The sequence below is a fragment of the Mesocricetus auratus genome, unplaced genomic scaffold, assembly GCF_017639785.1.
Source record: "Mesocricetus auratus isolate SY011 unplaced genomic scaffold, BCM_Maur_2.0 Super-Scaffold_100030, whole genome shotgun sequence".
Classification (NCBI taxonomy): Eukaryota; Metazoa; Chordata; class Mammalia; order Rodentia; family Cricetidae; genus Mesocricetus; species Mesocricetus auratus.
The window spans coordinates 8,343,117-9,496,549 of NW_024429211.1; the positions used below are offsets into that span (position 1 = coordinate 8,343,117).

General features: G+C 39.0%; 1 protein-coding gene, 3 long non-coding RNA genes and 1 other non-coding gene across 8 annotated transcripts; 4 read left to right on the forward strand and 1 right to left on the reverse strand.

Moving 5' to 3' along the window:
- Positions 1–209,393: 209,393 nt before the first annotated feature.
- Luzp2 (leucine zipper protein 2) lies at positions 209,394–577,597 on the reverse strand. Of its 2 annotated transcripts, none has more exons than XM_040733304.1 (12): positions 576,773–577,597; positions 401,236–401,353; positions 395,228–395,298; positions 389,916–389,997; positions 379,426–379,488; positions 303,305–303,367; positions 299,746–299,808; positions 268,676–268,750; positions 262,076–262,240; positions 222,342–222,434; positions 212,893–212,970; positions 209,394–211,630 (listed from the first exon to the last, which is right to left on the reverse strand). In XM_040733304.1, the coding sequence occupies exons 1-12, from the start codon at positions 576,832–576,834 to the stop codon at positions 211,526–211,528; spliced, it is 1,038 nt and encodes a 345-aa protein (XP_040589238.1). In that variant the 5' UTR covers positions 576,835–577,597; the 3' UTR covers positions 209,394–211,525. The 2 variants fall into 2 exon arrangements, with proteins under 2 accessions (XP_040589238.1, XP_040589239.1); XM_040733305.1 differs by having other exon boundaries at positions 401,236–401,349; positions 576,773–576,955.
- Positions 223,703–223,805, forward strand: LOC121135078. The gene has a single exon (XR_005872269.1). It is a non-coding gene; the product is annotated as a U6 spliceosomal RNA (small nuclear RNA).
- On the forward strand, positions 535,315–542,901 carry LOC121134734. The gene is made up of 3 exons (XR_005871925.1): positions 535,315–536,512; positions 538,188–538,259; positions 542,234–542,901. It is a non-coding gene; the product is annotated as an uncharacterized LOC121134734 (long non-coding RNA).
- Positions 577,598–590,312: 12,715 nt separating the features above from the next.
- Positions 590,313–729,879, forward strand: LOC106022177. Of its 3 annotated transcripts, XR_005871955.1 has the most exons (8): positions 590,313–590,582; positions 609,417–609,694; positions 675,570–675,881; positions 684,449–684,549; positions 701,412–701,481; positions 724,843–724,891; positions 728,790–728,868; positions 729,284–729,879. It is a non-coding gene; the product is annotated as an uncharacterized LOC106022177 (long non-coding RNA). The 3 variants fall into 3 exon arrangements; XR_005871956.1 differs by lacking the exons at positions 724,843–724,891; positions 728,790–728,868; positions 729,284–729,879 and adding an exon at positions 710,705–713,800 and having other exon boundaries at positions 701,412–701,682; XR_001197208.2 differs by lacking the exons at positions 724,843–724,891; positions 728,790–728,868; positions 729,284–729,879 and adding an exon at positions 710,705–713,800.
- A 42,969-nt stretch (positions 729,880–772,848) lies between these two features.
- On the forward strand, positions 772,849–780,556 carry LOC121134765. Its single transcript, XR_005871982.1, has 3 exons — positions 772,849–774,228; positions 776,133–776,382; positions 780,499–780,556. It is a non-coding gene; the product is annotated as an uncharacterized LOC121134765 (long non-coding RNA).
- The last annotated feature ends 372,877 nt before the right edge of the window (positions 780,557–1,153,433 follow it).

Below are 1,153,433 nucleotides of genomic sequence, written 5' to 3' on the forward strand. Positions count from 1 at the left end.
TGAAATGACAGACTATGGACACCCCCATGGAGGGCCTCACTCTCCCTGGGGGAATGAGGGGATAACGGGGGGGGTGTTGGGGGGAGGGCACGGGAGGAGGGGAGGGAATGGGAGAGGGACCTGGAACTGACTTGTGAAGCAACCTCGTTTCTTATCTAAATTTAAACTGGAAAATAAAATATAAAAAAATTAATAAAAATAAATTAAAGAAAAAAATCATTATATATTAACAGGGTAGCATAATCCAAAACTACACATAAATATCTATTTCAAACATGAATGTGTTTAATACTTGCAGAATATTTAAAATATGCTTAGTGGTAAATTTCCTTCTCCCATGACTACCAAACCCTAACTTTGCATTAGATTTTGAAGCTATTGTTTGTAAGGACCCTCACCTGTTTGGATTTCAGGATTGAGCACAGTAAGTGACTAGAGGCCCAAATGCCCTTGACTTGGAAATAGCTCAAAGGACTGAATCATGAGAGAAACAAATTACCTTTGACTCATATCTACCCCCAAATGTCTGTCGGATGAATGCTGGGCTAGGGATCTGTACCTAACTAGATAGAAGAGTGAGGAAATCAGAGTTTGTCTTAATTTTCATTTCAGAAAAATCTTTAAAATGGCTAGACTTGGTGAGCACCTCCAAAGTGGTTGGATGAGAAAGGAAATTGCAGGAGAGAATACAGAGCAGTTCTTTTTATTAAAAAATATGTATCTTACACACCACTCTTGGTTTACTCTACCTCATTTCCTACTAGCCCTCCTCCCCCACTTCCAATCTGTCACCCCAATACACTCCTCCTCCATTTCTACTTAGGAAAGGGCAGTTCTCCCATGAGAATCAATAAAACATGGCACTAAGACTAAGCACCTTCCCATGTATTAAGGGTGTGCAAGGTGACCCAGTACGAGGAGTAGAGTTCCAAAGTCCAGCAAAAGAATGAGAGACAGTCCCCACTCCTACTGTGAGGTGTCCCATGAGAGGTCCATGTTACACAACTGTAACATGTATGCAGAGGGTCTAGGGGTCAGTTCCATGCAGGGCCAGTCTCTGTGAGCCCCTATGAGCCCAGGTTAGTAGATTTGGTGGGTTTTCTTGTGGTGAGGTTACCATATGTGAACAATCTATGTGAGCTTCTTAAGCAAGAAACTATTCTCTAGTGGTCGGGGCATGTTTGGTGTTTATGAAAGCTCCATGTGACATTGTTCCACTGTCAACCACACTTATAACGACTGTAGACAGGCTTCCAAGGCGGTTTCACCTTGAGCTTTCTCAACAAGATGTTCATGTCACAAGCATATAGATATCCTATCCTATTCTTCTAATAAAAAGAAGCAAATATCTATAGAGTATAGTAAAAGGAGTGATTAAAATACTATTTTTCAATGGATATGGAATTTCATTCCATTGCAAGTTGTCATAGTCCTTTGATGCACAGTCTGACATTTTTACATACTACTTCAGTACCTCTTTAGATTTCTTTGTATTTCTGGTACAAACCCTTCACTAACATGCTTGTGCCAGGGTCTTACTACTGTCTGTTTATAACAATTGTATGGTGTAGGTGGAATGAATATACTATTACCCACGATTTCAAGCATTTGTTACCATTTTATTTCTTTGCCATTCTATTACGAAATCAAACCATTGGTTTACAGTTAATGCACCTTGGATTAATTGCCTGAGTCTAGATAAGATTGCTGAGTATGGTTCCTTCTCTTCTTCTTTTTCATACGCCTCATCCTCTTTTTTTATCATTTTTTTATTTTAATTTTAAATAGCTTGTTTTACATGTCAATCCCAGTTCCCTCTCCCTCCCCTCCTCCCACACTCCCCTTCCCCCCCATCCCTCCCACCCTATTGCCAAATCCTTCCACATAGGGGGATATCTAGAGTCTGTCATTTTACTCTTGGTAGGGTCCAGGCACTCCCCTAAGAGTCCAGGCTGAGAGAGCATCTCTCTTTGTGCTATATATAGGCACACCAAGACAGTTTGTATACCAGGGATAGACACTGATCCACAGTTCAGGGCCCCATAGGTTGCCCAGGTCTTCTCACTGACACTCACATTTGGGGGGGTCCAGATCATTCCCATGCTGGCCTCCCCACTGTCAGTCTGGGGTCCAAGAGCTCTCCCCTGTTCAGATCAGCTGTCTCTGCTGGTTTTGCCAGCCCATTCTTTGCCAATTTGCTCATCACTCCTCTCTCTCTGTCACTGGGTTCCTTGGGTTCAGTTCAGTGATTAATTGTGTGTTTGCCTCTGCTTCCATCAGTCACAGGATGAAGGCTCCCGGATGGTTATAGACATCAAGTTCATTATCAGGAATGGGCATTCGAGGTGGTCCCTCCACTATTGCTTAGCTTGCCAATTGGTGTTATCCCTTTAGATCACTCGAGGTCACTCTGGTGCCTGATCTGTCTTCGATCCTATGATTCCCTCTTCCCCCTATTCTACCCCACCCCCTCAACTTCCTGTTCCCCCATGACCAACTCTCTTCCTCTTCACCCCCTCTCTTCTTCCCAGGTCCCACTCCCCCCCAACCCTCGCCGTGTTCCCCATCCATTCAGAGGATCTTGTCTCCATCCTCTTCTCATGGATACTATGCATATATGCATATCTTTTAGGTTCTTTCCTGTTTCCCAGACTCTCTATCTGTGGAAGTGCAGACTGGCACTATCCTGATCCATGTCTAAAATCCATATATGAGTGAGTACATACCATGTTTGTCTTTTTGCGACTGGGTTACCTCACTCAGGATGGTTTCTTCCAGTGCTATCCATTTCCCTGCGAATTTCAAGATTCCATTGTTTTTTTCTGCTGAGTAATACTCCATTGTGTAAATGTACCACATTTTCTCTATCCACTCTTCAGTTGAGGGGCATCTAGGTTGCTTCCAGGTTCTGGCTATTACAAATAATGCTGCTATAAACATAGTGGAGCAGATGCCCTTGTTGTATGAACCTGCCTCATTTGGATAAATGCCTAAGAGTGGAATTGCTGGGTCTAGTGGTAGATTAATTCCCATTTTCCTGAGGAATCTCCATACTGATTTCCAAAGAGGCTGTATGAGTCGGCACTCCCACCAGCAGTGGAGGAGTGTTCCTCTCTCTCCACATCCTCTCCAGCATAAATTGTCTTCAGTGTTTTTGATTCTAGCCATTCTGACAGGAGTAAGATGGTATCTCAGAGTTGTTTTGATTTGCATTTCCCTGATGGCTAAGGATGTTGAGCACTTTCTTAAGTGTCTCTTGGCCATTTTAGCCTCCTCTACTGAGAATTCTCTATTTAGCTCTGTACCCCACCTTTTAAGTGGATCCTTTGGTGTTTTGGAGACTTGTTTCTTGAGTTCTTTGTAAATTTTGGAGATTAGCCCTCTGTCAGATGTAGGGTTAGTAAATATCTTTTCCCATTCTGTGGCCTGCCTTTTTGTCTTTTTGACTGTGTCCTTTGCCTTACAGAAGCTTTTTAGTTTCAGAAGGTCCCATTTGTTAATTGTCGATCTCAGTGCCTGTGCCACTGGTGTTATATTTAGGAAGTGGTCTCCTGTACCAACTCGTTGAAGAGTATCTCCCACTTTCTCTTCTAAAAGTTTCAGTGTGGCTGGATTTATGTTGATATCTTTGATCCATTTGGACTTAAGTTTTGTACAAGGCGATAAACCTGGATCTATCTGCAGTCTTCTGCATACCAGTAACCAGTTATGCCAGCACCATTTGTTGAAGATGCTTTCTTTTTTCCATTGTACAGTTTTAGCTTCTTTGTCAAAAATCAGGTGTTCATAGGTGTGTGCGTTACAATTAGGGCTTTCGATTCGGTTCCATTGGTCTACCTGCCTATTTTTGTGCCAATACCAAGCTGTTTTCAGGACTATAGCTCTATAATAGAGCTTGAAGTCAGGTATGGTGATGCCTCCTGAAGTTCCTTTATTGTATAGGGTTGTTTTGTCTATCCTGGGCCTTTTGTTTTTCCATATAAAGTTGATTAATGTTCTTTCCAGGTCCTTGAAGAATTGTGATGGAATTTTGATAGGGATTGCATTGAATCTGTAGACTGCTTTTGGCAAGATTGCTATTTTTATTATGTTGACCCTACCAATCCAAGAGCATGGGAGATCTTTCCATTTTCTGGTATCTTCTTTGATTTCTTTTTTTAAAGACACAAAGTTCTTGATATACAGGTCTTTCACTTCCTTGGTTAACATTATCCCCAGATATTTGATGCTGTTTTTGGCTATTGTAAAAGGTGATGTTTCTCTGATTTCTTTCTCAGTCACTTCATCATGTGTATATAATAGGGCCACTGATTTTTTTGAGTTTACCTTGTATCCTGCCACATTGCTGAAGGTGTTTATCAGCTCTAGGAGTAACCTTGCGGAGTTTTTTGGGTCACTTATGTAAACTATCATATCATCTGCAAACAGTGAAAGTTTGACTTCTTCTTTTCTTATTTGTATCCCCTTTATCTCCTTTTGTTGTCTTATTGCTGTAGCTAGAACTTCATGTACAATATTGAAGAGATATGGAGAGAGTGGACAGCCTTGTCTTGTTCCTGATTTTAGAGGAATTGCTTTGAGTTTCTCTCCATTTAGTTTGATGTTAGCTGTTGGTTTACTGTATATTGCTTTTATTATATTGAGGTACGTTCCTGTTATCCCTGATCTCTCTAGGACCTTTATCATGAAGGGGTGCTGGATTTTGTCAAAGGCTTTTTCAGCATCTAGTGAGATGATCATGTGGTTTTTCTTTCGCAGATTGTTAATATGGTGGATTACATTGATAGATTTTCTAATGTTGAACCATCCCTGCATTCCTGGAATGAAGCCTACTTGATCATGGTGGATGATTTTTCTGATGTGTTCTTGAATCTGGTTTGTGAGTATTTTATTGAGTATTTTTGCATCAATGTTCATGAGGGAAATTGGTCTATAGTTCTCTTTCTTAGTTGTGTCTTTGTGTGGCTTGGGTATCAAGGTAATTGTAGCCTCGTAGAAAGAGTTTGGCAGTAAGCCTCCTGCTTCTATTGTGTGGAATACTTTGAGGAGTATTGGAATTAGCTCTTCTTTGAATTTCTGGTAGAATTCTGCACTGAAGCCATCTGGGCCTGGGCTTTTTTTGTTTGGGAGAGTTTTGATGACTGCTTCCATTTCATTAGGGGTTATAGGTCTGTTTAGATTGTTTATCTGTTCTTGATTTAGTTTTGACAAGTGATATCTATCCAGGAAATTGTCCATTTCCTTTACATTTTCAAATTTTGTGGAGTACAGGTTTTCAAAGTATGCCCTGATGATTCTCTGTATTTCCCCAGAGTCCGTTGTTATGTCCCCTTTTTCATCCCTGATTTTGTTAATTAGCTTGCTCTCTCTCTGTCTTTTGGTTAGTTTGGACAGAGGTTTGTCTATTTTGTTGATTTTCTCAAAGAACCAACTCTTTGTTTCATTGATTCTTCTCAGTGTTTTCCTGGTTTCTACTTGATTGATTTCAGCCCTCAATTTGATTATTTCCTGGCGTCTGCTCCTCCTGGGGGAGTTTGCTTCTTTTTGTTCTAGAATATTCAGCTGTGCTATTAATTCTCTAGTATGACTGTTCTCCAGTTTTTTCATGTGGGCACTTAGTGCTATAAACTTTCCTCTCAGCACTGCTTTCAAAGTGTCCCATAAGTTTGTGTATGTTGTGTCTTCATTCTCATTGAAATCGAGGAAGTCTTTAATTTCTTTTTTTATTTGTTCCTTTACCCAGGGATGGTGCAATTGTGCCTTGTTCAATCTCCATGAGTTTGTAGGGTTTCTGCGATTTGTGTTATTGTTGAATTCTAATGTTAATGCATGGTGGTCTGATAAGATGCAGGGGGTTATTCCAATTTTTTTTGTATCTGTGGAGATTTTCTATGTTTCCTATTATGTGGTCAATTTTAGAGAAGGTTCCATGTGGTGCCGAGAAGAAGGTATATCCCTTTGTATTTGGGTGGAATGTTCTATAGATGTCTGTTGAACCCAGTTGGGTCATAACTTCTATTAATTCTTTTGTTTCTTTGTTAAGTTTCTGTCTGGAGGTCCTGTCTAGCGGTGAGAGCGGAGTGTTGAAGTCTCCTACTATTAGTGCGTGAGATTTTATGTGCATTTTGAGCTTTAGTAATGTTTCTTTCACGAATGTAGGTGCCTTTGTATTTGGGGCGTAGATGTTTAAAATTGAGACTTCATCTTGATGTACTTTTCCTTTGATGAATATGAAGAGTCCTTCTTCATCTCTTTTGATTGATTTTAATTTGAAGTCTAGTTTGTTAGATATTAGGATTGCTACACCCGCTTCTTTCTTGGGACCATTTGATTGGAAGATCTTTTCCCAACCCTTTACTCTGAGGTAACGTCTGTCTTTGGTGTTGAGATGTGTTTCTTGTATGCAGCAGAAGGAAGGGTTCTGTCTTCGTATCCATTCTGCTAGTCTGTGTCTTTTTATAGGCAAGTTGAGGCAGTTGACATTGATAGATATTAATGACCATTGATTGGTCATCCTTGCTTGTGCTTGATTTATTGTTAGTGAAGTTTTTGTGTAGTTTCTCCTCCCTTTTTCTTTTGGTGTTTTGTAAAGTGTGATTATATATTGCCTCTGTCTTTGTGAATGTAGGTATCTTCCTTGGCTCTAGGTTTTCCTTCTAGCATTTTCTGTAGAGCTGGATTCATGGATACGTATTGTTTAAATCTGGCTTTGTCATGGAATATTTTGTTTTCTCCATCTATGGTAATTGAGAGCTTTGCTGGATATAGTAGTCTGGGCTGGCATCCTTGTTCCCTTAGCGTTTGTAGGACATCTGACCAGGATCTTCTGGCTTTCATCGTTTCCATTGAGAAGTCAGGTGTAATTGGGATAGGTCTGCCTTTGTGTGTTACTTGGCCTTTTTCTTTAGCTGCTCTTAATATTTTCTATTTACTCTGTAGGTTTGATGTTTTGATTATTATATGGCAAGGTGACTTCTTTTTCTGGTCAAGTGTATTTGGTGTTCTGTAAGATTCTTATACTTTCATAGGCATATCTTTCTTTAGGTTAGGGAAGTTTTCTTCTATGATTTTGTTGAATATGTTTTCTGTACCTTTAAGCTGAAGTTCTTCACCTTCTTCTATACCTATTATTCTCAGGTTTGGCTTCTTCACGGTGTCCCATATTTCCTGGATATTTTGTGTTAAGGATTTGTTGGTTTTGAGATTTTCCTTGGTTGACGACTCTATATCCTCTAATGAGTCTTCAACACCTGAGATTCTCTCTTCTATCTCTTGTATTCTATTGGTGATACTTGCATCTGTAGTTCCAGACCGTTTACCGAGCTTTTCTATTTCCAGCATCCTTTCATTCTGTGTTTTCTTTATCGTTTCTATTTCAGCTTTCAATCCTTCTACTGCTTGAGCTGTTTCCTTAATTTTTTTGGTTGTTTTTTCTTGGTGCTCTTTAGATTCTTTGAGAGATTTGTTTATTTCTTGAAAATTTTCCCCGATTTCATGGATTTTTTTGTTTGTTTTTTCTTCTATTTCTTTAATGTGTTTCCTCGTTTCTTCTTTGAGGGTCTCCATCATCTTCATGTAATAATTTTTAAGGTCTGTCTCCTCTTCTTTGTCTATGTAGTGCTTTTCGGGCCTTGCTGGTGTTGGATCCCTGGATTCTGGTGGGGTCATGTTGGTGTTTCTATTGCTGAGTGATCTCTTATTCTGTCTTCTTCCCATCTCTTCTTCCAGTGGGTGCTGGTGGAGTCTTTCCGTCTCCACTGGTCTTCTTCCTTCCTGCAGCTGAAGCTGGGGATGCTGAAGCTGGACTCGATGGGGTTGGGGTCTTGGAGGGGCTGATGTCTTTCCTGAAGCTGGACTTGCTGTGGTTGGGGTCTTGGAGAGGCTGATGTCTTTCCTGAAGCTGGACTCGCTGGGGTTGGGGTCTTGGAGGGGCTGATGTCTTCCCTGAAGCTGGACTCGCTGGGGTTGGGGTCTTGGAGGGGCTGATGCCTTTCCTGTGTGGGAGGGTCTTCTGGATGCTAGGAGCGGCCCCGAAGATCGAGGGGGGATGGGTGATGGGCGGGCGGTCCCCGCTGGAGACCCAATCTCACCTGAAGCTGGACTAGCTGGGGTTGGGGTCTTGGAGGGGCTGATGTCTTTCCTGTCCTCATCCTCTTTTTTAACAGCTGTATGACTTTAAATCCTACATACATTCAAATGTGTGCAATCCATTTGAGACTAAAAAAAAAACCAAAGTTTAACTCATCATTTAATATTTGTCCTTTGATGAGAACATAATTTCAGTTTCCATGTATATAATGAATATCAATGAACAACATAAAAGACAGAAAAAATTCCAAATCTCATATTGCAATGAACACAGGAATTAAAGCTTCTCTCGATTTATTCCAAACCTCAGTTTTTAATAAAACAATATTTTATCCATTGTCTTCTAATTCAGAACTTATCTTTATCACTGCCCATTGTACTTCAAAGACAGAATGTGTCTCAGTAAGCCAGAAAGAGAACAAGGGTAAGAGAACACTGATAGAATAGAATAATTCTAATTACTTAGAAAAGATATTCCAAATCTCTACTACTTAGGGAACAAAATGAAGATGTGTGTATACACAAATACACACCCCTTCCCCCAGAAACACACACACACACACACACACACATACACACACACACACACATTTTGTTATTACAGTTCTCATGATGAATAATACTGTTTGATTAGGATGAAATCTCTGCTTTCAAGCTTTGTGTCCTGATACAGAAAGCACTCTGTAGTTCATAAGGTAAATGTGATGTAGAAAAAATTATTTTGACAGATCTGATTCACCCTGTTACAGAGAAATGAAATCACATATCCTTCAAATTCAGATGTCAGTCAATAGAGAAAGCCCCCGCCCCACAATTTCTACAAGCAAATGGTTTCTTGCTATTTCATCTATCTTCCTGCCTGCTCCAGGATGAGACTGTCATAAAAATATTTTAGAAGCCTGGTAGTGGCAAAAGTCCGTACTTCAGAGCAGAAAATGATCTGGTAGTAGTTTTGTAAAAATGAAACAATTGCTGTCACCAAACTCAAATGAAAGAATAAAAATTTGCTTGCTTTAGGTCCTAGAAATACATAACCTTGTTAGACAAACATAAAAATGTACACAAATACACTAATAGTGTATGTATGTATGTATGTACGTATGTATGTATGTATGTATGTCTCTATGTATCTCTATGTATTTGTTTGTATTTCACTCCCTGGTCCCCAAAGGTTTGAGCCATAGCATAATGTAAAAATGCATTTAGTTCAACTTCAAAGGTTCCTATAGTCTATAACTGTCTCAAATTTATTTAAAAGTCTATAGTTCAAAGTCTTTTCTGAGATTCATGCAATTTCTTTAATTATAATTCCCTGTAAAATCAAAATCAAAAGGAAGATCACATACTCCCAATACATAATGACATAGGATATACATTACTGTTCCAAAACCTAGGGAGGAAATACTGGACCAGAGCAAGACTGAAAACCAGTTGGTCAAACTCCAAACTCTGCATCTCCATATCTGATGTCAAAAGACTCTTTAGAACTTCAGTTCCTTTCACCTTTGCTGACAGCAACATACTATTTTCTTGTGGGCTGGTTCCACTCCCTATAGTTTTCCTCAGAAAACTGCTCTGGCATCTACAACATCTTGGTGTCTCCAAGGCAATCCAGACTTCAACTTCACAGCTTCACATAATGGCTTCTCTAGGCCTCCATTCAGGGACACCCCTGACACATTTCTGGTCTCAGTGGCTTTTTTAAGTTATGGAGAGATTCCATAACCCCTTTCTCTAGCCTTAACTCTAAAGCCAGAGCCACCTGGCAGAAGCTGTCAAGAACTGATTCTTGCTAGGCCTGGAACATGGCCCCCTCATTCAATTAAATATCCATCAGTTTTCTGTGTTCTATGGTTTACTTCACTGTGTAAACCTGACTGTCCTTGAACTCGCTCTGTAGACCAGGCCGACCTCAAATTCAGAGATCTGCCAGCCTCTGCTTCCTGAGTGCTGGGATTAAAGGCATGCTCAACCACATCTGACTCTAACCTTTTCTTCAATTCCTTTTCACAAGTTGGAAATTTAGGTGGGTGGGATCTTGCCCTGAGGTCACCATTCCCTTTACTCCATTTTTTTTTGATTTTCCGAGACAGGGTTTCTCTGTATTGTTTTGGAGGTTGTCCTGGGACTAGCTCTTGTAGACCAGGCTGGTCTCGAACTCACAGAGATCCTCCTGCCTCTGCCTCCCGAGTGCTGGGATTAAAGGCGTGTGCCACCAATGACTGGCCTTTTACTCCATTTCTTAATCCATTTATCTCCTTGAACACAGGGTTTAGCTCCATTCCATTTCTTGGTGCCCTTTTTCTTAATCTGTACATTTTATGTTTTTATTTCTCCAGCTTGCTTCTTTTCATTATAAATCTTCATCAGCATTAACACTAATAATAACACGACAGAGTCTTTACTAGGTTGGTTTGAGATTTCCTCTGCCGGTGGAATTAATTAGAAACTCTTCACTTTAGCCTCAGGTAGGCTCTTAAGAAAAGGGCAAAAAACAGATACATTCTTCACCAAAATATCACAAGACCTGTCTGTAGTCACATGCTAGCTTTCACATCTGAGACCTCTTGATTCCCCACAGTTAGTTCATCAAATCACATTTGGTACCACTGAATACTTCCATACTCCTACTAGGATGGCCCATTAAGCAACACTTTTAAGTGTTCAACTAATTTTCTAATCCATCATCCCAAGATCCTTATTTCTCCAAACAAAACAGGACTATAACAGCCATAACCTAGTCCCCAGTACCAGCTTCTGTCTTTGTTAGAGTTTCTATGTCTGTGAGGAGACACCATGGCCACGGCAACTCTTATAAAGGAAACCATTTGATTGGGGTGGCTAACTTACAGTTCAGACGTTTAGTCCATGCCTGGAGTCAAGGCAGCATGCAGACAGAGATGATGCTGAAGTTGAGAGTCCTAGCAGCATTCCCTGTTATTATCGTATGTGTGTACGTGCGTGTTTTTCCAAACATTTTCTTCTTTTCCTTTTATCAAAACTAGGATTTTTCTCATATAACATATCGTGAGTATGGCTACCCTCTCTCTTCTCTTAGTTCCTCTCCATCTTCCATCCCATCTAGATCCATTCCCTTTTTCCTCTCATTAGGAAAAAACAGATTTCTTTTCTTTTCTTTCTTTCTTTCTTTTTTTTTTTACATGTATGTGCTTTTTATTTAGTAGTTCACAGAACATGGGTCTTGACGTACTAGGGACAGCGTGACAGAAATAGCATGCATAACACATTGCCAAGGTGTTAGAAATATCTCTTCTTCCATCCAGTTTTATCACATGCTTCATATTTAATAGTTTACTCCAAAGTTCTGTGATACTCCAGCAATGTCTTTGTGGTGCATCCTTTGAAAGCATTTTACCTGCTGAACAGCACACTCTAGTAACTGTCAGTCTGGCACTCCAACTTCTCTTTCTACATCAACTACCACAAGTGATGCCCCCAAACCGAATCCCCTTTGGGCTTGACCGCGAAGAACACTGAAAAGAAGTAGCTCATCTGCCACAGTATCTGATGAGATCCTATCTGAGGCTGGTCATCACGTGACTTGCCGTGTGTCGCGTGCCTCTTGGCGTCCGTGTCATGGTCGTATCTTTCTCTGTTGCTTGTGCGTCAGGATGGCTTTGTACAATCTCTATTCAGCATCTCACAAGACAAGGAGGTGGCACCCTGTGTACTTAGGGCGAGGCTTAGTTCCAGCAATGGCGTATGCCATGTAGTGCCACATTGCAAGTAGTCTTGATAAATTCAAAGGAAAAAAAAACAGATTTCTAAGGGATAATGGTAAAATAAAATAAAATAAATAAAAGGATGATAAAACACAAACTAACATTTTGGAAGTGGACAGGACAAACAGACATAAAGAAAAGAGTTCAAGGGATGACACAAGAAACAGAATCCCTTTCATTCTCATTTCTCATGGCGGAGGAAGAGAGGAAATGGACTCTGTTTCTTCTCCAATGTTACTCTCAAAATCCCCAAAACATTTAGGACTGATAATACACATTTAAATAAGTATGCATTAAAAATGACTTGACATGACATTTATAAATACATAGGTTAGAAGAAAACTGAAGATAACATGTTTTAAAAGAATCTGTGATGTTTGAATGCATTGCAAACTAATTTTAATCTGCATGAAATACAACATGGAAAACATTATTGACAAAGTTAAGGAGATAATAGTGTTGGCTCAGGCATCTATATTTAGGCCCTGAAACTTGTCAATACTTTACAAGACCCTGAAACGATAATTCACAAATATTCCTTAGGGTATAATTTGGTATGACTTCTTTTTTTTAATAATATACAAAATCATATACTTCAAAACTCCAGCAGTAAATATAGCATCAGTTTATCTATTACTGATTCTGATTATTACTTGGTTTGTTGCTTTGGTAGTTCTGTTGAAGTATTATGAATCATTGTGATCCCATGGAAAAACAAGGAAGAATTTGTACTTTGCTGAACCCATGACCCATCAGCTCCAGGAAGCTATTTTTTCCCTCCTCAATATATGTATTTATCATTTTAATCAACTAATAATCAGCAGTGTATTTCAGTCTCTGGAATGCTAGAAAAATATCATACAGTGCAAAGAATAAAAACTTAAGTTGTATTCATTGTACACCGTCTAGAAATAGACATCTGAATAATTCATAGGTTTGTTTGTAATGAAGCTTATTTGCCAACTATGCTTATATTCACATATAAACAGATGTTATTATGTGGCTGTATATTCCTGCCAGGATTTTACAGGTACATGCCAAATAACCATAAGGAACACATAATTATATTAAAATGATAATATCAATAATTAAATATTACATTAAATATGACTGAGGAACTCTGTGTGCAACATATTTTTTAATTACTTAATTTTGGCCAAATCCTAGGAGACACATTTTGTTATTGTGCTTAATTGAAAGGTAAGGAAACACATAGAAATTTATAGAATAAATTATTCAGGATCAGGCAATTCATACTAAGGGAACCAGAACCTGACAAGGCCAGTTGGCTCCACAGTTCCCTATACTTCATGATTCATCCTGTCATAACATTAGAGTATTAGATATGATATTATTGTGCTATGGTACATCTAGATTAAATTTGGAAAGTATACTATTGTATGGCCTGATTCAAGGAACAAGACTAAATCTTGCTTTACATCATATAAGATAAATACCTGTCAGGGGCATTAAATAAAAACCTTGTTCAGCTCACAAATAAGTATATTTTGTGGTTTAAATGAGAACAAGTGATTTTTACTAGCTACATATATTTTGAGACACATACAATTTGAAATATTCCATGGGACAGCTTGCAAAGCTTAAGCATTCTCTTTCACTATATTTGTAGAATCTTAGCATGCTCATTTTCATGGTTTTACTAATGACATTCTGGATATTGTCTGACACTTGCCTGACACATCAGTGCCGGATAATAATAACATTTGGTTGCAGGCGTGGTCTCCCAGGCCTGAACTTGCTGCCTTCGGGTTCCTGAAAGCTTTTCTGGCTTCCACAGTTGCACATTGAAGCTGCTGTTACCTAATTAGTATTTCCTACAGGCAACTCATTTTTTAAAAATAGCATTCAATGTTTTTTCTTCGTTATAAATTCTCAGGATGTCACCTATGGTACACATCGTCATGATTGACATTGTCCTTAATCCTCATTCAAATCCCTCTACATCCTGATGTTACCACTGAGTTTTTACCGTATTTGGAAACTTCACATACCACATTTTCATTTTGTTTGACCTCATTCTCTACTTATTTTTCTTTCTAAGATTGTGGAGTACAAGCATAAATGTTCTGTTCTGGGTCTGTAGACCCCAGAGGCTTTTCTAGTATTCCGTTTAAGTTTACAACTACGTTTATGTATACTCTGTTATTTGTAAATACTTATTGCTCCTCAGTTTTAAATTTTGCCTCAGGTTCTTTGATGTGTTTGTCCACTTTTGACTTGTTTAATGATTGTGTGATTGGTTAAAGTGTTCTTACAAGGACTGCAGTGCTGTATCAGTCAAGTCTGGTGCATGCTTGATTGACAGCTGATGGCTGCCCTTTGTGCTGAAAGTTCTTAATTTCTTGACTCATGAAGCCAATGTTTTAAAACTCCATTGGATAACTGGACATTTGGGCCATTTTACTGGAAATCATTGTCCATTAAAAATGTTTATTTAGAAGACAGCAAGCCTGTATAGGTTGGCAGAGAAGATTCATAGTACTTTTGTAGGCTGGTTCTAGTAGCTGTTAAGTCTTTGAAGTATTTATGATTCTTTGGTCTTATTGGTCTATTTATTTATTTATTTATTTATTTATTTATTTATTTATTTATTTAATGTGTCAGACCTGGGAGGTGGAGCCATGCGACGACTCGGGCCAAGTCACGGGTCCAGGAGATGTCAACGACCAGGATCTGAAACTTGCCCTTCAGCTCCCTGGGTGTGTGTCTGACTGCAGCCTTGAAGGCAGAGAGAGCAACCACATCAGTCCCCACAGCTGAGGGAGCAGCACAGGAGGTAGGCTCCACAGCTAGTTACGCATTTGAAACATCCACATACTGGGTTATCTTATGTTCTCAGTGTTTTTTTTTTTCTTCTTGCTCCTGTTGGTGATACCTAATGACAAGTTTGGTTTTCCTACTGACAAATCTGGTGCTAAAGTTGCCTACCAGAGAGGAGGACACAGGAGAGACGGGGGAAGAGAACTTCCGGATACACTTTCTTTACCTTGGCTGCCATGGGCACAAGGGACTGAGGAAGCAGAGTGGTTCTTAAAACCAATATGGTGTCCAGGGAACTCTGCGAAACCCAGCCTTACATGCATGACAGGCTATGCCAAGCATACCCAAAATGCAGCAGAGCCACTGACTGCTTACAAAGTCAACTGAGCAAATCTGTTTTGAAACCATCATGCAAATTATTTTCTAACTCATAATTTATTGACTCATCACTTGACTTTTCTTTTTTCTTTCATGCCTATATTTTTCTGATTATTTTAGAGACTGCATTTTAATTACAACATTTCTCCCTTACATTTTCTCTCTCCAAACACTCTCATATACAACCCACCCCTGCAGTCTCCTTAAAATTCAGTCTCTTTTTCTAAATCGGCTATTATTGCATGCGTAGATGTATTTGTATATACTTATATGTTCCCAGATATTCCCTCTACATAACCTGTTGAGTCTATATAATGCTATATAGTTATACTCTCAGGGCTGACTGTCACAAGACAATCAATTGGTGTGTTCTTCCTTGGGGGAGGGATACTTCTCCATATTTCTCAGTTGCTTGTAGTTCTTCATGTAGGGTTGAGGCCTTGTGAGCTCATCTACATGCAGTTTGGCATGCTCACTGGTGGCATTCTTGTTTAGCTCACATTTCAGAGTCATACTGGTGAGACTTCACGAATGTAACTTCTGATCTTACCAGGAGACACAGTCTCACAGCATCATAAACTCCCTGGCTCTTACGATGTTTCTACCTTCTCTTCCGCAATGTACTCTGAGTCTTCTGTGTGAGAGTGTTTGGTAGGTGTACTCATTGGAACTGAGTTCTATAACTCTGCATTTCGATTTATTGTGGTTTTCTTTCGTGGTCTCCGTCCATTGCAAAGAGAAGTTTCCTTGGTGAGGTGTGAAGAATACACTTATTTGTAGGTATAAGAACAAATGTTTACTGATTTTTTTGTTGAGAAGTACGCTGGATTAGTAAGCCAGAGGATGTGGATTTTCCTCCAATAACCAGGGTTTCACTAGTATTCCAGTATTCGTCATGGTCTCCCTCTTGGTGAGCCGGTCTTAAGCCCTGTTAGAGAGCTGTTGATTACTACCCAGGTATGTGAACCAATACTGTACCCTTAGGGTTATCATGTCACAGTGGTCATTGACGTGGTTCATAGACTTTGTGGCTGGGTGTGGCTGTTAGTTGCCTCTTTCCTTTGGAAGCTTGCATGGTGCTTTCTGGTACCATGAAAGCTAGTCCTCAGGTAGGGGGCATTCAGAACAGGCCCATCTCAGAGACCTCCCTGGGACCTGCTTTTTGAAGTGCATGGTGTCTTGACTAATAGGTACATACCTTCCATAATAGTAAACTTGTTTATGCTTTCAGGAATTTAGACTCCAAATCTGTGAATGCTTGAGGCTAGTATAAAAAACAAACACAAACTTCTGTGACCGAGAATGCTGTAAGAACATCAACTATCTATGATCCAGTCCTAAAGAGAAACAGCTCACACAAAGGTGATCCCAGCACCAGGGAGGTATAAATGAAAGAACTAAAGGGACTCATGAAAGATTTAGTCTCTAGCTATGCTGAGTTCAGGACAGCCCTTTTGATCTGAGGTAAAACTAAGAGCTAGTGGCTGGTTTCTTTGCTTTTGTGATCTTCAGCTTGAAGCTTGACCATGCCCACCCCCTAAAAAAGAATGAGAGGACCGTGAACAAATGTTTATGACAGGTACAACACTCTGTTAAGGCACATTGTATGTCAACTGTCAGTTATAATGCATTTGAAGAAACAGAAACCCAGCTAGCTCTTTACAAGCATCAGAAAACAACACTATTTAGTCGACCTAAATTCAATTTCTATGGTAATTCCTCCAACTGTAAAACTTTTGTGGATGTTCTTGACAAAAACCAGACTTAGAGACTCAATCATGGTAATTTTAAAATCCTCATTTTAATTAGTGCACATTAATGTAAACCAACATTGGGCATACTATGATATTTTCATGTATTGCTTTGTTAAAAAAATCCTCTTCAAGTGGAGGTCTTGAAGTCAATACACATTTAGATGATGTTTTGCCAACATCTTTGTTGTAGTCTGGCAGAGTTTGGATTAGAGTAAAGCCAGAAAAGAGGAAAATAATGTGAAAATAAATAATTAAAATAATATTACAAGCAGAGACTTGTGGATCTCTGTGAATTTTAGCCCAGCTTTATCTATACAATGATTTAACCAGTATAATATGTTGGGACCCTATCTTAAAAAACATGTGTTCAGTATTCTATTCTTCACATTCTTGATAGCCAGTAGATGCGCTAAAAACACAACCCTTCTAGTTTTCCCACATTCTTGCATTATTAGTTTTAATTAAAATTAAACAAAGGTAATACTGACATAAATACTAATTCCTATTTTCACAAAACCAAAAATAAACCAGACAGAAACAACACCTCTATTTCCTAACCCAGTGTAGATTTTGAATGTAATGGAATTTCAGCCAGATTGGTTATTTCCTCCAGGTGAGTGCTATAACAATGTAAAGCTGAAGATACGTCTGTTTAATTAGCATATTAGCTTTCCCACCATAAACCAGGACAATGAATGGAGTAATGAGCCAGCCTCAAATCTGGGCATTCGCCGTCTATTTAGGCAACTTAACAAATTCCCATGATGGTCTTTGTTAACCTACCACTTTTTTTGTTAACAACAAGGCATAACACAGTAAAATATAATAAGATGAAACAAAACCGTCACATCAAAATTGGAGAAGGCAAATGAACAGAAGGAAAAGAGCACCAAGAGGAGACACAGAAACGAAGACCCATAGTTAATAGCTATAATCTAAACACTGAGGACCAGGTGCAGACCCGCATAGGCTCTGCGCTTGCTGCTTCTGTCTTTTTGACTTCACCTGAGTCGTTCTCAGTTGATTCAGAGGGCTTTGTTTCCCTGGTGTCCTCAAACCTTTCTGGGCTCCACACCCTTCCCACCTCTGATTCTGTGGTGTTCTCTGAGCTCAAGAGCCTTTCACAATGGAAGGAGGTGCAGAGCTGGTGGTGGCTCTGCCTCCTCCTCCTCCTTCTTCACCATACACACACAAAATGGATTAAAATGACATTTAAAGTTATTAGGTTATATCAAGTTTAGTAAAGGAATCAAGGGATTGTGTTTAGATATGCGTTATTATTCTTTTAATAATATTTAGCTCTATAATTTAATGTTCAGTAGCATCTCTATTGAATGATTGTGATATCTATTCACAAACCTTTTGAAAAGTGAGCAATTTTTGACTCTAATTTTTTTCCGAGACAGGGTTTCCCTAGCTGTCCTGGATACTCGCTCTGTAGACCAGGCTGGCTTCAAACTCACAGAGATCTGCCTCCCTCGCCTACTGAGTGCTGGGATTAAAGGCGTGTGCTCCACCATTTCACTATTTGTTTGTTCATTTGAGACAAAACCTTGAGTGTAACTCAGACTGGCCTCGAACTCACATTCTTCTTGGTTTGTCTCTGGTCACAGAATCCTTCCACAATGTCTGGTTCTATGCTACCATTTTATTTGAGTCACTTTAAGCACTTGTCTGCTTGTGCTTTCAAACATCCCTTGTGATAACTTGTTTATAATTTCAAAGGAGATTATAGTTTTGGTCAAAAAGGAAAGGTCATTTGGTGCCATTTGCCTGGCAATGCCTTTTAATCACACTTGGTATCCGCCTCTTGTATATAAAACGGGACTGAAGAAAGAATCCTCTCCAGAGAGTTGAATTTGGAACTCAGTGAAACTTGTGATACTCTAAGTGTAGTTCTCAGACATGAGCATCAATCCTTCTTTTCATGAATGCAGCTATCAGTTTTGATCTGGTACTTATGGGCCTTATCTGCTGCAGTGGTTTCTGTCTTCAATTTATTCAGAGAATAGATGCGAAAATTAGTATTCACTCAATTCATTTGCAGGAAGGCTGAGACATGACATTTCTCTGAAGAATCTGAATTTGCATGTGAATCTCCATCTGGCTTCTGGTTTTCCATCTTTCTGGTAACAAGAAGTTGGTCTACCCAAGGTACTTCCTTTCTTGGATTATTCATGGCTCAGTTCTTTTCCTGTAATAATCTTCATGACAGGCTTTATCAGTGATTTAAAAAGCCTTTGTGGCATAAAACAGATTGATTCTGGGGGCAAAGAGATAAATGTACAAATAATCACTCGCTATTATAAATCATATTCTAGATCTGACTCTATGATGAGCTTGGTGCTTGTGAAGATTACACAAAGGGAGGCTGATTCAGAATGAGGATTTCCCGAAGAATGAACCTGCTTTTCAATATGTTGTTGGTCACATGCCTATGTTATTAAAAGGGAGCCTTCAGTGAAGGTCTTCATCTCCAAATTCCAATTAAAACTGGATAATGATACAGATATATCATTTCCTGAACTCTAATTTTAAATACAATTGGCTATAAAATATTATTCCTAAGAGTGGGACTATGAATCTCTAATGAGTTAGTTAAATATAGATTTTTAAATAGAGCTAAGCCTTAAATCACTGAATACCTTTCCATTAAATCACACCTAGATTGACACTTACAGTTCTAATTTGTGTATAAGAATGTCTCCTGCTTTTCCAAACCTCATACTCAGCAGAACTGAAGCTGCTCTGTACAGAATTACAATAACTAAATATGCTCATTGTGAAAAGTCCCAGATACAGAGCATTGGCTTGTTGGCCTTTTCTGAGTATTAAGTTCAGTTCTCCAGTGAAATTAAAGGATGTCTAAAATATTCTTCTTCCTAAACTGAGTTTTACTGCATTTCAACAACATCAAACAAAGAATCTATGAAGTAATAAAAGTTCATTTTATTACAAGAAATAATAAATTTTGCAGTTCATAGCTTCCTGTCTCAAGGTTCACCAATATAGGGTAATCATTTTCTATCCCTTTTAATTTCAGGAGGTTTATTAGTATTATACTATATACAGGTAAAATAATGAAAATATGCAATATAAATGCAAAGGAAATGAAAAATCAGCCCAGGACAAATTTAGATATGTTCTCAGATATTTCTGTTGAAAAATCAAATGTCAAGAAATATACTTGATATTATTAAGAGCAAGAGAGACAAAAGGCATAGAAGAAAATATTGCAGATGAATTTCTTTGAATGTATTTGCAAATATGCATCAGACAAAGAAATTGTGAGCCAAAAAGTGGCCAAAGCTGCTCAGCTGAATGAGAGAGCTAACACTAGTAGATCAGAAATCTCTAAGGTGTACTGGTGATCTTTGGTATGAATTCACTACAGAGAGGACTGAGGAAATTTATCTCAGTGTGCTACAGAAAGTAGTGAAATTGCAAACTGTTTGTGTGGACAAAAACGTCATATATTCTCACTGGAACATCTGGATGTATTGGATTATTTTCCTTGTTTATCATTCTTTCCCCTCCCTTCTTAAGACAACGTTTTATCAGTTATCTAGCTATGTACAGGCAGAGCATTGCTTGCTTAGGTGAGGTAAACAGTCTTCGTGTGTATAAGAATTAGCCTGTCTTTTTGCCAGCTAGCTACACCAATGAGTGTTTTACTGTTACCCAGGCATTCATTAGCTATATGCCTCAGACATAGAATAAATATATCCAGAGAAGATTTTCAAGAGGTGTAAACCTAAAAGTGATGAAACAATACAACCTGGACGTATCAGTGCACACTCTGGGGGTGGGAGGTGGTCAGAAATGTTTGATTTAGAGTATTTTAATTGATTAAGTTCATGGGTTCTTACTCATCATTACACCCAAAATGTATAAATGAATAACAAGAGGTAATGCAATTATAACAAAGTTACACGTACTGATGGCATACATGGCTGTATAATTTCAGAGCAGATGGCAGAGAGTGAGAAAGTTCTGAAGCTAATGTTCCTCCTCTAAATGACCATTTAATGAAGAAGGAGGCAGTGTAAAGTTACTTAAAAGCTTCGTTGAAAAAAATCTGCAAGTCTATTCAAGAGGGAAAATGTATCATATGTTTATCATTATATTTACATGCAAATATGGGATTTGCATATTTAAGGAGCTATAGACAAAAAGCTAGACCCAACTTGAGTGAGTAGAACAAACCGGGTGGGTTTGAGCATGAACAACTGGTAAAATGACCATGGTGTAAACCACTTCGATGCAATGAGCAGAATGCACACTAGATTCCCAAGCACTCCATTAAGCAGTCTATGTTGATAAAAACTAAAGGCCAGAGGAGACTCGTCTGCATAAAAACACAGCTGGATGTTTGGCAACCTTTATGTCAAGCAACAGGCCTGCTGCTTAGGGAAACGGAGCATTGATTTCACCAGCCCACAAATGTCATCCCTGACCACTAACTGTCCATGTAACAGCCATCTAGTTCAAGGATCCCAAATGTGCCTCAGCTTGCCGTGGGTTAGCAGTCCACATTATACACGGACTCTTGGACCACGCCCATCTGCCTTCGGGCCATGAGAGTCGGTCCACACAACACAGCCTTCAGACACTACAGGTGATTCGCATATGACTATGTTAACCTTGCCTACAACTCTGTCCAACTGACTAGACAGATTTCTTTTTTGTCAGCGTAATCTCATAAAGACAAAAAGAGAGCTGTTTTCTTATAAGAACTGCAGGGAAATTGATGGCCACAGCCATGGACCTAGAGTCACGGAACTTCCCAAATTGATAAGCATAGAAGTCTTTTGAAGTTCAGGGAAGAATAAGAGAATGCAAATAGTAAACAGACAGTTTGCATAAAATATCACATAAACTAGATGAGAGATTGTTTTTTTTAAGTTTCCGATTTGTTCTTTGAAACAAAAAAATAAAATTTCACACAATGTGCTTTAACTACGTTCACACTCATCTCTTTCCATGTTTAACTCCCTTCCCTATAACACCTACTTTGTGTCCCTTCCCATTTTTTAAACCTTAAAGACCAATTTTTATGGCCTAAATATTCTCGCATTTGTGCTCTTCCACTAGAGAGTGGTTGGCTTACCAGCTGGGTATAGTCCAAGATGGAACGGATTTTAGTCTTTCCGACAGCCAATAATTGCTGATAACTACAAGGCTTGGGATGTGATTGCATGCCTAACTCCTCTCCACCTGCTAGGATTTTACCTGGTTTGTTACCACACAGTCCTAAGGATATGTAGCAACTGCAGTGAGTTCATGGGTGCAGCTGTCATGCTGTGCCCAGAAGATAATATTTCCTTTCATCATCCACTGCCTCTGCTTCTTACAATGTTTAAGCCTCTTCTTCTATGATATTGCCTAGACTTGAAAGAAAGGGAAAATATATAGAAGTTCCATTTAGGGCGGAACACTCTGCAGTCTCTTATGCCCTTAAACTTGCAGTGATTTTTTTTTAACATCAAGGAATGTAAAAAAAATCCTTGTATTTTCCCTGTATTTGGGGGATAAATACGGACTCTGCTGTGAGATCTATGCTAGCCAGGTCTACTCAGGGAGATTCTGCATAAAAAGTATAAAATTAAAGCAGAAATAAAATACAGAGTCTGTAAAAATACCATAAAGATTGCTAAGACCGAGTCAACCTACTTGAAAACGAAAACGATGTGAAAATTGTTAAAATTGCCAGTGTGTGTAAGAAAACACTTGCAGGATCAGAGAAAGCCTGTCACAAAAGACACACAGCTATAAAATGGCACATGATGACCACTAGGAATTTTAATATATTTACAAAGAGAGAACTGCAGCAAGAATGAATGTCTGCGGAGAATAATTGGCAAATAGACTGAAGAAGAACGGAGAATTGAACTCTGGTCCTTGTGGTTGGATGATTAGTCAGCAAACACATTAAGAAAATATGTTTTTGAGAATTTAACAATACTATATAATTTATTTTGATTAACTCCACATGCAGTCCCTCCCTCCAAACCCCTTCCTGACCTCTCCCTTAACATCTGATAATTTCATGTATTTTATTATGTCTGTCACATGGAGCATGAGGGACCTACTTGTCCATCAGATAGAGAAAGGGAGACACATCTGAGGCAGCTTCCCTAAAGACAACTTACCACGCTGCCTATTAGCAGCCAAAGAAAAGTCTTTTAAAGAATGGATTCACAGATAATTCTTGAATCACTTTAAGAAATACCAACACCAATATTCATCCCTGGCATACAAATGGCAATGGGATTGTAGGCTGGCACTCCCCTGATACATGTCTAAAATCCATTTATTAATGAGTACATATCATGTTTGTCTTTTTGTGACGGGGTTACCTCACTCAGGATGGTGTCTTCTAGTGCCATTCATTTGCCTGTGAATTTCAAGATCCATTGTTTTTTTTCCACTGAATAGTACTCCATTGTATAAATGTACCACATTTTCTCTATCCACTCTTCAGTTGAGGGGCATCTAGGTTGCTTCCAAGTTCTGGCTATTACAAATAATGGTGCAATGAACATAGTGGAACAGATGTCCTTGTTTTTTTGAATGTAAATCTTTTGGGTATATACCGCAGCACTGAACCTCTTAGAAGAGAAAGTGGGAAGTACCTTTGAACAAATTGGTACAGGAGACTATTTCCTGAACATAACACCAGTCGCAGAGACACTGAGATGGACAATTAATAAATGGAACCTCCTGAAACTGAGAAGCTTCTGCAAGGCAAAGGACCCAGGCAACAAGACAAAATGGCAGCCCACATCTTTAAAAAGAACTCAAGAAGCAAGTCTCCAAAACACCAAATAATTCAATTAAAAAGTGGGGTACAGAACTAAATAGAGAATTCTCAATAAAGGAGTCTAAAATGGCCGATAGACACTTGAGAAAGTGCTCAACATCCTTAGCCATCAGGGAAATGCAAATCAAAACAACTCTGAGATACCATCTTACTCCTGTCAGAATGTCTAAAATCAAAAACATCAATGACAGTTTATGCTTGAGAGGATATAGAGAAAGGGGAACACTCTTCCAATGCTGGTGGGAGTGCCAACTCTTACAGCCACTATGGAAATCAGTATGGAGATTCCTCCGGAAAATGGGAATCAGTCTACCACAAGATTCAGCTTTCTTGATTTTTAAGTGAAGTTTGTAATATGTTACCAGAGTATCAGGATTATGAATAATATGCACTATATAGCTTTTTATGTTAGATGAGTATTTCAAGTGGTAGGATTAAAATTGCTGGTAAGGACTAACACAATGAAGTTGATTTTTTTTGTTTTGGAAATTAAAATGTAATTACATAATTTCCCCCCTATTTCCTTCAATCCTTCTTCCGTGCACATACTTCTCTCAAATTTGTGGTCTCTATTTCTTTAGTCGTTAACACACACACACACTCACACACACATACACACACACACGTGTGCATATAAACATATCTATCTATCTATCTATCATCTATTCATCTATTATTTATCTTTATATATCATCCATTTACATATATCTATGTATCATCTATCTATGTATCTATCATCTATCTGTATATGTATTCATTATATATAAAATGTTGCTTGTATGCTTATGTTATTAAGGCTGACCACTTAGTATTAGATAATCAATGTGAGAGCCTTTGTCTAGGTAAGACTTTTTTCTTCTACTCTCAGACTTCCTTAGTTGTCTGAAGTTCTTTGTCTAGATTTGAAACTCCATGAAATTTTCTCTTTTTATGTTAGCAGGTCTATTGGTATTCGTGTTTTCAGGTCTTGTCTAGGTAGCCATGTTGATGAGATTCATGAGTGTAGCTTCTTTGAAATTTCCAGGAGATGCAATATTTGTGCTACTCTGGCTCTTACAATCTTTCTTCTTCATTTTCTACTATTAACCCAGAGCCTTAGATGGAGGAGTTGTGTTACATATGTATCAGTTGTAGCTGGGAACCACATGGTTGTGTGCTATCTGCATGTTGACAGATTTTATTTTGTGTAATTGTCTGCATCTGTTGCAAGGAGATACTTCTTTGATGAGGACTGAGGCATATACCCATCTGTGGGTACACAGATAAATATGTAGAATGAAGTTGGAATTATGGTGGCATAGTAAAGTGGTGGTTGTAGGTTCTCCTCCAAGATTCACAAATTCACTATCCCTGGTAAGTCAGTTAAGTTTTCAGTACCAGGCATGATTTCCCTCATGTTGAGTGGGCTTTAATTTGAACTGGAGATTTGTTGGTCACTATTGTACCCTCAGAGGATATCATGATTATTGTTATTGCTTTAATTCATAGACATCATAACTGGGGTGATTATCAGTTTCTTCTTTTCTTGGGAAGATAAATGGTGCCTATTGGTACCATGAAAGTTAGTCTTCAGGAAGAAAGTCTGGTCAGATCCAGCTCAGTTCCTCTCAGTCCTATGGGAAAGGCACATGGTGCTTTCAGTAATAAGAATTTCAACCTCTTGGAGGCAATGGTTAAAACATAAAGTGAGTTTTGAGTAAGAGATGCCCAGTTACTCTCAGTGTGGGAGATTTTCAGTTGAATTTTCTTTTCCTTAAATTTTCTTGGGAGAAGAATTTTTTCCATTTTATTATTTCTTTGAGAATATATCATGGTGTATTTTGATTATATTAATCATCTCCTCTAACTCATTCTATAGCCATTCAGCCACCCAATTAACAGTTCTGTTATTTCCTTTTTAAATCTATCAAATCTAAGTTGTGCTGCCCACATCATTTTTGATATATGATTTCTCACTGGATCATCATAGGCCTAGAAGGCCTGTAATCCCTTTCTTTTTCAAATAAAATACATTTATTTTGTAAAGTAAAATGTTATCTTTGGATACAAAATATACAAACATACATTTCACATATTATTACAGAGTTACTAAGAATTACTGTCACGGAGAGTTTAACAAGAGAGGAAATGCTTGTAACATTAGGTTCATGAACAATAATGTAAGGCTAATCTATGTAAAGCATATGTGGATATAGAAAAACTTAGAAGGAGATATGTAAAAATAAAAGTAGGTAATAGGGTTACATTGAGATACACTTATGCTCCTGGCACTATCTTGGATAACTAACGTTCTAATTCAAAAATCTAAACCACCAACAGAATCCAAAGTGTAATTAACACCCCTCTCCTTTTTTTCAGACTTTTTGCCTACTTGTGAAGCCCTGTTGCTCTTATGTCTCTGTGATGTACATTGGAGCTTTCCCTTTACCAGGATGCTATTATTATCAAGAACACAATACTTTGCATAAAGAAGATGAAGAGTTGGAAAGACCCAGAAAGGGTGGTTCCAAAATGGTTTATGTGCTATCAGTTGATGGTTAGATGAGAGATACATAGAATACAGAACGTGTTACTTCACAGACAGTTAAAAAATCAGACTTTTAGAAAGTTATTTCCCCCTTTATTGAAAATAGTTTCTTGTCTCATACGATATATCCTGATTATAGTTTCCACTATGTCTACACCTCACAGGTTCTCCCCATCTTCTCTTCTATCTGGATCCACTCCCTTTCTGTCTCTCATTAGAAAAGAACAGGCTTCTAAGAGATAACATCCAAACACAACAGAGTAGGATATAATAAGTTAAAACAAAAGCCATCACATTGAAGTTGGACAAGGCTAACCAACAGAAGGAAAAGAGCCCCCAAGAGAAGGCACAAGAATTGGAGACTCACTTGTTCACACACTCAAAAATCCAATAAAAACACCAAACTAAAATATGCAAAGTATCTACTGCAGACCCATATAGAAAGGGTCACAGTCGTAAAGAAAACTGACTTTTCTCTTCCCAGGAGCTATCAGCTGTTCGTAGCTACTTAACGAGGGTAAGATTTCAAGCCTACCTTCACTGTTCGTGCTGGGATCTTGTTAGTACTGAGACTGCACAGGTCTTGTGCATGCTGAGACAACTGCTATGTATTTATTTGTGCAACTGCCCTGTCATGTAGAGAAAACACATTTCCTTGTAGTCATTCCCTGCTTCTGGCTCCCACAGTGATTCCAGAGCACTGGAAGAAGAGGTTTTAGTATAGATTCACTACACATGTCTTAGTGTGTTGCAGTCTGTAATTCTCTGTAATTCAGTCCTATGTGGTTCTGTTATAACTGTGATCTGGATTTATAGCTTTGTTCAAATTCTGTCTACTTTTTAAGACTGAGTATTACTGATTAGCATTTATTTTGATGTGTGTGTGTATGTGTGTGTGTGTGTGTGTGTGTGTGTGTGTGCTCTTCACTATACTTGAAGTTTCAAATTACATCTCTGGTTTTCTTACAGGTGATCATTATGCTTACAAGGGTCTACACACACTAGGAAACTGGTGTAAGCAGGTGTATGGTCACGTATTGTTGTATATTCTTTCTTTTTTCCAGATAATAAAAACTTAAGCCCTTAAACATTGAGTATGCTATTTATTTGTGTTGTAAAGTTACTTAGCTATGGAATGCATTCATGAAGTCAATACTAAACACTAGAATTCTTAGATTTTACAAGTAAGTGGAATCAATAAAAGTAATGAACCTTCTAGTATAATTACCCATTTGCATATTTGCAAAAGTTATTAAATGAGAGTAGTTATACTGTTCAGCACTGACTTGAGAAGCAATTTATTTTTTGAGAAATAGCCCATATTTAAGAAGTACAACAATAAGTCTTTATGCAATCTAAGTATTGAGTCTTGATGAGAAATTGGTGAGGTACTCTAAGAGAAAATCAGCATTTTCAGTAAGAGAACAAACATTACTAAGGCACAAAGATCTGCAATTTGTTTGTTTATTGACTTGTCTGACCACACATTTTTAAGAAATTGTTTATGATCTCCGATGCATAAGAAGGGATTGAAAATGTTGCAATGGAGATGAGATATACTTAAATGGTACAGTGATTATCTAGCAAGCATGATTAAAGATCTGGGCTTGATGTTCGGCACTGAAAAAAGGCAAATTACACAAAGGGGAATTATTCTTTCACTTTTGATAGTCTCATATATATAAAATGTATTGCTATTATCTTTATGTTTCCATTGCTCTGTTATTTTATTCCCTTCCCTTCAAGCTCCCCATCTTAATCCACCAGTGACTATACCATTAGAGAAAAATGTCATCTCCACCCTCAGAAACATTTTACAGTCTTTAGGTGCCCAAGATGGGATGTGGTCTCATGGATTCCTTTGTTCCTTGTAGTGAAAAGTGGGGGGGGCAGTCTTGTGTAAGTATCCATAGCTGCTGTGAGTCTACTCTGATAGAACTAATTTCCTAAAGATAGAGAACACACACACACACACACACCCTTCACTATGAAATCCCACAGAAAGGAATCAGGAACCACACTACAGCATGTACAGTGTGGTATTTAGGTTATTAGGTATTTAGGTTGTTAGGACGACATCCAAGCATGGCTAAGACAGGTTGGAAATTTGACTGAATACATTTCCCTTAAAAAAAAAAAAACTTTGTTCCATAGGTAACTGACCCATCTTTATGGTAACATGATTCATTTATGCAGGTCAAGATTCTCATGAACTAATCACCCCTTTAAGATTCTACCACAAAATGCTGCTGTGGTGAAATGCAGATTTCAGCACAAGTGCCGGAAGGGAAGCAACCAGTAGAAAGAGGTATCGAATGTCTTGAAAAGCATAGTTGTAGTTTGAACCAAAAAGAACATTGGGAAATCACAGGAAGATCAGATCATATGGGTTTGAAATTCTACTGAGACTAATTTTAGCGAGACTTTGGAAACTGCTGAAATGCATTGAACAGATTAGAGAAGTTGAAATATCTGCTTGTGTAGTTAGTGTGAAAAGTCTTAAAAGTACATTCTTATAGGTATGATGCAATTAAAAAAGAAAAGAGAATGTATCTTGTCTACTTGTGATTTGTTCAATTGGGACGATTATTTGAATAAAATTTCTACGGACACTTTTGTGTGGACGTTAGAGATTTTAGGTAACAAATACGTTTACAGGGGCTGGGGAGGATGGATCGATAGTTGAACACATTTGCAGCTCTTAGAGAGGACCTGAACTCGTATCGCAAGAACTTTGAATCTTTAAAGAAAGAAATTAAAGAAGCCCTCAGAAAATGGAAAGATCTCCCATGCTCTTGGATAGGTAGGATCAATGTAGTAAAAATGGCAATCCTGCCAAAAGCAATCTACAGATTGAATGCAATCCCCATTAAAATCCCAGCACAATTCTTCACAGACCTTGAAAGAACAATAATCATTTTTGTATGGAAAAACAAAAGACCCAGGATAGCCAAAACAACCCTGTTCAACAAGGCAACGTCTGGAGGCATTACCATCCCTGACCTCAAGCTCTATTATAGAACTATAGTCCTGAAAACAGCTTGGTATTGGCACAAAAATAGACAGGTAGACCAATGGAATCGAATTGAAAACCCGGATATTAACCCACACACGTACGAACATCTGATCTTTGACAAAGAAGCTAAACATATACAATGGAATAAAGAAAGCATCTTTAACAAATGGTGCTGGCATAACTGGAGGCTGGCATGTAGAAGACTGCGGATCGATCCATGTCTATCGCCATGCACAAAACTTAAGTCCAAATGGATCAAAGACCTCAACATAAATCCAGCCACACTGAACCTCATAGAAGAGAAAGTGGGTGGTACCATTGAACGAATTGGTACAGGAGACAGCTTCCTGAACATAACACCACTAGCACAGACAGTAATATCAACAATTAATAAATGGGACCTCCTGAAACTGAGAAGCTTCTGTAAGGCAAAGGACACAGTCAGCAAGACAAAAAGGCGGCCCACAGAATGGGAAAAAATATTCACTAATCCCACATCTGACAGAGGGTTGATCTCCAAAATTTACAAAGAACTCAAGAAGCAAGTCTCCAAAACATCAAAGGACCCAATTAAAAAGTGGGCTGCAGAACTAAATAGAGAGTTTTCAATAGAGGAGTCTAAAATGGCTGAGAGGCACTTGAGAAAGTGCTCAACATCCTTAGCCATCCGGGAAATGCAAATCAAAACAACTCTGAGATACAATCTCACTCCTGTCAGAATGGCTAAAATCAAAAACACCAATGACAATTTATGCTGGAGAGGATGTGGTGAAAGGGGGACACTCCTCCATTGCTGGTGGGAGTGCCAACTGGTTTAGCCACTTTGGAAATCAGTATGGAGATTCCTCAGAAAAATGGGAATAAACCTACCACAAGACCCAGCAACTCCACTCTTAGGCATATATCCAAAAGATGCCCATTCATACAACAAAGATGTCTGTTCCACTATGTTCATAGCAGCATTATTTGTAATAGCCAGAACTTGGAAGCAACCTAGATGTCCCTCAACCAAAGAGTGGATAGAGAAAATGTGGTACATTTACAGAATGGAGTACTATTCAGCAGGAAAAAACAATGGAATCCTGAGATTCGCAGCCAAATGGATGACACTAGAAGAAACCATCCTGAGTGAGGTAACCCAGTCACAAAAAGAGAAACATGGCATGTACTCTCTCATATATGGATTTTAGACATAGATCTGGGGAGTGCCAGCCTACAATCCCATGGCCAGAGAGTCTGGGAAACAGAAACTTCATTTAGTGGCTGATCAAAGAAGGGGCAGACTCCCTTGGTTAAGTACTGAGCTGAACTCAAGTAAGCCAGTAACAGAGAGGGAGGACTGATGACCAAAAGGATTAAGACTGGGCTGGTTTAACCCCCAGAAACAGCTGACCAGACAAAGGTTGACTCTTGAATCCCAGGCATCAGCCTGGGAATCCAGCATGGGACGGATCAAGACCCCCTGAATGTGGGTGTCAGTGAGGAGGCCTAGGTAATCTATTGAGACTTGAGCAGTAGATCAGTACCCATCCCAAGTATACACACGGACTTTGGACTCCCATAGAACAATGTGAGGGGCACTCTCACCCTGAACTCTTGAGGAAGGGTCTAGGCCCTGGCCTATATGAAATGACAGACTATGGACACCCCCATGGAGAGCCTCACCCTCCCTGGGGAAATGAGGGGATAATGGAGGGGTTGGGGGGAGGGCACAGGAGGAGGGGAGGGAATGGGAGAGGACCTGGAATTGACTTGTGAAGCAACCTTGTTTCTTATCTAAATTTAAACTGAAAAATAAATAAAAAAGAAGTATTATTAATAAAATAAGGAAAAATTAAAAAAAATAAAATCCACACCAAGTGACTCACAACTACTGTAACTCCAGTTCAAGGGAATCCAATCCAATGCCCTTTCAATGACACTGCGGTTGCCTGCACGTACATGCGCATTATCCCCCCAAAACATATACATTTGTATGAGTTTTACAGAGATGAGTTTATAAAAATTAAAAATTGATAACTAGGATGAATTCTAAAGCCTGATCCAATGAATATCCTTTTCATCAGAAACAACTATTTTAGTGTATTTTGACTCATAACTAACTGAAGTGTTTGTTGCCAATGTATATATATATATATATATATATAACAAATGGTGGAAGATTCAACTGTTATATTTACAGTTTCTTAAAAATGTTTCTTATAATTATATTTTACTCCCATATACAGACACACATATATACATTTGATATGAATATGTATACAGACAATATGTACTTTATTTTTCCTTTGTATGGAAAAGCAAGCCACTTTTTATTTCAATGTAAAATAGACAAAAACACAGAAATAACCACAAATTTATATTTTCTCATTAATTCTGTGTAACTTCAACACAATTCAGCAACGATCCAATAATTTAAACCTGAGCATGACTCATTTTTCTCATCATTGTGAGACAGCACCCGAAAGAAGCCAATTAGGCCAAGACACATTTATTGTGGTTTACACATTGGAAAGGGATATAGCCCATTCTGGAAGGAAGCCATGGCAACAGATTCACAAGACAGCTGTTCACATTGTATTTCCTGTCAGGAACCTGGTCTTCTACTTTCCTTCTGCTCTGTCCTTCTCTATTCTACTTGGGATCCTGGTAACGGAGGACCACAGCACACATTCCATCCTCCCTGAGATCCTCAGTTGGATCAAATTGATGGTGAAGTGTCACCACCACATCCTCCAGCAAACAGTACTCATGCAGCTTCAAAATTACCTTACCGTATGGGTCAGAGTCACTGAACAGCGTGGTGGTAAACCCAGTCAGTCCTGCGTTTACAGCAAATAATCTTTCAGCCCAATATTGCATCACAAATGCAAAGGAAGTATGTGTGCTATTCTTAAATGTCACCAAGGCTTTGAGGTTTATTCTAAAAATTAAGTCTAAAAGAAAAAAAAACAGTGTCTAAAATATTTCGGGAAGATACAACTTAGTCATTTTGAATTTTGCTTTTCTTTCCAAAGTATTAGACATCACACATCTGATAAGTTAATGATGACAGGGGCTGGAGAGGTGGCTCAGAGGTTAAGAGCCCTGGCTGCTCTTCCAGAGGTCCTGAGTTCAATTCCCAGCAACATGATGACTTTACATCCATCTATAATGAGATCTGGTATCCTCTTCTGGCCTGCAGGCAGGAAAACACTGTAAACATCATAAATAAAAGATAAATCTTAAGAAAGGCAATGATGACTTTAATGCTAAAACAAGCTTTTGCACATTTACTTATGAGGAAAGTAGAATTTTTTTCAGGGATTCATAAAACTAGTCAGCCAAAATTTCCTGCACAGTTTCAGTTTCACTTGAGAAATCTTACTACTAGTAATTCTTATACTCCCTGCAGTAGTTTAAGTGAAGTGAGAAGCAAAACAAACTCATTTCAGAATTTTTGATGTAGATAGTTGTGTAGGTCCAGGTCAACAGAGTCTTTGTAGGGCTGCAGGAATTGCAGCAGCATGGAGGACCAACATTGCTGTAGCAATAGCCAGGATGCATTTAGAGGACAGCACTGAGAACTCTGGATAAGTTAGTCTGATGAGACTTACCGACAAGAAAACCTGGGTCTAAGAAGAAAGATCAAAGTTGAGTAGAGAGGTCTTTGTCTCTCGTATGAGGTGAAAAGCGACCACATAATCACTGCTCCTGTCACACCACAAAATCAAGCAGGATAATTTCATTTATCTCTTTCCACAGCACTTGAGAAGTCAAAAGATTAATTTCAGAGATTGTTATTCTAATCTTTGTAGTACAGACAATGAGGGAACACTTAGACATGGTGATAATTAGATTCTCATGTAGAGGGTGGCATGGTTAAGTCATAAGAGTCTCCCTAATTCAGGAGAGTCAGTCAGATGGAGCGACAGCTCCAAGCAATTCATGCTTGTAGATAACCTTTAAAATATCCCACCCAGAAAACAAAGATCACAATAGGAACTCCCCTGTAATTAGATCCAGCAGACTATAAACTCTCAAACCACAGAGATACCTCCGAGACAGGTCAATTGACTAAATATTTAACCTCCTTCCTCACAGAGTGAAAGTACTTCCAAGAAATACTCTTTTTTTGTGATCCATTATAGTTGAGGAGAAATTTCATGTTAAGCCTATCTTGGAAATGAATCCTAGAGAAGCCAACTCCAGAATAGAATACTCCCTCCTCTGCCCAATCACAGTCAGTAGGTAAGTCAACTGATGTTAAACAGTAACCCCTTAAATGTTTTATTATTCCCTCTAACATCTGTGTTAGATACACTTTCACAAAGCATGATTTGTTTTCTTGCATTGCCTCAGCTGTTTATAGAAAAATAGGTAATTATTAAGACACTGTGTGAGTCCTATCATTTTTCCCTCAAAAAGCGCTCAATGAAAATGAGGTTATTATATCCTAAGGACAAATTGAAGGCTGTGCCATTAACTTTGGCTATTTACTGAGACTCGAAGGGAGCTCTTACTGTGAGTCCTTTGCTCTCTGAGTTTCTATGGTTACCAAAACCAGCTTATTATAAGAAACAGATTTTGATAATGGCAAACAATCCAAGGATGTTCCATCAATGTCTGTGTCAATGGTTGATCTTGTGCCAAGTGTGCAGATAGATAGAGGTAGACAAGGAGTCAGGAGTGGAGAGGCAGAACAGCAAATGTGGATGATATTTCTGAAAGGACACGTAGGTAAGACTAGAGACTGAGTTCCTTTCACATCATTTGCTAGCTATGTGATACTTTGTTGGCATGGATACTGTGCTATTACATGCTTTAGATCCCCTAAACACAACACAAATAAATACAAAATAAATTCTTGCGAGAACTCTCCAAGACAATATGTATATATATATATGTATATGTATATATATATCATGCATATCATGACACTCATAAGTTGTAGTCAACAAAGCATAACTGTTTTTGGTAATAGAATACTGGTTGTGGTTGTTTTCATGTTGGGAGTCCTTACATGTGCATTTGTGGTAGTCCTTTAACTTCCTTGAACTTTAAAGAAGAACAATAAATACTTTTTCATGAATGTCATTTATGTTTTACATTAATCTTGTTTTCAGAACATGTGTGTAGTAAAGAAACTCAAATACAAATGATTCTGATAATTTTTTAACAAAATTTTTGTTACCTCAAAATTCAGTTTACTATTTATTTCAAAATCCATTATTTTTCCAACACAGACTTTTAATCATCCATGCTTAACTGAAAGAAATAGGGAAGGAACATGTGGTGACTGAAATATCAGAGAGAAGGTTTTGAGAGGCACAGGTGAGAACGGTTTCTAATTTAAATCGAGAACCGAAGCGTCCTTTTGGGGGAGAAGACAGATTAAAGAATTGGATGAATTCAAGGAAACCTCTTGGAGAACCTCCAAGTGAAAAACATCAAGCAGTAGCAACTTGAAACAATCAAGGAACTTCGTGAAGATCAGATGTGACATATCCCATCAGGAAGGGAGTATGATGGGAGCTCAGGGGTAGGGTGGTCAAGACCGGATGAATGGGATGCTCTGATATGCTAGTTTGTTTGCTGATAATTTAAAAATGTTCTCTTTATGAAAAATTGCATGATTACTTCAAATCTGGAATTGCAAACACATGTCACTCTAAAAAGTATGTTCTGATAATGAGTTAAGAGTCACTTGTTGAATGCTTTCTTGCCATCTCTGTGGACCCAGAAGTGTCTAAGACCAATACCATAATCAAGAGTAGATCAAAAATAATGTATGTGAGTCTAGGCCAGATTCAGTTGTATTGTTCATTTATTACTGGAGCACTCACCACCTCATTCCTGTAAGTAGGGAAAATACTTTTATTGGCTTAATTGGCGGATCACCAGATATTATGTACATAAACATTAGGCTTACTTCTGTTACAGTTTATATCTGAATACACACTCAAAAGGCACAAATGGAGATGGTGGAGCATTAAAAGGTAAGGTCTTATCAAGTCTTTGAAGAATTTACTGGCTATGTAGAAATGTTGAAGAAGATCAGTAAATTAATCTTTCTGTCTAACTCCATCTTTGAAGAATTTACTGGCTATGTAGAAATGTTGAAGAAGATCAGTAAATTAATCTTTCTGTCTAACTCCATCTCTCCATTTTGCTCCGTCTGTCTGCCTGCCTGTCTGTCTCTCTCTGTCTGTCTCTGTCTCTCTCTTTCACACACACACACACACACACACACACACACACACACACACACACACACACTACACCCACAACTTCATTCTTTGTGAGTTGAACATCTTACACCATTATTCCCATCATGATACATTTCCTTACCATTAGACTCCAAAGCAGTGGGCTGTGGTATTGCTAAGTCTGTGGAGCACTGCTTAAAACAGCAACCCCCTTTTATTACTTCACACAATCAAGACCTCTTCTATTACTCACTGTTCTTATTCAGGGAAATGACTGGAAGCTCCGATATTTACCAACCAGCATAACATTACATCTACAACTTTTTGTGGTACAGGGAAGAAGTCTGTAATACCTAACATTAGAAGATAATGAAATCCAACTTTGAAAGAGCAGTTCTTATAAAACCTCAGTACAGGCGTTTGATGTGAAAAGAAATGAGATTAGAAGTAGAATGCACGGGGAGTCCGGGGAAGCAGCTGTTCCTCCAGCAGCATCAGGTAAACAGGCCAGCTTCCTGGCCTGAGTTCCAGTGCCTGCAGATCGCCTGGGAACTGCACAGAGCTCCCAATCCAGGCAGGAGCCAAGCACCCCAGACTCCAGATCTTCTCTCCCACCAACAAGACCAGGAAACCAGAGGGGGCAGGGAGAGCAGGGGAGTAGCTGTTCCGGATTTATCAACCAAAGAAAACCTTAAATCCAACAAATCCTTAACACAAAACATCCAGGAAATATGGGACACCATGAAAAGACCAAACCTAAGAATGATAGGTATAGAAGAAGGAGAAGAAATCCACCTCAAAGTGGCAGAAGGCATATTCAACAAAATCATAGAAGAAAACTTTCCCAACCTTAAGAAAGACATGCCAATGAAGGCACAAGAAGCCTACAGAACACCAAATAGAGTGGACCACAAAAAAAAATCCCCTCGCCACATAATAATCAAGACCCCAAACATACAGAATAAAGAAAGAATATTAAGAGCAGCTAAGGAAAAAGGTCAAGTAACATATAAAGGCAGACCTATCAGAATTACACCTGATTTCTCCATGGAAACTCTGAAAGCCAGAAGGTCCTGGATAGATATTCTACCTACACTAAGAGACCATGGATGCCAGCCCAGACTACTATACCCAGCAAAGCTCTCAATCACTATAGACGGAGAAAACAAGATATTCCATGACAAAATTAGATTCAAGCAATATGTGTCCACTAACCCAGCCCTACAGAAAATTTTGGAAGGAAAACTCCAACCCAAGGAAGCTAACTACAACTAGAAAAACATAAACATTAGAGAATCCCTACCAACAGCCAAAAGAACAAAGGGGTGAAATTCCACACATAATTCCACCAACAACAACCATCGCAAATCGAAGAAGGATGAGCAATCAATGGTCATTAATATCCCTCAATATTAATGGCCTTAACTCACCCATAAAAAGACACAGACTAGCAGAATGGATTCGAAGACAGAACCCTTCCTTCTGCTGCATACAAGAAACACACCTCACCCTCAAAGACAGACATTACCTGAGAGTTAAAGGTTGGGAAAAAATTTTTCAATCAAATGGACCCAAGAAACAAGAAGGGGTAGCAATCCTAATATCTAACAAACTAGACTTTAAAATAAAATCAATCAAAAGAGATGAAGGAGGTCATTACATACTCATCACAGGTGAAACCCACCAAGATGAAGTGTCTATCCTGAACATCTATGCCCCAAATACAAAGGCATCCACATTCGTTAAAGAAACATTATTAGAACTTAAATCTCATCTAAAGCCCCACACAGTTATAGTGGGAGATTTCAACACACCACTCTCACCACTAGACAGGAATACCAGACAGAAACTCAACAAAGAAGCAAAGGGTCTAATAGAAGTAATGACCCAACTGGGATTAACAGATATCTATAGAACATTTCATCCACATAAAAAAGAATATACCTTCTTCTCACCACCACATGGAACCTTCTCAAAAATCGACCACATACTTGGCAACATATCAAACCTCGGCAGCTACAAAAAAATTGGAATAACTCCATGCATCTTATCAGACCACCATGCTTTAAAATTAGAATTCAAAAACAACACAAATTGCAGAAAACCTACAAACTCATGGAAATTGAATAATGCTCAACTGCACCATCCCTGGGTCAAAGAGGAAATAAAAAAAGAAATTAAAGACTTCCTCGAATTCAAAGAGAATGAAGACACAACATACCCAAACCTATGGGACACTTTGAAAGCAGTGCTACGGGGGAAGTTCATAGCACTAAGTGCTCACACGAAGAAACAGGAGAAGAGTTATACCAGAGAATTAACATCACAGCTGAAAGCTCTAGAACACAAAGAAGCAAACTCCCCCCAGGAGGAGTAGACGCCAGGAAATAATCAAATTGAAGGCTGAAATCAATAAAGTAGAAACCAGGAAAACAATACAAAGAATCAATGCAACGAAGAGTTGGTTCTTTGAGAAAATCAACAAGATAGACAAACCTTTGTCCAAACTTACCAAACAGCAGAGAGTGAACACGCAAATTAACAAAATCAGAAATGAAAAGGGGGACATAACAACAGACTCTGAGGAAATCCAGAGAATCATTAGGTCATACTTTGAAAACCTGTACTCCACAAAATTCGAAAATTTAAAGGAAATGGATGACTTCCTGGACAGCTATCATTTGCCAAAACTAAATCAAGAACAGATAAGCAATTTAAATAGACCTATAACCCCTATGGAAATAGAAGCTGTCATCAAAAGTCTCCCAACCAAAAAATGTCCAGGTCCACATGGCCTCAGTGCAGAATTCTACCAGAAATTCAAAGAACAGCTTATACCAATTCTTCTCAAAGTGTTCCACACAATAGAAGCAGAAGGTTCTTTGCCAAACTCTTTCTATGAGGCTTCAATAACCTTGATCCCCAAGCCACACAAAGATACAACTAAGAAAGAGAACTTCAGACCAATATCCCTCATGAACATTGATGCAAAAATACTCAATAAAATACTAGCAAATCGGATCCAAGAACACATCAAAACAATCATTCACCACGATCAAGTAGGTTTCATCCCAGGGATGCAGGGATGGTTCAACATACGAAAATCCATCAACGTAATCCACCATATAAACAAGCTGAAAAACAAAAATCACGTGATCATCTCACTAGATGCTGAAAAAGCCTTTGACAAAATCCAACACCCTTATATGATAAAGGTCTTGGAGAGATCTGGGATAACAGGGACATACTTAAACATAACAAAAGCTATATACAGTAAACCAACAGCCAACATCAAACTAAATGGCAACGCAATTCCTCTAAAATCAGGAACAAAACAAGGCTGTCCACTCTCTCCATACCTTTTCAACATGGTACTTGAAGTCCTAGCTATTGCCATACGACAACAAAGGGGGATCAAGGGGATACAAATTGGGAAGGAAGAGGTCAAACTTTCACTGTTTGCAGACGATATGATAGTTTACATCAATGACCCAAAGAACTCTACCAGGGAACTCTTACAGCTGATTAACACCTTCAGCAAAGTGGCAGGCTACAAGATCAACTCAAGAAAATCAGTAGCCCTACTATATACAGATGATAAAAGGGCTGAAAGAGAAATCAGAGAAACATCACCCTTTACAATTGCCACAAACAACATAAAATACCTTGGGGTAATGCTAACCAAACAAGTGAAAGACCTGTATCGTAAGAACTTTGAATCTTTAAAGAAAGAAATTAAAGAAGCCCTCAGAAAATGGAAAGATCTCCCATGCTCTTGGATAGGTAGGATTAATGTAGTAAAAATGGCAATCCTGCCAAAAGCAATCTACAGATTGAATGCAATCCCCATTAAAATCCCAGCACAATTCTTCACAGACCTTGAAAGAACAATAATCATTTTTGTATGGAAAAACAAAAGACCCAGGATAGCCAAAACAACCCTGTTCAACAAGGCAACGTCTGGAGGCATTACCATCCCTGACCTCAAGCTCTATTATAGAACTATAGTCCTGAAAACAGCTTGGTATTGGCGCAAAAATAGACAGGTACACCAATGGAATTGAATTGAAAATCCAGATATTAACCCACACGTATGAACATCTGATCTTTGACATAGAAGCTAAAAATATACAATGGAATAAAGGAAGCATCTTCAACAAATGATGCTGGCATAACTGGAGGCTGGCATGTAGAAGAATGCGGATCAATCCATGTTTATCACCATGCACAAAACTTAAGTCCAAATGGATCAAAGCCCTCAACATAAATCCCGCCACAGTGAACCTCTTAGAAGAGAAAGTGGGTGGTACCCTTGAACAAATTGGTTCAGGAGACAGCTTCCTGAACATAACACCACTAGCACAGACAGTAATATCAACAATTAATAAATGGGACCTCCTGAAACTGAGAAGCTTCTGTAAGGCAAGGGACACAGTCAGCAAGACAAAAAGGCAGCCAACAGAATGGGAAAAAATATTCACTAACCCCACATCTGACAGAGGGTTGATCTCCAAAATTTACAAAGAACTCAAGAAGCAAGTCTCCAAATCACCAAACGATCCAATTAAAAAGTGGGCTGCAGAACTAAATACAGACTTTTCAATAGAGGAGTCTAAAATGGCTGAGAGTCATTTGAGAAAGTGCTCAACATCCTTAGCCATCCGGGAAATGCAAATCAAAACAACTCTGAGATACTATCTCACTCCTGTCAGAATGGCTAAAATCAAAAACACCAATGACAATTTATGCTGGAGAGGATGTGGTGAAAGGGGGACACTCCTCCATTGCTGGTGGGAGTGCCAACTGGTTCAGCCACTTTGGAAATCAGTATGGAGATTCCTCAGAAAAATGGGAATAAACCTACCACAAGACCCAGCAACTCCACTCTTAGGCATATATCCAAAAGATGCCCATTCATACAACAAAGATGTCTGTTCCACTATGTTCATAGCAGCTTTATTTGTAATAGCCAGGACTTGGAAGCAACCTAGATGTCCCTCACCCGAAGAGTGGATAGAGAAAATATGGTACATCTACACAATGGAGTACTATTCAGCAGAAAAAAATAATGGAATCATGAGATTCGCAGGCAAATGGATGACACTAGAAGAAACCATCCTGAGTGAGGTAACCCAGTCACAAAAAGAGAAACATGGCATGTACTCTCTCATATATGGATTTTAGACATAGATCTGGGGAGTGCCAGCCTACAATCCTATGGCCAGAGAGTCTGGGAAACAGAAACTTCATTTAGTGGCTGATCGAAGAAGAGGCAGACTCCCTCGGTTAAGTACTGAGCTGAACTCAAGAAAGCCAGTAACAGAGAGGGAGGACTGATGATCAAAGGGATTAAGACTGGGCTGGTTTAACCCCCAGAAACAGGTGACCAGACAAAGGTTAACTCTTGAATCCCAGGCATCAGCCTGGGAATCCAGCATGGCACTGATCAAGACCCCCTGAATCTGGGTGTCAGTGAAGAGGCCTAGGGAATCTATTGAGCCTTGGGCAGCAGATCAGTACCCATCCCAAGTATACACACGGACTTTGGACTCCCATAGAACAATGTGAGGTGCACTCTCACCCTGAACTCTTGGGGAAGGGTCTAGGCCCTGGCCTATATGAAATGACCGACTATGGACACCCCCATGGAGGGCTTCACCCTCACTGGGGGAATGAGGGGATAATGGGGGGGTTTGGGGGGAGGGCACGGGAGGAGGGGAGGGAATGGGAGAGGGACCTGGAACTGACTTGTGAAGCAACCTCATTTCTTATCTAAATTTAAACTGGAAAATAAAATATAAAAAAATAAAGTTAGAGGAAAAACTAAGAACCTCAGGAATATTGTCCACACTGAATGCTTCAAAAATAAAATTACAGTTATTTCTGAGAAAAAAAAAGAAGTAGAATGCACTTGCAGTCTCCATGTTCGGTTCCTGCCTCTCTTGGCTTTCATTATTAAAGAAAGAAGAACAAAACCATCACTTTGCTGTTCTGGGGATCACCAAGGTCCATTCCAGATTCACTACATGACTAGGGGGATGTACAAGACTCATTATATGACTTATGGTGGCAAAATATTGCAAAACTAAGTGCAAACACAGAAACGGTATTTGGTACAACATATTTATACAAAAACTTGGAAAGTTCCCGAAGACTTTTCTCAATTGAGGCACAGAGAAGGCACTTTCAGCTTCTAGTAATGAATTGTGTGCCCAAATAAAATGTTATCCACTTGTGAATGTCAACTGAGACTCACTGCTCAGGGGTCATAATAGAGTGAGTCACATAAAATTGATGTGGCGTTCATTCCCGTCACACCCTGACAAGAAACTAGATAGATTTTGCCTGTGGACCTAAAACTAAGCAAGTCTGACTTGAAAAGTAGTAGACAAATTTAATTGATGGGGGACACTACTAGACAGTAAAACATTCAAGCAAAAAAATGGTTATTCATGACTACTTTTAAGTCAAGTTTGCAATAAGAATACAGGCCAAAGACCAGAGAAGAAAGACATCAAAATGAATCCTTTGGCCAAAAAAAAAAAAAAAAAAAGAAGAATGTGTTTGATGTGGCAAGAATTGATAAGCAGTTTAGCATCACTAAAGAGAAGTTATGAACCCTGAAAATGGAAAAAAGGAGAGGTGATTGAGAGTCAGGTGCCTTACCACTGAAAGATAGACATTATAAAAATGCAAATAAGCATTCAAACAACTTTCATTTGAATAGAGAAATGAGGAATTTCCATTCTGGAAAAAGACAGCTTAAAGTAATGAGGTCTTAAGCATCTTTAGCAAGGCAACCAGACTGCAAACAATGCAGCTATGACCCCAGACGCCCTGTTACCTCTCTAGCTGGCATTATGAGTCGGCCAAATGTGTTTGGAGGGAGGGTGAATGCTACGGTATGAATCTGAAATGTTACTCATGTTTTGAACCCATGTTTCCAAGCACTGGTGCTGTTTTGAGGGCAATGGATTTGGGATGTGAGGTATGGGTGGCATAGGTGATATGGAAGATTATATCCGTTTCTGCTTATGGTTCACTTCTGCATTCTGAGCCATGACAGGAATAAAGAGTAGCCTCATGTGTTTGCCAACGTGAACGGGGTGCACTACCCTGTCAAGCCTGTCTTCACAGATGGAATATCTCTGGAATGAGGATAGAAATAAAAATTTCCTTCCATAAGGAGTTTCTTATCTGAATGACTAGAAATGTTAACTGATACGGTAATAATTTCTTTTTTTTAGATTTTTTAAAAAATTTAAATTAGAAACAAGGTTGCTTCACATGTCAATCCCAGCTAGCTCCCTCTCCCTCCCCTCCTCCCACACCCCCTACAAGCCCCCACGGCCCCCCCAACCAATCCCCAGGGAGGTTGAGGCCCTCCATGGGGATATCCAGAGTCTGTCATTTTGTTCAAGGCAGGGCCTAGGCCCTCCCCCAGGAGTCCAGGCTCAGAGAGCATCCCTCATTTGGGGATGGGCAGCAAAAGTCCATTTGTATGCCAGTGATAAATATTGATCTACTACACAAGGCCCCATAGATTGCCTAGTTTACAGTAGTATTTTTGTATTCCAAATATTCTAAGGAACATTCAATAAAACAGAAATCATTCTGTTCACAAGAAAGAATATCCTGTCCTAAAGTGTTTCTTTATAAAGGCACAGAGTGGCTGGGCAGAACTTAGGAGTTCAGGCTTGTTAACCCCAGCGCAGTTACACAGTCTTGAGATGTATGCATCATTCTCCCAAGTTAGCAAAAGAAAGCCAGGACTCACAATGCATGCCTAAGAACTGTGTGTTTCCTACAATATCTGTGATTGCTGTTGTTTTGATGACTGAATGCCACCGGCATTTAAATGCTCCAGGGATAATCACAATGGTGTTTCTGCAAAAGAGTCAAACTAGGAAAGCTGAAAGATGATGGGAAATTAGTCGTTTGAAACATTTCTATGAAAACATAAAGTTGACACCAGCACTTCAAAATGTTACTCAAGAAAAAAAAGCTATTTATATACTTTAGATATTTACTTAATATCCCTTTCTCATTTAAACAACACACTGATACATATTTTATTAAAATGTTCTTTACAATGTTTAAAAAATAAGTCTGTGACCTGACTTTTTATATTTAATATTACTTACTAGTATAATGGAGGGATGTATTAGTAGTTAAGAGCACTGGATATTTTTTTATTTTATTACTTTAATTTTAAATAGCTTGCTTCACATGTCAATCCCAGTGCCCTCTCCCTCCCCTCCTCTCACACCCCGACCATCCCCCCATCCTACCACCCTATCCCCACTTCCTTCCACATAGGGGATATCTAGAGTCTGTCATTTCACTCAGGGCACGGTCCAGGCACTCCCCTAAGAGTCCAGGCTGAGAGAGCATCCCTCTTTGTGTTATGGACACACAAAGTCCGTTTGTATGCCAGGGATAAACACTGCCTAGGGCCCCATAGGTTGCCCAGGCCTCCTCACTGACTCTCACACTCAGGGGGTCTGAATCAGTCCCATGCTGGCCTCCCAGCTGTCGGTCTGGAGTCCAAGAGCTCCCCCTTGTTCAGATCTGCTGTCTCTGCTGGTTTTGCCAGCCCATTCTTTGCCAATTTGCTCATCGCTCCTCCCTCTCTGTCACTGGGTTCCATGCGTTCAGTTCAGTGTTTAGCTGTGGGTGTTTTCTTCTGCTTCCATCAGACACTGGATGAAGGTTCTAGGATGGCGTATAAGTTAGTTGTCAAGTTCATTATCAGGAATGGGTATTTAAGGCACTGGACATTTTACAGAGGACCTAGGTTCTATTTCTACCACCTACATAGTGTCTCACAATGTCCATAACTCTAGTTCCTGGGGAACCACACTTGTCTCTGGCCTCCAAGGGCACCAGGCAAATGAGCAGCAAAACACCCATACATATAAAATAAAATAATTTAAAATATATATTACTTAGTATAATCTATAAATAGTTTATAGGATATAATTTAGCTCATAATAAAACATAATTACATTTTATAACTCTTATATGAGTAAGCAAAATATTAACTTTGAGACTGCATCAGGAATAGAAATTAATTTGTGCAGTGAAATACTATGTGGTTTAGGAGGTGAATAATTGCAGATTAATTTGCTGCCACAGGTCTAGAGGTTTGAAAAGGGAGGTCACATAAGACATCATAATGCAGAGCTATGAGGAGGAATTTATCTTCTTTTTAATTTTCAGAAAGTAGTGAGAGCATTCCTTAGGAAATAAGAAAATAACATGCCTGCCCTTCACACACACTGACGTATATTGATGGTGTTCAATGTATGAAACACCACATGCACATATTTTCATAACATCTTTACTTTCATGTGCATATTATCATCTTAAATGTGTGGCCGTATGAAAATACAGGTATTTATTCATATTCAGAATTGTAATCCTTGCAAGCACAATCCTGAAATAGATATTCCATACACCATGTGATAGCAGTAGTTAACTATTAACAATAGTTTTACCATGATCTCAAAAGTGAGTTCCTGCAACTAAAATGAGAAGACATAATAAAGGCCCGATAAAGAAAATCCACTAATATAAATATGCAAAGCTAGGGAAGAGTAATCCTAAATGCAACACCGTCTAGTCTCTGTTCAAATCTATCTACAGTCTGGGGAAGCGTTGGGGCGGCATACACGTTTGCTGAACCAGGAGCCACTGCTTGTCATAAGTAGCTCTTTCTTTGTACAGATACACTTGAACTTAAGAGGTGCCTCTTCTGTGGGTAACTAGATTCAGCTTCTCATGTCTTCTGTCTCGCCATCCTAGGAATGCGTGTGGAGGAACTTCTATTAATGGTATCCCTTCTTTCCCTCGTGATGAGCGGTTTTTCACGGCGTCGGTGGTTGGTATAGTTTGTTTTCTCTTATGCCGGTGGTTGGTACAGTTTGCTTTCTCTTATTGTAATAAAGGCCATAGCCAAAAGCAGCTTGGGGAGGCAAGGTTTTGCTTTGTTTTATTTTCTTACAGGTTAATCACGGAGGAAAGCTAAGGCAGGAGCTCATGGAGAAACGCTGCTTACTGGCTTGCTTCCTCTGACTTGCTCAGACACAACCTTTTCATTCAACCTGGACCCACCTTCCTACTGCTAAAACTGCCCACAGTGGGCTAGACCCTCCTGCTTTCTATTAGCAGTCAGGAAAATAGCTCACAGACATGACCACAAGCCAATCACACTACACTTATAAACAATAAGATCTGGACATAAATTTCATGTAATTCCTTCACATATGAAGTCACCTGAGCCATGGTTATCACAAAATTTCCACTAGCTACAGCTATACTGTTGGGCTGGGTACTTAATACTCTTTAGCTCCTTGTCTTCCATCCTTTCATAAAAATCATACTTAATCAGAGCTTTGATGTGAAAACTTAGCTTAGATATTGATCAGTATTACTTAAATCACTCCAGAGTATGGTATATTCTCAGCAAAGTATATGCTAGGTATTCCTTTTACACATACATTCAATAAATGTAACTACTGTAACTAAATTGATTTGAATGACTTTATTTTTGAGTACGGGTTTCCAGTTTTAGAAGATTACCCTTATCTCAAATATGCTTGTTAAATAAAATTCAAAAGCTACACTCATGGTTAAATCGAAACCCCTCTGCTTCTTGCAATGACATCACAGTAACCATTTGCCAAATATACTTAATAGCGTAAGCATGTGTTCACTTTTCATTTTTCAGATTCTTCTTTTAGGTAAAAACGTTAACATAATAAAAAGTATTCAATAATAATTAAAGATGGAATTGTTAAGCTGTAAAATATCGACGATAATGCAGAATACCAAAGTCAAGATAAAGGCATGATTTCAGGTAGACAAAGGAAGACGGCGAAAGAGAAGAATTAGAAGGAGAAAGGGGGCAGGCAGAGATAAACCGATTGGGAGAGGGAAGATAGAAGGGAAAATAAGTAAACTACAACTAATTTATATGTATGTCTCTGTTTTCACATTGTCTTCTCTTTGACTGTCTACGTCTGCCATGCTCTGTTATTTATTCTTGTTTTCTTCCATGCTTTTTTCAAAATTGTTTCAAAATGTTTTCAGAATTGTTGATTTGGGTAAATACATACTGTTTACCTTAGCTTTGTTACAATGGCACTTTGATGGAGAATAGAGATTTCCTATCACTTTAAAATGAAGCACACTTGTGTAAAATAGAGGTAGGCATGCCAAGGTTATTCATGCAATTACGCAAAATACTATACCTAAACCACTGTAATTCTTCGGAAAACATCTCCGCATTTTGCAGAACTTTAAACCTGTCTTTTCTGAACAGTGAAAATTTCATGTCAGATTTCCTTTCTTTCACACATAATATAAAGGATGTATTACAATTTGGAAATAATTGATATATCCATTATGTATAATGGTGATTGATTTTATTTTGGGGGAGATACACTCTGTGTCAATGGAAATAGAAGGAAGAAATGGTAAACTTGAAAATTCAATAAAGCCATGAGTCAAAAAGCTTAGCTAAATCTTCAGAATAATCTGTTCCTCATTAGTGAAAAATTCAACAGGATTGGAAACAAAGCCATGTCTGAAAACTCAGCAGTAAAGCATGAAGTTTTGTTGGTTAAAATGTGCAGATCCAGCAGCTCCTGTGTGCAGCTCACCCACTTAATTAAACAGGAGGCTGAGGAGGAGACAGTTATGGAATGGGGTGAGCCATGAATGCATATTAAAATGTTCATGTACCCTTTCTTACATGCAGATTTCCACCAGTTCTGCCAGAACAGTCAGCCCATTTCTATTCTTTTTTGACAAGAATTTTGCACATGCCAAAATATGATACTTCAGAGAAAAAAATCATCAAGATAGACTTAAAATTATCCGGATGATTAAATCCCCCAATTGCTTAAGCTTTTTATGAAAATCATCATTGGCCTGGATGAACATTGTTGTAGTGGCACATTTTCCAAAAACAAAGAGAAATCTACAGGATTTGTCTAGATGAGTTTTAATTCTACATGTTAATGACTGAAAAGTAGGAAAGGTTAAATCTGTGAAATCTTCATCTTTTTATCATATGGATAGGAAAATTAAGTGCCAATAACCAATTGTCAACACAGTTTGGACTTAAATAGATCAGCAAACAAATCCAGTGCTTCACATTAATATCTGAAACACAGGAATTCTAATGTGATGATAAATATCATACATTAAGGGATCAAAAGAAGTGGATACACTTTGTTCACTTTTGCTTTTGGTGGCGTGGGTAAACCATGCTGTGTGGGGCAAGTATTCTCCCACAGCCAAATCTTCTCAGTCAGGAGAACAAACAGAAGCTGATTAATGGAAATAATCCCATTGTGTCTACATTTTCTCTTACAAGCTCATAGTTCCACATTTGAACTGTGGAAGAAACTGCTGCTTATATGTCCACTAAACTCACTGTTGTTCTGAACATCGAAACAAACTGTTAATTCTTATATCTTGCAGTATGTGGTGTCATTACAATGACTGAATCATAGCTCTCAGCACAATTCCAGAAATACATAGAGGTTACATTCTTGAACTCACCAAAGGTGATTGCTTGATTGATCTGCACAAGATTGAACCTGTCATGGTGTGTAGAGAGGTCCCACTTCTTTTATAGTCATCTAATGGATCCTGGGGGAGGGAAAGACATTTCCTTCAATGAATCGCCATTGGTAAGGTGTGTATGCTCTAACAAACATCTCCCTGTCCATGCTTATGTATGCAATCCTAACGGAATTCATTGACTGTTTAAAGATGACAGGTTGAGAAGAAATGATTCAGAAAGGGGAGGAGGACAGCAGAGGCTGACCAAAGCTAGGTTGATCAAAATGCATTATGGGTATGTATCTGAATACAGTAGAACTCATTATATCTAATCAGCACATACTATAAATAAATAAACAAACAAATAAATAGAAAGGAAATATGTTTGGAACTCTGTTAGTGAAGTTCTTTACTTGGGTCAAAATTATCACAATATCTCTAGTACATTTGATTTTCTTAGAGTAATCTAATCATCTAATTGCCTGGAATTAAAGAGAACAAATACGGAACTTCAAGAGGAGAAGAACATGGAAGACTTGTGTTCTGAGATGCCTGACAGGTTTCCTGTGGTTGGGACTCGAGCTTATTCACTTTGATGCTTCACTGAGAAAGGCTCATTATTCTGTCTCCCTGAAGTTTGTCTGTAAGACACTAAAACAATTACCAAAACAAAACCAAAAATCAGTCTTAAAAGGATAAACCCTCATGTATTTCTCTAAAAATCATTCACAGTCCCCCTTTTCTGTTACTTGAGAGAATGGCAAAGAGGAACGCTGAAATTAAACATTTCCCCCAAACAACCCTGAAAACTGTCGGTTGGCTATACATCTTGCCTAGAAAAGGGTTTGCAAAAGTATTCTTTGAAACACTGTTATTTCAATTCTGAGACAAATTCATTCAATCACAATGATGCCTTTTTGCTTGTCTTATTCTGTACCTTGCATAAAATTTCACATTTTGATAAAAAATAGTGAAAAAAAGAAACTGCATACATGGAAAATATGAGGATGTATTAATCAATAAGCTTGAGGTCAAATGATGAATTCAGCAGGAAAATTGGTACCTTTTGAGATACACATTATTTGTAGCTTGCAGTATATATAACTATGATTAACAAATGTGAATAATATTCCCTAAGTGGTTTTGTAGGTACAAAAGGCAGTACTACAGTTTATGTAGTATTTCTTGTATGCAGAAATAAGAAGTAGATTTTTTTGGAAGTAGCTATAGTTTCTGAGTTAGCAAGACGGAATTGACTCATTTCAACAAAGTCTTTGGAGACAGAATAAGATGCAACCAGAAGAGGGTATGGGTACAAGAAAAGACATTTTTTGGACATAGCATAACTATAAAGCACTAAATTCATTAACCCTTTTCTATTCCTTAACACCCAGCATCAAAGGATACACACACACACACACACACACACACGCACACACACACACACACGCACACACACGCACACACACACACACGCACACACACATACACACACACGCACACACACACACGCACACACACACACGCACACACACACACACGCACACACACACACGCACACACACACGCACACACACACGCACACACACACACGCACACGCACACACGCACACACACACGCACACACACACACGCACACACACACGCACACACACACGCACACACACACGCACACACACACGCACACACACACACGCACACACACACACGCACACACACACGCACACACACACGCACACACACACACACGCACACACACACACGCACACACACGCACACACAGTGAAAGCAGACATACACACGATGTCCTAGTTACTTTTCTCTTTGCCGCCACAAATACATGACAAGGAGAATTGAGTAAGAGTCTATCTTGACTCACAGCCACAGGCAGGCACTGAAGGCAGCTCATCATGTTGCATCCACCACCAGGAAGCCTCTCCTTAAACGGATCCCTCTATGAGAATAATTTTAACAAAAGATCATGATTTCAAAACATGCATAGCCGTATTTAAAGGTGTAAACTTTTACAGGGACATTGCAGAACTCAATCAAGGGCCGTCAACTTCACTGAAAACTAGTGAAAAGAATAGCACTTTATTCAATTCATTCTTCTATTATTTCTATGTATTAAAGATCCTACTGTCCTCCCCCCATGCTTCCAATTTACTCAGGAGATCTTTTCCCTTTCCACTTCTTGGGGGTGGGGGCTCCATGTATGTCTCTATTAGGGTCCTTCTTGTTTCCTGGCTTCTCTGGGGTTATGGATTGCAGGATGTTTATCATTTGCTTTATGCCTAATATCCACTTACGAGTGGTAATACTCTGTTTGTCTTTCTGCATCTGGGAAGGGGGAGAGTGGTAGGAGAATGGGGAGAGGAAAAAGGGAGGGAGGAAGAAAATATGACGGTTGAGTTGGGGAAAGGACCGGGAGAGCAAGGAAAGAGATATCTTGATTGTGGGAGCCATTATGGGGTTACCAAGAAACCTGGCACTAGGGAAATTGCCAGGAATCCACAAAGATGATCCCAACTAAGAACCTAAGCAATAGTGGAGAGGCTACCTTAACTGTGCTTCCCCTATAATCAGATCGATGACTACCTTAAATCCCACCATAGGGTCTTCATGGAAGCAGAAACAGAGATTGACAGCTAAGCTCTCAGCTGAATTCCTGGAATCCAGTTGTAGAGAGGGAGGAGTGATGAGCAAAGGGGTCAAGACCATGCTGGAGAAACCCACAGAAACAGCTGACTTGAGAAAGTGGGGGCTCACTAACTCCAGATTGATGGCTGAAGAAGATCCCCTGAATGTGGGCGATAGTTGAGAGACATGGGCAGTTTATGGGGCCACTGGCAGTGGAACGGTCTTTATCTTTAGTGTATGAACTGGCTTTTTGAAGCCCATTCTAGGGATACCTTCTTCAGCCTAGATGCGGTGGGGAGGGTCTTGGTCCTGCCCCAAATGATGTGACAGACTGTTTATTCTCTATGGGAAGCCTCAGCCTCTCTGAGGAGTGGATGAGGGAGTAGGGTGGGGCAAAAGTGGGGGGAGGGGGAGCTGGAGGACTGGAAGGAGAGGGAGCTGGTTTTGCTATGTAAAATAAAATTGTTTTAAAATAAATCCTACGGTCTTGCTTCTATGGTACTAGAAAGTACTTTAAACTGCCAAGAGCGGGAAAGAGTTAAATAGGTAATTACATCACCTATGAACTGCAACAATGACCATAACAGAAATATACACATAAAGATGCAATAACCAGCACTCATATGTCACTGCTAACTAACAGGTCTAAACTGAACTCAAGGACTACCCAAAAGAAGGTAAATTATGCCTGGTCCTGAAAACCTAGACAGTTTCCTGGAGCTAGTGAGCATTACAAAGTATATGCTACCACTACTTTGATATACTCACACAATTCCTTACTAAATTCTAAATCTTACCCTATACTGACAGATAAGTGTGTCTACCACCCATCATCAAAGGAGAGTTTCTTTGCAGAAAATGGAGGCCACTGCAGGAAACCACAACCTAACACAATGCAGAGATAAGCGGATCATGGCGAACACAGTCCCAGTGGATACAACTGCATTATAGCTCCATCATCGATATAGCTCAGGGGATATGAGGATAAATTAGGCAAAAAGTTGATAAGATCCAGAATACCAGGAAGTCTGCTGTGAAATAGTTTCCTACAAAGGGTTGCATAAACAAAGTTAGAATAATGCTAGTGTCAAAAGACATATTAATGTGAAAGGAAGAAAATTTTGCAGTGTCTCACCCCCAGACAATGAGCGATAGGCAACTAATGACTGCTGGGAGAAGGAGAACTAGGCTTTTCCAGGAATTATCCATCCTTGTTTATTGGTTGTCCAATGTAGAGCGGTCATGTCTGAAACCATATATACACAGCAACAAAACCAGATTCAGCAGGTTATGCTTACATACATGTGTGTAGTGATAATGATAAGAGGACAATGAATGTAGCAATAATAATAATAATAATAATAAAAAAAGAGGATGTCAACTTGAGACTGTGAGGAGGACATGGGAGGGGCCAGGGGGAGGGTAGTAGGGAAGGACTGGAGTGCAGAAAAGATGGAGGGAAGTAATGAAGCTCTATTTCGATTAAAATCATTTAAAGAATAAATAAAAACTACGGAAAGAAACGTAAAACAAATTAGAATCTCACAGCATGAAGCCCCATCCACTTCTTTGAATCACAGTAGCCTCCGCTGGCAAATAGCAGTTGAGTCTCTTTATTGGTTTCCTGCGCTCATCACCAAAGTCCTCCAGGTTAGAAAGTTACTATCACATCCAGGAGGCTCTATGTACACATATACATTCTGGATGGTTCAAAGTCAGGCGAACAGAACACGGAGTTTTACAAATAGTTTATGAATCAAATTTCTTCATGTATACATGGCTCAGTGGACTTCACAAAACCATGTTTTTGATGACACAAATAATCAGAACATTGAGAAAAACTCATAATACTGGAAATTCTAGTCCAAACCCTAATAATTTAGTTCCCTAAGAACTGGATAGAGATAAGTTATCTACAATTGATATGAAATTGCCTTACCAATCCTATATGAGTACATGATTGAAAAATGGGAGATGTTTTATGAATATTAATGTAAATATCAGTGTTTAATGCCACTGTAGGTAACTTGTTCCCAGTTGCTATGGAGATCTTAAAAATATATTGCCATTATATTCCACATTTCTCTAACTCTTTCTGTGGGGTTTAAATCTTTCTCGGTTCCAAGAGGATGATTTCACAGAGCAAACTGACGGAAGACGCTATCATGTAATTTCAGTCTTTAAGGAAGGAGAAAGTTCAGTTTGCTTGTTTCCTTTGCATCTCAGAGCCAGTTTTCTTAGCCTGAATTTACAGCGGAGTTGGATTATCTCACAGGAGGCTACTGACAGTAAAACTGACGTAATGCAGAACAGTAGATTTTCCTTCAGAAATCTGTGTATAAAAGACAAAATAGCATTGCATTGTTTACACGAAAGCACTGTAGTTCATTCTAATCCCAACAGCACGATACGAAGTGTGCTTTAAGGAAAACAGTATCTTGTTATGCACAGCCTAGACTGCAATCATGAAACTGATGTTGTGCCACACTGAAGGATCATTCAAATGTAAAATACGGGAATAAGATGGCTGATTTCTCTTCACCCTTGGTTGCATGCCTGGTATCTTCTAGTACTATGTAAAGTAGCAAGTACAGATGAAGCGTCCATGTTGGTAGTTTTCTCCTTGTCCTTTGATTCAAGAATGTGGTAGCCTCAGCAATAGGGCCTTGCCATCCAGTTCTGAGGCTAATGGAAAGGCTGGCAAGATATATCCATTATTATAACAGTGCCATGAATGTTATCATTGTAAGCAGCTACTTTCTGATTGGATTTCCAATTGCTTTATAAGAGTGAATTCATGCCTAGCATCATTATCTGGACCAAAAATACATGGGCAGCTAGGTCGTAGACCTTAAGCAATGACTTAATGCTATTATTCTGCTGAATGGATATAATTTTTAAATATCTTTACGTTCCAGTATTTACACCCATAGAATAGTCCTTTCTTAAACATTAACAGATAACTACTTTTTTGCAGTCAATGGCAGTTAACACAGAGACCCATAACTGGTCAATGCTCAGAGAATAAGAGCCTATGGACTGCTCAGCTCTAAATTGTACATCTATATTACATCCCTTCCCAGTAAAGATCATAAATCATCGTTGCAAAGAGGAAATAAAAAGTTGTAAGAACCAGAGGTTGTGAACATGTGTCCAAAACAGTACTTGCCAGACCTGACAGCACCATTGCCCATTTGAACTCAGATACCGAAAGTCCATTCTGGAATGCTAAGATATGTTCCAAATATCTATTATTTAAAACCCTTTGTATACACATCACAAGGCAGTAGAACACTTCTGTAACCAGCTTGAAGCTATGCACACCTATCCATTTAATTAGAGTTGTTCTCATCGTGAAGTTGGCTCAGCACACCTCAGTTTTGTGACCTGTGTTTGTGGACCTCATATCTAACTTACACTTGGACATCCACAGACATAGCGCAATCAGAACCTTTTGAATCTTAGGAAAAGATATCTCCCTGAGCACATAGTACCTGTGATCTTGTTCAGTTAATGACACTACCTGCTAGAGCTTCTGTTGCTCCAAGCGCATTGTATTAATTAAATCATGCGCCTGCCTCATCGAAGCAAGGAACCATAGCTGGAAATGTGACTAAGTGGAGGGAATCTTGCTTTAAGCATGTGAGGAGGTCTGAGTTCAAACAACCCCATGGCAAAAGAACTCTTTTCAGGAAGGGGGATAGTGGACAGCTTGTGTGTTTTACATTGGGGTGTTTATAATAAAGGTATCACTTTTCTCATTGTCTGTTTATTCCAGGGTAGTCTTGGTCCTTGAAAGCTGATTAGATTCTCCTTCATCAATAAAATATTTTTAATAAGAAATCCCACAAGTAATTTTCTTCAGCTCTGCAATTCTCATTTCACTCATTTATTTATTTATTTATTTATTTATTTATTTATTTATTTATTTATTTATTCTCGGACTGATTTCCATGCCCACAAATTATGAGAAATTTGAAACCTAAAAGTGAGTGTTTAATACATACTTAAACCTTACAAAAATCATGATTCCCTGCCTTTTCCTCAATTTTAAATCCGCATAGATGTGGATTTAGTTAGCTTCAAATCATATGGAAGATATAATTCTGTGACTGAAACTTTATCTGAATTTAAGTAAATGATATCCTAATTTGTTTTACTTTAAACATTGCTACAATGACAAATATTCTCCTGTAGTTTTGTATGTGTACGTGAAAAAACAACAAATACTAAACAAGCATTCTCTGGAGTTATTGCACGAATAGACTGTGTCAATATTGGTTTTAGTACATGAAAAAACATGAAACTTCCATGTTATTTTAAAAATAATTTTAAAACAATTTCTTGTCCTCCTCTGAGTTATATATTTCAGGCTTCTGATGAGTTTAGAAATTTTTCTTTCCATTTTAAAAGTTTAAATGAGTAAGTCTGTCATTCAATAACATTCATAAATTAGCTCTAAAATATCACAACAACCTAAGCCAACAGAATAACATTAACAGCACCATAGAATCTACAGGTTCATGACAGAGGAGTAATTTACAAGTTCAGAGGCAACCTGAATTTTCCCCACTAGAGCCTTCTTCAATTCAAACCAGAGAGAGTTGGATGACCCTCATGGCAGACTTGACACCCCTGCGTACATCTTGTTGGGAAGGTTGATAGTGTAACTAACACACAAGGTTCACAGCTGAGGGAAGCTTTCACAGCACACTTCAATACTATGAAAGATAGCAACCAGGGAGGAAGCATTCAATTCAACTTCAGTTTGATTTCTCTACATCCTGCAACCAAAGCATGTGGTACCTTTAACAATAGAACATTACTATCTAGTGTTGGTGGGCACACACCAGTGTCAATGTCCTGTATTGTTTCAAGGGTCGGAGGTGTCTCTAAAGTCAACAACCTATAGGGAGGTTACTTACTATTATCACTGGAATTTTCCTTTAATAACCTCATGGCTCTTGGGTCAACTCTTTTAACCGTTGCTGTGTACCATTAACCCATGCTGTCTAATTACTTTTTAAAAACACTTTTTTACATCATTACTTAGTGTTTTATATTTCATAACTTAACATATGGCATACATGTTTACTCTTTCTATGTCACATTTTTGTCAATACTATATTTGACTATTACTATTTTTTCTGTAGTCATACTTTGTTGACGTTAATTGTAATATATTATACCTTCATTGGGTTTATTTATTTATTTCATTTTTATCAACAGTTAGGCCAATGGTAAACTCACTTATAAGAAGAAAATAATTGTGAATAAAGTTTTGTCTATACACGCATGAATATCCTTCAAAATGTAAACACAGATACTTTACCCATATTTTGATACATATACAAGAATAGAAGGAGATATAGTAGTGAGCCTTGGCTTATGTAATATGTCTTTCTTTAGTTGACACTACAAACAGTTTTTACAAGTTACTAATATAGTTCTCATTTATAAAATTATTGAATTATCGGAGAAAATGTACAGCTTCAATAAAGTGAGTGCATCAGCTTGTGAGTGAGATAGGAGAATAATGATCATTATGAAGAACTATAAACACGAAGCAATAAGCTGGGTTGAAAATGTGGAGAATGAGTCTGATATTTTCATGTAGAGAAATGTATTTCTGGTAGAAATGAATATTTGGGATTCATCCAGAAAGTTGTGTCAAGTTTGTGTTGCTGTGATATAATGCCTGAGATGAACAGATCACAGAGAAGTTTCTTGGTTTTATAAGTTTTCGTTCAATCTCTTAATGGGCCTTGGTGGTTCAGTAGTAGAATTCTCTTGACAAGGTCACATGAGTTTCTTTTTCTCAAATCTCGTGTGGTAGATTAAAAATTGTGACCCAAAGCATATGTAGATCAATGTATTTTAATTCAAGATTGTAGAGGTGGGAAGGAGTATACACACACACACACACACACACACACACACACAGAGAGAGAGTGAGTGAGAGAGAGAGAGAGGGAGAGAGAGAGGGAGAGGGAGAGAGAGAGAGAGGGAGAGAGAGAGGGAGAGAGAGGGAGAGGGAGAGAGAGAGGGAGAGAGATGGGGGATGAGGGGAAGGAGAGGAGGAGAGGAATGGATGTGAGTCCTAGAGACAATCAATAACCTAAAGATGAGTCTCCAGTTGCACACTTCTTCCAACAAGCGCCCATCTCCTCTACCCCCTCATTGGAACCTTTCTGTTCCCACTCACTTCTCCACAGTTTCACCAGCTCTAGGCAAACAGCCACAAGAAGAAGAATGAGAGAGCAAGTCAGCGAACAGGTAGGCAAGGACATGAATTCATCTTTAAGATAGTAAGATGACCCCATGGCCCTGGACAAAGGAATTCCAGCAAGCCAGTTATGTCCAGGGTGTGACATAGTGCAGATGTGTTCAGGTGTCCACAGGGTGTGATAATGCATATGAGTTCTGGATACAAAAGCAAGGACAGGACCGTTCATTTCTATTTAATTCATATTTCTTACATTTGTTATCTCTTTTACATCTGAATTGTTTTGTAGCCATCACATTCTCTGCCATCACTTATTAGCAGAGATATCTTCAATTAGACATGTATACCTTGCATCAACCTAAGAAATATTTTTATCAAACATTTGCCAGGAAGGATTCAGCAGTGTCTGTGTCTTACACATGTTCTCTTCATTTTAACATGTGACAGCAGCTACTTTTTATGGTTCAGAAGGAGAGTGATAAGGAAGTTTTTATTTTATGTGGAATGACTTAAAATTGCATGTGAATATTAGTAGATTATCCCATAATCAGAATACAGTAAGAGCTATGAAGAACATAAAGCTACAAAATGTACTAGAATGTAGAAAATTAATTTACTGCAGCCATTTTTGCTTCTCTTTTAAAGAACCTATTAATACATAATTATGTTTCCTTCTAAATGTGAGATATGATTTCTCTGTTCTCGAGTCAGCTCACTAAATTTGACAAGTGTGATGCCCTTGGTAATATAAGTCAACTCGGACAACCATTACGTTTGAAATTTTCTGTCATGTGTGCACCATCACATAAAGACATTCCTGAACAAAGCTAGTGGGTAAGTGATTTCCAATTTCAGTTCATGTTATAAAAATAAGTCAGGCTGTGGTGTCACACACCTTTAATCCCAGAACTCAGAAGGCAGTGGCAGGTGGATTTCTGTGAATTCGAGACCAGCCTGGTCTACAAGAGCTAGTTCCAGGACAGCCTCCAAAGCCACAGAGAAACCCTGTCTTGAAAAACAAGCAAGCAAACAAACAAAAACAAACAAACATCACAATAAATAGAGCTTGTTAAGCTGAAAGCCAAGGCACTGAGTCTCAGAACAAACAGACAGCCCAGAAATAATGCCATGTACAGCTAGCAGTAATATAGTTGCATGTTTTTTCAGGGTCTGTATGAAGTAACAACTTACTTCCAAAAAAGTACAAACACAAATTTGAGAAAAACAAACAGAGTAGAAGTCACAGATATTTGGTCCGTCTCAGTATGAAAAGTGATCAGTTGTGCTTACGGCAAACGCCACTCTACTCTATGGTAAGAATTACACACCACACCTTTGGTCTTTCTCCTCAAATAACAACTCTAGTCTCAAAATGAAAGGAGGATCAGATAATCTTAATCCGCACTCCAGAAGGCAGGTCTTGTCACCAAATAAGGAAATCAAAACCGTTGCCACAGAGAAGAGAAACCCAAGTAGATTGAAGGAGTAAACATAATGTGGCTTCTTTTAAGGGTCCTGGAGCTTAAGAAGAAATGAAGGCTGTAAATAACATTGAAGTGTGACTTGTGGCTAGATACAGTCCATCTGTCTCTGGCTTACCAAGTGTGCACACTGTTCTGCGTAAGATGCTGCCAGTGGTAACTGCATATGGGAACTTAGGCTCCTTTGGCACACCATCTTGCCTTCCTCCATCCACAATGGCCGCTGAACTGCTCATATAGAATTAGACTTCCCCTTCTTCTTCTGATCTGTGGAGCTGCAAATGATGTTATGACTATGAAGAGGTGGCCTAGTTGAATTGCAGGGAGATGAGATTTTGGAAGAGAGAGATTAATTTTAAATACTGATTTGCCATCTGCTAGCTATGTCTTCTTTTAAACTGAAGACAGCATGATTCCCATGAACGCTGTTTTTCCTAACCCCAACCCTCAGAATATTAGATGATACAGTGTTAAGTACAAATATATTTAATATATAGTTCTGACTAGCACTACCGTTTCATGTTTTACTTGTTGACATATGCTAGTAATAGACAAGGTTACTGGACTCCCCTGGAATAACTCCTCTGTAAAACCAGGGAGCCATGGGCTCCCAAGTCTGTCATCACTTAAATAGTACAGGCCCTCAAAGAACTTCCCACATATTGCCTGGGATTTTAATATGGCAAGTGGTTGTTTTAAGGTTATTGTTAGAGTTTACGTAATGTCTATTAGTATGGTATTACCAGATTAATTTAATGTGCCATTTTTGTCTCTTCCTGAAACCATCTTTTTGTATGGTTATGTCTTTCCATCAAGAAGGACGCATGTGAGGCATGATTTTCCCCCTGCTGTCCTTGAATAAGGCCACTAAATGTGACAGGTGTGATGTCCTTAGTAATGTAAACCAACTTGATACATCTAGGAAGGACGAGGGGACCTCAGTTGAAGAATTACCCAGCTTAAGTTGGCCTGCAGCCGATTATATGAGGCATTTTCTTAATTGATACTTGATATCAGAGGGCCTGGTCCACTGGGGGCAGCTAGGAAGAACGCAGTTACTCAGCTTAAGTTGGCCTGCAGCCAATTATATAAGGCATTTTCTTAATTGATACTTGATATCAGCTAGCCTGGTCCACTGGCGGCAGCACCATTCCTAGGTTGGTGGGCCTAGACTGTATAAGAAGGTAACCGAGAAAGAGACACTTAGCAAGCAAGTAAGCAACACTCCTTTGTGGTTTCTGACTGAGATTACCACCGTGTGTTACAGACTTGGTGTTCCCCTGTGCTGGACTGTCACTTGTAAGGTGAATAAACCACTTCCTCTCTAAGCTGCTTTTGTTTGTGTTGCTTATCACAGAAGCAGAAAGCAAAATAGGACGGGAACTTACAATACAGGTGTACATGCATGCACACACATACATGCACATGTATGCCTGTATATGATGACTTCTAAGGGACATGCTTGTTTTGTGACTGTATGGCACCAATACAGAGTGTACTAAAATTCTTTCTCTTATTAATTTTATGTGTGGTGAACATTCCTGCAGAATATGACATACATCCGATATTTTCACCTTCACAACAGCCATAAAGCAGATGTTGTTATTGCCAGTCTCTTAATAAGGTATCCATAGAATAAATTGCTAAAGATGAAAATGTTGAAATTCAAATCTAGATTGTGTGACTCCATAACTGTGGCCTTAGACAATTTTACTCTATAATAACAAGCCGAAGATGTGTATATTTAGGAGTGTATTCCTCAAGTTTAAAAGGAATGTGTGACTGAAAACACTGAAGGCCATGTAGGCTATTAGGGCAGATACTGATCCACACAGGCTTAAGAGTTAATGAACAGTAGTGGTAATGTGTCAGGATAGCAAAGCTGGTATTTTAGTTGCTATTGGAGTTTTCAGATTCTTTGAGGTTTTGATTAAGCACATGCATTTGGGTCAGCAGCCCTGACCTCCATTTTGGCAAGCACCTGACAAACACCATACAAATATTCCACACATACCAAATTAACATCATTTTAGAGGGGTCAAAAGACAGCCACTACTCCCATTGAAAAACATGCTCACAGTGTAACATCAAAGTTGAGATTAACTTTGGCTATGGAACCTGTTCCTACCGATGATAATCTTTTGTTGTTAACATTGTGCAAATTGGTGTTGAATATCTAACATATGTCTAAGGATCCAATTTAGCTGCTAAATTATGCAGTAATAGCTTAAGTTTAACATCTGGTTAATGTACTGCTCAAAATGAATTTCATTTTAATAGACTTAAACTATACACACCTCCTTTGGGGAAGAAGCAGATAAATTGAATTTTCTAAAAGTATAATAATTATGTGTAATAAATAATTAAATTTTGAAATATTTTTAGAGGAATACATTCATACCCTATACATATATGTAACATTGTATAGCTCAGGTCAACTTACACACAAATCTTGCGATTACACTTATATCAACTTCATACAATTGTGGTATTTATTAAAATGGAATAAAATATGTACTTAGTGTGTAATGGTAGGAAGCTCATATTAGTATTATAATTGCCATTTGGATAAGAGCATTAATTGAAGCTGAACAATTCTGAAATTCCAGATATCACACTGATCTCTCTCTGTGCCTCTGAAAGTAATTTAAGATTTCAGCAGTAGTCTGGGTTTCAGATTTATATAAACTTCTACAATTCATTTACTCACACAGCTTTCTTCAGTATGAACCAATTTGTCTGAGTGACTGAAATATCTTCTAATTATATGCGCTTCTTAGTGCTCAGATTCAGCTGGTGTAAGTATAGTGTGAAAGAGAACACAGAGAGCTCAAAGACAGCTTTTAATTTAATTACTAAATGCATTTTGGGGAAGGTAACTGATCAAAGGAAATACATTGCGAATAAGAGGTATGCATCGCAGGATACTGAGACAATTCCATATTCAGCTGAAGAAGGGCAAACGTGTAAATAAAAGTCAACTTGCTCCTCCATAACCTTGGAATGTATTCATAGAGTGTTATGAAAATAAGCAATCAACTTAAAAGTCTGATGATTCTTGAAAATGTACACATGCTCTTAATCTTGAGATAGCTAAAAGGTGCCTAATTGTGGCTCAGAAAATACAATCCAAGAATTTAGTGTGCTGGTCATTAGAACTGAATACAAACCGGGTTCTCAAATAGGACTGACACAAGAAAAAATAGTTAAGCCAAAGCTTAGAAGAAAATTATTGCAGATATATATACATAGGATTTTTTTTTACTAAAACAGCACAGCAAATGAAGTAATTATCTGAGGAAAAGACAGGCTAAAGAACAGGGAGATATGTGCTCTCTGTTCTTTAGTAAATGGATTAATATTTAGGAAATACAAAGAATCTTTAAAAAGTTAAATCCTGGAAAAGCTAATAATCTTGTCCACAAGTGGGCAAATTAATGGAACCAGTAATTCTTTAAATCTAAAGTTCAAATGACAACACACGCACACACACACACACACACACACACAAGCACATACACACACACAAATGTTCAGCATCATATGCACAAGAAACCAGGAAGAGGAGAGGGGGAGAGGTGGACAGGGCGGGGGGGGGGGAGCAGGAAGATTAAGTTGGGGCAAGAATAGAGAACAAGATGATAGGTACCATAATAGCGGGTGTCATTATAGGTTTGGGGAGAGACCTGGCACTAGGGAGATTTCCAGAGATCTACAAGGATGACACCAATTGGCAAAATAAGCAATAGTGGAGAAGCTACCTTAATTTCCCCTCCCTGATAATGAGATTGACAACTACCTTGTGCGCCATCCTAGAACCTTCTTCATCCAGTGACTGATGGAAGCAGAGACAGATACCCATCGCTAAACATTAAACTGAACTCTTGGAACCCAGTGACAGAGATGGAGGAGTGATGAGCAAAGGGGTCAAGACCGTGCTGGTGAAACCCACAGAGACAGCTCACCCGAACAAGGGGAAGCTCTTGGATCCCTGTCGGATGGCTTGGAGACCAGCATGGGACTGATCCAGACCCCCTGAATGTGGGTGTCAGTGAGGAGGCCTAGGTAATCTATGGGACCTTGGGTAGTAGATCAGTATTTATCCCTGGCGTACAAATGGATTTTGGGTGCCCCTCCCACAGTAAGGGATGCTCTCTTAGCCTGATCTCTTGGGGAAAGACCTGGGCCCTGCCCCGGACGAAATGGCAGACTCTGGGGATCCCCCACAGATGGTCTCACCTCCCTGGGGAATTGAGTGGGGATTGGATGGGGACCTGGGGGACTGGTGGGGAGATGGGGGAGGAGGGGAGGGAGAGGGAGCTGGGATTGGTATGTAAAGCAAGCTTGAAGTAAAATAAAAGAGAAAAAATTACACCAAGATAACAAATGACCCCAGGCATAATGGCATCATCCGGAAATTAAGTGACAGCCAATACTTATGAGAGTAATGAAGGAAACTCTGGGTATTATAAAACAGAGTAGGCAGTGTGAAAAACAATATGGACATCCCTCGGGAACCCAAGCTGGAACTTCCATATGATCTGCTTATATACTCCTGGATATAGTCACAAAAGAATCAAGGTCGGCATGAATGAGAAATATTGAACACCCATGTTTACTGGAGCTTTATTCACAACGTGTAATTTATAGACTCTATGTAGGTATCTATTCCAGGCTGAGAGAGCATCCCTCTATTTGGAATGGGCTCCCAAAGTTCATTCATACACCATGGTAAACACTGATCTACTAACCAAGGCCTCAGTGATTTCTGTGGCCTCCTCACTAACACTACATTCACAGAGACTGGATCAGGCCCCTGTTGGCCTCTCAGCCATCAGTCTGGGTTTCAAGAGCTCCCCTTATCTGGTCATCTGTCTTTGTGGGTTTCACCATCATGGTCTTGACCCCTTTGCTCATCACTCCTCCATCTCTGTCACTGGGTTCCAGGAGTTCAGTTCATTGTTTAGCTGCACCACACTTCTTTTGTATTTGGAATCTCAAAGAACACAGAAAAAGATCAATTATGAAGAGCAAGGGGACTTAGTGTGGAGCAATATGTGCCTGGATACATCATAAATTCTTGAGATTTCAACTTAAATTCCATTTCATTTGTGTGTGACTATCACAAATTTCTTACAACTTCTCATATTTTCTTACAAAATTTTAACAAGAATTAAATATTTAGCAAATTGCATCAAAACAGTCACTATTTGATGGGAACAGCTGAGGATAGTTATCCCTGTTGAGGATGTGATGAATCCTTTAGTTTGGAATATGTCAGTGGTTCTTTTCTTCAGAGGATTCAAGATTGAATTACTCATAATTGACTAACTGCCTAATACAACAGATGAATTTTTACTCTCTATGTATTCTTACTGTTACACTGTCATGTGTTCGTGCATGTCCTTACTTCTTGGAGTCTTTGTCTTAACCTATGATATACAGAGTTTATTGTCTACTCTCTATTAAGATATTTGCAAAATATAACCTGAATTTTCAAATAAAATATAATAGAGATCACTATGAATAAAGGTATGACTTTCACACTAACACTTACTACACCCCATGTTTTAAAAAAAACCAAAATGCAAAATCAAAGCAAAAAAGCAGCATTCTGTATCTTCTTCCAAATCACAAAGACATGTTATTTCCCAATTTGTTTTTGAAATCATGATTCTGTCTCATAAGGATGGTCTACCATGCAGTTCTTTGGTGAATTCCCATCAGTGTATAGTGCGTTATGAGTGTAGGGTGTTCTTCTAGGCGACCAGATAGTCCACTGTGTCACTCAACCTCACCACAATGGGCAGGCGTCCTCTCAAGCACTACAACTAATCATTTATGAAGCTATGATCAAACCATGATGAAGATCTCAGTGATAAAATGTATAATGGATTTTTACATATGTCAGGGTTACTCAGGCAATGGTGAACGTTTCTGACAGATCCTTTTCTATAGTTGAGTGTGATTGACTATGATGTTGCTCTCTCTGCACTCAAGGCTGGATGTGTCAGGTTTATGACAGTAAAACAGACACATTGGATCATTGTCTCAAAATTCCTCTGGGGGATTTTAAAATGAAATGTCTTAAATTAATAAAGCAATAAAACTGCTGCATCTGAAAAATTTACTTCTTTATTATTATAAAATTATATTTTATTTGAATCCATTCTTGGGATTTAAACAAATCTTGTGCCATGTTGGTTGGTAATAATTACTCATTAATTATTTGAAGTCCAAATGGAACACAGACACAGACACACACACACACACACACACACACACACACACACACACTGATTTTGCAATAGAAAGTGAATTATGTACCCTAAATTACCTGGAGTATCAGATATGCACTCTCTGGCTGTATTGGCCAAGAGTAAAGATGAGCCCTTGGTGATATTCGCTGTTTCCTTGATAAATAATTTGTTCACATACCTAAAATATTTTTCCAGAAAACACATGTACTATCTCTCTCTCTCTCTCTCTCTCTCTCTCTCTCTCTCTCTCTCTCTCTCTCTCTCTCTCTCTCTGTCTCTCTGTCTCTCCCTCTCTCTCTCTCACACACACATACACACACTCACATACATTATATTTCAAGCAATTTACAAATGTTACTTTTAAAACATCAGTCAGTAAAAATATGAATTCTCAGGTTCATGTTTTTTTCTTATATCTATAAAGACTAACAAAAGAAGCTATCTACCAATATGTTATAAAATATAGTTTCAGGGAAACCAAGAGAGCATGGCCCACAGAACCAACTGACAGGACTCATGGGGTTTTGCAGAGATCAGGGAGCCTGAAGGGTTCTGACCTAGGTCACCTGCATATATGTTATGGCTGAGTAGTTTGATGCTCTTGTGGGATTCCTAACAGTGGGAACAGGGTGGTCTCTGACTCTTTTACCTACTTAAGGGACCCTTTTTCTTTTGTTGGACTGTGTCACCACTCTTGACATACCTGGTCTTATTGTAGCATTTTGTGCCATGTTTGGTCGACGCTCCTTGGAGCCTGCTTTTTCCTGAGTAAAAATGGAGGGGGAGAAGGAAGATGAGGGCTGGGGGGGAGAAGAGGGAGAGGAAACTGCAGTCAGAATACAATATATGATATAATAATAAAATAATTAATAATAAATAAGGCAATACAAACAAAAAAGCAACAACAAAATGCAGTTATAATGAAAGTCAGTGGTTCCAAGCAGTTCTGGGGTGAAGAAGTCTCGCCTTTATCAGTTTTGGGCTGTAAATTGCACTACTGTGTCTCCGTTGGCATCTGTCTTGTAAATCAAGGTATTTCATGCAAATATAAACAATAGAAAATGTGGGCAAATAGAAATTATATAGACAAATTATTGTTGGTAAATTTAAAGTTTGCTAGTGGCATGATGGATGGATACAAAGATTGGCATTCTATCTTAAAATAATGGGGTTGAATTCTGTCAGGATTGGGGAGACATAAAGCATTTGAGAAGAAAGGGCATTCATACATTCGAGGCAGATAACTAAACTATACAAATACAAAATAAAGGAAGAAACTGGAGAGACATCGCAGGAGATAGAAATCTGACATACCTTAGAGTGACTCAGAAAAAAAATGGGTAGGTCTGGAAATGAGCAGTGATTTGGGGGAATGCAGAATGTTTGTGAAAAAATGCTTATTTTATTTTTCAACAGAAATAAACACACACTTACTAAATATATTCTCATTTGTTTGTTAGAGAATCTTAGAAATAGTTAATTATGTTCAGTTTACTTATTGTTTTTAGGTTTAACTATTACCAAACAGAAAATGTAGGGGTGTGGTGCATTTTTTCTGGTGTCTTTGCTCATTTATTAATGCCGTTTGCTTTTGTCCCAAACTTTGATTGCCAATTGCTACACCTGGTTAATTCTTTTTCCTTTTTAAAAGTTCAGTTTAACGTTAAAATTTTCTCAAATAATATTTTATTTTTGTACTTTTGGACCAATTCAACTTGTTTCTAAGAACCTTCTCATATCTTTGAAAACTTACAAAATTGTACATATATAATATGACAAGAAAACCGCCCCCCCCTTTGAGTCCCCTGACCCAAGGCTGCCAGACTCTGCCTGCCACTGAACCCCACAGAGGGACCTGGAGGCAGAACAAAGCAGCCAGTTTTATTGGCCATCATTCCTTTCTTGCCCCTCCACCCTCCAGTTGAGAGGTGAGTCCCTGGGGTTCTTCTAGCCCATCTCCCCCTCTTCAAGTCACCTGATCCATGGCCACCAGACCCTTCCTGCCACTGAATCCACCCAGAATGACCTGGAGGCAGAACAAAGTAGCCAGCTTCATTGACTGTCATTCTAGTCTTGACCCTCCACTATCTGGGAGGGAGAGAGAGAGAGACAGACAGAGACAGACAGACAGACAGACACACACACACACACACACACACACACACAGAGAGAGAGAGAGAGAGAGAGAGAGAGAGAGAGAGAGAGAGAGGAGGGAGAGGATAGAACCTTTAACCCATACCCACCAAGAGAGGGAGAGACCCCACCTTACCCACTGGAAGAAGAGATGAGAAGACAGCAGTATAAGAACACATCCAACAACAGAAAGACTTATATATACCACCAGAGTCTAGGAACTCTACACTACAAAGACCTGAACATCTGAAGGCAGATGAAACAGAAGAGAATGATCTAAAAAAACCTCATGAAAATGATAGAGGCACTCAAAGAGGATATGAGAAAATCCCTTGAATAAATGGAAGAAAAAAACAATCAAAAAATGGAAGAAATTAACAAATCTCTTAAAGAAAGGAAGGAAAGTCAAGAAAAACTATCAAACAGATGAAGGAAACAATTCAAACAGTTCAAGACCTGAAAATTGAAATAGAGACAACAAAGAAAACACAAACTGAGGGGATGCTGGAAATAGAAAAGCTGAGTAAACGATCAGGAACTGCAGATGCAAGTATAACCAACAGAATACAAGAGATGGAAGAGAGAATCTCAGGCGCTGAAGATAAAGTAGAGGAAATAGATTCATCAACCAAAGAAAATCTTAAGTTCAACAAATTCCTAAAACAAAATATCCAGGAAATGTGGGACACCATGAAAATACCAAACCTAAGAATAATAGGTATAGAAGAAGGCGAAGAAGCCCATCTCAAAGGTGCAGAAAACATATTCAACAAAATCATAGAAGAAAACATTCCCAACCTGAAGAAAGACATGCCAATGCAGGTGCAAGAAACTTACAGAACACCAAATAGAGTGGATCATAAAAAATCCCCTTGCCACACGATAATCAAAACACCAAACATACAGAATAAAGAAAGACTATTAAGAGCAGTTAAGGAAAAAGACTAGGTAACATATAAAGGAAGAACTATCAGAATTATACCTGACTTCTCCATGGAAACTGTGAAAACCAGAAGGCCCTGGATAGATATTCTACCAACATAAGTGACCATGGATGCCAGCTCAGACTACTATACTCAGTAAAACTCTCAGTCACTATAGATGGAGAAAACAAGATATTCCATGACAAAACCAGATTTACACAATACATACCCACTAATCCAGCCCTATAGAAAGTTCTTTAAGGAAAACTCCAACCTAAGGAAGTTAACTACACTCACAAAAACATAGGCAATAGATAATCTTACTATACCCCAAACCAGAAATTGGGGAAAATCTCACACATAATACCACTACCAAAACGAATCCAAAACAAATAAGAATCAATAATCAATTGTCATTAATATCCCTCAATATCAATGACCTTAACTCACATATTAAAAACACTCAGGCTAACAGAATGGATATGAAGACAGAATCTATCCTTCTGCTCCAAACCAGAAACATACCTTACCTTCAAAGACAGACATTACGTCAGAGTTAAGTGTTGGAAAAGATTTTCCAATCAAATGGACTGAAGAATAGGGTGGGTGCAGCTGTCATAATATCTAACAAATTAGACTTCAAACGAAAATCAATCAAAAGTGATGAAGCAGATCATTTCCTATTCATCACAGGAAAAATCCATCAGGAAGAAGTCTCAATTCTGATCATCTATGCCCCAAATAAAGTCAACCATATTCATAAAAGAAACATTACTAAATCTCAATTCACAAATTAAAACCCATACACTTATAGTGGGAGACTTCAATACCCCAGTCTCACCACTGGACAGGACTATCAGACAGAAATTTAACAAAGAAACAAAGGAACTAAAAGAAGTTATGGCCCAATTAGGTTTAACAGACATCTATAGAACATTCCTTCCAAACACAAAATAATATACCTTCTTCCCAGCACCACATGGAACCTTCTGTAAAATTGACCACGTACTTGGCAATAAAATAACCCTCAACAGATACAAAAAATTGGAATAACTCCCCTGTATCCTATCAGACCTCCATGGCTTAAAATTGGAATTCAACAACAACACAAATTGCAGAAATCCCTCAAACTCATTGAAATTGAACAATGCTCAACTGCATCACCCCTGGGTAAAGGAAGAAATAAAGAAAGAAATCAAAGACTCCCGAGAATTCAGTGAAAACTAAGGCACAACATACCCAAACTTATGGGACACTCTGAAAGCAGCTCTAAGAGGAAAGTTTATAGCACTATTTGCCCACATGAAGAAAGTGGAGAATAGCCACAGTAGAGAATTAACAGAACACCTGAAAGCTCTAAAACAAAAAGAAGCAAACTCACCCAGGAGGAGTAGATGCCAGGAAATAATCAAATTGGGAGCTGAAATCAATAAAGTATAAACAAAGAAAACAATACAAAGAATCAAAGAAACATAGATATGGTTCTTTGAGAAAATCAACAAGATAGACAAACCGTTATCCAAACTTACCAAAAGGCAGAGAGAATAAGCAAAATAACAAGTTCAGAAATGAAAAGACAGACATGACAACAGACATTGGGAAAATCCAAAGAACCATCAGGTCGTACTTTGAAAACCTGTACTCCCCAAAATTGGAAAATGTAAAGGAAATGGATGATTTTCTGGATAGATATCATTTCCAGAATTGAATCAAGAACAGATAAACAATTTAAATAGACCTATAACCCCTAACTAAATAGAAGTGTTTCAACCAAAAAAAGTCCAGGGGCAGATGATTTCAGTGCAGAATTCTACCAGAAATTCAAAGAGCTAATACCAGGACTCATCAAATTGTTCCTCACAATAGAAGCAGAAGGATCATTGCCATATTCTTTTCACGAGGCTACAATTAACATGATACCAAAACCACACAAAGACACAACTAAGAGAGGGAACTACAGAACAATCTCCCTCATGAACACCGATGCAAAAATACTCAATAAAATACTGGCAAATTGAATTCAAGAACACATCACAAATCATCTACCATGATCAAGTAGGCTTCATCCTAGGGATGCATGGATAGTTAAACATATGAAAATCCATCAATGTAATCCACCATATAAACAAACTGCAAAAGAAAAACCTCATGACCATCTAACTAGATGGTGTAAAAGCCTTTGGCAAAATCCAACACCCATTCATGATAAAGGTCCTAGAGAGAACAGAATAACAGAAATATACCTGACCATAATAAAAGCAATATAGAGTAAAACATCAAAGTAAATGGAGAGGAACACTACAGGATTCTTCTAAAATCAGGAATGAAACAAAGTTGTCCACTCTCTCCATACCTCTTCAATATTGTACTTGAAGTTCTTGCTAGAGCAACAAGACAACAAAAGGAGATCAAGGGGGTACAGAGTGGAAAGGAAGAGGTTGAACTTTCACTGTTTCCAAATGATATGATAGTTTACATAAGTGAACTCTACCAGGGAATTCCTGCAGCTGATAAACACCTTTAGCAGAGTGGCAGGATACAAAATAGGCTCAAAAATTCAGTAGCCCTACTATATATAGACAACAAATGTGCTGAGAAAGAAATCAGAGAAACATCACCCTTTATAATAGCTGCAAACAATGTAAAATATCTTGGTGTAACTCTAACCAAATAGGTGAAAACCTGTAAAAAAGAACTTTCAGTCATTAAAAAAATTAAAGAAGATATCAGAAAATGGAAAGATCTCCCATGCTCTTAGATAGGTAGTAAAAATGGCAATCTTACCAAAATCAGTCTACAGATTCAGTACAATCCCTATCTAAATCTCGGTACAATTCTCCACAGACCTTGAAAGGATATAAAGTTCTCAATTTTATACGGAAAAACAAAAGACCCAGGATAGCCAAAACAACTCTGTACAATAAAGGAACTTCAGGAGGCATAACCATCTCTGACTTTAAGCTCTGTTTTAGAGGTATAGTCCTGAAAACAGCTTGGTATTGTCACAAAAATAGACAGGTAGACCAATGGAATCGAATTTAAGACCCTGATTTTAACCCATACACCTATGAACACCTGATCTTTGACGAAGTAAAACTATACCTTGGAGAAAAGAAAGCATCTTCACCAAATGGTGCTGGCATAACTGGATGCTGGTGAGTAGAAGACTGCAGATAGATCCATATCTATGCCCATGCACAAAATTTAAGTCCAAATGGATCACAGACCTCAAAAGAAATCCAACCACACTGAACCTCTTAGAAAAGAAAGTGGGAGGTACCCTTGAATGAATTGGTACAGGAGACTGCTTCCTGAACATAACACCAGTAGCACAGACACTGAGATGGACAATTAATAAATGGGACCTCCTGAAACTGAGAAGCTTCTTCAAGGCAAAGGACACAGTCAGAAAGGCAAAAAGACAACTCACAGAATATGAAAATATATTCACTAACCCCACATCTGACAGAGGGCTGATCCCCAAAATTTAAATAGAACTAAAGAAGTTAGTCTCCAAAACACCAAAGGATCCAATCAAAAAGCAGGTACAGAACTAAATAGAGAATTCTCAATAGAGGAGTCTAAAATGACTGAGAGACACTTAAGAAAGTGCTCAACATCTTTAGCCATCTGGGAAATGCAAATCAAAACAACTCTGAGATACCATCTTATTCTTGTCAGAATGGCTAAAATAAAAAATACCGAAGACAATTTATGCTGGAGAGGATGTGGAGAGAGTGAAACACCCCACACTGCTGGTGCCAGTGCAAACTCGTACAGCCACTTTGAAAATCAGAATGGAGAGTCCTCAGGAATCAATCTATCACAAGATAAAGTAACTGTACTCTTAGACATATACCCAAATGATGAATATTCATACAATAAGCACATCTATTCAACTATGTTCAAAGCAGCATTATTTGTAATAACCAGAACCTGGAATCAACCTAGATGCCCCTCAATGGAATAATGGAGAAAGAAAATGTGTTACATTTCCACAATGGAGTATTACTCATTGGAAAAATCAATGATATCTTGAAATTCGCAGGCAAATAGATGGCACTAGAAGAAACAATCCTGAGTGAGTTAACCCAGTCATAAAAAGACAAATATGGTATGTACTCACTTATATATGGATTTTAGACATGGAGCAGGGAATTTCCATCCTATAATCCCACACCTTCGGAGAATGTGGGAAACAGGGTGTACCCCATGAGAGATATGAATGTTTTGCTGGAGAAGGATTATGGGACAGAATCTACTGAGCTGATTGGGAGCATGGGGGGAGTGGAGAGGGAGCTGGGAGAAATAGAGGGAGAGAAGAGGAGGGGAGAGGAGGACATGGGCAGCTGGCAGGTTGAAGGGTAAGAACAGAGGGGAGCAGGATCAGAGATACCATAATAGAAGGAGCCATTATAGGATTGAGAGATCTGGCACTAGTGATATTTCCAGAGATCTACAAGGATGACATCAGCTGACAATCTAAGCAATAGTGGAAAGGCTACCTCAAATGCCCTTCCCAGATAATGAGATTGAGAACTACCTTATATGCCATCTCAGAGCCTTCATCCAGTGGCTGATGGAAGCAGAGGCAGACACCCACAGCTAAACACTGAATTGAACTTCAGAACCCAGTTGTAGAGAGGGAGGAGTGATAAACAAAAGTGTTAGTACCTGGCTGGTGAAACAAACAGAAACAGCTGACCTGAACATGGGGGAACTATGGACCACAGACTGATTGTTGGGAGGCCAGCAGGGGACTGATACAGACCCCCTGAAATTAGGTGTCAGTGAGGAGTCCTCAGCAATCTATGGGGCTTCAGGTAGTAGATTAGTATTTATCCCTGGTGTACAAATGAACTTTGGAGCTCATTTCACATGCAGGGATGTCTCTCAGCCTGGATACATGGGGGAGGGCCTAGGCACTGCCCTAGATGATAAGAAAGACTTTGGACACCCCCCATTGAGGGCCTTACCCTCCATGGGAAGCAGGGGGAATGGTGGGGTTGGGGAGGTTGATGTAGGCAGAGGAGGAGGGGAGAAAGGGGGAGCTGGGATTGATATGTGAAGCAAGCTTGTTTGTAATTTAAATAAAAAAATGAAGACCGGTATGTTATGCTTCCTTAAGATGCACTCCAAAAGGGGTAAAATTTCTCCAATTTTTAAAAAAAAATTGTAGAACCTGTATGTAATTATTGTATATGGTAAAAGCATTGTTCAGAAAAATAAACATGTGCAAGTGTATTTCTCAGATAGCAATCAGCTATAATTCAGTCCATTAACTGATTTATCCCTCTCAATATCCATTTTATTTTGCTGAAGAAACTCACTGACAGAAAATTGTCAAGATGTAAAATAAATTCTAGAGGCAATATTCTTTCAGAAATCCTATTAATATGTTTGTGATACACAGATGCATTTACTGACTGCAGGCTGAGTGCCTCTTGATGGGTTAAGATGTTTTTACTGCTACATTATTTAAAGAAGCAAAATTTGACCTCAGTTGAATATTTAAATAATTTAAATAACTGTCTTCTACATTACAAGGTCAACTATACAGTTCAGCACACAGCAGGGAATAAAAAGTACAAGATCCCGAATAAGATGGCACCCAATACACTAAGAAACAATAAGTCTTCATGTGAATTGAGAAGGTATCTTTTGAACAATGCACCAGAAGAACCCATTGAAAGTGAAGGAAATCTCACTTCATGGGTAAATAAATTGTATTGCTTGTGGCTGGTAAAATATTATTTAAATGTATGTGAATATCAGTTCTCAGCCTGGGAAAGACATCGAAGAAACACACTGAGAAAATCTTTTATCAGTAGCGAAATGCATACTCATCAATGTCAAAGATCTAAGTAATCTTCCAAATAAGCAAAAGACATGAATTGGAACCTATGTTTTTATAAAAATATTGATTTCCTGCCTTGCCCTTTGAAGCCTTAGTAAATTGCAATACAATGCCTCAGTTTTTACTTGAGAGAAAAAAGTTGAGAGAGAGAGAGAGAGAGAGAGAGAGAGAGAGAGAGAGAGAGAGAGAGAGAGAGAGAGAGAGAGAGAGAGAGAGAGAGAGATGCAAACTGTATAGTGAGGCAGACAGGACACCCCAACTTCAGGAGAGAAAGGGCTTTGCAAACGCGATTTCCAGGAGTTTTGTCTTGTGATGGCTGTCCGTGCCACACAGTTCAGAAAATGATATACAATAGCTGCACTTTAAGTTTTGAGTGGGTGAGTTTACAAAGTGTGGGAACGGAAGGAAAAGAATTAGCTAAAAGCACATAGAAGGCAGTAGACAGCAAAACATCAGTCTCAGCCGGGCGTTGGTGGCACACACCTTTAATCCCAGCACTCGGGAGGCAGAGGCAGGCGGATCTCTGTGAGTTCAAGACCAAGCCTGGTCTACAGAGCAAGTTCCAGGACAGGCTCCAAAACAATACACAGAAACCCTGTCTTGGAAAAAAAAAAGGCAGCCTCAGTCAGAGGCTGACGGGGGAGTTTGAGTCACTCATCTGAAATTCCCTGTTGCCGTTTCTCTCCACACTTGAGCTCCTCTCCTCCTACCGGAGTGACAGAAAACACAGCAGCAACCGCTGGGAACTGTTTGTCTTCTACCTGTTGTCAAGAACACAATTAGAAAAAAAAAGACCTTTAGCTTCTTTTTCTTTTTTCTTTTTTCCCCCTCACCCAACTACAGAGCTCAGAGTCCAGCTTGAACCAGGACAGGGAGTTGGGAGGAGTCAAGGGAGGGGTTCCCTTGCCCCAGAAATGCATAGATGAGATGTTTCAGTGAAGTTCGTCAGTCTGCAAGTGTGCTCTCCCCGAGGACCTGAGTTCGTGTCCTAGAACCCACCACAGTAAGCCCACCTGATGTGGGTGCTAGGATTGGAACTCGGGTCCTCAAGAAGAGCAGTATGAGCCCTCAACCACTGTGCCATCTCTCCAGTCACCTGTGGCTAGCTAGTGGCAAGCTCCACTCTCCGACCTTCAGACGGGCTTTATTTGTATAAGCAAGACATCACCACGTCTAAGCACTCACATTTACTTATTTGCAAGTCAAGGGTATTACTGTTGAAGAAATCCCAAAAGTCTTTAAAGGTATTGAACTTCACGTGTTATGCAAAATAACATGCTTAATTATGACATTTTCATTTCATTACATTCTATTTTTTTCTCCTTTGCCCTCTCCCGTGCCCATGTAGTGTCTTATACGAAAATGGGGGTAAAATACCCTTTGTGATCCTTCCAGTTTGGATATTTTGAACTGTTTTAAACCGCTGGGGCAAAAGGTTTAAGTTGAAGTGTTAGGATCCTTTGGGTTCATTATTTTCCATCATATAAGATGTGCTGTTACAGGGTCAGCTAGACACCTCGGTGAACAAAGGTTCTTGGCTCCCATTCCTAACTGACCCACTTTTGATGTCTGGGACCCACATGATGGAGAAAACATACTCCTGCAGACTGTCTTCCAACCTCTACAAAGAAGCTGTATATTCAGAATCCTGTCAATTGTATTTCCTCTTTAGTTCGTATTTGAATAATGAACAATGCAAATATTGGTTAAAAATACAAAAACTGAATTACCTCAGCATTTTACCCTTTGAAAGAAACCTACGACAATGAAATCATGTTATCATTCTTTCATTTTATTTTTTTCCTTTTACTGAAAACAGATTTCTTCCCAAGTAATGTATCCTAAATATGTTTCCCTTTTCCTCTGCTTTTCCCAGTTCATTCAGACCTCCTTCTCGCATGGGCCCACTGCCTTTCTATCTCTCATTAGGAAACAAACAGGTTTCCTAAGGATAGTAAAAAAGTAAAATACAATACAAAACGTTCTAAGAAAAAAATAACACGGGCATTGTGAGTAATAAACAAACAGGATGAAAAGAGACCAAGAGAAGGCACAGGAAACAGAGACACGCTGGCTCACATGCTCAGGAATCCCATAAAAACATTAACCTGGAACCCATGATATGTGTACAAAGGACCTGGTACAGACCCATTGCAGGCCCTGCAGACACTGTCTTAGTATCTGTGAGTCCATGTGAGCTTTGATTGTGCTAACTTAGAGGGTGGCATTTTCTTGGTGTCCTTCACCCTCTCCGGCTCTTTTATTTATTCTGGTTCCTCTTCTGCAGCATTCCCTGTGTCCTGAGGAGAGATATTTGATGGACACATTTAGGGCTGAGTGCTACAAGGTCCCTCACTCTCTGCATAATGTATGGCTCTGGGTCTCTTGCATTTGTGCCCATCTGCAACAGGATGGAGCTTCTCCGATGACGGCTGGATAAGGTGTTGATCTGTGAGTATAGCAGAGTACCAGTAGGAGTTAGTTTATGGCTATGTTTTGTTTGCTTTGTCTTTCTAGAACAGGAGTATTTGGTTTTACCTTGGGTCCCTGGGCTATTTAGTCTCAGGTTCTTGGGTCGCCCTAGCAATGTCAGGTAGGGGTTCCATCTCATGGAGTTACCTTAAGTCAAATTAGATATTGGTCAATTGCTGCCACAATTTTGTGCTACCATTGGCTTGCCACATCTTATGGGCAGAACATCTTTTTTTGTTGTTGTTTGTTTCTTTTCTTTTCTCTTTTATGTGAATTTTTATTTAAATTAGAAACAATCTTATTTTACATATCAATCCCAGGTCTGTTTCCCTTCCATGCCTCCCACCAACCTCCCATCTACTCCCCAGGGAGGGTGTGGCCTTCCATGGGGGGATCATTAAAGTCTGTCACAGGACATCACTGTTAGTTCAAGATTTTGTGGCTAGGTGGCTGTTTATATTTCTCTTTTGGCATGTAGAGTATCTCCTTGTACAAAAGAATCTATAATGTAGGGGTAAAGGCTCTATAGAGCCATCATTTCAACCTTTCTGTTTTCAATGAATTGTGTAGGTGTTATCTTTAACAATGGAGTTTGGTGTGTATTCATTTTCATTCAACTCTGTAAAGTCTTTCATTTCTACCTTGACCCATTTTTCATCCAGTAGAGAGTTTTTCAGTTTCCATGAGTTTGTAAGCTTTACACTGTTTCTGTTGTTGACATCTAGCTTTAATCCGTGGTGGTCAGATAGAATGCAAGGTGTTAACTTCAATTTTCTTGTATCTGTTGAGACTTGCTTTGTACCTGAGTATGCAGTTGATTTTGGAAATAGTTACGTGAAGTTCAGAGAAGAAGGTATGTTCTTTTGTGTTTGGTTGAAATGATTTGTAAATATCTGTTACTTTGATTTGGTTTTATAACGTTAGTTAGCTCCAGGATTTTTCTGTTTAGTTTTTGTCTGGATAACTTGTATCTTAGTCAGAGTGGGGTAATGAAGTCTCTCACTGCTATCAGTGTCAATATGTGATTAAGCTGTTGTGTTTCTTTTACAAACTTGGATGCCCCTGTGTTTGTTGTGTAGATGCTAAGAATTACAATATCCTTTTGATGGATTTTTCCTTTCATGACTATGTAGTTTCCTTTCCTCTCTCTTCTGATTTGTTTTGTCTGTTTTGTCAGGTTTTAAAATGGCTACAGCGACTTGCTTCGTAAGTCCATTTGCTTGGAATATCCCTTTCCATTCTTTTACCCTGTGGTGATGTTTGTCTTTAATGTCAGGTATGTTTCTTGGATACAGTAGAAGGAAATATTCTCTTTCACATCCATTCTGTAAGTCAGTGTCTTTTTATTGGGGAAGTGAGACCACCAGTGATTAGAGATATCAGTGAGTAGTGTTTGTGGATTCCTGATATTTTTGTTCCTGTTTTTGTGTTTGTTCGTGTGTGTGTGTGTGTGTGTGTGTGTGTGTGTGTGTGTGTGTGTTTTCCCTATTTTGATCAGCTGTTCTGGGATTAGTTGTTCCTTGTATTTTCTTGGATGTTGTTAACCTCTCCAGGTTGGAGTTTTCTTTTTAGAACTTTCTGTTGGGCTGAATTTGATTAAATTTGGTTTTATCATGGAATTTCTTATTTTTTCCATCTATTGTGATTTAAACATTTGTTGGGTGCAGGGATCTGGCCTGACATCTTTGGTTTCTTTAAGTCTGCATTGCATTTATCAGACTTTCTGTCTTTTAGAATCTCCATTGAGAAGTCAGCTGTAATTCAAAGAGGTCTGCTATTATATAATACTTGATCTTTTTCCTTTGAAGATTTTAATATTCTTTCCTTGTTCTGTATGTATAGTGTTTTTAGTTTAATGTTCTGAGAGGAATTTCTTTTCTGGTCCAATCTATTTGGTGTTCTGTATGCTTCTTTGTACCATTATAGGCATGTCCTATTTAGGTTAGAAAAACAGTCTTCTATCATTTTATTTAGGATATTTTCTGTGCCTTTGACCTGGTTTTCTTCTCCTTACTCTATTTCTATTATTGGTAGATTTGTCACAGATTATCTGGACATTTTTTTATCTGGATATTTTTTCCTTATTTAAAAATTTAAATTAGAAATAAGCTTGTTTTACATGTCAATCCCGGCTCCCTCTCCCTCCCCTCCTCTCCTGCCCCCCAACTGATCCCCTATCACATCCCCTTTCTGCTCCCTAGGGAGGGTGAGGCCTTCCATGGGGGACCTTCAAAGTCTGTCATATAATTTGGTGTAGGGATGAGCCCCATAAAGCTATATGCCCTAGGCTAGGACTTCTTTTTATCCTAAATTTCCTTATCCCTGCCCCTAGGGCAGACAGCTTTATGGGGCTCATCCCTACAATTTGGAGCAGGACCTAGACCCTCCTCCATGTGTCTAGGCTGAGAGAGTATCCGTCTATGTGGAGTTGGCTCCCAAAGTCCATTCATGTATTAGGGATAAATACTGATCCTCTACCAGAAGCCCCACAGATTAACCAAACCTTCAAACTGACAACCATGTTCAGAGGGTCTACAACAGTCCTATGCTGGTTTCCCAGCTATCAGAATGGGTCCATGAGCTCCCCCTTGTTCAGGTCAGCTGTTTCTGTGGGTTTCTCCAGCCTGGTCTTGACCCCCTTGCCCATCACTCCTCCCTCTCTGCAAATGGGTTACAGGAGTTCAGCTCAGTGATTACCTGTAGGTTTCTGCCTCTACTTCCATCAGTCACTGGATGAAGGTTCTAGGATGGCATATAAGGTAGTCATCAGTCTCATTATTGGAGAAGAGCATTTAAGGTAGCCTCTCCACTACTGCTTAGATTGTTAGTTGTTGTCATTCTTGCAGATCTCTGGACATTTCCCTAGTGCCAGATGCCTCTTAAACCTATAGTGGCTCCCTCTATTATGGTATCTCTTTTCTTGCTCTCCTTTATTCTTCCTCTTCCTGCTTCCTCATGTAGGACCTCATTTTTAATTTGAATTTCCCTGGTGGTTTAGGATGTTGAACATTTTTGAGTATATTATAGACAGTCTCTATTTCTTTTTTGAGAAGTATTTGCTCCATTCCTTTTCCCAATTTTGAAATGATCAGTTTACATTACGTAAGTTCTGGAGTTCTTTACATATCCTGTATGTGAGAGATATGTTTGGCAAACATTTGGCTATTTCTGTAGGTTTCTCTTCACTGTGCTTGTTAGTTCTCTACTTCTGCAGAAGCTTTTCCATTCTGGTTTTATGGGTTCAGCTTGTATTTGATAAAGCTCTTGACTTTTAACACCTCTCCTTTAAGTTGTCTGCATGAACTATTGCCTGTTGCTATATCATCACATTTAAGCACCTTTAGGTGAGTGCTGTTTTGTTGTTGTTATTATTATTAGTCAATTAGGAAATTTTACTGTGCCTGAAAAATAGTTATGCGAATTATAATGAATAGAATCATTTTAAAGGTGTATTTTCCAAAGGAATCCTGGTAAGTTACTAACATTTTTTTTTCGGTGAATAATAGTATTCAAAGGAGAAAAATAGCCTGTGCATGTATTTTGAAATTGCAGCTGATGCTGTTAATAAGGCCTGACATACAGAAAAATAGGTTCTTAAAAAATTGGATGAAATTGTCTTTTACTTTCTCACTGAGATTTCTTTTCTTCTTGTTAGAGATAAAAATGAAGGTCTAATTTGAAGATACATATTGCAAGGTATTCATGCTTTGATGAGGGATAAAAATGCTTTTTCAATAACTGTGATACATGACAGAGATACAGTTCCGACGTTCCTGAATTCATTTTAATGCTTATGTTCTAAACTTATAATTTTAAAGGTAAAATTGTTTTAGCCGTATCAATCATTCTGTTTGCTTGAGCTATACAAACTGTTCTTGACAGTTTAGTAAAACGTGTGTTTACAACATTGGAATTCATCTCTAAGAGAAAAATGCCTTTGTATTTGACTTCCACTATTGCTGGGTGGAACTAAAGACAGGATTTCTCAAAACACTGCTTTCTGAAAAGTTCTAATAATAGGCCTTCTGGGTCTGTTCACGTTACAATGTGATCCAGAGTGGTAGGTTTGCTGAAGTGTTAGTGTCTGAGGGAAAGCACCATCAAGGGATACAAACCCTTCAGGTAGCTCTATCTCATGGACATAACAGGAAATATTCTAGAGCAACTAGATTTAACTTTGTTTGGCTTCATTTACCACATAATGAGATAACCCATTTGGGGGCATCTGTTGTTTCAGTAGTCTGGTAGATAGAGATACATATATGTTTCTTTACAGCATATCCATTCTTTCCACACCTGAAACAGCTTCTAACTTTCTGTTTTCACACTTCAATCTAGATTCCAATGGTATTTCTGAAACAAACACTGTAAACAGAATGCAAGTTATGGACCAAGGTTAGAATACATTTTGTTAGTACAAGCAGCTGTGTATAAGCATCATTTATTTCCCCCAACTTTTTGGCGTTTCATAACTTTTGGAATGGCTATCACAAGCAACTCCATCTTGTCATTTTGCAGCAAAGTCCCATCACAAAGCCTATGCAAATATTCTGCCTCAGCACCCAGAGTACTACAATTATAGGCGTCTGATATCATGCCCAGTATGGCTTCATTTCAGTTCCAACAACTTCTCTTGTTTCTCAATAATAAATAGTCCTGAAGGTATTGTTGATTGACCAGTTACTATTTGTTCTCCATTGTCCCATGATGCCAGGAAAATATTCCTCCTGGTTGGTCTGATGTGATACCACATTGGAAGGTTAATAACAGATGCCAATGAGTTAGTGCCAGTAAACCTTTTAGGATCAATTTAGAAGAAGAACTTCTCATGTTAGGCATATCTGAAGTCAACTGTGCTTGTCCAAGAGCAATGCTGCAGCATCTCAAAAATATTTTTAGGTTTCTATTTGTACTTTTGCAGAAAATTAAGAGAATTTGTAAGACTTTACCAAAGCACAATATCAGCTAATATACAATACTTAGCTATAAGCTTTTCCTAATGCCTAACTAACAAAAGTAAAGCTATTTTGGAAATTAATAATTGGATACACAGCTGGTAGAATTTGGATTAACCTACATTCTGAGAATGAATAATTAACACTGTTTCACCCTGTCTATACATCTGTTTAGTGATACAATAATATCACATGGAAATGACCAGGGACTCTTTTTTTGCCATTATCCTTAACTTTATCATGTTTTTTTCTCTCACACAGTTTTGCAACTGCTGACAATAGACTGTTAGAAAATTGCTACATCCTAAATGCACATGTTTATTCGTGTGTGTGTGTGTGTGTGTGTGTGTGTGTGTGTGTGTGTATGTGTGTGTCGAGTGGGGATGCAGGAGAGGGAAAGAGAAGAGTAGATTCCGGGAAGAGGGATAAAGAGAGAGAAGGAACAGAAGCAAGCACAAAAATAAGGAAGAGTGAGGTAGATATCTGTCTGGGCAGATTTCTTTACAGACGCTGTAACGATACGCGACACACAGTTACTGAAAGGGAAGCTAAGTATTTAATTTAGAAAATTACTCACACGATACCAAACCCCGAGAAGCCCAGCAGATCTCAGCTAGCGACTGGACCGGAAGCCGAACTCCAGGAAAAGAGAGCGAGACTTCCTGTGCGCTGTCTTTTATGCCTTCCCCCGTAACGCCCCTAGCCATGCCCAAAAGTGGGCTTGGCTAGTGACGTAGTTCCGCCTACGTATGTATACGTCTTTACGTCCAGCCGTATACGTCTTTAGTCCTGCCTAAAGTGGGTGTGGTTAGCGGTGTGGTAAACCGCCCTTTTATTACCTCATCTGTATGCGCCTCTAGTAAGTCACATGTTTAATGGCAGCATCAGACTTCCTCCTACAATTCCCCTTTTAGTCTAAAAAAGGACAACTAACTTGTGTCCATGAACAAAATGTATCAAACATCTATTCTATCTAAACCTAAACTTATCTTAAAGAAACACCCAAATATGAACACCTCTTTCCAATCCCAACTCTAAAATAATTGAAAACTAACACTAACAGGTGTAATCTTATAATATCGATAGTAGGGAGAGGGGGCGTGGAATTCTCAAAACTACTTCCTGCTGAGATGGGACGATGATAATCTCATGGGGACCTGTGAAAAGAAAATGTTAGTATAACAAAATCTGAGTAGATCAGACAGTCTCAGTATGGCAGGAGATGCTTGATTGAAGTTCCTGACTGGGGTTCTAGTGTTGATTGAAGCTCTTATCTTGAAGCTCTGGTCAGATTGTAGAAGATGTGCTATTTCCGTTCCTTGGTCTGGAGTTGTGTCGAGTGATGTAGTTTCAAGCCAGTTTCAGGATAGTGCTTGTCAGGTGGAGTCAATGATGTGGGGCAATTCAGATGCCTCCAGTCGAATCAGGTGAAGTCAAGGAATTGGATCCTCATTCTCTTTCGGAAGCAGTTGAAGATTGCTGTCAGGAAATCCCTTGTTCTCTGGAAAACTCAAACATTACTGTTAACAAAGAAATATTTTAACTTTCATATGTATGCATACAGAAGAGGTGACAATAGGGAAGATGGAAAACCTGGAGGAAATTAGACTTTTCAGAAAAAGAAATCCATAGATAACAGTCCCTCATTTTTTATTTCTTCTGTCTTATATCAATGGCTCTTTGATATAATACAGAAATTCTGAATTGTATTTAAATAATATGCTTGGGTTTAGAGTAGGAGAGCCAATCCAACTCCAAAGCCAGCTTCAGTTAAATGAATGGGAACTGAGGTATGTGAAGAAATAAAGATAAAAGGGTACTATGAAAAACAATATAGAGAGATTTAGACTTTGATACCACACAGTGAGATACTGTTTGTTGATGGTCCTCAGGGTAGCTATTCATTCTTCTACAGGAATCCATATGTCCAGTATTCCTTGCTGAGTTTACCTGTGAAGACAAAAACAAAGCACTTCTCTTTCCTTTTAGGAGGTCACTTTACCCATGGTGGACTATGAATTTGTAGATGGGATGTTATCTTCCTCCTCCTGAGATGTTTTCTGTTCTGATCGAATTTTAATTAATTTTGATGGAATCCAAACCTTTTCTTCTCCTGTGGAAACAAAAGCATAACCCCTTCCCCAACGTAACACATATCCTGGTTTCCAGACTGAGGTCATAACATCCTTAAAGTACACCGGTTGGTTCAGTTCAGAAGTCTTCTCTGTAGTCCAGTGTCTTTCTGCTGCAGTTTGTCCTTTTTCATCAGCATTAAGAAAATTCAACGTTAGTAAAGCATTGTGTAACCTGTGTCTAGGTGTCTTTGTTTTCCCTGGCTGTTTATGAAGCATCTCTTTTAAAGTCCGGTTAGATCTTTCAATTATCGCTTGTCCTGTGGGATTGTAAGGTATACCAGTTACATGTTTTATATTATAATATTTGAAGAATTGTTCCAATTTACTGGAGACATATGCTGGACCATTGTCAGTTTTTATTGTTTTAGGTATACCCATAACAGCCATCACCTCTAAGAGGTGTGTAATAACAGAGTCAGCTTTTTCAGAGCTGAGGGCAGTAGCCCATTGGAAGCCTGAGAACGTGTCTATAGTATGGTGTACATATTTCAAACTGCCAAATTCTGGGAAGTGAAATACATCCATTTGCAAAAGTTCATTTCTGTGAACACCTTTAGGATTACAACCTGCTGGTAATGGAGTTTGAGTGTACAATGAGCAACTGGGACAATTTCTTACTATTTCTTTGGCTTGTTGCCAGGTGATAGAAAAATCCTTCTTTAAACCTTTGCTGTTAACATGGTGTTTCTTATGAAAATCTGAAGCTTCCAACACATTACCTACTAATAAACGATCAATTTCATCATTGCCTTGTGCCAGAGGACCTGGCAGACCTGTATGGGATCTGATGTGTGTTATATATATAGGATGAGTCCTGTTTCTGATGATTTCCTGCAATTGTAAAAACAATGAGGTTAATTCTGTATTATCAGGAACAAATTCTGCAGTCTCAATGTGCAGGACAACTCTTTCTGCATACTGAGAATCCGTGACTATATTGAGAGGCTCTGTAAAGTCTTTAAGTACCATGAGAATGGCATATAACTCTGCCTTTTGTACGGAGTTGTAAGGGCTTTGAACTACTTTACTTATATTTCCTGATTTATACCCTGCTTTACCTGATTTGTTTGCATCCGTGTAGAAGGTAAGAACTCCAGAAATAGGTGTTTGTCTCACGATACGTGGAAGAATCCAAATTGTTTTCTTTATGAATTTGATTCTCTCTGTTTTGGGATAGTTATTACTAATACTTCCCAAAAAGTCACTGCAAGCTATTTGCCAATACTCATTATCCTTCCATAAGGAGGAAATTTCCTCATTCGTTAACGGTACAATAATTTCAGCTGGGTCTTTCCCAGTCAGTTGACGAAGCCTTAATTTACCTTTTAATATCAAATCAGATATCTTTTCTATATATGTTTTCAATTTTTTATTCTGTTTATGTGGCAGAAATACCCATTCTAGAATGATGTCGTCCCTCTGCATTAATATTCCTGAGGGGTATTCTCTAGATGGTAAAATAACCAGAATACAGTCCAGATTTGGATCCACACGGTCCACATGTGCTTCTAATATTCTCTTTTCTACCCATTCTAATTCTTTTTCAGCCTCAGCTGATAGTACTCGTGGGCTGTTTAGGTCTTTATCTCCTTTTAAAGCCATTTTCAGGTGTTTTAAATCATGCCCTTCTACACCAATAATCGTCTGTAATTGAGAGATTTCTCCTAATAGTTTTTGAAGATCATTAAGAGTCCGGTAACGATCTCTTCTGATCTGTACTTTCTGTGGTCTAATTTTCTGAGCATCTATTTTATAACCTAAATAGTTAATAGAATCTCCTCTTTGTATTTTTTCTGGGGCAATTTGTAATCCCCAACGAGGCAAAATTTCCTTTACTGCCTCAAACATCTTTTCCAAAGTATCCTTATTTGAATCAGACAATAATATGTCATCCATATAATGATATATTAACGAATGTGGAAATTTTTTACGAATTATTTCTAGAGGTTTATTCACAAAATATTGACACAAAGTTGGACTGTTTAACATACCTTGAGGTAGTACCTTCCATTGGAATCTCTGTACCGGACGGGAATTATTATAGGTAGGTACTGTGAAGGCGAACTTTTCTCTGTCGTTTTCTTGTAACGGTATGGTGAAGAAACAATCTTTTAAGTCTATAACTATAATTGGCCAATCCTTAGGAATTAGAGAAGGTAACGGCATCCCAGGTTGTAGAGACCCCATAGGCTGAATTACCTTGTTGATGGCTCTAAGATCAGTAACCATTCTCCACTTACCAGACTTCTTCTTGACAACAAAAACAGGCGAATTCCACGCACTAGTTGATTCCTCAATATGTCCAGCATCTAGCTGTTCCTGAACTAACTTCTCCAAAGCCTCTAACTTCTCAGATGTCATAGGCCATTGACCCACCCAGACGGGTTCATCTGTCAGCCATTTTAATGGTAGAGCTTTTGGTTGCTCTGTAGGTTTGGCACTAGCATCTTGCTTCTGCACAGCCTGTATATTTGGCATCTGTTTTCTGTACTGTCTCACTATATTCTTACTACCACTAAGAGCTTGTCTATAATTCCTAGCTGATACAGGAGGAATTTTAATCTGCGTATTCCATTGCTGGAGTAGATCACGACCCCAGAGGTTTATAGCAATATCTGCAACGTATGGCTTTAACCTTCCTCTCTGTCCTTCTGGCCCAATAAAGTCAATCCATCTAACGCTCTGTTTAACTTCAGATAGGGTTCCGATCCCTAAGAATTGAACATTAACCTCTTTTAAAGCCCAATTTTGTGGCCAGGACTGCTGATTAAGGATAGTGACGTCACTTCCGGTGTCCAGTAATCCGTAAATCACCCTATTATTTACCTTAACCGGAAGTTTGGGTCTATGATATTGTATAGAAGTTTGCCAAAATATATGTTTTGTATCTCCTCCTGATGTAATTGATTCATCCTCTGGAGCTAATGTATTATCCAGTGCCGTATTATTTACAATGGGCAGTGGATCTTCTAATTGTCCTGGGAGAGGCTGTCCTCCACTGTCACTGGGAATGACCGGATAATCTTCCTCTTCGGGGCTCCATGGAGCCCCGGAAGCCCGTTTCCCTGCTGTAAAGATCTACCTTGTCTGTCTATTGTGGAAAAACATTCATCAGTCCAATGGCGCCCCTTCCCACACCTCCTGCATAGACCAGGAGGCTTAGGCCTTCTGTTTGATACATTCCTGGTAAAAGCATTATTTCTAGGAATGCGTTGTCTACAGTTCCTACTAAGATGTCCTATTCTACCACAGTTAAAGCATTTTGCATCATTACGCCTATTTAAATTCTTTGAGATTGCCTTCCCTACCCATGCCTCTATATCATCACAGGTAGGGTATTTGGCATCCTGGTGCCTTCTCAAACCTGTAGAAATAGCTTCACCTACCCAAGCTCCTGTATCCTGACTTTTACATTCCAGGTTCGCTGTATGCAGAACCCATTCCTCCAATGGCGCTGATCTTATTTTTAATGGCCAAATTACCTGCCTGCATTGAGGATTCGCGTTCTCATACGCCAAAGATTCTATAAGAAGACGCCTGGATTCTGGGTTCGCTACCTGTACCTCTACTGCTCTGGATAATCTCTCTAAAAATTCAGTGAACCTTTCCCTTGGGCCCTGTAATACCTTGGTGTAGGGTTGCATTATCTCTCCTGTTTCACAAACCTTATCCAAGGCATTTAAAGCAGCTGTACGGCACAAAGACAACATGTGCTCATCATATGCAGATTGAACCTGCGTGTCAGCGTAAGGACCCTCCCCAAGAATCTTGTCTTGGGGTACTTCATGACCGTTCTGCAATTCCTGAATCTCAATTGCTTTTGCTTCTTGCCTCCACAAAGCTCTCCATTGAATTTGGCAAGAATTTTCGAGTACTGCAGAGGCTAATTGGGCCCAGTCTTTTGGGGTTACTTTATTTACAGTAGCCCATGAGGTTAGGAGCTCTCTGACAAAGGGAGAATGAAGACCATACATGACAATGGCCTCCTTAATATTTTTTAGATCCTTCATCTGTATAGGCTCCCAGTGATAAGCAATGGGACCATTTGATTGTTTTTTCGTTGCTGGTTTTTCTGATACAGATACTGGAAAAACCATAGGGGAACGCATAGCAACCTTAGGGAAATCATTCCGGCATTTGAGAAGCTTTGGGAAACTCCTGTCCTGACCTGTTGCCTGTATTTCTGATTCTGAAGTATCAGATTGAGCGTCTTCTAAATCCTGCAGTCTATTCATCATTGTTTCTCTGAGCTCTTGAAGTTCTTGGGACAAATGATTTTCTAAGGATGTCATGGAATCTTTCATTTTCTTACATTCATCATTTACATGTGATTCCAAATTTCTAATATTCTCATCCTTAGCAAGTACCTCAATAGCATGTAAACTGCCTTCAACAAATGATATTCTATCAGTTAGTTTACCATTGCTCTCAGACATGGAACAATTCTTTTCTGCTAGCATTTCAATTTTATGTTCCAGTCTTTGTAATTTGCTAGTGAAATCATCAAACATGGAACCGTGTTTGTCGTTAAATGTTTCCACATTATGTTCCAATTTTTCAATTCTATCTATGGAACACATTTTTCCTGAAAATAATTCAATTTTGTGTTCCGTCTCTTTAAACCTGTTCGTCAGACCTACATTATCATTTTTAATATCCTGAATATTTTCTACCAACCCTTTCTTACTCTCCTGCAATGAATTTTGCATTTCCTGAATCCTTTGTATTAAGATTTCAAAACTATCCTGCGATGACTGCATGACCTGTATAAGTTTATTCCTATTTTTGAACCATTTCATTAACAAAATTATATTGATTATGAAGCTAATAATCACCATCATGGGTAGGAAGCACCTTTCAGGTAGGTCCTCAACCCTTTCTAAAATCCCATCCATACAAAAAACAAGAAAATTCTTAACATCCTGCATCATAGTGTTAGCTGTTGACATTGTATAAAGCAGTTACGTTTGTTACCAATGGAGTAATTCAGGCCAAAATCAACAGGCTGCCAGCGAAAGAGCACGTGGCCGGAGTCAGCTGGCCGCCAGTAAAACAGCACGTGGCCGCGAGAGAAACCTTGGAATTCCGCCTAACCTTACCGGCAGGTAGAAGGTACTGGTTCCTGGCGGCAGGAATCGTGCCTTGCCGAGCGAAGTAGTGAGGAACTTAGCGAAAGGAGAGTCCACGTGTACCTGGTCGGGCCAAGAGAAGCCGCTTTTCCGGGGCGCCTGGATCCGGATTTCAATCCCGCTCCCGACACCAAATTGTTGGCTTTACAGACGCTGTAACGATACGCGACACACAGTTACTGAAAGGGAAGCTAAGTATTTAATTTAGAAAATTACTCACACGATACCAAACCCCGAGAAGCCCAGCAGATCTCAGCTAGCGACTGGACCGGAAGCCGAACTCCAGGAAAAGAGAGCGAGACTTCCTGTGCGCTGTCTTTTATGCCTTCCCCCGTAACGCCCCTAGCCATGCCCAAAAGTGGGCTTGGCTAGTGACGTAGTTCCGCCTACGTATGTATACGTCTTTACGTCCAGCCGTATACGTCTTTAGTCCTGCCTAAAGTGGGTGTGGTTAGCGGTGTGGTAAACCGCCCTTTTATTACCTCATCTGTATGCGCCTCTAGTAAGTCACATGTTTAATGGCAGCATCAGACTTCCTCCTACAATTTACCTCTGTATTCCAGGTAGGTTTTGTCACCTAATATTGCCTTTGTATTTTCCCATGGATTCTGCTTTCGGTTGGATAATATGAACAGTTTTGATATTATCAAGTAAGTATTTTTAGACGTTTCTTACTTAGCTGCGTTTTCAAAGGTGAAGGCTTATGTTTGTAACTTTACAGATGTAGAAATGCACACAAGGTAAGTTGATGCTAAAGACTAGCTTTGGAACCAAACCATCACTGAGGAACCCCATATCTTTAGAAATTATTACGCCATCTATGAATTTATTCTCCTTCCTGAGAGGAGACGAGGCTGCCTGCCCTCCATTCCTCATGGGATTACTGTAGGAGACGAGGCTGCCTACCCTCCATTCCTCATGGGATTACCGTAGAACAGACTGACAACAGGGGAAGAGAAGGAATTTTGACAACTGTAAAGCTTGCTTGAAATATAAAGAATTGCAGTACAAAAATTTGCCCCAAATTCCAATGTATTCTACAAAGAACCTTTTCCTTAGGCCTAAAACTCACTTAAAGGTAGACAAAATGAAATATCTTGCAAAACACTGGAATCCAAAAATGCTCACGCGTGTTCGTTAGATGTGGGTTAGAACATGAAGGCGATGGATGTGTAGATGAGTGAGAGACAGGTGCATGAAAATTACATTAAAGTTCACAAGGACCATTAGGGCATAGCTGCTTAGCATAATTCCGTTTTAGGTGGCAAAGAAAACTTGCAATGTAATCTGACATCTCATTGATTTGATTGCTAAGATATGTCAGTAATGATGACATGGACTCACACAGGGGTGCTAGGTCAAACAGACTCAGTATCGCTTCCAAATGTTTAGAGAAATAACTGTGTGGACACAGTCCCTGAAGCCTGTCATACATCTTGCAACAGGGAAGAGATAAAGCATAGACCATCCCGACTAACAATGGCATAACGAGAAGTGGAAGAGTAAAATAAACTGTAAACTGAAATATAAACAGAAGTCTCACAGAGGGTGAAGACTGTGAAGGTGCTGCATGTCCGTTCATAAAAGGAGAAATGAATACACATGAAACTGATATAGTGGCAGGTCAGTTTGACGGAACATAGCCTCAAAATTGCTGGCAACTCTACATCCAAACATCCTGATAATCAAAATCCAAGATTATCTTCACTTACAATATAAATATTGCAGACCTGGATTTTCCAGATTATGAAAAAGTGTATGAAATAAAAAATGTATGACTATAACCAAGTAAGAAAAGCAAGAGTGAATGGATTACACTTGCAGAAACTGACACAAGATGTTCATGTGAATTTTTCTTTTACTGGGAATAATATGTTCACCATCTGTATAAGGAAGTTTTACTTAAGCCCATTTTTTTTCTGTTATATGTCTTGATGTATTTGGGGCATTTTGACTATTACTCTTTCTCTAATGGAATCATAGTGATGAGAATTTTAGTCTTAACACATTTGTGCAGTTTTCAGGATGTGTTCATGTTTTTAAAAATTCCATAATTCCTACATAAATGTCAAATGCTAATACCTACCTTACCTAACTACAAAACATTTTCACTGCATTACATCTCATAGTTTTAATATTGGACAGCACATTTTCCAAGAAATATATGTTGTAATCCAACCCAGCTTCATATTTGATGGATCAGAACTTCAGAAGTGAGTCTGAAATCACACAATGATACACATAGTTGTTTCTTTCCTCAGTGAGAAAAAGCAAGCCTAAGTTGAAGAGGTCAGGATCGCTGGGTCTTACAATTGCTGCCTATTTTCATGCATGGAGCTTCTGTTTTATCAAAGGCAAGCAGATTCAGTGCCTAGGAAAACAAGATGGTAGTATTGTGTCTATGTGGTAGAATTCTGGCATTTGAAAGGGAACACTCAACTGGAAAATCATTTCATTATGGAGTCAACACTGCCAATTCCTTCAGAACTGTGAGTCAAGAGCTGCAACTGTGACGTGGCTCTGTAAAATGAGATTCTGGACCCAGAATTGCTGTCTGTTAACATTAATTTTGTCTGTGGAATTATTTCTGGCTCCTAGGACTATTATTAAATGCAAGTTACCAGTGTCAGCATTAAGTCTTCCTCCGACCATGATAATTTGATTTGCATTCCTACTGAATTGGCCCATCTGCCACCTAGGAATCACTGACAGCCAAAATGGTGTGCCAGAAAAAAATGAGTGCCAGTCTTTCCAAATGATTTCTGGAGAAATAATAGACAGCCATGCTCATTATCATGACTGATGGAGGATTGTTACCAACGAGGCATGGGCTTTTCAAACTGAATGTTGTGTATTTTAAACAGAAGAATCTCGTCATTCCACATGATAATATCTTTTATGAGAAATATCAAATATTTCAGTCAACATTCTCCATAGAAACTGTCCAATGGTAGTTCAATAGTTTGATCCTAATTAGAGAATGTTCTGCTAATATATGATTGTTCCAGCAAGGTATATTTCAAGCAAGGAGGCTTTGTGGTAGTTTCACAGGAAGTGCCTTCTAGGATGCAACGGCAATATTTAATGAGACTCTCAATAGAATAGCCAGGACATAAATAGTGAGACATTTTGGTGCAATAAGGGCTTTAGTACATTGAAAGAACAATAATCAATTTTGTATGGAAAAACAAAAGACCCAGGATAGCCAAAACCACCCTGTTCAACAAGGCAAGGTCTGGAGGCATCACCATCCCTGACCTCAAGCACTATTGTAGAGCTATAGTCCTGAAAACAGCTTGGTATTGGCACAAAAATAGACAGGTAGACCAATGGAATTGAATTGAAAACCCGGATATTAACCCACACACATATGAATATCTAATCTTTAACAAAGAAGCTAAAAATATACAATGGAATAAAGAAAGCATCTTCAACTAATGGTCCTGGCATAACTGGAGGCTGGCATGTAGAACAATGCAGATAGATCCATGTTTATCGCCATGCACAAAACTTAAGTCCAAATGGATCAAAGATCTCAACATAAATCCAGCCACACTGAACCTCTTAGAAGAGAAAGTGGGTGGTACCCTTGAACGGATTGGTACAGGAGACAGCTTCCTGAACATAACACCAGTAGCACAGACACTGAGATCAACAATTAATAAATGGGACCTCCTGAAACTGAGAAGCTTTGTGAAGGCAAAGGACACAGTCAGCAAGACAAAAAGGTGGCCCACAGAATGGGAAAAAATATTCACTAATCCCACATCTGACAGAGGGTTGATCTCCAAAATTTACAAAGAACTCAAAAAGCAAGTCTCCAAAACACCAAAGGACCCAATTAAAAAGTGGGCTGCAGAACTAAATAGAGAATTTTCAATAGAGGAGTCTAAAATGGCTGAAAGACACTTGAGAAAGTGCTCAACATTCTTAGCCATCCGGGAAATGCAAATCAAAACAACTCTGAGATACCATCTCATTCCTGTCAGAATGGCTAAAATCAAAAACACCAAGGACAATTTATGCTGGAGAGGATGTGGTGAAATGGGGACACTCCTCCATTGCTGGTGGGAGTGCCTACTGGTTCAGCCACTTTGGAAATCAGTATGGAGTTTCCTCAGAAAAATGGGAATAAACCTACCACAATACCCAGCAATTCCACTCTTAGGCATATATCCAAAAGATGCCCATTCATACAACAAAGATGTCTGTTCCACTATGTTCATAGCAGCATTATTTGTAATAGCCAGAACTTGGAAGCAACCTAGATGTCCCTCAACCGAAGAGTGGATAGAGAAAATGTGGTACATTTACACAATGGAGTACTATTCAGCAGAAAAAAAAATGGAATCTTGAGATTTGCAGGCAAATGGATGACACTAGAAAAAACCATCCTGAGTGAGGTAACCCAGTCACAAAAAGAGAAACATGGCATGTACTCTCTCATATATGGATTTTATACATAGACCTGGGGAGTGCCAGCCTACAATCCCATGGCCAGAGAGTCTGGGAAACAGAACCTTCATCCAGTGGCTGATGGAAGAAGAGGCAGACTCCCTCGGTTAAGTGCTGAGCTGAACTCAAGAAAGCCAGTAACAGAGAGGGAGGACTGATGACCAAAGGGATTAAGACTGGGCTGGTTTAACCCCCAGAAACAGCTGACCTGACAAGAGTTAACTCTTGAATCCCAGGCATCAGCCTGGGAATCCAGCATGGGACTGATCAAGACCCTCTGAATGTGGGTGTCGGTGAGGAGGCCTAGGTAATCTATTGAACCTTGGGCAGCAGATCAATACTCATCCTGAGTATACACACGGACTTTGGACTCCCATCCAACAATGTGAGATGCACTCTCACCCTGAACTCTTGGGGAGGGTCTAGGCCCTGCCCTGTATGAAATGACAGACTATGGACACCCCCATGGAGGGCCTCACCCTCCCTGGGGAAATGAGGGGATAATGGGGGGTTTGGAGGGAGGGCACAGGAGTAGGTGAGGGAAAGGGAGAGGGACCTGGAACTTTCTTGTGGAGCAACCTTGTTTGTTATCTAAATTTAAACTGAAAAATAAAATAAAAAATAAGGGATTTAGTAGTCAATAATGTGGCGGTATTGGCTAATTAACTCTAGAAAATACATCATAAAATCTAAAAAAATATAGCCATAAAATTGTGGCTAGATATGGAGGAACTTTCAATGTTATCATCTTAATTTTTTTTCTAAGAGGAAATTTCTTTTTAATTAGAAAACTCTGATAAGGCTGTTACAAGGAATTGTTAGTTTCATTATTTAAATCTTCCTTTAGCCAGAAACCTGCATACGGCCCTCTGAATGGGGGTGGCAGTTGGGAGGCTCGGGCAGTTTGTGGGGCCACTAGCAGGGGAACCAGTATTTATCCCTAGTGCATGAACTGGCTTTTTAGAGCCCATTCCCTGTGTAGAGATACTTTGTTCAGACTAGATACAGTGGGAAGGACCTTGATCCTGCCTCAAGTGATGTTACAGACTTTGCTGATTCCCCATTGGAGGTCTCACCCTCTTTGAGGAGTAGACAGGGGATGGAGTGGCGAGAAGGTGTGGGGAACTGGAGCACTGCTGGAGAGGGAACTGGGGATTGGTATATAAAATAATATTGTTTTAGAATTTTAAAAAAGCTGCCTTTAGCAATAAAATTTTATACACTAAATTTCTTTTTTTAATTTTTAAAAATTGAAAATAGATTCTTCTTTCATGGAATATATTCGGTCCACAGTTTCCCCCTCCCTACACTCCTCCCAGCTCCCCCAACTTCCCCTCTCCCCCGGTTCACCCCCCCCCCTGTTTCCTCTTCAGATGAGAGCAACAAAGTAAGATACAGTGTGACAAGGCAAAATCCTTCATATCGAGTCTGAACAAGGCTGGAAAGAGGCAACCCAATAGGAAGAAAAGAGTCCCAAGAGCAGGCAAAGGAGTCAGAGACTCACTGATTTCCACTGTTAGGAGTCCCACAGGAACACCAAGTTAACAGTCATAAATACACAGAGGACCTGATGCAGAATCCAGCAGGTCTGGTGCTTGCTGCTTCAGTCTCTGTGAGCCTATATGAGCCCTGCTTAGGTGACTCAGTGGGCCATGTTCTCCTGGTGTCCTCTATCCCCTCTGACTCCTGCAATCTCCTCTTCTTCAGCAGGATCTTGAATTTCCACGGGGAGGGACCTCCAATTCAGACTCTTTCTCTGCATAATCTCTTGCTGTGTGTCTCTGCACTGTTTCCCTTCTACTTTCCTAAGTATATTAAGAACAACTGAAAAGGATTAAACAATAGCATTGCAAACTTCAAATTCGACTTAGTATGGAAATGCAAAATGTTTGGCATCTAAACTTTTTGTATTGCTAGCTTCTAGCCTTATTTGGATGGCAATGATCGTGGAATTCTGTGACAAGTAAATAAACTTCGCCTTCATTAGTTCACTCAGATACTCAGCAGGCTCCTCCAGGTGTCCCCTGTTTTTGTCTACAACCTGTAATACACAACCATGTGGGGATTTTGTTTTGTTTTTTTTTTTTACTAGACAGGGTTTCTCTGTATTGTTTTGGAGGCTGTCAGTCCAGCCTGGCCTCGAACTCACAGAGATCCGCCTGCCTCTGCTTCCGGAGTGCTGGGATTAAAGGCGTGTGCCACCACCGCCCGACACAACCATGTGGTTTTAATGGCACATATGTTTGCATTTGCACCTCTATACTATTATTATAAATAACGCTCGCTAATTAAAATGAATTAGGGATGTAAATACATGTGTGGCAACAATTAAAGAAAAAGGCTACAGATTATGGAGAGAGTAAAGGGGCGGGTTCACGGAAAAGGTGGGAGGGGGAAAGGGAAGAAGGAAATGATGTAATTATATTTAATTTCTAAAAATAAAATACAAAAAGTGAATTAGATATACAATTCTCTCCTGGGTACCTGCTTTCATTATTCTGTCATGTGAGAATCAAGTTGTAGACAATTATGTGGGCTATGATTCATTTAGAAAAGCAAGCCATTGCATAAGTGTGTATGTGTGCGTTTATTTAATTAAAATATTTTATTTTCTTCTGACAAAGCAAGTTATTGGCTATGATATCTGTTTTTTCCCTTATTACTATGCTCCTGTCATTATCACAGGGGTCTGCTCTGCTGTGTAAAGATGAAAAGTTAATACAACAGACATATATTCACAATTTTGTGAAAAACACGTTTTTCCCATATTCAAATTATATAAAGCCCTTCTATGATCCTGGTTGCTCCACACAGAAATGAAGACAAGCATCATATTAATGGTGCTCCTGACCTCTGAGGGAGTTTTATCAAAGAAGTGAAATTGGAAGATCAGAATAAAGTAAATGGTGTGCTGAGCAGGCTACCAATAAATGCCAAGCTGAATGTTTGTGTTTATGGAGGGTCCCATCAGACAAGGAAAACACAGGGTATTAAGAATGTCACAGGTAAATGCTGAACTGAACTCCTGGAATCCAGTGTTAGAAAGGGAGAATTGATGAGCAAAGGAGTTAGGACTGGGCTGGTTTAACCCACAGAAACAGTTGACCTGAACAAGGGGGAGCTCTTAGATTCCAGATTGATGGCTGTGTGGAAAGCATGGGACTGACCCAGACCCCCTGAATGTGGGTGTCTGTGAGGAGGCCTAGGTAATCTATGGGGCCTTGGGTAGTATTTATCCCTGGCATACAAATAGTCTTTGAGTGCCTATGCCACAATATGGGATGCTCTCTCAGCCGGGACTCTTGGGGGAGGGCCTGGGCCCTGGCCTGGATGAAATGACAGACTCTGGAGACCCACCATGGAGGGCCTCACCCTCCCTGGGGATCAGAGTGGGGGACTGGGAGGCCTGGTGGGAGGGATGGGGAGAAGGGGAGAGAGAGGAAGCTGGGATTGACATGTGAGACAAACTTGTTTCTAACTTAAATAAAGGAAGGAAAAAAAAAGAATGTCTGGAAAGATCACATGGTAAGTTGGTTGCTTTTATGGCCTTTCAAGTCAAATGAAGGAAAACTTTAGAAAACAGCCGTGTGTATCATGACAAAATGTTTACACTGTAGCAACATCAGGACCTACATTCTGAATTCGGGATCTATTACTTATTCATGTGTATCATTATCAGAGTGGAATATCATAGTTAGATTTTTCTGACTGCTTCATTTGAACTACATTCAATTGTGGATTATAGTTTCTAACTATTCTGTGTGTGTGTGTGTGTGTGTGTGTGTGTGTGTGTGCATGCATGTGTGTTTCTGTGTATGTGTGCAAAGTAGGCAATTGTCCACAGATATCCTAAGAGGGCATTGGATTTACAACAGGCTTTTGTGTCTGCTCAGCCCAGTGTTGAAAACTGAATGCCATACATGGTCTTAACTACTGAGCCCCCTCTTCAGCAGGTACAAAGTGCATAAAAGATTCTCTCCAAAGGACAGTGCATATCTTCCTCATTATCAACAGGATCCTCTGTCAAACATCGCTTATTTGAAAGAATCACAAGATCTGAGAGCCCCCAACTCATGAGTGTACCCCTCTTTCCAGGAGCGTGGTACCACTCAGATGTCTTTTACAAATATGTGTGTCTGGGTATCTACTGATGATTTTAATGATTTACCCAGTAGCTTACTGGTTAAACCATTCCATGTCTTATTTCTAATTCCACTTTATTAACATATTAATGATTATTAATATTAGCAATGGAAATAACTAGGTTTTGGTCATCACTCTCATTCACTGCTTAACTAGGCAAACTAAGACCTCAAAAACAATGCAAATTCTGAGGTCTTTATCATCTTTCTATGGTTCACTAGTTTAAACTAGTGCAAATATGTACACTGACAGTCTCCTAAGAAGTAAGTCTAGTTCTCTGTATTTCAAAGCTGATCAGACTATAGTTTGGTTTGGCCAGTAGAAGGGAGCAGGGATGGGCCTTGTGATGGCCATCCCGGCCACACAGCTATCACTATGATAACATGTACCATATAGCTGGATAGTGATTAAAAAGGTAGGGCAGGTGATCACTCACAGCCCTGCCAACAAACCGCAGACTCATGAATAAGCTTGAATGCAGGTGGGTGCAGCTGGTGACAAAGTCATTTTCAGAAGATGCATGGACTCTGTGCAAGAACATGTCCACCGTCCCTGAAATATTGTGTACAGCCAGCATGCATTGCTTAGGGACCTGGCATAAAACAACACAGAGGCAGTCCTAAATGCTTCAGATGTCCTTTCGTGTAACACTATCCCATTTATCTATAAGGCACATATCACACTGTTTTGTCTTAAATCTTGGCATCAAGCTGCTGACAGTTTTCTGTGTTACTGCTCGTATGTATGTTTAAGAGCTGGAATTTAACACCTGCCTCACTACTACTGAAGACAAGTTCCTTTTAAATTAAATATATGATTTCCCCAAATTCCTCACTCTTGAGGGAAAAAAGAATAAAGTTAATTCCTTTAGGTCTTCACTGCATAGCTGAACAAAAAATGCTAGATCTCAGTGAACAGAAGTTATTTATCCAGCGAGTTTGATCCTCAATGAGTTTTTATTCCCAGTGCGCTGCGGTTTTAACAAATAATCTAGGTGTCTGAGGAGGCTATGTAAGTAATTATGCTTTCAAAAGCACCATTCTTCCCTGAAGAGAATCCACATAAAATAAACATGATGCGAAGTCATTAAGAAAGGTTAGCGATTTCCCAGAATCACCGCCATGAGTAATGCCAGTAACACTATCCCAACAAGGGAATGTTTCAGGGGTTCTGCTATTCAAAACAGATCTCTCTCCTCTTAACGTACGAGAAAAGAAAAAATATCTCCAAATGCAAAATTTATCATTTTGTTTTTCTCAATCCCAGAATATAAAATAATTATAATAAAACTGTATGCATCACAACACCACCTGCTCCAACAGTAATATTGAGCCAATGGCAGCACAAAGATTTACCAAAATCACTATTCTTAACTTCGTAAAGGAAGAATACTTCTTATCGTTAATCAAAGATTTTTCATTTACTCCCATAATGAGTTTTATCTCAAATTAACCTGTTAAACTATAAGGTTATAGTTCAGAATAACTAAAGAAAACAAAAGTGTTAAAAGCTTCATATTGGGACTGGAGCAATGGCTCATTCTAAGAGTATTTGCTGCTCTTGCAGAGAACCTGAGTTTGATTCAAGCACCCTTGCAGGGAATTCCCACAATTCTCTGTAATTTCACTGCAGCGCATGCGCACGCAAGCACGCGCTTGTGCGCGCGCGCACACACACACACACACACACACACACACGATTCAAACAAAATCTTTTAAAAAGTTTCACGTGTAAGAAGGATTCTACCATTCTGTGCTATCTATCTGTCTGTCTGTCTATCTATCTGTCTGTCTGTCTATCTATCTATCTATCCATTGAAATTTTCCAGTCTTTTTGTCCTATTGTGAATAATTGATAGTATATTTTGTAGCACTGTGAGGAATTCTCGTGCCATTCCTATTGCTCTAAGTCATTATGTTGTTCCTGATAGAAATTTCCCAATACCATATTTATAGAACTGATGATGAGTGAGTTGTTTGCAGTTATATGAAACGACACTACAGTAGTTTAGCATGCTCTTTCTTTTTTTTTATCTTTCTGTCATATGTCCCATCCCCACCACAGTTCCCTCCCCACCAGTTTCTCACTCAGCACCACCTCTCTCCCCCAGGTCTACCCACCTCCATTTCTCCTTAGAAAAGAGTAGGACTCCCAGGGACATCAATCAAACACAGCATAACAAGCCACAACTAGACCAAGCAATTCCATCGCATAAAGACTGGACAAGGCAACCCAGTATGGGGAAAAAGGCGAGTGACACAAAGGTAGCCCCCACTCCCACTGTTAGGAATCCCACAAGAACACAAAGCTCCTCAGCAAAAGCATATATGCAGAGGATCTAGGTCAATCTCCTACAGGCTCCCTCATTTTTGCAAGCCCCCCCCACCAGTCCCAGTCTGTTGATTCTGCAAGCCCTGTTCTCATGGTGTCCCTGATCCCTCTGCTTCCTCTGATCCTCCTTCGTCCTCCTCCACAGGACTCCCAGAGCTCTGCCTAACATTTATCTGTGGGTCTGTGCATCTGCTCCCATCAGTTGTGGGATGAAGTCTCTCTGGTCTCGTTGATGACGATTCTGCTAGGCTCCAGTCCCAGAACACTCAGCAGGCATGTCACATTGTAGGTTGAAGTTTATGTGGCTAGGTTGGAGTCCTAATCCCTCCACTTGAGGCCTTGCCTGGCCACAGAAGATGGATGGTTCAGGCTCTGTGTCCCCCATTCCTAGGAGTCTTTGCTAGGCTTTCTCTCATAAATTTCACGGAGTTTCCATTTCACTAGATTTCTATCTCATCTCCCAAATGCCCATCCCTCTTATTCCCATAAATTCTCCTGGTGTTTTCTCCACTCAATCTGACCCTCCTGTTTTTAACCCTACCCACCTCCAGTCCATCTGTGAAATCTGTTCTATTCCACCTTCCAAAGGAGATACTTGTGTCCCCTCTCAATCCCTCCTTGTTACTTAGTCTTCCAGGGTCTGTGGACCTTATTGTGATTATCTTTTACTATAGATCTATTATCCACAGGAGTGAGTATATACCATGTTTTTCTTTCTTGATCTGGGTTAGGTCACCCAGGATGATATTTTTTTCTAGTTCCATCCATTTGCCTGCAAATTTTATGATGCCATTGTCTTTAATAGCTGAGTAGTACTCCATTGTGTAAATGAGCTACATTTCCTTTATCCATTCTTCAGTTGAGGAGCATCTAGGTTAATTCTAGATTCTGGCCATTATATAAAGCTGCTATGAACATAGCTGAGCAAATATCCTCGGGATAAGACGAAGCATCCTTTGGGAAGCATTCTTTGGGTATATGCCCAGGAGAGGTATAGCTGGGTCTTGAGATAGATTGATTTCCAATTTTCTGGGAACCACCATATTGATTTCTAAGGTGGCTGTACAAATTTGGTCCCCCACCAGCAGCAGAGGAGTGTCCCTCTTGCTCCTCTTTACCAGCATGATATCTCACTTGTGCTTTTGATTTTATCTATTCTGACAGGTAAATAAATGAATCTCAGAGCTCTTTTGATTTGCATATCCATGATGACTAAGGACGTTGAATATTTCTTCAGGTGTTCCTCAGCCATTGCGATTTCCATACTTCATTTTTATTCATTTTTAATTTAAATTAAAAACTATGGAGGACTATTAAGCTAAGCAAGGTAGGGATGCCATATGATATTTTATTAGGTAGAAGTCACTTACATGAGAAGCCAAGAAACTAAGTTCGGCGCTCTGCTGCTCTCGAAACCGGACCAGAACCCCAAGATGGAACCAGAATCCCCCCCCACAGCCCTTAGTTTCCCACATCCCTATGCACCTGTCGCCACACCCAAAGCAGGTGTGGCCAGATGCACAGGTATCTAAGAGCTCTCCCTACAAAAAATCTTATTTTACATGTCACTCCCAGTTCCCTCTCCCTCCCATCCTCCCACACCCCCTACCAACCTCCCATCCCAGCCCTCCATCCACTCCCTAAGGAGGGTGAGGCATCCCATGAAGGATCATCAAAGTCTGTCACATCATTTGGGGTAGGACCTAAGCCTTCCCCCTTGTATCAAGACTGAGAGAGTATCCCTCCACAGGGAATGGGCTCCCAAAGCCCATTCATGCACTAGGCGTAAATACTGGTTCCATTGCCAGACGCCTTCTAGACTGCCCTGGTTTCCCAACTGACACCCACATTCAGGGGGTCTGATTCAATCCTATGCTGGTTTCCCAACTGTCAGACTGAGGTCCGTGAGTTCCCATTTGCTCAGGTCATATGTTTCTGTGGGATTTCCCAGCATGGTCTTGACCCCTTTTCTCATCACTCCTTCTTCTTTACAACTGGATTCCAGGAGTTCGGCTCAGTGTTCACCTGTAGATCTCTGCTTCTGCTTCCATCAGCTACTGGGTGAAGATTCTAGGATGGCACTTAAGGTAGTAATCAATCTCATTATACCAAAGGACATTTTCACTATTAGTGGTAGCCTTTCCACTATTGCTTAGATTCTTAATTTGAGCCATCTTTGTGGATTCCTGGTCGTTTCCCTAGTGCCAGATTTCTCTTTACACATATAATGGCTCCCTCTATTAAGGTTATCCCTTTACTTGCTCTCCTCAAATCAATCTACCTGATCCCTCATGTTCTCCTCCTCCCTCCTCTTTCTCTTACCTTCCTTTCCCTTCCACCCTGTGCTCCCAATTTTCTCGGGAGATCTTTTCCATTTCCCATTCTCTGGAGGACTACATATGTCTCTTTTAGGGTCTTCCTTGTTTCCTAGCTTCTCTGGGATTGTGGATTATAGGCTGGTAATCTTTTGCTCTATGTCTATTATCCATAAATGAGTGAGTACATACCATGTTTGTCTTTTTGTGTCTGGGTTACCTCACTCAGGATGTTTTCTTCTAATTCTACTCATTTGCCTGCAAATTTCAAAATTCCATTTTTTTCTACTGAGTAATACTCCATTGTGTAAATGTACCACATTTTCTTTATACATTCTTCAGTTGAGGGACATCTAGGTTGCTTCCAGGCTCTGGCTATTACAAATAATGCTGCTTTAAATATAGTTGAATAGATTTCCTTGTGGTTTGATATTTGAGAAAAGATAGATACACACACACAAAGAGAGAGAGAGAGAGAGAGAGAGAGACAGACAGAGACAAAGACAGAGACGGAGATGTGAGAGACGAATGGACATCACATCAGGCCTCCCACTGGAGTCTAGATATACATAACATGTCAATATACTTCAGAAGAGTACAGTATACTCCATTTTCAAGAAGTTGACTGTTGTGGAAAACTCAGCTTGGGAAATAAGTGGTCTAAGTGTCACTAGGAGCCAGAGTCCAGTCTCACTCTATACTCAGGTCTGTTGTGTCTGTACCAAGAAATGTTGGAATATCAACTGGGCTTTCTCCATGGAAAACTAGAAGGTAGAATGCCAGGAAGTTCTAGAGGACCTAGGTATGATTTCCAGGATCCACATTGCAACTCACAAACACCTAGAACAGTAGTTCCAAGGGGATCTGATGCTCTCATCTGCTATCAGTGAGCTTGGGATCACATGCTACTCAGACACGTGCAGACGAAACACCCCTACACATAAAAGCTAGGTTAACAATCAAATTCGTCTATTTTCATAAGACTCTTCGATATACAATTCCTTATGATGTACTGTTATAATTATATAAAAAGTCAGGTGTCCATAGGTGTGTGGATTAGTATCAGAGTCTTTGATTCAATTCCATTGGTTTACCTGTCTGTTTTTATGCCAATACTAAGCTGTTTCCATTACTATATCTCTATATTAGAGCTTGAAGTTAGGGATGGCAACGTCTCAGTATGTCACTTTATTGTACAGGGTTGTTTTGGCTATCCTGGGTTTTTCGTTTTTCCATACAAAGTTGAGTATTATCATTTCAAGGTCTGTGAAGGATTTTGCTGGGATTTAATGGATATTGCATTGAATGTGTCTATTTCTTTTGGCAAGATTGCCATTTTTACTATTTTGATCCTACCTATCCAAGAGCTTGGGAGTTCTTTCCATTTTCTGGTATCTTCTTTAATTTCTTTCTTTAAAGATTTGAAGTTCTTGTTATACAGGTCATTCACTTATTTTGTTAGAGGTAACCCAAGATATTTTATGTTGCATCTATTGTGAAGGGTGGTATTTCTCTGATTTCTTTCTCAGCCCATGTATCGTTTATATATAGGAGGGCTGCTGATTTTTGTATCCTGCCACTTTGCTGAAGGTGTTTCTCAGCTGTAGGATTTCCCTGGTAGAATTTTCAGGGTCACTTATGTAAATTATCTTATCATCTGCAAATAGTGAAACCTTGACTTCTTCCTTTCCAATTTGGATCAGCCACTGAATGAAGGTTCTGTTTCCCAGACTCTCTGGCCATGGGATTGTAGGGTGGCACTCCCCAGATCTAATTCTAAAATCCATATATGAGAGAGTACATGTCATGTTTCTCTTTTTGTGACTGCGTTACCTCACTCAGGATGGTTTCTTTTGAACCTTAGATTTGATTCCATTGATAAACATGCCTGTTTTTATGCCAGTACCAGGGGTTTTTATTACTACAGCTCTATGGTACAGAGTGAAATCAGGGATTGTTGTACTTCCAGAAATTCCTTTTTTTGTACCGAATTATTTTAGTTATTCTGGGATTTTTGTTTTTCTATATGAAGTTGAGTATTGTTCTTTCAAGTTCTACAAATGATTATGTTGTGATTGTGAGTATGTTAAATCTGTAGATTGCTTTTGTTAAGATTGCCATTTTTATTATGCTAATTCTACTGATCCATGATCATGGGAGATCTTTCCATCATATGGCATCTTCTCCAACTTCCTCCTTCAAAAACTTGAAGTTTTTATCATACAGGTCTTTCACTTGTTTTGTTAGCATTACCCCAACATATTTTACATTATTTGTGACTGTTGTGAAAGGTATTGTTTTTCTGATTTCTTTCTCAGCAAATTTGTCATTTGTATATAGGAGGGCTACTGATTTTTTTTTGTATACTGCCACTTTGCTGGAGGTTTTATCAGCAGTAGGAGTTCCATAGTAGAATTTTTGGTGTCACTTATGTATGCTATCATATGATCTGCAAATTGCAAAAGTTTTACTTCTTCCTTTATGATTTTTATTCCCTTGATCTCTTTCAATTATCTTATGTTCCAGCTAAAACTTCAAGTACTAGATTTAATAGCTAAGGAGGGAGTGGACTGCATTGTCTTATTCCTGATTTTAGTGGATTTGTTTTGAGTTTCTCTCCATTTAATCTGATGGTGGCTACAGGCTTGCTGTAAATTGCCTTTATTATGTTTAGGTATTTTCCTTGTATCCCTGATCTCTTTAAGACTTTTATCATGAAAGGGTGCTTTTTTGTCACAGACTGTTTCAGAATCTAATGAGAGGTTCATTTTTTCTTTCAGTTTGTTTATATGGTGGATTACATTGACTGATTTTCATATGTTGAAACATTCCTGTATCTCTGGGATGAAGCTATCTTCGACCATGGTGAGTGATCTTTTTGATGTGTTTTTGGATTTGGTTTGTGAGTATTTTATTGGAGAATTTTACATCAGTATTCCTGAAGGAAATTGTCTTGTAGTTCTTTTTGGTTGAATCTTTGTGTGGTTCTGCTATCAGGGTAAGTTTATGAAAAGGTGGCCTCATATCATTTGGGCAATGATCCTTCTCTTTCTATTTTCTGGAATAATTTGTGTATTGGTATAAGCTCTTCTTTGAAAGTCTGATAGAATTCTCTCACAGAACCATCTTGCCCTGGGTTAGGGGATTTTAATGACTGCTCTCTTTCATTAGGGGTTTATCAGATCTTGATTTAACTTTGATAAGTGGTATCTGCAGAGAAAATTGTTCATTTCTTTTAGATTTTACAATTTTGTGAATCACAGGTTTTAGAAGTATGACTTAATGATTCTTTGGGTTTCTTCAGTGTCTGTAGGTATGTACACCTTCTTGTTTCTGATTTTGTTAATCTGGATACTCTCTCTGTTTTTTAGTTAGTTTGGATGAAGGCTTGTCTATCTTGTTGATTTTCCCAAAGAACACTTTGTTTTACTGATGTGAAGTCTAAAATATGAGATCTCTCCAAACTTTATGCAGGCATGTAGGGCTATGAACTTTTCTCTTAGCACTGATTTCATTGTGTACCGTAAATTTCAGTATGTTGTACACTCATTTCCATTGAATTCTAAGAAGTTTTTATTTTTCTTTAGTTTTGCCTTGACACAGTAGTCATTGAGTAGACAGTTGTTCAGTTTCTATGAGTTTGTGCTTTCTGCTTTTGAAATCCACTTTTAATCAGTGGTGGTCTGATAGGGTACGGGGAGGAGGGCATGCTACTTCAATTTTCTTGTATCTGTTGAGACTTGCTTTGTGACCAGGTATCTGGTCAATTTTGGAGAATGTTCTGTAAGATGTTGAGAAGCTGGAATATTCTTTGGTGTTTGGATGACATGGTCTGTAGATGTCTATTAAGTCCATTTGATTCACAATGTCTGTTAGCTTCATTATTTCTCTGTTCAGTTTTTGTCTGGATTACGTGTCCATTGGTAAGAGTGGGGTATTGAAGTCTCCCCCTCTTAATGTGTGATTTAAGCTTTAAATTTTTTTCTTTTCAAATGTGGGTGCTCTTTCATTTGAGCCACAGATGTTAAGAACTGAAATCTACCTCAGTGAATTTTTTCTTTAATCAGTATGAAATGTCTTCCATCTCTTTTGATTACTTTTGGTTTGAAGTCTATTTTATTGGATATTACAATAGCTATACCAGCTTGCTTCTTGGAGCCATTTGCTTGGAAATTTTTTTCCCAACCCTTTACTCTGACATAATGCATACCTCTGATCTTGGGGTATGTTTCTATAGGCAGGAGAAGGATGGATCCTGTTTTTGTATCCATTCTGTTTTTTATTGGGGAATTGAGTCTATTGATATTGAGATACTAATGACTAATGACTGTTAATTCCCATTATTCTGTTGTTGGTGGTGATGGGAGAGGGACAGTGAGATAGAGATAGAGATAGAGATAGATAGATAGATAGATAGATAGAGAGAGAGAGAGAGAGAGAGAGAGAGAGAGAGATTCTCTTCTCTTCTTTGGGTTTTCCTAGTCTGAGATTATATAGTCTGTGTTTTTGTGGGTATAGTTAGCCTCCCTGGATTGGGGTTTTTCTTCTAGTATCTTCTAGAGGGCTGGACTTGTAGATAGAGATGGTCTAAATTTTACTTTGCCATAAAATATCTTGTTTTCTCCATCTATGGTGACTGAAAGTTTTGCTAATTATAGTAGTCTGGGCTGGTATCTGTGTTCTCTTACAGTCTGCAGGACATCTATCTAGGCCCTTCTGGCTTTCAGAATCTCCATTGAGAAGGTTAGTGTTGTTCTAATAGTTCTGCCTTCATATGTCACTTGCCCCCTTTACCTTGCAGCTTTTATTTTTGTTTGTTTTGTGTATTTGGTGCTTTGATTATTATGTGGCCCGGGAACTTTCCTTTCTGGTCCAATCTACTTCGTGTTCTGCAAGGTTCTTGTAACTGTATAGACACAGTCTTCTTTAAGTTAGGAAAATTTTCTTCCCTCATTTTTTTGTTAAATGTATTTTCTGAGTTGTTTTTTTTTTTGAGCTGAAATTCTTCCCTTTCTTCTATTCCTATTATTCTGGAGGCTTGGTCTTTTCGTAGTGTCTTAGTTTTCCTGAATGTTTTGTGTATAGATTTTTTAAATTTAGCATTTTATTTTACCTAAGTATCTACTTCTTCTGTCGTTGTCTTCAAAGCCTGAGATCTTCCCCTTCCATCTCTCGCATTCTGTCAGTGATGCTTGCATCTGTAGTTCTTCCTCACATACCTAGATTTTCCATTTCCAGATTCCCCTCAGTTTGTGTTTTTCTTCATTTCTTATATTTCCAGATTTACTGCCCAAGCCCACAGGGTCAGTCAATGGGGACCCTAGGGGAGGGAGTGAGAATGGGGAGGACAAGAGGCGGAGAGACGGAGACAAGACAGGATTCTGATCAAGTCTCGTTTATTAAAAGTATCAACAGGGCTTAGGTAGGGCAGGTGACAGAAGGGTGGGAGAGCAGAAGTTCTCCTTGGCAGGATGTGTTTCAAGGACACAAGTCAGCATCTGGGGGAGCCTGGACTGCAGGCTTTGAAAATGTGCTGTACAGGAACAGCAGACACAGAGAAATAGAAACTTAACTAAGTGTTAGTCCCTAAGATGGCTTTTATTATGCTATCCTTATTTAGGGCCCTCCACAACTTATAGTTATTTAACTGTTTCCTTAACCTGTTTGTTTGTGTTTTCTTTTCATTATTTAAAGAATTTATTGATTTCTTCCCATTTTTTGTCTTTTCCTCAGTTTTAAAAAAAGGTTTATCCATTTTTTCTTTAAGGACCTCTATCCTCTTCATAAACTTAATTTTAAGGTTGCTTTCTTGTGCTTCAGCTATGCTGGAGTATTCAGGTCTTTCTGTCATGGGATAACTGGATTCTTGTGCTGTCATATCACACTGGCTATTGCTGATTGTGTTCTTACACTGGCGTTTATAGGTATTTGGGTTTGGGATAATTTGAGGTCTAAGTGCTGATTTCTGAGTTGTCTTTGTTAAATGGATGTTTTGTTCTTGATTTCTGTTTCCTCTTTGGTCTCCTAGTCTTTGCGGCTTGGATTTCTGGTGTCCATCATGACTTCTGATCCTGTAAGGAGTCTCTGTCCATGTTGGGGGCTGGACTTCTGGAGGCCAGTTTGGCCTTTGGAGCAGCAAGGGGGAGGGTATCTGCTCAAGTTGAGCATGGGATATGATGATGAGGAATCGAGCAGGGAGTGGGAGCTCTGAAATTTAAGGGCTTTTGTAGCCCAACATTTCAAATGCTCTCTACAATCTTACCTAAACCATGGTCAGATTTGTCACAGTAATAGTCTACTCTCTGGAATCCATTACATTCTTAGTTAGGTTTTCTATTCCTGTGATAAAATATCAGAACCAAAATCACCTTGGACAGTGAAAGCTTTATTCTGTCTTACAATGTATGGTCCATCATCCAGGGAAGCCAGGGCAGGAACTAAAAGCAGGGACCTGTTGGCAGGTACTGAAGTAGATACCATTTTCTCCTCATGGCTCTCTGTCTGCTTTCTTATACAAATCAGTACTCCCTGACCAGGGCTGGTATCACACAACGTGGACTGGGACCTCCTACATCAATCGCAAACCAATAAAATGCCCCACAAGTTCTCTCAACGGAGGTTCCCTTTACCAAAATACCAAAATAACTATAGCCCATGTCAAGTTGGCAAAAGAATAGGCAGCACACAAAGGCACAAACTGCACATGCACACACCAAAATCCCAGGACTCCTAAGTATTGAATACTGTCAAAAATTTTTCACCAGAAATGGTTGCACATACTTGCATTCCTACCCTCAGGAGATTGAGGGAGGAAAATTGTCCTGAATTCAAAACCAGACTGGGCTACATATCAGACTCTCGTCTGAAAAAGTAGAAGAAAGAAAGGAAGAATAAATGAATGAAAGAAAGATCCCCCATGAAAGACCTCACCCTCCCAGGGTAGCAGAAAGGGGCTGGAATAGGTAGTTGGTGGGGGGCAGGTGAAGAGGGGAGGGAGAGGGAACTGGGATTGACATGTAAAACAATCTTGTTTCTAATTTAAATAAGAAAAAACAAAACAAAACCAAAATTGTGCTTGAATGTATGTGTTCAAGCCTAAAAGTATACAACATGTCAACTGGATTTGCCCACATATAAATACATTATTTAAAAATATTGTATTCATATTCTCATCAGGGGCATCGCATTCCTTGTGCTCTGAACAGGATTATATTTACTCATCACCCAAGTTTCGGGAAGACATCTTATTATAATAAAATTAATTTCTTCTTTATTTCTCTGATGCCTCTTATTCTAGATCAGTGAATATTTTTTCCCATTCTGTGGGCTGCCTTTTTGTCTTGCTGACTGTGTCCTTTGCCTTACAGAAGCTTCTCAGTTTCAGGAGGTCCCATTTATTAATTGTTGATCTCACTGTCTGTGCTAGTGGTGTTATGTTCAGGAAGCTGTCTCCTGTACCAATTCGTTCAAGGGTACCACCCACTTTCTCTTCTAAGAGGTTCAGTGTGGCTGGATTTATGTTGAGATCTTTGATCCATTTGGACTTAAGTTTTGTGCATGGCGATAAACATGGATTGATCCGCATTCTTCTACATGCCAGCCTCCAGTTATGCCAGCACCATTTGTTGAAGATGCTTTCTTTATTCCATTGTATATTTTTAGCTTCTTTGTCAAAGATCAGATGTTCATACGTGTGTGGGTTAATATCCGGGTTTTCAATTCGATTCCATTGGTCTACCTGTCTATACCACCCTGAACGCGCCCGATCTCGTCTTGTCTGGAGTTCTTAAGTGGACTATTTAGCATCTTCCCTTACACACATCTGTTCAGGGCTTTGGAGAGGACGTTGAGAGCATGTTGGCACTCAGGGGTAGAGCCTCAGAAGTATCGTACTCCCACGCTGCATCACATATCTTTTATCTCATCATTATTGCTGTTCTATGTATCTCCAACCTGAATGATGGGATTATAACAATTTCATCAAGTGATTCAGCAAAATGCAAGACACGAGTGGGTGCAGTGTCCAAAAGAGCAGCTTAGGCTACAAAAAATGTGTTTTCAAAGTCAATTGTCTCCTTCCGAACTTTCTTCATTATAGCGGCGGGAGTGTCTTTCCAGCCTGGTCCCACAGCCGATTAACCCCAAATAAGCATACAGATACATACTAATTGTAAACTGTTTGGCCAATGGCTCCAGCTTTATATTGACTAGCTCTCTCTAAATTATTAACCAATTTTCATTAATCTAAGTATTTCCATGTGGTCTTATATTACTGGAGAAGGGTCTGAACCTGTTATTCCTTCCTTGGCTACATGGTGTCTCCTCCGTGACCTCTCTCTGTGTCCTCTCCCCAGAATTCTCCCCATCTCGTAGCCTTGCCTATACTTCCTGCCTGGCTGCTGACCAATCAATGTTTTATTCATCAACCAATAACAGAAACATGTATAGAAAGATATCCTCTATCACTTCATGAGAATGAGAACACCCCTTTCTTAGGGAATTCCTTGTGTCTATCCACAGTCTTTTGCTGATGAAGGGTACTTATCTCCAGAGGAGTTTTCACTCAATTGTTCATCTCTATGAGGCTCAATAGACCCATGAGGCCTCAGCCTTATACAAACAGCTATAGGCAACTGAGGAAAGCTGAGCAGGGGAGAGGTGGCCTTCAGTAGAGGAGAGCACATCTATCGGGTGTCCACTGCCAAATGCTCAGCCCTGAAAACCATACATACATGTGGCATCCTACAGACTGAACAAGCTATATGTAGGAATATCAAAGCATATGCACAGACCTATATATCTGCAATAACAACCAGTTTAAAAGTGGCCACGAATTTAAAAGAGTGGGGAGGAGTAAATGGGAGTGTTTGGAATGCAGAAAGGAGCAATGTAACTGCATTATAATCTAAAGATTAAGTATAAAGAAGCATCAGAATTAATTTATGAAATGTGAGATGACACCTTTTTAGCTTAGAAAAACACTTTTTCTTCAAAGAGCAAAAGACTTTTCATGGGTTTTCACCTGTTTATTGAATCGAGTTAAAAATAGATGATAAAGCTGATACTGAGCAAAGAAAGGGAACTGACTTCTATCACATGACTCGTATAGTTCTTTATTTTTGTAGCTTCCACTCAAAAGACCTCAGGTAAACTAGTCCATGCCAATTCTATAACCTGGGTTTGGCAAATGACCCTCTTCTTTACTAGGTTATCAAATGTCTTATTCACAGCCAAAGATTTTTGACCCTTAATACCAGAATCATACTATGAAATTATATCTTCACAGAATTGTTCTGTACCCTATAAACTCCGGCATATACTTGTTTTCATTCTTCATAGTATTCCAACTCACAGAGATTCTACCGTATGAGGAAACTGACAACAGATTGATACATTTTTAAAGCGGAATTCTTGGTATTCATTATAGAAAAATAAAATATTTATGATTCATTTGAGAAAAAATACTTGCATGTAATTTTATAACTTTATATGCCTCTAAAACTTAAAAATAATCCAATACTGATGACTTTTCCTAAGTCACAGGAAACACTGATTTTTATCAGGAACTTTGGAATTCAGAGCAGATGGAAGAAGCCTAATGAATGCTCTAGGGAGTTGGGTGGATAGATTTCCTCAGCTGTACCCATGAAATGCTTCAAGAATTTTAATGACCCACGTTAACTTTCATGGCTGTTGGACAAAAATCAAACACACATGACATAAAATTCCACACCTATAGGTTATTTACACATTTTCCAAAGAGAAGTGGTTGAATGGGTATTTCGAATTTGCCTTCAGCAGAGTCAGTAAAATCTGAAGGCTAATGTTGAGTCATGGACCCTTTCTGATACAACTCCCACTTTTTTTTTCCTGCTTGGGTTCATGGTTGGAATCAGGGTATTAATCACGTCAATGCGTGGCTTCTGTTTGGACTACTAGAAAGAAACAATGAAGAAAAAAGAGCCCCAGAAAGTTATCAATTCAATTTGTTTATTTATTCCCACAGCATCCTCCTGAGTCTGCCCTGGAAGTTGTTTCAGTAGCCATATCATCTGCAGGTCACTATCCTTCTTCATGCAGGGGAATGGGAGATGTACTTGCTGATATCTGTCCTGACACGTATCTTCACTGGGATTTATGTTCACCCTGTGAAACCCTTGAGTAAACCATGATGCTTAAACAGCCCATCACTTTGATCTTGTACCTGACCCCAGGAAACTTACTGGATTGTTAAACTAGTGTTGCGGGGTGGGGGGATGATGATGCCATTGCTTTCTTATCTATGTCCGGTAAAGGTGGCTAGATGTTTACTCCTGTCTCCTCAGGAAGTAGCAAAGAAACTGATTGTCAAAAACAAGTAATGTGCTAGCAGTGACTTTAATCCCAGCAGCCCGGAGGTAGAGGACAATACCTCTGTGAGTTCAAGGCTACTATTAGCTATATACAGGGATATCCTGCCTTAAGAAAAAGAGAAAAGAAAACCAACAATAAAAGATCATTTAGAAGCCTCTTATTTGGTCTCATGTTCTACTACAAGGGAGGGGGCACAATGAAGCTATTTCCCAGGTAGATCTCAAAAGGAGTCAAATAGTCACATTATAGACACAGAAAAGGGGCAGCTTTCCAATCCCAGCCTTTCATGAAGAGGAAAGAGTGTGTCTGCATCAGTTATCTCCTAGTCCCTCTTGTATCACTTGAAACAGTCCTTTGCAAAGCTGGAAGGTTCCTCCTTTGGATCAGTTGGGCTACTGCAGGGTGATTTAGAGCTCACAGAGGCTGGTGGTGAGGCACAGACTCCATGAAATGCCAAATCCTGGGGCTACATATCCAAGACCAAGAGCTGTGCTGAAGCTTCAACTCTCAAGGAGCTTCCTCAAGACATATGTGAAATAGTTAAAGCAGCCATTCTGGAAACAGTGTCATATGGATGAGTGACCAAATGGCCTTCTCTCATGATAACTAGGGTACCAGGGCAGATTCCCATAGCGGTTCACTTGTGAGGCAAATCTGCTCATCCTTGAAGTGTTTTATTCTCAGGAAGTTAAACATCAGAAGGAATTTGTAGATCAATCTGAAATTATTATTCTCGCAAGCTGGCTTCAGCAGCATCTAACAAAACCATTAACAATGCTCAGTTCCTGATGCAGGAGTAGTTGCCTTCCCTCACCAGCATTACAGCTATCCCCTAACAGGTAAATATGTGAAGAAAACAATATCAGATTGTGAAAGAGCTAATTCTCCACCAGTGTTTATTGTAGCAAAATTTTATGATTCCTGACATATGGGATCAATCCAGGTGGCCCATCAGTAGATGAAAAGACAAATAAAATGTGGTATATATGCAGAATAAAATGTTTTTAAAGTGAATGATATTTTGCCATTTCAGAAAATCAAAAGCATCCATGGAGAGCATCATGTTAAATGTAGGACACAGAGAATATTTTCTTTCTAGTTTGTGGATGTTAAAAATGTTTATTCATTGGGTCATTAATAACAACACTAAGGAAGTAGAGGCAGGTGGATCTTTATGAGTTTGAGTCCAGTCCGATTTACATAGTAAGTTCCAGCCTAGACAAAGCTACATGGGAACACCCTGTCTCAAAAAATTAAAAGAAAAGTTTACCAGAATATATGACAGTGATTCCTAGGGGGAGAGAGACCGTAGAGCGAGAGAGGTGACAGAGAGTCTGGGAAACAAGAACCTAAGAGAGATATATATGGTACCCCAGAGAAGAGGAATGAGGCAAGATCTCCTGAACAGATTGGGAACACGGTGGGAGGTGCGGGGGGGAGAGGGAGCTGGGAAGAAGAGAGGGGAAGAAGAGGAGGAGGAGAGTAGGTCATGGGGGAACAGGAAGGTTGAGTGGAGGGTAGAATAGGAGGAGAAGAGGATGAGAAACACCATTATAAAGGGAGTCATAGGTTTGAAGAGAGATCTGGCACCAGTGAGACCTCTGACGATCTAAAAGGATGACACCAACTGTCAAGCTAAGCAATAGTGGAGAGACTACCTTAAATGCCCATTCCTGACAATGAACTTGACATCTACCTTATATGCCATCCCAGAACTTCATCCAGTGACTGATGGAAGCAGAGGCAAACACCCGCAGCTAAACACTGAACTGAACCCATGGAACCCAGTGACACAGAGAGAGGAGCGGCGAGCATATTGATAAAGACTGGGCTGGTGAAACCAGCAGAGACAGCTGATATGAACAAGTGGGAGCTCTTGGACCCCAGACCGACAGCTGGGAGGCCAGCATGAGACTGATTCAGACCCCCTGAGTGTGAGAGTCAGTGAGGAGGCCTGGGAAACCTATGGGGCCATGGGCAGTATAACAGTCTTTATCCCTGGCAAATAAATGGACTTTGTGTTTCCAAAACACAAAGAGGGGTGATCTATCAGCCTGGACTCTTTGGAGAGGGCCTGGATGAGCGAAATGACAGACTCTGGATATCCCCTATGTGGAAGGGAGTGGGGATAGGGTGGGAGGCTAGGGGGATGGAAGGGGGTGTGAGAGGAGGGGAGGGAGAGGGAACTGTGATTGACATGTGAAGCAAGCTAGTTAAAATTAAAGTAATGAAAAAATAATGATTGGACTGTAGGTTCTAAAACTCAGGTCCTTTGGGATAGTTCTGCTCTTCACTAGTCAAGTCAGACAACTGTTATTACATCTGCCTTGAAGGGAAAATACAATGTACAAACATGAACCACTGACAGGTGATAGAAATGTCTGTTATCCAGTTTGGTCAATATTCAGTGCCTACCTGGACTGAGATAGCACACTGCACCCCGCAGACATGCACAATAAAGGAGGTTAGGCAAACAAACATTAAAGACAGTGTTTAAGGAGATGGAGCTGTTAACTACTCATTTGAGTACTGCTCAGTGCACACATGATTGAATTACTAGGGTATATTCCATCAAGTCTAGACAATTAAAACTGAAAAGAATGAACTTTCAAGTATTAATAAATAAGTAGTACAGCATGCTAATGGAAATGCCCTCCCCATCTACTTCTTGAATGCAAGGTGGGTTTCTGTGTAAGTTTGAAAGTAATAGTCAACAACTTGAGATGTATTGCTCAGCGTTTCCCATCAACTCTTCCTAGTCTAGCTTCAAGGACTGTGGGATGGAACGTATATGGATACTGTACCATCAATGCCATGATTGAATATTACTATAACTGCTTATTTTACGGTATCTCAGCAAAATACTAACTTCATATTGATGTGTTTGGTCAAGCTAGGACACAGGAGGAATGAAATTATGTTATAAAAGGAAGAGCGGTAGGATGTCTACAGTATAAGGGTTTGAGGTCTGGTAGTGTTTCACTAGCAACTGCTACTTTTGAGCATTTGAACAGGTATTTCGCTTGCTAACTTTCTCTCTGTCTCTCTCTGTCACACACACAGACACGTGAAAACACATGCATACATCTCTCTATCTATGTACATAAACACAGATTTTTAGACCATGTTAAGTAATAATGATTCCATTTAGTAATTGTTACTGTATGCATATTTACATATGCACATACATGCTTATTCCCAATAATAACCTGTTGAGTCCATATCACGCTGCCTGTATATGTGTTCTGAGGGCTTACCATTTGACTGTTGACAATCAACGGATGTACTCTTCTCTACCTTTCCTGTTCCTCGGTTGTCTATATTCTTTGTTTAGGATTGAGGCCCCATGGGCTTTTCTCTGTCCTGTTTGGTATGTTCATTGGTGTCATCTTTTCTATTTTAACACTCCCTAAACTTGTCCGTGTGTTGTGGATAGGTAAGGAGATGAAGGGAGTTGGACTTAAGTTCTTTCGCTTAGTTCTGTTTTGTGTATCAGTTAATCATGATATTCTCCTATTACACCACGAGTGTCATGAACCTCCTTGTACTATGCTTGTTCATCAAAACTATGGCTACCAATCTCTAATGCTCATTAATCTTTACCAGAAAATATGAAGACTCAACTAAATAGGTCTTCCTTTATAATGTTTTTTCTTTGACCACTTGACCATTAAATTTTCTTTTTGTTTGGTATTTTTCCCTGTTTTCTGACACATATCATTTTCTTTAGCCAATCTGTCTTCATTTTTTTGAAGGCCGAACAAATGATAATTTCTATGAAAAGATTATGAAAATCCTTCCTTTTAAAAATCATATTAGTCCTGTTAATATCTTATATAATGCTATTGTTTTCAAGGGCAGTTATTTTAATACACGTCTATAGATGTATAGAGATTTTAATATATCCATTCATATTCAATGTTCTGAATATTTTAATCTATCTATTAACCACTATATCTATAGTTATACAGATAGATACAATATAGAATATATTTAGATACATTATATGTGCATATATAATATAATGTTATATATGTGTACATGCTGCATCCATCAGTAGATATAGACCCATACAGTCAAATGCTCATCCTGATCACAATCTCAGACTGTGACAGCCACTTATCTTAGTCTTAGGGTATGACACTGAAATCCTCAACTTCTCATTAAACAGGACTTATTCACTTCATTTCTGTAGCTGTTCCCATCTCTACTTATTCTTGATTGTTGTTAATTTTTGTTTTCCCGTAGCTTGCCTTTCTACAAATTTTCATTCACAACCCTACAATATAATCACATTCTGACTGCTGAACTCCTGTTGCCCTCCATTGCTAATGATCTTCCCATCTTCGGCCAAAAAATTCCACTGTTACCCTCACAGTACTCATAACACAACACACTGCTGTACTATAGCACGCATGAGTGGCCTAGTCAACCCTTACATTCTAAGCACTTGACAAAACTCTATATGCTTTTAACACAAAGAAACTCAAAAAGTTTAATGAAATAGGCATGCTCAATCTATCCTATGCATAATGTAATATCTGCATATGTTGAGACATTGCAAGGTACCCCATTGGTGTGTACAACTTTGATGGACCACTTAAAAATACATTTAAGTAAAAAAAAAAGGCTGTGTGTCAGCAAAATCTGTTGCAATTAACCCCACTTATTTCCCCTAATTCGCTTAGGTTTCTCTTACTTGTATAGTAGAAGACGCTTTTCTATCTCTGTTGGAGAAGAAAGACTGAATTGTAGTCTTCATTGTGTGTTCTCTTCTCCAAATATGTGTTTGCATTTTATTGCACATTTATCTTTAAATTCTTATCACTCTCAATCACTTAGGCCATTTATAAATCTTTTTCAAAGTTGGATGTCACACTTTCCTAATTCTTCTCTGAATTATAATTTGATTGGATTTCCACTTCAAATGTATATATTATATTAACATGCTCATTTTTATTTTAAACATTTTGTTTTATTTAAAAATTTCCATTATCAGGTGAGACTGTAAATGTACAAATAGCACCTTCAGACTCACAACTTGTATTTTAATAGGATTCCTAATTGTTTATACATGGTTAGAAATCGGACCTGCCAAAACCACATGGATTTTCACACATGTATTTGGTTCTGGAGTATCATATACAGCAGGTGATACATAAAAATTAACTAAATGAATGAACAAATACTATACAACCTTAACAATACCTTACAATTATTGAATCTCTCTCTCTCTTACACACACACACACACACACACACACACACACGCTCGCACAATGGTTCAAACTGGTTAAACATCCTCCCTAACTAGTCCAAAATGTAACTTGGTGCTGCAGTTTGTACTACACCTTTGTAACTTCAAAGGATTCCTCAATAGAAAGTACGGCAATGCTAAAAAATGTGTTATAATCTATCAAAAGGATTAGTGGATTCTGGGTTTTCTTGATTTTTATTAGGAACACACTCTCAGGTGGTATATTGAAACCAAAATTCAAGAATACAGTAATTCAAACAAGCTTCATAAACTTTTACAGTTAATATAGTGTTCCTTTGTAAAAGACTTAAAATTGCAGAACTTATAAGCACCTGAACTGCGAAAGTTATTAAAATGTATGTTTAAAGAAAAATAAAGAACTTCTTCAGAAACCTCGAAGCTCAAAGGCAGTCAACCTGCAGAAAACAGATTTTGATGTGAGCCTAGGGAGGCATTCATTGCTCTGCGTGTTCCAACCTGAACCTAATTATCTCATAAATAACTAAGCAAAAACACATGAGCAATGAGCATCTTATCCAAAAATTAGAGTAGTTGAAAATAACCCTCCATGGGGAATGATGTGGGGATTGGGTGGGGGCCTGGTGGGACTGGTAGAGGGACTAGGGAGGAGGAGTGGGAGAGGGAGCTGGGATTGACATGTGAAGCATTCATGTTTCTAATTTAAATAAAAATTAAAAAAACCCCAAAGCCTAGAGGCCAGCCACGAGGAGGGCTGGTTATAAAACTGAATTCACACAAAATTCTGAACTGGTAAATTCACCGTGGTGTCTAGAGCAGGTTGGTAGTCATTCTTTCATAGATGTATCAGTGACTGGGAATGGGCATGATGAGGACTTCTGAGCGCTGGTAAGGTTTTACTTCCTGGTCCTATTAGATTATTATATGGTCATGGAGCTATGTCCACTTTGTCAGTTCTTCAAGATGGACACGTACATACAATTACGATAGATAGACAGACAGACAGACAGACAGACACACAGACAGATAGACAGACAGACATAGACTGCCACTGAATAACTTTATATTTAGAATACCTGTTTTGGTTTGGTGCAAAGAACAGAATCAGGGCCTTGTACATGCTTAGCTATATCCATAATCTGTAATACTTTAAATTTTAACCCGTGTAACTATTTCAAGTGTTTCGTATCAGTAGAACTACCCAGTATTTGCCCTCCTGTGACCAGCATCTTTTACTTAGCATGATATCTTCCTGGTGTGTCCATGATGCTGAAATGGTAGGATTCCCTTCTTTGTAAAGGCTGAGTAATATCCCCTGCATTTCTTTACTACATGATCATCGTCTATTACTCTGCCAATGGATATGCATATGGTTTCTAGAACTTAATTCCACTTATATGGGGTTTCTAAAAAAGTCACTCATAAAAGCAAAGAATAGGATGGCTGTTTCTAGAGGGTGGAGCAGTAGAAAGGGTCTACTTTGTTCTCTGGATAAGAAGTTATAGCCATGCCAGCTTTTTAAAAAAAGAAAATAATTTAACTGTAATGAAAAAATATAACCATGGGCTCATCTGGCAAAAACATAAACTTCCAATTCTATTTCAATTGTAACATTCCATTCTGTCCAATAGTTTTTACACACACCAGTGCTTCACATTTAATGCTTTGAAGATGTTAGAAAGTGTGATATGGACAAGACTGGGCATCCTATCACACCTGCCTTCATACCTAGAAATTAACTGTGTCTTCAGCGTGAGGCTGCAATTTACACGGAAGAAGATGGCACAAATCTGTAGCCATGCCCTCTTGGAGCTGATACTTTCTTCTAAAAATTTTTGTCATCTCTAGAAACAACAAGAGCTATCTTCCTGGGGGGTTGGATTCCCTACATTTATGTAAATTTAATACAGTTACTGGTGAACTAATAAATGAAGATTGTCCTAGTACTTGGCAAAATGGTCCATGAATTACTCAAAATGTTACAGAATTGAGTTTGTTGTCTACATCATGTAGAAAATATTTCATCAAAAAAGTGAAACAGAAGAAAGAAGTCTAAAACTCCTTTGGTTTTCACAATAAAAAGTTCAAGCAAAAGTTAAAAATAAAATGAACAAGGAGAGGCAAATTATGCATATAAACAGCAGATGGAAGACTCCTAGGACTCTGAGAGAGCGAGAGAGAGAGACAGAGGAGAGGGAGAGAATGAGAGAGAGAGAGAGAGAGAGAGAGAGAGAGAGAGAGAGAGAGAGAGAGAGAGAGAGAGAGAGAGAGAGCAAGCCTAGTTTCCTGAAGGTTAACAGAAGTGGTAACCTGTGCTGTCTTGGTCAACAAGTCATAAATTACTCTCCCTTACATCTTTGATAACTCAGGGAGAGTTTTTACCCAACTGAAGCCTCATTTTTGTTTCTGTCAAAAATGAAGTATTCATTTTGTTCTATAACACTTTTGTTCAGTTTATTCTGCTGAATGGAAAATAGTAAATATGTAAACCTACTGTACATGGTTTGTGTAAGGTTTCAGATTACCCATAGATCCCATTCCTTGGGGTCCAGCATCACATAACAAAACATTTTTTTGGTGGACACTTGATTTTAATCCTGTTTTAGCTATCACGATTTGATTCCATCGTGTGTGGTCACAGGACTATGTGTCATGGAGAGGGATATGTGCATAGCTGGAGATGAGACTGGGGGCTTGGATCAGGGGAGCAGGGGCAAAGGAGGAAGTCTACAGTTAGCCTATCTGCTTCCTTAGCAGGAGTGACCTGTGGGTTCCCGGGGCGTGCAGGGTGGAGCTCGGGGCTGCCATAAAGCAACCAGTGGGCACGGCGGGGGGGGGGGGATGGTACAAGATACATGATACAAGTTACGGTATAGAACAGATTGTGCAATGCTTACCCAGAGATGTTTAACAAGTGGGAACTGAAACTTTGGGAAAAAACTCATTTTTTTTTACCTTGACTGAGGTTCAGACCAAAAGGGGCGATCCTGTCCTCAGAGTGACTATAGACTGAGACGTGGTTGTATTTTGTTTCTGATCTAACAAATAAAGCTTGCCTGAAGATCACAGTTGCAAAGCTAGCTACCATAGTCAGCCATAGAAGCTGGGTGGTGGTGGTGGTGCAGACCTTTAGCCCCCCTTCCCCCACTAGAAAGGAATATAAGGCAGGTGGAGACAGGAGTGCAGTGCATTCGGTCTGCAGTCTTGGGGACAGGATCACCCCTTTTTGTCTGAGCATTGGTAGAGGTGAAAACTCTCTGCTGGCTGGCTGCTTTGCCTTTCTGAACTTCAGCCTGAATCCCAGTATTTGTCTCTGGGTTTTTATTATTCTTGCTAACACAATTCCCTCTGATAAGCCTCTTCATATATAGTTTTTCTTAAGCGTCTATGCATGGTCAGCACTGGACAACCTTAAAGATACCAGAAGGCAGATACTTAAACCTCCTACAAAAATGGAATGATATCTTCATGTCCTCTCACAAAGGTATGGACCACCTGTGAGGCTAGTAATAGATGCAGCCCGGGAAAAAAATTGTAAAGTTACTTAAAACAGTATGAGATAATTTTGTGATTTCAATTACATGATTTTTGAGAGTGAAATTGGTAGATTTGGTAGCGAAATATTGCATAGTCAGAAGTTTGGATGTAACACTGGGATTAATCACAATTCAGAATACATTGTAAATTCTGTGAGTGATTGTTACACTATAGCATCTACAGACTGTTGAGAATAGCAATTCTGTATTAGTTACATTTGTAAAATAGTATTCACAGCTGGCTGAATAGAGGGATGGGGCCTGGAGAAATGGTATATAGTTATGTTTATCAACGGTCTTGAGCTCCACTTTGGCTATTGTGTGAGGGATCACCAGGAAAACAGCATTCATGCCGTATTGAATTTTAATCTTAGATTGATTCTTTGCTGAGTAACACATCAACACCCTATATGCTCCTTCAGTTCCTACGGAGAATCTCTTGTGAGTTCTCTGGTTTTCACCGTATGACATGTTTTGTGAACCAAAACCCAAAACTAAAATAAATGTAAAAATCTCCATTGAGTCTTAATTATCCAGGAATTGGAAGGTCACAGAAAACTGTGGCTCCCAAACTTGTGCAATCTTTACTACTTTTTTTCATTTTTTTATTTAACTTTTTACACATGTCACTCTCAGTTCCCTCTCCCTCCCCACCCCGCCCCTCTGCTCCCCAGGGAGGGCAAGAGCTTCCATGAGGGATTTTCAGAGTCTGGGTAGGGTCTAGATTCTTCCCCATGTGTCCAGGCTGAGAGAGCATCCCTCCATGTGGTATGGGTTCCCAGAGTACCTCTGTATGCCAGGAACAAATACTGCTCTACTCTCCAAGGTCCCACAGATTGCCAAGGTCTCCTCTCTGTCACCCAGGTTCGGTGGGAGGGTGTCTGGATCAGTCCCATGCTGGTCCCTTAGTCATCAGTCTGGGGTCCATGTGTCCCCCCTTGTTTAGGTCAGCTGCCTCTGTGGGTTTTGCCAGCCTGATCTTGATTCCTTTGGTCATCACTCCTCATTGCAACTGGGTTCCAGGAGTTCAATTTGATTCACAGCTGTGGGTGTCTGCCTCTGCCTCAATCTTTACTATTTTAAATTTACAAGATACAATCTTGCTGCCTTGAAACCAACAAGGACTATCAGCTTACCATCATCGTCCTTTCTTCTAAATATACTATCTTAGTAGAACATTTTACATTTAATCTACTTTGAACCTATATTTTTATCAACATTTTATCTTGTAGAACTTATAGATTTTTTCTTTTGCAGTGTGTGTGTGTGTGTGATGTTTGAAATAGGTTTTCTTCCCACTGAAATTTCATTTAGTTACTGTTATCATATTAATTGTCAACTTCATACAAACCAGAATTACCTGGGAAGAGAATCTTAGTGAGATACTTTATATATTGTGTTGCCTGTGGACATGTCTGTGAACTGGTTTTTATTTCAATGATATGTGAAGAACCAGTCCTCTGTGGGTAGCATCATTCCTTAGGCAGAGGGTCCTGAACTATGTAAGTGGAGAAGAGCTAAGCCCAAACAGGTGATTAGCCAGCATGGATACATACATTTACATTAGCTCTTGACCTTGGATATGATGTAAATAGTTGTTTGAAATTTTGTTTTGACTCCCTCATATTTGTAGAACTCTAACAGGAAACTGTGAGCTAAAATAAATTTCTGTCTTCCTTTAGTTGTTTGTAATCAGGACACTTTTTGATTGTCATTATTTAGCAACATACCTTTGCTCCACGCCTAGCGTGACTTTGGACCTGAGATATAGTCAAGACCATACATGAACAAATGAAAATGGGAAGAAGGAAGTTTTCAAGTTTGTAGGAAGATTGCAAAGTCTAAATTATCTGCTATCTAACTAGTATCCAAACTCAACCTATAGAGCACTTAACTATGTTATTTATTAAAAATCACAGGTCTGTAAATCCATGCATGCATGGGCACCTGATTTTTTATAAAGAAGATAGAAATACACATTGGAACAAAAAGACAGCATCTTCATCTTCAACAAATGGTGGTGGTCTAACTGGATAACTACATGTAGAAGAATGCATAGATGCATATGTATCACCTTGCATAAACCCAAGTTCAAGTGAATCAAAAACCTCAACATAAAACCAGATACATGGAACCAGATAGATGAGAAAGTTGGGAGCAGCTTTGAATACATTGGCACAGGAGATTTTTCTGAACAAATACCAATAATGGAGGTACTAAAGTCAACAATTAGTAAATGGGACCTCATGAAACTATAAATGTTCTGTAAAGCAAAGGATACTATCACTAGGACAAGGTGGCAGCCTACAGAATGGGAAAATATTTTTACCCACCCTACATTCAATAGAGGACTAATATCCAAAATATATAAAAAGACCCAAAAAGCTAGATACAATAACACCAAATAATCCAATTTGAAAATGGTCTATACATCTAAACAGCGAATTCTCAGTAGAGGAAGCTCAAGATGGCTGAGAAACAAATAAATGTTCTTCCTCTTTAGCCATCTGGGAAATACAAATCAAAACTACTTTTAGGTTCCATCTTACCCCTGTGAAAATGACTAAAGTCAACATTATAAGTGACAGTTCCTTCTGGCAAGGATGTGGAATAAGGGGAGCCCCCATTCATTGCTGGTGGGAGAGCAAACATGTACAATCACTATGGAAGTCAGCATGGCATTTCCTCAGAAGGTTGGAAATTGAGCTGTGCTTTCTGAGCTCCATCCTACCCCAGGGACACCTGCTCAACCATGCTCATTGTTGCTTTGGACACAACCTAGACGTCCCTCAACAGGAGAATGGATAAAGAAAACGTGATGTATTTACCCAATTATTCAGCATTTGTGTTACTCAGCTGTTTAAAAACAATGACATCGAGATATTTGCAGGTAAATGGATGGGACTAGAAAAAAATCATCCTGAGTGAGGAAAGCCAGACCAAGAAAGATAAATATGGGAAGTATCCACTTACATGTGGATATTATCCATTAAGTAAATTATAACCAAGTTACAATCCATAGACCCAGGCTGTTGGTAAGACAATAGCTCACTCTCTGCAAACTGACAGGGGGGCCGCATTTCTGAGAACAACACCCAGAAAACTCACTGGACACAGTGAATTCAAGCTGGTGCCTACTTGGAGCCTTTACCCCTATGTTGTAGTGTCTATGGTGTGGGAGGGTACTGCTCAGACTACACTAGTGTCTCTGTTGTGGGAGGGTACCATAAACACCAATCCAGTAAAAAAAACCCTTTGACCTACAATCTTTCTTGCCTGTAAGATACAATAGGGCAAAGGGGGCAGAGACCTTGGGGGAGTAGCCAAGCAATGTCTGATTGAACTTAAGGCCCACGGCATGAGATGGAACCCATACTTGCCACAGCTTGCGTGGCCAAGAACCAGAGACTAGATAGACTAGAGACCTAAGACTACTTGTCTGCAAAAAGGTATCATTAAAATGACAGCAAATGTTACTCTGCTGTAATTCATAGATTTGTTTCCTCTTAAGTCATCATCACAGAATCTTTCTGTGATGAGAACAGACACAGAGACTCACAGCCAGACATTACATACAGAGGGGGTTTAATGGGATGTCTCCAGCAGTCCTCCTTCCCCTCCCCCCCCAGAGCTCAAGGGACCCTGAGGAAGAGGAGGTGGAAAGAGTCAGAGCAGAAGGAGGACACCAGGAGAACAAGGCCCTGTGAGTCAGCTAAGCAAGGTGTGTAAGAATCCAGAGCCTGAGGCAGCAGTCCCAGGGCCTACATGGGTGGGTACCAGGTCCTCTGCATCTATATTAGAGTTCTAGCTTAGAGCTTGTATGGGACTCCCGACTATGAGAATACATGGGTCTCTGACTCTTGTGGCTATCTTGGGGACTCTTCTTCCTGTTGGGTTGCTGTGTCCAACTTCAAAATGAAAGTCTTTTGCTTCATTTTATTATTCTTTATTTTGTCCTGTTTGGTTGTTATCTCTTAGAAGCCTGTTCTTTCCTAAGGGGAGAAAGAAAGGGAGTGGAACAGGATGGGAGGAGAGGTGGGGGAGTACCTGGAAGGAATACAAGGTGGGTGGGGGGAGGGGGAACTATAGTAAGGATATATTGTATGAGAAAAGAATCTATTTTTTGATAAAAGGAAAAAAAAGAATCATATGCCTGTGTGGAGTTATCTCAGGAGTTTTGGAATGCTGAATCATTATACTTTTGACTGTGATGTAACAGTTTTCTGATTGCAATAAACTCATATATAATATTTTTCTATGAAAAAGAAGTGCATAATGATAAAGTCTTATCACTACTTAATAATTATATAAACCTAGTTTAATAAAGAACACTAAAGTCAATTTGTTTGTAAAGTCAAACATGTTTTTTCTCCAAAAAATAGTGCTAATGCAATACTAGTTTCTTTAAAAAGTTCAACAGATCCCAGAGATTTTTGAAGCAAAGCTTTAGAAGGCAAACTTGTGAACACTATACAATTTCCCCAAATTCTTCCCATTCTGAGCTTAGGACATACTCTAAATATTTTCACTCATTAAGGATTGGAAAGCTTATAAGAAAACTGACAAAATTTAAGCCTCAGATTTACACCAGCATCGAATATTTTCTGCTAGGCTACTTTTAATCACCTCTTAGCAAACACTTTAGCACTCTCCCTGAATGCATGCTTTGGGAATCTGTGACATGGCCATCTATTGCTGGGGAGCTAGTTATGAATGCATGGCTCATGTCCCTCTCCAGGTCTGCAGTGTCACGATCTGCATTTCAATCAGGCCTCCAGTGCATGGGCATGACTGATTTATTATACAGTTTCCTAAATAGTAATGATTTGTTATCACTGTTTATATTAACCTTGTTTTTCATTGCCAAGAACCATTTCCATTATGTTAGGTGATTTTGTATGCTTGCAGTATGTTCCCCTAAAGCAGGAATCTCTGATTTCTGTCACTTTAGAACTCACTTAAGCAAGGCAGACCCTTAGAACCCAAGGATTTTTTCCAATTCACAGTGTGTCTTGCCAGCTTCTCACACTTCTGAAGTTTCTAGGCATGAATAAAAAGTTCTCATTTAAAGCAACCTGACACTTTGTCATACAAACGGATTGTTTCAAAGTTATATTTCTGCATTTCTTATTCTCCTTGTATTCCTTGAGGAACAATAGTATAAAGAAGAAATTATTCCTTTCCAGAAAGGGAGGTGAAGGTCTGGAGTTTCTGGGCATGACTTCACCAAGTGTGTCTGACTTGACCACCTCGCTGACATTTCTGTTGCAAAAGAGGAAATGTTTATGAAGAGCCTATGCATCATTAATGCTGCTGTCGGCTGGTCTGTCATTATTTTCATTAGAGTATTTGCCATTGTGTATTTTCATTCTGCAAAGACTGTTTGTGCAAGGACATGTGCATACCGTACATTGAGTATACACCCCCATAACTCCCTGCTCTCCCTTTTGCCCTTCCCCCTCCTAACAATCCCCTTGTCCCCATAGACACCCTTGCTTCTACTGTCATGTGTTACACACGTGAGTGATTTTTATTTGTATATTCTAGGAACCTCAAATGAAAACAAACATTGCATTTCTTTTGGAGACTGGCTTAGTTATTTAGTATGATTATCTCCAGATGAATCCATTTTCTTGCAAATGACATAACTTTGCTCTTTATAGCTAAAACTAATGCATTGTGCCAGTGTATACATACATATATATACATATATATTTTCTATATCCATTTGACTGTTGTTGAATACCCATGTCATTGTGATTGTGAACAGTGGTGCAATAAACATTAATGTGCAATTAACTATCTCTATGACTTGTTGATATACCGTCCTACAGGTAAAAATATCCAATACATAATTATTTTTCCATCTTATATGGATGGAAACTAGTATTAGTTTGTTATTTTTAGTACATAGATGCTATTATATGTGTCATTAAAGAAAAAATATGACTTTCAAAACATTAAGGAAAATGTCTGTTGTTAACTTTATTTAGAGAATAAAGGCCCCACAATAACTTATATGTAAACATTTTCATAGTATGTTTTGACCACTTGTATTTCTGGGTGGGCAAGTTCTTTGAGGTCTACTGCAGAGTACAAAACAAACGTGCTGCAGCCCACAGGTCAGGAGTGTATCAACAAGACAACTTGTTTTGTGAAAAATAGAGGCTGTTGAAAAGAACATTCCATATATTTGGCTTGCAAGAGATCTGCCTCAAGTCAGCAGTAGTATTTGGGGTGCCACTAGCCCTTTGCCCTGACACAAAGTCATATGACTTGGGGGGAAATCTTCAACTTTCCAGTCTTTCCCAGAGAAGGTATCATCTAATGATGTATTTAGTACTGGTACTTCGATTTAATGGATCTCCAAGTACTGGCAGAACAGAAGGGAGAAGTAGACATCAGAAGAGTAAGCGTTGAAACAGTGATGCTGCATTTTCAATAATAGATATGTAGGGTCCTTAGTTCACTCCAAATGACCTGAAGACACCGATACGCAATTACAGAAAGCAGCGTTACTCTTGAGACTGAAAAACCAGCATGCTGGGGTCCACTCAAAATGACATCGACCCACAGGGAGGGTAAGACAGTCCCTTATGAGCCTTCTTAAGGGAATTTCAGCTGTATTTTGAAGTGATTGTGTGTAGACCTTTACTGATATAGGTATCATTTTATGACTGGCTCGTGACATCTGGTCAGCACTGTGGTTGCATTGTCAAGGGTCTGTTTGCTGTGTCAGCGGTCTGTTTGACTGAAAATATTAAGAACAGTTCCTGCATGTGGCCAGGCAGGACTCTGATTGTCTACTAGACTGGATGTCCTTCCTGAGGGTCTGATTGAAACCAGACATGAGTCAGCATAGGATGGGTGGGGTAAAATGGGTAAAGTTCTTAGCAACCTGGCCTCTGGAAAGAAACAACTGACCCTGGTCCCTTAAGATAGACCATATAAGCAGAAGACTAGGAAGAAAACAAAGGACTCATCAACACAAGAGATTACAGCTACAAATGCTCATAAGACACTGAATTCAACACAGTAGAACAAATATTCATCTCAATATGTATTTGCATAAAATATACTTCACAACATAATACATCTTAGGTTGCCAGCAAAGTGTTATAGGCTTAAGGAGCTTGCATGCATAAAGAGATTGTCCATATAAATATATACAAACTAGTTTTCTTCTTCGTATCACAGTGTAATGGTTCAGAGAATCAATATTAGAAGAAGTCTTGAAAACTTCACAAACTCCCAAAAGAAAACCATCCACTCTAGAACAGTGAACTGTTCACATATTTGATGAAGCCAACCACGTGGTTTCCCTCTTGATGGATCCAGTCACTGGAGGTCTGAGGTCTATGACAGTGCTGCAATCATCCATTCTTTCCAAGAGTGTAGAAGAGGGGTTGCGTGTATAAAAAGGGCAGGTTTCACAGGAAATGAATTGTGTGCTTGTTGCTATAACAATAGTCATTAGGAAAAAATTATGGTACAAGGCCAGAGATAAAAAATGTAAATGTATACAAAATAGAAGACAAAGAAAATGTTTAATGTCTGCCTCCAGGTATAAGTGGGAAAAAAATCTATAAACACTCCACGCCAGCCAGAGAACAACAGCAATAGCTTAGCACCAGGCCTTATGGCAGGACTCAACCAAGCATTGCTCCAGGGTGAGAGGAGAACATCAACAGCTCTGAGCCAACCAGGCAGGTGGGCACCATTTTGGAGAGTACAGGATGGGAAGGAGGAAGTTAGAGAGGCAGAGAGATTCACAGACTGGAGAGAGAGGTGAGGGTATTGAGGAACAGGCTGATATGAGTGATCTGCTTGCCACCCGACTCGAAGGAGATGTTTGGGCCTTGGCTATTGCCAAGGGCCAAGTCTTGGTCTGAGGGGCTGAGGGGGCCTGAGTTGATGTCTGTGGCTCCTGTCCTCATTAAGGGCCATGAAGAGGCCATCTGGGGTCATGTGGGTGTCTGTGGGCCATGCTGATCAGGTGGCCTGCACTGCCACCTGGGGCCATGGTGACATCTGAGCCCGGGCTTCTGCCTAAGACCGTGTCTGGGTTCATGGTCCTACCAGAGCTGTGGTCTGCCTTGATGTCTGTGGCCCATGTTGCCACGAAAGACCGCACTGGTCATGGGATACCTGTCTCTGACCCTTGCTGGACACTGCAGCTAGAGACACCCTCCCACGCCCCCACCAGGCCAGGAATTGGAGTGCACCTTGCCTCCTGAGCAGCACACTAGAGATAATGCTGTTGTCAGGGGTGCAAGAGAACTAGCCCTGAGGGCATAAAGGCAACAGAGCATGGGTGAAGGAACAACGGCCCCCACGGCACCCCCCGCCTATTGCCACGAGAATGGGAGAACTAGAACTCTCTCCTCACCAGCTGCAGCACAAAGATTTGCACACCTTGTGCTCTGCTGCCAGGGTAGCACACTAGAGCTACCCCTGTTGTCTTGGGCACAGGTAAACAGGTCCTGTGGTCAGTGTTGACCCTGCCCTCCATACCTCTCAAAAATCTGAGAGAGAGAGAGAGAGAGAGAGAGAGAGAGAGAGAGAGAGAGAGAGAGAGAGAGAGAGAGAGAGCACTCTGCACTGCACCTCTCTTGGGCAAGGCAGTGGTGGTGTAAGCCCAGAGCCTGAGAGCAGAACTGGCCCGCTCCTTGCTCCAGGGTGAGCTAGTTGAGGCAGTGCCGGAGACCTCACCCATGTGGTGAGGGTTGGGGAAAGCTGACAGGCTTATCAGTCCAACTACCGGCCAGGCCCAGAACCAGGGCTATGAGTTGACCCGTCCCAATACCCACCTCATCTATGAGCTGTTGCATCATGAGAAGATTCAAAACTTCAGGATAATCATGACACGGGACAAAAACAGGATATCCAAAAGGAGGCCCAGTGATAACCCATTATGGATGGTAGCCAGATCAATGAATGACTCATGGCAAGGAACGCTTGCAAATGAAGATGAAAGGACTAAAGTGTGATCTGTATGACTTACCAAGCCACCACCACACTACAGCTTCCACAACAAGATTCTTCTTCTTCTTCTTCTTCTTCTTCTTCTTCTTCTTCTTCTTCTTCTTCTTCTTCTTCTTCTTCTTCTTCTTCTTCCTCTTCCTCTTCCTCCTCTTCCTCCTCCTCCGCTTCTTCTTTTTCTTTTTAGTTATGCTTTGTCTTTTTCTTTTAGATTTTGTTTTGTTTTGCAATGGAGGTTGCAAGAGCCGAGAATGGATGCCGGGGTGGGGGTTGGGAGGGTGGGGGGATGAATGGACAGACAGACTGACAGGGAGGTGGGTGGGTCTCATTTAGTAAACTAACCCACTTTGTGTTGTATTTGGCATGAGGAAATAAGAGAGATGTGCTCCTAACACAATAAAGTTTCTCTTCATTAGTGCTTACTGGTCCATCATAGCCACGGGACTCAGGCAAACAGACATGACAAGTTTATATTTTAAGTAAGCACAGAAAAAATAAGCCTGCCAGCTTGAACACCTGACTGTAAAGATTTGGGGGAGAGAGCTGAGCACATGCAGTGTTGAGAACTAACCAGTCTCATGAAAAGTCCAACAGCTGTAAGTAGGGATCCAGTGTTGAGATATAAACCTGGGCATTCCATTAAGTACTGACAGGGCTAGGAACATGGATGCAAGTCCTCACTCTCCTTTGTGTGCCAGAAGACATCCCCCCATCCCCCCCCCACTATCAGCAAGTGCTCACTGAAGGATGGATTACAAACTAAGATTTTGTTGATAGCACACAAATGAAAGGATGAACCGGGAGGTGATGATGCACTCCTTTAATCCCAACACTCAGGAGGCAGAGGCAGGCAGGTCTCTGAGTTCAAGGCCAGCCTTGTCTACAGTGAAAGTTCCAGGACTGCCTCCAAAGCCGATTAAGTAACCCGAATTTATTAACATGGATGAGTTTGCCTGCCATCTAGTGATGTGATTTAAAAGTTCATGGGCTCCGCTCAAGCCTCTTCCCTCAGAACAGCTCACTTCATGACTTGGTAGAAACAGCTCTTGAAATGGTTTATAGAGCTCCCTGGGAGAAATCATCACACAGAGTTATCTACTATCTATAAAATCTAGTGTGCCCTTTAAATAGTCCATCTTATCTTTTTATAGCAGCCAAACAACAAGGAGAATTGCTGCTGGAAATTCACCCCATTTGGCCCTGTAGGGACTATGGTTGCTTTTAAAATCAGGAGTCTTTTGGATTCAGAAGACCTTGTATCCTGGAGATGACTGTTCTTGTCAAGAAAGAGTGCCATGGTATTGTAATATTCCACAGGCAGGTTGCTGGTTGCAGAAAGGGAAGCAACTGTACTGCCCTCAGGATTTTGTCCTGACTGCAAAACAGAATCATGCAGAAGCTTCACTTAGCATGCTATTGCTTCTTTCCTCTGTTATGATGGGTGCCGGCCTCTCTCTCTTACCTGAAAGTCCAGGGAATGTAGCATTTCCTATATTCCTTAAGAAATAAGCACACGAGGACTGATAGAAAAATGGTGCATAAGACATATACTTAGATGCAAGTTCTGAAAGAGAAATAGTTTGCCTCACTATAGAAATATGTTTGTACTTCCTTTCCTAGTTTTGCTGACTTCTCCTACCTCATGTCATTCCTACCGCTACTGATTCTGTTCTAACGAAACAGTGTTTAGGGCATCTCGAGTTTACTTTTCAGCAATGTTGTTGTGTTAAATGACTTATGTTGAGCTGAAGTCTTCTCGTTTCCACATGCCTACAAGACATGAGTCCCAGCTGTGACACTTGTGGGGAACTGTCGAGCCCTTTCCTCATCATACACCATCTTGGTTTGCTGTCTGTATGTCACGTATTGTCCTGATTTACCATAGTTGCCTTTGCGTCTTATTTCTCCCTCACCGAATCCTAAGTCCTGTGAAACAAACAAACAAACAAACAAACAAACAAACAAACAAATAAAGTGTCCTTTTCCCTTGTCGGTAGACAGGAACAGACCTGCCTGCTTCATAACGTTGGCACAACTGCCAGAGAACTTGTCTCTCTTTGTGTGGCAGGCTTGTCCATACTCTTAACGCTCTTTTTGAAAAAAAAATTCTGTGCAAAATTTTGATCAGTGTCTGTGTTGATATTTGGATAGTAGATGAGTAAGAGAAGTTTCATTCCATATCTCTCAGGGGTTTTGTACTGTTCACAATACATTGCCTTTCAATTTGTCTGTAACCTCCTGAATTTTGAACTACTTTAACAATTCACTTTTTCTCAGTAAGTAGGATAACGTCACTGTGAGCCTCAAATACCCAGGTGCTAATGCAATTTACGTCAAGTGCTAATGCTGCAAAACATCTAAATTATTGTAGTAATTGGAACCAGTATTATTGAAAGTACTTAATTTCTTCAAGCCATTCCAAACCTAAAAGATTCACTTTTGCCTCATCAGCATTAAATAAATAGATTAGGAAGCAAGATTTTGTCTCACAGTAGATTCTTAATAACTTATGCTTAGACTGCTGTATGCTGCAGACATTATTGTTGTATGGAGAAAAGCACAACTTGCCTATTTAATCTTCTGTTGAGGCTAAAGATAAACTCGTCATAGTAACTATCATAATGATTGCATGGATGCGTTTACGTAAATGGTATTTTCATAGCATGTTGACAAGGTAGTTCTGTCTTATATAATGCACAATATGCAATCAGTAAAGAATGAAATAATATCTGGTTAGAGCTAAGGAAGGCATCACATGCAGCATAAAGACCAAAGACCACTTTTGAAATCAACTATCTGAGACTGAACACTGGTGACCTTGCTTACTACCTGTGATCATGGTTAGTAGGATATTGAATAGTATCTGAGATCATATTACAAAATAAACTGCCACCAGTTTGGTTATTATTTTAAATTATTGAAATGGATTTGAAAGGCAAAGCTTTCAAAAACAAAGGGTGTTTCTTAGGTGACTCGGTATTTGTGATGAGCAGTGCTCCGGGTATCTTCATCAAGTAATACTGTTTAAAGGAGTTCACTGGGCATGACCCTCTCTTTAGTTTGCTTCCTGGATAAGCCTTTGAGTAATTTTAGTGTTAGAAAAGATAAATACAAGAAAGTAGAAACACAAATACTTAACCAGTTTCCTGTTTCCTTTTTACCTCTTTCTTCTAGTGCTGGGATTTGAGCTCAAGAGGGAGGCTCATGCTAAGCACAGTCAGCAGTGGGCGACATCTCATCTATAGGTTTACTTTCTTGTAGTGAAGACACTAGTCATTGGAGTAGCCACTTGTTGGTCCTGTGAACTATGTCTTACATATCATCTCTGATCTTAAGGGAAATAGTGGAATGATTGTGATGATTCATTGCATGCTTCAACCCAAGTGAATCAAATGGTTCAGCTATTCTTGAAACCTCTTGAGTGTATTTGTTTAGATATATCTGTATTAAATTAACATATATCTGCAGCAAAGCTCATGGGTCCTCCATAATAATGGTGGACATTCCAATTCATTTGAAAGCTTAAATGGGATACATGTGATCATTGAAACTCTTCTAGGTATGAGTTTTTTTCCTATCTCATGTGTTTGGATATAAGAGATAGTCTTTGTTTTCCTCCAGGTCTTTGGGTGGGATGAGACCTTGGGTTTTTTTTTATTCTCCAGATTTCACTAAGTCTAATACTAAACATCAGCTCTCCTGTGTCTCTTCCTTGTGGAGTAGCGCTACAGATCTTTGAATGCATCTACTTCATGATTATGTGAGCTTTGTTCTTATAGTAAATCTTCAAACCTATATATGTACATATAACCTTTTTGATTATGCATCTTCGAACAATTCTAATTCATATTTCTTATTTTGGAAATGAAATAATTGACATTTGGGTTTTGTAGGAATTGAAACCATTAAGCATTGTTGATATTAATAACAGCCAAGATTAACTCTCTTAAGGTGCTTGTCATGTTTGTCTAATGAACAACTTGATATACACAGTTAGCTTTAATCGTCTTTTGGATCCTACTAGACAATTACAAGTATATGCAAGGAGAGTTGAGGAAGATGGAAACGGACTAGTATTAAGGTTACTCAGATTTACAATTGCTAGTTTTTATGCAACAATTCACTTTGGGGTCTTTTTATAATTAGTAGTAATCTGAATATAGTTCCTAAAGATTGTTGATTTTTATTTATTTTTATTTTGGGGGGTATTAGGGCCTTGTCCATGTTCTACCCTTGTCCCTGAGGACTTCTGTGACTATTATATTTCCTTTCTGGACTCTTCAGACACAAGAATGATTAGCTGTTTGCCACCTGCTTTTGAATCACAAATATAATCAATTGGATATATTTCCATCCTATATTCACAACTCCTGCCATTTATGGAATGAAACGCATTGTCATAAAAATTTATCATCTTGCATAGTATGTGCTGTTTTATTGATCTCAAATTTTTGTCTACTGGAATACCCTACATTCCCATAAAAACCAATAAAATTAATATTTACAGAATTTCATTAGCCATTGTGAATCAACTATTTGACTTGTCTGTTGTTTGTAGATATAATATAGTGTTTAAATATTTATTTTTAATTCTGTGTGAGTGCATGCATATATGTATGTGAATATGAGGTTATGTTAATGAAGATCAGGCAGAAGGCGATTTTTTGATCCTTTGGAGTTAGATGTATACACAATTGTGAACTAGCTAAGAAGAGTGATGAAAACTGAACTTGGATCTTCTATAAGAGCAGCAATGCTTTTAGTTACTGAGCCTTTTCTGCAGCTCAAGTCTAATGTAGTATTATTTTATACATCTCTTTGAGGGAGAAAGGCTTACTCTTCTTCCCTGGATAGTCTGGAGCATGTGGCCTTCTATAGTTAGGGCTGCAAGCATGGGCCACTATTTTTGGACAGTCATCTATGTGATTGCCTACAATTTTTCTTTCTTTTTTTTCTTAAAACCACAATATTTAGGAGAATTTATTCTGAATTTTCAGTTGAATGTTGAACAATAGACATTTGTAGTAAACCAAAGATGTTCAATATAAGATCATTCTAAACAGCATTCAATATCCACTCTATATGGTAATTATACCTTTCTTTCTTTCTTTCTTTCTTTCTTTCTTATAATTTATTATTATTATTTTTTAAATTTTAATAGAAACAAGCTTGCTTCACTTGTCAATCCCAGCTCCCTCTCCCTCCCCTCCTCCTGCACCCCCCTAGTACCCCCCAGCCTCCCACCCTATCCCACTTCTTTCCCCATAGGGAATCTCCAGAGTTTGTCATTTCATTCATGGCAGGTCCTAGGCCCTCCCCCAAGAGTCCAGGCTGAGAGCGCATCCCTCTTTATGGTATGGACACACAAAGTCCATTTGTATGCCATCTACTGCCCAGGGCCCCATAGATTGCTGAGGCCTGTTCACTGACACCCACATTCAGGGGGTCTGGATCAGTCCCATGCTGGCCTCCCAGCTGTAAGTCTGGGGTCCAAGATCTTACCCTTGTTCAGGTCAGCTGTTTTTGTTGGTTTCACAAGCCCATTCTTCATAATTTTCCTTTTTTATTTCAGAAGATGAAAATGTGTATATTCAAAATACATATGGCATCATATTAATCCGTTAAAACAGCTGTACTGGAGAAAACCAGTCCTAATTAGGCTTGCCAATGTGAGTATCCAGGATGAGTGTCTTAGGGAACATCTCTAGCTCAGTTAAAACTGCATTTACATTATTATTTGTTTAATTTCTATAATGTTCATATTCCCTTCAATACTAAAATCCGCTATGTTAAAATGTATAATTACCAAATTGATGTACTTGCTTACCTCAGTGTTGAGTAGGTGTCTAAGACATACCGGAATGATAGCAAGAAATTCTGAGACTGATGAGCACGTAGACACGTGCGGGCTCCTGGTCTCAGTCCAGCAGGGTTCAGCTTTTGATTTTCAGAATGTGTTCATGGGCACATTTGCTTAGTTATCCTTCCTTCCATTCCATCAAAATACCGTGATGTACAATACGCCCTTGAACTCCAGTTATCCAGTTTCCCTTACCTTAATCCTGAGCAGCAGCAGCAGCAGCAGCAGCAGCAGTAATATTAGAAAGGATTCTGAAATTATGTGGAAGATAAAATGATTAGGAAATAATGCAATGCAGAAAGGATTGGACAGAACCCTGTTTCTGAAAAAGCTCCATGTGTTTTCACAAAGAAAGTATGTTACAATTCGGAAAGTTCCCTGTGATGGGGTGAAGGATTCTGAGTCAAAACAGCATCACCCACCACTAAAGATTTATTCAATTAAGGCCAGAATTCTCAAGTACTATTGCAAGTGCAAACTGTAGCTCACATCCCCTATCACTGAAAGGCAAGATAAATGAATCCTGGGGCTTTGTGTTGAACCCAAATGAGTTCTTCATTGTTGACTGAAAACAAAGGGTACAGATGTTTTAACTGCATGGAGAGAATGAGATTGTGGAACACAAAAGACAAGGGACAGAAACATCATTCAAAGTCACAATTGTCCCAGATATTATCACACTTAAGGACAGCTTTGAGAAGCAAGGTCTACTGAGCTGGGTAGGATATGGCTGCTGCTTCTCTCCTATAAGCCACCTGGCATTCTTCCCAGGGGAAAAAAGATGTAATTCATGCTGTTTGTGCCAAGCATCTGAACTAGTTTCTATCCTAACAGTTTCAGGGCTGAAAGAGATCACTATACTTGGCGAAACATGAGCCATAAACCGCGGCTGTTTCACAGTAGCCTTTAAACAAGTCCGTCTTTCTGGGATGTGTTACCTGCTTAGGTTAGAAAACAGTGTTTTGCTTTTGCTCTTTTTTGGTCCTCATGGTTTTCTTAGATGAAAAGTTCATGTGATTTTTAAAAACCACATACTTGATTTTGTATTCCATCAGACTACATTTGTTAATGTAAATTGACCACCCAGGCCTTTTATTTTGTTTTCTGAAGTGAAATAAAGCAGCCTGTGCTCTGCTAATGGTCATCTTTTGTGTGTGATCTGACTGACAGGCTGTGTGTGTGTGTGTGTGTGTGTGTGTGTGTTTAAGAGATGTGAGTGGTCACCCTCCCTCGCTTCATTTCTAGCGGTAGCTAGCTTCTTGGGACCCAGTGGTGTCTTAGAGTCACTTTCTCCCCGCCAGAATCTTTTCCTCAGATCATTTCCTGTCATCAGTCTCATTGCTGTGTGCACATTTGCACACTTCAGTATCAATTAACCACAGGTTGTGCTTTTTTCCTGAATGCCTCTAGGAACATCTCTTTCATTAGATCTGTTAGGCTGCATTTAAAAAAAATGATTGCATGTGTAATTACATTTAGTTTTCTGAGTCACAGGAAGAGGGAGAATAAGTCCACCTAACCACCTGTGCATAGACTGAAGCTACAAAAAGACAGCTGAAAGTTAAAGGCCCAGCGAACCTGGAGCCAATGGGGCCAAGCTCAGGCTAAGGTCAAGTGTTCGCTTGTTTTTAATTTCAAGTTCATCAGTGTCCCCAGCGAATTTGGCATTTACCTTTCTAGTTCTGATTGATGTTACATCTCCCCATTTCCCAAAAACTAGTGATCTCAGTTTCTTATCAAATATTGACTTTTTAAAAATTTTAATCTGCTACACTACGGAGGCACATTACGCACCGGCATTCAAAAGCTAAGGTGCACTCTATTTCTTGACACATGACATTCCCAATTAAATTTCACCCTTAATGGCATAGGTGCCTTTCACACCTCATCCTTCACATACACTGGCATTCCATTTTCTTAGAAATGTAAAATCTAAAGGAAAAATGCTTCTATAAAGATTGAAAAGCACCAGTAAGTCAAAGGACGCTGTCAGTAGGACAAAACAGCAGTCTACAAAATGGGAAAAGATTTTTTTTACCAACTCCACATCTGACAGAGGGCTAATATCATATATATATATATATATATATATATATATATATAAAACTCAAGAAACTAGACACCAACGAAGTAAATAATCCAATTGAAAACTGGGTCACAGATCTAAACAGAGAATTCTCAACAGAAGATACTCAAATGGCTGAGACACACTTAAATGTTCAACATCCTTAATCATCCAGGGAAATGCAAATCTAAACAACACCCAGATTCCATCTTACACCTGTCAGAATGGCTAACATAAAAAAACCCACAGGTGACAGCTCATGCTGGTGAGAATGTGGAAGAAGCAGGTAACTGCTCCATTGCTGGAGGGAGTGCTGACGTGTCCAGCCACTTTGGAAATCAATATGGCGGTTTCTCAGAGAATTGGAAATTAATCCACCTCAAGACCCAGCTCTACCACTCCTGGGCACATACCCAAAGCAAACTCTAACATACCACAAGGATGCTTGCTCAACCATGGTCATTGCAGCTTTATCCATAATAGCCAGCATCTGGAAAACAACCTAGATGTCCCTCAACTGAAGAATGGATAAAAGAAAAATGTACATTTACACAATGGAGTGTTACTCAGCCACTAAAAACAATGATGTCATGAAAATCGCAGGTAAATGGATGGAGCCTGAAAAAGTCATCCTGTGTGGGATGACCCTGACCCAGAAAGACAAATACCATATGTACTCACTCATAAGTGGATACAAGCTATAAAGTAAGGATAACCATGGTACAATCACAGACCCAGAGAGGCTAAGTAACAAGGAGGATTTAAGGGGGGCACAAGGATTTCCCTGGGAAGGGGAAACAGTTGATTTCGTGGGTGGTCTGCGGGTAGATGGAGTTGGGAACAGGAGGAATCAGCTGGGGAATGGAGGTAGGAAATACTGGGAGAAACTGACTGGAATTGGGGAGCATTTCAGGGACGAGGTAGAAACCTACGACAATGGAAACTCCATAAGAGTAACCCTAGCAAAGACTCCCAGTAATGGGGGACAAGGAGCCTGAACCAGATATCTTCTGTAAGCAGGCAAGTTCTCAAGTGCAGACAGTGGGACACACCAAACTTTCAACCTACAGAGTGTTCTGGTGCTGGAGCCTCAGAGAGTCCCGGGATTGGGGGAGGGGAGGATTAGAGAAACCAGAGGCATCAGGGACACCATGAGAACAGGGCCCACAGAATCAACTGACTGGGACTCTTGGGGGCCTAGCAGAGATGAGGGAGTCTGTGGGGACCTGACCTAGGTCCTCTGCATATGTTAGGGCTGAGACACTTGTGGGATTCCTAACAGCGGGAGCATGGGCTGTCTCTGTCTCCTTTGCCTACTAGTGTGACCCTTTGGCTCATGCTGGGTTGCCTTGCCCAGCCCTGATGGGAAGAGATGTGCTTGGTAGTATGCCATGTTTTCTTGACGTACTAGCGAGGACTGATCTTTTCTGAGGGGAGGTAGAAGTGGGTGGATCTGGAGGAGAGGGGGAGTGGGAGGAGGGACTGTAGACAAGATGTAATACATGAGAAAAGAATTTCAATAAGATCAGAGACAGAAAACACGCAATTCCATCGTTGGTGACAGCAGGGCTATTCTCGAAGGCAGAAAGATATGTAGCATGTAACCTCACTCCCTCATGTTATCTAATAATTTCGGACAAAATGGAAATGTTTGTTCAAGTGTAACTCTTATGACTACCTTGATCTGAGTGGAAGAAATAACTTTTTGTTGGGAAAGAGTTTTTTGAGAGACAGTCTGAGGAAAGAGGGAAAAATTGTCCAGTTTAATACTTTCTAAACATAAGCGTACGCCTGTGTACTTACACATCTGAGAACTTCTGACTGTCATTCTACAAACTGTTTTGTATAATTGAACTGTAATTACTCACTTAGCACAACTAGCTGCTTCCATTTCAGTCTGTGGCTACTGCCTGCCTCCAGTGTAGGATTCTCTGTCTCAGCGCTTCCCAGTTAGTGGGCCACAACCCTTTTGGGGTTGTTGTATATAAAATATTTATATTACAATTCATAGCAAAATTACAGTTACGAATTAACAGCAAAATAGTTCTGTGGTTGGGGTCAGCAAAACATGAGGAGCTGTATTAAAGGGTAGTAGCAATCAGGGAGGTTGAGAACCACTACTCTATATGTTTAGTGACAGAATTTCCACATGTGTGAAAATGTCCTTGATGATGAACAAGGAAAAGATGAATTAACAGGTCAGGGGTGTAGAAATATTTGTTAGGATAGAGCCGTAGGGATGTGTTTTTTTTTCTAGTCTCAGGCCTCCTTCCTCTTGAGTCACCTCATAATGGGGACTAGACTGCAGTGAAAGTTACCGAGGGAGGCAGAGTCCTCAAGGCCAAGAGCTGCTATGGCCATAGGCTGCAGTCACGCACTCCATGCAGCTTCTAGAGCCTAGAAAAGCACCCACTAGAAGTATAGTGTTGATCCTTCTGAATGATCACTGGCATCCAGGAATTCCTAGGCATAAAAATATAGTTTTCTGTTACATAGAGCTTTCTTTTTGATTTGCCCACTCAACGGATATGTGTTTATAGACTGTCTATCATATGTACGATGCTATGATAAATGCAAGGAATATTGTTGCATGTTTGTGAAAGAGAACATCATTAAGTGAGACTTACGGCCTTTGTTTGATCATGAGATTCTGAACAAAGTAGTTGAGTTTGGGAGGAGAAATGTGGTTATGTGAGTCAGCTTTCTCCTGTCCATTCCAGAATCCCACATTTCTCTGTGTGTCATGGGGTTGACTGCATGTTCTCCCCAGAGTTATATTCTCAAGGTAAGTTTACAGTTGTGCTACAGCAAATTTAATTTTGAGGTGGATAACAGGCAAACTTATTTAGCTAGCAAAAATGCACATGAAAGTTTTGATCCTTTAGGTGCATCATTTGCTTATGATTTGTTATGGTATTTTACCTGGCAGAAATGTTGCAAGGGAGCAAAAGCAAATTTTGTCTCTCGGTTCCTGAGGCTTCTTCATGGTTCCTTCCATGGCATAAGTATGTGTATTATCCAGGGTTCTCTAGAAGAACAGAACTGATAGGCTGGATCTATATATAGCTATAGAAGGGATTTATTAGGGTGGCTTACAGGGTTTGGTCTAACTAGTCCGACAATGGCTGTCTACTAATAGAGAGTCTAATAATCCAGTAGTTCTTCAGTGCACGTGGCTAGATGTCTCGGATGGTCTTTGGTATACGCTGCAATTCTGAAGATGTAACTGTAGTGGGGGAATGGACTTGCTAGTGAGGGTGAGGGCTAGAGGGCAATGAGAGAAAGCTTCTCCTCCCATGTTCTTTATACAGGCTGCCACCGGGAGCCATGTTTAAGGTGGGTCTTCCTGTTCCAGAAGATCTGAATTAACAGTGAGTCTTCCCTTGTGTTTTTTCGTCAATCCCAGAAGCAGTCAGGTTCACAATGAAGAATAGCCATCACGGCATGAGAGAGGCTCCACATCACAGAGGACTAAAGAGCAGAAAATGCCACTCCAGCCACCACGGGTAAGGTACACATAACCTTTAAAAGACTTTCCATCGAGCTGTTCCTTAACCTTGCAAACTACCAGAATTTCCCAAAATAGTGTCACCGGCTGAAAGCAAGAATTCAGAAGAAGGGTCTGGAGGACCGACATTTTGGATTCAAATCATAACAGGTATTGTTCTTTGTAATGTTTTATAAATTTTTTAAAAAATAAACCTTTGTCTTATTAGGTCATCTTACTCTTTTCTACTTGTCTGTATATCATGATTTCCTACACGGCGACCCTTGGTCCTTGTCTGCTGGCTGGATATGTTTCTTGCGGGATTTTAGAAAACGTACGGAAACTCCAAGGCTCACTTTTCTTCTATATAAAAATGGAACAAACACTTCTCCTCCTCTCTTCTTTGCCCCTCCTTCCTTCCATTCCCTAACTCCCCCTCTCTACCTCACCCCCTTCCTGTCCCTTCCCCTTTCCTTCTCTCCTCTCCTTCTCCCCTCTCCTTCTCCCTCCACCCTTCCTTCTTTATATAAAGGTACTTAGAAGCTGTAGGACACACTATAAATGTAAGGGGTTACTCTCATTAAAAAAGCATTGGGAAACGCTTGTACTTGATTTTTTTAAAAACATTCAGCCCTGGGGGAAAATAAAGACGGGCAGTGAGGGGTGGTTTAAAGTACTTCATTTGAGCTTTATTTGAATCACATTCTACAAACTCATAAAAGGCCTGCCTTTCCTCCTAGCAGCCTGTTTCTTTATATGGAGGAGGATGAAAGCAGTTAGCACAGGTGGCAAGTGATATGGAGAGGCTGGCTTTCAAAGCATAAGTGCCACGTGGAGGCTGAGCTCCACTGCAGAAGTAATCTATTAGGTATGAAGCCCAAGCCTTTTGTTGCCTGGCTTTTTAAGCTCTTTGAGTTTCTGCTTGTATGGAATCATAACTCAGGAAATTCAGTTTTGACAGCTTGAATGCTTTGTGATTTAAAGGTTATAAAATAAACTAGACAACACTCTTCTTGTACAGAGAAGTACAGTGGATTAGTCAGATCCAAACTATTCAACATATGGCACTATACAAGCATTCAGCAGCTTGAAAATTGATTGGAGATGCCCTCTAGTACTATAACTTCATATTAAATCTTATTTTAAACCTGGTTGTGGTATTTACCTTTATGATCTTTACATCAAAAGCCCCAACAAAAGACAAGTTCCGAGATCTTTGTCCTAAACTCGAATGTGTAAGAGCACAAGGGAACAGATTTGTTGGCATAACCCCTGCTGCTTTTAAATGACTTCCTAGCCTTTCTCTAGGAGCCAAGAGGTCAATAAATTATATTTCGTGAAATTCATATTAAGCAGCAATTCTGAAAAATATATCCTTTCTGCAAATGTATTTTTGAATCCGTCTATGGTATAGGTTCTTGTACTAGCATCCTAAAGCCTAAATTAATTTTCTTTCCCTTTGTTGTATTCACCAAATTATTTCTTATTTTCCCACAAAGTAAAAGGTTGTTCTAGGTATAATTTAGCATCAATTCATTCTTCAAGAAGCTATTTACATCCATGGTAATTGTAGTCATTTATGTCCAGTTGAAAGTACCAATTTTCCCAGTGTTTGTCTTTGTTTCTCCCCATTTGTGCATTTATAAACATTTATTTATGTTCATGTACTGTTTTATAGTTGAAATAATATGAACATGTGTAATCATATACAATGTAGAAACATACATTTTTTATGCAATATAACTATGAACAATGATTGCATTGAATGCTACAAAGAGAGGAAGCTTCTGAGAGAGATAACATGTAGGATTCAATTCGGAGTTTATAAATACAAGATCTACAGGAAGAACTGAGAGTTGAGCTACCTTCAGAGAAACAATAGTTGACTAGATGAAAACAGAGTTCATCATGTGTAAAAGCATTGTGGCTCGCTCCAGACAGGAGAACCTGCATGAAAGCTCATGTCTGCTGTCTACAGACTGAGGGTGTGACAGAATGAGGTCACGTTGGGTCTAGCTTCTATTTCTTACCTCATGAAGATACAGGATTTATTATCTTAATATTCAGTGTATGGAAATGGAGATGGAATTATGCTAAGCCCCAATTTAACCACTCTCCATGTCTTTAAGCTGTCTGTGAATTCAAGCTATCATTCTTTAGAAGAAAAGAATATTATTGACACCACTCAATCCAGAATGTAGTGTCTGTTTCCTCATGCATGCACACTATGATTAATCCAGTCTCAGTTCCATAAAAATCACTGTGGTCAGGTTTGCTTCAAAAAGCATATGCTTCCAACTATGACTGACGCCTGGGTCATTCAGAGAGAGGGATTTCTTGTTGTTGTTGTTGTTTAATTAAGTATAGTTGTTACTGGTGGGAAGAATGCCAAGACTATCTAAGTGTAGTGACTCACCTGTGCTCATTTTACCAATATAAAATGGGCAAATGACTTTAGTCTTACTTTATGCTTTACATGGTAACTTTTGAAATAAGTCTTTGAAAGCCATTGAAACAAGGTACATTATTTGAACACCAGCTTGCATTATGGCTAGAAGCAGCTTTTAAGGTGTCTGTATTCATGAGAAGAAGCCCATAACTGGCATTGCCTTGTATAGCCAGGAAACAGAAGCTGGATGGCCCAGAGACATATGGTAGAACCAAACACAATGGTAAAAAGCATCAATGAAATGATTCCTAATGGTATTCTGCTGTCCTCACAGATCAACATAATTATGCAATATAACTATGCGTATCTGAACAATTATTGCATTATAGCCCAGCTGTCGTCAGAGGCCTCATCCAGCAGTGTAGTTGGGGGGGGTTCTGTCTTTGAATTACGAGATCCTGAATAATGACATGGAGAGATTTCATATTAACTATGAAAGCTTGGCCTCAGCTTAGGCTTGTTCCCAATTATCTCTTAAAACTTAAATTAACATGTTCCTATTGATCTATGTTCTCCCACGTGGCTCATTACCTCACCTCAGTCCTGTATGTCTGGCTTCTCCCACGTGTCACTGGGCAAAACTCCTTCTTTCTGATTCTTCTCCCAAGCTTTTCTCTCTCCAGGAAGTCCCTACTATCCTCTCTTGCCTAGCTATTGTCCGTTTAGCTCTTTATTAAACCAATCAGAAGGTGCCTTAGTCAGATGAGACATCTTCATAGAGTGTGATCAAATATCCTCCAACAGAGAAGCTGATAGGAGAAGATGCAGAGATCCACAGGCAAACACTAGAAGTAGTCAGGGAAACCCTGCAGAGAGAGGGGAGGGATGATTGCAGAAGCCAGAAGGGTAAAGGACACAAAGAGACTGCAACCCACAGACTCAACTAAGCAAGGCTTACAGGAACTGAAATGCCAATCACAGAGCCTGTATGTGTCTTCACCAGACCCTCTGCATACATGTTGTTGATGCTTAGCGTAGGGTTTCTGTGGGACTCCTAACAGCATGCATGGAGGTGTCTCTGACACTTTTGCCTGCTCTTGGAATCCTTTTCCTCTTACTCAGTTGTCTGATCCAGCCTTATTATGCCAGTTTGTGGCTAGTCTTACTGTAGCTTGTTATGCTGTGCTTGGCTGATATCCCTGGAAGGCCTGTTCTTTTCTAAATGGGAACTGAGGAGGAATGGATCTGAGTGGGGGTGAGATTGAGGCAGGACTGGAAGGAGTGGATGGAGGGGAGCTGTGGTCCAGATGTCTTGTATGAGAGAAGAATAAAGTAAAACTAAAAAAAAATAAAAAAAGAGTTTTCTTATTTCTGGGAAGTGTTTCATCCATTGCAGGAGGTCAGCTGAATTTTGTAAATGCATCTTAAGCAATACTTCTGTAATATTTTCTGAACTCAAAATGAGTAATTGGAAACATAGTATCAAAAGTAATGCATCATTTTGGTGTTCATTGTTTGTCTTGAAAAAGAGATATAGAAGACATTAAAAAGGCAAGTTAATGTAACCACTCAAATTTCACATGCTTTATTAAAAAGAAACTAAATAAAGAATAGACACAGAAATGTATACAATATTGACAAAACATGTGTCTGCAATTGTATGAATATATGAATACCAGGAAGAAAAATAACTCTTGAAAATGGGGAGAAAGAATGTAGGAATAAAATTTAAGAAATGACAATGGACATTTTTTAACATTTACTGTTGATTATATTTTTATTTTGCAACTTCGAATCGTCTACCTTGCATACTCATTATTCTAACCTCCCATTTCTCTACCATCCTTACCCAGACTTTCCATAAATTCCTCATGCTCAGGTCATCTGTCTTGTGATCTACCAAGATTAAACAGGGCTGTCTCTACAACTGAGTATGGGTGAGCCAATCTGTTTGAGCCTGTGGTCTTAGCAGATGGCACACAGCAAACGAACGCGATTCTTTTTCTCACAATATCTATTGATAGCTAATAGTTCAGAGTAAAAGAAGGGTCTGTGAGCCATGTCACCCTTTCTTGAATGAGATTTTACAGGGCTGTCCCTGTGCTGACCCACTGCAGCTAACTACTGTTGATGTGAGTTATTGATCACAACAGCAAATCTAGGGAATGGTGTTTTATTACCTTTCACCCTGTCTTCTGGTTCTTATGCACAACCTAGATTCTTATTTGTAATGTTCCCTCAGCCTTACAGGGGGTGATGTAAGCAACTTGTCTTGGGCTGGGCCCAAATCAGTCGCTCATTTTGTGCATTGTAGGCAGTGGTGAGTTCTAGCATTTCACAGTTCCTTGTAAAGAAGAGTTCTCTGGTTAAGGACGGGAGTAGCTTCTGTCTATGGGTATAAGCATACATATTTAAAAAGCAGATTGATGCTATATGAGTTTAGTTAACTGTCAGAAACACACTACTATTAAATTGTTAGCCTCGCGTAACTCTTTTGAGAAGTTGGTTCAACCTATTAGTGCTGGTGCTATTGAATATCATGGGGATTTCTAAAGGTACTAAAAATAGAACAAACACATTATTCAGCTACATCATTCATGTATTCATTAGGAGGAAAGTAAATCAGCATATGACACAGATTGCTGCACACCAGTGTTTTCTGCAACTCCGTTACAGCAGCGTAGTCATCTTAATGAAACTTGTAGTGTTTCCAGAATATATACACATATATACAAACATATATACATGCATACAAAATCCATACATTAAGATAGATGACTGAATAAATAAGGAAAGTGTCATTAAAATATAAGGAGAGCTATTTGAGGAAGGAATAGATCAGTGGGTGTAGAAAGGGAACAAGAAAGCATAATTGAGATAAATATGATCAAAATGCTTTATATGAGCACATGAACATGTAATAATGAAACCCGTTACTATCTATAACTAATATTTGTTAATAAAAGCATTAAAAAGTGATACCAAGTCAGTTATGGTGGTACAGAATTTTTTAGTGATGACCTCTTTAGAACAAAAAACACAAAGATTTAGTTTGAGGCTAGCCTGGGTTAAACAGTGAGTAGTTTGTGCTATTGAACAAGACAACAAGACTCCCACCCATCTCTCTCTCTCTTTCTGTCTCTCTGTCTCTCTCACACACACGCACACATGATCACACGGTTAATTAATTTCAATAAAATGTTAGAAAGTATATACAATTCACAACCAAAAAGCAAAAGGTAAGACAGACTTAGATAACATTGTTGAACTGAAGACTATTGAATTATATTGAGTGAAATGAGAAATGACTAAAGTATTTATAAAAAATGGAATTTGACATTCACATTATTCTTCTGATTATCTTAAAACTTGAAATCGAAATGTGATTAAATATGTTGTTTACTTTGAAATATGTGGATGTAAAACAGTGTAGCTAATAAATTACCTAGTGGTCCACTTTACCTAGTAATGTTACTTCTTTATTGTGGATACTAGACATCTGTTTAATTAAAGGCATGCATGCACACAAAATGAATACTTTTTAAGGACAAAGTAATTTGTATCAAATTAAAATTGTATAAAATACCCCAGGATACATTCTAATTATATGCTTCTTTTTAACTATGAAAGATAAAACAATTAGCAAAATAACAGGGCAGAGAGTTGACGTTCAGTTATTGTGTAGCAAAGGTGTTTTTAGAGAAAAAGCAATTTCCATGGAATGAAATGGATAAATGTGACACTGCTTTTCATGGTAATTTTGTGTTTGTTTACCAATTATCCTTACATCTGATTGTGAACCAGCATAAAACAGCCAAGCTTCATAAATGTGGGATGATGAACAAATTGGTAACCTTCTAAAGCAAATGGTCAGAAGCCTCATGATTTAAAAAGTATAGCTATAATTATCTCTTAGCTCTGCAAAATAAAATGTGGCTGTAGATGCCTTAGAAATGAGCACTGATAATGTGTAAAATATTAAGAGTTCCTTGACCAACATTGCATGGTCCTTCAAGATCCACAACTCAGAATGTTAAAGTGTGTGAGCCTTGGGTGACAGAGAGTTAGCCAAAGGCTGTTCTGATAGGAAATTACATTTTGTCGATGTGACGGGCATATGCATGAATAGTAACTACCTCTATTGGTCTTGACTCTAATACCATCATTAAAAAAACAGGAATAAATGATAGAAAAATAATGGGAGGGTAGTTTCTTCATAGGGAACTTTTAAATGTTATTTTATTGTTTTATTGAAAATAGAGTCTTCTTTCATGCAATAAATCCCAACCACAGTTCCCTCTCCCTACACTCCTTCCAGCTCCCCCTACCTCCCCTCTACTCCAGATCCACCCCCCCTGCCCACCTCAGATTCCTCTTCAGAAAAGAGCAGGTCTCCAAGAGAGGACAATTAAACGGGACAAAGAAGTGAAGGCAAAAGCTCTCATATCAAGGCGGGACAAGGCAACCCAAATAAGAGGAAAAGTCCAAGAGCAGGGGAATGCGTCAGAGAGAAACACTTGCTCCCACTGTTAGGAGTCTCAGAAAAACAAGCTAACAGCCACAGCATGTCAGCCGAGGACCCGATGCAGACCTCTGTGTGCCCGGTGATTGCTGCATCAGTCTCTGTGAGCGCAAGTGAGCCCTGCCTGGTTAATTCTGTGGGCCATTATTGGGTTCCCCAATCTCTGATGGGGGGCACCAGGCAGAGACCTCCAGTTTAGACTTTCTCTGTATAACGCCTGGCAGTTGGTCTCTGCGCCTGCTCCCATCTGCTGGAGGAAGCCTCTCTGATGATGGCTGGGCAAGACGCCAGTCTATGAATATAGCAGATTATCATTACATTGAATATTAACTATTTCATTTATTCTTTTTTCCAGACGTATTTGGTTCCACCCTAGTTCTCTGGGCTATCCAGTCTCCCATTGCAGCCATCCAGGCAGAGTAGGACATGGACTCCCTCTGTGGCAGTAAAGCCAAACATTGGTTGGCCACTCCCACAGGTTCTGATCCACCATTGCCCCGACACATCTTGCGTGCAGGACAGATTGTACGTAGAGGGATTCCTGTCTGGATTAGTGTCCAGGGAACACAATTTCATTTTCCGAAGTAATTTTAAATTACAACTCTTTCTTATTTCTCAAATATTTCGAGTGTTGTGTACCGAGAGTCTGCCTCGACACTCACCAAGTTCACAGAGGTTTATCCAGCAGAACTGGAAGATAATGCTATTCATATCTTCAGAAGGATTCCTTAACATGTACCCTATATCTTTCTCTTTCACTAGAAGAGGTCTGTGAGATTATAGCCAAATACAAATTGCACTGCAGACTACGTAGCTCATGAGAGTTACAAATATTTCATGAACTAGCGTTAATCAGCTTAGTGATCACTAATCAGGAAATAGACTTGAACAGCTAAGGTCTCTGGCTTCTTCCCTTCCTCACGCTCACATTGTAATTCAATGTTCTGTTTCTTTTTATACGTTGCATCTTTTTTTTGGCTTAGCTCCTGATTTATCATTTCCTATAAAGAGTGCAATCAATTTAAGCCTACTTCCAGGTTATTTATACTACATAGTTGAGAAGAATTATCGTCTGTTTCTAAATAACAGGGTTTCACGGGGAATGCTACCTGTTTATACCTTTTACTTTGCCTTTTCAATGCTCATTTATCACGGTGCTTTGCTTTAATTTTATTTTGTCTCCTAGCCATTTCAACTTTCGTTATTCTGGAAGCTGTAGGAAATGAGCAGCTGGCATCGTGGAAACGCTATGCCTGATTTAAAGAGTTTTGTTCTCCAAGCTTCCTGATTATCGACCAGGCATCACTCATTGTGACATGCTATACCACTCAAGTTGATGGATCAACACTGATTGAGTATAAATGTCAAATGGCATTCGTTGCTCTTCTGTCTTAGCCTTACTGGGATTGCACGCTCCCAAGAGAAGACAAGGTTAAAGTATCCTCCTCATTTGGTGCTTTGGTTTCAAAGAAAAAGTCAAGAGTTCAGACAGAAAGCTAGAAAGGTACAGGCATGGGAAACAGTTCCCCTTGAGATTAGTACATGTTTATTAAAGTGTTCTTGAGTTACTCTTTTCATGAGGGCAAATTTGGGAAATGTAAGCACAATTAAAATGTGATGATGGAGTTTCTGTGCCACCTGATCTGTAGCTGTTTAGTCCTAAATACATACACAGAGACTTATATTAATTGTAAACTGTTTGGCCAATGACTTAGGCTTCTAATTTGCTAGCTCTCTCTTAATTATTAACCCATTTCTATTAAACCATGTATTGCCACGGGGCTGAGGCTTACCGGTAATGGTCTGGTATGTTAGTCCTTTGGTGGCTACATAGTGTCACTCTGGCAACTCTTCTCTGCCAACCCTCTCTGCCTTCCTCTTCCCAGCATTCTCCTAGTCTGGTAGCGTCGCCTATACTTTCTGCCTGGCTACTGAGCAATCAGCATTTGTTCATCAACCAATAAGGGAAACATATATTCACAGCATACAGGACATTCCCCGTCAAAAATGCATGTGGAAAAGAAAGGTTCAGTGCAATCAAATAAAAAACCCTCAAAATGTAAAAATAGAATCCTAAGTATTATTCATAAATCTTAAGAATCCTGGTAAACTTACAAATAGCAGTGTGAATATTCTTCACATTAGTTATCATCACCTATTTGTGGAGACTTTCTGATGGGATGTCAAGGTTTTCTTTATTCTGTGATTATAACATGGCAGTCATAAAAGCTGTATCTGTACTGGTGTTTATCACTAAATATGTTAATAAATATAAGGTCTTAGATTCACTAAAATGCAAAAAATTATTGAGGTCATGATAAACATTTGTATAATAGCAATACAGAGTATTTCACATAAGACATATACTCACATGTGATTTCCTGATTATTCTATAATAGTCACACATAAAATGTTCACATTTTCAAAATGTAAATGTATGTTAAGAACCCAAGGAAGCAAAAAAAAAAAAAAAAAAAAGAACCCAAGGAAGCTTAAGGAGTGATTTACAAAAAGACATGGTTAAGTGAATGTTGATTGTAAGTACCATGTGCATGTTTTGGGATGAGAATCAGGGATCCCCATGTCTGCCATTTAGCTTTTAATGGTACAACATCAGAATTAAAACTTAAGCTCCCAACACTGCAAGATCTCCTAAATAGCATTTTCACATTTTTACTCTCTCTTTGCCACTCTCCTCTATGGAGAAGAAGGGATTCACAATTTGTCCAAGAACATTCTCCTATTTGCATATCCCTGATTCTCCCAAGACTCAGGAAATGGTCTCAGAGAAACGATTTGGCCACAGTCTTGCTGGAATTTCATCCCCTACTTTGTAATGCATGGTTGCTCACCTGCCTCGGTGTATTTACTTTCATTTTCTATCTGCAACCATTTTGATCTTTTTCTGTGTGTTGTCACAAAGCAGAGGCAATGTTTGTCCCGTACAATATTTGTAGACACGTTGTGTAGAAGTGAGCTAGTAAGATCTGAGGGAATTTGGAAGATGAAAGGTCAACTTTTTCAAAAATCAAGAACACAAAATAAAATAGGAGGACACAGCACTTTTTTAGTCTAGCAGGCAAAGGCTTTACACTTATTGTCTAGAGGCAAATGACTGTTTCGTATTTCTCATTATTGTTTGCTGAACCCCTTTCTGATGTACATCAACTATGTAGTTAGAATTTATATTATCTGATTATAGAAGCTTACCTCCAGTTTGTAAACTCATGAGCTGGCATTCTAAAACAGCGTCTTACCTCTGTCTTGGCTGATTTTTTTCTTTTCAGTCTCTTATTTTCAATTAAATAAAACCCAGACCAGGTATCTTACGGTCAAGCCTGGCTGCGTATCCCTTTACAAAAATTAGTACATGAAATTAAACTAGTCTAGTTTTATAGAAAGTTGTGGCTACTTAAATAACCTAGGTATTTTAGAATGTGTGGTCACATTTCACCTGTCATTACTATCATCCTGTTGGTAATTTCATGCCTACCCTAACTCAAGATGTATTAAGCTTTCCTTCCTTCATTCCTTTCTTCCTCCCTCTCTCCCTCCCTCCATTCCTTCCCCTCTCCCTCATCTCCTTTTTCCATTTCTCTCCTTTCCTCTCTTCCCCTCTCTCTCTTCATTTCCTCTTATGTTCTTCCCCCAATAGAATGAAATTTTCCTCTTTTCTTTATCCCAAGGGGCCATCCTTCTGGTTCTCCTTTGTTTCCTTCCTTACACTGTACATTTCAGTTTGCCCTTGCTTGTAGATTAATTCAAGAGTCTAAAGGCAGGTGAAGCCATACAGACACATCCTTTTCACACACCAGACACTCACCATGGTTTTCTTAGCTGTGAATATTGCCTGTGATGAGGACGGTAGTCAGCATGGTGCCCTTATGTACAGAAATGCTACAGCACGCAGGAGAACACATTCCTGTACATTAGCACTATATACCCTTTTACCATGATATACTAGGATGCTGTTATCCATAATGTCTTCCCTTTCTCCTTAAAGCAGACAACTGAAACTTCTCCCTTGCTGATGAACTTTAGGGGCTTAAAAAAGCATCACCATCATTATAAAGGAATAATTTGAAAGAATTATCACACATCCTTATGACCCTCATCAAAAAATAATAGAAGGAATTCATGCCAATCCCCAATGCATTGGTAATTTGATTAGGAATTAATTTGATTCTCCTTGTACCCTGAAGGGACCTCATTGCCTCCAGTGCAGATGGCTTAGTACACGGCTAGTTAGTGTAGGCTTTTACTTCATGCAAGCAGCTGCCACCGCCCAGTGAACACTTAGTAACTGTACATTATTCCATCATGTCTTCTCCTACAAATAACCATTTCTTTATCAAAAATGAGATAAAAAAGATTTTTTCCACAGTTATTCTAGATGTTAAGAACGAACCACTTGGAGACATCGATGACAAAATGAGGACGGCAAAATCTCTAGTGTTTAATCATTTTTGTCTCTGCTGTGAGTTTCCCTTGGAAATGCTGTCCCCAAGGACACTTAGTAAAGTGATGGGGAAATAGGAAGGGAAAACCCTGTTCATTAGAACATTGCATGAGGAGCTGGCCTGAGACAGCCACACTCGATGTTACGTTTTCTTTTTGAAAACACAAGAAGCCAGTGGTCAGTGTTACAGATGCATGTCTGTGGCTCCAGTGACCTTCTGTTTCATGTTCAGACTCAGAACCCGAGGCACTATCACTTTTTAAAATTACTGGCCAACTAATGATTTAACTGTTTGAAATTTACATGAGTGTAAGTATTCCTGCTCCTATACAGCAGTGCAAATAAAATTGTTGTACTCAATCCATCATAGAATTAACTATGCAGAACCTTATTGTGAAAGCTTCTAACAACATAATCACAGAAAAAATTATTTCAAATCTGGAAGTCAGGCATATCTGAGTTTGCATCTGGCTTCATACACCAGAAGTGAAGTGTGGCTTTGGATGATTTTTTAAGCCTCTTTAAACGCTTTCCAATCATTACTTATTAAAAGGAGAAGGCAGGTACATAAAACTGGCAAGTCTGTTGAACAAATATTAAAATAAAATGGTCTGCTTCAAGTCCTAAATATTGGAAAAATGTTAAAATGATAGTCTACATTAAGTCTGAAAACAGTAAATAAATTACAACTTTCACAATTATAACAAAACAGTGTCTATTGTACATGCCAATGATGTAAGTGTGCAACATCTGAAATCTGTTCTACATAATATGTTTACTTATTTATGCTCGAGTTGAATAAGGCACAAGGGTAAAGCTGATGTCCAAATTCAGTAACTATAAACGTTTTCCGTGATAACAATGCCATTACACACTGTGACATTTCTTTCTGTTTTATTAGTTTTTCTGAAAGTGTCTTCTTATAAACTTCTTCGAACTTATTGGATATATATCATAAATCTCACATAAAAGATATTTCACAGGATATTATTTTTTCTTAGATAAATTGTAACATCATCTGTTTGAAATACTACCCTTGGCAGCACAATATTATCTACTGCCATTATATGTAAAACCCAGTAAATTGGTTTTACAGTCAAGAGCAGCATGCCATGAATCTCTCACTTAGCTACTTTGAATCGCACTTCACCTGGATTCTCCTGGATTCTTAGATGTTGTGCAACACAAGGACATCAGAATTTATATGAAGAGGTAAAGAGCTTCTACTTCAGCAAGTCCAGCTAACTTCTTGTTACCTAGTATTACCAGGGAGGGCTCTGTTCATTAAATTTATTAAACAACATCTGTGATAAGAACAATTCTGACTACACTTTTTGTTCAGTCACTTCTCTAAATTTGTCTACTACATGACACAGAGAACCTGTGTTGTTAATGATACAAGATGACAAAAAAACTAAGGAAATATTCATGGCTGAATTTCACAAAGCCATCATGCCTCACAGTATGCTCATTTAAGTGACTAGGAATGTGGAGATGCAGTGAAAAATATTCTCAGGATTTCTGAAAAATATGACTCTCGTTTCATTTAAGATTTTATTAAAGCACATAGATGACTCTCTCAAGGACCTCTCTCATTTCATGGTCTGCTGCTAGGGAATAGCTTTGCAGTCATACTCTTGGTGATGAGAGTCTCTTGCTACAGGAAGCTCCTCCTGGCTAAGCAGCAGAGGAAGTCAACCGAAATGAAACAACTCTCCAAGGAGTGACAGTCTTTCAGATTTCTCTTCATTTGTTTTGTTTTCTACATGATTTCTTAATGAAATTTTGCTGCTTATGGTTATAATCATTTCCAATTACATATACAATTAAAAGTTGTTCTGTTTGGCAATACGACTTTTCATAGCTAACCTATCCTCATTAATAAAATGAGTTAAGGAAGATTATGATGTTACCTCAAAGATCAACTAAGCAGGGCCAGGCAGTGGCCTATGCCTTTAATTCCATAAATCGGGAGGGAGAGGCAGGCAATGCTTGTGAGTTCCAGGCCAGCCTGGTCTACAGAGTGAGTGCCAGGACAAGCTCCAAAGCTACACAGAGAAATCCTGTCTTGAAAAACAGCAACAACAACAGCCACAACAAAAAAGAATTTATAGCATTTGATAGTGAGAAGGAAAACAATACTAATTTCACAGATCTAGAGTTTAAGAAATTCCGTAAATCATGGAGCAATGTGATACTTGACTCAGAACCAGAAACCACACCTTCTAATTCTTAAAGGCTACACGTTATGAATTTTCATGTGTCCTCATTAGCACTGACGCAAAGTTTGTTCTCAAGGACTTACACAATTGTTTAATTACTGTGTTAATTTCTTCAAACCTTTCCAACTCTCTAGTCATTGACACTGCACTTTCCTCGCACATAACAGTCTCAGGAATTATGTTCATACTACGTGAAGCCTCCAGCTTCATCAAGACAGTCAAAGCAGCATTCGATTTCCTAAGTTGTGTTTTGGGAATCACTCCAACTTCACATTAATACTTCACTATGTTTAAGGATTACATCAGATTCACAGTGTGTTTGTCCTAAAAAAAAGAAACCAAACATCATCATATTATTTTTGAAAGCTTTAGAAAGTACCATATTAGGGTAGATTTAAAATTTTTTATTAATTAATTAATTTTTCAGTTGTTCTTTTTAATTAATTTATTTTTTACATTCCAATCCCATGCCCTCCTTCCCTTCCATGCCCTCCACTCCTTCCTCCTCCTATCTGCTCCATGGAGAGGTTAAGGCCTCTCACAGGAAGTCTACTAAGTCTGTCACATCATCCAGTTGAGGCAGGACCAAGGCCTCTCTCCACCTCCACAACTCCGTGTCTGGGCTGGGTTGGGCAAGGTACCCTCCATTTAGAATGGGCTCCACTAAATCAGTTTGTACATTAGTGTTAGGTCTTAGACCTACTGCCAGTGGCTTCATATACTGTCCCAGTCACAGCATTGTCACCTATATTAAGGGAGTCTAGTTTGTTCTTATGCAGGTTCCCTGTTTGTCAGACCTGAGTCAGTGATGTCTCACTAGCTCGGGTCAGCTGATTCTGTGGGCTTCCTCATCATGATCTTGACTCCTTTCTTAATCGTTTTTCTCCTCCCTCACTTTGATTGTATTCCAGAAGCTTTGCCCAATGGCTAGTTGTGAATTTCTGCATCTGCTTTCATCTGTGTCTGGAAGAGGGTTCCAAACTTCTCTGGGGATATAGATTGTAGGCTGGGTATCTTTATTTCTTGTATCCACTTATGAGTGAGTGAATACTATATTTGTCTTTCTGATTTTGGATTACCTCACTTAGGATTTTTTTCCTAGTTCTGACCATTTGCCTGCAAATTTTAAGATAATATTGTTTCTTGCTGCTGAGTAGTACTCCATTGTGTAAATATATCACATTTTCTTTCTCCATTCTTCAGTTGAGGGTCATCTAGGCTATTTCCAAGATCTGTCTATTACAAATAATGTTGCTATGAACATAGTTGTGCAAATGTCCTTGTGGTGAGAATGTGCATCCTTTGGGTATATGCCCAAGAGTGTATTGCAGGATCTTGAAGTAGGTTGATCCCTAATTTTCTGAGAAATCGTCACACTGATTTCCACAGTGGCTGCACAAGTTTGCACTCCCACCAGCAGCGGAGGAGTGTTCTCCTTTCTCCACATCCTCTCCAGCATAAGCTGTCTTTGGTGTTTTGATTTAGTCATTCTGATGGATGTAAGATGGTATCTCAGGGTGGTTTTGACTTGCATTTCCCTGGTGAATAAGGATGTTGAGCATTTCCTTAAGTGTCTTTCTGCCGTTTGAGGTTGTTCTGTTGAGAATTCTCTATTTAGATCTGTACCCCATTTTTAATTGGATTATTTGGTAGTTTGATTTCTAGTTTCTTCTTTGTATATTTTGGAGCTCAGCCCTTTGTCGGATGTGGGGCTGGTGAAGATCTTTTCCCATTCTGAAGGTAGCTGTTTTGTATGTTGATCTTGTTCTTTGCTTTATAGAAGCTTCTCAGTTCCAGGAGGTCCCATTTATTAATTGTTCCTCTCAGAGTCTGTGACACTGGTGTTTTATTTAGGAAGTGGTCTCCTATGCCTATGTATTCAAATGTATTTCCCACTTTCTCTTCTATGAGGTTCAGTATGGATGGATTTATATTGAGTTCTTTGATCCATTTGCACTTGAGTTTTGTACATGGCATAGATATGGATCTATTTGCATTCTTCTATATGTTGAGAGCCAGTTATACAGGCACCATTTGTTGAATATATATTCTTTTTGTAATTTTATAATTTTAGCTTCTAGGTGTGTGTTTTGATATTTGGGTCTTAGATTCAATTCAATTGTTCCACCTGTCTGGTTTTATGTCAATACCAAGCTGTTTTCATTACTATAGCTCTGTAGTAGAGCTTGAAGTCCATGATGGTGATGCCCCCAGATGATCCTTTATTTTACAAGATAGTGTTAACTATACTGTTTTTTTCTCGTATGAAGTTGAATATTGCTCTTTCAAGGTCTGTAAAAAATTGTGCTGGTATTTTGATGGGTATTCCATCGCATCTGTAGATTACTTCTGGTAGGAATGTAGGGTAGATGTTAAAGTGTTTTAAGTTACACATCACAGAGAACACCACAGTAAAGCATCTTAAGTCAGCTGTTGTTTACCGCCTCCCCCAGTTCTTCAGACATTTGACACAGTAACACAGTTTTCCTTTTCACTCTGCATCATATATTTTTCTTGGGAGATCAGTAAGTTTTAGTATTTATGAAACGAATTCTTACCACAGAAACATATAGTTAGTCAAATTCTTCCCGTCTTGCATTGTCATTATCTGCCTGTGATATCTGTTCTCGGTTGGTTGTTAATTTGACCACATCTGGAGTTAAGGCCCAAAGAGCTGAGCACACCGGTGAAGGACTTTTCTTGGTTGGATTCTTTGCGGTTCATGAGACCCACCCTAAACCTGGGCCACACCTTCTGGAAAGCCTATATAAAGGATATAGATAAAGGGAGCTTTTGTATTCTGCCCGTTTCCCTTTACTCTTGCAGGGGATTTCATTCCTTCACTGGCATTAGAACCTACTTCTCTGAAATTCTAGAATATACAAAAGACCATCTGAGACATCCTGCCTCGTAGACTGAACAACTATTGACTTCTTGGCCTTTTAATCTGGAGACAGCTATTTTTGGAAACACGTATTTATATATAAATACATAATATAAACATATAAATACATAAAGCACGTAAATTCTCTCAGTTCTGTTTCCTTTGGGAATACAAATACATTACATAGTGCCTAAAACTAAAATCATAAAGCTAGGAATACAATAAAAATGTTAAGACATATAAATATTTAGGAAAATACAAACCAGAAAATGAGAAATCAGTAGAACTGGAAGCATAATAGAGAATAGATACAATAAAATAATATTAAAATTCCTAACTTAATTATAATGAGTATTTTCAGAGAGACAGGAATAAAGTGAACATGTTCCACATCTGCGACATTAATTATATTATATGGCTGTGCCCCAATTCATTTTTTAAAATTATTTTTATTTAAATTAGAAACAAGCCTGCTTCATATGTCAACCCCAGCTCCCTCTCCCTCCCCTCCTTCCCTGCCCCCCACTAGCCTCCATCCCATCTTCCCTCGGCTCCCCAGGGAGAGTGAGGCACTCCATGGGGGAATCCCCCAAAGTCTGTCATATCATCCTGGGCAGGGCCCAGGCCCTCCCCGACGTGTCCAGGCCGAGAGCACATCCCTCCAGGTGGAAGGCTCCCAAAGTCCATTCGTACACCAGGGATAAATATGTGCCCCAATTCATAATGACACCCTAAACTCAAAATCAGAGCATTAGTAAGCAGAACATTCAAGTACCAGGGACAGATCCATTCAGAACTGAATTAGCATCCTTATGAAGGAGTGCACTTACAGCATATATCATAAAAGTAAAAAAAAAAACCAGTCCAACACAATAAATTATAATTCTTCCTTAAGGAATATGCAAAAAATAGCATATGAAGTCCAACATATGTAGAACATGTGGGATGATGGCACATAAAACTGTTTACCAAGTGGATTGTGAGACAGATAATCTACCTCTGCCGGGGTACCTTTCAGCAGCAAACTGTTTACTAACTGGCTGATCTTCTGAAGGACTCAGGTTGAGTACCAGCACCCACGTGGTGGATCAGAGCTACCTGTAACTCTAGTTACAGGGGACACGATGCCCTCTTGTGGTCTCAGGATGTACCAGGCACCATTTGCTCTGCATCCACAGCAGGATCCCCATCCACAGGCACAGGCAAAGCACATATGTATGTGATATACACACACGTATACACATATCTATTTATGTACTCATATGCATGTGTACATATATGTGTGCCAACATTACTTTAAAATGTGTATGTATACATTATATATACATGTTTGCACACGCCCACACATTTTTAAAAAGAAGTGTGAATACAGAATAAAAAAGGTGGGACGTAAAACAATCTAGAGGAAGATATTTTAACTGGAAGTATCAATGGTCAAAATCAGCAAAGTTATATAATGCTCAATTAAAATAATGTACTCAATTAATTAAAAATACTAAACTGACTGGTGGGTGGTATATACCCTTAATGCCAGCATTCATGAGGCAGAGGCAGACAGACTGTTGTGAGTTCAAATTGATTTTTCAGGACAGTCAGAACTACATAAAAAACACTGTCTCAGAAAACAAAAACTTGAGATTAAAATAGCCATATCCACCTAGAACATAAATAAAAGACTAAAAGGCAATAATAAATATAACACACACACACATACACACACTCATGGTGTATTAACATAAAGCATACATTCATGTAGAAATCTGTCTGTGGTGGTTTGATGGAAAATGGTCCCCATAGGCTCATAGGGAGTGGCATTATTAAGAGGTGTGGCCTTGTTGGAGTAGGCGTGACATTGTTGGAGGAAGTGTGTCTCTGGGGGTGGGCTTTGAGGTTCCAGAAGCTCAAGCCAGGCCTAGTGACTCGCTTTCTCTTCCTGGTGCCTGTGGATCCAGATGCAGATCTCTCAGCTCCTTCTCCAGCGTCATGTCTGCCTTCATGCTGCCGTACTTCCTGCCATGATGATAATGAACTAAAGTTCTGCATTGTAAGCCAGCCCTAATTAAATATTTTGCTTTATAAGAGTTGACATGGTCATGGTGTCTCTTCACAGCAACAGAAACCCTGACTAAGAAACATTAACACAAGAAAAGAAAGTCTAAGTAATAATGCTTCAGAGGTTGAATTTTCCAGGAAATATAAAGCAGTTGTCAAAGAGCATCCACCAATTTGCACTTCAAAACCTCAGTACAGTGGCTGACATTTGTGTTCAAGAGCAGAGGACTCTGAGTCGAGTCTGTAGCTACTCTTCATATCTATCCAACATCCACACCCCCCAAGCTTGGGAAAGTTAGATTATCTCACTTCTGTTCGCTTCATATCTGGGATTTTTAGAATGACAATTCTTATCTCACTAGAATGTCCTGATAATGACAGCATAACGAAGACCCTAATTCTGCATGTAAAACATAAATGCACCTCTCAGAGTATGGATCAGACTTCAGACCCGGAAACAAAAGTAGCATCTTTGTTAGTACATAATGAAGGAGTTATAGAGAGTCAGAGGTCTGGGGTAGGCTTTGGTCTTGCCTTGACTTCCATGTACTTCCCTGGCTGTGCACAATTCCACGTTAAACTTTTCCCAGTCTGCAGTACACGCCAGATATGTAAAGAGATGGTGGAATGTGTGCCTCATTATGTTTCTTGGTACTTCCTCTAAGAGAAGCTTGAACAAAGATCAAACTGGTCAGGAGCACTACATAAATTCATGTCAACTTTCACCAGACTTAGCCAATGACATCATGTCCCCTCACAGAGTTTTTAAGGCAGATGGTGTGGGGCAGCCCACACTATCTTGTAGGAACTGGCAGCAATCAGATGCCATAATTGTGTTATGATAAGTTACTAGTTGATAAAATTTCTCATCACTATTGGCATTGATTTTGTTAACTGCTTATGCTTTGCTTTCGAATATAGAAGATAATCACATTAAAGAATCTCTCCCTTCACCATTTTCTTCCTTCCTTCTTTTCTTCCTTCCCTTCTTCCTTCCCTTCTTTCTTTCTTTCTTTCTTTCTTTCTTTCTTTCTTTCTTTCTTTCTTTCTTTCTTTCTTTCTTTCTTTCTTTCCTCCTTTCTTTCTTTCTTTCTTTCTTTCTTTCTTTCTTTCTTTCTTTCTTTCTTTCCTCCTTTCTTTCTTTTTCTGGAAGATTTGACTTCCCTCATTCATTTACAACTGTGTGCAGGGAGTAAAGTCTGAGTATTTTCTTGGGCGAATGCTCTTGACAAATTTTCTGGAAATGCTTTCAAGTTACACAGCATTCTACCTAAATTCCAGAAACACCCGTTTCTTATCTACTGGTATTATAGTTTAGATGGAAAAGGACATAAACTGCTTAAAATAATTAAAACTTATGCCTAAGCATGACTCTTCAGCCTTTAATAATTGTCTAAATATTTGTCTTAATATCTGTCATTGTCTATGTCATTGATTTGATTGTACTGTTAGTTTTTATGTTAATCAATAAGGCATCACATGTTTTAAATTTCTTTAGGAAATAATATGCTGAACGAGATATTATGTTTCTAAAAATTTAATTCATATGTAAAATAAAACATATTAATTTTAATTATTTCACATAAAAAGTCTGAGCTTGTTGAATCTTAAATGCAATAATCCAAAACAATGAATCTGTGTGCCTGTGATTGCCTTTTGGTTCCTGCTTCAAAGTCAGTCCCTGCTGGTGTAGTCAGAGCTGATTAATTACTGAATCCAGGAGGCCACAAGCCATTAACATGACTGTCAGACTGCCAGACTTTCTGGGATAGCCTCAATAATATAATGAATAAAATTTACATATCATTTCTCCAACTTGCTAAAAAATACCAAACAATTCTCTCCTTACAGTACCAAATACATACAAAAAAACATGTGGTATAAACCATTCCTATAATAACATATGTTCTATGCCATTTGCTTTGAACAACTCAATGTTTCCTGACCACCTACACTTCAACAACCTATGATAACATAAGACAACTAAAAGATTTGACTTAGTAGTATGCTGGCACATAGTTTGTCCTTGAGAAGTAACAGATGTCTGAAGAATGCTACCAAGAAGTGTCCTGCTCTGTATTACTCAGCCATAGCTGTTTAAGTTACTTTTCTATTGCAGTGACAAAATACCATGACCAAGAAAATAATAAAAGAAAACATTTAATTGGGCTTACAGTTTCAGAAGGCTAGAGTTGATGATGGTGGAGCAAAGACTCAGCACACAGAGAGTTGAGAGCTCTCATTTTGATCTATACGTTAAAGCAAAGAGAATTAACTGGGAATCGCAGGCTTTTGAAACCTCAAAGTCCACTCCCACTAACATATCTCCTCTCACAAGGCCACAACTCCCAATTCTTCCCAAACTGAGAATCAAGTGTGCAACCACATAAGTTTATGGGGGCCATTGTCATTCATACCACCATAATAGTATCAGATAAAAGCAAGTTTAATTAATATATTTCTGATTCTTATGTAGGAGGCAGAGCAATCCAGAGTTAAGGGTCCACATCTGATTATTCCCTTCTTGGCATATCATGAATATCACAAGGTGAGGAGGTTCAAGCTCTTTGATTTCGTCTTCCCTTAGAACAAGTAATTCTACCATATAGGTAGCACCATATTAAAGAAATCTGAAACAATGTTGCACAAGTACTGAACAATGACCATGCAAAATTTAAGTTATTGTATCAGAAATGTGTAAGATTAATTAAGATAGTAGGCCATTCTATAATAAGACACTTCAGAGGCCCTCTGACGTAAAACAGAAACAAATACTTGGTTCATCACTTATATGTAAACATATATATATATATGTATATATATATATATAGTGTGTGTATCATATTATATCAAGAAAAATGTTAATGGGATTTGTTAAATCAGCAAGAAAAACAGAAAAATAAAACCAGTCATAACTAGTCAAGAGGGAGTAAGAGAAGTGGTAGGCCAAAGAGTTTACAAATTTTCTGTAGTCCTGGAACTTGACACCGAAATTACAAATTTTCTGTAGTCCTGGAACTTGACACCGAATTTACACATTTTCTGTAGTCCTGGAACTTGACACCGAATTTACAAATTTTTGATTGTTGAGCTCATTCTCTTCTCCCATTTTACTAGAACCACATACACCCTCATTGGATGCCGTTACTCATCATACATTTTACTTTGTTACTGATTCAACAATGAGCAAACAAATATTGACCACAGTAGACACAAATGAGAAGATAGGAAAATACCTAGGACAACACAAAATTACAGAATCAGCGCAACAAACAAAATGACAATTCATCAATGGTTTATTGCCACATGCAAACAGTCTGGACAGTATGTGGATAGAGTTTTGGGTTTTGTTTGATTGGTTATTTTCTTTATTTTTTGGTATTTACAAACTAGAAAATATACAAATATATTCATACATATTGATTAATAGAGAAATTCATTTTAAAACATTCTTAACCAGGTATGCTACTCTAATTACTGGAGATAGAGGAAGAAGGACCAATATTTCAAAATTGTCCTTGACTTCATTGGAAATTGAGACCCTCATGGGTTATTTAGCACAGTGCCTCAAAACATAAATAAGTGAATAAATAAAATTAAACATTCTCAATCCAAGTAACAAAGTGGTTGTTTTTCATGGTTTTACTTTAATTTCTGCCTCCCTGCCTCCCTCCTGCCTTCTTTTTTTCCTTGTGTCTTGACTTTCATCCTTTCTGTCTATCACAACATGAATCATTATTTGTTGTTGGCACATCATCTATCTGGTCTGGTAGGTTGTTGTAAAAAGGAAAATTAATTATTCAGTCACTTCATTTTGGGATTAAGTGATGAAGCCAGAAGAGCTAACAAATAGTTCCTATCAACCATGGATGTTTCTAAGGGGTTACTCTATGGCTAAGCTAAAGGATGATGCCCATAGTCCACAGCGTTGGCACTGTTTTAAGTTGCTATTATCAGGGCTCAGATAGGGCTTCCAGTAACTCACAGATGATCCATTTTAAATGTAAGACACACAAGAAAAGCTTGTTTTTGCTTCTAGTTGTATTCTCTACATCCATTTTCTCAAACAACAGGAGACATAGCCTTAGCCATTCATTCCTTTGGCTTCTCTTTATACATGCCCGGCAGAGGGCAGTGTGTCCACAAGAGAATCTCTAACAAGGGCTTAGGGTTTTTTTTTTAAGGTCTCTTACTCCTGCAGGGCAGGGCTTGTTTCTCCCCACCTCCTAATCATTAACTTAGGAAGCACAAGTGAAAAAAGATGACCCCCAGTAAAGATAAGCTGAGAGAATGTAGAATAATTGCATTCCTAACTATCAGAAATGATAGTACTAAAATGAAATGAGAACAAAACCCCACAGTGATTTCAAGGGTTTCTCATGAGTCTTCAAGTTTTTTACTGACCAAAGTATTTATTCTCCTGTTAGAAAAAAAATGTAAATCCTGGGAGCAACAGTTACTTAGCAATGGGAATTTTAATGCTGCTTTGACTGTCCCCATCTTCTTTGTAAGGAAAATACTGTAAAGAGACGTTTTTTTCTTGTCTGCCGCTTGGTTTTTCCCCATCAGTCATCTGGGCTCTGCCACATTGTAGTCCCCAAATAACACACAAGATGCTGTATTAATTATGAAGCTATTGGCCTTGCTTGTTTCTTACTGGCTAGCTCTGACTTAAGTATTTACCCCATAATTGTTAATCTAAGTATTTCTCTTACCGGAGAAAAGTTTCCAGGCTTCTTACCCCTATGGCGGTTACATCTTGACTCTCTGTGTTTCTTCTACCCAGAATCCTGCTCAACTCCTAGTCCCACCTATCTTGCTTCCCTATTGGCCAACAGTGCTTTATTGACATATACACAGGTCTTCCCCATGAAAATACCATATACTTTAATTGATAGAGACAGAGTTGTGGCTCAGGTGAGTTAAGGTGAAAATGTTGAAATGTCTTCAAGAGTTTTTGAAATGTTATGCTGTGGTACAGATGCTGAGACAAACACGCAACGTGATTTTTGAGTGTGCATTTGTGGCCGTAAAGACTACGCAATACAGGGGGAAAACTCATTGTACAAACCTATGGTAACATTAGAAATGAAATCGCAGTGTCTTAGGCGTGAGGAAAAGAAATGCCAAAGTCATTAAATCAAGTAAATAATAAACATGAAGCACTGAAAAATGGTATTCAAATGACAGTGAGCTCAATGAAACAGAAAAAGTATCTAGGAAAATTGTTTCAGATGCAAAAATGCAGTGATCATGGTCAAGGTAGATTCTGATTTGAAGTTCAAAGATTGAGTTAGTATCTATTGTCTTAAATTTGCAATGTCATAACCACAGACTCAGCTGCTAGAGACTGCTATTGTTCATATCAGGGTTCCGTCTCCATTCCTGGAACCTCACAAGTGCAGTTCCCAGGCAGAATTAGTAAAGGGAGAAAGTGTCGGGTGCAGAGACGGGAGAGCGCTCTCACTCATATTCACACTGGTTGACGTGACATCATTATGTCAAGTCAGAAGATCTCACCTTGACTTTCAGTCATCAACATGGAGATCCGATAGGACACTTAACATGGTTAGTGGGATAGTCATTTTATAATGTGAAGACAGTCTAGGGGAACTGGAGGAGAGTAAGGGGAAGATCTGATGCTGTACTGTATCTGAAAGGCGTTTTCCTAACAGAGGGAACTATATATTGGCAGGAGAAGGAAAATGTGATCTAATTGGTTGACGAAAAAGACACATATTTTTTGCTTTGCTGTGAGGAAGATATTCATGGCCACCAGGGTTTCAAAGCATTCTACTTATGCAGGAACAGAGAATTGAGATGCCAGATAGGGCACTCTCCAACAGAGTTTCTCAGCCTAGGAGTGAACATGAATGACCAGTTGTCAGGATTAGACAGGGTCCTGAAAAAGTATAGGAGGTAATGAGGGTTTTACTATTTTAACTGGCTCCTGGATGTCAGGCACACTTCTCACAGTTAGGCAAGCCAGCCTATAGCCTAATCAGATGAAATTTTGTTATTGTCATTGTACGTTAGAGAAGGTGCTTTGAATATTCTTTCTAACTTGCCATTATCTGGCACTTTGGACAGCATTGCAGTAAGGGGCTGTATGGGGGAGATTACCTTGTTCACAGTCCAGTGATGAGTAAAATGACTGAATAGTCAGCCAAGGAAAGCAAATTGCTTAATCTAAAGAGGAGGAACTCTCTATTGCTTAATCTCTATCTTGGTCTCTGGTAGCACATACCCTACTAATTTCTACCTCCTATATTAAGGTTTATGAAGAGAGAATATAAACCTTTGCTTCAATGTAAAGGTTACTTCATTGCATATTACCCTCTCCCTCCCACACTATCTTCTTTAATGTTGGCACAGAAACATCTTACTTAGATGGCTATTACAGGGTGAGTTCACTGCTGTCTGGAGTTTAGAGGTGGCACCAGACAGCTGGAGTACTCAATTTTTACTCTCAAGTGTTTTATACATGATTTTGTTGGATGGATTGTCCAACTATAACAAAAACTAATTAGAAATCTGTACACTTACCAGTGGAGAGTAGCTGATTTTTGCAAGTATCCCAAGAAAGGTTGTCTGAGAAACATTTTGTTTTAAACCTGGATGATTTTGGATGTTAATTTGTTTTGTGAACATTAAATTTTGTGGTTCACATCAGGAAGTTATGCCCAGTTGTTTTTTTCTGTTTAATTGATTTTAGTTCCTTATTTTACTGTATAAAGTATCCTCAGTAAGTAAAAGTAAAACCGTAAAAAGCCTTTTTTAAATTTGACATAGAAGAGGAAGAATAATGGCTAACTCTTCTTTTGTATATTACAAGGCTTCAAGTGATAGGAAAGGAAAGGCTATTTCTAGATTGCACTTCAAATTCTTCATGCTGGAATACAAGAAATCTAGTAAGTTCAAGGAAAAGTTGATATGATTTGTTTCTCTAGACATCTAAAAGATGAAAAAGACATAATGTGAAAGATTTTAAGACTCAGAGAAGTTTCCCAAATGTCTAATATTTAATAGGAGAGACAAATGATATTATCTCAGTTGGGTTTCTTTTGATTACATTATATAATAATAATAAAACAAATAGCTAAGTTTCCAGCTTTATGTTCTGGGTAATCAAAATTGTATTCCAGCTTTTGATACAGAGATGTTTGAGTTTGGGTGATGTAGGTGGCATACTTGGTTCACCTTGTTGGAGAAAATTAAGCCTCATTTCTTCTGGTCTCAGATGTTAAATGAAAATGCAGTCATCTTAAGTTTATAGCATTGTGTTGGCTCATCTATACTTCTGTTTCAGATGATGATCACAGAACCACTATAGACATCACCGGAGGATCAATGAAGATCAGGCTTTGAATCAGAAGCAAATGATAATGTCAAAACTAGAAGGGAATCATACCTGGTGTGGCTGAGGAAGTGTCTCAGAAATAAGTGCAGGAAGTATAAGTAAACCTTCTGGGACCTACATATATCTGAAGACAGGAAAACAGACAGAAAAATGGAGAGGAAAACTATGTATCACATGGATCACATGATACATGTGATTCCAAATAAAACATGGCGATGCCATGGTCATCTTGGTTTACATATGTACATACTGTGATGTTTGTGTATCAGTGTAATCACCAAGTAACTCAGGACTCAGGACTCACCACTCTCTTCAAGCTAAACACTGCTGCATATGCAAAGAAGTATACAATCAACATGCCACCCTCACACATGTTACATCTGTATACAAATGTGAACATAGACTCATGTATCAATGTAAGGTACACACATCTATATAAAAGTAATGTGTATATGTACCTATAGACAGATCAAAATAGAATTCTTTTGATGTTCTTATTAAAAAGCTGAAAGGAGGATTATGAATATTGGATCAATATTGGTGCCAGATGTTACTGTCATTGTTCACAGCATCAGAGTCTGTGTTTATGATCTGCACCTCACACTATTTGGGTTGGAATCAAATATAATTAAAACTCATCTTCTATTTGGAACATATTTTATGTCAGCATGAACTTGTGACTAATTCATTTTATTTGTGTTGGCATCCACAGAGAATAGACCTAAACTTTACTTCAATTGATTCAGATCAATTATGTGGGGAATGTCACTATTGCAGAACTGACCCAGGGACAGAGTAGATTATATGGGGTCAGTTCCACTGCTCAGAGTGTACAGCAGTGCTTCCTCTGAACTAGCCCCAGCAAAATGTTGTTTTCTAGGACACAGCCCCAAATACAAGCTGAAAAACTATAGAGAAGTGCCCTGGAAACATGGATTTAAAAGTTTTTGCTGCACATGACATTGGGCGATAGTGATTTCATGAGATGATTTTCAAACAGTTGTTTGTTCTTCTCTCAAAAAGTACAAGGCTGGTTTCCTGTTTCCAGTTTCACAAGGAAGCAGCTTGAAATTGCCACTCTGTCCAGTAACAAGTAAAAAGCTGAACAAAATAAAATCCAATATGCCTTGTTAGATGTGGAAGAGAAGTGAAGTCAGAGGAGAAATTTCAGACCCCAGCATTCAGGTGGATACAAAGAATCACCCACAGAAGAGATATAACCAAGGAGTCAGTGTCATGAAATTCTTAACTGTGGCTGTCTGAATCCAAGAGGATAAGCAACAGTGAGTTCAAGTGTTGATCACAGCTGCCTCTGTGCTCCTTCTAGAAACTGAATGTTGTTCTCACAATAAATGTTGGAGGAAAATCACTATCTGCTTTAGGAATGGTTGCGAAAAGGAACCAGAGGAAACACTTAGGAGGACTCCATTCAGCCTAACAAGGGTTGCTCTCAAAAAAACCCAGAAACTACCCTGAGCCTTTTCCTAGGGCCTAATAGATACCGGCAAGAAAAGAATCAATGCCATCCAGTTACAGTAATTCCTTATCACAAAATATTAAATTAAAAACAAGCAAGCTACCAAAACAAAGCAACAGCGGCAAGAACAAAAACCCATTATAAGGCCAGGCGATGGTGGCACATGCCTTTAATCCCAGCACTCGGGAGGCAGAGGCAGGCGGATCTCTGTGAGTTCGAGGCCAGGCTGGACCGACAGCCTCCAAAACAATTCAGAGAAACCCTGTCTCATAAAACCAAAAAAAAAACATTATAATTGTGAGGTTGGCAACTCAGAACCATATGCTTTGTGACAGGACCAAGTCCATATCTCAGGGTTACAGATCTCTTCTCCTCCACATACATCCTACAACTGCATTTCCAAAAGTCTATCCATGTCAAGTCCATTTGCCCAGGACACGTGGTCTAGTTATGCAGGATAAAAACCAAAACAAAACAAATCACACACAGGTCACACTAAATGCAAAGCATGCAATTAGAAGAAGTAACAAAATCATGGTTATTAAAATTATCCAACGAAGTTTAAAACAAGGACAATTCTTTTTATTTTACTGAGACAGTGTTTCTCTGTGTAGCTTTGGAGCCTGTCCTGGAACTAGCTCTTGTAGAACAGGCTGGTGTCAAACTCACAGAGATCATCCTGCTTCTGCCTCCTGAGTGCTGGGATTAAAGGTGTGTTCCACCACCGCCTGGCTCAATAAGGACAATTCTTATGCTGGTGGAATGAATATATTTAAACCAATACAGAAACTTTCTTGAACAATGCTTGTATCTTGAACATCTCCCATCAATTCTGAACAGATTTGCTTCCTTTGCTCTTCTGGACAGTAGTGCTGGTCAGGATGTCCCAATGTCTTTGACTTTATTGACCACAATTGAAATGGCATATTTTTATCAGGTCCAAATTTTGAACATCTGAGTTATAGAGGCCAGAGGTCCATCATTACTTAAGTATGAAACTTGGTCCAATCACCAAAGACTGTGAGAGACTTTACAAGGTAAAACTATGCTTATTAGAAATGGTTTATAGGAACCAAAAGTTTATAAACTATTTTCAGACTTGTAGATACTAATGGATTATAAAGCACCATTGACGTGTGATGTGTTTCTAATGCAGAGATTAATTAGTAGAATGGAGTGGAGGGATATAAATTTTAAGAAAACAAACAAATAAAAATCCCAAACAAACAAACAAAAGACTCTGCTACAGCTTGTCTCGATTGTCCGGCAGTAACAGTGTGCATTGGTGCAGTGAAGTAAGGTTTAAATTCCAGGGAAATGACAGATCCTGGAGATATCAGGGAAAGTAGTCATCATTTAAACACCATAGGTAAGTTTTTTTTTCTTGGTTATCATCAATCAGAGACTGATGGAGATTTTAACTTTAAATAATTTATCAATATATCTGCAGGGCGGTTAATGGTCAAATTGAGTAGACCTCAGGCTCAATGAACAGAGGATAGACTTTTGATCCTATTATCATGGTCCAGGCTTAGAGTACTTATCTATCCTTAACTCTTAGAAAGAGACTATGAGCCTAGGAGAACAGCAGCCCTTTGAGAAATGTATTCTGCAAGTTTGTCTTCTAGCACTTACCAATTGGAAATTCAATATACATATCAGGGAACGTTATGCTTAGAAAGAAAACAAAATCTTCCCAATGTTGTTAGACATTGACTTTGATCTAGGGCCTAATTACGGGAAGGAAAGATGATTCTATGTCCGTTGCAGAGTGATGCGGGAGTCTCACGTAGGACTTGGGGTTGTTTCATGCCTGGCTCACAGTGAGGCTAGTGGAACCCACGCGAGAGTCAGTTTAACCATTCTATCACATGTAAGTGGCAAAGGCACTGGCATAAATGTCACCAACCTTAGAAAATAAAAGGCTGAATGTTAGTAAAGGATAATGTGGATGTCTCCAGAGTTTTTCCATGCTACTGAAGAGTAAACTGAAAGCAAAGCTAACTCTCTAGAAGTTTTACCCAACACACTTGAATTATTCAGGGTTGTTTGTTCCTGCCATGTTCCAGTTCTACTTGCTTATCTTCTTGGACCAAAGGGAGATGGATCTCAGAGAAGTCAACTGGTTGTGTCACAGTTGGCCAAGTAGCACTTTAACCGCACCTTGTGTTTCACTGGCTCAGTCACAGGGTGCCAGATGCCAAGAGGCTGAGATGTTACATCCTTTTTTGTCCTTGTTTATTACAGTGGGCATGAGGAAGCAATTTGACTCACAGCTATAGTGAGTAATATGGTATCAACCTTTTTTTTTCCTGAGTCATAGCATTACATCACAATAGAGCCTAACGTTGATCCCCAAATCCCTTGATTATATTAGGTTGTATCACCAGTGAAATTGATGATGCTAAAAAGACTTAGAGTCAATGAGCCAAAAAAGAATTAGTTTAGATACTTTCTTAATGTTTTGGTATATTGAAGAATGAGGCTTAAGTACGCAGAAAATTCAAAGGTGTTTGACACAAAACGTTTGTGAGGTATAGCAAAGTTGGAAATGTTTGTTTTGATTCACGTATGTGTATGAGTGTAGAACACTACCTGTGTTTTTATGCATGTATGTGTAGTGGTGATTTTGGTGAGATTGGCCGACATAGACTCATGTATTTAAATGCTGGGTCTCCATTTGGTGGAGGTATCTGGGATGAATTAGGAGGTGTGCTCTTGTTGGAGGAAGTGTGGCCTTGCTGCACGAGGTGTGTCACTGGGGGCGGGCTTTGAGGTTTCAGGAGCCCATGATATTCCATTTGGCTCTCCTTGTCTTGGGCCTGTGAATCAGATGTATGCTATCAGCTCCTGCTCTAGCACCATACTGGCCTGACTGCCTGCTGCCATGGTTCCCGCCATGATGGTCATGAACTAGAACCCTGTGGACCCATATTTCCCCCAAATTAAATGCCTTCCTTTATCAGCTGCCTTGGTCATGGTGTTTCGTCACAGAAACGTAAGTGGAACTAAGACATGTGTGTACAGGTACACGCCTACTTGTATGTGAAGCTCAGAAGCTGATATTAGGTCTGGTTCTGGCCACCTCTTTTTTCTTTTTGAGACAGGACCACTCAAAGAACCTGAACCTCATCAACGGTTAGGATGACCAGTCGCTAACGAATCCTAGGAATCCCCTTACATAAATCCCCTCCTCTCTCAGAGCCAAAGGTTGAAGGCATGTGGTCCCATGTTTGCTTTTATGTGGGTCAGAGCTCAGTTCCTCATTCTTGTACATTAGGCACTTGACTGAGTCATGCATCCAGCCAAAAATCGCATATTTAAGTATTTGTTTCAATTTCAATGACAGCATGCTTAGTTGTCATTTATTGGCTATGTAATTTTTCTTAAATGGGAATACCTACAAAGCTGAGATGCGAGAACTGCTTGAATCCAGGAGAATGATGTCAGTTCAAACTCACCAGTTTAATGAGTACACATGAGATATGAGGTCCCATTCGAGAATAGTTTCTGAAAAATTACATTCACAGAATTTCAAACACATGCAGAGATAAGAATGCATTTATTATATATGTACCTTATAATTATAGAGAATGAATGTACCTAAGCAAGTATATATATATGTATATATATGCTCTTTATGCAATGTATTTATGAAAGTATATGTGTTTACTATGCAATGTTTCTTTTTATAGTAAATAACCAAGCTATATAAGCTATCTGAGATAGGAATCAGATTCCTTATGTATGCCTTCTAAAGAGTTAACATCAATATAATGAAGCCCATACACTGAAATGCATGTTTTTTTTAAATCTGAGAATTCATTAAAAATTTTATGCAAAACTTATGTAGTTCAATTTTGTAAACAATTACAATGCATATAAGCCATCTGGTTACACATTTTCTCTGCCTGTCGACGTTTGGAGTAGAAGTAATGGCATCACTAACGGCAGGAAATTAAAACCATGGCACATAAAACAGAATATTAATGAGGACAGCAGGGAAAGGCACACAGAGAGGGGTGAGTAGGAAAAGGAAGGTGAGAAACAGAATGTGCAAGGAAGGAGACAAATGTTAAAGTTGTCTATAGGGTATAGTCTCACATGAAAAGCAGTCAGGGTGCTTTGATTAAGGAGAGATTAGCCATCCCTGATGGACCGTTTAGTGGTCACTGTGAGCATCATTCGGTGTTAGAGAAAATTCTTGAGCACTTACTGAGGTCTGGAAAATTTTCATGAATGCATACCATATTTGGGGAAATTCTTTGACAACTACAAAGTACTTTCAAAAGAAAATATGGTAAAAATAAATTAGTGGTGGAAACATGTAGGGAAACTTCTTGTCTAATATCAGGGCAGTACCTACGTTTTCATACACGCAGAGATGAGAGGCAGCATAGGTGTGTGCTTACTTCCCGTGGGAGGCAAGTGAGTCATGACTGGAGGCATTCAGTTTAGTTGCCAACTTATTTTTACTGTGTTTCCTGCAACCCTTGAGTGATGGGGAAGTCCTGTGTATATGTCAATAAAGCACTGTTGGCCAATAGGGAAGCAAGATTAGCGGGACTAGGAGTCCAGGAGGATTCTGGGTAGGAGAAACACAGGGAGTCATCATGTAGCCCACTAGAGAAGTAAGATGTCTGTCCAGTAAGAGAAATACTTAGATGGGTTAAATACTTAAGTCAGAGCTAGCCAGTAAGAATCAAGCAAGGCCAACAGCTTCATAATTAATACAGTGTCTTGTGTGTTATTTGGGGACTACAATGTGGTAGAGCCCAGGTGACTGGTGGGGAAAAACCAAAGCGGCTGGCAAGGAAAAGGCTTCTCTCTACACTTGAGATCTCTCAAAACAGCACATATTTATCACCATGGTGACCCACGACAGAGGAAAAGAACATGTGTATATTGAAAGAAAGTCTCAGCCCCTAGCACCAAAACGTTCATGGATGTCCCAATGAATCAGTGTATGTGTGGGCATTAATCTACTGAGACCCTCCTGCAAGTGGCCAGTCCCCCATTCACTATGCATTTGTCATTTTTGGCAGTAGATGGAAGGAAAGGCCAGATGGAATCGCTTTCCTCGGTTGCAGCTGTTTCCTGCCATGCTTTGGTGCCTGCTAACAGCCAGAAGCATCCTTGAGAACATGGCAGATGCTCAGTTCCACACCATGCGTACTGCATAGACTGATAATTTCTTGTGGTTTATATATATATATATATATATATATATATATATATCACTTATGGATAAATCATGGCCTGAAATTGGTGTAAGTTATGACATTCTGGAGTTGCGTTGGTATAGATTAGAATCTAATGTCGCTCTATAGTGACGTTGTTGAAACTCTAATAGGAGTATCTTTTAGAATATATCTGTATTATGTGGTATGTTGTTGTGCCTGCATATTCTAGGTGTTGCACTTCATGCTTGTCATGTAAGATATACATTGTCTTGTTATTTTTCAGAATCCTCAGGGTTTTTTTGGGGGGAGAATCTGGGAAATAGTCCATACTATCCAGTCTCAATCATCAATAGATTTAACTCTTTTTAAACCCAGAAATTCCCTCAGGGTTATTTTTCGGGGGGGAGGAATAGTCCATAATATCCAGTCTCAAACATCAATATATTTAACTCTCTTTAAACCCAGAAATTCACATTGAAATGAAAAAAATCAACACCACATTCACTACTTGGTTGGGAAGGCAGAATGGTTGTTGCAATAAACTTACCAAAGGAAGATCAACAGGGGAAAAGAAAGTAATTGTGTCTTAGTCTTCTTGGGGCACACGAGACTATTCAGTGTTCTCTGTATCTGGAGTGTCATGTTTGAGAGAGTTTGCTATACCAAGTCTGTAATCTCACTTGCAAAATTTCAGATTTCTTGCAAAATATTGCTTTTTATGTAAGTCATTCAAAGGTCCAACAAATATACTTATTTAAGAATAATAAATAGCCTATGTGGTAAGATTCCAAATATATAAATGCCAGTCCTAAACTCTTCTTTCTCCTGAGAGAGATAGAGATCAGAGTAATCCTAAGTCATTTCCCAGAAAAAAATTATAATCAGAGCAACTGACCATGTGAAGAATTCAGCACTGTTTTGATTTGTATAGAGTCTGATGGTTCCAAACACACTTGCAGTCAGCTGCCCTGGTTTTCAGAATGAGCTCAGTCCCTACATACATCACACAAAGTGTCTTAGAACTGATATCACATATATGCACAGCTGCTATTTCCACACAAGCCTCTCTGTGAACCCTGTACGCATGTGTAGGTTGGGAGAAGAGGGTACCTGATGCCCAGGGAATCAGAAGAGGCAGCAGATGCTCTAGAATTGGAGTTACAGACTGTCGTAAGATGCTCTGTGCATCCTGGGAATGGAACAAGGTATTTTGCAAAACAGGAAGTGCTCTTAGCCACAGAGCATCTCTAGTGTACCCAGAGATTTTTTTATTTTAAGTTTCGAAAATGTTTCACTGCCTCTTTCCAATTGTTGTCTGACGCCATGATTGAATGCATCTCCTCTTACTGTAAGAAGCTCGTGGGTGAAGTGAGCTGAAGTGAGTTTAGCTTCTCTATGCAAGCATCCGGTGCATTAGTGTTGTCACTGTTCTCTAGGCAAGCATCCGGTGCATTCGTGTTGTCACTGACCGATCTTAGCTGGGAGGAGATCTTCCGCAGAGCCTCCACTGGCCGGTTTTCTGTTTCCGAAGTGCACTACTGTCTTTTCTCAGATGTTCTCCTACGTGTGAAACACAGTCCCCTTGCCTGTTCCTCTGCTGCCCACTCAGGCAACACACCACATCTGAGGCATTATTGTCAAGGAGAAGCCGCCTCGTCTCATGCAGACGTCTATGATGATGGTGAACTCAGCTTGAAGAATAGCCAAGCTGTGTGTTAGGGAGAAATGGGTTCTACAAACGTATTGGTTTTCAGTTCTCAAACTAATGCGCTCTTGTCCTGCGATGGAGAAAAGTAAGAATACCCTGTATATGAAAGTCATTTCTAAGTTTGCAGGAAAAGGATCATCAATGAGAAAAAGCAAAACCTGGCCAAATATATCTGTGGTTGAATCAGAACCGGCTGTATTTTTCTCAAAGTACTTTTTTAAAAATATAACTGGATGTGGTCACAAAATATATAAATGTTGGTTGAAAATACTTAGATCGATAGATTTTATAATTTCTTCTAAGTGAAATTAGAAGTAGAAGCACGCCGGGCACTGGTGGCACATGCCTATAATCCTCGCACTCGGGAGGCAGAGGCAGGCGGATCTCTGTGAGTTCGAGGCCGGGCTGGACCGACAGCCTCCAAAACAATACAGAGAAACCCTGTCTCGTAAAACCAAAAAAACAAAAACAAAAACAAAAACCAAAAAAGAAGTAGAAGCACATATCTGTAATATGTAAATACTGTGATTTCACATTATAATCACCAAAAAATGGTGGTCAATCCCCTTAGAACATTATTTTATGGTTGTATAAAATGAAGGATTTAGGAAGTTGAGTGAATGAGATACATTGTCATGAGGTCCAGGATTTGGAAAATTGGGTGGATGGCATGCATGGTCATATAAAGTGTAGGAGATAAGTAGTTACATGAATGGCCTACAGATGTATTTGGCAATACTTTTGAAGCCTTTTTGAAATCTTCAATTGTTGTAAGTTTTAAAACATGTTATTTTGAGGACTTTTCTAGTTGTTCAAAGCTAATCATGGAAACAAATTTGTAAATCTATAACGATGCTACTAAACTAATACTTTAAAGTGTATCTTTTTTTTTTTTGGTTTTTCAAGACAGGGTTTCTCTGTGGCTTTGGAAGCTGTAGCTCTTGTAGACCAGGCTGGCCTCAAACTCACAGAGATCTGCCTGCCCCTGCCTCCTGAGTGCTGGGAATAAAGATGTGGAACACATCTTTATTAAAGTGTATGTTATAAGTATGCAAATGAATGTACTTAAAAAGAAAAAATAAGCATCTGTAAGGCAAAGGACACAGTCAACAAGACAAAATGGCAGCCCACAGAATGGGAAAAGATATTCACTAACCCCACATCTGATAGAGGGCCAATTTCTAAAATATACGAAGAACTCAAGAAGATAGTCATCAAAACACTAAATAATCTAATTAAAAGGTGGGGTACAGAACTAAATAGATAATTCTCAATAGAGGAATCTAAAAGTGCTCAACATCCTTAGCCATCAGGGAAATGCAAATAAAAACAACTGAGATACCATTTTGCTCCTGTAAAAACACCAACGACAATTTATGCTGGAGAGGATGTGGAGAAAGGGGGACAGTCCTCCACTGCTGATGTGAGTGCCAACTCATAAAGTCACTTTGGAAATCAGTATGGAGATTCCTCAGGAAAATGGGAATCAGTCTACCACAAGATCCAGCAATTCCACTCTTAGGCATATATACAAAAGATGCCCATTCATACAACAAGGACTTCTGTTCATCTGTATTCATAACAGCATTATTCATAATAGTCAGAACCTGGAAGCAACCTAGATGCCTCTCAGCTGAAAAGTGGATAGAGAAAATGTGGTACATTTACACAATGAAGTACTATTCAGCAGGAAAAAAACAATTGAATCTTGACATTTGCGGGCAAATGGATGGCACTAGAAGAAACCATCCCGAGTGAGGTAACGCAGTCACAAAAAGACAAACATGGTATCTACTCTCTCATATATGGATTTTAGACATAAAGGATTGTCAGGCTACAATCCACATAGAATCTCGGAAACCAGGAAAACCCTATGAGAGACATACATGGTGCACTGGAGAAGGGGAAAGAGACAAGATCACCTGAGCAAATTGGGAGCATAGGGGGAGGGGAGACAGAGCTTGGAAAATGAGAAATGGAAAAGACAAGAGAGGAGGACATGAAGGAGCAAGAAGATTGGGTCAGGGGAAGAATAGAGGAGAGCAAGAAAAGAGACACCATAATAGAGGGAGCCATTATAGGTTTAAAGAGAAATCCGGCACTAGGGAAATGTCCAGAGATCTACAAGGATGACTCCAACTAACAATTTAAGCAATAGTGGATAGGTTACCTTAAATGCCCTTCATTTATAATGAGATTTATAACTACCTTGTATGCCATCCTAGAGCCTTCATTCAGTGGCTGATGGAAGCAGAAGCAGACACCCCATAGCTAAGCACTGAGCTGAACTCTGGAATTCAGTTGCAGAGAGGGAGGAGTGATGAACAAAGGGGTCAAGACCAGGCTGGAGAAACCCACAGAAACAGCTGACCTGAACAAGGGGGAGCTCATGGACCCCAGACTGATAGCTGGGAAACCAGCATAGGACTGTTGTAGACCCCATGAATGTGGATGTCAATTTGGAGGCCTGGCCAATCTTTGGGGCCTCTGGCAATGGATCAGTATTTATCCCTAGTATACAAATGGACTTTGGTAGCCCAGTCCACATGGAGGGATGCTCTCTCAGCCCAGGAACACGGGTAAGGGTCTAGGCCCTGCTCCATATCATATGACAGACTTGGAAGATCCCCCATGGAATAGGGGAGCAAAAAGGGGATGGGTTAGGTCTTCTGTGGGGCAGGGGAGGAGGGGATGAAGAGGAAACTGGGATTGACAACCCTGTTTCTAATTTAAATAAAAAAATAAAAAAAGAGAAATAAAAGGCTATTTGTTGGTGGCAGTCACATCCAACTCACCATTACCCCATAAGATACTTTCTGAGAGACATGTAGTTACAACTTTCTGAGATGATGGTGGTTAATCCAGAAACTCATACCTGGTCAATGTGAAGAAAGTAAGACTGAAGAGTCATCACAGAAGAGGGGGTTGGAACAATCATAAAAACAAATTGGGGGCAGATCAAGAACACAACAGTCTTCAGGAGATAACAGAATTACTGTACAAATGAACTCATATCAGCTGTAGTAGTCTGCAATTGATGTGAACAAGAAAGGCCAACCCAGTTAGCACTGTACAGCTGGGTGGCTAGGGGTTTGTGGATGTTCACTCCTGACTGGGAATCTATGGACAATTAGTAGCTTCTGTTGGAGGAAAGTTATTTCTTTAGGATTGTGCCTTCTGATAGGCCTACCACATTCCAGTGGGTGACCTCACAACTGTAAGTACATGGTCAGCATAAATTGTAGCCCAATAGCACAAGCTGGAGTTGATGAGTGATTATAACAGAAGAAATGAGTTAAAGAGAGAAGATCCATGGGACAGACCCAAGAGAAATTCAGGGTAAAAGTTGAGGATGAATAGGGCAGAAACACATGACATGAAATTTTCAAATATAGAAGTTAGTTTTAAAGTAAAAGTTTTGTCCAGTGTACTAACTCACTCATACTACTAATAAATATGATTATTACCTTATTAGTCACAGCATTTCATGGTAAAAACCTTCTTTTGCTGTTACTATACTCAGCTGATGTTTATAAACAAATCTCCCTTTTAGGTAATATATTAAAAGAAATTCCAGGGGAGACTGCTTTGTTTGTCTCATCATTTGAGGAGTTACGGTTAGTCATAGCAGAGAAAGAATTATGGCTGGATACATTGTGTCCACATTCAGGAGACAGAAAATAATTCCAGTGCTCAACAGGACTTCTCAATCTGATATCCTAGCCCATTGGATAGATAAGACTTCTCTCCTCATTAAAACTTCTCAGGAAATTCTCAGATATATCCCAAAGGTGTGTTTCCATAGTGTCTATAAATCAAATCAACTTGACAGTGAAGATTAATTGACACAGAATGTTTAAATAATTCAATGGGGTGAATATTGAAGATGTTGCTTGTCATGTAATACAAATTAGTAATATTTCTATCTATATTGTCTTCTTAAAATTTCCTATTTTTCTTTGCTAAGTTAATGAGTATTTTATCAGACTGGACTAGTTAAAACTAATTTTATAATACAAATGCTGCTTTGTTTAATTCATTATAAATGAGGTAGGTTTGAAAGCTGAGAGTGGTGAAATCTCTATTTATAAAGAACGAGGAGGTTAACTCAGCACCAGCCTTCTTGGTGTCTTCTTGATTATAGCATCCTCGGCTAGGAGAATAGGGGCTTCCTTGGCTACATTACAATTGTTGTCCTTTACCCAAAGTGCCTAAACTGTTCTCATTGCTCAACTATCAAAAGACGGTTTTAAATATTTACACTATGGCAATAGATATGCTAATTATCAGAGCTGTAGCATCAATTTAAGTACACTTCTTTATTGCAGAATACAGACTTGATGGGCATAAAAAATTAAATATTGTAGTTTTATTTCTCTTTCGAACCTTCAAAATGCAGTGCGCTCTGCATTGCTGACTTGCTAAGAATGGTGCCAGCAATGCGAATGTTGGTTACAACCTAGAATAACAGCTCTCTACAGCATGGAACATTATACCTAGGAAATTAACCCTGTGACTAAACTGGAAATTAAGATTACTCAATCCAATTAATTCAACTCGAGGAAGAAAAACATAGGAGAAACATTACAAATGTAACTAAAAACACTAACAGCGAGACTAAAATGTAAACAAAAATCACATAAACGTATTAAAAAGATTCCTATAACACTGTGTCTTTTATAGTTATCTGTGATATGATTGGGCTTTAACATTATTATGGGTTTATTTTGGTAGTTCTTGTTCAGTGACATGAGTTCCTCTTGACCAGGAGTCTTCTTACTTTGTAAGTGTGCAAATAGGAATATTTGCTACTCTCTGTAGAATGAAACACACATGCATGCACATTCACACACACACACACACACACACAGTATGTATTACCATTTGGCATCTGGATTCTTGTAAGTGTTTAAATCTTGTAACAGTTCTGGTTTTATGAGAACTGTGCTATTTTTTTTGCTGTATTTTGAATGATGCAACCAAGTGTACATTTACACACCTTCTATGTCTCTACTTTCGTCAGCCTTGACAGTCCTAGAACACCGTAATGAGAGCTATGAGTCTAAGAGACATAAGCATACTTTGTAACTGCCTTAAAACACATCTCTTGAATGGAAATAGACTCTTGGGGATACATTGCTTACAGAGAAATTGTGGAATTGATGTTTACGTGAATACCTGATAGCCTGATTCTAACTGCTTTTAATTGTCCCTTCTTACAAACAGCCTTTTTTTCTGTGTGTGCATTTTGTACACAAATGTTGAAGCATATGTTTCCCAATAAGACTATTTTTGCACTGTCATAGATTTAGGAATTCTTTGTATTTTATTGTTCAATGAAATCGAGGAAAGCACGTTAATGTCCGCACATTTGGCTTGCGCTGACCGTGACAGCTGTCTACTGGGAGCTTTAACTTATCAGACAGGTTTTCAAATTGATGGGTGCCTACCCAGAGAATGCAAGCTGAAATTTCCACCTCATGCACTCAACCATGCCAAACTGAAATGATGAGAAATGGTGTATGCATTCTCACATAAGAGCAACGTCAAGGAAATGATGACAAAATAATGCTGCAGGACGTTCTAAGTGTGCTCAAGTTCACTGCTGGGATGAAAATGAAGGACTTCCCATTTGCGGATCATTGGTTCAGTGTAGCCAAAAGAACGAGAGGTCATCATCACATACATAAATGATAAAAATTCACCCAACTCATAGATTAAGAACTGTCCTCCAATTTCGCTCATTCCAGATTTTTGTAGGAAAATATCCTTTAAAACGTACCCTGCTGACTTCTCTTAAAAATGTGAATGAAGGCCCCATTTTTTTTTTACAATTTTGTGTGTGGGGGGGTTAGATGTATGTATGTGTTCATCTGAGGGCGTGTGCATACAATGTGTCTGTGGACACCAGAGGTCGATATCTAGTGTCTTCCTCAAACATGCCACATTATTTTTTGTACCAGGTATCTCAGTGAACATGGACCTTTCTTCAGCTAGACTACTGGCTAGTGAGCCCATGGATTACTCTGTCACTGTGACCCGAGTGTACAGGTGTGTGTGTCTGAGTTTGGCTTGTTTGTTTATTTATTTATGTAGTGTGTGTGTGTGTGTGTGTGTGTGTGTGTGTGTGTGTGTATGTGCGTATATGAACGCTCATAGACACACATGTGTCACAGCACACATATGGAAGTTAGAGGACAACCTGAGGTAGTGGTTCTCTCCTGTTACCTTGTGGGATCTGGGCATCAATTCAGGTTATTAGGCACATGCACAAGCACCCCAACAGCTCGTGCCTGGCTTCCTATGTATGCAGAAAGCCCCGTTTTTCACAAAATACACTAGAGTGTTGGGACAGAATTTAGATCTGGAAGTAAATGTAGCATGTAATTTTAATGGTCAAGTAATATGATTTAACATTTATCCAAATTATCTAAAATTGCTGTATTACAGTTATTTTGTTAGAGTGTGAGAGAGAGACAGAGTATGCAGAAGAGAAAATAATGTAGGGAGAGATGAGCACACAAAAGGAAGATACATTTTTAAACTTATTGGTATGGGCTATACACTTGTGTACATGTCATACATAGATATGTATATTTATAATTCTGCATTTGTTGATAATTCCTCTCATGATGTAATCATCTTCCAGAGGGCCCTTCACTAGACAGTATTTCAGTAAAATATTTGGAGGACTCAGCTTTTGGTCTGTAGTCAAAAATGAGAGAGATACAGTTTTTTATTAAAAAGGTAAATATTCTCTTTGTAAGACTCAGTTTTAACACAAATACTTGTTATTGTAAAGACGCATCTTATATTTAAAGTAAATGTACTGAAAATGATATCTGCCAATTTATTTATTTAATCTTTTGAAACAATTTCCAAGTTTTGTCTTGAAAGACAAGAGTACTATATGCCTCCTCATTCCCAATCCTCTATCAAATTTAGGGTGACTGTGTTTCTTCGCAGCGTTGTAGCCAAAAACCATAGGTTACTTACAAGTCTCACGGTGAGTACCATGTTCCAAAGAACTTACTGTTTTTCACGTGTGTCATGAGATTGGTCCTTGAGGTTTAGAGGGTCACGGATGCCCTAGATTCTGGTGGCAACATTGACCTAGCCAATGCAGATTCCTTCACTGTGGCCACCATGTGCTCATTCTAGCTTGCCTCATCCATTCATATGCATTGTTGTTTGTTTTCCCTACTTGTTTATATTGACCAAAGACTCTGTATTCTAGGAAGGCTCTGTATTTGATGCAGGTTTGTATTTTCATTGTTGTTTACCCAGTTCTTTAAGCTCTCTCTCCCTCCCTCCCTCCCTCCCTCCCTCCCTCCCTCCCTCCCTCCCTCCCTCCCTATCTCTCTCTCTCTCTCTCTCTCTCTCTCTCTCTCTCACACACTCTCTCTCTCTCTCTCTCTCTCTCTCTTTCTGTGTGTGTGTGTGTGTGTGTGTGTGTGTGTGTGTGTGTGTGTGTGCCCGTGCGTGGGATCTGGATAAGTGACCTATTCATGTGTCCTGAAGCTCACTGGTTAGTCAGTGTAGCCCGAAAACCAGTGGACTCCAGGCTCAGTGAGATAACCTATCTCCAGTAAAAGATGGAGAATGAAAGAGAAGGATCCTGATGTCCCCTGGCCTCCAGATACATCTGAGGGCACACACTAACAAGCACACGTACACACCCCCCCCACACACCCCTACACACACACACATACACACACACACACGTAAGTAAAGAAATGAAGGATTCTTATGATTTTTTTATCTTAAAGCATCAAATTGGCTTATTACTTCCTCTGAGTCTTGAGGAATAGTACTTTACGTTAGAGTTCACAAGATGTTCAACATACAGAAAATTAACTCATAAAATGTATTTACCCTTTTACCAGTATTCTTAAAAGCATTCCTTTGGGGGGGTCTGAATTGGAGGTGACTTATCGGTTAAAAGCATGTGACATGTACTGGTATTCCAGAGGACCTGAGTTCAAGTCCTAGCACCAATGCCTAGTGGCTAAGAACTGTGGTGTCTGAAATAATTCTCTGGTCTTCATGGGCGCCTTCCAGAGAGTGTGCATATTTACACACAGACTGACACACAAATAAGATAAAAAGTAAAACAATACTCAGTTTTCTTAATTCACAGCACCTGAAGTGGGGGTCATGACCCCCAGAAGTCATTGACCCACACCATCTCTGAATGGTGTCCAGGAAACACTGCATTCTGGTCCAGTGCCTAAGTTGAAACATCCTCTTTCCTGCCTTACAGGAAGATCACCACACAGAGCAAAGCCAGTACAACTAACGTTCACATTATTTATGTTGCTAAACATAGTGTCAGTTTCCTCAAGGCAAATGCTGAAATCATCAGCTATAATCACTCCTAGTGACCTATAAGTCATAATTATAGCTTTGATTAGTAATCAGATTACTTGGTAATTCCTCACAGTTCTCAAATGTCCTGTTTGTGTCAAAACTAAAGGATCACTCAAAAATAAAATTGAGAAGACATTGGTTTTTCTTCATGCTCTGGACTTAGTGGTAGATTTTTCTAGAAATAATCTACTCTAAAAGTAGTAGAGTGTTAAAGAGAAAGCCTCTCAAACACATTTTAGGACACATACTTTGCACAGTAACTGGGAAGAAGAAGTAATTTTCAATGGTCGCACAACTTCTTTACATTGACTTTGCCTAAAGACAACATGAATGGCTACAAGGTTAAATGATGGTCTCTGAAGAATTGCATGTAAATTGTTAACTCTACCCAAGGTGAGCAGCAAGCAGCTCAGACAATTAGATATGTTAGCACTGCTGTGATAGGAGAATCTGAAGCAGGTGGTGTCCGTCACACTTTTATTTCTTCAAGTTAAAAATTAAGGAGGGCCCATGTGTTATGTGTAATAACCTGATGGCAGGCAGGGGGAGGGCAAGGGGTCAGGGGCAGGGAGACTAAAACTGAGGAACTAGGGGTGTGGTGACTTTGAAAGGCACAAAAGATACAATTGTAGTGACTCAATTCCCCTGTAGTCTCAAATTTTAAGGTTTCACATAAGCCTCCCAAATTGGGCTCCCACTGAGGAAACAGCATTCAGCACAGAACCCTGCAGGGACATTCCTATTCCTGAGCACTCTCTCTACTCTAACTCTGGTACCTACAATACTTGGTTCCTTGTGGACCCAACATGTGTGGGTAGGTGACAACACCTATGAATAAAAAACAAGGTTCTCTTCTATTTATCTGTGGTCTGATCAATAATCCATGCTCATTTTTTTCCTCACTAATCTGTCAATCATTCAAGAGGTAAATGTGCTATGAGACAGCCTGACTACCTAAGGTCAAGAAAGAAGCAAGGAAATGAACAGCAACAAAAGTGAATAAATTGGATTCGGGCCTGCCTTCCAGTGCCTGGGGACTGCCTGGGGAATGCCACAGAGTCTCCCCTCCCAGCATGAGCCACACACCCCAGATTCCTGGTCTTCTCTTCCACCAGTGGAAGAAAGAACAAACTAAAAAATTCATAAAAGGGAACAAATGGACAAAAAGATAAACCGAAAATTGCAAGAAACAATTCAAACAGTGCAAGTGTTGGAAACTGAAATAGAGACAATGAAAAAAAAACACAATCTGAAAAAAGGCAAGAAATAGAAAAGCTGGGCAAATGGTCAGGTACTACTGATACCAACAGAATACAAGAGATGGAAGAGAGTATCTCAGGTGATGAAGATACACTAGGAGAAATGGATTCATCGACCAAAGAAAATCCTAAGTCCAACAAATCCCTAACACAAAACATCCAGGAAATATGGGACACCATAAAAAGACCAAACTTAAGAATAATAGGTATAGAAGAAGGTGAAGAAAACCACCTCAAAGGGGCAGAAAACATATTCAACAAACTCATACAAGAACTCTTTCCCAACCTAAAGAAAGACATGCCAATGAAGGCACAAGAAGCTTACCGAACACCAAATAGAGTGGATCACAAAAAAAGTCCCTCACCACATAATAATCAGGAACCCAAATATACAGAATAAAGAAAGAATATTAAGAGCAGCTAAGGAAAAAGGCCAAGTAACATACAAAGGCAAACCTATCAGAGTTACACCTGACTTCTCCATGGAAACTCTGAAAGCCAGAAGGTCATGGATAGATATTCTACCAACACTAAGAGACCATGGATGCCAGCCCAGACTACTATATCCAGCAAAGCTTTCAATCACTATAGATGGAGAAAACAAGATATTCCACGACAAAACTAGATTCAAGCAATACATATCCACTAACCCAGCCCTACAGAAAGTTCTGGAAGGATAAGCCCAACACAAGGAGGTTAACTAGAACCAGAAAAACATAGGCATTAGATAATCTCACCTTACCAACAGCCAAAAGAAAAAAGGGGTGGAAATCCACATACAATTCCAACAACAACAACCATTCCAAAACAAACAGGAAAGAGCAATCAATGGTCATTAATATCCCTCAGTATTAATGGTCTTAACACACCCATAAAAAGACACAGGGTAACAAAATGGATTTGAAGACAGAACCCATCCTTCTGCCGCATACAAGAAACACACCTTAGCCTCAAAGACAGACATTACCTGAGAGTTAAGGGTTGGGAAAAGATTTTCGAATCAAATGGACCCAAGAAACAAGCAGGGGTAGCAATCCTAATATCTAACAAATTAGACTTTAAAATAAAATCAATCAAAAGAGATGAAGGAAGTCATTACATACTCATCACAGGCGAAATCCACCAAGATGAAGTTTCAATTCTGAACATCTATGCCCCAAATACAAAGGCATCCACATTTGTAAAAGAAATATTACTAAAACTCAAATCACATATGAAGCCCTACACACTAATAGTGGGAGACTTCAACACCCCACTCTCACCAGCAGACAGGAATACCAGACAGAAACTTAACAAAGAAGCAAAGGGACTAATAGAAGTTATGACCTAATTGGTATTAACAGACAGCTATAGAACATTCCATTAAATTAAAAAAAGAATATACCTTTTTCTCAGCACCACATGGAACCTTCTCAAAAATTGACCACATAATTGGCAACATATCAAACCTGAACAGGTACAAAAAATAGCAATAACTCCATGCACCTTATCAGACCATAATGCTTTAAAATTAGAATTCAACAACAACCCAAATTGCAGAAACCCTACAAACATATGGAAATTGAACAATGCACAATTGCACCATTCCTAAGTCAAAGAAGAAATAAAAAAGAAATTGAAGACTTCCTAGAATTCAATGAAAATGAACACAACATATGCAAACCTATAGGACACATTGAAAGCAGTGCTACAAGGGAAGTTCATAGCACTAAGTGCCCACATGAAGAAACTGGAGAATAGCTCTAGAACACAAAGAAGCAAATTCACCCAGGAAAAGTATATGCATATGAAAATCTATCAGTGTAATCCACCATATAAACAAGCTGAGAAACAAAAATCACATGATCATCTAACTAGATGCTGAAAAAGCCTTTGGCAAAATCCAACAGCCCTTCATTATAAAGGTTTTGGAGAGATCTGGGATAACAGGAACATACCTAAACATAATAAAAGCTATATATAGCAAACCAGCAGCCAACATCAAACTAAATGGACAGTAATTCAACCCGATTCTACTAAAATCCGGAACAAGACAAGGCTGTCCTCTCTCTTGGTCCCTTTTCAATATTGTACTTGAAGTTCTAGTTAGAGCAATATGACAACAAAAGGAGATCAAGGGAATACAAATTGGAAAGGAAGATGTCAAACTTTCACTATTTACAATTGATATGATAGTTTACATAAGTGATCCAAAAAACTCTACCAAGGGACTCCTCCATCTGAAAAATACTTTCAGTAAATTGGCAGGATACAAGATCAACTCAAGAAAATCAATAGCCCTTCTATATACAGACGATAAAATGGCTGAGAAAGAAATGAGAGAAACATCACCCTTTATAATTGCCACACACAATGTAAAATACCTTGGGGTAATGCTAAACACACAAGTAAAAGACCTGTATTACAAGAACTTTGAGTGTTTAAAGAAAGAAATTAAAGAAGACGTCAGAAAATGGAAAGATCTCCCATGCTCTTGGATAGGTAGGATCAATGTAGTGAAAATGGCAATCCTGCCAAAAGCAATCTACAAATTCAATGCAATCCCCATTAAAATACCAGCACAATTCTTCACAGAACTTGAAAGAAAAATAATCAATTTTTCATGGAAAAACAAAAGACCCAGGATAGCCAATCAACCTTATTCAACAAAGCAACTTCTGAAGGCATCGCCAACCCTGATTTCAAGCTCTATTATAGAGCTGTAGCCCTGAAAACAGCTTGGTATTGGCAAAAAATAGATAGGTAGACCAATGGAATCGAATTGAACACCATGATATTAATCCATACATGTATGAACATCTTATCTTTGACAAAGAAGCTAAAAATATACAATGAAAAAGAAAGCATCTTTAACCAATGGTTCTGGGATAACTGGATGCTTGCTTGTAGAAGAATGCAGATAGATCCATGCACAAAACTTAAGTCCAAATGGATCAAAGATCTCAACATAAATCCAGCCATGCTGAAACTCTTAGAAGAGAAAGTGGGAAGTACCCTTGAATGAATTGGTTCAGGAAACTGCTTCCTGAACATAACACCAGTAGCACACACCGTGAGGTCAACAATTAATACATGGGACCTCCTGAAACTGAGAAGCTTCTGTAAGGCAAAGGACACAGTCAACAATACAAAAAGGCAGCCCACAGAATGGGAAAAATATTCACTAACCCCACATCTGACAGAGGGCTGACCTCCAAAATTTACAAAGAACTCAAGAATCAAGTCTCCAAAACACCAATGGAACCAATTAAAAAGTGGGCCACAGAACTACATAGAGAATTCTCAATAGAGGAGTCTAAAATGACTGAGAGACACTTGGGAAAGTGCTCACCATCCTTACCCATCTGGGAAATGCAAATCAAACCAACTCTGAGATACCATCTTACTCCTGTATAAAGGATAAAATCCAAATCCCCAATGACTATGCTGGAGAGGATGTGGAGAAAGAGGAACACTCCTCCACTGCTTGTGGGAGTGCTAACTTTTAAAGCCACTTTGGAAATCAATACGGAGATTCCTCAGAAAAATGGGAATAAGCCTACAACAAGACCTTGCAATTCCACTCGTAGGCATATACCCAAAATATGCCTATTCATACAACAGGGTCATCTGCTCCACTATGTTCATAGCAGCATTATTTGTAATAGACAGAACTTGGAAGCAACCTAGATGCCCCTCAACCGAAGAGTGGATAGAGAAAATGTGGTACGTTTACACAATGGAGTACAATTCAGCAGAAAAAAACCAATGGAATCCTGAAATTTGCAGGCAAATGGATAGCACTAGAAGAAACCATCCTGAGTGAGGTAACCCAGTCACAAAAGGACAAACATGGTATGTACTCTCTCATATATGGATTTTAGACATAGATCTGGGGAGTGCCAGCCTACTATCCCATGACCTGAGAGTCTGGGGAACACAACCTTCATTCAGTGGCTGATGGAAGAAGAGGCAGACTCCCACAGCTAAACACTGAGCTGAACTCAAGGAACCCAGTGACAGAGAGGGAGGAGTGATCATCAAAGGAGTTAAGACTGGGCTGGTTTAACCCCCAGAAACAGCTGACCTGAACAAAGGGTAGCTCTTTAATCCCAGACTGATGCCTGGGAATGCAGCATGGGACTGATCAAGACCCCCTGAATGCGGGTGTCAGTGAGGAGGCCTAGGTAATCTATGGGGCCTCAGATAGTAGATCAGTATTTATCCTTGGCATACAAATATACTTTGGGTGCCCATCCAACAATGAGAGATGCACTCTCACCCTGGACTCTTGGGGGAGGGTCTAGGCCCTGCCTTGGATGAAATGACAGACTATGGAAACCCCCATGGAGGGCCTCACCCTCCCTGGGGAAATTAGGGGATATTGGGGGGGGTTGGTGGGAGGGTGTGGGAGGAGGGGATGGAAAGGGAATGGGACCTGGCATTGACAAGGGAAATAACCTTGTTTCTAATTTAAATTTAAAAATAAAAAATGAATAAATTGAACTCAGTTTATCAACATTGAATTTCAGTGATTCTGTTGGTCGTTCCCATGTGGATTATGTTCCAAACACAGGGCTGCTTTTTTAACAGCTTGTAATATGAAGGATGAAATTACTCTCAAGATTTATTCTTTGCTCTTTTAAAACAATATCTTCTCATTTTAGGTACCCATCCAGTTCCCACTCCCTCCCCTCCTCCTGCTTCTCCTACCCATCCCCATCTACTCCTCAGAGAGGGTAAGGCTTTCCTTGGGGAGTCAAGGGGGTCTGGATCAGCCTAGATAGAGAGAGGAGGGCCTTGTTCCTGCCTCAAGATTTATTTTTTATGTCTTTCTTTCAAATACTATTCATTTTCAAAATCTGCACTTAAACAAAGCTAATAGTCTGTAGCATTAAATGCGTCTATCAGCTGCAAAGTCTAAATGAACAAGTTCCGTAAAATTGCTCTTTGGACGATACCTTATAATTTGCAACAGATGAAATTTAGATGTCATTATCTGACTGCTTGTGTGTTCACATGGAGAAGGAAGTTGCAGTCTCGGCTATGTCACTGTGATGGTATCCACTCTCCCCTTTGGAGCATCAGGGGTACCTCATTGAAAACAACAGCATTCACCAACACTGACACCCTCATCACCAAGCAGAACATACACATCTCACACATCTTTTAACATCTCCCCTAAAATGCATCACTTGACCATGCACGTAGAAAAATAACCAATGATGGGTCATAATTAAGAAATTGAGTTGTATTGAAATAAACATGAAAATTAAGCTTAAATTAAGGTTGAATTATAAAACTTTTTTTGAAACAATTCAAGTTACCAGAGTTCTAGTGTTTCCCATGGCAATTCTGTTTCTTTCATTTTCTTTTTGATTACCTATAATCAATATGTGTCTTTGGAACAGGATAGGGACACAAGAGAGTAACGGAAGAATGCAGCTGATGTATGCTTGCAGGAGCTTTGATCTGATAGGGACCACGTGCTAGTGTCAAAGTATTTCAAATTATGGGTAAGTGTGTGCGACACCCCTCCCATCCCTCAGACCTTGGAAGCACTCTTTTGTAATAAGTCTGCCATGTTTCAATTCATACTAATTCTAAAACGTTATTTTCTTATTTTGCTTATAAAATTCTTGTACATTTAAGTAAGGTAAATTGTTTAAATTAAAAAATTAGGTGGTTTGGGCTTTGTCACACAATAATAAATGAAACGATTTTGAGGAGAAAAAATGAAACCAAATTGTATTCAAACATTAAAAAAAAACCACATTTTTAAAAGAGTGCTGTATCATGAGTGATAAAATATTGGGGTTCAAGCTTATCAGCAAAGCAAAGCAGCCATGCCAGTAGCTCTTACCTCTACCTCAGACTGAAATGGCAATTTTGTCTCCATGAATCCTTAGAGTGCAATGCAGACTGCACTGCTCTGCACCAAGCCTCAGACTGCAATCCTCTGACTTCCTATTTCCTTCCGCCATTTACTCCTCTCTCTGCCCAGCCATATCACTCCCATCTCCACCTCCCTAGTGCTGGGATTAAAGGCATGTGATCCCAAGTTCAGAGATCACCTTTGTATGAGCTGCTGTAGCTCAGTGTGACCCTGAACTAACAGATCCATCTGTCTCTGTCTCCCAAGTCCTGGGATTAAAGGTGTTTAACACCAACACCTGGCCTCTATGGCTTGTGGCTAGCTTTGCATTCTGAACACTCAGGAGAGCTTTATTAATGCATAAATAATGTATCACCACAGGGTGCCAAAGGATAATAATACAAATACAGTCCACATGGAATCACTATAAAGTAACCAACACAAGTCATTGTCCTACACCAACCCAAGAATATACACAGTTCTCATATATTTAAACAAGGTCCTTCCCTTCAGCTCCTCTCTTCCACTCTGCCCAACATCATATTTCCTATCTCCTTACCAACCCCATGCCCTCTAGATTTTATATATATATATATATATATATATATATAATCTATTGAGTCTAGTCAGTGCTCAGTGTTGCACTGTGTGTGTGGCATTCTCTGTTGGATGTAAGTAAACTGCCAATGGCTGTCCCTCCAAAAGCAAGTGAGTGTCCCTCCATTAGTATACTTCAAGAGACAGTTATCTCTCCAGATAGAGCTGGAGTGTTGGGATCCCCTTCCTATTCCATGCTGGAATCTTTAACTGGTTTGATTTTATGAACGTTTTATGTGGGTAACCTCAAATGCTGGAGATCATGTGTGTAATAGCCCTGCCTTGTCTAGAGTACAACATTTACAGAATTCCTCTCCATCCCTAACACCTTACATTTTCCCACCTCCTTTTTCCAGATAATTTGTGAGTCCTGGAAGAGATTGGGAGATACAAATGTTCTATCCATGACTTGACATTCATAGTTGCTTATTCTCAACAATTTGTATCGCTATCTCTGAATTAACCATCAATATTTACAATGAGATGTTTATCTGGCATAGATTGGTAGCAGCACAGATTTATTACCATAAATATAGATATTTAGAAGAGAGTTTGAGAGCACGCACATTTACCCAAAACAGCATCAATAATGCCTTAATGTTCTGTTGCTATGAAAAGATACCATCACCATTGCAACTCTTATAAAGGAAAGCATTTAATTGGGACTTGCTTAAATTTTCAGAGGTGTAGTCCATCGTCATCATGGCAAGGAGAAGGGTGGCAAGCAGATAGACTTGGTGCTGGAGAAGTAACTGAGAGATTGACACCTGAATCCACAAGCAGCAGGAAGAGAGAGTAACTGTGCCTAGACTGAAATTTTGAAACCCCGAAGTTGACATCCAGTGATGCACTTCCTCTAACAAGGCTATATCTTCTCCAATAAAGTCACACATAGTAATCCCTCTCAAGTAGTGCCTCTCATTGATGACCAAGCATTCAAATAAATGAGCCAATGGGAGCCATTCCTATTCAAATAGGTTTTCCTCTAGGGACTATGGCTTCCTTAGACACAAATTTTAACTGTGTGTACAGTACTTCTGGGGGAGGCCTCAAATCTAATCATCAAGAAAGTTGTTTATCCAAATAATCAAGAAAGTGGTTTGCTACACTTAAACTATCTTGTCACTGTTGCAGTACTGGACAAATTATGTCTGGCAAGTTGATATGGTAGGAAATAGGATCCAACACAGGATAAGATCATTAATTTATTTTCTTCCCCAGCAGAATATGTAACACTTCCAAGCACTATAGAAACAAGGCAGCAGAAAGTTTTCAGGTCATTTGAATATCCAACCTACAACAGAGTGACTCCAGCACAGAGTTTTATCATCTAGTTATGGCGATGGGAAACCAAGAGAGAGTTCAATAAACTATGTTATTTTGCAGGCCCACAGGAACTCCTTGATCAATAATTCATAGGGAAGTAACTTGTATCTGGCTGAGTTTTTCATTTTAAAAACCTGGGTCCTCTAGGAGTAGTATTGTTTGTTTTTGTAGGAAACCTCTGTTGAGGCTCCTTAAAAATTATATTTTAATTATCTTGCAAAGTAGTTGGCTTTCATAAGGCTTCTTCATATATCTCAGTTTTGTTAACCGACTTCTGCGCCTCATTTCCAATGCCCTTTTCCCTCAGCTCCACTTAAACGTTTATCTCCTGCTATGAACCTCTTTTTCTTTCATATCACATGTGTTGTACTATCCCCTTTCATTACATAGTTACTTGGGTTGTGATAACATAGGTTTTAATTTAGTTTCTTCATGCACACTGTGAATTGCTTAAGCCTTCCCCTGTACAATGAATAGCTGTGAATGCAGAATTTGTTAGCGGCAAGGGACTAGGAATATTGAACATTTGAGTGTTCAGTCATAAACAAGGCATTTATACTCACATATGTAGGTTCAGGCAATACTGAATAAAAAACGGGCAGACATATTGTAAGATATGGTTGGTAGGGAGAAGGGTGATGGAATGATATCTTCAGGGCATTGCACAGTCAGAGCAAGCATCAAAGTCACAGAAGATGTGATTATATGCACTGTGTCTGCACTCACGTGACCTGTCAACAACCAGTTGTGGATGGAGAAGGAGCTCATGGGTACCTATCCCTACCCAGAAGTATTCTGGGTGAGAGGAGTCATTATCTTTAGATGATCACTGACGGAACTCCATTGAATTTCATTGATAGTGCAATGCCCATTATTGCGATAGGCCATAAAACAAAGCAAAGGGATATATGAGAAAGATATTATATAATAAGATATGAGAAAGAGAAGGGCAGGGTGGGGGTATTGACATGTGTGTGGGGGAAATAAAAGAGAATTGAGGTACGGGTAACCAGACTACATCATACACATGTATAGAAATGCCAAAGAATGAATTTAATAAATAATTCTATTTACAATGAAGCCTAGTTTACTAATAAAGATATTTGTATATAATATATAGCAATTTCTTTTCTTACAGTATAAATTTATCTGTTATGAAATAATTACTATTGTAAATATATTTTCAAATATATTTTAACATGGTTTGGGGTTTGTGAATATCTGTCTCAGAGTTCCTTGTTAATGATTTGATAACCACAGCTACTCATTAAGACACACATACGTGTTTGAATCTTTTGCCATTTTACTTTCGTGTAAATCAAACAGCAAGATTTATGGCTCAGAGTTCTTCTTAGTAGATTTCGCCTTTAACTCTGTGCTTTGGGACTGTTCCAGAAATAGGTTGTAACAACAGCTACCAAGTTTGGAACCATTTTTGTGTGTATTGTGCAGGACCATTTATAAAATAGGTGTTTGTCCAGAGAAAGTTTCCCCACGGACCACAGTTGTACAACAGAGAGTGGGAATGGTCTGGCAGGAGTGTGAGAATGAGCATTTGGGCCACTTTCTCCCAGAGTTTCTTGCTCTGTTGAGGCAATCTGTCTCATTTAATGCTTGCCTCACTCATTTGGCAATGGAGGGCTGTTGCACAGGCCCCAGTGTGTGGCATGCTATGAGTCTTCGATCACATGTTAACTTTGTGGCTCTGGATCTAATCAGAGAAAGAAAAAAGCCTAGCTAGTTTCTTTCCAAAAGACAAATAGTTATTGAAAAATAAGTGAGCATTTTCTCTACAAACCTCCAGTGATGTGTTGTGATTCACTTGTAGTGTTTCCAAAGATATCAAATAATAACTTTGCCTGTTGTGAACACTTCATCCTTCCACACATCACCCATGAACTGCTTCTGTGACCCAGAAGTGGCCCTCGAGTAATCTTCTCTTGTTTTAGTCATTATAAGTTGACACTTTGTGGCTCCCTCGGAAACTGACAAGAGTTAACACAAACAAATAGAACTTTGATGTCTTTAAAATCCTTTGGACTTCACAAGAAATTTGAATGCTGTGTGTGTGTGTGTGTGTGTGTGTGTGTGTGTGTGTGTGTGTAGAGAAAATTATTCAGACATTCATCCATAATCGTAGAAGGGATGTATTAACACACACTACATACTATGATCCTAGAAATTTTAGTGAAAGGTCACTGAGCATTTGTTTGATCTCATTTTCAGTTTTGAACATTTAAATGTCATACAGATATGTCAATTGTAGCTATAGTTTTTGATCCCTGGAAGCCATCCACCCAATGTCACTAACTTAGCATACCTGTATCATGTGTTGTAGACAAGAAGCTAATAAATTCTTATAGACTAATTAATGAAACATGTCAGGAATTGTGATATACTGACATCCTGGGGAAACCAATGTCTACGTCTTCTTTACAGAGAAAGAACTGGTGGCAATCCAACGTATGGTTTCAGTATAGTCTGCCTTGGGGAACCAAGGAGTTTATTGAGTTTGCCTTCAAGCATGGGTGAGGGGTGACTTTCAAGACTTTGATGGCCCCAAAGTAGTCATCCTACCAAAAAGTCTCACCCCAGTATGGGTGATGACTTCCCCATAGCTGCACAGACAAACTTCTGCATTCAATTACTCTTGCATTATCTATAAAATTTAGACCAGGAAGCTACATCCAATTAGGGAAGAATTATATACAACAATTCCAGAAACACCGGAGGAGTGTTGGAGATCATATATGGGCCAATGGACCCTTCCTATAGATTTCCTGTAAGAGAACCCTAACAATCAAGAGGACTGAGGATTTGGAACAGGTTAATAAATGAGGTGTGTATGCTGGTAATGTATTTATTTAGTCAACTTGATACAAGCTAGGGCTGTCTACAAAGAAAGAACAACAAATTGACAAAATGCCTCCATCGGGTTGGCCTTTAGGCAAGTCTGCAGGGCATTATCTTGATTAACTATTGATGTGGGAGGACATCTTCATCTGTGGGTGGTGCCGACCCTGTGAAAATAGTCCTGGCTTGTATGAGAAAGCAGACAGAGCAAGCTATGGTGAGCAAGCTTAGAATCAGTAGTGTTCCTCCATTTTCTGCCTCCACGTCTTTACCTTAGATATTTGCCCTGGCTTCCTTCAGGATGGACTGAAAACTGTAGAATAAATCTGTTCTACCCCAAGTTGTTTATCACAGCAAGAGAAGGCAAACTAAAACAGCGTGGCTGAACTAATCATCACAACATAATCACTGGGTAGAGCTGAACAGTGCTGGGTAAGAAAAAAATGTAGTTTTATTTTAAGCTATTTAGAAAGATTTGGTTTTCTGCGTGGTACCAACTGTTCCTCACTGCAAGTCAGCCATCACTGTTAGCTGTTACAACAAACACTTTTACCAGAATATTAGTAACAGGTATTGTAAAAATATTACTGGACACGGAGCTTTGGCTCAGCAAAACAAGTGAGAGAGTGTGGACTGAACTCAAATGGGCAATAGCAGAAGCCAGACCTTGGTGAGTTTTGACCTTCTCGGTCAGAAGATAAGGCTTTAAACACGGAAAAGTTGGCAAAGGGAGTGAAAGTCCTTGTTTGCCTTTTAAACGCCAGGAGAGACTTTCCCTTAAACTTTTAAGCTAGTGCTTTGTTTCTGTGTGCCCAGGGGAGAAAACAGTGCAGTTGAATTCCTGTTGCTCACTGAGGTTTTGGGTAACTTACTGACTCCATGACCAGCTTCACTCTCTAATCTCCTTTGAAGGCACAGGAGGACCCGAGGCTAAGAATGTTTTTGAGAACAGGTTCAAGTCCAGGTTTCTTAATGACCTGCCCTGCCTCCAGCTTGATGAAAGTTGCTCGCTCTATAAGCCCTTGTGTAGTCACTGACAATACCCACTTTGCTATTTCTCAGTAACTTCTCTGACCTTGTCGGAGGCAAACTTCTTACTCCCGTAGTCTGTTGCTATTCTTTATTCTCTTTTAAGACCATTGCTACGGAATTATTATTCTTTTTCTTTACCCCAGTTGCATCCTAAAGATTCTGGGATGTCTACAATTCATTGTCAGGCTCCTCAAATTCCTTATGCTGAAGAGAGAGATTCACGCTTGGGTCAAAGCAATTTACACAGATATGCAGAAATGACTAGTAGCTTCCAAAAGGGGCTGTTACCATGGAGACCCTATTAAACTCCTTTGTCATGGAAGTCAAAATTGCTGTTAGACTAATAAACGTCATCTGCCATTAATTGTCATGCTCAGTGTTTCAGTATATCCAGGCATGAAACAAAGGGTGAGTCACATCCTTACCCAGTTGAGAGGACTCAATGTGGTACACTGATTTTTTGCTTTAGAAACAAAACAGGGACTGGTTAATCACTTTCATTTCACCACTGTCCAAAATCCTGTACCACTCTGTATATTGTTGAAAACCATGTCACTAGGAATTTGAAAGGGTACTATGAAGAAAAAACACTTGGAACTGGATAATTTGGCTGACTATACACTGATATAGATGAGACAGTTAGGGTATACTGATTATACACAAAATATACTGATTATACACAATGCCTATGTAACATGTTCCTCACCCATCCTGTTGTGCCTTACCTGAGTTCACCTTAGTACAAACAAAAATGCAGCTTACAGTACTAAAAATGTTTAATTGATTTTTGGAACATAACCTAGGATTATGTTGTGTGATGTTACCCTTAATAAGTTCAGAAGTATAAGGTATGCTACATGCTAAGAAGGTAGCACTCTATTACTTTTTATGATGCTATAAATTCTGGTTACCTGTGCCTTGGATAAACCACCTAATGAATTTGATTGTCTTCACGACCTGAAAAAAAGAAAAAACAACCTATCATTAAGTAAAGAAAAATCTTTTAGCAAAAAGGCATATATCTTCCTTTCAAATTCCTCCTCTGTTTAGGAGAGGTGATCTCCTTTTTAGTCGTGTAAGATCCACACTCAGTCTGGTTCTGTTTTCATGTGTACTTGTGGTGGTTTGAGGAGGAAGGATGGGTACCAGTGCTCCGTTCTCCATCAGGCATTCACACCCGAGTGATCCCTTTCCTTTTACAAGTGACCTACTCTGATCTGCTGAGATTAGTCCCTTGATGCAGCAGAGCAGTAACCTGCCCCGAGGGCTCCTGATTTCCTATTCTAGAGTGAAGGAAGTGTTAGAGCCACCTGAGAAGGGCAGTATCTCTTTTACTTGTTGATTTAATTTTTTATCAAACTTTCACTTGGAGTGGAGCCTGGAGATAATAATGGGATTATCGTTTGCACTTACAAACATGTATGCTACAGGCTAAGAATGCTCTTTATCCCTAGAAGACAATCTAAGAGCGCTGAAAGCGGAGGGAGGAGTTGAGGTACCATTGCAGTAGGAACTACGATGGATGATCCTTCTTATCTGAGAAAGTCATTACATTTAGAGATAAAGAAGCTCCAGGAAAATGAAATAGGAGCTTTTCAACAAAGGCATACTAGCCTAGCAACCCAGGAAGGCCTCAGTTGAGAGAAGTTCTCAGGAACAATGGAGAAAGAAGCCAGAAGACTTGACCCAGTAGCATAGGACCTCTGGTTGTTACAAGAATTTTTATTAGTTTGGAAGTTGCTAGGTTGCTTTTAGAGGAAATACCATAGTAGTACAACGCACGTGTTTAAGGGGTTCTTTTTAAAGAATCAGTTTGGACACTGTGGCAAATGACAGCAGGGGACCAGGTCACAGAAAAGACAACCATGGGCTGCCAGAGAAGTTCAAAGTGTGGAAACTTTGTATTTAAAGAGAACATCCATTGTATGAATTCCAAATACTTCAAGGGCTTTCTAGTTTCGGAGAGAGAATCTCATTTACTGTCTTTGGTGAGATTTGATGGCCTTAGAAGTCTATTCACACATTTTCCACAGAAGGGGAAGAGGAAGGTTGATAGATGCCCATCATGATCTTAAGCTCAGATTCGGGGGACAAGAAAGGCTCTACAGGAAAGTGGACGCTGCTTTTCTCAAGTGTGAATATAAACCCAATTTCAAACATCAGTGAGTGTGCACAGGCTCATCCCTAGCATAGCGCCTCAGATGAAGAATGGGTTAGGTCAATGCTTGATTAAGCATTTAAAGACTTCCTCAAAACAAGATGGAGGAGGAGTGCATGAGGGGGAGTAGAGGCGAGGCAGAAGGGAACAGGAGGGCAGCAGGGAGAGAAAACTGTGATTGAGACGTAAAATAAAAGAAAAATTTAAATTAATTAATAACAATAATAATGATGATAATGATAATAATACAGATCTCCTCACAACTAATACTGAAGCTATTTCAACTTAAAACATAAAAAGAAACACATTTTGGGATACATGTATTTGCTTTATTTTCTATAATGAAGTCATCTGAGGAGGTACACTTTAATACAATATATTAAATATAATAATAGCTGTTTTCTGCTTTCTTGCCTTAGAACCAGTGATAATTATTATTTAAATTATCACAGATAAAAGTTTAGATAAATTAATTTCTTGTTCCATTCAGAGTTTTATTTATCTATTAAGAATAAATGAGAAAAGGGATCTAGAAAACCATTTACATCAAAGAATAGGGAAATATCTTGTATTATTATTAAATTATTGCCAAACAAATCCTATAATTTCAATTGACATTTTTGTTCCCCCCGCCTAAAAAATGGAGAGAAAACTGAAATCTGAGTTCAATTTGTGGTATTTACATAAACCCGGAGTTTCAGGAGGCAGTAAAATTAACTTAACTTTGGTTATTGAGAAGCAAGAGATACTATGACCTATACTGTGAGCGCAGTCACCAAACCACGGAGAGAGGAAAGAGGAGAGAGAAGAGAGACACACACACACACACACACACACAGAGAGAGAGAGAGAGAGAGAGAGAGAGAGAGAGAGAGAGAGAGAGAGAGAGGCAATACAGATAGAGAACATTTTAATATATGGAAATCTTTGAAACAGATATGGCTGGAGTATTCCTGCCTCTTTTTGAATGTATGTCTGTATGTATAAATATGTTTAAAACAGAACTAGTTCATATTTATTAAATGTCACCTATGCCTTATTTATGCAATCCCATTAGTACTGAAGTGGAATATCTATGTGTCCTGAGGTGTACCTACCTTCATTCCTATCTGTGGAAGTCATGATCTGGTGTGGTAAAGGGGTTTGCCCCTACAAAATATCCTGAAACTTAATGTGCAAAGTCATAGGTCAATGATACTTAAAAATTGGGCTTCTCCCAGGCATATTGACACACATATCTTTATTCCCCGTGTCAGGGGGACAAAGACAGGAATATCTCCATGATTGCAAGAAATGCCTGCTCTGAAAAGCAGGTTTCAGGTCACCTAGGATGACATGGTGAGACTCTGTGTAAAAGGTTCTTCAAAATTATGTTTCTGAGGGGCAGCAACGATTAGTGTGTGTCATATAGATGAGCATCTACAAAGGCATTAGTTGGTTAAATGAGAAGACAGATACCCAACTGAGTCTTCAAGTTGTCTTGACTTTCATGCTGGCATGAAATGAAAGTCCTCAGCAGATGCTGACTTCCCAGCCCTCTGAAACCTTAGTTGAGTAAGCATTTCTTCTTTATACACTACCCAGTCTTCTGCATTTAGTTATTATTTGTTTAGTATTCACTGACAGGCAAGAGTAGATGGAGATGGGAGATCACAGAGAGTCCAATGCTGAATGGTTTTACCACCTACGTCCTGCCTGATGATCTTCTGCTCTAACTCTCCTACAGCTCTACAGGTTGGTATGTGTATTCCCCAAAATGTCTTTTGGAAAGTCTGCCCTAGAAACATAGTAGTCCAAGGCAAGTTGAAACCTGGTTCAATAAGGCTGCTCAAGATTTCCTTTTTTTTAAAAGTATTTTTACATATCAATCACAGGTCCCTCTTCCTCCCATCCTCCCTTGCCCCCCCCATTGAACCCCCATCCCACCCCCATCCACGATCGTCATGGGGGATCATCAATGTCTGTCACATAATTTGGTGTAAGGTCTAGGACTTCCCCCATGTATTTAGGTTGAGAGAATATCCTTCCATGGAGGAATGAGCTCCCAAAATCCATTCATGGATTTCTTTTTAAAATCTTTTCCCAACATAATATGAAACCTCCTTGGAGCCCAAGCAAACTGGACCACTCTAAGAAAACAATCTGAGGATATACGAGTTGCACACATCTTAGGCAGCATAGGCAATACAAATAGCATATGCAACACTGCTTACTCACCTTATTATTCTTGGCTGGGGAGTTCATGGAACCCCCTGCATAGAGTGAGACAGCAAATACAGCTGTCCTTGGGTTGTCTGGAAATTCCAAGAAGCAACAGTCCTTAAGAAAGAGACAGCCTTGGCTTCTGCTCCTGGGGTTCTGACCTTGTTCTGCAAGCTATAGATGCAAATGGTTTGTGCTTATCGGACTTCCAAATAAAACAGGTGATGTAATAATGCATCCTTTGATTTAAAACAAAACAAATGAAGGCATGACCTTGACAAGAATATCTCCTATTTAGGCAGATGTTGATTTCTGTAAATGTGTATATTGATTTCAGTATAATGGATGCCTGGAATAGTCAGGGGAAAATTCCTGGCATAGGAATGTGCTATGGATCTTAGGATAACAGATAACATTCTTGGTCTCTCAGAACCCTTTGACTTCTTTTCAGTCCCAGAGGATATGGTGTGTGGCAGTCACTTCAGTTCCTTTATGCAATGATTTAGTTATAAACAGTGCAATGTGTGTACTCGCTCTGGGGCTTCACACACATGCAGCCATTTGGAAAGAAGAACTTGCTTCCCTCCACTCACTTAGCATCCCCAAATACCTCTCCTGAGTCGGGATCTGGCTGTAAACATACCTGCAGGGATTAAACAGCTCATGAACCAAGTCTGTGTCCCCAGAACCGAGTTACTGCAAATACCTCAATTGGATTCTGCTTTTTGCCATATGGATTTAGACAGCCTGTATTAGCACAGCAGGTTTAAGCCAACAATATTGGAAGCTCACTCCATAGGCACAGTGGTGTTCAGTGCTGCTGGAATCCCTCTGTTAAAATGCCAAGAACATATATACAGAAATACAAACAAAGAAGAAAGAACATGTCACATCTTTTAAGGATACTAGAGCTAATTTCTTCAAGTTGCTGTCGGGGAACAATTAGGACAATTACCACCTGCCACATACCTTTTGAGACTTTTAATGCTAAAAGAGTGATAGTTACTATCCACATAGCTTATTGTACCAAATAACTGGAGAGATATGCAGTAAATAATTATAATTTATTAAGGCTATAATACTCCAGCAGGATGTGTTTCGGGGATTGCAGCATTGAATTTGAAACACATTCTTCATTCCCTGGTCCTCATTCTATTGCTCAGCCTTCTTGGCATCAAAATCACATGGGCTAAATTACTTCTAGCAGTTTACGTGAAGAAACTGTCAGTAGAATATTTTATTCACGTGGGAAAGGCATCATCCCGATGTTTGTGTTCTGTGCCAATTGGGTACTGTAACTGAAAGACTCAAGATACCCCAAGAGATGTGTGATGGACCACTGGTAAAGTTTCTAATCCAAGTAATTTTGTTTTTGTCTGAGGGTGAGGAATGAAGAATTATAAAGAAGTCAAACAGGTTTGCAAGAGGTATTACTGCATCATTATCAAAAATACAGAAGTTCAATAGGAATCCTTTCCCCCTCGTAATTCACCCTTGAAACTCCTGCTGGCTCCAGCTGCTGAACATCTGTCTAGAACTGTTTGCAATGAACTTCTCCCGGGAACCACAGTGTTCAGAAGCACACCTACCTCTCCCTGAAGCCGTGCTACAAATGTGCCATAGTTGAAGGATGCCTGTCTACCTCTCCTGGAAGCCATGCCATACAAATAAGCTAGAGTTGATGGATAGTAACCTCTGCTACAAACCACGCTGCAGATAATCTGGAGTTGGAGGACGGCTTTCCTTCTCCATGGAGAAAGTATTTCAGGGCAGTGCTGACTAATTGAAGGGAGTTGCTTCTTCTAGAGATTTCAAATGCCATCTGATTTTCTGGAACTGAACAAGCTGAATTTTAAGTCATGCCTAAGAAGCTAGTGCCTGTACATGGCAAGGAGTAAAAAGCTATTTGGAAAGGAAACTAGTAGCTTGGGATCCAAAGGACAGGAGGAAAGGAATAAGAAATCAAGCCATGGGCATCTGCTTGATTGGGGTAGGTACAGTAAGTATAATCCAGAAAACTTGGGTCAAAATAATTTTAATTAAATTCCAGTCAGGATAGCAAGAAAGCAGGAGAGAGAGAGAGAGAGAGAGAGAGAGAGAGAGAGAGAGAGAGAGAGAGAGAGAGAGAGAGAGAACTAGAAAGCAAGGAAAGAATTTAACAGTGGAAAGAGGAAGAGACACAGGAGGAGAAGGAGGAAGAGGCCATGAAACCTGAGAAGTACATTTGTATGGAAGAAATGTGTGTCTGAGTGTCGTCTATGCCTTGCATATATCAACTGAGGAGCAAAACAAGTACCCTTTGACTTGTATTTTATTTTGTAACTTCTAGAAATGTGTGCAATATATTACTTTTAGCTTTCACATGACCCACTTTCATTATGATACCCTACCTTGGACTCTGTGATAGGCTCTAAAAAGAAATTAAGTTTTGTATTGGAGCAGCCATACATCTATCTGTATGATTTGTTCATTGATACATGTTTTTTTTTATCCACACTGGAAGTTTCACGAAGACAGAGCCTTGCTGCTGACATTTACACAATGGAAGACTATTCAGCTGAAGAAAACAATGGAATCTAGAAATCGCAGGCAAATGGATAGAACTAGAAGAAACCATTGTGAGTGAGGTAACCCAGTCACAAAAAGACAAACATGGTATATACTCACTCATACATGGATTTAGACATAGATCAAAGGATTACCAGCCTACAATCCACATAGCCAGAGAAGCTAGAAAGCAAGGAGGACCCTAAGAGAGACATACATGGTCCCCTGGAGAAACAGAAAGGGGCAAGATCTCCTGAGCAAACTGGGAGCATGGAGGGGGAGGGGAGAGGGAGTTAGGAGAAAGGGAGAAGAGGAGGGGAGAGGAGGACATGAGGGAACAGGAAGATTGAGTCAGAAGAATAGAGGAGAGAAAAAAAAGAAAGTATTTCAGGGCAATACCTGAAAGAGAGATACCATAATAGAGGGAGCCATTATAGGTTTAAAGAGAAATCTGGCACTAGGAAATGTCCAGAGATCTACAAGGATGACCCTGTTGGGGGAAGTCCTGTGCATTTGTCAATAAAGTACTTTTGAGCCAATAGGAAACCTAGATAGGAGGGACTAGGAGTCCATGAGGACTCTGGGAAGGAAAAACACAGGAGAGTCAACATGTAACGCCATGGGGGTAGGAAGCCCGGGAACCATTCTCCGGTAAGAGACATACTTAGATTAACAATTATGGAGTAATTACTTAAGTCAGAGGTAGCCAGTAAGAAACAAGCAAGGCCAACAGCTTCATTATTAATATAGCCTCCTGTGTGTTTATTTGGGACTGATTGATGCCCGTAACAGAATGGTGTCAGGAGTAAGCAATAGTGGAGAGGCTACCTTAAATGCCCTTTCCTGATATTGAGATTGATGACTGCCTTATATGCCATCTTAGAGCCTTCATTCCATAGCTTATGGAAGTAGAAGCAAACACCCACAGCTAAACACTGAGCTGGACTCCTGGAATCCAGTTGTAGAGAGGGAGGAGTGATGAGCAAAGGAATCAAGACCATGCTGGAGAAACCCACAGTAACAGCTGACCTGAACAAGGGGGAGCTCATGAACCCCAGACTGATAGCTGGGAATCCACCGTAGGACTGACCTAGACCCCCTGAACGTGGGTGTCAGTTAGGAGTGCTAGGCAATCTAGGGACCTCTGGCAATGGATCAATATTTATCCCTGTTATGCAAATGGACTTTGGGAGCCCATTCCGCATAGAGGGATACTATCTCAGCCTGGACATATGGGGGAGGGCATAGACCTCTTTGAAGATACCCCATAGAAGGCTTCACCCTCCCTGGGGAGCAGAAAGGTAATGGGATAGGGGGTTGATGGGGGGCACAGTAAGAAGGGAGGGAAAGGGAACTGGAATTGACTTCTAAAACAGGACCGTTTGTAATTTAAATTAAAACAGGGAAAAAAAGAATTACTTTCAAGTTTTTAAACATTAGAGTCAAAGGCACACTTCCAAATTTAAAAGATTTATCAGATGAAAGCATGGCTGGCTGAGTGAATGAACAGAGTGAGCTTCAGAGGTCACATGATTGTCTAATGCCAGAGCACTCTGCATTTTCACTTTCTTCATTAAATGTATATGTCACAAGGGGCCATGGAGCTGATTCCAACTGGTCAGAGTGCTTGCCATCAAGCTTGAGTGTGGTCCCAAAGTCCTCTTGGAAGGAGAGAACAGATTCCTACCTGTTGTCCTCTGATTGTCACATGTACCCTGCAGTGAATGCATGCATGCCAATGCCTATGTGCATGTTGTATGTTACCCTGCCCACTTGTTTGCACACACTGTGTTGTTCATGTAGAGATAAAAATGTCTCATGATGTGCGTCTTAATTAGGGTTACTGTTGCTGTGATGAAACACCATAACCAAAGCACCTCGGGGCAGAAAATGTTTATTTGTCTTACTCTTCCACATCACTGTTCATAATAAAAGGAAGTCAGGACAGGAACTCAAACAGGGCAGGAACCTGGAGGCAGGAGCTATGGAGAGGCCATGGAGGAGTGATGCTTACTGACTTGCTCCCCCATGGCTTGGTCAGTTTACTTTCTTATGGAACCCAGGACCACTTGCCCAGAAACCCAGGACCACCTGCCCAGAAGTGGACATTCACACAGTGGATTAGGCACTTCTTCATCAGTCACTAACTAAGAAAATGCCATACAGACTTGCCTATATACCTGTATTATGGAAGCATTTCCTCAACTGAGACTCTTACCTCTCCTCTGACTCTAGCTTGTGTCGAGTTGATATAAAACTAGCCAGTACAACCAAGCCCTTGTCAACTTGGCAGATTACTATTAAACCACAACCTTTTCTTTGTTATTCATCCCCAAGATCGAACATTAGTATAAACATCAACATTCCTTAAAAACTCTAATACATGAAAGTTCAAAGGCTCTTCAAAATATCCAAACTTCCTTTTAAAACCCCAAATTGTTCTAAAACTGCAAGAGCTCTTTGAAAGTTTAAAGACTCTCAACTGTGGGCTCTTGTAAAAAATAAAAAAGTAAGTATGTTCTTACTTCAGGAGGGACAGCCCAGGGCATAGTCACAAATCAAATCAAAACCAAACCCCAAATGTATAACTGTCCTAATGTCCTATTCCTGGGGTCCACACACAATCTTCAGGGCTCCTTCAAAGGGCTTGGGTCCTTCTCCAGCTCTGCCCTCTGGAGCACCCACAGTTTGTCTTCTAAACTTGGGAAGGCTCCATTCCACTGCTGATGCTGTTCTTGGTGGTCTTCCCGTAGTACTAGCATTGCCAAAACTCTGGTACTTTCTGTGACACCCAGCCTGCATTTTCACCAATAGCCTCTCCTGGGCTCTGCACATGGTTCAAAGTCTCAAGTTCTCTTCATCAATCATCCCAGTAAAGCAAAGGTTTTTCTTTAGTCGTTCTCATCTCTTGTTAATCACAGCTGCTTTTGTAGCTCAGGCTGTCCAGACACCACAGATTATTCACATAAATGACCTGGCAGAGTCTTTGCTTCCCCTCTGAAACTTCACAAGACAGGGATCCATTGTCCGCAATGCTCTGATGATTTTTTTAATTGAAAATTGATTTTTCTGTCACATACAGTATATCCTAACCATAGTTTCCCCTCCTTCCACTACTCCCAGATCTCCCCTACCTCCTCTCTCCCCCAGATCCATTTCCCATCCATTTTCTCTTCAGAAAAGAGCAGACTTCTAAGAGATGGCAGCCAAATATGGCAAAAATATAAAGAAGAGGAGGAAGAAGCCCTCCTATTGAGACTGGGCAAGGCAACGCAATAAGAGGAAAAGAGTCCCAAGAGTAGGCAAATGGGTCAGAGAGAAACCTGTTAGGAGTCCCACAAAAACAAGTTAACAGCTATAACATATGCAGAGGACCTGGTCCAGAGACATACAGGCCTTGTGCTTGCTGCTTCAGCCTCTGTGAGCTCGTATTAACGCTGCTTAGTTGATGTAGTGGGTCATGTTCTTGTGGTGTCATCCTCCACGCCTTCTAACTCCTACAATCTTTCCTTCCCCTTTTCTGTGGGGTTCCCTGATCTTTGACTGTAGGGACTCAAAGGAGAGCTGCAATTTAGATTCTTTATCTAAATAATGTACAGCTGTGGGTCTCTTTACCCTCTCCACCTGCTGTCAGGAGAAGCCTCTTTGATGACAATTGGATAAGTCACCAATCAATGAGTATAGCAGAATATCATTAGGAATAATTTTATTAATTTATTCATTCCTTTTGTCAATCATGTTTGGTCCTAATTTAGGACTCTGAGCTATCTAGTCTCTCATTCCTGGCCATCCAGGTAGTGCAGAGCATGGGCCTTCTCTTGTGGAATTGGACTCTAGCTAAATCAGATATTAGATGGTCACTCCCCAAATTTTCGCCACCATTGCCCCCAGAATATCTTGTAGGCTGGGCATATTGTAGACCAAAGGTTTTGGGACTGGGTTGGTATCTAGGTTTCTCTTTTGGTAGCCCGCAGAGTAACTTGCCACAACAAAGAGATTAGAACATGTGCTTGAAGGCTCCACGCAGGTACCAACTTGACCTCTCTATATAAAATGGATTTCGTTAATGCTGTCCTTGGCAATGTGGTCCTGATGTCAGATTTTGGAGAGCAACATTCTGTCCTAGCATCAGTCCAGGTGGTTTAGAGATCTCTATCCAACTCCTTGGCCAACAATTCAATTGAACGCAACCCAGTCCTACCACTGGAAGCCTTGCCTGGCTACAGAAGACAGCCACCTCAGACTTTGTATCCTCCATTAATAGGAATCCTCATTAGTGTCACCCTAATAGATTCCAGGAAGTTTCCACTGAACTAGATTTCCACACCTTCTCCCAAATGCCCCCCCATGTCATCTGTCCCTCCCTACTCCTTCTTCTTCTACCCTGACCTGATCCCTTTTGCTCTTGTCCCCCACCTGTCCTCAGTCCAAGTCCATACAGAACAGCCTACTGAGTTCTCAACAGTCAGTGGCTTTTCTAGCCCAAAGTCCCAAAGTCTTCCCACCAAAACAACATGGTCATGTCTGTCACAAAAATACCTTATGAGCCTAGTACCAATATCTGTCTTACTTAAGGTTACTGTTGCTGTGAAAAAACACCATGAACAAAGCAACTTGGGGAAGGAAAGAGTCTGTTGGAGTTATGCTTTCACAGCACTGTTCATTGCTAAATGAAGTCAGGACAGGAACTCAAACAGGACAGGAACATGGAGGCAGGAACCAATGCACACACCATGGAGTGGCGCTGCTTACTGGCTTGCTCCTTGTGGCTTGCTCAGCCTGCTTTCTTTATTTTTTATTTCTTTTTATTAATTAATTTTTTTACTTTCCAATTCCAGTTCCCCTTCCCTCCTTTCCTTCTCCTCCTCCTCCTGTGTCCCCCCAGTTCCCCCTCCTCCCATCTGCTCCTCAGAGAGAGTGAGGCCTTCCTTAGGAAGTCTACTAAGTCTGTCCCATCATCTTGTTGAGGCAGGACCAATGCGCCCCACACCCTTGTGTCTCCGTATAGAATGGGCTCCACTAAGTCAGTTTGTGCATTAGAGTTAGATCTTAGACCCACTGCCAGGGACCTCATATATTGTCCCGGTCATACCATTGTCACCTGTATTCAAGGAGTCTAGTTTGGTTTTATGCAGGTTCAACATTTGTCATACCTGAGTTAGTGATCTCTCGCTAGCTCGGGTCAGCTGATTCTGTGGGTTTCCCCATCATGGTCTTGACTCCTTTGTTCATATAGACTGCTTTCTTATAGACTCCAGGACCACTATCTCAGGGATGGCACCACCCATAATGTACTGGGCCCTACAATATCAATCACTAATTAAGAAAATGCCCTATAGCCAGGGCTTATAGAGATATTATCAGTTTATGCTCCGTCTTCTCCAGGGACTCCAGCTTGGGGGAAGCTGACATAAACTATCCAGGACAATGCATGCCTCCGAAGCTATCTCTATCACTAAATGATGTGCCGTCATATGTTTACCATACTACAATCACGCTGACTAAAGCCACAAATGCAGGCCACAAATTGTTGTTTCAGAGAGATAGTCGGAGAGTAGCAGGATAAAGAAAGGAGAAACCCAAACCCGAGATGTGTTTTCTTTTTTTTTTCTCAGTAAAAGCCCGAGTTTGATTGTGTTCCATTCCTGTATGTGCTCCTCATTCTTTCTGTTGATCATTCCCACTATTTTAGGTTTTCGAGTTAATTCTCAGAAAATGCATTAGCATTTTCTATGAAGTTTGCGGTCATCATTCCTCATTTGATGGCTGTGCCAAGCACCAAATTGTCCTCATTTACCATACGTAGTAACTGTCAATTAAATGTAAATAACAGTAACAGATATTAATAGTACTTTTGAAAGTCTAAGTCCCAACATCATGAATACAACTTTTTAAATGCTCTAAATAAGACAAAATACCTCTGGGGAATCATCAAAAAAAAATGAAAAAAACTTTCAGTATGATGTTTCAAAGTAGTCCTTGGGGTCTATTAGGCAGAGGCAGGCCGGCCGTTTGCTGCTGCACTCAGTTTGTATAAGGTAAAATACATTATGAGCTTTGTGATGGAATTTTTATTGAAGAAAATAGGCCACTTTTCAGCACTTTTTTTTATTTATCAATGCTTGACCATTAGTAGTATGTGACACAATCCAGCTGAATGCATAGCTCGGGGATGTAGACCTTCTGACAGTACAGCCCCCTACATAAACCAGCATCATGTTCGTTACTCTGCCAGCTTTCCCCACTCTATACCGTAAACCATTATTACCGCCTCTGCTGTAGTTAGTGCTAATTTACATTACCTGAGCTATAAAAATAAAAGATTCCCTGGTAGCAAATTCACAGACTCCATTTCAGCGAAGCTGTACACCTTGTCCATCTGAAACGGCAAATGTGCGCCTCAAAACAAAGCGAAACGAAAGAGAAAACTGCATTGAGCTTGTAGCTCAGTGTATTTTAGGAGACAGAATCGTGAGTGAAGCAGCAATGCTATACTAGTCACCTGCTCAAAGACAGGAAAAAAATGTCAGCCATTGGCATTGTCAGCATTCAGACAGCTGAAACTGTGAAGAAATCTTTACCCAGACCAATGACTGACACCGTCCTCTTCTGGGCACACTCTATTCAATAGACACAGCCAGCGCTCATTCAGGGTTCACAGGTCTTAGGCACTAGTTTAATTGACATATTTATGTACATACAAAGAAAGACAAAGTTCAAAAAGTTTTCTAATTTACAAATGAATACATTGTAGTTGATTCACATTTTAAATTGAATTATTATACTAATATAAAATAGAGAAAAACTGTTCTTAGTTGCGGAAGGACATATTAAATATGTTATTCCGTTAGAAAGTACAGGGGTGTCCGCAACAGTGATTAATCCACAGTTGTAAAATCTAAGTTGTATTTCTTCTCTTAACCTTGCAAGTATATGACAGAATCACACCATGTATTGTCAATATATTAGATAATATTTTTTCCATATGAGTATGGTCAGTGTTTAAATATTTTCAAAACAATGTCTAGTGTAAAGTTGATAATTAAGAAGAGTAGGAGATGGGCATCTCTTCGATAGAGTGAGTAGTCACATGGGTAAGGAAAACATGTAGACATCTCTGTTCAAATCTCAAAGCAAGGGAAGGGCTAAGAGAGATAAAACACATTAATTAAAGAATAACTGCAAATAACACTAAAAATAACCCAATGAAACTATTAAAAGAACTTTTAAAATGTTACTTGAAAATTCTTAGAAAAAAATCTGCTCTTAAGGTGTTTCTTTCAAATATAGGAGTGACTATTATGACAGACAACCTAGAGAAAACTTGTGGCTACACATGACTGTATACATTTCAGGAGGAAATTTTACCTTTTTATTATCCTTCCAAGAGTTAAGAAAAGCAAACTGATTATATTATCAGATTCTAGGACAGGAAGTCAAAGCAATGCCAATGCACAACTGGAAAACAAGGTTGCTCAAACCTGAAACTCTTTATCCAGTCATTCCTCCAAGGAGTTACAGATTTCACAATATCAGTGTGTATGCACAAAGAAGGCTTTAAAATTTTAAAAAATAGTATGAAATATATCTGTAATTCATTCTAAAACCAACAAAAAACAAAACCCTGTATGTATATCATATTAAATCTAACTAATGAATTCTAGTAACTAACTTACCATTGACAGAATTAGGTGGGCCTAATTTATATCAAATGGTTATTAAGTCAATGTAATGATCCAAGCAATAAATACCTAAGAATCGTGTATTCTCATCTGCAAATTACAACTTTGGGGGAAATGACACCAGATGGCCACTGTGGACCAAAACCTTCATCTGTATGCAATTTGGATTTTAAAAACACTGAGGACCCACATTTGAGCATCCTCCAGCTGATGTTAGCAGCTAGACCTTAGAAGTACTAGATATCCCCACAAAGGCCAAGAAAGGCTAAGGTTGCATTAAGCTCAAAAAAGATCAATTTATGCTGGGTAATTTTAGGGAAGACAATTAGATATGTATAAGTGAAGAAAATCTTTTCGGTAGATTATTGCTAAAACTCATAATTGGCCTGTAATCTTTTGGAAATTGGGTGGTGGTCAACTTTATAAAGTTACAGAAAAGGCTGAAAAAGTTGCATGCTTTAGAAACATAGTGTTCCCATCGAGCCTGCACTTTAGAAACATTAGCAGGAAATAGATGCCTTTGACTCCTCTGTGTCTCCTGTTTACAGTATTTTTTCTTCTCTAGCTGGAATCCCATCGAAGCTGGCTGATTGTTTCTCTGAGCCTTTTTTCTCTTCACATTCAGAACAAAGAGGCATCTGCAATTTCTGCCAAACAATACAGAAAAGACAATTAGAAGAGTTGAAAAATAGGCATATTTGAGGTAAAAATACAAAACTGTAGTAGTACAGCAGCAAAGTCCAACATTGTAAACAAATAGCATCTAGCCCACAAGGAGAGTCCCAAACTAAACACGTATTCAGATTTTACCACATGTAAATACTGTGTTTACAACTGCTACAGTTCCTCAAAAGCTACTGTGAGAAAGCTGGCCAAACCATCCAACAAAAACTCATGCAACTCTAAAAACTTCCTGAACATTGATACCATATAATATTTTCAGAATTAAACTTTGCAGATAAACGTACTATTAATTTTTTGTGGAAGGTGACTACTTTTTACACCTACTCCACTCCCCCAGTCACCTTTAATGTCTTTCATCTTGTAAGAATTACAGATTTTTTTTATTCTCTCTTTGTTTTCTTGGTTGGCAGCATAGAGGGAGAGGAGGAGATCTGTCCTTCATCTTTGCAGGGCCTCATGTAGGCGCACTAAAATATTTACTGGCAGGCACAATAGAAAACCAAAGTTCAAAGGTCCAGGCTGAAGGAACTATACACATCCTTTTTTTCTCCTCAATATATGTTTTTATTTAAATTAGAAATATGCATGCTTCACATGTCAATCCCAGCTCCCTCTCCCACCCCTCCTCCCTTGTCCCTCCACCAGCCGCCCCAGCCCCCAAGCCCAATCCCCACATCATTCCCCAGGGAAAGTGAGGCTGTCCTTGGGGGGTTCTCCAGAGTCTTTCATTTCATCCAGGGCAGGACCTAGGCCCTTCCCCATGTGTCCAGGCTGAGAGAGCATCCCTCCATGTGGAACAGGCTCCCAAAGATCATTCATAAACCATGGTAAACGCTGATCTACTATCCAAGGGCCCAGAGATGTCTGTGGCCTCCTCACTGACACTATATTCATGGAGTCTGGATCAGTCCTCTGTTGGCTTCTCAGACATCAGTCCTGTACACATTCTTTTAGACAATATATAAGGTCTCACATCTTTTAAAATGGCTTATCAAGTAAAAGTGCTCACTACCAAGCTTGACGCCTGGAACTCATATGGTGGAAAGAGAAAACAGAATCCCTTACATTGGCCTTTGTCCTCCACATAAGAGCCATGACATCCTTCCCCATACACACAAAATAAATTAATGTTTAACAAAATAAACAAGAATGGCCCCGCAACACAGTGGACACAAGAAGGACTTTCTGGATATAATGAAAACCAAATAGACTAACAAGGGAATACCTGTGTTTCAGGCTCTGATTCTGCAGTGAAGTTTCTTTGGGGACCCTCCTCATGCTTCACCAAACAGGAACTACCCTCCTATAAAACAATTAAAGTAGGTCAACTGAAATCAAACAAAGCAAGATGATAGAGGACCCATTGTGGATTACTCCCATTAAAAAGTTTCTTTAGATTCAATGCATACTAAAAGCTAAAGGCAAAATCCTGTCAGCGGGATGGGTTCCCAAGAGCTGGCAAGTGTTCAGAGTCATTTGCATCTCACAGGAGCTTCTCTCTACCCCTGGTTACTAATAAGCTGGATTCTAAAGAAAAATTCTTTCTCTGTAAAACAGTCAAAAGGAGAGAAAGATTAAAGAAATGTTATATCTATGATTCATTTGGATTCTAACATTTAAACTAGTCATCAATGGTGAATGTGCCTGCAGGGACATTAATATTAAGGCAGGGGACTGGAGAAATTCCTTGGCAGTCAAGGGTGCTTGCTGCTCTTTCAAGGGACCAGAGTTCAATTGAAAGTGTCTATGTTAGGGAACTGATACCCACTATGACTCCTGCTTCAAGAGATCCAATGACCTAAACTCTGCAAGCATGTGCACAGAAGTCACACACATACATGCAAATGTACACACACGCGTGCACGCCCATGCACGCACACACACACACTCGCATACATATATTGCACACGCACACTCACATATTTATACAACCTCATATGTACACTCACACACAAACACACACACATGCATGCATGCATTCACACACATACCCATGCACACACAATCAAACATACATACACAACCACACACAAACACGCAAATAAAAATAAAAATGGGTCTTGAAATATTGAAAGACAGGAAGGAATTTCAATTACATTATCATAAATATGTCTGACAAAATACCTCAGTATATTTTTAAAAAGGCAATATTTCTATGGTTAAAAGATCCCCGTATTTTACAAAGCAAGAAGCCACGTGTTCCCTTTTGGCCCCGTTGAGATGTGAGCAAAAGAAGTTGCCAATGGAAACAGTTCCACTCAGCTTTCACTCTGATTGCTTCCCTCCTTTCTCCTCTCCCTGTCTCTGTCTATTGCTCCTTTCTCCCCTTGCTTTTCTCAGATCATAAAAAGGTGCTAAGATGGAGTATGTCAGTGTCCCATATGCTGAATTCCTGTAGTCTTTCCCATGCATAAAACAGAGACTAAGAGCTTAATAAATGGACAGTGGATAGCTCTTGATATTCAACCACTCAGTTTCTTTGCTGGGGTGGGGGTATGTGGATCAGGGACGCCATTTAGCTTCATTCTGTCATTTAAAGTACTCTGAGAAGATGATGCCACAGAGATTGTGGAGGGGATAGAGATTCTTGCATCTCAGGATTTAGAACTAAGTTCTTCTTACATGCTTCATATTTGAACCTCCCACAAGCATCATGTCACTCTCCTATTTTTCATCTCTTTATGTCCTTTACCTCCATAAAAATCCTTTTTCACGTGGTTTTGAAGTCCTACCGTCACTCCCTTCATTCTAACAGCAGCAAGTATCAGTTATATCCCTGCTCTGTCAGCACCGTGCAGACTGACTACAGCACTTTGGATTGCTTATGTACATATAATTTTTATTGAATGTTTTTTATCAATATATGCCTAATGGAAAAGTAATGCGAAATAACAGTGGAAACCAGAGTCAAAACATTATTCTATAGAGAAGCATTCTCAATACCCAAGGAAAGAAATGTGGCATATTCTCCATAAAGGGAATATTGATTGCTTGGATAACTTGCCATTCTTTTCAAACAGTGAGGTAAAAACTGTCCTTGAGTGATGGTGAGAGTATTTGTAAGGAATACTTTCTAGGATAAAGGGGAGGAACATTAATGGATCTGCACCATGGGTAATGGACTGGTAAGGATGCAGTAAGATGGGAACTCTGAAAGGAGAGGAGAAGGAGTAAGTTATGGGGAAACTCAGGTCAAACGGTGATTTTTACCCATAGAAAACCCCACTGTAAGGTTACGTTTCCAATGGCTCCTCACAGACAGAAGCATGCTGTGTTGGAATCTAATAACATGTAAACTGTATTTCATAGAACTCATCCCATGAAATGGTTTCTCAAATATGTTGCCATCATGATCCCCTCTCTTCAGTGAAAGTCCGTAATCTATGTCAGTTCTGTAGGCATGCCCCACTTTGCATGACCCTGGAGATCATTTACAGGAAGCTGTTAATTTTTATTTTGTTTGCATTGTTTTATGATTCCTCCTGTCATCTACACAGATGCACAGATTTCTTTTTTTATCATGACCATTAAATACATATGGAAACACAACAAGTATCTGTCACATTGATGGGATCTTTATGTTATACTCCAACAGTACTTGAAATAATTACAGGTACTCTGTTTCCTAAAATTCTTCATGGGACAGTTGAAATGTATAACAGTTCTTCAAAATGTTAAAAGAAAAAAATGTTTTATGTTAATCGTGGTTTGAGTCCATCTTCAATCATTAGTCAGTTAGTATATGTGTGTGAGTAGGTACGAGTATATGCACATTTTATGTGTGAGTGCCATGTGGGCATTTGTGTGTTTCAATATGTATGTGCACATGTGCACATGTGTACCTGGGACATTTGCTCCTATGCTTATCATATTTATTGCTGCTGTAATACTGGGATTTCCTTGTAAAAGGTCTTTAAATAATTTCCTTGTATAATTCTTATAAATACTTATGTATCAAATTGATTCTCCTTTAAGAGATAAGTACTAACAAATTTGTCTAAAATGCAAAAATTGGTAGAAGTAGAGCTACTATGAAATGTTAAAAACCAGGGATACCACAAGGGTTGAAGGGCGAAATGCGAGGAAGCAGAGAGGGAAGTGAGATTTGGAACCAACTAACTTGAGCAGCATCCCAGAAATGGAAGGTGTAAGAGATCTTAGACACCTACACTGCTGACCACGCCCAAGAGGGCGTGGTCACAGGTACTTAGTAGAGGCAGGATATAAGAGTTTGAGGAAAGGAGGCACATGCTCTCTTGGGGCGCAATCGTGGTCAGAGATCAGAGTGTTCTGACCCCCGTTCTCGGCTTCTCATGCAAGTGACCTCTCCCTCTCTAATAAACACAGTATGACCCCCCATTTCCAGTTTCCTTGGCGTGGCTCGTTTCTCATCTAAAGGTCAAGATAAAGGTCATCTTTCCACATGCTTTTATTCCTAGCACCACCCTCCCCCATCCAAGGCCTGGAGTACAGTTAATGCAATATTATAGAATTGAGTATATCTGAGAATATAGTTTTCATACAGCATAAGTTACAATTGCTACCATACAATGGTTTACTTTTAAAAGGTATAACTGGGAATCGGTGTGTTTTTCAAAGTTAAAGACTTGCAATTGCCATTGAAGTGAAAAAGAAGATAAAATTAACCAGAGAGGAGATTGAGTTTTAACAACCAATTAAAAAGTAACGCCAATGTGATAGGCAAATTATTGCTTGTTACCGTTGTGTCAACAAAATTCTGTGGGATGCATGCTACCAATGACAAACTAAAGATTAATATTAGTATTAGCACTGTGAGAAAATAATTATTGCACAACATGTTCCTTTTTCCTAGAGGAAATTAACTGGGGTATAAGGAAGGGCAATATGTAATACTGAATTGTATTTTCTGGGAAAAAGAATGCAGATTTGGTCATACATGCAGGATTGGTTTCCACATGAAAAATGTACAAACAACAGGTTTAATGCTTATCACAGAAATATACTAAGTTAGTCACGCATGCACAGTGGCTGAAGCAGGAGGATTACTGTGAGTTTGATGTCATTCTGGGTAAATGGTGGATTCTAAGTCAGATGATGATATGTAGGGAAACTATGTTTAAAAAAATCAAAACCAAAGAGTGAGAATAAATGGGGATAAGCTTTTGATAGCTCGCGAGAAAGAAAAATAATGATTGTATGAAAGCATGGAAACTTAATAGAGTAATAGAAAACAATGAAAGAATGTGATAAGAACATGCTCAACTAGCAAAATCTTTGAACTAAAAAATATGAGAGAAAATGCTGTCAGTAATTACACGGCAGTGGAAGAAGGTGTGTGTGAGAGCCACTAAGCTAAGAGACAATGTGAAGTGCGGAAACACAGGGCTGAGTTGAGGAGGGTAGTGTGGAGTGTTGAGAAGCTTGGTTTCCCAAGAAACAGCACCAGTGATCTCTCAGGATGTTCCACCACACATGTGACCTTTTATTTCCCTCTTCGTTCCAAACGAAAACAAACTGCGAAATGTTCTTAACCCCTAGTACACTACTTAACAACAGCCATGGGAAAATGAGGTGAAGGAAAAGCTGGCTTGGCTGTCCCCGTTTTCTCCAGATTTATAACATGACCGTCTAATTAAAGCTATTTTAAAGGTGAATGACTGTGCCTGAAATCAGCTTCAGGCATTTCTCAGCATTTAGGCCAAAACATCAACAAGAGACATGGTAGTAGGGGCTACTCAAATAGCATACATTCTAGGAAAGTTCTCACAGTTGCGCTAATATGTATAACTGGATCCTGGTCATGTTACTGGCTGACCCAGGGATTTTTGGTCATATTCTGTATCCTATATTGAAAAGAAGTACATAAAAATAAATCCAGTTACAAAAGGCGATCTGAAAGACAGCACTGGTAATGCTCAGATGCATTCTCCCCTGTGCTATCGAGGGTAAGCTGTGACCAGTGGGAGTCAATCACACAGCCATCCCTAAAAGTGGCCTGGGAAATTTCATGTGTTTTCCTCACTTCTCTCTAGAGTGCCGAGGATCAGCCACAGATGACGTCAATATTTCCACCATCATTCCAAAATGTGGGTTTTCATCTTCTGATCACACATAGATTCCCACTTTAACTGCTAGCCCTGCTTCAGATACTTAGATTAAAAAATCTCATTTTTTTCATATTTGGCTGAAACTTTATTCATTCTTCAGTATTTTAACAAACCATACACATCTCTGTTATGGTGAAATAATACAGAATATAGACACTTACTGAAAAGTACAGATTGTGAGGTTTCCTGAGTCAGAATTTAGATTTTGTTACCTCAGAATTAATGTGCATCTAAAATTATAAATCATTTCAGATGGAAATTTAACTTAAATTATAAATTTAGCTTATATAAACAATTTGTGAGTTGTACTAACAGTTATGAAGATGACATTTGCCCTTAATAGGATCTGTAACTGTGATCCCTATCAAAATTATAACATGCAGGCTTATTGAAATTATCAGGTTGTTTGAATAAGTTATAAGACATTGCATGGGGCTCAGAACAGTCACTTTGGTATTAAAATGGAATGAAAAAGCTTTAGGACTTTAACTTCCTATTTTCAGAACTTTTTTGAAGGTACTGGTATTAAGATAATTCGGTAATTCCCTAGGGATGAAAACACCAACTGGTTATCTAATACCAAATGGTAAGCTCTGAAGGCTTGCATACAAATACATGCATACATTACAGGCTTAGCTGGTTGTGTTTATGCATGTAGGAGTATACATGCATATTTAAATGAGCAAGGAGGGCTATATGGGAGAATTTGGAGGAAAGAGGTCTAACTATATTATAAATATATCATAATCTCAAAATATAGTAAGTATTAGTCATAGTTACGGTTAAACGAAGTAATAAAATATTATGGAAGTGAATAAATGATAGACATATAGAATCTGTTTGAAGCCATCTGGAAAGCAGAAAAGTTAATTGATGACAAGTATGAGTTTATCTTTGTTGAAGGGGATAAAAATTTGGTGTATAAAGGGTAGCCATTGCATAAAAATTTGACAGCTAGTACAACTGGCTAAATAATTAAATAATTAATTTAAAAAGGGTTCATCGGGGGATTGCAAGTCTAAATGTTGGAGTGCAAGGAAAGTAAGCAGTTCTTGTGTGTTTAATCATTTAAATTAAGTTCTCTTTTCTGTCAGTTTACATATTAAACAAAAGAAACAAAAGTGGAGCTCTGCTCTCCATATGCATGCATAATGATGTTGAAAGTGTTTCCCTGTTGCTAGGCTGAAATGGCTGTCACACTTGCATAATGCTTAACACAGCTCATGATGCTGTCGCTCCGAGCATAGACAGTTACACTCAAATAGTTCTCACGGCTGCAAAAGTCCTCCAACACTCACGTGCTAATCAGGAAAAGGAGTGTTCTCATTGTAGTGTTCTCAATGTGAGCTTGTGGAAAGGGTCCTCAAATCCTCGGTGCTCACGATAAATGGTACCCAAGCTCTGTATGTCAGTGATCAGCTTACACTCAACGCACACAATCCTAAATACATGTGGCCCATAGAGCATAATTTAAAGAGCACTGGTTTAGGAAAGGCATAGCCACTATGGTGTATTGTCCAGTAACAAGTTATCTATTTCTTTTATTGTTGCAGTTATACATTAAAATGGTAATTTTATACAAGTTCTTATAGTATTGGTGACACAGTTTACATGAACTTTATAATGGGTGCAGAACATCTACTTCCAGAATTTATTAAATGATATTTATGAAATGACAATTTAATATATGCATCCATATACACATGAACATGCACGCATGCATGTATCTGTATGCATGTGATTAAAGATTTCGAGGCTCCAATAAGCTTATACTGATCTTAATAATCACTGCACTTCCTAGATGACAATCATCAGGCCCCAAAAGCTTTACAAAATCCCTTGGCTTTATTCATTCAGAACACTCCAAGTAATTGTTCAAAATGGGAATGATGCCCCCCAGTTAATTTTGTGATTATTTCTATTTGAAAACCACTGATAGTGAAATTTATGTGTAGCACAAAATCACCTGGAGTATTAAGATAAAAACATCAATTGTAGAGATCTCACCCATGGGAATGTTGACGTGATATTATTCTGAAGTCATAGATTAGAACTCCTAGTTTAAAACTTGAAAATTGGTATTCATACAGTGCCACTAATTCCTTCTTCTTAAACCCAAGTAACTTATCAGGCGTACATTTTCTCTGTCGCTCCGACTGATCACTATACACTAGAAATTATAGCTCTGGAAGGCTGAGACACCGGAACACCAGTGTCTACTGAAGTAAGGCTAGAGACAATGTTCCCATTGGTGCCATGGAAGAGTGTGCCAGGGAAGGACACGCCCATCGGAATTGTCAAAGAAGAGCAGTTTATGAAGGAGAACACTTGGAGTAGGAGAGGAGGATAACAGTAACACACACACACACACACACACACACACACACACACACACACACAGGATTTTGGCAGGCCCAACTTTTTAGTAAAATGGTAAACCAAAGTGATGCTTTAGAATATCAATGAACAAAGCAAAGCTTTCCAACTTGTCATATAAACAGGTAAATTCCCTCCTATAAATTGGCATTTGCCCCCTGTCAGTCCAGAGCCAGTGAGCTCCTACTTGAGCTCTTACTAGATCAGGTCACCTGTTTCTGTGGGTATCCCCCAACTGGTCTTGACATGTTAGCTCATGTTATCATTCCAACCTCTCTTCAGTTGGACTCTGTGAGCACTGGTCCAACCTTGGCCCTCTGAATATGGGTGACAGTAGTGTGACTTGGGAAGTCTGTGGGCAGTGGGATCAGGATTTATCCCTAGTACTTGGACTGACTTTTTGGAGCTCATTCTTTTTGGAGGGATACCTTGCGCAGCCTAGATATAGGAGGGAGGGCCTTGGTCCTGTCTCTAAGTGATATGCCAGATTTCATTGACACCCCATGGGAAGACTTACCCTCTCTCTGAGGAATGGATGGGGGGTGGGGTGGGGGAGAGGAGGGAGTAGCGGGAGTAGGGGAGGCAGTGGGAACTGGGATATTATATAAAATGAAAAAAGAGTGCATCTAAATTTTAAAATGATAAAAAAATCATTGACAATTTTCTTGTTCCTCTGCTGACAACCATTTGAAAACATTGCATAGATTCAGACTAAATTCTCTAATGTGGGAATCCAAGTCCTTACTTTGTGGTTCCTGATTAAGCTGTGGTTGAGTATCTCAGCACTTTCTATATTCTATTCTGTATCCATAGTGCTCTGGTATATCTTCTGTTTGGGAAAATTTGCTGTCACTGGTAAATCCATACTTTGGACCACTGCAAAGTCATACCTTCCTACACATATAATTCTGGACTCCACATGGAAGCCAATTGCAGAGTGTTGATTTTATTCCTAATTAACTTTATATCCTAAGTTATATTGTTTAGCTACAAGGTAATACATACAAAGATTCATGAGCAAACACATTGAAAAAATTATTTTTTCCAAAATACATGTTGGGATCTAAAAGAAGAAAAATGTAAGTACCAATTTATTTACTTTTCCCTCTTCCTTATTTCCTTTAGATACTAGTTAATTTCCTTTAGCCATGGGTAGTCTCATAATATAATTTCTCTTTGGACTAGAGCCTGTATCTGAATCTGGTTAACACAAATGTCATTTGTTATACCTGTCATAACAGATCTGAAACCTACATTCTAACAGAATTCAAGGGTTGATGTTTCATTTTTTATTATACTTATAAAGAAGGATGCCCCCCCACCAAATATATTTCAGGTTCCTATCTATTTATCATTAGACAGAGGAGGATTCCCCTTTGTTTATTGTGCTGTTCTGTAATGACACATTTGTTTTCCTTAGGTGGTGAATACTATAGAATCCCTTTAGTTTGTTCTGCTTTAACTCTGTGTGACTGCTGTCTATCTCTTTTTTTCATTTTAAGTTTTTAAAATATCACTTTGCATTTCAACCACACTTATCCCTCCCTGCTTCTCCCATCAACCGTCACCCCCATCCCAGCCCAACCCTATCCATTCTTCCCACAGGGAAAGGGTTTCCATGGGAGGTCACTAAGTTGATGGAGGACCAAAGCCTCCCTCTTGCATTAAGCCTGAGCGTGGCATCCCACCATGGGGGAATGGGCTCCCACAAGCTAGCTCATGCACCAGGGATAGATACTGGCCCTACTGCCAGGGCCCCCTCAGATAGTTCAAGCTTCACAACAGTCTCCCATATGCTGAGGGTTTAGTCCGTCCCATGGAGGCTCCACGGATGTCAGTTTAGGGTTCATGAGTTCCCATGAGTTTGTTTCAGCTGTCTCTGTAGGTGTTCCCTTCATTATCTTGACCTCCCTCGCTCATGTATTGCCTCTTCCATCTTTTCAACTGGATTCCTGGATTACCGTCTATCTTGTTGTAGGAATAATGTGGTGGTGGTCCTGTGCCATGGGTTGCACAGCAGAATCTGGCTATACAGTTGAGAAGAGCATCTACCTGATGCTGTCTAGGCAACATCTGCTTCATCACATGGAACTTTATAGTGCTTAGAAAGAAGACATCCCCCAACCCGATAGAGAACGTTTCATGATGGCATGAGCTACCATTGCCAATGTTGGCTCCTCCTTCCCAAACCACTTTAGGTTATTCTTACATCTTGGGGACCACACACAGAGGTTCTCCTCTTCTCTTCCTTTGTTGCCTGAACTCGGGAGCTCTCATGGATTCCTGGAGAACTTTTTTGTGGCTGGAGAGAGATACAGAGAAAAAAAGAAAAATACATATCATTAAAATTAGAGAAATAGGTTTTACACCAGACACAGATTTATGTGGTCATATGATGTAAAATACGATGTCAGCTTCACACTCTAAAAAAGGAAATAGGCATTATTATATAATACATCTCTACAAAGTGCCTTACATTTCTTTCTTTGAAATTAAGAACAATAACTTATGTTAGATTTTTGCATTAGTGAGCCCTAATTGAATTTCCCCCATTGGATATGCATATTTCTCAAATACTAAGCTTTGACTTAATGTTCTTCATTTCTCAAAAGTCAGGAATCACACCCTTCTTCTTTATATTAATCCCCAGGTTGTCTGAGAAGTAATAAATACATGCTCCATTTTCTCAACTAGACAGAAAATATCTTGCAACATTACAAAAGATACCTAGAGGGTGATGCACATTCTGTTCCTTCAAAGAACAAGCTGTTTACCTCTGGGAACCGAAATATCATTATAACATTCATCTCACTAGGAACACTAAGAAAGAATAAAACACCTCAATCAAGAGAAATGTACAAGTGACATGTGCAACTCGCTATGGGGAGGTTCGTGCTTGTCTACTGGGAAGTGTGAGAATGTGTTTCTCTGGCAATCTCATTTTAATATAATGCTGCCCTCATCAATCTGAAGCAGATGTCGGTAGGAGGGAGGAATACAAGTTCGTGAATGCTGTTTCCTGAGCTTGAAGCTTTGGTTGCAATGGACCACATAGGAGAAATAGTTGAAGATTCTAACTCCTGGATTCCAGGAAGCCTAAAAGTAGAACAGAGTCTAGGCAGAGTACAAGAAACACAGCCAGCATCTTCAGAGCTTCTATGTGGTACTCACATTGGTTTCCACAAGTGACTGCACTCCTTAATAAGAAAGCATTGTCACAAAAATCGTGTGCTCAAAAATTGTTGAAAAACCCTTAATAAACATGGCATCACATTTATTGCAAGTGAGACTAATACAGCTTATGGAATATTAGCAAACCCATAGAAAATAGAGTTCTCCAATTCATTTAACAGTTTCCATATTAATTCAACAGGTTGCTGAGCTCGGACTGCAAACAGCAGTTAAATAATTTCTCCTGGCACATAAGTCTAACTTCATTTCGAGTCTAGAAGGGGTTGGGAGTTGTATTTCTCTTCTGCCCTTACCTTGCTTAAAAGACATATATATATACACCCTCCCTTTTGCACTTTTTGGGGAACAGTAAAGGTAAAGGATATCGATGACACCCTTGTGCTTGTTTTGGCAACACATGTACCTAAAATTAGAATAACAGAGAGATTAGCAAGGCCCTTGCACAAGGATGACACAAATTCATGGAGCGTTTCATACTTTTAACAAATCTCTCTTTCTACGTCGTTGGGAATAAATTAAAGGACGTTCTAGAAGGTGCCGTAGAGATTAGATTTGTCTGCCAGGATGGGAAGAGTGAAGGGATTGCTTATATTGAATTTAAGACAGAAACTGGTGCAGAGAAAAATTACGAAGAAAAGTAGGGGGCAGAAGCTGATGAGCAGTGTGTTTCATTTACTACACTGGATAGAAAGGACAAAAGCAAGAGAGAGATGGAAAGAGTAGCACTTGGAGTGGTGAATCAAAAAGTTTGTTTTACATAACCTTTCCATGGTGGAACAGAAGAAACTCTTCAGAAAGTGTTTGAGTAAGCAATTTTTATCTGAGTGCTCAGAACCCAAATGGCAAACCTAAAGGGTATACATTTATAGAATTTGCTTCATTTAAAGATGCTAAAGAATCTATAAACTCCTGAAATAAAATGGAAAATCAAGGGCAGAACGATCAGGTTGAAGTTACAAATAACCACAGTACTGCCTATTGCCAGAAGTCAACTGTCTAAACCTCTATCAAATGTCTATCAGAGGGTACCACTGAATCATATGAGGGAAACTTGTTCCTCCAAAGAGTTTGGCTTTGTAGAGTTTGGTAGCAAGGAATATGCCAAAGTTGCTCTGGAGCTTATGGAAGATGGAGAAACTGACAGAAACAACCTTTAACTAAACCAAACTTGAGAGAAAAGATGGCTTTAGGTAGAGGCAGAGGAGGTTTTGGAGGTTAGGGTAGAGGTCAAGTAGGAGTAGGCAGATTTGCTAGCAGAAGTCATAAGACTTTGGAAGTCTTGGAGGATTCCTAGGTGGTAGGAAAAGGAAGAGACTTAAAGTCACAACAAGGAAAGAAGTTTGAATAGTTTCTTTAAGCCCAGTTTTTTCCTCTTCATTTGAAAGAAAGGACTCTGGGGCTTTTCTCTGTTACCTATTGAGTGACAAAGTCTTCTGAGGACATTCCAATACTGTATACAGCCATGTGGTCTATTTGGAATCCATACAGATAACACTTCCAGACAGATCCCAGTTGGTTTTGACCAGTTATTCATATAAACTTTTTAAAGATGAGTGATAGAGCTAACCCTCACCTGTATATTTTTGATGTTATATTGTTTTATCCCATGTACAAAACCATTTCTTCCTATAAATATTTTCCCTTTCCTTTTCTTTTTGCATTGAGTACTGTAAAGAAATGTTTTATCGTCTTTTTTGATTCACTGACTTTAGGACAAATTAAAAGTCTAAACTCTGTAAAGATAATGGCACTCACACTCTCATCAATCTCTTTGATACACTTTGAAGATAGCAGATAACAAATGAACCCAGTCTCTGCTGTGGGCAAAGTTCCTTTGGGGATGTGATGTGGAAAATCCTGCTGCATTTATCATTATGGTGGGTACACAATCAGTTATTTGGTAGCTTGACTTAACACAAAGCACATATGCCTGTGCACCACATGCACAACTTGTGCTTGGAGAGGCCAGAAAGAGCAGTGAATCCCCTGGAAATCAGTCACAGATGGTGAGGAGACATCATGTGAGTGCGGGGATCAATCTCAAATCCTCAAGCACAGCTTATGTTCTCAATCCTGAGCTATCAATCTATCCAGCCCAAGAAACACATTCTTAACAAGAGTCAAACATGTATCTGTTCCAGGTAAAATCAATTGAGTACCCACCACCTGCTTCATATTACCTCCAATTTACAGATGAAATGAAGACACAGCTTTAAAATAAAAGGGTGTAACAAACACTAGTATTGAGAGTGACTCTCCCTGACAGTCGCGATGAGGACAACAGCTGGAAAACATAAAGAATACATTAAATTATAGCATGTTTAATTTTTTCATGTGTTTCCTGTATTAAGTTCCAATTAGACAATCAGATAACTACACAGCTTTACAATTTTATTTCAGTGTATAACAGTGGTAACTGAAAAAGCAAGAACGCTTCTTGCTTGCCAATGCCAATGTCTGTAGGCACAGAGATCTTAGAGGTCTACATTTGTTATACCCAGGGCATGTTTTGCATTCACAGGTCTGATACAGACTGCTATTATCGATATATGTTTCATATGTACAATTTACAGGTTACAAATCTGTAAAGGGCTGGAGAGATGGCTACGAGGGTAAGGGCACTTGCTGCTCTTCCAGAGGACTCACAATTGCTAGCATGGTGGTTCACAACTAACTATAACCCTGATTTCAACAGTCATGCATGTGATACACATAGTTGCATGCCAGGAAAACATTCATACAAATTAAGTATGGAACAAAATCTGAAGATAAGAATACAAATCTGTAGAGTACGTTGATGGGGGATGTTCTTCTGTATTGTGTTTCTCTTATTGGCTGTGAATAAAAACACTGTTTGCTAATAAGACAAGAATATAGGTGGGGCTGGGTGACAAGGAGAATTCTGGGAAAGGTAGGCAGAGAGAGACTGGAAGGACACAATATGTAGCCAACTGGGAAGATAGGATGTGCTAGGCATTCTCCAGTAAGGTAAGGCCATGTAGAAATACATAGATTAGTAGATATGGGTAAATAATTAAGAGAGATCTAGCCAGTAAGAAGCCCTCCCATACACCAACAGTTTTATAATTGATATAGCGTCTCTGTGTGTTTATTTGGGGGCTGAAACAGTGGCATGACCTGGTGGGAAAGAAACCGCCAGAAACAGTACATTTGGGAAATGTCTCTTATTGTTGATGATTCACCAGACTGCATGGGAATCACAGAAATCTATTGTTGGTTTATACATCACAGTGCAGTCTCCAGAGGAAAGCATATTCATCATTGAGTCTTTGAAAGCAAGTAGGTATTTTGCAATCAGCTAATTATTGCTTGTTATTTTCTTTCAGTTTTTTATGATTTATGCTTAGATATAAACAAAATGAAACCAAAGAGAAGTGCAGAATCATAAAGCAACTAGACATACATATATGGCTGAACAAATCCTTGCAAAATGAATAAGAGTAATTCAAAGGCAATTTAAATTATGTCTAGCGGCTATAGGAATGAACAAATATTTACAAATACTCTATGTACTGAAATTTAACTACAAATTAAAATAGAGAGGAACTTAATTTTATTTTATTGCTAGAAGCACCATTTGGTTCTTAAGAAATAGTCTTTATTACTTCTCATTTCCTACTGTGGGGCATAATGGTATGAAGTGTCTCATTCCTTGAGTGATCCAAGATAGAGGCACATGTCCAGGTAATTTCATAGTAGCTTCATGACTGAAACACATCCACCTGAAAACAGTTAGCTATGTGTAGTCTGTGGCAGGCTTTGTCCTGTTCTCTCATAAGAAGTCCCCTTTTGTAGTCACTGTGCCCTGTAACAGTGACTTTTATATCCCCATGGTTTGTTCCTGCAGCCTTACCAACACATTTTCCTTAATATGGCTGATGTCAATATTTGTGATGTATAAAACTGGAACTTTAATTTTAGTATACTCATTTATATCCCTAAAAATATGACAGTATGAGTGCTGTCAAATGCTTGTGTTTGTTTCATTATATTTTTTCCATGTAGGTATTTTATATTTTAAGAAACATTTTGAGATTTGGAGCTGAGTTGTCAAATAAGGAAATGAACTAAATGAAAGGCTTTATTTATTATCTATCCTTCTGCCTTCTTTCTAGCCTCTCTATTCTATCATATGTCATCTGCCTATGAACTGTATGAACTGTATCTACCTATTATCTAGATTATATCTATCATAAATTTGTTTACCATAGATCTATCTTATACAATCTATCTCCTATTTATCTAAAACATAGCTAGAAGCCAGGCGTTGGTGGTGCACGCCTTTAATCTCAGCATTCAGGAGACAGAGGCAGGGAGATCTATGTGAGTTCGAGGCCAGCCTGGTCTACAGAGCGAGTTCCAGGACAGCCTCCTAAACACTACTGTCTCAAAAAACCAAAAAATAAAAATAAAATAAAATAAAAAATAAAACATAACTAGAACCTGTCTATATTTAATCTGTCATCTATCTTTAATGTTTATCTTGTTATCATCTATCTATCTATCTATCTATCTATCTATGTATCTATCCATCCATCCATCTATCCCTCTGTCCTCTATAGATGCAAGTGTTTGAATATTTAGTTTCTAGCTGATATTTTGGAAAGTAGTAGAACATTTCTGGGAAAAGGTCTGCCACTGAAAGACAGGCCAGTTTGACCAGACCTTGAGTGTATATTTATATCCTAGTCCTGATTTTGGTTTTCTGATTTGGTTTTCTGTACCCTCCTGTCTTGAACTTTGCATGCTTTACAGTGATAGGAGTCAACCTGAATTATTACGCCAATGAGTTCCTTCTATCATTGATGAGAAAGTAAGTTAACATAGAAATTAAAGTACAAAATACAAAAAAAAACAAAAACAAAATGCAAAAGTGATAACGCTGCTGGAATAAATCTGCCCATGCGGTTCATAGAGCTTTAGAACTGGTTTTTCAAAAGAATATGGAAGAATTCATAGTTTCAGCTTTGGGATGCCCCAGAATGAAGAAAGCAGTGCTTAAAGGGCTGGTGAAAGGGAGAAAGGCAAGAGGGCTGATAGAAATCTGGTTTATAAAGACTTTGCTAATGAGGCTTCAGAGGCTAAAAATAGTCATTGGTGATAAATTCTGACTATAAGAATCTGGATATAATCTGCTAAACAGTGTCTTAAAATTAGTGTTGCTGAATTTTAAAGTAACGAAGTACCTTACTTTTCAGAGAATATTTAAAACCACTGTAGCACTCAGGCTCTGGCATAGCTGTTGCTAAATTATGTTTAGCCAGACTTATAGCAAAAATCCAAAACAAAAACACAATAGAAAGAGGCTTTGAAATTGCATTGTAGTAAACAGAAGAGTACAAATGAATTTAAAGTCGTAGTACAGGTATTCATAAATCCACTGTAGACAGGAATGAAATAGGACCCAAAGTGAAACTGTGTACTAGGAGAACAAAATTGGCTTTTCTTTTTAAGATTAGTACTTTTTCCATTATTTTGTTCTTAAGAAAAAAATATATATTAACCCACATATATATGTGCATGATAATAACAACATTACCTCATTCATTTTCCTCTCTCCAAACATTCCCACATTCCCTTCCCTGTTCATCTTCATATTCATGGCTGCTTTTTTCATTAACTAGTCTGAACACACAGATCTACAGTGCAACTCATTCACTTAGGATTCACAGATCAATGAGGAAGAGGGGTTTGGAAATTTGGAAAGAACCAGACGACTGGGGAGTTTGCTGTGAGACCTTGTCTCCTAAGAATGCTAAGCTAAGTCCACAAAGTCTCACCAATGTGACTGCCTATATATGAGCTGAACAAAGACAACAACACCAGTAGACATGCTAAAGGGGGTGGGAGGAGTCTTCTATCCTATAGAAAGAACTAGAGAAGATTAAGAAATGATAAGAGAGGCCTGCTCAGGGCAGAGGGCAGAGGGCAGAGGGCAGAGGTGAGCTCCAGGTCTCCCTTCCTGGTCACCAATTCCTTTTGCTCACCATCTCCGGGATCTCCCAGACTAGGAACTGCAGCAAGCTCCACTTGCCCTCTGAGGACCAAGCTACCAGGAGCCTGCTGGGAGAGCCTGTCTATGCCCGCCCACACTCAGGGCAGAAGGCAGAGGACAGAGTGCAGAGTGCAGAGTTCCCACCCACTGGGCGAAGGAGTGTCTGAGACCCATCTGCACCCACCTTGAGACCATCAGAGAATTGGACCTGCTTGCACACACTGGAAGAGAACCTTGAACCCATACTCACCAGGAAAGGAAGAGACCCCACCTGTACCCATTGATAAAACAATGACAGAAAATACAATATGACACCATGAGAGGCTGGGGACTCTACACCAGCAAGATCTGAACATCACAACACAGATGAAACAGAAGAGAATGGCCTAAAAAAACAACTTCATGAAGATGACAGAGACCCTAAAAGAAGAAATGAGAAAATCTTTCAAAGAAATGGAAGAAAAGACAAACCAAAAATTACAAGAAATGATTCAAACAGTGCAAGGTTTGAAAGCTGAAATAGAGACAATAAAAAACCCACCATCTGATGGAAGGCTGGGACTAGAAAGGGAGAGTCATGATCTGGAACTACAGATGCAAGCATAACCAACAGAATACAAGAGATCGAAGACAGAATCTCAGATATTGAAGATACACTAGGAGAAATTGATTCATCAACCAAAGAAAATATTGTCCATCAAATCCCTAACACAATATATGCAGGAAATATGGGACATCATAAAAAGGCCAAATACAAGAATAATTGGTATAGAAGGAGGGGAGGAAATCCAGCTCAAAGGTGCAGAAAACATATTCAACAAAATCATAGAAGAAAAAGAAACGTTCCCAACCTAAAGAAAGGCATGCCAATGAAAGTACAACAAGCCTATAGAACACCAAAGAGAGTGAACCACTAAAGGAAGTCTCCTCGCCACATAATAGTAAAAACATACAGAAAAAAGAAAGAATATTAAGAGCAGTAAAGGAAAAAGGCCAAGTAACATACAAAGGCTATCAGGATCACAACTGACTTCTCCGTGGAAACTCTGAAAGCCAGAAGATCCTGGATAGATATTTTACCAATGCTAAGAGACCATGGATGCCAGCCCAGACTACTATACTCAGCAAAACTGTCAATCACTATAGATGGAGAAAACAAGATATTCCATGACAAAACCAGATTTAAACAATACATATCCACAAATTCAGCCCTACAGAAAGTACTTGGAGGAAAACTTCAATCTAAGGAAGGTAACTAGGCTCACAAAAATATATGCAATAGATAATCCACCTTTACCAAAAGATAAAAGAAAAAGGGGAGTAAATCCACAAACAACAAATCAAAAACAAACAAGAATTAATAATCCTCAATATTAATTGTCTCAATTTGCCTATAAAAAAGACACAGGCTAACAGAATGGATAGGAAGACAGAATCCATTCTTCTGCTGCATACAAGAAACACACCTCAACTTCAAAGACAGATATTACCTCAGAGTAAAGGGATGGGAAAAGATTTTCCAATCAAATGGACCCAAGAAACAAGCTGGTGTAGCTATCCTAGTATCGAAAAAAATTAGACTTCAAACTAAAATCAATCAAAAGAGTTGAAGAAGGTCATTTTGTCATTGCAGGAAAAATCCATCAGAATGAAGTGTCAATTCTGAACATATATGTCCCAAATACAGTGGCACCTACATTCGTAAAAGAAACATTACTAAAACTCAAATCACACATAAGACCTCACACAGTTATAGTGGGAGACTTCAACAAAAAAAATTGGAAAAGCCCCTGTATCTTATCAGACCACCATGGTTTAAAGTTAGAATTCAACAGCAACATAAATTGCAGAAGCCCTACAAACTCATGGAAACTGAACAATGGGCAATTGCACCATTCCTAGGTCAAGGAAAAAACAAAGAAAGAAATTAAAGACTTCCTAAAGTTCAATAAAAATTAAGACACAACATAACCAAACTTATGGGACACTTTGAAGGCAGTGCTAAGAGGAAAGTTCATAGCACTAAGTGCACATAAGAAAAAACCTGGAGAATAGTCACACTAGAGCATTAACAGCACAACTGAAAGATCTAGAACAAAAAGAAGCAAACTCACCTATGAGGAGTAGACGCCAGGAAATAAGCAAATTGAGGGCTGAAATGGATAATATCGAAACAATGAAAACAATACAAAGAATCAATGTAAGAGTTGGTTCTTCGAGAAAATCAACAAGATAGACAAACCTCTGTCCAAACTAAATAAAAGGCAGAGAGAGAACATGCAAATCAACAAAATCAGGAATGAAAAGGGGGACATAACAATGTACACTGAGAAAATCCAGAGAATCTTCAGGTCATACTTTAAAAATCTGTACTCCACAAAATTTGAAAACTTAAAGTAAATTTACAACTTACTGGATAGATACCATTTACCAAATTAAAATCAAGAGCAGGTAAGCAATCTAAACAGATCTATAACCCCTAATGAAATAGAAGCAGTCATCAAAAATCTCCCAACAAAAAAAAAAAAAAACAACCCCAGGCTCAGATGGCTTCAGTGCAGAATTCTACCAGAAACTTAAAGAAGAGCTAATTCCAATACTCCTCAAAGTGTTCCACACAATAGAAGCAAGAGGTTCGTTGCCAAACTCTTTTACAAAGCTACAATTACCTTGATTCCCAAGCCACACAAAGACACAACTAAGAAAGAGAGCTACAGACCAATCTCTCTCATGAATATTAATGCAAAAAATATTCAATAAAATATTAGCAAATCAAATCCAAGAACACGTCAGAATAATCATCCACTAAAATCAAGTAGACTTCATCACAGGAATGCAGGGATGGTTCAATATGTGAAAATCTATCAATGTAATCCACCATATAAACAAACTGCAAAAGAAAAAACACATGATCATCTCACTTGCCTCTGACAAAATCCAACACGCCTTCATGATAAAGGTCATGGAGAGATCAGGGATAACTGGAACATAATAAAAGCAATATATAGTAAACCAACAGCTAAAATCAAATTAAACCAAGAGAAACTCAGGAATAAGACAAGGCTGTTCTCTCCCTCCATATCTCTTCAATAATGTACATGGAGTTCTAGCTAGAGCAATAAAACAAGAAAGGGAGATCAAGGGGATACAAATTGGAAATGAAGAAGCCAAATTTTCACTGTTTGCAGATGATATGATAGTTTACATAAGTGACCCAAAAACCTCTACAAGGGAACTCCTACAGATGATAAACACCTTCTGCAAAGTGGCAGGATACAAGGATAACTTGAAAAAATAAGTAGTCTTATAATATACAGATGATAAATTGGTTGGGAAAGAAATCAGAGAAACATTACCCTTTACAAAAGCCTCAAACAACATAAAATATTTGGGAATAATGCTAACTAAATAAGTAAAAGACCTGTACAGCAAGAACTTTGAGTCTTTAAAGAAAGACATTAAAGAAGATACCAGAAAATGGAAAAATCTCCCATGTTCTTTGATTGGTAGGATTAACATAATAAAAATAGCAGTATTTCCAAAAGCAATCTACAGATTCAACACAATCCCAATCAAAATACCAGCACAATTTTCACAGCCCTTGAAAGAACAATACACAAGTTTATATGGAAAAACCTAAGATCCAGAATAGCCCTGACTTCAAGCTCTATTATATTGCTATAGTCTGAAAACAGCTTGGTAATGGAATCAATTTGAAAATCCTGATACTAACCCACACACCTACAAACACTTGACTTTTGACAAAGAAGCTAAAATTATATATTGGAAAAAAGACAGCATCTTCAACAAATGGTGCTTACATAACTGGATGCTGGCATGTAGAATAATGTGGATAGATCCATGTCTATCGCCATGTACAAAACTTAAGTCCAAATGGATCAAAGAACTCAACATAAATCCAGCTATACTGAAACTCTTAGAAGAGAAAGTGGGAGGTACCCTTGAATGAATTGGAATAGGAGGCAGCTTCCTGAACATAACACCAGTAGCACAGACACTGAGATTGACAATTAATAAACGGGACCTCCTAAAACTGAGAAGCTTCTGTAAGGCAAAGGACACAGTCAACAAGACAAAAGGCAGCCCACAGAATGGGAAAAGATATTCACTAACCCCACATCTGACAGAGGGCTAATCTCCAAAATTTACAAAGAAGTCAAGAAGTACGTCTCCAAAACACTAAAGAACCCAATTAAAATGTTGGGCATACAACTAAGTAAAGAATTCTTAATAGAGGAGTTTAAAATAGCTGAGAGACCTTTGAGAAAGTGCTCAACATCCTTAGCCATCAGGTAAATGCAAATCAAAACAACTCTGAGATACCATTTTACTCCTGTTAGAATGGCTAAAAACAAAAACACCAAGACAATTTATGCTGGAGAGGGTGTGGAAAGAGGGGAACACTCCTCTTCTGGTGGGAGTGCCCAACTCATATATTCACTTTGGAAATCAGTATGGAGACTCCTCAGAAAAATGGGAATCAGTCTACCACAAGATCCAACAATTACACTCTTAGGCATATACCCAAAAGATGCACATTAGTACAACAAGGACATCTGTTCCACTGTCTTTATAGCAGCATTATCTGTAATAGCCTGAACCTGGAAGCAACCTAGATGCCCCTCAACTGAAGAGTGGATAGAGAAAATGTGGTACATTTACACAATGGAGTACTACTCAGTGGAAGAAAACAATGGAATCTTGAAATTTGCAGGCAAATGGATGGCACTAGAAGAAACCATCCTGAGTGAGGTAACCCAGTCACAAAAAGACAAGCATGGTATGTACTCACTCATATATAGATTTTAGGCCTGAAACAGGGGAGTGCCAGTCTACAATCCCCAGCCAGCAAGTCTAGGAAACAGGGAGGCCCCTAAGAGAGATATGCATGGTAACCCAGTTAAGGGGAACAGGACGGAATCCTCTGAGGGAACTGGTAGCACAGGGGAGGGGGAGAGACTGGGGGGAAAAGAATGAGAGAGGAGGACATGGGGGAGCAGGGGCAAGAATAGAGGAGAGACGGATGAGAGATACCATAATAGACGGAGCCATTATAAGTTTGAAGAGAGATCTGGTACTAATGTGATGTCCAGAGATCTACAAGGATGATACCAACTGGCAATCTAACCAGTAGTGGAGAGGGTATCTTAACATGATTGACAACTTCCTTGTGTGCCATCCTAGAGCCTTCATCCAGCAGCTGATGGAAATAGAGGCAGACACCCACAGCTAAACACTGGACTGAACTCCGGGAACCCAGTTGCAGAGAGGGCCGAGTGATGAGCAAAGGGGTTATGACTTGGCAGGTGAAACTCACAGAATCAGCTGATCTGAACTAGGGGAAGCTCATAGACCCCAGAATTATAGCAAAGAGGCCACCATGGGACAGATTCAGACCCCTTGAACATGGGTGTCAGTGAGGAGGCTTCAGCATCCTTTGTGGCCTCAGGCAAAAATTCAGCATTTATTCCTGTCATCCAGATGGACTTAGGGAGCCCATTCCACATGGAGGGATGCTATCTCAGCCTGGACACATGGGGGAGGGCCTAGACCCTGTTCCAGATCATATGACAGACTTTCAAGATCCCCCAAGAAGGGCCTCACCCTCCTTGTAGAGTGGAATGGGGATTGGGGAAGCAGTTGGGGGAAAGTTGAAGGGGGGCGGGAGAGGAGGAGAGTGAAAGGGAGGTAGGATTGACATGTGAAGCAAACTTGTTTCTAATTTAAATTAAATTTAAAAATAAATTAAAAAGAAATGATAAGAGAGGCAGAAATGATATCATTTTGTCTCTATTTAATTTTTTCAATGTATCCTGAGTATAGATTTCCACTCCACTCAGTCCTTTTAGTCCCCTCCTTCCCCAGATCCACTCCTCCTCCTCCTCTGTTTCCTTTCAGAAAAGAGCAGGTGTCCCAGGGATGTCAACTGAACATGGTAAAACAAACTCTCCTATCAAGGCTGAGCAAAGCAACCCAGAAGGAGGAAAATGGTCCCAAGGGCAGACAAAAGAGTCATCCCCACTCCTATTGTCAGGAGTCCCACATAAACATAAAGCTGATAATCATAACATATATTCAAAGGATCAGTTAAGAGCACTGGCTGCTCTTCCTGAGGACCTGGGTTCAATTCCCAACATCTACATCAGACTGATCACAGGGCAGGTGACGCTTTCTTCTGGTGACTGCAGACACCTGCACTGACATGCACATATCCACACACATCTACATGTAATTAAAATAAGAGTATTTTTTAAAAGAACCCATTCAGAAATGATATTGTAAGGACAAATTCTTCCTATTAAGTTCTCTTGTGTGTGGCACAACAAATTCATTCTTTTTTCTCTGTTTTTTAATTTAATTTAAAAGCAATCCTATTTTATATACCAATCTCAGTTCCCTCTCCCTCCCATCCTCCCATGCCCCCCTCCAACTCTCACCCCACACCCATCCTTTCCCCAGGGAGGCTGAGGCATCCCATGGGGAGTCATCAAAGTCTATCACATCGTATGATGGTAGACCTAGGCCCTCCGCTGTGTATCTAGGCTGAGAAAGTATCCCTCCATAGGAAATGGACTTACAAAGTCCATGCATAAGCAATAAATACTGGTTCCACTGCCAGCTGCCCCATAGGCTGCCCTGGCCTCCCAACTGACATCCTCATTCAGGGGGTCCTGTTTTGGTCCTATGCTGGTTCCCTAACTGTAAGACTGGGGTCCACGAGCTTCCACTTGCTCAGGTTAGCTGTCTCTTTGGGCTTCCCCAGCATGGTCTTGACCCCTTGAATCATCACTCCTCCCTCTCTACAACTGGATTCCAGGAGTTTTCCTCAGTGCTTGGCTGTGGATCTCTGCTTCTGCTTCCATCAGCTCCTGGATGAAGGCTCTAGGATGGCACTTAAGGTAGTTATCAATCTCATTACAGAGGAAGGGCATTTGATGTAACCTCTCCACTACTGTTTAGATTCTTAGTCAGGGTCATCCTTGTGGATCCCTGGACATTTCCCTACTGCCAGATTTCTCTTTTTCATTTAAAAAGGAAAAAAAGACTGGATCTTCAGTGTGTCCTTCTCAAACAGGATCACCAAAGGAAACGTTCCATGTTAACCATGCAGGTACTCAGAGGCTGCTGCTGGAGTGTTTGACAAGAAGATCTAGGGTTTGTCTTGAGCTGATCTCAGGATTCTTGATCATGTACATGATCTTGTGTTTGCCAGAATATAGAATAAAAGTTATAGGGCTATCAAAATTATCATCAGAGTATCAGAAATACTAGATAAGGCCAGTTATTGAGAACAAGGGTTGGATTCCCAATGGAGAGCCCATAGGAGTTAATTCTGAAGCTGTGAATGTGAAACCTAAGTGCCAATGGAGATTCCAGGATGTTAGAGATGCCTAGAATGTGTGATGTTTACTAAGGATTGCTGTACGCACTGTGTGGAAACAGCTTAAGAGACACCATGTGCTTCCATATGACAATATCATGGAGGATTCTTAAGTTGACTTGCCTGCAGATAATGATGCTTTGGGTTCCACACTCCAGTCGTGAAGCTGTGGGATCTGATCCTTGCCTTATTAGGTTGCATTATTGCTTTGTTCTGGACCATTCTTTCTATTTTCTTGATTATCCTTTGTGGAATGGGAGTGTTTACACCATGCGGTTGTATACTGGGAATGTGTGAGTTGTATTGACTTTACCTAGATTCTCAAAGGAGACTTTAATATTTTAGTAGTGTAAGGCTATGGATACTCTTCAAGTTTGATTAAACACATTTCAATCATGAGATGAACACGAGCCTGTGGTGTCCGTGTGTGCCCAAACATGGAATGCTATGTTTCGAATGTGAAACATCCTCTATAGGTTTATGTGTTTAGACACATGATCCCTTGCTAGTTACGCTGATTTCAGAGACTTTGAGGACATTGGATACAAAGCTTGGCTAGCTCAGTCATTGTCCACCAGTGTCAGATCTTTGAAGGATGTATGTAGTTCAGAGGCATTTTGCATTCTACACTTGACTTCATTATATGACAGGATTAGAAGTGCTCTAATGCTCTAATCCGGTGTTTCTGTCACCACTAACTCTTCTATGTCTGAACTGCCATGACTGAATCAATCAAACTTGTTCTGTCATGATGGACTCAATCAAACATTCTCTGCCATTTGCAGACTCCAATTGTCTAACCTTCATGATGGACTGAAGCTTTAAAGCCATGGGACATAATCAATACTTCCTTGTTCAAGTTGCCTCTAGCAGATATGTTTTCACAATTATAAGAAATGTAACTAATGCGTGCATCTGTCTTACCCTCCATCTCTGACATATTATTTGCTTTTGTTACTTTGAATGGGAGATTTTCATCCTATTAAGTTTACAAAAAACAAAGGGTAAGAGAAAATGGCAGTGCCACAGTTCTTATCCATAAATTTGCAAAAGAAAACTTCTCTTACTCTGTTTTTATTTAAAATTAAAGCAATCATTAATAATAATAATTTAAAAAAGGAATATATTAAGTACTCCTTCACCATATGACTATCCATGCATAAAATGTTAAAATCCTTCATTATAAAAAGCATTATGTTTAAATAAGTGAATGATTACTTTGAAGCCTAAGGAATATAAGAAACTGGTTTTCGTCACTATAACATAGAACTAAGGAAAAACAAAAGCTGTACTCAATCTGTTGAATATCAGAATGAGAACTGACTTTTTGGAACAAAATCCAGAGACTAATTCTATATTAGCATGTAAATAAAGTGGGAGTCAGAAATTTACCTATCTTTTCAGGGTCTGTATTTCTGATGTTTTGCTATATGAAGTCAAACCATTTTGGTTGTATTGTGCTTTTGTGGCTGTTGTTGTAGTGGAAGAACCCAGAACCAGAGAAGTATTGTATTCTTTGGAGAACTGTTGCTTCAAGAGTTATTATTTACTGAATAGAGACATTTCTGGGTGATGTTGTCCTAGCCCAGGAATGCTCAACCCACTTTCAAAAGCCAAAATAAAATTTAATAGATTAATACAGAGGAAGTGTCATCTTTCCAGGTCTCACAATTCTAGCCTTTAGATATGTCAGAGTACATCTGTGGCATTAAGCCACTAAGTTTGTGAGAATTTCTTACATTAGCAAATGGAAGATACACACACACAAACACACAAACATACAAACACACACACACACACACACACAACACACATCCTTAACTCCATGCTAGAGACTCATTTTCTTTGCTTTAAATGTTTTGAGATTCTTTTCAAGACAAAATAATACAAGATTTCTTGAATGGATTATTCAAGACTGGTGCTTCTCTAATGAAAAGGCCAAATCCTAAATACATAAAAACAATCAAAATCCATGCTAATCATTTTGAAAGCCTCCATTAAAGGTATTATAAGTATGGCATAAAACCTTTATTAGGATACAATGACTTTTAAAATTCCTGAATAATTTATTTAGCTGATTCAGTTCTATGCATTATTAGCACATACATTATGTATGTGGTCGTTTTATACTATAAGTAGGTTGCTTTTTCTTAGTCTCTTTCAGTGATGTTTGAACACACCTTGTCCTGCATTTAGTCAAGGATTTTCTTCACTGAAATATAGCTTTAGGTAAAGCAGTTGTTTTCTATAGTTTATGTATATTTTAAATAAGTGTATGACAATTGAAAGAGGTGACAAAATAACTTAATCTTAAGTAATGAAAAGAATGTGAAAAAGTAGGAGAGGATAGTCTTTAGGAAGCTGAAGTTGAACAACAAGGAAGATTGCTTCCTGAGAGGTGAGCATGGATGCTGAACAAAGCCATTGTTGTTGGAGGAGAGCATTGAAGAGCTGAAGTCTTGAGAAGCCATGGATCAAGACTAGCTTTGGGAGTGATAATTTCTCCAGTGAGACGCACAGTGTGGGTTGTACATGATGAGAAAAGCCTTCCATTGTGCAGATCACTGACTTGACAGAATCTGTTGCTTTAGCTCTTGTGAATCCTGACCAGCAATGTCATTGGGAATACTCTGAAGTCAATGACAATGTGTCTTTTGTTTCTCTAAATTACTCAAGTAAAATGCTTGATATTACTTGGCAATAATTAGAGAATTCTTGGGTTATTGCAAATGGACACCATGGGAAGGAGTTTTTATCTCTGTTATTAAGTATGATATTTAGACTGAGACATTTATTGTCTCAGCAAAATCTCCTGCTGATGCATTCCATGCTCTAAGAGTGCCTAGCCCAATCATCATCAGAGAGGCTTCATCCATAGCTGATGGGAACAGAAGCACAGGCCCAAATTCAAAAATGAGGCAGAGCTCTGGGAAGAGGGATCGGAAGGATTGTAAGAGTCTGAAGAGCAGAGGACACCAGGACAACATGGCCCACAGAATCAACTAAGCAGGGCTCATAGGGACTCACAGATACGGAAGCAGCAATCATGGAACCTGCATCAGTCTGTACTAGACTCTCTGCACACATGCTGTGCTTGTTTAGCTTGGGGTTCTGTGGGACTCTGAACAGTGGGTGTGGATTATTCTGACTCTTTTCTTTTCCTCCTAAGGGGTTGTCTCATCTAGCCTTGATATGAGGGTTTATACCTAGTCTTACTGCATCTTGTTATGCTGTGTTTATTTGAGATCACTGGAAGGCCTACTCTTTTCTGAAGGGAAATGGAGGAGCAGTGGATCTGGGGCAGAGAGGAGGTGGTGGGAAACTGGGAAGAGAGGCTATGGTTGGGATGTATTATATGAGAGAATAGTAAAGAAACAAGTCAAATCAAAAGAAAACCCAAACCAAAACAACGACAACATCACCACCACCACCACCACCAACACCACAACCACCACCAACAACACACACACACACACATACACAGAGTCACAGAGTTCAGTTTCTTTGATCTCTCTTTGTACACCGAAATCAGATGCAAAACATGGCTGAGTGGCTTCAACACTTGTCGTACATTCTCTTTTCAACTCACAAAGTGTAATGTATTCCTCTAAGGTTTTATCTTCCCTGTGATATATGTTATCCATAAAGGAAAAGAAGGAAGAAGAGGAGGGAGATGATGAGCGGAGACAAACAAGAGTAGGAAAAGGGAAGAGGAACTGTCCATAGAGACCTCTCTGTGCAAACTGAAGTCCCCTAGAAAACATGTCACCATCATGAAGACTTGTTTCACCACAGCCATGTTATTTCCACTGAGGACATCCGGTTAAGAGAGACCCTTAACCTCATGAGTTCAAGCCTGACTTGAGCAACAAAGTGTGGCTCCATTTGTAAAAAGCAATCCAATAAAGAACTTTATTTCACAGCAGTGTGGTGACATGTTTGGGCAGCAGCAGGTGTGAAGCTCAGTACACAGAGGAGAGACTGTAGTATGAACCAAGGGATCAGTCAGCCGCTTGCCTTGTAGCTTTAAGAGTTCTACTTGCGTATTACTCGTTGCACTCATGTCCTTCTTTTACATTTCAGCAGAGAAAGTGCGTGCACTGTTGTTCTCTTCTGGTCTGGGTTACACCACTAGGAATATAGCTTTAACATATTTTTGTTCCTGGCCACCTCTCGAGTTCCTAACCCAGGATAGCTCTTGAGTTATATATTTAAGTTGAGGAATTACGAAACATCTCAGTACCATTTTGATACCTATCACTTCAGTTTTGGATTGCTTGCCAGTTAGATAGTTGCTAAGGAAAAAAATTTCAAATATTCTCACAGGGGATTTGTATAATGTAGTTATTAGTAAATAAGAACAAGCACACTATTCCCCGGAAACTAAATCCTCACCTGAGTATTTTAAAATAAGCATCAACTCTTGCTTTTATTCAAGTCTTATTTTCAGCTAATATGGACAGAAAATGCTAAACAGTGATTAAGTCCTACCCAATTATGAAAACTAAGAATGCTCAGCAGCTTGCAAGCTCTCAGAGCTCTGTGTTCTCTGGCCTTTCCCTGCATTCTTAGCCTTCACTGTCCCCCCAGTTCAGTTTGCCCTTTTAAGCCCGGTGTCCTTCCTCACTGATGATTCTGAATGTTCTGCTTGCCCTCACAAAGTCTGAAGGACAGCATTTTATTAGACTCCTTATCTAGGTAAGAGAACAGAAATTTAGGTGATGATTATGTTATTTCTTTTTCTTAAATTTTCTTTTGCATTTGTGTGTGTGTGTGTGTGTGTGTGAGAGAGAGAGAGAGAGAGAGAGAGAGAGAGAGAGAGAGAGAGAGAGAGAGAGAGAGAGAGAGAGAGAGAGAGAGAGAGAGCGAAAGTGTACCTAAAAGGACAATTTGTAGAGTTGGTTCTTTCCTTTTACCATATATGTTCTGGTGGTCAACCTCAGGTCATTAACCTAGTGGCAGTGATTTAACCTTGCTGAGTAATCACTGGAACCTGGTTGCTTTATTTCTCCAAAATCACTGTTCTTGAATCTACTGAGGGCACTAGCCTGGTTTATACTTCCTGGCCTTTGCCAGCAGCAAGGGAAAACTCTCACATTCTGAGGTATCCTGGAACACAGGTACTCTGTGAGCCCTGCATGCTAGTAACTAGGCCCCTCCTCCAGCTGGGCCTGTCTTTGCTGTTTTGAGTACCTTAAGGAAATTGATGCTTGTCTTCCTATTTCAATCAGTTTACTGTTGATTTTACTTCCCCTTTTCTATGAAGTATACAAAATTCAAACTATGGTTCCCACTTTAAAATATTTTTGTGAAGAACTTGTGCAGCTCTGGGAAAAGCACATTTCCTTTTTAAAAAGTTCCTGCTAGATTTCTAATAAAGCATATTTCACAAGTTTGGAATATCGAGATATACTTGGTAATAAAATGAATGTCTTAAAAATATTTATATTTAAAGCAGAATGGGCCAAGCAATTTCAAAACTTGGAAGAGTAATCCAAATTTAGAAGACCAATAAGACAGAGGAGAAAAATATGGTAAGTAAAACCACCAAAATATGGTAAGTAGGAACACCAAAATCCTTACTAAATACTCACAATTCTTACTATTGGGTGTGTGAGGAGGGGAATTATGGGGAGTGGGAGAAGGGGAGGGGTAACTGGGGTTAGTATGTAAAATGAAAATTTTTAAATTAAAAAGTACAATTACAAAAAGCAAAAAAAAAAAATTAAACATAGAAAGTCGCATGCCCAGGGTCTCTGAATCATGCACTTACCATTACTGACTGCAGAACCGGCTCTCCTATCAAGAACCTTACTTCCTTCAGTATATATTGTTCCAGAAAAATGGGCTTGTAATCTTGGAAAGGTCATTACAATGTAACCTGTTCTATTGAGTCGGGAACTTACTCGCTGGACCCTCTGACATTGTCTTTATTCTTCCTACTTCTGTCTTCCATTGTTATAGTTGTTGCTGCTATTAACTATTGTTTTAATCTATTTAAAATGTATCTTGCCCCATTTCCACTACCTATCTATTCTACTTCCCTCTCTATGTCTTCCTATTCCTCCCAAGTTCAAGGGATACTCTTCTTTAATGATTGCTGTTAGTATCCACATAAGCAAATAAACTTACAGATGCAACTTGCTGAACCCATACAATGTTGCCTATCCTGTGCATGATTTTGGATTTGGCCACTTGGTATTTCCTCCAAATCTATAGGTAACTGATTCCAGTGAAACCTTTCAGATGTCAAACCCCATGGAACTTTAGGTTCCACATATAGAACAACATCGTATTTGTATATAAACTGAGTTGCGTATGTCTGTCCTTTACAAATTTTAGATTTCTTTTAGTTGACTTGCAACTTCTAGCAAAAGTATATATTGACTGTATTGTTCAGGAAACCACAATATGAACCATCTACACATGTTCAGAACAGTCAGCATTCTAACAATACTTGAGATTGATCTGTGATTGATTGAATCCATAGCTTCTGAGGCCCTGGACATGAAGAGTTATCTGGAGATTCCACTTATTTTGTTGTTCATTTTTTTTTTGGTTTTTTGAGACAGGGTTTCTCTGTGGCTTTGGAGGCTGTCCTGGAACTCGCTCTGTAGACCAGGCTGGCCTCGAACTCACAGAGATCCGCCTGCCTCTGCCTCCCGAGTGCTGGGATTAAAGGCGTGTGCCACCAACGCCCGGTTTGTTGTTCATTTTTTAAATAACTACTTAACTAAATTTTCTTGTAGTAGGCTCAGTTATTTTGTTAGCAGTCTGTCATAAGTGTAGTTTGGTCTTCAAGAATTTAATGTGAAATATTAAAGTAGAAGATTTCTAGAATTTTTTGATTTTCCAATTCAGTGCTGTCACCAGGATTCTGGGAGCATCTCCTATCCCTGCCCCATGCACCCAGAATGCTCCCATTGATTGTACAGTATACATCAATGCCCTTCAAGATCTTGGGATTCCACCACATATATATGCCCTTAGCCTATCATGTACTTTCTGCATTGTAGGCTAATGAGCATGTTACTTTTCATGGACATCAAAAAGGAGTATCTATTACAGGGATATTTTATATTGAGGAGATGTACAGAATCCAAAAATATATACTTGTGCTCAAAGAATTCTTACAGGAGCATCTTTGCATTAGAGAACCAGAGAAGAAAATAAATTGTAGGTGAATAAAATCTACAATCAAAGCTCAAAAGTTTGGTAATGAAGAATTTCACTTATTTATATATAGCAACACGATGGGGAACTCACTCAGCTAGGGCAACATGATGCTCTAATAAAGAATAGAAATGTGAAGCAAAAATGGATATATTGACTTCATCGATTCAAGAAACTGAAGTTCAACTGATAAATGATGGAAATATGCATGAAAGAGAAAAGACAACTGCTAAATATATTTCTTATGGGAAAGCTGGTAAGGCTACTCTGGCTTCAGTTTGAATTTCCAGAACCAGATGCATTCAAAGAAAAAAAGTGCTTTACGTACTGACAAAGGGTGAGTTCATTAAGAAAACACACACACACACACACACACACACACACACACACACAGCACAAACACTAACATAAATACATATATGTATACAAACAGATACACACATACTTAATCATGCTTTGTCACGCTTATGTCTAACATCAGCTAGAAGATGCTGAAACAAAAGAAGGTACTCATATATGACAAAATAAAGATTAAAGCTCTTTTTCCTGATGGATTTTCCAAGAAGAAGGTTCTCACAGATCCTCAACAATGCAGTCATTAGGAAATGGAAAGGTGTTAATAGTGACTGGTTAAATCCTAACCATCTGCTTTTTTTCCTCAAAGGTAGCTCATTCTTAGCAATGGAAAGTCCAATGGAAAAATCTTCTGGAATTAATTTCTTTTCCATCCTATACTAGATGAGCCAATACAGCAGAGCCTGGAGAAAGAGTATAGTGTTTTAGATTGAGAACCCACAAACCAGGAAAACAGATTCTACATCTTAGTAAGAATTTGAGCTTCCAGACATTCAGATTCATTATCAGTTGATAGCATTAAGGATTCTTTGGACTGTAAAAATTAATTAGCTACTGTGTAATATGCTGTATTTCTACAGAAACAGTAGGAAATTATAGATTGAAATCATGTCATTTATCTTTCCAGAATGTTTGGTAAAAATATTTCTGAAAAATTGCTCAACATGTAAGAGTGTGTGGATCTGAAGAAAGTATTGAGTGATATATGATTTAGGTGCCATGGAAATAATAAGACAAGGGGAGGGGGCAAGAGAACTCAAGGATCAGGTGATTGAGTTAGGGGAAGAATAGAGAAGGAGAGCTAGAAAAGAGATACCTTAGTAGAGGGAGCCATTATAAGTTTAAAGAGAAATCTGGCACTAGGGAAATGTCCAGGGATCCACAAGGATGACCCCCAACTTACAATCTAAGCAATAGTGGAGAGGCTATCTTAAATGCCCTTCTCCGATAATGAGATTGATGACTATCTTATATAACATCATCGAGTCTTCACCTAGTAGCTGATGGAAGCAGAAGCAGAGATTCCCAGCTAAGCACTGGGTCAAACTCCTGGAATCCAGTTGTATAGAGGGAGGAGTGATGAGTCAAGTGGTCAGGAACATGCTGGGCAAACTTACCGAAACAGTTGACCTGACATCTGGGGACCCAGCATAAGACAGAACTAGGCCCGCTGAATGAGTGTGTGCCAGTTGGGAGACCTGGGCAGTCTATGGGGCCTCTGTCAGTGGAACCAGCATTTATGCATAGTGCACAAATAGACTTGGGAACTCATTTCCCATGGAGAGATACTCTCTGTTCTGCCTCAAGTGATGTGAAAGACATTGATGATCCCCTCACCCTCTCTGGGGAGTGGATGGAGGCTGGGATGGAGGGTTGGTGGGGGGCAAAGGACGGTGGGAGGAAGAAGGAACTGGGATTGGTATGTAAAATAAGATTGTTTTTAATTTAAATAAAATTTATAAAAAATATAAAGAAGATAATAATACACACACAATAATTTCTGTTAGAAGAACAATAAACACAGAAGCTACTGTATTGGCTGTAATGTTTTAGAAGCAGTATTATACCTCAAAAGAAGATTTTTAGAATATATAAGAGAATACATTCATATTATTTAATTTGGATTATTAATTTTTGGTGATATTGTATGGCAGTAACTGCCACTTTCCTTTTTATTTATTTAGAAACAATCATTTGCGCTCCCCACCTGCTCCCCAAGGATAGTGAGTCTTTCCATGGGGGATACTCAAAGTCTGTCACATCATTTGGGGGATGGCCTAGACCCTCCTCCATGTATCTGGGCTGAAATAGAATCCCTCCATCCCCTCCATCCATTTGTACACTAGGGATAAATACTGGTTCCACTGTTAGAGGCTGCATAGACTGCACAGGATTACTAACTGGCACCAACATTCAGAAGCCTTAGTTTGGTCCAATGCTGGTTCCCCAGGTCAAGTCAGCTATTTCTGTGTGTTTCTCCAGCAAGGTCTTGATGCCTTTGCTCATCCCTTCTCCCTCTCTGCAACTGGATTCCAGGAGTATGGCATACCCACAGCTTAAGCCAATTTCTTCTTTAATACATTCAGTCATTCATCAAACGTTTGATTGATCTCTGCATGGAACGTCCTGATCTGTGTTTCTTGAATACATTAGCAAGCATAAACAACTTAGATGTCTCTTCTCATGGGATTTAAAATCATTTAGCATATTCAGTTAACATTTCAGGAAAAATAGTTAATTCACATCACCTTATCACAGTTCATTGTGTATAATCCAAAGAAAAATAAAATGGACAGAATCCATTTCTACATACACACACATACACACATACACACAGAAAGAGAGAGACAGAGACAGAGAGAGACATAGATACACAGAGGCAGAGAGACAGAATGCCACAGAGAGACAGAGGCAGAGAGAGACACAGAGGCAGAGAGACAGAATGACACAGAAAGACAGATCAAGAAAGAGAAGAGAGAGACACATGAGGGTTGAATTGATGACAAATTTTAGCTTTATTATCTTTTTTATTTTTTATTTTTTGGTTTTATGAGACAGGGTTTCTCTGTACTGTTTTGGAGGCTGTCGGTCCAGTCCGGCCTCAAACTCACAGAGATCCGCCTGCCTCTGCCTCCTGAGTGATGGGATTAAAGGCATGCGCCACCACATTCCAATTTATCAACCTTACTAGTAAATGTCAAGTCACCCATCATTAACTGTGTATTTAAAGGAAGTCTATTTTCTGTGTATTTAGGATGAATTGTCAACTTGTCAAGTATTTTTTTTTATGAGCCAGTCACAGCCTAGCTGATAAATCCAAAGCAGCATTCTCTTGTGGAATATTATTTTAACTAGGCAAAGATGTGTTACATTTGTTTATGCTGTGGAATATTACTTTAAATGTGTGAAGGAATGCTACATTTGATTATGCTGCCCTTGTTAAAAAGATGTGTTACATTCTTTTAGGATGCATTTGTTTACTTATGTAATGATGTAGTGCATTCGGTTCATTGGGCCTACCTAAGGCTCCTGATTGACCTAATAAAAAGTTGATTAGCCAATAGCTAGGCAGAGGATAGGCAGTGCTGGCAAGCAGAGATAATAAGTAGGAGGAGAGAAGAAGGAGAGAGAGTGGGGAAGAAAGGGAAGGACATGCCTGGGGTCACTAGCCAGGCATCCACTGGCCAGACATGGAGACAGGAGGAAAATAAGATACAGAGAGGCAGAAAGTTCCAGGGCAAAATGTAGATGAAGCAAAACGTTAAAATAAGAAGTAAGATACAGCCGAGCATTCATAACTAGTAAGTCTCAGTGTCATGATTTGGCAGCTGGTTAGTGGCCTAAAAGAAAAAGCCTGATGCAGCATTTTAAAGTTGAACTCACTACAACGTAATAACTAAGCTCAATAGAAACTTTCTAATGCTGTAGAAACTTTTAAAAAATGTCAAAGAAGAGTTCACATTGAAATGAACCCATAGGAAAAAAAGGCAGAAGTTCACCAGTAATTGGAGCATAGGTTGAAAATATTACACATGAAATAAAATGTCTGGAAGAATTTGAGACACTGCTGGCTTATTCTATGTAGTTACTGTACTTTTTCCACCAGAGTGAACTATTAGGTTAGCCGAAGATAATGTGAATTAATGTTACTTTGGGTCCTGTGTCCCATATATTTCTATCAACCAGTACACTAATAATTCTTTTATATTTTGTCTTTATGGATAATCCAATCTAGAAATGGTTATACAGGGTCCATCTAAGCATTCATCTTCCAATTAATCATTCACTTTGTGATGACCCAAACAATAAACATTCACACAGCTTGTACATGTGATACATCACTGAGAAATTGAATGTTTTGACATTTGGAAGAAAGATTTGACTAGAATCAAGTTAGCACACATTAAAGAACAGAGTGAAATAACTGAATTTAAATTTTACAAATTAACGGCAGAATACATAAGTATGAAAATTTCATATTACGTAGAATTTAAATAGTTGAAAAGCTTCAAGTGCATGTTTTCAATTGTCCCTGAAGACATAGGGGACTTGAACGTCCTCAGAGGAGACAGGAAAAATCAAGTGCAGTCGGGTAGGTGTACAAGACAGCATAACTTTTATTTCTGGTCCCTTCAGAACATGAGCTGCCGACTCTCACAATGCTGTAAACACCAAAAGGATTTGGATCATTGAACCAATTGATAGTTTTCCACTGATAATATTCTGAATCATATTTCTGCCAGAAACCATCAAAGCAAGTAAATTTGGAAATACATAGTCCCACTCATTTTATAAATAGACTAAATGGATTCTGTTCTCTCATTCAATAATTATTGGGCATGCAAATTGAAATTGTCCTCAATCTCTATCTAGTCTTGTTTTGAGGCACCATGGCTTAAAATACAGCTTCGTAATCCTTATTCTCTTTCTAGCATAGACGTCTAGGACTCTTTTCTCAGAATCTGATAAACTTTATGAATACTTTCAACATTGTCAGTGGCTGAATAGGTGCTATGTGACTCCATAGACGATGTCATAATCGTGTTTATTATCTGAATATGAGCCATCTAGTTATGTTAGCTAATTTGATATCTTTATTCTGTGGGAAATCCTGAGACTGTGGAGAAGTTCAACCCTGTGATTAAATTTTTTCAGTAATGCCATATCTAGCCTCACAACAGAAAATCAGCGATTATTCAAATAGCAAAGTAACCCTATAAGTTATATTTTTTTGGTATCCTCTCTTGATAGATAAAACTGAATTCTGAGTTGAGATTGTGGACACATAGGATAACAGTGCACAGATGTCCCTAATCTGTGAATCGTTTGGGCCCTCAATTGTTTGTTGATACCATCTCACTTTAGTTCAAAATATAACATTTTGTTAATGTATCAGCAATAAGATGAAATTACTTTCAGTTCACTCTATACATAAAGAGGCTTACTTCTATAGTTCTGTTAACCAAAGATTTGTTTAGAAAATAATTTTGAAATTACGAAAATAACAGTAAATAAAAGAAACAGAAGCATGGTTTAATTCCATGGTCTATTGATTTCATTTGTTTCTGATAACATTATTCATGAAAATTTTAATTTGGAAAAAACATAATAATCACCAGGCTATTACTTTTATTGAAATCGTGGTGTTCAAAGTTGTGAGGAGCATCATTAAATACCTTGTGATGAGTGAAAAAACGACTTAACACACAATACTAAAACTTAATTTGCAATGATTTTTATAATGCATTACTTTTAGAGGTATCTTAATACTATCATCTTGCTCACACACTATTTAAGTAAAATTCATATTCTACGTAGCAACGAGCGCTTTCAATACCCTTATTCGTTTAAAGTTACTTTATTTATTTTCACTTTTTGTGTATTGTGAGTGGAGAGAATGCGTGTGGTATATAAGCTTGTGGTAGGAGGGAAGTAGGCCCACATGTTGAAGCCAGGGGAGAGCACCAAGTGTTCCATTCTATCATGTCTTTTTTCATTTAAATTAGAAACAAGCTTGCTTCACATATCAATCCCAGCTCCTTCTCCCTCGCCTCCTTCCCTGTTCCCCCTCCCTGCCACCAGGCTCCCTAGACTCCCTCCCAACCCCCACTCTGATCCTCAGGGAAGGTGAGGCCTTCCATGGGGGATCCCTGGACTGTCATTTCATCCAGGGCAGAGCAGGCACTTCCCCAAGATTCCAGACTGAGAGAGCATCCATCATTGTGGGATGGGCAACCAAAGTACATTTGTGTGCCAGGGTTAAATACTGATCTACTACCCAAGGCTCCATAGACTACCTAGGCCTCCTCACTGACACCCACATTGGATCAGTCCCATGCTGTTCTCCCAGGTATCAGTCTGGGGTACAAGAGCTTCCCCCCTTGTTCAGGTCCTTCCTCATTTGAGAACCAATCTCTCTATGAACCTGGAACTAGGCTGGCACCAAATAGCCCCATCAATCATCCTATGCCAACTCCAAAAAAACCGTGATATTATAAATATAGGTAGCCATTCAATTAATTTTGGGTGTTATCTAAGGATTCAAATTCAGTCCTCCTGCTTGCTTGCATAGTAATTGTTTATAGCATCTAGGATATGTCTTCAGCACCCTTTACTTTTATTAGATATTCTAATGTTTCCAGAATAAATGTGAGGTATCATCCTGCTGATGTATACACTCTTAATTCATGTTATTAATGTATATTAACTCTATAAAAGGAGTCCCTCTTTCCATTTTCACATGTGTATGTAATGCATTTTGAGGTTACTCACCCCTTTTTACCATCTCTTTTCTCCTTACCCTGATACCATAATATGCTTTTATTATTTTTCCTGCCCTTTCACTGAAATGATAATTTTTTCACAGTAGATTGCTTTTCATTATAGTCTTAAAAGAAAAACCTCAAAAAAGCATGTTAAAGAATTAGAGACAGAAACAATTCAATTTTAAGTGCTTTTCACCAAGAATGTCACACTTAATTATTTTGTCTGTGTAGTTCCTACACTACATTTTCTATTGTAAGACATCAAGACATTCCTGGATTTACTTAGGCTTGGGTGTGCATTGTGTGTGCATTTAGAAACAATGAATTCTATGCAGCCATTCAACTGTAGGCATAATGGGGAACTTGTGAAGTTAGCAGAATAGTGGTATGGTCACCCCCAAATTCATGCTTAATGGTGTATCATTGCATAGCACACTCAGGGGATATCTTTTTGGTTATTAACATTTAACTTTTTACTTTTTAACTTTTGATTTCATTTTACATTCTAACCACAGTTCTCCCTCCCTAGGCTGTCCGTATGTGGGAGATAGTTGTGAAGGGGAATTACTTGTATTTGCTAACATTATGGAAATAGTCTTTTCATGCCTGTGAATTTCATAAGGGGACAAAGGGCTAAATATTTGCCAGTCCCAGCAAGTTCTTAAAAATTTTGGTCCGTACTTTTGGGAAGTAAAATGGGAACATGGAGAGCAAATAGTGAAATGTATTATTATCAAGTCATTTATGGTATCAATAAGAAAATTCATGCCAGAATTTGAGAATGAAAGATGGCTTTCCTATTTCATGTTTCAGCAAATTTAGTCTTTCTTTTAATTGACCCATTCATTTACATGAGTCAAATGTGTCTCCAAAGTGAAAAGCGATTATTAGTGCAACTTTCCAAGCCACTGCTTAGCTTCCCTGGTGTTCCTGTATAAGTGTGTGGTTCAGGAGGTCTCTTCAAACAACATAGCCCAGGGAAGGCAGAGTGTGGATCTGCTGTCTTGGTGCAAGATAACTGGGCTGGCATATTCATCATCAGAATATTGGGATCGGGTTTTATTCCTCTGAGAGAAGACTGCTTACACTAAAATTCGTTATAATTATTGAAACGATAAAATAAAATGGCATGTGGTGGTATCCATAAAGATTGTGTAAACAAAATCTATCATTATTTTTTAACAATTGCAGGAAAATAATGATAAAATACGAATGTTCACAAGAAAGTATGGTTCTCACATGCCAGAAAAGGGGCACTCACTTTCAGAAGACAACAGTCTGGAACACATTTGACCTATCTGATTACATTCTTCAGTGATCCCTGATCTACTTTATATCTTGGAATTACACTGTTACATGAGAGGAAGCATTAAAGATAGTGTGATGAATGAGTTTTTAGTAATATATATTTTTTGTTCATGTCATCATTTGTATATTTCTAGAATATTCCTCTAGAGACCCACTATGTTTTTAGTTCTTGGGAAATTGGCATATGGACTGGAGTAAAGTCAGACATTAAGCAATATATTTTTATAAGCAATTTGATTAGCTTTCTAATAGAGTCATAAAGAAATTACTTATTAATGCCTGCAAGATAATGGGAACAGGAAATTTTCAATTTACATCTGAACAACTGCAAATAGACTGTAATTGCTTCTTCTGACTGATTTGCTGCCTACCTGTCATGAATAGGTTTAATGAGAAGGATAATATTTTGCATTGAGCTGTCTTTCTATTTAAATATTGTATTTATTGAAAGTTTTTCCACTACATGCATAAAATACAATAAATTTGAAATTGTATGCTGATATATTACTCTTCAAAGCAGGATGTTCTACACTTGGAATTTGGCTACTACAAATACTTTCTAAAGTTAGCTAGGTCTGAAATAATTCTTGCTTTCATAAAGGGAAGATGAAGCATGAGCATACAAGTCATAGGAAAGCCTGAGAGAACTCAATACTGTTACTCATGATTCCTCAAAACCACAGGTGGATAAGTGATCCATACACTGACTAAAAGCAAACGTTGTGCTCTTATCAGTCTTTTCAGAGTTTACATCCAAGGACAGTGCTAAGAAAGCAAATAGACATGAAAATGCCCTAGCCATATCTTGTAGAAGATCCGTTTACTTTTGAGCAAATATACATAGTTTTCAGCAAATTTCTTTTTTTTTTTCTTTTCCTTCTTTCTACTGTGGACTGTATTCAAGGCTTTGCCTTCCTAGGCAAGCACTTTACCATTGTGATAGATTCAGAGCCCCTTTGGTCATGATTGTTTTTATTTTAGTTCTCATTAAGTTGGCCGGGTGGCCTTTTGCTTGTTATGCAGTCCAAGCAGGCCTAGAAGTTGCAATAATCTTGCCTCAGTCTCCCATGTACCTGAGGCAGCAGCTGCTTGCACTCAGGAACTCTAAATTATTTTCTTATTGTAAAATTCTGTTTAGAGCACATTGTCAAACAGTTATTCAAATATTGCCATGTAACAATATTTTTTTACATAAAATAACTGTGAGGCAGGCTAAGTGCCTCAGAGGGCAAAAGTGCAAATCCACAACCCAAGTTCAGTCTCTGGTACCAATGGCAGAAGCAGAGAATGGACTCCTGAATGTTGTCTTTTGACTTCCCCATTTACTTCATAACTCACGCGCGCGCATGCACGCACACACTGACTTCTCCATTCATTTCATAACATACATAACACACACACACACACACACACACACACACACACACACACACACCAAGCAAGAACAACAGAAAACCAAACCAAACTTGCACCTGAAAACTGTAATATCCAGTTAATTCTCATAACAGCCATTTCTGGGCAAAGGAATTTAGTCTTATGTTATCAGTGAGAAATTAATTCAGAAACCCACTTCTCACAGGTAATTAGCGTTGCATAGCTCTGTCTTAGACTCGGAAGCTCAGCTGTAGGCTCAGTATTTCTTAACACCAGCATACTACATATCATCGTGATAAATTAATGCATGTGCACACTGGTTTATTAAGTGCATTGCTATGTGCTGAGAGCCCCTATTCATAAAAAAATGATCACAGTCTAGGGTCTAATTGCTTAAGGAGCCCCGCGCATTGAGAAACTGAAGCGAAGCAGCATTTAATTGGTCTGCTCAACTCCAGACTGGATCTTTCAAACATTGACACTTAGTTTCTAACATTCTTTTGTTTTGTTTAGTTTTTCGAGACAAGGTTTCTCTCTGTAGCCCTGGTTATCCTGGAACTCACTCTGTAGACCAGGCTGACCTTTGAACTCACAGAAATCCACATAATACTACCCCTAGCACTATGATTAAAGGTGTGGGCTACCACCGCCCTGGTAGTCTCTAACACTTAACTGCAGATTCTAACAGTTTTGTTGTGGTTCCAAGCTGATTATGGGTGTGGGCTCATAAGGCCCCACCCCTGAAGGGAGACGTTTTTCTTTGGGAGTCTCACTTCTGGCAAGTTGCCTATGTCCCAGTGAGTGACCCGCATTTGTTGTGCATATTGGAAGCATTAATCAGACATGAGATAATTTATTTAAATGAAGGCATGAAGTTAGGAGGGCATGCATTTTTGTACTGTCCAGGGAGAATTGGAAGGGGTAAAGGGTGGATATTATCATAATACATTTTATATTTGAATAAAATTATCAGTAAATTAAAAAGGAAGAAAGTGTCAGAAATATTAGCAGAAACAGAAGAAGTAAAGGAGACACTGTCTTCTTTGCACAAGGTAACCTTTTTTTTCCCCTGAATATTACATGACTTCTGAGAATTACTGAAGGCAATATTCGCATCAATAATGCTTTGTTGCAATTTAATTTTAGAGGGATTAATTGACTTCTATGCTTTGGTTGCTAACAAATTCTCTCTGAAACATTTCAAGTTTCCCAAGTGGTTATGATCCATACCTTCCTCATCTCTTCTACCAAGAAGAAAAATATTTATGAAGATTTAAACTCGCCCCAGTCTCAGCAGCAAACATCTGCATCCATACACATATAAGGTGCCTCAAAGGTCTTGCTGTTTCAAATAAATATTCTATAATTTTTCATGTATATATTTATTTATATATAACACATAGATTTACATAACCATCTTTTTGTGGTACTGTGGACTAAACACATGGCTTCCTACCACTAATCTATGCCCAGAGTCCCAATATACATGTTTTGATTGCAACATATAATGCCCACCAATATATATTTATTGGCAGAGAAGGGACAGATCAGGTGGCATTCATCAAACACGGTATTATGACCTCATATGCCAAAAATATATTCTAAATAAATTTTCTCATGTCTCACACTTCATCTTGACGTGTTTCATGAACATATGTAAATTTTTCTTCATTTTATCCTCATAATAAGTGTGGGTATGAAGTATATTACATGCTTGTAGTATGCAAAGGTGGTACTGGTGAGGGGTAATTAAGTGGCTAGCTCTTGAACGCATGTAGAAAAGAAAATGTCTAAACACACCACTCTGATATGGCCAAATGAGAAATCTCTTTGATAGGCAGTGGAGTAGGAGAAGGTACATGCTTGTATGGCACTGAATCTTTTCTTACTTATAAGGCTATCTCAGAATTATTTTCCCTCTTGACTGAACGTTAGGCATTTTGAGTGACTCCCAAACTCACTTGTGTCCTGGAATACATTTTAATCTAGAGTATTGCTAGTTAACCTGGGCATTTTTGAAACACCCACTACTTTGAAAATACAATCCAGCTTGAGAGCTTGGTCTGCGATGATTGCAGGTGCACTGTACTGATCGTTCTTAAGAGTTGCTTTGCCAAAGATTTTTTTGGCAGATAGGAAGATAATAAAAACTCACGTTTGCTAAGACTCTAGGCACCAAGCAGTATGCTATTTTTGCTCAGATGCCAGGAAACTCCTGATTAGATCCCTGGAGCATGCTGCCATAAATAACTTTGTATTTTAAAAAACTGATTTTAAAAATTAGCCTCTCCATGTTGAAATTCCAGGGCCATACTGAGCCAGCCCTGGTCCTCACTGGTTCCAGGATAGCTGGTCCTGCCCTCTGCCGTACACTGCCTTAGGGGAATTGACTGGGCCCTCCCCTTCTCCATGGGAGAGATGGCCCCACCCCACACCACAGGCATGGGATAGCTGTCCCAGTGGCATAGGCCTAGGAGAGCTGGTTCCCACTAGGCGGGTGGTACTAGTGGCCCAATTGTTCAGCTACCAACCAGACCTACATTCTGAATTTCCAAAGAATCAATAAAAATTATGTTTTAAAAATTATCATATCATCCTCTTGCATTTATAGAGCTCTTACAACTTTGGCCTTTACTCACGCAACTATAGCAGAAACCTAGATAGTGGGCTGTATTACAGAAAGACCAAGATCAACAAAAGTTTATATTTTGGGGTGGATTAAAACATGGGTCCCTTTAATGCAATTTCAGCATTTTCCTTGTCTAGTCTATCTTGTTTCTTTTCTTTGTTATTGTTTATAGCATTGCTATAGTGATCCCGATGGTAAATGCATTTTCATATTTTTGTTTCATTGTCATGGTAAAAGTAACTTTGCACTCTGTTAAGGAATGGTATAGCTATGTTGAAAAATTACTGAGATCTTACTAAGAACGCTTTTGTTTAAATATTTGCTGTATTTTTATTTATGTGCATGCTTTTCTTAGAGTGTATCATCAGAGACAATATCCCAGATGCTTGTGAACCACGTGACATGGCTTCTGGAGACTGAACTAGGGTCTTCTGCAAGAGCAGTGAATGCTCTTAATGACTGAGATCTCTTTCAGGGCTTTTTATTTCATGTGTTTTATTCCATATTTCTATAGTCCAAACTACTAAATGGTGATTTTTTTCACTGTATTTCCACAACAGCTTTACAAGGTTGATGGTGATTTTCCTTGTATTTTTGTGCATAGATCTAAAAGATATAGTATTACAAAACCATACATCTTTTCACTGTTTAGTAGCATATGGGAAACATTATGTAGATGAATGCAGCACCCAATGAGTCACATTTTCCAAAAATATGTTAAGTAAGAAAATGAACACACATCAAATTCCATTTCAAGTTAATTCTCTGGAAACACTATACCAGGATGATCAAGAAGATAAGCCCAGTCACCTTTCTGAGGACAAGACAGAGATGAAGGTGTAAGCTGCAAGACTTGTGCTGTCACAGCAGTGGTGGCGTAAAAATACCTTCCTGAGAAGGTAAGAAAAAATAATGCATCCATGTCAGAGAGACTGATGTATTAAAAACTGAAGAGGCTGCTCTATTTAGTTCAGTCCCACACTTTTTAATTGGATCCTTTGGTGTTTTGGAGACTAGCTTCTTGATTTCTTTGTAAATTTTGGAGATCAGCCCTCTGTCAGATGTGGGGTTAGTGAATATCTTTTTCCATTCTGTGGGCTGCCTTTTTGTCTCTCTGACTGTGTACTTTGCCTTACAGAAGCTTCTCAGTTTCGCGAGGTCCCATTTATTAATTGTCAATCTCAGGAGGTTGCAATGATAGAGTGTAAGAAAGCATAATTGCATCTGCTCAGGAGAAACACAGTTATAGAGCAAGAACTGTGAGAACAATGGTTCATAATAGCGGACATGCTACACAGTACAGGTAACAGGAACCTTATAGAGCACGCAAGAGCCATGGGACTGATGACTCATAGAGCAGGCATGCTAGCAGGCAAGGAAATAAGTACAAAATGAGGAGAAAATGTATAAATTGCATTATAAATTTTCTCCAGTAATCTTACAAGTCCGTAGTGGCATAATGAGCACTTGGCTTTAAAATATATAAAGACGTATATCACATGTACGTAATGTATGCACATACAACACACACAGACTAATGAACTTGGATAGAAACAGAAGACTTATATCATGAACCTTCTCGAAGAAGTAAAGTAATATCAAATGTTACCATTCAAGCTATTTTTGTCTTTTTCTATCTACAGGCTTAAAATTGTTATTTCAGATGTGTCTCACCAATTTCAGAGAGAGCCACTCAAGGCATAACTGGGGAATATTTTGAAGATTGAGAAGGAAAGCAGAAAGAAAATCACATCTATAATAGTTTCAGGAGAAAAATAACATATCAAGGAATAGAGATGACCAAGGGGGAAAGTACTCTAAAACGGAAACTGTGACTGAACAAAGAATGGAAGAGGACACTGGAGAATGCAGACTACTCCCCTGGTCAAGAACCAGCAGAACTAATATTGTTTAAAAGGCTTTGCTACCGAAAGTGAAAGTGATCTATGGGTTGAACACAACCTTGATGAAAACTGTAGTGCTACTCCCCTCAGAACTAGGGGAACATGATCAAATTAATATACAAGTATAGATTATTCCAAATAGGCCAAGCAATACTGAGCAAAAGAAGGAATACTGGAGATAAAACAAAACCTTATTGAAACTGTTCTGCAGAACCACAGCAACAAAGCCAGCACAGTCAGGGCACCAAAACAGATAAGAAAAACAGTGGAAGAGAACAGTACACTCAACAACACATCTATACAGTGGCAAACAGTTTGCCTTCAATAAAGATATCAAAAGCATGCAATGGAGTTTCAAACCCAGTGCTGAGGAAAATGGATATTAACACTCACAAGAATGAGGTTAGATGCCCATCTTTTATCCCATACAAAACTATCTAAATGGAACAAGGTGCTTAATGTAAGACCTAATGCTTCAAAACTGTCGTGGGAGATTTTTTCAAGACAGATTCTTAGACAAAGACTGCCCAAAAAGGATCCCAAACAGTCCAGGAAGTAAAGTCAGTAACTGACAAATGAGACTGCATGAAACATAAGTGTCTCTGTTCAGCCAAGAAAACAATTGACAGATGACAAAATGAGAGAGAAAGTCCTGGATAGGTATTTATTTAACAAGGGATTAAAATCTAGAATATTTAAAGTACTCAACAAATTAATCCTCAAAAATAGTTGAACACATGAACCAGACAGCTCTCAAGAAAGAAAGTTATGTGCTCAAAATATTTTTAAAGGTTCTTTCTAGAGAGTTTGTCTCAGTCACAATGCCAATAATCCAGGGATCAAAGAACCAACACTGGCAAGAATATGAAGAAAGAGCCGTTAGTCTTTGCTGGTGGGAATATAAAATATATAGCCAATACATGCAAACAGCAATGGAAATTCCTGGTGGAGTTGAAACCGGCTCAACTCTGCTGGTATACTCCTGAAGTACTCTGTGTCTGAATACCATAGAGATGCATGTACGATGCCCACATACTATATAGATACACAAGTGTCCATTACAGCACTAATCATAATAGTCAGAACATGGAACTAATTTAAATGCCAATCAACAGATGAGCATCAAAAGGATATGTGGTACCTATACACAATGAGGGTCACTAAGCCACAGAAAACAGGTTTTCATTACCATCAGGAATATGTGCTAAATGAATATGCCAGGCCTAGTAAGAGAAATAACACATTTCCACCCTCTCAGATATTATATATATAATGATGGAGTGTTGGATGATAGATTGGATAGATGGATAGATAGATGAGTTATAGATGATAAGCTGATGATGATAAATGGTAGACAGCTAGATATAGAAATGATATATATACACATATATATGTACAGCTATAAATATAGAGATAAATGGGAAAAAGCTATTTGGAAAAGGATGACTGACAGGAGGAGGGAAAAGGAAAGGAGGGTTATGATGTGTGATTATTTAGCAATGTACAAAAAATTACATATATAGATACATCAAAATGAAATATACCATTTTGTACATTAGTTTTCAAGCTTAAAAAGAAAAGTACTGAGTGAAAAAATATATAGTTGATGAAAATTGATACAGTATCATGGATTACAGAACACTATTTTTATTTAAATTAGAATCAAGCTTGTTTTACATGTCAGTCCCTGTTCCCTCTTCTTCCCCTCCTCCCCTTCCCCCCACCAACTCCCTATCCCATCCCCTTTCTCTTCCCCAGGGAGGATGAGGCCTTCCATGGGTGATCTTCAGTGTCTGTCCTATCATTTGGAGCAGAGCCTAGACCCTTCCCCATGTGTCTAGTCTGAAAGAGTATCTCTCTATGTGGAATGCACTAAATTCCACATAGAGTGATCAATAATGATCCACTGACAGAGGCCCCATAGATTGCCCAGGCCTCCTAACTGACTCTCATATTCAGGGGTTCTGAATCTGTCCTATTCTGGTTTCCCAACTATCAGTCTGGGGTCCATTAGCTCCTCCTTGTTCAGGTCAGCTGTTTCTATGGATTTCTCTAGCCTGGTCTTGACCCCCTTTGTTCATTTTAAGAGCTCGTATTACTGTAGCTGTCTCAGATCCTCCTACAGGACAGAATTCCAAAGTTACAGAGTAGAATGACTATTAGGCAGCTCTGTGTCAGGCACACCACTTCATGGACTACAACAAAAATTATGTGTGAGCCAAGCATTTAATTCCAGCCTTCAAGAGAAAAACATTGGCAGATTTCTGTGAATCCAAGGACATCCTGGTCTATGTAGAGAGTTTCAAGCCAGTTGGGGCCAGGTAGTGAGACCCTGTCTCAAATAAACAAACAACAAGCAAGCTATATGCGGGCTGAGACTGTAGATCTATCGGAGAACATTTGCCTAGGTTATGCAAGGCCCTGTGTTAATTCTCTGCCTTCATACACAAAGCACGTTATTTTTCTTTTATAGAGAAAAGTCTCTCATGACTGATGGATTTGATTTTCTTGCATACACTATACCATGTTATATGATTCAGAACTAAGAACAATATCATCTGCTAGGGGCCTGGGTAGAGATTATGCCCTGAGCACACATAAAACACAATTTCTGCCACTATTAAAAAGATGAAGAACACAGACAAAACATAAACATTAGACAAGCTTTTAATGCTAATCTCTAAAACACAATACTGTATATTACATTAGCCTAGATTTATTGAAATTCATCTTAAACAATTGGATTTTTTTATTATTGGTTTTTGAAAAATAAGCAATCTGAAAACTGCGTACTTAAATCTTACTTGCTCTATTCTGTGGAACACCAAGCTAGAAAATAAATATTTATTAATTTCAACAATAGGAAATACATTTAATACTAGAAGATCAATAAAAGCAACCCTTAGTAATTTCCTCAATATATCCAAGGTCATAAAGAGCCTAGTTCCAATAATTCATTTAGACCATATAGTTTGAGTTGGAGGCAAAAGTCACATGCTCACAGAATTGAGGGATATTTGGCTGTAAATCATTGGTTTTAGATGGTATTTGCTTCTGCCTTAGACATAACACTAGGGGAAACAGGCCTTGGCTTGCTCATCAGTGGGAGATTGTATGAGAAGTGTGCATTTGTTCATTTCAAGAAATTCCCTGAGTACATCCTCTGATGAACATAGAACAGGACAGTTCCCCTTGTTTCTATTGTTTGAGATACAAATAATCCAATATTTTGAACCTAGAATTTTCAGGAAAGGAACAGGAAAAAATGTATGGAAACACTTACTTTGAAATTATAAGTATTCTTCAACATACAATAAGAGCAAAGGTGATAAAAAGAAACACTTGAAATAGAATTTCATAAATTTTTTACAGGACAGTATGTTAAGATACCCTGAGATTACATAAAACTACAAAATCTTTTAGGCCCACAATCATAAGTAGCACTGCTGGAATAAGAAGAACAAGAAATAAACAGGAATTAAGCTCATCTGTAGCAAAGCGCTGTGTTCACACCATATTCCTGTTGCTCAAATGGCATTAGACTTTACCTGTGAGGCCTTGCATGCCTAGGTCAGGCTGCTGTGCATAACAAACAGCCTAATCCCAAGTGACTAGGGAGTCTGCTCCTCCAAGAGCAGTGCCTCAAACACAACTCTTTTCTCCAACTGTCTGAGTTTATTTACATATAGAACCCACCAAGGTGTTTCTGTAGAGACCAAAACAAATTGGAGGGGGGAAACCACTGAGTCTCTGATGATAGTTAGCTGTTAGGAAATTTTTGAGAGGAGCTTACAGATCAGTTACTCTGAAACAAGGAGGCACAGTAAAATTCCTTAAAATACAAATTTTTAAAAAGCGAATGGAAGTCATTACAAAATTATCTAACTGACATGCTATGTGGTAAGATCCTTTCATGTCAGAATATGTTACATACTGTAAAATGATTCCCATGGGCTGAATGATATAGACTTAAATGTGCAATTTTTTAAATGAGGATGTAGCTTGTGATTCCAAAGGTCCATATCTGTGTTGTTTATGTGAATGTAATGCAAGTATTTTTTTAAATTACTAAAAACTATTATTTTTCTATTTTTGTTGTTGTAATGTCAATTATAATTTCCTAATTTGAATCAAGCTATTTGATTAAAAACATTGCTTTCTGACAGCCTTCCCTGTGCAACTGTGGGGACAGCAGACCGAGTTGTTCTCTGCTGGGAGCTGCCTAATCATTCCATGAATATGTTGTCCTACATGGGTCCAGTGTCTTGAGCATACACAATGGAGCATACACAATGGATCACTGCTAACACATGAATAAAATGTACCTTGCTTTTTGCCCTCGAATCTGGAATCTTGGAAGCAATGGTCCTGGGTGGATGCAACATCTGTGCTGGATTTGATGGGCTGAGACTCAAAGGAGGAGGCTGATCACGGAAAACAGACGTCAAGCAGAGCTGCACAGTCTCTTTCATGGCTTTCATCTGCGATTCCTGAGAGCAAGGGAAGAATTAGTGTTTTTCACCATTCCCCACATTGGTCCCATCCTACACTCACTCCGTACAAATGCAGAAAGGTTTTCAAGTGGAATTTCTTGTTCTGTTTCAGCGTGGTGTCTACAGAAAGATTCTCTATTTGAACACCTTGTGCCCAGCTGGTTGCACAGTGAAGGCTGTGGAGCCTTGGATGAGGGAACGGGACACCGGAAGACAGGCCTTAAGAGGAAATATGATGGACACACTTCCGGCCTGATCTTTGACCTCTGACTTGCTCTCCCCTAGGTTGCATCTCCACCCTCGCTTTCTCTCTCCTTCTTCCTGCCTGTCTACCCTCTCACTTTCTTAGTCTCTTTCTGCTACCTGATCTGGTAAGTTTTGGATTGAGTGTCCCAAGCTACCACCACTGCCTGTGAGAGCTGTTCCTGCTACCACATAGCCCCTCCCTGGAGGACCCAGGGTTGTCTCAGACATTGTCATGAGCTATGCATATGGTCCAATACGTTTGTATACATGATCTCATTCTACATTGTCAATGGTTTGTATACCTATGGAAACCCCTCAAACCGTAAGTCAGACCAAATTCTTCTGTCTTTAAGTTGTTTTTTGTTGAATTGCATAGAAAAATAACTAACTCAGAAGACTGATGACACGATATGGGTCTCTTGCCACTATAGACCTGATTATATTGCCTGTAAGTCTTTGGAACTGGGTTGCAGGAAAATACAGAACAATTTGAAACATCCGGTTAGGATAATTCTAGGAAACGAGAAGCAATGTTTAGTAGGTGATTCTGATGGGGGTTATAGAGGAGAAGCATCCTATCAGAAATGAGTACAGTGAACCTTGGCTCAGACATTGGTGGAGAGGTCCCAGCTGGTCCTACAATGAAATGTGCACATGGACAAATTCAAAAGCAATGCACTGACTGGTTTGATGGAAAACATTTCAAGTGGGCATGACATCAGGCTGCGGGAGGGATGCTGTTCATTGTGTTAAGTGAGGTTTGTAATAGGTCTTCAAAGCAGAGAGTGCAGTAGAAGGCGGTGACGTATAAGCTGGTCAATGAGAAAACACATGTGAGTGAGGTTAAAAGCGGCAGGCATGGGGCAGATACCAACAAACTGCGTGTAGCTGTCAAAAGTACTGTTAAGGTGAAATTGCACACTCTACATGGGAACAATAGGAAGGGGCAATTAGGTTAAGCCCTCACTTCTAGAAGGTTCTAGGGGGAAACAGTGTGAAGTCATTTGAAAAGAGAATGCTTGTACACAGGGAACTTCCAGGGCATCTTTTTTGACAGTCTTAGGTCTGGAAAGATGGCTCAGCAGTTAAGAGTGTATATTGTTCCTGTTGAGGATTGGAGCTCGGTTCCCGGCATCAGAGCATCCAATAGTGTCTTCTGTCCCTTGGTAGCACTGTGTTAACATATGAAACACCCAGACCCACCACACCCTACACACAACTTAAAAATACAACTAAATCTTAAAATTGAAAGATGACCATTAGCCTTTAGACTTTTGAATATTGTTGGGCATATTAAAGATTATGTGGTTTTTGATGTTGGACTGAATAATTGATTAGCATGAGATGGCTATGAATATCAAGGTGTGAGTCTATGATGGAGGGTTTCAATACTGAGAACCCGCAGAGAGCAAACAACACCATTTCCTGTTTACATGCACTTTTCTTCCGTGTTGTTCACAACATACATCTCACAGATAAGTCTCTGAGACATTGCAGTGTCTTTCCAGTTGGTAAATAAATCTCTAAGTCAGAGCAATAACTCAACCCAGATGCTGGAAGTGATGAACAACCATGAAACCGTAGTTTTAAAGGATGATTTTTTAAGTAAACTTATTTTGATGTATTGTGAAAGACAGTGCACATGTGTTCAATTTTACTTTAAATTCTGTGTCAGATATATGCATTCAGAGGCCCCTGACCTCATCGGGAAATCTCCAGATTAATACTGTCAACATTCTGTCTCTAACCGTTCAAGGTGGGGACAGTGATTTGTATTTTGCCTGGAGCATTTCTTAACATGTTCCTTCCTGTGATTCCTTCTAGGGACTACAACCCGCACACGGACCTCCCTTGGTATTGTTGACAGACTAGACAGATATTACCAGAGACCCTGGTCTGGGATTTGTCACGAGAATTAGTGCCATTGTTCTTCAATCACCTCAATAGAGTACCTCACAACTGAACAAGCATGTGTCTGATGCTGCCGGTGTAGTGTTCACACAGGTCCAGGGACAGAATCAAGACAATGACCTGACTGCATGGCCCATTCCATCATCATTATACTTCCAGGGCTGTCTATCCTGAAGCTTCAGGCAACTGTTTACTTTGAAGTTCACTACGAGTGATGTCTCTTACTGAAGTATGAGGTAATTCATGCCATGTGCTTTCCTCTAAATCTAAAGAACTATTCTTTTCTAGGATAACTCTTAGCTTAAATGTTCCTTCCTTGCTCCAAACTACTTCTCCCATTCATTTTGCCCTCTACTCTTGAAGTTGTAGAATCTGTAGTTAAAATGCCGCATTTTTTCAGTTCAGTGCAGTTATAGCTGGAAAATTAATTACTTTTCTGGAAACTCAGAATTGATTTATAGATTTCAGATTCTTTTGGTTATTTTCATATAATAAACTGACACTTCATTCATTAGAAATAACATTGAGGACAAAGTTAGAATGTGAAGATGTTCTCACAGTATTTAAGTGATGGTTAAGTTTATTTGAACATGAGGCACAGGATATCTAAGGTAAACATGTGCAAGATATGAAAATAATCTCCCATAAAAGCAATATAGAGTGGTGCAAAGCAATATTTTTTGAAAATTTTTATTTATTTGCTTATTTTGGTTTTTTAAGATTTTTATTTATATTAGAAACAGTCTTGCTTTACATGTCAATCCCTTATCGCTCTCCCTCCCCTCCTTTCCTGCCCCCAAATGACCCCCTATCCCATCCCCTTTCTGCTCCTCAGGAAGGGTGAAACCTTCCATGGGGGATCTTCAAAGTCTGGCATATCCTTTGAAACAGGACCTCCATGTGTCTAGGCTAAAAGAGTAGCCCTCTATGTGGAATTGGCATCCAAAGTCCATTCGTATACTAGGTATAAATACTAATCTTCTACCAGAGGCCCCATAGATTGCCCAGGCCTCCTAACTGACACCCACGTTCAGAGGGTATGGATCAGTTCTATGATGGTTTTCCAGCTATCAGTCTGGGGTCCATGAGCTCCCCTTTGTTCAGGTCAGCTGTTTCTGTGGGTTTCTCCAGTCTGGTCTTGACCCCTTTGCTCATCACTCCTCTCTCTCTCTGTTTAGCTGTTGGTGTCTGCTTCTGCTTCCATCAGTTACTGGATGAAGGCTCTAGGATGGCATATAAGGTAGCCCTGTAATCTCATTATCAGAGAAGGGCATTTAAGGTAGCCTCTCCACTATTGCTTAGATTGTTAGTTGGAGTCATCCTTTTATCTTTAAATTGCAGGGTTATTTTTTTACATTATAGATTGAGATAATCTTTCTACCTGAATTTAGAGCTACAGTTTTTAAATCTCACAAACATCTTGCTTGTTATTTATAAAATCAGTCTCTAATAATGTACAATTTTTATAGTTCTATGTAAGAAAAAGAGGGGACAGAATTATAAAGGTTAAAGAAAAAATACTCATCTCAAAAAAGAAATCTTACCTCATTCACTAGTTAATACTAGCATATCAGCCTTCTGTGTATTTTCCACATGACCGGCAATATTCCCATCTGCCTAGTTGTGCATACAACAACTCAAATCACTCCTAAGGTGTAGGTGGTGTGGCTGCCTGCTATGAAGCATAGCACTGGGGAGATTTGAACATGGCCATTCAACAAAGATGATCATTCCAACAGAAGAGGACAGTCCCTGGAGGATACCTAACCACGACTCCCAGACGAGAATATGTGCTGTGGCAGGGTATAGGGTGCATACGAGTGACAAATCGTGGGACAATTGTGCAGACCTGAAGGTTAAGGAACAGCTCTGAAATGGCACCAGAGTTCTCTGCCACAGGACTACTTAGAGTGTACTGTGGCTCTGGGATTTGGGGTTATTTACAAGTACTTGTGATGCATAGATCACGTTTTCTATTATTCTATTGTCTTGTGGGTCAGAAAGTGTTATCTCCTGATTGGTCCATTTCATTTGATATTGGGACAATGATCATGTCTCATACATTTTCTGATTCCTGTAATGTCCAGCATAATAGCGTCTCACAATAGCTATCTTAAAACCTAATAACCATTCATCAATTAAATAATTATATCGTGTCAGATAAGGGAAAGTATTTTAGATAGGATAATTCAGTAGACAGAAATGATAGTCTTAGAAGTTTGGTAGATTTCCCTCAGGTTCTTGAAGACTCAACGTCTTCTTAGGATACAGTACATTTTTCAGAGACAGTGGCAGCAAAGACCGAATAATTTTTAAATGGGATCTGGGAAAATTTTAAGATTGAATGTTCCTCTTGGTTTTCTAATTCCACTAATTCTATGAAAGTCCGATGTCTTTTATACAAAGTGACAGAGCATGAGTTGTGTGAGCTGAGGTGACCCATCACTGGAGAAAACTTGAAACTAAATTTTTTATAAAACTAATTTTGGTCAAATGAATTATGCCTGATCTACTCCAAAGAATAGGATCCAGAGTGCCCCAAACTATTAAATGTTAATAATTTGGACAAATTAGTAAATGGTAATTCCAAACGACCGATGTTGATGAGATATCTACTTACTTTTCTGAATATTTAATTTATCTCAGAGCTCCAAATCTTACAAATGAACATCATTAACAGTCAGGATATGTCCTCCTAATTTCTCTCTTGTGACACAGTCTACACACTCTATGTGAGATGCACCGTGCATCAACTGTGAAGATGTCTGGATCATAACAAAATAAAGCTATATGATTATGAGAGACAGAGTCATATCCCTAAGCAGTAAAATTTTAGCTGGGTCTTCAAAGTGTATGACACAGTATCAAAATATCTGCACAGTATCAGGTTTCTTAAAATATGAGACCAGAAGCTCTCCAGAGGGAATCAACCCTACGTAGTCCCTCTCTTGTCTGTTGCACAGCAAAATACCCACCGTTCATGTTGGGTAATTAGGAGGCAACCATAAATTATTGAGGGAAATAACTTCACAAATACACTAGTGTCCCTTGTTCAAGTTTATCAATAAAATGATTACTAAACTGTGGTCACAAGTATAGAAAGTTCGTGACAGAAGGCAGAACACTCTAAGTTTAGCCAGCTGATTTTGAGAACTACAAGGCTATGCAGAAAATAATATTATATGTGAGGTTAGCAGCAGTCTGAACTTAATATGGAAAGATGGCTTCATAGCCACTTACTACAGCTCTATTCTGCATAAATTACAGACAGATAAGTATTTATGATTCAAATAAATATGCAGGCAGCATGTACCTAATGTCTATATATACATATATACTGCATGCATAGCATACATGCAATATATATACATATATATATACTAGTACAGACTATTATTTTGCATTTATTCAATGACTAAAGGGTGAAACGTGGTGCATGCAAGTGTTCTTTGTGGTCATCTGCACTACATTTCTTAGAAAACAGTTACAAAATTGTAATATTTGTTCTTTTACCTATTCTACCACCTTAAATATTTTAAAATATTTCTCTCATGTGTTTGAATAATTATTACTTATGGACGAAATACATTTTATTTGCAATTTTTATGTTTGGACTGGTATTTCCAAGTGTGGTTATGCGATATATATGAAATCCTATATTCTCTGTTATTGACAATATTACTTCTACATGAAACGTCCTTGTAGACGTTCCTGAGTTCTCAAACATGAGTAGCAGTTTTAAGACACAGGCATGTAAGAGACATTTTTTTTTTTGGTTTTTCGAGAGAGGGTTTCTCTGTGGCTTTGGAGGCTGTCCTGGAACTGGCTTGGTAGTCCAGGCTGGTCTCGAACTCACAGAGATCTGCCTGCCTCTGCCTCCCGAGTGCTGGGATTAAAGGTGTGCGCCACCAAAGCCCGGCTTGTAAGAGACATTTTTAACGACTCATGGTTACTTCCATTTTCTCTGTTCCTTCCAGAGTTAGCAGAAAACAGCACAGTTTCCGCATTAAGTGCGCTTTTCCATGCTGTTATGGAATAAATATGCCAGCAAGATAAAAGAAAAATGAAGTCACAAACCCAAAGAGTTCACACTGTTTTCTGCGACTGGCAGGAAGGATGAGGGGAGCATGGGGTGCAGGAAGACATCACACATTCAGGAGGTCTACGATAAGCTTCTGTGCAGTGTCTAGAATTGCACTGGACAACCACAGGCAGCATTTAACAACCCTGTGTATCCGTAGGGCAAGCAGGGCTGGCTCCTGGATGGGAACTTACCCTGTCAAGAGCTGCTTTCTCAAGTTCGTTTTTGGCTACAGCTAATTTTTGTTCCAGTTCGGTGAGCTGCTGGGCCTGTAACAGGGAAGAAAGGCAGATGATTTTAGGAAACCCTACAGTCGACATACTTGTCCTTTACTGAAAAAGAATAAAAAAGGGGGCAGAGCCTGTTAGTTTAAATTTGGAATTCAGATGAAAAATACAAAGTTACATAGTCATTTGGTATGTACGCAGAGAACACTGTGATCTGGATGAATGAGGGCTAAAGTCTTGTGGTTGAATCACCTTGTAAAGACTAATTCAGACTTTCTTATGTTTGTAAGTCCTCTTATCACAGATGTTTCTAGTCCTTGGGGACTGAACTGTATCTCCACACTTCCCGTGCTGATGCCTGACTACCCTTTGGAGTGTTGATTATTTATTTGGTGATGGAACAATTGAGAACATAATGAGGTTTAAAGTGCTTTCTCTCTGTCTCTGTCTCTCTCCCTCTCTTTCTATCAATTTCTTTTTCTCAGTTATAAATATCAAACACTCAGTGGGAAGGTATCATAGCCAAAACACCAGGACAGTAAGCATACTCTCCAAACAATGAATCAAGGAAAATGTGAAAAGGGCAGTCTAAGGTTTAGAAGCTTTTCTATCTGAGGGGTCCCTGGCAGTAGGAGCAGGCTCTATCCCTAGTGCCTGAGCTGGGTTGTTGGAGCCCATTCCTCATGGTGGAATGTCATGCTCAGCTTTAATGTGGGGTGGGGGGGGCTTGGTCCCACCCCAACTTAATGTGCCAGAATTTGTGGACTCCTCCATGGGAGTTTTTACATACTGGGTAGGAGGTGTACTGGGAGGAAGCAAGGGGGCAGAAGGAGGAGGTGTGGGAGGGAAAACTTTGGTTGACATGTAAACTGAAATTAATAATGATAATAGTAATAATAATTGAAAGAAGAAGAGGAAGAGGAAGAAGAAGAAGAATAGGAAGATTATGATGATAGTCTAGCCTTGAGGACTGTGCAGACATGATTCACATGAGCTGCCCAGTCTGCAAAATATTTTGTGGTATTCCAATAACATTAAAATTGCAATTTATGATCTTCTTCCTTATAAGATTTTACTCCTTGCCACTGTATCCTCACAAGTCTCTTCATTTCTTCAAATGTTGTAACTGGTTTCTTCAGTGACAGTAACAGTGACTTCATAATTGAAAGATGTATATTCTACAAAAAACACCAAGCTAACAGCGTAACATTTGGAGAGCTGCTGAGTGGGAGGGAGCGTGTGTGTCTCTGACTCTTTTGCCTGCTCTTAGAAATGTTTTCTTCGGTCATGATTGCCTTGTCCGGCCTTCATATGAGGACCTTCGTCTTTTCTCATTGTATCTTGTTTTGTCTCACTTGGTTGTTGTCTCTTGGAAGCCTGCTATTATCTGAAGGGAAAAGGAGGGGACTGTGCATCTGGGAGAGAGAGTGGGTGCTGTTGAGGAACTGGGAAGAGTGGAGGGAGGGGAAATTGTGGCCAGGATGTACTGTCTGAGAGAAAAATCCATTTTCAATAAAAAGAAAAAAAGAAAGATGTATATTCTAATCTTGCCTTAGCTATTTGATCTTGAACAAAACAGTTGATGCTTCTAAACAAAAGGTGAGAACAATTTTCTGTCGTAAACCATCACTGAATGAGGAGCATACAGCTTGGGGAAGTTCATTATCAACAAACACATAGTATTTGCACTACTTCAGTTTATAATTCTCTGAGCGTATTCCTTCCAGTTTATTTTGGTTTACATTAAGAGCAAGAAAAATTAGGTATCTTTATTTCAATTTGTGTCAGCAATGCTGCCATCTTATTCCCTATCAGCATTAATTCAATTGTTTCCTAATATCAACAATAGTGGCCTTATACAATATTAAACATGGATTGTGTGTACTGATTATACAATGAAGAAAAAATACTGTCAAAGACAAAATGGCTCCCTATCAGTATATGTAACACATGTGCTAATGACAGCTGTTACTAAGTAAATGAGGTTAAGAGAGGAAATGGGGACCCCAGAATCTACAGTAGTCACTTCTTCTCAAGGCTCCTGTAGCTTAACTGGAGAAATGGCTTGGTGGTGAAGACTCTCTATTCTTTTAGAACACCGAAGTTCAGTTCCCTTCACCCATGTAAGTTTGCTCACAATGTCCCATACCTCTAGCTCCAGGGGACTCAATACTTGCTTCTGGTCTCCATGCATACCCACGTTGTCTTGCACATACTCATGTATAGACACACACACACACACACACACACACACACACACACACAGAACTTTAAAAGTAATTAAAACATTTACAAGATAAAATTGATCTTGACTCCTTTGCTCATATAACCCCTCCTCCCTCTCGTACAATAGGACTAATGGGAGCTCATTGACTCCAGACTGACAGCTGGGGAACCTGCATAGGACTGAACTAGGCTGAACATGGGTGACAGTTCTGTGGCTTGGGCAGTCTGTGGGGCCACTGACAGTGGGACCAGGATTTTTCCTTATTGCATTAACTGACTTTTTGGAACCCATTCCCTATGGTAGGATGCTTTGCTCAACATTGATGTAGGTGGGGAAGGACTTGGTCCTGCCTCAACTTGATAAAGCCAGACTTTGTTGACTTACTCTCTCAAAGGGGTATATGGGAGTTTGGTGGGTGGGGCACGATGGGGAGAAGGGTAGTGTGGAGGGAGAGGCAAATGCAATTAGTATGTAAAATGAAAAAAAACTTTTGAGTAAATAAAAATTAAAAAACAATAAAATTGAGGAAAAGAATCATTCATGCGTTTGATCCTGTGTCTTGTAGTTCTTCCTATCAAGAGTGTTTATGGTTTTGATTCTGAATGAGCTCTTGTAGGTTCTAATGGCTTTCTTGGCCATTGAAATACAGGAAAGTGTTTGAGAAGCAAAATGAGATTGACAGGGCAAACTGCCTGTTGGAGTGCGGTGTCTCTCCTCATGCCCCGTATGGAGAGTCCAGACTGAGATTAAACCTGAGTGAACGTAGACCAGTGGAAACAGACAGCCACGCGTGCATCCAGCCAACATCACCGGCTTCCCCCCAACACACATGCACTTGTCCTATATCCACAAACGCCTGGTGCTTTCCACCTTTGAGTGTGGGTGGTGTCACTGCACAGCCTATGGTTATAAATGAGAGTCATCAAGGCAGCCCTTCTGCCTTGCTGTGGAAGAAAGCTTAGGAAGAAACCTAAGCTGTGGAAGAAACAAATAATGAACTGGATGATCGAGATGTCCAATGCAAACAACTATCGTGCTCTTGAATAAAGCCAACCCTGCTTACATAAAACACGCATCAACTAAGAGACTAGCAGGCAGCAGGAGGGACAGATGCGGCAATACTTTGTCAGGCAAATATATACTTCTAGTGCATTAAAATAAGGATGCATGAAGGCTCGCAGGACTGCATTGGAATGTGACACCCTCCAGTCATCTGAATAGGTGCCATTGTGTTCAGTGAATGGGTTATTTCTATGTAGACCTCCATTTTTCTCCATCTGAGAGAAAACGTCAGTTTCTGCATTTGAAAATTGTTGCCCAGCCTTGTCATTCTAACTACACAGGGAGAACAGATCCAAGATGGAGGGAGACTAGTTTTTGAACAGTGGATGTGGAGAAAAGGGTTTTATTACTAGTTTCAGTACACTGAGCAGAGTATTTAATTCCAACATGTCCATGTCCAAGTTTCTTTTTCTATATACAATAAAAGTATCTGTAAAGTAATTAAAGAAATAAAAGCAGCCCAAAGCAACATACCAACAAGGAAGGCACTTTGTTGTCCTCCACATATAGGCCATGAACTGGAACCAATGTAGCAACCTCGCATGCTCATTTCAGGACAAGGAAAATGCTTCCAATAAAAGAGAACATTTGGGTCTGAAACAATTATTAATAGCCAACCCAAGGTTTTCAGGTTTTCACCATTGCTGAAGTCTCTCTGAGTATGAGCAAGCTCATACATAAGCCAGGAGTTACAAAGAGAGTAAGAAAAAGTAGATTCCCATCTACTCACACGCTGTCTTGGTTTTTAAAAGAGCAGTCATTATGTCAATTCACACACTGTGTCTATATTGCATACAAGAAAGTTCCTGTGATAGATACAGCATCAGAAGACTTACAATAGTCACGGCACTTAGCCAGAGAGTAAACTGGTTAGTAAAATTAATTTTATAGAGTTTACTTGAGAAAACATAACGCACCATCAATTAAAATATGATGCCACCTAAGAAAACCCAGTGTGGATTCCAGGGGAACTTTCATCCTCACACAATCATTAACTAATATTTGTGACATGATTAATTTTTACAAGTCTGAAACAATAGTGAAAAATGGACTTTTGGTGCCAATCCCACACTGAGGGATGCTCTCCCAGCTTGGATACATGGGGGAGGGCCTAGGCCATGCCCTGTATGAAATGACAGACTCTGGAGATCCCCCATTGAGGGACTCACCCTCCCTGGGGATCAGAGAGGGGATTTTAGTGGGGAGCTGAGGGAACTGGTGGGGGTGCAAGAGAGGAGGTGAGGGAGAGGGAGCTGGGGTTGACTTGTGAAGCAATCTTGTTTCTAATTCAAATAAATAAAAAGTGAAAAGAAGAAAAAAACTAGAAGAAGAATAATCATGCACAGTTAAAGTTGCCTTATGAAATTTGAATAGCTAAACTAGGGTTGAGTGTTAATGATAACTGACAGAGGGAAAACGTCTCGGTGTGCCTGAGAGAGTCAGTTAGACAGCAGCATCACCTGACCTTCCATTTTTCTCGCAGGTACACTTCGATAGGAGCTGCATACCGATGGTGGGAGAAACGTCTTATTTCCTGGACACCGCCCCTAATCCCGTGTGGTCATCTTTAAATACTTGCAGATAAGGGCGAAGCTAAGTGGATGTGGTAGAGTCTACGTACAGCAAGAATAACTGTAGAAGGGGAGGCGGTGAAGAGGGGGAAGGATCATGGGAGAAGTCACAGAAACGAGGGAAAATGTCTATAAATGATGAAAACAGAGCGCGTTTGTGTGCGAGATGCCCCTACAAAGAAAAGGAAACAAGGTTTGTGTGTGCCGACATTGGTGTGATTTCTTGACTCACTTTTCTAAAGCTGTGACTTCAAGTTTCCCTCAGAACTCTGCAGCCCTGGCTGTCAGTGTGCCTGAGAACAAGACTTTCCTAGAATTCTCATTGCTGCTTTTCCTTTTCCCTTCCTTATTTTGTTGTAGGAATTCATCTTCACATATCAGCCGGACAATAAAGAATAAAGCAGTTTGTTGCTCAATGCACAAGCTTTGATTTTTCTCCCTTAGAGCTTAAAGATTGATTGGTACACGAACAGGAACATTTTATTTGAACTTTCGTGGAACTATCTTATAAAATACTTTCACATGACTAAATCTGTGAGGTCTTAATACATCATACATTAATACATAAATCCATGTTTCTGGAAATCTTGTTGATAGGTTTATTTCTATTCACTCCCTATACTTTCCTCCAGGTAAGCACAGTCTTGGCTCTGCCTTCTCTAAAAGGCTGCTATGAAGTGTATGGTATGTAAAATGATTTCTATATCTTATGATTTACTTATGGAAAGAAAAATAATTTTAACTTTGGATATTATAAGGTTTTAGACACAAACTGAGCATGTTGGGGAGCAAATCTGAAAGAGGTACTGGTAAAGTGGGCTTAACTTTCATCCTTCTGTCTGGTCTGAGCTGTAAAATTCGTTTTCACAATTCTGACAGCCAGTTGCTAGTACCAAAATCCTCATTAATGACAGAGGCACAAAGCATTCAGAGGTGTCAAAGTAGTAGTGTAATAAGTGTTAGAGTCCTACACAGGAAATCATTTTTGTCTGTTTGTTTTCTGGAGTCAAGTAAATGAAATCTAAGTCTGTATTTAATCCTAAACAAAAGATAAAATCTAGAATATATTGTGTGTGAGTTTGCATATCATGAGTGTGTGCATACGTGCACACATGTTTGTGCTTGGCACATGTTTGTATACATGTGTATGTTTGTGTTTTGTGTGTGCCCTCATGTGTGTGTGTGTGTGTGTGTGTCTGTTTAGAGGTGTGTGTGTGTGTGTGTGTGTGTGTGTGTGTGTGTGTGTGTGGTTTCATTGCAGAAATCCTAAGACTGAAATTCCTCTTAGGGCATGAACAACAGTAACTCTACCACCTCATTCTGTAGAAAATAAACTAAAATACAATTTAAAGGCATGAAACTTAAAATCTGAATAATAAGCTGACACCATTTTTCTCCGAACCTTGGATCTTCATATTTGGTTGTACCACATAAGTTAACTCAAGAAAAAACACAATATGATGTTAGTTGTCATTTAAAAATGTGGAAAACGGAGACAGATTAATGAAATATCTTGCTTAATATTGCACACTTGTAGAATCTGAATACGAGAAGATTTAGAATTTTAATATGTGCATCCTGGATCTACAGCTGTACTCATAATTACTGAAGATGTTCACGTATAGAATTCATAGCTAAATTATGGGCATGCATTCAGTATCACAGGCTCAAAATTTATTGACATGCTATATAATTTGAAATGTTTCAGGAAAAAAGTAAATGACTGGGGGAATGCTGTATGAATATACTTTTCTCAGAGGGAGGATGATGAATCTATGAAAGAGACGGTTTTTAAGATTTCTCAAAGAGATTTTTGGTTGTTTATTTGTGTGCAGGTATGTGTGCCAGCTTTGGTTTGTTTGGCATGAGTGAGAAGATATCCAAAGAAGCCAGAAGGGGGTATTAGATTCCCTGAAACTGAAGCTGCAGACACCTTTGAGCCAACAAATCTAGACTAGATTGGTCTCAGACACTGATTCTGTATCTTTAGGAAGAGGCGTAAGTAATTTACTTACTTCGTAAGTTTACTTTGTTGAACCATTCCTCCAGCCCCAAGAGATAGTCTTAATTGCCAAACAGAAACTGGATGGTTTGATGAAAAGACACTATGAATTTTCCATGCATGTATTAGAAGACAGCCCTTACTCATTAGTCTTAAACTAGTGCTTGTGGATCACTCTAGAGACACACGGAACAACCCACCTTATCTCTACATCACCTTCATCTCTTAAGTCACATTTACCATAGTTATACAGCAGACATGATCACAAATGTCATTCTGCTATTTAACCCTACTCTAATAGAAGTACAACATTTCACTGTCAGCATTAAGTGTGGCCATCAGGTTATTTGATGCACTCTCTGCACTTTTCAATATTAATAACTTGGAAACATGCCTGAAGAAGTTACCCAATACAAGTATGAAAACAAAATGAGTTCCCAAATCAAAGAGAGATAGCTTAGCATTATAGCAGGAAATAGAACTATTAAAGTTAATTTAGCAGATCAATTTATAAAATTCAAGATTTTCCTTTGAGAAGTATGTTTACACATCCAATTTTCAACTTCAAAATTTTGTAAATATAGTTTATTTTCCTCATGTAAAAGTGAATAGCATGTGGGTAGCCTAGCCTCTGAAAGAAATTACGTTTGAATAAATATCTATGGCTTTGAAATTTATTCCCTTAACTCCCAGACCTCAGGAAGAAAGTCTGTTTCGTAGTTACTTACTTTATGAGCTCTCAAAGCTCAAACATGAAGATGAGGATATAATAATTTCTTTTTACTCAGAGAGAGGCTCATTTAATACTCACGTTATCCCAAAACTCGTTATGTAGTTCGGCATTACCTCAAGTTTATGGCAACCTTCTTGTCTTAGTTTCCAAAATGTAGATGTTATAGTAATGAACATCACAACTGCTTTGGGATATGACCTGTTAAAGATATCAGTCAACCTCAGCTCTCTGGCCAACTGTTGTTGTTATATTAAACCATATAATGAAGAGGTGGGATATGCCCTGATGGGCAAGTAGTAGTCAATAGGATTAGGCATGTGTAGATAAGAAGGGTTGAATAGAGAGTGGTCAATAGGTAATGGCAGACAAGTAGATATCGAAAGATATGGGTAACCAGTGGATAGATATTGATAATAGGTGCTGATGGGTAGGTAGTTATGACTGGATACTGATGGATTGATGCTGGGGGACAGATGAGTGTAGATAATCACCTATGTGTTATTCCAGTTAGTCAGGTATAGATCAGTGGATAGGTGCTGATGCATAAGGAGTAGCACCCTCCCTCCCTCCCTCCCTCCCTCCCTCTCTCTCTCTCTCTCTCTCCTTCCCTCCCTCAACTAAATGAAGATAAAGAAATAAAGGCCTACTTTCTCTCCCTCCCTCTCTCTTTTCCCTCTCTCAACTATGAAAATGAAGTGTATTTTTCTTCTCTGTAGTGCAGTATGAATATGTTTATGTATAAATTTTAAAAACTTAAACATTCACCATTTCTTGAACAAAAGAAAATAGCATGAAACTATTACTCTTATGAAAGAAAGCAAAATAGAATCTAATACCTAATTTAGTGTGGGTTCACTGGAGATTTGGAGATCTTTGTATTCAAACAAAATGTTTAATCAGCTCTTACATTTTAAGTTGGCAAGAATAACGCAATTTCTTTACATTCAAAAACCTTATATTCAAAGTATACATTGTTCATTTATGTTACTGAAAAATTGTTCAAATCCTATTCTTCTAGACATGGCAGAGTAAGCAGGACTATAATAGTCCTCTCACAAACCGCTGCGAGTCAGCTGTGCCTGATGGGTTGTTGATACCAGAAACATGGAATGTCCTCTAAGTGCATCTGTCTTCTAACTGAGGACCATTTCCTGACCACAGTCTCAAGAGCTGTGACCCTAAGGGCTTATATTTATGTAACAGTGTTAAAGCACTTCCTCAATAGCTCTGTATTAATCGCCTGAACTATAAATTTATCATTCGTGTATTGAAACAATGTAATTACACTGGTGATCTATTTTGGAACTGTCTTTACTGGTATAATTTGCAGGAGTTTTCCATGATATAAGGAAAAGAATATTTGGACTTAGGAACATTCTTGTTCTTTTACTCTATCTTAGAGTTCATTGAATGGGACAAACTTTTATATACCTGAAGGTTTTCATGTGAATCTGTCTTTCTCTGTCAAATCATGGGAAACTCCTTGTCATCTTCCATGACTGGTTTATTCCTAAATTCCTTCATTCACAATGAAAAGCTAGTTCTGAAGGTAGAGAGAGGAAGCAGTAGTTAAGCGCAAACATTGCTCTTGCAGAGGTCCCAAGTTGGGTTCTCAGCATTCACATCAAGTGACAAACAACCAAATGAAACTCCACCAACAGGAGATCTGACAGCATCTTCTGGACTCTGGTGGTCCCTGCACATCCATGTGCTCAAACCTGCACACACACACACACACACACACACACACACACACACACACACACGCACACATGCACACACACACACTTAGAAACTTAAAAATAATTTTAGAAATGTAATCATCATAAATATTCTTACTACAAATTTATTACTAGCATTCTTATAATATTCTTCAAGGGAATGTTGAACATTTTTCTTCCTATTTCTCATAATATTACAATATGACAGACATGATTCAAAAAATACATAACTTCGTCCTAGGTGCAGGAAAATCCTAAGAGTTTCCTAATAGACAGCATTTTTTAACAGTCCAACAGTTTCTAATCAGCATTCTAGTGAATGCTCACTCTGAAGCTGGCTTGCCACCCTCCCGTAGATTTAGCCAGGAGAAAAACAATGAGCCCAATTCAATTTGGACAGTTTAGAGCTCACATTTTGAGCCCGAGGAAGATTAGCGTGATGTTGGCAACTCACATTTTCAGTCTCTCATGGCATTGGACCAAGGGTGCCCCATGACAGACAGCCCAGCAGTGGGTCTTACTGTCATTGTGAATCAAGCTCTAAACTATTGCCAAATAATGGCATGGTCTACAGCTGTACCCAAAGGCAGAGGGGAAATATAATGGGAAAAGTCCAGAACCTTAATGTGATATATAAGAAACATTTCCATGGCAGCCTTCTAAAAATACTGCCCACCCTTCTAAATTTCAGGGACTCCATCCAGGCTGGAGGTAAAGGCGGGTAAACTTCATCTAACTGATTGATCCATGTGTGTATTTCCAAGTTATCAGAGCAACCCAACCAAGTCTATCAGACAAAAGAGATTGCCATTTATTGACCTAAGTGCCAAGAAGATGTGGAAAGTATTCCAGGGGATAGATGTAAATAAAGAAACCGATTATTCAACAACAGATATGAAAGTGTCCCAATATTTGGACAGTTTCTATGGCTATGTTAATACAGACTTGTTTAATTCTATCCTGTTTGCTGCAATTATCAACCATCTGTTTATATATTTGACAGCTTTTTGCTTCAGTCCATCACTAAGGGAGTATTATTGACAACTTTGACTTGTGTTTGTTTTGTTGATCATTGAGTCAATGATTTTCAGAACAGTGCTGAGTGCCCAGGGCATGTTTAGTAAACATTTCATCAATTGGAGAGCAGGTGAATAAACATGATGCTAAGCCACGTGCTAAACTAGGAAACATGCCTCTCACCTTCTGACAACTCAGTTCAAAACCTTAATTGCTGCTGAACCACAAGACTGACAAACACTCAATATGAACTTGTACATAAACTTCCTGAAGAAGCAGATGCCTCCTTTCTCTGGCTGTTATTAGACAATAGCTGTGTCCAGGGTATTGGTTACAAGGATGGATGGCTTGTTCACATTAATGACTAGCATATTAGCATAACAGATAAAACCCACAATGTTTTATAGATTTTATAACTAAGTCAGCTGGGATATTTCTGAAAGGTGTTTTATTTCTTATATGAGAACAATTGGCTGAATGTCAAGATCATGTCTATTCGTGAAAATCTTTCTGCCATCAGAAGAATGGATTTAGTGAATTGTTTGTGTCCTACACAGATCGGGAGCTATACTGAATGCTTTTCCTAAACACTCTTTCAACATTTCTGTCTAACAATTTAATTTTCTGGACGTGACACATACTAAAGCCCCTATCCACACACCAGTGTGTCAAATTCTTACTCTTCTCAATATGCATTTTTCTTGAAAATTCATTTTTAGGATTGTTAGTAGAGAAAAAACCCACAACAACAACAACAAAAGAACCACAGAGTTCACTTTGGTTTTTCATTCCTTCATGACTTTCTCAAAGTGAAACCAATGGAAACAAAATATGGTTTAACTGCTTACAGCAGCTACACTAACCATAGGGAGGGAGGCCACAGACTATGAAGATGCAGAGTGTGGGTAGTGCAGGTTTTCCTATTGTGGCAATGCCACCTTTTATGTAGTTGTATATAACAAAATTTTGTTAAGAACTTCTAATTTTTATATACATTAAATACTAATTTGTGGATATAGTTGATATAGTAAGAAACTAAAAAATACAGAAATGTCAAATATAAGGACACCCAGAAGAGTGTAGGACAGCTACAGGTTTTCCTTCCCTTATGACTATATATGAAAATAAGACAAAATGGTGCTAATATAGCCAATTATTGACAGTAGGTAAGGGAACTAACTGGGTCTCAGTTTTAAAGATGAAAGTAATAAAACCCATATTGCAAATCTCTCATTTCTTAGTCCTTTGAGTTTTAAGCAATTCTCATAAATGCCAGTTGTTTGAAGAGACCCATCACTTCATTCCCATGAGGAATTATCAATCCTGTATTCATCACTTCTTGTCATTTACAGCATGAGCATAAATAATTTGGGGTATTGAATATTGTCTATCACACCTCACTGAAGGTAGGGTTTGAGGATATGGCTGCCACATTCTGGAGACAGTGAGGGAATGTTAATCGTGACTGACACCTTGGTGGGAATCAGAATCACTTAGGAAACATACCTCTGGAGGTGAGGAGCAGCCTGACTCTCCTTATGCTACAAATTCCCCACCATACTGGACTATAGCATCAAACTGGGAGTCAAATAAAGCTCTCCTTTCTTAAGCCTATTTCTTCATGTGTTTTGTCACAGTGGTGAGTAGATTAGCTAGCATTGTCTGTTCCTTATGAATATTAACTAGTCTCTTAGAATCTACTGAAAATTTGAGAGTTCTCAAATTAATGATGTAAACACACTCAAAAGCTTTTAAAGGCAAGAGTAAACCAAACCCTAAATAATAGATGGGAAGAACTAATCCAAGAGATGCACCTTTGCCTTGGTTGTGATGGTGTTTATAGAATCTTACAACAATGGGAAAGCCCACTGAGAATGTGGGAAGCATCATTCAAACCACTTCAGGTTGATTCTAAATGTAGGAAGCAATTACTTCCTATGGACCAGTGAATATGCAAATTGTGAGAGTTAAACATATTCAAAAGAAACAGATCCTGTCTCCTGGGCTTCGGTGATGCGATAGGAGGACGGTTCTTGGGTGGGTGGGACAACTGCTATGAAAAAAGCCTGCTGTCAAGTTTCACTAGGGATTTTATTTTATTAACCGTGGCACGAAAAGATGAAGAGTCTCTCTCCACCCTATAACAAGTAACTCCTAAATTGCAGTCCTGGACTGAAAAGGCTGGTTGAATATTTTCTGAGGCCTAATAATACAAATTTTATTTTTATAGTTTAAGTATGTTTTACTTGAGCTAATTGGGTCAGTGTCTAAAGCTACAACAAAAGACAGAATGCCATTGGAGCTAAGTAGAAATCTACAAAGAACAATCACAAACTTCGTTGAAACATTTACCCAATCTTAATGGCTTAGACTTAAATGCTTGTTATCAGAGCTATCAGAAGAACAAGGAAACAGAGTTTAAAAGTCTTGGTATACCCCTACTGCTGGCACACCCAATTACTTGCCTCAAGAGTCAAGGAAAGGTCCTTATTTTTCAAGGCTTTGGCTTTTCTTCTCTAACATGGAATAATATCTCCAAAGGGATTTGCAGAATACTGACTGCATATGTGCCAAAATGTGGGCTGTGTGGAGGACCTGACTATTCCATCAATCTCAAAATGTGGCATTTGTTGCCGACGGCACGTAGGGAAGGAAGAGAGACAACATAGATGAGTCTTTAGAGGTCACAGACTCAGGATCTTTCTAGTGTGTGGCACTTGGTGCCTATGCGCCTCCCCGGAAGCCTTTCCCTAACTAAGACACACCTGTGTATAAGCAGTCAAAGAGTGAGCATTTTACTGGTTTTATGCCAGTATGATGGCAATGCTGGTTCACCTGCATCCTAAGTTAGTGCCAGGGGACTTGAACTTTATTCTGTTCCTTCTGGACCAACAAAAGTTCCTTGGATACATCTGAGGTAGTTCGTGAAATTGCCATAGTAAACAAAGAAGATAAATTTCTCTTTCCCCAAAATCGGTATCAATCCAGGAACCTCTAGCAATGCCAGGTAAATACCACTGAGCTATGCTCACAGCCCCTCAGAAAGCTTATTGCTGAAATCTTCATTAATGGATTTTTCACAGTTGTAGGATCCTAGGAAGATAATTAACTTAATCCTTTATGAAATTTCCTTCTTAATAAGATAGTATTAAATATTTAGCTGCGAGAAAGATTAGTCCTTGGGCTTAAATATGTTAAAAAATATTCTGAAAGAAAAAAGAAAGGCAAAATTCTGATATGCAATCGTTTTCTCTATATATAATTTAAAGAAAATTATTCATTTTTGCCTTTGAGAAAATTATTTGGAAATTACTACTGTAATTTTGTTTTGGTTTTAGCAAAATTGGCTTTTTGTAACTCAATTCATTATCTCAATTGCTTCTACAAAGGCAGAAAGAACTGTTCGTTTGTCTCATATGCCAACAGTTCCCTGTCAGGGAGGCTGCAGGCCTCAAGCAGTGCCCAGGAGGGGACATGTGCTTACTTTCCTTGCCTATGGCTGGCATACCCTTTAATCTAGTTGGCTAGGGCTTCGTATGTGGTGATCTTGGTCTAATCCAAGGTTCTGATGATTAATTCAGTAATGATGCATCTGTTTTAAATGGTACTTTATTTCTGAATATGGGGAAATACTTTATAATGATTGCCTTTATATGTCATTCATTTATTGCTTCATTCATCTTTGTATTTATCAGTTCAGCTGCTGGTTAGTACATCATTTATCATGATTCTTTATGCTCATAAACCATATACCTTATTATCTCACATTCTTCCCCTTACCTGCCCACATATACATTCGGTTAGGTGACTCTTGTTGGCTGCTCGTACCAATGAAGCTAGTGAAAACATTGCATTGCACATTAAATGGTCAATTTTACATTATTAAAGCTATCTCAAGTTGGGCATAGTAGGAGCGCTACTATAATCCAAGTTCTTGGGAGTTTGGGATAGTGACCTGGCTGTATGAGACCATCTTTCTAAAAAGAAACACAACAAAAATTTCTATCTCAGCAGAGTCAATTTCAAAAGTTTGTTCTGATTAGTCAAGCGACTAATGCCTGTGAAGACATTTCATGACAAGGAAACAGACTTCAGGGAGAGCTGAGATAGGGAACAGAAAACTACAAGAAAGTGAGACCCCATTTCCAGTGTTTGGTGTTATATGAAGAGTTTGAAGGTAGTTCCTGGACCGTCTTGGAAGCTGCATAGAGACTGGCAGTATTTGTCTGAGAACTTCCCAGGGAATGGAAAAATGAGCCACACAAAGTGGTCTGATTCAGAATGTAAACAAAAGGTTGCTCTATTCACAGTGTGACAGACACTTGGGATCCCTGTAAGTGCTTGAAGAGAGAAAGAGAGAGGGGGTGGGGGATGGATCTGGACTAGGGGAAGAGGAGTTCTTAGGAAGCATTCTAAGGAATGCTGAGGTTATGAATGAATGGGCACTGCATTGGCGGCATCCCATGGATCTTACTGCAGATTCTGAGTTTCAGAATAAATATGCTCATATCCTTCCTTCCTTCCTTTCTTCCTTCCTTCCTTCCTTCCTTCCTTCCTTCCTTCCTTCCAGCTTCCCCATTATGGAAACAGTGTGAGAGGAGTGGGGAAAAACGCAGGGAGGATGCATTTTGATGGCCAGTTGTACTTCTAATCTCTAGAGCTGGCAAATAGGAGCCTATTCAGGAATATGTTGCTCTTGCCAGTGGCATTTGGCAATTAATGCTGAAATGTGGCTTCCAGCTTGCAAAGAACGGACTGAGGATCTCTCTGCATGCATTTAAAGAGGATTGGCACGAGCTCACAGTTTTCTCCTACTCTGTGATAGAATCTGCTGTGTATAAATGCAGTTAGAAATAATGTGCAGTAAGGCTAATTCTATCCATATTAACCTTCACACAAGTTCAGGAGAAGTTTAGTGAGTAAGAAAGGTAAAGCTGCTACCCTGATCCCAAAACAAAATAAAAATAAAAACAACAACAACCACCAAAAAAAAAACTAAAAAATCCCCCAAACCCAAACCAAACCAAGTAAGCACCAAAAAGAAGAACAAAGTGAACAAAACACAACACCTGACTAATGCAAGCTTTTGACTTCAGTACCAGGTCCCAGCCTTTGCCAAATATCACTCAGACATATACAGTTTTATTGCAAAGCAGACACTCCCTGTATCCTCTGATGGCCTGGAACCCTAGAACACACTACTCCATCTATTCCAAAGCACCTTCCCCAATTCCTTCACCTGCATAATGACTTCTTAATCTAAGCGAAGGGATAACTTGTTCTTATTAAACATATTATGGAAATGTTCTAATCATAACACCACCTCATGACAACCCCAGACTGATCACAACTCCACTCTGAACTCCATATATCATCACACACCACTGTAGCTAAGTACATTGGAATGCATGAGTATTAGCTTGACTTCATTAAAATAATCCAACAGAGAGTAGTGACTAGCATTCATATGGCCATGGTGGAATACAAAAAGAGACACTGTGCTGGGAGGGCAGGGGCATACAGAAGGCAACATGTTTTCTCCAGGAGAACAGACACAGTCAGAGAAGAGGAAGCCTGGGATATAACAGACAGCAAAGGGAGTGAAACATTGTTACCCATTTGAGTCTCTTCTGAGCATCCCACAGAAGCCCAAGTCTCCCTAATTTTGGAGCCAAACTTGAGAATTTGTGTAATTTTATCAAAATCTTTCAGTCAGGGTACAATCAGAAATTCTAAAAATCAGAAATCTGAATCAAAATCAGATTTCCGAATTTCCTTTTTTATATTTCACATTCAAGGTACTTACAGCTTCACAGAGCTTCCCCACCGAACTCTACTCAAAAGTGACCTGAGGTCTGATTCGGTGACCCAGGAGTTACACTGCATGGCGGGGGGAGGGAGTAAGAGTTAGTCAGAATGTGTGTCTGCTGTATTCTCAGCCAGCTCCCACGTTACTCTGAAACAACCAGTAACCAATAAAGAAAATTAATCTGAGCGATTCAGCGATTCACTCACACTTGATATGATGTTTAAATCTCTGCCCATTACTGTTCTAAGCGCCTCAAACATCTGAAGGAAGACATGGGGGTGAGCACCTGTGAGCATGTCTAAGCAAAGGCTTCCCCAGGAGAAAAAGGAGCAATAACATTAAGAAACATTAAATAGCCTGACTTCACAAAAAAAATAAAATTTTAATTTTAAAAATCACATGGGGAAAACATCTGGACAATGGTGTCTTGACAATAAACTTGTACCTGAAATATGAGTAGGAACAAATTAGTGTGATAATAAGAGGTGTTTAAAGGGACAAACCACTTCATATTTTCACAGACTTGATACTCAAACGAAATTAGAAAATTAAATTGCTTACCATCATGAGTCTTAATAAAATGAAATTATAATATATGCTCTTTACTATGAATATAACTGAAAGGCAACATTTAAAACAACTGACTAGCCAAGTTATCAGTACAGAACAAAGTATTAAATGTAAATTTTTGCTCAGTAAAGCTTATTTTGATGCATATGTATCTGAATGATTTATCTATCTATCTATCTATCTATCTATCTATCTATCTATATAGGTATGTGTGTGTGTGTGTGTGTGTTTGTGTGTGTGTGATGAGGACACAACCTGTATGGTAGGTTATTAGAACATGACGTAGAGAGAATGGTACTCTGAGAATGGAAAAGTATTCAGGCACCCACTCTGTAACAGATGATGCTCCAGTAAAGTGCTAGGTTCAGATGATTTCCTTAGACATGACCTGTATCCAATCCAATGCCTAAAACACCAAATGTTCTGGAAAAAACAATTATTGACTAGGTCAGTTTCACATTGATCCATTTGATGAGTTCACATTTGTTCACTAGTTTCATAATTTGCACTTTGAGTTTGCTATTGATACATTTCTCCTTAAACAGAAACAAAGTTCCAAAACGTGTAACAAAAATATATATAATGTACTTAAAATTGCACATGACAATACTATCAACTTTTGAAAATTCTTCCCATTTTTAAATAATTAAGTCCAACTATGGGTATTAGATAAAGCTTGCTACTTTCATGACACACACACACACACACACACACACACACATATTAGAGCTATAAATATATTACATTGACAGTCAGCAACAATGTGTCAAAGCTTCTCCACACATAGATGCTGAAAAGAAATTAGCTTTGTGTATTTGCCTCATACAGTGAGAGGGTTCATATGCCCTGTACTATAGTTTATAGATTAGATGTTTTTCTCTCCCATCAAAACACACAGTTTTATCTCCCCATGCCTAATGAGGAAAGGAAAAGGGGACTGTGTGTCTATTTTATCTGCAGATGTTAAATAAAACAAAAGAGAAAGTAAACCAGAAGTACAGAAGACAACTTGCATTTATGGGATAACTGTTAGTTTCATTTGGTATTTCTGTAGTATGGTGGCAATTTCAGAAAAATCAAAGTGAGATTACACAACACCTTCAACAGGAGAAAAATCCAGAGTTCAACCTAAATTCCAGAACAATAGATTGCTGACATTATGAAAACAATAAAGTAGAAATTCCAGTTATTTTTGCGCAATAAAAGCTCATGCTTACTCTGGTTTACATACTAGACAGGAGAATGAGTTGATAATTTAGCTAAGTTTATTCATTGTATTCTCAAAATAACTCTTTGATGGAAAGGCTATCATTACTCTCATTTTATAGATGAGAATACAAAAGTTCACCTGTTCTCAAATCCATACCGTAACTAGCAGGATACTGCACACACCAGGGTGATAAAGAGTCCCTGCTTCTAAATACTGAGCTGTCTGGGTTCCATTGCAGACCATTGATGAATATAGTGGCCCAGATCTAAGTGAAATACAAGCTTGGAAGCCACCTAAGGCAAGTAATAATGTCCCTGGATACCTTCCTATGTAATGGCTATTTTGGGCTCTCAAAGTGACTAGATCTGGAATTAGCTATAATCCAAGCTGGTGGATAAACTTTTGAAGGATTTTTATTAATTAAATCACTGGAAGTGGGAAGACTCACTTTTCATCTGGATCTTTTGAAGTGGGAACACCCAGATAATTAAAACTAAGGATCAATATCTTTATTTTTATTTAAAAATGAAATTAAGATGTGGGCCACACTTTCTGGTGCCAGCCTATGTAAAGTACATGGAAGAAGAAAATTAACTCTATCTTTGCCTGCTTGCCCTCACTGTTGCTGGCAAGTCCATTCCTCCACTAGTGTTAGAGCCTCTTGAAGGATTCCAATGTATACCGAAGACCAGCTGATAATTCAGCTTTGTGGACTGAACAACTACTGGATTCTTGAACTATCTATTGGTAGCAAGTCATTGTTGGACTAGTTGGACCACAGTCTGTAATACACTCTAATAAATCCCAGTGTGCATACTGGGGTGAGTTACTGTGAAATATTCCAGAGCTACTAGCATGTATAATGTTCTATTCCTCTAGAGAAGCTTCACTGATACACACTATTACTAAGGTTATTTTCACTTTCTTTAACAGTCAAGCACTTAGTTTAAACAAGAAAAGTTTCATACTCCATTGAGTAGCAATAAAATTTCCATCCTCATTAAATTTCTTATTATGAAGAAATAGGAAAATCTTCTATTACGAGGTGTTTTGTTCTATTTTATGGGTACAAGGCTTCTATGCTACCAGTTGCCTTTCTCTTTTCCTTTGGCTCATATACATCCTAATGTCAAAGACTTTTGAGTTTGCACGTTCCCTTGCTCAGTCACTGATCTTGCTTTTGTGTTGTGCATTGTGAAGATCGCAATGTGTACTTTTAACATCTAATGAGTTACTGTGTCGTACCCTGATTTTAGTGCACTGTGAGCACTGGCATTTAATTTTCTTTCCTTGGCACAGGGACTCCCAGTTCTGGTTAAAGTTTTATTTATTTGTTTTCATCTTGATTCTGTTTAGTTTCTTTTATCTTATCATGCAGAATCTCATAAGGGCATTTCCATGCTTGTATAGCATGAAATATAGTTCAAGCATATTTCCCTGTACTGTTGGCCCCCAGAGTCAACCCTAGACAGTCTTGCTTCCAATGTTTCAGATTTTTGAGGATGGCCAATGTTATTTGCCATACTGTCTATACTAATTTATTACCAAGCATTTGTGCATCAGAGTTATCCTCTCTCTCTCTGTTCTTCCCAGTAATTCAAATATTTTATCTCTTATAACTGTTCTTACAAGATGGTTGAGAGGAAATTTCTTCAATGAATCATCTTGCTTTATATTAGTGCAAGTCATTATTCATGCTTCTATAAATGTGTACAATTATTATGCCTCAATTGGCTGGGGAGAATACTTAGGGGATAAATTGTTGGGTGTGCAGGTGTGAGGACCAGATATCAGAACCCCAAAACACACATTAGATATGGGTGGGCTTGGCAATCAGCTGTAATCCCAGCATCGGAGAGGCAGAGATAGAGGATCTCCAGTCAAACTGGCTGGTTAAACTAGACAACACTGGCAAACTTCAGATTCAGCAAGAGACCCCCGCCTCTTATATAAAAGTGTAGAGCCTTGAAGAAGACACTTGGCAACCTTGGGCCTTTACACATACGCACACATAATAAAAATAAACGATATAAATGAAATCATATCAAAACTGTGATAGTAGGTACAAGTAGGGAGCCGCTAAGCAAAGAAATAAACCAAAACCAATGAAGCTGCTGCTGACTGGGAAGCACCCATGGGGGTCGAGGCAGTTGTTAGCATAGTCCTCCTGGTCTCAGACAAGGCAAGCACAGCAACCATGTCAAGGGAAAGACAAACAAGAGAAGCAGGTCCCTCCCCACACCTGCAAGCACCTGGATGCTTGATTCTTTTCCCATCAAAACTAGTAGAATTACATGCAATCAATGCCCTTTTCTCTATGGATAATTTTTTAAATATGTCTTTCTCGGTGTCTCTACCTAACCTCTGTTCTGACTCTCTTCATGATCACACTGCTTTTCTACCATTGTTCACTAATGATGCAAATTCGCACTACTATCTTCTGGGCTGGATTTCCTTCTCAATTTAGACGGTACTCTTTCTTCCCCTGTGGTTCCTTCATCATCATCACCATCATCATCATTATTGTTATTGTTTTTTCCCTATAAATACTGCATATTCCTATGCAGAGTTGGTATATCGTCTTCAAGATCCAATCCAAGCTGATCCTTGTGTGAAGCTAATTCTGAGGCATTCATACAATCCCTGATTACCAAATCCTTTCTTACGATCATTCCCACCACAAGTAGTAGACAAAGTGTTTCAAAAGCATTTAACTATGTTTTATTAAGACCAATAATTAGCTAAAAGCCCTGGAAAACTTGTACATCTTTATTTTCTCTAGTCTGACTAAAATGCATCAACTGTACTAGTGAAACAAAACAATGTATTAATACAAATAGAAGCACAACAACAAAAAAGAATTTCATTCAAGGGAGATGATGTACAAGATAATGTGGTCCTAAGGTTAGAATGACTTGGAAACTTCCTACTAACTAGTCGTATCATAGCTTACTCAATGTCACCATAACACATGACTGCATGCTTGCCATGATTGTGTGGGAAATCTTGCACTCTCTGCAGGATACCTTCAGATGTATCAATAGGAAGTGATACTCCACAATAATAATATACGTGGCCATGCTGCTAAATGTGTTCATGGCATGATGCGTGCTAAATTAATGTCCTACACTGCCCCTAAAATGTTTTTGTGTAAACTGCATAGTGTGTTCTATTGGCATCAGCATGTTGCATCTCTGGTTTGTGCCGGGATCTGCTTTCTCACGTTGACTGAATCACACAAAAGCAAATTTCTGTGAACTGTCCTCATGTAACCGTGTAACAGTGTCCTCTTCTGAAAGCAATACCAGTAAATTAAAGGAACTGATAAAATGAAATGCAAGTAACTCAATTTCAAATGATGGTTCTTAACTCTGTCAATGTTTAGGGAATTCTAAAAGTGAGGAAAATAAAACAGTCAAATACCATCAGAATCGATTAATTGAGTGGCTGGGACCCTTAAATTTGACGTGAGTGTCATAGGTTTTGAGAATCAGTTCTCAAAATTTGGTTTTTCAGAACTACAGAATGTTAAGTCACATCTGCACCTGCTAGATTATTTTTTAATATGTAAAATTTATAAACATTCAATAATACATCTTGGTTTAGTTTGCCCAAAGCCAGGCATTGTTATTAAAACATCAAGAATCAAACCAGCAATCTATGAGAATTCTTAATTGTTATTGATGTCTTGCAGTCCAAGACACTGCAATTCAAGCAGCGTACAATTATAAGGGTTCTAATCAGCCATGCCACTGATTTAATAAAATGTGATTACTACTCTCCACAACACATTTAATTTAAACAATTTTAATATAAGAAGAAATGGGAGGTTCTGTAAAATGGAGCTGACAGAGTTTCTACTCTACAAGAAAACAATTCATAGGGATATTTTCAATAATAGTATTTCAGCAGACTTTAAAGATTTTATGAAATAATTTACTAATCTAATCTTTATAAAAATTATCTAAAATAGAATAAAGAATGATATTGAATTATTATAGTAAGGTTTTCCCTAGCATATTAGATATTGGATTTAAAGGTTAATTATTCTCACAAAGAATTGAATTAAAGCTAATGGAAAAGGAGACAAAAATAATAGAAAATTTCAAATGTGTTTCCAGACAATTTCAGTTGCAATTGTGGTAAGAAACTGCAACTATTGGGAAGGGAAGATGGCTGTGTCAGTAAAGTGTCTGCTGTGATGTATGAGGACCTGAGTTCAGACCCGAGAATGTGTATAAAATATCATGGGTAGCAGTGGATTAGTCAAAGCCAGCACTGAACAGGCAGGGTCGGATTCCTGAAGCCCACTCACTGGTCAGCCTTGCTGTACAGAAGAGCTTTATGTTTAGTTAAAGCCCTTGTATTAAATATAAAGATGTTAATTCTAGGAGGGTGTGAGGTAAATTCAGGAAGACAAAGAGGAATAAAAGGCCACTAGCATTAAGATTATTTGATAGTGCCTCAAGGAATCATATTACTTCATATTTGAAGTTTGACAGACAACATGAGCTGACAATGTTTATTACAAGAACTATTACACAAACTCCAGTAATAGGTACAATAAACCTCCTTTAATTAGTCAGAGTAGCCCAAGTGACACTCAAAACAATATAGACTATTGATATAGTCCTTGGTTACTTCTTATAAGTTGAAGATAAGACCATGTTGCTGTAGACAATTTATTTTGAAAGGCCCCATCCTGTGATCTGGCTTCGCTGATACCAGAAATTACTAGGCAAGTGTTCAAGGATGGGAAGTAATTAATAGTCGTGCCCAGTGATAGCACCTATCAATCACAATAATGATCAGCATGGGAAGATGTCCAGAAAGGTTTAATAAATGACAGGTAGAGACTGGAGGTGACCAGCAGTTGTCTAATTAGACTTAAGTCAAATTCATGAGGAGTAAAATCATACTTGATCCTAGAAACCTAGCCAGCTTCCCTGGTCTAGTGAGGTCATGGATCTCAGAAAATAATTTACTACTGTCACATTGCTAGACAAGCATGATTTCTTACTACATTCTAAATATTATCCTTACACCCAAAGATAAGTGTAGCAACCACTCTTTATCACGGAACTTCTGTTTACAGAAAATGGAGATATGTAGTGGTATCTGGCTTTGCCAGTGAACTTAAAGGAGTGGCCACATCCTAGGGTATGGCTTCAGGTGTGCAGATGTGATTCCTTATAAGGAAGAAGAGGGGCTTGTTCACCCTCTTGGGATGTGGTGAGAGAGTGCCATCAGAAGAGCTGAGACTGCATTTCTGGAGCAGGAAGACCTCGGTGGTTATACTATTATTTGTGTAAGTGCTTCCTTCGTAAACAGCTGCTTATCATTTATCTTGGGACTTGTGGACTCATTTAAACCCCGCCTTCAGAGGCCATTACAGGAAACCACACTTAGACATAATGCAGAGATCAACAGATCACAGAGAGCCCAGCCCCACTGAATACATCTACATACAACACAGCTCCTGCATCTGTGACTTGGAGAACATTGTTCAAATGGAGCCGAATTACTGTGAGAGCCAGAATATCAGAAAGTATCCTGTGAAAGACCATATCCTAGAAATGACTACTTAAACAAGACCAATATAATGGTAATATCATTAGACATGCTAATGTTGTATGGGGAGGCATTTTATCAGGATTCCTGTTAAGACAAAGAATTACAGGGAACAAATAAGTGGTATGAGAAGGAGAATTGTTTTCTCCTAGAGATAAGCCCCCTTATTGACCTTGCAATTCAAAGTGGCGCATGCCTTTAATCCCAGCACTCGGGAGGCAGAGGCAGGCAGATCTCTGTGAGTTCAAGGCCAGCCTGGTCTTCAAAGTGAGTTCCAGGACAGCCTCCAAAGCTACAGAGAAACCCTGTCTCGAAAAATAAAAAAAAAAGTGGTCAACTATGAAATGATATGTACACAAATAACAAAGAAAGACTCAGAAGATTGTATTTTATGTATCTGTGGCATATATACATGTAACAATAAAAATTTATGAAAAAGAAAGCTATTAATTTAAGATCAAGGAAACATGGAGGAGGGAGTGTACCTACTAGCATCTGGAGAGAAGAGAAGGAAAAATTATGTTTTAATTAAAACAAAATTTTAATTAAAATGTGTACCTCTTCAAAATAAAGAAAAAAGTTTAAAATTTCAGAGTTGCCAAGTAAGATGCCAACCTTGGGCATCTACACACAAGCACACCCGTACGAACGTGTGCCCACATGCACATTCGTGCCACATGGGAAAAAACTGACTGGTATACATACTTGCACACATAAAAAGTAATTACATGTATTTCTCGTGTTTTTACAGTCACATTTTTAATCTGTTCACATAATTATCTTACTAGGAAGTGAAACAACATTACATTTGATAATTTATTTCTGTAAAACCCTGAGATCTTTGTACATTGACTTCTGTCTGAGTGCTACAACAAGAGCTGTCGTCTCTCCTGAAATTTGTGGTGTCTTGCATGTACCTATGTGCTCAGCTGTGTGTGTGTGAAAACTGAAACAGATGAACAGCTTCTCTTGTGTTTTCCCAATGTGCCTTCATAGATGAAATGGAAAGTATCACATAGAATACAATTTTATGTACCCCAGACACTGGGTAGAATGTTTTTCTTAAGTTAAATGAACAAAGTCAAGCCAGGTGATAATTTGTTGATAAGTAAAAATTCTTCAGGGAGACAATTTACTGATACTTGAAGAGATTACTAAATGCCTTGTAACCTGCATTTTAATCCTGAATGTCATTTCGGTTTCCTAAATAAGTCTGAGTGTGTATGTTTGGATATTACCTACTTTTTCCTGATGCAGAAACTGATACTCAATGCGTGGCTTCCCATAATCTCAGTTTCTAGAGACATGATAAACTAAAAGTGAAGGAATCCCCTCCTTCATCTATATATATGTCTAGCTACGGCAAACTAGATGTACTGAACAAACAAACATTTGTGTGTGTTCATTAGATGATGGTAAGGGTTGACAGAATAACTTTCCTATAGCCATTGGTGATCATAGTCTGATGTGAATGTCCTGTCTCTGTCAGGTGGCTTATGGTACACCATTCTAGACTCTATAGAAGATTACTTTTATCTTGTGTTCTCTTCTTGTGTTGAAAGAAAAAGGGATTGAGCAAAATCTCCTACCCAGAATATAGAAAGTTGCTGCTACTGCTTATATCATACATGCAATGTGGAGACTCCCTACTCAGAGGAAGACTTACACTCCATTTTCTGGAGGTTAAGTAGTAATTAATGCCCAGGGCATTGTAGGAAGATATGCCACATCTGAGTTTGTTTATATTTTTTTGTTTTTAAATTTGAATTAGAAACCAGGTAGCTTCACATGTCAATCCCAGCTCCCTGTCCCTCTCCTTCCCTCCTCCCATGCTCTCCCACCAGCACCCCCAGCCCACATCCCCCAACCCCCACTCTGTTCCCCAGGGAGGGTGAGGCCCTCCATGGGGAATCTCCAGAGTATGTCATTTCATTCATAGCAGGGCTTAGGCCCTCTGCCAAGTGTCCAGGCTGAGAGAGCGTCTCTCATTGTGGGATGGGCACCCAACGTCCGTTTGTATGCCAGGGATAACAACCAATGACTGATGGAAGCAGAGTCAGACACCCACAGCTAAACACTGAGCTGAACTCAAGGATCCCAGTAACAGAGAGGGAAGAGTGATGAGCAAATGGGTCAAGACCCAGCTTGTTTAACCCCCAGAATCAGCTGACCTAAACAAGGGGGAGCTCTTGAACCCCCAGACTGATGGCAGGGAATCCAGCATAGGACTGATTCAGAATGTGTGTGTAAGTGAGGAGGCCTAGGCAATCTATGGGGCCTTGGTTAATAGATCAGTATTTATACCTGTGAGTTTTAAAACCATAAACATTAGGTGATTCAAATTTAGAAATATGCATTGGTAGCTGCATTTCTACCTTCCAGCTGAGTGTCATAGTTCAGACACTGAAGTTATATCTGCTGTCTGCTTCCATGCTATGCTGTAAAGGTCTATGCCTTCAGGCTGTTTCAAAATTCCTAGGGAATTAGCTACTCTTGGTTAAAACCAGTTTTAACTAAAGTGTTAAAAGTATTCTTTTTCGTTCGTTCTGAAGGAACACCAGAGAAACAGGTCTCTAAAACAGAAATTCCAGACAGAGACAAAAGGTAAAGAAGGACCTAGAAGAGTGGACCTGAGGAAAATAGTTATTGATAAAGCCTGGTAGCTCTGTGGGAGCAGCAGGTAAAACATAAATAGAAGAGAATTTCCCAATAATTTTTCGGGAAAAAAGAAGACCGTTGCTTTAGAATGTTACAGATCTTCATTGCCAAGTATTTATAAGAGGAGGTGGTGCTGTCATGGGCATTAGACTGAGTTTTGTGGAACCTGAAACAGGTAACATTGGCAGGAGCCTTGTGGGGATTCCACTCTTTTACACTCTTGTATGTTTATCTTACAATAAATGGATGTAACCTGTATTTTCACGTGAGCATGCAGGGGACCAACTTACCCAAAATACTTCTTTAAGAAGATAAATCCAGGCTTAGGTTTGATTCTGCTGTTCATGTTACACAGGCAAAACACCCCCAGTGTGAATTTTCTATGGATTCTGCTCAGGTCATTCCTATGAGGGATGGGATTTATAGTAGTCTGTCTTTCCTTTTTATACACTGCTATAAATAGTGTCTGCTGCTCAGCTTTTTAGGCAGTTACCTTAAGCAGCAAGTTTCTTATTTTTTTTGTTATGTACAAGTTAACAAACACCCTCTAAGCGAATAAATAACATGAAGGATAATAGAACTACATCATAGATGTTCACAGATATAGATTTTGCTTTGTTTCTTTGTTTCCTGAGACAAGGTGCCACTACATACCCACCGGCTGTCCTGGAACTAGCTACATGGAAAAAGCCAGCCTAGAACTCACAGATATCTGCCTCTGCACCCAGAGCAGTAGTTTAAAGGGACGCACCACACCCAGCTCTGATGGAAATTTGAAATGTCTCCTGTCATAACAGAGCACAATAATCTAATGATGCTGCCAAAAGAGTCTTCATAGGACAGCAATTTGTTCCTGTCATTTGAATCTGCTTTCCTCACAGTTAATATAAAAGATAGGCAAACAAGCCTCCTTAAAAACTGTTTATGGTTCTTTCACTTTATGGTGATAATATATTGTAAGTTCAGAATAGAGACATTACTGTGTTTTTCTGTACTTTAATTGGAGATGAGAGCTATTTGAGGGTTGTTAACCACAAGAATTGAGAAGAATGGCCTTGTTCTGGAGAGTAAGTTCAGGGGGGCTCAACTGTGTACCTAAAATAGGCTGTGACCACTACAGTTTCAGAAACTAAACTGAACACGTCTGACTAGGAATATTGTTTAATCTTCTTTGTACTAAGAAAAACTAAGATGATAAACATTCATGAGCACCCTCTGCCACCACAGCATCTCATTTGACCCGGGGCAGCTGTGCACAGACCTGGTTCTGGAGTATTTCCAGGCAGTTCCTGAAGGGAAGTGGTTTCCCCCCAAGACGTTCATGATATCTGACTGCTCTACTTGTGTCAAGGAAGAAATAGGGAGTCACCTTCATTTAGTGTAAATTAAAGGCCCTTCTTGGGGAGGAGGCTGCTTGTGAAGCCAAGTCATGAACCTAATATGATGAATCCGACAAGAGTAGGTAAAGTTAAGAAACGATCTCATGCTCAACCCACCCCTCAGACCCAAATAGCTGCATGCTGCCAGTATTACTGTCTTTATTTTGACTGACTTCTATAACATTCAGAAGTGCTGCAAGCTTCACAGCTCTTTTATATCAAGCCTCTACAACAGCCTTCCGTTACCACTGCAATGATGAGGCAGCAATGATCCAATCCTATCAGGGCCTGGCTGGCTCTGCAGAGGCGTTGTGGTGTAAAGTTTAACATTCGAGTGTCATCTAGAAATGAGTTTTGAAAGATATATCAATTTTGGAGTGAGAGTGTGATGCCAGATGGAAAGTCAATGGGAAAGAATGATAGGGCTATCAGCAAGGTCCAGAATGGACAGTCTGGAATTGGGGAAAACACAAACATAATGAATTTTTTAGCATATTTAGAGGCTTAGCATTGTGCTATATACTTGTAGTCCAACCATGACTTAGACGCACTTACTACCAGAAAAAAATCCCTCTATGCAAGCAAGGGTGTTCAGAATGCAAGAAGCCAAGCTTCACAGACACACACTCAGACACACACATAGATGCACACACACTCATGCACACTCACACACACAGAAATACTCTCCGAATGTCTAAACTTACAAAATACTTAATAATAGGCTGATCTATTTGCTCAACAAGGAAAAAAATGTGTCACCTTAGAGTGCCGAGTACTTTCATCTGAACAACACTGGATGAGCTCAGATATTCTCTATGTGAACTTGTCCAGCCTTCTTCTCTTTCCCACAGTGGGTCATAGAAACTACGTCTTCCTCAATGCAGCCATGGCATTGACCAATAAAACCCCTTCCTCCTCTGTGGTCCTTCGGAAAGGCTAGTTGCAAGGACTTGAACTGACCTACAATGGCTAATTGTAGGTCACAGACACAGCATTCCAGAGGTGACAGGCTAAGCCTAAGTAGGGGGTAATGCCAGAAAGGCTGAGGGAGAATGAAAGGCAAGACAAGTCCTTCTGAGCATCTCCTTAGTCAGTTATGACATCTAGTGCTTCATTCAATCCCACATACAAATACTTGTTTATTTGCTATTGAAATTGCTCATGAAGAATGACAGCTTTCTCCGGGTATCTGGGGTTTCACTTCCAACAGGTCCAGATGTTTTCTTAGGGCTCTGGAGAATGTGGCTCAAAGGACACCAAAGCAAAGGCAGGAAGAGCATTTGTTAAGATGTGCCAGAATCACGGCTTAGATAAAAAAATACCTCCTGGCATAATCAGAACACTTCCTTTGATTCTAAAGCCAAGAGCAAGTACAGTGTAACACTGCAGCATTTCTCTATGTTTTCAACAGAAACCTCCTCACCCCCACATTCAGTAAAATATTTGCATCTTAAAAGTCATCCTCAATTTTCACTTATGGTGATCATCACAATAAAAATACGTTAAGATGTAAATATTACATATAATTTAATCTCATTTTACTGACATTCCATTATACCCACTTATAAAAGTCTAAGTGTTTATTCCAGCACTGCAGGAGAAAAGGCAGAAAGAAAAAGAACATGAGGCAAGGGCCTTTACTCTCTCTCTGTCCTTGGATGAGAATGAGTGGGCTGTAAGTAATTCTCATACACTTTATTGCAGAACGCAGAACGTTCTACTGTCTTCAAGAGAGCAAGTCTGAAATGAATGCCATGGGTTATGTTGCGGAACAATATTTTTGTGCACTGTGAAGATGTGTTGCTCTCACTGGTTTAATGAAGAGCTAAATGGTCAACAGCTAGGCAGGAGGAGGCTAGGTGGAACTTGTGGACAGGGAGAGAGCTCTCTGAGAGGAAGAATGGCAGTTTCCTGACAGACAGCAGGAGCACAACATGTAAATGTCATGAGTCATGAGGCAACATGTGATTGATGAAAAAGAGTTAATGCAAGTTGTAAGAGCTAGCTAGTAACAATTCTAAGATATCAGCTTAGGTATTATAATTAATAAGAAGTCTCTGTGGGGGAATCCAGCATGGGACTGATCAAGACCCCCTGAATGTGGGTGTCAGTGAGGAGGCCTAGGTAATCTATTGAGCCTTGGGCAGTAGATCAGTACCCATCCCGAGTATACACATGGACTTTGGACTCCCATCCAACAATGTGAGATGCACTCTCACCCTGAACTCTTGGGGAAGGGTCTAGGCCCTGCCCTGTATGAAATGACAGACTATGGCACCCCCATGGAGGGCCTCACCCTCCCTGGGGAAATGAGGGGATAATGGAGGGGTTGGGGGAGGGCAAGGTAGGAGGGGAGGGAAAGGGAGAGGGACCTGGAACTGACTTGTGAAGCAACCTTGTTTCTAATCTAAATTTAAACTGAAAAATATATAAAAAAATAAAAAATAAAAAACAGGGCCTCTTTTTCTTTAATTTTTTTATCCTTACATATGCATCTGTGTTACAAGTGTGTTATATATGTGACATATATATGACATATATGTAAGTGTTTGTATATAAATAAATATATAACTATAACTTGGAAAAAAAAGAAGTTTCTGTGGGTATTTGGGAGCTGACTGGCAGGACAAAAAAAGTCTGTCTACAGGGTTATATCAAGGAAGCTGGGAATCAATTGCCCTCATTCTTTATTCAGCAATTTGTATAATCACATACATGCCTCTCTTTACTTTCTTGCTTCATTTCTTGGTAAAAATGACCAAATATAGCCGGGCATTGGTGGTGCACGCCTTTAATCCCAGCACTTGGGAGGCAGAGGCAGGCGGATCTCTATGAGTTCGAGACCAGTCTGGACTACCAAGCGAGTTCCAGGACAGCCTCCAAAGCCACAGAGAAACCCTGTCTCGAAAAACCAAAAAAAAATGATCAAATATTTAAGTCAGTGATAACAAAGTTAATCTTTCCCTGTAGAGATCTGTAACTTAGTCACGTCTGCAAAGCCTCTTGTGACAGCAGACAATGCTCCTAAAGGCCATGAATTCAGAACCATGAATTGCCATAGACAGCTATTCCTCTCTTCATATTCTCAGTGGATGCAGGTTTCTGAAGTTCAGATTTCGACCAGATAGACCTGTGACTGAAAGTGTCCACGAACTTCCGTTAAGATTGCAAGGTCACCAGTCAAATGTATGTGTTGAAACTTTCTCTATGTATGCTGTATTCTATGGAAATCTACCAAAGGCAACTCTCCTAAACATTTAATGACTATAAGTAGAGTCATAGGAGCTTTAAATACATTAGAACTAAATATCCCTTGGACTACAAATGAACCTAGTGATTCACTCATACTCATTAATTAAAAGGTGGGAATATAGAGGAAACCCCAACAGTGCCAAGAGTGATTCGTCATTAGAAAGTCCAGAAATTTCAATTAGTCCAAGTAATATTTTTGGTAGATGGGTAGGTGTTGGGCAGGCATTTGGGAGGAAAAGTAGGCAAGACGCTTACCTTAAATAATAAATCCTTCTTCCCATAACGGAGCTCTTTCAGTTGGGCTTGGATTTTTTTTGACTGTAAAAGCAGAGGTATGCATTAGTGCCTGTGCTCACTTGTATTTTCAATCTTAAGATTTATTTTTTTTCACACTGCACAGAAATAAATGCTTCAGCCTACTCAAACAGAAGCCTATAATTTGGACAATCAACATAGAAGACTAAAGTTAGCTTTGACATCAGACATGTAGACATCTGGGTCAGGAAGCAAGGATTCAGCCTTTTTAAAAAATTATATGTTTATGAAGGTGTTATTTAAATAAATTTTCTGTGTTCTACTCAATACATAAACACGCAAAATATCTATAATTCTGGAATGAAAAATCTAATTTTAAGTAGCAAAGACGTGTGTAAATCTCTGTTTTTATTTAGTTACTTTTAAGATGGATGATGAGTAAAGTGTAAATGAATTGACATGTTTTTATTTACTGTATTTTCAATGGAAGCTAGCAACTAAAATGGACAGAATGCCAGAGAAATTCTATTATTGAAGGGTGAATTAGGTTACAGAAGATCACACTTTATAACTGGATCCTTATAAATATAAAAATGCTTAACAAACTCAATTTCTCCTAATGATATACTGCTACACACATTTACCTCATCCTTATAATTTGTCTGTATAGCAGCAGAAAGCGATGAATCCTTAGCCCTTTTTGAAAAGACACAGTTACCAATACTGCAATGGAAGTCGCTCAGTTCACTGAATTTCTACTCTTGTTATAGTAGGGTCCTCCTACTTCACTGGGGAGAAACATGTACATGGGCATATCCACACATGTACATATACACACGTGATCATGGGCGATTGTACAAAGTGTAATGAAGAATAGTGGGTGTTTTATTTTTGCTACATAGATCATTGTAAATGTAATTCCAAACATCAGCTCATGGAGGACATGGAGTGTCTGCATGCACATGAGCTAATTACTGCTGGGAATAATGGTAACAGCAGCTAGAAGAAAACCATGGTGAGGATGTAGGCATTCATGACAGAACATTTTAGCTTCATAGTCTCATTTAGGAGACAATTGTCTAATTTGAGCTTCCTTCCTAAAAAATTTATGTTCGAATAACTTTCCCTTTATAAAATAATAGTGGTGGTGATGGCAGATGGTGCTGGTAGTACTTGCAGTTTTTAATGTTGGTTGTATAACTATTTTCTCTGGATTGAAACATTAGCTCTTGGAGGAGGGAGGCTCCTAAGACTCGGGAAGCTGATTATTGTTCACTATGCTCAGGAAGTCCAGGAATTCAGAAGCATCCTGGCAGTCACATCAAGGTCACATAAACAGTGGTGATTTCTGGGTAGTAGGGAATCTCTAACCAACTAAATTTTCTTCCATCGTGCACCGAGGCCAGAGAGATGCAGCTTTTTTGAGCCTTTGCCCATGCTGTGTGAGGATTTCCATGATGCAGCTGCCTTTATTCATTCTGTTTCTAGTGCCTTATGTGTGGTGAATACGTATTTGTTCACATCTCCCTAGGAAAGGTCACAGCACGAGTTCTTCTATGCCAAACCACAGCGTAATTCATTCCTGTGTGGCCCAGATGATCAGGCACTTTCAGCTAGCTAGTCTCCAGGAGAAAAGACTGGTTTTTTTTTTGTTTTAAGAAATAATGATGAATCAAACAGTAAAATTTTGTACATGTTATTTTAAAATACTACTATGACAGTGTAAACATTTCCCTTGTTGCCCAGAATACTGAACTCTAATATTGTTCTATAAATATTTAACAAGGTATGGCAAAGCAAATAAGTTATATGAACTAATGGCATTTCAACCATTAAGGAAATAGCATGAAGAACAAAGCTATGAACAAATGAGATTTAATTTTCACTGAGCTGAGGGAAATTAAATCTTCAATGAAGAGGTAAACTATAAAGGTAGGCACTATTTAATTTCCCGAGCACCATCGATACTTCTAGTGCCCCTTCTCTCCTGTACTTGAGTTTTGTGGGGACTCTGGTAACACATTCAATGTAAATTTTATCCAGATGCTTTCCATCTTTTATTGTTTCTTGAGATAGAGTCTTAAGTGGCTCCTTCAAGAGTCACTGTTGCAGCTGAGAATGACCTTGAACTCTTAATCATCCAGTCCAACAGCCCAAGTGCTGGTTTCACAGGTGCCTGTATCACATCTGGCTTAGATACTCCTTACTCAAAAATGTCACTCCACTTGCCATATCACAGTATAAAGCATCACTAATCAAATTTGTGCTATGTCAACAAGCCAAAGAACACGAAAAAAGTCCTTCTTATTTCTGTCCAAACAGAGCAAAATGCAACAAAATGAAGCACTTTCCTGGGGTCAGATCTCTCTGTGTCTCTCTCTGTCTCTCTGTCTCTCTCTCTCTATCTGTCATCTATATATCTATATCTATATCTATATCTATATCCATCTGTCTATCTATCTATCTATCTATCTCTATATATATATAAACTTATTCTCCAAATGATCATATCACATGTAAACTTTGAGGTGTGGTGTTATTTTTGATAATGGTTTGTCTTAGAATATTTTGAGTTCTCCTATTGCTTAGGCATGTGACTTTGTATTTACAAACAGAAGAGTAAGAGACATTGTGTTTCTTCCTAACTGAAGAACTAAAGACAATGTTTCTATTCCACAAAGAAAACTTCCCTTTTCCATCTATACAAAGGTGATATGAAAGGGATTCTTGACAAAAAGGAAGTGAGATAATTTCATAGTTAGATAATGATGGATCTGTTTGAGTAGCTCTCAGTCTCCCTTCTGGATATCTACGGGAAGGAGGGTCAACGCTCTATTAATGCCTTTCCATTTTCTACATAGGTGTCAGGTCTTCCCAGAATGGAAATGCTTCCATGTCTATTCCTTATAATTCACAGGATTTTTCAGTATGTAATTTGTTTCCATGTGTGTTTTCTAAATATTCCTGGGTCACGGGGACTGTTTTCTTATGTCTTTAAATTGCCCTTGCTTGCAAACTTTACTATTACTTTACTACGATCCTTAATAGCTCCTACAAGGTAAAGTTTTATTTTGAATTTAACATTAGGTCAGAATTAGATAAAACGGACTACAGTGTTTTAATATCTATTACTCAGAATGTTTGTTCCTGCTTGAGTAATATATGAGAAAATATTGTTGTACAGAAGATAGAACAAATGGGTGTCTTTGCTTGGTAAAATTACATAATCCAAGGAATTTTACTGGTGGTATATGGATGTCACAAATCATAAGGAAAATTCAGTGGAAGTATGACAATTATCCTGCTGGGGAGAACTGGTCCATACAATTGAGATAGGAGTTAGTGAATTATCTTATGGGCATGGCATTGGGTACATTTCTATATTTTTATTTGTGTAATGTGGAAATAATTAGATATACACAAAACTAAAATGTGTTTTATTTTGTATCCAGCACTTTTCATTTGTGTTAGGGAAAAGCCATCAGTTCTTCAGATTACACAAGATTTAATTTAATTTAAGATTTAATTTAAACTTGTGAAAAAGGACATATTTTCTCACCTCTTCTGCATGAATCCCACACAGCTTGCTTCCTGACAACAGTTTGGTTTTCAAGCTTTTATTCTGAGGAAAGAAAGAGAATTTTACACAAAATGTAATAAATAAATAAGAACGCCCTCATTTAATTCAGTCACATTACTCCATGTTTGGCTCGCAGGTTAAAGTTACGTGTTATGCAAAGAATTTGTAAGAGTTTGTTATTCATTCTAAAACCATTTTTGCAGCTAAAATTTTCATCAATTATTATTAGGATATTTACTCAAAAGAATAAAACTTTTGCCAATGAGATGACTCAGTAGGTCAAGGTACTCATCACCAAGTGAGATAACTTGAGATTTAAACCAAGGACACACATGATGGAAGGAGAGATCATGTGGTCTTATGATCTCCACAGGCATGCCATGACACATCAGGAAGAACACACTCACACACACACACACACACACACACACACGCACACGCACACACGCCACACGCACACAGGGGGCACACATACAAATGTAAAGAAAAAATTAAAATACAAAAAAATTTACCTGGAGTTTTTCTTCACTTATGTCTCTTTGCTTTTACGTGTAGTTTGATAAAATAACCTCAGCCCGACGTGATCTCTCCATGCTATTGTCTGCATGCATCTCTCTGATGGCACCTGCACTAGGGGCACCTTATTGCATCTGCATTGCCCCTGGAGACTAGCTTCAGAATCTTATAACTCATGGATAACCTTCATATGGAAAGGTTCTTTCATATTTAGAAAGCCAGTTCTGATTCCAGGCCTCATAAGTGAGTGATATGTTAGCCTTATCAATCTTCCAACATCGGCAGAGGATGGGAGGTAAATACTGGTTTCTCTGAGTCTTGTTGACCCTATGATATAAACCATAGTCTGTGATGGGGACTGAGCACGGGTGCTGGGCAATGCTAGCTTACTGCTCCACTGCTGAAATACATACTTCACAGACATTCTTTTCCATCTGCAAAGTATAGAGAACTCCAAATGAAAATGAAGTGTCTTTAACTCCGTCCCTAAATTTTAATCTTTTTTGTCTTTCCTTTGAGGCTCCATTTGACAGTTCATCGAAGAGGCACTTTCAGTCGCTCTATAATGTTCTTGATTTCACTGTATCTATGGCATCCCAAGAAGAAACTCCAAAAAATAAAACAAGAGTCTCATTCTTTTCCATTGGGGGAAAAAAGAGAGATCGGGAAATATAAACACAGCAGCTTCAAAGCGCAGAGAATCTGACACTCCACACCAGGCATTCTTTATTCTTTCTTAATGAGACTTTCTGCTCTAGTCAAGTTAGGCTGTCACTGCTCCTAACCCAGACAGCCTGATAGACCAGTTGCCCAAGTGTGTAAATTGCTGCTATGCACCTCTTACCTACACTCATTTCAATTTCTGTTAGTGTCCATGAAATTTTCTGCCTGCACATGGTGAAAGCATGTTCAATTAGCAGTCTCTTCCCAGCTCTGTAGTACACTTTCTGCTGCTGGTATTTCTCCAAAATTGAACACATACCCAGGCACCAAGGAATTCTCAATAGATGCAGTAAAATTGAAAGAATACCCTGCATCCTATGTGGCCACTACAGATTAAAGGTGGATATCACACAATAGAAACAATAGAAAGCCTACAAACTCATAGAAACTGAACAACTCACTACTGAGTGAAAAATGACTTAAGAAAGAAATTTAAAAAACTTTCTAGAATTGAATGAAAATGAATATACAACATATCCCAAATATGTGACACAATGAAGAAGATTCTGAGAGTCAAGTTCATAGCCTACAAAAAATGTTAAAGAGTTTTAATGCTAGTAACTTAACAGCACACCTGAAAGCTCTAGATCAAAAAGAAGAATGCACACCCAGGAGTAGATGGGAAGAAAATAAAAACAAAGAGGTGAAATCAATAAAATAAGGACAGAGAAAAATGCAAAGAATCGATGAAAGAAAGAGCTGGTCCTTTAAAACAACCAATAAAATTGACAAACACTACCCAAATTAACTAAAAGTCAGAAACAGAGTATCCAAATTAAGAAAATTAGAAATGAATATAAAAGAAATGCCGAGGAAGTCCACAGAATCATACTTTTTAAACTTTTACTCCACCAAAAGAAATGGATAATTTTCTCAATATGCACCACTTACCATATGCAGTAAATCAAGATCAGATAAGCAATTTAAACAGACCTATGACCTCTAGCGAAATAGAAGCCATTATTAAAAGTCATCCAACTAAAAATGCCAATGGCTGGATGGTTTTAGTGCAGAATTCTACCAGACTTTCAAAAAAGAGTTAATGCTAATATTTCTCAAATTATTCCAGAAAAGAAACAGAAGGATCATTGTCCAATTTGTTTTCTGAGGCCACTGCCACTCTGGTAACTATAACACATAAGGAGTCAGTGATGAAAGACAATTTCATTTATAGATGCAGAAATTGTCAATACAATACTCTAAAACTGAACCTAAGAACACATTAAAAAGATCATCCACTATGATCAAATAGGCTACAAAAAATTGATAAACGTAATCCAGCGTATAAGTAGACTATAAGAAAAAACAATATGTTAACCTTAGTAGATGCAGAAAATGCCTTTGACAAAATTTAAGGCCCCTTAATTATAAAATTCCTGGAGAGATTAGGGTCACAAGGGATATACCTCAATAAAATAAAGGCAGTTTATAAGAAGCCCACAGCCAACATTAACTTCCATGGAAAGAAACTGAAAGCAATTTTACTTAAATCTGGAACAAGACAAAATTGTCCACTCCCTCCAAATCTATTCAACATAGTACATAATTCTTAACAAGCACAACAAGATAACTGAAATAGATCTTGGAGATGAGATTCAGTTGGGAAGGAAAAAGTCAAAGTTTCTTTATTTGCAGACGATATGACAATATACATGAGTGATCCTAAAAATTCTATCAAGGAACTCCTACTGCTGATAAATTCTTTCATTAAAATACCTGGATAAAAATTCATACACAAAAAGAGAAAGAAGTCAGGGAAACAATACCTTTTGCAATGATCACAAATAATAATAAAAAAGTCTTGTAATAACTTCACATAGGTAGGTGAAAGATTTGTTTGAGGTGAAACATCCAAGTTTTTGAAGAAATTGAAGAAGGTATCAGAAGATGAAAGATCTCCAGTGCTCATGGATCAGTAGGATTAACATTAAAAGTATCTTTTCAACCAGACATTGGTGGTGCACACCTTTAATCCCACCACTTGGGAGGCAGAAGCCGGCGGATCTCTGTGAGTTCGAGACCAGCCTAGTCTACCAAGTGAGTTCCAGGACAAGCTCTGAAACAATACAGAGAAACACTGCCTCCAAAACAAAACAAAACAAAACAAAACAAAACAAAAAACAAACAAAAAAGTATCTGTTCTACCAAAAGCAATCCACAAATTCAATGCAAGCCCCACGTAATTTCAACCCAATTCCTTATAGATCTTAAAAGTACAATTTTCAGCTTTACGTGGAAAATCAACAACAAAACCCCAGGATAGTTAAAACCACATTGAATAATAAAAGAGCATTCACCAATTTCAAGTCTTACTACAGAGCTACAATAATAAAAACATGTTTGCGCGCAGTATTGGCACAAATTTATGACCCACACACAAATCAACACACCTATGGACACCTGATTTTTTTTTATAAGGAAGCCAGAAATGCATAGTAGAAAAACATAGCATTTTCAAACACTAGTGCTGGTCAAACTGGATGGCTGCATGTAGAAGAATCTAGACATGCCCACACTTATCACCCTGCACACAGCTCAACTCTAAATCAGCCAAAGACCTCCACAGAAGAAAAAATGGGGAACAACCTTGAACTCATTGGCACCAGAGATAGATGACTTTGTAAACAGAACACTGTTAGTGCAGGTGCTATTATCAACAAATAAGTAAACGGACCTCATGAAACTGAAAGGCCTCTGTGGGGCAAAGAACACTGTCATTCAGACAAAGTGGCGGCCTACAGGAAGTGGAAGAGTTTTACTAAATACACCTCCACTAAATGGATAATATCCAAAATCTATAAAGAACTAAAAAAAACTGGATATCAAAAAAACCCAAATAACCCAATTTAAAAATGGGCTATGGATATAAACAGGGAATTCTCAAAAGAGGAAAGTCTAATGACTGAGAAACACTTAAAGAAATGTTCAATATCCTTAACCATTAGGGAAACGTGCATCAAGGTGACTTTGATATTTCTTCTTATACCTATCAGAATGGCTAAGATCAATAAAGTTAGTAAAATCTACTGCTGCAAGGACGTGGACTGGGGGAAACACTCTTCCAATGCTGGTGGTGTTGCACACTAATGTAACCAGTATGGACATCAGTGATATGATTCCTCAGAAAGGAATTGATCTATCCCAAAACCAAGATATGCAAGTCTTGGGGATATAGACAAAGGATGCCTCACCCCACCACAGAGACACTTGCTCAGCCATGTTCATGGCTGCTCTGTGGAAACAAACTAGATTTCTGTCAACAAATGAAAGGGTAACATGTGGTATATAATGGAGTATTACTCAGATTTTAAAAACCCTGAAATCATTCAATTCTCAGGCAAACGGATGGAACTAGTACAAAAAGTCATCCCGACTGAGGTTTTCCAGATCCAGAAGGACAAATATAGTATGCATTCCTTTATAGGCGGATATCAGCTGTTAAGTCAGTGATAATTCAGCCTTAGTTCTTCCAACTACAGAGGTTAGATAAAGAACAAGGGACTAGGGTTACAGATAGATAGACCTTGTTAGGGAAGGCAAATAGAATATAGAATTATGTAAGGATTAAGGAAGAATGGAATGGGGGTACCAAGCAAGGATAGGGAAGGAAGAGGAGGAGATGGGAGAGAATATGGAGACAGCTAAAATTAAAGTCCATTTGAGGAGTACTATGGAAATCTGATAGAGTAGAAGTTTCCTAAAATGTATACATATATGAAGACTGACGGTGATTTAAATGAAATTGCTAATTAAGGGGGAAAGCAGAGTCCTGACAGGCCATCCTTACTTATCACCAAATGAAGCTTTCAGTTCCAGAATTGGGTCACTAAAAATTGAGTTATTGGCCAAAGAGGTCAAACTGATGGCAAGACCCCATTGCTGAAAGAAACACCTGTATGACTCATAGAAGATGGAAATGTTGAGCTGGTGCCTACATAAGAGTTTTCGCCCTATATTTTTCAGCTATTGGTACAGGAAAATACTTTGCAATCTATCACAAGACATGCTCAGTCACAAAGGATCTCAAATAGTCTCCTGTCTTTAAGACATGCTAGAAGCATAGTAGCACAAGCACAAATCTATCTCGAGTCACAAATTAATAACTTACCTAACTTAAGGTTCATTCCAAGATATGGTACCCATAACTGCAACTTCTTGGGCTACCAAGAGCCATAGACTAAACACTGCAGGTACCTAGGGTGAAACCAAATACTACCATTCTTTTTTTTATTACTTTAATTTTAAATAGCTTGTTTTACATATCAATCCCAGTTCCCACTCCCTCCTCTCCTCCCACAAGCCCCCACCATCACCCCCCCAAGCCTCCGATCCTATTGCCAATTCCTTTCACATAGGGGATATCTAGAGTCTGTCATTTCACTCAGGGTAGGGTCCAGGCACTCCCCTAAGAGTCCAGGCTGAGAGAGCATCCCTCTTTGTGTTATGGACACACGATGCCTGTTTGTATTCGAGGGATAAACACTGGTCCACTGCTCAGGACCCCATAGGTTGCCCAGGCCTTCTCACTGACTCTCACAATTCAAGGGGTCTGGATCAGTCCCATGCTGGCCTCCCAGCTGTCAGTCTCCCAGCTCTCCCCTGTTCAGATCAGCTGTCTCTGCTGGTTTCGCCAGCCCATTCTTTGCCAATTTGCTCATTGCTCCTCTCTCTCTGTCACTGGGTTCCTTGGGTTCAGTTCAGTGTTTAACTGTGGGTGTTTGCCTCTGCTTCCATGATAATGAACTTGATGTCTATAACCATCCTAGAGCCTTCATCCAGTGACTCATGGAAGCAGAGGCAAACACCCAAATATTACCATTCTTAAAAAATGTAGCAATAAAATGACTCTTAGTGCCCCTATATTCATAGACCAATGCTTTGTTTGCTCAGCAAACCATCAGAGAAGCTTCCTCCTGTAGCAGATGGGAACAAATACAGAGATCTGCAGCCATATATTATGTAGAGAGTGGGAGATTTTGGAACACTCAACCCCAAATAGGATGTCTCCATCAACTCACCCCGCCCCCTCAGGGCTCAGGTAATACCTTGGAGGAGGAAAATGAAAGAGAATAAGAACTAGAGAGAATGGAAGACACCAAGAAAACAAGTCCGTATAAATCAATATGAGCAAAGCTCGTAAGAACACATGGTACAGAGTCTTCATGGATCTGCACCATATCCTTAGCATATATATATATATATATACATATATATCTATCAAAAAATATATACATATATATATATTATGGCATCCAGTTTAGTGTTTTTATGGGATTAATGAGTAAGTCTTTGTAGCTTGTGCCTTTGGGGAGGGGGTTCTTTTCCAGTGTTTGCTTTATCTATTTTATTTTTATTATCATCCCTTAGAAGCCTGTTTGTTTTCTAATGAGAGACAGAAAGGGAGTGTCTCTGGAGGGGAGGAAATTGGAGAGAAACTGGGAGGAGCAGAGAGAGTGGAAACTGTCATCAGGATATTACTTGAAGAAAAAAATCTGTTTTCAATAAAGGAAAAATAATGAAAATAAAAGAAGATGTGGTTGCACTGAAGTTAGAATAATTTATGTGTCTCCTAAACACCTTGCATATTGCTAGGATACCCCACACTTCAATTAGAAAAGTCCTTGGATTGGAGTGTAGATTGTGTAAAGCAGAGCTCTATTTGGTTCTTCTCTCCATGCAACTTCAGAGCTTAGTACAACACATATTATACAGAAAATTGCAAATGAATGTTTATTGAATTAAGGAACAAAAGAAAAGAAAATGAATGCATTAATATTCTGGAAAGTTACATGTTAATCTAGACTCTTAACCTTCATGACAAGCTGGACGTTCTTAGAGTTAAGTAGAAAAATGCATTAATTTTTTATTTTAATGTGTAATTTTTAAATTTATACATTTTCATACATTTCCATATGTATATAGGTATACACATGTTAATCAGTATAAACAGTGAAAATTTTTTAAAAACTCACTTTTGATTTGAACCCCAAGTCTGTGTCTCTGTCTACCAATATTCTCCTTTCCAGGTCTCTGTGTTGCTCATAGTTGTGTTGGCCTTGGCAAGGCATGGCCTGCCCTGTTTTTAGTTGTTGGTCAGCGGTGTTCAACGTTACTAAATCATAGAGAATACCAGCTATTACCCTTCCTTTCCCCACAGAGGTAGAATCTAAGTAGATCCTTATTGCTGAAAGAAAGAATACAATTCAGACACAGGGCTCAGGGGCCCCTGTGCTGAAACTGACCTGAATGCCTCCTCCCTGAGAGCTGGTTTTCATGATACCAGAATGTACAATGCAAGCTTCTGAAGGAGGGAAGCAACCATAGTCCTGCTCAGCTGTGACACTGTGCTTATGTGAATAAGAATGGCTCTTATAGACTCACACAGGCCCATGTATTTGAATGGTTGGTCATCAGGGGGTGACACTGTTCAGGATTAGCAGGTGTGGCCTTATTGGATGGAGGTGTGGCCTTGTAGGAGGAAGTGTGCTTTGAAGTTCCAGAAACCCAATCCAGGCATAGGGACTCACTGTCTCTTCCTGCTGCCTGAGGATCTGGATGTAGAATTTTCAGCTTCTTCTCCAGGACCATGTCTTCCTATGAGTCACCATGTTTCCTGGCTTGATAATAATGGACTAAACCTCTGAAATAGCCAGCCACACCAATTAAGTATTTTCTTTTATAAGAGTTGCTGTGATTGTGGTGTCTCTTCACAGCAATAGAACACTGACTACAACATACACCTATGAAGAACAGCTAGAATAATATGGAATAATATGATAGCACTACTGGTGTGGAGGTGGCCCACATATCTTGGCAGTAAACAAGACTTCTCTAATCGGATTTAAGACTCTGTGCCGGAAACCTAGGCAACTATTTCAGGACTTGTGAAGGTATGGATCTTGGAGGAGAACAGACAGCTATCACTTTACTAGATCAGTGTAATCCTGACTACATTCTAAATTTTTGTCGTTATGTCCACAAATAAATATAGCCCTCACTCCCTGTCATGGAAACTTCTCTTTGCAACAGACAAAGACTACTACATAAGACTACAACCAATCAAAAGGCAGGTTGTGGAGCCCAGTACCAGTCAGTGATTGCATCTAGAGCACAACTCCTGCACGTTAGGCTCCGGGAACATTATGAAAGAGAGGCTGGAAGTATTGTGAGAGTCAGAGGATCACAGAATTTGCTGATATCATGTCTCCTGGTACTGTCTACTCTGCCCATGAAGACTCATTAACATAACCGTCCATAACAGGAGCTGAACAAGGACAGCAACAATAGACATGTGTTGGGGAAGTCCTGTTATTTGCCTGTTATTTGTCAATAAAGTACTGTTGAGCCTATAGGAATCTAGGTAGGTGGGGCTAGGAGTCCAGGAGGATTCTGGGAAGGAGAAACACAAGAGAGTCAACATGTAACGCCATGGGGGTAGGAAGCCTGGAACTATTCTCCGGTAAGAAACATACTTAGATTAACAATTATGGGGTAATTACTTAAGTCAGAGCTAGCTAGTAAGAAACAAGCAAGGCCAACAGCTTCATAATTAATACAGCGTCTTGTGTGTTTATTTGGGGACTACAAAGCGGCAGAGCCCAGGCAGCTGGCGGGGGATAAACCAAAGCGGCTAGCAAGGAAACGCTGCCCTTTACAGACATGCCAAGTGGACAAGAGAAATACCATAATGCTTCAACCCTACATAAAGAACTATAGACAACTAAGGAGTGCTAAAGTAAACCCAGGGAAGAGGATACCAATTGATTATCCAATACCGAATGGTTAACCCTGAAAGCAAACAGACAAGTAGCATTACACAGACTGAGAATTATATATATATATATATATAGAGAGAGAGAGAGAGCAACAATTAGTGAACAAAGAGGCCATGCAGTTTGAAAAAGAGAAAGGAGGGATATATGAGAGGGTTTGGAGGGAGAAATGGGAAGGGGAAATGTAATTATGTTATAATCTCAAAAAAACAGGAAAAATTAAATCTTTATATTTTTCTTAGAATATATTTTGAACCGGGCATGGGTGGTATGTGCCTTTAATCCCAGCACTCGGGAGGCAGAGGCAGGAGGATCTCTGTGAGTTCGAGGCTAGCCTGGTCTATAGAGCGAGTTCCAGGACAGCCTCCAAAACAATACAGAGAAACCCTGTCTCGAAAAACCATATATATATAGATGTCCTCCCCCAACACTTCTGAGATTCTTCCTACTTCCTTACCCACATCAGGTTTATAACTTTTCACTCCCATTTCTCTTTCAAAACAAAACAAAATGAAAAAGAAATATGGATCCCAGTACTGAGAGGGAGAGAAGTGGACACAGATTCCTTTCCGCACGAAGAAGTCATTTGCAATTGCTACCTGTCATCAAAGGTAAAATCAGTTTTCCCCAATGGAGTGTCACTGAATATGTCATGCACATTTCAGAGCCGGCCCCACACCCGGAAGTAGGTGGCCAATACAAAGGTTTGCTTTTTTTAATATTAAAATTTTCACTTACTAATGAATGTTCAGTTCATTCTTAGCTATGCAGTGACATTTGTCTTTCAGAATCTGTTTTCAATCTTGGGAATACAAATTTTACACTAAATGTTTTTAAATTACCCACTTTCCTAATTAGGGAAGACAGGGGATATATCAGACAAAATATATATGTTCACTACATAGACATTGATGAAGAATAATTCAGAATCATAAGTCATCTCCTGGATGTGTATTCATGTTGTCTATGTGAAAAAGGTATTTGAAGGGAAATACATAAATTTCTACCCTGAATTTTAGAAAAATGACAATAATCCATATACTTGTATAAGTACACATATGTATATGTTCATTCATATGCTTGCAGGAGATTACATGGAAATGACACCACCTCTAAGACTTTTGACTGAGTTACTATAATATTAACTAAACATGCAGAAACAATGGCATCCATATTTTCAATTAAAATGGGTAAAATTTACACGTGTGAGCTTCACTCTAAAAGACAATGAACATTTCACATGATTATGGTGTGATTATGTGCTATTCCCACAATTGATTTGTTATTTTAATGAAATTTAGTATTTCACTGAGACCTTTCAAGAACCAAATACTATTCAAGTGAAAATTGTCACTATGTAAAACAGCATGAGTTGAGATGAGAATAGTCTGTGTGGACTTGCAAGTGTTTGGGCATAAAGGTTCCAAAGCCGGCTGGCTACACAATGTTTCTTTATTTTGCTGAGCTTTTTTTTTTTTTGGCATGGTGTTTATATTCAGGTTTGTATCCTTAGTCTTTACTAAAAGTGAAATGGTGCCTGATACTTTGATGCTTTCAGTGCCAGAAACAGTATCCTCCGGCATTTGTTTCCAATGGATGTGACTCAATAACATTAAGAGAATGAGTGGAGGAGGGAATGAGGACTATGCAGTTGCTAAGGGCAAACCTGAAGGTCTGTCACCAAAAGTAGCATGCCTGTACTGTTACTTTTTCTAACCAGAGTTGAGTATCCTGAATACAGACCTTAATAGCAGCATTGCTGTGACAATTCTTGGGACGGTAGAGGAAGCAGTAACCTAAATAGCTGATAAATTAGGAAACACACATTCTCCCAGTATCTTGAGATATGGAAGGCACGATTTGCGAGTGTGTCATTCAACGTTCACAAATCGTCATTTACTGCCAAGGAACATGGGCAGTTGCTATTTCCTTCATACTCACTAGCAGTTGCTGGCATCTGTTTTAAGTTCAAAAGCTGTGATTGCTGTGCTGTTATCCGCCACAGCCTTACTTACCAGTATAGGATAGGTCCTCAAGAATGTTAGCTACATTAATGAATTTAGCAAGGATCATGACCTTGATCCAAAGGTCTTCTAAATAAAGAGTGAAGTTCCTAGGATGTCAAGCTAAAGCCACTGCACTGTGCGACTCTGAAGTACAAAGTAGACCCTGTGGACCTCTTATTTAGCTAATTACTCTCAATTGAGGGTGCTCAGAAGTGGAGTGACTTAAGGACAAAGACATCCTTACTCTTTTTTGGCAACCCAGATTGCACTTATGTCTGAAATTCCCAGGGATGCTATTTAATAACACACACTGTTTGTATTTTAAACTCAAGTCCAGATGTGTTATAATCTAGGTAAATCATTATTTTTTGGCTATTTTCATGTCCATGGGTGCACTGTGTGCATATGTGACAACTCATCATATGCATTCAGTCTCTCACAGAGATCAGAAAATGGCATTTGATCCTGTAGAACTGGCATGAGAGGGACTCGTTGGTCACCACCTGAATGCTATAAACTGAACCTGGGTTTCTATAACAAACCACCATGTAGAAACCACTGCATATAAATTACTGAGCCATCGCTCAAGCCCCGCAAGCAAGTGTTTTTCACAAATAAATCCTTTCAGCCTGGGTTTCATCTTTGATGGTGAGAAATCAGCACAGCTCAGAGGAACAGAATCTCCGACTTGAGAAACAGATACAGAGACCACAAGCCTGGTGTCTCTTGTCTGCATGTAGGTAACCGCAGCAGCAACAACAGTTTGCTAGCCAGAGTCTCCATTTTTAAATATTCACAGATAAAATCAGATGTTAACCAGGTATCAATAATGATTAAATGGTTCCCAAGTGGACATTTAGGGAGGGGTTTGTATATCACAGACAGAAATCCTGTGAGACTTAAAAAATAGGCTTGATTTGGGGGAAAGGGATAACATACAGTCAAAGATGGTAGGAACCAGTGGAATGCAATGAATCTCTACCTTAATTATAAGGCAGAGTGATGGGGCCTGAGTGAATGCTGGTGATGAAAATGAGACGCTAAGCAAACTTAATATCATCAAATAAAACTGTATGTAAATGCATTTACCATGTTTCTTTTTCAATTAAAATGAAATATTCCACTGTGGCCAGGATGTCGAAGATATGCAGAACTGTACACTAATTTCTCCCGAGTGCGATTAAATCTAAACTAAGGAAAAACACCTGCAGTGCTTTATCCAAAATAAACCCAGACGTTGCTGTGTCTTGCTGGGGAAAGCATCTTCTATTTTAGGACCTCTTAACTCTGGTTGTGCAGAGACAACTTTAATGGACTCTTTTAGGCTCATATTTCTTTCTGAGTAAATGTTTTGCTTTTTTTTAAAAGGCCACAAAATAGGTTTGCCCTTTCAAATATGTCATGCTGCAAATGGAAATCTTTCACATTGTAGAAGTCACAAGGATTGGGCAGATGTATGAACACAGACACGTCACTCCTCATACCCTGGCAGATACAACATTTTAAAAACCCTGTGTCTGCATTAGCCCAGGCTAATGTAATAAAATACCATAAAGAAGGCAGCTTACCAACAATAGACACCCATTTGTTTTATGGTTCTAGAGTTTGAAACGTTCTAGAACAAAGTCCTAGCAGACTCCTCACCTGGTGAGAATCTCTCTGGTGATATGTCTGCTCTGACCATCCCGTCACATCCTTGGCATCTTAAAGGACCCATTATCTCCTGACACTGATGCACTAGTGATTGAGCTTCAACTTACGGACATACATGCCACTGTCGTACCTTGCTGAAGAAAGCTTACAAAATCCTTTGTATATTAGGCTTAGATCTAAGCTAGGTGTGGTTATTTCAGAAACCCATTAGTGTAGGTCAATTTACTAGTGGTTATGAAGCTGTCACTTACTTTATAGATTTTTAATCTCTCTGGTTTCCTATTCACAAGAAATTTGCAAACTAAGAATAAAAGGAACACAATTACCCCAGTTCCTTTTCATTAAAATATCATTGCAAAGTTCCTTCAGATTTAAAACAAATTGGTAAATAAATTGCTGTATTTTGGCTCATGTCTAGAAATTCACAGCTGCATGTATAGAAATGCTTAGATGCATGAAAAATAAATGCAGGATATCTTTTAAAAATATTTCTAGCTCATGAAAGAGAAAAATCGACTGCAGGGAATTGTAGAATTATTCCAAGTTGACAATGAAGAAAAATAATACCAAAAATATACTATGAAATGTAAAGCCAAAGCTCTATACACTTAAAACAGAATAAAAAATTGTTTCAAAGAAAAACGAAATATATAGTAGGAAGGATTCGTAATTGGAACCAAACTATCACAATTAAGATTGTATGAATAATCACTCCTTTGTTTGAATATAATGGTGTGGTTTTTGTCTTTGTGTCAACTAATCGCTAACTTAAAAAATTATAATTTGGCAGATTGATTTAGAATTGAGAAAATCTGGTAACAATTGCATTCAATAATATATAATTAAGGCTATCACCATGAGGCCATACCATCTCCAGAGCTAGACAGATATCTCAGTTCAACATGGACCTCAATAACTTGAATTCTAAATTACCTATAGACATAACAAAACCCCTGGGCTAAGCTCCAGGAGTCCCCCTGAAGAAAGGGAAGGCAGATTATCCCAGGCATGGGGAACACACAGAGATAGCTGATCTGAGCTTGTAGGAGCACATGGACTCTGGACCAAAAGTTAGAGAGCCTTCATGGGACCAACCTAGGCCTTCTACATGTGTGTGACAGTTGTGTAGCTTAGTCTATTTTTAAGGCTCCTAGCAGTGAGATCAAGACCTGTCCCTGGTGCTTAGCTGATTTTTGAGAACCTGTTCCCTATTCTGGATTGCCTTGCCAGTCTTGATACAGTGGGAGGAGCTATCTACTTGATGTGCCATGCTTTGTCCAAGCCCATGGAAGGTCTGGCCCTTTCTGAATGGAGAGTAAGAGGTGAGGATGGGGAGGAGGGTAATTGGGAATGTAGGGGTAGGAAGAGAAGAGGAAGGGGAAACTATGGTTGGTATGTAAAACAAAAGAAGAAATGTTAATAAAATGAAAAAGTGCATAAAGTTTTCTCATTGAAGTTACTTGAGTAAGAGGGTTTTCGCACTAAACTTGGTTTAATTCATTCCTAATTGTAAGAGACACCTCAATGTATACATGCATGAAGCAATGAAAATTTCAAGGTCATCTCAGGAAGTATCAGAACTCTAAGTGGGTGAAGTACAAGGCTCAAGTCTTAAAGGCTTGCTGCAAGAAAAATTATTAACAAGTTTCAATATACTGAGTATATGAATTATATATATTTCTTATGCCAATTAGTTCCGTCTCACATCAAGCTCACTTCCTAATATCGTGAATGCAATATTAAACAGTGGCTTGGTCCTTTGATAATAAAACTTGTATTAGAACCCTACTTATTATAACCAACTCTTAAACTTTTTTGCCTTTCACTCTGTTTCATAATTCACAAAAAGATGGAAATATCATGATCCACCTTGGAGAGATAATTTATTTAGTAAGTAAATCATGCTCAGTGACTAACACGGGGTCAATACATTGAACATTTTAATTTTGCATGACACTAATGTCTTCTGCATCTCCTGAAAATGTAGCATCATCTTGTTGGATCAGCAGGACAGTAACTTCAGTGGCTTCTGGGTGACAACTCTGAACCTGTACAGGCTATCATTATGGCAGATTTCAGCAGTAATTTGAACAAATGAGTCACTGAACTTCTGTTTAAACACATATTTAGTGTAAATGCCGCCAAAGTCAATCCTGTTTTCTATGCATTCCCTTTGTTCTTCCTCTGAAACAGGCACATCCTTTTGAAGACAGAACATTCTGCTTCTGTCAGTAATAGTTCATTTCCATTACAAAGGAGTTCTGGTTTCGATGTGTTGAATTGTGTCTGTATATGTGCAGTTGGTGAGGTTTATATTTACTGTGAATGTGAATTGATTTGGAGTCACTTAGGAGACACACTTCTGGGCTTGTCTTTGAAGACTTCTGTAGAAAGGTTAAGTAAAGAAGAAAGACCCAAATTTTTGGTGGACAGCACTATTTCATGGGCTGAAGCTCGGCAGTGAATAAAACTCGGAAATAAGGAGAAAACATGAACACTTAGTCTTCATTGCTTTCTGCTTCCTCACTATAAACGTAACATGTCCTTACCATCCTTCCATGATGACTTTATTATAGGACTATACCAGGAAATAAACCCTTCCTTCCTTAAGCTGCATTCTAAGATACTTTGTAACAGAAATGAAAACAAAGTAAACACTTCAATATTGTAGGAAGGGTTATGGCAAACTTTTTCTTTCAAGGATTTCACAACTCATAAAGGAACTCAGTGTCTCCTAAATTGATCTGTAGAGGCAGTGAGCCTGCTCTGTGTTTAGAGGAGTTCAAGAGTTAGAGAAACACAAGGGAATGACAGAGGGAGGCAAAAACAGTAAAATTGTCCAGGGACTAGTTAAAGACTTGAGAAGGGTTGCTGGAGAGTCTCTGAGATCTACTGCAGCTGTTCTATAGGAAATAACACTGAAACTGCTACACTGAGTACTGAACATGAAAGTGACATCAACATTTTAATCCTAAGAAAGGTAAAGTATAGAAAATCTCAGATCAATTAATCTTAATTAATTTGTTTTTACATTAGTACATCTATACATAGCTCCACATAAAATGTATTTAGCACTGTTTTTAGCAGTAGATTTACTTTTTCTAAATGTACTTCTGGAAATGAAGTATGCTAGAGAGTTACTCTATCAGTTTTTACTGCCACCAGCAATTAATAATGGGAAAATATGCTGGTTTCTGAGTGTGTGTCTCTGTATGAGCATGTTCAGTATGGGTTATTTATTTATGGCTGCTATTACACAAAATGTTTTACAGCATATATTATTTCATTGGATCATCATGCGACCTGTATTAGGCTAAAATTTTAAATGTCTTCATTTCACATATCACAAATAAAAGATTCATTGTATCTACTTTGTTGTTACAAAAACACTCAATAAAGATACATTAATGTATCTTGCAAGTTGAAATAAAATCATGAAGCAAAGATAAGTCTTGACCAATATCTGATCCCTTATCTTTGGCATCTGAGTTCTTTTTTTGAATGTAACTTTTTATTGGTTCTTTGGAAATTTCACATCATGTATCCTAATTCCACTAATTTCCCCATCCCTCCATATCCATCCTTCACCATTGTAGTGTCTCACCTAAAGGAAAACTAAAAAAGAAATAACAAAATAAGATTAAAAATAAAAAAATCAGGTAGGAATATTAATTTTAAAACAAGCAAAAACAAAAGAAAACAAGATAAAAAAGCAAAACGATTCATTTCTCTGTCTGTCCTTCCTCTTCATTCATTTTAGTGGCACTGGGAGCTCCTGTGTATCATGTTATACCCCTTTGTCCAAATAGCTTTACTTGCAAATGTTCATTGTATAATATCCTGTTGATCACATTCAAGGTCAATACTTGACCCTTACCAAAACCCCTCTAGGATATCCTGCAGTCCCTTCACAAGCTCCAGTGGGTCATACATGAGGTAGATATTGGGGAGTGACAAGTCAAAGCCTTGGAAAAGTATCCAAGTGATAGCTGAGTTGGTCTGACCTGGCTATTGAGACCACTCCACTCACCCACACAAACATTCAGGTGAGAGGCAAAACCAGCTCTCCCAGGATCAGTTCTCTGCATAGGGAGGTGGCTCTCAACAGGCCAATGCGGGGTGGAATCAACTCAGCACAGCCTCTGTACCTCAACATATGGTTCAATGCATGGTTTACACGGGCCCCTGTGGTAATAGAGTCAACAGACATCAACACAGACCTCAGCTGCAGGCAGGATCATGGCCAGAAATGGCCATCAACAGCAGCTTCGGCCCAGATGCTACCATGGTCCTAGGACTCCCATGTTCTTAAATGAATTCTTGAGGAGGGGAACTCTTCTCTGTCATAGTACTGCCATGTTGTGTGGTTGTGTTGCCCTTTCTACAGCACAGATGAAAACAAAAGGACCCATTCTCATCTGGGATAATATGCCAGAAATGAAATGAAGAAGAAAGAGGAGGAAGAGGAGAAGATGAAACTTATTTCCAAAGCCATAAAGAAAAGTTTGAAAGATCTATGTAGTTCTTGCTCTGAGTAAATCAACAGTTAGGTAAAAGAAGGCATAGACTACAATCTCCAATATCTATAGGACACCTTATATTCAAAGAGATGGAAAAAACAGACAAGTTTACTTAAAAACTTCCTGTGACCTCTATGGAATGAAAATGTTATCTCGTGATCAATGGTATAAATTTCAACTGGAGATTCACTACAAATGCAAAATCTTGGGTTCAAAGCTACTTGCTTGTACTAAGTCAAAAAGTAGGCACCGAGATTTCTTTTTCAGTCTACTCTTAACTTTAGTATATGGAATACTGCTCACATCAGACACTAAAATCTCACCCTGGCTGTACCTTCTCAATGCAATTGACATTCCATGCCTAGCTTTATGCTGCTAGCTAAAGGATAAACTTCAAGTGACTTTCAAATGTCTTAAGCTAACCACCCTCAGCTGTACCCTGCTCTCATACAAACTTGCTTGATTTTTAAATAATACAGATTGTCTGACTGGTCCATGAGAGTCACTTCTCATGCAACACCAGTATCAGTCCTCTGCAGGACTCTCAAGGACAAGAATGCACAAGCCATGAATCTTCCTATCTCCCGTACAGTGATGGGCTATTTCTCAGGATGATGAGCCTATGACTCAAAGAGCCTTTATCTGGAGCCTTGCTGTGCTCTTGTCATGAATAATAAATTCATCACCTGGCTTTCCTTCCTAATGCCTATAGCACAGACATTCCCTTGATATTTTTAAGGGCCTTAGAACCTAGCTTTGTTCCTGTATCCTCCTCTCATTGTTCTCAGCAAACAATCAAAGTTCCAAAGTCCCATACAGTCTTGGCTTGTGTTTCTCCCTCTCAGGATCTTTAGGGAAGAAACTCCCATGAAGCCTAGAGGTACTAGGTTCTCTTTTCCTCCCAAGTTATTCCACTTTGGTATTTTATTACAGTCCTATAGAAATAAATACGAATTTATAAAATTATTCCTTTGTAGCAAAAATACAAAGAAAATGGCTCACCTACAGAGTAGGAGGTATTTCATCAAGTACCTACCTATCTGAGGTTCCCTCCACAGCCCCATTTGCTGGTGCCATACAGCTCATGTAGCAAGTGAGGTAAGTGAGCTTCAACACGGCAGGGTATAGCATCATGTAGTCCAAACCCTGCATCTTCAATTGAGGCTCTTATTGTGTGATATGTCACAAAATGCCCAAATTCTAAAACCATTGCAAGATAATTTCTTTTTACAAAATTTAGAGATTCTTGAATGTTCTTTGAAGTGTTGCCAGGCAATGTCTTAATCCTTTATGCTGGCTCCTTCTGTGACATGGCTCTTGGCTGCTGGGCCTGTGAAATTTTCATCTTTAAGTGTTCAATTTTCTACCAAGAAAGAGGGAAAGTAAGAGAGTGAGCATTGTCTCTTTCAAAGCAAACTAAAGTTGTCAGCATCTCTTCCCTTCACAGACAGGTGACTATAAGTCAGGCAAATGATTTTATGAAGCCATCCTTAGTGATCATTTCCCCAGGCAAAATAGAATTTGTCTTCTAAGAGAAGAAAGGACAGCCTCTGAGAAGAACTTTTGCTCTTTGTCATGGTTTTGACACTAATTCATGGCCTGGATTTAGTTGGGAAACTGGAAAGCCTGAAGTTGGAAATAACTAAAGTTAACTAAACTAGTGAACACAAGAAACACCCACTCAGTAGAAAACATTGCCTAAGTACCTTACACTCAGCAGTTCTATAGGAATAAATTTATTGTGCACTCTTGTCTTTGTCCCCAAGACATTTATTAGTCATCTGCTGAGTAAGATGTTGTGATACTGCAAGACTGACTGCTCCATATAAATTAAGCATTCCGAACCTCTTCTTGGAAACCTTGGAAACCAGTAGATGCTCCTTTTAACACACCTCTCCTCAGTGACTCAGTGATCCTTACGTTTCCTGATCAGAAAGAATATTTAGCAACCGGGACTGTTGCAAGCAGTGTCAGAACTCAAATTGTTGTTTTGGGGGAAGGAGAGATGAAGTGACAACACGCGGCTTCTCCAAGAGTTCAGTTGAGCTTCTCACTCGGTGCCTACTGAACAGGAGCAGCACATGGGTGCGGTGATCCAGCTCTTCACTGCTTTTCTATCCTCACTGATGTTCTGTGAGAGTGAGGCTGATGATATATAAATGGCCCATGAAATTCATTTATATTTATGGCATTTCAGTTGTTTTCAAAACCTGCAAATTATCTTTTCTGTAAGATATCCAGTGTGGGTGGTAAATGTTGAAATCACTAAGTACCACTTTGTTTTTGAATTTTTGGGGAGGTCTTTCAGTCTTCACGAGTGTGTGGCTACATTTGGTTTTCCCTGAGGCTTGCCTGCTCCAATTTGCGCTCTCAGACTCACTGTAGGGCTTGAAAGCACAAGCCTGTAAACAGCCTGTCGTAACATCTGTCTTAATTGCGTTTCCATCTTCAATGCCTTGTGCACCTGTACCTGGCCAATTAAAAGAAGAGGGAAAAAAATTGTCCCATAGCGTTCTTCTTATAGTTAAAGTTGGGTTGGCGTAAGGGAGGAGAATTCGTGGGACAGAGCTCGCAGGTATGCTCTAGGTTTATCCTGGCCCTATGCAAGCTGTCACCAAGGACATTAGTTTCTCCTTTTGTTCTGCTGTCTCTGAAACAATGGACATGGAAATGTGTCATGAACAGGCAGTTTTGCAAATTTCGTATAACCATATGGCAACCACATGGACTACAAACTGAAACGCAGAGGATGGAGCCTCTCTCCACATATGGGCTTGCTTAGTAGTTTAAAGCTCTCAGTAAGCTTCTGTTTCCTCCAGATGCTTCGTCACTCTTTGTTCCGGTGAGAGTCAAACATCGGGGAAACACGAGGTGGAAGCAAAGGGCTGTTGAAAAATTGATGGGCAGTTAACATTTTAAGTGTGCTTTTCGGTTCTTCCAAACATTTTAATCCACTCGAAGGGTTTGATAGCTGTGCTCCTGGGTTACTGGAAGTGGAACCGAGAACAAAGTGCTTAGATCGGAGAGCAGGGCTGAGGCTGCAGCAGCAACAGAGCAAGGAGATGCAGGATGGACGTCCTTTCCAGTTGGGGCATCGCTGCCAAAGTAGGTGCGGACGGTGCTCAGCCAGAAAACTCCTCCTTCTGAGAATCTGCTGAAATGAATAAGTGCCAAAACAACGGCGAGCTCTCAGGAAGTGTGCAAGAACAGGAAAAAAAATGGCACCTCGAGTTACTCTGATACACAAAAAGTATAGCCATGGGCAAAAGGATGGGTCAGGGCAGTGTCTATAACACAGAAGAACATGTGTACAGCCTGGAAGTTATACACAACAAATGAACAGAACAGGAGATCTTTGCAAGAGGAGGGAGCAGCCTGACGGGAAAGGTGATATAAGAGACTAAAGAGTGTGTGTACATGCACACACACAAACACACACACACACCTACACACACACACACCTACATACACCACACACACCTACATACACACATACCTATATATACACAAACATATGTACACACATATACCTACGTATACACACCTACACACACACACAAATGCACGCATAACTACATACACACACATACCTATACACATACACCTACACACACATGCATACACTCATATCTACACACACATGCACACCTACACGTACACAAACACACCTACACACACATACATACTCAAACACACCTACACACACATACATATACATACACACCTACACATACATACATACACAATCAGAAGCCATAATATACAAACAAAAAACTAGAAAGAACAAAAATGTTGAAACAAAGCAATATGAGACAAAACATCTATAAAAATACATTGAGTTGATTTTGTGTTGGCCATCATTCTTTCTGCATTTGCCTTGTGACCTCCGATGCCATAGAGGATGCGACCTGTTCTATTCCTTACCCCACGAGTACTGAGGATATGGAACCCACTCAAATAAATGTTTGTTTCTAGTAGAGCGATAGCCAGGAAGAATATGCTAGATTTTTAATATAGGTAATTTGGCCCTGGAAAAAATTCCTGCTTTCCTAAAAAAATATTTGAGTCAGGTGCACTAAAAATAGAATATTAAAGGCATGTGTGGCATACCTTTAATGTACTGCTAGTTTTCTTGTCCTTTGTGTGTGTGTGTGTGTGTGAATGTGTGTGTAAGAAAGAGAGGGAGAGAAAGAGAGGGCACTGTTATGCTCTTGTGCTTTCTTCAGACTGAATGGTTGTTATAGGGCTAGGAATGTAAACAGACAGTACCCCATGGTCTAAGAAGACTCCACAGAGGGAAGACAGCGCTAATATGTTGCAACTATTGCACTGTCTCCTGAACAATCATCATCCGTATCCTATCTGAGGATGTATGTGAGGATATATCCCTCACAGAGGGCTTGGCCTCCCTCAGCTTCTGAAGCAGAAGGCAGAAGCAGAGGACCATCAGACTTCCATGAGTGGGGCAACCTTCCTTCCCCATGAAGGAGAAAGTTAATACGGTGGATGTCCCGAGAACAAGTCTTTTAAACTACAGGCTCTATGTAATCACCACAGAAAGCCCTCAATTAATGAATATACCTGTTTATTGGTTGATATTGTTGGTAATGAAAATACAAATCACCTTCCTTCTTGTAGGGGATCCCTGGATGCTCCAACCTCAGACGAGTGTGTTTTGTGTTGCTTTTGAACAGTTGCCTGATGGGTCTACTTAGGAGTTTATTATATGTTAGATGGAACATGTTTTTATTCACTTGTACTATTTTGTACTTGCATTATTGTTCTAGCCTTTGTCCTGTTGTCTCAATAGGAATAAGGGTTGCTGTGTTCAAGGCCTATTATCTGTAGGAGGCAATGTGTTTCTCTTTCTTTTCTAACCTGTGAGGACATCTGCAGTGATACCTTCAGCCTCTTTAAGATACCCACTTTCTTCCCACAGCACAGCTTTCTGCAATCCTTATGAAAAGTCACACAAAAAAGAAAAGTTCCCTACAGATATTAAATGTAGGGAAAGAGCAGGGCAGGCGCATGTACCTTAATTCACTTGTAATCATATCTATTTCTAGTAATACGCACTGAGACGGTTCTATCTGCCACTTACTATGATTGCAAGAGGTACAGACTGGCAGCACATTCTCTTTTCTCACAGTGTTTTGAAAATGTGATCTGGAAATGTCCTGCTACTCGTATTGTGATGTTGGGATATTGGGTTCTCTGCTGGGTAGAGTTTCCTCGACTCTGTCTTTTTCTGTTTCTCTCACTCAGAGAAGCGGTAGGGAGAAGCATACTCCAATTAAAGCCAAATGCTGCCTTTTAGAAATATCTTCACTGCAAGGGTGGTTTCTAGAGCCGGCTGCAAAAGCAAACTTTGGCTGGTGCATCAGAGAAAGGAGAAATCACTGTGAGGTAACCATGGAGGGCGGGTGACCTTTAATAGATTCCTGACTTGGGGAAGCAAGCACAAATTGCTGTGTGGAATCACTTGTGGGGTCCCAACCTTAGACAAGAGAGAAGGAACATGCTGGGCTGCTTTCCTTGGAAGTAAGCTAGGATGTTTGCAATTCCTATATATCCAAATCATCTTCTGCTTAGAAAAATTTGAGTGATTTGCCTCTGTCCAATATCCACACATCACCCTACTCAAGCTAAAAGGCCACCGCATTTGCTTTAGTAACATGTGTCAGTGGATGTCAAGTCTGGATATTTTTAATCCTATATCTGTTCAGATTTGGCAAGCAGCTCTGAAACTCCCATAAGAAAAGTGGAAAATCTCCACTCTTTCTAAGGCTAGCAAGTTCCAAACACTCCCAGGAAAGAAGTTAAGGAACGCGGCCAAAATGGTAAGGACACATACAACACCCAATGATGACGTTATCACAATGTGCCATGATAATACAGCAACAACACAACATCACAATGTAACTGAAAACTATATCCTAGCAGGGACCAAAAGAATTTCCTTGTCTTGCTAACTGTTCTCATGTAATTAATTGTCCCTATTTTGCAGTTCTTCGGAACACCTCGCTATGTCTAGGAAGAAGATTTACTGGACACTTTGGTTTTAACAGCTGAGACCTTGCCTTTGATAAGGGTTCTGTGAACAAACTGAAGTTAGTCCACACACACAGGAACTGGAAGCACTGATTTTTAGGCATGTAAGGGGTTCTGCAGCAAAGCACCTTAAAACTAAGCGTCCCTTGTGAACTGGTCTCTAATCTGTACCAAAGTTACCATTCTTAAGCCCAAACGAATGCTCCTGGTGGCTGTGTTCCACTGGCATGGCATTGCAGTCTACATTGTTTGTTTCTCTCGGTTGTGATGGTGGTATCAGAGGTCTAGGAGGGCAGTAAGACACCACTGTGGAAGAGAGGAATGAGCCAAGTCTGGTGGGAGCTGAGAATGCTACACATTTACAGAACAGGAGCATATGGTTTCAGCATTGTAGTCCTTGGGGCTGTATCAACTTTGAAGAAATCACTTGAGTTTCCTGCTTACACCAACATTTAATGAGTTGCCACGCGGAATTTAAAGGCAGCAAAATTGAGGGGAAAAAGGAGCAAATTCCGCTTTTAAAAGCATGCAGTTTATTCATCTGTACATTATGTACTTTGGAGTTTGGAATACTTTTATTTACTGGATGGATGTCTCTAATCCCCAAATCCCTAAATCTCAAACAGTCTGTCAAATTTCAGGTTACATGAAGATTGGGTTTTTAAATTAGAATGCTAAATATGTATATACTTGCATCTCTCTCTCTTTCTTTCTCTCTCTCTCTCTCTCTCTCTCTCTCTCTCTCTCTCTCTCTCTCTCTCTCTCTCTCTCCCTCTCCCTCCCCCCTCTCTCTCTCACACACACAGAGGCAAATGCATTGTAGACATTTTACTTGGACAGAAGGAGCCTGTCAAAAGCCATTGAAGATGAAGTAAACAGGCTTTGGACGATCATGGAGAAAGGCCCTTTCTTTCCCTTCAATGTCCACACAGTCTCTAGATACATATCAGGGACAGTTATTGGAGCTACAAAATAAGGTACAATGACCCAGTCTCCTCTATATTCTACCTTTAAACCATTGTTGACTGAGTACTTGTGATGAGCAAATTTACCAGGCCATGTGATTGTATGCACACAGTTACTTGGGCTTCTAAACAGATATTTGGGTAATGTTAAGTCACTCCACTTTGAAAGCTAGAACACTGAGTGTGCTGAGGTGATTTCTATTGTCAGACTGACTAGGTGTGTCTATGGGCATGTATCCAGAGAAACGTTTACCTGAGGTAGAAAGATTCATATTCAATGAGGGCAGCACCACCTCATGGGCTTGGGGCTTGGACTCAAACAAGAATCAAGCTGAGTACTCATCTCTCTGCTCTTTGACTGTAGAAGCAACATGAAAAAGTTACCTCATGTCCCTTCCACAAGGGCTCCCCCATTGTGCTGAACTGCACCCTCAAAGTGTGAGACAAAATCAACACTTCTTTCTTTATGATGAATTTGCCAGGTTTTTTGTCACAGAAATATGAAAAGGCACTAATACTTAGAGACAGCAGCATTAACAAAAACAAAATGTAGGTATTTAATAGTTACAAGACATGATTCTAATGAAACACATTAGGCTGGTCATCTTTTGGCAGTTTTCAAATGTAAACGGAGGGTGGATAGAAACCTTTTTGAAATTGCAAAGGAGTACAGGCAAAGCTGTTACTGTAGCTGAGCCTGCTTTTACTCAGAACTTTGAATGGCACTCCCTTATTGCAAACTGACTATTAAGTGGTATTAGCACAAGACCTGATCCTATTTCCAGTGTCTACACGTTGTTCCTTACACGATGACCATAAAGTGAGGGGACATGGAGAAGCCAGAGGGAAAGCTCTGATTTAAAAAATGTCAACTCCCCCACATGGGATTTTAAGTCAATCTACAATTACCTTAATAATCTCACATTTATTCTTAAATTTATTTTAATTGTCATATTGAGTACATATTGGGGTGGCAAAGTATATTTTAATGCAGTCACACAACTTAGAACGGTTTCTCCTGGAGTGAAATTTGGTCCTTTTAAAATGGAGGGCAAAAACATTGTGTTTGTGCATCCCATGCCTGTTTTCTTTGTGATGCAAGCATCACCAATTTTGGAACACAGATGCGCATTTCACGACTTTCAGTTATCTCTACCTTGAAGAGTAGAACTTATGAGCCAGTCTAAACCAGTCCATATATGATACTGTCTGATTACAATAACACTGCCTGGGGATCATCTGGGGACCTCTCAGGTCACTTTTACTCTTTCCTCCTAGCACTGAATGGAACACCACCACTGCGGCTGCCCAGAGTGTGAGGACACCGGCTGTCTGAGACAGGTTCATCACAAAGACAAGATCAGAAACAGAGAAGGGGGGACCTAGCTGCCATGAGAACACTGATAAGCATAGCTGGACCAAAGTACAACCAAATCTACCGTCTTAATCAATTACTGGATTCCAGGTCTACGTGATATGTTTTTCACAGCAACGAACACTGCAAATAAGAATGTAGGCAAAATAGAAGCCCCAGCTTCTTTAAGAGACCACGCATGCTGTGATTCATTTCTTTGCTATTGAACATTTTATTTAATGAGAATTCCACATTTGGTCCTCTTTTTTTGTGTGTGTTTATTGGCATTTTGGACAAAATGCTGGCATGCATATTGATTCACAATCCTGTGTGGAACATGTGTTTCAGCAACTGCTGCACATATATTTGGGAGCAGACTTTTGGGCCTCCTGGCTATCTGGTTTAACATTTTGAGGAAAGGCCAAGCTGACCTGATATATTGTGGTTGAATGAAAGTTCCAGTTTCTCAGTTTTGCTCACAGTGGTAATTCTATCTTTTAAAATTTGGTTGTTATTGTGTTTGTGAAATGCCTCCTCAGTATTTCCTCCCAAGTATTTCAAGTTTTGGCACTGATGTTGACATCTCTGTTATATTTTGCTTAACTTTTATAATTGGTATAGACTGTAGGTGGGTTGCATGTCTTCAGAGAGTTTGAATATGAATTTTAAGTTCTGTGAATAATGAACCATCATGTGTCAAAAGACTCACCCATGTAAGTAGCATGCAAACCCCTTGAACATATATTTTTCAAAAACAGTTATAGTTTGCACCTGTTCATATGTGACTATGCAAATTCTGAAATATTAGAGTATGCCAAAATCTATACTAAAAGTATTTTTCGCATAATTTGTTGTAGAATACAATTGGTATATTTTAATTGTGATATTTCAAAAGCAAGTGAACCCCTTGTCTCATTTTTCCCCAGTCAAAATCTACCTAATATCTAACTTCAAAAATAATAAATATCTACAGTATGCCAGAGCCCTTTGCTAGTTGAATAGGAAGAAATGAAAAACTGAACAGTGAGTGGGAAGATTGGGAGACAGGCTGTGGATTCAGGGAAGCTAGTTATGTGTGACCAAATAATCTAAGATCAATGGTAGTGGTACATGGTCAGGGTTCTAATGATAAATAAATAAGATGAGTAATTCATTGTGATTAACACAGCACCATTTCATGCTATATTAATCATGTTTTATTATGACTGAATGGCTAGATACTATCAATGCAATGTAATGTATCATTTATCCTACTAAAGGATCCTTTGTTGTAGGTGGTTCATCAGTGAAGTAGGTGTGCTGTGTGATCAAAACAGTAATTTTTCTTCCAACATTGATTAACAGGAGGAAGATACAGACATCCCAGTATATTAGAATAAACTACAAAAGAGAGATTGGGTCTAGTTTTGGGGATCGTTTGCATGCACTATGTGTCATCAAACGTTTGCATTGCAAATGGAGGTAGGTCAGTCAATGACCAGAATTAGAAAAGCAGATACCTGCCTAAGGCTGTCAGAGAGAATTTCTCAATATTGTTTTTGGAATTAAGTGTTTGTTTCCCCTCAGTGGTGCTCTCCAAGGTTTTTCAGACTCTTCCTGATTCTCCTTCACAGAGTGCTGCTTCCACATCGACCCTGCTTGCTCACAGACTGATTACCTTCTAGGAGGCAAACCTGCAGCTTGGCTTTTCTAGCTTTCTATGGACTTTTTTTCTAAACCTTTGGCAATGGCATTTTTATTTTTTCAAATGCTGCTGCTCAGTTAGACCTACAGGAAAAGCTGATACCATTTTATAGTTTGCTTTTTCCAGATTTTATGGTAGCAACTTCTCAGAAAGGTTTTCCACCAGTTGATGGGTAAAAGAAAATGAAGTGTATCTAAATTATTTGGTTACCTGGGAAACTGTTATGCTCTTTGAAAGCAACAGTTTCATCTTTCAAACTGGACAGCATCCCTCAGTATAGTGATTATGGTTAATCAAGATAAAGAAGATAGATACAAATGTACTTATGTTTCTGTTCTTTGGAGGGGATAAGACTTAGATGACAACATTCAATTCAGGAAGCCTAAAGAGGGTGTTTAGAAATCGGACCCCTAGGAGCAGTTTCAATAACAATCCCTGGAGAAGGCATCCACAGAGGAGTTGGCAAAGCCAATTTGAATACAGGAATAATGAGGAGTTTGTGAATCATTGTTTTTTCTTTTCAGGACAAATTTCTCATCATTGGTCATCCACCCTGGAAAGAGTGATGAGAGGTATTTTCTCTATAGATTACAACCTGGTCCACAGTGATGATTCAGATCATATATGAACAGCGGATTCAAATGACTTGAATTAGGGTGTGCCTTGATTGAGTTAAATATGAGATTACTGATCTAATCAATAATACATGCATGTTTTAAATGTACTATAAGTTTAAACTTAAGAAATATTAAGATAAGACACAATGAATGGTCAGGAAGCAGGGCTAGAGATGGCCATCAGTGAGTCAGATGACCATGAAATGAAAAAGCATGCTAATTGGAATTCAAATTGACTCCCTTTCTGATGGCAGCACAAATAGAAATATTCATTATTAACTTTTATCAATTGTTCAAATGCCGGCCAAGACCATCAGGAAAGCTTAGAATAATAATTACCAGTACTATTTAGCCTACACAATAGTTCTAAAAGTTTCTGTGCCATGAGTCATCAAAGGAAAGTATTGAAAAGAGACTGCTAGTACCAGGACAGGGTTACATTCAGTTGAATTGTTGTTCAAGAGGTCTCATGGAAATCTCCCCCCAAAAACTCAGATTGACGCTAAAACAATGAGCTCCTCTATGCAAACTGACAGCAGGGCTTCATTGCCTAGGACAATACTCCCACAATTCATTGAACCTGGACACGTTGAACCAGTGCCCACATGGAGCCTTCACCCCTATGTTCTACTACCTTTGGTGCAGAAAGGTATTCTGCAGGCTACCAAATGAGAAACTTAAACAACAACCCAGCCACAAAACCTTTCACATGCAACCTGTTCTCCCTGAAAGACACGCTAGGGCAATGGTGGCATGGAATTTGTGGGACTAAACAAGCAATGTTTGATTTGACTTAAGACCCATTCCGTGAGATGGAACCTATGCCTGACAACTGACACTGCCTGGTTAACCAAAAACCAGAGATAGATAGCCCAGAGATCTAGGGAAAACCAAATACTAGTGATCAGAAAAAAATTATCAATCAAATGACTCCTAATGACTCTTGCTATATTCTTGGGACAGTGCCTTGACAAGTCACAATCCTGCAGCTGATGGGAAGAGATAGAAAGACCCATAGCTGGACAATGTGCACAGACAGAGTGAGAGTGCATGGATCACAAATCTCTGCATGGGATGTCTCCATTGATCCCTGCCCTCTGAACTCAAGGAACCCTGTAGAAGAATAGGCAGAAAGAATGTAAGAATGAGAGAGAGTGGAGGACACCATGAGAGCAAGACCCTCCAAAGCAACTGAGCAAAGATCACTTGAACTCAGAGAATGAAGCACCAATCGCAGGGCCTACACAGTTTCTCTGGGTCCATATTAAAGTTTTTAGCTTAGTATTTTTATGATACTCCTGAATGTGTGAATGCATGAGTCTCTGATTGTTGTGTCTGCTCTTGAGGTTCTATTTTTTCTTTTGGGTTGCCTGGCCCAAACTTGATGAGACAGTTTAATTTTTATTATATTTTATTTTGTTTTGTCGTGTGTGGTTGTAATCTCTTAGAGGCCTGTTCTTTTCCAATGATAAACTGAAAAGGAATGGTTTCAGAGGAGAGGTTAAGTGGTGAAAGACAGAGGCATAGAAGGAGGTGAAACTGTAATCAGGATATATTGTATGAGAAAAGAACCTATTTGCAATAAAATAAACCCTAACTTAGACACCATTCCTGGGCCTGTGGCCCTGGATTCTATAACAAAGTAGGCTGTCCCACCATGAGTAGCAAGCTATTAAGCAGCATCCCTCCATGGTCTCTGCATCAGCTCCTGCCTCCAGGTTCTAGTCCTGTTTGAATTCCTGTCCTGACTTCCTTCAGTAATGAACTATGATGCAGAAGCATAAGCCAAGCAAACCCCTTCCTCCCCAAGTCACTTTGGTCATGGCGTTTTATCATAACAATAGTAAGCCAAACTCAGACAGATTTTGTCTGGCATCTCTACTCTCCTGACCTTGTTTGACTCAATTATTTCAGAAAGACTCTATTTCTTAAACTATCACAGTGCCCCTAGGGTCACGCATGGGAATTTCCAGGGCATAGAAGCTGCAGCATGAGGTATCACTTAAAAGTGATTGATGTATGTTGCAGTCTACCATTAAGAGCAAACAATGGCACATTGCGTCTGATGGCTGTTTTGGAATAAATAACTCATGACTGAATATAATCAGCATTGACTTGAGTCCTGTAACACCCCTGACTAGTCTGCACGAATACTGAGCTTTAGCTTGCTTTAAACTAACATTTTGGCTGGCAAATTTATTGTTCTTAGAAAACATAATTATGTTGAGAATTTATGTATTTAAAGGACATAGGATAAGCCTTGACCTAGATAGCAAGCTACTAGTGTTGCTGTAAAAATAACCGCACGCTTGATGAGGGCATAGGTAACTATTTATTATAGGTACTTATAAGAGAAACTGGTAACCCAGGTGAGTCAGCAGATTTCTGAGACGGACCGGAAGCCCGAAAGAGAACGTGCATCTCTCCTGTACAGCCTTTAATTACCACATCCATATGCGCCTCTAGCCACGCCCAAAGTGGGCGTGGTCAGCGGCACAGGTATCTAAAATCTCTCCCTTCATACTACAGTTTGGGTATTTCTGATGTTTTGGTTTGTTTTTTTCTTCCAATTCTTGCATTTTTTAGTTTGTTTTTTCTTCCATTTCTTGCATTTTTTGGTTTGTTTTTTCTTCCATTTCTTTGAGGGATTTTCCTATATCCTCTTTTAGGGCCTCTATCATTTTCATGAAAGTGCTTTTAAGGTCGTTCTCTTCTGCTTCATTCGCATTGGAATGTTGGGGTCTTGCTGGTGTGGAGTCTCTAGAATCTGGCGGTGTCATATTTGTTTTTCTGTTGCTGACTGTGTTTTTGTATTGTCTCTTTCCCATCTCTTCTTCTAGTGGGTGCAGAAAGAGCCCCTTACTGGTCTGGGGACCAGAGTTACCTTTTGGTGGGTGCTAGCAAGTCCAATAATCTGGTGGTTCTTCTATTCCTTGTCCAAATGCTGGTCCTGTGTTAGAGTAGATTTATAGTACCACGGCTGTTGAAGAAAATCTGGACTTGAAGGTTCTAATTGTTCTGAACTACTTGTGTCTACTTTTATTTCTCCTTATCATTATGGATTCTTTTTCTTGAGGTAAGATTTTTATATAATACATCTCAAGGTGGCAGCAATTGGCTATGTAGTCAACTGTGGCCTTATAATTCTAATATTCCTTTAAAAATTACTTTTTAAAACTTAGGCAGTTATAGACACAGAAAAATTGGAGAGAAAAGAATATTAACTGTGTTTCAAAAACATCATTAAATGCCCACAGTCTATGTAGCTGAGCTATTGCCTTTGATGGATTAAAAATAAATTGCTATTTAAACACGGGCAGAGGAAGCAGTTACCACTCCTACCATGATTCAAGGTGCCATCCCTTTTAGAAGTGTTTGCAGTCTTCATTTCCTTTATGGCCTTTTAAAAGTAGGGCAGTGAGCTACTTTTCTTCCCCTTCTGTGATAAAATATGACAGGATATATGACATGATATTTGAGCCAGCAATTTATATATAGAAATTTCAGAACATGGACTCCATCCAGAAATATTCTAATTTTATTAATTGACTGTGTCCTCAGAAGCAGAAGTGAGAAACAACCTTTCTTTTCATTTCTATTCTGACTCACTCTCATTTTTATTTTTTTCATTTGTATCATGAAGACCAGAAAAAACATGTAGAGAGCTACATTTTGACTGCCCCGCAAATGCACCCCAGAGTTTTCAATGTCTGAAGCTCTTTGCTGTTTTCACAAGAACTCACATTCTTTTAACAAAGTTGTGTTTTGATGATTAGATGCCAATGAGCAGGCAAGTCATGAAGCTTCCTTCAGGAACCGTGCAGTGATCATTTAGCAGTCGCAAAAGACCCCATGGAGGTAGAAGCCTAAGATGTTGTTCTCATCAATATTGGATTGCATCACATACAAAAACCAGCAGCGATTGTGATCTGGGACATTAATGATTCATAAACTGATTTTATTTATTTGAAGCCACTTTAATAGTATCCAAACCATTGTAGACTAAAAGATTTGATTGTTAAAATAGATGGTTGCTTAGCTACTGGTGGGAGCCTTCTATTAAGGAAGTATAGGGCAATACTATTGACTGTAAATCATGTGCACAAAAAAGGAAGAAATAAAATTGTGTTTATAACAAAGGAAATGCTCTCACTTCTGTGGAAACATACACAATGGGATTCTGAATGGCTTGGTTCAAACTATTTGTAGTCTAATTGAGCTTTGTCATTTGACTTAGCTGTTTTTATTTTTTTCTCAAGGCAGGTTTTCATATATCTCAGTGAGGCAACAAACTGGATAAGTAGCCAACTCAGGATTTGATTCTTGGTCATTCTGTCAACACATCACAAGAAATTGACTCCAAGTACCACCACATCAGGCTTGGTGGCAATCTGCTAGTTCATTAATTTGAAGATTATGTTAAAAAATGAAAAATAGATATGGGGACTCAGCTACTATAATTAAGAGAGAATGACTCTTGAAATGTAACCTATAACATAATTTCCTCATATGTGAAATCACAATTTCAATCATCTCACAGAGCTAAGATTAAGATAACTTCACATGCTAGAGACAAAAAAAAAAAGACTTGAACTACATAAACAAAAGGTATGTGAACAGAAAGTGGGTCTTAATTTGGGATAAAAGCACAAACTTTGTGGAAAATTAAAAATGCCTGAAACTGAAAAAAAGTCATTTATTTTTTAGCATATTAAAAAAATACAAGAACAGGATGAAACTGTTCAACATTTCTAAAATGTCATTGTTCCTAAAATATTACAATTTCCCTTATTTCCCGTCTGTAAGACAGATCCAGATCTTTTGTCATTACCAGAATATAACTGGTCCCAAGTCATACAAATTCCCTAAAATGTTAACATACATTAAGCACATACATGTGAATTGACAATCTTGTTGAGAAGATTGTAACAATGCAATAAGAGCAGAGGTATGGGTAATTTATACATTATCAAGTCCTATAAAATAAAGGTAATTGCCACCAATATTCATGGCAACATCATTTTCCCCCGACAGTTAAACAAGTACAGAACAATGTTACTGTAGTTTATGGGTAGCAGATGAATATGATCTAACCATCTTGGCCCCACTAAACACCAGCAACGTGACACTGGAGATAGCTATGCCTTATGTTGGCAAGGGTGACCATGAACTTCTGATCCTCCTACCACTACTATATGAGTGCTTGGATTCAGACATGCACTACTACAGCTGGTTTAATTAATTTGGAAATATTTTTTGCCACTCACAAGTTCACTATGAGGAGCCAACACAGATGATCTTATAGCCAATGAAAGAATAATTATTGGCTGGGCAGTGGTGGCACACACCTTTAATTCTAGCACCCAGGAGGCAGAGGCAGGCGGATCTCTGTGAGTTCGAGACCAGCCTGGTCTACAAAAGCTAGTTCCAGGACAGCGTCCAAAGTCACAGAGGAATCCTGTCTCAAAAAACAAAAACAAAAAACAAACAAACAAAAAGAATAATTATTGTGGGATAGTAAAGAAAATGATGAAAAATATTAGAAGAACATAATTAAAGCTGTTAAAATAACCCACAATGCAAATTATTCATCTCAAAGTAAGTAACAAGATCCATCCTGATGTAGATAGACAATTACATGATGGGAACTGGTAAGAACTGAAACTCAACATTCTTTCTGCTCTTAACATCCAAGTAATTCATTGGGAAAGAAACCACTGTGAATTTCCAGGAAGGAGGATTTCATCTAGGAGACATAAATGTTCCACAAGCCATTTTAAAAACATACATTTCATCTATGAATAAAGACATAAAGGGTACATGTGTGTGTGTGTGTGTGTGTGTGTGTGTTTGTGAATGCGTGTGTGTGTTCCTGATATGCTTTTCATTCAATGGATGTGTTGTCAATCTGCCTTCTAAATATTTAAGTTTACACCAATACAGCCATTCAGCTATCAGCCCCAGTCAGAACAGCTTCTTTTTGCAGTGAGCCAAGGTTGAGTCAGATTCACAGCTGAGTGATGTGCTGAGTATGATAGTTGAGTGTTCGTTCCTCAAACTGCAGAATATCCAATTCATCTCATCCAAGATCCAGGGAATATTACAGAAGAGGAAGCAGACGAATGTAAAAGATGAACTGGGTCTGTCCTGGAGAACCAGGGGGGGTTGACAGCTACAGGAATAGGAAGAGTAATTTTCTTCAGTGCGTTAGATTCTGGTGAGTCATCCATGCTTTAGTGATCCTAATTAACCTTGGTTGGCCATGAAACAGAACCAAAACCAAACAAAAGCAAAAAGATACAATAGAAGGAGGAACACTTGTTGGGAGGGAGGGACTTGGTAAGGTAAAGAGAGATAAGAAAACATGGCTGAGAGGTAAACATGACCAGAATGTACTGTATACATGCAGGCAATTGTTAAAGAATAATTTTAAAAGTAATGGTACTTACTGGGTTATATGCATTAAAAATATCTATATAACATCTTCTTCATCATGTGTTATTATCTCCTGTTCACATGAACTTAGCAGCTCAGCCATTCTTTCGCTACATGAGTCAATATCTTCTATTATATAAATTGACATATACAGCAAACCAACAGCCAATATCAAACTAAATGGAGAGAAACTCAATGAGATTCCTCTAGAACCAGAAACAAGGCAAGGTTGTCCACTCTCTCCTTACCTCTTCAGTATTGTACATAAAGTTCTTGCTAGAACAATAAGACAACAAAAAGAGATCAAGGAGATACAAAATGGAAAAGAAGTCAAACTTTCACTGTTTGCAGATGATATGGTAGTTTACATAAGTGATGAGAAAAACTCTACCAGGAAACTCCTATGGTTGATAAACACCTTCAGTAAAGTGGCAGGATACAAGATCAACCCAGAAAAATCAGTAGCCCTACTATATTCAATCGATAAAAGGGCTGAGAAAGAAATCAGATAAATATCACCCTTTACAGTTGCTACAAGCAACGTAAAATATATTAGGGATAATGCTAACCAAACAAGAGAAAGACCTGTATCTAAAAAACTTTGAGTCTTTAAAGAGAGAAATTAAAGAAGATACCAGAAAATGGAAAGATCTCCCATGCTCTTTGATAGGTAGGTAGGATCAACATAGTAAAAATGGCAATCTTTCCAAAAGCAGTCTACAAATTCAATGCAATCCTCATCAAAATCCAAGCATAACTCTTCACAGACCATGAAACAACAATTCTCAACTTTACATGGAAAACCAAAAGACCCAGAATAGCCAAACAACCCTGTTTAACAAAGCAACGTCCAGAGGTATCACCATCTCTGACTACAAGCTCTGTTATAGAGCTATTGAAACAGCTTGGTATTGGCACAAAAATAGACAGGTAGACCAATGGTGTGGAATTGAAAACACTGAGATTAATTCACAAACCTATGAATACCTGATTTTTGACAAAGAAGCTAAAATTATACAATGGACAAAAGGTAGCATCTTCAACAAACGGTGCTGGTATAACTGGATATTGGCATGTAGAAGACTGCAGATAGAACCATGACTATCGCCATGCACAAAACTTAAGTCCAAATGGATCAAAGACCTCAAGATAAATCCAGGCACATTGAAACTCTTAGAAGTGCAAGTGAGAGGTACCCTTGAAGGAATTGGTACAGGAGACTGCTTCCTGAACATAACACTAGTAGCATAGACACTGAGATTGACAATTAATAAATGGGACCTCCTGAAACTGAGGAGCTTCTGTAAGGCAAAGGACACAGTCAGCAAGACAAAAAGGCAGCCCACAGAATGGGAAAAAAAATATTCACTAGTCCCACATCTGACAGAGGGTAGATCTCCAAAATTTACAAAGAACTCAAGAAGCAAGTCTCCAAAACACCAAAGGATCCAATTATAAAGTGGGCTGCAGAGCTAAATAGAGAATTTTCAATAGAGGAGTCTAAAATGGCTGAGAGGCACTTAAGAAAGTCTCTACATCCTTAGCCATCAGGGAAATGCAAATCAAAACAACTCTGAGATACCATCTTACTCCTGCCAGAATGGCTAAAATCAAAAACACCAATGACAGTTTATGCTGGAGAAGATGTGGAGAAAGAGGAACATTCCTCCACTGCTGGTGGGAGTGCCAACTCATACAGCCACTTTGGAAATCAGTATGGAGATTTCTCACTAAAATGGGAATCAGTCTACCACAAGACCCAGCAATTTCACTCTTATTCATATGCTCAAAAGATGCACATTCATAATTCTGGTAAAATGAAATTTTGCATAATTAAACCTGAAAAGTATAACCCTGATTAAAAAAAACTGGCTCCTTTCAAAAAAAAGTCTACTATATGTCAGAAAAAAAAATCTCTGCAAAGGAGAATAGATAAAACACAGACAAGCTACAGTGTCGGATGCTGAAGGGACCTCATCTGCCAGTCATGAACACCTCAGATTGACAATAGGTGGTGTTTGTTGTGATTTTTTGTGTTTACTAATTTTCAACGCATGTTTTATTCTTTACCCAACAGATTATTATTCGGTGTTGTGTTTATTTGATGATTGATTCATGTTGGAGTTTGGTAGGTGACATCTCCATACAATTGTTTGTTTTTTCCTTTTCTATTTCTTAATCATAATTTCAGTATTAAAATTAAATTTTCTACTGCAATGCTTTTTTTCCTAGATTCATCTTATCACTGTCATATGCCAACCATGAAATGAGTTATTCTTTGCAATCATATTATGATATTTACTATGATATTTAACAACTAATGTCTTGGTCTATGCTCTTTTGTTGGCTGAGGTAGGAAATGAATTGTTCAAGATTATACAAATAAAAAGTCTATACTCACAAACATATATGTATATATTATACATGAACAAACTTTCATATGACTATAACATAGTAATTAGTAGCCATAGTTGTTCTGGAAGATTATTTTAACTGGGCAAAGATGTGTTATATTTGTGTATGCTAAAGAATATTACTTTAGCTGTGTAAAGGTGTGTTGCATTTGTTTATGCTGCATTTGTTTAGTGATGTAAAGGATATGTGTTTAATTATGTAAAAATATGTAGCATCTGTTTCATCTTGCCTGCCTAAGGTACCGGATTGGTCCAATAAAAAGCTGAATGGCCAATAGCTGGACAGAGAAAGGATAGGCACCCTAGCAGGCAGAGAGACTAAATAGGAGGAGAAATCTAGGTTCAAAAAGAAGGGAAAAATGAGAGAAGGAAGAGGAGGAGAGAATGAGGGGTGGTGCCTGATATTGAACCAGCCAGACACGAGAAGCAGTGAAAGATACACAAGAAGTAAGAAAAATGAAAGTCCCAGGACAAAACACAAATAAAAACAGAATAATTTAATTTAGAAAAGCTGGATAGGAACAGGCCTAAGCTGTGGCTGGGCATTTGTAACAAGAAATAAGTCTCCGTGTCTTTATTTGGGAGCTGGGTGGTGACCCCCAACAGAAAAAGCCTAGCACACACAGTTTTTTCTCCTACCATTATATACTACAACTGTGGCTGCTATGATGTTACATCTACCACACTGCTGTATTAGATGTCAGTAACAGTGAATGCTGTTTTTTTTTTATCTCAGTTGCTCTCTGCCGAGCCATACCACTTTTAAAGTTAAGACTTTTTAGGGTTTTATTATTTTTGCAATTATAATAAAATCAGATAATTTCCCTTCCCTTTCCTTTCTCCAAAATGATGCATACAACCTTCATTGCTATGATTCAAATTATGGCCTCTTTTTTCATTGTTTGTTGTTACATGCATATATGTTTTATATGCGTATATATGCTGTATCATAAAATGTAAATGCCATCTGTGCTTTTTCAGAAATAAATGTGGCCTTCATGTGGAGTGGTTTTCCTCTTAACTGCTCCACACATAGGATTCCAACAGAAGTACATCTCTTGTTTTATAAACATGTATTTTTTTCATAGAAGTTGTTGTCATGGGTAATACATTCACACACCTAACCAACAATGCCTTCTTTCAAGCGAGACCTACTTTGTAAGCACTGTTGTCAACATTTCTGAAATTTCTCTTTCAAAACTCATAAGTGGAACTTTGTAAAGCACAATCATATTTCTAATTCCAGGTCTTTGTAATTATACATGAAATATTGTTCATCTGAAGTGCTGTCTAATCTCCAGCTGATAAGATTCTTAATGATTTTGCATAATTTGTAAGTTTAGCACATTTTCTAGTTTATCTTTATTTAATGCTCAGTGAAAGATAGAATGGATCTTTAACAACACATTAAAGGAAACTATGTTTATGTGTGCTACTGTTGAGCATGTTTTTTTAACTTTAAAAAGAAAAATGCAGCTACTCGGAAAAAGCAGAGAATTTATAGTTATTATAAATTTTATTTTATTGTCATAGAGCAACATCAATCTCCACACAGAAGGGCAAGGTGATTTATATATTACCTTACTGTTATTTTGATTGAGTGAGGGTCAGGAATCTTACAAAGGATAGTATGGTCATTTAATAAATATATACTGTCAAGTGTGCCTATTAACATGCTAATGGTGAAATCACTTTCATTCTGATTGTGTTCAAGGTCATTTTCTCAATGACTTTTCTTACTCTATGGCTAAACCTGCATTACCTTTTCTTATCTTGCATACAACAAGATTTTTGCTATGTTACATATAATCACACTGAGTTAAAAGATATCTATATATGTACATATATATGAAATTGATGAAACAAGACACCATGGATTTGAAGAAGAGTGGAGAGGGACATCTGGCAGGGTTTTGAGTGAGTAAAGGAAGGGAGAAATGTTGTAAATACATTATAATCTCAAAAATTAAAATAATTAAATGAAGCTCTTAAGGTAGGGGGCATGACTCTGTGGTTAACAAATGCTCTTTCCCAGGATCGGGCCATGTTGTTTGTCTTACAACTGTCTTTAATCCCAAGTGTAGCTACATGCACTCCAGTGTACATTCCCATGTCCATATACAAACACAAATACATAATTAAAATAAGAAATATAAAAACAAGATCCTTGTGATTAAAGCTAAAGTTTCCTCAGACATTTGCATTATTCATTTAGTGTCTCTTTTATTCCTGCCCCCCAGGACGTATCAGAAAATATATAGGGACACAGTCCTTAGAGAAACTGGCTTCCCTGAATATTTCTTAAATAATTATTCATTTCTGATAACTAATTAGCAGACAGAAAAGGAGGGGAGAGCAATCCTTACCTTGGTGTTCTCACTATTTTCAAAGACTTTTGTTTAAAATTGCTTTATCCTTTAAAAGTTCATACTTACATATAGTAAAACATAACCTATTACCCCCTTCCAACGATCTCATGCTTATCTCAATTCGTTCTACTTCCAACTTCATGCATTCTTTTCCAACTAAAAATCATGTACTACCAGCCAAATCCAGTCAGTGCTGCCCATCTCTTGTCTACAGGGTCATAGGAATCCTACTAGCGACTACATTCTCAAAGAGGATGTCAGCCATCCCTGACAACAGCTGCTCAGTAAGGATGGATCCGGGAGATCATCTTCCTCCTCTGCTCTAGAATTGGACTGGCTCAGATACATTGCAGGCCACAGCTCCGCAATGCCATTGCCGGTCAGATTTGCTTCCTGTGTTCTTCACCTCTTACTTTGTGTCCCGAAGCCTCTCTGTTTCCTGATCCTGTTTCTACAAGATTACAACTGTTGGCAGTGGCTCTTTTTTTTTCTGCAGCAGTTGGCTAGATGCTCCTGCAGGAAGCTAACAGCCTGCCTTCCCACAACAGCACACATGTTCTCCGCCTGTGATTTGATGTCGCAGCCCAGGACTCGTCATCTTCCACCTGCAGAGACAGCTCTGCTGTCCTCCTGCTTTCTGCTGGCTATAAATCCTAATGGAAAGCTGTGCACAGCAACCCAACAACAAGTCTAAAGCAAACCGACGTTATTAATGGGCCTCCTTACTCGGACCCCATGCAATGTTCTTCCAGTCCAGCGTGATCAATAATGGGCAGTGGCCTCCCGTCCACCTCTCCATTATACAAAACCCAGAAAACATCCATTTTAAATGTTGTTACTTTCCCACAGTGGAGAACCACCTGCAGCTTATAGAAACACGCTGATGCAGACAGGAAGGTGAGTGATAGCTGTAGACATATTCCTACCAGAAGCAGGATACAAGTATAATGTGTGTAGGAGGCAGAAGATCAGTGACTGGAGTAACGAAGAATTAACCTCATTACTAATTCAGAAAACTATTGTTCTTATTCATAAATCTTCATGGGGATTTTTTATATTTGTATTTTTTTGGAGTGGTAATTTTGTTTTCAGTGGGGTAGCGTGGAGGGAAATTTTTTTAATAAGAGAAATATTACTAAAAATGTTGAAAGCTAGCAGGAGCAGGTTCTAAATGGCTTGTCACTTTGGCCACTGAATAAACAAAACTTTTGCTGTAATAACCTATTAATGAGAGAAATGCTCTGTCATTGTCTCAGGTTAAACCCGACTGTGATCATGCGGAAGCACAGAAATCGATAGACTATTGTTTGGATTCTAGTTTGGGGACTAAGTTTTATCTCTGCCCTCTGTCCCAACAGGTTACCAGGAAAAACTCTGTTACCGTTTTCTTATCTGTCTGTCTGCTTTCCTTGCCTTTTTGATGCTCTATTTATTTTTATTATTTTCTGCTGTCTGTCTGTGTACTTGAGTATCTGTCTCTGTGTATGTGAAACTGACACAGGCCTCCAGACCTCAGCTTTTCAGAAACGTTGGATGTGTCCCCCAATTCACAGGTCTACTGCAGGGTATCTGTTCCACCGCAGGTGAGTGTCCATCCATGGCTTTCTTCTCTCTTTTTTTTTAATCTCACAATAAACCTTGACATATTAATCACAATTATCAAGAGCAATACGCGGAGCAAAGCTTTCACACATAACTAATATAGGTAAGAATATATTTATAAATGCAGACAGATAATGTCTGATCCCATAAGACATTCAGACATAGCACAGCAAACTATGGGTACTTTAAAAATATTCTTAATTAAAATATAATCACATTACTCTTCACTCCTCGCTTTTCTACCTCTCTACTTTTCCTGAATACTGTCCCTTTTGTTCACTCTCAAATTCATGAAATCTATTTCTTTAACCACACACACACACACACACACACACACACACACTCTCTCCTAAATATATTTATATTCCCTGCTTAATCTAGTCTACATAAAGGTGTGTGTGTGGGGGGGGGGGTTTCAGTGTTGACTACTTGGCATCAAATAACTAATTAGGGAAGGGGAAGAACAGTCCTCTCTTGCTACCAGCATTTTTTAAATTGTCCCATAGTTCTTTGTCTTGGGTAAAAGTCCCATGAGTCTCCCCTCATTTAGTAACCTATATTTTATCATTGTGCTTGTTCAGTTCTTGCTTATGTAGGCATGCTGATGAGACTGTATTGGGGTGTGTAGCCTCTCTGACATTTCTAGGAGACAAATCTCACTCTGCCAAGGCATTTCCACCTGACTTTCAGCCTAGTTTGTTGACAAGGTCTTACTCTCCACCATAAACAAGTTTGCTATGATAATTCCTTTTTTGCAATGCTCACACCAGCTATGGAATCTTTGTGTGTAATGTGTCCCGAGTGTATTGTGCTGTAATAGTATTTCTTTCTGACACTCACATATGATTTCATTGCCAGATGATTAAACTGGTGACGGATGATTTTTTTCCATTCCTTTCTTGAAAAGCCACAGCTTCTAAACAGAATGTTTTATGTCATTTTAGGTGCCTGTATCTATTGATATCTCCATTTATTTTGTGTTGAGTGCTTTAGACCCCTCTTTTGTCAATAGGACATATCTGTGTGGTCACTGTCAGGCTTTTCCTGGTTTCTGCATTTCTGCCTTAAGTAGAGCAAAATCCTTTCACAACTGTTTACTATATCTACATTGCCACTCTTGTACCAATAGCTCAGGAAACATTGTGGGAGAAAGGGTAGAAAGATTGTAAGAGACAAATTATAAGGGATTCTCCTGTGAAATGGTCTCTCCTAGAAATAGCTGCATGAACAAGTTCACAATAATAATATGTCAGTAGACAAACTAACATAGAGGGGGAAATTTCATCAGTACCCTCTCCTATAAAAGAACTATACACAACTAATTAATTTCTCTCAGGGATGACCCTCCTTACAGATAGACACACAAACAACAAAAACAGACTCATCAGGAGTCTCGTGTGTGTGTGTGTGTGTGTGTGTGTGAGAGAGAGAGAGAGAGAGAGAGAGAGAAATGGTAATAATCATAATAATCATATATATCATGCATATGTAAATGGTAATAATCAAAGAAAAAGAGCCTATAAATTTGAGAGTGGAGTTACAGGACAAGCTAGATAGAGGAAAAAGGGAAGAGGAAATGATGTAATTCTATTTTAATTAAAATGTTTTATTTAAAAATAGGAAACTAGTCTTTAAACATATTCTACTACTATGGCTACTGCCAAAAATTTCTAGTGAGAGTGGCCTTACCGAATGTTAAAGGAGATTGTGATTTGAGGGAAAATTAAGCTATACACATGCCTAGTAGGAATGTGGCATGGTCCTCTGTGAATTATCACTTGGAGGGAGCCCAATACATCAAAGTGTGTGTCTTTTTTATGGCTTCTGATGATGTATGAATAACATAATCTTTCAGCTCGTTGCAGGCAGGATGGCTTCTCCTTCTTTCAGCTTTAATGTAAGCAGAACCCAGAGACCATCATACATTCAAAGGGTATGAAACTGTGATTGCACAGCATGAGACTCAGTGGTATGTTAAGACAAGCTGAGAAGAAATGGCATATTAAATGCAAAAGTGCAACTGTTCTCTACAACTGTTACTAGAATCTAAGACGCATTTTATTGAAGGCAGGACTACATTAGTTTTTCTAACCAAAGTTGAAATTGGAATACATTGAAAACTAGAGTTTTCAATGATACTAACACTGTTCAGAAGGCGGGGCAGTCAGGGCATCTGTGGAATATGTAGATCGCCTGTCTACATTTTCAAGTTTGTGAGCCTGGAAACAAGATTCACACATACAGCTCTATATAGCATGCGGCGATTGAAAATAACCATGACTATGCTACTAGATTACATATGGGCTGTGCTGTCTGTGGTGAATCTATAAGAGAAACTCCAGCTGTAGGGCTGGTGACAGGAATGTGATTAACAGTGCACTCCTACTTAAAAACAGTTTTCCCTGAACCACGATGCTATTCTTGTTGGAGAAGCCTCCATGTATTCACCTCTGCATTTCTTCGCTGCATTGCTCTGTCTTGTAGTTAATGAATGTTGCATGATTTTGCTCATGGGAACATAGCAGCTCTAGGCTGTTTGACACACAGATCAAACTTTGGTGCACGGCATATGGTTAAATAAACACGTTCTGTGGTGTTTGCACAGACTGCACTGATAGCATGGTGAATCTTGCAGAATGTATCCCTGTCATTTTGAAATGGGCAACTTCAGAGCAAGCCTTTAGGAAATGTCAAATGAGCAAAATTTATTTCACTCTTAGCTTCCACGACTCTATCAAGTTACTTTCCTCATTGATGTATAAAACTTATGACTAATTCTAATGTAATGCCTATTGTAAGAAGTGTCACTTTCTATTATTGCCCCTAATGTCTTTTGCCTGTATTTCAGAGATAATGATACACCTCCATGAAGGGAACTTCTTACTCCAGAAACATCTAAATGTTAAACAACCATAACACTTGAATTTATGATGTGTGCTGCTGCTTACCAAAAAAATAATAAAACCATTCTCTTTTGAGTCATTTTGATAAAATAATCTCTGTGATGGATTCATAAGGGAAATTTAAGCTGTCAGGCTGGTGATGGGAATGTGATTAAAAGTCAGTATCACATTGTATGCCACGAATGTTTGATAGTGTGTAAGGTGTACGGTCGGAACAGGAATTTAATGTGGCAAGTTGAAACATCACACTGAATGAAAAACACTGAAAAGGGAAGATTTCAAACTTCATTCACAATTATAGCTGTAAGTTTCTATTAGGATCTGTGGACAGATGTAGATGTCAAAAGGAATGTGTGAATAATTGCATGGTACTAATAACCCAGAAAGACTGTGCAGTTGTAAGACCAGAAGTACCCCTCCCTAACCAATGCATTATAAAATGCTTCCCTACTTTTTTTTGGTTTTGGTTTTGGTTTTTCGAGACAGGGTTTCTCTGTGGCTTTTGGAGGCTGGCCTGGAACTCACTTTGTAGACCAGGCTGGCCTCGAACTCACAGAGATCCGCCTGCCTCTGCCTCCCGAGTGCTGCGATTAAAGGCGTGCGCCACCAACGCCCAGCTAAATGCTTCCCTACTTAAGAAGCCTAAACCCCTTCATTCTCCACAGGTCCCCAATATTTCCCTATTTGTACAATGATGTGAATGAAAATCCCTTGAGTGTGAGCTGGGAAGATATCCCACTAGTTAAGAGAACTAGCAGCACTTTCAGTGGACCCAAGATTGATTCCAAACATCAACAGGCAGCAAACAGCCTCCTGTAACTCCAGGACCAAGGAAGGCATCTGCTACTCTCTTCTAGCATCCCTTGGTACTGCAGTCATGTATACATTATCATAGATGCACACGTGCAAGCACGCGTGCATGCACAAACACGCACACACACATATTTTTTAAAGCAGGTCATTAAAAACGAAACCCTTGAATTAATGGAGGACATCCAGAAGTCATGTTAGGCGTGTTTCACCCCTCCCTTTATCCCATTCGTTGAACTAATCTAGTGCAAGTCAACCTTTCCCTGTCCAGTCTCTCTCCCCTCCACTTTTTTTTTCCAGAAATGAATTTCATCTGTGTCCTGGGTGAGTTCTTCACATTTTTATATATGTTTTGAAAACTTAGAGATATGTGGGAAAAATGGGCATCATAAAAGCAATAGTCACATAGGGTATAGTTAAGAATCAGGAAATATACACAAAAACAGTTAGAACAGGCATGAGGGTGAGGGAGGTCATTTCTATGACAGTGAAATTCACGTAGAACTCATAAGAAAATATGGAATCTCCCCCCTGATATCATCCCATTAGGAAAAACAACATAATATTTACTGAATAGTCACAAGACAAAGTAAACACTTAACTTTCCACATAATTTATACAATGTTCAAATATTTTTAATAAATAGAATATAGTCTATTAAACATTTAATGTACACATCTACCACAGTTAATTTAGAGTAGAATTCTGTGGTGCACATGACTCTACACAAGCAAAACATTTCCCTTTATTAGGCTGCTTATTAAGGTCAGGAAGATACACGATGTGTATCTACTCTGCCAACTGCTAAAAATCCCATCTAATATATGGTATAGAAGCAACACATGTCTTGAATTTTTTAAATTAGCTAACATTTTCAATTCTTTATTTAAAGAAAGGTGTTATATTTGAACCCTCATAAAGAGGAAATCACATTTCATCTGACCTCACGACACCAAGAGCTCAATATCAAGACAATATTGTCATCTTTGACAAAAGTTGTCTTAAAAGTTTTCCCTCTCTCTAACTAATATCCTGTAAGCAATGAGTTTAAGTTACTGCTTCCAACCAAGATTAAAGAGTTTTCCTTCCCCATGTCTAAATATCTTTATTAGGTCATATTGTCACGCGTGCCTGCCTTTTTTCTAAAGAACAAATTCAATGAGTTTATGTAATCTGCCTGGAGGGACAAAATTCATACTAATGAATGTCATTGCCCACATAACTGCAAAATTGACTTGAGGAATTTATCTATAATACATGAAGATTTTCACCCAGGATATGACAGAAAAAAAACTCAGAAGAGGAAATGTGAATAGTAAAATGAATTGCTATGCCTTGCTACCCACCCCAAAATTGCACACATCTGCCCCCGCTTGTCTTTGCTGAGGACAGTGTCTCTGCCCCAGGATGAAGAGGTAAAGAGGACCTGATGGTCTTCTTCAACAGAGCACATACTCGATATCCATGGAGACTCTGGGGAATAGATTTTATTCTTTAAATGCTTTCATTCGCTCTCATTGTGCTTTAATTAGAAAAGACGTTTTGAAATTTTGATTTCGGTTTCTAGCTTTTCAATGATTGTATAGTTTCCATCAGACTGTTTCATGTATGTGAGCTGGTTCACCGTTTTGAAGTTACATGTAGCACATAACTTTAAAAAGTATGCGAGGGCTTTACAAGAACGTCAGTGCATCCTAGTACAACATGGCCTGTCATGCTGGGATGTATCTTTACACGGAGGTTTGCTATTTGAATAATGTTAATAACACGACTGGTCCCTTTTTTATAGAGAATGGTGTTGTTCTTTCCAGAGTATAATTAATCTCTGAAAGCACAGATAATGAAAAAGATTTGCTTGCACATGACTCATTTCAAGTCCAATAACCACTCATCATAGTTTTCTCAAGACATTTTGTACAAATATTATTCTTTTTCATATCATATTCGGGGGGTTATCCCATGGTCATAGATTTGTTTTAGTTGCAAGTTTTGCATATATGCATGTACATGAGTGTGTGTGAGTGCCTATGGAGGCCAGGACAAGGCATTGGATCCCCTAGAACTGGAGTTACAAGTGTTTGTGAGCTTTCGGGCATGGGTGCTGGGTTCTGAACTAGCGTCCTTTGCAAGAGCAGGAAGCAAGCAAACCATCTCTCCAGCCCCAAGTTTCTACTTTTAGGGCTAAGCTATTTACTTGTTCATTCATTTGCTCACTATCTTTTGTTTTGGAGTATACTTGCAACAGGATTTCAAGCAACCCAGTTGGGCCTTGAATGACGTTGAACTCACTGTTCTTCCCAAAACACTGTACCCAACAAAATATTCTTAAACATTAATTCTTACATGATGGCTCAATTTTGGACAAGAAGTAATCACAGAAGATGTTAAATATACAGAAAGATTCACAAATACAGATATGCAAATAAAACAGCAGGAGCTGAGGCAACGTCAGGCAGGTGTTACTTGTCAAAGACAAAGTGGAAATATTGATAATTAAACTGTGACAGTGATTCCTGTCCTGACAAGTTAGATAATTAAGATCTATATACCATTTAAAATATTGCCATATGGCAAGCCAAATTCTGAGGCTAGATATTTAATTTTAACACAGAGGATAAAAAATATGGATTTGACTATAATAGGGTCAAGCCTGTTTTGTGATTGTGTGTTATTTATACTTTTCTAATTTTTGTCGTTGTTTGGGTTTTTTTCCCCAGACAGGATTTCTTTGTATAGCTTTGGAGCCTGTACTGTGGAGAATGTGGAGAATGGGGAACATTCCTACACTGCTGGTGGGAGTGCCAACTCGTACAGCCACTTTGGAAATCAGTGTGACAGTTCCTCAGGAAAATGGGAATCAGACTACCACAAGACCTAGCAATTCCACTCTTAGGCATATATCCAAAAGATGCACATTCATACTACAAGGACATCTATTGATCCATGTTTATAGCATCATTGTTTGTAATAGTCAGAACTTGGAAACAACCTACATGCCCCTCAAGTGAAGAATGGATGGAGAAAATGTGGTATATTCACACAATGGAGTACTATTCAGTGGGAAAAAAACAAGGGAATCTTGATATTTGCAGGCAAATGGATGGAACTAGAAGAAACCATCTTAAGTGAGGAAACCCAGTCACAAAAAGACAAACATGGTGTTTAATCACTCATATATGGATTTTAGACATAGAGTAAAGGATTACCAGCCTACAGTCCACAACTTCAGAGAAGCTAGGAAGCAAGGAGGACCCTAAGAGAGACATACATGGATCCCTGGGGAAGGGGAAAGAGACAAGATTTCCTGACTAATTGGGAGCATGGGGAGAGGGAAGCGGGAGTTAGGAGAAAGAGAAGGGGTGAAGATGATGGGGAGGGAAAACATGAGGGAGCAAGAAGATCCAGTCAGAGGAAGAATAGAGGAGAGCAAGAAAAGAGATACCATAATAGAGGGAGCCATTATAGGTTTAAAGAGAAATCTGGCACTAGAGAAAGGCCCAGAGATCTACAAGGTTGACCTCCAACTAAGACTATAAGCAATAGTGGAGAGGCTACCTTAAATGTCCTTCCCCAATAATGAGATTGATGACTACTTTATATACTATCCTAGAGCCTTCATCTAGTAGCTAATGGAAGCAGAAGCAGACACCCACAGCTAAACACTGACCTGAAGTCCTGGAACACTGAGATGAACTCTGGAATCAAATTGCAGAGAGGGAGGAGTGATGAGAAAAGGGGTCAAGACCAGGCTGGAGATACCCACAGAAAAGCAGACCTGAAAAAGGGGGAGTTCATGGACCCCAGCCTGGTAGCTGGGAAGCCAGCATAGGACTGACCCAGACTCCCTAAACAAGGATGTCTGTTTGGAGGTCTGGTTAATCTATGGGTCCTCTAGTAGTGGGTCAGTATTTATCCCTGATACACGAATTGACTTTGGGAACCCATTCCACATAGAGGGCTACTGTCTCAGCCTAGACACGTAAGGGAGAGTCTTGGCCCTGCCCCAAATGATATGACTGACTTTGGAGATTTCCCCCATGGAAGGCCTTACCCTCCCTGGGGAGCAGAAAGGGGATGGGGAAGAGGGATGGTGGGGAACAGGGGAGGAGGTTAGGGAGAGGGAACTGGGATTGACATGTAAAACAAGCTTGTTTCTAATTTAAATAAAAAAGAAAAAGGAGATTAAAGAGCTGTACCACTACAAACCACCCATCCTGAATGGAGGTCTTCATCTCTGCCCTACTGCATGAGGAGTCCTAACATTCCTAGTTATGGAACCTGCAACAATAATGCAGTTAAAAGCTCTCCCCTTCTTTTTATAATGGACATTTTGACATTTCAAAATACACAGAGCTTTATGTTCTTAACAATCAATGACAAGTAAGTTAGTCATCCAGGAAGTGAGTGTATGTACTAAAGAAAGCTCAGGTCCAGACTTCTGGACCTACCAACAACGTCTCTATTTTTACCTCAGGAATAATATGGATTGCTTTAAACGTCTAGCCTGGTCAGGAAGAAACAAAAAAATCTAGAAGCAATCTAGTTTCAAGTCTAATGTAAAAGTCCCCATTTGTTTGGAGAGTAATATTAATAGGTCAAATAGAGCTCTTAATAAATCATTCTTAAATTTCTAACTAGAGGTGAGTTTTAATATATTAAACTGACAAATTCCATGAGTACTCTTTGAAATACATAGGGCTGGTTTCTTGATTAAAACTTCTGATTAATACCTGAAACATGTTAAGTGTGTTTTAGAGAGTATCAGAGTTACTATAAAACATTTTTTAATTTCCTTACTCAGTATTAAAAGAATTATGAATATGGAAATCATTTTATATCTATTGCATAGAGTATTATTTGTACTATTGTTCTTTGTAGTTAATTTATTAAAACTGATATAAAGACATTGATAATTTCTTTCTGTTAAAAATGTATTAGGAACTTAACTTTGAAGATTTGAACACATTTTCACTTGAGATTATGACTTGTAATTTTAATAACAAAGAGAGAGATTGCCATTATCAAGCTAAAAAGTCAATATTAGGTAAATGTAATTGAAAAATACTTATTATTTTACTGCCACATAGTTTCTTTAATAATACTTAGAAAGCCTAATAGTCTGGGATTTAAGTTTCTTCTTTGAAGAATGCCAAGCTGCACCTAACACAAACCATCAGAGATTTTTAAGCACAAAAAAGATAGTCCAGCTTTTTGTGTCAGTGACCAAATCAATATTAATTGGAAGAGGGCATTCTGCGGGAGCAGAACTGCAAGAAAATCACAAGTCTGCATAGAAAAATTCATTTCAGAATGCAAAGGAAGAGCATCCATCTCTTCCATGAAAGGTTAAAGGTCCATAAGTATACTTTCTAGGGATAGAGGAGACATGTTACTGCTAGTCATTTAAATAGAATATAGTGTTTCAGCACCTGACCATAGTCTGGCCCCAAACTCATAATTTATCTGCTTTAGATTTCCTGGAGAACTGGCCACATGCATTCATAGGTATGCATTAACATGCTTGGCAATGTTATATGCTTTACTCTTGTGTGTCATTCTGGTATTTTGTTTTAAATAATGAATATCACTTAATGGACATTCATTGCTTCTGTGCAAATTTTTGACAAATAGTCTGTGTTCAAGGACCATTACCAAAAACCAAGTGTCCAGATATAAGTCCCTATTAACCAGTGAACATGGCAGATAGTTAGAAAATATTTCTATTATATGCGAGAATGGTTACTTACAATGTGTAAGGTTGTAGCAAAGGGAGAAGTAATTCATTTTTCCTGAAGATAAAGAGAAAAATAGAATACGAAAATTTCCACAGCAATAAATTGGCAAATTTTTAATTTATATAATGATGGTTTCAAATAGTCCTAAATATGAGACTATCCAAGAATACTAGTTGATTTATTACATGTGACAGTGAGAGATTCACATTATTGACCATGTATTTTGCTTCCCATAATAAGCACTGACATAGATACTGCTGTGGTATCAACTTTGCAATTGGCAATCTGAAGTATGGTTGATGCTCATAAGATCACTCCACGTCATGAAGAGTTGACCTGGACACAATCCAAAGCCTTTGCTCTTTGACCTCTGCACCAAGAGGCCTCTGGTGCAGAAGCAAGGAGGAATGACTCAGACCATAACCTTTCAAAAGCCAGAGTCCCATCAGCACACAGTGAGTCAGCATGTCTGGGCAAAGGCTCTTTGGATGGAGAAGCCAGAATAGACCCACAGAGAAGAGAATAGAAAGAGATGGCAGAGACAGACTATAGTCTAGGACAGGAGATGGGAAAGGACCTGTGAGGGCAGCAAGGGAGAATGATGAATTCTAGAGCAAAACAAGATAGGGTGACTGCCAAATGCTTAGGAGGACAAAGGATAGAATTTAGAGAGGGAATGCGTGTGAAAGTAAAGCAGAATGCTAGTGTGGTCAATGTTCAGTACTCAAATGTGATAGCATGGAATTCTTTACCAAAACAATGGTAAAAGCGGGGAAGTGATTGTCAAGGCGCTATGCCATCAAGATTACTTTATCGTTATTGCATGCATCAGTCTATTTGTCTGTCTGTCTGTCTCTCTGTATGTATGTATGTATGTATGTCTATCCATCATTTATCTATCTATCTATCTATCTATCTATCTATCTATCTATCCATCATCTATCTTTCACTTTGACATGTAATAGCTTAGGTATTGAGCTCTGAGAATGTCTTTGTGGAGTTTGTTATTTCCTCCTGCTACGTGGGTCCCAGGAATTCAATTCCAGTTGCAAGCACCTTTACATTTTCAGCTGTATCACTAGCCATACCCTCAGAATTATAGCAAATAAGGACCTGATCTCTACATTGTATATTTATTTATATTTTTTTGAGTTCAGAGTAGTATTCACCTCATGGTTCTCCTGCTTCGGCATCTGGAGACTGAGGTTTCAGGTTGCACCATCAGGACTGGTTTTGTGACTGTTTTAAAGGTATGCATATACCTCATCAATCTTGACAAGAGCTCAATGTATTCAATCTAGATTTCTCTGAATGTGGGTGCTATTGGCAGGCTAAACAAGACACAGGAAGCAGTTCGCCCCACATTCATCCAAAGCCACAGGAAGAATCTAATTCTACCATTTTGGTGAATCACTCTAATCACTTTGAAGATGTTTTTCTTACCAATATTAACATTATTTCCATGGCATTTACCAAGAAACAAATTAAGCATATGCTTAAAGGGTAAAGAGAGGCTAAGTGGCTGATTTGTGGAACTAGAAATAGAAGATGAGTGACTTTGTGTGTGGAATCACATCTGGCAAACTGTCTGTGACATTTAAGAGCCCAGAGGGTTGATGCATTTGTCTACCAGCAAAACAATGAGCTCAAAGTAGAAAGGAAATTCAAGATGATAATATTTTTAAGGCTGGCAGCTTTTTTTTCAATTTACAGAAAAGATTTCCCACTATGATTTGAATAGTCACTGTACAAATTTAGATTTCCTTCTGATACCTTCCCATGATTCATACTAATGTAACATACATATATATATATATCATAAATTTATACCATCAAATCCAGTAAGCCAGGGTCAACTTCAGAACATTCTCTTAACCCTGAAGGAGTTGCAACTGCCATTTTGCTAATAAAATAAGTCTTCTGCTACTGGGTAGAGGGGGAATGTTGCTTTATCTACCTTCTACTGCTTTGTTGATGTCACATTGATTTTCAGATTCCTTGTCTGCTCAAAAATATGTTTACCCTACTTGTTCTTTCTTCTTAGTTTTAATCCTTCCTCTGCTTGACTTATGCTGAGCTTTAAGAGTTTCTAGAACACCCAAATGCAGTGTATATAAACAGAACTGTCTAAGATGAATACATGTTTGTGTATCAAAAACAGAATAGATGATGTTGTCTTTAACAGTTACATCGTGATGTGAACATAGCATGTCTGGGCTGGAAAACATCAAGGATGAGTTGTAGATAACTGCAACCCTTCTTTTTTTCAATCATTTTGCTTACTTTTTGAATTATAATATAGTTAAATAGTTTCCTTCTTCCCCTTTCTCCATCAAACCCCACACAAAGAACTATAACCAACTAAGGAATGCTGAGAGTGGGAGAGATAATTTTGCCCATGGAAAATCATACCAATTGGTTATTCAATTCCAGCTGCTCATCCCTAAAATATACACAGAAGTAGTATACAGACTGGACATGCTGTACTGATGAACTTCGGAATATACATGTAGTAATTAATGAAACCCTCTTAGCTGTGTGCAAACCGGTAATAAACCGAGAAGTGGGGCAGACGACACAGGAGATACAGTGAATTCTTGAGATTCCCATTTCAGAACTATGAGCTTGTAAAGGAGCCATGAAGACCAGTGTCACTGACTCTGGCATTAATTCTAAAACCCTGGTAGTGAGAAATCAAAGCTGGAAGGAGAAAAAGTCAGTGAGGACAAAGTAGAATCCCCAGGAACAAAACAAGGCCTATAAGCACAAATTGAAGCGTGTGGACCGACCAAGTCACCAACGTTTTCCTTACCCCTTCTAACTTTAATGGGACCATTCCTTTAAGGAGAGTGGCACTGATTGCCATGAAACTCTGCTCAGGACTGAATATGAGCTAGAAAACACAGGGGCTACAGAGCTGGCTGTGACCAACACTTAGAAGGTAAGAGGGGGTGGATACTGTGGCTTGCGCTCCAGAAGCATGGGCACCATACCCTGGAACTCAGTTTCCAGAGTCTGCTCATGGCTTCACCTTACTTTCATTAACACGTTTTCTTTTGGACATCCTGCCCATACCCGGGACAGAGCTGCCTGTGAACTCACTGCCCTCTGCATGTGCATGCAGTCAGAAGCCTGAGCTCCATGCTGATGTTGGGAAAGTAGACATCTTCATTGCACTGTTATGTTTAGGAATCATGAAAAGATGGTCACTTAAAAGCCATGTTTCCCCAGTGTAAAATCATGAGGAGAACATTCAAGATAATGCATTGAATATTTTAAAACGTGTCATCTTATTTGCAATTTGTGTCAAAGTGAACCACTCATAGTGTGGTTCCCTATGTAGCATCATTTTCACTTTGGGACAAGCAAGCACATGTACATACACACAGACTCACACACACATACATGCACAGAGAAAATCACATATACACAGACTCCATTCCCCCACAAACAACCCCACACATACACACACCTTCGCATGCCACACATATCATATTGACAAACAAATGAATATACAGTATAAACACACAACACACATTATATACTCACACATATAGAACAAAAACACACAAACATGCCACATACACACACACACACATATATATATATATACAAATATATTCACGACACACACACACTTCATACACAATACCACAAGCATAACATGTCACACACACATATACTAGACCACCTACACATGTACATATACATATATGCATATTATATATATGTATATATATAATGCACACAAACATGAGTATATACCTGTCAAAATTTTAGTTGGTTTCTTTTATAGTAAGAAAGGGTTTCTTCCTAATTTGTATCCCTTTTGATCTTTTGTTGTCTTATTGCTCTAGCTTGCACTTTGACTACTATATTTAATAAATTTGGAGAAATTTGACAGCCTTGTCTTCTTTCTGATTTAGTGGAATCACTTTGTGTTTCTCTCTATTTACTTTGGTGTTGGCTGTTGGATTGCTTTATATTGCCTTCATTTTGTTTAGGTATTTTCCTTGTATCCCTGATATTTCCAAGACACTTATCATGAAGGGAGTTAGATTTTATTGAAGGCTTTTTCAGCAACTGTTTATAAGATCATGTGGTATGTTTCTTTCAGTTTGTTTATGTGGTAGATTGTATTGACAGATTTTCATGTGTTGAACCATCCCTGCATCTCTGGAATGAGGCTTACTTGATCATGGTGGATGATTTTTCTTATATGTTCTTGGATTCAGTTTGCCAGTATTATTTTTTGAGTATTTTTACATCAAAGTTCATGGGGAAGATGGTTCTGTACTTTTCTTTCTTAGTTGCATCTTTCTGTGGCTTGGGTATCAGGGTACTTATAGCTTCCTGAAAAGTTTGACAATGTTCCTCCTATATAAAAATGATAAAAAGGCTGAGAAAGAAATCAGAAAAATATCATCCTTTATAGTAGCCACAAAAAAGTAAGACATATTGGGGTAACTCTAACCAAACAAGTGAAAAAATTCTGTATGACAAGTACTTTAAGTCTTTGAAGAAAGATATTAAGTTATCAGAAAGATCTCCCATGCTCTTGGATAGGTAGGATCATTATAGTAAAAATGGCAATCTTATCAAATGCAATGTACAGATTCAATGCAATCCCCATCAAAATCTCAACACAATTCTTCCCAGACCTTGAAAGAACAATACTCACCTTTATATGGAAAAAAATACAGGACAAAAACAATCCTGTACAATAAAGGAACTTCCAGAGGCATCACCATCCCTGACATCAAGCTCTACTATAGAGCCATAGTCCTGAAAACAGTTTGCTTGATATTGGCACAAAAACAGATTAATGGACCAACTGACTTGAATCAAAGATCCTGATATTAATTTGTACACCTACAGGCTAAAATTATACAATAGGAAAAAAATCATCCTCTACAGATGGTGCTGCTGTAACTGGACCCTGACATGCAGAAGAATACAAATAGACTAATATCTATCCCAATTCAGAAAACTTAATTCCAAATGGATTAAAGACCTCAACATAAATCCAGCTACACTGAGCATCATAGATGAGAAAGTGGGAAGTAGCCTTGAACGCATTGGCACAGGAGACTGCTTCTTAAATATAACACCAGTAGCACAGACATTGAGAGCAGCAACTAATAAATGGGATCTCCTGAAGCTGAGAAATTTCTATAAGGAAAAATACATGGTCAACAAAGCAAAATGGCAGTCTATAGAAAGGGAAAACATCTTCACCAACCCAACATCTGACAAAGGGCTGATCTCCAAAAAATACAAAGAACTCAAGAAACTAGACATCAAAATACCAAATAATCCAATTTTAAAAATGGGGTAGAGTTCTAAACAAAGAATTCTCAACAGAGGAATCCCAAATGGCTGAAAGACACTTAAGGAATTGCTCAGCATCCTTAGCCATCAGGGAAATGCAAATGAAAACAACTCTGAGATACCATCTCACACCTGTAAGAAAGACCCAGATCAAAAACTCTGATTACAGCTTGTGCAGGAAAGGATGTGGAGAAAGGGTAATACTCCTCTGATGCTGGTAGGAGTGCAAGCTTGCACAGCTCTTTAGATATCAGTATGGTGTGTCTCAGAAAATTGGGAATCAATCTACCTCAAGACTCAGCAATATCACTCTTGGGCAAACACCCAAAGGATGCACACTCATACCACAATGATATTTTCCTAACTATGTTCATAGCAGCATTATTCATAATAGCCAGAACCTGGAAACAACCTAGATGCCCCTCAACCAAAAAATGGATAAAGAAAATATGGTGCATTTACAAAATGGAGTACTACTCAATGTGAAAAACACAATGACATCTTGAAATTCGCGGGCAAATGGTTGGAACTAGACAGAACCATCCTGACTGAGGTAACTGAGACCCAGAAAGACAAATATGGTAGGTACTCACTTATAAGTGGATATTAGACATAAAGAAAAAAAAACCAGCCTACAGCCTACAACCCTAGAGAAGCTAGGTAACAAGGAGAACCCTAAGAGAAACATACCTAGATTCCCCTGGAAAGGGAAAATAGACACCTTTTCCTGAGCACACAGGAAGGGGAGGGATGGTGGGAGGAGAGGGAATGTTTGAAGGGAGAGAGGAGGGGAGAAGGGGATGGACGAGGAGAATGTGAGGGACCAGGGAGGTGGAGATGGGGAAGGACAGAGAGGGAGAGCCAAGGAAAGATCTAACTTGATAAACAGAGCCATTAAGGGGTTATCAAGAAACCTGGCACTAGGGAAATTCCCAGGAATCCACAAGGATGACTCCAGCTAAGACTCCTAGCAGCAGTGGAGAGGGTGTCTGAACTGGGCTTCCCCTGTAATTGGATTAAGGACTACCTTTCTTGTCATCATAGAACCTTCATCCAGTAGCTGATGGAAGTAGATGCAGAGATCCACAACTAAGGGCTGGGCTGGGATCCTGGGATCCAGTCAGAAACAGGAAGGAGCAATGATTTGAGCAAAGGGGACAAGTCATTTTGAAAAAAAACTCACATAAACAGCTGACCTGAGCTAGTGGAACTCACTGACTTTGGACTGACAGCTTGTGAACCTCCACAGGACCAAGCTAGGCCCTCTGTGTCTCCTGTGCACCCTAGAGGAAGGTTTTCAAAGAGCTTAGGATGAGCCAAGTTGGTCTTTCTGCCCCATTTTCAATGTGCATTTCTGTGACCTGGTACTAACTTTTTTCTGTCCATTAATAGTTTTATTCACTCATAAGACAGGCATATAGAATATAACTTTTAGAATAGCATAGGCCATGTAATAAAGGGTGTGCTTTGCTTGAAATATTATTACAATAAGGAAATACTCATCTTTGGTTTTGTATGTGTGCACTGCCATTGTCTGCATAAGAAATGGTGGTAAGGTACCTTAGGCTCACTGGGTGAGCGCACGCCTTTAATCCCAGCACTCTGTATCAGAGGCAGGCAGATCTCTGTGAGTTCGAGGCCAGCCTGGTCTACAGATTGAGTTCCAGGACAGCCTCCAAAACAATACAGAGAAACCATGAATTGAAAAAAAAAGATACCTGAGGCTCTGTCTTATACCTACTATTGCAGATTTAATGTGGTCACCTTCTTTTCTAGATAGCACCTCATTTCGTTATTAGTAGAGCTGGTTCTGATCAGTAAACTCCCCATGTGAGGGAGAAATGTTTATCCATCATTAATTTAGCTTTTCTCATTAATCCTACAAAAATTTGTTTTATAATACTTGTTTCACAAATAGACACAAATCTCTAGATGATATAAAATCACCCCTAAATACTGGCACAATGAATACACAACTCAAGTCTGCAAGGAATTCTGAAGTAATTGAATGGAAAATTGGTATTTCACTACTGCCTTGTTCAGCTCCACTTACTTTTAGAATTCCAGACCTCACAAAGCAGTGCACTGTATAACACTCATGGGGGCAGTAGGATTCGGATTCTATCAGAATGGCAGGCCCTTTTTCTGAGACTTGTCTCCACAGGTGCTGATTGCACAGCTCTCATTCTCTCAATACCTTTCTCTTCTGTTTCTAAGGTGGAATTTCCTACAATGCCTTTGGCAGGTTAACCTTCTTTGTCATGTGTTCTTTGCTCTGTAAAGAATCAAGCAGACCCCTGTACTCTGAGATGTTTTCAAATGTCTCAGTGGTAGGACTAGCATTCAAGACTGCTCAGCTGTTCATGGAAATGATCTTGGAGAATCTTACATTCTCCAGGCTCCAGTAGAGTTAACTAGGCACAAACCACAAAGTCACTAAAATTAGTTTGTTCAGGAAGGGGAGACTGAGGTCAGAGAAACCTGTTTTTGAAGTTAGATGTGCAACTGAGATTCAGGGCTTCCATTCTTTCCTTCTTTGCTTCATTTTTTGGTAGCTTTTGTACAAGATATGGCATTCAATTTCACTAGAAACCACATAGAATCACTTTGTTAACTCTTTGCTTTATTGTAGGAGAAAGGAGTATGGTGGCCAGTGTTTGAATGTTTGATCTTTTTTATTCTTCCCTGAAAAAAAACAGGATAACATGGAATTGTTTTTATTTCCTCTTAAAATTTAAGAGAAATATACATGGATCTTCGGGAAGGGGAAATAGACACGATCTCCTGAGTAAACTGAGAGCCTAGAAGGAGAAGTAGGGTGTTGAGGGGTGGGGAGGGGAGAAGAGAAGTGGGGAGAAGAACATGAGGGATCAGGAAGGTCAAATTGGGGAAAGGAAAGAGAGGGAGATCAAGGAAAGAGGTATCTTGATAGAGGAGCCATTATGGGGCTAGTAAGAAACCTGCCACTAGAGAAATTCCCAGGAAACTACAAGGACGACTTCAGGTAAGAATCTAGACAAGGAGTCTTAGTTAGGGGTCTAAGACTCCTAGTGATAGTAAAGAGGAGTCCTGAACTGGCCTACCCCTGTAGTCAGATTGATGAATACCCCAACTATAATCATAGAGCCCTCATCCAGTAGTTGATGGACCCAGGCACGGAGATCCACAATCAAGAAACAGGAATCTGGGAGAGGGAGGAGGGAACATATGAGCAAGTCAGTTCAAGACCATAATGGAGAAATCTACAGAGAAAGCCGAACCAAGCACATGGAAACTCATGAACTCCAGACCTATACCCTTGGAGACTCCAGGGGGCCGAACTAGGCCCTCCATATATGGGAAATAATTGTGGAGCTTGGACTATCAGAAGGGCTCTTAGTGGTAGGACCACCAAGATATAAGCCTGGTATAGGAGCTAGCTTGTTGGAGCCCATTCCCAAAGGTAAGATGCCATGCAGGGTCTTAATGCATGGGACAGGGGACTGTCCCTGTATTATACCAGACTATGTTGACTTCTCATGGGAGCCCTTACTAGTAAGAAGGAGAGGACTGGGGTGGGCTAGAGGAAAGTGAGGGAGTGTAGGAGGAGGTGAGTGGGGGGTTGGAGGAGGTGAGAAGTGTGGGGTGGGAGGACTGGGAGGAACTACTGTGATTGTAATGTAGCGTAAAAATTTAAAAAAAATTAAAAGGGGGAAAATAATCTAAGATGTAGTGGAGAGGGTGCCTTAACTGGCCTAACCCCATAATCAGATTGACGACTACTTTAATTGTCATCATGGAACCTTCATGCAGTAACTGATGGAAGCAGAAGCAGAGATATACAGCTAAGCATTGGGTGACGCTCCTGTAGAAGAGATTGAAGCATGATGAACAAAGGGGTCAAAACTATTTTGGGGAAACTCACAGAAACAGCTCATCTAAGTAAGTGGGAGCTCAGGGGATCCAGATTGACAGCTGGGGAACCTGCATAAAACCAAACTAGGCCTTCTGAATATGGGTGACAGTTACGGGAAGGGGGCTTGGCAGTTTATGAAGCCACTATCAGTGGTACAAGTATTTACCTGGTGCATGAATGGGCTTTTTGGTCCCTATTCCCTATGGAAGAATACCTTACTTACCCTAGATATGGGATGGGGCAGTGGGGGTTGGGGGGTGGCACTTTACCCTGTCTCAAGATGATGTGACAGGCTTTGTTGATTCTCACTCTCTGAGGAGTGAGGGGAAGATGGGAGGAGCAGGAGGAGGGGAGGGAGAGGTAACTGGGATTGGTATGTAAAATACAAAAGATTGTTTCAAAATCCCAGCACAATTCTTCACCTTGAAAGAAGAATTCTCAACCTTATATGGAAAAACAAAAAACCCAGGATAGCCAAGACAATCCTGCTCAACAAAGTAACATCTGGAGGCACACCATCCCTGACTTCAAGCTCTATTATAGAGCTATAGTCCTGTAAACAGCTTGGTATTAGCACAAAACTAGACAGGTAGACCAATATTATCGAATTGAACACCCTGAGATTAATCCACAAACCTATGAACACCCGATTTTCAACAAAGAAACTAAAATTATACAATGGAAAAAAAAATCAGCATCTTCAACAAATGGGGCTGGCATAACTGGATATTGGCAAGTAGAAGACTACAGATAGATCCATGTCTATCATCATGCACAGAACTTAAGTCCAAATAGATCAAAGACATCAACATAAATCCAGTCACACTGAAACGCTCAGAAGAGAAAGTGGAAGGTACCCTTGAAAGAATTGGTACAGGAGACCTCTTCCTGAACATAATATCAGTAGTGCAAACACTGAGATCGACAATTAATAAATGGGACCTCTTGAAACTAAGAAGCTTCTATAAGGCAAAGGACACAGTCATCAAGACAAAAAGACAGCCCACAGAATGGGAAAAAATATTCACTAAAGCCACATTTGACAGAGGGCTGATCTCTGAAATTTACAAAGAACTCAAGAAGCAAATCTCCAAAACACCAAAGGATCTGATTAAAAAGTGGGGGACTGAACTAAATAGAGAATTCTCAATAGAGGGGTATAAAATGGCTGAGAAACACTTAAGAAAGTACTCAACATCCTTAGCCATTAGGGAAATGCAAATCAAAACAACTCTGAGATATCATCTCACTCCTGTCAAAATCAGAATGGCTAAAATCAAAAACACCAATGACAGTTTATGCTGGAGAGGATGTGGAGAAAGGGGAACACTCCTCCACTGCTGGTGGGAGTGCCAACTCATACAGCCACTTTGGAAATCAGTATGGAGATTCCTCAGAAAAATGGGAATACACCTACCACAAGAACCAGCAATTCCACTCTTAGGCATATACCCAAAAGATGCCCATTCATACAACAAAGATGTCTGCTCCACTATGTTCATAGCAGCATTATATGTAATAGCCAGAACCCGGAAGCAACCTAGATGCTCCACAACTGAAGAGTGGATAGAGAAAATGTAGTACTTTTACACAATGGAGTACTGCTCAGTGGAAAAAAACAATGGAATCTTGAAATTTGCAGGCAAATGGATGGCACTAGAAGCCATCCTGAGGGAGGTAACCCAGTCACAAAAAGACAAACATGTATTGTACTCACTCATATATGGATTTTAGACCTGGATCAGGGGAGAGCCTGTCTACAATCCTAGTGCCAGTGAATCTGGGAAACAGAGAGGTTCCCCAGAGATATGCATGATACTCCAGAGAAGTAGAATGAGGCAAGATCTCCTGAGAAGATTGGGAACATCGGGTGAGGGAAAGGGAGCCAGGAAAAAGAGAGGGGGATAAGAGAAGGGGAGAAGAAGGCATGGGGAGCAGGAAGGTTGAGTCAAGATAAGAATAGAGGAGAGCAGGATGAGAGATACCATAAGAGATCGAGTCATTATAGGCTTGAGGAGAGAGCTGACACTCGTGAAATCTCCAGAGATTTCCAAGGATAACACCAAGTGACAAATTGAGCAATATTGGAGAGACTACATTAATAGCCCCTCCCTGATGATAAGGTTGATGACTACCTTATATGCCATCCTAGAACCTTCATCCGGTGACTGATGGAAGCAGAGACAGACACCACAATTAAACACTGAACTGATACCCTGGAACTCAGTGATAGAGATGGAGGAGTGATGAGCAAAGGGGACAAGACTGTACTGGTGAAACCCACAAAGACAGCTGACCAGACAAGGGGGAGCTGCTCATGGATCCCAGACTGATGGCTGAGAGACCAACAGGGGACTGATCCAGACACCATGAATGTAGTGTCAGTGAGGAGGCCTCAGCAATCTCTGGAGCCTTGGGTAGTAGATCAGTGTTTACCATGGCATATGAATGAACTTTGGGAGTCCATTCCACATGGAGGGATGCTCTCTCACCCTGGACACATGGGGAAGGGCCTAGGTCCTGCCCTGGATGAAATGGCAGACTCTGGAGATCCTGGGTGGCTTGGGGGAGCTGGTGGAGGGACAAGGGAGGAGGGTGGGAGAGGGAGCTGGGGTTGACATGTGAAGCATTCATGTTTCTAAGTTAAATAAAAACTGATATGGAGAAAAATGAAGAGGAAAAGGATAATAATTTGAAATATTTTGAGTTATAATTAAAATGGCCTCATTTTCAGGAAGCTAGATCTGAAGTCAGGGATGAAGACACAAATCTATAATCCTATCGACAAGGAAGCTGAGGCAGGGGGCTTTGAATTTACAGGCCAGCTTTTGATATACAGTGAGACCACACTGCTAACATCAAGAAACACTAGAAACTCAGTGTTAATTCTATAGATGCCTCTCTGGCCCTGTCCAGTTATATCCCACCTCACTTCAAAAACTGCTCTGCTATCTTCACACATTGTATTTCTCTCACATTCTGAAGAACTCACCAACTAAGGAGACATATGACATCTGCTTGCAGCTGATGTCCTTGGAATTGCTGGTGGCAGGATTAGCTGAGTTGTTAAAAAAAAAAAAAGAGAGGAGAGACGGAATGCTAACACATCTGGCAGTTCCAGAAGGAAATGAGCTTGGTGGCCATTTCTGACACACCATTAAACACCAGTTCATTGACGCAGAGGTTCTACAAGGCACAACAGTCATTTCTCACACTGCATTTCAAGCTGAGGAAAATAAAACTGCCCAAGCTAGAACGCATTCATTTCTGTTTGTTCGCGTAGTCATTTCTTCAAGTATGATTTTAATATCAGAAAAGCTATTTGAAACCAGTGTAAAGCCAGACAACCTATACCCCATAGCTCTCACATCTGAACAGGCCAGCATGTGGAAAGCCTGCCCTACAGCTCTTGCTCAGCTCTGGGGATGTGCTATTACTGCATTCCTTTGAGATTCATATTTTCTCTATCAGAGAGATCTGACTTAGCTATTTTTCTAGAGGGAATGCAAGGACTGCAAACCAATTATATTTTTTCTTATCTCAAATTAGGCCACAATGCCTCCGAATTGGTACACAATTTCTAAAAAATATTAAAAAAGAAAATCATTTCTTAGGCAAGGTCACCTCTCCTAAACTCTGGCCCATTTCCTTACACAAAGATCGACTGGTATATATAGGAATTTAAGGACTCTCTTGTTTCCTTTGATTTTATTTGGTGGAAATTTCTACCCATATCTGTCTGTGCCCATTCACACCTTCAAATGTATATGCATGCTTTGCAGATAGAGAGACTTTGCCTCATTTAATGGTGCTGTCAAATTTCACAGGATGGAAAATTCACATAAAAATGAAAGTTTATGGATCAGGGTTTCTAGAATGTCAGAATTTCGAGAACCTGTTGGTAGAATACAACATCTGTTTAGATTTTCCATGCTTTCAAATCCTCTTATGGAAGTAAGGAAAAAAGAAAGAAAGAAAGAAAGAAAGAGAGAAAGAGAGAGATAGGGAGAGAGAGAGAGAGAGAGAGAGAGAGAGAGAGAGAGAGAGAGAGAGAGAGAGAGAGAGAGAGAGAGAGAGAGAGAGAAGGGAAGATAGAAGGAAGGAAGGAAGGCAGGCATGAAGGTAGGGAGAGACAGAATGAAGAAAGACACAGCAGAGTGAGAGTCCTAACTGCCATGCAATGTTCATTATGCAGAGTCTCAGGACTTTTACCCCCAGGCCCTCAGATCCCCACACTGCTGCTCCTGGGACTAAGTCTCCAGCATTTTTATTTAGGGAGACGCATAAAACCATGAGAGGGTAAAAGTTATAGTGCATCATGTAGTTTCTTTTCTGGTCCCGTCATTTTTGTGTTCTAGAGGCTGCTTGTGCCTGTATAGGCATCCTTCTGCATGCAGCCCCCTCCCTTAGACTTACAGACTACACACACACACACACACACACACACACACACACACACACACACACACATAGACAGAGAGAGAGACAGAGACAGAGACAGAGACAGAGAGAGGGAGGAAGGGAGAGAGACCTACCTATTTAGTCTTTCAGCTGTGAGGTTTTCCACTGAAGTTTTAACTTTAACTTGGCTTATTGGGTTTTTCATTTTCGACACCATTTGAATTTGAGTTTTGCCAGCAATGCACTTTTTTCTGCTTTTGCATCTTAGATTAACTTCCTCGGCTCATTCATCCCTTTGCTTTTGTTGACCTATGCCCATATTCTTTTTGAGCTGTTATACGTTGTCTGCACGAGCAAACACCATCCAGAGGTTGGCACACACCTTGCTGATCTTCTCATCTGTTGCCTTTCCGTGGGACCATCCCCTTCTCTTTGTCTGGGGAAGAAGGTCTTGCAAAGGTGAGGTCAGGAGGCCTATAGGGTCAGGAGGGACTGGGTCTGCCCGGAAGCTCTGGGAATGGAGATCCTATAGTAGTGGGTTGTTTATATGGTAGGAAAGATTGGGCCTAGTGTGAAGTGTAGATTTGGAATATCCCAGAGTATCTGGGCAGCATGACAGCACACTTCAAGGAGAGAGTGAATTGAAGGGTGGATAACTGCAAGGAGGAAGTCAGTGTGAGACAGGAAAGATTGAAAAACAGAGGTGATTCTCCATCTTGACACAGCTCTCTGAGTTTAAACAGTTTCCCCAAGGGCTGATACCAAGTGAGTTCTATCTAACATCTGGAGATTGGACAGATATGTGCATGTACGTATATTCCTACAATACATGTGTAAGCATACACACATATATATTTCAAAAATACTGTATAAATAAGTAATAAATACAAAACCCTGGACCTTTCAGGAGTGCACACTTCTAGGGGTAGCAGCATTCGGTGCAGGAAGCCTTGTTCCATACAAAAGCCTTCACTGGTACTGTCTCCGAGAAGAGTCTCTCAATGAATATGAACTTTGGTTTTGTGGCTTGAGACAAAGAATCTACTGTTGGATAAACCTATCTGAGATTCTCGTTCATCTCGGCTGGATAATATGTTCAATTTGATTTTGAAATGAAAAAACACCAGCACTTTACCTGTGTAAGACAGAATCAATGGAAGCTTATAAAAGGTGGGAGAAAATTATGCTTAAAGAAATTTAACAGGGCTAAGAGCATTAAGCACCCCGGCATGGAGCACAGTGAAATTCATTGCTGCTGCCTTGAGTACAGAAAAGAAATCCTCTAAGACTGTCTGTGACAAAGCAAGAAATTTTACCAGATATTATAAGTATTTCTAGGAAGGAAATTGATAAGAATTCTAAAGTTATGAATTAAATAAAGAGAAAAACTAAAATGAACATGACAGATTTTATGGTCATTTGGAGAATTTGCCATTAAAAAATATCTTATATTATCTACATCTATTTTCCTGAAGTCCATGTCATGTTGAACTACTCCACAAGGCAGTAAGACAGTGTTCTAAATGTAACTCCCTGTGACATGAGAACAAACGTGAGGTCTTGCCCAAAATGCCCTTTGTATAAAATAGCTCATTCAAGATTGTTAATATCAGTTTTAGGTGCTTAATACAAAGCATGATGTAATAAAAGGTCTTTCTAAAACTAGAAATAAGAAAACAATAGTAGAAAGGATAGTGTTTATTTTCTTTACCATTGTTTTAGGTACACATACACATGCACACACATGCATACACATAAACACACATAAATGCATACACACACACAGAAGGGGGAATTTTAGGAGCATTTTGGCACTCAGGGGACAGGGACTGGTGAAGAAACTTGCTCTATAGAGTGTGTATGCGTGCATGTGTGTGTGTGTGCATGCATGCATGCGTATGTGCGTGGGGGGGTTGTAACTATCAAACGCAAGGGAAAAAATAATGATGCACTACTGTTTTGAAACACTACTTAAGATAGATTTATGTTTTGACAATGATAAAATAATCAGATATCACTACATGTTTAAATGTCTCTGAGGTTGAGACAAATCTAAAATTATTATTAATAAACTAATAAACAATATTATGACTAAAGGACGAAGAGGATGAGAAAGTGAGGCAACAGAAAAAGGAAGAGCATTTTAGTGTCTTATCGAGTTTAAAGAATGGTGGCATTTACAAAGCAGGTTAGGATGGTAGTTAAGAAGGCCCTCCTGACTGTACGTCACTGATCTGTGATGACCGAGCTCACTAGGGCCTGGTTGATTTTATGTCACACTGATCTGTGGAATGTGGTTCTGGACTCTGAATAACAAGGAGAAAGAAAGTTGAATGTAAGTGTTGATCACTTAGCAATTTTATTGCAAATCACGAGCAAATTTACTGTTCAGTATTGTTTTGTGTGTAGTCAAGGAATTAAGGATGAGACTCCTACAACACATTATTCTACTACTATGATATTTACTCGCTTCGTGAGTTTTTTCCCCCTATACTAGACAAAGATTTCAGTGAGGGCTCCGAGGAATACTTTTTTTTATATTTTATTTTCCAGTTTAAATTTAGATAAGAAACGAGGTTGTTTCACAAGCCAGTTCCAGGTCCCTCTCCCATTCCCTCCCCTCCTCCCGTGTCCTCCCCCCAAACCCCCCCCCGTTATCCCCTCATTCCCCCAGGGAGGGTGAGGCCCCGAGGAATACTTTTGTGTTTTTTACCCCCTATAAAGGATTGTGCTCAAGACTTTGAAAAAATTTGATAAATCTATGTATATTGTGCCAAAATATTTTAAGTTTTATCTGAAGAAATGGGGTGGTTGGTAGCATTTCAGCTCAGTTTCATAATTAATAACAATACACAGAATTGGCTACTGTATGTGGCTCTTCGTTCTACACAGAAGAAAGACCCTCCTGAGGGGAAAACTCAGGAGACTCAGGGAGCTCATAAAACTCACCAGCCAAGGAAAGTGCTACGCCATGGTCTTGTGAGCAGCATACGTGGAGTAAGCAATTCCCTCAGAATATGAGAGCTCAGCGTAGCTTCCCCAGTCTTAGGGAAAACTGGCTGTTGTGAGTCGTTACCCATGCTAAACTTTTGAATGATGAATCTTCCTGAGCCACAAATTCTACTGTGAACAATTCCTGCCCTATGGTCATGGAAGCAACCTAAATATAACCATTTCCCAAGCTGGATTTAAACACAATCATCTCTTTTCCCTGTCCTGTCCCGTCTAACGGGTGTGAATTGGAATAGACTTCCCAGGAAACATGATGCACCAGCACCATATAGCATACTTAGAGTATTCCCACTAACAACAGCCTTGTTATTATGTTGACCCTGTCCCTACAAATTGATTTTCCTGCTGCTACTTACGAAAGAGCCAAAATATGTGTCTTAATTAGGGTTTCTATTGCTGTGAAAAGATACCCTGACCATGGCAATTTTTATAAAGGAAAACATTTAATTGGGACTTGCTTACAGTTTCAGAGGATAAGACCATTGTCATCTTGGTGGGTAGCATGGTGTCACAAAGATAGACATGGTCCTGGAGGAGTAACTGAGAATTCTGTATTCAGAACCACAAGCAGCAGGAAGAGAGAGAGTGAGACTCTGGTCCTAGTTTGGGCTTTGAAACCCCAAAGACCACTCCCAGTGACACACTTCCTCAAACAAGGGCATACCTCCTAATTCCTCTCAAGTAGAACCAGTTCCTGATGACCAAACAATCCATTATATGAGCCTATAGGGGGACTTATTTTTTAATCATTTCTTATGTTAAAGCACTTTTTTTTCCATTTTATATACCAATCCAAGTTCCCACTCCCTCCCCTCCTTCTGCTTGGTCAACCTTCCCCTCACCTCACCCTCCATGCCACATCACTTTGAGGCAAGACCAAGGCCCTCCCTGCTGTATCTACACTGAGCAAGGTATCCCTCCAAAGAGAATGGGCTCCAAAAAGCAAGTTCAACCACTAGGGATAAATCCTGGTTCCACTGCCGGTAGCCCCACAGACTGCCCAAGCCCACACTGTCACCCACATTCAGAGGGACTAGTTTGGACCTATGCAGCTTCCAAGGGGAGCATTCTTTTTTATTTTTTTTTATTTTTTTCTTTATACATTCATCTGTTTTTTATTTTATTTTATTTTATTTTCCAGTTTAAATTCAGATAAGAAACAAGGTTGCTTCACAAGTCAGTTCCAGGTCCCTCTCCCTTTCTCCCTTTCCCTCCCCTCCTCCCGTGCCCTCCCCCCAACCCCCCCCCCCCCCGTTATCCCCTCATTCCCCCAGGGAGGGTGAGGCCCTCCATGGGGGTGTCCATAGTCTGTCATTTCATATAGGGCAGGGCCTAGACCCTTCCCCAAGATTTCAGGGTGAGACTGCACCTCACATTGTTCTATGAGTCCAAAGTCCGTGTGTATACTTGGGATGGGTACTGATCTGCTGCCCAAGACTCAATAGATTCCCTAGGCCTCCTCACTGACACCCACATTCAGGGGGTCTTGATTAGTCCCATGCTGGATTCCCAGGCTGATGCCTGGGATTCAAGAGTTAACCTTTGTCTGGTCAGCTGTTTCTGGGGGTTAAACCAACCTGCCCAGTCTTAATCCCTTTGATCATCAGTCCTCCGTCTCTGTTACTGGCTTTCTTGAGTTCAGCTCAGTACTTAACCAAGGGAGTCTGCCTCTTCTTCGATCAGCCACTAAATGAAGTTTCTGTTTCCCAGACTCTCTGGCCATAGGATTGTAGGCTGGTACACCCCAGATCTTATTCAAACCACCACATTCCACTCATTGAGCTCCACAGGCTTGTAGCTGTATCTTAATGCAAAACTACACTCAGTCCAACTTGACATGTCCCTACAGTCTATCTGTGATGGCAACACTGCTTAAAAGTTCAAAGTTTGTCCTGTTGGCGTTGGGATCTATGGTGAGTCACATGGCATACTCTTTTATCCAATCAGCTTTGCTTGCAAATGTTCTCTGTGATGAGTCATTGGTCTGGTTCAAGGCCTCTGGTTTCTGGCACACCAATGTCACTTGATTCTCAACGAAACTCCTCTGAGAAATCCTGCAGTCATGGGGTTCCAGAGTCATGGAGATCCTGTGGTTATCATTCCACTCGACCAGTCCCTTCATGAGCCCCAGCAGGTACTAGATGAGATAGATGTTAGGGTGGGCCACACCAAGGTCCAGCTGTGTATTGGGTAGTAGTTGAGCTGGTCAGTCCAGGCTACTGAGGCTGTGTCCTTCGGGCAAGGGGTAGAGCCAGCTCCCTAATACCCAGGCCATAAGGGTCAGTTCTCCCTCACGCAGGGCCAGAATAAATGAAGAGGTGTTGGAGAGGCAGGAAAAAATGAAGAAGCGAAGAGGTTTTGGTTTTACATGTTTTTCTTTGTTTTGATTTTTAAATTATTTGGGGGGGGTCACTACAGGAACAAGGGGAAGATATAGAGGCACTGGGAGATGAGCAGAATCGGGGTGCATGATGTGAAATACCCAAAGACTCAATAAAGAAATGAGGTTAAAAACAAAACAAAAACAACCAAACAAACAATAATAAAAGTCCCAAGTTCTAAGTCTCTTCTGAGATTAAAGGCAATCTTAACTCTAACCACTTATAAAATCAAAATAAAAAAGCAGGTCACATACTTCCAACACGAATTGGCAGAGAATGTGAATTACCAGGCCTAAAGGGAGGAAATGCTGGACCAAAGCAAGACTGAAAACCAGCTGTACAAACTCCAAGCTCTGCATCTCCGTGTCTGATATCAAACTGCTCTTCAGATCTCCAACTCCTTTCAGCTTTGTTGATCGCAACACACTTCTCTATCTTGGGCTGGTTCCATTCCCTATTGGCGGCTCTCCTTGGCAGTCATCTCCAGGCTCTGGCATCTCCAACATCTTGGAGTCTTCAACAAAATCCAGGCTTCACTTTCACAGCTTCACACAATGGCTTCTTTGAACCTTTATATAGAGACACCCCTGATTCATGACTGGCCTCAGTGGCTTTCCTTAGTCATGGAGGAAGTTTCCACAACCCATCTTGCATCCTTGACTCTAAAGCCAGACCCATGAGGCTGAAGATGTCAGGTTCTGCTGATTGCTGGGACTTGAACATAGCTGCCTTATTCGATTACATTTTACAAGTATTCTGGTTTCTTTGGTTTTCCCCACTGCCCAAGCCTTTCTTTAATCCCTTTTCACTTTTCTTTAATTCCTTATCACAAGTTGGAAGCTTAGCTGGGTGGGGTCTTGACCTGAGGTCACCACTCCCTTTATTCTATTTAGCATCAGGCTTTTCTCTAAACTTTTTATCTTCTTGAGCACTGGGTTTAGCTCATTGCATTTCCTTTTGCTCCTTTCTTCTCCGACTGTACATTTTGTATTTTTCCTTGCTCAGCTTACCCGTTTTCATTATAGATGTGCATAAGAGTGACTGCCAATAACCACACCACACAGTCGACACCGGGTTGTCTTGAAATCTCCTCTGCTGATGCTATTAATCCAAAACTTCAACTTTGCCTCAGACAGATGTTTTTAGGACAAAGACAAAAAGCCAATACATCACAAGGATGGTACCTAGGCCACTTACTTGCATTCTCCCGTGTGCGGAGCTGGGTCATCATTATCTACATTGGTCTTGTCATCACAGTCTTCCATGCACCAGCTCACATGGCTTGTTAAGGGCCCCTCAAAACATTCAAATGCGGGGCTGGAGAGATGGCTCAGAGGTTAAGAGCAGTCAGTGCTCTTCCAGAGGTCATGAGTTCAATTCCCAGCAACCACATGGTGGCTCACAACCATATGTAATGAGATTTGGTGCCCTCTTCTGATGTGTAGACATACACGGGGGCAGGGTGTTGTGTTCGTAATAAATAAATCTTAAAAAAAAAACATTCAAATGCTTTCTTAATCCAGAGTCACACAGCAACACCCAGCTTCTTGGTACCACCTGGGGTTTCAAAAGCCCCTGCCAGGATCTGAGTGGGAGTCAGCTACTTCTCCAGCACCATATCTGCCTGCATGTCACTATGCTCCCCACCATGATGAAAATGGACTAAACCTTTGCAAGGTAAGCAGTCGCCAATTCAGTGCTTCCTTTTATAAGAGCTGCTTTGGTCATGGTGTCTCTTCATAGCAATAGAACACTAACTAAGACAGCAGGGTAACAATAGAAATGCATTGCGTGGCCCCAGAAAGAAACAAGATGTTCTATGGGCAACACCATAGAACGTGTGGTTCCCTCCAGAGATCCCAGAATAAATCTGCCCTCGGCTCTAGATGAAGGTTTTCTATCTTCTAATCTCCCAATGTCTTTTGCTTCCCCTTCTCACTGCCTCTTCCCCTGTGCATGAGTCAGATCTCTCTTCCCCTCCTCTCTCTCCTTTCCTCTCTCACACTCTCTCCCCTGCCCTGCTCAGTTTGTATGTTCACATGTGCAGGGAATGGAGCATGCCATTGTGTAGGTCAGGGAGCAACTGTCTAGAGGGGGTTCTTCTCTTTCGACATTGTGGGTCCATGGATAGAACTCAAATCATCAGCATGAAGGTGCCTTCATCTGCAGAGTTATCTTTTTTAATCGCTGCTTGTTTACCATAAAGACATTTGTTAACGATTTGAATCACTCTCAATGTCATTCAGAATAATCTCATCATCTTAAAATTCTTAATTATTGCATGAATAAATATTTTTATAGCTAACTGTGGCATATTGTTTTGGGCCATGTTTCAGGCAAATGTGTGTATTATTATTAAACAAGTTTTAGTTGTGGAGTATGTAACTGGTAACATAATTGTTAATACCTAGAGATCCATGCAATCACACTTTACATTAATTAGGAAAAAAAAGGAAGGGAACAATGGCAATTGTCCTTGTTAACTGTACGATTTTACCCTCAAAAGAGGTGTGTGACTGGCATTAGTGCCTCTGTTTAAGTAACATTTAAATAGATATATCACAGAAACTTAAATGGATATATCACAGTATAAATAATTATGATGATGAAAAATGTTACATAGATAGATGATAGATATAGAAAGATAGATTGATAGACAGATAGACATACAGACAGACAGATACATGACAGATAGATAGAACTACTATGCTTTCCTATTCCTAAGTTCAGGCTTTTTTCCCCTTCCAAGTATTGATAGTTCACACTATCTTGAAGAAGGAACATAGAATTTACATTTTTAAATAATTGTTTGAAAACATTTCCAATACTGTGTACTAACTGGAGGTAAATCAGAGACCTGTACAGATTTGTAAAAATAATTAATACTTTAGTACCATAAATAAATGTTAAATTATGAAATTATAAAAATAGCTTGATAACTGCAATGGCTCACTTTTATAAGACATGAATTAAGAATAGGGTGGGTAAGTTTGGCATTTATTTTATGAAAGTATGAAGAAACAGATGCATTTCTTGAATATTCAGAGAAGATTTAGGTAAATCCAAATACCATTTAGGGTAATCTAGGCAAGTGCTTATTATGTACATTGTCATTCACTTCAGTGGAATTCACACTGTTTGTTTACCACTCAGAGATCACCAACTGAGCTATATAGTCTTGTTTCTATAAATGAAGTATCTGAAATGATTGGCTCTTACAGCTGAAATATAAGGAACCATCAGGATTTTAAAATCTAAATCCCTTACATTACTAGTAAATTCATAGGGTAATGTGATTAATTCACTAATGTTGGCAAAATTCACTCCTGACTTGGAACTGTTGCTTGGTGAATAGACAATGTGTCTGGATTGAAGAGGATATAAATTCTTTTCTTAGCACCCACAGTGAGTAGGCGATAACTACCTCCAGCTCCAAGTCATCTCAAACCTTCTTCAGGCCTCCATGGGTACCTGCGTTTATCACACACACACACACACACACACACACAGAGAGACAGACAGACAGACTGACACACACACACACACACACACTCACACATACACACACACCACACACTCACATATACATATCACACTCACACACACACAAATAAATAAATCTTTAGAGGAATCCTCTTTTTTATCAAGCTTTTTTATTTCCCATGTTATCTTCTTTGTTTCCTCCTTCTGTCTCTTCCATCCATTATTTTTATAACCTCTTTTCTATTTTGTTAGTTTTTTGTTTTCAGTGAAGTACATCATTAACTCAACATAAGATCAGTCTCTCTTTACTGTTAAAAATACAGGAGTAATTTTCAGTAGCACTGATCAATATGTACTTTTTGATTGCTGATTTTTCATGATTTTGAGCTACTCTATATATTTGAAATCTATTTTGATATGTATTTACTTGTATGTGCATGTGTATACCACATATAAGCATATGGGAAATAGGAAAGGAAATAATCCTCATAATTTCATAATGTTAAATTGTGAAAAATACAGTCTAGTTAGAAACATTATTATTCAGAAAGCATTTATCAAATCTCTAATATGGTTTAGAAAATGTATGGAGGATACAATGTTGAAAATTTTGTCTTCATTTTTGTAGTTTAGAAAATAATTCTTAATATAAAGGCACTATAATATATATGCATATATATGTAGATTTTATGCAATGTGCCATTACTATTGAAATATGTAGAACGAGAATGAACCAGTAGTTCAGTGGTTGCATAATCCAATCTAGATGAGGGAGCAGGGCTGACGAAGACACACTACCTCGATGTATTCTGCTTGACGTGGGTATCCCAAGTTATTAAACTATGATTTATCCTCTGTGGTCTGATGTTCACCAAAGGAAAGAATTTGGAAGATAGGAGGTAATAGAAGTGTCAGTGTTTTCCAAGATATATTTTCTTTTATTGCTCTGGTATCTTCTAGAGTGAACCCTCATTTCTCAAGGGAAATCTATTTGGTTTAAGTTGAATGAACCCTACACAACCTGAGGACAGAACTAAGAAGAAGACATGACTAAGTAAACTACCGTTTTCCCTGACTGTAAGGATTACTGTAGGCACGTCAGTAATTTAAAATTTTCTCTGGAGATTTCTGTTAGAACAAGCCAAGAGGATTCTCATTAGTCCAAGGTGCTTTGATGAGGGGGATGTGAATTGGATGGCCGGGACTTTCCTTTGATGTGTAGAGAGACTCATGAGGATATGGATGATATCTTGTAATTGCATTTTTATGGAATTTTGATAGCTTAACCATTACTAAGAAAATACTTGAGCAAAGCATAGGGATTGATGGGTTAATTACCTCAAAATTTAATAATGATACGATTGCAGTTGCTTACTTTTGTTGGGGTCTTAACAAGTTCCAAGTGCCTAACATGTGTTGTTTTCACATGTTCTAAAATGCCAACAGTTCAAAGTATATGAATGGTAAAGTAAGTAACAAATGACACAAAAACCAAGAATGCACATTTACTCTTTTATGAAGAATTATATGTACAATCCTCCATCAGATAAGAAAAATTTGTGCAGATATATAAGGCTGGGAACACAGATGAACTTCCAGTATGAGAGATTATAAAAATCCACAAATGTAAGTATCTCATCAATATTTTCAGTAATAACTTGCATAGTATAATTAGTTGCTCACAACATGAAATAAAAGGGTGTCTAAGGCAGACTGTAAACTCTACTGAGAGAGTGAGAGAGCCTTACAGTGAGAGAGCCTCACCTCTGAAATTCCACGTCAAAATACTATGCCCTTAATGAATGTGAAGTTCTTTTCTATGGCTGTATATGACAGAGGTAGTTTCATATTTATTTTTCTGTGTATTACACTTTGGTAATTTCAATCACATTGACTTTACAACAGATACTTCCAGCCTTGATTCAGACAGTAAAATTCATTATTTTCTAGTTAACTTGCTTGAAATTGCACCCAGAAGCAAAAAAAAAAAAAAAAAAACCACCAAAATAAACCACTTCCTTCACATGAATAAGCAACTAGAAACCATTTTACCCACAAAAAGGCATTATTTTCTGTGTTTGTTGATTATCCCTAAGCTCAAATTCCTTAGTCCTTTCCAAAGACACCAGGCTTACACACAGTAATAGTACTAATCTTATCTATTAAAAGTTGCCAAGATACTTTTGTCAATCCACCAAAATACCAAAACAAGTAGAACGGTTTGAAGACTTCCAATCCTGTATTCACATCTGCTTGGAAACTCGGAATGTGAACTGATTTAGAACTAGGATTTTTAGACATGTAATCACAATGAAATAGTGTTGTAACACAGTAGAGAAGAAACTAAAGATCCATAATGGATACTTACACGGGAAGGAGATGTTATATAATGACCTTAGACACAAGAAGCTTCCCCATGAACACACAAGCCCTGTCAGAAAGTGATACTGCCCCAAGGCAGCAAATGCTAGGAGGAAACAGGGTGGGATAATATTCCAAACCTTCAGGTAGACCTGAACTTCACTGATTTTGTTTTTCTGACACGTTGCCTCCAGTTCTTTGGAGCAGCTAAGTACTGCCATGCTGAGATGTTTTGTCATTGGTACATTCCCCAGTAGCCCTAGGGAAATGTGGATGATTTATAGTATGCTTTAAATGCTAGGTACAAAGTTATGCATAATAATGGGCTGGTCGAAAGTCATCCTGAGAAAGGAAAGTCACCAGGAATAAAGTTAGAGCACGGTGAGAAAATATTATTAAAATATCCCAGGAGCATCTTGGGCTTTGAGGGTATGTGAGACGAAACTTATCCCCTATTCATCTATGGGCAGTGTGGGAATCCATTAGGAACAGTGACCTGAAGCACTCCATTACATTATGAAATACCATATCCCCTCCACAGCGCCGTGTTCACTGAGGCAAGGAGATGGAATGATTACCTTAGAGAGATTTACAGCCACATATTTACACAGTTGAACTGAAATGGGTTTTGTTTTTAATTTATTAGAGCTTTCTCTACAGCAGTGTTCATTGGCATTTAGCTCTTTTGTGTTTGCTTCATTCATACACTCTTTTTAAGAAACATAAACCTGATTGCTTAAAAACTAAATATCTACATGTATCATTTCTTATCATTTTAGGACAGTTTGAAACATCGGATGATACCCTTTAACAGAGGGTTCTCTGCATGTAGAGAATTACGAATTGAAAATCATATTTAATATTCAAAATGGAGGTAGTTTCCAATTATCTTGAAAAATAAAAATCCATGTAGTGAAATTCCTTTTATTTCCTAAGCACCTTGCAGCTGTGAGATAGTAACTCTTAGCACCCTTTTCTTCTTCATTGTTATGTTGCTGAAGATCAACTCAGCATTAAAATTCCCCAAACTTCTGGTAAATTCCTGTGTGAATTTTTTTGTGTGTAATCTTTGATTAATATACAGTTTTCCTGTAACATGAAAATTACCTCATTCTGTAAGTCTCGGATCATTTTGCTCTTTCTTTCCACTTCAGTCTTCAAAAAATTAATCTGAAAACAAATAGAATATCATGGATATACATTCTCAATATATTACCCTGTTTTTTTTACTGCATATCATCTTGAGGTATGCTGAAGTTATTACAGTATTAATGTAAATATTGAAAAAGAAAGGATTACATTTTCATTAACTAAAACCTTAATTTCCTTGATCTTTGTTCAATTTGTTCATTATATGTATTATTATAGAGTGCTCATTACATTAAAGCTCGTGTAAGTTTTCAAAAACTTAATTTTATTTTGGTGAGATGTATACATGTTCGTTTTATTTAATACCAAATAATCTACATTTGTTTTTTAATTATGTAACTAATCAAATTTGGGGTACAGATAACAAAAATATTAATCAGGGTGGCAAAGATCAAGGTAAATGGTATAGCTCCAAACACAGTGAAATAAATAATTTGGGTTGTTTCGAAGACAAGTCCAAGGCCAGCATTCAGCTTTACCATAAACATCCATCCTTTCATGGTAGTTTCCATCACCATTATATCCCAGCTAGTATGCATGAAAAATCCACAACTCAGTAAAAGTTACCCCAGGTTTTGACTCCAACGTATAGCAGTATCTGTTGTCTTTTCTATGGTGTTTCAGCTAAGGAACCCAGAGAGAATCAGCTACTCTGTGGCTCAAGTGGGTAGAAGATGCTGTTGAACACCATTTAGGATGGGATAGGTCAAATGGTATGCTCAGATGATTATCCAGAAGAAGGCAGCAGGCTGCAGAGAGATGGGATGAAGCCAGAATATGTAGATATCTTAGTCATATAGGTAGAGAGGTATAAGAATGATTCCAGATGGAGTCTTCAAGAGCTGCAGCAGCTGTGTTGCTTCCTAGAAGATTCATAGCACTGACTACTTAATCTTCTTTGCTTTCCATAAAGGACTGCTGGAGCCTTACATTACCTGTAAGTGCCCTGTCCTTAAGCGAATCCATGAATATAACAGCTTCATCTGTTACTGAAAACTCAGGCTAAACCATTTGATAGTGATGACATATATAAAACAGGCAATGCTTAAGAACACCGGGTCTACTGATTCGGTCGTTAATTCTAAATATAAATTTGAACTATGGGGATGCTGATGTCAAGGAAATACCACTAATCATACTCACCGTCCCATAAGACAGAGAATTCAAGGCCATTGGTAAGCCAAAATAATTACCTGGAAGGGCATGATACATTTAAAATGTATATGTCTGCAGAACCAGACAATGCCTTCTGATGGACAGATTCCATAGTTAGTTCCATATGTAAGTATTTTGTTGGCAACAAAGAATTTAAGCCATGAAATAGTTGAAGCAATCTTAGTTTTATATATAAGCTTCACTGATGCCAGACCATCATTTATTGATACTATTCAGTATGCTTGCATTGCTAAATTTCACATTTATTAGGAATATACTGATATATATTTAATATCAGGCCTGTATTTCCTTAAATATTCCACACAGCCATAAAGTGTTGAGAATATGAAACTCAAATATATTCAGAATATTTAAAAATATTAGCATTTTTAGATCACTGGCTTAGAATCCCAGCAGGTTTTAAAGTCCCTGGAGAAATAAGCTTTCCTAGTATTTACTTAAATAATGTTTTTTTTCCAGAGTGAAAAATACCAAGTATTTGCTGTAAGGAAAGCATGGACAAACAATGCATCTCTATGCTTGATGAGAATAAAAGATTTGCAGAAAGTCTTGCTTTAGAATAATGTCCCATCCAGGATACGCTAAGTCATAAAAAATAACAGGAGCCATGAAATGCATCCAAACACCATTAATATCTTTAATTATCATAGTCACACCTGCTAGTTTGTTATCCCTGATGCCTGCCAGGCTTTGGCAGGGCAATCTCAAAGCTGAATGATATTCTACTGCAACATACATGCAGAGATAGAAATAAATCTTCCTTTCTTCATAAAAAGTGTGTTGGAACATGATTACGTCAAGGGGGATCTACTGCTCAAATAATACAAATTTTCAGAAATGTATTCTCTTTAACATTTCATAATTTAATAAACAACTTTGTTATTGTGTTTCATAGAATTTTATTTTGGACCAGGATAAGAATCTTCACCTACTGTAACAATTTTTGGAGGAAGAAATGTACAATCTTTCTTTTGAATAAAAAGAGGTCACAATTCAAAATTCAGTCAAGATCACCATAAAGGTGGTAGTGGATAAGTATTTATCCCTAGTACACGAATGGACTTTGGAAGCCCATTCCACATAGAGGGATACTCTCTTAGCTTAGACACATGTGGATGGGCTTAGGACCTACTCCAAATGATGTGACAGACTTTGAAGATCCTCCATGGAAGGCCTCGCCCTCCCTGGGGAGAAGAAAGGGGATGGGATGGGGGTCATTAGGGGCCAGGAGGAGGGAAGGGAGAAGGAACTGGGTTTGACGTGTAAAACAAGCTTGTTTCTAATTTAAATTAAAAAAGAAGTGTGCCTTCCCTTTAAATACCAAATGGTATAGCTATGTTTGCATATTCAAATCCAATTCACTATCAGAATGAAGGCAAGACAATTATGAAAACCTCCCTTCCTTGTTACAACTTTAATTAAGACAGAAATGTTAGGAGGCAAAATAATTAGTGAGTGATTTGCAACAGTAGAATGTCCAACATACAAATGCATTCAATGTTTAGCAAATAATATTTATATAGAAAGAAAAGTATCAAGCTGCTCTGTTTGAGCCTTATCAAACTGCTCGTTCAGTGTTTTCACAAATGATAGCACTTTACTCACTTAGAAGATTAAAATTTTGTGTTGTGTGTTTGTCTCACACTCTCTTTATTGATCTGCTGATGAACATCAGGATACTTGCATGGGATTCTTTGATAGAGCTTCAGGGAACACAGGAGTGAGGAAAGCTCTTTGACCTAAGGATTTCATTTCCTTAGCATGCTTTCTGGGATAGTTAATATTCATTTTCAACTTGACTAGATTTTGATAACACAGGGGAAATACCTATAAGCCTATCTGAAAGGGAGTTTCCAGGGAGATTTTATTTTCAAAGGGAAGACCTAACCTGAAGGTGGGTTGCATCACCCCCAGGAGTTGAATGGCTAAAGAAATAATACACAAAAGGCCCAAGAAGGGCTTAATAAAATGTTAAACTCCTTAGTCATCAGGAAAATGAAAATTAAAATCGCTTTGAGATTTTTATCTTACACCAGTCAGAATGTCCAAGATCAATAAAACAAATGGCAGCTAGTGATGGAAAACTGTGGTATAAGAGACATGCATTATTGATGGGAGTGCAAACTTGTACACCTATTATCGAAATCAGTGCGGAGGTTCTTCAGGAAGATGGAAATTGATGTACCTCAAAGCTGAGCTATACTACTCTTGGAAATAAACCTAAAGGGTTCTACATCCCTACTACAGAGACACTTGCTCAACCACGTTCATTTCTGCTCTATTCATAACAGCCAGAAGTTAGAACAGCCCAGATGTCCATCCATACAAGAATTGAAAAAGAAAATGTGGTACATTCAAGCGATAGATTATCACTAAACTGTTAAAAAAAATGAAATTATGAAATTCTCAGGTAAGCAGATGCAGTTGGAATAAAATCATCTTGAGTGAGGGGACCCAGACCCCAAATGACAATATGATATATATGCTCACTTATGTGTGGATGTTAGCTGTTAAGTCTATAAACAGGCTATAATCTATATAACTACAGAGGTTAGGTATTGTGTTAGGAGCTAGTGTGTCATGGATGAGGGAAGGGTTGGATTACCTTAGAAAGGGCATATAGAATAGATAGTTATGGATGGATGTGGGCTGGGTGGGTCACTGGAACTAGAGGACCAAACAGGGAGAAAGAGGAAGAAGGTCAGTGAGAGAAGGAATATGGTGAGGACCAGCAACATCTAAGGACCATTTGAGGGGTCATATGGAATCCTAATACAGAAGAAACTTCCTAAAACACATATGAAAGTGATCCAAATGGAATGGCCAAATAATGGGCAAGATGGGGTGATAGTACCAAAACTGAAAATTTCTTGTCACCAAATGAAGCCTCCAGTTCCAGAAATGGATTACATCTAATCTAATTCATGGTCATGGGAACTCCCCCATGGGAACTCCCAAACAACCCAGGCTATTGCCAAGACTATTGGTTGCTCTCCACAAACTGATGGTTAGGTCTATTGCTGAAGCCAGCACCTACACAAATCATTAAACACGGAGAAGTGATCTGATGCCTACATAAAGTCTTCATCCCTACTGACCAGTGTTCATGGTACTCAAAGGTACTCTTCTAACTTTATTTTTTTTATTTTTATGGATGCCTCTTTGTATCCCAATGAGAGAGAGGAAGAAAGGGTATAGATTTGGGTAGGTGGGGAAGTAGGAATGACCTGAGATTGGTTTGGGGAGGGGAAACCATAATCAGAATATATTGTATTGAAGTATCTATTTTCAAGGAAAATAAAAAGAAGCCAAGCTGACAAACTGAGGACTAGCAATGGTGTATCTGTGCTTCCTGAGTGCAGACAGACTGTGACCATATTCATCATGATCCAGTTACCATATCTCGTGGTTCACTTCTTACCTTTAAGTGTCATGATGGGTGCACTCCATTGACTGCTAATGGAAATTCCTTTCTTTCCTTAAAGTGTATTTTATCAGCTATGTTGAAACATCAACAAGAAAAGCAACGAACACACATTCTCAGTGTCAGGATTGGTGCATCACATGTACTAACTCTGTTCCACAAGGCTTACCACTATATTCAACTGATTTACGGTCTCAGTAATTATCACAAGTATCTTTGTGATACAAAGAAGTGAGCAGTCACCTGGAGATGTGAGGGCTCAGTTTAAGCTCGTTGTCCAACTTCATTGGTCTATGCATCTAAATTTATATCAATATCATACTGTTTTGATGTGATAACATTGGAGAGTATTCTACACTAAGATATAATCCTTCCAGTTTGGTGTGTGCGTGTGTTTAATTTTTGCTTTTTTATTTTATTGAAAATATTTTTTTCATACAATATTTTCTGGTTACCCTGTGGTAGGATTTGTTAAAGGAAGCAGAGGCAGGAGGACCATGAGTTTGTTTATTTGTTTGGTTTTGATCTAGATAAGTTTGGCTAGGGAAGTACCTTTTTCTATATCATTTTTTCTTGGTAAATCCTTGAAGATTATCATAGTAATTTTGACAGAGATCTCATTGAATCTGTGGTTCTCATTAGGCAGTGTAAAAGTTATCACCATGTGGAGTCTTTTCTCCATGAACATGGGAGGCATTCCCATTGTGTGTGTTTGTGAGTGTATGTGTGTGTACTTGTTTAATTTATTTAACCAATATTTTTATAATTTTATGGTAGATAAATTTCTTTTGTTTTGGTAAATGCATTCCTATATATCTATAGTCATTGTAAGTCATTACTGATTGGTATCCATGTTAGCTAATTCACTATCAGAATGTGAGAACATTATCCACATTTGCATGTGAGTTTTGCACCCTTAAGCATTGAGAAATTCAGTCATAACTTTAAAGGTATTTCTGGTAAAGATTTTTGGAGTTTTGATATATTTGATCATAGTATTGGCAAAAGTGATGAACTGAATTTCACTTTCTCAATTTGGATGCCTTTTCTTCTTTTCTCTTGCCTGATTGCTTTGATGAGGACTTCCTGTACTATGTTGAGCAAAAGCCATGAAAATTAGCATTCTTTTCTTGCTCCAAGCATCAGAAAGCTTTTAACATCTCCAATGTTAAATATGATATTAGTTTTTGACTCTGTGAGTGATCTTTACATTAAAATTATATATATTTCTAGTAAGTTCAGCTTTTTTCATGAAGTGGCATTACATTTTATCAAGTACCTTTTGTACATCTGTTTGACCACGGATCCCATGTCTTTCATGCTATTGGTATAGTAGACTTCCATAATTAATGTGAATATATTTGAACTATCTTTGAATTCCTTTCTATGAATTCACTTTTTCTGTCATAAATAATCTTTATTATAATTTTCTGCTTTATCAAGTTTGATATCATTTTGCTTAATGTAACTGCAACACTGTTCATGAAGATAATGCTTGTCATTTTCCCCTCTGGTGTCCTTATCTGGCTTTGTTGAATATATTTGTAAAAATTCCATTGTCATTATTTATTTACTTTTTAGAATAGCTTAAATGATTTGGTGTTAGTTCTTTTATTAACAAGCAAATTTAAAGTAATTCCTTTACCACTAATCATTTCTTTTCAAACTATTATTTTTATTTGTATTTCTAGATAATATAAATAATGCTAAGAAATGTGGTCTGTATTTTTCAAAATTAAGGAATGATTAATCCATTGTAAATGAATTATGTTATTATAGTGAACTGGAATAACTTTCAATGTAGTACTAGTATATTTGCATATACAGAATCACATATTTATCTGTTCAGAAACTTTACTGGAGATTTCTTACATATTTGAAATAGTTTACACTATTTTTTAAAGTATTTGTTCATTGGATCTAACTGCTCTTACTTACAGATGGATGGGTTTTGAAGCTGCAAGTGTGAAGTTTTACTGCTTAGGGCAGAGTAGTGTATGATGATTTCATTTCTTCCTGGGTTCACAAAGCTATTGCTAGCAATGCCTTTGTTCTGTAAAGCTTTTTACTTGAAAAACATTACTGTACTAGCAACTGTTTTCCTTAAATTTTATTTTGTATTTAATTTTGCTAATATGCTCATGTAATTAGTAATATTTTCATGTTTTTCTACACACTTTCCAATTTTATTTTGTCCTATTTTAAGCTTTTGTGTTAATATAGTTAAACTATTTTAATTCATTGTGGTTTCTAATACATTAGAGTTTTGGTTAATTTGGAAACTTGCTTTTCTCCTTGTATCTAGCCTTCTTCCAGTTCTGTCATTATGCGAGTGTGAATAGCACAGCTCGTGGACATATTTGATCACCCCCTGTCCCAGGATGTTCCAAGTTGTCAGTTCCCATGAGAACTCCCTTGCATAAAGAGTTCCCGCTATGGAAATCGGATGTCTGCACCTAAGGTTACTGAATTATAGTTGCTGTTATCCTCACGGCTTTCCTTTCATCTCCTTGCAGGGAAGATCAAAGAAAACCAGGGGAGTCCTTTCTTTCCTGCACCTAGAGTCACCTCAGGAAAGGCTCTCTTTGAAGTTTGTCACTTGGAATCTTTGCTTTATTCTATGAGACGCTCTTTTAGTAATGCATGCATTTTGTGACTTTTGGCGTCACATTGGGGAATGGATGTGCACAATTTTTCTTTAACTTCAGTTCAGGAATGAAGCTAATCATATGGTACCTCTTTACGTCATCCCACAGCCTTAAAACTAGCAATTTAAATAGAATGATTGCAGTTTATGTTGAATATTGCTTTTCTGCATTATAATGTTCCAACATACACAATGCAAAAGGGACATCATACATTTTATGCTGTAATATAATTGTATACTTCCCAACATACGATCATTCTGAAACATTATCATGTGTCCACATATAACTTTATATATGCATAAGTTTATATAAATATAGGACAACATGTGACCTTAAAAAATATACAGCAGTTATAGTAAATAACGGTAATAGCCTATCTGCAGGTAAGATGATACAAAGCACTAACATCAGTGATTAGTCTTTTAATTACTAGTGAGAATGATGTTTCAAATGTTCAGTCAGAGATCATTGTTAGGTAGGTGACACGGCTCACTCCTCCAACAGGAGCCTTGAGATTCTGAACCTCAGGTCAGTCTTGCATAGCTCATTGTCAGCCTGCAAGAGCAGCTGCTGGAAATCCATGTATAGCATCTGGATTGTGTAAGTAAATGGTTTTGATTAGTAATTACTTAGAGTTGAAACACTAGAACATCCCTAATGATTAAGAATAGACTGCATTATTTGAATCTCTCCTTGTCAAATATTAATCCTATGTCATCCTTGATAATGCTTACTGGGGCATTAGCAGGTAGCAGTGGACATGATAGCCTACAATTTTGAAGTTGGTTACAATTCATCATCCATACTGCTTAGCACCGTGTGTGCACAGAATCATAATTACTAATGAACAGCTTTACAAATATTCCAAGTAGTTAATAGGAGAGCCCGAGGGAAATGGAATGATAACATACGAATATGGAATTCAAATATTGGGCAGAGAGGTAAGGGCATAATATAACTTTCATATATACTATGGCCTATATTCCAGATATAATTGCACTTTTAATTATAATATTATTATTATATTTCTAGATAACAAACATCATATGTTAGTAATATATTATTGCTATTTTAATAACAATAAAATCCTTTTTTCTGTGATACACTGTTTTAATTGGATAAATAAGCCAACTGGCAGAACTTGATTAAGTCCACAGAATGCCTGTTCCATTAGGAATTATCCCTGGAATAGCGTGCTGAGTCAGTCACTGCCAAGTACTTTTAGGCTTCGTAGAAATGCTAGGAGGGTGTGGGTAGGAGTGCTAAGGCTCTCCAAAAGAACTTCACCAGAAAGATACTGAGAGCATGCTCGGTGAGACACAGAGGGCATTCTCTGTATCCATGACATTTCCGTAGCTGGATATTCTATCTTTAGCTTTTGCTCTCTCAAGAGTGGCTATATTCTCCTTGGAACTCCATCTGCAAAAAAGTGTGGGAAATTGCTGTCGTGCGTGCCTTGGTTGCTCTGCCCACTAGCAATGTAAAACAAGCCAGGAATTTACCTCCTGTGAGTTACAATATGGCTTTACTACTAGCGTCTGAGAAAATAGGGAATAGAGGATGTCTGTTCTCAAGGCCATCTCTTTTTTTCAGATTAGACTTCCCAAGGCAAATTCAAATGAAGTCTGATTGGGCAGCACAGAAATGATACTTCAGATAGCCACCCAACATTCTAGGTCAGGAACTGAGGGAAGGGATGAGTAGGAAGGTGCTAACAACTGTCCCTTCTTTTACAAAACATTTCGGTGTCCAGATAGCCAAGCATTAGAACATCCCACATAAAATCACCCCGCGTTTTCATGCCATCCAAGTATGTGTTACCGTGACAGATGGAAGAGATAATGAGAACTCTTTAACAGCAAACAATCCTAACACAGCACAGCAGACCATCACTATGAGAAAGGCTGCCCTCAGGAGTCGACTGTCTTGGGTGACAAACTGACCTGAGATTCAGGAGCAAAACTCCACACTCTAATCAAAGTTGTTAGAAGCTTTGCAAAATAAAAGGCTCGCCACATTGTTTAGAAAGCCCGGGATTCCAGGAACCGAGCAAGATGGATACCTGCATTGATCTTGTTTCCGGTTTCCAAAACTGAGGCTTTATTGGATTGGTGCTCCAGAGTTTATGCTGGACCAGCCTCATTCTGAGTAGCCAGATGGTGTGCTTGAAATATGCTTCTCTCTCCTCCTGCCTCCCTCACGGTAGCCACAATAGGTCATGCATGCCCGGTGCATGACCATGCTTTCCAATAACAATCATTCAGCTAAAGAATAACACACCCTAGTGCCACTCCAAACCACTTCAGACCTGCCCCAGTAACCTTAGGGGCAGATACCCAGAATGTGGGGTAGCTCCTATGTCTCGAGGGTAAGCCTTGTTAGCGGTCTCACCATTGAATTGTCCTCTGAAATTATGATGGGGTCCAGGTCTCTCTGGTGACTAGCTCTAGCCTTCCCCATGTGGGCCCTGGGCATAACATACGATCCCTCCTCTCAGTAAGACATTCAAATCTCTTCATCTCTAGCGCACAAATTTTCCATGGTGCTATTTACTATATTTTTAAAGGCAGACTGAGGCACCAGACACTATATACAAGTCTCATCTTTGTGAGGGGAACAAAAGTGAGCCTGAGAAATTAAGCCGAGACGCATATCCCAGCTTTGCTTCAGGAGTCAGTTTCCCCGTCTCTGGTGCCTCTCGGTGATAAGAGTCAAAGCGTGCATGCCCAAAGGACATTTTCTTGGAATGATCTGGGGAGCAGCTGGACCCTTGAAGTGTAGGTCTTACCCTTGAGGAATACCTGGGACTGAAGACTAGGCAGATAGGATGGGCCTGACCCCGATTGATTCCCACGCCTGTGGCTGTCGGGGACAGCTTTGGGATCTGCGCAGGTTACCTGGCTTCCTGTTCAGTTTCCACCCCATCCAGGAGTCACTAGTGTGAGCCTCAGCCAGTTCCCTGCCTGGTTTGCCTCACAGGGAATAAATAGTAAGAACTAGAAGATCTCCAAATTAAACACAACATTCATCTTTACTCTTGCAGTAAATTGGGACAAAATATTATACCGATTAAAATGATTGTTGTAGTGACTTCACTGTTACATGTACTGTGTATTTTTCCCCAGTGATGAGAGAAAAGGAAGAGACGACTTTCCGGTCCCAAAGCAAATTGACAGAGAAGAAACAAAAAACACACTCACTGTGGCCTGGTGTTTCTCTGCTTTCTCAGATGTCTCTCTAAGCTGCTTCTGCAAGGCGTCCTGGAGAGACTTCATTTCTTCCCTAGGTTAGTAGGAAAAAAAGAACAAAGAAGGGATATCATACGACTCCACTATTTTCCACGAACTTTACAAAAAGAAGTTTGTCTATCCGTCTAAGTCTAAGGAGCAGCTAACTATAATTATGAGAACCTGCAGCAATACAAAGGGATGCATCTGAATACACTGATAATAACGAGCTTTCTTTTCACACACATGCATAAAGCAGGTTATAGTTAAGGGAAATTGCCTTGTTATTATGTTTTCTAAGAATCTCACAGTGAACAATGATGTGTGTTCAATCAACTCGATATACCAACTCAAGTTGGAAAGCTAATTTCACTGACAGCATGTAGGGTATGAACACACTGGGTCAAAAGTCATTATAGACTTCTGAAAGAAATTATTGTAATGTTATGATCCTCATAATTTCTTAGTTGTTCAGTATTGTTGCTTAGATATACTTTATTAGTTCTGAGAATTTTTCATGAAAACACAAGGAAAGGAGATTTAGTTCTAATTATAGTTTAAGTAGCACAGGAAAGAAAATGTGTGACTATAAATACATGGACATTGTGTCTCCAGATCATAAGTATGCATGGATTATGTCTTGTTTTTTTGGGGGGGGTTGGAGAAAGACAAATGCTTCATTGTCGCTCATATTCGTAATGTAAATCAAGAAAAGTTCTCAGTGCAAGGGTTATTGGAGTGAACAAATTACAGTAATAGTGCATATGTGTATGTGCATATGTGTGTACATATTTGCATGTGTGTGTACATGTTTGTGAATGTCATGATGAAAACAATTATTTCATGGGCTAACTTAAAACACTAGCTTCCTCTTAAGGATTTAGAAATTGTGCATGTAGGATTAATGACATTTACTTGCTTTTACCACCCAAACTATACTATTGCCTCAAAAAGAATAGATTATAAAAATGTTAGTGTGTGGGGGTGTGTGTATAAGCACATGCGTGTAATAGAGTACACATATAGGATACATAACTATGCCTAGAGAAGTTGCCTAAAACTACAGCAACAAAGCAGGGCACTGTTCTATTCCACGACAATCAAACCTAGTTTAAATTAGGCAATCAATTGCTGCAAAACTACTTGTGATAATCTGGGTGAATAGTAAAATGTCCTCCTTGTAAAATTGTTCATTTAGAACTGGGTGCAATAATACAGACACTTTGTAGGCCTTTGGCAAGGCTTAGATGACATAACAAACAAAATGTTTAGCACCAAGCCTAGAAATGGAAGTTACTTTTTGTACAACAATTAAAAGACCCAACCCCATAGAGGCCTGAAGTATATTCTTTGAGCAGAAAGTCCCACAAAATGGGGTGCTTTTCTTCCCTTTAGCAGGACACTCTGTGTTCTGGATTTCTACGCTATGTCACTAGGTACTGTAATCACCAAGAATTAATTTTCAGGGGAGGCAGAGGAGAGAGAGAGAGAGAGAGAGAGAGAGAGAGAGAGAGAGAGAGAGAGAGAGAGAGAGAGAGAGAGAGAGAGAGATGGAACCATTGTGGTCCTGGGTAAATCCATGATTCATGGTCTAAAGCTAAATTTCAGCTTTCATGGGAGATTTTCTGGAATACCATATTTTTTTACAGAAGCTTTTGTGACATAATAATTAATGGCATAGTATATAAATGCTAAATGCAATATACAAGAAAGTAAAAGATGATGATACGCAATAGACACATGTGTTTTCGATCAAGTCAAAATGTGATATCTGTGTCTCATAGAAAACTGATTTTCACAAGGACACCTGAAGAAAGTCACTACACTACTTCTAGTAAACGGAGGGGGGGAAGGGGAGAAAGGAAGGGTGCCAGAAAGATGGAACGGAAACAGTGTTTCTCAAATACAAGTTGAACTCTGAATTATATATTCAACAAAAAAAGTTGAAATAATTTTATAGCAGCTAGAGCTTTTCATTCAAGATTTTATATTTAGACTACCTATTACTAGTTTTAAACAACGAATAATAGATCTAATAAAATTATACTATAAATACAAGGCAATAAAAATCCCATATTCTGATGTCTAAAGCCAAACTGGGAATGGAAACAAAGCAAGCAGTAATATGTTAGTAAAATCTGGAGGAAGGGACCTGAAGGGAAGGCTCAGTAGTTAAAATCGTTTGTTCTTCTTGCAGAAGGACCCAGGTTCAGTTCCCAGCACTGTAACTCAAGTCCCAGGGAACTGGTTACCCCTTTGCAAATTCTATGAGAACCACACGTGCACCTGGTACATATACACACACTCAACAAAACACTTGGATGCAAAACACATGGATGTAAATATAAATACAACATTTTTTAGATGGTGGAAGCAGAGAATTTTGCACATAATTGAGCTGCTAAATGGGACAGACAATTTGGCCTTACTTATACTAACCACCCCTCAGCACATTTTTTTCTGCTGATATGGCTATATATCCCACTGTTCTCCAGCTTTGGCGCCTGCCTCCCAGACTCACAATTTTTTCCACTATGAGCCCCGGCTTGCTTGTTTTGACACCACACCTCACTTGAGGAAGATTTGACCACATAATTAGTGCCGGCTGCTTCAGAGCCTCTTTGGTGTGGATGTGAATCTCTAGTCCTAGGATTGGGCAGCCCCAGTGACAAGGTGGCATTGCTCCCAGGCTTGTCCGTCTTAGTATAGGTTATCGTGTCGGGCATACATCTGACAGCTAATCTGTGTGGTTTTCATCACTGTTTTTGTGTCAGGAAGGAGTGAGTTTCAGATGGCAATGTGCTGGTATACCAATCAGTAACTTACACAGTAAGAGCTAACCCCTCTCCCAAGCTTCCCTCTTGTTCCCAGAGAACATGTCAACGGTCAGTACTCTTACAGGGCTCTGAGTGTGAGTTCGTCTTCCTTTCTAACTTTCTAACTATTCCCCCATCCAACAGCGAGAACAAAGCACCTTTTCCCATTTATTCTTAAGACACTGCATGACACCCCCAGGGTCATTTTTCTGCTTAGTGCTCCTTAGTAACGACATGTTCTTTAATGTTTCTTTGTCAACCTGAGGGTCTTCTGTGAATATTACCCAGGCATCAATATATTATGAACAGTAATCAAAATAAGATAGTAAAAAATCCCTATTATCTATCTACTAATGTGATTATTAGATACTTATCAGCTATTTATAATCTATCATTTTCCCTCTCTTTCCACACACATATTTCTCCCATTAGAGGTGAACCACCCACTTATCTCTTCACATAGTTGTATATGGATCTCTCATATCCTTTAGATTTAATTTTAAAAAATGTCTCCAGATACAAAGAGATACTCTATAAGTTTGCTATTTGTTCATTAGGGAAAATTCTAGTTCATACAATTTTGTTTTGAAAAAGTTACCTACAGCCATGACCAAAATTTACTGAGATTTTATTGCAGATTCAGTGGTACACAAAACTGAGCTATTTGTTTTCAACAAGTTTTTTTCATTTTGTGTAAAACTCTGAAATTTCAGTGCCAACACATCTGCTTTCTTTCACTCTTTTGTTGGAACAGATGTTCAGTCCTCTGAGAATCTGTGTGTGAAGCTCAAGTGTAAATGATTATTTAAATGTATTTACAGACTTAATGCCATTCTCCTGATTGACCTAAGGGATTTTCATGTTATTGTAAACATACCTGAGCATCTACAATCATAGCAATGACACAGGCTCTTCTTCATCTTTGTCACATCTCAGATACCACACCTACGCCTTCCTGAGTAAGGCTGAACTTTCTGAAACAATGTGATTTTAATAAAAATGTGTCTTCATTACCTAGTCTTCCCCGTCCTCTTGAGCCCACAGGTTCTACATCTCCTTTTCATCTTAAACAGAGTTGGCATAACAATTCTTTTGAATTGACTACTACACTCGATGCAGAGCTATCCACTGTGAGTTCTCAAGGCTTAGCACTGAGATCCACCCCGAGGATACCCATTAGAAGATTTTGCCCCACACCCAATTCCTCCACCTCCCTTAATCACTGGTAACTGGCTTGAGTTTTGCAGATATTAGTTTTTGTGTGATTTTTCCTATTATGCCTTTTTTCTTCAATTGCTTTGGTTGAGAAGAAATCATTTGTTAAAAAATTTCCCCAAATCTTAGTTTATTTTAGTTGACAATTACTCCGTTCATATATTTTCCTAGAAAAAAAAATACATTGTTAAATTGCTACCATGTTGCTCTATAGATATCCCAAACTTCTCTTTTTAACTGATATCTTACATTCTTTTACTAATTTCTACCAACCCAACATCCCAGTAGAAAGGGGAGACTATTAAACTCCCACTTCTAAGAGGTCAATGTTTTTAGATTCCTTCAAATCTGATCTTTTTTTTCTTCAACTATTAAGATAATTAGCTGTGCTTTGCAAATGAGGAACCCAAAACACACAGAAGTAAAACAAAACGAAACAAAAATAAAAACTGGCTTAAACGTCAACCAGACAGTAGGTGGCTAAGGGGCTGCCTGTAGCTCACTGGTGCTGCTAATACAAATCATGAAAAAGACAAGAAAAGAGATATCCGCTTATTTTAACATTAGTATCTAATAGCTAAAAAGACAAAAACTCATCGTTGTAAACAATGAAGAGTAGTTCATGACACTGACATTTTAACCACATTAGTGACCTGACCTGAAATATGTCAAAATGTAAGGTCACAGTGGAGACCCAGGCTGATGACAGGATTGATAGTCAATTCCTCATCTTATATTTTTGGTTGTGAGCCTAGCCTTTAATGGCTGAGCCATCTCTCCAGCTCTAATTCCTCATCTTTTACTTGATATGCATAATGTTTTTGAACAGCATCTTTTCTCTTTTTTTTTTTTTTTTTTTTTTTTTGCCTGCTGACCAAAGACCCAGCCTGGAATGATGTGGACATTGAATTGGACTGTTTTAAAAAAAATGTCAAATCCCCAAAACACAGGTCTTGGCGAGAGTATAGGTCTCACTTAACTGCTTTGAGCATAACACCTTCACGAAGTCACTGCCTGAAACGCACACTTGAGACTCAAGTCCCACCCCACCCAGAGACCTGGTTACACGAAGTACTGGATCAATGGCATTTGCACCCGTGAACACAACAAGGTAAGGTCACATGTTATAGCAGATGGATTTTGCTAAACTTCCTGGTTGTGTTTTAATAGTGTCGCAAAAATCAGAGTGGGCAGGAAGTCTTAACGTAAAAGCAAAAAGGAAGAATGTAAAGGAATATAGAACTCCAGTCTTACCTCTGTTTCTGGCCCAGCTCCAGAAGCTTCTGGACATCCGTTTTCGAAGACTGCTCGTCATTTTTCAAAGACTGGAAGAGAATTGAAGGGAAAGGGGTCTTATTTAGATAAAGCAAGGTCATTTGCTTTACTGTCTGTATATAATACCAGGTGTTGAGACACTTGGTCTGTTGGACAAACGTATTAAAATTAGTCCCCCTCCCCAGCTACTGAAGGTGCCCAGGACACACACAGAGTTCATGAGACACAGTAGGACATGTTCAACTCCTACACATGATCAGCCTTCAGTCAACACTCACCATTCAAATGTTGGAGAAAAGAGAAACATCCTGCAAATACGTTGCTTTCTTTTTAAAAGTCTTAATTTTTAAAAAAAATTTTTGATGTGTATGTGCGCGTGTGAGTGTGTGTGCGTGTAGTATGTGTGTTGTCAAACATGCCATCGTGCAGGCGTGTAGGGCAGAGGATAGCTTTGTGGAGTTAGTTCTCCTACGTCAGATTTCCGTGTGTTTCAGACATGAAACTCCAGCCACGGGGGTTGACTGGCAAGCACCTCCACACACAGAGCCATCTCATGTGCTTCCCAGTCTCTCTATACATAAATAAAGAAAACAAAACTTTCTCTAGTTCCTGTAAAATTTGTCCTCGGCACCTATTTTGAGTCAGCTTTTGTGTAGTCCCAGCAAATGGAAAAGCTCTCAGGAAGCTTCTCTGCACAGGTAAGGGAATAACCTAATTGAAACTGAAAGCAGTCAGAGGCACGTGCTCGTCCATTCCTGTCTATGTCTTATTTCTAAGTAGTGTGTTACGATACAAAAGGACAGAGGGCCAGGTAATTTTATGCCTTGTCACTATGCATAGGTATTACAAAATAATATATGCCACTCCAGTCATTATTACTTACATACTTGCAAATTGAGGATCTAGAGGGCATCAATTAGAACAGAAAAGCCCCAGAAGCTCTTCTTATACAAGGATGTGTCATATGAAACTTTCTTAATAACTTCCTTATTTATGTTCAGTAAACTGCCTAGTAGAGTAACCTGCCATACTTGATGTTAAGAGTTTGAATTGCAGTAACAGTTTCCCCAGCATAGCTGTGATTGTAGGGAGATAACTGCGCTCCAGCCATTGCTCCTTAATGTTTATTTAACGACACCTACCCTGAATTATGCAAAGACTTGTAAAGCATGGTGCTGCCTGAACAGTTTCAGCCTGGCGTTCAATAGAGAACTTTAACACAGTGTTAGCTTCCCCAGAGATACCTAGGAGCTGACAAGGGTTACCCGAGAGTCCCTTTAGGAAATATTGAGAATTTTTATGTACTTACAAAAAACAGCTTCTTCTAACAAAGAGGAGAGTTTGAGAATTTTTGGGGGGGTTATATATATTTTTTTTATTTTTAAATTTAAATTAGAAACATGGTTGCTTCACATGTCAATTCCAGTTCCCTCTCTGTTTCCCTCCCCTCCTCCTGTGCCCTCCCACCAATCCCCCAATATCCCCTCATTTACCCAGGGAGGGTGAGGGCCTCCATGGGGGTGTCCATAGTCTGTCATTTCATCCAGGGCAGGGCCTAGACCCTCCCCCAAGAGTTCAGGGTGAGAGTGCATCTCTCATTGTTGGATCGGAGCCCAAAGTCCATTTGTAAGCCTGGGATAAATACTGGTCTGCTACCCAAGGCTCAATAGATTGCCTAGGCATCCTCACTGACACCCACATTCAGGGGGTCTTGATCAGTCCCATGCTGGATTCCCAGGCATCAGTCTGGGATTCAAGAGCTAACCCTTGTCAGGTCAGCTGTTTCTGGGGGTTAAACCAGCCCAGTCTTAATCCCTTTGGTCATCAGGCCTCCCCTCTCTGTCACTGGATTTCTTGAGTTCAGCTCAGTGCTTAGCCGTGGGAGTCTGCCTCTGCTTCCATCAGCCACTGGATGAAGGGTCTGTTTCCCAGACTCTCTGGCCATGGGATTGTAGGCTGCCACTTCCCAGATATAGGTCTAAAATCCATATATGAGAGAGTACATGCCATGTTTCTCTTTTTGTGACTGGGTTACCTCGCTCAGGATGGTTTCTTCTAGTGTCATCCATTTGCCTGCAAATTTCAGGATTCCATTGTTTTTTTTTCTGCTGAGTAGTACTCCATTGTGTAAATGTAACACATTTTCTCTATCCACTCTTTGGTTGAGGGGCATCTAGATTGCTTCCAAGTTCTGGCTATTACAAATAATGCTGCTATGAACATAGTGGAACAGATATCCTTGTTGTATGAATGGGCATCTTTTGGGTATATGCCTAAGAGTGGAGTTGCTGGGTCTTGTGGTAGGTTTATTCCCATTTTTCTGAGGAATCTCCATACTGATTTCCAAAATGGCTGTACAAGTTGGCACTCCCACCAGCAGTGGAGGAGTGTTCCCCTTTCACCACATCCTCTCCAGCATAAATTGTCCATTGGTGTTTTTGATTTTAGCCATTCTGACAGGAGTGAGATGGTATCTCAGAGTTGTTTTGATTTGCATTTCCCGGATGGCTAAGGATGTTGAGCACTTTCTCAAGTGCCTCTCAGCCATTTTAGACTCCTCTATTGAAAATTCTCTATTTAGTTCTGCAGCCCACTTGTTAATTGGATCCTTTGGTGTTTTGGAGACTTGCTTCTTGAGTTCTTTGTAAATTTTGGAGATCAGCCCTCTGTCAGATGTGGGATTAGTGAATATTTTTTTCCATTCTGTTGGCTGCCTTTTTGTCTTGTTGACTGTGTCCTTTGCCTTACAGAAGCTTTTCAGTTTCAGGAGGTCCCATTTATTAATTGTTGATCTCACTGTCTGTGCTACTGGTGTTATGTTCAGGAAGCTGTCTCCTGTACCAATTCGTTCAAGGGTACCACCCACTTTCTCTTCTAAGAGGTTCAGTGTGGCTGGATTTATGTTGAGGTCTTTGATCCATTTGGACTTAAGTTTTGTGTGCATGGCGATAGATAGCCAAAACAACCCTGTTCAACAAGGAGTTTGAGAATTTAAATTGGGTTTGATCCTAAGCACCCACAGGGAGGCTAAGAACTCTCTGTCACTCAATTTTCAAGGGATCTTGCACTCTCTTCTGGCCTCCAGTATTGATTGCACGTGGAGCCTAGACAAAACATTCATGTGAAATTAAAACAGACGGAACAAATAAATACTTTTAAGAAATAAGGAAGAAACTAAAAAATGAAGAGAAATTTTTAAGTAAAACAGTTAAATGAATAGATAAGAAAGTCGTGTTTGATGTATTGAGGAGCTCTGTCGTCTGGATAGCACATGCTAGTTATCTTGGAATCAGAGTGACTGATTACTTCTAACCTATTTACCCAAAATTGGGCCTAATAACATCACCTTAATAAAGACAGGACAGGTTTTTTTTTTCAATGCATCTCAGCAGCTGATAGAGTGCTTGCCTAGCATGTGGAGATCTCCAGGTTCTGGCCACCAGGACTATACATAGAAATGGGCGCTGCAGGAGGCATGCACAATCCCAACCCTGAGGAGGAATGAAGATCACATGTGCATGTTCATCACTGACTACATAGCAAGCTCAAGGCCAGCTTGAAAAACTAGAGCCTGTCTTGAAACAATCAAAGTGTGGCAGCCCAGCAGGAGTCGCTTGAGGTTGGTGAGAAGGGCTAGCTGCTTGTGGCCCATGTCTTGGCTCACCCATATTCCCCTCATTAATACCAAGCTAAGGTTAGGTGGGACAGTTTCTGTGGGGCCTTGCTAGTTCCCAGTTTCCGATCTGGGGTGAACAGCCATTTTATTCATGTTTTGTGGGGAAAAGTCACATAACACTTAGCTGTATACAATTTACTTTTAAGTTTGGAATCTGATCTCACCTATTTTTTTGTCTGTGAATGACTTACCCACAACTTGTGAGCTACTTCAGTCTTTACTCTTCATTTTATAATCAATGTAATAGCATGCTAATTTTGTGGGGCGTTGGCTGAGAGGATTTATTAAGATTAAACAACGACGGAAAAAAAACATTTTTTGTAGTAGGTGCCACAAAACAAAAAAGTCATTTTCAAAGTTGTAACATTTCAGGGAAGTCTTTTTCCCCCCTTTCAAAAATAAAGCTTTGTGGAAAATTTTTCTTAAGCAGCGTTGTAGTGTAGAGTGAGACACCTTCACCGAGGAAACAAAAGTGTCCTGGGAACACAGTAATCACTGATCTCCCCAGGGCATTTTGCCATATGCTGAGGACAGCCCCCTGAGTACGGGCAGCTGTCTTGAATATTCCTAACAGGCTTGTTTACCTGTTAATTGTCTTCTCTGTAATCTCTGCCTTGGCTTTCCCAAATAAAACAAGATCAATTTGCAGCCTCCTGAATCCTCCCCTTTGCTTTTTAGAATTAGATGCCCAGATGCACAGCATGTTTCCTCATGAGCTTCCTAATCCTCTACCTGTCACCAGCTCCTGTCCAGTGGTGCTAGTATTACTCTTTCAAGGCATAGCACAACTTCTGCAGCGACAGCCTCAACAGTGAATTCAAATGCTGGCGCCGCTCATTACTTACCTGTGTGCTCTTTCTAAACTCTGTGTTTGTAGTATAAAAGATTAGTAACTACAGCAAAGTTTTCAAGTGAAAATTAAATAGGAGCTACGGAAAGATAATCCAACATACGAGTTGGACAACTTCAATGCTCTACTGGTTGAGTGCACACCCGCCATCATCCTTCCTAGAGTGCCACAGTGGCGTCCATGGAGCATGCAAAACTTGAGAAACCAAGATAACATACAGCCTCGGTTGGGCGATGTGTGGAAAGGCTTTGGAGCAAAGAGCATACGTTTAAACTCAAGGGTCTTTACTGACTTTCAGAACTACTTTCTTTAGTCAATATTGCTTAGGCATAATAAATCACAATAAAAGTAGCATTTCCTCTATTTATTTAAAAGAGTTTTATCATGCAGTGCCACCAAAGCAAAGAATTTAGTACACAGTAGACACTCAGTGAATGCAATATACCAGTCTTTTTCTCATAATGTTGTGTCTCAAAGTTTTTTGCCTTATAGGTCCTGTGTGTGTGTGTGTGTGTGTGTGTGTGTGTCTGTGTGTGTGTGTCTGTGTGTGTGTGTGTGTCTGTGTGTCTAGTGTGTGTGTGAGATCTTTTCTGGTTTTGCGTTTCTATGAGATTCCTATGGGTATGAACATGTGTGTATCTGTGTCTATATGTGTTTATTGTGTTTAATGAGATTCCTGTATGTGTCTGTATCTATTTGTGTTTATTGTGCTTTTGTCTTTGACTCTTTTCCTTCTGCTAGCTTGTTTTTGTCTTATTCTAATTTTTTTTGTTATCTCATTATACTTTTTAAAAAATATCCCTTTGGTAAGGTTTGTTTTCTCAAAAGAGGCAGAAAAGGGGTAGAACCTCATAGGAAGGAAGGTGAGGGGAACCTGGAGGAGTCGGGGGGGGAGAAACCATAATTATAATATAACGTATGAAAAGCAATCTATCTTCAAGAAAACAAAAAAGTACTTTCACGGGAAAAAATAAAGTACTACCCAATGTTTTAGAAGATTTTTATCTGAATAGACCTTGCTTTTGTTTTGTCTTGTTTTAAACATTACCGACTCCTTTGTAAGACATTTATCCATTTCTATAAAGAAACTACTTGAAGGATCTTCACAGCTATGGCAGGGAAAAAATAAAACATTCTCTTCTAGACACCATTCCTATATTCTTTAACCTTCAGTCTAATCCTCTCCAGCAATCTGTAACAGCAAGAACACAGGAGTCAAATTGATCTTGGGAGCTGGGAGAAACTGATGACTTTGTCAAGTATACAGTTTTCTCCCTTTGATGTTTGGAAGCTGCAGGTCTCTAGACCATTTCAAAAGATATTTCCTTTCAAAGTTCAAACAATAATAAATATTAACTGGGGTTGGCAAAGCCTAGAGATGCAGAGAAAAGTGTTGAAAAATGCATATCCGTCCAGTGGGTGACTGGACTCCTTTGCTACCAAGATTTGTTTCCAGCTCACCTGAAGGTTGACTTTGATCCCGTCCAGTTCTCTGGATGTCTTTGTCAGCTGCCGCAGGACGGTGCTGCGTTCCTTAAAGACTTCCTTCAGCTGCTTCTCTAGCTCTTCATAGTCCTGTCTAACACAGAAGAAAGGCATGAGAGCCCTCCACACACTTCCACCTGAGGGCAGACAGTAAGTTTCGCAGGTTCGGCAAACTCTAGACTGAAACCTTAACAAGCAATTCCGTATGAAAGTCTTCTCTTCCAGAGAGACCTATCCAGATACACAACAGGGTCCTTGATTTCATCGCTGGCCCACAGAGAAGAAAACCAAATGGGAAAAGAATTTCCTTTCAAATTATGTTCAAGAACCACTATTGGTTTTAAAGACAGGCCAGAGAGAGGACCCAACCATTATGAAAGGCAGTCAATGCATACCGCAATTCCAGTGAACTTCAGACAGAAAGATGCAGTTCACGTTCAAGGAAAAGCTCAGCATGCAGTAAATATGGGCTTGCCGGTGTGTGTATATATATGTGAGCTTGAGGGGCGGGGCTGGAGCAAGAAAAAAAAAGGTTTTCTGGTTATTAAAATAAAGAAAAAGAAAAGAAAACAGACCTATACATAATAGGGGAAGTATGCAGTGACTAATCAGAACACATAAGGGAAAACATTCAAAGCTCACTTGCTAAGAAAAATATCTTAAAACAGAGAAGATTATTATAAAGGTAAATATGAATTAGCCAGAAGGGAGAAAGCGCTTGTAAACTGACAGTGGCAATAAAGTTATTTCCTTTGACTAATGCCAGCTGTGAAGCCCCGATGAAGGGGAGGGAGATGATGGTTGCTTGCAATAAAATGTGGGCATTGAAGGGACATGCCAGGCTTCTGAGTGAAGTTTAGGACTTGGGGGCCTTGTTTGGACAATAAGAGTGAACTGAAAATGTTCTAGTCAGGCGGAGACGAGGCTGCATTGGGAGTCTGGAATGTTTTCTCTTTCTGGAGATCTGGAGCGAAGTCCTGGAGAATGGAAAGTGAGCACAAAACCCAGCACACAGTGGCCCCAGGCTGGAATGCCTGGCTACAATTAGGCTCGAAAAAACCGGAAAACACAGGGACTGGTTTCCGTGCATCGCGCGAAATGAGATGGATATGAAATCTGCTCTTGTAAATTGTTTTGTTTTTGTGTGTTCTATGGATAGAGAGGGCGGTGAGTGATGTGGCCGTGATGGAGATTTCAGCAGCTTTTTTTATAACTAGCCCTTCACCAAGAAAGAAGCCAGAGAGAGCAGTGCACAGGGAAAGTTGCATTCTGTTATAAACTTGTAGAAAAGGGCACCAAACCTTCCTCCATGTTAGTTTGTTGGGAAAATGTGAGATACTGGCGTCGCCCACATTTTCTTTTGTGTTAAATCGTGTAGTTTATATAAAGCTTTGACCCCAGTGTAAATAAGGTTTTCAAAATGAGTAATATCTTTATTGCTGAGAACCTTAATGAATTTCATGCATGATCTGTAGAAAATAATAATTTACACCGTGGAGTTTATCGGTGGTTATTAAATTTATTTCACCTAGAGTAGATTTTAATGGCAATTTTTGTTTTTGTTTTGTTTTTGCTAAGTGTAGATGGGTGTTTGCTACCCTTCAGCTTCTTCCTTTGAGAAGGAAATTAGAATGGTTTGTGGCTAAGAAGCACACTATTCCACAATGACCCTGACACAGACCCAGTCCAACAATGACTTATCAATAATTATACAATAATAAACTTTCCCAGGAGTTTGTAGGTCACACTGACAAAACCAATTAACAAATAATAATAAACGTTCATCTCTGTCTCACCAGAAAGCACAGTGTCATTTCATGCCTTCGGTTTCTCTCGTATAATAAACATGTCTTCAGAGTATCATATATATTATAAATCAAATTGATTGATAAAACACATTGCCAATGCTTTGCATGCGAGATGATATAACTCATTTTGTACTCCAGGCAGTAAGCGCTCCTGGTAACCCTGTTTTCCAGTAGAAATAATTGAGTCAATAAGATAATAAATCACTTCCAAGGGCAAGATGCTATTATGGAATGGTCTATCAGTCAGCTCCATGCTCCCTGTCTCAAGCACTGCTCCAAAAATACAATGACATCAGAACAAGAATGCTGACCTGGCTATGAGTTTAGAGCTAAATGTTCATTGTACGTTTGATAAAATGCTTAGTTTATAGCTTCTCCCTTCTATATTACACGTATAAATATTCAATATCGCTTTTGCTTTTCATTTATGATTTTTCATTATAGTATTATTTCTTTTTGCTATTTCAATATAGTTTACAGTCATCTCTCATAATCATATTTGGTGTTTCCCACCTCTGTGATTAAAAACACACCTTAGGACTTCAAACAATCTACAGTTTAGTAAATGCAGCAGTACTAATGAGCAGGATAAAAATAATTAGAGAAATAGAGTCAGGAAGCTTAAACAATTAATCAGTGCCTTCTGGTTTCAAACATTGCTACACTACAGAGTCGAAACGGGAAGAAGTGATCACAGGATGTTGTTCCATTTGCAGTAAGTGCTCGTTTTTCTTTCAATACATTCGTCTTTAAAAACAGAATGAAAACAAAGGCTCACCCTTCCCTCATGCTCTGCCATCAGCCTCGTGTCTCTGTGTTGACAGGTGGTTTTAGACATTCTGTTCTGTGTGCACTCCAGCCAGCCTTATTACTGTGTGCTTAGCGTGTTCCCATTTTTCCTTCTCTTACAGTGTAATAAAGTCCAGGGATGCGGCCACACACATATTCCCTTGACTCACTCTATGACCTATGATATTCTCGTTGGTGAAGACACTGAAGTAAAATTACTCAGTTAATTCGAATATGTGCTAGAGAGCTTGAATTCTCTAAACCATATTGGTTTATCCAGGCAGTTGATATTTTTCTACACTTCCAGATAGAGAGGTTACTGTCTCACCCTTTGAAAAAGATACGTGTGAATGGCACAGGAGTGGAGTCTGTATTAGTTAATTTACTGTTGCTGCAATAGTGACCATGACCTAAAGCAATCCAGGGAGAAAATGGTTTCTTTCTTCTTCCAGCTTGGACTCTGTCATTGAGGGGAGTCAGTGCAGGGGAGTCAAGGCAGAAACCTGGGAGCAAGAACTGATAATAGAAGCCAGGGAACAGTAGATTACTGATTTTCCTCCATGGCTTGCCCAGTCTGCTCTCCTATGACACCTGGGCCATAATCCCAGGGACAGCACTGCTCCCTGTGAGCTGGGCTTTCCCCTGCCAATCACTAGTTGAGAAAAGGCCCCAAAGGCTTGCCTTCAGGCCAGTCTTACAGAGGCATTTTCTCAGCAGTGATTTCTCTGCCTCCAAAACTCTAGCTTGTGTCAAATTGACAAAAACTAGTCAGCACTTATTTACAGCCACTTTCTAAAACACTTCTCACCTATTTTGTGAGATAATGGCTCCATTTTCATAAATTGTTGCTTCCCTTTGTCTGTATCAGTTCTCCTCACATTTAAGTAGGATTAGATCTTGCATTTGTTAAGATTGTCACAACAGAGTCCTACAGAATGGGTAATGAAAATACTGTTTTCCCTCACAGTTCTCCAGTATCCAAATAAAATTTCAAGCTGCTTTAGGGTTGGCTTCTTTGGAGATTGTGAGGGAATATTCACTGTATTGGATCTCTCTCAATGCAGAGGGCTCCCTTCTTCCAATGTTTTGCACATCTTTTTCTTTTTCGTGTGGCTCTGCGTTCGATTTTTTTTCTTTTTATAAGAATGTAGTCCTATTTGTACCGCACCATAACAATCTGCAAATGAGTGTACTTCTAAAATATCAAAGGCTACAACAAACGTGTATAAATATACAAAGAGATAATCCAATTATAACAGTTTTCTAATCTCATTCTGAAGTCATTATTCAATATAGTTTTCTGATAATTGTTCTATGTAGAAAATATCTATCTATCTATCTGTCTGTCTGTCTATCTATCTATCATCTCTTATGTACCATCAAAGAACTAAACATCTATCATCTGTTTATCTCTCATTTATCAATTTACCTTTTATTTACTGCCAGGGTCTGGCTTGTGTCAGTCCTGTGCTGAAAGAGTCATCTATTCTGGACTGATGTCTTTAGGGCCTGTTCAGAACCATCCAAACAGCCCTGGGTCCAAACCAAGCTACCTGGCAGTGTTAAGAATGAGACAGAGACATCTTGTCATTTCAGGAGGGCTCTCAGTCAACACTGGAGACCCTAGTTTATTCAAACATCTTCTTAAATAGCTTTCCAAAAGCAGGGGTACTGGCATAAAACATCTATTGTCATGTATATAGGGCTGACTAGGAAACACTTCCTTTAACCCTAGAGATGGTCCTAGAAAGCATATACACAAGCCCTCGGACTTTCAGTAAGGGTACCATTGTTCAGACAGGTCCCATTAGTCCCCAGGCACATCCAACTAGCCCTCATGGTGGGTGTGGGGCCTAGGACTATTGTTATACAAACTAGAAGCCATTCTCCACTGTGATCAGGCCATCTGGAGGTAACCAGCTAACATCTAAAAGATAGGTGGGACTAGGAGTCAAGGAGGACTCTGGGTAGAAGAAACACAGGAGTCAAGATGTAACCGCCATAGGGATAAGAAGCCCAGAAACTTCTCTGGTAAGAGAAATACTTAGATTAACAATTATGGGATAAATACTTAAGTCAGAGCTAGCCAGTAAGAAACAAGCCAGGCCAACAGCTTCATAATTAATACAGCATCTTGTGTGTTATTTGGGGACTACAACACGGCAGAGCCCAGGCGACTGGCGGGGAAAAACCAAGCAGCAGACAAGGAAAAGGCTTCTCTTTACAATAGACAAATGCAAATATTCTGTTATGTTAGAGTTTCAAAAAACTATCCATTCACAACATCTCCAGTTGATAAACTTTGTGCGATCCTAATTGAGAAGCATGCAAAGTACATGCATAAATCATGGAACTATTGGTAATGTAGCATAAAAAGTGATTATACAGCAATTATTTTTGCATTTATATAATACTAAAGAAGCAAACTTTGCATGCTAACAGGGCAGACACAGTGCTCTTGTCTTTTTCTGTGATGCCCTGAAGGTTTTCCTACCTTATGTTTAAGCACTTGTTACAGTATTCTGTTAAATAACATTTATGTATTTCAGGACCCAAAGCAAACAATGGAGAGTCTGCTTTAACCTTCCTCCCTACAGCCAGGGGATGTGACAGACCTATTTTCTCTTTAGTTGTTTGTTAGAATCCTTGCCAACCCATCCCACTGTCATAAAGTTTACCTACTCTTGTTCCTTTTCTGTGATAAAGAAAATGTTTTATGCCCTCACTCTGAAATGCTTACGGTTTTGAGAATAAAGCATTTTCCGTACTGTTCTAGTATCTGGGGTGATTTTTTTTATTAAAATACAGATTGTTCAACTTGATACCACATCACGAGATGTCTAAAAGCTTCAGTCTAACGGAAGGAACTGTTGTTTACACTTTTCCTGAATTTAGTCATCTGTCATGGCAACCTTATTTACAGCCTGTCTCAGTCCATATGGAAGCATCATCTTATTACCCTGAAATGCATGTGGTCATCTTCGTAAAGTCTAGCCTTTAACCTATGAGCTCATTAGTTTTCTGAGCAAACACAATGTATATTTTCTCTATTTTGCATTTAGTCATTATTTGTTAGATATATATTTGGTTTTCTGAGCCAGGGTTTCTCTGTGTTGTGCTGTCCTAGAACTCATTCTGCAGACCAAGCTGACCTCAAACTCACAGAGATTTGTGTGTCTTTGCTTCCTGAGTGCTGGGATTAAAGGCGTGCATTACCACCACCTGGCCAGATTTTATATTTTTAAAGAATGACTATACAGCCATTTATATAACCAATTTCTTTTTTCCCTAAAGGCAAGCTCTTATATTCTATTGATAATCTCCCTGATTCTTTTCAGTTTCCCTTAATGTTTTAAAATTTGGGTAATTTCTTCAGATTTGATTTCATTTGGATTATATTTTGTTTTTTAAGAAAAATCTATAAAGATAAGTCTTTTATCTTTGAATTTACTATTCATAAAACTGAAGCTCTGGGTAGATATGTAAGACATAAAATGCTTTGCTTTTCTCAGAAAAATACAATAATAATAACAATTACAGAAATCCAAACTTCTATCCACTCAATTTGCAACATTTTTGCTATATTTAAAAAGTCATTTAGCATGGGAGCCATAGATTTAGAACAGCTTTATATCTAAACCATAAATGCTCAGTATATATTATGTATGTATGTCAGACAATTTACATATATCATTAAATGTCTATAATTATCTTGAAGATATAGGTGGCTCCAAGGCTATTTCATAAAGAGTAAAACATAGATCCATAATTTAAATAATTACTGCAAGTTTAAATACATAACAATGAGGTTTTAATTGTGAATATCTTTGACTAAAAGTTGCTGGAATTTGAGCTGGGAAGAAGAGAGGGGAAGAAGAGGAAGAGAGAGTAGGTCATGGGGGAACAAGAAGATTGAGTGGGGGGGGGGGTGGGATAGGGGGAAGAGGGAATCATTGGTTAGAAGACAGATCAGGCACCAGTGTGACCTCTAGTGATCTAAAGGGATGACACCAATTGGCACGCTAAGCAATAGTGGAGAGACCACCTCGAATGCCCATTCCTGATAATGAACTTGAGGTCTATAACCATCCTGGAGCCTTCATCCAGTGACTGATGAAAGCAGAGGCAAACACACAATTAATCACTGAACTGAATCCAAGGAACCCAGTGACAGAGAGAGAGGAGTGATGAGCAAATTGGCAAAGAATGGGCTGGCAAAACCAGCAGAGACAGCTGATCTGAACAGGGGAGAACTCTTGGACCCCAGAGGGACAGTTAGGAGGCCAGCATGGGACCGATCCACACCCCCCTGAGTGTGAGAGTCAGTAAGAGACCTATGGGGCCCTGGACAGTGGATCATTGTTTATCCCAGGCATATAAACGGACTTCGTGTGTCCATAACACAAAGAGGGATGCTCTCTCAGCCTGGACTCTTCGGGGAGTGCCTGGACCCTACCCTGAGTGAAATGAAAGACTCTAGATATCCCCTATGTGGAAGGAAGTGGCAATAGGGTAGGAGGCTGGGGGGATGGTGAGGGGTGCTGGAGGAGGGAAGGGAGAGTTAACTGGGATTCACATGTGAAGCAAGCTATTTAAAATTAAAATAATAATAAAAAAGAAATTGGTTTTATTTAGCTTGTTGTTGTCATGATAAAACAGTGATCAAAAACATCTCGGTGAAGGAAAGGGTTCACACGGCTTACAATTTCCTGTCACAGTTCCTTATACAGTGAAGCCAGGACAGAAACTCAAGGCAGGAACCTGGAGGCGGGACTTGGAGCAGAGACCACAGTAGAACTCTGTGTACTGGCTTGCTCTCAGGTCACATTTAGCTACCTTTCTGATAGAGTCCAGGCCCACTTTCTCATGACTGACACCACCAGCAGTGGCTAGACCCTCCCTTATCAGTTTATAATCAAGAAAATGCCCCTAGGGTTGTGCCCAGAGGTCAATAAATATGATGGAGGGAATTCTTCAGTTGATGTTATCTCTTGCTGTGTAACTTCAGTTTGTATCAGGCTTAGAGTAAAAATTATCCAGTAGTAGAGGATTATCTAGCTTGTTCCTTCTATCTACCCAACTAGTATCTCTCTCTCTCTCTCTCTCTCTCTCTCTCTCTCTCTCTCTCTCTCTCTCTCTCTCTCTGTCTCATACCCCTGCATGTGTGTATTTTTACAAAAAAAAAAAAAAACGTTATTAGCCTGGCGTCATCTTTAGTCACTGTTCAAAATCTGTAGAATCACAGAGCATTCAAAGAAACGACCTGAGGATGACACAGGACAGCCTTGATTGAAGTAAAGGGTGAGGGAAGATCACTTTCATAAGCACTATCACAGACAGTTCATAGAGTTAAGACTTAAGGATATACATCATATGACATCAGGGGGACAGGACAGTTGTGTTCCTCCAGTCACTAGCCAGCTGTCAATTGTGGTCATTCATTTGATTGCACAACTCACTCTTGTTCTGAATCATTGCATGCCCACTAATGGAAAGTTTCATGCTGCTCTTGGGATTCCTGGAGATGGATATGTAGTCACATCAGTTAACACTGTGCGTCATGGGTCTTCTATCTACAGTTGAACCATTTGCTCTTCATGCCTGCTCTACTCTCTCTCTATTGCCCGATTTTTAAAAATCAATGTTAAGCACTGTGTTAAGCTATAAGTAACACAGATCTCAGGGCACGAGCAAGGCTTTCATTACGAATCCTCCAAGATGATAATTATGTATTGGTATTTTTCTGAATAGAAAAACCACATTGATTCATTGATAAAGTCCACCTAGTCCTCAGAAACAACAGGGGAACTTGGAAATGTTCCTACACCAAACTTTTCCTTCAGTGTTTCCCACTTATTTGCTTCTAAAGAATCCTTGTATAGTTCTTGGTAGGTTTTATTTTTACTTTCTCAAATAAGGATATATCTTTACTGTTCATTTAAAAACAAGAATAATATAAACTCCAAGTTTGCATTTACCAGCCAACTAGCTAGTTTCAAACCCAGAGTTTCAGTTCCTGACCCAGTTGCTGAGTTGTTACCTTCGTTGCGCAGTCTGCATATCTATTAATTGGGGGGGCACATTTTGTAATTTAAGTAAAATTTAGATATGCTAAGACATGAAGCATGCCTGACATATTTGCTGGCACATCAAAACTTGGCAAACATTCATCTTTCTATGGACCCCAAAGCTATATAATACCAATTTATTATTTATTATATCTTCAAGTCAGTCAGCTTTAAGGAGTCAAACAATGTCAAATTTTCTGAAGTGTGTGTTTATGTGCAATGTATCCATTTCTCATTGTTTACTGTCTTTACACTGTTTTACTAATAAAAATCAAATATAGTTTAAAAAAAAAGACTTAAGGGTATGTGTGTTGGACCTTGAACGACACATACGATTACTAAATAGAGTAAACGCAAGTGCAATTCAGAGCAGAGCAAACTCTTTTTATATGAAAACAATGTAGATGTAAAAACAAGTCAATCTCAACAGTCATGTAATTTTAACAGCTTTTGTGTTCCTATGAGGCTACTAGGATGTATTCCAAATGTAGTCAGTTACCATTTGAAGTATGGCGAAGACAACACATTGGAGAAAGTCAGCAGTAACTAGTAATTATGCGTGCTGTTCACTGAGAATATACCAGAAGTATATGTGAGATGGGAGTCATAAAGTCTCTTCTAATACAGCTATGCTGGGCAGGGTGTTTATACAGATAACCCTGCCCAATAACAGCTGTTTCAAATCTGATGACTGTGAATGTATCTGTTTCTGCATGGAGTAAGTAACATTTTAGAAATTAAATATGAAGAAAAAGAAAAAGAAAGAAAACACTGTCTTTCTGAAAGCAATGAGGAAGGCATGCTGTCTGTGTGGAAGATTTGGGGGAAATTTAGAGAGAAATTTGTCTTTTATTCATTTTTAGTATTTCAATATTTCTCTTGGTTATGACACCTCACAAGCAAGCAATGCTTGTTAAACTTAACGAGATACTTAGTCTCTTTGAGACATTTATGAAAATGTACAACACACCCAGTTGCATTTATATTTACAAAATTACATAATTTCACAAGACACTTAATCCAGTGCAGGAAATGGACACCTTGAAGACAGACTCACTTATTTCCTGGTAAGTAAGCCTGTTCCGGGAAAAGTCCCTTGACATACTGAGTCATGCTTGTACATACTTGTCTGGGTGCGTGTATGTGTTTGTGTGTGCACATATGTGTGTCTATTTGTTTATTTATTGTTGGTCTATTTCAGAGATCCCATTCAGAAAGAATGATTCTTTTTTTTTGACTGTTAGATTTTTATTAAAAGAATAAAACCACAGGTGTAAAATGAGATTTCATAATTGTGTTTTTATATAAGCGTAGTCATTTTTTTCTTGCAGCATTGACTTGCTGTATAGTTCAGGTTAGGCTTGCTTCTACCTGCTGATCTGTCTTCCTTGATCTCCTGGAGGGCTGGGGTAGTAGCCACATGCCACCATGCTTCTGGTAATTACAGTCTCTGATACCTAAACATAGCAAGAAAACTGGAATTTGTTTTTTAATTTACTCAATTGGCAGATACATTCTACATCAATTTTTTCTGCATTCCACTCTGGATTCCTCTTTGTTTCCTAAATGTTTTGCTTTGCATGACATTAAATACCAGCCTTCATTGTTCAAAGTTCAGTGAGTTTTAGCAAATACATAATATCATGGAGCTACATTCTGGTAGCATCCACAATAGTTTTATTGAAAGAATGATTCTTGGAGGGAGTGATGAGTTAGTTTTAAGAGGCACAACAATGTTCACAGCTAACTTGTTTGCAGGCTGAGGACAATAACCATTTCTACAGAGCATTTCCAGGGTGTAAAGTGAAGAGACAGCATTTCCTAGGAGGAGTTAAAGGTCACAGCACAGCAACGTTCTGCTCATTGACCAACACAGATGTTAAGGGATACCTGACTCCATTTAGAGAAGCCACTGGATAATTCTGGCTTTCTCTCCACAACTGCAGAACTACTCAACATGCTCCATACCCTTATAAATATTAATAGTTGTTTTGAGAAAGTACATTAAGCACACGTGTATTTCACTGATTTTCTCCCTTCAGGCTTGTTTTTTTCCTTCTTTTCTTTTGAAATCAGCTTTACAGCTATGACTCATATTCAGTCGTAGTTAAAGTATGCCTCATTTTTTCATGCAGGTTTTTGTTCTGTTTTGCATTGGCTTGGTTTTTCGGAGACAGGGTTTCTCTGTAGCGTTGGAGGCTGTCCTGGAACTGACTCTTGTAGACTAGACTGGTCTAGAAGTCACAGAGATCCACCTGCCTCTGCCTTCCCAGTGCTGGGATTAAAAGCATGCACCACCACCGCCTGGCTTCATGCAGTTTTTATTGAAAATATAATAAAATACACGATTGTAAGAAAACATGGCTAATTCCTTCAGAGGATGTGGAACGAGGGAGGATTGTGGAACATAATGGTAAAACACCAAAATCTTTTGTGTTTAAAAATGCATACTAGATGAAGGCTCATGTTTGTCTTTTTGTGACTGGGTCACCTCACTCAGGATGGTTTCTTCTAGTGCTACCTCTTTGTGAATTTCAAGATTCCATTGTTTTCTTCCACTGAGTAATACTCCATTGTGTAAATGTACCACATTTTCTTTATCCACTCTTCAGATGAGGGGCATCTAGGTTGCTTCCAGGTTCTGGCTGCGACAAATAATGCTGCTATGAATCCCCCATGGAAGGCCTCACCCTTTCTATGGAGCAGAAGAGGAATGGGATGGGGGTCGTTGGTAGGCACGGGGAGGATGGCGGGGAGAGGGAACTGGGAATCATATATAAAGTAAGATTGTTTCTAATTTACAGTAAAACAGAAAGTTAAAAAAATCATACTAGAGATAAAAATATCGAACTATTTTCAAAAGGCAGCAAATACTTTCGGAAGAACTTGCCTGCGGCATCAGCAGATCATTCATCCCAGAGAAGGATAACCCAGTTGACACAAAACTTACGGCGCTAGTAGTTTTATTAGTGTTGTGTGTCTAGGCTAAAACACATTGTCCGCTAAATAGAAGAACTCTGTCTGATATGTGAAGTGAATCTTCTGCCTGGATGTGGGTGGGAACTTTATTGATTTAAGCCAGTTTCTGATGGCGACTCCTTTTAGATTCGGTCCCTCTGAAGACAGTGCGTTTAGTCAGAAGAGTGAAAGAGGAAGGAGAGAGGGAGAGGGAGGGGGGTAAGGGAGGGAAGAAGAAAGAGAAAGAGAGAGGAGAGGGGAGAGAGAAGCAGAGGGAGGGAGGGAGGGAGAGAGAGAGAGAGAGAGAGAGAGAGAGAGAGAGAGAGAGAGAGAGAGAGAGAGAGAGAGAGAGAGAGAGAGAGAGAGAGAGAGAGAGAGAGAGAGAATACATATAGATGTAAAATGAGTTCCCAGGCCCGTGTGACTCCTCTGATTCTGCACAGAGAAAAACTCCACAGGCATCCTTGGGATAACAAAATGACAAGTTTTCCTTTGAGTCCATCTTTTTCTAGACTTCACAATGGTTCAGAAATTCCGTCCTCTGATGTTTATTTTCACCGCTAAAGACCTTGGCTGGGGCCAATGAAAACACGGAGTGGGTTTGGCTCTAGCACGGAATAGCCATAACCTAGACAATAGAAAGGGTTCTCACTGGCACGTGTGTCCTGACGGAGGGGAAGGTGATTAAAGGGCTGAATCCTGCCTCTTGTTTGAGGATCAGAGCTGACAGAAGCTGAAGAGGAAGGTGGGTGTCCCAGAAGGGTTTCAGCCTAATATTCTCCTTGATTGACTCCCGGGATAGGAAGACCTACTTAGCTAAAGTCTCCCACAGTTCCTAGTGTTCCTTTCCAGACACCTTTCAGGCACAGTAATATAATGTAAATGTGAGGGCATTGGCAAATAGAAGAAGATAACAGCAGAGTTTTACATGATTTCATCTAAATATTAGGAAACTTATGAGTTGTATAAACTATGCATTATTTATTTCAAAGAAGGCTTAACCTAGAACGAGTTCTAATGACTCCTGGAAAACTCAAAATGAACTCTGAAAGAATAAATCTCTGGCGAACATAATAGGTACATAACTATCAAAATATATATGCATACACTCATATATACATGTACACATATATACATGTACACATATACACATATACATGTACACATATACATATACACATATACATGTACACATATACATATACACATATGCATATATACATATACACATATATACATGTACGCATACACATATATACATGTACACATATACACATATACATGTACACATATACATATATACATATACACATATATACATGCACACATATGCATATATATACATATATACATATACACATATATATATGTACACATATACATATATACATATACACATATATACATGTACGCATACACATATATACATATATATTATGCAAAACATGTGTTTGCCTCCCACTTCCTTTCCCTTACAGTTTCTTTCAAATTCATTATGCAAGTTCTTTTGATATTCTGTGGAATTACCTCCCACAAATAATCATGGTAAGTTGACAATACCATGAGATAAAAATGAATTTAAAGCTAGTCTTGGTGGTTCAGACCTATAATCCAAGCCCTAAGGAATCTTGGAAGGAGGACTGATTGCCTGAGGCTATCCTTGTGAGCTACATGAGGGTTCTGTCAAAGAGAATGCACTCAGCACTTCAACCCACCTGATCCATCAAGCATCACGGCTTAGGAGCTTAGCAACCCTGAGCCCTGCAGAGCTTCTGTGGTTCACCCTGGTATCTATGGCTTACCATCTATTCAGCATCTCTAAATACCTTGCAGAGCATCTGTGGTTCACCCTGGTATCTATGGCTTACCATCCACACAGCATCTCTGAGTACAATGTTTCATCTCACAACCCCAGTAGAGATGCAAAGTCAAAATCTCAACTAGGAGGTCTTCTGTTGACTGTATGCTGATTTAAACATTGTGAAGAAGAAGATGATCAGAAGTTATAACTCAGACATGGTTCCTTTCATGTCTAAGAATTCTGTGCCCTTCGTACTTTCCCTGTGGCACTATTCTCTTTACCTTTAAAACATATTTTCATGTTTTTCTTTTTATTTAAATTAAGAACAAGCTTGTTTTACTTATCAATCCCAGTTGCCTCTCCCTCCCTGCCTGGTTCCCACTGACCCCCTATCCCATCTCCTTTCTGCTCCCCAGGGAGGGTGAGGCCTTCCATGGGGGAATCTTCAAAGTCTGTCATATCATTTGGAGCAGGACCTAGGCCCTCCCCCATGTGTCAAGGCTGAAAGTGGGATCCTCTATGTGGAATGCACTCCCAAATCCATTCCTGTACTAGGGATAAATACTGATCTACTACCAGAGGCACCACAGATTGCCCAGACCTCCAAACTGACACCCATGTTCATGGGGTCTGGTTCAGTCCTATGCTGGTTTCTCAGCTTGTTCAGGTCAGCTGTTTCTTTGGGTTTCTCCAGCCTAGTCTTGATCTTTGCTCATTACTCCTACCTCTCTGCAACTGATTCCAGGAATTCAGTTCAGTGTTTAGCTGTGGGAGACTGCTTCTGTTTCTGTCAGTTAGTGGATAAAAGCTCATATTTGTCTTTTTGTAACTGGTTTGCCTTATTGAGGATTGTTTCTTCTAGTTCGATCCATTTGCCTGCAAATTTCAAGATTCCATTGGTTTTTTCCCACCGAGTAGTGCTCCATTGTATGAATGCACCACATTTTCTTTATCCATTCTTTAGTTGAGGGAGAGGGCTGATATCCAAAATATACAAAGAACTCAAGAAGCTAGTCATCAAAACACCAAATAATCCAATTAAAAAGTTGGGTACAGAACTAAATAGAGAATGCGCAATAGAGGAATCTAAAATGCCTGGAAGACACTTAAGAAAGTGCTCATCATCTTTGGCCATCGGGGAAATGCAAATCAAAACATCTCTGAAATACCATCTTATTTCTGTCAGAATGGCTAAAATATAAAACACCAATGGCAGTTTATGCTGGAGAGGATGTGGAGAAAATAGAACACTCCTCCACTGCTTCTGGGAGTGCCAACTCATACAACCACTTTGGAAATTAGTATGAAGTTTCCTCAGGAAAATGGGAATCAGTCTACCACAAGATCCAGCAATTCCACTCTTAGGCATATACCTTTTTATTTTTGAGATTATAATAGAACTGTAGAATTTCTTCCTTCCTTTCCTCCTTCAATCCATCCCACATAGCCAGCCATACTCTGTTTCAAATCCATGCCCCCTTCCACTGTTTTTGCATGCTTCGTGAGAGGTGTTTAGACACAATTTAGCCAGATAAATTTCTGTATTCATCCAATATGTGCTGTATTGATTTCCTTGAGTGATCGTGAGACAGACACTTCCTTGTCTCTTTTCTTATGGAGAAGGACACAGGTACACAGGGCATGAGGGCATGGTCCCTCAAATTGGACTCTTCAACAAAGTCTGAGCACTTGTGAAATATGTTAAAGCATTACTGGTGCTGATTCTGAGTCCTTTATCTTCTTATTGCAAACACTGCCCATGATGCTCATTTCTTTTTAAATAAAGGAGGTCCTTTGAAGCTGTGAGACATCTGAAGATGCTTGAGAGGAGAAAAGTACTACCCAGAAGGCAGTGGGAACCAGGAGCTAAGTAAACAAGCCAGAGGAATTACCAATCTACAAGCTGAACTACAGATTGATAAGGGAGGATGCTGGACACCTGTTGGATTCTGAAAGGACTTCAGGGCTGTGCCTACAGATCTCCATTGCTGTATCCTCTTTCTAGTGGTAGGGACATTCTGGGAAGCATTCAAAGCAAGAAGGGTCACCATGGCAACTGGGCCTGTTCAGAACTTAAAAGAGGAAGGTACAGAACAGACAGCAAAGGGCAATTCATCTCCCAGACCCTTGCTAGTCCACGCAGGCTCTCATCTAATGCTCCCCAGTGGCCAAGATAAGGAAACAAAAGTTTTAAAATACATGTGAAGAGGGTATGGGGAGGCTTTAGAACTCCTATATGCTAACATTTCTATTGTTACATCAGAAGTGATAAGTTTTTACCATTTAATAAATAGTACATTAATACTTAATCCCTGCTCGAATGTGGTGTAAGCAGTTAGAAGAATTTGCTGTCTTCTGTCATCCCAACTTTGTAAAAACAGAGTCAGACAAAAGTTCCAGCGTCCAGTTAGCCTTATGTGCCTAAGAATGTAATCATTCCTTGGATCCAGGAAATTAAAATAGTCTATCCTTACACAACCCAGAGAGAGTATAAGTGTTTGCACTGAGCTAACAGGGTTTATTTCCCTGGCAGTTATAAAGCATTCTTAAGGTGACACACGCTGCATCTTCTAAATAGTCAGTCAATAACTTCAGGACACTGTTTGTCCCTTAATCTTCAGCGTCATGGACACCTAGCTTGTGTGTCTGAATTTAAGGAGCGAGTTAGGCCTCACTGTTTGCATCTGCTGTTCCCATCTAAAGTATGAGCATGCCTATGCCTATTTCAGAGCCTTAGTTCACACACATTAAATGAGTATGAGTAGCCAATCTCTACAAAGTAAGATATTACTTATCAATGGTGCAGATCCTAGAGCAAACTTGTGTTAGCCAAGGTGAGTATCCTGCCAGTCATGGATTCACTGCATTATTGAAATTGTAGACATTGTCTTCTGTACATAATTTTCTGTTCTAAAGTCAGGAATTCACACCTCTCTCTTATGACCAAGAGACATTTGTCAGGGATTTTTAACAGACATACCTTTCAAAATATCATCATCACTAGCTATGTGTCTAGATAAATATAGAGCAGGAGAATCTGTGTGTGTAGATTTGAATCTAGCCTCTAAATTGTCAGTCTGCTCATAAGTACCCTGCTTATGAATTACTTGTAAAATTTCATAAATTAAAAATGTGTGTTTTCCGGTCGGTCGTGAACAGGGGTTGGAAAAAAATGATTAAGGAGAAATCAAGTCCAAGCTTGTCTGTGGGGAATCTCTGTGGTTGAGCAAGTGCTGGATTTATGTAAGACCCCGGTTCTTGATCCCAAGAACTGCAAGCCAGATAAAACAAAGAAAGAAAGCAGTGTTCCGATGTATCCCGGCTTCATAGCTCCTTCTTTGTGCAGCCTTTCATTTTTTAGTAATGTCTAAATGGGAGAGAACATCTTGTTCTAAAAGACCCAAAGGTCTAAAATAGAACAAAAGGAGATGCACAGAGGCTACTTTTAAATTTTTGACTTCCTGTGGTAGATAATTTCCATAAAATTGCCTGCTTCCTATTTCTTTTCATTAAGTAAGTATTTTCAGATAGGAACTCATCCGAGGGTAGTCGCTCCTCTCTGTAATCAAGGACAATATCTGATCCCCCTCTCTCCACCTTCTAAGTACTGGGGTTACAGATGCATATAACACGTCCTTTCTTATGAAACCCTGGGAACTGAACCCAACCAGGGTTTGCTGTGTGCTAGTCAAGTAGTCTACCAGCTGTGCTATTTTTCTAGTCCCAAATCAACCATACCTGGCCAATTTTCTCCTTTTTAAATTTGTTCAATCATAGCCATGAGCATCTCTTCAGAGGTACAAAATGTGGTGGTTTTGTCTTTGCTATTGCTTTTCCTTGGTGAACTTTGGACCCTATTAATTTCTAAATTATATATAACACAGAAATGCCCCTCCATGTTTATAAGAGTAATGGGTGAAAGAAATCCAGGATCCAATAAATTAAAAACCTCTGGTTTCTATCATAAAACATTCAGCAATACAGCTTTCACTTTATTAAAATAAAAACATACTAATTTACATTAACAAAAATGCAGTTTTATTCCATGCTTTCTGTGAAGAGAAGTAATGACACTTTCAATATTAAGTGGGTATGAAAGAAAGCTCCAAACCTCTCATACTATATATCTATTCTCCATGAGTTACAATAATTAAAACAATCTCTGTTGTAATTTTTGAGTTTTTATTCCGTTGTGGCCTATAACCCATCATTTAAAAATTCACAGAAATTAATCTGACTCTAGGTGAGTGATCATGAAATAAGTTAAATCATCAAAGACTTCATACAATTTTAAAAAGACATTGTTTACCAGATATAAATAATGTAGAGAATAGATAAATGCAATCAGTAAGACTGCAGGAGTACTTGGGGTGGCAAAAGCCAATTTAAAATCTTTCAAAAATGATGCATCTTGCAAAACTGTAGAGTGAACCTTCAGGTTTTAATTAATTATTAATTAATTAATTTGTTATTGTTGTTAATTTTTGTCTGTCTGTCATGACTTTTTGCATGTAGGTGCAGTGCCTGCAGAGTTCCCTCCAACAAATCCTTCCAGATCTCCTCTTTTCCTTTCACCCTCAACTTCAAGTTCTTTCGCAAAAATACAAGCAAAAACACAAAAAAACAACAAAACCCCTCCAAACCAAGAAGACAAAATAAAACAACACTCAAAAGAAAAAACAAAAAAACCCAAATCCCATAACACCATACTTTAACCAAATGAAAGCACACACGCATGCACGCATGCACGCACACACCCATGCACACACCCACGCACAAACAAAAAATGTGGAGACTATTATGTGTTGGTTAACTACTCCTGAACATGAGGCTGGCCCTGGAGTGGCTGACTCCATTATCACTCTATTGTAGAAAACTGATGTTCCTTCTCCCAGTGGGTATTAATGACAGTTCAATTGTTAACCTTTACCCTAGTGGCTAACTTTTCATTAATTTGTTCTCTCATTTTTTAAATATAACAAAATAAAATATAACAAGATGAAACAAAAGCTGTCACATCAAAGTCAGGCAAGACAAACCAACAAAAGGATAGAAACTCAAGAGGGGGAAAGGATCAATGACCCACTAATTTGCACAGTAGGATTCCCACAGAAACACTCAAGTGGGATCCATAATATAAACATGGAGGATTTGGTCCAGACCTGTGATGACTCCTGGCACACCAAGAAACATAGATTTTTATTTACTCTTACTAAGAACATTCAATCTAGAGTATTTCATGAAATCAAAGGAGAAACAATATAAAGTGTCCCTGGAATGTGGAATAATATCACATAAAGGAGAACAGCTGTCATAAAATCACATAGACATCTAAATCTAGTCATTTCCTAGGAAAATCACATTTATTTGTACACAGTATTTCCTCATTTTACAGGTGAAAATTATTGGTTTAATAGTCTCTTAAATGAGCAGTTAACAGTAGCAACTATATTAATTTGATTTTGTATAATTCTCCACAGAAATATAAAATATCATATTTTTATTTATTTTGAATAGACAATAAAATAATTTGATATGAACTGGGTAAGAAATTGTAATTTATTTTAGGCTAAGTAGAGTGCAATTATGAAACTGACATAAGTGTGCAATAATAACATTAAATACTTATGATCCAAACATTAGGATCTCTTGTTTCCTAGACCTTTTCAGTAGTATATATAATCCTAGACCTTTTCAGTCGTATATAAATGTCACAATAAATATGAGAAAACTTAAGGCATACTTATTTGTTTACTAATTAGGATATGGCAAAGGCAATTACATGATGGGACATATAGTTGGGATTTATTTATTTATGCATGTACCTATTTTGAGGTAGAATCTGGTTAGATTGCTTAGGCTGGCCTTGAACTGATTATCATCCTCCCTTGTCTTCCAAGAATCTAAGACTGGAAGTGGGCACCAGGCCCAGGTCAGAACTCTGCATGTTTGGTATGGCTTCTCTCTTTCTTGAGAGCTGGACTATTTATGTAGGGAGGAAGTCAGAATGGGCCTAGGTCATTTTTCAGATTCTTGTTCTGCTCTCAAATTTCATGATTAACTTAGGAGGAGTTGGCAGTTTAAAAAGCTTTAGAAACAATTAGTGCTTCAGGGCTAAACTGTTCTTACTTTATTGAAAAAAAATACTAGGCTAGTATGCTTGAAAACGATACACACTGAGTGCTAAAAAGTATCAATAACCAGACTAGGAAAGAAAACCTCCCAGTCAGTTCACACAGTAAACACTAACTTAGGAACAAAATGGAAACCTTAGTGAAAGGTGATAAAATAGTTTTTCAGCCAACATTACCTTGAAACTCTATCTCAAGCTGTCAGCTGGTATGTTACACACATAGTTGTCTTTTACTGTCCCTGGTCTCTCATTATTTCTGGATTTTCTCTCTCCCTTAGATTTATTCCTCATTCTTATGAGAGTCATGAAATGAAGCTGTCTTGATGTTAAGTATGCAGTCTTAGTCACAAAGATCGTAAGGGCATTCCTACATGAAACCACAGTTGTCAAACGTACAAATGTGTCATGTTTTAGGACATATTCTCTGTCAGATAAACTCCAGTCTTAAAGACAAAAGGGAATAATGTCTGTCAAAAATTATCAAGTGGAAAATTATATATTTTGGTGGAATGGCTATGCTTCCTTTATAGTTACAAAATAAATTTCATAGTAATGTCTCTGATATATATATATATATATATATTTGCTACTAATAATGTTTTAGAGATAAATCTCCTAATATACTTTTACAGGGAACAACAGTCTTTCTATGTTATTGTAGTGGCATCTTGTCTTGCCAGTGAACTTGTACAAGTGGCCACACCCTTTGGGCGTGGTTTCAGGTGCAGACCTGATCCTTTTAAGGTTGAGGAGGTGCAGTGCGGTAGCAACACACAAAGTATGATATAATATTTAACACAGCCTTCTGGAAGCATTGTGATATGTGTGAAGCTTCTTCCAGTGCTACATTCCTACTTTAAAAAGTCGAGAAACTCAATGAGTTCCATGTCTGGAAAGTTCCAATGGAAGGAATTTCCACGCATGACAAGTTTGCCTATCTATCGCTGCTAGGCTACACCTTTCCTCAACACACTTCTGCTAGAATTGACATGGGTAAGTCTGGAATGTTCTTGCAGCTTACTTAAAGAAGTCTCCATTCTCTAGTTTATGGTTCTGTACATTTAAGGTCTTGCCTCTTTTCTACAACTACATGGGAATGTAGGGGCTTGAGGAACATGAAAACTCTGGACCAATCATGTACCTCATATAATGGCATCAGGAAAACTGATGCCCAAAATTTCTTCATATGACATGAGACAATATAATGGAACACAAATTATGTATGTATAGTTCATAAAGCCCATGTTGAATATTGGCCCTTAATCCATTTCACCTTTTTGGTAAATGAAAAAGTATATTATACCATATAAGCAAATATCAAGGAAAAAAGTTTCGAAGGAAGTGAAAGAGGACATAAATTGAAATCTTAAACAAATAATGCCATATATTTAATATTGGCTAATGTTGTAAAATTCCAAAACTACTTGAACATATTGTTAGGTATGTTACAGTGGCCAGGAAGGGGGTCTGTGTAGTTAAAAGGTCCAAAATAGAAGCAAGCTCTACAGGAGTTATATTTAAAACAGGCTTAAGAAGAAGTCCAGATTTTGGAAGTGGGCTGTTTTTTAAAGGATTTTTTCAGGCAATGTTCCAAAAGTCCTCTGAACATGAAGGCAGGAAGGTTTATCAAAAAATTTCCTGTTTTCAAGAAAGTTGCAAGTAACCAGAATTTTAATTAATAACCATTAATAATTAACAACATTCAATTAATAATGAATAAGGTTATTAGTTTATAGTAAAATGTTTATCTAACCACTACAGAAATAAAGGCTTAGCAACATCAAGCACTGTGATTCATTGGGGAAAGTCTGTCATTCTGGGGTTAAAAGTGTTTATATCTCACAATGTTTTTCCTTCAGACCAGTGTCTTAGAATCTCTGCTAGCAGTTGGGAAATATTCTTTGTTACACACATCTTTATAGTTTCTAAAATCAGAGGAAAACTATTGTGCAAGTTAGAGATGTAAGAATTCATTTATTCAGACACCAGATGGGAACCAAAAGGAAACAGCCTGTTGAACAATAAGGGGAGGGAAGAAAGAGGATGGGAGTAAGCTTGGGGGAAGGAATGCTAAGGGGGAGGAAAGAGAAAGGGGAGGAAAGGGAAGAGGAGAGAACTGCAGGAGGAGGGGAGGGTAAGGAGGTGGAAGAGAGGGAAAGAGCAGGGGAGAGAAGGGTTATGGGGGAGGGGGTCGAGGAAGGAAAGCTAAGTAAATTAAAAAGAAAAAATGTGTTAGAAGCATAATCCAGTTCTAATGAACAAAAGAGATTCTAGTCATTCGTGCAGTTGGATGTTAAAAATATTCTTGGATCCTGTGAACTACAGTGAGTCACCACAGGTAGCAAATGCTGGGAACTCGAACTTCATCTTCTGGTTGCTGGTGGAGAAGATCAGGAAGTGAGATGGCATGGCCAGCCTTAGCTGCGATGCTCAGCAAACAGAGCATAGCTCTCAAGAATAAACTCTCATAAGAGATGAAAGTAGTCAGATTCATGGTTGACTTTCGGGTGCTTTTACTGTTTTCTGACTTTAGTGGTCTACAATGGCCATAAGCAAGGAGTGGAAAACATGTTAGCTACTATGCACTCATTTCTGTCCTGGAAATAGAACCTAAGAGATCAATCAAAGCACAAATGTAAAAGACAAAGCGGGTTTCAGATGTAGCCTCCTTATGAAAGTTCAGAAAAGAGAGGGATCTAGTTACTAAGTCAAAATGTAGTGCAGTGGATTCTCACTTCTCCATCCCATGTCCCAGTATTGGACCTCTAGGACAGGCACAGAATAGCAGGAAGTGAGTGCTACCTGTATTACATTACCAGTACAGCTGGGGCCTCCCCTGCGCTCCCCAACCAAGACCAGAGATGGCTAACAGCCCAAAATCTCTTCCTGTCATCGGTGTGGTTCTTTACAATGAATTTTCAGGTAGTAAATCTTGAATACGATTTCATCACACTTACATTCAGTGAGTATTTAAGTCTATCTATCTGTGTTTTACAGATTTCCCTTAGGGAATAAAAATGGGAATTTTAGAGAAATAAACAGGAATGTGGCACTTTCTAAAGAATCCATGTCTGCCTGGTGGTGGTGGCCCACGCCTTTAATCCTGGCACTTGGGAGGCAGAGTCAGGCAGTTCTCTGTGAGTTCAAGGCCAGCCTGGTCTACAAAGTGAGTTCCAGGGCAGCCAAAACTGTTACACAGACAAACTCTGTCTCTTAAAAAAAAAAAAGAGAGAGCGAGAGAAGGTAAAAGATTCCTTGTTTACTTTTAGTTTTGCCCCTCTTGTTGTTATTACAAACTTAATATTGCTAAAATTAACAAAAAATAGTGAATGCAACTGACACTCAGGGTTTTCACTGATGCCAGCCTGAAGAAGAAGGGAGCCACAGAGAGAAAGCAAAGAGTCTAAGGTGAGAGCATAGGTGATAAAGTTTCTCTTTGAACAGATATCAGTGCTTGTTAGTTGAGGGGTTCCTACCGGTGTCAGGCAGGGAAATAAGCCCAAAGAAGTGAGATTGGAAACTTGGTTCAGACTGACTTGGTCAATCTGAATCAAAGTTCACAGAGTCTGACAATAGATGTTTATCGTCAGTATATTTAAACACACTATGATCTAGAAGCTTGATGGTGCAATAAGATCCCCAGTACATACGAAAGCATAATTGCATCAAAACTCAACTCTAGATGTTTGTTGCTTCTTCCAAGAAGATGGGTTCTAGAGACAGACTGCCTGTACTAGCTTAAGCATCTAAGGAAGGATCTAGCCAGGTCTAGGTCATACATAGTGCAGTGTACAGGTCATTTAGGCCAGGTCTCTGGTCCTGGTTGGGGAGCTTGGGGGGAGCACTCATCTGTACAGGTAATGTAAATGTCATTTAGATTATGAGTCACCTCTGGTCCAGGTGGTAGGAGCTTCATATGGCCTGGAGGAACAGATAATCAGGTTGTTAAACACCTCCATTGCCCGGCTTTCTGGATGGAAGGAGAGGCTATGTGTTTTTAACATTCTTTCTTTCCCTTTAGATCTTAGTGTGAGGACCTTTGTTCTCCAAACACTCTGCTGTTTAGTAGCTTCTGTCCTTAGCACCAAGCTGAACGAGTCAAATACATTAAGCCCTTAGGCTCTGGGGAAAGAGAGCTGGAAGTCACTGAATCTCAGATACTATTTGTGACATATATGTTAGTGAAGAATGTGATTGAACCTTAGTAGAGAGAGTGTATCGCACCAGAAGTTATAGAAAATCGAAAGATGAACAGACATAGCAAGCTTGGGTAGGGGAAAGGTATGTAAGGAGTCTGCCTTGGTGCTGACATTTAACATAAGATGATTTCAGACCAGAGACAAACTCAATCAGTGCTAAGTGAGTTTCTATATTTCAGCAGGGTTTTTTTGTCCCTGATTAAGTTGTGCCACCTCTAAGACTCAGTGTGCTTAGTGCAAAATGGGACTAATGAAGCCACATGTCTCACAGATGTACTATGAAGACTAGACAGGAAGTTTAGGCATACCGCAACAGCATCACACATAGTAGTTGTGCATGTAAAATCACCAATAATGCTGTTCTTATCAATAAAACTTTCAGGAAATAATGACATTGTTTAGGAAAGCGAATACATAAGAAGAATAACATTATCAATATAAAGACTTTCCTTCAAATGGACCAAATTCATGTGAATGGAAACTCCTATAGTGTAATGTTTATATGTTTTTGTCCTAATCTCATATCATGAAGCATTAATTGTGATCCAGTATTTAGCACAGGCTACTGGTCCCAAAGCCTAATGAGAACTTGCCAAATCTACTATTATTTCATATTAAATTACTGAAAATCTCCAAAGAGTGGCAAGGAAAAGACAAGAGGATCACGTCTATCTAAATTGTTGATCATTTTGGGTTACTGGTGAGGAGCTAGAATCTTAGGTAAATTCTTAAGAAATGAAATTAAAGAATGGGTAAATTTTGGAAGCTATATGTACTCGAAACTGACAGGAGATCTGTAAGCAATCATATGAGACATAGAGTTCCTAAAACTGGATTTTATACTGAGAATATCAGCGGGCTGCATCAAGTTTATCTTTTTGACAAATGGGCTTAGACCTTTAGAATAAGAACAGAGTGGGAAAGCACTTTAGAAGAACATTTGCCGCAGTGTTTAACAGAATCCCTTCAACAAGGAGACCTTTGTAAGACAAAGCAAAGGTCTCTATGATATCAGACTCCATAATTGTCACAGAAGCATCTGCATGAAGGCTCAGGGTTGCTTGTGTTGCAGAACTGCCACAGGAGCTAAAGGGCTTCCAATGCTAAATGTGACCAGCATGAAATGCCATCTGATTCCAGAAGCAGCCACACCAGACTGCAAATGACAAAGTAGGCAACTCTGCCAAAATTTTGTATTGCAGAGTTCCCTTTTTCCTCTGAACGCTACTGAAATCATAACTATAAAATTTATGGCATCTCCTCTTCTGCTTCACTGTTTAATGAAAACAAAGGACCAAGATACATTTCTTCAATCTCAAGAAGAATTAACACCGTGCTTGCTTTCCCTAATTCAACAACAAGGAAGAGTGTAGACATCCATGAAATGATATAAAATGATTGAATTGCTTCTCATAGCCTCACCACTAGACTAAGACAGGTGAGCAGAGTGTAAGTGAGACAGAGTCAAGAGTTGCAAAGAGACAACCATTAGCTGAGTGTTATAGCATAAATAACTAAGGATTTGGCCTTTGTCTTTAGTGTGACAAATTTGTGCTGCTCTGTATGGCACCGAGGAGATACATACAAACTCGTCACCCCAGATAGGGAACAATTGACAGTTTACTGGGGTTACTTAACAAGAGTATTGGTGAATAGCTATTTGAGGACCTTGGTTAAATCAAAAGCAGCTTACAGAGAGCGTAGTCCAGCTCTGGTGACGACTTTTACAAGCTGGAACCCTGGAGCTGTCTGCAAGACTTGTAGGGCATCTACAGGTTGGAGCCCTCATTCCTTTTCCTAACTGCTCATAACTCTTTGGGAAGTGGGAATCTTGTAAGTCTACCTGAGACTACCTGAGACTCATGACTTCTCTTGAGTCTTTTTCTTGGGGGGGGGGCGTGTCAGGGTTTCTCTGTGTAGGCGTGGCTGCCCTAGAACTCACTCTGTAGACCAGTCTGGCCTTGAACTCACAGAGATAAAATGCATCTGCCTTCATTGCTTTGCTTCTCTTGAATCTTAATAGCCAACCTTTGGAATTTTCTGAGCCTCATTGAGTTTCCCTATAGGATGGAATATTTCAGGCAGGACAGCCAAACATTGCTAAGGTGCTGTGACCCTAACATTTACGTGAGTGTCAGAGCATTAGAAAGTAATGATCAAAATATTTGTCCAAGAAAGTTTGGAAAATTCATTTCCTACAATGCCAATAGTTCCTGGAACAAAAAAGGATTGAGAATGAGATATGAGAATTTAAGGTAAAAATGTGCCCCAGAAAATCTTTTTAGTGAAAGGCCTAAAAAAATTAGAGAAATGGCAGCCCAAAATTAAATAAACATGTAAATAAGTAATAAAAGCACTGTGTCCAGTGAGCCATACAGCTTCATACTTAGATAATTTCTGTACAATGCTGCAATGCAATGTGCCCTGTTCTCATTACCAAAAAAATCCTCCATTCTGAACTGTATGATTATTTTTTAAGTGAGTAAAGTTTTAAAAGGAAAATAAGCAATTGTGGAGTGGGAATGAAATTTCCACAAAAATAGAAACAGGTATTAAGGAAGCATAAAAGTAGTTTCAAGAGCTGTCAGTAGAAATGTTAGCGGGGGTGAGGGATTAGTATGGAGTTCCTTACATTTGTGAAAAGCAGTCTGAGCAAAATATAAAGACACCCATGAGAAAAAGCAAGTCCGGTGTGTGAAAGTCTGGGGGTCAGCAGGAGCTATGCCGGGATGGAACCCATCCCCCGGGGAAGCTGAGCCCAGCTGAACTGTCCAACCAGAAAGAGGCTGGCAGCTCGAGGCAAGGTAATTGTGCAGAACTTCCTGTAAAGAGAGAAAGAATAAAGCTGCTGTCTGTGAAATCAAGGAGGCAAATAAAAACCTGAAAGGTTAATTGAAACTGGAGTCAGTATAGGGAAGTATTCAATATTCTGAAGGCACTAGAAAGGCTGGAATTTGTCTTTCAAAAACGGAATGAATGTCTCTGCCACCCATCAAACGGGATAGGAAGAAAAGTCAGCATGGAGGCATGTGTCTGTTTTGGAGCATGAGGGCATATGAACACAGCCCTGGAGAACACTGCTCCAAGACTACAGTGCAGTATCACTGTATTCCTGTGACTTCCCCTGCAACAAAGACATTGTCAACAGGTCTCACACCTACAACATAGACACCTCAGGCAATTACTCGCCTTGCTAGTAGGGTCTTAATAAATGTGGTAACTATTGACAACGGGAGTGTGACAGAAGGATGCTAGAAACAGGACCATGGTGCACATCGCGAACATGAGAACACAGCCCTGTGCTATGTGTGGGGCTCACACTGCAGTTCCAGCACCTGGGAGCTTGAGGAAGAGGGAGGATTGTCACATGTCACAACCAGTTAGGTCTGCATAGCCAGATCAGGTCTCAAAATTAAAACGAAAGAGCAAAACCCAAAAGAAACTAAACAATCTTTTCAGGAATGATGCAGTTCAAAAACAAACAAACAAACAAAAAACCAAGGAACTTTCTTTCAGCTATACGAATCAGTGAAGGTAGTTTCAAGGTAACATTCAGGAATGACTGAACTTTATGTGGTTCAGGAAACAGGGTCTGTCCAGCAGTCCACATGAGTGTTGATCCTGTGAAGTCAAGCTGTAGGGTTGGTTAGAAAGATGGGAAAAGAAGTTCTAGAGTTGTCTCAAGGATCAGTTTGACACTGTGAGACCTGGGGAGTCATATGTATAATTGACATAGGGATTCGGTTGCAGTGGTAAAACACTTTGGCTGACCATAACTCAGGGAGGGATGGTTTATTTTAACCTTATTATACTTAGGTCATACTCCATTACTGAGAAAAGTCAGGACAGGAACTTAAGGCAAGAACCTGGAGACAGGAACCGATGCAGAAGCCATGTAGGAACACTGTTTACTGGCTTGCTCATCCTTCATTTTTTTTTCCAGCACCCAACATCACCCGCCCAGAAGTGGTACCATCTACAGAGAGTCTGTCCCTCCTACATTCATCATCAATCAAGAAAATGCACTACCAGCTTTCCCACAGGCCAGTCCAGTAGTGTTATGTTTTCAACTGAGGTTCCTTCTTCCAAAATGACTTTAGATTGTGTCAAGTCAACATAAGACTACCCAGTACAGGGGCCTTTGTGGTAATGCAATGAACACATTGCAGTGTCTTTCCACAAGGATATAGAGCCCATGTTTCTTATTTGCTGGGAAGAGGTGCTCCTGTAGTCACAGCTTTCTGATATTTCCATCATGCTGTATGTATTCAGGACATCACAAGAACTGAGGAAATAAAAATTATCCGCAAATATATCAGTTTGACACAACCTAAGGAAACGCACTCAAGGAAACTCTAGAACACAGAGAGCCTGTTAAGCAGAAGTGAAGGCAGTCTATGGAATGTTATTATTAGAACTCTCTAAAGAGTGACAAGAGTCCAGATGAACTAGGACTAGGAAAAGATAAACTGCAGCCTGTGTTAACATATTTAAATTTTATCCTTTGTGTAACCACAAGCAGCAGCCAGAAGGAAATAATAAAATGGTGGGAAGAAAACTTCAGAGAGACGGTCTTAGTGATCAGGGAGAGAATTTAATGAGAGAAGAAAGGCCGGTGAAAACACTCTTAATATATTCTTGCTTCTTCAAAAAGGGTTCTGAGCATTTTCTTTGAGGAGGAGGTGAAATTAATCAGAAAAAATTGTAGTGAACATAAACTCTAATCTTTGGCTAATGTTTGAATTTATAATGCAAGACATAAGATGGTAGCTTCTTGGGACTGTCCTCAAGAGCATGGACTCAGGCCAAGATCTTACACACTAAGAACAGCCAAGAAGAGGTCATTGGCTCTTCATGAGGTTTTGGCTTAGTATTTCAGAGATCCCTTTAGACATCATGGAACGAAGAGAGATTGAGCATACACAGTGTTGTGAAATATTTATTTTAATTAGGCAAAGATTTGCTCGCTTCAAAATACTGCGTAATTGTGTAAAGGTGTGTTACACTTGTTTGCGCTGTGTTTGTTTAATGATGTAAAGATGTGTTATCTCTGTGTCACCTTGCCTGCCTAGGGCACCCAATTGTTCCAATAAAAGGCTGACTGGCTGATAGCTAGGCAGAGAAAGGATAGGCAGGGCTTTCAGGCGGAGAGACTGAAGAGGAGGAGGAATATAGGTTGGAGAGAGGAGAGAGGAGGAACAAGAGGAGACTAGAAAAAGAACAAGGGAGACTGCAGTGCCAGAAACCAGGCAGCTGCCAGCCAGACATGAGAAGCTGTGAAACTAAGATATACAAAAAGAAAGTAAGGAAGATAATAAGTTCGGAGGTAAAAGGTAGATGAAGAGAAACCGGTTAATTTAAGTTAAAAGAGCTATAAAGAGAAGAGCTAAGCTGAGGGCAAACATTCAGTAGTAATAGTAAGTCTCCATGTCAAGCTTTGGGAGCCAGTTGGTGCCTGCCCCCCCCAAAAAAAACAAAGCCTGGTACAACACAGCATCTCTTAAAGGAGATGAACTGAATCAGAGGAGGCCAGGAACAAGAGCAAACAATAGTGAAAATGGGGAGGGATGTGCGAGTCCTACTGAGGGGAAAACGAGGGTGTAGGAAGGAAACCACATATCCTCAGTGACAGGCACGGTGTCATGCTCAGTACTGCCAAGATGAAGATCTATCCTGGGACACCACATCCCTCTACCAGAGGACCCTGAGCATTTCTGACCATGGGACATTATGGCCTCTTATAATTCGCTAATAACAGGCTATCAATTCATACTGTTTCATTGGTAGCAGAGCAAAAAGAAGAAAACCAAAATAAAAGCAGAAATCAAAAAAGAAAAAAAAAGAGGGAGAAGGGAACATAAAAGACGTAAGAGGAACTGAAAAACACAAAGAGAATAAATGTCCAGGGTAAAATCTTGCCTCCAGGCACACATAAGGAAGAGCAGATAGGGGCTGTAGCCGTTTTAGCAGAAAAGGAGCGAGACTCATTGTTTTGACACTTTCTGAAGTCGCTCCCAGGTCCCAGGCTGCCTCTTTTAAACTGCACTCAGCTCGCTTAAATGGCAAACATGTCAGAAGGTTTTTAAATCTCTTTAAAAGATTGCCCCGAGGTGGAGATTTCACAGAGCGGGTTGAACAGTGTCCAGGAAGAAGCATCTGCAGCGGGAAGGCAGTGCTGCCCAGCCCAGACCTGTAAGGGCCAGCCTTCCTCTAAGCACACCATTACCACAAGTGACAGGAGGTGCTGAGGGTTACACAGAAGAGGATGCAAGGGTAGACCAGGGGCAGGGTGGGGTAGGGGTGATGGGAAGAGGACTTCAACTTCTCTGTTTCCTGTCAGGTGCTCTGTTATACTTACTAGCTCCATTTCGTTTTCTCTCCTCCTCCTCCTCCTTTTCCTTCTTCTCCTTCCTTCCTTCCTTCCTTCCTTCCTTCCTTCCTTCCTTCCTTCCTTCCTTCCTTCCTTCCTTCCTTCCTTCCTTCCTTTTTGAGACAGGGATTCTCTGTGTAGCCTTGGCCATTATCCACCATGTAACTTGCTCTGTAGAGCAGTAGGCTAGTCTTGAACTCAGAGAGTCTCCAGTCCCTACCTCCAAAGTTATGGAATTAAAGGCACGTGCCACCGCCACCCAGCTACCACCTCCATGCCTTAACAGTGTAGTATCTCATAAACTAGAAAAAATGTGACAATAAACTTGTGATCAACACTGTGGTAGTGACTGATAAGGAACTTTACTCCCATGCTTCTCTCTTTTTTAAAATTTATTCTTTTAAATTTCATTTTCTATTCCAACCATAGTTCTCCCTCCCACCTCCCCTCTCCTCCTCTCCCCTTGCCCCGTCTACTGAACGGGTCTACCGCTGTGACCAGATTGGTGAATACCCTGTCATCATAGAGCCCTCATCCAGTAGTTGATGGAATCAGATGAGGAGACCCACAACCAAGAACCAGGCCGAGTTCTGGGAATCAAGTTGAAGAGAGGGAGGAGGGAACATATGGGCAAGTGAAGCCAAGATGGTGATGCAGAAATTTACAGCTACAGCTGGACCAAGCTTGTGGAAACTCATCAGCTCTAGACCTACTTCTGTGCAGACTCCGGAGAACTGAATTAGGTCTTCCAGGTGTGGGAGACAGTTGTGAAACTTTGACTATCATAGGGGCCCCTAGAGTAGGACCATGATACAAACCTGGTACATGAGCTATCTTGTTGGAGCCCATTCCCTATGGTGGGATGACATGCTCAGTCACAGTGCATGGGAGAGGAGCCTGGTCCTCCTGCAACCTGTTGTGTCTTGCCTGTCTTTACTCCCTGTGTCCCAATTAATTGGTAAAATGTGTGGAAAATGTGTTTACCTCCATTTGCAAAGAAAACACAAATTTACAATTGTCCAAGATCATAGCTTAGACTCATGTTCTTGGATATGATCCCGGTCTGGGGCTACTGTGTTCTCTCCTACACCTAAAAGTGCTCTTTGAGGTTTGGGTAACTGTCTAAACTGCAGTAACTTTCTCTTGTCTAATAACTGCAATGCCAGAATAAGGAGACTAATCTTGTTAAGGATGTTGCATGTGCGATTTCCCTATTACTCTAGCAGCCCGAGCTTCTAAAAGTCTGTGTGATCTCCAAGCCCTCCAATTCTTTCATAGAGTGGTTTTAAGTTGACTCCTTTAGAAATAAGGACACTTAGGAAATTAATAAGCATGCCTGTTAAGAAGTGAGAGGAAGGCAGAACTCTTACTCTCTGATGTCTTGTGTTTCCTAATCTCTTTTTTTCTGTTTATTTATTCTTCTCTCATACAATGTATCCTGACCCCAGCTTACCTCCCTTCCCCCTCCCCCAGATCCACTGCTACTCCATTTCCCTTGTTTCTGTTCAGAAAATAACAGGCTTCACAGGGTTATCAACAGAACATAGCATAAGAAGATGAAATAAGACTAGGTACAAACCCTCATACTGAGGTTTACCTAGTAGGAGGAAAAGGATCCCAATGACAGGCAAAAGAGTCAGAAATTCCCCTTCTTCCACTGTAAGGAGTTTTACAAAAAACTCGATCCACTCAGCCACAGCATTTATGCAGAGGACATAGCACAGACCCATGTAAGCTCCTCTGCGATTGTTTGCTATTCTTTCAGTCCCTACCTGTCTTATGCTTAAGTGATGGTAGTTAGAGCACAATGGCTAAAACATTCTCATTGATTCTTACTGTTCAATCATCTAGGCCATTGAGCCTAGTGGAGTCTTAATGTGTTTTGAGTGATGAACATCTTTTCTTTCTCACATAGAGGATATGTCACAGTTTATAATTAATACAATTATCCTCATCATTAATGCATCTTGAATGGTTAGGCTCAATATATACAATACTTATATTAATGTAACATATTTCAATATTAATTCTCCTTTCCCTAAAACTCATAGTCCATTTCATTTTCTTTTTCCATGCTTTAGTTCTTAACACCTCACAAATCTCTTATAGAGTGACTTTTTGAAATCTTTCCAGAAATGATTTTCATTTTTTACATCTTTGACATAAGTGAAGCTCATCACAAAATCACAAACACTACAATTAAGAGACAAAACACTTAAATTCATGTAAAAGCATTTGTCAATTCTCTTCTTAGAATTTCCCTGTGCCAACACTCATTTGCCCTTTTTAGATGATGTCATGAGTAGTTCACTTCAGAATAACTCAAGACACCATCATGGTAATGAGAAAGGCACATGTTTCTAACATATTTCACACTGTATATCTGGTAGTTTTTACCATAAATACTGTGAAGTTCACATGAATAATGCATTGTGCGTAAAGAGGGAGAAAAGTGCAAATTCCTCAAAGGTTAGTTCACGTTTATGTGGTTTTCATACAAGTTAAGAAAGGAATATGGGTATGGATGACTGCAATAACAGAAAGCCGTGACACTGTGATCATGGGCGGCTTCCCATGCTAGCGTAACATGGCTATGAGTTATTCGACTCCATTAGAGAGAGGGAAGGTTTGGGAGGTTACTAAGTGTGCAAGTTGATAGCAAAGACTTCTCGCTTATTAGGGGATTCAGCTCTTTGATGTAATTTACAGTCCAAGTTCCACCTTTCTTAGTTTTGGATCATGACGAGTGGTTACCACAGTTAACACCACACCCAGTCAAAACTCTTCAGGAAGTAGTAGATTAAAGATGGGTCTACACGGTTAAGGATTTGTCTTTTGGTTTTGTAACCAGTGCTTAAAGACTGGTTTTTAACTTTCAGACAAGATGCAAGGATGAAGAAAGGCATGGCATATCACATTGCCACCTCTCGGGACATTCTCTACTTAGCCTTTTTAAATTTCTCAAACAAATATTAAAAATTGCAAATTTGAGTATTTCCAGGATTATGTTGGAGTTGAGTTAATCCAATCCCCCATGACACACATCTCCAGGAAGTGTGGGGGTCAACTCTATTGACCTACCAGTCTTCTTGGCTTTAAAATCTTGATTGTCTAAGAACTTCTTGACATTAACAATTTGCTGACAACCTATAGTCTACTTCTAATTTATGCTGCAATATACATTTCAGCTTGTTTTAGTTATATGACTTTGGAATAACACTATGTAGATCCCTTTTCATTCAGTTTATCAAAGTGAGTCAAGAGTTTCTAGACCTTTGTACAGCATGTATAATCCAACACAGATAGGCATCTGATATCCATCAATGTATTATTAACTCAATAGAGGTTCAGCAACTTTGTGTTCTGCCTACATAGTGGCAAATAACATTGACATCACCTTTACAGCTAGTGGCTGACATTCTAGTGACAGGAACCATGACAGCAGAGATTGCAATCTCAGCAGGTGAGGGTGCTGAGTAATTGCAGGTCATGACAGGTGCATGCTGAGGAATCACGTTCCCAAGTGTGACTTCAGTATCTCACCGGTTTCTTAAAGGTCAGACACAGAATCTAACAGAAATAAAAATCACCCTTCACATTCATCTCCCAATTAGAGGGTGACATGGTAACTATCAAGAAGTGGGGGGGGGAGCTCTTTTATGTACAGCAAGCTCAGTGCCTGGGCATAAGCTGGTATCACAATTTTCAGAAAATATCTTTCAGATGAATAAATGTTTCCTGGTAACAATATGAACTCCCTTACTAGAAAATTTGCCTCTCATTTGACAAGATTAGATGCACTTTTGAAAATGCCCTGTATTTTCTGAAAGGCATGATTGTGAGCTAACCTTATTATCCTCTGATGCAGTTCAGACTTAACACATGCTAGAGTACCTGACTATCTAAGCATCTACATTCATGTTAAGTATGGCCCATGTTTTGAATTAAATAATGTCCAAGACTGTGGAGCAGTGCACAAATACTTGGAAGATATTTCTTGTGACACAATCAGTGCTCCATGTTACTTTTTTGTTTTAGCACAATGACAACAAGCATACTGGCATGCAGGAAAAGAATTCTAGGTCAGGTTTGTACAGAGGCAGGAAAATTTGGTGTCTTGGTTGTCATGGCTTTCAGGGATGAAATACTTTGTAATTGGAATTCCTAAAGTTTGCTTCACAGCTGTCTATCTACCTTGATAAAATTAGATCATCATTGTTGCTGTGTTATTTTTGTTCATTCATATGTTGAAAGCATTTTTAAAATGTGTTGAGAGCTTACACATACTAGATGTGATTTAAGGAACACAATACAACCAGTCCTTGCCTTTCTAAAGTGAACATTTTTTAGCAAGTCAAAAGCAAAGAATCAAAAGTAGACACCTATTTGTCTCCTAGTTCCCTTATTTTAGTCTTTTTTGAATAGACATATCAGCATATGTCTATGAGTTATGTCTTGAATTTATATTTGAAATTTGTTGTAAACAAGAAAATGAACAAATAACAGTGAGACAGAGCACATGGACACAGTTGGCATGGAAGGATCAGGGATGCTGCTGCTAAAATGTGATTTAGTTTGTGAGAAAACCTGCTTGTATTCAAGAAGACAGCAGTGAAAACGCAGGAGAAATCTCTGAGCTTGGAACAGTCTAGTTTTGGGATATACATGGTCGATCAGGTGCTTCAACTACACCCTGAAAGAGAGCAAAGTACTGTGATCTAAGTTGTCTGGTCAGACAGAGCCTGTAACACATCAGTCCTGGGGAGGTGCTGGCTTTCAGTTTTTATTTCATCATCTTTCTGTTACTCTAAGCACAAAATAACTGAAGACGGTATCACTTGTGGTGCCTAGTGTTTCAAGGGCTTGTAGGGAAAAGTGTGGTGAAAACTTGAAATGGAATCTGCAGAAGGGTCTTATAGTGCATCCAGGTATCCGAGGAGGAGGCTTATGTCAAAAACGCTCATTTTGAAAATAGGTAAAACTGAACATACTTGATTATATTTTAGGAACAGGAGATGGTTGTGTATTCACTGTGAACTTTTCAAATGTATCTTTCATAATGTGCTATAGTTACTTGTTTCCTAAAGTCAATGAGAAGTTTAATGAACAGAAAAACTCGGGAAACTAAGGGAAGATTAATGCTGCCTCAGCCTCATGTAAAATTGCACAGTTATGATTACATTAACAAGCCTTATTCATCTTTCTATATGTTGGGACTAGGAATCACTGTCTTGAATGTGTTGTTAAATTCCTACTGGAAGGACAGTGTATTATTAGCAGAAACATCTAGTTTCTTATATTCTAGGTAACGTTTAGAGGTCTGAAAACAAATCTGCAATATATCCACTGAAGGCAAAGTTCTCCAACAAACCATGAATTTGTTACTGATAAGATTTTCCTAAGTATGCCAGTGATCTATCTGCATTGCAGGTAAAATTTTAACCTACAAAACTACAGTTCTTAAATTTTCTTTGATAATTTCCAGTATTCTTTTTCTTTGCTAATCTCTTTCAATTGTATTAGGAGATATGGGAAATTAATACCTGCTATTAACATTTTATTAGTTTTCTTATGCAGTAAGATTTAGAATAAAGACCTATTAGACGATTCAAAGAATACAGGGTCTCTCCATGCAAGCCTGTCCATCTGAGTTCTATTGGTGGCACCCTAGAAAGGACCAGAAGAACAAGTCCACTAATTGTCTTCTTATTTTCATAGGCATACTGTGGCATGGCTACCCCTAAATACATAGTAGCCCTCACTGATACATTCACCTCTGTAGACACACTCTAGCATGATTGCCCTCATAATAACCTGCATTCATATAATAATATTAATAAATAAATATGTATGAGGATGTAAGAGTGCTTTTAGACAGGGATATTTATACATCAATGTCTTCAGATGTTTTTGAACATCTCTCTGAAAGACTGTAAACTGTTCTTTGTCTTCCCTACTTTGAAAGCTACATGGTAAAATTAGCTGTAAAAGACCATTGTAATTTTTATTCAAATTTAGGGCATTGATCATGAATGTTGGACAAAGAAGTAGTATTCTATTTATCATAGCAGATCTTTCATGTTGAGCTAATCTGGCATTGAGCACTCAATGTTTTTGGCATGCTATACACAATAGGAAAATTCCAGAGTAGAACATCTGTGTGGAGATTTGACTCTGTGATTGTTATAGGTTTGTAGCAATAACCTAAATCATCTATGGTCCCTAAAACAACCATTAAGGTCATTATGAAAGTTGAGGTATTTTCTGTTCTCTGAATAGCAAGCAGTACTGAAACCCCGACAGCACAAATTTCAGAATCGCCAAATAGGTTTGATTCTGTAAGTCTGTTAGAGAAAACAGGATCTATTTTTCACCTAGACATCAGTTCAGGGCACAAAATTAGTGTTCAGATAACCCAATTCCACTTTAAAGTGTTTATTGATTTATCTTGAACTTGAGCTACAGCCCAATTTTCTCGAAGTGATCAGAGGAGCAAATCAAACATCAAGGTCGTTTCTACTGTAAAGATGGGACTCCATCACATTTTCCAGCTGCAGAGAGACTAGGTTCAAAAGCTCAGACAGCTTCCTGGAAATCAGCCTAAAATCCACTTAGGACATGATATGTGTTCCACAGAAACAATACTTCTAGGTAAAAAATGAGTTTAGGTGTTGAATATGAAACCATGACTTTATATTTCCCCTGATATACAGGGAAATAAAAAAAAGACTATCTCAAACTCTCTACAATACATATATTTAAAATCAAAACTCTGCTTTTGGGTTATGACCTGTGAAAACCTCTATTCTGTCTTACATGCAGAAAAGTTAAAAGGAGAATGTAGTTGAGACAGGAAAGGACAGAAGAAATAAGGATGGAAATAGAAAATCCAACTTGAATTTGATTCTTGCGCTGTGTCCATGGGTGGTAGGCAGAAGACAAGAGAGGAATGGCTCGCTCACAATCACACACACACAGTCTGTGGGCTCCCTCAGATGAAGACTATCACACTTGACATCCCCATCTGCGTCTTGTAAACTGAAGTTCAAAAGAAAAAAAAAGCATCTAATTAAAAATTCTAAAAAGCTGATTGATTGATTAAAACTTCAAGGAATATGGACAGTTGGACTGTTGCCAGCTCAGCCTCAAATTGTCTTTGGTTTAGTCCCCTAAATAGACAACTATTGCCCCCAACTGCGTGTGACCTAACGTCCTTGAGACAATTAGGTAAATATTCAGATTGTATAAAAATCTGTGTTTTCATTCCTTGGTTACTAATATTTAGCTTAAACTTTTCCCTTTGAGTGAGAGCTCTCTCTCTCTCTCTCCCTCTCTCTCTCTCTCTCTCTCTCTCTCTGTGTGTGTGTGTGTGTGTGTGTAAGTTGTTGTGAGGTCACAGCCAAAATGTGAACATTTATTCTTGCTTAGCTGAGTTGCAAGTTATAAAAATTATTTTCATTATATTTAGTATGTGCATGCATGTGTGTGTGAGAGTGAGAGCACATGAGAGAGTGTCAGTATGTATGTGAGAGCATGTGTGTGTGCGTGTGTGTGTGTTTGTGCTCTTTCTTGGAGGTCAAGCATATAATTGTGTGTGGTTTGGCTCTCTTATTCTACCAATTGAGTTCTGGGGATCCAACTCAGGTTGTCACGCATGGCAAGTGACGACTGGTTGACCAATCTCACTATTCCTAACTGTGTTTTTGAACCCAACTGCAACCCTATGTTTTGAACATACTCCTTCTGTTTATAATATTAGAACCTTCAAACATTTTAAGTTCTCCCAGATATTTTTTCCTTTCACAAGTGCTTGGGAAAACATTCCATCAAAATGCAGCAAAATTGCCTTTTATCCAAATGCTTAATTATCTTTGATGCTATCATACTGAGGTAGGTGCACAGTTTTAGGCTAATTGCTTTTTCTTGCTGGTCTGCCCTAAATGTACAACATTGCCTTTGGTAAAAGGAATTTAACCTTTTGAGGAATTAATTTAGTACAATACTTTGTGGAGGGTGTCGCTTTGTTTGGGGGTTTTATTCTTTGTTTGTTATTACTGCTATTTTGAGACAGCCTTTCATTAAGCTAGGACTAGCCTTGAACTCCACTTCCCTACATCTCCTAAGTGTTAAAATCACAGGTATGTCCCTGTACAACCAACCTTTGCATGTAAACTCTTCCTTTGTGAAGATGGGGCTCTTTATTCATTATTGGGATTTCTTGAATAAAATATATCTAATGGTGTATTTTATTTCTTTAGCTATCTTGGTTTTTTTTCTCTAGTAAAAAATATAACTGATGTTTGAATTCCCCAAATCTATTGTTCTTGTTTTATGTCACTATAAAACGTGTTTTCTTTTGTAGCTGGTTTTGGAAAGAAAGAACAATCACTTATTCCTTTGTGTAAGTCTAAATTCAAGTTGAATTACTTTAGCCCCTTAGGAACTTTTAAAACAGAATCTATAATATGTATTTTGAAATCTAGATAGTTAAACATAAGGCTTTTAAATAAATCTTTTAGAAGTGTTTAAATACACATGGTGAGCTTTGGATAGAATACACATGGGAACATTGTCATGGCATAGTTTACTACAGGAGTGTGGGCTCTTTTCTTGTCTCTGAAACTGAATACAGTGCTTTGTTTAAAACCTCCTAGTTCCCTGTTAATTCTGACCAGTATTTATGCTCCTATTTATTGATTTTTTGGCATATCTCATCTATTGTCCTACAGCTTTTACTGTTGTTTGCCCACAGTTCCTTCACCGAGGCTTGAATTTCCCTTTAATGTTGACATTTGAGCTTTCTGTTTAACTGGCCTGTAGGCATTCATTGTTTTCCTATACTATACACCTTATTTGGAAACTGTGGGGCAAGTCTCATGAAGGTTGTGGAAAAGAAAAGAGATATTCTGGAGACTGACATCTCGTACTAGGAAAGCTACCCCGTCTTCCTTTGCAGGGTGAATCCAGGTTGAGCTTGATTTGGCTTACCTTCAAGAACAATTACTTTGACTTAATCCCCCAGTTCTAAGAAAAGCTAAAAGATCAGTGTTGGGGGAACCCGTAAATGCCCCTCTATCTTGGCTTCATGCCAGTGCTTTAGAATGTTTGTAGAAGCTCTGTTTTTGAAATGCTGTGACTGATCCCAGATCTTATGGACATGTGAAACTAGATCTTGTCAGTTGAAGAATAGGCTTGTTGGCTTGTCCTAAGGAGCTGAGCTCAGTGAAGCACCCACAACTGCAATGTGCTGGCTAGAGCACCAGCAAGGAGACTGGTGGCTTCTTGAGGCTATAGCCCCATTTGTATTGAGAAGGACTGGAGATTTTTTTTCAAAGCTGTCAGAATATTGTGTCCCTGCCATTTTTGTCCCTGGAAAGCTTTGCCTGACTAGGGATAACACACTTAGAACTGTCTACCCATTCCACTAATCAAACTGAAAGAATTACAAAACTAAACATCGATCTCCCTGCCTTTGCCACACAGGCATCTAGTCACAGAAGCAGCGTCCTTTACCACTTAGCTGTCACCACGGGTGAGGGCTGGATATCCTCAGGTAGGAAGCTTGGGACCTCAGGATAGTTCCTATTACTTTGTGTGTAATAGTATCAAAATAAAAAAGCACATGATTGACAGTATCATATTTAAAAATATTTTGATGCCTTGCATTGGAAAATTGGTTTGTCTTATATGATTTATATTCCTTATTTAAGACATTCTGGGCTCTCAGACTGTTAGGTCCCTAAGAAGCTCAGGATTAAGGGCTAACTGTGGTGCCTATTTAACATATCAAGGCATACCTCTGGATGCCAGGCTGTCTCAGCATCACAAGCACCCGTTAGAGAGTTCTAGTTCTCTGCTTCCTGGGCTTTGCTTCTCTTCCCTCAGATTCCCTCAGCTTCTCTTTTCTATATAACCTTGCCATTTTGGCCATGTGTTCTCTTAGTTTTTCTCCCTCTCCTGGTCCCCTCTTTCCTCTCTTTCTCTAGCTTTACCAGTGTCTCTCTTCTCACGGCCCTGTCTATTCTGCACTCCATGTTCATTCTGGACTCTTCCAGATGCCTCTGGCTGTTCTCCCCTCATATCTCCAATAAAAGCCTTTTCCTCAACCGTAAGTAGGGACAGTCATGTCCTCATTTTCGTTCACCCACCCAGTTGAAAATGCACATCATTCAAAGCTGTTTGTAGGTCTCTAAGGTACAATAGTGAACTCATCATTTACCAATATTAAAGTTAACAACTGCAATAGTCTTCTAAGCTTCTACTCTCTGAATTTCCAGCATTACATGGTCATCTCTCAACAAGACTGTTCCTTATTTTATAATCTGAGTAACCATTGCCTATATTCTCTAATAGTCCTGGAGTAGATTACGGTGTTAGGAGAGATGCAGACAGATGTGTCCCAAGTTTCTCTCATAGGTTTTTCGTGCATCAGCTAATAAAATGATAGAAACAAGAATTACAGACACCTGTTTCCATTTAACAAAAGATAACTATTTATCTTACCCTCTCACAAATTCCCTACAGGAACAAATACACTTAATATCTTAACTATAGTGCTGTGAAAGAGAAACAACAAGGTTAAAATGAAAGTTTATTTGGCTGACTTGGAAAGTTACCACTTCATAATATACGATTGCTTTCCTGATTTTTATATTTTTCTAGCTAACATTTCAAAAAAGTGAACAATGCAGAATTAAGTTGTTTACATGACCATGTGCCTTGTTTCCTGCTTATTATAGGTACCACAGGGTAATTATCCTCCCAAAACACAACTAGAAATCAATTTAAAGGATGAACTGAGCTTCTAATTTTCTGGAAGATCTTTCAACTAAATTAGTTCAGAGGCCAATCGGGGATTTAAGAAAGATGTGCTGAGTTAAAACATTTAAAATCCACTTCTAGGGTAGCCGAGGACAAGGGCAATGGCTTAGTTTAAAATAAAAAAAAGTCCAGTGCAGCAATTCATTATTGTAATAAAATGGCTAATCTTGCCTACATCTGTGAGTAACAAACGAAAACAGCTGCATACAGTTGTGAGTGGTTTAATTGTAATCTTGCTTGGGTTTTTTGAAGCAGAAGATCCATCCTAATTTAGGCTCATTTGAAGTTGGAAGACTCCTCCCAAATCTGAGCCACACCTTCTGGTAGCAGCTCATACAAAAAGGTACGGAATAAGGAAGGTTTTCTATTTTGTCTGCTTGCTTTCATACTCACTAGCAAGTTCTGAACCTAAGGCAATTTTTTTCTGCTGATGTCAGAACCTAGTCCTTTGGGATTCCAACAGAGACTAAAAACTGGCAGCTTCCTAGGGCTTCCCAAGAATTCTAACATTGAAGTGCAACTGCCCAGGCGTCTAATCTCCAGGACTGAACAACTTCTAGATCCCTGGCCTTTGCATTAGGAGACAGCCCTTGTTGGGCTACTCAGACTATAGCCTTTAAGCCACTCTAATAAGAACCTTAATACAATAACGCCTCAGGATCAGGACATGTCTAAACTTTATAAAAGCAACATGCTGCAAGCATACAGCAAACATCAAATTAAATGGAGAGAAACCTAAATCAGTTCAACTAAAATCAGGAACAAGGCAAGGCTGTCCACTCTCTCCACGTCTATTCATTGTAGTACTTGAAGTTCTAGCTAAATCAAGAGGACAACCAAAGGAGATCAAGGGGATACCAGTCAGACACAAGAAGCAGTACATATGCAGAAAGAAAGAAAGAAAGAAGGAAAGGAAGGAAGGAAGGAAGGAAGGAAGGAAGATAGAAAGAAAGGTAAGAAGCTCTGAGGTAAGATGCAGATGAAGAGGAACAGGTTAAGTTATAAGAGCCAGCAGGAAAGAAGCCTAAGCTAAGGCTGAGCATTCATCACTAATATGTCTCCGTGTTATGATTTGGGAGCAGGTTGGGTAACCCAAAAGAAAGAGCCTGGTACAGAGACCTAGATGTAAATCCACACACTGATGGGCATCTGATTTTTGACAAACATAGATAGTTTTAATGTTTGAGATCATTGTTCCTGAAAAAATTAATCACTTCAACTCCTCACCAAACCACAAAACTCTTCAGTATTCTTCCCTAAAACACTGGGAATTTTTCAGAATACTGTGCGGCTTTTCACTTATTTTGGCAGAAGAACACATGCTCATTTCCTGAGAAAGTATTGTAAAAGGCCACACTGGGTTATATCTCACTGATGGGGGAAGTCCTGTGTATTTGTCAATAAAGCACTGTTGGCCAATAGGGAACCAAGATAGGTGGGACTAGGAGTCCAGGAGGACTCTGGGAGTCAAGATGTAATGCCATGGGATAGGAAGCCCGGAAACATCTCCGGTAAGATAAATACTTAGATTAGCAATTATGGGATAAATACTTAAGTCAGAGCTAGCCAGTAAGAAACAAGCAAGGCCAACAGCTTCATAATTGATATAGCCTCCTGTGTGTTTATTTGGGACTGATGCGGCTCTGGAACCAGGCTGGCAGGAAGGCTTCCCTTTACATCTCACTACCCTCTTCCAAGTGGAATGTTTATCTTTTAACTATCTATCCATAAAACTGGGCAACATCAGTGTCTACAGAGGTTGGTTCCTCCATGAAATCGTCTGATTCTAAATGAGTTTCTCCCATACAACTCAATTATTGATTATAAATCCCTGAAGTATATATGCAGATTCCACAGTGGAGAGTCACACATGCTAATGGAAAGACTTAAAAACAACTGTTTTGATCATATAGCTCTATGAGACTTGTATTACTTCACAGACAAAAATCTAGAGGGTCATAACTTCCTAAGGGATCATTTGATGAATACTTTTTGGTCATTTAAGCTGCGTTAGTTCTAGACTTTCGAGTATAGATTTTGCCACTGATGCCTTCTGTAGCCTCAAGCTTTAGGTTTGTTATTTTTTATAATATGTATTATAATGTTTTTATTCATTTATTTGTGTGTGTGTTTGAGCACAGATGCACATGTGTCATGGCTTATATTCAGAGTTTAGAGGACAGTATTTGAGAATCTGTTCTTTCCTAGCACGAGATATAGAGACCGGTCTGAATTCATCCGGTTTGGGGACCAAGCACTTTCACCTGATGAGTCATTCTCACAGTCGTATTCATCTGTTTCTCTAGAAAGGGCCTTATATAGACTAGACTTTCCTGGAATTCATTATCCTTCTGTATCAACCTCTAGGGCAGTAGGATTATAGAAATGAACCAGCTGTTCTGCTAATTTTGGACTATAGACATACTTGTGTCTCTCCAATTAGTGCTCTCAAGACTTTTCAAAATTCTTCAAACTGTTAAGTGGAATACTTATGTTTTGTTCTGCTCACATCTATGTGTTTTTCTCTGTATATTTGGACGTGGTACATAGATAATCACAACTATAAGAAATTTGTCTGGATGATGTAAGCATATAAGAACTTTGCAGGTTCAGGTGTGACATCCCATAGGCCAGAATAATGAGACATTCTTCTGCAATAGGATTTCAATTGACGAAAGTACACTAAAACTACAGATGTGAATGAAGCACATGATATTTTTCACGTAACAGCTATGGTCACAAAAAGGCTGTCTGAGGTAGTCAAGAATATGTGTGGCATTAATAACTACAGACAGAAACATCTTCACATCTAAACTTTTGTCAATTAGAGAATAGTAAGGGTTGTGTGTAGATGAAATTTTAAGTTGTTCTCCAGAAGGCCTTAGTCTTTAATAATCAGTATAAGATGGTTAGCAGAAGCAAGAAGTCAACCAAGTGCTGTCTAGCTGCTTATTGTCAAGAGGAATATTATACATGCATATGTATTATACTTGCGAACTTTTATGATGCACACACAGTACAGCATGTAAGTGATCACTAACAACACATAACTTTGTAAATCCTAAAAACTGCATTTGTTTTATTCTGAAAGTCAAACAGTCGCCAAACCTTTGAATATTATAGGAAGAGGTAAGAATCTCATCATCCCAAATCTAGAAATGCTACCTGCAACCTGATTCCAGACTGTGATGAAGCCTTTTTACCTATGAGAAATGTCATCTTTCGTCAGATCTCAGCTCTTCCATCTGGACCTCATAGGTGTGAAATTATGTTTAGAAGATAATACTCATGACATATATACAAGCATAGAACAGATGGAAATGATCTCATCAAAATATTCTAGTGACTCATTGAACTCCCAAGGAGAGGAGACTTTGAGGTCAACAGATGTTTATAAATGGTACTTCAATGTTACCAACTATATGAGAAGTCACCATATGAAGGTTGAGGTTACAAACTGTGATTACCCTAACTTTTCTCATGTGAAAAGTACTTACAAATTAGGAGACCTAAGAAGAACCAGATTTACTCTAAGTGAAGTGGAACTGGCCCAGCACAAGCTTGATTTACCCTTCAAAAGAGTATTGTTCCTACAGAGGGTAGTAGGAATGAAAGCTAAGATTCAGATTCACCATCCTTGGGATTCCTGACAGAACGTCACCCACTTGTTTCTCATGGTCTTGTATGTCTGAGGGTCAGATTGTGCTGGGAACCTTGTTCATGCCATCTATGGTCAGCATTTATCAGAGAATGGACACATGTTTTCTTAGCTGCAAAGGGACATTTTATGAAGAGGATAGTAATATAATCTACTATGGATGTATTCATTCATATTCTGCCTCTCATCCAGGACTTCATTCTTCATTGTGTTGGGCAGTAATATTGAGAGGTTTGAAGCACAAGCACCAAGAGGTCTTCTTTGGAAAGAAAAAAAACTCAATCATGATCAGAAATCAATTCTCCATTGACTTGGTAAAAGCAATCCTTGATGAAATTCATTACAGAAAATCAATTGGGATATTCCTAGGATATCAATTTTGCAGGATAGAATTTCATAACACAGTCATTTAAATTTCACTCCCATATTCTTTAAAGTTTGTTTCTAATATCTACTGAGTTCTAAGACTTACTACTCCACTGACGCACAGCCTCTGTTGTGGACACTACTCTTTGACCCTTTAATGTGCCACATTTCCATGATGCCACACTCCAACTAGAAGCATAGAAGTCTACTTTAAAAATAGTTTCTAGGGAGATGTACAGAGATCTACAAGGTTGACCCTCACCAACAATGTAAGCAATATTGGAGAGGCTACCTTAAATGCCTTTCTCCGATAATGAGATTGATGACTACCTTATATGCCATCCTAGAGCCTTAATCCAGTAGCTGATGGAAGCAGAGGCAGACGCCCACAGATAAACACTGAGCTGAACTCCTAGAATCCAGTTGCAGAGAGGGAGGGGTGATGAGCAAAGGGTTCAAGACCAGGCTGGAGAAACCCACTGAAACAGCTGACCTGAGCAAGGGGGAGCTCATGAATCCCAGACTGATAGCTGAGAAAACAGCATAGGGATGTTCAAGATCCCCTGAGTGAGAGTGTCAGTTTGGAAGGCTGGTTAATCTATGGGGCCCCTGATAGTGGATCAGTATTTACCCCTAGTACATGAATGGACTTGGGAGACCACTCCATTTAGAGGGATACTCTCTCACCCTAGACACATGGGGAGGGTCTAGGCCCTTCACCAAAAGACATGACAGACTTTGAAGATCACCCATGGAAGGCCTCACCCTCCCTGGGAAGCAGAAAGGGATTAGATAGGCGATTGGTGGTGGCAGGGGAGGAGGGAAGTGAGAGGGAACTGGGATTGTCATGTAAAACAATTTTTTTTCTAATTTAAGTTTAAAAAAGGGGGAAAAAGTTTCTAGAAGCTCTCTACCACTTCAGATCATAGTACAAACCCATAAAAATCAAAGTTTTCCAAGAAAGAATTTCATGCATTAGCTTCAGACGATAGTTAGGCATGTTCCCTGTGTTGATGACTGATCACAAAAGAAACCACTACTTCCACACAGCCACACAACCTGTATTATTCAGGATGCTCTGGAAAAACTGAATTGATAGAATGAATGTTTGTCTGTCTGTCAATCTATGTATGTATCTATCTGCCTATCATCTATCTACATATCATCCATTTATCATCTATCTAACATCTCTCTCTCTTTCTATGCATGCACACACACACACACACACATGCACACAGAGATGGGTGAGGCACTTACAGGTTATATTCTGACTATTCTAACAATATCTGTTTTCTGATGGGAAGGGTAAGAATCCAGCAGTTGTTCAGTCTAAGAGACTGGATATCTCAGCTCATCTTTAGCGGTGTATACTGCAATCCTGAAGAGGTAGGCTCTAGTACCAGTGAAGGAATGAACTTGCCAGTGAAAGTGAGCAAAAGCAAGCAGAGAGCATCCACCAGATGGTGTGACCCAGACTTAGAATGTACTTTTCCACCTCAGAGGATTGAAATAATCCCTCACAGGTATGTCTAGTCCTTTGGGTTTTAGTTAATTTCAGATATAATCAAGTTGATAAAAAAGAATAGCCATCACCCTGTCAATGGTTACAATGAATACATTTAAGTGCACAGTGTGAATTAAACAGGACTGGAAGTGAGAGAGGTAGAGAGTGGTGGAAAGATGGGGGTAGTAAATGATTAGAAACAATTAAAGACAACTGATTAGCAAAATTCCACAAATGCAAGAAAACATAGCTACCTTATAAATATCTATGACAAGGAGCTCCACTAGCTAAGGCATATAAAGTATGGTGATAACATCTCCGGATATATTGAATAAAAGATGTAATACACTTAAATAGCATTTCAGTTTAATACTTGTAAGCCTGAAATTCCGTCATTAGAGAGGTGAAGTCATACATACTAAAGCAAGCATGCTAGCTCACACCTGTGGCCCTGGCACTTGCGAGGCAAAGGCAGAGGGAACATGAGTCCAAGTGCAATCTAGACCACACAGGAAGTTAGCAGCCAGACTCAGCTACACAGTGAAAACCCATTTCGTACGAATGAAGAGGGACATAGCACAGTGGCAGAATGCTTCCTGGACCTCCCAAGGCCCTTGGATTGACCCAGAGTCTTGCAAAGTGGAAGGGGACAGCTAAGTGAAGCTCAGACTCAAGAAGAGGGAACTTGATAGCAACCAATGGATTCTCAAAGTGGAATGAGGTCAGCATCCCAGAATCAGAAAGAAGATTCAAACCTGAGCCTTCCTGAGTAGCAGCGGAAGAAGCACAGATGGTTTAGTGAGACCAACAGGCTCCTCTGCACGTCGTTAAAGTAATTGATGGTGAGCGTATGAAATGCAGTAAGGTTCTCAGATCTAGGGCTGCGGTTTTCAACCTTCCAAATGCTGTAACCCTCCAACAGTTCCTCATGTTGTGATCCCAGCCATAAAATTATTTTCATTGCTACCTCCTAGCTGTGATTTTACTACTGTTATGAATTGTAAGGTGAATGTTTTTGAATATCATTTACCAAAGGGGTCTTGACGTACAGGTTGAGAATCACTGGTCTCGAGCATTCTAGAGGGGAAATAAATCCAATAGAGATACACTTTGATAATTTGTTAAAATAGAAGAAAACAAAATTATTGAAGCAGTTAGGTAACTTCAAAACAGAAACCAAGTATCTTAGCAATAATTAGAGAAAACCATGATAGAATGCTTAGCCTTAAAAAAAAACACAAAAAAATCAACAATTTACTTCAAGAAAGTTAGGTAATAGCATTTCCATCCTCCCAAAGTAACGTTGATGTGTTTCTCTCCATATGAGTGATTTCTAATTAGTGAAATGTTCAGTGTATAATTACTTCATTTCATCAGGTTGGAAAGCCTCTACTTTCCAAGTGAGAAAAATAAAACCTCACTGGGACTGTCATGTATTACTCAGGCACATACTTTCTGGAAAAGCAATTTTAATAGTTTTAATGAGTTTTTTATACGGACGGGCTTTCCCTTGAATGCTGCTGTCCATGCAATCACAGGATGAACCGAGGGTGCGTAATTCTTTTCCTTGTAAGCTTCATCAATTTTATTAATGTAAACAAACATGTCACCAAGTGGGCACAGGAAAATAAAGTTGTAGGGAAACAGGGAGGAAGTTCTCAGACTCAGGAGGCAAATGCTGCGTTCCCTGGGGTGATGGTGAGTGTGGCTCATCCAAGAAGGAGAAGAAAAACCTTCTGTGTGCTTGGGAGGAGGGGAGTAGCTATGTGATATGGGGAAAGTATCCCATATGCTGCAAAATGCCCAGGTTCATGTGGACTCCCTCCCTCCCTCCCTCCCTTCCTCCTTCCCTCCCTCCCTCACTCCCTCCCTCCTTCCTCCCTCCTTCCTTTCTCTACCTTCCGGCTCCTCTTTCTTCTTCACTCCCACATTTTTTTCCATTCCTTCCTTTTTCTTCATTTTCCAGGGGAAAAGAGAAGTACACATACATACATAGCAAGACAAATCATGATTTCAGAATCAATAACCCCTCCCATGAAAGACGAAGTGAAGCTTCTGAGCCCCAACACCTGAGAAGGAAGAGTTGTATCTTCCTCCTGTTACTCCTGACCATTCAAATAACAAATAGACAAATGCGCCTGTATCTCAGTCTTAGAAACATGATTTTTGCCTCTGTGATATTAGCTCCGACATGAACGAAAAGCTGCTCATATGAGCTCATTCATCTTCCTTTCCTGCCTGCACAGCCTTGATAATATTTTTGGAGAGCTTGGTCGGTCCCTAGCTGGATGCGTGGTTCCCCACTTCTCCTGGACATTTAGGAACTACTGGATCCAGATATATCCAGACAGATCACAGAAGTCTCTGATGGTCTCAGGGGAAGTCATTTCTTCTCCTGGACCAAAGAGAAAGCAAAGCTATGGGTCCTTCAGAGTCAGCCTTTGAAAGACCCCGGGGCTTGGTGGGTCCACAGAAACAGGAAGATGTCGGCTTGCAATGATGAGACCTCAAAGTAGGAAAGCAGGGTCAGAATCCAAAGTGGCCAAGCACCGAGGTAGAAGCTGCATTGTTCCTACAGCACATACTCAGAATTCTTGTGTGTTAAGACACTGCAGTTTAAGTTTTTCTGTACATTTAAAAGCTGTCTTACATATTAAAACCATTTGTGTGATTTTACACATATTCTTACTTTTATTGTTTTAATTATGTGTACTTGTATTGTGTGGTTGTGTGCACATAGTACATCCATAGGCACTGGATTCACTGGAGCTGGAGTTGCTAGGGATATGGGTTCTGGGAATGAAACTCAGGTCCTTTACAAGGGCAGTATACATTCTTAAGCACTGAGTCATCGTTTGTGTCTTTTTTTTGAAAAGTATGTGTACTTCAGTGCAGTGACTTTCAGTTTTGTGAAAATAAACACAGGACATGGCATTCATTAGCATCTCGTGAAGAGTCAGACATACTTTAAAGATTTGCAATATGTTGAGACCTGGACTACAGTGAAACCAGGGCACCCACATTCATGTTTATAGACACAAAATCTGAAATACATCCAGACCATGAAGTTCATGAGCAGGGCAGTGAACTCTGAGCTGAGGTTTGTGTCATTTCAGGGTCTCTTTTTACCACCTCAGTTCAGTATAACTGTGATTTCCTAATATAAAAGTAGTGACTGATTACACGTGTCTTATAGAAACAAGCTGATGTGTATGTGTGTATGTACACACACACACACACACACACTTTTATGAAAAGGGGGAAAGGAATGAATGTTGCTAAAGTTAGCTATACATACAGTCTTAGTGACTAAAACCAAGGAAATGTCATTGTTTACTTCCTGTAACATCTGAGAGAACTAAAACAGCTTGCTAAGTTCAATAGCATTGAAACTGAAAACAATCAAATAATGTAATACATAAATATGCATGTATGTATATGTGTATGAACATATTGTGGATGTCTGTGCCTTGTGTGCAAATGCTTACTTTTTGTGAAAGTTATTTTACAGGGAAAATAGATTGGCAGATTGTTAATGGGCTGAACCAGCATGCAGTCTGATAATTAGATAAATTGGACACAGTATGCCTCTGTTTGCTTTGGAACCTGAAAATTATGGGGACATTTAAACACAGGGATGGCAGATGTCGAGTCTGCTTCTTAGATGGTCCCCCATTACTAATACTTTACTCCAATGCCCAGAGTAGGCAATATCATCTTTTCTTTCTACATTTTAAAAAGGACAGGAATGGTATTAGGACTGCATGCTAAATGCTATAAGATTATGCAATCATTATTTGATGAGACAAGAGACCCTGCTGTAGTTTGAATGTGAAATGCCCTCTAGCAGCTGAGGTGTTTGAACACTTGGTCTCTAGTGGGTGACACTATTTTGGGAGGCTGCCAATCTTGTGGAAATAGAGCCTTACAGGAGAAAACAGAGAAGTAAGAGACGGCATTGGGTTTTAGAGCCTGCCTCTACTTTCTCTCTTCCCTCTGCTTCTGGTCACCCAAGATAGGAGCAGTCAGCCTCATACATACTTCTGTGGCCACAGTCTCAAGACAGTCTCCAAACCTGCTTCCCTGCTATAACGGGACACAATCTCTTAAATGTGAACAAATCAAACCATCCTCCAGTAAGTAGCTTTTCAGATGATGTTTGGTAACAACATTGTATTAGGTAGTAAATGTTGGGTTCTCAAACAAAGTTACGAGACATTAAAAATAAATCCTTCAGCCTGTGTTGGTTATCAATGAGAAAAAAGAAGAAAGTGGACATCACTTGATATCTGATAGTACTGTTGTTTGTAGTCTGTTTTTAAAAATGTTCTATTTCTCAAATTTACAAAAGGCAAAAATAGAAAGTTTGATATTAAACTTTGAATAAAAGTAATTTTTATGCAACATATCAAAAGACTGTGTACTCATAGAGACTGAAATATATGTTATACAAAAGAGATTTAATCAAGGAAAAAGGAGGGGAAACGCACTAGAATCATTATCTATGAAGTCTTAATATTCAGTAGTTACTGCTCCCTATGTAAACATGCTGTGTCCTTTCCAACTGCCTTTAAAATATACTGCTGCCCCCCAAATGCTTTCCCAACAGTGATGCTGTTACTTTTGTGGTTTTTCCTTTTTTATTTATAGTTAGACCCTAAGTATTAAAATTAAATAATTTATAGGGACCAACCAAACTAATATATAATTCAAGAGTTACCTTCTAGAATTTAAAAGCTCCTCTTGCTTTCATTGGGGGAAAGAGTGTCCTAGGTCCTATCGCCTGTTAATATGACTGACTTGGACCTTGACATCAATCTCAGTAGTACATACCTATCCCTGCTTGATGTCTCCACGTTATGGCTCTTTCATTTATAGTCTAAGCTACATGTTGGGAAAATGCACACAAAACAAATGAACCACTGCAAATAAACCTGTTGAATTCTTGCCATATATCCCAGCACCTGCAGATGGTTTCCTTAACTGTCCAGGATGGGCACTTGAAGCTGGGAGTTTGTAGAACATGCCTCAGGAGCATAACGCATGAGGCCACACTCTACACCACACAAATGCAAGCAACATGTGAGTGAGATGCCCTCTGATTCCTAGAATTCAGCCTCTTGCTGCTCTTGCGTCCTTGCTGCCTTTATCTGAAAATCATAGTATAGTAGTTGCCTGCAGGCCCAGGTGCTGATGCATTAGGAAACAAGAAAGAACTAAGACTTGTTTCCACTGTCAGCAGCCCCATAAACTGCCCAAGCCCCCCAACTGACAGCCACATTCAGGGGTCCTGGTTTGGTCTTTTGCAGATTCCCCATCTGTCAGTCTGGAGTCTGCTCAGGTCAACTGTTTCTTTGGGTTTCCCCAGCATGGTCTTGACCACTTTGCTCATCACTCCTTCCTCTCAACAGTGGAACCAGTATTTATCTCTAGTGCATGAATGGGATTTTGGAGGGATACTCTCTCAGCCTAGAGACAGTGGGGAGAGCCTCAGACCTGCCCCAAATGATGCGTCCGGCTTTGATGATCCCCCATGGGAGGCCTCAAACTTCTTGGGGAGTGAATAGGTGTGGGAATGGGGAGATGGTTAGGGGAATGGGAGGATGGGAAGGAGAGAGAAATGGGATTGGTATATAAAACAAGATTGTTTTTAATTTAAATAAAAATTAATTTTTAAAAATGAGTTTTCCCACTCAAAAAAGATAATAAATGTATTAAATGGAATTTATGACTGTCTGGGGATTTGGAAGCTAGTTGTTTGACTTCCAAAGAGCATTATCAGAAAGGAACATTGGTTTCATGCTTAGCCCTGGAGTAGAATTTCTTAAACTACAAGTACTATGACTAGTCTCACAGAGGTCATAGTGGTTCCTATATATGGAGACATAGTTTTATGAGAGAGGAACCCTCTAGTTATCTGTGACCATGGCTTAGTCTGAGATGGCATCTGTTGTGCAAATGGAGGACAATGGCATTGTGAGTTTATAAAGAACATTGTTTACTGAGATTACTCTAGAATAAATGTGCAATGCACAGTCAGAACAGAATTGTTTAACATGGGCTACATTGCAGAGAGAGCTCTCACCTCGAAAGGAATAAAGACAGTTTATACTGGAACATATGTGGGTGATGGTGGTCCAGGATCACATATTTAGGCTGCCCCAAATTCCATGATCCCTTTTGCAAGCACTATCATGAAGTTTTTATAGTTTTACAGAACAAAGAATGTCACAAATCAAGGCCACATCAAAACCATTGGCAGGTACATCAGAGAGGCAGTTATAGAAAGATGAAATGAACTTTTCTACAGGTCTACAATGTTATCTGATGACATTCTTCACTTTTGGGTTGTTGGAAGCTAGTGGACTGCTACACTGATAGATTTCAAAAACGTTTTTACCCATTAGTCACAGGATGTTAGTTTTGAGACTGAGGTTGGCAAGGAATGCCAGAACCAGTGTGAGACAAGGCAATTAGCCTCTGGACCTGCAACATTTCTACCACTCCACAGTTCTGTGGTTTTAATCAATCATTCTCTGCAGATACAGCTCCTTTCCAGGAATTTGTTCCCAACAGAGACCAGGATGTAATTCCAGAAGAGACAGCAGATAACATCGTACTTCATGTGTATCATTTCCAGTGAGTGGCTAGTTTGTGTATTTAATATGAGCTACAGAAAACATTACCCATCTGCTTTCTCCTGTTTGCCCTGAAAAACCAACGTTGCTAGTGTCTGTGGTGATCTGAATAGGGAGAGTCCCAATAGGTTCATGTATTTGAAAGCTTGGCCATTAGGGAGTGGTGCTGCTTAACAGTGATTAAGAATTATGGTCTCTTTGGATGAAGTGTGTCGCTAGGGGTGGGCTCTGTTGTTTCAAGAGAGAGACACTGGGACTGTGTCTCTCTCTTACTGCGGCCTGTGGATCCAGATGGAGCACTCTTTCAGCTACTTCTCCAGCGTCATGTCTGTCTGAATGCCCCCGTGCTTCCTGCCATGATGACAATGGACTAACCATCTGAAACCGCAAACAAGCACCAACTGAATGCTTTCCTATATAAGAGTTGCCATGGTCATGGTGTGTCTTCCCACCAAGAGAACACTGACTAAGACAGTATCTTTGGATGATTTTTTTTCTTTCCCTTGCATGGAATGAGTTTCAGTACATAGTTTACTTAAATGATTACTTGGCCCAACATATTTGGCAAATGGTAGGAAGATAATATGAAGGGAAATAGAAATATACTCTATACAATGGCATAAAAATACTCTTTTATCTGAGTGCAAGGTTAGTAAACTTGCTTTGTGGTATATTATTTAGAACTGTCCTCAAGTTCCAGCTCTATAATATTTATGCTTCCTTATACTTATGTGTTGCTGAGGACTTACTTTTCTTTTTCAGGGTGGATCTATCTTTTAAAATGCATAAAACACTTTGATGTCCAGCAATTTCAGTTTAAAAATCTAATGCATTGTTTCACCCCAGTTCTTCCCAAACTTTGGCTATTACAATCTTAGGATATTACAGAATTGCTTCATTCCTGAACTCACAACAGCCCTGGTTGTCTGCATAACACACACTCAGCATCAAGCCAGTCACTATGGAACTGTAATTTGACCCAGCCTTAGATAAGGAGCTATTAAAATTTAAAATTTGATTGTCACTAGGAGAGGGGGTATCAGTTTTTTGTTGTTGTGTTGTTGAAAGAGGTAGCCTCTGACAGTTTCAGGATGCTTCAATGGATGATCCCATGACCATATACTAATGCATATATGGGCAGAGCAAATTGGACTTAGTAAGTTTTTACAAACAACAAAAATGAAGACATGAAATTAGGAGTAAGTTATAGGTGTAAGGTGTAGAGTCAGGAGGTGTTGGAATCTGGAGGTTAATATAATCAAAATAATTTGTAGACATGTATGATAGTCTCAGAGAATTGATAAAAATAAGATTGAAAAGTCAAATTCAATGAAACATAAAATGAATCTAATATACTGCAGTATCTTTTTAAATAAATTCTTATCAATTTGTGAAATACATATTGTTTGTTGAGCCTACACCTTCTTGCACTTTCCTTAATAAAGGGCATATACTTCAGCAAAATGAATTTTCAAATTGGGGTCATTTAGATGGCTAAAAATATTACTATGACCTTTAAATGATTTCAATAGCTTTGTAGGTAAGAATCAGTTAAATGAAGATCATCTTAATCAGAGCACACAGAGACTTTCTTATCTCAGTAGGATATGTGATTCATTTCCATGTATAAAAGAAACTGTGGGAAGTAATCCACTTTGCTAGAAATAAAGTCAGAACGTCTACAACTAAAAGTAGTAAAACATCCTTTATATTATTTAAGTTTTTATTAGCAGTCCCTGACTACTAAGTCTATCTGCTCAATAGCTCAGGATTTCTAAATCAAATTTTAAAATCAATTTTACTATGACCTGACACTTTGCTAGTATCCCTTTTACACCATTGGCACCAATGACATTTGTATCTCACAACTTACTTAATGAGCTAAAAATTCACATAAAAGTGTATCCTTCAATATAAGGGCAGATAAAAACTTTACTCTTATCAGGCTGGATGTATTTCATACATCCTTTAGTGTTTAATCAGTTAATTCTTGAACCATTAGACATGTGGATTGATTTGAATGAAAACGACTTCCATAGTATCATGTATTTGTCCTTTTGGTACCCAGTTGATGGAACTGATGGGATAGGTGTGGTATGTTGGAGGAGGTGTGTCATCTGTTGCAGCCACCATGCCTTTGCTCCCCCACCATCATGGACACCTAACCTTCTGAAGCCTTAAGTCAACTAAGCACTTTCCTTTATAAGTCACCTTATTCGTAGCCTTTTGTCACAACCTGTAACAGTGATTAAGACAACAGCAACATGTTAGAGACAGGAGTTCCTTTTATAAATTAAAATAACTTCTTTAAAACTCTAGAACCTCAAAATACAATGAATTTATTCATGTGCCTGTTTGCTGGTATATAAGATAGTCTAACAGACTGCAACTGCACAGAGGGGACCAAGAGGTGTGTGACCAGACCCCTAGCTGGACAGCCCTGTCTCTAGGCCCTAGGACCCCATCAAATAAAATGGCAATCTTTCCAAAAGCAATCTACAGGTTCAATGCAATCCCTATCACAATCCCAATGCAATTCTTCATAGACTCGAAAGAACAATACTCAACTGTATATGGAAAAACAGAAAACCCAGGATAGCCAGAACACTTCTGAACAAGAAAGGAACTTCTGGAGGCATCACCATCCCTGACTTGAAACTCTACTATAGATCTATAGTAATGAAAACATCTTGGTATTAGCATATGGACAGGTGGGTCAATAGAATCAAATTGAAAACCCTGATATTAATCCACTTAGCTATGAACACCTGATTTTTGACAAAGAAGCAAACTTACACAATGGGGAAAAAGCATCTTCAGCAAATGGTCCCAGCATAACTGGATGTCAACATATATAAGAATACATATAGATTCATATCCATAGCCATGCACAAAACTCAAGTTCAAATGGATCAAAGACCTCAATATAAATCCAACCACACTGAACCTCTTAGAAGAAAAAAGTGGGAAGTAGCCTTGAATGCATGGGCATAGGAGTCCACTTCCTAATTATAACACTAGTATCACAGACACTTTGAGCAACAATTAATAAATGGGAGTTCCTAAAACTGAGAATTTTCTGTAAGGCAAAAGGCATAGTCAGTAAGACAAATGGTAGTCTATAGGATGGGAAAAGACCTTCACCAACTCCACATCTGACAGACTGATCGCCAAAATATACAAAGAACTCAAGAAACTAGACATCAAAATACAAAATAATCCAATGTAAAAAATGGGGTACAGATCTAAATGGAGAATTCACAAAAGAAGAATCTCACATGGACAAAAGACTCTTAAGAAATTGTTCATCATCCTTGATCATCATGGGAAATGCAAATGCAAATTATTTTGAGATACCATCTTAAACTGGTAAGAATGGCTAAGATCAAAACTACTGATGATAGCTTATGCTGGGGAAGATACAGAGTAAGGGGAACACTCCTCCATTGTTGGTGGGAGTTCAAACTTATACAACTGTTTTGAAAATCAGTGTGGCAATTTCTCAGAAAATTGGGAATTAATCCACCTGAAGATCAAGCAATACCACTTGGGAATATAAAGAATGCCCACTCATACTACAATGGACACTTGTTCAAGTATGTTCTTAGCAGCATTATTCCTAAGAGTCAGAACCTGGAAGCCACCTAGATGCCACTCTACCAAAGAATGAATAAAGGAAATGTGGTACCTTTACACAACGAAGTACTACTCAGCAGTAAAAAACAACGGTACCTTGAAATTCACAGGGAAATGGGTAGAGCCAACAAAAACCATCCTGAGTGAGGTAACTCAAAGCCCAAAACACAAATATGGTATGTACTCACTCATAAGAGGATATTAGATGTAAAGTGGCCTATAGTTCACAAACCTAGAGAAGGTAGGTACTAAACAGAACCCTAAGAAAGTCATACATGGATCCCCCTGGGAAGGCTAAATAGACAAGATCTCCTAAGAAAATTGGGAGCTTGGTGGGGCAGGGAGTAATGAGGGGAGAAAGGGAGGGGGGAAGAAAGGATGGGGAGGAGAAAACCAGAGAATGGGATGGTCCAGATGGGGAAAGGAAGAGAGTGGAAGAGCAATGAAAGAGATGTCTTGATAGAGGGAGATATTGTGGGGTTCAGGAGAAATCTGGCACTAGGGAAATTCCCAGGGTTCCATAAGGATGATCCTTAAGCAATAGTTGAGATGATGCCTGAGCTGTCCTTCCCTTGTAATTAGATTGATGGCTCCCATAATTATCATCATAGAACCATCATCCACAACTGATGGAGGCAGATGCAGAGATCCACAGCTAAGCACTGAGCTGAGCTGACAAAGTCCAGTCAAAGAGAGGGAGGAGTGATAATATGAGCAAAGGATGCAAGATCATTTTGGAGATACCTACAAAAACTGTTGATCTGAGCTACTGGGAGCTCACTGAATATGGACTAACAGTGGAGGAATCTGCATAGAATCATACTATACCTTCTGAATGTGGGTGACAGTTGTGTGGCTTGGGCAGTCAGTGGGGCCACTGGCAATGGACCAGGATTTATCCCTAGAGATTGAACTGACTTTTGGAGCCCACTCTCTTTGAAGGGATACATTGCTCAGCCTAGATACAGGAAAGAGGTGTGCTTGGTCCTGCCTCAAAATAACGTGCCAGACTTTGTTGACTCCCCATGGGACCCTTTTTGACGAGTGTATGGGGAGAGTGGGGGGAGCAGGAAGAGTAGAGGGAGTGGGAACTGGGTTTGGTATGTAAAATGAGAAAAGATTGTTTTAAAATAAAAAAATGATTAAAAGATACTCTAAACATTTTTTCTGTCACTGGACTAAACCTCAGGCGATTTTTTCAACTTTCTTTGTCTTACAGAATTTACTTTGAAAATGTTCAATTTTAACTCTATTCTTCACTTATTTGAGATATAAATTTACAATACAGAAATGATTTAGGAGTCATCCACCTAAAATATTATTATTTAAAGTGGTAGCTCCTGCCAGGTATTGGTGGCACACACCTTTAATCCCAGCACTCGGGAGGCACAGGCAGGAGGATCTCTGTGAGTTCCAGGCCAGCCTGGTTTACAGAGCGAGTGCCAGGATAGATTCCAAAGCTACACAGGGAAACCCTGTCTCTGAAGACCAAAAAAAAAAGTGATAACTCCCTCCCTCACTATTCTTGAGTTAAGAGCTCCACTCCAGTAAGCATCAACTTGTGAAACCAATGATAACTGTTGACCAGACATTTAAACACTGGCATAGGAAAATCAGCCCCACTCCCTTAAACCAGGCCTCCCAGAACTGACTGTAGATGAACTCTCTCCTCCCTGTTGCAGGCCAGTGTCTAAGGAAAAGACTCATGGGTGACAGTGAAAATGATTATGTAAAATAATATTAGAGGGGGGAAGGGGAGAGAAAGGGGGTGAGAGGGAGACTGAGAGAGAATGAGAGACTTTATGCATAATACCATTCAGGAAACAGACATTTGTACAGAATTATAGGTTTTACGCAAAACGAAAGCAATACGTGGACACAACTTCAGACTACTAAAATACAAATGAGATACATAGAAAACCCACAAGGTGGTAAGAATATTAATGCAAACGAGATTTGCGACATTTGAAGGTAGAAAATGTACAGTACAAAGAAGTATCCTAATTACAAATTGTGTCTATGAAATTTTATATGGAAAGTAAACATGGCTCATCAAAAATTGTGAAGGTAATAGCAACGAAGGGAAAATGTAAATTATATAAAGAAAAATATTGGATTTTGACATGAACATAAAACAATTCACCAAGGCATTCTAGCACACACCTGTAGATATGCCAATTATGACTACTACCATTAATGGTGTGCTTGTACTGTGGACAATGAAAAAAAAAGAAAAGCTGAAGACAATTATGATGAAACATGGTAAAAATGAAAAAAATTTAAAAAAAATTAAAGCAGCATGAGAAAGGAATGAACTCTTTTCCCCTAGATGTGCTTCATATCTCTCTGACTGAGAGTCGAGAGGTCTAACATAACGGACTTAACCATTGCAATGTTACCGGAAGAAGAGAAATATTCAGTTTTCTAAAATAGTGTCATCATCATCATCATCATCATCTCAACAAAGAATATTTAAACAACTAGTGGACCATGGATAGTAAGAATCTCTTCCCAGTGCAAACTCATTTAGTTTGAATGGTCTCAGCAGCTCTACCTTATCTGCCAACATACACAATGGATCTCATAAAGCAAGTTAATTTGTAAGAGAATATTCTTTGAATAAGAAGAAAAAAGTATTCCAGAACTGTTTCTTTAGTCTTTAAACTTCAAACAATCTTAACTTACATGCTATTTCTGGAAGAATGTTACATGAGAAACGAGTGGGTTGCCCAGTAGTTGCTAAGGCACTTGAGTTGGTGTCTGTCTTTACATCCTTACTTCAGTCTGACTCTGTAAGTCTGCATTCAGCTTTGCTTAATCACCTCCCACATACTTCTTACTAACATGTCGTAAAATTCTTTGTTGCATAATATGAACTGCATGAAAACATCATACAGATCAATGAGGTATAAAGAATGTATAAGTCCTTCAGTTTTATTCCGTTAAATTATTTTCGTTGACTTAATTTAATGTAATATCTATTCAGTATCTTTCCTTTATAACTTATTGAGTTTTTTAAAATTTTTATCCCATTGACTGATTGTTTGATCCCTTAACTTTAACCTCCCATGTGCCAGATTACAGGCATGCACCAGAATGTCTGACTATTTAGTAGCTATTAAATGTTATAAATTATCATATAAACTACACTTAAGTCACATAGTAAACAATTTTGAATTTTCGTTGTTATGCCTTTCTCATTGTAATAATAGCTTGGATTTATTCTACAAAAACCAGTTTTCCTATTCTTTCTGTAGATGACATTCCCATTAAAATATTATGTATATATCATATACTTTGAGATTTCAAAAATATTTTTGTTATTAATGTATTATGTAATGTTTATAGGGATATAAATGCAGTTTTTACATTTGATAAATTTTTGTTTTTTATTAAGTGTATAAACATTTAAACATTTTATTAGTAATTTCAGAGAAAACCTTTAGTTCCAGATTCCATGAACTGTTGTAGTTCAGATGGGAGATGTATTTTAGAATATGATTCTTTTTCTAGATAGTAGCTAAGGAATCAAGGTTGTCTTTATGCTGTATATCAGGCTAATATAGTAATTAAGAAAAGTTATGTGAGAGGTCAATGTCTTGAGTGGGTAAATACAAGTATATCTATTCAGTCTCTACCAAATGGAACTCATCCTTGCTACAATTGGATGTTCTTGGATGCTTCTCTTTGATGTTAAAACCATGGGAACAGGGGCCATGACATTTTGAATTTTGAGAACCTTTTCCACCTCTAACCTGTAAACTGATAAAGCTCTAGGTACCAGTCAGAGGACACACATGGAGGAACAGAACCAAGTGAGGAAATGCATATTTTTACTTTAGCAGTGTATTTCTCAGTTTGCTTTTTTCATAAAGCCATAAATTCATCCCCTCTAAAGTATTTACTTTTAAAAAGCTGTTGCTCTAAACACTGAGAAAACTTGGAGATAATCCTTGGGCCCATGACAATGGTAATAATAGATAGCCAGGACTTGAGAACCTAAAACGTAAATGGTTTCACACCAGTCTTCATGATATAAGCATCATATATTTGATGCGGAACTTCTAGCCAATGCATCAGTTAAATAAAATCATGTGTGCGACCAATTATTTAACAGTTAAGCAATAAACCAGGGCCAATGGCTACCCTATTCCCCCATTGCAATTAGCATAAGATTGGTTTCTCCTTTTAGATTTTGGAGCTCTCTCTGTACATTAGCATAACATGTTATCAATCCTATATTATTACGTTCTTGCACCTATGTCTTTCATTAATTCAACATTCCCTCTATAGAGAGATAACTTCTTTATGATAACTGAAGCAGTTACCATATTCCAGTAAGAAAAGACTGGTGAGTTTTGTACCTTGTGTATGATACCTCGACTTAATGTTTTCACACTATAATACTCCTAAATTCTTTGTTTTAATAATTGAGCCAATATAAATATTTTGCATTTTAATAGAAGCAAATATTTTACCAATTAAATTGAAAATGATATATTTTAAATTTTGAAGGTCTTCCAAATTGATGGTTGCAATGCACATGATTTTAAGATTGTATAGGCCATTTTCACAAAAGATAATGGTTCATTTTGTGAGTGGGGGAAAAATCTATGTTGATACCACTAACCTTGATTGAAATAACCAATCACATTTTCAATGTGAATTATTTTATATAAACTCAGCAAGAGGAAATTTTGATTTTCGTCTTTTGATTGAAAATTATTTCTTGCCTGAAATTTCCTGGCTAGATATTCAGAAGTTCATTGCAATTACAGTATAAACTAAAAAAACAACTTAGAAAAATACATAGATTTTTCCCCTGATTGTTATGGGTGTTTTTAGCCTCTAATTCCTTAACTGATATTTCTATAATGAGTTATTATATTTTATTATGAAACTTTGCCTTCTGACTGTTTCTTTGAAAGTTAGGCAACAGTATTTATATATTCTTTGGTAAGGAAACTTGTAGTAGCAGGACTGAAAACCAGATGTATTTGGGTTTAATTACGATGGTCTATATTTCCTTTTTTAATTTTAAGTGCATGAAAACATTCTGAGGATTCATGTTTTTGTTTGGGGATGGCTTTTGTGCTCTTCTCTAGAATATTTTTGACTTTGAGACAATTTACATGTAATTACATTTATAAGAAGTCAGACACATAGAGCTACCTTCCCATCTGACTATCATGAGAGAGTTATAGCAAGGATTGTGACTGACATGGGCAAATCCATTGGAACAGTATTTTCAGTCCTTCAAGCATCATCTGCTTCAGGTTACTTGGTAGCCACTGGCATTCTTCAGGACTCCAGCATTCCTGACTAAATTGGTACTCAGCAGTCTTTGGATCCACTACTGCAGTTTGAACCTTTCTAACCATTTTGATCATTTTAAAACATTTTATTGGAGTTAAAATAGTGTTCCTCTAGATCCGTTGAGTTCTACTACCTTACATATCTGAAATGCACCTGTCTGAGTACTTCAAGCTCTCAGCTACTGGTTTGTTTTCTTTTGCAGCCTCTGGAATTCTGTTGTATACTATCAGATTCCAAGTTCCCTTTATGATTAGAGTGTATTCATTTTAATTGATAATTACACTTGTCTATGCTAGATGTAATGTTGTAGACCTTGGAGCATGTTTGCTCTCAAAATAAGGGTGTTATTTATGGGTAATGCTTCTGAATAACTGTCCTGTTCAAAGAGGGATTCTTGATGGTTGTTGGAGGACACCCAGGAATTCCACAGGGAGATCTACAATGCCTTGGTGAGATTATAGCTACAAACTCTAAAGTACATGCTCCGTTTATCTATGAGGACCACATCACTTATTCCTTGTAATACAACAAAAACAATGACTTAGTAATAGCAAAAGTAAACATTAACTTCATTTTTCCTACATACTAAATCCATGGCACTTTCAAAAAATTCTAAAATTGTTCCAGATTCACCTTGACTTGTGTGAAAATGCTTGTGGAATCAGAACATGGCCATCATAATTCCCCAAATGCCTCGTTATCCTTATATCTTTTGCAATATCTTAACATATGAATAGTTGTGCTGGGTTGATTTTAAATTTTAGGCTCCTGACACATGTATACTTTTTACTAGTCTGACAATGAAATTGTGACACACAGATCTTAAGGAGGTCAATGAGGTGGTGTCTATCAATCATCCATAGCTGTCAGAGGTAATAATGACATATGTACAGATGTCCAACTTCCACAGTACCAACCAGAGGCTCTTCCTGTCAAATTCACATCAGGGAACACTACCATTTGTCACTGATATGGGTACTCAAATTGTACAGATGCTTGACGTCCACAAAAATTAGTTAAAGGCTCTCCTGATATGTTTTCATCATGACTGACTTCATTTGTTTGAATATGGAACCAGCAGCAGGCTATCTATAATCTGTGTCAGATTAGTGGTGATCACACTATATATATACATTCAGGTTTTACAAGCTAGATTGCCAGCTAAGGTGTTTGTCTTACATATATGTGTATTCCTCAGACAGTATAGCATGTTGTGTTTATTGTCACATTTATATCACATTATGTACAATGTATGTGTTAATCTTATATATATGTATGTATATATAGAAGTATATTTAGGTACTCATGTGTACATATTGATTCACATAATGCATTCAGTCCACTATTGGTGTAAAGTATTTACTGATGTGAGTTAATTACTTAGGAAATGCTTTTATAATTAATGAATAAATGAGCATTTAGTTGTCACTCAGTTGATAAAACAAGAAAGTGCCTGCTAGATGAAAGCTGTGATCCCAGCAAGACTCTAAGTCTATTAATGTTCCTCCAAGAAAAACAAGAAAGAAAGCAGTTATCATTTCCGTGGAAACCATGGTACATTACTAAGTTTAAGAAATGCTTTGAAACACAGAAGAAAAAAAGCACAAATAGCCAGTTATCAGCTCAATTTCTAAGAATGAGACACAAGCATAAACAGGTCATATTTATCATGTACATGTATATATATGAACATGTATATGTGTGTGAGAAAGATGATTTCTGAAAATTGTTTTGTTCTACACGTTAGAACATGCATCAGAAATGTACTACTCAGACCTCATCCAACAGTAAGATTTTTGCTTTAACTGCCTGATCAAGCACCAACCATCATCAACTCTCCACAGTACAAAGACTGAAAATTTCCAGACACCAGATATTTCAGGGTTTAAATTGTTTCATGGTCTTTGCTGAAGACTAGGTTACTTAAATATCTCAAAATAATTAATAAAGCCTGATTAAATATGCACACACTCACTGGTGTGGGATGTGTGGTGTCTTATACTGAATTTAGAAAGAAGTGAGCCACATTTAATGTTCAGAATAATGAAGAGAAATAATCAGGGCCTCTCACCCAAGGGTGGGTGTGCTTGTAGAAAATGTGATGACATAAGACTTCCTCAGCCCCAGATCTGGTTTGCAAGCTAAACCGCTAAAACTTCTAGTGCTTCAAGTTCACTCCATTTTGCAGAAAAAATCCAAATTAAGAGTGTTTTCAGAAACGAGTGCTTGCAGTGATAACATCAGTCAACTGCCTACTGGAAGAGACTATTGGGACTGCAAACGCTGGCTCTCAAGATGCTACCAGAATATTTTTTGCTAGCTTGTCCTCACATCAAGGAAAACCAGTGGCATAAATAGTCAAATATTTGACCATACTTTTAAATGCTTTGTTTACTTTTGAGACTGCATTTTAATTACATTTCCCTTTCCCTTTCCTTCCTCCAAACCCTTCCATATACCCCTCTTCCTTCTCTGTCACGCTCATGGCATCTTTTTCCATTAGTTGTTATTACATTCAGATATATTTGTATATATGTATATATATTTGTATACACATATATATTCCTAAATATAACCTGTTGAGTTTGTATCACATTATTTGTACATGTTTCAAAGCTGACTATTTGGCACTGGATTACCAGTTGCTGTGCTCTGCCCTGGTGAGGGCTACCTCTCCCACTCCCAGATTTACTGAGTTGCCTATATTTTTGTGTGTGTGTGTGTGTGTAGGGTTGAAGCATCCTGGGATTTTCCCCATGAAGTTTGGGATCTTTTTCGATGTCCTTTCTCATCCTATGTTTGTGTTTGGGTGGTCATGTTGGCCAAGCTTTATGGATGTAGCTTCTGATGGTTTTGCACAATCTCACAGCAAAGCCCCCAATCCTATGACTCATAACAATCTTCTGTCTCACTTTCCACAGTGTTCAAACCTTGGGTGTGGGAGTGTTTTGTAGTTGTATCAATTAGGACTAGGCTCCACAACTCTACATACAGATTTGTTGTGGTTTTCTGTAGTGGTAACTCTGCTAAAATTTCTTTAATGTGGGGTGAAGACTACATTTATCTATGGGTATAAGAACAAATATGGGAAGACTGTTGTTAGAGAGTATACTGGTTTAGTAAATTAGTCATTGTAGATTCTCTTCTGATGAGCATAATTTCACTGGCACTGATTATTTAGCTAGGTTTCCATTACTAGGCATAACACGAATGGGTCTTAAGTCTGGTTAGAGAGAGGTTAGTGCCCGCCAAGTTATGTGTGCCACTATTAAACTCTTTGGTTAGGTGGGACTGTTGGTTTCTGGTACCAGGAAAGCTAGTCCTCAGGGAGGGTACATTCAACAGCATGTTTTAGGACATCTAGGCAACATAAAGAGAGCCTGTGATGGTTTGAGTGACAATGTGCTCCATAGACTCAGATGTTTCAAAAATTGATTCCCAGTTGGTGGGCTCATTTGGATAGCTTTAGGAGACATGGCTTTGCTGGAAGAAGTTTATCACTAGGGATAGCATTGTGGTTTTAAAGCCAAGTATCATTCCCAGTTTTCTCTCTGCTTCCTGTTTGTGGTTCAAGGTGTGAGTTCTCCTGTTGTTTCAGCTGCCATGACAGCTAATCCCTCAGTGACTGCACTTATTCCTCTGGAATCTTATATAAACCCCTTCTCTATATGCTGCTTTGATCATAGTGTGTTGCACAGTAATAGAACAATAACTAATTCAGACTTTATTTCAAAGGGAAAGCAATGTAACATCACTTTTTAAGCATCAACTCAGTTGATGTGAGTCTTATAAAGGGATATATGTTTTACAAAAATGTGTCTTCACAAGAAATCATCATGCTGGCAGAATATGCTGGAATTAAAATACCTCCTTAAATTGTCTTGCTTTCTTTTATTTAATTGTTTGTTTTGGGTTTTCTTGCAGACATGGCTGCATGTGTTCCAGGTTCCCCTTAAATTTGCTATGTAAACTTGGATTGCCTCAAACTTTTGTCCTAGTTTCATTTCTGTTACTGTGACAAAAAACACCCTCTCAGGAAATAAAGTAGGGAAGGAAAAATTCATTTTTTTCCTCATAATTCCAGCAACAGAACCTTGAGACAGCATTCACATCACATCTACAGTCAAAGTCAGAGAAAAATGGGTACATGCCTGCCAACTTGCTCACCTTTGCTAACCTTAATTTCTCTACTCCCTTTTCAGTTCAGACCACCATGCTTATGGCATATCACTGCACATAATAGACTAGGTCTTGAAACATTTATTGGCAATCCCTTACAATCATTTTCACAGGTAAACTCAATGTAAATAATCTTTGTTAATGCTTTTTCCGCCCATGTAATATTTCAGGATATTTCCTGTGTTGTATCAAGTTGACAAATCTACCCATTGAAACTTTGCATTCTGTTCCTTCTGTCTTTTAGGTGCTGGAATTAAAGGTTTAAACCACCTTGGATAGATTATGTAGGGCTGAGGATGGAACCCAGAACTTTAGAATGCTAGGAAAACAAAATTTTAGTTCTTTTAATTTTTTTCTTTGTAATTTAATTTATTCAGGGATCCAGATTGCTATGCACTGTCTCTGTCTCTGTCTCTGTCTCTGTCTCTGTCTCTGTCTCTGTCTCTGTCTCTCTCTCTCTCTCTCTCTGTGTAGTTCAGACGACAACTTGTGAGAGTCAGTTCTCTCTTACTACCATTGAGTCGCAGGGATTGAATTCAGTTTGTTAGATTTGACAGCAACTGATTTTTACTCGAGTTATCTGGCCACCCTCCCCCCCCCCGTTTCATTTTTACAAAATAAATTTGTAGTGTTAATGTAAAATAAAACACTACTCCTGTGTGTAGAAAGTAGAATAGAATATATAGTGTTTTCTAATAGTCATACAACAGGGAATATACCAACAATAGGAGTATCCAAATCATGTCATAATAAAAAAAGCAAAAGTTAGTGTGCCTTAATACTACTGAGATTATCCATTTACTTAGAGCAGCAGTTAAATTTTTTTCCGCAGAGAGGCAGATAGTAAACACATTAAAAGGAGAGCACAAAGAGTTGCAGTGCGGCTCTACTCTGAACAAGTGCCAGAGACAGGATGTAAACACCTGAGTTGGGCTTTCCTTTAACAGAACTTGCTTATGTAAATAAATGGCAGCCCAGATTTGTCCAAAGGAACAGAGAGCAAGGCCATTCCCTTTGTCTCATGGAGAAACAGTGTACCCTCCATTGTCTTTCAATTTATCATCTGAAGGCGAGGTTGTAATGACTTCGCTAAACCAAAGATAAATGGTAAGTGCGTGTTTATTGGGGAACAATTATACAGAAAAATACAAAGGACCGCAGGAGCTTTTCCCTGCCCTCCCTAATGGATTGGCTGACCCACCAGAAAGGAGGGAAGGAAAGTCAAGCCTCAAGCTTCCCTCCTTCTGCTTCTCTCCTCCTGAAGCCACACCCAAAGAGGTGTGGCCACTGTTACAGGTTCACAGACCAGATGCCTACAAAATGTTTCTCTGGTCATAATAAGTAGAGCAGGTATACAGTCTTGTGATGTCTAGCCATTAGTTTTATTTTTATTAGAGATGAGAAGAATAATGCTGTCTTCCCTGAGAAGATTTAAATGACCATGTTCATTTACTTAGAGCATTCATCATTACAGTAGCTGTATAGCTGATTTACAGTAACCCTTATTAGGGATAATTGGCTAAGGCACAGTAACAATTGGATGGACACCATCATGGTGGCTATGTCATGCATAATGTCTGCACATGTGATAGTTAGATGGTCTCCCACTCTATCCTGAAAGCCAGCTGAAGGTCACCATGCTATTGATGAAAGTCTCTGGGTGACTAGGCAATAAACTGTTGATGTTGCATTTACACGGAAATGCTACTGTGATACACTGTGACATTACATTTAAGAAGGCATTTTCAGACTTCGCAGCTGTGTAATTTATGTAGTTTCTCCAGCTTATAGGCAGGTGTTTTAACAGTCTGCTGATTGCTCAGGATGTTGCAATCACAGCTCCTGAATTTCTGTGCAGGTGAGAGGAAGGCTCAATTGAGAGCACACAACTGCTTCCTTCTCCAATGAAATCATATTTTCCCCGGGCTGTTTTCATGCCTAAGCATTGTTAGTGGAGAGTGATTAGGAAGATGTCATCTACTCAGTGACAGATCACTAAGATCACTCCTGTGTTCAACATAAGGTCAGAGGCCTTGGGAGGTTGGTGCTTCATCATAGGAGAAGCTGAGACTCAGAAAGTATATTATTCAATGTTACCAGATGAACACATAGATGTCTGTATATGTATTAACTGTTCGGTTCTCCTGCTATATAAACTTGAGGGTCAGTGTTTGGCAAGGTCTTCTTTCTACAAAATATGGCCACATTTTATTGCTCCCTACACTGAAATGCTTGTGTAAAGACACTGTCTTGGAATTTGATGCTACCCATGTAATAAACTCTCTCTACATCTCCATCAGTAAGTGTTGTGAGTTAAGTTTATCTCCACTGTCAACCAAAGGTGCTGGTCATGAAAATGTTATAAATGTGAGTAACACAATTTACTTTCAAGGTAATGCTCTCAGATTTTCGGTAAAGGACTCATCCCTTCCCTTCAGTGAAGAGATAGTGCAGGTGAAAGTTGTCATCTCCTGCAAATGTTCACATACAAAATTATTTCAAATGAAAAAGTTGACGATCAGTGTCTTGATGTATGCATATATTGTGACATTATCAATACAACTGGGCTAATATAGACATTGTTCATTTCACATAATTCCCAATCCCTCCATTCTTCATGCCTTGTCTCTCTCCTTCAATTTCTTCCCCTTCCTTTACATTAAGCATTTCTTAGTAATTGTCGCGGTTATGAGGATATAGTGTTCTAAGATGGCTACTTCATAAGAGGAATTGTAATCATGTTTCAGTGAGATTGATTATGCTCTGCTCTTACATCAAATCCCAAGTTTATAAAGTCTTGGAACTATACCCAGCATACCTGGCATTTCATCACCAGAGGCTATCAATTTGTACAAATACAGATGGAGCTGTTTGGCCAACATCACTTGATTTCACTTCTCCATTCTTGCTTTGACAACTACTGCTCTACTCTCTTTCCATGACCTTGTTCGTGTGACACTGTTTGTCTTCCTGTGTCTTGCAATTTCTTTTAGCACAGTGGTTTCAGTTTAATCTATGCTGTCACTTGCCTCAAAGTTTTCCCCCCACTGCACTGAATAATAATCCCATTATGTCTTTATACTTACATATGTATATGTAAATATGCATGCCGTGCATATATATGTGTGCATAAAATGTCAGCTTTTTCATTAATTCTCTGATGTGCATTTGTTTCTATATCTTGACTGTAACGAATAATGCTGCTATGAAAACCACGAGACATGTTTTATTATTCACACACACAGCCTAGGAGTGGGGTTATTAATCATAATGCAATCCCATTTTTAACATATTGAAGAGCATGCATACTGTTCTTTACATGACAATGGAAATGTCCATTTTTAAAAATGAAGTCATGAGTTTTAAGCCTTCTATGAAATAATCATTAATTTAACACTTAGGCATCAGCCATTCAATTGGGCATGTTTTCTATTTTCTTTATGGTACAAAAGCCTTAATGTTCAATGGGCTCTCATGTTTTCTTTTAGCTCTGTTGCTTGTACATCTGAAGTCACAGGAAAACAGGAGTAACAACAACAACAACAACAAAACCCCACAAAATAACGTTTCCAACGCTGATGGCAGCTTCCACCTTCATTTTTCTCTTGTTAGTTTTACACTTTCAAGTCCTAATTTGTTTCACTTAATTTGATTTGATGTTTTAAATACTGTGAGAATTAAGGGTACCATATTCTTCTTCAATGAGTAGCTGGGTTCTCACACTAATCTTACCTTGTATCACATACATACCATTTCTTCGATTTGCAAATTCTTTCCAATGGATTGGTTCCTACTATTGTCACCTCTTCCTTTCAACTCAATCATATTTAGAACATTTAAAAAAATCATTATGCTATTTGTGTGTGTGTGTGTGTGTGTGTGTGTATCACAAAGTACACATGTAGGGCAGAGGATTATTTAGTAGTCAGTTTATTTTCTTATCTCATGTGGGCTTTGGGAATTGAACTCAGGATGATAGTGGGTACTTTACCTACTGAAGTACTCATAAGCCCTATTTTGTGTTAATTCATGTTCATGATGATAGTCAAAGTTATAACAGAAACAACAATCCTACCTTTAGTAACCTGATTTTTTCCACATCTTGAAAGCACTCTCACCCTGAACTCTTGGGGGAGGGTCTAGATCCTGCCCTGGATGAAATGACAGAATATGGGCACCCCCATGGAGGGCCTTACCCTCCCTGGGGAAATGAGGGGATAATTGGGGGGGTTGGGGGGAGGGTGTGGGAGGAGGGGAGGGAAAGGGACTGATGGCTGAGAGGTCAACATAGGACTTATTAAGATCTCTTAAATTTGGGTGTCAGTGAGGAGGCCTAGGCAATGGGGCCATGGGCAGTAGATCAGTATTAATCCCTGTCATACAAATGGACTTTGGGAGCCCATTCCACATGGAGGGATGTTCTCACTCACCCTGGACATATATGATGTGACATATGATGACATGACAGACTTTGGAGATCCCCCCTGGAGGGCCTCACCTCACCCTCCCTGGGGAGCAGAGTGGGGATGGGAGAGGAAACAGGGATCAACATGTGAAGAAAGCTTGCATCTAATTTAAATAAAAATAAATTGGAAAACTGCCCCCCAAGAAAGTCCAAAGTTCAAAATCTCTTCTGAGATTCATGTAATCTCTTATCTGTAATCACCTATAAAAATCAAAATAAAAAAGGATACTTTCAATATACAATGGCACAGGATATAAATTACTATTCCAAACCATAGGGAAGAGAGCATGTTGCGGAAATCCTGGACCAAAGCCAGACCCCAAACCAACTGGATAAACTTCGATCTCTGTATTTCCATGTCTGATGTCAAAATGCTCTTCTGAACTCTAATGCCATTCAGTTGTGCTGACTGCAACACACCTGATTCTCTCGGACTGGTTCCACTGGCCATTGTCATCTCTCCTCAGTAGGTATCCCATGATTCTGGACTCTCTAATATCTTGGGGTATCCAAGGCAATCTAAGTTTCAACTTCACAGCTGCACGCAACGGCATCTCTAGGTCTCTATTCAGAGATACCCCTGACTCATGACTGACCTCAGTGACTTTCCTTAGTCTCAGGGACAAATTAGACCCTCTCTTCTAACCTTAACTCCAGAACCATGTGACCGATTCTGCCAAATTCTGCTGTTTGCTGGGACTGGAACATGACTCCATCATTCAATTACATCTTCACCAGCCTTCTATCTTTCACTGACTAAGCTTGACATGTAGGAGGCAGAGGCAGGCAGATCTCTGTGAGTTTGAAGCCAGCTTGCTCTACAAAGCTACACAGAGAAACCCTGTCTCAAAAAACAGAAGCAAATAAACAAAGAGGAAAACAAAACAAAACAACAACAACAACAAAAACCAGAACACTAATAACCACAGGATAGAGTCTATACTAGGCTGGTTTGAGATTTCCTCTGCCAATGGAATTAATCAAAAACTCTTCACTTTAGCCTCAGGCAGCCTCTTTGGACAAAGTCAAAAGGCAGCCCCATTCTTCACCAACATATCAAAAGAACAGTCTCTAGGACACACAGTAATATTCTTCTCTGTAACCTCTTGAGCAAGGCCTCCAAAGTTCATCAAATCACCCTTAGCATCACAGTCTTCCATGCTCGTACTAGTATTGGCCATTAAGAAGTGCTTAAAGCATCCCACTGCTTTCTTAACCCTAAGTACCAAAGGGAGTGGGACGGGATCTCCTGAACAGATTGGGAGCATGGGGGAAAGGAAGAAGGAGCAGGGAGAAAGAGAAAGGGAGAAGAGGAGGGGAGAGGAAGACATGAGGGAGCAGGAAGGTTGAGTTGGGAAGAATTGAGAGCAGGATGAGAGATACCATAATAGAGGGAGTCATTATAGGTTTGAGAAGAGATCTGGCACTAGTGAGATGTTCAGAAATCCATAAGGATGACACCAACTGACAATCTAAGCAATAGTGGAGAAGCTACCTTAAATGCCTTTCCCCGAAAATGAGATTGACGACTACCTTATATGCCATCTAGGCGCCTTCAGCAAGTGACCAATGGAAGTAAAGGCAGACACCCACAGGGAAACACTGAACTGAACTCCTGCAACCCAGTTGCAGAGAGGGAGGAGTGATGAGCAAAAGGGTCAAGACCGGACTGGTGAAACCCACAGAAACAGCTGACCTGAACAAGGGGGAGCTTATGGACCCAGACTGATGGCTGAGAGGCAAGCATGGGATTGATCCAGACCCCCTAAATATGGGTGTCAGTGAGGAGGCCTCGGCAATCTATGGGGCCTCGGGTAGTAGATCAGTATTTATCCCTGGCATACGAATGGACTTTGGGAGCCCATTCCACGTGCCCTCTCAGTCTGGACTCATGGGGGAGGGCCTAGGCCCTGCCCCAGATGATATGACAGACTTTGGAGATCTCCCATGGAGAGCCTCACCCTCTGTGGGGAGCGGAGTGGGGATTGGGTGAGTGCTTGGGAGGGTTGTCCGGGGGTGAGCGAGGAGGAGAGAGAGGGAGCTAGGATTGACATGTGAAACAAGCTTGTTTCTAATATAAATAAAAAGAATAATATAAACATAAAAATGAAGATAGAGAATTTGAGCTTGTACAAGCATAGAACCTTCATCCCAATGTTCCAGGGTCTTTGGTCCAGAAAGGTACTCTGCAGTCTACCAAAGAGCAACATAAACACCAGCTGAGGCCCAAATTTTGATCTGTAATCTGTGCTTCTTAAAAATTAGGCTATAGAAATGGTGGCACAAAGCTTGTGAGACTAACTAACCATTGTCTTATTTGACTTAAGGCGCACACTATGAGATGGAACCCTTACCTGACACTGCTTGGGTGATCATGAACTGGAGGCTAGAGAGCAGTGAGAGCTAGGGTAAAACTAAACACTACTGGTCTTAAAAAAGAAAAAAAACAGAGATAATATTACTCCTAATGATATTCTATTATACTAATAGATCAGTGTCTTATACAGTCATCATCAGAGAAGCTTACTCTTACATCAGATGGGAGCAAAAGTACAGAGACCCACAGCCAGATATAAACACACACACACACAGAGAGAGAGAGAGAGAGAGAGAGAGAGAGAGAGAGAGAGAGAGAGAGAGAGAGAGAGAGAGAGAGAGAGAGAGAGACCTGGGAACATTCAGCTCTAAATGGGATATCTCCATCAAATCCCTCAGTTCAGGGAGCACAGTTGAAGTGGGGGCAACTGTAAGAGCCAGAGAAGATGGAGGACATCAGCATAAGGCCCTCTCAATCATCAACTGATCAGTGCTCATATAAGCTCATAGAGATGGAAGCAGCAAGTACACGTTCTACACAGGTCAGCATCAGAACCTCTGTGTACATATTACAGCTTCCGTTTAGAGTTCTTACAGAATTCTTGAGTGTGTGAACTAGTGTGTCTCTGATTTTTCTGACTTCTCTTGGGCTCCTTTTCTTCTGTTGGTTTGCATTGTCCGACTTAGATGTGATGTTTTTTTGTGCTTTGCTATTTCCTCTTAGAAGTCTGTCTTCTCTAGTGAGAGAGAGAGAAGGGGTGGTTCTGGATGGGAGGGGAGCTTGGGAGGAACTGGGAGGAGGTGAAGGAGGGGAAACTATGATCAGGACATATTGTATCAGAAAATAGTCTATTTTCAATAAAGAAACAAGCAAAATGACCAAAAATTACAAACCTCTGTGTACCAGGTTCTATAGGAAGCACATTTGTTTTTCTTGGTGTGGGTTATCTCATTTTGTATGATATGATGTAGTCAGTATAATGACATAAATACAGTTCTCATGCATCACAATCTCAAAAAGTCCTAGGAAATTAAATTAAAACTCTTATAATGTAATATTGCTTCATTGATGTTTATTCATTTATTGTAGGGGAAAGGTGGAAAGAGGGGTGTAGAGGATTAGTTACATTACAGAATTTTCTCTGCTTCCACAATATTGAGTCCTAGGACAGAGCAGAAGTCATGTTGTCAGGTTTGGAGGTAAATACTCTCACCGTCTGAGCTTTCACCCTGGACTGGAGTGCCAACAACAATAATAACAATAACTTTCACATGAGAAATAGCCAAACAATTACAGAGCAAACTCTCATACACAGTGATGAAAGTGGCATTGAGGAGTATTGGTTGCCTACAAACCATTATTGCTTTCTTTTATGTATCTGCATTTATTCTAAGAATTGAGTAGTATGGTTCCTGATGCATAACCTGAAGTTCAGCCAAATCACACTGAAATTCCCCCAAAACTCTCACATTACTTAGCAATTTGGTTGGAATATTTAAACTGAAGATTGAGTGGTCATTAAATTGAGTCTCTGCTTTTTTACTCAGTTGCCTGACTAATGCATCTGAGGGTTTTGCTGCTGTTGTTGAACTGACAGGTAGTGAGCTGCCAACAGCAATAAGAAAAATGAAAAAATAGGAAAAATCTTTCAGGAGCCTGCAAGAGGACAATGGAGATGAAGGTGCTTGTCACACAAGCCCGAGGACATGAGCTTGGTCCCCTGAAGTTGCATAAAGGAAGGAAGTGAGCAACTACTTCCCAAAGTATTCCTCTGGCCTAAACAGGCTCACCAAATCCATAGTGCATCCATGCCCTACCCTCATATCCCAATTATGGTAATAGTAATTAATAATAATAATAGTAATAATTTAAAAGGTATTTAAAAGATACCAAAGGACTTCATTGTGGCTCTTTTCCTTTGTTTTTGTTTTTGAAAGACTCATACCAGCTTAGGAATAGAAATGTGAAGACACGGTTCTGTCAAGGGGAAGGAAAAACACTTTGACATCACAGTGTGTTTGAACTTCTTTAGGAAAGTACTAGAAACAATAATGTTAAAAAGAATGCTTGAGACAGTTATAAAGGTAAAGGAAATTTTGACTCAGATAAAAATAATAGCAAAAGGAAAAGAGTAGCAGAAAAGTTTTACTTGTGAATTATCCCAAGTGAGTGCTCACCTACAAAGAAAACTTAAAACTTCAACGACATTTGAATTCCAGTGGTAGAACGTTCTCGGCTAGGGTTCATTTAGGGTGAGCCATTCAATGGAAAGAAATAGTCAGAGACTAATAGAAACTTCTCAGTGAGGCATGAATACCTGGAGACTTAACAGGGAGCAGAGTTACTTGTCTCAACAAAGGGAATTTGATAGTGAACTAAGGAGCAAGCTATGAATGGACCACACTCCAGTTCAACTCTAGGCACAATTAGCTAATTTTTATATTTCTTTTTCTAATATCATTTTTTTTGTGTTTTTAAGAACAGATCTTAAACAAGGTTAAAGTTGTTCACTATGTAGTATTCAGTCAGTTAAAAGTTCACCAGTTTTGTTATTTTCTTTTTGAGCTCCTAATATAATTACATCATTTAATCCTCCCCTTTACCCCTTTTCTCCCTCCAAATCCTCCCATATACTCCTCCTAGCTCACTTTCAATTCAATAGCTTCTCTTTTTTATTAATTGTTGTTATGTGTGTGTGTGTGTGTTCCTAACTAAAATGTGCTTGTTCTGTAGATTGTTAATTGTATATATGCTTTCCAGACCGAGCATTTGGTGTTGTTTAACCACTTGGCATGCTTTTCTCTAAGAATCCCTTAGTTGAATGCAATGTAATTAGTTCTTTGTGAAGGGTTCAGGACTCATGCTTTCCCCTGTGAACATTAGCACAGGAAGAGATTATTCTAGAAAACCACAACAAACCAAAATAACAGACTTGTGGGTGCAAATTCCAACTGACACATCTCCAAAAGTCTCCCACAACATGGGGGCAAGAAGACGCTAAGAAAGTGTCACAGGGCCAGTAAGTTTGCTCTGAGATTGTGTTTCTCAGTACCGTGGAAGCTACACTAGTAATTCTCATGAACTGTTCTGAGATAAAATTAAGGCATTAGAACAGGTGTTAATAATATGAAGAAACTCAAGTCTGTGAGTACTGGGCCGGGTGTTATTAGTCGAAATAGAATCCAGTCTGTGAGGATTGGGCCAGATGTTATTAGTGTGAACAGAACCAAGTCTATGAGCACTGGGTCATATGTCTTTATATGAATAGAAACCAGTTTGTGAGCAAAGTCAATGAAACTATGTGCATGACAAACAATTTAATTCATATTTTAAATGGTTAAAATAAAAAGTATGTAGATATATGTCCATGTATGTAGGTGACAAAATTGTAATTTGAAGCATTCTTTAGCCTAATGGACCTTCATAGAAAAAACAGTTACAAGTTCCATAGACTTTTGTAGGATTCTTCCTATTTTCAGTAACACAAATTTAATTGTACATGCACTTCCCCCTCCTTATCAATTAGGAATAACTGATGACTGCACTTATGATTGGCCCATCCCATCAAGGAATGGTATAGTTCTTCATTCCTGTCTCTGATGTGTCACCTGGGATCCTTTGGAGATTCCAGAATTTATACTGTACAGTGGTAAATGTGTCATCTTTCATCCATGTCCCAATATATGTCAGTACAGATTGCGTTGATAGTGAGGACTCAAACTCACACACCAGCCTAGCAGGAATGGTGGGCCTACCACCAACTGTCTCAATATCAGCTGGTTAGTGATGGGTAAAAGGTACTTGTCTCATTTTTAACCAGTGCCTTCTAAATACGGTCAGGGGATATTGGGTAAAAATAAATGCTTTTACCTGGCCCTGAATTTTCATAGCACAATATAGAAAGTATTCAGGAACAAAAAGAGATCACCCACTTAAAAGAGAACCAGCAAACCTCTAGCAAGTAAAGATGATAACAGCATCAATATAACTCAGGTCCTATTAAACATTTATGCAGCTCTTTACTAAAGTCGACATAATGTGTCCAAGTGCTCATCAGTACAACTCATGACGTGTCATTACCTATGCCATAAAATAATGAATGCATTTATGTTCATATGTACACATGTGTGTGAACATGCCTGTAGAAGGCAAAGGTTAACATGAGTTGTCTGGTGGGATTCTGTCTTCATCTCTACTTTTTTGAGAGAAGATCATTCATTTGGACTTGGGCTTTATTGATTAGGCTTGACTGATTGGCCTGGGAGCCACAAGGATTTTTTTGGGGGGGGGGAGCGGGTACGAGACAGCGTTTCTCTGAGGCTTTGGAGGCTATCCTGGAGCTAGCTCTTATAGACCAGGTTGGTCTAAAACTCACAGAGATCTGCCTGCCTCTGTCTCCCGAGTGCTGGGATTAAAGGCATGCATCACCACTGCCCAGATGCAACAGAATCTTGCTGCTGCCTCCTAGTAATGGCATACTCTTGCATCCAGTGTGTGTGTGTGTGTGTGTGTGTGTGTGTGTGTGTGTTTATTGCAGTAAATAGCCAATTTAACTGTGAAATCCAGTGAGATTTCAGCTTGTTTACAGGCAAGTTATGAGCTATTTTAAGATAGAATAAGAGCAGAAAATCTACTAATTGTTGAAATTCTTAATTTAGAACATAATTGTTGACTGTCATTTTATGTATTTCACACTGTTATTTTCAACTGGGGAGGAGCAAAGAGAGCACAAGCCAAATAGATTTGTGATCTTAGGAAACTACACTCAAGATAGACAGACAGACAGATAGACAGATAGATAGATAGATATATAGATAGATATAGATAGATTCTATTAAATTAAGACAGTGTCTAAAATTGATAGCTACAAGAAGAGTGATGTAATCGCAGATATTCTTAGAGATGAAAAGAAAGGTTGACCCCCCCTACAGCAGGAGGCAGATCTTTCCACAGAGGGCAAAACAACACGATCTTCCATCCAGGGAATATTTCCATGGCAAGCTTCCATGAATTTGAGTATCAGAAAGATCATGGCGCCTACAACAGCATGGATGAAACACAGGCAGAGGAGTCACTGAGAACAGAGTATCCTGATTCAGTTGCGACCTCACTGTCCTGACTGAGAAATTTTAATCTTATTACTGGTAATGATGCAAAGCTTTGACAGGAGTTACTGGAATTATATGAATTGACTATTTTTAAATGTGTACATATTGTAGATGATTCATGGTGGGTTATAAATTCTGAAACAAAGAAATGAAAATCTGAATTATTGCAGAAAATAATGGAGATGATTAAAGAATGGAGAAGTAATGACAGATGAGTAGCCAAGATAGCAGACAGAGAAATGAAGAATGAAGTCCTTGAGTTTTGCTCATTTGAAAATAGGCTAGTTGTGTTTAGGATGGAATTTGAAGACAGAGTCACTAAAACAGGCATTGTGTGTAGATTTATTTCTCTCAGGTAAAAAGCATTATGGTACTAGATAATGAAAATGTTCAGTGAACCAGGGAGGATGTTTCTAGACAGGGTAGTGGAGATTGCAGCACAGTTCAGAACACACAGAACAGAAGACCAAGGAGATGAGAGACAGCTTCTAAACTCTCATAGAATGCTCATATTCAGCACTTATGTTGAGTGTAAGCTTTACTATTGCATAGGAAGCATTTTCCAGAAGGTTCTAAAATAAGGAAAAATAAAAGCAAAAACATCTGCTGAATAATAAGCAACTGAGTTGCAATTAGCCATGCGATCTGAACAACAGCTTTGTGTCTGAGAATCTCCTGCTGAATCTCCCCCTCTCTTTCTTTCCATGTTCTTAATTAACAATTTCACAATGGTGAGGTATCTCAGTGGGGAAAGGCACCTGCCAAGATGACTTGTGTTCGATCCCTGGATTCCACCTGCCGGAATTAGAGTACCAGTTCCCTCAAGACATCCTATGACTTCCTCATGCACACGCATGTTCACATGTATATTATCTTATTCAACATTCTATCGCTGTGAAGAGACATCAAAACATGACATCTCTGATAAAGGAAACTTTATAATTGGGTCTGGTGTACTGTTTCAGATTGTAATCCATTATCAGCTTGATGGCATGGAGGCAGACATGGTGCTGGAGAAGGAGCAGAGACTTCTCTACATTGGGATCCAGAGGCAGAAGGAAGAGAGTGAGCCACTAGGTTTGGCTTGGGCTTCTAAAACTTCAAAACCCAGCCGCAGTGACACACTTCCTCCAACAATTTCACACTGCCCAATAATACCACTCAAAATCATGAGTGTACAGGAGCCATTTTTATTCAAGCCGCCACATGTAAGGGCACAATAAATGTTAGGATGCTTAATTAACCCCTTCACGATCTATACTTTCTTAAATCACTAGGTCACAGATATTTGTTGCCCAATACTGCGTTCACAGGAAGGCAGCCTCTGCTAGATCTTAGCTCTTGTCTGCTCTCAGTCCCACACACACAAGCCTTATTCTTTCTGGAATAATGTGAACCGGGACACTGTAATGACAACATTTTTCACAGTCTAAGCAAAAAATAATGAAAAAGAGTGAGATGCATTGACTGCAAATTCATCATTTTATTCTCCTGTCACTTTCGTTTTTATGACCTAAAATACCTCATTTTATGTAGTTTTTAAAAAACTAAAACAATTGGAAATGTGCGTGTGTCACGAGAGAGAGAGAGAGAGAGAGAGAGAGAGAGAGAGAGAGAGAGAGAGAGAGAGAGAGAGAGATTGTATGTGAAAATAATGCAACACTTGGCTAGTTCAAGCAGACCTTAGTTACAACATGTAATGAAAGTGTTTTACAAACTAAGCTGTACCAAGGCTGCAGGCTAATCTCTGCAAACTGGCAGCAAGTCCCCATTGCTGAGGACAGCATCTCCATTGAAGATGGAGAGAAGTCAAGTTGATGCCTTCACAGAGACTTCACCCAAGTATTCTAGTGTCTTTGGTACAGGAAGGCACTCTGCACATTACCAAAAGAGAAATGTAAACAGCAACCCAGGGACAACCCTTTGGAACAACAATGATGTCTGGCCTGCAAGATATACCAGGGCAACTATGGCACAAATCTTGCTAGAGTAACTGACAAATATCTGATTTGACTTGAGGTCCCCTCCACGATGTGGAACACATGCTTGACACTGGGTAATCAAGAATCTGAGACTAGACAGGCGATGGTGGCACATACCTTTAATCCCAGCACTCGGGAGGCAGAGGCAGGAGGATCTCTGTGAGTTCGAGGCCAGCCTGGTCTATAGACCAAGTTCCAGGACAGCCTCCAAAACAATACAGAGAAACCCTGTCTTGAAAAACCAAAAAGAAGAAGGAGAAGGAGAAGGAGAAGGAGAAGGAGAAGGAGAAGGAGAAGGAGAAGGAGAAGGAGAAGGAGAAGGAGAAGGAGAAGGAGAAGGAGAAGGAGAAGGAGAGGAGGAATCTGAGACTAACAGCCCAGGAACCTAAGGTAAAACCAAATACTACTGTTCTAAAAATGTAGCAATAAAATGTCTCCTAATGACATTCTTCTCTACTCATATATCAGTGCCCTGCTCAGCCATCATCTGAGAAGCTTCCATCTGCAGCAGATGGGAACAAATACACAGAAACCCACAGACAGGGAATGTAGACAGTGAGAGACATTAAAACGCTCAGCACCAATAGGATATCTTCATCACATCCCTCCCCTCAGCATTTAGGGAACCAACCCTGCTGAAGAGAGGAGGCAGAAGGAGTATAAGAGCCAGAGAAGACGGAGGACACCAAGAAAACAAGGCCTTCTAAAACAACAAGAACAAAACTCATAGGAACCCACAGAGACTGAGGCGGCACACACAGGCCGCCGATCTAGGTGGGAGGGGATGTTGGGAGGAGCTGGAAGGAGAAGAGGGAAGGGAACCTGTAATCAGTATCTATTACTTGAGGAAAAAATGTACTTTCAGTAAAAGGGAAAATATGTTTTATAAGTCATATCACACATCATTTATCAACCTAATGTAGACACCAGAGTTCACTGGCTACTTACACTCCTAGTTGCTTCTGTCCACACATATCTATGTAACTTTGATACTTAAAGATTTTTTATTGCACATTTTGCAAAGTATTTGTTTGTAAGAACATAACTGTGGGGACGGGCGTTGGTGGGGCACCCCTTTAATCCCAGCACTTGGGAGGCAGAGGCAGGTGAATCTCTGTGAATTCGAGGCCAGCCTGGTCTCCAGAGTGAGTTGCAGGATAGCCTCCAAAACAATACAGAGAAACCTTGCCTCGAAAAACCAAAAAAGAAAAAAAAAAGAACATAGCTGTGGGAAAAACTATTCTTTAATTCTACATACTTAGTGCTTCTCCTGACTTTACATTTTTCAGGTTCTGTGTCACATTTTTTTCCCTCGCTTGGATGATATTGAAATATTCCAAATACATTTCCATACAGAAGGCTCAGATAAAGATTCATCTGACAAGGAAGCTAATGAGTTATACAGACTCATAGAAACTGTCTTCTCTTTAGAAAGAGAGTGTCAGGAGTTTTTGGGTCACTCAGAAATAGCTTGGAAACATAAGTAGGGTATTGCATGCATTGACAAGTTCAGAACATCTCATCTCCTAAAAGGTAGATGTTGCCTGTACACTATCATGGGGCTTCAGACTACAAAGCTGAGCTACTGAATTTCCTGTTAAAGTTCACCTCTCACGCCATTTAGCACAAAATATGCTATTTTTTGTAGAAACATTTCGTTTGAAATTTAATGTGCCATTAACAATGTACAAATTACATAAAGTGTTATAGTATGTAAATCTTACTATAAAAAGCAGGACGTCACTCTAATGAATAATGAGCACAACAACTAGATATCCTGTCCATATTGTGATTGATTAAACAGATAGTTCTCCACTAGATATTCTAGCATAAAATAATAATGTGTGCTTTGAAGGATAATGGCAATAGACGGCTACCTTCCAGCAATCCACTTAATGTCTCCTATAATGAGGAAGAGCTACTTATATAGAGAGGAGTGACTTCAGATGCAGAGAAAAATGGAAGAAGGAGAGGCTGGGTACGCACAAACATCCAAGACACACATTTTAGTGTAATAGTGGCAATAACAGTTGATATTTTCATTTCTTGTTTACAATTTTAATTGATTCAATGGAAGTTTAAATTGAGACCTAAACTCATGAGTTCATACAACACTTTGTTTGTAAATGAGGGGAATATTTAAGCTTGGGTTTCATCTTACCACCAAAGGGTAAGCTATACTTACAGGTGAAAATAAATGAATAGTATTTCAATTGTGAAAGACTGCAAACTTTATACGAGTCATTTCAGTCACCCCGTGTGCTTCTAAAATTTAGTGGTTTCACTAAATACTAAAAGCATGATGATGAATATTTCAGCTTTCATGAGACAATCACGTGAACGTATATTTTAGGAAGAGAATCAAAATACAATTTAGACTATGTGAAGGGAACCAGAGAAGCACACAAGAACTTGTGGTAGCCAGCTTGGTTTTTGATGTGCTACAGGCTAGTCATTCATGCTGCCATGTGGGACTTAGAGGAGACTAAGATAAAACCAATCACACAGCGGGCAGGAAAATCATGGAGAGATGGAGGGGACCACCAAGAGTTGTTGATCCCGGGCAGCAAAAGGAGGATGGTTGAAGTGACATACAGCATCGGGCCCATAAAACATGACTCTGCTTCATCTCGACTTTAGGTCAGAGTGTTCAAACCCACTATTGCTCTTTCAGGGTTATACAACAGAATGTTTGGCCTACGATGGCTACTGGATGTCCTACTTTGACAGCAGGATATTTGGTTTAGAGTGTAATTACTTGATGTTTTGGGTATTGAGAAGGTAATTACACTTGATTGTTCTTTGTATGTTGGTAAGGAAGTCTTTTTTGCCTTCCCCCCTTTAGATTGGGGTATAAAAGAGCTTTGGATAATAAACTTGGGCAGTAGATCATGGCATTCACCAGGTGCCCTAAAACTCTGTCTCTTGTCTCTTGCCTATTCCTTTCCTCAATCCTCTTTACCTCTCTCAGATTCAGACCGGAAAAATCAGTTGGGCTCGACAGAAGACCCTGAACGTGGGCTACAGCAACACAGGTGAACAGTTTTTGCCTAAGTAGAGAGTAACCTTTCAGAAACCATCAGCTATCCCTAAGTAGTGGCATGTGTGGTGGGAATTAGCTCAGAAACTAGGCTTGGGGCGTGGCCGTAGCAACCGCTAGCACATCTCACGTTTATAATTTTAAAAGCTCATCTGCGTGATTCAGTTCTGAAATAAACCCATTTCCCATTGGAATCTCTGTGCTTTAATTTCTTTATAAACCTCAAGTGCAGAGATATGGATTTCTCACACCTTTTGTCACTTTATTGATGGTTAAAAAAAGAAAACATTTTCCAACTCAGATGGAGGTCCAGCATTTGACAGCTAAACACAGTGGCCAACCCAGTTAAAACAAGATGAGGCTATCTGTCCACCATCAAGGTCACTGACTGAAAAAGAGATATGCGAGGATACTGAAAGGCTTAAAAATGAAAAAAAAAAAGTGGCCATTTGGGCACTCTGGAGTTGACTGTAATTACTGCACCAATCTTTTCATTTGTCCCTGCCACCCTGGCAAAAAGCCTGTCTCTAGAATTGTTGCCTTGGAGGCAAAGACATCCCATTGTGCTGTCACCAGCTAAAGCCTCTCTCTGCTTCCCAAGGATTAGCTTCTGACACGCAAAACACAAAGAAAACTGGCTAATTCCTGATTATCAAAACCTTCCATTTCTCAAGATGACAGGATCATCTGCCTGGCAGTCTTCTGTCAGCAGAATAATACCTCGCTTCTCTGATTGTGATCAGCCTATTTTCTGCATGCATTTGAAAATGCCACTTACTTTTCCCAGATACGTGAGAGGTGGGCCATCTCCACATTAGTCCTTCCCCTACTCTCTCGTCCATGCAATCTGTCAATGTGCATCCATTTCTTATTCTGCCCGAAGAAGGAAGTCACACTTCTTCTGTTCCTATGAGAATCCATGCCTCACACCTTCTGCTTTTCCAGTTGTCAGCCTAGGAAATCTCTTCTACATTTAGGCAATTTCAACAGGAAAAATGTCAGGTAAATAAGCTACTAGTTTTGTTTATTCACTTATTGTACAGGGCCTTGTATGGTTTGACATATTGGATTACTTGTGTCCTACTAACAGTTGTCATTTATTTATGTTTTGACAGAAGAATACTTATTAAAGAAAGAAACTTGTGGTTATATTTAGGAATAACAATCCGTAAAAAAAAAAGAGGATATGAATTTGAAGGAGAGCAGAGAGGGGTGTGGAAAGGGAAGGGAGTCAAGCTGTGATTATAATATAATCTGAAAAATGAAACAAAAGAAAAATAAAGCAAGTACTATTTCTTTTTCCAAACCCCTGGTGTCTGATCCAAAAATCTTTTATAACAAAGCAAGTACTATTTCTCTTTCCAAACTCTCAGTGACTGATCCAAAAATCTTTTATCAACAAGACACAAAAGGTAGGAGTAAATATTTATATGACAAAAAGTGGAGAGGCCTTCCATGTAGTGAAAGCTGATGTCGAATACGACTGTAAGCAAGGGGAGTGGAGGGAAATAGACCAAAGTGTGTGTGCAGGGATATTTCAAAAGTAACACGGGTGTGTTGCTTTACCTCTGATGGGACCTCTAGCACATTCCTCTGGGGCATGGCTAATTCTTATTTTTTCAAAAGCAAAAAGTCTTTCATTGTTTAATGAGCTAACCCCATTAACTTGGGTCCCTTGTCTGCTCATCGAGGCGGATGACTGGAGAAGGACCAGCTTTGCTAATCTTTAATACCAAACATAATGATCTCTTTCAGAAGTATATTGTCTGTCATTCTCTAGCAGACAGACTCTGTCTGCATTTTCATGCACATATTTCCCTGAACACAGACATGTTTAAAGCCATAGAATCTAATGTATTATGAGAAACACCGGACTTCTGGACATATAGTGTACCTGCTGAATAAGGATTTATATTAAAGAAAATGAAACCATATCTGATTACACTTTTGGGCAACGCGATTCAGCAATAGTGTGCTAGGATTACGGTAATTCTCCAAACCAAGTGACAACCCAACTGAAAAGCATATATAAAGAATTTATACAGAAGTTGTTGAAATCAGTACCGACAGTTAAAGGTTTTATTTTATTTTATTTTTTTTTAATATTGCTCTAACATTTAGGAATACATTCCAATATTTTTTTTATTAATATTTTTTTTATTTTCCATTTTAAATTTAGATAAGAAACAAGGTTGCTTCACAAGTCAGTACGAGGTCCCTCTCCCTTTCCCTCCCCTCCTCCCGTGCCCTCCCCCCATCCCCCCCCGTTATCCCCTCATTCCCCCAGGGAGGGTGAGGCCCTCCATGGGGGTGTCCATAGTCTGTCATTTCATATAGGGCAGGGCCTAGACCCTTCCCCAAGAGTTCAGGGTGAGAGTGCACCTCACATTGTTCTATGGGAGTCCAGAGACCGCGTGTATACTTGGGATGGGTACTGATCTGCTGTCCAAGGCTCAATAGATTACCTAGGCCTCCTCACTGACACCCAGATTCAGGGGGTCTTGATCAGTCCCATGCTGGATTCCCAGGCTGATGCCTGGGATTCAAGAGTTAACCTTTGTCTGGTCAGCTGTTTCTGGGGGTTAAACCAGCCCAGTCTTAATCCCTTTGATCATCAGTCCTCCCTCTCTGATACTGGCTTTCTTGAGTTCAGCTCAGTACTTAACCAGCCAGTAAATGAAGTTTCTGTTTCCCAGACTCTCTGGCAATAGGATTGTAGGCTGGCACTCCCCAGATCTATGTCTAAAATCCATATATGAGAGAGTACATGCCATGTTTCTCTTTTTGTGACTGGGTTACCTCACTCAGGATGGTTTCTTCTAGTGTCATCCATTTGCCTGCGAATCTCATGATTCCATTATTTTTTTCTGCTGAAAGGTTTTAAATAGAAATTTATGCACACATCTCTGTGTAGGAATGCATGCCCATGTGATAATATATATTCAACACTTCACTTCTGTCTACCTTTAACAATTCCCTGACAATAAATTGTATTTTCTCTGACTCTATTAATTTCCATTTCATCAATTTTGTCTTTCAAATAACACTCGTGGGGTCAGCGAGGCGGGAAAGCTAAAAGACAACCACTTTCAATCCCAACGACCTAAACTAGATACTCAAAACAACATGGCAGAAGGAGATAGCCACATTGCAGCAAGTTGTCCCCGGACCTCTGTGCTAACGTAATGACATGTGTAGTACCTTGGCTACACCAAATAAATGAATGCTAAAAATATTTCAAATGTGATGGTGCTTCTTTATTTCAAACATGATGTCTATTCTTTGTTGAGATTATCATGCTGTCTGTGCAATGCATGCTGCATTTTAACTATTAACCTAAACAAATTTCACAACTTATTCATTAATAATGCCGCAATAAACATGGATATACAAGTATCTCTGAAGTATGCTGTTGACTAAAAACCATATGTATACATACGTTTGAGTGATATAGGTGGGTAATGTGGTAGATCTATTGTTAGTCTTCTTGAGAAACTTCTTCCCTAACTTCCAAAGTGGTTATACTTTTTTAGATTCCCAACCACGGTTTTCTTGACAGTAGGGATCCTGTGTGGAGTGAGATGGAATCTCAGGGAGCTTCGTCTTGGATTTCTTCATGGAAAGCTATTTTTATAATGTATTTAAATAGCAAATCACACCTCTTTTTTTGTTCATGGGGAGTAGGGGCTCCTTTTATGTGTTTGTTTCTGTATCCCCACCATCTAAGAAATGTATTTCACAAAGCATAAGCTAATTTGAACAAAATGCATGAAATAAGAACTAGTTAGTACATAGCTAGATGGTGGCATGTTATACTTTCCCTCTGTAATAAGGTGTCCTTTATTACCTTTAAACTTGAGAAGTTGCCGATAACTTACACATACCTTTGTATATTCAAGTTTATTTTACTGTATCTTATTTTTAAAATTAAATTAGAAACAAGATTGCTTTACATGCCAATCCCAGGTCCCACTCCATCTCCTTCCCCTCCTCCCACACTCTCCCACCAACTCCCCCAATCCCCAATTCTTTTCTACAGGGAGGGTGAGGTCACCCATGGGGGTATTCATAGTCTGTCATTTTATCCAGGGCAGGGCCTAGGCCCTCTCCCAAGAGTCCAGGCCGAGAGAGCATCTCTTACTGTGGGATGGGCACCCATAGTTCATTTGTATGCTAGGGATAAATACTGATCTGCTACTCAAGGCCCCACAGATTTCCTAGGCCTCCTCACTGACCCCCAAATTCAGAGGGTTGAATAAGTCCCATGCTGGATTCCCAGCCATCAGTCTGAGATTCAAGAGCTGTTTGTTCATGTCAGCTGTTTCTGTGGGTTAAACAAGCCCATTCTTGACCCTTATGCTCATCAGTCCTCCCTCTCTGTCAATGGGTTCTTTGAGTTCAGCTCAGTGTTTAGCTGTGGGTGTCTGCCTCTGCTTCAGTCTGTCATTGGTTGAAGGTTAGAATACACCAGAAAATGGAAAGTTCTCCCATGCTCTTTGATAGATAGGATCAATGTAGTAAAAATGGCAATCTTGCAAAAAGGACTCTACAGATTCAATGCAATCCCCATTAAAATCGCAGCACAATTCTTCAAAGACCTTGAAAGAACAATAATCAACTTTATATGGAAAAACAAAATACCCAGGATAGCCAAAAGAACCCTATTCAACAAATCAACATCTGGAGGCATAACCATTCCTGATTTCAAACTCTAATTATAGAGCTATAGTCCCAAAAACAGCTTGGTATTGGCACAAAAATAGACAGGTAGACCAATGGAATCAAACTGAACACCCCGATATTAACATGTCATCTTCGACAAAAGAGCTCAAAATATACAACGGAAAAAAGAAAGCATCTTCAACAAATAGTACTGGCATTACTGGAGGCTGACAGGTAGAAGGCTGCAGATAGATCCATGTCTATCACCATGCACAAAACTTAAATCCAAATGGATCAAAGACCTCAACATAAATCCAGCCACACTGAACCTCTTAGAAGAAAAAGGGGGAGGTGCCCTTGAACAAATTGGCACAGGAGACTGCTTCCTGAACATAACACCAGTAGCACAGACACTGAAGTCAACAATGAATACATGGGACCTCCTGAACTAAGACGCTTCTGTAAGGCAAAGGACACAGTCAACAAGACAAAAAGACAGCCCACAGAATGGAAAAATTTATCCACTAACTCCACATCTGACAGAGGGTTGATCTCTAAAATTTACAAATAATTCAAGAAACAAGTCTCCAAAACACCAAAGGATCCAATTAAAAAGTGGGTTACAGAGCTAAGTAGAGAATTCTCAATGAGGAGTCTAAAATGGCTAAGAGGCACTTGAGAAAGTGCTCAATATTGCTAGCCATCAAGAAAATGCAAATCAAAACAACTCTGAGATACCATCTTACTCCTGTCAGAATGGCTAAAATCAAAAACACCAATGACAGTTTATGCTGGAGAAGATGTGGAGAAAGGGGAACACTCCTCCATTGCTAGTGGGAGTACCAACTTGTACAACCACTTTGGAAATTATTATGGAGACTCCTCAGGAAAATCAGCCTACCACAAGACCCAGCAATTCCACTCTCAGGATTATACCCAAAAGATATGTTGCATATTCATACAACAAGGACATCTGTTCCACTATGTTCATATGAGCATTATTTGTAATAGCCAGAACCTGGAAGCAACCTAGATGCCCCTCAACTGAAGAGTGGGTATAGAAAATGTGGTACATTTACACAATGGAGTACTACTCAGTGGAAAAAAGAAAACAATGGATCTTGAAATTTTAAAGCAAATGGACGGCACTAGAAGAAACCATCCTGAGTGAGGTAACCTAGCAACAAAAAGACAAACATGGTATATACTCACTCATATATGGATTTTAGACGTGAATCAGGGGAGTGCCAGCCTACAATCCCACTGCCAGAGAGTCTGGGAAGCAAGTCACACTTCTTATAAGAAATCTGTGTTTAGGTTAAGTGCACATTGGTTGATTATTTTTCTTCTTATTTTTAAATTCTTGAATCTTTATATATTGTATCCAGGTTGTTTTACTCCTGTTGACTTGACATGCACTTGAATGTTCCCTGTCTTCATTTGTCATAATTCAATCATAAAGAGCAACTGGGCAAAGTCTCCCAGTACTTTGACATTTACTGAAAAACAGAGTTAATTTTTTTTTCATTTTCTAAGAGTCCATTTCCTCTCTGGCGGCAGCACTGTGTACCAATAGCAACTGTTTATGACATGATGGTCCCTGCAATTTCCTGTTCTACAATCTCTGCTTCAGAAATCTCCTGGCGATTAATGAACCTAAGGTAAGAATTTTAATCATTTCTTAGAGTCTCCAAGCAACAGAGATTATTTCTAAAACATTCTTATTTCACTAACCGAAGTTTTCTGAGCCTACTACTCATTAGTGCAGTTCTGAGTAAATTTCCTCAACATCATTTTAGGAACTTTGTAACAAGACACTATACCACTTTAGCTAACCCCATATTAACTTGACATTAGCTTCCTCTTTCTCATTAGTCAACATTATATGCATCACAACACAGCCAGCATTTCGGCTTCTAGTGACTACGATGTGGGCATTCACTAAACTGTAAATATCATAGATCCTAGTACTGATGCAGAAATTCTGCCCATCTCTAAGATGCTATATCCAAGGTCCCATTTTTGATGACCTATTCCCGTCCTCAAATACTCTTACGTTTTTTTTTCTCTTCAGATAACAATTGAACTCAAACGCTGGTTTTATTACATCAATTTTATACATGATTGTATATTTTTCTCAAAAAATAAAAAGTGGTTTCAATAGTAATATTTTTTATATAAAGAAGGAAAGTAAAATTCAGAATGGATGTGATGTAATTACAGTGATCCCTCAAGAAGCAAGTCTACAGCTCTGATTTACATAAGTCTGCTCTAGTGTTTGAATATGCAGTGGACAAAAAAGCAGATGTTTCCAGAAAGCCTGTGAGATTATGGTACCATAGTTTTCTTTTAAATTATCCACTCAAGACCTACATATGGGTGTGTGTGGGGGCAGGGTCTAAGTAACACTGTAGCGTGCCTATGTAGGGCGAGTAACACACAGGTGCGAATGTAGAGCATCAAAAACTGATCCAGTGGGGACGTGGACCCTTCAATAACTCCTAGTGTAGACGTGGAGTCTGAATAAATAATGTCCAAAGGTGGATGGAAGCCCTTCCACAATGGATGCAGAGACCGGTTCCCACTCCAGGCAGGATGTGGACCTGGGAGTAAAACTCTGCGTAGACCTGGAACATCCTGTCTTAGACTTGGACAATTATTTTGCTAAACACTTGCAACGTTCTTAGCGATCAGCTTTACTAAGCAGATGCGTGTTGCTGCAGGCATGGAAGCCTGGCGTGAAGCTGCTTCTCGTGCTGACTCCGAGCTTCTCAAAAGCAAAAGATCTGAATATTGACCATTTAAACACCACCTTCTCAGCCATCTCTTCCTTGCCGTGAACAGAGCTATAATCTTTTTTGCTGCCCTTTATTCCCTCTGCAGATGCTCGGATCCAGTCCTCGCTGATTTAGCAGTAGCCGGTTTTGTCTTCCTAACTGACTTTTGTGAAGCACAGATTGATTTCCTACAACGCAACTTTTCAGTGTTGAAGTCAGATATCTGAAAGACAAATACCCTCGAGTGCCCAGAAAGCTGACAGCTGCACTTGGATTTTGAAGGGCACTCCGTTATGACGAAGCTGAGCTGCGTCTGGGCTACATTCTGGCAAACTGACCTGAGCCTAATGTAAGGCAGTGACCTGGAAAAGCTTCCTGTCCCGGTGCCAATTAGTTCCTCTCTGTGTTGCTTCTGGGCCCCTTCTCGGAGCACCTGACATTTGAAAGCAATTAGAGGGCGGCCGGATCTGTAAACGGCAGTCAGCGTCAATACCCAACAGAGCTGAACCTCGGTACTGCAGCCCATGCCATAGAAACCATCAGCCCTGTTCACAAACCTCGACCTCCACTTTTTCTTAGGCTCTGACAGAATTGCCCTTCCATATTGACAAAGGTTAAAACTGGAGACGGATTTTCATTTCCGTTTACTGAAAGCTACTTTCTGAGGATCAGTTAAGTAGGTTCAAAATCTATGCGTTCCATTTCCAAATTTCTGCTTTAAATTATCAAGTTCAGTGTTCAGAGGAAGATCCTTCAGTTAGGAGAGATTAGAACACGACAAGTGGGCAACTGGAATGTGATCTTCAGACTTATTATAGCTAGTGTGGGGGAAAAGAAGTTGGTCTGAATGTTCTTCCCCTATAATGAGATTGATGACTTCCTTAAATGCTATCCTAGTGCCTTCATCCAGTAGCTGAGGGAAGCAGTAGCAGACATCCACAGCTAAGCGCTGAATCAAACTCCTGGAATCCAGTTGTAGAGAGGGAGGAGTGATGAGCAAAGGGGCCGAGAAACAGTTGACCTGAGCAAGTGGGAAGCTCAAGCTCACAACGGAGTCTGACTATCTTACATGCCATCCTAGTGCCTTCATCCACTGACAGACGGAAGCAGAGGCAGATACCCACAGCTAAACACTGAATTAAACTCCTGGAACCCAGTGACAGAGAGAGAGGGGTGATGAGCAAAATGGCAAAGAATGGGCTGGTGAATCCCAGAGAAACAGCTGAGCTGAACAAGGGAGAGCTCTTGAACTCCAGACTGATGGTTGAGAGGCCAGCATGGGACTGATCCAGACCCCCTGAATGTGGGTGTCAGTGAGGAGACTCAGGCAATCTATGGGGCTTGGGGTAGTAGATCAGTATTTATCCCTGGCGTACAAATGGACTTTGCATGCCCATCCCCCATTGCTGGAGCATGTCCTTTAAGAGCAAACTTTTTCTGAATGCTCCAAAAACTCTGAAATATACACCAAGGCAGTAATAGAGGCTGGGAGACTCCTTAATTAAAATTTCTAAGAATTTTTGTTATTGTTTAAGCATGTGCAAGTGTGTGTGTGTGTGTGTGTGTGTGTGTGTGTGTGTGTGCGTAAATACATGTGTGTATCTGAGTACAGTACCTGTACAGATGGTATTGGATTCCCTGGATCTAGAGTTATAAGTATCTGCGAGCCATAGATCTTCTGTAAGAGTAAGACACACTCAAATTCTGAGCCCCCTCTTCTGCTCCCTCCATACCTTTTTAAAGTTTGCATTTATGTGTATGTGTGTGTATCTATAGGAATGAATGTCATGAGTGGGGGAATAACCTCAGAACATGAGATCGTGTGGAGTTGGAGGTACAGGAAGTTGTGAGCCTCCTGACATCATGGGTGCTTGGGGCAAGACTCGCTTCTCACTGAAGAGCAGCAAGCGCTCTGAAACATGGAGCCATCTCAGCATTGTTTTGTTTAATGCTTATTGAGCTGTACTAGGACCAAAGATGCATAAAGAAATTACTGAGTTTCACAACGATTCAGTTGTTCACAGCCTTCAACACACCACTAACACAACTCTGACTGACCCCGTCCAGGGTCTGGAACTGTCGGTAGATTCTTCCCAGTGCTGACAGTCATGTTATAAGATGTACAGGGTTACTCTGCGACATCTCTCTTCTGCTTTCTCTCACTTTTATGTCAGATTTCTCACTTTCAAATACGTAAATTAAACTATAATGCCAATCAAATCAAATCAAATGTATAACTTTATTCAAGTAAGAATTGATAATTAATTTGGGCTAAAGATGCATCCTGTCTTTATTTTTAAGCATTTTTCAAGCGTTGAAGTAGCAGATATATTCAGGAATGACAGAACTATGAACTAGCTCCTGCCTTCTGAAGGGTTGTTAGTGCCTGGTTTGAATAGATGAGTCTTCCAGAGATGGCTGTGACATCTGCCCTTGCCTGTGTCTCCCATTGTCATTCCCTCTACGTGGGAATGAAATCCTCTGCTCTTGAAATGGCTTTCACTGAATATTGTAGTAAATCAGAGGACAGTATGTAGCATGTCTACATGTAGGTGACTAAAAGTGGTGGAGCATATGTATGAAGCCCTTTTACTATGTATGTGACACACCCATGATTTAGAAACCTATGGAGTAGCCACCCATCCCCCAGGTTGGGGAAGTCATGGCTTGTGGTGGTTGACTCACCATTCCCTTTGCCCACAACTGCTGAAGTTCCAAAGACCTGAACATTTTAATACTGCTGTTAAAAGTGTGCCAGACAAACCAAGCTCAACTGACTGCCCCAAGGGATAAGCCACCACAGCATCATGGACACAAGGCCCAGCTGATTCCCTAACAGACGCACATACATGACTGATGACCATGGTGGAGAGCTGCTTACATTTGACTCTGGCCACCACCTCATGAAAAGCTCCAAGGAGGAACTATTCTCTTCAACCTGACAGAGACCCAGGAGTTACGATAATTAGTTAAAGTACACATCTGTAGGAAGCTCACTAGTTCATCACAGATAATGGGCATAATAGTACAGAATATGTATACAGATAGAAACACGCATGACTGAAATCATGAATGTTCAAAGGAGAATAAAGTTGATTTTTACATAAAGGTCTAAGTTAAACTATGTAAGTGTCTGAGGGGAGAATGGAAGGTTATATAAATGAGGTGTTTGTAAGTGACAAAGAAACAGGAACAGTGAAGTATTTCAGAAAAAGCAGAATTGAAAGAGAGAGGGTATGTGTAAGAGCAAATAAAACACTCAGTGAGGACAAGGGCAGACAGAAGCAAGCCTTACAATGATCTGAATTTGTTTAGAAAGAACGGAGTGTCAGACCAGGTTGGGAGAGTGGTCTAGCTGGTGTGTGGTCTGAATAGGTGTAACGAGAGCAGCTGAGGGAATCCCTGAAAGGGTGTCCTGTCCAATCCCTGGGGTGTATTGCTTACAAGATCTTTAGAACTAAGAACAGGCCATGCCTCCAACAGAGCACTCATTTAAACCAACAGCTTTCTGCTAAATATTGAATAGAGGTGACCAGTTGATGGAGGTTAAGTATCAGACTTGAAATTATTCCCCAAAGGGTGTGGGTCAGGAGGAGACGAGAAAGTCCTCCTTCTGAAGCAGCCACTGAGAATGGGGCTGTTGACTATTGCAGGAGAGCTAAAGGATTCAGTTATTAAAGGCAAAGCACATTTTACTGACAGTCTCCTTGGCAGTTCAAGTTCTCTTTGTCTATCATTGCTGCACATGGCTCTGGCTTTTTTTTAAAGGAACATCTTACTGTTGTTTTTCACACTATCTTATAATTATATTGCCAAAAGATTGTATTTCTGTCGTGTCCTCTTTCAATTAGGGCAGTAACACTGATTCTGGCTTTTTCTCCAGCAAAACCCATTTCTCCAGGAAGGTTATCCAGCCTATGCTACAAATATTAAGGTTTAACTTTCAGAAGTCCATGTAAGGGTAATAAGCACAGCAAGGGACCATGGTCCTGATACAGCTCTGGACATTTACATGACCAAAGGTAATGTGAGGTGATACTCATATCTATCTATAGACAATGAGAACCAATGACTAAATGAGTCTAGAAAAACAGAGTAAAGCACAAGCCCCCCTGTATGAGCGCATCACATTGTGTTGACTCCTGGAATCAAAGGCTGCATTTAACTGTGTCTTAAAACTGATAGTACTTTTTGCTAGATGGTTGTGGAAAAACCAAAATCTCAAATTAGATGTGAGATGCTCCTTAAATTCTAATTACAAAGATTCATGAGAGGAGCAGATCTGACTGGGAAGAATACCGCACGGCATAGCAAAAAGACCAGTTGTCAGACAGACTGAAATCTAGAGATCCCGGCACAATGTCCCAATTAAGGCAGTTAATGTTTGCTCAGAGAAAAACCAATACAATTCACAGTGAAAAGTCCTGTCAGCTCAGACATTAGTGTACACAGGATGCTATGTGTGGTTTCTGGGTCCTGTCAGCATTGCTCATTTTCTCCCATGTTCCTTTTTTAGTCTCCACGAAAATTTAGCAAGTGAGAGTATTTCCAAACAGTTACCGCTGGCTGAAATGAACTGAATGTCCTTGGATGTCCTTGTATTGAAAGGATAGTGCATCCCAAGCAATAAATGGTCATCAGAATTTGTTAGTGAAATAAATAGTTATTCCTGCTTTTATTTTATGGACTGTCACATGGCAGTATGTAGTCTGCCTTCGATATGACTGAGCAAATGTCATCTATTATTATCACATCCTTTTGGGCAGCAGTGATATTGGAAATTACATATGACTCAAGGTTGTAAAATTGATTTGAGCTTGTGATCTAGTTTTGGATTTATAAGTTCCATATTTATCCACTTCACAGAATGAACTAAATGGCAGAGTCAAAACTAGACCAACGTTATGCCACAGAGTCATAGTCCCTACCAATTAACATTACAATAATTTATAGTTACATACGAGAGTACTGATCTGAAGGAGTGAGGAAATGATGTTATTCTGAAATACTACTCTATAAAATATTTGCATATCTTGACCAAACCTTGAATTGTGGACATATATAGAATGAAATTAAATATTTATACCCGTGAATCAACAGAGAAAATAGAGCAATTCTATATACACATGAATCAAATTCAATGGGTGAAATGCTGAGAACCTAAGTAGAACACTGACTTTTTGAAGGAACTATTTGTCATTTCTAAACTTCCATCAGTTAGGTTACGAATATGGTTGCTGCCATTCCCTATCTGAGATCCAGCATTAGAATTAAACAATGTTCAGTTCAGGACTAGATGAGTTTAAAAGGTTCTTGTAAAGAATCTAATCTTGTAAAGAATGAATTGGAGAAAAATGAGGTCGCCCATCAAGGTCACCCTAGACAAGAGGAGATTTCCATGAAATTTTATGTAGGATCTTATCATTGTTGATAGCCTAAAATTACAAGCCTACTTCAAACACTGTGAAGAAAATGAGATGTCTCTTCTTAAAGTCATACTCTAGTTTGAGGGGAAAAATGGTGTTTGGAGCTCAGAAGTCAACTCAGAAAGTAAAGGCACTGGCCAGCAAGCCTAAGAACCTGAGTTCAGGCCTTGGGACCAACATGGTGAGAAGAGAGAAGCCACTTTCCCAGCTTTTCCTTCAGCTTTCACACAGTTGCTTTGGCTTACAATATACACAGGAAATAAAATCACTAAAAATATTTTAAGTAGTTTTGGTTCCTCTGAGTGTTTTATATTCGTCTTTCAGGTCACACAAGGCCATCTAGAATCCGCCTCAGCCACACACCAAGGTACCTGGAGTCTGAGATCATTAGCTAGTAACTTGAATTACTAGTTTATATGTCCCAGATGATGGAACCAGTGGGCAGCAGAACCCCTGAGGAGATAGCTTACTTCTCCTTATCTACTGAGAAGGGCAGCAAGCATGTTACAGTCCTCAAGGTACTTGTCCACATTTCATCCTGCTCTGATAGGAGTGGAAAAGAATAGGTAACTAGGAAACAGCAAAGGATGGCCACTTGATGAGGCTCACGTAACAAAGACAAAGGTCAAGGATATCTTACACACAGAGTTGTCTGTCAAGGTGTTTCACGTGTCTAACTAGAGACCAAGGGCTTCTAGGGTTGGATTGCAAGTTAGCCATTGCCCCCATGCCCCCAGATGACACATGTAAGCGAATGACGTTCTGAAATACCTTCTTGTTGTATGTCAACATTTTTAGCCACCTGGGACTTGGCAGAGGCAGAAACAGCCAATTAACCTGCTTACTCTCTGTCTAGGGGCCATTTTTCTGCAGATAGAGTATTAATTTGAAAATTGATGGATTTACATTCTGGTTAAATGAGAACAGTCACACACAATGATTATTTATAAAGGCCCAAATGCTGCAAATATTCAGTAGAAATGAAGTAGTATTGACATTTGTATTATTATTAACCTTAAGATGTGATTCTTGTTACCAGCTCCACTGACAAGTCATATCTTGATAAAATATGGATATCAAAGAAAAATATGTAAAAATTGACAAGAAAAAAGACATTGATTTATGCATCATTTTAATATAAACCTAAACTTGAGATTTGGAGGGTGGGACATTTTCCCTGGTGGTTTGAGATTTTTTTTAAAAATATTTTTGAGGCAAGATGGCAAGATCTTGCTTTTCTGTCTAGAAGGTCACAAAATCACGAGTTGGTTTCTTCTTGCCTGAGACTACAATATCTAGGACTATAGCCTGTGTACCATGTCCAGCCCAGAGTTTAACCAATGTTGCTGTAGATAGACTCCAGAGCCCGATGATTCCTTTTCCAAAGACAAATTCATTGGTGGGTTTTTCTTTTGTTGTGTTTCACTTTTGCGATGGACATAATGTTGTTTTGGTAAGTGGACATGCTGTTAACCTGCCTACCTATTTACATTTACACCCATATATTGATGCTGCTCTCTGCTTTAGTTAGAGATGCTTCTTCACGCAGTGGGTGAGAGTGAGGGGCAGCCCCATGTTCAGTTGTAGGACTTGGAGATCTAAAGAGCACGTTGAGCAGAAACAGTCTTGGAAATGTTTAAACGTGTGCAGGAAAAAGTTTTTCATCTAAACATTGGCACACTTCTCCGTATATGTGTGCCCATGTGTGTTCCCCCTTTGTGACTCCTTTCTTCTCTAGTCTCTCCTCTTTCTCCTTTCCCCTCTTTCTGCTTCCTGCACCCAATTCATGACCACAGGTTTAAAATATGAAATGAGATATTCAGATGAAATTTTCATCCTATCCTCCTTCATAAAAGATCAAATCAAACCCCTCTTCTTTTGGACCTCTCTTCAAGATTCTCTGTTCCCCCATCCAAAGGGTGCATAAACATAATCTAAGCTTCAAGGACAATATTAAGTTGATGTATGCCAACATATGTTTGAGATAGGCAGAAATTCTAGGTAGCCCCATGCTTAAGGGTGAGAAAATTTAAGATAATTGAGGGGCAGTAAGTGTGTGTGTGTGTGTGTGTGTGTGTGTGTGTATGCTCATGTATATGAATATACACAAAGTTTGAAGAAATATATAAATTGTTCATTAAATGAAAGAGGCATATACTCCTCCTGGTTTTTCAAAAGCATATATAGAACAGTCAATAAAGCAAAGTGTTTTATCAGTCAGCAAGAAGAAACTTTTTAGAGGAATTAACCTAAAATTCAATATATAACTTTAATATAACTACTATATTTAAATGATAAGGACTATTTTGAATGTTTAACATTCTAAGAAATAGACTTCAGGACATAATATGTCCCCAAGGACATTTTGTTACTTAGCTCTCAATGGGTAGTATAGGCCTCGGCTGCCAATTGTGGGGTAACAATTACCTATAATTCAAGTATTTGAGTTTTAACACTAAGGCATCCTTAACTTAGTCCATTCATAGTTTTCAGACTACCAATTGGGTTATGCTGAGTCCTGAGGATTTAACAGAAGTCCACTTCTGTTAAGCACAGGCTTGTTTAAGGATGCAAACATGGCAATGTGTGTCTATAATGCCGCACTTGGGAGGTGGAAACTTGAAGACAAGAAGCTCAGGGTCATCCTCACATACATAGTGGGTTTAAGTCAGCCTGAGCTATAAAGACACACAAAAACAAAAACAAAAGGGAAAATGATTTAGGAAAAAACTGTGTCTTTTAATGGCTATAGAAGTTTTAAATTTAAGGTTATTAAAACTATCCTAATGGTGTGGGGTCATTTTCATGTTGTCAGTTATGCCTAGAAGATACATTTTTTCCCAATTTGAATTTGATTTAAAAAATCAAACTCTTCAGACATCTTAAGAAAAAAAAAAGAAACAACATCTTAAGAAAAAAGAAACAAGCACATTTAACAGATGGGAAAAGTCTGAGTTTAGAAATCAGAGAACAAAAGTGAAGAGATCAAAATGTGATATGAAAGCCTAGTAATTGATGTTGGAGAAAAAACAGTCAGGTTTGTCACTGCAGTGAGGCAAGCCTGGAAACTTGGGAGGGTAATGAAGGATCATCACGTTGATGTAGAAGGCATAGCTCATGAAATAAAATGAAAGTTTAGTATGCATCTAGGCTGAGCAAGGTATCCCTCTATAAGGAACAGGCTCCAAAAAGCCACTTTGTGTACTAGGCATAAATACAGACTTTGTTGATTCCCCATGGGAGGTCTCACCCTTTCTGAGGAGTGGATGGATGTGGTGTGGGGAGAAGGTGACTGGGAACCAGAGGGGACAGGAGGGAGAGGGAACTGGGATGGTATGTAAAATAAGATTGCTTTAAAAATAAAAAAATAATAATAAGAAAAAGAAGAATACTCCTGGGGACTCCTGAGAAGATTTTTCAACAAAGGCTAGAAAAGTGTATTTTTCAGAAAAAAAATTCCTTAATTAAAAAGATGAATATCTGCTTTAAAGAAGTGTGGTAAATGATACACCATGAAGCTCAGAGATGAGGTTGCTAAGGAAGGGCAATCCTTTCTGTTGATTTCAGCAATGCCATGGGGTCTAAAATGATGACTCAAGAAGCTAGTAGCAATAATGCTCGGTTTGGACATGACAGGCATTGATCCACAAGCCAGGCTCGGCAAAGAGATGAGCTGATGGCAACTGGACAAGTCTGGCAAATACAGTTTCCACGGATGCACACCATAGAGAAATGGCAAATGCTGTGGCCGAGGAAGGACAGTTGGTCAGACATTGCCAGTAGCGTGGGGAGGAGGTGTCTGTACCTTCTCATTCACTCCGTGTACCCAAGAGCTCACACTGGTCTTGTTGTGTTTCAGAAATGAGACCGAGCAAAGAGTCTGGGTGTGGGTGACACAGGCTTATCACCCCGTCACTTGGGATGCTGGGGCAAGAGGATGACGGTTTCCAGCTCAGCCTGGGATTACCTCTTCTAGGAGTCTGCCTCAAAGCAAGCGAGCAAAGACAGTGAAAACATACCCTGACTGTGTGGAAGTGATGAGTGGGCTGGGACAGGGAAGGGTAGGAGTGATGAAGATGAGCATGTAGGAGTACCACTCTCAAATATCATGGATGCTGTATCCCAATAAATGGGAAGATACTAAAATGGATAGTGTATAAAATACTGAAGGCTGTGTGGGGCCCTGAACAGTGGATCAGTGTCTATCCCTGGAATACAAACAGTCATCGTGTGCCCATAGCACAAAGAGGGATGCTCTCTCAGCCTGGACTCTTAGGGGAGTGCCTGGACCCTACCCGGAGTGAAATGACAGACTCCAGATATCCCCTATGTGGAAGGAATTGCCAATAGGGTGGGAGGCAGGGGGGAAAGGGGAGTGCGGGAGGAGGGGAGGGAGAGGGAACTGGGATTGACATGTAAAACAAGCTATTTAAAATTAAAATAAAAAATGATAAAAGAAAAAAATAATAATAAAATAAAACAAAAAATACTGAAGGCTGTATTTGAATACAGCTGTCAAATATCATGAACACTAAATTCTCAAAAAAAATTAAACCCCATGAGAAAAATAATATATAAATTATTAAACTACACAAAAATCCCCAATGGAGGTGTGACTATAGGTGACAGCTGGTAGGAACTGTGAATCTTCAGATCTGATCTCTAATCCTCAATGCATATGATTTTGAAAGGACAAGACTTCGACAAATAGGATTACTGAGGTTTCCTTCCCAGAATTTTCAGAAGGTAAAACTAGATTATTTTGTGTCCTGAGGGTGAGTCTTAGCTCACTTTACATTACTATAACCAACATTGATTCTTTTCTATGCAGAATGCTAAAGGTGGTTATGAAGCCACAGGTAATGTAGAATCAACAGCTGATGTCTTTCTTAATGTTCTGGGTTGGAGGTTTCATTCCTCTAATATTTCTTCAGAGGTTTTATTCTAAGCCACTTTCAACCATGCAAAATAATAAGCAGTAGAGCAGTTTTGATAGATGTTACAATGGTTAATGGCGTTACTAAAGACCTGAAGCTTAGACATGGGCACACATATGTTCACACATACATATGCACACTTTCTCTCTTCTTTGCATATACACCCTCCCACACATTCATATACTCATATACACATACATGTGACATATTAGTTATTAAAATGAACAGTATAGCACCTTCTCTAAGGAATTCTAAACAACTTTGGAATAGATACTACCCCCAGAATATCACTATGCACTCTATCCTCGATGTGAGCATTACTTCATTTCTCTGTAAGTAATCACTTAGGGTTGCAGTAAATCAAACATGTAATTGCAGAAAGGAAGGTGTCCCCCTGTTTCCTCTTTTGCTGTGTATAAATGAATAGTTGCTGGCTTCTACACGAAAGCTCACAGTAAAATATAAAAACACAGCTTTCAAATAAAATGAGTACTAAATAACAATTGGGTATCATGCAAGAATTTAGGTTGATGGCCGAATGAGGTGGGGTAGGGTAGGGGTGAGACAATTGGAGGAGACAGGCCCAGGTAAAAGGTCAAAAGAAAATGGCATGTTTCATATCTACCGCAGACAAGTTCAGAGCTTGCTTTGTGTGTGAACAGATGCTTGGTAGGCCGAAATTATCTATCTGACTCTGAATTTCAGAAATTTATCCACAAGAACATGTGCACCTTTACTCTTGGCCTCTGTTTGGGGAGCTAAGTAGTAACGAAGGAGCAGGTAGTTAGCCAGAATGCTTATGTAATGGCCAGGAAGCAAGAGGAAATCTGAGTAAGTCATGCTACCTTTGGGTCTAGGTCTGCAATGGCCTAAATATATCCCCCAAAGTTCTACGAACTGGATCTCCTTTATCTTTAGGTTCCCAGTGACATAACAATCTCTTCCAAACTTGCAAGAACAAAGCTCCATTTGGGACTATGTCTCCAATGACCCAAGTATCTCCACTAAAGCCCCACCTACCAAAGGTTCTACCACTTCATGAAAGACTCGGTGAGGATAACATGTGTTCTCCGGAGTATAACCAAAATCCAAACTATAGCATTCTACCAGAAGGTGCTAGTTTTCAGGTCACTCTAACAGTAGAAAATGCATTTGTTCTGCCTCCAAAAGTCCCCAACTGTTTTCAAAGAGCCAAGCCAGAGTGCTCCTGTGTGACTCAAGACAAGATCCGTCATGAGACTCTATGAAAGTTGAAAGGAAACTTATATAATTCCAAGAGATGATGGTGGAGTATTGCATGTGTCTATTCTGAAGTGAATGAATATAAAGATTAGGAAAAGCTGCTCAAAGCAAGATCAAAATGTATCAGGGAAATTCTTAAATACTGTCTACCATCTAGAATTTACCGTGAAGACATGTTGTTGCCCATGGATATGAGCAGGCCTGTCCCTGTGTCCTCACTATGGCTAGTTTTCATGCTGCCTTTACTTCCCAATCTTCATTGCTATGACCTCTTTCTTCTTTAAGCTGCAGTGTAACTCTGTCTTCCTTCTCATTGTTGTTTGCTAGGACTCCAACCCTGCAGGGTGCTGTCTGATCTCACAGTTGTGGAAGCCATCTTGTTCCATAACCCCTACATTTTATATTGTCTGAAAATTCAGTACTGTATGGAAATCACAGTCTACCCCCAGAATGAGGCCTTGGTGAATAATGACTTCCCTCTCCTCTACCTTTCTGAGTGGCAGCAAGGCTGTTGGTCTTGAAGCAGTACTTATTTGTAGGACTGCTTATGTTACCTTTAGAAGTGATTCCATTTCTCTAAGGTCTTTAAAGCAAATCCGTATTTGTAAAGCATTGAACCTGTGATGGATGCAGTGGGGTACACCTTTCAGAGATCACCTGGAGGCATCTTTCCTGTCGATGTGATGTGGCTTTTCATTGACTGCTACAGAACACACTTTGCTTGCATGGGTCCTAACAAATGCTCCATTTGGAACAACCAGAAAAGTTTCTAAATATTTTGGGTCTGTTTTACTTCTCTCTTGATTCTTACTATAAAATTGACTAAAAGAACTCAGTAATCACCACTGTTATAACTTGAATGTGAAATGCCCCTAGACACTCATGTGTTAAAATAGTTGGTCCCCACCAAGAGGTGGTCCTTGATACAGATGACATCTATCTGGACTAGGAGTCACTTGGAGTAGAGCTTGAGTTTCAATAGACTAACCTCCTTCCTATCTGCTCTCTGATTTCTATCTCTGCATGCTATAAGTGAAAACTCCCAGCTACTCATTCCTTCTACCATAGACTATAATTTTTATTTTGGGGGGAAGTCCTGTGCATTTGTCAATAAAGCACTGCTGGCCAATAGGAATCTAGATAGGTGGGACTAGGAGTCCAGGGGAACTCTGGGAAGGAGAAACACAGAGAGTTGAGATGTAACACCATGGGGTAGGAAGCCCGGAACTATTCTCCGGTAAGAGAAACACTTAGATTAACAATTATGGGGTAATTACTTAAGTTAGAGCTAGCCAGTAAGAAACAAGCAAGGCCAACAGCTTCATAATTAATATAGCCTCCTGTATGTTTACTTGGGACTGATGCGGCTCTGGAACCAGGCTGGTGGGAAGGCTTCTCTCAAAGAAAAAGCTTCTCTTAACACTTCCTCTCTCAAACAGCTTCTTTTTTCCCTTTCTTCATTTAAATTAGAAACAAGCTTGCTTATATGTCAATCCAAGTTCCCTCTCCCTCGCCTCCTCCCATGCCCCCTCCCACCAATCCCCTCCCCGTCCCCATTCTGCTTCCCAGGGAGGGTGAGGCCTTCCAGGGTGTGTCTTCAAAGCCCTTCATATAATTTGAAACAGGGTCTAGGCCTAGTGTCTAGACAGAGAAAATGAGAGTATCCCTCTATGTGGAATAGTCCCCCAAAGTTCACTTGTATACAAGGGATAAATACTGATTCACTGCCAGACACCCCATATATTGCCCAGGCCTCCCAACTGACGCTCATGATCAGAGGGTCTGGATCGGTCCTATGCTGGTTTCTCAGCTATCAGTCTGACATCCATGAGCTCAACATCCTTAGCCACCAGGGAAATGCAAATCAAAACACACACAGACACACACACACACACACAATATAGCAAGACAGACTCAGCAGGTTTTACACACACATGCACACACACACAATTTAGATGTCATAATATGTATGTATTCGTGATAGTTAAAACATGTATTATATATGTATATAATCTAATATATAGTAATATATGCACTGACATATGCAATAATAGTAGAAAATACTGGTGGGGAAATGGAAGGGCTTTAAGGGTGGGGCTGTAGGAGTAAAAGTGAGGAGTAATGTGATTCTAATTCAATTAAAAATATTAAAAATCATCATAAAAATAACATGTGGTAGAAGATCACAAAGCCACATCATTAATGAGCAGCCCCTCAATGGGACAGTGCCTGCAGCTCTGAAGGAAGTCCATTAAGAACCACAGGAACACTAGGGATACTGATTCAGCTCTAAGTCTCAGTTTTCTCTCTATGCGATAGTACAACACAAGTAGCATATGGCAGCATTTGTCCTTAGAAATGCAAATTCCATGCAGCACACGTAAGGTAAGCCACACACAGAGTACATAAGGTTAGTAAATGTTAACAGATCCTGTCATTTCAACATTACTCTTGCCTTGCTGCAATTTAAATGCCACATGAAGTTTTTCAAAATGCAAATGTAGAACATTGATTCTGGTTGCTTTGTTATTTCTGATTGTTATTTTTATTTTAATGATTTTTTTTTATTTATGAGTATATGTGTATGTGTTTGTGTGGGTTTTGAACAAAAATTCAATGCCTGTGGAGGCAAGAAGAGGGCACTGGATCCTCTAGAGCTGGAAATGCAGGCAGCTGGAAGGTGCCCGATGGAGGTGTAGGGAACCTAACAGGTCCTCTGCCCGAGCAGCACTAACCACTGAGCCACCTCCACAGCTCCTCAGTGATAATTTTCCCAAGGATAATGACTGGCCCCTTTTGCTAGAAAAAGAAGATGCATTCGAGGAGTAAGAAATGTTTTTTTTATTTTGAGTAAATGTCATGGATCCATGTAAAGAAATCCAGTTTGCTAAAACTTTGGACTATGTCGCCGAGATCAAGCCAGATAGCTTTATGCAGTGAGAAATACATACAGCTAGCTGGTTTCTTCATAATTGCCTAATGCATGATGTAAGAAAAAACAAAGTCGTAACAATAATACATGGACTTTCGCTTATATTTTGCTGAGAAGACATAAATTAGTGAAACTGAATACAGCAATGAAACCACTTTTTTATCTATGGAAGAACTCTACTTATAATGGTAGAACAAAATTTACTCGCCCAAACTTTTAAAAGCTTTCCTTACAACAATATACAGCACATTAATGAATACATTTTGCTAATGAACACTTTTCAATTCATAAACATGGAGTAAAATTTATAATTTCATGTGGAAGTCAAATTAGAGAGGCTCATTAAGCCTGCAGAACCAACATCAAGTGTTGAATAATTCATCAGCTATTTCACACATTTGCGAAAATGCAAATTTATTTTATTACTGAGCCCAGTTTATTTATTTATTTTTTGCTTTGTTTTTTAAAAGGATGATATTTTTCCAACGTGAGGCTCCAAAAGTTTAATTGTAAAGTGATTAACATGGAGCTTAATCTAATTAAATCAACAGAAGGAGACCAAGAGTGGCAGTAGGCTAGGTGCTCAAATTAAGGAACTGTCCCACTGAATTAAATAGGGTACGTTTATCACAGATGAGCTCTCAGACTGTACAAGAGCTATGACAGCAAAAGAAAGGGAAATGAATCTTCGGGCATTACAGACAACAGAAACACAGCTGTTTTGCTGTTCATTGCCTGATCTACAACTTTTTGACAATTAGAAAGGATTTATACAGTGTTTTTCTTAGGCGGAATAAGAATGTGATGAAATCAGAATTTTCGTCTCAGCAAGCTAAGCCGGTTCTCAGCACTGACTAAAGAAAGACAGAGGGCTCAGTTGCATGCGTAGCCTGCTATGCACTGTGTGCTAGCATTCAGGATCAGGGGGCTCAGGAAATAAGTCTTACCAAGCAGAAACAACAGCCAGGGTAGCCTTAATTTTATTTGTGCATCATTAAAATAATGGCTACTTTATATTGATTCTAATACATTTTAATTAGTTTCTCTTAGTAATTTTCCTGCCTAAAATCTTTTGCTATATCTTTCTGGTCTCTCTGTAGCATGTCATGAGTTAAGTACGATGGACAGACATCATTCTTGCCAGCAGACATGCAACAATTCTAGCAAATTCCTCGAATCTTTATGGGAACAAAATGGTACTCCCTGGTTAACAATATAAATACAAGTAGCGCTTTTGAGATGTGGGAATAAAATGACAATTTTTTGTATGAGTTCTCCAAATTTATAAATACTGCCTGAAGATTTTCTAATGTTCTAACAAGAAAGGTATACTGTGTTTGCTACACCATCATGCGCTAGACAAGTGGCTTTTTTCAACTTATTTATACTTCATATGAGGAAAGCAACTGATATTACTATTCTCAAAATTATTTATTTTTACCTGACCTCAGATAAAGAAAATGACTTTTTTTTCCAGTATGAAATTGAAGAGCAAAGAATCAAAAATTGGAAAAGGATTCTGTTTGAGCCCTGACAATACTTTTGTCCTTTGGTCTGCTGCAATGGTAGGTGTCTGAGCTCTACAACAACAGGGAAGTTCAAGGCACAGTAAATTTAAAAGAGGTCACTGCTGTATTTAACATTACTAAATACCCAGGGTCAGCAGTGTCATACCTGCAAGTGCATTTCTCCAATTCTTGATGTTTTAAAGTGGCCATCTGAAATATAAGTTGCAATTCATTGAATAACAGTTATTCTTTTCTATTGCAAGCTCTTTATTGCTCATAGTAGTGAAATAATATAAAAACGAAAATGAAAATATTCCTCCTGATCCCTCATATTCTCCTCCCCGTGCTCTTCTCCCCTCCTCTTTCTCCTACCTACCTTCCCACCCACCATGCTCCCAATTTGCTCAGGATATCTTTTCCCCTTCCCCTTTCTTCGGAGGACCATGTATGTCTCTCTTAGGGTCTCCCTTGTTTCCTAGCTTCTCTGGAGGTGTGGATTGTAGACTGGTAATCCTTTGCTTTCTATGTCTAATACAAATAATGCTGCTGTGAACATATTTGAACAGATACCGTTGTGGTATGAATATGCATCCTTTGGGTACATGCCTACGAGTGGAATTGCTGGATCGTGGGGTAGACTGATTCCCATTTTCCTGAGAAACTTCCATACTGATTTCCAAAGCAGCTGCACAAGTTTGCACTCCCAACAGAAGTGGAGGAGTGTTCCCCTTTCTCCACATCCTCTCCAGCATAAACTGTCATTGGTATTTTTTTATTTTAGCCATTCTGACAGGTGTAAGATGGTATCTCAGAATTGTTTTGATTTGCATTTCCCTAATGGCTAAGGATGTTGAGCAATTTCTTAAGTGTCTTTTAAAGGCATTTTGGATTCCTCTATTGAGAATTCTCTATTTAGTTCTGTATGTCACTTTTTCAGAGGAAATATATACATTCAGATTTATGTAATAAAATATAATATGGCATTAAAATGGTATTCTATACAATATTCTATTCAATACATAATATTTGAATGTTTTAAGTATCAGAAAGACAGAAGTAAATAAGTAGAGATTAAGATTCCTCTGTTTGAATGAGACAATTCCAATTTTATGTCTTGTTTCTTAATAACTAAAGAAGTAATAAGGTTTCTAGTTACTCCTCCAAATTCTTTTTGCCTTATTAGGTGGTATTGTAGAGCCTTTGATAAATAGCAAAGTGTGAATGCAGAATGTGTATTCTAAATCATGTGGTAGATTTTTCAGTGACTACAATCAGATCAAAGCCATTGCCCTACATTTCTGTGAAAGAATCTTAAAGTAAAGGAGATAATAACAGTATTGTGTTTTTAATCTAGCCCCCCCCATCCCTTCCCTCCCACTCTAGAAGGACAAAATGGTGGAAGACTCCATTGTCAGTATAATCACATGCTATGGATATCTGAGTTCCTAGAAAAATGTGTTCCATAACCTTAACTGTGTCTGGAATCAACTAAAACCCAAACTTCTGGGTATTCCTGCGAGGAGTTTTGTTGTTGTTGTTGTTTGTTTTTGCTTTTTTTTAAAACTAAGATTATTTAACACAGGACCATTGCCCTGAATCTGGGCGGCACTTCTGTTGGCAGCCCACATAAAAGAACATGGAAGAAGCAACTTTGGGTTTTTTTCTCGTTTGCCCTCTCTGGATAGTCTATCTAACCTGCTGCTGAATCATTCCTTCAGAGTATAAAATCAACTCTGGTATTTCCATGTGAGCAGCAGCTCTCCAGGAAACCTCTAGGACTTCACTGCCAAACTGCGACAGCTATGACATCCAGCCTCATGGACTGCACAGTTACTGGATTCCCAGCCTTTCAGGGGTTAGTCACCTCTTGTTGGACTACATCTTGTAAGCAGATATAATAAACCCCATATATAGGTATGTGCATGTTATATATGCATATGTATGTGTATGTGTATATTTCAGTCTACCAGTTCTGTTTCTTTAAAGAACACTGACTAATACCCTAATACTCCATGACAGGGATGACTTCAAAGTTCTCATATTAATCTCTCTGTTGAAGACACTTTAAGACTGTTATTTACAGATGAATGAAATGTCCAATGTATGATGATGAGTCAGATTATCTGCCAATTTCATGCTCTCTGTTCATAAGGTAGATGCAAAAGCAGTAATTATTTCGAGTAATTTTTGAAGTGAAATTAATGAGGAAAAGAATGTGAGGAAATTAGTTGTTAAAATGTCTATCACAGAATTTGCATATAAATTATTATTAGTTTTCATATGATGCAAAGGTCTATTGTTTATATTTTACACTTGACAAAATAGGACATTCCAATATTTCATGTTATATAAAATTTACTTAATTTTGTATTGTTAATGATGTTTTGTTATTGCTAATTCTAGTTTCGTTGTTTAATCATGAACTGAAGTCACACTGTTATCTTGTATACCTGGGAGATACTCAGTGTGCTTTCCTAAAAGGACTATTTACTTGAACCATGACTGAATTTCAAGACCTGGAGAATGCCCTTAAGTGAACACTTGGCTCAGCTCAAATCATAGAAGAGAATGTTTTCATTAAAATGAAATGAAACAAAGGAGTTAAGACCATGCTGGGAAAACACACAGAAACAGCTGACCTGAGCTAATGGGAGCTCACAGACCCCAGTCTGACAACCAGGGCCTCTCAACAAGCCTCAGTTGGGGGGCCTGGGCAGTCTATGGGTCCTCTGGCAGCAGAGCCAGTATTTATCCCTAGTGTACAAATGGGCTTTGGGAACCCAACCCCTGGGGAGGGATACTCTCTTAGCCTAGATACACAAGGAAGGCCTAGGTCCTGCTCCAAATAATGTGACAAACTTTGGTGATGCCCCATGGAAGGCCTCACACTCCCAGAGCATTGGATGGGGGGTGACATGGAGGGTTGGTGGAGGAAATGGGGGGACAGGAGGGAGAAGAAACTGGGATTGGTAGGTAAAATAAGATTGTTTTTAATTTATATAAAAATTAATAAAAAATAAAATGAACTAATGTTTTCTTGAAATTATAATTTAAAATTATCCCTTCATTTGAGAATTTAATGTCCTGAAATTAACAATCTTTGCATGTTACAATACAGGTTGACTTTTGCAGGATTATGTGAAAAGACAGACATAGTATTATTTGTATAGTAGATGATTTTCCTTCATATTACCAAAAATATAGACATTATAGCACATGTCTTGATAATAATTATTACAAGAGACAAATTTAAGTTCATTTGGACAAATATTTGAGAAAAAATATCTCATGTTTTTGGCAAAGGAAAATCAATTCTACTGTTTTTTAAAAGTTTGTTTCTTTTTTTCTTTAAGAAACAATCTTATTTTATCTATCAGTCCCCTCATTCCCTAGCCATCCCATCCTCCTATGACCCCCACCGACCTCCCAACCCACCCCCCACCCACTCCCCAAGGATAGTGAGGCCTTCCACAGGGGATCATCCTCTTACTGTATGTCTAACTTTACAGGGTGCAAAATAAAAGTTAATTTTCTGTAAATAGTTGAGACATTTCTCTCCCCTCCTTCTTCTTCTAACTTTCTTTGGAGAGCTATTTTCCACTTTTGATTTAAGTACTTTGTGTGATTTTTTTCACTTAGTTGCTTTCTTACAAAAGAGAAGTCTTTGATATTGGCAACTAGGCATTATCTTTAAAACTGAATTTGCCTTTAGAACGTATTTACAACAATTTCAAATCTGTCTGGTTATTTCTTATTTTTCTAAACATGCAATCACAGCACTTATTCCACAAAGTCAATATATCAGATTACAAAGGCTCTCAGCGTAGGTGAAATGTGACTTAAGATGTACATTATTGTTCCTGTGTGATTAACTACAAAAATCCTAATGAGGGAACTGCGTGGTTATCTGGTTAAGTATAGTTTATCTATATTATTACCTGATTAATACAGATATAATTTATTACAAAGGATCAACTTAAGGGGAGAGTTGTATCTGTTGCATTCCTGTAAAATAGATAGATTATTAATTTCTTAATACAAACTTGCTGTTCAATTGAATTAAGAATCTGAGAGCCAGTAGGATGTTACAGGGAAACATTTTTTAAAACCACAGAAAAAAACTGATGAGGCATATAAAAACAATTTTAATAAGGATGGAGACAACCAGGTCGGGAAGACAGAAAACTATAACCAATCAGAGTGCAGAGTTGTGGAGCACAGTCACAATGGCTACATGTACAAAACAAATCTGGCACCTCGGTGCAGGGAACATTGCAGAAGATGAGAAGACAGGGTGTGATTGTAAGAACCAGCTGGTCAGGGAGTTTGCTCTGAGATTGTGTCTTCTAGTGATGTTGCAAGATACAGCCAACATGAGTGCCTGGACGTGAGCCAAACAAGGAAAACAACAATAGACCTGCTAACATGTGGGAAAGCCAAGGAAGCTGGATCCCTTCACAAGGAACTAGAAGAAATTACAGAATGTTAAAAGAGGAAGAAATAGGTTTTCCCAGTTGATGGGGAAGTCCTGTGCATATGCCAATAAAGCACAATTGGCCAATAGGGAAGCAAGATAGGTGGGACTAGGAGTCAAGGAGGACTCTGGGAAGGAGAAACACAGAGAGTCACCATGTAGCCACCATAGGGGTAGGAAGTCCGGACCCTTTCTCCGGTAAGAGAAATACTTAGATTAACAATTATGGAGTAAATACTTAAGTCAGAGATATCCAGTAAGAAACAAGCAAACGGCCAACAGCTTCATAATTAATACAGCGTCTGGTGTGTTATTTGGGGACTACAATGTGGCAGAGCCCAGGCGACTGGTGGGGAAAAACCAAAGTGCCTGGCAAGGAAAAAGCTTCACTCAACACCCAATTAAAAGCACAACAATTGACTATTCATTAGTAATGGTAATCCCCAAAAAACATACATACAAATTGCATTATACAGACAGAGACGGTTGTATTTAATTATTTAGAATTGTGTGTGTTTCTAACAACAATTAATAAAAAAAGACATGAATTAGAAAGAGATCAGAGAGTGACACAGAGAAGTCTTTGAAGGAAGGAAAGGGAAGTGGGAGATGTAATTATGTTATAATCCCAAACAATAAAGGAATTGATTTTTTTGGGTTTTATGATACAGGGTTTCTCCGTATTGTTTTGGAGGCTGTCGGTCCAGCCCAGCCTCGAACTCACAGAGATCAGCCTGCCTCTGCCTCCCGAGTGCTGGGATTAAATTTTTTAAAAAGCAACAGTGGTATTGGCTAAAATGAGTAAAATAAATGAACCTAAATAATAGTCCAGAAATGAACCAGCTCTTAAAAGAAATGTGAAGAACACACAATGAGAAAATAATAGCGTCTTCAGCAAACGATATTAAGAAAACTATAAAACCACATAGAGAAGAATGAATGTTGGCCTGGCTTATGCAAACACAAAAATCAAATTAAAATGGTTTCATCATTTAAATTCTCCTGTAGGCAGTGAGACTATGAGAGCCAGTAGTACAATGATATTTTGCATGTGTCTAAATTTTCAACCAAAATAGACAAATTACATGAAAATGTTTCATCACAATAAAAGGAACCCTTAAAATAACTCAGTATAATTTATGCATGCAATGGAAGATTTTATAACACATGTTTTTAAAGGTGCATGAAGTAAAATACTTCCCACAATAAAATAAGCAAACACAAACACTAAAGTATAAACGTAGCCAAACGACAAATGACATGAGCAGAGATTTTCAATGCATGATTTGTAAAATAAGATTTAATTTCTCATACACAACTTCAGTAATATTCCCACACAATGTTTCATTTCTCTCCCTAGCTATGATGCTGGGAAGATTCTTTTTTTAAACTGCTTTTACAGTCCCACATCTTCAAAAGGAATTGTTTAAAAGCATTAGGTTATAGTGTGTTTTATGCATGAAAAGTAGGATACTCCTGGACTCTTGGATTCCCTGCTGACTGCCTTAGATTAGAAACCCCCCAGGCATAGACACCTGTAAAAAATGAAAAGCTTCATTAAGTAGAAGTTGAGAAATCTCAGAATGTGGATATTGAACAGCCCTCTAGCTATAACTTTCTGTGTTACTTCTTAAAGAAAAATACCTTGTTGCAGCCACTGCTGAAGAAGGCTTTAATTCAGAACTCTCTCCTAGGTATGTTGAAATGCTGGAAGAGACTTGACCAAAGTCGCTGTGTAAGCCATGAATTAACCTTGCAACTGGGATCCAAGTGTGAAAATTATTTTACTACACAGAGCCATTTGTTGTCTCTTACAATAATACAATCAACTTTATAATGATGAAGTTAAACATGAAACTGGTTCAGTCCTCTCAACCATAACCAACAAACATGGTTAACTTACTATTAAGCCTATCTTAAAACCTAAGATAAAATTATCTGTTTATGATAGAAAGTCTTCCTCTGACCTCTGAAAATGCTGTTTAAAAAAAAAGGGGGGAGCTATTTCCAATGATCTTCTGAATAATTGCATGGGTCACTTACTATCATTTTCTCCTGGTTGTGAGCCACCACGTGGCAAATTTGGAGGAAATGACTTCACAGGTCCTATTCATACAGTGTCCTTATTTCACCTTCATTTTGGAAAAAAAATAAAGCCCTTTGAAAACAAATCCTGAATTACACTAGTCTTTCAATAATTCAAATGTGTTAGAGTGTTCCAAGGTCTCTCACTCTCTGCCCCCTCAGGGCTTGTGGGGTTCTGCATTAGGGGTGGAAAGGTTGCAAGAGCCAGAGGACAAGGAGGACAAGGAAACAAGAACTTCTAGACAAAACAGGACTGATACACATAGGAACTCACAGAGACCGTGGCAGCCTGTGCAGGTCTAAAGACAGATAAGGTCCAGCATTGGGAGAGGAAGTTGACGCAAGCCCCTATCCCTAACCCAGAAGTCAACTCTAATTGACAACTATGTGCAAAGGACAACTAGTTTTCCCTGATGAAGCCTCAGTGAGAATATAAACAACACTTAAGCCCAGGTCCCACACACAGCAGTTGATGGCCAGCATAAAAGAAGCTCAGTGTTTTCTTTGGAGAACTTTCATCTCATATTGCTTTGTTTTTCTCATTACCTTATGGTTTTATTTTCTTACATGGTATGGCTTCTTGTTTCTGTGGTTGTATGTCTCTGTACCTATATATGTTTCTTGTGCTTTTTCTTTTGCTCTCTTTTTTTTTCCTGTTTCCTTTGTCCTATCCTAGTTTTCTTGTTTCTACTTTATCTAATTTATCATCATCACTATTTATTATTATTATTATTATTGGATACTTTCTAATGAAAGAGAGCAAGAAAGGGCCTGGATTCAGGTGGGTGGGGAGGTGGGAGGATCTGGGAAAAGTTTGGGGAGGGTAAACCATAATAAGAATATGCTGTATGAAAAAAATCCATTCTCAATAATGATAATTATAAACGTGTTAGAGTGTGTTCACACCTTCTTTCCTAGATTAGTTTCTTGTCTTTTTTCTGTGATACAATACTGGAAAACAATTTAAGAGAGAGAGTGTGTAGTTTGTCCTACTGTTCCAAAGCACAGTCCACTGTGAGGGAGAAGCTGAGGCAGCAGGACCTTGGAGCAGCTGCACTTACTATATTCAGTCAGGACATTCAGAGATAAATGTGGAAGCTCATGAACTCTAGACCAAAAGATGGGGAGAGCCTGCGTGGGATCTAACTAGGCTCTCTGCATATACGTGACAGTTGTGTAGCTTGGTCTGTTTGAGGGGCCCCTAGCAGTGGGACCATGAGCTGGCTTTTTGGAACCCATTCCTTTCGGTGGGATACCTTGCTTACCCTTGATGCAGAGGGGGGGCTGGGATTGGTCCAGCCTCAACTTATGTGCCTGGCTTTGTTGAATACCCATGGGAGGCCTTACCATCTTTGAGGAGTGGATTGGGGGTAGGGGAGTGGGATGTGATTTGGAGGGGAGGTGGTGTGTAGAACAGGAAGAGGGAACAGCGGGGAACCTGTGGTTAGTAAAATAAATAGAAAATGTAAAAGAGATGAATGTGTTCAGTCTATTTCCTCTTTTTGATAGAGTCCGGGATCCCAGCACAGGAAACGGAAATGCCCACAGTGGGTGTATCTTTGCTCCTCGTGAACCTAATGAAGAACATCCCTCTCAAGTGTGCCCGGGAGTGACCTAAGTAGATAATCCCATACACTTGTCTCCTAGGTGACACTAGATCCTGTCAAGATGGCAACTGACTATCACATTTTTAACAGATGATCTTTGCGTATCTTATTGGATTATAACTGTGCATTGAGTCACCTTTTGTGTCTCTCGGGTTCTTTTTTGAATGCTGGCTGCTAGTACTATGATGATGTGTCTGGGTGCTGATCCAGTTGGATTCATCCTCCTGAGAGCACATTAACGTTAGTCCTGAAATCATAATCGAATATTTTCATCAAATTTTCAGGATTTATGATCATAGATAAAAACCTTGCTTACTCTTTTGTTCATGGCACTGTTTGTATAATGAAACGCTGGCTGGCATTCCAGACTTCCTTCAGAAACTATTGATTTTTCTCTTGGCCTTATTTCTTCCCTGCCATTAAGATTTAATAATATCTACTATTTCATAACCATATTTACTGGTTGATTTTTGCAAATATACTGTTGAATCTGCATAGTAGTTTCACAGCTTTTTTACACCCATAAGCAACATTTACCATTTACCCAATTAACTTCTAACATAAAGTTTGTTGACTTTTACACCCAATGTTTTGTCCCCATTTTAAGATATATTTTTTCTGGAGGATTTCATTTTCTCAAACATGGGCCTAATATTTTCTTTATTTGTATTTCATATAATATCTTCTTGTTCATGGACATCTTAGCTCTTAAGTTCGTCTTTTCTTATTCTGAGGCATGCTGATAAAGAGATTGTCTTTCTTTCAACTGTGATTGATTTTATTAGCTATAGAATTATTTCCGTGACTTTCATTCTTCAACATTATAGTATCTGAGTCTGTTGGAGTATCAGAGAGGATGTCTGGTGACGCGCCATTCCTTCACATGTAGGAAATTAGGAAATTAGAGTGCTGACTTTCAAACTGGTTTATGATGACCTCGCTGTTAGGTTTGTTTTGCTGTTGGAATTGTCCGGCTGTGTTTTTGAGATACGGCTTAATCCTGGAATTAACATTTTTCTCCAGCTATGGAATATTTTGGATTTTGAAAACATTTACTGATAGGTAGTGACAGTGGCGGGACTGCAGTATCAGTAAGCATTCATTTTACTGTGTGAGGCGTTACTTCTCCATTCCACTTGGTTCAGTGTCTTCTCGAGGAAAAGGTGGTAACAATGCTCTTTTGTGACTAGGTGGTGTTTCTTCAACTGGGCACGACTTTTCATACATTAAGTATGTCTTTATGCCTACTCTACGAGTGTTTCCTGCAAGCCTTACATATTACGCATGAGGATTACACTGAGCTTACACTAGTCTTCTAGGTCTCTTTTGCATATTTAGTTCTGCCCAGATCCATGTAACACATCATACATATGACAGCTTAACTGCCAAGTGTGTCTGCCACTGAATTTGCTTGGAACACAGTAGTTCAAGAACACTATAATTTCCCAGGAAAATCAGATTTCATGAATATCTTCCTACATTTATGGCTACAATGAAAGATTTTCCTTGTAAACTTATACTTACAAGGTACTTCTCACCAGTTTTCTAAATCACTAAAATTTCAATTAAGTACTAAAATAGAATGAACTCTAGGGATGACTACAAATTGTTTCATTTTTCACTATAACCTATGTGAATATTCTTGACATGTTCTCATTGCTCTTAATTTAAAACATTCTAAACTCCCAGAGCCAAGTCTAATTAATGGCTTATGCCATGCAACCACAAACTTCTTAAATTTTTTTTGCACAATCAATCATCATCAATTATTCGTTACTGAGAGTTGTAATACTAAGTCTGGGACTTTTCTCAGTAGTTACAAAATATCTAGGGCATCCATTTTATTTTCAATAACCTACATCAAATGTGAGAGAAAACACACACAATAATTCTCTCAAATTTTTGACATGAATGCTAAATTTAAAGTCACAGGTGTCAAATCTCAGAAAATGACTTCATATACATTACATATATACATACATATATGTATATGAACTAAGATATATTTTAATTTCATAGGAGAACTGCCAACTTTCATTCATTATTCTGAAAGAGAAAGTAATATATCTTTAATTTGCATTATACATATTAACAAATAAGCTTGTATCTACCTGAGGGGTCTATATTTTGTCCTGAAATTTTCAAATATCCTTTTGAGTCTTTTCACTTAGCATCTTAGACTTCACAGAAGAGCTGAAACTTGACTTTACCACGTTAACATCCATCACCCTTACAAAGAGACTTCAAGCCCCCAGTCTCTGTGACCTGCCACAAATACTCCAGAGGCAAACAGTTCCCTTGTTGAACCTGAACAAAGACTTTCCAGCTCAGAACTGCTAGGAGAAACCTTTCAAGTCCTTTAAGTCCCAAGAGAGCAGGAAGATGCTCATGAAAAGGACAATTTTATCCATCGTTCACAGAAAGCAAAGCAATGTTGCCACTTGGGAAAGGTAGCTGTCTGAGCAAAGTAAACATCAAAACAGCTTTATATCCACACAAGTAGTGGGTTTCATTGAGGTGTTTTTTTTTTCCTTTTTCTTTTTTGGTTCACTCATGTTGTTTCATTGGTCCTGCTCCTCACTCTTCTGTTTGACTCCCTTCTGTTGACCCTCTTTTCAGTAGCTTCCTCTTTATGTGCAAATGACATGAATTCTATTAGATCTTTCTACCTCCCCTGCCTCCATAAAATCTCTTTTTCTCCTCTTCCATCAGCCTTTACAATTTAATGAACCATAACCTCCATCCATAAACACTAGTGCAAATAAAAATCCATGAGCTTTATGTGAGAGGGAAAAAGTAGGGTTTATATTTCTGAGCTTATTTTTTAATAACATATAATTTCAAGTTCCATTCACTGCACTGAATATGCCATGATTTCATTATTCTTTAAAGGTGTTTAAAATTCCATTTTTTTGGTTTTTACGAGACAAGGTTGCTCTGTGTTGTTTTGGAGGCTGTCGGTCCAGCCCAGCCTCGAACTCACAGAGATCCGCCTGCCTCTGCCTCCCGAGTGCTGCGATTAAAGGCGTGCGCCACCACCGCCCGGCTAAAATTCCATTTTTTATGCAATGCATTTTATTTATCCAGTTTTCTCTTAGTGGACATTCAAGTTGGTGCCATTTGTTTCCATTGTGAATAGTACAGCTACATATATGGATGGATGTGCAGTTATCCCTATGGTAAGTCTTAGGAGTCTTTTGGTATATTCTTAGAGGTATCATAGCTGGGTCAAATAGTATTTCCATTTTTAGCAGTTTTAGGAAACTCCTTAGTTCTTTACCAACTCATATTACTAACTTTATAGAAACATTGCTCTGTCCATATATCCTCACCAGAATTTCTCATCATTTATTTTCTTAATCATAACTAGTTTAACTAATGAAATTTTAGGGTAATTTTACTTTTCATGCTTCTGATACCTAAGAATGTAGACACTATAAGATAGAAAGTTTTCCCACGCTTATGGACTGACAATATTTTTAAAATGCCTATATTATTAAAAGTGGTCTATAGGCTTGATGAAACCCCCTTCATAGAAATGAAAATACCCTAAAGTTCATGAAGAATTGTGAAAGACTGCAAGTAGAAAAAGCAATCCTAAACAGAAAGAACACAACTGAAGGTATCACACTTTGTGATCTCAAATTCAACTACAAAGCCATAGTGACAAGAACAACACAATGCTAGAACACAATGACTATACTATGATAGACTGCTGATGAAATATGTGTCAGAGGTACTGAGTAGATGGTTTAGCTTAATTAGGAGAACCTGAGTTCAGTACCTACCATGCAACTTTTGTGGCTCACAGAGACCTGTGACTCCAGCCAACTTTGAACCTCTGTGGGTATACACACAGATGTGGTTAAACACTTAGCACAGACAAACACACATATGCATGAATAAAAATAAAATAAGTATTAACAATTCATGTCTTGGAAATAAAAAATAGCATCCTCAAAAGATGATAGAAAACATGAAGATAGACACAAGAGAATTTAAAGATTTATTTCTCATCCTCCACAGAAATCAATTGGAATTGGGTCAAAGACCTGAAATGTAGGAAGTCCAAAACAAAAAGTTCATAAAGAATACATTAAGATATGCACAGGCAAGAACCTTCAGAAAAATAATTCCAAAGAAAATAATACTAAGAATTGCCAATTGAGCTATGTGCCATTAAAGGTCTTGTGCATAGAAAAATGAGCCACTTCCAGAGTAAAGAATCAACTTACAAAAAATAGTCTGATGAACAATTTTTGAGGAAGGGGATGAATCCTAGTCTTCTTACTTGTACACTGTTTCAAAGGGGGCAATATAAGTTGCTAATAAATATTCTAAATAGGCTTTTACTTAGAAATTTAAAAAGAATTATGTGCCAAATACGTGATAGGCTCTGATACACAGAGCCTAACTCAAAATATGACTTCACTTCCTAATGTTTGCTTTGTACAGAACTCACTTCAAAGGAAGAATGAATTTAAGAGAAAGATGACACCAGGAGCTTTTATTTCACACACTTAGAATTATTTGAAGAAACTCACTCATGGATCTTGTTGCCCTAACTTACTGAGTTTCTCAATGTGTAGTTCTTGCAGGTTCTTCCAGTATAGATTTTACTCCTTACTACTTTTCAACAACCAATATGTCTTTTCCTAGTCTGTCTACTGAATGATGCTGGCATAGGTAGTGCAGGCATCATGCCATTAATAATTTGCTATATAGATGAGGCTGTCCTTTAATTCCCAATCCTCTGATTTCATCTTTGAGATGGAAAAATGACAAGCGAATGTATTCAAAACTAGCTTCCAGTTTTGAGAGGAATATTAATGTTTTTAAAATACAAAATTATTTGGGAAAGTATGGAAGTGTTCATGTTAAAAAATTACATGACAACCTTCTCAATATCAAGGTAAGGAAAATAATTATGTCAATGAAAGGGGAAAAAGGCTAGTGATCATTCAATTTCATATCACAGCTGACAGGTTGGCTGCTATGAAAAAAAAGATGAAATAGCAACCATTAGGAAGGATATGGAGAAGCATGAGCCTGTATGTGCTGTTGGCAACAACAAAAATTAGGACAGACATTACGAGAAGCTATGTGGAGGTTGACAAAAAAATTACAGATTAGAGCTACCTTGTAATCGAGTACCACTATTCTTACTATATGAGAGAAATTGAATCAACATTAATGCAAAGATATCTATTTTCCTATAAAACTATAGTGTCTTCAATAGCCAAGATGTAGAAGTAACTAAAGTGTCTGTGGGATGAACCAATAGAGTCTCATTTACACATGATTATACTCATATTAATTCCTTTCTGGTATAAAAAGTGAGCAATTATTGTCATTTGAGATAATAGGATTAATGTTAGAAAACACCATATTATTTACTCAAGCCAGACAGAATATGAAAACAAACAACTCTGTATCATCTTTAATAGATCTATAAAATGAATTGGGCAATGTTCCTTCTGTCTCTATATTGTGGAATAATTTCAGGAGCAATGGCATTAACGCTTCTTTTAACATTTGATAAAAATAACTACAAAAGAAAAACAAAACTCTACATTAAATCATCTGGCTCTGGACTTCTTTTTGTTGGGAGACTTTTAGTGACTGCTTTGATTTCACTGGGGTTACAGGTCTGTTTAGATTACTTATTTGATTTTTGATTTAACTTTGGTAATTGGGACCTATCTAGAGAATTATCCTTTTCTTTTAGGTTTTCCAATATTGTGGACACAGTTCTTTTATAGTATGTCCTCAGGATTTCCTGGACCTCCTCAGTGCCTGTTATTTCTATTTTTGTTAATTTGGATATTCTCTCTCTGCCTTTCAGTTAACTTGGATATTTTATTACAGAATCAACTCTTTGTTTCATTGATTCTCTTTATATTACTTTTGCTTGTTTTATTTTATTGATTTCACCCCCAAGTTTGATTATTTCTTGCTGTCTATTCCTTTTTTTTTCTTTTTTTTTAATTAATATTTTTTTTATTTTCCATTTTAAATTTAGATAAGAAACAAGGTTGCTTCACAAGTCAGTACGAGGTCCCTCTCCCTTTCCCTCCCCTCCTCCCGTGCCCTCCCCCCATCCCCCCCCCCGTTATCCCCTCATTCCCCCAGGGAGGGTGAGGCCCTCCATGGGGGTGTCCATAGTCTGTCATTTCATATAGGGCAGGGCCTAGACCCTTCCCCAAGTGTTCAGGGTGAGAGTGCACCTCACATTGTTCTATGGGAGTCCAGAGACCGTGTGTATACTTGGGATGGGTACTGATCTGCTGTCCAAGGCTCAATAGATTACCTAGGCCTCCTCACTGACACCCAGATTCAGGGGGTCTTGATCAGTCCCATGCTGGATTCCCAGGCTGATGCCTGGGATTCAAGAGTTAACCTTTGTCTGGTCAGCTGTTTCTGGGGGTTCAACCAGCCCAGTCTTAATCCCTTTGATCATCAGTCCTCCCTCTCTGATACTGGCTTTCTTGAGTTCAGCTCAGTACTTAACCAGCCAGTAAATGAAGTTTCTGTTTCCCAGACTCTCTGGCAATAGGATTGTAGGCTGGCACTCCCCAGATCTATGTCTAAAATCCATATATGAGAGAGTACACGCCATGTTTCTCTTTTTGTGACTGGGTTACCTCACTCAGGATGGTTTCTTCTAGTGTCATCCATTTGCCTGCGAATCTCATGATTCCATTATTTTTTTCTGCTGAATAGTACTCCATTGTGTAGATGTACCACATTTTCTCTATCCATTCTTCGGGTGAGGGACATCTAGGTTGCTTCCAAGTTCTGGCTATTACAAATAAAGCTGCTATGAACATAGTGGAACAGACATCTTTGTTATATGAAAGGGCATCTTTTGGATATATGCCTAAGAGTGCAGTTGCTGGGTCTTGTGGTAGGTTTATTCCCATTTTTCTGAGGAATCTCCATACTGCTTTCCAAAGTGGCTGAACCAGTTGGCACTCCCACCAGCAATGGAGGAGTGTCCCCCTTTCACCACATCCTCTCCAGCATAAATTGTCATTGGTGTTTTTGATTTTAGCCATTCTGACAGGAGTGAGATGGTATCTCAGAGTTGCTTTGATTTGCATTTCCCGGATGGCTAAGGATGTTGAGCACTTTCTCAAGTGCCTCTCAGCCATTTTAGACTCCTCTATTGAAAACTCTCTATTTAGTTCTGCAGCCCACTTCTTAATTGGGTCATTTGCTGTTTTGGAGACTTGCTTCTTGAGTTCTTTGTAAATTTTGGAGATCAACCCTCTGTCAGATGTGGGATTAGTGAATATTTTTTCCCATTCTGTGGGCTGCCTTTTTGTCTTGCTGACTGTGTCCTTTGCCTTACAGAAGCTTCTCAGTTTCAGCAGGTCCCACTTATTAATTGTTGATCTCACTGTCTGTGCTACTGGTGTTATGTTCAGGAAGCTGTCTCCTGTACCAATTCTTTCAAGGGTACCACCCACTTTCTCTTCTAAGAGGTTCAGTGTGGCTGGATTTATGTTGAGGTCTTTGATCCATTTGGACTTAAGTTTTGTGCATGGCGATAAACATGGATCTATCCGCATTTTTCTACATGCCAGTCTCCAATTATGCCAGCACCATTTGTTGAAGATGCTTTCTTTATTCCATTGTATATTTTTAGCTTCTTTGTCAAAGATCAGATGTTCGTACATGTGTGGGTTAATACCCGGATTTTCAATTCGATTCCATTGGTCTGCCTGTCTATTTTTGTGCCAATACCAAGCTGTTTTCAGGACTATAGCTCTATAATAGAGCTTGAGGTCAGGGATAGTGATGCCTCCGGACGTTGCCTTGTTGAACAGGGTTGTTTTGGCTATCCTGGGTCTTTTGTTTTTCCATACAAAATGGATTATTGTTCTTTCAAGGTCTGTGAAGAATTGTGCTGGGATTTTAATGGGGATAGCATTGAATCTGTAGATTGCTTTTGGCAGGATTGCCATTTTTACTACATTGATCCTACCTATCCAAGAGCATGGGAGATCTTTCCATTTTCTGAGGGCTTCTTTAATTTCTTTCTTTAAAGATTCAAAGTTCTTACGATACAGGTCTTTCACTTGTTTGGTTAGCGTTACCCCAAGGTATTTTATGTTGTTTGTGGCAATTGTAAAGGGTGATGTTTCTCTGATTTCTCTTTCAGCCCTTTTATCATCTGTATATAGTAGGGCTACTGAGTTTCTTGAGTTGATCTTGTAACCTGCCACTTTGCTGAAGGTGTTAATCAGCTGTAAGAGTTCCCTGGTAGAGTTCTTTGGGTCATTGATGTAAACTATCATATCGTCTGCAAACAGTGAAAGTTTGACTTCTTCCTTCCCAATTTGTATCCCCTTGATCCCCCTTTGTTGTCGTATGGCTATAGCTAGAACTTCAAGTACCATGTTGAAAAGGTATGGAGAGAGTGGACAGCCTTGTTTTGTTCCTGATTTTAGAGGAATTGCGTTGAGTTTCTGTCCATTTAGTTTGATGTTGGCTGTTGGTTTACTGTATATGGCTTTTATTATGTTTAAGTATGTCCCTGTTATCCCAGATCTCTCCAAGACCTTTATCATGAAGGGGTGCTGGATTTTGTCAAAGGCTTTTTCAGCATCTAGTGAGATGATCATGTGATTTTTGTTTTTCAGCTTGTTTATATGGTGGATTACGTTGATGGATTTTCGTATGTTGAACCATCCCTGCATCCCTGGGATGAAACCTACTTGATCGTGGTGAATGATTGTTTTGATGTGTTCTTGGATCCGATTTGCCAGTATTTTATTGAGTATTTTTGCATCAATGTTCATGAGGGATATTGGTCTGAAGTTCTCTTTCTTGGTTGTATCTTTGTGTGGCTTGGGGATCAAGGTTATTGAAGCCTCATAGAAAGAGTTTGGCAAAGACCCTTCTGCTTCTATTGTGTGGAACACTTTGAGAAGAATTGGTATAAGCTGTTCTTTGAATTTGTGGTAGAATTCTGCACTGAGGCCATCTGGACCTGGACTTTTTTTGGTTGGGAGACTTTTGATGACAGCTTCTATTTCCATAGGGGTTATAGGTCTATTTAAATTGCTTATCTGTTCTTGATTTAGTTTTGGCAAATGATAGCTGTCCAGGAAGTCATCCATTTCCTTTAAATTTTCGAATTTTGTGGAGTACAGTTTTTCAAAGTATGACCTAATGATTCTCTGGATTTCCTCAGAGTCTGTTGTTATGTCCCCCTTTTCATTTCTGATTTTGTTAATTTGCGTGTTCACTCTCTGCTGTTTGGTAAGTTTGGACAAAGGTTTGTCTATCTTGGTGATTTTCTCAAAGAACCAACTCTTCGTTGCATTGATTCTTTGTATTGTTTTCCTGGTTTCTACTTTGTTGATTTCAGCCCTCAATTTGTTTATTTCCTGGCGCCTACTCCTCCTGGGGGAGTTTGCTTCTTTGTGTTCTAGAGCTTTTAGCTGTGATGTTAATTCTCTGGTATAACTGTTTTCCTGTTTCTTCATGTGAGCACTTAGTGCTATGAACTTCCCCGTAGCACTGCTTTCAAAGTGTCCCATAGGTTTGGGTATGTTGTGTCTTCATTCTCATTGAATTCGAGGAAGTCTTTAATTTCTTTTTTTATTTCCTCTTTGACCCAGGGATGGTGCAGTTGAGCATTATTCAATTTCCATGAGTTTGTAGGTTTTCTGCAATTTGTGTTGTTGTTGAATTCTAATTTTAAGGCATGTTGGTCTGATAAGATGCATGGAGTTATTCCAATTTTTTTGTAGCTGCTGAGGTTTGATATGTTGCCAAGTATGTGGTCGATTTTTGAGAAGGTTCCATGTGGTGGTGAGAAGAATGTATATTCTTTTTTATGTGGATGAAATGTTCTATAGATATCTGTTAATCCCAGTTGGGTCATTACTTCTATTAGACCCTTTGCTTCTTTGTTGAGTTCCTGTCTGGTATTCTTGTCTAGTGGTGAGAGTGGTGTGTTGAAATCTCCCACTATAACTGTGTGGGGCTTTAGATGAGATTTAAGTTCTAATAATGTTTCTTTAACGAATGTGGATGCCTTTGTATTGGGGGCATAGATGTTCAGGATAGACACTTCGTCTTGGTGGGTTTCACCTGTGATGAGTATGTAATGACCTCCTTCATCTCTTTTGATTGATTTTATTTTAAAGTCTAGTTTGTTAGATATTAGGATTGCTACCCCTGCTTGTTTCTTGGGTCCATTTGATTGAAAAATTTTTTCCCAACCTTTAACTCTCAAGTAATGTCTGTCTTTGAGGGTGAGGTGTGTTTCTTGTATGCAGCAGAAGGAAGAGTTCTGTCTTCGAATCCATTCTGCTAGTCTGTGTCTTTTTATGGGTGAGTTAAGGCCGTTAATATTGAGGGATATTAATGACCATTGATTGCTCATCCTTCTTCGATTTGCGATGGTTGTTGTTGGTGGAATTATGGGTGGAATTTCGCCCCTTTGTTCTTTTGGCTGTTGGTAGAGAGGATTCTCTAATGCTTATGTTTTTCTGGTTGTAGTTAGCTTCCTTGGGTTGGAGTTTTCCTTCCAAAATTTTCTGTAGGGCTGGGTTAGTGGACACATATTGCTTGAATCTAGTTTTGTCATGGAATATCTTGTTTTCTCCGTCTATAGTGATTGAGAGCTTTGCTGGGTATAGTAGTCTGGGCTGGCATCCATGGTCTCTTAGTGTAGGTAGAATATCTATCCAGGACCTTCTGGCTTTCAGAGTTTCCATGGAGAAATCAGGTGTAATTCTGATAGGTCTGCCTTTATATGTTACTTGACCTTTTTCCTTAGCTGCTCTTAATATTCTTTCTTTATTCTGTATGTTTGGGGTCTTGATTATTATGTGGCGAGGGATTTTTTTTGTGGTCCACTCTATTTGGTGTTCTGTAGGCTTCTTGTACCTTCATTGGCATGTCTTTCTTAAGGTTGGGAAAGTTTTCTTCTATGATTTTGTTGAATATGCCTTCTGCCCCTTTGAGGTGGATTTCTTCTCCTTCTTCTATACCTATTTTTCTTAGGTTTGGTCTTTTCATGGTGTCCCATAATTCCTGGATGTTTTGTGTTAAGGATTTGTTGAATTTAAGGTTTTCTTTGGTTGATAAATCCATTTCTCCTAATGTATCTTCAACACTTGAGATTCTCTCTTCCATCTCTTCTATTCTGTTGGTAATGCTTGTATTGGTAGTGCCAGACTGTTTGTCCAGCTTTTCTATTTTCTGCCTTTCTTCAGATTGTGTTTTTTTTAGTGTCTCTATTTCAGTTTTCAACCCTTGCAGCGTTTGCATTGCTTCTTGCAATTTTCTGTTTATCTGTTCGTCCGTTTGTTGCCTTTTATGAATTTTTTGGTTTGTTCTTTCTTCCATTTCTTGCATTTTTTGGTTTGCTTTTTGTTCCATTTCTTGGATTTTGTGCTTTGTTTCTTCTTCCATTTCCTGCCTTTTTTGGTTTGTTTCTTCCTCCATTTTTTTCATTTTTTGCTTTGTTTTTTCTACCATTTCTTGCATTTTTTGCTTTGTTTCTTCTTCCATTTCCTGCCTTATTTGGTATGTTTCTTCTTCTAATTCTTGCATTTTTTGCTTTGCTTTTTCTTCCATTTCTTGCATTTTTTGCTTCATTTCTTCTTCCATTTCGTGCCTTTTTTGGTTTGTTTTTTCTTCCAATTCTTGCATTTTTTGGTTTGTTTTTTCTTCCATTTCTTGCATTTTTTGGTTTGTTTTTTCTTCCATTTCTTTGAGGGATTTTCCAATATCCTCTTTTAGGGCCTCTATCATTTTCATGAAAGTGCTTTTAAGGTCGTTCTCTTCTGCTTCCTTCGCGTTGGAATATTGGGGTCTTGCTGGTGTGGAGTCTCTAGAATCTGGCGGTGTCATATTTGTTTTTCTGTTGCTGACTGAGTTTTTGTATTGTCTCTTTCCCATCTCTTCTTTTAGTGGGTGCAGAAAGAGCCCCTTCCTGGTCTGGGGACCAGAGTTCCCTTTTGGTGGGTGCTAGTAAGTCCAGTAATCTGGTGGTTCTTCTATGCCTTGTCCAAATGCTGGTCCGTGGGTAGAGAAGAAGAACAGGAATCTGGGGCACTTAGCCTCCTACCTGGTCCCCTGGACCCTATGCTGGGTCCTGTTGTACCTGATCCGGAACAGCTACTCCCCTGGTCTCCCTGGCTCCTGTAGTTTCCTGGTCTCTTTGGTGGGAGAGAAGATCTGGAGTCTGGGGTGCTTGGCTCCCGCCGGGATTGGGAGCTCTGTGCAGTTCCCAGGCGATCTGCAGGCTCTGGAACACAGGCCGGGAAGCTGGCCTGTTTACCTGATGATGCCAGAGCGCTGTCTCTTCCTTTTGTATGTGAGTTCTCCTTTTGTTCTAGAACTTTAAGTTGTGCTATTAGTATGAGATCCCGCTGATGGGGGAAGTCCTTCTATGTGCGTGTTAGCCTGATTGGTGGATAAATGAGGCACTGTTAGCCAATAGGGAAGCAAGATAGGTGGGACTAGGAGTTGAGGAGGATTCTGGGAAATGTAGTCAAGAGAGGAGAATTGCCATGTGATCCAGGGAGGAGAGGACAAGTCAGTATGGTGTCCATGGGGAGATAAGTCCTTATAAAATTATAAGTAATTATGGGTTAATAATGAAGTCAGAGCTAGCCATTAGGAAGCTATAGCAAATAGCCAACAGCTTCATAATTAATGTAGCATTCTGCATGTTCATTTGGGACCTTTGTGGCTCTGGGACCAGGCTGGAGGGAAGAATGCACAGTACATTCTTCTAGTATTATTTTTTGTGGGAACTTAGTGTTATGAACTTACCTCTTAGAACTGCCTTCATTATGTCCTACAAATTTGGGTATGTTGTGAATTCATTTTCATTCAATTCTAGAAGTCTTTGATTTCTTTTAATTTCAGCCTTGACCCATTTTTCTTCAGTGGTAGTTGGTTCTGTTTCCATGAATTTGGAAGTTTTTTTTATTATTTCTTTTTTATGTTTATATCCAGCTTTATTTATTTGATGGTTAGATAGGATGAGGGTGTTATTCCAATTGTCTTGTATGTATTGAGATGTGCTTTATGTGCTTAGAAGAAGATATTTCTTGTGTGTTTGTATGAAATGTTCTGTTGAGGACTGTTAGGTCCATTTAGTTTATAACATTGGTTACTTCTGCATTTCTCTGTTTAATTGTCTAGCTGATGGGTCACTAATCAAGTCTCCCACTAACAGTGTATAAAGATAATTATTTGATTTATTGTAAAGCTATAGTAATAAACAGCATGGTATAGGAACAAAAATGGACATATGGATCATTGGAATCATATTGAAGACCCAGACATAAATTCACATTCTTACAGACACCCATGTTTTGACAAAGAAACTCGAAATACAAAAGACAGCAACTTCAAAAAGTGGTGCTGTTCAAACTGGATAGCTGCATATGGAAGAGTACAGATGGATTCACATCCATCATACTTCATAAAATTCATGTCCAAGTGGTTCAAAGACCTCAGCATAAAGCCAGGTATACCGAACCTGATAGAAGGGAAAGTGGTAAACAATCTTGAATGCACAGGCACAGGAAAAGTCTTTTTTTTTAATTTTATTTTCCAGTTTAAATTTAGATAAGAATCAAGGTTGCTTCACAAGTCAGTTCCAGGTCCCTCTCCCATTCCCTCCCTTCCTCCCGTGCCCTCCCCTCCCCCCCCCGTTATCCTCTCATTTCTCCAGGGAGGGTGAGGCCAGTACACCATTAGCAAATGTGCTAAGATCGATAATTAATATATTGAACCCCAAGAAACTAAAAAGCTTCTGAAAGACAAAGGACATTGCCATTAGGACAAAGTGGCAAACTACAAATTGGGAAAAGAATTTTACCAAGTATACATCAAAGGACTAGTACCCAAAATATATAAAGAACTCAAGAAACTATATGTCAAGAAAAGCAAATAATCCAAAAGTGGGCTACTGATCTAAATAGAATTCTCCATAGAGGGAACTCAAATGTCTGAGACACACTTAATGTTCACCATCCTTAGCTATTGGGGGAATGCAGATCAAACCTACTTTGAGATTCTATGTTATACCTGTCAGAATGGCTAAGATAAATAAAACAAGTAAAATCTTATACTGGTTATAATGTGGAGTAAGATGAATACTCATTCATTTTTGGGGGCAGTTCAGTCACTATGGAAATCAATGTGGTGTTTCTTTAGAAGAATGGGAATCAAGTTACTTCAAGAGCCAGCTATACCATTCTTGGATTTATGCCCAAAGGACACTTCATTTTACCACAAGGATACTTGCTCAACCTAGACACCTCTCAACAGAAGATGGGATAAAAAATGTAACACATTTATACAATGGAGTATTACTGAACCATTAAAAAAATGACACCATGAAATTTGCAGAAACTAGGGAAAGTCATCCTGACTGAGATAACATAGCCCCAATAAGACAAATAGTGTTAAGTGCCTTGTTCAGCCATCATCAGAGAAGCTCCCTCCTGCCGCGAATGAGAACAAATATAGAGACCCACAGCCCGACATTATGAAGAGAGTAAGAGACCATAGAACATTGAGTTCTAAATGGAATGTCTTCATCAAGTCCTTCCCTTCAAAGCTCAAGGAACCCCAAGCACTAGGAGGCAGAAAGAGTATAAGAGCCAAGAAATCCAGGCCCTCGAAATCAACATAAGCAAAACTCTTAAGAATTCACAGAGACTGTAGAGTTCTGTGTTAGGTCTGCTATGCTTAAATTATGGCTTTTGGTTTAATGTTTTTATAGGATTTTTGAGCATGTGGAGGAATGGATTTCTGATTGCTGTGCCTTCTCCTTCTCTTGGTCTCTTATCATTTTGCTGGTCTGTCTTGTCTTATTTTGATGTGATAGTTTCTGTTTTACCTTATGTTTTATTTTAGTACATTAAAACAAAAACAAATGAATGAAAGCCTAGTGGATGGGGTAAAGGTTAACTTTTTTTATAACTGCTGGGAGAGGAAAAATCAGTTTTCCCCAATGCAACGACACTGGGTATATCAAGAATTCAAATGCAGATCTCATATCCAGGAGTAGTTGACCAACAAATAATAGATTCCATGGTTTTGCTTTTATTTATTTGTTTGTTTGTTTATTTATTTTTATATGCTTTTATTTTTGTTACAAGGTTTTTGCTGGTGGTTTTCTTTGGGGCTGATGTATTTTGTTTTCTAGACTTGTGACATTCTATTATTGTATTAGGATTTTGGTTTGTTTTTTTTTTTTGAGAGAGAACTTAAAGTTGGGTGAGTATGGAGGAAGAGAAGATCTGCACAACCTGGGGAATTGGAAGAATATGATCAAACTATGTTTAATTTTTAAATTTTTCAAATAATAAAAACATTAAAAAAGAAAATATAAAATATAAAAGGCAAAAAAATACTGCGACAAAGCAGCCCGGAATGACAGCTAGTAGCGATTGGGAGAAAGAGGTAGCACAGAACTGTGAATCAAAAGCAATGCAATAGTTTGCAAATATACCTCATGGGGAGTAGAGTAGATGATACTGTACTACACACTGAATATTTCAGGGGATTTTTGTTTGTTTTTTGAGACAGGGTTTTTCTGGGTATCTTTGGCTGTTCTAGAACTCACTTTGCAGACCAGACTGGCCTTGAACACATAGAGATCCTCCTGCCTCTTCCTCCTGAGTGTTGGGATTAAACGGGTGATCCACCATGCCTCAACTGTCAAGAGATTTTATTGTTTGCACCACATGTATTAAGTGACTTGGAAGGTTAGGGGATAACACAGTTTTCTAGAAAAACTTTTATGTATATGTAATGTACCAACTTTTATCTTTTAAATACAAGATACAAGACAAAGACAAGAATACAATGGTAAAATGCATTCAGACAGCCACAGTCACACTATGACTTACTACCAGGCATTTCAATCATTTACTCTGTCATTCACCTTTTCACTTAATGTACCTGTACAAAAAATAAATTACAAGATGTTTTAAGCTTATACATTTGATGTTGCTTGGACTTGGGATTCTATTAGACAAAGGAGCAATCAGAATTAGAATAAATCATTTCTCTGGAATGTGCGCAATTGGATTTTGTCATTGTTTTCTTAATATAAAACAATGCATTTATCTGAAACATTGACATAGTCATAATACCTATCAATATGCTATTATTTATTCATGTGAGTACATGTATGTGTGCATGTGTGTGTGTGGATACACTTCTGTGTGTGCACCGGTACAGATGGCTGTTCGTGCTCAGAAGCCTTGAATCTGAATTTACAGGTGTTTGGAAGACACCTTGCTTCTCATGTGGAACTCGGATTGGAACTCAGTTCCTCACAATGGGACACTAAATGCTCTTAATTGTCGAGCCGACTCTCCAACCACACTTTGATTATTGTTTCATTTAAATGTGGATGAGATAATTCTCATTTAGGTCTTAGATACTAAAAGTGATGAAATTTCTTCTGAGAATTATTGTATAGGGACATGAAACATCAATGTCTACCTCTTCAATGTCATGTGGAGAATGAGGGCCAGGAGACAAAAATTAGTGTAGTAAGGGAGAGGGTGACCTGTTCAGCCCACTATAAAAATGTGTGCCCAAATGATGTGTTAGACTTTGAAGATCCCTCATGGGAGACCTCACATTCCCTGGGAAGTAGATTTTGGGGGTAGATGTGGGGTTGGTGGGGTGCAAGGGAGGACAGGAGGGAGAGGGAACTGGGATTGGTATGTAAAATAAGATTGCTTTTAATTTAAATAAAAAAATTTAAAAGTGCTCGAAGAGATAATTCTTAGGAATTTCCAATAGTAGGGCATAGTCTCAGCCCCTGGATATTGTCTGGTTTCCTGTTCATGTGGTGCACATTCAGATGCATCAGATCTCCACGTAAACTGGATGACAAAATAGTGCAGAATAGAATGTCCTCTAAAAAGCTCTAGCACCCTGACTAGGTAACAGTATCTGCTTCTTTCTCAGAGTTTTTCCGGCCAAATTTCAAATGATGTTCATTTATTTCTTCACCTAACCAGAACAGACATTTTAAATATGATAAAGTGATACTTCAGTGTTAATCTTGAACACATTCCTTAGCTTATTTCAATGTGTGAGTGGAGAGAGCATCTATTTTAAAATATTTCTAGCAGTCTATCATTCACAGCAATTAGCCTTTAGGAGAGGTCTGTCACTGAAGATTGGCATCTCTCTATAAAACAAGTGCAGTTAATTTAGGAGCATCACCCACAGCTCCTCATTCCAGCCCCAGATGAGGTACTCAGACTTGCTGAGGACAGTCGTTAAGAAGAGATGATTCTCACAAAGGGCATGTTCTCATCTGCTGATATGCAGATCAGGGTTTTTTTTCTGGCTCACAGCATGGTGGTCCCTTTTTACTCCTCCATTTGATACAAAACAATTTAACTTCTTTAAGCCTTAGTGATCTTCATGTTGGTGCACTTAGCTACCACAAGAGAAGCAGAAACATTCTGTGACTTTACTGAAAGTTATGCAATTTGTCTCATTCAAAGCTGTCTGTTTCAGCAGTTGCTGAACATAGCTGTGTGTAAATGCAGCACTCCTGGTGGCAATCTCTCCCTCTCCTCTCTGTATGCTCATAAACCTTTTCCAAGTGAAATTACGAACTCTCCACTTTCTTCCTTGGGTTCCTCTGCATGACTTCATATAGAGTGCACACATCCTAAGATAGCTTTTGGCCAAGTCCTGCTCATGTATACACAGTCAACGCTATTTGCGAACAAAATGAAGGCTCACCGCAGGCTTTAGGAGTGCACTCACAGTTTGCGTGGGACTGTGTATTTCTGTGGCTTCCCATACAGATGGTTGAAGGTTCTTGAGGAAGTTAGAATGAGCCATTCTGTTTAGAGACAGCTTCTTCACGTTTTAGAGAAACCAAACCCGTTTTCTTAACAGATCAACTTTTTAAAAAACCCTGTGCCTTGGGTAGTAGATCAGTATTTATCATGGCATATGAATGAACTCTGGGAACCCATTCCATAGGGAGGGAACCTTTCCCAGCCTGCCCCAAGTGAAGTGACAGACTCTGGAGATCCCCCATGGAGGACCTCACCCTCCCTGGGGAATGATGTGGGGATTGGGTAAGGGGTTGGGGGGCTGGTAGAGGGGCAAGGGAGGAAGGGAAGAAGAGGGAGCTGGTATCGACATGTGAAGCATTCATGTTTCTAATTTAAATAAAATATATTGAGAAAAACCCTGTCAAAATATCCTGTAATATATATATATATATATATATATATATATATGTACAGCCTAAAATAAATAGACTAAGCCTCCCTTAACTTATTTTTGAGACATTATCTTCCTAAGTAGTCCATATGGCTTGAAACTTATGATCTTCTTGCCTCAACCTCCTCAGTATTAGAATTACAGCCATCCCCTACCCTCCATGCCTTGTTATCAACAGTATATTTAATGACATTAATTTTTAAACCAGGAAAGATGTCTAACAAAGCACATTGTGTGTCTTACCTCCCCTACAGGCCACAAGGAAGATGATGATGTGCATTCTTTTCTACTTGTATTTATTGGCTTTGAGTGCAGAGTTGTACTGCAGCGTTACTTCTAGTTATTTGGTTTGGTTTACTTGCTTCTCTCTCTCTCTCTCTCTCTCTCTCTCTCTCTCTCTCTCTCTCCCTCCCTCTCTCTTTCTCTCTCTCTCTGTCTTTCTCTTCCTCTTTGTGTATGTTGATAACATTCTTTACTTCAAAGGAATAATCCCCAGAGTAATTAAAAATCTAATTAAAAGGTTATTTTTGTATGACCATTGTCTAATAAATATTGTCTTTTATACTGATCTTAATCAGAAATATGCAATAATTCAATTGTAAAAAATAGACACTTCAAAGGACTATGAACCATCTATTTTGCTATTTGGTTGTTGCTCATGACTAAACAAGAAAGCTACTGTACTTCCAAAGACTTCTGCATAGTCAAATAAGAGCTAAGTTGGAGTGCTAGCCATATTATTTGACTGGCTATACAATCTAAACAAGTAACTTCATTTCCTCTCATTCCACATATTGCTCTTAGCTCGAATATTTTCACACAAGATATATACTTTGACACTGTCAAGGGCAGCAGTACACACCTGTTATCCCAGTTGCTCAGGAGACTGGGACATGAAGGTCACTGAAGTCAGAAATTCTGTGCTATATTGTGACATGCTGACTTGGTGTCCTAGGTTTATCATCACCATGGTGACCATAACGGAACAGAAGAACTACCAGGGTGCCTAAGGAGGGATTGAACAAGGTTGCAAACAAACTCTCCTGCTGGTTAGAAACATTCTCAACTTGACACAGCATTTAGTAAGAACTCAGGTCTGTCAGTTCTGGAGATGCAGCATGAAGGCTGCTTGCTCTCAGTGCAGGTTCTCTGTCCCCTTGCTTTTGTCTTCTAGGGTTTATGCTGAGAGTTCTGGAAAAACACACATAATGAATTCCTGAATCCATTGGTTCCCTTACCATGCATGCTGTTCCTGATGTGTGACCCACTCCGTGTGTTGTTGAAAGTCCACTCTGAGCCTACCCTTTCCTTCCAAGAGAACGTCATGTATGCATTGCATGGTAGATCGTAATCCTAGTGCCCTTTGCTCTTCTCTCTGTCATCAGTTTTCTGTTTTATCAGTGTTAATCTTCTTGTCGTTTCTATTACCTTTGCGAACCATACTGAGTTTGCAATGGATTCACAACTTCAGTACACCTCCAATGCCACAAAATGCAAGTTAGCTGTCTTTTCCACCATTGTACTTGGTTACAGGATCAGGAATTCTTAATGTGATGATCTAGACCAATAGTTGTGCTTGCTTCTAAGAAATAGCAACGGAATGGTTATAGCTTGCAAAGTGAAGCTGCTCAGTCATAAATTTAGAACTCTTGGCTGTATTTAACTTTGTTCTCAGCCTTGCAGTGCCTGTGGTTTTATTCTCTGTTCACTTGGTTATCAGGGATTTCTTGACATTGTTTGGCACACACAGTATCACAGTCATTAAAGGTGGTCGACTATGTTCTTGACCACATGCATCACAGGTATTAAAGGTGGCCAGCTTTGTTCTTGACTGTGTGGTTTCTGCCATCTTTATCCTAAGTCTTCTGGTGTGGGCAATCTATTGCTTCTAAACAAGCCTATGAGTATGTGGACTGCAAGCTTTTGGCTAAGCAGGAAAAATGAGAACAACATACGTAGTTCATTGGGCGGGAAATATAGTATTAAAGCCTGATGAAGTGGGTGTTTCCTAAATTCATCAACCCAGGGAAGCTTTCCCAGTATCTAAATTAGGCTTGAGGATAGAAGAGAACTACAGAAGACAGACACCAGGGCAGCTGTGAAGACATATGCCACAAAACTTCAATTCCGTGCGGAAACTGAACCTACTTACAGTGCTCTTTCCCACAAATCCTGTTTGGCTGCATGTATGCATCTTATTCTACTTATATATACGTAGACATAGGCTATGTATACTAATGTACAGAAATATATCCAATATTATATATATATGTTAATACTTTGTATTCATACTTTATATATGGGTTTACTACACATATATATAGTATTTATGTATACATATATATGTGTATGCATATATGTAGTCCCTTCTGAAGTTTTCAATAAAACAGAGAATGTTGTTTGTAAATAGATCAAACTGACACATTACCTCATTACCTTTAAAGGAGCCTAACACTAAGGTAATCACAAAGACTTGAGGACTTGTCTTCAAAAAGCAAATGGAAAAACAAACGACAGGAGTAAACCACTCCTTTTGTCCCACAGAGATGGCTGGTTTAAAGGTAGAGGCCATTGCTTTGCTGTTTATCTGAACAAGCTCCCGCGTTCATGGAGCTTAAGGAGTGATTATTGTCCTTGAGGCTTTGAACATACAAACAGGGAAGGAGCAGCATGTGAGTCTGGAGGACAGGGAGAGGAACGCTAATGGATTAGACATGAGCTTATACAGGTGTTTCGTTCTATGATCTTAATATCCAGCAAGGGAGGACTGCACTATGCAGAACTATTTATCTTTGCATTCTAAAATGATATAAATCATATAGAACAGATTGCCACAAATAGCTGCTAAGTAGTAGCCCTGGAATCCATACAACAGCAAAAGATAACTTTATTTTTTAAGTATTCTCTGAGGCTCCTGCTGGGGGCCTGGGGAAAATACAGCAAAGAGTAGCTACACGAGACATACTACAAATCAGTGTGGACCAGTGCTGCCCTTATGTATTTTGTATCAGGAGAGCAGAATATTTTGAGTTCTAGGCATAGTTTTAAAACTACCTCAGAATGAAACACTTTAAGAAAATTGTCTTTGAAGGAAAGAAAATTATTTTGTACCTTAGAGGTTTCATTTTAAATAAGAATTAGGTTAAGGCGTGTAGGTAAGTATTTAGACAAATAAATGGATAGAAAAATGTCAATTTCAAAGCAATAGAGAAGCAACTGATGAATACAAAGGTCACTGCTTAATACTAAGATGCATCAAGTAAACACCCATGTATGCAGTACTCCTAAATATTGCCATGGCTGTGGTTAAAGGACGCAGGTGGCAATCTGATAGGGACTACAGCTATCCAATGGCAGTGTGCGAGCTACAGTAGTAAAACAACAATCATTTGCCACATGAAAACTCATCAAACAAGTGGGAACCAGTGGCTTTACTGCAGTCCTCAATTCATTCTCATTGGTCTACTTTGGAAGCTTAGACAACAAATGCTGTAGGTGAAAACTGATGTAATGACAAAGAATCAATGGTTTGGCCTCCATTTTTATATTAAAGGTGTTGTAAAACAGATAGTCAAATTAAAGAAAAGCCTTCATGCACCTCTCCACCCTCTTCTGGGCAAGATTGTAATTTTCCATTCTTAGGGAAACGGCAGGTCAAACCAGAACCAGTGGTGCTAAAGTACATTAGATTAAATGCTAACACAAAAACACAATAAACATGTAAAGATGATTACCTAAAAATCCACAGATAGATGGTTCTATCCCAGACATAGCACAGAACCTGATTTCAGCTAGGATAGTCCAGTTGTCAGGAGCAAACTTTGTCTATAAGAGGATCCAAAATTTTTTTTCTTTCTACAGGTTTCATAAGCAGCAACAAATCCTCGTTAGCATAAGGACTGGCTTTGTTAAATCCAACACACAGGTGACAAGGTGACATAGGTATTTTTATTAATAAAACAGTAAAGTCAGTGTGTGGATATAAAAAGTAAGATGTGTGGGAACTACTGCAGTAATATTTGAACTCTGACAAGCACATCAACATTCATGCTTCCCATACCTTCAAGGTCTTAAGCAAAACTTATATACTTAATAATACGAAACTATTACTGTTAATAATTATGTTTTCGTGGGTTTTCAAGTGTTACTAGGTCACGTTTAACATCTAGAAATTGTCATGAAATATTTCAGTGGATTTTAGAGGGTTGTGTGCATAGGGGAAACACGTGAACATAGTTAAAACTTGTAAGTTATTGGTAGCTATTAAGGTCAACATGGGGGTCCCGTGCTCCAGGGAATTCTTTCGAGCTAATGAGTTGCAGCATCAGCTTCGTTGGTCCTGAAACGGCGAACTTGGCTGCACGGCATTCCTAGCATGGCAGCCCTAGACTTGTAGATAATCTGCTGGTGTGAATCAGTTCCTCTGCCTAATCCTTGACCATCTACTTATTCAGTCTGTCCTTCTGGAGAACATTGACAAGTTCCATTACACAATGACCTCAGCTTAGGTTCTGAATGTCACAGCGTTAATATTCACCATGAAAATCCCGATTTTAATTAAAATTATGTTCCTTGGCCTACTTTGGTGGTAGGGAAAAGAGACTTTGGGGTTGTTTTGGCAATATCTTTTTTTAACAGACTGACTAATGCACTAAATGGGAACTTGGCATGTAGCAAGACAGATCTGTAATGATTCTGAGGGTATTAGTTTAGCCACAGGAGTACTGGTCAGTGCGATTTCTAGAAATGGAAGCATATTTGTGTGACTTGATGTTGGGGATTCCTAGATAGCCTCCAGGTTAGAGTGTTAAGAGGTTAGGATGATAAATCATCATGTGGAAAGGGAGAGCCAGATACATTTGGATGTGGTAGCATTTAGAACATAGATTCTATGTAATATAGATATGGAATGTGTTGATTCAATGAAAAAATGCCAAGCTACCAAGAGGAAACATAGAAGAGAAACACCGGTGAATCCTGAAGAGGAGGGATCTGCTGTCACGAAGCAAAGTGAGAGTGCCTGGTGTCTGAGACGCTCCAGAGGGCACAGGATAATGGTGTTTATAAACTCTTCTCAGGTAGTAGCTAAAGAGACTCAGTGTACTAAAACATTGAGGACCATGACACAGTGGTGATAAGACAGCCCAGAAACCCTAGTTCTATAGAACCTGAGCCGTGAGGGAAGCCATTCCCTGAACCAGCAGAATGGGAAAGTGATAGGAAGCCAAACACAGAAACTTCCTTTTACAAATGTCCTATGAAATATTATTACATGCCTGAAGCCAGACCAATCTAAGACCCAAGCATAACATTTTTATAGTCCAAGATACTATATGCCTATACTTCAAATAAAATATGCCTCTATTTTCCATATGTCCATGCATATATAGAAACATATTTATGAATGTATATAAATGTATATTTGTTTATATAAATAGACGTATTAGGATAAAATATGGCAGGCTGGTGTTTTACCACGTTAGTGATAATTTAGTCAAAACCAAATCGCAGTTATACCTGACAACTGCTGCAAGAATTCAAGCAGAGAAAGTCAGGTCACATATGCCAATGCTGAGGACTGGCATTTAATTTGTGTACTTCCAAAGTGGTGAGGTTCTCCTTGGTGAACTAACAATGTGTACACTGCTCTTGAATTTTTTGATGTCTCCATATAAGATCCAGTGTTCTTTTGATTTAATTAATTGGTGCATGTTAAATTTAAAACCAGAATATGGAAAAGGTAGAAAACCATATGTTATACAAACATCTAGTTTTGTAGTATTTTTCAATCAGGATCAATATATTTCAACACAAGATAAAAATCTAAATACAAACTTTGTCTTTTTTTCCTGTTGTCAAAGAGTGAACTCCTCAACTTTGTCTCCTTTACCTACAGACATTTAAGGCAAAGTAGAGATGCTCACTGCCTGCCTGCAACAATGTAGTGCAGGTATATGCAAGCTAGTCCTGTCGATTTTCAAAAAGAATATGAAGTATGAGGCATTTTTAAGGCTTTAGTGGTTAAATTTATGTAGATTGAAGTCTCCATAATTAAAGTTCAATAACTTGCTTTGCCTTATAAGCTATACTTACAGAATAAGCATTCTCATAGCCTCTGTTAATTAAAAAATTCACAATTTGTAGAAGACATTAGACAATCACCAGTGAGTTTTGAGAAAGCTAATGATTTTATTTACATATAATGTAGTACTAGGTAGTCTGATCCTTGTCCTTACTGATTGATGACTTTAGATGAACATGCATTAACCATGTTAAAGGGAGCAGATATTTCGCAGAAATAGTATGTCTTCACAATGGTGAACAATAATTGTGTGTGCTCATACTATAACCTGACCACTTCTCAGAAACCACTAACCACAGATTTTTTTTATTGCTGCATGGCATTCATTTCAGATCCTATCACTTTCAGGGTGACTGTGATTAGCAGCTACAGATCAGTCCCTTGGAAAGCAAATACAAGATGAGTTCAAGGCTGCATTACTGAGATCAGTAATTTGAACCCCAAACTAAGAATCCAGATGGGGACAGAGCCTGATGTTTGCATTCATTCTGTGGTTCTAATTATTGGCTAGCTACAGTGTGCCTGTTACCTTGCCAGCTCTCATGAATAAACACATAATGATGAAAACAATTAAATGTCTGGTAAAGATGGATAAGCCCACAAAATTATACTAATAAACAAACACAATTAGAGATGGGAACATATCCCGTGGTGTAGAATGCATGTGTCATGCTGTTTTCCGATAAGTGGACCAGGCACCAACATCTCTGAAGTGGTCAGGGAGAAAAAAGGATTTATGTTAGTTTTGTACTGATCAGTATATCTGCAGGTCAACTGGGACAAGCCAGTGTTCTAGCAATCACTCCGTGCTGCAGATACCACTGCTCATCATCCTTCTGTTACTGAACAAATAGCTGAGTGACTTATGGAAGAGAGGGAATGCTTGGTTCTGAGTTTCAAAGGTCTCAGCCTGGAAACAGGTGTTCCTGTGGCCTTGGGTGAGGCAGGGATTCAGAAAGCCCAGGGAGAAGCAAATGCACTCAGCTCACAGCAGGAAGCAGAGGAGAGGAAGAGGAGGAAGGAGCTGGGTCCTACTGTGTCCTTCCAAGGACAAGTCTGCCACAGACTAAAGGTCCCCACCCCATACAGGTTCCCCTGCCTCTCCAATCCATGCAATCCTAGGGAAGAAGCTCTGAACATAGAGGTCTTCAAGGGACCCCAGATCAAAGCCATAGCAAGATTAACCTCAGCATGGAGAAGATGCACTCCTTACAGAGAAGCTGTTCACCACCTGTCCAGTTTTCAAACAGCTATGACTACTGGGTATTGGTGGTGCACTTCTTTAATCCCAGCCCTGGGGAGTCAGAGGCAGCAGGATCTCTGTGAGTTCGAGACCAGCCTGGTCTGCAGAAAGAGTTCCAGGACAACCAGGGCTACACAGAGAAACCCTGTCTTGAAAAACAAACAAATAAACAAACAAACAAACAAAAAAATCCAGCTATGACAATATGAGCAGAAAGGCTGTGTGAGATCTTGGTCTATGTTGGGTTGTGAACTGTGAGTGGAAATCTCAGTATGCTTTAGATTATCTTTCCAGGAAGTAGGTGGTCCGAGCTGGCTGGCAGTAGACAACTTGAAAGAAAGCAGCCAAGGTAGAGTCAATTAGGTGCAATATTCTAATGAGGATTAATGAGGAGTGGGTTTGTCCCCCACCAGGTCATTGCATGGCTCAGTGAAGAGATGTTTCCTCTCGTTATACTTGCCACTTAAATATGTGCAGTTCACTAGGGTTTATGAAGCATGGTTTTGAGAGTCATGTTCTCCATCACATGTTCTATACTGGCTAAGCTAACTTGGTAATTTCCGTTTATTTATTCTTTCCTAGGAAATCCTGTACATAAAGCTTATCTGGTAAAAAGATCCCTGCGGCAAAGACATCCGTGTATCTCACAAGCCAGTGCTCTCCCACGGGAATTACGTCCCTCCTTTATTGACCATTCCTGTCTTCTGAAGCTAGTAGTACCCAGATGGAAGAAACTGAAAAAACTGGTTTTGATTGTAAAGAATTGTTTCTCGTTTTCAATTAGCCTTGAAGTTCTATGAAAGGAAGGTTTTCCATTTTGTCAACGAAAGCAAAACTGCCGCACTTATTAGGCTGAGACATATTCTCAATAGCAGTCAGCTAGACCTCAGCAAAGACCTGCAGCCAGGAACGGAAGCCCAGCCGGGTCAATCTGTAAAATCCTGCTGCTGATCTCTGTAGACAGAAACCCAAATCCTCTGAGGCTGCCCAATTATAAACCGTTCTCTATTCAGCTCCAAGATTTGCTTTTGAAAGTTTTTTAAGACTGTTCTCTGGGAAAATTTTAGAGCTTTCAAGGAGATGAAGAATTTGCGGCGGAAATGAGGCCATGACCCAAAAGCAGAGCTGCCGAGTGACCCAATTCGTAAGGAAAGAGGGACGTGCCCGAATAAGGACTGTTTTTCTCAAGGCTGGGTTAAGTGTGGATTGTGTGCATTTGTGCGTGGGAAGGAAGGCAGAACTATAGAGCAGAGAGAGTCCAAGAACACAGAGAACTTTGTAGAACATACCAACAAATAGGAGTGTGGGAGAAACAGTTAAGTCATGCAGGCAGATCTGGCATCCGCAGAAAGGAAAGACACACAGACAAAGATACACCAACATTCTTATTCAAACATTCTAAGTCAGTAGGAGTAAAGCAATACACCAAGAATTGATAAATCGTACAGTCAGGTATTTAAAATGTTCTCCAACATAGAGCTGGAGAAATGGCTTAGGAATCAAGAGTTCCTGTTTTAGAGAATGGGAATTCAGTTCCCAGCATCCTTGTCTGATTGGCCAAAGTGCCTCTAGCCTCTAACTGCAGCTCTGGGCAATCTGACTTTGTCTTCAGGCACCTACACACACACACACACACACACACACACACACACACACACACACGAAAATAAGTCTTTAAAAAAGAAAATCATGAAATATTCTGCTGTTTGTTCAAAAGCAGCTATTTTTTTAGTCTTGAACTTGAAATTTGGAAATATTTTAATAATGAAAATAATTTAGCTAATATATAATGGCCAATACCCATTTGCCTTACATTTTCAAATCCTAACGATGTATATTCTCATGGAAGTATTAATCAAACATTTGCTATTGTCTGTATGTTTTCATAAGAGTTCCCCAAGAAGATAAGCCTCATAAAGAGAGAGAAAAGTAACCCTTTCAAAATATATTTCCCATATGTCAGTTTATTAGTGTGTTTTAATATTTCTGCTAGAAAATACACTTACATTTCTAGGATCCTAAGTCACAAGTAATCCCTTACATAAAACTGGGAGGAATGCCTCCCATTGCAATAGACTCCAGCCATTTCAGTGTCTCTGAATTGGCATCTATGCTAGTCAGTGTTCCTTTGATGAGAAGAGACACCATCACCAAGGCAACTTTTGTAAAAGAGATCATTTACTGGGGACTTGCTTACAGTTTCAGAGATCAGCCAATTATCATCGTAGTGGAGAGCTACATTGTGATCTGGAGGCCAAGAGAATGAGGCAGTGAGAGACTGCGCCTGCCGTGGGCTTTTGAAACCTCCAAGTCCACCCCCTCCCCAAGGACGTACTTCCTCCAACAAGGGCCATGTCTCCTAATATTTCTAACCTACTAAAGATTTCTACTTCCTGGTGACTAAGTTTTCAAATATGTGAACCTATAGGACTATCTTATTTAAATCAGCACAGCACCCCATGTCCAGCCAGTCAGAGGAATGCATGTCAAAGACCATAGAGCAGAAGCCCATGCCCAAGACAAGCACCCATACAGTCTTGTCACTTCAGTGAGAACAGAGAGGCAGTGAACTCTGAGATAAACTGACCACATTCTTTTGCGTTCATTAGACCTCTGTCTGGATGTCAAGCTGTGACTTCTTGTGGAGATAGAAACACAAACCTTATTTTGACAAGACTTTGTACATTAATGGGGCCCAGGCTTGTCAAACACATTTAATTCATCATATTAACTGTCTCAAAACAAGAATACCATCTTGGGTGTTCCTTAAGCTGAAAAGCTTCAACATAATCATACATCAAATAGCCAGTGAAAAGTGTAAATTTTGTCATCAAATACAACCAAAATCACAATAAGAAATGAAAAGCTATAGTTAATCCTTCATACATTCTATTTCAATATTATTTTTACCCATTTAATTAGGAAATTAAATTTGAATTAAACTCGGGAGTTAGAAATCTTTTAATAACTAACCAGATAAGGCTATTTTTTTCTGAGTCCATGAGCCATATCTGAATGAAAGCTGAACATGTTAAGCTGGAGTTGAAAAAGATCTGTCAGTATCAGGAAATATGGTCTTGTTAAACCAACTTACCTCCCAGTGTTAAATGTAACATACATGATTAATAGATGTTAATTGATTTATTAACTTTAGACTCCTGGAAGAAGTATAGTAGCCCTAGCAAAACTATTGCCCTAGAAAACCAAAAGAAGCAGATCAACTCAAATGCAATGACTGACAGATTCCTCAAGCCACATCTATCTCCTATAAACTTAAAGAAGAACAGAGGGGGAGAATGGGGAGAAGAACAGGGATAACTTGGGCTACTGACTGGGATCATGCAAGTAAAAACCAAAACAATGGCAAATGATATTTTGTAGTATGTACACGTTTGAAATTGTGATTTTTTTCCCCATAGCTGAAGACCACATGCGAGGGAAGTCCTGTACCACTTCTTTCCATATGCTTTTCTTTCTTTGACTTTCTATTGTAAAGCCAATCCTTCATCACTGGGTACGACTGTATACACCCTGAACCTGTTGTATTTTAGTCAGCATAAATCCCTGGAGAGGTACCCAGTCACTACAAGTGTCCACCCTAACTCCTTTCTACAACAGTGCATGGCTTTCCTCTTTACATTCATTCAATAATCGCTGAGTATTATTTTAGGTTAAGGATATTTCAGATTAAACTTCTGTAAATAGACATGCCCAGGTTTTGGGTGAGTGTGAGTCCTACATTCTGTGATATATGCTTAAGAATGCAATTACAAAATTTCTTAGTTACAAGATAGATAATAATTGCACAGATGTTTTTAAGAAACAAAAATCTATGCATTCCTGAAAAGTGGCCATTTAACACTCATACCAATGGTGTGCACATTGTCTGGTTTGCTTGGATCCTTCCTGTAAGTTGGTGTTGTTTGTGTAATTGTATGTCTTCTGAGTGATGTGCAGTGTTATCATTTAATGCTTCCTTGGTAGACTACAATGCTGAGTGTCTTTCTGCACTCATTTGCCATCTATCACTTTATTTTTCTTGTGGATTTCACTCAAGTTTCTGTTTTTCACTCATTTTTCTTATTGCATCATTTGTTCTGCCATCTGTCTATCAGCTATCAATAAGTCATTTGTCTATCTATCTATATATCATCTGTCTATCTATCTGAATAGTGCATGAAGAACGTAATATACCCTATTTTTACCATCCCAGTAGTGTATAGGTGATATTCAAGTCATCCTGTATCTTCGCCTGAATTATTTTCACTAGTAGCTCCTGTAGATGTTGAGACAATACTTTCTGACATGATCATGTGGGATTTATCATTAGTTTTTCTTTTATGAAATGGAATTTTTGGTGCCAAATCATTCAAGTCCTTGTTTAGGAATTAGTACTATGAGGGAATTATGATTCAATTATAGTTAACTTTGAGTATTACTAAGACAGAATTCAACACATTATTCATTTTTGTTGTTTTCAAACAGGGTCTCATTATACAGCCCATGCTTGAATGGAGCTTATGATCCTTATGCGTACTGTTCAAATTCTGTAACTGCAGAGATGACCATCTTGTAAGCACATTCTTTTGTCTCGGTGATTGAGAATACTGTGGTCTTGGCTCTAGTTGCTACCTATGCATAAGCACTTAATTATATACACATGTGTACTTAAATGTGTCTACGGTATCTGTTCATCTAGTTGAGACAGTAAGCCATTAAAAGAAATAAAGCCAAAATCGATGTAGCTGCTGAATTACTGGAAGAAGGCAATATGGCTAGGGACCATATCATGTGGTTGCCAATCCACATTTACAGAATCTTGAAATGGCATTGTAGCCCCAATGAATCAATCAAATGGAATGTGAGTAGAGAGGAGTTTTGGCAGTGTCTTTGCAGCACAAATTCCTAGTCAGAGGAGACACAGACACAGATTGCAAACACAAGCAGGGGAAGCAACCACAAAGAGAATAGAAAAGATTGTGGCTTCTCAGGAACATTTCCCTCGTACACATCCCATAACCCTCGGCTCCTCAAATAAGCCTTGAAAACCACAGCGATAAAGCACATTATGTTTCAAAATGACTCTAAGATGGTGTGGTGTTCGGGCTAGATCATCCTCTCCTTCCTCATTCACCTGGCACCTGCCCCTTCCATTTATACTTTCAACTGTTGTTAAATGTCTCATAATTAAGGGATATTATACTCATCTCTTGTAACTGTACTTTCAGTTGCTTCCACTGCAGATGCTGAGCCAACGAATCCAAAATAATCATGACCTGAATTATGTGCCTTGTATTCTCTGACTCAGGAAAATCATGCTTCTCCGTGTTGCGGATATTAGGTAAAGGGTTAATGCTATCATCCGTGTTCCTTCTGAGCTCATGATTAGAAGAAAAACTACTTTTACAATTAATGACACAGATTCAATAGAATGGACACTTCCCAAAGAAGATCTTTTGTCTATAAAGAAAATCCTTATTAACTACATGTTTCTCAGTGGCTACAGATGCTATAGGGACACAGCATCCTTGTAGGTGGACTGTGCATTCCTATGTCAGTCACAGTGCATCTCATTGAGCGACTGGTGTTGGGGACCAGAGGTGGTCATGACTCAAATTGTGATATGCATGCACAAACCTTTTTACTTAAATGTGTTTTAATATACTATTTTTGTATTGAAAAGTGGCTTTAGAGTGCTCATCATTTGGCTGGAAATGATAGAACTTGCCAGCGTGGTTTCTGAAACCTTTCCAGATCCAAGAACATCAACTTTAACAATAGTAAATTAAATTCTGACTCATTCATGAGATAGTGACAGAGCCTTACTCAGCTGTTCCTTGCTTCTGTGACTCATCTGACTCCAGGACTTTCAAGGAGGCTTGATACATACAGACTGTATCAGGATGCTTTTATTTTGCATTATTTAACACATCCATATAAATAAAACTTTTCTTTTTATATCTTAGCATTTAATATTCCTCTGCCCATGGACTTAAGATTTACCTTAAAGCTACGTTTCTTGTTGAAAACAGAGTGTATACATTACATAGCTGTGGTGTAGGTATTGTGGAAGCTCATTCCACCAATAGCCTTTTGGTACTAGCTTTAGGTCTTCTTGTCCACAGGCATGACTATTTAAGAGGAGAGAGAGGTTGAACACTCTCTTGGGTGGTGAAGACCACTGGGCCAGGTGGTGTGAAGCAGCGTGTAGTTTGCATTGTATGTAGGCTTATCATAATTGCTAAGATTACTGACACTTGATTTATTCAGGGATGTGAGGAGGGACCTTAATTAGAATGTTTTCCTTTATGCTTCATGCGCTTGTGAGTAGTGTTTACCATAGCTAAGGTGACAATCTAAACATAAAAGTATACAAAATAGGGACATCTCCAATGTCTACAGTTCACAAGAATTTGTTAAATATTAGGATATTTCACTTCAGTTTATTTAAAGCTCCACTTTCAGTTGAGATAGTGCGGGATTATTAATTCTCCTAATGCCTCTAAAAATCACCATATATAATCCCTAGTATATAAAATGCTAAGAGCATATTCAACGTGATTTTTCCATTTGTGCTCTTGAATTTTTTCACATTGCCATCATGCCTGCACAAACCAAACACCTCTCTTTTGAAATTTAAACTTGACTTTAAATAAAGTTGCTTATTTGAGTCACACAGTACAGAAGAAAGTATGATGTTAAGCATATAAGGAAGGAAGATAGGATGCAAAAAAATGAACATTTCTTAAAACCAGAAACTAAAAGGCAGCATATAATAAAAGAATATTCTAGAAAAAATCTCATATTCAACTTAAAGCTGATACAGCTTATCATGAGGTAATTTGGAACAATTATCTTAGAAACCATGAGATGAAAGGAGTATTAAAATATCAAATATAAATCAGTGGACAATAATTTTATCCTATGATTTTTATGTGATGGATGGAGACATGTGTTAGCCAGCAAGAGAGCTGCTTTTCCAGAGAACTGGCATTAGATTCCCAACACTCACCAAGGCAGCTCACACACCTGAAACCCCTTCTACAGTGGTCCAGATGCCCTCTTCTGAATTCTGCAAGCATGTACGTGAGTGAGCTCTTATCTCCAATGTCCCTGTAACCACATACACGCAAATACCAATAAAAAATCTCGTTCCAAAACAACAGGATTATTACATGATTAATAGAAACAAGGTAGGACATGATAGTGAGTGTTGGTGAGAGTTCAGAAATTGGGAGTGGAAAGACTTTTCACTGATTGTCTAAGTCACGAATGATGGATGAATTTTAAAATACAAATATTTGAAGTATTCCTAGTCATTTTCAGTAACACGAAGCCAAGAAATTTAATTAGTAGCCAAGAAGCTTCTCCTTGTCAATTCTCATTCTGAAGTCTGCCTTGCTGCTTCTGTTATGGCCAATGAAGAATCATCAGGATTGGTAATGACCTAGAGGTCACCTCAGCTGTAGTCACTCTGGAGATTCGGGTCAGCTTTTGAACCAAGCTCTGCAAAATACTAAGAATCCTATGGGTCAAGATACTATTCACAAAGGACATTAAGGATACCTATGGAGTGCTCCTCACTGGCATATCAGGAATTGCCATACAAGTGATAGGCATATGTTTGAACCATGTAATTATGTGAAACGTGAACCACATATTGACTCAGGAGAGTACACCAAAACAATAGTTCAGCCAGTCTAAGACAAACTTAAAAAGAAGTGGCCTCAGAATCAGTTCCACAAAATTGTGTGACTATCTATACTTAATCTTCTGTCTCCTGATTAAGGTTGTCATATGCTCTGATGTGAGCTTAAAGGCACAGACAACTAGGAAGACATGCCCTGTTGTGGAAGTCTCAAAAGCAAAAGATGATACTGCTTCGTTATAGCATGGTGGTGCTTTGGTTGTGTCTGCACAGTACTCAAATATCCCCATTGCCATCAGCTGAATGGCAATTAGAAAACCTCCTGGCAGGTTGGTCCAAATCTTCCACTAGCCAAAACCAGTTCCCCTGCATTTTACAGCCTCTTGTGTTTCAGTGAAAACAAAAACAAAAAAGCCAAAAAAAAAGAAGAAGAAAGAAAGAAAGAAACAGGCATTTGGTTAAGTGTCAGCGGTAAGCAGAAGCAGGCATGCTACAAGGCATCCCCAGTATGATCCATTCAGGAACACGTCTCATCACTCAGAATTCCTGATGGCGTGAGCTTTTCTGGTATTCAGTGGATGAGCCTTTTCGGGAAGGGAAACCTGAATAGATGAAGAAATGAGCCATCTGTTTTGAATGGCCAAGCAGCTGTTAGTTCTTTGTGATCTGCTTCTCTGGAGCAGAGTTATTAGACTTCTAGTTCCAAATATATTTCCTCTTAATTAAACCAAGTGTGGGGACTTCCATGTCAGGGGAATAGCAAGGTGGACAATGATGGAATGATTAACTATGAAGGCAAACTATGTTTTCATGGCCCATGCCAAGTTTTCTCTCTTTAACCTTGGAAAGTATTTTCTTTGCAATACTGTCTTTAAAATGCTCTGCTTAGCTTCATCTTATCATTCTCCTGTCATTATCTACAAGTGCCTTGCTGTAGACAAGTCTACTTTCCTGAAATGTTACAGCAGCCAAAGTCCTCATTCACATATGTATTTAAGTTCACAAGCATGCTGCTGCTGAGCAATTGAAATGTGCTGTCTCCTCTCAGCACATCCTCCTTCTCCCTGGAGTTAACCACACAGTGGCTGGAGCCAGCTTATTATAGACCTGAAAAAATTGGGAAGTTACCCCGGAGGACTGTATATCAGTTTGATGATATGGTATCTAGCAATCTGTGAGAGGAAATATGCAATACCATATTAGAAACAAACATGTATGTCTGTATACAAGTCATTTAACTACATGACATATGTGCATCAGTCTTGAATAGACATTTATGGATTGATTTTTTTCTTCTACATCAGAATGTACACTCTACTTTGATGACTTTGTAACAGTTTCAGATGCACATTTTTATCATGTAGTCTAGATTGTTTATTAGAGCTCAAGAACAAGAAAGAGAATACTACATCCGGGTTACATAGTCCTAAAACTTTGGATCCTTAACTATTCCATCTTTAAGCCTAAAGTAAATTACAAATGACTCTTTTAGAACAAAAGTAATACTTTTTTGTGAAACCATTTTTTAATTTTTATTTTGTTTATATAGGTTAGAAACAATCTTGCCTCACATGTCAATCTCAGCTCCCTCTCCCTCCCCTCCTCCCCGCCCTCCCCACCAGGTCTCCCAGTCCCCCACCCAATCTCCACTCTGATCCCCAGGGAGGGTGAGGCCCTTAATGGTGGATCTCCAGAGTCTGTCATTTCATCCAGGGCAGGGCCTAGGCCCTCCCCCAAGAGTCCCGGCTAAGAGAGCATCCCATATTGTGTCATGGGCACTCAAAGTCTATTTGTATGCCTGGGATAAATACTACCCAAGGTCCCATAGATAACCAAGCCTCCTCACTGACACCCACATTCAGGAGGTCTGGGTCAGTCCCATGCTTTCCACACAGCCATCAATCTGGAGTCCAAGAGCTCTCCCTTGTTCAAGTCAACTGTTTCTGTGGGTTAAATCAGCCCAATCTTAACTCATTTGCCCATCAGTTCTCTCTGACACTGTATTCCAGAAGTTCAGTTCAGTGTTTGTCTGTGGGTATCTGCCTCTGCTTTCATCAGTCGCTGGATGAAGGTTCTCTTTCCTAGACTCTCTGGCAGTAGGATTGTATGCTGGCACTCCCCTGTTTCATGTCTAAAATCCATAAATGAGTGAGTACATACAATATTTCTCTTTTGGTGACTGCGTTACCTCACTCAGGATGGTTTCTTCTAGTGCCATCCATTTGCCTGCAAATTTCAAGATTCCGTTTATTTTTTTTCTGCTGAATAGTACTTCATTGTGTAAATGTACACCATTTTCTCTATCCACTCTTCAGTTGATGGGCATATAGGTTGCTTCCAGGTTCTGGCTATTACAAATAATGCTGCTATGAACATAGTGGAACAGATATCCTTGTTGTATGAATGTGTATCTTTTGGATATATGCCTAAGAGTGGAATTTCTGGGTCTTGTGGTAGACTGATTCCCATTTTCCTGAGGAATCTCCGTACTGATTTCCAAAGTGGTTGTACAAGTCGGCACTCCCACCAGCAATGTAGGAGTATTCCCCTTTCTCCACATCCTCTCCAGCATAAACTGTCTTTGGAGTTTTTGGAACTTTTTTTTTTATTATTACTGGCAAACTACAGTATTCTATAATATCTTAGAAGAAAATTGGGAGCAAAAATATTATCAAATGTTATTTATTAAGTCAGTCCTTCTTTCATGAAACCAAATCACACAGTAGCGAGAAACTGGTTTCTTTGATGTTGCCACCTGAAGTTTTCCTAAATGCTTTTCCTTAAAGATGGTTAAAATATTATTGACAGACATATATTAATTACCTCAGTTTAAGTATTTTTGTCAGTCCAACTTTAATGCATTTCTCTTTGCTCCCACTAGGACCATAGTTCAATAGATTCTAGTTTTGGTCTGAGGGAGGGAGCTATGTACTAGATGGGTAGCACTTGTGACAGACTGTTATATTTAGGATTGACAGTTCTGACACTATGGAAAAACCCAACATTTTAGGAGTCATCATGCAGATGTAGTTGCATTGCCCATTAAAACACACAGTGTTTACGTGTGTGTGCTAAATGAGCAGCATTATGGATGTCTTGACAATACATAATACATTTTTTTTCAAGGTGTGCATGAGGTCGTGTGCAGTCAGTGAGCACGGTAAAGCAGCTGGTGCCCCAATTACATATAGCCATTGCTCAATATTTTGACAGTTCAGATAGATCAGGAAGGAACGAAAGACAAAGTCCTTCTTTTTGTGGAATAATCTTTCTGTACACTGTGAAGATGTGTCACTTGGACTGGTTTAATAAAAATCTCAATGGCCAATGACTAGGCAGGAGTTTGGGGGCTGAGAGCACTCTGGGAAGAAGAAGGATGAGAATACACTGAGACACAGATCAAGCAGGATGAACACTACAGAGATGAATTAATAAAGGCACAAGGCAAAAAGTAACAATACAGAGAAGCCCTGTCTCAAAAACAAAAACAAAAACCCAGAAAATTAATAAAAATGGGTTAATTTAAGTTATAAGAGCTAGCAAGAAATAAGCTTAAGCTATTATCTGAGATTTCATAATTAAGACATCTGTGTGTCATTATTGGGGAACAGCATTCCTAATGAAAATGTCTGATTACATATGAACCCAACATGGGGCCATGTATATCCACACAAGGCTTGAGAATGTTTTTGTTTTTTTTTTTAAAGTTCAAAACACTGAGTCAAACATGGTTTCTTGGCATATGGCTTCCTGGTGACCAATGTCTCTTGGGTAAGCTCAGAGGACAGAGACTGCCTAGAACCAGCCAGCAGTGCCATGTACCATGCGCTAAACTGATCAATGAAGGCTCACATAACAATTTAAGATTCCTGTCGCACAATCAGAAAACCCTGCAGATATTCAGTGAAAACAGATCTACACAGACAAAAAAACCCCCTCTCTAAACAGGTTACAGTGTGTCTTTAAAAAGTACATAGGCTTAAGAAAGGAAAGAAAATGGATGTAGGCAGCCATAGGAAAAATTTATACATAACTAAAAATTATGAAAGATAACATAAAATAATAAAAAGAAGGCACAGAGATGGAAAATACACAGGGAGCCTGGATCCTTATGGTGTTGTCTTGACTTTATTATTTTTTTTACTTTGCTTGCTGATGATCAAGCAACAGCTGTTGAGAGACATTGGTCTCTACAAACAACTAAATTAAAATAACCTATATACTTTTAAAATTTCTCAACTTACAAAGGGAAGTCAGAGAGTCTGGGAAACAGAACCTTCATCCAGTGACTGATGAAAGCAGAGGCAGACACCCACAGACAAACACTGAACTGAACTCCTGGAATCCAGTGTCAGAAAGAGAGAACTGATGGGCAAAGGAGTTAAGACTGGGCTGGTTTAACCGCAGAAACAGCTGACCTGAACAAGGAGGAGCTCTTGGACCCCAGATTGATGGCTGTGTAGAAAGCATGGGACTAACCCAGACCCCCTGAATGTGGGTATCAGTGAGGAGGCCTAGGTAACCTATGGGGCCTTGGGTAGTATTTATCCCTGGCATACAAATAGACTTTAAGTGCCCATGCCACAATATGGGAGTCTCTCTCAGCCTAGGTCCTGCCCTGGATGAAATGACAGTTACTGGAGATCCACCATGGAGTGCCTCACCCTCCCTGGGGATTGGAGGGGAGATTGGGTGAGGGACTGGGGGACCTGGTCAGGAGGGGGGGAGAATGGGAGGGAGAGGAAGCTGGGACTGACATGTGAAACAAGATTGTTTCTAACTTAAATAAAATAATAATAAAACTGCAAAAACAAAAAAGGAAGTAAAAATACGTTATGTTGTGGAAGAGGTGCTACGCAGGCTACATGATAAAGAAAAGTAATCAATGGTCTTACTCATCTATGACTAGTGCAAGCTATAGTACCAACCTTCTGGGAAAGATGTGACTTGTTTACAGTAGCATGCCTGGTATTGTAAACCAGTTCAAAATCTGTGACTAGAACTTTTATGTATAAAAGAGCCTATTATTATATGGACATGACATCAAACTGCCTTCTAAATACGTATGATACACTCATGCATGCTTAAACTGCTGTCAGTCTTGACCAGACAAGCTTTTGTTTGCAGCGAGGGATGACAGATGGAGAGACTCATGACAGGTCAAAGTATTTGGAAAACTTAGACAACAGTGACTACTGCATGAGACTTGCACAAGGCAGAGATGCCAGTATTACATCTTGACTTATAAACCCTCACTCACACTTGAGGAGCTATAGGTAGTTAATGATTGGTGGGGCCAGTGATGTCAAATGCTTTGTGATATACTACCAGTGCATTGTCTCCACTCATGCAAATAACCTCCTTACCCACATACATGCAGGGAATCCTAATTAAATGCAGTGAGTTGAAAATAAAGAAAATATGGAAGGATGGAATCTTTGGGGTAAAAAAGAAAAAGACCAGATTCAGTTGGAGAAATCAAAGTATTAGGGAAGATAATGGAGTGCATATGATCACAGTATATTAAAGATATTAACTATGAAAAGACAAAGTTATTTTTAAAAGACAACTTGCATTTCTCAAGGCAGGACAAGTATTTCGCCAAGAAAGTTCATTTTAAATTACACACATGGTCCACTGACAAACACTTTTTACAGGGCTACAATTACCTTGGTACCCAAGCCAACAGAAACACACAACTAAGAAAGAGAACTATAGACCAATATCCCTCATGAACATTGATGCAGAAATACTCAATATAATGCTGGCAAATCAGCAGGGCGGTAGTGGCACATGCCTTTAATCCCAGCACTCGGGAGGCAGAGGCAGGCGGATTTCTATGACTTCAAGACCAGCCTGGTCTACAAGTGCTAGTTCCAGGACAGCCTTCAAAGCCACAGATAAACCCTGTCTTGAAAAACAAACAAAAGAAACTCCGGCAAATAAAATCCAAGAACACATCAGAAAAATCATCCACCATGATAAAGTAGGCTTCATCCCAGGGATGCAGATATGGTTCAACATATAAAAATCCATCAGTATAATCCACCACATAAACAAACTACAAAAGAAAACCCACATGATCATCTCACTAACTGTTGAAAAATCTTTTGACAAAATCCAACAACCCTTCATGATGAAGGTCCTGGAGCCATAGGGATAACAGGAACATACCTGAACATAAGAAAAACAATATACAGTAAACCAGCAGCCAAAATAAAACTAAGTGTAGAGAGATATAACACAATTCCTCTAAAATCAGGAACAAGACAAGGCTGTCCACTCTGTCCATATCTCTTCAATATTGTACTTGAAGTTCTAGCTAGAGCAATAAGACAACAAAAGACCAAGGGGATACAAATTGGAAAGGAAGAAGTCAAACTTTCACTATAATATTATAGTTTACTTAAGTGACTCGAAAAACTCTACACTCTATATGGGAGCTCCTATATCTGATAAACACCTTCAGCAACGTGGCAGGATACAAGAGTAACTCAAAAAAAGAAAAAGTAACCCAACTATACAAAGACGAAAAATGGCTGAGAAAGAAATCAGAGAAACATTACCCTTTAAATTAGCCACAAAAACATAAAATAACTTGAAGTATTGGCTAACCAAACAAGTGAAAGACCTGTATAGCAAGAACTTTGAGCCTTCAAAGAAAGAAAATAAAGAAGATACCAGAAAATGGAAAGATCTCAGTGTGTTCTTGGATAGCTAGGATCAACATAGTAAAAATGGTAATCTTACCAAGAGCAATCTACATCAAAATACAGGCACAAATCTTCACAGACCTTAAAAGAACTATAATCAACTTTATATGGAAAAACAAAAGACCCAGGATAGCCAAAACAACCTTCAAAATAAAGGAACTTCCGGAGGCATCACCCTCCCTGTCTTCAAGCTGTATTACAGAGCTATAGTATTTAAAACAGCTTGGTATTGGCACAGAAATAGACAGGTAGACCAACGGAATCAAATTGAAAACCCTGATATTAACCCACACACTGAGATGACCATTTAATAAATGTGATATCCTGAAACTGAGAAGCTTCTGTAAGGCAAAGGACACAGTCAAAAAGACAAAAAAGCATCCCACAGAATGGGAAAAGATATTCACTAACCCTACATCTGACAGAGGTTTGATCTCCAAAATTTACAAAGAACGTAAGAAGCAAGTCTCCAAAACACCAAAGGATTCAATTAAAAAGTGGGGTACAGAACTAAATAGAGAATTCTCAATAGAGGAGTCTAACATGGCTAATAGAAAATTAAGAAAGTGCTTAACACCCTTAGCAATCAGAAAAATGCAAATCAAAACAACTCTGAGATATCATCTCACTCCTGTCACAATAGCTAAAATCAAAAACACCAATGACAATTTATGCTGGAGAGGATGTGGTGAAAGGGGGACACTCCTCCAATGCTGGTGGGAGTGCCAACTGGTTCAGCCACTTTGGAAATCAGTATGGAGATTCCTCAGAAAAATGGGAATAAACCTACCACAAGACCCAGCAACTCCACTCTTAGGCATATATCCAAAAGATGCCCATTCATACAACAAAGATGTGTGTTCCACTATGTTCATGGCAGCATTATTTGTAATATCCAGAACCTGGAAGCAACCTATATGCCCCTCACCTGAAGAGTGGATAGAGAAAATGTGGTACATTTTCACAATGGAATACTATTCAGCAGAAAAAAAATGGATATTGAAATTTGCACACAAATGGATGAAACTAGAAGAATCTTTCTGAGTGAGGTAACCCAGTCACAAAAAGACAATCATGGTATGTACTCACTCATATATGGATTTTAGACATCGATCATGGTATTTCTAGCCTACAGTCCCACTGCCAGAGAGTATGGATACAGGAAGGACCCTAAGAGAGATAAGTGTGCTACTTTGGGAGCATGGGGGGAGGGAAGAGGGAGCAAAGAGAAAGAGATAGGGAGAAGAGGAGGGGAGAGGAGGTCATGGGGGAGCAGGAAGGTTGAGTTGGGGGAAGAATAGAGAGCAGGATGACAGATACCATAATAGAAGTAGTCATTATAGGTTTGAGGAGAGATCTGGCACTAGTGAGATCGCCAGAGACCTATAAGGATGACACCAACTGGCAAACTAAGCAGTAGTAGAGAGACTACTTTAAATGCCAGTCCCTAATAATGATTTTACATACTATCCTAGAACCTCCATCCAGTGACAGATGGAAGAAGAGGCAGACACCCACAGCTAAACACTGGACTTAACTCCTGGAACCCAGTTGCAGAGAGGGAGTAGTGATGAGCAAAGGGCTTACGACCAAGCTGTTGAAACCCACAGAAATAGCTGGCCTGAACAAGGGGGAATTCATGGACCCCAGACTGATGGCTGAGAGAGCAGCATGGTACTTATCCAGACTATGTAAATTTGGGTTTCAGTAAGGAGCCCCTGACAATCTATGGGACCTCAGGTAGTAGATCAGTATTTATCCCTGGTATAGAAATGGACTTTGGGAACCCATTCCACATGAAAGGATGCTCCCTCTCCCTGGACACAGGGGAGTGCCTAGGCCCTGCCCTGATTGAAATGATAGTCTCTGGAGATTCCCCATGAAGGGCCTCATTCTCCCTGGGGAGTGAAGTGGGGATGGGGTGTGGGGTTGGTGGGGTTAGTGTGGTTAGTGGGGCATCAGGGGAGGAGGGGAGGGAGAGAGAGCTGGGATTGCCATGTGAAAGAAACTTGTTTCTAATTCAAATAAACAAAAAGGAAAATAAGTAAATAAATAAACTAGACCTCATAAACATCCTGTGAAATTGTACTTGCCAGAGATTCTATCAGTGAGTACTTTTGTGGTTCTGAAAGTGAAGAGAGCTAATCTGCTGACTACCATGCAGGTGATGGTGCATGCTTCTTTATGTCTAAGCAACAACAGAGGTGGAAGGTTGATTTGGCTCATGATCGCAGGGGAGTCTTGTCAATCATGCTAGGCAAGGCGGGGCAGAAATTATGAGTTTACTACCGGAGTTCCTTACACCACTGAGGCAAAAAGGAAGCCAAGAGAGCAGGCCAGAGTCTGAACTGCACATACCCTTTAAAGACATACCTTTGGTGTCCATATCCTCCTCTAGGACCCAATTCCAGAGGATTCTAAGTGTACCCTAAAACAATGCTACTGATGCAGCTGAAGACCAAGTTCAAAACACATGAACCTGTGAGGGGCATTTCACAATCAAAACACAGGTGTGCGCTGTACCAGCTAACCAAGTTTAACCAGGCCTGGCGTCTGCCTAACTCTTCTTCAAAGTGAACAAACGTAACTAAGTCTGAGGAGAGTATAGACTTTATGCCTCAAGGCCAAAAAGAAAAAAAAAAGACAAGGAACTGAACAGTTTTCACAGGATGAAGTCAGAAATGTAATTTGAATAACCAGCTACTACTTGGATTTACTCCCCACAAAAGATGGGTGATTAAGTCTTGAATGAGTCCCTCCTAGAGACCACCCACTTTCTCATTTCCAAGTCACATTTGTAAGGATTATGGAAAACCTCCAGGCTCTTAATTAGTATGCACAGGGACAGGTATATGTCTAAGTCTCCTATATGCAGCACTTTGGAGTTACATGGTGTAAATTTCTAACTGATTAAGAGAATCTTACATATTTGCTAAGAGAATAAAATAATATGAAGACTTAAGGCAGTACAAAGGCCAATTGAGGGTTTTTCTGTTTTGGTTTTTTTGTTTTTGTTTTTGTTTTGCTGTCTCTGACTATTTTTCTGTAGAGAGGTGAGAAAAATGCTACTTGACATCATTTCCATGTATCCCTATGATTCTCCTTCCTTTCTCCATGTCCATCCTGGACCTTAGAACCTGACGTTGTATCTCGCCTTCCGTGTGCTTTACTGACTCCAGTGCAGTTCACTTTGGGGCTTGCTGACTCTAGGTGGTTTCTATATCTAGCCTTAGAGCAATTATCTCATCTCCATTTCTTGATTATAGTCCTCACCAACTACAGAATGTGCTATCAACACAGTATTCAGAGCTGGGTTAAAAACTGCCGGGTACATTCCTGACCTTGTTCTTGTCCCTTCCTAGGAAGGTAAAGTCACCCATGAATTCAGTAAAGGGCCTGGCTGGCTTAAGTCCTTTCCACAGGAAACAGGATGTTCTTCAAAACCTTTCCCGATGTCCTCTGGAGTATGTCACCCAGGATTGCATTGGGGAAAATGGGTAAGGTGCAACCAAGACCCCATATCCCCTGGAAGGGCCCTGCTTATTTTTGATACAGGATTTAGTTTCTCCTTCTTTCCATAGAGGTAGTGAGTAAATCCTTTAGACAAAACTGGCTGCTTGCCAGTGTGCCTGTCTCACTACTCGGAAAGATAGGTAGCTAGTGCATGGAACTCTGGAACAGTAGTCTGGGATGCAGTGAACTCAAGTGTATGCCATCATTTTTCCTGTTAACCATGGATGCGCTTTGTTATTCTGCAGAATGGAGGGAACCCTTTTGGGTTTGTTCATTAGTGAGCTTTGTGTTGCCAAAAACCGCTAACTTTCTGTGCTGTTAACAATTGTGCTGTCGTATCATGGCTTGCTAAACCTAGTATGGCCCAGATAATAATTCTTAGATAAGCAGACTCATTACACTTTCCTCAACTTGGATTAATAACACACCAGCAGGAAAATGTGAGTGAGAACAAGGAGCAAACATTCCAATTCCTTTCCAGTGTTAAGGGTTCTGCTATTATTCTTGACTTACAGAAACGTAACTACCCACACACAATGCTATGCATATTCACAAAAGTTGCAAGGTCTTTATGTGTGTGCTTCCTCTGGCAGGAGCTCCGTCATCACAGCTAGTTTGTCTTGCAGGAATAACTTCACAATGCCATTCAAATCCAACCACACACACAGCTATCCCTATGCAGCAATAGGCTCTGCCTTCCCTTTCTGCCACTGGTAGTTCCATTTCCAGTCATAACAGTAGTGAGTGGAGTAGCGAGCGCTATGCATTTAATTCTGTTTGTGAAAATACCACTGCAATCTGACAGCTGTTCTTCTACCAGATTCCCCACTTATGAGGATTCAGGGCTTCAAAATCCTCTAATTCAAACTCCCTGAAAATTAAAGATTTCCAGATATTAGGGATTTTATTGTTAGTGTCCTGCAAAGTCACTTAGCTGTGCAGATTCTGAAGTAATATTATAAGCCAAGGAATGTTATTAACCAAAGAAGTCAAATAAAAAGAAGAAAGTATTTGTAAGATTACTTGACACCTGGGGTTGCTGCTCCAAGCTCGCTATTGAAGAAAAACAAGCACTGTGCAGACTAGATAGACAAATTTCTAACAAAACCCACCACCCACTTGAGGCTCCTATCACCAAGTTAATACTCTCAAAACTCCATTAAATGCATTCAACAAACATGTCCTTTAGTACATTTAGTACATTTATGGATGTTTGATCAAGGGAAAGGGAGAGCGTTTTCGCTGGCTGTGTATACAAAGGATGTCTTCAGGGCGGCATTCTATGTTCACAAAATTAGAGTTTAGACTGCCTTTGGAGGAATAGTAAGGTCAGATATTTTTCCACAACTAATGAAAGATATTGAACATGTATTACTCCAATGATAAGTAGTTTACATGTTAGGTTTTTACAGCCCTTAGCTTAACTTCATATACCTCTTCTAACTAGCAAGCCAATGCAAGATTCTTAACTATGCATTGGGTAAGATGAATTATGTAGCATACTGATCGCATGAGGTAATATCTACTCCCTAAGTGTTATAATATTATTGTTTTCATTTATTAATAATGTTTATTTAGTGATAATTATGCAGCTTGAAACGCTTGATTCCTTCATCTGAAAGAATCCTTCCCTTAGGGCAATCCCCTTGTTTCCAAGTCCGAAGAACTTCATGGAAAATGTGTTGAGTTAGCATCTGATGTACACAGAAAATTCCCAGAGTGCCGTGTTTAAATTCAAATGATGGATCACAGCTTGGTATGCAAGCCTATAATCTCAGCATTTGGAAGTCTGTGGCCAGAGAACAGCTTAGGCAACTTAAAGAAGGAAGAGGAAAAGGAAGAGGAGAAAGATGAAGAGAATTGGGGAGGGAATGATGAAATGTAAAGGGAAGGGAAAGGAGAAAACATAAAGAAGGAATTGAATAATAAAAGTAAGCTGTAGAGCCCACACAGAGTCACAGAGTGTCTCTGTCCTTAATGGTCACACAATTTCACAGCAGAAATAAATTATGACTTAGTCATATATCAGCGTATCTATATAAGGCATGTACACACTTTACACGAGAATAATAAAAGTAAGCTCTAGAGCCCACGCAGAGTCACAGAATGTCTCTGTCTTTAATGGTCACACAATTTCACAGCAGGAATAAATTATGACTTAGTCATATATCATCATATCTATATAAGACACGTCCACACTTTACACGAATTGTTTTATAGGACTAGTGAGACAGGTCAAAGAGGGAAATGCTTGCTATATGAGCCTGATGTACCGTGACCTCTCCTGCACACTCATGCACACACAAACACACATACAGGCACACAGACATACACACAAAGACACATGCACCCTGCTATTACTGTTACTGCTACTAATATTTTAAAGAAGTAATTTTCTACTTTGCAACCATTTCTACAGTTCAGTGCTAAATAAATGGAGCATATTCCAACCCAGTAGAAGTGAGGTTTTTTTTTTTGTTTTTGTAAAAATGTTATGTGTTATTTATTACAACAGGACTTCATTGTGGTTATTTTCCCAGGGCGACTAAAATAAACAGGTAAAGGACTTTCAGAACTGCATAACAAGTATCATGAAAGACTGAGATTCAGCATCAGATGGGCCAGCCTCCTCTGCCTGGGCCAGCCTCCTCTGCCTGGGCCAGCCTCCTCTGCCTGGGCCAGCCTCCTCTGCCTGGGCCAGCCTCCTCTGCCTGGGCCAGCCTCCTCTGCCTGGGCCAGCCTCCTCTGCCTGGGCCAGCCTCCTCTGCCTGGGCCAGCCTCCTCTGCCTGGGCCAGCCTCCTCTGCTTGGGTCAGCCTCCGTAGATAATACTTCTCTTTCGAAATGTGATCTCAAATTGTACCATAGATGCAAACCTACCCTGAGGTAGGGGCCTGTGGTCTTTCCTTAAAAATCAATAAGACCCAAAGTAGTCATGGACAATTGAGGACTGTCATTAACAATTCATTTTAATGCTTTTACACAAGGTGATACTCCCCCAGGAATTTATTTCTCGAACAAAAATGTGAGTTAAAATTCCTCTTATTTTTGAGAAAAGCTAAGTCTAACAGTCATTTACTGCTGTGTCAGCTTCCATGGATTTTTCTTCCTGACTCCCTGAGACAGAGAATTCAACTCTTCCCTTCAGATGGTAACCTTCCTCATTAAGGGCCTTGGTTATGTATCTCAAATATCTGACAATTGAGGTTATTTCCTGGAATATTTATTTGGCCTTTGCTAGATACTTTGTAAGTATTTTTTGATGTACTTACTTACTATAGACCAACCAATGGTCAGGTTATTCCTTCTAGTGGCCCAAAAGTCAGTCATGAACAGTGATCTTGTTGCTCAGGACATCCACTGTAGTAAGGGAATGTGTTTCAAAGAGTGTGACTCCCCGTCAGCTATCTGCCTCTCATGCCGTGATGAAACAGGCAAACCTTTCCCCTTCTTTCTGGCTTTCTGTTCTCTGAAGTCATCTTTCTCTTGCTCATGCTTTTTTGAGGAAGTCATCCACTGTTAGACTTCACCAGAGACTGAACCATTGCAGATACACAATGTTGAAACTACACACTTCAAAATTATGACCTAATGAATCCTTTTTGCTTTTTAAGGTGTTTGGCTTCAGAAACCTTGTTATAGCAATGTGGGAAAAAGAACAAACCATTCTTCTCATTCTATTATACCATGGATGACGAATCAGAAGAGTTCTTTTCTGTCTGCCTTTTATGGTTTTATTCCCCTGGATGCTTCTGTCATTTTTATTGACAGAACAAAAAGAAGAGAAACTTCCTTTCAGTATTCTGCAACTGTGACACACCACACATGTCTGATGAGTGCAATGCTCACCTCTCATCTTTAAAACATTCTGCCTCCACAAGACAACTCTATTCCCCAGCCATATGAGCATGTTATTACAGCCCATAGCCCAGGAACCCTGACTGTACTTGCCAAAGGCACATTTCTAGCACACATCAAACACTCCCTCTGTTCAGTCCACACTTGTTCCTGCACTTGGTATTCCGTTGGAAAGCCCTTAATTTCTCAGTCCGTCACCTTTCCATTGTTCTTTGGGATAAACACTGTCTACAGTCATTCTCTGAAAGGTCACAGGGACACAATGACTGCTGATGTACTGAAAGAAAAATTGATTTATGCCCAGAATTTATTGTGTACTTGGTGCTAATAGAATTAGTTGATTGATCTTCCAAGGTACAACTTAGTTTTGGCCTTCCCTTTGCTGCCTGCAGCCTGAGAAAGAGGTTTAAAATTTAGAGCCCAGAAATGCTTTAAATTTTTTTCTACAATTAGAAACACGAAAATGCAGGTTTATGTATGCATGTAAATATTAATACATCTGTCTTTTATATAAAAACAAGCATTAAACACTATATATGTGTGTGTGATACACACACACACACACACTTACACACACAGATGCTCTTTGATTTGTGATAAAATTGTTTTCTAAACTAAAAACACTTATAATATACCCAGAATGCTAAACACCACAGCTGAGCCTTAAGCAGTCTCAGGACAAAAGCTTTATTTGACGTATTGTTGAAAAACCATCCAACACCAAGTCTATTGTAAAACTGTTGAATAACTCATGTAGTTTATCTAATGCATGGCTGGAAACGGAAACACCTAGTGTCCTAGTGCCCACCATGAATGTGTGCTAAAGAGCAGTGTTTGTTAAATGCATACCTAAGCTCGGCTCTGTGGTGATGGTGTGAGTTCTTGCTATTATCTTGAGGATAATGTATATGTATATGCACATTTGGTAGAAGAAGGGTGGATGACTATGAAAATATCTAAGGCCTGTGGAAGCTATAAAACTGTAGGGATTGTCCACTTTCCAACCATGCAGAGTTAGTTAGCTCCTCATTTTCTATATTTCATATTGAAAATATGAAAAAGAAATTAATTTATACCTTATTAAAGCAACAATACATGTTTTTAACAATTAAGTAGGAGTCGGGCATTGGTGGCACACACCTTTAACACCAGCACTCAGGAGGCAGAGGCAGGCAGATTTCTGTGAGTTTGAGACCAGCCTGGTCTACAGAGCAAGTTCCAGGACAGCCTCCAAAACAATACAGAGAAAGCCTGTCTCAAAAAAAGAAAAGAAAAGAAAAGAAAAGAAAAACCAATTAAGTAGGCAAGATGTCGAGGCAGGGTCTGGCATCAATTTATGAACAGACAGAAAACAAGTGGTGACCAAAGCCAGAATCGCCAAACATCTGCTCCCTTTATTCACTAACTGTCTACATGCAACTTTGTCATTGTGAAAGTGGAACTCAGAGCTCATGTTTGTGCCATGAAGGTCCCATGACTCACAATCCCCTCATCTATAAGATGAGGTTACTACTCACTCCCACATGAGTGTTGTGAATATGTGTGGGTATGAAGGAGATACTAAGATTAAAATGTGAAACGCATGATATTACACCCCTTTCACATGGTTCCTAATAAGGCTGTCATTATAAAGTACTTTGATGTAATGATGCTAAGTTGCAGTGTATATGGAAGAATTGGCCCATATTAAATTTTCATGCACATTGCCTCTTAAGAAGGAAGGCAAACATGGGAAGTGCTCCTCCACTTGATAATGGAATTAATCTGAATTGTACATCACAAAAACAGTCTCAGAAAAGTGGAGATGAGATACGGCATACACACACACACACTGAGAGAGATAGATAGATAGAGAGAGAGAGAGAGAGAGAGAGAGAGAGAGAGAGAGAGAGAGAGAGACTTTTACTGGTGTGTAATATATACCCCTAAGCAGCATCCCCATATGAGCAACTGTGTTCATTACAAGCATATATATACACTGTATACCTCCGAGTCAATGACTTTTATTTGAAACCAAACCTTACTCAGATCCACTTTGGGATTAATGTGTGAAGTCTATAAGGGATTAAGTCTTGTATAGAGGACTAGAATGTTTTCCAATGCCATCTCCTGGTCAACAACAGGAGTGCAACTTCAGAGTTGTTAGGCTTCATATGCTTCTTGTTGCTGTCTTGGTGGCTAAGGATTATACTAATGCTGTTGTTGTTTTAGGCAACATGGTGAGGCTCAAAAGCAGCTGAGCTAAAATCAAATCTGTCATTTTCCACATGTGTTAGTAGAAGGGGAAACCTCTTACTAGATGGGAGGCACACTGATCCCCAGGTGAGCAAGTGCGCTCCTAAGTTGTGGTACTCACGCCCATTCCCACCAGTCTGCATGCATTTCCCATCAGCCCCTTGGTTTCTGATTTACGTCCCATGAGCCTGTAACTGCTGTCTCAACACTCCCACGTTGCTGCTTATGCCCATCAAATCGTGGGATCAATTATTAATTATGACCTTAAATTTATCAACTTCTCTGATTCTTATCATCTTAATCTGTAAGGTAAGGACTTCGAAGAGTACTGAAGAAGCATTAAATGCAGGGGGCCTAGAGAAATTCACAGAGAAATTATTATCCACGAAGAAACAAAGCAAAACAACAGCAGCAACAACAACTCTCTAGCTCCTGATGACTGCTTTAAGAATTTTTTACTTGAGTCTTAGCACTGCCCAGAATCGTGTCACTAAGACTCAAGGAACTAGAGATATCAAAGTGTCAACTCAATTCTTATAGCCCTGTTCAAGCCCCGTGGTTAATGTTAGAGCAGCACCTGCACCCAGAGACGGGCAAATACAACCATCGGCAGTTATGCAAAATAGGGCACACATGAAAGAGTGATTCCTTACTGATATAAGGTAATTTTCTTTCACAGCAGAAACAGAGTAAAATAAACCTTGCGGAAAGAATCTTCTGCTAACTTTAATAGATGTGGTAGAATGTGTTACAGAGAAAGTTTTATTTTTTGTTTTGTTTCTCTGGTTTTTCGAGACAGGGTTTCTCTGGGTAGCTTTGTAGACCAGGCTGGCCTCAAACCCACAGAGATCCGCCTGCCTCTGCCTCCCAAGTGCTAGGATAAAAGGCGTGGGCCACTACCACCTGGCAAGTTCTATGTTTTTTTATTTCCTTCCTTTATTAGGTACACTCTTCAGTCATTCTATTTTATTATGTTATTTTACTTCATGTTTCTGAGTGAAAGAAAACAGACTAATACAATGATGCAAATTCAATTTAGAGTCATTCCACTGGGTTAGTGCCACGGGCACGGTCATCCATCACCCGTTGAGCATAGTGTCAGTGGGATTTGAGTTTATCACTGGCTTTAAAAGAGATCAGTCTCATCCCCATGCACCTCAGCTTCCTAACACCTCAGAGGTTACTGTGAGGATAACCCTGATTGAGCATATTTATTACACACATTGCATTATTATTTTACTTTTTCACGCAAAAAGAGAAGACAAATATTGCAGACAAAAAGGACAAGGAGAAACAAAGGTCTAAAAAAATTTCACTTGCTAGTTAGCTCAGCAAATTCATGCAGAAGATGATTTTCCCATCACAGAGACACAATTGTGTCCATGACAGATGAAGACCTTGTTCACTAAGGAAATGTCGCCTCTGCTTGACATGAAACGTCAGACCTCTTGTGTGAAGAAGGCACCAACATGCTGTTCTGCTGCTCCTACAGGTCATGGGTATTGCTGCCTCCCTCTTACAGATTGTGGTGCGGATGTTTAAAAAAAACCCACATTTTTCTCAATACATCCTAGTGATTTCACCTCGATCTCTAATACACTTTATTCTGTAGTACCCCCTGAGAATCCATGTAAATAGCATTTAATTTATCTTATTTTTTTCCTCTTTGGAGAGCACCAAATGAGCCAGAGAATGCTTTTCATGAAACTTGATTGGTAAATACCTCTTGGTGTGAGATAACCAGGCCACATACTAAATACAGTTATCCACAGTAAACAGTGTGACTTTTGCCACACACCATCGCAGTCCCCTGATTTGAGAGGCCGTGTTCAGCTTTAGTTAATGCCAATGAGCTCAAAGTGTTCCAAACTCTGTAAAGAGGTGATGTCTAAACTTTCATGTTCACTGGAAGCATCGTGCTAAGGTAAAAATCCACTGCCCTCTCCCTCCCTGATCTGATATGCCTAACCCAGAACTGTCTCTTTCAGGTTCCCCCCAGGAGATGCTTGTTCTCACATAATGAAGAGCATATGTGGAGAAACAGTCATCAGAGAACACACTCATTTTCAGAATGGGAAAGATGAAATTGCCTGGAAATTTTTAAATTTTTAAGAAAGCCTAAGTTTTTCCTGTCTTCAAATTGATATAATTCTTTGACTTATTTTAAGGATATTTTAATGTCACACATCCTCCAATCTCATGAGAACAAGTGGTTTCAACATCCCTATTATCAGCACAGTTCTGTTTTGTAGCTAAGTTTTTTGCCTGTAACATGTTTGTTTATCGTGTGCATGCCTGGTGCCCTGAAGGCCAGGAAAGAGTGTTGGGTGCCCTGAGATTAGGGTTACATAGGACTTTGAGCTACTGTGTGGATACTGGGAATTGAACCTAGGTCTTCTGGAAGAGCATTAAGTGTTCTTGACCATTGAGCCATCTTTCCAGCTCCCATTAGTAGGTTATTAGAACACTTTTATTCTTTTTTTTTTTTTTTGTTTTTTCGAGACAGGCTTTCTCTGTGGCTTTGGAGGCTGTCCTGGAACTCGCTTGGTAGTCCAGGCTGGTCTCGAACTTACAGAGATCCGCCTGCCTCTGTCTCCTGAGTGCTGGGATTAAAGGCGTGAGCCACCAACACCCGGCGAACACTTTTATTCTTTATTGTTGTGTTGGTGTGCTTTTATACAGAGATTTTACAAGTAGCATTGGGAGTCTTTTGTTAGAGTCATTCTCAGAACAACGGACTGAGATCTGAGTACTTTCTTTCTAGAAGAAGGTGGGCTAATCATTAAAACTTGTTCAATATTTAGATCTCCCCAGGTATATAACATGTACAGTGGGAATATAACTAAAACATTAGGGTTAACTCACAGGAAGTAAGTACTTATACCATCTCCAGAGGCTTGCTTTATCCTCAGCCATTCTGGTTGGGCCATTAACCCACAACACTGTAAAGTGAACAGCTGAAATAAAGATCTGTGCTGAACATTAAAAAGCAAGGATTCGATATATTTCTATAATGTCCCAAACTATAGTGTCAGGAAAAGAGCAATTTTTTCCACTTTTCTTGTGAACTTATTTGTCACATTTCTCTCTGCGGAAGAAAGAAAAAAAATATATACTCTCAGTAATAACTGAATCTTTCAACCATATCTGCCTTTTTCCAGCATGTCACTTCAATTTTTCATATGTCCTCTTGCTTCTTGTTGTAATTCAGAAAATTTCCCCATTTCCTCCTCAATGCCAAAGGCTTCGTTCCTGCGAAGATTGTCAAGGAATGATCCTAAGCATGAGGCAGAGGAACTTCAGTATTTTTAGGGCAGAAAGGCCATCGATTGTGAGCTTTTCTTTTTATTCAAATCTCTCTTTGCCACGCTCACAGCATTCTAAAAGTTCTCCTGTTCTAGGCCCCTACCCTCTCTCACATTCCTGCCTTTCCTGGTCTATTTGATAACACTCAGACTGGGCCTTGCCCCTGGGGAACTACTGAGAAGGAGCAGTTCAGTGCTCTCACTGTGCCTAGACTTGTCAGTGCGTATGCTTTTCCTCACTGATGATGTAGCCCTGTGGGTCTGCCATTATCATGTGTGCTTGAGCTATGCACTCTGGTCAATGAACTTTCCTCAAGGCTGTTGCTGAGACGTTGCTAGACTATACTTTTAATAACTTTATTTTTTATTTTAACCATATTGCCAACACAATCGGGAGGCTCTGGACATGAAATGGATGTGACCCTGATTTCTTTTTTCTTGAGAATATCATGGACATTTAATTTTGTCTTCCCAAATAGGGCTGGTTTGGAAGATAAGGAACTGGCCTCTGTACTGTATTGCAAATAGTTTTCTTCATTGATGAGGAAGAAATGTCTTCATAGTTCAAGGTAAGCTTAAACTTCGAAATACCTTTCCCACCAACTCTGATTTGCTTATGTACAATAGTGTGAGAAGGCTTTTCTTATCGCTTTCTGAAATGCAAGGAATATGTGGGTAAAATAACCTTTGCTAAAATCTGTTAATCATGTAATAATGATGGTGGTATGTTGAGCTGTGTTTCTTTGAGCTGGACAATTTATTTGCATACATTATCATGATTAATCCTCTTGACAACTTTATGAGAGAGGCATTGTTATCGCATTTTCATGGACCAAAGAAAGGTGGTAAAGAGAGTATAATTACTCTCCCAAATCCCTGTGATTGTAAGTCTCTGATTTTGTAATTTTAGAATTTAATTCTACGTAACAGGGAAAAACATTATGGTTTCTTTTCCCAATCCCACTTAGTGAATAACTAACTTAGTGAATAAGTTATTCAATAACTTAGTGAATAAGTTATTAATGAGTAAGTGCTTTTAAACATGAGGAGGATGCCTTAAGTTAAGATTATGGACACTGGGAATTCTCACCCTCATCTCTGCTGGAGGAAGGTGCAGTCCCCACAGGAGACACAAAGAAACTCTGTATTAATCCTTACTGACATCTTACTTACTCGGACTACAGAGGCCTGGCATGGTAGTATGTCAAGTCCTTACATGTCTAAGAAAGAGATGTACACCTGAAAAGAGGGCCAAGGTGGGGGACCAATCCAACGTTTTCTTTTCAGGAGCTCCCTCGTGTACATTCTTCCAAACAGATGGGTTTCCTTCACATTTCTATGAAAGCCCCCACCATTTTCTCCCCTGGAGCAGAATACCAGCATAAATTAGACTATAGGTTTGTCAAAAATCTGTATCTGTTTACAATTTTGAAATTAATTCAATAAATATGTTTATTTTAAGTTTTAATAAACTTGACAAATGACATGTTACTTTATGAAGTATCGTAACGAACACACCGGATTTGTAACATAAGCTACCTCTGTCTTAGCATTTACCGGGAGATAAGATATAGACAAATGCCACACTCTGAAATATACTTCAACATCTCTACCTAACCTTGATGTTATCACCATAGATTTAACCTCTGTGAGACATTTGTGCAGATGTCCAGGATACACATTTGTATGAAGTAGCTTCAATAAACAGAGCTCAATTGAATTAAAAAAAAATCACTTTCACATTGAAGTATAATGGTCAACAAGGACCACTCTGGGCATATCTTTTCAGAGTCAATTGTGTACAACAGTGAAAAAGCACTAATAGCACTAATGGCTCTCCTTCAGGATCTAAAGATGACCTCGGGTAGTTATGGGCCAGCTCTCATTTCTAAAATTAACAGAGCACAGAGTGAGGAGGAGGGCTTTCTTGCTGTAATTCCCTTTCCAATAGCCTGTTGTGTATCAGGATAATGTGTGGTCAGAAACAACCCTTTAATACTGCTTTATAATTACAGAAAGTAGAATCCTCCTCATACATGGTGGGAACCAGTTTTTCTCATGTTCCCTGATAACAAAAGAGATTTGTCCTTGAGGAGAATGACATGATAGAGCCCTTAGGAAGTTCCGGGATTTGTCTTACTTTTTCTCTGTGGTTTTAGAGAAATCACACTTACTCTAAGCCCCAGTTTTCTGTCTTTAGAATGAAGAGTACTGAACTAGAACAGAGGCTTTACTCTCAGCTTGTCTCCCAATGGTAGACTCCTTAAGGTACACTTGAAGGGATCCAAACACCCCAAAGCAAAGGGAGACAAGTCAGAGGTAACTGCAGTGCAGCCCCTAACCCTGGTCTAATGACGTCTGTCATTGTTGTCGAGGGCATTCCCAGAAGATACTCTATTCATCTATTACTCTGTTCATCTTCAGTTTGCATCTGAATTGAGTCATTTAATGTCGATAACTCCGTGTCCCCTCAACTAAGTTCATATAAGCTTTCGTGACTGTCTCTTTTTCTCTGCCATATACTTAACATGAACACTACTTTTTAATCCTTCTTGCTCACACATAACTTCCTGTTCAGTGGTCCACTCACTTGGCACATGTCATTGGCAGCAAGGACAACTCAGGAGATTTATTGGTAGAAAAACGATAACTTTTTTATGTCTGTTTTTAAGCATGGCTGTGCACAGTTCCAGGAATTATATATACAAAGTAACATGGGCACTGTGACTCTAATATGCTCAGAGTGCTTGGTCTCTCTCAGAGCCTGCAAACAATGGTTCTTAGGACATTGAAGAGCTGGGTTTCTTTTCCCGAAGTTGTTTTCAAAATATTTTCTATAGTGTAGATTATTTCTTGATGTGATGTTTTTCTATTATTTTTCTGAGTGCTTATAAATTTTAAAGATTACTAGTGGATGATAAAAGCAATGAACAAGTAGAAAAGGAAGTCAAACAAATTTTAATTCATCTACGCATGTGTTGAAAACATGTCGTAGCTATTCACTGACAGCTGTGCTCATGACTTTGATTTGATATTATATTTACACAGTGTACATGAAATTACATCGTAAACAGAAATCCAATTAGCTGAATCTATGCTTTTGAACTAAATCATATTCTCTGTGTTTAAAGTAAATACCTCTAATTTTCATAATATGCAGCCAAGTACACAGAACCAAGCAAACACTGTGACAGCAGAGTAATTTTGAGAACAGGGGTCTAGATACCACGTCACTGTCACTGCCCCTTTCTCTTTGTTTTAGATGACAAGAGTGTCATGCTAACTGGATGCCATCTGACTCATCTTCCTTTGAGATTTACCTTATCTTTCTGCATCAGTATGCAAGAATTTCATTGAATATTCCTTGAAGTTTATAACAGTTTCATGGGGTACTTACTTGTTCCACAATAACCTAAACTCTTTTCATGAATTAGTTCAGTTTTTTAGGACAACTTTGTTTGAGGGGAGATGTTCTATGACTGGTGCTATTTGCTACCAACACAAAAGTCTGAACATGCAGATTAACCATTGTCTAAAATCTTCCCATTACCACATAAGACTGGAGATAAAACACCCTTCATCTTGATGTTATAAGAAAGCAAATATTACAACTAAAACATGTGAACTATCATAATTTATTGTCTCCTAATTCACACAGGGAGCTTTATATGAAAAGATGGCTGTTACTTATTCAAATTTGTGTAATTTATAATAATTGTATGAATGTCTTGGTAGAAGACATATAGTTAAAACTAATCTACTTTATTGATGACCTGACTCAGTTTCTAAGTGACTAACAGACAGAAAACTCATTTTGTGAAAATAAAAACATCACAGAGAATACTACAATAATAAATGTCCATATATTTTCTGTTTATACATGAGCTTACATTTATATATTTTCTGTTTATATACACTTCCAATGGAAGAAATCATAGTTTTAAATACTACCTGTTTCATGGGATAACTTGAATGTTTGAGCCCCATCTATGTAAATGACTTTTAGCAAATCCTCTAACAGTCACTCAGAAACAGTTACAAATCTGATGTCACAAATCACACATAAGGAAATGTCACTTCACACCTCAGGAATCCCAGGTACATTTTGCTTCCATGTTGGAAGGTCAAGTTTATCCTTTCAGATGCATGGATGTTACTTTGGTACAATTGCACAGTCAACACATAAAGATTTGAACTGTCATTGCTGTCTGCCACAGAGAAAATGTGATCTACAAAGATTTTTCCAAAACATGATACTTTAAAGAGTGCTGCCGGAAATAGGAACTTATGGCTGGCAATTGCAGCCTCAGGGGCAAATACATTCTCTATCACACAGTCTCGTTAAAGACACTTCTGTGGTCCATTTACACAAGCGGATCCAATTCTTTAAAAGCGTGTGCATCAGAATCAACGTGTGAAAGACTTGGGCAGGGAAATTCATTAGTACCTCATGTCATTTCATTGTAGTTAAAGCGAGACTCCTTCCAACATCAAATGCATTTCCTCAAAAGTGTCTTTGTGTATAAATGAGTGTGCTGTTGTCCTCTCTTTCTGTGGCTTACCCAACAGCTTTATCCTTGTGTTGGAATAAGGTACAGGACGGAGGGGCATTCACAGTGTACAGTGTCATCTGGAAATAGATTCCTACGGAAGCATGTGGTAACAGCTGCTGGTCAGGTCCCAGAGGAGACCGCACAGGTGACTCCTACTGGGAGGACAACAACCACCCATCTGCTCAAAGTTGTTCCTGATGGAAACCATCAGAAGCTGGTAGACCTGCACTCCTCCCCTGCTAAGCCTTGCTCCTTCTGAAGTCACTTGAAAGTTCACATTTGAAAGACACCAGGAGCATGAACACAGCATAAGAGAACTGAGGTTCAGCGGCTAATGCACAAGCCTCCTCCAGCACTCCATGGTTCCTTTGCAGGAAGACATTCTAAAGAACTGTTCTCCCCACCATTCTCTCAATCCTACAAATCTTCTTTCTGAAGTGCAGTCATTGCCTTGGAATTGCAATTCTATTCTCCTGCAGAATAAAACTATTTGAAAAGTACAACCATTCTGTTGCAAAGCTCTTCAGCCTCCTCCTGTACTTGTTTTCTTTGACCACACGTATTTGTGCCCACATTGAACGGATCTTTGTATTAGCTACATTTTCAGAGAATTAGCTTAACTCTATTTTTGAATTTCTGTGTCCTTTCCAAACAACAGAGACAACATTAAGGTCTTTTCTTTTTTTTTTTTTTTCTTTTTTTTTTTTTTAGCTCTGTGGGGCTCAGTGGGAAAGTAGAGGAAAATGATTGTTGAATGAAGGTGAGCATTCACGTTTCTTTCAGAACGAATGAAGTCTAAGCCAGGAGTGCTGATGTTGTTCACGCTGATGGAATTCTGGGATGTCTGTTTGATATCTATAGGGTCTCTAACTGTGGTGGTAAGGGGGGAGGGCAAACATAACATACAGCTTCCAGTACTTCTCTTTGAAAGGCAGACTTATCTGAGAATTGCCACCCGGGTAGCTAGAATACTACTATAAAACATCTGTCTTCTTCAAACTACAGTACCTGTTTCAAAGCAGTCATTCTTTCCCTTCCAGACACCAGGCCTACGGCAGAAAAAGCAAATAGAGGATCTCTACTCAGAGACACGAGACAGGGCAAATTGTACTTCCACATTCCCTACACTTTAGAAGGAACTTCAGAGTCAACAAGTGGCAATTGTCACCCTCTACGGATTTAGCCAACACAGTGTAAGCATGTGAGATACAATTGCTTCATATAAAGAACCACTGAAAACGTCAGCTAACAAAACCCAGTCCCACGTGGCTGTGGCTGAGCCACACGGTGTTGCTTAACACTACAGCAGGCCCCTCAGGACTAACGCAACTGTCTTCCCAGAGCTTTGCAGACTCGGTTTCAACCTTTATGCTTTCCACATGACAATGATAACTGCTGACTACTGGGAGGAGAATGGCCTCCTGGGAGTCTCCTTTAAAGTCCGTTCTCTTCTGGCAAGTGACACACTGATAAAGCCACATTCATTTTCAAATATGTTCACCATCAGATGGTAACTAGGGGATCTAGAGCAATAAGATGACCCACGCAAATTATAGAAATTACGGAAATTCACTTTTCAAGTTCATCTTGTATTTCTGTAAAATTCAAATACCGGGACTGTAGAATGTTCCTATCTAATATTAAACCGTATTAACTTAATATTTTGCAATAAAGGTGTTGACTTTCAGTCTTAATGATATCTATAGAAATTATCACTTTCATAGATACAGAAGTTCATGACTCTTGCATTACAGAAGTAGAACATGGTTTGGGTGGAGACTACAGAGCTCATGTACCACTCTAATGGTAGCTGCTTTCAAAAGCAAATGGACTATGGGAACTCAAGAAAACCTTCCTGTCTTTTTTGCCACTGTGGGTTGGGTTTTCCTTATCCCACAATTTACTGTTTAATGGGTATGTTGACCTGCATCTACTCAAGTACAAACTTTAGAAATGTGCCTTCTTCAAAAGAATGCACAGTTATTATTAAAGTAGAAGGTGAGAACAAACGGCAGTGGCCTGAAGACAAACTTTATTAGTCTGTTGGTGCTCACCACAGTGTTCAAAAGAGCTCATTATTTAGATAAGTCTTATTATTAATGGGAAGCAGAGAGAATTTCTTTAAAACACAAGGAGAATATTATAAATTGAAATGACAATCAAATCTTTAGAAGAAATAACACTCAAGTTTGATTTCAGTTTTGTAAAGTCACTTGGGTTGTATTCAAAGAAAGACCAAATTTATCAAATTTTGGAGCTAAATGGAGCAGTTTGCATGGAAAGGGAAATTTGGTTATGCAGGTCTGAAAGAAACATGTACGAGAAACAGAATCACGAATTCACCATCTTACTTTAAACAGCGTGTGAGCCTGCTTCGTCCCTTCTCTCTGAATCTTGTAGTTTTGGTGAGTTATACAATCAGTTAGTGTCTCCATTCATGTGGATTTGAAAGAATTCTACACTCTGTGTGTGTTATTTTATTTCACGGAGGCCAAGGAAAAGGGTTTGCTGCCAGTAGGGTGCTCATGGCATGCAGAATAAATTCAGTCCCGGGCACTAAAACAGGCCACCGTTGTGCTGTGCTTGGGAGAGAAGAAAGCAAACCCATCACCAACTTTGGGACTCGATCCCCAGCAGCAGTCACAAAGCACTTCTCAGTCATTGCTTTTGAATTCTCCTCTAAAAATAGGTCCTCTGTACTGGGGCTGAAATTCTCATCCTTGGCCAGTGACGGAGCACAGTGGCCGATTGTTCTCAACTACGTACTCCTCTACCTCAGTCTTGTAACTTTAAACACAGCCAAAGAAGTCACCTGCCACCAAGACCACTCAAGACTTCAGCGAGGCCCTCAGAGGAGTGTGGCGACTACTCTTAGGCTTTCTCTGGCTCTCTGAACCTTAGAATTCTCTCCCCTGAGTACCAGAGTTCCCTAATTACTAGTAGAGGTCTGATGTAAACAGGCACTCTGGGGATATTCTCTTCTCTCCCTACTTTCTCTTTATGGTGTCCTTTCTCAGCATGTTCACTGTTCCTGGCCACAGGGCTCCGGGACTGAGGGAGGGGGTGGGGTAGGGGTTATCTTCATTTTGCTCCGCAGGGATGCTCTTGATCCCTGAAGGGAGGCAATCCTGAGACTTTCTCCCAGAACCTGGGGGAACTATATTAGGGCTGTGCTCTGTCCAAAGATTCTGATCCTTTATCACCCAGCTAGCATCTTGCTTAGGTGGGAGGTGCCTCTCTCTCCCCTGACCAGCAAGCACAGCCTCCTTGTTTGGGGCCCCATGCTCCTGGACTCACCTGGTGCTGAGGACGAGTGCAGGCAGCAGGGGCAGCAGGTAGTGTGCAGCGTTGAATTTCATGTCGCTGCCCTCTGGAGTACTCCTTCACTCTCCTCTGCTCTTTTGCCTCCTCCGTTCTGGTCGGTCGCTGCTCACCTTCCCAGGAAGCCCTCTCCAGAGATCCACAAACACACTGATAGAGGCTTTATGAAGGCAAGGATCAGAGCGCGACTATCTTCAGGAGTGATGTCACCCCAGAGCCCTGCCGGGATGGTCCAGCACTGTGGTCAGGGCGCACAGGGCGGGTGTAGCCGCGGAAAGAGGAAAGGACCCGCGTCCAGGTCACTGCCCTGGTAGCCAGCTGCACTTGGTCACTCCCGTGCGCGCACTGGAGCAGATCTCCTCTTCCCTGCTCTTACTGAAGACAGGAGGGGAGGGCGGTGGCAAGGACCAACCTCATTCTCCAGTAATTGAGCTGGCGTGCTCCGCAGGGTGAGAGACAATTCGCTGGGAAGGACTCCAGACTCTTTAGGGTCCGGAGCAGTCGTCTCTCACCAGCTTGCACTGCTTTTGCAGAGATGATGCTTGGAGAGTAAGCTTAAAATACTGCTCTAGTTGGATGCATAATGGCTTGCCTGCTGCGGATGGAGTGGAGCAGCAGCCAGTGCAAATCAGAAGCCGGCCCTTACCCAGATCCCTGTCATGGAAAGAGTCCTGGACCAAAAAGAAGTCCGCAGCTCTTGGTTCTGGTGTGTTGGCGTCCTCTCTCTTCTGGTCTTGGAGCAGAGCCTGTCAGCTGCTCAAGAGTGTGCAGCTGGCTGATGGAGCGCATACACCTTCAAGGATCGTTTTCCTGTGGGCAAACTCCCCAGCAAGACCATAGAGACAATTGTCATTAACTCAATGGTAGCAGGAGGGGGCAGGGACTTTAGATGCCACTGTGTTTTGTGAAGTTTCTAAATGTTGCATTCCAAGCATCCAACGTTTAACAAGCTTTATTTTAGGATTTTTAGTTAAAAAGAGGAAACAGCACAACTCTAAAGCACTCTACCATTTTACAAAATCAGTTTTAAAAGAAAGGCTGACTTCACTTACAGAGATTTGAAACTCCAGGATCTTCATGTGGTGCTCTCTCTCTCTCTCTCTCTCTCTCTCTCTCTCTCTCTCTCTCTCTCTCTCTCTCTCTCTCTCTCTCTCTCTTTCTCCTCGTGTGTGTGTGTGTGTGTGTGTGTGTATTAGAAGAACGTAGATGTGACATTCCTCTCAAGAATCAATGTACTAAGGTAGACATTTCAATTTTCCTATCACAGATGTGAGGAAAACAAGGACCACCAGTATCTTGACAGGACTTTTGCTTCCTAAACAAAAAACTAGCTATTCTAAGTCCTAAGACAACCTTGCTGCTGCTGTGAATGTCACACCTAAAAGAATCAGGCATAGGCAAGACTCAGGAGATGAAGTGCAGCAGGTGCTGTCCCAACTGCTCAGTTGATGGCCCCTCTTCTGTCCAGCAATCCATTTATAAGAAAAATGTCAAAGAGCAATCTGCTATAACTGCAGTATTGAAATGTGTTTGATGATAAAATAAAGAGAAATGCTTGGACTGGGTCTCCATGCCCTGTTGTGTGCTCTATTGGAGACCTATAAATTTCCTTCAAAGATTGTTAGAACATCAAGGAGCACTTGGCTGAAGGTGATTTGGGAAACTCTTGTAAGATTAGAAGTTTAAGAAACTACCCTCAGCCAGGGAGTGGTCGGGCATGCCTTTAAACCTAGCACTAAGGGAGGCAAAGGCAGAGTTCAAGGCTAGCCTCCTCTACAAAGCCAGCACCAGGACAGCAAGGGCCACATAAAGGGACCCTGTCTTGATAAACCAAAGAGAAAATGAAGAAGGAAAGAAAAGTATCTACATTAAAACACAGACTTTCCTTAGTAGATTCCATACCTCCCTGGGAAATCATAATATGTCCTATAAGATGTCCAAAAGTGAGAAAGAAAACTCAGTTCCAAAGCTGATTCTCTGGCTTCAGGAGGCCAGTGTGGTTTCTGAAGACAATGGGGAGAGCAGCTTCACTGAGACCAACTTCCTTTAGGACAATTCTTCATAACTTCTATACCCAAGCCCAAAGGATTCCAGCAATACAGCCACATGGGCTGCAATGACTTTCTTTGAAGTGTTGAAATTGGGAAACAATGAGGCCCCTATTTTCAATAGTTTTATTAAGGTATAATTACCATATGAGAAATTTGACCATTGCAAAGTGTATAATTCAGGGTTTTAAATATTTTCACTACAAAACAAAAATCAGCACCAATGTAAAACTTTATATTTTTTTTAACTAGCCACAAAACAACCACAAACCCATTATAATTCACTTACCACTGCTCCCCTTATCTCTTGCCCCATCTTTGGGAAGTCACATTCTTATTTTTATTTCTGTGACTTCACAGAGTTCTTCACAGTTCAGATTGACCAGCACTGTTAAGTCTTTTATGATTTTTCCCTTTCACATTTAGGGTTCAACATTCATTCATTCATGGCATGGCTTGCATCAGTAGTTCTTTCTTTCTGTTGGTGTATAATATTAGACTGAATAGACATATCACATTTGGTTTGTTAATTCATTAAGTGACCAACATTATTCTCTTTAATCTATTATAAATGACTCTACCAAAATTAATACAAAAAGTCTTATTTGTAAACATAGATTTTTTATTATATTGAGTATAGAGCCTCCAAAACAATATAGAGAAACCCTGTCTTGAAAAACCAAACCAACCAAACAAACAAACAAAAAAAGAATAGACTTCAATGGGTTTTTGTTGCTGTTGTTTTATTTTTCTTTCCTTTCTTTCTTTTTTCATTCTTTTCTTTTTTTGAGGCATGGTTTCTCTGTAGCTTTAGAGCGTGTCCTGGAACTTGCTCTGTAGACCAGGTTGGCCTCAAACTCACAGAGATCCACCTCTCTCTGCCTCCCAAGTGCTGGTACTAAACGTGGGCACCACCACTGCCCAACAGCTTTTACAGGCTTATAGGAGTTGTCAAGTTCTTTTCTCAGTACATGGCTTTCAGTGGTCCAATATTCATTCATTGAAGGGGTTATTCTTTTTCCAGTTTCATTCTCACAATAATAACACTATTAACCCTAAAGTTTTGCATAGGATGATAGGTCTCCATATTGTAAACTTGACAATCTCGTACATTTCAATTTCAGGTTCCTTGTTTGAAATTCTATGGTTTCTTCCTGAGTTAGACTTGTTACATTTTATGGCTTTTATTCTGTATACCGTAGCTATGGATCTGAACTTGGTCTTCAGTTTGGAGTTCTTCACTGGCCTCATAAACATATGTCCTGTGCATATGTTGAGCCAAATTCAATGGCATAGAAACCTTTCATGACCCTTCCTCTGTCTCTGAATATTTTCTACTATTTCCTTAACTCAGGCACACAAGCTCTAAACCTAAGAATGGAGCCTTATTTCTGCCTCTGTCTCTTGTGCAAGTGGTCAACTAGCTATGGACCTTTCATACATATTCATTTATGCCTCTCATTCTAGGCAGTAGAGCTCTGTCCCTGGGTTCTTCATCTCTTGATTCACAAATAAGCCTCTGATCTTCAAGGTGATTCACTCAAGTGTATTACTCTTGCCCAAGCTCACTCAGCTGAAGACATCTGAGTAGTCATGGGGCCTTTCAGACATTACCCTCAAATATTGGATTCCATGTATAAAACTTCTCTCTTCATTTTTGGTTCTATGTTGTTTCATCTTAAAGAATGATTCCTTCTGATACATCTGCAGAATTCCTCATGATAATCTCCCTCTCTCTCTCTCCCAGACCTCCTGATTTCCCACCCCTCCTCCCTTAATAACTGAAAAGTAATGAGACTCATGTCACATCAAGGCTGTAGTTTCTTTCTAGAATCCGCCCCCTCATTCACTGGCTAATGGGATATCCCTCTCAAGAGCCTCATGACACATGACATTTTTGAATTAATGTTGCATTTACACCACATTTTCCTGTCACTACCAAACTATAAGAATGTTAAGAATACACATAGAGTTTAGAATGAAGATGCTATTACATATAATTATAATTTATGTAAGCTTCTGTAACCAATTGATGATTTTCTCCAGTTGAATACATGAATCTGGGAAAGGGGAGCCAAAAGAAATAATAAAAAAAATTTACATGTCTTCCTGAAAATTTGTTTCCTAATTTTGGACTCACTACTTTATCATTTGTAATTAAAACTATTGACAGGTAACTTTGTCTAATGAGACCAATTATCTATTTGGACAAAATTGTCCTGAAAGAATGAAGAGAAACACAGGATCAAAACAAACTCCTATTATTTGTATACAAACCCCATAAAATTGCAAATAAAAGCAAAGTAGATACTTTTTGATACTGCCGAGCTCAGCATCTTCAAATTAGTCTCTTAATGACTTGACTCTGTTGACTTCCATCCTCTTCAGTCTTTCTAGTTCACAGGAATGATGCAGGACCTCTTGAGTGGCAGTTCTGTGCAAGGAGACTCCTTTGATCCATGAATGCATCCATGGATCCTTGCTTTGCTAGCAGCATTATGGGCAAAATATTCTGTCATGAAGTCTGTGTACTTGAAAACATAGGCAAGCGTAATTAATATTTTAACCTATTATTTTTTGGAGGTGGAGGCTACAGATGTGGTCTTAATATCTAGACTAAGCTATGCTCTAACTTCTGACAATCCTTTCTTCAGTCTCCAGAGTAATAAACTTAAAATTATGGACCACATACCTAATCTGAATTCTTAACATTACGTTTCTAATATTGGAAAGCCATTGCCCAAATGCAAGGCTTTCACTGTAAATTTAAATCTGCTTTGGGCCAATAGTTTCACAGAGAATCCTTTAGGGTATATCAGACCCAATAAGGACTTTTTTTTTGGGAAATCTTTTGATAAGCATAGAAATGCCTTACCATATGAATGCCCTTGGCTATAAGATTTTTTGAACCCTTCAGTAGTTAATTTTCAGTACTGTCACATTTTCTAACATTTTGATTAAGAAATCCATTCTGTCCATTTTTTAATATTAAATTATGCCCTCGTTTATGAATCAATACTATCTCTTGTTTCATCGTAATAAATTCATGTTTTCTCTTTTACATATATTTATTTGTCTTGCTGATTAAATTTACAGCTCTCTCTACACCCATTATGTGATGAACAAAACAAACAAACAAACAACACACACACACACACCAGCCAGGAAGTGGTAGCACACACCTTTAACCTCATCACTCAGGAGGCTGAGGCAGGCAGATCTCTGTGAGTTTGAGGCCAGTCTGGACTACAAAGTCAGTCCCAGGACAGCCAGGACTGTTGCACAGAGAAACTCTGTCTTCATAAACTGAACCAAACAAGCAAAACTAAACCAAACAACAACAAAACAAAAAATAAACAAATAAAAAATCCCTTAAGGCTTAGCCCTGCTTGTTAACTGTACCTGACACTGGCCATATTATTTTTCAAAGATAACCTCTTAAACATACTCATATTTAATTTGAATGAAAATTAATGACATTATTCATGCTTCTAGACACGAAGGAATAATTAATGCAAGATTTTCTCAACTTCTGTACAAAATAAAAAATTTGAGGAAAAAAAAAGGAGGTGGCAATTTGTGATCTCCAGGAAACTAGAATAATGAGATCACAGAAAAGTCATCTCTACTGGGTTCCTAGTGAAGCCTTCTAGTCACCACAGCTTAGGAAGGGAGCAGGAAAACAGTATCTCTCACCAAGGAGCTAATAGTCAGTTTATGATCTGTGGAAGACACACAGTAGAGAGAAGATGACCACAGACTACCAGCTTCACAGAAAATACCCATAGGCCTGTCTGGAATTCACTGGTAGCCTCCGGACAAAGGACCTGCTGTGTAAGCAGAGGACTGGGCTCTGCTGAGTAAGCTAGGGTAGCTGGAAGCTGCATCAATCCTGAGACAGAGTCAGATTAGCAGAGCTCTCACAATGCCAGGGGCTGAACTGAAATTCTCTCCCAGTCATAGAGGCATCTAAGAACTGGTGTGAACATTTCAAGTGTTGAGTTAAAATACAGGAAAGGCTGTTTTTGAACAAAATGCACTCCTAGTGTAAAGGAACTATCAGGGTCTTAAATAAATAAATGATAGAAGAATCATAAAAACAATGTAAAAAGGAAAAACAAGATATGTCAGACAGTAGCACAAAGAGGCTCACCTACAGAAGAAAACTCAGCCTACACTAGAGAAAGCTGTCAGGGTTCAGAATCTATGGGATGTGTCTAGTCAGTGTCAAATGTTCAGTGAACTATGGGAGATGTGGAGGGAATGGGATGGACCCCTAAAGAAGAGACAGTATCAGTGAACAAAATACAAAGCACTAGATTCTGAGCGAGCAGAATACAGTTCAGGCAATGCTACTACAACAAAAAGCATAAAAGAAACTTTAGAACCAGAATAGACAGTAAATGGAAATTAAAATGTATCTCATTGATGAAGAATGAATGGTGCAGGGTCTGTGAAATTAAACATGTAAAGGCTTAGTAAAATATAGGTGGAGATGTTTAAATGTGTAAGCTGAATTGAGGAGACATGTTAAAATTGTCTGATGAATACACATTTGGAGTTCTGGAAGCTTAAGGAAAATTATTACAATACAAAAATTAATTGAGGAACTTTGTGCAAATTATCAGTATATTTTTAAAAAGCAAAACAAAACCCCATGTATTTTGGAGACACTTTAGCAAATTTCAGCAGGGTTATTCTTTATAGAATCACTGTTAGAAATATCATAATCAAACTTCTAAAATGATGAAAATTAAATTATAACTACAGACCTCCAGAAGATGAGCCCTTGCACATTCATGACTAGTAGGTTGGAAATGGCAAATTATGTGTCAGGGATAATATTTGTAAAATGTTGAAAGGTTGTTAGTTCAGAAATTTTTGATTAAAAAATATTTCTCAAAAATGAGGAAAACACATTCCCAAATAAGTAAAACCCCAAAGAATTCATTACCAGCAAAATCCTCAATGTTAGTATAACTAACATTGGTTAGGCTAAAAGGTATACTATAATTCAGAAACAGCATTTTATGGATTAGAGTGAAGAGTTTCAGGAATTATGTATATGTATGCATACATACATTTACATAAATTTCACTCTTTAAAGAAGAAACTTAGAGCAGGCGTGTTGCATGGTAAGATTTGAATATGCACCACAGGTGTACAGCAGCAGTAGGGCAGAATTGATGAATGAATTATACTCGTGGCTGTAACATCATCTCTAGGCAAAGTGTGAAACTGAATGCAGAGCAAATAATAACTCAAAGTGAAATTCATGCAAGAAATACTCCAAATGGAAGTGAAAACTAAAGCAGAAACAGAAATAGAAAAACTAATGCAAATTAGACAGTAAAAGGAACAGAGGGAAAATTGAATCTGTAGAGGAACTGAAAAGTAAATAATAGAACAGTAGAGATAAAAAAAGATATGTCATTAAATAAAGTAGATGAACATTAACACAAACTATCAGTTAAAACAAGAGGTGGTCATTCAAGGCTGTCTATAAGACAAGTTTTTTAAATATGAATTTAAAAAGCTTTGTATAAAAATCTTACATTCTAAATCAGTAACAGCAAAACAGCCTTTTATGATATAGAATTTTTCTAGAAGTTAAGATAGATATTTTACAATGTAGTTGTGTATATACATACATGTACATAACAACAGCAAATGAAAATTACTTCATGAACTTGAAAGAGAGCAAGGAGTTGTGTTGGGAATGTTTGGAGGGAGGAAAGGGAATGGGAAATGATGTGCTTATGTTGAGTCTGAAAAATAAAAAGAAAGTTTATATATGTGAAAGATGAGTGTTTGAGTCCTTTTTGCATGAGATTATGTATTGAAAACTTGCTCACAACACTTGAAAATTAAAGGAAGAAAATACTAGGCGAGCATTCCGTGACTTGGAAACAAGAGTTCCTTCAATGTGCTGGCTACTTTCATGTCAACTCGACACAAGTTTTAGTCATCAGAGAGTAGGGAGCCTCAATTGAGAAAATGCTTGCAGAAGATCTGGCTTAAGCAGACAACCCTGTGGGGAATTTTATTAATTAGTGATTGATGGAGGAGGGCCCATCACATCGTGGGTGGTGGTTCTATTTCTATCAAAAAGCAGGCTGACTGCAAGGCACGAGGAGCAAGCCAGTACGCATCACTCCATGGTCTCTGCATCAGGTCCCACCCCCTTGTCCTACCCTGTTTGAGTCCCTACCCTGATTTCCTTCACTAATGGGCTACAATGTGGAAATGCAAACCAAACAAACCCTTTCCTCTCCAGCTTGACTTTGGCCCTTGTGTATTCCCATAGTACCAGTAACCCTAATGAGGACACCTCACAAAATGGCACAGAAGGATAAGCCAATTGCAGCAGCAGATGACATTTGACACAGAGACCCTCATCTGATCCACTGTGAGGAAAAGGAAGACTATAGACTGGGTGCTCAACCCAAAATGGGAAATGCATATCATACCCACCTCATGATGACTCAGAAAAATTTCAACAAAGAAGAAGTAAAAAGAGCGAGAGGTGGAAAATGAATGAAAGGAAATAATGTTTTCTCAACACAACAGAGCGGATGAACAAGCGAATTTACAGTGATTCCACCACGGAGTTGGGAAGGTAGCCACAAAACCCAGTCACCATCGAAGGAGCTTTCAATACTTGAATGCCGCTGAAAGGGAAAGCTTTGTTGAGTGATGTGTTTCAACTTCAGGGCAGGCCCCTTTCCCAAGACTAGTTTAACAATGCAACTCTGACTTGATGAGGCTGGCAATCAAGAAAACTTACAAACAGAGCAGTGGTTCTCAACCTTCCTAACACTGAGATCCTCTCATACAGTTCCTCATGTTGTGGTGTCCCCCCAACCATAAAATTACTTGCGCTGCTATTTCATAACTGTGATTTTGGTACAGTTATGAGTCATAATGTAAGTATCTGTGTTTTCTAATGGTCTTAGGTGACCGGTGCCCCGCAGGTAGAGAAGAGTTGTTACAGAGAAGTTGGGGGTAGAGAGGACAGATATAGGAGGAGTTGGGTGAGCGAATTTGATCAAAACATATTACATGAAATCCATCAGGCAATTGATTGAAGTATTATTTAAGACACATTGTAAATATTTTTTAAAAACACAATATATATATTTTATCTTTGCAGAAACCACTAGGAAAATGAACGTGTAAAACAGAAATGTTAAAATATATTCCATGTTGTATTTATAAGCATACCAAGAATACATAGTTGATCCTGTAAATCATTGTCTGAAATGACAGAATTATGTGTGCAGCTTAATTGTTACAGCACATGGGGGAGTCATGGTTCAGTCCCTATCACTGTCTACCCAACTAGCTCTGGTTCTACACAACTGAAATCCCAGAACTTGGAAGGTGGAACAAGAGGACTGGAAGTTCAAAAATGATTTTCAGATGTCTGTCTGTCTGTCTATCTATCTATACACACACACACACACACACACACACAGAGAGAGAGAGAGAGAGAGAGAGAGAGAGAGAGAGAGAGAGAGAGAGAGAGAGAGAGAGAGAGAATTTGAGGCCAGCCTGGCTACATGAGACTCTGACTCATTTATTTATATATTACAGTAATTTTTCAGGTCTCAATAGTTAGTAGATAGTGCATGACTCTATGTGTGCTCAAAATCTTTTGGGTTCAGTTTGTGTTGTTTAATCGGCCTATTTTCCACATTTCAGCTCTACTATGGGCATTTTAAAACTACCAACAGACTTTGGCAGTGTGTTTGTTAACGATTTTTCAAGGACAGATGCTCTTTGGAAGTCCTAAATTCTACACAGTGTTTTAATATTTGGTCAGTGATTTTTACAAATAATTCATTTTATATCCTCCATGATAATTTGGAGCAGGGAATTTTGTCTCTAGTGGATACATATGGAATCTTAACTCAGGAAATCCAATGGTTTGTCCAGAGTCCCACAGCTGACAAGGGCCAGTATCTGCACCTGGGTTTGTGCTCATGTCAACTGCAGTGTTAGTCAACCATTGACCAAAAGGGAGCTGCTCTGAAGTGGCCTAGTTATGATTGTGATTATTCTCTATTTTCCCGTATTTCTTCTCTATGTCACCTTTTTTTTCTTGAAGCAAATTAGTTTGTTTTATTCAGTCTTCCCATTTGACTGAAAATTTAGCATTATCTTAAACAGTAAACAGTTTAGAATCTATGTTTGTTTCTGCATGTTTGTAACTAGCCTAATATTATTCAAACTCTTGTCTCAAACATTGGAACCATGGCAAGTTATACGCCACCAATACTTATGGGTACCTTTTAACTTACTTATCATTCCAAAAATTTTCAGTGGAAGGTATTCAAAAGGTATTTTCTAGTCTCTGTCCATAGTATAGCCTTCTAGAACTCCTGAAGAGCAGACATGACAATGAAGAGGCCATAGTGTAGAAACATCACTGAGTAGAACTAGATATCTGGCTTTCTTTTGCATAAATATTTCCATTTCCCACTTCCCAGTCTTCACTTTTTTTTTCCTTCCAGAAACACAGAAGTTAAAATTTTCACATGCCATTGCTTCCAAAGGGACATAGGAACATATACAATAATCCCCTTCACACTGACAAGCTGATATCTTATCACATACTGACATATATTCATCAAATCCTGTGAAACCAAAGCCAACACTTCATATTCAAATACATCTAAGGGAAATGACTGTGAGTGAAGACCATGGTGTTCAAATAACTTGCCGCTCAAAGGCACTTTGTGAATCAGACATGACTGAACTACTTCCTTATACTCAGCATTTCACACCTTCAGAGTGTCCAATAAGGATTTGAGCAGAGTTTATCTGGGTGCCTGTGTAATGTCTGGGATCATGTTTGCTCTCAGGCTACATCTACTCTTTGCTTCTTGACTTATTCTATGAGCTGGGAATGTAAGCAAATACTGAATTTCCCCTTGGGAGAAAGACTACTATTATACTAATTTGTGTCAAGAAGATGGATGAACTCATTCTGTTGCTTAAAAGCAAATGTGTCCCTCAAGGCTGACTGACTACCCTGTGAAATATGTTGGTCACAATACCAGATTAAGCATGGCCTACTGTAGATACTAAGAAACCATTCATAAAGTCAACACACAAGTTCATCCCAGATATCCCTGCAGGCTATTTGCCCTCTAGACTCTATCAGAACTTCCACTTTCCTCGCTTTTTATGGGTTTTGTGCCATTCCAAAGAAATGGACATTACCACTTTCATGTTGTTTTTCCCTGAAGACACAGACTGAAGTACATATATCTTTGGTGGAAGATCTTATTGATAGTCACTTTCAGCCATTCTTAAAATTTATTTCTCATGCAGTTTCCCCAAACTTCTACCACATTTTCTTGTTGTTGTTGTTATTGTTTTGTTTTGAAGCTGCAAATGTTAAGATTTCTCTTGTATTTAAGCACTGTTTCATTGGAATTATCTGAGGCATATATTCCTTCATTGTACTTTAATACTTCAGTTCCCAAATGTGAAAGGAACTGTTAAATCCAAGTAACATTTAAGTTTCTATTTAGTACAAGTCTCTTTTCCTTCCATTTAGTAATGTATCTCTAGTTTACATCCATTACACTCTGCTTACATTGTGTCTATGGAAATAAGGGTGCCCACTAAACAACTGTACAGATTTATTCTAGGATCCCAGCCGTTCACTGCAAAAATCAATCAGATTCAAATGTAGACTGTGACTCTTTGAAAGAAACTGATTGCACTAGTTTTTGGTTACAATTGCATAAAAATGTAATTGGGTAATAAAACCTGGTCTTCCAGCACTCTGAAGCTCTCAAGTATGCAGCAAATAAAAACAAGTACCGCTCGTATAGTAGATATAAAACCCAACTACAAGGATGTAGTTGACATCTAAGGTTACCCTGGACACTACTAAGCTACTTGAGATGTTTGGTACAGAATGATGCCTACAAGTGTGGTATTGTAATTGTCAGACTCCTGTCTGTTCTAATTGAGAACTGACTATGCAAGCATCTTTTAGGCAATGTAAAGAATGCAGTGATTGGCAAGACAGCATCTTAAATCAAAGTTACAAGCAAAGTTTCTATTTTTCCTCCTTTGCTAGCTTTAATGTGGATTGAGTTCAATGTAAAGACAACAGCAAAGTTTCCTAATTAGTACACTCCTCTCTTCAGTCTCAATTCCTGTTTAGAGAATATTGCCCACTTTAAGTACACATATCATAAGCTTTTCATAGAGGCAAGGAAGGTACTGTTCTCAAGGACACAACGGATAATAGAGAACAGGTGGTGGGGGATGTCCTTCTGTATATATGTTTCTCTTATTGGTTGATGAATAAAACACTTACTGTTCAGTAGCCAGGCAGGAAGTATATATAGGCATAGCTACCAGATGAGGAGAATGCAGGGGAGAGGTGGTAGAGAGAGTCGCTAAGATGTGCCATGCTGCGAAAGGAGTAATATGTCAGATTACAGGAAAGCAACAACCTTAATGCATAGATTAATAGAAACAATTAAGAGAGAAATAAGAAGCCTTAGCCATTGGCCAGGCAGTTTAATATTAATATAGCACCTGTGTGTTTATTTGGGGCTAAATGGCTGCAGGACCAGGTGAGACAGAAACCTCCATCTTCAAACAGAGAGTGGGTAGAAACATTAGGTTTGTTACAAGAGGATAGAGAAGGAAAAAAATTACTTTCTTCTTGTTAGTTCCCTTCCTGACTTCCCCCTCCTATCAGATGTGAAAGGATTTTGCAGTGTCAGGCAATAGGAAAAATATTCAAAGTTGTTCATGTAGTAAGTAAGTTTATTTATGTATTTGCAATGCTAGAACGGAATGCAGGGATTCTCATAGTTCAAGCAAGTGGCTATCATTGAACTTAGAAATGCATCTGCCCGCTATGTTGATTGACGTTCTTCATGTTTTGCGAGTGGGAGGTGCAATGAAAGTTATCTCATGTGTGGCAAATAGATATAAAAGCAAAACATTCCTTAAGGGCTCAATTCTAATGGCCAGAAAATATTTAACACATTTGTTGTTTTATCCAATTTAATTGAACCTTCTTATCTTTTGAGATGTCGATGTTCTTGAGAAATTTCAGAACTATATTTAAGTATAAGGAGTTAGTGCATAGTGAGAATTTAGTTTATGTATTGGCACTTGTATAATCTTGAGCAAATATTCCTATCTTCCACTATAAATGATAACAATGACATGATTCACTTCTTACAGTTAGGGAGAGTGAATTAATGAAGGAAGAATGAGTCCACAAGTAAACTATCAGCTACAGTGCATGCCTACTGACTTAATAATTATAAAGAACACTTAGAAGCTTTGTTCAGAGTTGCTTTTCAAGGTCTGCATTTCCTCCTTCTCTGCTGAAAATATCAATTTCACATGAGTCATCCCTTCAAAGAGAACGTGGGCAGAAAGCATCTTTACCCGTGTTATACTTGGTTCCAAGGCACATCAGCTGCTCAGAGGCAGTTTCCTGTGTGGACACGAAGGCTATGCTTCCTTCCTTAAGTGGGAAGGATTCTATAGGATCAATACCTAAAAAAAGCTTCCCAATGTACCTTCTAAGCCCTTAGCTCCAGGTATGTAGCAGGTCAGCTCCTCTCCGACCCCTTTCCAATCTGTATTCCTTTGGATTATCTCTCCTGATTTCTTCCCAATAAATCTACATGTGACATCTTGCTTCATACTTTTCCTAAGGAAAATATTTTCAGACACTCTTCATCCAGGTAAGAGTGGCGTGCTTGTGTGTGTGTGTGTGTGTGTGTGTGTTGTTGTTGTTGTTTACTTTGTACTCATTTTATTTTTTTCCTTTCTTTTAAATTTAAATTAGAAACAAGCTTGTTTCACATGTCAATCCCAGCTCCCTCTCCCTCCCCTCCTCCCCTGCCCTGCTCTAAACCCCCCACCTCCCCCACCTAATCCCTACTTACCTTCCCAGGGAGGATGAGGCCCTCCATGGGGGATCTCCAGAGTGTCTTTGTGTGCATTGTATAGAGAGACACAGAGAGGCTGCTGACCGCAAAGTATAGAAGATTATTTATTGTATCCATTGTTTCATTTATAGACTATGGAATTTTTTCTAATGCATTGATGTTTATTTGCTTTTAGAATTGAGAGAGATGTAACTTATAAATCATTTCATTGATATTATTCTGCTTCTTTTTACTTGAATGGTGAGGACAATTATGCCCCTAGGATCTCTAGAGAACAAATGATGCAATAAAAATAACCAAAGTCTTATCAGGTACCAAACAAACATGAGACATATTTCCCATCATTACTAAATCAGAGGGGATTGGGGTACCAAATGAGAGTTTGAATTTTTAATTGGAATCTGTTAAGAAATAATAAAATTCTGTTTCTAGGTTTGTAATTTCATGGACATCTGAGTAAAGGATTTAAAATCATTAAATCTTTTTGTCTTCTATTGCTTACTGTGGGTTATGGTACTGAATGGATCACCTATTCTGATGAACTTCAACTATCTGCAATTTACTTGAGAAATAGATTGAATGATGGAAACATGAGCAAACCATTAACTGACAAAACACTTTTAAAGAAACTTCTTAAATAAAGGAATAAAATGCACTATTTCACAGTTACTGTTTGTAAGAAAGCAGTCTAAAATGAGAAATTAATATAAACACTTCAATAATAGAAGATAAATCAAAATGTATTAACTGTTCTTACTATTCATATGACATCAGAGAACACATTTCTATAAATTTCAAAGACTAAGATTGCCTAAGCATTGTGCAGAATTCAGATATGCAAAAATCAACTAAGTAATAATAAAACATTTGCACATGTGGATGCATTTCTGGCTTCATGCTAGTGGATAGCTATGAATACAACACACCATAACTTGTGGTCAACTGTTTTTCAACCCCAGCTACAAACTATAGAATTTGTGTACCCTGGATAAATTGCCCACTTTCTCTCTTTACCTCGGAACTCCCTTTGTGAAAGGCATGATGACAGCTCTACAGATTCAAGAGGATTAGACAGGGTTAATCAGGTAAGGCACATGCAGGAGGAACTCAATAGATGGGCATTCTTACTATCTGCATCCTAATAATATCTAAAGTTGATAAAGTTTCAGCACTGTGGATGAGTCATGCAATATTCTTTCTGTAGATGTTAGAACAATGTTGTAAGATCAAGAATCAACAGGACAAAGGTGATGATCAGGTTGTTCTGTGGAGTCTGCCAGAGTTAAAAACCAAAGCCCATAACAACAAGCCAAAGTATGCAATGAGTGACAGGATGGGGTCATAGCACATATTTTCAAGGCTGCTCTCTCATCAGAATGTATATTCAGTGACATTTTTCATGTATTCTTGTGACTTCTGTTTATGAGTTAAGCTTACCACTTAGCATTTTGTACAATAGCAAATCTTTCTAAAGCAGGAACAGATATCTCTCTGATGAATGGTAGTTATCTTGTTTAAAGGAAATAAATAAATTATTCAAAGGAAATTGTAGGAAAAATTTGGGGAGATGCCAGTAGCAAATGTGTATTGCTCCCTAAATCCTTCAGCAAATTAAGTCGTTTCTAAATAAAGCAGCCTAGGCACTATCTTGCTTTGTTTTAAATGACTCAGACACAAGTCACAAACAAAATAAATTATACCAGCATTGGAATACACTAACAGAGAAATAAAAAAGATGGTAAAAACATTCACATGGCATGTCTCTATCAGTTAGACTGTTTGTCTTTTTGAAGTCCATTAGAGAGACTATCAGACTGGTCCATTGAATTATTAGGTTTACGTGTCTTCTCATACTAACAATGACATGTTAGGATGTACTCTGATGTCACTTTTGATTCATAAAGATTGTGAGATGGTGTATCAATTATCCCTTCACCTCAGTTAGACTGTTATAGAGATCCACTATTATCTAGGTTTTGTGTTTCTAAACCCCAATGCTATGATTTAACTGATGCCCATGAAAATCTACCTTAACAAAATGATTACTAAACACACACTCTGAGAGAAAAGATTGCTCAGTAATAGAAAAATGGAAGTGTGCTTTCAGAAATAACATAAAAGTATTTAAAAGAGAAATCAGAGCAAATAGGGCTCCTCTTGGGAAAAGCAGATATAAATAAAGCATAGTTTAGAAGAATTCAGTGGAAATTCTGAAAAGTTCATCAATCATTTTGTGTTTGTTTTATGTTTTATTCTTTTAACAATACTGTGCTAAGAGGGGCCAATGATTTTCTTTCCACATCCATCAGCAGTTGGATGCAAGAGTCTTGTAATGGGAACCATAACCACAGATAAGGTAATTATGTCAAAATTAGAGGCTACTTGTTTGGAAATTGGCAACTGTTGAACACTAGATATGAGCCCTTAAAAGCTATAGTAGGACACTTTTATTCTCAGAGGCAGATCTAGAACATGGATCACACTCTCAATAATGTTTCATAATTTCCTTTCTAGAGTTAGTTCTTATTTTCTATTCAGACAGGGTCTCTGTTGTCTAGTCTGACCTCGAATATCTCAGTTTAATTCATTTCCCCTGCCTCAGCATCATTAGTAGCCATGACTATAGGCCTGCACTACTCTACCCAAATAAAACTTTATGTGTAATTACAAGTGTTTTTGAACCTACACTTCAATACTTGGGTCATCTGTCGGTGCTTCAGATATAAATAACTTGCCTTCTTCTGTTATGTTTTCATACAACCAGAGAGTACATCCCTAGCCTACATGTCCTCAGATCCTGAAATTTGAAATTGAAAGCCAGACAAACATTCATGCTAGATGACAGTAGATATCCATCTTTCTATATCCCCGCCATCTAGTTCTAAGTATAATTGTCCACTAGTCCTAGAAAACTACTCAAGCGTCATTCAGAACACCACATTTCCTCATAGTTTCCTGCCTTACACATTCTGGCATTCTGCCTGAGCTTGTCCCTTCTTATTTCTATTTCAATATCACTTATACCTTAAGATTGAGTTCACATATAGAAATACACTGAGCCACTGCAGTCATCAAAGCCTTTCTTCCCGCATCCCTGGCTCTGTGACACCATCATTCCTGATTTTAGATTGAATGATAATTACTGATCTGTTTGCTTTACCACTTCCTAAGAATATTTGTCCTGTAAGTGGACGACTGACTTTGTCCCTCCCCCAAGCATATCGCAAATCTGACCCCAGCCAAGCTGTGAACACACAAAGGTATATGTAGCAAAGATTGCTTCTGCAATCCATCACAGATGTACGCACACTATAAGGACAAAGAGGAAGAGACACGCTCTCTTTGAACAGCTCCTTTTTATTACATGTGAATGTTTGTTGCCTATTGTGGGTAGATAATAGGACGGATAAAAAATGACAATACATGAGGATTTCCTGGACACTGTGGTTTCTAAAATTCAATATCATAATAAATATGTATTTTAGTAGTTTTACAGGAAATCATTTATAGCTTTGTTTCTCCTCCAAATGAAAACTCTGCAACAAGTCTAGAATTATACTGCTACCACATATGGGACACTCAAAACTGGAGGAGGTAGTGCCCTATTTATTATTGGTATTCATTTATTTGCATGCATATACCTATATAAGCACTGGTTTGATGATAGTTCATACTAATCTTGAGAATAATCATAACTAGGATAACTAGAAACCACTTCATTTTTTAAAAAACAAATGTGGAATCTACTCCATCCTGCAGACTGCCCCTGCTGTTGGAAATACATCAGTGAACCAGATCTCTCTGTGTGCCTAGAAATTTAATGGAGGATTAATGCAATCTATGAATTGACAATTATGTGTTTGTTTAGTGACTTTTTTTTTAATGGAACAGAAAGTGAACCATGCCAGGAGGACTGAGAATGACCAGCTGGAGAGCAATCGCATTAGACAAAGACAGGTGCCAGAAGTTTGTTCCCTTTTTGCATCACAGAAAAGAGGCAGTTACCTTAAAGAACCATTGTTTCAGTAAAGATCTTTGACTCACAAATGCTGTAGAAAGGTTTTAATACAGTGGTTTCCCAGCGTAGTTATAGAAGGAAAGCAGAAACTAACAACAAAAAGAGAACATTCTTAGGCCAAAACTCCCAAACATATCAAAAGCAATGTAACTTCTGCAGTGCAGTATTTACGTGATGACGCCTGCCTTGTTTTGCTGTTCTGGAGAAAGAGGAGATCAGGGTCTTTGGTGGCCGTCATCAGTTGGTGTAGAGAGCCTATGTACAGAAGGAGTTTTAACACAAAGTCAGTCTATGGAAAGTGCGGACATCTACCCCAGTATAATAAATGCCCACACTCTTCTCCAGGTTTCTGTGAGGCAGCAGTTAAAGGAAGAGAAAAAAATAAAACAAATGAATTTTTTTAGATTAGCAGCAGATTTTAATTTCTGTTTTTCTCATTACTTTTGCCAGGAAACAAAAATAAACAAATTCTTTGCACCTGTTCTAGGAGACCCGTATTTAAAGACTTTGTTCTTTTATTTAATAACACATATATGTGTGCTAGGCAATACAACAAATGTTCAGATATTGCATAGCTTTATGAAAGCTAACAGAGAGCATTAAACATCATCTAAACCTGTCTGAAACTACTTTGCATTTATATAGCACTCAATGTCTTTGAAAAGCATATTGTCAATATAACTGAAGGAAGCACCATAACAAACCTTCTCATTTTGTGAAAGAATAAAGAAAATGTCACATAAAGGAGCTGGGATCATTGAATTCTAGATAGAGAGGCTTGAGAGTTTTATCCGGCCCATATTCTTGCTTTACAGATGAGACAAGTGAGCCCCTGAGTGGACACGGCTTTGTTTAACATGAAAGTAGTGCCTGTGTTTGCTAGCTCAGAGCTTTTCCAGCTACCACTAGCTTGCAGTATAGACATTGCACATCTATTCAATTACAGGTCTTCACAAGTTTGGTAAACAGAATGCACTCTTTAGAAAGGATGACCACATGCCAATATTTTCTCTCCTCCATCCACACCCTTTCCCAAAGCCTGCTCACAACTCTGGAAGCACAGAGCTCATAGAACAGGCTGCCTGCTCCCTGCATAAGCATCTCTTTCACTTTTGACTATAGTGGAAGAGCCCCACACAAATGGATTCTCCATAAATAGATTCTTCGAATTTCATAACATAGAAAGACAGTTCTGTGCTACTTAGGGGTAGATAAAAGAGAATGCTCAGCCTGGGGCAATCACGTTTGCCCCCTGGAAAGCAAAAGTGATAACCGTGGCAAAGTTTAAAAATAAGGAAGAACTATTTGATTACAATGAACAAGGAGCGTCTGTACTGAAAATCAAGGAGACAGCAGAATACTGGAGCTTGAAAGCTCTTTCAGACACATAATAGTGGTGAGTGCAGTAATACTTGGAGACAAGTTCTTTTCAACACTCATAGGACACTGGGACACAAAATGTCAATGAATTCAAGATTATATTCAGCTAATGCAACTTTTCTGGCCACAATAGTACAATACTTTGAAATTAATAAATTAGTCACTAAAGGAACACAAACAAACAGAACATTTTCATCAACAAAGATTCAAAGAAGAAATAAAGAGGTATTCAAAAGAACCTGGAAAAAAATTAAGCCATGACACAGCAAAATTCTAGGGTATATAAAAACTGATTCTAAGAACATAATTCAGATCAATAAGCATGTACATAAAACAAAAGCAAAAATAGAAACAAAACAACTTAATTACAGACCACAGAGATCTAGAAAAAAGAGAGAAAACTAATTTCGAAGATAACAGAGGAATGAATCCAAACTAGAGCAGAAATCAATGAAATAAAAACCAGAAAGAAAATGAGAAAGGATATTGAAACAAACAGTTGGCTTTTAAAAAGATAATTAAGCAAACCACTAGAGAGTACTCTAAACTTCCTCCACCCCTATAAAAGGACAAGGACTCAATAAATAAAATTATTAGTGTAAATCAAACATTACAACACATGACAGATCGGAAGAATCCTAAGAGACTTCCATAGAGAATTCCAAGTCAATGAATTGAAGTTTGTTAGAAATAGAGAAATAGGTGATTTCCTAGTATGTACAACCTACCTAATCAAAAGAAATCAGACTATCCAGACAGACCAATAACTATGAAGGTTATCAAGTTGTTAATTACTTTCCTTTTCAATAGAGAAAACCATGGGGTTATACAGACAACTTTGCTGAAAAAAATCTTAAAATATTTAAAGAATTCCTGACAAGTTTTCTTGGGCTTTTGTTGAAAAGCAGTACATACTATTAAATGTCTCTTAAGAGTTTGCATTATCCTCATAATAAGGTCAGGTAACAACCGAACAAGAAAACACTATCATGGGGAAACATCCTTGGAAAGCATAGATGCAGAAATCCTCACTATGGTACTAACAAGCAAAGTATCACAGGGAGTTGAGGAAAGTGCACAGAGCATCTGTCAGGACTTTTCTCTGGGTAAAAGGTGGCTTGGCATGCTCGTGAACTAACGGAATATGATAGAGTAAGAATGTAACAGCTGGTAACATCTCATCCTCTGTGTGCATGGGAAAGTAAGCGACAGGGCTTTAAATTATTCAATTATAATTTGTGTCTGAAGCATTTTTGTAGTAAAGCTTAAAATAAAAATTAAAAAATAAGTTATATCAGGAAATTATGTTCAGAAGGAGCATACATCAACATAACGAAGGTTCTAATTCACCAGCCCAGAACTGTTTTCCTATTCAGTGGCAAGAAGTTGAAAATGTTAGCTGTAATTTGAAAGCCTGGCAAGAATTCTTAGTCTTCAACAGGGTTGGAAATTGTAGCCTGAGGAGTTAGGAAAGAAAAGCATGAGAGTCTTCTGTGCCGAAAAGAAAATTAATCTGGGTGTGATGGCACACAATTCTAATCCCAACACTCAGGAGGCAGACTTGGGTGAATCTCTGTCAATTCAAGGATAGCCTTGTCTCTTGTCTACAGAATGAGTTCCAGGATAGCCAGGGCAACACAGAGAAACCCTGTCTCAAAGAGAAAAAAAGCACTAAAAGAACAGAAAGAAAAAACAATAAAGGAAAAGAAAATGAATCAGACTCATGTTGCCCACAGAGACTATGGTCTCCCACACAGAATACTGTGATGACATTGCCCCATTACCCCTCAAGAATAAAAAAGCAGGAAGGTAAATAAAACAAAGGATGAAAAGATTGAAAAAAAATAAATTCAGTAAAGTTGGAAGCTACAAAATCGTCATGCCGTAAACAGCTGCATTTCTGTGTACCAGCAAAGAACGATTGAAACCACAAATATACACTAATCAATCTATGACATTATTAGAAATAGTTTACTGCGAGAAAATTAAACCCAAGGAAGCACAATTCTATACACTAGACACTATAAGACAGTGATGATAGGAACTAAAAAAGATGCAATTACAAGCTGTGACCATGTGTCTGAGTAATGAATGTTCTCCAAATTAATCTCCTGGCAATCTGCAGATCGCTTCAATCCTTCAATCCTTGTGAACATTCCAGTGATACTTTCTTAGACACAGAAAAGCAATCATAAGGTTTGTTTGGAATTTCAAAAGATCAAAATCTTCTCAACAAACTTTTGGGAAGCAAAATAAAGCAGGGAATCTCAGCTTTTTCACACTTCAAACCTTATTATAAGGCTAAAGCAATCCAATCAATATGCCACTGACATTAAAACATAAACATAACGATCACTGTGGAGAGCTGAGATACAAACTCACACAAGCCGGAGCATGCCAGTTTGGTTTCTGTTGCTGTGATAAACACTGTGACCAAAAGTAAAGTAGAAAAGAAAGTATTCATTTAATTACAATAGCAAGGTCACCACCCATCATCAAAGGGAAATGGCAGTAACTCAAGCCAGATTCTTGAGGCAGGAACTGAGATGCTGAAGTCGAGAACACGGAGGAATGCTCTGACTTGGTTAACTTGACCTGGATTTCTTGGTTACCTTTCTTGAAAAGCCCAAGACCATCTGCCTAGGGATGTTACCACTTCATGTGGGCTGGGCTCTGCTACATCATTTATCAGTTAAGAAAATGTAAGGACATAGACCAATCTTATGTAGGCAATTCCTCATTTGTGGTTCCCTCTTCGCAGATAACCCTAGTTCCTGTCTAATTGACAGCTGAGCGTAACTATGGCCTTTGACAGGGGCCAAGAATATAAACCAGAGACAGGATAAGCATCTCAGTGAGGACTGTGGATGAAAATGGAGTCTCCCAAAACAGAGAAGGAAAGTGAGCCCTTGTGATTGACATCATTTATAAAATTGACTCAAAGGGTGTTATATATTTAAACACAAGACCCAAAAACAAATATCTTGGTAATATTTTTTTTCTTACACCAAGCAGAGGAAATAACAACAAATACTGGATAGCACTACATTTTACTGCAAATTTCTGCACAATGAAGGAAACAAACTTCTGAAGACAACTAACACCATAGGAAAAAATACTCAGTTGCCCACCCGAGATCTGTAAGGAAGTTATGAAATCGAATACAAAAACACCCACTAAAAATGGACAAAGTGGCTATTAAACATCTAGAACAAACAAAACCACATAAACATAGCCAAGGATGGTCTAAATGTTGCTCAATAACACTTATATTCAGGGAAAGGCAAAACCACAGAGAGAGATGTCACTTACACCTGTGAGGACAGAAAAGTAAAATGTCATGAGATGACCAGCAGTGGGTTGATGTGAAATCAGGAATCCTTTGACACTTCTTCTGTGGATGCTGATTATTATACCCATGATAGAGCACACTATAGAATTCCCTTAAAAATTAGTAGTGGAACCACTTCACGATTCAACAGTCTCAGTTCTAGCTGCCTGGGAACTGAAATGACAGCTGTCATCCCTGTTCAATGTGGATCATTTAGTTCCTAATCTATGGAAACAAACTAAGCGTCGACAGAATGGTAAAGTTCTGAACACGTACAGTATGTCTGTGCAATATTCTCTTCTTCAGTCCTGGGTGTAACATGACAGTATGACTGAACATGTAGACATCGAGGTCAGTGAAAGAAGCCAGACCTACAATGGTGAGTAGTCCCTGTGAAATGTCACATGAGGACCTCAGTGAAGCAGAAACACAACGGTGGTTGACTGGGAATGCAGAGTAACCAGCAGATATGAATTATAAGACAGATCATAGTAAAGATCGCATGTGCAACCTGATGTAGTCAGCAAACTCCATTGTTTACAAAAATCATTGAGAGGCAGGGCTAATTTTTACTTAGGATGCTCTGGTTCTGCTGAAAATGGTTCAATCATTGCCTTAATTCCAATTTGATGCTACAGGCTATGAGGAAAACCATTGATGACGTGAGGTATTCTGGGAGACAGATCATGGGTGGGCATTTTCTGAATAAAAGGAGAAGAATGCCAGACACTCCAAACACAATAACCATTACTATACCCAAACTGACCATTCACCATAGCTTCACCAAGGAGGACACCCAGTGCTCTAGCATGTATGGAAGTTTCCAGTCATGAACTAACATACAAGAGAACCTGAATTTTAATGTTTTAGATAAAGCTGAACCTCTGCTCTCTGCACATACACAAAGCTATTTCAAGCAGGAGAAACATCATCCTACATTACACTTCAGTTTCTTTTAGTGTATGTGGCATTTATGGTTTTAAGAAGTTTCAGTAAGGACCCACTTGTGAATGCTCCATAATGAGCAATGTGCCTTAGGCACATCTGAAGTGTTATTGTGGCAAATGAACTTGTCTATAAAGTATACTTGGTGTCTTAACTGTTAATGTCGTATCATATTTATCAGACATTTTGGAAATGCTTTTTGAAATGTTGGATTTTGAGTTATAGGCATGGATTATGGGAATAACATAAATGTTGGCATTTTTCTTTTTTAATGAAATAAGTCTCATCATGTTGCCCAGGTTAAATTTGCACTGGTGATTTTCCTGCTTCAGAGTCTGGAATTTTCTGGCTGAAAGGAAAAAAAATTTTCAGTAGAAAAGGCTACAGCGTTGTAGCATGCTCTGGCCATGGACACACAAAAAAGCAGCTTATTTGCTGACTTAATATCCACATTGAACAATGTTCACCTCCCCAGAAACATTCCTGCCCTGAACCTCTGAGTTAACATCCCAAAGCAGGTCCCTTGATGACTTCTGCCTCAGCAACAACTAGGACACTGTGGAGAGACAGGACAGACACGTGTCAATGAACGTGCAGTCACCTTGTTTATAGCTGAAGGGGGAGTCCTTGAAGTGAGACCATGAGTAAGAGACCTACAGGAACAGTCAATTTCCACATTCTGGGTGGAAAAGAAGAGGCAAGGGATAATTGGTTTCATAATAAGTAAATGTTTAGTTAGACTTTTGTGGTGTGCCTTGCAAGATTCCAGCTCACTTTTTCACATATGACTAAGATAAACTTTTCACATGACTGATGACTTTTCAGTTGCATTTTAGTCATGGTCTGCCTCAACATCAAGATCCTCAATGACTTGTGGTTTTGGCCGATAGTCAGGGACCATTAGCAACTGATGACTTTATAGTCCCCATCAAGACTTTGATTCTATCTCCAAACAAGTAAACCAAATACCTCTATTTATTAAGCTTACCCATTTTAGCTTTTTTATTCTTTTTGGTTTTTCGAGACAGGGTTTCTCTGTATTGTTTTGGAAGCTGTCCTGGAACTCGCTCTGTAGACCAGGCTGGCCTCAAACTCACAGAGATCCACCTGCCTCTGCCTCCCGAGTCCTGGGATTAAAGGCGTGCGCTGCCAACACTCAGCTCCCATTTTAGCTTATTATCATGCTTCTTCATGCTCCTTCCCAAATGATCCATCTTGTTATTTCTTCAGCTTCTACTTTCCTCCAAGCACGTTCCACATTTCTTCTGCTCTTTGTGGCCTCTGTGACTCACTCACGTCACAGATTATTCTCTAGGATCCTGTTCTGCCCGACATCCTCATTATTGCCTTTCACATATGCTCGTAGAGTAAAATCTCGATTTAAATTCCTAGTAGAGTTCAGTATGTTTTCCACAAAGCAGATTATAACATTTTGATAATTCAAAAGCTTTATAATTGAAATTTAACATAAATACTATTGAGAGATCAAAAGGATCACGGTTTTGCAAATTTGATATGTCCTATTCTCTGCAGAAAATCCAAAAGATTAGAAAGTTTCACCCTACTAAGAGTGGCTGCTAACACACTGTACGTTTTCTATGTAAAGTTATATATATATACACACACACGCTTGCCAGTAACTTTATTTTTAAACTGATTCTTCTCTCATATAATACACCCAGACCACAGTTTCCCCTCCATCCACTTCCTTCAGCTCTCCCCCATTTCCCTCTCCCCCAGATCCACTCCCCCTAAGTTTCCTGTTCAGAAAAGAGCAGGCCTCCAAGAGAGGACAGCCTAACAGGGCAAAAAATATATTGTAAGATAAGGCAAAGGTCCTCATATGAAGGCTGGTCAAGGCAACTGAATAGGAAGAAAAGAGTCCCAACAGCAGGCAAAAGGAGTCAGAGATACACTAGCTCTACATGAGGAATCCCACAAAAACACCAAGTTAACAGCAATAACGTGTGCAAAGAAGACCTTGTGCATACCCACGCAGGCCTCGGGAATGAATATGTTCTGATGAACTGAAAGAATAGATGCAAAAGTAAGCTGGTTTATCCTTAGTATTCTCTTTTTATTTTTCTTATTTTCTGTTATGTCACTGAAACTTGGGCACTTTAAAAACATTTAAAAGCCAGGTTATATTTTTAACGATTAGTCAAAATAGCTACTACACAGTGAGTATGAAAAATGCCATTTTCTGAACCTTATGCTGTGAGACATGGGAGCCTCAGGAAGACATACGTACAGTAACAAATATAACTCAACAAAAGGAGAAGGAACGTCAGGCACCATGTGAGAAACACAGGGCTCAAGGTAAATTTCCTAGTGAATTTGAACCCAACCTGGATTTCGTGAAACTGTCTGAAAAGATGAAAAGAAAAAAAAAAAAGAGGGTGGGGGACTCATAAGAGATGGAGTTTCGTGTTAACTGACCATTGGATGGCTGCACTCCAGGCAGAGGTCTGCTCTTGGTGATTGGAAGTTTAAGCAGAGGGCTCAGAAACCAGGTCCTTTTTAGTGACCAGTGGAGGAGCAATAGGTACTCGAAAACTGTGGAGGTTTAGAAGACATAATGAGTACACTAGAAATATAAAAGCTGGAAATTTAAGTCTGAAATAAGCCCCTCAATTGTTAGTATGCAAAGGCACGCAGAAATCTTGGTGCTTCTCTGTCTTTCCAGAAGAAGCCTCTGATGCAACTCACTTATTGGAGCTGCTATTACTAAAATTTACAGGAGCTCAAGAGAATCCAACACCTTATAGCTCCCGATGACTTGTCTGGTGACTTCTGAACAGAAACCCTGTGACAAGAAAAATACAAATGTCTTCAAGTAGTCATCTAAGAAATTCACTCTCCCTGTTAGCTTAGTTGAGGGCATGATGAGTCTCGACCCTGACCCTTGTCTTATTAGTTGAAAAACAGAGATTTGCACTGACTGAAAAGTAGCATGGACAAGGCCTTCATGGGGAGTACCATTTGAAACTTGCAAGTAAACGTGGGGTTCTCATTAAGGCTGGTTTCAGGGGTGAGAATACAGAAAACGCTTATGAGTAGAATAAAGTGGGAGCCCACACACGCTATTCTAGGCCATCTGTCCCCACAGGGGATGAGGCTATGATTACAAGAACTCCAAATTACTATTATAATATTTATTATAGCCTCATTTGCAGTGATTTCATTTGGCCTGCAGAAACAGTGTTATGGGCAGTTGTGACCACCATCAGTAAAAACTTAATGAGGATAAAATTGATCTCATCAATTTCCTGTCACCACAAAGTTTACAACACTCAAAACCTGCTGTTTATGTAACTTCCCTGTCCTAGTAAGGGCAGTCTCAGTGTCTGTTGTCCTTACAATCTTTGAAGAAAAACTGCTAAACTCTAATCACTAATGGGGGACAGCAATAGAGCAATACTGCGTAGGATTGTAGAAACACTTAACCCATACAGTGATGGTAATATCATGTGCTATGACAGAGACTACTGTTTCTTTCTTTCTACTTTATTATTCACTGGGAGCCTCACTTCTTCATTAAATGAATATACTGGGTTCTGAAACTCAGCATCACTATTACAAACAATGCTGCTATGAACATAGGTGAACAGATGTCCTTGTTGTATGAATGAGAATCTTTTGGGTATATTCATGGATCTTGAGGTAGACTGATTCCCATTTTCCTGAGGAATCTCCATACTGATTTCCAAAGTGGCTGTACCAGTTGGCACTCTCACCAGCAGTGGAGGAGTGTTCCCCTTTTTTCACATTCTCTCCAGCATAAACTGTTGTTGGTCTTTTTGATTTTAGCCATTCTGGTAGGTATAAGATGCTATCTCAGAGTTGTTTCGATTTGTATTTCTTTGGTGACTAAAGATCTGAGCAATTTGAGTGTCTTTCAACCATTTTAGAGTCCTCTATTGAGAATTCTCTATTTAGTTCTGTACCCCAATTTTAAATTGGAATATTTGGTGTTTTGGTGGCTAGATTCTTGAGTTCTTTGTATATTTTGGAAATTAGCCCACTGTCACATGTGAAGATCTTTTCCTATTCTGTGGACTGCTGTTTTGTCTTATTGACTGTTGATGGAGAAAATATGTTTTGCTTATACAATAAAGTATTGCTCCATGGAAAAAAACAATGAAATCATGAAACTTGCAGGCAAATAGATGGACCTAGAAGAAATCATCCTGAGTGAGGTAACCCAGTCACAGAAAGAAAAGCATGGTATGTACTCACTCATATATGGATATTAGATATAGAGCAAAGGATTACCTGCCTATAGTCTACACCCTCAGAGAAGCTAGAAAACAAGGAGGACCCTAAGAGAGAAGGAGAAAGAGACAAGAGTTCCTGAGCAAATTGGGAGCATGGGTGGCTGGTAGAGGGTGGAGGGTGGTAGGAAACAGAGAAGGGGAGAAGAGGAGGCAAGAGGAGGCCATGAGAGATCAGAAAGACTGATTTGGGGAAGAACAGAGGGGAGGAAGAAAAGAGATACCTTAATAGAGGGAGCCATTATAGGTTTAAAGAAAACATCTAGCACTACACAAATGTCCAGAGATCCACAAGAATGACCTCAACTAAGAACCTAAGCAATAGTGGGGAGCTACCTTAAATGCCCTTCCCCTATTAGGAGATTAATGGTTAACTTAAATGCCATCCTAGACCTTCATCCAGTAGCTGATGGAAGCAGAAGCTGACACCCACAGCTTAAACATTGTGCTGAACTCCTGGAATCCAGCTGTAGAGAGGGATAGCTCCAAGGAAACTGTTTTCCAGAAGAACAGTCATGAAGCATATTAAAAACTCATAGAGACTTTGTCAACATACACAAGACCTACACACATTCATGCAGTACAAACTCCTAGCATGGAGAAAAGGAAGTTGATACAAAGTACCACCTATAACGGAGAATCTTTCTACAGTTTATAGCTACTGGGAGAGATAAAAATCAGTTTTCACCAGTGAGTGATACTGGGTATATCCAATCACATTCTAGGGCAGGACCCATGCTCAGGAGTAGTTAGCCAATAGGAATTGGACTTGATGTTTGTATGCGTAATGTTATTTTGTTTGTCTGTTTACTTGCTCTGGCTTGAGTTTTCTTTTTGTTTAAGAGAGAGAAAAAACATGAAGTTGAGTTGGGGAGGATCTGGGACGACTTGTGGAAGGAGAAAGAATGTGATTAAAATATACAGCATGGAAAAACAGCACTTGAGGAAAATAATCAAATTTACAGACTTCCCCACTTTCTGTTCTACTGTGAGGATGTTTTTTTTTTCTGGTCTCTTCCTAAACATTTTGCCAATCTTAATAGAGTTTTTAATATAAGCCATTCTCAAAAGGAAATCCAAACAAAAGAACTCATATATTCAGGATCCTAGGAGGTATATGCCAGAAATGTCCTGTGTTTTGTTCTTTTCATCTTTCTAAATTTTGTATGTGCTGTGTGACCTTCAAATGTAAGCACTATATCTACTCTCCCAGTCATCTTGATCCCCTCAACTGCTCCCCTATTTTTCTTCTCCAAAACTCATGATTTCTTTATAATACTTTACTGTTATACTACCTAGTGATTTCCTGTCGTATTGCTTGTATGCACATGCATCCAGGGCTGTCTGAATGGTAGAGGGCAATGATATTGTCACCATTGCTTAGCTTGATAGCAATGAAGCTATAAGCACTGGGAAGATGCAGGAAACTGCCCAGAGTCAAGGAAAATGACCACACGGAGATAGCATTCAAAACTGACTTCAAGGATGCCTTTCACCAATTCACTTTCTATGTTAACATTAATGGACATCGTGATCTTATCTAGAATTTGTAAACAAAAGTTCTGAAATAATTTGCTTCCACTGGACCTTCTGCAAACGTTACAGGATTACAACTGCAATGACTGTTACAGGCACAGAGCCAAACTGTCTTGTGCTAACTTCAGCCTTCTCAGTGGCTATCTATTGTTTGGGCCTCTGTGTGAGATCACATACATGTGAACAACATATAAATCCTTCACCACATACAAAATGACACCTAGCTCCTATGAAGCAGAAGGTAAGAGTGAGACCAGAGCTCATATGAGGCCCATAGCAGATATTTCCACACTTTTCTTTTTAACCCACCCACCTAATGCCTCCACCAAAGCATTTGAGAGGTGCCCTGATTAGTGATTCCTTTGCTCTGTTTCTGTAAAACCTCATCCAACTGTTACTATGTTGGAAAATTTGGTTGATCTAATGTGAATCTGTGTTTCCAGGCTGTGCTCACTCATATGGGCTCCCCCCCTAAAAAATACCCACCTCTTATCTCCTTTGAGGTGAGAGCTGTGATTTTTGCATTAGCAACTTCTAGGGTCTTGGTATCTGTTCTTTTCTCCAGTCCTTCCCTGTGAAGATCACTTTCCATCCTGAGCCATCCTGCCTGCAGAAGTGAGTGCTCCTACTACGATTTTCAATAGTCACCTTTGACACTTGCCTCTGAAAGAAGGAAATAATGAGGAACTCTAAATGCCAAAAGGCCCTCCAGAACATACTTGAGGCAGCAATTTGAAATGAGTCAGAGGCCCTGCTATGTAAATATTTCATAGCTCTAAAGTAAGTTCTATGTAAATATTTCAAGGCTGTCTTTGCACAATATAATTGCATTTAAATTGGGAAATGTGTAAGTATGCATACCAGTACATCCATACACATCAGTCTTCTACTTCTAACGTAGTGTCTGCCAGCCACTCCCACTTACTGGAAGACGTAGGAAGCATTGTGTGAATCTTCACTGTGATTGGGACTGGGAAGTAGAAGGTTCTAAAATATTCCACTAGTACTCTGTCCGTAACTCTGCTATTGTGCCACTGCCAATAAAGCAAGAGACAGAAGCAGCAAGAAGAGAAAGGAAAATATAAGCCAAGGTGAAAATGAAAGACTCTGTGAAATATTTTCCACGGTTACAATGTGTTATGCTTAGTGGTGCAGAGCTGTCACCCCAGTACTCAGGAGACCGAGAGAAGAAAGTCTACAAGGTTTTAGACTAGCCTGGGCTACATAGCAAGATGGTGTGTCAAAATACAAGGCCTCCAGAGTGTCTAAACTATTCAATTATTTATTATTTAGTGACAAAAAGTAGAAACAAGGGACATTAAAGGTGAGCAGCAACAAGGACTGCTGGAGGGAGGATTTGGGAAAAGCATCTCACAATATACAACTCAGGCAGTGGGTTTTAACCACGTTCCTCACAATAATCGCATTGGTATTGGCTTCTCATTCTTTCCTGTACCAACTTTCCTCAGCCCAAAAGGTTGTGGAATACAGCTACTTTCAATTTTATTGTGTTCTTTTTATTGGTCAGTCCTTTGCCAAAATTACTTGTGATAGTCCTCTTCACTTATACCCTTCTTGTACTTAAAGAAAACAACGACAGGACTCCACCATTGCGGGTTGAGTCTTTTCTCATGTCTCATATATTATCTGAAGATGACAACAGAGGTGACCTTTACCAACATACCCTAAGGGGCAAATGAGCAAGTCACAAGCCACAGGGAAGCCACCATCTACACATCAGGCCTCGGGGCTCAGACATCTGTTCCTAAGATTCTAAGACCTACCTAGTAGGGAGATCATATACAGATCTTAAAATACCATCAGGTGATTCCGAAAATGGGGATACAACATCCTTTCTTTATTCCTGTCATTAAATGCAACCAAAGCATATCTGCCATTTGTAAGGCAAATATAAAAAGATATCAAAAAGTCTAAGGAAGGTAGACTAGCTTGGGATCTACCTTAGCTTGTTGTCAGTGAGACAGAATATCGAGAAAAACATACTTAAAGGGAAAAGATTCACTTTGTCTCACAGTGTCAAAAATTTCAGCAAAGCATCAGCAGGGACTGTCACAATGGATTCAAGTAAATACCTTGTAGCAGGAATTTGTGACCCACATAAAATTGGTGTTACGATCTGATCCTCATGATTTGGGTAGCAAGCTCCGCTGAATACTAAACCATCCCTGTTATTTTATTTTTTAATTAGTAACTGACACCAACTAAAAATAAGCTACAAAAAATTTGGTGTGCTATTACTTGCTATATCATTTAATTATTTCTGAAATTACTAATGATGTTCAAATTTATGAAAATTATGTTGTATTAGTGAATACTTTTCTGGATAAAGCTACTTTGAAAAGAATGAAATGTCTGAAAACGAGCACTTCTTGGAGAAAATTAGCAGATGTTTCTTGCTCTGGCTGCCTTGCGAAAATTTGTTTCCTAAACATGAAATGTGTTGGGAAACCTCTGACTTTGTGTAACTCCTCCTGATTTCAAGTCCTATTCTTCTGGTAGATTTCTAACATTTTGCTTTTGTTTTTTTTTTTCATATATTTTATCATTCAATGTTGAAGAAGGATTTCTTACTCAACAAAAGCTTATTTTTCATATTTAAAAGAATTGTGTACCTTTAACAATGTGAGAAAAATCAGAATGGTCTTAAGCAGTATTTGGAGTTGACATAAGGGCATGTGAGTCAGTTCAAAGGGCAACTCAATTATATGCATAGTTGTACTTGTAAAGCATAAACCCAATAGTAGTACATTCTGTAACTGCAGCCTCTAAGAGGCTGAGGCAGAACAATTAGGCTGCATATGGAGGCATTGTCTCCAGAAAACCTAACAAAAATCAAACACAGTCTATGAGATCTGTAAGGAATAATGCTCAAGAGCGCATGCCTGTAGAGAGAAGCCTTTTCCTTGTCAGATGCTTTGGTTTTTCCCCACCAGTTGCCTGGGCTCTGCCACGCTGTATTAATTATGAAGCTGTTGGCCTTGCTTGTTTCTTACTGGCTAGCTATGACTTAAGTATTTACTCCATAATTGTTAATCTAAGTATTTCTCTTACCGGAGAAAAGGGTCCAGACTTCTTACCCCTATGGCAGCTACATGATGACTCCTTGTGTTTCTCTTTCCCAGAATCCTGATCGACTCCTAGTCCCGCCTATCTTACTTCCCTATTGGCCAACAGTGATTTGTTCAACAACCAATAAGAGACAGATTTACAGAATGGCATCTCCCATCACATGCCAAAGTGACATGTTTCTCGGTGACGCTGAGAAAGAGGGTCTGAGAGAACCTGAAAGGTGAAGAAGACGGTAAATGACTTTCTCTGTGATTAATGAGACCAGAAATAAATTGATGTTTGGCACTGGAATTCTGTAGCCTGATTCCACTAACTCTGGCAAACAAGTAAGGTAACGACTCCAGTATGAATGATTCGGTTTTATGGTATAGCATTTAAGCTATTGTTGCTCACTGACTGTCTCCTTGACCCCACATTCTGCGTCTCGTTTCCCCATGTCAATCAACTGTGCTACTGGAATCTGAAAAGTCAGTCATTGTCTCTCCTTCCTTCTCCTTCAACTCGTTCTCCTACATCTCTCATTTTCCTCCCCTTCCCCATGCTTTTCCTACTTCTCCTCCTTCTACTCTTCCTCCCTTTGCTCTAATTCCTCATGTCAATCTTCTTCCCCAAGCTCCTCCTTCACCAGCTCCTTCTCATCATATTCCTAATTTGCCCCATGCTCCTCCTCTTCCGCACACTCCCCCCCTTCTCCTCCTTATGCTCATCTTCTTCCTCTGTTTTTCTCCTCCTCCTCCTTCCTCCTTACCCCTTTGAGGATATGCTCTCCTGGACATACCATGATGTTAGGTTGATGCATGAGGTGAGCAGAACCGTCACGTAGGCCATGCTCTGGTTTTAAATCCCCAATGTCACAGCATCTTCGGGGACCACATAAACCTTATCTGATAAGGAAAAGATGCTAGACTTGATCTAACCAGAAGACTGAATAGCAGTTGCCTTGGTTTGCAAAATGACTTATGAGACTCAGGATTTTTTTTCCATTTCTGTGGGCGACCAGAGGAGAAATATTTATCTTTTGTTTGTCGTGGATTCATTCTGAATACTTCTATTGAAATTTAATGTATAATGTCTCTTATTTTGAGATAATTGCAGATACAGAAAAAAGATACTATGAACTATTCTTGGATTCTCAAAAAAATACAATATAGAATGAAGAACAAAATATAAGCATCTATGCTCTACCTTCAGAACCTCCTTCCTGGTAATATACTCTGCCCATTATAGCCAAGTCCATTTTATCTTTCTATGCACAGTAAATTAAGAATTTAAAATGAAATCTTTTTGCTGTTTTATTTTTTGGAGAGAAGTGATCATTAAATATCTCAAGTCACAACCTATTTCAGGAAGTCAAGTCAGGAATTCAAGCAGGGCTGGAACTTAGAGTCCAGAACAGAGACAAAGGCCATGGGGAGCTGATGCTCACCGGTTTTTCTCCTCATTCCTTGTGCATTCTGATTTTTTAAAGGTATTTTCTACTTATTTATTTATTTTAAATATTAAGAAAGAAAATCACAGTATTAGCTGGGTGGTGGTGGCACAAGCCTTTAATTCCAGCACTTGGGAGGCAGAGGCAGGAAGATCTTTGTGGGTCCTAGGCCAGCCTGGTCTACATATCGAGTTTCAGGACAGGCTCCACAGCTACAGAGAACTCTGTCTCAGAAGACGAAAATAATTTTTAACTGTTAATATTTTAACTTTTAATTTTAAATATAAAAGAAAAACAAAACAATCTCATCATAATTGGACAAGGAAAACCCAAATGAGCAAAAGAGAACCAAAGGAAGACATAACAAATAGACTCTCACTCGTTTTCAGATTCAGGAGTCCCATAAAAGTACTATGAGCTGTTATACTCTCTCTCTCTCTCTCTCTCTCTCTCTCTCTCTCTCTCTCTCTCTCTCTCTCTCTCTCTCTCACACACACACACACACACACACACGCACGCACATGCACACACACACGAATGTGTATGTATGTATAGGTACAACCATGTAGGCCCTGTGTTTTCTGCTTCAGTCTCTGTGAGTTTATTTGAGCTTTGCATAATGAATTCAGAGTGTTTTGACACTCCTGGTGTTCTCTATCCCCTATAGCTCCCAAACTCCTTCAGGCTCCTCTTCCTCAGGGTTCTCTGAGCTCTGAAGGGAGGGATTTGATGGAGACATCTCATTTAGAGTTGTGTATTCTTCCAAAGTCTCTGTCTCTCTGCATAATGTCTGATTGTTGGTCTCTGTGTTTGTTCCCTCCTGTTGCAGGAAGAATCCTCTTTGATGATGACAGAACAAGGCACCAATCTATGGCTATAGTAGAATATCAAGAGCTGTAATTTTATTGTTATTTTTTTTGTTTCTTTGTTTAGACAAATAACATTTGGTCCTATCCTAGGTCTTTGTGCCACCTAGTCTCTGGTTCTTGTTCACCCTGGTTCCATTGGGTATGGGTTCCATCTTTTGGAGTGGGCATTCAGACATTGGTTGAAAGCTTGTGGTTACTTCACAACGTTTGCATCACCATTGCCCTAGTGTATTTTGCAGGAAAGACGCTTGTAGATCAAAGGTATTAAAGCCGTATTGGTGCTTACATTCCCTTTTGATAGCATGCAGAGTACCCTTCTTGTATCAAAGACACTAGAATGTGGGGGTAAACAGAACATTCCATGTAGGCACCATCTCAGTTTCTTCATGTTCAATGAGTTGTTTCTGGGGAGCAGCTTATGGTCTTGGCAACACCCTGGACTGTTCAGAATTTCCATAGAACCCCTTTGGCAAACAACACAATTGGGTGTGATCTAGTCCCCCAAAGGGAAGTTTCGTTTGGTGACAAGAGATAGCCAGTTTGTACTCCATTTCCTTCATAGTTTGGAGACTTCATTAGGAAGTTTCTACTAGGTTAGGTTTCCCTACTGCCCCTCATATTATTCTACATTTTTTCTGTCACTCCTGGCATTCCCCAACACACACAACCCAATCTTCCTTCTCTATCTGAGCCTCTCCAAACCCCTGTCCCATCCACCAATAAGATCTATTCAATTTATTCCATCCAGGGTAAAAATGTAAATATTTAATTTTTTAAACTAAAATCAGCTAATACTTTCTTTGAAGCATGTATCACAGGTCTTGTGTTAATATAAAAACTGAGTTTTTTCATAATTTGAAAGAATTTTCTCCTTTCTCAAAGTTATACAGACTAGATATTATTTTAAATATCATCATCCATCTGAATAAGTTTGAGGTTTATGCCAGATCCATCTTTAACTGCCCTTGGTTGTCAGCTGCACCAGGAGAATTTGTTGAAAGGCTGTTTTGAAGTACAATTTCAGGAGGCAGGTGTAGACGTTGTCCCATGTGGCCTTGCCTGAATCCTCCATTGAAGCAGATAAATCATTTTTGCTCCTCTATCCTCTGCTCTTCAGTATTGACAATGTGGCAGTCGGGACAATGTCCCCCATGCCACCGAGTAGTGCTACTGAGAATTCTGTCATCACTTAGTGAGGTCATCTCATTAGTGTCTGGAGGGAGGAAGAGAAATAAGTCCCAGTTCCTGAGGGGGCCTTTAGTGGTCCTTCTCCGGCATGTCTCTCAATGGCCATAAGTATCCTGCTCTCTATTCAGCTTTGTCTAAGAACATCCCAGTGGGTGTTCTGAGTGCCTCCTCACAGTCTGCTTGGGCTTGAAGTCCAGATTTGTCTCTCAAATGTGGGAGTGCTAAGAGGTGGGCTGTCATTTCTTCAGTGACATTTGGTTTCATGGAGCAAATACTTTAGAATTATTTTATTCTGCTAGTAGGCTGTCCCAGAACAAGTAGCCCATGCCTGCCTCTTCATGTTCATGGATCAGATATTGATTAAAACAAAAACAAAAACAAAGCCCAGTCATGTCAATGATCTATACCAAGGGTATTACTGAGCATAAAGGTCCTCAGGTCATCAGTGTTCAGTGTTTATAGGTGGTTGGATTATGAAGGCTTTGATTTCATTAGAAGGTTAGTCCACTGCTGACTCAACTCAATCAACCAAATGAGGGTTGAAGGCTAGCTCTTGATTTATGAATTTAAAAATATTGGCTATTTTCATCTCTCCACATCCTCATTCCAGAGAGAAAAATTTAAGTTTTAACCCTAAGTGGTTAAGTAATAATAGTAGAAATGATTATAAAGGTAAATTAAATGCTCGCTAAGAATCCATCAGGGAAACAAAAATATATTCTAACAGGAAATTTTGAGTCAATAAATAAAAAAAATGACAACATATTATGTTCAATAGAGACCATTTATAATTTTATAAAATCCAGCTTCAATATTCATTCTTAGGATGAACGCAGGCCAGAATCAATGATAAAAATCAGAGGAAACAGGAAGCTGTTCTGTGCAAAGGGCAGGCAGTTCCATGAGCACCAAACTGTGACATGCTAAGGCTTCTGACCTCTGGGATTTTTCTCCATCTGTATCTACTGCAAGTGTTGATTTTTAAGAGCAGACAGGATAAGAACCAGAATGCACCTGGGCAAAAGCTGGGTATGAAATTACCCAAATTCTGTAGCTTTTAAGGGGAAAGCTTGCAACGATAATACGGTGGAAACATCTCAAAAGCCAAGCAGTGTTTAACTGTCCACAGACCAGCAAGATCTGATAAATTTATGAGACAATAATTTCAAAATGCAGTGCATTTTATGTTGAATCAGAAAAGAGGAAGGAAGGAATGAAAACGGCGAGGCTTTGTTTTTTTGTATGTGTGTGTGTGTGTGTGTGTGTGTGCGTGTGTGTGTTTGTGTGTGGTGGGTAATAGTGAACAAGTATGCATATACACAATTGGATACAAAAGTAAGTAAAAATAAGTAAACAAAACTAGAAAAAAAAAGGTCAGAGTCAGGGTGGGGCCTTAACTTGATCTTGTTGGTTTCGAAAAGGGAAGGGTCTCATAAACCAATAAATGGAGACAGGCATTAAGTGCTGAGACCAATAAGAAGGTCCATTCACCCCAGAGCCTCAGAGAGAAACCCAGCCCTGCTGACAGCTTGTGAAAGGTCAAGGAGTTCCATGTCATATTTCTGACTTCAGAACTGGAAACTAATAAATTTATGTTGCTTTAAGGAACCAGAATTTTGGTCATATGTTAAAACAGCCACAGAGCATGAACACAATGTCAGAGACAGCATCAATAATGGAGGCTTACAATTCTAGCACAAATGCCAGGGGTAGATATGTTGTTAACCTAAAACAGGGGAGTTTGGGCAGATAGACATTTCTTAGAGTAACAAAGGCACTAACAGAGGGAGAGATATAGTAAAGAGGACTATATAATAGAAAAGACAATTTTTAAAATATCTTTATATACAAAGCTATTGTGACTGATGCCTGAAATCTCATCACTAGTTAAGGCACATGGTCACCATGACTTTGGGGCCAGCCTGGACTGCACAGTGAGTCAAAAAGCTCTGTGTGTGATGGGTAGGGACTATTTGCAGACATATGTCTGTAATACACTTACTCTCTTTTATGAACAGAGCATTAAATACTTTTGAAAATGGTATGGGTAATCTAAAGCTAGTGACATATTTACATTGTCATTGTTTTATTATTTCTGCTCTAGAGAAGATTCACATTCTTTTTTTATGATCTGCATTTCTGTTTTTCATCTATCATCTATGTGTCTTCCAACTACTTATCATCTATTGTCCATTCAAGAGACTCCCTAAGAGGACGTAAGAAATAGTTATTCGTGAATAAATATGAGTGACCAGGGCCTGGGAACACAGGGTTCAAGTTTCCCCAAATAACATGCTCCCATGAGAAAAAAAGTTTCATATTTACAGAACTAAGAAGTAATCAGCAAGGCAATTTCTAATACATTGCACCGTTAGGAATGCCAGGCAGGCAGGCAGGCAGATTACAGCATCTCAGGACACTTTCTGCAGTAGATTTCAAAGCTATCTGATGGTGTGCTTAGATTTCTGCTGGAATAAGCTATTGGCCTCTTGAGGCAATGTGTCCCTAAAGGTTTTATCTGGTTATCACAAGGTCAGACACAGAGGTGGACATTGAGTGCCATATTTAAAGGAACTAAGACATCTCAAGATGATTCAGCTGTGTATCTGCAGCATTCTAAGCCTTCACAGTCATAAAGTTTTCATAAAACTGGAAACAGTCCTGCATGACTTTAATCCAGCACTTGGGTTGCAGAGACAGACATAGTCTTGTGGTTTAGAGGCCAACCTGGACTATATAGTGAAACACACACGCACACACACACACACACACACACACACACACACCAAACCAGAAGCAAACTGTGTTCTTATCAGTTAACTAAGCTCATAGAATCCTTAATATGGCTGATTTTTGTTCTGTTTTTCTGGGAACTTTGGTTCAATATCAAGGAATATAAAATAGCTACAAATGCAGATAAGAACCTGACTTAAAAAACACTTGCAATGAAGAAATCCCCATTTAATTATTGTGTGCATTAAGGCAAGTACACCAAAAATAATTACATATTATATACACTGAAATTTCATGTCCTCCTACAATAAAGAGGAAGAGACAGCTTCTTTAAGAGGCAGGGGAAGGGAGAGCTCTGGGAACACACAGCTTCAGAACACAGACCCAGGGCAATTAAGGACAGGAGGGGTCAAGTCTTGGTAAGACTGTAGAGTCTTCGCCATTTGACAGTGACCAGATCATTTTCTGTCACTAAGTCAGAGGAGTTGCTGCTCACAGTAAAGATAAAGATAAATCAAATTATATAATTTATGATTCAGTCATAGAATTCAAATAACAATACAGCATGAAGTATGTGTTTATATTGGCTCTTGCTCATTTAAGCAACTAAATAATTTACAGATGTAATTACCAAGTAGGGAAAGGAGAAAAGTTCAAAGAAACAAAAATTGAGTGTCTTTTTAATGCAATAACAAAACAGCTCAGCATTTGCCTTCATGGCTGGGTGGGTGTGAATACCTTAATAGGCTAAGACACTCATGCATTCTGGCCCAGCCAAGCCTCTCTGTTAAAAGCCTCTCAAGTGGTATCCCTTGCTGCTAGAGATGGAGCCAAAATTGTTCTTTTAGCTGTGACCTTTGGAAAAGAAAACCTTTGTGTTGATGGCAATGGGGGAAATAAAGGATTATTCTAATTCCCTCTTATTAAAATCACAATGCTGCCATTCCCAGGGAAGGAGAAAGTGAAGAGGACACTCTGTTTCTGATGTTTTCTTGTTTGTATGCGAGAACCTAATTCTATTTGGTGAATAATAATGGGTGCAATTAACCAATTTGGGTACTGAGTACTGGTCTCATAAACTGAGCTGCAAATAGCTCTGGGAATTCAGTATCTGAAAAACAATTTCAGAAAGAAAAATGCCCTTGTAAGACAGCATTTGGTTGCCTAACATGTTAAAAATTCTGCTTGAAAATCAAACTAATTTGAATGCATTTGGTTGTCATTGATATAGCACTTGCTTTCTTTAATAAAAAATGCTGTTTTTTAACAATAAATGTGCATTTATTGAAGACTGCTGGTTGATTTCACAGTTAACTCAGTTTACCACACATTGTTCTGTCCATTGAAATTCAAAATAAAATTCTGTTTGCTTTTCATATCTTACGGAAATTACATTGCTTAAGGAAAGTAATTTCCGCATCAAAAATAAGCTATGGAACACACCATGAAATATGAATTTGCATCTATTAACTTTCTACAAATACAGTGTCACAGTTTATAATCAGTCTTGAGAGGCAGGAGTCAAACACAGACTTAAATCCTGCCTAGTGTGTTCTTAAGATTCCAAATGCATACAGAGTCCAAGATTAGGACGGAACCATCATATAGGAGAGGAAGTCTCTTGCTATCTTGTCTGAGGAATACAGGCTGGTTGGCTGGTATATTTACAAAGTTCTGCATAAATGGAACAAAATGTCAAAATAAAAATGTAATATATAGCTCTCTGGCAGCATGCTATTTCTTCTGATAGACATAAAGAGCACAGCTGAAGGTATTCAAAATTTGTTACAGAGATTTTCTTTTAATTGGTCAAACATAGGGTACCATACCTTTTTGCTTTCTATTGTATGAAATATCATGAACACACTATGACAAGTGTCATGAATCCGAACAGAGGAGAAGGCCATGTACACACTCCCACAGGCAGCTAGAACATGGAACACGGTGGGCAGCATCAGTCAGCTCTGCTCTTACCCAGTTTTAGAAAAGGATTTATTTCCTCATTCAATCTTAAAGTCAAAGATTTAAGCTTGAGACCAAAGACACGGAGGAAGGGAATACCCTCCCCCTGTTTGTCCCCCCATCTGGAGATATTATGTTAGAGAAGTGACCAAGAAGGATTATAAACCTAATAATGTTATAATATGTTGTGTTCCATTCTTTGGAATATTGGAGGGTATATGACAAAATCAGTTCGCTTTAGCTGACCTCAATGGTCATTAATTCTATTGATAAAAATGGGTAAGAGAGAGAGATGCAAGAATGGTGTGCTTTAGGCTCACTCAGTACAGCTAGTTGATGAAAGGTGACTTAAAGGGAAGTCAGACGCCGGGCGGTGGTGGCGCACGCCTTTAATCCCAGCACTCAGGAGGCAGAGGCAGGCGGATCTCTGTGAGTTCGAGGCCAGCCTGGTCTACAAAGTGAGTTCCAGGACAGCCTCCAAAGCTACAGAGAAACCCTGTCTCGAAAAACCAAAAAAAAAAAAAAAGGAAGGGGGGGAGTCAGACAATGGATGAGCGACTTAAGACACGACAGGCCTCTATTTGGAGGGAAAACCTACATCATTAGGACTTCTCTGTAAGAATACAGCTCACCATCTGGGATAGTTATAGGGCAGAAGCAGGTCAGGACAGAAAGCAGGTAAGGGTTGGCAGCTTTTCTTATATGGTCCACAGTTGGCCATTGCCAGGGTAATCATCAAGTAGTCAGTAGGAGAATGATAGGTGCTACATAAACAACTTGTTGCCAGTCATTACTGAGATCTCTAAGATGAGGCAGTCAAGAATCTAGGGAAACAAGTTATTATAGTTCAAGAAACTAATTTACCATAGTTACTGGACTCTCTTATTAAACAAAGGATGGGGCTTTACAAAATTGTGTGGTCCTGGCTAACATTTGATGCTTTTTCTTGTTTGGTTTCTAGTGCTATGATAAACACCATGACCAAGAACAACTTGGTGAGGAAAAAGTTTATTTTATCTTACACCCTACAGTCTATTATGAAGGGAAATTGAGGCAGAGACTTGAGGCCAGAACTGAAGCCGAGGGCTTGAAGGAATGTCGCTCACTGGCTGCTTTTCCATGGCTGGCCCAGCCTGTTTTCTTATATATATATATATATATATATATATATATATATATATATATATATATATATGTATATTATTTTTTATTTTATTTTAAAATTTAAATTAGAAACAAGGTTGCTTCACATGTCAATTCCAGGTCCCTCTCCCTTTCCCTCCCCTCCTCCCATGCCCTCCCACCAACCCCCCAGTATCCCAACCTTTTTTCTTATATAGCCCAGGACCACTTGATCAGGGGTGGTTTCACCCACAGTGGGTGGTGCCTTTCTATATCAATCACCACTGAGGAAAATGCCCCATAATCGAATCGTGCCTTACAGCCCAGTTTGGTGGAGACAGTTTTTCCATTGAAGTTTTGCACCTCACAATGACCCGAGTCTGTGTCAAGCTGACCAAAACTAACCAGCACAATGCTCAATGCAAAAAAAAATCTATATATGCATGGAAAGTTAAAGGACTGACATTGTATTTTTTTAAGTAATAAACTATTTGCATCTGGTCAAATGCTTCCACTAGTTCAGGTGCCTTACAAGTTTTTTTGTAATTGGGAAAAATGGAAGACAGAGTGTTTTTAATGTTCTTCCTTCCAATATCATTGGCAGTTTCTTGAATTTAGACACTTGGAAATTAAAACATGGGAAACCAATAAAAATAATAAGTATAACCAGAATCCATGAACTTCAACCTGGATTTTAAAGAAAAGATGGCATGATAATTTGCAAATTGAACTGTATTCTTAAAAAAATTACAGGTACCTTGTACAGGTATCATGGCTTCCAGTTTTGTGATTCTATGGGATTCATCAGTATGCAAAAGAGTAGGTCTGTCTCTGTCTATATCTGCTTCTTGTGGCTTTTCTTGGGCTCTTTCCTTCCATTTTTTTTACTATTCTGATTTGCTTATTTTTGTTTTATCTTATTATACCATATTTTGTTTTATTATTTTTAATTTATTATTATCCCTTAGAATCTTGTTTGTTTTCTAAGGACAGTAAAAGTGTAGATCCAGATTGGTGGAAAAGTAGGGAGGAACTGGAAGGAGATAGGGAGGGGAATGTGTAATCGGGACTTCTATATTAAAAAATCAATTCTCCATTAATAAATAAAAAGAAAAAAGAGACAGTTTCCACGATTTATTCAAAATAGGTTAAAAAGAGACAAAATCCCCAGAAGTAGTTAACTTACCTTGTAGAGCACTTATATAAAATCAGAAAAAATGTAATGTTAAAGCATTCTGAGTATAATTATAATACACTTAATAAAATGTCATAAAAACACACCACTGCAGGCTCAAATGTTTATTTACGTATTTCATACATTAAGTACATGTACATGTACACTCACACACAAATATATCAGCGCATTTTTATTTAACAATTTGAGTCTAAAGGAAACTGAATTCCTCAAACATTTTTGGGCATATAAAATTGGTGTGAACTCTGAGGGAGAATTATGTGAGTCAATAATACAATTTTAATGGGTTATACTTCGAGTCACTTTTCCTATAAACACCTGAAGAGTTATGTAGCAGATTCACTATTGTATTGCTTATGATAACAGAAGATTAAAATAACCCCAGAGTCTTTCAGCTAAAGAATGCTGACTATTCTGTAGTATAGCAAATTAATAGAATTATGCATCCAGTGATTTAAAAATACCCATATCCAAACGTTCTACCACTTTCTAAATGAATTGTTAAGTTCACATATGAAGTAGTGGCTTTAGTCATGCTCGTGTTCCTGTACTTTGTTCTCAGTATGGCCTCCTCTCCCTGCTCTCCCTGAGCCTCCAGATTCATGCCTACTGGCTTCTTTCCCCCAGACAACCATGTTTGCTGATTTCATGTCACGTGTGTTCTGTCATCCTCTCTTTCTGCCCCCACCTGAAGATGTCTTCTTCTACTCAGAGTCCCCCTGTTGTTGATGAAATGTGTAGTGTGCACACTGTGTCGTTCTTTGTGAAAAATGCCATTTCGGCATTTAAGAATATACAGAATGTGTCTGAGTCTCAGATCACTAATACCCCTTGCTTCTTGAGCCCTATGTGTTAGACAAAGCAGGTAAAGCGCTTGCAGCACATCTTGGTTTCTGTGTTTCTGATGGTTTGGCATTAGGATCTTATAGCCTATGGAAGGACTGTGTGTTCTCAGGTGAGTTCATTCATAGATATAGTAATGAGCACTGCCAACCTACCTGTTCAGAGCCACAGTCCAACCTACTGCTTTGCTAGGCTCTTGCAATAAGAGCCACTACTAATCAAAAAAGGTTGGGTGTCAAACAAGCATGTAGATCCTCTTGAAATTAGTCAACGTGGCCTGCCCTGTGGCTTTACACCATACCTTCTGCCCAAGAGGACACAGCACAGGTGCTTACATATTCTATATTTTCTCCATGTGAGAGTCTGGGTCTCAAAGGTCCCGAGAAGCCTGTGTGTAGAATGAAGGCTTGCTCCCATTTAAAGGGAGGACACTAGTGGGATGTGTTAGGTCACTGGGAAGAGCCTCAAAGGGATTATTGGAGTAGGGAGGAGTCCAGATTCTTTCTTATCCCATTTTTTTTCTAGCCATGCAGTAACTAGCTTTGTTCTTTTGGACAATCTGCCCCATCATTGCCCCATCATTGCTGTCTTGATAAGGATCCCAAAGCAACAAAAACAATGATGAAGCCCCCACTGGAGGAAGGGAGAGCTGTCCAGACATGATGAACTGCACCCATAACTAACAATAAAATCTCCATTTCAAACAGGGTGGAGGCAAACCCTTGTTATCACATGTCTGACATCATTGAAAAACCTCCATTGCAAGTATCATCTCTTTAAAATAAATTCTGTATAAAACAACAAGCTGAATGTCATATGACTTCAGCGATCTCTGAAACACGAGTAGTACCGGTCCAAGTTTGCTTTTGTTACAGTGATAAACGCTCAAAGCCACTTGGAGAGAAAGGAAGAGTTTGTGTTGTAGGTGGCAACCCATCATCACGAGAAGTCAGGGCAGATGCACAGGCAACAACTTGGAAGCAGGAACTGAAACAAAGAGGACTGCTGCTTACTAACTGCACCCTCTGTTCTGCTCAGCTACCTGTTTTGTACTGCCCATGCTCTCCGACCCAGGTATGAAACCACCCATAGGGAGCCTTCCCACATCTCTCGGTGGGCAAGGAAATGCCCCAAAGATATGCCCACAGTTCAGTCTGGTAGAAAGAAAAGGAGAAAGGTAAAAAGAAACACTTGACTCCTTATGATAAATATAATAAGATATTTAATGTGTAAAGCTACATAATAAAAGTAAAGGGAACAGCAGGTTCCATCAAGGAAAGGTTATGCTCATAAGGAAAGGTTACATATCATAAGAGGGAACCCACTTTTTCAAATGTATTAATAATTCAATGGAGTGATTATCAAAATCTCCACTCAACTACCTTAATAATTTATAAGAAAATTAAAAGGCCCAAAGCAGCCAAGCCAGACAAAGTGATTCCATGAGGGTATATGGATGTTGCTCAGTGGACAAAACATTGTGTTACGCGTGTAAGAGCAAAAATCCAAATCTCTAGCAACCATACAAAAGCCAACTGGGCATAGAGGCTGCCTAGAATCCTGTTGCTTGTAAGGTGAGGCAGAGGAGCCCAGGACAAGTTGTTAGTTAGACCAGCTGAATTGGCACATTCCGGGTGACTGAGATACCCTGCCTAGGTAAATACTGCAGAGAATGATCAAATAAGGCACTAGACTGACATCAACTCTTGGCTTTCATATGCACATCACCTGAACACACGTGTGGACATGCTTACTCATATACAGGGGAAATGACTCATTGATCAACACAGATCATTAAAATGGTATCAGAAGAACAGAATAACTAAATGATGACACTCAAGAGGGAGCTTAGTGTAGGGAGAGATCTTAGGCACCTGTACTGCTGACCACTGCGGGCTTGGGTGTGGTCACAGGTACGTAGTAGGGACAGGGCATAAGAGCTTGGGGAAAGGAGGCGCATGCTCTCTTGTGGTGTGATCATGGTTGGAGATCAGAGTGTGCTGACCCTGGTTCTCGGCTTCACATATAAGTGACTTCTCCCTCTCAAATAAAGACAGTACTACCCCCTTTCCATGGCTTGTTTCTCATCTACAGGTTAGGAAAAGACCTCTTGTATAAGAGAGTGTATATGTAGTGCTATTCAAATCAGCAGGAGATACACACTCCAGGCATGGGTGTTTATTAATCAAGAGTGTGAATGAAAAGTGCATCTTCAACCTATGTCATTCATAGCAAAATTCTGGCTAGTGTGGAAGCCAAGATGCACATGTAACATTTAATCATTTAGAAAAATAGTTTTGGAAAACTTGGTAACAATGTAGTGGTTCCACCCGTGATGGTAAAATAAAATAAAGTAAATTTCTGTCTTACTAGACCTGCTCTTCACTGTCTTCCTAGAATAAATTCTATTTGAGATATTAGGACTAGAACGAGTACGAAGACCCTAGGCGACATACTCGATCTGTTGAAAAGAGTCTTTTCACTTCCTACTGTAACCTCTTCCCAGGAGAGCAGAAAGTAGGACAAACACTCACAGGTGAGTAACTGAGGAGCAGAAAGAAGATTTATCCATTACAGTATCTGAACCCAGCATAATGTTATGGACCTCCTGTGAACACAGCTTTCTGTTTCTATACAAATGTGATCATGGCTTGTCCCAGCACAAATATGTCATAAAGTGAGTCAAAATGATCCAACTTTCTCTTAGAGCCCACCTCACACTGAAATACATAAAAATGCCAGCCACACACACATTTATGTTATATAGAAAAATATTATACTGTGTTCATTTGGGAATCATAATGTTATACTGGAAAACTTTAAAACTGGTATCATTTTGCTACTGAAAGACTTATCTTGTATATTTCTGATAAAATATGAATACTAAACAATTTCACATTTATATTAGAACTAGCATAATATGCTTCACGAGAGCATACATGATGAGCAGTTTAAAGAGAAATCTTCACAATGCGTTTGCTTAGCTTATTATAATAAATATGAGTCTCAGACTGGTCCCGGACCCAATAGAATTATAAATTGTCTTCCTTGTGTTGGCATTTCTCTTCCTTTTAATATGAAATGCAGTCAAATTCACCACAAACAATTCGAACCAGAGAATAAGAATTCTCGTGCTGCAGACTGCATGACACAACCCACAAGAATGCTGTATTGGTTTCTTCTGCAGACAGAACAGACAGTTTTCAGCGGGAGACAGAGTCATTCATAATATCCTTCAACCAGCAGTGGTATAAAAGTGTTTTCTCACCAAAAACATTAAAGCAGGATTCATTGTTCCTCATCCAGGTACTCTATTATACTGAACACGGTATATTTGTATTAGAGAGTCTTGTAAATTAACCTGGGTTCTTTTCCAGAGAAGTTCCAATTTTTATTGCTGCTCACATCTCCCTAAGTGCTTATAGCTTCTCTGCATAACATAACAGAAAAATGAGAAGAAAAGTAAAACCCCACAAAATCATTTTTTTCTATGACAAAAATATTGGACTAAGCACCTTGCATGGCTTTCTCATTTGCATTTTTATTTTGAACATTAGCACAAACACACTCTGTTGCTTCTAATGTTAAAATCTAACACAGTCTTAATAGCATTCATATAAGCATTCAACACACCCCAAGGCTTGGATTAGGAGATTATTAATATGTTATATTATTTTCATGATGACCTTAGATAAAGATCTTATTATCTTATACTTCCCGGTAATAAAACAGTATTGGAGGATGGCAGACTACAGAGGGAATTCCCTTAGCTCACAGATATACTAAGAGATGTAGCTGTGAGTCAAGACTTCAGTTAATGTTGGTGACCACTTGTGTAGAATATTCTTCATGCTGTAGTTAGGTTTCTTTTATTACCTCTCTGGTATCCTCAGGACCTCTCATCTGGAAAAGGCACAGTTGTAGCCAATGTTCCTGATACATGCCTGCTCACCATCTCAGTCCCTTGCTTTGCCTCCCAGGCTTTCAGAGTGTGCTGTTGTCTATAACGCTTGCCCATATCCAAGGTATCTCAGATGTCACCACAGGCCAAAGAAAAGCTCCTCATATGTCCTTTGATTAAGCAAGCTCTGTAATTGTTCCTGGAACTGCCTGTTCTGATCAGGTTTGCTCTCAAAGTCATTGGCAATCAGCATTGCTGTGACATTAAAGTTGGAATACTAATGACGAGAAATGGAAATGAGCGTGCTTTTAGCTTTCAGCACAACCTCATTTGGAATAGTCTGCTAAAACGTTGGCTGTCTTCTGGAATATCATGGTCATTATGCAATGCTGCCTCATTTTCAAAGCTTGAAATGTGTTCTATAGGGGAAGAATGATAATTTTCCTCAGCCTTCATATGTGCTCAGTTGCTACAGTCCCCTAAAGTAAGTGGTGAAGCAATAATAATAATGAGTATAATCAATATATAGCTATACTTGGGCAAACACCAGAAATAAAGAATCTATCAGTGACTTTGAATTTTAGTCTAACAGAGGCTTTCCTAAAAAGTACATTATTTTCTTTTATTTTTGAGATTCCCAATATAATTCCATCATTTCTCTGTCCCATTTCCTCCCTGTAAAGCTTCCCATAAGTCTCTCCTTATTCTCCTTAAAATTCATGGCCACCTTACTCATTAGTTGTTACTGCATAAATATTTGGATATGTATCTACATATATATTCCTAATACAACCTGTTCAGTCTGCATAATGTTACTTCCATGTGTGTTTTCATGGCTGACCCCATTAAGATGGGAAAACCCAATTTGTGTGCTCTTACCTGGGGAAGACTGTAGTTCTTTGTGTAGAGTTGAGGCCTCCTGGAGTTTCTGCAGTCCATCTGGCATTTTGTTGGTGTCCTCATTCAACTACTGTTTAAGCAGTAATATAGTCAGTCTTTATGGATGTAGCTTCTGACATTCCTAGTCCCACAAAAATCTCCCTTATCCTCTGGATCTTACAATTTTTCTTCTCCTTCCACAATGGTCCCTGAGTCTTAGGTAGGGGGATGCTATTTTTTTTATTTTTTTATAGATGTGTACACTAGATTCCCCAACTTCACATTTTGACTGGTTGTTGTTTTCTGTAATAGTATCTGCTGCAAAGAGAAATTTCTTTAATAAGGGGTGAGAACTACACTTTGTTGTGGGTACAAAGACAAATATTTAGTATTGCTAATGATTGTGCTGTTTTAGTAGCATGGTGGTAGTAAGTTATTCTGCATGATTGAGCTTAATGTAGTTGACTAGGTTTCCAGTACCAGGCATAATTTTCCTGTTGTTTGGTAAGCTTCTTGTCCAATTAGAAAACTGTTGGTTTCCACCAACATATATGTGCCACCAGTACAGCCTTAGGGTTATTTGACTATGCTGATCATGATTGTGGTTCATGGGTGTCATGGCAAGCAGATAGGACTGTATAAAAAGGAAAGGAAGCTATTATCCTCTAAGGCTAATGACTTAGGGCACAGTTTATAAGCTGCAAGAGTTAATCAGAACAGCTCATTAATGCTGATCTCTCCTGAGAAATGAGGGGTCTAAAGTTACCTCCTCAGATCATTCATTCTTCTCCCTGATAGAAAGTAAGATGGTGTACTTTTACCTCTTTTATTCTATCTGTAGTGTGTGGTAAAATATTAAAAAAAAATAAAAGAGCTGGTCTTTTGAATCTTTTACTTCTTAATTGCTTTCTGCTTAATAATTAGCCCTAGTTCTGGGTGGCATTTTCTGGTCTCAAGGAATTCTAAGTGATTAATTAAAGTGCATGATTAAAAATAATACTACAGGGTTATTTACCTTCCAAAATAGATTAAATATAATAACATTATTCTGTAATGAATATGCATGCAGACATTTAAATATAAGTGTATCTCTTTTAAATATAGTGAGGAGAATTCATATATTTATTAATTCATATGCCCCTTATTTATGCAATGCATTAATTCATACAACTTTGTGTGTCCCACATTATTCACAAGTATGAATGGTATTTAAATGGATATCCGTAAAAATTAGAAATGATCTGATAGTGACTTGCCTTTTGATAAAAAAGCATGTTTTAAAATATTTTTCACATTTTCCAATTATTAAGAATGTCTTGAGAGGAGGCTGGGAGTCCAGGGAAGCAGCTGTTCCTGCAGCAGCATCAGGTAAACAGGCTGGCTTCTGGCCTGTGTTCCAGTGCCTGCGGATCACCTGGGAACTGCACAGAGTTTCCAATCCCGACGGGAGCCAAGCACCCCAGACTCCAGGTCTTCTCTCCCACCAACAAGACCAGGAAACCAGAGGAGGCAGGGAGTTCAGGGAAGCAGTTGCTCTTGTGGCAGCATCAGGTAAACAGGCTGGCTTCTGGCCTGTGTTCCAGTGCCTGCAGATCACCTGGGAACTGCACAGAGCTTCCAATCCCAACGGGAGCCAAGCACCCCAGACTCCAGGTCTTCTCTCCAACCAACGAGACCAGGAAACTAGAGGAGCCAGGGAGACCAGAGGAGTAGCTGTTCAGGATCAGGTACAACAGGACACAGCATAGGGTCCAGGGGACCAGGTAGGAGGCTAAGCACCCCAGATTCCTGTTCTTCTTCTCCACCCACGGGACCAGAATGAGGACAAGGAATAGAAGAACCACCAGATTATTGGACTTGCTGGCACACACCAAAAGGGAACTCTGGTCCCCAGACCAGTAAGGGGCTCTTTCTGCAACCACTAGAAGTAGAGATAGGAAAGAGACAATACAAAAACACACTCAGCAACAGAAAAACAAATATGACACTACCAGACTCTAGAGACTCCACACCAGCAAGACTCCAGCATTCCAATGCGAACGAAGCAGAAGAGAACGACCTTAAAACCACTTTCATGAAAATGATAGAGGCCCTAAAAGAGGATATAGGAAAATCCCTCAAAGAAATGGAAGAAAAAACAAACCAAAAAAGGCAGGAAATGGAAGAAGAAATGAAGCAAAAATGCAAGAAATGGAAGAAAAAACAAAGCAAAAAATGCAAGAATTGGAAGAAGAAACACACCAAAAAAGGCAGGAAATGGAAGAAAAAACAAAGCAAAAAATGCAAGAAATGGTAGAAAAAACAAAGCAAAAAATGAAAGAAATGGAAGAAGAAAAAAACCAAAAAAGGCAGGAAATGGAAGAAGAAACAAAGCAAAAAATGCAAGAAAAGGAAGAAAGAACAAACCAAAAAATTCATAAAAGGCAAAAAATGGATGAAAAGATAAACCGAAAATTGCAAGAAGCAATGCAAACACTGCAAGGGTTGAAAAGTGAAATACAGACAATAAAAAAACACAATCTGAAGAAAGGCAGAAAATAGAAAAGCTGGGCAAACAGTCAGGTACTACCGATACAAGCATTACCAACAGAATAGAAGAGATGGAAGAGAGAATCTCAAGTGTTGAAGATACACTAGGAGAAATGGATTCATCAAACAAAGAAAACCTTAAGTCCAACAAATACTTAACACAAAACATCCAGGAAATATGGGACACCATGAAAAGACCAAACCTAAGAATAATAGGTATAGAAGAAGGAAAAGAAATCCACCTCAAAGGGGCAGAAGACATATTCAACAAAATCATAGAAGAAAACTTTCCCAACCTTAAGAAAGACATGCCAATGAAGGTACAAGAAGCCTACAGAACACCAAATAGAGTGGACCACAAAAAAATCCCCTCACCACATAATAATCAAGACCCCAAACATACAGAATAAAGAAAGAATATTAAGAGCAGCTAAGGAAAAAGGTCAAGTAGCATATAAAGGCAGACCTATCAGAATTAAAGCTGACTTCTCCGTGGAAACTCTGAAAGCCAGAAGGTCCTGGATAGATATTCTACCTACACTAAGAGACCATGGGTGCCAGCCCAGACTACTATACCCGGCAAAGCTCTCAATCACTATAGAAGGAGAAAACAAGATATTCCATGACAAAACTAGATTGAAGCAATACATTTCCACTAACCCAGCCCTACAGAAAATTTTGGAAGGAAAACTCCAACCCAAGGAAGCTAAATACAACCAGAAAAACATAGGTTTTAGAGAATCCATCTCTACCAACAGCCAAAAGAACAAAGGGGTGAAATTCCACACATAATTTCACTAACAACAACCATTGCAAATCGAAGAAAGATGAGCAATCAATGGTCATTAATATCCCTCAGTATTAATGGCCTTAACTCACCCATAAAAAGACACAGACTAGCAGAATGGATTCGAAGACAGAACCCTTCCTTCTGCTGCATACAAGAAAAACACCTCACCCTCAAAGACAGACATTATCTGAGAGTTAAAGGCTGGGAAAAATTTTTCAATCAAATGGACCCAAGAAACAAGCAGGGGTAGCAATCCTAATAGCTAACAAACTAGACTTTAAAATAAAATCAATCAAAAGAGATGAAGGAGGTCATTACATACTCATCACAGGTGAAACCCACCAAGATGAAGTGTCTATCCTGAACATCTAGGCCCCAAATACAAAGGCATCCACATTCGTAAAAGAAACATTATTAGAACTTAAATCTCATCTAAAGCCCCACACAGTTATAGTGGGAGATTTCAACACACCACTCTCACCACTAGACAGGAATACCAGACAGAAACTCAACAAAGAAGCAAAGGGTCTAATAGAAGTAATGATCCAACTGGGATTAACAGACATCTATAGAACATTTCATCCACATGAAAAAGAATATACATTCTTCTCACCACCACATGGAACCTTCTGAAAAATCGACCACATACTTGGCAACATATCAAACCTCAGCAGCTACAAAAATATTTGAATAACTCCATGCATCTTATCTGACCACCATCCAACAATGTGAGGCGCACTCTCATCCTGAACTCTTGGGGAAGGGTCTAGGCCCTGCCCTATATGAAATGACAGACTATGGACACCCCCATGGAGGGCCTCACCCTCCCTGGGTAAAGGAGGGGATAATGGGGGGGTTGTGGGGAGGGCACGGGAGGAGGGGAGGGAAAGGGAGAGTGACCTGGAACTGACTTGTGAAGCAACCTTGTTTCTTATCTAAATTTAAACTGAAAAATAAAAACGAATGTCTTAGAAGTCCCATTCTCCATCCAAGGGACAGGCAAGGACAGGCAAGCCTAACTTCTGTTGCCCTGAGCAGAACCACGAGAGATCTGGGGACTGCTCAAGTTGGATACCAGGTTGACAGAATTTAGCCCACCCAAAGACTGCCAGCTCCATAGTCCCTTTCTCCACCCATGGGGTTAGATAGGCCTGGGCCTGTTTATAGCCCAGCTTCCAATGATCTGCACACAACTAGCTAAGGCCAGGGGACTATACACTTCAGCTCCCATCTTGGCTGGAGCAAGCCTGCCCGGAAACTGCCAGTGTCCAAGTCCCATTCTCCACCATGGGACAGGCAAGGGCCCAGCCTACCTAGAGATTGAAAAGGCCCTGATACTAGGAAAGCCTCCATCCATGTAAGAGGAAAGCCACCAAGTTACTGGACCTACTCACACCAACTGGAAAGGAACCATGGTCACATACCTATCAGGAGAGGAAGAGACTCCTTCTGCATCACAGGAAGAAATCATGGGAAGGAGACAATATAAAAACACACCCATCAACAGAAAAACCAATATGACACGACAAGAGGCTAAAGACTCTACACCCAGATAATATGATAGTTTACATAAGTGACCCAAAAAACTCTACCAGTGAGCTCCTGCAGCTGATAAATACCTTCAGCAAAGTGGCAGGAAACAAGATCAACTCAAGAAAATCAGTAGCCCTACTATATACAGATGATAAAAGGCTGAGAAAGAAATCAGAGAAACATTGCCCTTTACAATAGCCACAAACAACATAAAATACCCTAGGATAATGCTAGCCAAACAATTGAAAGACCTGTATAACAATAACATTGAGTCTTTAAAGAAAGAAATTAAAGACGCCCTCAGAAAATGGGGCCCTGAGCTGTAGATCAGTGTCTATCCCTGGTATACAAACTGTCTTCATGTGCCTATAGCACAAAGAGAGATGCTCTCTCAGCCTGGACTCTTAGGGGAGTGCCTTGACCCTACCAAGAGTAAAATGACAGACTCTAGATATCCCCTATGTGGAAGGATTTGGCAATAGGGTGGGAGGGAGGGGGGGAAGGGGAGTGCAGGAGGAGGGGAGGGAGAGGGAACTGGGATTGACATGTAAAACAAGCTATTTAAAATTAAAATAAAAAATGATAAAAAAAGAAAATGGAAAGATCTCCCATGCTCTTGGATAGGTAGGATCAACAGAGTAAAAATGGCAATCTTAATGAAAGTAATATACAGATTTAACCCAATCGCCATTAAAATCCAAGCACAATTCTTCACAGAAGTTGAAAGAGCAACACTCAGTTTTATATGGAAAAACAAAAGACCCAGGATAGCCAAAACAACCATGTTCAACAAGGCAACATCCTGAGGCATCACCATCCCTGACTTCAAGCTGTATTACAGAGCTATAGTCCTGAAAATGCTTGGTATTGGCAGAAAAATAAACAGATAGACCAATGGAATCTAATTGAGCATCCTGATATTAATCCATAAAATTATGAACACCTGATCTTTGACAAAGAAGCTAAAATTATACAATGGAAAAAAGAAAGCATCTTCAACAAATGGTGCTGACATTAGTGGAAGCTGACATGTAGAAAGCCCTTAACCAAGGGAGTCTGCCTGTTCTTCCATTAGCCACTAAATGAAGTTTCTGTTTCCCAGACTCTCTGGCCATAGGATTGTAGGCTGGCACTCCCCAGATCTATGTCTAAAATCCATATATGAGAGAGTACACGCCATGTTTCTCTTTTTGTGACTGGGTTACCTCACTCAGGATGGTTTCTTCTAGTGTCATCCATTTGCCTGCGAATCTCATGATTCCATTATTTTTTTCTGCTGAATAGTACTCCATTGTGTAGATGTACCACATTTTCTCTATCCACTCTTCGGGTGAGGGACATCTAGGTTGCTTCCAAGTTCTGGCAATTACAAATAAAGCTGCTATGAACATAGTGGAACAGACATCTCTGTTGTATGAATGGGCATCTTTTGTATATATGCCTAAGAGTGGAGTTGCTGGGTCTTGTGGTAGGTTTATTCCCATTTTTCTGAGGAATCTCCATACTGATTTCCAAAGTGGCTGTACAAGTTGGCACTCCCACCAGCAATGGAGGAGTGTTCCCCTTTTACCACATCCTCTCCAGCATAAATTGTCATTGGTGTTTTTGATTTTAGCCATTCTGACAGGAGTGAGATGGTATCTCAGAGTTGTTTTGATTTACATTTCCCGGATGGCTAAGGATGTTGAGCACTTTCTCAAGTGCCTCTCAGCCATTTTAGACTCCTCTATTGAAAACTCTCTATTTAGTTCTGCAGCCCACTTTTTAATTGGGTCCTTTGCTGTTTTGGAGACTTGCTTCTTGAGATCTTTGTAAATTTTGGAGATCAATCCTCTGTCTGATGTGGGATTAGTGAATATTTTTTTCCCATTCTGTGGGCTGCCTTTTTGTCTTGCTGACTGTGTCCTTTGCCTTACAGAAGCTTCTCAGTTTCCCATTTATTAATTGTTGATCTCACTGTCTGTGCTACTGGTGTTATGTTCAGGAAGCTGTCTCCTGTACCAATTCGTTCAAGGGTACCACCCACTTTCTCTTCTAAGAGGTTCAGTGTGGCTGGATTTATGTTGAGGTCTTTGATCCATTTGGACTTAAGTTTTGTGCATGGCGATAAACATGGATCGATCCACATTCTTCTACATGCCAGTCTCCAATTATGCCAGCACCATTTGTTGAAGATGCTTTCTTTATTCCATTGTGTATTTTTAGCTTCTTTGTCAAAGATCAGATGTTCGTACGTGTGTGGATTAATACCCAGATTTTCAATATCGATTCCATTGGACTACCTGTCTATTTTTGTGCCAATACCAAGCTGTTTTCAGGACTATAGCTCTATAATAGAGCTTGAGGGAGCTGAGACTTCTATATCTTGATACACAGGCCACAGGAAGTGAACTATGAACTGTGGCACTGCTTGAGCATATGAGACCTCAAAACCTACTCCTACAATGACACACTTCCTCCAATAGGGCCATGCATACTCCAAAAAGGTCATAGCTCCTAATAGTACCATACCCTTTGGGGGCCACTTTTTTAAAAAAAACATAAAGCAGATTTTTAATTCAGGGATTATAGTCTGATGAAAGAGACAAGAGTTAGAGATAATAAACCACTTAAAACAAATAGATTCACATCAAACAAGTATCTGTTCTTTTTTCTAAAAAATGATCCATTCTCTCCTGTATATTTCTCATGTATTTTTTCTATCCAAAAAGAAAAATATAATATTTCTTGGAAATGCTGAATTCTTAGAAATTTTGAAGGAACTGGCTGGCGTGTATGGAGAATATTTCCTCTCAGAATTAATCTAGATAGTTCATTACTTTCATTTTGCTGTGTTTGAACTCCTCAAGCCTACAAATTCTGTTATCAACATAAGCTTATTTGAATACCAACATTCCAGGTTTTTTAAATTTGAAGTCATGCTGTGAATGAAGCTAGAAATAAGGAAAGGAAAGACCATGGCTGCTCCTGGGTATGGTGGAGGAGAGAGTTTATTGCAGACCTATGAGAGGGCATAGTGAGAGGCAGGGACATCTGGGAGAGTCCAGAGTGTACACGACCAGACTGAGCTGGGCCATGTGAAAGGCGGGAGGAGAAACGAGAGAAGAAAGAGGGGAGAGGTGAACCAGGCGCAGCAGCCAGCAGGACAAGGGTACAAAATGGGCAGGTAACCAAAATGTCTAGATTATATAGGGAAGAGCTTTGTGGGAAGGGCAGCCCAGTCCTTGGACTAGAGTGGTTTAGGGTAGGGATCAGGGTATGCCAGCCATACCCTGTAACAGGTCGGGACTGAGAGATGCTGGGAGAACCTGGTGGTCATGTCTCCTTTGATATGTTAAATGGGCACCTCACCTGCTTGTCCTGAAACTTAACATGTTGTGTTATCTGTTATAAGTGATTTTACAAAACAGTATCTTTAAATTTAATAGGTACTGTGAAAGTTTCCCCTTTCTCAGTTGGTTAAGGTCTTTTTGGCAATTGTATTTTCTTAGTTTTTAAAAATAATTTTTAAGAAATATTTATGAGTGTTTTGCTTATGTGTACATCTCTGTACTACTTGGGTGGCTGTTTCATGTGGATACAAGAAGTTGGTGTTACATCACCTGGATTTGATTTATAAACCAATGTGATACATCATGTGAGTGCTGAAAAAAATTCAGGGTCTTCTGCAGGAAGAGCCAATTCTCTGAGCCGCTGAGCCATTTCTCCAGCCTTATATATTCTTATTTCCATAGCAACTCTACACAAGTTAATATTTCCACTCTATTCCTATCACAATTATCTAATCATTGACTGCACAGATTAGTGTGTTTTCTTCTGTGATGTTCCTTGTGTTTCTATGTTGTGCTCTCTTCAAATCCGTTGATACTAATACCTTTTCCTATTCTCTGCTCAATCTGCTTATTTAAACATGGGGAAAATCAGTCAAATAATGAGTACAATTTTCCATATTGTTGCTTGTCGGACAACCAAGGATTGCTACTGCTACTAATTACTTTATTGAGCCAACAAAACATTATGCTCTGCACTCAGCATACAGGTGGTAAATCATGAGGTTTTTGTTTGTTTTTTCTCTTCTTTTTTTTTTCTTGGTTTTTCAAGACAGGTTTTCTCTGTGGAACAGTCTTGGCTGTCCTGGAACTGGCTTTGTAGATCAGGCTGGCCTGGAACTCACTGAGATCAGCCTACCTCTGCCTCCCAAGTGCTGGGATTACAGATGTGTGCCACCACTGCCGGCCATCTTCATGAGTTTCAAATCATCCACTTTCCCTTACTTTGTAGAAAACACAATGAAGAAGAGGTTGACCGTTCCTTAGATCCAGAGAGAATGGGCATTTGTTTCCCTTCTGTGGGAACAACAGACCTTGGCCAAAGGCCCACTTCCCCATCAGCCTGGGAGCAGGCAGCTGTAACCCACCCCATGTTTATGTTTACTAAAAACAATCGGGTACCAGTAAGAAATGTTTACCAGAGCAATAAGTTCCTGATAAGGGCTTGCCCATGGGAACACCCTGACCCTGACTTTGTCCGATGACTAACCACCTCTTCCTGATCCCCCACCCCGACACTGGTGTCAAGGCATATGACCAGCCAGGGTAAGAATAAAGCGAAGCCTTCTTGAAGCTTCTTGAAGCTTTCTTGAAGCCTTCTTGAAGGCTTCTTTCACCACTGACTGGTCTTTGTGTCATCAGTCACGAAACCCTCCGAACATTCTCAGTCACAGGCTGCGCAGTGGGCATGGCACCCTTCCTAATCTGCTAGTTCTTTCCTCTCTCTTGTAAATGCTCCAGGAAAGGCCGATGAGCCTCATCCAGGTGAATCCATGGCCACAGTGAAGGGTGAAGGCGTCCTCCCTCTGCTGTTCACTCAGGGTCGATAGACTGACTCTTCATTTCTTCTACAAGGAAGATGTGGTGGTTTGGATGAAAAAATGGCCCCGTAGGCTCAAAGGGAGTGGCACTTCTGGGAGTTGTGGCTTTGTTGGGGTAGGTGTGGCTTTGCGTTTCGAAAGCCCTCGTCACACCCAGTGTTGCCCTCTCTTTCTGTTGCATGCCCATCCGGGTGCAGAACTTTAAGATACCCCCCGCAGCACCATGTCTACCTGGGTGCTGCCCTGCTTCCCTCCATGGTGATACTGGATTAAATCTCTGAACTATAACCGAGCCACCCCAGCTAAACGATTTCCTTCATAAGAGTTGCTGTGGTCATGGTGTCTCTTCACAGCGATAGAAATACTAAGACAGAAAAGCATTCTCAGGGTCTTTACGAATCCCACCTGAGAACCATGTTCTCTCATGAGCTGACCCAGGTTCTCCTTATAAACACACAGACAACTTACACAGGAGAATTTGCACTAAAGGGACAGGAGTGAATGCATCTCCAGCTGTCCCCCAGATGAGGGTTCCGGGTCATAGAGATGCACCAAGTCACTCCTCCCCAAAATATGGTGTAAAGCCCACTTTTCATTTCACTTTTTCTTCCCTTAAAGACAAGTATAAACCATGATGCTACTGTCTAACAATTTCCTCTGAGACTGGCACATTCCATCCTGCAGGGAAGTTCTTTGAACAGCAAGGCAAACATCTCAAAATAGCTTCAGGGAGTCCCAGAAACTGACCAGATTCACTGGGCCCCTCCCTGCCAGAGGAAGCAATAAAAGCTGAGAGTTCCTCCTAGAGAAGCCTGGCTGTAAAGAATACTCAGAGACAAGACCCAGAGGGAGGAAGTAGAAACAAGCCGAGCTGCCTAAGAATAGGTTTAGATCAACCAAGGCAACTGGAAACGTCACTCTCCAAACTGTTGAGCTGCTGGCAGGCTGCACAGTGTGCTCCAGGTTCCCAGCTTTGTCAGATGTTGCTGTGCCCAGAGTCACGACCCCCAAACACCACCAAGAGGCCAGATGCAAAAGCAAAGAGCAAAGAGCCTTTTTTTTTAATTCCAGAATGCTTGGGAGGACCATCCTACCCAATATGACTACAACCCTAAGAAGGATGTGAGGGCTTATTTTAAGCCTTACTGAGGAGAATGTCTATTGAAGTCAGGTCATTTTAGATAAGATTGGCTTAAGCAAATGACAATCATATTAGTAAGCTCTAATTGGCCTCGGCCAGTCATGGGCTCCTCAGGGCTACAGTTTTCCATTTCTGGAAAGGCCTAGACAAGTCCCAGGCCCTGTGCTTGAGATTCTATGGAGGGTGTCTCAGGCCTGGCCTGGCCTAGTACTGCATACACTAGGCCTCCTCTTTGCTGTTGGGGGTGTTGGAGATGAACTGTATTTTATTCATGGTTTTTCCTCAGACATGGATTGCCCAGTCCCAGGAAACTGAAATGGAGGCCTGATCTCTGACACAAGACTGAGAAGCCTATCATGTCGTCTTCTTGGTCCGTTCACTATCACCCATGCTAGGGTAGGTTTGGTGATGCAGCTGGCTTTGAGTCATTTGTGCTCCTGTAAGTAAACTGCTCACCCATACTCCTGAAAGCAGACCCAGTGACTCAAAGTAAACTCAGGGCTCGCTATGTTAGTTTTTGGTCATATCCAGCCTTAGTTTGCTTTGCTGTGGGCTCCCTATCTGGGCTGAGTAGGCATGTGTGTTGTGTCTCCCCAGGAAACGTTTTGGCACGCAACACATACTACCCTTTTATACTCTAAAAATGTCTGTTAGTATAATAGGGAAGCAAAATCCTTGCAGGAGTCATTTGTAAGAGGAGGAAAACAAAGGGTACATAGGTGTGAGAATGGGCTAGGATGCTGTGATAAAGGAGATAGGGGATGAGGGGAAGGGAACAAGGGAAAGACGCAGAGATATATATTTGTCCTGGAGTGACAAAGGACTGCCTCTGGAGAGAGAGGCACATAGGCAAATAACAGTTTATAAAGGTAAAGAGGAAGCCTATGTTAAGATAAGGTGTTTAATTTTAATTGTGCCTGTTAATTAGGTGAACCAGATGGGACTTTTGATTGCTGGACTTTGATAGTCAGACTTTGGAAGAGGAAGGGATCAATAAGGGACCAGACCTTGGTGGCTACCTTTAGAAATCTAAGTTAACCATTTTTAGCAAGGCAGAGGGAATGGGGAGAAGGGCAGTGCCTACCAGAGCCACGTGATCAAGTGGGTTAGTGTCCCTTCAGTGGCTAACCTTTCAACCTAAAATCAGGATCCACAAAATTCAGAATACTAGAGTTCAGTCCTTGAGATTAAAATGGAGTAGGCTTTCTGGAGTCAAGCAAAAGTCAAACGTAAGTGGTGACAGTGGAAAGAAGAGTCAGTTCTATCCGAGCACAAGTGCTCAAGAAAACAGGGAGAGACACGGTTTGAGAGAGGCTGAAGATTGGAGCGTAAGCCCCAAGACATATGCAGCTCAAGACAGACATCTCTCATTCTGTTTCTGATGACTTGGATTCGTATAGAAAGCTACAGCTCCTGAGTTTTCAGGTTACTCATTCGCCTCCCTCACTATTCTCTAACAGCTGTCTGTAGCCAATGGTCAACACACCCTTCCTTGTTAGTCAGTTGTTACAGGGTTACATGAGGATATGACTAAGTGAATGAATGAGCTGAGGGAGGTGTCATTGCCTCCTGGGGTAAAGTATTTATATTATATTATATTATATTATATTATATTATTTTTATCAAGGCATTTTTAAAGCTCTTCATACACCTAATTCACTGTCTTTGGTGTATGGGTCTTTAAATTTACTTAAATGATTGCTGCTGGGTAATTATAGCAAAAGATAACAATATCCCATCATTTCTCTTTTTATTCAGCTCCCCTTAATATTGGACAAGGACGTCACTAGTCTATTTTCCTCTAATTTTATGCTCCAAACTTTCTTCTAGATGAAAACCTGTGTATACTATGAGTTATCAGTAGATGCCCCATTTTGAAAGCTAATTGTACAAATGGTACAAGTATTCCACACTTTCAATACAACACATCATCTGTCCTCCAACAGAATGAGTTTAGATTGTGTCCCCTTTGTAGTGATTACGAGTGGAATTGCGTGATCTTTCCATGTATGTGAACACAAGTCTTCAGTAGTATTAACAAAATATCTAGGCATGTGATTGCTCAGAAGCATAGTGAACATATGCTTAACATCACAGGGAGATGCCAGGCTGTTTTCAGAGGCGCTGGCCATTGTCACCCTCCACATCAACACAGGATTCCTGGATGCCTCCTACCAAAGTGATCACTTGTTTATTTGTCCCAGGGTTTTTTGTTTTTGGTTTTGTTTCGTTTTCTTTTTGGGAGCATTCTGTTAAGTTTGAGTCCATATCTTTCCTGTTTTCTCTTGACATCTACAAAGCTGCTTTCGTGAAGTATTAATTCAAGTCATTCACTCTTTTCTGCTGGGTCTCCTGTGTTCTGGATTGGTTTTGAGATGTCTTTATGAGGCCCCAAATGAGCACATTGTGAGATTTGTGGTTTGCAAGTATCTCTCACATGATGTCTATGTCTTTTGATAAATATGTCTTTCAAAATTTACAAGCTTTTAAATGTTGAAGTCCAGTTTACTAACTTCCTTTGTCTGTTGGAAGTGGTTAAGAACGATTTTGTAAGTGCTGACATTTTCTCTGAAGACTTAGTGGTTATAAGTTAGACATCGAATTTCTCTTCTCTTAATTGTTAGTCTGAGATGCAGTTTCTTCTGCAGAGCAGGCATGTTCAGATGCTGCAGCTTCATTTCAGAACTACAGTGTTCCACTGAAATATCTCTTCATCTGTGTCAAAATTCAATCAACCTTGTTCTGCATTTTTCTATGGAGACTTTGCTCTTTTGAATACATCTGTGAGACTATCTGCTAGCCACCATTATAGTGTTGAACTCTTAACATTAGAGAATTTGGCAAATTTTCATAAATAATGTAGCCTTCCTTTTTGGATTTATTTTTTCACTAAATTTATTTATTATTTTATATCTCAACAACAGTTTCCCCTACCTCCTCTCCTCCCGTTCCCTTCCCCCACCTCTCTTCTTCAGTCTCCACCCCAATCCACTCTGTTGCTGTTTAGAAATGGGCAGGCCTCCCATGGGTATCAACAAAGCATGGCATATCAAGTTGCAGTAGGACTGAACTCTTCCTCTTGTATTAAGGCTGGCCAAGGCAACCAAGTATGAGGGATAGGTTCTCAAAGTTAGCCAAAGACTTAAGAACAGGCCCTGCTCACACTATTAGGAGTTCCATGGTAGACCAATACACACCACCATCACGTATATAGAGAATGAAGGCTCCCTGGTTGTTGGCTCAGACTCTGTGAACTCCTATGAGCCCAGGTGAGTTGATTCTGTGTGTTTTATTGTGGTGTCATTCACCCCACTATTTCCCACATTCCTTCCTCCCTCTCTTCAGCAGGGTTCCCAGAGGACCTCAGTCTTACCTTTGACTGTGGATCTCTGCATGTGTTTCCATCAGTTGCTGGATGAAGGCTTTCTGATGACAATTGGGGTGTCACCAATCTATGAATAGCAGAATATCATTAGGCATCATTACATTGAGATGAATTTTTCTCCATTCCTGTTTGGTTCTATCCTAAGTCTTTGGGCCATCCAGCTTCTGGGTCCTGGTACTCCAGGCTTGTCATGGGTGGGTTTACTCGCAAGCTGTGGGTCTGTGGGTCTGAGGCTAGACCAGTCATTGATTGGCGATTAACAGATTCCCCCCCACATCTCTTAGGCAGTTTTTTTGAACCTTTATATGTTACTATTGAATAGATTTTCTATAGAAAGTGTGAGTCTTGCTGTTGGACTATATGAATGTCAAAGAAGAACAAACTTTGAAATAGTCTTCATTTGTAGGCCACTGGAGGACAATTGAGATCTAATGAATCCCTAGTTTCTATTGAAGATGTTTCTAAAGTTCTCCATCTTTCTGCAGTCCTCTGTTTAACTTCTTTCAGAAAGACATTTCTGTATTTCACTCATGTTTGCATCAGTATACCTAACGGTGCCATTCTGTTATTTTTGGTATCCTTTTATTTTCTGATTTGACTTCTAGTAGTATCTCATTTATGCATGGAAAGACAATTGATTTTAATGAAGTACCACATCCTATGTCATTTACAAGTATCTTGAATTACTTTTTTAAATTTAAATATTTCTTTTTATATTTTGTTTTAGAAACAACCTTATTTTACGTATCAATCCCCCATTCCCTTGACCTTCCATCCTCCCATGCTCCCTATCAACCCCTCCAACCTACACCCCAATCACTCCCCAAGGATAGTGAGGCCCTCCACGGGGAACCATCAAAGTCCTTCACATTATTTAGGCGAGGGCCTAGGCCCTCTTTTGTGATCTATGCTTTGATAGTATCCCTCCATTGGGAGTGGGATCTCAAAGTCCATTTGTGCTCTAGGAATAAACACTGGCTCCACTGTTAGAGGTCCCATAGAGTGCCCAGGTCTCCTAGCTGGCACCCACATTCAGAGGGCATGGTTTGGCTCAATGCTGCTTCCCCAGCTTAACGACTAGTGTCTCTGTGCTCTCAATAGGTCAGGTAGCTGTTTCTGTGGGTTTCTCCAGCACAGACTTGCCTCCTTTTGCTCATTCCTCCTCCCTCTCCAAAATTGGATACCAGGAGTATGGCTCAGTGTTTAGCTGTGGGTGCCTGCTTCTGCTTCGATCAGTACTGGATGAAGGCTCTAGGAATGGCAACCAAGGTAGTCATCAATCTCATTATAGGGGAAGGGCATCAAAGGCAGCCTCTCCACAACTGCCTATATTCTTAGTTGGGTTCATTCCTGTGGATCCTCGAACATTTCCCCAGTGCCAGACCTCTCTCCAAACCTATACTGACCCCCTCTATCAAGGCATCTCCTTTCTTGCCCTCCTCTATTCCTCCCCTGTCTCAGTTCTCTTCCCTCCTCCCCCTCTCCATCTTTCCCCTTCTGTCCTGCAGCTGCCCCCTTCTCCCCACCCCCTCCCGTGCTCCCAATTTGCTCAGGGGTTCTTGTTTCCCTCCCCTTCTTAGGGAGTCCATGGGTTCTTCTCTTGGGGTCCTCCTTGTTTCGTAGTTTCTCTGGCAGTGTGGATTGTAGGCTGGTAGTCCTTTGCTCTATGTCTAGTAACCATATATGAGTGAGTAGAGACCCTGCTTGTCTTTCTGAGACTGGGTTACCTCACTCAGGATGTTTTCTTCCAGTTCCATCCATTTTCCTGTGAATTTAAGTAACACCTATTATCAAAGGTGAATGCTGAGGTTTCTGGGTTGTATTGATTTTATATTTCTCTATTTCTTTTTTGTTTTTTGTTCTTTTGTTTTTCAAGACAGGGTTCCTCTGTATTGCTTAGGAGCCTGTACTGGAACTTGCTCTGTAGATCAGGCTTGCCTTGAACTCACAGAGATCTTCCAGCCTCTGCCTCGGGAGTGCTGGGATTACAGGCATGCACCACTAACGCCCGGCCTTCTCTATCTATTTCTATATGTTTTGTTTCATGTGTTTTAAAGTATCATTGCTAGGTACATGCACACTTAACTGTAATGCAATTACAAAAAAGACCCAGAGACTAATATTTGGGTTCAAGCTTCAAGCTGAATACCAGAAAAGCAAAGCAGCTATTTTAGTGATTCCTTTTCAAACTAAATTATGGATGTCTAAATTTCCTAAGTCTTTTATTACTGTCAACTAATGTTTCCTATCAGCTACATTAGGGGATTATTAGGAGAAAGGTGGTATTTTGTATTTGTTGAGATATTGCTGCTATCTCTTGTTTTTAATTCCAATGCTTCTCACTTACATCTCACACGTTCCTTGGGGTCTGAGTAGATGCTGGAACACTCTCGATTCAGTGTGTCTTTAGATGAAGAGTTCTGACTTTCCACTTGCTATCTACTGAACAAGGTCTACCTCCCTGAACTTGTGAAGGATTATGTTCTTGAATGTAATGTTTGAGGTTGAAAGTCTTTTTCTGAAGTTGTCGATGATGCTGTAGTTCTTGTGTATCTGCTCTTCCCTGGTTTCTGATGAGATCTTTTCAGTCACTAGGATACTTGATCTGTACATTGTTGTGTTCCTTTAAATCACTTTCCAAATCTTTCTCAGCAACTTCCTTATGATGTGTGTAAGTATGTCTGTTTACTTTTCAGGGTATTCTTACCATCTTCCTTCACTGGTTCAAACTGCAAAGACACAGGTTCTAGGCTGGTTGGTTTTACAGCAATTACCAGAGTTGATGCTGGTCCTCACCATTGCTTTCTTCGTTCTGATTTAGTTCTGGGAGTTTCTGTTTTCTAATATCTTTGCTTTCACTTGTTTGCTTGTTTTCTTCTTCATTCTGCTTTTCCAGATCATCTAACACAAGTTTGTCTTTAAATATTCAGACCCATTTTTCCATTTGGTTCTTTATAAAAATGCTTTAAACTGTCTTTAAACACATTTGGAGTGTATTGAATAATGGCTGCTTACAATCTTGTTGAATTCTTTCATTGAGATTGTTATCTTTCAACTTTGTAATTAATGGCTTGCATTATTTTTTTCACTTGATTCCTAACTATTATTCTGTGTTGGATGGTTTACATATTTGTACATGGAGGACAGTGCGGTGAACTTATTTTCTTCTTTCTTCTACATCATTTTGTCTTAACAGACAACAAAACTTCATATCTAACTCATGGTTCCTTCTAACATCTATCTCCACTGTACTTGAGGCCACAGATACCTGGCATGATTCTTTGACCCAGTCTTACTCATCCACAGCTAAAGATATGACGCTTTATCATTGGTTTATAAACCAATTTCAGGGGTTACTGTCCCATCTGTGGTGGTTAATCTGCACAGTATCTGAATCAACTATGAGATAAGCTTCTGGACTCATCTGTGAGGGATTCCTTTGTTTAAGTTATCTGTAATGAGCGGACTCACTCCAAATGTGGGTGACCCCTTTCAGTGGCAGCCACATAAAAGGAGGTCCAAAGGGGGTAAACGATTTTCCCTTTATTGCCTTCCTGTTTTGCTGATGAGTTCTTGAAGCCTTTAGTTGCTCCTGTGGCCATTGTGATATTCCTTTGCTGATATCAGACTACAACTGCTTCAGGTATCCAGCGTGTACTGAAGCCCATCTCTCCAGGAGCTCTCCACACCTTCGGTACCAAATTGGTACTACTGAGGCATCCAACCTTACATGATAAACAGTTGCCTGGTTCTCAGCATCTGCAATGTGAGGACAATCATTGTAGAATGACACAGACCTTACCTGTAAGACAATCCAGTAAATTGCCTCTTACTATAACCTCATTCTATCAATCTGTTCCTCTGGAGAAACCCACTATTTTCTTAATATAATTTGAATATTACCTCTGAATCTCCCGTTTTCACTGAGTGTCTTTTATTCTCATTGATGAGAAAGGTTATTTTGTCTTGGGGTTTCTCCTGACTATATGACTATAGCACTGGGCAGAATGTGCTTTCCCCAACAAGAGCTACATGGAAAAATGGAAAGTGGTCCTCTCATCTGTTCTGAACTTGTTCCTTCACGTTTTGAGCCTTTTTGCCATGAGTGAAAAGTCATGGATTTTGGCAAATACTCATGTAATGCCCATATTTCCTGCCTCTGACATGGAAACATATTCCTGGGTTGGAGCCACACCTTTCAATTCAGCTTAAAAAACAAATGAGTCAGAGACAAGTACATTTAAATATTTGTGTTTATTTATACTGTTATATCCAGAGGTCTCACACGAAAATTGTCAGGGATGGATGGGAAGGAAGACGGCACAAATAAAAAATTTCCAGAATTATAATTTTCTCTTCATTGGAACATATTAATAAGACCCAATTCTCAGGCAAGCATAGCAAATTGAAGTACAGACAGGTTCATGGGCAATGATGCAGATTGCAGCATCTTAATAGGATGGTAGAGTACCACAGACACCTGAGGAAATTGTGAAAAATCTAACTGTGGAGATCATAGACTTTGTTGAGACTTTTTCCCAGAGAGTTTAACAAAAACAACAAAAAAGTAAATCTTGTATTGTGACATGATTTGAATCTGTCTTACAAGAACTGAAAAACTAGTAATGTCTAGAAATTGAAATGTGTTTAATTGTGACCTGCCTCTACATGTTCTGATATTCATGGGGTTGGAAGAGAATTAGATGGAAATCTGTGTAATTGTGAGTTTCTGAAGCATTTGAGCCAGTAAATTTACAATAGAACCAAAGCTTTGATTTTAAATAGGAACATTCTGTTACCTAATACTTAGAAAATTTTCATTAAAATAGTAAAATGACCTCTTTAGCATTTTGCATGTTTTATGTCTTCCTGATGAGATAACCAGGAGTTGTATGTGTGTGTGTGTGTGTGTGTGTGTGTGTGTGTATAAATTGTATATTCATGTGTGTGTGTCTGTGTGTAAGAGGGTGTTTCTGTCTAGGTGTTTATATTGTGTGTATGTTTATCTGTATATATGGATGGGTATTTCTCTGTGTATGTATATGCATTATGTTATTTAACTTTTTTAAATTTTTTTTTATTCTTTTTTTTTAAATTTAGATAAGAAACAAAGTTGCTTCACAAGTCAGTTCCAGGTCCCTCTCCCTTTCCCTCCCCTCCTCCCGTGCCCTCCCCCCATCCCCCCCGTTATCCCCTCGTTCCCCCAGGGAGGGTGAGGCCCTCCATGGGGGTGTCCATAGTCTGTCATTTCATATAGGGCAGGGCCTAGACCCTTCCCCAAGAGTTCAGGGTGAGAGTGCACCTCACATTGTTCTATGGGAGTCCAAAGTCCGTGTGTATACTTGGGATGGGTACTGATCTGCTGCCCAAGGCTCAATAGATTACCTAGGCCTCCTCACTGACACCCACATTCAGGGGGTCTTGATCAGTCCCATGCTGGATTCCCAGGCTGATGCCTGGGATTCAAGAGTTAACCTTTGTCTGGTCAGCTGTTTCTGGGGGTTCAACCAGCCCAGTCTTAATCCCTTTGATCATCAGTCCTCCCTCTCTGATACTGGCTTTCTTGAGTTCAGCTCAGTACTTAACCAGCCACTAAATGTAGTTTCTGTTTCCCAGACTGTCTGACCATAGGATTGTAGGCTGGCACTCCCCAGATCTATGTCTAAAATCCATATATGAGAGAGTACATGCCATGTTTCTCTTTTTGTGACTGGGTTACCTCACTCAGGATGGTTTCTTCTAGTGTCATCCATTTGCCTGCGAATCTCATGATTCCATTATTTTTTTCTGCTGAATAGTACTCCATTGTGTAGATGTACCACATTTTCTCTATCCACTCTTCAGGTGAGGGACATCTAGGTTGCTTCCAAATTCTGGCTATTACAAATAAAGCTGCTATGAACATAGTGGAACAGACATCTTTGTTGTATGAATGGGCATTTTTGGGTATATGCCTAAGAGTGGAGTTGCTGGGTCTTGTGGTAGGTTTATTCCCATTTTTCTGAGGAATCTCCATACTGCTTTCCAAAGTGGCTGAACCAGTTGGCACTCCTACCAGCAATGGAGGAGTGTCCCCCTTTCACCACATCCTCTCCAGCATAAATTGTCATTGGTGTTTTTGATTTTAGCCATTCTGACAGGAGTGAGATGGTGTCTCAGAGTTGTTTTGATTTGCATTTCCCGGATGGCTAAGGATGTTGAGCACTTTCTCAAGTGCCTCTCAGCCATTTTAGACTCCTCTATTGAAAACTCTCTATTTAGTTCTGCAGCCCACTTTTTAATTGGGTCCTTTGCTGTTTTGGAGACTTGCTTCTTGAGTTCTTTGTAAATTTTGGAGATCAACCCTCTGTCAGATGTGGGATTAGTGAATATTTTTTCCCATTCTGTGGGCTACCTTTTTGTCTTGCTGACTGTGTCCTTTGCCTTACAGAAGCTTCTCAGTTTCAGTAGGTCCCATTTATTAATTGTTGATCTCACTGTCTGTGCTACTGGTGTTATGTTCAGGAAGCTGTCTCCTGTACCAATTAATTCAAGGGTACCACCCACTTTCTCTTCTATGAGGTTCAGTGTGGCTGGATTTATGTTGAGGTCTTTGATCCATTTTGACTTAAGTTTTGTGCATGGCGATAAACATGGATTGATCCGCATTCTTCTACATGCCAGTCTCTAATTATGCCAGCACCATTTGTTGAAGATGCTTTCTTTATTCCATTGTATATTTTTAGCTTCTTTGTCAAAGATCAGATGTTCGTACATGTGTGGGTTAATACCCGGATTTTCAATTCGATTCCATTGGTCTACCTGTCTATTTTTGTGCCATTACCAAGCTGTTTTCAGGACTATAGCTCTATAGTAGAGCTTGAGGTCAGGGATGGTGATGCCTCCGGACGTTGCCTTGTTGAACAGGGTTGTTTTGGCTATCCTGGGTCTTTTGTTTTTCCATACAAAATTGATTATTGTTCTTTCAAGGTCTGTGAAGAATTGTGCTGGGATTTTAATGGGGATAGCATTGAATCTGTAGATTGCTTTTGGCAGGATTGCCATTTTTACTACATTGATCCTACCTATCCAAGAGCATGGGAGATCTTTCCATTTTCTGAGGGCTTCTTTAATTTCTTTCTTTAGAGATTCAAAGTTCTTGCGATACAGGTCTTTCACTTGTTTGGTTAGCGTTACCCCAAGGTATTTTATGTTGTTTGTGGCAATTGTAAAGGGTGATGTTTCTCTGATTTCTCTTTCAGCCCTTTTATCATCTGTATATAATAGGGCTACTGACTTTCTTGAGTTGATCTTGTAGCCTGCCACTTTGCTGAAGGTGTTAATCAGCTGTAAGATTTCCCTGGTAGAGTTCTTTGGGTCATTGATGTAAACTATCATATCGTCTGCAAACAGTGAAAGTTTGACCTCTTCCTTTCCAATTTGTATCCCCTTGATCCCCCTTTGTTGTCGTATGGCAATAGCTAGAACTTCAAGTACCATGTTGAAAAGGTATGGAGAGAGTGGACAGCCTTGTTTTGTTCCTGATTTTAGAGGAATTGCATTGAGTTTCTGTCCATTTAGTTTGATGTTGGCTGTTGGTTTACTGTATATGGCTTTTATTATGTTTAAGTATGTCCCTGTTATCCCAGATCTCTCCAAGACCATTATCATGAAGGGGTGTTGGATTTTGTCAAAGGCTTTTTCAGCATCTAGTGAGATGATCATGTGATTTTTGTTTTTCAGCTTGTTTATATGGTGGATTACGTTGATGGATTTTCGTATGTTGAACCATCCCTGCATCCCTGGGATGAAACCTACTTGATCGTGGTGAATGATTGTTTTGATGTGTTCTTGGATCCAATTTGCCAGTATTTTATTGAGTATTTTTGCATCAATGTTCATGAGGGATATTGGTCTGAAGTTCTCTTTCTTGGTTGTATCTTTGTGTGGCTTGGGGATCAAGGTTATTGAAGCCTCATAGAAAGAGTTTGGCAAAGACCCTTCTGCTTCTATTATGTGGAACACTTTGAGAAGAATTGGTATAAGCTGTTCTTTGAATTTGTGGTAGAATTCTGCACTGAGGCCATCTGGACCTGGACTTTTTCTGGTTGGGAGACTTTTGATGACAGCTTCTATTTCCATAGGGGTTATAGGTCTATTTAAATTGCTTATCTGTTCTTGATTTAGTTTTGGCAAATGATAGCTGTCCAGGAAGTCATCCATTTCCTTTAAATTTTCGAATTTTGTGGAGTACAGGTTTTCAAAGTATGACCTAATGATTCTCTGGATTTCCTCAGAGTCTGTTGTTATGTCCCCCTTTTCATTTCTGATTTTGTTAATTTGCATGTTCACTCTCTGCTGTTTGGTAAGTTTGGACAAAGGTTTGTCTATCTTGTTGATTTTCTCAAAGAACCAACTCTTCGTTGCATTGATTCTTTGTATTGTTTTCCTGGTTTCTACTTTGTTGATTTCAGCCCTCAATTTGATTATTTCCTGGCATCTACTCCTCCTGGGGGAGTTTGCTTCTTTGTGTTCTAGAGCTTTTAGCTGTGATGTTAATTCTCTGGTATAACTGTTTTCCTGTTTCTTCATGTGAGCACTTAGTGCTATGAACTTCCCACGTAGCACTGCTTTCAAAGTGTCCCATAGGTTTGGGTATGTTGTGTCTTCATTCTCATTGAATTCGAGGAAGTCTTTAATTTCTTTTTTTATTTCCTCTTTGACCCAGGGATGGTGCAGTTGAGCATTATTCAATTTCCATGAGTTTGTAGGTTTTCTGCAGTTTGGGTTGTTGTTGAATTCTAATTTTAAGGCATGGTGGTCTGATAAGATGCATGGAGTTATTCCAATTTTTTTGTAGCTGCTGAGGTTTGATATGTTGCCAAATATGTGGTCGATTTTTGAGAAGGTTCCATGTGGTGGTGAGAAGAAGGTATATTCTTTTTTATGTGGATGAAATGTTCTATAGATATTTGTTAGTCCCAGTTGGGTCATTACTTCTATTAGACCCTTTGCTTCTTTGTTGAGTTCTGTCTTTTATTCTTGTCTAGTGGTGAGAGTGGTGTGTTGAAATCTCCCACTATAACTGTGTGGGGCTTTAGATGAGATTTAAGTTCTAATAATGTTTCTTTAACGAATGTGGATGCCTTTGTATTGGGGGCATAGATGTTCAGGATAGACACTTCATCTTGGTGGGTTTCACCTGTGATGAGTATGTAATGACCTCCTTTATCTCTTTTGATTGATTTTATTTTAAAGTCTAGTTTGTTAGATATTAGGATTGCTACCCCTGCTTGTTTCTTGGGTCCATTTGATTGAAATTTTTTTCCCAACCTTTAACTCTCAGGTAATGTCTGTCTTTGAGGGTGAGGTGTGTTTCTTGTATGCAGCAGAAGGAAGGGTTCTGTCTTCGAATCCATTCTGCTAGTCTGTGTCTTTTTATGGGTGAGTTAAGGCCGTTAATATTGAGGGATATTAATGACCATTGATTGCTCATTCTTCTTTGATTTGCGATGGTTGTTGTTGGTGGAATTATGGGTGGAATTTCACCCCTTTGTTCTTTTGGCTGTTGGTAGAGAGGGATTCTCTAATGCTTATGTTTTTCTGGTTGTAGTTAGCTTCCTTGGGTTGGAGTTTTCCTTCCAAAATTTTCTGTAGGGCTGGGTTAGTGGACACATATTGCTTGAATCTAGTTTTGTCATGGAATATCTTGTTTTCTCCGTCTATAGTGATTGAGAGCTTTGCCGGGTATAGTAGTCTGGGCTGGCACCCATGGTCTCTTAGTGTAGGTAGAATATCTATCCAGGACCTTCTGGCTTTCAGAGTTTCCATGGAGAAATCAGGTGTAATTCTGATAGGTCTGCCTTTATATGTTACTTGACCTTTTTCCTTAGCTGCTCTTAATATTCTTTCTTCATTCTGTATGTTTGGGGTCTTGATTATTATGTGGCAATGGGATTTTTTTTGTGGTCCACTCTATTTGGTGTTCTGTAGGCTTCTTGTACCTTCATTGGCATGTCTTTCTTAAGGTTGGGAAAGTTTTCTTCTATGATTTTTGTTGAATATGCCTTCTGCCCCTTTGAGGTGGATTTCTTCTCCTTCTTCTATACCTATTATTCTTAGGTTTGGTCTTTTCATGGTGTCCCATATTTCCTGGATGTTCTGTGTTAGGGATTTGTTGAACTTAAGGTTTTCTTTGGTTGATAAATCCATTTCTCCTAGCGTATCTTCAACACTTGAGATTCTCTCTTCCATCTCTTCTATTCTGTTGGTAATGCTTGTATTGGTAGTGCCTGACTGTTTGTCCAGCTTTTCTATTTTCTGCCTTTCTTCAGATTGTGTTTTTTTTAATGTCTCTATTTCAGTTTTCAACCCTTGCAGCGTTTGCATTGCTTCTTGCAATTTTCTGTTTATCTGTTCGTCTGTTTGTTGCCTTTTATGAACTTTTTGGTTTGTTCTTTCTTCCATTTCTTGCATTTTTTGGTTTGCTTTATGTTCCATTTCTTGGATTTTGTGCTTTGTTTCTTCTTCCATTTCCTGCCTTTTTTGGTTTGTTTCTTCTTCCATTTTTTTTCATTTTTTCTTTGTTTTTTCTACCATTTCTTGCATTTTTTGCTTTGTTTCTTCTTCCATTTCCTGCCTTTTTTGGTATGTTTCTTCTTCTAATTCTTGCATTTTTTGCTTTGTTTTTTCTTCCATTTCTTGCATTCTTTGCTTCATTTCTTCTTCCATTTTGTGCCTTTTTTGGTTTGTTTTTTCTTCCAATTCTTGCATCTTTTGGTTTGTTTTTTCTTCCATTTCTTGCATTTTTTGGTTTGTTTTTTCTTCCATTTCTTTGAGGGATTTTCCAATATCCTCTTTTAGGGCCTCTATCATTTTCATGAAAGTGCTTTTAAGGTCGTTCTCTTCTGCTTCCTTCCCATTGGAATGTTGGGGTCTTGCTGGTGTGGAGTCTCTAGAATCTGGCGGTGTCATATTTGTTTTTCTGTTGCTGACTGTGTTTTTGTATTGTCTCTTTCCCATCTCTTCTTTTAGTGGGTGCAGAAAGAGCCCCTTACTGGCCTGGGGACCAGAGTTCCCTTTTGGTGGGTGCTAGCAAGTCCAATAATCTGTTGGTTCTTCTATACCTTGTCCAAATGGTGGTCCGTGGGTGGAGAAGAAGAACAGGAATCTGGGCGCTTAGCCTCCTACCTGGTCCCCTGGACCCTATGCTGGGTCCTGTTGTACCTGATCCGGAACAGCTACTCCCCTGGTCTCCCTGGCTCCTCTAGTTTCCTGGTCTCGTTGGTGGGAGAGAAGATCTGGAGTCTGGGCTGCTTGGCTCCTGCCGGGATTGGGAGCTCTGTGCAGTTCCCAGGCGATCTGCAGGCTCTGGAACACAGGCCGGGAAGCCGGCCTGTTTACCTGATGCTGCCGTAGGGACAGCTACTTCCCTGTACCGTTATTTAACTTTTATGTACTTGTTTGTCTGTCAGTTTATTGTGTGTGTGAGTGTGTATATGGCCATGTGCATATATTATTGTGTATGCGAGCACATGTGTGACTATGTATGCGTATATATGTGTCATGTTCCTTTTTGTGCTGCTGTGATAACATAACTTGATAAAAGATAATTGAGGGAGAAAGAGTTTATTTTTGCTTCACAATTTGAAGTTAAAGTCCATTTTATTGGGTAAATCACAGCAGCAGGAGGTTAAAGCAGTTTGTAACATTGCATCCCAATCAAGACACAAAGAATGATGAATGCTTATGGTCAGCCAGATTTTCCTGTTTTATTCTGTTTAGGACCCCATCCTGTGGAATAGTGTTACGCACATTTAAGGCAGTTCTCCCATCTTATTTCATTTAACGAAGACAATCCCTCACAGACCCGCCGAAAGACATAACCTAAGTAGATAATCCCTTAGAGATGACTTTTTCCCTTTACATGATTCATAATATCATCAAATTGGCAATAAATACTATCTCAACACTGTGTATGTGTGTGTGTGTGTTCATACATACATACGTGTCTTTTTCTCTATAGGATTTTGCTCAAAAGCACTTATAAAAAATAAGAAAATTAAAAATTCATCATGAAAATATTAGAAGTTAAATAAAATAAAATCCTTTTTCTGATTACTAATTGTTTATGGAATAAAACAGGATTTAATTGATTAATTTAATTACTATTTTGTTATAAGAACACTACCTTCTACAGCATAGTATGTTTCTACCAGTTACTGAGGAACTGTCAAGAGCTCAAGAGTTTGGTTAGGTTGATATTTATATTGACTATTCCCTTAGTGTTAGAACATTTTTATTTATTTTTCACGACACCCATTGTTAATATTGATGCTTACTATGGATGGTGGGAAGCAAATATATGTACATATGTTTTTGTGTGTGTATCTCAAAACTTATGCACATAATTTTATCTATCTTCATGAGATGTTGTGATAGGTATTACACTCCCAATTTGACTCATTAGAATCCTACATCTTGAAATGTAAGGGCTAGATATACTCCTTAAGCATTCTTTTCCTCTACTTGTTCTTACCATATCCTACACATTCCATATTTGAAACATTAAAGTCACTTGTCTCAAATATTCTCATTCACTCCGAAGCATAGAGGTAAAGCAGAAACAAAAATATCTAATCATCTCACATTATCATGTTCCTTTTGATGTTGAAGATATACAGTTTTCCCCAAATCTGCTTCAGGCTGTTTAATTCTGGACGAATTCTATGGAGAGCCTTTGATCTAGTGAAATTTGACTGAATTTTAAAATAAAGAAATAGAGATGCTCTAACATTCAGCATTTGATGGACATCCACTGTAAAGTGCATAACACAGTCAAATAGAGGATTCTCTGGTGAACGCCATGACCCTGTGGTGAGTAATCTCAGCAGCTCAAGCACACGTTCAAACACAGGACTTTCAGATGCAAAGCATCTGAGGACATTTCTGGAACAAGTCATATATAGAAACATAACACATTTTTTTTGGTTTTTCGAGACAGGGTTTCTCTGTAGCTTTGGAGGCTGTCCTGGAACTCACTTTGTAGACCAGGCTGGCCTCGAACTCACAGAGATCCGCCTGCCTCTGCCTCCCGAGTGCTGGGATTAAAGGCGTGTGCCATCAATGCCCGGCCATAACACATTTTTTATTAAACCTCTTATTCTTTGATGAAAATGTTGATTTAGGCCTAAAACTAATTGACAGGCTGGAAATGTATGCATCTTTAGAATTACTTTGGTTTGGGTTATAAACTGTCCATGTATGCTCTGTTACTAACATGCTTGCTTAGTATGTAAAGAGCCTTAAAGTTCACCCCCAGTACCACATAAAACAGAGATAGGTCACACATACTTATCATTCCATCACCAGTAGGTGGTAGAAGGGAATCAAGACTTTCTGTCAATCTGTCTCTCTGTCTCTGTCTCTGTCTCTCTCTCTCTCTCTCTCTCTCTCTCTCTCTCTCTCTCTCTCTGTGTGTGTGTGTGTGAGAGAGAGAGGCAGAGACAGAGAGAATTAGAGAGAGACAGAAATGCATGGACACAGAGAGACAGACAGACACACACAAAGAGAAATCTCGGGAATAAATCCCTCTGTACATGAACCATTACATGCTCTCCACCCTAATTTGCCCCTAAAGTCTGGTTCCTCACAGGAAACTCTAGTCATTATTGTTTGTTCACTTCGCGTCCTGTGTACCCAATAACTCACTCTTATTCTTCTAAATTAAGGTGCCTTCTAGAAGAGTAATGCTTAAGTGGATGCTTTCTTACTGGCCTTGAAGTAGACAATATTCCTAAAATTAGAAGCAGTAATTTGGATAACTGTAAGATGCCATCAGTTGTCCTTGCTTCTTAGGTGTCATGCTCTTTCATAGGACTCTCCCAGAGATCAAGTGTAGCATCTGGGGTATGTTTTGCTAACAAGAATAATTCACTAAAGTAGCTAACACCTTCTGTGTGTTTTTAGTGTAAGGGAAGCTTACCATCTTTCTATGAGAACACTAAGTCCTTCAGAGAGGGAGAACTTAGAACCCAGACAATGAGTTCTGGAGTCTGGTGGTAAAGACTGAATGAAGGATGGAGCTACTCAACATGTAGAGAAAGGCCCAATATATCTCCCTCAATGTAAAGATAGCAGGAAGGAATTAAACAGCAAAGGGACACAGAAACAGCAAACAATAGCAACAACAAAAATGAAACAAAAACAAAACACAAGAACATCAAAGAAAGAAGCGTCTCACACACAACCAGAGCCGTTACTGTAAAACTGAATGTAAAGGCAAAGTCTACAATGCAATTTGAAAACCTGAGGGAATTCTTGAAATAGAACTCTGTGGAGTGTCTTGTTTTACTCAAACAATAACTAGACTGAGGATTCTGTTCATATTTCCAGAAACATTTTTGCAAGGATTTACTTCATATGTAGCCAAGGTAGAGGAAAGTGGTAGAAAATTACAGGCAAGATGGTGATCAGAGTGGAGGAAGGGGATTGACTAGATGCCAAAGTCAGGGCTAGAGGGTTATGTAGTTTTCAACTGTCTGTGGACAGGAGGCATGGACACACTCCTTTATTGACCCTGATTTTCTGCCTGTGATAGCTTTGGGTAATATGGTGAGGATTTTAATTACAAGAGTTGGTTTTGATTGATTAGTTTATTTGTATTAAACACAAAAGGCCTTGCCCAAACTGATTGTTTGTCACAGCTTCATTCTGCCTTAAGAGCTATTACATTTAAGAATGTTGATATTTCCTTTAATAACTCATAACTTTGCAGTGTGGACTGACTGAACAGACATGTTTTTAATATGGTAAGATCTATATATCTTTTTCTGAATCAATGGATTCAGACAAGAGAAATAAAATGGTGTCTAAATAAGTAAAGGCATTTGCCCATAAATATTATTCTCTGAAGAACACAGTCTGAGAAGCATGTACCGTAGTGTTTATACTGTATTAGAGATGAGCAGTTTCCACATGATTTGAGGGATAGAGGAGAAGGATAAATGTGCATGGGTTGTTAGCATATACTAGAGAGATTTCCTCCTTGGCAAACTTTGCTGGTCACAAGAATCATAGAAGCAACTAAAAACAGATACAGAGAACACAGAGGGACAACTAGAAATATGAATATATATCTGAGCTAATAGCAACTTGAGTCATAAGCATTTTGGTGATTATGGGAACTGTAGGAATAGTTCAGTCTTGAATAACTTATAAGACCATTTGACTTAAATCAAGCCACTGTAACAATGTGCAGATAGTGAAGCAGAAACAAGGCTGTAAAGCAGAGTGGTCACTGGCTTCAACACTCTGCCTAATCAATCGTATAAGCGGAGCCAAGCTTCAGCACGGCTGTTTCCTTTTGGACAGTGCTTTAAAAGCTGATCGTTTCAGCGGAATTAGTATTGATATAATGCACACATTACCAGGAATTTTCTAGAGGTAGGAGTGGCATGTGTTAAGAGTCTGGTGACATCTTCTATAGAAATAGTGAGAAAAATATAAAGTCCTCAACATTCATTGGGAAACAGAAAAGACTACAATAGTTGAAGTAATCCTGAGCAATCAGAAATGCTGAGGGTGCCAGAATATCTGCTTTGACATCGTTTTTTAGTTATACTAACATAGGTTTCACTCTCACAAACATGGTCAAGGAGATGGTAGAAGGGAAGATTTAGAAAAGACCATTCATCTGCAATCACTGGACCTTAACAAAATTACCAAAAATACACATTCTTAAAAAGTTTTTAAACTTCTTTTTATCTTAAAAGATTGATGGCAAAAAAACTGGTTACACACATGTAGATGAATGAAACTAAGTCCTAATCTATCACTTTATTCAAAACCCAGTTTACAAAAAAACTAGAAATTTGAAGGAATATAAGAGAAGTATATGCAAGAATGGATAATCTAAATGACTGCAATAATGATTGACAAATGGCATTAAACAAAATTGAGAAGCTTTGCATAACAAAGAAAACTCTTTTTGTTTTTTTGGTTTTTCAAGACAGGGTTTCTCTGTGGCTTTGGAGGCTGTCCTGGAACTAGCTCTTGTAGACCAGGCTGGTCTAGAACTCACAGAGATCTGCCTGCCTCTGCCTCCCGAGTGCTGGGACTAAAGGCATGTGCCACCACTGTCCAGCCAAAGAAAACTCTTAACCAATTGCAGAGGAAGAAAACAGAATGGCAGAAAGTCTTTGCCAATTATTTATCAGGCAGAGAGAACCACAAATATTAAATGGCAAAAGAGTAAATACCAATAAGTAGCCAGGAAAATGAACAGGGACACTTTAGATGACATGAAACGACCAATAAAAATGTGAAATTGTTTTCGTCTTTAACCATCAGAGAGATACAAATCAAACCACACTGAAGTTTTCTCTCTTCATTCTGCATTACTAGAAAGAAAAAAAAAACAAAAAGTACAAATGCTGTCTAAGGTGCAGGGAATAGAGACCCATGTACACAGTTTTGGAAAAGTACATTAGCCCTGACATGATTGAAATCCGTACCGAGGTTTCTCCAAAATAGAAAAAAATAGAGCTACCATATGACCCAGCTACAATCCCTAGGTATACACCCACAAATCAAGGACGGTTTCCATGGGAGACACCTGCATGCCCTTGATTATCACGGCATGCTCACAATTGCTGCCCATGCAGTCAGCACTGGTCGATGTGTAGCTAAAGAAAACACAGTGTCTATGCACACCTTCATTAGTCACAAAGAGTGTAACTATGTTGTCTGTAGAAAGTAGACACAACAGAAGATCATCAAAGGAAGTAAACTAATCACACAAGACTAAGAGGCTATTTGCAATTCGGGGAGTTCTAAAGAACACATCAAAATAAAATACAGATTAGTGTGGATGCAGTGGGAGCAGGGGTTGTATGACCAACTGTGTTGTGTGCATATCTAAAAGTAATTTCCCAATTATATCAAAGACTGTATAGAGTGGTCGTATAGCAGATATTCATATACAGTATAATCAGGCCCTTAAACACAACTGTCTTCAACAGTGGACCCTTTTACAGAGAAAAATGACCAAATTGTCATGCATTTTTCTCTGATCTTGGTTTATTGCAGAATGACTGAAATGTAATAATTAAGAAAGCCAACAAATGCTACAGTGTTGGAAGACAGGGGGCTAGATGTGATTTTCTCTGAAATAATGGGCCTCAAGTATTTCCTTGTTAGAGAGAAATTGAAATCCAGAAAAATGGAATGAATTGCGAGAGTTGTACACAGATTTCTGCTTAAACTTAAAAACCTTTCTCTGTACTGCTTATTTCATAATTAAATTTAACTTAAAGAAACATAAGTACTTTGCATTTGTATCAACAGCTTGAGTGATGACAAAAGCAGATTTCAGAGCTGACATCAGTGTCCATCCCCTTTGGCCATATGCTCATCATCTGTGCATGTACTGGTTTGTCATTTATGGAATTAGAGGGAGGGCTTGGGTTAGATATTTTACTGCACAAAAAAGAGTGAAATATAGATACCTTTCTACTCCCAATATTTAATTTTCTACTATTTTACTTCTGAACTCTTCTCCCCCCACACAAAATAGAGTAGGGTTTGAACCTGAGAATGAAATCTACAATCTGTACTACTAGCACATGATGGCTGTGTCTATGGACTGGACTATTTCCTCTAAGATCTGCAGACATTCACTGTAGCAGTAATCTCTAATTTGACCTCTAGCTGGGTTAGTACCATTCACAAACAATGTTGATCTCACACCCTGATTTGTTTTCACTTTTTTTCAAAATAGTATATTTTTATTAAAAGCATGTTATTTTTTTGTTTCTTTGCAGTTGTTTAATGCTTTTCACTAATGATTAGTTCTCTAATCACTATCAGTTTTACAAGTTTGGTTGAACTCAGTTTTTCTTTTTGCTGTTTTCCATTTTTGGTTTTTTTTAAATTTCATTTTACATTCCAAACACATTTATCTCTCCCACCCCTCTCACACCTTCCCAGCCCTCCCTAGCCCACCGCCTGTCCCCTCCTCCTTGTATGTAAAGGCTCCCATGAGGAATCAACATAGTCTGGATCATTAAGTTGGAGCAGGGCCTGGTCCCTCTCCCATGCTTTAAGACAGCATGGCGACTTCCTTCTTGAGTTCTTTGTAAATTTTAGAGATCAACCCTCTATCAGATGTGGGGTTAGTAAATATCTTTTCCCATTCTGTGGGCTTTTTGTCTTGTTGACTGTGTCCTTTGCCTTACAGAAGCTTCTCAGTTTCAGGAGGTCCCATTTGTTAATTGTCAATCTTAGTGTCAGTGCTACTGGTGTTGTGTTCAGGAAGCTGTCTCCTGTATCAATTCTTTCAAGAGTTCCTCCTACTTTCTCTTCTAAGCAGTTCAGTGTGGCTGGATTTATGTTGAGGTCTTTGACTCATTTGGACCTAAGTTTTGTGAATGATGAAAGACATGGATTTATCTACAGTCTTCTACATGCCAATATCCAGTTATGCCAGCACCATTTGTCGAAGATGCTTTCTTTTTTTCATTGTATAATTTTAACTTCTTTGTCAAAAAATCAAGAGATCATAGGTGTGTTGGTTAATATCAGGGTTTTTAACTCAATTACATTGGTCCACCTGTCTACTTTTGTGCCAATACCAAGCAGTTTTCAGGGCTATAACTCTACAATAGAGCTTGAAGTCAGGAATGGTGATGCCATTGGAAGTTCCTTTATTGTAGAGGGTTGTTTTGGCTATCCTGGGTCTTTAGGTTTTCCACATAAAGTTGAGTATTGTTCTTTCAATGTCTGTGAAGAATTGTGCCAGTATTTTGATGGGGATTGCGTCCAATCTGTGTGTTGCTTTTGGCAAGATTGCCATTTTTACTACATTGATCCTACCTATCCAAGAGCATGGGAGATCTTTCCATTTTTCTGGGATCTTCTTTAATTTTTTTCTTTAAAGACTCAAAGTTCTTGCTATAGAGGTCTTTCACTTGTTTGGTTAGTGTTATCCCCAGGTCCAAAATACCGAAAGACCTAATTAAAAAGTGGGCTACAGAACTAAATAGAGAATTCTCAATAGAGGAGTCTAAAATGGCTGAGAGACACTTGAGAAAGTGCTCAACATCCTTAGCCATCAGGGAAATACAAATCAAAACAACTCTGAGATACCATCTTACGCCTTCAAAATGGCTAAAATCAAAAACACCAATGACAGTTTATGCTGGAGAAGATACGGAGAAAGGAAACACTCCTTCACTGCTTGTGGGAGTGCCAACTCTTATAGCCACTTTGGAAAGCAGTGTGGAGATTCCTCAGGAAAATGGGAATTAGTCTACCACAAGATCCAGCAATTCCACTCTTAGACATACACCCCAAAGATGCACATAAACACAACAAGAAGGGAGCTGGGGTTGACATTTGAAGCAAGCTTGTTTTTAATTTAAATAAAAAATATTAAATTTAAAAAAAGAACAGGAAAAAATACAGCATGATATCCCACCATAGAGAATGGGCTTCAACAAGCTAGCTAATGTACTGGGATATCATGGTCCTATTCAATTGGCCTTTTCAATGGCCAATTGAAAAGATTAAGTATGTATAAATTTCTCAGTGTTCTTCCCTTTAGATTGATAACCTCTGGCACACATGGTACAGCTTGCAACTTTCTTCAAATTTGCAAAAACAAGTGTACTAGATCTACTGCTTTATCAAAGACCATTCACAGTGCTTGTGAGTGCATTCATAATCCTTTGACTTACATTGCTACCAAGGGCAGTGCTTAGGCAGGGGGAAAGCAAACACTGACGATTAAACTGCTTTTACAATTGCAGGGAGTTGCTTGATACACATTATGAAAATGCCATTTATACTGGACGAATTTTCTACTCACTCTTGAAAGTGTGTGTATAAATCAATTTATCAGTATGTTTTTGGTCTCCATAGACAGATTACAAGCTTTCACCGAATTTAGGCTTTGGAAAGAATGGCAGACATGAGACAAAGCATGATCCAGTTAAATTATTCGATACAAGTTCTCCAGTGTGGAAAATTTAGCTGCACAAAAAGAGTATTGGCCGTATTTGGCACTCAGTTGTGTGTCAAAATAAGAGTCATCTGTCAATACAGAGAAAAACAAAACAGCAAAAAACTTTAATAGGAGTTTTGCTAAGTTGAGGAAGTCAGGGGCACAAAGAACTCATGGTTGCTTTCTTTGATGCAGAACCAGGTATATGGACCTAAAATGGAGCTTGTGTTCTCCCAGCTTGACTTTTTATATGGAGAGATGTCCTCAACTCTTCCCCTTTAAGAGGAAAATTGTCACAACTGGTTGTGTCTCATGGAGACAAAGGGGGGATTTCTAGTTTTTATTTATTTTTTTATATTACTGTCTAAATCGGAATGAAATGTTAGCTTTAGCAAAGAGAATAGGCATTGCCCCATGTATTCACCTGCAGTTATTAGTAGGTACTTAGATGTAGGACAGGGACACACAGCACCAATGCAACTGAACCAGGACCATAGATTCAGACCCAAATGTGGGTGCTCAGCAATGTTGCAGATCTGGAAGCCAGAGGTGAGACTGCTGTTTTGTTGTTGGCAGGTGTGTGGGACAGACTAGTGATTCTAAAGAGGCCAAGTGTCTCCTGCTGTGAGTCAGATCTACTGGGGGTAGGATTGGATGCTCAGGACAGAATGTTACTGTCAGTTCCCTCTCTCCTGGAGGGCTGGTTTTCGTGTGATCAGCCAAGAGTTCTCAATAAATGAAGAATTTGTTGGTGTGATGAGAAGAGATCAGTGATTGCGATGAAGGAAACTACATATGAAACATGGCAGAATAAAATAGAGAGTGTACTCTAGTAAAGTCTGGAGTCTCTTTGGATTTTCATCTGGTATCAGGTTAACAGTGATTCCATCCATTTGTTTATCCACTGGGATCTACTGTCAACCATAATGCTTTATTCTCTGGCAAGGTAGTAACACAGAGTAAACATCCCCTCTGTTCTCGAGGAATTTGCCCTCTAGAGTGAAAAGTCCATATGAGCAATTCAGAATAAGATTTTCCAGAAAGGATAATGTTACACTGTAAAAGGTAAAATGATGAGAGCATATATAGGAGTTGAGAAAGCAAGGAAGCATGGGAGGATGGCTGGATGTAAATGAAAAGTCATCCATGGATTTGACACAGGGCATGTGACTCTGAGGTAAAAGTTGGGTGATATGAAGTCAGTTACAGGAAGCAAATACACCAGTTGTATTTATTTCTGTATAACTTGTAATAGTACTGACTACCTGTGGATTAATTCTATAGGATAAATAGACAAGGGTGTGGTAGAGTTGTAATATCCTGTGAATACTAGAACCTTACTATTTTGCTGTTGGTAAGATGGCATTGTAAAAGTGTTGGGAAACAGTAGTTCTATTAGTAGTCAGCCACTTTAGATTTTACATCTTAAAAGGTGACATTTATTACTTGGAGAATTAACTTTGAGCAGGGGTCTAATTGGGACCCTTCTCAGCACCGTGTGATCCTTTTCAGACATGCTTCTGGCCTGTAGAGCCTCAAACACACACAATGTCTTATAGAACGTCCTGCACTGACCTGACATGCAGCAAGGTGTATATGTAAGCCTTGTGCTGACCTGGCTCCCGTAGACTGGGTGTGTGTCATAGAATTGCTCTCCTCAATCACCTGGACTTTCTGTGACTCAACCATTTACTGCGCTCTTAGTAGAAGCATCAGCCAGTGTAATTCCTTTTATAAGCAGTTCAGTCTTGTTTCTTCTCTCTGCCTCATCTTTTGAGTTGGACACAAAAGCTAGGGGTGATATGAGTAGCACGTGTTTGAGATAAACTCATTATTCAGTAAAGTGGAGAGAGATTTAAATGGAACTGCAAAAACACATGGGGCGTGGTGGGGGCTAACCTGAATGTGTTTGCCTTGTATAATAAATAATTAGACTATCATTACATATGTATGATATTATGTAAGGCATGTTTAATATCAACATATAATATAAGAAAGGAAGGACAGATAAGTTCTCATCTTAAATAAGTCACTGATGTTCAGTTTTGGAATCTAAACTGGGTTAGTCGTGTTAAGAGAAGAGTGTCTTAAGATTTACCTCCAAAAAGTTTCCTCTGTGGAACATGCCCTCCAACCTCATCACAATGCACCTCTTGTGTATAAAGCACATATTTATTTCCAAGAAGATAAGTTAAATGGATGTAAACCTAGCAATTGCCTAATATGTGTATAACATGCTTATATTCCAAAACTGATACTCAAACTTTAGGATATCTTTATTAATTTTTAGAAAAACTGTGGTTACAAACTCAAATCCCCAATGAAACCTGAGAAGAACAATATCTACTAAATGTCTTACAAAGTCAATCAATACCTGTCTTCCTTAATTGCTTACTTTCATTTTTTGTAACTGTATGTGGCCTCCGAAGGCAATGAGGATATTGAGTGTGTCATTGTGGAGTGAAGTCTTAGTGGAAATGGGATTTAGTTAGTGGGGTACCATGTAAACAGAGGGGGATTTTAAATGCATATTAACCCATATTTGTGTTACAAATATCTATTGTTTTTTAGTAAATAAAAACTAGCTTTCCTGGATCAATTAAGTTTTATATTCCCTTAGTTCTTACCTTCACCTTTTATGAATACACAGTGCACTTGCTTAAAATGAAATTATTCTAAATTATGAAAGAAGTAAAGTCACTGTCCTACATCTAAGTACCTACTAATAACTGCAGGTGAATACATGGAGTCAAAGTGTCTGAAACTAAATGTAATACTTGTAAATTTGGAAAGCGACCATCATATATCTCCTAGCTGGAACTGAGCACCGTCTGTCTCCACTAACATTCACCCTGTTAGTCTTGCAGAGAGCTCCTGTACCATGCACTCTTCCATTTTAATCAGCCAATTCAGAGCAGCATTTCCTTCTCAAGGGGAGACAATGGTTGATAATACCAGGAGCCCACCTGAAGAACAGTGCTCACTTCAGGGAGTCAGAGAATGTGGTTGTACAAACTTTCACTGGGACAGGGTTAAACATTCACTCACCATAGAAACAGCTTCCTTCTGTTGCACAGGTGAAGCGGGTGAACCTCACCAAAGTGGATAACTGCAAACTGTAGGGAGAGATCTTACTAGTTACCCACGGCTCTAACCACGCCCATTTGAGTGTGGCCACAGGTACCTAGTAAGATCTCTCACTACAGCAAACATCTTCATCACTGAGAAGTCTCACCTAGTAGGGATGACAACTTCCTGATAGCTTTATAGAGAGGGCTTGCCCTTCAGTTAACATTCCAGAGTCTATTTAAACTGACAGCTCCCAAGAAAATTAAGACCTTGTGCAGATGGGGAAGAATTATGTACAGGTGGCAGGAAGGCTCTATAGGCTAAAATCGCAGTGGAGGGCTTAATGTCCCACAACACCCCTTCCTTCGAGGAGGGAATGCCATCAGGTTGGGTCTTGAAGGACAATTGTGCATAGTTACAGCTGCTTCTAATGAAGACAGCGTGGTCCACAAATTCGGGTTTCAATGTTTAATTATCACAATGCATTCCAATTCTGTGTACCTTATATTCTTCATTTGTTAATTTATACAAAATTCACACATGCACACAATTTGTATTCTGTGTGTGTTTAGTTCATTATTCTGTGTATTGAAGCATTTCACAAACGTAGCATTACACATTACAATATAAGATACTTAATGAAAACTCCTTTGACAGGGAAACTTCTAATTTTGTACTTCTAAAAGTTCATCAAATTTAATATTTTCTTGTCAGGGATAGCCAATATTTCTCTCATAAGGTTTAATAAAAACTATTTCTCAATATCAGTGACTTTCACATGTAATAATTTAAAAATACAAACCACAAAATATTACTTATATATGTCAAATTTGCCTCATTTCTCATACCTCTAACAGTTTCTACCCAAATCAATATAATTTTATTTCTCTAAACTCTGACTTTATTATGAACAATTAATGAAACAGTCCCTAGACTTAGCAATGAGAGACACAGCTTCTTAGTTTTTAGCTCTGATATCAGTTTAATCTTAAGCAAACAGCTAAAGTTCCTGAGTTTCACTTCTTGTAGTTCTGGAAGGAAAAGGTCCTTAACGGGTTTCATCTATCTGTAAAGGTTTAAGGAATCAGCTGAAAAAGCTTTGAGTTGGATTTTCAGTTTCTAACATAGTGTTCTAGTAACATTTATCAAAATTTGAGCTCTGCTTTCCAGAAAGAAGTGAAGATCTATTGCTGCTCAGCTTCAGAGAACACAGTGCTCTCTAATAATCACTCATAGTGACACAAATGTCTTAAACCCATGACAAGAGAATGAGAACACCACAAAGTGAAGAGGGCACTGGTCAGGGTCACTGGCCATCTCTTGTCGGCCCTTCTCGTGTTAGTCTGATGTTTTCAACAGCATCTGCATTTTCCAACGGTCCTACTTGTTCCTACACAAGCAGTTCCATATTTCAGATGTGCTTTGGTTTTTAGATAATATAAGACTTATTTAAAGAATGTAGTGTCAATGAGGAGGCCTCACAAATATCTGGGGCCTTGGGTAGTAGATTAGTGCTCACAAAGGCATACAAATGAATTTTGGGAGCCCATTCCATATGGAGGGATGCTCTCTCAGTCTGGACACATGGGGAAGGGCCTAGGTCCTGCTCTGGATGAAATGACAGACTTTGGAGATCCCCCAAGGAGGGCCTCACCCTCCCTGGGAAATGATGTGGGGATTGGCGGGCGTTAGAGGGGGGCTGGCGGAAGGACAAGGGAGGAAGGGTAGGAGAGGGAGCTGGGTTTGACATTTGAAGCATGCATGTTTGTAATTTAAATAAAAATATGTTGAAAAATAAAAAAGAATTAGTTATTAGCATACGATTTCCCAATTAAGACATCAGAATTGTAATACTATACTAGGAATGGTGTGCGTGTGTGTGTGTGTGTGAGAGAGAGAGAGAGAGAGAGAGAGAGAGAGAGAGAACGAGGGAGAGAGAGAGAGAGAGAGAGAGAGAGGACATGGAGATGATGTTTTCAGACATGCCTATGGGCCATTTGAACAACCAACAAGACTGATTTAATGTGCTATGCACAGACATGTCCTAATCTTTGTGCGGTACTGCGTGATAGTGCCCACGGGCATGTTTGTAGACCATTGTCTTGACTGATGATAGATGTGAGAGGGCCAGTCCCACTGTGCGAGATGCCGCCCTAGGCAGATGTCCCTGAGCTGTGTAAGATACCTGCTCCGTATTAGAGAGAGCAGAGCCAGCCAGGAAGCAGCGTTCCCCAGTGGGGTTTGACTCTGTTTCTCTTGAATGTTTGCTTTGACTTCCCTGGATGATAGACTATAAGATAAAATCCACACTTTCCTCCCTGAGTGACTTTTCCTCAGTGCTTCATCACAGCACTGGAGAGGCAAACTAGGAAATATAGGCCAGGGAAGGACATATCATGTGACGTATAGTAACAGTCTCATAAAACCTCAGGGAAGGAACTATTGCATGTGCTTCCCTAAGCTCTGAATCTCTTACTTGTGTAATCATGTTTATTCCTTAAGGAAACTCTGAAAACCAGTTTATGTAATGACAAACTCCACAGAGCAAGTAGCTTTCTTAAGCTCACAAATCCTAGTGATAGCAGACCACTGAGTTCATGTTTGAAAGAAAAGCACCTGATTCCTTTCTGAACAAGAATGGTTTAATTTGCTGTGCACAGCTATGCCCTTATCTTAGTGCAGTACTGAGTGATTTTGCCTACTTGAAAAACTGAATGTTAGTATTTGATTAGTTGCAGTTTCCATTGACAGAATTAGTTTAAATCAACACAGGCTTAAATTTGTTATCCTTTTCCTAATATGACTATGTCATGACTCTGATAAGCTCTCCATCACTCGTTTGAGACTTTCGGTAATATTTCTTCTTTTGTGTGCTAGAAATTTTCCATGATAAAAGACATTATAGGAAGAACAGCCTTCACCTTTATCAACTCATCACCAAGGATTTTTTTTAGTTTTTTTTATCATTTTTTATTTTAATTTTAAATAGCTTGTTTTACATGTCAATCCCAGTTCCCTCTCCCTCCCCTCTTCCCGCACTCCCATTCCCCCCTCCCTCCCACCCTATTGCCAAATCCTTCCACATAGGGGATATCTAGAGTCTGTCATTTTACTCTTGGTAGGGTCAAGGCACTCCCCTAAGAGTCCAGGCTGAGAGAGCATCTCTCTTTGTGCTATAGGCACATGAAGACAGTTTGTATACCAGGGATAGACACTGATCCACAGCTCAGGGCCCCATAGGTTGCCCAGGCCTTCTCACTGACACTCACATTTGGGGGTTCCAGATCAGTCCCATGCTGGCCTCCCCACTGTTGGTCTGGGGTCCAAGAGCTCTCCCCTGTTCAGATCAGCTGTCTCTGCTGGTTTTGCCAGCCCATTCTTTGCCAATTTGCTCATCACTCCTCTCTCTCTGTCACTGGGTTCCTTGGGTTCAGTTCAGTGATTAGTTGTGTGTTTGCCTATGCTTCCATCAGTCACAGGATGAAGGCTCCCGGATGGTTATAGACATCAAGTTCATTATCAGGAATGGGCATTCGAGGTGGTCCCTCCACTATTGCTTAGCTTGCCAATTGATGTTATACCTTTAGATCACTCGAGGTCACTCTGGTGCCTGATCTGTCTTCGATCCTATGATTCCCTCTTCCTCCTATTCTACCCCCACCCCTCAACTTCCTGTTCTCCCATGACCAACTCCCTTCCTCTTTACCCCCTCTATTCTTCCCAGGTCCCACTCCCCCCCACCCCTCGCCGTGTTCCCCATCCATTCAGAGGATCTTGTCTCCATCCTCTTCTCTTGGGTACTATGCATATATGCATATTTTTAGGTTCTTTCCTGTTTCCCAGACTTCCTGATCCATATCTAAAATCCATATATGAGTGAGTACATACCATGTTTGTCTTTTTGCGACTGGATTACCTCACTCAGGATGGTTTCTTCCAGTGCTATCCATTTACCTGCGAATTTCAAGATTCCATTGTTTTTTTCTGCTGAGTAATACTCCATTGTGTAAATGTACCACATTTTCTCTATCCACTCTTCAGTTGAGGGGCATCTAGGTTGCTTCCAGGTTCTGGCTATTACAAACAATGCTGCTATGAACATAGTGGAGCAGATGCCCTTGTTGTGTGAACCTGCCTCATTTGGATAAATGCCTAAGAGTGGAATTGCTGGGTCTAGTGGTAGATTAATTCCCATTTTCCTGAGGAATCTCCATACTGATTTCCAAAGAGGCTGTATGAGTCGGCATTCCCACCAGCAGTGGAGGAGTGTTCCTCTCTCTCCACATCCTCTCCAGCATAAATTGTCTTCGGTGTTTTTGATTCTAGCCATTCTGACAGGAGTAAGATGGTATCTCAGAGTTGTTATGATTTGCATTTCCCTGATGGCTAAGGATGTTGACCACTTTCTTAAGTGTCTCTTGGCCATTTTAGCCTCCTCTACTGAGAATTCTCTATTTAGCTCTGTACCCCACCTTTCAAGTGGATCCTTTGGTGTTTTGGAGACTTGTTTCTTGAGTTCTTTGTAAATTTTGGAGATTAGCCCTCTGTCAGATGTAGGGTTAGTGAATATCTTTTCCCACTCTGTGGCCTGCCTTTTTGTCTTTTTGACTGTGTCCTTTGCCTTACAGAAGCTTTTTAGTTTCAGAAGGTCCCATTTGTTAATTGTCGATCTCAGTGCCTGTGCCACTGGTGTTATGTTTAGGAAGTGGTCTCCTGTACCAACTCGTTGAAGAATATCTCCCACTTTCTCTTCTAAAAGTTTCAGTGTGGCTGGATGTGTGTTGAGATCTTTGATCCATTTGGACTTAAGTTTTGTACAAGGCGATAAACATGGATCTATCTGCAGTCTTCTGCATACCAGTACCCAGTTATGCCAGCACCATTTGTTGAAGATGCTTTCTTTTTTCCACTGTACAGTTTTAGCTTCTTTGTCAAAAATCAGGTGTTCATAGGTGTGTGGGTTAAAATTAGGGCTTTCGATTCTGTTCCATTGGTCTACCTGCTTATTTTTGTGCCAATACCAAGCTGTTTTCAGGACTATAGCTCTATAATAGAGCTTGAAGTCAGGTATGGTGATGCCTCCTAAAGTTCCTTTATTATATATGGAAGTTTTGGCTATCCTGGGCCTTTTGTTTTTCCATATAAAGTTGATTAATGTTCTTTCCAGGTCCTTGAAGAATTGTGATGGAATTTTGATAGGGATTGCATTGAATCTATAGGCTGCTTTTGGCAAGATTGCCATTTTTATTATGTTGATCCTACCAATCCAAGAGCATGGGAGATCTTTCCATTTTCTGGTATCTTCTTTGATTTCTTTCTTCAAAGACACAAAGTTCTTGATATACAGGTCTTTCACTTCCTTGGTTAAGATTATCCCCAGATATTTGATGCTGTTTTTGGCTATTGTAAAATGTGATGTTTCTCTGATTTCTTTCTCAGTCACTTCATCATCTGTATATAATAGGGCCACTGATTTTTTTGAGTTTACCTTGTATCCTGCCACATTGCTGAAGGTGTTTATCAGCTCTAGGAGTAACCTTGCGGAGTTTTTTGGGTCACTTATGTAAACTATCATATCATCTGCAAATAGTGAATGTTTGACTTCTTCTTTTCCTATTTGTATCCCCTTTATCTCCTTTTGTTGTCTTATTGCTGTAGCTAGAACTTCAAGTACAATATTGAAGAGATATGGAGAGAGTGGACAGCCTTGTCTTGTTCCTGATTTTAGAGGAATTGCTTTGAGTTTCTCTCCATTTAGTTTGATGTTAGCTGTTGGTTTACTGTATATTGCCTTTATTATATTCAGGTACATTCCTGTTATCCCTGATGTCTCTAGGACCTTTATCATGAAGGGGTGCTGGATTTTGTCAAAGGCTTTTTCAGCATCTAGTGAGATGATCATGTGGTTTTTCTTTCGCAGATTGTTAATATGGTGGATTACATTGATAGATTTTCTAATGTTGAACCATCCCTGCATTCCTGGAATGAAGCCTACTTGATCATGGTGGATGATTTTTCTGATGTGTTCTTGAATCCGGTTTGCAAGTATTTTATTGAGTATTTTTGCATCAATGTTCATGAGGGAAATTGGTCTATAGTTCTCTTTCTTAGTTGTGTCTTTGTGTGGCTTGGGTATCAAGGTAATTGTAGCCTCGTAGAAAGAGTTTGGCAGTGAGCCTCCTACTTCTATTGTGTTGAATACTTTGACGAGTATTGTAATGAGCTCTTCTTTGAATTTCTGGTAGAATTCTGCACTGAAGCCATCTGGGCCTGGGCTTTTTTTGTTTGGGAGACTTTTGATGACTGCTTCTATTTCTTTAGGGGTTGTAGGTCTGTTTAGATTATTTATCTGTTCTTGATTTAGTTTTGGCAAGTGATATCTATCCAGGAAATTGTCTATTTCCTTTAAATTTTCAAATTTTGTGGAGTACAGATTTTCAAAGTATGCCCTGATGATTCTCTTGATTTCCTCAGAGTCCGTTGTTATGTCCCCTTTTTCATCCCTGATTTTGTTAATTAGCATGTTCTCTCTCTGTCTTTTGGTTAGTTTATGACCAAGGATTTTTAAAATAAGAAACATCATGTTGTGATTCCTTGAAGCTAGTTAGGAAAAATGTCTAATTAATCTTTATGGGAACATCTGTTTTTTGAAACCCCTCACTTGCATAATGCCCTATGTGCTGTTATCTTTTGACATGAGATCCTGGGATAGTTCATGCCATGTGATTAATTACTCTTTGATGTGTTGTGTATATTAATGTGCTTGAGGATTAGGTACCTTATCATATGTTGTGATAAGAACTGGGATGCTCACAAGTGTTAAGGGCTAATAATGAGGCTGAGGGGCTGGCTTGACCAGTGAATGCTAAACATACAACCAAGAAGGGAAGACCTCACAGTATGTAAAGTTGATCTTTAGTTCCTTTTAGTGGGTAATTTCTCACTGTTTTGTGAAGTGAGGGTTGATTTTATGTATCAACTTTGCTAAGCCAAGATAACCAGTAATTGTCAAACACCAGTCCAGATGATTCTCTGAAGATCCATCTTAGATATAACTAAACTTGAGTAAATATGTTATGAGTAAAGTGAACTATCTGCTATAATGGAGTGAACACCAAGATGTCTGAAGAATGTGCCATAGAGAAGGAATGAGGTTTAAGAAGCTCTACTTGGGACTGAATCCATGGTAGGGATGTGAAATCAGTGTTACAGAACTGGGGTTTGTCAAAGTTCAGAACACATAAAACCAGCTCATAGAAATCTCAATGTCTTGACATAGAGATGATAAGTAGATGATTGGTAGAAGACAGATGATACACATCAAAAAGAATGTCAGAAAATAGATGACAAAATGAAAATAGATACATAGATGATAGATAGGTTAAAAGTAAAGTTCCTATTGCTTTTGCATTTCCTCTCAGGAAGTATTTGATCAGACTTTTATTCACTCTTTTTTGTGTTATCCTTTGTATAAGGAACAGTATTTATTTATTTACCCTTGTAGAGTGTAGCCTTCCCCGCCATCCGCGTGGGCCCCGCCACAATTGCAGTCCCCAAATAACACACAGGACGCTATATTAATTAGGTAGCTGTTGGCCCTTTGCTTGTTTCTTACTGGCTAGCTCTGACTTAAGTGTTTAATCCATAATTGTTAGTCTAAATATTTCTCTTACTGGAGAAAAGGGTCCGGACCTCTTACTCTTCTGGAGGGCTACATTATGTCTGCCTGTGTCTCTCTTTCCAGAATCCTCCTCAAATCCTACTCCCACCTATCTTGCTTCCCTATTGGCCAAAAGTGCTTTATTGACATATACACAGGACTTCCACATCATCTCCTGTTTTCTGTCTAAATAAAAAGAAAGGTTTTGACTTTAACACAGTCAAATTGTATGTAACGGAACAGTTCTCAAGTATGAACATAGTTATAGTATTTTGTCCATTAACATTTAGTTAGATTTAAAGAAAATATCATCTATCCTATCTATGTGAGTCTAAAGTCTTGTATGTAGAGTATCTTTTCATATAACCAAGGAAAACTATAATTATAACTATCTGTCTTCAACTCCGTCAAAGACCACAGAAGGATAATATATAAACACTAGAATTGACAGAGACATCTCGCTACCTGGACAGTCACCTGAAGTTCCTCTATAACATTGGGGCATCCATCTTCAGCCCATAGGCCACAGTGTGTCTGGAAGACTTCTCAGCAAAGCAGGGAATTTCAAGCTGTCCATCTGCATTGGCAGTCTGTCAGTCATTTTTCTGTGTCCTGCAGAAAGTCTGCTAGACTCTTCCATGAAGCAGGAACCCTGGAGGATTGTTTGAGTTCAGCAGTCACTTTCCTGTAGGTCCTGCATGTCCGGTTTATACAGCAACAGTCAAACAGTCTAGGCAAAAGTATTTCTTGCCCAAATGGCTAACATGCCATGTTGAAAGCAAACTCCATAACGAGTTTCTTCGATGCCCATCTTCCTCTCAGACATAACTGGTGCTGTCAGGAGCAGATATTTATCATTGTCAAGAAAAACCCTAAACTATTTTAAATGGCATTTTCTGAAAGTCTTTGAAAGGTTTCAAGACTACCAATCTATCTCAAATACATTTCTGTATATCAGGAAAACCTAACTAAACTAACTATAAGTTCTGACTATTATAAGTAACTATCTATAATCTGTACTTAATTATGCATTTTAAAAGATTACTATAAATAATACTTAATCAAGAGGAGAAATATACATATCACAAAATTGACCTTGAATTTGTACCAATAAATGAAAAACCATACCAATACAAAGTATTCATTTCCATACCATAATCCCTTTTTACCTTTAAAAAGAGATTGGTTGTGATCACTAACCAATTATAAGCAACCCCATTTAAATGAAAACAAAGATTTATAAACAATATGGCAATTTGGACATTGCTCATTCCAAACTGCTTCCTGCTGATAGGGGGCGCTGTTCATACCATGGGGATCATGACAAAACAGAGAAACCTGTGTAAGTCCTTATTTTCTGGGTCTGTAAGGCTGCATCATCTTAGCTGTCTTAATTGTTGGAACACCTGGCCCACTGCTTCCGGGGTCTTGGTTCATCAAAGCACAGAAGCCTGGAAGGAATCCTTAGCTTTTCATTTTCTGTGGAAACATAAACAAAAAGGTCCTTATATTTAAAATTAGAGGTGAAAGCATTTTTGAAATACATAAATTTGATTAATCCAGCAGCATTTATAATCAAGCATACTTTAGTAGTTTTTCCTTCTTTAGCCACTGAACAACTGAAAAACACAATAACATACAGTATCCAGTATTTTCCATCTTTACATTGCTTATCTATTTATCTATTATTATGACTCTATTTCTTTTATATGTATTTATTTATTTATTTATTTATTTCTCTGAGACAGGGTTTCTCAGGTAATCCTCCTGCCTCTGCCTCTGGAGCAAATCCTACCAGCGTGTGCCACCACAGCCAGCTTCTCTATTTATTTACCACTATGCCATTTCTTTTTCTCTTTCAATCCTATGTATATTTTTAAACACACTATAACCCTTTAGAGTGTTTTCTTCATATGAATCTGACTTTACTGTAAGTCTTTATGTTTTTCTGGTCACGTGTCTTATCTGCTAAAGTCCATGGCTGTTTAAACTGCAGGTTTTCCAAGATGGCGGGCATAAGTTTGACTCCAATTCACAGCCTCAGTCTATGGTGACATCCAGCAAAAGCTGAAGGCTTAGAGATGTGGTCACCGCCACTTTCAGCTGTATGTACACACCTTTCAATTGTTAGCAGAGCCTCTTAAAATAACCTTGCTGGTTTTTGTTTTTTGTTTTTGTTTTGTTTTTTTGCTTATGCTGAGTCAGGAAGACTCCCTTAAGTGAGCCACGTGAGTCTCTGCTTGTCTCTAGCAAAATAGAGCCCACCTGAGAAAAATGCTGCTACAAAGAAGCTGTGCTTCTCTCCGTTCTTTTGTTTCTAAAATTCCTTTTAAGCTCTTGTCATTCTATGTGGAAATTCAATCCTGCTTCTGACAACCATATATAGAGTACAGCCTTCCCCGCCATCCATCTGGGCCCTGCCACAGTTGCAGTCCCCAAATAACACACAGGACACTGTATTAATTATGAAGCTGTTGGCCTTGCTTGTTTCTTACTGGCTAGCTCTGACTTAAGTATTTACCCCATAATTGTTAATCTAAGTATTTCTCTTACTGGAGAAAAGGGTCCAGACCTCTTACTCCTCTGGTGGGCTACATTGTGTCTGCCTGTGTCTCTCTTTCCCAAAATCCTCCTCAACCCCTAGTCCCACCTATCTTTCTTTTCTATTGGCCAACAGTGCTTTATTGACACATACACAGGACTTCCCCGTCATACCCTTCTTTCCAGGCTTCATATGTACTCCTGAGGCAGGAGTAGGCGTGGGTGTGTCAGGGGGGCTACAATTCTGTTACTATCCCAAAGTGTAATGTGTACTGTGGGACACATGGTTTAGTCTAGCATACTGCTTTAGAAAAGAAAAGAATGTCTTGAACTCCTATAGCACTGATACTTTTAATAAGATCCTTAGGTTAAGCTTTAGAAGCAATACACATTTTCTTTAGCTATTTTTTCCCAGACAGGAGAACAAAATGTCAACGAAAGACTTCATTGTGCTTTATTAGTCCTATCGTCCTCCTAATCCATAAACATCAATTGTACAAGCATTGCAAATCACATCACATTAATATTTTTTCAAATGCACTTATTACAGATCAGTGAGGATGATGACTAATGTTCAAGAAGCTTTCTGAGATACATAATAAGATGAAAGAACCAAAGGTCACAGAGAAGTTTCTACTGTTAGGAATTAGGGATTGGTTCCAGTCAACCATACTCATTTGCACATGTATTTAATTACAAGGCTTGCTGTGGTCATGTATATTTCTTTTCCTTTTTCATTTCTAATTATTCTCCTCTCATATGTTACATCCCAACTGCATTTTGCCCTCCTCCTTCCTTCCAGATCCCTCCCCTCTCCATCAGGTCTGTTCTTCCTCTATTTCCCTTCAGAAAAGGGCAGGCCTCCCAGGGTTATCAACCAAACATGACATGTTACAATAAGACTAGGCACACCCTCTCATATTAATGCTGGAAGAGGAAATCTAGTATGAATGAAAGAGTCCCCAAAGAGTCACAGACAGTCCCCTCTCCCACTGTTAGGAGTCCAAAAGAACACCAACCTACACAACCTTTAGCTAATGCCAAAGACCTAGATCAGACACATACAGACTGCCTGATTGTTGCTCCAGTCTGTGTGAACCTCTATGAGCTCTGGTTAGTAGATTCTGTGGGCCATACTCTCGTGGTGTCCTTGACACCTCTGCCTCCTATAATCCTTGCCCTCTCCTTCAGGATTCCCTTATTTCCAGCTAATGCTTGCCTATGGGTCTCTGCATCTGCTCCCATCAGTTGCTGGTTGAACCCTCTCTGTTAACAATTATGCTAGGCTCTGGTCTACAAGTATAGCAGAGTATCATCAGGAATCATTTCATTGGCTCCCCCATCCCCAGGAATTGTTTGATTCTACCCTAGCTCTCCTGGGATATCCAGCCCCTGATTCCTGGCCCTCCAGACATGGGCTCCCATTTGTGGTGTAGGTCTCTGACTGGACCAGTCACTGATTGCTCACTGCTGTAAATGTCATGCCACCTTTACTCCAGCACATCTGGCATGCAGGGCAGATTGTAGGTGGGAGGTTTTGTGACTGTGTGGGTATCCCTGCCCTCCACTGGAAGCCTTGCCTGGTTACAGAAGATGGGCAGTTTGGATGTATCCCCCATTGCTAGGAGTTTTCCACAGACTCTTAGATACACTTGGGGGTTTCCTTTGCACTGGGTGTTTGCCCCATTCCCAATATGCCCCCCAGTTCCATTCATATCTCCAAGTACTCTCTTCCTCCACTCCCCTACCTGTTCCCTCCTGTTCCCATCCCCATCAGCCCCCAATCTATCCACGAGATCTATTCCATTCCCCTTTCCCAGGGAAATCCATTCATCCCACTTGAGCTCTCCTTGTTACCTAGCCTCTCTGGTTCTGTGGATTGCAGCACGGTTATCTGATGGGGGAAGTCCTTCTGTGTATATGTTTGTCTTATTGGTTGTTGAATAGAGCACTGCTGGCCAATAGGGAAGCAAGATAGGTGGGAGGAGGAGACAAGGAGTTTCAGGAAAGGTAGTGAAGAATGGAGAGTCACCATGTGAACCCAGGAAAAGAGGATGCATGAGGTTGGCGTCTTTGGTAAGATAAGACATATATATATATATTAGTAGCTATGTGTTAATACTTAAGACAGAACTAGCCAAGCCAATGAGAAGCCCTGGACATTGGCCAACAGCTCTGTGACTAGTAGAATTTCTGTGTGTTATTTGGGGTTGATGTGACAATGGGACCAGGCTGGTGGTGGGAAGAGTTATTGTAACATTTTATTCACTCATAATTGAGTACATAGTATGTTTATCTTTCAGAATCTGAGTTACCACACCCTGGATGACTTTTTCTCGTTCCATACATTTGCCTGCAAATTTCATAATGTTATTTCTTCTTAACAGCAGAGTAACTGAGGGATGGATAAAGAAAATGTGGTTCATTTATACATTGGTCATGAATATTATTAAGAACTAAGGAATTCTTGTGCTAGGATCATCTTGTCTTAGATTTCTGTGTAGCCTTCTCTTTCAGCTAACAACATGGTCTTTTAACATGATGCAATCTGAACTGTTCCAATTGAATCTCTCTTTCTTCTTCTAGGACATTTATCACCATGGACCATGTCTTCACAGGCTCTTCAGGGCAATGTGTCACAGACAGCAAGGTTTACATTTGCCTCCCACTCATCTGTCTCTGCATGTGGTGCTCACCTTTTATCTGCCATGATCTAGAGATCTGAAAGACAAAAATCCATGGATGAGATTCACCCTCTTCATGGCAATATCTCATCTCCATAGCTGCTTCCCTCAGCCTCACCTCCCGTTATAGACTGAATATAAGGAAACATAGCAGGCAGAGGCATTTTAATGGCATTGGAGTGAATTCTACAATTGATGCCATTAGTCACATAAAGTAAGTCCCATGTCCCATCATTTCAACTGTTTCCAGGCATCTGATTTCATCATTCTGGCTATCTCACAACAAAACAAAGCACTTGTCTCTGTCTCACTAGAAGTCAGGCTGTTTTGCCAAAAGACAATTAACACATTGTGTATCCTACATTTTATACAGATCTTTTCAGGAATCAGGGAGTCAGACCTGGGACATGAAGTAGTGATCTCTCTTCTAGAAAGGGATAAACAATGTATTGAAGGCGGTGTTCTTAGTTTTTGAGAAAGATTGCCAGTCCTAGCAACAATGGAAAGGCATATGAAAAGAAGCCCATTTTATTCCATTCCATCGTTCAGTGTGGACTGCTGTCCTATGGAACTGTAATGCCTGGAGATGTATCTGAGATATCAAGATCCTAAGGAGAGAAACTGTAAACCGTTTTATTTCTAGATGTGGCTGATCTCTGGGGAGATGTCCTGTATTACATTGATGCCTATCATTCTTAGGGACTGTGAGAGTTTTAAAATTTCTATTCAGTGATACAGCATCTCCTTCTACTTTTAAGACCTGTTTTAGATAAAAATCTTTCCTTTCTGCAAAATCCCCCCATGATAATTGTGGAACTCAACCCCCTTCTTTTTTTCAAGTAGAGAGATAAGACACTGGCAGGTGCATTGATAAGCAAGGAAGAGCTGAATCAGAGGAAGTGGGGATCTTAAGTGCAGAAGGGAATAGAGTGCCTGGTGGCTAAGGTCATAGCCATTCTGAATCACATAAGTCTCAACTTTTAAGCAAAAGGAAAGCAGCATCATATAAAGTCCAAGAGATGTTCTCAACCCTAACAATAAATAAGCATCTCCCCAGATTTCAGAGAACATGCTAAAAGAGGAGCCAGGACCACAGTGAAGGTCAAGCAAGAAAGCTAAGCAAATTCCTTGCAAAGGCCAAGGAACTCGAGAGTAATGCTTTTGGAGTAAACCTTCCATCAAAGCAGACTTTACTAGCACTGGGTGGAGACCTAGCTAAATTCCAGTGTCCTTTCTGTTCCCCTTGTCTGTGTCTTACATTACATGCACAGAATCCTGTTGGGAAAAAGGCTCACTGGCCTCTGTCAAATATGGGACCTCATGATTGTTCTTGAATTGTGGCAGCCAAATTGTCATTCTTTCCTAGTAATTAGCTTGAACAGAATACGTATAGGACTTCGCAGTGTGCTATACAGTATGCTTTGCACATTTGTGTCCCTAAGCAAGGCATATGGAATTTTTGTGGTATTGAGAGGTTATTAGGACAGGCAGGTAGACGGAGCTGTCAATTGTGTTATCCTAATAGGAAAGCTTGAGGGAGAATTTTGCTATTCTACACTATACCCAGAGATGATACCACACATAAGGAAAGGCAAGCCCCAGACCCCAAAATGATGGACAATGGATTTTCCATCTTTATAACTTACTATAAGGTATTTTCTTATTGCAGCCCAATTTGGCTAAGACACTGTACTTCATACAATCAAATCAAATAAATCAAATAGCCTCTCCTGAGAATCGCAGTGAATTTGAACTGGCTCTTTTAAAGGGCTTCCAGGAACCACGATGCTATAGCACATGAATATTTCTTCTATAATCCACACAGATATGAAGCAAAGGACATGATTGCCCTTAAGCTAACTTATCCCTTTGTAGCCGATCTGGCATATCCAGATGCAATAGTCATTTCTCTAGCACAATATGGATTAATTATCCATCATTCTTCCTCCAGGAACACTGTCATCACTAAAATTTGGTTGGCCTTTCCAAGAAGAGTATAGAAACATTCTCAGAAATGAGATATTATTTGTTTCTACACCATTTGTCAAGAACTCCTGGGATCTGAATACACACATTAACCGATGCTTCAATTGGTTATGAGCTGAAACATCAGAGAGTCCCAGCTAATGTAAGCAGAACATCCATTCAAAGGTTATCAGGCAGCCCTCAGGGTCTGGGAGGGACAGAGAATCAGTCAGGGCTTTGTGCAGCAGTAGAGCAATGCTCAGATTCTACAACTGCCCCATCCTGTTAGAGCCTTCATCTCTATAGACACCATGCATGGGCTCTTGCACTCATTTCCCTGGTGTCAGGCTGGCTGGCTTTTCTGTTACCACCACTCTTGATTCTCTAGATTCGTGTGGCTGCTGGAGCCATCAGACTCTGCAGAAAAAAATCTGGATAGCACTCAATTATTCACAATGGCATATTACTCAGAATCCTGGACCGGTGCAGGTGAGAAGGGGGCCTGGTTCATGTCAATAGTCCTCGATGTAAAAAAACGAGATGGCAATTACAGCATGTTTTGCTTTTCAATGGAGGATTATGTTCCATGAGATTTTTTTACTCCCTGTTGGGGAAGAAGTATACACAGAGGATAGGTAAGTTACGTAAGAAGATCAGTCTTGATGGTAACTCATGGAAGATGTCCAAACTCATGTCATCTCTACAGTTGCCTTCTAGGACTAAAGACACCCATATATGTATTCTTGACTGTGATGATTATTCATTTCTAGATGCAGAAAATTGTCATTGAGCATATTTGCCACTTTCATTGACCTCACTCTGATACTGAAGTTACTAAGTGTATACAAGACACTGATGCCACTCACTACTCAGCTAGGTAGGTTCCAGCAGATCTCCACCCCAAACTTCAGATGCAAGTTATGAGGAATGGGTTACACAGAGTGAATAGGCTGTTGTTTTATCTCTTCAATCCTGGGGCTGACTCAGTCATTAATGACGGTCATGAAGACCTGTGAAAGAGAACATGGAACTTATAAGCCTAGTCAGTATCAGTGAGTGACAGATGAGGTGATGTAATAGAAAGGAAGCCTATAAGTGAGAGTGTGGAAATCTGAGTAGCCAGAGACATTTGAGCCAGCAAGTAAGTCATCAGATCTTCCAGGTATTTTCTGCTTCTCTCCTGGAGTTCCTATATTCTTTCTTTTACATTGATCATGAATTCCCTTCTGAGTGAACATAAAAGGAAGGAAAAGAAAAGAAAAAGAAAAGGAGATGCAATTTTGGGGGCGGTCTTGGGGAAAGTTAGAGGTTGGAGGTATGGTGGGGTGAATATGATATCAAGGTACATTGAGTTAATGTATGAAATTTAAAAGCAATAAATTAAGCATTATTAAAAATAATTATAGGACAAAGTAAAAAGTGACAATGCTAGGTGATAAGTCCATCAGGAGGGAAGAATTAATGTTAGGAGTACTAAATTAAAAGTGTAGCTAGCGTTTCTTTTTCCAGCTTGCTCTGCCAACTGATATGACCCCAGATAACCACACAGACACTATATTAATTGTTGGCTGAAGTCTAGGACTTCCTATTGGCTAGCTCTGTCTGAATTATTAACCTATAACTACTAATCTATGTATTTCTACAGGCCTTATCTTACCAGAGAACACCTGTCCTATCCTCCCAGGCTCTACATGGTGTCTCTTTGCAGCACCCACCTCTGCCTACCTTTCCCAGAATTCTCCTTGACTTCTAGTCCCGCCTAATCTTCCTGCATCTATTGGACAATGTTTTATTCATTCACCTATAGGAGAAACACATATCCAGAAGGACATCCCCCATCAAGAAAGATTTTCCTGCTAGGCAGAGGGGCGTGTGTCTATAACTGCGTCAATAAGAGAGTTGGAGGCACGAATTTTTCAGGGTTGAGGTCAACCTAGACCACAGAGTGAGGCCCTATCTCTTCAACAAAGCCAACAAAGAAGCAAGCAAACAAGAGATTGCCAACTTTTCTTACTTCTTTCTCCTTTTAGCATTTAATTACTACTTACAAATATTTGAAGCAAAAATACCAATTTTTATTTGCCACCAACTTTTACATTGTGCAATGTTAGTTTGTTTTAAATTAAATCATTCATATTTTAATAATTAAGACATTTAGTTGTTATTTTAAATTAGAAAATCCAAGATGTGTAGGAAATCACTGAAATTATACACCATGTATTAGGAGTTTATATACATGGCTTTTATAATACAGTGTCTATATACCTTTTAAACATATGCATACACACACACACACACATACACACACAGACGCACACATCCAAATGTGATTTTCTTACACAACAGTAGAATTTTACCATTTTAAGTTAGTGATTTCATTTACTTTTTGATTACTGGAGGGGAAATGAAGCCTGGTTGACTACACTTTCCTTTCTGTCTTTCTTCTCTATAACTGTTTCAAAATCAGCAGTTGGCTATGGCCATAATATCACGTGAAGAACAATAAATCCTTTGTGGTTTCTTGGTTCCTGTTTTTTGAGTTAGAATAGTTTCACCGTCGAAACCAGACTGAGAACATGTAGCACACAACTTGACCTTTGATGTCCCTAGCCTCATAGACCTGCATAATCTGTTGCTCAGAGCATCATGGTTGATGCATGCCAACTCCAGGAGGAGGAAGTGGGGACAGGGTGGGCATAACCCTTAACCACTCCTAACCACTTTCACACTCATGCACATTCAGGCTGAAAGCTGCACGTTCTGAGAAACATCTTAAGAGTTCCAAACGGTGGAAAGTAGGGCATCAGCCACATGAGCCAGCGGTCTGTGTTTTGGATCTCGTTATTTCTCTTTGAAGAACATGAGGCAAATCAACATTCTTTCCCAGTAAATCACATGAGAAGAATCTCTCTCTCTCTCTCTCTCTCTCTCTCTCTCTCTCTCTCTCTCTCTCTCTCTCTCTCTGTCTGTCTGTCTCTCTCTCTCTTTGTGTGTGTGTATGTGTGTTGTACCCATGTGCTGTGTGCTGTGGTCTGCACAGAAAGTCATGTGGAAACTTACTGTTCACTTGGGTGGTAGTGAGAGATTGAGCTTTTGGACTTTGGAGGTGATTAGGGCATGCGAGTAGGTGATGCTATGAATGTTGTTGTCCTGAGAAGAAATCTTGACAGGCCTCCCCTTTTTTCTTGCCACAAGAGGGCACATAGAATACGCCATATAGGTTCATGTGACTGAACAAACGTTCATTTGCTTCTCTCTAACCCTCCATCTCCTGCTGCCTGATATGCTGTCCCTTTATCATTATTTCTTAGCCTGGGAAATTACAAAAGGTCCACAAGAAGAACCAGAACTCAAATAGCTCACTCTCGAGAGTTCCCATTGTGACTCAAGTTGTAGCCAGAGGTTATAGAAGGAAAAACAAAACTGAAACAACTTTCAAACCTTGAGCTATGTCCTTGATATCTAGTAGAGGACTCACCTAACCAGACTGCTCAATGCCCTGACATGCTGCAGATTCAAAGAGGTCAAGGATTCTCTCAGTCTAGTTTCTCTTCTCTTCAAGATCTACACCATGGCCAAAGGTCTGCATATTCCACAGGAGTGTTTTGGGATGGTATCAGTAGCAACTGAAGTGACTTGAGTACATGTGATGTGCATCTACTTGGTCTGCTTGTGTGTGTGTGTGTGTGTGTGTGTGTGTGCACGTGCGCATGAGCGCACACGCATGCATGCATGCATTTGTGAGCAAACCGATGTGTACATTTTAAAATCTCAGATGAAACCACCTGGCAATCTAACCAATAGTGGAGAGGTTACCTTAAATGCCCTCCCCTGATAACATGATTGATGACTTCCTTGAATGCCACCCTAGAGCCTTCATCCAGTGGCTTAAGGAATCAGAGGAGGCAGTCACCCACAGGTAAAAACTGAACTGAACTCCTGGAACTCAGTTGCAGAGAGGGAGGATGATGAGCAAAGGGGTCAAGACCGTGCTGGTAAAACCCACAGAAACAGCTGACCTGAACAAGGGGGAGCTCATAGACCCCCAAACTGATAGCTGAGAGGCCAGCAAAAGACTGATCCCTACTGAACATTGGTGCCAGTGAGGAGGCCTCAGCATCCTTTGGAGCCTCAGGAAATATACCAGCATTCAACCCTGTCATTCAAATGGACTTTGGTTGCCCATTCCACGTGGACAGATGCGGTCTCCGCCTGGACACATGGGGGAGGGCCTAGGCCTTGCCCCAGATCATATGACAGACTTTGGAGATCCCCATGAAGGGCCTCACCCTCCTTAGAGAGTGGAGTGGGGATTTCAGGAGGCGTTGGGCAAGGTTGAAGGGGGGCTGGAGAGGAAGGGAGGTAGAGGGAGCTAGGATTGACATGTGAAGCAAACTTGTTTCTAAATTAAATTAAATAAAAAATTAATAAATAAAAATAAATAAAATCTCAAGAGTTCTACAATTTGAAGATATCTCTTACTGGGTTTATAACCTGAAAATACCCAGGAAGACTTGTATTTGGTCCCTCATACTGTGTTATAATCAGCATCAGCTTTTCTTCTAATTTTAAATCTGAAATGCTAGCAACAATTACAAACACAGCATTGATTTATTAACAAGCTCTACCCAGAAAGGAAAATGAACATTATCACATTAAAATGTCATGCATAATTTTAAAAAATATTCAAATGGGAGGAAAGCAATATTTTTAGATCATAGGGAATCCAGTCTGGCTTTCTCTCACGTATGACAAGGGAAAACCTAGAAGATAGGAATGAATGATTTGAATTGTGTTTATTACTTTCTAGACAGTTAAAAACAAACAAACAAACAAAAAACTACCAGAAGACGTGTGACCAATTCTCATTTTGTGTTTGTATTTTGGATAGCTTTTAGTTTTACTGGTTTCAGTATAATGTTTTTTGATCCATGATATCCTATAGTCTAAGAATGACTAACTGGGCATATTCAGAGAGCCACATGCCTTGGATGCAGGCCCGTCATGCTATGGTACATCTGCAGCTGGCACTGCTTGGGGTCAGTGGGTGGTTGTTCAGATCTGGTATTCCTAGGAACTCCTGCTGCCTGGGACAGACACCTGAATATATGTCAGTGGCAGACTTTCAAGGCATTGGACTCTGTAACTATGCAACTTGGAGAAATCTGATGCAATGATAGCAGGATACCCTGGTATGTCTGAGAGTCACTTGTGTTAATAAACCTCTGCCCCTATAGCTAGCCAGGATCTATGTTGCTGATCATGCATTCACCACCATTAGATGACTATAGTGAGATATCCACCCCACCTGCAACTGTAGAGAAGACCATGCCCGTTTGGGAGTGGTCATAGGTGAGGATGCTACAGGGAATGAGTTTTAGGTCTGGTTCCAGGAAGACTTGCATCTGGTCAGATCACATAGAGAAACCTACATGGATCCTTAGAACTGGAACCTGCGGCGGCTATCTTCTTCTTCTGTAAGTGACTTCTTCCTGAAATAAATGATATTTAACCTATATTTCAATCATGCCTCCACATCTCTGTATTCTCTAAAATCCTAGTTTTCCTCATTCTTATTTTCATCCTTATTGTTAAATTTCCCTGTATGTTTGGCAATGGAAGTTAAACTTTCTGTTCTGATATTAATGCTTAAGTCCTCCACAACAAACAAAAACTTTCCTAACGCAATTTTTGAACTCTCTGGAAAGATGATGGGGTCCCACTTCATTTAATTCCACTTGATTCAGTTTTGATACCTCTGAACTAACAAAAACCACCCTAAAACTAGTTTGGGACTTACAAGAGACTAGAGACAACTCCAGACTAGCTAGCTGAAATGGCGTACCTTCTTACTACACCCTGGTCAGAGCTTCAGATAAGTACTTCAATCAAGCATCTCTTGCCAAGCAGAGACTATTTACAATGTTACAGCTAGTCCTCACCAGACTTTTGTTGCTTTATTTTTTCCCCTACAGGATCCCATGGAGTTATTGTCATCCCATTTCAGCAGAAAGTAATCCTAAGAAAACAAGGCCCCTTTCCCTACCTGTGGCATTAAGAGTATTTTGGGTTTTCTTCTATTTTTTCTCTTCTCGCAAAAAAAGGGATAATTCACCTGCTTAGGGTTGGTTTTTAGCTGTTTAGGGTTGGGTATGGAAGGTGACCCTCAGACTCCGGTATTTCTTTTAGATAAGTTTAAGGGTATGGATGGAAAAGGTATGGTTAAGATGGTATATAGATAGATTAACATGCTCTCTAGTGAACTGCCTTTACCAAAGCCTAGCTGTAGATAAATTGTTAGATTATTGAATGTTAACTGTTTACGTTCCTCTTTCTGTTTATGATGTTTTATACACAAATAGAAAACTCTCTTGATGTGTATACATTTTGTGTATTGATGCAACTTAGGATATTTTATCATGTTGCACTTTTCAGTTCTTCCTGGAGTCAAGATATTTCAGTTCTACGTCTGTTATTGAGAATTATGTATATGTATATAGTTACAGTTTTTGAAGTCATTGTCCTGGTTAAATTATTTCAGAAAGCTTCAGGCATTGTACAACTGTGTTTCTGAGAATTACACACTATTACCACCCATGTTTCTTATCTACGAGATTAGTCAAACATAGATATTTCATCTTCAAACACTTCATAGATTGTAGAATGTGCCATTTAAATGTTTTAATAATAGCACTCTGTTCACATGAGACACAATTGCTCCAAGACACAATAGCTCCAAGCTATTTCTGAGAAAATGTTGGTCACCGATGTCACTCCTTCTGGAGTTCATTCTATGCTCTGCTAATGGTTTCTTAGGAAAAGAACTGCCCACACATCGACTGCTGACTTCGGACATTCTGTCCTACTGTGCTTGCAGGAGATAAAATTAGAAGACTGCTGAATCTTGCCACGTCAGGGTAAGACAGCCTTTCTACCTCCCTGCTGCTTCTGTGTTGGTCATTCAGATACTTGAGGCCTTAGCCAAAGCTGCTTGCCCAGACGCTGTTGTGAGACTTTGGGTGACTGTCCAGGTAGCCTGCTATTTCTGTCTTAGCTGCACCTTTTGGAAGTTGCTCGCATGTTCTTCCTGCCTACTCTAGTATTGTTATTCCCCTTCTCAGTTCTTTGATGAGGTTGAAGGTTAGACTGTCACAAGTATTGTTCTCTCTTCCTAGATAGAAATATTAGGTACAAGACTTAAACTTTCCAGCTTAGGACAACTCTATAGTAATCTGTGTTATGCCTTTACCCTAGGACTGGGTATATAGTTCTTGCGTTTTGCTACTGGCAACAGGTCTTAAGTGTGTTTGTTCTTACTTTTCCTCCTCCTAGAGCACACTTGATATTTGCTGTCTTCGTATATAGTTTTTATCAAGTCTAAATATTTTCTTTAGTCTAAAAGTGGGATGGTAGTGAGGTATCCACCCCGCCTGCATCTGTAGAGCTGACCAAACAGGCGTGGTCACAGGTGAGGGCCTGACAGGGAGTGAGTTTAGGTCTGGGGTCCGGGCAGATAACTCTCTCTAGCATCCGTTCAGGTCAGGTCACAGGGAACAGCCTGTGCAGATCCTTAGAGCAGGAGCCTGTAGTGGCCATCTGTTTCTTGTGTTTTAAGTGACTTCTCTTTGAAATAAATTACATTTAACCTACCTTTGAACCTAGTCATGTGTATCATTATCCGTGCCTCTGAAGATGACCACACGCCTTAGAATTCTGCAGAATTAAGATGTACTATTTGTATACCCGGGATAAATACTGGTCTGCTACCCAAGGCCCCATAGATTACCTAGGCCTCCTCACTGACACCCACATTCAGGGGGTCTTGATCAGTCCCATGCTGGTTTCCCAGCCATCAGTCTGGGATTCAAGAGCTAACCCTTGTCAGGTCAGCTGTTTCTGGGGGTTAAACCAGCCCAGTCTTAACCCCTTAAATCCCAGACTGATGGCTGAGAGGCCAATAGGGGACTGATCCAGACGCCATGAATGTAGTGTCAGTGAGGAGGCCACAGAAATCACTGGGGCCTTGGGTAGTAGATCAGTGTTTACCATGGTTTATGAATGATCTTTGGGAGCCCATTCCACATGGAGGGATGTTCTCTCAGCCTGGACACATGGGAAAGGGCCTAGGTCCTTCCCTGGATGAAATGACAGACTTTGGAGATCCCCCCAAGGAGGGTGTCACCCTCCCTGGGGAATGATGTGGGGATTGTGGGGGGGGCTGGGAGGGCTGGTGGGGGGGACAAGGGAGGAGGCATGGGAGAGGGAGCTGGGATTGACATGTGAAACATTCATATTTCTAATTTAAATAAAAACATACATTGAGGGGAAAAAAGATGCACTATTTGGTTCCATGGTCCTTGGCTTAAATCTTATCACTGGAAAATCTGGAGAGTTCTGCATTAGATGGACAGACTTTTGCTGCAGCTGAGAGTATGAACACTATAGAGGGCTGTTGTTTCACATGCTAGGGGTGTTCCAGTCTCTATGTGCTAATTCATTTCATCCTCACAACAGTCTTGTGAGACAAGCTGAGAGCTTTTCTAACTCTTCAGGACGCTCCGGGGTGGAAAAAATGGCTCAGCTGTTAATGGCTTTGACTCACCACTAACAGGACAAGAGAAGCCAATGATTGGTAAAGACAGTATAGCAAAATAGCAATTTTGGTCACAGTTTCCTCTGCTCCCTAACCACTGTGCTTCCTATCAGGACGAGACCTCATATATTAAATTCCTTCTCTGGCCTTTATTGTTGTTTGGAAACACCTTCCAAACATATGCCTTGGATTGCCACAAGGGGGCAGCCTTAGAACTCTGAGGAAAGATACTCACAAATTGGCCATTTGGAGTAAATTCAGGCTATCACCCTACAATCAGACCCAGGAGTGCCAAAGCCACAGGAATGCCAAACTCAGAGCCACCAATGAAACCATTACCTGGGATCGTGTTTAGAATGGGAACCCAGCCTTGGGATCTGCCTTATATCCTCATGAATCACAAATTGTAGAACAAATGCACTATTGCTTTCTCTTACCTAATACTTTCTTAAACATTAGTTTTTTTAATTTTATTTTAATGTCTATATGCTTTGAGGCCATAGCCCTGATACAGATTATCATTTTCAGCTGAGAATCCTAACCTATGAGTGAAGCACGAAATCCATTGTCAGCTTGCAGAAGAAATACAGAAGAGAATATCAAGTGCGCTTATTAGAGACAAGGTTTCTCTGTAAAGGTGGTTGGTTAATAATAATGCACAGTGTTCAAGTGCTGTGAGGAATGGTCAAGCACCCTTAAGTGCTTTAGAGCTGCAATGAGAGACATCTCCATATGATGCCTGTCACCATGGCAATGCCTGAGCTAAGAGGGACAGGAAAATGAAAGGGGAGTGGTTAATCACCAATTTCAACAGGTAGACTGCAGAGAAGAGGCCATGCCTTGCAATTTTGTGCTTCTCAGCAGGAGGAAAAACAAAATCCTGTGTGTCCACTAATTGGGAAAATCTTTTAGTGTCTTGCAGAAGGCCAATGGATTTCTGAGTTTAACAGAATATTTATTCCTACACTATTATAATTGGATATTAGTAAATGAACTCATAATGAAAGAGAAACTACAAATTGGGAAGTGTTTTCCTGCTGACAAGTTCTAATAGAACATACATTTGTCATTAAGACTTAATGCTTCCCAACACAATGAGCATCAGGTGGGCTCCTTCTTATTTCTCTCTCTTACCTTTGTTGGTTTTTAGGAATTCTACTGCTAGGAGAAATTGCAGGCTGAGCAAAAGGTAATGAAAGCTCTGAGTGGGGATGAGCTCAGCTGCTCAGCAGTGACCTGGACTGTGCAAGGTCCTGCACTCAGTAACCTGCTGTATGGTGACAAGAGCATAAAGGTGATGTCGTCTGTATGAGGTCAGGCTTAATCAGGGCTTTGCCCTTTAGAAAAGCAGAGGTTCTGCTCGGAGCCCGAGTCTCCCACTCTAACCTCTGTCACTGTTAGATTGGGAGTTCAGCAAGCTGATTCCTGCAAGACTAGAGATGTGAGACAAATTTGACCTGCTTTTGAGGAAGAGAGTAGAGAAAAACTGTTTCCAAGCAGATGTACATTTCAATAAAACACACAAGAAAACAAGGAACAGCTGTAGAGAAACCATGTAAATCAGCTCACAGTCATCTAGGAATTGGTGGTACCTTCTAGAATTGAAACAAAATTTCCTGAACCCATGGGACATGTTCTCAGATTAGCATGTGCAGGTGACATTGTCATCACACCACAAATGAGTCACCTGCAGAGTCCTGAGTATGTTTCTCTTCCCAAGTGTGAGACGAGTGACATTCAGCCTTCATGTCACTCTCATTCCAGATTTCTTTTTTCTTTTTTTATTTTTTGAGACAAGATTTCTCTGTATTGTTTTAAAGGCTGTCCTGGAACTCTCTCTGTAGACCAGACTGGCCTTGAACTCACAGAGATCTGCCTGCCTTTGCCTCCCAAGTGCTGGGATTAAAAGCATGCACCACCAACGCCCAGCTCCTCATTCCAGATTTTTGCATGAAATGAAATTTTGATCTGCTACTTCTAGATTTTTTTTACTATGAATTGTAAATCAGAGGGAAGTTGATCATAATGATTTGTGTGTATAAATGTATGTATGTGAGTACTTGCACTTACCTGGCCAAGGTCACCTCATAAGTAATGAAACTAGGCTCAGGTGGGAGGTGCCGAAGTACACCTGAGGTTGTGACAGTTTTATTGACAGCAATCACATTTTTTATATCTTTATCTGAAATGGAAAATAATGACAATTTCCAGGATCAGTACAGTTGTAATTTCCAGGATACAGTGAAGTGTGCGAGTCATGTGGCTACAAACGGTTAATGACTAAGACTAATTGTCCTCTCAAGCACTGATGCTTCCTTGACTACCAAGGGAACTTACAGAGAAACACAAACCAAACTGAATGCTTCACCGTCTGAATGAGTACATAGGTCTCTCAGGAACCGGAAGGCATATTGTGCCGCAGGAGGAATGGACTCTAACCTGAAAAACCTATGACACATACCTCTCAGGGCAACTAGGACAAGCCAACTTGCTCTGTGTGTGTGTGTGTGTGTGTGTGTGTGTGTGTGTGTGTGTGTGTGTGTGTGCGTGCGATTGCACGCATGCCCTGTTTGTGTAGGGATTAAGTAGGATGTATTCAAAGTATTTGACACAAAGCTAGAATCATAGTAAAACAACCTACTTGCTATTCAATCTACAGTAAATGTACTGAAAACTCAAGTTACCATAGCTGCAAATACCACTGATCATTCATTTCTTTATTCATTCTTTCACTCATTCAATCATTAGTTGACACCAAGGATCTGGGAAAGCATATGTATTCATCATATTCCTGTCTTGACTTCAGTCCACATTGGGAATCTCTTTGCTCTAACCCTAGATGTAATTGATATAAATCTGCACACAGAGCAGAGCAGTCAGAGTGGAGACAGACTGGAGATTTATGTAGAAAACACCTGGTTGTCATCCACACACTGCTCATTACCATAACCACATTGACACCCACTCATGCCCAGGGGATGGGAAGATTGACTCCTAGGATAGAGGAGTGTTCTCCCAACAGGAAGGACAGAGTCAGTGAAGAACTGCTCTGTTTGGACTCTGTGTTTAGAGAGTAACTAACACAACACGATACAAAACAGAGCAATGGTAAGGTAACTAGAGTTAGCAACAATAAAAGCAAAAAAAAAAAAACCCAGGAGCCTAACTAATTGAATTTTAGAATGTTAACACTTGGTAAGAGAGCATTAGTTGAGCTGATAAAACAACATCTTCACCTTCTGTGGGAGTTATAGCAATATGCACAGGAACACTGAGATGAATGGTTGGAGTATAGTGCCCTGTGACAGAGGGACTGCCAGTCTCTACACAGACATTCTTTTTAGGAGTGGTCTCCGTTGTATAGTAAGCCTGCCTTGTTTACTATACAGGACTCCCTTGTGGGTAGTGGTATTGATGAACTAAACTGTCACTTTAGACTTTCATTGGAGTCCATGCTTTTTTTTTAATGTTTTTATATGCAGTTGTATTAATCTCTTACCAACATCACTTGAATAATCTATAGTGATTCATCTGAGTAGCAATTATGCTGAATAATTTTGAAGAGTGTTAGTCTAGTTCTTACTTCCAATATTAATCATTATCCAGGTATTCCATTAAATGTCTGTAATTTATGCCATTTTTGTTAATGCACATCATATGTTTTCACTATAGAAATGTGCATGAAAGTGCTCACGTGTTTGTGTTTTATCATATATAGTATGTAGCTTTATATTACTACTGTAATTTTGATGTTTACAAGTAGATTATGAGAAAAAATGACATATCAGTTTACATGGAAATAACCATACAGATTTTCTATATATTTATCTCATAATTTTCTCCGTGACTTTATAACAAATATCTACATTCTTGGTGGCATCACACATCTTGGTTTTTCATCTTACATATCTGTAGGTCAGAAGTCAAGGTGGATTTTACTGAGCTGAAACCAGGATGTCTATTTCCTTTCCTGATCCAGTTTATAAAGGCCACAAATATATACGCATATGCATATATTTTTTTTGCAGTAGTGATGTTGTATCTTTGCCCTCATACCTTGTGCATGCTAGGTAAATACTCTGCTATTAAGCTATATTAATGACCATTACTATTTTATTTCTTGAATGTGCCAACATCTTCACTAACCGTATCTCTCTTCTGGACATTCAGGTCTGAGATATTTCTCTGATTTCTGCCCTCACTTTCTTCAAGTCTTGACTATAATAGCAACTATGTTGATCCTATTTCATGCATTACTTCTTACAATTCTCACATTCTCTGCTGTCACTGAGAAACATATTTAGCTAGCAGTAAGTGTATTTTTCTCATGTATTTTTAATCACTTTGTTCCAATTCATGTGTAAATACATTCAATTCAATTAGGTTCTTCTTTTACTCATTCACTGATGTGATAGCTTGTATATGGTTTGAATGTGGAGATCCTGTATAAATATTGAAGGGAGAGGATGCTTACAAGGTAAAAGCATCCATGAACTCCTGATGTTCTGAGTTAAAAGTGAATGGTTAGGGCTAACTGTTGTTATAAATGAACCCTTACCCTCAACCACTTGCTGGTTTCCTGTTTCTCATGAGATATCTTCTTCCTATATGTTCCCATGCTCTGAGATCCTTCAGTACTTAAACATCGTCAGTGGCCAGGACAAATAGGAATCCCCAGTCTTGGGAACTTCAGCCTCCAAACTTGGGTGAACAATTACCCTTTTTACTGTACATATTCAGTTTGCCTTAGACATTTGGTTAATGTGACAATAAGAACAGCAGCAATCCCAGATCTGTTACTAATGTATCCCAATGTAAATGAGTTAGACCGAGGGCCTTGTTCCCACAGTTTGTACTTGAGGATCCTTAAAAAAGAAGCAAGCCAGTCTTTTATCAAGGTTTATTTTATGTGTATTTGTGTGTATATGCATGAGTGAGTGCATGTGTCCACAGAAGCCAGAGCCATGATATGCTCTACACATGAGTGAGTGCAGAGTCATGGGTCCCCTGGAGCTAGAGTTATAGGAGACAGTGAGCTGCCTCATGTGGGTGCTAGAAACCCAGTCCAGGTCCTCTGCAAGCACAGTAGGTGCTCATGCACTTTTAACACCTAAGCTGTCTCTATCCATGGACGCCATCCTAAATCTAAACATTGCTGCATTAAAATGCATGCTCTGTGATGTACTTGCATCGGGGAACTCAGCATAGCAAGGAGACCATGAACAGGCATTCCCTGGGGAGGAATTTTGGGATCCACACTGAACAAGAGCTCTAGGAGATTTCTACAGATTCAAAACTGAACAACAGAGGATGCAGAAATTGTTGTCTAGCACACACTGCAGTGTTTTGTTGGACTTTTAAGAGCCACGTGGTGGTTTCTCAGGGAGAGAGTAATATATAGAAGCATTTATTATTATCTCCCTGCTCCTGGTCTACTTTAGATGTCAGAGGGAGTTGTAGATGAAAGCCAACATTTGTTATTGCTGGCGATTTTTTTCTGCTCTCCCTTTGTGGCTGGAGATTTCCACAGGAATTTGAGTCTTAGCCTTGGGATGTTTACATTTTTCCGTGTAGGACAACTTAGTAAATATTTTTGGCTTTGACAGGCAATGTAAAATATTCTCATACCAGAGTGCACATAGATCCATATCTATGGCCATGCAGGGAACTTAAGTCCAAATTGATCAAGGACTTCAACATAACACCAGTCACATTGAACCTCTTAGAAAAGAAAGTGGGAGGCACCCTTGAACCAATTGATACAAGACACTGTTTCCTGAACATAACACTGGTAGTATAGACAATTAGTAAATGGGACCTCCTGAAACTGAGAAGCTTATGTAAGGCAAAGGATACAGTCAACAAGATAAAACTGCAGCACAGAGAATGGGAAAATATAATCACCAACTCCACATATGACAGAGGGGTGATTTCGAAAATATACAAAGAACTCAAGAAGATAGTCACAAAAACACCAAATAATCCAATTTAAAAGTGGGCTACAGAACTGCATAGAAAATTCTCAATAGAGGAATCTAAAATGACTGAAAAACACTTAAGAAAGTGCTCAACATCCTTAGCCATCAGGGAAATGCAAATCAAAACAACTCTGAGATACCATCTTGCTCCTCTCAGAATGTCTAAGATCAAAAACACCAATAACAAATATATGCTGGAGAAGTTGTGGAGAAAGGGGAACACTCCTCCACTACTGGTTGGAGTGCAAACTTGTACAACTTTTGAAATAAGTATGGCAATTTCTCAGGAAAATAGGAATCAGTCTACCACAAGAGCCAGCAATTCCACTCTTAGGCATAGACTCAAAAGATACACATTCACATGACAAGGACATCTGCTCCGCTATGTTCATGGCAGCATTATTTGTAATAGTCAGAACCTGGAAGCAACCTAGATGCCCCTCAACTGAAGAGTAGATAAAGAAAATGTGGTACATTTGCATGATGGAGTACTATACAGCAAAAAGGAATGGAATCTTGAAATTCACAGGCAAATGAATGGAACTAGAAGAGACAATACTGAGTGATGTAACCCAGTTCCAAAAAGACACACATGGTATATACTCACTCATATATGGATTTTAGACTTAGAGCAAAGGATTACCAGTCTATAGTCCATACCACCAGAGAAGCAAGAAAACAAGGAGGACCCTAAGAGAGACATACATGTTACCCCAGAGAAGGGGAAAGGGACAAGATCTCCTGAGCTAATTGGCAGCATGGGAGAGGGGAGAGGGAGTTAATAGAAAGAGACAGGGAGAAGAGAAGGGGAGAGGAGGATATGAGGGATCACGAAGATTCAGTCAGGGGAAAAATAGAGGAGAGCAAGACAAGAGATACCATACAGAGGGATCCAATATAGGTTTAAAAAGAAATCTGGCACTAGGGAAAAGTCCAGAGAGGTACAAGGGTGACACCAACTAAGAATCTAAGCAATAGTGGAGAGGCTGCCTTAAATGTCCATCCCTGATATTGAGATTCATGACTACCTTATATGCCATCCTAGAGCCTTCATCCAATAGAGGTGGAAGCAGAAGCAGACACCCACATCTAAACACTGAGCTAAACTCCTGGAATCCAGTTGCAGACAGGGAGGAGTGTTGAGCATAGGGGTCAAGACCAGGTTGAAGAAACCCACAGAAACAGCTGACCTGAACAATGCAGAGCTCATAAACCCCAGACTGATAGCTGAGAAACCAGTATGGGACTGATCCAGATCCTCTGAACGTGGAAGTCAGTTAGGAGGCCTGGGTAGTCTATGGGGCCTCTAGCAGTGGATCAGTATTTATTCCTAGTATTACAAATGGACTTTGGGAGCCCATTCCCCAAAGGGGGATACTCTCTCAGCCTAGACACACAAGGGAGGGCCTAGGCCCTGCTCCAAATGATATGACAAACTTTGAAGATCCCCTACCTGGGGAGCAGAAAGGTAATGGGATAGGGGTCAGTTGGGGGGAGGGAAAGGGATCTACGGTTGACATGTAAAACAAGCTTGCTTTTAAATTAAACAAAAAATATTCTCATACTATAATTACACACATACACACTCACATGCATACATGCTGGCACACATGCACACTTTCTTTTTTTAATAAAGGTTAATAACCACAGCAGGCAAATTTATTTGTTCACACATAACATACTGACCAATGTAGTGTTTCTAGAAAACCAAAGCAACTTGGTATTTATAAACAAACCAAATAAATGAAACAATTTTATGGACTAGTTCACATGATAAAAATAAGAAATGCTTCATGTTAGAGGCATCTTAATTCTTGAAATCTTTTTATTTAGTAATTTCTGGTAAGGAGATATACCATAAGAAAAGTAATTTCACTGGCAGTGAGTTATGCATATATGCTACCAAAATACTCCTTTGCTTTAACTGATTTTTCACTTTATTTACAGATGAAGAAAAGGATCAGTGCACATGTCCTTGGTTTACCTCTATTAGCAACTACATGAAATGGCGTGGAATGAGTGCTTGCACACAATCTGTTGTTTGTAAAGGAGACTGGTTTGGGGTTAAAGGAACTAAGTTGCTTTTGGGAAGAGTTGAAGAGAGTCATCACAACTGATCATGATCAAGACGCCTGCACCATTACTTTCCATTCCTCACAGCACATTTATTACAGTAATTCCATTATATGGGTTCTTAGCATGAGCATAGTGTTACACAGTTTTCATACATGTAATCACATCCAAACCAAGGCCTAGTGCTGAAATTGTAAACATTCTCATCATATGTAGAAATAGTTTATGTATTAATAGTTTTGCTAATTGATCAAATTTGGAAGATAATATAAATGAGAAAGCCTATTCTAAATTGTGTAGTGAGCCTTGTTCATTAATTACATTTCTACAATGTTAAATAATGAGACAACCCTGTCCTATAAGCATGTCAAACTGTACGTAAAACATTACAAAGAAACAAATCTGTTAACAAAAGTATGTCTTGCAATACAGAACATTAGATTTTTAATATCTATTATGGTACAAAAATGGAAAGGGTAAATAGCATCTTTGTTGACAAAGTAGGAGGTAGCATGGTACACCACTTCATTGTCTGAGAAATACAACTGCAGTAAAGAATACTTCCTTACCACAAATAATTTCCAGGACTATGTACATATTTCTTTTAGAAATACTTGTTTAAACTAATCTCCCTCCAACTTTTTAGTATTTAAAAAACTGTTCCATGTGATTAAAAAAAAACACTTAACACTATCTAGATAGATAGTACTCTGCCCTATTTGGGTGAACAGTCTCAAACTATGAAGTACATGATATTTAATGCCCTAAAGTTGAGTAAATTTAGTTAGCAGTTCCTGGAATTATACAAAACACTAAATACATACCAACAAAATATAATGTCTTAGTTTTCTATGTAAGTGTGGGGAAGAAACAGAGCCTTGATTCTGGTAACACTGCAGAGAACACAATCTGATTTTCAGCGAGTCTGTCTGTAAACCTGTGTGCAACACTTACAGATGACTCTGTCAGATGTAAGACCTTTGAGTAAACTCAGTCAACCAAATTCAGCAAACCTTGAAAACACGTCTCCACCTTATATAAAATATATAGACCACTTACTGTCCTAAGTGTACAGCTTGCGCTGATGCCACTTAATTCATGCTCCCCCTTTTTCCTGCTTTAGTATTTATAAATGGATGTGGCTTACAAAAAAAGGACAAGAATTTTAAATTTACATCCAATTAAATTTTCTATTTAAAACATGCGCACTTTCTTAAACTAGAACCAAGTAATATCACACAGGCCTGTAAAATAACAAAATGCCAAGAAAGGCAGGCAAAGTGTGGAACTCAGTTCATATGATCAGTGTGCTGTCTCCTCATCGAGCCCAGGGCCAAGGTCTATATGGAAAGTTCTTTGATCTGTCCTTGTACTCAGGCTCATATGTAATGTCTGACAGTGTTCCCCATGAGAGAGTGCCGCAAAGAAGTCTCCTGTTTACTTTCTGGGCATAGGCACAACATCCTGACACAGGGCTGGTGGAGTTCAAATGGTGTAAGGCAATGTCTGCTGGTCACTATTAGGATAGGGAAAGCCACTTTGTGTGTCATCCCCCACCATGCTCGTTTTGTTCTTTCTGCCACTCCAGAATTAACAGCACTGAATTGATCCATCAGTCATTATCTTGTTGTTCCAATTATCACTTGGTATTCAAGCATCCTGGGCTCAGATTCAGAGCAAAGGGCATGACTGTGTTTGTATGTGTGAGGGAGGATGAAGAAAGATATGTAGAGAGAGACAGACAGAGACAGGGGAAGGAGATGTAATACTAGTTTCTTTGTTGAACAGTAGTTGCCTACTTGTAGACACCCAGTAGGAAATCTGCAATCGTTCCCATAATTTGTGTTAAAACCATCCTCATGTCTATACCCACATCAAACACATCAAATGTCACCTGTGGCCCTTATTCTCTATACCAGAGGCTCTTGAAGTCTTTTTCTCCATATTACTTGCAAAATTTGCATATGACCTAGATATAGTAGTATATAAATAGGAGTATAAATAAAACTTTTACTGATAATAAAGCGTAAACCGATTTTAATATAATTCTGTAATATATGCCTAACTCTACTATTTGTGAAAGTCTAAGTTAATTTGCATTCTGATAAGTGAATGTACCTGTTTATTTTTACATGAAGTATTAAATGTAAAACAAATCTCTAAAACTGCAGGATGTAGAGCATCTTCATTGTTTTTCAGAGTTCCAATACATTTTATTTTGTAACAATTGTGCTGAGAATGCTGCTTCACATAAACACTTAGACAAAATGGCAGAAGTGTGTTTAGGGACATTTCTTAAATTGCTGAAAATTCTTAACTCAAATATTCAGTAACAATATAGTCTAAAGATAGCTACCTTTATACTTATTCACTGAAGAATGCTGGTAGTATAATATTAGAAGTCTTTGTTTTATGTGATTTTGATATTCCTAGAAGAACAGAAAAAATCCTTTGTACAATAAAAACCCTACAGATTATAACACCCTGATCTTCCATCTGAGCATGTTTGATTTCGAACTAACTATCCTTGGTCGTGCATTCAGAAACCTGTCTCTCTTATAAGGAATTTCACAATTCCCACATTCAGTCAGTAATCCCTGAATGAAGATTTGATCTATGGTCAAGAAACTGTTATCTAAACAACTGCCTTCCCCTTACTAGCGCTCATTGTATCTTTGGAAGTCTCTTGATCCTCTTCTCTGAAAAGGCCAGAAGCCATCTTCTTGTCATTGTATGAGAGAAAAAAAAACAATTTGTTAAAATTTCACGATTTAATTTACCTTCATCAAATGCAGTCACAAAGGATGTTTAGACTTGTTGAATGGTGCAAACATAAGTAAGGAATTAATATTCATAATTGTCTAACCCACAAATTGGCCAAGAACAAATAGGCCAGTGGCAAAGAAGAAAGCCTTGAGCATGTACTTTCATTTTTCTAGTAATATTTCTCATCAATTGCCTTTTCAAACACATCTAAACTCCCTTCCATTTACCCTGAAACAGCCAAATTCCTGTTATTACAGACTAAAGGCAACTTTTAAATAAAGAAATGCAAAAGAAAGTAGTCACAACATGACTATTCTTTCTTTTAAAGGTGTGAACAGCCTTTATTTTTTGCTCTTTTAAGTTATATGTCTAGTATTTCTTGCTTTTCTGTATGTTTTCTCATCATGTGCATGCCAGAACAGGATTCTCTAGCCTGGGTCAAAGGACAGTGATACGAATAGGTATTACGTTAATATTTCCTTCATGCCCATCATTAATTACTTATCATTCATATCTTAGCCATTCTAATCTCTGGTTTATCTACACAGGCTCTTGCTATTGTTTATAAATCAATACCAAATACACAGAGAAAGGGAATTTCAAAGCAAAAAGAAAAATATCTGAAAACTCACAAAGAAATACAATCAGGAGCTTTCCTTAACACTGGAAAAGCGTTTGAAAGAATGATTATAACTGATAGGAAAACTAGAATTGGTTATATTTAGGTACACAGGCATTAAATTCACTGCAAGTAAGGTATTTAGTGATCATGGTCGTTTGCCTTCCTGCCTGATCTTACATGTCCGCCTTCAGCTTTGAATCTGTACTGCATGTCATTAATTCATAAAACATCTGTTCAATGAAATACAGATAACATAAAATTAAGGGAAGAAAGGGAGGGATTCTTTCCTCATACCCTATAATGTAATGGCTATGTGCCCTGCTCTTCCAAATGCAATAGATTTAAATTAAATAGGAAGACTAATAGAGTAATATGATTTTGGTTTATAAAAAAGCACCCTTGTACAAATGGATTCTAATTTCTCCACTTCCTTTTATCCTTATCTTTTTGATAAAAGTCCTCTTAGCAGATGAGAGATGATATCTCTTCATGGTTTTTGGTTTGCATGTCCCTAACAGTGACAGTTAGCATTTTTTTTCTATACCCACTGGCCATTTGTGTATCTCCTTAAATAAATAAATAAATAAAATCAAACCATGTTCTTGTCTTTCTGACATTTTTGTGTAGAGGCAGGTCTCTGTTCCTCTCTCTTTCTCTCTTCTCTCTCTGTCTCTATCTCTGTCTCTCTCTCTCTTCTCTCTCCCCTCTCTCCCTTCCCTTCCCCAGCCCCTTCCACTAAACTTTCCATGTGAAATAAAAACAAAACAAACCAAAAAAAGCAACCTTGATGATTCACATACCTTAAGACAAATATAGAGAAATTAATAAGTTCAATCAAATTAATATTTTTCTCTCTTGGTATATCTATATCATCTATTATCTATCTACATCTTCTTAATGAGTTGGGTGTGTCAGTTTCAATGTAGAATTCATGGGAACCCTATATTTTGGAGGGGAAGGGGAAACCCAGGTTTTAGTTCTAGATATCTGAAATACAGGGCAAGTTGACTGAAGGTCTCTTAACTATTGTCAGGTGCTATTCCTAGTACTTTGCTCTTTCTTTTCCCAGTATTGTCCTCATTGGCATATTTATGACCCTTTGCACACATATCCACAATCAATATCATCTCTACTAAGGCTATCAATGTCCTTTCCCTGGTTGTGACTCAGTTGACACTGTGAATGTGGACAATATTAGGGGGTCTGCTGCTGCATAGGAGGCTCCATACGGCTGTAGATGCTAAGTAGGCTTGGATGCAGGAGTGTATAGACTCAGACACAGCAGCAGTGGCTCCCAGGGCTTCACAACACATGGAGAGATAAATGGTTCTGCTGAAATATGAAAGCCAGAAGAGGATTCTCTAGCCTGTGTCCAAGGGCAGTATTACAAATAATGGTGGATGAAAGAAACATTAATGTAATATCTATTTGTAACACTGCCTTTCTCATCTCTGGCTTAAAGCCAAAATGGTTACACTTGAATTTCTGCTTCAATATGTAATTCCTATAAAAATTTTAGAAAATTACTTTCTCTTTTTTTTTACTTCAGATTCCACCTAGAAGACATCAGCGATAATGAAATTGTGTAGAGCTTGTCTTAAGGATGATATGAGTTCACTGTTAGGAAATATATATTGAGTGGTACATGGTGATAAATATAGACATTTGTTTAGAAAATGCTTGGCAACTGAAAATGATTTTGCCTCATGATACTGTTGTCCAGGTGATACAAGAATATGACATGATTATGCAAGTAATTAACTTGCAGGAAGTATACAAAACTGTAACTAGAAGTACATTTTAAATCTAGAAAAATGTTATGCCTAAAATATACACTATAGGATTTAAACTCACATATGTTTTGCCTTTTTTACTTGTGTGTTAAATTTGCATTGAAACTTTATTTTAATAGTCAATGATACTTTAGTAAAGGGTCCTAAATATGCCAATGAGGACAATACTGGGAAAAGAAAGGGCAAAATACTAGGAATAGCATCCGGTAACTTGCCCTGTACTTCAGGTCTGTAGAACTCTAACCTGGATTGCCCCTTCCCCCCAAAATAACAGGGTTGATGTGATTGAAGTTATAGAACTTGAATCTTCCGGAAGGCCAGAAAGAATGTCGCTGAGCCTTGTCTCTACCACTACTTTATTTTTAAGCAGTCACCTGTGCATACCATGTCCATCATCTCAGTGTGAGCCTGTTCAGATCAAGGCAAAGGTGAAGTCTTAAAAAAAAAGTGTTCACTGGCCAGGCAGTGGCATACGCCTTTAATAACAGAACTCGGGAGGCAGAGGTAGGCTGATCTCTGTGAGTTTAGGCCCACATGGTCTACAGAACAAATCCCAGTGCAGTCAGAGCTCTACAAACAGAACCTGTCTCGAAAAACAAAACTGAACAAAATGAGTTCATATAGCCCATTAAGCAAAGTTGTCTCTTCTGAAACCAAGGTGTTCCCAGGTAAACAAATGCTCGCCATGCTGATGTCCTCTTGCAAAGTATAATTGGAAAATGGTACTTAAAAGTGGATATCATATATACATGAGATGTTCATATGCCCATGATAAGCCTCCTCTTCTAACAGTAAATTTAAATCCAAATGGGAACAAATCCATCTATTATCTTTGATGAGCTCTAATTCTGTTTAAAGTGTGTATAGCATGCTGAAATACAGACAAAGGTTGTGTTTCTTATATAGAAGCGTTAAGTGGAATCTCTCTTCAGTGCCTTGTGAAAAGTTCCTCTGGGAACTTTGTAAAGTATTGAAGGCATTACTGAGTTTACTCCTTTATCACTCAAGACTTAAACAATGCTGTGATTCCCTAAGACGCTGTAGTATTTATTCATAGTAATGAGGGGCTCAACCCTGAAAACTGAAGATAATCCTCTAAGCTTCCAGGGACTCCTTCCCTGTCCATAGCATCCATAGGCCACAATATTGGTTCTTTGTTCTCCACAATGAATTCAGGCCGTATATATTTTTTTCATTTTCATTACACGTGTGAATGCACCTGTGGGTGTGTATATGTGGACATGTGTCCCAGCACGTGTGTTGAGTTTTTTGTATTTTATGTGGACTTCTTTCTCTCCTTCCACCCTGGGGATAAAAATCAGGTCATCATGCTGAGCCACCTTACATGACTCTTATATCTTACATTACATATTTTATTCATTTTTTTGTTGCGTGAAAACTCTGTAGTCATAGGTTTATAAAAATATTAATAGGAATCTTCACACATTGTAATTCATATATTTTACAGTTAATTTTAGCATTGACTTCTTGTTTACTTAGTATGCATTTCTTCTAGGACTGTTTCAGTATTTCGGGAAGGACAGTGAGCAATGGATGGCATGGCCTGTCATTTTTCTGATTAATTTTGTGGCAGTGATAATAGCAAATCCAGGACTCACCCACACACAGTTAGCTGCTGTGGCTGCTATAGCCCATCAATACTGAGCTCAGGTTATTTTTCATCTTGACACAAAACAATGTCTCTTTGGCTGTCAATTGAAAATTCCTGAAGCAACACTTGGTAGAATGTTTTGAGAAAAATACCAATTACCTATAGGCTTTGAATCCAGATAATTGGAAAGAGTTGATTGTATCCCTCAACGACATAAATTTTGATAAAATATATTGAAACACAAGAGTAGTGAAACTGTCTGAAAATATTTAGCTTATAAAATGTACATCTTACAGCAGCAAACAGTATTTTCATTTACATTATTTGTTTTCTTTCCTTTAGCTATTGAGACCTGCAAACAGAAGAGTAATGGCTGCATCAACCTCTTCACAAATACGCAGTGATCTTACAGGTAAAATGCAGATGAAGATGATCTACTAGAGCACGAATATGAAAGCTCATAATCACACATCAGCAAGAGTGATACTAAGGAATATCAATGGAGAAAAATGGGAATGTTTATTTATCAAAAATCTGGAAACTATCAAAATCATAGACTATTTTGTTTCAACAATAATGAAGTGTGCATTTATGAGTGAGTCCCTAAACCTGGGTGAGTTTCTATTCATAGAAATTTAGTTCACTCAGCCTAGAGCTATTTCTTCATACATAAATAAGAACCTGACATTTATAATGCTTTAGAATTGATGAATTGTTGAATATTAATGGAATTATAAGATAGCAGACTAAACACACACACATGCATTTGCACACTCAATGCTTGTACGTGTGCATGCTGGCACACACACAGAGACACACACACACACACACACATACACACATACACACTGACACACACAGTAGCCAAAACTAACACTCCCCTTATCCACTGCTGTTGAGCTGTCATATGATGCATTTGCTGCTTGTTTCAGAAAGTATTTACCAGAGAAAGATTAAGACTAAACTCATAAATAACACCATTGTTTGCCTAAAAAAATCCCTTCATATCTATTTATCTCGGCAAACCAGTCACTTATTAAACAACTTTTCAAGGTCCATTTTAAAGAACTGAATTCTTGAATTAATCTATTAATCTGTGTCTAGAGAGAACAAAAGGATGAAATAGATCTACAGTGCTGTGGGTAGTGCTTGCTTTATTATTTTCTACATGATTGATGTATGTTACAATTGAAACTTTTAAAACAATCTAGTAAGACAAGAGGAATGAAAACTGTATAATGAAATTCTATTCTGGAGTCAGTGTTACTATTTGGTTTCAAAGCTGTCTGTCATCTGACTATGGAAAACAACTCAGACACACTGCAGAGTTCTTTGCTAAGGAATAGGCAAGCTGATTGCTAAAGAGAGGTGGTGTTAGTAACCATTAAGACACACTGGGTCAGGAAGATCATAGGTAGTGTTACATTTTAGGTATTTTCTGTTTTAAAATAAAATCACATTGCATATTGCATAAGCATAGAATGGACTTCAGGAAGCAGATAATCACTGAGAAATACCCCCAAAAGATGATTTTTGCCTAGGCATCTTGTTTTTGTGATCATCAAAGTTACTTACATTAGTTGAGCATAACACTTACCTTAAAAATAAAAACTGTTTTTTTCACTCTTGAGTAAACTATAGAAAAATTCTATATTTATTTTTCACAACGCTAGTGATCACAATGATATTGGAAATATTACCACATACAAAATAAAAATAAATTATGTAAATATATACTGTAAATGTATGTGCATAAAGTAAAATTAAAATATTTCCAAAGCTCTGAAATTTATTCAAAATATATTTATGTAAAATATATCGCAAATGTTTTTTTTTTGGTTTTGTTTTCTTTTTTTAATATTTTTTTTTATTTTCCATTTTAAATTTAGATAAGAAACAAGGTTGCTTCACAAGTCAGTACGAGGTCCCTCTAACTTTCCCTCCCCTCCTCCCATGCCCTCCCCCCCATCCCCCCCCGTTATCCCCTCATTCCCCCAGGGAGGGTGAGGCCCTCCATGGGGGTGTCCATAGTCTGTCATTTCATATAGGGCAGGGCCTAGACCCTTCCCCAAGAGTTCAGGGTGAGAGTGCACCTCACATTGTTCTATGGGAGTCCAGAGACCGTGTGTATACTTGGGATGGGTACTGATCTGCTGTCCAAGGCTCAATAGATTACCTAGGCCTCCTCACTGACACCCAGATTCAGGGGGTCTTGATCAGTCCCATGCTGGATTCCCAGGCTGATGCCTGGGATTCAAGAGTTAACCTTTGTCTGGTCAGCTGTTTCTGGGGGTTCAACCAGCCCAGTCTTAATCCCTTTGATCATCAGTCCTCCCTCTCTGATACTGGCTTTCTTGAGTTCAGCTCAGTACTTAACCAGCCAGTAAATGAAGCTTCTGTTTCCCAGACTCTCTGGCCATAGGATTGTAGGCTGGCACTCCCCAGATCTATGTCTAAAATCCATATATGAGAGAGTACATGCCATATTTCTCTTTTTGTGACTGGGTTACCTCACTCAGGATGGTTTCTTCTAGTGTCATCCATTTGCCTGCGAATCTCATGATTCCATTATTTTTTTCTGCTGAATAGTACTCCATTGTGTAGATGTACCACATTTTCTCTATCCACTCTTCAGGTGAGGGACATCTAGGTTGCTTCCACGTTCTGGCAATTACAAATAAAGCTGCTATGAACATAGTGGAACAGACCTCTTTGTTGTATGAATGGGCATCTTTTGGATATATGCCTAAGAGTGGAGTTGCTGGGTCTTGTGGTAGGTTTATTCCCATTTTTCTGAGGAATCTCCACACTGATTTCCAAAGTGGCTGAACCAGTTGGCACTCCCACCAGCAATGGAGGAGTGTCCCCCTTTCACCACATCCTCTCCAGCATAAATTGTCATTGGTGTTTTTGATTTTAGCCATTCTGACAGGGGTGAGATGGTATCTGAGAGTTGCTTTGATTTGCATTTCCCGGATGGCTAAGGATGTTGAGCACTTTCTCAAGTGCCTCTCAGCCATTTTAGACTCCTCTATTGAAAACTCTCTATTTAGTTCTGCAGCCCACTTTTTAATAGGGTCCTTTGGTGTTTTGGAGACTTGCTTCTTGAGTTCTTTGTAAATTTTGGAGATCAACCCTCTGTCAGATGTGGGATTAGTGAATATTTTTCCCATTCTGTGGGCTGCCTTTTTGTCTTGCTGACTGTGTCCTTTGCCTTACAGAAGCTTCTCAGTTTCAGTAGGTCCCATTTATTAATTGTTGATCTTACTGCCTGTGCTACTGGTGTTATATTCAGGAAGCTGTCTCCTGTACCAATTCGTTCAAGGGTACCGCCCACTTTCTCTTCTAAGAGGTTCAGTGTGGCTGGATTTATGTTGAGGTCTTTGATCCATTTGGACTTAAGTTTTGTGCATGGCGATAGACATGGATCGATCTGCATTCTTCTACATGCCAGTCTCCAATTATGCCAGCACCATTTGTTGAAGATGCTTTCTTTATTCCATTGTATATTTTTAGCTTCTTTGTCAAAGATCAGATGTTCGTACGTGTGTGGGTTAATACCCAGGTTTTCAATTCGATTCCATTGGTCTACCTGTCTATTTTTGTGCCAATACCAAGCTGTTTTCAGGACTATAGCTCTATAATAGAGCTTGAGGTCAGGGATGGTGATGCCTCCGGACGTTGCCTTGTTGAACAGGGTTGTTTTGGCTATCCTGGGCCTTTTGTTTTTCCATACAAAATTGATTATTGTTCTTTCAAGTTCTGTGAAGAACTGTGCTGGGATTTTAATGGGGATTGCATTGAATCTGTAGATTGCTTTTGGCAGAATTGCCATTTTTACTACATTGATCCTACCTATCCAAGAGCATGGGAGATCTTTCCATTTTCTGAGGGCTTCTTTAATTTCTTTCTTTAAAGATTCAAAGTTCTTGCGATACAGGTCTTTCACTTGTTTGGTTAGCGTTACCCCAAGGTATTTTATGTTGTTTGTGGCAATTGTAAAGGGTGATGTTTCTCTGATTTCTCTTTCAGCCCTTTTATCATCTGTATATAGTAGGGCTACTGATTTTCTTGAGTTGATCTTGTAGCCTGCCACTTTGCTGAAGGTGTTAATCAGCTGTAAGAGTTCCCTGGTAGAGTTCTTTGGGTCATTGATGTAAACTATCATATCGTCTGCAAACAGTGAAAGTTTGACCTCTTCCTTCCCAATTTGTATCCCCTTGATCCCCCTTTGTTGTCGTATGGCAATAGCTAGGACTTCAAGTACCATGTTGAAAAGGTATGGAGAGAGTGGACAGCCTTGTTTTGTTCCTGATTTTAGAGGAATTGCATTGAAAGCATTTTTAACCAATAATGTGGAGATAGCCAGATGACCCTGTAGAAAAATTAAACTTGATTCCTACTTAGTGTCTACAAGATATTTTCAAATATATGAAAAAAAGTCATGCAAAGGTAAAGATTTAGTACTTCCAGATAAAAATACAGTGGACTTGCTTTAGACTTTCCCTAGAAACTGATATACAAAAACAACCAGCAAGAGAAATTTAAAACTGAGATACAATGGTTACATTCTGTACATTTTAAACATTATTTGTCTTTAGGGTACATAAAGAAAATGTACAAGTCAATGAATCAAAAAAGGTAAACATATTCATCAAAAACTAAAGAGGATATAAGGCTTGCTCAAACATTGTTACAAAAGAATATATGAAAGTAAATAATTAGATTAGTAGATATTAAGAGAATTTAAATAAAAGTTATAATGTAAGGAACCCACAATTCTTAACCTTCTCAGAGTTATAGAGTAACTGGGATCCCAATGCAATGTCAGCTCAGAGTGTAAAGTGGAAACAGTGTTTAGAGTCATTGTGGCAGTTTTAAGTTAGTTTATGCTGACCATGTGGTACATACATTTTCTAATTTCAGGACTATATCAAAAAAGGATAATATTGAATTAAGTAATGTTCTGGAAAACATAAAGTGGGCATAGCATGTGCAGAGTGTGCTAGTTTTTGTTTATAGCCTGGTACCAGACCTAGGGATACTAAAGATTATAAGCAAATATGAGCTTTCTGATGCAGCTGTGGAATATGCAGCAGAGAAATGTGAGGAAACTATTGGAAATGATACAAGAGTTATAGATGTTTATTGGGACAGTGGTTCTTGCGCTATACAAATTTAAAACTCAATGAAAACATGAGCAAAATGTGTACATTTTATTAGATCTAAGTCACATGGACAGATGTAAGGCAGACGCTAATGAGAGTAGCCACCTAGTTTTCTTAAAGGTGTTACAACATTTTTGCCTACTATCTGAGTATACTTTCATATTCCCCACATTCATTGGATAACACTGGGCCCAGTAGGCAGAATAAAGAATAAGAAGGAAAGTTTTCTCCCCTAAATTATAAAAGGCACTAAGCCTCAATTTAGTGCGTTATAATGTAGCTTTCCTTACCTTAGGGTGGAGAGAGAGAGAGAGAGAGAGAGAGAGAGAGAGAGAGAGAAAGGGAGGGAGGGAGGGAGGGAGGGAGGAGGAGGAGGAGGAGGATGGCTGTAGAAGAAATATAATCCTACCTATTTAGACATGAGGTCTCACCATAAAAAAACAAAACAAAACCTCATTTATGCCTTGTGCAGTGTGGTGCATACATTCAATTCCAGTGCTCGGGAGGCAGAAGCAGGTGGGTCTCCATGAGCTCAATGCCAGTCTGATTTATGTAGAAAACTCTCTGAACAGCCAGGGCTGCACAGAAAGACATTATCTTTAAAAAGCCTTGCTCATCACTCTTTTCTCTCTGTAACTGGATTCCAAGGGTTCAGTTCAGTGTTTAGCTGTGGGTGTCTGCTTCTGCTTCCATCAGTTACTGGATAAAGGCTCTAGGATGGCATTTAAAGTAGTCATCAATCTCATAATCGGGGAAGGGTGTTTAAGGTAGCTAGCTACCTCTCCACCATTGCTTAGATTGTTAGTTGGGGGGGGGTCAAGACCAGGCTGGATAAACCCACAGAAACAGCTGACCTGAACAACTGGGAGTTCACGAACCTTGGACTCATAGATGGGAAACCAGCATAGGACCGATCCTGGAAGACCCCCTGGAAGTTGGTGTCAGTTAGGAAGCCTGAGCAATCTATGGGGCCTCTGGTAGTGGATCAGTATTTATCCTTAGTATACAAATGAACTTTGGGAGCCAATTCCATGTAGAGGGATACTCTCTTAGCCTAGACATAAGGGGTAGGGTATAGGCTCTGCTCCAAATGCTATGGCAGACTTTGAAGATCCCCCATGGAAGGCCTCATCCTCCCTGGGGAGCAGAAAGGGGATGGCATAGGGGATTGGTTGGGGGCAGGTGAGTGCAGGGGAGGAGGGGAAGAAGAGGGAACTCAGGTTGCCATGTAAAAGAAGCTTGTTTCTAATTTAAATAAAAAAGAAGACCCCCAAATGACCTTCATGCTGGCCATTTCCCTGTTCTTTCCAAATTCCTTCATAAAGTCCTTCGGACACTCCTCTCTCCCTGCCGTCATGCCTCCCCCCCCCCCCACATACACACACTCACACCTCCTCTACCCTCTCCCATCTTTGAATGCCTGATGATAACAGGGTAAAAAGACAGTCAACCTCATGCCTGATGAGCAGAACGGATTCCTAGGTTTTATTTTTGTTTTTAAAAAAATCTTCTTTGAAATGAGAGAAGAGCTTATTTGAGGACTTGAATTTAGGATAAGCTTCCAAATGATCCATGTTTATTTGCATCCAAGGGAAAACGAAGGTGGTTGGGGTTCAGGGCTAAACGATGCATTCAGAACATCCTGCCTGCATCCCATGGGAAAGCCCAAAGAAACAGATTGCCGGTGCAAACCTCAGTTGGTTGTTTTTTATAGTTCTTGGTGATTTCCTCTCTGGAAGTCACTTCATAATGTGAAAATAGGAACTACTTTTACCTCCTCACAAGGGCAAAGGTAGGTAGCATGCAACCCATGTGAGTACACAAATCAGTCTGCCTTCTCTCCCTTTTAAAACTAAAGAAAGAGACCTCGTGCCTATATATGGCTGAAACCTTACATCCAGAATATTGCCCAAGTGGAAATTCAGTAAGTAGTACCTGGATGAAATAAATTCATGAAAAATTTCCCTCAGATTTTCTAGAAGTGGCAGAAGTTGGTGCAGGAGAGTACCTAGTTCTGAATGTTCAGGTTGCATTTCAGGAAACATGGATGATGCTTAATTTGGAACTGGAGAGCCCAGCCTGAGTGTACTTTGCTGCCTTCCTGATGGCCTGTTTTTCCTTTGAAGATCTTTGGAAGCCTTTGAGATGGGACAACAGAAATATGTCAAAGGAAGCAAAATTTGCTCCTATGAAATGTGGTGTCTCATGACTTAATGCCTGAGGCTTTAGTTTTCTTGTTTTTAACAATTAAATCTCCTCTCTCGGTTCCTGTAACAGATCCCAGAAGGCGGATAACTAAGCCGCAATTAACTTTATGTGCATCCTACCAATATAGTACTGCATTCTTCGGGTGTTCGGTATTTGCATATAAGTCCTTGAGAAACAGATATCCAAAATGAGAGTGAAATCAAAGTTGTTGCTTCAAAAATATCCCAAACAAGATATTTATTCAAAACAGGGCTCCCTCTCTTTGGTCATGAGGGAAGGTTGATGTGTTCTTGGTTGGGGACCATTTATACGATTTGTTTTTCAACTGTGAGCTTTGACCCCAGCTTCTGTCTACTACCATAAAAAGGACCCCATGTCAGAGTAATGAGGGTGGTTGTGTGCACACACCTTCATGGGTGTGCATGCGTACCTACTGTACCTTCACAGAAGGAAAACAGTCTACTGAGGTCTAAGAGGGGTAGCCACCAGTGCCTAATTCTTTTGGGGGGTGGTGAATGCTTATAATGCCAATATATAAAATCCACACCACTGGGAGTTCGTTCCATGTACAGGGGAGGAGCAGTCTGTGGGGAAAGGGGACATTTTAATCCTAGCCCTTGGGACCAGACGCAGAAGAGTTTCTGTAAATCAGGTCCTGAAGATCTGGGGGCTCATTGGCTGGTTCTTTGGTTTTGCTTCCCAGCATGCATTTCTTAACCCAAGCTCAGACAGTTTGATTTCTTCCGTTTTCACTTCTGCTCCATTCCAGGGAGGAAAAAAAAATCCACCTGTTAGGGCCAAGATCTCCTTGCTAACACAGAGGCAAAAATAAATGTTAAATGTCTTTGGAGCCTCCCTTCCTCCCCTCCCACCACCTGGCACCCTCATACCTGCTCAGAATACATGGTTCCTCAGTCACCACGAATTTTCTTTCTACTCTCTATTACCCTCTTCACAGTTGCTTGAGAAATTTAAGTTTGCACTATATATTTTTGTTTTGCCGGACTTGTCTAACAATCGTGTTTGGAAAGACTTGCCCCCAGCCCCTTCCCTCCCCCCACCTCTCCGTCACATTCTCTTAGGCCTTCTCTGGTATTTATAATATATCACAGAAGTACCCAGTCTTATAGCCCTCGGTTATGCCTTTTTTTTTGACATTTTATTTTTTAAGCTATATATATATATTACTTTGTCAAGTTTTTTTGCTGTACAAAAACCTTAAGATTTAAAACTATTATTTGTATTATATGATGGTTGTATGTTAATGTTACAAAATTATTAATGAAGAAAAATTTATTTTTGTTACTGGTCTGTTTCATAATTCTTTTTTAAATTGGTATATTGTAAGATATCTATGCAAAAATGTTATGTGACACATTTTTATTTAAGAATGTAATATGTGTAATAAACAGTAGAATGTGTTGGTCTTGGAAAAAATAAAAAAGAAGAAAAGATAGCCTTTATTCATTAAAGTACTGCTTTATAAAATTTGAAGAAAAAAAAAGAAGAAATAAAGAATAGGCTTACAGTCAGTAAATAGCTAAAGAAAGCAAGTTGCACCATGCAATTAAAGAACAAAAATTAACACAAGGGTCTAGGAATTCAATCTGCTAAAGAGACTCTTCATGCACTGGGAACTGAACTAGCTTAACCTGGAAAGAGGCTCTAAGAGGCACTGGTTTAAACATGCTTTCCCGGGGTTCCTCACAATCCCGAGGACTCTGCAATGAAAGGACAGTTCTACCCCACACTGGCTCACACCAGGTGACCCTGGAATTATACTCAAGTTTATATTATAATGCAACAATGTCTCAAGATTTCTGTACAAAGCAATGGGAGGGGGAGGAACTCAGTGAATGAATTACAAGATATGAAGATCAGCCCGGTTTTCCATTAGCATCTCATCCACTAATGGTGTCTTGACCATTAGAAAAAAGGTTGCTGTCTGCAACATTTTCTTTGACTGTAGTAGACTTTGTGCCACAGCTTCCTGGTATCCTCACTGTTTCATGATTCTTTGTAGAGAGGTTGAGATTCCCAACTAAGAGGGATTAGACAGGAGGCTGTGCCCAATTTTTAGAATAAAAACATATGCAAGGACTATGGGATATACTTCCAGAAAATAGAAATAAAAGCCCCACTCTCACATGACATAAGGGGTTTTATCATTTATCTCGGTTGTTTTTAAGAAGACTTGTGGTCTATGCTGGTCAGCTTAAATGGTTTTCTCCAATAACAGTCTTCATCCTTCGCTTCCAGATCCACGTTGTTTGATGGTGAATGTCACTGATCGTCTGACAGTGTAAGGATGTTGTGAATTCTGTGACAGGGAAGTGCATGCTGACGCTCATCGACCAACCAGACAATTTCTGGGAGGACGTGCCCCCTGTGCAGTCTATGCATGGGAAATCTTCAGTACTCCGGGACTCTGCCTTTAGTAGTTGTGTACAGTGATTCCTAGTATAGCATTACTTGCATGTGTGCTTACTCAGTGCAGCAAAGCTACTTTGCTTTGAAAATGAAAATGAAGTCTATGCTTAATATCCTTTATGAAGTATAGCACTTACCTTCCTATGAGAAACTGAATCTTTAATATACAGGGTTAGTTAGATTACTTTTTATAGGCTGTTTGTAGCAACGTTTTCCTACAGGTTATATTATATATGCAGCAGTGCTGGCTTCTTGGTCTATCTGTGCAGGCCTTGTCTTCTGGACCTGGGATCTGAGGACCTGAAAGAATGGGGCTGATTCCAGTCTACTGCTATAGACAGTTTTGCTTTGGTTTCAGTACACTTTCACATGAAAATATAACAAAGCAATGATTCAAGGAAGGTTGCCTGAGTCCAGAAAAACATGTACATAAATGTCAGTAAGCCTATACTAAATATTAACAGAGCAGCCCTTTCCCAGAACTTTCTCAGGACAGATCAATTTAAATTGCCTGGCATGAACTATAGAGTACACCTTGGAAAACATGAAAGCAAAGCAGAAGGCCACATCCAGATTTAGGATGCACTGAGCAGATTTGGTTCTACAGCTATGTTCTGACATCCAATAAGAATAAACATGTCTTATCAATTGAATGTAAATGTTTAGCACACGGGGCACAAAATTACATCCAAAAATCAATCCGGTGAACAACATGTAGCTGAGGTAAAAGGCCCCCTGCCTTTTTTCCTGGAGCCTCTCTCACAGTTCCCCAAGGCATTATTCACCATGCATCATTATTTTTCTTTCATTTTTGCATAATTCTTTATTGATTCTTTGGAAATTTCACACAACGTAGCCCAGTCCTGCTTACCTCTTAGTCCTCCAAGTCTGCCTCATGCCCGTGCAACATGCCCCCCTCCAAAACTAGTTAGAAACAAAACAAACAACCAAAAATCTACCTCGCTCCTTCATCTTTCCAATACCTCTTCATTCATCCTATGGCATTGGGAGCTCGGTGTGTCACACAGTATAACCTTTTGTCCAATCAGCGCCCCACCCAAAAATCAATGTTCATTGCAATGAGTCATGTGTCTGGTTCAAGGACTCTGGAACACCATCATCACTGGACCCTCACTGAAACCCCTCTCAGATATCCTGCTGTTTCCTCGAGTCTGAGATGCCACAGCTATCATTTTGCAGGACGGGTCTCCTGCAAAACTCCAGCAGGCCACAGATGGAGCAGATATCAGTGTGAGCCCAAGGTATGGGTCTGGGTGGTAGCTGAGCCAGTTGGTGGGGGGCAATGGGTAGAAGAGAGGTGGTGCCATCTCTGCTGAATGTGGAGGTCAGCCCTCCCATTAGTAGGTGGGATCAGCTCTTCTACTGCAGTGTCCAGCAAGGGGCAGGGCCAGCTATCCCAGTGACACCTCAGATTTTAACCCACATGGGTCCTATCACCCCCTGTAGTAACACAAGTTGTGGACATCAGCTCAGACCCTGGCTGCTGTTGGGCCACAGATGCAGTATCACAGGACCAGATGACACAATCGCTCCATTTGGCAGCACAGGCCATCCAGATGATCATGGCTCTGGTGGCAACTGACCCTGGTACACCAACATGGGCTCAGGTATTAGGCCAGACCCGTGGTCATTGGCACAGCCATCAGTAGTTCAGAAGCCATGGATATCCATATAGAACCTGGTTGCTGCAAGGCCATGGATCTGGACATGGCTCTCAGCAGCAGGCCAGGACTGGAAATCATCATGTTCCCCAGTGGTAGAATAGGCGACTCAGATAAACATTGCTCCTATTACAGCACATCCCTTGAACACCAAAATGGCCACAGTTGGTGACCCATAGTACTTAAGAACATAATCTTAGTATCAAATGGCGAAACTATATACTTATTTAGCAAAATTTTAACAAAATGTATTTAGCAAATATGTTTTTATGTTAAGTGAAAGCACAGAATTGTAGCTAAATCTTTGGCACAATAAGTGTAATTAACATTTAGTAGGAATTATTATGAAAAGGAATTTGTTACATAAGTTTCATTTTGTCATGTTCATGTTTAATAAAGCAAACATTTAGATAATTATGGGAACTGAAAAATGAACATTTTCATCTGAAAAGTAGACTATTTTGTGGCTCTTTCATAGGACTTTAGCCTACTTCTGGCTAGCATGCCTTTTGAAAAGACCAAACATTTGGATTAAGAACTGGGAGAAATGATAATTCGATCACTCAGATTAATTAGAAGTTCATGTGAAGGAAGTGAAGAACTCATTTATTTTAGTTGTGGATTCAGTATGTCTATCAACCATATGCTGATGAACCAGCCTTCCCCCATCTTAGGCTTAAAAGTCATTTTAAAGACAAACTAGTCTCATTCTTGTTTATAATTAAACCTCTGTTTCTCAAGGATTGACCTGTGTCCCACCTATAACCCTAACTACAAATGGTTTTGTATTGCCTGTTCCAGGAAATAGCAATTATGTCTTTGTTTCAAAACTATATTGCAACCCTTCCTTTGTTTCAAAAGGTTTTCATGACTACCTATTGTTGTGACTACCTTGCTAAGACCACCTTAACATCATGTATTTGTTTCAGGAGGTTGTTAAGACTCACTTGTTATGCTTATGTTCTGATTTTGTAGCCCTGCCTGTTTTGCCTGCTAAACAAAGTTGGAACCTGCCAAACTACAAAAATCTTGTTTTCCTTATGTCTGGTGCTGACCTCTTGAATCTGGTTTTAGAGAGACAGCATTTGTATGCTATTTAAAAGCTTGCTTTAATTACTTTGGCCATGATGATTTGAGTTGGTGTCCTTTCCCCTTGAATCTTTGGTGATTAACACCTCTTGTTCATGTCATAAGAAGGTTGTGGTATTTTGTTTTATTTTTAATAAAAGTATATTTGAGAGAATGCTATGACTATGCCTTCCTGTAGATAACTAGGGTTTTGTTTGAATTATGTTTTATTGACTGTAAAATCTCTTTGTGAACTGCAGAAAAGACAGCTAGCAGCTAAAGCACCCAAACTAGCATCAAGGGGAAAAACTTATTTTTCATCCCACAGTGGTGGGCTGACTTGTTTCTATTTTTCAGAATGTCCGAGGAGTTGGAGGCTATCGATCTGGGCACTACAATAAAGTCAGGGCACTGCCAACCAGTCCAGGCCTATTTATCACAAGGAGGCTTAGATCAGTACAGATTTCTTCTGGTTCTCTAAATTATGTCTGGGATAGAACACTAGGAGAAGGAATTGTCCCGTGATTCTGCTTGTCATGAAAATACACATTTAATAGTTTTGATCCCACATACAAGGATAGCCTAGAAGACTAACACCTCTAATAACCTCCACACTGGCTAGAGAAAGTAAGTCTAGTTTCTCTTGACTTCTTATAGCAAAGTCACCGTGATCCCTATATTCAAACTTTCATAGTTCTGCTCACTGTTTTCAGATTTGAAATGTGGCCCACTCTGCATTTTTGTAAGTTCTGTTTGTTGTTTACATTATTAAATCCCATCTACTCTGCACAGTCTCTGGACGGCACAGTCTGATATAATCTCTCCCCTTTTTCCAGGCACTCACTCTCAGTGAAGATATTGTAAAGCATACAAGTCGCTGACTGTGAATTTGCACTTGGTCGTTCCATGTGTACAGGAAGGCTGAACTCTCCAATTGAGCTTGTCAACATCAATGAATAAAATCATGAGTTACATAGGACATTTCTCCTCCTTTCCTTAGTTCCCAAACCTCTTCCTTGCCTGGGCCCCTGCAGACTTCAAGCTCCACTCACAGACTGAAATAAAGGCTGGAAAACATGATCCATAGAATTGTATATCTGACAGAGACTTTTCTTGAGCATATGATGAAAGCATCATTTCAACCAGTGTGCATGGAGGAAAGACTTAATTATCTGCCTGTCCTTTGTTGTCTTAGGTGAGGCAGACTAACAGCTTACAACTAAAAATATGAGAAAACAGATTTATAGAGGTGATTCACATCCAATTAAATGCTCTAATTAAGTTACTTTGGGAGATTTTATAACAACTTGGCATATGCCAGATCTTTAAAAGTAATTTGTTAATTAATAATGACTGTTAATGATTCAAAATAACATTCATACTCTTTTTTTCCATTTTAAATTAGCATACAGAGTAATCTGATTCTTTATGACATTTCCATATATACGTAGTTCTGGATGCTTTTATCCCTCACAACTCCCCATCTTCTTGTGTGCTCACACCCACCTGTAACCTCCTGATCCCAGTATTTATATTTGCATTTTAATTTTACATATGTTCTATTTCATTGCCCATCCACTTTTCATATGGCCTCTTTACCCCTATCATGAACCCTTTTCTACTTTCTGTTAAATCAAAGTAAAGGCAGCACACCAACACACACACACACACACACACACACACAGAGTTCTAAGTGCAGTTATGTGTTTTCTTTATTCAAGAGAAATCCACAATATGTATCTTCACCAGAGTCAAAATGTCACATCTACTCACTGTTGGCCTCCAGCTGCACAGAATGAAATACAAGCTCCCTATTGACTGTAAATCCTAGGAAATAGAGACTTTACACTCTTCACTCCTTGTCAGGAATACCACTATCTATCCCTCCCCTTGTTGAGTCACTTGCTGTCTTATGAGTTCCTGAAATTGTTTGTACTTTCCTTCAACAGAGAACTCATTGACATGTTTCTGCTTTGCTTTTACCACTCTCCTTCTCATCAAATTTTCAAGTCCTCAAGGATAAAGATTAATAAGTCATGGTTGACTCATTTAGTATAATATTTGACTTACAATGATTATTATAAATAGTTCTTAATGCATCTGCAAAGACTTTTATGACACCTTCATAAAAGAGCAATCTATATAGATTTACTGATTCTGTTACTGTATATAGTTAAAGACCAGATAATATATTATTAGGTGACAACTGAGATGCAGGGCTTGCCTCAATTATAAGAAAAATAACTGTCTTCCACTTACTAAATCCAGTCAATAGAAGACTTTCAAGGTATGATATGAAAGTGTAACAAAGGGATTTAGCACAGATACATCTAGAATCAGCAGTCGTAGTCACTGGCACAAGGCAGACTGTAGACACTTCGAGAGTTGTGTTTCCTGCTGACAGTGGATTTGACTTCCCAATTTCTGACTGTAATTTGCTTCAAGCAGGTACTACCAATCACTTGAGATTGCTATGTGAACTGAAGCCCACTTCTCATCAATGAGAGATTCTTACTGCAGATGTTATAAGAAGAGAGGGGACAGTGAGGAAAAGACCTCTTGCCAGTATTATTGCCTAACCAGTTTCAGAGTAGTCATTGATATTTCTTCCCTTTTTCTATGGGTTACCAGTCAAGTTAAGAATAATGAAGAGCCCCACATATCCATGTGGGTACAATTTCAAACCCTTAGTAAATGAAACACATGAGTTTTTCCCCAATATATGTTTTTATTTAAATTAGAAACGTGAATGTTTCACATGTTAGTCCCAGCTCCCTCTCCCACCCCTCCTCCCTTGTTCCTCCACCAGCCTTCCAGCCCCCCACCCAATCCCCACATCGTTCCCCAGGGAGGGTGAGGCCCTCCTTGGGGGATCTCCAAAGTCTGTATTTCATCCTGGGCAGGACCTAGCCCCTTCCCCATGTGTCCAGGCTGAGAGAGCATCCCTCTATTTGGAATGGGCTCCCAAAGCTCATTCATAAACCATGGTAAACACTGATCTACTACCCAAAGCCCCAGTGATTTCTGTGGCCTCCTAACTGGCACTACATTCATGGGGCCTGGATCAGTCCCCTGTTGGCCTCTCAGCCATCAGTCTGAGATTCAAGAGCTGCCCTTTATCCGGTCAGCTGTTTTGGTGGGTTTCATCATCATGGTCTTGACCCCTTTGCTCATCACCCCTCCATCTCTGTCACTTGGTTCCAGGAGTTCAGTTCAGTGTTTAGCTGTGTGTATCTGTCTCTGCTTCCATCAGTCCCTGGATGAAGGTTCTAGGATGGCATATAGGATAGTCATCAAGCACATGAATTTTTAAGTAAAGGCTTTACAGCCAGTATATTAAAGCAAAGGCGACTGGCTGTGGGGAGGCATTCACCACCTCATAGAGAGGAATTGTATCATCCTGACACTCCTGTCCTCATTATGCGTTCCCTTTGCAAGCTGATGAAGTTTACACGTGCTAAGCACCTCTATGGGTTCAATACCATTTGATACCAAAATGAATGTATTTATATATATTACATGTAGATAACTGTCCTTACCACCAAGGATGTGGAAATAACTTGCAGATTTCAGGCAGTGAGGTGGATGCAGCCTGGGTCTAGGTAGAGAGCAGATGCTGCCTGTGGTGTACTATGCTATGCAGTGAATTTCAGACGTTGTGTACCACTCAGCAGTATGTCAGAGGCATAGACCTTGTGCTCACATTTCTTTCGTTCCCTTTTCCCCTACACCGTTGAAAACATAACTCATTTCAGTAAATCAGTCAGTGCAACAGAATATTTGGTAACTTTATTGTCAAGAAAAATATTCATGCTGGAGTTCTTTTTTTTTCTATAAGTGGGAAGCAGAATTTAAAGAGCTCTAGTATATTAAATAAGTTCAGGATAGTGCCTGACCACCACCAGTGCTCAAAGAACTTGAAGTGGAGAAATAAAGACTTAATTGCACACGGAAAGTTTAGAGATTAACGCGTGGTGCATCATCTCAAACATGTGGTTATTTCCATTTTAAAAATATTTATGATTGAGTGTAGTTTTCTTAGCCCCATTAACAAAGATATTTGTGCATCACAGATAAGGTTAAAAGAAACTAAGTACCTATAACATGCATATTTACTAACTTCACTTCAGGATGGGAATGGTTGTTGTAGACAATGTGGCTCTCAGCATTTTCACTGCATACACTCTTAATTTATCAGGAGGACCTTAACAGGATATACTCTTGCTGCTCCACTTCTTGTCCTATGCTGGGAAAAGAACACTTTTTAAAAGCTGAAATACATTTACGCATTTAAATTGTGATTTTCCAAAATGAAGATAGAGTAATTTTAGATGTTCACCTCCATGACATCAATATTTCAAAGTTCTTTTCTCCGTGAAATAATTCATTTCCATCCTCTGTTCACTCATAATTAGTTCCACTAATACTCAAAGCTTATTTGGTTCAGGGCAGAACATCCATTGCCTCCCTTACCGGCAAAGTGATTTATCCCTTTGAAATCCATAGAAGTAATTAGATGTCTACATTTTTTTCTACTATAAGACCTGTTGCCCCCTTGCTGCAAAGATGAGTAGATAACAGTATAAAACTTTATACTATTGAACCAGGTGGGTAGAGTATCTAAAGAAGAGAAAATGATCAGCTGAACGACATTTTGATATGTGAACTATATTATTTTATGGATGCATTTTGAAACTCATAATTGAGTTATTATATGTTGCTAGTGATATATTTATTACACACATCAATGGGATCCATGACTATGTTATTGTGAGATGATAAATAATGACAGCATGTATGTATTCCTTAATGAATCTGAAAATTTGTATCCTGGAAATTAACTATACTTATTTATTTTTAGACAGCATTTTAGGGTTAGTAATAGAAAAGCTGTGAAAAGATTAAAATATTAATATCACTAGCTATATGTGCCTTGTAATGGCACAGACAGTGTAGTGGGTTTGAATAAATTTTGCCTATATTGGATCATAGGGAGTAGCACTGTTTGAAGTTGTGGCCTTGTTGGAGGAAGTATGCCACTGTGGGTGGGCTTTGGGGTTTCAGATGCTCAAGCCAGGTCCAGTGTCACTCTCTATTCCTACTGTCTCCTGATCTAGATAGATATAGAACTCTAAACTACTTCTCAAGCACCATGTATGCCTATGTACTGCCATGCTTCTCACCAGGATGATAATGGAGTAAACTTCTGAAACTTCTCCAATTAAATGTTTTCCTTTGTAAGATTTTCCCAGATCATGGTGTCTCTTCACAGCAATAGAAAGCCAAGCTAAGACAGAGTATACAAAATATATTTCATTGTAAAACTAGCTAATAAAGGAAAATTGTGTAATATCATTATTTATTTATTTATTTTTTGGTTTTTTGAGACAGGGTTTCTCTGTATTGTTTTGGAGGCTGTCGGTCCAGCCTGGCCTCGAACTCACAGAGATCCGCCTGCCTCTGCCTCCCGAGTGCTGGGATTAAAGGCGTGTGCCACCACCGCCCGGCACTATCATTATTTATAAGTTTTAACATTTTTATTTCAGTTTAATTATAAACCCTGAATAATGCTTTCTTTAAAAAAATTCTTTAATGAACAGATGGAATGAGCTGTAGAACAATCCTTCCTCAACGACAAAGTGGCATTTGGACTTCACTGACACCTGGGAGCTCAATATTAAGTCATGAATACAGAGGATGGGAATTGCGTTTAGAGAAAGAAGCAAGACAGAAATATTTGGGTAGTAATGGACGAAGCAGAGATACAGAGGAGACTATGCTCACCCCTTAACTGAGCTGCTTGAGCAATAATAAACATGGCCTCGGGGTTGGAGAAAGCCGTCTCAACTCTCAGATTTCTTCACAAACAGCAGCTGGCTCTCAGCTCTGTAGCCCAAGGCCACTAGGTTCCTGGTCTTCAAAAGCTGCTCAGCAAGTCCCGATTACAGTTCAGCCAGAGAAAAGCCTTCCTTCTTAGCATAGGACGGTCTCTGAAATGCTGCCCGTCTGCTCAGCTGTCCCTCTGCAGGTCACCAAAGTTCCACTTTCGCGGAACTGATTGCAAAGGAGAACTGTACAAAACTCCCTCTCCTCCGTGATACCGTAGAAGCCCTAGTTAAACAAAATGCAGTGAAGTGGGGAGGAGAGGGGGGGGGGACGACCTCGACATGGTTTTTATAAGTAAGTAGTGCATTAACTTTATCCATTCACCTTTTCTTCCTGGAAAGGTAGTATTGGCCAAATTAACCGAAAGTGTGATTCTCTATGTCGTCATCAGCAAATTACATGATTTAATTTGCATTAACCCAGGAATCAAATACCTCGGGAAAGATTAACTGCTCTGGGTTTAGAAATTTAAGTGTTTTAAAGTTATCATTTAAGATTGTCATTTTTCTTCTTGAAATAACCATGTTTTTTTGTAATTGAAATGTTTGATATCCCAAAGTAAAAACAACATTGCTGAAATATAACCTAAAGATTTTTCACACATGCATACACTGTGAGCTCTCTAGCAGGCACAAAATTGACCTGTCTTAAACTCTTTATCAGCTCATTAATTAAAGTGGAAAGCTTGTACAATGTTAGAAAATACATAAAATTAAGGTCTAAAGCACAAACATATTGACTTATTCACATAAACAAACTTGCTTCAATTACCTCCAAGCATAAAAACTATTTTGAAATTGTTGTAAAACAACAGCTAAATATAAAATTGCACATCTATATGCTTACATGATAAGAACTCTCCCCCAAATAAAAGCTTTCTAGAGGAACAGTGCTCAGCAAAATAATTTATTTCTTGAAGGCACTGATCATATTAAGTTTAAGAGATAAACATACAAGAAGTATGTAATGACAGTAATATAATTCATTTACATCACACTAAATCCTGCCCTAAAGGACTCACACACTCATTTACTTACTTTAACTCCTATAAAATACTCTCACACAGTTAAGAAATATATGAAGAAAAATCTTTGAAGTCTTTGGTATTAGAATATGAATTGCTATTTTGGATTCTAAAACTTGTGTCTCTCCTCTGCATGAGAAAGGCTTCACAGCAGAGACAGAGGAGTGATGAGCAAAGGCATCAAGACCATGCTTGTGAAAACCACAAAGACTGGACAAGGAGGGAGCGCTTGAACCCCAGACTGATGGCTGGAGAGGCCAACAGGGGACTGATCCAGCTTGCATGAATGTAGTCTCAGTGAGGAGGCCTCAGAAATCTCTGGGGCCTTGGGTAGTAGATCAGTGTTTACCATGGAGTACGAATGAACTTTAGGAGCCCATTCTAAATGGAGGGATGCTCTCTCTGCCTGGACACATGGGGAAGAGCCTAGGCCCTGCCTTGGATGAAATAACAGACTGTGGAGATCCCCCAAGGAGGGCCTCACCCTCCCTGGGGAATGATGTGGGGATTTTGTGGGAGGGCTGGTGGAGTGACAAGGGAGGAAGGGTGGGAGAGGGAGTTGGGATTGACATATGAAGCATGCATGCATGTTCTAAGACATAATTTATTTTAATGAAATTAAAAAAAAGAAAATCTTCACATTTCACATAAGGCAAGGGAGCACAGCAGTGTTGGCTTGGAGGTTTTCAATGCTCACATTGCTTTTACATGGAGAGATTCTACCTTTCCCTATTAGAGTCAACTTTACCATTTCACTGTAAAACTAAAACGGTTCCTCCTTCCTAATCACCTGTCTAATCTCCCTCCCTCTCTCTCTCCCTTCCTCTCTCTGTCCCTCTCTCTCCCTCCCTCTCTCTCTCCCTTCCTCTCTCTCCCTCTCTCTCTCCCTCTCTCCCTTCCTCTCTCTCCCTCTCTCTCTCTCCCTCTCTCTCTCTCCCTTCCTCTCTCTCCCTCTCTCTCTCTCCCTCCCTCTCTCTCTCCCTTCCTTTCTCTCCCTTTCTCTCTCCCCCCTCTCTCCCGTCCTCTCTCTCCCTCTCTCTCTCTCCCACCCTCTCTCTCTCCCTTCCTCTCTCTCCCTCTCTCTCTCTTCCTCTCCCCCCTCTCTCTCCCTCTCTCTCTCCCTTCCTCTCTCTCCCTCTCTGTCTCTCCCTCCCTCTCTCTCTCCCTCTCTCTCCCTCTCTCTCCCTCTCTCTCTCTCTCTCTCTCTCTCTCTCTCTCTCTCTCTCTCTCTCTCTCTCTCTCTCTCTCAGTATGTGTGTGTGTGTGTGATAGATAACTCAAGGCTCTCATTATCTAGCTCTCCCATTCTCCTATCATGTGACACCAACTGAGATGTCTGAAGGAAGGCTGTTTGGAAGGCAGAGCGGAGAAGTGAAATGTTTGCATCATCTCTTCAGTGCATGCACTGTCCCAGAGTAGACGTATGCGATTTCATGCCTGTCTGTGAGCTGTGAGTTTTGGATCACTCATAGAATTCCCTTATTGCTGCAGTTCCCCAAGTATGTCTTCAGCAACTTTCCACTGCCCTTGACCAGTACTGCTCTTCCTATTGTCTTTGGAAAGTTCCCTGTGGCCTCTCTCTCTCCCTTCCTCTCTCTCCCTCTCTCTCTCTCTCCCTCCCTCTCTCTCTCCCTTCCTCTCTCTCCCTTTCTCTCTCCCCCCCCCTCTCTCCCGTCCTCTCTCTCCCTCTCTCCGTGAATCTGTAGCGTACGTTAACTATGCTTCATTTACCCAAAGTGTTTAGTGATTTTGAAAAGATAAAATATGCGTAACTGTATTTTAAAAGTTCTATAGGAAGAGCCGGGCGGTGGTGGCGCACGCCTTTAATCCCAGCACTCGGGAGGCAGAGGCAGGTGGATCTCTGTGAGTTCGAGGCTGGGCTGGACCGACAGCCTCCAAAACAATACAGAGAAACCCTGTCTCAAAATGTGAGTGTCAACGAGAAGGCCTGGGCAACCTATGGGGCCCTGAGCTGTGGATCAGTGTCTATCCCTGGTATACAAACAGTCTTCGTGTGCCTATAGCACAAAGAGGGATGCTCTCTCAGCCTGGACTCTCAGGGGAGTGCCTGGACCCTACCCAGAATAAAATGACAGACTCTAGATATCCTCTATGTGGAAGGATTTGGCAATAGGGTGGGAGGGTGGGGGGGGAAGGGGTGTGCGGGAGGAGGGGAGGGAGAGGGAACTGGGATTGACATGTAAAACAAGCTATTTAAAATTAAAATAAAAAATGATAAAACAAACAAACAAAACAGTTCTATAGGAAAAAGTAGTACATAAATAATGAAGTAAATGCATTTCAAAACTAAAATTCAGTTTTTTTCAAACTACGAAATTCAATTAAGAGCTGAAGATAAATATTATCACATTTATGTAATTTCGTAGCAGAGTCCTCCATCAGTGACAATATGCATATGTGATACTTTGTGTCATATAACCAGACCCAGTGTTGAGGGATGTGCCTTCTGGGTTTGTGTAAGTACACTTCAAACTTCCCATACTGGTAATTCACCTACCATGCTCCTCAGAATATCCCTCTGGCATTGACTTTCCTGAAAAGGAATTACACATTGGTGACATCTGTGCTGCCCAAACATTGATATTTGGAGGTATGGGGATCATATGATCACAGCATATGATTAACAAAAAACAAGAGTCTGAATTTGAAGCATTGCACTGTGAGATGAACAGGAGAAATCTGCATTTTGTCATCTAAGTCACAGAACACCTTTGCTTCTCAGCGAGCTGCAAACTCTTCATGCCCCGTGCCGTTAGTGTGGGAAGGTGAATTTTCCAGAAGCATTTGCAGTCCGCCTTATTTCCTAGCACACAAAATAGATGCCGTTTAAGCTCAGAAAGGCTTGCACAAGTCTAACAAGCTGTCATTATGAGCACAATAGCCAGGAGGCTTGAAAGCAGGGCCTTTAATTTTGATGGTTTGAAACTGTCACTTTTGTCAAGTACAGTAGAATTCAGTGACTCTAACCTCTATTGAAGTTACTTATCCTCTCTTAGACACGATTAGAAACTTGGTTTGATGATACAGCGGAGTTTGTAGGACGCTTTGCCAGCATGCCTGAGGTCCTAAGTTGGATTGTACACACCACACAAAGCAGGAGCAGTGGTGCACACTCTTATCTTCACCCTGAGGAGGTAGAGGCAGGGGTGTCAGATGATCAAGTCCTTGTTAGCTGCATGGTGGCACTGAGGTCAGCCTTGGCCAGGCAGAGCCAATAGAAAGTTGCTATTAGAATGCTCTCCAAAGTAAAGTGTTAGCTTTCTTACAGGGGCCACCTGTGCCCTGCCTTAGGCCTCTACCTTGGTCCTTCCTCTTCATCCTGCTTGTTCCTTGCTCTCTCTTCCTGCACTCAGGGGCTTGCTCAGTGTCTCTGATATTGAGATATATTCAAACATTACTCATTTCAGGCTTTCCCAAGAAATGTAATAAAACAACCTCAGCCATGTATTTCTCTTTCATGTAATGTCTCCGATTTCATTTTTTTGTGAGGATATCATCAGACACACTTAGTTTTTGTGTATGTCTATTTCTCATTTTTTTCAAAAAGAAGTTTATTGTAAACAAATAAGAGATTTGACACTTAATTTCAGTCTTTATCCCATTTCTGCCAACAGCATCCTACCAAGATGAGGCATAGAATCATTCCATCATGATACAGTGCTTACTGAATCGATAATACAACTGTTTCCTTTCTCAATAGATTTTACTTTATGCAATTTAAATACCATTTATTTTCCCTCACTGAATGATTTTTTTCATAATTACTTTGGTATTTGTTTTAGCTTAAATGTGCAACAAATAAAGAGTATATTTGAAGAATAAGGTTTCATCACTTAATTAGATTATATATTGATCAGTAGTGAATTTGTCTAATTTATATATTTTGCAAAGCATATAGAAACAGGGTAAGAATAAAGAATGTTTCTCTCAATCTATGAGTGACTGGTATTAGTTCATTGGTATTGTGATTTTATATGATTGCTTTACATAGTTCCTCATTAAACCTCTCTTAACAATTTTAGGTATAAGTTTTCCATCAAATGTGTTTATTCTATGTAGACTATAGTTTTTGAATATGTCATTTTAATATATATTTTATTTATGTATAAATAAATAAGCTTGAATATGCCTTTTACAATAAAGTGGCATAATATAGCAGTAATAGTATTTTTAACCAAACACTATAGAATTGGTTTCTGAAAGTTATTCTATCATAATTTATTCAAACTTTATTTTACTGTAAATTTTCTTGATTCATGCTCACTTTTCTTACTTCTTACCCACAGCACCTGATTCCTGGTTATTCCTTCATGAGGAGTACACTATATTGCTCTGGTGAGTTCTTTCTGATAATCCCATATTACTATTATTCTAGTAGCTTCAAAATGACATCTAATTCTGTAGAATCTTTGGCAACCAAGGAAGACAGTACCTTAGACATTTCCATGTGCCGGAATGATCTAGTTTCATTTTTATTATTTATCTATTTATTTATTCATTCATTCATTCATTCATTTATATCGATTATAATCCACAAGAGAAATTCTTTAAAGGACACATGCCTTCAAAATTGTGTCTTCCCAACGTTATGTCCTTCCAACCCTACCTCAACTTGTTTCTATTCTGTTACATCAAAATAGCTGAATGGTTTTCCAGGGTTAGCCTAACATCATCATCAAGTGTGTTGCCAAAAATAACAGAAACTAATACCATCACAGTTCTGAAGACTGAGTCTAAAACCTAAGATGTCAAAGACACAGCTCCATGCTCTAGGCTGTCTCGACTTTAGAATCTTTGTAACCTAATCTAAATGAATTGAGGCTCTTCCAAGTTTTCAGAATCTGATTTCTCTTTCCTAATAATTTTTCCCTAAATTTAAGTGTTTAGCTCACATTTCGCTATAAGCAGTAAAGAGAAGCAAGTTCACAGTGTCCCATCTGCTTGTAAATCTTAGTTAAATTGTTAAGTCCATTGCTTCCAAGGTCTGCTTTTTTGGCCAAATACTGTAAGTTGGGATTTCTGCAATATCTATTTTTCTACCTACAAATCTATCTACCTATCATTTATCCATCACCTATCTGTTTTTTTAATTTACAAGAATACCTAGTCTATCAGTATCCAATATCACGCAACTAATCTCTTTCTGACAGCCCACAAGAAACACCTTTAATATTAATATTTTTAGCAATCTATTCAAGGCAATGTATTTTTCTTACTTGCACCTCAATTTTTCACTTGTCTTTACCTAACTCCCAAGTCATGCATACATTTGAAAGCTATTGGTTATATTATTTACTTAGTACTGGTACTAAAATCTGTATTTGTTTCTGTGTCTCCTGATAAAGCATATAGCAAAATAAGTGATCTAAAAGAAACAACAGTTTCCTCAAATGACAGAAACCAGAAATATGAAGAAGTCATTATCCAGCAGGCCAGGTTTGCTCTGCACACTGACCTACTGTTATTTATTCCTGTCCTCTGCTGGTTCTAACTATTTCTGACCCCTCTTGTAACACTGATATCATTTATTTCTCTGCCTCCAACCTTTTGTGACTTTCTTATTTAGGACTCACCCTAATCTATTGTGACCTCATTTTGGGAAATCACATTTAAATCTATCCCACCTTGAAATGAGATTATATTCTGATTCCAGGAAGACATGAATTTGGGTGTCCTAAGTCAATTCATGACAACTCCTATCATCCAAAACAACTGTGGGAAATAGGGTGCCCATTACCCAAAATGAATTATTCCAGTGTGTGGAGAAATATGGGATAGTCAGGGAAAATGCAAAAGGTCATCAGATCATAATAACCACAGAGCCAGAACTACACAGAGCCCATAAGGAGGATGCTGGGAATGCGGTAGGAGATGCACACATCACGAGCCATGACTGATGAATCCTCCAGAGAAATCCTCAAGTGATGAACTGAAGGCTTCATTAGGTTTCAGCAAATATTATGTAAGGTATGATAGACTCTGGATATCCTCCACTGAGGGCCTCACCCTCCCTGGGGAAAGGAGAGAGTATTGGGTGTGTGCTGCGGGTGCATAGGTGGAGAGGAGGGAGAGGGAGCTGGGATTGACATGTGTAGCAAGCATGTTTCTAATTTAAATTTAAAAAAGGTATAATACAAACTTGGATGCTTGAGGATAGGCTTTTCAATTTAATTCTCACACTTTAAGCTTTTGAATTTTATGGTGAGATTTTCGTTAGATTTGCCTTTTGCCTTAGGCATATTTCTCTGTACAAAACACACCACATTTGAAATACATGTATGAATTGTTAATGTTGGAACTTATTAAAAAGAATGGGCTAAGGCAGGTGTTTCTTCACTAAATCTAAGTTTATGTAAATAAAATAATGCTGGCAATGGTAGGTTTATAATACAAGGTGAATTACATAAAAATCAAACTAATAACTGCTGGTATCATAGATTTTGTAGACAACAGAATAATATCCTTGAATGTAAATTGAATTTTCCTGGATATTTCTTCTGTATTTTACCTATAATTTTAGGAACATCCTTATCAATTGTAGGATATACTTAATCTGTCTTTGTATTATTGATATCAGCGAAGTTCTGTAACCACTATTTCTGAGCAAGCAATGCAAATAGATTTGCTTCTCTGCGGCTAACTGTGCTGACTTGATGACTAGTAGGGTTTTGGGGGCTGGGGGATGATTTTTGTTTTAATAAAGCTGAATGATCCCCATAATCTCACAATTATCCTCTTAGCACTGGTTCTCAGATGAAGATCTTATTGGCATCAGTCAGTCCAGTAGACTAGTAACTTAACTAGCTGCTACACCATGTCTGGGCCCAGATTAGATCTCCCTTAGGTGTTTTTCTTTATCTTCTATTTATTTGGTGAACAAAAGATATCCTATGTGGCATCACAGGACATGTGTTTCATTACATTTGTCCTTCATTTTCCCCAGCCTTGTGCCAATTTGAAGTTATTTTTATTTATCATTTATTTTTATATTTAGGTACCCATATTTCAGGAAAAACCATTTACTTTCCTATCACTAGTTGTAGTTTAGCGATCTGTTTATCAAAATGACTCCCTGTGATTCTCACCCAAACTTTATATAAGGAAACATGCTGGGAAAATTTTAATATTTCTTGTGAAAGAATGCTTTTAGTTCTATAATTTTCTTCACCTGTGGTGGACATAATGTTTTAGGATATGTTTCTATGTGATTAATAGCTTCTATGAATAACACTTATTTTCTACTATACTCAAACCTATGACCTTGGTCCCTAAACACGGTGTGAATTTTCCTTGTACTATTTTAATATACAAACTATTCACTGCTGAGGTGTATCAGAAGAGTTGATTGGATGAGTTGCTAATCAAAACATATTACAACCTCATGGGTTTTCTTAATAGAAAGGAGCTCTTCCTGCAACTTCATCTTAAACTATATGAAGTTTTCTAAACTATGACATAAAGGAAATGCTCAATGTTCTTATGGATAAAACATCAAAACATTGTTTCTGTCTCATGTATTTATAGTAAAAAATAAATGTTAATAATTTTATCATTATTTTCATAGACAATAGTATTTTACTATGTGCTCTTTCCAATGTAACTTCTATACTTTGTATCTCAAATGTCCCAAAAGGCCCATGTGCTATATAGGTTTGTTAAAAGTACATGTACCTGGAGAAGGTCTGAAGACCACTTCCATGAAGAGGATTGTGGGGCTCATGCTCAGATACTAGTTATTCAAGTGGTGATGCTTAACTGAAAGCTGTGGACCTTTAGCTGGTAGGGCATGAAGACTGGAGCAGGTCCCCAGTACCAGGCATTTCAAGATTTTTGCCTGACCCCCCATTCCTAATCCCTGGTCCACCACTTTGTGTAAACCTGTGCTCCATACACCAAATACCAAGAAGTGAGACACAATGATGGACTAAAATAATCAGAACCTGCAAATTTTTCTTTTCATCTATGCTGCTTGACTCAAGAAATAGGCAATTCAAGGTATGGAAATCTTCTGTCATGATCTCTGTCTTGCAAGGTCTTTAAGCTATAAAGAAACAGGTCATTGACAGGAACCTCAAAGACATGAGCCAACTTAACTTTTATTCTTTCAAGTTAATTAACTATGGAATTTTGATTTGGTGACATAAATCTACTCACATATTATCTTACAAAACACATTAGAAATGCAAATTCTAAAACTGACTTAAGTAATTAAAGTAGACCTTCTTCTGGGTAGATTTCAGAATCCTCTATTTGGACAAACTGTATTGCTTATGGCCATCTGAGGTGCCAGTCTCCTGCTCTAAGAAACAAATGTAAGTGATGATCCTAGTACTAAACTATTGAATCTGTCTCCATTTCTTTTCACAAAAATGGCTCATAGCCAGTGACTGAATCCAGTAAATGCAGTAAACTAAGTAAGATACCATGCTATTTAAGTAATAAATGCTTGTTGTTAGTGTTATCAACTAGTTGTGCCTTAGTCTGAGACATCCTCAACTGAGCAAACTTTCCATTCTCCATTCCCTTTCTGCTCACTGGGGTCATATTAATGCCTTAATAAATAGAAGTCATTACAGACTTCCTTCTCTTTATCCTTGCAAAATATTTCTACCCAAGTTCCCACCTGCATGGGTAATCCTATCTACTATTAACCTATAAGAGGCCCTCATTAAACTAAGCAGCTTGAAATAAGCCAGGAACTGAAGTTTGGATTGTTCCTTTTTGCAGGTCTATACTCCCAATGCAGGAGTTCTGTTTGATGTTCAAGCCCAATAACCAAGTCCTTGGCTTTCTCTGCTTCCATCACAGCTATCAATAGGTAACAATCACAACATGCCTACTAGGAATTTACCAGATACCTCCTGAGATTATCATGTGATGACTCAACAAGAGGCATTAGCATTGATTTTTGTAGAAAGGAAAGACAGTAAACAAAAAAATTAGTTGGGGATGTGTGACTTCTAAGGGATAAAAAAATAAATCTTGTCTATATTTTTAGCTGGTAAACCCTAAAATGTCCTTTATGTAGTCCTCTGGATGTGAGCCTGAATGCTTTATTGTTATACTATTCACATTAGTGTATTCACATTAAGCAGAAGGGGGACCACAATTATACCACATGATACATTAGCAAATGATGATCATAGATTGTTCATGTTCTCAATTTTGTAAGGAATGAGGGATAATTACAGATAATTGTTGAAGATAGTCAAAACACTAAAAAGGCAAGCATGCACCAACTCTCACTGCATGATTGATATTCAGATATTCTGTAACCACACATTGTCCTATTCACCGTGGAAATAAAGTCTTTGGAAACACTAGAAGGTGAGAGATTTCTCGATTACTATAGAGTCTTCTAACTTCCTACATTCCTCTTTATGACTCTTGCTTGACAGTATTTTAAGTGCCTTTGCTGATTGGCTCTGCTGAAAGCATTTTGGAAAGTATTAGATAAGATTAATAAAGAGATATTTTCACATTTCATTTTATTGTGACTTATTTTTATGTTTGAACTTCCATAAAGTACGCAGAGATTAAATGTACAGTTGTTCACGTCTTTACATTTGCACACTCCTCTGAAACCATCAACCCGCTCAACAAAATAGAACATTTGCGTTCCCTGTCTCATCCCTTCTGCTTATTGATTTCCGGTCCAAAATGTAATTACTATTTTCATTTCAAATACTTTATTTATTCTTACTAGCTCTAAACATCATATAAATGGAACAACACTATACTCTTTTATGTCAGGCTTGATCTATGAAAATATACACTACAGAATCAATTTTTGCATAGCTTTCTTACTATTAAAGTTATGTAATTGAAGTGATGATCGTGGCCACTAGTAAAAGTAGGGTTAGGGTTAGGGTTAGAGTTAGGATTAGGGTTGGGTTAGGGTTAGGTCTAGTGTTTCTATACTTGCTTAAGTTAAAACTATACATTGATAAGAATAATCTTGTTAGCTCATCACCTCATCTTCCTTCCCATTGGTATGAGTATCTGTCTCAGTTACAGATGACCTTTCACTGTATCAGGAACTAAACCCTGGTCTGCCTAACTTAGCTTAAAAATGGGTGCTATGCATAAGAGCAGCCATACTGATGAAGAGGGCTTTCTTTCATTTAGTGAAACATTTCTTTTGCTACATTCTTCTTCTTCTCTGACTAGTGTCCTACTTCCTGTCACTGTAATTAAACAAACTGGTGAAAATCTCCTCTGAAGAAAGAAGGCCATACTTTCCAGGTCACCATCTATCACTGAATAAGTGAATGGGTAGATGTGTGTTGCTGTGGCTAATAATACTATCAGGTGTGTGTGTGTGTGTGTGTGTGTGTGTGTGTGTGTGTGTGTGTGCATGCACAAATAAAGTAAACATATGTAAGGTAAATACATGGCATTGTGGCACCTACAAGTGGGTTATACAGATTCCACGTAGACTGTAACAATAACTCAAAAAGAGATTTTAAAAACAAAAGAACAGAAGAGGCAAGCAATGCTTCTTGGTAGCAACATTTTTCTCAGGTGAACTGTTTGAGACATGCAGATACAGTTCCTTTAAGAATTGTTTGCTGACTCAGCAAAGTGGCAAACAAATCCCGCTGAATAGCTCTTTTGCCAGAAAAAGATAAAGATATACAGTAAAGACAGATTCAGGGAGAAAAATCCTCTAAAGGATTTACAGTGTGCTTAAAAATATAAGTAGGCTTGAGAGAGAGAAGAAAAAGGAAAAGTAGTTAAAAAAAAGAAATAGACTGGCTGGGAAATGATGGCACATGTCTTTAATCCCAGCACTCAGGAGGCAGAGACAAACAAATTTCTGTGATTTCAAGGCCAGCCTGGTGTATAGAGTAAATTCCAGGACAGGCAAACGTTCACAGAGAAACCCTGCCTCAGGAAACAAAAAAAAGAAAAAGAAACAGAATAATAAAATAAGTCACATAAAGATGGAAAATACACCGAGAGTCTGAATACTGTATGCTATTGTGTTATCTTTTATTTATTTTTTTTGCTGAGGAAGGAGCAACGACTTCTAAAAGATATTTGATTATAAATTCTGCTGCATTAATCCAATTCATCTATTTTGAAACAATGCTTTGAATTCAAAACTTAAGTATAAGGATGTGTTACTTTGGAAAAGAAATTTTATTTTTGTTTCCACAGAAAGTGAAAATCCACTTAAAGCTTTGAATTCCTTCCAGACTAATATGGTTTATTCAAGGAAGATCCTCTGAAGCAATGACCCAGGTGATCCAACATCTAAAACAGCTCAGACAATGTAGCCTTGCAGACTACAACAACGAGGACTAGGCTAAGTTTCTGTGTTTTCTAAGAATCCCCATGGTATTTTAGTGCCTCCAAACAGCAGGAAGCAGTTTGGAGAGAATGATGCCCACATTCCCAAACATTGTTAATCAATTTTTGTTTTCCTTTAAAAACGTTTGGTTATAAATGATTAAGGATCACAACCCATCTCTTTCTAAAGCAAAATAGGGGAAAATGATATAGAAATGAATACATTGAAAAAGATTTTGTCTTAGTGATACAAATTTAAGGTCAATTTTGTTATATCTATATTTATCCTCTTGTTTAGGTATTGTGTTTAGATAGCTCTTTTAAAAATGTAATGAATAATTAAACACAGATTGTAGTCACCTATAAAAGTCAAAACTTATAGTTAGGTTTTCTGTATATAGAGAGATATATTTCAATTAGATAGGCATTCTTCACACCTTTAAAAGACCTACAGAATATTGCATTTAAAATAGTTTAGAGTTTTTCATGACAGTGAGACACAATTGTTCCTGGCAACACCAATTTTGTCTTAGAGGAATATGGACATCAAAGAATCTTGTTAGGAAACTGCTCTTCTCTGGACCTTTTGACTGTATGTAGTATGAACTGGACATGCAGGACCTACAGGAAAGTAACTGTTGAGACAATATGGGACATTGTTGCAGGGTTCTTGCTTCATGGAAGAGTCTGCCAGACATTCTGCAGGACACAGAAAAATGACTGGCAAACTGCCAAAACAGGTGGATAGTTTCAAATATCCTGCTTTGATGAGAAGTCTGCCAGACACACTATGGCCTAAGGGCAGAAGATGAATGCCCCAACAATACAGAAGAAATTTGGGTCCACAAGTCTCTGTCAATGCTAGAGTTTATATACTGTTCTCTTGTGGTCTTTGATGGAGTTGAAGACAGGTAGTTATGGTTATAGCTTTCCTTAGTCAGGATAAAAGATACATTACATATAAGAATTTAGACTTACAACAATAGGGTGGATGACAGAATATTTTCTTTAAATCTTGCTAAATGTTAAAGGACTAAATATTGTAATTATAATTTTTTCTTAACAACTCTTTTGTTATATATAATTTGAGTATGTTAAAGTTATAACCTTTTTATTTAGACAGAAAGGAGGAGATGATGGGAAAAGTCATTCTGTAAATATGTTTCTCTTATTCTATTAATGAATATAGCACTGTTCAGACAATGAGGCAGAAAGATAGGCGGGACTAAGGAGATAAGGAGGATTCTGGGAATTGTAGGCAAGGTAGAAGTACTCATGAGATCCTGGGAAGAGAGGATGTAACTGAGGCATCGAGTAAGATAGTACCATGTAGAAATAATTAGATTAATAGAAATTGGCTAATAATTAAGACAGAGATAGCCAATAAGAAGCCCAAGCTAATAGCTAACATTTTCATAATTAATATAGTGTCTGTGTGTTCATTTGGGCCTGATGTGGCAGTGGGCCTAGGCTGACAGGAAGAGTTATTGTAACATAGTCATTTTGAAAATAAAGTGAATATTGCATTTTCATAGAGTGCTAAATAAGCTTGAAATCTGTAATTTTACCTGGAATGTATTAAAGCTAAAAATCATTTCAATGAGTATCCCATTTTTTTGCATTAAGTAATTTGAAAACTTGGCCAATAAATAAAATATTTAATAATGAGTTCAGTATTAACAGGAAAAACTTAAAGTCAAAAAAGAAGAAAAAATCTAAGGTTAATTCTTCCACATAATTTGTAAAATGCAGAACTCAGTTGTGTGGTCACATGAGGAATGCCTGGTACAAGGAGCATACTTGTTCAGAGTAATTGCATCATAATGTTTAAAACACCGGGGAACATAATATGTCCGTAAGAATATTTTCGCTGAAATTTTATTACTTAAATTTTCAATCCAGGAGTGTTGTTTCCTTACTGTTTCATCTTAGACAAAGCAAAAAGGTTCTCGATGCTTTTACATTTTCTCTTACGTGGAGACACATCAGGTCCTGCTTCAAACATGGGTGAAAATGTCAGGAGCAGGACACGTAAAATGAACATTGCAGGAAAGCATCCTTGTATTGCATCCTATGATCCCTTCTTTCTATTGACTAACTTTTAGCAATTCACTAATTTGTTAAATGAGTTAGCCTTTTCTCCCCTAAACTTTCAAATACATCAGCAGCATGCTCTTATTGTGCTCAAGGTTTTGAAAATACCTTAGATTCCTCAGTGCCCCATTAGCTTGCCACAGAAATACACTGCTCACTACAGTGATGTCTGCAGGTGGAATTTGCTTATCTCCATTTCACTCTGAAAGACATTTTAATTATAGGATCAATGTGAAATATTGTATCAGGATGTTGGACATTTTTGAATGAGGTTTGACTTATATTTGACATTATAAATGGTGTTTAGTTTAGTGAAGAAAGCCTTTTATAATGCCCTTACAAAAGGTTAGTGTTCACCACATTGAATCATTGGTTCTATTAGTCAGTAGTAAAGTAAACCTTTGATATGCAGCAATAAGTGATAAATAGCATTGAGAGTCTGATATAATTGTAAGTAATACTAACACACTGCTGTGTATTCATCAAATAGTTTTTCTTGATTCTTCAGAGCTGGTCATGCAATTAAATACTTCACAGTTTTCAAATGCTCAATTCTCAAAGACCAAGCAAAACATTGCACAAATGAAATTTATACATTTTTTCCAGTAATAAGACTGTTTTGTTGCCCACTTACATCAAGATAAGTTTGGATTGATATAATCTTACATGTCACGTTGACTGGACAAAGGAACGCCAAGGTAGGTGTTAAGTCACTGTATGTGGTCTTTCTGTGAGACTGTTTCTAGGAGAGATCAAGGTTCACATCAGTGAACTGAGTAAGCAGAACCTTATAGCCAGCTATGAAAGCCATTCAAGTAATGCAAAGGTGTGGATGGGCACCTGTCTCTTCTACTCTGTCCCTCTGGACCTGGGACGCTTCTGTTTCTGTTCTTAATGCATCAGAACTACAGATCTCTTTCCTTTAGATTGAAATTTCTGCAATCGAGTCTTTAAATTTGGTACTTCTTCAGACTACTGAGAAGCCTTGTTTTCAACATTACCATTGGTAGTAGAATGGAAAAGTCTAGAAACCCAGGAAACATTAAATAAATAAATAAATGACACATTCAGAAATGGAAAGTTTATATTTCCTGCCTCTTAATCTATTAGACCTGATTAATAGTTCCAATAACAAGTTAAAAATTTAATAGAAACTATTTAATAGAAACTATTGTTTCATCTGCATATAATAGCATATAAAATCCTGCTATTCTAATTACAAAAATAATTTAGTCAACATTCCTCTGTCAACCAGAAGTTACATTTTGAAACAAATTGGAACAAGGAGAAAACAAACAAACAAACAAAAAAAACCGAAACACTCAAACACCTGCACTTTCTTTCCGGAGTTGGCTTAGCTGAGATATGAAATATCACCAGTGGTTGTTTTTGGCCCAGGATTTACTTTAAATTATAAAGTTTTATTTTCAAAGTCTTGTATATCTGTACACATGTCCCCGCAGGAAAGAAATGTGTGAGCAGAGGTGTTAATGACAGTTTTGCCTTGCAGCATCTGAATATTATTTTACTCCGTGGAGCATTTTGCTAACATCTTCCTTCTTGTCTTCATCTTCTGTCTTCATAATTGATCTGCAGGCTGGGCGTTCTTGCCTGTGAGACACTCAGAGGGCTTTACCATAATATGGGGAGCTTGTTGCTAGGCAACCTTACCTATAATGGCTGTTTTGTTCTGTTCTTATGGCTATAAGCCTTGTTTCTGGAGAATCCAGCAAGTTTTTAATTATTAGAAAAGCGCTTAATGAAGGTGATAAATTATTATCTAGAAGAATAATACATTTGTATTATCCACTTTCGGCTTTCTTTTAAAACATTTTATTTCATAGAAATATGTTCCTATAATGTGGATGGATCAGATCCTTTCTCCCTTTCAACAACCATCTTTTCTTCCTTCTTGTCTATTTTCTCCTTATGACCCCCCTCTTTTTTATCTCTTATGAAGTAGGCTTTGAATAAGTATTTTTAGGTTTTCCCTGTGAACTTCCTTTTATACAAATAACATCTTCATGGTTATTATCTTAAGATCTTCACATTTAAATCATACTGTGGATTTAATTACTCTAATGGATAGTTTTCATTTCCAATTTGGCCCGATCTAGTATCACCTGAGAAAAAAGACTTTTGAGAAGTCTGTGAAGGATTTTATCAACTGTGTTAATTAATGTGGTCAGTGATCAAAGGCATGTTTTTCTGTCATTGAGCATTCTTAGTTCTCTACTGTCTTCTCAAAAGGGGGAATGGTTGGTTATTTCAGACATAGACAGTAATTTCTTAAATGCAATTTACAATTGGATACCTGAGTTTGTTTCTTCTTGAATGGAGAGAGGTGGTGAACAAGCCCACTTGCAGCAGTAGTAGGAGTCTTAAATTGCATGAACATGCATCTCTCAGGAATTTCTCTGTATGATCAGGGACACAGTAGACAATATACTTTAAACTATTTACTTAGTGGGCATTTTATCAACCTATTTTCATCCTGAGTTAACCAACATTCTCTGTCATTTTCCTGAGGGAGGTACTAATGCACAGTATAAGACTCAGTCATCTGCGTGCAATGTTAATGGTGACATGATGGGAAATGTGTCTTGGAAATAAAACAAACAACAAGACAAAACAAAACAGAGATATGGCTAAATTGTCTCCCAAGGACAACTATTTTGGCATGTGTTAGTTGAGGTGTAATTCGATAATCTATCTCAGTAAATCAAATGGTTATGATATGGGTCACCCAGGCAACACAATTCTTTCTTTCTGACTGTATTATCCTTCCTTTCCTTGAGTAGATCTATAGAAATGCAGAGATCAGGACAGCTTTAATGTAATCTGCTTTAGAGCATATTTTCCCCATGTTGGATCATTTCATTTTCATATATATTGGGGTGGCTTATGTGCTTCAATGTTTTTTTAATAGCACAAGTGTGAATAAAATTAAGAGAACAGGCGTTTTCTTTCTAAGCTGTTTGAAAACAGAATATACACATGAATGAATAAAAAAAACAGTAAGAAATGCACAGGCGACCATTTTATTATCTGCCTTGAATATTGTTTGGCAAAATAGAGTGAAGCTTCAGCAAAAGCTAAGTTATATAGAGACTGTGGTAGATCATTAATGCCGAGAAATCCTACCCGGGAAATCTTTTAATCCCCAGAATATACATAGGTGCCGGAGATTTCGTGAGAGCATTGATATACAACAAGGCACATAATACGGTGCATTAAACATCTGACTCATCTCTGTTGACCTCTCCATTTGGTAGTCTTTACTATATGTCTCTTTTCTGTGCGGGTTGAGGGACTTCCTTTGGTCACTGTCTTCATCTTTCAATCCGTCAGCACCCTTGGGTTTTAAGCTGCAGATTCGCTGTCTTATATTACAGTTGTTCAGTTTTAGGTTTAATATCAAGCTTTAATTTCAATGACGAGAAACGTGTGACACAGTAGGAAGAACTCTCTTGTGAAAGATGTAGAGTGGCCAGGCACCTGTCAACTCTGGTGATAAGTGGGAAGTCCATGTCAGGGGTGCTATGGAAAAGCACAGGTGCATAAGGAAATACACACGGGGTGTAGAAAGTCTCCCTGGCTCGTGATGCGCAGGCGAGCTTATGGGGGTGCAGTCATAGAGAAAGACTCTTGTGTCCACATTACTCATTCCTACTTCCTCAAGGATTCAACGGGAAGACAGGTAACGGACTCTGTCTGTGCTCCCTTATCTTGTCTTTTTACTTTATTCTTTCTTATTTCGGGTTTAAATATGAATAGTTCCTGTTTTGAAATTCTAGTTCTATTCATATTTTTTTATTCATGATCAACTTTATGTATGAATAAACGTCTTAATCTTTTATGATTCAGTCTCAGCATCTAAGATGCATATCCTCTTACTGATTCTCAAAACCTGCATTGAAACATTGAAGTGTTTTTTTCCATATTTAATTTGGGAAGGCAGATTTCTTTACACATTCTAAATTTCTTTACAAATTTCTAAAAATGTCAATGTGATTTTACAATGAGACTATGAAAATATTTTGTTCCAATTATTTATTTAATTTACATTTCTCTTCTTTGACTCACATGTAAAATTGAACATGTTTTTTTCCTTGTTAGAGTTTTGGGAGAGTTTCGTCTTTTTATCTTGACTTACTAATTACAGTGGTTGCATGAGAAGCTTTACCTTTTTTTCTCACTAAAACTGAAAGTATCTGTAGAAAAGAATGATATCTTTAAACTGGACAGTATAATCAAGAACATACCCAACACATGTAAAACTGGGTATTAAATAAAAGCATATATTTCAATTTTTATATATTGAAAAATAATTAGATGTTCTTAAAACATTTCTTATTTATTGTTACACAATTTTCTAAATATACAATATACTTTGAGGAAATACTTTATTTTTATGATTATCTGAAGATGCTTTTTCTAAGTACTTATATTTTACACTTTATTACTATATTTTCTTGTATAAATGGTAGACTTGGGATGGGGTAATCAAATTGAGAAATACTGGGTTTTAAAATATAGATATGTATCATATTTTCTTATACTTTTTGACTATAATTGCTTTATTCTAAATATATGTAGTTATGCATTGAATCATTATTTTAGAAATAAATATGCTTAGAGCATAAGTTGTTCAACGTAAAAGTCCTTTATCTTCTAGGTAAGAAAAATATTTCTGGATTTTTTTCTAGATATTCTTGATTTCTTTTCTAGATAGTTATTTTCTTATGCTTTCTGGGATTCTTCAAGGGCCACAGCATCACTTTATGGACAATGTAGTCAAAGATTCATAGATCGCATCTCATCAGTTTTAAACTGACTATGATGTCTCATTGGTCTGAAAGCAATTGTTTTCAGTATCAGTATATGATAATTGAGTCTAACTTTCATAATGAAAACAACAGCAGAGGGCTAGCAAAGTCTGCTTAATGTGTGAAGGAGCTTGCAGCCAGGCCAAATCTGAGTTCTGCCTAGAACTGACATGGGGAATAAAGAGAAAAGACTCTACCAGTTGCTGTCTAACCCAGGTGTATGCCATGGCACAGACAGGTACACACATAAGGACAGAAGGAAGGAAGGAAGGAAGGAAGGAAGGAAGGAAGGAAGGACAGAAGGAAGGAACGAAGGAGGGAAGGAAGGAAGTACAGAAGGACGGAAGGAAGGAGGGAAGGAAGGAAGGAAGGACAGAAAGAAGGAGGGAAGGAAGGACAGAAGGAAGGAGGGAAGGAAGGAAGGAGGGAGGGAAGGAAGGAACAGAAGGAAAGAAGGAAGGAAGGGAAAAGGTAAGTAGTGTTTTTCTTTTAATTATTTTGGCTTTTTATAATATGGCTGTTCTTTCTGTAACCTCCGTTCTGCCACTACCAACAGCTCTTAGGCTGCAGCCAGCAGTCACTCGGGCTACAAAGTTCCCCCAGGCACTAACTCTTTCAAAGCTACTAAGGAAACTTACTTAATTCTCCATCCCATTGAAGAACTGAAGATTCAATGGTTGAGGTAGAATCCTGCTTCCCACAGAGATTGAACAACAAGCAGCTCACATAACTCACCTCCTTGTGTCTCCCAAGAAGTCCTCCTGCTTCCCCTCACCCCTCTTTATAAACCCTTCTCCACCTGGCTCCCCCTTACAAGTTTCTGTCACTTAGTTGCTGACCCAACTTCCTGGCTGCAGGTGAATTTTATTTAATCAAACACAACTTTGCATCATTAAACAAATGTTCAAGAGCATAAACAAAAGTAACACACCTTAAATTAATATTCTACAACTAGGAAGTAAATTTAAAAAAAGAAAAATATTAGAGTGCCACCAGGAGAGTAGATAAAACCTGAACCTGTTACAGCCTGGGCATGAGCCAATCAGAAAGAAGAGGCACCCCACGCATTATAATGAGGCTACTTGATACTGAGCTATTCTGATGCTTTCCTCCTAATGTGTATGTTAGTGTTTTCCTGCTTTCCACCTAAAATTTTGATTTTATTGACATTTCCTTTGAAGTCTCTGAAAACAGGCCGGGCAGTGTGCCCTGATACACATGTGCTTTCTAATAAACATAATAGTATTTATGTCTGGGGAAGATGAAAGAAATGCTAGGCAGGACTAAACAAGTAAAAGAGTATAGCTCTACACGATATTCTGTCTACTCCCCAAAGACTATATATCACTTATCTATCTGTCTGCATCTGTGTACCCATCTACCTACCTACCTACCAGAATATATTTCTGTGTGTTTTCCAATACTGACAGTATATGTGGGCCTGCTGCTGTGTTAGGTTTTGCTCTGGCAACAGCTTTCTAATCTCCACAGAGAGCCTTTTTAGCCCTAGTGTGGGAGAGTCTTCTTTGGTAAGTCGTGTTTATATTTTAACTCAGAATTACGCAAGTAAAATCTTGGGATATTTTTTTAATGAGTGAAAGTGTTCATCTTGAAAGTAGACCTTAATTATTCCCAGAGATCTAGATGGGAAAATTTTAATTTTGAAACAAATTCTCTTTCTCATAAAGAAATTGACTCAGTCTTCTTACAGTCTGCACAGGGAAGTCATAAAAATTCATTTAATTTAATGGATTACAAACTGAGGTTCTTTCCAAAGATTCCCTAAGAATCATGATATTATATTTTATTTCTACTTACTTATGAGACAAACATCTCATATACAATCATGTGTGCATCATGATTCACTTGTCTTCCTAGCCTATATAAATAATCAGTCTGTCTCTGTCTCTCTCTCTCTCTCTGTGGTGTGTGTGTGTGTGTGTGTGTGTGTGTGTGTGTGTGTCCATCTCTCGTATCTCTCAGTTCCTCTAGGTCAAGAATTTTTTAATACATCCTCTCCTCGCCCTCTCTCTGAAACACACAACAATTTGTTTTAAACATATTTTCACTTTCAATTCTAATTCAGGTTGTGGAACGTTTGCCTAAAGTGATCATGTTGGAAGTGACTTCCATTTGTCAGCCTGTCACATAGGTTATCCATCTTCAAAGAAGAAAATTCATAGACATATAACCATGCTGATATATGATACAACACACAAATGCTGAAAGAAATTTGTCTAGAAGAAGCTGTTAGAAATACATCAAATAAAAGTTTGATGGTTTTGAAATAAATGTTCAGTAGTCATGCTTAAATTTTATAAATTGCTATCAAGTTACAAACTCTACAACTTTGAAATATTACATAGAAAACATTCACTTAAATTTATTCAACCTAGAATCACACAACGTTGAGATTAGTAAAACATAATTTCACTCATAAACCCCAAGTTAAAATATTGTATTACTGATCATGGCCTCTTATTTGAAAACACAATCCGGTATAGAGATTTATATAGACATAACAATTGAAAATCTGTTTGAGACCAGAGCTATTTTGGACCTTGTCTTTTGACTTTTTCTTTCTATGTTATATCTGCTGCAGTGCCCATGCCACAAGCAACTCTGAGGTATCAGGAAAAGAAAGACCAGGTGTCCAACTGTTTGTAGCAAGTGATAAGAGGTCTCTTTCTCTTCTAAGAGGGAGCAGTCTAATATATAGTCTTACAACTACAACACAGTAGAAAAACCCCAGTTGGGAGAGAGCATGTTTTCTTCCTGCTAGATGTTGATGTCAGTGGGGCAATTCAGGGGCAGTAAGCCATGACTAGAAACAGGATGCACTCAGAGACCCTGTGGGGGCTAGGTCCCAACATCTCCCCCTTTTTTATTTTTTGAAATTTTGTTTGAACTATTTGCTACTCTATAGAATCTTCCACACAGATTTCTTTGGCTCTCAGGCTATATTATAGGCTTTTATTATTTTTCTCAGGGGCTACAGCTATACCCACTCCTTGTAAAAAGTTTTTAGAGATGACTCACAAAATTGACCTTAAATTTGTAGCAATAACCAACCCTGTATAAATGCAAACAAACATTTATAAACAGTATTTGGGAAGGTGGGCGTCGTTCTTTCCAAACTACTTCCTGCTGTTAAGGGGCACTGTTCATACCATGGGTATCATGGCAAAACTCAGAAACCTGTATAAGTCTTTATTTTCAGGGTCTGTAAAGATGCGTCATATTAGCTGTTTTAGATGTTGAATCACTTGGGCCACTGCTTTCAGAGGTCTTGCTTCATCAAACCATACTAGTCTGGAAAGAACCCACAGCTTTTTATGTTCTGTTTTTAAATCTTTTCTTTCTTGAGTGAGAGACTCCTGAGTCTTTTTTTTCAGGCCAATCTTTCCCAGTCTTTCCAAGTCTCTCTGGATCTTGGTGGGACCTCCAATTGCTGTGCCCGTGCCACAAGCAACTCTGAGGTATCAGAAAAACAAAGACCAGATGTCCAGCCATTTGTACTAAGATGTGTCTTTATTTTGCAACTTCTAAGAGGTCTTTCTCTCTTGTAAGAGGGAGCAGTCTTATATATAGTCTTACAACCCAGTAGGAAAACCCCAGTTGGAGGAGAGTGTGTTTTCCTTCATGCTAGATGTTGATGTCAGTGGGGCAATGTGGGAGCAGTAAGCCAGGACTAGAAAACAGGATGTACCTGTGGCTATCAGCTGACAACTCAGAGACCCTGTGGGAGCTAGGACACAAGGCCCCAATAATCTGTTATTGAACTTTAACAGTGATTTTGGTTTCTTTTTATTGTAATTTAAAATACGTAGTTCTGATATATTTTGACGTTTTATTCAAGTTAGAAAAAAATCTTATTTTACATATGAATCCCAGTTCTCTCTCCCTCTCATCTTTTCATGCCATGAAGGACCCCCATCCCATCCATTTTCTGCTTCATAGAAAGGGTAAGGCCTTCTATGGTGATCATCAAAATCTGTCACATGATTTGGGGCAGGGCCAATTCTCTCCCTCATGTGTCTAGGCTGACAGAGAGTCTCTCTATGGGGAATGTGCTCCCAATGTCTATTTGCACAACAGGGATAAATACTGGTTCCACTGCCAGAGGCCCCATAGATTGCCCAGGCCTCCTGACTGGTACCCACATTTAGGGGGCCTGGTTCTGTCCTATGCTAATTTCCTGAGCTGTCAGATTGGGGTCCATGAGCTACCACTTCTTCAAATCAGCTACTTCTGTGGGTTTCCCCAGGCTGGTCTCAACACTCTTTGCTCCTTACTTCTCCCTCTCTGTAACTGGATACCAGGAATTCAGCTCAGTGCTTAGCTGTGGGTCTCTGCTTCTGCTTCCATCAGCTACTGGATGAAGGTTCTAGGAGGACATTTAAGATAGTGATCAATCTTATTACATGGGAAGGCTATATAGGATAGCCTTTTCATTATTGCTTAACTATTAGTTGGGGTCATCCTTGTATATATATGGATATTTCCCCTGTGCTAGCTTTATCTTTAATTCTGTGATGGCTTTCTCTGTTAAGGAATCTCACTTCTTGCTCTCCTCTATTCCTCCCCTGACTCAGACTTGCTGGTCCTTCATGTCTTCCTCCCCCCACCTCTTCTCCCTTTCTCTTTTCCTTAACTCCCTTTACCCTCCCCCCATGCTTCCAATTGACTCAGAGGAGATCTTTCCCTTCACCTTGGGACCATGTGTGTCTCTCTTAGTGTTTGACTTATTTCCTAGCTTCTTTGGAGGTGTGGGTTGTAGGCTGGTAATCCTTTGCTCTATGACTGATGTCCATATATGAGTGAGTACATACCATGTTTGCCTTTATGTGACTGGGTTACCTCATTCAGGATTGTTTCCTCTACTTTCATCCATTTGCCTGTGAATTTCAAGAATCCATTTTTTTTCCAATGAGTAACACTCCATTCTGTAAATGTACCACATTTTCTTTATCCATTCTTCAATTAAGGGGCATCTAGATTGATTTCAGATTCTGGCTATTACAAATAATGGTGCTATGAACATACTTGAACAGATGTTCTTGTTGGATGAATGTACATCCTTTGGGTATTTGCCTAAGAGTGGAATAGATGGATCCTGATTCCCAGTTTCTTGAGGAACCACCATACTGGCTGTCCAAGTTTATTCTCCCACCAACAGTTTTTGAGTGTTCCCATTTCTCTACATCCTCTCCAGCATAAACTGTCATTGGTGTTTTTGATATTAGTCATTCTGACAGGTACAATATGGTATCTAAGACATGTTTTAATTTGAATTTCCTTTTTTCTTATTTAATTTTTAAAATTTAAATAAAAAACAAGCTTGCTTCACATGTCAATCCCAGCTCCTTCTCATTCCCCTCCTCCCCTGCATCCCCCAACCCCCAACCCCCCCACCCAATGATGGCTAAGGATGTTGAGCACTTTCTTAAGTGTCTTTCAGTCATTTTATACTCCTATTTAGTTCTGTACCCAACTTTTTAATCGAGTTGTTTACTGTTTTGCTGACTAGCTTCCTGAGTTCTTTGCAAACTTTGGAAATTAGCCCCTTGTCAGATAGGGGGGTTGGTGAAGATCTTTTCCCATTCTGTTGGCTGGGATTTTCTTGTTCACTGTGCCTGATGTATAGAAGCTTCTCATTTTCAGGAGGTCCCATTTATTAACTGTCATTCTCAGTTCAGGAAGCAGTCTCCTGTACCAATTCATTGAAGTGTACCTCCCATTTTCTCTCCTATGAGATTCAATGTGCCTGAATTTATGTTGAGATCTTTGATCGATTTTGACTTATGTTTTGTGAATGGTGATAAACATGGATCTATTTGCAGTCTTCAACATGCCAGAATCCAGTTATGCCAGCACCATTTGTTGAAGATGCTTTCTTTTTTCCATTGTATAATTTTAAGTTCTTATTCATAAATCATTTTTGTAGGTGTGTGGATCAATATCAGGGTTTTTGATTCCATTTGTCTACCTGTCTATTTTTGTGCCAATACCAAGCTGTTTGCAGGACTATAGCTCTGTAATAGAGCTTGAAGTAAGGAATGGTGATGCCTCCAGAAGTTCCTTTTTTGAACATCGTTATTTTGGCTACCCTGGGTTTTTTGTTTTTCCATATAGAGTTGATTATTGTTCTTACAATTTTTGTGAAGAATTATGCCATTATTTTGATCTGAATTGCATGGAATCTGTAACTTGCTTTTGGCAGGATTGCCAATTTTACTATGTTGATCCTACCCATCAAAGATCATGGGATATCTTTCCATTTCTTGGTATCTTCTTTAATTTCTTTCTTTAAAGGCTCAAAGTTCTTTCACTTGTTTGGTTATCATTACCCCAAGATATTTTATGGTGTTTGTGGCTATTGTAAAGCGTGATGTTTCTTTGATTTCTTTCTCATCCACATTATTGTCTATATATAGTAGGGCTACTGATTTTTTTGAGTTACTCTTGTATCCTGCCACTGTGCTGAGGCATTTATCAGCTGTTGAAGTTCCCTGGTAGAGTTTTTCAGGTCACTTATGTAGAGTATCATATCCCCTACGAATAGTAAAAGCTTGAGTACTTCCTTTCCAATTTGTTTCTCCTTTTGTTGTCTTACTGCTCTACCTATACTGTCAAGTACAATATTGAAGAGATATGGAGAGAGTGAAAGACTTTTCTTGTTCCTAATTTTAGAGAAATCGCATTGAGTTTATTTCAATTTAGTATGATGTTGGCTGATGTTTTGTTGTATATTGTTTTCTTATGTTTAGTTATGTTCCTGTTATCCCTGATCTCTTCAAGACCTTTATCATTAAGGGCTGTTGGATTTGTCAAAGCCTTTTTCAACATCATTTGAGATGATCATGTGGTTTCCTTGCCAGTTTGTTTATATGATGGTTTACATTGATGGTTTTTCCTGTGTTTAACCATCCCTGCATCCCTGGGATGATTCCTACTTGATCATGATGGATAATTTTTCTGATGTGTTCTTGAATTTGATTAGCCAGTATTTTATTGAGTATTTTTGCATCAATGTTCCTGAGGGTTATTGGCCTGTAGTTCCCTTTGTTAGCTGTGGCTTTGTGTGGCTTGGTTATCAAGGCAATTGCAGTCTCATAGACAATGTTTGTCAATGACACTTATGATTCTATTGTGTGGAAAAGTTTAAGGAGTATTGGTATTAGGTCTTCTTTTAATTTCTGGTAGAATTCTGCACTGAATCCACTCAGCTCTGCTTTTTGGCTTGGGAGACTTTTGATGAGTGCTTCTTTTACATTAGGGGTTATAGGTATCTTTAATTTATTTATCTGTTCTTGACATGTTTCCATAAAATTGTCCATTTCCTTTAAATTTTACAATTTTATGGAGTAGAGGTTTTCCAAGTATGATCTGATGATTTTTCTGGATTTCCTCAATATTCATTGTTATGTTCCCCTTTTCATTTCGGGGGCTGTTAATTTTCATATTCTCTCTGCCTTTTGGCTAGTTTAGATAAACATTTGTCTATTTTATTGATTTTCTCGAAGAACCAACTCTTTATTTCATTGATTCTTTGTACTGTTTTCTTTGTTTCTACTTTAATGATTTTAGCCCTCAATTAGATTCTTTCCTGGCATTTTCTCCCCCAAAGTGAGTTTGCTTCTTTTTTGTTCTGGAGCTTTCAGTTGTGCTGTTAATTCTCTAGTGTGACTATTCTCCAGTTTCTTCATGGGGGCACTTAGTGCTATGAACTTTCCTCTTAGCACTGCTTTCAAATTGTACCATTGTTTGGTTATGTTGTGTCTTCATTGTCATTGAATTGTATGTAGTCTTTAATTTATTTTTTATTTCTTCTTAACCCAAGAATGGTGCAATTATGCATTGTTCAATTTCCATGAGTTTGTAGGATTTCAGAGTTTGTGTTGCTGTTGAATTCTAACATTAAACCATGGTGGTCTGATTAGGTACGGGGGTTTATCCAATTTTTAAAAAATCTGTTGAAGTTTGCTATTTTGCCAACTATGTGGTCGATTTTAGAGAAGGTTCTATGTGGCACTCAGAAGAAGTTATATATTAATTTGTATTTGCATGGAATGTTCTATAGATGTCTGTTAAACCCAAATGTGTCATACCTTACTGTTAGTTCCTTCATGTTTTTGTTATGTTTCTGAATGGTGGTACTGTTCAGTGGTGAGAGCAGAGTGTTGAAGTCTCCAACTATAAGTATGTGAGGTTTATGTGTGATTTGAATTTTAGTACTGTTTCTTTTACCAATGTGAGTGTCATTATAGTGATTGGAAGCTTTGCTGCATATAGTAGTCTGGTTTAGCATCCATGGTCTCTTAGTGTTGGTAGAACATCTATTCAGGACTTTCTGGCTTTCAGAGTTTCCATTGAGATGTTAGGTATAATTCTGATAGATTTGCCTTTATATGTTACTTGGCCTTTTCCTTTTGCTGCTCTTAATACTCTTTATTTTGTATGCTTGGTGGTTTGATTATTATTTGGTGAAGATCCTTTATTTTGTGATCTAGTCTATTTGATGTTTTATAACTTTATTGTACTTTCATTGGCATATATTTCTTTAGGTTGGGAAACTTTTATTTTATGATTTTGTCAAGTATGTTTTCTGTACCTTTGATTGGGTTTCTTCACCTTCTTCTATACCTATTTTTCTTGCATTTGGCCTTTTCATAGTGTCCCAAATTTCCTGGATATTTTGTGTAAGGGGTTTGTTGTACTAAGATTTTCTCTGGGGGAAGGATCTATTTCTCCTAGTGTATCTTCAATGGTTGAGATTATGTCTCCCATCATTTGTATTCTGTTGGTTATGTTTGCATCTGTATTTCCTGATCATTTACCCATATTATTGTCTCTATTTCAGCTTTCAATCCTTGAAGTTTTTTAATTATTTCCTTCACTTGTTTTATTGTTTTTTGGGAGGGGCTTTGCTCGTTTGTTTTCTTTAAGAGATTTGCATTTTCATTTGTCTTTTACTCCATTTCTTGAATTTTTTTTGTTTTTTTCCCATTTCTTTAAGTGTTTTTCTCATTTCTTCTTTGAAGGTCTCTATCATCTTCATAAAGTTACTTTTAAGGTCATTCTCTTCTGCTTCATGTGTGTTGGGATGCTCAGGTCTTGCTCGTGTAAGATTCTGGTGATGTCATATTGGTTTTTTCTATTATTGAATGTGTTCTTACACTGTCATCTTCCAATCCCTTTTTCTAATGGATGCCAGTGGGTATCCCCCTTTCCTGGTGTGTATTGGTTCAAGGTTCTCTTTCTGTGGGTGCAAACAAGTCCAATAATCCTATGGCTCTTCAGTTCCTGGGTGCGGGACTAGCACTTTGATGTAGGCAGACTCTGGATGTTTTGGTCTGCCAGGATGGGTTCACTCATGCTCAGTTCCAAGGCCAGGAGTATCTGACAAGTCCAAGAAGAAGGCAGGCATAAAACAGTTCCACACTCACATCTCCCCATGGGTGGAGGTGGTACTAGCACTGTGATGTAGGCAAACTCTGGATGGCTTTGTCTGCTGGAATGGGTTGACCAGTATGCAGTTCCCAGGCCAGGAGAGTCTGAGAAGCTGATTTTGTTTTCTTAAATGTGTGTGAATGTGTAATAACAGATCTCTCTGTCTACATTTTTCTTTGTGCATTCACGTCAGTAACATATTTGATATAATACAAATAATGAATGAGAAAAAGAGTATTTAATTGTGACTTCTATTATTTAGATTGTGTAGTTAAGATTATCACTAATTTTTTTAAACAGAAAAATCTGTCCAAAGAAAATGAAGACTTCACGGGAAAAGCAGAAGTGGGATCCAATCACCTCCTGTCTTAGAGGCAAATAACTCTCCCCTCTTTCAGTGTAGTTTGCTCTCTGTATTCTTGTTGTTCACCTTGTATCTGAATTGTCCTCATTTTGTAGCAGGAATTTCAAGGTAACCTGTTTTAAGGAAATCTAACTTTGTTAACAGCAAAGAGTCTGCAAAAGTCTGTGCGAAATTCTCTGTGTGCTGCCTGGTCAACAGCACAGCCTTCCGCTCAACCTGTGCAGAGAGCTAGTGTTTCATTTGCTTCACTGAGGAGACATTAGCTATGCATTTGGCATTGAGCATACTACCCAGTGGTGCTGGAGACAAGGTCAACTTAAAAATAGTCCCTGGACATCTAAGCATCTGTTCTCTGAGCATTACTGGACATTGAAAATCTGGAACTATTTAATTTTCTATATATGTGTGATGTGGTAGCCTTGTACCAGTTTTCCTTTTCATTTATTTCTCTGGCAAAGGCTGACAGTATTAATGGCAGCCAGTTCATTGTGTGTGTACAACGGCACCATTTCCCTTCTTTCGGCCTCCACTGTGGGCTACTCTACATTCTCAGGACCCCACATAGATTTCCTATGACAGCTTGTCCTCACCAGGAACTTCTCTAGACTTTGGAACCACCTGGTTGTATCTAGAAAGGTATTTCCAGAGTAGGAAAGGCTGGCTCAGAATATGGGAAATATTATCCCATGGGATCAAAAAAATGGTAATTAGAATGCATCCCCTTCATTTAACACTCTATGCTTCCTATTTATCCTGCCATGATTTCCCTTATGTGAAGATGATTTTACACATTTCCTTCTAAGCTGTGACACAAAATAGGTTCTTCATTTCCTGTTACTTTTTTTTAATGTTTCTGAATTAAAACATAGCTGCATCCTTTCCATCCTTTAGCCATTACAAGTCCCTCCCTTGCTCTTCTTCAAATTCATGGCCTCCTTTTCTATATGTTGTTGTTTGATACACACACACATACACACACACACATTAAAAAAACCTCACCGTTTCATTAGTGTCACATGTGTGTATTCAATTTCAGAACTGAAAGATTGATATTGGATAATCAACAAAGGGGTTCTTCTCCAGGAAGATTATTTCTCCTGCTCTCAACAATCCTTAACTACCTATGGTTGCTTATTTATGTATGGAGTCCTGTGAAATTTTTCCCTTTTCATGTCACTGTTTCTATGGGTGCTTATTTATGTCTTATTTAGGCAGTTATGTTGGTGATGTATCATGGTGATGCTGTGCCCAGATGTGGTGATAAACCCACAATAAAAACCTTGCTCCTCTCTCGGATCTCCTGACCTGTGGACTGCAGTAAGTTTGACTCACCCCGAGCAGACCAAGAGACCTTGAGTTTGTTGAGATCGCTGGGCTACTCCTGCCTCCTCTCAGGGGAGAGGTGAGCTTGGGCCCCTGTCTTAGGCCTACTCCCATTTGCCCACTCTGGGATCTCCAGGATTGGGGACTGCAGGCAGTTTGACTTTTCCGCAGCTGACCAAGCAACAGTGAGTCTGCTGAGATCACTCAGCTAGTCCAGCTCCCACTCACTGGGAGTGGGAGAGGCTCAGACCCATCAGATTATTGGGCCCACTTGTACCCACCGGAAGAAGGACTGGGAAGATGAAAACATTCAACAACTGAAAAACCAGTATTATACCACCAGCAAGATGTGAACATCCCAACAGAGATGAAGCAGATGAGACGACCTTAAAAACAACTGGATGAGGATGATAGAGACCCTAAAAGAGGAAATGAGAAAATCCATTAAAGAAATGGAAGAGAAAACAAACCAAAAATTGCAAGAAACAATTCAGATAGCACAAGGTTTGAAAGCTGAAATAGAGACAATAAAAATAAAAAACATTGTTTGAGGGAATGCTGGAATTAGAAAAAAGATGGGTAAACAATCAGGAAATACAAATGCAAGTGTAACTAGCAAATACAAGAGATGGAAGAGAGAATCCCAGGTGTTAGAGATACATTAGGAGAAATAGATGCATCGATTAAAGAAAATTTTAATTCCAAAAAATCTCTAACACAAAATATCCAGGAAATATGGGACACTTTGAAATGTCCAAACCTAAGAATAATAGGTATAGAAGAAGGTGAAGAAACCCAACTCAAAGGAGCAGAAAACATATTCAACAAAATCATAGAAGAAAACTTTCCTAACCTAAAGAAATACATGCCAATTAAAATACAAGAAGCCTACAGAACACCAAATAGAGTGGACCAAAAAAGGCTACTCATTACATAATAATTAAAACACCAAACATACATAATAAGAAAGAATATTAAGAGCAGCAAAAGAAAAAGGCCATGTAACATATAAAGACAAACTTATCATAATCACACCTGACTGCTCCATGGAAACTCTGAAAGATACTAGGACCTAGATAGATATTGTAACAACACTAAGAGACCACGGATGCTAGCCCAGACTGCTATACCCAGCAAAGCTTTCAATCACTATAGATGGAGAACAAGATATTCCATGACAAAACCAGTTTTAAACAATACATATCTACTAATCCTGCCCTACAGAAAGTACTGGAAAGAAAACACCAACCTAAGGACGTTAACTACATTCACAAAACATAGGCAATAGATAATCCCACTTTACCAAAAGCCAAAAGAAAAGGCAGGGTAAATCCACAAATAATACCACCACCAAATCAAAGCCAAACAAGAATTAATACTCAATAGTCCTTAGTTTCCCTCAATATTAATGGTCTTGCATTGGCTATAAAAAGAATGTATAAAAAGAATCCATCCTTCTGCTGCATGTAAGAAACACACCACCTCAACTTCAAATACAGACATTACCACAGTGTAAAGGATTGGAACAAGTTTTCCAATTAAATGGACCCAAGAAGCAAACTGGTGTAGCTATTCTAGTATCTAACAATTTAGAATTCAAACTAAAATCAATCAAAAAAGATGAAGAAGGTCATTTCATATTCATCACTGGAAACATTTACCAGGAAGAAATCTCACTTCTGAGCATCTATGCTCCCAATACAAAGGCACCCACATTCTTAGAAAGAAACATTACTGAAACTCAAATCACATAAGACCTCATGCAGTTATAGTGGGAGACTTCAGTACCCCACTCTCATCACTGGAAAGGACCCCTAGACAGAAACTTAACAAAGAAACTAACAGAAGTTATACCCCAACTGGATTTAAGAGACATCTTTAGAACATTCAATCCAAACACAAAAGAATATACCATATTCTCAGTGCTACATGGGACCTTCTCTAAAATCAACCACATACTTGGCAACATAAAAAATCTTAACAGGTACAAAAAAGTTGGAATAATCCCCTGTATCTTATCAGACCACCATGCTTTCAAGTTAGAATTCAACAATAACATCAATTGCAGGAACCCTACAAACTCATGGAAATTGAACAATGCACAATTGCACCATTCCTGGGTCAAGGAAGAAATAAAGACAGAATTTAAAGGTTTACTAGAATTCAACGAAAATGAAGACACAACATACCCAAACGTATGGGACTCTGAAAGCAGTACTGAGAGGAAACTTTATAGGGTTAAGTGTCCACATGAAGAAACTGGAAAACAGCCACACTAGATAATTAGCAGCACAACTGAAAGCTCTAGAACAAGTAGAAGTAAACTCACCCCAGAGTAGACACCAGGAGATAATCAAATGGTGGGCTGAAATCTTATAAAGTCGAAACAAAGAAAACAATTCAAAGAATCAATGTAGCAAAGAGGGAGAGCGAACTAGGATGGCATGTGAAACAGGGTTGTTTTTAATTTAAATAAAAACAAACAAACAAATAAATAAATAAAGCCTGCAGGTAAGGACTCTAAGTTACTATTGTAATGAGAAAGATAGCTAACACACGACCCCAAGGGCAAATGGATATATCTTATATAGAACAGGTCACGTGAAGCTTAACTTAATGAAAATGTGTTTTGTCATTTTCACATGTTACTTTAATATGAAAGTAAAATAAACTTTATCCATGTACTATCCTGTCTGTATTCCATAAAAATGACTAATATTCAGAAAGGCATACTGTATTTCTTTTGACTGAGAGATGATAGATTGTTCTATAATCAAAGTTTATCATTCAATATTGTTGTTCTGCCATATAACTTTTAGTTCCCTTTATGATCATGGTTTGAGACAGATATTTTTCATAATTCCTCATAAGTGTGCACATTCTCAAAATGTGTTCTAAATGTTCCCAGTGTTGTCTGCATGTTGTATGACTGGCATTCTAATTTTGAAGTAATTTGAAACAGCACAGATTTGAAGCCGGGGATCATATTTTAAACATTAGATCCTCTGAATTGATTCCCCCTTATATTTCCATGTCACTCTTACTTCAGGTGTTGGAGTGAGCTATATGGTACCTCATTCTCTCACAGGGTTTCTTTCTGTCTGTCATCATCTACTGTTCCCTTTAGATGCTTCACAAATTTACATTGAAAACAAGTCTAGTAAATAAATGACAGAGAATTTAAGTTTTGAGGATTACAGGCTCAGAAATAACAGAGAAGCCTTTTCTTTTGTGAGTTCTCTCAGTTTGAAATGAAGTGTGAAGTAAAGCTCTTCTTTAAAGCGATTGTCTTATATATAGCACATTTAGATCAAATGCAGTGAGAATGATTCAAATTATGGCATGTTGGAGATGATGCTGTGTCCAGTTGCTCTCAAAGGAATAGGTCTATCCATCTTCCCCTAGCCTGGAAATATGAAGCATGAGTTATAAACAGAAAATTCTAAGAAATTTGTAAATTTTTAATTTGTAAAGCATTCTCATCTTTACATTAAATAAGGACTTTTCACTAAAGTATGAGCACCCTGTGTGGGACAGCCAGAGGTTTTGTTGGTGGTGAATGGTTGCTCACCTTCTGGATGGAGGATGTGAGAATTCACACAAGTGTCTTTGCTTGATCTCATCAGAACTAATCAACCGGTATCCCACATGATGTGTTATTTCCAGCCAACGGTAGAAGACAGTTCTCTAGCTCAGCATTCCAAGTTTCTACATCATTACTCCCATGGCTGGTGACATTTCCATGAGAGATTTAACTGAAACCGAAAGGATTTGGAGCCTCTCTCTGAAATCTGCTCACAAAATGAATCATATTGAAATTACCTTACTGTAAGTTTGGTTTAGGCCAGTGATCAAATGGTCAGCAGCAGTTGGATTCCTATGCAGAAATAATTGTGTACACATGTGTGTTACTTACTACCTACACACAGCAACATATAAAATCCCACTTATATAGAAACATCTGATAACAAATGGGCTGCTCATGTTATTAATAAATGTGTGGATCTCACAAGGAAACCTTTCAGATCTACTATGAAATATCTCAGTAGCTTTAATTTAATAGAGGCACAAGGTCTTATATTCTAGACATAAGAAAAATCAAGAGCTATGCATCTAATGTATAAGTAGACCATAGGCACTGTCTGGATGTGCTGAGACCCACCCCCAAAGTAAGCGTTCAGTTTCCTGCTGCTGTGTGTAAAACTTGATCTCGATATACAGGATTCCATTATAGGATAGTTTGCAGAAAGGATATGTGTTATTCTAAAGTACCAATACAAATGATGCAATCTCTACCTTAGAATGTTATCATCAAAGTTCAATAACATGATACAGAGAGGTGCACCTTTTCCATCCTGGCTCCTCGGAGGTTCACACGATACAACACGTGGAAGCATTTTGTCTTCTACAACTTTATTTGAAGGTTATTAAATTGGAAAGAGTAGTGCTCCATCACAAGGGATACTTGAAACATTTCTTGGACATCAGGATTCATACAAATTTGCATGTGTTTGTTAGCCCAGGCCATTCTTTTAACATGCTGCCACAGTGCCCTCCTCATTTATATCTCACATTTTCACAGGAGATTAAAAAAAGTTTTTATTCCATTATTCCAAATGGGTGATTCCGCATCAATAACGAAAGCATTAAATGTCACTGAGGTCTGTAAATATAACATTTCTAAATTATATGATATTCTTGTTTTAATACTGACATAGCATTATAAAATTAAGTGTTATCCATACAAAGCTCCTATGAGAGAGACTGATATTCAATAGAAGAGGAAGCAGTAAAATAATAATAATAATAACAGAATTTTTATGGAGTTGGGGCTAGGTCAGTGACAGTAGGTCCCAGTCATGTAGGAAGCCTTATTTAACCTCCAGCACCACAACAAACTCACAGAAAATTCTTCTCTGTTCTCATTTTGATTGCTTTCAATTATTTTTCAAGCCTCATTTTGTTTCTTCTCTTTTGGATCAGATAGTTGATTTTATATTTGTTGCCAAGGTAACTTGTCTTTTAAGTGGAAGCACATACCTTTTGTTTTTCTCTAAGTGCCACCATGACCCAATTATTATTTTGAAGTCATTTTTCCCAACAGTTTTACTGTATTTCCTTTTGAAATATTCTTCCCAGTCAATATAGAATATGCTGGCAACTGCTAAACAATTCTCCTTGATAGTACTTGGCCAAATGCACACTCTGCAGTTTCTTGTCTATTTGACTGTTGAGTATGAAAGAGTAGTCCTTCACTAACTAGCACAGGCAAAATTTCAAATATTTACTCCAAGGAGACACTTTAAAGATAAGATATAAATAGAGATCATTCTGATGTTTTGATAAGAGTGAAATGTAAATCTGAGACAAAACAGTTTTACATCATGTCTTTGGTGTTTCAAAGTAGCAAAAGCCTCCCTTGCAGGTGGAATAATCCTAGGATCATTCTCCTATGAAGTCATAGATAATTCTTCATTCTCACATGCAGCCTCCTCTCCCTGCATTATACAGTTTAATTTCCAGATTGAATAAACTTCTCTAACAGTAAATTCACAGAACTCAACACTTACAGCTCATAAAGCATGTGATATTTAGAGAGGAACGATGGTTCTGGGGATGCAACTAACTAGTGTCCATGAATTTATATTCAGAATTGAAAAAAATGAAAACGTGACAAGTAATTATATTGATCACAAAACATTTTACTGTCTTTGCTCTATATGGTTTTATGTTAATACTACTAACAACAGTACAAATAATTAAAATGGATGCAGAATTAAGTCTAGCACTTGTATTTGAAATTCTCAAAAAAAAGAGCAGTATAACAAAATAAATGAAATATGCAAAAATTACAAGAAAGCCCACACACTCTCACAAAATAAATAGAGACATGATCAAGCTGGAAGACAGGGTGAGATAAACCACGCCGATAGCACTGGTTTTGGGCTGCTGACTCCACATCGTTCAGAATACAGCTTTCTCATGCAGAGATGATCCTGTTGCATACTGACTGGAAATCAAACGGGATGATGTTTCTGATGATGAGCAATCACTTTTTACTCTTGCTTTTGCTGAGGACAAGACAATAAAGTGATCTGGACTTCATTCTAGTAAATGGAGTGGAGTGAGCTTCCAAGAGGAAACACCAACGCATGAAGATTTTTCTAACAGCTTTTCAAAAAGCAACTTGGAAAATGCAAGTGCAAGGCTTTGTTTCTGTCGACAACACTTTTCAGAAGGACTGAGTCAACTGTTTCTCTGCACACAGATGGCTAAGTCTTCACAGCTCCTCATAAAGCAGAAGACTTTGTAATGTGAAAATAAAGTCAGCAAGTGTGTGTCCATTCAAGAGGCCAGCCTCGCATTAGTTCAATAATATTGATAGCAGTGAGAATCCAGGAAAAATATTATAAAACATTCTGAACGTGATCACAGATGACATGGGCATGCACACCCATGTGTAAGTATCAGCACCACTGTCTACACACCTGAGTCTGAAGGACACATGGTGACTCCTGTGTCTGTACCTGAGTCTGGAACACATGGTGCTCTCTGTCAAGTACATGAGTCTGGAGGACACGTGGTACCTTCTGTGACTGTACCTGAGTCTGGGGGATAGATAATGCTCTCTATCTATGTACCTGAGTGAGAACACATGGTGCTCTTTGAACAGATGTTCAAATCCATGAACCAGGAGAAGCTGCCAGGTTCAGTCTGTCATGGTTTCAGAAAACTAAACTCAATAGATCAGATGAAATGTTAACGTAAGACCCAGAAAAGGATGCAGGAGGTAAAAATATAATTGTACAGAACAAAAGGAGGCATGAACGACAGGCGGATGGAGACCCAACATGACTGAAGGATTGCAGTTACAGGTGTACACATGCTCCTTGTCATTCACATATGGTGTTTCTCTTGTGCTACCCATTTCAAGACCATTTTCAGGTTCCCTGTAATTCACAATACTGTTTTGTGGACATACTCCTGTTCGAGGAATAGAAGAATTTCTGGGGTATTATTTGTCTTTGGGCTCATATCCATTCACAGCTCCTGTGATACCAGATTCAGTGTTTTAGCCAGTGACTTGTCAGGCTAAGGAATCATGAGCCCAGCTGAATAAAAACCCAGATTTTCTTAAGGACTACCACATCTGCTAGAGTCTTTCCATCTCTCTGGGGGCTAAGCAGACACAGATCAGCTTCCGGCTTGAAATCACATTTCTGTGTCCAGATTCTTAGAGCTTACACAACACAGTCCTCTTATGGAATCATAAAACCCTTTTGTCTTGATTTCAGAATCATTGCTACCCTCCTATTTCAAAGAGCAGCTCCCAAAGACACAGTTGAAGCCTGAGTCCCAGCCACTGTGGCAAAATGGATCAAACCATTCGCTGAAGGGCATGCTACTCAAGGACCCATATTTTTTCCTTTGCACTGTCCTTTCTTGCCTTTCTATCCTAAACTCAGTCATAGATTCTGTAGCGTAGAGGCAGCAGAATGCCAAGTCTGGTACTTTGAAATATTTACAGATCGCCGTGCCAGCATTTGAGATTTACTCTTGGTCTTCTGAAGTAAGTGCTGGCAAGGTTCAAGGCAGGTGGCACAACTCATGTGATATTCATAATTTGCCGAGTTATTTCTTCAACCTTAATATAATCCCCGTGTGTACTTGCCCATTCTCTGGCACAATCCACATTCCTAGAACAATGACACGTGCTATCTGGTGTTAGACATATGCTCAAAGGGGAGTGCCTGGACACTGTGTCCTTATATATTAACTTCTACTGTCAAGGCAGCAGGCTTGCCATTTTCTAACTCTCCTACCCTGCAGTCACTCCTTTGCAATGCTCATGGGGATGAACATGATGCCACAATTAGACACTATCTCTGCAGCTAAATGCTCAACAAAGTGCCTCACGCTAGGACGGTGCTCATCAATATTTAATGAGTCAATAATGGAATGTATATCATCTATGTATAAACATATATCACTCAAGACAATTCACAAAGTTCAGCGAGTATAAGTTGAATGCTTAGTGTTTGCAATGAGGTATGTGAACAAGATTTAAAGCAGAAACATTAAATGAGAGAGACAATCAGAGGTCTCTTGGGATAGAACGAACAGAAAACCAGATGCCATTAAGAAAATCAGGTAGGTTTAAATATGAAGTTCTGTGTGTGAATACAGTAGAGTGTATCTCACCGACAGTTCAAAGATGGAGGAGCACACTGGGCTAGTTCAGACAAGGGCACAATGGATATAACCGGAATGTGATTTCTCAAAATGCACTCAAGGGAAAGACGCAGGATCGCCTTAGGAGATTCTTTTCTTACTACAGATTTCCCCTGGGTCTTTGCCTTACAGACTTTTCTTCTTCAAGTTAACTTGAATGGTCTGAATTCGTTTTCCTACCTGAAGTTCTGACATTCTTTGTGTGGAACACACCTGTCTTCTATCTCTTATCCCCATTTCATACAAGTTTCCTCTCTGTTCTCATTTGAAATGTTACTCCTGTTAAAAAATACCTCCCCTGTATCTCCTCTCTCTTTCACAACAAAAATCCCTGACCTCAGCCTGCCTGGCCAGCTTGTTCTCCTTCACAAAACTTCCTGGGATATTTATCATGGCTGTAATTATATTTAATTACAATAGATTTCTGAATCAATTTTTTATGATTTAAATGTTTTTATCCATGGATCATGGATGCTTATTAAATTTTTAGTAAATCGCTAAACAAGGATGAGCTTTTTAATGGAGATCTGAGTAGATTCAACAATGTACAAATCCACAAAACCCCTGATAGAACTGACCTTCATAATACTAGGTGAAGGCTGATGGTACACTGTGGAGAGTCTTCTAAGTGGGTGCAGAGTCACACCAGTAAAAACTGAAAATGGAGGGAACCGAATTATTTCCTTGTGGCAGTGTACAGAAGCAGAGGACTGTGGATGTCAGCGTACAAAATGTGGATGTCTGTGGATATTTTTGAAGATGTTGAGAGACCTAACATCCATTTTGAATGTTGAACAAAGATTTCTGTTTCCTGAATTCTAAAGGTCACTCTACCTGACCTTTAACATTAAAGCATTTAGGAGTGTGAGGCCCATCTGAATCATTGTCTGCCATCCTTACTAATAGAGAAAACAGTTCTCCCTGTTAAATGAGCCCACTGCTAGTTTGTTGATTTTTTTTTTTGGTTGTGACACTCCAATCCTCCAAGACACTGATGCATCTTTGAGACTTTCAATGTATTTTTAAAATTAATCCTGTAGTACTTTATCCTTTTAAATGTATTTTTTGATGGGAGAGATGACTCCCTGATTAAGGTTACTGACTGCTCTTCCAGAGGACCTGAGTTTAATTCTTATCAACCACATGCGGCCTAACAGCTGTCTGTACATTTCCAAGAGATTCTTTCGGGATTCTGTGTGCATTCCATTCATTTGACACACAGAAGCACATGCAGACATAACACTCATGCACATCAAATATTGAAATATTGAATAAGAAATATTTATTAATGTGTGTCAGTGTGAATGTTTGCTACCTTTATGAATGTAAATAGTCGAGAACAAGGTATTGGGTCCCAAGAATCCAAGGCAATTGTGAGTCACTGGGTGGGCCCTGGGAATGGAACAGGTTCCTTCCAAGCATCCATAGCTACTGAACAGTCCCTCCAGAACCCAAATATCTTCTCCCTGTGTTACACTGTAGTTATCTACTTCTTGCTTCCATGACAACTAGATCGCTTCAACAGGGCACTGTTTCTTAAGCTTTCCCAGGTACATGAGCTTTCAGATGTGGAGCTCTGTTACAACTGGTTCCTGTAGTGACTGTTGGGCTTTCCAGTAAGTACTAGGAGGTCCACTACAACTACAGTGAGTGTAAGCCCATTCATCTTAGACTGAAATTCGACCATGAATTGCCAACTTCCCCAACTCCTAGTGGCTTTTCATGGTATCCCTGTATCTTATAATTACAAAAGCAATAAGGATATTAAGAATTTGGGAATAAAAATGATGGTTAGATAAAGTTGGAGATGAAAATCTTGGATTTGGGAAGATGGGTGGTTGAACAATCATTGCTGAACTAGGGACACCCATATTCAAACCTCCACAACCTGTTTGCTTGCGGAATGTAGGCTCAGTTCCTCACTGCTGAGAGAAACACCTGACAGGAAATGTTTGCAAGAAGAAAAGATTGTTCCACTATGTTCATAGCAGCTTTATTTGTAATAGACAGAACTTGGAAGCAACCTAGATGTCCCTCAACCGAAGAGTGGATAGAGAAAATGTGGTACATTTACACAATGGAGTACCATTCAGCAGAAAAAAATAATGGAATCATGAGATTCGCAGGCAAATGGATGACACTAGAAGAAACCATCCTGAGTGAGGTAACCCAGTCACAAAAAGAGAAACATGGCATGTACTCTCTCATATATGGATTTTAGACATAGATCTGGGGAGTGCCAGCCTACAATCCTATGGCCAGAGAGTCTGGGAAACAGAAACTTCATTTAGTGGCTGATCGAAGAAGAGGCAGACTCCCTTGGTTAAGTACTGAGCTGAACTCAAGAAAGCCAGTAACAGAGAGGGAAGACTGATGATCAAAGAGATTAAGACTGGGCTGGTTTAACCCCCCCAAAACAGCTGACCAGACAAAGGTTAACTCTTGAATCCCAGGCATCAGCCTGGGAATCCAGCATGGGACTGATCAAGACCCCCTGAATCTGGGTGTCAGTGAGGAGGCCTAGGGAATCTATTGAGCCTTGGGCAGCAGATCAGTACCCATCCCAAGTATACACACGGACTTTGGACTCCCATAGAACAATGTGAGGTGCACTCTCACCCTGAACTCTTGGGGAAGGGTCTAGGCCCTGCCCTATATGAAATGACAGACTATGGACACCCCCATGGAGGGCCTCACCCTCCCTGGGGGAATGAGGGGATAACGGGGGGAGAGGTGTTGGGGGGGAGGGCACGGGAGGCGGGGAGGGAAAGTGAGAGGGACCTGGAACTGACTTGTGAAGCAACCTTGTTTCTTATCTAAATTTAAACTGGAAAATAAAATAAAAAAATAAAAAATAAATAAAAAAAGGAAGAAAAGATTGTGTTCATGGTTCTAGATTTTTTATTTAAAACTTGTCTCATCTATTTGGAGCCAAAAACATCAATATTAATGGGATATGTGACAGAACGTATTTACTTAACGGTGGCCAGGAAGCAGATGTAATCACAGGAAGGAATAAGAGACAAGATGCCATTCAAAGATACTATTAGCACAGTGACCTGCTTGCTATCTGATCAATCTGATAGCTTCAAGTTTCTAGCACCTTCCATAGTAGCACTAACAGCTGGGAACCAAGCCCTTACCTGATGAGACTGCACGGGTGTTTCTGTGTAACCACAGCACTGTGATTTCAGGACAAACATCAAGCAAGCATTTCCTAAATTGAGAGTTTGAAACCACTTTGGGGATGTTTCGATATAAACCAGAAATGAAACAGTAGTGTGAATCAAGTGAACATCTATCCCCGATTTCATGATGTTATATCACACCAAGGATTCCCAAAAAGATGATAGTGAATCACAAGCCAGCATTTTCTGTGATTTAGAACTTATTTTCAGGTAAGCTCTACCAAATTCATGACAGGATAGAAATACTGAAGAAAACACAGTGAACTCCTCAGACATGCTGCCTAGTGGTCCCTGATTCTTCTTTTCTCTCTTTGGCTGCTTCAGACAGGGCCTCAAACTTAGTATGTAGAAAAAGGTGGCCTTGAACTTCTGAACTCCCTGATTATTCATCTTGAATTCAGGGATTGTAGGCATGGGATACCATACCTGGTATCTATAATGTTTGGTTAGCAATATAAGTGTCAAAATGAATGTTTAATAAAATACCAATTGTATTCTGTTATTGTTTAGCAAAAACATGAATCACAATAGTTTTCTCTTTTAGCCTGAATATATAATCTGCCAAATATTTATACCCAGCATTAAATATTCAAAACAGATTCTGCTAAAAGTTATTCAAAACAATAGTGTAAGTTCACATATAATACTTACTGAATACAAAAATAGGCAAAGCAGCATAGAAAAAAGTCACAATAAATGGAATTCCCATTGACTTCATCAACTCCCTCAATTCCTAATAAAGACAGACTGGGTTCTGAGATATGTTTCCAATCATGGATAACATTCACGATTTAATATAAATGATAAAATAACTCAACCAAAAAAATGTAAGAGTTTAATTAAAAACAAGTTCATATAAGAGGAAGTTAATGCTCAACAGGCATTAAACACATTGTTAAGAGATTAGGAGCAGCAAATTGCTCTGGGAGGAAAAAGGTACTTTGAGGTGACACAGGGAAGAAGAAACACATTTGTATTCATGAACACAGTGTGGTATCGTCCACTCCTGAGAAGGATGCCCAAGGGGATATTTTTGGTCCAGGGAGAAGAGCTGGTTTTTCTCTGGGGCAGCAGATTTGGTTGCTGAATGAACAGGCTTTTAGAGTTCTTCCTAAATGCTGTCTTCTATCTGGAAATAAAGAGAAGTTTGTCATTAAATTCCTGTTGCAAAAAGGAGATTCTAAAGAGAAAATTTCAGAATAAAAGGTACAGTGAGATGATGAATTTTAATACCTGTGCTCAGGAGGAGGAGGTGGGAGGAGTACCAATTTGAGGCAAACCCAAGATTTTATATGAATGTGTGTGTGTGTGTGTGTGTCCACAAAGAAAACACATCTATACCATAATCAAATATGCTTTTCCAGTTGTCCATTATACATTATGTTTAATTAGATAGATTTTCATCTTTGTCAATTCCTTCTTTCATCTCTCTCTCTCTCTCTCTCTCTCTCTCTCTCTCTCTCTCTCTCTCTCTCTCTCTGTCTCTCTGTCTCTCTTAATTACTATGTCTCTACTACCCTCACTCCAACTCTTTTGTTTCTTCATTCTTTACACAACCCAGGAGCAGCTGCCAAGTTGAAAACCTTCCAGCAAAGACTCTGCTACTGATCCCCAAGACATCCACCTTTGAGTATGGAGATAATGGAAGAACACAAGATCCTTTGGAAACAGCCAAGCAATGCTCACCGGGAGATATATCATTTCCTATTAAAAACCTCCTATCAGCTGCCTTCCTGGTGGGAGCTAGATTTAGATCCTTTATTTTATCTAGATGTTCACATTTGTTAGATTTGAAATTGTGGCCCACACCCCACATTTTCCAAAAAAAAACCAATATCCTCTATTTTATATGCCACTAAACGTTTTTTTTTTGGACTTCTGGCATTGTGTGGGCTTCCCATGAATTTCAAATAACTTAGGAGTGAGTGCCTGTGCTGTGCTACAAGGGTGCATATACGGAAGCATGAATGTAGGATCTTATGCTTTTTTGTAGCATTTAAATTTTATTTTAGAATTTATTTATTTATTTTTACCTCCCAACCATAGTTTCTCCTTCCTCCTGCTCTCCCTTCCCATCTACTTCCCCTCTGTACCAACCCCCCATTTCATACCTTCTTTGTTTCTATTCAGTAAAGGGCAGACATGCTGTGGTTATCAGCAAAACATGCACATCTAGTTGCAGTAAGACACACCCTTCATTCTATTAAGACTGGGCAAGGCAAACCAGTATGAGGATCATATATACAGAGGGCCTAGGTTAGTCCCATGCAGCGTCTCAGTCTCTATGAGCTCCCATGAGCCCAGTTTACTTGATTCTGTGGGTTTTCTTGTGGTGTCCTTGAAACTACTGGGAACTAAAATCCTCCCCCCCCCCTTTTCCATAGGATTCCCAAAACCTCACCCAATGCTCGCCTGTGGGTCTGTGATGGCGGGATGTCAATCTGTATATATGTTTCTCTTATTGGTTGATGACTCAAACACTGGTTGTCCAGTAGCCAGGCAGGAGGCATAGGCAGGGCTAAGAGACAAGGAGAATGGTGGGAAGAGGAAGAGAGAGAAGCTGCAGAGACACCATGCTGCCCAAGGAGTAACATCCTGGATTACGGGTATGCTACAGCCTCGTGGAAATACATAGATTAGTAGAAATGGGTCAATAATTAAGGCAGAGCTAGCCAATAAGGAACCTGAGCCATCAGTCAAATATTTTATACTTAGTGAGTTTTTGTGTGTTTATTTGGGGCAAAGTAGCTGTGGGACCAGGAGGGACAGAAACTTCTATCATCAGGTCACTGCATCTGTTTCCATCAGTTGCTGGATGAAGCTTCTCTGATGACTATTGGGCTAGACACCAAACTATGAGTATAGCATAATATCATCAAGGATAATTACATTGATTTTTAAATAAGATATACATAAAATTTTATTTAAATTAGAAACAATCATATTTTACATATCAATCCCAGTTCCGACTCTCTCTCATGCTCCCCACCAGCCTCCCCACCCCATACCCTACCCACTCCCCAGGGAGGGTGAGGCCTTCAATGGGGATTATCAAAATGTGTCCCATTATTTGGGGCAGGGCCTAGGCACTTCCCTGTGTTTCTAGGTTAAGAGAGCATTCCTCCACAGGGAATGGGATGCCAAAGTCCATTCATATACCAGAGATAAATACTGGTTCCACTGCCAGAGGCCCTATAGACTTCCCAGGCCTACTAACGACACCCACATTCAGGGGGACTGGTTCGGTCCTATGCTGCTTCCCCATATGTCAGACTGGGGTTCATGAGCTCCCACTTGCTTAGGCAAGCTGTTTCTGAGGGTTTCCCCAGCATGATCTCCTCCCTTTCTGTAACTGGATTCGGCTGAGTACTTAGCTGTGGGTCTCTGCTTCTGCTTCCCTTTGCAATCATGGTTGGTTCTATCTTACGCCTCTGTGCCATCCAGACTCTTGGTCCTAGTGCTCAAGGCAGTGGTAGAGTTGGGCTCAATCTTGTATCATGGGTCTGAAACTGGACCAGCCATTGATTGGCCACTTCCACAGTATCTGTGCCACTTTTATACCAGCACAGACCGTAGGCCAAAGGCTATGTGACTGGCTTGGTGACCAAGTCCCTCTACTGGTAGTCTTGCCTGGTCATAGGAGAAGACCAGTTCAGGCAATGTATCCCTATTGCTAGGAGTCTTAGCAGGGGCCATCCTTGGAGATTCCTGGGAGATTTCCTTGCAGCAGCTTGCTGCCTGACTGTGAAATGACCACCTTTCCAGTATTCTCTCTCAATATTCTACACCCCCACCTGATGCCCATCTTATTCCTTACATTCCCAACTGCACTCGCCCCTATTCCACCCATGAAATCTCTTCTATTTGCCCTTCCTAGTGATATTCAAGTGTATACTCTTGAGTCCTCCTTGTTTCCTAGCCTCTCTGGGTCTGTGAATTGTAGCATTATCATTTTACAGTGACTATCCACTTATAAGTAAATATATACCATATTTGTCTTTCTGGGTCTGGGTTACCTCACTCAGGATGATTTTTTTTCTAGTTCCATCTATTTGCCTTTGAATTTCACAATGTCATTGCCTTTAACAGTTGAGTAATATCGCATTTTGAAAATGTACCACATTTGATTTATCTATTCTTCAAATGAGGGATATCTATGTTGTTTCCAGATTCTGGCTATTATGAATGAACATAGTTGAGCAAGTGTCATTGTGGTGTAATTGAGTAACCTTTGGGTATGTGCCTAAGAATGGTATAGCTAGGTGTTGAGGTATATTGCCAATTGTTTGAGACGGATTATAGTCTATTTTCAAAGATTGATTTTATTTATTTTTAATTATGTTGATACATGTGCATAGGACCATCTGTACATCTGTACGTGTATGTCTGCATGAAGATGCCTGTGAAGTCTATGAAAGTGTGTCCTCTCCTCCAGAGTTGGAATTACAAGTGATTGTGACCACCATACATTGTGTTGGAATCCAAACTGGGACATCTTTCCAGACACAGTATCTTGCCTCTTACAGAATGGATGGCCTCCTATCTCTATTCTCCAGTGCATACCACCATGTAAGACCACACTTAAATACTAGTGTACACTTGCATTTGTGCTTCTCATTCAAGCATTATAGATGATCACTGTCCCTTCACAAGTGGTATATTTAGATATGGAAATTTTTGTCACATTACAGAATGAATTTAATGCTTATATTATAATATAAAATACAACTTATGGATTTCTAGATCTGGAAAGATAGAGAGATCATCTGTATGAGAAAGAATACAAAGCCAGAAAAAAATGGTGATGTATATATAGCATAACAAAAATGAAATTTTAGTCTCCTCCAATTATTTAAAATATTACAAGTCACTGTTAGCATAGTGAGTGCTTATCATTTTATAATAAAAACATGCTTCTTCATTAAAAAGTACTTTGATTTCAAACTCCTTCAGAAATTACTTTAATGATGTCAGTGAAAAATACATGGAAAGAAAATTAATTCAGAAGAACATTTTGAGGATCTGTACTGCTTACACATCACATGTTTCAAACATAAAGGAAAGCCCTGTGATAATTAATAAAACTTTAATGGGAAAGTGGGGCTGAAAAATTGATGTGTCAATATTATGATCCAATTCTCAGAAATAACCTCTAGGTTCTTAAATAAATAGTAAAACTTTTAGGATAGATTGTGTGGTATCTATAGACTGATAATTGCTTCAGAGAACAATAATAGACTACAAGTATCAAAGCAAACAACTAAAACACATGAATTTAAGGTTTGTGTCACATTCAATTGCAAAGTATGACAATATAAAAGCTATAGCAATGCTTTTTTCTTTCTTTATTAATTTGTTTTATTTGACAGTTCTATACATATATATGATATGCCCTGATGAATCTCTCCCCACACTCTCTGTCTCTGACTCATCCCTGCCAACCACCCTCACTGTTGCCAGTGCCTTTCCCAGACCTTTGGTTTAGTTTTGTGACCTGAGTGGTTTAACAATGGTCACCATGTGACCATTGGACTGGAAATAGCCTTTGGAGCCTTGTGGTGACATCAGTGAACTCACAACTGATAGTAATGACGTCTAAGCCCCTCTTATACCCATGCTTCACTGTTGACAGACTCACTGCTATATAAATCCAGGGAAGGCATCATGTCTTTCCCAGAAGATCACATTTAAAGACCCCTTTTCCTCTCCAAAGGCTGACTTATATTCTCCCTACCTCATTTTCTGTATTGATCCCTAACAATTTTAGAGGATGCTATAAATTTTGCAAAAGGTAAATAGCATATATTAAAAACCAGTTAATTGATTCAAGCCTGCAAACTGATAAATTAAAATTTACTAACCCCTTAGTCATACAAAGTATTTCTAGTATTAAAATACTTAATTGGTCAAACATAGCATGAACATTGTATCGAGACTTACAATAATATTCAAGAAACATTTAACATGAGTTCTCTGGAATGGACAATAGCACAAAGCAGAAATCCCTGTTTGATCTCAGAATTATGACAGATGTCAGAGTTAGGGTAAGCTTGACACCCTTTCATCTTTTCCAAAGGAAAAAAAATACATTTTCCGTGTGTACAGTTGGAAAAGTACATGACCACCCAGGAAAATAATCTCCCAGATATATATGGCTGTTTAGAGAACAATAAACAGATTTAAGGAATTTGACTAGTAGGCAGTAAATATCATTTACATCTCATGAAAGACATGGAACAGAGTGTCCAAGAAAGTATGCCTCCCGACCTCGGTAAGCCCAGGGATAGTGAAGTGTGTCAGAGGCCTGGAAACACCAATTACTGCTTAATTTTCCAGAAGAGATTAGTGGAAGTCTGGTCACATGAATTTGTAGAAAAACCTCTAATGCTTTCTAATGATTTATATGAATCTTGTTTGAGATCTCTTGATAAAGGAGTTAATGAATAACCATAGCTAACCCATTTCTATCCCTCCTTCTGTGGGTGGGACAAAGAGATAATCTGAGCCAGAATTATCATGCTTCAATGACGTATTAAAGTATGTATTTCATTTGCCACTTGTGAGTAGTGGTTATACATATATCTATCTTACAAAATCTGCCTCACTGTGTACCAAAGGAAAAAAATGTGCAAATTCAGGAAAAGTACTGCAAACAGAAAAACATGCAGAGGCCTGTTCCACACAGGCGTCAACATCAGTTTAATGAGTTATATGAAGACATGTGATCTCTTCCAATTTGCATGGAAACAAAAGTATAACATGATGTAACCTTTTCATGAATTACATTTATTTATTTACTATATATATATACACACACATACTTTTAATTAAAATAGAAACAACCTTGTTTTGCATGTCAATCCTAGTACCCTCTCCCTCAGCTCCTCCCCTGCTGCCCACTAATCCATATCCCATCTACTTTCTGCTTTCCAGGAATGATGATGCCTTCCATGAAATCTTCAAAGTCTGTCACATCATTTGGGTCAAGGCCTAGGCCCTCCCTGGTGTGTTTAGGCTGAGAGAGTATCCCTCTATGTGGAAGGGGATCCCAAAATCCATTATTTTGCTAGGGATCAATATTGATCTACTACTCAAGGCCCTATAGATTGTCGAGGCCTGCTCACTTACACCAATGTTCAGCAGGTCTGGATCAGTCCTATGCTGGTTTCCCAGGTATCAGTCTGGGGTCCATGAGTTTCCCCGTGTTCCCGTCAGCTGTTTCTGTGGAACCAGCCTGGTCTTGACCCTTTTCTTCATCACTCACCCCTCTCTGCAACTGGCTTCCAGGAGTTTTTTCAGGGTTTAGCTGTTGGTGCTGCCTCTGCTTCCATTAGCTACTGGATGAAGGCTCTAGGATGGCATATAAGGTAGTCATCAATCTCATTATCAGGGAAGGGCCTATAAGGTAGTGCCACTATTGCTTAGTTAGTTAGTGTCATCCTTGTAGAGCTCTGGACATTTCCCTAGTGCCAGATTTCTCTTTAAACCTATAATGGCTCCCTCTATTGTGGTATATCTTTTCTTGCTCTCCTCTGTTCTTCACCTGACTCAACCAACCTGCTCCCTCATGTCCTCTTCTCCCCTTCTTCTTCTTCTTCTTCTTCTCCTAGTTCCATATCCCTTTCCCGATGCTCCAAATTAGCTCAGGAGATCTTGTCACTTTTCCCTTCTCCTAGGTACCATGTATGTCTCTCTTAGGGTCCTCTTTGTTTCCTAGATTCACTAACAGTGTGGATTGTGGGCTGGTAATTCTTTGCTGTATGTCTAGAATCCATATATTAATGAGTACATACCATGTTTGTCTTTTTGTGACTGGCTTACCTCCCTCAGGATGGTTTCTTTTAGTTCCATCCATTGTTTCCATTGTTTTTTCCTACTGAGAAATAGTACATTGTATAAACGTACCAGATTTTCTCTATCCACTCTTCATTTGAGGGGCATCTAGGTTTTCTTCCAGGTTCTGGGTATTGCAAACAATGCTGCTGTGAACATAGTTGAACAGATGTTCTTGTTTTATGAATGTGCATCTTTTGGGTATATGCCAGAGTAGAATTCCTGGATCTTGTGGTAGAATGATTCCCATTTTCCCGAAGAATCTCCATACTAATTTCCAAAGTGGTGGTACAAATTTGTACTCCCACCAGCAGTGGAGGAGTGTTCCCCTTTCTCCACATCCTATCCAGCATAAAACTTCTTTGGTGTTTTTTATTTTAGCTATTCTGACAGGAATAGTTGTTTTGATTTGCGTTTCCCTGATGGATAAGGACGGTTGAGTACTTTCTTAAGTGTCTCTCAGCCATTTTACACTCCTCTATTGACAATTCTTTATTGAGCTCTGTATCCCACCTTTTAATTGGATTATTTAGTGTTTTAGAGACTAGCTTCTTGAGTTCTTTGTAAATTTTGGAAAACTGGACTCTGTCAGATGTGGGGTAGGTGAATATCTTTTCCCATTCTGTGGGCTGCAGTTTTGTCTTGTTGACTATGTCCTTTGCCTTACAGAAGCTTCTCAGTTTCAGGAGGTCGCATTTATTAATTATCAATTTTAGTGTCTATGCTACTAGAGTTATGTTTAGGAAGTAGTCTCCTGTACCAATTCATTCAAGGGTGCCTCCCACTTTCTCTTCTAAGAGGTTCAGTGTGGCTGGATTTATGTTGAAGTCTTTGATCCATTTGGACTTAAGTTTTGTGCATGGCAGTAGATATGGTTTGATCCACATTGTTCTACATGCCAGCATCGAGTTATGCCAGCACTATTTTTTGAAGATGCTTTTTTTTCCCTGTTGTATATTTTTAGCTTCTTTGTCAAAAGTCAGGTGTTTGCAGATGTGTGGGTTAATATCAGTGTATTCAACTCGATTAGATTGGTCTGCCTGTCTATCTTTATTCAAATACCAAGCTGTTTTCAGGACTATAGCTGTATAATAGAGCGTGAAGTCAGGGATGGTGATTCCTCTAGAAGTTCCTTTATTGTACAGGGTTGTTTTTGCTATCCTGGGTCTTTTGTCTTTCCATATGAATTTGATTATTGTTCTTTTATGGTCTGTGAAGAATTGTGCCAGTATTTGATGAGGATTGTGTTGAATCTATAGATTGCTTTTGGCAAGACTGCCATTATTACTATTTTGACCCTCCCTATCCAAGAGCATGGGAGATCTTTCCATTTTCTGGTATCTTCTTTAATTTCTTTCTTTAAAGACTCAAAGTTCTTGCTATACAGGTCTTTCACTTGTTTAGTATTTTATATTGTTTGTGGCTATTGTAAAGGGTGATGTTTCTCTGATTTCTTTCTCAGTCCTTTTGTCATCTGCATATACCAGGATTACTGATTTTTTTGAGTTAATTTTGTATTCTGCCACATTACTGAAGATGTTTGTCAGCCGAAGGAGTTTCCTAGTAAAGATTTTAGGGTCTCTTATGTAAACTAGCATATCATCAGCAAATAGTGAAAGTTCAACTACTTCCTTTCCAATTTGTATCTCCATGATCTCCTTTTGTTGTCTTACTGCTCTAGCTAAAACTTCAAGTACAATATTGAAGAGATATGGAGAAAGTAGACAGGCTTGTCTTGTTCCTGATTTGAGAGTAATCACGTTGAGTTTCTTTCCATTTAGTTTGATGTTCTCATTCCTTTACTCTGAGGTAAAGTCTGTCTTTGACGATGATATGCATTTTTGTATGCAGCCGAAGGATGGATTCTGCCCTTTTTATCCATTCTGTTAGCCGGTGTTTTTTGTATAGGCAAGTTATGACCATTGAAATTGAGGGATATTAATGTCTATTGTTAATTCTTGTTTGTTTTGGGTTTGTTGTTCATGGTATTATTGTGTGTGAATTTTCCCCATGTTTTTTTCTTTTGGTGTTTGGTATTGTGGGATTATCTATTGCCTATGTTTTTGGGAGTGTAGTTGTCTTCCTTGGGTTGGAGTTTTCCTTCCAGTACTTCCTGTAGGGCTCAATTTGTGGGTATGATTGTTTAAATATGGTTTTGTAATGGAATATCTTGTTTTCACCATCTATAGTTATTGAAAGCTTCACTGGATATAGTCTTTTGGGCTGGCATCAACCTTCCTTTAGCATTTGTAGGACATCTATCAAGGACCTTCTTGCTTTCAGAGTTTCCATAGATAAGTCAGATGTAATTCTAGTAGGTCTGCCTTTGTATGTTACTTGGTCTTTTTCCTTTTCTTCTCTTAATATTTTTTCTTTATTCTGCAAGTTTGGTGTTTTCATTATTATGTGGCAATGGGACTTCTCTATGTGGTCTAGTCTATTTGGTGTTTTGTAAAATTTTTGTATTTTCATAGTCATATCAGTCTTTATGCTGGGATAATTTTTCCTATTATTTTGTTTAATATGTTTTCTGTACTCTTGAGCTGGATTTCTTCTTCGCTTTCTTCTATACTTATTATTCTTAGGTTTTGCCTTTTCAAGGTGTCTCATATTTCCTGCATGTTCTGTGTTAGGGATTTGTTGGACATCTGATTTTATTTGGTTGATTACTGTTTTTCCTTTAGAGAGTCTTCAACACCTGAGATTTTCTCCTCCATCTCTTATATTCTATTGGTTATGTTCACATCTATAGTTCCTGATCATTCAACCTGTTCTTCTCCTTCCAAAATTCCCTCAGTTTGTGTTTTCTGTATTGTCTGTATTTCAGGTTTCAGATATTGAACTGTTTGAATTGTTTACTTCATCTGTTTGATTGACTTCTTCTTGGCTTTCCTTGTTTTCTTTAAGAGATTTGTTGATTTCTTACATTTTTGTTTTGTTTTTTTCTTCCATTTCTTTAAGGGATTTTTCTCATATCCTCTTTGTAAGTTTTTGAGTTCCAAGTAGTCATCCCTAAATACTCACATATGAACAATGGGCTCAGTAGGCTAAATCTATATTTATGTATGCTTGTACGGATGTATTTATGTATGTTGTATATATAGCAGTAATTAAAACAGAGGCCAAGAATTTGAGAAGGGAACTTGGAGAGAGGAGAATGATGGGTAGAAATGATATAAATACACTACTTACATTTGAAATTATAAAAAAAACCTAAATTTGAAATTTAGCAAAGAATTATAGGAAAGTAATGAATGCCAAGAGAGGAGGAATTAGTCTCTCCCAGTGATGAGCCATCAAATTGGTCATCCAACACTAAGTGGCCAGCTCTGAAATCACATACGTGCAAGAAAACTGGATTCAGCAGGTTGTGCTGTTGTATATGTGTATAGTTACATTTATATGGGAAGAGAAATATTTTTGTAATTTAATAAGTGTTAACAATAACGGTATTACTTTTGCATATTTCCAGGTTTATTTTTTTAAAAATGATTTAGTTAGCATGCAAACTTTCTGATATAGAGGTGCATGTAATTAATATGCAGTTGTTAATTTTCCCTAAAATTAAATTACTTAAGTACCTCTAAAAAAGACGTTTTGTTTATAAAGAATGTAGATTTAACACTGGTGAATTATTCAAATTATATTTAAAATTTCATTCTCATTTATAAACATGTTTTATAAGATTATTTATTAAGGCAGTTTATAGGAATTTTTCAGAGAAAAACTAGGAAGAGTAGAATAAATAACAGTTTGGAAGTGGAGAGATTAAAGTTTAGCTGGTACACTTTAATCGAAGAAACACTGGGAACAAGATTCTGTAGTCCTGACTTCAGAGGGAACTAATTAAAATGGCTAGATTCTGGCAGGCATGGGCATTTCTTCTCCTATACACATATCCTTGTCTTTGTTTTCTATCATTAAGTTAATATTGATCATAAAATTATACTTATGCAGAACTTGTTTGACTTTCTACATACGATAGATTTCCCCTTGAGATAAAATTCATTAACACCCAAATGCAGAAATATTTGCAACACCCTCTCATTTAAATCTTGAATTCCACTTTCTTTATTATTCATGTTTTTTAAAGTTTTGATAGAAACATATAAAATATCAATTTCTTCTTTGCATCTATTGAGCAAAAGATTTGGCTTCAGTACGCAGAAGTTGCTTCATAATCTTGAGCTCCACTTTCCTTTTGACAGAGCTTTGAAAACTTCTGTGTTAATTATGCTCCCTCTCAGTGGACTCAGGGAAGTAGCATGTCAGGTATGTATTGAAGTCCTTGACTTAAAGATGTTCAGGAGAGTGAACCAGCAGGTGACTCTTGCACAGTCAGGGGAAGATGATTTCCTGCTTTCTGAAGGCCTTTTAAAGGCCAAAACCCTGCACTTCTGTTGAGTGTGTCTGTGCTCTAAGTAGTCCTGTAAATACCTCTCTTAGTAAAGTGTATTGTGTTTAGAGAAACATTTCTAAACACTTTGAGAGTCTCTAAGGGCTTTAGATTTACTCTGCAGATGTAACCTCTCATACAGCCCTCGGCAGAAGAATCATGTGTAAGGCAACAGCAGGCATAGAATTTGTTCTTGTTCTTAATCTTCATATAAAAATATACATTTTTACTGTGATTTAAATAGCTTTAAATAAGTACTTAAGAATAAGAAATAGGATGTGATAGAGACCATCATTTTAGTTTCTGAGTTTGCTCAACTGGGAATTTTACTTTGAGAATGTTAGTTCTTCCTGGTTGGACATTTTCATATCTGCTCTGTGAACAGAAATTTAACCAAACTCATCTTTAACTTCTTCCATTCACAGGGAAAACATTGTGGTGTCGTGTCTTGTTAGGTTATTCCTAATCACACTTATTTCTCTTCATTTACTAAGGGAATCACAGTACTTCTTGTATATACAATACTATTTTATTATAACCATTGTGACAGGAGTGAATATGTTCTAAAGAGATGCTTATGCATCTCCATATGGCTATCATAATATTGAAATGATACATCCCAAGAAATTGGAATATCCCCCAGGAGCATCACGCTTTAAACACAGGTGAGTTTGTCTCCTGAAACTGTTTTTACTTTGTTCTGGTAATTATCAGATCAACTTAGAGGAGAAAAAATGATGACAGGTGGGAGCATAACTTGATTGGAACTGCTTATCCAGATATCCATCTCTTGCCCTCTGTTTAATCATAAACTTCCTATCAGGATCAGGAAGATATACTTGGGAAAATGTATTTTCCTCCTCTTCTCAATATGTGCACGTTGAAAGTATCTTCTTTTTCATCTTTCATCATGAATTTTGTCTGTTAAAAGGACTACAGAGGTCAGGTAGTGAACCTGGCATGCTTGTGAGTTTACAGGGCCGAAGCATGAACAGTATATGCAGTAATGTTGCCATTTTATTTTTAAATAATTTGAAGTAAACCAATAATGTCAAGAGTGACACAGAAGCAAACTCATAGAGCATCTAGTGTGACTCACATGACACTTCTAGATCATAAAGGTGCCAGTACTAAACACATTGCCTCTCAAAAAGGTAGCAAGCAGTTACTGTCACAGTTGAAAAACAGCTAGTAGCACTGATGGTTAAAATAAACAAGAAAACAAGCATAAAGGACAGGAGAGAGTTGGGTCACTGCCCAGCACTGTGGTTGAGTCTAAGGTCTTTAACAAGTTGCTAAGGTTCAAGTGTATTATATAGGGGCACAAGTGTGTGAACAATGCCAATAAAACGAGCCTTCTAGCCTAAAAAAGCATAGGAGAGTTTATTCTGGAGGCAATTATGAATGTCTGTGGCATGGGAACATAGATTCGGGATGCCTCAACTATCATGTCAGAATGTTGTTATGGTTTCATGATAAATATTTTTAGTAAGAGAAAGAAGACATTCATAAACCAAAGAACTTTTTCAATACATTTGTGGGAACATGATAAGACATTTTAATGCAAGGCAGGACACATCTGCTGTGGCCTTAGGTGCTGTCTGAGAACACGCTTAGATTTTCTGTTAGTAGAAGCTTGGCTTCGGTCTGTACATTCCCAAAGGATTTTTCCTGATAACCACACAGGCATCAGATCACACTCAGAGGCAGGCAATAAATGGCACCTTAGGTTGTGATGTTACACACCTTTAATCCCAGCATTTAGGAGGCAAAGATATGCTGATCTCTGTGAATTTGAGGCCAGCCTGGTCTACATAGTGAGTACCAGGACAGCCAGCGTGTCACAGAGAAACTCTGTCTAGGAAAAAATAAACGAGCTAAGGTAGCCCAACTAAATTTTTCTGCCAACATGTAACATTCCAGTTTTCCATAGTCTGTCAATCAATCTTGAGTGTTCAACACATAATTAACATTTTCTTATCTGTGAACTCCAGTTCACAAATTCTTTGATAGCATAAACAAAAGCCTGATTTGAAAATGATGGGCATCAGTTTAGGGACATAAATGAGGTATAGGGCTTTCTCTTTGGAAATATTGGGATCTAGAAATATTTATGGTTCTCTGGGTGGCATTCAATAAGATGGCTTTGAAGCACATCTTCCTGAATTCCTGAAGCTTGGGAATCTAGAAATGCTTCCCTAATAGAAGCCAGCATGACATCTGAAATAGAAAACATTTCAGTCATCCCTTCCCTCATTATATCCCCAGAAAACAGACATCAACTACTGGGTTCTGCTCAGGAGCTAGGTTGAGATACAAGGTTGCATAGAGTAGTCAGGAGTATACCTTGAAGGGCAACAGAAGAAATGTGTTCAACAATAGCTGGACTCAGTGGATGAGTGTAAGACTGTGAGCAACCAAAAGAATGTTATTAGTCTATGGGTGCCCATAAGAGTCAAAAGTGGCCACAATCCACTGGGTTTTATGCCTTTTTTTCTGGGGTAAGAGTTTAAAATTTCTGACAAAAAATCTACAGAATAAAAGTAAATTATTCCTTGTATGCTTTCAGTATCTTGGATGCCCAGCCACCAATGAGTCAATCCATGTCTTATTGCCTTGGCTGACTCTGAAGACATGAAAAGAACCTGGTGAGGTGGTACACACTTTCCAGAGAACTATGAGACTGAAGCAAAAACTAAAATGATGAAGAAATAGAAACCAAGATAAAAAACACCAAACACAAAACAATAACAAAAATAAACAATAACAAATGATAGAGAGAGAGGAGAAGACAGCTGACTCAACCATGGGTTTATCTTGTGAGTATATCATGAATAAGTATAACTTGTGAGAACGGAATGCTGCATAGAAGACATTCTTCACACATTTTGCAAATAGAATGCCTTTCCTTTAGGTTCAGGAACGCTGAGTTGCTTTATTGAAGCCGAAGCACAATCTCTAGTGTTCAGCATGACTCAAGGTCACAGACTAAAGCTGCAGGCTTAGATCTAGTGGCATTGTGGGGACTCATGGAACTTAAGCCCTATTATGTAACAGTGGTTATTCTATAGGCATCAGACTTAAGCGTTATGAGAAAGGCAGACAGGCCTGCCCTGTATAAGAAAGGAAAGTGAACTTGAGCCTGGAATAGCCAGTAAGCAGAGTTGCTCTGTGGCATCTCCATAAGTTGCTGCTAGAATCCCTGCAATGATAGAGACAGTTTTTCTTCAGTGATGAATCTGGATGTGTAAGTAGCATAAACACCTTCATCCCCTAAGTTACTCTGAGTCATTGCATTTCACCATAGCTACAGAAAAGGAAGTAATACAGAAGAATGTTTCAAGATGTTAGAGTGGGCAAGAATTTTTAATATATTAACTAAAAACAGGTAATTTAATTACATTTGATGAAATAAACCTCCCCATAGCAAAATAACTTGTCAGCCATACAAACAAAAATGTCCGGGAGGAAAATTTTTACCAGCTCTACATCTGACAAGAAGTTGTTATCCAAGGTAACTCAGTCCCATAGAAAATCCCCAAATAACCCAGGTAAAATGAGCAATGCAGAACAGTCAAATTCTCAAAAGATGCCATACAAGTGCTCAACAAAAATATACAACAGTTTTTAAAATAACAATTCAATAAAATCAAAACCAAAACAGCATTGGTCTGTTAGAGTGGCTATCAAAAACGTATATAAAGAAATTATGTACACCCCATTGATGAAAACCATATGGAGTGTCTTTAGAATTTTTAATTAAAATTTCATTGGTTGGAAGCATAACCTTTATCCAAAATTTGTCTTGCACTAGACCATGATTTCTTATGCTCTGTGTATTTCAGTATTTTATTTCTGTGTAAGTTATTAGTATATTCAACTATGAGAAAATTCCTATTCAAGCTGATGCATTTACCTCTGGGTGAATGTTTTGATTTTTCCCAGTTTATAACTACTATAAAAGAAGGAAATGCTGTATCATACTATACAAAAATCTTATTTTTTAAGCAAATAACTCAAAATGGAAAGGTTAGAATATTGGTCATATAAAGCACAGATATTCAAGGGTACTTCCCACTGTCTTCTCAAAGAGATTCAGTGTGGCTGGATTGATATTGAGGTCTTTGATCCATTTGGACTTAAGTTTTGTGCATGGAGATAGACATGGATATATCAGTTGTCTTTTACATGCCAGCATCTAGTTACTCAAGCACCATTTGTTGAAGATGCTTTCTTTTTTCCATTGTATAGTTTTAGCTTTTTTGTCAAAGATCATGTGTTCAAAGGTGTGTGGGTTGATACCAGGGTCTTTGATTCAATTTCTTTGGTCTACCTGTCTGTTTTTGTGCCAATACAAGCTGTTTTCAGGACTATAACTTGATAATAGAGCTTGCAATCAGGGATGGTGATGCCTCTGGAAGTTCCTTTATTGTAAGGGCTTGCCTTGGCTATCCTGGGTCTTTTGATTTTCCATAGAAAGTTGAGGATTGTCCTTTCAAGGACTGTGAAAATTTGTGCTGGTATTTTGATAGGGATTGCATTGAATCTGTAGATTGCTTTTTGGTAAGATTGCCATTTTTACTATGTTGATCCTACCTATCCAAAAGCATGAGAGATCTTTCCATTTTCTGGTATCTTCTTTAATTTCTTTCTTTAAAGACTCAAAGTTCTTGTTATACAGGACTTTCACCTGTTTGGTTAGAGTTACTCCCAAGATATTTTTTGGTGTTTGTGGCTATTGTAAAGGGTGATGTTTCTCTTATTTCTTTCTCATGCCCTTTATTGTCTATATATAGTAGGGCTACTGTTTGTTTTAGTCAATTTTGTATCCTGCCAATTTGCTGAAGGTGTATATCACTGTAGGAGTTTCCTGGTAGAATTCTTTGGGTTGTTTACGTAGATTATCATATCATCTGCAAATAGTGAAAGTTTGACTTCTTCCTTTCCAATTTGTATCCCCTTGATCTCCTTTTGTTGTCTTATTGCTATAGCTAGAACTTCAATATTGAAGAGATAGGGAGAGAGTGAACATCCTTGTCTTGTTCCTGATTTTAGAGGAATCCCCTTTAGTTTCTCTCCATTTTGTTTGATGCTGGCTGTTTGTTTGCTATTACTTTTATTATGTTTAGGTGTGTTCCTGTTATCCCTGATCTCTCCAAGACCTTTTTCATAAAGGGTGTTGGATTTTGTCAAAGGCTTTTCCAGCATCTAGTGAGATGATCATGTGATTTTTTTCTTTTTCAGATTTTTTATAGGTTGATTACATTGATGGCTTTTCATATGTTGAACCATCCCTGAATCCCTGGGATGAAGCCTGCTTGGTCAGGTTAAATGATTTTTCTGATGTGTTCATGGATTCAATTTGCCAGTATTTTATTGAGTATTTTGCACCAATATTCATGAGGGAGATTCATCTATAATTTCCTATCTTGGTTGTGTCTTTGTGTGGTTTGGGTACTAATGTAATTGTAGCCTCATAAAAAGGATTTCTCAGTGAATCTTCTGCTTCTATTGTGTGGAACAATTTGAAGAGTATTGGTATTAGCTCTTCCTTGAATTCTTGGTAGAATTCTGCACTGAAACCATCTGGCCCTGGAATTTGTTTGATTGGAAGATTTTTAAGGCTGCTTCTATTTCTTTAGGGGTTATAGATCAGTTTAAATTGTTTATCTCTTCCTGATTTAACCACCTCCTGAACATAACACCAGTAGCACAGATACTGAGTTGGACAATTAATAAATGGGACCTCCTGAAACTGAGGAGCTTCTGCAGGGCAAAGGACACAGTCAATAAGATAAAACGACAGTCCACAGAATGGGAAAAGATATTCACCAACCCCACATCTGACAGGAGGCTGATCTCCAAAATTTACAAAGAACTCAAGAAGCAAGTCTCCAGAACACCAAAGGATCCAAATAAAAAGTGGGGTACAGAACTAAATAGAGAATTCTCAATGGAGGAGTCCAAAATGGCAAAAGACACTTGAGAAAGTGTTCAACATCCTTAGGCATTACGGAAATGCAAATCAAAACAACTCTGAGATACCATCTCACTCCTGTCAGAATGGCTAAAATCAAAAACACTAATGACTGTTTATGCTAGAGAGGATGTGGAGAAAGGAGAACACTCCTCCACTGTTGGTGGGAATGCCATCTTGTGCAGCCACTTTGGAGATCAGTATGGAGATTCCTCAGGAAAATGGGAATCAGTCTACCACAAGATCCAGCAATTCCACTCTTAGGCATATACCCATAGGATGTGCCCTCATACAATAAGGACATCTGCTCAACTATGTGCATAGCAGCATTGTTTGCAATAGCCAGAACCTGCAAAGAATCTAGATGCCCATCTCCTGAAGAGTTGATAGAGAAAATGTGGTAAATTGTAACAATGAAGTACTACTAAGCAAGAAAAAATGCAATCTTAAATTTGCAGGCAAATGAATGGCACTAGAAGAAACCACCCTGAGTGAGGTAACCAAGTAACAGAAATACAAGTATGGTATATACTCACTAATATATTGATTTTAGACATGGAGGAGGCCATTGTGAGGCCACAATCCCACAGCTAGAGAGTGTACAGGGAGGACCCTAAGAGAGATATGCATGGTAACCCAGAGAAGGGTTATGGGATGTGATCTCCTAATTGGGTTGAGGGGGGAAAAGGAGAGAGCAGAAGGAAATGAAAGAAAGAGATGGAGAAAAGAGGAGGGGAGAGGAGGACATGGGAGAGCAGGAAGGCTGAGCCAGTGTAAGCATAGAGGAGAAAAGGATGGGAGATACCATAAAAGAGGGAGCCAGTACAAGTTGTAGGAGAGATCTGGCACTAGTGAGATCTTCATAGATCTACACGAATGACACCAACTGGCATTAAGGCTACCCTAAATGCCCTCCCATGATAAATGAGAATGATGACTAGCTTATATGCCATCCTAGAACTCTCAACAAATGGCTGATGGAGGCAGAGACAGACACCCACTGCTGTGAACCGAATTGAACTCCTGGAACTCTGTTGCAAAGAGGAGTGATGAGCAAAGGAATCAAGATCAGGCTGGTGAAACCCACAGAGGCAGCTGACCTAAACAAGGGGGAACACATGGACCCCAGATTGATGACTGAGGGGCCAGCATGGGACTGATCCAGACATCCCTCCCACCGAACCTGAGTGACAGAAAGGAGGTCCTGGCAATCTGTGGTGAGTAGAGCAGTATACACATGGACTCTGGGAGCCCATTCCACATGGAGAAATGGTCTCTCAGCCTAGACACATGGGGAAGGGCCTAGGACCTGCCCTGGATGAAATGAGAGACTCTGGAGATCCCCGCAAGGAGGGCCTTACCCTCCCTGGGGAATGATGTGAGGATTGGGTGGGGGACTGGGGGGAGTTGGTGGAGGGACAAGGAAGGAGGGGTGGGAGAGGGAGCTGGGATTGACGTGTGAAACATTCATGATTCTTATTTAAATAAAAATATATCGAGAAAAAACTGTAAAAAATACCACAAATGTTTAAGAACATAGGTTTGTCTTCATATGTATGATGTATGATAAGCCAATGTGATAGTTTTTTATTTGCTATATAGTTGATGCTCCCAGTCAGGAATTTTAATTTGAGTTCTCCTATGAACTATTTGTTGTGACATTACTATACTCTATAGTCTCATTATACATTGTATTTTGTGCACTTATGATCTGGTTCATTCTTGCAATATATTTCATAGATGAAGATATAAATATATAGATTAGATTATCTAGCATGTGATACCCATGCCAGACGTATTTTGGGAATATTTGATTATACATTATATTGCCTCTTTGGTTTCCTTTTATTGTTTTTTTCAAAATCATTTTATATTCTGTTAATATAATTCTATCTTCTTTCTGTTAATGATTTCATGATATTCCATTTTTGAAATATTTACTTTTACCAGTTTCAAGTACATTTATTTTTTCTGTTTTATTCATTTATTTATATTATTTATTACTCTTAAAAGATTCAGTGGCTTTCTGTGGATGAGTCCTTACTTTTAATTCTACTTAATTTTGCTAGACTATTTTAAAACATCATATATTCTGTATTTAAAATTTGATTAGTATTATTTTATCATACTTATATTATTAGCATGAAGGTACAATTGTACTCTTATGAATATTGTGTTTCTATTTGTATGTTTGTACATGAATGTAAGCATATGTGTGTACATGAAAGTCAGGAGACAATTTTGTGGATTCAATCTTATCTTTGTGCTTTTACATTGATTCTTGGCATTAAACACAAGTCCCCAGGTTGGGAAGCAAGTGTCTTTACCTGCTGAGCCTTCTCATCAGCCCTCAATTCAATTCTTATCCTGAGCATACTTTTGATGTTTCCCAAATGTAATTTTATCAGCACATGACGATTACACAAGCCAGGGAGCCTCATTATTCTTTAAAAATGGTTTGTTGTTCCAAAAAGATGAAATTAGATCAACTCAATTTTAAGCTATTATAAATTGTGTGTAGGATATAAAGACATTAATGATGAAATTATTACTACCTGTAAGTGGTGATAAACTATTAGGATGACCACTGGTGCAAGCCATGAAATGTTTTAGTCGGCATTTCCCTTTGCATGGCCTGTAGCATCTTGTCAGTGTGCCTCCTATCACCCTCAGAATACAGGCAGGAAGTGTGTCAACATTTTGCCGTACAGTGTAGATGGAGTTTTAAAAGGCAGATATAAACCTTCTCAGAGTGTGAGCCGCAAGAGACAGCACAGGTGACTTAGAAGTCCCTAGAGGTGTAAAGAAATCAGAGTAAAGAATGTAACCCACTGAGTTATGGAGCTGGACCCCTGCCCTCTGTAGCCCCCTTCTCCACTGTGCCCATCGGCCGGCACTCTGTTCCTATGCTCCTGGCTCTACTTTAGTTGGCTGCTTACATTTGAGCAAACTTATTGCAACAACTGTACTAACAGTTCTCTTGCTGGTACTGCCTATACACGTCAGGCCTACAGTAAATCTGGCTCAGCTGTTCACTTTTTGGTAAATTCTTGTTAGTCCTTCATTTATCAATTCTTCTCAAAGTGAAACAGCAGGATATAGTAAAAATAAATAGAGACAAGACATGATTTATATGATTTTCATGCTCTTTACTTACAGTACCACATATTCCCACTTTTTTCTGAGCTTATTTTTGTGGGGGGCAGACAAAACAATCTGTTGAGTTTCACATAGTTTAAAATGACATATCACAGAGCAAACGTGTCTACAATGGGTCCACAGTGGAAACCCTGCTCCACAACTGGGTAAAATCAGAGCTGTATCTAGCATTAGTTGGAGCTGAGGAGGTGAAGTGAGGTCTGGGAGCTTCCCATGGGGATGGAAGCAGAGGCTTAAATCCTCCTGATTAGCTCTGTGAAATGGGGACTTGCCTGAGCTCAGTTGACCAGTTTCCCAAGCTAGGTCTCTCTGCTTTCCTCCTCACCCGAGTCTTTCTCTTCGTAGAGAATTGAACGTGGCTTATGAAGTTCTTTCAAATGAATCCATCAGTGAGTAATATCTTCACATTCCTGTTTCTGTCTGGCATGCATGACTTCCTTGTGCCTGTAATTCAGTCTCTGCTGGAAAGGCTTTGTCTAGCCACCACCATTGCTTTTGTTTGCTTTGTGGCAAGTGAGAACTGTAGCGTTATTTCTCACAGAAGATACTAATCAATGATTGATCAAAGCTGGATGATAATATTTCATCCCACTCTCTGCAAATGTGGAGTGACTAGAAGATACATATTAAACATTTGCTACCAAAAAAGCAGCATTGCCTATGCTTTAAATATAATTAGCGAGGAGATGTAGTTGACGGTGCATGTCTATAAGAGCTGCACCTAAACAGCTAGAAGGTGCTGATGAAGATGGATCTCTGACAACAATTTGAGACCCTCAGATCCAGTTCATATAAATGTGCTCTTTAGTTCTTTTCATTGTTAATACACAGCATTCTTTGTGTTCGAGTTTATATCCTGGATCCCGGGAGAGCAGATATCTTTTAACTGGAATCAGATAATAAGAAAACAGAAGGACTGAAAATAGGACAGAAGCTGGTACACCTTTTGCTTGCCAGGAAACATTGAACCAATTATCAGAAAGTACTACCAAGTGCTGAACATGTATCATCTTCATATTTCACAGCAGTATTTTAAAATAAAGAAAACTATTCTTAAGAAAAAAATCTGTTGTCTAACACAAGAATATTTAAAATATTTTAGCCAAAATATTTCAATATATGCACAAAACACACATGTAGCAACTACATTCCAACTTTCAGTCCTCAAAAAATGCTTTAATTGTCTGGCAGCAGACCCTGCTCTTGACAGGCTTGAGAACAGCATGCTTTAAAAGATGAATATTTTGGCAAAACATTCCCTCTTCCTCCTTGGCTATGCAAATATCCATTGCAATCTGTCCAAGAGACCAGTTCCAGAAAGGATGTTTTAATTAGGATGCATCATTGACCTCCTCTATGAGACTTTCATGATGAATTCATCTTGCTGACATTATCTCTGCCAACCCCAGTAACCACCCAAAACCTGTGCTCCTAGCTTATGTCTCTGTGTGAAATGCTTTGCTCTACCTTCTGTGGAAGTTCCTCTACAACCCTCCCACTGCTGAGATGGTTTTAGCAACTACTCCCTGTCCTAATGTCTATTCTGGTTCTTCCCTTATCTTTCTCACTGCAATAAAAATCTATCTGGCATAATGTAATACTGCATGACACAGTACAACTGTAATCTCCCATGAGGAAGGTTATCCCTTACTCCTCCTTGGAGGATATTGTGTGTGTTTCCCTAAATTTTTCTAAGAATTTACTTCCATCACCTATTACCTCACCTTGAGGATGGACGTTATTTGATAATTTTTGTTTCCTAATAATATTCATAGTCTCTCTTTCTTCTCTCCCACCTCCTGCTCACATGACCCCACACTAGATTTGTGTCTTTTTCTTAAGAACTTTTCTAACATCTGTAATATGAGCACAATTCTTGTATCCTTCATTTATTTCCTGTGAGTTTAGAAACACAACCTGCTAATTCTTCATGGTTTAAATTTGTAACCTTTTGGACTCATAGGGTAGAGCTCATAAATCCTCCTAATGTTAACCTTGTAACTTCATTGACACTACATTTTCTTTTTTTGTCTTTTGAAGAGATTTTTTTAAAATTAGAAACAAACTTGCTTCACATGTCAATCCCAGCTCCCTCTCCCTCCCCTCCCCTCCTCCTTAGCCCCTCACCCAATCCCCACTCTGTTCAGATTTTCAACAAAATCAGATGAAAGATGAAAAATTAGAAAAGAATTTCTGGAAAGATCTAATGTTAAACATACTAACATGTCTTCTTATTCCTTAAATTGTAATTTATCTACATTCTGCCAATCATTGTTTAGTTCTTTTCATCATGCTTTGGGAGGGTTGTTTTAACCCCAAGGCAGGAATCTTTTTCATTGTATCAGAGGCCAAAGCCAGTCAATAGAGATCTTTTAGATCTTCTATGAAAGTACTGTAGTTATGTTATCAACTAAGAAATTGTTTTGAAGTAAGTCAATATTTTCATATGTTTGGTCTGGCTCTCTTCATGTGATATTTCAATAAAGACAAGCTCTACACCATCTGGTCCACTCTCTAACATACCATCATGGGTCTTGTCATCTAGATTGTGTCTTACCCTCTTTTGTCTTCATGCTTATTGAACTCAAATGTAGTCCATGGGATGATCAATGCTAAAATGAAGACACAAAAATCTGAAATGCTCTAAATCCAAAATATTCTGATTGATTTCTTTAAAGACATGCACCCATGCAATACAGCCATCTAGGCTGTTACTGTGCAGCACAGGCTCGTCTTGGATTTAGAGAAATCCCCTTGACTCTGCATTTAAATGTTGGAGATTATAAATGTGTGCTGTGACAACTGACTTCAAAATATTTTTATGTAGAATGCAGCAAGTCCATACATGATAGGTCATTTCACATGTAAAAATGTTAAAATATGGTATTATGTATGAAAAATAGAACAAACACAAATCAGTGCAGTGCCCACATGTTAGTCTAATAGGAAATATTTAACCAAGATATTCCATCACATGTATGACATCCTTGGTCCCATGAATTCAATCCTGCAGTAACTTTGTATGAATTTCCTTAGGGGTTCAAGAGAACCACCTTTAAAGCATTCTTTAAATTGAAAAATGTCATGGGTCTGTTACAACGTGAGATTCCATTTTAAGTGGCAGTATTTTCTCTGCATGAGAGTTCTGTTATTATAAAGATTTTCAGACCTATTTGTGGCCATATTGATCTGCACTTACAGGATCTGGGGAAAAGCATCTCCATGGGTAGACACTTAATTCCTGCTGACAGTTATCTTCCATAAACCTGTAAAGAAACACTTCATAATATGTTTTTTCATCCTTTAAAGGCTTTAAAGGCTTTATGCCTTTAAAGGAAATGGGAATTGTGTATGTATTTCACCAAATTTGCAGCTAAAGTTTGAATATCCTGTCCAGTTCTCTAATATAAACCTGTTAGCTTGAGCAGCCTCAACATGTTATCCTTTTTAAGATGAGTCAACAAAGCCAGCTGTCAGATGCATTGTGAGCATGCTATAGACCGCAGAAATAGAGTCCTGGTGTGGTAGCCACCGAGGATCATGTGTTGCTTGCCATTAGTAGATTCATTTACTTGTGAATAATTGCCCTGTTTAACATATATGGTACCTTAAATTCCCTGAACTTTGATCTCCTGTATATTTCATGAGAATAATCTGGGCTTTCCATGCTGTACTGTGATAATACCACAAAAACATTCTAAAAACACACAATTACACATTAATGTAAGCAGAATCCACTACTACATTAAAGTTAGGATTGATTTATGATGGATTTCATAGTCCTAGAAAAGAATTACTAAGAAGCATGTTTCTTGAGTAAAACCAATGAGCTCTTCAAAACAACTTCTAACGAGTTGTGAATAGCTGTATTTCATGGCCAATAACCCTATGGATGAATGGTCTGTGGTCTGTGCTTCCCATTTGTCTGTTCATTTCATTCCTCAGCTGAGTGAGTCATCAGGACCTGTTGCTGCAGTATAAATGTTTTCTCCACACACTCTCTACTACATGCTGTGTTCTACACCCTCATTCAGCACCACTGATTTTACTCAGGAATACATTTGGTTCATTTTTGTAATCTTATTTTAGCAGCAAGAGAGCAGAGGTTTTGTTTCATCCATTATTAATCACCAATAGAGGCCCAAGTCTTCCATTGATATCTACTAGGTGAGTAGGAAAAAAAGAAAATGATGAACTTCCTGTGTGCCCACTGTTGTCTCATTTAATATAGGTGGAAACTGAACTCATGTCACTCAATAAGAAAGCAAAGAGAGAAGGTGAAAACACTCTGTTCCAACTGAGGAGGGTAACAGTCACACCTCAGTCTCATTGCTTGATGTCTGCGTCTATAGCTGACTAAGTGAGTGTAGTAGAGTAGGCACCACACAGGTCAAATCTTTGTTCAAAGGCAATTCTTATCATGTATTTTCAGCTTTGGAGTCAAACCCGTGTTTTCTCTATGCAATACCATTGCTGTGCCATCGAGCTTCAATCTGAGCTGCAAAGGAGGATTTTATTAACCAAATATTTCATTTCTTATTACCTTTACTTTGTAATCCAAATCTCAATAAAAGTTTTACCAGGAGCAATGGACAGTTACAGTGAATGCAGGCAGTGTTGGCGGTAGAATTCAAATTGGACTTTAGCAGAAATTGTGTCACCTGATGTAGCATGGCAGCAGGTTGTCTCAGCTTATAAACACCATGCAGATGAAGCACTCTGACTCACCCTATGGTCTGTCACTGTCAGCATCTCTATCGTCTACCTTACATTTTAAATTATGTGATTGTGAATCTAACTCTTTGTGATTGGGCAAGACTGAGGAGCTGGAGAGACGTGTGGGTCATGAACAGCTCTTGTTCCTTTGGCACAGAACAGGATTCTAGTTCCTAGACCCCTCATGAGGGGTTCACGGCAACATAGAACTCTATATCCAGGGTGTCTAATGTGTTCTACTCACCTTTAGGGGTATTGACACAAGTACACACACACCACACACACACACACACACACACACACACACACAAGAGAAACAGAGAGAGAGGTATTATGGATCCTAACATGTGTCAGCAACTTATAAAATGTTTAATGTCCTCAGCGATCCTTAGTTTTCACTTTATTGTAGAGGAAAACTTTCAGGTTTCAATTCCTCTATCAATATCAATGAAATAAATAATGCCAGTCTCTTTAAAAAGAAATTGATAGGTCTGGTGGTCCATGCCTGTAAATCCAGCACTTGGGAGACAGCGTGAGTTCTTTGTGAGTTTGAGGCCAGCCTGGTCTACAAAGGAAGTTCCAGGACAGCCAGAGCTACACAGAGAAATGCTGTCTCAAAAAGAAAAAGAAAAGAAAAACAGAAAGGAAAGAAACAAAGAAAGAAGGAAGAAAAGAAGTTCAAGCAAGCAGTCCACATATTTGTCTTCTTCTCTCTCTTGGCACCCTCTTATTCATTACTATTTGACAATCTTTCATATCAATTTATTTCTTATAAATGCCATAAACATGTACAATTTAACAGAGAAAAAAATTTCCAGGATGAGACAAACTTACTGCGGAAGCAATCTTGACACAAATTGTTCCAGAAATTTGAAGGTTTTGAAGGAGTGAACAAGTTCCAAGTCATTTTGAGGCTGAATTTGCTTTAATATACAAACCAGAGAAACAATATATCACAATAAAGGAAAATAATAGACCTTTCGGTTTGCTTTCTCAATCAATTATACTTTTAGTAGGATATCTTTTATGAAAACTTAACAATGTATTCTGTGTCTCTAAACAACACTGCAGTTCTCTTTATATTTCTTTGTACATTTTTTTCAAATAAGTTTCAGCGACATATATTTACTGTAGTTTGCTAAACAATAATTATGTAGAATGGTAATCTTTTACCCTTTTATACTTTTGCAAACAACATGATTAAAATAATCTATTTTCAACAACAACAAAATGATGTTGGGTATATTTACAGAATAAGTTTCACATCTGGAAATTCCAGAAACAAAATTTCTAACAAATTGTAATAATAAAGCTTATTCCAAATGTGTATGCCATGTAGAAAAACTCAGATTTCTCAATAGGATTAAGAAAATATAGTGCACATAATGTAACTATTGTACTTAACACAAATCTACAACAATGAAAAATGTGTGCAATATTTGTGAAAGAATATACCAAGATAAAATTTCAATGTAGAAAAATAAGTGTACATTGAAATTTTATCTTGGTATATTACAATTCTGTCAAGATAACTTTGTCTATTATTGCCTTTGTTCACAACACATTGATTTCTTATTTCCAAAAAAGCTGAAGAGAAATGTTATTCCTTGAATGGTTTCATAGTATTTATATTTATTTATATATTTTTTTCAATTTACATATATATGTGTTTGTCTGTAAGTATGTGCATGAGAATACAAATTATCTTGGAAGCCAGAAGACGATATCTGAGGCCCTGGATCTGGAGTTAAATGCTACTTTGAGCTACTGGATCTGGGTTCTTGGAGCTGTGTTCTCCTCTTTACGAGAGCAGCAAGCCCTTTTACAGCCCATGTTTTATTTCTATTGAATTGATTCAAATTTTCTGGGTGAAGTCTATGTTTATCCACTTGTTACTGTAAGCAATTTGAATTTTTTCTACTGTTGTGAATACATTTATGGCAGTTATCTGAATAAAAATTCCTAGAATAGATTTGTGGGGTCAAAATGGTTGTTCTTTTTACATTTAAAAGATGGTACCACATGCTGTCACTGGCTTTGCTAATACTAGCTGAGGAAACACCTGGAAGGGCTTTCTGACAATTTGATGGTGAAATGTTAGTCATGGGACATATTTTATTAAATATATTTGTTCGGTACTTGATGATTGACCCCAAGATCCCAGTACAGAGATTTGCCTTGGTAGAAGTTTCTCAAGTAGAATATCTTTAGCAGGAAGTGTGACAAATTATGGTGTAAGATTGGCTTTGATGATACTACAGGGAACTCATAAACCTGGCCATTGTTCCCTTAATGGCAATTATAAGAAAATGAGCTAAACAATATGCGATTCTCTGGAGCTTCCAGTATGAGATGAGATGCACAAGAAGGAAACTTGCAGAAGCTAAAATATGTTGTATTGTACGGTGGTGTCTGAATCATTGAAGGTCAAGAGATATGAGGATGGTCACTGGGTAAATGAGGAATATGTTTTCTCCTCCCTTCCTCTCTTCCTCCCTCCCTTCCTTCCCTTCTTCTTTCTTTTTCTGTTTTTATTTCATCCTACCTTCTTTCCTTTAGTTAAAATATAAGTACATCATTTCCTGCCTACCTTTTTCTTTTCCTCCTTCCAACTCCTCCCCTGGCACCAAATTATCCCATGCTCTGCTACCATTCCTTTCTCTAATATTCTAAAGAAAGGACTTCTTTCAGCATTGTCCTTGGCGTATCTCCTGACTTCCAGAAGTGAATGTGAGATCTCAGGGTTTTCTGCATGTTGTGAGTGTAGAAGAATGACCATAGTCTCAGGCTGCTTGTGATGGTGTTGAGTGTCTTATTTTGTACGCCTAAGGTCTGGGGCCAGAAGGTACCTGCTTTGTAAGGACAGCTCATATGAAATTTAGATTCAATACTTCTTTATTTGGAAATATATTTTGGTGGATGAGGAGGCTGTAGTCCGTATCTTAACCAGGTAGTATAAATAACTGTGACTGACACTATCTGAGCCTGAAGAAGAGGAGGCAGTCCTCTTTGGGATATATCTAGCATGGGTTTCTAAACGCCATGCATGGTAGTGTGGAGAAAGCTCCTGAGTGGCTTTTGGAAAGAGTCCCCTAAATGAGGGTGCTTGGGTGGCCCTGAGGCTTTCTACAATCCAACTGCTAATAAATGTCGGCCAATCCCTGCAAATGGTGGACCCAAGATGGCAGCAAACACTCAGCATCCTGTGGTCCATTCAGTGTCAGAAAGGGAACTTGGGACATTTGCCAGAGGCTCAAAGTGTAGAACTTGGGTTGATCGACATACTCTTTTACTTAATTCTAAAATTAAATAATGTGTAGCCACACTGTGGAAATCCACACTGCTGCGCACGCACATTTTATATGGATGTATTTGTGAATGCATCGCATTCTGTACTTCAGTGAAAAACTCCCGACCTTGTCTCACCCAAATCCTGTGTTTCTCTTCCTGTATAGATGTCCTAATTAGCGTTAACTGTCAACCTGACACAGCCTAGAGCCATCTGGGAAAGGAGTCATTGCAGGATTGCTGAAATCAGATTGGCCTGGGGGATATCTATCTGTCTTGATTGTTAATTGATTCAGGGTCCCTAAGTCATTGTGATCACCATCAGTCCTGGGACATATATATGGTCCTCGGCTATACAGGAAAGTTAACTAAGGAGAGATGAGTGAGCCAGTCAGCTGCATTCCTTCATGGGTTCTGATTCATTTTCCTACTTGAACTCTTGCCCTAACTTAACTTCAGTGATGGGTTGTAACTTTTAAGGTAAAATTTCCTCTCCTAAGATGCTTTCAATCAGTGGTCAGTGTTTTACCATAACAATGGAGAGGAAATTCAAACAATAGTTTATCTACTTGTATCTCCAAGGGGGCTTGATCTGGGGATACATAAGACAAGGTCCCTTTGCATGCCCATAGTCAAACAGCAGAGGGGTGCTGTTTACAACATCATAAAATACAGAAAAGTACTGTTGATCTTAGCTATAAAAGCACAGATATTTTAGAGCTGATATCACATGTCAATATTTAAACCAAGGTCATATTATTATTGAGAATATTAACTATGACTTTTTGGGTATAAGATCATGAATCTGCATTGTTGTATTGGTGAAGAAGAGCTGTAAGTGAGGAGTGTCTATAAAGTTGAGAACCTGGGGAAACTGCTGTTGCGGTGAAGTCAGAGGATGTATGCAATAGAGAGAAGAAACTGTAACTTACAAGTGTAGTTGGATCAGGTACAATATTGAAAATTTCCTTAAGGCATGAATTTGGTTTAAAAAAAACCACTTGTTTTGTTTGAAATAGATGTAACACATTTGTAAATCTCACTTTTGTGTATCAAGTAGTATGATTTTCCTCATACTTCTATGTATACTAAATTCTCACAACTTCTAGTTATGCTTCATGAATTTTGGGGCATATGAGCTAATTAATTCATATTGTAAGGCCAGGTGACTCATACATTAACTACTATAGACAAGTGTTACATTTCCATTCATGAGATCCCTAGAATTCCCTAGATGGTTTCTTTGGGGATCAGCTAGGGGAAAGCATATGTGAAGGCATTTGATACATCACAATTTTGTCTTTCTGTTATTTATATACTAATGAACATTGGTATCGTGTCTACTGTTATGAACTGCAATACTGAAGTAAACAGTAAATTTTTACTTTCAGTGTTCCTAATAAAATACCATTTTAGTTAATACAATCATCTTCCTTACTCTTCATTTATTCATGTGTTGGCTTGTTTTTTGTTATGGCACATCTGGACTGGACTTAATAAGAACATAGACCATTCCCCAGATTACAGCATATTCTTTGTGTCCTAATTTTGAACCTCACAGTGAATGGGAATTCATTCAATCATTCCTTTGCTTCATATTTTAAGTACTATAGTTACTACATTACTAAAATCACAGAATCTTTGAAATAAACACATGTATGAATCCAAAGTACACATTGAACTTAGTGGAATCTGTTACTAATGTAACAAAAGACAACAGCTCTTTGTTTTCCTGTTGGGCAGTTTTAAAGACAATTAATAAGTGTAATTGTATTACGTATCTTAAAATAGACTGTGACCCTTAAAATGAATTGCTTTGAGGTAGGACTACTAAACGCACTGGAGTGCAGAATGGTAGTCAGCTCATTGCCCATTTTGTTTAGTCTCCTCCTCTCCAATCAGTTCCCAAGGAAACATCATGTCTTTCCCCCTTATTTCTCTAGGACCATTGTGACTGGTCACATATTCAGTTAAACGTTCACTGCTTCATCAGAGTGTTGACACTTCAGTGCAAGATTTTAGTATGACTGCATCATTCTCCTATAGACATAGTCATGTTTATGTTTTACATTAGCAGATATCATTCATATTGTTCACCACAGTCAGTAATGGCTCTCACAAGAACTACTGTTTAATTTTGCATTCTTTAGGTTTCTTGCGGATAGTTGTAAAGATATATTTAAATAATTTGGCTTATAATAAAAGGAGAAAGCTATTTTGCTTAATGAAATAAACTTTTTAAAAGCCCATAAATTACAAGCCTTGGCTGACTTTATAGAGTTAAACAAGTACCAATAAAATAATTAAAAACAAACCGGGAAAATTTATGTTTTAAATCAAATCCTGTATATTGTTTATATAAGAAAATATTAGATTATTTTTTCTCTATGGCAAAACAGGGAAATTGTTTTTGATTATTATTTCTTTATTTTGAAATGCCTATATTATACATTTTTTATTTGATGTGTAGCCTGCAGTATGCTTGAAAAATGTGAGTTGATTATGAAAATGGCAAGTTGAAATCCTGGATATACCCCTACCCCCGAGATTCATAAACACAAGATCACAAGACTGGTTTTTTAAACTTTTTTTGTTTGTTTTCATGACAGGGTTTCTCTGTATTGTTTTGGAGGCTGTCCTGGAACTCTCTCTTTGTAGACCAAGCTGGTCTCGAACTCACAGAGATCTGCTTGCCTCTGCCTCCCGAGTGCTGGGACTAAAGGTGTGCACCACCACCACCCTGCACAAGACTGTTTTTTTTAAAATGTTAAGAAGTTAATACCATCTGGGATCTTGTGAAGTAGCCTTTTACTTCTCGTTGTGAAGAAGTATTGTAAAGCTGCAGTATGGCTGAGTGACAGCTATGTGGAAAGCCACACATATGTTCCTTAGTGAATAGGAATATGAGTGGTGTTTTAAAAGAATTTCAGTAAAAATTTGCATAAAGTGAACACGGGCTATTTACAATACGTTACAGCAAGGATAGCAGATATTTTTAAAATCTCATTTCTCATATCAACTTAATGACTGATTTCACACTTGTGTTTTATTCTACAAGGAACTGCTTGCCTCCCTGTATCCTTGCAGAACTGAAACATCATTGTTATAGTGCAGTGCATTAACATGATGGATAACCATCACTATTATAGTAGTCTTCTTTACAACTTCCCTTGGGTCACCCTCTGGATAACACAATACAAAGAACAAATTCTCCAGTATTTGAGCAAGGTCATCATTTCTCATCCAAGTAACTTCTGCAGGCCAGTCATTCATCCCAAGATGCTCTGTGATCTTGGTTCATCATCAGTGCTATGGTCTGAGTTTGGATTGTCTTTTGAAACTTCTATTACAGTGTTATTTGAAGGTAGGGCCTTCAATGACAAATTATGTGTTTATGAGGACAAGTGATTGTTTATTTCTAGAAGAGGACTGAATCCCACTGCAGTAGGATTATTTTCATGAGAGTTTGCCATTACAAGATCAGTCTAGATTTTGGACTTTCCCCTTGTTTCACAAGCTAATTCAGCCCCATCCATGATACAATGCTCTTGTTTATTCAAAACTCTTCACAGCCACCAGAACACTGAGGCAGATGTATCTCTACTCTGAATTAGAGTGCAGAAAATAGACTCAAATACAAATCTTATGCCAAATTCAAGTGAACTCAAACTTCAATGGCTTTTTTAAAAGACAAGTCAGAATCATAAACAACTGTGTTCAGCTGACCGGGGATCATTCTGGATCCAGACCTCTGTTCCTCACTCAGATGCAATTTCTTCATTTTCTCATTGTTTAGATAAAGAGAAGTTGGCTTTATAAATCTACATACTGCTATTCATTTCTTTATTTAAGCAAAAGAGTTACAAGGAGATGTTGTAGAAGGACACCCACTCTCCTTTCATTCCTCATGTACGACTTTAAGAACTTTCTGCAGAGCTTTTTGTCTCCATTGTGGCCTGAGAGTCTTGTCAATGTGCTGCAATAATTGCATCCAGTAACTGTTCTGAGATGATCTCTGTGAGGAGAAAGCATGACATCATCTAATAATAGGATGGAAAGCCTCTGAGACCATGCTGTTCATGAACATCCAGGCCAAGTACAGTGAGAGGGTGCAATGACATTCATCAATCCTCCAGCTGGCTGTTGGGTTGCTTATTTCTAATGCCATCCTTAGCACCATGAAGAAGCACCTCACAGCCTTGTTCACGATGAAGAGTCACATGGCCTTGTAACCTTGAACAATGCTCCTGTATGAAGAGTGTCTCAAAGCCAGGTTCAGAGTCTTTGACATGATTATAATGTCTAGCTCTGTGAACTATGGAGATTATTAATCATATGTGAAGATGCTTTGGTCATTTATTAAGCAGATATTCATAAAGCCAAATATTCATGTAGTCCAAACACAAAGTTGAATATTTTTAAACCATCAAGAGGCTGATGGCTAATGGTTCACCAAGACAATTCTAACAAGAAATTGCTAAGAGTTTATTTTCAATGGGAGAGATTTCAGGAAGGTAAATAGGATTTCCTCACCAGAAGATGAATTTCGAAAGTTAATTTTTGAATATGTGGGTAGTCTATATAAAGAAGGAAATGACTGAAGATGCTAGGAACTTTTGATTCTTAAGAAAAGCTCTGATTAATAAGTTGTCTCAGACAAAACTTTTCCTGTGTGCACATGTAGAATTCCCCAAATGGATCTTGCCCAGTTTGGCAAAAACAACCAGATATCAACAAAATGCACACTTGAAATTATAATCACATACAACAGTCTGTTCTAAGTACAATAAATATTATTATTTGTTTTAACTTCACAAAACCTAAAGTCATCTGAGAGGTGAGTATCAGTTGGGTAAGAATGACTTTGATTGTTAATTAATGTATGAGGGGCCATTGTGCTGTAGCCAGCACCATCCCTGGAGAAGTGGATCTAAAATTTACACAAAGCTAGCCAGGCCTGAGCCTTAAAGCTAGAAATCACCATTACTTCATGATTTCTGCTGTAATCCTTAGACTGTGAGTGAGTTTGTTGGTCAGAGGTAATGTGTGTGGAATAACAATAAAGTCTGATTTAAGTTCCTGCACTGATTTCCACCAGAGATGGACTCTAGTCTGTAAGGTGAAATAAGCCCTTTCCCTTCCCAAATTAATTCAGAAAGAGTGTTTCATCACAGCAACAGTAGTCAAAATAGAATGATAGGCTTTGAGAATGTACAGAATATGCTTACTTAAGAAGAACTAAACATGGTGTCAGCTTTAAACAGCTGTTGCTAGTAGAACGTTCTCAGAAACTTCCAGATATGTTTTTTTCTATTAATGTCATTTAATGCTTTCAAGTCTTCAGACACCAGTTACTCTGACATGTTTGGGTTCCAGAAAGGGAGAATGGTTTTGTTAAATGGTGTTGAAAATGAGTTCATTTCAGTGATAATAAAAGTGATGGTCTGTAAGATTCAAAGTATATGAATAAAGGCTAAATTACTCTTTGTATTCACCAAATGTCTTGTTGAAGTCCACTGAACAAATAAAAATGTAATTGGTAGACATTTTTAAATGTAAAGTGCATTATATTAGCAAGTGCTCTGGTCATTCAATTATGCTGTTCCTATTCAATTTTTTTACCATTTCTTCTTTTGAAATTTAACTTCATTCAGTATAATTCTATCCCCTTTAGAGTACAGCTGTGAATAACAACTCACTAGTGTTTTTACATTTTGGTATCTCCAGAAATAAAAGGAGAGTGATCTTGACTGAGTCTTTTGGGCTTAGGACAATGAGTGTTACACATGTATTTACAGAATGAAGAAGGGATAAAGGATACATTACAGCAAAATACCATGGAATATATGGTCTTAGACACATTGCAAATTTGATCACCTACCAGAACTTCACCCCGGTAAGGACACTGAAAGAATGGATTTCAAGGGATTTTATTCTCCAAGACTGAATCTCTTAAAATATAGACTCTCTTAGTATCTATATTGCTACAAAAATGTATTTTAAGAGAGTAACACTGCAGCCAAAGCCTGGAGCAATTGTGGTGCTTTTGTAAATTTGAATATTAATATTATGTTTTACCTAACTGAAGGACTGTTTTCTAAGGCATTTTCTTGAGTTTTGTGAGCTAAGAAAAGAGATTCAATATGTGGAAGCTTTATCTCATAATGATAAAAATATCAATGTATTTATATAATAAGTAAATGCCACTAAAATTCAAGATTTATACGATTTATTTAACTAAAGTAATTATTCAGTGCATGAGTCACTGTATTATTCATTGCATCTTCCATAAGATTCACTAATTACCTTAAATACACTGGAGAATTTCCACCAAGATAATTTTGCATACATTTTATTGGAAATTGCTAAATCTACTTAAATAAAAGTTAAAGTTGTAAAAATCAACAAATTAATACTATCTACCTCAGTTTTTTGCCATACAAACATAAATAACCCACCAAGATGAGGTGTCTATCCTGAACATCTATGCCCCAAATACAAAGGCATCCACATTCGTTAAAGAAACATTATTAGAACTTAAATCTCATCTAAAGCCCCACACAGTTATAGTGGGAGATTGCAACACACCACTCTCACCACTAGACCCAACCTACGGGACACTTTGAAAGCAGTGCTACGGGGGAAGTTCATAGCACTAAGTGCCCACTTGAAGAAACTGGAGAATAGTTATACTAGAGAATCAACAGCACAGCTGAAAGCTGTAGAACACAAAGAAGCCAACTCCCTCAGGAGGAGTAGACACCAGGAAATAATCAAATTGAGGGCTGAAATCAATAAAGTAGAAACTACGAAAAGAATACAAAGAATCAATGCAACAAAGAGTTGGTTCTTTGAGAAAATCAACAAGATAGAAAAACCTTTGTCCAAATTTACTAAACAGCAAAAAGTGAACATGCAAATTAACAAGATCAGAAATGAAAAGGGGAACATAACAATGGACTCTGAGGAAATCCAGAGAATCATCAGGTCATATTTGAAAACCTGTACTCCACAAAATTCAAAATTTTAAAGGAAATGGACGACTTCCTGGATAGCTAACACTTGCCTAAATTAAATCAAGAACAGATAAGCAATTTAAATAGGCATATAACCCCTATGGAAATAGAAGCAGTCATCAAAAGTCTCCCAACCAAAAAAAGCCAGGTCCAGATGGCCTCAGTGCAGAATTCTACCAGAAATTCAAAGAACAGCTTATACCAATTCTTCTCAAAGTATTCCATGCAATAGAAGCAGAAGGGTCTTTGCCAAACTCTTTCTATGAGGCTTCAATAACCTTGGTCCCCAAGCCACACAAAGACACAACTAAGAAAGAGAACTTCAGACCAATATCCCTCATGAACATTGATGCAAAAATACTCAATAAAATACTGGCAAATCACTAAATAGAGAGTTTTCAATAGAGGAGTCTAAAATGGCTGAGAGGCACTTGAGAAAGTGCTCAACATCCTTAGCCATCCGGGAAATGCAAATCAAAGCAACTCTGAGATACCATCTCACTCCTGTCAGAATGGCTAAAATCAAAAACACCAATGACAATTTATGCTGGAGAGGATGTGGTGAGAGGGGGACACTCCTCCATTGCTGGTGGGAGTGCCAACTGGTTCAGCCACTTTGGAAAGCAGTATGGAGATTCCTCAGAAAAATGGGAATAAACCTACCACAAGACCCAGCAACTCCACTCTTAGGCATATATCCAAAAGATGCCCATTCATATAACAAAGATGTCTGTTCCACTATGTTCATAGCAGCTTTATTTGTAATAGCCAGAACTTGGAAGCAACCTAGATGTCCCTCACCCGAAGAGTGGATAGAGAAAATGTGGTACATCTACACAATGGAGTACTATTCAGCAGAAAAAAATAATGGAATCATGAGATTCGCAGGCAAATGGATGACACTAGAAGAAACCATCCTGAGTGAGGCAACCCAGTCACAAAAAGAGAAACATGGCATGTACTCTCTCATATATGGATTTTAGACATAGATCTGGGGAGTGCCAGCCTACAATCCTATGGCCAGAGAGTCTGGGAAACAGAAACTTCATTTAGTGGCTGGTTAAGTAGTGAGCTGAACTCAAGAAAGCCAGTATCAGAGAGGGAGGACTGATGATCAAAGGGATTAAGACTGGGCTGGTTTAACCCCCAGAAACAGCTGACCAGACAAAGGTTAACTCTTGAATCCCAGGCATCAGCCTGGGAATCCAGCATGGGACTGATCAAGACCCCCTGAATCTGGGTGTCAGTGAGGAGGCCTAGGTAATCTATTGAGCCTTGGACAGCAGATCAGTACCCATCCCAAGTATACACACGGACTCTGGACTCCCATAGAACAATGTGAGGTGCACTCTCACCCTGAACTCTTGGGGAAGGGTCTAGGCCCTGCCCTATATGAAATGACAGACTATGGACACCCCCATGGAGGGCCTCACCCTGGGGGAATGAGGGGATAACGGGGGGGGGATGGGGGAGGGCACGGGAGGAGGGGAGGGAAAGGGAGAGGGACCTGGAACTGACTTGTGAAGCAACCTTGTTTCTTATCTAAATTTAAAATGGAAAATAAAAAAAATAAAAAAAAGTCTAAAAAAAAATACTGGCAAATCATTTCCAAGAACACATCAAAACAATCATTCACCATGATCAAGTAGGTGTCATCCCAGGGATGCAGGGATGGTACAACATACGGAAATCCATCAACATAATCCACCATATAAACAAGCTGAAAAACAAAAATCACATCATAATCTCACTAGATGCTGAAAAAGCCTTTGAAAAAATCCAAAACCCCTTCGTGATGAAGGTCTTGGAGAGATCTGGGATAACAGGGACATACTTAAGCATAATAAAAGCTATATACAGTAAACCAACAGCCAACAAACTAAATGGACTGAAACTCAATGCAATTCCTCTAAAATCAGGAATAAAACAAGGCTGTCCACTCTCTCCATACCTTTTCAACAGAAAACATATTCAACAAAATCATAGAAGAAAACTTTCCCAACCTAAAGACATAACAATGAAAGTACAAGTAGCCTACAGAAAAACAGATAGAGTGAACCACAAAATAAGTCCTCTTATGATATAATAATCAAAATATCAACACACACAGAATAAAGAAAGAATATTCAGTGCAGCAAAGGAGAAAGGCTAATTAATATATAAAGGCAAACCTACCAGAATTACACCTGACTCTCCATGGAAAATCTGAAAGCCAGAAGGTCCTGATTAGATATTCTACCAACACTAAGAGACCACAGATGCCAGCCCAGATGACTATAGCCAGCAAAGCATTCAATTATTATAAATGAAGAAAACAAGATATTCCCTGGAAAAAAAACAAAAATTCAAAACCAGATATAAACAATACACATCCATTAATTCAGCACTACAGAAAGTCCTGGAAGGAAAACACCAGCCTAAGCAAGGTAACTATGCTAACAAAAACATAGGCAACAGATCCTATTTTACCAAAGACAAAAGAAACCTTGGGGCAAAACCACAGAGTATACCACCACCATTAACTAACGCAAAACAAACAAGAATTAATACTCAATCATGCTGAATTTCTCTCAATATTAATAGTCTTTAAGACACAGGCTAACAGCATGGATAAAAAAGCAGAATCCATCCTAGTGCTGCATACAAGAAAAATACCTCAACGTCAAAGACAGACATCACCTCAGTGTAAAGGGTTGGCATAAGATTTTCCAATCAAATGTACCCAAGAAACAAACTGCTATAGCTATCCTAGTATCTACCAAATTAGAATTCAAACTAGAATCAATCAAAGCAGACAAAGAAGTGCATTTTATATACATCAAAGGAAAAATCCACCAGGAAGAAGTCTCAATTCTGAACATATGTCTTAAATATGAAGGCACCCAAGTTGGTAAAAGAAACATTACTAAAACTCAAATTACAATAAGACCTTTCACAGTTGTAGTGGGAGACTTCAACACCCCACTTTCACCACTGGACAGGACCTCCAGACAGAAACTAAACAAAGAAACAAAGGAACTAACAGAAGTTATTAACCAATTGGGTTTAACAGATATCTATAGAACATTCCATCCAAACACAAAAGAATATGCCCTCATCTCAGTGCCACATAGAATGGTCTCTAAAATTGACCACATGCTTGGTAACATAGCAAGCCTCAACAGGTACAAAAATATTGTAAGAACCCTCCTGTATCTGATCAGACTCCTATGCTTTAATGTTAGAATTCAACAATGGCACAAATTGCTGAAAAACTACAAGCTTGTGGAAATTGAACAATGTTAAATTGTACCATTCTTGGGTCAAAAAAGAAAGACTTCCAAGAATTCAAAGAAAAATTTGACACAACATACCCTAACTTATTAGACACTTTGAAAGCAGTACCAAGAGAAAATTTCATATCACTAAGTGCCAAATGAAGATACTGGAGAATAGTTACACTAGAGAATTAACAGCACAACTGGAAGCTCTAGAATAAAAAGAAGCGAACTCACCCCAGAGGAGTAGATGCCAGGAAATAATCAAACTGAGGGCTGAAATTAATAAAGGAGAAAAAAACAATACAAAGAATAAATGTAACAAAGAGTTGGTTCTTCAAGAAAATCAACAAAATAGACAAATCTCTATCCAAACTAGCCAAAAGGCAGAGAGAGAACATACAAATCAACAAAATCAGAAATGAAAAGGGGAACATAACAAAGGACACTGAGGACATCCAGAGAATTGCTCAGGAGATCCTCTCCCTTCCCTACCTTTGTGATAGCCAAAAACTTGAAGCAACCTAGATGCCCCTCAACTGAAGAATGGATAGAGATAATGTGGTACATTTACACCAGGGAGTACTACTTGCAGAAAAAAAAAGAATCTTGATATTCACAGGTAAATGGATGGCACTAGAAGAAACCATCCTGAGTGAGGAAACCCAGTCACAAATACAAACATAGTATGTACTCACTCATATATGGATTTTAGACATGGAACAAAGGCTTACCAGCCTACAATGCACACCACCAGAGAATGTGTAATCAAGGAAGACCCTAAGAGAGACATACATGGTACCCTAGAGAAGCAAAAAAGGACACGATCTCCTGTGCAAATTGGGAGCATGGTGGGAGTGGAGAGGGAGCTAGGAGAAATAGAAGGGGAGAAGAAGAGGGGAGAGCAGGATATGAGGGAGCAGGAAGGTTGTGTCAGAAGAAGAATATAAGAGAGCAAGTTAAGAGATACCATAATAGAGGGAGTCATTGTAAGTTTAAAGAGAAATCTGGAATTAGGGAAGTATCCAAAAATCTACAAGGATGAAACCAACTAACAATCTTAGCAATAGTGCAGAGGCTATTGTAAATGACCTTCCCTGATAATGAGATTGATGGTTACCTTATGTGCCATCCTAGATCCTTCATCTAGTAGACGATGGAAGCAGAATTAGACACCCACAGCTGAACACTGAACCCAACTCCTAGAATCCAGTTAGAGAGGGAGGAGCGATGAGCAAAGAGATCAAGATCAGGCTGGTGGAATCCAGAGAAACAGTGGTGAGGGCCTAGGCCCTGCTCCAAATTATATGACAGACTTTGAAGATCCCCCATGGAAGGCCTCACCCTCCCTGGGGAGCATGAAGGGAATGGGATGGGGGTTAGTGGGGGACAGGGAAGGAGAGATCAGGAGGGAACTGGGATTGACATGTAAAACAAGCTTGTTTCTAGATTAAAAGTAGAAGAAATGAAATAAATTTCCAAAAGAAGAAAGATAAGAAATATAAGAAGTAATATTCCAAAATTATTTTCGTATATGAGTAACAAAATAGTTGAAAGAGAAGAATGCAGTTGAAGAACTTTCAAGCCCATTATCACCAGAGAGTTAATATAGAAACCACCAAAGAAATATGATGGAATAAAGACCATTAGACAGACCAGTGATTCAAACACAGTGAGACCCAGATGAAAATAAAGTGAAACACAGGCAGAATAAAGTTGGAGAAAATTCTGGACCTGGTATCAACAGGCAATGTGGGTCTATAAAACAGAACAATGCAAATAACTCAATTTTAAAATGAGTACCAGGGTCAGTGAGTGCCCTCTTGTCAGGTCAGCTGTTTCTATGGGTTTACCCATCATCGTCTAGACCACTTTGTTAATATTATCTCTCCTCCCTCTCTAGGTACATGTGGGAGTGAGGGACTTTGTCCTTTATCAAATGATGTAATAGACATTTTGATTCCCCATGGGAAGCCTCTCCCTCTCTGAAGTGGATATCGGGTAGGGTGGAGAGAAGGTATGGGAGGCAGTAGGACGGAACGGAGAAGGAACTGGGATTGGGATGTAAAAGAAGATTATTTTAAAAATTAAAATTTAATAAGTGGGCATCAAGGCTCCCAACATGATAGGTTATTGATGATAATAGAAAATTGTTAGACATAGATGATAAGAGATAAAGACAGCCATGATTAGTGAGAAATAGATAATAAAATACAGATAAGTGGCCAGCGAGCCCAGCTTCAGGTGAGATTGGGTCCCCGGCTGGGACCACCCGCCCATCACCCATCCCCCTCCATCTTCGGGGCCGCTCCCGGCTTCCAGAAGAACCGCCCACACAGGAAAGAGATCAGCCCCTCCAAGACACCAACCCAGAGAGCCCAGCTTCAGGTGAGATTGGGTCTCTAGCTGGGACCACCCGCCCATCACGCATCCCCCTCCATCTTCGGGGCCGCTCCCGGCTTCCAGAAGAACCGCCCACACAGGCCCCTCCAAGACCCCAACCCAGCGACCCCAGCTTCAGGTGAGATTGGGTCCCCGGCTGGGACCACCCGCCCATCACCCATCCCCCCATCTTCGGGGCCTCTCCGGGCTTCTAGAAGAGCTGCCCACACAGGAAAGAGACAGCCCCTCCAAGACCCCAACCCAGCGAGCCCAGCTTCAGGTGAGATTGGGTCCCCGGCTGGGACCACCCGCCCATCACCCATCCCCCTCCATCTTCGGGGCTGCTCCCGGCTTCCAGAAGAGCCGCCCACACAGGAAAGAGATCAGCCCCTCCAAGACACCAACCCAGAGAGCCCAGCTTCAGGTGAGATTGGGTCTCTGGCAAGGACCGCCCGCCCATCACCCATCCCCCTCCATCTTCGGGGCCGCTCCAGGCTTCCAGAAGAACTGCCCACACAGGCCCCTCCAAGACCCCAACCCAGCGAGCCCAGCTTCAGGTGAGATTGGGTCCCGGCTGGGACCACCCGCCCATCACCCATCCCCCTCCATCTTCGGGGCCACTCCCGGCTTCCAGAAGAGCCGCCCACACAGGAAAGAGATCAGCCCCTCCAAGACTCCAACCCAGCGAGCCCAGCTTCAGAAGAGCCGCCCACACAGGAAAGAGATCAGCCCCTCCAAGACCCCAACCCAGCGAGCCCAGCTTCAGGAAAGAGATCAGCCCCTCCAAGACCCCAACCCCAGCGAGGCCAGCTTCATCTTCAGCTGCAGTAAGGAAGGAGACCAGTGGAGACAGAAAGCCCCCATCAGCACCCACTGGAAGAAGAGATGGGAAGAAGCAGAATAAGAGATCACTCAGCAATAGAAACACCAACACGACCCCACCAGAATCCAGGGATCCAACACCAGCAAGACCTGAAAAGCACTACATAGATGAAGAAGAGGAGACAGACCTTAAAAATTATTTCATGAAGATGATGGAGAGCCTCAAAGAAGAAACGAGGAAATCCCTTAAAGAAATAGAAGAAAAAACAAACAAAAAAATCCATGAAATGGGGGAAAAATTCAAGAAATAAACAAATCTCTCAAAGAATCTAAAGAGCACCAAGAAAAAACAACCAACAAAATTAAGGAAACAGCTCAAACAGTTGAAGGATTGAAAGCTGAAATAGAAACGATAAAGAAAACACAGAATAAAGGGATGCTGGAAATAGAAAAGCTCGGTAAACGGTCTGGAATTACAGATGCAAGCATCACCAATAGAATACAAGAGATAGAAGAGAGAATCTCAGGTGTTGAAGACTCATTAGAGGACATAGCATCGTCAACCAAAGAAAATCTCAAAACCAACAAATCCTTAACACAAAATATTCAGGAAATATGGGACACCGTGAAGAAGCCAAACCTGAGAATAATAGGTATAGAAGAAGGTGAAGAACTTCAACTTAAAGGTACAGAAAACATATTCAACAAAATCATAGAAGAAAACTTCCCTAACTTAAAGAAAGATATGCCTATGAAAGTACAAGAATCTTACAGAACACCAAATAGGCTTGACCAGAAAAAGAAGTCACCTCGCCATATAATAATCAAAACATCAAACCTACAGAGCAAAGAGAAAATATTAAGAGCAGCTAAAGAAAAAGGCCAAGTAACATATAAAGGCAGACCTATCCGAATTACACCTGACTTCTCACTGGAAACGATGAAAGCCAGAAGATCCTGGTCAGATGTCCTACAAACGCTAAGGGAACAAGGATGTCAGCCCAGACTACTATATCCAGCAAAGCTCTCAATTACCATAGATGGAGAAAACAAAATATTCCATGACAAAGCCAGATTTAAACAATACGTATCCATGAATCCAGCTCTACAGAAAATGCTAGAAGGAAAACCTAGAGCCAAGGAAGATAACTACATTCACAAAGACACAGGCAATATAGAATCATACTTTACAAAACACTAAAAGAAAAAGGGAGGAGAAACTACACAAAATAACTTCACTAACAATAAATCAAGCGCAAACAAGGATCACCAATCAATGGTCATTAATATCCCTCAATGTCAATGGCCTCAACTTACCTATAAAAAGACACAGATTAGCAGAGTGGATATGAAGACAGAACCCTTCCTTCTGCTGCATACAAGAAACACATCTCAACACCAAAGACAGACGTTATCTCAGAGTAAAGGGCTGGGAAAAGATCTTCCAATCAAACGGCCCCAAGAAACAAGCGGGCGTAGCAATCCTAATATCTAACAAATTAGGCTTCAAATTAAAATCAATCAAAAGAGATGAAGAAGGGCACTTCATATTCATCAAAGGAAAAATACATCAAGACGAAGTCTCGATTTTAAATATCTATGCCCCAAATACAAAGGCACCTACATTCGTGAAAGAAACATTACTAAAGCTCAAAATGCACATAAAATCTCACACACTAATAGTAGGAGACTTCAACACTCTGCTCTCACCGCTAGATAGGACCTCCAGACAGAAACTTAACAAAGAAACAAAAGAATTAATAGAAGTTATGACCCAACTGGGCTTAACAGACATCTATAGAACATTCCACCCAAATACAAAGGGATATACCTTCTTCTCGGCACCACATGGAACCTTCTCTAAAATTGACCACATAATAGGAAACATAGCAAATCTCCACAGATACAAAAAAATTGGAATAACCCCCTGCATCTTATCAGACCACCATGCATTAACATTAGAATTCAACAATAACACAAATCGCAGAAACCCTACAAACTCATGGAGATTGAACAATGCACAATTGCACCATCCCTGGGTAAAGGAACAAATAAAAAAAGAAATTAAAGACTTCCTCGATTTCAATGAGAATGAAGACACAACATACACAAACTTATGGGACACTTTGAAAGCAGTGCTGAGAGGAAAGTTTATAGCACTAAGTACCCACATGAAAAAACTGGAGAACAGTCATACTAGAGAATTAATAGCACAGCTGAATGTTCTAGAACAAAAAGAAGCAAACTCCCCCAGGAGGAGCAGACGCCAGGAAATAATCAAATTGAGGGCTGAAATCAATCAAGTAGAAACCAGGAAAACATTGAGAAGAAACAATGAAACAAAGAGTTGGTTCTTTGAGAAAATCAACAAAATAGACAAACCTCTGTCCAAACTAACGAAAAGACAGAGAGAGAACATGCTAATTAACAAAATCAGGGATGAGAAAGGGGACATAACAACGGACTCTGAGGAAATCAAGAGAATCATCAGGGCATACTTTGAAAATCTGTACTCCACAAAATTTGAAAATTTAAAGGAAATGGACAATTTCCTGGATAGATATCACTTGCCAAAACTAAATCAAGAACAGATAAATAATCTAAACAGACCTATAACCCCTAATGAAATAGAAGCAGTCATCAAAAGTCTCCCAAACAAAAAAAGCCCAGGCCCAGATGGCTTCAGTGCAGAATTCTACCAGAAATTCAAAGAAGAGCTCATTCCAATACTCGTCAAAGTATTCCACACTATAGAAGCAGGAGGCTCACTGCCAAACTCTTTCTACGAGGCTACAATTACCTTGATACCCAAGCCACACAAAGACACAACTAAGAAAGAGAACTATAGACCAATTTCCCTCATGAACATTGATGCAAAAATACTCAATAAAATACTTGCAAACCGGATTCAAGAACACATCAGAAAAATCATCCACCATGATCAAGTAGGCTTCATTCCAGGAATGCAGGGATGGTTCAACATTAGAAAATCTATCAATGTAATCCACCATATTAACAATCTGCGAAAGAAAAACCACATGATCATCTCACTAGATGCTGAAAAAGCCTTTGACAAAATCCAGCACCCCTTCATGATAAAGGTCCTAGAGAGATCAGGGATAACAGGAACGTACCTGAATATAATAAAAGCAATATACAGTAAACCAACAGCTAACATCAAACTAAATGGAGAGAAACTCAAAGCAATTCCTCTAAAATCAGGAACAAGACGAGGCTGTCCACTCTCTCCATATCTCTTCAATATTGTACTTGAAGTTCTAGCTACAGCAATAAGACAACAAAAGGAGATAAAGGGGATACAAATAGGAAAAGAAGAAGTCAAACTTTCATTATTTGGAGATGATATGATAGTTTACATAAGTGACCCAAAAAACTCCGCAAGGTTACTCCTAGAGCTGATAAACACCTTCAGCAATGTGGCAGGATACAAGGTAAACTCAAAAAAATCAGTGGCCCTATTATATACAGATGATGAAGTGACTGAGAAAGAAATCAGAGAAACATCACCTTTTACAATAGCCAAAAACAGCATCAAATATCTGGGGATAATGTTAACCAAGGAAGTGAAAGACCTGTATATCAAGAACTTTGTGTCTTTGAAGAAAGAAATCAAAGAAGATACCAGAAAATGGAAAGATCTCCCATGCTCTTGGATTGGTAGGATCAACATAATAAAAATGGCAATCTTGCCAAAAGCAGTCTATAGATTCAATGCAATCCCTATCAAAATTCCATCACAATTCTTCAAGGACCTGGAAAGAACATTAATCAACTTTATATGGAAAAACAAAAGGCCCAGGATAGCCAAAACATCCCTATACAATAAAGGAACTTCAGGAGGCATCACCATACCTCACTTCAAGCTCTATTATAGAGCTATAGTCCTGAAAACAGCTTGGTATTGGCACAAAAATAGGCAGGTAGACCAATGGAACCGAATCGAAAGCCCTAATTTTAACCCACACACCTATGAACACCTGATTTTTGACAAAGAAGCTAAAACTGTACAGTGGAAAAAAGAAAGCATCTTCAACAAATGGTGCTGGCATAACTGGGTAGTGGTATGCAGAAGACTGCAGATAGATCCATGTTTATCGGCTTGTACAAAACTTAACTCCAAATGGATCAAAGATCTCAACATACATCCAGCCACACTGAAACTTTTAGAAGAGAAAGTGGGAGATACTCTTCAACGAGTTGGTACAGGAGACCACTTCCTAAACATAACACCAGTGGCACAGGCATTGAGATCAACAATTAACAAATGGGACCTTCTGAAACTAAAAAGCTTTTGTAAGGCAAAGGACACAATCAAAAAGACAAAAAGGCAGGCCACAGAATGGGAAAAGATATTCATTAACCCTACATCTGACAGAGGGCTAATCTCCAAAATTTACAAAGATCTCAAGAAACAAGTCTCCAAAACACCAAAGGATCCACTTGAAAGGTGGGGTACAGAGCTAAATAGAGAATTCTCAGTAGAGGAGGCTAAAATGGCCAAGAGACACTTAAGAAAGTGCTCAACATCCTTAGCCATCAGGGAAATGCAAATCAAAACAACTCTGAGATACCATCTTACTCCTGTCAGAATGGCTAGAATCAAAAACACTGAAGACAATTTATGCTGGAGGGGATGTGGAGAGAGAGGAACACTCCTCCACTGCTGGTGGGAATGCCGACTCATACAGCCTCTTTGGAAATCAGTATGGAGATTCCTCAGGAAAATGGGAATTAATCTACCACTAGACCCAGCAATTCCACTCTTAGGCATTTATCCAAATGAGGCAGGTTCATACAACAAGGGCATCTGCTCCACTATGTTCATAGCAGCATTGTTTGTAATAGCCAGAACCTGGAAGCAACCTAGATGCCCCTCAACTGAAGAGTGGATAGAGAAAATGTGGTACATTTACACAATGGAGTATTACTCAGCAGAAAAAAACAATGGAATCTTGAAATTCGCAGGGAAATGGATAGCACTGGAAGAAACCATCCTGAGTGAGGTAACCCAGTCGCAAAAAGGCAAACATGGTATGTACTCACTCATATATGGATTTTAGATATGGATCAGGATAGTGCCAGTCTGCACTTCCACAGATAGAGAGTCTGGGAAACAGGAAAGAACCTAAAAGATATGCATATATGCATAGTACCCAAGAGAAGAGGATGGAGACAAGATCCTCTGAATGGATGGGGAACAGGGCGAGGGGGTAGTGGGACCTGGGAAGAATAGAGGGGTAAAGAGGAAGGGAGTTGGTCATGGGGGAACAGGAAGTTGAGGGGGTGGGGGTAGAATAGGGGGAAGAGGGAATCATAGGATTGAAGACAGATCAGGCACCAGAGTGACCTCGAGTGATCTAAAGGTATAACATCAATTGGCAAGCTAAGCAATAGTGGAAGGACCACCTCAAATGCCCATTCCTGATAATGAACTTGATGTCTATAACTATCCGGGAGCCTTCATCCTGGGACTGATGGAAGCAGAGGCAAACACACAACTAAGCACTGAACTGAACCCAAGGAACCCAGTGACAGAGAGAGAGGAATGATGAGCAAATTGGCAAAGAATGGGCTGGCAAAACCAGCAGAGACAGCTGATCGGAACAGGGGAGTGCTCTTGGACCCCAGACCGACAGTGGGGAGGCCAGAATGGGACTGATCTGGACCCCCCAAATGTGAGTGTCAGTGAGAAGGCCTGGACAACCTATGGGGCTCTGAGCTGTGGATCAGTGTCTATCCCTGGTATACAATCTTTCTTCATGTGCCTATAGCACAAAGAGAGATGCTCTCTCAGCCTGGACTCTTAGGGGAGTGCCTTGACCCTACCAAGAGTAAAATGTGGAAGGATTTGGCAATAGGGTGGGAGGGAGGGTGGAAGGGGAGTGCGGGAGGAGGGGAGGGAGAGGGAACTGGGATTGACATGTTAAACAAGCTATTTAAAATTAAAATAAAAAAAGACAAAAAAAAGAATGCAGAAACTCCTTCAGTGACACACAGAAGGGCAGTTTATGTTTAATGTTTGCGATCCTTTATATAGCTGGAATCATTTGCTTAATATGGACTTTCTTAGACAAGATCGAAGCTCTCAACTCCACCAATGCTAACTAAGCAATAGTAGAGAGGCTACCTAAAATGCCCTTCTCCGGTAATAAGATTGATGACTACCTTATATGCCAGCCTAGAGCCTTCACCAGGTAGCTGTTGGAAGCAGAAGCAGACACCCACAGCTAATCCCTGAGCTGAACTCTGGAATCCAGTTGCAGAGAGGGATGAGTGACAAGCAAAGGGGTTAAGAACAGGCTGGAGAAACCCACAGAAACAGCTGACCTGGACAAGGGGTTGCCCACAGACGCCAGACTGATAGCTGGGAAACCAGCATAGGACTGTTCCAGACACCCTGAGCGTGTATGCCAGTTTGGAGGTCTGGTTAATCTATAGTGGATCAGTATTTATCCCAAGTACATGAATGGACTTTAGGAGCCCATTCCTCATAGAGGGATACTCTCTCAGCTTAGAGTCATAGGGGAGGGTCTAGGCTCTGCTCCAAATGATATGACAGACTTTGAAGATCCCCATGGAAGACCTCACCCTCCCTGGGGAGCAGAAAGAGGATGGGATAAGGGGCCAGTGGGGGGAAGGGGAGGAGGGGGAGGGAGAGGAAATTTGGATTGACATGTAAAACAAGTTTGTTTCTAATTTATATAAAAGATGGACTTTCTTGCTCTTTTGAAAGACAGTATTTTCATCATCATATTCAAAATATTAGCAATGTAGCTATTGGTAATTAGTTCAACATCTTATATTTGTCACTTTTTTCTACCTGTTTCACAAACTTGTTCTTTGCTCTGAGTTTTGTTTCTCTATTTCTGTATTGTATGGACATAATTATTAATTTAGTGTGGTTTTACTTTGTTCCTTCTTTTGTAGTCTATGAATTGATTTCATTATTATTAAAGGTTTGTTTTAAATTTTGTCTGTGAGTGGGGTGTGTGTGTGAGGGAGGGGGGTGGGAGTGAATGTCCACGTACCTGTGAAGGCTAAAGGGGTCACCCTGAAGCTGGAGTCACAGGCAGTTGTGAACCACCTGAAACGGGTGCTGGAAACCACACTCAGGTCCTTCCAAAGAACAGTAAGAGCTCACTAAGTGCTGTGGTGATATACTGTTTAGGGGATACATTGTTTATGATCTAATAAATCTGGCCTGGAGATCAGAATGCAAAGTTGACCCACCGTCATAGAAGCTGTGCAGTGGTGGCACACAGATTTAATCCCAAAACTCAGGAGACAGAAGCAGATACATCTCTGTGAGTTCAAGGCCACACTGGGCTATGTGAGAATGAATTAGTCTGAAAGAGAAACAGAGCTCACACCTTTAATCCTAGCACCGAGAGACTATAATGAGCCCAGAGCAGTCCCAGACATCATTATGAGATTTGGAGAGGGGCAGTGCAGTCTGGAGATGAAATCTGAGGTTTGGTGGGGCCACCCTTTCAGTCTCAGCATTGGTGGAGGTGAGAGCTCTCTGGTGACTTGGCCTCTTTGCTTCTCTGATCTTCAGCTTGAACCCTAATATCTATGTCTTGGTTTTTATCATTCATGTTATACATCTCTCTGGCATTCTGCCCATTGTTTTGAAATCATCATTTTAATATTAATTTACAAGTAAATCAAGACCGCTTTCAGTATTACCATGATGGTTCATGACTAGTGCAATTACTGGATAATACTGTCATTGACATCCCTAACTTATACATAGTATTTATATAAACCTGTATGTAAAGATCTATGCTTAAATGCATAGTTGGTAGTATGGCAATCTAGTATCTGTTAGACTTACAATAAAAGGAAAAGGGAGTGAAAAAAAATACAGATAAGTGAAGAACATAGATGCTGTGGAGAAATGGGTGTGCAGGTGACTCTAATACACATATTTCTTTTATTTAGTATTTTTATCTATTACTAAGGGTGCTAGATCAAACACTGATTTTAATTTAAGTTTTTGAAGTTTATTTCACTCCATTGCACTGAATAACCTGCTAGCTTTGTGATCAAGCAATGCCCTCTACCTTACCTTGAGTCTCCAAAATATTTGGAACTACATTCGTAAACAAGTACACACAGCTCAGTTTCTAATATTTAGAGGAGTCTCTATACAGCTTCCCCAGTGGCTGTACCAGTAGAGCTTTTGCTCTTTTTATCCACCAACATTTAGTATTTGCCATCTTGGTGACACTCATTTTACTCTGAGGGTCACAAAATGTCCCACACTGAACACTTTTGGAGTCAGTTTAAGTTGTATCATTTCGAAAAAAATAGATGGAAATAAATATCATCTTAAGCAGAATAAGCTACATTCGTAAACAAAAATAAGCTGGGTGATGTGGTAGAGGCCTTTAATCCAGCACCTGGAAGGCATTGGAAGGCAGATCTCTGTTAGTTCCATGCCAGCCTGGGCTACAAAGTGAGTTTCAGGGCAGCCAGAGCTGCCTCACAGAAAAAGACTGTCTCAAAAGGTAAATAAATGAAATAATGAAAAATAAACAAAATTATGTTGTGTTACCTTCCATATATTGGATCTACATTGAAAAGGGAAATACTTTGAGAAAAGAAGGGGGTTATGAGTGAAGAAGGGACCAACTGGAGGATGAGACAAAACAAATAATGATATATTTGCTTCTTGGAATTGTCACAATGAATCACACTAGTAATGCAGGCAGATTTTATATGAGGACAATGAACTTGAATAAGCAATAATAATAGTATTATATATTCACTGAAATGCTGTGCTGTCACTTGCACACGACCTCATTAAATTCGTTCTGATGGTGCTGAGATTTAATCCAGGACTTGGCACACTATAGACTCTGCTGCTGAGTCTACCATCTTGACCTCATTTTGCAGTGATAAACATTTGGGAAAAAGATGCTCATCTCTGTATATATAACTATAGATAATAGATTTCAGTCTGTGTGTATTCATTACTCATTTAATTAGCAAGCACTAAAAGAATTTGAAAATAATGTCTGACACAAATGCCTTACTTTAAGCAGTGCATTACCTACTATTGACACATGAGTCTTCCATTCATTTTAACATCATTTAACTGGATTTCTTCCCAAGAAAGCCCCATTGTGATACCTAACTCTTGGTTGTCAAGTTAACAAAACCAGTAAGAGAGAACTTTGACTACAGAGTGATCTGTGTACATGACTCTGTGGGCCATTTTCTTGATTGTCAATGGGTATAGGATGGCCCAACCTACTGCGATCAGTGCCATCCTTAGGCAGTGCAAGAAAGATAGCTGAACTGAGCCTGGGATCAAGCTAGTAAGAGTGTGCCACCAAGGTCTCTGCTTTACTTCCTGCCTGGAGTTTCCCCACTCGAGCTCATTCTCTGGGTTCCCAAATGATGGCCTATAACACGAGTCAGAGGAATCCTTTCTCTCCCACCCCATTGCTTTTGGACAGTGTTTTATCACATTAGAGGAAAAGAAAGCTACTTTATCTATATTTCCGGTGCAGCTAGAGTTCCCTCCCATGGCCAGCGAAGAGGAATTCTGCTCATCTCTTAGCCCTGAAGCTTTGGAGAGAGAAAGAAATCTCCCCCTGAGGAGGCAGCTAGCTCCTTCTGTGCATTCTGTCTTCCTAGTTGCGAATAAGGTTTTATAAGTCTGATTTTCATAGTTATCAGCATCTATTAGCTTGTTCAGAGAAATGAAAGCAAGGCTTTAGGACAAATTAAATCATTGCTTTTATTCAACAAGAATGGAAATTCAAATCTGCCACAAGAAAACTGCAGTTGAACAAAAGCTGTCATATTCACATGCTAAATATTTAATTTTGCCATTTGTTTGAAAATATTGCCGGTACTTATGAAAGATTAATTGTTCTGTCTAGCGCTCTAAAACAATTGTTTTCATTAACTGAAGGTCCCTACGAAAATGATTTTTCCATCATTTCCTCTAGCTTTTCACAGGAAACTGCATTCACAGTGATTCACATTATAGTAGACTATTCATTTGATTAGATATGAAATGTTTAGCAAACAAATCCATTCCACACCAAGGTAGCCTGTTTTACTTTAAAATTATGCACAATTTTGAGCTTTATGGTAAAGCCATTTTCAAGCTTCCAGTTTCCACATCAGTTTATAATTATCTCCTAAATAATCATAAAGTAAGCATAAGATTTTAGTCTTTAGAATACTGTTAGACTGCAAATACAGTAATATATTCCAGTATTGTTTTCAGGAAACATAAAATTACAAGGTGTTTTATGCACATAAGAATCATGACTGCTCATGTATCTTTGGTAGTTCAGAGTTACAAAGTAAGGTAAAATAGCATCTTAGGACTATGGATTCATGCTGTTGCCATTAAATTCTCTGATCCTTGGTTGTGTCAATTCCATAACATATTATAATGATATTTCCATTTTTAGCTTATTTAAACTGTATTAAAGGAGGCATTTCATCAGCATTGACTATATATTTTTTGATAACTAGTAAAAAAACAAACCTAGAACATCTTTTAAAATAGAGATGTAATTAATCTGAGAGTAGAATGATCTTTGTGCACCCAGAATTATGGAGTTAAGAGATTGGAGATGGCATTTTCCACAAAACGAATCTCATGATATCCATTTAACTCCTGTACTTAAAACTACAAAACAGGACCATTTAACTCACTTGTCCCGTGTAAACAATGCTGTCTTTAGGTGTGAAAGATGAAGAACTGGGGTGGGAACCCTGAAGGGGTTGAAAGCAGAGCGTGAGGACGACAAAATACATTGCGTACACTGTGTAAGATACATAAATAAGCGAAATATTCTATTAAAAACGTACCTCCACAATAAAAAAAACTTGAAAGTTAAGCACCAGAGGTAGATACCTGAGAAACACACGATTCAAGAGCTACATAAGTGAAATTCTTGTTATGTGTGTTTTCTGTGGTCTAGGAGATATATGCAGCTCACATATATATTACTATACTGAACTTCAGAAAAGGTAGTAACTTTCAATACATCATGAGGGAAAGACAACTATTCAGTACATAAATTTATAAATACCTAATCTTATTCCTAGTATGATGTCAATAAACTTTTATTTATTTAATTATTAAATCTTCATAACATGTAAATCATGAATTTTAGATTGATATTTTCCACGTATTATGGGGGATGTCCTTCTATATACATGTTTCTCTTATTGGTTGATGAATAAAATACTGTTTGGCCAGAGAGGCAGGAAAAAATAGACAGGGCTAGGAGACGAGGAGGATCTTGGGAAATGTAGGCAGGGAGGGCCTGCCAAAAGGCAGTTGCCATGTAGACCAGGTTCAGGCATTATCCAATAATCCAGAACCATGTAGAATTACATAGATTAGTAGTTATGGGTTAAGAGTTAAGAGAGAGGTAGCCAATAAGAAGCCCTAACTCTTGGCCAACAGTTTAATAATTAATATAATTCTCATTGCATTTATCTGGGGCTGAGAAGGATGGTGGAATCTGGTGGGAAAAGAAACCAAAAAACATCAAATGTATGCATTATATGAATAATTTTGAATATATGTTAAATCTACAGTCATAATAAAAATATAAAAAAACAGAAAAACAAAAAAGACAACATTTGATGTCTCTCTGTCTCCAAAATAATAATTGTCTGCCAATCACTGCCAAAGGCATGTTTCCTGACTACATAGAGAGAAATCAGTAAGCTATATCTATTGTCCTACTTAGCTTTACCTGTCAACTCAACACAGTCCAGAACCACCTGGTAAGGGATCCTCATCAGAAGGATTACCTAGTCCAGATTGGCTTTCTTAATTATTAATTGATATTTGAGAGCCCAGCCCACTGTAGAGGATACCGTTTCCAGGGAGTAGGTTCTAGGTTGTATAAGAGAGCTAAGTAAGCAGGAAGATGTGACCGAGCCAGCAAGCAGCAGTCTTCCTGTTCTAAGGTACTTAGGCTGTGAGGAGGTTCCCTTGTCCAAAGTAATTCTGGGTGGGATAGCAAGAAGACAAGACCTTAAGCTCCTACCCTGACTTCCCTCAGTGGTTGACCTGTATGTCAAAGTGTTTTTCTACAGAATGTGTTGTCACAGTAGTAAGAATGAAACCACAATTTATAATTCACTTGATCTTTGTTTGAATATGTTAATTAAAAAGGTTTACATTTTAATACTTGATTTAACTTTGAAAGTCTTCAAAACTAGAACAGTAGCAATGATATTATGAGCAGGAGGATATTGAAGGAAGAAGAATCTGGAGACTGAAGGGTAGATTTCTTTTATCTGAGTGTCAGTAAATAAATAACATTAATGCAAATATATGTTGAGACCATCCAACAAGCTATAGTCTTCAGTCAGGTGTCCAGACTGATCACCACATGCTTTACAGTGTTCATAGGATGTGGACTATACTGTTCATTGTGGGTGTGATTCTTTACAATGTAGTCACACAAATTGTAACGTTACATTGTTTTTGTGATTTTTCAAGTTATGTGTCATTGCATGAAATGTGACTTCTTCAGACTGTGTATCTAAACTTTAGTGTTCAGTCGTTGCTTTTTCTGGATAACAGGGCCATAAATTAGTAGAATTATTGTTTGCTTTAATAGAAAGGTTGCTTCATCTTCGCACTGAACTCAGAATGAGGAGTATATTTCAATACACAGAGAGTTCTTTGTTCACACTTGACATGTCATGAATGCAATAATTTAGGTACAGGTTTTCTTATTCTTTTGTTTGGGAAAAACTTAAAGTTACATTAAAATTATGTAATGGTGTGTAGAAAAGTTAAGAAAAGAGCAGATAATGATTTGCATAGGACTCTTGGGGAAAAAAATTAACTAGGATTGAACATTCCTTTGTGACATATCTCTTTTATTCATTCCCTTCTGGGTGTGGAGTCTTACTGTACATATTTGTTCTTCCATTACATTGTTCATAGTATGGAAGAAAATATAGAACCTGTCTCACTATAAATGCTTTGCACATTAAACATGTCAAAGAATCAAAAAAGACTTGTACCAGTAACTTGCAAGAAAGTTTACCTAGTAAAAATGCCTTATTATACCCAATGTAATATACAGAGAGATATATAAGCCTGAATAATAGAGTCCATAGAAATTTGACTCATGGAAAATTGAATGATATAAGAGTAAGTGATATATTTTTTTTGGTTTTTCGAGACAGGGTTTCTCTGTATTGTTTTGGAGGCTGTCCTGGAACTAGCTCTGTAGACCAGGCTGGCCTCGAACTCACAGAGATCCATCTGCCTCTGCCTCCGGAGTGCTGGCATTAAAGGCGTGTGCCACCAATGCCCGGCTAAGAGTATGTCATAATTTTATGAGTGCTTAGTGAAAGGGAAAGTCATTTAATGGAAATTTATGAGATGAGTCATGTTTTCTAATAAAATAACACAAATTAAGTATAGTTTTGGTAAGAGTTTACACTTCACAATAATGAATACCTGTTTACATCAGGAATAAGAATATTCTAATATTCTTATGTATATCAAGGTAAATATAATCACATCAGTTTATTTAGTATGGCAGAAATGTTTTGCAGTCCTTGTGTAAATGTGTCCTGACAAGATGTCTTTTCAATAGAAAGAAAACAGACACTTGGTATAGGGAGAATATCACATTTTGGCTAATGACATGTACTTTGTAAACAACTTAATGGAACATGGGGAAAGTTTGTAGTTTTTATGCTTGTTGCAGAGTTCTCTGGTAAAATGCTGCTAGAAACATTGTTGTGAATGGTTTCATTTTGCAGGTAAAATACAAAACACAGTAAAAAATACGCCCTCAAACAAAATTAGTTATGAAAGTTTCTTCTTTAATGTCCTCTTAACATACATCAGAAGTAACACTAATTTTCAATATTTGGTACCCTGCCTTTAAGAAAGGCTTCCACTCTGTCACACAGCACATTTTCTGAACTGTTATTTCCCACTGGATTATTATGTGAAAATTTCATATGATGGCACATCAGAAGCTGTACAATGAATAGTAGCTCACTTCAAAGTCATGGGGCACTGACTTTCATCTTCCATCAGAAATCTTTGAAAGATTTGATAAGTATTACATACTGCTGGATGTTATAGCAATGCACAGTTGTCCTGCCCTTTCCGAATCAACTCTCTCGAAAGCATTTAATCATGTCCACTATCACCAATGTGCATGCACACTCACACACTTCCATGAAAGTAGAAACACCAAAGCAAAGTCATTCAGGTTGCTGGGAACCTAAACACACTAAGATTAGAACTGCTTGGCTTTGCATTGCAATATAGGAATTTGCATGCTCTGTAGATCTTTACAATTGGCTACAATATGAATTGTAAATGTTCACTTTCGATCTTGGTACAATGTTTGTGGTGCATTAGGTGATGCCCATTGATGTGGGGAAATTTACACTATCTGAGGAAGGAAGAAACAAAGCAAAGGAAATTTTACTGTTAGATCTGACATTTTTGGAATCTCATTACTTATAGGACTCTGTGTTTGGTCCTGGGAGTTAAAATCAGATGTGATGTCTAGTATTTCAGTGCATAATTCCAGTCTGGTAGATAAACATGTAAGTTCATGTAACAGAGTAACTTAATAGGTGTCGTATAGGAAGAATAGATTAAGAGACCTAATGAAAGCCAAGATAATGATAAGAATTTTGACAAAATCCTACACACATGATAGATTTAGAGTGAGGATAGCATGGACAGCCAGTTGCAATCACACTAACATGAGTCCACAACTAACTGGCAGTGTGACACTTTATTAGAGTTATGAGTATTTTAAAGTTTCAGATGAAACTGATCTCTCTCATTCTCCCCCTCCCTTCTGTCTCTCTGTCTCTTTCTTTATCTCTCTCCTCCTTTCTCCCATTCATTCCTCTCTGTCTCTGTCTCTGTCTCTCTCTCTGTCAACATATTTAGGCGTTCTATATTAACTCTGCCACTAGAGCCGGGCGGTGGTGGCTCACGCCTTTAATCCCAGCACTCGGGAGGCAGAGGTAGGCAGATCTCTGTGAGTTCGAGGCTGGGCTGGACCGATAGCCTCCAAAACAATACAGAGAAACCCTGTCTTGTAAAAACCAAAAAAAAAAAAATACTGCCGCTAGAAAAATATATTACCATGGTCAAACCTCACTTAACTTTCGTATGTTATTGTAACAGACTTATGTCATTCTACTGCTACGATAGGATACACTGTCGAGTCTCTATGTCCAGTAACTCCTGACACTTTATGTTGGAAAAGAAGAAAAACTAGAATGAAATGTCCTGACATTTGCCACACTAGTATGGGAGTCACATCAAAGTGTGACTCAACCCTCATCAGAGACGTTTGTTTCTGTGATAGAAATTAACAGGAAGAATCACAACCAGACAATGTGCAGAGAATGAGATTCTGAAACTCTCAGTTCTAAATGGTATGTTTTTATCAAACTCTTGCTCTCTGGGCTCAGGGCTCTAGGTGGAAGAGGAGACAATGACTAGAAGAGCCACAGGTAGTGGATTACTCCAAGGAAACTGTAATCCAAATACCACACGACTGAGTCACTTAAGAACTCTCAGAGGTCAGGCAGTGGTGGTGCACACTTTAATCCAAGCACTTGGAAGGCAGAGACAGGTGGATGTCTGTGAGTTCAAGGCCGGCCTGGTCTACTGAGTGAGTTCTAAGACAGCCTCCAAAGCTTTAGAGAAACCCTCTCTTAACAACAGCAACAACATAAAAAATACTCACAGACAGTAACACCATCCATGAAATCTGCACAAATTCAAGCCAGAAGGAGTCCTAGCACTCAAGAGGCGAACTAGACACAGTATCCCACCTATAACACAGTTAATATTAATAATCTATACCTGCTGGCAAATAGAGAATCAGTTTTCTCCAAAGGAGTGTTCCTAGCATATCAATCACACTCCGGGATAGGGCCTATCCTCAATAGTAGTTGGCCAACACAAAATATACTCTGTCTTTTTCGCATACTCTTTGCTATGCTTTGACTTTTTTTCTTGGTGGTTTTCTTCTCCTTTTTTTTAGTTTGCTTATCCGTTTTGCCTCTTAGTTGTTTGTTGTCATGCTTTAGGGGGGCTGGTTTGAGAGAAAGAACATAGCTCGGTGAGTATTGTGGTGGCAGGACCTAGGAGGACTTGGGGAAGGAGAAATAATATTTTCATTATGTATAACAAACATTATTCAGTAGAAATTTGAAAAGAATTAAAAAATCAATGTTTTAGAAGAGGGAGCGATAATAATTTGAGCATCTGAAAGAGGCTTCTATGAGGTAGCAACATTTGAAATACACTACTAGAGAAAAGGATGGTGTAGAAGAGAAAATTGATACAAATGCTTCTTTAAAGGCAAACTAAAGTGTTCATGCTACATGGAGCATGGCATGAAGAAGGGGGCATGGGAAAGGTTTTGAGATACTGTGGTGAGCCTGGTAATGTATTCTTATCAACAGAGGGTCTATGTGCTATATTTTACTATGGGAACAACTTACTCATGTCTACTTTATAATATTGTCCATTTTTAGTGTTTTAGTTTCTAATATTCAGATAAATGATGCTGATATTTAACATGTGGGGTTTTTAAGACTTAGGACGTTCACTTGCTTCTTAAAGTTTCAACATAATTTTTAAACACATTGCTCTAAGCATTTTTCATGTTTGACATTTTTTATTTTCCTTGGTTTTGAGACAGAGTCTCACAGAGTTCCACACTAGTCTCCTCCTTATTCTGTCACCATATTGCAGGGACAGCATTCTCTGTAGATAAAAATATGAATGATACACTGTGTAAAAGGAGATTATTGACTTGTAAGGGATGATGATAGCCTGGTCCAGAAAAAAAAGCCATATACTTAGAAGATGACTGGAACATTTGAATTTCTAGAACTTCAGAAACTGGATATAGGAAATAATAGGCCAGAGGTTTAATGTTATTGTGTACAGTGCATCCGATAGATACATATGTCTCTCTGTTAGGTCATACAGATATACTAGAATCCTGTGGTTTTTTGCTTCCAGCACTGAGCACAGGAAAGGCCTAGCTATGTGCTCTCTATGCCCTTAGTCGTGGGCCAAGGAAAGAGTTTACCCAAGTCTCTTGGAAGGAACACCAGGACTTCACATTCCTTCCAGAGCAGAACAAGGGGAAAGTTCTAATTAAGGCATCCATTCTGCTTTACACTTCCCAGTTATTGAGGAGTGTTTACCTATGGCAGCTTTACTGTGTTAACAAAACTTTCATACACACAGGAAGACAGTCATCCTTATCGTTGCTGTATACATGTCTAAGATGACTGCTTTACCTAGGATTCACCTTTTCCTTTTCCTTGCCACAGATCCATTTTGTCTTGTGTTGGGTGGCGTAAGTCTTGGTAGATCCCTATCTGGTACTCCCTCCGCATCATCTTCCTTCCTGTGTGTCACTCTGGTTTACGAAGCACTTTGTATTCAAAATGAACAGCAAGAGAAAACCTTTGCTGAGCTGAATAGTGAAACCCCGTGCTCCACAAATCTGAGACGCTTAATTTTTTAAGCAAAAGTGAGTCACAAGGAAACAGCACAGAAGCCACTTATTTTTTCAATGCAGAAATATTTAACTTCCTTGGGGAGAAAATATTCACGTTCCTACCTTATAGACCTTTTGAACAATGTCTGTCATGTTGATACTGTGACAGAAACTTTATGTGTGGGCTTGGCGGGTTTTCCTGAGCATCTGGAGTGTCTGAATTATGTCCACAGGTGAGATGGCAGTGAGATGCATGCAGCTTGCATGACTGGTAGATTGAGTAGTTTGCATAACAGCAACCAGGACTGGAGCATAAGGTACAAACTGCTCTGTCCTCTGGATGGCTTCACTGCACATCTAGGAATACTGTCAATTCTAGTTGTCCATTACTCCTTGTGCAAGAAAGATTATTCAGCTAGGGATTCTGTTCAAGTCCTTGTTAATTTCTCACAAGTTGGAGAGACAGGTTAATGCCTTTTTTTGTGAAAGTATTTTATTACTTGTTTTCATAATTTTATGTTTTAGAAAATGTCTCCATGCTGTTTTTGTGATTATTACTATATTATGTGTGTTTCCTTGTTGGTTAGGACTTGTGTTTTTCCCCCTTTTTAAAATTTAAATTAGAAACAATCTTGTTTTGCATGTCAATCCTAGATCCCTCTCCCTCCCCTCCTCCCTGGTCCCCACAACCCCCTAGCCAGTCCACTTTCAGCTCCCCAGGGAGGGTGAGGACTTCCATGGGGTATCTTCAAAGTTAGTCGTATCATTTGGAGCAGGTCCTATGCCATCCCCCATGTATCTAGGATGGGAGAGTATCCCTCCATGTGTAAATGGCTCCCGAAGCCCACTTTTATACTAGGAATAAATACTGATCCACTACTAGAGGTCCCATATATTGCCCTGGCCTCCTAACCGACACCCACATTCAGGGGATCTGATTTGGTCCTATGTTGTTTTCCCAGCTATCAGTCTGGGGCCCTTGAGCTACCCTTGTTCAGGTGAGCTGTTTCTGTAGGCTTCTCCACCTTGGCCTTGGGCCCTATGCTCATCACTCCTCCCTCTCTCCAACTGGATTGCAGGAGTTTAGCTCACTGTTTAGCTGAGGGTCTCTGCTTCTGCTTCTAACATCTAATGGTTTTTGGAAATCAGAACTCTGTCAAATGTGGGCTTGGTGAATATCTTTCCCATTCTGCGGGCTGAGCCAGCCCCAGATGGAGGTTTCAGGTCAGAGACAGGTTCACCAATCTCTAGCCAGGCTTAGGAGGTTACACTGGGCCTCACATTCCATCCATTTTAGGCCCAAGAAGTGGGAAGTACCCTTGAAAGAATTGATACAGAAGACTGCTTCCTGAACATAACTCCACTCAAACAGACACTGAGACCTGAAACAGGGCAATCAGAAGTCTGGCATGAGACAGGGGTCCATGCTCACCTCTCCCTTGAGTGGGGTTGGGACTAGCACAGTGATGTCAGCAGAGTCTGGATTGCTTGACTTGCTGGGGGTGTGTTGACCTGTCTGTAGACCCCAGACCAGGAGATCCAAACAAGTACAAGCAGGAATCTGGTGGGTGTCTTAAATAAAAGATGGCCCAAGCATCAGCAAGCTCATAGCTCTTCAAGTAGAGTTGGGGTCTCTAGTTAGCAGAGAGTGTCATGACTCCTGACTATGAGCATGGCCTGGGCTCCTCCTTCAGAGACAATGAAAACAGGGCTTATCAGGTAATAGTGAGTATTCTCACACATGCGTCTCAGGGGCATTTTACTCCCACATATAAAATATTACTAATTCATCACACCTTGATCTCATGAACTATAATTCTATTGTAATTCTACAAAAGTATTGTTGAAAAGCTGCCTTTCCACCACAAATTCTAATAGAGAAAATTGTTTACAATGGAGAAGTGAACAAACCATGCCATTATTAGGGTCACTTTTGTGCATTGGTTATAAACATCTTTGTTCTTACTGAAGTAGAACTGTGTGAACATCTATCTTTTAGTCATATTTTTGCCCAATTCATGAAGCTTTTTAAATTAAACACCTACTTCAACAAGACCACACCTCCTAATAGTGTTACTCTCTTTGTAGGCCATTTTCTTTCAAACCACCACATCTGCCTAGTATTAAATCTGAGATCAGTAACCTTAATTCTACAAGTGCAGGCCAAAGTTCAATGAAACACATACACTTGCTAGTGTATGAAAATCGTTAGAATATTTACAAAGTCATTATTCTGCATACTCCACTTGTAAACACAAGGTATATGAAAATAGGCAGCATTTATAAAAGGCATGATACTTTCATTCAGCAGATTATACTATAAACTCCAGCTAAGAAAACTGGCATTTTATGTGGGAATTTGAGGGCTCACCACAGCTGTTCACTGTCTTCAGTCAGAGTTTGGCTAGAATTCCTATGGAAGATTCTGGGCTTTGGGTTATCCTTGCTGATTCAGAAGGTTCACTACAGTTCATATACTTAAAATTTAGAGTCTGTTACTCTTGAACTGTATAATCCATGCAGTCCTACCTTGGGGGTGTTTATGCAATATGTGCAACATTCTGGGCTTTATCTACAGTAATGGAAAAATTATATATGAGCACAATATGTGTATATAGAATTCTTATGTTCTGGTAACCAAATACTATCTAGATTTAATCAATCTCTATGGAAAATTGAAAGATTAGATAACACTCTGTTGTGACATAATATCAGGTGGACAATGATAGACAGTAGATAGATAGATAGATAGATAGATAGATAGATAGATAGATGTAGCCACATAGTATTACTCAGACCTGACCACAGAATAAATTTTGCCATGTAGCTTCAAAAACTCTAACCATTGACTCTATAGGCATTGTGGTACATTAATAAACCTAGAAAAATACAATAAGGGGATGATATATTAACTTATTCTTTAAAGCAAGTGTAAATTAATTTACTCTTTCAGAAAATAAGATATGAGCTGAGTTTAGAGACACATGTTTGTAATCCTAGTCCTTGAAAGGTGGAGACAAGAGAAGCTGGAGATCAAGGTTAGATTGCACTATATAACAAGGTGGAGGCCAATCTGGACTACAGGAGACTTTGTCAGAAAGAAAAGAAAGACGGAAAGAAAGGAAGGAAGGGAGAAAGAAAGAAATAAAGAAGAAATAGCAAAGAAAGAATTTAATCTGAGACAGTCTCTTTCATTATACTTTCTACTATGGTTTTATTTCAGTTGGTGGTTCATACTCATACTGATGTCTAGTTCAAATATCTGTTTTTCTCTCTAATCCCAATTATTTTCTTTTTAGCATTATCACAGTAATCTACCATATCATAACTTATAAATACCTATCTAACATGTCCAAATATTAACTGCTAGTGGATAAAATTTCTAAATGTAGTTAATGAAACTCTAAAGGTTTTATAGTAAAGTATTGACAATTTAAATTAATTGAATATTGCATATTAAGAATAAATGAACATTAATAAATATTACTCTGATTTTACAACTCTGTAGACTGAACTTTGAAAGCATAAATTCATCTACAGTTAACTTCATGTGTATATTGTGATCTTGCAAGGAACTTAAGGTTAAATGACTTTTCAAAAGCCATTTCTACAATGATAGCATTGGTGGTTTTATTAGTAAATTGAGTGACAAGTTACTGGAGTCATGAATCTGCATAAACAGTACTCAGAAAGTCCAGACAGAAGCCTCAAGATTTCAGGGTCTGTGGAATCTCCAGGGTCACATAATACCCTCTCAGAAAATCAAATCAAACACATACACACACACACACACACACACACACACACACACAAACACACACACACACACCACACACACACCACACACACATACACCAGAGAGACAGAGACACAGACAGAGAGAGACAGAGAGTGGGAGACAAAGAGAGCATTCTGTCGGCCTTTTCAGTAGCAAAAGTCATTAAATGTGTGTATGCAATGAGTGTGGAGACAGTTATGGGAACAGTAGTAAGACAGACCAACCCAGTGCCTACCATGTATTCCCTTGACCATGAACTTCCAACCTCTAGCTGTATTTGGAAAGAAATTATATTGAGACAATATAATTTAGACATAGACAAAATGAATGAATGTGAATAATACAGAGTAAGAATATAATGAGTACTTGACTCATATACTTGAAATATTTTGTACACTTAAAATGTGCTGCAAAAGAAGAAAACAGAGTTTGGCAAAGACCTTTCTGCTTCTATTGCATGGAATACTTTGAGGAGATTTGGTGTAACCTGTTCTTTGACTTTCGATAAAATTCTGCACAGAAGCCATCTGTCCCTGGGCTTTTTTTGGTTGGGAGACTTTTGATGACTGCTTCTATTTCATTAGGGGTTATAGGACTAGTTAAATTGCTTATCTGTTCTTAATTTAATTTTGGTAATTGATATTTATCCATAAAATTGTCCATTTCCTTTAAATTTTCAAATTTTGTGGAGAACAGGTTTTCAAAATATGACCTGATGATTCTCTGGATTTCCTCAGTGTTCATTGTTATGTCTCCCTTTTCATTTCTGATTTTGTTAATTTTCATGTTCATACTCTGCATTTTGGTAAGTTTGGACAAAGGTTTGTCTATCTTGTTGATTTTCTTGAAGAACCAACTCTTTGTTACATTGATTCTTTGTATCGTTTTCCTAGTTTCTACTTTATTGATTTCAGCCCTCAATTTAATTATTTGTAGGCCTCTGCTTCTCTAGGGCAACTTTGGTTCCTTTTGTTCTAGAGCTTTCAGTTGTTCTGTTAACTCTCTAGTGTGACTATTTTCCAGTTTCTTCATGTGGGAACATAGTGCTATGAACTTTCCTCTTAGCACTTCTTTCAAAGTGTCCTGTAAGTTTGGCTATGTTGTGTTTTCATTCTCATTGAATTCTAGGAAGTCTTTAATTTCTTTTTTATTTCTTCTTTGACCCAGGAGTGGTGCAATAATGTATTATGCAATTTCCATGAGTTTGCAGGGTTTCTGTGGTTTGTGTTATTGTTGAATTCTAACTTTAAGGCATGATGGTCTGATAAGATACACAGAGGTATTCCAATTTTCTCGTACCTGTTGAGGATTGCTATGTTGCCAGGTATGTGGTCGATTTTTGAGAAGGTTCCTTGTGGAGCTGGAAGAAAGCATATTCTTTGTGTTTGGATGGAGTATTCTATAGATGTCTGTTAAGCCCAATTGGGTCATAATATCTATTGGTCCTTCGTATCCTTGTTAAGTTACTGTCTTGTGGTCCTGTCTAGTGGTGAGAGTGGGGTTTTCAAGTCTCCCACGACAAGTGTGTGAAGTTTTATATGTGCTTTGAGTTTTAGCCACTCCTTGATGATAGGGTTGATGACTATCCTATATGCCATCCTAGAACCTCCATTCAGGGACTGATGGAAGCAGAGAAAGATACCCACAGCTAAACACTGGACTGAACTCCTAGAACCTAGTGACAGAGATGGAGGAGTAATGAGCAAAGGGGTCAAGACCATGATGATGAAACCTACAAAGACAGTTGACCAGATAAGAGGGAGCTCTTGAATCCCAGACTGATGGATGAGAGGCCAACAGGGAAGTGATCGAGACTCCATGAATGTAGTGCCAGGTAGGAGGCCACAGAAATCACTGGGCCTTGGGTAGTAGATCAGTATTTAGCATGGTTTATGAATGAGCTTTGGGAGCCCATTCCAAATAGAGGGATGCTCTCTCAGCCTGGGCACATGGGGAAGGGCCTAGGTCCTGCCCTGGATGACATGACAGACTTTAGAGATCCCCCCAAGGAGGGCCTCACCCTCCCTGGGGAATGATGTGGGGATTGGGTGGGGGGCTGAGGGGCTGGGGGGCTGGTGTAGGGACAAGGGAGGAGGGGTGGGAGAGGGAGCTGGGATTGACATGTGAAACATTCATGTTTCTAATTTAATAAAAACATATATTGAGAATAAAGAAGAAAACAATAATGAAAAGTGATAATATTTGAAAAATTTCCATTTAAACTTCAAGTTAAAAGACACCATTAGCTCCGCTGACAGTGTCCTTTGCTGTGCATAAACATTTAATTTCACATATTCCATTAATTGTTACCTTAGGCCAAGTTTGCAATATTACTGTTCTGTTTAGAAAGTTCTTACCCACCCCACAATTTTCAAGAGTTTTCCCTATTTGATGATAGAAGTTTCACTGCTTCAAGTTTTAAATTAAAATATTTGTTCCTTGCATACAAATGGATTCTGGGAGCCCATTCCACATGAAGGGATGCTCTCTCAGTCTGGACACATGGGGCAGGAGCCAGGCCCTGCTGGGAATTATATGAAAGACTCTGAAAATCCCTAATGGAAAGCATTAACCTCCTTGGGGAGCAGAGGGGAGAAGGAGTGTCATGGGGCACATTGGGAGGAATGGGGTTCAGGGGAGGAGAGGGAACTGAGAGTAACATGTGTAAAAGTTAAATAAATAAAAAATTATTATGTATAAAACAGTATTTGATCTATTTTGAATTGATTTTTTTGTACAGGGTGGAAAGAATGAATCTAGTTTCATTCTCCTGTAGTTTGCCAGCACCATTTGTTAGACAAGTTATCTTTTTTCCAAGGTAACTTTTCTCAAAAATTAAGTTTTCATGCCTTGGTAAGTTTATTTCTGATTCCTATATTATATTCCATTAGTCTGTCTTTTTATATTCATGCCTCTGCCACGCTGTCATTATCACTAGAGTTCTGCAGTATAAGTTGAAGTCAGGAGTAATACTGCCAGCATTTTTTTTGTTTTTTTTTATAATTTATATATATATATATAATTTAAATTTAAATTAGAAACAAGGTTGCTTCACATTTCAACTCCAGGTCCCTTTCCGTTTCCCTCCCCTCCTCCCGTATTTTTTCATTTTTTTGTAGTGAATAAGTATATAAAAGTATAAATGATAGTGTAGTGGAAGCAGAAAACCCAGCGTGAAGCCCCACAGCTTCATTCGTTCACTGAGGCACCCATCCTTTGAACTCCACTAGTCTTACTGTGTACAACTTTTAATCTGGAAGCTCTTTACAGGAAATATTTAATTTAAAAGTGCACTCTTAGTTGTGGAGCATGTCCTGACAATCCACTTAAAAGAAAGCAAAACATTGAAAAGTCAACTATAGAAGCCCCACTATTGAGGCATATGGGGTGGTTACCTCTCGTGCTCACACATCAGAGGGAAGTAAAGGGAACCCTATTGTGGGAATGGAACCTCAGCAGGAGGCAGTTGGGTTGATATATCTAGAAAAGCAGCTGACTTTCCAGGCAGGCTAACAAGGAGGGACTGTGCACCTGCGAAGGTTTTCCTTTTCTGTAAACAGCTTTGCATGGCAGCAAACTTAATCTGAATACATGTTTCTCAAGGACTTAAGAGCCCAGAAGTTGGCTATTTATTCATTCATGATGCTTCACATTATTACTAATAACGTAAATGCAAACTGTGCAGCTGCTCAAACACACACAAGCTCATCATGCACTCTGTCTTCTCCATGCAAAAGCATAAGTATTTCCTCTTATGCAATATCCACAGGTAATGCATGGAGAACTTGGCCTCCTTAGGAACTCATATTCCATAATGGGTGACTTGTGAGAAAGAGTTCAGAAATTAAATCTTCACATCACTGCACCTGCACATGGGTCCCTGTACATGTCTCCTCTGACATCTGAAATACAAAGACCTAAGAACACAGTTTAGATAGATCACAGGTGAGAGCTTTTATTTCTGGGATCCCATGACCCCCAGCAGGAGAGTGGGGATTTTGCACCAGCAGGGGGGCCTTGGGAAGCTAAGAGAGGCTATTTCATCCATGACCTCCTCTGAGTTTCCAAGCAAGGGAACAAAGATTTCTGTTGAGCATTCGCCTGGTCTGGTCTTTCTTCCTTAGAGATGTCAATCAGGCTGCAGTTTTGCTTTTGTTGTATTTACTCCTACAGACACGTTTGAAGGTCTTTTAAAATCTCAGTTGCTGTTCAGAGGTTTTCTGAAATTATTAGCAACATAATGAGTTTTAACTTTTCAAATACAATGGTTATAGCTTGAAGACCGCAGCAGTATAATTATGTAGAGCTTTTTCCCCCCTTAGGTCTCTTTTAAAACTATTTGAATAACAACTCCAGGTTTGTAAAAAGCTAAGTGATGATTAAAAAGATATGACATACCATTTAATAATCACGAACTTTATGAAATATTGCTAATGTGTGTCCTCAAGAGAGAGAGATAAGGTTCAGAAAGTTTAGACAACTTGTTCAAGATCATGCAATTAAAATACATGATTTTTAATTTAAACTTCCTATAATATGCTTCATCATTTATTGTTCATCCCATAATGAGGGATGCTTTCTCAGCCTGGACTGTTGTGGGAAGGCCTAGGCCCTGCCCTGAATGAAATGACTGACTCCTTGGGGAACGGAGTGGGTATTGGGTGGTGGGCTGGAGGTTGGTGGGGGCTTGGGAGGAGGGAAGGGAGAGGGAGCTGGGGTTGACATGTGAAAAAACCTTGTTTCTAATTTAAATAAAAAATCTAAAAGCAAACGAAGAGAGTGTATTTGAAATAATGCATTTTGTTGATATTTAGCTCATCATATATTGCCTTACTCATGTACATATCCAATCCGTGAAATGGGATTTGGCAGAAAGAAAATATAAGTACCTATCTGGCTGTACTTTTGAAATCCTAAATTCTTACATAAGACAAAAGTGGTGAGGGAGAAATGTTAAGAGGTGGAAATTTGCCCCTCTCCCCCCTCTAATGCCTCCCTTTTTCAAAGTGAAAGCCTAAATAGCTACAGAGAGAAAAGCAGAAGGCACCAGCACACACAACTCATATTAGAACCAGGAGAGGTCCCTGTATGTTGTTTCTCAGGTACAGCCCAGTGCATCAAGGCTTTGTTACAGACTGGATGACAACAACCAATGAACCCACTAAACAAACAAAAAACAGACAAGAAAACAAATACAAACCAGACATGTCAAGTTTCAGACAGTTCCACAGTTCTGTACTGGTCATTTTGTTCTTCAAATTAGATATGGACCTATAGTGGTACCAAAGTCAGAATTGCTACAAGAGTCCAGGGCACTATGACGATTCTGCTTTTCTTGTGTTCAGCTTCCTGCATTTTCATGAGATTACTGAGCCCTGAGCTGGATGGAGGATGACACAGAAATATGCAAAGACAGGTCTACACTTTTCACAGGCTTAGTGAAAGCAGGTTTACATTAGTGTACAGTTGTTGCGAACTCATAAAATGTATATGTACATGTGAAATTTTCAATCAGAAAAACACTAGAAAAGGGCACTCCCAATATTAAATTAATGATATATTCAAATGCTTAATTTTATTAATGTCTGGTGAGTGAGAGTTATAATGCAGTAGAAATACAACCTTGCAAGAATGACTAACAAGTGTAATACTAATAAGGCCATCATAGGGATAGTGTGGAACTGAAATTGACATGCATACTAGAAACTTAAAATTAGCAATTGATTCATTAAATGTTCAGCAGTATCTTCTAAAGATCATCATATATTCACTTTATCATCCAACATCTGTGACCCCCGTTATGTGTGTGTGTAGAAATGACATCAAAACGATCAGATTATGGCTACCACTGCCTATTACACAGCACCACTGCAAAACCACGGTGAGTTTGACTAAGAAACTTTGTATGCTGTAACAGACAACTACACTGTGAGAATCCAGTTCACATCTAGAGGATTGGTTTTATAAAGATATCATTCATCTTAATTCAATTACTCCAGAAATTTCAAGTCTACATTTTTCTCTCAACGTGGTATGGTGAGTACTTCTGGTCATGAGACTGGATGAGGGAGAAGAAAGAGGATCTCTATGAAGACAGCTTCATCATTAGTATTTTATCCCGGAAAATCATCTTAACTCAAGTTCTCCCCATGAATGGCAGGGAAAATAAAGTATTCCTAAACAAGACTAATAATTTTAACTTCCTCAAATCCAAATATAGTTAACTTCTGCTTTTCATTAAATTCTATTTGTTTATTTAATGTTCATTTATATGTGTACTTTAATGTACTTTCTTATAAGCCATTTATTAGGTCAGTTTCTGAAAAGAACTAAGGTAGTAAGTAATAAGATACCCTGTGTCTCTATCCAGTGCCTTCCTGGTCAGTAGTTTCTTCATTACATTTTAGCAAACTTGTATAAGACCCAATTCTGTTGATAATGATGCTGTGAAATACATTCTAAGTGTGAATTTAAGCAAGATACAAAAATAACTATTTCTACTACTGATATCAGTTAGAAAAGGTTTACCCAAACATTAGTTTTCTTGCAAAGACTATATTAATGGTGTTAGCTGTGACAGCTGTAGGTAAAGCTTTAAGGATCATATTGACAAACTGATGTCATTTAAGAGTAATTAATTAAGCTGAGCATAGTGACTTACATCTTTAATCTTAGGACTCAGGAGCAAATCAGTTGGATCTCTGAGCTTGAGGCCCGCCTGTCTCCAAAGTGATTTCCAAGACAACCAGGGCTGTTACATAGAGACACACTATCTCAAGAAACCAAAAGCAAGTAAAATAAAAATATAATAATAAATAATTAAGCATTCATAAAACATATTACAATTTAAATATTTCTGCACTGGGTATTATTTATTACCATAGATTTTTTCACTATTTTATTTTTTAAATTCCTGAATGTGTGACTGTGTGTGCATGATTTGTGTGCTGTGGAGGTCACAGCACAACTGTGTGGAGTTCTTTCCTTTCACCTTGAAGGGGGCTTCTGGCATTAAACCCAGGTACAAACATTTTGTTGTTTGCACACACTGACATTCAGCCTGTTACCCTGAAAAGAGTGTGAAATGGCTGTGTTCCTTCTTTTTCCTGTTTTTTTTCCCTTTTAACTCCTTTTATTTCAGAATTACCCATATCAATTAAGTTATTCTCCAAGGGAATTTCATTAGAGTATTTCCTTAACAGTTTTCTTTGAATGGAAAACAATCATGTAGCCATATTCCTAGTGTTTAATAAATTGTCTTCAAAATGGGTTTTCTTCACATGTAAATGAAGAGTATCTTTTGCGAGAGACAGTGTCAAAGGATTCATCTGAGGATTACAAGGATTCAGAGAAGAAACGATGGTATCACATTGGGTGATGGAAAGTGGAGAATAGGACTTCTGTGGTGCAGCCTGTAAAATGATGGGCTTAATATGAACAAGGGACTTTGCATGGAAGGAAAGACATTTCAGACCGAATCAACATATGTCCTGGTTAAGTGCTGTGGGCTACACAACAAACCCCAGTCATATATTCAAGAAAGGGAGAGATTGGGAGTTGCCTGATAGGCGTAGGAGGAAGAGAAGAAAGGATGGGGAGTAAGCAAACAGAACGATTTATGTACACGCGTGGAATTGTACAAGGTGTTAAAAGGGGCGGGACAAAATTCCTCTAGGTACTACCAGAAGATATGACTTCCTAACTTTTTTTTTTTGTTAAAGAAGTATCTCACACTGAAACACACTGGGAGACAGGGTCTTCACAGTGTTGATTAAATGAACATGAAGCCATTACTGTGAGTCTGATCCAATATGACTGCTGAAGCTATAAGGTGAGCTGACATGGTCATAGAAAATCAGAGGGGAGAGGAGAAGAATACCCAGGGGAAACGTGGCTGTCTACTTAAACCATGAAATTCAGACTCTCATAGGAACCCACAGCAGGCATCCTCTGCCTCCCAGTATTGTAGGAACATACATGTCAGTTGTTTAAGCCTAAAGTTTGTGGAAATTTGTTTGGACATAAAGCAATTCAGTTGCATTAACAGAAGATTTAAAGTGGTACTGGATGATCTATTTCATTCAATGTTTGTGTTTTATTAAAGCTTTGTAAATAAGTTTGATGGGCCATTGTTCCAAATGCAGAAAGACCATATTCTTAACGCTGTTGCTCTTGTAGGAAAGGACTTTAAATACAATCAAATAAGAAATGGATTAAATACGATCATTATAAATACAAACATTAGGTAAATACTAAGAAAGGTGACAAAAAATGTGACACACACGGGGTGGTGATGGGCATGTGAAGCACTGGTCATGTCACATCAGCAAAAAGCAAACGGGGGAAGAGACAAGTGCTGGACGGGAGCTGTCCTGGCTTTCTCCACCCTCCATTTTTATTCAGTCTGAGCTACAGCATGTGGAGTGAAGCCTGTGTTGTTCTGAGTGGATCCTCCCTTCTCAGTTCCACCTGAAGATGTCTTTACAGCCATGCTCAGAAGTGTGTGTCCTGGGTGAGTCCCTACCTAGTTGCCAAGACAGTGATGAAACATCAAGTTATCTACACTGGCACTTATTATCCTCTTTAAATAGTCTTACGAAGAAATTAGGAAGCATTAGATGAATCTATATCTATATCTCTATCTATCTATATATGTATTATGTAATTAGAAAATGTCAATACAGTTGACAATTGGGGATCATTTCGATATAAATTCTTTGATAGTTTTACACATTTTATTGCTTAGAGCAATGTGTGACAGTTTTCTTATTTGTGTAGGTGAATTGAAGAACTATGTTTAAAAATTACAAGAGACTGCATTTTTTATTTATTTTAAAAATAGAGTGTTTAGTGAGTGTTACTTATTAGGAGCTTAAAATGCGGGGTAAGTGCTGTGAATTCTATTCTTTGTGTTAGGATAGTAGAGGAGCCTCCCTAAGGGAAGGAAATATGTATTTTCAGGTACAGAAAATATGATGTAATAAGAATCAAAGATTACAGGGAAGGAAGCTCAGCCAGATGCCTGGAACAGCAGGAGCCAGATTGAGTCAGTGATCATTAACTTGTGCTTCGGACATTGCTGGTTGAACTCAAGGTATGTCCTGTGACACCCATTTCTTGGAGTAGAAATGAGAAAACTGCAGTAGAAATCTTTTTGATATTTGTAGTCTGTAAGAAGGGACAGAAAAAGCAATTTATTCAAAGAATAACAAAATAGACAGTTCCCCTGTGGTTTGACACATTTGTTTGAGTTTGTGTCTTTCCAAAGGTACCTAAGCATCTACAGAGAAGTAAAACATGATTAGTTCTCTTTCATCAGATTTGCTGCACAAAATTGTTGTATCATCTCAGGGACTTGGCGTTAATAAACTCAACACTAGGAAGGGAAAATCCAACAGAAAATCTCTCATCGTGTTTTCCTTTTCCTCTCAGATTTAGAAAGTGGCACATAGCATACAGGTCCCTTCGGCCCTCACCTGCATGACTACGACTCCAGACAATACAATGTCAGCTCTTATGACATTCAAATAATCTTTGACAAAGCAAAGTACATGTCCAGTGCTTATTAAACAAATTAATGTGTAATAATATGTGATAACTTGTAAACAAATTATCAACATATTAATGATACTCTGAATAGTACCACAAAGATATAGTGATGTATGCTCATCAGAAGTGAAACTCCTAATTACTTTATCTAGCACAGTGTTATGATAATAATAAACAATAATACTTTGAAATTCTCTGATTGTCATTTGCAATAAAATACATTTTTACAGTTATTATCTTATTTAATTATCATTATAAGTCACTAGCAATGTTGTCACTGTAATGCTATTTGGTAGAAAATAGATTTGGAGGGCAGATATACACATACTAAGGTACTATACCTAATATGTGACTAGAAGTATTGATGTCCCTGCATGCGGCTATTCATTAGAAATCCTGACAGCAACAGCAGACACATATTTTTAAATGCACATTTATGATTATAGTATGTTTTAGTTTTTCTTATATTTGATTTTAATTTTTTTCTATAATTTAAGTTTCATTAATAAAATAAAGGTGTTTGAATTCATTAAAAGGTAAATTTCCAAGGAATAGAAACACTGTCACATTCAGTAACTGTGATGACTTGAATAAGAATGGCCCTGAATGTTTGATTTCCAGTTGGTGGACTGTTTAGGAAAGACAAGGATGAATTTTTGGAGGACACCTGTCACTCCTTCTATTTGGAGGAGAGCTGGGTTGGATGTTTCAAAACTTACCTAAGGCTAGGCCTTGCTTTCTTCATCTGCCTCCTGCCTTTAGATCAGGATATAAGCTCTCAGCTACTGCTCCAATGACAAGCCTAACGGACACTGCAGTCCCTGCCATGATGATAATGGACTCACCCTCTGAAACTGCAAGGAAGCCTTCAATTAAATGCTTTCTTCTATAAGTTGCCTATGTCATGTATCTTCACAGCAATAAGACTTTAAGAAATATGTAGTGCTTCTTTTGGATTCACTTCAAAATTGTTGGTTGATGAGTAATTTTGGCTCACATACATTTTTTTCAACTTTAAAACATATAAACTTAGTGGCAGCATCATAAGAATAGTCCATGTCAATAGATACCTGTGGCCTCTGCATGTCCACATTCAATAGTCCCAAGATTATTGCATTGATACAGGTATGTCTTAACTTTATTAATTTCCTTAGGGGCACTATGCCAGAGGAATAAGGAACCAATAGCTCTATGGAAGACCCTGGATGTATTCAAATTAAAGTAGAAGAGATTTGTTTTGAATTCTGGTTTCAAGGATTTAACAATTCTAGTTAGCTGAAATCACTGCTTTGGATGGCAGCAGAGAGAAGGGAAAGAAAAAATGTGGGTCAAAAAGTGGAGATATAAAGGACACAGACATAGAAAGAGAGAAGGCTACGAGATGGTGAGAGGTGGAATGGAGAGATGGGAATAGAGGGTTTAGGAATATAGGGATACAGGATGTGCAGAGATAGAGGAGGTAGATGAGTAAGATTTTTGGGGAGATGGGGATGGAGACTGAGGGAATAAACTGAATTTTATTGAAATCTGTAATTTTATAGGAATTCATCCATAGTTGAAGGAAACCACATTTGTAATAGTCATGGTATTAATGTAATTATGATGCAGTTATGAGGGTGTTAATATTTAATCACATTTATGGGCTTTGAGCAGAGTTGAAAAGCTAGCCATTAGTGTAATGTTGGTGACAAAGTAAGAGAATATGCTTGCATGATGTAGGAAAGATGAGGAAATGGAGATGGGTATACGGGATTGAGACCAACCTTTGGAGCCTGTTCAGTGGTATGCTGGGTGTAGCAGAGACATGGAGAAAAGCATTATGGACGGTGCTTGTAAATTCTTATTTGGAGCCTGTTAAATACAGCAACACTCACCGAAAAGATTGAAAAGATCACAGGCACACTAATTACAATTGACTTTAACCCAACACTTGTAACTAAACTTAGACCAATTATACATCGTATCATCCTTGAACTTTGATGATAAATGATGCATTGTTTTAATTAACACAGGTGACGTGTGGAACATATTGCACTTTATACCACACAATAAACTCCAATGAGAATCTGCAAAAGTAAGTAGCAGAAATAGTGAGTGCATTCCCATCAGGATAATCTTGAAAACTGCTACGACACTGAGAAGATACCAACTATCTAAAAATAGCATATAATGATAGTACACATTAACACATGAGCAATAAAAATGTACAAAATGGGATATCAAAATTCCTCCAAAATAGGTATAAATAAAATATATTACATAATCAAACCCAAATATTATTAAACATGTGCATTAACTCAACAATGGAAGCACCATGCAAACTCATGTCAAAAACCATAGGAAAAAATATACTAACCTAACATATTCAGCACAAAGTATCAGGTAACAGTTAATGATGAATAATTATAAAATGATGCCAAGAGCAAATTAACTATTCTACATTATTGAAATGAAAGTTCTAAGAGCACTGAGATTTGAAGATAGTGATTAATTAATGCCTTCATTTTCTTCATATATGCAGAAAAGATGCTTGAAGAAATAGAGTGAGTAATGATAGCACACAAAATTAAAAACCCTTAATTAAATTTCAAGACTAAATAATAAATCTGATCTTACAGATAGTTATTTAACAAGTAAGCTTCTTGATAATAAGAGGTGAACCTGTGCTTTAAGGCAGAACATTATTGAAATGAAGTGCTTCACTCCCAGATCAAGAGTGAGACAGTGAAGTCCACCATTCCCTCAGCTTTCTATTGCTCTGTTGGATGTGCTCTAGTGCCAAAACACCTAGACCAGATAGCAAATTACACACACACACACACACACACACACACACACACACACACACACACACACTTTTAGACAGTAACAAAAGTGATAAACTCTATTTACAAAGTATTATAAGTTAGTTGAAACCTAACCAGTTGAAGGCATCAGTTAATCTCCAAGCATGTGGTGTTTTACATATGCCATCCCAGGACTCTGACATTGATAAAATTTGTAACAGGAATATCATGAATTCAAAGCTAGTCTGAGGACCAACGGGTTATTTTTTCTAAGAAACACTAAAATGTAGTAGTCATAACAAAGTCATTTGGTAATACAATAAGACAAAATTGACATGAAAGTAAATAATTTTGTGCATGTAAACAAACAAAACCAGAAGAAATAATGGAAGATACAATTCAATTAACAGTGCAAAAGAAATTAAAACACATAAATTATTCATCAAGACATCCTCAAAACTCTTAATATGAAAATCTCACTGAATATCCAGTGTAGATGTTTCCCCTGCCTAATTGGGGGTCTGACACCCAGCTCCCAAATAAATATAGAGACTTATTCTTACTTATGAATAACTGGCCTTATCTTGGTGAGTTTGTAGCCAGTTTTTCTAACTTAAATTATCCCATTTCTGTTTCCCTACATTTTGCCTCTGGGCTTTTTACCATTCTTAATTCTACATATTTTTCTTTCCTTCTTACTCCATGACTGACTGTGTGGCTGTATGGCTGGACCCTGACGACCTCTTCTTTTTCTTTTCTCTTTTCTCCCTCTTATTCTCTTTTCTTTCAAGCCTATATTTCTTCTCCTATTTATTCTCTCTGCCTGGGAGCCCCACCCATTTCTCTCCTACCTATCTCTTTGCTATTCAGTTCTTTATTAGACCAATGAGGTGTTTTAGGCACGCTTTACAGAGTTAAACAAATGCAAAATAAAAGAAAGCAACAATCTTCGCATCATTAAACAAATATTCCACAGTAAAAATAAGTATAACAATTTTAAATGAAACTAATATTCCTTAGCAATCCAAACATTCTCAGAAGTATTTCTATCTATCTATCTATCTATCTATCTATCTATCTATCTATCTATCTATCCATCTATCTATCTAGATATACATATATGTATATATATATATATTCAGTCTACTAGGAAAACTGATCTAGTCCATCATAGGAAAATGACACTATACAAACTCAGCATTTACAATGAGAGCTAGCAGTTTTACAACAAAATCAACCACCATAAATGAATAATAGACATTTCCCAAAGCAAATCTACACCTTACTTTCCATGAAAACTCAGGAAAGAAGAAAATTTGGGAAAGCATATAAGTTAGCACATGAAGTTCCCTACTATTTTAACATGAATGGGTAAAAAAGCAGTGTTACAGAAATTCTAAACCCAGAGTAGACTGAATATGAATGTATATTTTGAATAAAATAACACCTTATATGAATCTAGTGGCAACAAAGAGGAAGCATTTAATAAAATATGTTTAGTATGATTTAAGAACATCAAGGAATGCTAATAAATAGATACTATTCTTTCAACTTTGTGAAAGATAGATAAAATTGAATGTCTCTTATTTATATGGAAAGGCAATGTAGACTCCATTATTTAACCTCATGTTACATTCTTCATAGTGTGACTGTGACTTTCAGTACTCTGAAACCACGAAGACTGCTCATGTCCCTGACTTAGTCAGGTAAGACACAAAGTTTACATCTTGAGAGTTAGTTAAGTTATTCTAGGCATACAAATTAATGGAATTAATTTTGGTCTAGCACTTAATTGAGGAACACTAATAGACACAAATTAACACTCAACGTTACCTTTCTGTCAAAATAAACAGCTATGTTGTACAAATATTAGTTTTGGTGTCACCAAGAGTTCAATAGACTTTGCTGCTTTTCTCAAGACTGTGACTCATTCTCACAGGAGGGACATATACACTCCCCCCTCCCATCAGCAATCCTTCAAGAGAAGTGCAAAGTGCTACTACTTTCAGGTCCTAGTTCCCCCTTCATCTTCTCCTCTTTCTTTTCCATTTCTAAACGGACCCTTGGGCAGATGAACAGCGGGGAGGCTTCAGAAACTGAGTGAGACTCTTAACTGAAAGGGTTGTTGGGGGAGTTGAAGAGTATTCAGTGCCAGAAGAGATGTTAGATAAAAAAGGAAAACAGACTATGAAACAATACCCCAGTTGTGATTTTTATTTTATAAAGTTACCTACAGGTGGAAAATGATAGTTAATTATGGATTAGTGAGTTTTATGTAGTTATATGTTAATGGTGTATGTAAGCCTTCAAGGGGGGGCATTTTGTTTTGTTTTGTTTTTAGTCACCGTTTGGCCTCTATTTTTCACAGTCCTGGAGACTGAACTCAGGTCCTCACACATGTCAGTCAAGCACTCACCACTGAGATGTACTCACCAATCTTTTAGTGTCTTACGTTTCATTAGGGGATGAGTTCTTTCTTAGTCACACAGGCTAGCATTTACCACACTGTATCCTAACCTGATCTAGAACATGAAATCCTCCTGCCTCAGCCTCCTTAGAGAATGGGATTCTAGACCTTCCTAGTTTTCCCTCTTGTGACTCTTAAAGTGCACTTTCCACATGCCCTGTTAACACCTGGAGAGAAAAATACCCATATGCTTGGAATTTCCCATCACAGGTGTCACAGAGGGAAGGAGACAAGAGGGCTCATGGTCATTTGTTTTGTAGTTATTTGTTTTGGTACTGTAGCAACATACTTTGACAAAGAAGCCTCGTGGTGAAAAAGTGTTATATTAGCTCTCAATATGAATACAACATGAATATAAATACAGAGACACTAAATAACACAGGGAATGTTGATGTTCATGTGATTGTCTGCGTTAAGAAGTTTTACTTATGTAAACACAGTTAAATATAACACATATTCTCCGTATAGGGCATTCCTGTCTCTATAGGCAATTCTGTCTGCCATCTGCTTCAACATAGCCAAGAATAACATTGTGAAGGATAAAGGGGGAAATGGAACAGGAAAGATTAAATGAGTCAGGGAATGAGAGAGCATAGTAGGGGAAGAAATATGGGGAGGGATAATTAATACTAAATAAATATCTGTTGAAAAAGTCATGTGGAAACCTACTATTTTAGAAGCTTCCTAAAACAAACAGGAGCAAAAGAAATTTAAATAAGAGTTAACCTATAGTAAGGGGACATAGCCTCATACTGTATTACAAAATAAAGATTCCAGTATGAGGAATGGGTTACTTTTATTTGAGTTCATGGTCTATGGGACTTCACAGATCACCTAAATGTTATGGGCTATTGTCAGTATTGAGGGTGATATGTGATCCGTTTGCTTACAGAGAAAATTTGAGAATCCAGAATTGTTAAATATTCAGGGTGTTTATTTCAATGGAAAAAATGATAATGGTTCATTTGGAAGCCTGAAATGGATGTTGTTCAATAACCTCGTGATCCTTTTGCTATTCCATGGAGCTAGATCTCACCAAAACCCCCACAACACCTTAGTATTATTTCTTCATCAACTGAACCATCCTTATGTAAGAGAGTTGATGTGTTTTTCAAAAGAGTTTGCTATTATGCTTATTACAAATATGCTTATTACAAACCCTTCCTCCCTAGAACCTTAACATAAGCATTTTTTCTCAGTCAATGGAACCCATCTTTATGCTTATTACAAACTCTTCCTCTCGAGGCCCTTGTCCTGAGCACTGTTTCTCTGTCAATAGAACCCATTTTTGTGGAAGAGGGCACAAGAATTCAGCAAAAGTGTTGTACTATGCAAAGAAGTTTTGATGTAGCTATCACTTTAGTTTTTGTTGTGATAATTGTCATAATTAATTTGCATGTTCTTATTTAACAACGTGCAACTTTGTTGCCTTTACTTATTAGGTACAACAGACTTTGGTGCATTATCTCCCCCCCTCCCCCTCCCCTCTCTGTCTGTCTGTCTGTCTGTCTGTCTGTCTGTCTGCCTCTCTGTTTCTGTCTCTCTCTGTCTTTCTGACTCTCTCTCTCTCTCTCTCTCTCTCTCTCTCTCTCTCTGTGTCTGTGTGTCTGTGTGTGTGGGTGTGTCTTTCTCTTCCACCCCTTGTATGTGAATTACATATCATTTTTTACTCTTAGAGTCTGAGAAACTGGTAATAATCCAACACTAGGAATTTATTTGAACAAGACAAAAATTTTAGAAAAACTGATATCAGGGAGGAGGCAGGGATCTCTCTCCTAATGGCATTCACAAGGTGGGGGCAGCTGCCAGTTTTAAAGGGAAACCAGAGAAAGGATACTTCCTGGGTCCCATTCACTCATAATACAACACAGTGAGAAGCAGCTGGGGACTTTCCATAGTGTACACCAGGGAGTTATATAGTTTGGTGGCCCAGACTCAGCTCTGGGCTCATGACTCAGAAGAGGATTAAATGATATGATTCTGATTTTGCCTCATTCTAGATACCTGTAGTTCCAGCCTCAAAAAGTAATAGTTAACCACAGCTTAGAGCAAAACAAAGTAGAAAAAAAATGGAGTTCTTGCTGTTAACTAGAATCCAACAGAGCATTGATGACTTGCCAGGAGTCATGTGACTTCTTCAGGGGACAAGGCCTGAGAATAGCATGGAAAAGTTCTCCTTTTGGCCAGGCCTAGGAGAATTTAACCCATTTTTGGCAAGGCCTATGGATATCTCGCTGTATAATTCTGGGCTTGAGTCCAGGAGTGTATGTGCTACCCGCTGTCCTTGCTTTCCTAACACAAATCATATTACTGGCTGCCTCTATCCTTTCTTTCTTAGAGCAAAGATGAAATAGCTATTGCATTAGGAAAACTTTCCCCTGATGACTCTCCTCTGGGTGAGTCAGAAGGATGTTAAAATATACATTAGATCTGATTCAACTTCTAAAGTCTTAGATGTTTCAGGTGTTACCATGAATTCAGGATTCTCAAGAACAGGATGTTGCCTTTCCAACCTAGTTTATGACTTGTCTGAAAGTGTCATCATAGTTCAAGACATTTACAATTTGTATAATTGTCCTGGAAAGAATTTTTCAAACCACAAGAGTCTAGGAGAAATCTGGTAGTAGATGATTTCAAGAGTTAATGGGAACAATCTAAGAACAGGGAATGAAGTAGAATCATAGAATCCCATAATGCCTTTCTGTAACGGTCAATGCTGTAGGAGACAACACTGTATGAAGCTGAAAGGAAAGGGATATATTAACTAGAGATAAGCAGTGCCCACTAATAAGAGTAATCTTTTAAGTTATGTAGTTTACAGGATGATAGGGGAAAAAAACCTGGTATATCCTCAATAGGAGATAGAGTAGTATAGAATGTGGAATGAATTGATTCATCCTTGGCTTATGAATTGCTTGTGAGAATTTAGACTTGACTAAAGATAAACATTCACCCATGCTGCTAATATCCTCTTTCACTTTGCATGACGTTGTAGTTGCAAATGCTTCCAACTGGGCACGATGTTCTATCTGTAGGTGTGCCCAGTTAGAAAACTTTCTTTGTTACTTGCAATACTGCTTATGCTCTTCACATTAGAGTAGGTAATGGTTACTGGTGGGAAAACTGGGAGATAGAAGGAGAATGAGGTAAGGGAACAAACTGACAGTTATTCAACCATCATTAGAAAATTAAGGAAACAAATATGATTGCAAAAATGGTCATGTAAACTATTGAAAATGTATAAATAAAATGGCCCATGTTATCCACGGTCACTTTTTTGAAACAGGTGGTCAGCTATTTCTTCCAATTGCTAACTTCACACACCTGCCCCAAGTCATTGGACCCATTTGGAGCAAGGCTCTCAGCAATGACTAGTATCTTCCTTTCGAAGTCATGTTTACTATTTCTTCCTGTTGCATACCTGTTCTGATTTGGATGCTGCAACTTTGCCGAAGAGACATTCTAAGAGTGAGCGTCTATCTGTGTTTCTGCTTTCACAATCAAAAATTAACTTTTCATCATTGATGATGATGTTAGCTTCAGACTTGCTATAACGGATCTTCAGTAAGAAGAGGTACATTTAATTTGTACCTAAAATTTTAGCTTGAAAGGACATAGACTTTTATTATGTTCTTCTTTCTGTATGGATTTGATCCTGTGGTTGTCATTCCACATTATAGGTATGGTGTATCTCATTGATTTGTTGACATTGAAGGATTTTACAACACAATAATTCCCACTTGTGACAGTGAACAACCAGTTCAATATGGTCCAAGATTCTGTTTGCTGTTATTAAACGCAGAGCGTTGACAGCTGTATTCACTAAGAGTACTGATTCCCTGTGATTTTCTTTCCTTGCAACACTTTGCCTCATTTGTTTCAGGAAAATAAATCCTTAAAAAAATTTAGTCATGTTACTTTTTTGACATTGTAGAAGAAATTGAAAGAGATTTGTGCTAGTTGCTTTAAAAGTACTTAGCACAATAAAACAGTGGTATCAATACGTCCTGAACTTTTCTTTATTGTTATATATCATATTCAGTTTCTGTTTACTATATTTAAAATCATGGAGTGATTAACTTATGAGGAAACAAAGATTAACTTGATCCATATTTTTGGCAATCCCAGTTCAAGATTAATTAGTGCCAAGCTTAGGATCTATGATGTGTATAGCACATTTTGGCAGGATTATATGTTAGGAAACATTGTCCATCTCACAACCCAGAAGAGTGCAAGAGAGGCTGGCATCACACAGGACACTTTGAAACAGATCTTGAACCCTCATGATCTTAGGTCTGCACTGAGGACTCAGCTCCTCAGACCTCACTGAACCTGCTAAGAGCACTACCCTGGAGACAAAGCCTGAGACACCTGTGCCTTCAGAATCCTACCTCTAATCTGTAATAAAATATTTAATCAGATTACATCAGTTAATTATCTATTTGGATGGTGTTTCTTCATTTATGAACACTGAGAGATCATCAATTCCTTCTAGGCTTTCCTGTTTGATTTTTTTTTTTGGTGTTAACGATATCTCTCTTGAAACTTGGTATTTCTGTGGTATCATTTGTCTTCATTTCTATCTTTTGTCTTTTCCTTTTCTTTGTATTTCCTAAAATATTTGCAGCTTTGCTTATTTTTCAAAAAATCAGCTCTTAATTTTATTAATATTTCAATTGTAATCCTTGGGCCCATTTTATTTAATTTTTGTTGTTTACTATATTACCTGATTGTATTCTTTGTTTTAAAGACTACTTTGCATGCTGTAGGTAAATACACAGCCACAAGACAGGAAGAGAGAAGGAGAGAGAGAGAGAGAGAGAGAGAGAGAGAGAGAGAGAGAGAGAGAGAGAGAGAGAGAGAGAGAGAGAGAGAGACTAGGAATGGCCTGAGATTTTTGAACTTTAAAGTCCACTCACATTGATATACCTCCGGAAACAAATTCACACCTTCCAGTACTTCCCAAACAGTTCTACCAAGGAGTATTCAGGTATAAAGTTGTATGAACCTAGGGGGCCATTCTCATTCAGACCTCCACATTCTCTTACACAATAAGCTACCTTTTGTGTAAGTTGCACAATAAGTTACCCTTTGAAGCGTCACTGCACTCTGTGTCGGTATGGATATCTTGAAGTTGCCTCTATTAGAGTTATTCATAGGCGCTATGGATCTGGCTGTTAATTTCATCTTCTGAATTGGAAACTTTCAATATTTTTTCTTATGTTAATTTTTGATTCTGTCTTTTATTTTGCTCATGTTCAGTTCCAGACAAAGCAAGTTGGGAAAAGTGGTGTGAGCTCCTCACCACAGTACTCAATCATTTGATCGATGGTGTCCTCAACAATCTCCTTTGCAGCCTGAATTGAGATGGCCCCATAACATGGAGATAAAGTAAAAAGACATAAGATCTCTAAGTGCTCAAAGTACCCTCTGTATAGAGGATGCTCTCAGGCCATTAGGAAAATAGGGTTTCAGATTAATTAACATTAATCAAGTGTGAGCTGTTGTAGGTGGGGGCGTCTGTTGACTTTCATTAGCTACACACTATATATATATATATGTATATATATATATGAATGCAAATATATCGCTAAAGTATGAACATGAATGCTAAATGCACCTCTGCAAAAATATGTTTAGCTAACATTTTCAATTTGCATTACACATACTCAAAATGTTCCATCTTAAAGGAGCAAAGGATAGAAATGAGAGGAAAGAAGAAATGTGGTTACATGTACAGAAAAAAATGAAGGTCTAGTAGAAGAGTAGAACCAGATAATAATGCTTGTACCTGCACTTTCAACCTTCCAACTATTCCTTTGAAACACTCATTATAAATTAATGAAATGGTAACATCTTGTTTTCTTGCTGTTTTAATATCATATATTCTTCATGCCATTCTATTCCAAAATTCTGTGCAACAGGTGAGAAATGTGGGAGCTTTCTTTCAAGATGGCTGTATAATAATACTAAAAAATTTATATTGCCACAACTTTTTAAGGAAATAGGAAAAGTTGGGTTATCTGGAATGACCAATTGTGGTGTGAAATGCTCCTCAGAAGCAATGGTGTCTTCTGTGACTGTGCTAAATACTTTCAGCTGTATGGTGAGGATTCTTTAGGACATTCAAGAATGGTGCCATTCAGTAGGAACTGCAAATGAGAATGCTCAGCTAATGTTCGCCCCCGGATAGTGAATGGTGATAGAAGTCCCTAGACCATTTCTAGGTCCTGCAGATAATTTGAAAATACCCTGCCTAATGTTTCCAAGAGATTACTTATTTCAACATTTTCAGTCATGTTGGGTTATTAAATATATTGCCACACTGAAGCAACAATCGGGCTTCATGTCGTTAGAATAAGTTTATTTTCTGCATAATAAATTCTGAATTATTTTTATCTACTTTTATTGATAGAACAAACACATACTTAAAATGGCTTTCAGTACCCTTGTATATTTTTACAATTAAGTTATTGTAACAAATGTTGATAGAAAGTTAAAGAAATTTACGTTTAAATTTTAATTTTCATTTCCTATCATTTAAGGACAGAGCAAAAGGCATAAATGTTGGCTCACAACTATAATCTGAGCACTTAGTAATCTGAGTCATAAGGATTATCATGAGTTTGAGGCCTTTATAAATTGTATAGGGAATTCCTAGCCAATATAGCAAACAATATGACCTTTCTTAAATGTTAATTAATAAATAAAATAAATAAATTTTAAACAAAACTGTAACACCAATATTTTTTGTTTGAGTTTATATTCTCTATTGTTACACATTTTAGGGAAAAAATTGACTTTGGATATAAGAAAAAATTTTTTTTTGTTTTTTTTTCAAGACAGGGTTTCTCTGTATTGTTTTGGAGCCTGTCCTAGAACTTGCTCTTGTAGACCAGGCTGGCCTTGAACTCACAGAGATCCGCCTGCCTCTGCCTCCCGAGTGCTGGGATTAAAGGCATGCACCACCACTGCCCAGCAAGAAAATAATTGTTTTAAGTCTCCCATCTCACCAGTTTTTAGAAAGTGCAGTGAGTTTTTCTGGTGGTTTGATGCATTCCTAAGGTGGGATACATGTCAGAAAGTTTAGAAATATGGATAATGTTCTTCAATTTATGAGCTGTCCAGCTATTTTTTGCTGCTAAAAAATTCAAAGAGTTCCCCATTTGTACCTTATCTGTAAAATAATTCCTTGTGAGATTTCACATCATTGCCTTTTAATTTATTTTTATTGTAAGGCCACATCAGCATTTTTCTACATTTTCTAACAATTAAATTCAAACCTTTTCCCAGGTTTTCCTTTAATCTTAACCTTACACACTGCTAATTTGAAAAATATTTCAAGTTTCCAATAAAATTTAACTATAAAAATCAGTATTGCTTCACCCCTGTTCTTGACAAGTGTTTGTTAAAATAGAAATTAAAGCAATCTGCTCAAGAGATCTTGCCTCATTTGACTTTCTCTGGGGTATCATGTATATCTCTCTTAGGGTCTTTTCAGTTTCCCTGCCTCTCTGGCAGTGGGATTGTAGACTGGCACTCCCCTGACTCATGTCTAAAATCGATAGATGAGTGAATACATGCCATGCTTGCCTTTTTGTGGCTGTGTTACCTCACACATGATGGTTTCTTATAGTGCCATCCATTTGCCTGAGGATTTTTGTTTTTCTGCTTATTAGTACTCCATTGTGTAAATGTACCACATTTTCTCTATCCACTCTTCAGTTGAGGGGCATCTAGGTTGCTTCCAGGTTCTGACTATTACAAATAATGCTGCTATGAACACAGTGGAAGGGTGGGGGAGGGGAAAGGGATCCAGGAAAAAGGGAAGGGGAGGAGAGGAGGACATGGCAGAGCAGGAAGGTTGAGTTGGGAGAAGAATAGAGGAGACAAGGATGAGAGATACCTTAATAGAAGGAGTCATTCTAGGTTTGAGGGGAGATCTGGCACTAGTGAGATCTCCAGAGATCTACAAGGATGATACCAACTGGCAAACTAAGCAGTAGTGAGGAGACTACTTTAAAGGCCTCTTCTTAATAATAATTTTGATGACTACCTTACATACCATCCTAGAACCTCCATCTAGTGACAGACTGAAGCAGAGGCAGACACCGACAGCTAAACACTGAACTGAACTCCTGGAACCGTGTGCCAGAGAGGGAGTAGTGATGACCAAAGGGGTCAAGACTGGGCTGGTGAAACCCAGAGAAACAGCTGACCTGAGCAAGGGGGGAGATCATTGTCCCCAGACTGATGACTGAGAGGCCAGCATGGGACTGACCAAGACCCCCTGAATGTGGGTGTCAGTGAGGGGACCCAGGTAATCCATGGGGCTTTGAGTAGTAGATCAGTATTTATCTTTGGAGTACAAATGGACTTTGGGTACCCATCCCACAATGAGGGATACTCTCTCACACTGGACATTTTGGGGAGGATCTGACAGACTCTAGAGATTCCCCATGGAGGGCCTTACCATCCCTGGGGAATGGAGTGGGAATTGGGTGGGGGATTGGGGTGGCTGGTGGGGGGGGAAGTGGGCATAGAGGGGAGGGAGAGGGAAGCAAGCTTGTTTTTAATTTAAATATATAATAAAAAGTGTAAAAAAGTGTTAAAAAGTAATTAAAACAAGACTAAACAGAAAGCACATGAAGAAAAACTAGACATGCTACAAGAATGAATTTGCTTGGTGATCCTTAAACACTTAGCTACATATATTGAAAATTGTTACTAAAAGTTATTATCATCCATATTGAAGATGAATTTTGAAATTTTTAATTACATAAATATTAACCCAAGTATCAAATCTTATACAGAGAGCTTTATTCTTTGTTGAAAGAAAACAATAATTTTGAAAATGCTAGGAAAATTTTTGTTGTAAGTTTTAAACTTTTGTCTTCTAAACTAAGTTTTCCATCAGAAGATTGTGGTATGTAAATGTTAAGGGACAGTACAGGATAGTTGCATATAGAGTTCTATTCCCCATTAAGTAGAGGGTCAGCATCGAGAATGTTTAAGAGTTAATTTTAGGTCCTCTAAGTCTTATTCCCCACATGGCCATGAGCCCCAGTCCCACATATGTTTTATCCCAGTGAAACCTACCACAGCCAATCCTTTGTATGGAAACCTGTCCTGAGCCTCAGTTCTTAGGAGTTTCAGACTTTGAAACATGGAGACACTATTTGCAGTGGAAAAGAAGATAGATAAGTACTTCACAGCTCATTCTCACAAACAGCAGCATGCGCCTTTGGGAAGTACACAGGGACACTGAACTGAAGACAGAACAATCAGCAATGCTTGCTTTTCAATAACAAACACATCTCTGGAGAAGTATAGGACACAGTCTCTGATGTGGCATTAGACTAACTCGCCACCAGGATACAGGCATTTAGAAAATGATGATAATGGTTCTGTGCATATTTGTACATATTGAACACAGAGTAGAAACTCATCTGTACAGATTGGGCAATCAATTGTTTTGTTACTCAAGTTAATATTTTGGAAAACTGATATTGGTGATTGGTGGAAATGTTGTTTACTCTTTAATCAAGACCTCTGGACCACATATTCTGATTTGAACCATGTCAGAATTAATCAGCATAAAGAGAAATACTTACATAATCTCTATGGATTTTTTAAAGCCTGAAAATCAAAGAGATTCTTTCTTATATGTGAGGTAAATGTCCTACCATTGAGCTACATCCTCCAAAATTCTCCTTTTTCCCACTTTCAACATGTGTAAAAAGTTAAAGGAAAAAAACCCATAACTTTAAAAATTAGAAAATATTTTATTAACTCTCATAATTTTACATAATATGTTTTTGGTCATATTCACCTCTATCTCTTCCTTTTAACTCCTCCCAGATCCACCTGGTGCTGAGTAGTGTTTTGTCAACTTGAAACAAGCTAGAGTCATTTGGGAAGAGGAAACCTCAAATGAGAACATATCCCTACCAAAATGACCCAAGAGCAAGCCTGTGACGTGTTTTCTTGATTGGTGGTTGACACGGGAGAGCCCAGCCCACTGAAGGCAGTTTGTTTGGTGGCCCTGGGTATTATATGAAAGCCAGCTGAGGAACCTATGAGGAGCAAGACAGTAAGCAGTGTTCCACCACAGAGTGTTTCAGTCTGTGCCTTCAGGTTCCTATCTTGAGTTCCTGTCCTGACTTTTCTCAGTAATGGAATTTTAAGATGAAATAAACCCTTTCTTCCTGGAAAAAATGTTTTATGTCTTTAATTTTTACTTTTACATTTTTATCTTTTATTAAAAATACTTATTGCTCATGTAATATATCCTAATTCATCCCCATTTCCCTTCCCTCCTAGACATTAGGATAGAATTTACTTCTAAGAGATAACAAACAATGATAAATACAATAAGGTAAAACACAAGCAATCACATTGAAGATAGACAAGGGAAACCAACGGAAGGAAAAGAGCCTAAGAGATATCCCAAGAATCAGAAACACACCTGTTCATACACTCAGGAAAGCCATAAAAAATACTAAATTGGAAGTTCAGTATGTTTACAGAGGATCTGGGGCAAACAAGAGTAGGCCCTGTGTTTGCCTTTTTTGGTCTCTATGAATTCATAAGAGCTTTGCACAGCTGATTTAGGGGGCTGTGTTTCCCTGGTGTCCTCCATCCCCTCTGGATCTGAAAGTCTTTCTGCGTCCTCTTCTTTGGGGTTTCCTGAGGGATTTGGTGAAGTCCCATTTAGAGCTGTTTGTTTCAAGTTTCTCGCTCTCTCTCTCTCTCTCTCTCTCTCTCTCTCTCTCTCTCTCTGTCTGTCTGTCTCTCTCTCTGTCTGTCTCTCTCTCTGTCTCTCTCTCTCTGTATATGTCTGGTCGTGGGTCTCTGTATTTATTCCCATCTGCTGCAGGAGGAAGCTTCTCTGATGATGGCAGATAAGGCACTAATCTATGAATATAGCAGAATATCGTAAAGAACCATTATATTGTTACTTTTATTTATTTTTAGGCCATTAGTATTTACTTTTAATCTAGGTCTCTGTACTATCTAGGCTCCATTTTTTGGTCACCAAACATGTCCAGTATGAATTCCGTTTCAGGGAGTGGGCCTTATGTCAAAGCAGACATCGTTTGGCTACTCCCACACATTCTGTACCAATGCTGCCCTAGCATATCTTGAAGTCTGAAAAGACTCTAGGTCAAGGGTTTTTTTCCCCAGTTGATTTCATGTTTTCCTTTTATAGCCTTCAGAGAACCCTTCCACACCAATAATGCTTGAACACAAGGTTGAAGAGTCCATGCAGGCATCAACTTGACTTCTTGTTCAGTGAATTGTGTGGCTGTTGTCCGCAGCCATGGGGCCCCACTATCATTTACAGGGAGCATCACCATGGTTTTAGTAACAAACTGAGTTGTTTGTGGATTTTCCTGGAACGCTCTTGCCCACAAAATCAACTGAATGCAAGCCAGTCTCAGTACTGAGAGGCTCCTTTGGTGATAAGAGATTGCCATTTGGGAATCTGTACTCTTCATCGTTGGGAGACTTCATTAATTTCACCTCCATACAGTTTAGAAATTTCCCACTGTGTTAGGTTTCTGTACCATCCCTCAAATAACCCCTCAATTCTAGCTCTTTCTCCTAGAGTCACCTCTCTACTCTCTCTTTCCTCCACCTCCTCCCTGTAAATGGGTGTCATCTGAGATGCCTGGGCAGTCTATGAAGCCTCTGACAGTGGAACCAGAATCTATCCCTAGTGCACAAATGGGCTTTGGGAGCCCATTCCCTATGGAGGGATACTCTCTCAGCTCTAGATACACAGGGGAGGCTCTAGGTCCTGCCACAAATGATGTATCTCACTTTGATGTTCTCTCATGGGAGGCTGCACCCTCCCTGGCGAGTAGATAGGGGATGGGATAGGGGATTGGTGGGAGCGTAGGAGGATGGGAAGGAGAGGGAACTGAGATTAGTATGTATAATAAGATTGTTTTCAACTTAAATAAAAATTTATTTTCAAAAAGAAATACGTTATTGTAATCAGTTGAAATGTGAAATCATTGCAATGATAAACGGCTTTATTAATGACCACTTGTAAGAAAAGTGACACTGTTCCTTTACTAAGGGTTATGGAAACAAAAACTGTCATGTCTTGATTGTGTGCTTTCAGATGATTAGATTGCAGCCATGCAGGGCTGTCTAGTCCTCCTGTTGGTATCCACTCAGTCCCTTTAACACATGACTACTGCAATACCCATTGGGTTTTACCTCATTGGTGACATCATTCCCAATCTCAGCCAATCAGCACCAGATAGAGTTTTGAGGTTACCATGGAGCCTATTGTCCAAATTTGCTCAGTGTTGAGCATCTTTCATTTGGTACACACATGGATCTTTTACTGTGAAACCCCACAATCCATTCTCTCATCCCTTTATCCAGATCCTATTCCTTTTCAAAACCAACAACCTGTTCTCTTATCCCTTTATGCGTATCTGCTCCTTCTGTTCATTGTTCCTGACTTGAATATGTCAGGTAGGAAAAGAAACTTTAATGTCTGTTTAACTGGACAGCTCCCCAAATTGGGAAGCATCAAACAATGTGGCAAGAAGGGGAAAGTGCTGATCATCTGGCTGGTGGCCTAACTGTAGTCTTGGATTGGACATTTCCCCGGGCTTTGAATTTGGATTGAGCGTTTCTGCACCCTCTCTTTAAATGTGTCTTTATTTTCCTTGATAAGATAATAGGCTGGCAGGGCTCAGGACTCTCTGAGGTACTGAGTCCTGCGGAGCATGGTATAGGGAAGGAGGCCAGAGATTTCCTCTGACTGTTTCACCTGAAGCAGAGAGAGAGCTGGGTTTGCAATGTGGACAAGTAAGGGCCATGGTTCCTCCCCCCACTCAGTTTCCCACAATAGTACTTCACAGTTGGTGCTGTTCAACATGAATATTGGGATACGAGAGGATATATCTGTCACTGCTGAATCAGCAGCTGAGATTGGCTGGCCTTTTCTGAGTAGGCAGATGTCCCTTCTTCTTCTGTGGCTACACTTGTGTCTTCCCTGAAGCACAGTGTGTTGGGGGAGGGAGCCTTTCCCTGATAAGGCAAGACCGTTTGTTACAATCAAGTGTATATGAGCAGCTGTGCTCTCCCTGGCACCTGCACTCTGGGACAATGACAGGCACCTTCCTGGTAAAGGAGGTCATCACCCACTCTTGGTGCAGTTTTCAGATAGCTACATAATCCTGGCCCACACTCCACACAAACTCCTAAGGTGATTAGTCAGAGCCTTCCTGGTGCCATATCCCTGTAATCTCATCCCCTGGGAGCTGGAGGTAGGGGCATCAGGGAGACCATGCCAAGCTCTACATGCACAGTGACTTCAGTGATAGCCTTGACACATAAGACCAGTCTTGAAGAAATGTATTTTTAAAAGTTACCATTTGCAATGTTTGGAGTCTTCTGTCTAGTTCAAGAGAACTAGGTTGGAGGAAGGAGTATAATGATATTACTATCCCACCCTAAGAGCAGCTCCAAATTTTAATTTCTTTGGTGCCAGATATTGAAGTGAGTAATAGAGTTCCCTGGGAATCATACATCTGATTGAAGAAGTAACTGCTAAAATTGGCAGCAGACCTCCCAAAACAAGTCCTCACAGAAGAAGCATTTGTGGAGCACCACAAATTTTTGACGCCAGAGCCTGCAGCTTCCATCTCCTTTCCTGAGACGGACCCCTAACCTACCAGGGTTATAAAGGCAAACATGGAGAGTATGATAAGATGTCAGACCTGAACACACCTATACTTAGGTCATCTCTTTGCTGACATGCCCTTTTCTTCTGAAATTTGAAGTATCAGCCTAAATCCATTTCTCTTTTTGTAGAAAGAAGAGAAAGAGAGGCAGAAAACAAGGCCTTCTGGATGGGTATAAGAAACACCATAAAAATCTCCCCCAGACTTGGCCAAATGGAGTTCTCTTCTGGATAGTAGTCAGATGGGAGTGATAAAAGACAGGAGTGGAAAGGTCGGCCCTGCTTGGGGTTGACGTCTAAAAGGCCTGAAGAATCGTAAGGATGAAGTCCAACTATTAAGCCACCAGTGGCCCACAAGAAGCCCTTCAAACAGTTACACTCACCATATCATGACCAAACACACCCTGGGGGGAGATGAAGACGGTGGAAGCCTAGTTAAGTCGCCACAGGTTCATGGCTTGGGAAAGACGTATGAATTCCTGGTCTCCATTGCATCTGGGTTGGGCACACACATTTGAGACTGCAGTGCAACAGTAAGGTAAGGCGGCACTGCTGGACAAGTATCTGAAGTCTGGAGCACTGAGCGAGACAGAGAAAGCTTTCTTCCCCTTTCCGTGTCCTCAGACTTTGGCTGCCGTGCCGTGGATCCACTTTTGCTCTGCTGACAGATCCTCGTGTGATGAATGTTGTCCCTTTCCTTCCTGCCACCCTGACTGCCTTGTAGAAGAAGCCTTTAGCTTCGTTTAAGACAGATCACTTTCTTCAAAACTCTGTGGATTCTGATCCTCATTTTTTCAGAGCTCTGTAGAGATTAGAGGAAGCACATTAAGGAAATACTGAATCATCTCCCATTGTAAGGAATGTGCTGTGCATTGTTACTTTCTGAAAGTCGGGCTCTCAGGTATCTTATGACATAATAGAGAAACAGGAAAGCAAGGGAATTTTAGTTGTCTGAGATTATTTTTTCAACATTTGGTAGGCCCTCATAGAAAAGCCTCAAGTAGGGCCATGGAGATAACGACACTGTTGATAAACCAGTAACAGTGGCAGTCTTAGAACCTGAGTTGGAATCTGGAGGAAGCATGTGACAACGGGGTACATTTGGCCACTTCTACATTCAAAGTTCTCTTCAGGTGACATGGGACAGGGAGACAGGAGAAGACCTGTTTTCTCACAGACTGGCTAGCTGTGTAGACACAGATCACAAGGAGATTCTGTTGCACCAAAAGGACCAGGGAAGGACAGCACTCCAGGAAGTCTGCTCATATCTGCAGATGTACTGAAGCACCTGTGTATCCTTGCTCACATTCTGAAAAATGCACACAGGTCGTGGACATGTGCAAACGCACTCATAGTTCAGACATGAAGGATTTCAAACGGGAAATCCACAAAAGTTCAAGAAAAAAATTCTCAAATATCTCAGTTCATTAGTTTATTTATTTTTATTTTGTATCATTTGGTTTTACAGCCTGAATAGGTCTGACTTGAGATCATGCTGCCTCACCAAGAAAATGCTGAAATTTCAAGGGTGCATCTCCTGGACTGGCTTTTCAGAAGTCTCTAAAGTATTGGTTGATTCTTGTATTGTCAGGCTTGAATTAAAAATCTCTTCTTGAATGAGAACCTGCAAGCCAAATTGCATTGCTCTTCTCAATTAGGCACAGGTGGGAGTCAGCCTTCCCCAGCTGTGAGGCTGTGCTTTCAGCAATGCACACATTTTCAGAGGCAGGTGAGAGAGTCAGGCTCAGTCATTCCAGTGTCTATGCTCTCAGCACTCAGCAATCTACACATCTGCATAACATAATGAGAGGACCAGGAGAAGGCTGTTCAGTTCCCATTGGACTGTAGGAATAATCAGGAAAGGGATGACTGGTACAAGCTCTTTTGAGAACCCTGTCTGTGCGACTAAGATGGATTTAGTTAGTGCACCACTTTCACTTACGGTTGGAGTCTAAGGTTGTAACTTTTCTAGGTTGAATGCGCACACTGAAGGCCCTGTAGTTCTAGGGTCTCAAGGGTCTCCGCAATCCCCACAACATGACCTATAGGGGATAGTCTTTGATGGTATGACCTTGAGAAAGTCTCTGTGCATGTTACCATGTAACTGCAACCAGTTAAAATTTGATAAGGCTTCTCATGGCCTTAAAGATCCCGGAGAAAATGACCAATATGGATGAGCATTCCCACAACGGGCTTTCTTCAAGGCAGAAGCTCGGTGATACTAGCTGTTTGGCTCAGTCTATGTCAGAAAGGCTCAGACCACAGAAGCGGCTCTTGTGAGACTCAGGGTGAGGCAATCCTGGTGAGGACCCAAGGAAACATAAGTCCTGGCTTCAGAGTCAAGATGCCAGCAAACCTAGAGATCTGAACCATGGATAAAGAAGACATTTCTGCCCCAAGAGAGACACATGGGAAGTTCAACTTTACTCCATCTGTTTGTCCTGTTGATCTACCAAAGGGATTCACATTACTCGCCTGAGTTGAGAATGGACTTTGCACACTGAACATGTGAATCCACATAGAAATTTCTTTACAATCAACCACAGTCACACCCAGAAATATGTTGTTTCATCCACTCAAGCTGACAAGCTACCACTCATCTGTGACCAGAGCTTGGAGAAGAAACTCCCTGGCTGCTTTGTGGTTCCATAATGCAGAGGGGACTCCTGGAGAGAATCCCAATGACTTTGTGAGTTTTTTTCTCCAGGCCACAAGGCTGAGCTCTGCGCAGGGACACCAGGCCATATAATCCCAGACTTCTCTCTCTCTTCCATTGCACATCAGAACTCCAAAGGCCTTTTCCTGTGGTCCATCCAAAGGACTTTCTTGATCAGTTCCTCTGTCCTGCACAGAAGAGGACCAAGAAAGGCATAGAGACATGCAGTGTATTATGTGGTCCCCTGGTGAAGATAAGAAAACTCCTTCCTGGTCTGAGACACTGTCTCATAAAATGTATAATATCCAGTGGTGCAGCCAGAGAGATTCAAGGAAGGCTGCAATCCTGGGGTTAGATTGCTAATTTGAAGAGGTACAACTCTGCTTGTATGTTTTACATGTATCACAATAAACGTGTATGTTAATTTGTATAGAGTTTACATCCTAATCCTGATCCTAACAGGAAAATAAGATCTAATGACATTTCATGTTTCCTTTAAGAAATATATATATATATATATATATATATATATTAAACTTCATTGTATAGGCTTTCAAAAATAGGCCCTGTTTTTATTTTAATTATGTGTCTCTGTGGATTTGCATATGGGAGTTTAGTGCCTGTATGTTACAAAAGGTTCTCAGTTGCCCTAGATCTGGAGTCAGGAGATTGTGCACTGCCTACTTCCCTGCAAGAGGAGTGGATGTTGTTAAGCACAGCAGCATTCTCCAGTACCAAATGTGTAGATCGTGGATCAAACCAGGTTTTTCTGTTGAATGTGGGCAAGAACTTTCTAACACATCTGTTCAAAAATGCACAGCTCCTTCTTGTGATATAGCAATCACCTGGTGCTAAGACATTTAAAGATAATTCGCAATTTAAAGAATAGTCTGTAACACCAGTTCCCAATTATAAACACCTCCTCCAAATATGGCTAATGGGCAATGCACCCATAGCACCAGTTTTGGGGCAGTTGCAGCAGGAGATCACTAGACTTACAGACTGATAAATCCCTGTACCATTCTATTCCAAGTGTGAACATCCCATTAAGGCCTATTAGGTCAGCTTTGCCATCTGATTGACATAGTGACTCTAAAGCAACAATGAACTTGTTGGTCTCTTTTAATGAGGGACTATTTCCTAAGTGACTCTGGAAAACAGATGGCGAGGATACACAGGGAGACACTGACTCTGACCATCAGGAGAACCAGGTGGGAGTGATGGGGGCCAGATCATTTGACATTGCTTCTAATGACATCAAGATTTCACCTCCAGGCTGGGAACTATCTGGCTGCAGTGAGCATCTTCAGTCAGAGACTTACTGTTGGGGATGTGACCCAGTAGAGAGAGTGTTCCTATTACAGTCACTAGGAACTGCACTCATTTTCTAGCACTACTGAACTTGGCCATGTTGGTGTTTGCCTATAACCCAGCACTGGAAAGCTAGAGGCAGGACAATAATTTCAGGATCCTACTGGTTTATGCAGGCTATGTGTTCTAGCCTGGGTCTCAAGAGGCTCTCCTTTGGCATAGTACAAAACATGTAAGTCGTTTCAAAACAGATATCCCCGCCTTAACCATATTTCCTTTTCTCCTATTGTGGGACTGCAGTCACATCACAATCCAAAAACGCAGGGTGACAATCATGGATTGGTGATGTATTAAATCCCACGCACCTACATCAGTCTCTCTCTCTCTCTCTCTCTCTCTCTCTCTCTCTCTCTCTGTGTGTGTGTGTGTGTGTGTGTGTGTGTCTTTGTATTTGTTGTGTGTATGTCGAAGTAGGGTGGTATAAATCTGTATGTATGTTCAACCCGTGTCATGTGTGTTACATCTGTCTTATGTATGTTCACTGGTATATATGGATGGAACACTATGCTCATTCACAGAGCCCAGAGGAAGATACAGTTATGAGCTCTATTAATGATGATTATTTCAAGTTAGAATAGCATATTAGTCTATCCTCAAAACGGGTGTCCTGCCTAAGGGATGACAGGACAAGTTCTCTATCAGTGACAGACTGGCATAAGTACCTTACTGTGAACTGTGCTTGGGTGCACATTCTCCTATCTAGAAATGAATCCACCCAGAATACATAGTCATTTTCCTTGACTTTCACAGAAACTTACATTTCGCTTATATAAGTGTATTTTGAAACATGTTCTCAGTTTCTTAAAAATGCTATTTAGTTCTGTAGTTAGAGCTGAATTTTGACTCAAGCTCTTGAGCCTTCCTTCTGCTCAAGGGTCACAAAAATATGTTAAATGAGAGATGTGATTATCTAGGTCCTGATGGGCAACCTTGTCCTAGTTGCTTATTCCTCCTTTTTTTACATCTTTCTTACTTATTGTGACCGGATTTAACCTGTGTTTAGTCTGAAATTTACTAGATAGTTCAGGCTGGTCTGGCACTTGCAAATATCCACCAGTTTTGCCTCCCAGGTGTTGGGATTAAAGACTTAATTGCTGCGATTTTAAATTTTAAAATGTATAGTTATCATTGTCCTGTATGTCTACGATATATCTGGACTGCACTTGGGCCTCACCACGTTTTCCAATCTGTCACCCACTCCCATTCTGAAATCTCCATTCTAAACTTGTCAGGCTTGGTGTCCAGGACATTTTCTTTTTTATGAAGCCAAGCTTCCTGCCCCATTGCCTGTTTTGAACAACCCACTGAGTTTAATCAGGGTTTGTTTGTTTTTTTTCCATTTGCCTGCCTGTGTGGTTCTATTGGATCATTGGCAAATTCTCATTTGTACACTCCTAAAAATGATCTTCTCCCCTCCACCCAAAGAACTAAGTATAAATAGCTCCTCAGCAAGGGCTGTAGCAATACCCCCCACCCAATGCATTCTGGAATACTGAAGGACTCCCTTGTAAAGCTTCCGTGCACACAACCACAGCTTCTGGGCTGTTCTGAGTACAATGGTCTTGTTCTATGCAGAAGGGATGTTTTCACAGTACTCCTCCACAGTCTCTACCTCTTAAATTGTTTGAATGTCATTTGACACCATGCCCTATGAGTGGTAAGGTGTGTGTGTGTGTGTGTGTGTGTGTGTGTGTGTGTGTGTGTGTGTGTGTGTGCGTGATATAGATGTCTCAGCTGGGACCAAACACTCAACACTTGCTCTCAACCCTGTGAATGGTAAATGATTCTATGCATTATCCACTGACCCCCATGCAAAATAAGCTTCTCTGGTCAATGGGGTAGAAGCACTAATCTATGAACACATACATACATATTTGGGAAGGCAGTTTTTGAACATGTCCATTCAGAAAAATGGCAGTAGCATGTTTCCCCATGGGTCTTTATGCCCCCATGCTTGGGCTAGGCCCAAAATATAAGCACCCATATGAATTCCATCTTGGTAAGCAGTCAAAAACCGAATAAGGAAGCCAGGGGTTGGTCGTGAACGCCTTTAATCCCAGCACTCGGGAGGCAGAGGCAGAGGCAGGCGGATCTCTGTGAGTTTGAGCCATCTTGATCTACAAAGCAAGTTCCAGGAGAGCCTCCAAAACAATACAGAGAAACTCTGTCTCGAAAAACCAAAAAAAAAAAAAAAAGAAAACAATACAGAAACCTAATAAGGGAGTGATGAGTAAAGGGGTTTAGACCAGGCTGGAGAAACCCACAGAAACAGCTCATCTGAACAAGGGGTGCTCATGGAACCCAGACTGATAGCTGGGAAACCAGCTCAGGACTGATCCAGATACCCTGAATGTGGCTGTTAGTGAGAAGGCCTTTGCAATCAATGGGGCCTCTGGTAGTAGATCAGTATTTATCTCTAGTATACAAACGTACTTTGGGAGCCCATTCGATATACTGTCTCAGCCTAGACACACCAGGGAGGGCCTGGGCCCTTCTCCAATTGATATGACAGACTGTGAAGATCCCTCATGGAAGGTCTCACCCTCCCTGAGGTGCTGAAAGGTAATGGGATAGGGGTTTAGTGGGGGCTAGGGGAGGTGGATAGGGAGAGGGAACTGGGATTGACTTGTAAAACTGGCTTGTTTCTAATTTAAATAAAAAGGGGGGAAAGTACTTAAAAAACAATCAGAATGAGCTTGGTTACTGTCATAGCAATAGTTCCATGACTGCATCTGTGGGCATATCATCGCCAGCAAGTCAGCATCACAGTATGTTGAATGCACAGCTGAGCAGAACAGTGATGACTGCTTTCTACCAGCACTATGTGTACCCCTACCCTGCCCAAAGAGAGCTAGGCATCAGGGAAGAAGTTGGCCAATCAATTTCAGCTGATTTCTCTATACATCAAGACCAAAAGGTAGTGTCTTCAACAGTCAGGTCTTATCCTCGACGTCTGGTGTGTAACCATGAGAAACAGTACTAGCTTGTATTGTTTTAGAAACCCGTCCTCCCTGAGTAAAGATGCATAGGGGGTATATCACACTGGGAAGTTGATTTTTTTTTCTGTGACATGGAAGCGTGGTCTCTCAAGTGGGTCTTCCTGTTTGTTTTCTTCTTAAGACTTAAGATCTTTGTCTTCGCCATAGAAGCCTATCCAGAGTGCCATATTAAATCCAACTTAATGGTTCAGTCACCTAGACATCCACCCTTCTATGTTTGCCTGTTACTCTTCTAGGACCAGATCTAGGATGGTTTGTGAATCTGCAGCCAATACTGAACACTTCTTTATGAAGTCTAGAAATTTGTGGAGCATGGCAGGAGTGAACATCTTGTGTAGAGAATGATTCCTGCGAGGATCCTCAAGTGCAGCCAGGGGTAGCAAGTTAGTTCTCCCCAATTCTACAAGGCAACACAGCAAATGGATCATACAAGAAAGTCATACTTATAATCAATCCATCACTGCAGTGCATGGTTTTCTTACCACTGCTGCTGTGGATGTGTCTGGGTAGATGAGTGCAGGAAGTTGATCTGTAGGTATCCTCTTTGTACATCTTTCTATTCCATCTCAACCCTGCTTCAGAAACCCTGTCTTTCAACTTCTAAGTTTCTTTCCTTCCTTATTGTGCTGTCCCCTGCCACATGCTGGGTTGGCTAAGTGAAGACATCAGAGGTAGCCCTAGAGACACAGACACTCCACACTCAAGGGCCCACCTAACGTGCTCCAGGCCAGATCACAGTTTAAAGAGAGGTTGCTCTTCTGGTACAGGGCAGGGCTGAGTGTCTCAGGTCATCACTTATACATGTTACAAGATTAACACACCACAGGGAAAGAAAGCATTCTAATTTCCAGTGCTCCCTCAGAGCACCACTCATTTTAAAAGTTTATACAGGTCTCAATAAGGCTCTGTACTAAAGATAATTGAGCTCAGTCATAAGGTTCAGTTTGGAACTCAGCACCCACATGGTGGCTCACAACACTCTGTACTCAAGTTCTAGGTCATCTAACTTCTTCTGGTGACCTCAGTCGTCACCAGGAATGCACATAAAATAAAATTCTAAAAAACAAGAAAAAATAGAAAACCATAAGCACAGGACTCTGGGAGCTTGTACCTCCTCATAGGCTAATGGGCCTTCCAGGCCCCTCGTTCTGCATTTTCCAGCACTGGGGGAATGGGCAAAGCAAGTCCATGGGGGAGAACTGCAGAGTTTGGTGTTCTAGTGGGACCTCAAGGTGACGGAGAGCCACAGGGCAGCAAAAGAGAGAGGAATGTGGAACGTTTTAGTCAAGTGAATATGGACTTTTCCCACAGCCATCAGGTCTCTCTGAGTTGTAACAGACAAACCACAAATTACACTCATTTTTATGGGCCCTGCCTGAGGGTTCCAGGTAGACCCTGGAACTGCAAGCAGAGAGTCTGACAAGAAAATGGGAGATGGGAAAACACTACCTTTCTTGCTTTTCTTTACTGTCCTGAAGGACAGTCCTCTCAGGTCTTGCTCTGGGAGCTTATCAGGCCTGGGTTGAACTTTGTGTACACATGACCTTGACTGAGGTAAGGGCAGTATTTAAAGTGTCAGAAGGCTCTAAGCTCATCATGGGATGGGGAAATTCAGGGATGAGAGAGGAAAAAACTGTCCTGAGCTTTGCAAAGTTTTAGGGGTAGAAGGTGGCTAATATCTTCTCCTTTGTTTTCACTGAGGCCCAAGGTAATTGGATAATTCATGCATCAGACAAAAAGACAGATCTTGCTGTGTGTGCTGGCTCACACCTGAGTTCCCTGTTCTGGAAAGGAGAGGCAGTAGTACCATGACTTTAAGACTGTTTGGAATCCATAGTCATTCCAGAGACGAGGAAAAGCATTTCCTGAGATGCTTTTGCTTCTCCATCAACAATTTCAAAGAAATACTCAGGTGTTGCCATTAAGATTGCAACAGCTGTGTCTCTTCCCTGCTGCCTCAGCTGCTGACATTTTCTTGTTAGCATAGTAACTGTTATTTCTAGTCTCATAGAGGTGGAATGCACTGTTATTTCTAAATAGACACTTGGTGATACTTTTCTCATTTGTTTGGAGGTAGGATCCCTATGTAAGGCAGGCTAGCCACAGATTATTTGGTGATTTTCTTGTCTCACCTTCAGTGAGCTCTGAATGACAGTTTTTGATGATCTGTCTAAGGCCAGAGATGGAGATTTAAGTGCTTACATGGAGTAGCAAAGAGCCACAAACAACACTGTAGCTGCCAAGAGCCAGAAGACACTGGGTAGATGGCAGAAGGTACAGGTGGCCACGAAGGACTCATTATTGCTTGCAACCCAGGCTCAGTGCTCTGGTCTCTTTGTCTGCTTCTCCTTCAGTGGTTAACAGAGACTTAGAAGTAACAGAGGTATGAAGTTCTTCACAGAATAACTGGACCCACATGAAGAGGCAGAGGTCCTCAGTTCAATGCAGGAGCTAACATGCCTGTCACTAATTCATGTGAGCCAGGCCCCCATCGTCCCTGAGGGAACTTCATACATCTGCCTCAATCTGTGGCAGGCATTGCTAAGCAACAGTAGCAAGCTATAACACTAGCCACCACATGGGTTGTACTGTTGGCCTTCCTGGATCCCCATCCTTCTCTTCTAGAGATCCCTGGATGTGAGAACATTATCGGAGAGGTGTTGGGGTCCCACACATTGTGACGGAAGACCAAGACAATGAAGAAGCCATAGATCCCACGTTTGTCATTAAGTGACACCCAGCCCTGGTTTTCTGGGGACAAGAGGCATTTTCTTAGACAAAAGACTACATGGTGGATTTCTCATACCCAGTACAAAAAGCCCTGTTTAAATGTGTATGTACATGCATGTGTCTTCATATCAGCAGGAAGTGTCTGCATTTGTGTACTAGTGTATATATTTATGAGTGTGAACATGTGCTTGCAAGTGTGAGAGCCTATGCATGTGTGCTTGGGTGTGTGTGCCTGTGTGTTCACATTCAGGTGATTCATGTGTGCTTTTGCATAAGGATGTCTATGGACAAGTAAGAGTAGGGGGTCATGTCCATGCATATTTATTCATAGGTGCTGTTTTCAGGTCAGAGGACATGTATGGATTTGCTTCTCTCCATCCTACTTTACATGGCTTCAGGAACTGATCTCAGGTCCTCAGACTGTAACAGCAAATGACCTAACACACTTAAGTTTCCTTACCCAGAATAGCATTATACGGATGGGGCGATGATTGGCACATTAGAAGAAAATGCACAGTATTCTGTCCTCTGACAATTCTCCCCATCAATCCTCCATACTCTAATTCAATGCTACATTTCTTGGCTAATTCTTATATTCATTGCCAGGCCCATATGTCTGTGCTTCTGTACCCTCACCACACTCAATAGAGTGATCTGCCTGTAACGTCTTCCCAAGAACCAGATATCAATGGCTCTGCGACTTCCCAGGAAAATTATAACCATAGCTCAAAGTACACGAGTGCCAGAGAGAGAAGATTAGGGGCTGTGCTTGGGAGGTGGGAAGGATGTTACTGTGAATTCCTTCTGCAGGATGAGGACATAAGCTACATTGTCTACTCCCCAGCTGCGTCTCAGAGCACTTCTCTGCATATCCAAAGCAGCTGCACCCCATTAACATTTTGGAGGTTGTACTATTGTTGGCATGAGTGCATGTATTCGCAGCATTAAGGTGTGGAGGTCAAAGGACAAACTTTAATGTTGCGTTTAGGGTACCTTCCACATTGTCAGACAAGTCCCCCCAGTGGCAAGAAACTTTGCCACACAGGCCAGGTTAGAAGTGGTACCTGACTTTATTCATGGATAAAGCTCCAAATTCCGGTTGTCAGGCTCCTGAGGGTGAGCACTTTACACACTGAGCTTTCTCTCCAGTGCCCTATGGCCTTCTGAGTATCCCAAAGTCCTGCCTTTCTCCAAGTCTTCCCCCTTAGATCTACACATTCCAGAACTGCAATCTAAGCTCTTGTCTCATTAATTCCTATACACTTTTCATCACATCTCTAAAAAGCCACCTGAACTGAGTAGTGATGCCATGCAATGCCTCTCATGCTCTGGAAGCCTTCTCCACAGGTGCTCTGGCCATCTTTCATTTGGACTCTATCTGTCTGGACAATAACAGAACCCATGCATTCTCCAGTATAGAGACTATCTTTGCTATCAAGCCTCAGTTAACCTCATGGGACTGTGCCAGGCAAGGTATATAGGTGTAGCTCTATCTTAGGATTTGTAGTTGGGATATCTGGCTTTCAGTGTCTGTTTCCTCCTCTGTAAAATGTCGGTAGCTACAGAAGATCTTTTTGGGGTGATGTGGGGTTGGAGTCAATGTACAGAACTATGCCTGGAGATACATGCATGCGATTTCCCACTTGGGAGGCAGAGGCAGAAAGACCACGAGTTCAAAATCATCCTCAATGCCGTCAACATCCCAACTCAGCAGCGTTCTTTCTTAGTGTCTCATAAGTAGAGGAGAACACATGGATAAGGGGCTGATCTTACATCTGCTTCTTCCAATCCTTCTATGTTAGAGGATCCCAGGTCTATATGCTCACTTCAGTTTTCCATTGCCAAGCTCTTAAAAAGTGAAGCTATGTCATTAATGCCTTCTATGTTTCTCATTCCCCTATTTTCACGTTTCTTATTCTAAGAACCGAAGAAGGAATTAGTGCTATCTGAAAAAGGAAGTCTAATATATCTATTAAATATATTTACAAGATAAACAGAGGGATAGGAGTTCTGGGAACGTGAAGAGATTCCAAGAGGGAGGGCATTTGCTTTCTCTTGTCCTTATATCTTCACCTGTCCCATGTTCCCTTGTCCACACCCCAGTATTGTGGGCTCACCCCTACAACTGCCCTTTTAGGCTAAATAAATGTTTTAAAGTTGATATAAAGCTCAAACACGTGCAACATATATATATATATATATATACATAGAAGTTGATAAGTAAGTTATAATCTACTTATATCCTAAGCATATCTATCCCATCTAAATACTAAACTTATCTGAAAGAGATGCCTGTTCGAACACCTCCTTTCAATCCTAACCCTAAAATAATTGAAAACTAACACTACCAAGTGTAAAGTATCCTGTAATATAAACAGTATGGAAAGGGGGCATAGTATTCTTTAAATTACTTTCTGATAAAATGGGACTACGGAAATCTCATGGGAACCTGTGGGAAGGAAGTGTTAGTGTAACAAGAGTCTTGCATTAATTAAAAAGTCTCTGTTTGGCAGGAGATGGTTGATTGAAGTTCTTGACTGAAGCTCTGGCCAGATCGTAGAAGGTGCACCATATCAGTTCATTGGTCCAGAGTTGTGTCGAGTGATGTAGTTCCAAACCGGTTTCAGGATGGTACTTGTCAGGTGAAGTTGATGACATGGGGCAGTTCAGATGTATCAAGTCGAATCAGGTGGAGTCGATGAAGTGGGGCCCCATTTTCTTTCCGAAGTGTATTGCATACTCACCCCTACAAAGAACTGCATGGGTATTGAATTTTAGCCTCATCAAAACTCATGTTACTCAGTTATCAAAGGAAACTTCTCTGATCCAACTTCCCTGTCCATAGCATAGTGTGGAGAGGATTTCATTACAGCCATCTTACAGGACTGTTACCTCAGCATGTGTGAAGCAGAAAACTGGGGCATTCCTCCCCACACCGTGTTTGGGGACAGGAACACAGATTTAACCTGAAAAACATAACCATGCAAATAGAAGCTGAAGGGATATGAAAACTACTGTTAGTTCAACAAAGGAGTTGAGGTCTGAAGAAAACAAATTCACACAGTTGTGGTGGGATACACATGCACTGTAGTCCCAGTATTCAGGAGGCTGAAGTTCTTGAGCCCCAAATTCCAAGGCTAAGAAGCAGAAAACTGCTTGCTCATGTATCAAAGAAAGGAGGGGAAAGGATTGGGTAAGTAAGTCAATAGCAGGTTGGATGTGGGAGAAGAATGAGGAAGAGAAAGAGAATGATGAAAAAGGAGAAATATTTGGACCACAGAAGGATGCTTTTTCATTTTCATTCTGAGTTCACTACCTTGGCCAACTAAGAGGAACCTCACATCTTTAATAAATGCTTAAGTGACTCACCTGGTGCATCTGCCCATACCCGGTCCTCAGGCTCTTTCAAAGTGTAAAAGAGAGAGGAGGCAGGAGAGCAAATTTAATAGGAGGTTTTAAGGAGTTTTCTAGATGCGCTCCTATGATATTATGTTCTTTATTCTGGGAATTCAGACCGATTTTTGTGTTTTATAAAGGTTCCCTTTCAAATAGCACAGGTCATTCCCCCACAGGCCTGTGCAAAGGCGTGACTATTTGTCAGCCAAAGATCATTCTGGAGAACAAAAAGCAATTGCTCTAGATTTGGAACTTAACTTTATTTTCCTCCCTTTGGTACCAGGCAGGCAACTGCATGCATCACCAGAGACCGAAACAGATAAATCAGTCATGACTAAAGAAATAACATCAGGTAAAAACTAATGAGAAAAATAATTGTAGTCATTTATCTTTTATGTCAGATTCATTATTACAGCAAAGATCCTCTGTGTGTGAAAGTGGTCAGTGTGTCCAGGTGAATAAACAGTTTACGACTCACAGCATTGCTTAGGTGAGGATGCAAAAATAGAGCTTATGTTTCCTAATAAGGTTCTAAAATATCAAATCAAACACTCTCCTTGTTTGTTATAGTAAAACTATATGTATACATGTTACCCATCACATACTTAACTGAACTCCAAATCCTATTAATCCTTGTCTGGACAATTTATGCTAAAGTATTATTTTCAACATTTAAGTCAAAGATGGCATTTTGGAAGGACTTAGTAGATATTGCAAAAAGCAAGACTGAACTACATTTCATATGCTTTGTTTAATGACACTTTCACATAAAAATAAAAATTTTGCAATAAATTTTCCTTTTAAAGATCAAATCATGATACTTTGGCAAATAAAATACTTCCCTCCAATTTTTGCCTTGGTTAATGAATAATAAATGATAAGTGATTTTAGAGATTACAGTATGTACCCTGTCTATAACTGACATATTACAAAGGTAGGTTTTAAAGGATCCTTGTGATACCCAACACCGAAGAACCTGATTTCTATGTATGTCAGGAATACAGAACACCCTAAGTGCTTGGCGATATGAGAAAAGAATATGGGAAAGGCTGTTTAAAGCGAAAAACCAATGAAGAATCTAATGACGAAAATGACGATAAAGAATAATGAATAGCAGAGGTAGGTTGCTCTGGCCCATAGATTGCGAATATGTAATGATCATCACCACATCCCAAAGTTCTTAGCACTGAATTTAACTTGCTTAGCCTCGTCTACTTGTAATGCTTTCTACTAAGTAAAAACTAACCCGCACTGGAATTTATTGACCCTGGAAGATGGTCCACATTAACTTTGAATTTACCCCGAGGTTGCTTCCAAATAGATCTCTGTTTCAATACTCTGGCTTTGGTAAAGCAATGGGCCTTTCTCCATTGCAAATGAAAATCTAATCTCATTATTTAAGGGTTCTTTGATTTTACTGTCCGGCACTCAGAGTGATTCATTTCTAATTTGAGTTAATAGTAATACTGTACTTGTCTGGAGGCTAAAACGCTAAGCTAGAGATACTTCCTCTCCATGGAATGTGTGACATGTATATCTGCATATTAATTAAAGTGGAACAGAGTCACTTTCCAAATCACTAACACATTTGAGAATTGGTTCTACTGCTTAAGAGCAAGCATACTTCAGCAGATTAACTGTCAACGCTAACACCTTCTCAATTTTGTATGCAAACTCGTTACTTTAATCCATATGATTTAACCCATAGCCCTAATAGGATCATGACCACACGAAAATACAAAATACCTACAACCTGAACCCCAGGAGTCCTACAGATAAAAACAGTTAAAAATTACGTGTCCTCTTAGATTCAGAGTTGTCTGTTATCTGCGGGCCTTGTAAAATAATAAGCAAATCATCCACTTTCAACAAGCAATGATGGAAACACCCTGCTCCTAGAAAGGAGGGACGAGAAACTTGTGGAGGGAGAACAACAGCAAGGCCATAAATACATGGGAAAATGCCAAACTCTGTAATGTCAAAAGGGTTCACAATCCTCTACCAGTTCTGTTGCTTGTGCCCTTGTTACCTATCTCTGGGTTAGCTCATCAGTACACACAGCCTTTGTAAGTGAGCATTCCATGTTTCTGGCACCCTTGGTTTTCGGGATACTCACTGCAACTCATGCATCACCCTCACAACTTTGAGCACAGCTTATTCAGGAGTTGTATGCTGAAAATCCAACCTTGCAGTGTGGCCTCAGCAGCTTCCTGGAACTTCGGTGCAAGCTTTTATAAGTCCCTCACTCTGGCATTCTTCTTGCCTGCAAACTATCATAAGGTATATGAAGTCAAGCTCTCCTGCTAATCTGAGCTGTTTTCTGTAGAATCCAGAGGCAGTGTTCTCTTATACAACAACTCTGGTTGAACTAGAGAAACAAATTCCTTAGGAAGCCCAGATCCAGCATAGTGTCTTAGAGCTTCTTTTCCTTGTTCAGGTTTTCTGTTTAAAAATGAAATGTCTTAAAATATCATTACAGTGTAGAACTTAAATGGGGACGTTTTACCATGTGGTACCTATCGTATTGTCCTGGTTGCAATATGCCTGATCCCCTCAAATGACAATTTAATTACTTAAACTAAAAATTATGGTCGCTTTGTCCAATCCACCTTGTCCACACTTAAAAACTCAGGCAAGTTCTCTTTGTCACCAAACTACATATTTTTCACGTCTTATCTTTTTGTTTTGAATCAATTTAAGAACCTCACTAGGCTATGCTGAATCTTGGATACAAAACTAACTTGAAATTCAGAAGACCCAAAAGAGGGGGATGAATGGCAGCCCTATATCTTCTTATTCCTTTTGCTTTTTTATTGTTTGCAAGACCCAAGCTCATGGGATTGAAACATTCACATTAGGTGTAGGCCTCTGTGCTTTGTTTAAATGTCTTGGGAAGTCTGTCCTGTGGATAGCCAGGTTTGCCTCAGTCTCCATAGTGATTCTAACTGCAACTCTAAATATTGTATTATGAGGCTCAAATGTTGTGTCTTGATGGGAATTGTGTTGGAAAGAAAAAGAACAGTACCTGGATGAGAACCCAGGGCTATTTCATTTGTGTAACTTACCTTCTCAGGAGGTTGCTCTTCCCTGTAGAAGATGCTATGAAAGAGCTAACTGATCTTGGTTTTATACACTAAGCTATTTTCCAATTCGTTGGGGTAGTTTAAGCTTCATTCATCTTGGCAAGTCTCTACTACACTAATTCCTGTTTTTCCTCCAATACTGTTAGGAAGCTCACTACAGGGAGCCTGTTCTGATCTATAGCTCCAAGGATTACATTCTCAATGTGTTTTCAAGGACTCATCATCATCATTTGCTTTGACTTTGCAATATGTGTTTGGGAAGGATTAGCACATCTTGGAGTATGTATGTCACTGGGAAAAAGCTATTGGTTTTGAAAGTCCATACCTTTCCCAATTACCTCTCTCTGTCTCTTCTCTGTGTGTCAAGATGTGAGATCCTACCTACTCCTCCAGCATCCCACCTGCCTGATGGCATGCTCCCCACTATGACTGTCATATACTCCCTCTCTGAAAGAATGAGCCACAGCAAATCTTTTCTCTTGAAAATTGTCTTGGACACAGTGACTTAATGAGGGCAATAGAAAAGTAAATGAGTCATTGGGTTTTATTTTTGATGTAGATAAGCACTATGTAGTCCAATTTTACTTCCGATTTTGTGATCCTTGGGGCTGGAAAGATCTCTCAGAGGTGAGAAGTACTTGCTGCTCTCCTAGAGGATCCCAGTTCAGTTCCCTCTAACCAAGATGGATGGTTTATAATCAACAGTAATTCCAGTTCCAGGAAATCCAGCATCTTTCCTTCTTTCCAGGGGTTACCTTCAGACATACACATGCATACACACACACACACACACACACAGAGAGAGAGAGAGAGAGAGAGAGAGAGAGAGAGAGGGAGAGAGAGAGAGAGAGAGAGGGAGAAAGAGAGATAGAGGGAGACACACAGAGAGCATTCTAATCCTCTTGCTCCAGCATGATACTGGAACTCTAGACATGCACATTAACCAATGGGCACAATGCTTCTTGTGCTTTCCAAATAACAATGCACCAGAGGAATTCATCCTTCATGGACCATGTGCTTGCATTTTCTTACCTACAGGTGAATGGTAGTCTAAGGGGGGATGTCACCTTTATATTTGTTCTTTGTTAATTTTTTAACCCAAGCCATGCAATGGCAATGAGCTGCTTCCCTATTGCAGACAGATTCCTGTCTTTGGACGTAAATGATGCCTAAACTTATGGATCTGAAATTCAGGATTGCAAACAGGATTTCTTTAATAACTGAGGTGATATGTATATTTTTTGCCATATTCATTTTCATTGGTAGGCAATTCACATCTTAGAGATTTAACTGTTGTTTCCCCAGTGTCCTGCATATCTTTCAATGAGGCATTGCACATTTATAGTAAATATGATGTTATCAAATCTAAGCCAGCACTTTTATTCAATGATTGAATCATTCTAAGTATCTCAGAAATTGGGCACTGCCTTTCATTCGTTAATTAAAAGGATATCTGTGATGGTTAATGGTGGAAGGTACCTCAGCAGGTTGGAGTAAAGTCACACAATGTAGCCGAGCTCATGCGAGACATTTATTGTGGCAGAGGAAGGAGTGCAGAGGTGGCCTTGAAGTGAAGAAGTGGGGGGAGAAGACTCTTAATTTTATAAGGGGATATAGCACACATGCATAGGGAGAGTGTGAAACGCAGTGTTGGAAGTATCCCGTGGCACATCTTGGCTGCTGCTGTGCTGACCTGTCCTGCTGTTGCTCCATTTCCAAGGGCAGGCTGTCATAAGTGCCCGAATGCTAACAACAGCTGCCACCATATTTCTTCTTACCGCGTATGCCACACTTAACTCACATTTTCCTTAAAACATTGAACCTCGTCCCTCCAATTTTAAAGGCAAAGCCAGGATTTGATTAGTATCCTCAAATCTTAAGGTGATTAATTATCCCAAATATTAAATGGAATATATACCATGTGTTCAAGAGCTGATGCTTCCCATTGGGTTCCTCTCTATTTCTTGACTTAACCTCTGCAATTGGGCTTAAAGGCAAGGGTAAAGCTGGTTCATTTGCTAATTCCTTTAAATCACTTTGGTTCATATGGTAAGCCCATCATATCTCATTAGTGATTTCCTTTGTCTCCCCCTTTATTCTTGTACCTACTTTTATTTGAAGAGCCAAGAATAATCTCTGCTTGTTGAGTTATTTCTCCTCTTCAAGGCTAAGACTACTTTCTTCCTATGAATTACTTTCAGCGCCTACATCATACTTCAATTGTCCGAGCAATGATTGCTGCAGGGTCTGGCTTTCATGGCTGCTATTCTGCTTTGCATTATTCATAGGAAGTCCATCTTTCCATGAAATATAGTACATGTTTCCCTATGCTTCTTGTTTATACTACAATTCCAGATATTAAGATTTCTAAAATGAAACTGGGCACTATTTTAATTTACCTATAGCCAGATTTATAAGATTAAGGTTTAAGAAAACAGCAATGTTTAATTATTTATATGGGTTATTTTTATTTAAATTAAAACAATCTTATTTTACATACCAATCCCAATCCCCCCCTCCGGTCCTCTCATTCCCCCACCACCTCCCCATCCTAGCCCCCACCCAGGACTATTATTTAAAAATAAAATATGCTAGGTTGAGATAGTATTACAGAGTTAATGACAGTGTCTCTGTGGTTTAGGAGTTAGTGCTTACTCTGGACTTGCTGGGGAAAGAAAGTATTTGTGAATTCACTGTTCCATTGTCTAATCTCTTGGAAACAGCAAATTTTATAATTATTTCCTTAAAACCGCTTGGATAGCTTCCTCGGATGGCATACGGAGAGAAAACTTCAGTATTCTTAACTGTCAATGGACAGGCCTGGGGCCACCAGTTCTTCTATGCTAGGCTCCTTTACATAAATTTCACTAGACCCTCTTTTTCTGTCTACTCAGGATTGTTAGTGTGGTTCCTGGATCTGCCTCAGATCCCATTGAGATTATTTAATTTTCCTGCGTGCTGGGAGTGTTTATTTATCCTACCATCAGACACCTGCGCCTCATTGAAGCTGTCCTTTTTATTCCGTTACAAATAGAGAGAAAAAAAAAAGACACCACAGTGAGAGCAAAACAGAAATGTGTCCAGGGAAAATGTTTAGCTATGACAGTAGACAACACATTGTGTTAATTTCACAGTCCACTGCAAACATCAGCTCACTAACAAACTAATTAAGAAGGAGGAAATCAGGGTGATCTGGGGTAGTGAACAGTGTTTACTTGGTCAGCAGACAGAAGCAATTAATGGAATTTAAACTGTTGATGTCCTCAGAATTATCTCACCCCACCCATACTTGACCTGTTAAGTCTGTGCTTCCCCTTCTTTTTCCATGTCAAGAGAAATAAAACAGAACACCTGAATACAGGTGGTAATTTTATATTGCAGGATGGTTTTATGTATTGAAAATTGAAGAGAATGTACAGAAAAAATATTCATGTTCTAACTCTTGTCCTCAATCCTTATAAATTTACTTGTGCTTCCCTGTGTGTGTTTGGCAAGGGTGGGGCATGGCCTCTATGTACATTTTCATCATGGAGACACATGGTTTTTCATTTAGAGACAATCATATTAGGTATCATTCACCCTGTTCCCTTTCCCTCCCATCCTCATTTGCCCCTAACCAACCCTGCTCAACCACCCTTCACAAGGACAGTGAATCCTTCCATTGGGCATCATCAAAGTCTGTCATATTACTTGGGGGAGGGCCTAGGCCCTCTTTCATGTATTTGGGCTGAAATAGTATCTTTCCATAGGTAATGGGGCTCCAGCAGCCCATTTGTACACTCAGACTAAACACTGACTTCAATGTTAGAGGTCCCATAGACTGTCCAGGCCTCCTAGCTGGCACCCACATTCAGAGGGCTTGTTTCAGTCCAATGCTGATTCCCCAGCTTTACGACTAGGGTCTCTGTGCTCTCACTAGATCAGGTCAACTGTTCCTGTGGATTTCTCTAGCATGGTCTTGTCTCCTTTCTTCATCCCTCCTCCTTCTCTACAAAGGGATACCAGGAGTATGGCTCAGTGTTTAGCTGTGGGTGCCTGCTTATGCTTTGATCAGCTACTAGATGAAGGCTCTAGGATGGACACCAAGGTAGTCAATAATCTCATTATAGGGGAAGGGCATCAAAGGCAGCCTCTCCATTGCTGCCTACATTCTTAGTTGGGTCATCCCTGTGGATCCCTGAACATTTCCCTAGTGCCAGACCTCTCTCTAAACCTATACTGGTTCCCTCTATCAAAGTGTCTCCTTTCCTGCTCTCCTGTATTCTTTTTTTTCTTATTGACTGACTCTCTCTTTTTATTTTTTTATTTTTAAATTTAAATTTAAATGAGAAACATGTCAATCCCAGGTCCCTCTCCCTTTCCCTCCCCTCCTCCCACACCCTCCCACCAACTTCCCCAGTATCCCTTCATTTCCCCAGGGAGGGTGAGGCCCTCCATGTGGTGTCCATAGTCTGTCATTTCATCCAGGGCAGGGCCTAGACCCTCCCCCAAGAGTCCAGGGTGAGAGTGCATCTCTTGACTTTGGGTGCCCATCCCACAATGACTGACTCTCTCTTATTTATTAACCCATAACTATTATTCTACGTATTTCCATGAGGTTGTGGCTTACCTGTAACCCAGCATGTTGCTCCTTCGGCAGCATGGCATCTCTTGGTGGCCCTTCTCTGTGTCCTCTCCCCAGCATTCTCCTCATTTTGTAACCCCGCCTATCCTTCCTGTCTGTCTTCCGACCAATCAGTGTTTCATTCATTAACCAATAAGAGAAACATATACAGAAGGACATCCCCCACCACACTGCTTTAGTTTATTTTTCTGTTGCAGCTTAAGGGAGAAAGGGTTCATCTTAGCCCACAGTTCCAGGGTCCATTCCATCATGGCAGAAAAAACAAGGTAACAGGAGCCTGAAGCAGGTGGTCACATTGTGTCTGCAGTCAGAGCACAATTTGTGTAATGTCCAGAGGTGCTTCTCGTAGGTCATTCTAGAGTCTGTCAAGCTGATAGTTAACACTACCACTAATACGTTTTTCTTTTTTTTAATGGATAAATTTCTTTTTATTTTATTTTATTTTATTTTCCAGTTTAAATTTAGATAAGAAACAAGGTTGCTTCACAAGTCAGTTCCAGGTCCCTCTCCCTTTCCCTCCCCAACTCCCATGCTCTCCCCCCAGCTTCCCCCCCCCCCCGTTATCCCCTCATTCCCCCAGGGAGGGTGAGGCCCTCCATGGGGGTGTCCATAGTCTGTCATTTTACTCTCCTGTATTCTTGCCCTGTCTCAGTCTTCCTGGTCTCTAGTGTTCTCCTCCCCAATCATCTTCTCCCCTTGTCTTTTTCCTACCTTCCTCCTCTCTCCCCACATGTCTCCAGTTTGCTCAGGAGTTCTTAACACTTTCCCCTTCTTCGAGGAACCATGGTTTTACTTTTGGGATTTCCTTATTCTTAGTTTCTCTGGTGCTGTGGATTGTAGGCTGGTAGTACTTTGCTCTATGTGTAAAATCCATATATGAGTGAGTACATACCATGCTTGTCTTTCTGTGACTGGGTTACCTCACTCAGGATGGTTTCTTCTAGTTCCATCGATTTGCTTGTGAATTTCAAGTTTCCATTGTTTTTTTTTCTGCTGAGTAGTACTCCATTCTGTAAATGTACCACATTTTCTCCATCCACTCTTTGGATGAATGGCATCTAGGTTGTTTCCAGGTTTGGCTATTACAAACAACGCTGGTATGAACATAGTTGAACAGATGTCCTTTTTGTATGAATGTGCATCTTTTGGGTGTATGGCCAAGCATCAAATTGCTGGATCATGAGGTAGACTGATTCCTATTTTCCTGATAAACCACCATGCTTATTTCCAAAGTGGACACACAAATTTACACTCCCACCAGCAATGGAGGAATGTTCTCCTTTATCCACATTCTGTCTAGCACAGACTGTCATTGGTGTTTTTGATTTTAGCCATTCTAACATGTGTAAGATGGTATCTCAGAGTTGCTTTTATTTGCATTTCCCTGATGGGTAAGGATGTTGAACACTTTCTTAAGTGTCTTTCAGCCATTTTAGATTCCTCTATTGAGAATTCTCTATTTATTTCTGAATCCCACTTTTTAATTGAATTGTTTGGTGTTTTGGTGACTAGCTTCTTGAGTTCTTTGTATACTTTGGAAATCAGCCCACTGTCAGATTTGGGATTGGTGAAGATCTTTTCCCATTCTGTGGGCTGCCATTTTGTCTTGCTGACTGCGTTCTTTGCCTTACAGAAGCTTCTCAGTTTCAGGAGGTCCCTTTTATTAATTGTTGATGTCAGTGTCTGTGCTAGTAGAGTTATGTTCATGAAGTGATCTCCTGTACCAATTCTTACAAGAGTATCTCCCACTTTCTCTTCTAAGAGTTTCAATGTGGCTGGATTTATGTTGAGGTCTTTTACCCATTTGGACTTACGTTTGTGCATGGTAATAGATGTGGATCTATCTGCAATCTTCTACACACCAGCATCCACTTATGCCAGTACCATTTGTTGAAGTTTCACTTTTCCATTGTATAATTTTAGCTTCTTTGTCAAAAGTCAGGTGTTTGTATATATGTGGGTCCATATCAGCTTCTTCAATTCTATTCCATTGGTATACCTGTTTATTTTTGTGCCAATACCAAGCTGTTTTCAGGACTGTAGGTCTATAATAGAGCTTGAAGTCAGGGATGGTGATGTCTCTGGAAGTTCCTTTATTCTAAAGGTTTGTTTTGGCTATTTGGGTTTTTTGTTTTGCTATATAAATTTGAATATACATTTTTAAGGAAATAGTTTAGAGGGTCAAAAGCAAAGTAATATACAATACAAGAAATAAGAAAATGGGAGATGCTTAGGAAAGGTGCTGCAATAAAAGGAATATTGAGGTTAGATTCTTTTTTCCCTTTTTTATTTAAATAGAAAATAAGCTTCTTTTTTTGACAATCCCAGTTCCCTCTCCCTCTCCACCTCCCCTGCTCCTCATGGACCCCCTTCTCCACTCCCTTCTTCTCCCCAGGGAGGGTGTGGTTTTCTGTGGTGGATCTTGAAATTTTATCTTATCACTTGGAGCAGGGTCTAGACCTTCCCCTGTTTGCCTATGTGGAGAGAGTATCCCTCTGTATGGAGTGGGCTTCGAAAGTCCATTAGTATTCTAGGGATAAATACTGATCTACTACCAGAGGCCGCATACATTAATCAGACCTCCAAACTGACATAGGTTCAAGGAGCAATCTGGTGCTAGCAAAGATCTACAAGATTGACCCCAACTAACAATCTAAGCAATACTCAAGTAGCTACCTTAAAGCTGTTCTCCAATAATGAGATTAATGACTACTTTATATGCCATTCTAGAGCCTTCATCCAGTGGGTAAGGAAGCAGAAGCAGACACCCACGGCTGAACTCTGGAATCCAGTTCAGACTAGATTCTTAACTTTCTTTTTAATACGTAAAGCTGAATGTATACATTCTCTTGTCTGTCATTGTAATCCAATGAGGAGGCAGAAGAAATCATCCAGGGAAAGAAACATAACTGCTTCACTCCTACTTTCACCAGGACTGTAATTTTTACCTCCTATAAAATGACATATTTATGTTTTTACAACTTTGCAAGGAAAATGCAGTCTCCACAAGAATAATTTCAAAAACACACATGAAGAATAAATCAAAGAATCATAATTATATTTCAGGCAATCTGATTGTCATGCATTTAGTCTAATCTCTGTCAAGGGAAATAACACTGGAACATCCTTGGCAGAAATGAGAAAGTAATTGGGGAATGCATTCAGGGTCCACTCAAATATCATTACAGTAATTTGCATAAGAAGATTTTAATATAATTATCAGTTTGAAGTATATTTATAAGAAATTACCAGACTGTTGAGGGATATTTGATCAGCATGATTGAAAATGTGTCTCTGTCCTTCCTTGCCTAAGGCACCTTTGGATTGATTTAATAAAGAGCTGAATATCCCAGTAGGTAGGCAGGAAAGGCTATGTGGAACTTCTTGGCAAAGACAGGAACTCTCAGAATAAATCTGGCATGGGAGACTGGCCAGCCAGATGTAGAGGAATTCGGACACAAGGTACTGAAAAGAGGTAAAGAACCAAATGAAAGAGCACAGATGAACATAAATGGGTTAATTTAAGTTTTAAGAGCTAGTTGGGAACAAGCTAAGCTAACACCAAGCTTTTGTATGTAATAATAAGCCTCTGTGTCAGGAGCTGACAGTTCAAAGAAAGTCCAGCTATATTTTGGCATCCAATGTGGAGGACTGTATCCAAGCAAATGGCTTGAAAAATCCCAGAAAAGTTCTACACAAAGAGCTGGATGTAGCTTCCTGTCAACCATAGTCTCTCAGGCTGTCTTGGTTCTCAAGGTGTACAGAGGCATGGCTCCATTAAGAGGCCCTCCTATGCAGAAGAACATTTTCATAAAACCTGTGAATAGCTGGCTGGCTTGGTCTGTGGAATCTGGATGACTGCAGGTGCACAGAAAGCTAGATCCAGAACAAGAAAACCTCTGCACAGGTACAATACAGTTAAAATTGTGCTTAGGTGCTACAAAGACAGTCATAGAAAAAATAGTTTAAAAATTAGAAAGTTTTTAAAGTGGGAGTAAAGTAATATGAAAAGAACAAGCCATGGGATGGGAAACATTTAACATAGGATGTTTGGTTCCTATACTGATTTATTAACTTTAAATTTTTTAATAACAATGAACAAAAAATGACAGCCCCTAAGTGACATTTGATTGCAGAAAAAAACTGCTTAATCAAACTAACCTATATATTTTATAGATGTCTTAACTTCAGAATGGAAGTCATGAAATGTGTAGCATTGGGGGAGAAGTTATTCTTTTCTTCCCACAGGAAAAAAAAATTTGGATTTCTTCAAGTTTAAAAAAGATCAGATTTGACTAGGGAAAACCTCTGAAAATCTTGGTTACTGACATGAAGAAATCAAGAAAAACTGCAAGACCTGTTATGTGTATGCTGATCTCTCTGCCTGGGAACAGATCTCAGAGTGGATGAGACAGGATGAATTTTGTTAGCTACATAGTCCTCATGACTTATTATTACATGCCTTCCTTTCATATGGCATGGATGGAGATTTATATTACAGTTTGGTAATACAGTCCAAACAGACTTACAGAATTGACAGATATCTTTTATCTTCTCAAACACAGAGCAGAGTATGATTTTTAGCTTATTTGTGCATATTCCGTACTTGTGTTAATGCATATAGTTATGTAACCTTAAAGGTTTGTGTGTTTTCAGAAGTAAAGAACCAGACCCCAGTAAAGACAATCTCCAGGTTATACAGACTCTCAGAATGACTCTGTTATAGTTTCTCTAATATTCCGCAACTTCAAAGTGGCTAGACAAAATGGTCCAGCCTCAAAGATTCCTTGTTCAAGGACGTCAGTTAAGCCCCAAACTTTCCTATCACAAAGAGACTGGACAACAAATGATACAGCTAACTCTCCCATGAACATACCATTACCCCAATTTCCTCAGGGTCCCCTACAGATGTTGTCACACCCAGATAACAGAAAGCATTCCAGAAAACAAAATGTCCACATAAGGAAATGGGGTGGGTGGTTTTGATTGTTTGGTCTGGATGTATTGATGTCATTATGAATGTTATGGATGTTGTGTAACTTTGTCATTGCTTGGGGGTTTAGTTGCAAGTTGTAATTGATTATGGTCAGGGAAGAAGGTAAACAAAGTAGGTTAGATTAAAGAATTTCTTCCTTTTCCTTTACTCTATCCTTCCTGTTCTTTATCTAATGTTGAAAAAATATGGTTGGGGGATGACAAGGAACAAAAGAGGGATATAGAAATGAGAGGATGAAAGGATAGATTATTGAATCTATGAGAAAGCAACTACTTGTCTCAAATATATTCCTTTGCTATGATTTTTTTGTATATTGATACAAATTTAAGGTCATTTTTGTTATAACATACTGTATATTGTTTCTACTCTTGTTTAAGGTATTGTACCTATGCAGCTCATTTTAAAATTAATGAAACACTGTAGTCTTGAATGTTATTATTACAAACTGTTTATGATAATTAAGAAATACAGTTTAGTAGTTACTTATCTGTAACAATCAAACTTGTAGTCATGCTAGGAATGTTTTAAAGTTTAAACATATATTTTAGATAGATAGGTGGTCTTAAAACACATCAGAGATGTACATAATATGGAATTTAAAATGTCTTAATAATATAAGGCTTTCCATGACAGTGAGATACATCTGCTTTTGGCAACACCAATCTACTTCAGAGGAAGTGATGGGCATCAATGATCCTCCATATGGAGTTTGCTTTAAATGTGGCAAAGGTAGGCACTGGAGAAGAAACTCCCTTGGTCTTTACTGCTGACAATGTTTTCAAATTGGGCAACCAGGGCACAAACTAAGTTAACTGCTGAACCTTAACAATTCAAAGTAGGTCTGTCCTTCATATTTTCTGCTTCCCAGAAAAGTCTTCAGGCTATTCTAGGCCTGTAGGCCAAAGATGAATGACCCAGTGTTATAGAGAAAACTTGGGTGACTGTCCAGGTTGCCAGCTCTCTCTGCCATTTCTGTGGTTTTAGAAGGTGCTTGCTCTGTCTTTCCTGTTTATTCAGGTAATATTTTATCCTTCTCAGTTCTGTGAGGGGTTTGGAGAATTGATAGGATTTTGTAGTTTCCCTTGTTAGCAAATTCTGAAAAGAAAGTAACAAAAATATGTAAAGTTTATAAGGTTGAGGATCATAAAACTTAACTTTTTAATACAAGAAAATGTATTAGCTTTAAAAGGATATTTTTAGGTTGGTAATATAAGTTATGATGGGAAGTGGTTTAGGTACCAAACTTTGAACTCACCAAGATACAATAGATAATAGAGTATTTTCTCCAAAGTTGCCAAATACAAATAGGTATGAGATTGAGAATGTAATTCGTACATGATAATTATTCTTTTTGTTTGTTTGTTTTTGTTTTTGTTTTTTCAAGACAGGGTTTATCTGTATTATTTGGGAGGCTGACCTGGAACTCCCTCTGTAGACCAGGCAGGCCTTGAACTCACAGAGATCCACCTGCCTCTGCCTCCAGATTGCCGGGATTAAAGGAGTGCACCACCAATGCTCGGATCTGATAATTATTCTTATTACACATAGTTTTGCTATATCAGAGTTAAAACATTTCCTTGTTGTTTATATATAAAAGGGGAAATGTTGCAGGATATGCAATAACACTCAGTAAAGATGTGTCTTTCTCTATCCCTGCCTACCTACAGCACCTTCTGATTGGTATAATAAAGAGCTGAATATCCACATGCTAGGCAGGAAAGGGCAGGTGGTACTTCTGGGTGGAGATAGGAACTCCTGCATGAGAGTCTTGCCAGCCAAAAATGGAGAAATTTGGACATGAGATACAGGGGAGAGGTAAGGGAAGTCATGTGACAGAATGTGGATTAACATAAATGGGGTAAGTTTTAAGAGCTAGTTTAGAATAAGCTTAAGTTAAGACCAAGCTTTCCTATATAATACTAAGTCCCCTTGTCATTATTCAGTTCAAAGAAAGTCTGACTGTATCAGACACTAGAGATCAGTGTATTAGAAGGCAGTGTCCTCCACCCTAAGCTTAGAGAACACACCTCAGCAAAGAGATTGTGTCTGAGGCCCAGTGTCTTCTAGATGTTATGTGTAGGGACTGTAACAACCACATAGATGACAAAGGAGTGCCACAAATAGCAGTGCTTTAAGGTTGACAGGAAATGAATAAATGACAGATACACATGTAAAAAATGTGGTATCTGGTGGGCCCTGAGCTCTGACAGAGGCAAAACAGCAACCGGGAAATTCAGTATGTATATTATATTGAGTTGAATGACTGTCAGTTTATTAAATACAGCTGAACAAGGAGGGGGGTTATCTCATCTCTATAGTCTTTTAGGGGAAGAGCCTCAGGATCCAGCCAGCCAGTAAGAAGAAGATAACAGCTGGTATTTTGTGCACATTCTATCAGCATCTTGGATCACTGGTGGCTCATGTCATTTTACATAGCCTGACCATTCCTGTGGATTTGAGACTTTGTTGTCTTTGACATGCCAAGCTCATGCCAGCAATACACATTCACTTAGGATCTCGTTGACTCCCTATTGGTTTTAAGCAGCCTTCATCAGGAAGAAGGTACATTAGAAAAAAGTGGCTGCATTTGAACACCTTGGGAAGTTTTGAAAATAACAATTCAGGAAGCCTAGGAATGGCTGCCAGTTCTGTCCAGTTTTTTGAAATTGCAACACCATGATATTGCTCACACTTGCAAACCATGCAATTGAGTTACAAAACAAAATCACAAATATAAAATCATAATATCTTAGTTAAGTGTATAATTTTGTGTTGGGTCATGTTCATTGTAATACTGGGGTAAATAGATACTGTTGGTAGCAAGGAAAACTCACTTTTAGTGTCCCTACTCTCTTCAGTGGTCCTTCAATATTTTAGTATTTTGCTAAATTGTAAGCAAATGCTTTTCAAGAAATAGCAACTCTATCATGAAACTAAGTAAAAAAAATGGTTGGTTTATGCCTAAGAGACAATGAATTGATACTTTCTAGGAAAAAATCCTGAGTATTTATAAACTGAAATTATGTGTATTACTCATGCATATTACCTTAGCTAAAAGAATATGATAAAATTAATGTCATATAACAATATTTAGGATTCTCCTAATCCCTAGGGAAAATGTTGGAACCTTTCGACTAACAGATGTGCACATGTCATGTATCATTTTAGACGAAGGTGTGTATGTAACTTAAGAGTGACATAAGCACATATCATGTATTTTCCATTGAACAGTGAGTTGAGAGAAACATATCTTCCTTTTCAGAATATAGTCATAAAAATATCTACATTTAGGTCTTTAAAATTGATCTCTAGAAATGACTAGGAGTTCAGACTGTTAAAATTTTTGCACAGAATGCAGGTTTGATAGCCATCATCTGTGTCTGCCTGCACTCAATAGCCCATAACTTCAGCTCTAGGAGATGTGATATGTCTTCTGGTTTCAACAAGTGTCTGAACTCATAAGCGTACATTCCGGCACACACGAGCATAGCTGTAACAGATCCTTTCTGTAGTCCTCATATCAGAAAATACTTCTGATTTCATTCTGTTTTGTTTCTCAATTTTGTTTAGATAATTTCCTCTCCTGTCTAGTTCTCTAGGTGTTCAGAAATGGAGTCAAGAAACTACAACTTTTGTGAATAAGTACGTAGGCCTCTTTTACTTTTTTAAGAATGTGAGCTATTGCTGTAATTTTGGTCCCACTGAAGTCAAGCAAGACAGGTAACAAAAGATTGTTTTAAAATGTATATTATACTTTACTGTTGCTTTCTAGAAACTTTATTTGTTCCACAATAATAACCACTCATTTATGTATTCAGAAAACAGCCCTATAAGAAAAGCAACCAGGCCAGTGTGTCTGAGAATGACAGAGAAACATACTTGTAGTTTCACCATCTGTATGTAGGAAAGATATGGCAGAGTTAAGAATGGGTTGATAGTTCAAAGACATTCTGCTCACATGAGTCCATCTTTTTCTAGAGACGTATTTAACTTTTAGCACCAAAGCTGATTTGCATTGTTTTTTCTTTCACACATTCAATGACCTGGAGATTGAGTATAAACATATTTCCAAATTAAGAAATAATGTAAGCTATCGCCTATAAAACAAGACTTGGACCCTGAAGAGTCATATTAATAAAACTGGTTTCACTATCTGTGTGGTGATATACAACAAAATCCATTGTATAATATGTTTTTGTTTCTTTTTTTTCAGGATCAGAATATTGCTTTGATGTTCAGTATTGCCTTGAATAGATGAATATCTACTATTCTCAGTAGTTGACATCTATCCTTGACAAGTCATGTTTTCTAGTATCCAGGGAAATAGGCAGAGGTAATGCCATTCAGAAAACAATGAATGAGGTACCTGATTATTGTCAATCAAATTCCGATGCCTTCCTATAAGACTAATAGTACTTTTTCCCTTACATCTTACTGAGATTTGAAAATTGGACCTTGCGCAAGATTATAAAGAGTTGTACTTCTGACATACAACGTAGACCTTCGATCATAGGTGTTTCCAACATAGCATGATGACTTTTAACACCTGCAACATTTTTAGTAACTTTAATTATTAATCTTTTTAAGTAAAGGAAAATAAATAATGTTATGCTAAAAATTACATTAACTTTTTCATGTTAATACATTTAAGCATTTTAAGTGCCCTTATCATATCTTAACACAATTCAAATTATTATTTGAAGAGAAAAGAATCTTCTTATCAAAAGACCAACTAAGAAAATTGCTCCATGTGAGGATACTTTACCTTTGTTCTATATGATTCCTTATATATGTTTAAAGTGAGAAATTTATTTTTCAATAAAAATGAGGATTCTCAAAGTTAAGTGATTTGTGATTCTGGTCTGCTCACTTAATTTTGTTTGAATAATTCTTGAACTACATAATAAAATATTTATTTGTGTGACCAACAAGTATTTTTGATTAAAAAAATCAAGCAAGACCTTGAAGTATATAAAAATTATCTTTTTATTTGAGAATATTATGTTTCCTAAATAATCATTCATTTTGTGACTTAAGATTTTTTTCAAATTCATGCCAAGTCAATATGGAAATAATTTTTGTATTTGGAAATAATAGTTTTAGAGAATGGTCAGGAATATCAGTGAAGAGATTCTGAGTTGATTTTTTAATTAAGGCATGACAGCAACTTGGTTCTAACTGTTAAATTCATGCTCTTCTGACCTGATGAAAAAGTTGTAATTAAAATTGAAAAGTTTCCCTGAAAGCCATCCAACATAAGGAGCTATTTGAAGGAACTGAGTGTTTCAATCACTGATATGTTTATTGATACCAGACTACTCCTACCAAGTCAAAACACCTATGATAACAGGATGATTTTCCGCAAGAGACTCTATACTCTTTGACTAGAGAATTAGTCTCTTACCAAGACTTCTCATCTCATCCAACACAAAACTTAGGATATTTTCAAATAAAAGTTGTTATTCTTACATGCAACTCTTTCCTTGACTTGACTTCAGTGCATATAATGAGGTTTTACTCTTTTTTGTCTCTCTGTTATGAATTTGGTGCTGTGTTATCATAATTTAATAAGAAGTTTTTTCCTACAAAAGTCTTAAAACATACTTAGTTTCTAGTCAAGCTGTTAACTATTTAGAGATATTTAGTAGGTAGCTCACTGTGGACACAGAAATCTAAAACAGTACAAATTCATTATTTAGAAAGTGCCTAATAGAGACTAGGTTAACAGCTCAGTGAATAATTTGCTTGCTATACAATCATGGGGACCTAAACTCAGATTCCCAGCACTCACCTACATAAAGACTGACCCAATAACAAATGCCTGTAATCCACATGCTAGCAAGGCAGAGAGGGGAGTATCCCAGGGACACACTGCCCATGCAGTCTATCAGAATGGCAAGCTCTGAGCCTTATGTTTTCCTATTGTTTGTTTAAAATATCACTACCAAAAGCAAACTAGGGAGAATAGCATTCTGCCAACTGAGCTACATCCTGGATGCCCAGTTCCTTGTTTCCTGTGGTCTTATTGTCATGGTGATGCATAAGATGCATGGTTGTCTTTCTGTCCTACTAATCCAGCGACTGAGGTCTCCCAGATAGTGTGTGAAAGGGAGAGAGTCTCATGTAATTCTTTTGGTTGCTGTTTGTTTTCTATGGCTTTGCTTTGATTTGTTTTATTTACATCATCAGTTTTCATATATTATCCGTTGCTCTAACATGAAATTGTGAAGCATTATGTTGGAAAATCAGAATGTATGAGGAGGTGTTGTGATTGGAAAGGCAATCCAGTACCTTCAGAATGCATCCATTCTACTGAGAATTGGTATGTCATCTCTGTCGGGTACAAAGGATCTGATAAAGCTCTCTTGACAATGGGCAATTCATGTTCATGTTTGGTAATAGTTGGAATACTTGTAAGCCCGTTAGAAGTTGGTCTCTACCATCCCTGGGGAACGATGTGGGGATTGGGTGGGTGGCTGGGTGGCTGGTGGAGGGACAAGGGAGGAGGGGTGGGAGAGAGAGCTGGCACTGACATGTGAAACATTCACGTTTCTAATTTAAATAAAAACATACATTGAGAAAATAAAGGAAGTTGGTCTCCAGCTTGAATTTTACATTTTCAGTGATATACCTCCACTATTTAACTAACAGTGACATTATACGCGGATCAATTCTACTTGCTTCAGTGGAGTCTCAGTGTGCAACTATCACTGTGGATAGCATGCCATTGGAATTTTAGCTCTAACCAGCTAGTTCAATACTAAGTACACTCATTCATGGCAGAATGCTCAGATACATTGTGGCAAGACATTTGAAAGTCATTTAGACCTCTGTGTGGATGAATGACCCGACCACTCAGATAAGTACATAGGATTTTTGTGCTCAGTGACATTCATTAAAGCACATATCATTGATTTAGACACTCACTTCAGACTGAAGCTCAGCCTGGAGCTTAGGCTTCAGCAGTTCTTGAGCCCCCTGAGAGTGACTTCATGTCACACAGCCTGTCTGCATCTTGTCTGTCCCAGGTTAAAGTTCCCCTGACACAGAACCTGCCTTGCTCAAGGCAAGTGTCAAGACAGGCTTTTGGCTAAGTGACAGAAAAAAATCTCAGCAGGCAGGCTGTTGTGAGCACGTAATTTCATACACAGTTTGTGAGCAGTCTACCACTACACATATTTCTGTCAGATATCCAAATTGCACAACTCAGACTTTTGGTATTCTGACTAAAAATAGGTTGATTAATGAAAAATGCAATACAAATGAAGTGAAGAATGGAAATGACAAGGTAGATAAATTAGTATTGCACAGGACTTAGGACCCATGTGGCCAAGTTTTTGGGTAGTGAAATTGTAAAAGATAAAACTGGCAATTATAAAAAGAAATCAGCACCTCAATTTGTGTTCATTTATCAATCTAAACACATATTATTGGTTTACATACTTGCCAGAAAACATGAAGTAGAAAATCATCAGTTAAGATCCTATTTAAGAAAAAGGAAGGAAATACAGTCCAAGACATTAAGAAATAGTAGAAAGATAGAGTGGAAAAATCGAATATTTGAACACACATAATTTGATTTGGTACATTAATTATAATAAAACACGTAAAGAGATTTAGTATCTCATAAACAAAAGAGCAACAGTTTACAATGTATCACTGATGAAGGTAAATATAGAAGTCTTCAAGAAAACACTAAATATGATTCAAAGTACATCAGAGGGTTTGTACTCCATATACAAGGGGATTTATACCTGAAATATAATGCAATATATTACTTGACATAAGAAAAGGTAATAGAACTCTCATCCAACGGCTGATGGAGGCAGAGGCAGACACCCACAGCTGTGAACCGAATTGATCTCCTGGAACCCAGTCGCAAAGAAGAGTGATGACCAAAAGATTCAAGATGGGGCTGGCAAATCCACAGAGGCAGCTGACCTAAACAAGGGGGAACACATGGGAGCCAGCATGGGACTGATCCAGACACACTCCCACCCAACCTGGGTGAAAGAAAGGAGGCTTTGGCAGTCTGTGGGACCTGGGAGAGTGGAGCAGTATTTATTCCTGGCATATCCCTGCCACGTGGAGGGATGCTCTCGCAGCCTGGACACAAAAGGAAGAACCTGAGCCCTTCAGGGGATGATGTGACAAACCCTGAAAAATCCCTCATGGAGGCCCTTGCCCTCTCTGGGGAGCAGAAAGGGGTGGAGTTGGGGTGATGTGTTGGGAGGATTGGGGGTTGGGAGAGAGGGGAGGGAGAGGGAACTGAAAGTGATGTGGTAAAAAGTTAAATAAAAAATATATGGAAAAAAAGAAAAGATAATAACACATTATATACTCAATAGATGCAGAAATAGGTTAAGCTCAGCATCCATTTATGATGAAAATTCTAAGAAAAGCACAAGCAACAATTTGATTTTAAACTTCAGGACATATGATATCACACATACATTTGAAGATCACTAGTTGTGAACACCAAGTGTTCAAGGGTGTTCACACCAACTGTGACATGTTAGGCATTGAACTTCACTCTGTGGTCTTTAGTTTTGTACCATAAATAAATTAGTAAAAGCTTGGGTTATAAATTTTAACACTATTTTCTATATTTTATCATCTCAAAAGTAATCAAAAATATGAAGTTTATTGTCTATTTATTATTTCAGGTAGAAGTAACTATTATATGCAAGTAAGTGACACCAGACTTGCTGGCTGCACGTTTCTATGGCACAGGGAGATTATCAATTTTGTAAAACTTCTGCTCACATCCCTTAAAGCTCATATTTAAATGTGGGAAACAATATATAATGTGAAAATCTAGGTAGAGACAACTGACTTATAAGCACCTCCTACTCTTTTTATGTCATGTCATTTGGAAGAAAGAGATTTAGAGGTACACTACAGCCACTAACATTATTTGCTCTCCATATCTGTTAAGGTCTGTGACAATCGGGCTTAGGACACAAATTAGAAAGGCTGTGCTAGTTTAAGTGTTAACTTCATTAACAAAATTTAAATTTAATGTGGTTTGAAGCATACAACACAGAACTGAAGAAATAATATTAAACAAGATTGTGCAATATTTTTAGCTTTTCAAAAAACTTCCCATTCATATTCCCAACAATCCTAGCAAACAATGTTATTAACTGTCCCTTCCAATAGAGGAATGTGAAAATCAGGTTGCAGTTGACCCTGGTATTTGTTTACAAATTCAACTCACTGTTGCATCAATATGAATGTTCATCAGAGTGCATATGTTTATGTATTTTGAGTACTAATGATATGAATTTCTGGACTAGATGAAAGAGGTAATTAAGGATGATGACAAGCATCTCTGTGCACACAAGTGACACTAGGTTTGGTTCTCAGAACTAATATCAGGGAATGAGGTCAGGGAAAGTGCCTCGAAGATTTGTGGATTGGAAATGTCACCATAACATAAGAATTTGACCCTTTGCATTCGGGAATATTAGGCTACACCTGAAATGTCCTGGAGCCTTAGCTTTTTATATTAATGATATTATTTGGCTATGTCCCAGTAGGGCTTATTTAAGGTAAATTGAAAGTGCTAAACAAATTGGTGATAAGTAATTCCATTCAATTTAAACAAAGAAATACCTACAAAGGCTTATTATTTCTTAGTTTTTGTCTCTTGTATTGTGTTTCTGGAGATGGAAGCCAGAGCTTTTCACATGCTAGGCAAGTGTTCTAGCACTGACAAACATCCATTACTTTAAGGTTTTTATTTAAAGCTACCTGGTTTCTAATCCTTAGTCATATGTGTATTAAAGAAAGTAACAGCTTGAATGTTTTCTTCATTTCCTCATAAACTGCTTATACTAGTTAAACAGGATGTGCATAGTGCAGTGGTAAGTTCCTACAAGAAATATCGGTTCGTTTATGTTTCTCTTTCCTAATAAAGAAGCAGAATTACACCTTTGTCAGTAGTGGATGCTGGGAATTCCATTTGATGTACTATGGGACTTGATTGTTATGACTATGGAGATGATTTCCTTCTTCAGAGGATACCACAGCACTGAGATTCTAATCAATACATCTGCTTATTTGTCTATTTTCCTACAAAGATATTTGAACTAAATATCATGAAGCATTTGACTAGAAAAAATAATGTTCGCTCCAAGACCACAACCCCAGCGAGTCCAGCTTCAGGTGAGATTGGGTCACCGGCGGGGAACGCCCGCCCTTCCCCCATCACCCTCCATCTTCGGGGCCACTCCCGGCATCCAGAAGACCCACCCACACAGGAAAGACATCAGCCCTTCCAAGACCCCAACCCCAGCAAGTCCAGCTTCAGGTGAGATTGGGTCTCCGGCGAGGACCACCCACCCATCCCCTAACCCCCTTGATCTTCTGGGTCTCCCGGTATCCAGAAGACCCACCCACACAGGAAAGACATCAGCCCCTCCAAGAACCCAACCCCAGTGAGTCCAGCTTCAGGAAAGACATCACCCCTTCCAAGACCCTAACCCCAGCGAGTACAGCTTCAGGAGACCTGCCCACACAGCAAAGAAGTCAACAATTCCAAGACCCCAACCCCAGTGAGACCAGCTTCAGGAAAGACATCAGCCCTACCAGGACCCAAACTCCGTGTCAGCATCCCCAGCTTCAGCTGCAGGAAGGAAGGAGACCAGTGGAGACGGGAAGACCCCACCAGCACCCACTGACAGAAGAGATGGGAAGAAGACAGAATAAGAGATCACTCGGCAATAGAAACACCAACATGACCCCACCAGAATCCAGGGATCCAACACCAGCAAGACCTGAAAAGCACTACATAGACGAAGAAGAGGAGACAGACCTTAAAAATTATTTCATGAAGATGATGGAGACCCTCAAAGAAGAAAGGAGGAAATCCCTTAAAGAAATAGAAGAAAAAACAAACAAAAAATCCATGAAATGGGGGAAAAATTCAAGAAATAAACAAATCTCTCAAAGAATCTAAAGAGCACCAAGAAAGAACAACCAAAAAAATTAAGCAAACAACTCAAACAGTTGAAGGATTGAAAGCTGAAATAGAAACGATAAAGAAAACACAGAATGAAGGGATGCTGGAAATAGAAAAGCTGGGTAAATGATCAGGAACTACAGATGCAAGTATCACCAATAGAATACAAGAGATAGAAGAGAGAATCTCAGGTGTTGACTCATTAGAGGATATAGAGTCGTCAACCAAAGAAAATCTCAAAACCAACAAATCCTTAACACAAAATATCCAGGAAATATGGGACACCGTGAAGAAGCCAAACCTGAGAATAATAGGTATAGAAGACGGTGAAGAAATTCAACTTAAAGGTAAAGAAAACATATTCAACAAAATCATAGAAGAAAACTTCCCTAACCTAAAGAAAGATATGCCTATGAAAGTACAAGAATCTTACAGAACACCAAATAGGCTCGACCAGAAAAAGAAGTCACCTCGCCATATAATAATCAAAACATCAAAACTATAGAGTAAAGAGAAAATATTACGAGCAGCTAAAGAAAAAGGTCAAGTAACATACAAAGGCAGACCTATCCGAATTACACCTGACTTCTCAATGGAAACAATGAAAGCCAGAAGATCCTGGACAGATGTCCTACAAATGCTAAGGGAACAAGGATGCCAGCCCAGACTACTATATCCAGCAAAGATCTCAATTACCATAGATGGAGAAAACAAAATATTCCATGACAAAGCCAGATTTAAACAATAATTATCCATGAATCCAGCTCTACAGAAAATGCTAGAAGGAATATCTAGATCCAAGGCAGATAACTACATTCACAAAGACACAGGCAATATATAATCACACTTTACAAAACACCAAAAGAAAAATGGAAGAGAAACTACACAAAATAACTTCACTAACAATAAATCAAGCACAAGCAAGGATCACCAATCAATGGTCATTAATATCCCTCAATGTCAACGGCCTCAACTTGCCTATAAAAAGACACAGACTTGCAGAATGGATACGAGGACAGAACCCTTCCTTCTGCTGCATACAAGAAACACATCTCAACATCAAAGACAGATGTTATCTCAGAGTAAAGGGTTGGGAAAAGATCTTCCAATCAAACGGTCCCAAGAAACAAGCGGGTGTAGCAATCTTAATATCTAACAAATTAGACTTCAAATTAAATTCAATCAAAAGAGATGAAGAAGGACACTTCATATTCATCAAAGGAAAAATACATCAAGACGAAGTCTCAATTTTAAACATCTATGCCCCAAATAAAAAGGCACCTACATTAGTGAAAGAAACATTACTAAAGCTCAAAATGCACATAAAATCTCACACACTAATAGTAGGAAACTTCAACACTCTGCTCTCACCGCTAGAAAGGACCTCCAGACAGAAACTTAACAAAGAAACAAAAGAAATAATAGAAGTTATGACCCAACTGGGTTTAACAGGCATCTATAGAACATTCCACCCAAATACAAAGGGATATACCTTCTTCTCGGCACCACATGGAACCTTCTCTAAAATTGACCACATAATAGGAAACATAGCAAATCTCCACAGATACAAAAAAATTGGAATAACCCATTGCATCTTATCAGACCACCATGCATTAACATTAGAATTCAACAATAACACAAATCGCAGAAACCCTACAAACTCATGGAGATTGAACAATGCACAATTGCACATCCCTGGGTAAAGGAACAAATAAAAAAGAAATTAAAGACTTCCTCGATTTCAATGAGAATGAAGACACAATATACACAAACTTATGGGACACTTTGAAAGCAGTGCTGAGAGGAAAGTTTATAGCACTAAGTGCCCACATGAAAAAACTGGAGAACAGTCATACTAGAGAATTAATAGCACAGCTGAATGTTCTAGAACAAAAAGAAGCAAACTCCCTCAGGAGGAGCAGACGCCAGGAAATAATCAAATTGAGGGCTGAAATCAATCAAGTAGAAACCAGAAAAACACTGAGAAGGATCAATGAAACAAAGAGTTGGTTCTTTGAGAAAATCAACAAAATAGACAAAACTCTGTCGAAAGTAACCAAAAGACAGAGGGAGAGCATGCTAATTAACAAAATCAGGGATGAAAAAGGGGACATAACAACAGACTCTGAGGAAATCCAGAGAACCATCAGGGCATACTTTGAAAATCTGTACTCCACAAAATTTGAATATTTAAAGGAAATGGACAATTTCCTGGATAGATATCACTTGTCAAAACTAAATCAAGAACAGATAAACAATCTAAATACACATATAACCCCTAATGAAATAGAAGCAGTCATCAAAAGTCTCCCAAATAAAAAAAGCCCAGGCCAAGATGGCTTCAGTGCAGAATTCTACCAGAAATTCAAAGAAGAGCTAATTCCAATACTCCTCAAATTATTCCACACAATAGAAGCAGGAGGCTCACTGCCAAACTCTTTGTACGAGGCTACAATTACCTTGATACCCAAGCCACACAAAGACACTACTAAGAAAGAGAACTATCGAACAATTTCCCTCATGAACATTGATGCAAAAATACTCAATAAAATACTCGCAAACCGGATTAAAGAACACATCAGAAAAATCATCCACCATGATCAAATAGGCTTCATTCCAGGAATGCAGGGATGGTTCAACATTAGAAAATCTATCAATGTAATCCACCATATTAACAATCCGAGAAAGAAAAACCACATGATCATCTCACTAGATGCTGAAAAAGCCTTTGACAAAATCCATCACCCCTTCATGATAAAGGTCCTAGAGAGATCAGGGATAACAGGAATGTACTTGAATATAATAAAAGCAATATACAGTAAACCAACAGCTAACATCAAACTAAATGGAGAGAAACTCAAAGCAATTCCTCTAAAATCAGGAACAAGACAAGGCTGGCCACTCTCTCCATCTCTCTTCAATATTGTACTTGAAGTTCTAGCTAAAGCAATAAGACAACAAAAGGAGATAAAGGGGATACAAATAGGAAAAGAAGATGTCAAATTTTCACTATTTGCAGATGATATGATAGTCTACATAAGTGACCCAAAAAACTCTGCAAGGTTACTCCTAGAGCTGATAAACACCTTCAGCAATGTGGCAGGATACAAGGTAAACTAAAAAAAATCACTGGCCCTATTATATACAGATGATGAAGTGACTGAGAAAGAAATTAGAGAAACATCACCCTTTACAATAGCCAAAAACAGCATCAAATATCTGTGGATAATGTTAACCAAGGAAATTAAAGACCTGTATATCAAGAACTTTGTGTCTTTAAAGAAAGAAATCGAAGAAGATACCAGAAAATGGAAAGATCTCCCATGCTCTTGGATTGGTAGGATCAACATAATAAAAATGGCAATCTTGCCAAAAGCAGTCTACAGATTCAATGCAATCCCTATCAAAATTCCATCACAATTCTTCAAGGACCTGGAAAGAACATTAATCAACTTTATATGGAAAAACAAAAGGCCCAGGATAGCTAAAACATCCATATACAATAAAGGAACTTCAGGAGGCATCACCATACCTCACTTCAAGCTCTATTATATAGCTATAGTCCTGAAAACAGCTTGGTATTGGCACAAAAATAGGCAGGTAGACCAATGGAACCGAATCGAAAGCCCTAAGTTTAACCCACACACCTATAAACACCTGATTTTTGACAAAGAAGCTAAAACTGTACAGTGGAAAAAATAAAGCATCTTCAACAAATGGTGCTGGCATAACTGGGTACTGGTATGCAGAAGACTGCAGATAGATCCATGTTTATCGCCTTGTACAAAACTTAAGTCCAAATGGATCAAAGATCTCAACATAAATCCAGCCACACTGAAACTTTTAGAAGAGTAAGTGGGAGATACTCTTCAACGAGTTGGTACAGGAGACCACTTCCTATACATAATACCAGTGACACAGGCACAGAGATCGACAATTAACAAATGGGACCTTCTGAAACTAAAAAGCTTCTGTAAGGCAAAGGACACAGTCAAAAAGACAAAAAGGCAGGCCACAGAATGGGAAAAGATATTCACTAACCCTACATCTGACAGAGGGCTAATCTCCAAAATTTACAAAGAACTCAAGAAACAAGTCTCCAAAACACCAAAGGATCCAATTAAAAGGTGGGGTACAGAGCTAAATAGAGAATCCTCAGTAGAGGAGGCTAAAATGGCCAAGAGACACTTAAGAAAGTGCTCAACATCCTTAGCCATCAGGGAAATACAAATCAAAACAACTATGAGATACCATCTTACTCCTGTCAGAATGGCTAAAATAAAAAACACCAATGACAGTTTATGCTGGAGAGGATGTGGAGAGAGAGGAACACTCCTCCACTGCTGGTGGGAGTGCCAACTCATACAGCCTCTTTGGAAATCAGTATGGAGATTCCTCAGGAAAATGCGAATTAACATACCACTAGACCCAGCAATTCCACTCTTAGGCATATATCCAAATGAGGCAAGGTCATACAACAAGGGCATCTGCTCCACTATGTTCATAGCAGCATTATTTGTAATAGCCAGAACCTGGAAGCAACCTAGATGCCCTTCAACTGAAGAGTGGATAGAGAAAATGTGGTACATTTACACAATGGAGTACTACTCAGCAGAAAAAAACAATGGAATCTTGAAATTCGCAGGGAAATGGATAGCACTGGAAGAAACCATCCTGAGTGAGGTAACCCAGTCACAAAAAGACAAACATGGTATGTACTCACTCATATATGTATTCTAGACATGGATCAGGTTAGTGCCAGTCTGCACTTCCACTGATAGAGAGTCTGGGAAACAGGAAAGAACCTAAAAGATAGGCATATATGCATAGTACCCAAGAGAAGAGGATGGAGACAAGATCCCCTGAATGGATGGGGAACACGGCGAGGGGTGGGGGGGAGTGGGACCTGGGAAGAAGAGAGGGGGTGAAGAGGAAGAGAGTTGGTCTTGGGGGAACAGGAAGTTGAGGGGGGTGGGTGTAGAATTGGGAGAAGAGGGAATCATAGGATCGAATACAGATCTGGCACCAGAGCGACCTCGAGTGATCTAAAGGGATAACACCAACTGGCAAGCTAAGCAATAGTGGAGAGACCACCTCGAATGCCCATTCCTGATAATGAACTTGATGCCTATAACCATCCAGGAGCCTTCATCCCGTGACTGATGGAAGCAGAGGCAAACACACAATTAATCACTGAACTGAACCCAAGGAACCCAGTGACAGAGAGACAGGAGTGATGAGCAAATTGGCAAAGAATGGGCTGGCAAAACCAGCAGAGACAGCTGATCTGAACAGGGGAGAGCTCTTGGACCCCAGACTGACAGTGGGGAGGCCAGCATGGGACTGATCTGGACCCCCCAAATGTGAGTGTCAGCGAGAAGGCCTGGGCAACCTATGGGGCCCTGAGCTGTGGATCAGTGTCTATCCCTGGTATACAAACAGTCTTGGTGTGCCTATAGCACAAAGAGGGATGCTCTCTTAGCCTCGACTCTTAGGGGAGTGCCTGGACCCTACCCAGAGTAAAATGACAGACTCTAGATATCCCCTATGTGGAAGGATTTGGCAATCGGGTGGGAGGGTGTGGGGAACTGGGATTGACATTTAAAACAACCTATTTAAAATTAAAATAAAAAAATTAAATATGAATAAAAAAATAATGTTCAGTGCAGTAATAGGATGCAATAAGACAATGACTTCATTAATAATATGGTAATTTTTTAAACCATCAATACATACTCATCTCAAAATAAATCCCTTTGAATTCACTGCTTCATCGTTGTATAACCAAATTTGCTTCCTTTGACGTCAATAACCACTCTCAGATTTTCAGATTTTAAAGGGTCAAATTCACAAAATGCAGTAATCACTCTACTTAGTTTGGCAAATGGTATTTCCTTTTCTGAGACAGTTTCCAAATTATGATCAATTTTTTAATACATGTTTTGCAGACATTTACAGTGTACCTTTATCATTTATGATGTAAATAAAACCAGTTTGACAAATTCTGACTCAAGAGTATAGTTTCATGATATGGAGCTTAATAATGAAATATATATGTAATTGTAAAACTAATACTTTACATTTTCTATTTGTTGAATATGGTTTCTTATTCTTAACATCCCCAGGAGTCCTACTATGTAGCTGAGGCTATTTTGTATCCTTCACAGAAGCATGTGTGCCCCAGTTTGTGGTACTGGCCAGGACACAAAGCATGTCACAGTCACAGTGTGGGAAACAGCAGGCCCTCAAGCGTGTCAGTGTGACGTGCACTCTTCTGAAGAAAGTGGGACTTTTGAAAATCAGTTGCAAAAGCGCTTATCTGCATAGCAAACAGTTTCTATCCCGGGGTATTCAACAACACTTCATCACATTTTCAAGCGAAGGCTGAGTGCTAAGGAGATTATGGGAAGTTCATAAGGATGTGTTGTTGCTGTTGAGAGGATTTAGGTTTTTTTTTTTTAACTTAATTGTGTCTTTCAAAGTCAAATGCACATTGTATGGGGTTCTATTTATGAAGTCTCAACCAAGTCTTACAAAGAGCTGCGTGCAGTCTGGGGAATTCAGAGAAGCAAAAATCATGTATAAGGGCGTTAGGAAAGTTTGTGAAATGGGAGATGAAGCGTTTACTCATTACAATGCTGTAGTCAACATGGGAAAAGACCTTTAGTTGTAGAGACATCCATATTGAAATCAACAAAGGGACTAAGAAAATCTGTGACAAGAAAAGCTGTAACGTGTGTTGAATTTTAGTTAACAGGAAAAAAAGAAGGGACTCTTGGTGTGAAAAAAGGAGAAGGGGAAGAAACGCTAGAGATGATCTAGCCATGCTGGAGAATTATATTGATATATTTGGGGTAGAATTCATGAAACCTGGCATGAGAAGATAAGAGCAGAATGAATTATACATGTACTGTGTATTTTCTTTAATTTAATTTTCAATATCTATTTTTGTCAGCTTCTTACTTGAGCACAATATGGAAACATCATATTCTCCTTCTCCCTCTCCAAGTCCGGTTGACAAACTCCTACTCTCCAGCTAGTTAGTCCTCTTCCTATTTCGTGATTTCGTGTGTGTGTGTGTGTGTGTGTGTGTGTGTGTGTGTGATTCCTGTATTTAGTTACAATTCAGGTAGCTTTGCTTCCTGTCAGTTTTTAGTATTTGGGGAGAAGGTCAGTTCCTTTACCATGAGAAGGAACAAGAAGCCCCAGTCATTCTTTCTTTTTTAATGCAGCAGAACAAGATCCTTTTAATCTCAACAATGACTTTTATCTACTAGCATTCTCTGCACAAATGATAGCATCACAAGGAAACCTCACTAAAGGCCATTAGGTACTGGTAAGGGAATGATGGGGAATGATGAAGGAGGCTCTATCCATGGTACCTTGACCAAAGAAATGAAAAATTACTTTCTGTTTCTCTTTGTGCTTTCATGGTTACTGCAGAGTTGCACACAAAAGCTCAGCGCCTCTTTCAGGAGCTAAGGATGTAGAGCCCATTACTTAGATAAATACTGTTTTACCCCGGTTTAACATTTTATATTATGTGTTTTTTCATTATTTTTTATTTTTTAATTTTTATTTTTAGAAACAAGGTTGCTTCAAATGTCAATCCCAGCTCCCTCCCACTTTCTTTCCCCTCCTCCCACCAATACCCCCATACACCCTCGTTTCCCCAGGGAGGGGGAAGCCCTCAATGGGGGTATCCATAGTCTGTCATTTCATCCAGGGCAGGGCCTAGACCCTCACCAAAGATTCCAGGGTGAGAGAGCATCTCTCATTGTGGGATAGGCACCCAAATTCCATTTGTGTGCCAGGGATAAATACTGATCTACTAACCAAGGCCCCATAGATTGCCTAGGTCTCCTCACTGACACCCACATTCAGGGGGTCTTTATCAGTCAAATGTTGGATTCCCAGCCATCAGTCTGGGATTCAAGAGCTACCCCTTGTTCAGGTCAGCTGTTTTGGGGGTGTGAAACCATTCCAGTCTTAACCCCTTTGCTCATCAGTCCTCCCTCTCTGTCACTGGGTTCCTTGAGTTCAACTCAGTGTTTACCTGTGGGAGTCTGCCTCTGCTTCCATAAGTCATTGGATGAAGGTTTTGTTTCCCAGAATCGCTGGCCATGGGCTTGTATTGGCTGGCAATCTGCAGAACTATGTCTAAAATCCATATATGAGAGAGTACATGCCATGTTTCTTTTTGTGACTGAGTTACCTCACTCAGGATGGTTTCTTCTAGTGCCATCCATTCGCCTGCAAATTTCAAGATTCCATTGCGTTCTTTTCCCTGCTGAATAGTACTCCATTGTGTAAATAAACAACATTTTCTCTATCAACTCTTCAGTTGAAGGGCATCTAGGTTGCTTCCAGGTTCTGGCTATTACAAATAATGCTGCTACGAACATAGTGGATCAGACATCCGTGCTGTATGAATGTGCATCTTTTGGATATATATTTAAGAGTAGAATTGCTGGGTATTGTGGTAGACTGATTTCCATTTTCCTGAGGAATCTCCATACTGATTTCCATAGTGTCTGTATAAGTTCCCACCAGCACTGGACGAGTGTCCCCCTTTCTTCACATCCTCTCCAGCATAAACTGTCATTGGTGTTTTTTATTTTAGCCATTCTGACAGGAGTGAGATGGTATCTCAGAGTTGTTTTGATTTGCATTTCTCTGATGGCTAGGGATGTTGAGCACTTTCTCAAGTGCCACTCACCCATTTTGGACTCCTCTATTGAGAATTCTCTACATAGTTCTATAGCCCATTTTTAATTGGATCCTTTAGTGTTTTGGAGACTTGCTTCTTGAGTTCTTTGTAAATTTTGGAAACCAGCCCTCTGTCTTTTCCCATTCTGTGGGCTGCCTTTTCTCTTGCTGACTGTGTTCTTTACCTTACAGAAGTTTCTCAGTTTCAGGAAGTCCCATGTATTAATTATTGACCTCAGTGTCTGTGCTACTAGTGTTATGTTCAGGAAGCAGTCTCCTATAACAATTCATTCAAGGGTACCACCCACTTTCTCTTCTATGAGGTTCAGTGTGGCTGGATTTATGTTGAAGTCTTTGATCCATTTGGACTTGAGTTTTGTGCATGGCAGTAGATATGGTTTGATCCACGTTGTTCTACATGCCAGCATCGAGTTATGCCAGCACTATATTTTGAAGATGCTTTTTTTTTCCTGTTGTATATTTTTAGCTTCTTTGTCAAAAGCCAGGTGTTTGCAGATGTATGGGTTAATATCAGTGTATTCAACTTGATTAGATTGGTCTGCCTGTCTATCTCTATGCAAATACCAAGCTGTTTTCAGGACTATAGCTGTATAGTAGAGCGTGAAGTCAGGGATGGTGATTCCTCTAGAAGTTCCTTTATTGTACAGGGTTGTTTTTGCTATCCTGGGTCTTTTGTCTTTCCATATGTATTTGATTATTGTTCTTTTATGGTCTGTGAAGAATTGTGCCAGTATTTGATGAGGATTGTGTTGAATCTATAGATTGCTTTTGGCAAGATTGCCATTATTACTATTTTGACCCTACCTATCCAAGAGCATGGGAGATCTTTCCATTTTCTGGTATCTTCTTTAATTTCTTTCTTTAAAGACTCAAAGTCTTCTTGCAATACTAGTCTTTCACTTGTTTGGTTAGCCTTACCCCAAGATATTTTATGTTGGGTTCCAAAACAAGGCCAGCTCAACTAACTGTCTTTATGTGACAACAGGATTCAGACACAGGTGTTTTCAAATCCGGTGGTGATGGTTCTTCCCCTCAAAATACCTGATTATGATTTTGATGATGCAGGATTATGTAGGGGCAGAGGGCAGAGCTGGAAAGGGATGTGATATTAGCATTGGGGTTCCTTTGTTCTTATGGAACTTCACTCAGTAATAGTAAGAATGTCAGATTTGGGGAGCAGGCCAGTTTTCTTGGTGTTGGTACAGAAAGCTCTCTGCTTCCATTGTCCTGTATTCTCACTTTGATCATTCTCCATTGTTTCAGGGGTCTTTTAATTGTATGTCTTTGACTAACTTGTCCAGAAAAAGATTGCTTCAATAACTGATGATATTTATCAAATCCATGCTTTGCCAAGACTTTGAGGAAAGCACCTAGAGTGTGCTGTTCTGTTTCTTGTCAGGCTATTTGAAGTTTCACACCTAAGATTTATTAAGATTCTGTCTCATGTGCAAACAAGTACAGTTACATGTCCTCATCCTTGGATCTTCAGATGGACTGCATGGATGCTGTGGTCATTCTAATTCTCCATGGGAAACCTGCATAAGTAACCATCAATCAGATTCATGATCTCATCTCTAGAGTCCATTCAGTGATCCTACAGCCATAGCAACTGAGCTTGCTTTCTGAAGTTTGGGAAAAATGATTCCATTACTACTTCTAAGTCACTTAGCAGAGTTCTATCAGTTCTTTAGTTAAATAGACTTTCCCACTGTGTATACTGCTGAACAGGATACCTGGTCCACCCAGTACTGAAGAATCATGGGAGCAGGGATTTATCTAGACTTTCCAAGGAAGTGTTGAATTACTAATTTGTGATTTTAGAGGAGGAAGAGATGGCTTTCAGTGTTCCTGGACATTGAACCAGGACTGCAGTGCAAGCTGTAATTTTCCCAAGATGGCATTGAAACACAGCTTAAGTGTAGCTATGAAATTTTATGCTCGTTGAATTCCAAGGTTATAGGCTTCCCCTTGGAGCACAGATTTCTGCAGCAGCAAAATAGAATATTTCCCCCTTTATGATGGCATAGAGGTTTTGATAATTATGTTCTCCCTTTTCCCTCTGTGTTGTGTGTAATAACTATTTTAAAATTTCAAATCTATTTCAGCACTATTGTATAATATTCCCTATTTGAGGCTTTACTTTTATGTATAAAATGTCTCAGGAACCTGGGCATTTCCACAGACTCCTTATTTAAGGATAAAGTTTTAGAAAATATTGTGAAGTTCAGAAAAGCACAAATAGATCAGCTCCATTTTATATTCGTTTATTGTTTTTCCACAGTAACTTATTATTTTGTATAATTTTAAAAATGTTATTCCTTTTCACATATAAATCTTTGTTGGGGGAAGTCCTGTGCATTTGTCAATAAAGTACTGTTGAGCCTATAGGGAACCAAGATAGGAGGGACTAGGAGTCCAGGAGAACTCTGGGAAGGAGAAACACAGAGAGTTCGAGATGTAACGCCATTGGGGTAGGAAGCCCGGAAACCTCTCCAGTAAGAGAAATACTTAGATTAACAATTATGGGGTAATTACTTAAGTCAGAGCAAGCCAGTAAGAAACAAGCAAAGGCCAACAGCTTCATAATTAATATCGCCTCCTGTGCGTTTATTTGGGGACTACAATGTGGCAGAGCCCAGGCGACTGGCGGTTGATAAACCAAAGCGGCTAGCAAAGAAAAAGCTTCTCTTAACAAAATGGTGATCAGGAGTGGGATGATGAATTTCCACGTAGAATGACAAAAGCTTTGAAGGAATTTTAGAAACAGAAGAACTGAGAGAAGCACAGAATTTTGGTAGCAACATTTTCTCAGGTGTGCTCTGTTTTGCTAGCAACAAGCCGAGATTCACGTGGCTCGCTTACTGGAGTCTTCCTGACTCGGCATAAAAAGAAAAAAAAAAAAACAGCCAGCAAGGTTCTTTTAAGAGACTCTGCTAATGATTTAAAGGTGTGTACGTACAGCTGGAAATGGCAGCATTTGCTGGATGTCAGCATGGACTGAGGCGGTAAGCTGTAATCATGCTTACGCCCGCCATCTTGAAAGCAGCAGTTTAAAACAGCCGCGGTTTTACAGATAAGACACGTGGCCAGAAAAACATAAAGATTTACAGTAAAGTCAGACTTGGATAAAGGAAAGCCTCTAAAGGTTTACAGTGTGTTTAAAAATATACGTGAGATTAAGAGAGAAAATAAAACAGCAAAGTGGTACATAAATATAAAAGCCGGCGTTGTGGTGGCGCACGCCGGTAGGATTTACTCCAGAGGCAGAGGCAGGCAGATTTCCAAAGAGAAACCCTGTCTCAGAGAAAAATAAATGAAAGTGAAAGAAATGAAGTAATAATAGATAAATAAATAAGCCACATAAAGATGGAAATCACACAGAGAGTCTGGATACTGTACGCTATTGTGTTTTTCAGTTTTTTCATTGCTAAGGAAGGAACAAATGCTAAAGTACACTTGATTATAAATGCTGCTGAATTAATTCAACTTATATCTTTTGAAAATGCCTTGACTTCAAAATTTAAGTATAAGGATATGTTACTTGGAAAAGGAGATTTTGCTTATGTTTCTACAGAAAATGAAAAGCTGAGGATTCCTTCCAGGCTTCTGTGGTTTGACGAACCAAGACCCCGGAAGCAGTGGACCAGGTGTTCCAACTATTGAGACATCTAAGATGATGCAGCTTTACAGACCCCGAAAATACAGACTTATACAGGTTTCTGAGTTTTGTCATGATCCCCATGGTATGAACAGCGCCCCCTTCCAGCAGGAAGCAGTTTGGAATGAGCGACGTCCCAATTCCCATCTTGTTTATAAATCTTTGTTTTCATTTAAATGGGATTGTTTATAATTGGTTAATGATCACAACCAATTTCCTTTTAATGGTAAAAAGGGGAATTATGATATGGGTATTGTTTTTCATTTATTGATACAAATTCAAGGTCAATTTTGTGATGTGTATATTTTTCCTCTTGATTAAGTATTGTGCTTATGCTGATCTTTTAAAATGTAATGCATAATTGAATACAGACTATAGATAGTTATTTATAATAGAATTTATAGTTAGGTAAGTTAAGTTTTCTAGATATACAGAAATATATTTGAGATAGATAAACAGTCTTCAAACCTCTCAAAGACCTTCAGAAAATGGCATTTAAAATGGTTTAGGGCTTTTCTTGACAATGAGAAATGTCTGGTCCTGACAGCACCAATTATGTCTGAGAGGAAGATGGGCATTGAAGAAACTCGTTATGGAGTTTACTTTCAACATGGCAAGATTAGTCATTTGGGCAAGAAACTGCTCTTACCTAGACTGTTTGACTGTTGTTGTATAATCTGGACATGCAGGACCCACAGGAAAGTGACTGCTGAATTCAGTCTTACAGGGTTCTTGCTTCATGGAAGAGTCTACGGGACTTTCTGCAGGACACAGAAAAATGACTGACAGACTGCTGATGCAGATGGACAGTTTGAAATTTCCTGCTTTGCTGAGAAGTGTTCCAGACACACTGTGGCCTATGGGCTGAAGATGGATGCCCCAACGTTACAGAGGAACTTCGGGTGACTGTCCAGGCAGTAAGATGTCTCTGTCAATCCTAGTGTTTATATATTGTCCTTCAGAAAAGAGGAGATGTTGGGGGAAGTCCTGTGCATTTGTCAATAAAGTACTGTTGAGCCTATAGGGAACCAAGATAGGAGGGACTAGGAGTCCAGGAGAACTCTGGGAAGGAGAAACACAGAGAGTTCGAGATGTAACGCCATTGGGGTAGGAAGCCCGGAAACCTCTCCAGTAAGAGAAATACTTAGATTAACAATTATGGGGTAATTACTTAAGTCAGAGCAAGCCAGTAAGAAACAAGCAAAGGCCAACAGCTTCATAATTAATATAGCCTCCTGTGCGTTTATTTGGGGACTACAATGTGGCAGAGCCCAGGCGACTGGCGGTTGATAAACCAAAGCGGCTAGCAAAGAAAAAGCTTCTCTTAACAAAATGGTGATCAGGAGTGGGATGACGAATTTCCACGTAGAATGACAAAAGCTTTGAAGGAATTTTAGAAACAGAAGAACTGAGAGAAGCACAGAATTTTGGTAGCAACATTTTCTCAGGTGTGCTCTGTTTTGCTAGCAACAAGCCGAGATTCACGTGGCTCGCTTACTGGAGTCTTCCTGACTCGGCATAAAAAGAAAAAAAAAAAACAGCCAGCAAGGTTCTTTTAAGAGACTCTGCTAATGATTTAAAGGTGTGTACGTACAGCTGGAAATGGCAGCATTTGCTGGATGTCAGCATGGACTGAGGCGGTAAGCTGTAATCATGCTTACGCCCGCCATCTTGAAAGCAGCAGTTTAAAACAGCCGCGGTTTTACAGATAAGACACGTGGCCAGAAAAACATAAAGATTTACAGTAAAGTCAGACTTGGATAAAGGAAAGCCTCTAAAGGTTTACAGTGTGTTTAAAAATATACGTGAGATTAAGAGAGAAAATAAAACAGCAAAGTGGTACATAAATATAAAAGCCGGCGTTGTGGTGGCGCACGCCGGTAGGATTTACTCCAGAGGCAGAGGCAGGCAGATTTCCAAAGAGAAACCCTGTCTCAGAGAAAAATAAATGAAAGTGAAAGAAATGAAGTAATAATAGATAAATAAATAAGCCACATAAAGATGGAAATCACACAGAGAGTCTGGATACTGTACGCTATTGTGTTTTTCAGTTTTTTCATTGCTAAGGAAGGAACAAATGCTAAAGTACACTTGATTATAAATGCTGCTGAATTAATTCAACTTATATCTTTTGAAAATGCCTTGACTTCAAAATTTAAGTATAAGGATATGTTACTTGGAAAAGGAGATTTTGCTTATGTTTCTACAGAAAATGAAAAGCTGAGGATTCCTTCCAGGCTTCTGTGGTTTGACGAACCAAGACCCCCGGAAGCAGTGGACCAGGTGTTCCAACTATTGAGACATCTAAGATGATGCAGCTTTACAGACCCCGAAAATACAGACTTATACAGGTTTCTGAGTTTTGTCATGATCCCCATGGTATGAACAGCGCCCCTTCCAGCAGGAAGCAGTTTGGAATGAGCGACGTCCCAATTCCCATCTTGTTTATAAATCTTTGTTTTCATTTAAATGGGATTGTTTATAATTGGTTAATGATCACAACCAATTTCCTTTTAATGGTAAAAAGGGGAATTATGATATGGGTATTGTTTTTCATTTATTGATACAAATTCAAGGTCAATTTTGTGATGTGTATATTTTTCCTCTTAATTAAGTATTGTGCTTATGCTGATCTTTTAAAATGTAATGCATAATTGAATACAGACTATAGATAGTTATTTATAATAGAATTTATAGTTAGGTAAGTTAAGTTTTCTAGATATACAGAAATATATTTGAGATAGATAAACAGTCTTCAAACCTCTCAAAGACCTTCAGAAAATGGCATTTAAAATGGTTTAGGGCTTTTCTTGACAATGAGAAATGTCTGGTCCTGACAGCACCAATTATGTCTGAGAGGAAGATGGGCATTGAAGAAACTCGTTATGGAGTTTACTTTCAACATGGCAAGATTAGTCATTTGGGCAAGAAACTGCTCTTACCTAGACTGTTTGACTGTTGTTGTATAATCTGGACATGCAGGACCCACAGGAAAGTGACTGCTGAATTCAGTCTTACAGGGTTCTTGCTTCATGGAAGAGTCTACGGGACTTTCTGCAGGACACAGAAAAATGACTGACAGACTGCTGATGCAGATGGACAGTTTGAAATTTCCTGCTTTGCTGAGAAGTGTTCCAGACACACTGTGGCCTATGGGCTGAAGATGGATGCCCCAACGTTACAGAGGAACTTCGGGTGACTGTCCAGGCAGTAAGATGTCTCTGTCAATCCTAGTGTTTATATATTGTCCTTCAGAAAAGAGGAGATGTTGGGGGAAGTCCTGTGCATTTGTCAATAAAGTACTGTTGAGCCTATAGGGAACCAAGATAGGAGGGACTAGGAGTCCAGGAGAACTCTGGGAAGGAGAAACACAGAGAGTTCGAGATGTAACGCCATTGGGGTAGGAAGCCCGGAAACCTCTCCAGTAAGAGAAATACTTAGATTAACAATTATGGGGTAATTACTTAAGTCAGAGCAAGCCAGTAAGAAACAAGCAAAGGCCAACAGCTTCATAATTAATATAGCCTCCTGTGCGTTTATTTGGGGACTACAATGTGGCAGAGCCCAGGCGACTGGCGGTTGATAAACCAAAGCAGCTAGCAAAGATAAAGCTTCTCTTAAAAAATCTTTATTTACATCTTCTGGTTTCTTTCCATTCCTTCTACATTTTACTATTTATCTGATGTGAGATGTCACATAGAAGCTAGAAAATGTCCTTTTAGTTGACGCTCCTGCAGCCAGTGCTCCCTTGCAGGACACACTCCTCTGCCTCACATTGCTAGAACTTTCTTTTTAATGCAGGGATTGAGAGCTGTAGTGCAGAAGCAGCTGCCCAGTGTGTTGATGACCTAGTTCATCGGGTGACAGCAAATGGGGACATGCAGCTGGGAAGGTGTGGGAACTTTTGTCTAGCATTCGGAGTCATGAGTCTTTGGAGAAAGTAAAAGACTTCTTTCCTCTCACAAGGAGTTTGTACTCGTGAGTAATGAGAGAAATCTCTAACGTCCAGAGGGTTGTTAACAGCAGCTGACCATGGAAACCTCGGGAGCCTCTCTGAGCTCCATAGTGACTGTAACTTGGTCCTTTGGTCCTTGGCAATGTGCACAAGGACTCGCTCTGTATTGTGCCCTCATAATGGACTTGGCCCTTTGATAAACTTCCATGTTAATCTGAAAATGTTAAGACATTAGAACTTTTCTTCTTAAAAATTTAAAATCTATTATTTATTATGTGCTGGGTAGTGGTATGTTAACTTGACTCAAGCTGCTGTCATTTGATAGGAAGGACCCATGATGGAAAAACTTCCTCTATAAGATTGGGCTGCTGACCAGCCTTTAGAGCCTCTTCTTAACTACTGATTGATGAGGGAGGGTTCAACCTGTTGTTGGTGGTGCCTTCCCTGGCATGGTGCCTTCCCTGGTCCTGGGTCAAGAAAGCATGGTGAGCAAACCTGTAAGCAGTGGTTCCTCCCTGGCTTCTCAGCTCCTGCCTCCTGGTGTCTGTCCTGGTCAAGTTCCTGCCGTGATTCCCTTCAGTGATAAAGAGTGATGCAGAAGCATAAGCAAAATAAAGCTTCTCCTCTCCTGGTTGTTTTGGTCATAATATTTCATCACTGAAACAGTAAGCAATAATATGTTCATTTTGCATTCATATCTGTGTGTGTACACAAGCATATGCGTTGTTCCACAATATGTGACCACAATTCAAAGGACATGAATGTGGTTCTTTCTATGCACCACGTGGGTCCTGGGGATTGAATCCAGTTAATCAGGCTTGGTGGCAGGTATCTTTACTGACTGAGCCATCTCACCAGACCCAAACTTAAAAAAAATCTTCTCTTGTTCTTCTCATCTTTGCCTCTTCATTACAGACTTTTCTTAGGATGTAACACCATTACTAAATGCAAATGGGGTAGGAAAGAAATTATTTGGCTTATACTTCTTTATCACTATTCATCATCGAAGGAAATCATTACAGGAACTCATGGAGGGCAGGGACCTAGAAATAAGACTTGATGCAGAGGACAAAGAGATGCCCTGCTTGCTGGTTTGCTCTTTCTGGCTTGATCAGCTAGCTTTCTTATAATACCCAGGACCACCAGAATAGGGTGATGCTGCCCATAATGAGATGGGCCAGCCACCATCAATCACTGATTAAGAAAATACCTTACAAGTTTGCTTGCATGCCAACCTTAAACTTATGCATTCTAAATTGAGACCCCATACTCACCAGTGACTCTAGCTTTTGTTAAGATAACATAATACTACCAGTACATACCTCTGCAATGAGCGTACTGTCTCTGAGTTTTTTCCTAGCTTATTCCAGCTCAAGACCATGAAAAGAGGATCTAGTGGAGTCCTATGTGTGTTGTCTTGGGGTTAAGCAATGCTAACATGATTGAAAGATGAACAGATAGGCAGAGTAAACACTCTGCTGTTATTGGTAATTTTACATCATTGGGTTACCAAGTTAGGGAAACAAGGGGTGCTGAAAAATAAACAATTCTATCAGCAACATTTTCTCTTCACATTAGGTATGGAAGCAGACCTTATAAGTATTACTGTAAGAACCTTTTGTGTAAGAGTTAACTAAGAAAGTAAGAGTTATTAAACAACTGGAAAATGAATGAAGACATATTTTTCACAGTCTACCCATAGTCACATGGATATATATTTTTCCTTAAATGTCAAACTTGTAGAGAGTTTAGAATGAACATTATACTGCTTTAATAAACAGAAGATATATTCCTGAAAACAAAGCAATTATCCTGCTAAATTTCAACGCTCAGATATTTGGAAATGCCATGCACACATGTCTTCTGCAGAAATAAGGTGGCTTAAGATATTTTTCATAGAACATGTTTATATGTGCATAAATCTATATTTGGTTAAAAACCAGACACACAGAAGGCCAAGCTGATCAAATACACGTCTGCATATTAGAATTTCATGTATTAAAGCAAACATTGCCTAATTACAACTTTCATGGATTGCAATTGTAATAGGACTGCATAAACTTATATATATTTTTGCCTGTTTAAATCATTTGTATTTCTTTTTATACCTTTTTATTTCTGTTTTTTGAAGTGATAATATATCATTTCTCTCTTTCATTTGGTGTCTTTAAAAGCCATGGTCAAGTTCTTCAGTAATCGTTATTACATGTATTTTTGTATATGTATAGATAATGAAATACAGCTTGTTCAATCTAAATGATATCACCTGTATGTATATTTTCACACTGACTATTTAGTTTTTGGATAGCCAGTTCACATACTCATCGCTGGGAAGAACATTTCTACCATTCTCAACATCTCTCAGTTGCCTGAAATTCTTTGTATAGGGTTGAGGACTCACAGCATATTTCCATATGCTTTGCTTGTATAAATCTTTGAAAGGACTTATTCAACTTATACTTCTGCATCTGACTGAAATGGTATGTTCATTTATAAATGTGTTTTCATGAAGCCAGAGACACAGTTGCTGTAGAAACTAAGCATGAGTTCTTTTTTTTTTTTTTTTTTTTTGGTTTTTATGAGACAGGGTTTCTCTGTATTGTTTTGGAGGCTGTCGGTCCAGCCCGGCCTAGAACTCACAGATATCTGCCTGCCTCTGCCTCCCGAGTGCTGGTAAGCATGAGTTCTTAATTATCAGAAATACATATTGTGTTAAGCCATACACAGTTTCACATATTCCTAAATATGTAAAACCATTAAGTCGAAAACAATGTACATTAGGAGAGACTAGAATTAGCATATGATTGGAAAATTAATTATAGTAGAGAACAGTTGCTAAAACTCCAAAAGCAAATCAGAAAGTAGAACATTGTAGTCAGACTGAAAGGAGGTGACACAGATACATATGGCAGACAGAGGGGCATAGGGATGACAGACATGTGCCAGAGGGATCATTCATAGAAAGAAGGTGGATTGCGATAGACAATAGATAATAGGTACAAGTGTTACAGCTCCAGAGGGAAGGTTTCTTGACTTGTTGGGAAGTCAGGCTATACCCACAGCTGGGAAGGGACAGCCTTGTGGATGCCTAAAGCTGTGGAGGGAAAGGAAGGCTATACCTACTGCTGTGGGCATCTGTGCTAGCCTGACCTTAGGGCTCTAACAGGATACATGCTCAGCTACAGCCATGGAGAGCACCACCTGTGCACATTCACTACATTCCCTTTTAAAATGATCCTTCCTCTCTCTCTCTCTCTCTCTCTCTCTCTCTCTCTCTCTCTCTCTCTCTCTCTCTCTCTCTCTGCCCTCTCTGCCACTCCATTCTCTTCTGCTGCTCCTGTCTCCAGAGGCCAGTCTTCTCTTCCCCCACTTTCCTCATTCACTTTCCACCAGTAAAAAAAAACCCTCTACTCAATCTCTGTAACATGGTATTTTTATCTCATGCATAGAGCTTTGCAAAATTACAACACCTACAGATGTGAAGCGAAGGTTTCCTGGATATCTACAGCTATATGGAGAAAAGATATTCTGACTCATTATGTCTGAAGATGGATTCTGGTGGGGAATAGTTTCCATGAAGGATACAGCAATCATGATCCTCTGAGAATCATTACAGCTGAGCTTTGTGGTGAGGGTAGTTTTTCTATATATAGGTTTCTCTTATTGGTTGATTCATGAAACACTGGTTGTCCAGTAGCCAGTCAGGAAGTCTAGGCAGGTGTCAGTTGCTTCTTCTGCTCTGTTCTCGTAAGGGAGTTTCCCCACAGAGATTACACTCTGTGCTGGCAAAAGAAGGCCTTCACCAAAAACTCTTTCAAGAGATTTATTTGGGAAGGAGGAATCCAGAAATGTTGCTGACTTTACCAGGATTGAGAAGGACAGGTGCCAACTGAACAGGCAGAGGGACAGATATAGAGTTTCTTAGGAGTGGAGTTTTCCAGGGAGAAGATTTTCAGGTAGGGAATTTGTCAGATTTTGATTCCCTTGTGCTAGTACATGCTCAGACTGGCTAGATTTCTTGCTCAGGGTTTAGTTGGTTTTCTACTCAGTGGCTAGTAGCTTTTCCTGCTCAGGGATTGATTGTTTTCATGTCCAGTTATTCAGGGACAGATTTGGCTCTGGTTCAGGGCCAAAGAGCATTTTTTGCACTAAACCTTTTTAGCCTTTTGGCTCTAGTTTCAGGACCAAGGTGTGTTTCTTTCACTAGCTCTGGTTCCACGGCCAGAGTGTGCTTTTTTAGTTTGAGTTTCACATCCAAGGTGTTTATTTCAATGGCTCTGCTTCTAGGGCCACCGTAGGTTTCTTTTACTAGCTCTGGTTTCAGGTTCAGGGAGAGTTTCTTTAGCCGGCTCTGGTTCAGGTCCAGGGTGGGTTTCTTTTACTAGCTCTGGTTTCAGGTTCAGGGTGTGTTTACTTTTCTGTACCTTTTATCCTACATTAGATAGGCTACAGATGAAAGGTAGGTGAATTTCAGATGATCAACAGAAGATATCCCTAGAGTTAGTAAGTTATATATAGATGATAGATAGACAGACAGACAGATAGGTAAAACTTTGAGCTCAAGTTTTCATGGTGGTTTTTAGCAGTAAGGATAAAGCTTTCATAAAACACAGAGCATTCACTGAGACGAACTCCTGGGATTCAGTTGTAAAAAGGGAGGAGTGATAAGCAAAGGGATCAAGACCATGCTGAGCAAACCCACAGACACAGCTGACCTGAGCAAGCAGGAGCTCACAGACCGCAGTATGACAGCTAGGGAACCAGCATAAGACAAAACCAGGCCCCCTTTTGGGGAATCTGGCAGTCTGTGGGGCCCCTGGCAGTGAAACCAGCATTTATCCCTACTTTATGAATGGGTTTTGGGATCCCATTCCCTATCGATGGATAATGTCTCAGTCTAGATACATGGGGGAGGGCCTAGGTACTGCCACAAATGATGTGACAGACCTTGATAGTCTTCTATGGGATGCCTCCCCCTCCCTGAAGAGTGGATAGATGGGGGTGGGATGGGGACTTGGTGGGGTGAATGGGAGGGTGGGAGGAAAAGGGACCTGGGATTGGTTTGTGCAGTAAGATTCTTTTTAATTTAAATAAAAGCAAATAAAGAAAACAAAGAGGATTGTGATACCTCAAGGCAAACCCTTTTGAGGACAAACTCAGCCTTTAGTTCTGAGACCAAAGGAAAATCATTTAAGTTTCATCAGTACTGTTATTTTCAAGGTGAGGTGACTTTGTTCCTGACATGTCATTAAGATTTTTCTTGAATAATGCACAGGTTGGGAAATATGGTGGGAAATATCGTGCTTAGAACAGCCTTTGTTCAAACTCAAGCAATGCAAAGGAAACATAGACTTCAATATATTTTAATTTATGACAATTGTAATTTATGACTGTATATTGAGGCTAAAGCTCATAGCTACTTTGAGTGAGGATAGAAAATTGTTTGAAGATTGCATTCTGCATGAATTGCAATTCTAACTTATGAATCTACTTTTCTGTTTCCTCTTGTAGCATCCTGCATTTCTAATGAGACCTATAGCCAGAAACTCTTTGACTAATGATTTCCCTGGCTAAAACTTATTGTATGGAAATATATTCCATGAAAAGAAGGATGCATTTTTCTTGAGAAAAAAGTACAAAACACAGCTGTTTAAAATATTCTGATATTAGGAGTCATTTTGATTATATACATTGTGGATCAAAGGAATGAGACACAAGGTCCATATACTTTATGTCAACAATGTAAACAGTACTTCTAGGACCATTATGGGATTTCAAATATTTAATAAAGATTCCTTTCATTGAATTGCAGAAACTCAATGTTAGAAAGTATTTGAACATGACTGAGGGCCCCTGTTTACCTTGAGTAGCACATAGAAACTTCTTCAAGACCACCAGCTGACTGGTCAACTGTTTATTCCTAAATCCATAATAATATACCTACCTCTAATATACCAAAGCAAAATTAATATCCATTACCCAGATATACAATCTTCTATACTAATTTTGCTAACTGTGCAATAATAAAAAATTTCCTTACATGAAATCTTACAGTACAATCATCTCTTTGAAAGTGAGTAGCAGTTACATAACGTTGACTTTATTTTATCCTCATATGACAAATGCTATTGCTCTCTTTCCTTTTGCGTTAATTATATGGTCTATGATAACTTTAGTGAGTTGTTAAGCAGTTAATTCTTTTTGCATATTATATTCACATGTTATAAAGTACTTTCTAAATCTAATGTTGCTACATATTAGCCCAGGGTTCTCTACTCATCTTATTTACAAATGTTTGTATTTCGCTGGTTACATTATGCATATAATACTCTATTCTCATTTCACTTTGCTTTAATTGAAAATTTAATTGTTTTATTATGGTGAAAGGCTATAACAATTTAGGTATTCATAACTTACTGTCCTTAAAGCATATCTCCTCTTCTAGAACAATTTGCATAATTGAAGATCATATAATTAGTACTAAGTAATTAGTAAACTTCTAAGAGAATGACAGTACTTAAGGAATGAGTGATTTCTTCCATTGAGAAGATAATTTTATAAGAACACTTTTGATCCAGCTCTACCTGTTGTTTGCTTGATATTTTTGTGTCTGTGGGTTGGAAAGATGATTGTACCAAGGAGGACAGGTAATGGAGAAAGCAAAATTATTAGTTCTCGATAATGACAATTGACATAGCTTGTAAGTGCTCAAACTTTAAATCATATTTGTAGATTTTTAGACAAATTAATAACAAGCAATCAATAAGAAATGTTTATGGGAACTCATTTTTTTGTTCCAGGTTGCACAAGGTACCATTCACTCAGCCACATACTGCAAGTAGTAATGCCATTGGTCTGACATTGCTCAGGTCAAGGTCACATTGATTAAGACTCTTGATTCAAGTAGCCACCATGGAAGCAGCGCCATTGTCATTTCCATGTGTTGCCTTGCTTGTCTTGATAGTCATGACATTTCATCGTACACTATTAATTTGCTTGTGTTTCACCTGATTGTACTTTGTCACTTTTTTTCTTATATGATTAAATAGATTGGAATGTACAATGTATGAACATATACAAAGCCACAAATACTCATGCACATACATGGATACTAATAAAGTCATACATACAAATACATAAGCATATAAACACATGCATAAATGTATATGCATAGAGATAAATGAGAAAACACATGCATATACACATATGCACGAACATACAGAAACAGATGTATGTATATGATTCAGAAAACAGGCATACAATTATACACATGCAAAAGTAAAGGTGACTTTATTGGCATAAACACGAAAATTCAATCTGTACAGATGCATGTAGATAAATACATACACACATAAACACAAAATAATACATGTGCATAATCTACACAGTGCATAACCCAAAGTGCATGCGTATGAACACATATACATGTACTTATACATGAATATACAGAAATACATACATACACACAAACAGATGCATACACACACAAATAAACTCATATAGAACAAACATATATACAATTATACAAACATATACATTGGAACACACAGATGTACACCTAAGCACACATGAGTGTAAATAAACAAGAATGTGTACACACATGTGCAATACATGCATACGCAGGCACACACATATACAGACACTTTTACATGTACACACACAAGTGTGTTCATATTCACCTGCACACAAAGGGTGACCTAGCTGTTGAAGCCAGGCTAATTACCATGCCAATATACTAACTGACTTAGGTGGTTTATCTTTGTAATAGTTTATTTTCCTTCCTCACTCAACTGTGAGTCTTTTAAATATTGGCTTCAGGGACGGAATGTTCTTTTGGTTGCCAAGGAAAATGGGTTCTGGGTTGTGTAAAACCTCATAGTCATCATTCCTTTTCCTGCTCTTTGGGTCAAGAATGATCTTTCTTGAGACAGCAGAATGATCTTTTTCTTCACTGGTTTTTAGGGCCTCCTCCACATGAATGCTATATATTTATACCATTCCATCAAGAGGGACTCACAGCCTAATAACAGGTGAAAGGGGGGTTTATATCATATACACTCTATGAGAGAATTATTAAAATGAGCTTTCTGTACTTTCTGTTTGATGGAAGGTGTGTAAATGCTCATGAGAGAATATTATTATTGATAACCAGCTCAGTTTTAGTTCACAGACTGTTAAGAGTATAAAGACTCTCTGGGAGTAAAGACAGCAGATGCCACAGCTCATTTGCATGAATACGAGAGGATTTTGAGTAAAGAGAAGTGGTAATTAGGTACCTGGAAAGAGTCAGCACAGTGATGGTGCCTCCCAGCTTATGCTTCAACTTGCTGACCACCTGGGCATTTGTTGGTGCATCTTTTTCACTCTTGTGGAAACTCCTGGGTCTTCACTGCCTTTGACTGTGTGGAGAAAATAAATAGCGTATTCAGCTCTTGAGGATGCAGGCTGTTCTCTGAACAGTAGATGGATATATTCATTAAGTTGGTGTTATTTGCAAATATTTACTCAAAGACTTAAGGGGATATGAAAAGCAAAACCATTCTGAGATTAATTGAAATGAACCTTGTTACCTGTGCAAAAGTCTGTTTGAGCTCATCAATTATCTTCTGAGTTGTCTTTCACAGAAGCATGGCATTAGAAGAAAGGAACTGTTTTGTAGTTTATTGAATTATTTAAAATGATTTTTCTTTATGTGTCACAAGCTGAAGTTACATATCAAGTGTTACATTAGGAAGATCTTAAACTTTTCATCAAAAAGATACTTTCAGAGAGATATTTGAATGTCACAATTCCCATAGCACACTGAAGAACAGAGTCAAAGAGTCTTAATTTTACACAAGTAAATCTATAAAACATGTCAAAATTTCAGCACCAGAAATCCAGATTTCTCATTATGTGTGAACAACAATTTCACCAGTAGCTCATAATCACCCTGAGTTGTGAACCTGGTGCCTCTTCCCTTGACACATTGTAATCAGAAATGTAAAATAGTTGGGAGTGCTTTGATTGATTGGGAGTGCTTTGAAAAATAAATGAAAATTGTTGGGAGTGCTTTCTATATTGCATTTGGCCAGATCGCCATTTTTACTATATTGATCCTACCTATCTGAGAGCCTGGGTGGTCTTTCCATTTTCTGATATCTTCTTTAATTTCTTTCTTTAAAGACTCAAAGTTCTAGTTATGCAGGTCTTTCACTGGTTTGTTTAGAGTTACCCCCAAGATATTTTATGTCGTTTGTGGCTATTGAGAAGTGGGATGCTTCTCTGATTTCCTTCCCAGCTCCCTTATTGTTTGTGTATAATAGGGCTACTGATATGTTTGAGTTAATATTGTATCCTGTCATTTTGTTGAAGGTGTTTATCAGATGTAGAAGTTCACATGCAGTTTTTAGGTGCAGTTGTGTAAACTATCATATAATCTTCAAATAGTAAATATTTGACTTCTTTCCAATTTGTATCCCCTTGATCTCCTTTTGTTGAAAATTGCTCTAGCTAGAACTTCAAGTACAATACTGAAGAGATATGGAGAGAGTGGACAGCCATGCCTTTTTCCTGATTTTAGAGGAATCACATTAAGTTTCTTTCAATTTACTTTGATGTTGGCTATTGGTTCACTCTATATTGCTTTTGTTATATTCAGGTATGTTCCTATTATCCCTGATCACTCCAGGAGTTGTAAGATGAAGGGGTGTTGGATTTTGTCAAAGGCTTTTTCAGCATCAAGTGAGATTATCATGCGGTTTTCATTTTGCAATTTGTTTATTTGGTAGTTTACATTGATAGATTTTCATATCTTGAACCATTCCTGAATAACTGGAATGAATTTTACTTGATCATGGTGAATGATATTTCTGACATGTTCTTGGATTTGATTTGCCAGGGTTTTATTCAGGATTGTTTCATCAATGTTCATGAGGAATATTGGTGTGTAGTTCTCTTTCTCAGTTTCATCCTTGCGTGTCTTAGATACCAAGAAAATTGTAGCTTCGTAAAACATATTTTGGCAACCACTCTTCTGCTTCTATTGTGTGGAACACTTTGAGGAGTATTTGAATTATCTCTTCTTTGAATTTCTGGTAGAATTCTGCACTGAAGCCATCTGGGCCTGGGCTTTTTTTGGTTGGGAGACTTTTGATGACTGGTTCTATTTCATTATGCATTATATGTCTATTTAAATTGCCTAATTGTTCTTGATTAATTTTGGTAAGTGATAGCTATCCAGAAAAAATTCTAATTCCTTTAAATTTTCTAATTTTGTGGAGTACAGGTTTTCAAAGTATGACCTAAAGATTGTCTGGATTTCCTCAGTGTCCATTGTTATGTCCCTCTTTTCATTTCTGATTTTGTTAATTTGCATGTTATCTCTCTCTTTTCATAAGTTTGGGTAAAGGTTTGTCTAGCTTGTTGATTTTCTCAAAGAACCAACTCTTTGTTACATTGATTTTTGTCTTGTTTTCTTTGTTTCAACTATAATAGATTTCAGCCCTTAATTTGATTATCTCTTGGCATCTACTCCTCTGAATGAATTTGCTTCCTTTTGGTCTAGATCTTTCAGTTGTGCTGTAAAATCTCTAGTTTTACTATTCTCCAGTTTCTTCAGATGAGCACTTAGTGCTATGAACTTTCCTCTTAGTACTGCTTTCAAAGAGTCCCATAATTTTCAGTACATTGGGTCTCCATTTTCCTTAAATTTAAGGAAGTTAATAATTTATTTCTTCCTTTACCCAGGAATGGTGCAAATGTGCATTGTTCAATATCCATGAGTTTTTAGGGCTGTTGAAAATTGTGTTATTGTTGAATTCTTACTGTAAAGCATGGTGGTTTGATAAGATACAGGCTGTTATTCCATTTTTTTGTACCTGTTGAGATTTTCTGTTTTGCCAAGTACATTATTGATTTTAGAGAAGATCCTATGTGGTGCTAAGAAGAAGGTATATTCTTTTGTGTTGGGATGGAACGTTTAATAGATGTCTGTTAAACCCAATTGGGTAATGACTTCTGTTGTTCATTTGTTTCTTTGTTAAGTTTATGTCTGGTGGTCCTGTCTATTCGTGAGAGTCAGGTGTTAAAGTCTCCCACTATAACTGTGTGAGGTCTTATGCATGATTTGAGTTTTAGAATTGCTTCTTTTACAAATGTACTTGCCTTTGTATTTGGGACATAGATCTTCAGAGACTTCTTCCTGTGTCTTTTCAAAAGCAAATTAAGACCATTCATATTGAGAGAGAAAAATGACCATTGAGTGTTAATTCTTGTTTGTTTTTTATTTAATTCCAACTTTCTCTTGGATTTTGGTAAAGCTGGGTCATCTACTGCTTACATTTTTGTGAGCGTATTTACCCTCTTAGGTTGAAATTTTCCTTTCACTACTTTTTGTAAGGGCTGGATTAGTGGATATTTATTGTTTAAATTTGCTTTTGTTGTGGAACATCTTGTTTTCTCCATCTATTGTGACTGAAAGCTTTGCTGAGTATAGTAGTCTGTGCTGGCATCAGTGGTCTCTTGGTGTTTGTAGATTACCTATCTAGGACCTTCTGCCTTTCAGAGTTTCTGTGGAGAATCAGGTATGATTCTAATAGGGTTGCCTTTATATGTTACTTTGCCTTTTTGTTTTGCTGCTATTAATATTCTTTCTTTATTATGTATGTTTAGGGTTTTGATTATTATGTGGCAAGGGGACATTTTTGTGGTCTACTCTACTTGGTGTTCTGTAGACTTCTTGTACTTTCATTGTATATCTTTCTTTAGGTTAGGAAAGTTTTCTTCTATGATTTTGTTGAATATGTTTTCCTCACCTTTGAGTTCGGTTTCTTCACCTTTTTCTATCCTTATTATTCTTAGATGTGGACTTTTCTCTGTGTCCCATATTTCTTGGATATTCTGTGTTATGTATTTTTCTGCACTTAAGATTTCCTTTGGTTGATGAATCTGTTTCTCCTAGTGAATCCTCAATGCCTAAGTTTCTCTCTTCCAAGTCTTATATTCTGTTGGTTATACTGGCACCTGTATTTTCTGATTGTTTACTCACCTTCTGTAATTCCAGCATTCCTTCAGACTGTGTTTTTTTATTGCCTGTATTTCAGCTTTCAAAACTTGCGCTGTCTGAATTGTTTCTTGCATTTTTTCATTTGTCTTTTCTTCCATTTCTTGAAAAGATTTTCTGATTTCCTCTTTTAGGGTCATTATCATATTAATGAAGTTGTCTTTAGGTCATTCTTTTCTGCTTCATCTGTGTTGGCATGTTCAGGTCTTGCTCGTGTACAGATCCTAGACTGTGGTGGGATCATTATTGCAGAAATATTAAGCTACAGAAAATGGGGATTTCCTATGCTATCTTATTGAAGAAGAAATCACTTACATGAGAAGCCATGAAAGCTGAGAATCAAAGGTCCGCACACTGCTCTCTAGCCTGAAAACAGAACCCAAAAGAGAAAGAGTATCCTTCCCCTAGCTCTTTTATCCCCTGTATATTATGGGTACCTGTGAACACATCCAAATGGGTGTGGTCAGTTCTACTGGCATGCAGATCTCTACCTACAATTCCCCTTTTAGTCTAAAGATTTAGTCTTGATACAAAACTCAAACATATATACAGCATATATGCATAGAAGATGATAAACAAATCATAATCTAATTATATCCTATCCTAAGCATATTTGTCCCACCTAAACCCTAAACTTATCAAGTCTGAATATCTCTTTCCAAACCCATCCCTAAATAATTGAAAACTAGCTCTAACAGGTGCAATGTCAACAGTAGGGAAAGGGGGTGTAGTGTTCTCAGAATTACTTCCTGCCGAAATGGGATGACAATTACCTCATAGGATCCTGTAGGAAGAAAATGTTAGTATAGTGAAAGTCTCTAGTGGATGACCTAAAACATTTGTACCCAGTCTCTGTTTGGCAGGAGATGCTTGATTGAAGTTCTTGACTGAAGTTCTAATCTTTATTGAAGCTCTTGTCTGAGGCTCTCACCAGAGTATAGAAGGTACAACATATCAGTTAATTGTCTGGAGTTGTGTAAAGTAATGTAGTCCCAAACCGGTTTCAGATGGTACTTGTCTGTTCAGATGCATGAAGTCGAATCAGGTAGAGTCGATGAAGTAGGACCCCATTTTCTGTGCCAGGTGTTTGAAAGTTACTGTTAGGAAATTCCATTTTCTCTGTGGAAAACTCAAATGTCAATGTTAATAAAGAAATGTCAAGCCAGCCCTTGGTGGCACACACCCTTAATCCCAGCACCCAGGAGGCAGAGGCAGGAGGATCTCTGTGAGTTCAAGGCCAGCCTGGTCTATAAAGCAAGTTCCAGGACAGCCTTCAAAACAACACAGAGAAAACCTGTCTCGAAAAAAAAAGTAATTTCAACTTTTATATGTTTGTGTACCAGGAAAGGCAACAATAAGAAGATGGTAAATGTGAGGGAAATTAGACTTTCAGAGAAAGTACCAAGTATAAACAGATGACAGACCCTAGATTTTGTTATCTTGTGTCTTGCATCAATTGGCTCCTTGATATAATGCAGAAACTCTGAATTTTATTTTAATAGCATGCTTGAATTTAGAGGAGAGCCAAACCCTACTTCAAGGGCAGTGTTGCTTTAAGCAAATTGGGACCAAAAAAGTATTAGAAAGTAAAAGGAAATAGACATTATAAGGACAAAGTTAAGAGAATATGATATTGATACCAAATATCAGATTCTTCTTTGTTTGATGGTTCTTTGGGTAGCCATCCTCTCTTCTTTAGGCCTCCACTCATTCGGTACCTTTACACAGTTTGAGATGGGTTTTCCTGTGAAGACAAAAACAAAACACTTCTCCTTCCTTTTGTGTGGTCTCCTTACAACTCATACACTATGACTTTGTGGATGAGATGCCATCTTTCCTCCTCCTGAGGTTCTCCTGCTTGGATTGAATCTTGATTGATTTTGATGGACTCTGAAGTTTTTCTTCTCCTGAAGAAACAAAAAGGAAACCCCTTCCCCAACATAGCAATTATCCTGGTTTCCAAAATGAGGTCATAATATCCTTAAAACACACCAGATAACTTATGTTTTCTGCTTCCTCCAGTTAAGATTGGTTTATCTACAGTAGCTATTCTATCTACCAGAGTGGTATTATTCTTTACAATGGGCAGTGGATCTTCTAATTTTCCTGGGAGAGATTGTCCTCTACAGTTGACTGGAATGACTGAACCACTTTTGACATGGGGGCCTTTTAGAAGCTTCTTGAGAAGTTTCCTGATTATGAAGGTTTACCTTGTTTGTCTGTAGTCGACCTACATTCACTGGTCCAGGGTTGGTCTTTGCCACATCTCCTACATAATCCAGAAGACTGAGGCCTTCTATTTGAATCATTCCTAGGAGGAGCATAATTTCTAGGAATGCTTTGTCTACAATCCCTACTTAGATGTCCTATTCTCCTTCAGTTGAAACATATGGTATTCCTATATCTTTAAACTTCTGGAGATTGCTTTTTCTACCCAAGTTTCTATCTTCTCACAGTTAAGCCATTTGGCATCTTGCTGTCTCTTCAAACCTTTAGAAATTGCCTCTCCTATTCAGGCTTCTGTATCTTGATCTTTCCACTCAATATTAGCTGTATACAAGACCAATTTGTCCAATGGTGCTGATCTGATTTTTAAGGGCCAAAGTACATGTTTGCACTGTGGATTGCATTCTCATTAGCTAGAGATTCTATAATGATTCCCTATAATTTGAATCAGTTATCTGTAATTCTATTGCCCAGGACAGTCTTTGTAAGAATTCAGTGAAGCTTTTTCTCCGTCCTTGTACCAGAAGCTTGGGTTCATATTCCACTTCTGACACCAGATAATGCAAAAGTATTAAGCTACACAAAATAGGGATGCCCTATGATATTTTATTGAGGAAGAAATCACTTACATGAGAAGCCAAGAAAGTCTGCACACTACTCTCCAGGCTGAAACTGGAACCCAAAAGAGAAAGAGTACACTCCCCCTACCTCATTTATCCCACATATGTTCTATGTAACTGTGAACACACCCAAATATGCATAGTCAGTCCTACGGGTATCTCTCCCTAGGTGTCATATTGGTTTTTCTGTTGTTGAATATTTACTAGTATTTATGTCTTCTCATTCCTTCTTCCAGTGGGTACAGGTGATGTGTCTTCCTTTCCTGATTAGTACAGGTCCAGGTTCTCTTACAGTGGGTGCAAGCATGTCCAATATTCTCATGGGTCTTGCAGTGGGTATAGGCATGTCTGAGGCACTCCCTCTCCTCTGCCCTGTGGCCTGAGTGGGGGGCAGGACTAGATTGCTACTCTCAGCAGGGTCTGGGGTGCTTGGTCCTCAGAGGGTGAGTCAACCTGGCAGCAGTCCCTAGCCCAAGAGATCCCAGAGAGGGAAAGTGGAAGGAAGTTAGCCTAAGGTGAGGGTTGCTTCTCACCTCTGCCCTCTGCTCTGAGTGTGGGTGGGAGTAGCCCGTGACTCTCAGCAGATTCCTGGTTGCTTGGTCCTCTGGGGACTAGTCAACCTGGCTGCTGTCTACATGTATTATTCTTAACTAGTCTTCAGAAAATTCCAGGGACTGGTGCCAGGTTTAAAAACTAGCGATCATAGAAGTTAGAAGAAGTGAGATTTAAATTCAAGAACATCTGTCTGAAAATCTTTACTTCCAAGTTAGTCAACTTTCTATCACTATGACAAAGTACATGTGGAACTCAACTCAAGGAAAGAATTACATTTACTCATGGTTGTGGAAGTATCTCTCCATAGTCATCCTGCTTCTTTGGTTTTTGGCCTGTGAGTCTCAGCGTTTTGAGTGGGGAGGAAGTAAGAAGAGGGAGTAAGAAGAAGACAAGGAGTAAAGTGAGGAAAGGAGAGGATCAAGATAAAGGGCAGTGAAAAAAGTAAACTACATTTCTCTAGGATGCCCATAACTACTTAATTCCTCTTGCTAGAACCCATATCCTTACATTTCTCCTCGACAGCACAAACTGCTGAAGACCACACCTTCAATACAGGGGCCTTTGGGGAACATACAATTTTCAAGTTAGAATGGCTGTGTCCTGCTGATGAGTCACTGGATCACTGGTTAAAGTGTTTATAGTACACACATGAATATCATCTATGTCTTGATGAGAAGTGTAGTTCAAGGGATTATTAAAATAGTGAAATGAAAACAATTGACTTAGTAGCTACAAGAACAACCATTGAGATTTTATTAAATGATAAATGCCTAAATTCTATAATTTTTCACTTGTTTAATAAAGCTGAAACTAGAATTTGATTCACATTACCTCTTAGATATCAAATCATCAGATAAGAAATGGAAACTGAGTCTTAAAACAGTGCCATAGTCAACCAGATGATAAAACAGTTGCTTAGGATCCTAAAAATCTGTCTTCATCTCTTCTTTTGCCATCAGATTACATATGGAGGGGAGACACAGGCAGACAATCATTTCAACTGGTCAGATGGTCAGGCTAAGATTCATGATGTTGGGGCTTTTCTCTCTCCTTCCATATAAGTTCCATTTTGTGTGTAGCAGGGCTTGACATACCCCCAGACTACTGAGTATTACACTTTCCCTGAGCTGCGTTGTTGATGAAATCTAGAGGAAAAAAAAGTTTAGCAATGTGTGTGCTTGATGGGGTTTTCCTAATGTGACAAGGAAAAAATTTTCTATAATAGACACACACACACACATATGCATATTTATGCATGTATATATGTGTCTATGTTTACATATATAAATGTATATTTATGTACATACATACACTCACACACACACCACACACACACATACACACACACACACACACACACACACACACACACACATATATATATATATATATATATATATATATATAACCACTTTGGTAAGGATGCTAATCTGAAACCCATTCATGATAGAGCTTGCACACATGCCCCTTCCTCCAGTTAGAAGTGCAGTTGACAGTCTACTGCTTGTGACTATGTCAGAGTGGAGGAAGAACATTTGGGACTGACCTTGAACTCCAGGCTGAAAGCATCTTGTGGAATTGAATTAGAGGACACCTGAACTTGGCCAACAGGGAATTTATAGCACATGGAGACCTGACCCTGTCTGCAGTAACTATGTTAAGAACGTACGTGTGACACTCTGGTTTCTCTTATCTCATTAAGAGGGTATTTGAGATTTAGTAAAGAAGACATCTCTGCCCTCCAAGATCTCCAGTGCTTCAAGGTTGAATTACAAGAAGAGGAATAGTCGTTACTGTAAAACTGTCAAGAGGTAGCAGTTAGGTATGTAAGAATACAGAAATGATTCTTAAGAGGGAAGGCTAGAGACCTCGCTGGAACAGCAAACCTTGAGCTGTTTAATAAACTTATTTTCCATGCTGGAAAGCAAAGCTAAGACCCAATGTATATATTTTAAAACACACTTTTCAATTTTTTGAAAATGTCATAGGAAATATTCTGATCATATTCACTCTTTATTGCCTCTCAACACCTTCAAGAACTCCCTCAAACTCCTACTCTCTCAGCTTCATGTTCTTTCTTCTGTTGTGTAATAACTTATCTAGGACAATTAGTGGTCCTATGTACTCTTGGTAATAAGACTTTCCAGGGCAGTACCATAGATTTACCAGAAGCCTCACTATTCATGGTATCTGACTTTTCCCATCCCATCAGCTATTCATTGTATGTTTGATCAGCACTTGATACTCACAACCCAAACTTATGAACTTCCTTTGAAAACTTCTCTATGGCTGTACATAAATCATCAGTAATTTCATGACTTTTCTCTTCTTCAACGTGAGATAGCATTTTTTTTTATTCCTTGGACTCCTACAGCTCAGCTCAGTTATTTATTGAATGTAATTTACAATGTCCAGGATGTCCTAGCTTTCTTACAAAACACACACCTGTTCTGCTCTATGGAGTATCATCCTTCTGCTCCTTTACTCTTTTTTCTCTGTTGTTGAATTAATTTGTTTCTTAAGGAAAGACTTACCAGAATACCTTATGGAGATTTTTCTGCAGGTTGACACCCATGGTAAACTCCTTTTCCTTCAATCAATAGCATACTGTATATATGCTTTGGTTGTTACTTTATACTAATTGCTTATAGTTTGTTAGATTTAAGGTCTTTTAGCATATAAATAAAATGATTTCTCATATATAGTACTACTGAGTAAATAAATATATTTTCAGAATTGACAAAATTACCATAGGAAAAAATGAAAGCAATGTATACATCAGCCCACATTAGTGTACTCTCTGCCTTTTTCGTCTTAGTATTCCTACCACTCCTTTTGACAAAACATCAAAAAAAATGGCCACATGAAGATTTATCTCTCCTCCATGTCAAACTCCTTCAGTGAACTACAGAAAGACAAAAATAAAAGTTCAGGATGACATTTTCAAAACAAGATGAAATGAGTTTCAGCTTCAGAATTGCAGCCTCAGCACTTACCAGCTGAGACTAAGATGAGGCTGTATGGAAAATGCTACAAGAGGCCAGATTCTTCATACTTTGGAATCTTACAAACCTACAGTCAGAAATAAAGCCACTTTGAGGATCTATGCATGAGAAATTATACTACTCATTATGGTAAAGTATATGAGCAATTATTCTTATTAAATTTCTAACTCAATTCTTACTGTGAGTTCTAACTTTGCCAAGACACCCAGTCACGAAGAGCAGCCTCCTCTCCTTCCCCTTCTCCTCCTCCTCCTCCTTCTCCTCCTCATCTGCACTTTCCTACATTGTAGACCAGACTAGCCCCACACTCACAGAAATCTATCTGCCACTGTATCCCAAGTTCTGGGATTAAAGGTGTCACCAACACACGAGGACTCATATAAAGCCTTTTTATCACTGTTTTCTGCGTGTAGTTTTTCCTATAAACATTTAAAATTAAGTAAACTATTGAACAAAATAAATCTCTGAATGAGTGATTGGGAAAACAATTATCTTGATAGTGAAGTGCCAGAAGCAATTCTTTGTAATTTGACAAAATTTCTAATGATTTCTATTTATTTTTCTCTATCCATGTTTCTACTTCTTTTACCTCATATATGTCTGAATTTTGCTTCCATTTCTTTCTGAATATTGTATACTTTTTGAACAATATCTTCTAATTAAACTAGAAATTCTTGAGGGCAAAATTCAGTTTAAGAGAGTTTGAATCTGTTGCAAATCACTGTTTATTTCCCAGCATTTCATTCATTTTCTTGATTTCCAATTTGTGCAAAGATTCCAAGTACTCCTGGTACTATGTCTAAAGATCACAAAACTGGCTGAGGTCCCCACTGGAGATTCTATTTTCATGGCATGAATCAATCCCATGGGTAGCTGTATGACACAGGGCAGCAGGCACTCAAACAGCAGGCTAGCCACTGAGATTGCCTTTTGTGTCAGAAAGCATTTACTATATTTATAAAATGTTGTTCTTTACAGTATTTTATATTATTTTGGTTTCAGAGAGTTACAGACTATTAGTTACTATTATTAACCCATGTATTAGAGGTTTCTTGTATGTATATGTGTACAGCACAAGCATGCATGGTGCCCTCTGAGTCCACAGGAGCATCAAATCCCTGGCAACTTGAGTTATTTGTAGGTTTACCCTTTCATGTGGATCCTGGGAATCAAAGACAAGTAATTTAAAGGAGCAGGATTCATCTTCAAATTGTTTGAATCTTACTTTGAATCCATCTCTTCAGCTATAGTCATTGATTTGTTTAAAGAACTTATTTTAAACCCAGGCTGTTGCCAGGGCAATAAATTGCTCTCCACAAACTGACAGCAATAACAAGGTCCCATTGCTGGAGAAAACACCAACACAAAATGTATATGTATACATTTTTTCATGACAATGGTGGAATAAACTTTACAGGCGTAACCAACTCATGTCTGATTTGACCCAAAGCTCACTCTGAGAGAAAAACCCATATGTGGCAGTTCTTGGGTGACAAAGAAACAGAGACTGAATAGCTCAGAGACCCAAGGAAGAACAAACTATTACTAATCTTAAAAACAATAAAATGACTCCAGATGATATTCTGCTATCTTGGTGCCTTATTCAGTCATAATCAGAGAAGCTTTCTCCTGCAGCAGACAGAAACAAATACAGAGACCACAGCCAGATATTACATGCACCCCCACCCCCAAAACCCCCCCACCTCCACATACAAACATCCTTGAATACACAGCTCTAAATGAGATATCTCCATAAAATCTCCCCTCTCCCTGGAAATCAGGGTACTCCACAAAAGATGAAGCAGAAGGATCCTGGGTAACAAATGAGATGCAGGACATTGGGAAAACAAGACCATCTCAAATAACGGAGAAAATCTCTTATGAGCTTACATACAGAGTCTGAAGAAGCAAGCACACAGCCTATGTGGTTCTGCATCAAGTCTTTTGAATATACACTGTAGCATTTGGTTTAGACATTTTATGGAACTCCTGAATGTGAAAATGAGTTGGTAACTGATTCTTGTGTCTACTCTGGCACTCTTGTTTTTCTGTTGGCTTGGCTTGTCCAACTATCATCTGAAGGCTTTTTTTTTCATTTTATCTTATTATGCTTTATTTCATTTTGTTTTCTTTTTATCTCTTAGAAGCCTGTTATTCTCTAAAGAGAGACAGAATGGCAGTAGATCTGGGTAAGAGAGAAGATATTGATGAACTGGAACAAGAAGAGGGAGGGGGAATTGTATTCAGATGACATTATATGAGAAAAGAATCATAAGAATGTGGTAACAGATTTGAGTGGGAGCAGGATGAGCAAACACATGAGGAGTTTGAGAGAGGAGAGGATGAGGGATAAAATGCTTGAAATAGTAAACCTACAAAAATAACTAATAATAGAATAGTATATTTTAAGTGTTCTCATTATCCCTGAAGGGTTCTATATTGTCATGAAAGTTTGTACATAGACAGTTGTTGCTTGTGAGTTTTATCTTTCAGACATACCAGACATCTATCAGAATTTTACCATTTAGAGCTAATGCATTACACTTTGAAAGTGATCTAACCACCGACTAGCTGTGATTCATTATAGATGAGACTATCATTATACATGAGACTATCAAGCAAGGGTGATCAAAGTCTCACAATTGAAGTATATAAAAATGAATAATTTCTGTGCCTCCGGTGGTGGAGGTGCATTGATACAATGTCTCTCTATACTTCTGGCTTTCCTGGAGATGACTATGTAGATTTCAAAACTCACTGAGATCCTCCCGGCTCTGCCTCTAGGCTGCTGGGATTAATGATGTACACCACCATGCCCAACTACTGGGTTTGAGACTGTACCTTCTCTAGTTTAATGTTCTATCTGATCTGCTGGGATAGACTGGGATGGATAATGGCACTCAGGAGCCAAAGAATACTGAGTGTTATAGCTCAGATGCAAAGGAATTCTGGCAATGGGGAGTCACAGAATACTGGGTGTTACAGCTTGGAAAGAAAGGTATTCTGGTACTCAGGAACCAAGAAATACTGAGTGTTATAGCTTGGATAGACAGGTATTCTGGCACTTGGGAGCCAAGGAATACCACAGGTCACAGTAAGTATAACAGCTTACAGCCTTGCTTCAGGGAAAGGCTTCCCTAGTGTATCAGCTTTGCTTCAGCAGGAGAGGGTATTCCTGTTGAAGTTGTTATAGTTCAGCTCCATTCCCCTGGGGAGGAAAGCTTAACAACTTCAGTTGGCTAGGGGAAGGTTTACCCCAGGGAAAAGTGTTACAATCTTGCTGCTCTGCTCCACACAGGGTTGTCTCTGCTCTGGCAAAAGAAGGTCTTCACCCAAACGTCATTCAAGAAATTTATTGGGAGGGAAGAATCCAGGAGAGTGGCTTTCCTCTGCCAGAGTGGCAGAGGATAGCCAGGTAGCACCAGCAACCACAACCTGAACAGACACCGGGTTTATATAGGGATTCTTAGAGGGCAAAGTTTTTCTGGGGTGGGGATTGATTAGATTTCAATCCCTTAGTTTAGGATGGCTAGATCTCCTGCTCAGGGATTGGTTAGTTTTCTGCACAGGTTAGGGTAAGTTTTGCTCTTGTTTCAGGACCAAAGTGTGTTTGTTTCTCTTGTCCTTTTTAGCCTTTTGGCTCTAGTTTTAGAGCCAGGGTATATTTCTTTCAATGGCTCTGATTCCAGGGACAAAGTGTGTTTTTTTTCAGCACTGGTTTCAGGGTCAGGGTACATTTCTTTGGTTCTGGTTGCAGGACCAAAGTGTGTTTCTTTGGCTCTGCTCAGGGTGTGTTTCTTTGGCTGCCCCCTTTTTCCTACACTATCTCTGTCATTGAAATGAGCACTTTTATCGATGGGAGTGTGGATTGCTTTTGAACAGAATCTTAGAATCACTGACTTACAGAGTTTTTGCCTGTAAACCCTTTCTCTCAACTGTAATGTCAGCTTAGACCAATCTGGACAAAACATGTCTGATTCTCATCTTTAATTTATCATTCTTGTAGCACAACTTCCTATATCAAATAAATGACACAAAAGGTCAAAATGTTCTGAAAAAGACAAGAAGATATATGATCATTCCCTAACAGCTCTGCTGCCATTCTGTTGGCCTAACAGGAATGAACACTTTCAACTGGAAACAAAGTATTCAATGGGGAGGAACTGATCAGTGAACAGGGGCTCTCATATTAATAGCACAAATGTCACCAAGAAAACAATAACATCTTAGATAAAAGAAATTTCACCTGGTCTGTCAAAGACAAAACCCTTCACAAGGCCTGTGTTTTTTTTAACTGATTATTTTCCAATAAGTTTTATTTATTATGAATCTGCTGAGCAAAAGACTAAGTTGAATGGAGGAAAGTAGATCCTCAGTTAACCCAGCTCACCCCTTCAACTCAACAGGCAATTAAAGAAAGAAAGCAAACTCTTCAGTATACAGTTTGCTATAAAGGGCAAGACTCAGTGAACTTTCTCTTAACTCACCAGACAGCTACTGAACTTTTAAAAATTAAGGAGAAATAAAGAATAAAGGAGAGCTGCACACACATATTCAAAATCGTAATCTCAATTTAGGTTTTAATGGGAAAATTTCCATAAACTAACAGAAAATGATAAAAAATTCATGTGTAACTTTTTGTAAGTAGAAGTTATACATAAATGTGCCATAAACTGAGAATCTCAATATAAAACTAAAATAGTCAATTATGTATCATCAGATCAACAAAGGAAGGAATGTCAAACATTTAGGAGCAAAACAAAAGTTTAAATTTATAAGTATGAGAATTATATTCAAGAGAACATACATTATGCAATATTTCTAAATTTTTACACCGTTAATTGGAAATGATGAAATAAAGGACACATGATAACTACAAGCTGAGAAGAAAGAAAACTAGAGGAAATAAACTCAATAGGTTGGAAACCCTCCAGACTGCATCACTGTAGAGAATGAAATGAACTTAAAGCTCATAAAGGGTGTGAGTGCTCACAGAGTTTTAGTTGATGACTGTTATACACACATAGGGTCTCATTTGTATCACTGTCTTCGTTGCTATTTTGTTCTGCCCACTGCAGTCAGCAGTGTGTCAGGCTGTGGTGACAAACTCCTATATACTGGATGACTTGAGATATAAAATCACTTATTTCTTCAGGGTTTGAAGGGTTTTAAAGTCTAAGATCAAGGTACATGAAGATATGGTATGTGGTGACTTTTGCTTCCTGTTATGTAGGTTTCTTGTGCAGAGAGGACAGAGAGAGAGAAAGAGAGAGAGAGAGAGAGAGAGAGAGAGAGAGAGAGAGAGAGAGAGAGAGAGAGAGAGAGAGAATCATGCTGTTTTCTTATTAAGGTATGATCTCATGGTGCCATGAGGGCTCCATTCTCAGGGCCAGATTAACTCCACAAAGGCCCCACTTCTTAGTATTTGCATACAGTCAAGTAGGATCTGTATGCATTCCTTGGGGGAGATGTGAATGAACAAATGTGTCTTCCTACAAAATAAAGCAACAAGGGCATGTTCAAGAAACACTTCTAAGCAAGTTCACCTTGGTGAACAAGTGAGCTATGGGGGCTGCATTATAGAGCATGGATGAGGCATTATTTATAGAGAATGACAGAGGGGGCCGCTTACAGAGCATGCGTGAGGCACCATTTTACTATTATTTTTTACGTTTGTTACACTCTGTTCTCGGTTTCCCCTGTATCCACTCCTCCAAGCTCCCCTACCTCCCTCTCCCCAGATCCACTCCTATTCCATTTCCCAGAAACAAACAAACAAACAGGTCTCCCAAGGATATCAGCTGAACATGGCATAACAAAACACAATAAAGTTAGGCACAAACACTCATATCAAGGCTGGTTGAAGTGACCCACTAGGAGGAGAAGAATCCCAAGGGCAGACGAAAGTGTCAGAGGTACCCAGTCCCCCCCCCACACACCCTCTGTTAAGGGCACTGCATGAACACCAAGCTATACAACCATAATGTATATACAAAAGCCCTAACTCAGACCCACATATGATCTGTGATTGTTGTTTCAGTCTCTGTCAACGGCTATGAACCCTGTTCACTTGATTCTGTGGGTTGGTGTTTCCAACTTCTCTGGTTTGTATCATGCTTTTGGATGAGACATTTTTTGCAGAAAAAAATGTCTAAAATATAAGTGCTATACCAGAAATCTCACTCCAGTTCCATGACAGCCATGGCAGCAGCATTAATAGAATGAATCCCCAGTCAACTATAACCCTTCTCCGTATTCTAGTATCTCTCCAATGATGACTTTCATATAACACTATAGATTAAAACAGGAAGGACAAAGGGAGAGGCTAGAATGGCAGTATTCTTTTCTAGTAAGTCTGGTCTTTGGTAGTGTCCTGAGAGTTAGCTTAATTATTGTGGCTTCAAGATTCCAATAAGCATGACATGCCTGAAGGAAAGGGTTAATACTTCAGCATAGGTTTTGGGGAAAAAATCTAGTTTCATGTCAAAGCATTTCATAATATCAATTTCTTTGAGGGAAACTATTTTTAAAAACCTGTATAGCTATAGTAAATGTCATGCACTTAGAAATGTATTTAAAAGGTTTTTTTTTCGTGTCTGGGTATAAATTCTCTCATAATCTATGGAACACAGATGGGTAAATAGAAGCATTCAAGCAGGAGGTTATTTGGAAGCATTTCGCCAGTAAAGCTGTGTTTAGCCCCACAACTTTCCATTTCCCCCAGCAGCTTAAACAAAGACAGAGGAGGAGAGATTGAAGCTGCACCAGAGAGCAAAGGTCAAAGGATGCAGTGAAGGAGGCTGGGAGAAAGGGAAAACTTCCTCAAATGGACTAAGTACATTCTAAATTATACATATGGTATACACGGATTGAGATGCCCACGAGGCAATAATGCTGGTGTTCAATGAGTTCTGCAGGGTTTATTTTTAGAGTCAATAAGAATGTGAATTACCATGTCAAGCAACTAACAAATTAAAGTGAAACTAGCCCAGGAGGTTGCTGACAGATACATTTCTAAACCGATTTCCTAACTGATGCAAAGAAACAATGCCCAGCCTTTAAAAGGGAAGTAGTTGTGGCACAGGATAACATGAATGAAAGCTCAGGGCCTTAAGAAGAATCAGTCAGTCATAAAAATAAAATTCTTAGAGGGTGAAGTGAAAAGACCCTCATTTATTTAAACAGAAAATGGAATGTTACTCACCCAGGCCTGCTGGATAGGGTAGAGAGGAACTGCAATATGATCAGTGTGGAATTTCAATGTTACCCTTTACAACATACAGAGTTTTAAAGGTAAACGACAATAGCAACTCCTGAAGTGACCATTTTACTGCCAGTGAATTGCACTTATAAAATTGGTAAAGTATATAATATGGCCATGCTCTGGAGAATTACTAGCATGAGAGCTGGCATGAGAGTTTGAGCTACCTGGAGGCAGTACTGTGACTGCACCAGCAGAGTTACACCTGACTTCTCCATGGAAACTCTGAAAGCCAGAAGGTCCTGGATAGATATTCTACCAACACTAAGAGATCATAGATGCCAGCCCAGACTACTATACCTGGCAAATCTCTCAATCACTATAGATGGAGAAAACAAGATATTCCATGACAAAAATAGATTCAAGCAATACATATCCACTGACCCAGCCCTACAGAAAGTTCTTGACGGAAAACTCCAACCCAAGGAAGTTAACTACAACCAGAAAAACATAGGCATTAGATAATCCCACTTTACCAACAGCCAAAAGAAAAAAGGGGTGGAATTCCACACATAATTCCACCAACAACAGACATTCGAAATCAAAGAAGAATGAGCAATCAATGGTCATTAATATCCCTCAATATTAATGGCCTTATCTCACCCATAAAAAGACACAGGCTAACAGAATGGATTAGAAGACAGAACCCATACTTCTGCTGCATATAAGAAACACACCTCACCCTGAAAGACAGACATTACCTGAGAGTTAAAGGTTGGGAAAAGATTTTCCAATCAAATGGATCCAAGAAACAAGTGGGGGTAGCAATCCTAACATCACACTAATTAGATTTTAAAATGAAATCAATCAAAAGAGATGAACAGGTCATTACATACTCATCACAGGCGAAATCCACCAAGATGAAATTTCAATTCTGAACATCTATGCCCCAAATACAAAGGCATCCACATTCGTAAAAGAAACATTACTGAAACTTAAATCACATATAAAGCCCCACACACTTACAGTAGGAGACTTCAACACCCCGCTCTCACCACTAGACAGGAATACCAGATAGAAACTAAAAAAAGAGGCAAAGGGTCTAATAGAAGTTATTATCCAAATGGGATTAACAGACATCTATAGAACATTCCATCCACATAAATAAGAATATACCTTCTTCTCACCACCACATACACATTCTCAAAAATCGACCACATACTTGGCAACATATCAAACCTCAGCTGCTACAAAAAATGGAATAACTCCATGCATTTTATCAGACCACCAATGGATTAAAATTAGAATTCAACAAAAACACAAATTGCAGAAACCCTACAAAATCATGGAAATTGAATAATGCACAATAACATCAATCCTGGGTCAAAGAAGAAATAGAAAAAGGAATTAATGACTTCCTAGAATTTAATGAAAATGAAGACACAACATACCCAAATCTATGCGACACTTTGAAAGCAGTGCTATGGGAGAAGTTCATACCACTAAGTGCCCACAAACTTGAGAGTAGTTATACTAGAGAATTAACAGCACAGCTGAAAGCTCTACAGCACAAAGAAGTAAACTCCCCCAGGAGGAGTAGGCACCAGGAAATAATCAAATTGAGGGCTGAAATCAATAAAGTAGAAACTAGGAAAACAATGCAATGCATCAATGCAAGGAAGACTTGATACTTTGAGAAAAATCAACAAGATAGACAAACCTTTGTCAGTAGCCCTACTATATACAGATGATAAAAGGGCTGAGAGAGAAATCAGAGAAACATCGCCCGTTACAATTGCCACATACAACATAAAATAAATTGGGGTAATGCTAACCAAACAATTGAAAGACCTGTATCTCAAGAATTTTGAGTGTTAAAAGAAAGAAGGTAAAGAAGCCCTCAGAAAATGGAAAGATCTCCCATACTCTTGGATAGGTAGGATCAATGTAGTAAAAAGCATTCCACAGATTCAATGCAATCCTCATTAAAATACCAGCATAATTCTTTACAGACCTTGAAAGAACAATAATCAATTTTGTATGGAAAAATAGACCCAGGATAGCCAAAACAACCTTACTCAACAATGCAACATCTGAAAGCATCACCATCCCCAACCTCAATCTCTATTATAGATATGTTGTCCTGAAATAAGTTTGGTATTGGCACAAAAATAGACAGGTAGACCAATGGAATCTAATTGAACACCCTGATATTAATCTATACATGTATGAACTTCTGATCTTTGACAAAGAAGGTAAAAATATACAGTAGAAAAAAGAAAGCATGTATAACAAATGGTGCTGGCATAACTGGATGCTGGCATGTAGAAGAATGCAGATAGATCCATGTCTATAGCTATGCTTAAAACTTAAGTCCAAATGGATCAAAGACCCCAACATAAATCCAGCCACACTGAACCTCTTAGAAGAGAAAGTGGGTAGTACCCTTGAACAAATTGGTACAGGAGACAGCTTCCTGAACATATCAGTAGCATAGACTGTGAGATCAACAATTAATAAATGGGACCTCCTGAAACTGAGAAGCTTCTGTGAGGCAAAGGACACAGTCAGCAAGACAAAAAGGCAGCCCACAGAATGGGAAAAAATATTCACTAATCCCACATCTGACAGAGTGTTGATCTCCAAAATTTACAAAGAACTCAAGAAGCAAGTCTCCAAAACACTAAAGGACCCAATTAAAAAGTGGACTGCAGAACTAAATAGAGAATTTTCAATAGAGGAGTCTAAAATGGCTGAAAGACACTTGAGAAAGTGCTCAACATCCTTAGCCATCCAGGAAATGCAAATCAAAACAAGTCTGAGATAACATCTCACTCCTGTCAGAATGGCTAAAATCAAAAACACCAAAGACAATTTATGCTAGAGAGGATGTAGTGAAAGGGGAATACTCTTTCACTGCTGGTGGGAGTCCCTACTTGTACATCCACTTTGGAAATCATTATGGAGATTCCTGAGAAAAATGGGAATAAACCTATCACAAGACCCAGCAACTCCACTCTTAGGTATATATACAAAAGATGCCCATTCATACAACAAGTATGTCTGTTCCACTATGTTCACAGCACCATTATTCGTAATAGCCAGAACATTGGAAGCAATGTAGAAGCCCCTCAACCAAACATTGGATAGAGAAAATGTGGTATTTACACAATGGAGTACTATTCAACAGGAAAAAAAAAACAACAACGGAATCCTGAAATTTGCAGGCAAATGGATGGCACTAGAAGAAACCATCCTGAGTGAGGTAACACAGTCACTAAAAGAGACACATGGCATGTACTCTCTCATATATGGATTTTAGACATAGATCTGCCAGCCTTGAATTCCATGGCTAGAGAGTCTGGGAAGCAGAACCTTCATTCAGAGGCAGACTCCCATGGCTAAGCACTGAGCTAAACTCAAGAAATCCAGTGACAGAAAGGGAGGACTGATGACCAAAAGGGTTAAGACTGGGCTGGCTTAACCCCCAGAAACAGCTGACCTGACAAGGGTTAGCTCTTGAATCCCAGACTGATGCCTGGGAATCCAGCATGGGACTGATCAAGACCCCCTGAATGTGAGTGTCAGTGAGGAGGCCTAGGTAATCTATTGAGCCTTGGGTAGTAGATCAGTATTTATCCCGGGTATACAAATGGACTTTGGGCTCCCATCCAACAATGAGAGATGTACGCTCACCCTGAACTCTTGGGGGAAGGTCTAGCCGCTGCCCTGGATGAAATGACAGATTATGGACACCCCAATGGAGGGCCTCACCCTCCCTGGGTAAATGAGGAGATATTGGGGGGTTGGTGGGAGTGCATTATGCCAGAAAACACAGATAGAACTTTGTAATAAAGCAAGTATACATAAATTTTTCAGAGGTAAACAGAACATTTAAAACAACAGAATTAACAATATGATCAAAATTTTTAACTTATGTCACCAATTTTTAAAATTTAGTATTTCAAGACATGAAACACCACAGTAAACAGTTTATAGTTCCCCTTTTTATCTTGTGGTTTTGATAACTTTAATGTCGATCAGTTTCTGCAGAAAGATAGGATCTGGCCAATTGGCTTACCTGTCCAGGTGCTGTGTGCTTGGGCAGGGAGCTCTGGAGAAGGGGAAAGCTGGCATATGGCTCCTTTGCCAGCATGTCATATGGAGGGGGCAGAGAGAGAGAGAGAGAGAGAGAGAGAGAGAGAGAGAGAGAGAGAGAGAGAGGGAGGAGAGAGAGAGAAGATAGGCCAGTGTCTAACCAGGCTTGGCCAAGGTCCTCATCCATCCACACGACCAACTTATCAAAAAAACACCCAGCTTCAGTCCTGAGCGGCAGCTGTTCTATCGGAACTCCTGGGTGCCAGAGTCAGGGCTAACAAAGGCTTAACAAACACATAGCACATTACAAACAGACTAGACATAGAATCTACAGAATCTTTCAAGAACCTTTAGTCAGATGGCCAGCAATTGGGGTAATTCGGTCCCTGACCAAGTCCTCTTCCTACAGACTAGGTGACTCTTGGCCCCTTTTTCCTTAATCCCCCTTTCTACAGACTGGGAGACCTAGGGCACTTTTCCTCAAGCCCCCTGATTCCTTGTAGGTCTACTTACAGATCTCGCTAGCATACTCAACAGAAACACAAAATCACACAAACTGACACAAAACATAGTGCTCAGGACCTGCCAAGCCTGCAGGCTGAGGATCGCAGCAAATTAGATAACAAGGCTGCTCGCAATAAGAAGCCTGCTCGTGATAACAAGCCTGCTCAAACAGCTGATCTCCCAACCAGATGGAGACATACACCTGTTCAGCCTCTCCCTCAGGGAACCCAATTCTAATCCATTGGGTCCCCCCAACCACTGAACTGCAAGCAGAGTGCAGGCTTCACAGAAACTAGAGCTTAAACAACCAGAAACAAAGACCAAAGCTTCAACAGCCAGAGACAGAAAGCAGAACTTGAAAGACTTGCCCAGGCAAAAACAGGAAGTTACCTGACCTGGCACCAAGTGACTCAGCAAAAGGGGGTGTTGTGCTGGAGTTTGGGGATCCCAGGCGACACCCCAAATGTTGTGCCCAAATTCTGAACCCCAAAATCACCAAGAGGCCCATTGTGATGTAAAAGAAAAGAGTCTTTGATTAAAGTTATTTAACATGCTAAACTCATTGGCTTGGGCCCTTCATCCTAGCATAGTGGCAGAAGGCTGGAGAAAGACCCCAAGCAACCTCGAGGCAGGGATCTTAAAGGGCAGTGTAAGGGGAGTGTCTAGGGGTATGAAACAGTCTCAGGATTGGTGCGCTTCTAAGTTTGGATGACCCACCCTGTGTTGACTGGTCAACCAGTTGTTATAGCCCATAGGCCCTCCCAGGGTGGTTGCTATGCTCTGCAGGTCACTGTTGTGCACTTGTCCTTAAAGCACACCCAGAGCCGTAAAGCACAGCCCTGTCATCTAACTTCTGATTGGCTCCTTGCCACGAGGAGAGCATCTGACCTCCTAGTGATCAGGAAGGGAGCATCAGGATCATGGGAGCATATGTTAGCCTGTCATAGCTGCTAAAAGGGGGACCTGGTCACTACAAGGCAGGGCTACCAAAGTAGGAGAATTCTGGAAACAGAAAGGCAGAGAGAGAGTCACCAACCAGACTGAGAGAAAGCAAGATGAGAATGCCTCACTGAGAAAAGGTATCAAGTTGAATGGCTAAACACAGACAAGAATTATGTGTTAATTTAGGTTGAAAGGGTTTGTTAGCAATAAGTCTGAGCAATAAGCCAAACAGTTTACAATTAATATAAGCCTTTGTGTGTTTATTTGGGACTGAATGACTGTAGGACCAGGTGGGACAGAAACTTCCATCTACAAGTAATTGTATACTTTATTTACTTTTTTCGTTTTTCAAATATTCACATTTAGTGCTAACAGATAATTGCAGGTTTCAGGTCAGAAAACAATCTATATCAATTTTAAGGATACAGTAGGTTGCAGGTGAATCTGGAGCTCCTGTCCCCTTGGTTTCTTTGGTTATTGCTTTTTGCTTTTTTGTGCTTTTTTATTTTTATTAATCTATGTGTCTTTTGTATCATATATCTTGAATGCATTCATTTCTAGATAATCCACCTTTTACATCAAAGAGTGAAGGGTGTGGCATGTCCTACAATTTCTTTACTTTCTAAAAGCCTTTCTCCCTCCATCCTTAATCTGTTGATGGCAATTCCCTTATGCCAATACTTAGTGTTTCCTTCTCTGTGAAAGAGTTTCTAGAAATGACTCATAAATATTTGCTGAGGTTTCAAAAGTGCCCATTGTGAGCCTTCACAACAATAGCTCAGTCCTTCTCCCATGAAGAACCCAGCAGAGGCAACTGTGTACCAATTACTTGATTTCATCAGAGATATCTTTAGGAATAAATTGCATGTCTGTAGCATCAAATCCTTTGACTAAACCATGCCGCTACAGAGTGGCAAACTTAGATTGAAATTTTAATTCTTCTGCAGTGTGCAGAGAGACTGTGGTTATGGTGACATAGCCCTCCTGTGATTATGTGACATTACAGGTGAAGGGGGCGGGGTAATCTTGAGAAGCCTTACTAATCATCTGGATGTTTATTAGCAGAGTCACCTCCAGCTGTCAGAAGTGGGGGACATAGATTAGTCTATGGAGAGTTCAGTGCAAAGAGAACCTCGTTGAGGCCACGGCTTTGATGAGAGAGAATGCTTTGTTCCAGGAAAGCATACCACCCTCTCTTAGCTGAAAGTGGCCCCTGGATAGTTGCCTATAGGGAACTTGCACCTCAGTCTTGGAAACAAAGGAGATTGGATTCTCCCATCTGAACAAGCTCAGAAGCAAAGTAATTTCCCAAGCCCCCTTATCAGTACTCAGTCATAAAGTACCCAGATTTCAATCTTGTGATACCCCAATAAGAATCTTAACCTGTACCATGCCTGAATTTCTGACCTATTAAGTATAATACACTATGTGTCTCTTTTGTTTTATTTGGGATCTGTAACTAGTTCTAAAAGAGTCAGACCCACGTGTGTGAGAGGACACAGGATACCATTTATTGGTAGCCTCAACATAGACAAGCACGGTTTTCGGGGTGGCTGAAAAAAAGTGCATTCTCTACCCATTGGGTCACAAGGGAGGGGTATGTGTGTATTGCTTATGACAGAAGCAACTTCATGCACATTGCTTTGAACCTGGTTCATCTCAAGGTAATGACACACAGTTCTGGGTAACATTATAAAGTCCCAGATAGCACCCCAGTGTTTGTTTACTTACAATTTGCTTGCATACCACTTAGGGAAAACCCACTGAGGTAACTCTGGGGGTAATCACGGTAGTTATCACTCAGGATGTCTAGTCCTGTCAACATGAATTCACATGATAACATAAAGCAATAAGAAGAGTCTTTGAGGGAAATGGGCTTGAGCTCTTGGTCCCCAGAACCACGACTGAGAGGCCAGCCAGCATGGGACTGATTCAGACCTCCTGAATGTGGTGTCAGTGAGGAGGCTTTGGTAGTCTCTGGGGCCTTGGTTACTAGATCAGTATTTAACATGGCGTAAGAAAGAACTTTGTGAGCCCATCCCACAATGAGGGATGCTCTCTCAGCTTGGACACATGAGGGAGGGCCTAGACCCTACCTTGGATGAAACAACAGACTCTGGAGATCCCCCATGGAGGGCCTCACCCTCCCTGGGGAATGGTGTGGGGATTGAGTAGGGGGCTTGGGGGGACTGATGGAAGAGCAAGGGAGGAGGGGAGGGAGAGGGAGCTGGGATTGACATGTGAAGCAACCTTGTTTCTAATTTAAATAAAAATTTATATTAAAAAAAGAAGTTAACAAAAAAGTTGGCTTCACAACCAGGGAGCAGAAAGAGATGAATGCTGTTGTTCAGCTCAGTGTCCATGTTTCCATGTTTTATTTGGCCAAGAACCAATGAATGACACTCCCCAAATGGCCCTAGCCCATGAATGGTGTTGTCCAAGGACACTAACCCATGAATAGTGTTGCCCACAATACAGGGTCTTCCTACCTCAGTTAACCTAATAAAGATAATCACTCCCAAGCATGCTAGAGACTAACCTACTTTAGATAACTCCTCCCAACAATGCTAGAGACAAGCTTACTTTAGGTAAGCTCTCCCAAGTATGCTAAAGACAAGTCTACTTTAGATAACCCTTCTCAAGTAAGCTAGAAACTAGCCTAATATAGATAACCTATCTCAAGCATGCTAGGGACTAACCTAATTCAGATAAGCCATCCTAATCATTCCCAGGGGCAAGTATGCTAAGTGACTCTAAATCTTAACAAGTAGACAGATTTACCATCACAGATTGTAAAATTCATACCATGTATTTTTTACATAATTTATTTTCAGACATATATTTTATTTTTTACATGAATGAATGTTTTGTTTGTTTGTATATATATATGTGCACCACATACATCCCTAGTATTTTCAGAGGCCAGATGAGAACATCAGATTCCCTGGGATTAGAGATATGTATCTTTCTAAATAGCTACATCTTCTGCAAGAGTAGTAAATGATCTTGATAACTGAGTGATCTCTTCATTTTATTTTATATAAATATAAATATGTTTTTACTGATTAAATATGTTTTAAATGAAAATTTATGAGTGTAAGCACCTGGGCTTACTTATTGGATCAAGGTCACCTGATTTGGTTTCAAGGAATGAAATCAAGTCAGGTTGGAGGGGCCACAGTACATCTGAGGCTATGACAATTTTATTGAGAAAAATAAGAATTTTTATATATTTATCTGAAACAGAATGCAGTGACAATTGCCAGGATCAATACAGTTGTATTTGCCAGGGTACAGTGTAGTTTGCAAATCATACAGGGTACTCAAGATTACTGCCTAAGACCAATTTTTCTGTAAAGCCTGTTTCATTAAATACTAAGGGAACATACAGAGAAACATGAAGTGGTCTGAATGTTTCACTGCCTAAAGGAATTAAATGTTTTTTCAGGAACTGGAAGGCACATTTCCCCCAGGAGCCATGGACTCTAGGTCAGCTGATTGATGATGAATTGGATCAGTGAGTCTTTTGGAGGCATCTAGTAAAGGACCAAGGAGAAACATCAGCTAAGTTTGCTGTTAGTCAGCTGTAGGGGGTCATTTTATGATTTCTGAGGCTGTAGTGAGGCAGGTGTGAAGCACAAATCAAGTTGCTTAGAAACACCAGGCAAAGCCCAGAAACTCTAATGAAGATAAATACAATAATTCAGAAATGATCACTGGAGATGGTTATGGTATATTTCCTTCCTGTATAATTTTACAAACTTTATTTGCCTATACTGTTGGGATTACAGTGTTCAGCTTATTTTAATATTTGGACTTTTTTTACATTTCTAGTGTAACCTTCTTTCTATTTCTTTGTAGATTAACAATAATTGGTCAGTATACATAAATTGTAATTAAATCAACAGAATACTTCATGACAAAAATAACATTGCATATTATCTCATTAGAAGACATTCATGAAGACCCTGACTTCTCTTCTGGTCTTTCCTGGCAGCTTTCAAGACTTACTATTCCTTATTTACTTTTACTAGATATATGGTATATCGCAAAAGAAAACCAGAGTAAAGGGATCACATCTTTGAGTCTAGTGGGACACCTTGAGGAATCAACTGTTAGTCCTACTTACCAACCACACTGAAAACCAGAGTTTCCCAAATTATGACCAAATGCCTTCTGTCATTCTTCCTGTCCTGTTAGTATGAATGTGATCCTGTGAGCATGGTTTGGCACATGTTAGCAATCCTAGCACTGAGGATGCTTTAGGCTAGAGAATTGTGAGTTTAAGCAATCATGGGATATAAAGAAAGACACTGTCAAAATAAACAAACAAGAAGACAACAGGACTGGTAAACAAAGGATCTGATTTATGATGGGCATGTTTAGAAAAATGATAGGATAATCACATTTTTAAACTTTATGTGTTTTAACCTTTCTGTTTTTGTTTCTTGATTTGATTTTAAGTCAGATTTGAAACGACTCTACACTTGACAGTCTCCGTCCCATTCTGAGATCTCATTTATCTGGGTTTCTATGAATGAAGGTTGGATCTAATTAAATGTGCTCTTGTTCCTTGTTTCCCCAAACTAGCAATGATCTTCAGTTCTTTTGTTATGTGACCTTTATAAACACAGTGGAGTTGTCATCTCATTCTCAGATCACTGTCCACCTGTCTTTGTGGGCAGTGCCTTCTAGCAGTCACCTGAAATTCTACCTTCCCTTTGTGTTTCTCAGGTTGAGGCAAGGAGGTGATCTCAGAAGTCTTATCTTCTGCCTTGAACTCACTCTTTCAGTATGCAGAGTGTATGTCTCTCCAGTGCTTGCTCTACTATTTACAGGTGAATCAGTTACATGATCAGTTTCTGGTGAATAGGGATCATCTCTAAAACCTTATGTATGTAATGCAAGCACTGTACCATTGAGCTATTTCCTTGTTTTTTTTTTGTATGCTAAGGCTTAAGATGGGCAGTATTTTTGGCTGTGAATACAGACATAGGTTATTGTACACAGCTCACTTTGGAAGATTTTAATCAGAGATATTTATCATTCTTTCTTAAGCAGAATTTGTTATATGTGTTCTTTTAGTCTACTGTCAATAGATCAAGTATTATTATCAATAACTGCCCATCCTTTGCTAATTGATATATAAATTTTGATAACAGAAATGCATGGTGATTAAAATGAAACGTGTTCCAGCCTTTTAGAATCAACAGCCTTTTAGTTGCAGTAATTATGTATCCATAGAATTAGACTGATCCAAAGTTATTTAGAGGTGCATGATAATAGACTTGGAATCAACATAATAATTTCCCTTGAACAATCCATTCACTAAGAACAGATATTGAAGCTTGAAAAGAAGTAAAAATTATGTTGATGACATAAGAGAATAAGACTTATTTGGCAGTTATTTCCAAGCAGACTTGAAGCTACTCAAAATGATAAGGTGTGGAAGCAATTTTCCTACTTAAGCATTTTTTCAACTAAGGAAAAACGTGAAATGGTTCCTGAGAGACTGAGAATCTATGTAGAAATCTGAAGCTCTATTGGAGAAAAAAACCTGTTCTTTCATTAGTCTCCAGAGACATAATAAAACATGGAGTTTCATTCCTAATACTTTTAATATGATTGGCTATAAATTATCATGTCTTTGTAGTGGAGCCTAAAATAATCCACTCAAGAAGGAAAAGTAGTGGAAACATATTACTACCATAAAGGTTAGTATGAAATTAAATTAACAGAAAACACTCCTAGCCTGGTTTTATACAGAAAAAGAATCCTAATTAACATGTGTCTATAGAGGCATGAAGAAGCAAGACTCATGTTTTTAATCTACAATTTACTATGAATCATAAGCAGGAACATGAAGTACTTTGTAGCAGGAAAAGACATCTATGAAAAAGTAGTAAAGTATGATTGGTTCAGAAGTCCTCTCTCACAGCAACCAAAGTACTCCAAAAGCCACAAAGCTAACATGAGCCAACCCAGAAGAATACTCTGTTTGAGATGTTTTGAGGGTGGAAAACAGTGCCTGTTCACATCCTGACTACCACTGACTCTGTGGAGAGGAATGGGCTTCTCCAAATGTTCCTACAATGAGTGAGAAAAAAAACCAGAAATGTGTTTATGGACATAAGAAGGTGATGACTGTACATTTCTGTAGACTCAGATTCTACATCAGTTTGGAATCAGTTTGTTCATAACACTGAGAAATTAGTTACAATTCCTTAATAGAAAAGTTCATTATCATTCTCTAAGGGGGTTGGGTGAGTGTAGAGACACAGTTCCATCATTCAGCCTCAGTCATTTTACAGACATTTTTGGAAACTGAACAGCTGATTTTTAAGCCTTGGTATGGGAAATACCTGTTATTATAGGACATTGGAGAAGGTAAAACAAACGCAAAAATAAAAACAATGCAAAACACTTGGTCTGTAAAGATTCTGTGATAGATCAGGCAAAAACTAGATGCAGACTAATCCTCTGAAATTGCAAAGGTACAAGATGCTTAAAGACTACTTGTATTAGAAAGAAAGTGGCAGTACAATCTGGCAAGTTTACCAAGTGTGTATTTCATAATACAGTATTCTAAGAGACATTTGAGTGTGTGACTTAAGATTCAAAGAAAAAATAATAGTAAAGAGGAAAAGCTAAATATAATTGTGAATCTTCAGATTTTCTAATACTATTAGAAGGTATTACTACAGAGAATCAGAATTAAAACCAAATGCAACTGGCATGCAGACAAAATATCTGCATGTAATAGTTAATAGTCCAATTGTGAGAAGAGAGACAATGATACCCTTGAAAGCATACAGAGCAGAACACGACACGCAAACAAGTAACTACCAGCTAATATGTATATTACAACAGTAATAGAGGCAAGAATAATACAGAATCATTAAAACAGAAAGACATACCTTGATAGATAAATGGATATTGTAAAATTCCTTCTGTTAAATTAAATACATTTCTGTATATATAGAAATTTGCAAAAAGGCATCAGATATAATAGAAAATCTGAGTATTCTATATTATTTAAAAGATAATTTCATAAAATCTCTCAACAAAGAAAACCACATGATGTACTGGAATGATTCTAAAGCATTTTAATAAAATTAACGTAAATATTTCGCAAACTATAAATTATGGAAACATTCCAAAATCTTCTTATTGTTACCTAAGATACTTGACTCCAATATGTGGAGAAGTATGATTCAGAAATAAGTGTTAACTTAAATATGTATGTAAATATATGTTCCTTTATAGAAATCTCAAAAGTGAAACATACTGATTAAAGAATAAGCCAATGCTATTAGAAACATATTATTCCAAGTACAGAAACACAGCTTGTCCTCACATTAACTAATGCAACGTCCCCTGTCACTTTAAAGAAGCACGACCATTTCAGCAGGTTTTTGCAAAGCACGTGAATAAAGTAAATTTTCTTATGATACACCCTCAGCAGAGTTGAAGTTCAGGGAAATGGTCCTCTTCCAAGCACATTCATGCACAAAGATCCCTTGATCAGAGTGAATCAATAGAACCCAACAAGACGGACTGAAGTCACACACTCAATGGCCCCTTGTATATTGCACATAGGTGAAAAGTAACAAGAAGTGCACATGCCGTCAACACCAGGTCTACTTTGGAAGCAAAGAAAAACAGAGAAAAGAGACGAATGCTGGAACCTGTAGTTATGTACGGTGAAGCTGCTTCCAAAACAAAAACAATAAAAATCAGCAAGACGGCTTAGAATAAGATCTCTTTAGAATCATGTTATTTGATATGCACAATAGCTATGCAAAGTATAAAATGTCACAGATTGGTTCGTTTATTTTCATACACTTGAAAAGTGTGAAGAAAAACAAAAGGCTAAAATGCAAAGAGAAAAAGAATGCACAACAGATGGGGGGGAGCCACTGAGAGAGTGGAAAACACAATTTTAAAATCAGGTCAATGTAACTCAGTTGAACTAGCAAAACGTACAATCTCAGATTTGGTGCTAAGATCAAATTTTATGGCAATTAAAGACTGAAGCTTTTGTGCATAAAATCAAATAGAGGCACGTAGACAATACATCAAAGCTAAGCAGGGTGTTAGTCCCTGACAATCAGTTATGAATGTCGCTGTAATCATAGTATATCTACTCCCTTGACACAATGAGATGCCTGGCAGAACAAGAAATTTAAAAAACCATCAGTAAAGTCGCTTACAAGGGATTCACTATTCTATTAGTAAGGGATGTTTTAATGCAGTGTACGAAAGATTATCTTTTCAAAAACCTGGATGAATTAGGTGCCAATATAGTATAAATATTCACTAAAACTAATCCAAGAAAAATAAGTTATTGAAATGTCCTGCGTCAAAATCAAAACACCAATGACAGTTTATGCTGGAGAGGATGTGGAGAAAAGGGAACACTGCTCCACTGCTGGTGGGAGTTCCAACTTGTACAGCCACTATGGAAATCAGTATGGAGATTCTTCAGAAAAATGAGAATCAGTCTACCAAAAAATTCAGCAATTTCCCTCTCAGGCATATAGCAAAAAGATGCACATTCATACAATAAGGACATCTGATCAACTATGTTCATAGCAGCATTGTTTGTAATAGCCAGAACATGGATGCAACCTAGATGCCTCTCAACTGAAGAGTGGATAGAGAAAATGTGGTACATTTACACAATGGAGTACCACTTAGCAGAAAACAAACAATGGAATCCTGAAATTTGCAGGCAAATGGATGGCACTACAAAAAAAAAACATTCCAAGTGAGGCACAAAAAGACAAATGTGGCATATATTCAATTATATATGGATTTTAGACATGGAGCAGGGCACTTCCAGCCTACAATCCTATTGGCAGAGCATCTGGGATACAGGGAGGACCCTAAGAGAGACATGCATGGTAACCCAGAGAAGGGGAATGGGACAGGATCTCCTGAGCAGATTGTGGACATGGGGTGAGGGGAGAGGGAGCTTGGAGAAAGACAGGGGGAGAAGAGGAGGGGAGAGGAGGACATGGGGAAGCAGGGATGTTGAGCCAGGGAAGAAGAGAGGAGAGCAGGATGAGAGATACCATAATACAGGGAGCCAGTTTGAGGTGAGATATGGCACTATTGAGATTTCCAGAGATCTACAAGGGTGACATAATCTTAGCAATGTGGAGAGGCTACCTTAAATGCCCTTCCCTGATAATGAGATTGATGACTATGTTATATGCCGTCCTACAGCCTTTATCCGGTGGCTGATGAAAGCAGAGGCAGACACCCACAGCTAAACACTGAACTGAACTCCTGGAACCCAGTTGCAGAGGGGGAGGAGTGTTGAGCAAAGGGATCAAGACCGGTCTGGTGAAACCCACAGAGACAGCTGACCTGAACAAGGGAGAGCTCATGGACCCAGAATGATGGCTGTGAGGCCAGCATGGGACTTACTCAGACTCTCTTAATGTGGGTGTCAGTGAGGAGTCCTCTGCAGTCTATGGGGCCTGGGGTAGTATATCAGTATTTATCCCTGGCATATGAATGGATTTGGGGACCCCATTCTACATGGAGTAGCCTGGTCATATGGGGAAAGGCCTAGACCATGCCCTGGGTGATATGACAGATTCTGGAGATTCCCCCATTGAGGGCCTACCCTCCCTGGGGAGTGGAAGGGGGATGGGGTGGGAGTCTGTGGGGAGCAGGGGAGGAGGGGGTGGAGAGGGATCTGGGATTGGCATGTGAAGTAAGCTTGTTTCTAATTTACATTAAAAAATAAAAAAGGAATGTCCTGCATCATAATTGTTAAAATCCTCCTATGCGATATTGTAGCTCGATGTATATGATAGACTCATCATAAAAGTGAAATAAATAAATAATGAAACAGCGCCCACACACCTGAGGATTGAGCACACTGTTTAACGAGCGGGCAGCAGGTAGGAATGTGGGGAAAGAGTCCCTCTGTGAATGAGTTGTACATAGACAGGTGAACACCCATGTGCACTTGTGCAGGGGTGGGGCAAGTAGGTTCTGTCTCATTACCTCTCCTTCACCCATTTCTGAGGGGTCCCTTGCTGTCTTCCTGTTTACAGAGCAACTGAGAGTTTGAGGCCAGCCCCACAGACCTGACTTTCCTATGCTGAATTCCTGTGAAACATCAGATCCAAACTTTGCCCTCATTTCATGTCAAAGTGACTGTGTGATGTGAAAACGTCTAACCCTCAGCAGAGAGCATCAGTGGGAGAGGCAGGCGCTGGCTCAGGGTAAGGGTGTTTGTTATCACTTTTTTAAATATTTCATTGACTAGTTGCTTGCTTGTGTTTTGAGACAGGGTCTAATGTAGCCCAGGTTACCCTCAAACTACCTGTGTATCAGAGAATGAACTAGAACTTTGACCCTCTTCTCTCCACATCCCAACTGGCTGGATGATCGGTGTGCACCACCACGGTTGGACGGTGAGGCTGTGGCAAGGACAAGTCCACAGCCCCTGCAGGGTAAGTTGTGAGGGGTTTCCTGGTAGGAGGTGGCCGCCTAAGGAAAAGGAACGTCTTCCACAGAGAAAGTTGGCATGGACTGGCTGTGCTAGGGCAGGAATTTGTGTTTCTCACAACCGACCTTGAATAGTTTTTGATGTCAGAGCCTGGAGTCCAAAGGGAAGGAGAGTGGACTTGTGCTTGGGGGCCATTTCTCTTCACCTCTGCTAGGAGAGCTAAGCTCTCTACAAGTCTTCAGGGGAGGCTGTCAGCTCCTTTAGCGTCTGTCACCACTATTGCCATGGTAACCACTCAGGTCTCCCACTGTCTAGTTCACATGGGGAAAGGCAACATTTTAACCTTTCTGACACAAATTGGAGCTCCTGGTAGTACTGTCTCAGTAGGAAATCTGGTAAACCAGCAGGAATCCCGTTGTAGAGCAATTAAAAGCGTACGTTTAGCTGAAAGCCCCTTGTGTAAGATTATGCCTTCATGGATGTGTGCTGACAGGCTTCCAGTGTGTGAAAGTGTGAACTGTTGGCATCATTGTAGTTCACTAGCATGGTCCTAATCAAAAGCACTTGCTGTGAATATGCGAGACTGATGTACTGAAATGTTGAGATCATGTCCACATGGACTGACCTGAACACTCACCCAAGGAATTTGCATGACAGTGATGCCATGGAATGTATGCACCCACAGAGCCAAATGGAGTTTAGTTGTCTAGTTGGCAGGCAGGGCACCATCAGCAGCAAACATGAGTTCCTAGTGAAAGTGACATCTGAGGGGACCTCTCCCACCATGACTACAATAAACTTCTGAGGGTTTTGGAAGGGGAATGTTGTAGGAGATGATCAAAATCACCCTCTGATTTTTGGAGTAGCTGCGGACAGGGTGGTTGAAATAAAAAATGGAAACATAGGTAGAACTCATTTAATCATGTTTTATAACAGCACTCAAGAAATATAATGATAAATAATAATAATAGCAATAATATGAGTTAGAGCCAGGTGGGATGGGTCAAAATTAAGATCAGGCTGGTCTACATGGTAAAGTCCTGTCTCAAGCAACAGCATCAGTGAATGTGAGTGTGATAGCTTTAAAAGTCACGTTGTGAAAATACACTGAGAAATTCTCTAGAGCAGATTTGCATTTGGGCATGTCAATGGGGGAGTGTCTTGATTATGAACAGATTTGCATTTGGGCATGTCAATGGGGGAGTACCTTGATTATGAGCAGATTTGCATTTGGCCATGTCAATGGGGGAGCATCTTGATGATGAGTTGACCGATGTGACTCTTTGTTTCACCATTCCCTACACTGGGCCCAGACTGTCTAAGAGTGAAGGAAACAGCTGAGAGCAAGTAAGCAGGCAGCATGGGTGTGTTTCTCTGTGCTCTTGACTGTGGGCATGATGACAACGGCTGCTTGCATTACTGCCTTGACTTACCTTAAATGATAAACTATAACCTGGGGCCTCTTTTACCTCTAAGTTGATCTTGTTCAGTGTTTCATCCCAACAACAGAAATGAAACTAGAGCAATGAGCCATGTTCTTTGCATAATATCTATGACAATTAGGCGTGAGTAGCAATAAGTCTTGCCGATACTGAAACACAGTCATCTTATCATGTAAGGATTCTTATTCATATTCCCCGTGTACATAGTATATACATTATACATGTATGCATTACAAATATGCACATATACATTACACATTACAAGCTATGTGGCCTGCACTCCATCTTGACTCCTTCCTCCTTCGAGCAGTGTGCTGAACCCTGAAGTCATACACAGTCTTAAGCACTATTTTCATGGATGTTTAGTCCAGCATGTTTTACATTTACTTTGTGTATTCTGGTATTTGTTCCATTTTCATTTCATCAGTGATCTACACTTTCCATCACCTCTCCTGAGGTCATGTCTGGATGGGATTACCCTAAGTATGTGAACTGGTTTATATGTAGTCTTGTAGTCTACTTCTGACCAGCATTTCACGAGGTCCTCTAGGTATTTTACTGAAACTCAAATAGAATTGTGCCATGTGCCTGTTTACAACCTCATGCTACTTCTCCCTTAGGTTTACAAATGTCTAAGCTCTGAAGACTCCTATCTGAATAACACTATACCTAGAAATAGTAACATGTGCAAGCCAAAAGACAGGCCTGGGTAAATTCGAAGTGTATCTGGAGGTTCCTACCTCAGAATGTTGTGCATGTCGCAGTTCCTGACCTGAAATGTGAAGTGATTCTGGGATTTATGAGGACCTATGCAGCCGAATTTGAAATTCTCATTGTTGTAACCAAGACGGAACATAATGAGATGACCTTAGGCTATGAGAGTGAGGCATCAGTCCTTTAGATCATGGGAGAATGTCATTGTTGTTTCTCTCTTTCTCAGGCTCAGAAGGCTTATGGGAAGTTCATGAAACATACAAGGCCTGCGAGGAGACTGCCTGTATTTTTGTAATTGTTAAACCACTACTAAAGGAAGGAAGATTCTTCATTGGAGTCATCTGCATGCGGCACAGGAGAGTACAATTAAAAGATATAGGGGCATGACTGCTCTAGGGTGTGCTTGAGAAGGTTTCTGTTGTAACTTTGAGGGAGCATACAGTCAGAGGCATCTGGAAGAGTCCAAAGCACTGAGAGAAACTAGTAGAATGAACGTGGTCAGTGGACTGAACTAGACCATGAGAGCAGAGGAAAACTGCATGAGTGACAGAGGAAGAGAAGAGCAAGGGTGCGAAGGGAGGGGACCAGGGGACAAGAACAGAGAAGAGAGAAAGAGAGAGAGACAGAGACAGAGAGACAGAGACAGAGAGAGATAGAGAGAGACAGAGACAGAGACAGAGACAGACAGAGAGAGAAGAACCACCAAGAGGACAAAGACAATGCAAGGCTGAAACAGCAGGCTTTTATAGGAATCAGAAGCCAGAGAAAGAGAATTGAAGTACAGGAGCTGGAGTGGTTTAGAGTAAGGGACAGGGAACTGGGATGAGAAACGCTGAGAGGAGCCAGGACTCTGTAACACATTCCTGCTATGCTAAGAGAGCCTGGCTGCCAGTGTGCATTTTGGTATGTTAAATAGCTACCACATTTAACCATTTTTCCTGAGTTCCTTTGCGAACGTGGCAGTAGTAATTCTGACTCTCTGAGTTGCAACCATACTGGGGGGCAGGGCGGCTTTCTCAGATGTTGCTATCCAAGTCACCAAGCTGCTGCCATGTCCTCACTAAATACATCAGTTCTTCCAGCTTGGTTCAGGTAGAATGGTGTCTTTGATCTCTCACTGTCCCTTCCTTCTGGGATGAGTAGAATCGATTCACTAGGGAAATGTTCACATCGGCATTACTTTAAAGAATATGCATGAAATGGCAACATAGTTTTGTAAGCATGGCTCTAAATCCATGTTTGTCAGACATTCCAAAGCAATAAAAAAGAGACGTTTTCCATAAACAAGTTGCAAAGATTTGAATTGAATTTTCAATAAATCAAAAATGGATCAGTAACACACAAGTTATTGAGGCTCTGGAAAATGTGATTTTCCTGTGAAATATTTATTTTTTAGTTTGTTTGTTTCATTCTTTGATCTTCTGGAAAATTATTATTTTGTGTTTAAATACAAGAGACTGAAATTTACATTCTGGAGACACATGTTCTAGAAATCATCTGAATATTATGTGGTAGTTATGTTGCTAGAAACATCACTAGATGTTCTTCTACATTTAACAAAATTTGAATTTTAATGAGTAACACAACACTTAAAAACTTAGATCGACATTCATAGGGAAGCATCTGCCATCATAACAGGGCAGCTCCCTTTTTCAATGTCTCCATCAGGAGCTCGATTCTCTGCTTCTCTCAGAAAGACTCAATCTCTGTGGACAGACTTTCCTGTCATTTCAGCTTCACAGGACAGTATCCTTCTTGATTAATCCATGTCATTACATCTATGACACCACTAAGAGTTTTTTTTATATACCTTCACTTTTGCCAAATAACAACTGCAGTGTAAAATATTGTCATTGTGTTAGTGAGTCCAGGTTGTCATTCAATGAAGGAAACTCTGAAGGCACTGTCAGCAGGGGAAGGGGCATAGAGGCCCCTTAGAATTCTGTCTGTTGCAGAGCAGGGAGGAGCTCCCTCTGCTGCTGTTTTCTCCAATACCTGTGGGGCACATGAACCCCAAGGGTAAGTTTAGACAGGTGGTTTTGGCCTTATACATTGGTTCATCCTTTACATCTTAGGCCATGTGTTTTTCTGAATGAAAGGAATAGATTCGCCAATAAGAGAATATTCTTGTTTTCAGTGGAGAGAAGAGACTAACCAAAAACCATACAACTTCATTTATTTCCAAGTATGTGAAATAAACATCTACCTGGGGAGTAACTGATTTAAAAGCATGAGGGAGCTTTGGAATCAAATTTATTAAAACAAAACAAGTAACAAATGTCTAGCAAAAGACATGGGTTTGTGGGATGGAAAAACACATTTGTTACATTTGGTGTTATTTATTGTACTGAAGAAAAATAAAAGTAAATCATTACCCAGAAATATATATAGATTATTGAAATTTTCTAGCATGTAGAGATAATAGTCAAAATCAGCATATTTAAGATGTGTTTATGAAAAATATATATGTAGGCCCACACAGGAAAGAGATCAGCCCCTCCAAGACCCCAACCCCAGGGAGCCCAGCTTCAGGTGAGATTGGGTCTCCGGCTGGGACTGCCCGGCCATCACTCATCCACCTCCATCTTCAGGGCCGCTCCCCGCTTCCAGAAGAGCCGCCCACACAGGAAAGACATCAGCCCCTCCAAGACCCCAACCCCAGGGAGTTCAGCTTCAGGAAAGAGATCAGCCCCTCCAAGACCCCAACCCCAGCGAGTCCAGCTTTAGCATCCCCAGCTTCAGCTGCAGTAAGGAAGGAGACCAGTGGAGACGGAAAGACCCCACCAGCACCCACTGGAAGAAGAGATGGGAAGAAGACAGAATAAGAGATCACTCAGCAATAGAAACACCAACATGACCCCACCAGAATCCAGGGATCCAACACCAGCAAGACCCAAAAAGCACTACATAGATGAAGAAGAGGAGACAGACCTTAAAAATTATTTCATGAAGATGATGGGGACCCTCAAAGAAGAAACAAGGAAATCCCTTAAAGATAGAAGAAAAAACAAACAAGAAAATCCATGAAATGGGGGAAAAAATTCAAGAAATAAACAAATCTCTCAAAGAATATAAAGAGCACCAAGAAAAAACAACCAAGAAAATTAAGGAAACAGCTCAAACAGTTGAAGGATTGAAAGCTTAAATAGAAACGATAAAGAAAACACAGAATGAAGGCATGCTGGAAATAGAAAAGCTCGGTAAACGGTCTGGAACTACAGATGCAAGTATCACCAGTAGAATACAAGAGATAGAAGAGAGAATCTCAGGTGTCGAAGACTCATTAGAGGATATAGAGTCGTCAACCAAAGAAAATCTCAAAACCAACTAATCCTTAACACAAAATATCCAGGAAATATGGGACACCGTGAAGAAGCCAAACCTGAGAATAATAGGTATAGAAGAAGGTGAAGAACTTCAAATTAAAGGTACAGAAAACATATTCAACAAAATCATAGAAGAAAACTTCCCTAACCTAAAGAAAGATATGCCTATGAAAGTACCAGAATCTTACAGAACACTAAATAGGCTTGACCAGAAAAAGAAGTCACCTCGCCATATAATAATCAAAACATCAAACCTACAGAGTAAAGAGAAAATATTAAGAGCAGCTAAAGAAAAAGGCCAAGTAACATACAAAGGCAGACCTATCCGAATTACACCTGACTTCTCAATGGAAACGATGAAAGCCAGAAGATCCTGGTCAGATGTCCTACAAACGCTAAGGGAACAAGGATGCCAGCCCAGACTACTATATCCAGCAAAGCTCTCAATTACCATAGATGGAGAAAACAAAATATTCCATGACAAAGTCAGATTTAAACAATACATATCCATGAATCCAGCTCTACAGAAAATGCTAGAAGGAAAACCTAGATCCAAGGAAGATAACTACATTCACAAAGACTCAGGCAATATATAATCATACTTTACAAAACACCAAAAGAAAAAGAGAGGAGAAACTACACAAAATAACTTCACTAACAATAAATCAAGCACAAACAAGGAACACCAATCAATGGTCTGTAATATCCCTCAATGTCAACGGCCTCAACTTGCCTATAAAAATACACAGACTAGCAGAATGGATACGAAGACAGAACCCTTCCTTCTGCTGCATACAAGAAACACATCTCAACACCAAAGACAGACGTTATCTCAGAGTAAAGGGCTGGGAAAAGATCTTCCAATCAAACGGCCCCAAGAAACAAGCGGGCGTAGCAATCCTAATATCTAACAAATTAGACTTCAAATTAAAATCAATCAAAAGAGATGAAGAAGGGCACTTCATATTCATCAAAGGAAAAATACATCAAGACGAAGTCTCGATTTTAAACATCTACGCCCCAAATACAAAGGCACTTACATTCGTGAAAGAAACATTACTAAAGCTCAAAATGCACATAAAATCTCACACACTAATAGTAGGAGACTTCAACACTCTGCTCTCACCGCTAGACAGGACCTCCAGACAGAAACTTAACAAAGAAACAAAAGAATTAATAGAAGTTATGACCCAACTGGGTTTAACAGACATCTATAGAACACTCCACCCAAATACAAAGGGATATACCTTCTTCTTGGCACCACATGGAACCTTCTCTAAAATTGACCACATAATAGGAAACATAGCAAATCTCCACAGATACAAAAAAATTGGAATAACCCTCTGCATCTTATCAGACCACCATGCATTAACATTAGAATTCAACAATAACACAAATCGCAGAAACCCTACAAACTCATGGAGATTGAACAATGCACAATTGCACCATCCCTGGGTAAAGGAACAAATAAAAAAAGAAATTAAAGACTTCCTCGATTTCAATGAGAATGAAGACACAAATACACAAACTTATGGGACACTTTGAAAGCAGTGCTGAGAGGAAAGTTTATAGCACTAAGTGCCCACATGAAAAAACTGGAGAACAGTCATAGTAGAGAATTAATAGCACAGCTGAATGTTCTAGAACAAAAAGAAGCAAACTCCCCCCGGAGGAGCAGACGCCAGGAAATAATCAAATTGAGGGCTGAAATCAATCAAGTAGAAACCAGGAAAACACTGAGAAGAATCAATGAAACAAAGAGTTGGTTCTTTGAGAAAATCAACAAAATAGACAAACTTCTGTCCAAACTAACCAAAAGACAGAGAGAAAACATGCTAATTAACAAAATCAGGGATAAAAAGAGGGGCATAACAATGGACTCTGAGCAAATCAAGAGAATCATCAGGGCATACTTTGAAAATCTGTACTCCACAAAATTTGAAAATTTAAAGGAAATGGACAACTTCCTGGATAGATATCACCTGCCAAAACTAAATCAAGAACAGATAAATAATCTAAACAGACCTATTACCCCTAATGAAATAGAAGCAGTCATCAAAAGTCCCCGAAACAAAAAAAGCCCAGGCCCAGATGGCTTCAGTTCAGAATTCTACCAGAAATTCAAAGAAGAGCTCATGCCAATACTCGTCAAAGTATTCCACACAATAGAAGCAGGAGGCTCACTGCCAAACCCTTTTATGAGGCTACAATTACCTGATACCCAAGCCACACAAAGACACAACTGAGAAAGAGAACTATAGACCAATTTCCCTCATGAACATTGATGCAAAAATACTCAATAAAATACTTGCAAACCTGATTCAAGAACACATCAGAAAAATAATCCACCATGATCAAGTAGGCTTCATTCCAGGAATGCAGGGATGGTTCAACATTAGAAAATCTATCAATGTAATCCACCATATTAACAATCTGCAAAAGAAAAACCACATGATCATCTCACTAGATGCTGAAAAAGCCTTTGACAAAATCCAGCACCCCTTCATGATAAAGGTCCTAGAGAGATCAGGGATAACAGGAACGTACCTGAATATAATAAAAGCAATATACAGTAAACCAACAGCTAACATCAAACTAAATGGAGAGAAACTCAAAGCAATTCCTCTAAAATTAGGAACAAGACAAGGCTGTCCACTCTCTCCATATCTCTTCAATACTGTACTTGAAGTTCTAGCTACAGCAATAAGACAGCAAAAGGAGATCAAGGGGATACAAATAGGAAATGAAGAAGTCAAACTTTCACTTTTTGCATATGATATGATAGTTTACATAAGTGACCCAAAAAACTCCGCAAGGTTACTCCTACACCTTCAGCAATGTGGCAGGATACAAGGTAAACTCAAAAAAATCAGTGGCCCTATTATATACAGATGATGAAGTGACTGAGAAGGAAATCAGAGAAACATCACCGTTTACAATAGCCATAAACAGCATCAAATATCTGGGGATAATGTTAACCAAGGAAGTGAAAGACCTGTATATCAAGAACTTTGTGTCTTTGAAGAAAGAAATCAAAGAAGATACCAGAAAATGGAAAGATCTCCCATGCTCTTGGATTGGTAGGATCAACATAATAAAAATGGCAATCTTGCCAAAAGCAGTCTATAGATTCAATGCAATCCCTATCAAAATTCCATCACAATTCTTCAAGGACCTGGAAAGAACATTAATCAACTTTATATGGAAAAACAAAAGGCCCAAGATAGCCAAAACATCCCTATACAATAAAGGAACTTCAATAAAGGAACTTCAGGAGGCATCACCATACCTGACTTCAAGCTATATTATAGAGCCATAGTCCTGAAAACAGCTTGGTATTGGCACAAAAATAGGCAGGTAGACCAATGGAACCGAATCGAAAGCCCTAATTTTAACCCACACACCTATGAACACCTGATTTTTGACAAAGAAGCTAAAACTGTACAGTGGAAAAAAGAAAGCATCTTCAACAAATGGTGCTGGCATAACTGGGTACTGGTATGCAGAAGACTGCAGATAGATCCATGTTTATCACCTTGTACAAAACTTAAGTCCAAATGGATCAAAGATCTCAACATACATCCAGCCACACTGAAACTTTTAGAAAAGAAAGTGGGAGATACTCTTCAACGAGTTGGTACAGGAGACCACTTCCTAAACATAACACCAGTGGCACAGGCACTGAGATCGACAATTAACAAATGGGACCTTCTGAAACTAAAATGCTTCAGTAAGGCAAAGGACACAGTCAAAAAGACAAAAAGGCAGGCCACAGAATGGGAAAAGATATTCACCAACCCTACATCTGACAGAGGGCTAATCTCCAAAATTTACAAAGAACTCAAGAAACAAGTCTCCAAAACACCAAAGGATCCACTTGAAAGGTGGGGTACAGAGCTAAATAGAGAATTCTCAGTAGAGGAGGCTAAAATGGCCGAGAGACACTTAAGAAAGTGCTCAACATCCTTAGCCATCAGGGAAATGCAAATCAAAACAACTCTGAGATACCATCTTACTCCTGTCAGAATGGCTAGAATCAAAAACACCAAACACCGAAGACAATTTATGCTGGAGAGGATGTGGAGAGAGAGGAACACTCCTCCACTGCTGGTGGGAATGCCGACTCATACAGCCTCTTTGGAAATCAGTATGGAGATTCCTCAGGAAAATGGGAATTAATCTACCACTAGACCCAGCAATTCCACTCTTAGGCATTTATCCAAATGAGGCAGGTTCATATAACAAGGGCATCTGCTCCACTATGTTCATAGCAGCATTGTTTGTAATAGCCAGAACCTGGAAGCAACCTAGATGCCCCTCAACTGAAGAGTGGATAGAGAAAATGTGGTACATTTACACAATGTAGTATTACTCAGCAGAAAGAAACAATGGAATCTTGAAATTCGCAGGGAAATGGATAGCACTGGAAGAAACCATCCTGAGTGAGGTAACCCAGTCGCAAAAAGACAAGCATGGTATGTACTCACTCATATATGGATTTTAGACATGGATCAGGTTAGTGCCAGTCTGCACTTCCACTGATAGAGAGTCTGGGAAACAGGAAAGAACCTAAAAGATAGGCATATATGCATAGTACTCAAGAGAAGAGGATGGAGACAAGATCCCCTGAATGGATGGGGAACACGGCGAGGGGTGGGGGGAGTGGGACCTGGGAAGAAGAGAGGGGTGAAGAGGAAGAGAGTTGGTCATGGGGGAACAGGAAGTTGAGGGGGTGGGGGTAGAATAGGGGGAAGAGGGAATCATAGGACCTAAGACAGATCAGGCACCAGAGTGACCTCGAGTGGTCTAAAGGGATAACACCAATTGGCAAGCTAAGCAATAGTGGAGGGACCACCTCGAATGCCCATTCCTGATAATGAACTTGATGCCTATGACCATCCGGGAGCCTTCATCCCGTGACTGATGGAAGCAGAGGCAAACACACAACTAATCACTGAACTGAACCCAAGGAACCCAGTGACAGAGAGAGAGGAGTGATGAGCAAGTTGGCAAAGAATGGGCTGGCAAAACCAGCAGAGACAGCTGATCTGAACAGGGGAGAGCTCTTGGACCCCAGACCGACAGTGGGGAAGCCAGCATGGGACTGATTTGGACCCCCCAAATGTGAGTGTCAGTGAGAATGCCTGGGCAACCTATGGGGCCCTGAGCTGTGGATCAGTGTCTATCCCTGGTATACAAACTGTCTTCATGTGCCTATAGCACAAAGAGAGATCCTCTCTCAGCCTGGACTCTTAGGGGAGTGCCTTGACCCTACCAAGAGTAAATTGACAGACTCTAGATATCTCCTATGTGGAAGGATTTGGCAATAGGGTGGGAGGGGGGAAGGGGAGTGCGGGAAGAGGGGAGGGAGAGGGAACTGGGATTGACATGTAAAACAAGCTATTTAAAATTAAAATAAAAAATGATAAAAAAAGAAAAATATATATGTATATATATTCCATAACAGACTTCACTCTTGTCAATTGTTTGGTTGTTAATTAGGATATCACAGCATTGTGGCTTATGACCAGACATTGGGTAATTTTTTCATTTGATTATAAAATTTCTGTTACATTGTATATAGCAAATAGAATTTTACCACGTGAGAAAATAAATGACATTAATTAAAACAACTATTTCTGTGTATATTGGAAAATTTTCCTTCTAGGCTATGAAGTAAAGGATTTGCCACCATAATTTTATTTTGATATCACAATTACCCTTATGTACAAGGAACTATATCTCCTCAGAGTTGCCGGTATGGAAGCAAGGGGATTAAGTAATTTACTCAAAATTACAGTACTTTGTTTTGTTTTTCCTCACTGAGTTGTTTTTCAAGACAAGGTCCCATGTAGGCAAGGGGTAGTCTTGAACCACGCATTCTCCTCTCTCTGCCACCTAAGTGCTATTGATTGCCAGTTGCGTCAACTTGCATGGATGCTTATTATTAACAACAGTCAGACTTACAAATTAAATATTAACAAGCTGTTCTTCGCCTCTCTCTCAATTTGACTGTGCCTCGGACAACTTCTTCTGACTGTGACTGCCAGCTTCCCAAGCAGATGGGAAAAAGAACATATCACACTTTCTTTTTGAAATGTGTAGGTGTAACTCTTGTCTCTGCCCTTATGACATGCATGTTCTTTGTTTTTCCTTTCAGGAATGTTCACTCTTAGAACTGCCTTCTGCAGGCCACAGTATCTAGCCTGGTAAGCCAGGCTGTGGGATTGAATCAGACAGAGACAATGCTTCTGTGAGTCTAAGTGAGAAGTGACCCACTGATGGCAACTTGTTGTGATTTGAGTTTTGAAGGTAAATCCTGTGTGAAAAGATTATATTGGGATATGGAATTGTATTTCCCTTTGCTTCTATGTTACAGACAAATATTTGCTCCTACAATGCACAATTTTACGCAGAGCAGTGTGTGTGTGAGTATGAGATAGACATAAAGATAGAGAGATAGATAAATAGATAGATAGATAGAGAGATTTACAAACTCTCAAATGTACTCTGTAAGTCTACTGGTTGCTATTAACAACACCTCCACTTCCATTCAGCCATCTAATCACAAACCCCCCCCCCACACACACAGACAGACACACACACACTCACACATGCACACCCAATCTTATACACCAAACATCCAGTAGATAATGATATTCAAAATTTTGCACTTATACCCCAGAGAGATGACTCAGAAGTTATGAATTCATGTTATTCTTGCAGAGGACCCAATTTCTATTCAAGACACCCACCCATATCAATAGGCTCACAATTCCTTCTATTACAGTTCCAGAGGATCAGATGCCTCTGCAGATCACTCACAGTCACCTTATAGATACACACATCCATACAATTAAAATGAACACCACTAAATATAACATATTTATGTGCTATATATGTATGTGTTTATATGATATGACAAGAACTCTTGGCCATATTTCTCTTTTTCCCCTAAACAATTATATGCTAAACCAGAATTTGTCATTACCCCCAAAATGCCATTTATTTTATCACATGGTAAAATTCTATTTGTTATATACATTGTAACAAAAATTTTATAATCAAATGAAAAAGTTATCCAATGTCTGGCCATTATCTACAAAATGTTCATTGTGAACCAACATTCCAAATCATAGGGACATTGCCAAAGTTAAGAAACAAAGCACAGTGAAGTTGTTGACTCTTCAAGGTCAGTTAATAACTGACACAGGGAAGACATAAAGAGCACTGAGTTTGTATTAAGCATCTTCCACATCTTCTGTCATTATCTTTGCAGCACTTTTGTCAAGCCCCTACAAGACCAAACTATTCAGAATGTGTATGTCCCATTCTTGACTTGATGCCTATGCGTATTTCACTTACGTAGTTCCTATTTGTGGTTATTTCAGATGTTCAGGCAACCCAAAATGTCACAGACCATTTTGAACAGTGAAGTGTAAGCTGAATTTCTGTTGCAACAGAACCAAATGTCTTCTGGAAGGAAGAGAAAGAAGTGTCTTCAAAAGTTTGGCCACTGCTGACACTTCCGTAGTGGAGCAGAGCCAGAAGACATGGCTGCTGTTGGACTGAGTCTTCAAGAGGAACTATCCAAGGTTTGCTATTACTGTGTTCTAGCCTGGAGGCACCAAAGTAAACAATTCTAATAGCAAGACTTAATTCAAGTTATTTCAACTGTTCACAGTTTTCGTGGTCTCCTGAGTAAGAAAGTGATTTAACAGAAGAGAGTCTGAAACGTTGAGAAAAAGTCAAAACAATAATCAGAAATAATATTCCCCAGCATTTATGGTTATGCAAAGTGAGTGGATAAACACAAAATCCTGCAGCAGTCTGTGTTTACAGCTTTTGATTAGCTCTGGGAGGCAGAGGCCTCTCCTTCAGTGCTAATGGGAAGATGGAGAAACACTAGTCGGTTTCAGTTGGCAGTAGCAGGATGTGTTTGTAGATGCTATAGATGGTGTTTAGAAAACATGCATTCATGCAGTTCTGGACCCCGGGAGTTCAAAAATTGAGGCAGTAGCAGATATGGAATGACCTGAGGACAAGCTTTCCTGTTTGGTTGTACCTGCCCACTTATATTTTCAAATGAGAAAAGATCACATCTGTCATGGCTCTTGGTATAGGGCCCCTAATCGCATGACAAAGTAACTGAATTAAGTCTGTGACAGAATCACCTCTGGGATACAAAGCAGTCTTTTGAGAGCATTAAAGACCCAGCCTATCCGGAAGCACCATTATACACTCTACCAGTGATAAGGATGTCTTTGACATAATGGAATTTTCACATTCTTCACCAACTGTGTGGTTAAATCATATTTATTCAAAGAAAGTCAGCTAGACCAAACATATGTGTGAGCAAGGTCTGAGCAAGGCTGAGTGCAGCCTGGGGAATCAGAACAGCAGAAGGAAGCCTAATGTTCTCTGTGACCCGAGCTCTCCTCCTTCTGAAGGGAAGCACTAGAGAAATCTGCATATTTTATAACCAGAAATCCTGATATAATGGGCTACATAAAAGGTAACTGAGTCATTGGTCCCTCCAGATGTCTAAGTTTTGTATTATAACCTGAAGCACTTATTTGATGCTGAAAATTCAAGTGGGAAACCAAATTATTACTAAAGAAATCATTTAGTGATTTGAAAATTTCAACTTGTCCCCTTAGTTGATGAAAGGAGCCTGTAACGTTTCTGGAGACTTAGTTACTTTCTGAGTGTCAGCCCCTGTAAACTACCACACCATGGTCCAGACCCTTCCAGACCCCTGAAGGAAGATATGATCGTCATTTTGCAGGTGTTTAATTCATCATTTTTTGTGTGTGCCATGCAAGGACAAATCGTGTAGGAATTATTGTCGTTGATATTTTATTGTTCTTTTTAAATAAAATCATATGTAGTCCATTTAGCAATCCAAGGCAAAAACTAACTCTTGGGAGACAGAATTAGTGGTGGTGAAGCAAGTAAGTACAAGTTGCTGACACATGTCAATCAACTGAGAGAAGGAAAGGTCCCGTGGTTCCTTCTCCTGTATTGGAAAATGTTACCTGTTTCTCCTGTACTTCCCTGTCATAAAGCACAGGCGTTAATTCTACCAATGTCTTTAGAACCCAAAACAGCAAGGAGGTGCATCCTGAAGAAGAAAGGATTCCAGAAACTTCAGGAATGGTGACAGACTAAACTTAATTTTTATATGATGGCTATTTCCTGTCTGGTACAGTGTTTCTTTTAATGTGGATCTAGATAATAGTTCCAAGGAATGTCGAAGACGTTTTCTCTCATCTCATTCTCTGCAACACTTGATAACTTTAAACTTCTAAGGACAAGTCCATTTTCTTTATCTCCAAGGATATTTAACCATCTCAATACTTTTTATGTACTATTTACAAAGAACAGCATAACATATGGGATCCAATCCCTGAAACCCATTTAAAGAGCTATGGTAAACTGGGTGGTAGTTGTCATCACTTCTCTCCTGAGGTAAGTACGCTGCCCTCTGAAATAAACAGCTTTTATATTGAAAACAAGTGATGAACCACTTTGTCACTGTCAACTAATGTATTTTTAATCAGGTCACAGTAATAATCTGAAGTGCATCTTAGATCTCGGGAACCTTCACTTGGTAAGTTAACCAAGATATCTAAATCACAGTCTATAATATTTTTTCCATTTTTAATTTAAATTAGAAACAAGCTTCTTTTACATGTAAATCCCAGTTCCCTCTCACTCCCCTTCTCCCCTGCTCCCCTTCAACCTCCTATCCCATCCCCTTCATGGACCTCAGACTGACAGCTGGGAACCAGCATAGAACTTGAATGAGGATGTCAAGTTTGGAGGTCTGGTTAATCTATGGGGTCTGTGGTAGTGGATTAGTATTTAGCCTATAATATTTTTAAGGAAATAAAAACCTCCACAGCAATTGCTTCCAAGGATAAGCTCATGCCCTCATTCCTGGTGTCTCTGCACTATCACTTTTAGCAGAATTTGACTTATCTAGTGTGTTCTCAAAGATTTGTTTTTTTTCCTATTTTTTTCTCTAAAGTCACATCATGTTTTGTAATAGGTGGTGCACTAAAATATGTAAAAATAACCTGCAAACTAAATTCATAGATCAACTTTCTTATAATGTTCTGTCATGGGTTATTGTTGTACTATACCATAAAAATTCATTAGGACATAGATGAGATTACAGGTCAGAGTCAGAGCAGAAATTATTAAATATAAACTCCTGTTTGGCTATTTAATTAGAAGAATGTAATTACAGAAGTGGCTACATGAAGGTGAATAAGGGTGTGATTAAATGGGCTTCTAGAAGAGGAATCATTCTTCTAAGTGGATATGAAATGCAGTGTTGTATTCAGAGAAAATAAAAAATGAAGTTGTAATGAAGGTGAACCATATGCCTTGAAGATAAGTTTCCCTTCAACTAAGCATGTAGTATCTTAAAATTATGGCTAGTTTAGTGTATTGGCACGGATGGTCATGTGACTTGACACACAAGGCCTCTTCTGTTTGTTGGTATAAACAGATAATTATTGACCATTAACTAGACTTCAGATTCTAAAGTTTGATGTTTTTTGCACAGCTAGCAATTTTCATTTAGTGGGCTTTCTCTCTTGTTGGAGCCAAAATTCCCACTCATTCAAGGATAAGTGAGTCTCAGCCTGAATATGAGTTGACTCGCTGAAGTTATGCTGGGTTCAGTTCCCCAAATCATTTTACAATGGCACTGAAAACTAAACACGACTCTGATATTCAGAGGTGATGCACTGAGGAATTAATGAGAATGGGTCATTAGGTTGGTGACTGGTTATTAAATCCTGGTGGCCTGAGAGAGGAAAAGGGGATCCGTGTGTGTTCTGCAGTTATGTAAGACTGCCTATGGAGTACTCTCCAGAGTCCGAGCCATGGCCAGGATTAGCTTGCAGATTCTAAAACTCTAAACTAAATGAACATCTTTTCAGATAAAGTGCACCAATTTGGGTAGTAGGTTTTTAATAATAAAAATGCACAACCAACAATACCCTCCCATATTGCAATGTGATGATGTTAGGGGAATTAGGTAAGTGGTTTTGTTTTTGTTTTTGTTTTTGTTTTTGTTTCCTTCTTCCCATAATGTCCAACAGACAAGTGCAACAGACACTCTTGTTACACTGGAGTACTTATTCTTAGCAGCCCAGAAAAGAACTTAATCCATGTGTGCATCTACTAACATGTGTTTGCAGATACTGTAGTATGTATACACAAAAGAATACTGCTCAGCCATGAAGAGAGGACATTACTGTTGTTTGTAACATCAAGGTGCAACTCCAGATCTTGTTAAAAGAAATAGGTCAGGCAAAGGCAGGAGCACGCCAAATGTTTTCACTCATATTTGGGAAGATAAAAGTAGATTCTCGTTGAATATATAAGTAAGATGATAGTTATCATGGTGTTGTGGTATATAGGGAACAGTGATGTTTGAAAGAGGATATCAAGTTGTGAGAGTATAAGGTTTAAATGTATTGGTGTGCCCTTGCACAGGACACGATGAGAATTAACAAATGAAAACGTTAGAACAAAGGAATTTGAAGCATTCCATCAGAAAGAAGGGACAGATGGAGAAATATGTGTCATCTCATTTAGACATTATACAGTGTGTCACTGTTATACAGTGTGCCACACAGCACAGCATTTCCTAGAACTAGTCCCAATCTCATTTATTTTGCTATAACAAATACTCTTACCAATAACAGCATCAGGGAAGAAATGGTTGCTGTGATCATTTTGGGGATGCCATGTAGGCAGCACCTGGAGACAAAAGATCATACTATATCCACAGTAAAGAGCAGAGATAAGCAAATGCACCCATACCATCTGCTTCCTTGGCTGCTGAGCTTTCTTCATTGCTTATATGGCTCCAGGGCCTAGAGAATGGAGTCACCCATAGTGAGATGGCTAAAGTAAAAGTACATGCAATTCCCCACAACAAATATGACCTAGAAAATTCCTCAATTGACCGTCTTGCCCACAACAAATATGATATAGAAAATTCCTCAATTGACAATCTTTATCCAGAAAATTATAGGTTGTTTCAAGTTGACATTTAAAGCTAACCACCTCAGTACAGTACTAATATGTAAAATTTTGTGTTTATATAGATTATGTAACAATAACCTTGATTGCTGATAATCTCCCATGGAAGGCTTCACCCTCCCTGGGGAGCAGAAGGGGGATGAGATGGCAGGTCAGGGGATGGGAGGGAGAGGGAAATGGGATTGATATGTAAAATAATATTGTTTCTAATTTAAGTAAAAATAACCTTGAAGTGACAATTAGTTTTTCTCTTCCAAAAATCTTCCACAAAAGAGACATTATGCCAATGTAGATATATTTTTCAGTTAGATATTACTGTCTTAGTCAGACTTCTATTTGCTGAGACAGATAACTAAGAGGAAAATCTCGAAGAGGAGCGCTGACTTTATTTTAGTTCAGTATTTGGACAATGCCCATCTGAGGGAATTGTTCTGTGTTTTGGGGACTACTTTATGTGATACATTGTGGCAGAGCTATGTGGTAGAATAAGGTACTCATCTCCTATCAACCACAAAGAAGAGAGGAAGGTGGAATAGAAAGATAGAGAGAGAGAGAGAGAGAGAGAGAGAGAGAGAGAGAGAGAGAGAGAGAGAGAGAGAGAGAGAGAGAGAGAGAGAGAGAGAGAGAGAGAGAGAGAGAGGCAGGGCAGAGTTGTGAAAACTAGACATACACATTTGCAGACAAATCCACAGTGACCCACTTCCTCCAACTAGATACAACTTATAAGGCTATAACACCAGCTACCAATGAACTGTTACATAAATCTAATTCAAACTACAGTAAGCTTCTTGGAAAAGGAAATTGCTATAATTTTTTTGTAAGCTAAAATTCACTTTGGTTTCAAATTAAGTAGATGTAACATTCTCACTAGATACCATACTAACTAGGAAAACCAAAATTACATCTACTCCATGAGATTTGTTTTTTATTATTAATTCACTGATCATCTGTTCATTTTAACAATTGCATAACTAATACTCCATTTCTGCTTAAATTATGTTTTAAGGAATTTTCTTTGTCAAATGTTACTCTGACTACATCTGAATCAAAAACCATCAAATCAGTCTTTGGATCTGATAATGAAAATTAAAATTAGCCAGTTCTCCTAAAATGTTGAATAAATAAAGCATCTAATATATTCTCTACTGTATTTCACAGTTGTTGGTGTGCTATTAATTACACATGCTAATGGTCATGATGACAGAACTCTTGGTAACAGCTTCAGATACTGATGTTTGCAGTTGGAACAACAGAAGATTACTTGTCCCAGTGATAAACGTTAAATGTGGAGAAATAGTATTCATTCTTATTTTCCTCAGATCTACACATACTGCTTGCCTCTATGATCATTCCATGTTGAATATTCCTTCCGGACTCCTATATTTTTTTTTTGGTTTTTCGAAACAGGGTTTCTCTGTGGCTTTGGAGGCTGCCCTGGAACTAGCTCTTGTAGACCAGGCTGGCCTCGAACCCGGACTCCTACTTCTTGTGCTTAATGTGTACATCAATTTGAAGGAATAGTGCTGAGTTTTGAGACTATTTCCAGAGTAGTCTGAAAAGTTGCAGAAGGTTCTGACCAAGTGTAATGGATGAACCATTCTCTGAGCACGAGAAGCTTCATTGTCACCAGAACAGCTGTGACTACTTCACAAGGCCCCTGTGGTTTGGCTTGTTGACTGGGGAAGTTCCCCAATGGGGGTAACACTTGACAAGGGGTCATTCATTCCTCCATTGACATTCTTCCTCCTGGACCTCCTGGCCATTTGTCACTCCACCCTAACTGCGTGTGGGCTCATGATCTCTTTATAGTGCTAGACTATAAAGACTGGAAGAGTTTCCAGGAAGGTTCTCCATCTATGCAGCTATAGGGAAGTCATCATCCATGCTGGGGGTAAAATATTACATTGTTATTGCTGCGTTGGAGTTACCACATTCCCGTAAGTAATCCCTTGCCCATGATCTGCAATTAAACCAAATCAACTCATTTTCTCCCCAGATTGTATTTTGATATAATCATTCTTGATTTTGATGCTGGAGCCCTATAAGCAGTGGGTTGTTTATGTCTTCCTAGAGATCAAGATCCTTAAGCAACTGGACACTGGGTTTTCCCTTTTATATTTTTAAATAATTATATATAAAGCAAGAGAATTAGTTTCCTTTATCAGGATCTCATTCCTTATATCTGAAATAGATAGTCTACCGGAGTTTGCTTCTGATATTTTGTATGTACCTAAAATACAGTGTTTTATTTGGTTTTCATAGCTAGAGAAAATGCTTGCTATTAATATATTTATTTTATTACTCAGAACTTCAGCTGTTCTCAGGTAGAAATCTGAACACTGTATGAGGAATAAATTTTCCAGACATATGACTCACCCACCAGCTAGAAAGAAACAGCACACAAATTTAAGAGAGAATTATCCTGACCTTCTGTGTTTAATCTTGGCACACAAAATTAACTCAGTCATTTGAATTACGGGAAGACATCCATTTCAAGGTCAATCTCTACTGAAGAAAATGAGAGGACAGGAAAAAGCTGTTAATACTAAGGAAAAGCATGTAAACATTGTGGAGGAAGGGCCTTTGGTGTCTCTCTTGTTTATGGAACTTCAATATGTGTGTGTATTATCCTTTCCTTTGTAATGATAATCATATCAACAAAAACTTATTGAGATAACAGAAACATCAAAGAACATCATATATAGTCTCAAACACAGTAGAAATCTTGTTAACATCAGAAATGTGAGACAACCATCATTCTGATAAGAGAGAGACCTCATAGTTTCCCCCTTATAGTCATATCCCCAAGTGAAATGTGAATTCTACCACTGTAAAAATGTTTGGAAGGAAAGCTAACACTATGGATCACATTTGTTTGTTCTGCTTACATACCGTGAACGCAAGATGTTGAAGGCCTTCCCATTCGGTTTCACCAAGTACTGAGGACCCTCACATTCCCAGACTTATTCCTGTGGGCTGAAGACATAGGCGTAAATACAATAAAGCAATCTTTGGCTCATGAAGTCATCTTTGCACCTTTAATACTAAGACAGAATGCAAGTATGGAGAAATACAGGATGAAACTTGGCCAGTTGACTAACCTGAGTTGCTTATGGAAAAGATGCCAATAACAATGTGACTACGGACCATAAGGAGGACCAACCACTAGTCTTTCCAGTTCTCTCCAGAGATCAAGATGGGATTGGTTTTGGAATGGAAGTGACACCTTGCTAGATAGTGTGCTTTTAGTAACTTTACAGACCTTAGGAAGGTCTGTACTTTTACTCTGTGCTTTAAGGAGGAAAATAGTTTCAAACCTTAATATTCTAGAGAACCTATAGTTTTTAATGGTTCTGAAAATGTTCATAGGTGGTAATATTATGAATACTATAAATTGTTATTTGTTTTCCAAAGCACTCTTCTGCTTTATGTTATTTATCTTATGATCAGCTTCCTTGACATTGATCATGTCCCTCATCTTTAAATTTCACCAATAAAGTGCTTTTATTTTCAGCCAACGATTGCATCCCTGTCAATTTGTTTTCTCTATTTTCAGGGAGAAATATTTTTTTCCGTGATAACACAGGCATTATACATCTGCAGTTTGAAAGAGCCACAATTCTCATTTTGCTTGTACGTGATTATTTGTTTAAATTAGATTGTAAATTGCACATAGAGGGAAGAAAATATCTTTTTCCTCTGTAGAGTATTCATCTGTGTTTTTATTCTCAAGACAGCATTTATTCCCATGTCTTTCCAATCAGTTTCTTTATCTAAATATAGTTCCTTATTACACATGGAGGTGAAATATATCAGTTAAATAGATTGGATTCATTAGGGTCTTTTCTGTTTTAATGTTTAGATCATAATTGTCAGCCCAAAATATATTACGCAGTCAGAATTTGCAAAATGACAGGATTTAGAAATTCTCTAAATGTATATTAGCATCTGCACACTCCAAGGACATCCATATTTCTCTGCTATTATAAAACTCAGCATATAAAGAAATTATAATTTAAATCTGCTGTGAAATATACTTGGTTTATAACTTTTTTCCAATAAGGACACTTTTGCTCAATACACTTGTATGAAGACATCAAACGAAATTGGCTCATAATGTGAGTTAGGACCAGAGGAATCATCTGCGCGGAACCAATGTCTCTTGTCTGTACCAGCTATAGTAAGGTTTAGAACCCAGAACACCCTAATCCTTACTTACCTCCATGGAGTAACATCTAATTTCCCACTAAAGCCTAACTCTCTACATCCTCCTTGACGGATGCAGAGAAACATATGGAGATTGAATGGCAGACATGAAAAATTAACAAGCAAATATCTGCCCATGGTGTTGCCCTATCAAGATGTGTATTAGTTAATGTTCTTACTTTAACAAAACTGATCAAAGTAACCTAAGAAAGGAAACATTTATTCTGCCTTATAAGCACAAAGAGGGTGCAGTCATTCATGGCAGGGAAGTCTTACAGGAACAGAAAACAATCTAGTTAGTGACATTGCATACAAAGTGAAAATGGAGGAGAGATTAATCTTGGCACTTGGTTTTCTCTCTTTTTTGTTCATTTGTGTACTTCTGATCACGGGATGTTCCTACCAACAGTTAATGTGGGTCTTCTCACCTCAAGCATCCTCATCTAGAAAAACCCCTTAGATGTGCCCAGAGGTTCTTTCTTTAGCTGATTCGAGATAGATCCTGTCAAATTACGCATGACACCATGTCTTTGACTGCTGACTTTGCAATATGTGGTAATGAGCACTGCAAGCTGAAAACTGCCTGAAATGATGGTGTTGTGGAGAATTAGCTAGTTTTTAAATAACATTTTATCCATTCAGTTTTGTCCATCTTCAGGGCTTCCAATCACCAGCATGGCTCCAAACTGGTTTACTCATCTTAGGTTGTGTAAAAAAGCAGAAAAAGATAGGGAAGTCAGTGCCCAGAGCACACAGGAAGTAAGAGAATTCAGGAATGAGGTTCAAATTACTATTCACCTTTAGTGGCTGCAAACAGAGGCAGAAGCCTCATGAAGAATGTGAGAAATACTTGATGATAGTTAAAACTGCACAATCAGGAATCAGCTTGAATCTCCACCAGTGTCTGACTTTCTAAAATTGGATGCTCAGACTTGCTTAAGTGTAAATATTCATTGGTGCTTTTAACTGTGTTAGTGAGTATTTCATTTTTGATATAATAAATCCAGTGGTTGTTTTGTCTGCATATTACCTGGCAATTAATAATTGGTAAACTAACTAAATTGGGCTGATGATAGTAGGTAAAGCTTTGAAGTTAGTGTATATCTCAAAATGACCAGGAATGTATGCTTTGACTCTTTGTTTTCATGAGGACCCAGCTAGACAGAGCCTTCTAACATGGAAAAGAAAAGGAAAGCAAAGGAAAACAGGTTGGTATAGCTCTATTGTTCATAAGTTGTCTGGGGTGTGACAGTTTGTCACAATAGCCTGAATAGACTGTGGTAGTTGTTATGACACATATATTTAATTTAAATTAATTTAGTTTAACTTGACTCATTGTAGCAGCAAAGACAACTGCATCAGATCCCAAATGCTGGGCACAAGTTTATGTACAGGAAGAAGGTATAAAAATAGAAAACATGTCTGCATTTGGTGACCTGCCTGTGTTAGGCCTGACAATTGGCACTGGAAATACCACACAGAGAAAAATAATTAGGGATGAGTAAGATTAGTAAATAGATGCCAATTCATTTTTGCTTAAACATGTTGCATTAAAACAAATGTTTAGGCATTAATTTAATTTTGCAATGTTTTTTGTTGAGTCAATATTATATGCTTTTCTTTTTATTGAAAATACATGTTTAATGTAATATATTCTTATTATGGGTTCCCCTTCCCAACATCTTCTAGCTTTTCTCCACTTCTCCACCCACCCAAATCCACACCCTTTCTTTCTTTCTCTCATTAGAAAATGAACAGGCACCTGGGAGCGAGAGAGGGCTAGGAAAGGCAAAATTAAAAAAAAACTAATAAACAGAAAAAAAGAGCCAAAGAATAAAGCACAAGAAACATAGATGTAGAGATACACACATTTGCACACATGAAGTTCCACTAAAATACAAAACTAGAGACTATAACATAAAATGGGGGGAAAAAAACTATCCATACAAAACGTGAGACAGAAAATAAAATAAAATACCCTCAAAAATACTAGTGAGTTCATTTTGTGTAGGTATCTACTTCTTGGCACAGTACCTGTTCTTAAGCTTAGTTTGTATATCCAATGATACTACATTGGGGAAAACTAATTTTTCTTTGTGAATGATTATCAGACTCTGGGTTAGGGATAGGAGCCTGTGCACATTACCTCTTACAGTGCTGGGACCTCATCTACCTTAGAACTGTTCAGGACCTATGCATGCAAGTACAGCACTCCATTAATTCATATTTGCATCAGTCCTGTCGCGTCTAGAATGTATTACTTTCTTAGTGTTCTCCATCCACTCCACCTCTTGAAATATTTCCACCAAGATAATCTTTCACTGTTTCCTGAGCCCTGAGGAAAGAGACTTGATGGAGACATCACATTTAAGACTGAGTGGTTTGATGTCTCTTACTCTCTATACATTGCTCAAAGAATTTGTTCTCATTTACTACGGGAGCAAGTGTCTCTGATGATGGCTGAAAGGCACACGGACCTATGTGTATAGCTGAATGTCATTAGGAGTCATTTTGTTGTTACTATCCTTTAAGTGGAATAAGAGTTGGTTTTCCCCAGATCTATGGTCTATTTACTCTTTAAAATACAGTAATTTAGAGATATGTTGAAAGGTGGACATTCATAATTCACGAGTAGAGAGTTATTCTTCTAAGAAAAATGTTAGTATTCTCTCTGTTGCCTGTGTAACATCAGACTTTTATGAAATCACATGCAGCTGCACTCAACTTTCTCTAATTTGGTCTTTTGAATAGAATCTGAGGACTGAATTGCGAGATCACTGGATATTCTGTCAAATATTATAGGACTTAATTCACTAAGAACTACTGAACAAAGAATCATAATGTAAAATCTTTATTAGAACAATAGTAAAATCTTCCCAAGAGTTACTTGAAAGAAACTTGAAAGTTTTCTATTCATCGAAAGATACTATCACTATTCTATCTTACTAGGGAAGATGCTGTATTAAGTAAATTGACAAACTGATTTTCCTGAAAAATTATCTTAAGGACTTTAACTATAATGAACTTAATTTCCATTCTGTATCCAGAAGCTTTGAGGGATTTTTTCTTGAGAAAACTGCTTATAATTGAAGCCAGAAATTAATATCAGCATGATATAGCCCTGGAATGAAGGAGATAAGAACATATATTATGAGCACTGGTGCCCCCAAGGAACAATATTTGTCAGGCCATAACTGCACTTGAATTTGGATGACAGTGTGAAACTGAGTTAATGACATTGCTGCTGGGGTTGTTTCATACTTATTTATATTGAATAAAAATACATGTAAATATGTATGTTATCACTGTGATGACATGACACACTTGTTTTCCATTAAAACTATGTGTTAACTATATAACAACCCAGTTTAGCATTATAATATTTTGGAAAGTCATATATCTGTCATTTTTACCTTGTAACCACTTGACTGAGTCAATTATCTTATAAACCTTTGTCTAACTTGTATACACATCCTCACATGCATCCACTTTATTATATCGGTGAATATATACATCTTATATGTGTGTGTGTGCAAAGTTTCTTAATTTGATGTCATTCATGATTCACATGTCAAACTATGAAAATCCACTGTACTTATTTTAATTGAATTCTGCTGTGTTTATAAAATGAATTCCTGTTCTTTCCTCTGTGACAATTAGTGTTAGAGTAAGATATTAAAGAAAACGAATTAAGATTCTACACTGCTTATTTAATCATAAACACTCTGCTCATGGATATTTTCTTTACATTAAGAGTCTTTTATGAACTTATGTCAAGAATGGTTTTATTCCTAAATCTGCTCTAAACCTTTGGTTGATAAAATTAAATTATTTCAGAACAAAGCAGTTTGAAAGGGTATAATTTTTGAGTTAACATTTTCCCTGTAGTTTTTGTTCATTTATTTCATACTTGAAATTCACTTCCTATAAATACACAAGAAACTTGTTTCTATTGGACCACTTACTAACTTTTTAAATTTTTCTTCTTTTATTTAAAAAATACTTTTAATTTTCATACCAAACCCAGTTCCCCCTTCTCTCTTCTTCCCTTCTCCCTGCCTCCTACCTTTCCCATCCCCCATCTACTTCTCAGAGGGGATAAAGGTCTTCATTGTGGAGTCAACAAAGTCTGGCATACCAAGCAGAGAGAGGACCAAGTCTCTATCCCTGTATCAATGCTGAGCAACACATCCCACCATAGGGAGTGGACTTCATAATATCCTGTTCACACCCCTGTGATAGGTCCTGGTGCCACTGCCAGGGTCTCCCCCCAACAGATCAAATCTCATAACTGTCACCCTCATTCATCAGATCTAGTTTAGTCCCATGCAGACTGCCTAGCTGTCTGACCATAATCCTTGAGTTCCCTCTAATGTGTGTCTTCTGTCTCTGTGTTTTTCCCCACTGTGGTCTTGACCCTCTTTTATCCTATGATCCCTCCTTCCCCTCTCCGTCCCAACTCCAGGATCTCAGCCCAGTACTTGGTAATGGGTCACTGCATCTACTTCCATCAGTCAATGTATGCAGGTTCTATGACATTTAGGGTAGTCACTAATCATGTTCCAAAAGGGGAAGGCCCATTCTGACAGCATCTCCACTATTGCTAGGAGTCTTAGCAGGAGTCACCCTTGTAGACTCCTGAAAATTTCTTGATCACAAGTTTTCTCCCTAACTTCAAAATGGTTTACTTTATTACGATATCTCTTTCATTGCTCTCCCCCTCTATCTCCCCACCACTCAGTGTTCTTGATTTCTTACTTTACCATCCCCCATCTCTTCCCTTCTACCGCCTCCCAGTTTAATCAGGAGATCTTTCTCTTCCTGGGGACTTCCATGTGTGATCCTCTTAGGGTTCTCCATTTAATTTAGCTATTCTGGGGTTGTGGTTGTGGTTATCATTTACTTTACATCTAACATCTACTTGCAAATGAATACATTCTGTGTTTGTCTTTCTGAGTCCGGGTTACCTCACACAGGATGTTTGCCTACAAATTTCCATCCATTTGCCTACAAATTTCAAGATGTCACTGTTTCTTTATCTCTGAGAAGTACTCCACTGTGTACATGAACTACATTTTCTATCTTCTTCCATTGATGGACATCTAGATTGTTTTCAGTTTCTGGCTATTATTTATATACAAAGCTGATTTGAACATAGTTGAGCAAATGTCCTTGTTGTATTATTGTGCATCATTTGGTTATGCCAAAGAGTGGTGTTACTAGGTTTTGAGGTAAATTGATTTCCAACTTTCTGAGAAGCTACAATACAGATTTTGAAAGTGACTATAAAAGTTTGTACTCCCACCAGCAGATGAAGAAATTTCCCCCACTCTACATTCTCTCTAACATGGGCTGTCATTAGTGGTTTTGATATAAACCAATCTGACAGGTATAAGATGGTATATCACAATCATTTTGATTTGCATTTCCCTGATGGCTAAAGATATTGAACCGTTACTTCAATGTCTTTCAACCTTCAAAGTTTCTTCTGTTGAGGATTCTGTTTAGATCTGTACCCCATTTTAAATTGGATTATTTGGTATTTTGGTGTCTAGTTTCTTGAGTTCTTTATATATTTTGGAGATTAGTTGTCTGTTAGATGCGGAATTGGTGAAGATCTGTTCCTATTATGTAGGCTGCCATTTTGTCTTATTGACCATATATTTGCCTTAGTGAAGCTTCTCAGTGGCAGGAGGTCCCATATTTTTATTTTTACTCTCAGAGTCTGTGCTACTCGTGTTCTAATTAGGAAGTGGTCTCCTGTACCAATTCATTCAAGGCAACTTCCATATTTCTCTTCTATCCTCTGTGCACCTAGATTTTGGTGGAGGTCTTTGATCCACTTGGACTTGAGTTTTGTGCATGGTGATGGATATGAATTTATTTGTATTCTTCTACATACCTACATCCAGTTATTCCATCACCATTTGTTACAGATGCTTTCTTTTCTCCATTGTATATCTTTGGCTTCTTTGTCAAAAATCAGGTGTTCATAGGTGTGTGGATTGATATCAAGGTCTTCAATATGATTTCATTGATTCATTTGTCTGCATTTTTTGCCATTATCAAGCTGTTTTTATTACCGTAGATCTACAGTAGTGCTTTAAGTCAGGGATAGTTCTGCCTCATGAAGTTCCCTTACTACACATGTTTGGTTTGGCTATACTGTGTTTTATGTTTTTCCATATGAAGTTAACCATTGTTCTTTCCAGGTCTGTGATGATTTTTGTTGGTATATCGATGGGGATTGCATTGAATCTCTAGATTTCTTTTAGTAAGATTGCCATTTTTACTATGTTGATCTTATCTATCCAAGAGCATGAGGGATTTTTCAATTTTCTGATATCTTTTTCAATTTCTTCCTTCAAAGATTTAGAGTTATTGTTATACAGGTCTTTCACTTGTTTGGTATAATTACCCCAAGATATTTTATATTATTGGTGGCTATTGTAAAGGGTGATATTTCTCTGATTTCTTTCTCAGCACTTTTAACATTTGTATATTGGAAGGCTAAAGATTTTTTTGGTTAATTCTATGTCCTGCCACATTGTTAAAGGTTTTTATCAGCTGTAAGAGTTCCTTGGTAGAGTTTTGAGGGTCGCTTATATGTACTAAAATAACATCTATGAATAATGAAAGTTATTCCAAAATCTTTAATATGAAGGGGTGTTAGATTTTGTGGAAGGCTTTTTCAGCATCTAATGAAATGGCCATGTGTCTTTTTACTTTTAGTTTATTTATCTGATGAATTATATTTTCCTTTTTTATTTAAATAAGAAAGAAGCTTGTTTTACATGTTAATCCCAGTTCCCTCTCCCTCCACTTCTCCCCCCCACTGGCGCCTGTCCCATCTCTTTTCTACTCTCCAGAGAGGATGAGGCCTTTCATGGGGGATTTTCAAAGTCTGTCCTATCATTTGGAGCAGGCTGTAGGCACTTCCCCATATGTACAGACTGAGAGAGTGTCCCTCTATGTGGAATGGACTCCAGATAAAAACTGATCCACTATCAGATTCCCCATAGATTTCCCAGGCATCCTAACTGACACCCACAATCAAGGGGTCTGGATAGGTCCTATCAGTTTGGGGTCCATGAGCTCCCCCTTGTTCAGGTCAGCTATTTCTGTGTATTTCTCCAGCTTGGTCTTGACCCCTCTGCTCATCACTCCTCCATCTTTGCAACAGGCTTCCTGGAGTTGGCTCAGTGTTTAGGTATGGGTGTCTCTTTTTGCTTCCATCAGCTACTGGATGAAGACTCTAGGATGGCATATAAGGAAGTCATCAATATCATTATCGGGTAGAGAATTTAAGGTAGCCTCTTCACTATTGCTCAGATTGTTTGACTGATTTTTGTATGTCATACCTTCCCAAAATCTCTAGAATGAATTCTACTTGATCATGATGGAAGATTTTTTGGATGTGTACTTGGATACTGTTTGACAGTTTATATTGAGTATTTTTTACATCAATGTTCAGGATGGATCTTCATGTTGTTTTGGTATCAGGGTAACTGCAGCCTCATAAAAATAATTTTACAGTTTCCTTCTGTTGGCACTCTGTGTAACAACTTGAGGAATATTGGTATTACCTTTTCTTTGAATTTCTGGTAGAATTCTACACTGAAACAATCTGGTTCTGGGCTTTTGTTTAGTTGGGAGACTTTTGCTTACTACTTCTATTTCATTAAGGGTTATAGGTCTATTTAAATTGCTTATCTGTTTTTGATTTAATTTTGGTAAGTAAAATCTGTCCAGAAAAATTTCCAATTTTGTAGAGTATAGGTTTTCAAAGGATCACCTGATGATTCTCTGGATTTCCTTAGTGTCTGTTATTGTGTCCCCCTTTTAATTTCTGATTTTGTTAATTTACATATTTGCTCTCTGCCTTTTGGTTAGTTTGGATAAAGTTTTGTTTATCTTGTTGATTTTCTCAAACAATCATATCTTTGTTTCATTGATTCTTTGTATTTATTTTTGGTTCTTCTTTATTCATTTCAAACCTCAATTTGATTATTTCCTGACATCTATTCCTATGAGGTGGGGTTGCTTCTTTTTGTTCTAGAGACTTTAGGTGTGCTGCTAATTCTTTAATGTGGCTATTCTCCAGTTTCTTCATGTGGGCACTTAGTGTTATGAACTTTCCTCTTAGCACTGCTTTCAGAGTGTTCCATAGGTTTGGGTATATTGAGCCAAAATTTTCCTTGAATTCTAGGAAGTCTTATTTATTTCTTCATTTCTTCCTTGATCCACTGATGTTTCAGACAAGCATTGTTCAATTTCCATTAATTTGTAGGCTTTCTGAAATTAGTATTGTTGTTGAGGTTTAACTTTAATTGATGGTGATCTGATAAGATACTGATGTTTCAGACAAGCATTCTTCAGTTTCCATTAATTTGTAGGCTTTCTGAAATTAGTATTGTTGTTGAGGTTTAGCTTTAATTGATGGTGATCTGATAAGATACAATAGGTGATTACATCTTATTTGATCTGTTGAGGTTTGCTTTGTTACTGAGTGTGTGCTCAGTTTTAGAGAGTGTTTCATGAGGTGCTGAAAAGAAGATACATTCTTTTGTGTTTGGATAATATGTTCTATAGATGTCTTTTAAACTGAACTGAGTTATAACAACTGTTAATTAACTTACTCATTTTCCTTAGAGAACATTCTAAACCTGAATTAGTCCTTCCCTATAATTTGGTATTTCTTTTGTAGGTTTTATAATCATGCTTAGAGAAATGTAGGCATAAATATGAAAGTCTGTGGGAACAACAGACCTTGGCTGGAGGCCCACTTCCCCATCAGCCTGGGAGCAGGCAGCTGTAAGACAATGTTTACTAAAAACAATACGGTGCCCAGAGCAATACATTTCTGATAAAGGCTTGCCCACAGGAACACCCTGACCTTGACCTTTTCCAAAGACTAACCACCTCTTCCTGAACCCCCCCCCCACCGCTGCCTCTGTTGTCAGGGCATATATAACCTGCCAGTGTAAGAATAAAGTAGAGCCTTCTCGAGGAGACTTCTGAAAAGCCTTCATGAAGTTTTCTTTGCACCACCAACGGATCTCTGTGTCATCAATCCCGACACCCTCTGCACATTCTCGTACACAGACTGCACAGTGGGCTCTGCAAAAGTCCTAACAAAATCAGTATTTGGGAAATTTGGGTTTCTTTAATGAGTGTATTAACATTACCAATTGCTTTCCTATTTTTAAAGTCATCTTCTGTCTCTTGGCATGAGGTTTTTTTAAGAATATTGATTTTATCAGCATTTGACAATTAATAAGTAAACATTTATAAATAATCTGTTGATTACTCTAACCCCCATGAAGGTATGTTTCTTGAAAACCTTATCCATATTCATATGAAGTTTGTGTCTCTCAGAAACTTTTTTTTAAGTATGTGTCTTTAAGATATCTTATTATACAATCACTGAAAATGTTTTCTCATTCATGACAACCTGAGTTTGTGGAAGTTGAGACTCTACCATGGATTGTGTGTGAATCATGAGCCCAGACCAGGTGTTAAGACTGGGAAGATCACTTCTCACCATTAGATTACACTTAACTACTCCCTTCAGGTCCTATCTCTGACTATGGTTTAATTGAGCATCCAAAATCAATACCTGGGAAACTAAACAATAATTTCACACATTGACAGACTTAAGAAGTATAGTTTTATACATTTATTTTGGACTAGGTGAGGTCTTAAAAGTGGATCTTCACGGATGACATCAGTGAGCCATACAGGAGGAAGAACCAAGCAAGCCTGGATGCTCCACCTCACTCTGACACACCCTACACCATCTAATGATACATCAAGGACCTCACTTTGGGATAACAAGTCCTGTGCTTGAATTCACCGGACTCATATATATGCCAAACAAATTTCTGGGCTTTATAGATTGCCTGGTATCTAGGAATTTGGACTAAGACAGAAGTAACACTGGGAAAACAATTGAGATTTTAGTAACAAGTGCAACAGAGATGAAGACTGATAAAAAATAAATGCAAAGAAACTATAGCAAGACACATAAATTTATCATGCATTAGTTATCCTTTTATGACCTTCTCACATAATGCATGGGTTCATAATGTCATCCATTATCCTATTTGTATCAACTTTCTCCCTAGAAATCTTTATTTACCTTGCAGCATGATTTGTCTTTCAGTCCTCAATGTCTAATATAGTAAACTTAACCTCATTTGTAGATGATACTGGAAAACACCACTGTACTGTCTATTGATGATCTCATTATTTCTCAACACCTGGAGACCTCCTTTCCCCTCCTTCATAGTAATGGTTCCAGTTCTATGTTATACACAGTGCCTTGCCACTTTAACTGAATTTGCCTCAATGGTGCACTTTTTATCTTTCTCTGGCCGTTTTAACTTGGTCCACAGAAATCTTTTGAATTGTAATACATAATGTCCATCCCATTGAGAAAATTTAATGTTAAATTCCATAGAAGTTTGGGTAGACTTAGGATATGCAAAGAAGCCCTGATCTCCTCTAAGGGATGCTGCTCATGACCATGACACACCTGTGATTGACATGTGACATTTACCACGCACCTCCCTGTACATGTGTGCACGTTGCTGGCCTTCTATGCTTTGTCTTTCTATCTCACCCAGTTACCAGAAAAACAAGCAGAACCTGTGTTTACCATCTTTACTGAGTTAATGCAGTATTTAAGTCCCTTGCCTCCCAACTCTTCTCTACAGGTCAGCTTCACTAGGCTCTCAGGAAGTATTGTGGACAGGGGGAAACAAAGGTCTCTTGCTGTTGCTGTCTCAGATATGTGTATGTTTCCCCAGAGAAAAACCTTGTCAAAACCATCCTACTGTTTCTGATCAACACTTGACTACCACCAGCTATTCATGCTTCATTTTATTGAAGCTCAATAAGACAAATCCATTCCTTTTTAGAATGAGAGTAGAATCAGTAAATTCACTGCAGAATGAACGGGTGATAGTCCAGCAATGAACATATCTCTATGGTGATTTTTCAAAATATGATGTAACAAAATTTATACTAATCTAGTCTAACCACAATCTCTATGCAAGCCAAATGAAGTGAAGTACTGCTAAGGACCTTAAAGTGTTGTACATAAGGATCAGACTTGAGGTCAGCAGCTACAGAAAATATCTGTGTGTAGATGACACTTGTCCAGGGATTCTGCAGGTCATCCCTCCTCTCTTGTACACATTCCTCAACACAGAGTTGTGGGGATATGCTGAGAACCTGCAGAACATGTTCTTAAACCAGAGGATAATTGGAGGTACCAAGAGTCATGGATTTGCTTTGTTTTGTTTTTTTCAATGTACAGCATTTACAGTTCTTTAATTAGACTGTAGTCACACAGCTGGGGAAGAGTTCTGAAGTTTTTTGTCTTCAGTTCCAGGATTCCATGTCTTTTTTTCCTACCTAATTGTCTAGTTTCTATAATGAAAAACACATTTCCAAAGGAGAGGCTGCTTCTATTCATATTGATCTTTGCACTGAATACTTTTTAAAAATGCAAAAAATTTTGGACTTGGCAATATCTGTTTTGTTTGATGGTTCAATATAATACAAGCTCTTGGAAATCTGGATTTCATAAATCATGTGGTTTTCTTCACTGACTGAGCAAAACACATATTTGCAAATCCAACTGTGTCTTTCATAAAGAAAATTCAAGATGTCTTCCTTGGTAGTCTCAGTCCTTATTTAAGAGAGAAGACAACAGCATACAGGATTTATAAGCCTCAGATGGAGTCATTTCTACATGTGGAACCTGCATAAATCTAATGTTGTAAGGTCATTATGAAGTTGTGTTCTTGTCATAAACTATATTACACCTATTTTTTAAGATTACACTCTGCATTCTATTTTAATTTGCAGGTTATTTGTCAATTTTGACATGAACAAGAAGACAAATACTTTTTAAATTACTAAATATTTGAAGCATTTTCTATTTTTAGTTAACTTAATAACTGATTTTCTCCTTTGTTATAGATAATTATAATTCCATGAGTATTTCCTTCCTATGGATGCTTTCAATATAAGAATTTCTAGAAAAATGCATCTGGAGAGATCATACAGTGGTTAAGAGTGCCTGCTTTTATCTCCTATAACCAGGTTAGTGGCTACCCAAATTTTCAGAGAGACTTAACAGACAAAAGCAATTGCAGAGATCCAGAGACAAACACTGAGTTGAACTCCTGAAGTCCTGATAATTAAAGAGAGGAAGGGTGGTATGAGCAACGGGAGGGAGTCAAAATTATGAATGAGAAATCCACAGAGACAGCTGAGCTCATGGGAGCACATGGACACTGGATCAACAAATAGGGAACCTGCATAGTACCAACCTAGGCCCTCTGCATGTGTGTGACAGCATGTAGCTTGTCCTGTTTGTAAGGCTCCTAGCAGTGAGATCAGGACCTGTCCGTGGTGCTTAACTGGCTTTTGGGAACTGGTTCTCTGTGCTGGATTGCTTCCCCCAGTCTTTATGCGTTGGTCCTCCCTCATCTTGATATGCCATGCTTTGTTCAAACCCATGAGAGGTCTACTCCTTTCTGAAAGGAGATGGGGGAGAAGGGAGTAGGGAGGAGAGTAGAAGGGAGTCAGGGGAGGGAACTGCAAGAGGAGGGAGGGAAGCTGTAGTCAGTGTGCAAAATAAATGAAAAAATTTCAATAAAATATAAAGGAGACCTGCTTTTGCCACTATGAGGACCAGAGTTCAGATCCTAGACCTGGATAACAACCAAACTGTTAACCTCTAGGTCTAAGGGACCTTGATAGAAGAGCCTGTGAGGTTTGCTCACTCTCAGCCTAGCCAAGAAAACACAGCCCAAAATTCAGGTAGACATCTGCTTGGGAGAAACAAGTGGAATGTGGTGGAAGGAAATACCAGAAACCAGCTTCTGGCTTCCACCTGGACACACAAGCATAGAAAACACATAGACACACAGACATACACATGAATACATGAGTAAATCATTCTTTAAAAGAGAATTAATAAAAACGTATGAGTAACAAATAATTTCTGACAAAACTACATATTATTTTATGCTATGGTCTTACTAATTAGAATCGGCACCAAGAGTTAAACTACTTCTGTTTCAAGACTCTTCAGCGAAAAACAAACAAACAAAACAAAACCTGTCTTTCAAAAATTTTAATTGGATTAGTGGCAGCCATTTTGCTTGGAGCAAGGTGCTGCTCATTGTGGGTTTTGTTTACATTTTTTTTTTGGTTAAAGAAGGTGAATATGCAAATTATGGTGATATCAGTTTCCTGTATAAAAAGTCTGTAAAATTCATTTGCCTGTTTTCTAAATGGATTTTTAATAGTTCATTTTGTTAATTATTTCAATCTTAAAAATACTTCCTATTAATTCTTTATCAGATTTTTAAATTGCAAATATTTTTACCAGTTTTGTAGGTTGTCTCTTATGCCTGTTACTGTCCCTGAGCTATGCAAATGTTTTTTCTTAATTATATTATCTGTCAAGAATTTCCACTTCTTGCCTAGAATTTCTAGTGTTTAACACAAATCTTCCTTTTCAGATAAGTAAGGAACATTTTTCTAATTTTTTTTTGCAGTAGATGGGGAGTAGAGGAAGCAGATGGGGAAGTTTCTTCGGTGAGTAAAAGAGTTACAGTTAGAAGAAATAATTTGCTTTTTTGAGTGTAGAGGGTTGGAGCTGAACCATCAGGATGGGAATGTACATTTCAAAATATCTGGGACACTTTTGAGCTTTAACTGGGGATACATGTGTAAATATTTAAGTATGTGAGTACAGGTACCATCAGGGTCCAGAAGAAGGTATAAAAACCTGTAGAACTGTAGTTTCAGGCAGCTGTGAGCTACCCAATGTGGGTTTTGGGAACCAGGTCACCTGGAAGAGCATTAAAGCTGTTAACTGTTAATCCACCTACTAGCTGCTCATTTGCTCATTGGTGAACAAAGAAAGGATAAGTTGAGGTGAGAGACATAATAAATAATCGTATTTTTCACTTTACAGGCATATACATATATGTGAACCTCATACTGTTATTCCACAAATGTATATATGATATGTGAATTAAGATAAGATTCTATTTATGATTAATACACAGTGGATTATCAAGTAAATTCATGACCACCCCTCCTGTTCTTTCTGGGTGTATCAAGGTCTTACAGTTCTCTTTTTGTTGTTAAAATTAAAATGTATTTAAACATGTATGAATTCGAGAGAGAATTTGATCTCAGAGGTGATGAGGAATATTAAACTACACGAAGTTAGAGAATTTGTATCTTCCAACTTTAAATTCTCTTTTGTGGATCCCACTTTCACACTTTCACTCAGGCTTGGGATTGTTTTACCCCAAAGAAATGTAATCATATTATAACATCCATTAAGCACTGATTTAATTTTTCTCCTGGTAACACCTACACAATCTATTTTTGCTTCATTGATAGTTAAAATAATAAAATTTCATTGCTATTTGGGACTTGAAACTTTATCCACACACGCACCTGTGTCTTGAACAGGAAGATGAAAACATCTCTTGTCTTAGAAGTATTGAGAGGGAGGCTTTGTCTTTAATTCTTCCCTTCAGCAGAGATAGTGTGTGCTGTCTCTTGGAAAATGATTCTAAAGCTTCTTAGGATCCATCTGTTACCTTTATCGCTGTTAACCACTCTACTCTGATCTATGAATATTACCACCAGGATTACTCACAGAAATCTACCCCTGCATTGGGTATGAATGAGCAAAAATGTCCAAAGTTCATTTTGTCCTTCAGTCATGCTATTTTTGTAGCTTAATTAAAGCAGCCAACATTTTGATCTCTGCCCCCATCACTCTCAAATTGTTGCTCCACAAAAAGTCCCACAGAATTCTCCTAAGATTCACAACAGGCCTCATACTTACTTGTCATTACATCTCCAAACTTCACTTTCAAAGACCCTTGTCTTTGTAACATTTTCTAGTAAACCAACATGGTAGGAAGTGTGGCTGTTAATCGGCTTTGGAGGAGACAGACATAAAGGGGTGAAGTAGCCCACCTGTCCACAAAGGTGACAGGTACCAGAGCAGAGGTTAAAGTACAGGTCTGGCAGTATAAGACTGTGATGCAGGAAATCTGAAGACTCCTAAACCACATCCAGGTAACTGAACTGAAGCGATGGCACATTAACCCTGGGAAATGAACAGGCAGCCTTGATTCCACGGGTGGCAACTGTCAAGACTTTGACATTTTTGCTATTACTGACATTTATTGCCTCAAAGGACCCATAGGCTCTGAATCTCTCTAGACCAAGGACACTCATGCAAATGACCCACTTAAAATGAGGCAGGGAAATATCCCCCCACATGTTCGCAGGAAATTTGAAGAAATTTGGGAATCGGTGTGTGCATAATCAGAGCTTTGGCTGTCTGAGCAGCTAAGAGTCCCTCACAGCTATAATGCGTGTTTAACATTGTTCCTCCATTGTTATTTGCCTGGTTTCTTCTTTGTTAGTAGCTCCTTAGACAACATTATAGTGGTATGCAAATGGTGAAATTCCCATCCATTCTGGTAAAAGTGCTCCGGGAATTACTTCAAGGGTTCTGTTATCATGATACCATGGTGCTCTAGCTACCTTAACAAGCAAAAAGGTCTTAACACCTATTTTCAGGAGAGAAGTTAGGCCCAAGTGAAACACTGGTGGAGGAATTGGGTTTTATCTTGAATCCGTGGGATACAAAGGTTTGGTAATAATTTTCCATTTAGCAAATCCAATTGTAATCAATGCATAAATTAAGAAGGTCATAGGAAAAACCAATTGGCTATAGAGAGCAGGAAGTGGGTCACAGGATTGATTAACTAGACAAAGACACATGTTTGTTTCTTTTTTGCCTAAAATCTCTTGTTATTCATTGCTTAAGGCTTATTATAGATGTGCAGTAATCAAGCCAGCTGGTTAGAGCATATATTAAGTAAATATGTCAGAATACAGTGTCAAAAAGTAAGTTGAGGGCCTGACTCAGTCATAAGGAAGCTGTTTCTACTGCTGTTTGTACTGTTGTTGTGGGGGAATATGTGGCAGTTTGAATAAGAAATGTCATCCACAGCCTCAGGCCTATGAACACTTAGTACCTAGTTGGTGACACTGCTTTTGTAGATTTAGGGGTGGTGTTGGTTTGCTGGAGGAAGGACTTCAATGGAATTGTGTAGTGTGAATAATAAAAAACCCAGAGACAGATACTGGAGCTCAGGTTGAAGATCTGAAAAGCAAAGCAGTCAGTCAATAACTCTTACCTCTATCAAGGCTGAAATGGAGATCCTGTCTTCCCAGCAACTGGAAACTGAATCTCACATGAGACCCATCGAGTCTTCCTTATATACCTCTCTAGTGCTGGGATTAGATGTATGAACCCTATTGTTCTTTTAGATTGATTCATTCTCTGTAGCTCTGGATGATCTTGAACTCACAGAAATCCATCTGTCTCTGTCTTCTGAGTCCTGGTACTGAAGGTGTATGTCACCACTGCCAGGCCTCTGTGGCTGACTACTGTGTCTGGCTTTGCATTCAAATCTTCAGAGGCTTTATTAGATCATAAACAATATATCACCGCAGAATTGGGCTTTGAGATTGGAAGCTTTGCACCACTCCTGGTTCATCCCTTCTGTTACCTAATTGCAGTACAGGATAAAAGATTTAATCTTTCTGCTCCTGCTGCCCTGTCTGCTGTTTGCTGTCATGCTTCTCTGCAAGGATGGACTCTCCCTTTAGAACCGTAACCCCAAATAAACTCCTGTATATGATGTGATTTTTTTTCAGGAGGGGGTGGGTGGGCAAGGATATCTTATCACACAGAAGAAAATTGACAAATACAGGGGAAAATCATTTATTGGGGTGTATATCAGCTGTCACATTGGCAGAGACACAGAATAGCCAGTCAGGAAGGAACTAAATGGTAAGGAATGGGATAAAGGCCAAGCTGGAACTATATGAGCTATAACCATAAAGGACAGGATAAAAATGCCAGCTGTTTCTTTAACAGAACAGAGACTTAGGCATAGCTCATCGTACCCATGTCTTCCTAGCCATCTCCATTAACTACCACCCACATTTGACCCCCTGCTCGTAACCACTGTTGTGTCTTCCTACCTTTCCTATTCATCATAGCCTTTTGCCTATCACAGTTGGGCTAGGCCACCTTCTGTATCACCAGGATTTCTGGTCCATGGATGTTTGCAAAACTCTAACCAACTAGCTCCACGTTTGTTTTCATAAAGCCTTTAAAAAGGCATAACATTTTCATTGCTGAGTATGAAAAGAATTGAGAAGGAATTTGAATTTGAATGAGAATTCATAGTAAGTAGCTGGCTAAAAGAAATCAGCCATTGTGGAATAATGGAGACCACCTTATATCATAACCAGTGCCATTAGTTCTGTAAACCGTTTGTAACACAGTTAGTTATTCTTTTATCTCCCCAGTACACACTGATGAAAGCTGGAAGGTTTTTTTTTTGTATTTCAGAGACAGTTAAGGGTTTCATACCAACAACCACATTGGCTTCGACCTTAGAAAACTGAGTACTCCTGGTATCATGCATAATATTTGGACTTGTTTTAATCTCTAGGACTGTAACAAGTGCATAGCAACACTGTAAAATACTGTTAGACTATGCTGTAGGCAGAAAACTGTGAAACTGATTCTCCATGTGGCCATACCATTCTTCTGATAATGTCTGAGACTCTGGGTTGCTGGATGCAGGGATTCATAGAAGCATCGGTCAGTCTTTCTCTGTTTGTTGGTTTGTTCGAAAATACTATTTTTTTGTAAGGAGGAAAAAGACAAGACAGTATTTTTGAGCTTCTTAGTGTGTTTTTCTGACAAGGTATTAATTAAACCCCCTCCCATTTCGTCTTGATATCTAAGAAATAAGAAGTCTCTAATAGAGACATTGGAGCAGAGCCAAATTTGGTGAAAACACTTGGGACAAAGACATAAAGGGCAATATGATATCAGTCTGAGAACAGACACATGCTCAAGGTCTTAGAAAAAGGGTGGACAGGAAGAGTGTGACTACGGAAGGAGTAGACAGCAGCCATTGGAAAAGTGTTTGTATCAACTGGGAGCAGCCTCCTGCAAGCTCATGGGGAATCCAACAGTGTCTACAGAAACAAGGAAGAGTCCCCAAGGTGAAGCAAGATGAAAAAGGTTCTGATAATAATGAATTATGTTTACAGAAATTTGAACCTCAGACTAATGAGTCCACATAAGCAAAAATAGACTCGCTTGAGATTGATATATTGAAAATGGTAAATCAGGTGCCAGCATGATGCCCTGACAACTAAGACACGAGCAAAGGACTTTAAAAAAACTCACACTCGTTTTCCTAATTTTGAAAGTAAAATAAGCGCATTAAACTAATCCTCATGGCCTCTAAGGGAATGCTGTGGAATACAGAAGGAAGGGGTTTTACATCAGAGCAATCTGAACACATGGTGAAAGTGTTGGGGGCCAAGAATCCAGATTAATTGCAAGACAGTCATGTATTTGTGCATGTTTGAAGCTGCTTGGGCTACAGCATATGCAGAGGCTTGTTGGTGGAGTTTTTTCCCACCAGGTCCTGCCACTTTACCCCAAAATGAACACACAGAGGTGCTATATTAATTAATAATCTGTTGACTGATGGCTAGGGCTTCTTATTGGCTACCTATCTCTTAATTATTAACCCAGTTCTATTAATCTATTAATCTTAGTATTTCCATGTGGCGTTTCCTTACCGGAGATGGGTCTTGACATGTTACTCCTTCCTCAGCTAAATGGTCTCTTTGCCTACCTTTTCCCAGAAATATCCTTGATTTCTACTCCCACCTATCTTCCTGCCTTTATTGGCCAAGTGATGTTTTATTCATCTACAATTTAGAGAACCATATATACAGAAGGACATCCCCATCAGAGGCTGGAGACTATCTGGTCTGAGATAGTGCTAATATGAAACATGTCTGAACATAAGATCCTGAGAGTTTCTTGCCTAGATTATGTGGCACTGATGACACATTACATAGTGGGCTGATCTCCTAGCAGCTAGAGGTGTGTGTGTGTGTGTGTGTGTGTGTGTGTGTGTGTGTGTGTATGTGTGTGTGTGTATGTGTGTATGTGTGTGTGTGTGTGTATGAGCTCAAGTTTGTAAGTTTCTGTGCATGTGTACATGAGCATGTCTATGTGTGTGTATATGTTTGTATAAGTTTGTATGTATGTGTCTGTATCTATGGGTATGTGTGAGTGTTAGTGTGAGTGTGAGTGTGTGTACCTGTCATGTCTTAAGATCATACTATATCCCCTGGAGCTGGGATCCTAACTTTGCTTCTCTGGAAAATTAGCACGTGCTCTTGAATGTTGAGCGATCTCTTCAGGCCAAAATGTTTAAAAACTTGAGTGTTTGGTTTGGTTAATCTTTATTCATGCAAAGAATTAAACCCATAAAAATAGTCATTAATTTATATGCTATATTCATCATGCAGAGTGACTCATTGAGTTAGTTTCTGCCCATCTCCAGACAGCCTGTGTTCTGATACCCACTCCATGCTAGCTGTACAGGTTTCAAAGCTATCTTTTGAATATGCAGTTTAGGAATGAATTGGCATGTATATCTAATAGTCTATGCATGAGAAAGAATAACAGTTAACACATTTTAGATAAGAATTTATAAAACATCCAGATAGAAGATAGGAAAAGGGCAAAAACTGAAAATAAGTTAAATTACAGGATCCCATGTATAACATCTATATATAGAAAACAGATCTCTTGTATCTTAGAATTAAGGATTGTTAACTAAATCTTTAGTTATTAACTGATGCACAGATTGTATACAGGTACTCCAAAATATTGGCGAACTGTTGCTGCCCAACAAGTCCATGAGAATGGTATTAGAAGAGGGGAAAATAAGGCCAGGTTTAGCAACATGGGAGCTACAGGAGACAAAAGACAGCTATTTTTTTTTGCTAAGAACTCATAAAATCTGAGAGTTTTAGAGATGGCTCAGTAGTTAAGCACTTGCTGATTTTGCAGAGGGCCTGAATTCAGTTCCCAGACCCCATATCAAGCAATTCTTGAAATACTATAACTCCAGCTCTGTGGGATCTGATGTCTTCGTTTGATCTCAGTTGGCACCTACTTAGTGAAATACATATAATTACATACATTTTTAAAACAAGAACTAACAAAATCAATGGTTTAGGGAAAGGAATCTTTTAAATCTTGGAATTACTAATAGCAATTTTCAGCTATATTCTGTATAATGGTTGTATTTTAAACCAGTGTCAGGCTGTATAAATGGTTGGTTTCTCAACAGTATGTGAATTAGTCTTACTAAGGGAACTGTCATCAAATAAGCTCTAAAGAGGCAGATGGATGCTTGTTAAATTACTACAAGTCACAACTTGACTAGTTTTTGAATAAACATGAAATTCTATTTCCAGATCTGTTGGGTTTGAGGAAACATGATACGACACATGACTCACATAAAATGAATATAAATATGTAAGAAGAATTTACTAATTATTCTGTCATGAGTTCCTGTATTTACATATGGTAAGACAGGAGGTATATTACATCAAATAAAGCCATCAAAAGAGATCACGACAATTTGATACATATTTTCCTAATTTGTTTTCTGTTTCTGTGATAAAACACTGACAAGAAACTTGGGGAGGAAATGATTTATAGGAATTATTGAAGGATACCAGGGCAGAAGGTTAAGCAAGAAGCTGGAGGCAGAGGCTGTAGCAGGAGCCATTGAGAAATGGTGCTTAGGACCTTGATCTCCATCCCACATAGCTTACTGAACCAGCTTTCTTATACATCTCAGACCCATCTGGTGTGGATTATTAGTTCAAGATGTCTTACACTCATTTATGCTTTGGTATATTTGTTTAATGATACAAAGATCTGTTGAATTCTTTTATGTTGGATTTGTTTAACTCTACAAAGCTGTGTTACTTTGCCTGGCTAAAACACCTGTTTAATAGGGAGCTGATCAGCCATTGGCTATGCAGAAGAAAGGATGGGTGAAACTGCCAGGCAGATAGAACAAATAAAAGGAGAAAAAGAGTAGGATTGTGAAACCAAGGTGAAGAGGATGGTAGAGTCCAGTCTTCCAACCACACAGCTAGTCATGGAGAAGAAAGGACGAAAAGATATATAGAATAAAGAAAGGTAAAATGCCCAGAGGCAAAATTCAGTCAAAGAGAAATGGGATCATTTAAGTTAGAGAAGCTGGCTAGAAACAATCAAAGCTAAGGCCAGACAGTCACTAGAAAGAATAATTCTTCATGTATTTATTTAGGAACTAGGTCACTGGCTCCCCAAAGAGTAAAAACAACAACAACAAAAACAAAAACAAATCCTGAACCAACTACACCCATTTGCCTAGGGATAGCACCCCTGGAAGTGGTCTGGGACCTCTTATAACAATTAATCAAGAAGAAAATGCCTCATGGACATGGCTACAGGTTAATCTGATAGACAGTTTTTCTTTTCTTTTTAGTTTCTTTCTTTCTTTCTTTCTTTCTTCCTTCATCCCTCCCTTCTTCCCTCCCTTCCTCCTTCTCACTCTTCCTTTCTTTCTTTGTTCCTTCTTTCATTCTTTCCTTTTTCCTTTATTCATTCCTTCATTTGTTCTTTCCTTCGTTCTTCCTCCCTCCCTCCCTCCCTTCCTTCTTTCCTTCGTTCCTTCGTTCCTTCCTCCCTTCCTTCCGTTTGTTTCTGAGAAAGGTTTTCTCTGTGTATCTTTTGCTATTCTGGAGCTATCTGAGTAGACTGTGCTGTCCTTGAACCCAGAGATTTTCCTGCTTCAACTCCTTCCTCAGTGCTGGAATTAAAGGCTTTTGCCACCATTGCTAAGTAATAGAGATAGATTTTAAGTTGATGATCCCTTTTATCAAGTGACTCTAGGTTTATGCTGAGGTAACAACTGAAGGTAGCTATGATGTATAACTTTAACTCAGGTGACTTTCAGTAGTCCTGTAATATAATTTCTCCTAAAAGGCAAGAGATACCAAGAATAAGGAATGATGCCAATTTCTATTTGTTATTCCCATTTACATTTTAGAGAATATTTAATTACTGACAAAGCAGCTAGGAATCAGATTTTAATAAACTATTGGAAAAAAGCAAGAGTGATGGATAAATAAGACAAAAGCCAGAAAACATAAATGGTATAAACATATTTCTCAGGACTGAAAACTCTAAGACATTGAGAGTGGAAATTTTTAGTATCGTAGTGGGAGAATGAGCTAAGCATTCACTTCGAATTATGAAATGCCATGAAAGTGTGGTTAGTGTCCATGCTAATTGCTGTAGTAGGTCACAGGAATCTTTAGCTGTGAACTTCAATCCCCCACACTAGTCCTGGTGAGTAAAAATCAGCCCACTCACCTGGTCATGCCTTCTCTCTCTTTTATCCTTTTAAATAGTATTTTTCTGAATAGTCCTCTCTCAGGATATGGCCAATTTAAACATTTGTATTTGTGTAAAGATAACCATGTTGACTTCTAAAATTAAAGTAGGAAAAATATTTTAGTGGATCAGTATTTATTACTAGTATACAAATGGAGTTTGGGAGCCCATTCCATACAGAGGGATACTCTCTCAGCCTAGACACAGAGGAGAGGGCCAAGGCCCTGTTCCAAATGATCTGACAGAATTTAAAGATCCCCATGGAAGGGGTCACCCTCTCTGGGGAGCAGAAAGGGCATGTGATAGGGGGTTGGGAGGGCAGGGGAGGAGTAGAGGGAGAGGAAACCGGGATTGATATGCAAAACAAGCTGGTTTCTAATTTAAAAAAAGAAGGAAAATAAGATTCTTTTCTTGAATAAGAATACATTTACAGAACAATACACACTGCTCAAATTGGGGGAATCAGAGGAACTCAATGGAATAGTGTGAGATGGAAAGGATAAAAATACATTTATTATATGAAATTCTTAAACAATAGAACATAGTCTTGTAATTCAATTTGTTAGTTATTTTACATAATACAATTTTAAATGTTGATTTTCCAGACAAGCTCACTTGTTAACTATTATATAAAAGTCTTCTAGTTTTAATTCTTGATCATTTTATTTATGAATAAAATAGTTTCTATATCATTAATGTTACAACGTTACGGTACATTTCACTTATTTTTCCTGTTCATTGCGCTAACTATAACACAAGTTGCAAATATACATAACTCCAATGGATAAGGAGGTCATTCTTGCCTTATTCTCAATTTCAGGAAGAAATAATTGTATCTCATTTTATTGAAAATAGATTCTTCTCTCATACAATACAATCTGCAACAGTTTCCCCTCCCTCCACTCCTCTCACCCATCACCCCCTGACTTTCAGATCCACTCTCCCTCCCTTTACTCTTTAGGCCTCCAGGAGCTGGTCACCAAATGCACAAAACAAGATACAGTAAGATGAGGTGTAAGCCTTTCAAATATGATGTTGGACAGGGCAATCTAATATGAAGAAAATGGTCCAAAGAGAAGGCAGAAGAGTCAGAGACACACCTGCTTCCACTGTTAAGAGTCTGACAAAAACCACAAGGCTAAACAGCTATAACATTATTATCAAGAGAACCTGGTATGGAACTGGCAGGTCCCCATGATTGAAGCTTCAGTCTCTGTGAGTTCATGTGAGCCCTCCTTATTTGATTCAGTGGGGCATATTCTCCTGGTTTTCTTCTACCCCTATGACTCCTATAATTTATCCCTGCCTTGCTCTCATACTATTTCCTGGTATCCTAGAAGAGGGACCCCATAGAGACCTCCAATTTAGACTCTCACTATGTATGTTAGGCTGTGAGCCTCTGCTTTTTATAGCCAAGCAAGGCTTACCTTGGTGGGACTAGGTTGTATTTGGTTAAGCTCTAGGTCAAGTAGCAGTACTGTGGAGATCCCTAACATGTCAAGGCTGATGTTAGGACAGAAGGTTTCTCTCTGAAAATAGAGTGGTGCCCTATTGCCAAGGACAACGTCAGAGCAGCTCGTTGAACAAAGAGAGATCAAGGAGATGCCAACATGGAGTTTTTGCACCCATATTCTAGTCTCTTTGGTGCAGGAAGGCACTCTTTAGTAAAGAGAAACTAGATACCAATTGCGCCACAAATTACTCAAGCTAAAAATCTGTCCTGCCTGAAAGATGTGCTGGGGTCATGGTGGTGCAGAATTCGTGGAGTGACCAATTCCATGAGAGGAAGCCCATTCTGGACACTGCTTTGATGACCAGGAACCAAAGACTGGATAGCCCAGAGACCTAGGGCAGAACAAAACTGGAAAAAAATTAATGAAGTGATTCATTATGATACTCTGCTACACTCCTAATTGTGTGTACATTTGTTCAAGACAGAGTCTCTCTTTGTAGCCCTGGCTGACCTGGAACTCACAAAGATCTGCCTGCTTCTGCCTCCTGTATAAGTGCGATTATGGTGTTCCGTAGTTTATATCACTATAAATGCTCTGTTCTCACCACCCATGCATAACGTCCTCCATAGTAAATTCCCATATGTACATTCTTTGGAAGTACTGATAACATAGACTTCATTCTATACTATGCAACTTGCTGGTCGTTTGTACTACTTGTGACATTTGTTAGTTTTGCTCCCTTTTTATGGACTTCCAAATCAGTTGAGACTAATAAACACTCATTTACTTGATCTAGTAATAGCCCCCATCATCCTACTGAAAGTTCTTCAAATAATTTGATTTTTATGTGAGGAGAAGCCTTTCTAAATAAGTGTTCATCGTAATGAATGATGAAAATGTCACAATACAGGAAAATGTATCAAATGTCATCTTTTGAAAATGTTATACACATACATATAAAATCAATAATAAACTTTTTTGGCAAGAGTATGCTATTATGTTCTACTTTCTACAAATATTTAATCTTTTTTTTAAAATATGAAAGATCACACCATCAAATATCATTCTGCATAATCTACTTTGAATGTGTATTACTTCCTTTTCTTTGATGTTGTGAATGTCAGGGCATTTATTGAGATCCACAATAGAGAGTACAGATAATAATAAGCCTATTAAATCAGAACATTAAAATATAATAAATGAGACAGAACTCAAAATGGAAAGTTACAAGACAGAGAAATTAACATCCTAACAAAGCATGGTACTATGTGACACCAAGGACACAGAACTCATGAGGAGTTCTGCTTGAGAAATGAGTGTAATTTCATAAAGAAAGTGGTTGTATGGATCAACAGATATTTCCTGGTAAGAGTGGAAGTTTTCTTGTAGGGAAGTGAAATGATCTCTTTGCAGAAGATTATCCAGTACAGAAAATAGGAGATGAGGTGTGGCAGAATATTTGAGGAATGTATATTAATTTAATGTTCTTTGAATATAACGTCTCAGAAGTGCCATAGACAGAGTGATGAGTTAGATGAAATCAATGCTATGAAACAGTCTATAGGCCATGCTAATGGATATGATAATACATGATGACTTTTTAGACAAGAGTTTGGGCATGATTAGTTTTGTTAGTGTGATTGTTTTCTTGGTTCTTTTCTATTGAAAGAAAAATTCTAATTAATCTTTATTTAGCTTTTTTTCTAGAGTCAATCTCACACCTTGTATCTTGGAATGAGAGTATAATATGAAGTCCGAGAGACTCTTCCTTTTCCTGACAACGATGACTATCTCATGATCATGTTTAACCTATGATTCATTCATATATATTCAGAAACATTGGAGAAATAAGATGGAAAATGCAATCTAACACAAAGATAGAAGTATATCAAGTAGACAGCTAGAGAAGCAGAATTTCACCTTGCCTTATTTTGTTTTTTAATTAAATATTCTTTCACACATTACATCCAAACACAATTTTCTCTGTCTCTCCTACTTCACATGCCAAACCCCCATCTACTCTATCCACCAGATCCACTTATTTCTATTTCTCTTCAGAAAAGAAAAAGCCTTCCAGGGATAACAACTGAACATGGCATAAAGTTATAATATGTTTAAGCACAAACACTCACAGCAAAACTGGAAGAGGCAACCCATTAGGAAGAGAAAGGTCCTGAGAATAGGCAGAAGAATCAGAGACAGCCCTCTTCCACTGTTAAGAGTCCCCACAAGAACACCAAACTACCCAACCATAACCTGATGCAGAGGACCTAGTTCAGACCTATGTAGGCTCCACAATTGTGTCTTCAATTTCTGTGACTCCTTATGAGCTCTTCTTATTTGATTCTGTGGGTCATGTTCTTGTGGTGTCTCCAAAAGTCTGTCTCTTATATTTCTTCCCTCTTTTCCATAGGGTTCCCCAAGTTACATATAATGCTTATCTGCTCCCATCACTTGCTGGATAAAGCCTCTTTGATGATGACTGGCCTAGGCACTGATCTATGAGAATAGCAGAATATCTTCAGTAATCACTTCAATGATTTTTCACTTTATTTATTTGTTTATTCAATTTTCCCTTTTTATTTGGTTCTAGCCTACGTCTCTTGTATATCTAGCCTCCAGTTCCTGACCATCCATTATCTCTGTCTTCTTCACATGGCAAGGCACTCAAGTTGGACCAGTCATTGTTTAGCCATTCCTACAAGATCTCAGCATATATAGTAGGCAGGACAAATTGTACTTTGAAGGTGTTGGGGCTAGGTTGATGTCCCACTCCCACCCCTGGAAGCCCCGCATAGTTATAGAAGGAGGCCAGTTCATGCTCCGTATCTCCCATTATTATGAATCTTTACTAGAGTTGCTCTTATTGATTACAGGATGTTTTCACTGCAATAGTTTGCCACATTGGTCCCCAATGGTCCCCAATTCCAGTTGGCTCTCACATTACTCTTTCCCTTCATTTCACACCTGATGTCTTCTATTCTCAAACACACCTGCCTCTAGTCTACCCAAAATCTATTCCACTTCCCCTTCCTGAGAGATCCATGCATCCCCTACTTGAGACCTGTTAATTAGCCTCTGTGTCTGTAGATAGTAGCATTACTATCCTTTACTTAATAATTAATATCCATTTATAAGTGATTATATACCATGTTTCTGGGTCTGGTTTACCTCATTCAGGAAGATTTTTTTCTATCCCCATCCATTTGTCTGTAAATTTCATGATGCCATTTTTAAAGCAACTAAGCAATACTCTGTTGTGTAATTGAACCACATTTTCTTTATCCATTCTTTTGTTGAGGAGCATTTATGTTCTTTCCAGTTCATGGCTGCCATGAATAAAGCTGATATGAACATAGTTGAACAAGTATCCTTGTGGTAAGATAGGTTTGGATGCATGCCCAGGAGTTATATAGCTTGGTCTTGATCTAGACAGATTCACAATTTGCTGAGGAACCACTATGTTGATTTCGATAGTGGCTGTATCAGTTTGTCCTCCAACCAGCAAGGAAGGAGTGTTCTCCTTGCTCCGCATCCTCAACAGCATGAGCTGTCACTTGTGGTTTGAATAGCAACCATTCTAATATGGATAAGACAGAATTTTAAAGTAGTTTTGGTTTCAATTGAATTTTTCTGATGGTTAAGGATATTAACCTTTTCTTTAAGTTTTCCTGAGTCGGTTGAGATTCCTGTGTTGAGAATTCTCTGTTTAGATCTGTACCTCATTATTAATTGGATTATTTGTTTTGGTGATATCTAGTTTCTTGATTTCTTGAGTTCTTTCTATATTATGGATATTAGTCCTCTGTCAGATGTGGAGTAGATAGACATCTTTTCCCATTCTATAGCTTGCCATTTTTTCCTACTGATTGTGTCACAGTCACTGTGATACACAAACCACAAAAAGATTCAACAAAGAAAGACAAATATGGACAAATATCCCTCATGAACATAGAGGCAAAAAATAACCAATAAAATACTCCCAAACAGAATCCAAGAATATATAAAAAGATAAGCCACTGTGATCATGTACACTTCAGCCAAGATATGCAGAGGTAGTTCAACATATAAATATCAATTAATGTAATTCACTATATAAACAAACTGAAAGGAAAAAGAATACACTAATCTCCCATTTAGTGATGAAAAAAAGCCCTTGACACATAATCTCTCATTAGGTGCTGAAAAAAGCCCTTGAAAAAAGTCTAACACCCCTTCATAATTAATGTCTTACACACATAATGAATAATAAAAGCAATTCATGGTAAGCCCATAACCAACATCAAATTAAAAGGAGAGAACTCTAAGTGATTTCACTAAAATCAGAAACATGATAAGACAAGGCTGTCTGCCCTCTCCATATCTATTGAATATAGTAATTAAGTTTTAGCTTAAGACAAACACACACACACACACAAACACACACAAACACGCACACACACACACACACACACACACACACACACACACACACACACTTTTAGACTCTGCCAGTTCAGGTTGCATGTCATATAGCTTCAGTAAATCAGAAATTAAAGATACCTTACCTTCTGTCTTCATAGAGTTGAATTACACTTAACCTGTCTGTGAAGCTCTGTGGAGACCGGTGTTGCATTCAAAGTGCTCCAGGGTAAGTTTCCCAAATGTCCAAAGAGAATGAAAATGAAATCAACTGAGGGAGATTTCCATCAAATGACTTATTTATTATTTGATGAAGCATTCATATTCTGTAAATAAATAATTCTCAATTTTAAAACTTAGTATTTAATACATAAGAATTTCTCTGAGCTATGTACTCATACTTTTATTTTTATAAAGGGGTCCTTTTCAAGTAGCCCAGATATAAAATAATATTATAAAATCACACTACCTAATATCGCAAGGTAAGGTCAGAAGTGTCAGGAGTTGAAATTATCCTTGGCTTCCTAGACAGTCTGAGTCCAGCCTGACATCTCTACAGTAATTCCAGGTCATCAGGTCATTACTTGAAGCAGCTGCCTTGGTCCTGGTTTCATGTTCTTGATAACCTGCTCCACCACAGGTTTACACATGTTCTCCTTTAGTAAGGAATCTCACAGTCGCCGTGCCAACACTAATAAAGGATTAACTTTCAGCATTCTATGCTATCCCCATTGGCAGTTTTCGATACAGTTATTTGTTACAGTCATTGCAGTAGAACTCTTAACTATCCGGGCCTCACAAAGCTCAGACACCAAACAACATTCTCCTTGAACATCTTCCTTCAAGAACAGCAGTACCATGCCAGTTTTTTTCTAACCAGATCCACTGAGACTTGATAAAGTCTACTCTCAAGGTGCACCCTGGGTAAACTGTCCAGCCTATTTCCCTTTGCAAAATATAGCTCTCTAAAACTGTAATTAGGCAAACCCGCCTTGAGTAAATGAGCATTATTGATCATGGAAAGCTGACTCTGAATTCCCCAATGACATCCAGATCTTTAAGAAATTGACATGTTGGTAATATAAAGAAATGACTTTACAGCCATACTAAGATTTTAAAATCTGTTATAAGCAATATACTTAACAGGACAATCTGGCAGTATATTTGTCTTTTTGTAGCATAGACAATCTCTATCATTGTCTAAATCACTGTTCTATTGTTGTGAAAAATAACATGACAAAGATAATTCTTGTGATAAAAAGTATTTATTTGGGGTTATGCATCCAGTTTCAGGATGAATTCATTATTGTCATGCTAAGGAGCATGGTGGCAGGTAGCGAGGTTCTGGGGAAGTAACTGAAAGCTATATCCTGATCCTGAGGCAGAGAGAGGGCCTGGGGTGGCATGGGCTTTTCAAACATCAAAATCCACCTGTAGGGACAGGCTTCCTCCAATAGGGTCACACCACCTAACCTTTTAGATCATTTCAGATGCTGGAATTACTTGGTAACTAAACATTGAAATACATGTCTATGGGGTCATTCCTATTCCAAACATCACAATCATTTTAATGTAGTTTTGTGGTTTCTGGAAGTTGTTAATAATTATCTCTTTAAGACTTGCATTGACCATGTTTTCTGAACATTTCTCTTTTAAGCAACCTTGACAATATTTGTAGACTACACTGTGTAGTCATTTCTTCTCACTGGGCACATTCCATCATGGAAAGTTGTAAGAGGCTCATCAGACTTCAGATGCTAATGATACTTAAAATCTCAGATAGTGCAGAAATTTATAAGATCCTCAAAACCCCTGCCTGTGGTTATGAAAGGAGTAAGATCTAGGGATGCAGTTTTCTTTGTTGTCACTGTGCTGGATGGGATTTTCAGACACACAGCTGCTTTTGAGTTATGCAACAAAATTCCTGTGAATAACCTTTCACTTACATACGTTGTTCACTGCATGCCTACATTATTGCTTTTGGTTTTTTTGTTTTGTTTTGTTTTTGTTTTTTTTTCAAGACAGGGTTTCTCTGTATTGCTTTGGAGGCTATCTAGAAACTTGCTCTGTGGACCAGGCCGGCCTCGAACTCACAGAGATCTGCCTGCCTCTGCCTCCTGAGTGCTGTGATTGAAGGCATGTGCCACCAATGCCCAGTCTAATATTGCTTATTAAGATGGACTTGGGTTAAATTTTTTTCTAGTCTGTGAATGGTGACCTATGTTCATATCCCCCAAGATAAAGTCACAAAACATCAGACAGAGTGTTGGTGTAAGAACTTGAAAATGGCTTCAGTACTAGGTATCAACTCCTTGACTTTGCAGTTAAGATGGTTGGCAAAGTTGCATTCATCTACAGAGTTGGCTTGGTCTTGCATATCGTATCAGGATGGCCATTCACATGATATAGACAATGGGACACAGATAGTTGCAGCATTGCCTCTTCCTATGGATCTTTGATGAATCTGATAACAGATGACTAGTCTCAAAGAATGAGGCAGAATGAACAAAGACTAGAGAGACCTTGATGTCCCATAAGACCTAATTTTTGGTTTCATGGGTCACTTGGAATTCTGAGTTTCCAGAAGAAACCAACATTAGTCCATACTAAAGAGCATATAAAAGAAAAATTTCGTGACATGTGGGTTTATTATAACCTGTAACTACTTTCACTTGTAGAATTTCTCTTATTTGGGGGAATATAAAGGATGAAATCTATTCATATCTTGAAAATGAACCCTTTTGTTTTCTGTTGAGGCAGAACTGGAACACCTCTGAGGATAAGTTTGAGACAAAGAATCTGCTTAGACTGTCTATGTATTTATTTATGTATTTATTTATACCTAAGTACTATATTTACATAATTTCCACCCACAAACACCACCTCCAGTTTCTATCATGTGCCAACACCTCTTTCTTTCTTTTCCTTTTCTTTTTTTGTGGGGGAAATGTTGGAGAGAGGGTTTCTCTGTGGCTTTGGAGGTTGTCTTAGAACTTGCTCTGTAGACCAGGCTGGCATCAGACTCACAGAGATCTGCATGTTTCTTCTTCCCAAGTACTGGGACTAAAGACATGCTCCAATACCATCCAGCTCCCACCACCACTTTCAAATTCAAGATTTTCTGTTCTTTAATTATTATTCTCTCTCTCTCTCTCTCTCTCACACACACGCACACACACATACACACACACACACACACACACACACACACACACACACTCCCCCCACAATTTAGTTATACCACACAGGCTGATAATGCATGCCCCAAGAGTCATAGACTAACAAAAGTCCACAGTTTGAAGCCTGGGAAACTCCTTTGATTTGCAGTTCAGGGGAGCTTACCTCCAAAAGCAATTAAGGCTATTGATATGAAAATTGAAAGTAGGACGCTAATTCTAAGTAGACTTTATATCAGGGCTTGAAGAAAATGAGATGAAACTGACCTAGAATCTTCCTCCCTGAGTATGAGCTTTCTTAGTGTCCAAGTGCGTTATACAAATTTCTAGGAAAGAAGTCAATAGTCCTACACAGACGGAATGTCTATGTAGAAAAATAATGTCCAGCCCAGCAAGAGTAAAATAGTGGTACTTGTAGTTTGGAAGTAAACAAGGGTTGTCTAACTCTGCTCAATACCAGCCATCTACCCAGCACTACAGAGATCCTAAAACTGAGATGTAGAACTTTTAACTGCCATGTCCCTAAACTAATATAATTCCTAATGCCTTATAAATACTTGTCTTTATACCCACAGAAAATTGTAGCTTTCATCTTTCCTCCAAGAAACTTCATTTCGCAACAGATGAAGATTAGTAAAGAAATCTGTAATTTTTTATAATGAAGAAAAAATTACCTTGACATTTCATCTTTTCTAGCCTATGATTTCTTCTCAGTACACCTAATTGATCATATGAATAATTTCCACATCAGCATTTCTCACAGATGAAAAGTTAAAAGTCCCACCCTGCTTCTTTACATGCCCACACAAAGGATCTCCAATATCCCATATTATCTATTTTCTATAGGACTCCCATTAATTAACTGTTAATCTTAGTGCCTGTACTATCAGTGTTCTGTTCAGCAAGTTCTTTCCCGTACCAATGCATTTAAGGATGTTCTCCTGTTTCTCTTCTATCAGATTTAGTGTATCTGGATTTATGCTGAGTTCTCTGATCCACTTGGATTTGACTTTTGTTCAGGGTAATAAGTGCGAATATGCTTGCATTCTTCTACATACTGACACCCAGTTTGACCATTTGTTGAAGATTTTTTTCTTCCCGTGTATATTTCTGGCTTCTTTATCAAATATCAGGTGTCCATAGGTGTGTGGATTTATGTTTTTGTCTTTAATTCTATTCCTTTTATCAGTGTGTCTGTTTTATGTAAATACCATGTGCTTAGTATTGGTATGGCTCAGTAGCACAGCTTGGATTCAGGAATGGCTTTACCTCAGGAAGTTATAGTATAGGACTGCATTAGCTATCATGTTATTTATTTCATATGAAACTGGGAACTGTACTGCCAAAGTCTGTAAAAAATGTGTTGGAATGTTTATAGGGATTGCATTGAGTCTGTAGATTGGTTTTGATAATATGGCCATTTATTACCAAGTTAATCCTACTGATCCATGAGCATGGTAGATCATTCCATCTTCATCTGGTTCTTTTTCCTTCAAATACTTGAAGATTTTGTCCCACAACTCTTTCTCCTGCTTATTAGATTAAATACAATACATTTTAATTTATTTTGTGGCTATTATTTGGTGTATGGATGTTTGTATCTGTACCGCACCCTTATAAGAGGGTATTAGAACATCTGAAATTAGAGTTATTGGTAGTTGTGAGTGACCATGTGAGTGCTGGGAAGTGAACCACGATCCTCTGCAGGAGCAAGTGCTCTTAAACACAGCCATTTCTCTGGTCCAAAGGCTAATGTTATTGCAGGCTTAGACTAAGTCTCCAAGGCAGGTTTACTACAGAAAAATTTAAATTGACAAAATGTACATCTTCTAGGGGCAGGTATATGTTTCTTGTCACATGTAGTTAGGTAATCCCTGCAATACAAAAGATGTAAAATTCTCCCACCACCCTAAAGAATTGACTTTTGTTTCTTTCAAATCAGTCTAACCCCTCTTTTTTCCTAAGAGCCGTTGGTCTGCTTTTTGTTGTAGTATCCTTTTACTTTTTCTTATTTCAATACATCAATATTTTCTAGAATGTGATGCATGCACACATTGTGCAGCTCTTGGGACTTCTATCTTTTACTAAAATAATGGTAGCTATTAGGTGTGCTTTGTATATTATTGCCTATAGTCCATGTCACTGAGTAGTAGTTCTATTTAAAGTCAGTGCCAGAGTTTTGAAAACATTGGTACGTATTATATTAAAATTTGACATATAACAAGTTTTATACAATTTAGAAATAATTATGTTTGAAATGTGTACCTGTGCATAAATGCATTGCATACTTGAGAGTAAGAATCTGAACAGAACTCTAAATATTTTCCTGTTTCCTTCTTTCCCATGGCATGCTGGAGCAACACCTACCTTCATTCTGTCTCTACAAAGAAGATTTACAGTAATATTTTTGCATAAATAAAATTATCCTTTTATTCTTATTATGAGACCAACATATTTTTTCAAAAAATTAATTTTAAATTACCGGTGTTGTTATATATTTGTGTACATGTGAATAGGTGTGTCTGGGATATGCATTCAATACCACTGTTTTCATTGTGACAGTTCTTAATGGTGCAACATATGATGGTCATACAATTTGTCCATCAACTTTCTCTATAATTCACAATTAGTTTCTTTTGACAGTTTCACACAACAATGATGTTAAAAGCATATTTTATGCATTCATAAACATGTTCTCTATATTTCACTTACTTATTTTAACTGGAAGTCCATTGTCTCTGCCATACGATGGAACATTGACTTTGATGGATCCAGTTAATTGTTTTTCAAAGTGTTTCTTTGACTTAACATGTCCTGAGAAGCTTCAGAATTGTCACCTTTCCATGCCATGTAAGATGTGATGACTGTCTTCAGCTTTATCCATTGTAGTAATGGTGCAGAAATACATTGTTGTGGCTTGAATTTCATTAACTAGATGATTAATATTTTCAGTATCTTTTCAACATGCTTTTTAATGTATCTGTGAAACTTCTTTCACTAAGTATGTATATAAGCCATCCAGTTTAGCATTTCTTAATTGTATTGTGTTCTTATGTTAATCATGGTGTATTGCAATTTTATGTTTCCAAGATGACCCTCTCTATCCAAGCAACCTTGGTTAACCCTTCTTATAATATAAAAGTGCTACTGTGAATTCTTATAAACAATCAAGTGTAGTTTCACCTATTTCCACAAATGTTTATTAATTCTACCAGTTTTAGCTATATTGCTAATTCAATTTGCAATAATCTCTGGTAAGAAAACCATATTTACCTTTATGTAAGTGTGAAAACTTCTAATAATATACATCAGAGTTAGCCTCTTTTACATTTTTAGTCTTGTCATTATTCACTTGGTCCTGGGAGTTAATCATCATTTTTAGAATCATTGAAAGTGTAGAAATATATTACATGTGTTCTGCCCAAATTACAATAGCATTATGTACTAACATATACTTTAAAATGAAAGGAACTCCAAATTGAAGATGTTTCTACTTTCCTTTTCTATCAATTATAAGAGCTTAACCTAACCTTACTCATATTTGCTAAGAATGTTTACAGCATGCAACAATGTGTCTAAGTGGAACACAGAAAAATAGGTCATAGATACACAGACATTGACATTTTGGGACATGCTTCTGTCTAGAACACAGAGCAGAATATCCAGACTACACTGTAAAGACTGTGGGATAAAGGCTAGCTGCTCCTGTGGATACCTGGCACACTGAGAGCTTGGGGTCACTGTCCTACCCAGAATCCAGGAGTCATCCTAGTGCCTTCTACAAACTGAATTGTTCTCCTCTTTGTCCAACCAGAATACAAGACTGACACCCACTCTCCCCACACAAATCAAAGTATCCTGCGGTACCTCAACCTTAGACGCTGAATGTACATCTCACTGGCTCACCAGAGTCATGTGTTTCTTATTCCCATAGAACTTGGCTAGAAAATAATCAAAAAGTAATCTGAAGGCTCACTTTACTGAATACAGCTTCATTTTAGACTGTAAAACCAAAAAAAAACTTTAAGGGACAGCTTTATAGTCAGACACCTGTGCACACTGTTGTGGGTACTTTATTGCCTCATTGTCGCACCTGCTGAGCAGCCTGCATCCGAGAATGTAGCGAGGTGGTCGGGATAGATGACACAGAGACCGGTCGGTTGCATTAAGAAAACTTTATGCTCCCCAAGTCGGCTTAGGAGAATTCCCCAAGAAAAAAGGCTTCCCTTTTTAAAGACTTCTGCCATCCATACACACACAATTCTCCAACCGAGCTCTCACACACCTCTCACAGCTCTCACAGACTTCTCACCCCCCTGGCTGGTGGTTAAATCTCCGGCACCAGAATCAGGGAGAAACAGCAGGGAGCAGGAAGAAACAGCTAGCTGTAGGGGGTGTGAAAGTCATGGTGTTTCAGTGAGCGAGCCCTTATCGGAGCCCTATCAAGAGCTTTATGGCACTGAGTTGTTTTCAGTAAACATGTTGTCAGTAAACACTATCTCGCAGCTGCCTGCTCCCAGGCTGATGGAGGGGTGGGTTTCTGGCCAGGGTCTGTGATCCCCACACCTCATGTCATAAATCCTTTTGCTGGAAGCTTTCTTATACTGTGCATTCTGAGAATCCATGATTTTTACTTATATTTCAGTAATCAACCAATTAATTGATTTATCTTTTGAAACAGCATCATATGTAGCCCAAGTCCTAGATCGCCTCAAAATTCTTGACTGATTCTGACCCTGAACTCTGATCCTCCTGCTTCTATAAATTGCTAGAATTTCCAGGATGTGTCTGGACACCTTGAACTTTCACTCTTACTAATTTTGTCTTTTTGAAAAATTCTTATTTTTCTTTCATTTGTAAAATATATCTCCTCTCAATGTGAGAGTTTGAATCGACATTGATCTTCATTGCATATCTCATAATTTATTATTTTCCGCATAGTTATTTGATGGTAAATGGATTAACATATGCTTTTATTTTCTGTCATTTCTCTCTTTTTGAGCACTTCATAGATGAACACAGCAACTCAATCCATCCCATCTGTCGCTTGCCACCAATTCCTCCCTTATGCCTCTCCCTTACAAATTCATGACTCCAGCTGGGCAGTGGTGGCACACACCTTTAATCCCAGCACTCAGGAGGCAAAGGCAGGCAGATCTCTGTGAGTTCGAGGCTGGGCTGGACCGACAGTCTCCAAAACAATACAGAGAAACCATGTCTCGTAAAAAAAAAAACAAAAAGAAAAAAAAACAAATTCATGACTCCTTCTTTGTCTCTCTTACAATACACACTCATGTATTCATGTATGCATATTTATACAATATACTCAGGTTCCACATATTTATGCATGCATGTATATACAATCTACTGAGTTCACTTAGTGTTTTGTCCTTGTTGGTGAGTTTAAAGAAGACCAGGTGGGACTGGATAACTTAGTAAGGAGACAGCCAGTCCTGGAAGAAAACTGATTCTCTCATTCTCAGCAGCATGTGACTTCCAGCAAGTCTCTGATCATTCGGTGTTTTATCTGAATACCTGTAACTATGTCTAAGTTACTCACTGTGCAGGGACTTCTGTAATGGATATGCTAAGTTAGAATGCAAACATCTAAATATGCACAGAAAAACACAAACTAAGCAAGCTGAAAAAAATAATCCAAGCACTGTGGGAAAACATGTGGCTACTGTGTGGAGAGCATTTAGGGTTGTGCATCCTCTGGTTTGGCAACCTCAGATTCAACTAGCTGTGGATTCAGCTTATTTGAAGCATTGATTTTTTCACTCAGTTAGAGCAGAGAGAGAATGCAGTGTAAGAGAGCTACATGTGACTGATGACACAAGGGGAAGTGCACATATCAGTACAATATCATTATATAAGCCAGAGATGGGAATGTGCACAGGATTTCCTGGAGACAAACACACCCAGATTCAGAATGACAAGAACATTTATGTTGCACTCATTGTTTGAAACTTTTCATGCCTGATTTCGTCATCCTTTGACATCTGGAAGTTTTGTCTAGTGTCTTCTAAAACACATTCCCACAGCTAAACACTGAATTGAATTCCTGGAACCCAGTGACAGAGAGGGAGGATTGATGAGCAAAGGGGTAAAGACTGGGCTGGTGAAACCCAGAGAAACAGCTGACATGAACAAGGGGGAGATCTTGGACCCCAGACCCGTAGAAACGGCATGAAACATTGGTTAACAGTTTGCACACTGAAACATCTGTCTTAGGGTTTATTGTCTTTATTAGATACATTTATGTTGCTGTAATAAAAATAACCTAAAAAAAAGCATCATATGGAAGAAACAGTCTACTCAGGCTAATAATATCAAAAGGGGTGTAGTCCTTTCTGGTGGGGAAAGCCTGGTTGCTGGAGCTCTAAGCAAACCTAGCAACCAGGAAACACATTGATCACATGTCATCTACACACAGGAGTTGAGAGACATAAGAAGTGGCAGGCTATAAAACCACAAAGCACAACACAGTGATGTCCTTCAACAAGGCTCCACCTCCCAGTGGTTACTGAATCTTCCCAAATGAACTAAGTGTTCAAACAAGTCAGTATGTAGGGGAATTTCACATTCACTCCACAAGAATGTGTCCTTCTTAAATGACAAAGAGAACTTAGATCTAGAAATGAACCAAGATATTCCAATCTGTAACACTTGTGCCACTGAATTTCAGAAACTTCATATGATAGAATGATTTGCGGTGTTAGTTAGGTGCAAAGCATTTTCTACTGACTTTTCATGATGGCTAAGCTGTTACATATCCACTAGTTGATTATTCTTTTAGAGCTCAAATAATTTTGCGGTACTCTCTGAAAATAATGCTACCTGTTCCGGGAGATTCTTGTTCTGCCAGATACTGCCTCCCTTCTCAACCCCAAATAAACACACGGAAGCTATATTAGTTATTAAGCTGTTGGTTGATGCTAGGGCTTCTTATTGACTAGCTCTGTCTTAATTATTAACCCATTTCTATTAAACTAAATATTTCCACGTAGTTTTATATACTGAAGAACGTGCGGTATGTCCTTCCCTCCTATATCGTTCATGGGGTCTCATCTGCCTACCTTTCCCAGAATTCTCCTGGTCTTCTAGTCCTGCCGATCTTTCTGCCTCTACTGACTATTGGACAAACAGTGTTTTATTCATCAACCAATAAGAGAAGCATATGTACAGAAGGACATTCCCATCATCTCTTTTCTTTTTAAATAAAAAGAAGGGCTTTAAATTTAACATAGCCAAAGATGGTCACCCTGACGTTGCTGTGAGATCTTGGGTGACTGTCCTGGTAGCCTGCTGTTTCTGTCTTTGCTTGCAACTTTAGGAAGTCTCACTCTTGCACTTCCTGTGTACCCTAGTAATTTTATTTGCCTTCCCAGGTTTCTGATGAGATTGAAGACTAGACAGTTGCAGCTATATCCAATCCTATGTAAGATAGACAAGTTTTAGACTTTGCAGATTAGGACAACTATCAGAGTAATCTCTGTTAAGTCTTTCCCTGATACTGGACATGTAGTATATGTCTGTTACTCAGTGTTGCTCTTGCTAATTTGTATATGTTTACAATTACTTTTCCTGTAAAATACTTGAAATTTGCTAACATTGTACACAGTTTTTGCATCAGGATTAAAATCTTTTTCTTTAGACTAAAAGGGGAATTGTAAGCAGCAGCTAGCCTTGCCACTGGATTTCTGTTAATGGCCACACCCCTTTGGACATGGCTTCAGGAATGGAGGGAGTCAGAAGGCAGGGAACCTTGGGACAGTCTCTTGCTCACTTGCTCTCTTTGTAGTGAATTGTATCAGAAATGCAGAGAAAGGCTGCAGTGACTCTTTATTTTCATCTGTGTAAGTTGTTACCCAATAAAGCACCCATTTATCATTTATCTTGGATCTAGTGAACTCATTATAACCCTGCATTCAACTACTAGTGGGAAAGAAAATAATTAACAAATTTTAATTTTGTAATTACTTTTTTTGTCATGTCATAATTCTGTGGTTTTATAGACTAAACGATACCAAAAGGGCAGTCATGAATATTTGTAGTTCCAAAGGGGAAGTTATCTATGTATTTATGTATCCACATATGTATGTATGTATGTATGTATGTATGTATGTATGTATATGCCTATCAATCTATATGTCAATCTATAATTTATAAAGATACATATATATATACATGTACATATATGTATATATATATATATATATATATATATGTACTTCCAAGTATTTGAAAGTTACATATGAAGCTATGCCCTTATTCTGACTGAATTTCCATTCTTTGAGCTACTTTCTGGAAATCATTTTCATGGTCAAAGGTTTTTCTGAGGTAAAACTCAAAGGCAGCTAGTTTCCATTTAGCCAAGATTTTCTTGAGGATGAATCCTAGAACCTTCCCTAAAATGTTGAAATATGAATGATGGGACTTCCTGAAGAAAGTGTGACTTGTTAGTCAGGTTTTCACTATTCTCTATAAATTTTTCAACTCAGCATTTTCTGAAAAATGTGATTATCTGAGAAAATCATGAAAGATGACAGCCCGTGTCTGACCAAACAGGATCTGTCTCAATAGAGTAGGTGTCAGAAGAAGTATGTACTTAAGTGGACTTGCATTCAACAAGTGGCTGTGGGTATCCTGCTAGGTTGTTTTACAATGATGTAGATAAAAGACAAAGTAGATTGAGGGTAACATATATTATTCACTGTCTTATTATGTGTTTTTACAAATTTCATATATTCCCTCTGCAATTGCTTTCTCCAAAATGTTCACTGTTTTAGACCATTAGGCTGAATGCATAATGAAATGGTGGAATATACTGTATATTCTAACAGCCTTGAATTGAGTTTTGTGCCATCTATTGCCTCTACATTAACAACAAACCTTGTGGTTTCACAATAGTAGATATTTGGGAGAGTATGGAGAACTATACTGACATTGGGTATTATGGCCTGGAACCATGGTCTTCATGTTCTGTTAGCATTGCTGTTAGTACATCTGAAATAGACAATACAACTGAATTGGTCACATATGGAGTCATTCTGCACCCATATTTGAAAGAGTGAGGACACTGAATATTCATTTACTTTGCCATTCATGCAAAACTAAGGGCCTAAGTCTTGTAAATCATACAATAGTGACTCATAGATTCACCCAGGCATTAAAAGCACATCCTTGTGAGTCTCTGTGCTTAGTTTTCAAAACCAGTGAATAAACCATTGAACATGGTATCTTCAAAGGGACATCAAGTCCAGTCTCCTCACTCTAGGTTCAATTAAAATTAATACGACAGAGTTTCTTGGGTCATCTGTTTTTTGAGTTTTGAAAGTTGTTTCTTTTTTTGTATTTTATTTTTTTATTTTTAAATTTAAACTAGAAACAAAGATGCTTCACATGTCAATTCCAGGTCACTCTCCCTTTCCCTCCCCTCCTCCTGTGCCCTCCCACCAACCTCCCCAATGTCCCCTCATTTCCCCATGGAGGTTGAGGTCCCCCATGGGGGTGTTCATAGTATGTCATTTCATCCAGGGCAGGACCTAGAACCTTCCCCAAGAGTTCAGGGTGAGACTGTAACTCTCCTTGTTTGATGAGAGTCAAAAGTCCATTTGTATACCAGGGAAAAATACCGATCTACTACCCAAAGATCAATAGATTACCTAGGCCTCCTCACTGATACCCATATTCAGGGGTTCTTGATCAGTCCCATGCTGGATTCCCAGGCATCAGCCTGGGATTCAAGAGCTAACCTTTGTCAGGTCAGCTGTTTCTGGGGGTTAAACCAGCCCAATCATAACCCCTTTGGTCATCAGTCCTCCCTCTCTGTCACTGGATTTCTTGAGTTCAGCTCAGTGCTTAGCCACGGGAGTCTGCCTCTGCTGCCACCAGCCACTGAATGACGTTTCTGTTTGCCAGACTCTCTGGCCATGGGATTCTAGGCTGGCACTCACCAGATCTATGTCTAAAATTCATATATGAGAGAGTACATGCCATGTTTGCCTTTTTGTGACTGGGTTACTTCACTCAGGATGGTTTCTTCTAGTGCCATTCATTTGCCTACAGATTTCGATTTCAGGATTCTATTGTTTTTTTTCTGCTGAATAGTACTCCATTTTCATGAAGTTGTTTTTAAGGTCATTCTCTTCTGCTTCATTAGCATTGGAATGTTGGAGTCTTGCTGGTTTTGATTCTCTAGAATCTGGCATTGTCATATTTGTTTTTCTGTTGCTGAGTGTGTTTTTGTATTGTCTCTTTCCCATCTCTTCTTCTATTGGGTGCAGAAAGAGCCCCTTACTGGTCTGGTTGTTAGGGTACCAGAATTCCCTTTCAGTGGGTACAATCAATTCCAATATTCTGGTAGTTCTTCTCTTCCTTATCCTAGTTCTGGTCATGTGGGTGGAGAAGAAGACTAGGAATCTGGGGTGCTTAGTCTGCCACCTTGTACCCTTGTCCCTTTGGTGGAAGACAAACCCTGGGATCTGGGTTTCATGACTCCTGCTGGTAATGGAGGCTCTGTGGGAGTCCCCAAGCACTGGAAGGCATGCTGGGATGCAGGGCCTTGTTTCCTGGTCTCCTTGGTGGGAAAGAAGACCTGGGATCTGGGGTGCTTGGCTCCCGCCGGAATGGGAAGCTCTACTTAGTCCATCTTATTAATTAACTAATAGTAAAACTAACAAGTTCAATATTCTTACTATCAAAATAATTATTAAATATAGTCTCATCACCCATCTCAGGTCAGATTACATCTCCCTCCAAAATTATTCTCTTATCATGAAGGGAGTTTTTGCTAGCAAAAGAGCACCAATTTTTGTCAAACTTGAATAGCACAATTCTAATACTAACCAGTGACACAGTGCTAGGGATTCATTAGTGCTGTCTTTGTCCTAAATGTTCTCACAGTGAAGAGTTGTCATTGTTTGACAGCGAGGAAATGCTTTTCCTTCAAGGTAAGTTTTGGTACCATGCACATTTTCGTCCTGATAATTCCACAAGCTATGCAGGAAATAAGAAGCTATTGCCTTTTTCATAAAACAATGCTGTAGAGAAAAGGCATTTTCATGCTCATTAATCTTGATATGGATGTCTTAATAAACTTGCTTTGAGTTTGATAAGGAGTCTATAGACCTTTTCCTACTCTCATTTGTTTGTGTTTTCTATGTTGGCATGTACCATATATTAACAAAATTCTAAACCATCACAAGTATATAAAATAGTTATACAACAGCCAGACAGTGGAGGTGCACACCTTCAATGTAAGCACTCAGGAGGCAGAGACAGGTGGATCTCTGTGAGTTCCAGGTCAGCCTGGATTACAGAGTAAACTCCAGGAGAGTCAGAGCTACACAGAACAGCCTTGTCTTGAAAAATGAACCAACTAACAAAACAACAAATATATCTTTAGAATAGCAAAAGCATAAAGTAAAATGACAATATTGTCATTTTCATCATTTTTATACAGAAAATCCACAATAAATTACAAGAAACATCCTAGCTATATTTTAAGTGCAATCATGAGTTGTAAACAAAGAAGTAAATAGGTTCTACCCTCTCCAGAGGAGCCTCTTGGTCTCTTCTTTTAGCGCTGACCTGTAGGAGCCCATGACTCAAGACCAATCCATTTCTGATTGGCAACCGTAGAGTCCTCCTCCCATAAGGAGAACCTGGAGGCCAGCTGCATGTGATAGGAAGTGAGACTGTTATTCACTGTGGGGGATTCTGGCTCTTGTAGTCTGGGTTGTAGGCTATGACCTTCTCCATCACAGGTTTTATTCATCCACTACCTGAGCTCAGTAAATGGGGACACTTCACAAGTTGGGTCACAGTGGGAAGGGGGTCATGGAAGTACACATGCTGTGTTGCTTTGGGCGGTGGAGGTATATTCTCCCAGCATGCCATCGCTCATCCTTCAGAGCTAGCCATTGAGTCTTACATTGCTCCCAGTGCCTCCTGACAAAAGCCTACCCACAGCCTATAGGATAAGGGAATGCCACTGTATTTTACTTCAGCACTGTGGGAGATGATTAATAAGTGTGGATAAGATAATAGAGCAAAAGTATGCTGTTGCTGAACATGGCTATATCCAGAGAAGGCTTTTCTCCAAATGTGCATATGTATTTACAATGGGATAAATGCAAACAAAAAAAAAAACAAGTTCAAACCAAAACAAAGTAAACAGGTTATAACCATCATTTTCAGCTCAGGAGCTATCTGCTGAACACCCTGGGAACAGAGAAAAAGAGATGATGCTTGACCTTATCCTTGAAGAATGAGTGCATAAATGCAAGTAGAAAAATGTAGGATATGAAATTATTTATTTTCCTGAACTATTTACATAAATTGCCACTTCCCATTGAAAGTGATTCCTATGGACCCACATAACCATAAAAAGGTGAAAACAAAATGCTATCATCTACACCATATTCCTTCACTTCAAAACTCGGTGCATACAGTTTTCTTCCATCTTAATTATCACTTTAATTTTTAGGAATGACAGTTTCATCAACATGAAAGATCATTCATTCACATTTCTCGTTAAGGAGGATATGGGCCCTGCTTTCATAGAGTTTGCATTCTGTATGGGTTTCCTATAGGACAAAATATGTAGTTATTTAAACTTGGAGTCTAACCCATGATTTATTATACTTCTACTGGTTGTTCATCCAGAGGATCCAAGTTTAAGGCTCAGTACCTATATAAAGCAGCTCATAACCACTAGTTCCAGGGAATCCAATGCCATCTTCTGTCATCTATGATCACCTAGATACACATGGCACACACCCATACAGGTAGATGCAAACACATGAACCAGAATAAATTAGTTTAGAAGAGAGATGATTCTTTATTTTTATTTTTATTATTTTAATTTTAAATAGCTTGTTTTACATATCAATCCCAGTTCCCTCTCCCTCACCTCTTCCCACACTCCCACATCCCCCCCAGCCTCCTACCCTATTGTCATTTCCTTCCACATAGGGGATATCTAGAGTCTATCATTTCACTCAGGACAGGGTCCAGGCACTTCCCTAAGAGTCCAGGCTGAGAGAGCATCCCTCTTTGTGTTACAGACACACAATGTCTGTTTGTATGCCAGGGATAAACACTGATCCACTTCCCAGGGCCCCATAGGTTGCCAAGGCCTCTTCACTGACTCTCACATTCGGGGGTCTGGGTCAGTCCCATGCTGGGCTCCCAGCTGTTGGTCTGGGGTCCAAGAGCTCTCCCCTGTTCAGATCAGCTGTCTCTGCTGGTTTTGCCATCCCATTCTTTGCCAATTTGCTCATCGCTCCTCTCTCTCTGTCACTGAGTTCCTTGGGTTCAGTTCAGTGTTTAACTGTGGGTGTTTGCCTCTGCTTCCTTCAGTCACTGGATGAAGGCTCCAGGATGGTTATGGACATCAAGTTCATTATCAGGAATGGACATCCCAGGTGGTCTCTCCACTATTGCTTAGCTTGCCAGTTGGTGTCATCCCTTTAGATCACTAGAGGTCACACTGGTGCCTGATCTGTCTTCTATCCTACGATTCCCTCTTCCCTCTATTGTACCCCCCACTCAACCTTCCTGTTCCACCATGACCTACTCTCTCTTCCTCTTCTCCCCCTCTTTTCTTCCCAGCTCTCACTCTCCCCCACCCCTTGCCATGTTCCCCATCTGTTCAGAGGATCTTGCCTCGTTCTTCTTCTCTGGGGTACCATGCATATCTCTTAGGTTCTTAGAGAGATGATTCTTTTTTATTTTAACTTTTTATTTAAATTAGAGAAAAGCCTGCTTCATAAGTCAATCTCTGCTCCCTCTGCTTTCCCTCTTCACCTGCCCCCATCTTAACCATTAAAATAGCACAACCCTGACAGTTGATTTCACATGGTCTATATATTATTTACTGAAGAATGGAATTGTTATTGTAACAGGTGTATAAAGGGGAGATCCATGGAATCTACATTTGTCTTGAAATGGTGATTAGACCTCATGTATAATAAATGACTGTAAAAGTTTTGCGTTTACCACCTATGATGTGAGATGGAAATATCCGAGACAAAACAGGAATTCAGTTTCAAACCAAGAAGTAAATGGAACTAAGATTAACACAGTGCCCAGTTCTGACAGGGGGAGGTTTCCTTAATGGATATGAACAGGTTGGCTGCATCCCCGTCATTCATACAATGTTGTGTGTGGTAACTAGCACCTAAAGGATCAGGAATAATGTTGGGAAGCCTGGATACTGATGGTGTTAGAAACCTGGTGTGGCTTTGACATGCCTCTTTTTAGTGTAACTTTCAATGTCACATTCACCCTCAATTTCATATCCGTGTCACCATCATATCAGTTCTGAGTGACGTTGCTTACAATCCAGAATGGGAAAACATTGGACTATGCAGGCTGTCTTCCAATTTGAACACTAGGTCAGATTTAGAGACTGTCATTCAGTGATGCATAGAGAGCAAGCACTCCCACTGAGCTGAGCATGCCAATTAGATTCTGAACCTTTTAAGAATTTCACGGAAACTATCCCAGAATGAAAAGATTCATTAATTTGTCACCAGTTTTTCAATAAATGACTCACAAAGCAACAAAATGAGAATACAACTGTAGCAATTTAACTAAGATTAAGAAGTTCACTCAAAGCTCACTTTGTTATAGACACTAACTCGAGGCTTGCACACATCCCATTGACTATGATATTTATATCCATTCAGTCTTGTAGGGATAAGAAGATACATTATTTAAAACTGGAAATGGTAGCAATGTATATATGATGCTGTGGGCTTCAGCATTTTGAAGTGTTGTTTAATCTCTGGATAAGGACGCAGTCTACAATGTAGAGGGAAGACTATAGGATGGGTAGAAGAAAGGGTTTAATTTCAATGAGTTTACAGAGGATGTCATTAAGCTTAAATCCCAGAACAGGCTAGAACACAGTGACTTCACTTTGTTCAGATTTTTTTTAATGCTGATGTAGCTGAAGGTCCAAGAATCTGTTAACCTCATCCAAAATATTATCATCACGCTGAGAGATATTGTGGATAGCTATCTAATACTGTTTACAGATTAATAGACTTGAATAATTTTACACTTTTGAGTGTGAAGGAGAAGCACTTACGTTTGTGGATCTCTTTACTTGAATTTATTTTTTTCTGTTCTCCTCCACTCCGAGAGTAATTCTGTCAATAAATAGAAATATCTTTACATTTAGTAGTAGTTACCATGAGAAAAAAAAAAAACATGTGGTCTAAATCTACCCAATTTGGTGGGGAAGGACTGTGTATGCATCTTGGTAAAGCTTCTGTTGCTTATGGGAAGAGAAGTACGGTATATCAGACCAAGATTGACGAGAGTTGGCAGGACCATAAAACACATGAGTAAAGATGTTTTGCAACAATTTGACTTGTACAATTTGAGCTATCTAGGAAAGTCAAATGTCTATGGGAAAGATACTCAGGACAGGTGATTGGAGCTCCTGTGTCCATAAAGGAAGCCATTCTCCACAGGCATAACTACTTCATTTTCAAGGCATCCTCTCTCTGTTCTTGAGATGCCCCCCCCCCACTGCCTATAGTGGTTGCAGCCACTCAGACAACCTAATTCCTACCTAATAAAGCTAATTGATTATAGATGTTAATTACATCAAGAAACACCTTCACAGTAACATCTACATTTTTATTTAAGTGTAAAAATAGGTATCACATGTTCACCATTTTGGCATGCAAAATGACTCTCACATGCCACACAGGTATGCTGATGCAGATCCTGCTGAGCTGCAGGAGGTCTACTGTCACCCTGCAATGGCTACATTAGTTATAACTCACATATTGAAGATCTAGGGAATGAGTATAGGAAGAATTTGTACTTTTGGAGACAAGGTTAAGTCAATGACAAAATTAATTCTCATCTACTTTATGAGTGTAAGTGTGTGTTGCTGTGACCATAGGTGCACTGTGTGCATGCTTAACCAGGGGCAGGAGACCAATCTCAGTTGCTGTTCTTCAGGAACTGCAAAAGCAAACAGAATTTTGGTTATGGTATCTAAATAGATGGAAGTTCACTACATTGACTAGAATGCTCTCCCAAATGAGGCACTGTGATTTGTCTTTCTCTTTCTACCCAGTGCTGAGTTTAAAATCTTTTCCCTCCATGACTGGCTAATACTTTTTAAATGCAGGTTATGGTCGATTGAACTTAGAGTCTCACACATATGAGAAAAGTTCTTCTCTATCACTCCAGATTCTTCAACATTTCTTATAGAATAAAAATAATTTCTCTAGTCAAAAACCTGGTACTACATTCAGCTAACAGAATCCACTACACCCCTCTCTGGGTCATTCAAAATAAGCAATTATGGAAAGTATTAAAATAGAAACACTTGTAAAATTACTATGGTTTTGCATTAATTTTCCCCATGAACATTACCCAGAGCTATACCGCTGAGAGAAATTGGCCTATGTATCACTTAAAAATTTGACTCAATAGTCTAGTCATAATTGGCTTGATCTTAGGAACCAGCACATTCCCAGCACATTGTTTGATTACTGAACAATGATTTGAGCTGTCTCGTTAAATACATAATTCTGCCTTTGGGAGTATCTTATTAGCTAACTCCAAAGCACTCTTAACAGTGTGTGGTCAAAACTTGTAGTTTCAAAGTAAAAGTTGGATTCACATGAGAGAAAGGAACATACAGTGCTTGACCTTCCATGTCTGAGTTACCTCACTCGATTATTGTTTCCAGTTCAATACATGTACCTGCAAAATTGTCATTTTGTTTTCCCCTATAGCTAAATAGAATTCTGTTGTTGCTATGTACAGTGTTTTTATACTCATTCAACAGTTAATGGATATTTGGGCTACCTCCATTTCCCACATAGTATTAATTGAGAAGAACTGGACATGGATGTGTAGGTATCTTTGCAGTAGAATATAGAGTCCCACAAACAGTACATGACGGTTCTGGTTTCCCTTGCCAGCAGTTGTTGTCATTTATTTTCTTAAACTTAGTCATTCTGATGAGGGTAAAATAAAATCTCGAAATGTATTCATTTCACCTTCTCTAAAGGCTAAGTACCTGGATTGCATTAAACATTTAAGTTTCTTTTGATAGGATACCCATTTTCACAGTTTTAATTCTACCAATCTATTAGCGCGGTGAATTCTTTAAATCTTCATATTCCTCCATTTCTTCCTTCAGAGAATTTAAGTTTTCATTGTAGAAGTCTTTTCATTTACTTCATTAAGTTTGTTTAGTTCTTCTGTTTGTTTAAGACTACTGTAAATGGGAATGTTTCTCTAATGACATTTAACCCATCTTTGTGTTATTGGAGAGCTATTGATTTTTGTATGTTGATGCAATATTCAGCCACTTAGCTGAGAGTGTGGATCAGTCCTAGGATGTCTTTTGGCAGTTTTGGAACTTATTATTGACCTTACTTTTAATAGCATTCTCTAGAACCAAAGAAGCATGGTCGTATTTCTTACCTAATTGTACTTTGTTTCTCTTCACACTAATAAGAAAGGGAACACAACAAAACTAATACATGGCATGAATTACCAATAGGCGTGTCCAGAATTGTGATTAGCTCTGGATACTGCATGACCAAAACCCCAACCTCAGCATCAGTGAGACCTTGATGCAACTAGTCTCTTAACAACTAGTCTCTTAACAACTAGTCTCTTAACAACTAGTCTCTTAACAACTAGTCTCTTAACAACTAGTCTCTTAACAACTAGTCTCTTAACAACTAGTCTCTCTCTTAACAACAGCAGCTGATCACAATCCTGGTTATTTGAGTGAGAGGGCTCAGGCATTGTTAGAGTTTCTTGCGATATTCATGATTGTTTCTGAGTCTCTATCTTTACTTGTGTGAATCTTAAGATTGGCAATGGATGAGATAAAATTACAGAGCAAGACCACTGTTATCATGGCCATGTTGCTAATAGAAAAAAAATCCCTAAAAAAACAAAAAAAAACCCAAACTATATACTCCTCCTGATGGGAACTGTTATAACCAATGAAAGACCAGCTTCATCCATTCACTTTTATGCCCCGATGAATCCGGATCTATACATATTTACCATGTGTTTAATTCTAGGCAATAAGGTCTTGGTAGAACAAAGACTACATCTGTAGTAGGTAGTAGTTACACAGTGTCAAAGAGATGAAATCATGCTTTATTTTTTCAATGAATATGTGTTTTAGCATAAGTCTGGTCTACTTTTAATCTTTATTAAATTATGGCATTGATTTGTTGTTTTAGTGTAACTTTCCTTTTATTTCTACCATTAGGGTTTCATATACACATTATTCCCATTATGTAGCTCCAGATGGCCTGGGACTCATTACATACAGCAGGATTGGAATTACAAGCCTGTCTCTGTCTCCTGAGTACTGGGAATAAAGATGAGTGTGAGTCACCATGTTCAATTAGGTTTCATCCATTTAGTCCCAACAACTATAATACTAATTTATATTTGTCTACCAATGGTTTTAACATTTAGAATATATGAATTACCATTTTTAGACATGTTAAGAGGAAAACTAACCAACCATGTCATCAAACCATTTTATTCTGGTGGATCTATTTTTCTATCCCATCAGTCAATAATTTTAGGGAAAAAATGGAACTAATACTGCTTATTCAATCATTTTATTTGGATTTATTTTCTGTGTCAATTATGGTGCTGCCTGGAACTCCCTGTCCAGCTACATATGAATAGACACAGTTGTGAGAACCACATGCTGTAAAAGATAACCCTGCTCCTTTCAATATGTCTTATCTTAGATGATCTCTAGGAGATAAAATGATGACACATCAACCAAAATCATTTAGATCTGTGTTCTAAAGTACAGGCTTATAGGACATCAGGTACTCAATGCTGACTCTGGTGTGATTTGTGGGGCTTACTTTTCAACTGAGATGGAATTTACCTGCATTACTGCTGAGGGACACTAGTGCCTATTAGTCTGAGCTACACCCTTGGAAATACTGAGGCATTCTCTGGTGTTTATACAGATGATTTTTTGTACGCTTGTTTATTTTTTTTCTATGCTTTTTCCTTAATGGCTGGTACCTACTTATTGGCAACAGAGAATGATTTGTTTGTTCATTTATTTATTTTATTCTCATTTGCACTGTGAATCACTGAGCTAAGTGTCAGAGCAAATAAAACATCTCAAGCAGAAAATTATTCAGTGAGAAAAACTGGTACCGAAAATAACATAGTGTGATAGGTAAAATAAATACAATAAAGAGTAGGTGTTTTGGAAACAGAAGGAAAGCTAGTGGGCTCTGTTCAAGATGGCCAGATTCTAGACACCACAACACCACTTGTGCTTCTGTTTTACTTACAAGTGGGCCAACTTTTTGGCCCAAGTTCATTACCTGAATAGGAAGTCCACACTAATGTTCTAAAATGATTTATTTCCTAGGCAATGTAACAAGGCGTACATCCCTGTGGCCTGGTAGATGAAAGCAAGTTCATTACTGGATTTTGTTCTTAAATTATTTAGCAGGTCCTCCTTGGACCAAACAGGTTGTGAACAGTATCTTTACTTAGAGAAGGAGACAAATGAGTGACCCTGGTAGCATGGTGGGAGGCTTCACAGAGAAAGAGCTTCAGATAATCAAGTACAGCTCTCCTGAGCTGCCAAGTGACATGTGGCCCATGAAGGTGTGAATTCATTGCCTGGAAAACCCCCATCAAGAACAGCAATGCCAATGACATGAATGTACAAAGTAACAAGTAATGCTTAGCTCTCCGTTTCTGTTCTGAAAACCAGGACCATCAACAGAGACCCCCAAAATGTAGAAAATAGAGAACGGAAAGGCAGCTTTGGGTTTTAGTGGTAAGACTAAGTAGTAAACATAACTCTAGTGATGTAGAACTCAGCTCACGTCTTGGCTCAAGCTTTTAAGGAAACACAGATATTGATGCAAAACATTGAAAGGAACAGTGCAGTCCCTACACCAGTTTAGAAACCACAGGTTACAGAACCTATCCTGACTTGACTCGGTTTATTATGACATCAGCCTTATCTTGATGCCAAAGTCAGAGAAAGATACTACTCTAACAAAAGGCTATCAACTAATATACTTTATAAGCATAGATACAAACACTTTTTCTGAAATCTCATTATATTTAAAATAAATTGTATGTTGGGAGGCCTCCTGATCAGAGATTGCAGGCTAACATAGCCTGGCATCTTTCTCCAAGCTGGGCAACATAAAGCACTACCTGCCTGGAAAGGCTTCCTGCTGTCTACCTACCCAAATCTGGAGAATGTGTGTAGGCCCAGATGCCTGACTCATCTCAAGGATGACCCTTGGTAGTTCCCTGAGATCACTCTTCCCCTGCTGACCACATGGTAATTAAGTAACGTGCTCTACCTATTTTCATAGGACCCTGTGGCCACTAACTCAACTTCCCGATAAGAGTGTAACACCTAATGCAAATTAGGGTTTGTCCCTAGGTTTGCCAATCTTATGTATTTCCTAATATTCTTTAATAAAATTGAGTTGTCTCACTGCAGTCATTCCCAGGGGGTATCTTTGCCATATTTGCAGTCATCTGAATCCTGTTCCCCACTTCTCCTCCCTCCATCCTCATGCACTGGTGACCAATGAGCCAGAGGTAGAAGAAGACCCACAATAGTATGTCATGACTAGGGACATTTGTTCATAGAAATCAAGGTTTACTTAAAGGCTAAAAATAAGCCAATGCATTTCACTAAACAGCGAAGACAATCTCGTCCCAATGTACGCATGCTCATCTAGAAACTCCTATTGTACATAATCCAGGAACAATGAATGTTGACCATTAAATGAACAAAGCGTCGAAAAGTGTAGCATTCCTGGAAATAGGAGGAGCCCAAATTCAACGACTGGTGTTACTAGAGAAGGGAAAAATGATAGCAACTTAAATTAAGAAAGATGTACACAGAGCACCATCAGACATGTACCATTTCAAACTCTTTTTTTCTCTTCCTTTTTAAAAATTTAAGTTAGAAACAAGCTTGCTTCACATGTCAATCCCAGCTCACTCTCCCTCCCCTCCTCCCCTGCCCACCACACCAGGGCTCCCAGCCCGCCACCCAATCTCCACTCCTTTACCCAGGTAGGGTGAGGCCCTCCATGGTGAATCTCCAGAGTCTGTCATTTCATCCAGGACAGGGCCTAGGCCCTCCCCCAAGAGTCCAGGCTGAGAGAGCATCTCTCATTGTGGGATGGGCAGCCGAAGTTCATTTGTATGCCAGGAATAAATACTACCCATTTCACACAGAAGTGTTTTGCACTTTAAAAGGAGCTGCAGACAGGATAGCTTCTGTATGCTTAGTGATTACAGAAGCTAGAAAGAATCTCCTTTATTGTATAGGTTGTTTTGGCTATCCTGGGCCTTTTATTTTTCTATATAAAGTTGATTATTGTTCTTTCCAGGTCCTTGAAGAATTGTGATGGAATTTTGATAGGGATTGCATTGAATTTGTAGACTGCTTTTGGCAAGATTGCCATTTTTATTATGTTGATCCTACCAATCCAAGAGCATGGGAGATCTTTCCATTTTCTGGTATCCTTTTTGATTTCTTTCTTTAAAGACTCAAAGTTCTTGATATACAGGTCTTTCACTTCCTTGGTTAACATTATCCCCAGATATTTGATGCTGTTTATGGCTATTGTAAAGGGTGAGGATTCCCTGATTTCTTTCTCAGTCATTCATCGTCTGTATATAATAGGGCCCCTGATTTTTTTGGTTTACTTTGTATCCTGCCACTTTGCTGAAGGTGTTTATCATCTTTAGGAGTTCCCTTGTAGAGTTTCTCGGGTCACTTATGTAAACTATCATATCATCTGCAAATAGTGAAAGCATGACTTCTTCTTTTCCTATTTGTATCCCCTTGATCTCCTTTTGCTGTCTTATTGCTGTAGCTAGAACTTCAAGTACAATATTGAAGAGATATGGAGAGAGTGGACAGCCTTGTATTATTCTTGATTTTAGAGCAATTGCGTTGAGTTTCTCTCCATTTAGTTTGAGCTATAGTCCTGAAAACAGCTTGGTATTGGTAGAAACATAGGCAGGTTTACTAATGAAACCGAATTGAAAACCCTGATTTTAACCCACACACCTATGAACACTTGATTTTTGACAAAGAAGCTAAAACTATACAATGGAAAAAAGAAAGTATCTTCAACAAATGGTGCTGGCATAACTGGGTACTGGTATGCAGAAGACTGCAGATAGATCCATGTTTATCGCCTTGTACAAAACTTAAGTCCAAATGGATCAAAGATTTCAACATAAATCCAGCCACGTTGAAACTTTTATAAGAGAAAGTGGGAGATACTCTTCAACGAGTTGGTATAGGAGACCTCTTCTTTCACATAACACCAGTGACACAGACACTGAGATCGACAATTAACAAATGGGACCTTATGAAACTAAAAAGCTTCTGTAAGGCAAAGGACACAGTCAACAAGACAAAAAGGCAGTCCACAGAATGAGAAAAGATATTCACTAACCCCACATCTGACAGAGGGCTAATCTCCAAAATATACAAAGATCTCAAGAAGCAAGTCTCCAAAACACCAAAGGATCCAATTAAAAGGTGGAGTACAGAACTAAACAGAATTCTCAATAGAGAAGGCTAAAATGGCCAAGAGATACTTAAGAAAGTGTTCAGGGAAAGCCATCAGGGAAATGCAAATCAAAACAACATTGAGATACCATCTTACTCCTGTCAGAATGGCTAAAATCAAAAACACCGAAGACAATTTATGCTGGAGAGGATGTGGAGAGAGGGGAATACTCCTCCACTGCTGGTGGGAGTGCCAACTCATATAGCCTCTTTGGAAATCAGTATGGAGATTCCTCAGGAAAATGCGAATTAATATACCACTAGACCCAGCAATTCCACTCTTAGGCATATGTCCAAATGAGGCAAATACATACAACAAGGGCATCTGCTCCACTATGTTCATAACAGCATTATTTGTAATAGCCAGAACCTGGAAGCAACCTAGATGCCCCTCAACTGAAGAGTGGATAGAGAAAATGTGGTACATTTACACAATGGAGTATTACTCAGCAGAAAAAAACAATGGAATCTTGAAATTCGCAGGTAAATGGATAGCACTGGAAGAAACCATCCTGAGTGAGGTAACCCAGTCACAAAAAGACAAACATGGTATGTATTCACTCATATATGGATTTTAGACATGGATCAGGAGAGTGCCAGTTTGCACTCCCAATGACAGAGAGTCTGGGAAACAGGAAAGAACATAAAAGATATGCATGGTACCCAAGAGAAGAGAAATGAGGCAAGATCCTCTGAACAGATGGGGAACACAGCGAGGGGTGGGGGTGAGGGGGGCTGGGAAATAGAGAGGGGTGAAGAGGAAGAGAGAGTAGGTCATGGCGGAATAGGAAGGTTGACTGGGGGGGTAGAATAGGGGGAAGAGGGAATCATAGGATAGAAGAAAGATCAGGCACCAGAGTGACCTCTAGTGATCTAAAGGGATGACACCAATTGGCAAGCTAAGCAATAGTGTAGAGACCACCCCGAATGTGCATTCCTGATAATGAACTTGATGTCTATAACCATCCTGGAGCCTTCATCCAGTGACTGATGGAAGAAGAGGCAAACACCCACAGTTAAACACTGAACTGAATCCAAGGAACCCATCGACAGAGATAGAGGAGCGATGAGCAAATTGGCAAAGAATAGGCTCGCAAAACCAGCAGAGACAGCTGATGTGAACAGGGGAGAGCTCTTGAATCCCAGACCGACAGCTGGGACGCCAGTGTGGGACTGATCCAGACCCCCTGAATGCGAGAGTCAATGAGGAGGCCTGGGCAACCTATGGGGTCCTGAGCAGTGGATCAGTGTTTATCCCTCGAAGACTAACAGACATCGTGTGTCCATAGCACAAAGAGGGATGCTCTCTCAGCCTGGACTCTTATGGGAGTGCCTGGACCCTGTCCTGAATGAAATGACAGACTCTAGATATCCCCTATGTGGAAGGAATTGGCAATAGGGTGGGAGGATGGGGGAGATGTTGCGGGGTGCGGGAGGAGGGGAGGGAGAGAGAACTGGATTTGACATGTAAAACAAGCTATTTAAAATTAAAATAATAATGAAAAATGAATCTCCCCCCAAAATGACCAGAGATATATCTCCCCAGATGTACACTGACTCCAGAACTCTGAACTCCAGGAAAACTGGCCTGATAGATAGCACATTAACTTCAGACATCTCTGACTTTCAGGTATATAGGCAAATACAATTTTTTAAAATTTTATTTTCCAGTTTAAATTTAGATAAGAAAAAAGATTGCTTCACAAGTCAGTTCCAGGTCCCTCTCCCTTTCCCTCCCCTCCTCCCGTACCCTCCCAGATCCCCCCCAGTTATCCCCTCATTCCCCCAGGGAGGGTGAGGCCCTCCATGGGGGTGTCCATAGTCTGTCATTTCATATAGGGCAGGGCCTAGACTCTTCCCCAAGAGTTCAGGGTGAGAGTGCACCTCACATTGTTCTATGGGAGTCCAAATTCCGTGTGTATACTTGGGATGGGTACTGATCTGCTGCCCAAGGCTCAATAGATTACGTAGGCCTCCTCACTGACACCCAGATTCAGGGGGTCTTGATCAGTCCCATGCTGGATTCCCAGGCTGATGCCTGGGATTCAAGAGTTAACCTTTGTCTGGTCAGCTGTTTCTGGAGGTTAAACCAGCCCAGTCTTAATCCCTTTGATCGTCAGTCCTCCCTCTCTGTTACTGGCTTTCTTGAGTTCAGCTCAGTACTTAACCAAGGGAGTCTGCCTCTTCTTCAATCAGCCACTAAATGAAGTTTCTGTTTCCCAGACTCTCTGGCCATAGGATTGTAGGCTGGCACTCCCCAGATCTATGTCTAAAATCCATATATGAGAGAGTACATGCCATGCTTCTCTTTTTGTGACTGGGTTACCTCACTCAGGATGGTTTCTTCTAGTGTCATCCATTTGCCTGTGAATCTCATGATTCCATTATTTTTTTCTGCTGAATAGTACTCCATTGTGTAGATGTACCACAATGTCTCTATCCACTCTTCAGTTGAGGGACATCTAGGTTGCTTCCAAGTTCTGGCTATTACAAACAAAGCTGCTGTGAACATAGTGGAACAGACATCTTTGTTGTATGAATGGGCATCTTTTGGATATATGCCTAAGAGTGGAGTTGCTGGGTCTTGTGGTAGGTTTATTCCCATTTTTCTGAGGAATCTCCATACTGATTTCCAAAGTGGCTGAACCAGTTGGCACTCCCACCAGCAATGGAGGAGTGTGCCCCTTTCACCACATCCTCTCCAGCATAAATTGTCATTGGTGTTTTTGATTTTAGCCATTCTGACAGGAGTGAGATGGTATCTCAGAGTTGTTTTGATTTGCATTTCCCGGATGGCTAAGGATGTTGAGCACTTTCCCAAGTGCCTCTCAGCCATTTTATACTCCTCTATTGAAAACTCTCTATTTAGTTCTGCAGCCCACTTTTTAATTGGGTCCTTTGATGTTTTGGAGACTTGCTTCTTGAATTCTTTGTAAATTTTGGAGATCAACCCTCTGTCAGATGTGGGATAGTGAATATTTTTTCCAATTCTGTGGGCTGCCTTTTTGTCTTGTTGACTGTTTCCTTTGCCTTACAGAAGCTTCTCAGTTTCAGTAGGTCCCATTTATTAATTGTTGATCTCACTGTCTGTGCTACTGGTGTTATGTTCAGGAAGCTGTCTCCTGTACCAATTCGTTCAAGGTTACCACCCACTTTCTCTTCTAAGAGGTTCAGTGTGGCTGGATTTATGTTGAGGTCTTTGATCCATTTGGACTTAAGTTTTGTGCATGGCGATAAACATGGATCAATCTGCATTCTTCTACATGCCAGTCTCCAGTTATGCCAGTACGGCAAATACAATTTTATTATGTTAAGCCACTTAATTGTCCGTGGTACCATATCAACTACAAAAACATAGTAGAAAACAAAATGATCATTGAAAGACATTAAGAAAATTAACAAATTGATCACACATCTATAATAAAAAACACACATTAAATAACACAAAAGGAGAATATTCTCATTGATTATTATCTTTAAATAAACAAGAAGAAAACTAATAATCTTGATAGAGTTGTTTGCTGAAAATGGAAAACTTTTCCCCAATTTCACAGAAATTGTTATACTTTTTGTTTTCAGCGTATCACATTATGTGAATCAATTTTGAAGAATTAAAACTTTGTCCTTACCTACGTAATGCTGTCTCAGTGTACAACTGAAACATTCTACATACCATATATACCTAAGTGAAGTTATATATTTCTTCTAAAAACATCCCCTTAATGAATTACAAATACAAACACCATTACACTTTTTAAGAAGCCAGCCGAAAGCTAACCCACTCCCATACTCTCCACATCTTAGTCGTATTCCTTAGGGTTGGAATGGCCATCCTAAAACCATGGAGCTTCACTTACGGTTCTATACTTTCACTGTCAACTACAACTTTATTCATTATTTATTTTTATACTTCTTGTTTTTTCAATATTCAGAAAATTCTCTTCCTATATCAAAAAGTCACAACAAAAAGCTCTGATAGATTTGAAAGTAGAATAGCACTTTCGTGACTCATATTTCATTTGGCCAATATTGCTAATATTGGAAATAGGTGACTTTATAGATGTCACTAAAGCATTCCATACATGTGTCTCATGGAGGCAGTTAAAACATTTGCATATAGGTTTTTATACTACTGTCTCAGGCTTTTTCATTGAATAGATATCCTTAGCAACTCAACATTCACAATATAAAATATTTACACACCATTTTATATATGGTATGATTATATATTAAGGTAATTAGCAAGTGCTATTCAACAGTGCTAAAGATTAGCAGTCGACAGGACTTTGGGAACTATAGAGGCACACACTGTAATCAATGTTAGGAATAGGAAATTGTTATGGTGCCTTTGGAGAACAATTTTATAACACATACTAACACCTATAAGAACTTTTATGGCCTTAGGGCTAAGAAATCAAAGCAGAACTATAAAGTCTAAAGAAATTATTTGGTACATACTTTTAGCCTTTAATGAAAAAGGTAATCCGTTCTATAATATTATAGTGTGTGTTATACACTAGAAAAAAACTGAAAAAACTGTAGGTCTAATGTTCTTGTTTATTGAAGCAATATGACAGGTTTTAAACACTCAAATATTATATATATAATCAAAACTCTATTAACTCCCTCAATAGCCAGAAAAGAATAAGTGAGTAATTCATGAAGTGATACAATAGTAATAGTGTGGATGCTTTGGCTCTAAGAAGGTACGGGAGGATTAGGGTAGGGAACAAATTACAGAGTTTGTTTACCAGGTGGAACGTCTTGAGGTTATGGGTTCAATTCTGGGTACCTTGTGCAATACAAAAGGGTTCAATAGTTTAGTAGTTTAGAGCCATTCTTGAACATTGCCAGATTCATGGGCAGAAGACCTAGAAGAATGTGTGTTAGAAGAGTCCCTTTAAAATCATGCATAGTTAATTACTTATGGATTTGTTAAAAGGGACAGGAATAATCACAAGCTCTTGATAAACAAAAAAGTTTGTAGGTGACATTATTGACAACAACTATGATACAAGAGGAGGAATGCTTTGTGCTTTAAAAGTAAAGAAGCCACAGGATAATTCTATGTGCTGTTCTAGAGTTTCTCTCTGTAGTCTCCATTTCTTACATTGCATATCTCAAAAGCCTTTGCAACACATTAAAGAAATAGAAGTCAAAAGCTAGCTTTATGCATGACAGGGAATCATATTCCAGATTTGCCTGAAATACATTTCTCCACATCGGGAAGTTCTATGGTTAGTGAAAAATGAACAACTTTCAATTAAAAATGATCCTATCTGTTATTCAGACAATCCAACTATATATCAAGGATTCTCATGATTGAATTGAGTAGCTATAGTGGTCTGATCGTGGTATCTTGTGTTCATCTAGGGAGCAAGCCACATGAACAAGGATGAACCAGCATTCCAGAGATAAAAATGTCAGTTATATCTGTAAAGACATTTCCCGAGTATGCAATTGGCCCTTTTTCTTTGTACAGAAAAATAATATTCACTGCAATGGAAAGATGCTGAGGTGCCTCCCAGGTCTTCAAGAACAATAAATAGAATCGGTTGTGTATTGGAGATTATGCGTATTAGGAACATGAGAGTGCACAGACTATAACTTGGTCTTTAAAACAATTATCCTAGGTGAGTGTGAGCTCTGCTCAGAGCCCAATTTCCGACACCCCCTCCTCCTTGAATCTTTCTGGACTTGCTCTGTGCATAGAATGGATGCATCCCTGCAGGACAGACTACTCTGAGTCTGACCATACCCCACTTTTGGCCCCCATACACACTCTGCCCTCCACTTGAGTCTTGGCCCCCCATGCCCTCTTCTTGAGTGAGGAGAACACCAGCAGAGGTAAGACCATCCAGAGCTGTAAACATTGAAGTCTTGGCCCGCCTATGCCACTGGGAGACTAGAGGAGGAGGAGAGACCCCACCTACACCCACTGGAAGAAGGGATGTGAAGATGACAGTATAAGAACACACTCAACAACAGAAAGACCAAAATAAAGGATGAAATAAAAAATTTAATCAATTATCCTATCTCAGTTCATCAGACAGACACTGGTGCAAAATGTGAGTCCATGACTTTCAGCATTGGAAGTTTTGATAAGAAACATGAAGTCTTTGATATTATTAACCAGTTTAGTCTTTTCTTGAGCATTGATTATGGCAAAAAGCTCTCTGACAAGCATAGAGATACCATCTTATCCTTGACTAATTACATATTCCATTCAAATATGCCAAGTACCAATTTTTGTGCAATGACACAGCACAGGATTAAAAACAATAGACTATCAAAATAGGAACTTCATGTAGAAATTCTAACTGATTTATTAGCTTTCTATGAAGAATGAATAATGATCTCAACACAATGTAGTTCAGTGTGAATAGCTTAATGCTGAGTATTAACTGCACACTTCAAGAAGTTGAAGTTGAAAGAGGAGTTAGCAATATTTGCATGTACTGACTCAGCAGCAGTTCTATGGGAAATAATGCTAGAGAACCATTGCACTAGCTAACCTAGAGTAGACTTAGATACTCTGATGGAAGACATAGGCAATAATTGACTGTCAAGTTGGATCTAAAAGTAAATCTAAAAGGCAAATAGAATTCAGAATGTTAATTCAGCAATATCATGCATGTAAGGAAATATGACAAGCAAAAGCACTGAGCTAAAACAAACAAACGAAGAAAAAAACCCTGTCATTGGTGGCTTATGCCTTTAATCCCAGAAATCCAGAGGCAAAGGCAAGGAGATCTCTGTGATTTCCAGGTTAGACTGGTCTATAGAATGAGTCCAGGACAACCTCCAAAACAATACAGAGTAACCCTGTCTTGAAAAACAAAAGAAAAAAAGCACTGAGCTTAGAAAGTTCCATTCTGGGGAATGTGAGTCAATGATCAGCAGTTGTAGTGTTCCCTGGAGTGACAGTCATGGGAGAGAAGTTAGAGAAAAAAATATGTGAGGTAAGTACAATACATGAGAAAATTAAAGACAGATTATAAAATTTCTTGATAGGGAAGCTTCAAACAGTCTTATGCTATTTTTGTTGAATAACAGTGGCAAGCACTTTTATATGGAAAAACAAAGTTTTGACCACTATAAGTATAGCAGAAATTTTCATTTAATCTTTAATCTGAGTCCTATATTAAGGAAATATTATATCCTAATTCAAACAATATTAGCAATGTCGTGTTTATATCCATGTGGAGAAAGCTGTTACCATCCAGAAAATCATAGTTTCTAGCAAAATATCTCTTTACTTTTTCATGAGTTGGCTAGTTTTCGCAATGAAATTCTTTGCTGCCTACTTCAGATTGCCTCCAGTGTCTGTTAATTTTTCATATTCAGTTAAATATTAGATGCACTATTTATGTAGTCAGGACCTAAGTGTTGTGGTCTGTGTTGAACTTAAGTTATTCATTTGTTAAAAATAAAGTGAAATTGAAAACAATGAAAGTGTTTTTTATGGAAGGTGGACGAATTTGGATTATTTGAAGGGATAAATGAGACTTCTGAATGAATTAAGCAAAGGAGGGAATGCGAGAAAGCACACTGGAGAAAACACCGATGAGATGAAAGGCAACCTTCTTGAGCCAATGTGCGCGGGACATCAAGTGTGTATCCCACTCACAAATCTGCCAAGAACCCACATAGAAAATTCCTAAGGACAGGGAGACAAGCAGACTGATGGGTTCCAGCAATGACTGTGTTCTAGTTTCCAGAAGCTATAGATAGGGTATTTTAATGAACAAAGTTGCATTAAATGTGTGAGTACCAAAAATTGAAAGAATCCTCTTTTGCATAATGTTCTCAACTTACACCTATCAGTTCATAGCCATGAAACACTTTCCTGGCTACCCTGAGAGAATAGTGAGAAAAAAAGATTGAGAGACCCAAGAATTGGGCTTTGAGATAGAGGTAGCTCTCCAGGAGTCAAGACCTGGGGGCAACTTGCATCTGGAAACAGAAGGAAATGAGTTCTCTGCCAGAGTGTGCAGTAAAGAACAGTGCCCTGAGACATGGAGATTTTAAACTACTGAGACTCCAGCCAGACTGGGAAAGCTGCCAGGCCATGAACTTGAGTTGCTTTAAGCCATGGTTTTGTGGAAATTCGTTAATAAGGCAGTAATTAAATAATGCTGTGTGAGTGTGATGAAACTTTTTTTTGTAATGAGGATCTGAGGTGAGGAAATGTGACTAATACAAGAAACCTTAAGATGCCAAGCCAACACAGTGAAGATGTCATTCCCTTCCAGAAATGCAAGGGGAAGACACTGCCATGCTCCTGAAAGATGCGTTCAGTTACTAAGTTTCTAAAATTCCCAGTCTACCTCTTGCTGTTCAGATTTGCAAATACTCTAGGGTGAATGTATGTATTTTCTCTTGCTATGAGATTATTATACCAAGCTAAGAAGAACACACAGGATGAAACAGACACTTATGGGTTTGCTGCTGCTGAGCCAATGCACTTAGCTAATGGGAGCAAGAGAAAATCTACCACATCCATTCTTGCTTCTGACGAGGTGGGGCTGTATCCATATGCTCAAGTGTGGGATGAAGAAAGGAAGGGAGTGCAGGAGAGGTACAGTGTGAAGAGAAAAGGAGGAGATCTGGAAAGTATTCACAAGAAGCATCTCTACCATAAAATTTTATTTGTATGATGCCATTTCATTGGGAAATCTCATTATGCAGACTCATATTTTACAGGTGGGATCTATCTCTATTTTCAACTTGCCTTTTAAAGACAAATGTCAAGTTACTAAAAAATCAATTTCAATATTTTCCAAATGCCTCAAAGTCTAGAGTTATGGCACAGCATTCAGATTATCACCCAATATGCAATTACCTTATTTCTTTTAGTTCATAATTTGTTCAATGCAAAGGTTGCCTTCAGGAATAGTTATAGCAATACTAATTCTAAGAAATAAAAATTGCTGCCTTTCATGGGTTTTTGAAGTAAATTGCACTAATTTGCATTGCATATCTATCTATTCATGAAATGATGGTACTTTAATATACAAATTATATATATATATATGTAGATATAGATATATAGACAAGGCTGGTCTCAAATTCACAGGGAGCCTATCTCTGTCTCCCAAGTGCTGGTATTAAAGATATGCGCTACCATTGCCCAGCTTTCATGATAATCTTGATTGTGATAACTGAACATTTTTTCCAGTACACATATTTCAAAATAAATGTTCAATGTCCCATTCTTATGTCATCTGATCAATATATTTAATTAAAGACATTTGAGTAAGACTTTTAAAATTCAAACATCTTAATTACCAGAGAGTGTTGGAACAAGCACTATGACACATTAAAACTATGCTTTGTGGTGTGACCAAGCAGTGACTACTGTAAGTGATTTGTAACTTTCTACTGAACAAACTATTATTGTTTTATATGTCTATGAAAAAAGTCAGTTGGAAAACTATCACATACAAGTAGATGAAGCCATCTGTCCCTTGGAATCTTTGAACAGTATTTGCCGGTAGAGAGGAAAGTCATTATTTTTAATCTTGTAGGTAATTTAATTACATAAACAGAGCCCTGGTCCTTACCACTTCACCACATGCATACTAAGAATCTATTAGTTTTTAGAGATTCACATTAATGGAATATCTACTTTAAATTTGTATCACAGTTCCATACATAAGAGATATTAAAATAAGTATTTCAAACACATACGATTATTATACCCTATAATGAGATTGATTGCTACCTTAAATACCATGCTAGAACCTTCATCCAGTAGCTGATAGAAGCAGAAGCAGAGATTCACAGCTAAGCACTGAGTACAACTCCTGGAATCGAGTTGTAGTGAGGGAGGAGTAATGAGCAAAGTAGTCAAGACCATGCTGGTAAAACCCCTCAGAGACAGTTGACTTCAGAAAATGGGAGCTCAGGAAACCCAGTTTGACAGCTGGGGAACCAATGTAGCACTGAACCAGGACCACTGAACGTGGGTGTTAGTTGGGAGGCCTGGACAATCTATGGGGCCTCTTGCAGTGGAACCAGTGTTTATCCCTAGTGCATGAATGGACTTTGAGGGCCCATTACGCATGGAGGGATACTCTCTTAGCCTAGACACATGATGGAGGGCCTTGTTCTTGCCCAAAATAATGTGACAGACTATGATGATCCCCCTGAGGAGTGGATGGGGATTGGGATGGGGGAGTAATGGGGATGATGGGAGGATTGGAGGGAGAGGGAACTGGGATTGGTATGCAAAATAAGATTTTTTTATTTAATTATAAATTAATTTCAAAACAGTAAGAAAAAGAATAGATCAAAATAATGAGTTAGATACACCTTCAGCAGAGAAAACAGGAAGAAAGATTGAAAGAAATGAAATAAGCTTTGGGGAAATGAAAAGGCTTATATAAAAGACAGGGCTGACAGCTGAGCCTGTGGTTACTTTGTGCGTGCTAATGTTTCCCTTGTACAAATTACCTCATGTAATCAGATTGCTGGTATGATAACAGTGCTATGGTCATATTATTTTAGAGAAACAGTTACTAAAACACAGAAATTGAGATATTTACGCAAAGGTAATTGGTCAGGAGGGATGGCTGCATTTTGAGATGTGCCAGAGCCTGGTTCTGGAGTATCTTACCACTCTTGCTGAGGGAACGACATCCCTACCACAGGTGATGTGCACAAGGCATAGGCCAGAAATGTGCTATTGGAAAGCTAAGAAGCTCACAATGGTGGGCAGGAGGCTACTTGACAGGAGTTGTAGAACAAAGGTTTGATGGGAAAGTCAGGATCCAGACCGCAGCACTGGTGCGCTTTTTGTGGGGAAGATGACACAGAGAAATGGAGCCACTGAGCTTTAACTAGAAGGACGAAGCAACAGCAAGCAAAGAAAAGCGATGCAGGCATTCTGAGAAAGGTACAGGACTAGAAAGACACAGTGAGCTGTCAGAGCACTCACTGGGTTTGTTAGAGAACTCTAGAATGAAACAGGCATTTATACCTTCCTGACCCTTGTGGACATTAGCACCACGCACAAATAAACAGAAAAGTTTAATTCTTTTGGCGTTTTTGTCCTCCTCTTGTTATCTGTCTTGGAAAACATATGGGCATTCTTTAGATTTCTCTGTGACTGCAGAGTCAATTAAAAATATTAGCTATCATCAGAAATACATTCAAGAGAGGCAAAATACTCTTTCCTTCAAATATGTGGTATCACAAAACAGCGGGATCCCTTCAATAGCCCAGAGGTGTCCTTCATACCCCAAATCTGTAAAGACATAGACATTTACATCCATCCTCTACATCTTTAAATTACAGACACTGCCGTCATCACCACCTCAGTGAAGTCACAAACATCTGCACGCAATCCCCCATCTCTGTGAAGGCACACATTCTGTCTCCCAGCCCCATATCTCTGTGAAGTCACACACTTCTGCTGCAATCCCCCATCTCCGTGACGTCACAGGCCTCTGCTTTCATCCCCACACTTATGAAGTCACAGACGGCTGCTTCCATCCCCATCTCTGTTAAACCATAGACCTCTGTCTCATCCTCATTCATGTGAAATACTAGGTCTCTTCATCCATGCTCACCTCTGTCAAATCACAGATATCTGTGTTTATCCCCCACCTCTGCTTCCATATGTTTCCTTTTCAGCTTCAGGGTCAAAAAATTGCAGCCCATTGCTTTTTGGCGAGACATTCAACCCGTTATGTAGACGCTATCACACCAATAGATGTTTCAGTGGGTGGAATCGTCCAGGGAATAATTTGCTCCTGCCTTTAAAGGCTAAGGAGGTTAAATGACTCATCTGTGGAACTGAAAGTAGAGACTCAGGATCCACAGCAGGCTCTCGTATAAGAGCATCTGCCAGAAAGAGAGGAAGCTAAAAGCTATTGAAATTTTGTCAGACACCAGCTTTCAGAGACATCGTTTACTGTAAATTAAGAGCTCAGGAATAAAGGGGTGCTGAAGATGGTTTATTCAAGGTACACTACATATTCTTTCACTGAGACATGATTCTGTCACAGGACACTAAAAGTGACTTTCTGCTTTCAGTTTCAAGTGATTATCCACAAAAGGCATGCACAGAAAAGTTTCTTGTGTTTACCATGATTTATAATAGGCATTTCGCATGCCATATAGCAGGTCAGTCTGTGGGAATAAATTTGTACAAGTTGTAGGTAATATGTGACAGTTTGTCTGCATTGTAAAACTGATTTATTTTTTGAGTACTTGGTTCTGCTTTTGTAAAGTAGTGTATAAAAACAAAACAAACAAAAAAATTCTAAGTGAAGGAATCCTTGTGTGGAGGGTGTCACTCAGTTTGTATGTAAGTGTATGGACATTTATATGTTTATATGTGTGCACATTTTTCTATAGATACCGTGGCATTCATGTGGTGGCTAGAAAAAAATGGAAGACTTAGTTTTCTCCTTTCACTACATAGGCTCCAGGGATCAATGGATGTCAGGTCATGAGGCTTGGCAACAAGAACCTTTGAGTGCTAAAGCATCCCAAAGCCTCATCAAAGAATAGTTTATAACTTGTCTTTGGAACACAGGAGTCTGATTTTATTCTTGTAGCTTGGTGGGTAATTGTTGACCTATACTTGACAGAGTACAGACACCATTCAAATTTGTCCTCAGTACTCCACGATCATCCAGTCTCCTAGTTGAGCTCCTTTACTGCATGGTTGCTCTCTTGGGTATACTCTCTTCTGTCTGCACTTGCTCCCTTCTCCCATCAGACAAAGGTTGTCTTGACATCTGTTTCTTCTTCTGTCTTCCACGGTTTTTATGAGATAGTTACAGTAATTATTTCCTGAGCACAGGTGCATTTGCCTGACTTTAGAAAGCAGTTTTAATCTGTCTTTTTCATTTCTTCAAATCTACAATGTACATGAATTTAACTTACTTCATTCATTGTCTATCTCTCCCATATATCATGTCCTTGGGTCCCTCTCTTTTCAATAGAAAGAAAATTGAATACAGGTTGTGCCTCTGTAAGGGATCATTGACTGAGGTGCAGGTAAACTGTTTTTATGACTGATTAGTAGAATTATTGATACTTAAAAAATACCGATGAGAGTTTAGCAAATTAGCTTCATGGAAAATGTCCATGATCTTATAAGTCCATAGAAAGTCTTTCATGTGTTTCATCCATAAACAAACTATGTAAAGCTGTCTATAACAGACTCACTTTGAAGTATGGAAACTTGGGTTGAACCTCAGTGTAAAAGTGAATACAGGAAGAAAAATGAACAACTGTCTAGAAAATATTTCATGGGTGACCTATTCTGTGCTGATTTTTTCCACATTTGGGTGTCTGATATTTCAGGGTATAGTTATCAAATAAAGAAATTGAAATCAAAAGTGGCTTTTTGGTGCCTTCCAGTTAGCCAAAACCTCAGTGCATTGCCGTGCCTGGCAGACACGGTCTGAGAACGTGTCTCATGGAACTCTCAGCACACTTATCCAGGACTCACTTGTGCATTTAGGGAGTCATGGAAAGAGAACAACTGGCATTTTTATTTCCTAGAAAACAATCAAGTCTATAAAAAGTTTTAAAATCTTGTTTTGTATTATCATTCTGGATGACATCTTCATGCATATCTTTTGAGGAGTCTTCTAGGAAAGTTTAACTCCTCCATAGTATTTAAGCCAAATCCCACATCTTTTCGAAGGAGTAAAGTGAAGAAAACTAGACAGAAAAATAATCTTCCAGTGTTACCCCTGACTTGACAATAGCACAGTTTAAAATGAAGTAGGTTTAAATCGACTGTTACACTCCTCTGGTATGTATTCTTCCCCCTAAGCACTCGGTCCTGTTTATCTTATTCAGTTGACACCACTCACTATATTTTCTGTGACAGTCACACACACATGAAGCTTAGAGGACCCAGAGTGAGTACTCATTCTCATGTATTCGTTGGTGAAGATTTAAGGCTTTAGTAATACTTCAAACGTCTGCTTTTCATTTTATTTTTACTACCCAGCCCAAATCCATCTTCCAGGGCTTCTTGTGTTCCTATCCCTAGTTTGTCTTGTGTCCTTACTCCAGCATCTATCCCTGGGACTGGGAACAGTGCTTTCTAGACTCTGCATACTCTGAAGAGTCTATCTCACTGCCTGCTGTAGGTGGCCAAGGAGTTAGATCCAGGTACCTTTATTTTCAGTTGCACCATAATGACCCCTGGTCTGGAACTTATTCCTCGATTTTCCTTTCTGAAGATAGTTTTCTCCCCAGTATATTGTGTTCAGTCAGAGTCTAATTGAAAGTGCACCTGTAGAAGGGGATGGGATTCTCATTAAGACTCATGGTCAGAATGTTTGAACTGCAATATCTTTTTTTTTCTTGGTTTTTACGAGACAGGGTTTCTCTGTATTGGTTTCGAGGCTGTCGGTCTGAACTGCAATATCTTAAGTCCACTTTTAAGGTCTGTTTTCATTGAGCTCAAAGGATTGAGATTATTTCTGACACTTTCCAGGTGCTGGTTTGTAGGAGCTGTTTGTGTATTGGTTGATCATACTCATTTATCACAATGGCAGTGTTGAAAGTTCTCAGGCAAAGAGGAAGTGTGAATTCCCCCCATATGATCAAGAACCTCCAGCTCTAAGGAGGGTTAATTATAAACTGAGCTGGACACTGGTTGGTTCAGTGCTTCTACTACTCATCAGTATGACTTGGTCTCTCTATTTGTGTCACACATGTCTCCTGAGACACAGTGGTCCAGCGACCTTTTCTGACATCTTCACACATTCAATCTGGCTGATCTCAAAATTAGTTTTTCAAATCCTAGTGAGCATGCTTTTACTATAAACAGAACACTATTAATTGCAGGCCAGAACGTACACCAAGGGATTGACACAGACGTTGCTCCTCTCATCCTTCAAGGAGGACAAAAGTAAAAACCTTCAGCCTATGTTGGAGATGAAGAAGTTGCTTTAGAGGGGTTTATACTAATTAGACTCTAAAGTGATCAGGTGTAAGTATTGTAGTACTCTTGTGCACAACACTAAAATTCCATACTTCTTACTTCATGGACGAGTCCAACAATTTTTCTCTCCATGTAAAATAATTTTTGGTGAATTTTTCCTTTATTCCTTTGATTAGTGTATACTATATTGACTATACAAAGCGGTGCTCTGCTCTCCCTATAACATGTGCCTATCTGTGTCATGTACTTTGCCTATCTGTATCCCTATTGATCATTTGTTTCCCCAGACGCTTCTGTTGGTTTCCTTTCTCTTTCACTTCCTCCTCTGTGTAGAACTGGCCTTTTATAATTTTGTGCCTTTTTAAAAGAAATTTAAACTTAACATACAAAAGAAAATCTGTAGTATTTGCCTTTTATACAACACACAATATTTATACACAGGCCTTCAGAATTATTGAAACTTTTGTAAAGAGAATTAAATATCCCTTACATTGTGATTCAGATTAAGGAGAAGCTCCCCAGAGACCAGGCTAAGCTCTTTCTCCATGTTTCACGGACAGCAAGGCGGGGGCATAAAGGAGGAACATCCACCCATCCTTCGGAACTTCTTCAGGATATGGCTATATCTGCAATGATTTACTGAAGGGAAAAGCTATGAAAAACTTCACTTTTTTTTTCTTTAGGGCATAGTCTTGTTAGTTTACAATGTGTAACTTACCATTGTGAAGCTGTCCATGTCATGTTCATTAACTTTTAATTTTCAGTAAAATATTAATCATACTTTCCCTGTGACATTTTGTTAATCATTATTCTGATGTTCTAAACTAAGTCAGGTTTATTGAGTGCATTTTGTTATAATAAGCCTTTGTGAGCCTCTAAGAACATTGCATCCACATAATAAAAGAGACATTGCTTTGTGGAAGTCATTTTATCCCAGCAGTAATAAGCTGCATCTTCCATAAGCAGCAGTCCTGCTTAACCAATGCCTCGTAACTCCATCTATAATGAGCTTCAGTTATAATTCCTCATTCTCACATTTAGAACTCATGTCAAGGTCTCTAAGAGGCTCATACCTGACTCATTTGAGAGGAGCTGGCTGGTTTATACTTCCTGACAGTCATTTGTACTGCCAAGCAGCCGTCAGCCCATAATCAGAGTTATGGATGCTTCGAGATTTCCTCAATCTCAGCAACAAGGTAACCATGCAGGATGAGGTATAGCTTCAAGATTTCCTTCGATGCCACTGTTTGTGACTTATAAATGATATGGCAATAGGCATGTTTGCAATGTCGTTTTAAGTGATTCTAATTTGTCATAATTGCTAAGTATCATTTACCAAGCACATACTATGTAACTAACAGGATCTTCATCGTATTAACAAACTGAACTCCTCACAAGCCATGCAGTTGCACTGGTGTCAGGTTCAAGTCATGTTCCAGGAGAGAAGGAAGCATGGGGCAATGAGCTGAGCTGCACACCACTGCGTTTCTCTAGAGACAGGTAGCCTTCAGCTGCTTACCAAGAGAGTACCTCTGCTCTAAATCCCAGGGCCAAGCACTGGAAACCTGCCCTTGAGCTATTAGCTAATAGTGTCAAAGGGACTCACAAAACACAGTCAACTGTTACCATAGAAAACCAGACCATATTGCTGAAGATATCACACACTCTGAACACAAAACACCAAGAAATTAAGCATTGAACTAACAACACGACACACTTTGATTCATGTTTTTGAATTGACTACAGTTCAGTCAAGATGGCATTCATATGAAACAAAAAGCAGAGGGGAGCCCACCCTGCATCAGATGAATTTGTCAGCTGTGTCACCCATGTGGTTTATCGCTAAAGAACAAGGGTTTCTTACTTCTGCAATTTTCCAACGCGTTTCAAATCAGAAGCCTTAAAACAACAAAGGGGCAACAGGGTTTATTTTAGCTTACAGTTCCAGAAGGGATGCAGTTGACCATGACAGGGAAGGAATGGAGGCAGGAATGTGAGGCCTGGCTCATGGTCAAGACACAGAGTGACCACATTTCATCCAGCTACAGGAGGTAAATGGTGAGAACTGGAATTGGGGTTGGGTTATAAAACTTCAAAGTCCTCCCCTAGCTTCTTGCAGCCAGAACTCCCCTTTTAAATGATCCCTTTTCCTGTTAATTAAAAACAGATTATTTTCTCAAAAAATATAACCTATTAAAATTCCCCCTCCCTCTACTCTTCCCACTTCCCGCCTGCATCCTCTCTTCTCTGGATCCACCCCACTTCTGCCTTTCATTAGAAAAGAACAGACTTCTAAGAGATGGTAACCAAATATAACAAAAAATAAAATAGGGGAAGACAAAACCAAAGCCATTGTAATGAGTTTGGACATGGCAAACCAACAGAAGGAAAAGTGCCCTGTGAGGAGGTAGAGGAATCAGAGACTTACTAGTTCAAACACTGAGGTGTCCCACACAAACACTAAACTGGATGCCATAATATATTCACAGAGGAGCTGGTACAGATCCTTGTCAGCCCTATGCTTGCTATTTCAGTCTCTGTGAGCTCATATGAGCCTTGCTCCATTGATTTAGTTGGCCTTGTTCCCCTTGTAGGCTCCATCCCCTATGGCTCCTATACATTACCTCCACTTCTTCAGGGTTCCCAGAGCTCTGAGGGGACAGATTTGATGGAAACATCCAATTTAAATATGTATACTCCAAGGTCTCTCTCTCTTTCTCTGTGCAGTATCTCGTTATAGTAGGAAGCTTCTCTGACAAGAGCTCAACAAGGCACCTAGCTATGAGTATGGCAGAATATCACTAGGAATCTTTTTATTGTTACATTCATTGTTTCTTAGGTTCACAGTATTTAGGTTTCCCTTAGGTTTCTGAGTTGATGGTTCTTGACCACCAAGGTGTATCAGGTATGGTTTCCATCACATCAAGTGAGCCTTAAGTCAAATAGCATTTTGAGCAGTCTACTCAAAGGGAAAATGCACCCACAAAAATCCAAACCGAATGGTCTCCAAGGACTCATTGTGTCTGTGGACCCCTGTACCCTAATTGAACACTTGCTAGCACACTGTGGACTCACCCCTAATCTGACTTATTTGCTGTCTTGCAGAGGAGTCATGTAAAAGCTGCACTGAGACAGGAGTACGTAGACACAGCTCCTACACACTTTGGTTTTCTGTGTACAGATTCAGACATATTTATGTCTGCTCTAAGAAAACACACAGAGGGGAAATTAGAATTGCTGGAGAAAGTTTAAGATTTATGTTCCAGGGAAATTGAGCTCCCCGGAGGACCCATTATATTAACTAGCTGCTGTCCCTTCCTGGCCTTTCTCCAGTCTGGTTTAATTACATTCTTAGACCATGCTGTAAGCTTGTCAGAGTCAAATCCTCTTGTAAAATCTTCCCATCTTGGAAAGTAATACAAATCAGTTTCTCTGTTGAGATCATTTTCATTTGCCCTTAAGTGAACAGAGATAACCATTTTCTAGAAGCAGCACCACTTACCATTTTAATAGCCCATCAGTGTTCCCGTGAGCAGCCATCAGGATTGATGGGGCGGCATTTCTGAGCCATTGTAAGCTTGTAAAATGAGAAGATTTGTATAAATGAAATCCGGTAATTCCAGCACAGCAGAGGTTCCCTTTTGGATTTCCACCTGTGATCACAGAATGATCCTGCAGTCCTGGCAAAACTCCCTAGTGTTGCCTTTTTTCAAGACTATTGTCTTTTCCTAACTGGCTACAATGTGCACAGTAGCAATTTGAAACCACAAAGCATCTCAGGAAGGATGTGTCAATACAGCTCTATCCATCCCATACCTGACACAGAGGCTTATCCACAAACACTAGGATGCTGAGTAAACCATGGATGCATATGACGCTAGTGAAATGTATGCTTGCATAGCAGCATGAAACTAAGAAGGGGCAAACACATTGTCCTTTTGACTGTTTTGAGAAATACTTTGGAAATTGGTAGAGTACCCTGGGTGTTCCTGGGAGGGCTTTCCATAGATGGTAAAATCAGATGTATTCTGGATGTAATGAGTTTGGGCTCAGATGGGCCAAAAGAAGAGGAGGAGGGACCCATCAGCTCACCTCTTCTTCCTGCTTCCTGAAATCATCATATTTCATATGAAATAAATTTATTATAATATGCAATATAATACAAACAGTCTATATAGAATGTATGTTTGATTCTCTGTTTAGTTGCTTTATTTTGGGGGGGAGCAGTTTTCGACACAAGGTTTCTCAGTATTGTTTTGGAGCCTGTCCTGTAACTTGCTCTATAGACCATATCTGCCTGCCTCTGCCTCCCAAGTGCTGGGATTAAAGGTGAGTGCCAACAATGCCTGGCTCTTGTTTGGAGTTTTAGTTCCAAGAATAGCTACAAATACCACACTCCAAGTTGTTTCCTTTATAGAATTTGCATATGTGTGTCCACATCAAAGCTTTCATTCATTTCTCTTGCTACTGATACTTGATACAATGAAACCTTTTGCAAATACTTCACTGTTTAAGGTATAAGGACAAAAAAAAAGGATCTGCAAATGTTTAGACTCTCTTATCTCAGATAGGCATGAGTCAGGGAAAGGGACCACATGTACACACAGAGCTGAATGTATTCTGATATAAATTTTAAAACAACTTTTTGTTACCTTCAGTTTTATTTTTTTCATAAAGAAATAGAAGTGAGTTGCATGGACTGAGGTGTGTCTTCTCCAAATCCATGATTCTCTGATTCCAGAGAAATTGATTTGGAAAGACATTCTTCAGTGACTAATCAGGGTAAACTGAGGTCGCAAGGATGGAACCTTGTTCTCTTAGGGCTAACATCAAGAGTTTTTTCTCTTCCTGCTCTACTTAAAGGCAAATTTAGAAATAGGCAATTTCATTCCAGCCAGGAAGGGAGTTCTCACAATAAATGAACCCCTACCAGAATCATATCATGCAGTTTCCAGCCTTTTATATTACAATTAACTTTGTCAGTCATAGCAATGTGAAGCTTTATTCTTAGACACTCTGGAGAAGCTGAGGCATTGAGATAACTTAAACCTTTGGACTCAGGACTATCTTGTGAAACAACGTGAGGCAGACTCGGCAAAACCAAGTGCCGTAAAACCGTAAGATTATTAGAACTGTCATCTGTGAGGTGTTCTTCATGCGTATTTAGCAGAGTTTCAGTTACCTTCATAGCTCCAGACAAAGCATCGCAGAAGGAGAACACGCATGAGACCTTGAGGAAAGCATAAACTTCAGGAAAAACTTGTGACGGAGATGGAGGGAGGAACGAGAAAAAGTGATAGGAAGTGCCAGGTATTCACTGTGTTTACAGTTAGTATTTATCAACAGAGTTCCATGCAGAGGATGACAGGTTTGGGTAAGGATCTTCTGTAATGTTGCCATAGTAACCACCGATGCGATTCATTTCCGATGTCTTTGTAGAGAGAAGGAACACTGCACAGATTGGAGGGACTGAACTGATTGCATGTCTTTAAGTTTTTAAAGGAAGAGGTGGCAGTCTCTGCAGGAACTTCCTGTCCTCTGTAAAACTTCCCTGATAATTGCACCTGACAGTGAAATTTTGCTCCTGGGTTGCTGTTATCTTCAAGCTAATATCAATGGCAGCTGTAAATACATGCTGTAGCACACGTTTCTCAGGTACTTGAAATGCACTTGAGGTAAAGACAAGTCTTTCAACACAATGATAAAACCCTGAAGGCCTTGTAGGGCATGGAACATTAGTCAAGTCTTACAAACCACAGCAACCCACCAGGCAACTTGAGGAATTGAACTAGTTATCAAAATAACTACTTGATAGAAGCAGAGAAGTCTCACTCAGCCATTGTGTATTAGGCACTAGCCCTTTCACTTTGAAAATGCTCCCTCCCAGTTGTATCCTAAAAAGTCCTTAAATATAAGGGGGCAATAAGAGAAGGACCACACGTTTGACAGTGAAATACAGAGAGCATGTTGATGCTAAGTTCTTTGAGACAGAAGGGAAAGGGTTTACATAGATCAGATATGAACGACTTTTAAAAGGTAAACTAGAGATGTGCTAAGACATCTTTCTCATTTGCGGCCATTGAATAAGATACATTTCAATCTATACCTATTCTGTTTCTGGTCTCATTGATTCTAGTATCTCAGCTTAAAATGAAAATCTGAAACTCTGAAACACTTTTCTGGGTCTCTTTAAATTCCCAATTACTTTTCTGGCAGATTTACATGGTTTCGAGTAATTCATAAAATGACTGTTGTGTCTTCTAAGCTTACAACCATCATTCCCTTGTGCAAAATCATGGCATGGATCCTTGAGAATATAAACTTTGAATTAATAAGTTCCTAATACCCTTACTATGTCCTGCGGCTGTTTTCTGGCTGTGAGTTTGTTGCTTAGGGATTTAAAGTACACTTTACTTGCCCCTTAATGTTTCCCATTCTTTTTTTTCCTATGCAAGTGTTTTCTATACTTTTCTCGCAATGCACTGTTTGGAAATACAAAAAAAAATACTTAGAGTGTAGTTGTCAATATTGTAGTTTATGGGCTGACACTGTTAGTATTTAGGCATTTGTACTGACCTGCATTTGGAATCTTGGCAGGAAATGCTCTCAGCTCCTGCCACTAAGAACACTACCTGTGCTTATTCACTCATGCTCCCTTTTTAAAGGGCTCTGCCCACCGCTTATCCCTCTCTCTTTCTTCCTCTCCCTCTCTTTCCACTTTCCTGCTGCTACTATTCCAGGAGGCCAGTCTGGCCTTTCTCCTTTCCCCTTTTTATCATCCTTTTCCATTAACAACAACAACAACAACAGAAAACTCCTCTGCTTGAACTCTGTCCCATGCATCTTTCTCAAGCCGCTTTTTAAAAACTACAACAGACACCATTGAGACTAAGGAAAGAATACCTTTCATGTACAATGCCTGTGGCAATTCAGCACTGTAACTTTGTGGCATATTACATAGAATGCAATAAAGTCACATGCAGTTTTAGGTGTCCAGGGTTCAATTTTACAAAATACCAACAAAATAATCTGTTGTGGCTTTAAAATGAGTATCTGCCGGAATCTGAGTAGTGTCTTTAACGACATAGACAGGAGAGTCCTGGGTCTGTCTTTGTTGGCTCTGCCATGCTTGGATAGGATGCAAGTGCCAAGGAGTCGCCATGAAGTGATGTGATAAGCGAGTGAGGATTTCATTTTCTTTTCAGTTTTCCAACATTGGCAATATCTGGATTTATTTTGCTAAGAAAGATGATGTCTATACATTTGCATTTTTATTATGGCCTCTTTTAAATTTTGGTTTAAATATGTTCAGCCTATTGCTTGCCTGACTTAAGAAATGCTGCAAGATAGGAGAGCTGGCCCTGTGGTCAATAAGAGTGAGAGAACTATGTCTGACCCCCCCCAGAAGCTGCACCTCTCCAAAGAGCAGGCCCTGCACCTTGCCAGGGCAGCATGATAGAGCTAACCCTGTTAATGCAGGTGTGGCTGAGCCAGCCAGGGCACGCTATTGTGAGCATGGGAGAGTTTTCTCCATTACCCATACGTCTAATGGTGGCATGGGCAGGGGAGGAGGAGAATCCCCACCACTACATCAAAATCTGAAGCAGAACCTCTGGTCCTAAGAGTGGGAGAGCCAGCCCTGTTAATGTAGGTGTGGGTGAGCCAGCCGTGGTCATCACGTGAGACCTGTCCCCATTTCCCATCTGGCAGACCAACCATATAGCTGCCCAGGCCAGTGGGAACATCCACCTCATCTGTATCTTCTGGAGCATGTGAAAGACCCTGACCCTTAGACCCAAAGCTAAAAGATCTCTACAACACAGGGCAACAACAGGATACACAGAAGGAGTCCCTAGTGAGGGTCCAGCATTGATAGTATAGTGGAAATTAGAGACCTCAAACGATACTAATGACTCTTTGCAATGCACACTTGCAAGTAAAGGTATATGGACAAAGGGGTTTACAGTGTGATTCACTGTGTCACAGTTACTCCCATAATCGGAATTTTAAGTTTTCCCTTATTTTATGCCCTTTCCCCTTTTTTCTCTTAAATTGTACCTTATATGGGAAGTGTACAGGAGCTGAAGACTGATGCAAATGAATGGGATTAAAATACATGCTGAGTCTTATACTCTTTCTGCCTTCTCTTTCCCAGGGTTCCCTGAGGCCAGAAGGGAGGGAATATTCCAAGGTCTCTTACTCGCTGCATGTTAACTGGCTGTGGGCCTCTGTATTTGTTCTCAGCTGCTGCAGCAGGAAGCTCCTCTGATAATGACTGAGAAAGGCATTGATATATGAGTATAGCAGAATGTTATCCGGAATAGTTTCACTGCTATTTCCTCTCAGTAGAAACAGTGCTATTTGTTATTACCTTAGGACCGTAGGCTGCTGTACTTGTTCACCTAAGCAGGGTTAGGCTCCAACTCATCAAGTTAGCTTTCATCCAAGTCAAATATTGGTTGGTTAGTCCCAAGAGTGTTGTGACACAATTGCACTAGAATATCTTGCAGGAAGGGCACCATTGTAGATCACAGGGGGTGTGGCTATATTGGCATTTACATTTGTCTTTTGCTAGCATGCACAGTACCTTTTTGTATCAGTAATACTAGTATATGTAGGTGAGGTCCTTTCTGCAGCTGCTTGATTTCTCTATATAAGAGGTGTATTTATTGCCTTCAACAATAAGGCCTTGCTGCCAGTTTTTTTTGAGAAAAAACAACAATGGTAGCAAAAGCTTAGCTTGTTTGGTGGTTCCCATGTGACACCTTGGGCCAACAACTCAAGTAGATGCAACCTAATTCCAGTATTTGAAGATTCATTTGGTAACAAGCGGCCATAGGGGGTCCGTCTCCTCCATTAATTAGTGACTTCATTTAGATAGCCTTCATATATATATATATATATATACATATATATATATATATATCCTGTATTTTGATTACATAGTACCCCCCAAATGTTTCATAATTTTAGCTGTCTCTCCACATATTCCTCCTTAGTTCCTTTCTCTCCTCCCCTTCCACACTGAATCTCATCTTGCTGAGGAACTGCCATACTGATCTCCATAGTGGCTGTAAAGGTTTATACTCTTACTTGCAAATGAAAAGTGTTTTTCCTACTCCGCATCTTCTCCAGCATGAGATGTCACTTTTTCTGTTGATCTTAGCCATTCTGACAGATATAAGATGCAATATCAAAGTAGTTTTGATTACTATTTAACTGATGGCTAAGAATGTTGAACATGTCTTTAAGTGTTTCTCAGTCATTTGATGTGGCTGAAATGAGTATATTCTCTCAGTTTTGGAAATCAATCAGTTTTACACCACATCTGCAGTTTCTTCTCTCTCCTCCCCCGACCCCGTCCCTCTCCCAGCCCCACTTAGTTCCTAACCCCCAAATCCACTTCTCCTTTTCTGTTCAGAAACAGTCAGGTCTCTCATGGGTATCAACAAAACATGGTATATCAAATTGCGGTTAGATTAAGCACCTCCCCATTCCTTAAGACTGGGAAAAGGTAGCCAGTATGAGGAGTAAGTTCTCACAAGTCAGTAAAGGATTCAGAGACAGCTGCTGTTCCCAGTGTTAGCAGTCCCACAAAGAGACCAAGCCACACAGCTGAAAAATATATGCAGAGAGCCTAGATCAGTCCCATGCAGGTGCCCTGGTGTTTGGTTTTATCTCTATGAACCCCTATAGACCCAAGTTAGCTGATTCAGTGGATTTTCTCATGGGCTCCTTGACTCTCCTGGATCACACAATACTTTCTCTCCCTCTTCCTCAGGATTTGCAAGCCCTACCTAATGTTTGACCCTGGATCTGCATCTGTTTATGAATGAAACCTGTCTGGTGTCTACTGAGCTAGGCACCGATCTATGTGTATAGCAGAATATCACTAAGCATCTTTACATTGAATTTTTTTATCAACAGTCATGACTGGTTCTATCCTAGGTCTCTGCGTCCTGGTGCTGTAGGAAGTGTGAGGTGTGGGCTTACTCTCCTGGTATGTATTTTAGACTTGGCCAGTAATTGGTTAACCACTCTGTCGATCTCTAGGCCACCCTTAACCCCAACGCATCCCATAGGCAGGACAGACTGTAGGTCAAAGGTCATGTTTCTTGGTTGGTGTCCCTATCTCTCCACTTGAAGTCTTGCCTGGTCACTGGAGATGGTCAGTTCAGTCTATGTGTCTGCTGTTTTTAGGAGTCTTGTAGATTCCTCAGAGATTCCCTTGTACTAGGTTTTTACATGACTCCTAAAAGTCTCCTGCCTTCCAGTAGTCTCTTTCAGTACTCTTTCCCTCCACTCCCTCCCAATTTTTAAATAGAGTTCTTAGTAATTTTTGATAACTACTTTTCTGTTTTTTATATATATTTTGGGTATTATGTCTAAATTAGATGTGTATATCGTAATTGTTTTCACTTTCTGTAGCCTGCTTCTTTTTCTGAATGACAGTGTCCTTTCCTTGTAGAAGTTTCTGGTCCCATTTACTAATTGTTGATCTTACTGCCTGTATTATCAGTGCTCTGTTCAGAAACCATCTCCTGTGAGGATTTCTAAGGAAATATTGTGTGAATAGTTATTGGATGAGACTGTATTAGGAAAGAAGGACTCAACCATGGGAGTTGCATTTGAGAATATGAGTGTTGAGAGGATGTTTAAGTTCTTCACTAAACAGAGTTACTTCTGATATCAGAAGACAGGTATGACCCTGGAAGCTATGTAAACTTGTAAAATAAGTTACTTCTATCCAATAATTTTCTCACTAGTGTGAAGAAATACCTGACAAAAAGCAATCGATTAGAGGGAGGACTTATTTGATCTCCTAACTTAGGTAATGTAGTCCATCATGGTGTGATGCTGTGATGGTGCCGTGATTACAGGAAGACATGGCTGGAATCTGGAAGCAGAGAAGAGGGAGGGCTTGGAAACTTTTGACTTTCTTCTTTTTCCATTTTCATTCAGGCTAGGTCCCCCAGCACGTGCGGTAGTACTTCTGATATTCAGAATGATCCTTCTGCCCTTAATTAGTCCTGCTTTGGAAAGACACTCATAGAAAGAGCCTTGAAGCTGACAGTCGGCACATATATTTCAGTATACATGTAAATCCATTTAAATTTCACAGGTAGTAGCTTCCCTTTTAAACTGAGCCTAAGGTGGCACCTTTGTCAAGGTCAATTACAGCATGTAATGCAAGAGGCACTTCTAGAAGTTTAAGCAAATACTGTAGAAATTGCAGTAGTAGATTGGATTTGTGGGGTTTAAGAGAATCATTACAAATACTGTGATTACAGAACTGGCTATCTGGCTTTTTGCACAGAAATTGTGATTACCAAAGACTTTTCCGTCTACTATATTAACATATTTCTAGGGTCCATGACATTTTTTCATAGGGAAGACATCCCCCTCCTTCACTTCCCCATGAATAGGCCTTTGTTATCTCAAGGACCCCCATATTACTTTCGGACTTGCAACCAACCTGGCTGCTAGAATCTTTCCTGAATTCCAGGTAGAGCCAATGTGGATGTGGTTTAGTGTATTTGTCTTAGTTAGGGTTACTCTTGTTGTGAAGAGACACCGTGACAACGGTAACTTTGGGTAGCTCTCTTTTAGTTTCAGGGTTTCAGTCCATTATCATCATGACAGGGAGCACGACAAAGAAAACTTGCAGACAGACATAGTGATAGTGTAACTGACAATCTTACACCTTACGGGCAGCAAGAAGTAGTTTGAGACACTGGGTGTTCTGCTGAACATAGGAAACCTCAAAGCCTGCCCCCACAGTGACACACCTCTGTATAATAAGGCCACACCTACTCCAGGAAAGCAACACCTCCTACTAGTGCCACTCCCTATGATATTATGGGGTCAAGTATATCCAAATTGCCACAGGATTGTTCTAAATTCTAACTGTTCCATGTAAGATTACATGATTAAGTAATTTGTGGAAAATAATATAAGCAGCTAAAGAGCCCAAAGCAGGGCTTCATGCCAAGAGCAGAATTATATGTAGATGCCTACACCTGTGAGTTATGTTATCAGAGAAAGCTAAGCAAACTGCCTAAACTTATAATGTTCTTATTTGGAGAACAAGTAAAGCAAAGATTATCTTTCAGTTTTGACACAAAATTCTTTGTAAGTGCATACTTTTACTTACTTTATTTTACTAAGCATTGGCAGGTCAGTTTAGTGTGAGAATGGGTAGACATTAATGAGGTCCCGGTTTTTAGGTTGTTTACAGAAGGATGGGGACTTGTTTGGCATTCATGGGGGAAAAAACAATTAAAGATCATATTTTTGTGAGAAAGATAGGAAAAGTGAGAGTTTCACTGAAGACATGGAATTTGCTGGTTAGGAAGACAAATGTAGAAAAATGCAGAGAGATAAGAGGGGGAGTGGTGATTATTTAATTAACAAGGGCAGGAGCTATAGGTGAAGAGTGGACCTCTAAGACCTGAAGTCCAGAACAAACACCAGTCACTCTAAGAGTCTGTGAATTGCTGAAGGAAAACCCCAGACTCAAATAATATGTAAAGAAAGCATAGAGCATTTAATCTAAAGAAACTATGGGCATTCGGGGACAACGACTTGTACAAAATGGTATGCTTGAGGGGAAAACAATTGCTATTGTTGAGCATAGCTAGGGAAATTCCAGATACAGTTAGGTCATCTCAAACATGATTGGTCAAGCAACCAGACTTTACACTAGTATACTTTCGTTTGGCTGAGGTTTTAGTTTTAGTGTCATTGAACATATTTGGGAAAGTTCAGCAGGTTGGGACGTATTTCATGTGTGTGGGGTAAGTTGAAGGATTGTCCTTATTTGGTTATTGCCTTGGTATACTATGAGGGTTGGCTCAGGCTTCTTATGTGCTTTCTTGCCCATTCCCATTTTCAGGGATGTTGTTGATTAATGGTCCTTTGTTTTGGGAGAGAAACCTCTTTTGCTCTTCTTAGAAAACAGAAACCTAAATTCAGTTGTAAAAAATTTTAAAAATTTAAAACCTTCAATCACTTTATCAAAGTCCAATAACCCATTGAGCCTTTCATTGGATTCTTAAAAATTATCTTTCTTGGTTAACCATACTTTTCAGTAGGTATTTTATTTTGTTGGATACTGAGTCTACAGTAAATTCAGGGATTTTCTCCCATGTGGGGTTCAGATTAGAGAAGGGACCACAGAACTAATACATAAAGCACAATCAAGCCAAATATCACCACAAGAAATGTTAACAAGAGTTTTTCAGGTGAGAAGGGATCTAAAAAAGTGTCCATGATATTGATTAGAGTTACTGGTTTCTACCTTAGTAGAGTCTGAAGCAGCCATAACTTTGAAAAGGGCTATAGTCAGCATGGTACTACTTTTAACAAAAGAACTGTGCTCCATAAAGACAAAGTAATCATTAAATGCTAGTCTCAAAATAGTCTGCCTTGTCATTATCCTGGAGAAGGATTGTCAATTCTGATTCAGCACAGGAATCCAGGAAGTTTTTTTTCCTTGCTCAGGATGTCTCACCCTTGTCTCCTACATGGTAAGATCTAGGTTCTGCCTAGAAATATAAGCTTTAGTAAACTATGACTTAAATGTGTTTAAACATCTTTAACTGGAAATAGCTGGGAAATTTTGTTGTAGATTTTAAACATATATGCTTGTATTCTACTAGAAATGCAAAATTGATCAGGAAATTTTTCATAATCACATTGGGCATCTCAGGTTCAGCTGTAATTATGCATCCTGTTTAGGTACTAGTGAATTAACATGTTCACTGGATGTATCAACAGCCATGTTTGAAAATATAAACCATGTCCTTTCACACAGAGAGCAGGAGTGCTGTGCAGATACTACAGCTAGCATCCACCTGTAATCCTAGTTGTAGCTACCAGGCTTTCCCTTCAAGTGACCTAAAATAGACAAATTATCTTTTACATTTATATGTGTGTGTAAGTGTACTCTTTATTGCAGGTGCCCACAGTGGGTATAGCTGATAGATACGCTGGAGCTTGCATTACAGGCCATTGTGAGCTGCCTGATATGGATGATGGGAACAGAACTCAGGTGGCTAGTGGAGATGATCCACCAGCCTCACAGACTACTCTAGCCAGGACTTGAAACAAGTCCTGTACTTAACCATTACACAGAGATTCAACAAAAATGATACAGCTTGACAGTTAACCCAAAGTTTTCTTTTCAGGATCCCCTAAAAATGATTCTGCCCCAGACAGCAGTAAGTAACTTTAAGAACACAACACCCATATTCCCAAGAGGTGGGGTGAGTGGTTTTTGGTTGCTTGTTGAATTATAGATATTAGTCATCTTTTACAAGGATTGGTTACAAGATGTTGATTACAGTCAGGAAGAAAGTTGAACAAAGGAGATTAGAGTCAAGGTTTTTGTTTTGGAAAAAAAAGGGAGTACAGATATGATAAAATAAAACAGTAGATTATTGGATCTACCCTAAAAAGAGTAAAGGGAGGCTATAGATATGGTGAGATTAAAAGGTAGATTATTGAATATACTTCTAAAAAGCAACTAGAAGTTTTAAGCATTTTACATTGGATTGGGGCTTTTGTATATTGCATACAATTATTGTATATTGATACAAATTTGAAATTAATTAATTAAAACATACTGTTATATTCCTAATATTGTTCAAGGTATTGTACCTTGAACAGTTCATTTTACAATGTAATGGAAATTTCTAGTCCTTGAGAGCTATTATTATCAACAACAAGATAATAAAGAAACATAGGTGAGTAATTAGTCATCTATTACAATAAAAATTGTAATCTCATTAGATATGTTTTCATTGTTAAACAGGGATATATTTAGAAAGACAGGTTGTCTTCACACACTTCAGAGACCTACAAAATATGGCATTTAAGATGTTTTACTAACAAAGTTTTTTTTATGACAATGAGACATATTTACTTCTCGCAGCACCAATCTACTTCAGAGAAGATGATGGCTATGGAAGGAACTATGAAGAAGATGATGTGCATCAGAGAAACTCCACGTGGAGTTTACTTTCTTTCTGGGAAAAGTTAGCCACTGGACAAGAAACTGTCCGTGCCGCAATTTCTGACAGCACACTGTTCAAATTGAACAAACAGGACACAAAAGAGAGTGACTGGAAAAGCTTACAGAGTCAAAGCAGGACAGCCCTTCAGAAAATCCTGCCTCACAGAATATTCTGTCAGATGTGCTAGGCCTGTTGTCCAAAGATAAATGTCCCGCTGTTGCAGAGGACGTTTGGATGACTGTTCAGGCAGCCAAAGTTTTTGTCATTTCTCCCATTTTTTTGGAAGTCACTTGCTAACACTTCATGTTTACTCAGTTAATATTAGTTCCTTCTCAGGTCTCTGAGGGAGTTGAAGAATAGTTACAATTTCAGACTCAGAAAGGAAGCTCACTAAAGAAATATGAAGTATATATGATTGAGAGAAATCAAAAGATATTTTGATAATGCAAATTAGAATAGAAAACAAATTATGTACAGGATTTTGAACTCACCAAGATAGACTAGATAAGGAGTATTTTGTCTGAATTTGTCAAATTCTTATGGACTAGACAATTTTGATACAATTTTTGCCTGCATATGCTATATATACTTGCTGTACTTATTTTATATAGTTGTTTTTTATTATGTTATATATAACCTTCCTTTTTTGTATTAGACAAAAAGAGGAAATTTGGTGATGTATTATTTATGATTTATTAAATCTTGCCTGAGGATACAGAAAGCAAAGCCAGCCTCAAGCTATAGAAGTCGGGCAATAGTGATACACACCTTCTATCTCAATAGCCATAGAGCTAGGCTGAGGTGGTATTTACCTTTCATCCCAGGACTGAGGATTAAGAGGTAGATGGATCTCTCAGAGTTCAAAGCTTACCTATACAGGAGTGAAGAGTAACAGAGCTCATACCTTTGACCTCAACACTTGGGATCACAGCCTTTAATCCCAGGGATTAAAGGTAGAGGAGATAGGAGGATATGACTGAGCAGAGAAAGGAATACTAGGAGGATGAGACAGGAACTCATAGCTTTCAGACTCTGAGGATTTGTGGGGACTGATTGCCATTTCAGCTGGATAGAGGTAAGATGCATTGGCTAGGATGCCTTGCTTCTCTGATCTTTAGCTTGAAGCTTGAACTCCAATATCAGTCTCTGGGTCTTTTGTTTACCCTGCTACAAACACGATTTGTAGATTTAAAAGTATATGATTCTCTCAAGCAAGATGGTAGATATGCGTAGGTGTGGTTAGTACAACAAAAGTTGTATTTTTTTATGTTGAGGGTCATCACACAAATTTCACACACTAAATTCTTAACTAATGTCCACACTTGTGTGATATATCTTAGCTGAAGGTCAGGTACAGATTCTAAACAGTAGTCTCTCGGGATCCTAGGGGAGACTCTCCAGCTGCATGCAGGGCAGATCAAGGTGGGATCTCTCCAGAAGTGCACAGCAGAACACTTCTCTTGGTTTCTGCTGACATACTGCCCAGTGGGCATCACAGGGCTCTAGCCCTGTGTCTGGCTATCTTAAATGAGTAATGTCACTGGGTTCTGGTTATGAGGTGCAGTATTGGGTGCGGTAGGGTTCCCAACTCAGCTATTTTTACTTGTCTAAAAGGCGTTTTTTACTGTGCTGATTACAACAATATAATTCAATTTATTTTTACGGGAAAATGCCTATTAGCCATCATCTATCAGAAAAGCATTTTACTATTTACCATGTCAAATAACAACTATTTGCTCCAAAATAAAAACTGAAATAATGTTTCCATATCAAAAAATATCCTGTAAAGTCCCCAGAAGATTAAGGTGTGCACATCATGATTTTATTCTTTGTTTTTTTTTCTCCTCTTTTTCTACTATTGTGTGTGTGTGTGTGTGCATGTGCGTGTGTGCGTGTGTGTGTTTGTGGGATTAAGAGAAATCAGATGTAAAAGTGAGGCTTCGTTTCATTTTCATGTCCAAGGCCCATACAATTGAGTGAGTAATCATGACGAAAGCTGTAGCGCTCACATGACATTTTGAGATCTACCTGATAACTCTCCGTATGACAGAGGCATTAAAAAGCTGTACAATGCCAGACAAATTATAGCTCTATTGTAAATTTTCCCAACTTTTATAGAAAATATTGTTTTCGTTACAAGTACTTTTCCATAAAAGGTTAAACTAAATTATAAAGCCCACAGAAGACAATAGAGTTATCTCTATGAATATTGATCATTAAAAATTATTGGATTACAGTAATATCCTAAAAATTTAGTGACAGTGGTTAACATTAAGATAAAGGTTTTGAAATATATTTGCTGTTTTTTCTTATAGGGAATAGAGAGAGACGGGAGAGAAAGAGAAAGCAGAAAAGATAGAGATGAAACAGAGACAGAGGTAGAGAATGAGATATGAGGTGATATTTGATGAACCTAATTGGCATAAAGTAATGTGAAAGAAAATAAAAACAGAAACTGAGTATCATACACAATTGTTTGACTGCCTATTTTTTAAAAAAACAATTGGAAACACAAAAGAGAACGAGACATGGACAAAGTAGGATGTCACCATGTAGATCAAGTATGATCAATAACTCAACTGTTGCCCTCAATATGTGAAGCAGCATTGATGAGGGTAACGTTTGTCTTGTTTGAAATAAATGGATTTTCTAGTGTTGCTTTGGAAGCTAGAAAATAGGCATGCAAGTCAGGCGAAGCGGAGGTATTTCCTTAGGAATACTGAAATCTCAAGTAAGTTGCGATACGTTTTGTGATATCTGCTGAAAGGCATTAACTGATTCAGACAGGGCCTGAGGAAAGATGCTGTGACAGGAGGAACACCTGCGATACAAATAGGAACCAGTCAGCCTGCCTTTCCCTAACATTTACAGCAGAAGACTTCACAGGGTACTTCAAAAAGATATACAGATGGGCGGGCCTAAAAGAGATAAAGCAGGGCCCACCCTAGTGTCATGACTTCCACATCCTGGTCCGATTGAGCATCCCGCAGAGTAAGTCATCTTTGTGCAGTGGTTAACTTGAAACAAGGAAACAAACATAAAGGAAAAGCAAAGGGGTAAGACAGAGAAGAGAGTAGAAATAATCATGCCCTGGGCATGTGCAGGGTGGTGAAGAGTCCTTGGAGAAGGAATAGCCTCATTAAACCCACACTCTAAAGCTGTACCAGCTACCCATGAAGCTGTCCTATCCCTGCTGAGGAGGAAAATCAGATGCTTTAAAAATCTTTTTTAAAAATGATCACCCCAGGGCTTCCATTTCAGCAAGCAAGATGGAAAGCACTTAGCTTTTGCTTTCTCATACCAACTCACCTCCCAGGTAGTTTCTCCGGAGCCCAACTCACTCCATAAAAGAAGAAGCAAACAGCGATGCAGCCGCGGCGATTGAAGCTGGATTGGGAATGCCAAGGGTCGAAGCAGTTTGCAGCACATTGCTACTTTGCCTGCAGCAGTACTGGGGTTAGAGTCTCCAATGGTGCTCAGTGAATATTAACAGCAAAGTCCTCTTTCGAGGGTACTGATGATCGGCGTCTGTTTAGAAAAGGAAAAAAGTCTGGGGGGGGCACAAAACCTGCACAGCACACACACACACACACGCATACACACACACACACACACACACACACACACACACACACATATATATATATATATATATATATATATAAACATAATTTTTTCTGTAATAAGAATGGATATTAGAGCTAGGACACTATCAGTGCCAACTCAGTCCTCGTCCTCCTGACCGAAGTACACATGCTCCCCACATGTATCCCATTGTTGGGAAGTAAAACATGCACCTTCAACAGTGAGACCCCATTTATTCAACACCCCAAGCACCTATAATAACATTACCCTTCTAAGCGAATGAAAACATAAGCCTTCAGTTGTACTCATCAATACAAGAAATTATTCTGTTTTTTTTCCTTTGAAATGTTAAAGAAGGTGGCTATAGGTGTCTCCACTCTACAGAGAGAGAGAGAGAGAGAGAGAGAGAGAGAGAGAGAGAGAGAGAGAGAGAGAGAGAGAGAGAGAGAGAGAGAGAGAGAGAGACTTTTTGGACATCATATCATGCTCGCTGTGGACAGAAGTGTGATGTGTAATGGGAGCGTGATATGATGTCCAATCACTTGGCTGTGCCCTGTGGAATTTCAACAAGCAAAACTGAAGCAGAGATTGCACAGTGCTTTCAGTTTAGAGTTATTCCCTCCGAAAGTGGAAGGAATATAAGAAATAATGCAGGACTGACTTGCTGAGGACAGAAGGAGCTCTGTTAGACGGCACTCATATGAGAGACCACTCTGGGGTTTCCATCATCGCACTCTTGGGATACCTACACCTGTAGATGGGACGTGGAGCACCGAGAGCTGAGCAACCTGCTGAGAGAAACGCATAATGGTTCCATTAAAACCATTACATGACAGGGTGATTTGCTAGGTGTCATGCATTGATTGCTCAAATGTGTTTGATTTTTTACAAACGACTTTGTGAGTTGTCTCAGTCAAAAGAAGAGAACCACGTTCCTAGAGTAAGAGCCACTAGCCTCATCCTCAACAATCTTTGTCAGTGTACACATAATATTCTTAATAGATAAATGCCATAAATCCAATGAACTCTCTTTTGTGCATTTATACAACAGTTTTATTAGTTTGCTCCCCATTAAAAAAAGTGTATTCAGTGAAAATAGATAAAAAATGCTTCTCGCAGTAAATTGTATGTTTTAAATGAAAACACGTCCCAGTTTAATAGTAGCTATTTTAAGTTCAAATGCAGAATACCTAAGTGGAAACAGAGTTATGATGTCTCCCTCCCAGCTTCACAACCATAACATACATGGACAATACCTAGCTCAGACCCACACAGGCTCCAAGATTGCCAGTTCAGTCTCTGTGAAGCCCATGAACCCTGCTTAATTGATTCTGCCAGCCATGTTGTCATGGTATCCTTGATGCCTTTGGCTCCTATCATTATCCCTCCCCCTCTTTTAGGAGTTCCCAAAGCTCTTTCTACTGGTTGGCTGTGGGTGTCTGCGTTTGCACACATCAGTAGCTGCATGAAGCTTCTCTGATGATGATTGAGCTAGGTACTAATCTATGAGTATAGCATAATATCATTAGGAATCACTTTGTTGACGTGTCTTGTCTTTTTGAGGGGTGGGGTGAGCAGGCAGTTATGTTTGGTTCTGGTTCCTGGGCATCCGGGCAGTATCATGAATAGACTCCCTCTCGTGGTGTGGTCCTCAAGTTGGACCACTAGTTAGCTACTCCTACTAATTCTATGCCACAATTACCTTGTCACAGCAAGGTCTCAAACTGAAATGTGTTTATCCAGCAGCCAACTTAAAACATTGGATGGATTTTTACTTTTCACTCAACCTCTATGGAAAGTTTGTTATGAGTTAGATGTTATATGATGAGCTCTGACACAAAAGTAAATGTAGGGCATAGGTTATCATTAGGACACAGCTGGGCACCAAAAGGCACTAAGAGGCCTTTTGTCAGTAGTATGATCTTCTTCAGTTACAGGTCTTGGAGCTTTGTGAAATATGGAAAGTGGGCCTGCCACATGCACAGGGCTTATTCTGCAGTGGGAGATATTGAATGACATTGCATTGTGGACAGCCCAAGGAGACAGCAAGGAGAAAGAAAATAGCAATTTTTATAATCTGAATACAATGCATATTTGTTCTAGTAAAAAAATTAAAATAAGTGCTGTTATGCAAAGGAGAGTCTACAATGCAAGCTTTATGAAGTTAAAAAACACAGTGTTTTGCCTCTTAGTGTACGTCCAATGCCTAACATATTACTGGCACGCAGACACTGTTGGTACAGTATTTTATAGTATAACTCTGAGAATTAGAACATAAGAGACTATGATGTTTGCTCATTTGTGTGGTAGTCAACAGAATTATTTGCTATTTCTACATATGCATTATTGCATTGTTGTGTAGGATGTGCAGATATGTATGCTTGTTTTCACTTGTGTGGGTACATGTGTGTCTGTGCAAGTGTATGGGTACAAATGTTTACGGGAGCCTAGATTTGATATTAGCGCTCTTCTTCCATCATTCTCCACCTCATTCATTAAAGCATGGTCACACTGAAGCCAGAGCTCACAGATGTGGGCTCCCCATAGTTACCCCCGCTCTCTGTGGCTCCCCTGTCTCGCTCAACCTTCACACTGGAATTTCAAGAGGACTTTGATGCCCTTTGATTTTAAGTAGAAACTGTCATCCAGACTCTGTCCTCCAATCCTATTCTTGAATGGTAAGAGCTTTATAACTGAGCCGTCTCCCCATCTCCCAGTCTGTACATCTTCATTAAGAGAATTACTTCTATCTGCTTTTATACAAAACCTACTGTGTCTGAAAACATATATAGCAATTATGTAACACATTCTTAAACCTTATTATGTACCATATGCTTTAAAGGAAGAATGATTTCCATGGAACTTAGTTACATTCATTTGGAAGTTATGCTTGGTGCTTCTAGATATAAAGATTATATACTGAACTATTCATTGGGGATGCATACAAATCATGATTTAGCAATGAGACACACCTGAAAAGCATGCACAGCCAGTGGGATATCTCCTAGAATGTAACAGGGGATGGGGAAGAAATGTTTCATACAAAGGGTACAATGTTATCATAGAAGAAAACCAAGTTGGCAAAGAAGAATGCTGGGAATATGCCCCCGTACTCTACACTCATGCAAAAAGATGTAATAGATGGTGACTATTAGGATATTGTTTGAGGATGTAGACTTAGTGTTTGGTAGATATAGTAATGAGGTATTCTATTCTAAGCACATGGAGGTTAAGGAATGATTTCATTGAACACTCAGGCCAGCATAGGCCCATAGCGCATGGAGTGTCAATATTGCTATACTGTGAGAACCTCTATCAAAACAAACAGACAAAGCAAAGAAAAATGATAAAGGAAGGAAGGAAGAAAGAAGACAAGAAGGAAAGTAAAAGAGAAGCTCCATGAACAATTTATCTTTACCTCAGATACAATTGAAAGTTATTGAAAAGTGTGCTTAAGTATTACTAAGTAGACAGTAATATTTTTCAGTCAGAGAGTCAGTGACAAGGGGAAGGAGAATGATAAACACATTCTTATTTTATGTGTTTATTTTATTATTTTAGGATTCAGTTATTTTACAACCTGACTGCACTTTCTCCTCCTTCCTCTCACCCCAATTCCTTCTCTCCTCAGGTCCCTCCTCTCACCCACTCTGTTCCTTCCTCCCAATCCATCCCTCCTCAATTTCTGTCTAGAAAAAGACAGGTTTCCCATGAGTAGTGACAAAGAAAGGCATGTCAAGTTGTAGCAAGACTAAGCACCTCCATATGTATTAAGACTGGGCAAGGCAATCACCCAGTATGAGAGGTAAGGTCTCAAAAGCCAGTAAAAGAATAAGAGACAGCCCCTGGTCCCACAAGAGGACCAAGCTACACAACTGTCACGTCTATGCAGAGGGCCTAGGTCAGAGCAATGCAGGCTCCCTTTTTGTTGATCCAGTCGCTATGAGCCATTAAGAGCCAAAGTTAGTTGACTCTGTAGGTTTTCATGTCCTGCTCTTGACCCCGATGGCTCCTACATCTTTCCCTCACTCTTCTGCAGGATTCTCTGAGCTCAGTCTATGTTGGGCTGTGGGTCTACATCATCTGTTTTCTTCAGTTACTGGATAATGCCTCTCTGATGAAAATTGGGCTAGACACCAATCTATGTGTATAGCAGAATATCATTAGGCATCATTAATTATGTTGACATATTTTCTTTCAGTCATATTTGCTTCTGTCCTAGATCTCTAGGTCATCCTGTCTGTAAGCACTGGTGCTCTAGGCAGTTTCCTGGGTGTACTACTCTCCTGGCATGGGTGTGAGAGATTAGACTACTCACAGGTTGGCCACTCCATCAATCTCTAGGCAACCCTTACCCTAGGACATCCCATAGGCAGGACAGAATGCAGGTTGAACATTATGTGGCTGGGTTGTTGTCCTACACCTCCATGTGAAGTCTTACCTGGTAACAGGAAATGGCCAGTTCAGGCTATGCATATATCTGCTATTGCTAGGAGCCTTAAATGGAGTTTTAAATGGTAGTTTCACAGTAAAACTTTTATGCACACAGAGATACATACTTTCCATTAAATTACATGGGAGCAACCATTATTAAAACTATAAAGAATTGTACACATTAAGATGTGTGATTTTTTTCTTCTTCAGTTCTCTTCTTTGTAACATATAACTTCTTTGATAGTTTAGATCAAAATTGTCTACCTTAATTATTTATTTTGTAACTGAGTTGTTTAGTCTATTCATCTTAAAATTAGCTTTTTATTACAAATTTCATTAATAATTTGTATTGGCTCAAATTACCCCACTAATTTTGTCTTTATATTTTGTCTTACACTCAGGATGACAGTCATGCTATATAGTTTTGCATTTTCCTTGCATTTATATAATTGTTTTGTGTTTTCTCTTTTGTGGGTCTTATTTTGTGTTAACAGAAGCCTTGGCTGATTTTAATTCTATGCTTTCTTTGAGAGTTTCTTTGTGTTTGCTTCTTCATAGTGTCACAATTGTCATAGTCTATATTTCAGTTGTGAAAAATATACTAAAATTTTAATTTCTGTATAGAATGCAAAAATGGAAACATATATCATTTTTATGGGTGTCATGGTTTATTAATGGTTTGTTTTCTCTTTTTGGATGGATGAAATTGTAAAGGTTGATCCCATATTATTATTATAATTAGAAACTCAGCTTCCATGTCAGAGGGAATAATAGGACATAAGTGACTATGGCCTGGCAACATTCATGTCACTTCAAATACCATTTTCTGATGTCATAAAAGCTTTTTCTTTTTTATTTTTTTTATGAGACAGGGTTTCTCTGTATTGTTTTGGAGGCTGTCGGTCCAGCCTGGCCTCGAACTCACAGAGATCTGCCTGCCTCTGCCTCCTGAGTGCTGGGATTAAAGGAATGCGTCACTACCGCCCGGCCATAAAAGCTTTTTATAAAAACAGGACAAAGAAAATCATAAAACAGGACACATTCCAGACATATTAGTGCAATGATCAGGTAGCCAGTTTACAGCAAGGGGAAATTTTCTGCTACCAGCCTTAGATGTTACCTGGTTATATCCTAAGGTTTGGATATCAGGGAGTTAACTGGAAGTTTGTACACTCCAGAATGTTTTGTCTCAAAAGTGCAAGGATTTTTAGGTCATCCACAGAGGTAGTCCGTCAATTAGTAACTATTTAGGGGGAATAAGACAGCCCACGATATTTCAGTTCTGAACTTGAAATAGTATAACTCTACAATCTATCTGCATTGAGGAAAATTTAGTGTAGGTGTGACTTCTTTTTCTTAAAAATTCCAGTTCATACTTTGCATCTTTGCATTATAGTTTTGTGTGAGTTATCATTTCTTCACATAAACACAAAAATGAAAAGTAAATCTTAGTGTCTTCAAAAAGGGTTTTGCAAGCTTCTCATTGCGAGTTGGGAAACCTGTACTAAGAACTCATGAAAGCTTGTCTTTTGTCTAAGATAATTTATGTTTCCTTGCTTAAGCTCTGTTAAGACGTGGAAGCAGAGAATCCTAGTGGTCCATGGACTAAGTCTGGTCACCTGCCACGGAGTACAGAGGTCTGCATATATTTCACGATGCTTCAGCAGAGAAGAAACTGAGTTGTAACTTCTTGCTGCATGGACAAGGACATGGAAGAGTGACAAGGTGGAAAGCTACCTGCACGTTACTGTGCAGCTCAGCTATATTGGGCTACACATCACCCTACCTAGCGTCTGTCTACAGACAGTTGAAGGTATCCCACAGAGCAAAGATAGGAGCATGTCAAAACCACAGCTGCTGTTACAGTATTTCAATGAAGTTTCACCTGTCTTCACACCTCAGCACTTAGAAGATTTCTCTCCTAATTGACAATCACTTGACAAAGAGGCCAAGTCATTCAAGCAGAAAATTTCCTAGATTTAACATTCAGTACTTTTCCAAATGGAGTATGGTGACAAAAATTGGTGTATTTTTAGTATTTTCTAGTATCAACTGCTTCCTGGCATGTCATTCAAAAAATATAAAAAAGACTGAAGTCAATTTCTAATTTTTAAAATATATCTAAACCCAGGTTCATTATTAAAATGTGTGCTGTCATAAAACTCATACGTTCCCTCTTGTGAGGTTATGAATTCCTTGCTTTAGAAAATAACAGAAATGGATAGTGTATTTTTAAATGATTTGAATGTAACCTAAGATAAATAATTCCTCATTTATCAATCTATAGAAAAATATTGAACATAGTAGCATAACATTAAGTAATATATAAATTATGAGGACCCGATTCATGTCTCTGACTGATAATATACAGATTCTTCTTCTTTTCTTTCTTTTTTTTTTTTTTTTGGGTTTCTCTGTATTGTTTTGGAGGCTGTCGGTCCAGCCTGGCCTCGAACTCACAGAGATCCACCTGCCTCTGCCTCCCGAGTGTGCCACCACCGCCCAGCCAGATTATTCTTAAACATATGAATTTCTAGACAGATAATAACTAAAAGATACGATTTCTTGTCTCTTCAGAAAAATCATAATTATTTATTTTCTTGAAAAGCAAAGATTGCTAATGTATCCTTAAGTTTCTAGATGTTTCAGCGGGGAGTGTGAAACAAGCACTGCCTGAAATAATTGCTTGGGTAAGTGACTGACTCCCAAATAACTGAGGTTACAATGAGAGTCAATTCAGTCAAAAGGAGAAGGTCTGAACAGAATGCTAGTGAGTGATCTTCAGCAGACAGGAATGCTCCACATTAGAGGTTTTTTATAGATTGATTTATTTATTTTATGTATGTGAGTACTCTATCTGCTTGTACAACTTTATGTCAGAAGAGGGCATCAGGTTCCACTATAGATGGCTGATAGCCACCATGTGGTCACTGGGAATACAACTCACAATCTCTGAGAAAGCTGTCAGTGTTCTTAAACCACACCCCCAGTCATCTCTCCCTCACATCAGGGATTCCTAAGTCCAAATTATATGCAAAAAGAAGGAGATCTGCTAATTTGTATAAAACATAATTTCTTTTTTTCAGTAACATAATATTCAGTTTTCTCTGCCAGGATGCAAGTAACAAATTCCATGACTGAATTACAGTCCTTGGGATTTAGTCCTCAATATAAATCATAGAAATTTTTACTTAAAATATGTTTTTTGCATATTTCTCTAGAGATTTTATATGTTAGCAACTTGAAATAACAAGTTAATATGCCTGATTTACATCTTATTTTAACTACTTGAAGATGATCTCATCTTAAAACTTTTGATTTTGTATTTTTTGTTGCCTTTTTCTATGAGAAGAAAGAATAGTCTTCATCAAACTTACAAGAATAATCTACTTTACAGAAAGTTCTTAAGAGATATTGTTCCCAGGAGTGCTCACAACTGTCCCCTTTCCATATGTCCCCCATCACAATGGCATGTCCTGTCTTCTTGACTTCCAGTGTATGGCTCAATAAAATCTTCTTTTAGGCATCTCTTCTACTGATATCTTGCATTAAGCTACACTCGTATTCGACATTGTAGCTTTCCACACATCCAAATACTATGTCTATCCTTTGCAAACTTAAGTTGGAGTTGGTGTCAGTCTGTGTCAGCTGGATGGACTTGATTTATTAGGTACCTTGAGCACTGAAGCATTCTGCTATGTTGTCCTGATAAGAGCTTTAACTAACACGTGTGTTTGCATACATAAAGAAAATTTGATAATGTGTGAGTTGAAAACTTTAATCAATTATATAATGTTCACCAGATGAAATTTTAAAAAATTCAAAGTCATATGATCTTTTTAAAATTGCATTTTATTGACAACCACATGACAATGAACTCTGCCTTTCAACTCCCTGAGAAAGCTATATAACAGAATGTCAGAGAGGTGGCTCCACATTTAAAAACATGTTCTGCCCTTGATTCACGTATGTCATCTCATAACTGCCTGTAACTTCAGCTCCCAGGGAATACTATTCCTCTGATCTCCTCAGGTACCGTATACATTCACACACACACACACACACACACACACACACACACACACACACAGGCATGCACGCATAAAAATGAAACAAGAATGCACTGCACATTCCTTAAGTCATATACTGAAATCTTTATTGAGTGCCTATTCTGAAAAAAATCCCCTTTTAGATTCAAGACACATGGCAGAAAATTAGGCGCACATAAGGGAGGATGTGTACTACATGGACAATGAAGCAATTTAAAACATAGATCCTTACCTATTGGCATGTGCAAAATCTAAGTCTGAATGGATCAAAGACCTCAACATAAATCCAGCCACATTGAAACTCTTAGAAGAGGGAGTGGGAGCTACCCTTGAACGCACTGGTTCAGGAGACCGCTTCCTGAACATAACACCTGTAGCCCAGACAATGAGATTCACAATTAATAAATGGGACCTCCTGAAACTGAGAAGTAACAAGGCAGAGTCAACAAGAAAAAAATGGCAGACTACAGAATGGAAAAAAGATCTTCATTAACCCCACCTCTCACAGACGGCTGGATTCTAAAATGTACAATGAACTCAAGAAGCCAGCCACCTAAACAGCAAACAATCAAACTAAAAACTGGGGTACATATCTCTCTTATGGCCCTTCCTGTTTCCCAGACTCTTTGGTGGTGGAGTTGTAGACTGACCGTCCCCTGCTCCTTGTCTAAAATCCACATATGAGTGAGCACATACCATGTTTGTCCTTTTGTGACTGGGTTACCTCACCAGGATGGTTTCTTTAGTGCCATCCATTTGTCTGCCAATTTCAAGATTCCATTTTTTCCCTCTGAGTAGTACTCCATTGTGTAAATGTACCACATTTTCTCTATCCACTCTTCAGTTGAGGGGCATCTGGGTTGCTTTCAGGTTCTGGCTATTACAAATACTGCTGCTATGAACATAGTTGAACAAATGTCCTTATTGTATGATTGTGCATCTTTTGGGTATATGGCTAAGAGTGGAATTTCTGGAATGGGATGGAATCTTCTAAGCGGGTTGGGGACATGGGGTGAGAGGAGGGGGAAGGAAGCTTGGAGGAAGGAAGGGGGAGAAGAAGACAGGAAAGGACATGGGGGAGCAGGAAGATTTAGTCAAGGAGACACTGTAGGTTTGATAAGAGATCTGGCACTAGGGAGATTTTCAGAGAACTATAAGTGTGACATCAACTGGCAAACTAACCAGCAGTGGAGAGACATAAAGCAAAGGACTACCAGCCTACAATCAACACTATCAGAGAAACTAGAAAACAAGGCGGACCCCAAGAGAAACACACATGGCTCGGAAGAAGGGGAAGAGACAAGGACTCCTGAGCAAATAGGGAGCACATGGGGGAGAAACGAGGGAGGTAGGAAAAAGAGAAGGGGAGAAGTAGAGCAGGGATGAGAGCAACAGGAATCAGAAAGACTGAGACAGGGTAGGAATAGAGGAGAACAAGAAAGGAGAAACTTGGATAGAGGGAGCTGTATAGTTTTGGACAGTGGTCTGGTGCTAGGGAAATGTTCAGGGATCCATAGGGATGACCCCAACTAAGAATCTAGGCAGTAGTGTAGAGGCCGCCTTTGATGACCTTCTCCTATAATGAGATTGATGACTACCTTGGTTGCCGTCCTAGAGTCTTCATCCAGTAGCTGATGGAAGCGGGAGCAGGTACCCATAGCTTAACACTGAGCCAGATTGCTGGAATCCAGTTGGAGAGAGGGAAGAAGGATGAGCAAAGGAGCCAAGACCATGCTAGAGAAACCCACGGAAACAATTGACCAGAGAAAGTGGGAGCTATAGTTCTCAACCTGAGAGCAAGTAACCAGTGTTGGACCAAACCAAGCCCTATAAATGTGGGTCGCAGCTGGAAGATCTGGGCAGTCTATGGAAACTCTAACAGTGGAGCCATTGTTTATCCCTAGTGCACAAATGGAGTTTGGGAGCCGATTCTCTATGGAGAGATATGATTGCAGCCAATATAAATGAAAGAGGGCCTTGGTCAGCTCCAAAATGATACGACAGACTTTGATGATAACCCCCATGGAGGGCCTCACTATCCTTGGGGAGTGGGGGTGGGTGGGTTGTGCGGGTTGGTGGAGGCATGGGAGGAAGGAAGGGTGAGGGAATGGGGGGATTGATATTGATATATAAAATAAGATTGTTTCTAAATATAAGAGATGAAAAAATAATATACAGACAGGTAAATATGTTAGGTTATGGGAGGGTTCCTTCTAGAAGAAACCCAAATGATTTGTACATTTAATGTAGTGAAATGTTTTGCATGACTGAATTTGCATTAAATGTTGTGAGTTTGGCTATTACCTCTTTGTACAATAGAGTTCTCATACTACAAGGGGATGTATTTCTAGATATCTAAATAAATTCTTACACTGTCAGGGACCTATTGAAAGGCTTAGGCAGTTATCTGAATAGAGTGGAAATAAAGTCAGAAGAGGGAAGAATCATGAGCTCATATTAATTCATCAACCGGCACTCAGAGAACAAGGGAGTTACTTATCACTGGTCAATTTAGGAAACTCCAACACAATAACAAGTTAAATAATGACATGTAAATGTGAATTCATTAGGTATGAAACTGTTGATATTCCAATTTCATTTTTAATGATATAGAAATTGATTTGAAAATGTTTTATAAGGTCATTGTTCTGTGAAAAGAGAGTAGCACAAATTTCTCCAATGACCCCAGAATCACTGTTTTTCTACAACAAAGAAAGTATGGCATTGAAGTGCCATTTTGCATGATTTCATTTTACTAACACAGATACTTGTTTGTTCTCCACAAGGTAAGTAAACTCAATATGGGGACCTGGGCCTGCAAATCCCACCCCATTCAGAATGCAAGAGAGAATCCAAACAGCTTGGAGGTCATTTGACAACCTGAACCTTTCACAGTTTGGGGCAAATTAGTTAAAGATGAATGATAAAGTTTGAGATGGTTGACATCATCTGGGGAGGAGGTAAATAATTCAGGGTGCCTTGGAAACCTGCTGAAGCCAGAAACAACACATGTACAGAAGCTATTTACAAACTCTCTAGATGAAGCACAGTCTATGTGAAAAAAGTGAGCAGTTTATGTATCAGCTCTAAAACAGGCTGAAATTTTACTGGTGTTTGGACTTCTGATCCATGCTACTTGAAGACTGAAGGCTTTCAATGATATCTCACTGTTCTTTGGTGAAAGTGATTCTTGTTACATCTACGTCTGGCAACAAGAGTAGCTCTGATATGCTAACTGTAGAACTTCAGACGAGGTTTGAAAAAAACCCTGAGCAGCAGCAGCAGCAGCAGCAGCAGCGGTAGCTGGTTTTTCCTATTAGGATCTGATGCAGAAGCTGCTGCTATTGTATTATGATGGGAACATTTCTCACAGTGCCCTGGAGATGCTGCCTCTGAGAAGAGTGTTCCACTCTCCCTGCACACGAGCTTTCAGCTTTCCAGAAGTATGTCACCCTGTCCACACCATACAACATTGAAGCATGTGTTGTCATAGATTGAATATGTAATATTTACATTCATATATGGTTCAAGACAGCCAAGGGGACAGAACCAGGAAATAGAAAAGTACTGTAGAGAACAAAGACAAATGCCCTAGCCATTCTTCTTTATTAGAATGACCAACATAGTTAGTATAAGCACAATCAGCATCAGGTGTAAACCTGAAAATTCCTTACACTTCCTCAGCCCTCAACTCTGAAACTCCTGGAAAATTTTCCTAATTATTTGAGTTATTAAATAGGAAATTTGTGTTGCCTAGTCCAATTGTCATCAGAGATGACTTCACCCAGTAACTGATGGAAACAGATGAAAAGAGCAATAGCCAAACCTTGAGAGTAATCCTGTGTAATAGAGGGAGGAAGGACGGTGGGAGCCAGAGGAGTCAAGGACACCACAAGAAAACCCACAGAATCAGGGGCTCACAGACATGGAACTGATAACCATGGAGCCTCCATAGGACTTACATAAGTACTCTCCTTGTATGTTACAGTTGTGTAGCTTGCTTTTCTTTTTTCTAACTCTGTTACCTGCATTTGAAATCCTTTCCTCCCCTGGGTTGCCTCCTACAGCCTTAACAGGAGAAGAGCTGCCTAGTCTTAGTGCAACTTGGTATACCATGACTGACATGATATACGTGAAGAGAAAGGAGGAAGAGGGGATGGGGGAGCAGCCAAGAGTGTAGGTTGCACAGAGGAACTGGGAAGAGAGGAGACAGGGAGGGGAAACTGTGATCAGGTTGGAAAGGTAATTAATTACTTAAAAAGTAAGCAGTTTGGTCAATTACATAAAGAGAATATAAGCAACATTTAGATTTTTATTTCTACAGTGTTATTTAAGGTAAGGTAATAGCCATTTCTTGAGCATTCTACATCAGAATGTGCCAAGTCAATATGAATTTTTTTTTCAAGAGATGACTCATATTCTATGTTAAAATAGCTTCTCTTTTCTCTTCTATTTTGCTATATTAAATCCCACAAATTATGAAGTCCATTGCCATTTAATTTGGGTCTTGAGTACCTATACCACCTTTGACTGGCTCTAAACAATTCTGCGTTAAGGCTAATTGATTTCCAGGGTTTCTTCCTTCCTTCCTTCCTTCCTTCCTTCCTTCCTTCCTTCCTTCCTTCCTTCCTTCCTTTATTTAATTTTATGCTGTCTTTTTAGAATGATGGGGATCACATTATTCTTTTGAATATTCTATTAAACATAAACTAAGTTGCTACTACCTTATCAAAAAAAAGATCAGCCAAATGCTTGTAGTTTATGTTTTCCTTAAATCCGTCAAACTGTCCCTTGTTGGTCTGAGGAGATCACTCAGTGCTTAAGAGTAAACATTTCTGTTTCAGAGGATTCAATTCAGTTGCCAGCACCCAGGTCACTTGGCTCGCAACTGCCTGTAACTGTAGCTCCAGGGTGTGTGATGTCCTCTCCTTGCCTCTGCATGTATAAAATTTTGTACATGCGTACTAAGTACCCCTTCACCCCCCGTATACACATGAACTAAAACACCTAGCTAAATTAAGAATATGTGACTTGCTGTTTATACGTAAGATTTATCTCAGTCTAGCATCGAAAGCGAATCAACACTGTGGCCCAAAGTTTATCATGCTTTAAATATCTCATTTTGTATTATAGTTTAAAACCTTCTGGCTATGTGAACATGAGGAGATAGTTGAGTATACACGGTGCTTACATTTTTGTCATCGGTAACAATTACCTTTACATCAGGACAAGTGGGTTGCTGCATGAAATGCTGCTATTGCTGTCTCTTGCCAGAATTAAGGGTTATGAAGTCCCTCAGGAATTAAAGCTAAATCTGCCCAAGTCTTTCGAACTAAAGGAAAATAAGGCTCCAAAACAAACAAAGGAAATTCTGTGTAGATATTCTAATGAACTAAAGATTCAAGGAAGTCAGTCTTGGCTCTATTCCCTATGTTTGTTCATTATTCCTTCTTCAGAGTCACTGCTGCATGGGTCTAATTCTGCTTACATAAATGTGTCATGTTTCCACCATGTCAATGTAACACTAGCTATTAAAGAAGCCTCCAGGCACTGTGAAATATAATGATGTGTATTTCCAGCAGAGTGTGTGCCTACTTATTTACCAGTTTCAGACAAAATGGGGAGAGAGAGAAAGAGAGACAGAGAGAGAGAGAGAGAGAGAGAGAGAGAGAGAGAGAGAGAGAGAGAGAGAGAGAGAGAGAGAAGAAAAATGAGAGTAAGCTGCAGTGCACTGGGGTTTAAATGACACTGAAGACAATACCCCTGTCAGGACACACTGAACTTCTCCTTGGCTTTGCATTAAAGAGGAAACATATGAAAATTTTACTGAATAGTTTGAAAGCTAATTAACTCATTTGTTTAAAAGCCTTTTATCACATTACTTTTTGTATAGTTCTAAAAGTTGAAACAACAGGATTTCAACAGCTCATTCATTTACAATGCAAATTGGCCCTGCATCCCTTAGCATGTGGACTCTGAGGATAGGTCATGGGGCCTGCTGTGTAGACAGCTGAGACAGACTCTGACTGGAGGGATCTGACTGCTGCTGCAGCTGTTCTCCAGTGCTTCCACACATGCTGGATTCCAAAACCAAAAGAAGCAAATTTGTTCCATGAACGCCATTGGCAAAGTACCCGGCAATTGGTCTTTCTGTTTTTAATATTTGTAAAAATATTTTAAAATGTTTTAAAAAATATTTTCAAGATATTGACATTTTTGTACACATGACATATGTGTGGACACATGTGCCACATGTGCATGTAGATATCAGAGGACAACTAAGGGAAGTCAATTCTCCTTCCACTTTTAAGTGGAACCCAAAGTATAAAATTGGATGGTCAGGAATGTATGCTGAGTGCCTTTACCCCAATGAGTCATATTAACTGGCTCCAGGCGATTTTTAAAAATTTGTTAGTATATTATTAAAGTAGCATTATGAAAATTCATAACATGTCTAAGTCCTTCATTTTGTATTTCATTATGGAAACAATTGTCATTGGCTCATGTGCATTCCTGAGACAAATAATTATTTAATATGAAATTCTAGAATACTTCACAAAAATTAAGTTGAACTTAGATTGAACATAGGTTCACTGTAAATTTCTATTTCCTACATTAGGATTTCAATCTTTAACAAACTGGGTTTGTACATTAAATATCTATATTTTGGTATTTTGAATTGTGAATAAAATTAATGAGTCAATAATTTTGTAAAACAGAACTGCCTAGCATTAAAACACAGCAAAAAGGAAACCACATTCATCTTCTTCTGTTTCAATAGTTGTCTCACATGCAGTAACTTCTTCTTAATTTTGAACATCAGACCAAACTCACATTTTAGTCTGTGAAGAATGTGGCAGGGGGCTTAAATAATATAAATTTATTAGTGTTGTTCTTAGTATCTGGGAAAACCAGAGGCAGCCTGATCTGTTCTCCAAGCTGTCACTTTGGGTGCTAAGTTCCTGGGACAGAGGAGGAAGGGCTATTTCCATATGGTAGAAGGCAGGGAAAAGATGGCTAGAGGCTGGGTGAGACATGTTCTATAATCATTCATCATGTCCTAGAAGTTTCACTTCCTAATATGACCACACACTTAAATATTGGCATGTGGACTTTAAAATGGATACAAGAATTCAAATCATACAATCACACACACACACACACGTGCACACACACACACACATATATATGTATATATATATTATAATGAAAAATATTCTTCATTCGACTGGGATAAATAAAGAGGATTCGATTGTAAAGGAACATGGGGAGATCACAATGTCACATTATAACTAAACTCTCACAGGGAAATTAATTAATAATTTTATAAATGCAATTTACCCTTCTTCTCTACTAAGAGCAAAACAAATAGTAAAACAGAACCTAAAAAATTATAAATTAAAAAGCACTGAATTAATTCTTCTGTTTTAACCATCTTTCCACCAGTGTGAAAAAAAATTCCCTTGAAGAAATAAGGCTCAAGGAAGGGAAGTTTCCTTTGGCTCTTAGTTGTAGAGTGTCCAGTCCTTGGCCTTGCAGCACAGATGCTTTTGGACCTCTCATGGGTGGGGTGCATCATTGGAGAAGTGTGTGACACAGGGAAATATCAACCCTGCTCATCCAGGAAGCAAAGAGAATGAGGATGTAGTCAGTCTCGTTGTGTGACCTTTATAGTCCTATCCTAAACAACCTGCATCTGATGTGGAAGATTGAACTGAAAACTAACAGAAGCATCACGACATTAGTGACAAACATTATTTGCAGAGCTGAAGATTACCCAGAATTTTCTAGATGTTATGTGAATTAGAAGGCTAAAAACGTTAGTTATCAAAATTTTGACACAAATTACTTCTTATTGATTCCTCCACCCTACTGTGTATCCAATGCTTGTGATCAGGGTTACTGAGCAAATTTGAAGTTCATGGTTTTGGAGTTCATAACAAGTTCACACTCTGACCCCTGTTTCTTCCCACCTGGGTCAGAATGACAACATTAGATGGTAACCATCTCTGTTAGGAATGAGTTGCTGGGGTTTCCCATTTGTTGTATGAAATGATTTAGAGTAATGGTGAGTCTGTGTACATGACTGTGTAGCTTTCTGAAACTGTTGTCAGGGTAGAGGAATAATTGAAAGGTGTTATTAACATCAAGGTGTAAATAGGTTGATAACATGAAATTTAAGTCAGTCAAGACAAGAGAAAAAAAGTTGAACAAAATAATGACGAGATTTCAGAGGATGCAGACATACTGATATCAGCTTGACAAGTTACTTAAAGAAAGTCTTGTAATGGAAGTTGTAAGTAAAGAGTAGACAGCTAGAAAATGCTGACACTCGTGGTTCAAGATATGGTGATGAGTGGAGGGAACACTAATGAAGAATCAGCAGTAAGATGTGGTGATGAGTGGAGGGGACACTGATGAAGAATCAGCAGCAAGATATCGTGATGAGTGGAGGGAATGTTAATGAAGAATCAGCAGCAAGATGTACAACACAAACGATAAGCAAAACCAAATATGCCAAATTTACTATCTAAAATAAATTGTTAAAGTTTATGCATGGATTTTATGTATATACGTGTTTTGTATGCATCTGCATTTGCACACCAGAAGACCATGTGCGCCTCCATGAGGTGCCAGGAATGGATTTCAGGACCTCTGCAACAGCAAGCAGTGCTTTTTACGATTGGAGACAAGTCCTGAGTTCAAGAAATGTGGTATTTTATTATCAACTTATTTAAAATAATGTTAATGTTAAAAAGCAGATGTTTTAACAGTTTAACATTTTCTGAGCTTCAGGTTCTATATGGGCTAATAATGTCAAACTTGGATTATTACCCTGATGAATACTACAAAGGACAGCATAGGTCATATTTCAAAATAGAAAGCAGTTAGGCTCATTCTTAACCTGAACTAGAAAGGGGCAGGTACAGTTTTTATAGAAAGTTAGGATTCTGTTTAAAAGCAACTATAGCAAGGTCATACTATTCTCAGTTGTACTTGCAGAGGATAGAAGTGGGTAACACTAACCAAACAAGGGAAAGACCCGTATAGCAAGAACATTAAGTCTTTAAAAAAAGAAATTAAAAAAATACCAGATAATGCAAAGGACTCCTATGCTCTTGGATTGGTAAGATCAACATAATAAAAATGAAAATCTTGCCAAAAGCAATCTACAGATTCAATGAAATGCCCATCAAAAGCCCTACATAATTCTTCACAGAACCTGAAAGAACGATACTCAACTTTATATGGAAAAACAAAAATCCCAGGATAGCCAAAACAACCATGTACAATAAAGGAAATTCTGGGAGCATCACCATCCCTAACATCAAGCACTATTATAGATAGTACAGAAAACAGCTTTGTATTGCCATGAAAATAGACAGATAGATCAGTGGAATCGAAATTAAAACACTGATGTTATCCACATACAAATGAACACCTGATTTTTGGCAAAGAAGTTATAATTACACAATGTGTCAAAGGAAGAATCTTCAAAAAATGGTGCTGGTGGCCAGTCGTTTGTCAAACACGCCTTTAATCCCAGCACTTGTGAGGCAGAGGTAGGAGGATCTTTGTAATTTCAAGAACAGCCTGGTCTACAAGAGCTAGTTCCAGGACAGCCTCCAAAACCACAGAGAAACCCTGTCTCGGAAAACCAAAAAAAAAAAAAACAAAAACAAAAACAAAAAAACAAAAACCATAACAAAAACAAATGGTGCTGGCGTAATAGGTTACTGGTATATAGAAAACTGGAGATAATTTCATATCTATCACCACGCACAAAGCTTAATTCTAAATGGATCAAAGACTTCAACATAAATCTAACCACACTGAAACTCTCAGAAGAGAAACTAGAAGTACCCTTGAGTGAATTGGTACAGGAAACTGTTTTCTAAACATATCACAGACATTGAGATTGACAATAAATGGGACCTCCTGAAACTTAAAGATTCTGCAAGGCAAATGATACTGTCAACAAGACAAAATAGCAGCCCACAGAAAGGGAGATCATCTTCACCAACCCCACATCTGACAGAGGGCCAATTCCCAAAATATATAAAGATCTCAAGAAGCTAGGCAAAAGAACATCAAATTGTCCAATTAAAAAGTGAGGTGGTTCTTTCCTGTTTCCCAGACTCTCTGTCAGTGGAAGGGCATACTGGCACTATCCTGATCCATGTCTAAAATCCATATATAAGTGAGTACATACCATGTTTGTCTTTTTGTGACTGGGTTACCTCACTCAGGAAGGTTTCTTCTAGTGCCATCCATTTACCTGCGAATTTCAAGATTCCATTGTTTTTTTTTCTGCTGAGTAATACTCCATTGTGTAAATGTACCACATTGTCTCTATCTACTCTTCAGTAGAGGGGCATCTAGGTTGCTTCCAGGTTCTGGATATTACAAATAATGATCAAGAGAACTGAGACAGGGGAGGAATAGAGGAGGGCAGGAAAGGAAATTCACGGAGCCAGTATAGGTTTGAAGAAATTTTCTGGTATCCACAGGGGTGAACCCAGCTAAGAATCCAGACAGTAGTGGAGAGGCTGCCTTTGATGCCCTTCCCCTATAATGAGATTGATGATTGCCTTGGTTACCATTCCTAGAGCCCTCATTCAGTAGCTCATCAGAGCAGAAGCAGGCACCCAGAGCTAAACACTGTGCCATACTCCTGGAATACAGTTGTGGAGAAGGTTGAAGGATGAGCAAAGTGGCCAAGATGGAGCTGGAGAAATCCACAGAAACAGTTGACCTGACCTTCCAAGAGCACGGAGAACCTTGTGGTAAAGCTGAGGAACCAGTGTTGGACTGAACCAAGCTCTCTGAATTTGGGTGTCAACTGGGAGGCCTGGGCAGTACTTATTGCACAAATGGACTTTGGAAGCCCATCACCTATGGGGGGATACTACTGCTGCCCAGATACATGAAAGAGGGTCTAGGCCCACCCCCAAAGGATGTGTTGGACTTTGATGGCCCCCCTTGGATTTCCTCACTACTTGGGCATGTGTAGGTAGGGTTGAGGTGAGGTGATGGGTCAGTGGGTTACCTCACCCAATGGTAGGGAGATGGAATGGGGGCATTTATGTATAAAATATGATTGTTTCTAAAATAAGAAAAAAAGAAGTGGGAGCTACCAGAGCAATCAGCTCTGGGAGAGAACACTGGCTTAATAACAGCTGAAAATGGGAGACACTGTTCGTCATCAAATCTTAAAACACGTTCAAGTGGAGCTAAAGTGACTGAACACTATAGTTTACTGTCAAATATTTCTTCTGTAGTTCCTGGAAGACTTTTTTTAAGTAGAATCTGTTACCCAGCTGTCAAAATAGTCAGGGGAGCACCAACTGATGCAATTTCCAGGTTTTTGTAAATAGCCAGGCCAATCTCATAACTCCTAACCTTGTTACTTCTACCAAGTTATTTGTAAATAGATCATAAGGGTGATAGAAAATGTGTAGTAACATGAAAACAATGGTCAGGAGATATAACTAGTGATCTAGAAATGACTTTTAGTATCTCAAACAATATATGGAGTAGAAGTTATGATGCTAACTAAATATATGATTTTCTTTGTTATGGCTGATGAGGTGAAAGGCTTGATTCAAAGTATACTTAGGAATGGCAAAAGCCTGTGGGAAATGTGAAAATTTTACTTCACTAGCTATGTGAATTTTATTACTAGGTGACAATTTTTGTTCTAGCAAGAGAAATTTGGCTTTCTGTATCTGATCGTGAGATTCATAATCTTCCATCAGTTAGTGTTTTAAGAACACATTGCACACTGTTTTGTAGATAGAGGTTTATTTTTCCTCCAGGTCAAATAATCACTGGGCAGAAGAAAATTTGTTGAGTACATTTTAGTTTATATAGAGCTGATTAGCTATGCTACATTATGCTGTGCTAAAATTTCCCTAAACAATCTGTTCTCTGTTAATCCCAAATGCATGGGCTCTCATATATCCAAATTAAATAGGCAGTGGGGACTTTGGGATGTTTTTCTTGTTTACTGTATATACAAGGAAAAGCTCAGTAACTCACATTAGTAGATAAACATGACAAAATATCTTATCATGTTTCAGGTTTTAACACACGTTTTGTGCATACATATACTAAGGACTTATTTCTGAGTTCAAGAAAGGTGGAATTTTATTATCAACCTATTTCAAGTAATGTTAATGTTTTAAAGTAGACAGAGTAAAGCAAACTGCAATTGTACTGGCAACATGCAGCCATGTAAACTTCACTGAAGAATGGAAGTGCCCTTGGGATGAATAAATACTTTAAGATATTAATAATGAAAACATAAATCCATTTTTAGGCTGCATTCCCACTTTTTATTAAATACTCGCAAAAGTAAACAACACCCCTCTTTGGCATTAATAGACATCATTCCTCCAGTGAGATTGCCTGCATGGACGATGGCAATGTCTATATTTTTTCTCTTAGCACAATTCAATCAGGTTGTCTCACAGCATGGATAGCTTCCATGATATCTTGTGCCCAAATCTTCTCTATTGAGGGGGCATATAACCATATCCCTAGATACTAGTTAATTAGAAATTAACAGTAGCACTAGTCATGCTCACATAGTGTCCAAACCACCTTTGGCTTAAAGCACTGAAAGAAATTATTGTAGAAATTCTAGCTCACTGTTATTTATTTTGATTTTATCATTGGCTATTCTATTTTTTTTCAGTTAGCTTTGTAGTAACTTCATTGAGTTTGTTTACCAAGTTGGAAAAACTAAAATTGAGCAGTTTCTATTAGTACTCAGATGCTGCAGTCAACCTTAAACCTACTCAAGCCATGACACTGAGTTTGCCACTTCATGTTGGAGGGTGAAAGACACAGTTTCGCATCCCTTGTTATTTAAGATTAACAATAATATGCATCACAAATTTGTGTTAACAGAGAAATTTGAACAAGTGTGAGAAAAGGCAATCAAACCTTTTCATACGCTAATCACCAGAATGCAATCTTCTTCTATAAACACTAGCTTTATTAAGGTCAAGTCACACCAAGTTTGTAGAACAGTCAAACACAAGTTTTTAAAATGTTCTTTGCATGGTTATGTGCATATTGTGTGACTTACATTTGTATTTTATTTCTTTTCCTTCTGAAACGACATCACTGGCGAGACAGCATTCTTTACAAAGCCTTCAGCTTGTAAAAGCAGATGGTGGCAGTGTGTCCTTGCGCCATTAGCACATGCAGCTTGGCATTTACTTTCCTCTAAATTGAATAAATATATTTTAGAACAAATCTGTGTGTCTATCTTGGAATAGTTAATTTGTAATGGTCATGTGGAGTTCTTTTTTACTGAAGTAGGACTTGTAGAAAACATAGTTTTTATATAATAGCTTATTTTCTCATAAATCATATCAAGCAAACTTTTGTGACAATAGTTGCATTGTCTGTCATTGGCATGACTATTATCAACACTGTTTTCCCAGTAATTATGTAGGAATATTTTCTATGCAATTTATAGTTATTTGTTGTTGATTATATGGATGTTTCTTCTGCATGTGTATTGTGCATCACATCTCTGCCTGGCTCAAGTGAAGTCCAGAGGAATGTATTGAATTCCTTGGAACTAGAATTATAGAGGGTTATGAACTCCAATGTGACCAGATCCTCTGCAAGTGCAGAAAGTGTTCTCTTTCTCTCAGTCTACTTACTAGTCCATCTTATCAGGTATAAATGCCGTATCTAAAATCTACCTGTGCTTGGTTTGTTCTTAGAAATGACCAAATGTTATTTCTACAGAACTGTGTGATTCAAGTGTAAGGCAGTCCTTATAGCTCTTGTCAAATGTTCTTCCTTTGGAAAAAGCAAAGATCAAATCCACCAGCCTCAGGACCACATCGAGTTCTATTCATTCACCCACATCATCTTCAGATAGAGTTCAAAGGAGAAGACAATTGAAACATGGTAGATACCATCAATGAGGCTATTAGCTGCTTTCCTGTACTCGGCTGTGACTGAACCCATAGAGATCTACGTAGTTTAAGGAATGAAACTCTGGTGCTGCTCTAGGAATATGGGTCTAGAGAAGCCTTGAAGCAAGTGGAGAACTTAATAATGTGGTCATGCCGGAATGCTGTGGACTATGTCACCACCCAGTATCTGTCACAGATATGCTGTGCACCACCTGTCTTAAGCCAAGTGGGGACCTGTGCAACAGGCTAACTAGACAGGTGAACCAAAATAACCTGGGAACTCCAGGATCAATGAGAGATCATGCCTCAGTATATTGAATGGAAATCTCATGAAGAATATATGTGTCAGCATTCTCTGGTTTCTACATGCCCCACAACTGCATGCATTCTCACTCATGAGAACATACACACAGACACACACAGGCATGCACACCAAAATTACATACTCCCACACAAACAGCTGCATTTGTTTATAAAATTACTCAAATTCACAAATTGAAAATAAATACAAGATATTATATCAGTGATGGTGTCAACAGGCAGACTGTATTCCAATCAATAAGTTGACAAACCCAACTGTTGTCTCTGTATATTTTCTATATCTTCAAATCACTCTCACACTATCAGAGGCAATCCTCACATTGACATGGCATGGTAGAATGAAAGGGAACTCCAAAATTTGCATGCACTTTTGAGCAGAGGTGTTCTGGCACTGTACCACCAGTAGCTAAGGGGGCAGTGAATATTTTATCATTGGATAATTGAGGAACTAGGTACCTGGGAGGTATTAAACACATAGAATAGAAAGTACAGAGGAATATATGTGGAAATAAGTATTTAAAGTGAAGGGCGTGTCTGTAATTCCTTCCTAATAATTAACAACTCTCAAGAAATTACCTCCCATGGGGTCTCTAAGGCACATAAATTACATCCTACTTCTCATCTCTACAACTTATTTTCAATATGTCATTTTAACATATTTGAAGATGTTTATAATTTAGTGTTGGAATTAGTCACTAAAATCTGTTGACTGAAATTTTGACCCCAATACTTTTGAGGAGCAAAAAGGCAGGAGAAGAATTGAAAGTGACAATAGAAGAATGTACCGGAAATAGTGCTTCATTTTAATTGCTTTTTTAAAATTTACTTATTTTTCAGTTTAAATTTAGATTAGAAACAAGGTTGCTTCACAAGTCAGTTCCAGGTCCCTCTCCCTTTCTCTCCCCTCCTCCCGTGCCCTCCCCCCAACCCCCCATTATCCCTTAAACAAAGACTCATATAGTCTTCTTCAAAAGTGATCACTTCCATTGAATTGATGAAGGAATTCTGGAGAAATAAACAGATATAGAGATGGCCTTGCAACCTCAAGCAACCAGTCTTGTGTGCTACACACATTCAATAGAACAATCTGGAAAATAATACAATTAAGGTTAGAGAAAATTGACCTTGAAAACAAAACAAAAATTGAAAATACTGTTGCTATGCTTTCTCATAAGCCACATCTAGTAAACATTCCTTGGAAATTTGCTGCCTGTATACATTATTACCGAATGTAAATGAACATATACCTATTCATTAAATATATATATATATATATAGAGAGAGAGAGAGAGAGAGAGAGAGAGAGAGACAAAGAGAGAGACAGAGAGAGAGACAGAGAGAGAGATTAATAATCTAATAAAATAATTGGTTCAATAAATATTGAGAAAAAATTATTCATAAAAACCTGGATATATCATTATACAATTGAGCGCAACTGTATTAGTCCTAAAATAGAGACCAATGGCACAGTTTACCAACCAGAAGAATAAACTTTTCCACTTGGCTTACAAATCACACTTCACTGTACTTTTCCACATTCCATATATAAAATGAGATCATGTAGCTGGAGTTTTATTTCTAGCCTGGTCCTTCCTGGTCTGCAGCCACTTTATCCTCCCAAAAGCACACAGAGACTTATAGACTTATATTAATTATTAAACTTTTGGCAGATAGCTAGAACTTATTATTGACTAGTTCTGTCTTAATTATTAACCCATAACCACTTATCTATATATTTCCACATGGTCCTGTCCTACCAGAGAAGGGACCAAATCTTTCACTCCTTCCTCTGCTATATGGCATCCTCTTGGTTCCTCTCTGTCTACGTTTCCCAGGTTCTCTTTCTCTCCTGGTCATGCCTATCTCCCTGCCTCTATTGGTCAAACAGTGTTTTATTCATCAATAAGAGATTTACAAGGATAACACCAACTGGCAAACTAAGCAAAAGTGGAGAGACTACACTAATAGCCACTCCTTGATGATAAAGTTGATGACTACTTTATATGCCATCCTAGAACATTCCATCCAGTGAATGATGGAAGCAGAGACAGATACCCACAGATGAACACTGAACTGAACTCCTGGAATACAGTTACAGAGATGGAGGAGTGATGAGCAAAGAGTTCAAGTCCATGCTGTTGAAACCCGCAAAGACAGCTGACCAGATAAGGGGGAGCTCTTCAACCCCAGACTGATGGCTAGGAGGCCAATAAGGGACTGTTCCAGACTCCATGAATATAGTGACAGTGAGGAGGCCTCAGAAATCTCTGGGGCATTGGGTAGTAGATCAGTATTTACCATGGCGTACGAATGAATTTTGGGAGCCCATTCCACATGGAGGGATGCTTTCTCAGCCTGGACTCATGGGGAAGGGCCTAAGTCCTTCCCTGGATGAAATGATGAGACTCTGGAGATCCCCCCCAAGGAGGGCCTCACCCTCCCTGGGGAATGACATGGGGATTGGGTGGAGAGCTGGAAGGGGGCTGGTGGAGGGACAAGGGAGGAGAGGTGGGAGAGGGAGCTGGGATTGACATGTGAAGCATTCATGTTTCTAATTAAATAAAAACATACATTGAGGAGAAAAAAAGATTTTTTGCTGGTGTGTAAGTACCTTGACTTTTCTCACCAACTTCAAATTTGGCTCAACACACTGTCCCCATGAAGCAAAGCAAAATATACCCCATGGAAGTATTCTCATTAAACAATGAAGGAATCAATCTTCCTTTGTGATGTCCTGAAATTATTTTCATTGTAAGGCAATGCATGAGTAATCCAACTATAAGCTGAAGGGAGAATTCCGCTATTTGGCTTCATATAAAGTGTGATTTCTTTCCAGAAAACCGGGCTAATGCTAGAGACCATATAAATTTCACTAGATATGTGCTTTTGTCAATGGAAGCAACCCACCTTCTGTCACACCTCTTTTGTAGTTGTTTACTGCTGAAATTCTCAAGCCTGCTGCTATTTAACTATATTTAAAGTCATGCTTTAACTATGTCAGAGCTCTTGGTAGTTTTCCTACAATGGGTGAACAAACTCTGGTTAGTTGGTTTCCCTTAAAACAGCAGTCAGTCTTTATAGGGTACAGATGAAAGTACATTTCCGTCAGACAAAAATGAAGAACACTTACTTTTCCTACTGTGCTTCGCTGATAGATAACCTCAGAGTGGGATTGCAAATACTTCTCCTGCAGCCAACCCCCTCTCCTCTATGTACACATATGCAAAGAAAGATAATTCATTTTTTGAACATAATAATTGACTGTTATCATTCACAAGATAATAACTAAAACATCTTGAAGACATTTTTTTCTCATGCTTTCTATGTCAACATACATAATGACAACCACACAAAATTGCCAGCACACCACTATGTGTAAAGAGACTGTACCAATGTGCACACATTAGAACAACTTCAGACATCATGTATGCCTGGGTAAGAGCCCTGTGTAGGCCATGTCAGCTGTTGTGTCTCTAAAGCATAATACACACCATGCCAGAGCTGACTGCATTCATCAATAGACAGCTTTTAAACATGTTTTCTTCCTGTCTCTTAAATGAACAATTGCATTTTCACACATTCTACTGTTCATAGGGGTTATGCTAAACATATGAGTTAAAAACTAACCCAAATATCTCACCTGTAGAACTGACAGGCATTACTAAGTAGACAGTTACTCTGTTAAAATTCAACACTAAGAGTTTCATGGCATCACACATTGCCAACATACGCTACTGTCAAACAGCATAACATAATCCTGGAGTAATCTACTAAGATCAGTGAGGAAGATCCCTGCTTGTTGGTGGTGGATGGACACACAGTATGCCCAAGTCAGGCCAGCAAGGCCTAGTGCATTTCCTGAGTCTTTGTTAATCTGCCAAGAATTCATGAGGGACTCTGCAGGACAATATCAATTTCCTAGAATGTCCCTTAATGAGTCTTGGCAGACATTTGTTCTTAATCAAGGGCCATCATACTCCGGGTAGCAAATGCCCAGATGTCTTTAGGGATTGCATAGGACATGAATACATTTTCCAGTTCTTCTGTTACTTTGTTATAAGAGACATTGCCTCTCTCAACACACAGCCTGCTCCAAGGATGCTGTTAAATCTGAATTCAGCATCCTCAACAGCTGTCAACACTTGCATCCTGTTTTAAAGATGGAAAAATCCTGAAAACTTAAATAATCTTGAAGTACAGCTTCCATTGAATGATTGTGTTTCTTATTAAGTTAATGAAATTAAAAAGAAGACAGAGATCCTTGCATTTTGTTTAGTGACTATTGGATTGAGTCCCATTTTCCAATATCATCTACTCTCAATACTGTAAAGGGAAGCCTTTCTGCCAGCCTGGTTCCAGAGCCGCATCAGTCCCAAATAAACACACAGGAGGCTATATTAATTATGAAGCTGTTGGCCTTGCTTGTTTCTTACTGGCTAGCTCTGACTTAAGTAACTACCCCATAATTGTTAAGCTAAGTGTTTCTCTTACCCGAGAAGTTTCCGGGCTTCCTACTCCATGGCGTTACATCTTGACTCTTGTGTTTCTCCTTTCCAGAGTCCTCCGGGACTCCTAGTCCCACCTATCTTGGTTCCCTATTGGCCAACAGTGCTTTTTTGACATATACACAGCACTTCCCCATCAAAATACCTTTGCAACAAGAAGATAAAGATCTGAGCTAGCCCTTGTTGCCAAGTTTTTGACAAACTGAAGGTAGAGACAGACTGAACCAGGAGGTCTCAGGGATCCTGCTTCCTGTTTCCTTTGAAGGTTCTTTTCTACCACCAGAAATTATGTGTGGCTTTATTAAACTATGACTTGAATGTTAATTATAAAATCAGATGCCTCCGTTTACAATGATAAGAAATGTTTTAGCCAATTGAAACCACAAGCACACAAGAATTTGATTTATACTGTTTAGTCTGCAAAGGCATCTTGCTTTGGGCATCCTAAGGACAAGTGTGATATCTCTACCACAGCACACCACAGTCTCCATCCTGAGACCAGAACAGGGTCTTGTTTCCACATCACACTTTAAATTGGAATCCTTCAACTTATTTTTCTAATGGACATTTAATTAGACAGATGCATACCTCCTTGTGTTTATTAGAAATAGACACAGGGTGTCCCAGTTTTGCTTCAAAAGCAGCTTGATGAAGGAATGTGTTTATTTGTCTAGCAAGCCCTATTCACAGTCTATCAGCAAGTGAAATCAGGGCAGGACCTCAAGCAGGAGCAGAAGCAGGTGCTGTGATGGAACACTGCTCCCTGATTTGCTCTCCAAGGCTTCCTCAGCTTGCTGTTATATAGCTCCTGGGGCCATCTGTCTGGGGATGGCACCATTCACAGCAGGCTGACTCTTTCCACATTGATCATTAATCACATGCCCACAGGACAATCTGATGGAAATAATTCCTTAATCAAGACCCATGTAGTCAGTTATATCTGGTTACCAGTCTAGTTGTCAAAAACTAATTTGTGCACAGGATTTCTAGTACAGCAGTTCATTTAAATTTTCTCCTATAAATTCTAGCGATGGCATGCAATCAAAGCTGCACGACTGTATATATTGTTATACTTCACATCCATATTGAGAGGGCCCACTGTTCCAGTGAGATACATGATAACTGGCATACACCCAGCCTTCTCAGTGCTCTCTCCTCACTTGCCCAACAGTAAAGTCTAAGGTTGGGAGTTGACTGTTTTACACATCTCTTTTCAACTCAACCATCATTGAAGAAGACCTAGATTGCCCTTATACATCTATTGTATAAGTTACTGAGAAAAAATGATGGGGAAACATGAAAACGTACATACAGTCCCTTACTTTGCAACCAATCAAAACTTGATCTGCCGATTATTAATATTTCACAAGTCAGAAAACAGACATTTTTCCAAGAAGTAAGTTAAGTTTACCATTTTCAAATATAGTACCAAATCCTATGTCAATAACATGTTATTGGAAAGTATGAATTGGCTGAATTTTCTATGCTCTAAACAATTACAAAAAATGGAGTAAAATGTTAGGATTTAGTAAAATAGTTGTTTAAATATACAACTAAGGAGAAAGAACCTGAACTGAGAAAAAATGGAAAATCATTTTTAATTCTAATTTCTAACTTTTGCAAATTCACAAGCTATATTTTTATAATAAAATATCAGGTGCATATTTTAGACAATTTAAGCTCATATTATTTCACAGTGTATTTCTTCCATCTGCACTCTTTTTGAAACTACTACTGAAAAGGAGAATGAGAAAACAATACCCAAATAAAAATCATGTAGGCTGCCAGAGTCAGTCATAATTGCATAAATCCTCCGGAAGATGGATGCTGTGAGAGCCAGTATTTTAAAACTTAGCAAGAATCTTGATGAACTTTACGCATTCTATGGGAGTTAGAGATGCCTGAAATACTTCCAACAAATTACAATACAGAGAAATGTGACATTCTAGTTTCTTTTCCTCAATATATGTTTTTATTTAAATTAGAAGCATGAATGCTTCACATGTCAATCCCAGCTACCTCTCCCAACCTCCTCCCTTGTCCCTCCACCAGCCCTCCACCAGTCCCCCAACCAATCCCCACATCATTCCCCAGGGAGGGTTAGGCCCTTCTTGGGGGGATCTCCAGAGTCTGTCATTTCATCCAGGGCAGGACCTACATACCTCCCCATGTGTCCAGGCTGAGAGAGAGAGTATCCCTCTGTTTGGAATGGGCTCCCAAATTTCATTCCTACACCATGGTAAACACTGATCTACTACCCAAGGTCCCAGAGATTGCTGGAGCCTCCTCACTGACACTACATTCATGGAGTATGGATCAGGCCCCTGTTGGCCTCTCGGCCATCAGTCTGGAGTTCACGAGCTCCCCCTTGTCCAGTCAGCTGTCTTTGTGGGTTTCACCAGCATGGTCTGACTTGACCCCTTTGCTCATCACTCCTCCCTCTCTGTCACTGGGTTCCAGGAGTTCAGTTCAGTGTTCAGCTGTGGGTGTCTTCCTCTGCTTCCTTCAGTCACTGGATGAAGGTTCTAGGATGGCACATAAGGTAGTCATCAACCTTATCATCAGGGAGGGGCTATTAAGGTAGTCTCTCCACTATTGCTTAGTTTGCCAGTTTGTGTCATCCTTGTAGATCACAGGAAATCTCACTAGTGTCAGCTCTCTCCTCAAGCCTATAATGACTCCATCTATTATGGTATCTCTCATCCTACTCTCTTCTATTCTTACCTCGACTCAGTCTTCCTGCTCCCTGATGCCTTCTCCTCTCTTCTTATCCCCCTCTCTTTTCCCTCTTTTTCAGCCTACAATCCCAGTGCCAGTGAGTCTGGGAAACAGGGAGGTTTCCAAGAGAGATGCATGATGCCCCAGAAAAGTGGAAAGAGCCAAGAACTCCTGAGCAGATTGGGAACATAAGGGGAGGGGAGAGGGAACCAGGACATTCTAATTTTAACTCCATGAAAGTCACCTGTTCTGAGTAAACAGTGGTGGAAGGGGGAAGTCAGGCTATTTCTCTTTGCTGACCCTGAGTGCAGTGTGGGTGGTTACCTCACAGCTCTGAACATTACCACTCATCTACATGGCAGAAGACATGCTCTATTTCATATCAGTGGCTTCAAGGAGTGCTTAGAATGAATTAGACACACTCTTATATGCAAATACATTTACATGAAAATGTGGCAGACATGGCCAGGGCCACTGACACCCTGACATTGATACTACATCATATGCTTTGAGGACATCTGTGTCTAAGGACAAAATCCAAATACAGTTGACATAAAATGTACGTTCCTCATAGTACAAAATGATTGGAAACATTTAAATAAACTCTAATGACCCTTTACCAATAAAATTAATACTTTTCTGTCCTTCTGCAATAAAAGAAAAAGCAAATAAAGTCTTGTAAAACCTTCAGTTTCTGTCACAGAATTTCCTCTTCACCAGTCAACTAAAGAGTAAAAAATTACTAAAATAGCCTGAAGTGTTGACATGTATTTAAATTGAGTTCTGGGTAATTGATGTATAATTCTCAAGTAAAAACCTAAGCAAACTGAGGTTTCCATTTACAACCCTTACCTTTTATATAGGACATTTGCAGAGTTTAAAAACTTACCAATGCATTGTTCTAAAGCAAGAACTATAAGGCACGCTGAAGAAAAGAATTCAGCAACCTTATTTGCAAGGCACAGTTACTTATTGAATGCATTTTTTCTAATGTAAACCATTCTGGAAACACAATGTTATAAAATAATATGAAATTATGAAAGTAAATTTAGACAGGTCATTAAAAGCTGCATATCATTTCAAGGATGTACAGTGCTGAATAATTCATTATTTGATTAGCATATCTACACTCCCTGAGAACCACCCAATCTTTTTATTACTCAAATTTTCTTCAAATCTGAAAGAGAACTATGCATTTATTTTGCGTCTGTAGGATTTTAAACGCTAGATTTGAAATAATTAACATTGAGCTCTTTGTAATTAAATCAAAGAAGGAGATTCAGGGATGATCAACTTTAGGCTCATATTAAGCAACTCTATCATTGAATTAAAAAGAGTGCATGCATCTATCCCAGATAGTTTTTCAGCCAACTTCCTTGACACACCATTTCATGGAGAAGGAAAATGAATCTCCCTTGGGTAGATACCAAAGGGCAGACAAAAAGCATTGTGGTCTTGCTTCAACTATCTGATATAGTAGTCAGTAAGCACCAAATGTGAGCTCTGCCTGCCTGATGCAATTTTCCTCTCATTGAGCTGACCACCCTTGCACAGCAAGATAGAAGTGCTGTATGAATGGTGCTTCCACTCAGTAAGAAGTATTCAAGCGTCAATATGAGCAGATATGCTACTTCTTAAATTATCTGCTCAAAAAGGCTTTTATGAGTATTTGAAAATATTTGTACTGTATTAGTACACTCATAGTTACCTGATTACTATCAAATATCCTGGGAGACAAACGCCTCTTGCTTCAGGACATTTCTGAGAACCCTGAGGATAAACAGAGAACTTGTAGCTCTAATTTAGTATCTGCTGAGATATATAAAACTGCTGACTAAAAGAAAATTGCTGGGAGCTAGCGAGAAAGAGCACAGCAGTTAGGAGCTCTGGCATCTTTTTCAGAGGAATGGAGTTAAGTTATCAGCATCTGTGTAGCACAACTCACAATCATCTGTAACTCTACGTCTCTTCTGGCCTCCATGGGTGTTGTACTTACACAGCCACAGCCAAAGCCACAGCCACATGTGCGAATGCACACACACACACACACACACACACACACACACACACACACACACACACGCGTGCATGCAGGCACACACATACCATACACATAAAAATAATAAAGTAATTGTTTTTAAAGGACAAGATTGCACTTTTATGCTGAAAATGAGTAAAGGGGATGACAGGATGTAAATTTCAACACATGTTTGTGATACACACCATTGTTTAATGGCTGCTTTGAAACATTACTAATTATTTCTTTAATTCTTAATAGCTCACTGTGTGTTGAGTTTCTAGCTGCCTATACCATCTGTACCTAAAAGAAAAGTAATTTTCTTTTGGATATATATATATATGTATATATATATATGTAGTTAACTAACATAATTACAGGTGGTTTTTACACAAGCTTTATCATATTTAATAATACATCATGGATTTTATATTAAAAAGGCCAAAAGGAATCAATAACCATCAGTATATATTTTATATGAATAGGTTATAGTTATGCAAAGTGATCAAATAATGAACCTATATTTGGAAAATTTATTTAACTTACAAAATTAAAACTTTTTCTTCGGTTATTATAAGGAAATCTGTTTCCATGTTCCCAAATTGTATGACAGGAAGGAATAAGTCAGCATTGGTGGCCTTAGATACATCTTTTTATACACTGGTATTGTGTACTTCACCTATTTCTACATTTCATAGTGTTCTCTGACTGTTATAATGTATTTCAGTCAAGTAATATAAGCAAGTGTGTCAAATAAAAATGTACATCAAGTTTCTATAAGGATGGTAAACTAAAGCAAAAGGACTTCAACTCTGTAATTTACAAGTGACATATGAGATTCAGTTTTCTTTGCAACTACTATGTGTGTTGATAGACATGTCTGACATCCATCTGCCTCACAGAAGGTTGTTGACCATGACACATTCGGTGGGCTATGATGTCTGTCTAGGCTTTTCATGTGACCAAGGCTAGACCAAGAGCAATGCTCTGGGTTTATGGTCTATAAACTTAGGTTTACGTTGAAACTCTTCTTTATGTATATTATCTGTAGGTTTTACTAGCCTCAAAACCTAGTCTCCCATTTATATTATAGAGTTGATTTTCCTATGCTAATGAGATGTTCAAAATGTGTTATATTATTAAGCCCCTATATGTGACCAGGCCTGCTTAGGTTTTAGATTCCTAGTTATTGATGATTTATGAGAAGTGTGGGGAAGGTATCTGAGAATGTATCTTAATATTGGAAAGAAAATCAGGAGGCAATAAACTCCTGGGATCTAGTGTCTTCTTCTATTCTGCAAATAGAAGGGAACGGAGGCTGTAATTCAAGCTTCTCACACTGACTATTAAGGAATGTTTATAGATCAGCTCTCAAAATACTCATAGAAACATCAAAGCCTAAAATACTTGTTTCATACTAGAGCCTTTATCTGATGGAAGCAGAAGCAAAAACTCACAGCCAAGCACTGAGCCAAACTCCTGGAACCCAGTTGCAGAGAGGGAGGAGTGATGAGCAAAGGGGTCAAGACCAGGCTGGAGAAACCCACAGAAACAGATGACCTGAACAAGGGGGAGCTCATGGACCCCAGATGAGGTGGAAAACCAGTATAGGACCTAATTAGGCTCCCTGAACATGGGTGTCATTTAGGAGGCCTGGACAGTCTATGGGGCCTCTGGTAGTGGAACAGTATTTATGCATAGTGTACGAATGGATTTTGGGAGCCCATTCTACATAGAGGGATACTCTTGCAGCCTAGACACACAGGGGAAGGTCTAAGCCCTGAGCCCAAATGATTTGACAGATCCCCATGGAAGGCCTCACCCTCTCTGGCAGCAGAAGGGGGATGGGAGGGGAAGTTGGTTGGGGGCAGGTGAGGAGGGGAGGGAGAGGGAACTGGGATTGATATGTAAAATAAGATTGCTTCTAATTTAAATTTTAATAAAAGGAAAAAAAAGTCCTTGTTTTACCAGGAAGGCATTCTCTGAACCCTGAAATTCTTGCTTCGAAATTTTACTTCATGAGTTACAAGTACAATCACTGTAGTGATTATGATGCATTTTATATATTCTTTTAAATGGGAAATATTACTAATTAATAAGAAAATAATTACTTAACCCTAGTGGGCATAATATCATGTACAATCAGTATGTGATCTCAAAATTAAGAAAAATAATCTCCATCCACAGAAAGAGTCCATTGGTAATAACTTCAGTAAGTGAGAGAATCGAATAATAAAAGGAGTTGGGGGACACAGATCAGTGCATTCAGGGAGCAGTGAGATAACAAGGCACCAAACCATTCACTCTACTACTCAGGAGGCCCAGCATTCAAATCTGAACTTTTTCCCTGTGCCCACTATGGAGTGAGGTTCTACCTTGTAAATAACCATGGAAACTGGCTAGTATCATACTAAGGTACATACACTTAACAAAAGTTCACGTCATAGCACTTGGCCTTGGCCTATTTCATTGTTATTTGCAAGCACTGGTTACCTGCACTTTGGGAGAATTAGTGCAGTTGCTTTGTGGGCACAGATGAATACAGAGAGAAGGAGCCCTGCTCTTAGAGTCTGCTTTGCCAAAACCTGTCCGACATGTTAGCACTTGAGAAGTCCATGAGTGAGCACACCTTCTTAACTTGGATTGCTAAAAGTGTTGTTTTATGAGTATGAGGATCTGCTTCCCATGAAGGCAGAGTAAATCAGTGACCACAAAATAATAAAAGGACTGTATTCATAGCTGGGATTCACTACGTTCCAATGGATGCTTCGCCTACATGTCAGCTCCATAGAACCTATGGTAAACAAAGCTTAGCTCACCATGGCATCTGGCATAGCCTCCCTTAACACAAAACACTTCCTTATATCTGGTCAAAGTTGTCACAGAAACATGGTTTGATCCAGTTTCTGCCTAAGAACATTGTTTAATTAAGTGACCACACAGAATATTTCAGAATGCATGAACTCATAATTTTTAGTATAAAGCAAAAATTATGAACTCTAATGGACCAAAAAAAATCATAATTGCAACATAAGGAGTGTATGTTTAAAGGAAGCAGGAAGGGAAACTGAATTATTCATGCCAGAGAAGGACAAGCAAAGCCAGGAAGACTAAGAACAAGCAGGATGTAGCACTCAGTCTCTTTCCTCTTGCTGTCAGCGAGCTCCCTGTGAGACTCCGCCCCTTATTAGACCACAGGTTCTGCTTTGGTCTATGCTTAGTAAATGGAGAGAAAAGCTTACCAAACAGAATTATTTGGCCAACCAGCCCAGAGGTTTCACTTGTTGCTGGCCTGGCTCCCTGAACTTTAGTAGGATATCAGGGGGACAAGACAGTGTGGTGAATTTGGTACTTCACTGCCCTGGAGGAAGGATGTTACCATCATTGTACTCACAAAAGGGTCTACAACCCACAAGCAAGATGGGTGAGGAAGAATACTTCATTTTGCATTCTAGTTTTTATAGCTGACATAGATGGCATGTTTTAATCACCGAGTCTCTAGAGTCAATGTGACTTCCCTGTACTAATATCTCAAAATTGTACTCCGAGTGTGCTAGGAACCCAACAATTGTTTGGACTGAGTCATTTCACCTTGGGAGAAATTATTGGAGTTGAAAGAATTTTAAAAGTGATGTGAGAAATATTCTGACTTATTTGACTCCAAGGGATTGTTAGAAATGAGGCAAGATCCTCTGAACAGATGGGGAACACAGAGAGGGGTGGGGGGAGGGGGACCGGGGAAATAGAGAGGGGGAGAAGTGGAAGAGAGAGTAGGACATGGAGGAACAGGAAGGTTGACTGGGGGGGGTAGGATAGGGAGAAGAGGGAATCATAGGTTAGAAGAAAGATCAGGCACGATTGTGACCTCTAGTGATCTAAATGGATGACACCAATTGGCAAGCTAAGCAACAGTGTAGAGACCACCTCGAATGACCATTCCTGATAGTGAACTTGATGTCTATAACCATCCTGGAGCCTTCATCCAGTGACTGATGGAAGCAGAGGCAAACACCCACAGTTAAACACTGAACTGAACCCAAGGAACCCAGCAACAGAGAGAGAGGAGCAAAGAGCAAATTGGCAAAGAATGGGCTGGCAAAACCAGCAGAGACAGCTGATCTGAACAGGGGAGAGTTCTTGGACCTCAGACCGACAGCTGGGAGGCCAGCATGGGACTGATCCAGACCCCCTGAATGTGAGAGTCAATGTGGAGGCCTGGGCTACCTATGAGGTCCTGAGCAGTGGATCAGGGTTTATCCCTCGAATACTAACAGACATTGTGTGTCCATAACACAAAGAGGGTTGCTCTCTCTGCCTGGACTCTTAGGGAAGTGCCTGGACCCTACCCTGAGTGAAATGATAGACTCTAGATATCCCCTATGTGGAAGGAATTGGCAATAGGGTGGGAGGATGGGGGGATGGTGGGAGGGTGCAGGAGGAGGGGAGGGTGGGGGAACTGGGATTGACATGTAAAACAAGCTATTTAAAATAAAATAAAAATAAAAAAGGAAAGTGCAAATATATTTGTGATTTTGGGACAACAGAGTCAGAACAAACCAAGGAGGTCACAGCCACAAACACTGATGAAAAGATAACCCTTGTTATAAGGGGATGAAAGCCATTTTTATGCTGAATTGTGCTCTGACATTTTATGGACAGTAGAATTTGTGAGGAATTGTGACACATGGGATGTTTAGCTGAGGAGGCTTCTATGTTGCTGTTGACAGTGTTTCCTCTTAAAGTAACAATTTGGAGGACAACTTTCACCTGGGATGTCCACTGTTTTCTTTCTATCCCTTCATGGTGAAGCATCACCTCCCTAGTCATCTAATGTGGATTACATTCTCAGCTCTCTTCTGACACTCTCATCAAAACAATCATACTGTGGCCATACTCAGCTCTTCTGGGTCTACAAAGGTACAGGCACTTTGTAGAATTTGGACATCTCAAACTCCATAGCATTTAAGTTAGTTCCTTATAATCGAACATTCATGTGTGTAGTCACATACCAGTTTGTGAATATATAAGATTTTAGGTGTGTATGCTTTGGTTTATAAGCATCGTATGTTTATATCACAGCCATTCATCCTATAATAAATTACTGTAGTCAATGACACTTAAAAGCAAAATGCGCTTGATTTGCCCCATCCTGGACAGCTGGTTATCCATCAAGGTGCTGGCAGTTTTTGAGTTTGGTGAGAACTATTGTCCTGTGTCCTAGAGGACTGTGTTTTACCTCATGTCAAAATGGAGAAGGGGATTTCTGGCTTCTCTTTGGTAGATACTACTAAAGTCTAGTGTGAAATAAATGTAACACTTAAATTTCTGAAGATAATGTATATTGTCTTTAAAACTAGGGGGGAACTGGAGAAGGAAGAGTTTTAACAGTCACCTGTCCACTTTTCCCCAGTGTCCTCATGATATCAGTGGCCTCCCTACATGGAAAATGAAACCTTACCACCATCTAGACTTCTTTAGTAGCATAAATAGAAGATTGTGTCTCACTGAACCATGACTACAAGATAGTTCAGGTTATTTAATGGCACCTAAAGTATGTCAGTTATACCTAGTAATTATTCTTTTTTCTCTTTGGGTTTTTTCTCAATATATGTTTTTATTTAAATTAGAAACATGCATGTTTCACAAATCAATCCCAGCTCCCTTTCACACCCCTCCTCCTTTGTCCCTCCACCAGCTCCCACAGCCCCGCACCCAATCCCCACATCATTCCCCAGGGAGGGTGAGGCCCTCCTTGGGGGATCTCCAAAGTCTGTCATTTCCTCCAGGGCAGGACCTAGGCCCTTCCCCATGTGTCCAGGCTAGGAGAGCATCCCTCCATGTGGAGTGGACTCCCAAATTTCATTCGTACTCCATGGTAAACTCTGATCTACTACCCAAGGCCTCAGAGATTTCTGAGGCCTCCTCACTGTCACTATATTCAGGGAGTCTGAATCAGTCCCCTGCTGAGGTTGAAGGGCTCCCACTTTTCCAGTCAGCTGCCTTTGTGGGTTTCACCAGCACGGTCTTGACCACTTTGGTCATCACTCCTCCATCTCTTTTTGTTTTTTTTTCAAGACAGGGCTGCTCTGTGGCTTTGGTGGGCATCCTGGAACTCACTCTTGTAGACCAGGTTGGCCTCAAACTCACAGAGATCCACCAGTCTCTGCCTCCTGAGTGCTGGGATTAAAGGCGTGCGCCACCACCACCCAGCTTCCTTAGTAATTATCTGAGGTGCAAGGCTTCAAAAAGAGAAGAAAAACTCAGAGATATCTGGCCTACCTTTAACTTCTTGATTACATGTCCTCCAGAAAGGTCAACATTTTCAGAACCTGCCGTAGAGTATCATCTTCCAGAAAAGAGAACTTTTCAAAAGTAAAGAGAACAAGATCCATTCATCTTCTATAATCTGTCTTCTCTCCTGCAACATCCACCCCCATGCTCTGTGACTGAGACGATAAACAAGTTCACACATCCTCAAATCTTGTGGGCTTTCAGCCCTTTTCCTGTGGTCCGCTAATGCTTCAGATATTGAACCTGACTTGTGTGCATGTGGTTTTTCCCATCAGTCTGTTGCCAGCTTATTTCTTTAATTAGCCTACAAAACTCAGTAGAGAAAGCAAGGTCAGCTGTTGCCAACAATTGCACTTTTACCCTCAGGATGACCTGTAATACACTACATCTTTTATGACCTAACCCTTGTTTACTTTGCCACATCATCAGCTACTATTTGAGTGTGATAAAATGTGCTTAGAAATACCACCATAAGCAGGGCTTGAATTTATGCTGTGACACAGTAAGGTCAGTGTCTGCAGACAGTATTGTCTACAAGGAGCTCATGCTCTCTCACTTTCTGCCTGTCTCTCTCCCAATCTCAAGGCAAGTGCTTATGTTTCTGGGCTGCAATTTTTTATCTTGAGGTTTCCAGGTATAACACAGGAGGCTAAGTGAAACTTGAACTTTAAATAAATGATACAAATACTTACTGTGCCATGCAGTGGCACCAATATGTAATACATGAATGTGATTTACAAAAACTGTTTATTCATTTTCTTGTTTTTATGTTTCATTCTTTCCATTTTTCTTTTTATTTAAATTTGAAACAGTCCTGTTTTACATGTCAATCACTTTCCCTCTCCCTCCTCTCCTCCCCTGCTTCCCACCTATTCCCTATCCCATTCCCTTTGTGTTCCCCAGGGAGGATGAAGCCTTCCATGGGGGATCTTCAAAGTCTGTTCTATCATTTGGAGTAATGCCTAGACCCTTTCCCCTGTTTCTAGGCTGAGAGAGTATCCCTCTATGTGGAGTGAGCATCCAAAGTCCATTACTGTACAAGCGATAAATACTTTTCCACTACTGGAGACCCCATAGATTAACCAGACTTCCAAACTGACTTCCACATTCAGGTGATCTGGCACAGCCCTATGCTGGTTTCCCAGTAATCAGTCTGGGGTCCATGAGCTCCCCCTTGTTCAGGTCAGCTGTTTCTGTGGGTCCCTCCAGCCTTGTCTTGACACCTTTGATCATCATGCCTCCCTCTTTGCAGCTTGATTCCAGAGTTCAGATCAGTGGTTAGCTGTGAGTATCTGCGTCTGCTTCCATCAGCTACTGGATGAAGGTTCTAGGATGGCATATAAGGTAGTCACCAATCTCATTATCAGGGAAGAGCATTTAAGGTAGCTTCTCCACTATTGCATAGATTGTTAGTTGTGGTCCTTTTTATAGATTTCTGGATATTTTCCTAGTCCCAGATTTCTCTTTAAACATATAATGACTCCCTATGTTATGGTATCTTTTTCTTACTCCCCTTCTTCCTCTGATTTGATTTTACTGCTCTTTCTTGTCCTCCTCTCCCCTCCTCTTCTCCCCTTCTGTTTCTCCCAACTCCCTCTCCTGTCTCCTCATGCTCCCAATTATCTCGGGAGATCATGTCCCTTTTCCCTTCTCTGGGAGATCTTGTATGAATCTCTTGGAGTCCTCCTTGTTTCCTATCTTTTTTGGTTGTGTGGAACCTGGAAGCAACCTAGATGTCCCTCATCTGAAGAGTGGACAGAAAAAATGTGGTTCATTTACGCAATGGAGTGCTACTTAGCAGGAAAAAAGCAATGGAATCTTGAAATACGAAGGCAAATGGATGGAACTAGAAGAAACCATCCTGAGTGATGTAACCTAGTCACAAAAAGACAAACACGATATGTACTCACTCATATATGAATTTTAGAGATAGTGCAAAGAATTTCCATCCTAAACAAAAACTGTTAATCTGAAATTCAAGTGTAAGTGGCTATTATGTATTTTCTTTTGTTAAACCTGGCATCTCATCCCATCTACATTATCAACTCACCAAGGACAGCAATCTTCAAGAACATGACTTTTTTTCCAGCAGCTATCAATTGCCAGTCCTCAGCTAAGGGTTGGATTTCATGTATACCAATTTGTATTGTTTGACCTTACATGGAACTTGTATTTGCTGTCAGAATACTATTAGTTCACATATGCAGCTTCCTTGTTGTGTCCAAATAGTAATGTTTCCATGTATCCATCCATGATCTCTGGTTTGTAAAGTCTTTCTGCCTTTTCTTACAGTGATGCCTGATACTTGCAAGGGAAGGAAGTGAAAGAGATTTCCCATTTATGGACCAAGTATTCTGCAAATACTTAGTCTGCACCTTGGACTATTGTGGGTCTTTGAGAAAAACATCAAAGCAAAGTGATGAAGGTTGAGAGATACATTAATCTATAAGTCATTAGCAGTTAGTTTGACACTATCTCCATGTATCAAAATAATAATAGTAAATTTTCAACTAGTGTCTATGATCTGTCTACCCATAAGTTCATGACCTAACATTGCTGTCAAATATGAGTTTTATCTTGACAAGTGAAACATAAATGCAGTTAGAAAGTGGTCAGTTGATGGTCTCTTAGCCTGGACTCTTAGGGGAGTGCCTGGACCCTACCCGGAGTGAAATGACAGACTCTAGATATCCCCTATGTGGAATGAATTGGCGATAGGGTGGGAGGCTGGGGGAGAAGGGGAGTGCGGGAGGAGGGGAGGGAGAAGAAACTGGGATTGACATGTAAAACAAGCTATTTAAAATTAAAATAAAAAATGATAAAAAAAGAAAGTGGTCAGTTACACACATGATGTTTTCATCACTATGCCTCAATGGGCATGCCTTGCAAAACTGGTAATTTTACCAGTTTGCCTAATCAAGTCTCTAAACTCATCAAGCATTAAAGACCAGCATTCTATGTCCACAGAGGAAAATGAAGATTGCTACAATTGATGTCTATGAACTTAGCCTTTTCCTAACATGAAGCAAATGAAAATTGAAGATTATAATGGTTTAAAATGTGATATGTGATCATATATAGAGTGACTAAAAGCTAAAAAACTCTTTTAAAATTGTACTAGTATTTTCTGTAATTCATATCATCCAATTTGACATAGCATTTACAAAAAATATTGGCTATTACCTATTTTTCCTTGATGTATAACTGATTTTTTTTTCTGTTTAGGGCTCAATGCTTTATATGTTGAATGTGTTATATTTTGCTTCACTGCAATGGGGGATTCACCAGGCCCATAGGCAGTTGATGCTTTCTGTATAAGAAAGTCAGTTACGTTCATGTTTTAGCACTGTGGCAGTAACACTGAGTATGAAAATTGAAGCGTTCTTTACATTGACTGTGTTTCCCATTAACTCCCCACATCATATGTTTTGCTATCTCAGTTCTTGGCACGAAAATGAGTGAAGCTAAAAATGCTGAGGTTTCGAGCTGGAGAGCATGCACACAATGAGGAAAGGAGGAAACTTCTGTGACTTCACACCATGATGACTTCAGAATCCAAAGTCTTTCTCATTGCATGCTGCAGACGCAAGGTCTGTAGCTTTTCAGAGGGAAGACCATTAGCCTCCCTGCAGGAGACTTGGAATTCTACTCAGTCCACAGCTGAACCTTCTCTTCACAGTATCCCAAAGAGCATAGTGGTGGAAGAAACCTCAAGAGTTGTTTAAGTTGAATTTGATTTTCGCTCAAATTACACAATTCTGATGTATTTGCTGCTTGTCCAGCACTAAATGTAATTAGTTTACATGCTGAATTGTAGGAATGGAAACGAATGACTCTGTGTAGGAAATGTTGAACACCTAATAGTTGACCTGTGCTCTGTAAGCACGACAGGAAACCTTAGTCTGCCTGGTGAGATTCTCATCTTACCATCTGTTCCTAAAGGTGTGCGTTATAAGATAATTTTCAGAGAGATGAGAGGAGAGGGTGAGATAAATTGTGATTGTATCATGGAATCAGAAGAAAAGCAAGCAAGATAGCAACAGGTTCTGTTGAAAGTCATAGAATCTGTCAGAAAGTTAACATGCAGGGACTGTTTGGACTGACAATGACAGGCTCAAGTCCAGGCTTGTTACTCTATTTACATATCAGGAAAACTCAAGTCATAAATATTCTGTTGTGTGGAAGAGTTTCGTTCTTAATTTCTGTTTCATTTCCCAAAGATCAGACTGCTGGCTTTAAACAACAGGCCTCCATTGAAAATCAAAAGAGAAACAGTAATCAGTAATACCCCCTCACACAGAAACACGCACGGGCACACCTTCACACCAACCCCACACTACACCACACCAAGCACACTCACATACAGCACACATATACACCAGAGATCACATCATCTCACTCACACATGTACACACACACACACACACACACACACACACATACACACACTGACAGACAAACGCTCCCCCAAACACAAACACACAAGTACCTAAATTCATAATATCATGCTATAGACTGCACCAGTGTAAAGAAATCTGCAGATAGATTCAGAATGAATAGGGACAGAGGCTGTGTGTGTACATAGTCAATCTCTTTTTGAGGCATGTGAACAATATGCAGAGAGAAATGTCCTAAGTTTGTATAAAGAGCCAATTTCATCAGCTACATTATCATCCTATGATCATAGTACAAACATTGAATAACTTCCTAGTTTTACATATTGAATGTAGCATAGCACTGAGAGAGAAGCCAGGAGCAGAGACAGACAGAAGGCAAGACTTGAAATGATATTGCTAATTGCTGGACACTTTGCCAAGCTCCAGAAGAGGTTGGGAAGCCTGGCATCTTGCCCAGCGGTTTTGCTGAGCTGAGAACAAAGAACAAGTTTCTATAAAAGTAAAGAAAACAAGAGGTTGCAGGGATAATGTCACACAGAAGGGTGCATCACTAGAAGAGTTTCAGAGAACACAGAGCTAAGGAATGATGTGGGCATTAGTGGAGAAAGCTGCCCAAGGCCAGAAAACGAGACCCTGGTGCACACAATCTCCACTGAAGCAAACATATCAGTGTATAAGTGACATCTGGTCCCCTGCTGAGAAAAAGAATCACAGCTCAAAAAGTGTGACATAGAGGATTCCAGAGACCACTGAGTCATTAGAGTGGCAAAATTAGTCTTAAACTCATGTTTCCCTTTATTACATTTAAATGTCAGCCTCCCAAATATAACACTCTCCAATAAAAAAAATAACTTAAAAAAAACGTAGTCAATTTTAGGCAGAACCTGGGAACAAAGTCTGAAGCAAGCATTATTGTTGAGTTTTCTCATCTAATGAAAACAAAAATGTTCTAATTTTTAATACGAATAGCTACTCAGATTTATTTGAGGTTATATAGAAAGGTAATCAATGGCCCACGTAATGATCTACACCTTAAAATTGTCCCATAGATAATAAAGAAACTTTTTAACTTCTTCAGGGGATAAAATGGGAATTTGTGATAGTACTGGGATAGCATTTCAGTATGGTAGTTTATAATTCACCAGACATTTCAAAGAACTTTGCTGAATATCACTCCACCTGAAAAAAATAATGAATCATGAAAAGAGAAGATTCAATAATGATTAGCAATTTTGGGACTGGGAACTTGATTCTGTATCTACGCTGCTATGTTGTAATTACATAATTTTTTTCTCATATCTAGTATTGATCTAGAATAAGCATATTGCTTATCTACATATGCATTGTATTTTTATGTGTGTATAGATAACTACATATATTCAGATACTTGCATACCTTGTGGGTAGACAGCGGAAGGTCTGTCATTGGACCAGAGTAATCTATGTAGGCTATGCTGACTATCTCCATGCCACGGAGATCTGTTGTATCCACCTCCTCAGCATTGGGTTTACAAGTGTTCAGCTCCACACAAAGATTGTCTTTTTATATGAGTTCTTGAGGTCAAACTGAGTCTTTATTCTTTCCATCTTACCAGCTAAAAATATTAATAGATTATTTTGCTATATATACATATACATATATATATATATAGAGAGAGAGAGAGAGAGAGAGAGCTAATGTGTTTAAAAATAAATAAAAGTATTCCTTAACATTTTATTTGGTGGATCATCCTAAAATGATTTAGATTTATGCCTTCAGGATGGAAATATATGCAGCTCGTAGTTTTCAATGCATTTTTCCCCGAAGTACTTTGGTAAAATTATTCAGAGACACTGTCCTGTATACTACAAGCCACTGTGATGAGACTGATATGTTACTCTTCAAACAATGGTCATTCATGGACCTTCCTGAAATATAATCACTGGAAAAATTTTGTGTAATGATTTGAACATTAAGAAGAAAATTTTCAGTTTTAGAGGATGAACATTCCCAATTGTATTCATCACAATCCCCAGCCAGCCTTGATTCTTTCTAATCCCTGTCTTTTTCATTAATGCCTCGGTGAACATCCAGTTATTTCAGTTAAATTTGTCTTTGAGATACTATTTTTGGTCTCATATAAAGTTACCTTGTTTAATATGAGATGGAAAAATTATACAAAAACACTGATGTTTGTGCTATGACTTTCTTTGTATTCAACTTCTAAAGGACTGTCACAATTCAGTGTGAGGGTTCAGTTGGCTTTAGGAAAGTCCACAGGGCCTCATGTATCTGAGGCCATATCACAGCCATCCTCAGGTCACTCCTGATTTTTTTCATTTTGGTTCTAGTATCATCAAGAGAAGTATATATGATTGATGCATTCACCTTTGAGTCAAGCTTTTATTGCCCTGTGTTTCAAATTCTCAAGTGAGAATTTACCATTGAAAATAAATATGTTAGAAATGATTCCAAATTCACCCCTTCCAGGCCTCCAACATTCCAATAATTAACACTTAAGACATCAAATTTGAGATGATTATTTAGAGTACCAATGATGAGCTTAGTCTGAAATATGTTTTTATATATGTATGCATGTATATGTTATATATTAGTTATATATAAGTACTGAAAATTAATTAATTGTATCTATGAGAGTCAGTGTTCAAGAACTTACAGAGTCAATGTTTTATGAAATTTCTCTTAATTTATTCTATAACTTAGAAATTCTATAGTTTGTGTTCATTGAAAGATTTTCATCTTTATCCTGATATTTTTATATATTCAGTTTTCTTATCACTAGATTATTCTATGTCTCTCTATATATTTCACCCTGATTTTGAAAAACTAGTCTCTCTCTCTCTCTCACACACACACACACTCTCTCTCTCTCTCTCTCTCTGTCTGTCTCTCTCTCACACATGCACATGCAAACAACCTATGTAAATGAATGTATGAATAAATAATGAACAAAATTGGCTGAATTTGAAAAAGGACATGTAGGGATATATGGGAGATTTGGAAGGGAAGAATGGAAAGGGGAAAGTCATATAATTATATTATAATCCATTAAAGGAAGAGAAATAATTTTCAAAGCAAGTTAAATCTAAATTATCACCTTAGACAAGGGAAACCATAAAAACATTAGTAATTACAGCATTTGAACATAATTTTAATAATATATTTAAAATAAAATAAAATCTGCAGTGATATATTTTTTATGATTTATTAAAGCTTTCCCAAGGATTCAGAGAGCAAACTCAGCCACAAGCCATAGAATCCAGGCATATGCCTTTAATCCTAGAATTTGTGATTAAGAGGTAGATGGATCTCTGTTATTTCAAGGCCTCATGAGCTACAAAAATTTCATCCAGGCATAAAGAGAAACAGCTCACCCAAAGATGATCTCAGCACTTTGAGTCGCATGCCTTTAATTCCAGAACTCATAAGAGATATTTAAGTCAGAAGCAGGGTCTCAGGGCTTGCATTCATTCTACAGCCACTCTGAGGACAGGGTGGCATTTTGAGATAGTCTGTGCATTCTACTCAGCCATTTTGAGGAGAGGCAGCTGTCTGAGGCTTGGTGAAGAGTTCGTGGATCAGCCCTTTCAGCCTGAACTAGAGATAAGAGCTAGTGGCTGGTTGCTTTGCTTTTCTGACCTTCAGCTTGAAGTTTGAACCCCAATATCTATCTCTGTGTCTTTTGCTTTTCACGTTATAAATATCTTTTCCTGTGCCATCTTGGCCTTCCATTACATATCTTGGTTATAACTGAAGTTCTAGTATATTATTGGCACAGTAGGCATCTGAAGTTAAATGACCATTTATGCTGTTACTATGAAGTTAAGTAACTTTTCATATTCCTTTTAAAATTAATTTATGAAATTTGTATTCATTGTATTCATGACATTGCTCAATTCTTCTATGAATGTTTATCAATAAATTCAAGAAATTTAATGCATGGCAGCAGCAAGTAGATTTTTGTGCCCTTTTACCTAACTTTGGACAGAAGAAGTGTAACAAAATGATACTACAATAAATTCTCAAAGAAATACAGGAATCTTGAGCATATATATATATATATATATTTCATCTAATATATTTTAAAGTATGATAATAGGCAATAAAATAGGAATACAGAACATAAACTAAAAATAAACTATTACACACTGTTGACAGGAACAAATATTAGTGAACCTTGATGGAAATCTGCACTATGAGTGCTCAGAAATTGAAAGCAAAACTACAGTATGAGCCTAGATTACTACTCGTAATTCATGGCACATGTTACAAGGCTGCTACTGCAACTTTCCAAAGAGATCCCTGCATACCCCATGTTCACCATTGTACTATTCACAGTAGCTGAGTTATGAAAACAGCCTAAGGGACCATCAGCATACAAGTGGATGAAGTTAACTGAATTATGTATTTTTTCCCAAGCAAATTAAGAGAGAGATCATCCTGTCAAGTAAGTCAAATTAGCCAGACTTAGAAAGACAATTGTCATATTTGGATCATATGTGCAACATATACTAACTTAAAATACCCTATGAAAGCACAAAACTATGGGAGAAATATAAGATCACTAGAACAGGAGATGAAAAAGGGAATAACAAGTTGCATTTGATCTTTAAATATATATTTTATTGAACACATCTATGAAAATGTCACAATACAAACCACTATTTTATGCAAGTAATACACACTAATAAAGATTTTAACTAGTGAATAAACCAATGGAAGGGAGAAATTTAATTTGATAGCCCTTATTTCATGAACTATTTATAGAAGTGTCCTGTTAGTAAGTATTCGTCTATTCTTTATAAGCCTCTCTTACTATTTACATAGGCAAACCTCTACTTAAACTAGGATCCTGAAAAAGCCAGAAGGTTAAGTTTTCCCATAAAACACAGAATAAAATAGCCATGGAATAAGGACCATGATCAGGCTTCCAATGGTCTCTGTCACGTGTATCACCCATGTAATTGTCCACTACTGCATTTAAACTCCACTATTGTGACTGCCTAACTTGTGGTTCAGATCTCATGGGGGATAACCTCAAAGAAATGTCTTTTCTGATTAATGTCACGGAAAATCAATGCAACATTTTTCTAATAACAAATAGCTGGCATTATCCTAATTGTTGTGTCTGCAAAAGTTTATTGCTTTTTTATTTTGCCCTTCAAGAATATTTTTCACTTTTACTTTCATGACCCATATATTGTATTGTGCCTATTGAAATGTACATGTGTAACTTGTGCTTTATATCAGATCCTTTCTTGGTGGAGTTTAATTATATATATATATATATATGTATATATGTATGTATGTGTGTAGGTGCGTATGTGTGTGTACTCACACATATAGTTTACATATGTTAACATATATAATATATTAATACTAACACATAATTAACAATATAATAGCACCTTCAACCCTAGTCTTGCAATACAGTTATTAAAGAATAGGAGTTGATAAATGTGGGTTAACAGATGGGATGTCTGCATTTTTCTTTCTACAACACGGATTTACTCTGTATTTTGTAAAGGTCTATCTTTAAGCATAATAGATATAAAATATCTACAATATGATCAAGGGGAGAGAGAAAGGTTCAGAATAGGAGGAAAAATATTTTCAGGGTGCATATAGCATCCCGTGAAATCTCAATTCCTATTTGTATTAAAACATCTTTCTGGCATTTAAACACGCATGTAGGGTGAAACTAGACAGCTAAATGAGTGATAATGAACAAAAATGTTATAGTTTCAAACTGAAAGTCAAACTGGCCCTGTAGTGCCAGCAAGATGGCATGTTGGGTAAAAGCCCTTAGATCCACATGGTGGAAGGAGAGATGTGGTTCTCTGATCTCCATATTTACAGTGGGGCACACGCACACACACACACACACACACACACACACACACTATTTAAAATGAAATAGCCCTTGTGATATTCCCAGCATGGAAGAATAAATGTTAAACAAAATCAATGCATGGTGTTATCCTAGAGCTGTATCTGCAATGTTTTCCCAATGAGAAAAGAGAAGCACAGTATAATTATTTAAGCCTTGGAAAATCATTAAAAGGAAGCAAGTAAGTGAGCAATATTATGATGCGTATACAGTGACACAATGAGGGAAACCTGGAACAGGAAACAGGCTGACACGAAGAAGAATAGACCGTGAAACTATACGTACAGTCACCTTCTCATGAGTGAATAATTTCATATGACTTCATGAAAGATGTCTGAAGATCATGAAACTTAAATAAACAACATATCAATAGATAATTAATGATGTTAAATACTACCGAGGAAACATTATAAACACTTAGCTACCTGTTAACCACCACCGGCACCAAGACTGATGTGGATAATTTACCATTACCATGTCCAGGTATTACTGAACAGCAACACATAAGCTCTTAAAAATAAAAAAGATTTGAACAGAATTCTTGATGGGATGTAACAGAACTGACTGTTAACATTCCTGTCAAACCTGTGAAAAATAAAAGTGAAATCATTACATCCATTTCCCAGGGATACCAACCTTAACTAAGGCAATGTCCCATTGTTTTATTTTCATAATCATTAAATGTAGAAACTTAGGATTTGGTTCCTGTCGAAAGTTAAAAGGTTTTAAGTTAGTCATGATGGCATAAAACAGGAATCACAACACTCATGAGTCTGAGACAAGAGGACTGATGAGTTGAGGTCATCTTGGACAACATAGTAAGTACAAGCCAGTCAGGTCTACATACTAAGATGGTGTGTTTGGACATACACACACACACACACACACACACACACACACACACACGTGCACGCGCGCATGCATGCACACACACATACAGAGAGAGAGAGAGAGAGAGAGAGAGAGAGAGAGAGAGAGAGAGAGAGAGAGAGAGAGAGAGGCGCAAAGAAACAGAAAAAGACACCAGAGTTTCTCCCACCACATGGGGCATGAGGACAAAACTAAGGTCATCAGTATCAGTCTGGGCAACAGATGGTTTTACTTGCTGGATCATCACTGAATGTTTATATTAAAGTAATCCAACACAAATTTGGAACCTCTGAAAATGTATTTTATAAAGCTGTTCCTAAATTTTATTAAACAGTCTAAAAACATAGTTCAAATTAAGCTAATTAATATTTTGTTTTTGTTCTCTCAAGACCATTAAAGCCAATTTTGTATGTGACACTAGTAAGTTTTTCTAAAAACCAATATAGCTAGTATCTATCAACATAGTTTCATCTTTTTGCCCATTCACTGTAAATTTCATTTGTTCCAAAATAACATCTATATAAATTTAATGACAATTTAAAGCATAAAGTAATAAATCCTCAAATTTTTCTATGAAGAAAAAGCATGGCCCTAACAGCATAGAACAGTGAGTTATTCTTTTGGTGACTCACATCTGTCCTTATGTCTGTGAGCTCATTAGTCTTCATGTTCCTTCAGAAGTGACACTGATTTACGATAATGCAGGAAATGACATCATCATAATTGCCCTGTGAAACTAAGGGAAGTTAGGATGGCAGGACTTTTGGACACTCTTCTATAGCAGTGATCAGTGTTCATCAGAAGCTTCATATAACGATTTTGAGCTCTGAAATATGAATTCTTCCTTTTTGGCAAAGAAAATGAGTAGACTTTGTTCTTTCCCAAAGTCACCTTAATTATTCCTGTGCTAAGATATAATTAAATTTAGGGTCAAATGCTTACACTAAGTGATTTCTCTGATAACAACAATGGTAACTCATGAAAAAGTACACTGCATACCTCTTGGTCGTGAATGCTAATACAAAGGTATTTATGTTGTAAGATATTTGATGCCAAGATTTTTATTTTATTCTCTTGAGTCTCCCCTATGTTTGAGAACTACCTTTCGATGACTCACAGTCAAGCTGGTTTGCTGACGCTATTTTTGTTCCTGCTGTGTGAAATACTAATTCTTTCCTGGAGGCTGTGATGATGAATATGAAGCAAAAGGAATTGAAGTGTAAGTGATTCAGTATTCTTATTTTACACTGTTGATCCTGGAAAACAGTTAACACACGATCTTTAGTTACTTTGTGCTATTAACAAATTATATAGATTAATATTTAGTAATAACGTATATGACATCACTACATGTTATATATGTCACTATATATAATATTACATTATACTGGGTTTTTGGGGGGTGTTCTCTGTGGCATTGGTGGCTATCCTGCAACTATCTCTTATAGACCAGGCTGATCTCAAACTCACAGAGATGTGCCTGCCTCTACCTCCCGAGTGTTGGATTTAAAGTTGTTAACCAACACTGCCTGGAATTATTTTTTATTATCATAAATTATAATATATAATTGTACAGATTAAATGCCTCAATTGGGAACATGGTACCTAACCAGTATAAATAAGCATCAATACATGATGGCTAGGGATCTTTCTATAAATCTGTCTCTGCTGTTAAGGTACTCCCTTCCTGTCCCTGCTTTCTCTTGCACACCAGGCGAAACCAGCACCTTCCACTGCACCAAACACTCAGGGTATGGATATGCAGTGTTGGTTTGAATCTCAACATGTACCTTACACATTTTATATACAATAAAACAAAATTCATTCCCCTCCTTAAAGAACAAAAACCATTGAAGACTACAAAACTGTCCAGGCAGCTTCAGGAACCACTTCTAGGAAGCCAGTAGTTTATCAGTAGAGTCCCTTTCCATGTCACCGTCTGTCCAGCACTCTCTTCCAGTGAGAACAAAATGTTGACTTACTCTGATAATGCACAACATCACAAAACCATTTTTAACAAACTTATTTTCTTATGGCTCCCACAGCTTGGGACACATTCAGAGTTTTATTCAAAAGTGATGATTTAAGAAATAGCTAGGAAGTGAAGAGATGGAGCAAAGGTTAAGAATATGGACCTGGATAGCAGAGGATCTGCTCCTATGGCAGAGCAGATTTCCACTTTTAGCACACACATCGGGTGGCAAGAGCAATAATTGTAATCCTGGGGAGTGTAATGCTGTCTTCTGGCTGCTTCAGGTATCAACCCAGAAGTAACTGAGGGCACACACAAACACACATGTGCACAGACACACATGTCCACATGCATGTGAAGACACATACAAACTCACAAACATTTATGTAAATGCAAATAAAAGTAATTCTAAAACAAAGAAATCATGGTCTTACATTATATAAAAGACAAACACCGCTTGGTAAATCAGTGTGGACAGAGGAAATCTCACAGGGACTCATGCCTGGGTCAAGAGCCGCTGGCAATCAATAGCTTCTGAAGATGGAGAATGAAGTCTTCTTTAGGGATGAGCCCTGATAAAGTGTCCAATCACAAGGGTCTGCCCTAAACTCAAGTATATGTGAATGATTCTGAATGAACACAGAAGGGTAAATGTGTGTGTGTGTGTGAGTGTGCATGCATGGGAGTGTGTGTATGTGTAAATGTGTTTGTGTATGTCAAAATTAAAGTACAAGTCATGAATTTGAGATGGTGTTAAATGGGACAGGGGAGGAGTTGTAAGGGTAGAAAAATATAAATGCAATAATCATTTATAAAATGTGAAGGAAATGAAATTTAAAATAATGATTCAATGCCAGATATTTGTTTATAATTGCTTTGTCCACTACTACCTCTTTAAATATGGAAACATTTTGTGAGATCAGAAAATGTGTACAAGAAAGTGTGTGCTGTGAATATAGACTATGATCCATGCCAACTAAAAGCCACCTGCTTAGAGAGATTTGGTAAACGCTCATGTGAGTCTCTGCAATAATTTTTGTGAACTCTGTTTTCCATAATCCCTGATTTGTATTGGACAAACAGTGGACTATTTGAATACAGCTTAAATAAAATTAGCAAAGACGACATTTTGTTATCTTGCTAAATGTGAACTTTCAAATCAGAAAAAAAATATGGTTTCAAAACTAAGCTAGACTTGAAGCCTGTTTTATATAAAAGAATTATAATTCACACCTCCACAGTGGATCAGTATATTGATCTGAGCATTAATCCTTAGGCACTTATTGTATATAATGTATCCTGTTGTGAATAGATTCAACAAAAAAGCCAACAGACATTAAAAGATATTTTGTTTTAAGTGATTTGATTGATATCGTCACATAGTTTAAAATGAATGAGAGAGAGAGAGAGAGAGAGAGAGAGAGAGAGAGAGAGAGAGAGAGAGAGAGAGAAAGTGTTTACATTCTGGAGAGTTCCCTTTAAAAATGGTAAATCTTAATTTTCCACATTAAACACGCATATATATACATATATATATATATGTAGTTCATGGGGACATCTTCACATATCAACTGTCCTTTTCAAATTCAAGAGCAGATGAATCAGGCATGCAAGGTGACACATCCACAGGTGTATAACAGGCTTTCTCTGCATTAATGCAGCCAACTGAACCTGTGTTACACCAGACAAGACTCTTTGGGAACAATGGTTTGGGTTTTTTTAAAAAATTGAAAATAGAAAGTAACCTGGAGTTGTTTCCCAGTGTGATTATTACATTGTAGAGAGAAACACAGCAGGGCAAGCTTAAACCTGACTACAGGTGAAAGCTGTGGGGTTACTGGAGGAGAGAAAGCTGAAGGTCTAGAAGCAAAAAGAAAGAAGGAATGAGGTCATACGAGAGAATATTGCTTACTAGTCATTGTGACCCAGAGTATGATCAAGTCACTAAGAAATCAGTTTTGTGAGCATATGGCCCCTTCCTCCCAATTCAGAATTAAACCACATGGATGCAGCATTTTCGAAGGTTTGCAGTTTGGGGTATATTCATAATTATCTAAAATGGAATAGTAATTAAATGTCATCTATTAATACAGACAATTTATCATTTTCAAAAAATGTTTTCAGTATTCATAGCTCTAGAGAATGATCTCTGATGGCTATTGGGAATGTTGCATTTCACTCTTGAGGAAGCCATGCCTAATCTCAAGCAGCTGTTTATTCCAGAGGAATAAGACTTTATTATGGACAAATATTATTTCATAGGAAAATGGAGACATACTGAGTGATGTGAAACTGATGTCTGCCATGTGTGCTGTGAGACCTCAGAGAGTTTAAAGTGCATCTATGGCTTCCCCCATTTCACATTAGCTGTGTAAGAAAACTTACTCCATGTGTTCAAACTGCTGTTTTCATCTGTTACAAAATAAAAGTGAAAGTCACAGTAAGTGTTAGGCACCGTAGGTGAAATTTAGTTGCTTCCATTATATTGTAGAAAATGAAAAATGATTATTTCAACTCGTGGATAATATGGATAAAAAGTAAATGAAACTACATTCCTAAGAACATCCTGTTCTTAAAAGAGACCTTAAGAGATATGTGTGTGTGTTTGTGTGTTTGTTTGTGTTTGTGTGTGATGAATATATGAATTTGTCTTCATGGCAAGGTGCTGGGAACACTGCAGAACCTATGGGGAGTGACTAGTGCCCATACATACATGTGAAACCATGTGGCACACTTACTGTATGATTAGAACTGGGAGTAGGAACTCAAATCCCCTGGGATTATTTCAATGAAGTTAAATTTGATAGGTTTCTACAATCTGGTTTATTTCCTTGCTAATAAATGTAGATTAAAGTACAAAAAGAAAGGAGTATAGGGCACAACCAAATGCAGCATTTCTTGTTGACCAAAGCAAGTCCATTGTGTGGTTGCTTACCATCAAATATTCTGGGACCAAATTCAGAGGCCACATCTAAAAATGAGCTACAGGTACCAGCTTGAGCCAAAATTCATGATCGTGGGAAGAAGTCTAATATTTCCAAACTTATTAAAATTCCAACAAACTACAGGAGGAGTGGGGCTCTGGCTAAAAGAAATCACAGAGAACCCAGTAACACAGAAGCGTCTTTGGGTTCACAGCCTCTCCTCACTCAGACTCACTGGAGAAAACCTTCAGGTTCCTTTCCATTAATCATCCAGACTCATCCATTTGTGAGTTAAGTTCATGTTGCCAAGAATGAGAGTTTGGACTCTCTCCATTGCATATGCAAGGAGGCAAGAGTTACCAGTTTATTTTCTTTGACCACAGGTATCTGTGATTGTGTTGAGTCTCTATTTTAGTGACATGACTTGTGCTGTCTTACATTTTTTCCCCTCAGAGGAATAACGGCAAGTGTAGTTTGAATGGATTGCTTTAGGCTGGGATTGTCAGGTTTGAAAATAAAAGGCATTGACTTTTCATGAGGGATTTCTGGGAAGCTACTGATTGCAGGTCTGATCCCTGCCCACCTGTGAACTAACAAAAGCTGTGTCAGTGACAATGCAGGGCCAGGAATCAGACCCAAAAGGGAATTACAAAAACTCTCTAGGCTCTGACACTGTACTTAAGATGGTACATGAAGTGATGATGATTTCTGTAAGCAGATTTAACACTTACCATTAAGAAACAGTAAGGTTCCAGCCTACAAAGAAAAATACTGAGAGTGATATTTTTTAAACTAAGAAACTCAACTCCACATTGTCACTAAAATTAAAAAACAAAAGTGGCATTGTTGATAATAGAAACTGTGTCATTAAAAATTTTATGGAAAAAGCATAGCTTGTCAATAATGACTATAGTTGGTGTCTGTGGGTGAAATCAACAGTTCTCAACAAGAAGAATAATTTGCCACTGTGTCTCCTACTGGTTTTACAAACATATCCTGTTCAGATCCACATTGAACATGTGGACTATTAGTTGGGCATATAAGTATATTCCTACAATGCAAGCATGGGAGAAGCTGAAGAAGGAGGATTGACATGAGTAGGACGCTGGCATAGACTATATAATAAGATGGTCTAAAAGTAAAGAGAAGAAAAAGAAACCCTCTCTAATGAAAGTGATGTAGGACAGTGTAAGCTTTATTACAGAGCCTAGGTTATGTGCACTGGCTCATTGGGACTGTCAAAGACCCATTTTCATCATTGTATTTTAGCCTATCAAGTGTTTGTGAAATTACATCTGTATTTAAATGGTGTCTTAAAATATAAACATCGCTCTGATTTGGGATCCACTGACTCGATTCCCACTTCCTTCAAGGAGCTAGGTGCCCACAATCAGGTATCTGCAGCCTTACTGAGAATTCAGTCATTCATCAAATAGTGAAAATTATTGACCAGGCAGTACCCATCCATGAAAAGAACCATTTGAAAAGGTCTTGATTAAAACTAAATACAGATGCAATTGACAGTAAGTCTTGTCCTTGTAAATCTGACACTCTCAAAGTGCATCAAACATGAAAATAAGTCATACTTGCCATACAGGAATAAAACAACAGTAGAGAAATCAATCTGAACAGTCATCTTGAATGGCCATCATTGAGGTGAAAGTGTCACAGAACAAAACAATCCAATTCTTTTTAATAAGAATCCTGTGTGGTATTTGTAATAGGCATGGTGAACAAGAAGATTCAGCATAAAAGAATGCACCAAGTGCTTCAGATATTCTGATTGCCCATCCCCTTTCATTTAAGTGAAACTGAACTAATTATTTTAAGAGACAGAAATAAAAAATTGAGATAAAATTTTCTCCTCACTCTATTTCTGTTTTATAACTTTCACAATCCTTAGAGCAATGTGCGTGCTGCACATATACCTTTTCATAAAGAAACATTAATGCCATAGGAGGAAAATCAAGAGTTCTTGGGCTCAAAGTCACAATGCTAACATGTCCAATGTGTAAATATTCTGCTCATGGATAGAAAGTAAGTTGATGCTCTGCTGACTTCTTATCCTACAGTATTTATTACACCTTCATCCCAGTACAAATCCAGAATGATAATCCACTTGTCATGACCTGAGGCCCATTTGCTCTTATTAGTATTTCCACAGCATCATTTGAATCTCAAGTAAGAAATGTAAGGTAATAGAAAGCCATTCCCTGTATGGCTACCTTTTCAAGGATGTAGAACACCTCTCACTCTAAAGTTATATTTTCCTTTTTTATTATTCCAAAACACAGCAAAAGTATCCGTAAGTGTCAATAGTATATTTCCTATGGTTAGATAGTGCTTAGCTCTCTATATAAAATTCCACATTCACAGTTCCTGGAAATGAGTAGCACCTTTAAGCAAGAGTATATTAATCACATGCACTCAGACACATATGCATCTGTGTATGTGTGCACATGCACATCCACATGTTTCATCTTGCTTCTCCCTCTCTAGGGAACTCTAATTCATCTGAGTTGGTGATAGCATGTGACCAAAAATCATATTTATAAGAATCTATTTGTGAGACCCCTCCAGCCCATTCCCTGCTTCTTTCTCCCTGGGCATGCTCTGCCACAAGAGTGGACCTGCCCTACCAGAAAGGACCACCCTGAGTCTGGTCACACCTCAGTCTTCAATCCCATCTGGCCCCTGCCCTGGGCTTGCATCTTCAGTTTCCTCTGGTCTCCACCCTGAGGTTGCGTGTGTCTCAGACCCTCCTGCATCCATTATAATTCCCATCAGAGTATGGTACCTGCTTGTATGCACTGAAAGATATCCTTAGACCCAAATCCACCAGGAGAGGAAAAGACCCCAAGAGCTCCCACTGAAAAAAGGAGTGGGAATATGACAATATAAAAACACAGACAACAACAGAAAACTAGAATAACAACACCAGTGTCTAGAAACTCTACACGAGCAAGATCTGAACATCCCAACACAGATGAAACAGAATAGAATGACCTTCAAAACAGCCTCATGAAAATGATAGAGGCCCTCAAATAGGTTATGAGAAAATCCCGTAAAGAAATGGAAGAAAACACAAACCAAAAAAAAATGCAAGAAATCAACAAATTTCTTAAAATAAGCAAGGAAAGCCAAGAAAAAGCAATCAAACAGATGAAGGCAATAATGCAAACATGAAAACTGAATTGGAGACAATAAAAAACCACAAATTGAGGTTATACTGGAAATAGAAAAGCTGAATAAACAATCAGGAACTACCGATGCAATCATAACTAACATTGTAAGACATGGAAGACAGAATCTCATGCACTGAAGATAAACTAGAGGAAATAGATTCATCAATGAAAGAAAGTCTTAAGTTTAACAAATCATTAAAACAAAATACCAGGTAATAGGAGCTACTGTGAAAAGACCAAACCTAAGAATAATAGGTATAGAAGAAGGCAAAGACACCCAGCTCAAGGGTGCAGAAAACATATTCAACAAAATTATAGAAGAAAACTTTCCCAACCTGAAAAAGGAGATGTCTCTGAAAATTTAAGAAGCTTCCTGAACACCAAATAGACTGCCCAAAAAAGGCTCCTTGACACATAGCAATCAAAACAGCAAACATATAGAATAAAGAAAGAATATTAAAAGCAGCAAAGGAAAAGGGTTAAGTAACATATAAAGGCAAACCTATCAGAATTACACCTGACTTCCCCCATGGAAACTATGAAAGCCAGAAGGTCCTGGAGAGATGTTCTATAAACACTAAGAAACCATAGACTCGAGTCTAGACTACCACTCCCAGCAAAACTCTCAATCACTATAGATGGAGAAAACAAGATATTCCATAACAAAACCAGTTTTATGCAAAATGTATCCACAAATCCTACCCTACAGAAAGTTCTAGAAGGAAAACTCCAACGCAAGGAAGTTAACTACACACAAATAACATGGGCAATAGACAATGTTACTTTACCTGAAGTCAGAAATAGGGGAAAATCTCACACACAAAACCACCACCAAAAATGGATCCAAAGCAAACAACAATGGATAGTCATTAATATCCCTGAATATCAATGGTCTTAACTCACCTATAAAAAGGCATAGGCTAAAAGAATGGAATCAAAGGCAGAATCCATCCTTCTGCTGCATACAAGAAACACACCTCAATTTCAAAGACAGGCATTACCTCAACAGTAACATTGAGAAAGATTTTCCAATCAAATGGACGTAAGAAGCAAGTGGGTGTAGCCATCCTCATATCTAACAAAATTAATCAAATGAGGGTCATTTCATATTCATCATAGGAAAAATCCATCAGGATGAAGTCTCATTTCTGAACATATATGCCCCAAATATAAAGGCACCCACATTCATAAAGGAGACATTACTAGAACTCAAATCACACATTAAACCCCACATGGTTATAGTGGCAGAAGTCAACACCACATTCTCACCACTGGACAACACCACCAGACAGAAGCTTAACAAAGGAACAATGGAACTAACAGAAGTTATGACCTAATTGGGTTTAACAAACATCTATAGAACATTCTACTCAAACAAAAAAGAATAAGCCTTCTTCTCAGCACCAAATAGAACCATCTCTAAAATCAACCACATACTTGGCAATAAAGCAAACTGCAACAGATATGAAAAATTTGGAATAACCCTGTATCTTCTCAGACAACCATGGCTTAAAATTAGAATCCAACATGAACACAAATTACAGAAAACACACAAAGTCATGGAAATTGAACAATGTTTAATTGCATCACCCCTGGGTAAATAAAGAAAGAAAGAAATAAAAGACTTCCTAGAATTCAATTAAAATGAAGGCACAATAAACCCAAACCTTAGGGATACTTTGAAACCAGTTCTAATAGGAAAATTCATAGCACTAACTGCCCACAGGAAGAAACTGGAGAATTGCAACACTAGAGAATTAACATAACACCTGAAAGCTCTACAACAAAAGGAAGCAAACTTACCTAGGAGGAGTAGATGCCAGGAAATAATCAAATTGACATCTGAAATCAATAAAGTAGAAACAAAGAAAACAATACAAAGAATCAATGAAACAAAGAGGTGGGTGCTTTGAGAAAATCAACAAGATAAACAAACATTTATCTAACCTAACTAAAAGACAGAGAGAGGACATGCTAACTAACAAAATCAGAAATGAAAAAGGGTACATAACAACAGAAAATCCAAATAATTGTCAGGTCATACTTTGTACTCCACTAAATTGGAAAATTTAAAGGAAATGGATGATTTTCTGTATAGATATCAGTTACCTAAATTAAATCAAGAACATATAAACAATTTAAACCCCTATAACACCTAAAGAACAAAAGCAGTCAAAAAAAAGTCCAGGGCCAGTTGTCTTCAGTGCAGAATTCTACCAAAAATTCAAGGGAGTCCTAATACCAATACTCTTCAACTTGTTCCACATGATAGAAGCAAAAGGATCACTGACAAACTCTACAATTACATTAGTACCCTAACCACAGAAAGACACAACAAAGAGAGGAAATTACAGACCAATCTTTCTGATGAACCTTGATGCAAAAATACTCAATAAAATACTGGCAAATCGAATCCAAGAACACATCAGAAAAATTATACACCATGATCAAGTAGTCTTCATCCCAGGGATTTAGGGATTGTTCAACATATGAAAATCCATCAATGTAAACTACCATATAAAAAATCTGAAAAAGAAAAACCACATGATCATCTCACTAGATGCTGAAAAAGCCTTTGACAAAACCCAACACCCCATCATGATAAAGGTCTTGGGATAACAGGAACATACCTAAACATAATAAAAGCTATATACAGCATAATGACAGCTAACATCAAAATAAATGGAGAGAAACTCAAGGTCATTCCTCTAAAATAAGGAACAAGACAAGGATGTCCAATCTCTCCATATCTCTTCAATATTGTACTAGAAGTTCTAGCTAGAGAAATAAGATAGCAAAAGGAGATCAAGGGGATACAAATTGGAAAGGAAGAATTCAAGCCTCCACTATTTGCAGATGATATGATTGTATATGTAAGCGACCCAAAGAATTCTACCAGAGATTCCTACAGCTGATGAACACCTTCAGCAAAATACAAAATTAACTCAAAAAATCTGTAGGTCTATAATATATAGAAAAAAGGGGGATGAGAAAGAAATCAGAGAAACATTGCCCTTTACAATGTTCCCAAACTACATAAAACATCTGAGGATAATGTTAACCAAACAAATGAAAGACCTGTATAGCAAGAACTTTGAGTCTTTAAAGAAAGAAATTAAAGAAGATTCAAGAAAATGGAAAGACATCCCATGTTCTTGGATTTAGGATCAACATACCCAAAATGGCAGTCTTGCCAAAAGAAATCTACAGATTCAATGCAGTTCCTATCAGAATACTGGCACATGTCTTCATACACCTTGAAAGAACAATAATTGACTATATATGGAAAATAAAAGACAAAGTATAGCCAAAACAACCCTGTACTATAAAGGAACTTCCAGAGGCATCACCATCCCTGACTTCAAACGCTTTTATACAGATACAGTCATGAAAACAGATTTGTATAGGCACAAAAACACACAGGTAGAACAACGGAATTAAATTGAAGACCCTGATATCAACCCACACACCTTTAAACACCAGATCTTTGACAAAGAAGGCAAAACTATACAATGGGAAAAAAAAGAAAGCATCTTCAACAAATGGTGCTGGTGTAACTGGATGCTGGCATATAGAAGACAACAGATAGATTCAGATCTAACACAATGCCAAAACTTAAGTACAAATGGATCAAAGACCTCAACATCAACCAGCTACACTGAACCTGTTAGAAGAGAAAGTGGTACAGGAGACCACTTCCTGAAAAATACACTAGTAGCACAGAAACTGAGATTGACAATTAATAAATGTGACCTCCTGAAACTGAGAATCTTCTGCAAGGCAAAAACACAGTCAACAAGACAAAACGATAGGCCACTGAATGGGAAAAGATATTCACAAACCCCACATCTGTCCAAAACACCAAAGGATCCAATTAAAAAGTGGGGTACAGAACTCAACAGAGAATTCTAAAATGGCTGAGAGTCAGTAGAGAAAGTGCTCAATATCCTTAGCCATCAAGCGAATGCAAATCAAAACAACTCCTGCCAAAATGGCTAAATTCAAAAATACTAATGACAGTTTATGCTGAAGAGGATGTAGAGAAAGGGGAACACTCCTCCACTGATGATGGGAATGTCAACTTACTTTGGAGATCAGTATGGAGATTCCTCAGGAAAATGGAAATAAGTCTACCACAAGACCCAGCAATTCCACTCTTTGGCATATACACAAAACATGCACACTCATACAACAAGGGTGTCTGTTCCACTATGTTCATAGCAGCATTATTTGTAATAGCCAGAATCTGAAAACAACCTAGATGCCCCTCAAATGAAGAGTGGATATAGAAAATGTGGTACATTTACACAATCTACTCAGCAGAAAAAAATGGAATCTTGAAATTTTCAGGCAAATGGATGGCACTAGAAAAAATCATCCTGAGTCACAAAAAGACAAACATGATATGTACTCACTCATACATGGAGTTTAGATGTGGAGCACGGGATTGCTAGCCTACAATCCCATGACCAAAGTCTGGGAAGCAGGGAGGACCCTAAGAGAGATAATCACGGTAACCAGAAAAAGGGTTAGGGGATGAAAAATCCTATTTGGATTGGGAATAGGATGGTGGGGGGGGGAGATAAGTAAAAGAGAGGGGGAAAAGAGGAGGGGAGAGGAGGACATGGGAGAGCAGGAAGGTTGAGCCAGGGTAAAAATACAGGAGAAAAGGATGAGAGATACCATAAAAAAGGGAGCCATTATAAGTTGGAGGAGAGATCTGGTACTAGTGAGATCTTTACAGATCTACAAGAATGACACCAACTGGCATTAAGACTACCTTAAATGCGCTCCCCTGATAATGAGATTGATGACTATATGCCATCCTAGAACCCTCATCCGGTGGCTGACAGAAGCAGAGGCAGACACACATAGTTAAAAACCGAAGTGAACTCCTGAAACATGATGCTGCAATGATAAACGGCACACCTGTTGTGGGTATAGGTAACTGTTTACTGTAGAAATTACTCACAAGAGAAAAACGAGCAGCCCAGAAGAGTGTCAAGTAGTTTTCAACCACCGAACTGGAAGCCAAAAGAGAGCGAGCACTCTGCTGTTCAGTCTTTTATTCCTTCCTCCGTACACGCCCCCTAGTCACGCCCAAAAGTGGGCCTAGCTAGTGGCATAGTTCTGCCAGTCTGTCTCTATTCATGCCTAAAGTGAGTGTGCCCTTTTCGTTATCACATCTGAAAATCCCTCTTGGAAACTCTTTGTTTCCCTGGGAAGCAGAGGGGGGATGGAGTGGGACTGGGGGAGGGAGGACTGGTGCGCAGGGGGAGGAGGGGAGGGGGAGTGAACTGAGAGTAACATTTGTAAAAAGTTAAATAAAAATTATTTTAAAAAGAATTTATTTGCTAATTGATGCTGCTGTCTGTCTGAAAGTCATCATTTCCGGAGAGCTGATGGTACATTTCTGGTCTGGACTGAGTGTTAGCGAATTGGAAAAAAACCAATGTCACTGTAGGGGGAAATTTAGGACTCTGCCATCAGCCATGTGGCACTCTAAAGACACATACGGATGTGGTAACAAAAGGGTGGAACTGTACCGCTAACCACACCCACTTTAGGCATGACTAGAGACAGAACAGCGGATCTATGCCACTAGTCAGGCCCACTTTTGGGCGTGGCTAGGGGCGTGTACAAAGGGAGGAATAAAAGACTGAATAGCAGAGCAATTGCTCTCTTTCGGCTTCCAGTTTGGTGACCGAAAACTACTCGACTCATCTGGGTAGTTCATTTTTCCTCTTGTGAGTAATTTCTACAATAAACGGTTACCTATACCCTCAATAAGTGTGCCGTTTATCATTGCAGCATCATGTCATAAAATAGTTTAAGGGGAAGAGGGAGATGATATCCTAGTTAAAGCAGGAGGCCATGAAGAAACAGACATCTCCTTCCTCTACATATTTACATCTAGAATCTCAAATAATGGGACACTGTTTATCCACAGTGAGCATTTTCCTTCACCAATATCACTGAAGAGAGCTTACACACATCTGGAAATACTGTCAAAAGCATATATTCAAATCACATTTTGCCTGTGAGTCAATGAATCCATGCAGAATTGACTATTATAATGAGACATTTAAGTTTTGGATATTTCAGGTCTGTGCATTGGCATGGTCAACATGAAACTATACATAAAGGATGCATGCAGTGTAATGCACTTACATAGTTTATAAGCAGGCTTAACTATCTATGGATTGAGCCGGTACATTACATAGATGAACCGTATGCTATCTAAGCGAATCTACCAGTGAGTCATTTAGACCAATCCAATTACAGAAAATGTATTTTCCTCATCATACACATGTTTCCATAAACACAGCCTATAATGTGTGCTCTATGGCTTCTCTTGTTTTGTATTCAGGGTCTAAATTTATCAACAGTGTCATTCAGTAAACACTCATAACACTCCAGGTTCTACTTAAAGTCCTATAAAATACATATACAGTCCCTGTTTTTCCCAGAATAATACTGTGGAATAATTGTAACCATTTCAAAAAACAAAACCAAAGCCTTACCCAGTTGGGCAGATGTAAGTGGATCTCACAGATGTTCACTGGAGAACATTCCACAGAACTGCCATAATCATGTGTCTAAATTTTTTCCATTCACTCAGGTGAATTGATATCAAAACATTGTGATTTAGATTTATTTTGTATACATGAAGTACAGACACATACAGAAGAAAGGAAAGGGGGAAGGAAAGAGAATGGAGGAGAAGAGAGATGAGAGATTTCAGCCAACCACAGCATATATCACGGTAGTCCCATTAGAGGAAAATGGAAGAGAAAGCTTCCTACAGTTGAGTGATGTCTTTGTGTCACCAAAGGAGTGCTATGTATTTACTTATGTTGTGACCATGTTTGGTATGTGTGTAAATTTTCTGTTGTTTAGATATTATAACCCATGCTTAAGTATACTGCATAATGATTGACAAGAATATTAAGCCACAGTTTTACTTGTGTTGGTGTCTGCAAACATCAGGGCCAGCAGAGTAATGATCAAATGATGATTATACCACTTAGTAGTGGTGTTGGCACAAATTTCTCTTGTATGATATATTATGTTATCAGCTTTTGATTTTTTTAGCTACACCATTTGCTGTAATAATTTCAAGGTCATATGAGGGTCATAAGAGCATCAGTCTTATGGATCTTGTGTTGATCCTGTCTATAAAATGAAATTATCATATGTGTCTGGTTTAATTCCATATTATCATTTACTCTATCTCAAGGAGAAATTTGTGACTGAATGTGTATCATATAGTCTATAAATATATATCTGGTGATTGACATGTTGTACTACACAGGAAAAAATGATCTCAATAATGCTTCCAAAATAGTAACTTCACATTTAATTTTCTGGGTAATAACCATTATTCAGTGATAACAACTATGTGTGTAATGTGAGTATGTAAGCATTTCTTTGAGAATTGAAGAGAACAAGAAAGAAAGAGAAGGTCTTATAAATCATAGTGACCCAAAAGTTGGCATTTTCAGCACCAGCTGCTAATGTCACTGAATGAAATGGGGAGAATAATACTATAAAGGAAACTGCTTTTATTAAGCATAATTATAGTTTAGTCAGTAAATAAAAATTTTCAAAGGTATTATATATAATATATATAAAAACTGAAATAAATACTTTTGCATGATATCTATTCAGAGAATTATATTATTAGACTATACAGCTGAGATTTTATGCATGGTGGCAAGTTTACCAAAAAAAATTGACAATGAAAATTTTTATTGTTTTCCAAACAGTTTAAAATTGTTTTCTTTAAGTTGTAATTTTTGCTTTATTGTTTTTTTTCCATGCATCTTGGTACTAGTTTTCAAGTTTCAGCATTTATTCTAGAAGATCATTTATATTCTACTCACACAAGCCATGTGGTGACTAATTAGAGAACATGGATACAAGCCTTATAGTTGATTAAAATGAATAATCTTTTATGCTAAATTTCATTGGTGTTTCACAGTAGTTTATTTATACATCACCACTTCAAATCTTTAGGGGAGAATTTCAATCTTTACAAAAAGCAGTTCCTTGATTGAGGATTTTGGGTGGTGGGTTTTTTTTTGCTTCAGAAAAATGAGAAACAGACATTACTTAACACAAAAAATGACTTATTTTATGCACTGCAATTTATATATTACTTCGTGACAATGTGTATACAAAGGATAATAGGAGAGATTTCTATTTCTGATCTGTCTTGATTCAAATGTCTTATTGTGTACATAATGTATATAAAATCAAGGAAGAATACAAATGTAGGATTGTATTTACTTGCATTACAGTGATGCTGTATTTCATTAATTTCAGTCTGAGAGACAACTGGTGATAAAACACTTTAAGAATTTTCTGCTGGCTGCTTTCAAAGACATGTGTGAACACATAGTGTGTCTGGATTTTGTGGATAGATAAAGTTTAAAATTGATAGATTTTTTATGTGAACAAAGTTAACAAAGTATGTATTCATAATTAACGCTAAAATGTGAGAATTGATAAATAATTGTTGCCCCTACTTTGTGTACCAATGCATATGCTAATTTCAAAGACTAAACTCTTTGTTGTTCAACAACTCATGTGCAATAAATTTTCCTAAGGAACATTAATGTAAGACCCTAAAACCATGAATCTACAATCAGTTTCAAAATAATCACCCTCCTGCAAGTTCAATCACATTACTTTGGCAAGCTCTCTCACTCAAACATAAAAGTGACTCAAAAGAAATTAAAAGGTGAGTGTATTGGGCTTCAGACTGTGAAAATAGCTATGTTTTCCATGTTTGGCTGTCAGACTATTGAAATAATGATATTGGAATTGCCCACCACCATCTGGTGGAAATGGAGGGGCTCACTCTAACCTCTTTGTCAATCTTCCTCATGATACTCCAGTGGATTAATCTCCTTTTCCCGTGTTTCCCTGATAAATTTGCCTCTTCAGTTGTCTTATTGAAACAGGGTAACTAAGCCTGGCTTAGCAGGGTGGTCAAAGTCCAGGTGCTGACAGCTGTGGAAACAGCTGCTGGTAGGGAGGACATGGAAATAGAGGGGAGATTTTCCCATTTCAAAAGTGACTTTGATAGACTGAAATAAAAATGAGGCCCTCGGGGAACACAGTGATGGATCCTGGAATACGGAGAGGTGGGTCAGGAGCCAAAGGCCATCCTACCAGTTAGCTTTTTATTAAAAAAGCCAAAATTGCCATCTTTCTATGGTGACATGGGGCTTGAGTGCAAAATCTGAACTTTGGACTCTTAGGAAGATCAAGGAAGAATATTAACCTCAGTGCTATTTGCTATGACCTTGCTGTCGGCAGGAGTTGCTGTGGGTGCTATGGAGCACAGCATATGTTTAAGGCATTTATTGTCTTCCATTTACCACTTAGTTTTATGTTCAGAATGAACAGTCACAGTATTTACAGCATTTTGACTACTTTTCAGTTCTGCAGGCTTCAGGTCAGGAAAACATAACTCATTGTGTTTGCTGCCATCAGTTTACCCTTCCCTTTTGCTGCCAGCATAAAACTGGTCTCTTGTGCGTTTTTAACCTTGAAATATTATTGATACTGAAATGCTACTAAAGGTTTAATTTTTATCTATCCATGGAGGCCAGCTTGAAAACAAGTCATGAACATCGTAGAGATTTTTCATTGCATTGTTGAGAAATAGTCTCTGTGATGGTTTGAATGAAAATATCCAACCCCCTCCCAGGCTCATAGAGAGTGTCCCTGTTAAAACATGTAACCTTGCTGGATTAGGCGTGGCCTCGTTGGAGAAAGTGTGCCATGGGTGGTGTGCTTTGACGTTCCCTATGCTCAAGCTAGCCCCGTGTCTCTGTTTCCTGATGAAGAGATCTGTAAAGAGAAACTCTTTCCTTGTGAGAAGCCTCCCGACCAACCTGGTTCTAGAGCTGCATCAGTCCCAAATAAACACACAGGAGGCTATATTAATTATGAAGCTGTTGGACTTGCTTGTTTCTTACTGGCTATCTCTGACTTAAGTATTTACCCCATAATTGTTAATCTAACTATTTCTCTTACCGGAGAGGTTTCCGGGCTTCCTACCTCATGGCATTACATCTTGACTCTCTGTGTTTCTCCTTCCCAGAGTCCTCCTGGACTCCTAGTCTCACCTATCTAGATTCCTATTGTCCAGCAGTGATTTATTGACAAATACACAGGACTTCCCCAACAGAGATCCCAGATACCTCTCTCTGTAGGACCACATCAGCCTGCATGCTGCCATTTCCTGTCACTCTGGTAATGGACTAGACCTTGGAATGTAACGCAGTCACAATTCATTGTTTTCATCTATAAGAGTTGTCATGGTCACGGTGTCTCTTCACAGCAATTGAAACTTTATCTAAGTTGGTACCAGATACCTGGGTATTGCTTGGCTAGGACTGACCATGGTTTATTTGTAGAAATGTGAACTTTGGGACTCTGTATTAGGAATCCTTTAAGTGAGGTTTAATGGGCCATACTAATAGGAGCATGGAATACAGTAGTGGTGGAGTGATTTAAACTATGGGGGAGTTTGTTCTAGTGGTTTCAGAGGAGAAAACTATTAATATGTGGCCTCGATAACATTCTGGTCATTATTTTTTTGTGAAGACTGTGGCTTCTTTCTGCCCATGTTCAAAAAATCTGTCTGAGACTACTTTGAAGTGCTAATGGATTAAGAGCTTTGGCAGAGTAGGCTTCAAGATAGTCTAGTATTTGCTGTGTTGCTTGGTTATTAGTGGCTACACTTACGCTTATCTATAATGAAAAAGGGCAAGCTCACTGAGGAAAAATACAAAATGTACAGTATGAGGAGAAAGGGGTCATCAGGAGTATGAAGAGATAAGAGTAAACCCTGATGCTAAATGGGGTAAAGGGAATAGTTATCTTAGGGAAAGACACTACCTAAATAAGCTTCTAACTTGTGAAAAGGAATTTTAAAAAGCATAGGATGAGGACTTTAATCCAAGCATTCATAAGGCAGAGGTAGCATGTCTCTGAGTTTCAGACCATCCTGGACTACTGAATGAGTTTCCGCCTAGCCAAGCTTAGGCAGTAACGGAAAACATTGGATACAGAAAGCTGGTGAAGATGTACTTGAATGAGGGGATAATGTTTCAGCACCACCAAGCAGCAGAATTTAGCATCTTTGCCATGTGGTTGTGGATTTAGAGTCAAGGACAGGAAAAAGGGGTTATAGAATCTCTGTCCATGCCTATGGAAAACCCCTGAAGCCATACATGTGTCAGGGATTTTGCTGAATGGAGGTCTACAGAGGCTTCACATGAAGCTGTGAAGGTCAATCCTGGATTGCTTTGGAGATCCCACAATGTTAAAAATACCAGAATTGTGGGATACCTCCATGGCAAAGTTGCTAACAGGAGTGGAACCAGTCCAAGAGAGAGATGTGTGCTGTCATCAACAAAGCTGAAAGAAGTTGAAAATCTGAAGAATGTTAGATATCAGAGGTGAAGATGCAGAGTTGGGAGTTCACCCAACTGGTTTCCAGTTTTGCTTTTGGTCCAACATTTCTTTGTTATGCTACCTTTCCTCCCATTTGGAATGGTAATGCATATCTTGTGCCATTATGTGTTGGAAGTATCTGATCTGCTTTTTCGTTTTGATTTTTACAAGGGATTATTGTAATTTAAGAAAGGGGCAATAAGAGAAAGATGTCATGAGGCAGGGTTCAAGCAGAAGGGTGTTTTATTTAAGGAAACAGATTGCAAAAAAGGGAAAGTGGAGGAGGGAGGCTGGCCTCCTGGGACAGAATCATCAGGAGATAGGAGAAAAGGGCAGGGATAAGAGGGAGAACAGGCAAAGAAAGGGAAAGAAAGAGAAAGAGATGAGGATGGGAGGAGGGCAAGGCCCTTTTAAAAAGAAACAGTGGATATGTACAAGTGGTGCTCTCAGTGGCTACAGCTGAGGGCACATTCTGTCTGAACCCCAGGACAGGACAGTACAGATTCCTAAATACTGACAATTATTGTAAAGAGACTGCATGAGTCTCAGAAGAGACATTGGATTTTTAAACTCTGCTGATAATGTTATGAGCTATGGGAAATTTTGAAGTTGATCATATAGTTGTACATTTTGCATTATGATATAACTACAAGCCTATGGGTGCAGGCAGTGGAATGTGATGATTTGATTGAAAATGACCCCCATAATTTCATAGGCAGTGGCACTATTAAGAGGTGCGGTTTGTTGGAGGAAGTGTGTTATTGATCGTGTGCTTTAAACTTTTAAATGTCTAAGCTAAGCCCAGTGCCTCTGTCTCTCTTTCTTTATTTCTGTCTGCCTTTGTCTCCTTTCTACTGCCTGACAATCCAGATGTAGAGCTCATAGCTCCTTCTCAAACACTATCTCTTCCTGCCTGCCACCATTCTCCGTACCATGTTGATAATGGGCTAAAACTATGAACTGTAAGCAAGCCCCAGTTAAGAGTTGCCATGATCATGGAGTCTCTTCACAGCAATAGAAACCTCCAAACTGCCTCTTACTAAATATTATTAAGTCTTATTTGAATATTTACCTAGTTATTGCAGAACACTGGTCACTCCATTTTTCACAGGAAGTGGACATGCTGATATTCATGTCTCAAATAGTACCAAGGATTTGGGTGGCTACAGAGGACCAGAATCATTTCTAGAATCCTTCCTACCTAGAATCTGCAGAAAGGGTAGCAGTGATCACAATACTGTTACATCAGGAGCTCATGCAATTTGAAGAGGTTAACATGAAAGTGGAAATATTCTCTGTGGCAGCTTCACAGTGACGTTTTCCTTGACTGTGCAAATATATCAGAGACAATGATGCATTTTGAGTGCTCTAGTTTCCATGAACTTTATCATGCTTTTGACTTTGTGAAAAGAAGGCAAAGATCTAGACTATTTGGACAAGAATGAGAGATTTGATTTCTATTCACACCAATGAAAAGATACAGTGATTTTAAAACATTCTCTGTGCACATACATGTAGGTAGATCACAGATACAGCTAGCGTGCTCTTCACTCCATTCACAGAGTATGGAAGTGATTCGAATAAGTACTTTGCTGAAACAACTGAGACATAATTAGTATCATTCAAAACTTATAGAGAAGCTGTTATTCACACAAAGCAATGGGCCTTGATCCCTAAAGCACAATTTGTCTCCTGGTTGGAAAGACGAGGTATAAATCCTGATTTGATGTTCAAATAATTCTTTACAATCCCTTAAATATTCCCACTGACTGAGTTCTTTGCAGGTGATAAGTATGTGCAATGGAACTGTAAGTGACAGCTTCAGTGCTATGATGTTCAGTCTTGAATCTCTTGCATTTAGGGGCAAGTTACATGCAAATCTGGTCCATTTTAACCATACTGTCTGTATTTTACATTACTGCTCACTATTCCTTCACTTGATGCTTAGTCAGGTCACCTGTAGAATGAAATATTGGGGAAACTCAGAAAACAAAGCTTATGATGCTCACATTATTTAGAGGCAGGATAGATGCAAATATATGCAGGGTCGCTTGGTAAATAAGATGTCAAGTTGTTATATGAGTTGTCAACCAAAGACAAAATACTAGGGCAAACTTCCTCAGTGTGGGGAATGAGTTGGTTCAACAAGAAGTAGAAGGCATGGTGATGCATGTTAGTCCAAGATGGTAGGAGCTCAGAGCTCATTATAGCTTATTACAGGTTGGTGGGTCAGGAAACAGGCACAGAACCAGACTATGGATGCACCATATCCTCAAGGTTCAGTCTTAGAAACCGTGTCCCAAAATTCCAGAAGTTTCCCAACACATTGCCATCAGCTGGAGACTAGATACTCAAATACAAGAGCTTGCAGTCATCATTTCATATTCACACCACAACTGTGGCCAGATGCAAGAAGACAGCAAACTCAAAAGGACACTTTAGAATAATGTGTTTTGGGATTTCAATTACAGACAGAAAAGTGGGCAGAGTGAATAGAATAGGAACAGCAGGTTGAATAACTTCCCATGACTCTACACTTCAGGGAGTGCTCCACATTTGAAGGAACCAGGCCCTTGAAGATCAAAACTGAGGAGCGTGTCTTCTGGTGAGTTATCTGCCTGTAAGTGGTGTCTTCCTGGCTTAGATTTTGACAGTCTCTCCAGCATAGGGCACACGGTGTCTATCTAGCTAGAAACATACTTTTCATTTAGCTTGTGCCCTTTTTATAATCATTGTGCATCAGGAATTACACTCACTCATGTTGAGGTGAATATTTATCAAATGTATATATTGCATACTTCCAATAAGCCCTCAGCTTTTCATCGTCTCCAAGGAGAAAATAACAGCCAGCTTCCTGCTGTCTTACCACTTCACTGACTGTCATTTTTAATGTACATAAAATATTGGCTTATGGTACAGAATGAAGCTGTTCTGGCCCAATGGACAGGCAGGATTTAGCTGGGCAGGAATCAGGAACAAAGAGACAGGACAAAAGAAAGAGAAGAAAGCCCATGTAGCTGCTGAGAAAGCAAGAGGTTCAGGTGGGGAGATACACAGATTAACAGAAATGTATTAACAATTAAGAGATAGCTGGCCAACTAGAAGCCTGAACCTCAGGCCAAACAATTTATAATGAATGTAAGCTTCTGTGTGTTTATTTGGGACCAGATGGCTGCAGTATTGGGCAGGACAGAAACTTCCATCAACATGTGGCACCCAAAGGTTCGGCAAGAATTTCCATGTAAAACAGATCCTCAGTGGGCTGCCAAGTCTCACAGTTTCATGAAGGCCACGGTGCAGAGATGCTATGTCAGAGGGGACAACATGGCATATTCCTGATGTGCTACAAACAGGCCTTCTTTTTTTCTCAATATGTTTTTATTTAATTTAGAAACATGCATGCTTCACATGTCAATCCCAGCTCCCTCTCCCACCCCTCCTCCCTTGTCTCTCTACCAGCCTCCCCCAGTTCCCGACCCAAACCCCACATCATTCCATAGGGAGGGTGAGGCCTTCTTGGGGGGATCTTCAGAATCTGTCATTTCATCCAGGGCAGGACATAGGCCCTTCCCCATGTGTCCAGGCTGAGTGAGCATCCCTCCATGTGGAATGGGCACCCAAAGGTAAGGTTTTTCATATGCCATGGTAAACACTGATCTATACCCAAGGCCCCAGAGATTACCAAGGCACCCAAAGAGGCCTTTGTTAAGTCACAGGGCATGTTGCATGGAAGATTTAGCTTTTACTCATACAGACATAAGAGGTGTATGGACAGTGTGCTACAAGTTGCTTGATGGTAGCATATAACAGAATTGAGGTGGTAAGCTCAGCTGCCAGAGCGGGAGGTAAACTTTTTAAAGCCTAAGGGTCAGCAGCCAAATGCTGTGCTTTAATCTTAGGCATGTGGGTAAGGAGATTAAAGACTCATGGTCAATAAAAGATAGAGATATATAGTAAAGACTTATTTAGATGAAGAAAAACCTTTACAGTGTGGGTAAACATATACATAGATTGGGAGAGGAGAGAAAAGGAATAGATAAAAACCTTAAAGAAGAAATAGAGCATCTAGGTATGGTGGCACATGCCTTTAATTTCACCACTTAGGAGGCAGACACAGGCAGGTAACTGTGATTTCAAGGCCATCCTGGTCTACAGATTATGTTCAAGGAGACCCAAAGATACACAGAGAAAGCATGTCTCAAAAAATATTTAAAAATAAGCTCTGCTTTTGTTTCCACAGATGAAAAACTGTGGATTCCTTACAAACTAGCACGGTTTTATCAAACAAGATCCCCTGAAGCAATGGCCAAGGTGATTCAACATTGAAAACAGCTGAAAAAGTGCATCCTAAGACCACTACAGTCACGATTTGGCCAGGGCTCTGGGTTTTCTCAGGATCCCCTTGTGATTGACAGCACCCACAAACAGTAGATTGTAGTTTGGAGAGAACGATGCCCATATTCCCAAATATTGTTCATAAGTGTTTGTTTTCATTTAAACAGGGTTGGTTATGAATGGTTAATGATTACAGTCAATATCTTTCTAAAGAAAAAAAGGTAATATTATATAGAAATGAATAATATGCATTGGTATGAATTTTGGTTTAGTGAGGCAAATTTAAGGTCAATTTTGTTAAATGTATATTGCTATTGTTTATATACTGTGTTTATACAACTCTTTTAAAATATAATGTATAATTAAATACAGAATATAGATAACAACCTATAATAGTAAAAACTTATAATTATGTTAGGTTTTCTAGATACACAAAAATATATTTCAAATGTATAGGTATTCCTCAAGACCTTTCAAAGAACTACGGAATATGGCATTTAAAGAGGTTTGTTAGGGTTTTTAATGATAATGAAACACAACTGCTCCTGTCAACATAAATTACATCAGATAGAAAAATAGGCATCTAAGAAAGTCATTATGGAGTTTGGCTTTAACATGGCAGAAATGGTCATTTTGAAAAGAAACTGCTTTTGCCTGGACTGCTTGACAGCATGCTATCAAAACTGGAAAAGGAGATTACAAAGAAAAGTGATTGCTGAACTTGCTAAGAGACAGGATGGTCCCCTGGGACTCCTGGTTTATAGAAGCAAGCAACTGATGAACTTTGACAATACAAGACAGAACAGACCTTCAAATGTCCATCTTCTCTAAAAAGTCTGACAGACACCACGGTCTATGGGCTAAAGATAGATGCCCCAATGTTACAGAGAAACTTTGCATGACTATCCATGTAGCTATATGTCTCTGTTAATTACCAAGTTTATATATTATCCTCCTCGGATCTTTGATGGAGTTAGAGAAAATAGCTATGCTATGATTTTCCTTGGTTATGATAAAAGGTAAGTTACAGATAAAATTTTAGGCTCACAAAAATAGGATAGATGATAAAACATTTTCTTTAAATTTTGCCAATTTTAAATATTGTAACTTTAATGATTGCTTGATAACTGTTTTATATAAATTTTTACTGTGTTAAAGTTAAAACATTCCTTTTAATTGAGACAGAAAAGGGGATATGATGTGGGAGGTACTTATGTATTCTGAAAATATGTTAACTGTTTTTGCCAGTGGACAGGCAGGATTTAGCTAGGTGGGAATTATGAACAAAGAGGCAGGAAAAAGAGAAGAGATCCCATGCAGCAACTGACAATGCAAGAGGTCCTGGTATCATTGGTAAGTCAAGAACATGTGGAGATACACAAATTAATAGAAATGGGATAATAATTAATAGAGAGCTAGCCAATAAGAAGCCCGAGTCACTGGCTAAACAATTTGTGATTGATATAAACGTCTGTGTGTTTATTTGGGACCAAATGACTGCAGTATTGTACAGCACAGAAATTTCCATCCCCACACACACAGAGTTTTATTTCTCCTTATCAACCTTGATACACATTTTTAAACTCTGTCTGAAATTTTTGTCATGAGAGAAAGTGTTACCTACAGAGAGTATTAGTGGAGATTGTTAGCACATAGCAAGGAACACAAATGCAACTATAAGTTAATAACATTCTAGAAATTTTATTTTTGGGGAAAGGGCTATAGATGAGTTTGTGGGGTTAAAGTGTCAATAGATTTCCAAGAGCCTGTGCAGAGTGACAGGATTACTCCTGGCAGTCGTGAGCATCTTTGCTGGATGGGAGCCTCAAAAGCTACGAGACCTCCAGGTGTTAGTCACAGTTGCTGTTGAGGAAAGTCTGTACCTGTTCCTGCAGGGAGTCTATTTTTCTGGTGCCCATTAACTTCAATAGATCCACAGGCATGCTGACTGTCAAGCATCACTCATTATTTACGTGTGCTTTGCCACATCTTTATCAAAGAGCTTCTGAATTAAAGAAGAAGTGATTTTACAGTAGTTAGGATGAACATACCATTACTAAGTTTGGAGGAGTACATAACAAAAGGGTGTGTGTGTGTGTGTGTGTGTGTGTGTGTGTGTGTGTGTGTGTGTTTAAGAAACATTGTTTTTGGTTTTTCGAGACAGGGTTTCTCTGTATTGTTTTGGAGACTGTCCTGGAACTAGCTCTGTAGACCAGGCTGGCCTCGAACTCACAGAGATCTGCCTGCCTCTGCCTCCCGACTGCCGGATTAAACGCATGTGCCGTGCCACCAACGCCCGGCTAAGAAACATTTTTAGGTTAATTATTTGAGGCCCATACCCCTAGGGCTTTTAACATTGTTGACTTTTATTTTATTTTTTTTATTTAAGTTAGAAACAAGCATGTTTCACATGTCAATCCCAGCTCCCTCTCCCTTACCACCTCCCCTGCCCTCCCCACCAGGTCCTCCAGTCCACCACTCAATTTCCACTCCGATCCCCAGGAGGGATGAGGCCCTCCATAGTGGATCTCCAGTGACTGTTTTAATCCAGGGCAGGGCCTAGGCCCTCCCCTAAGAGCCCCAGCTGAGAGAGCATCCCATATTGTGGCATGGGCACTCAAAGTCTATTTATACACCAGAGATAAATATTACCCAAGGCCCCATGGATTACCTAGGCCTCCTCACTGACACCTGTTGACTTTTGAAAATAACATTTTTTGACATGTGGCTTATCATAGATATAGCCTATCTGTTTAAAGCCTCTGTGTGAAGTGTTAGTGCCTTGGTTTCTTGAATCTGCTCTAAATGGTTTAAGATTTTAAACTTACACAGGTGCAGTGTGGAAGTACATGGCAGGAAGGACTTCTACTGAATATTAGCCATATAAATTTGATAACGTTACCTCATTTTCCATTAACGAAGCAATAAAAGTTGACAATATGGCTTCCTTATGTTATAAGGTAGTTTTAGATCACTCCCTGTAAGAGTAACTAGTGGTTTATGGGTGATTATTTTCTCTGTTTCCATCTCTGTCTCTGTTTCTTTATCTCTCTCTTCTTCTTCTCTGTTGTGTCTGTTTAGTTTTACATTTCTTATGTTCTCTCTGCCCTAGATTATATCCAGGAGAAAAGGACAGCCATGTCTCAGAGTAAACATGGATTTCAACCTACAGTTTCTCCCACTGTGTGGGTCATGGTCAGCAACCAAGTCTGATTTAATTTCTCAGAGGAATTCTAGAAGTCTTTTTAGGTTTGAGATCCTGAGTTACCTTGGAAGTGGAGTTTTGGGAGACAATGGAGAGACAAGATGTCAGTTTTGATCATCTATACCTACTTAGGCCTCTGTGCTTAGTCTCCCTGGCCCACTGAGGACACAGCATTAATGTACCTGCTGTTTGTGGTGAGCAACTTGTTAATGGTCAGTATCTTACTCCAGTCACTAGTGAAACGCAGTGAGCATAGCTCAGCCCCACAGAACTCTGCTTTACCACGGCCTCTGATGCTTACCACATAGACTTTTGACACTCTCACCAATATACAAAGTTCACTCGACTTCCTTTCTGCAGAATTGAGAGATATTTTTTGTTTATAACTATGAAGTGTGCTTCATAAAGAAACTTTAAAGAGTCCCTGACATCTATGCCCTTTCATCAGTGTTTTTCATTGGGGGGAGGATCATATCCACTGATTGACCTTGGAAATCTATCAAGGGTTTGACTTCAATCTGTCAAAGAAGGAGAAGCAAAATACATGAAAAGATTACAGAAGAAAGCTGCTTTGGAAGGGGGTGAAACTTGGATTGGATGCACACATTTTTGACTTCTGAATTGGCTAAAAGTATGAAATACTGGTAACTTTCTAACATTCGTGACCAATCACACCCTAATATCAGGATGAAAGAGCAATGATCACAGAATACCTGGAATATGTGCAGATTTTATACTCATATTCTAAAAGCATGCTCTTTTCTGAATGGAGTCTGAGATTTATGTATGTAGATATTGACCCTCTTAGAGTCATAATATGAGCTTACAAGAGGAAAGGCTGTAGATCACACATAGAAAATAGCCAGGAGGTCACATGGGACTATATATCCCCATTAAAATTTTCTTAATTTTGAAAAACATCACTCAACTATACAAGCCTCAAATTCTGCACGGTAAGATATTTGGGCTATAATACAATTTCTTCTAGTGCTAAATTAAATATAGATATATTTGAGTATATTTTTATAGACTATCAATTATAGTTTCTTTAACATGATAATTTTCTTTCTATTCTCTCTTTTTCCTAAATTATTATATATAGTAGTATATATATTAGTCCTTCCTTTTTTTTTCTTGTGGTTATTTTTCTCCTTTTTAAAGCTTAAATTAGAAACAAGCTTGTCTTACATATCAATCCTAGTTCCCTCTCCTTCCCCCCCTCCCTTGCCCCCTACCTACTCCCTATCCCATCCTCTTTCTGCTCTGTCATATCATTTGGAGAAGGACCTAGGCCCTTGCCCATATGTCTAGGTTGAGAGAGTATCCCTCTATATGGAATGGGTTGCCAAAATCCTTTCATACACTAGGAATAAATACTGATCCACTGTCAGAGGACCCATAGATTGCCCAGGTCTCCTAACGGACACTTTATTCAGGGATCAAGGTTCTGTCCTATGCTGGTTTCCCAGCTATTAGTCTGGGGTCCATGAGCTCTCCCTTGTTCAGGTCAGCTGTTTCTGTGGGTTTCCTGAGCCTGGTTTTGAGTCCTTTGCTCATCACTCCTCCCTCTCTGTAAGTTAATGAAATGCTCAAACATTATAGAAGTACAGTAGAAAGAACTTTTAAGTTTTTTAAACAAATTGTTCTAATCTTGGTGTAGCTTGAAATCTTTTAATTTTGTATAATCACCAGTTTTTATCCAGAACTTTCCTTCTGATAAAAGAAAAAAGAGATGATGTGCCATTGCTTATTAGGAATGTGTTCTATTAGTAAAATGTTACAGAGTACATTTGTTTGTGAATTTATAATACTTTTTGTAATATGGACATTTTTGTTAGACTTTCTTACATATATTTTAGCATATTGTCATCAATACTCACTTTGGAAAAAAAACCCAAAACGTTAGCTAGCCCAAAATAACTTCTTCAAAGCACAGAAAGAAAAATATTATAAATTCTATGACCAAAAAAGCATAAAAGTATTTTGTAAACTAATAACTTATGGAAATTTATAATATTCACCAAGTTCTATAAGAACATAGGAGATATTAATTATGATACTTTCTATGGCCATAACTAGAGAGGATATTTAGTATTGGCAAACTCCATAAATAACATCTTAACCCTTTAAAAATTGAAAACATTACATAGCCTATATCTTAAAACTTAAATTTCTGAGTTAAATATCAACAAGTATATATGTGTCAATTCCATGTAACCTCAAATGTAGCCAAAAATATATTTAGATACTACAGTTTGCAACATGTATAAAGACAAGGATGACACATAAATATGGATATATTATCTGTCAAACTTACTGATAATGTAGGCTTGGAAATAACCTAAGCAAACTCTCAGCAGCCACCAGGGGAGAGACCTATAGGCAGGCTGCAACACCACCTCCACCACCCACTGGACTCTATTCCCACAAGACCCTCTCTGCTTTTCAAACCCACTGACCCCAACATCTTCCCTTTGCCCAAACAATACCAGCAATATCAGCAGCCTCAGCAGACACAAGCACCACACAAACCAGTTGGAAGAACAGATGAGTGACTTGTCATCCTCTTTAACTGACCCAACTTCTGGGCTGTAACCCTCAAGGCCCATCCCATGCTCCTTTCTCCTCCCTTCTCAGCCCAAGGAAGACAGCTGGGCACTATCCCTAAATGTGGTGGAAGTCCACTAATCTGGCCAGCTGGTGAGAGACCTGTGGCAGGCTGCACCACCACCACTGCGGCCACCCACTGAATACTGTTACCACAAGATCCACTCCATTGCACAAACCCATCTACTCATTATCATCCTTATTGCTATCCTTCCCTTGCAACATCAGCAAACCCTATAGGCACAAGCACAAACCACAGACGCAGGTACAACCCATCCCAGTTTGAAGAAAGAATTCTATAGGCACAGGCACAATCCACAACAGTTGAAAGAACAGAGTGTATAGGTACAAGTAAACCTCACACCAGCCAGTAGAACTGGATAATATGCTAAGTCTAGGCACGCAAACCCAGCACTTCTAGATTGAGATGACCCTGCTACACCTCATGACCAGTCAATCACAGAAACCGTTGGCCATTTAGTCTAAAAGACAACAAAGGAAGCATATGATAAAAGAACAAAAGGCCCATCCAACAAAGACAAAGCAAAAATCAACACATGTACCTATAATTATCCCAAACCCAGGTGGGTAAAGGCCAGTGTAAGAATACATTCAACAGCATAAAGGGCAATATGGCACCAGAAGTCTGACAACAGCAAGACCTGAACATTCCAATGTAGCTGAAGCCAAAGAAAACCATATAAAGCACGTTATGAAGATGATAGAGGCCTTCAACAGAAATTGAAAAGAGAAGCAAAAATTTGGAAGGAATAATAAGTATCTTAAAGAAAACCAAGATAAAGCATTCAAACAGTTCAAGAATTGAAAATTGAAATAGAAACAATAAACTGAGTATATTGTGGAAATGGAAAATCTTAGCAAGCAAACAGGAACTACAGATGCAAGCATCACCAACAGACTAAAAGAGATAGAATAGATAATCTCAGGTGTTGAAGATACAACAGAGTAAATAGATCCATTATTGATCAAAAATGTTAAATACAAAAACTTCTCAACAGCAACAAAAAAAATCCAGGTTATTTGGGATACAATGAAAAGACCAAACCAAAGAAAAGCAGAGATAGAATGAGTAGAATTCCAGCTCAAAGGATAATTCCCTCATTACATAAGAAATGAAACACCAAACATAGAGAATAAAGAATACTAAAAGCTTCAAAAAAAGAGAAGTAACATACAAAAGAAGTGCTATCAGAATTATCAGAATTATACCCAACTTCTCAATAGACTCTGAAAGGCAGAAGATCCTGGACAGACATTTTGCAGACACTAAGCGAACTTGGATACCACCCTAGACTGCTACAGCCGGCAACATTTTCAATCACCATAGATGCAGAAAATAACATTTCATGGCAAAACCAGAAAGCACTAGAAGGCAATCTGCAACCCAATTAGGTTAGCTGTACCTGCAAAAGTACAGGCAATGAGGGCCACAACAGATCAGATAGAAATATAATACAGAAGAATCTTCTAAAAATATACAAATATATGGAGATGATTAAATCACCAGTAATTGTGGAAAGAGACTCCAAATAATAGTCACCAAATGAAGCTTCTAGTACCAGGATTGGGTTATATATAATTGAACTATTAGTCAAAGGGGTTCTTGCAAAAACTATAGGCTGTTTTACACAAACTAACTTTAAGGCCTTAGCTACTAAAGATAACACCAATGAAAGTCATTTAACTTGGAGAAGTCAAACAAGTAACTGCATAAAGCCTTTAATGGAAGGTCTTACTGTTCAGAGATTGTAGTCTATCATGGCCTTGTAGCTTTTCCCAAAGAGTGATGACATGGGAACTCCCATCCCAGGAAGTCATGCATGTTTCTACCTGACCTTATCTGGAGAATGTCACTGAAGGACAGACATTATCTGAAAGTGATCTCTAAGCCTGGGTGCCTTATTATCTGTATGGTGACCCTTTTGTTCTGATCTTAGTAGACAGAAAAATAAAATTTAAAAGTTAAATGTAAGTTTCAAGTTTCTATCATTGCTTCAGTAAGTTAGTTAGAGAAAAAGTATATACTATATTCCACAAAGTCATTTTAGGTCTGTATTTTTTTTATCGGTTAGTTTAGAGTAATATATCCAGAATTTGTTAGGCAGAAAATAAATCCTTTCTAACCACATAAATCCCAATTGGAGTCAAGTTAAATAAGACAATATATTCCCTGTACACAACACGGCTTCTAAGGTTTAAATAAGTAATACCTGGGAAGCATAAGGCAGGGTCTTTGCAAGTTATCTACAGGACCTAAACATGGTCTAAGGAGCACTAATAGCAATCATAATCCAGGAGCCAAGATTAGCTGAACATACTCATTTGCATTTCACTTTGAATTGCACCATGTTTGAATGCCCTAAGGAGTTCTCACTATGTTGTTGAAAGTAAGTAGAACAGTGACAGGAGAGACCGTGGCTTCTGCTAGCTTTTCATCCAATAAGTCCAACATTTCCAAGTTTCTCAAAAAGTTTGAGCAATCAACATCCTTAGCCACCATAGAAAGACCTGAACATTCTAATGCAGCTGAAGCAAAAAAAAAACCTTATAAAACACTTTATGAAGATGATAGAGGCCCTTAATAGAAATTGAAAAGACAAGCAAAAATTTGGAAGGAATAATAAATATCTTAAAGAAAACCAAGATAAAGCATAGAAATGCAAATCAAAACAACTCTGAGATAACATCTTATACCTATCAGAATGGCTGAAATCCAAAACACTAATGAAAGCTTATGCTGGAGAGGATGTGTAGTAAGGGGGACATTCCTCCATTGCTGGTGAGAGAGGAAAAGTAGTACAGCCTCTTTGGAAATCAGTATGGTGGTTTCTCTGAAACCTAATGACATAGCAAATACCACTCTTGAGCATATAACCAAAGAATACACATGCATACCACAAGGACATCTGCACAACTATGTTCATAGCAACATTATTCATAATAAGAAAAACAGGGAAACAACTTAGATGTTCTTCAACTGTAAAATAGATAAAGAAAATTTTGCACATTTACACAATGGTCTACTATTCAGGGTGAAAATGGTTGTGGGATTGGTGGAAGGTGGAGAGAGCAGGAGAAGGGAAATGAATGGGAACTGGGATTGGTATGTAACATGTAAAAAGATTGTGCTATTAATTAATTAATTTATTATTTATTTATTTGTAAAGTGTAGTTTTATTTTATGTTACTCTGCTGTTACATATGGCATAAAATTTTCACAAGGCCCTTTTGGGATTGCAGTCAATGATTAGCAAGCACAATATAGTGGGTCCCTCTCTCTACAGAACCATCACTGGACAAACTGGACACCATCTCACATGTGCACAAATCTGCATGGAAAAGTGCTGAAGTTTGGACCTGGCCTTGTGTACTTTATTTCCCCTTTCTAATTTATCAAGAAAGGACATGCATTTTAATTTGCCCAAAGCAAGGCTTGTTTTCTGTCAGCAACATGCTACTTCTATTACAAGACAAAGTGAATGCCAGAGCTACCAAGACAGGAGGTATAAGTGAATTTTTATTGGGAAGGAAGTTGTCAACTCAAACAGCATCAAATGAAGAGTGCATACAGGAAATTCCTTGTTATCATGGACAGACATAACCTCCAGAATATGTGACATAGGAGACATTTTGATCTGTGGCTCTCCAGGACTGGATGCATTAAGAGCTTTCCCATTTAATCTAACACTTCTGGATTCCTACTAAAAAGGAATATTCAGTACGAGTGTGGAAAAGTTGCTTCTGAAACGAAACCCCCAAAGAAGGGTCAGAGAGGGAATGTAGAAATCAGGAAGTTATTATTACCATTACTTTAAATGGTAATGTACCACGTTTTCATATCTTCACAGTAATACAAAACACAGCCACTTGCAGAACTGGTTCAGATCAACTGCACACCAGGAAGGCTGAGACAACACAAGTCAAGGGATGGAGTTTCCCAAAGCTGCAGTGTGAAAAGACTATAAACAGTTGATCCCATACACATGGATGGGCTTCCTTGCTAGAGGAAATCCAAATGGAGTAAGGAATGGAGATGTAAAAAGGTTTCCTTGAGGGGATGGAGGTCGGCACCCTGGATGACATTAGTTTTCGGCCCCTTCTGCTGCATCACATTCTTCTCCTGCACGGTCTCATGTCCACGATGTTAAGTTGTCTTTGAGCACCTGCATGATGAGGGTGCTGTCTTTGCAGGAGTCTTCATTCAGTGTTTCAAGCTCTGAGATGGCCTCATCAAAAGCCGTTTTGGCCAGTGTGCAGGCAATCTCGGGATTAAGGATTTCATAGTAAAATACAGAAACGTTAAGAGCCAGCCCTGGGCGGATAGGGTGTGTAGGTTGCATCTCTTTCTTGCTTATATAAAATGACTCTTGGTATGCTCCTTAGGAATTATCTATCGTTTGTTTTCGATCGCCACCACATGATACTTCAGCAAGATTCCGCAAATAATCTCTCTTCATCTTCAGATACAAGACCTTACTCTCTGGATTAGTTGTGTTGGCTATTAAATGTTTTTCCATCAATTTCTGGACTATGGTTCAGATGGACCAAAAGATTATTTTTTTAAAATAAAAAGTCTTTTGGAAACATGACTGTAGAATTTTCCTAAGCCACATACATATAATCAAAAATAAATGTCATTCTGTAATTTGCAGGTAAATAAATGGAACTAGAAATAAATCCTGAGTGAGATAACCCAGACTCCAAAAGTCAAACATGGTATGTACTCACTCATAAGTGGATATTACACATAAATGTAGAATAACCAGTCTACATTACACAACCCCAGAGAAGATAGGTAACAAGAAGGACCCTAAGAGAGACATACATTAATCCCCTTGGGAAGGGTAAATAGCATAGATCTCCAGAGTAAATTGGTTGCATGGGGAGAGGAAGAAAAAGGAGGAAGGAAGGGAGAGGAGAACATGAGGGAACATGACTGAATGGTATAATTGGGGGAAGAACAGAGAAGGAGAGCAGGGAAATCGGTATCTCAATAGAGAGAACCATTATGGTGTTAGTAAGAAACAAGGCACTGGGGAAATTCCCAGGAATCTACAATGATGACCCCAGCTAAGACTCTAAGCAGTAGTGGAGACAGGGCCTGAACTGGCGTTCCCTGTAATCAGATTGATAACTACTTTAATTGTCATCATGGAACCCTCATCCAGAAGGAAGCAGATGCAGAGATCCATAGCTCAGCACTGGCCTGAGCTCCTCAAGTCCAGTTGAAGAGAGGGAGGAACAGTAATATGAGCAAAGGGTTCAAGACCATGATGGGGAAACCCACAGAAACAGCTTATTTGAGCTAGTAAAAGATTGCTGACTCCAGGCTGACAGCTTGCAAACATTCCTAGGACTGAACTTGGTCCTTTGAATGCAGGTGACACTTGGGTTGTGTGTGAACATAATGGGGCCACTGGCTGTGGGACCAGAATTTATTCCTAGAGCATGAACTGTCTTTATGGAGCCGAATTCCTATGGAAGGATACCTTGCTCAGCCTAGATACAGTGGGTAAACATCGATCCTGCCTCAACATGATGTGACAGATTTGTTGACTCCCCAAGGGTGGCCTTACCCTCTGTTAGGAGTCCTTAGTGGGTATGACAGGGGGAAGATGGGAGTAGTGGGAGGAGGGGAGGGAAGAGAAAAATGGGAATTGGTATGTAAAATATAAAAAGATTGTTTTAAATAAAAATGGATTAAAGAAAAAATTTTAAGCAATACACATTTTTCAGTTTTATTTTTAAGCCACGTTGAAAGAAAGTTCCCACATTTCTCACCTGTGGCACAATCTTTTGAGATAGAATGGCATAAACAATGCATGATACCAAAATAGTAAAAAAAAATACCGGCATGTTATTATTTCAAATATTTGTAATGAGTGTCTCAAAGAAAATGATGCAAGGGTATATGTGCAACTAAAACATTATTGTCTATTACCTATCTTCCTCTAGACTTTATTTTTCTCTACTTATAACCACCTTTCTTCTTTTTCTCATGTCTATCCTGAGTATAATTCAAGTTGAAAATTTTAGCTAAAAAATTTCTCCATCAGTACATTTAACATTTAGGCTTATATTTTAGTGATATGTTTGTATTCTTTTTAAGACATATATTGTGTAGCTAATGAAAGTCAACAAAATTGTAGGAACCCTCAGAAATGACTTCATTTCATCTCGTTCTAAGGTCAGAGAGCTTGAGCCTATTATTTCTCCTCAAGTTTCAACCACAGAGTTTGGACTAAAGTGTGGCTATTGTGTGTCTTACCTTGACAACAGAATGTCTGGCCTAAGTTGTAAATGCAACAGTTTATTTGATCTAAGATATGGTTGTGGCCTGCCCTGCCAAAACTACAGAATACTGAACTCATGAGATGGTGACTTTATGTTGTGGGTATTGAGAAAGTAATTATCCTTTCTTGTTCTTTGTGTCTTTATGAGGAAACGTTTTTCCTTCTTTCCCTCTTTTTATGAGGGTATAAAAAGACTTTGAACAATAAATATGCATGGTTCAGTATTCACTGAATGACCTCAAAACTCTATCATCTGTCTTTTGTGCATTTCTTCCTCAATCCACACTCCTCCTTCTAATCATGGACTAGACAGTCTAGCCAGTGGGAATACACAGAAGCCCTGAAACATGGATTCCTGCAAGAAGATGCAACCTACACCAGCTCACACATGATTAATGTTTATTTCCTTAAGTCTGGAACCAGGTTTTCCTGATAGCCTGAGAGCAACCTCTGCCCAGAGGGTACCTTGATCCTTTAGGACTCTTCTACCTCATGATTCTTCCAGCCTTCTATGTTACCTCCTCCGTGTTGCAGGGCCAGTATCATCAGTTACCAAAGGAGACTGGTGAGGACAGCATCCATTCAATGTTTGGAGCTGTCCTGAGAAGGAGCCCACACCCCTTCTCCCACTCTCCTTTTGGCTAGAACTGAGCAGGAGAAGAATAAAAGACAGGATCAGAAATTAGCAGAATAAATCATTATTGAAAACATCCAAGCCAGAATATGAAACTTAATAGCCAGATCCATAGCATCTATGAATAAATCCAATTAGAGGGAATTTCAACTATCAGGAAAGATTAGTTCATTTTATAAGAGGGTATGGAGAGGAGTCTGAATGAGAATGGCCCCCTAGAGTCATACAATTGAATACTTGGTGGAACTGTTTGGAAAGGATTAGGAGGTGTGAATTTGTTGCAGGAGGTGTGTCAATGTGAGTGAGCATTGGAATTTCAAAAACCTCATGCCTTTCCCAGTCTTCTCTCTCTCTCTCTCTCTCTCTCTCTCTCTCTCTCTCTCTCTCTCTCTCTCTCTCTCTCTCTCTCTCTCTCTCCTCTCTCTCTTTCTTTCTCTCTCTTACTTACTTTCTTTCTTTCTCTCTCTTGTTCTCTATCTCTCTGTCCTTTGTGTTTGTGTCACAAGAAGTAAGCTCTCAGATGTTTCTGCTTCCAAGTCTTCGCTGCACCAAGACATACTCTAACATTTTGATACAATCTGTCAAATAAATGGTTTATAATAACTTGTCTTGTTATGATATTATGTTGTTTTTTTCATAATGTGAAGTATTTTTTGTTTAGTAATTAGTAAGTCTCAAAACATTGAGAAGAAACTAAGCAACTTCCATCAGGGTATAATACTTGAGCAAGCTCTCTCTGGAAGTTCAGGGGAGAGGAACTTTCTCCCAGAGAAGAAAGAAGGAGGTTTGTCTCAAATTTTTGCCTCACAAGAAATACCGCAAAAAGTCTTTGAAGTGATGAAAGACTTATTAATCTTATGTTTAAAATTGTGGTGACAGTAACAATCTAAAAAGTGACTGTTAGAAGAAAAGTTAAATTTGCAGTATTGATCATATGAGTCCAAAATTAACCAGTATGAAATTTTTTATTAAATTCTCATGGCCCACTGTAAAAGAATAACATGCTGGAGATTCATCAAAGGCAATCAGAACCAAAACACAGCTTGCCTCACTCCGAACCTTCAAACTATAGGCAAAAAAATTACAGCAACAAGAACTGATACAGGGTCTGAAACAGTGGTCAGCATAGAAGGTAATAATCTATACCCAGCTGTAATTGTTTCAAATTCTAATGCATAAATTGATAGTACATGAAAAGTCTGAAGACTCGTTTCAAAGAATACTTCCCTGAAGCATGAAATAAAGAAACAGATTACATACCACTTCACAATAACTCAATAAAAATTTGTTCATGGACTCTTTCGATAGTAATTACTTATCTATGGATAATTGCATAAAACATGTACTTGTTTTATATGTGTTTCTTGCCTGCATACATGTCTGTGTATTACAGGTGTGTATCGCTATGGAGGCCAGGAAAGGACACTGCATTCTTTTGATCTAGAGTTACAGACAGTTGTGAGCAAGCCAGTGAACACTGAGGACCAAATCCAGCCCCTCCAAAAGAGCAGAAAGAGATCTGAAGTGCTGAGCCACCTCTATAACCTTTGGATTATTACATGAAATGAAAGTGAATTATTTAATATAAAGATATAGAAGAGTTGAGTAATTACAAATATAAGATCCCAAATTATGCTGCATTCAAGAGAGAGATGTCAACAACTTATATATGCAGAAAAGGAATGCATGTAGTATTGGGGATGTATTTACATACGGCATACCAAATAGTCTTTAAAGAAAAATGCAATATATATATACATGTATATATATATATATATACATGTATATATATCACAACAGAAATGGGTAAAATAGGCTAGTGGAGAACAATTAAAATATTAATACAAATGAGCACTGATTTTTTTGAAAAACTAAACAAAGTGCAGATATTTTAGTAAATAAAAAGGGATGGAAAAGTCAAATATATATTTATGAAGACAAATGATATGAGAAAAATGAAAAGTTTCAAGGAATATTATTGTTAAAAATCACAAAAATGCAAATTGGAAAGCTGCGAAGGAACTGATAATCTCTTGGTGTTCACAAATGAAGATACAGAACATACAATTAGATAATGAATTGATGTAGTTCCTGTATACAGATTAGAGGTAGGATGTCACAGACCACAGGTATCACAGATTTTTGTCTGCAGGATGATGCTCTTAGCAGATGCAATGGGGACTGAGCTAGTGAGGCCTCAGTGCAGAACCTTGGATAATGAGGGCTCAAAATATTTCTAAGGGTCTTTTGGGAGCCTGGCTCATGACATGAACAATATTTCCTATCATAGAATCCTGCCAAAGGATCTGTACACACCATAGTATTTAAAATTTGTGCTAATTAATGTTGGGTTTGGATGTGGAACAAGATAACCTTTATTTCTTTCTAAGTTATTCACTTCATGAATTTCATTAATATAAGCAGAAGCTGACTATGACATGTGACAGTCCAGGAAATGATGTTAGAACAGCTAACACAAATCTGTTGGAATTTCTTCTGAAATCATGAAAAAGTAAGGACACTTTAAAAATGTTTGATGTACAGTTACTCTGAATAAAATGAGGCAAAGGTGTTACAAGGAAAGAAAATCACAGGCAATCAGTATCCTTAGTGAACACAGCTGTCAACAATATAAGTATAATAGCAGCAAGCAGAATCTAGGACCCCATTTAACTGGTTGTTTACTGTCACCAGTGGAACTTATCCTTGTGTAGAAAAAATCCTTCACCATCAGCAAATCTGTATGAGATACATCATGCCCATAACATGGAATGAGAATTACAGAATCAGTTCCATGCAGAATGAACCACATGATGAAAGTCTATGTCCTTGCAAATTCAGGTACTTTAAAATTATAGGTATAAATGAAATGTACATCATCTTACTGAAGATCCTCTTAGCAAGCCCGAAGCTAACAATACCATCAAGACTGAACAGGTCAAAATTTTGATTCTGGGAGCAAGAACATAGACAGATGCTCACTCTTAGATCGTTTCTTAGACAAAGTTTTGGGATCCAAATCAGAACAATTAGGAAGAAATGAATTTGGGAAGTAATGCACTAATTATTCATGTTCACAAATTGTATGCTGTATACAGATAAGGGGAATGGGAAGATAGAGAATGCACCCAAGTTTATAACACCTAAGAAGCAAATGTACCAAAGCTGCAGGTTATAAAATCAGCTTGAAAATTAATAGCTAATAACAAATTATATGGAAAAGAAATTATATGCATACATATACCCAAATACACACACACACACATATGTCGCACCTGCTGTGCGGCCTGCATCTGAGAATGTAGGGAGGTGGTCGGGATAGATGACACAGAGACCATTCGGTTGCTTTAAGAAAACTTTATGCTTCCCAAGTCAGCTTAGGAGGAGACCCCAGTCTGCTTAGGAGAGAGCTCTCAGGAGAAATCTCTCTAAGAAAAAGGAGCTTCCCTTTTTAAGGACTTCTGCCATTCATCTACATACCATTCTTTCCAGACTTCTCACCCTCCTGGCTGGTGGTTTAATCTCCGGCCCCAGAATCGGGGAGACACTGCAGGGAAACAGGAAGAGGCATCTAGCCTTAGGGGGTGTGAAAGGCATGGTATTTCAGTGAGTAAGCCCTTATCTGAGCCCTATCAAGAGCTTTAGCACTGAACTGTTTTCAGTAAACATTACACAGCTGCCTGCTCCCAGGCCGAAGGGGAAGTGTGTTTCTGCTCAAGGTCTGGTGTCCCCACACACATATGCACTCAAGTTTTCATTTATAATCATTCTAGAAAGAAACTGGGAATAGATATAAACAAAATGTGAAATATATATGCACAGAGGAACATAAAACATGATTATAAAAACAGAAGATGGCATGAACAGACAGAATAATTCTTCCTTATTGATTAGCATAATTAATATAAAAATGACAATGTAATCTTCAATTGTGTACTGATTCAAATAAATCAGTTGTAATTCCATTGTCACTTTTTTTACCCAAACACAAGACAGAAATCAAGTCTGCATGGAATCATAAACCACTCCAAAAGCCAATGTAATCAAGAGAAAGAAAAATCCTAGGTGGACGTGTTGGCCCACCTCTGGTCCCAGCACTCAGGAATCTGAGACTGAAGAATTATAGGTTGAAGGACAGTCTGGACTACAGAGAGAAATTCACCCCATAAAGTAGAGTGAAGAAGATAGACAGAGACAAGCAGTTCATCAGTAGCTAAAAGCCAAAGCCAAATAAATAAATCAGGAGACATTATAAGCCTTAACTTCAAACTAAATTTCCCCCCAAAAACTACAGTAAAAGAAGAAAGTGGAGGATAACTGAAGCAGAAAAACAAATATGCAATCCTGAAGGAACAGAATGGATGGCCAGGAGATAAATCTGCATATTGATCTTTGAGAAAAGTGCAAATGAACAACATGATGAAATATAGTTTATTCAATAATGTATTCTGGGATAGAAGGATTTCTACATAGAAAAGGATACAATTTAACCCCTATTGTGTACTACATTTAAAACCCAACTGAAGTGGATAAAGAGCTTAAGCATAATACATGAGACAACAGGGTCTACCCCCTGTTTTTAGTTCCTGGTCTCTAATGAAGCTTCAAAAGCTCTGACAACACACAAAATCAAAAGTAGATAAATAGAGAACATTAAATTAAAAACCTCCCACCCAGCAGAAGCTGTGTTCCACAGAGAAAAATACAACGAGGAGATTATATTTCCAAAATAGAATGTTTCCAGCAATGCTCTTCTGCTTAAAATTAATTTTACTAATGACTTATTTGTTTTTTGTGATTTTCATACACGATATTTTGATCACAGACATCCCTCCCTAAACTTATTCCAAATCCTTCCATAATCACCCAATGTCAGTCTTGTTCTGTATCTTAAAAAATAAACCATGGAATGCAGTGTATGTTTGGCAACTACTTCTGTGTGTGGTGCTTTCCCAAGTATGTGGTTGATTTACCCTGTCACTTCCTTAGAGAAAACTCTCTGTGTCTTAAACAGGTAGCAATTGTCAATAGCTCCTTCACTAGGGCAAGCATTAGATGCCCACCTGCCATATCCTATGATGGAATTTTCTCTTCCTTGATCTTCACTATGTCTTGTTCATGTTGTCAGTCTCTACGAGTTCATGCTGTGTCTGAAAGCATCTTTTTTGTTAGAGTCGTCTATCGTTTCTGGCTCCTAAAGTATTTCTGCCCTCTTTTACTCAAAGATGCCGAAATCTTGGAGATAAAGGTGTGATATAGACATCCTTTTTAGGGATGAGCACTCCAAGATCTCTTCTTCTCTGTAAATTGACTAGTTATGTGTTTCTGTGTTAATTGCCAAATACTGAAAAAAGAAACTTCTCTGATGAGCATTGAGCAGTACAGTGAACTATTGTTATAGTAATATGTCATCAGAAGTCATTTCATTACTAAATCAATATGGCAGAATATTATTATATTTCCCATAAGTCACAAAACTTATCAGGCCTCAGATTCTTGGCTTCATTCACAGTGTCAGATATAGTGCCCATCTCATGAAGCATATCTAAAATCCAACACTAAAGTGTGGGATAATCCCATAACATTTTTGCCGTTATTGCACCTGTGGGAAGATCTTGTAGTCCACAGCATTGCTAGCTGGGTGAGAATGATATTACATTTCTCCCTCAGAACCATAGCAACTTTTAGATCTACAAATATTAACCAGAAAGTATGAAGCTGCCAGATGTCCAATGGCTCTAATTCTTTATGAGTTATTATGTAAGTATGTGTTGTCCTCTGCAATAGGGTCTAAAACAAAGTTCTGGATGATGATTTTGCTCATTAGTGGGACCTATACAAGCATAATGGTCAGAAGTAAAATAATCTATGGATAGACAAAATGAAACTTGTTTCATCATGACTTAGTTAGGCTCTTTTATACTTCTCTTGTCTGGACCCAAGTAATTTATTTTTTACATATTTAAGTACAGTAAACTTTGTACGAAAGTTTCCTCATGACAATTATTACAACAAAGCTTAAGACATAACTACATCAAAACTACTTTGTAAAGCATATTTTTTTCACAGAGGATTTGTCACCTCTTCTAAAAAATAATGTGTTTTAATGACAGAGACTGTGTTTAGGACAAGGACCAAGGGAGGAAAAATTTCTATTAAGTATAAGGATTGGTTCTATTGACTGACAAACAATGCTCAGGACGAGGACCTAGGGAGGAAGGCTTTGTAATTATAGCAAACCATTTTTCAAAGAAGATTAGATCTCTTTCATCAGGATAGATTCGTTTAATAAAGAAACAATGCTCAGGAGTCTTGGGGATTTTAGGTGAGGGCTGGTGTCACAACAGAGCAAAAGATCACCAGTGTATTGAATATTATGTGTTCTAGTCTTCTGGATGAGCAGGTATCAATTTCTTCCCTTGAATGAAACAGTCTACATATTTGACAATTCTTGTGTCTCTAGTACTATCTGCAAACAAGTCGACCATGTGTCCTTCTACACATTGTCAACAACCTGTAGAGTGTGTATGTGTGTGTGTGTGTGTGTGTGTGTGTGTGTGTGTGTGTGTGTATGTGTGTATTGGGGGTGGATTCTCTAGTGCCGCCTTTGCCAACAACTCAAATGAAGTTAACACATTTTTGATTCCAGAATATTTCTTTTACAATACATAATATATGTTTCCTAATCAATTTTTCAACAGACCTTTAGCATTAATTATCCCTCCCCATATTTCTTCCTCTACCATTTCCTCTAATTCCCTAAATCATTTAATCTTTCCTGTTCCATTTTACCTTTTATCATTTAAGATGTTATTTTTGAGTGTACTGCGGGAGATGGTGCACAGAATTTCTTATAGATACTGGAATGTCCTATACAGAGGATATCTGTTTAATTCATTTAACTTTATTTACACAAACAAAGCATCTAGGGCAAATGCTCACATGATCATCAGCACTCCCTGTGTTGTCTAACTTATCTCTGAGTTTATATTCTGAGTTCTCCTCAAAAGCAATGTTAATTGCAGTGTTTAGAAATTCATATGATAGACAATGGTTTGGGAATATAGAGTATGACTCTAGGCTGAAAGAAGCTGCTGTCTCTGTTGTCATCATCAATTGTGCAGTGACTCAGGGGGAACCACACTGCACACCATGCTGACAGTTGTACTTGTCTGTGTGTGGTATGTTTTCCTATACAGATGTTTTCACTATTAAAAACAGAAGTTTAGATAAGCAGGGCTTTTGACCTGAGAAAGTGTTGAATGAAAATATATTGGAAGATGAAGCTAAATTTATAGAACATCTCTTGTTCAATATGAATGAAGGAAGATAATAAATCCTGAACTAAATAGTTCCTCTGTAATTCTCCAAATGTGTACATTAATGAAAGCATTACTCTGATTAATTGGAAGGCTTTGATGAGGAAGGAGAAAAAGAAAGGAAGGAAATGAAAGAATGAATAAAGGAAGGAGAGAAGGAAGGAAGGAGGAAGGGAGGGAAGGAACAAAGAGGGGAGAAAGAAATAAAATTATTAAGCACAGCACAGCTAATAAATGCCCATGAAGTTTTTAGAGCCAGTAGAAAGTGAAAAGCACTGTGTCAATGGAGTCTCTGTAGATAACCAGAAATTGACCAACTCTCAGTCAAGAAGCAGCAGTCATGTCTCCATATCCATTAAGGTAGGTGTGATCCTGTGGGAAGGGCCAAGTGCCCAACAGGCCTGGAAGTCAAAAGCTGTATCCACAAATACCAATTCCAAACTCTCTTCACCAAGGAGATCCCCAGAGTGACTCTCATTTGTGGCATCTTGTCAGAACACATGTAGTGAGAAGGTCTGGGAGATTCAGTTTGTTGTTGCACCAGTTTTTGCTTGTTTGTTTTTGCTTATGCTTTGTGTTTATGGAGTATGTAGATTACAGGTTGAAGAACAGAATTCAGCCTGAACTCCATTACATGTGAACAATGTCTCGACATGCTGGTAAGAACTCTGGACATCTGAGTTTGCTTAGTATCCTGACCTTAAGGAAAATTAAATTTTTATATTGTTATGATTTCATCATCTGGAATAATATACCTTGGTCAGGCTGTTCCTTAGCTTAGGGTGCTGGTTTCCTTAATGCTTATATTTCCTAGAAAGCATACTCCTAAATATCACTGGGTTGCAAATCTATCACATTTGCAAAAATAAATTCCTACTAGAGATAGAAGATGGCCCATTGTATAGGACCACTTTTTGATCTTGCAGGACCCAGGTTCAGTTTCTAGCACACAGACATTTTTTAACAACCATCTGTAACTTCAGATCCAGGAGATCTTTGCTCAAAATCAAACACATCTGTTTTGTGGTTCCCAACACAACATTGACCCATGCTAAGCTTAGTGTATTCTTTTTTCCATAAAGTAACATTAGCAAATCAGGTTTGAATTGTTTTGGTAGTTCTAACATCCTGTGATTTTTACTTTAAATCTTGATTCGTTATCTTTAAACTACGGCAAGAAAATTAATTTGGCATTACATGTTTAAGTAACACAAGGACTATTCACTGAAATGTTTGTGGCTAAAATACATCGATTTTGGTGTTAATACAATTGTCACTTCTTCTCTCTTAGATTCCTTTTTCCTTTGGTTTGATATTTGGTAGCATGAATAGCATAAATATTGACAGAATATAAAGTGACTAAAAGTAGAACTGGAGATAGCTTCATTCATTTATACATAAGTTAAAAAATGCAACCCTCATTTTAATGTCAACATAGTGACCCGAATCTATTTGTTTATCTCTAGACATTTTTAAGCACAGAGTCATGAGCACACATTAGGATTGTATCCATTCTCAGGGGTAGGCAGAACATAAGTAGGCATTCCTACATGTAAACCACTTCTCTTTAGTTCATGTAGACAATATGATTTCCTTACATCCAAGGATATGGAAAAGGCAAGGGTATGGATATATGTTAATAGAGACTAAAAAAGCAAAGATCTGTTTGAAAACAGAAGACTTCCCTTCAAATGCTGGTTTCTTCTACTACTGAAATGATTTTCAGGCACAGAGTTTGAAAGAAAGCTAAAATAAGCTGTTTTACATCTGTTCTTATGCATTCTGTATAAGGCTATCATTATTGAGGCTAATTCCACGTATCATATAGGAAGGG

What these genes read in the sequence shown, in the direction of transcription:
- Luzp2 (XM_040733304.1), bottom strand. Translation starts at nt 576,834, where the DNA reads ATGAAATTCAACGCTGCACACTACCTGCTGCCCCTGCTGCCTGCACTC. An exon ending in TCCGAGACTTACAGAATGAG is followed by an intron (nt 303,368 to 379,425) that starts GTAATTTTCATG and finishes TTCTTTCCTCAG; the next exon opens with AATAAAAGCTTGAAAACCAA. An exon ending in AATCAGAGCCTGAAACACAG is followed by an intron (nt 211,631 to 212,892) that starts GTATTCCCTTGT and finishes ATTGTTTGGCAG; the next exon opens with AAATTGCAGATGCCTCTTTG.